The 968,331-nt window shown below is 36.4% G+C and overlaps 1 protein-coding gene, 1 non-coding gene and 1 pseudogene across 4 annotated transcripts; 2 read left to right on the top strand and 1 right to left on the bottom strand.

The window, feature by feature from the left end:
- Nucleotides 1-62,958: 62,958 nt before the first annotated feature.
- Galnt13 (polypeptide N-acetylgalactosaminyltransferase 13) lies at nt 62,959-698,051 on the top strand. 3 transcript variants are annotated; one of them, XM_035446586.1, is made up of 14 exons: nt 62,959-63,317; nt 101,863-101,933; nt 132,181-132,274; nt 141,615-141,854; nt 312,599-312,767; nt 449,157-449,323; nt 449,833-450,040; nt 452,521-452,691; nt 468,652-468,769; nt 497,899-498,079; nt 625,362-625,501; nt 638,854-638,952; nt 681,373-681,507; nt 694,034-698,051. In XM_035446586.1, exons 4-14 carry the CDS (start codon nt 141,713-141,715, stop codon nt 694,172-694,174), a joined length of 1,671 nt encoding a protein of 556 aa, XP_035302477.1. In that variant the 5' UTR covers nt 62,959-63,317; nt 101,863-101,933; nt 132,181-132,274; nt 141,615-141,712; the 3' UTR covers nt 694,175-698,051. The 3 variants fall into 3 exon arrangements, with proteins under 3 accessions (XP_035302477.1, XP_027276214.1, XP_027276213.1); XM_027420413.2 differs by having other exon boundaries at nt 132,168-132,274; XM_027420412.2 differs by lacking the exon at nt 132,181-132,274.
- Nucleotides 155,398-155,944, top strand: LOC118237801 (annotated as a pseudogene).
- A 20,558-nt stretch (nt 698,052-718,609) lies between the features above and the next one.
- Nucleotides 718,610-718,716, bottom strand: LOC113836289. Its single transcript, XR_003486350.1, has one exon. It is a non-coding gene; the product is annotated as a U6 spliceosomal RNA (small nuclear RNA).
- Between the last annotated feature and the right edge of the window lie 249,615 nt (nt 718,717-968,331).

Raw genomic sequence — 968,331 nt, 5'->3', positions numbered from 1 at the left:
GGAGAGCTAGTTCTGAAATCACAAGACCTGGAAATCTAGCCCTGTCCCTTATCTGCTCCAGAACTCTGGAGAATGGCCCTGCACCATGCCTAGGCAGCACAGCAGAGCTGGTCCTGGAGGTGTAGGTTGGGGAGATCTGACCCTGATGACATGAAGGCAGCAAAACTGCTGCTTCCCCTCCCCCCATTGATGCAAAGGGAGAACTTACCAAAGCAATACAGGAGAGCTCACCCTGGTCGTGAGAACAAGGAAGACCTGGCAGGCTGGCCAGCCCTGCAACTACCCAGGCCCAGAACCTGGGTGCTAGCACACCCCAATATGCACCCCATCTGTGATCTGCTGAAGCATGTGAAGGGACCAGTCCTGAAGACCAAAAGCTGTAGGATCTCCATGACACAAGGCAACAGCAGGATAACCAAGAGGAGTCCCAGTGAGGGCCCAGGATTGATAGTGTAGCAGAAACCAGAGGCCTAAAAACCAGACCAATGACTCTGCAATGAACACTTGCAAGCAAATGTACATGCACAAAGGGGTTAACTGTGTGACTCACTACGTCTCACTACAGTTTTCTTGAGATTGTTTTGTTCTTTTTTTTCCTCTTAAATTTTATAGGGGGGTGGCTGCAAAGACAGAGGGTAGATAGGCAGAGATGAGAAATGAATGGAATCGAGATGCATGATATGAAAGACAAACAGATTAAATAAAAAAGTTAGAAAAAGATTACTGCCACAGCTCTAACATGTACTAATGCTTCAAAACATACATAGAAGTAGTTTTTCACGAGTCTTTTTTCAATTACATAAGAACTCAAACCAACTTTCTTCCATATCTCTCTAAGCATTGGAGTTTTATGTCCACTCCTAAACCAACCGTTATCAAAAGGATACCATACAATTGGTCAAACCCAGTTCACCAAAGTGGATTGAGCCATACCTTAGAAAGATCTTAACTTGCATGCACATAAGAAAGGATGAAGAAAATAAGGCAGTTAAGGAACATCTAATAATACATGCATTATACCCCTTCGTACTTTGTTGTTGCAGCCATTCCATAAACAACCAGTCTACTCTAGCTGAAGATCAACCTCCCCAGATATGTACTGGACCACATCCCCTCTTGCTTGCTTAAAGAATTGGGTTATAAGTGAGCCAATTTCCCAATAAAAATGTTCTCCATTTATAAACAATTATTGTCATCACCTCAAAAATATGAAAGGTATTTTAGACCACAAACTCTTGCTTTTGGCATGAAGATAATATTTATTTATATCAGTTTCTTTCCAAGGCCTCTGCAACATCATTTTTTCCACTTTTTACCTCCAGCAAGATTAGCTTACCAATGATTTGGGCAATTAAGAAAATTCATACTTCATTAATTCTATTCTTACTGTGGTTTATTCTTATGAAAAGTGCTCTAAATGTATTTTCATGTGTTTCAGCAACTTTTGTTTTCTCACTCTTTACCTTTCTTATTTTAAAAATCTATCCCTTCAATTGATAACAAAAGGGGAAAATAACAAATATTTCTTTTACTATGGAAGTTATAGCCAAGAGCCTTTCTGGTCCTTAATTTCATCATCCATAAAATGAGGATTAGGTCCTATTAAAGAGTCTCTAGTGAGGGTAGAATCACACAGCACAGAGAAGCCTCTTTTGAATAGCTATTATGTTTACTATTGTCTTTGTTGTTTTAAAGGCAGGGAAGCTGAAGTTTAGGAAAGTTCAGAGTTTCTACATTGCAGATTGATGAATTTACAATCTGAATCTATGCTTATTTGTTCTTTCATTTTAAACCAATGGCCTCTAATTTATCATTTGTTGAACAAAGTGGGTATCACTTAGCATGGATTTTAACACACTTTCTATTTCAGATAAACTTATTTCCCTTGGGAGACTGATATTTGTATTCTTTCCTGACAATGAGAATTAAAAATCTGATTAGCTTTTCCTCTCTTCACTGGTTGCTGAGACATAGAATCAAATTTAAAGTGCAATCATTGCAATTATCTGTCTTCATTGACTATCTTCATTGCCTTTATCTATGTCTTATTTGTATTCTGCTTTGCCCTGGTAATTACTTTTTACATACATTTCCCTATTCGTTGTCCTGAATTTCTTAAAGGAATTACTCTCAACTGTTGAACAAATAAATCCCTGCTACTTGCAACGAAGAGTCACCCATGTGAAAAGCAGATAGATTGCAAGAAAGCCACATTTGGAGCTTTCACCCTTGTGGCTCTTTATTTAGAGCTCATAATTGAAGCCACTATTTGTTTTCCCTCTCTGTGATGTCTTAATATATGCAAAATGGTTCTTCCAATTGTCGATTACAGAAGCCTCTTTTATTTTAAGGTTCAGCTGCTCTGGGGGTACAACAGTCTTTCTTTTGAAGTCCTCAAACCAGGGTTTTCCAAAATTAACACTTTTGCTACAGCCAATACATTGTTTTCTGTATTCTAACATTATGTATTTACATAATCAAAGTGTGTAATGCACTCCAATACTAATTATATAATTTAACAGTTATTTAAATATTTTTGCAATCTTTCACCCACCATCCATATTAAGTTTGTTGAATATTTCAAAGATTTATAAGTTCCTTTTGCTATCCTATCCATACCTTCTCTCCCATGTACTACTTATTGTTCTACCTTCTATCAGCAGTAATTAGTTTGATGTATTATTGAAACTTCTGTAATAAAACTTCAGCTAGATCTTGAGCATTTTATGTGTGTCTGAATTTTACTTAGCACAAATATGAGATACATCTTGTTTTATTTTATATTTTGCTGACTATTTACTATACATAAATGTTGCTGTACTTGTCAAAGTAGATTAATTATTTATCTCATTACATGTTATGTTGTATCTCATTATATAAATATATGTGTTCACTATTCTTTTGATGAATTTGGACTGTATTTAGGTTATAATTATTATGAAATACTCTGCTATGAACACTCACTATGTGGAACAAATCCTTACATACACACACACACACACACACACACACACACACACACATATGTGTGTGTGTGTGTGTGTATTGCAAGAAGAGGCAAAATAATAGAAACCATTTATTTCAGTTTTATTCTTGTGTTTATTTTGTTAGTTTTCTCAATCTGATATGGAAAAAAAGGTGAGAGCAGTTGGTTAAGGAGAAAGGAAGGTTCAATGTCTAAGATGATAGCCGACAGTCTTAGAATAGAATCATTTAGTTTAAAATATTTAAACAGTCTTTCATAGTTACAGTAGCAAGAAAGCATTTAGTTCTCTTTACCTCAGACACTGTGTATCTCTAACAAAGAGGTACTGATATTTAGATGGAACACCTCCCACAAATTGTTCATTCCCGTCTTAATTAACATTCATATTGACCTCTCTTTGTCTTTTTATCTCAGAGAGAAGCAAGGGAAACCAAATGCTGCCAACAAATATTATTTAGAGCTTCAGTGACATTTTTTTCAACACACATACTTTTACCCTGTGCACACACAGCATTCCCCTTCTTGTCCTATGTAAACAACAATATCTCACAGGAATGCTGACTTTAAAAGATCCTTCATTCTTTCTTCTCTAAAAAAATATCTGAATCATTCTATGTATAGGTTTTGTGTTATCTTGTTGTCTGATATTACTGATAGTTTATAATATGTGAAAAAGTTCAGAATGGTCCCCCTTCTCATCTTATCTTCTCCTTCTTTATATGCTTCATTTTCTTATCACTGTTGAACAGACGTGTAATTCCTTATTGGGTTCATCAGTTCATTACCATTCTTTACTTACAATGAGTCAGTGTACGAGTTTTGAATTCTTATCTATTTCCTTTTCTATGATTCAATATCTAAATATACACCTCCGTATTGCAAATGCATTACCAGTGTAGAGGCAAAAAAGTGTATCATGGGTTTTCAGGATTCTTTGGAATGCAACTGTTTGATACTATGAATATGTTCTTAAACTGTCAGTTTTGCTCAGTTTCAAATCTAATTTATTTATAGTCTGTGGTGGCTTGTATGGGAATGGCCCCCATATGCTTATATATTTGAATGCTTGGTCCCTAGTTGGTGGGACTCTTTGGGGAAGGATTAATAGGTGTGGCCTTGTTGGAAGAGGTATGTTACTGGGGGTGGGCTTTAAGGTTGCAAAGGCTCTTGTGAGAGCCATGGCTCCTCCCTTCCTCCCTATCTTCCTCCCTCCCTTCCTTTGTCTCTGTGTCTGTCTATGTCTCTGTCTGTCTGTCTCTCTGTCTCTGCCTTCTTCTTGTGCATAAGATATGAGCTCTTAGCTACTGATCTACTGCCATGCCTGCCCACTGTCATACTCCCAGCCTTAATGGTCCTGGACTTACTGTGAAATTATTAACACCCCCCACCAATTAAATGCTTTCTTTTATAAGTTGCCTTGGCTCTGGTGTATCTTCACAGAAATAGTACAGTAATATAACATAGTCCAACAAGAAGACTACAGATGATAAGCATATTTGGTGTGCTTAAAACTTATATTCATGAAACTCCAGGTAGCTCCAGCAGTGAAAATATCAAATCCTGTAAACCAATTCCCCCATCACTTTCTGTGTAAACAAAGACCCAAGAAAGATGCCTTTATAGTATTTCAGTTATTAGGAAGGACTTTAGAATCCTATGTTCCAACTTTGCCTGTCCTATACTCACTCATTCACCATACAAGTAACCGTAGATTCTTACTGTGTGCTCCTAGGAACTAGCATTTTAGAAGTCAATGGATAAAGAGACAACTCACAACATAAGCACTCTTGAGAATTATAATCTATTATTTTTTCAAAGTTTGCATATTAAGAATATGTAAAAATAAACAGAGATTCTCTGATTTGCATATTTAATGTTCTCACTTGGGGCAGGACAAGAAGGCTTTATACCTGGTATAAGTGCTTCCCCAAGCAGTCTCTGTTGCCTTGTATCTCAACTCTCAGATTCCTCACAGCTCTTTTTCTAACTGTCTGTACAATGACAGCTAACTTCTTCAAGTTTCAGGTTAGGGCATCCATAGTATCTTTTTTTTCACATTTCATTTGTTCAAACAAGTAGCAGGCAGCTTATATTCAAATGATAAAGAAGTAGAAACAAACTTCAGAATTCCCAGCATCCACAGCTGAAGGAGAGTTATCATAGAAGACACTTCTGGAAACATGGTGTGCCATTCAGAATGCCTTACTATCTGCTAACTTACCTTCCTTGTTCTCTTTATCCACCCTAAAGACCTTCTTACTCAGAGCTTTACTCTGCCTCTAATTTAGACTGCTTGTATCCTGAAATGTGATGCCTGAGATAGAAAGTCCCACATCCCAGGAGAAGATAGAGGAAGATGAGTAACGCATCTTGCTTCATGTTGGGAAATCTTCGCAAAAGAATATCTTGAGCACCACAGCCCCACTAGCTAAAAATATTAATGTTTTCCTGCTCAATCTACAGAAGATATTTAAATAGTAAAGAGAGCAACAAGATTTCCACCTAATAATTTGTTCACTCTTCAATACATGTCTCTTCTGCTATTTTTTCCAAACTGTTCACTAATCTTAACATTCTCTTATAGTAAGGCTTCCTTTGGCTGTTATATTTTATAGTACAAATGCACTTCCTTTAAAGAACTGGAAAAATGCAAAGTAGATGATGACATCTACATCCTGATCTAGGGATTAAAGACATTTGACATTTGACATTTTATTTTGAACTGAGCTTTTGACTAACAACATCTTTATGTTAGGTTCATACCTTCTTTTCCAATCATTCTTTCCTCGCTTTATAATTAGTACAACCACATTGTTGCAGAGAAACTTCATGTGTATAGACTTGGATGAAAAATTGGGAGAGCCATTCAGAATGAAAATTCACTTTATGGTAATTCTGGTAGAGGACAAAAATCAAATTATGAGATATAAATATTTCAAATAAAAATCTACCAAATGAATATTTGAAACTTAATGCCTCCAAGGATTACCCCTGTAATATTCCTATTCTGCAAATGTGAAAAATTTGAATACTATTAGATAAACTTAAATAAGCTACTTCATAACTGATGGAAGAAGGGGGAAGACTAAAATCATCACTACATGTATCTCATAATAAGGATAATTTCAAACTCCTTTTTTGGAAAATTCAGAAAAATATCCTTAAGGATCTTATTGTGAGATTCTGATGCAAGACTTCACTAGCCTTCTAAGTTCTTATTTTTGTGCTTCCATGTAACATATCAGCTTATTCTGTCTATAGGATTACTACTAATGATGATCCCTTTATTTTCTCAGTAGAGTCATTCAGTATGTATCCTAGATGGATGGCACATACAATGAGCCAGGGGACCAATACCAAGTCCCCAGGAAGTTGGTGTCTTTATGAATGAAAATAAATGAATAAGCAAAAAAAGTGTGCTATATTCATAGACATACATTTATTGAGCAGTTAAACAGAGAATTACAGTGACAAATAACACTAAAGAAAGAAAACAAAAATGAGTGGGACTTGTGTGTATATGTGTGTGTTTCTGTTTCTGTGTCTGTCTGTGTGTGTATGCACACGGGTATTACTTTAAATGCAGTAAGAACAGTTCTTTGAATCAGATTACTATTGTTTGGACAAAATGTGACTCCTGGATAATAATTCATCTGAAGAGCTGAGTGGGTTGAGCTCTCGGTCAGACGTCTAGAATGTGCTAAGGTTTGTAGGTTCATCACAGTTATACGGTGGGAGTGCTAGCCAATGCATGTAAGCACCAGGAAGTGGGAAGAATTGAAGTAAGAAGAGTAAATGGAGAACAGTCCATGAAGTGACTTACACATCATGGTATGTTCAGCTTTGCATTTATTATATTTGTTCAGATTATAACATAATTATATCATTTTTATACCCCCTTTTCCTACCTTCAAACTCTCCCATAAATCCACCAAATTCATGTCTTCTTTTTGCTCTTTTTGCTCTAATGGCCCCCAAAGGGAGTAGCACTAGTTGGAGATATGGCTTTGTTAGAGGAAATGTGTCACTGTGGGGCAGGTTTTGAGGTCTCTTCTGTTCAAGCTCCTCTCAGTGTGACACAGAGACCACTTCCTCTTGCCTTCTGATCAAGACATAGCCAGCACCATGTCTGCCTACATGCCACCAGGCTCCCTGCCATGATGATAATGGACTAAACCTCTGAAACTGTAAGCTAGCCACCCCAAATAAATCTTTTCTTTATGGTTTGCTGTGGTTATGGTGTCTCTTCATAGCAATAGAAACCCTAACTAAGACAGTTTAGATATCCAACTCTTGTGTTCCCCTTATGGAGAAGACTATGTCTCCTGCTCTCAATATTCCTTAGTTTTCTATACTTCTTTATAACAATCTTTGTGTATACTTTGTGTACCAATCTCAGCTTTTAGTTTAAAGTAGTGGTAGCCTAGGAAGCATCGATGGTGCCACCGTTAGAAATATCTGTTAACTGCTTACAACCTTGCACATTTTAAATAGGAACAACAGTAAGGACAATTTTGTGGCAGGTTTATGTCATCACTCAAGTAGTCTTGCTGCTTGATCTCTGCAATCTATCAAATTCCAGAGTTCTAGAAAAATCTATGATACAAATGGGCAATGTGTAGAGTCCTAGACAGGACCCACTACAAACCAGCAGAGCACACTGTGTGTTTTGCAAATATATAATACGTTCTACATAAGAGAAATGGCCATTGTTCAAAAAGCATCTCTTAATATGGAAAAGGACATTGGTAGAGAGCAAGGGGCATCAAGCATCTATCAATTCATACAACATAAGAAGTCACCATGAGCTAGTTATTTTCATCCATCAAATTACAATGTCTGGCAGGAACAGTAACAATCCATCAACTAAAGGAAGTATTACAGCCCTAAGCTGATCTGTACCAATAACTCCCTCAATGAGTTATGTGTATTTTTATGGGATATTTATTAGGGCTATCTAATGAAGAAAGAAAGCCACAGAAAGATTCAAAGGTGAACTGGTCCAGTGTCACAGGTCTCAACTGTGATGACCTTCAGCCAGCTTCTTGAACCTTTTCCTCAGTGTATTTGTGTCCTTCCTTGTAAAGTCCTCTTTAGTAAAAGAACCAAGAAACTAGTCCCCAAAACACCAAATAATCCAACTAAAAAATGTGGTACAGAACTAAAAAGGGAATTCTCAATAGAGGAATCTAAAATGGATGAAAGACACATAAGGAAGTGCTCAACATTCTTAGCCATCAGGGAAATGCAAATCAAAACAACTCTGAAATACCATTCTGCTCCTGTCAGAATGGCAAAAAAAAAAAAAAAAAAAAAAAAAAAAAAAAAAAAAAACCAATGACTGTTTATGCTGGAGAGGATGTGGAAAAAAGGGAACACTCCTCCACTGCTGATGGGAGTGCAAACTCATACAGCCACTTTGGAAATCAGGATGGTGGTTACTCGGGAAAATGGGAATCAGTCTACCACATGATCCAGCAATTCGACCCTTAGGCATATACCCAAAGGATGCACATTCATACAACAAGAACATCTGTTCAAAATTTTTCATGACAGCATTATTTGTAATAGCCAGAACCTGGAAGCAAACTAGATGCCCCTAAACTGAAGAATGGATAAAGAAAATGTGGTACATTTACACAATGGAGTACTACTCAGAGGAGAAAAAAAAAAAACAATGGAATCTTGAAATTCACAGGCAAATGGAAGGAACTAGAAGAAACAATTGTGAGTGAGTAACCCAGTCACAAAAAGACAAAAATGCTATGTACTCACTCATATATTGATTTAAGAAATAGAGCAAAGGAATACCAGCCTACAATCCACACCGCCAGAGAAGCTAGGAAACAAGGAGTACCCTAAGAGAGACATGCATGGTCCCCTGGAGAAGGGGATAGAGACAAGATCTCCTGAGATAAATGGGAGCAATGGGGGGAGAGCTAGAAGAAAGAGAGCAGGAGAACAGGAGGGGAGAGGAAGACATGAGAGAGCAGGAAGGTTTAGTCAGGGGAAGAATAGAAGAGAGCAGGAAAAAAGATAACACAATAGAGGGAGCCATTATAGGTTTAAAAGTAATTCTGTCACTAGGGAAATGTCCAGAGATATACAAGGTTGACCAGAAATAACAATCTAAGCAATAGTGGAGAGGCTACCTTTAATGTCCTTCCCTGATAATGAGATTGATGACTACCTTATATGACATCCTAGAGCCTTCATCGAGTAGCTGAAGGAAGCAGAAGCAGGCACCCACAGCTAAACACTTAGCTGAACTCCTGGAATCCAATTTCAGAGAGGGAGGAGTGCTGGGCAAAGGGGTTATGAACAGCCTGGAGAAACCCGCAGAAATAGCTGACCTGAACATGGACCCCAGATTGAAAGCTGGGAAACCAGCATAAGACCAATCCAGACTCTCAAACGTGGATATCAGTTAGGATGCCAGGGCAATCTAAGGGGCCTCTAGTAGTGGATCAGTGTTTATCCATAGTATACCAATGGACTTTGTGAGCACACTCCACATAGAGGATTGCTCTCTCAGCCTAGACACACCGGGAGTCTAGGCCCTGCTCCAAATGATATGACAGATTTTGAAGATCCCCATGGAAGACCTCACCGTCCCTGGGAAGCAGAAAGGGAATGGGATAGGGAGTCAGTCGGGGGGGGGGGAGTGTGGCAGGGAAGGAGAGGAGGGAGAGGGCACTGGGACTGACATGTAAAACAAACTTGTTTCTGATTTAAACAAAAATAGAAATAATCATAATCATAATCATAATCAAAGAACCCTGATAAGTTAGTTTAGCAAGAACTCTCATGCTTTGCTTTTCCTTTCAGGATCTAACTGTGTAGCCCTGACTACAGACCTATGTATTACAACTGTAACAAGTAGGCCATTCTGGTGTCACATATGTAATACTCCTTCTTTGCTTTCTTGGGTGCTGGCTGGTATTACAGCTGTGAGTCATCCCCCAACATGCCTATTCTTGATATTTAGTCTTTAAAATTCGATCCACTTTCTCATGGAATGATCCTCTAGTCCATAAATGGGTTATCCTGGCTTTATCAATAGATCTTGTTCTGTTTAACCAGAATCTCCATCATATCTGACATTTGTTCTTATTAATTTTCTATTTTCTGATTCTCATTTTATTGTTTGGCAATAAATTTCTGTTCATTCGTGATACATACAAAGTTCATCCCAAATTTGTCTCCCTCCCCAATTCAAGTTAATGTTTTAATAGTCTTTATGTCTGTTTACACCATCTTGAACAGATTCTACTTGACTGGGCTTTAGTAAATATAATTAACTTTTGCCTAATGCCATAAAATATTGTGCATGAATCCAGATAGAAGTATTAGTCATGATAGCCTTTGGGAAACATCCAAAATATCTACTAATAGATGAAGAAACATTAGATAGTGGAATATTGTTCATTTATGAAAATAGCACAGTAGTATATGATAAAACATGAGTAGATCATTAAAATGTGATTGTGATTTGTCCACAAGGGACTACATTTTGCCTGACTGAATTGTATGAGATGACTGGGTACCTATAACTGTAGAGATTAGTGATTATCTAGAGCTAAGAGCAGATGGAGGGTTTGGGATGATGAATAAGGAGTGCAAGCTTTATTTTTAAAGTAATGTAAATACTCTAAAATTGATTGTGAGGATGGATTCACAAGTGTATGAGTACTTGAAGTCATTGACCATGTTTACAGCTCAGTGTTAGTGCCTTTGTTTTCTATTCATGAGTCCTTTGGTTCAATCCACAGTTCTGATTTAGAAGAAAAGAAAAAGGTATTGTTTTATACACTTTAAACAGCTACATTATATTTCAATATGCTGGTTTTCTTTTTTAAAAAAGTTATGTTGGTTTGTTCTAATGCTGTAAGTTAAACATTGATATACTTCAAGTATATAATTCAGCTCCTATGCTGCACAGTGTTGCTCCAGAAAAACAATAGTGGTGATAAATGTTTTCAGTAGTGAGAACTTTGAATGGAATGCCAGATTATTAAGTTAAATGGGATAATAAATAGTTCAAGTCAAAAATACACACATATGGTGCACATCTTTAATCCCAGCACTCGGGAGGCAGAGGCAGGTGGATCTCTGTGAGTTCGAGGCCAGCCTGGTCTCCAGGAGTGAGTGCCAGGATAGGCTCCAAAGCTGCACAGAGAAACCCTGTCTCAAAAAACAACATCAACAAAAATACACACATATTCTTAATTAGTACAAGCATTTAGCTGGCTAGTAAGGGGCATGATGGGAACAATAATGTTTAAGACAGAGGCAATCAGATGGATGTGTAGAAATACACACCAAATATATAGACCTTTAATCTTTCAACAATGGCTCATAGGAACATCCACCACACTGAATAAATAAATGCATAAAATGGTTTCACCACAGAGATCAGCTGGCTTCAACGAAACCCACTCTACTCTTTCAGTAATAGAATCGAAGCAGAGGGCCTTTGAGAAGATTGTAGTACATGTTGGATCCAGGTTAGTGACTCACTGCTGAAAGTTGATCAGTTGAGAAAGGCTCTGTAAGTTGAGAAAATTTCTTGTAAGAAATTTATAAATAACTTCAAAAAGTTATATAAAACTTTTTTTCACCTTTTGAGGACATTAATTTATATTGAAAAGTACTATGAGTTTGCGTTTAGCATTCACAGGAACAGTACCTCAGTTATCACTGTCATTGAATGGTTTACCTGATACCTGATTTACCAAGATGGTTCCACTCAGAATCTCATTTTTAAAGGAAATATAGGCATAGAGAAATGGCTGTGAACCCCACAACTCAGAGACTGAGAGGACACTGACTTCATAGTGATATCAGAATTCTAATGTGAGCCCTCAAGACTATAAATTCCTGCATATATAAGAGCTTCTCCACATTCCTCAATCAAATCTTCATTGTAGTGCTTGAAAGCATTCTTGCATGCAATTAATGTCTCAAATCAGTTCACCTTCTACCATGGTGATTTTCTGAATTGATCTAAAGGCTTGACTTCTTAATAGAAGTTAATTTTGTCTGGCTATGTACATGAGGGTAAGTCAGATTCAAGACACTGAAATGATTTGATGGGTTGCTGTTAGTTTTGAAATTGGAAATAGTCTTTTGGTAAAGAATGTAGTAACTCTTATTGAACTGGTGTGTACCTCAGTGGGGAAGAAGAAAACAGTTATCATAGGTTTAAAATCAATGGAACCATATTCTGCAAATGATATGAGTGAGTTTGGAGGCTATATTTTTTTCCTGACCTCCATATTCGAACTCAACCAAGCCAATTAATTCAGTGCTGGAATACTCTGAAACTAGGCAGGCTGTATTCTACATCTGATTGACAGAACTATGTATTAATTAGTAAACACTGAACTGCATCTTTACTTATGGCAATTTTATATTTAGCAAGAAAAAAGTATGGATACCAGGGCATGAAAAATTTCTATAAAAAACCAGATATACTTGAAAACTATTGTCATTACTTCATGTTGTATATTAAAAAGTAGAATACTTGGGTGTGAGGTTAAGAAGTAGAAGAATAAAGGAGTCATTGGCAATGATCCACTTAAAAATCTACACTTTTATCTTTTATCTTGATAGCATTGGGCTCTTGAGGACTAATGTTCCTAGCTCTAAAAATAGAATGATGAGGCATTTGACAAAGGAAGAAAACACAACTAAAATCTCACTAAATCACTGTCTAGTCATTTACAGAAGCTTGTGCTAGTGGAACTGTAGACAGTATAATTACTTTAGAGGTGAGAAGAGCATACTGATTTCATGAAGAGATAGGACAGCTTTGTTTAGTGGGAGGGACACAATTCTGCCTGGAACTCAGGGGTATTCATTGGAGTTTCTTTGTTGCCTTCATGCCAGTTGACAGATCTGATTACACAGCAACCACTACAGTAAGACAATAGCACAATAATCAGACACTCAAAGTTTGAAGGATAGAATATAATGATTGACCTAGCAAACTATCAAGCATCGCCAACAATTCTTAACCAGGAAAGGAGAATATCCCCCTCACCATCCAAACCTCCTCTTCTAGGATTTTCAGGAAAGAATTTTGGTGATCCCAGTTTAGTGGAGGGAGGGGCAGGCTGCTGATTCAGGACTAAGACCATGGGTGCTCTTGACATCCTACAATGCACAGGATTTCCTCTGTGATGAGAGGCCAAAAGCAGTGAGGCAGAATAGCTCTGTATAGATCAGCAAATGTGCAGATCATGGCTAAAGGGAAACAATGGCAAAAAAGAACATGATCATTATAAATTTCACCCTTGAGATTAATTACAGTGATGGCTGCTCATACAGTTTGTATGTCTGTAAAACTATGGTAGGCCACAGTCTTGAAATTTTGTAATTTATGAATGCATTAAAATGGTTTCAAAGTGAGGCTGAAGAGATGCTAAATGGTTAAAGGCACATCCTAGGCTTGCAGAGAATAAGCATTTAGTTCCCAGCATCCATTCTGGGCAACTCAAAACTGTTTGTAACTCCAGCTGTGGGTATTCCAACTCCCTCACATGGACACTACACACACTACACTCAATGTACCTCAATCCACACAGAGACACACATGTTTACACATAATTAAAAATAAAAACACTGGGAATGGAAAACATGGCTCAGTGGTTAGATGTGCTTACTGTTTTTGCAGAAGACCAGAGTTTGGTTCCCAGCACAAATGTTAGGTTGCTCACAACTGCCTGTAATTGCAGCCTGAGAAATCTGATGCCTCTGGTCTCCGTGAGTACCTGAATCCTTGTGCACATATATGTATAGCAAAGCACATAGAATAAGAAAATAAATTATAAAATATTTTTAAAAGTAGTATAATACAAACATATAAAATATTTTTAAAAGGTATACTGTCAGGCTATCTATTAGCACCGTGTGTTCCACTCATGACATTTTGCCCTTAACTTTTGTAGGCATATAGGCCTAACTTTCAATTGTCAGTGTCAGTGGCTCTTTAGCTAGATGGTGTGTATGTGTGTGTGTTTTCATGGACAGTGGAATCTACCCCACTTGATTGGAGGGCACCCCCTAGGATGCTTTGGGATTCATAACACAGAAGTAACCATGCGGAAGGCTGTTTTACCAGATCAAGAGAGATATGGATTAAACCCTGAAGCATTGGCCTAGGGAGCATTTGGATAGTCAAAGGATAGGAAAAAAAAAAAAAACTGTCATTTTGGCCCAGGTAATCAGATATGCTCTAGAGATGATAATGAAGGAAATTCTGTTAATAGTGACATGCCAGTAATACAGGCTAGCACAGGAAGAATACAAATTTCTGTTTCTTGACATGTTCATCTGCAAGCTTCATTAGAATTCTCCAGGGAGATGCTGAATTGCCAGTTAAATATAGGTATTGGAGATCAGAGAAGATATGCAAAGGTAAATTTGGTGGTACTGAAATACATATAAGTGATACTTAATCTGTTCCTTAAGTTAGAAATAACCTGCTCACATTTGGGAAAGTCCAGATGTCTTTTATGGATGCATATAATTGAATCCAAAACCCCAACAGCTTATATTTAGTGAAAACTTGGATTTTTATTCCATTTATGGTAACTTTAAAAAATTTGCATTGAAATCTGAATGTTTTAGGATTTGGATCTTTATGCTTCCAACTTTAAAACATATTTTAAAAAGTAAACAGTCATCTTCAGAGAATAGTTCCTATTAATTTTAAATGTAAATTTAATTTTCTGAAATACCACCAGAAATATTTCAGATTTTAGTAATTTTTGGATTTGGGTAACTTTTGCATAAACTTTTGAAGCATACTCATAGAAATATCCTGTAAACAGTATTTTTTCATGTTTTAACCTTGCATACTTTGGAAAAACTTCAAGTTTCTTACACATATTTATCCTGTATTTTTTCAAATAATAGCTCATGTTTCATTACATGACTTTATCTCCACTTATTTATGATTAGACTTGGTAAATTTGCAATATAATTATTATTACAAATGATATGTCAAAAATAAAGAAACCAAATGAATCAATGTGTTTTCTTAGGTTAAATTGTCTTTGAAAACTTTATAACAAAGAGTAGAATTTTCACTTTACCTGCATTTTGCTAATTACTAAAGAGGCCCCATTTTCAAATCTTTTTGCCGTTTTTTATTTATTCTCATATTTTTTACATTTATTATCTCATGTGCATGAGTGTTTTGCCTGCATATATGTCTGTGTGCCAGATGTGGGCCTGGTGCCTAAGGAGGTGGAAGCCTCCTTGTGGATGCTAGGAATCTAAGCCACTTGTTCCAACAAGTGCTCTTAACAGCTGAGCCAACTCTCTGGGCCCTTTTGTCATGTTTTGTGTTAAAAATCAGTGCTCACACTCTTCCTTCCTTCCTTCCTTCCTTCCTGCCTTCCTTCCTTCCTTCCTTCCTTCCTTCCTTCCTTCCAATCTTCCTTCAAGACAGGGTCTTTCAGTGTAGCCTTGGTTGCCCTGGAACTTGCTTTGTAGACTAGGATGGCCTCCAATTCACAGAGATCCATAGCTCACTTTTCTAAGGAGAAACATGCATGTGTAAGGCATTTTGTAAGGCATTTTGGCTGACAAGAACAGTGTCCCTTTTTCTGTACAGAAAACTGTTTGGCCTCATTGTTCTCAGGTTTTGGTGGCTTTGCTTGCAGTTATTCATTATCTGAAATCTAAATCTTTGTTTCCTCTTGCGGAATCCTACAAACAGCACGAAGAGTTTTGTTTGTTTGTTCCTCCCCTTTTCCCACATCCCTTACTTCTTTCCTTTTCTTGTGCCTTCGTTTTATATACTCAATTTCTTGATTTAATTGAAAAATAAGTTTGATTTTAAATATATTATATCTGATTAAGGTATCTAAAATTCCTTCTGCTTTCATTTATAACTGCTAAACAAAATTCAAGGATCCAAGAAAAAGATATAAATTATTTCGAAGTAATTTACTATTTAATTAATTGTATATTCAACATGTGGATTAGCAAATTGCTTACATTTATTTTCATGTTTATGATGTTTAAAGAATTTCAATATACTGACTTTTTGCCTTACTCTTTTTAGTAATTGAGCTTCAAAGTGTTTTAATTGTAAACACATTTGGATAAAATAAGTGTCTGCTGACTTGTGCACTCCGCTTTGCTGTTGTCTGTCAATGAAACACTGCTCTTCAGAACTTTGCAAATCATATTTCCTGTTAGCTGCTGTCTCAGGCTCCGTGGTTTCCAGGCACTAGTCGGAGTAAACAAGGCAAAACAGGGTTGTGGGATTGCCTTCTTATCTCCCTTTGTGGTCTCTGTACCTGCTTCTGTCCTTTCCGCGTCTCCCTAGCAACGCATCTCTACTTTAGTAGCAGCAATTTCTTCCTTAGGAGCAATGGTATCTATTTTGCATATTTTTCAATACAGAATCAACTTCAATGCCCCCCCCCCGCCCCGGTCTCTTCTCGGAGACTGAGCTCCAACTGCCATGCTATGTACATATGTATGACTTGTGTTTGTTTGTGCTGCTCTAACAGAATTGCTAAGAACGCATAACTACTTCACATGTTTCTGGAGACTGGAAAGTCTAACTTCAAGGTGCTGGCTGGTCCAGCTGTCTCGTGAAGATGCCTCTGCATTCAAAATGAAACCTACAGGTTGTGCTCCAAAAAGTAAAAGTGTAAGGTCCTTGTGTAGAGGAAGGCCCAGAATTGCCAGGCAGGAAGAAAAGTCTTTGTCACGCTTTTCCACAGTGTACCGGGGCCTCACCTCCCCTCACAGCCCAAAACATCTTAATAGATCATACTGGCAACACATCAGTTCCTGAGAAGAAATCTCTAAACCACAGCAGGTCTCCTGCTCAAACGACAAGTATTAAAAAACAAAAAACAAAAAACCCCAGCATCCCCTATTTGGTCCCCATTCCTGGTTACAGCAGCAGTTCTCTTTATGTTCTGTTTGTGACTTTTAGTTAATCAGTTCACACCTTTATGCTTCTGTAGTCTGAATTAGTGTCTTTGTTTTCCTGACTAGACTCTGATTGGTGAGACATATTTTTCCCACTTATCTCCTTCTTTTAAGTCTTTAATCACATTTTATTGTTTATTAAAATAAATTTCAGTTTTGCTGTCTGCATGCTTGCAGCTAATTTTCTAATATATTTCCTAGGTGGCTATTAATGGAATGAAGGGAAACTTGGCATTTTCCTTTTGAATTCGAGTAACTTCTGAAGTTAGCAAGATAGCTATGTATTTTGAAGGACCATCATCAGGGATGATTTTAACTGGGTATACATTAAAGCCTGTAATGTCATCATAAATTGAACCTACCTCCTCTATTCGTGTGTGAGTTTTTGTTTGCCTTGTTGACTGTATCACAATTTATATTTATTGAGAAGAAATGGGACTGGTTTAGTGAAAACAGGGAAAGACCGAGAAGACAGAAGGAAGTGTTAGTAAAACTGACAATTGTTTTAGAACAATATTCTACCCACAGCAAATTGGTAATATGATCAGTGAAGACATACAAGAAAATGGTGCTTTGGTATATGAAAGTCTTGATAGGTCAGTTGTTCCATGATCAAAACAAAGGTAAACTATAAGGAATGGTTATGGGATTTAAGTTTATCAGTGACTCGGAGACTCAGGTATGCTGTAATGAAAGTTCTTTAGTTTGAATGAACTGCTAATCTGGGGAGGATAGTTACCATAGTAAAAGTTGGAGGATGTGGTTAAAAAATGCCTATGTTGATAGCCTACTTCCAGAATTATCTGTGAATAAACACGCTTCTGTGATGTAATTCTTCATCTCTACCAACTTCACCATGAATTAAATTAATGAAAAGCAGAAGAATTTTGACTGAACCTATAGTGAAGGGTCATTCGTGGTGTATTTTGGAGACCTAATCTGCTTTTACCTATTTGTCATAGTTTGTAAATATTTTCAGTTCTGTGAACCAGGCCATCTCTGTCATTTTTGCCTTCTTAAAGAATGACTGTCACCATAGCAGTAACAGACTAGGAAGACAAGAGTGCAAACAAAGCATCCCCATCTTCGGTGGTTCCACTTAGAACTTTTTCTGAGTTCACAGTATGAAGTAGGATACTTTCCCATCATGCTCCCCATGCTCTTTCTGTAGTTTTCAGTATGAATAAGTGGGGTAAACAACCTGTTTTTACAGAATTACATTCCTACACTACCGTGTTTCATATGTTAGCTGTATTTAATGGATTTTTGACTAATGATATTTTAAACTTGTGATGGTATTATAGGGATGCAACTCAATCATAATCCAAGGATCATTTCTCTTTCTCTTCCTTTAAAAGCTCCAGTGCATGAAGACAAAGATAAGAAGAAAAAAATCTCTTAAAGACACAATTGGCAGATATGTCCATCTGGACAATACTAGATATATTTAAGTATAGTATAACCTGCCCCAAGTAATAGTAACCATGAAAAATGCCAAACTAACCAGAGGAATTGTTTTTTGTTGGACTTTGTTGTTGTTGTTTGTTTACATTTGTGCAAGAATAGTAGGAATGGAGTTTCATGGGTTTTATGTTTGTAAAAGTTTTCTAAATTTTGAAAGTTAAAGATTATTCAAATATTTTTCAAATCCTATTGGGGAACAGAATGCACACTTAAAACAATGCATAGTTAAGAGCCTTAAAAAATAAAAAGTTCACTATTGTTTGGAGTGTAGCTTCACTGGTAGAAGATATATATATATATATGTATATATCATATATTATCCACAAAGTCCTGAGTTAAATCACTACCACTATTTTTTAATTTTTTTTTTTATTAATTCAAGTTAGGGAACAGGCTTGTTTCACATGTAGGTCCCCTCTTCCTCTCCCTCCCCACACCGCCATTCCTTCTCCCCCACCTCCAACCTACCCCCCCACCCCATCCACCCACCACTCACCAACAGGGGCTCCACAAAGTCCACCAAATCTTCCTGTGCTGGGCCTAGGCCCATCCCCATGCGTACAGAGACAGATCGCATACCTTCACATGGGATGGGCTCTCAAAGTCCCCCACACACACGAGGGAAAAACGCCAGTCCACATCCAGAGGCTGCCCGGAGTGCAGGGGCCTCCCCATTGGCATCCATGATCAGGGGGCTGGATCAGTCTTGTACTGGCCTCCCAGATAGCATTTGGGGTCGATGTGCTCTCCCTTGTACAGGCCAACTATTTCTGGGTTTCTCCAACCTGGTACAGACCCCTTCAATCTTCATTCCTCCCTCCAACTAGGTTGCAGATTTCAGCTCAGTGTATTTCTGTGGATGTCTGTCTCTGCTTCCATCAGCCACTGGATGAGGACTCTAGTATAGCATAGAGAGTAGTAATCAATCTCATTCTAGGGGAAGGGCTTATAGGCCAGCCTCTCCTCCATTGCCCGGACTGTCAGATCGTGTCAATCTTGTAGGTCTCTGGAGATCTCCCTAGTTCCAGACCTCTTCCCGGACCTATAGTGGCTCCCTCTGATATGGTATCTCTCATCCTGCTCTCTCTCCTCTATTCTTCCCCCTACTCAATATCTCTGCTCCTCCATTTCCTCTCCTCTACTCTTTATCTTGTGCTCTTATTGTGGCAGCACCCTCTCCCTACCCTCATGCTCTCAATTAGCTCGGGAGTTCATGCTACTTCCCCATTTCTGGGGTCTATTTATCCCTCAGAGAACTTCATGATTTCTAGTTTCTTTGTGGAAGAGGATTATAGGCTGGTAAACCTTTGCTCTATGTCTAAAACTCATATATGAGTGAGTACATACCATGTTTGTCTTTTTGTGACTGGGTTACCTACTCAGGATGGATTCTTCGTATTCCATCCATTTTCCTGTGAATTTCAAGATTTCATTGCTTTTTTCTGCGGAGTAGTACTCCACTGTATAAATGGACCACATTTTCTCAATCCATTCTTCAGTTGAGGGGCATCTAGGTTGCTTCCAGATTCTGGCTATTACAAACAATGCTTCTATGAATATGGTTGAACATATATCCTTGTTGTATGAACATGCACTATTTGGGTATATGCCCAAGAGAGGAATGGCTGAATCTTGAGGTAGATTGATTCCCATTTTTCTGAGCAACCACCATACTGATTTCCAAAGTGGTCTTACAAGTTCACACTCCCACCAGCAATGGATGAGTGTTCCTTCTTCTCCGCATCCTCTCCAGCATAGGTTGTCATTGGTATTTTTGATTTTAGCCATTCTGACAGGTGTGAGGTGGTATCTCAGAGTTGTTTTGAGTTGCATTTCTCTGATGGCCAAGGATTTTGAGCACTTTCTTAAGTGTCTTTCAGCCATTTCAGATTCCTCTGTTGAAAAATCTCTGTTTAGTTCTGCACCCCACTTTTTAATTTCATTGTTTGGTGTTTTGGTGGCTAGCTTCTTGAGCTCCTTGTATATTTTGGAAATCAGTCCTCTGTCAGATGTGGGGTTGGTGAAGATCTTTTCCCATTCTGTGGGTGGTCATTTTGTCTTACTGACTGTGTCCTTTGCCTTACAGAAGCTTCTCAGTTTCAGGAGGTCCCATTTATTGATTGCAGACCTCAGTATCTGTGCTTCTGGTGTGATGTTCAGGAATCGGTTTCCTGTGGCAATTTGTTCAAGGGTTATTCCCACTTTCTCTTCTAGAAGATTCAGTGTGGCTGGATTTATGGAGAGATCTTTGATCCATTTGCACTTAAGTTTCATGTATGTTGACAGGTATGGATCAATCTGCAATCTTCTGCATGTCTGAATCCAATTGTGCCAGCACCATTTGTTGAAGATGTTTTTTTTCCATTATATAGATTTAGCACCTTTGTCAAAAATAAGGTGCTTGTAGGTGCGTGGGTTAATATCTGGGTCTTCAATTTGATTCCATTGGTCTATCTTTCTATTCTTGTGCCAATACCAAGCTGTTTTCAGAACTATGGATCTATAGTAGAGCTTGAAGTCAGGGATGGTGATGCCTCCAGAAGATCTTTTATTGTAAAGAGTTGTTTTGTCTATCCTGGGTTTTTTATTTTTCCGTATAAAGTTGAGTATTGTTCTTTCAATGTCTGTGAGAAACTGTATTGGGATTTTGATGGGGATTGCGTTGCATCTGTAGATTGCTTTTGGTAGGATTGTCATTTTTACTGTGTTAATTCTACCTATCCAAGAGCATGGGAGATCTTTCCATTTTCTGGTAACTTCTTTAATTTCTTTCTTTAAAGTCTCAAAGTTCTTATTGTACAGGTCTTTCACTTTTTTGGTTAGTGTTACCCCCAGATGTCTTATATTGCTTGTGGATATTATGAAAAGTGATGTTTCCATGATTTCTTTCTCATTGAGTTTATCATCTGTATGGAGTAGGGCTACAGATTTTTTTGAGTTAATTTTGTATCCTGCTACCTTGCTGAAGGTGTTTATCAGCTGTAGGAGTTTCCTGGTAGAGTTTTTCAGGTCACTTATGTAGACTATCATGTCATCTGCAAATAGTGAAAGTTTGACTTCGTCCTTTCCAATTTGTATCCCTTTGCTCCCCTGTTCTTGTCTTATTGCTCTAGCTAGAACTTCAAGTACAATATTGAAGAGTTATGGAGAGAGTGGACAGCCTTGTCTTGTTCCTGATTTTAAAGGAAACGCTTCGAGTTTCTCTCCATTTAGTTTGATGTTGGCTATTGGTTTGGTGTATATTGTGTTTATCATGTTTAGATATGTTCCTGTTATTCCTGTTCTCTCCAAGATCTTTATCATGAAGGGATATTGGATTTTGCCAAAGGCTTTTTTCAGCATCTAGTGAGATGATCATGTGTTTTTTCTTTTTCAGTTTGTTTATATGGTGGATTACATTGATGGATTTTCGTATGTTAAACCATCCTTGCATCCCTGGGATGAAGCCTACTTGATCGTGGTGGATGATTTTTCTGATATGTTCTTGCATTCGATTTGCCAATATTTTATTGAGTATTTTAGCATTGATATTCATGAGGGATATCAGTCTGTAGTTCTTTTTTTTAGTCTTATCTTTGAGTGATTGTAGCCTCGTAGAAAGAGTTTGGCAATATCCCATCTGCTTCTATTGTGCGCAACAGTTTGAGGAGTACTGGTATCAGCTCTTGTTTGAATTTCTGGTAGAATTCTTCAGTGAAGCCATCTGGCCCTGGGCTTTTTTTGGTTGGGAGGCTTTTGATGACTGCTTCTATTTCATTAGGGGTTATGGGTCGATTTAAACTGTTTATCTGATCTTGATTTAATTCTGCTAAGTGATATTTATCCAGAAAGCTGTCCATTTCCTTTAGATTTTCGAATTTTGTGAAGTACAGGTTTTCAAAGTATGATCTGAAGAATCTCTGGATTTCCACAGTGTCCTTTGTTATATCCCCCTTTTCGTTTCTGATTTTGTTAATTAGCATGCTCTGTCTCTGCCTTTTGGTTAGTTTGGCTAGAGGTTTGTCTATCTTGTTGATCTTCTCAAAGATCAACTCTTTGTTTCATTGATTCTTTGTAATGTTTTCCTAGTTTCTACTTTATTGATTTCAGCTCTCAGGTTGATTATTTCCTGGTTTCTACACCTCCTTGGTGAGTTTGCTTCTTTTTGCTCTACAGCTTTCAGTTGTTCTATCAATTCTCTAATGTGACTTTTCTCTAGTTTCTTCATGTGGGCACTTAGCGCTATGAACTTCCCTCTTAGCACTGCTTTCAGAGTGTCCCATAAGTTTGGGTATGTTGTGTCTGCATTCTCATTAGATTCTAGGAAGTCTTTAATTCGATTTTTTTATTTCTTCCTCAACCCAAGAATGGTGCAATTGGGTGTTATTCATTTTCCAAGAGTTTGCAGGTTTTCTGCCATTTGTATTGTTGCTGAATTCTAGCTTTAATGCATGGTGGTCTGATAAGATACAGGGGGTTATTTCAATTCTTTTGTAACTATGGAGGTTTGCTTTGTTGCCTACTATGTGGTCAATTTTAGAGAAGGTGCCATGTGGTGCTGAGAAGAAGGTATATTCTTTTGAGTTTGGATGGAATGCTCTATAGATATCCATTCACCCCAGTTGGGTCATAACTTCTTTCAGATCCTTTGTTTCTTTGTTAAATTTCTGTCTGGTGGTCCTGTCTAGTGGCATAAGGGGGGTGTTGAAGTCTCCTACTATAGGTGTGTGAATCACTACCAATTTTTAATAACTGGGTGTGATGGTAGAATCCTACCAGTTCTGAACTGAATTCAGGGACATACAAACTTCAAGGTAGCCCTCCATTTCATATCAAAGCTATATAGCAAATCCAACTGGACTACTTGAGACTCCATGTCAATTAATAATGAGCATTGAGCTTCCAATTTACAACTTAAAAACATACACAGTTTTTATCTCTGGGTAATTTGTGTGCAACTATCATTTTTTTGAGGGGGATCAATAAAGTGTTTCTCTGTTGCTTTGGAGGCTGTCCTGGAACTAGCTCTAGTAGATCAGGCTGGTCTTGAACTCACAAAGATCCTCCTGCCTCTGTGTGCAACTATCAAAAAGAAATATTAGGTTAATAAAACAGCTATAACAGAAGAGAGCAATTGACAGAAAACGAGTTAGAGTTGGAATTCTGGAAAGTTGAAATTATCTCTACATAGAACATAGTCATTGCTGGATAATATTTGTCTTTTGATTAGAACAACCTTCTACAGTAAAGCAAAGAAAGCAAAATAAGTCAATTGGCAGTCTAAAACAGATATGTAAAAAAAAAGAGAAACTCAGAAGGCTATCATAATTACTCGATGGGAGATTTGAGAAACTGTTACCTGTGATGGCCTCTATAATTTTGTTGTTGATCTAGAGTTTTTCCATATCATCTTTCAATCTAACATTCTTATCTTGAGTTACCTTGAATTTCTTCCTTCTCTCTCTCTCTCTCTCTCTCTCTCTCTCTCTCTCTCTCTCTCCTCTCTCTCCTCTCTCTCTCTCTCTCTCTCTCTCTCTCTCTCTCTCTCTCTTTCTGTTAAAGGAATCTGAAGATAGGATATAATAATATTACATATCTGATTGTGACAGTATCTGTAAGCATGTTTGGTCTGACATGTGGTTCTCAAAAACTCTATAGAATATATGAAACATATACAATGTCACATTGTAATATGACATGGCTCACTATGTGTTAATGCAGACTGTCACTAATTAGGAATATAGAGGCTTGTACCCTGCTTTCAGAAGCACTTGATAATATCTTGTTGCTCCTGATACTTTTGGTGATTATAAATGATTAAAAATGTAGATTTGAATATGCATAACTTTGGTCAAAGGAGTTTTGTTTGAATTTTAGAGAAAATATTTTATATTTCATACATAAAATATTTGCTAAAAACCCACTTAATCTATATTTCACTATATGAGCATGGATTTTTATCTATATATCATAACTATTTTCATAATCTCAGTGTTAGAACTGAATTTATATATTAGAATATTTTCAATGTATATTAGGAAGAAAAATTGAGTTTAAGGACACCTGCAGAATTATTTTCAGATTAAAGTATATAATGAGCACAATTGTTCCACATGATTTGAAGTAATCATATGGTAATATTTGTCCACCCTTATTGGATAGCAAATATTAATCTGTTTTAGCAAGTATGAATTTGCTTTCTTCTGTTTATATAAAATAAGTAGTATCATTTGACCTTGTCCATTTATGAGGAATTAAGATAAAATATTTCAAGAAACTAACCCTAGATGATCACTTTAAGTTAGCTAATTATCTGAAGTATATATGGAGAAGATGTAAAGTTTTAGCATTGAATTAATACATGAATTTAGGAAGGGAAAAGAATTCATGCAAGAGAAACTATTTTATTTATTTTATTTAGCATGTATAAATGAGTTTTTGAAATAAAGAGGCACTATGAATTAATGACCACAACCAAACAACTTAGCACATCATCACTTCCCATATATAATGCTATTTCTTTATACGATTTTAAAATCTAGTAGTTAACATGTTTCATGCATGTCTATATAAGTAATTGGCACCACATTTGTGCAAGCAAGCAGTTTAACAGATGCTAAGATGAGTTAGATGGTGAATCTTGAACTCTAGTTCCTAAAATAGAGTTAGGTAATTTTCCATAAGATTCTCCATCAAGGAGATCAAATTCTACTAAAGCCTGAAATGCCCTCTGTAAGAATACAAGTTATAGAACCTATGCACTGTAATGTACCAACAGTTTTCAGATATTTTCTTTCAGTGTTTAGAGTAGCTTGATCTTTCTTCTCTTTTCATTCCTTTTCTCTTCTTTTCTTCTTTCTTCCTTCCTTCCTCTCTGTCTCTCTCTCTCTCTCTCTCTCTCTCTCTCTCTCTCTCTCTCTCTCTCTCTGTCACAAAAAGGAGTTTTTGTTGCATGAACTTTCTTATTTTTTAATTTATTTTGCTGTATAGAAACACTAATTTTTGTTTTTCATGACTTTGTATTTGATGTTTTATCCTAAAAATTTTTTTCAGAAACCAATGATAATGGGACTTTCCTCCTATTTTTACTTCAGATTTCTATGGCTTCAGGACTAAGTCCATGGGGAAAACAACTGTTTTTTGTTGTTGTTCGTTGGTTGTTGGTTGGTTGGTTAGTTGGTTGGTTGGTTGACAAATAAGTCCAGAGGTGTTCAACTGTTTCCTATCCACAATTTCATCATTTTTCCCTTCTCCTTGAATCCCTAGGGTATCAGCTGAGCTTACTCATTCCCCAGATCCAAAACATTCTTTTCAAAGATGCTTATTCCCTTTACAAGCTAGCTAAGCAAGTTCAGAGTGTGAGGGTAAACCTCAGCCAATGGAAAACAGCTAAATCCCCCTTCCCCTGCATGTGAGAGATAAAAAAGATCATTTAAACTGGATGTGCTTGCTTTCTTGCTGTTGGACTGCTAAGCACCTTTCTGCTTCAGAATAAAATTGTTTGTTTCATTTATTGGTATTGTATTTATTGAAATGTTGGTCTCTTAGTATGTGTTCCCAATTCCCTCTCCAGTTTTGCTTATTAGGGTTTTCCAGGACCATTTATTATAGAGACAATTCTCCACAGTGTTAAATTTCAAATCCAGAACAAATGTTGAGATGCCTATTTAACATATCAAAGAGAATCTGTCCCCCAGATTCACTGGACATCTATCAGTTTGTACCTGTTAAAGGGTATGGCTGGCATACACTGCCCTCAACCCTGAAATCTTTAGCCCAGGGGCTGGGCCTCCCTTTCCTCAGAGGCATTTCCCCAACATAATCCAGACATTTTGGTTATTTTGTAACTTTGACTTAGTAGCTGTTGAACCTGGTCAGTTCTCCCTCTAACCCTCACAACCCCACCCCTGTGCACCTCACAGTGGTTCAACTCAGGCTGGTAAGGTCCACTCTAGACTCTCCCAGATGTCCCTGAATTTATGAACACTTTCCCTTTTATTGATAATAAACCTTCTCCTCTACCATACCAAGGAACAGTCATGTCCTTTCCTTTCCTTCTTATTTCCTTTTTTTCATTCATATATCCACATATGAATACACATACATATATGCACTGTGTGTGTTTTGCATTATGCTCTAGATTGACTCTGTGTGTGTGTGTGTGTGTGTGTGTGTGTGTGTGTGTGTGTGTGTGTGTGTGTTGGTTTATTTCCAAGCCTCCTTCTCTGTCTCACTGGTCCATATGTCTTTTTTAACTAAGTACTACTGTTTTGGTTATGTTCATCTTAGAATATATTTTGAAATTCGGTAATATAATCTCTCTAGCTTCCTTATTTTTGCCCTAGATGGTTTGACTACTTTGTTTGATATGAATTTTAGGAAGATGTTTCCCACTTTTGTAGAAAACATTATTATAATACTGATACAGACTGTTTTATACTTACAGACCACTTTAAGTAGCATAGTTATTATTAACTCTTTTATTCTATAAATACTACAGTGGTGCATTAGTTGGGGTTCTCTAGAGTTCCCCAACTCTATGTTTGAACTTTTGGTTGTTTTAAGGGTTTTTTGGGGGAAGGGGTGTCTGCTTGTTTTGACACAGGGTCTGGCTGTACTTGAACTCACTATGTAGATCATGTTGGTCTTAAAATGATAAAGATGCACCTTCCTCTGTATCTGCCTCCTACATCTTGGGTTTAAGGGAATAAGCCATTGCTTGGCAAATATTTGGTTCTCAGTAACACTGTTTGACAAGGTTATTGATAGTTGAAGCTTTGTTGGAGGAAATGTATCACTGAGGCAGGATTTGAGAATTTATAGCCTCTCCTGACTGTTGTTATTTCTGCTTTGAGTTTATTGCTTAAGACTGAAGGGACCAGATCCTCACCCAGCCCCCTGATTTAGCAGCATTGACAGGCTACAGAAAAGACCCAGCAAGATGTAGGCCTCTGACTCAGCACATGTTGCTGAGTTTCCAGCCTTCTGACCTTCCCAGACCTGTCCCAATCATTAGGAGTTCAGATACCCTCCATGTGGCAAGAACCAATCAGAAGTTAGCTGGCAGGCTCTAGAAGTGCTGTACTGTAACAGTGACAAAACAGTAGCATACAGAGCATAGCAACTGCCCTGGGAGAGCCTATAGGCTATAGCACCCAGCTGACCAATCAACACAGGACAGGTTGCCCAAGCCCAGATATGCACCAATCCTGAGACAATTGCAGACCCCTATATACTCCCCTTGCTCTACCCAATAAATTCCCTGCCTTGAGGCTTCTTCAGGTCCTTCTCACCCGACCCACTTTGTCAGACCGATCAAGGAACCTAGTTAATACAGTCAACTCATTAAATAGTAAAAGACTGTTTGCTTTTGCATATGAATGGGTCTCGTGGTAATTTGGGGGTTCAGAGTTTGGGCACACAAGATGTGAACTCTTAGCTTCTTCCTCTTGTCTCCATGACTGTTACTTGTTTCCATGCCTTGCCATACCATGCCATGCCATGATGGACTTTCATCTCTTAGGAACATTAAGCCTAAATAAACCTTTCCATTAATTGCTGTTGCTCAATATATATTATCTCAGCAACAGAAAAGTAATTAATTCAAGCATGAGGAATTTTTTTATTTCTTTGTGTGATGCAGGAAGTACTTCTGTGTATATTTATCTTATTGATTGTTTAATAAAGTTTTGTTTGGCCAATGAAACAGCAAGTTAGACACTACTAGGAGTCAAAGAGGATTCTGGGAAATGTAGTAGAGAAGTGGTGATCCAGGCTGGAAGTGACATAGCAAGGAGATTCATATTTAAGCAAAGAGAAACAGGAAGTGCCCTTTTTCCCCTCTGCTCTTGCTCCGGTGGTGCCATGTGAGACACCGGCAAGAGAGGGTGCCAGCGAAAGGCATCCTCTATAAGATAAGTCTTATAAAATATATAGGTTTATGATAATTAAGACTGAGCTAACAGATGAGGAATCCTAGTCTATGGCCAAGCAGCATTTGAACCTAATACAAGTCACTCTGTCCATTAATTTGGGCCCTAACTTGGGCGGGCAGCTGGTGTAAAGTGCACATGTGGTAGTGGGGCTCGGGCAACTTTTGGCGGAAAGATTTACTATCACAGAATGATATCAGAAGTAACACTTGTGTCTTTGTTAGATTCTCCCATCAGTCTTTGCTAGTTTCTAGACTACAGGTCATTTAGTCACACTCATTCATAATATTTTGTTCTTTTGATGTTACTGTTAATCATGTTTCCACAATTTATTTTTGGCAGTGTTTCATTTTATAGAGATACATGATTTTGTGTGTTCACTCTGTATTCTCATTATTTAATTGGTGGAGACTTTACAGTTTTCTATGTTTTAGACCATGTCATGAAAAACAAATAATTTTTCTTCTAACTTTCCACTTTCTTGCCTAAATTCTCTGGTAGGATGCCAGCACTATATGGAAGTTGAGAGCAAAAATCTTTTTCTTGTGCCCACTGTTGTTGGTCTTTCAAATTTCAACATACAGTTTGATGTTAAATGTGGACTTGTTGTTTGTGGCTTTTATATTGATGTTCCTGATTTGTTGAGAGTTCTTATTGTGAGAGAGTGTTGAATTTTGTTGAGGTTTTTCTGTATGTAATGCAATTATCTGTAACATGAATAATATAAACCCAGAGACAGATGTTGGGGTTTGTAACAATGAAGAAAAAAAGACCCAGAGATAGATATTGGGGTTCAAGCTTCAAGAATAGAAGTTCAGAAAAGAAAAGTAGTGGGACAGTAACTTGAACCACTAGCTCAGGCTGAAGGGACTGATCCTGCTACCTCTCCTCAGCATAGCTGGAGAATTCGAGACTGAATGACTTCCTATCCTCAGCATGGCTGGAGAATGAATGCGTCCTATCCTCAATGTGGCTGGAGAATGATTGCCTGATATTGACATTGCTCCTGTTTTATATACCTCCCTAATGCTGAGATTAAAGGCGTGTGATGCCAGGTGCTGAAATCATCTTTGTGTGAACTGTTTCTCTTTAGGAGTGGATCAATCTTGTGTAGTTATGGGTGGCCTTGAACTCACAGAGATCGGTCTACCTCTTAATCCTGAGTCCTGGGATTAGAGGTGTGTACCACTACCTTCTAACTTGTGGCTGCTGGGGTTAAAGGTGTGTACCTGGCTTCTCTGGCTTGTGGCTAGCTTTACTTTCAACAATCTTTAATAAATCATAAATAATATATCATCACAGGGGTTCAAGCTGAAGACCAGAAAAGCAAAGCAGTCAGCCAGTAGCTCTTACCTTTCCCAAGGCTGAAATGGAGATCCTGTCTTCCCTGTGGCTGAAAATTGAGTCTCTCCTGTCCTCAACATGGCTGGACAATGATTCCCTAAAACTGACTGCTAAATCACCTGCTCCTGTCTTATATACCTCTTTAGTGCTAGGATTAAAAGTTGAGCTCTGTTTCTCTTTTAGACTGATTCACTCTCATGTAGCCCAGGGTGATCTTGGACTCACAGATATCCATATGCCTCTGTCTCCTGAGTTCTAGGATTAAAGGTGTGTGCCACCACTGCCCAGCTTCTACGGCTATGGCTAGCTTTGCATTCTGAACTTCAGTGGCTTTATTGGATCTTAAACAATATATCACCATAAGTATCATGTGGATTTTTGCCTTCATACTGTTATTGCTAAGTACTAATAGTGAATTGCATAGATATTTCATGATGCTGCTTATGTATTTATGTATTTTGCAGATTACTCAGATTACTCATTGCTTGCAGCTTCAAGAGGTGTTGAACTTCTGTTGATTTGTTTTTAATATGCACATTTATTATTTTTTAATCATAAATACATTGCATACTAGAATATCTGGGCTTATATTAGGGAGGATTTCTTCTCTAAACCATTGTGTATTTATTGTGTAAAATACTCATGGCTTCAAAACACAGTAAATATGATATGTTTTAAAAAGGTTATAAGTGTTCTGCCACAATTACAGACATCAGACCCTATAGACAGCTTGAATTTGCTGCCAGAAGATGATTTAGTAATAAGGAGAGTGTTATTTAGAACACTTATTCAAAAGCTTCCAAAATAGAAGATATGGAAAAGTATTCCTCCTAGATAAATGCATTCATTTTCTTTATTTTGTATTAATTATGTCAGTATGTTGCATTTATTACTTTTTATTAACATAGTTTTCTATATATTTTCCCAATGCATTAAATAATTCAACTATGAAAAATAATTTCATATAAAATAACTGACAATAACATTTATCAATATTTTACATTTCTCTCTGATTTTGAAAATATTTTGTTTTATACTTATGATGCTGCCACATTTATTTTATATATGCTTATTTTTCATTTAAAAGTACATATTAAGCAACAACAAAAAAATAGTCACATGAAATTATGACTAGAAAATTGACCTCATGAAATTATTTAGGAATCAGGTTTTTCTGTGCAATCTGTGTAAGAAATCAATGACTTCCTGGGCAGCAATGGTCTAGTTACCATATTGAGAAGGAGAAACTGAACCACAACATTCTGAGTTTCCCGTTAAAAACACGATTTCTGTGCATCAGGGTCACAGTAAGAACAAAGATGGCACAAGCAATTGAGTAGTTTGAAGATTATTTAATCAAGAGCAAGGCATAGGTAAAACACATTGGACAGCACAACACTCTGAGGCTTATAAAAGCAGCTTTTAACAGCTGTGTGGTAGAAATTGCCTGGTAGGAAATAAAACCTGAAGCAAAATATAGTCAGCCTGGAATGACCCCAGAAGGAGGTAGTTTGTTTTCATTTGTCCTGACCTCATTCCTCTGTTTGCCTCTAAGTTTTGCTAATATTGACTATGTGATGAACTCAGAAGAAGCTTGGAAACAGAAAGGCACATAGGGTGAAGAGAGCAAGTGAGAGGTAAGACAAGGTTTGCAGCTCAGATCTTAAGTTAATACTTCTTTGTCCTTTGGTGTAAATGTAAACTTGGGAAGTTACCAAAGCCTTTCAGGTTTGAGAATTTCTACACTTTAAGTAAGACCTTCATAATTGTAAAATGTCTCTGTTGTGCCCAGACTCTGAACCCCCAAAACCACCAAGACACCAGATCTGATGCAAAAGCAAAGTCTTTTAATTTACAAGTTAACTGGAGTTAACTCTGGTCCAACACAGTGGGTGGAGTAGGAGGGACATCAAGCAGCAGTAGGGCAGGGCATATATTAGGGTAGAGCAAGGGGGGTGTCTGGGTGAGGGATCTGCTAGTTGCATAGCAACAGTCTCAGGATTGATGCACCTCAGGGCTTGGACAACCTGTCCTGGGTTGATTGGTCAGCCGAAGCTGCAGTAAGGTTGCCAAGCCTAGAGGCCCTACTAGGGCAGTTGCTGTGTCCTTCATTCCACTATTATGAGTAAACAACAACAAATAAAACTTCCTTCCCATTTAAACAAACACTTTTAAATTGCATCACAATGTAAAGATTTTATTTTATTTCTAATTTTAAATGGTCTTATAAAGTCACTATTTACTCTGTTTAGTTACCTAAACTTTGAAAATAAAGGTTCTGCAACAACTTTGTTTTTTTCTTTGCTTTTTAGAATTTTGAAACTTGTTTAATATTTATTTTTTACGCATATGTGTGTACATGCTTAATGGTGGGATTTATACGTGTGCTTCCTTGTTTATATGTATGTGTACCATGTGCATTCAGGTTCCTGTGGAGACCACTAAGAGACTGGCAAAAGACCCATAAATGTAGGGTGGGCTGTGAATCAGGGCAGGAATGCTGAGACCTCACACCTGTAGGCTGTCAGGCTCCAGGAAAGCTCCTGTGTGGTCTCCTAGACTAAGAACATGATAGTACTGTAAGAAATACCGTGTATGAGTCTTTCCTGTCACATACTACAAAACTTGTGTTAAGGACAAGCAATTAAGGTATTTCTCTCCCCGCCCTTGCAAATGTTTTAATCCTCCCCAACAAGTAAAACCTTTGTTTACAGGAAGATTCATTGTTGTATTCTAAGAATTTGATAGCCTGGAGCAGTGATCCTTTCCTCCTTGGGGCAGTGACTCCTTCCCCCTTCCTCTGTTTTCTAGACATCAATTCTTTTTATACTATCCAATTGAATAAGACCCTCCCCAAGGGGAAAGCACACAGTCACCACTTTCCTTATGCTAAAAACCAAATGCACTTCCTGTCCATGTCTGTTCATTCCTAAACCCAAACCCACTTTCCTGACCAAGAGTCAAGTCTGCAGACACTCCAGTTGGAATGGTGGTCCCTTTCTTTTCTACCTAGAAAGAACTTATTTCTACCAACAATACCATCTGCAGTCTCTAGGACCAGAAAACTCCTGACAAGGGAATCTAAATGATGGTTAGGTCTCATTAACTAAGGACTCTGGCTTCCACCATGAGAATAGCATCTGCACTTCCAGACAAGGCCATGCCAACCACCATTGGTAATTAAAACTTTGAAACTGCAGAAGAACAGACTCGTAAATAGAATGTTACACTCCAGAGAACTCCTGCTATCCATAAAATCCTATCTGCTTGTGCTGTGCTCACACATCACCCTTCATTGTTCTTACTAAAGGACAATATGCTCCTCTTGAAAGTTGGTTTCTTCTTGTCTTGATCAATCCTCATCCAATAGCCAAAAGAGAACATCAGATCCCCTGGAGCTGGAGTTACAGAGGTTTGTAAGCCACCCAATGTAGGCGCTGAGATCCTGACCCAGATCCTCTACAAGAACAGCAGTTGGTCTTAACAGTTGAGCCATTTCTCTATTCCCATACTTTTCTTTCTATTAAATTATATTTTTTGGAAATTACTCTTTCACTGTAATTCATCTTGTTTTATATATTAAAACTATCCCCCATCTCTAGCCTCACTAATATAGAGCTATTCAAGTTACAATAATTTATCCTTTCATTATTTTAAAAACAATAATTATGATTTATAACCAGATTCTTATATTTCACAGGAAATTCATAGAGAATATGAATGAACAACTAATAGTGATTGAACATTGGGCTCAACTGAATTAAACTTTTTGTTTACATTATTTCATTTAAGTGTATACAACTCTTACAATGCATAAATGCTGGAGTATGGTTTAATCAAGTAAAACCAAGACATACATGTAATAAATTGTAGGTCATACTGTGAGCAACAAAGCCATATTTATCTCATTTCAAAACTGAAAGCCTCCTGAAACACAGAATATGACTCTGCCATTTTTCCCATGTTCTCCAGCAGATTTTATCATATATTTATCAGTGTTATTATTATAACACATGAGCATCTGTGTTATGGTTGGGTCTCAATTCTAAACCACAGCACCTGGAAGCAGGGATGACAAAGTGGCCTTTTTTTTTTTTTTTTTTTTTTTTTTTATAAAGTGGGCATTTCCTCTGTAACAATGCATTTTTGAGATTTAAATGGTCCAAGTCAACACTCAAAACAAAATACACAAAAGATGATGTTGACGTTCCTGATTTCTCCTGTTGGCATAATGTAGGATTAAGGTTTAAACTTGTTGATTCAGAGGAAGACAAAAAGAAGTGTAGAATGGCATCTAAGGGCCTGTGTTTTCCCATGCAAAGTGGATGCAGAGGTTGCAAAGAATGTTTAAAGGGTGGGTGGGAGGTTCTGTATCTGTTATGGAAAAAGATTATTTTAAAGCAGTTATGCTACTAGAGCAAGTTGAAAAAAAAGGAACAGAAATAAAACCAAAATCTGCTCCACAGTACTAGAAACTTAGCAGGTAACTATTATAGTGGAAGCTTCACCCTAGCCCCTGGCATCCATACACCCGAAGAGTCTGGTATATTATGGTGGAAGTTCCACCCAAGTCCCATCCCCTGTCTCTCTCAAAACCCTGCTGCATCTCAGAAAGACCACCAAATGATGACCCCTCCCCAGGAAGATGATCAAGACCACTCCCACAGGTTTTTAAACTGTCCCCCAGAGAACAGACTGGTGGTTTTTCCAGTCTCTCTTTCCTGTCTCCTCTCACGGGGAGTTGGAAGGTCACCAGGGAGCATTGTATCCATTAAGCTTGGGCTTTTTCTAATTTGGTTTGAGTTGGTCTGATTTGGATTGCTGCATCAGCAGAGAGGCTTATCAGGGTATAGAAACTTTTCAGTAACCACATTGTGTATTGCAAATTGAAATAGCCCTGGTATTCTCTATCCCTTTCTCATTTGCCAGTTCATGCCACACACAGATGAGAAATCCAAGCCTTTGAACAAAGTAGATGATAGATGAGAAATTGAGCAGAATGTCCGACAGTGTACAGGCTAAGGAGACAGATACTAAAGATTAGGGAGTCTCAAAGAATAAAAGCTGAAGGGAAGACTTTGGACATATATCAAGGCACCCGAAAATGTCATAGTCCATGAGGCAACTCATACAAAAGATAGAAAACAACTTCAAACAATCTCAAAATAGAGATATCCTCTTTTTCTACCCAAATTGACATATGTGTGTGTGTGTGTGTGTGTGTGTGTGTGTGTGTGTGTGTGTGTGTGTGCTTATTTTGGGATGGAGGATTAGATTTGTTACAACCTCTATTACTTTACTACTTTTTAAAATTATAATTTAGTTGGGTTAATGCCAAAGATGCAAGGAGAAAGATCACTGACTCAAATCATCTGGCTAAATTAATTAAAGCAAGCTATTTATTTGTGTACATGGGATGCCTTTCCCTAGGTTGTGGTCCAGAGGTCAGTATTGTATGTGAGGAAGACAAGGTTTTTATAGCTCAGGGGTAGGGGGTTTCCAAATTAGGTTTTGGTGGAGAAAATCTTAGTCAACTAAGAGCCACTCACATTCTAGAACCCAGTGTTCCCCCCATCCCCTACCCTGCCCTCAATGACTCAGTACCAATGGGCCCATCATCACTAAGGGCCAATGTGATATGTTTCCACAGTTTTCACTGTCACCATATATCCCTAAGCACATGCTTCCTATCTCCCCCATAAAGCCCACCCTCAAAATCAGGTCTGCTGCTGTCTGCATCCACACTCATAGGCAGTCATTTTGTGCCCCTGCATGTGCCCCCTCAATAAATATCTTCTTTGAGGCCTGTTGGGTTGTATGAATTTTGTGACATTCTTTGTCACTGGTCACCAAGATACTCTTTAACTGCAAAACTTGCCATTGGCAACATAACTTGGATAGGCTTTTCTGGTGCCTATGTTCTCCCTCTGAGCACCATTGTGACCCTATCCCACCTTCTTTTTTTTTAATCAATCTCTACTCATCCTATACATCAGTGGCAATAGATAAGTTTCCCCTTTGGTCAGTGTAAATACTTCTCAAAATGGGAGGAAGTAACCACTGAGTGTCTGGTACCCCAGGCATGATCTTTAAGGACCCCAGATGGCATTCTTCAAATGACGCTGTATACCTCCCCGTAGAGTTGCAATCTTGAAGATTCTTTAGGCCTAATTGAGCTAATGTATCCCTTTACTGCCTTATCCTTCAATCATTTCTTCAGAGCTGCCTGCGTTCTCACAGATCCCCTAGGCCTTCATGGCGTTTGTGACTCTGTTCCCCAACCTTTCCTGTGGATGTGAGTTCCCTCCTAGTATTTGTTTTGCATCCTTGTCTTCTGGCCTCCTCACCTGTGGTCTCCATGAAAATACTGGTACCAGATATCAAGTCTCTCCTTGGGCTTAGCCAGGCTAAGACCCAGACCCCATTGAGTGTGGCCACAAACCACTGAATGGCTGTGTCTTCCTTTGGTCATCCCTGAGTCCTGGAGACACTCACCACTACAGGCTGAAATGACTTTTTTCTTCCCTCCATGGAAATGATGTCTTCCCTACCCTTGTATTCCCACTTGTGATATCTCTTCGAAAGCCCCCAGCCTCTCCACCTGGCACCAGACCTGAAAGGCCCCAAATTTATTTGCTTTTGCAATGAAATTCAGCCTCAAATATCCCTTAGATAATTATACTGTAGACCCCAATTGTATTTGAGCCCTTTACAAATATTGCAAGCAATTCAGATTTGGGAAATGGAGATTCCTCCTTCCCTATTTCTCTTTTCTCTACTCCAAGCCTTGCTTGTGTTTTTCTGGTATCCCTGCCACACTGTTTAAATGCCTTGTTTTTTAAGTTATGGTTGATGTATCTGTAAGTTTGCTGCAAAGCAGAAGCTGGAGCTGAACCTAGCAGGAGGGAGAGACAGCAAAGAGTGACACACAAGCTGTGGCATTTCAATTAAAAACTAACTCTGAAGGTGAAGTAGGGCTCCCCCTCCTCTAGACCTCAACATATGTAAGGAGTCTTTCTCTGTCCCACCAGCTAGCTCCCAAATGAGGATACAGTGACTTACTTTAAATTAAGAAAATTCTGCCTATAGCTTAGGCTTATTCCTAACTAGCTCTTATAACTTAAATTGACCCATCTATATTAATCTATGTTCTATTATGTGGTGAAATCTCTCTCCACCTTCACCTCCTGTTTCCTTTTGTTTCTCCTGGTGTCTCTTTGGAATTCCTGCCTATACTTCCTGCATGGCTATTGGCCATTCAGCTTGTCATTACACCAATCACAGCAATACATCCTTGCATGCTGTATAAATATGTCACAATAGCATGTTGTTTAAAGGTTTCCTCCAAAATATCTGTCCCATATAAGGCAAGCCACCTGACCATGTGACAGAAAGGAGAGCAAAGCAAGATAACTGGGCAGACTATTCCCAGTGGGGACTATTGATACTCATCTCATACTCTTGGTTTTGGTTTAACTCTCTAAAACTTTGCTTAGGTATGAATCTTATCTCAAGATTTAGAAGGCTATAGTATAAATTTTCTGTACTTCAAGATTTGTAAGCATATTGGGTATGATTAAAATTTGTAACAAAAGGGTTAATAATTAAAAATCTATGCATAGGCAATCTTAATTTGCTACAATTTACCATACATGTGATTTAACTTTTGTTTAAAATACACACACACAAATATATCTTAGATTCAACTCTTCTTTTAAAAATTATATCTACATTAAAAAAAAAGATAATTAAATAACAGCCACATGGTTGGCCACTTTTACTAATGCTAAAGAGTACATACCATGTGACTTCACCACCTTAAGAGGGCCAGGTGGCAAAAGCTACAATTATAAAAATTCTCAATCCTATCAAGCCCTTAGTTTATCATTGTATTTTTTTAAACAACGGAAGCAACAAGTCTCCAAAGTATTTTGGATTAGGACTTTTTGTATGATGACAAAAATTTAAGTTTATAAAGGTCTACTCACATTAACAAAAGCTGACTTAGAGATTTACATCAAAGTACTTATGTATTTGATAACTGTTTGTCTTGAGCCCTTACCAGGTTTTGACCAGGGAGGAATAACAAACTCAGCGAGTTGGTTTTGAGTATATAAGTTTTACTTCATACTTATGCCAAAGTAACACATAAGCATAAGCAAACAATCCTAAGAACCACAGACAATAGGCTCATAGCAGGGGGTACCGCTCCTGCAGTGGCCAGCAGGTTTGGGTTCTCTGTTTCTCTGGATTCAGGTTTTCAAGTCTTCTGAGGGCCCAGTGTTGTGGAATCAGGTTCAGAACGGGCAGCACTCAGCTTGAAGGAGAGCGCCAGGACATAGAGTCATGGTACACTCTAAAGTTCCCAGTTCTGAGCTGGTCCTTAAATAGTTTGCTAAATCTTGCTAATCACACTTTGTCACACTCCACACATTCTCACTCTTATCTACAATGGCTGCTTAAAGGAACTATACTCCCTTTCTTTTAATCTTTCCTCAGTCAGGCCTTTGCCTTCATGGTTACAAAGCTCCTTACACTGTTCGACACCAGGCTACTCAGGCTCACAAGAATATTTGTCTAGTTTCCTTGTCTTTGCTTACTTTGTTAACTCTCAGCTATTGGGATAAACTGAATCATATAAGAAAACACTAAAATAGGACAAAAAAGTTCCTTGTCTCCCTATGTGTAAATGGAGTCCTTAATTGGTCTAGATAATAAAAAGCTTGAGTCAGATATAGAGGGAAATGTTGAGAGATCAGAGAGAAAGAGCAAGGCACAGACAGCAAACCTTATCTCCTTAGCATCTCAGCAGACAAGAGAGCAATTTCCTGTTTCTTCCTGCTATATGATAGCTGAAGAACTCCAACTACTGCCCCCAATGAAGTCATTGATCCCACTGGAACCAGGGCAACTGTCTGGAATGAGGGTAAGTCTCTCTCATTTTAATTAATGCCTAGTGAAAAGCCCAGGAATATGAAAAATTGTATGCCTATAGTCTGATAATGGCCTTAAAACAAACTACCTGACCCTTTGCCTGACATTCTCCTAAGAAAACAGTTAAAACAGACCTAGGCTGTGTTTTCTTGAACTAAGACCCTGTATTCAGAGGTTGTAAATAATGACTTCAAGGGTGCACTCCACCAGGGATGTAAATCCTCACCCCAGGAAGCACTTCCCAGAGGATTACAGGCTATAAATCCTGACCTCAGGGAGGCACTCTCCTATTCTAACCTCAGAAATGTACTGCCCACCTTGTATGGTCTTTTTCCATAAAAAGATGCTTGTGGCCCCTTACTGGGGTCACAGTGCCAAATTATTGTCTGTGGCCTTAACTAGTTAGGTGTTTTAATAAGGTTTCTTCTGGTTTACAGACTCAGAACCCAACAATAGGCCATTTGGGATATACTTCCTGATATAATTTACTCTTTTCATATCTCTGATAATATTGACTGACTAGCTTTGTCATTTTAACTGCAACAAGCACACCAGCTCCTTCCCAAAGGGTCCAGCTTCCTTGTTAGTTCACTTATATCAGGCTTTAAAATTCACTTTCCTATAGCTGCTAGGTGTTCAGCTGAGAAAGACAGTTTACCTACCCCAGATATCAGCAAGCAGTGTAAAGAACACCATGCCCTCACTCCTATCCTGCCAGTCAACCTTTCCTGTTTCTCTACCTTTTATAGTAAACAAAAGGGAGGAATGTTAGTCAGGAAAGAACTGCCCACATTCCAGAACCAGCTGCTACCCACATTCCCCACCCCATCTTCAATGATTCAGTGCTAATTGGCCCATCATCACTAAAGGCAATGTAACATGTTTCCCCATCAGTATCATCACCATATTTTCCCAATGCACATTCTCCATTCCCCTCCTATAATACCCAATATCATAATCATGGCCTAGTCCTCTTCTGTCTCCATCCCTGCTCAAAGGCAGCCTTTTGTATGCCCTCCCTAGTTAATCTCTTGTATGAGGTATGTGGAATGGTATGATTTTTGTGACATTCCTGGCTTCCCCACCACCATCAGGATACTCTTTCCCCAAAACAAAAAAAGTCTTTAATCTGCAAGCCCCTTTCCCAAGCACAGATAGTTCCTGAAATGCTGGAGGCTATTGTTTAAGGGAGATAAAAAGCCTCATGTGTTTTCATTCCCCTAAACAAGTGTGTTTGATATGACTGCACAGGATGTACTTGCTCACACGTGGGTGGGAGTTTCACAGGAAGGAAATATGCCAGGATATATGCTTGTCCCTGATTGGACCTGATAGAAATGCAATGAATTATGAGTTTTCCTTCTTATGCCCTTGCCATACTTGATTCTGTGCTCTTCTCCAGGACCCTGGGTATGGACTTGGCCAGAGCCTATCTACCTGGCCAGTATTTCATTAAAGCATGCTTCAAATTTGGCTTGAAACCATGCTAATGGTTTTATTCTTGGCTGGGACTGGTGGGATTAGTCACCTAATTTTAAATTTTCCCTCTCCTTAAAGAACAGACAAAAATTAAAACTAAAGAACAACAACAAAAAACCAAGCAACACACACTAAAACATTCCCATGAAACACAAAAACAAAAATCAAAATAAACAAGTAAAAGACCAATAAGCAAAAAAAAAAAAAAAAAAAAAAAAATCCCAAACAAACTAAAACAGACAAAAATTCTACAAATACACTATTGCATTTTTTTTTTGTGTAAGCCTGCCCTGAGGCATGGTTAATATACCCAGTGAGACTCAACTGAGAAAGGTGATTTTTTTCCTCTGCTAGCAAGAATGAATTGAAGATAGCTTTTTAATAAGGAGTAGGAGCCCATGTCTACTTCCCCCTCTCAGTGTGGGGCTTGAACCTGTGGAGGCATTGTGCAACCAGTGAGTTTATGTGTGCAGCAATCTTCCTTGTTGTGTTTGAAATACTCTCTGAATAAAGAAATCTTACCAGAATCCAGGTACCCAGATGGATGTATTACTTCTCTGTTACCATAACAAATACCTCAGGTGGGGTGCTTACAGAGAAAAGATGTTTATTTAGTACGCACACACACACACACACACACACACACACACACACACACACACTCACACACATAATCATAACAGTAAGTCTGCAAGATCACCATTATAAACTATGTTTCTTCCTAAAGGACAACATTAAATGAAGAGAATGAGGGTGAAAAATAACCTGGTTAGACAGGATGCCAGAGCCTGGAAGCATTAGTCTTGACCTCTCACTAGACGTCATTCTCCATAGGTATCTCTGTTCTCAACATCATACTGATTTCTCATAAAATCAAAAGAAAGCCAAAGACACAACAAATGAAATCATGCAACATGTTAGCAGAGACAAGATTTTATAGATATCATTTCTCCATAAATTAGTGTACAGTTTTACTCTAACCCAAGCAAACACTAATGTTTTTATAGAAATCCATGCAATGACTCTAAAGTAAAAGCTGCTGTGCAAAGTGTCCAGAATTATCAGGTTAATTTTGAAGAACAAAGGGAAGACAAATCAAAACCTTTCATAGCAGAAATAAAGAATAAAATAATAAATAATTGTGAGAATGTAATATTGCTTCAAGAATAGGAAAATTTTGTTTGGATGTTAAAAGTTCCAGAAACAGGCCTACAAGTACATAAACATTAGATTTTTTGGAAAATTAAACACTCAGAACTGTGGGAGACAGATGATTTTTCTAATGATATTACAAAACTGGCATTCTTTTGCTGTGATAAACATGTCCAAAAGTAATTCCGGGAGGAAAGGGTTTATTTCTTCTCACAGTTCACAGTCTATCATGAAGGAAAATCAGCACAAAAGCTCAAGGCAGGAACCTGGAGACAGGAACTGAAATAGAGACCATGGAGGAACATTGCTTACTGGATTAACCTCCATGACTTACTCAACGTGCTTTGTTATGCAACAAAGGACCGGTTGCATAGCTAATCTGATGTAAGTAATTTTTCATTTGAGATTCCCTCTTCCTAGATGGTCCTAGTTAAATTGGTGCAAAAGAACTATACCTTGCACAGATGACACATCAAAAGAATATGTTTATGATAGTTAATGTAGTACCATGTACAACATATGTAGAACACAATTCCAACATACTGTATATTCAAATATCCTAACTAAAAATGTAACAAATCAATAAACTAACCTGAGAAAATTTCTTCACACCTAGAAGTGAGACTAATGTGCTTAAATATGATACTTAAGGCCTAACAGAAAAAGAACTGAGAGCATTTAGAACCTAGTATTGTAAATGATAGCAATATGATTGCAAATGATCAAAAGAAAAAATGGTTAAAGAGCCTAAATATGCTTACCAAAGCACAAATACAAGAATTTTTGTTATAATAATTAATCATAATTATTGTTGTAGCATGGAAAATGATTTTTGTAATGTTTTCAATCAGTTGTTTTTAAATGGAAGAATTTATTATTATATATTTGCAAGCATACAATTGGCACAAGGTTATATTTCTTTATTAAATTTATAGAATTGTGTATGTGATTTGTGAACATCTCTCCATATTATATGTCAAAATGGAAATTAATTCATATTTTTAAAAAGAAAACAATAGTGTACCTGGTGTTCAGGGTCTTGTGTTCAAATCAGAACATCTCATCAAAAAATATTACAGAGGAAGAGTTTTTTCCCCTGAGACATGGTTTCTCTCTGTAGCATTAGTTGTCACTCTGAAGACCATGTTGGCCTTGATCTCCCAGAAATCCAGAAGAAGACTCTACTACTATGAGGGAGACATGGCAGTAGTTGTGAGAGATTATGGTTCCAGAGGGAGAGTCCTCAGGGGAAAGGGAGGTATGCCAGCAGGTGGCTGGAGAAGAAAGCTGAGAGATCATATCTTCATCTATACATAGAAGGCAGAGGAGAAACTAGACGCAGGACAAGGCTATACACTTTCAGAACTTGCCACGATACCTTTCCTCTATCAAGGGTCCACCAACTATAGGGTTTTTTTTGTTTTTTGTTTTTTTGTTTTTCATCCTCAAGCCAAACCACTAACTGGGGGGCAAGTATTCAAATACATAGGTCTAAGGAGACATTTTTCATCCAAATCACCACATGTAGTGATTATTGCTGAGGAAAGTCAACTGATGCAAGAAAGAAGAGCATCAAGGGTATGGTGGTACATTAGGAGGTCAATAATCACTTGGAAGATGACTTGAGTGAAGGGGAAGATGTAGATATCTTGGGAAGTTACCAGTAAAATTACTGAGGTGGGTGAAATAGGACCAAAGCCACAGGCCATTGGAAAGGTATAGATGAAAGTTTCTGTTCTGCCTGGTCCCACAGCTGTTTAGCCCCAAATAAGCACACAGAGATGTGTGTGTGTGTGTGTGTGTGTGTGTGTGTATGTATGTGTGTGTGTGTGTTTGGCTGATGGCTAGGGCTTCTTACTGGCTAGCTCTCTCTTAATTATTAATCCATTTCTATTAGTCTATGTATTGCCACAGGTCTGTGGCTTACCAGTAATCTGGCATGTTACTCCTTCGGCAGCCTGGAGTCTTTTGGCCACTCTCTCTGCCTTCCTCATCCCCAGTCTTCTCCTCATCTGATTGCCCACCTATACTTCCTGCTTGAATACTGGACAATCAGTGTTTTATTCTTCAACCAATAACAGAAACATATGTACAGAAGGACATCCACCATCATAAAGGTTATTTTTGTCAAGATGTGGAGGAGCATAAGAAGAGAAGAGGAATTGTGTAAATCGAGATGGAAGGAATCGTTCAGCTGCTTCATTAAGAATGATTTTAGGGAATCTAAGATAGAAATCAAAAATTATCACAATAACACTGTTGGAAGACATTGCAGAATCATCAGAGGTTGTAGCCTCCACATGGTGTAGCAACTTACATCAATAGCTCAGCAACATGGAGCTCCCTTCAGCAAAGCTTCTGCCTGTGGTGATATATTATTTGTGATTTAATAAAGCTTGCCTGAAGATCAGAATGCAAAGCTAACCATAGCCACCAGAGAGCTCCTACCTCTACCAAGGCTGGTGTGTGTGTGAGGATCCTGTCCTCACCATAACTGGAAAGTAATTGCCCAAGACTGAATACTGAATGTCCTGTTCCTATCTTATATGCCTCTCTAGTGATGGGATTAAAGGTATGGAGCTCTGCTTCTCTTTTAGACTGATTCACTATCATGTAGTCCTGGGTGGCTTTGAACTCACAGAGATCCACTGTGAGAATGTCCCTGGGCCTGGAGGACTGATCTTATCTAAAAGCTGTATCTAAAACCAGATGCCTGATTCATCGTTATTTTGACTCTTAGCCCAGATCACTGCTGAGAAGACTTGTGCTAGGGGCTATGATAAAGGATCCTGCTCCCACATTCTAAGCCTTGTGATAGGAGCATGACACTTAATGTAAATTAGGGTTTGTCCCAAGCTTTCCCAATCTGATATATTCCTTATGTTGAGGGATAAAAATTGAGCTGATTCACCAAAATTTTTCTCCTGAAGGGCTATCTCCATTCATGCTCATGGGCTGCCAAGGCTTTCTGTCATGCCATCTGCTTCATTCCCATCTCAGCCTGGTAGCCAACAGGCCCAGGGGGAAAGAAGACCCCCACATAATGCTCTGAGAAATGATATCTCTTTCATCTAAGGAAGTATCTCAGGCATAATTTTTGTAGATCTTCTAAATTTGAAAACTTTAATGATCTTATTTATAGATTTATTATTTTACTGTATCTCTGAAAGTGTTTTGCTTACATTTATGTAAGTGTACCATGGTCATACAATGGCTGAGATTTCAAAAAAAAAAAAGTAGAAGGTAGTGAACCACCAAGTAGGTGCTGGAAACTGAACCTGTGTCACCTGCAAGAACATCAAGACTTCTTAACTCCAGTGTCACCTCTCTAGCCGCAGACATTTTAGCTTTTGAAACAAACCACACACCAATATTTTACGATGTTTTCTATTGCTGTGATGAAATGCTGTAGCCAAAGAGCAAATTGGGAAGGGAAGGGTTTATTAGGCTTAGACTTTAGCATTGCTCTTTATCACTGAAGGAAATCAGGACAGGAACTCAAAACGGGGCAGGAACCCAGAAGCAGGAACTGATTTGGAGACCTCCATGGGTGTTATTTACTGGCCTATTTGAACATGCTTTCTCAGCACACATTTTTAATAGAACCCAGGACCAGCAGCCCAGGGATGGCACCGCCCACTATGGGCTTGGTCCTTCACCATTGGTCACTAAATGTGACAAAGCCTTATAGCTGGATCTCAAGGAGGCATTTCCTCAGTTATGGCTCCTTTTCTGATGATTCTAGCTTGTGTCAAGTTGACACATAAAACCAGTCAGTACAGTTTCTTAACATTTTCTGATGATTTAGTGTTGAATCTGTTTGTTTTACTTGATTGCATGTGGAGACACAGATATGAAACTTCTGCATCATTGAATCACTGGGATACTATTTCTGTTTTCCTGATTGTTTTTCACAGCTGTCTAGCTTCATTTTTCTTCTGTTTTACTCCACAGTTTATATTTCAGCTCTCATTTCCTGTCTGAATCTTAAAGCATGACAAATTGTTTTAGAAGTCTATCATTTTTCAGGAAGCAAATAACATACTAGATACTGTTCTTTATGGCCAATGAACTAATTGTGCCACTATTTAATTTGATATTTTCCTCAAAACATGAGAAGTTAATAATTAGTAAAAGAAACTGATGATAAAATTGTTCTTCTCTGTCACTTAATGAAAGGAACAAAAGTGTGTGTGTGTGTGTGTGTGTGTGTGTGTGTGTGTGTGTGTAATACAACTTGAGGAATGCTTGGTAGATGCTATTGAATTGTTCATCTAAACATGATTTAAAGTAGATATTTATTTTAGAATTAATCAATTTTTCACATCTTAACAAATGACTTAACAAAGGCTGGTAGTAAAAGTTGAACTATCGAGTATAATCAGAACTGGCTTAGAATTCTGTGGTATCCCACAAATGATATTCATATTCCCATGTGCAAAACTGGTTCCTCTTTTTATTGTCGGTGTTAACTAAACACAACAGTTGAAGGCAGATTAGAAAGAGGGCAGGACAAAAGAAGTAATAGACAAACTATTTCTTAACAATGAGCAAGCATAGTTTATTTGAACATATAAAGTTATTCAGGGAGGCTTTCTTCTGAAGTTCCTGGAATTTAGCTAACAAAAGATAAAATATTTTAATTAAGTTGAAGGTATCATTCTTATAATACACTGTGAAGAAAATATTTGAGTTTTCACAAATGTTCAACTTTTTATTATCGAAGTTTCTTTGAGTCTTCATAGAACATGCTTCGAAATTCCTGCCCAATAAAGAATATCTGTCAAGGCCTGACTCCTGCTTGTCCTCTTTGGGATCTACCAGGTAACTCCTACAGCTGCTAAGCACCTTCTGCAAAGTGGCAGGATACAAGACTCAAAAAAAAAAAACAAAACTCAAAACTCAAACTCAAAAAAAAAAAAAACCTATCAGTAGACCTACTATATGCAAAAATAAATGGGCTGAGAAGAAAATCAGAAAAACATCACCCTTTACAATAGCCACAAATAACATAAAATATCTTGGAATAATTGTAACGAAACAAGTAAAAGACATGTCTAACAAGAACTTTAAGTCTTTAAAGAAAGAAATTAAAAAACATACCAGAAAATGGTAAACTCTGCCATGCTCTTGGATAGGTAGGATCAACATTGTAAAAGTGGCAATCTTGCCAAAAGCAATCTACAGAATCAATGCAATTCCCTTCAAAACATCAGCGCAATTCTTCACAGAACTTGAAAGAACAATACTCAACTTTATATGCAGAAATAAAAGACCCAGGATAGCCAAAACAACCTTGTACAATAAAGGAACTTCCGGTGGTATCACCATCCCTGACTTAAAGCTCTATTTTAGAGATATAGTCCTGAAAACAGCTTGGTATTGACAAAAAAATACAAAGGTATACCAAGGGAATTGTATAAAAAACCCTGACATTAACCCAAAAACCTATGAACACCTGGTTTTTGACAAAAAATCAAAATTTTACAATAAAAAACATCTTCAACAAATGGTGCTGGCATAACTGGATGCTTCCATGTACAAAACTGCATAGATCTATGTCTATAGCCATGCACAAAATTTAAGTGCAAATGGATCAAAGACCTCAACATAAATTCAACCACACTGAACCTCTTAGAAGAAAAGGGTGGGAAGTACCCTTGAACGAGTTGGTACAGGTGACCACTTCCTGAACATAACACCAGTAGCACAGACACTGAGATCTACACTTAATAATGGAACCTAATTAAATTGAGATGCTTCTGTAAGGCAAAGGATACAGTCAACAAGACAAAGTGGCAGGCCACAGAATGTGAAAAGATCTTCACCAACCCCACATCTGACAAACGGGTGATTTCCAAAATTTACAAAGAACTCAAGAAGCTAGCTACACAAACACCAAATAATCCAATTAGTAAGTGGGGTACAGAAATAAATAGAGAATTCTCAATAGAGGAGTCTAAAATGTCTGATAGACACTTAAGAAAGTGCTCAAAATCCTTAGCCATCCTGGATATGCAATTCAAAACTACTCTGAGATACCATCTTAATTCTGTGAGAATGGCTTAAATCAAAAACACCAACGACAGTTTATGCTGGAGAGGATGTGAAGAAAGGGGAACACTCCTCCACTCCTGGTGGGAGTGCCAATTTGTCCAGCCACTTTGGAAGTCAGTATGGAGTTTCCTCAGGAAAATGGGAAACAGTCTACCACAAGATCTACCAATTCCATTCTTAGGCATATACCCAAAGATGCACATTCATAAAAAAGGACATCTGTTCAACTATGTTCATAGCATCATTTTTTGTAATAGCAAGGACCTGGAAGCAACCTAGATGCCCCTCCATTGAAGAATGGATGGAAAGAATGTGATACATTTATACAATGGAGTACGACTCAAGTAAAAATCAATGGATTCTTGAAATTCATATACAAATGGATGGAAGTAGAAGAATCCAACCTGAATAAGGTAGCCCAGTCACAAAAATACAAATATGGTATGTCCTCACTCATATTTGGATTTTAGACATACAGCAAATGATTACCAGCCTACAATCCACACCACCAGAAAAGCTAGGAACCAAGGAGGACTCTAAGAGAGACATACATGATCTCTTGGAGAAGGGGAGAGGAAGAACATCTCTTGAAAAAATTGGGAGCATGGGGGGAAGGGAGTGGAAATTACAAGAAAGAGAAGGAGAGAATAAAATGGAAGAGGAGGACATGAGGGAGCAGGAAGTTTGAGTGGGAGGAAGAATTAAAGAGAAATCTGGCACTAGGGAAATGTCCAGAGATCTGTAAGAATGACCCCAACTAACAATCTTAGAAATAGTGGAGAGGCTACATTAAATGCACTTCCTCAATCATGATATTGATGAATATCTTTTATGCCATCCTAGAACCTTCATCTAGTAGCTGATGGAAGCAGAAGCAGACACCCACAGCTACACACTGAACTGAACTCCTGGAATCCAGTTGCAGAGAGGAAGGGGTGATGAACAAAAGGGTCAAGACCAGGCTGGAAAAACCCACAGAAACAGTTGATGTGATCAAGATGAGCTCATGGATTCCAGACTGATAGCTGGGAAACCAGCATAGGACCAACCCAGAACCCCTTATCTTGGGTGTCAGTTAGGAGACATCAGCAATCTATGGGGCCTCTTGCAGTGGATCAGTATTTATTCCTAGTATATGAATAGACTTTGGGAGCCCACTCCACATAGAGGGATACACTCTCAGCCTAGACCCATTGGGGAGGGTCCTGCTCCAAATGATATGACAGACTTTGAAGATTCCCATTGGAAGTCCTCACCCTCCACGGGGAGCAGAAAGTGAATGGAATAGTGGGTTGTTTGGGAGCAGTGGAGGAGGGGAGGGAGAGAGAACTGGGATTGACATGTAAAACAAGCTTGTTTCTAATTTAAATAAAGAAATCTGGGAGGAAAAAAAAAAAGAACATCTTCCATTTTTCACAGTTCTATAGGAATGTTAGAACTTGCAAGCCTTAATTTACCAAACTTTAAAACAAGTTTGAATTTTGGGACATAGTTGTGTATTTTTTTGGGACTGTCTTCTTTCAAGATGTGCAGACCTCCCTGAAGGTGGAGTGTTAGCATGGTCTTCCTTTCCACAGAAGGTCCATCTCTTATGTAAGCAAGATGCAGTCATGACCAGATGCTCAGAAGGCAGTTGTTGACTGGCCCTAGTTAGTGACAAAAAGCTTACAAGACTATATGGTGTCTCAAACTCTTTTACTGGTCCTCAGTAAGTGGCAAACATTTACTTCTCCCTATTTTGGGACATTATCTGTGATCAATGAGACAGAACTTACTTCCCCTTTTATGGTAGGGCCCTGGATTTGTTTTCAATCACAGTTCTGAGTACAATCCTCTCACATGTGGACACACACAATAGAGAAGCGTAAGAACTAAGTCTAGTACAGGAACACTAACAATTCAATGTTTATTGTAATTTAAGACCATGACAAAATGCAGAGATTTGAGGGTGCAAGGATGCAGAAAACATAGTGAGCTCAATGCCTGTTCAAATAATTGATCACCTTCATTCTTATTCTCAGACTTCCTCCTAGCAGGGAAAGCTGGTTACCTTCCACAGTTCACCTTGAACCTCCGTTGTATTCTGCAATTCACAACAAAATGCCTTTGGGAATCCAGGAAACTAGGATAAAGCTACCATTTTTTAAATGTTCCCTAACAACCAGCTCTTATATTAGGGGCTCTTCCTGTACTATATCAATTAATTCTCAAAACCTCTTTCTGATGCATAGTCTTTATTTAGTTTGCCAACAAAATGACCTCTTCTTAGAAGAATGAATGCCCTGGGTTACATTTCTGCTAAGTGGAAGATATTTAACACATGTCTGATTTAAAACCTACAAACTATTTCTGTTCCCATGACCCTAAGAAGAAGGATGATATGTAGAAGAAAAAATATGTACGCTAGTAATAAATTCATAATTTTTGTCTATTAGTTTCTCTGACTTCTTTGTGATTGCAGCAGAAACACCACTGTGACAACTGAAGTTTAGTTTAATTTCTTCCTTTGTTTCCTTATTTCTTTGTTTCTTTGTTTCTTTCTTTCTCTCTCTTTCCTTCCTTGCTCCCTCCCTTCCTTCCTTACTACTTTTATTTATTTTGTTTGTTTCTTTGTTTAAAGACAGGGTTTCTTTGTGTAGCCTTGGCTGTCCTAGAACTAGCTCCGCTTCTCGGACTGGCCTTGAACTCACAGAGATCCATCTACTTTTGCCTCTTGAGTGCTGGAATTAAAGGCATGCCTGGCTTAAGTTTTTAATTTTAACAACAAAAAAGTAATTGTTCAGTGTTAAATAATATTCCAAAGACTATATATATCATTTGGCATATCTGGCCAAGTCTGCGCTTATGATCAGAGGTGCCTACAAAAGCTTGCTTCTCACATTCAAATTTTGCAGTGTTTACATACTGAAAGAAGTAACTGGGTCTGCACTGAGTGTTTTGGTCTTCATTCTATTGATAGACACACACACACACACACACACACACACACACACACACACTCACTCACACACACACGCAATTATGCATGCAAATGTATATTTAGAATGGGTTATTATTCAGAAAAGGATGTAACTCATATCAAAACAGGTAAAACTCAGGAAAGAATTTTTCACAGAGTTTTACACATCTCTGGGGCTAAAAAACTTCAATTATATTTTCTTTACAAAATTGAGTAGTTGCTAATTTCTTAGAGAATCAATTGTGAAAGTTAAGTTACCATGTTTCACATCAATATCACTGTGTTCTTTATAGTTAATGGGCTTCATTTTATATACTATGCAGATGACTTCCTCTCCTTCCTATCCCTTCCCTCCCCTCCCCACATCTCCTCTCTCCTCTCCTGTTCTCTCTTCCTTTGTACTATTAATGATGGCCAATTTTCCCTAATGAATATGCCATCTTTTTGCCATTACTCTTAATAGAAATTGAGTTTTCACAAAAATTTCGCATTATATGTAGATTTAAAGTAAAAGACATTCTCATTCATAAACAAGCTCTAGCCAGATATTTAGCTAGAAACTGATACTAAAATTGTGACTTCACTTAATACTTTCAGCTTCAAGATGTCATGTTTCTTATGAAATGTTGAATAATTTATGTGTACATATTTAACATTTTTCCATAATTTCTGTTTTGTAGACTGTATTACAACATACATAATTGGTTTGAATAAAGTAGTTGAAGAAAAATGAGCCTCAGGAAGAAAAAGATAAGTGATTCTGGGAATCTTTAAAATGTTTGAATTAAAACTAGTGGTTTTGGTATGTGTCTTTGTTTCCTCATTTCTGACTCATTCTAACTGTATTAGCCATCAAAGCGAAAGTATAAAAGTTATTGGTGTATATAATGAATATTTTTGTGAGTCAGAGATACAGGCTATCTCTGTTGGATAAAGGATTTTATAGTTATTACATTCATTTTTCTGGAGTTATGAGTGGAGCTGCAAACAACTAATTAAACACATTGGGATGTTCCTTATACAAGAGGCTGCTATTTTAAGCATAGATTCAAAATAAAGTCCAAAGACCAGAAAAATTTATCTCCCATGTAGTAGTCATTTTTGAAACAATTTATATTAAAAAATCCATAAAGCTAAGTACTAAATTATTTCTTTTTAAGAGAAAGAGTATTTCTGTATTGTCCTGTAACTCAGAGATTCACCTGCCTCTATCTCCTGATTCTTAAGCATGAATAGATTTATTTGTAATTTTTTTATTAGTTCAAATTAGGAACAAGCTTGCTTTACACATCAGTCAATCACTTCTCCCTCTCCCTCCCCTCCCCAACTCCTCCCCCCCCCCCCACCTGCCCCCACCACATCTACCCTCCACTCCCCAGGAAGTGTAGTACCCTTGAAGGGGGCTCCCCAAAGTCCACCACATCATCCTGGGCCAGGCCTAGGCTCTCCCCCATGTGTCTAGGCCGAGAGTACATCCCTTCATGTGGGATGGGCTCTCAAAATCACTTCATACACCAGGGAAAAATACTAATCCACTTATAGGGGGCCCCTAGAATTGACATTCATGTTCAAGAGTCTGGATCAGTCCTGTACTGGCCTCCCAGACAGCAGTCTGGGGTCCATGTGCCCCCCCTTGTACAGGCCAGCTGTTTCTGTGGGTTCACCAGCCTGGTACCCACCCCTTTGATTTCCATTCCTCCCTCTCTGCAACTAATTTCCAGAGTTCATTTGAGTGTATATCTGTGGATGTCTGCCTCTGCTTCCATCAGCCACTGGATGAGGGCTCTAGGATGACATAAATAGTAGTCATCAGTCTCATCATAGGGGAAGGGCATATAGGTTATCCTCTCCACCATTGCCTAGATTGTCATTTCCTGTCATCCTTGTAGGTCTCTGGAAATCTCCCTAGTGCCAGATTTCTCCTCGGTCTTATAATGGCTCTCTCTAATATGGTATCTCTCATCCTGCTCTGCTCTATTCTTCTCCCAACTCAATATTTCTGCTCCTCCATTTCCTTCTCTCCTCTTCTCCTCTCATTCTGGCCGCTCCCTCTTCCCTACCCTCATGCTCCAAATTTGCTCAGGAGTTCTTGCACCTTTCCCATTCCTGAGGTACATGCATTTTTCCCTTAGAGTCCTTCATGTTTCCTAGTTTCTTTGGTGAAGAGGATTGTAGGCTGGTAATCCTTTGCTCTGTCTAAAATTCATATATGAGTGAGTATATACCAAGTTTGTCTTTTTGTGACTGGGTTACCTCACTCAGGTTGGTTTTAAAATTCCATTGCTTTTTTCTGCTGAGTAGTACTCCATTGTATAAATGTACCACATTTTCTCTATCCATTCTTCTTGATGGGCATCTGTCGCGTCCACTCTTGACCAGTAAGAACGACACAACACCGAGCAATCTTCTTCTCACAGTTTATTCGGGAACCTGATTTACAGGGAGTGGCGGCCCTGGGTAGAGGAAGACTGGGCCTGATATAGTCTACATCTACCAATCACCTAACCCTACGTGGCGCACCAGGATAGGTTGTCTCCAAGCAGAATAAAGAGGATACATGGCCTTTACCAAATAAGGAGTTGTTTACCACAGAGAGCACTCGCCGTTGGAAGGCAGAAACCGGCACCATCTTTTAGGCGAGGTACTCTGCAGCTCCCAACAGGCATCTAGGTTGCTTCCAGGTTCTGGCTACTACAAACAATGTTGCTATGAACATGGTTGAACATATGTCCTTGTTGTATGGACATGCATTATTTGGGTATATGCCCAAGAGAGGAATTGCTGGATCTTGAGGTAGACTGATTCCCATTTTTTTCTGAGCAACTGCCATACTGATTTCCAAAGTGGTCTTACAAGTTTGCACTCCCACAACCAATGGAGGAGTGTTCCATTTTCTCCACATCCTCTCCCTCATAGATTGTCATTGGTGTTTTTGATTTTAGCCATTCTGGCCAGTGTAAGATGGTATCTCAGAGTTGTTTTGAGTTGCATTTCTCTGATGGCCAAAGATTTTGAGCACTTTCTTAAGTGTCTTTCAGCCATTTCTGATTCCTCTGTTGAGAATTCTTTATTTAATTCTGCACAACACTTTTTAATTTCATTGTTTGGTGTTTTGGTGGCTAGCTTCTTGGGTTCGTTGTATATTTTGGAAATCAGCCCTCTGTCAATGTTGGGTTGGTGAAGATCTTTTCCCATTCTGGGGGCTGTCATTTTGTCTGACTGGCTGTGTCCTTTGCTTTACAGAACCTTCTCAGTTTCATGAGGTCCCATTTATTAATTGCAGTTCTCAATGTCTGTGCTACTGGTGCAATGTCCAGTAAGCCGTCTCCTGTGCCAATTCGTTCAAGGGTGTCTCCGATTGTCTCTTCTAGAAGATTCAGTGTGGCTGGATTTATGTTTAGATCTTTGGTCCATTTGCACTTAAGTTTTGTGCATGGTGACAGATATGGATCTATCTGCAGTCTTCTGCATGTCCAAATCCAGTTGTGCCAGCACCATTTGTTGAAGCTGCTATCTTTCTTCCATTGTATAGATTTAGCATCTGTGTCAAAAATAAGGTGTTCATAGGTGTCTGGGCTAATATCAGGGTTTTCACTTCGACTCCATTGGTCTATCTGTCTATTTTTATGCCAATTCCAAGCTGTTTTCAGAACTATGGCTCTATATTAGAACTTGAAGTCAGGGATGGTGATGCCTCCATAAGATCCTTTATTGTTCAGGGTTGTTTTGGTTATCCTTGTTTTTTTTGTTTTTCCATATATAGTTGAGTATTGTTCTTTCAAGGTTGTGAAGAACTCTGTTGGGGTTTTTGTTAGGGATTGCGTTGAGTCTGTAGATTACTTTTGGCAAGATTGCCATTTTTACTGTGTTGTTTCTACCTGTCCAAGAGCATGGTAGATCTTTCCATTTTCTGGAATCTTCTTTAATTTCTTTCTTTAAAGACTCAAAGTTCTTACTGTACAGGTCCTTCATTTTTTTTGGTTAGTGTTATCCCAAGATATTTTATGTTTCTTGTGGATATTGTGAAGGAGTGAGGTTTCTCTGATTTCTTTCTCATTGGATTTATCATCTGTATGTAGTAGGGCTACTGATTTTTTTTTTTTAGTTAATTTTGTGTCCTGCTAATTTGCTGCAGGTGTTCACCAGTTGTAGGAGTTCCCTGGTAGTGTTTTCCAGATCACTTATGTAGACTATCATATCATCTGCTAGTAGTGAAAGTTTGAATTCTTCCTTTCTAATTTGTGTCCCTTTGATCGTCTTCTCTTGTTTTATTGCTCTAGCTAAAACTTCAAGTACAATATTGAAGAGATATGGAGGGAGTTGACAGCCTTTTCGAGAATAGCTTCTTGATTTCTTTGTATATTTTGGAGATCAGCCCTCTGTCAGATGTGGGGTTCATGAATATCTTTTCCCAGTCTGTGGGCTGTCGTTTTGTCTTGCTGACTATGTCCTTTGCCTTACAAAAGCTTGTCTGTTTCAGGAGGTCTCATTTATTAATTGTTGATCTCAGTGTCTGTGCTACTTGTGTTATGTTCAGGATGTGGTCTCCTGTACTGATTAATTCAAGGGTATTTCCCACTTTATCTTCTAGTAGGTTCAGGGTGTCTGGGTATGTGTTGAGGTCTTTGAAAGAACCAACTCTTTGTTTCATTGATCCTTTGTAATGTTTTCATAGTTTCTACTTTATTGATTTCAGCCCTCAGTTTGATTGTTTCCTGGTGTCTACTCTTCTGTGATGAGTTTGCTTCATTTTGCTCTAAAGCTTTCAGTTGTTCTGTCAATTCTCTAGTGTGAATTTTCTCGTTTCTTCATGTGGGAACTTAGTGCTATGAACTTTCCTCTCAGCACCACTTTCAGTGTGTCCCATAAGTTTGGGTATGTTTTGTCTACATTCTCTTTAAATTCTAGGAAGTTTTTACTTTCTTTTTTATTTCTTCCTCAACCCAGGTATGGTGCAATTGTGTTATTTACTTTCCACAAGTTAGTAGGTTTCTTCAATCTGTTGAATTCTAACTTTAAAGCATTGTGGTCTTATAAGATACACGTGGCTATTTCAATTTTTTGTATCTGTGGAGTTTTGTTTTGTTGCCATCTATGTGGTCAATTTTTGAGATGGTTCCATGTGGAGCTGAGAAGAAGGTATATTCTTTTGTGTTTGGATGGAATGTTCTGTAGATATCTGTTAAACCCAGTTGAGTCATAACTTCTGTTAGATACTTTGTTTCTTTGTTAATTTTCTGTCTGGTGGTCCTGTCTAGTGGTGAAAGCAGTGTGTTGAAGTCTCCTACTGTTAGTGTGTGTGGTTTTTTGTGTTGTTTGAGCTTTAGTAATATTTCTTTTACAAATGTTGGTTCCTTCGTATTTCTGGAATAGATGTTCAGTCAGGATTGAGGCTTCATCTGGATTGACTTTTCCTGTGATGAGTATGAAATGCCCTTCTTCATCTCTTTAGATTGATATTAGTTTGAAGTCTAATTTGTTAGATATTAGGATTGCTACATCAGTTTATTTCTTGAGCCCATTTGATTGGAAAAATCTTTTCCCAACGCTTACTCTGAGGTAACGCCTGTCTTTGAAGTTGAGATGTGTTTCTTGTATACAGCAGAAGGGTGGATTCTGTCTTTGAATCCATTCCGTTAGCCTGTATCTTTTATGGGCAGGTTAAGACCATTGACATTGAGGGATATTATAGTCCATTGATTGTTGGTTCTTGTTTGTTTTAGATTTATTGTTGGTGGAGTCATTGTGTTTGGATTTCATCCTCCTGTTTCTTTTTGTCTTTGGTAAAATTGGATTATCTATTGCCTATGTTTTAGTGAGTGTAGTTATCTTCATGGGATTGGAGTTTTCCTTCCACAACTTTCTGTAGTGCTGGATTTGTGGATATGTATTGTTTAAGTCTGGTTTTGTCATGGAATATATTGTTTTCTCCATCCATAGTGATTGAAAGTTTTGCTGGGTACAGTAATCTCGGTTGGCATCCATGCTCCCTTAGTGTTTGTAAGATATCTATCCAAGACCTTCTGGCTTTCAAAGTTTCCATTGAGAAGTCAGGATTGATTCTGATATATCTGCCTTTATATGTTACTTGGCCTTTTCCCTTTGCTACTCTTAATATTTTCTCTTTATTCTGTAGGTTTGATGTTTTGATCATTATGTTTTGAGGGCACTTCTTTTTGTGGTCCAGTCTCTTTGGTGTTCTGTAAGCTTCTTGTACTTTCATATCTATCCTTCTGTAGGTTGGGGAAGTTTTCTTCTATGATATTTTTTGAATTTTTTTCTGTACCTTTGAGCTGTATTTCTTCACCTTCTTCTATACCTATTATTCTTAGGTTAGACCTTTTCACGGCATCCCTTATTTTCTGGATATTTTGTGTTAGGGATTTTTTGGACTTGATATTTTCTTTGTTGATGACTGTATATCCTCTAGCTAGTCTTCAAATCTGCTATCCTCTCTTCCATCTCTTGAATTCTATTGGTTATACTCACATCTCTAGTTCCTGATAGTTTATTCAGCCTTTCAACTTCCAGCATCCCCTGGTTCTGTGTTTTCTTTATTGTTTCTATTTCAACTTTCATGCCTTGAACTGTTTCAAGTTCTTCCTTCACTTGTTTCATTGTTTTTTCTTGGCTTTCTTTAGATTCTTTAAGAGTTTTGTTTACTTCTTGAATTTTTTGGTTTGTCTTTTTCCCCATTTCATGTAATTTTTTGCTTGTTTTTTCTTCTATTTCTTTAAGGGATTTTCTTGTTTCCTCTTAAATGTTTCCATCATCTTCCTAAGATAATTTTTGACGTCCATCTCTTCTTCATCCTCTGTGTTGGGCTATTCAGATCTTGCTGGTGTGAAGTCTCTAGATTCTGGTGGTGTCATATTGATCTTTCTGTTGTTGAATGTGTTCTTACTCTGTCTTCTTCCCATCTCTTCTTCCAGTGAGTGCAGGTGGGGTCTCTCCCTCTCTCAGGTGGCAGGTCGAGGTCTCAGCCTCTGGCTGCCACAGGGTGGTGGCTTTTCAAGGGTGGGGTGTATCCAGACTCAGGGTGGACCTTCTTCTTCTGGGCAGGTCCAGTCTTATCTTGGGGAGTTCAGGCAGAAGCCAGCAGGGGTTGATTGGGAAGGTTGGGGGGGCAGAGCAGTGCCCAGACTCATTTGAATCTCTGGTGCCTGCCAATGGACAGAGGGCTGTGTGTAGACAGTGGTGAAGTGTGTCCAGACTCAGGGTGGGCCTTCCAGTCTGGGGAGGTCCACTCTTGTCTGGGGGGGGTTCAAGCAGAAGTGAGCTGGGCTTAATGGGGGAGGTTGGGGAGCAGAGAAGTTCCCAGACTCACCTGAGGCAGGAGCCATACAGTTATACAGTTATGCAGTTATACATTGATTAATCATAAACTTTAATAAAAATGTGTTATGTGACACCATGACAGTATTTAGTACACATTATTCTATATATTTTATATAGAAATACATTATTTATTTATATTAAATAATATATATATATATATATATATATTATATTTAGTGGATATATGAATACTTATCGTGTGCCAAATAGTTTTTTGTCTGGAAAACTAAGATACAATACATAGTTCTTAGGGCTCATTTTAAAGACTTAAAGATTCTTTCTGTAAAAGTCCAGAGTGGTGGAACACACTTTTGATGCTAGCATGTGTAAGGTAGAGGCAGTAGTATCTATGATTTCCAAGTTAGCTTGGCCTGCAGAATGTGTTACAGCACAACCAGGCCTACATAGAGAAACCCTGTCTCAAAAAATGCATTCATAATTCTTGATTTGAACATCAGTGGCACTAACAGTTTAATTAGCATTTATATTTTGGGTTAATGGAAAAGCAAGGCTAAAATGTAGCAGAATATTTCCTTAGTGTCCTTGGGTTTTCATGTTGACCGGTTTTCAATACATGTACTTTAGTCTTTGAATGGTGAATACTTGTATCGTCTATATTTATTATTCTCTTCTGGTCCATGTGCGTACTTTTCTGTGTCTGTATTCTTTGTGATCAGTAACAGCACAGGTTGCAGCAATCATAAATCTAGTTGGCAGACACTTGTTCCTCTCCATGGCACTGAATAACACCAGTGCTGATAATTAGTTGTTTCCATAATTCTTTGACCCATTTTAGTAGTGTCCAATCAAGAATTCAAAGGAAAGAACAAATGTATACTGAGGACAGTTAAGGTCACAATCAGAATGATTTACATAAAAGGTTTATCTGTTAAGCATACCTTGCATTATATTCATTCAATAAAAATTTAACATACAAAGTCACTGCATTGAGTGAAACTAAAAACACTTTCTTAAATAAACAAATTCATTTAATTTCATGAGTTACAGTATATAATAGAGAAAACAGATACTAGTCACACAATTATGAAGAAATATAAATTTTCTACTATGTAATGTACATAATGCTTTATGAAACATGAGATATTTACCAGACCTTAGGATATTAATACAGAAGTTAATATTTATTGAATTGCAAAAGATACCAATTTTGTCAAATATGAATGAAATTTGATTTGAAGATGAGCATCTGTTACATCCACCATTCTGCAGTTGCAAAGTAGCAATAAACTAATGACACACAGAATAGAATTATCTAATGCTTATGTTGGAAGAACTGTGATTTGTTATCTGGAGATATACCCACTAAAATCTTGGACCAATGTCCTTGCTTCTCCACACACAATGATACACATTTGTAGTTGTCTGCTCAAATAATTCTCCTTGGTAAGTTTTTTAAAGACAAAAGAGTCTACATATCAAAGAACTGTGAAACCTTGAGACCATACTATGTGGCCATTTCTTATGCACCGGATTATTAGCACTCCTAGCATACTAGCTGGAAAGTTCATCTTTTCACTTGTTTTATAGTTCTTCAAGAATCTAATACCACTTGACATAATCCCATAGTTGCTCATTTGTTTAAGACATTTTTTCAAGCTGTAATATTCATGAATGTATGATATCATTTTAATTATTCTAATTTTCCAACTGTCTAAAAAGCAATTGAGGTTGTAAGCCATCTGTGTACAATCACTAAGCAAATAGCTACCTCAAACCTCCATCAAGGCTGTCTCTATTTCCTTTTTAGTCTTCCATACTTACTCAGTATTGAGTTCATAAAGTATGTCTTAGTTAAAGTTCTATTTTTTGTGATAAGATACTATAATAGGCAAATTTAGAAGAAAGTATTTATTTTGGCTGTACAGTTTCAGAAGTCTAGAATCTATTACCATCATATCAGAGAGCATGGCAGCAGGCAGTCAGAGATGGCACTGAAGTAGTTGCTTAGAACATACATCTTTGTAAATTGGAGGTGGAACTTTTTTGTCCAGACTGCCCAGTCCCAAGTGATCACATAGAAGTTTATATTAATTACAGAACTATCCCTTACACTTAAATTAACTCATATTTCTTATGTAAGCTCTGCCATGTGGTCTGATACCTTTTCTCAGTACTGAATGCCCACCTGGCTCTCTCTGTATCTGCCAGGGAATCTCCTGACTCCATCATCTCCTTCCCGTCATACTTAGTTTGGTCACCATACCTATATTATTAAACCAACTAGAGTGACAAATCTTTATAGTGTACAAGAAGATAAGTCCACAGAACACTTTGTTCCACAAAGACAAGGCCAAGAGAAAAGAAAAAGGCATTGATGTTTGAAAATTCAAGGTTTGCCTCCCAATAACACTTCTCTCCCAACAATGCTATACCTTCTAATACTTCCCAAAGAGTTCCACCAATTGGTAATGATGCAGTAAGAAGGCTGAGCACATGCGGAGGCGTGAATTTTTTACTCAAACCATCATAATATATATTACAGAATAAAAAAGGTCCTAGACTATAAAATTTCATGTAGAGCTGTGGTGGTTTGAATAAGATAGTCCCCCATAGTCTATTTTCATTTAACTAACTTAAATTTCATTTAAGAAATCTTAAAGGAATTTTACAAATTGTTACAAAGCATTTGCATTCATTGTGTAAATTTATCAACAATAAGAGGTTCTCAGTTTTTTGTCGTCCTTCCCTCTATACGTATTTCTGGACATTCTGCAAAGGTATTACAAAATGTATGCTGTTTTTGTCTCCAAACATTTCATTATGTATTTATTTTTAAAATGATTTGAAATTATATGTATGGGTGTGTCTGTGTGCATATGTCCAGGTGGCCTAGAAAGCCAGAATCCAGGTGCTCTGGAGATGAAGCTAAGTTGTGCAATAGACTTTGAGACACCTACTGGGAACACTAGGAAATAACTCAGGTCCTCTGGAAGGGCAGTATAATCTTTTAACCACTGAGCCATCTCACTAGCCTTCATTGTGCCTTGTATAATTAACTCAGCACTCATCTATTTTATTCTTCTTTAGTACTGAGTATTTCCTTAATGTTTCAGTAACCTTCATCACAGTGGCAATTTTCAAAATTTTGGATTTGTCATGATTACATACAATTAGGCCTTTCAGGTCTGGAACATTAAATAAGTTATGTTAATATACTTTTCCTTACATCAGGTTATGAAGCCTGGCTATCATTTAATGCTTCTAAAGGGATCCCTTGGTGAAATATGATATCAAGATTTATCCACTACAAGTAACTTTTTATCTCCTTGTAATTAAGTATCCATGTTAGTTTACAAACATACCCTTAAAGTAATGCCACATTGTCCTTGTGATACTACTTTTCAGTCTCTGTCATCAAGATATAGGCTATTAAAACTGAGTTGGCCCAGGAAGAAACCCTCCATGAGAACCCAGAGATTGGAAATATTACAGATGTTTATTGTTTTGGGCTGCTAACTCTTCAGATGATGTGTTATGCAGCAAAAACTAATAATTTCTAGAAGACATGTTGGGACTACATAAATACAAGTTACATATATAACTTTTGCCAAGTGGATTTATGAATTTTGCACAAGTTAAGTATTATTATACAGATTGTGAAATGGTATTGCTTCTTTTTATAGTGATGACAAATGTTAGGGTGGAGGATATACATCTCTCAAGGACACACATGACTGCTAAGTTATTGTGCCAGTATTTGAACAGTAATCTTTTATTGGTGGGTCCATGGCATTTCTCAATAGGTCAAGGAGGTAAATGGCCTGATGTCAGCATTGGGAAGTCACAAGTGAGAATAATAGAGACAGATGTTTGAGACTCCCTGGCATTAGCAGTGGGAACTTGTGTCCTACAGCATATACTAATGCCTTTGTTAAATGTTTCATAATTATTTCTAGTTTTTCTTTTGAGACAGGTATTGCTATTTTGCCTTGGCTGGTCTTGAAGAGCTGGTTTCAAGTAATCTCCCTGCCTCAGCTCCTCTAGTAACTGAATTGCACCGTTGTTTCATATTTATAGTGATATGATATGACAATGTGGAAGAAACATTTCATGTTGTTATTATACTAATTTATATTTATAATTAATCCATGAAAAGATGGAAAACTACATCTCTAGAAATTGCTACTGCTGAGTATAATCAAGGACATCATTGACACACTACATTATAATTAATAGTATTACATGTTTGCACAATACAGCTCTTAATATTTTTGAAGTAGCTGTCACATCTTTCCCTAGTGTGCCAAATAAGTCATGCCACATAAGAATTCTGTAAGAAAACATTGTCTTTGTCATCTCTTCTTATATATGAAAACCCCAAAACTGAACAAAATCAATGACCCAAGCAGTGACTAAATATGTAAGCAGATCCTTAAACCCAGCAAGCACCCCAATTTTCCTCAGTTACCCCCACATGGCAGTGAGGAGTAGGTGCCCAGGGAATTTTCCAGATTCTAATACTCGAATGTTTGATCTGTGCTTTGTGCCAGGCACTGTTCTAAAATGCCACATATATTTTAACGCCGTTTAGAACAGCGGATCTTCGGTTACATTACACTATACATTAATTTAAGCATGCAAGCCTTCCGATACTTAGAGGTGTGGGTGAGAATGTGTTGTGCGCGCGCGTGGGCGGTCGACTACACCTTCCTGAAGAAGAAAGAAATTTAAAGCCCCACTTTTTCCTTAACCCCCCCTTCCCCGCCCCCCCGCGCCCCGTGCACCAGATTACACCAGAGCGCTCACTCTGTATTCAGGTTCTTTTAAGAGCGTTTTGGGCCAGTGAACCCTAAGATCCTGTTAGGTTGTCTAAACCTTAAAGGATAAGAGGCCAAAGTATGTCCATCTTTTCTGCTTTAGAGCCTAAGCCCTAAGTTCCTGGCAATATCGCTCTATAATAGAGCTGACCACCAGGGTGCGGTTTCTGGAACTTTCCCCGAGGGCAGTCCTTAGGTCCCTGGTACCCCTCTCCGAGGCTGGCTGGCTCAGCGAGCAAGCACTGGGCACCACAGCTGGGCTTTGCGCCTGGAGCGGGTGGTGGGGGTTGTATTGGGGGGGGATGTCAGGGCTGGCAGGGATCTGCACACACTCTCCGGGCTAGGAGCGGACCCCACAGTTGCTTTTGGGGGCCGTGCCTAGCAAGTATCGCGGGACTTGTGCGCCTCGTAGGAGCCGCGGCTCCGGGAGCAGCTGGAGCGCGCTCGGTGCTCAGCGCCCTAGCCCGGGGAGGAGCGGGAGCCGGGCGGGAGGAGGGCCGGGGTGCTGGTTACGTAAATGATCCTAGCCCAGTGACAGGCCTCCGGGCTAGAACTGCGGGAGGGGGAGGGCCCTCCAGAGGGGGCGGGGGCCAAGTGACCAGGCGACGGCGGCGGCGGCGGTGGCTCTACCGAGGTGACAATGTGCTAGGAACCCGGCTCAGTCTCCTGAGCCTCCTCGGCCTGGGCGCCCCCTGGCCGCGCTCGCTGAGCCTCGCGGCCGCTCGCCGCGCTATGTGGGAGCGTCTCCCGGGCTGGCCGAGGCCGGGGCCGCCTTCCTCTGCTCGCCGAGAAGTGTGAAGAGAGGCGCGAGCGGGAGCCGGGGCTGCGTGCGGTGCGGGCTCCAGGTGAGCGCGGCTCTCGGAGCAGCTGGCCGCCGGCGGGGCTGGATCCCGGCAGCATCCCGAGCGCGGACCGCCGAGCTCTCAGCGCGGGATCGTCAGCCACCATACCAGGTCTCAGTCTCTCTCTCGCTCTCCTTCCCGGTGACAGTTTGGGACCGGCCCGTTCGGACTGCAGGAGAGTCCGGCTGGGCGCCGCAAAGTCCTGCTGTGAGTGGTAGCGCTCTGAACCCCAGCTGGACAGGGGCAGGGGGCGCGCGTCGACCTGGAGAGTCGGTCTCCCAGGACCTCCGAGCACGCCCGCCCTGGGATTGCAGGTGCGGCGGTAGGATGGGGAGGCGCGGAACTTTCTGCAGCCGCCAGCCCTCCCCTAGGCTTTTCCTGCTACTACCCTCCTAGCTGGCGTGTGTTGGTCCCCATCCACGCCCTGGGGGCGCTCTCCGTTGCCTTAGAGTCTCTTTTAGGCAACTTACTTTCCCAGCTGCGGACACCCCTGGGTGCTATGCTGCCAGTGCTACTACTCATGACACCAGGCACGCTCTGGTTCTTGGATGGCTTCCTCGACAGCTCGCTCTTTCTGTCAGTGTCCCAGCCTCCTCAGCCTCATATTCTCCACTTGTATGTCTCAGTCTCTGACTCATTTTGTAGGTCTGCTTTTTTTTTTTTTTTTTTTTCTGGCTTTTGGTCCCCTTGCATCCAACCTTGTGTGGGTTTCTCCTTTATTCTGTTTGCTCTGGTCTTTCTTTGAGCTGTCACTGTGCCTGCTGTACTGTTTGTTTCGTTGGTCTCTCTTGCAGCGTTTCCCCCTTTTCTGTTTCTTCTCCTTTTACCTGTCTCTTTATCAGCCCCTAGCTCCCTCATCTGTAGGTGCTTCTCTTCTGGGAGCTCCCAAAGCACAGACCCCCTTACTGTGAGCCCGTGGAAAGGCAGGAGTGAACCGGCCTTCCTACATCTGGGGTACCTTGGAGCTGAATGAGTCCCTGGGGGGGGGGGCAGAAGGGAGGGTGTCGCTCCAACCTCCCCAACCGCTTTGTGCTACCAGAACCCAGTTCGCTGAGGCTTCTGGTCTGCCCAGCCAAAGCTGTGTGCGAGTGGGAGCCCCTCACCTGCTCTGTGTCTTGACTGGCTAGTTGGATTTTCAGATGCAGATTCATTTCCATCCAGCTTTACTGATAGCCACGGGCGAAGAGTCAGTGGATGGGCAAACACACGATCTTTGGGATTAAGGCAAGGCAAATGTCAGAAGGGTGGACGCTCTCATGGTATTGCTAGCAGGTGAAAGGAGCCCTGCCTCATCTGTTTCACACTCAACCTTTAGGAGAACACTGTCCCCTCGAGATACGACAGCCTCTCTTACCAGAAAAGTCTGGTTTATTTGCAAGATTAAGGGCACTTGACCACCCTTATGACATTTCTGGATTCCTTGGGGTCCCCAGCTTTAAGAGAAATCTGTTGCTCAAAATTCTCTCTCTCTCTCTCTCTCTCTCTCTCTCTCTCTCCTCTCTCTCTTCTCTCTCTCTGTCTCTCTCTCACACACACACACACACACACACACACACACACACACACACACACACACACACACACACACCTTTATGTGTTTGTGTTCATGCCCTCTAGTGTTAAAGAAACTGCTGATCTGAGAATTATTGAAAAGTAAGGTCACACTACTGGCATTCACTTTGGACTTGTCACCTCCAGGGGTCTTTCTCTCTTTGTCACACACATTCTTTCTCTTCCTTCATTGACTTTTGCAACTGCAATAGGGAGTTCTAATCTTTCCTGATCTTTGCAAAGTCTTCCTCTGCTGTAGATTTAGAATCTTAATACTGGCACCCTCTTCCCTTGCCTTCAGAGATAGATGCATCTGGAGAATGTCTATAGCCTAATGTAGGTTTTGAAGGGCTAAGAAACATATAGTTCCCCTTTATTGTTAGCCACAACCAGGATTTCTCAGCTCCCTTTTATACTCCTGATTACCTTCAACTCCACTGAGAATTTTTTTTTTTTTTTAGAATTGAAAATTGCTGGCTGCTATTGCATGTTTAAACATATGCTTTGCATTATTTTCTTTGTTGGACATCCTATTCCAGGGTTCAAACTACTTGCTTATGGGGCACTTTGTGTCAGGTCAGGTTTACAGAAAAAAGAAAAGTAATCTTTTCCTAAGGAATTGCAGGGTGTTGCCAGTGTACATTAGTTCTGAAACAGAAAGTCTAGAGTGGAACTGGATGTTCTCTCAGATAAGTAGACTCATTCTCCAGGAGTGGGGGAAAGCAAGTATTTAATGAAAACTTAGTTGGCGGATTAGAGTCCAGGTCATGTTAAGATTCTAAGTAACCCACTTATGCTAATGAACCTCCATACTAGAAATGAAATCTCCTTCGTCTTTTCTGTTTCTCTTAGTCTTTTATAAAGCAGAGTTGAAGACTAGAAGCTAGGATGTGGGGTCAGAATTTGCTCCTTTCTTGCCAATCCCAAAGCACAGTTTTACCTCTCTCTGCAAAGGGTTAACTTGGTAGATACTGATGGGTGTCATATTCAACCTTCCTATCTGGAAGTAAAATAAGATGTGACATCAATTTGGATGAATGTGTTCATTTTTTGAGATGAAAAATTATTTTGTAATGTAAATAGCAGATGTATCAGTTTAAAATATTTGGGGGCTATAGATTAATCTGAAAGCTGAATCACTTACCATAAATCATTTATAGATTCCTTAGTGCTTCAAGTGTCTATGAGAGGTGTGAGGCTACAAGCATATGAGGATTTTCTAGACTGACTGGAGTGGCGAGTTGTCACAGTCCTCTTATGATGCTGTACTAGTCACCACTTCAATTAACCATGGGTTTTGTGCAGGAGCATGTTTAAGCAATTGTGCCTTAAAATATTACTTGTAAATTACTCAATACTATCTGCTACCCTAATTTTGTATTTAAAATAACAAGGACAATGAAAATGGAAATTCTGACACTGGTTGAGAAGCCTTCTAATTTCTTATTGATTTGCACAATTAACTGTTAAACTTAATGTGAATTCATTTCAGGTTAAGCAGTTTTATCAGGATGGAATGCATTTCATCTTGTAGTGCTGGCTCTTAACATGATAGTTGCAGAAGGAGCATTTCTTTCTAGACAATTCTTATGTGATAAGACTTATTTGGTACTGTGAGCTTATGAAATTGTGGACATTTTAGGAAGAAGCTGAGAGTGGAAGTAACAAATGGATGTTTTTATGTTTTAATTGGGCAAAAACAGACAGTACTAGAAGAAACAAATTGAAAGCAAAGCACTAGTAGAAATTAATCTCATCATGTAAAATAAGTGACTGTTTCTGATAAATGGTCATTGTGTTTACAGATGTAGATGGGTCTTAGAGCTTTGTCCTTTGATGGATTTGTCTTGGTAGATATAATGCTCTAAGTTATGACTGTGATAATAACACAGTGTTGAATGTGACTTCTAGTCACCTTCTTGGGGTTGTGTCTGTCAGTGAGAAAATATATACATCTTAAATCTAATGGGATCTGGCAGGATCATTAAGTCTGAGTGACTGTGTGCCTACTTACCAAGGAATTTCAACTGGGCTTTGCTTCTGAATTGTCTTTCTGATGTTGTTATCTGAAAGAATACCATGATACAGGAAACTCCTACATATGTGTACTGAATTGGTAAGATAATGTCTTTGATGACCTTTCTTAAAGCAACACGTTCTACCTAACCATATGACACAGATATAACCAGATCACACACACACACACACACACACACATATATATATATATATATATGTATATATATATATATATATATATATATATATATATATATATCTTCCACACCATCAAGCATATGTTTGAGACCATAAAATACAGTTACATTTATGCCATTGTATGATTTGATGAACTGTCCTTTTAATAAATGGTGTTTAATTAAAATCTTGTGATACATGTTACTGAAGAATTTAGGTTTTCATTGTGAAAATGAATTCAACACATTTTGGGAAATGGCTAGCCACATTAATTTAGCAATAGTTAAATTCTTTCTCCTTGATTCAGATTTAAGCACAAGTCTATGTTTTTAGCATGTATAGTAACATATTTAATTGATCTTATCTTGGTTGCCCTGGAATCTTCATGATTCTGACTAATGTCTGTTCCACATAATGTCATTACATTTATTTATTCATTTTGCTTTCTTTCTGGATTTCATAGTGCACCTTGGGGCATGTTTGTTTAAGTCTAAACTCTTTTAAAAGTTATTACAGATTTTTGATGGGCCTTAAACAATTAAATTGTAGAGTTGCAAAAGTGTTCTTCTTTTAAGATCCCAACATTGTTGACATACATAGTCTTTTTTTTTTTTTTGGTTTTTTGAGACAGGGTTTCTCTGTGTAGCTTTGTAGCCTATCCTGGCACTCACTCTGGAGAGCAGGCTGGCCTCAAACTCACAGAGATCTGCCCGCCTCTGCCTCCCTGAAGGCTGGGATTAAAGGCATGTGCCACCAACACCCGGCAACATACATAGTCTTGACAAACTGCCTACCTTAGTATATTCAGCTATGCTTCACAACACAACCATACTCAGGTATAAAGTATCAGCTGTCTACAGCATTTCCCTATCTGTGGTTAATTTCCGCAAGATAGCATAAAACAGGCTAGTAAGGGTTGTGAATAACACATACATCAGTATGTTTTCCATTGTATCCTGTAGAGATAAATTATATACATTAAATGCTCTGACTTTCTTTAGTAAAAACTGATTTGTTTACTTTTAGATATATGTATTTGTGTGTTTGTCTGTAAGCATGTGCACATGTGAGTGGAAAGACATGAGTGGTTCTTTGCCATAGTTAAAGTCATGTCAGTAACACCAAGATAGTATTTGTCCATGCCCTGGGACAAGAACTCTGTGAGGTAAATTCCCAAGAACATGTTGCTAGAAGTTTGTCCTCTCTTCCACATAAGGACTGTGACTCAAACTGTAGAAATCAATTTGCCTGCCAGAGTTCAAAAGAGGGTGTCAGATCCCCCAGATCTGGAGTTACAGGTATCTATGAAATGCCTGATGAGGATTCTAGGAACTGAACTTGGGTCTTTTACAAGAGCATAAAGTGCTCTTAACCTCCTAGCCATCTCCAGGCCCTCAGACCTTTTTATTTCTTTAATTCTTAAGAAAGAGCTTATTGGTCACATGGTTGGGAACCATCCAAGGTATACGTTATCAGGATTGTAACACCATGGATAATTAACTGGAGTGGTTTCCTCAGTTAGATTTCATTGCATTGTCACCAAATCTTATTCAAATTCAGATAGAACATTCAAGGCAGAGCATGAGTAACCTGTTCGTCAGCACATTAGGAACATAATACAAGAGGCAAGCAGACACAGTAAGCAGAAAGAATTTAAATCCAATCCAGAAAAGTCAAAACCACCTAGATGACATCACATAGTTCTAAATGTCAACTTAGCCTCTTGCCTTATATTAATTATCTTGATTTTTATTAGCAATGTATTTATTTTTTGCTATTAAGAAATGGGATTTGAACATAAGAGGATGATTATGTAGCATCATGTAGATCTGAAGCATAATGACTGATTTAATTCCCTCTTAAGGGCTTATTATATAATTAGTTTCATATAAAGAGGATGGGATTTATATGACTATCAAGAGCAGAACCCTTAGTTTGATGAAAGAAAATTTAAACAACAAAAACACATGAAACACATCCTTTCCAACATATCTAAGCAGGAATTAAAAGTGGTAAATGGAGTTATAGTTGATGAAATAACAGAAAATTATTGCATACATAGTTTGTATACTGAATATGGTAGGTAAATACCTGACAGGTTTTAGCATATTGCGTGTTTGTAACAGCCATATAAAGATGACTGTCTATAATCTCATAGCTAATTTGTGTTAGGACTAAGGATGACAACCATTCTTCCTGTCTCAAACTGACATTTTCATTAATAAAAATATAGTGTCAACTCCACGTGATCTTTTTCTTTTATATTTTAAGAATAATTTAAAACATCCCCTTATATTATAATCATTTTGTAATGGTGGACATTTTAACACTGACTAAGATGAAAGAACTGAATATTAGAGAATAGTTCTTTAAAATGAATATATTTAGCTACCCCTACTTCCTCTTTTTTCATTGCACTTGACTTTTCTAATTTAACAACTTTAGTTAATAGATGAAAATTGATCATAGAACATTTTATTCTCTGGCTTGTCCTTGGAAAGTTTTGTTAGTCTGAACCACAATCATATCCTGCTTCCCCAGGAACCCACATATTGGAGAGCAGCATGGTTGCCATAGCTGTGATTCAGTGAGGTGTGGCACCTGCAGCATCTTCCATTTCCATTTTGGCTGTGAGCTTTGTAATAAAGTGTGGACCCAGGGAAGATGTTAGCAATTGATTTGGCCTCAGGTTCCCAAACCTCTGACTGCAGTGATGACTGGAAGATGGAAATGAGTGGTTCCTTTGCTATAGTTAACTACAAGAATGTGTCACTAAGATGATGTCAGTTCATGTCATGGGACAAGAACTCTTCTGGGCAAACCCAAAAAATATGGTGCTGAAATTTTTCTTTGTCTTCATATAAGGACTGTTATTCAACTTTAGGCATCAGTTTTCTTCCTTTTGACTAGTTATGGCTAAAGAATGCCCATAAATAAGATGAATGTATATAAGGGAAGTAACTAAGTTATAGCTCATTTTCCTGAAGTACTTCTGAAAAACTCTTTAAATTACAGTAGAATTTATTTATATTTATTAAAAAGGTTTCAAAACCCATGTTGGATTTTCTAAAGTGTTTTTAATGAGGTATTCTATTACTATTGAATTTCAACACTAACATATAATTACTTCTGCTATATAAGAAAAATCCCTTACTTTTAATGAATCTTCTGGCTTTTATTTCTTTGAACTTTTGGCAGTTCATTTACAAATGAGGATGTCGCCTGCCACTGAACACACAGTTCAGGTTTTAGCGGAAAGAATTTATGCTTGCCTCTTGTTTCTTTTTAAAGGAAACTCTGTGTTTATTATTTCTCAGTGTTACTTTTCCTTTCTCCCCAGAGCTTTCCTTTTCCATTCTTTTCTTCTTCATGACTCTCCCTACTTTAAATTATCCTTTTTCTATGCTTTGTAACAGCTCATGTCGCAGGGCTGAATTATAGACTGGCAATCTTCAGACCGTTAAAAATCAAGTAAATAAAAAGCAGCTCTGTTCATTTAATCATCTGGTCTCTGTGTAGGTACGAAACAGACTGGAGAGCTCTTGCATCTGGGTCATTTAACAGGAGGCTGGGGATGCTAAATTCACATCTCATTACCTTTTTCTACTTTTAGAACCCTGTGCCTGGGCCCTGTGGTCACTTGGCATTTGGCTGGCTCATGGCTCTGGAGGAATGCTGTTATTTGAGGATATGCCAATTCCAACTGACACATGGTTCTCTAATTTCTTGGTCTGATTTTCCTTTTAAAAGAAACAATGTATATTTCATTACCAAGCATAGAATATTGAATTCTTGTCAAAAATTTGTTATATTGATAGAGTGTGATGCACACTTTTAATTATTTATGTTCTGTAGTCGAATCTACTTAAGATAGTAGAAGCTATTTCCTCTACTTGAAGTACTACAACAGACATTTGCCATAGATTTTTGAAAGATTCTTCTTGTTGTGCATAAGTTGACATGAATTGTAGGTAATTGGATGGTGCAGCTGGATTAGCACATTTAATTGTTAGTTATGAGACACTTCATTTGCTCTTGCTGACCACAAAGGGCCCATTTTCTTCTCCAATACACATATTCTTATTATTCAAGTAAGATTCTAATTGAAGTAGAATAACATGTATGTAGCACTTCCATTCCTTTTGTTAAAGAAAAAGATTAACCACTGCAAATTTAAGAGACTTGCAAACATCTCATTAAATAATTTAGAATTTTGGTGTTCTTCCTTTCATTCATTCGTTTTTCTTTCTGTTTTGGGGAATATTAATCTGTTGTGTCATTCTCTACTGAAAAGTGTGAGAATAAAACATTCCAGAAACAAGAAGTCAGAGTTTCAGCTTTACCATGCATGTCTTAAGATCATGCCACATGTGCATTAATTCTGAAAAACATAATTGTCTTTGTGCCTGCCTTGATAAACAGCAGTGTAATAGTTTACTCTTGGAGTTTCTTCATTTTGTCATTTTAGGAGTACTGCCTTTAGGTTTTGGGTAGTTGAGTACTCACTTTAAGATGAAACCTAATTGTTCATTCAATCTAGCATTGCAATAAAGGGCTGACACAGTTACAAGGTGGAAGAACAAGCAAGGCAGAGGAATCTGGAAGCTATGGGAGAGTGGTCTCAAGCTAGATAGAGTGCTACTGTGCCAATGATCTCTGAAGGCTCAATAATGATAAGAAAAGTGGGTTAGAAATAAGGCAATGGGACTGAAAGAAATAATCAAACAATAGATGGACGTGCCTACCTTCAGTTCACCAATTGCATTAACTGCAAATATGACTGTGTCCAGTTTTTCCTTTCTTTATCACCAAAACATCCTCTCATAAACTAATGAAATCTCATGAACTGTGAGGTAACAGTGAATGATGAGGGGTTGGTTCTAGGATCATAGAAAAGTATGGTCCAATAAATTCAGAGCCTTGTAGCCTTTTAGCCCAAGGATCTGCTTCCTGATTATTTGAGAGCAAAGTTTTCTAGTTAGTCAAACTTACTCAAGTAAAGGGTGGCCAAAATTTTCTATCCTTTTCTTTTATTTTCCTTTTCTTTTCTTTCTTTTTTTTGTGACAGAATTTTAACTCTGTAACCCAAGTTGTCTTGGAGCATATCAAGGCTGGCTTCAAACTTGCAAAGACCCTCTTGCTTCAAGTCTTAAATGCCAGAATGACAGGCATGAACTATCGTATTAGCTTTTTCTTTCAATGCTTTTCCCTCTCCCAACTCCTCTCCCGAACCACCATCCCCATCCAAATTTATGTTTTTTTTTCTCTTTAAAAGGTCAAAAAACAACAAGCTTCATGAAAATGAAAATCAAAATAAACAACCATAACCAATAAAACAAAAGTGCCTCCCCTCAAAAAAAATCAGAAAACAAAACAAAACAAACTCCCATTGAGTTAATTTTGTTTTGGCCATCTCTTCTTAGGCACTGGGCCAATGCTAGAATATACAATCACATTCCACAGGAGAAAACTGATTTTCCCTTTGTCAGTGGGTATCAATTGCAAATATCTTCTCAGTTGTGGGTGAGACACAATTCCCTTCTCCATGTTGGGAACCTGACTGGCTTGAACCTGACAGCTACCAATGACGAACAGACAGTTTAGAAGTAATGTTGTTTATATTAAGAGACATAAACAGTAGGAAAATTTAAAAAGGAAGACCAAGTCAAAAGAAAGCTGATAACTAACTGGCCTTGTAAGATACTGAAATGAAGCAGTTAAAATTTTGATCTTCAAAGCAATTCAGAAAAATTTGCATTTAGAAAAGAAGGGGGTGATATATAAATGAAACAGTAAAAAATAAACACTCAAAAAATTAAAATGAAAACCTTTAAATTGACAGTTCTTATAGCTTTCTTAGAAAAACCTATAATTTCAAATACAGAAATACCCTCAACAGCAAACTGAACAAAAGATGGGAAAATAAAATATAGTGACTCTTTGTGGATTATGACTTCCTAATTCAAATTTGGGTACAAAAACCACAAAGCAAACATCAAATATAAATGAATTTAATTCCTCAAATTTCTGAAGCAAGGTATTTCCAAAGTGGAATTCCACAACTTATCAAAATATTAATAAAAGTGAAGCGTGGGCAAAAAGGATATTTTGAGGTAATATAAGATCAAGTCATTATAAATTACAGTTAGTGACAATCTAACCAATAGTGGAGAGGCTACCTTTAATGTCCTTCCCTGATAATGAGATTGATGACTACCTTATATGCCACCCTAGAGTCCTTCATTCAGTGGCTGATGGAAGCAGAAGCAGACACCCACAGCTAAACACTGAACTGAACTGGAACCCAGTTGCAGAGAGGGAGGAGTGATGAGCAAAGGGATCAAGACCAGGCTGGTGAAACCTAAAGAAACAGCTGACTTGAACAAGGGGGAGTTCATGGACCCCAGACTGATGGCTGAGAAGCCAGAATGGGACGGATCCAGAGCCCATGAACTCAGGGGTCAATGATGAGGCCTTGGCAATCTGTGGGGTTTCGGGATTAGCATGTATCCCTGGCAAACGAGTGGACTTTCGGGGCCCATTCCACATGGAGAGATGCTCTCTTAACCTGGACACATGGGGAAGGGCCTAGGCCCTGCTCCAAATGATATGACAGACTTTGGAGATCCCCTGGAGGGCCTCACCCTCCCTGGGAAGTAGAGGTGGAAATAGGGTGGGGGGTTGGTGGGTGTGGGGGAGGACAGGAGGAAGAGGGTGCTGGGACTGACATGTGAAGCAAGTTTGTTTCTAAATTAAATTTTAAAAAGGAAAAAAAAATAAATTGCAGTTAGATCTAAACAAAGGGTATTGCTTTCAGACACAACCATTCTTAAAAAGTCACTTCAAGTGCAATACCAGTGAAGAATAATGAAAAGAGAGAAAGATGGTGTGAGCTCAGTAAAGACATCTTCAATGTACTCAGTTCCTAGTGTTTTGATCTGGAGCAGGATGGATATGAGAACAAGAGCTTTAGTTGACAGGAAGATACTGGAAAAAGGAGACATTATAGAGCCTTTAACATTCAGTGTATTCTTGGAAGATAAAGAAATTACAATAAAAGATGATTGAAATCTACAAAAGACCAAAGAATGTACAAGAAGTGAACAAGTAAACATAGGATGTTGATTGGCTGTGAACTGAACAATATTAATTAAATATAAGAGGAACTTCCTGATTTTCAACTTTTGCTTGATGTTCAGCCCTGTAAAAAGGAAGGTAATCATCACTTTAGAATGAAGTGGAAGCACTGTGGTGAAGTACCCATACAGAGGTTAGAGAAAAGTGCATGGAATGATACAGATTATAACTATACAAAAGAGATCCATCAGAAAGCTAGTGTGTGCAGATAATACAAGAAATAACAGTTATAATGTAATGCAATGATGACTATAGGAGGGAAAGATGGAAAAGTGAAGAGTGTGTTAAAATAGTTCAGATAATATTTGAAGTATTTTGGAACCATTGTTTTGGGGGGAGTTATTCTTTGAATGTAAATGTGCATCACTTGGTACAAAACTTCCATATTTTCTCAAAATTCAGTGACCCTCGTGAATCACTCAGCTGCAGAAAGAGAGTCTGAATTTGAATTTTCTGTTGTAGAGCTAATATATATTAAAAGTGATTCCATCCCTGGGAGAGAGATACTAGTTGGCACTGGGAATGGAAAGTGCTATATGAAGAAATGTGAAAGCTTGGGACTCTGGTCAACAGATGTATTAATAGTCATTTGGTTTTCTATTGTATTATTGGGCTTAAAAGACTGTATTGGGTTCAAATACTGAAAAAGATTACTCATGAACTATCTAGAAATTTTGTGAGTTTTTGGATGCCGGTTTGCTCATCTCTCATTTTCCTTTTTTTTCCTTATTTATTGCTTTTTTTGTGTAATTACACTAGCTGTTCTTGAACTTAGTTTGTAGACCAGACTGACTATGTACTCACAGAGATCTGCCTGCCTCTGCTTTCTGAGTGCTGGGATTAAAGGTGTCCACTACCACTACCTGTTTGCTCATCTTTAATGCGGTAGAATATCCAGATCACTTACCACTCTAATGTGTATGCATTTTGTGAAGCTGGGTCTACTATTTCCACTGAGAATAAGGTGAAATACAACTTTTCAATGCTATGCTAATTCCCACTCCAATTTACAATTATTGTAGTTTCCAGTTCTTTAGTAACATGAAGGTAGATGTTATTGTCTTAATAGTGGTTTGGTAGCATTTTTTTTTTAACCTGACAGATTCCCTCTCACATCAGACCCATGCATCTTTAGTTTCTTATTTGATAATAATCATTAATCAAACAGGGTTGTTTGATAGAATTTTTCAATATTGACATAATTTATATAATTAAAAACAATTATCATTATTTCTTTTAAAAAAGCAAAGCATTTCCAAGTTACTATTTAATGATCTGTTTCACTTCTGTTTTTCTGGACACTTTTAAAGTGCTAAACAATAATTTCAAACAACATTTTGAAGTGGTTTCCAGATACAGTAGAAATTTTCTAGTCACCTGAATTATTAAATTATTCCAGCTATTCTGATTAGCTGAAATCACCACATCCTCACAGAAGAATTGATGGATGAGGATGGCCGTGTCAGTATTCCCCAAATGTGAAGCTATGGCCATGTCAATTTGGCAGCTGCTCTTGGAATTTTCACTGTCATTCTCATTTGGGCTAATGCTTTGATTTTGTTGCTGATCAAAGACAGTATTTTAAATATGCTCTAGTCAGTCCTAATAGTGTGAGCACCCAGATGGCTCCCATAAGAAATTTCTAACCTGCAGGAAGTGTGTTTGTAGCATTTTAAAACTATGAAAAATTCAGCAAACTCACAAGCATACAGTTAGCAATTTATAGTGAGATCAAAATGGAAATTGGGGGAGGATACTGAGTGGAATGAATGAATGGTTTTCCCCCATACCTTTGAATAAATACTGCATTAAAATATTATGGACATGTAAGAACAAAAATTAGTTTTAGTATAATCCTTATGTTATTTCCTAGTATTTTGTGATGTAGTAAAGAGAAAACAATGACATGTGAGACATATTGAAAGTCTGGTTCTCATATACAGGTGTGATTGTAACCTTTTGTCCTTGGTGATGTCAGGTTTTGAGATAATTACTTGGGGGTAGTTAAAGGATCTTTGTTCTACTAACTCATATAGTTTGATGAATCAGGGATACATTGAGTTTTCTATTAATGGTACAACTCTTGGCAATTAAATCAAACCTTTCAGCATAACGACCAATTGGTGTCAAGAAAAGAAAATTCTGAAAGTCAAGCTAGGAGCAGCTGTAACAACAATTAGAGGCCTATATGAGTTTAAGACTGTTTGTTGTGCCTGGAATCTCGAAAACAGTTGAAAATCTGGAAATCAGACGACTAAGAGGATGACAAAGGAGAGTTCTGGAGCCTGCATAAAATATAGGCCAGACATCGAGGTTTCTTTTGAGTGTTTTGCCTACTGTTAACTCAGTTCTCTCAGCACTCTGGGATGTTTATTTTCATTTTCTTAATAACTGCAATTGCAAGAGGACTGAGGTGGCAGTGCACATACTATAGCGATAGCTCAGCTTTACACACAGCGAGTTCTCTGTCAGTGCACTGTTATCAGAGACTGCCCTCTTCCATAGTCTTCCCCTGTGGGTTAGTCTGACAGGTGCCCAGTAAATCTGACCCACTTAATCAATTACTGAACTCAGACCAGAAAGGCTCATTGTATGAAGCTACTGCAAACTTGAGTCCTGTGTGACAATAGATAAATAGGAGTTAAAGACAGGATCACAGCCAAGGGAAATAAAAACAGTAAAGCTGCGATAGTGAAACATTAGAAATTGTATTGAGAAGAGAAAGGAAGTGATGGTATGAAGTCAGACATGGATTCACATTGAAGTGAAAGCTAGACCATTTTACAAATTTGGGCATATTGTTGATGCTGAAATGCCCTTTGGAACAAAAAAGTTCGTCTGCCTTGGAAATCATATAAGTGTCTTCATAATTTTTTTGGGAGCTTCCAAGTTCAGTTTTGATTTGTGTTAGAGGTCCCTGGTTAAAACTGTGGAGCCACGTTTCATTTTCTTATCAGCTTTGTGTGTATTGTTTTCTACCGTGGGTGATATTTTCAGAAATTTAAAGACAAAACTTTTTGAGCCTATGAAAAAATTAGTGGAAATTCAAGACTCACAGTCATTCCAGTCTTCACATGTGAATCAAGAAGATGAACCAGGTGTTTTCATTCTTCAGAGACACAGATTTCATCTTCTGAGTGTGATGTGGGCTTGTTTTTGAATATACTTGCAGATGCTTAATTGTAGACTTTCCATTTCTTTAATATAAAGTAAAGCATAATTTGAAATAACAAATTGAGATTCATTTGCCATTTAGAAATGTTAGAATTCTAATTCGCTTTCCTTATCATGGGAAGAAAATATGTTGTTTTGAGAAGAGATAGTTTATTTCCTTCACAATAATTTGTGCAAATGATAATTATACATAAATTAATAAACTGCTGGTGGGAATCTAATGATGTTTCATGCTGCTTTTGATTTATTTCTAAATCATTTCCAGAATGTTGAAATTTAGCAGAACAATTTTTTTAATATAACCTAAAACTTAATCAACTCCAGAAACATTTAATGAAGGGTCTTTGGGAACTAAACCAGAAAAGAAACAAGTTGTATTATTCTTTTTAAGAGTTTGTGATATATAGGTTATTAAACATGTGCTAATCAATGTTGTGAAATCTATCTATTCTAATTAATGAAACTATCTAATAGACCACTTATTCTTTCTCATTGGAAGTAAAATATTTTTCTAGTGTTGCTGAAAATAACATTAAGCCCCTGGGTTCCATTTCTTTCTGCTCTGGCTTCCTTCCTTCCAGAAGTTCTGTGTTACTTTTCTGTATTTTAAAAGCTACCAAGAAAGCTTTGTCATAAGCTTCATTAACTATATGAAGAATTTCTACTTGAGAAATGTTTGGAATCAAGTAATAACCCCTGCTTTGTCTGGACACTTTGTATGAGGTTAACTGTTTTCAGCCAATGTTACATTAACCCCCAGACAGACAATTGATTCATCTTCTTGTATGGCTGAACTTGTCTGCCAAAATGTTACACCTCCTGTAATACTTTCATACTGTGAAAAGCCTCTGAAAGTTAACCACTGAAGCTTAGTTTGAATAGCTTTGTATTATTTAACACAAAGTACTTTGAAATCTAGTAACATCAGAAAAGTTCTTTGGAAGTAACTAACACCAATAGGTTCTCCATTGCTACGACTATAAGCCAACTAATAGCAAGAGGCTTTGCAGTGCATTTTGAACAGAGCTAAGTCAAAGTATATCGCTGTCTGACAAGGTAGAGCTGATTCATCTCCCTTTCTTCCTCCCTCCCTCCCTCCCTCCTCCCTCCCTCCCTCTCCTCCCTCCCTCCCTTCCTTGCCACCACTCTCATTTTTCTTTATCTCTCTTCATGCTTGTATGTTTCCCCAAAGAGCTCCTACTATGTCTTTTCCCTCCTTGTCTTCCCCCTTTGCTTTCCTCCCATCTTCTCTCCTAGCCTCTTCTTTTCTATTTTCTCTTTCACCCTCCCTCCCTCCCTCCCCCATTCCTTATTTCCTTCCTTCTTTTTGTGACAGGGTCCCACTTTGTGTCTCTGGTACCCTGTAACTCTCCATGTAGACCACACTGGTCTAGCATTCACAGATTCACAGAGATCTGTCTGCTTTTGCATCCTGAGTGCTAGAATTAATGGTTTGTGCCAACATGCTCTGTGCAAACAGGATCTGTGATAATTTGAAACCATGGACATCCATGATTTTGTGTTCAGGAACCACTGAAGCCAAATATAAAGTACTTACCTTACTTAGACAATTCAGATATATTCTTGACTTTCAGTTCTATCAGCTACACAGTTTGTTGTTACCTTACATTGGACTAATTTGTTCTACCAAATAGAGCCTTGGTGTTTTTTGGCTTAATTTTTTATTTTTGTTGTTGTTGGTTTTTGTTTCTTTGAGACATGGTCTCTCTACATAATACTGGCTGTCCTGAAAATCTCTATGTAGACTAGACTTACTTCTGCCTCCCAATTGCTGGTATTTAATGTGTGTGCTGCCACACCTGGCCAACTCCTTTTAAAAGAAGTACTATGTAAGAAAATCGTTTAAGTAATACTTTTAATGTGGTGTTAATTTCAAACTGAAGTCTTCATATGTGCTATATAGCACTCTAATATTGAGTTGTACACCAAACCAAATAAATTTGAATTGTGACCAAATTTTACTCTATAATTCTGATTTTAATAAACTTCAAAGCTTTCACATAACCTATAGACCTTGCCTCATAGTGATACAATCTAAAAATTGCCATGTAGTAATAATGTTTTCATTCTTTTGAGTTATTTTCTGTTTGTTTTGAAAATCACATATATCTATCGCTTGCTATGAAAACATTTTATCCCATGATTTTAATCATATTGTGAGAATTTGTCATTTTATTCCATTTCTCTAAGTGCCCATGAACTTTTATTTTTTACAGGACCTCATTTCAAAATGGCCAGGGGTATAAAATTATGGACCAGTAAAATGTTGCCACATTTTAATAAATAAGAGGCTGCCCTTCAGTGGTGCATGAAACAGTTTCTGCCTAAAGAGTCAGTTATATACATACTGTGCTAATAAATCCAGTGAGAGGTTTGGGATCTACTTACTTTAAGAACTATGCAAATTTGAGATCAGGTGCTTTAAAAATCTCTACTTATGAAAGGGTTTTCATCAACGAGTTTGCACTGCTGGTATGCAGTGACTGAGTGCATTGCAGACTCTGCACTCTGGAAAGTAGGCAACACCCTCCCCACCACTGCTTTCCTCATAGGCCTGCACTTCTGTTTGCTTCCATAAAGTCTCTGACTTCCAGAAATCTCCTGTTAGAGTAATGATGGTTTTAGTGTTCTTGATTCTCTGGTTTATCTCCACATCTGGCCATGTCCAGCATCTGTAACACAGAGGTACCCTTTCCACAGCTTCAGCCGTTTTGCCAAAAAAGACTGTTTTACCACAGGCTTAAAAATTATCCTTCTGTTTGAACAAAAATGGCTAGTTTTTGACATAAATATATCTGATGACATATTGTCTTATGAAATTTTTAGTTTTTCTTTGGGTCTTTGTTTACATTTCTTTACTGTGATAAAACATCAGAAAATATGTATCTTCTTGGTTCATTTCCTACAGAGGCTTCAGGGACAGGGAAACTCTGTAGTATCCAGAGATCTGACCAAATGAAATTCTTGGCTGATTGACACCAAGGAAGAATTCAGAACACTGAATTCTTTTCTCATGCACCATGCACTGAGTATTAGGGATAAAATTCACTCACATTGTAACTCAAGTTAAAATACTTCTGTACTGGGCCAGGCGGTGGTGGCACATGCCTTTAATCCCAGCACTCGGGAAGCAGAGGCAGGCGGATCTCTGTGAGTTCGAGACCAGCCTGGTCTACAAGAGCAAGTTCCAGGACAGCCCCCAAAGTCACAGAGAAACCGTGTCTCGAAAAATCAAAAAAAAAAAAATACTTCTATACTTCTGTTATATTTTCTTTTCCTCTCCCCCCCCCCCCAAACAGAGTTTCTCTGTGTAATCAAGGTTGTCATGAGACTTGCTACATAGACCAGGGTGACCTCAAACTCAGAGATTCACCTTCCTTTGCCTCCTGAATGCTTGGATTAAAGGAGTGAGCCACCACTATCTGTGATCTTTTCTTAACCCAGGTTTAAAACTGCTTACAAGAAAATTCCTGAGTCCCTGCCTTTTGTTCACATATATGCCTGGGACTCCTATAAAACCAAGTGTACATGCCAGAATCTTACTCCAGCATACAGCTAGCACCCCCAGATGGATGTTTTGTTTTGTGTGGCTCATTTCCCATCCCTTTTGGCACAGAACTCCTGCAGCATGATGTACCCCATGCTGCTCGATTGTCTTGTCAGTTAATGCTATTAAACCTGAATAGGAAAGGATTTCTCTACTTCTGTAAGTCTTAGCAGTGAGAGCTGGTCACTGCTACTTATTTCCTGACCCCTTAACTGTGCTTCCTCTTCAAAAGGAAAGAATCAAGGAGTTGTCCTGCTTATTGATCCTCAGGAATACATTTAATGTCATTTTTTTGTTCTGGTAACTTAATAATCAAGTTTAACCTGGATTACAGATGCATATCTGTAGCTGTCTACCTTTTATAGGCCATTACATCTGAAAGCATCCAGTTCTTTTAGTGGTTTATCTAGCAAAATGCCCTACACAATTAAGTCCTAACTATGTGAAGTTAATTAGATTGCACATACATAGCTATGCCTATGATCTTTCCAATTCTGTAGTGGCTACTTTGGAAAATGATGAAGGCCAAAAATGACTTAGTTCAAATTTTTGTCTGGTTTTACCTATAGGATCATCAAAACAGCTGGGCTCTTTGAGTATGTCCCATGTGTTTGGTTTTCTTCTGAGTTCCATTGTCAGTTTGTCAGTGACTGTAAACTTGATGGGCTTCTTGTCAAACTCACTGGCTGTTTTAAATAGTAGTGTCTTTACAGTGTTTACCCAAGCCATTTAGGCTTTAAAAAAAAAAAAAAAAAAACAACTTGTTTCTTTTGCAGAAGAGGTAAATCAGAGTTTAGGATAGAGAGAAATCTTGAAGAGACACTCTTAACCCACCTGGACTCAGGCAAGTTAGTGTTATACCTAAAACCAGACATTGTATGCCACTCTAAAATAAAACTCTCTCACATTACACAACACAGTCTATTGCATAGTCTGCCTTGACAGTAAAGCATCTTCTCTGAACACAAGTATGATTATGGGAGTCTGTGCTGACTAGTTTTTATGTCAATTTGACACAAGCCACAGTCACCTGAGAGGCAGGACTCTCAGTGAGAAAATGCCTCCAGAAGATCAGGTTGTAGGCAAGCCTTTGGCATTTTCATAACCAGAGACTGATGTGGGACAGCCAGGCCCATTGTTGGCTGGTGGTCTTGGGTTCTATAAGAAATTAGGTTGAGCAAGCCATGAGGAGCAAGCCAGCATGCAGCACTCCTCCATAGTCTATGCACCAGCTTCTGCCTTCAGGTTCCTAACTGGTCTGAGTTCCTGCTTATGATTCAGGATATGTAGGTCAGATAAACCATGTCCTCTTCAACTTGCTTTTGGTAGTGGTTCTTCATCAATAGTAACATCAACTAAGACAGACTAGTAACTGTTAAACCCTAAGAAGCCATAAAGTTTGATTTTCAACATCTGCAACTCACCATTCCAAGACCTTTGAAAGGATACATCCCCAGTGACATTTCAATTCCTTCCTCCTTGCCTGTTCTCAGAGGCTGCTGAATTTCCCCGTGTGACTTGGACATGTCATGAATGTACATGCCTCATTTCTTTGTCCATACATTGTCTTGGCCTTAAGTTATCAGTCTTTGCACTTCAAATATCAGGTGAGGTGGGTAAACCCTCAATAGTAATTTCTCCCAAACAGAATCATTCTGTTTTCCGTGTTCACATGGTCCTTTGTTCCCATTGCTGCTGCTATTGTACATGCTATTATGGTTTTGTCCTCACCATCTCCCATCTCTTTCACAATGGCAGTGCATTCTAGATTATCCCCTGAGGCCTCACAATGGCTACAATATAAGTAGTCATCTAATAAATGTCTTGAAAAATTGTTAATATTGATTAAGTAGGATAAAGGACTGTCAAATGAGACTTCCCGATACTGTCTGGCTCTTTTTCTAGAATATGATGAGAAAATAAGACTATTACTGTAGTAGCTTGCAGAGATAATAACCGCGGAGTTTTGAAATCATATGTCCAGGAGGAGGCTACAAACCTTTTTATTCCAGGTCATGTTCACACCACACTTATAATTGGACTGTGTGGCTCAAAAGGCTACTGTTTCTAAATTTAGGTTTAAAGATGTTCAGATGGTCTTCTGTGTGTTTTAAAAATGAACTATTATATAAACAATTTAGTTTTAAAGATGTTCAGATGGTCTTCCATGTTTTTAAAAAGTGGACTATTATAGAAACAATCCCTAGTCTCTGATTATTCAGTTTTGATTTGTGGCAATGATGTCTGTATTTCTCTTTATTTAGTTTTATTACTTGGAATCTAACTTAAACAATCTTTCAAATAGCTAAATATAATTAAATTATTACAATTTTATTTTGTGTAATACAAATTTCTCAGTTTGAGATTTAAAAGATATATCCTAGTTTCTTAAAATGTCAATTTTCATTTCTGTTGTGTGTTATTTTTTTTACATGTCATTTGATAGGTGAAGCTCAATAACCATTCAGTCCATGGCAAATGACTATTTTCTTTATTTTTATCTGAATTTTCTGTCTTCTCCTTCTCTCTCTCTTCCTCCCTCCCTCCCTCTTTTTTCTTCCTTCCTTCCTCCCCCCTCTCTCTTTCTTTCTTTCTTTTTTGAAACAGACTTTCTCTGTGTAGTCCTGGATGTCCTGGAGCATGCTCTGCAGACCACACTGGCCTTGAACTCAGATATCTCCCTGCCTCTGTCTCCCAAGTACTAGGATTAAAATAAAAACTTTTATATTCATACATCACTTAGAAGATATGTTTGATCTGTAATGATGGTGGCCTAAGGTAATGAATGCCATATTATTTAACTGAAAAATATTAATTGTGGATATTTATTGACCATGTTGCTAAGGTGACCTTGGTGGGTCACCAGGAATTCTAGACCCTTGTTGTATAGGATTCACATACTCTTCATCAGTGATGGAATCCCAGACATCACTTGCACATTTTGTACTAGCAACATAAAGAGATCATGAAGAAAAATTAGACAATGGGAAGCAACTGCCCAGTTTAACCATAAGCAAAAAATCCTGTCACAATTTGTCGACTTTTGAAAATTGTACCTTATTGTTTTGTCCAATTACAGTTCCAGTTCCTTTACTCCTGGGATCTTTCTGAGTTTACAGTTGTAGGATTTTTTTTTTTTTTACTTAGGCATTTTGCTTTTGTTCTTCCTAAATTTTTAAACTGGTGAAAATTTTGTTTCAGCATTTTACATATTTTGTAGAAGATTTGGAAAATTAGGATGGGTATGAGGAAGGAAATTAAAATTACTTATAAATCATTATATATTATTTGTGGTGATGATATGAAATCACTTTTACAACATTTGGTGATGACAGTTGTTAGCATCTCTCTTTCATCTTATTGTTGATACTGCATCTCACTATGCAGTGCAGTCTGGCCTTGAACTTAGAATCTTACCTTACTCTCTGGGGTGCTGGGACTATAGATGTGTACCCCCATTCTTGAACAATTTTCTGAGTTTATATATATATATATATATATATATATATATATATATATATACTTATAATTGTTTATATGATTTTATTTCATTCTCCATGCTACTTTAAAAGTCATTTGTAACATTTTAAGTACACATATTAAAGAGTATGCTTTTGAACATAAATAGCTACTGAAGTATTTTTGTTTTTGAATCACATTTTATTGAGCATGTAATTTATTTAGTTGCTCCTTAATTATTAGACATTTTAGTTGCATTAATGGGTATAGTTATAAACACTGCCAATGACACTGATGAACTTCTTTGAAACTTGAATTTTTGCCTGTCTTTCTGATAAATTATGAGGAAAAAATTCATGATGTGGAACTGGTTAAAATACAAATGTATATGGAGAAAATGGCACACATTTTCATAGGCTATGATAAAACCAAATGAAGACTGCAACACAGGCCATTCTTGAGGATGTGTTTGTTGGGCAAGCAGAGCAAAGCAGAGCCTCACTGTTTTCTCTCTTGAGTCATGTGGGGGCTCGGTGACAAAGGAGAAGGCCGACATGTGTTTAGAACATTTTCCCTGCCATGTCCTCCAATATTCAATTAAATCAAGGAGGAGAAATTTGACTGAGATGATATATGGGGTAAAAATAAGGGAAACTCTGACTTTTCCTCAACCGAGTAAACACAGTACTGATGATAGCCTTCAGTTTGTGACAGTTGCAATGGATTCAGGGAAATTACATATATGTACCAGGGATACTTATTTGTTGTGCTTACAATTGAAGTTATTGTAGAATCAAATTTACAATAGAAATAATACAAGTAAGTTAGTTTAGGCTATGTGAAGGACAAATTCAGGGAGGGAGAACAGAGGAGAGGGAAGGAAGAAGGGGTCTGACACTAGATGACTAGAAGTTATAGATTAATCAGCTCACTTTGATATCTAGGAAAATAGAGGAATAAATCAAAGAGACAATTGATTTCCATACACTTCAAAGAGAAGAAAAAGTAGGATAACCACCAACATGACTTAGAAAAGTAAATCATTCTGAGTTAATCTAATTTTATCCTCTGACACAATGACAGGATTTAAATATGAGGAGATGCACACAGAGTTCATATATCTTTACTTGAGTAAGGTTTGGGCTTTGTCTCTCATGACATTCTCATCAACCAGTAATGAAAATGCAGTCTTTGGTAAATGGAGGTATATCTTGATGTTTGTCAGTTGAAACAGTGGCCAGCTGGGGAAATTTAATTAAGCCTCAAAAAGGGTTTATTGTGAGCATACATAGAATATTTACATTAATTTCCATAATTTATAATAATTTTATAATATGGAGTTACAGACTGGGAAAGTTTTAAAATGTAGAGGAATTTGTAGGACTCTAAATTGAATTTTGAAAGAAAGGTAGGGTGAAATGAACTGAATATTGAAATGGATCATTGATTTAAGTGGCACTTTAAAAATATCTATGGTTGGGAAGGTATTCTGACCCTATGCTGCTATAAATTAGTAAAAGATTTGGTACAGCTTTCTGCATTATTCAAGGAAATCTACTTTCCTGTCTGTCCTTGCACCTTTTGTGATGTAATCGTATGTGCCTTAGCATGTTATTTATAAGAACCCACATACTCAATGGTTTATGGGTATTTCTTTCCCCAGATTTCTAAGTGCTTTATTGCTGCCTTGCAAAGAATGAAGAAATTGTGCTAAGGCTGCTTTTCCCATATTTTTTTTTCTCTAAAACTTCGTAAAACGTTGACAACTTTGGTTGGAATCTTCTGAAAGCCACATTAAAAGGTTATTAAGCTTATCAGTGTAATACTGAATACACATATGGCTTAGCACACATGACAATATGAAGAACTGGGGCCACTGTAGGGCATAAGCTGACAATGGATTCTGTGCTGTGAGTGCCACTGGCTACAGTAATTGTGAAATGTAACCTGATTGGGAGCTGTGCAAGTAGGAAAATTATGAACATCAGAATTAATAAAATACGGTTCACAAAGCCATATGCCTCATTCTGGTTAACCCAGAAATGCCATTTCTTCACATTCTTATCCAAAGGAATCTTTTGTGCTGCAGCAGAAGACATATGCACAAGAGCCTTTGTAGCATTTTGGTTTTCAAGCAAATATTTGGTGATAACCTAAGAGTTTTGAAGTAGAATAATTGATGGTATGTTACAGCAGTGGAATAATAACCAGTGACATGAATAGGCAATATTATGCTAAAAATGGTGATAAAGCCACATAAGGAAATTCACAATGAAGTAAAAGGACCAGATTTAAGAGTGTATATGGGGCTGGGAGGTGGTGGCACCCACCTTTTATGCTAGCACTCAGGAGGCAGAGGCAGGTCGATCTCTGTGAGTTCAAGGCCAGCCTGGTATACAGAGTGAGTTCCAGAACAAGCTCCAAACTACACAGAGAAACCCTGTCTTCACACACACACACACACACACACACACACACACACACACACACACACATACACACACGAGAGTGCATATGGAGTTGGAGAGATGACATGGAGGTTAAGAGCAGTTGCTACTCTTAGAGAAACACAGTTTGTTTCTAAGCACCCAGGTTGTGTGGTTCAGAATTACTTTTAACCCCAGCCACAGGGAATCCAACTCTGGCCACTGCATTCACATGTGTGTATGCATGTGGGTGTGCGCACACCCACACCCACACCCCACACACACACCACACATACAAACACCACACACACACACACACACACACACACACACACACACACACACACACATAAAATCAAATCTTAAAAATGAGTGTATGTAATGCAATCAACTATTCTATGAAAGTTCAAACAGACTAGTTATGAGTTTATTATTTTAAAAAGTATAATTTAAAAGTGTTTCTATTTCCTGAAATAGAGAAAAACTTTGGAATTTTTAGAAAAGCAATTAGAAAAAACCCCAGCTTATTGTGATATAGTTTAAAATGTGTCAGTGAGGAGGCCTCGGAAATATATGGGGCCTCTTGTAGTAGATCAGTACTTATCCCTAGCATAGGAATTGACTTTGGGAGCCCATTTCACATAAAAGGATACTCCCTCAGCCTAGACACATGGGGGAGGGCCTAGGCCCTATCCCAAAGGATATTATAGACTCTGAAGACCCCCCTATGGAAGGCCTCACTCTACCTGGGGAGCAGAAATGGTATTGGACAGGTATGGTGTTAGTGGGGGGCAGGGGAGGAGGAGAGGGAGAAGGAACAGGGATTGACATGTAAAACAATCTTGTTTTAAATTTAAATAAAAAATGATTTCTTTGACAATAGGTGTTTTGAAAAATTTCTGACTGCCTTCATTTATTGTTTTAGTACTTGATGGCTATTTAACTTAACATTAACTTACTGGTTATTATTATGTGGCTTATAAAAAACTTAAAACTATATTCTATATTTGTTTTCATGTATATTTACATGTTTAATACACATATATGAAATGTATAACACAAATAAAGAATAAATAGATTTAAATGTTTTTATTAAAATTTGTTTTTGGCAATTTCATATGTGTACTTATCTTACTCTGACTGTAGTCTTCTTTTCTCTTCCATCCATGGCAACCCTGTGTGTGCCTTTACCAGATCCATATCTGTTTTGTTTTGTGACCTACTGAGTTTAACTATGGCTGTCTGTGTGATCATAGGTTTGGAAGTAACTATTGAAGCCTGGTGGGCAAATCCATGGTTTCAAAACTGGAGGCAATGATGCTTCCAGAATCTGTCAGTATTTCAACATAGAATAATAGTTGCTCTGGGAGTTCCTATCCTATCGGTGGTGACGCACTGTTGACAGGTACATCACAGCTGCTGCGAGTTCATGATTGCAAATGCTATATCCTGCCCCAAATGAGACATTGCACAACATTCCTCTATGCTTTAGCCTTGATTATATATGAAATATTCCCTAAGCTTTAGAAGAGGTGATACGTGTCCTGTTTAGGGCTGAACACATGTCCTTCACTTATTCTCAGCATCTTGAGAAGTCGTGAGTCTGGGCATTCATCACCATTCATTTTGAAAAGAAGTTTCTCTGATTAAAGCTGAGAGTGGCATTTGTCTGTGTCTATAATCACAAATGTGTAGAAGACATTTTGATGCTATATTGTAGCTAAAAATAGTTATCTGTTCCACCCCAGTGCCTATCATCACCCAAACCCCAAGGTTTTTGATCCTATGACAAGCCTAGGCATGCATTCTGTTGTAGAGCTTCAAATCAAATCATAGCAGTTGGTACCTCTGTTACAGTCATGTCTTGAATGCACACAAATGTGCACATCTTGTCTGGTGGATTGGTATTGTAGTTCATGAGGTTCATGTATGGGTAAGACCATTAACGTCTTTTCTCAACAGCACCTAGTGACTTTTGGCACTCTGAAAGTTAGGCATTTGGAAGGATGTGTCTAGTTCATTTCCAGCTCATATGTAATTGTAATCAAGGTATGTGATAGCTTCAGTGACAGTGTCTTATCATCTCATTGTGTTAGGCAACCAAGAGGAATGTCCTGTGTTGTTTTTTGGCCTTCTGGGGGCTCCTTGATGAACAACTCAGAAAGAGATTACACACACTGACAGTGGGATGTTTGTTTAATATCCTTGTTTTATAGTAGCAGCTTTATTCATCTCTGCAGGGTATCTTGCCTCATATTTGTGTTTAGATTATATTTTTAATTGGATTACAAGATAATAGAAAATTACAAGATAAAAGGCTGCATACGAATTTGTGTGTGTGTGTGTGTGTGTGTGTGTGTGTGTGTGTGTAGGGGTGGGGGTGGGGTGGATCGGTGTGTTTTTCGAGACAAGGTCTCTCTGTGTAGCACTGACTGTCCCTGAATTCAGTGTGTACATTGGGCTGGCCTCAAGCTCAGAGATGCCTGCCTGCCTATGCCTCCTGAGTGCTGAGGTTAAAGGCATGAGTCACCATACCTGGATGACTTTTTCATATATATTTTGTGAGTTGGTAGTCCTCTGTTTCTTTTTTCCCCAACATCCTCTGTAACACAAATTCTAATTGGTATTGATAATAAAAACCTGGTGTCAGATATTTGGTAGCAGGGGGGAGGGGAGCTGAAAGATCAGAGAAGCAAAACAGCCAGGCACTAGAGAGTTCTTACCACTGCCAATGCTCAGATCTAAGGGGAGAGCCTGTCCTCAGACTGGATCCTCAGACAGCTTATTCTGCACTATTTCTGAGACTGCACTGTTCCTCAGACTGTGTCTCTCTCTTGTCTCTTCCCAACTTATATTCCTATCTCTGCCCAGCCATATCTCTCTATTCTCCCCCTCCATAGTGCTGGGATTAAAGGGGTGCCACTCCAAGTGCTGGGATCACCTTTGTGTGAGCTCTGTTTCTCTTGTAGACTGGATCAGTTTCATGCAGCCCAGGTGACGTTGAACAAACAGAGATCTGTTTTTCTCCTCTCCTGAGTATTAGGATTAAAGGTAATTACCACCACTGCCTGGTCTGTAAGGCTAAATTGTGTGGCTGCTAGGATTAAAGGTGTGTGCTACCACTGCCTGGCATCTATGGCTAACTAGTGTGGCTAGCTCTGCACTCTGATCTTCAGGCAAGCTTTATTTGTTAGATCATAATCAAAACATCGCCACAAAGCTCTCTACTCCCTGCTTGACCTTTTCTGCCTATAGTATACCCTTCTCTACTTGATAGTACCTTTATTCTATTATCACCACGCCCCCCACCACCACCAATGGTCTCTTTCTTGTTTCCTGGATTGTTAGGTACTGTACATTGAATTCACATATGCAGGAGGATATTCATCATCTGGGCTTAGGTCTTCTGAAAACATTTTTTTCCGGTTTCTGTCACTTATCTGCAGATTTGACAATTTCTATTCCCTTTCCAGTTGAAGAAAATCCCACTGTGTAGGTATATATCCACATTTTCATTATGAGTTTCTCAACTGGTGAGCAACTAGGCTGTTTACTTTTCGGGAAGTCCTTATGTCTTTATCCTTTACTTTTGTTCTTTATCCTGGAATTTGCAGAATTTCAGGTTTATGCTGAAGCCTTTGATCCATTTGAGGTTTATTTTTGTGCAGGTTGAAAACTAGGGATCCAGTTTCATTCTTTTACATATGGCTATCATTTTTCCAAATATCATTTGTTAAAGATGCTGTCTTTTCTTCGGTGTGTATTTTTATTTTTAGCATATTTGTCAAAGTACAAATGACTGCTTTTACATGAGTTTAACTACATCCTTTATATTGTTCCATTGATCTACATGTCTGTTCTTGTGCCAGTCCCATGCTGCCTTTATTTAATACAGCTCTGCAGTGTAACTTGAAGTCAGTATGGTGATGCTTGCAGCATTATTCATTTTTCTCAGGATTGCTGCATCTACTCATGTGTTTTTAATAAGAATTTTAAGTTCTATGCTGTAAAGAATGACATGGGTGACATGGAAATTTTGCTTAGGATTTCATTGAATCCAGAATTTGCCTTGGGTAGGATGGTAATTTCCATAGTATTCATTATTCCAATCAATAAGTATTGGAGGTATTTCTATCTGCTAATGTTTTACTTGATTGCTTTAATCAGAGTTCTGTACTTTTCATCGTAGATATCTTTTACCTCTTTGGTTATATTTATGCTTTTTATAATATTTAAACTATATTGATCTATTGTTAATTAGTTTTCTTCTGGATTTATATAGTAATGTGTTTTATTACTATAAAGAGTACTAATTTTTGTATATTAATTTTGTGTCTTGTTACTTTACTGAAATTTTTTAGTTTTTTGATTTTAGGCTTATGGTTATGGTTAGGAATCTGGATAAGTTAGGTTGTGGCCACAGTTAGCATTATAGTTAGATTTAGATAAGTGTGTTATCTAGGATTAGGGTTAGGGTAGGGTTAGGGTTATATTTAGGAGACATCTGCTAGTGTATTATTAGGTTATTTGAGTTCTTTTTAACTTTTAAAAATGTAAATAATTTGAGCTATAACTTTCCCTTTAGGACTGCATTTATTGTATACATATCCTTTTGTGTACTGCTTTTCATTTAATTCCTTGACTTTTATTTATTTTTATGACACATTTATTACAGTTCAATTTTGTTGGTGTTTAAACTACATGATTTCTTAAAATTTTCTGATTTTTTTTTTTGTTTTGAAGTAGATTCAAGCTTTATTATATTGTGGTAAGGTAGAATGCATGGCCTATTTCAATTTTCCTATATCCATTGAGATTTTCTTTTTGCCTCAGTATGTGCTCTAGTTTGTTGAACTTCTATGAAATTTTGGGAAGAATGTGTTTTGTAGTGTTTGAGTAGAATATTCTGTAGCTATTCGTTAGACCCATTTAATCTTAGTTTTATCATTTATCTCCAGTATTTTTGTTAATTTTTATCTGGATCTGTATGTTGTTGAAAGTGGGGCATTGAAGTCACCATTATTACTGTGTTGTGGGTGGTTAATCTTTGACTAGTACATAGTAGTATTTGTAAAAATAGGTGCACCTGAGTGTGAGCATTTTGAGAATTTTAGTGTCCTCTTTGTGGCTTGTTCTCTTGATACCTTCTAATTACTCTTGAGCTGAACTTCATTTTATTAGATACTAGAATAGCTCCACTCCTTTTGTTCTGGTCCCTTTTACTGGAATACATTCCCCTCCATCTTTACTCTAAGTTATTGTCTTTCCTCTCAGATGATGTGTGTTTAAGTAGACAAAAAGATGAAAAATCCAGTTTTTAAAAATCATTTGACTAGTTTGTGCCTTGTGAGTGGGAAATTGAAACCGTTAATTTTGAAAGTTATTTCGATAGATGTGTATTAGTTGCTACTATTTTTTTAATTTTTTGTGGTGTTTGCTTTTTAGCTTTATTTTTGAAAATTGCTGTCCTAGCACCACCACCCCCATAGTCTCTTGAATATGCTTATCCTTCTCTTCATTGCAAAATATTTCTTTGACTGTTCTTTGTTAAGATGGCTTGGTGGCTTTAGGTTTCTTGCATCTCTGAGGGGAAATGTTTCACTAATGGAAGATTTGCAGCTCTGAAAGGAAAGGTATCCTGGTCTGGGATTGGTGGGATTCTATTGGCTGATAGTGGGCTTTTGTTTTCTCTGTAGGGTAGAGCTTGGCTGTTTGCATCTTGATGGCCTGAAATTGGCCATTGGAGTAGTCTGAGGGATGGGCCTGGCCACTCCTGTGCCTGGAGGGGCTTACACACATACTCTTATACTCACAAGTGCATAATTTAAAAGTCTTTAAAATACGAAAATTATATTTAATTGTATACTGTACAAAATACAGGAATAGGTGTGTATATAACTAAGGATTTCTTTATATTATTTTATTTTTTATACTTTTCATTATTTGAAAAATTTAGAATTCAAATATACTTTGATCATATTTTTCCCTCTCCCAAGTTAATCTAGATCACTTCCTCCTCCCTATCCACCCAACTTTAAGTTGTTTCTCAATAAAAACAAAAAAACTAAAAACCCGATATAGCGATATAGCAACATTCCAAAAACTTAGAAAACAAAATACAGCATCACCCCAACCAAAAAAAAAAAAAAAAAAAAAAAAAGAAAAGAAAACATAACAAACACCACCAAACTATTGTGGGTCTGGAGTCACTCGGACAGTTTCCATGACCATAAGTAATTTTTTAATAAGAAGAGGCCTTATTAAATACTGATGCCAGATACTAACTGTACCAGAACTGCAACTTGGTATTCCCAGAATTCAGCATTTGCTCATATCAGTCCAGGGTCTATGAAGTCAAACCCCACAAGATTACATGTATTCTTTCTACATCTAGGCAGGGTCTAATTTTAAGATATACATATTGCAGTTGCCCTATCCATTGAGAAGAATAAGCAATTTTGATTACAAATGAAGAAATAGCAGTTAGTTTTATCACTTATTATCTTGGTGGAATAGCAAATTTTACAAGATGTGCTAATTTAAGGATCGTCTTCAACATTGGGAGAGAGGGAAGTGGGCTTCTAGGGTACAGCCTGTACAAGCCAGGGTCTTCCATGATACAAGCAGTTTTGCTTTTTGCTCTCTCAAATGTAGTAAGTCTAAACTTTAAATATGACTATAACCAAATAAAACCATCTGTGGAGTCCATTATTTACTGTTTAAATACTCCTGAATATGAAATCTGTCCTGGAGTGTTCAATATACACAGTGCCCCTCTGTTAGAGAAATCTTTTCCCTTTCATTGCAGATATAAATGACAGTTCTGGTGTTAACCTTTACCCTAGTGGCAGTGGCTAGGTTTACATCCATTCATTCCCTTTTTTAATTTAACAAAATAAAATATAATAAAACAAAAATTATCACATCAAAGTCAGATAAGACAGATCAACAGAAGGAAAAGAACCAAAGAGATTGCACAAAAGCCAGAGACACACTCATACACATACTCACGTTCCCATAAAAACACTAAACTGGAAGCCATAATATAAACACAGAGGACCTGGGCAGACCTGTGCAGCCACTATGCTTGCTCCTTCAGTCCCTGTGAGTTCATATGAGCTTTGCTCATGTTGATTTATAGGACCTCGTTTTCTTAGTGTCCTCCATCCCCTCTGGCTTTTACATTCTTTCCAAGTCCTCTTCTGCAGGGTTACGTGAATTCTGTAGGCAGGGGTTTGATAGAAACATACCATTTTGGGCTGAGTTGTCCAGCTTCTCTAAGTAATTTCTGTCTGTGGGCCTCTATATTTGTTCCCATCTGCTACTGGAGGTAGCTTTTCTAATGATGGTTAAACAAAGGCACTGGACATATTTGTCCTTTGGGTCTGGGATAACTCACTCAGGATTATTTTTTCTAGTTCCAGCCTTTTACCTGCAGATTTTATGATGGCATTTATAATGGCTGCAGGGCATTCCATTATGTAATGAAACACATTTTCATTGTCCATTCTTTTGTTGAAGGAAATCTAGGTTGTTTCCAAATTCTGGCTATTATGAATAGAGCATCAATGAACATGGTTGAGCAAGTGCTTCTCTGGTATGATGAAGCACCCTTCGGGTATTTGCCCAGGAATGGTGTCCTAGTTAAGGTTTATATTGCTGCAATGAAACACTATGACAAAAGAAACTTAGGGAAGTTTGTTCACAGTTCCCTATAACATTTTATCATTAAAACAGTGAGAGTAGGAACTCACAGGGAGTAGGAACCTGGAGGAAAGAACTGATGCAGAGGCCATGGAAGAGTGCTACTTATCACCTTGCTCCTCAAGTTTTCTCAATCTGCCTCCTTATAGAATCCAGGGCCACCAGTCCAGGGATGGCACTCACCATGGTCTGGACCTTCTCTCATCATTCACTTATTAAGAAAATGGCTTACATGTCTTCTTACAACCAACTCTTATAGAGGCATTTTGTTAATTGAGGCTTCCTCCTCTCAGATGACTTTATCTGTGTCAAGTTGATACAAAACTGTCCAGCACAGATAGTAGTGCTACATCTGGAGGTAGATTCAGTCTCAGTTTTCTGAGGAAGCACATATTGATTTCCACAGTAGCTGTACATTTGTGCACCCCCACTAGTAAGGAAAGAGTGTTTCCTTTGCTTCACATCCTCAACAACTTGAGCTGTCACTTGTTTTATTGATCTTAGCCATTCTGACAGGTATAAAATGGAATCTCAAAGTACTTTTGATTTGCATTTCCCTGATGGCTAAGGGTATTTGAACATTTTTATAAGTCTTTCTCATCCATTTGAGAATCCTCTGTTTAGAACTGTACCCATTTTTTTTTTTAACTTGGGTCATTTGCTTTCTTGATATCTTGTTTCTTAAGTTCTTTGTATATTTTAAATATTAGCCCTCTATTGGTTGTATAATTGGTAAAAATCTTACCCCACTCTGTGGACTGACACTACGTTCAAATGACAGTGTCCTTTTTGACCTTTCATGAAGTCCCACTTATTAATTGTTGATGTTAGTGTCTGTGCTAATGGTGTTCTGTTCATAAAGTCCTTCCCTGTGCCAACAAACTCAAGATCATTACCCACTTTCTCTTCTATCAGTTTCAGCAAATCTGTTTTTTGTTTCGTTTTGTTTTTTCAAGACAGAGTTTCTCTGTGTAGCTTTGGAGCCTGTCCTAGCACTAGATCTGTAGATCAGGCTTACCTGGAACTCACAGAGATCTGCCTGCCTCTGCTCCTGAGTGCTGGGATTAAAGGCGTGTGCCACCACTGCCTGGTTACTTATCTGGTTTTACATTGAGATCCTTGATACATTTGGAGTTGAGTTTTGTGCAGGGTGATAAGCATGGATCTATTTGTGTTCTCCCACATGAAGCCATCCAGTTTGACACAAGCACCATTTGTTGAAGATGGTGTCTTGTTTTCCAGTGTGTATTTCTGGATTCTTTATAAAAAAAATCAGGTATCTATAGGTGTGTGAATTTATGTCTGAGTATTCAATTCCATTCCATTGATCAACTTTTTTTTTTTTGTTTGTTTGTTCTTTGTTTTTTTTTGTTTTTGTTTTTGCCAGTCCCATGAACTTTTCATTACTATAGCTTAATCCTACAAGTTGAAATCAGGGATGGTGATACCTACCACAGTTCTTTTATTGTTCAGGATTGTTTTAGTATCCTAGGGTTTTTGTTTATTCATATGAAGTTGAGAGTTTTTCTTTCACATTCTGTAAAAATTGTGTCGGAATTTTGATTGGGATTTCATTGATTCTGTCGACTGCCTTTTGTAGATGGCATTTTACAATGTTAATCCTACTGATCCGTGAGCATGGGAAATCATTCCATCTTCTGATATCTTTTTTACAATACAAGTCTTTCATTTGCTTTGTAAGAGATACCTCTTTACTTTGCTCTAAACAGATACACACACACACACACACACACACACACACACACACACACACACACACACTGCACACTTTTTTTTGCCTGAATCAAAGTTTTTGTGCCTGTTTCCTAAGAATAAGGCAATTTTCTTCATACAATCAAAGCAATTATTAAAATTAAGACATTTTGCATCACAGTCCTTTTTTGTGGTCTCAGTGAATATAGTAGCTTCAATTGTAGATGCATTTTTGCTCTTGTTTTAAGTTTATTTTAATCTGGAACATTTTCACCATCTTTAATTACTTTGGTGTTTGAAAGGTTGGGATAGATATTTTGTATAAAGTCTTCCAGTTGCATATTCTTCGTGTTTCTTAAGGATTAATTCAGTTTATGCATTTTTGGCATGCACATGCAGAGAGATGTTGAATACTTCTTAAGTACATCCTGTGTTTCTATCCCATTATTAATATAGTTGGCCTTGACAATTAGGTAAGGAAGTCTCTGCCAAATTTCTTCACTGAAAGTTAAACATTCTCCTGTACAATTAATAGCTAATTTGTGGAGAGATGCTTCCAGACTTTGAGATGAATTGTCTTCAATCAGGCTTTTATCCACTAGTGCTGACACATTGGTGTTTTCTTCACAGCTACTTTACGTAATGTTTGTATAATGCTGGTTTTTCTAAATCCTTCTTACTGCCATTTATGAAGGAGGCATTCAACTCAAAGGAATTGTTTACTGTGTTCATTTTAGACTTAGGCTCATCTATGTTTTAAATTTTAATCTTTCTAGTATTATTTTCTGTTATTTCCTAGTTGTTATGGCTTCATCCTGTGGTATACTGCTGAAACTCATGCTTGTATCATGTGGATATACCCACATCTTTTCTAAATTACTCATTCTTCAAACAGAAAAATTTTCACCTTAAATTTCATGTCTGTTTTTTGAATCCAGAAAACAATGTCAATAAGTGTTCAAAATGACAGAAATTTCACTAGTAAAGAGTAAATTCAAACCATGATAATACTAAGAAACGATCCTGGGATTGTGTAACCTAGGGTTGTTGCTGAAGGATTTTCTTTTGTTCCTCCAGTCCTACAACCACCTTAGCCACAAATAAACACAGGATATTATATTAATTACTAAACTGGTGGCCAATTGCTTGAGCCTCTTATTGGCTAGCTCTGTCTTAATTATTAACTTATTTCTATTAATCTATGTATTTCCACATGGTCTTATCTTACCGGAGAACTCCTGGTGCCTCCTTTCTTCCCAGTCCTTACATGATGACTATCTTTGACAGGCTTTCTCTGCTTAGAATTCACCACATCCTAGTCCTTCCTATATTTATGCCTCATCGTCCAGACAGTGTTTTATTCCTCAACCAATAAGAGAAATGTATATACAGAAGGAATCTCCCATCATGTGATTTCATCCCTTTACATATCAAAAATTCTGAAAAACTGTTGATTTTTCAAAAACCTTGCAATATGCTATGGATTAGCCAACATTTGCATTAGTGTTCATTGCATCAGTCTCTCTCATTAGTGTTCAGCATTCGGTTGATTAAGTTTTTAAAATTCAATTGAAGTTTTTCCATTATAATTGTATATTATATTGTGCATAGCCAGTATCTCTCAATATAAAATTGTTGTTTGAGATCCTTAGTTCCCTTGATATACCCACAATTTGTGCTTGTAAGTTGTTCCCTTGGCTTTAAATTTTGTCAGATATAAGTGCCAGTGAGATAGCTTAGGAAGCAGAGTGCATGCTGCCAAATCTGAAGATCTGAATTCAATTTTCTGAGGCCCACATACAGCAGAGATAAGACTGGTAATGAAAGGAGAGGACCAACTCCTTTTTTGTCATGTGTGCCATGACACATACCCTGACCTGATAAAGTATATTAAAAAGTGACAGGTCTAAAAACTATCAAATATGTATTTAAAGGAATGGCAATTCAAATCCAAAAAATTAAAATGTGTATATGGATTAAGATAATGAATCAACAGCACATAGTTTGGAGGTGCTGCAGAAAACAGTATTCTAAGAAGTTGTTTCAATGAATGAAAGAAGCATATGCATGTAAGGGAAGACAGAAATTCCATCATTACAGCACAGAGGGCTAATGGGAACTTGTGAAAAAGGAAGATTTAGACCATGATAAAAGCATTCCAGAAGAGTTTGCAAAGTAAGAGTACAGAAAATGTATTACATGTGAGAAGAAACAGAACTGTTTAATATATTCTCTGATCCCAGCCTTTCCATTTTTAGTCTTATATTACTTGTTTAGGTTCTTTTTTTTTAATTTTAAATTAGAAACAAGATTGTTTTGAATGTCAATCCCAGTTCCCTCTCCTTCCCCTCCTCCCTTATCTCCCCAAGTTAACACCCTACTTATCCCATACCATTTCTGCTCCCCAGGAAGGGTGAGGCCTTACATATGGGATCTTCAGAGTTTGTCTTATCCTTTGGGATAGTGCCTAGGCCCACCCCCATGTGTCTAGGGTCAGGGAGTATCCCTCTATGTGGAATGGGATACCAAAGTCCATTTTTATGCTAGGGATAAGTACTGATCTACTTCAAGAGGCCCCATAGATTTCTGAGGCCTCCTCACTGACACCCATGTTAATGGGGTCTGGATCAATCCTATGCTGGTTTCCCAGCTATCAGTCTGGGGAACAGCTATCAGTCTGGGGAACAACTATCAGTCTGGGGAACAAGAGCTACCCCTAGTTCAGGTCATCTGTTTCTGTGGGATTCACCAGCCTGGTCTTGACCCCTTTGCTTATCAATCCTCTTTCTCTGAAACTGGATTCCAGTTCAGTTAAGTGTTTATCTGTAGTGTCTGATTCTATTTCCATCAGCTGGGGGATAAAGGCTATAGAATGGCATATAAGTTAGGATCCTACCTATCCAAGAACTTGGGAGATCCTTCCATTTTCTGGTATCTTATTTAATTTTTATTTAAAGACTCAAAATTCTTACAATACAAGTCTTTCACTTTTTTGGCTATCATTACTCCAAGGTATTTTATGTTGTTTGTGGCTATTGTAAAGGGTGATGTTTCTCTGATTTCTTTCCCAGTGCATTTATCATCTGCATATAGTGAAGCTACAGATTTTTTGAGTTAATCTTGTATCCTGCCACTTTGCTGAAGGTGTTTATCAGCTGTAGGAGTTCCCTGGTAGAGTTTTTTGGGTCACTTATATAGACTATGGTATCATATGCAAATAGTGAAAATTTGACTTCTACCTTTCCAATTTATATCCCCTTGATGTCCTTTTGTTGTCTTATTGCTCTAGCTAGAACTTCAAGGACAATATTGAAGAGGTCTGGGGAGAGTGGACAGCCTTGTCTTGTTCTTGAGGGGAATCATATTGAGTTTCAGAATTTTTTTTCTACTTCCATCTATTTGCCTGTGAATTTCAAGATTCCATTTTTTTCCATTGAGTAGTACTCCATTGTGTAAATGTACCATATTTTCTCTATCCATTCTTCAATTGAGGGACATCTAGGTTGCTTCTAGATTCTGGCTATTACAAATAATGCTGCTATGAACATGGTTGAACAGATGTCCTTGTTGTTTGAATGTGCTTCTTTTGGGTATATGTCTAAGAGTGGAATTGCTGGATCTTATGGTTGACAGATTTCCAATTTTCCTGAGGAATCACCATACTGATTTCCAAGTGGCTGTACAAGTTGGCACTGCCACCAGAAGTGGAGAAGTGTTCTCCTTTCTTCACATCCTCTCCAGCATAAACTATCATTGAGGTTTTTGATTTTAGCCATTCTGACAGGAGCAAATTGTTGTCTCAGAGTTGTTTTGATTTGCATTTCCCTGATGGCTAAGGATGTTGATCACTTTCTTATGTGTCTTTCAGCAATTTTAGATTCCTCTATTGAGAATTCTCTATTTAGTTCTGTACCCCAATTTTCAATTGTATTATTTGGTGTTTTGGAACCTAGCTTCTTGAGTTTTTGTAGATTTTGGAGATCAGCCCCTCAGATGTGGGGTTGTTGATTATCTTTCCCCATTCTGTGGGCTGGTGTTTTGTCTTGCTGACTGTGTCCTTTGCTTTATAGAAGCTTCTCAGTTTCAGGAGATATCACTTATTAATTGTCGATCTCCGTGTCTGTGCTACTGATATAATGTACCAGTTCTTTAAAGGGTATTTCCCACTTTCTCTTCTAAAAGGTTCAGTGTGGCTGGATTTATGTTGAGGTCTTTGATCCATTTGGACTTAAGTTTTGTTTGTGGCGATAGACATGGATCTATCTGTAGTCTTCTACATGCCAGCATCCAATTATGCCATCAGCATTTGTTGAAATTATTTTCTTTATTCCATTGTGTAACTTTACCTTCTTTGTCAAAAATCAGGTGTTTGTAGGTGTGTGGGTTAATATCAGGGTTTTCAGTTGGTTTCCATTGGTCTGCCTGTCTATTTTTGTGGCAATAACAAGCTGTTTTTCAGGACTATAGCTTTATAATAGAACTTGAAATCAGGGATGTTTATACCTCTGGAAGTTCCTTTATTGTACATGGTTGTTTTGGCTGTCTTGGGTCTTTTTTTTTTATTATATGAAGTTGATTATTATTCTTTCAAGGTCTTTGAAGAATTATGCTGAGATTTTTATGTGAATTGCATTTTTACTATGTTGATCCTACCTATCCAAGAGCATGGGAGATCCTTGCATTTTCTGGTGTTTTCTTCAATTTCTTTCTGTGAAGACTCAAAGTCAGAAACTATCTGCTAAAGTAAGCAAAATCATCTATTCATGGGCCAGGTAGAGACAAGTTGCATCTTGTTTTCTTTTTTATGCTCTAGCAAGATAAATGAGATCTCAGCATATTATACTTGTTCTAAAGGTCACAAGTTCCTCAAGACATTGAAACTAACATTCCTCCAAAGAGGCTTGGTACTCAGAGGATTTGTAACTACAATGTGCCTGGTCTGTCTGAAATAATATCTATTTTAAAGGGCTTAATACAATTTTTATTAGTTTGTGGTTTGTTTCTTTTGAATAACTCTTCAATAAACAGTATACTTAGTACCATCAAAGTCACTTAAATAGAAATACTTTTGACTTCAATGTCAATGTGCCCTTTTAATACTAATTCTTCAAAACAAATTAATTAATAAAGCCTGACTAAATCACTTTGTTCTATTCAGGTTGACATTGCAGAAAGCAGAAGCCATCTGTGGGTGTGTTTTGTGAGGAGTAAAAGCAGTATTTTTCCAAGTACATGACTTTCAATTAGAATTTAAATGCAATTACAAAGTGAGTTGGTAAAAATTTCTGAATAATTCCAGCAGAATTCTATTCTCACTCAGTAGTCTTTATGTTTAAACAAAGGTGCATTCAAAAATTTTGTTAAAAATTTTGTGTGATTTGAGTAATTACCTTGAAACTCTAACTAAATTTACTCTTAAGCATACTATATTTCTGCATTGCTTTGATGTGATTTTATCAGTATTTTGTGGAATCTGTGTACTTGAAGGTTATTCTAGAGTTTGAGTGCTGTGTTCTTGTCTCTTAGGAGTATCTTTGACAGATATTTAAAATATTCAGGTATATGCAATTTTTTCTCTTCACCAGCCTTTGCATTTGCTAGCTATATTGTATGTATTTTGCAATAATTTTATTTATAATACAAAATATATAATGTCCATTTGTAGACCTTCATCATTTTTTCTCTGACATTGTCAAATTTCTTACCTTTGGATTTTTGTCTTTCACAGATGCATTTTGTAAGAGTATTTTGAAGATGAATGTTTTCAAATCATTTTGAAATAGCCAAGCACCATATACAGTAAGTGATCTGTAATTTTGTTTTTCATTCACTTGTAGTTATGATGAATATTTTTGGCAGACAATCACAAAAGAACACATTCATTTTTACAGTTTTTGACACTTGTGATTGCAGAAAGAGAATGTGTATAAAGCTAGAAAATGAGGTGTTTGTAAATCTAAATTAAGTTGTGAATTTTCCAGTTTTCTAATTACTGATTTTATTGTTGGTATAGCTATTTTCATAGAACATTCTTATTTATTATTTCAGTGAGATATTATTCACATTTTAATTGACAAAAATAATGAAAGTTTAGTGATATTAGCCAGCTGCTGGTATGTATTTTTTAATGTACATCAGATTAACATATATTGAGTTTTTTCCACATTAGGTGCTTTATATATAAACAATACATTTAGTTCTTCCCCAACACTTCAAGTTCTTATTTTTTACTCATATGTTTAAAAGAGAAAACTGGGAACCTCAGAGCTTTCATGATTTGTTCAATATTTCTCCAAAGTGGGAAGTCTAGGTTTTGTTATGTTCTTATTGCTTCTTTGGAATTTTGCTTTTGTGCAAAATTATTACAAGAGCATTGAAAAGGTTTTTTTTTTTTTCTGTCTTTTGTTGTTGACATTGTTGAAGTTATTTATCATGTCATTGGGTTCTTTTATTTAAGTGACACCTCATTCCCAAATTGGGCAATTTTAAGTTATTAGGAATTGAATAAAATGTAAATTTAAGAAAGAAAGTTGAATTTTTATTTGATAAAATGAAATTAGATTACTGAAGTTCTCAAATCATCATTAATTAAAACAAACAATCTAACCCCTCAAAACTCAAGTTGGGGATATATGTCAGAGGTAGAAAACTTGCCTAACATGAGTAAGGTTCAACAAAAAAAAATAAATATTTCAAACCACTCACCACATTTTAATGTTGGTTGTATGGTAGAGATTTTAAGGGCAACTGCACCACTCAACTGTCTTATTTGGTTAATGAGGATGACCCGGGTTACAGCTTTTGTATAGGATTCACAACAAAAGACTAGGAATCCAATAGTGGCAGAACTGATATTTATGCATTTTCTAATACAACCCTGCCAATAATGAGATATCATGAATAGGTCCTTAAAAATGCAGACTGTGGATTCCAAACACCTGGCAATCCTAAACTTCTCACTTACTAGCAATTAGACAATGAACAACTTCTATAATGTCATTTTAGAATGGTTATAAGAGTAATAATGTCTCATTCATATTGAATTAATATATGCTGTAGATACATATGTGTTGATAAGTGTTAGTAGTTGTTCATTTGTAATTCAATTACTCTGAGCATTAAATTCAAGAATTTTTGTTAATTAAACATCATAGTTGATACTCATATCATATAATTATGCAATATGGGTATTCAATGAGCAATTTTCATTGACATAATCAAAAATAAACCAAATTTCGGTCTTTTTCATAAGTAGCAAAATGCTCATTATATCTTTTGATAGAAAATAAAATAGTTAATCAATCTATATATACTCTGTGTGTGTGTTTGTGTGTGTAAAATTGTGCTGTTACTACAGACCCAGGCTGAAAAATTTGTTTGTGAGATTTTTTTTTTGAAGAGAAGAAATGAGAATTTGGATATACTAATGGAACTATAATACTTATCTTGAGGAAAACAGAGTAAATTTATAAACAAAACGAAATAGTTGAAATTTCCGACTGCCAGCATTTTGGGGGAATAGTCATCCAGTGCTTTGTAACAAATTTATGGAACTAGCTGGGTTATGGGAAAGAGAATATTCATTGAATCTGCTGAATACATTTCACATTCAACAACAAAGTTAACCCAAATAACATCATGATTCTGACCTGCTGAATTTATTTTCATATTAGGAGAATGTACAATATAATGTTTCGTTCTTTCTTTATTGGAATGAAGCTCAAGGCTTCCATACTGCAAATGCTGTTAGCCTAAATGTTAAATTCTATGATTTTTGGTTGATCTAAGGTCAGTTTGTTTGTATGAAAAACACTATTCCCAAATCTCACAATATAAAATAGGTCTTTAGTAATGCATATCATATGACTTCATTTAAAATAAAAGAAATAGCAATTGCCAAATATTCAATGCTGATAGGGCTACTTAGCAATCTCATGTTAATCCCCTTGAAATTGGATTCTTTCATTAAAACTCTGCATGTAAAAAGCTCATTTTCCACCCTGCCTGGGGAGTGGAGGCTGGATGGGGTGGGGGGTGGGGTGGGGGTGGGAAAGGAGGGGTGAAGGTGAGGGGAGGGAGAGGGAGAAGGGATTGATATGTGAAACAAGCTTGTTCCTAATTTGAACTAATAAAAAAATAAACAAATAAAAAAGTTCGTTTTCCAAAGCCAGGGGCCATACCTCATGTTTTTAAGCCACATGTTTCTAAGTTGTTAAAAGCTGAAACAACTGACCACACCTTTTTCTTGCAATACCTTTTCCTTTTCATGTCACATAGAGAAGTCTAGAATAAGACTTTTCATCTGATTCATCTTCCTCACTTTTCATCACCTTTAGTTGTGTGTGGTGTTCTCAGCACCATCTTAAGACTGAATGACCATACTGATACCTCCTATTTGGCAGATCAAATTTATTTATTATTGGTTATAATTAATTTACACTTCAGTTCTTGAAATAAAAATCAGCAATGCTTATTGGGGTTTCTATGAAATGTATTAGTATTGAAAAGATTTTTGTTCTGAAAATGGAAGAGTTTACTTTCCTTTTATTTTTTAATGTTCATTTGCCTCAATCTACATACATTTAAACATTTAAATTATCATTTTATTATGTATATGGGTGTTTTGCTTGTGCACTATGCATGCCTCCTGCCTGTCTAAGTAAGAAGAGGGTAGCAGATTCCTAGAATTGGAGTTACAGATGGTTGTGGGCTGCCATTTGGGGCTTGGGAATTGAACTAGAGTCCTCTGGAGGACCCTTCACCCTCTTAAAAGTTGACCCGTCTCTCCAGGTCCTTAGGCAGAGTATCTACTCTCTCTGTGCTGTTGGTTTGTGATTGACTTATAGAATCTTATACTTCTATTTTCCGGATTTTTTCTCTGGAAAGCAAATCTATGAATTTTACTTAGTTACTATATTTTATTTAATTCATTTAATAATTATGAGATGCTCTTAAGTGAGACAGTAAACTATGGTAAAAATAGGAGGGAGAAAGAAGAATCATTTTCAATTAAACTTGATTGTCAGATTGTAGAACCAGTTTACACTCAATAATAGTTATACCAAGGCAATGGTATAAACCAATCAAATTTAAAAATCCATGTTAAATAATGAAGAAATTGTGAAGTTGTACATATAAAAACATAAAGCAAGATGAAGAGATCTGAAGAAGCAGATCTAATGCTGAACTTTTCATGCAGGATTTTGTTATTTACATTTGGTCTATATGTGGATGGAGATAGAAAATGGTATCAGGATAGTCAAAGAAATGGCTTCGAAAGGGTCAGAAGTGAAGTGGTCATTGCCAAGGTCAAGTCGTGACAAGTTATGTGGTTAACAGAGTGAGTTTGTCAAGTAAAGCAAGCATAGGTAAATTTCGAACCCAGGCTTTAGCCACACTTAGAACCTAATATTAATCATGCAACATATTAAAACTTAAGTGATAGACAAAAGGAGAGGAAGGAGAATATTTTCTGAGCGCTAATCTGGTGAACACAATTTTCTTTTCCTTTGAATAAAATTCTGACATTGTATTTAGAACAGATTCTGATTGAAAGACTGGTAAGCAAGATGATCAATTATCATGAACTACAACATCATAAAAGATGATGGCAGGACCCACGGTCATTCCAATGGGAATGGAGAGGAATGAGGTGCTAGCTGAAATGTTGGAGGAAGTAGACTTTTAGAGGAATTGGGATTTATTGTCTACCAGGGCTTGTTTTAATTGCTGCTGCCCTCCCTTTCTATTCTGCACAAAATGATACCAAGACAAACATTAGTTAAACAACATGTATGAAAATAGCACAGTCAACTTTGGAGCTCCTTGAGTGAAGCTCCTGAGCCTGTAGTTGGCTTCTTTACTGCTAGTGATCTAGAAATAATTGATGTTTCCTGTGTTGACTTGGCTGCAAAGCAATTTGCCAATAATCTGATGCCATTTTCCAGACCTTACCCCCTCTTTAAGCAGGTCCTTGGGTAGGGAGGAAAATCTTCTGACCTTTAGGGAGAAAGATCCCTTATGTGAGTGATGAGTCTCTTGTATACATTAACTTGTATGCTAGCAGCAGGAACAGTGTAATTTATATTACTCGATTATAAATTAGAATAGTAAATATGTCAACTTAGTGTGATTTATCATCTTTCCCTAGCAGAGCTTCAAATGGAACAAGGCTGGAGTGTTAAATTAAAGATTTAATACCTGAGTCCATGAAAGACCAATATTTCAGATTGGGTTTACCTATCATGCTGACCAATAATTTTCACAAGGAGAACTAGTGCCTTAGCTTTTTTTTTTTTTTCAGTGTCAGAAAAGGAGCGTATCACACTATTGAAGAAAGATCTTAGGGTCTGCATGTGTGGCTTTGGGGTTTATTCAGTTCTCTGTCGTTCAGATTCTTGACCTTAAACAGGCTGATGTAGCAGGAAGCTGTCTTCTTAATACAGTTGATTTGTTGTTCCTGTTGTGGTCATCAAATTTTATTTCATGCATTAACAGTCTTAATTTATCAATTTTCATCACAGAATTATTGTTATTTAAATTTTTGTTGTGACATTGCATGTGTCAAATGAACAAAATATTGTTTACTCTTTAAAAAGGCGCAAGTAGCCATCACAAAGATCAAGAAGAATCCCCTGTATCCTAGGTACTTTTTCTGCCTCCCAAAGAGTACCACATTTTAATTATTTCCAGAATAGTTGTAATTATTCTAGCTTTAACATTAACTACTCCCTTCCTTTTCAATACATTTTAACTATTCCAGCCTATGTTCCTCACTACACAATTTTAATATAGTATGATTTAAAATACCTTTGACAAATAGCCATGCATTCCACATACATTCTTCTATTTGAGATTTTCTTTCCTGAATGTGTAATTTCCTGAATGTGTAAATTTTATTAATGTTTGGTGAGGTTCCCTAATTTCTATTGCCTAGGTCATATTCCATTTAACAAAAATACTACAGAATACTTATTGCAGTGTTGATGGAACCTGAGTTATTTCTAGATTTGGGCTGTTATGCATCACATCATGAGCAATCCTTTTTAATCTTTGCTGATCATGCTCATGTATTTCTGTTGGGAATATACTTAGGAATAGAATTGCTCAATTCTATTGCATGCAAACCTTCAATTTTAGCAGTTACTACCAGACTGTTTTGCAAAGTTGTTAACTAATTACACAGCTGTCATTAGCGGCTGCAACTCCCATTGTTTACTTTTCCTGAAGCTCAGTATAATCAGTCTTTTTAATTTTTGCCATTCTGGTGAATGTTTACATCAGATTTCCCTATTGAGTAATGCAGTTATGACCTAGGCTTTAAATGTATATGAATATCACATATTGTCTGCTTGTCCTTTGTGTTGAATTTTTAATTGATAACATTGAGAAATGAGTTTTCTTTGTGTGAATAGCACTCCTTTAGTATATATAGTGGAATGTCGTCCCTCTGATTTTCCTATGTTTTGTCTTAATTCATTGCTTCATTCCCTCTCTCCCTCCTCCATCCCCCTTCCTCTTTTCTTTCCCACTCTTCTTTTGTCCTTGTTCCTTTCCTACCTTTCCTTCCCCTCTGGTCCCCTCCCTTCCCCTCTCCTCCTCTGCATGCCTCTCCTCTCCTGCTGTCCTCTCTTCTTGTCCCCTCACTCCTTTACTCACCCTCATTTACTCTCCCCCTACTCCTTCTCTCTTCCCTTTCCGTCTCCTCCCATCTTGTCCCCTCTCTTCCCTTTCCCCCTCTTTTTTCATGTTTCTTTTTGCATTTAGGGGCTTGAGCCCAAGGCATCATGCATACTAATCAAGCTCCCACCAAGAATCACATCCCAATCTTTTGCTTTTCCCATTTCTTGAAGAGCCTTTTTTTGATAAAATAGTCAAATTCTAATTTTATTTCCTTTTGTAATTATGCAGTTACTTTATGAATGATTTGAGGGTTGAGGTAAAGTTATATTTTCCTTCTAACAGAATATCTTTACCGGGTGTGATGTCCACATCTTTAATCCAGGATGCAAAGGCAGGTATCTCTGAGTATTTCAAACTAGCCTGCTCTACAAAGTGAACTCTTTGCCAGCTAGGGTTATTTAGAGAGACTCTTCAAAATTAGCAATCAATCACTTCCCCTCCACAATCTAAACTCCAAAGAATATAATTGTTTTTATTAAATAATTTTGTTTGTAAATTTTTTAATGAGAGAGTGTTACTATGTAGTTCCTGGAACTCTCTATGTAGACCAAACTATCCTTGAACTCATGACCATCCTGTTTCTATCCACTGAATTTCTGTCTACCACTCCTGACCAAGTTGTTGTAGATCATATTATTTTTCCCTTGGTCCACAGCTTTTCATTTACATGTTTATCATAATTTTTTATATATTTCAGAGTCTCTTGAGGACCCAACATTCTACTTAATTATTGCCATCATATGTTATAATTCCATTTATAACTATAATCACTTTAAAATTATTCTTCATATTCTTCATATTTGTTAAAAAAGACTGTTACTGTCTTTATTTGGAGGCCTGTCACCTTTGCCTCATTTCATATGAATTTTAGAATTTCCTTGCTGAACTCAACAACAAAAAATTGGATGCTAATTTGGAAATCATTTAATAACTTTTTATCATATATTTTAAAATTGGCATAATCACAGTAATGACTTTTAATCTATGTGCTGGTCAGCTTTTGTCATTTGATGCAAGCTAGAGTCACCTGGGAAAAGGGAAACGCAATGGAAGAATTTCCTCCATCAAGTTGCCCAGTGGGCTTTTCTGTAGGGCATTTTCTTGATTAATGATTGATGGAAAATGGTTTAGGCCACTGGGGGTAATGCTACCTTAGGTAGGTGGTCCTGAATGTTATAAGAAAGCAAGCCATTAAAGAACATCCTTTCATAGTTTCTGGCCCAGTTCTTGCTTTAGATTTCCACCTTGAGTTCCTGATAGGGCATCCCATAATGATGGATTGTGATGAGGAAACGTAAACCAAATAAACCCTTTCTTCACTCGGGTTCTTTTTGGTCATAGTGTTTATCCAAGCAACAGAAATTAAACTAATAAAATAAATGATTGTCATATAAGCTTCATTTTTTAAACATTTACCATCCTCTCAAACCTATTTTATAGCTTTCTGTGTACAGATTGTGCGTGTTGGTAAATTTGTATTTAGAAGCTATACACAGTTTCATATTGACATACCTGTATGCTTTCTTTCATTACATGACAATGTTTTCTGATGTATGTTCAATAAATTGCTAGCTACAGGGCATCAATCAAGGCTCTTATTTGGTATTATCATCTTAGCTGTGAAATACATTGATCATAATTATCTTGAAATGTTTTGTGTGGGTCTATCACATACAGAATGTTAATAAACACTCTATTTTATTCATTTTATATTAGCATAATTTCAATGAATACAAGGACAACCATTTCTTTTTAATCTTGGGTAGAGTTTTGTACTATAAATAGGATTGACAGACTTAATTTCTATTCTCAGATATATCATTTAAAAAAACTATTTTATTTTATGTGTTTTTTATAGTAATACCTTATGTAATTTTGGAGTAAAATTATGTGAGAACTAGTGAACAGAGATGGGAATAAGTTGTTCCATTAGTTATAACAGTTGTTAAAGACATCATAGGGTCCTAGGACATATTTTCATCAGTTGATGAATCATTCATGTGGAGAGTTGACCTCTGTCACATAACAGTTTAAAAACACATTAATATTGTGATGTTTTCTCTATATGGATTATTTTGTCCAAAAATCCTAAATATGAACAAGTAAGTGAGACCAACGTTTGATTTTTACAAGAATTTTCTCTGTTGAGCTGTTTTACCAGCTCAGAAATCAAACAATAGTTTTAATTGAATAATTTGATTTTATGCATTAGAAATTATCTTACAGTTTTTATTATGAAATTTACTATCTTAGTTAAAATGTTTAATTTTGGGGAAGTTATTTGAATTCTCTAATCATTATGTCACACATTATAAATGGGCAAAATTTTAATGTCCTGATGTAGACAAAGTGGGATAACAGTGTTTGAAAATATCTGTTGTGGTCAATTTTGAGCTCTTTAGAAAAGTCAATGGGAATTGATACAAAATGTCCTCCCATTCTGAGATGAAGATTATTTGACCAGTTTTAAAAATGATAATGTAAAGACATTGAGCTACCAATGAGCTATCATTTAAAGCTTGTCTTAGGTTTGCTAATCTTTTGTTTTGTTTTGCCTTCATCATGACATAGGCAGTTGTGTGAGTTAGATTCTGGTGCATACCCCAGTGGCCAGGCCGGCAGAAATTTCTGTATCTGCCTTAGTGAATGGAATGTTTCACTGAGGTAATTTCCAGATGCAATCTTTATTTGCATCTGTGGCATTCTGCTTAGGATCTGGTGAGGCTGAAACAAATGGCATGCCATTTTGTGTATGTGGCTATTACTGCTGTCTGCTTTCTTGAATTTGCCCATCTAAGCTGATAGTTAGGGTTCTCTTTCTATAAATTAGCAAGTTATTAGTAAATGCCTGCTTTCAATATGGCAAGATAGTCTGTGCTGTTAATTCCTGGTCTTTCAGAAGATGCTGTGTTCTATGATACAATCATATATATATATAGTGTTTAGTTTTTGCTGTGCTTGTATGTTTATCCATGCTGCCATCACCTTTAACATTATTAAATTGGTGTATGTCACATGTACATTAAATTGTATAAGTATACTAATGGATTTTTACATTCTTTGTTACTGTTGTTTAGCTAAAGATAGAGAGTACAAGTAGTTTGGAAGTCCCATTTACAAACATTTCTTTCTTGTCAAAACCCTTTTGAATTATAATGATTTTGAAAATTCGATGTTATAATAATGAACTTCTCAAAATTAATAAAAAACTTTCAAAATGTATGAGCATCGTGAATGGAAATTTTTCAACCTCTTAAAATTCTCTTAAGGTGTTAATAATTTTGACAAATGTAGTAAACTTCATTACACATACGCTGAAACAAAACAGAATTGTAATGGAAAACCTCATGAAATTCTATCCAAATATCACACCTGCAAGCCAGAAAATAGAGTTACCAAACATGCTGCTGAGTATTCTATTCTCCTGTTGCCAGGCAACCTACCTCATATACCTAGTTGAGCAGCCAGAGGGTCAATCTTGGAGCTATCTTAGTAACAGAAGGGTCCAATTGGAAATGAAGTGGAAAGAAGGAGAAAGAGAAAGATAAGAGTGACATTTCAATGGTTCTTTAAGTTACTCATGACTCCTAGTTTCTTTTCTTTCCAGTAACATGCATCCTGCAGCTCTGATGAAATTCACCTGGGGTTTTACTCCCTTTACTATGCTATTTTTATGTCTTTATAATATGCAAATGGGAGTTTAGCAGTTATTTTTAGTAGAGAAATACAATTGTCATCATATTTAGAATGTATTCACTAAGAGTTCTTGAGATCTTAATCATGTGATGCAATGTTGGATTTGCTGGTGTTTGTTTGTTGTGCTGTGCATCAAATTCAGTGTCTGACACAAGCTCAGCAAGTCATCTGCAACTGAGTCCCTTGTCCCCTTAATTTAGGCATATTTTAAATGAACTGTTGCCTAAAGTGATATACTTAGGCTAAACATTGCAAATATAAACTAAAATGTGTGCAAGTGGGGTTGGAATAAATGAAGGGGCAGAGAAGGAACTGTTTCTTTTTTTCAGAATGATGAGCTTTGAAGAAGATGGGACATGCTTGGCAGAGTGTGAGTTTAGGAGAACATTTACTCTGAGAAGAAACCTTCCCAGAACCTTCTCTTCCTTTTCACACCATTTGATCTCAAATATTTCTTCTGACTCTTTGTGACACATGATACACAGAGAGAATAGCACCTGTGATGTTGGAAATTGTGAAGTTTTTGCAAGTGCAGACTTCAAGGAATTTTTCCCTTTTCCCCTTTAGTGATTATTCTACCTTTATGGACCAATGTCTTCATGTATGCTGGGGATCATACATGTTTGCAGAGCCGTAATTTAAACACATGCTTTCTTTTACATATTTGATATTCTTCCTTTCTTCTGATTTTGCTTCTGACATTAAGCAAAGCAAAATACTTCTCCCTCACAATAACATACAAGTGTGCATGATTGTTCCCCTCTCCATGTCTTGCTTTGGCCATATTTAATTATTGTCTCTGTTTATAACCAAATGCTTAAACACTGCATACATCACCTTTCACGTCTAATATGTCAAGTGTTTTCCTTGTGTGCTTGTCTGAAGCTGTTCTAAGGTCAGCAAAGCTAGTCTTAGCACTTCATGTAAAAAAATAATTTGCCTTTGATTTAGTACAATTTTATACCTCTGATCAATCCTCTTATTTAGAAACATACTGTCTTGGACTTTACAACACTACACATATATTACTCTTCCCCTGATACTCCTTGCCTAGTTTCATTCTTGAGCTTCTATTCCTTACAGATTATTATTCTATAAGATTCCATGTAGTACTCATTTTTTTTCCTTTGGAACACCCTCTCCCTAAGCATATTTTCTGCTTTTCCATGGTTTTAACTAACGTTGAGTTACCTACTCCCTATGTTAACTTGCCCTGGAATTTAAGCTGTTTACTTACCTGTCTCTGGGAACCCACACTGAGGGCTATTAATAAATATGTGTATGTCCCTACTTTGACTAATACAACCTTAATATTATATTATAGGAATAAAATATAGAATAGTAGTTTTTACAAATGGTGTTGAGTTTAGACTTTGATCCTGAGCAAGTCTTTGGTTTTTACCTACAACTGCTATTATAAACTCTAATGAACTTGGGTCTAATACTTCTAGCAAATTTATATGTATGTTGATGTTTTTAAAAAGACAAACAGTGTTTATCCTGTTATTAGATATTATTGTTCTTTGACACCATTCAACTATCACTTAGCCTTTCTGGGGTCTCGGTCCTTCCACAGACAGGAAGTGTTATAATTTTCAGATGTTATTAATTTTTATCTCATTTTCTGTGTTCTTGAAGAAAGAACTTGTATATCTTATGGTCTTTTATAAGAGAAATATTTTCAGAACAATAGTATGTGTATATTGAATCCAAATATTGGGATTGGTGTTTCTACATAGAAGGGGGTGTCGGAAAGATGGGAAAAATAATAAGAAGAGACATATAAAGAAATAACTTATCATTACATCCCACAGAACCAAACTTTAACTTGAAATGGAAAATCCCAGATGGGTGATTTTTAGCTAAAAATAACATAGGTAGGAAATCCAATGCATGAAAAATAAAAATAAGACATGGTTAAAACATAACATAAATATGCTGAAATAGAATCTAATTTTTAAAATACAAAAAAAATAACCAGGAATTAAAATCCTATACAGGAAAAGCTCAAGCACTGGCTAATATGCTTCATTGATTTAGATTGCTGCCTTTGTACATACCCTCCAGAAATATGAAGCACGAAGCAAAAGAAGGAGTTGATTACTGTTCTGATGGAGTGCAGCTGAATGGATGTGGGAAACTACAGAGTTTTATACTGATTATGGCTTTTTTTCTGTTTTTAAAAGAGGGGAATCATAGCAGCATTTTCTTTCTCAGTTTGAACACTTTCATTTCACAGAAATTAATAGATAAGGGATCTTTGAATCAAGCACACCTACTGATTTGTTCTGATGCCAATCAGTAGTTAGAATGAATTTATCTTGCTTATCAAAATCAAAGAAAAATATTATAACTGTTCATCCATATAAACAAGGACAGGTTTTCCATGGGCTAAACAGATGTTATTGATCTTGAAGCTTTATATCTTTGCTGTTTGAGCTTTTAAAAGCCATATAAAGCCTTTGTAGATGATTTATGAACTATTTGTTTGTAGAATTTTGGCCTTGACTCAAAAATGAAGTACAATGAGAGAAACTGTCTTTTAGCTCATTGTTTCTCACTGCCACAAAATCAAATATAAAGATGCCATTTTTAGAATGGAAGCCTAGCAATTGAGTTATATTTAGGTAGAGTTATAATCACTCCTCTTTTCACTTCTTACTGGACTGTTTCCAGTTAGGCATTTTCTGCATAGATCACTTATGGGTAACACTGAAGAAAACCTGTCAAATATGGGTTCATTTGTAAATGTTGTGAAATCTAATGGTAGAAATTTAAAGATACATCTCTTCGTACATTGAGATAGTAGTAAGGCCATACGGAGTAACATTTTAGATTAGACATTTATAAATGGAATGCAGATTATATGAAATACCTGATTTTTTCTTTGAATAAAACCAAATCACACATTGTTTGTTTTTAACATGGAGGCTATCCTGAGTATCATGTCAATCATATTTATTCTTTCATAACTGTAGTATACCATATTCAGGATGTCACCCTTTTCTATGGTAACATTCACTGTTGTTTTCAGATTTCTCCATTGTCATGCCTCAACCATGTGAAGGAAAATTTTGTAGTCCTAGTATGCACATCTTCCATATATGTTTCCTTATATGAGTGCATAATGGCTTTGATTCATGTTATCTATTTCTGAAACCTCAGTTGGAGTTGAGTAGCATTTAAACTTCTAATAGTGTGGCTACTTAGAACTGAGTATCATTCCTAATTTTCTATGATCACTGACTTAATTTTGTTTACTATTATAGACAAGAGATGAACCACCCTTATTAAAAGCAACTTGAAAAGGAAAGGGTTTATTTCTTATCATAGCTTATAGTCAACCATCTAGGGAAGTCAGGGCAGGAACTCAGGCCTAGCAGGAACATGGAAGCAGAACTATTGCAAAGGCAATGGATGAATACTGCTTACTGGCATGCTTGCTCTTCCTGGCTTGTTCAGACTGTATTTTTATAGCACCTAGGACCAGCAACCTAGGGTTGGCACCATGTACAGTGAGCTGGGTCCTCCCATATTAAACACCAGCCAAGAATGTACCATATATTTTCCCACAATCTAGTGAGTGCACTTTCCCTATTGAGGCTGTTTCTTCCAAAATGACCCCAGCTTGTATCAGGTTGACAAAACCAGCTAACAGCATCACTTTGATTATTCTTCTTGATAGATTTGAGAGGGCCATTGACTTCAACAAAGATTGTATTTACAATAACAACAACAATGGTAATAATAATAATCCTTTAGGAAAATGCAGGTTTTGGAAAGCTAGGAATTTTTTCAAGTGAAATTAAAGTTTTAATAGTATTACATTTTCAGAGTCATATAGATTTCACAATAATGTAAACAAATCTGGAAACAGATTATTTGAAGTTGGCCTTGTTTAGTGGAGCATTCTGCTTTTCTTGAATTTCTCACTTTCCTTGTGAGGCCATTCTTTTAAGCCAGTTTGTCCAACACCATTGCTCATCTCATCCTAACTCTGTCCATATACTCACACATTCTCAAACATAAATGGCATACAAAATACAAATTTAAGCTTCATTAATAAACCATTTTTTAAGTTTGATGCTGAAGCTGCATTAGTTTTATTAATTTAACACCATCATTTTCAAAAATTTGGATTTGTGTGCTAATTATGCTCCATAAACAATTTGGCTTTCTACATGTTAAATGGCAAGCTTTGTTCAAAATCTCTCCTATGTGTAGCAGATTGTTGGACTGAGAATTGTTATCATGTCACAATTTTCTCCCTATGAGTTCATCGAAATCCTCCAAAAATTTCCTCATCTTCTTTTTGATTACAAAAATGTGAGAAGAAATAATTTGGCATTTATGCATTACCTAACAGATATTTGATTCTAACTGATATGTACAAAACTATACAGAATGAGTTGCCTTATTTCTTAAGCACTAAAGTTTGAAACGCTTTCACCTTTTCTGTGGATTTACTATCTGAAAAAAAGTGAAGTGTTCCTGATACAATAATTGAGGACCTGTTCATATAGGAATAGATTTGGCAAGACTGAGGACAGTGCATTGGAGGGGCACACAGTGAATCAGTGTTTACTGGTAGAGGGAAAGAAGAGTTTTATTAGATAATTGTTGTGTTAATTAGCATTTATTGGCAACTTGAACAACCTTCAGTCACCAGGGAAGCATCTTCATGAGGGATTTTTCACTTGCAGTTTTCCTACGGATGAGTCTACATATATCATCCTCTTTAATTTTATTGTTGGACTACATTCTCAATATAGGAGAAGGGCAGGCTTGGAGACAAAAGTCATAAAGCTGGGGAAACATCCTTGGACCAAACCATTCCTCTGAATGTGTGTGCCAGCAAGGAGGATAAGACAGTCTATGGGGCCTCTAACAGTGGAGCCAGGATTTAACTTTAGACCCCAAATGTACTTTGGGTGCTCTTTCCCTATGGAGTGATATTATTGCAACCCAGATATAGCAAGGATGGCTTATGCACTCTGCCAAAAGATATGACAGACTTTAAAGGTTCTCGGTGTAGGGCTTCACTACCCCAGTGAAATAGTGTGGGATGAGCTGGCGAGGTTAGTGGGGAACATATAAGGATGGGAGGTCAAGGGAATGAGACGGATGGACATGTAAATATGAGCAGTAATTAAATAATTTAAATAAAATGTGGGTACAGGAAAAAATTCATTGATGCAGGATATAACAATCTGTAGAGAGTAATACCATTGCCTGGTCAAGGGAAACATGTGCAGGGAACTGTAACTGTCAATGACATGCAAATCAGATTCCCTTGTGAAGCATCTCATTAATGAACCTCCCATACCAAGTGAGTCTATAAAATTTTCTTTAATGAATATCTTACTTAAATTTAAGGGTTCCACCATGGTTTTAACAGCAGGGATGTATTTTTGTTAGCTTTACCTGTAACATTGACACAATCATTACTCAGAAAGTCAGATAAAATGAAGTACTCTCAAAATTGGGTTGAACATAGGATATATGTTTTCTGAGAGATAATGTAAAATGAATTTATTTTTGCTTTGGAAAGTTTTAAATTGGCATATATATTTTATTGTTTTTTGCCATAAGTTTTTAATATATACCCATAGGATTTTAGTAACAATTTTCTTTTTTTAGCTTATATATATGTGTATATATTTATATTTATATAAAAAGAGCAATAATGGCAATATGTTATGCATCAATAGCAGCAACAGCTTTTCCAGGTTCTGTAGTCCTTTGAACAAAATTGTAGAGACATCCAGCACACTCCATTTTTAAAAAAACAATAAACAAACAGAAACAAAAAACAAACAAACAACAACAAAAAAGTGAAAAACAAAATCCCAGAAGACAGCACAGTTCTGTTACTCTTGTGGTACTTGGCACCATTTTTTTTTAAATTATTTTCTCAGTCATCATCTGGGAGGAAACCATTCTGAGCAACATCATTAAAAACAACTTTGATAAAGCATGGTGAATCATAAAGCAGGTCCACATATGAGTGAGTACATATCATGTTTGTCTTTTTGTGATTGGGTTACCTCGCTCACAATGGTTTCTTCAAGTTCCATCCATTTTCCTGCAAATTTTAAGATTCCATTGTTTTTTTTTCTACTGAGTAGTACTCCATTGTGTAAATGTACCACAATTTCTCTATCCATTCTTCGGTTGAGGGGCATCTAGGCTGTTTCCAGTTTCTGGCTATTACAAATAATGCTTCTATGAACATGGTTGAACATATGTCCTTGTTACATGAATGTGCTTCTTTTGGGTATATGCCTAGGAGTGGAATTGCTGGATCTTGTGGTATACTCATTCCCATTTTCTTGAGGAGTCTCCATACTGATTTCCACAGTGGCTGTACAAGTTGGCACTCCCACCAGCAGTGGAGGAGTGTTCCTCTTTCTCTGCATCCTCTCCAGCATAAACTGTCATTGGTATTTTCGATTTTAGCCATTCTGACAGGAGTAAGATGGTGTCTCAAAGTTGTTTTGATTTGCATTTCCATGATGACTAAGGATGTTGAACACTTTCTCATGTGTCTTTCAGCCATTTTAGATTCCTCTATGGAGAATTGTCTATTTAGTTCTGTACCCCACTTTTTAATTTGGTGTTGTTTGGTGTTTGGGAGACTAGCTTCTTGAGTTCTTTGTATATTTTGGAGATCAGCCCTCTGTCAGATGTAGGGTTGTGGGTTGCCGTTTTGTCTTGCTGACAGTCTCCTTTGCCTTACAGAAGCTTCTCAGTTTCAGGAGGTCCCATTTATCAATTGTTGACCTCAGTGTCTGTGCTATTGGTGTAATGTTCAGGAAGCAGCCTTCTGTACCGATTGATTCAAGGGTATTTCCCACTTTGTCTTCTAATAGGTTTAGCTGGATTTATGTTGAAATCTTTGATCCATTTTGACTTAAGTTTTGTGCAAGGCGATAGGCTTGGGTCTAACTGCAGTCTTCTACATGTCTGCAACCAGTTATGCCAGCATCATTTGTTGAAGATGTTCTCTTTGTTCCATTGTATAAATTTGGATTGTTTGTAAAAATCAGGTGTTCATAGGTGTGTGGGGTAATATCAGGGTTTTTAATTCTATTCCATTGGTCTACCAGTCGATTTTTGTGCCAATACCAAGCTGTTTTCAGGACTATAGCCCTATAACAGAGCTTGAAATCCAGGATGGTGATGCCTCCAGAAGTTCCTTTATTGTATAGGGTTGATTCGACTATCCTGGGTCTTTTGTTTTGCCATATAAAGTTGAGAATTGTTCTTTCAAGGTCTGTGAAGAATTGTGTTGGGATTTTGATGTGGTTTGCATTGAATCTGTAGATTGCTTTTGGCAAGATTACCAATTTTACCATGTTGATCCTACCTATCCAAGAGCATGAGAGATCTTTCCATTTTCTGGTATCGTCTTTAATTTCTTTCTTTAGAGACTCAAAATTCTTATGGTACAGGTCTTTCACTTTTTTGGTAGTGTTACTCCAAGGTATTTTATGTTGTTTGTGGCAATTGTAAAGGGTGATGCTTCTCTGATTTCTTTCTCCACCAATGTGTCATCTATATATATTAGGGCTACAGATTTTTTTTTTTGAGTTAATCTTGTATCCTGCCACTTTGCTGAAAGTGTTTATCAGCTGTAGGAGTTCCCTGGTTGGGTTTTTTGGGTCACTTATGTAGACTATCATATCATCTGCAAATAGTGAGAGTTTGACTTCTTCCTTTCCGATTTGTATTCCCTTGATCTCCTTTTGTTGTGTTATTGCTCTAGCTAGAACTTCAAGGACAATATTGAAGAGGTATGGAGAAAATGGACAGCCTTGTCTTGCCCCTGATTTTAGAGGAATTGCATTGAGTGTCTCTCCATTTAATTTGATGTTGGCTGTTGGCTTGCTGTATATTGCTTTTATTATGTTGCGGTATGTTCCTGTTATCCCTGATATCTCCAGGACCTTTATCATGAAGGGATGTTGGATTTTGTCAAAGGCTTTTTCGGCATCTAGTGAGATGATCATGAGATTTTTTTTTTCCTCAGTCTGTTTATATGGTGGATTACACTGATGGATTTTCGTATGTTGAACCATTCTTGCATCCCTGGGATGAAGCCTACTTGATTGGGATGGATGATTTCTCTGATGTGTTCTTGGATTCGATTTGCCAATATTTTATTGAGAATTTTTGCATCAATGCCATACAAAATACAACTTTAAGCTTCATTAATAAACCATTTTTTTTTGGTTTTCTAATTTACTTTGTAACAAGATGTATTTTCTCTCTCTCATCATGTAATAAACCACTTCTGAATTTTATGTAGACAAAACAATAATAACAAAGCAGTTCCAAGAACACTCTGACAGCCTTATCTACTTTCCCCATGGTTCTATGTGAATATATATGAAACACTTACATTCATAAGGAAGAAATGGGTATATCTTGATTTATTTATATTGTCATGTAGCATTTCTTTTTTTTTCTTTTTTCTTTTTTTTTTTTTTTTGGTTTTTCAAGACAGAGTTTCTCTGTGTAGCTTTGTAGCCTATCCTGGCATTCGCTCTGGAGACCAGGCTGTCCTCAAACTCACAGAGATCCACCTGCCTCTGTCTCCTGAGTGCTGGGATTAAAGGCATGTGCCACCAATGCCCAGCCTGGTTTTTAATTAATTTATTTATTTTTAATTTTTTGTGTTTTATGTAGCATTTCTTGTGATAGAAAAATTTCAATATATTTCTTATAGCTATATAGCATAGTATCAATTAGCCATATCTATATGTGCTTATTTACTTTTAACAAACTGTGTAGTTAAAATATCTTGAAATTAGGGCATTTTTTTCCTAAGATAGAATTTTTGAAAGGTTTTCCAATAGGTAAATTGATAATTAAAAATGTAATTTTTAATAAATAAAGTAGGTAAAAAATCCTACTTACTTTTAATAAACCCATTTCTCTCCATAAATGTTTTCTAATTGATTTACATTTACTCCTTCAAAGGAGCTAAGACACTTTGAATCCCCCTAAATCAAAATTTTGTTTAAAACAAAATTTTATTTCAATATTTAGTTCTTAGCACAATTTCTCATTAATGATGCTGCTGATAGAAAAGAATTGCTATGCTTTTGGATTGCCTACCTATGTACTTAAACGTAATGGCAGCCCCTGTTTCACTCAAAACTCTTGTAAATACATGATGAATGTTTCTTTTCCTCATGCATTTTAGCAGATTTCTTTATCTTATAGCCTTTCTGTTTTTTATAAAATTAGACAATGTACTGTTTGATACCTCACTGTATAGACTTAGTTATAGTTTTAGGGATGCTGTATAACAAAGTTACTTTGCTAGTAAGAACACATGTTCTGACTCTTTGGGGATATAGTACTTCTATTTTGCTGTTAATTAATTGCAGACTAATTATTCAGTATTCCAATTATTTAGTTCCTTATTTCCTTATTTACTTCTTCCTTCTAATTGCCTGTCTTTTCAGCACTTAATATAAGATGAATAGCTTCATCAGGAAATTTTCAAGAAAAAATCGAGTAAAAACAAATTAACACATAAGCCTGTATAACATCCAATTAGGGTTTTTAGAATAGAAGCAATTGAATATATAATTTATTAGTACTTCTCTAGCTAGTTTTAAGAAAGGCATGCATTTTCCCTATTGAAAAGTCCTGTTTAACATTTACTTAAACACATAAGCAAACAAATCACTTTTTGCTTACATTCATACAGCTAGACTATATCCTAGAGTAACCCGTTGCAAGCTCATGTCTGTGCCCTCTCATTTTGGGTGCTGGAGGTCCTTGTGTGCTTTAGAATTATGTTCTTTTTAACTTCTGTTTCTTTGAAATTCTCACAATTACCACTCAGGCAGTCAGAGTGACTCAGATAATTTTATGTGGTACTATAGATCATTCTTCACTATTTTCTACAATTGAATGTACTTGTTTTGAAAAGAACACATAAGTAAGGAAGAAGCCTAATAACCCTCTACATTTCTAAGAAAGCACTTGAATTACAATCCTTAGCTTCTTTTTCTTTTGATCAGAAAAAAGTTAGAGGCTTTAAGGTTAGCTAGAAACTGACTCTAAGACAGTATAATGGTTTGACAAATCAATAAAAAGCACTTGTTTTAATGTTCTAGTTTTGTCTTGAATCTCTAGCTTTGTTATACATTTGGACATTTTAGATGTGTTTTTCCATTTTGATGACTACTAATAAATGAACTTGAACCACTGGTGCTAAATTCTAAGATAAATGCTTATAGACACTAAAAACACCAAAGATTTTTGAGTAAGCTTCAAGTTGATAAGTTCTTTCAAATAACTTAATTCTATTATCTTTGTGGTGGACATACATTGCTTTTCATAAGTATCCTTTATGTAGACTTAGTAGCCTTATAATGTAATAATAATCTATTGCTAATAAAATCACTTTATAATGTATTTTGGCTTTTGACAGGTGTAGCATATTAATAGAGTAGATATCCAGTGTGCACTCATTGTGGAAATGTTAAAGTACAATGACATAAGGTGGATTCCTTATGTGAATGTTGCTGTCTTTGAATATTTTCTGTAAGGCTAACATTCTTTTACTCATTATGAAGCCATTTATTCCTTGTGGTTACATTCTTTTCACATTAATAGTTATGTGATGAAACATTCACTTAACAAGAGTTACACACCTTGTAAGCATTTCACCTCTATTTCCTTCCCAATCCCCACTCCAGTGTTCTTGTTTACCCCCATTCTTCCTGCATATTAATCCAGAATAAAACAACTATGTTCTTTTATATGTTTTTATCTTTAATTCCTTGCATAGTCTGACACTTGCTTGTCTCTATAGGATGCATAAAATAAATACCTTACCTTTAGGTAACAGTATTCTAAAGGTAATACAAGTGAATCAAAAATTTTTAAACATAATTGAAAATACATCTCAAATTCAATGCTGAGATTACTAATTGTCTTTGTCAGTGTCCTATTGCTTTGGAAAGACACCATGACTGTAGCCATTCTTATAAAAGAAAGCATTTAACTGGGGCTTGCTTACAGTTTCTGACCTTTAGTCCTTTATTGCAATGGCATAGCCACATGAATCAGACATGGTGCTGGAGAAGTAGCTGAGACTTTAAATCTGGATCTGCAGGCATCCGGAAGATTGACATTGAGACTAGCTTGGGTTTTTGAAATCTCAAAGCTCACTCCTCAGTGACTCGTTACCTCCAACAAGACCACAGACATTCCAAAAAGGCCACACCTCCTAATCCTTCCCCAAATAGTATCACTCTCTGATTACTAAGCTCTCATATAAATAAGACTAAGGGAACCATTCTTATTCAAGCCACGAAATTTCATTCCCTGGCTCCCATTAGCTTATAATCATATCATAATGCAAAATGCATTTAGTCCAATGTCAAGAATAAAATACAAAATGTATAGTTTGAAGAGAAAAGTAACACCAGTATGTGTAATGCATCTCAGTTTATTCTTCAAGAAGATGAAAGTTTAAAGAAAACCCTGATGCAAAATGGAATAAAGAGAGTGGTGACCTCAGGACAAGGTCCCACTTTTGATAGCAATTTGCCTAAGTTAGGGTGACTATTACTGTGATGAAACACAATGGCCAAAGCAACTTGGGGAGGAAAGGGTTTATTTGGTTTATGCTTCCACATCACAGTTTATCCTTAAAGGAAGTCAGGTAAGGTACTCACACAGGTCAGGAACCTGAAGGCAGGAGCTACTGCAGAGGCCATAGTGGAGTGCTACTTAGTGACTTGCTCCCCCGCCCACTCTCCCACTTTTCCCATCCCATCCCCTATTCACTCCTTAGAGAGGGTGAGGCCTCCCATGGGGGAATCATCATTCTGTCATCAGCCTGCTTTCTTATAGAACCCATCAGCCTAGTGATGGTACCACCCACAATGGGCTGCCTCTAGCCCTCATTGATCACTAATTAATAAAATGCCTACAGGTTTGCTACAGCCAAATCATATGAAGTCATTTTCTTAATTGAAGTTTCCTCCTCTGAGATGACTTTAGCTTCTGTCAAGCTTTCATAAAACTATCCAGCACAATGAACCCTTTTTCAACTTGACTTGCAAACAAAAACACATCACTATTAAGCCATAAACTTCTTATTCATCCCCATGATCTCACATTAAAAAACAAGTAACCTCTAAAGTCTCACAGTCTTTACAAATTCAAACACATTAAAGTTCAGTCTCTTTAAAATATCCATCTCTTTAAAAATCCAAAATCTCTCTCTTTCTCACTACTGTAAATACAAGGACAAAATCTCTTTTTAAAAGTTTGAAACCTTTGGAACCAATGAACAATGGACATTAATATCCCTAAATGTCAGTGGTCTTAACTTACTCATAAAAAGATATAGGCTAACAGAATGGATACGAAGACAGAATCCATCCTTTTGCTGTTTACAAGAAACACACCTCAATTTCAAAGACAGGTGATACCTCAGAGTAAAAGGATGGGAAAAAAATTTCCAATCAAATGGGTTCAAGAAACAAGCTGGTGTAGCAATCCTAATATTTAACAAATTAGACTTTAAACTAAAAGCAATCAAAAGAGATGAAGAGGGGCATTTCATACTCATCACAGGAAAAGTCCATCAAGATGAAGTCTCAATCCTGAACATCTATGCACCAAATACGAAAGCACCCACATTTGTAAAAGAAACATTACTAAAGCTCAAACCACACATAAAACCACACACACTTATAGTAAGAGACTTCAACACCCCCTTTACACCACTAGACAGGACCACCAGAAAAGAAACTTAACAAAGAAACAAAGGATCGGACAGAAATTATGACACAACTGGTTTTAACAGATATCTATAGAACATTCCATCCAAACACAAAAGAATATACCTTCTTCTCAGCACCACATGGAACCTTCTCAAAAATTGACCACATAGTTGGCAGCAAAGCAAACCTCCACAATTACAAAAGAATTGAAATAACCCCCTGTATCTTATGAGACCACCATGCATTAAAGCTAGAATTCAACAGCAATACGAATTGCAGAAAACCTACATTCGCGTGGAAAATTAATAACACTCAATTGCATCATTCCTGGGTTGAGGAAGAAATAAAAAAAGAAATTAAAGACTTCCTAGAATTTAATGAGAATGTAGACACAACATACCCAAACTTATGGGACACTCTGAAAGCAGTGCTAAGAGGGAAGTTCATAGCACTAAGTGGCCACATGAAGAAACTGGAGGAAAGTCACATTAGAGAGTTGACAGAACAACTGAAAGCTTTAGAGCAAAAAGAAGCAAACACACCAAGGAAGAGTAGACGCCAGGAAATAATCAACCTGAGAGCCGAAACCAACAAAGTAGAAACTAGGAAAACATTACAAAGAATCAATGAAACAAAGAGTTGGTTCATAGACAAACCTCTAGCCAAACTAACCAAAAGGCAGAGGGAGAGCATGCTAATTAACAAAGTCAGAAATGAAAAAGGGGATATAACAACGGACACTGAGGAAATCCAGAGAATCTTCAGGTCATACTTTGAAAACCTGTACTCCATAAAATTGGAAAATCTAAAGGGAATGGACAGCTTTCTGGGTAAATATCACTTACCAAAATTAAGCCAAGATCAGATAAACAGTTTAGATTGACCTATAACCCTTAATGAAATAGCAACAGTCATCAAAAGCCTCCCAACCAAAAAAAGCCCAGGACCAGATGGCTTCACTGCAGAATTCTACCAGAAATTCAAACAAGAGCTAATTCCAGTACTTCTCAAACTGTTCTGCACAATAGAAGGAGATGGGATATTGCCAAACTCTTTCTACGAGGCTACAATCACTTTGATACCCAAGCCACATAAAGATATGACTAAGAAAGAGAACTACGGACTGATATCCCTCAAGAACATCGATGCTAAAATACTCAATAAAATATTGGCGAACCGAATCCAAGAACATATCAGAAAAATCATCCACCATGATCAAGTAGGCTTCATCCCAGGGATGCAAGAAGGGTTCAACATATGAAAATCCACCAATTTTCATATAAACAAACTGAAAAAGAAAAACCACATGATCATCTCACTAGCTGCTGAAAAAGCCTTTGACAAAATCCAACATCCCTTCATGATAAAGTTCTTGGAGAGAACAGGAATAACAGGAACATATCTAAACATGATCAAGGCAATATATACCAAACCAATAGCCAACATCAAACTAAATGGAGAGAAACTCAAAGCGTTTCCTCTAAAATCAGGAACAAGACAAGGCTGTCCACTCTCTCCATATCTCTTCAATATTGTACTTGAAGTTCTGGCTATAGCAATAAGACAAGAAAAGGGGATCAAAGGGATACAAATTGGAAAGGATGAAGTAAAACTTTCACTATTTGCAGACGACATGATAGTCTACATTAGTGACCCGAAAAACTCTACCAGGGAACTCCTACGGCTGATAAACACCTTCAGCAAGTTAGCAGGATACAAAATTAACTCAAAAAAATCAGTAGCCCTACTATATACAGATGATAAATCCAATGAGAAAGAAATCAGGGAAACATCACCTTTCACAATATCCACAAGCAACATAAAATATCTTGGGGTAACACTAACCAAAAAAGTAAAAGATCTGTACAATAAGAACTTTGAGACTTTAAAAAAAGAAATTAAAGAAGATACCAGAAAATGGAAAGATCTCCCATGCTCATGGATAGGTAGAATTAACATAGTAAAAATGGCAATCCTGCCAAAAGCAATCTACAGATTCAATGCAATCCCCATCAAAATCCCAACACAGTTTTTCACAGACATTGAAAGAACAATACTCAACTTTATATGGAAAAATAAAAAGCCCAGGATAGCCAAAACAACTCTTTACAATAAAGGATCTTCTGGAGGCATCACCATCCCTGACTTCAAGCTCTACTATAGAGCCATAGTTTTGAAAACAGCTTGGTATTGGCACAAAAATAGACTGATAGACCAATGGAATCAAATTGAAAACCCTGATATTGACCCATGCACCTACGAATACCTTATTTTTGACAAAGGTGCTAAATCTATGCAATGGAAAAAAGATAGCAACTTCAACAAATGGTGCTGGTACAATTGGATTCAGACATGCAAAAAATTGCAGATAAATCCATACCTGTCACCATGCACAAAACTTAAGTGCAAATGGATCAAAGATCGAAGCATAAATCCAGCCACACTGAGTCTTCTAGAAGCGAAAGTGGGAATTATCCTTGAACAAATTGGTACAGGAGACCCCTTCCTGAATATTATGCCAGTAGCACAGACATTGAGGTCTGCAATTAACGAATGGGACCTCCTGAAACTGAGAAGCTTCTGTAAGGCAAAGGACACAGTCAGTAAGACAAAATGACCACCCACAGAATGGGAAAAGATCTTCACCAACCCCACATCTGACAGAGGACTGATTTTCAAAATATATAAGGAGCTCAAGAAGCTAGCCACCAAAACACCAAACAATAAAATTAAAAGGTGGGGTGCAGAACTAAATAGAGAATTCTCAACTGAGGAATCTGAAATGGCTGAAAGACACTTAAGTAAGTGTTCAAAATCATTGGCCATCAGAGAAATGCAACTCAAAACAACTCTGAGATACCACCTCACACCTGTCAGAATGGCTAAAATCTAAAATAACAATGACAATCTATGCTGGAGAGGATGTGGAGAAAAAGGAACACTCATCCATTGCTGGTGGGAGTGTGAACTTGTAAGACCACTCTGGAAATCAGTATGGTGGTTGCTCAGAAAAATGGGAATCAGTCTACCTCAAGATCCAGCCATTCCTCTCTTGGGTATATACCCAAAATGTGCATGTTCATACAACAAGGACCTATGTTCGACCATGTTCATAGCAACATTGTTTGTAATAGCCAGAACCTGGAAGCAACCTAGATGCCCCTCAACTGAAGAATGGGTAGAGAAATTGTGGTACATTTATACAATGGAGTACTATTCAGCAGAAAAAAGCAATGGAATCTTGAAATTCGCAGGCAAATGGATGGAACTAGAAGAAACCTTCCTGAGTGAGGTAACCCAGTCACAAAAAGACAAACATGGTATGTACTCACTCATATATGTATTTTAGACCTAGAGCAAAGGATTACCAGCCTATAATCTTCTTCACCAAAGAAACTAGGAAACATGAAGGACTCTATGGGATAACTGGTACCCAGGAATGGAAGTGGCATGAACTCCTGAACAAATTGGGAGCATGAGGGTAGGGGGGAGGGAGCTGCTACCTTAAGAGCAAGAGGAGTAGAGGAGAGGAAATGGAAGGGCAGAAATATTGCCTTGGGGGAAGAATAGAGGAGAGAGAGCACAATGAGAGATACCATATCAGAGGTAGCCACTATAGGTCCGAGAAGAGATCTGGAATCAGGGAGATCTCCAGAGACCTACAAGGATGACACAATCTGACAATCTAGGCAATGGTGGAGAGGATAACCTAAAAGCCCTTCCCCTAAAATGAGATTGATGACTTCTCTTTATGCCATCCTAGAGCCCTCATCCAGTGGCTGATGGAATCAGAGACAGACATCCACAGATATACACTGAGCTGAAATTGAGAATTTCGTTGAAGAGATAGAGGAATGTTTAGTGAAGGGGTCTGTACCAGGTTGGAGAAACCCACAGGAACAATTGGCCTGAACAAGGGAGAGCACATTGACCCCAGATGCTGTTGGGGAGACCAGTACAAGACATGATCCCTGAACATGGATGTCTATAAGGAGGCCTCCGCACTCCAGGTAGCCTCTGGTGGTGGATTAGTATTTTTTTCCTGGTGCAAGAAGGGACTTTGAGAGCCCATTCCACGTGAAGGGTTACACTCTGGCCCTGGACACATGGGGAAGGGCCCAGGACCAGTACAGGAAGATTTGGTGGACTTTGCAGAGCCCCTGTTGAGGGCCTTATCCTGCCTGGGGAGTGGTGGGTGGATGGAGTGGGGGGTAGGCTGGGGGTGGGGGAGGAGGGTTGGGGTGAGCAGAGGGAGAAGGAGAAGCGACTTACATGTTTAACAAGCTTGTTCCCTAACTAAACTAATAAATACATTAAAAAAAGTTTGAAACCTTTGAACTGTGGACGCTTTAAAAAACCAAAATTATGTTAAATACTTTCTTACTTCAACAGGGAAGATTCAGAGCACAGTCAATATCAGATCAAAGCAAAACCAAAATCCTAACAGTGTTAATAACTCAATGTCCAATGTCTCGGACCTACTAACAAAATATTCTGGACTCCTCTAAAGGGCTTGGATTGCTTCTACAATAGAACTATCTGCAGCACACATCTTTTCTTCTAACTCCAACTGGCTCTACCCTACTGCTGCTGTTCTTGGTTGTAATTCCCTGGTAATGGCATCTCCAAATACTGGGGTCTTCTGCTGTAACTGTGCTGTACTGTCTCCTACTGGTCTCACCACTAATTTCTCAGCTCCAGCCAACCAGCATTTAGTATCCCAGCAATGCTAACTTTTCACTTCAGTAGCTCTGCTATCTTGTTAATACAGTCTATTCTTAAGCTCCAGAAAATCAGAACAAAAGAATCTTAATTAAAAATAGCAAATTGACTCAATAGAATCTATAAACTTCCCTCTGAAACTCCATAAGTCATGCCCCAATTGTCTACATTGCACTCAGCATTCTTATCTCCCAGGCAGCTACAGAACAGCCCACTGAGATCTCAACATTCATTAGCTTTTCTAGTCCAAAGTTTCAAAGTCCTTCCACAATCTTCTTTCCCAAAACACATGGTCTGATCTCTCTCAGCAATATCCCACTATCCTGGTACCAACTCTTGTCATATTCAGTGTTATTTTTCTATGTAGAGATACCATGACCATGACAACTTTTATAAAAGAAATCATTTAATTAGGGCTTGCTTACAGTTTCTGAGGTTAAGTACATTATCATAATGGTGGGGAGCATGGTGGCACACAGGCAGAATGGTGCTGCAGAGGTAGGTATAAATTTCACATGTAGATCCACAGGCAATGGGAAGAGAGGTATACCAACTAGTTTGAGCTTTTGAAACTTCAAAGCCTGTAGAGGCTATGAGACCTGCTCCAGTCCCTATCCATGGTTGCAAAAGTGAAATGCTTCTCAGGAGTGGAGGGCTCATTTCTATAGTAGCTTCACATACAATCTGAGGGCCATGATCTTTATTTCACGTGCTCTTAATTGTTCTGTTTCTACTCTAATGATCTTATTCTACTTCTCATTTCTCTATTCTCTTCCTTCTCTTCTTCCTCCACCTCCTTCTAGTTTCTGCTTCTGTTCTAAAAAACATCTTCTCCTTTAGGAGCCTTGAAATGATATAGGAATTTTTCTCTTTGGTCAAAAGCACATTCATAGAGGAAGCTATAAGAATCTGAGTCATTTACCATGGCAACACAAAGGTCCAAGGCTGTAGGAGAAAACTCTCCACCAGATAGGGAGGGCACAGTGCCAATGACAACTTCAAGACACAGATCTATTGTTACTGCCAAGTGAAGAATTGCTCTGCTTTTCTTAGTAAACTTGGTTGGACATCTGAATCTCTGACTTGTACATAACTATAAGGTTTCAAACTTAACTATTTACAAAAGGCCTTTAGTCTAGTTTGAAATTTCTCTGATGTGAAAGTGAGCTAATTGAGTGCAGTTAGCCTGAGCAAGAGAACAAGGCAGGCTGTTAAGAGTCTATAGTCCTTGTGGGACAAATCCAGTTATGAAGCATTTCCCAGTATATATTATATATATAAAAACTCTATAACTAAATGAGAAGTCAGTTCCTAGACCATCTACAGATATATGGGTCCAGTAAACAGATAACACACTGTAGTTCTGGGGAGTAAATCCCCAAGCTGTAATGTGAAGGAAATAGCTCTTCAAAAAATATATCTGCAACGGAGACAGCTTAACACATTCAGAGGACAGTATTCCTTATTGTCTTGAAGATAAAGTTAATGAGATGTGCATCCCTGGTGACAATATTCCTTGTAGCCTTGCTTAATGAGGTGTGTCTGCCAAGAAATAAGCATCTCTGATGAGTTGACCCCTGAAATATGTGCTGAACTCTCACTGTAGCAAAAGTCCACCTCCAGTGACACAATTCCTCCAACAAGGCCACATCCATTCCAAGAAGGCTCCACTTCCCTGTAATTAAGCATTTAAATATATGAGACAATAGGGGCCATTCTTATTTGAGCATTCACACTAATGTTAGCTATTACATCTTTCTAGAAATTTTCTATACATATGAGACCGACTAATGCTACAGTTATTTACTGCCTGATTTTTTTGTGTGTGTGTTGTGTATGATTATTTTAGGTTATGAAGGGTCTTGAATCTGATTTTAATGTACTTAAACTAGAGCATCAGTTTGCTTAAATACATTAGTTTGTTGCTATATCACAGATATTGGCAGAACAGATTTCTACATTAGAGCAAAAGAAAATTTTTTTAAACTCATGGCACAGTAAGTAGTGTGCATACCAATGCATTTGTATCCGTTCCACTTGCTCTCAAATCTTATGCAGCCTTTGTGAGCAGACTCAATAGATACCTGCATACTAACTAGATTATACTGCAGGAAAAGAGTAGTATAACCCAAAAGGAATAACAAAAAACAAATGACAATGTCAATACTCATTTTGTGTGGACCCTCTATTTCATTACAAGTAGAAAAGATTTTCTCTTTATCCTGGAGGGTATATCTCACTTAATTCTTCAAGATTTCTACTGCCAAGACAACTATTAAAATAGTCTGGTAAACAATATTTGAAGCCTTTAGTTCTTGGCATAGCTGTTAGAAGTTGGGAAGATAGAACAAGAATTGCTCAGTGATATTTATTCTTTGGTCACACAGTAGTCTTGGCTTCTGCTGAATTATCACGAGTATTTTATCCACTGCACAAATCATTAATCTAAAAGAAGTTAGGTTCAAATTCATTTATTATATTTTTTCATCCAAAATTTATATAAGGCTAGTATGAAAAGAATTTCAAGCAGCAGGATGAAGACAATCTGCAATGCCAGCTTCATTGTCCTTGATTCACTCACCGTTAATACATCTCAGCAGGAGTGATTTCATACATGCATGATATGCTTCAAGGATAATCTCCTACCTAGCACGAAAAGAGCAAGGCTTAAATTCATCTGATGATTGTTGACACTGAAGTAGGTAACAAGGAATCCCCATTCCCATTGCTCATAGTTCACTGTCCTCCATGAACAAACCCATAACCCAATGGGACATGCTTCTCCACAGCTCATATTTCTCTAGAATTCACCACATTTCTTGGTATACCAGAAGTGAGCTTGATATACAACCACAAGCTTTAGAGTCATAAGTCAGTAAGTAAATTTCACCTGCTTTTAATCATCTATTACTTTGAATCAGACTTTTTATGCACAGCTGTTAAATTCAATAAATATGCAATATTGATATCCTTAAATGAGCTAATTATAAAGTTGAATATTGTCACAATTTGACTTTAAAATATTCAACTGACAATGCCGTATTGATCTAAGGTAGTGGTAGTATGGTAAAGAGTAAGTCAAATAGGTCAATCTCATGTGGAATATAAAAGAAAAATATTTCCAAAAAGGAATATGACATTAAAAATTTTGTGTGTGTTCATGTTTCATGAGTTTATATGTGCAGATGTCAGAGGAAAATGCTGGTTGCCATCCTGTATCACTTCCTACCTTATTCCACAAGACAAGGCCTGTCACTGAATCTGCATTTTATTGGCTAGGTGAGTGTCCATAAAGCTGAAGTTATTCTCCTTTCTTTTTCTTCTCCTAGGGCTAGAATCACATGGGTGGCTTATGTCTGGCTTTTTTTTTTTCAGGCTTAATAAGAATGGAAAGTATCAATTTGCACAAAATTCTACATTCTCAGCAAAATTTATTGATACAAATACATCAGTCACAAATCCTTATTCACATAAATCAAGATGCATGTTTTTCCATAAAAGGGACTTTTTTGGCTATTCTGAGTTATAGTATACTGAAAGTATTGGGGAAAATAAATAAGAGAAGGTAAATCAAATAGAGAATGGCAAAGCAGAAGAGGAGAAAAACTGCTAGATAGTTGACCTGAGGAAAAGAACATCAAAAGACATACTTAGGAACTTGAAGGAGTAGCTTAGTTGTTAGAACACTGGCTGTTCTTCCAGAGGAACCAGATTTAATTATCGGCACCCATATGGTAGCCACAATCTTCTGTAACTTCACTCCCTCTTCTGGACTATACTGGCAGTATGCCTTTCTTTTTAAAGGGTACTGGGCATCAAACTCAGGTCCTCATGCTTGTACTACAAATGCTCTTACCCATGGAACTATATCAGGCCCTTTTTCTTAAGATATGTCATGTGTTGCTTAGGATTGTGGATAATGATTGAGCTGACTATTAGAATTGGCCAACATATTTAGAATTAATTAAGATTTTTCTTATCATAGCAGGTGTTCAAACTGATTTAAGAGAGAAAGGGATGATAGGGATATGCACATTGCTGTTATACATTAATCTTTCTTGAAATTTACTGCTACCTGCTATATGGTCTACAAGAGCTAGTTCCAGGACAGCCTCCAAAGCCACAGAGAAACCCTGTCTCGAAAAACAAAAAAAAAAAACAAAAAAAAACAAAAAAACAAACAAACAAACATACATTGCTAGGTAAATATCTTCCTCATTATATTCTTTTTTTTTTTTTTTTTTTTGGTTTTTAGAGATAGGGTTTCTCTGTGTAGCTTTGGAACCTATCCTGGCACTTGCTCTGGAGACCAGACTGGCCTTGAACTCACAGAGATCCGCCTGCCTCTGCTTCCCGAGTGCTGGGATTAAAGGCATGTGTCACCAATGCCTGGCTTCCTCATTATATTCTTGAAGAGAAGAATTCAGCTGAGAGGCACAGACAGTAAAAGTAGAATATTATTTAGCAAAGTGAAGCAAAATATACCTTCTAAGAGAGATTGGCCAGGCTCTCTCCAAGGAGAATTGCCAATTGGTAGTACAACTAATGGCATCATAGCCACACATTGTTGTCTGTAGCCTAGGGAGATTCCTGTTTAGATCTCTATTCAGATAAAATGAGTCCTTAAAAATGTCATGGTGGATAGTGCTCATTTTAAATATAATCACAAGGTGTTCACACAAAATAGGGATTGGAAATCTGCTTATATCCTTTCCCCCAGGCCATGGTGCCAAAATCAATGTAAACAGAAGAATATAGTTGCAGCTGAAGGGGAAATAGGATCAAGTTAATTTGTTTTAAGAGTAATTATTGTTAGAATCTTTGTAGAGTAACCAGGACCCATTATAGTAAACAGAATCAGAAAAGACAAGCACATTAATAAAATATTTGAATATATAAGAACAGATGTATTATCCTCTGAAAGGCCACTTAATGCATTGAAGCAGTTGTACTTGCAGATTCATGGGTGGTGATAGAAGTAAGCAAGTAGATACATTCAATTTGGCAGTATGAAAAATTTTCTGGTTGAATTTAATCTGGTCTGCTAACTTAGAAGCACAGTGATGAGTTGTGAGTAACAAACCTGGAGATGGCAGTTGGAGGAAGGGAAAATAGGTGGGAAATTGCCTAAGGGGTGGATTGATTTGTGTGTGAAATGCTGAAATGTTGTGGAACAAAGAAAGTTCACTGTGGTATGGGTTTGTAGAGTTATAATATGAGTAAATGGGAAAGACAACTTGAGAGAAGCTAGAGTCATCTGGGAATTGGGAACCTCACTTGAGGAATTGGGTCTATCATATTGGCCAAGTTTGTGGGGTGTTTTCTTGATTAATGATTGAGGTGCCAGGTCCCAGACCATTCTGGTCAGTGTCAATCCTCTGTCATATAACAAAACAAGCTGAACAAATCAGGGGCAGTAAGCTTGTAAGTAGTACTCTTCCATGGTTTCTGCTTTAGTTGTTGCATCCTTCTTACCTGGAATCTTTGCCTTGGCTTCCCTCAATTATGGACAATAATCTATAAGCCAGATAAACCACTTTTTCTCCAAGTGGTTTTTGGTCAGTGTTGATCACATAATGGAGAGAACCCCATGGTTACCTGCTTATTTATTAAAGTAGCAATGGGGAAATTTGGAATATTGTTCTATTACTTTGAGGGGCTTCCATTACAACGTATACCAGACCTAGTGGCCTAAGCTATAGAAATCTATTCCCCTGGAGTACCTTTTATTCCTGGAGATTTTCTTTACACTTATTAAATGAACTTTATTGACATAGTGTGAGGATGCAGGATTGGCTCATGTGCCTTGGCACATGTATGACTGGGGAAGAATTTGCAAGAGTCAGTTTTATCTTTTCAACATATCTTTTCACCTAAAGATAAACCTTAGGTGATCAGGTGGCAAGCCTGCTGAGCTTTCTCACTGGCCTCTTTTGAGCTGCTTTTGAGTCTGCTACATGGCTCTATTCATGTCTCTATTACTGTGTGCATGTCTATTTGTGTCCATTTCTCTTCCCACAGGACTATCAGTATCATTGGATTAAAACTTAACCATATATATCCAGAGATCTACAAGAATGACCCCAACTAAGAATCTGAGCAATAGTGGAGAGGCTACCTTAAATGCCTTTTCCCTATAATGAGATTGATGGCTACCTTATGTGACATCATAGAGTTTTCATCCAGTAGCTGATGGAAGCAGATGCAGACACCCACAGCTAAGCACTGAGCAAAACACCTGGAATCCAGTTGCAGAGAGAGAGGAGTGATGAGCAAAGGAATCAAGACCAGGCTGGGGAAACCCACAGAAACAGCTGATCTGAACAAGGGGGATCTCATGGTCCCTAAGACTGACAGTTGTGAAACCAGCATAGGACCAAACCAGTCCCTCTTAATGGTGGTGTCAGTTAGGAGTCCTGGACAGTCTATGGGGCCTCTGGTAGTGGATCAGTATCTATCCCTAGTGTATGAATGGTCTTTGGGAGCTCATTCTGCATAGAGGGATACTCTCTCAGCTTAGGCACATGAGGGAGCACCTAGGCCCTGCCCAAATAATGTGACACACTTTGATCCCACATGGAAGCAGAAAGGCGCTGGGACGGGGGTCCATGGGGGACCTGGAAGATAAGAGGGAGAGGGAATTGGGATTGATATGTAAAATAAGATCATTTCTAATCTAAATTAAAAAGAAACTTAAAAAAAAGACTCATCCATAATGCTTCATTTAACCCCGATTTTTTATTCATTTATTTTCTTACTTATTTTAAAAAATATTGTGTATTTTCAAAATGGTGTGTGTGTGTGTGTGTGTGTGTGTGTGTGTGTGTGTGTGTGTGTGTGTGTGCACACGTGCACACACACGTATACAGACGCTTGCTCATGCACATGTGTGTGTAAGTTACAGCACATCTCTTGGGATCTGTCTCTTTCTTGCCACCTTGTGATGTCATTGGATGGAATTCAGGTTATCAGTCATGACCACAACCATCTATACTTGTAGAGCTTTCTTGCTGGCCTGTAAATACATTATTAAAGGTACAATTTTCATATATAGTCTTATTCTAAGTTAACGGGAGTTAGGACTTCAACATCTGCCTTTTTACCTGTAGGAGGAATGAGATCAATTTTTCTATAATGACTAGTACTAGAGCTTTAAAATATTTTGAATAGTTTTAAATATTTTGGAATAAGAACATAGATGGCAGGTATGCAATCCTATTCTCATGAAGATTTCTTTTTAGTATGTCAGCATACAATAGCAAAATCCGTTTTTAAATATATTTTAGATAAATGCTTAGAAAAAACATAAGGGGCATAAGAAAAGGATATGTGCTGTTTTAGTATATATTGATAGGGAAGTAGAGCAAGGAATCTATCAACTTACCACTTGCTTGAGCTAGGAATGTATGCTTATGCTAAGAATTGGCATATTTATAAAACATCCAAGGAGGCCCAAGTGAGTTATATGGAGAACAAGTGTCCAGGATGAGATCAGAAGGGTTGTCAGTAGAAGGAAGCTCTTTAATCTCACATAATTTCTTTGCTAACCCAAAAGCTGAGGAAACCACAGAATCATGACACTTAGACATGAGATCTGTTTCCACCTTACCAAAGAAGTTTACTTTTCATAGAAGTAAAATGCACATATCTCTGTGTTTGCACAAGTTTAATGAGTTTTCAATATCATAAAATCTGTGTAATTCATATGCCTTCAGAGGATACATTTATTAAATATAATATTTCTGCCTTATAATGGTTTTATTTTTCAAGTCCCTAAACAGTCACATACTGGAGAGGCAGTGTGTCTGCAAGGGCTCATGAGTGTACTCATGTGTTTTCCTTCATTTGATGGTAGCTCTGAAAATGATATTACATTATTAATATTACTACTAGCTAATATATGTGGAATCCCTCCCATGTCACAGACAACTTTGCAAGAGTTTTTCAAGCCTTAATCCATTCATATTTATCTCACTATTTTTGTGGTAGCTGCTACTATTTACATTTTGTAGACAGAAAAATCAAGTGACTATATAAGCACACACATACACACACATGTAAAGCTTTTGCTAAGATGTTTCTTATTGGTTGAATTTGATGTTATGACCTATTTTCCTTTTGAACAGATACAAGTACAGAAACATTTATTTCTTTCTATTCCACAATCATTACACAAAAGAAGTGTTTTTAATTTTACCTTTGGTGGCCTCCTTGAACCTCAGTATGCCTTTTAATATGGTGCAGTTTCTAAGACTTGTGATTTTGCCTGTGAGTGGATTCTCCCAATGTGTATTATTTTTTTATTTTCAAGTACCCAAAGGCCAGTCTTTTTTCAACTATATGTGGATCTAAATCAGCATGAATTTTCATTTCTTTTCACTGGATTTGTGGATCTATAAAGAAAAGATGCATAACTATATATTCACTCACAATACTTTTGTAATTATCTACAATGCTAAAAGTTTGAAACTTCTGGAAGCTTTATCAGCATTCTCAAACTAGCTTCTAGAATACTCTGGCAGCTTTAAGTACAGTCTCATAAAATAGATTGAAAACATTTTCTCTCATTATGCAATTTTCTATTAAAGAGAATATATGACTACAGATAGAAATGCCTAATAGCAACTAAGCTAGATTCCCCAGGGAAATAATAGCCTTCCGGTTGAAAAGCAAAACCAATCAACCAACTCCTCACAAGACTTTTGTCCTTATCATAATACAAGTGTTGCTGACTCCCCAAATTTTTATCTAAATTTTATTTTTATAATAAAGGTAGGAAAATACTGCATATTTCTAAGTAAAAGTCCCACACTATTTTGTATAATATTATGTGGCAAGAAAGAAAGGAATGGGGCTTACAAGAGAATACTTGATAGTTTTATGTCATAAAAGTTTCCTCCATAGAACAATACCTGAAAAGGCAAAATGCTGCTAGGCATGGTTTTTGTTGTGCTTAAAGTTTCTGCACTCAAGAGGTTGAGGCAAGAGGACTATAAGATCAAGGCCACAGAGGATATATAGTGAGATCATGTCTCAATTTTTCTTAAAGAAAAATAAGAAGTAATTTAAAAAATGAAGAAATAATCATACTAAAAGATCTTAGAACTACTTAGGAAAACGGTCTGTTGAACCTGATTGTACAGTCTGTTAATGCTCCCTGCTGGATCAGTCAGCCAGAGAAGCTGCATAAGTTTGCTTTCTTCATTCTCTAAGAAACAAAATAACATTTTCAGATAAGTATGAGCATATTGGAATAAAAAGAATATAGATTCTGACTCTCTTAAATAAACCTTAAAGAAACTGTGCTTCTGTTGGCTAGTTGTCATGCAAACAGTCGTCTTTCCACTTGATCAGCTTTGTTTGCATAAGGAGTATTAGAGTACACACATGAAACATTCATCCCACATGTGCCAGAGGATAAGAGGTTGTTTTCCAGGTAGAGATTTAGTTAAGTTATACACAGAATTAAAAACTTGAAGTAGATACAGTAAGAATGTCTTATAAATAGACAAGAATACACAACAACTAAATTTTATCACTGAAATGGTTGAGTTGGATTCTGAGCCCTGTGGTTTTAGTGTGCTAATCTAACAGGCTATGGAAGCAGGATAATTTGAATAATTCCTGAAGTAGTAATAGGATGTGATTTGCCTTTCTATCATAACTGAAATTGAAATTAAATTCTTCATAACTGCAATTGCTGGACTCTTATTAGGAAATGACTTATCTTAGGGATTTTAATATTTAATATTAAGTTATTTCAGAATTTGTCATAATAATAATCATACTTAAAAAATTCTTTTCCATCTTGCTTGAGCCTCATATGATTTTTTGAGGTGGATATGGCAGAAAAGATGTTATCCGTAAAAATGAAGTGCACAGAAAGGCAAGTTGCCTCAGGTCACATATTCACAGTTCTCCTCCCTTCCTCAGATCATTTGTTGGAAGGTGTTTCTACTAGGGAAGTTGAGTTGATTCTTTTTTTTCTCACAATAAATAGAAGGGATGAATTCCATTTTAGCATCAAAAATGAGAAAAATTTATAGACTTGGTTGTTTCCTATCACAGGTATAGAAATACATACACAGTGCCAGGAATAATAGTAGGAGAGCTATGTCCTGGTTGCTAGGACTGGAGGCTGAGTTCTAATATTTAGCTTTCATTTTTAAAAGAAAAATCAAATAGAAAGGAACTGCACTAGGTAATTAACATTCCAACTTTGTCTTTTCCAAGAAAAGCAAACTCTAAATGTTATGCACTTTTTCTCTTTGCACACATGATCCATCTCTGTCCTTTGGTAAACATTTATCCACATATATCTGGATATATATAAGTTTTATGTTGTTATTGAAATAGGAATGTTAGCCTAGCGATGGTGGTGCATGCCTTTCATCCTAGTACTTGATGGCAGAGGTAGGTGGATCTCTGTGAGTTCAAGGCCAGTCTGGTCTACAAAGAGAGTTTTAGGGCAGCCAGGGCTGTTACACAGAAAAGCCCTGTTTCAAAAAACAAGAAACAAACAAACAAAAAACTCCAACAAACAAAAAAGAAAAAGAAAGAGAGAGAAAGGAAAGAAGACTGAGATTAGAATATTTGCTCCACAAACCCACAGAAACAGCTGACCTGAACAAGGGGGAACTCATGGACCCCAGACTGATAGCTGGGAAACCAGCATAGGACCCAACCAGATCCCCTGGAAGTGGGCATCAGTTAGGAGACCTGGGCAATTTATGGGGCCTCTGGGAGTGGATCAGTATTTAACCTTAGTATACAAATGGACTTTAGGAGACCATTCCACATAGAGGGATACTCTATCAACATAGACACATGGGGGGAAGGCCTAGGCCTTGCTCCAAATAATATGACACACTTGAAGATCCCCCATGGAAAGGTTCCACCCTCCATGGGGAGCAAAAAGGGGATAGGTTAGGGGGTTGGTTGGGGGCAGGGGAGGAGGTAAGGGAGAGGGAACTGGGATTGACATGTAAAACAAGTTTATTTCTAATTTAGATTTTTAAAAGAAGGAAAAAAGAATATTTGCTTCACTTATTTTTAACTCTCACATTGGAATGTGTAACTACTTTTCATTGGTTGTCACAGACAACCTTAGTCTATTAAATCTTAGTCCATTAAATCAGTTACATAAATTTAAAGAGTTCTTTAACTTAGAAAATTGTACTTTGTTATTGCTTTGAAAGATTATTTATGAAGTATATCAATTCTTTTGTATTTAATAATATTTACCTAAAGCATCTCTGCCAAAACAATGTTATTTATCTTAAATCTAACAATTCATACTTTACTTGATATTTATTCATTTATTTTGTGGTACTCGAAATTGAACTTAGGTCCTTGCTCATGCTGACCAAGCACTCTTTACTTGATAGCTAAGCTTTTTCCTTTTGTTGAAAATAGATTTTTTTCCTAAATAACATATCCTGCTTATGATTTCTCCTGCCTCTACTCCTCTCTGTTCCTCACCACCTCCACTGCCATTCAGATCCATACTTGATGCCATAATGTAGCAAATGGTATCAGATTATTTTTGATCTCATGTGTTTGTTATAGAGAAACTAGCGGCATAGTTATTTCTCAATGCAATATACATAAACAAATATGTATAAAGTATTAATTTATAGTTTTTGGATGTCTTTCAAGAATTTTTTAGCTCTTTTGTTTTGTCTATTACAATGCACACTCTTGCTCTTTATTTTTCATCAGTATGTTGTTTCTCACTGCTAAGTAGTTCAGATGTAGCTCTTCTCTATTTCTCTATGTAGTCCACATACCAGATACTTTTAAGACTAACAAGTATTGATTTATTTCATGACTTGCTGGTAAATGGATCAACTAAGAGCCCCCCCCCTTTGAAATCTTTGTTCTGTTTTTTTTTTTTTTTTCTGAGACAGGGTTTCTCTGTGTAGCCCTCCCCCTAAATCTTTTTGTAGACCAGACTGTCCTTGAATTAGAGAAGATCTGCCTGTCTCTGTTTTACAATTGCTGGTATTAAAGGCATGCACCACTGCCACTACCACCCAGCTAACTGATAATTGTCCCAAAACCCTTTGTAAACTTAATCATAGTTAACCCTAGAAAATCTTTAGATGTGCCATTGCTTTGCTTATTTCACAGATTGGAAAATGGAGACAGGGAAGGTCTCCAAGTATTATCAAGTGAACAGACTCAGAATTATCCATTATGTAAGTATCAGCCCTTAGCCTCTGTGGAACATTGTTATTTCAGGATGATTTCTTTTGCAATACAATATTGGCTTGCCAAAAGAACTCTATCAGGGTAAATTTGAAGTGTGCTCGGTGACATCCTAGTGATATATAGGACAGATTGATAAGGTGTAAAGTAAAGCCAACACCATTTGAAGAATTCCAAATAGATTTTCAAATTCCCACTCAGCAGTACAGTGACAGCTCAAGGACCATATCTTAGAATCTTAGCTAGTTAGCATGTTAAACACATGAGGGGCTCTAATTTCTGTGTTTGAGGACCTGAATGCTTGCATATCTGGGAGCATGAACTAATTCATTTATTTTATATTCTAGATGCCCTGTGCAAGTCCTCCCTGCATCACAATGACAATCCTTTGTTTTTTGTTCTAATACAGTGGGATGAATCTTGCTTTTGTCCTGGAGTTCACCTCTGTGGCTTGGAATTATCTCAGGAGCATTCGTCTTCAGCCTCTGTGTTAACTAAAAATCAAGCATGAGGAGATTCGTCTATTGCAAGGTGGTTCTTGCCACTTCGCTGATGTGGGTCCTTGTTGATGTCTTCTTACTCCTTTACTTCAGTGAGTGTAACAAATGTGATGACAAGAAGGAGAGATCCCTGCTGCCTGCACTGAGGGGTGAGTGTTCATGAAGGAAGAGGTCCTGGTGTGTGACAAAACAGATGAGTTAGGCCTTACAGAGTTAGCAGAGCATTTTAGCATAAACTGTTCATGCATATTAACCATGTCTAAACTGTTATTCTCATGTAGCCCTGTCCTTTTGGAAGAAATGACAGAAGCTATCTAAACTCTATGATGTCATCCAATCTCTGCAATCCTAAGGTCCTCTGATGCTACATAAAAATTTTTTGAGAAATGTTCACATTAGTCAGATTTCAAGTCTAGTCTCCAAGAAGTCAATCATCTTTAAAGATCAAGCACATAACACAAAAGGAAATGATACTAGAATGAGACAGGTGGGGACTGTACACAATGGAGATAGATTTGATAAGACAACCACCCAATTTCTAACACAGTTTTAAGAACCAGTTGTGAACTCAAAATACTTTAGTGACCACATTCATCTTGTGAGCCACCAGAGTGTTAGATCCAGGTTAAAGGCAAAAAATTAATTTTAGGCATATTCAAAGTCACTTTATCTAGTGTTTTTTTTCTCTATGTACCAGTTTCAATGACTAGAAAGCAGCACATTATATACAAATATGATAATGTATATTAAATGGTGATTTATAAAGGAAGGAGTGAGTTTAGGCATCTACAAACAGTTTTTTTTATTCTGTTTTTCGTGATATCAGGATCCAAATTATGTGTGTGGTGATATATTATTTATGATTTAGTAAAGCTTGCCTGAGGGTTCAGAATGCAAAGCTAGCCACAATCCCTAGGGGTCAGGCAGTTGTGATACACACCTTTGTAGCAGGATAAATAAATGACCCAACAATTATTGGGTTATTATTGGGTTCAAGCTTTAAGATGAAGATCAGAAAAGCAAAGCAGCTGGCCACTAGCTCTTACCTCTCTCTCTGACTGAAAGGCGATCCTTGCTCCAGCAAACCTCAGACTGCAATCCCATACTCTTGTGTTCTCCTCCATGTGGCTGGAGAATGAACGCCAGCTCTGAGACCCTGTTCCTGTCTTAAATACCCCTCATGAGTCCTGGATTTGAGATGTGTGACCCCAAGTGCAAAGATCATCTTTTTGTGATCTGTTTCTTTTTAGGACTGGATATATTTCTTGTAGCTCAGTGTGGCTTGAACTCAGAGAGATCTGTCTACCTCTTAATCTTGAGTGCTAGGACTAAAGGTGTGTACCACCACCTCCTAGCTTCTGGCTGCTGATATTAAAGGTGTGTACCTGGCTTCTATGGCTTTTGGCTGACTTTGCTTTCTGAATTCCCAGGCAAGCTTTAATAAATCATAAATAATATCTCACCACACACCTTTAATCCCAGTAGCCATACTAGCTAGGGATGGGCTGTGGTGGCACTCACCTATAATCCCAAGGCTCAGAAGACAGGCAGATGGATCTCTGTTAGTTTAAGGCCAGACTGAGCTACACTAAATTAATTCTGTCTAAAGAGAAACAGCTCACACAAAGGTGATCCTAGCACTTGATATCACACGCCTTTAATCCCAGCACTAGGGAGGTATAAAAGGAAGAAGCAAAGGGTCTCATGTGGAGATTTAGTTCCAGACAGGGAGCACTACTGTCTCTGAAGATTCATGAAGCAAGAATCAGCATTTCAGTCTGAGGTAGAGGTAACATCCAGTGGCCAGCTGCTCTGCTGACCTTCAGCTTTGACCACAATATCTTTCTCTGGGTTTTTATTAATTGGTGTAACATATGTATATTTCTGAAATCTTCACAGTAAATGTAACTTCCAAAGTACAAAATGTGCTCAAGGCTGTTACAGTCCTTGAATTATAATGGATTTCTTGCTTTCTAATAATAATACATATTTTATATACATGTAAAATAAACATTTATCTTTGAGTTTAAAATGAATGTTTAAATCTATAAATTACTGGGTTAAAAATTTTAATTTCTTTTTTTTTTGCCTTTAAATCTTTTCTTTATTAGTTCAAATTAGGAACAAGCTTGTTTCACATGTCAATCCCTTCTCCCTCTCCCTCCACTCACCCACATCTCTCCTACCCCACCCTGACCTATCCTCCACCCCACCCACCCTCCACTCCCCAGGCAGGGTAGGGCCCTCCACAGGGGCTCCTCAAAGTCCACCACATCATCCTGGGCTGGGCCTAGGCCCTTCCCCATGTGACCAGGGCAAGAGTGCATCCCTTCATGTGGGATGGGCTCTCAAAGTCCCTTCTTACACCAGGGAAAAATACTAATCCACCACCAGGGGCCCCCTAGAGCGAAGAGGCCTCCTCATTGACATCCATGTTCAGGGATCTGGATCAGTCCTGTACTGGCCTCACAGATGTCATCTGGGGTTGATTTGCTCTCCCTTGTTCAGGCCAGCTGTTTTTGTGGGTTTCACCAGTCTGGTACTGACCCCTTTGATCTTCATTCCTCCCTCTCTGTAAGTTCCAGAGTTCAGTTCAGTGTATATCTGTAGATGTCTGCCTCTGCTTCGATCAGCCGCTGGATGCGGGCTCTAGGATGGCATAAAAAAGTAGTCATCAATCTCATTTTAGGGGAAGAACGTTTAGGTTATCCTCTCCACCATTGCTGGGATTGTCTGTTTGTGTCATCCTTGTAGATCTCTGGAAATCTCCCTAGTGCCTATCTCCTTGGACCTAAAATGGCTCCCTCTACTATGGTATCTCTCATCCTGCTCTCCTCTATTTTTCCAAAATTTTTCATTTTTTAATTGATGTAATGTACTTTTAATTTTACAATTTGAAGACTATTCTTTAGTCAGAATACTCTGATAAATACAATTTAATTGACATTATTCAACTGGAGGAAGCATAGAAAGCATAAAATATTTCTGAAGACTAGTTTTAGTTCAGAGTGCTTTGGATACCTTGCTAAAATGATGTTGCTCAGTTGGAAAGATTCTGAGTATTTTCCTCCTTTCAGAATGTGTCTGCACCTTTTTTGTGTTCATTTGACTTAACCAAGAATATAGAGTCCTGTGTAAGTGATCACTGTATTACCATTTAGATAGTTTATGTGCATTTTAAGCCTTTATTCTACCGTTATTCATCGGGGAGACCTCAAGAGTCCCACTTTTGATGAATGAACATGGCATGGATTTCCTGACCTTTCACAAAAAACTTTAGAATCAGCCTTCTCTGCATCTTTGCTGGGGTTGTTGAGCTACTGCTCAACTGAATGTGTAAGTGAGCTTGATTTATCAGCACAGAATGCTCACTCTATCTGTTCAGTGGAGACATCTAGTTTGGCCACAAAGAAATACTATAACCCAATTCAGCAAAACCAGAGTAGTCTTTGCTACAAGTACCCAAAACTTGCAACTTGGCTTATTTATGTTTTTTATTTCAGAGTTTTAAATCTCCAAATCTGAAACATGATGCTAAAAGACAAAATACTTTTTCTGAGGCTTATTTTGAGAACATTGGTTTATTTGTAAGACATTTTTTCTGGCTCATTAGGGCTGCTTTGGCAACACAGATAGGCTGGGTGCAGTCTGCACAAAAGGGATTATTTTTCTATGGTTTCTGAAACTAGACAGTCTAAGATCAAGGTACTTGTTAGGTATCCAGGGACCCAGGGACAAATATCTAGCTGAAGAGGCAGGATTTTGTCCTCCAGTCTCTCTCTGCATAACCAATACCTGTTGCAGAGTCTTCATTCCTCAGCCATTTGTTACAGATTTCTTTAAGACATAATAGCACTAAAAATGTGGTATCTTGGAAGACCTATTTCTTATAAAAGGCAGTCTTCCCATTAACCTCATATGGCTGGTGGTTGAAGCATACCTAGGAATGTTTTTCCTAAACAGTTACCTTTGCTGACATGTCACTGAAATTTCAATATTAAGGAAATTTTATATTAAGTAAAATCCTTAATATCAAGTAAATTTTGAGAAAATATAGTTCAGAATCTTTAATGATATTGATGTGCTGTTACTTAAAAAAGAACTGACTTGGGATATGGGAAGAATGTGGGTGTTCTAAATAGGAAGAGGGGTGTGATAAATGCAGAAGTAGAAGTGGGCAAAATAACACTAAGGCTTTCTGAAAATGCCATAAAGATTCATGCTATTAAGAATATATGTACAAAAAAGAGAAGGTAAATTATAATCCATGTAAGACTTTGTATAGGCATGGATAGATGGTTTAAATTAAATTTTCTCATCTGGGCTGACAATGTTTCCTCCAAAAGCCAAAGATCGTTAACAAAAATAAAAATAAAAACAATAGCAGACATGAAACACCCTCCCTTGAGTTGTTGGTGAGGGTTGTCCAAGAGACATTAGAGGTTATTGCTATTGCTCTTGCTATTGCTATTGCTATTGCTATTGCTCTGGGTTGACTCTCAGGTGGAAGGTAAGCCTAGATTTCTAAAGACACCATGCACTTCAGACACAGTATTCAGAAGTCCTTGATCTGGAGCTGACCTGAAACTCTCCTACCTGAGGACTAGCTTTCATGGTACCACAAGTTGACAAAGGGAGAAAGCAATGAACGGTTCTCATCAACTATGATACTATGTACCAGAGTAATGATCAGCATGACAGGATAACCCTATGGCTACCATAGGAGCAGTCCTACCTTTGTGGCAATTAATAACTCTAATTAGACTTAAGACCAGATCTAGACAGAAATTATGACTGGTACTGGAAACTTAGCCAACTACTCAGGGCTAGTGACATCATGGATCTTGGTAGAGAACCTACAATTAATATAATCTTCTAACCTCATTCTAAATATTTGTTGCTATACCCACAGGTAAGTTTAGTTCACATCCCTCATCAAAGAAACCTCTCTTTACAACAAATGTGGACAATTATAGAAATCTACAAGGACACAAAATGCTGAGTTCTGGAAGATAGTCCCAAAGGATTTATTTACAAAACAAGTTTCCACACTTGTGACTCAGGGAACATTGCTGAAGACAGGACAGAAAAAAATTAAGAGTCATAAGATTAGTGATTTTGTTGTAATTTTGTGTCTGCTACTAAATTTTTTCCCAGGGAAGAGCACACCAGTTGGTTATCCAGTACCAAATGGTCAGCCCTAAAAACAAAGATAAAAGTAACATTATGCAGGTTGAACAGGGTATATTTATATATTTAAAAATGCATATGTATATATGCACATCTATGTAATTTTATGTAACAACAATTAATGAAAGACAAGGACATCCTTTGAAGAGATAAGGAATATATAAAGGATGGCTTGGAGGAAGGAAATGATGTGTTTATGATAGAGGCCCAAAAAATAAAAGAAATAATTAAACATAATTGTAACAAATGATGCAATTCTTTTATCCATTAAGTGTTGGAATATGCTTTGAGTCATGTACAAATTCAACAAAATGGACCATTTTGTTGTTTTTCAGAATCACACATTCTAGCCTACTAGTTTAGCTACATTATAAAGTAGAAAGAGTGACTGCTGAGCAGACAAACTATTTCAGATCTTGAAGTATGGAAGTTATCCTTCTGTATGAAGTTGGGAGTGAGATGATTGCAGAAGTAATAAAATAATGTTCAAAAGTACAGATCCATGAAATCAGCAAGTTAGCTGATCAAAACTCAACCAGATTTAAAAAGAATTACTGTATTTTACATTGAAAGCTAGGATAAACCAATTTCAAAAGACTTTGAGTGACTGGAAAGGAATTTTAACATGTCCTTGGGGGCAGCAGTGTTGCTGAAACTTACTAGAAAGTGTGTATTAATCATGTACAGACACGTAGAAGGATACAATCAAATATACAGTGCAATAGTGGCAGTTTTATCTTGATATACATAATTAGCAATTTAAGTTTTATCTATTTATAAAACCATCAAAATTAGATGGTAACTAATAGAATATTAATATAAACTGTTCACTTTGCAAACTCTTGAGAACAAGAATTTCTTTCGGTAAAATTTAATTTTGATATTTTAAAAACTAGGTTCTTCCTACATCCAGTAGCATGCAGTGACCCACAGCCAAGCACTGGGCTGAGCTCCTGGAAGGTCAAGTGCATGATGGGGAAAACCACAGAGAGAGCTGATCTGAGCTAGTGGGAGCTCACCGACTCCGGACTGACAGCTTGGGAACTTTCATGGGACCAAACTAGGCCCTCTGACTGTGGGTTACCGTTGTTTTGTTTGTTCTGTTGGGGGCGGGGCATTAGAAATGGTACCAGGACCTATCCTGGGTGCATGAACTGGCTTTTTGAAGCCCATTTCCTATAGAGGAATACATTGCTCAGCCTTGATGTAGGGATGAGGGCCTTGGTTTTGCCTCAAGTTGGTATTCCAGACCTTGTTGACTCTCCAAGGAATGCCTTAATACCTTCTGAGGAGTAGATGGGGAATGGGAAGGGGGAAGATGGGACTGCAGGAGAAGGGGAGGGATAGGGAACTGGGGTTGGTATGTAAAATGAAAACTATTTTTTACAACAAAAAAAACCTAGGTTATCGAGTCCCAATTCACCTCATTGTGTATATCACAATGTGTAAGCACATTTTTATTTATTGGTTTACCTCAGTAAACTACTAAAATGCAATTACTTATTTTTCTTTTTTACTTATTTAAATTATAATTACATTATTACCCAATTCCTACCTCTTCCATATCTATCTTCTCCAATCCCTCCTCAATTCAAGGCCTCTCCTATAGCCATTGTTATTAAATATACATATAAGAGAATAGATATACCAATATAATCTGCCAAGTATGTTCATTGTTGCTTGCATGAGTGCATTTTTGGACTAACCACTTGTTATCCCTAGGGAGGCCAATTCTCCCTCTTTCAGTAGATATCAATTGCATATAACTTTCATATAGGGAGAGGCCCCATGTGATTTCTCCCATCTACATCAGAATATTAATTGTTGGATTAGTTTGGTTCTTCTTTAGGCAGTCATGTTTTTGGGATTCCATAAATGTAGCTTTCTCATCACGCTAGAAGGCACAACCTCACAGTGGACTTCCCTATCCTCTGGCTCTTACAATCTCTACATCATCTCCTCTAGGATGTGCTTTGAGCCTTAGGTGCAAGAGTTATGTTGCAGTTGTATCAGTTGGGGGTGGGATTCTAGGACCCACGTGTTCTCTGTGTTTTGACTAGTTGTGGCTCTCTGCACACAGAAGCTTCTTTAGTGAGGGTGAAAGCTTGTGAGTGTAAGTGTTTAGAAGGCAGTAGAAAGTTATTCTGATTTAGGACAGTGGTAGCAGTAGATAGTCTTCTTCGAGTCATGACCTCATTAGCCACAAATAGTTGCCTAGATTTACAATACATTTTGTTTACTATTAATTAAGGTCAGAGAATACATTTAATAAACATTGTTGAATGGATGGTTTATGTCAAAGATATTGATAAAATCATCACAAAGAAGAAATTGTATGCAAATTTGGCTCAGTGGCCAGATAGATGCCTAGCACAAATATGCTCTTGGATTCATTCTCTTCTACTGCAAAACTAGCCAACCAACCATATAGGCAAACTTTAACAGTGAAATGCCCAGGAGACATGTTCTTGTTTTCATGTTTACCAAGGATAAAATAAAAGAGAATTATGTAAATAGAATGTAAGGATATTCATCCTATGGTGTCAGGGAGCAGTTGCATATATAAGGAAAAGTAAAGACAGCAAAATCAGTAAGAGACTATGTCATTTAAAGAGAAAATATAGCATTTATTTCTGTAAAGGCTTTGAAGTACAATGATCATAGAATTTATGTTCATGATTTAAATAAATAAAAGAATTATTATAGATAAAGAGGGCTTCAAATTTCTTGTTACATGGATAGTTTTGAATATTTAAAAGTATCTTTGATTGGTCTTTATAATTTAATTTCCCATCCCAATTTAGGAAATCCATCTTTCAGAAACTGTCTTTTTTTCCCACCCCATAAGCTGCCTTGTGTTTCAGTGTCAACAGTGCTTTTATCACACAGAGGCTTAGAAAGTGTCATTGCGTATGTGTCTGGTATCACTGCTTTCAGTGGAGCTTCTAATGGAATGCCATTTGAAGTGGATGTGAGGAATTGGGCTACACAGAGGAGTGATACCAAGGATTTTGAAAAGGGTCTACTGAGTGGATATTTGACTCATACAGGAAAATCATGGAGAGAAAAAAGTCAGAGATGATGAATGATTATGATAAAACCATATCAGATGCTTTAAAATGAAATGAAATGATGAAAAATAAATTGATTCATAGAACTGATATCAATGCTAATAAATAAGGAAACACCTTAATGAATACAACTTTGGAACAACTTAAGGAATGTAAAATTTCAAATCATCTTATTGAGCAATCTATCCAAATGGTTAATTTAATTTTAATGAGTTTTGAAAATTAGTTCCCTGGCTCTTCCTCAAATTTATGGTATCACCCATGGCTGACATTACCTCAAAGTTCCAGTCAGTTAATTTGGCATTCACTAATCTGTTTTTTTTTGTAGACAATGGTTATTTTTATATATTCTAAAAATCTGAAGAGTGGAATAGTGTATCCATCAATTCCTATGCTTGACTACCTTCTCTTAGCATTAGCATTTCTAGGTTAATCACACTGGTAAGTGTTATCAGTGGTTCTATCAAACCAAATACCTGACACAGGATAAGTTATTTAGAACTGAAGTTTATTTGTTCTACCTCCTGATACTCTAGGGTCAACTCACTAGAAGATTAGGTTCTTGGTTCTAAGATGATAGATTGTTGCTTTATACTCCAGATAGGAGAACAGGTGAGGAATACCCACCTCCATCAGTCTTTTACATCAGTATTTATCCACTGAGAAGTTTCTGTTATCTAAACACCTCCTCTATATTCTATACATTTCATCTTGACAGCTGGATATTGGAGATCAAGAGCCCAAGACCTATATGTGAGGCATCCACTGAAATTCAAACCCTGGCATACAGACAGACAGCAATTGTTTATCCTTAAACTTAATGGGGATTTAGGTTGTTTTCATTATTTTTTTTTTACGATTATGATTACATCCTGGTACATTTATGTATAAATCTATGTGTGGACATATGTTTTCATAACTCCTGGAAAAATACCAAGGAGTAAGTAGTAATGAGTAGTAATGCTGAGTCATATGCGAAGTGTGTGTTTAACTTTGTGCAGTACTGCCAATCTGTTTTCACAACTAGTAAGACTGTTTTCTGTTCTGCTCACCAGCGTAGGAGCATTCTGGATCCTTTGTACCCTTGCCAGTGCTTCACAGTGACGTGTATTAACTTTAAGCTAATTTAGCTGCACTAAATTGTTATTTTTATTAGATGTTTTATTTGGTAACCTTAGAATCTTCACTATCATTTCATGTTTTGCTTTGTAGATTTTTATGAATAGTTTAGTTTTTGTCATTTTTAAATTCTGTTATCTGTTGCGTTGCTTTTTAAAAAATATGCTCTCAAAAGAGCAATCATTTTGAATTCTGATAAAATGGAGTACATTATTTTTGGAAATATGTTTATCATATGTGTGTGTTTTGAAGGTATGTGTTGCCTGCCTGGTGACCACAGAGGCCAGAAGGTGTGTGGCGTCACCTGGAACTAGACTTAAGGTCTTTTGTTAGCTTTTCTATGGGTACTGGGAACAAAACCAATCCTCAGCAAGAGCAGCAAGTATTTTTATCCCTGATGCATCACTCTAACCTCATACTGAACACACTGTCATTTTTTCCCATTTGATGATGTCTATCTATAATTTTATCTTGTTCCCTATCCATAAAATCTTTACTTATGCCAAGGTCATAACAGTTTCACTGTGATAATTTTCTCTAGAGAGTACACTGTTGTATGTTTAAAGGTTTGGCTTAATTTTTGTACATAGTAAAAAAGGTAACTATAAAAATTCAGGACTTTAATAACAGTAAAAACAATAATAGAATAACAAGTATATCAGTAGCATATAGGAATGATTTTATAAACAATTACTTACTAAAATAAATTTGTTATTTGTAATTAACAACAATTTTATTAAATAATATTTCAAAATTTATGTAAATTATGTTATGCAAATGTTGCTTTTGAATCCCTTTTTAAAAATTTTAGTTGTATGTATTTTTTAAATTCCATGTTTATGTACCATAATTATATCATTCTCTACTTCCTCCAGCCCTTTCTGCATCTACCTCCACTCCCTCTCAATTTAATAGCCTTAGGTTCTTTATTATTATATGTAAATTTGAATAAAAACACACATATGTAAATTGATATAAAATGTATTGAATAACTTGTCAAAACTTATAGGTATGTTAATACCACTGTCTACATCTTTAAGCATTGCACTGGGAGAAAAATTAAAAACAACAATAACAAAATCCCCCATGAACTTAACTGTTTGAACTTCTTTAAAAATAGTTCATGTTTCTAATAATACACTTAATTTACACTCGACATAGAAAAATCAAAATACTAATAAAGAAAAGAAATAACTTGGAATTTTACACTAAAACTGGTGAAACACTAACACTAAAATTTATTTTAATATTGTTTTCAATTTAAACATTTCATTCTATCACAATTGTAATAACACTGTGTCATAAAGTTTATAAATTGCTTGCATTTTTACCGCTAAATATTCAACACAATATCTACCTTATAGTGGTGTCTAGATTGCAATTCAAGAGTAAATTTATAATATCATTTTAAATGATCCAATGATCAATTGCTTTCCAATCAGATATTTTGTGACAAAAACTAGTCAGCACACTGTTTCAGATGCTTACCTGCTTCATGAAATACTAAAAAATACTTTCCCTTCATAACTGATTCCATTTAATGCATTGTAACTTTCGTAAACATTTTCTTTTGCACTTTAAAAGGAATAATACAAAGGTAAAACCGTTAATTCTTCATTCATTACTGTCACTGTTGCCATGTCCTGTGGTTATGCTATGCTCTCTCTCCTTCAAAGTATATATATATATATATATATTGTATATATATATATATATATATTGTATATATGTGTATATATATATTGTATATATGTGTATATATATATTGTATATATATATATATATATATATATATATTGTGTGTGTGTGTGTGTACTTTTTATTTTTAATTTAGCTATTTATGACATGCTTACTTATTTCTTACATGGAAAGTGATTTGACTTCCCTAGAAGCTTCCTGGAACCTGACAATTATTCTCCAGCTAGTTTGCACTATTGATTTAGTTAGGAGGACTGTTTGAATTTAGTCAACATCATCCCTGTCATCGGAGCTTCCACTTACTCAGAATCAACTCTGTGCCAAGCCCTGAACTCAGAGCATCTTGTTTCCTGTTTCTTCATCTTCTAGCACCTCTGTGGACATATTAAGAATGATCTTATGAAAATTTTCTGTAGTTATGGTACTGGTTAGGGCCTTAGCTAAAATTTCTTTTCTTGTAACTACTCAGTCTTTCCAAAGTGACACAACCAGAAATGCCTCTTTTAAGATGATAACTCCATATCATTTGATCCAACCTCCTGTTTCAACCATTATCTTTTCTGCCTTCATTTTTTATCTGAAGTAGTCACTGTTTCTTGTTTGTCAAGGAACATTGATACCACTCTACAAGACTGTCACACTATCATAATGTTCTGGCTTCCTGACTATTTCTAGTTCATATGTTTATTCATCTCCATACCTTAGCTACTAAAATCAAGACCAGGAAGAGGGATTTGATAGGTTAACATTAATTAATAATATTCAATAAATCCCATAGTCATATATCAGGGTAATAACCGGAAAGACCAGAGAAACATAAGAGCACTCACCAGTGACTTCTTACCTCTCCAAATCCTCAGAAAAACAGGATCTGAGATCCTGTCTCTACCACACCTTGTCATTTCCTGTCTTTACCTCTCCAGAGATGGGATTAAAGGCATGAACCACAGTTCTGGGATTAAAGACATGAGCCACAGTGTTGGGATCAAAGGTGTGAGCCTCCACCCCAGCTTCTATGGTTAACTAGTGTCTAGCTCTGCTGTCTTATCTCCTGGCAAGCTTTCTTTGTCATAACACAAACAAAATATTACACAACAGGGATTCCACTCATCAATCCCATTGCATTGAACATTTATCTTCATCCATTTCAATCTTATAAAGTGTCATGATATAATTTTATAACTTGTAAATTTACATGTCTCTTTCACTCTAATTGTTAAACATAACAGCCAACCCTTATTTTATACATTTTTTTTTTGTTTCTAAAAAGTATTTCAGGTCCCCTCTGACTAAAATTAAAGTACTGGTCTTCTATCACATGCTTCTCCACCAGTGATCTTGTCTGTATTAGTTTCTAACAGGTCTTATACTCTAGTTGCTTAATCCCCAAATCTTTGTTATCCTTAGCAACATTCACAAATTCTATGTATTCTATGTTCAAAGAATACAAAATTTCAAACCTAAGTCAGATCATGCCTTTTTCTGATCAAATCTCCTAGCATGTGCCAGTTACCCAGGAGATTTTGTGACTATAAACCCTGCATTCTCTTTCACTCAATCCACTCCTGTGTCCTGACTACTCCTGGACCACATCAGTGCTTTTGTATCTCAGGACCTTCTCTTCCCAGCTTTTCCTTTTGTAATGTAATTGTTTTCGAATTTCCATCATCTTAATTTCCTCAGATTTTATGTAGCCTCAAAGACCACACCCTAAGTGTTTCTCATTCCTCCCTTTCATTGTTAACCATCAATATTTCCTGATCTAACATATTTAATGTGTTATTTACTCTGATTATTTAATGACTGTTTTCTTTGCTTTGATCAGCACTTTAGATGCCAGATTGAAGGAAGAAACTCCATGATTGCTTCCTTAAAATGATCATGATGGAAGAATTTGCAAAGAAAGAATTCAACTTTGGTCCTCAAATTAACACACTACTGTAGAGAATCATTTTTAAGATTCTAGAAATCTATAGATAGCAGAGGTTACATGTAAACATGTCCAACACATCAAGAAAACATAAAGTTTACTAAGATTTGTTTTGCCAACAACTGAAAACAACTTAATTTCTTCTTTCAGATTACAATTTTATAGTTTAATGAAAACTGAATACATCACCCTGTGGGAATTTCCCGATTTCAAGTAAATTTGCCACGGTTTTAAATAAGTATTGTTGAACAGTATTCAACAACAATTCCTGTAATGTTGGAAAATTAGACAGTAAATTTATTTGGAAATGGGGTCTCTGCAAATATAATTAGCTAATGATGGAGGTACTTTTCCAGTGGATGACACAGATACTAATTCCATGAGTAGTGCACATGGCACCCTAATTCCAGACTTTTGGCATCCAGAACTTAGCCCCCAAACCACCAAGTTTACAGTAGTTTATTTCTTTTTTACTGGAAATCATAGCAAGCTCATTCACAATTTGAAAGAAACATTCTTCAAGGCATGATAGACCTATCCCAAGTCAGAGACTGTTTCATTCTTAATATTGAGGAGATATTTTTCATTTCCTGTTCAAGATTCGGCTACAATCTAACAGTCCATCATTACAACTTCAATAGTTGGATGAAAAATATTTTTAAAAAAAATCTGTAAGAAGCCAAGATGGCGGGTTCTAAGTATAAGCCTGTGCTCCTGGCCACTCAATCCAGTACCCTCGACCCAGCCCAATATGACTTGTCTCCAGAGACCTGAAAGGCTCAGATCGAGCATTTGAGCATGAGGGCCAGGCTTAAACGGGAATATCTGCTTCAGTACAACTACCCCAAACATCAAATGCACATCGAAGATCCTGCCTTGATTTGCTGGATCTATGCAAGATCAACAAATATTTATCCCAATTTCAGACCCACTACCAAGAACTCACTTTTAGGAGTCATGGTAGCTTTTGGGCACCTTATCTTCTGGTATTACGTTTTCAAAATAGACAGGGACAGAAAGGAAAAACTTATCCAGGAAGGAAAACTGGACCGAACATTTAAGCTGTCATACAAAATTTAGCAAGGATGACTATTCTTGCATAAATAAATCTTCTGTTAATCACTGAAAAAAATTTGTAAGAATACATTTAAAGTATTCTACCCATATTTGAAAAAAGTGAGATACTGAAATGATATCAACTTTGCCAGGTGGTTGTGCCACACACCTTTAGTCTCAGCCCTCAGGATGCAAAGGCACCAGATGTCTATGAGTTCCATGCCAGCCTGGTCAACAGAGTGAGTTCCAGGACAGCTGAGGTTACACAAAGGAATCTTGTATCAAAAAGGCAAAGCAAAGCAAAGCAAAGCAAAGCAAAGCAAAGCAAAACAAAACAAAAACCAAACCAAACTAAACCAAACCAACACAAACAAAGTAAGTATATAAAATTTAGCGATATTTCTTACCTTGAAGTTCTTCTCAGATCAAAACAAACTACAAATGCTCTTCACTAGATGTCCTTCTTTTCCGATATAATTTCCTGTAGTGGGATCTAGCATTAGTGCTTTATTGAACCTTTACTTCATTGTATGGGAGCTTGGTTATAGCTCCTGTCTCATGTGGCCTGGTATGGTCTCTCCATGTACTCAATTCCCTTCTTGTCCATCACAACCATTCCCTAAACCACATCCTGTTTGCTATTCACCTCAATCATAGTTTAAGTCCTTCTCAGGGCACTGAACTTGTTAGCTGCTAAAACATATTTTTCTGGATTTATGACAAATATTAAATAAATACTTGTGGATTATCTACTCTTTTAAAAAATATTTTTAATTTAAATTAGAAACAAGATTGTTTTACATGTCAATCCCCATTCCCTTTCCCTCCCCTCCTCCCTGCCCATCACAAACCCCACCTATCCAATACCATTTCTGCTCCCCAGGGAGAGTGAGGCCTTCCATGGGGGCTTTCAGGGTCTGTCATATCCTTTGGGATAGGGCCTAGGCCATCCCCCATGTGTCTAGGCTGAGGGAATATCCCTCTATGTGAAATCGGATCCCAAAGTACATTCCTATGCAAGGGATAAGTGCTTATCTACTAAAAGAGGCCCCATGTATTTCCAAGGCCTTCTCACTGACACCCACATTTATGGGGTCTGGATCAGTTCCATGCTGGTTTCCCAGTGATCAATCATGGGGCCAAAGCTCCCTCTGGTTCAAGTCAGCTGTTTCTGTGGATTTCACCAGCGTGATCTTGACCCATTTACTCATCAGTCCTCCTTCACTGCAACTGGATTCCAGTTTAGTTCGGGTTTTAGCTGTGGGTATCTGTTTCTACTTCTATCAGCTGCTGGATGAAGGCTCTAGGATATTATATAAGTGAGTCATAAATCTCGTTAGCAGGGGAGGGCATTTACGGCAGCCTCTCCTCTATTGCTTAGATGGTTTATTGGTTTCATCCTTGTAGATCTCTGGACATTTCCCTAGTGATTGATTTCACTTTAAACCTATAATGGCTCCCTCTTTGATGGTATCTCTTATTTTGCTCTCTTCTATCCTTTCCCCTACACAACTTTCCTGCTCCCTTATGTTCCCCTTTCCCCTTCTCTTTCCCCCTTCTCTTTCTCCTAGCTCCCTCTCCCCTCCCCATGCTCTTAATTTGCTCAGGAGGTCTTGTCCCTTTCCCCTTCTCAGGGACACCAAGTAGGTCTCTTTTGGAGTCCTCCTTGTTGCCTAGCTTCTCTGCTGGTATGGATTATAGGCTGGTAATCATTTGCTTTATGTGTAAAATCCATATATGAGTGAATGCATACCATGTTTGTCGTTTTGTGACTAGGTTACCTCACTCAGAATGGTTTATTCTAGTTCCATCCATTTGCCTTCGGATTTCAAGTTTCCATTGTTTTTTTTTTTTTTTTTTTTCTATTTTTTTTTTTTTTCAGTTGAGGGGCATCTAGGTTGCTTCCAGGTTCTGGCTGTTACAAATAGTGCTGCTATGAACATTGTTGAACAGACGTCCTTGTTGTATAAATGTGCTTCTTTTGGGTATATGCCTAAGAGTGGAATTGCTGGATCATGTGGTAGGCTGATTCCCATTTTCCTGAGGAATTGCCATATTGATTTCCAAAGTGACTGTATAAGTTTCCACTCCCACCAGGAGTGGAGGAGTGCTCCCCTTTGTCTGCATCCTCTGAGCACAAGTTATCATTGGTGTTTTTGATTTTAGTCATTCTGAATGGAGTAAGATGATATCTCAGGGTTGTTTTGATTTGCATTTCCCTGATGGCTAAGGATGTTGATCACTTTCTTATGTGTCTTTCAGCCATTTTAGATTCCTCTGTTGAGAATTCTCTATTTAGTTCTGTACCCCATGTTTACAATTGCATTATTAGGTGTTTTGGAAACTAGCTTCTTGAGTTCTTTGCGAATTTTGGAGATCAGCCCTCTGTTGCATATGGGGTTGGTAAATATCTTTTCCCAATGTGTGGGCTGCCTTTTTTTCTTGTTGTCTGTGTCCTTTGCCTTACAGAAGCTTCTCACTTTCAGGAGCTCCCATTTATTAATTTTTGATCTCAGTGTCTGTGCTACAGGTGTAATGTTCAGGAAGTTGTCTCCTGAACCAATTTGTTCAATGGTACTTTACACTGTCTCTTCTAAGAGTTTCAGCGTGGCTGGATTTACGTTGAGTTCTTTGATCCATTTGGAATTAAGTTTTGTGCATGGCGACAGACATGGATCTATCTGCAGTCTTCTACATGCCAGCATCCAGTTATGCCAGCACCATTTGTAGAAGATGCTTTCTTTATTCTGTTGTATATCTTTAGCTTCTTTGTCAAAAATCAGGTGTTCGTAGTTATGTGGGTTAATATCAGGGTTTTCAATTCAATTCCACTCTTCTATAAATGAAACTATAAAGATCAATGAACAAGCACTTTTAAGCTTGACTCCATCAATGAAAGATTCAGAAGTTGGCAGAAGAAGAATGTAGTTCCATTAAGTTGGATAGGCAGCTGTTGAGGTCTAATTCATAATGATGACAGTAGTTAATGATGTCTTATTCTATCTGTGGCACTTGTTAAAAGAATACATCATCACATCAATTTCATGTCACAACATAACCTCCCAAAACAGGTATCTGTGAGGTATTCAATATGCTAATTATCTTGATAAGGTTATTATCTCACACAATATATATCTTAGAATCATATTGTATACCTTAAATTCATAGTTTGTTTTAAAGTTATAGCTTGATAAGTTGGCTTGAAAAATAAAATCATATTACAATGCTCCTTTCCTAACCTCTGCGCTAAAATTGCCACATATAATGCTGCATCTATATCTTGCTTATATAGTTTTCATTTCCTCATAGCCTTTACCTTCTTATACCTTCAAAGTTTGCATTGAATGTTTTTGTGTTTTATGTATACCTCTTTAGAACCTAAGCTCAATAGAGGTGAAATCTTTATCTCGTTTGACATTTAATTCTTAGTACCTAGATTAAAAATATGTGGAAATAGTAGGTACATAGTAATTAATCAATTTTATAACACAGCAAGGTTCTGTTACTGCACAGAATTTCATTTTATATAAAACCACTGAAGTTTAAGGTTTGGCTCTCCTTATGATCATGTTAAAGATGTTCTCTGAAATTCCTAAATATCAAGCCTCTTAGCCTGGGTATCTCCTTTCTCTAAATTAAATTTTCTTCCTTTCAAATATTAATTTAGCAGAATATAATACTTGTAACACTTTAATTAAGCAAGTAAAATGATTCTTTCCTAAACAATGAGCTATGCTGAAGTCATGTGAGTTGAGTGAGGGAAAGATTTATAATTGGCATTTATAAGCAAGAATGTTTTGAGCACATACATCATCTGAATATCAGGTTGAACTGATTTAGCTTTTACCACAGAGACAGCTTTCTTTCCCATGAATATGTTGTATATTTGGCTGTTCATATTAAGGAATAGTAAATATACCTATTTGCATATTGTTTAATGATTATTTGCTTCTTCAAAAACATTTACACATTAGAACATTTTGTCAAAAATTAATTATATGGAAATATGTGAGTTGACAACCCAGAACTCTATAGAAATGGTGTGGATGGAAGAGGCATTAAAAGTTACCCATGTGAATCCAGTGAAAACAATTTTGATTTTAGTTAGAATGAATTAGTGTAATTATTTTATCTTGATAATTTTTTTCCCAACTTTTTTATTTGAATTAGAAACAGGATTGTTTTACATGACAATCCCATTTCCCTTCTCCCACCCGTCCTCCACTATCTGACCCCCCCCCCAACTAAAACCTTATTTGTCACATATCTTTTCTGCTTCCCGAGGATAGTGAGGCCTTCCATGGGGTGTCATCAGAGTCTTTAGTTTCCTTTGGGGTAGGGCCTAGGCCCACCCCCGTGTGTCTTGGCTCAGGGAGTTTTCCTCTATATGCACTGGGCTCCCAAAGTCCACACTTATGCTAGGGATAAATACTGGGATTCTACAGGAGGTCCCATAGATTTCTGAGGTTTCCTCACAGAAACCCATGTTCCTTGGGTCTGGATCAGTTCTATGCTGGTATTCCAGCTATCAGACTGGGGAGCAAGAGTTTCCGGATGTTCAGGTCAGCTGTTTCTGTGTGTTTCACCAGCGTAGTCTGGACCTCTGTGCTCTTCACTGGTCCTTTTCTGCATCTGGGTTCCAGTTCAGATCGGTGATTAGTTATGGGTGTCTGCTTCTACTTCCACCAGCTGCTGGATGAAGGCATATAAGTCAGTCATCAATCTCATAATCAGGGGAGGGCATTTAAGGTAGCCTCTCCTCCATTGCTGAGATAGTTAGCTGGTGTCATCTTTGTAGATCTCCAGACATTTCCCTAGTGCCTGATTTCTCTGTAAACCAAAAATGTCTCCCTCTATTATGATATCTCCATTCTTGTTATCATGTATTCTTCCCCTGACTCATATTTTCTGCTCCCTCATGTCCTCGGCATCCCTCTTCCTCTCTCCTTCTCATTCTCCTAGCTCCCTCCCCCCTCTTCCTGTGCTCCCAATTTGCTCAGCAGATCTTGAGCCTCTCCCTTCTCCGGGGGACCATGTATGTCTCTCTTAGGGACCTTCATGTTTATTAGCTTCTTTGGCAGTGTGGATTGTAGGCTGGTAATCCTTACCCTATGTCATAAATCCGCATATGAGTGAGTACATACCATGTTTGTCTTTTTGCGATTGGGTTACCTTGCTCAGAATGGTTTCTTCTAGATCCATCCATTTTCCTGCAAATTTCAAGATTCCATTGTTTTTTTCCACTGAGTAGTACTCCATTGTGTAAATGTACCACATTTTCTCTATCCATTCTTCGGTTGAGGGGCATCTAGGCTGCTTCCAGTTTCTGGCTATTACAAATAGTGCTGCTATGAACATCGTTGAACATATGTCCTTGTTGTATGAATGTGCTTCTTTTGGGTATATGCCTAAGAGTGGAATTGCTGGATCTTTTGGTAGACTGATTCCCATTTTTTTGAGGAGTCGCCATACTGATTTCCAAAATGGCTGTACAAGTTGGCACTCCCACCAGCAGTGGAGAAGTGTTTATACCTTTGCTCTAACAGATCACAGTGCTCTTTATTGATGTGTCATTTGAATCAGTTCTTTTAAACACCAAATAAGAGGAAATTTCTCTTGGGGAAAGAATTTTGAGCAAGTATAGCACTTTAAATAAAACATAGGTAAACTATTTTTATGACCTCCATAATTTGACATAATTTAAGTACACTTTTTGATCTATTGCTTTGCCAGTCAAAGGGTACCCTTGACTATATTCAAAGCATAAATGGCTCTTTTCTGACTGTAAATTTCCTTTATTTCTTTGTTTTGAAAATCTTATTATACAAACATAGCTATTATTTGTTTCTTTGTTTTTATTTATTCTTTGTAATTTCATTCAATATATTTTGATCATATTTTTCTTCTACTCAAAGTCTCACAGACTCATCCTTAAGTTCATGTTTTTTGCTCTTTTCAAGAAAAGATAAAAACAAATACCAACCTCCCCAAAATATATACACACATATGAACAACCTATATGGTATGTGATTTAAGTTTGACAACCACTCTTTTTTTTTCAAGAAGAGATCATAATTTTTATTTGAATTAGAAACAAGATTGTTTTACATGTCACTCTCAGTTCCCATTCCCTCACCTCCTCCACTACCAACCCCCCAAATAAAACCCTACCTCCCTATCACATATCCTTTCTGCTCCCCAGGCCTTCCATAGTGGTTCATCAGTGTCTATCATTTCCTGTGTGATAGGGCCAAGGCCCATCCCCTTGTGTCTTGGCTCAGGGAGTATCCCTCTACATGGATTGGGCTTCCAAATTCCACACCTATGTTGGGGATAAGTACTGAACTGCTACAGGGCGTCCTGTAGATTTCCTAGGTCTCTTCATTGAAATCCACGTTCCTGGGGTCTGGATCAGTCCCATGCTGGTATCCCAGCTATCAGTCTGCAGACCAAGAACTCCCCGTTGTTCAGGTCAGTTGTTTCTGTGGGTTACACCAGCCTGGTCTGGACCCCTTTGCTCATCACTCATTCTTCTCTGCAACTGGATTCCAGTTCAGTTCAGAGATTAGCTGTGGGTGTCTGCTTCTACTTCCACAAGCTGCTGGATGAAGGCTAAGGATGGCATATAAGACAGTCATCAATCTCATTATAAGGGGAGGGCATTTAAGGTAGCCTCTCTGTTGTTTAAATTGTTAGTTACTGTCATCTTTGTAGATCTCCAAACCTTTCCCTAGTGCCTGATTTCTCTGTAAACCTAAAATGTCTCCCTCTATTATGGTATCTTCTTTTTTGTTTTCTTATATTCTTCCCCTGACTCAAACTTTCTGCTCCCTCATGTCCTCCTTACCCCTCCTCTTCCCCCCTTCTCATTGTCCTTGCTCCATCCGCAGTCTTCCCTTGCTCCCAATTTGCTCAGAAGATCTTGTCCCTTTCCCCTACTCCAGGGAACCATGTATGTCTCTCTTAGGGTCCTCCTTATATACTAGCTTCTCTGGCAGTGTGGATTGTAGGCTGGTAATACTTTACTCTATGTCTAAAATTCACATATGGGTGAGTAGATACCATTTTTGTCTTTTTGTGACTAGGTTACCTCACTCAGAATGGTTTCTTCTAGTTCCGTCCATTATCCTGCAAATTTCATGATTCCATCGTTTTTTTTTTTTTTTTGTTGTTGTTGTTGTTGGTTTGTTTTCTGCTGAGTAGTACTCCATTGTGTAAATGTACCACATTTTCTCTATCCATTCTTCAGTTGACGGGAATCTAGGTTGCTTCCAGGTTCTGGCTATTACAAATAGTGCTGCTATGAACATTGTTGAACAGACGTCCTTGTTGTATGAATGTGCTTCTTTTGTGTATATGGCTAAGATTGGGTTTGCTGGATCTTTTGATAGACTGATTCCCATTTTCCTGAGGAGTCGCCGTACTGATTTCTGAAGTGGTTATATACGTTTTCACACCCACTAGCAGTGGAGAAGTGTTCCCCTTTCCCCACATCCTCTCCAGTATAAAATGTCATTGGTGTTTTTGATTTTAGGCCATTCTGACAGGAATAAGATGGTATCTCAGAGTTGTTTTGATTTGCATTTCCCTAATGGCTAAGGATGTTGGTTACTTTCTTATGTGTCTTTCAGCCATTTTATATTCCTCTATTGAGAATTGTCTATTTAGTTCTGTACCCCACTTTTTAATTTGATTGTTTGGAGTTTGGAGACTCACTTCTTGAGTTCTTTGTATATTTTGGATATCAGCCCTCTGAGATGTGGGGTTAGTGAATATCTTTTCTCAGTCTGTGGGCTGCCATTTTGTCTTACTGACTGTGTCCTTAGCCTTACAGAAGATTCTCAGTTTCAGTTATCAGTTGTTGATCTCATTGTCTCTGCTACTAGTGTAATGTTCAGGAAGAAGTCTCTTGTTCCAATTAATTCAAGGGTATTTGCCACTTTGCCTTCTAATAGGCTCAGTGTGGCTGGATTGATGTTGAGATCTTTGATCCATTTGGAATTAAGTTTTGTGCATGGTAACAGATATAGATCTATCTGTAGTCTTCTACATTCCAGCATCCAGTTATGCCAGTGCCATTTGTTGAAGATGCTTTCTTTATTCCATTGTATAAATTTAGCGTCTTTGTCAAAAATCAATTGTTCGTAAGTGTATAGGTTAATATAGGGGTTTTAAACTATATTACATTGGTCTACCTGTCTATTTTTGTGCCAGTACCAGCTGTTTTCAGCACTGTAGCTATGTAATAGAGCTTGAAGTCAGGGATGTTGATGACTCCAGGTGTTCCTTTATTGTGCAGAGTTGTTTTAGCTATCCTGGGTTTTTGTTTTTCCATATAAAGTTGAGAATTGTTCTTGGGTTGGTGAAGAATTGTGCTGGGATTTTGATGGGTATTGCATTGAATCTGTAGATTTCTTATGGCAAGATTGCCATTTTTACTATGTTGATCCTACCTATCCAAGAACACCGGAGATCCTTCCATTTTCTATTATCTTCTTTAATTTATTTCTTTAGAGACTCAAAATTCTTATGGTACAGGTCTTTCACTTTTTTGGTTAGCATTACCCCAAGTTATTTTATGTTGTTTGTGGCAATTGTAAATGGTGATGTTTCTCTGATTTATCAACTGTATATAGCAGTGCTACAGACTTTTTTGAGTTAATCTTGTATCCTGCCACTTTGCTGAAGGTGTTTATCAGCTGTAGGGTTTCCCTGGCAGAATTTTTCGGGTCACTTATGTAGACTATCATATCATCTGCAAATAGTGAAAGTTTGACTTCTTCCTTTCCAATTTGTATCCCCTTGATCTCTTTTTCTTGTCATATTTCTCTAGCTAGAACTTCAAGGACAATATTGAAAAGGTATGGTGAAAGTGGACAGCCTGGTCTTGTCCACAATTTTAGAGGAATTGCATTGAGTTTCCATTTAATACGATGTTGGATGTGGGCTTGTTGTATATTGCTTTTATTATATTAAGGTATGTTCCTGTTATCCCTGATCTCTCCAAGACCTTCATCATGAAGGGGTGTTGGGTTTTTATCAAAGGCTTTTTTGGCATCTAGTGAGATGATCATGTGGTTTTTTCCTCAGTCTGCTTATATGGTGGATTACATTGATGGATTTTCATATGTTCAACCATCCTTCTATCCCTGGGATGAAGCCTACTTGATCATGGTGGATGATTTCTCTGATGTGTTCTTGGATTCGATTTTCCAGTATTTTATTGAGTATTTTTGCATCAATGTTCATGTGGGATAATGGTCTCTGGTTCTCTTTCTTAGTTGTATCTTTGTGTGGCTTGGGTGTAAAGGTTATTGAAGCCTCTTAAAAAGAGTTTTGGCAATGACCCTTCTGCTTCTATTGTGTGGAATATTTTGAGGAGAATTGACCTTAGCTATTCCTTGAATTTCTGGTAGAATTCTGCACTGAAGCCATCTGGGCTTTTATGGTTGGGATTCTTTTGATGACTGCTTCTATTTCATTAGGTGATGTAAGTCTATTTAAGGTGCTTATCTTTTCTTGATTTAATTTTGGTAAGTGAAAACTGTCCAGGAAAAATTGTCCATTTCCTTTAGATTTTAGAACTGTGAGGAATACAGGTTTTCGAAGTATGGCCTGATTATTCTCTAGATTTCCTCTGTGTTTTTTGTTATGTCCCCCTTTTCATTTCTGGGTTTATTAATTTACCTGTTCACTCACTGCAGTTTGGTAAGCTTGGGTAAAGGTTTGTCTATCTTATTGATTTTCTCAAAGAACCAACTTTTCGTTGTATTGATTCTTTGTATTGTTCTCCTAGTTTCCACTTTATTGATTTCAACCATAAATTTGATTATTTCCTGGTGTCTACTCCCCCAGGGTGTATTGGCTTCTTTGTGTTCTAGAGCTTTCAGTTGTGCTGTTAATTATCTAGTGTGATTATTTTCCTGTTTCTTCATGTGGGCACTTAGTGATATGAACTTTCTTCTTAGCACTGCTTTCAAAGTGTCTCAAAAGTATGTGTATGTTGTGTCCATATTCTCCTTGAATTATAGGCAATCTTTAGTTTCTTTTTTATTTCTTCCTCAACCCAGGAATTGTGCAATTGAGCGTTACTTAATTTCTATGAGTTTGTAGGTTTTCTGCAATTCATGTTGTTGTTAAATTGTAACTTTAAAGCATGGTGGTCTGATAAGATACAGGGGGTTATTTTAATTTTTTTTAATCTGTTGTGTTTTGCTATGCTGCCAAGTATGTAGTCAATTTTAGAGAAGGTTCCATGTGGTGCTGAGAAGAAGGTATATTGTTTTGTGTTTGGGTGGAATGTTCTATAGATGTCTTTTAAGTCCAATTAGGCCATAACTTTTATTAGTTCATCTGTTTCTTTGTTAAGTTTCTGTCTGGATTTCCTGTTCAATGGTGAGAGTGGGATGTTAAAGTCTCCAGCTATAAATATGTACAATTTTATATGTGATTTGAGTTTCAGTAATGTTTCCTTTACGAATGTGGATGCCTTTGTATTTGGGGCATAAATGTTCAGAATTGAGACTTCATCCTGATGGATTTCTCCTGTAATGAGTATGAAGTGAACTCCTTCATCTCTTTTGATTGATTTTAGTTCAAATTCCAATTTGTTGTATATTAGGATTGCTACCCCTGCTTGTTTCTTGGGTCCATTTGATTGAAAAATCTTTTCCCAACCTTTAATTCTTAGGTAAAGTCTGTCTTTGATGTTAGGTGTGTTTCTTGTATTCAACAGAAGGATGGATTCTGTCTTCTATCCATTCTTCTAACCTGTGTCTTTTTATGGGCAAGTTAAGACCATTAAAATTGAGTGATATTAATGAACATTGATTGTTCATTCTTTGTTTGATTTGGTGGTGTTGATGAAATTATGTGTGGGTTTCCTCCCCTTTTTTCTTTTTGCTGTTGGCAAATTCAGATTATCTATTGCCTGTTTTTGTCATGGAATAACTTGTTTTCTCCATCTGTATTTATTGAAAGCTTTGCAGGGTATAGTAGTCTGGGCTGGCATCCGTGGTCTCTCAGTGTGGGTAGAATATCTATTCAGGACCTTCTGGCTTCCAGAGTTTCCATGGAAACTCAGTTATAATTCTGATAGGTTTGACTTTATATGTTACTTGATCTTTTTCCTTTGCTGCTCTTAATATTTTCTGTTTATTCTGTATGTTTGGGGTTTTGATTATAATGTGTCGAAGATACCTTTTCTTTGGTCCAATCTATTTGGTGTTCTGTAGGCTTCTTGTACTTTTATAGGCATGTCTTTCTTTAGGTTGGGAAACTTTTCTTCTATGATTTTTTTAAATATGTTTTCTGCTCCTTTGAGTTGGATTTCTTCACCTTCTTCTATACCTAGTATTCTTAAGTTTGGTCTTTTCACAGTATCCCATATTTCCTGGATATTTTATGTTAGGGATTTGTTGGACTTAAGATTTTCTTTGGTTGATGAGTCTATTTCTTCTAGTGTATCTTCAACTCCTGAGATTCTCTCTTCCATCTCTTGTATTCTGTTGGTTGTGCTTGCATCTGTAGTTCTTGATCATTTATCTAGTTTTTCTTTTCCAGCATTCCCTCAGATTGTGCTTTCTTTATTGTCTCTATTTCTGTTTTTAGGTCTTGAACTGTTTCCTTGAAATATTTGTTGATATATTGTATTTTTGGGTTTGTTTTTTCTTCCATTTCTTAAGGGGATTTTCTCATATCCCCCCTAAGACCCTCTGTCATTATCATGAAGATGTTTTTAAGGTCGTTCTTATCTGCTTTATCTGCATTGTGATCTTCTGTTCTTGCTGGTGTATGGTCCCTAGTCTCCGGTGGTGTCATATTAGTTTTTCTTTTGCTGAATGTGCTTTTATATTGTCCTCTTCCCATTCTTTCTTCTGGTGGGTATAGCAAGAGTCTCTTCTTCTCCTAATGGGTAGGGGACCAAGGTTAAGGTTCCCTTCTGGTAGATGCAAACAGTACCAATACTCTGATGTCTGTCCTCTTCTCGTGGATAGAGGCAGGATTGTTACCGGGGCCCTGGCAGTCTCTGGGTGTCTGCCAACCATTCTTGATCATGAGGTGTGCCCTAGAGTATCCTTGACATACCCTGTGTCACTCCCCTGAGAAAGCTCATTTTCCCTCTTACAGAAGTCACCAATAGCTCCATATCTATTGGGAGGATATTGTCCCTATTTCCCCTTCTCCATGCTGAGATTTTTGTCCAGCTCCAGTTTGTGCAGATCTTGTACATGTTGTCACAATCTCTGTCATTTCATTTCTACATATCCCTAGTGTGACTAGAAAACATAGTTTCCTTGAAGTTGCTCACCCCCTCTCACTTTTACAACATTCCCATCTTCTCTTCTATACAGACGTCTTGAAGGGAGTTGTGTGACAAAGACTTCCCATTTATTGCTACGTGGTCAAAAGCATCTCACCATGTAACTTGTCTTTGAAATTTGTGAGTCTCTATATTAATTTGCTTTAGACATATGTATTTCTTCAGAATACCCACCACAGTTATCAGAGAGGAAGAGAGGGTCTTCCAAGGAAGACGAAAGAGAATATGGTGTTTTAAATTGATAAAGAGGAAATCAGAACAGAAGGATTAAATGGGGGACAGTGGGAAGGGAGTGTAGAAGAGTGAATATGGGGGAGGACAAATAATACTAGATGCCTTTTCAAAAGTCCTATAGGAATCTATTCTTCTAGAAGCTTCCTAAAATATATACTTATATAAAAATTTAAATGGAGTTAAAAAATAATGGGGAAGATAATATCCTAACTAGGCATCATATGCTGTCAAATAAAATCACCAGTACCAGGAATGGGTTACTTTTTTAAAATTTGTTGGCCCACACCCTCACAAATAGTACAGTTTATTACTAATGTTACTGCTTTCCATCCACACCTGCTGGTAAACCCTGTTGATGAAGGTACTGTACAGTTTTGCAATTGAGCTGGCACTCAATTTACAAGTGTTTAAGGTGGTAGAAAGTCCTATACACATACAGTGTCATTGAAGCCATTTCCTCTGTGATTTAAGCATTCCACCCCAAAGGACACTTCTTAAGACAGAAAATGAACAACTCAAAATAGCTCCAGAATGTCCCCCCAACTGACCAGATTCGCTATGCCTCATCCCTTCCCAACATAATCAATCAAGACTGCTGAGAGTCGCTCCCAGACAAGTCATACAACGGAGAAAACTCTTAGAGGAGTTAAGTTTCAAAGAAGACTCATCCCATACCAGTATCCACCTGGAAGAAGCAGGAAATAACCAAGCAGCCTAGAAAAGACACTCTCCAACAGGTTGAGTTGCCTGCAGGCTGTGCAGTGTTGTTTAGGCTTCCAGCTTTTTTTGAGCTGTCCTCTATTCTAGGGTGGGATTTGGTGATGCAGCTGTCTTTCACTCATTCCTATTCCCATAAGCAACCTTTCACAATATTACTATAAGTAACCCCAACCAAACTCACTGGTTCACCAAGAGGGATTTTGGCAGTATCTGTACTTTGGCCTGTCACAGTCTCCCTGTCTTGCTTAAGTAAATGTTCATGCATGTTGTGTCTTCTCAGGAAGTCTGACACAATAGCATACATAAAAGGAGAGAAGGAATCATTATTCTCCTTCAGTTAAGAACTCTGTCAGAAATATGCCTACAAAATATTCCTACTGGTTCAATAGAGGAACAAATGTTACAAGCAACCAATCAATTTTGGTTGGGATTCAAGACCTGTTCCATTAGATAAAACACAACTGACATTACTAAAAAGGGCAAGAATTTGAGATTCAGATAGGTCATATGTCCAAGGGAAAACCTACTATTATTATGCTAACCGAACACAGCAATAAAACAACTCCTAATGACACATCTCTATATGCATAGATCAATTCTCAACCCTCAACAAAGAAGCATCTTGCTGTAGAGGGCAATAAGCATAGAAACCCAAAGCATAGTTCTTAAAACTATATTATATATAATCTTGAGAACAATTCTAATGCCACAGATTCAGGTGTACCCAAAGCAACAGAATTACTATCTGTATAGTGACAAAGTTCTCAGTATATTTTAGAAATATTCATATTTTAAAATAAGATTGAAAATAGCCTTTCCAATTTTTGAAATTCCAGTATTTCTGTAGACCACACTCAACTCACTGTTGCTAACAAATGAACCCTCTCATGGAACTTCTAGAAATATCAGCACTTCCAGTCCTGAGAATTATCACATCATTAGCAATTTTGCCTCCAGTCATGGTCATTTGTGGAGTACCTTTATCCTTGATCACACTACATATGTTTATCACCATCTAGCAAAATATGTCTCACAGATCTGAAAGTTTATTCCAATAATTACAGTTGAGTTCTCCATAATATTATAAATGGAGTGCAAAATATAATTCACAGAAGTTTGTCAGAGGAAAAAAAGGTAGATGATAGGCTACATGATCCTTAAAATACTTCTTTAATTGCTGGGCTCATTGATTCTTTGTTAGAGTTTTCCATCTTTGAACTCAGTTATATAGTTCAAAGTAGGAATAGAAAGGTGGAATGGCTTCTCTTTCCAGTCTGGCTACAAACTTCAAGAATTTGCTTGAATTGTCTTATACCAGGCTTATTTTCGGGGGCCACCAAAGAGCTCCTAAATCATGATATGGAGACTTCTTATTTTTTTATGAATGCTTGGCCTAGCTTTGTCTCATTTCTGGCTAGCTCTTTTAACTTAAAATAATGTTTCTTTTATTTGCCTTTTGCCTCATACCTTTTACCTTTTCTTTCTGTATGTCCTAGTTTTCCTGCTTCATCCATGTCTATCTGGCTGTCAGCTGCCTGGCTGCCTGGCCCCTGGCATTGACCTGTCTTTCTCCCTCATTCTCCTCTTGTACTTCTCTCATTCTTCTCAAGCATAGATTCCTCCTCCTATTTATTCTCTCTGTCCATCAGACCTGCCTATCTGTTCTCTGTCTAGCTATTAGCTGTTCAGCTATTATACCAGTCATCGTACACAAATGTAACACATCCTTCCATCATTAAATGCAGCAGAAATAAATGTAACATACCTGTACACAGTTAAAATAATATTCCATAGCATAAATAAGTGTAGCACATCTTTCCATAGTTAAAGTGATATTCCACAACATTATCATTTCTATGGGAAGTCAGCAGGGTTATGAGCCCATAGCTTGCCATCTTCCTTTGTGAGGCCTTTGGCATGCATCTTAACCTTTTATGTTCCAGTTTCCTCATCTTAAATAACAAAGAGTACTTTCTTCATTTAGTTATTTTTCTGATCAAATTTTGTTTCATCTGCAGAGCATTTTGTACTTCAGTAAATGCTGAACACCTGGAAGCTGCTTATTTTATTGCTATTTTTATTTATTTCATATTTAGTTGACAAATAGTCATTGTACATATTTATCAAACACAATTTGAGCTATTGTTCTATTACTTTATTGTAAATTTATATTTTAAAATTTACTATAGTCATCTAAAAAAGCCTGCATGTAATTTATTGAAACCAGTTTATTTTCTTTTGCCAAAATTCCCAAGCTAATAACTTTGGATTTTAAGTATAGGTAGCTTTGTAGAGTTTGACATTTAGTTAGCCATATGTGTTTAAGTAATGTCTAAGGTTGCTGAAGGGCAAAAGATCAAAAATTGATGTGGCAATAAAAGCTTCCTTACTTTTGAACAGATCAATATGTGTAAGTGAACCAGAGACACTAACGACCAATTATTCAAAAAAGAATTATAATAGATTCACAACTGGATGATGTTAGGGGTCTGAAATTATGTTCTCTGTCTATGCTAGTAACTGAACACATATCCTCTTTTTAATACCTTCTGTAATACTCATCAATTTTAATAGATATTGACATGCCTGAATGCTTAAAAGGAGCTGAGCTATTTATTCAACAACATCTTTGAAAATACAAATGCAAATTATAATCAGACTTTGGTAGAATCTTTGTACATAATATTATATGTACAAATAAAACATTTGTGTGTATGTTTCTGGGCATTTTTTACTCTCAGCAGAAACAAAATGAAGCAGGTAAATGTAGAAGAGTGCTATGTCAGCTTTATGTAAGTCAGTTTTTTTTTCTAGAAAAAAATCTGAAAGGTTTTCAAAAGTGGTCACAGTTCTGTGAAAAGTGAGTGGAAGACAGAATATATCCTCTCACATTTTCATTTTATAACTGAAGTTGATTGAGGGTCATGGAGCTTTATTCTGTGTGGCATGTGATGATATGTTCTGGTGCCTGAGGGAGATGCAGATGTCCTAGTCAATGTAGAACATACATTTTTGAACTGTATGCTGAATTACAATTGTGGTACATGTGTGGTAGTAGGTACATGATCTGATCTTATTTTTGACAGTGTCTAGGTATCCTCATGACCTGACAGTGTTTGAGAATAGAGAAAACCACTGAAATTCCAAGATCATGTCTGCTGGTGATATGCTCAAGTCACTAAACAAGACACTGAGTTTTGCTTGTAACTCTAAAATCAGTGCAATGACATGTAAGGTTTAAAACAGGAAGGTTTAAGATCAGAGATGAAACCTGGCATATTTGGCTCACGCCTTTAATCCCAGCATTCAGGAGGCAGAGGCAGGCAGATCTCTGTGAGTTCGAGGCCAGCCTGGTCTCCAGAGCAAGTGCCAGGATAAGCTCCAAAGCTACACAGACAAACCCTGTCTCGAAAATCAAAACAAAACAAAACAAACAAACAATAAAGATCAGAGATGAATTCAAGAAGTATAACTGCTGTGCCAAAATGAGGAAACCTGAGAAGTTGGAGGGAAAGCAACTGTTAGTAAGTTATTGCGGTAACTTGTAATTAGATCTACTAGTATCCTGACCAGGTTATTGGCATTTCGGCCAGATGATAGGGAATGTTGACAAATGTGGAAATACAAGATTTAGGATGAGTGATGAGTATGGTTTAGAGACAGTGAAAATAGTTTGGGGAGAGCCAGAGCATGTGTTCTAGGACACCTCTTATCTCACTGAGCTGTTACATAGAAATTATTGGTCTTTGCTGATGGATTTAATTAAGTCTTAGATATAGAGAAACTGCTTTCCCATCAAGAGATTCATGTAAAGTTGTGGAATATAGAAGTCAAAACTGGTCTCAAAGCTCAGGGAATTGTGGATTAATCTTACAATACTGAAAACTCTCATTATTAGGCAAATGGAGTAAAATTTTCCTTTGCCTGGGGTGATGTTTCAGTTGCTAAATTACTTGCTGTGTAAACATGAAGACTTGAATTCAGACTCAGATCCACAGTACTATTTACAAATCGGCACCCTATGGGGCCCCTGGTAGTGAATCAATATTTATCCCTGGAGTAAGAAGGGACTTTGGGAGCCCAGCCCACATAGAGGAATGATCTCTCAGCCTGAACACATGGGGGAGGGCCTAGTCCCTGAACAGGATGATATGACAGACTTTGGGGAATCACCATGGAGGGCCTTACCCTACCTGGGGAGCAGAGGGGGGATCAGCTGGGAGGCTGGTGGGGGGTTGGGGCAAGGGGGGGAGGGAGAGGGAGAAGGGATTGATATGTGAAGCAGCCTTGTTTCTAATTTGAACTAATAAATAAAATAATCTCTTGGGGAAGAAACAATCACTGAAAGGAGCCCATTCCACATAGAGGTATAATCTCTCAGCCTAGACACACTGGGGAGGGCATAGACCCTGTTCCAAATGATGTGACAGACTTGAAGATATGATGTGACAGACTTGAAGATACTCCTTGGAAGGCCTCACCCTTCCTGGGGAGCAGAAAGGGGATGGGATAGAGGATTCCTGGGGGGCAGGGGAGGAGAGGAGGGAGAGGGCATGTAAAACAAGATTGTTTCTAATTTAAAGAAAAAAGAAAAAGAAAAAAATGATAACTATTTAAATTTTGATCAACTTGTCTTATCAACTTGGTGACAGACTGTCTTAGGACTTCTGGCCTCTATAAGCATGCAAATGTGTGCATACATACAAGAAATATACATATACACCATATATTTGTACAAATAAACACAAAGAATAAGTTTAAAGAGAACAAAGAATTCTGTTCATGGAGAAACCTAAGAAAATTGATAGCATATTCATATGTCTTAAAATATGAGTAGAAAAAAAGAAGTGGGCTTCCCAAATGGTAAAAATTAAGCGGGAGTTTGCAAATTTGTTTCTCAGGGCTCTGAGAACTAATGATGGTGGTTAGAACACATAGTGTGTTGAGAAAATGGCAGGATGGAGTTGCCAATCCATTAACTAATTTGACAACTAAAGGAGATTTGTTTTCATCTGTTACATGTGTTGTGATTTCCCATAACATGTTGTGCTGAAATATGTAAAAACATGTACAATATGGAGAAGATTCTATGATATATATTAAATGAGAGAGTTCTTAAAGTTTGATAGATGAAGATGAAGTTTTGATGCACAAATACCACAGTTATAGCTCAGATTATTTCTATAGAGACTACAGAGTGAATTGATCACTTTATAGTAACTGAATATTATTTAATCTCATATAAAATGTATTTCTTGAAATTCAGTGATCACAGAGAAAAAGGTATCACTTAGTTCTGTAATTGGTCCCTTGTTCCCCAGTCTTGTAATTTAATGAATCAGATTCTCATTTCAGCTTTCAGAATGTTCTAGGGTGACTGGCATGTGGGATGCTGGTACATATTCAGTAGCATTCTATCTGAGATGATATTATAGTCATGGTGTTTCTTTCTAGTTTTCCATACTTTTATTATAATATGTACATATAAAATATGAATCATATCATAACTATATCACAAAACATATTTTGGTATGTTTTGTGAGATTGGTGAGGAATTATATCCTTTGTCTTGATCTCAAGGACAAAGACATTCATACAGAGATTGTATGCTTTCCTGTATCATCTTAGAGGGCATTTTCAGCATTCTGATATTCTTGCAGCTTGACACTCAACACTAACAAATGTGTGCTGGGAGATATTAACATTTCTCTTCCCTCATATTTCACTACAATCTAAAAGAAAGAACACAATCCTAAAATGTATAATTTTAGGCAAGTGAAACATTAGGAATGAAAGCGACAGGCTCAGAGGAAAGTTATATGGTGGAATAAAACTTTATGATCCATTTGCTACTATGGAAATGCCCTTGGCTCATCTTAGTAAGTAAACACTGCTAAATTTATTTAAATATTGATCTGTTTTCAGTGGAATGAATTTCAAAACGTCAAAGTTATAAATGTATCCAAAGCATTTTTTATACTGTGATGTAAACTGCACAGTGCTGTTTTACAAGTCTCTTAGCAGGTTGCTGATAACTGCAAATTCTGCTCTAAGTTTCAGCAGTCATCTATCAGCAAGTTCGTGTGTTGCAATCTGTGAACCTCGGTGGTGGGGGGAACAGTGACAGAAACAGATCAGGTTTGCATAGCATCTGTCAGTGAAGATAACCACCTTATTTTACAGCTGAGAAGCTTAAATGTCATGACAGTATGGCCTGTCTAAAGTTTACACTCTACCACCTCCTTGAACCAGTGGAATTACAGATCTGGAATTTTCAACTTGACTTTCAGAGATATGTTCAACTAACTCAACAAAATATGATTAGTTTTCCTGTTCATGGAGGTTTATATAATATGTAGCTTTATGCATCCCCATATCAAATGACAGTTTTTATTATTTTCTTTATTCTTGATAACTTCATACTTTTAAAAGATTATATTTTACCATATCCACCCTTTTTTTTTCTTTCTCCAGATCAATGTGTATCCTCTGCAACATGTCCCTTTCAACACATCATATTTTCTTTCAAAATTTTTTGATATCTTACTAAGTCCAATTAGAGACACCCATGTGTTCATGGGTTTGGGGCTATCCATTGAAGCACAAGAAACTTACCAGTAGAAACACCTGATTTTTCCATCCCCTAGCAGCTGCCCCTTGCCGATAGCTCCTCATTAATTTATGGCCTGGAAAGTGCCTCCCGCATGTATGTCAAAATTTTGGATGAAATAATTTTAGTTGTTAATCTATCTGAGGGAGAGCAAGATTCTATTCAATAGGAAGCTCTGGCACTCTCTGTGTCAGATTGCCATGAGTATTTAAGTTGTTGTGAGTATTTGAAATGATGAGAATTTTATTAACATTAGAAAAACAAAACTAATGAGTTAAGTTTCTTAATTTGCTGAAATAAGAACTGTCTTGTCTGGAAGTAATCTAAAAGAAACAAGACACCTTGTATGAAGTTACCCTGAATGAAACATTAAAAAAAAGGAATCTCGAAATAAGTCAGTTTTGTTTATAAATTGACTTTCTGTTTATCCAGGGTGAAATATGGCATCAATTATGAAAATAAAACTCTCTTATAGGTTTTTAAGTATTTAAAGAGATGTACTTTCTGTATGGATACAAATGTCATTATAATCTTTATTAATTTCAGGCTGAGACAGAATTTCCAAAGAATTCTCTTGCACACTGTTATAGCAGTAGGGGAAAATATAATTATATATGTTACTGAAAAGTTCCATGTCTAAATTTTGTTTTCCTTATAAAGGATATTTGGCAATTTCTACCAAAATTTAAAATATATGTTAATTAGCATTAATATAGATATTTATTTACAAAATTGATATCCATTGGGAATAATATACAAAGGTATGCTTTTAAAATAAGGTAATTTGATTCCCCTCCCTTTTCACCCTACATTTAATTTTTGGGTTGGTTGGCAGTACCTGATAGTTTTATCCTGCAACTGTACACTGAGGTGTCAAATGTTTGCATGTGTTCACAGTAGAGAAAGATTTAAGCTTTAAATTTCCTCTCCAGACCTGACTTCCAAATATAACAAATGATATTTCATTTGCATAATTAAGTAATAAGGATAGAATTTCTGTGGAATTTATTTCATTGCAACCTGTTATGTCCTTGGCATTCTATTTTAATTTTTAACACCCGTTTAACATGTGCCAGTATGCATTGGTCTAAATAAATTAACATATTTCATACTGTGCCCTTGGTGTTGTGCTATGTTGGCATTTTCAGGAAAGGTGCCACTTCCCTTGGTCCACTGAGAGGAAATATTATCTTTCTTCCTAAGAAAAGGATAGAATAGGACAGGTAAATGTTTAATATTGTCAGAGAATCACAATGCATTCTACTGCTTAGCTTAAGGAAGAAACTGTTGTGGTTGATTAGACATGGCAGCTTTAATTTTAAAGTTTTACTTTTAACATGAAAATATTTCGTACATGAATCCATAATATGTACTAACCTTTTGTTTATAAGGGACACAGCTTTAGAGGTTAAATTGCATATTTTATTCTTATACAACCTGTAGCCAGAGACTATTTTTAAGACTACTAGGCTTTCTTTCAGTCCTAGTGCCATAGGGCTGACATGAAATCTGAAACGAAAAAAAAAATTGAGTCTGGATTTACAAAAATCATAAATTATTTTTGTAATCAAATAGACATGTTTTTCTGTCAACTTAGCGGCTGCCTATGGATCTACTGATATTTTAATTATTGTCTGCAGCCCCACAGCCCCACACTCGGTGACCACATGGCTGGGTTCCTGGTCCTAGAGGCCCTAGACTCTGCAGTGGCCCCGAGATGTCTGTTGTGATTCTGCTGCAGTGATCGGTAATGAAACAGGAACCGCAAATCAACAAACCCACTGGAGTTTATTGGTAGAAAGGGAAAGAGGGGGGTCAGATGCTGTTGGATGGCTAACCAACTGGAGGCAAAGGAGAGAAGTAAAGTGCCAAGCCCGTTGTCAGGGGGCAGAGTCAGCCTGGTGTTTTAGCCCCAACAATGTCGTTTTAAATTGAGTCTCTATCATTTTATTTATTAATAATACTGTGGAGTTAAAGGCTGGGGTGGAAATCTGCTAGCTCAGAAAGCTTGAGTAGCAACTAACTGACCTTGCTTTTTGGCCACAGACACTGCAAGAGGCTCTGCTGTGGCCATGATGTGTAGGTTTCATTTAAGTTTCTATTGTTCTATTTATCAATGAGACTTGGAGTCAAAGGCTGAGGTGAAAACCTGCTAACTCAGAGAACTTGAGTTGCAACTAGCTGGTTTTTGGCCAGAGACATCACAAGAGATGTTCTTCTCCCTCATCCCAGAACAAAAAAGGAAACTCAAATTCTAGTTCCTGCCCTTCCCTTTCTGTTTGTCTTATCTAGTCATATTTATTACTGGCTTCCCATGCCATTTCGAGCCAGCTAGTCACTGGCTCTGCCACCTGAATCAAGGTTTAACTTTATCGCAAGTCTTGGGAGTGTCATAATGCAATCAAAATATCTCACAATAACTTGCCACACTACTTATCATGTATAAAAAAACTTATGTATTCATCTTTTCCTATATATTTTGAAGTAGATTCAGATGTTATATAAAATGTATGCAATATCAGCTTTATAAGACTTTGATATACCTGTCAGAGAAATTAATATTCAAAACATCCATACAGTGAAATTTATTTAAAAAGAAGTCATATTTTTAGTATTGTGTGAAAATTATTAGTATTGTGCAAAATCAATCCCTGAATTTCCATTTTAAGCTAAATGGATAGTTGTACATTATATTTATCATTTAGTAAGACAAATAAATATAATTCATAAGCAATAAAGTTTAGCAATTTATGTATTATAGTCTGTTTAGACACACTGGAGAGCCATATAATCTAAATAACCCCAAATTTCACCTCAGTCTCTGGGACAATGGAGCTATTGGTAACTGCATTTTATTGTCCTATGTGTCATTTGTAAACATTCACTATTTTGACTTTTTCTGTTTTATTTTGAATTATTCTTATGACTATCAGGTTCAGTGATCTTCTCTTTTGAAGTATTAACTGCTGTTAATTCTATCAAGTTCATCTTTCCTTTCTTTTATTGTATTTTCATCCCTGTAGGGACTTTTCTTATGAAATATGCATATTTTGTCAAAAATTATTCAGTATCACATTCAGTTGCTTTACCTTGAGGAGGGTACTTAACTGTTCAACACCCTGGGCTCTTTTATTTAAAAAGAATGGCAAAATAATTGCGTCGACTTCTCAAGATTAAATGTAATTCTTTGAATGGCAGGTGAAAGCAAAGGGTAAGCTACTGAATGAGCACTAGCTAATGTTGTGGTGGTTGATTATAGCCAAAGTCCCATTGAATTCCCAATCTTAAATAAACTGGAGTTATGTTAATTATTTTAATTTTTACAAAAAAAAAGAGTCACTTTCATAAGGAATGGCCCTTTCAGCTTTAGTTCCTTCCCTTCCTTGCATAGACAGCTCAAATGTCATCCTGTTTTGTAAGTGTTCTATCTAGTATTGTTCTCCTCACCCAAGGAAGACTGGCAACAAATGTTATGAATATGTGAGCTTTGTAATAACCCCCATGATCCTCATATGGCATTCCTCTTTTATATAACTTTTTATGTTAAAATTTGAATTTTTCCACTCAAATCCTGTAAAGAATAGCTTTCTACCACTTTTGTTGTATTTTTAACATCAAACACAGTTCCTTGATATACTTATTTAATAATGGATGAGACCATACAAAAAATTAAGCAAGTTGTGGAATAAGTTAAAATTATTTTGTGCCATTTTCTTTTTAGCAGTTTTAATATATTGCAGAAGCTTTACATATTAATAGTGAAACCACAGAACATGAAGCTCTTACCCTAGTCACTAGCAGATATCACATAAAAGAAAACTGGGCATTATTTGCCTGATGTTTTTTCCTGCTTCATTATTTATTTAAACACTATTCTGTAGGAAGCTGAATGAGGAGATGCCTGGCCATGTTGTGTTTTATTGGAAATCTTTGGCTTCATTTAGCTTCCTGAGTGTAAGTGGTTATGTGAGCTTGAAACGCTCATCCAGGTCAGAACACTGTTGCATCTGCATGCTAGTTATGAAGCTGGCCTTTAGCCAGATGCATAAGCATTATCTACACATAAAGAAATGTGAAATTTCTAGATGGTATTTCCAGTCCCCAGGTACACAAACACTGGGCAGGAGCATATTTGATCTGGCAGTGCAATAATCATATCCCTGTGAATTAGCCTATTTTCCAAATCATTATCTAACATATGTTTTCTATAGTAAAGAGTATGTTTTAAAAAGCTACATGCACTACCAAGTAAGTGCATTACACTGAGTTTTGCTTAGAAATTTTACCAACTTTTTTTTTTTTTGCTTTTGCTTTACAAAGCAGAGGGGAGGTATATCATATCATATAAACACAAGAGTGGGACAGCTTAGTGATAGGATATTTGTTGAACAAATGTTATAAGCTCCATCCCCTGTACCAAAAAAGATAATAAAGGAATAGAGAATGACTGGCATGCTTACAAATGAAATATTACCCTGTGAACTTCAAGTTGTGTATAGTACCTATAATTACTAGTATTCAATACGACATTGATTCTATAGTAATTGTCATCATTATAAATGCTGGACTCAGTAGGCACCGAGTTGAATATTGCTAATCACAGACCTACCCTTGATAGCAGTTTTCTTATTGGAATTGTATACATTATTAACATTTGCTTTCAATTCCCAAAACCTTTCAGGCCATATTTAGCCCTATTACAGTGACCACATTCAATTTTTCTAAATATATTTTTTTAACAAAGCACCATCTATTTTTATGGTAAATGAATGTTGACATTGTAGAAGTGAATTATAGTGAGTAGAATTAATGGTACCATTGATACTACTTAGGACCACTTTTTTCTTTTATTGAAAAACAGATTTTTTTCCATGAAATATATTGTGACTTTTATTTCCCTCCCTCTATGCCACCTAGTTCTTTCCCACTCCCCCTCCTATCTGGATCCATCCCCTTTCTGACTATCACTAGAAAACACACAAGTTTCTAATTGATAATAATAAAATATAATAAGATAAAACACAAGTTGGAATAGAGCAACAAAAACAAACAATACAAAACAAAAAGCAGAAGGAAAAGAGCCCAAGAAAAGACACAAGAAACAAATATAGATGGAGAGACCCACTTATTTGCATATTCAGAAATCCCATAAAAATACAAAAGTCAGAAGCATAAAAAAGCTCTGATAAGATATAATAAGACAAAGAACCTCTGAAGATTCCATTGAGTTTATTTTCTGTTTGGCCATCTAATCGTGAGAATGCAGTTTACCAGTAAAAGCATTTTGTTTCCCCACTGAGACTCTCTTGAAGAAAACTAATATTTCATTTGAAAGTGGTTATCAATTGGATACAGTTTCTGGCATAGGGTTGAGATAGGTATTCATTTCAGTTTCATGGCCCTATCTGCTTCAGACCCCTGCAGGCCTTGGGCATGCTGCCTCTGTTTCTGGAGTTTATATGTGTATCAGTCCTACTCTGTTTAAAAGGCCTTGCTTCCTTGGTGTCCTCCATCCCCCTGGCTCTTACACTTTCTCCCTCTACTTCTGTAAAGGTTCCCTGAGTCCAGAGGGTAGTGCATTTGTGGAGATATCTCATTTAGAGAAGTCTCACCCTCTAAATATTTTCTGGCTGTAGATCTCTGTATTTCTTCCCATAAGCTTCTGGAGGAAGCATCTCTGATGATGGTTGAGCAAGACAAAGATCTCTGATTAAAGCAGAATTCATCAGAAGTTTTTTTTTTTGACTACTTTTTTTTTCCTTAGAATAGTAATATTTGGTTTTATCATAGATTCCTGGGGTAATCAACGGGTGTTGAGTGTAGGTTCCATTTCATGGAGTGGACCTTAACTCAGATCAGGTATTGGTTGGTTGCTCTAAAAAGTTGCTACCACTCCTGTACTATGTATCTTGCAGACAAGACACCATTGTACTTAGAAGAGTTTGTAGCTGGGTTGGCGTTCACACTTCTCCTTCGGTATCATGCAGAATACTTTATGGTACCAAGGCCACTTGCCAGGTGGATAAATGTTCTAAGTGTTCAGTGAGTTGCATTACCTTGCCATCATGAGCTGTTATTTGTTTTGTTAATCTAGGCCATTCTTACTGGTTTATGATGAAATCTCAAAGTAGTTTTGTTTGGCATTTCCCATATGACTAAGGATCTTGAACAGTGCTTTAAGTGAGACTGAGCTCCTGTTTCCTACTGCCTTAACACATCCTCTCTCTGCCCAGCCCTATCATCTCCTGTCTGTCTGTACATACATCCAGACCTCTATGGTTAACTAATTGCTAGCTTCACCCTCTGATCTTCAGGCAAGCTTTATTTGTTAGAGTATAAACAAGATAGCACCACATGCAGGTATGCTATTAACTTATAATTAATCTCTCTAATTTCCTTATGGAGGCCCTTAGTGCTATGAATGTGCCTCATAGAACTGCCTTCATTGTGCCTTATTCAGTTGGGTGTGTTGCGTTTTCATTTTTGTTCAATTCTGGAATGTTTTAAATGTTTTCTATTTGCTTATTTATTTATATCATTATTCTCACATATATTACATCCCAAGCACAGTTTCCCCTCCCTACACTCCACCAGTCTATTCCCCCAAAACTTCCCTTGTCCTCCAGGCCCACTCTCCTTCCCTTCCCCTTCAGAAGATAGGATGTCTCACAGGGACATCTATAATGATAAATCTTTCCACCAAAAGCCGCCGAGCCCCACAGCCACATGTGCGCTTTACACCAGCCACCTGCCCGAGTTAGGCCCAAATGAATATACAGAAACTTGTATTAGGTTCAAAGCTGCTTGGCCAATGACTAGGATTCCTCATCTGTTAGCTCAGTCTTATTATCATAAACCTATATATTTTATAAGACTTATCTTATCAGATGCCTTATTGGCCTCCCTCCTTGCTGGTGGATCACATTGTGCTGCTGGAGCAGGAACAGAGGGGAAAAGAGGGGTGCTTCCTGTTTCTCCTTTTTTAAATATGAGTCTCCTTGCTATGTCACTTCCTGCCTGGATCACCACTTCTCTACTACATTTCCCCAAATCCTCTTTGACTCCTAGTCCCGTCTAACTTGCTGCCTCATTGGCCAAACAGTATTTTATTTAACAATAAGATAAACATACACAGTACATTCCCCATCATCTCCTCTTTTATGTCTAAATAAAAGAAGGATAACTTATCTTTTATAATAACTGAAGAAAACTATAACCATAACTATCTGTCTTCAATCTATCAAAGACCACAGAAGGATAATATGTATACTCTAGAATTGACAGAGACATCCACTACCTGGACAGTCACCCAAAGTTCCTCTGTAATGTTGGGGCATCCATCTTCAGCCTATAGGCCACAGTGTGTCTGGCACACTTATCCATTTCAACAGGAACCCTTCAGTACTGTCTTGTTTTGTAAGTTCAGTAGTCACTTTCTTGTGGGTCCTGTATGTCCAGCTTATACAGTAACAAACAATCCAGACAAGAGCAGTTTCTTACCCAAGTGGCTAATCTTGCCATGTTGAAAGCAAACTCCATAATGAGTTTCTTCGATGCCCATCCTCTTTTCTGACGTAATTGGTGTGCCAGGAGCAGTTGTGTCTTACTGCCAAGAAAAACCCTAAACCGTTGAAATGCCCTATTTCTGTAGGTCTTTGAAAAGTTTGAAGAATACCTAACCATCTCAAATACATCTCTGTAAATCCAGAAAACCTAACTAACCTAATTATAAGTTCTGACTATTATAGGTAAAAGATCTGTATAAACACAATACCTAAACAAGAGGAGACATATACATATCACAAAATTGACCTTAAAGTTGTATCAATAAATGAAAATCTATAACAATGCAAAGTATTCATTCCTATATCCTATTCCCCTTTTCTTTCTTTAAAAAGAGATTGACTATGCTCATTATCACTTATAACTAACCCCATTTAAATGAAAACAAACATTTATAAACAATATTTGGGGATTTGGGCGTAGTTCCTTGTAAACTGCTTCCTGCTGATTGAGGGCAAAGTTCATATACCATGGGGATCATAATAAAACATAGAAATCTGACTAAGTCCTTGTTTTTGTAGTCTGTAAGGCTGTATCGTCTATCATCTCAGCTTCAGGGGGTCTTGCTTGATCAAACCATATTAGTCTGGAAGGAGTCCACAGCATTTCATTTTCTGTGGAAATGCAAGCAAAACCTTTATCTCTAAGTAGCCTGTTCTTAGACTTAAATTCTGAAGTCAAAGCATTTTTAAAATGTATAGGTTGGAATCAAATGTATTTTAGCAGCAGTAATTCTTTCCTCGGCAATCAAACAATTTAAAGACAACAGTATGGCATTTAGTATCCAGATTCTCTGTGTATTTTTCATCTCTAGGTGGCTTTTTTACCATTTTACTTTTACTTTCTTTAGGTTTTTTTTTTTTTTTTTTTTTTTTTTTTTTGAGACAGGGTTTCTATGTGGAAATTTGCCTGCCTCTGCTTCTTTCAGTAAATCCTACCGGTGTTGGCCACCACAACCGGCTACTCTATTTCCTCCTGTTACTTTTTCTCTCACCAGCCTACATATATTTTAAAGTGCAGTGTAAACCTTTAGAGGCTTTTCTTTATCTGGATCTGTCTTTATCATCTCAGAAATGTAGAGTCTAAACCCCAGAAGTGCCGGGATGGTGCAAGCATATGGAAACTGCTCTGATGCCTCTCAGCGGCCGGACAGGGCAGGTTGTGGCAGCAGGTTTCCCTCTTTCTCTGGGAACCTTGGGGCATGGGGGTCATCCTGTTCACTGACACCATTCTGTTACGATAAATCTTTCTGCCAAAAGTCTCTGAGCCCTACCACCACATGTGCGATTTACGCCAGCCATCTGCCCGAGGTAGGCCCAAATGAATACACAGAAACTTGTATTAGGTTCAAAGCTGCTTGGCCAATGACTAGGATTCCTCATCTGTTAGCTCAGTCTTAATTATCATAAATCTATATATTTTATAAGACTTATCTTATCAGACGCCTTATTGGCTTCCCTCCTTGCTGGAAAAGAGGGGTGCTTCCTGTTTCTCCTTCTATAATATGAGTCTCCTTGCTATGTCACTTCCTGCCTGGATCACCACTTCTCTACTACATTTCCCAGAATCCTCTTTGACTCCTAGTCCAGTCTAATTTGCTGTCTCATTGGCCAAACAGTATTTTATTCAACAATCAATAAGATCAACATACACAGTACATTCCCCATCAGACATCAACCAAACATAGCATAATATGCTAAAATAAGACCAGGCCCATAGCATAACATCAAGGCTAGACTAGGCTACCCAGTAGGAGGAAAAGGATCCTACAAGTAGACAAAGAGTCAGAGAAAGCCCCTGCTTCCAGTGTTAGGAATTACATAAGGACATCAAGTTACTCAGCCATAACATGCATGCAGAGGACTTAGGTGAGTCCCCTGGGGGCTCCGTGATCTGTGGGAGTACCAATGAGTCCTGATTAGTTGACTCTGTGCATCACGTTCTCTTGGTGTTCCTGTGTCCTCTGATTCTTCTGATCCTCTCTATCCCTTCTCCCCAAGCCTCCCCAACTTCTGCCCAATGTTTGGTTGTGGAACTTTGCATCTGCTCCCAAAAGTTTCTAGATGAAGTCTCTCTCGTCTCTTTGATGATGATTTTTAAAATCTGCCTTGGTCAGTTTTTCATTTAAGATTGAGATGTTTTGTTTCCATGACTTTACAAGCTGTGGCCACTAGGGGTTCCAGATACAATGAGTTTCTAAGTATAGGGCACTGATATTAGAAATTTGGATATGCCAGAGGTTTTGTGATAAGATGGTCTACACCAGGGAGAAAAGCCTGGTCTTGCACCAGGATCTGCTTAATCTCCTGGGAATGTGGGAAAGTCAGGCATGGAAAAGCTGGAAGTCTGATAAATCTGAGCATGAGACTGGGGATTTTATTTTAAGGAAAGGAAGGTGAGTATCTTGTCTGTTTTGGTGGTCTATTTGCTTCTATGGCAGGTTGGCTGGAGTTTTCCCAGGGATTGTCTGCTTGAGGTATAGGGTGAGTAGGAAGGAATATTGGATAAGATATGCATGATCCTTTGGAGATGGGAGGAGAGAAGGAAGGAAGACAGCAACAGCATGTGGTCTTCTACAGGACTATGGGTGAACTAAAGAACTGAATTTGGAAGACAGGAGCAAGAGGTGAGATGTGAAATTAGGTAGCCTCTAGGTAGCTTCCCTACTTCTCTGGCCTGTTGGCTACTGTGTTCTCAGGGATTGCCTGCTGCAGATGGGAACTAGGATATGGAAATGAGTGGGGAATGAAGGTTGGAGGAAAATATATGCTTGGTCTGTTGGTGATGGGAGCACAGATAAGGAGAGGCTTCAGTAGGTGGTCTGCTACAGAGCTGGAGGTAAGAGTAGGTGATTGTATTTGGAGGAGAGGAGTGAGAGGTGAAGATTTGCATTTAGCCAACTGCTTCCCTGGTATGTGTGGATTTTGGGTTCTTGAGGAATAATACTAGTATACCTCTGTAGAAAGTCACCAGAAAGCTCATATGAAATACTCAAGGAGTTTAGCAGCAAAGTACACAAAGGGAATAATAGTATAAGATAACTATGAAAAGTTGCATTAAAAACCAGCAGGATCACTGTGTTTAATGTGTAACTTTGAATTTCATCTGAAGTACCATGGAAAAACACTAAGAAATGTTGCAGTGGAGGAACAAGACAATATTTGACACTGACATCTTCATATATAAAAATCACTCTAGATGAGGCATACATGGTCCCCTGGAGAAGGGGAGAGGTTCAAGATCTGCTGAGCAAATTGGGAGCATGGGAAGAGGGGGAGGGAGCTAGGAGAATGAGAAGGGGAGAAGAAGAGGGATGCCGAGGACATGAGGGTGCAGAAAGTTTGAGTCAGGGGAAGAATACATGATAACAAGAATGGAGATATCATAATAGAGGAGGACATTTTTGGTTTCCAGAGAAATCAGGCACGAGGGAAATGTCTGGAGATTTACAAAGATGACACCAGCTAATTGTCTCAGCAATGGAGGAGAGGCTACCTTAAATGCCCTCCCCTGATTATGAGATTGATGACTGACTTATATGCCATCCTATAGCCTTCATCCAGCAACTTGTGGAAGTAGAAGCAGACACTCATAACTAATCACCAAATTGAACTGGAACCCAGATGCAGAGAAGGACCACTGAAGAGCACAGATGTCCAGACTAGGCTGGTGAAACCCACAGAAACAGCTGACCTGAATATCCGGGAACTCTTGCTCCCCAATCTGATAGCTGGAATACTAGCATGGGACGGATCCAGACCCCAGGAACATGGGTTTCTGTGAGGAAACCTCAGAAATCTATGGGTCCTCCTGTAGAAGTCCAGTATTTATCGCTAGCATAGGTGTGGACTTTGGGAGCCCATTCCATATAGAGGAATATTCCCTGAGCCAAGACACATGGGGGTGGGCCTAGGCACTATCCCAAAGGATACAATAGACACTGATGACACCCTATTGAATGCCTCACCATCCAGGGGAAGCAGAAAAGGTATGTGACAGATAAGGTTTTAGTTGGGGGAGGGGGTAAGGGAGGATGGATGGGAGAAGGGAACTGGGATTGTCATGTAAAACAATCCTGTTTCTAATTCACATAAAAAAGTTGGAAAAAATCACTCTAGATAGCATTTGGATATAAGTTTGTAAAAGCATTGAAAAAGCATAAAAACTAATAAAGAAGCTTTTATAGTATAGTTTGAACTTAGGAGGGGTAAATGATGAAGGAAGCAAGAAATTAAGATACATTTAAACACATGTTGAACAGACTAGGCATAGGTCAGATGTTAAGCATGATTGAATGGGAGGGATGTGGTAAGAAAGAGTTCTCTGGCCTAAGTTAATGTATAAATGATGGTTACTTAAATAAATTTGGGGAAAAATCTTGTTTGGGAACAATTAAATGGTAATAAAAAGAACACAATCAGTACAGGTGAATTAGGAGAGCTCTTAGTCTAGATTGGAGAAGTACATAACCCACCTACATTCAAGTGGCTTTAAAAAATAAAACAAAAATTAGCCTGGAATATTGTGAGAACAACACTTAGTCTCTATCTTGCAGTCAGGAGATGTCTTCGTTTTTTTTTTTCTATTCTGATGTGAAGAGATACCTTGATTATGGCAACTCTTCTAAAGGAAATCATTTAATTGGTGCTGGCTTATAATTCATATGTGTACCCCATTTTCCTCATGGCAGGAAGCATGGCAGTGCACAGGCAGATACGGTGTTGGAGAAAGTGCTGAGAGTTCTCCATATCTATCAACAGGAAGCAGGAGGAGAAAGTGACACTGGGCTTTGCTTGAACATTTGAAAACTCAAAGCCCACCCCCAGGGACACATTTCCCCTATCAAGGCCTACTTCCCTTATCACATGCTTAGTCCAACAAGGCCACACCTCCTAATAGTATCATTTTTTTATGAGTCTATGGGGGACATTTTTATTCAAATTAGCACAACTGACTTTTAAATGATACTTTTTCCTTTGCTTAAGCATAAAAGATACAATATTTGTGTTGAAATATCTAACAACCACAGTAGATAGATGATATCTATTTAAATATATTTGGATATAAATTAGTGGAGCCTCCCCTTGCATTTTTCCCACTTTTAGTACTCATTGATTACTTGTATGTAGGTATGAATTCTTATGAAATTTCCCCTATCTGTGTTGGCACATAAACTGGTGATATTATTTGGATCTTGCTAAGATAACCATGCTGTTGAGATTTCATTGGTACCACTTCCCTGTCATTTATAGAAGACACTATCTAAGAGCAGACATCCTGATCTTAGGGTTCCTACAGTCTTTCCATCCTTCTGCTATGATTTTTAGTGAGCTTTAGAATATATGGTTGCACTGTAGTTATATTCATTGTGGTTGTATATCCCATGGTTACTTTTTCTTTGCAATTTGCTCAGTTGTTGATCTAACAGTCTCTATTTGCTACAGAAAATAGCTTCTATGAGGAAACATAGGGTGTACACTTACCTGTGAGTATGAATGTATGAATATTTAGAATATAGCTAGAAATTATATTGGTTAATGAAAATGGCAGGGATATGATCTTCTCTAGTATATGAAACCTCCACAGCCATGGGAGGCTGGGATTAGAGTCTAAGCATGAATTGCCCTATTCTTAAATTAACATTCACTCCAATTAGTAATTTCTGTTACCCTTGATAAAAATGCCAGTACTGCATGCTTTTGGATATCTTACCATTCCATCATTATTCTAGTTCACAGGTTCAATAGCTGGATAGGACTAGTGTAGCCTTGCTGTGTTGGTAGCTTGTATAGAACTTTTTGATAATATAAGAAGTAGTCCTCAGAGTCTTCCTAGTGAAATTTAGGTCAGTTCCCCTAAGTTTAATGTCTGATTTATGTGTTGTCTTCATCAATAGGGTCTGACCTTCAAGTTCTTTGAGGAACCAAATGGAAATACTGCATTTTTTGATAGTTTCTTGAACTCCCATGATGAACAATTCAAAGTGGGACTTCCCATGTCTAACATAGGGATTTTTTTCTAGACAGTTTATGGCTCTGGAAATAAGCATTAACATCCCGCATGACATAATTCATTAAAAATTACATGTTTTCAAATACATTGTGTGTGTGTGTGTATGTGTATTTTAGTAAGCTCATGAAAGAATGTTTCCTTAGCAGGCTGTGTTGGTGTATACCTTTAATCCCAGCACTTGAACTCACAGATATATGCATTCCTCTGTCTTTTAAATGCTAGAGTTAGAGAGTCTGTTCTATAGAATGAGTTCCAGGATAGCCATAGCTACACAGAGAAACCTTGTTTAACACAACCCCAATGTTTCCTCATTGATAAATAAATGAGAAATTGAAATATACTTTCACTTTCTTAGAAAAAAATCTTTCCACATGTATTGCAGAAATGAAAACCAGCCAAAGGAGAATGACGAACTTCAGGAAGACTTGTTACAAGGGAACTAGGATTATTTCTTCAGATAGGAAATATTCACTTGATTTTTACTATGACATTTGCTACACATCGTGGAATTCCATTGCTTTAAGAAGTAAAACAAAAAAGCAGGACCATAGCATTTGACTACCTATCCAAAGCAGTGACAGAAACAAGAATAAGTGAAGGATCTAACGTGTCCTGTCCTGGACATACAGCTGGCAAAGAATAGGTATTTTTTTCCTGTAGGTTTAAATGACAGCAAATCCTAATAAGTTAGAAAATTGTTGTGCAAATGGTGATAACTATTGTTTCAACATTTGATGAGCAAATTGAAGTGAAAAGTTGGCTATTAGCCTAAAGTTTAAGTACTTAGTAGGAAAACAACTGAAGCGAGAAAATTGACTTCCATTGGGATGGGTGACTAGTGCTCTGAATAAACGTGCTGTGGTAACTTCCAAATCACTGGGGCCATATGTTCCCCCTGACCTTTGGTAAATAGAGCAAAGAAAAGATGGACAGCTTGAAACAAAAACCACCCTCAGGGTTTTACTCAGCAAAACCTCTAAATTACTGAAGGAGAAACCATTTTAACATAGTTTCAGAGAAATTGAAACAATGCTGAGATAACCAGAATATTATTGTAAATATTACATAGATCACCCCAATATATATGACTGTTCAGAGAGAAAACCAAAGTAATCTGATATTTCATGTAGGACTAAGGGAGCCTGAGTAGGCAGATTAAGGGAGGAGAGATTGCCTTGTTTGGATTCCTGAGGATCGAGGATACTGCACTGGAGAAAGTAAGAAGGATTTAAAGAAAAGAATAAAAAAAAAACAGGTCAAGGTAGAATATATGGAAGAGAGATATAGAGAACATTTCTTTCTCAAGGGTCAGGCATTGATCCTTAAAAGAATAAATTATCATTAAATCACTGTTTTGCTATTTTACAAGCAAAGGATGAACCTGATGTTGTTAATACTGTTTTAAGGCTTATATGCTAGTAGTTAGGATACAGATCTAACTTCCCCATGGTAACATGTTGATTAATAATGAACTATGTATGCAACAGGGTTCTTTCAGCTTAGAGAGGACCTTAAAATTTTCTACCACCAGGTGAATGGACCAGCTGAAGGAAGGAATGAGAAACTGACAAGCCAGAACAAGAAAAAAAAAAGAAATTAAAAGAACACTCACATAGAAGTTTTAAAAACATACACCTCAACATTGAAATGCTTTTATTTGTAGAGAATAATGTATTAATATTCTAGAAAGAAGACACAGACATACACTGCCCCGTAAGTTCTTATTTATGGCCATAAAATCTCTGAGTCCTTATTATGAAAATTTCTTTTTGTAGCAGATGGCAATTTATGTAAAAACCAATGACCTCTCAAGGTATTTTTGTCAAGAGACTAGAGGGATCAGTTCTACATGGGACATCTATATCACACCCTCTTCAGTAATGGCTAGAGACAATTAAGGAAGACTGGAAATATTTAAGTGTCAGAGGAAGTGGATATCCATAGAAAAACATAATTGCCAGATATGACAGTACAGTTGTACACATGAATTCACAATGGATAATGCTATATGCATATAGCACAAAGTTTGTCCAAGATTATGTCAACCAAAATGACAATGGATATCTTAGACACACAAAAATCCCTCCCTTTCTTAGGAGCTATTGCAATACTGGTAGAGGAAAAGATTTTTTTCAGTGACAAATACCTGAGAAGGTACCCACTCTCCAGTAGGTGGTCCAACACCACACAAATATAGAGAATGCAATGGATACAAACATACTATCAACAACAAATGAAATACTTAATTAAAAACTGAGAATGGAAGCCGGGCATTGGTGGCACACACCTTTAATCCCAGCACACTCAGAGACAGAGGCAAGAGGATCTCTGTGAGGTCGAGACCAGCCTGGTCTCCAGAAGTAGTACCAGGATAGATTCCAAGGCTACACAGAGAAACCTTGTCTCAAAAAACCAAAAAAAAAAAAAAAGTGAGAATGGTAGATCGTTTTTTATCAATGTTCAGAGTGTTTTATTTTGGAATTTTGAAGCTTATTAAATACTCCTACTATACCAAGGGCATACTTGTACTTAATGACTAACTAAGAAACAGTTTGTTAGACATTATGGGACTGTGAAATCATAGAGGGAATACTCATCTGGGAGGAACTAATACCTTCTAAGATAATATCTCATTATTTTGTTTTGATCATCACTGTACATTTATACTGTAATATTCACTTGTTTTTTCTGTACTATTAATTTGTAAGTTCTAAATAGGTAGAAACATCAGTTCCTATTGTGTTTATGAACATATTTGAACATCATGTCTTAAAAATAATACAAGTAAAATGCTGTTAATGACTCTAAATTTGAATATGTTAATGCATGTCAATAATTGTGTGTTAAGATAACATACACTTGTTTGTTTATCTTTCTAATCTCTATAGAAGTGCTCAGTTATGAAGTGTAATTTTCTGATGTTAGAAAATGTTTAAGCCCATTTGAATAGCATGTTAGATTTACTTTAGTTGGTGGAAATGTATCTAAAGGTAAAATGCAATTGGAGCAGATTTTAATAGAGCATCTGTTTTAACATATTGACTGAAAGTGTTTGTAAGAATAAAGTTGAGTTCGAGATGAGCACCACAGCATCTTATTGGGCCACTTGTTCCAGAATCTAGACTTTTACAGTGCATGCCGGCACTTGGGTCTACTATGATCTCATAGACTCCTTTACTAAAGTTTCAACAAAACAAAATGCATTTTGGTGTGTTATCCATAGTCTGTTTAAACAATATAGCATTTAACAAATATTTTCAATTTTAGGAAAGGAATTAGAGCATTAAGCACATAAATCATGGCAGCATTCTCTGAAAAATTTGATGAGTTCTTAGAGCAGCCTCATTTTGCTTATTTCTCTCAAAGCCACAAATATAAACTAATACTCATGAGTGTCTGTCATGCACATTGCCCATCTTTCCTTAATATTCATTATTCTTGCACTGTCAACTTTAAAGTCCTGCAAGTGTTTCCTTTATTCCAAAACATACTGTGAAATCTGACAGGTTATAATCTGCAGAAGCATTTAGTTGATTAGCAAAGTTTATTGTAAGGTTTGTGTGAAGTAAGTAATAAGAAACTCAGGAGTTGATATATAATTCTAATATACTGCATATTCTTACTAAACATATGAAGATAATTTATAAAGCATAGACTAATTTTATAGCTAATTCCATCACTAAAGTGTTACAACTACTTTGTTTATAAAGATACTACTTTTAACTACCATGCATCTCCTACAAATAAACATTTACTGCACTCTGATGAGATGAGTAAATTTTAGGGTAGAAAAAATAATATTGAATGTATGGGCTGGTTATACTAGCTATATTAGTGAAATTAAAATATCTTACAACAGAATTTATTGTGAAGGAATGTTGTAATATGACAACATTCCACTGGAATATTTGATAATAAGCTTTGGGGGATGCAAAATTTTTACTTTCTAAAAATGTGTAAGCTCCTTATGTAGGAATAATCATATTTAATCAGAATTAAAAATGAAGTATGATTTAGGATTTGCATTTTCTTGGTATACTATTTTAGAATATTGTAATCCAAGGAAGTTAAAGTATTCAGAGGAGTTAGCTTGCATACATCTATAGAAGATTTTAAAAAATCATGGACATTTATACTTTTGCATTATTTACATATAAATGAATTTATGATAATTTGAAATGTTATGAATTGGATGTAAATATTTATAATCTCTTTTTAATATTTTACAGTATGTATGTTATACTCATACTTTAAAGCTGTTTTGGTAACTTGATTAAAATGTGGTTGTCTAAATTTTATTTTGTTGTGTAGTGAAAAATTTAAAATTCAGCTCATTTTAATTAGAATTTATCTTACTATTTCATTGTTATTAATCTAACATAGTGTTGAGACATATATACAAATAAACACTGCTGCATATTCATTGGAAAGCAAGGAAGGATTATTTATAAATTAATAGAAATAAGATGTTCTCACAGGCATTAAATATTTTCATTTCTTTTTTTATTTTTAAAGCATTTTTAGTTAAAATTATGTATACTTTTAAAGCTGTTTTTGGTAAGTTGATTAATATGTAGATGTCTATATTTGATTTGGTCCCTGATATATTTCTCTTCAATTCCAGGGGTTGAAATTATTGTACCATTCTTCAGTTCAATTCTATAAGGAATGAAAACCAAACCGTCATTTAAATGTCATTGACTGGTTGAATATTCATACTGAGCCTAAAATATTCATTTTTATTAGATATAATATTTTTTGATTCTTTGGGAACTCACATCATGCACCCTAATCCCACTCATCTTCCAGTCCCTCCACATCCAACCCCCTCTTCTCCCTACCATAAAAACTTAAAATATTTAAATGCAAACATAAAGAAAACAAGTCCCATTTATGTTATCCATATACTCACTGGATCATGATCAAACTCTCTGTGACTTGTTCCCTAAATAGGATTGTGTCCTTCCCCTCCTGCACCCAGGCCAGAAGCCATCAACTGTGCAGTTACACTTCAGCATCCTTATCATACTTTTCCAGAGTTCTCTTTGATAGCTTTCTGTATAGGCTGTTAGCTTTTGTGAAAGTGTCGGGATTGGGGTTGTCAAAGAGGTCTTCTATAATTTTCCCTCTCACGTGTGCATCTGTAGTCATCAGTATCACTGCAAATGTATATTCCTTGCTCTCTACAGTCAGTGGAAACATAGATGGTGGGATTCTACATCGAATCTAGCAATAGCACAGACCACGACGATGGCTTCCAGCTGCAATGTGATCATGGACCCAGACAAGGCCTTCAGAAGCAGCACAGCCCTTGGACATCAACATGGCTTTAGGCTGCAGCCCAGACAAAAGAAGACTGCATGGCCTAAGGTGGTAACACTGGTTACCAACATCAATACAGACTCCAGTTAAAGCAGGACCACAGACCTAGACATAGTCTCCATGGCAGCATGAGCCCAGACATCATCATGGTCTCATGTTGTACCATAGGGAACTCAAATCAATATTGCCCTCTATTGCAGTAAAGCCCATGAACATCAACGTAGCTTTAGTCAGTGGCACAGACTGTTAACATCCACATGGATCTCCGGCCTTATCACGACCTCGACCAGCAGCATAGACCATAAACACAAACATGGCCTCTGGTCTGTACACTACTCTGTTAATCCTCCTGAGCAACAAACATGCTCCACTCTTGACCACAATCCTCTTTTATATCACTAGCCATTGTCCTTTGAGTCTCCAGTTCTGCCTCTCTCCACAGCACACATTTACTGCTTTTTTTTTTCCCACCTCTCCATCCCATATTTGTTCATTGTGGAGACAGGGTGACTTGGATCACATTTTCAGTTATTTCATAGTGAAGATTTTAGTTTCCTTCTATTGTTGTTGAATACAAAGTATTTTATCTACCTTTAATTCATTTGTCTTTAGTGTAATCCATGCATGTCTTAGTAGTTTTCTTTGCAACTTCTTCCACAGTAGTATTATAAAACAGAATTCTCTCTAATGGTGTCACTATCACAAAAATAAAGAAATATTAAATTTTGTCATTGGTGAAAAGAATATTTTTACAAATTTATCCTTCCAAAATGTGTCTTTTATTGCAGGGAGTGAATTTTACACAGTACTAAGAAAGGAAAGAACTCTATTATCTAAGTAATCGCTTGGTGATATCAGCATTTTACATAGTACTCATGGTTCATACTTTTAGGATATTAAATTGATGAAAATTTGCATTTGTTGATTGGTTTATCGTTTATTTTCAGTCCTGGGATATAAATTTATGGTCCTACAAATAGCAAGGAATCACTTCACCTCCAAGTTCTATCAGAAGCATTTATTTTTTACTAAATGTATTTCATATACATAATAAAATATATGTTTGCTTTATTTTTTGAGATCATGCTATAATTACATATTTACCCACTTTCTTATATCTGTATCTACTACTGTGGAAGCTTCTTAAAATATGTTCATATATGAAATGACTTAATGGTGCCACCATATAATCATGGAAGCAATGCCATGCCACCAAGTAAAACTTCCAATATCAGGAATGACTTCCATCTTTTTGGCCAAAGAGATTCTTTGAAACCCTCAAAATAGCATACTCTACTTCCAAGGTTATTGGTTTTTCTCTACAAACTGTGGGTAAGGCCACATGGTTGATGAAATTACTTAAGTCATTGAACATGGAGAAGTTGGGCTGGTGCCCAACTAGAAGCTTCACCCTCTTGATTTAGGTACTCAGAAGTATGATTCACTTACAAATCATACCACCTACAACAGTGACCTGTCTGTAAGATATACTGATGAAATAGTGTGGCATAATGTGTTGGCAGAAAGCAACTCCCGCTTTTTTCTTTCGTTAGGTTTAAGACTTATTCCATGAGTTGCAATTCATGTCTGAAACTGCTTAAGGGGCAAAGAACACTCTTTAATAGTGCATTTAAATTTATACAGATATGTAGAAGTCTAAAAAATGAAATGATTTTTGCTGGCCATCCTGCCTCACCTCAATGTGCATATCACAGCATGTGCCACCATACAATTGAAGTTTTCTGTTTTTAACATCTGTAATCTTGCACATGTTTTGTACTTTGTATTAAACTTTAACTTTTTATATTGATTCATTAAAATGATTTAAACATGTAAAATGGTCAAATTGTTTTAGTATTAATAAATCCACAGTTACTAACTTTCTTTTCCAGGATCTTTAACCATTTAGTTTCTAAAGATTGTTATTTTTTATTTGTTGTATCATTTGGGGCTAATGCTCTTATCCTGTCTTATTCTGTTGTGACAGAAACATGTGCCTATTATTTGTTTTAAAAGTTCCCTTTGCTCCGGGTGTTGGTGGTGTATGCCTTTAATCCCAGCACTCAGGAGGCAGAGGCAGGAGGATTTCTATGAGTTTAATGCCAACCTGGTCTCCAGAGTGAGTGCCAGGATAGGCTCTAAAGCTACACAGAGAAACCCTGCCTTGAAAAAAGCAAAAAAAGTTCCCTTTAAAATTCTTGACTGCCCCAGTGAACACCTATTATTTTTATTATCATTATTTTTTGTCATGCTCTTGGGATTTATGGCCTTAAACCACAGTGTGGAAATGAGAAATAACACTTCAGTATATATTAAGGCTTGAGTCTTTCACTTCTCTATATCTCAAATGCTTCTTCAAGTGTGAAGTGAACTTATCATCCTCTTTGTTTCTCATGAGATAGCATATTGATGAATTCATATGTGGACAAAAATATGAATAAGGGCAAAACTTTGAAATATGTTTTAAGATGTTTTTCTGTTTAAATAAAAAACTCCTGCTGCAATTAAGAAAAAGCAAGTTAGGTATTCCCAACTTTAGAATACATAAGAAACATCCAAAAAGATGGCTCAAGCACAGACTCTTCACTATTACCACTGTCACTCCTCCAAGATATTTTTTCTTTAAAATTTATTTATTTGTTTTAAATACAAACCACAGTTTCCCCTCCCTCCTCTCTTCCCTTTCCTTACCCTACCTCCCTCCTACCACCTCCATCCACTCCTCTTCCTTCTCCATTCAGAAGGGGTAAGGCCTCCCATGAGAGTCAACGAAGCATGGCATATCAAGTTGACATAGGACCAAACTCCTCCCCATTACATCAAGGCTGTGAAATTCATCACACCATAAGGAATAAGTTCCAAAGAGCCAGCTCATGCATCAGAGACAGGTTCTGGTATCACTAATAGGGGCCACACAAAAGACTAAGATACACAACTCTAATATATATGTAGAGGGCCTAGGTCAGTCCCATTCTGGCTCCCTAGCTGGCAGTACAGAGTCAGTGAACTCACACAAGCTCAGATCAGCTTTCTCTGTGTTTTTCCCCATGATGATCTTGATTCCCCTTACTCACATAATCCCTCCTCCCTCTGTTGAACTGGACTCCCAGAGCTCCAGTGAATGCTTGGCTATGGATCTATGCATCTGCTTCCATCAGTTATTGGATGAAGGTTTTATGATGACAATTATTGTATTTGCCAATCTGATTACAGAGAAAGACCAGTTCATGCACCCTCTCCACTATGGCTAGGAGTCTTAGCTGGGGTCATCCTTAAAGGTTCCTGGGAGTTTCCCTAGCACCAAGTTTCTCCCTAATCCTATAATGGCCTCATCTATCAAGATGGCTCTTTTATCATCTCCCCTTCTGTTCCACAGCCAACTCCACCATCCTGATCCCTCATGTTCCTGTCCCTCATCTCCTTCCCTCTATCCCTCTGCCCCCAATTTACTCAGTACCTCCCATCTATTTTCTCTTTTTAGGGGGATCCATAGGTTCCTCTTGGTTCCTTCTTGTTACCTAGCTTCTCTGGGGCTGATTGCAACCTAGTTATCTTTTACTTTATATCTAATATCTACTTATGAGTGAGTACATACTGTGTCTTCCTGGGTTTGGGTTAATTCACTCAGAATAACTTTTTTCTGATTCCATCAATTTGCCTACAAATTTTACGATGTCATTGTATTATTCCCACTGAGTAATACTCCATAGTGTAGTTGTACTGTATTGTCTTTATTCATTCTTTGGTTGAGGGGCATCTAGGTTGTTTCCAGGTTCTGGCTATTATGAATAATGCTGCTATGAACGTAGTTGAGCAAATGTCCTTGTGTCATGATTGAGCGTCCTCCGGGTATATGCCCAAGAGTGGTAATGCTAGGTCTTGAGGTAGATTGATACCAAATTTTTTTGTAATCACCATACGGATTTCCAAAGTGGCTGTACCAGTTTGCATTCCCACCATCAGTGGAGGAGTGTTCCCCTTACTCCACATCCTCTCCAACATAAGCTGTCATTAGGGTTTTGGATCTTAGCCATTCTGATAGCTGTAAGATGATATCTCAGAGTCATTCTTATTTGTATATCTATTTAGCTAAGTATGTTGAACAATTGTTTAAGTATATCTCATCCATTAGCAATCCTTCTGTTTAGAATTTTATTTAAAACTATACCCCATTTTTAATTGGGATTAATTGGTATTTTGGTGTCTATATCTTGAGTTCATGCATTTTTGGAAATTTGTCCTTTGTCAGATGGAGGGTTAGTGAAGATCTTTTCCCATTCTGTAAGTTGCTGTTTTGTCTTATTGACAATGTATTTTGCCTTACAGAAAGAAAGTTTTCAGTTTTAGGAGGTTTCATTTTTTAATTGTCAATCTCAGAGTGTGCTACAGGTGTTATATTCAGGAAATAGTCTCCTGTACCAATGCATTCAAGGCTACTTCCCACTTTCTCTTCTATTGCCTCAGTGTAACTGGGTCTATGTTGAGGTTTTTGATCCACTTGGACTTGAGTTTTGTGCACATCCATAACCATGGATCTATTTGCATTCTTCTACATGTCAACATCCAGTTATGCCAGCAACGTTTGTTGATTATGCTTTCTTTTTTCCACTGCATATTTTTGGTTTCTTTGTAAAAAATCAGTTGTTCATTGGTGTGTGGATTTATGTCAGGGTCTTAGACTTAATTCTGTTGATCCACATATCTCTTATTATGCCAAAATCAAATTGTTTTTTATCACTATAGCTCTATAGTAGAGCTTGAAGTCAGGGATGGTGATACCACCGGAATTTCCTTTATTATACAGAAATTTTAGTCATCCTGGATTTTTTGTTTTTTGTTTTTCACATGAAGTTGAGAATTGTTCTTTCAGTATCTGTGAAGAATTGTGTGGGGATTTTAATGGGCATTGCACTGAATTGGTATGTTGCTTTTGGTAAGATTGCCATTTTTACTATGTTAATCCTACCAATCCATGAGCATGGGAGATCTTTCTATTTTCTGATCTGTTCACCAATTTCTTTCCTCAAAAACTTAAACACTTTGTAATATAGGTCTTTTACTTGTTTTGTTACAGTTACCCCAAAATACGTATTGTTGTTTGTGGCCATTGTAAAGCATGTTTATCTCTGATTTATTTCTTAAAGGAGGGCTACTTTTTTTTTCTTTGAGTTTACCTTGTTTTCAAATACATAACTAAAGTTTCTTTCCAGCTATAGGAGTTCCCTGGTAGAATTTTTGAGAATTTATGTATACCATTATATGCAAATAGTGAAAGTTTGACCTCTTTCTTTCTTATTTGTATCCCTTTGACCTCCCAGATTCTTATTTATCAGTTCTATGTGTGTAGTTTTTGAAATGTTAATTTCAAGAAAGTTCCCAAATGCTGCCAATGCTGCCTCTTAAAAGTCTATGGTATTAGTAAATCTTGCTAATAATGCTCAGACAGTGGTATCAGCTAAATGCCTAAAATATGAGGATGGACAATACATTTATCAGGCAAACAAAAGAATATTGTTTGTTTCATGCTAATGATGAACACATTTTAAAATATTTTTGAGGTTATATTATAGGTATATCCTTTCCTCCCTCAAACCCCTCCCTTAATGGCCATCTTTCAAATTCAAGGTCTCTTTTCTTTTTAATTTTTGTAATGCACATGCAATATTGACATAGTTTTAGTGGTATGGACTTTAAACAGGCCTAACATCTCTTTTTGATACATAAATACGTATACAATTCTATGAAATTTTTGTGACCAAAGCTTATTAGATCAGTTTAAAGTCATAAAAGGGAAACTGCTTCCATTAATATGAAATTACAAAAGCTAACTGCAACTATTGTTTCCAAAAAAAAAAACAGAAGTTCGTGTATCTGACAGGCATACAAATGTAGTTAATGTCCTTGATGTTGTGTGAAATTATAAATCAAAGTCATATCTATTTATTAATAAATGACCATATTAAATCTCACAGACTTTACTTATTAAAGCTGTATGATTAACAATGCTATTATTTTTGTTCTAGTACTTATGGATTGGTGCTTATCTTTTGTGAATTAAACCTCATAAATTTCCAGAAACCTTTTGTGTTTTTGTAGTAGTGGGTCACCTTCTTGCAGAATGCATTCCTTGAGATGACCACTAGAAAAGCTATATGACATTTAAAAGAATAAGTTAAAATGTTAGAAATTAAATAAAAATAAAAATAATTAAAAATACCTTAACATGTTTGTAGATTAAATAGTTATCAAGGTAAGAAGCACATGAGGTCGGTATCCTGGAAGGAAGGATCTTGATATTCAATATTTACATTGTCAGCAATTGCCAAGAGACAGCCGTAAGTCTGAAAACAAGACATTGCCTCTGATAGAATTTCAGTGCTTTAAAACTCAGTGTACACCACTCAACTGCTTCAGTAGGCACCTAAACTTTTGGTGTATATAACCAAAGGGCCCCCCTTAACTATCAGTGGTTGTGCACTTCTAAACTAGTTCCAAACATCCCATACTTGCAGTTATCCATTGAAGGTGAGCAGATTGGTGACTGTTATGAGATACTCTGACTGTTATTTGTGATTAGGTTGAAGTATGTGGCTGAAAGATAAGGGTCTTGTTTTGGATTATTTACCAAATAAGTTTTTGTTGTCCTTGAGATAGGGTCTCATCCTGTAACCTAGGATAGCTTGTGAATCACATTGTAGCCCAAGCTGCTCTGAAACTTCTGTCAATCTTCCAAGTAGTGGGGTTAGAGGCATGAGCTACCAAGACCATCTGGCTTTGAATTAATAACAATGGAGTTTTGTTGTCGGTTACCCTGCTTGGACACCCTTTGGGGGAGGTGATGAAAAGATGCAGAACCAATCACTCCGGCACTGGGAATCAGTAAGTAACAGGGCATGCTGAAACCTTGTTTACTAAGTAAGTTAGACCTGCCTTTATAGCCTCTCCCAAAGGTCCTGTTGGCTCAGGCAGCTGACTCTGCTGCTGTGTCCTTTCCTGTTGGTGTCTGTGGGTCAGGTGTCTCCCAGTCAGCAGTCTCTGGGCATTGAGGCAGGCTTGGTGGCTTGGCTGAGGGATGAAGTGCCTGCTGTGCATGAGCACACTCATGCAGTCTTGTCTGGGCACCAGAGGCAGGGCTATTGCAGCTTGGGTAGGCTGGCCTCAGTTTCTTCTACAGCGTTTACCATGTTTGAGGCTAAACTAGTCAGACACAAACACATGAGAAAACTTCCTAAAAAGGAGAGTTTTGCACTGAAGTAGAAAGATGATATTCTATCAGATGATCCTGTGGCAAGAATCTATAAGTGGCTTCAACAATGAGAATAACTCCCATCATGAAGGAAGATAGGGACCTCATTCTTTTAACTCAAGCAACAGAATTTGTAACTTATGGGAGCTTTGCTCTAACCCTTAATTACAGTAAGAAAAATAGCCTTATATCTTGATTTGTGTTTGAATGCCCTTGCAGTAAGCAGCAGAGACAGGTTTTGAGTTTGAAGCCAGCTTTGCCTATATAGTGAGACCAAAGAAACAAAAGAGTAATAAAGAAATCTTGAGCTGAGTCTTATAGGAGAGCTAAGCTGTGTCTAGCCTTCTGACCTATAGAAAATAGGGTTTTTAAAGAAAATAAGTGAAAGGTTTTCATTGGCTAAGCTTCATAGTCCTTTTCATTTATAAATATGAAAATCCTAGATATTTGAAATACTATTTTCTAAATTTTATTTATTTATAGTAGTATTTGCTCTGCTTTGAAGAGATACAATTCCTTGGGACAAGGGAAACAAGGTAGCAGCAGGCTGCATCACAGGTGAGAGTGTGACAACTGCTTGTTCGTATCTAAGCAGACTTGGGAGCAGGAAGAGTGTAAAGGGAATAAAAAAGGATAATATACAGCCAAGGATCCTTTGGTGCCTGACTTCCTGCAGTTAGGGTTCAATTTCTGAAGGTTTCAATCCTTGCAAACAGTACCACTAGCTAGAACCTGAATATTTAAACACAAAGCTGGGGGAATATTTCCCATTCAGAACATAATACTGCTTCATAAACAATGGATATCTGTAAAGTTGTGTGCTTGGGATGGGTTGGTAGGTTTACATTTTAAATTGGTTATGTGACAGTGGAAGATGGATTGCTTTTGTATAAAACTTGAAGATGCTAGTTAAGGTGGGGAATCTACTGAAATGGGGTGTGTCAGAAATGTGACATATTACTATTGGACAGAATTAAGTTATGGCTATATTGCTCTGATAATTTATGCTATTTTACCCAGTTTACAGACAGAAGATGAAGGATAAGCATAATCTCAGAGTTCTTTCTGTTTTCTGGCCTATTAGTGTTCCTTGAGATCTAGAATACAATAACAAACAGAGCAAGGGTTACTGGAAAAATGCCTCATTTATGTAGATATGTTTGGCCTAAAGTACATGTTGGACATTCAGGAAGAGATAACCAGTAGTCAGGTAATGAACTGGTTATTTTTGAATGCTATAAAATTAACATAGTGTAGGTGGCTCTATAAAGAGAAATGTGTGGCCTTGTAGGTATGGCAATTGGTTTAATTCTTTTGTGTTTTTGATGTCTCATCTAAAGCACTATTGCCTGTAATGATGTCTTAAATTGATTTCAGAAAACCTGGGTCAATTTTATCTATCTATCTATCTATCTATCTATCTATCTATCTATCTATCTATCTATTTTTATTAGTTCAAATTAGAAACAAGCTTGCTTCACATGTCAATCCCTTCTCCCTCTCCCTCCACTCACCCCATCCCTGCCCCCTACCACCAACAACCCTCCACCCCATCCAGCCTCCACTCCCCAGGAAGGGTAGTATCTCTCATCCTACTCTCCTCTATTCTTTCTCCAACTCAACATTTGTGATCCTCCATTTCCTCCTATCCCCTCCTCTTCTCCTCCTCTCATTCTGCCAGCTCCCTCTCCCCTACCCTCTTGCTCCCAATTAGCTTAGGAGTTCCTGCCCCTTCCCATTCCTGGAGTCCATGCATTTGTTCCTTAGAGTCCTTTTTGTTTCCTAGTTTCTTTGGTGAAGAGGATTGTAAGATGGAAATCCTTTGCTCTATGTCTAAAATTCATATAAGAGTGAGTACATACCATGTTTGTCTTTTTGTGACTGGGATACCTCCTTCAGGATGGTTTCTTCTAGTTCCATCCATTTGCCTGCGAATTTCAAGACTCCATTGCTTTGTTCTGCTGAGTAGTTGTACAAATGTACATTCTACAATTGTACAAATGTACCACATTTTCTCTATCCATTCTTCTGTTGAGGGGCATCTAGGTTGCTTTCAGGTTCTGGCTATGACAAACAATGAATATGATTGGACATATGTCCTTGTTGTATGAACTTGCATTATTTGGGTATATGCCCAAGAGAGGAATTGCTGGATCTTGAGGTAGACTGATTCCCATTTTTCTAAGCAACCACCATACTGATTTCCAAAGTGGTCTTACAAGTTTGCACTCCCACCAGCAATGGAGGAGTGTTCCTTTTTCTCCACGTTCCTATCCAGCATAGATTGCCATTGGTGTTTTTGATTTTAGCCATTCTGGCCGGTGTAAGATGGTATCTCAGAGTTGTTTTAAGTTGCATTTCCCTCATGGCCAAGGATTTTGAGCACTTACTTAAGTGTCTTTCAGCCATTTCAGATTCCTCTGTTGAGAATTCTCTGTTTAGTTCTGCACCCCCTTTTTAATTTCATTGTTTGGTGTTTTGGTGGCTAGCTTCTTGGGTTCATTGTATATTTTGGAAATCAGGCCTCTCTCAGATGAGTTGGTGAAGACCTTTTCCCATTCTGTGGGTTGTCGATTTGTCTTACTGACTGTGTATTTTGCCTTACAGGAGCTTCTCAATATCAGGAGGTCCCTTTATTAGTTGCAGATCTCAATGTCTGTGCTACTGGTGTAATGTTCTGTAAGCCTCCTCCTGTGCCAATTAATTCAAGGGTATCTCCCACTTTTTCTTCTAGAAAATTCAGTGTGGCTGGATTTATGTTGAGATCTTTGAACTATTTTCACTTAAGTTTTGTTCATAGTGACAGATGTGGATCTGTCTGCAATCTTCGGCATATCCAAATCCAATTGTGCCAGCACCATTTGTTGAGGATGCTATCTTCTTCCATTGTATAGGTTTAGCATCTTTGTCAAAAATAAGGTGTTCATCGGTGTGAGGGTTAATATCAGGGTTTTGAATGCAATTACATTGGTCTATCTGTCTATTTTTGTGCCAATACCAAGCTGTTTTCAAAACTATGACTGTATAATAGAGCTTGAAGTCAGGGATGGTGATGCCTCCAGAAGATCCTTTATTGTACAGTGTGGTTTTGGCTATCCTGGGTTTTTTGTTTTTCCATATAAAATTGAGTATTGTTCTTTCAAGGTCTGTGAAGAACTGTGTTGGGATTTTGATGGGGATTGCATTGAATCTGTAGATTGCTTTTGGCCAGATTGCCATTTTTACTATGTTGATTCTACCTATCCATGAGATATCCATGAAGGTCTTTCCATTTTCTGGTATCATGTTTAATTTCTTTCTTTGGAGACTCAAAGTTCTTACTACACAGGTCTTTCACTTTCTTGGTTAGTGTTACCCGAAGACATTTTATGGTGCTTGTGGATATTGTGAAGGGTGATGTTTCTCTGATTTCTTTCTCATTGCATTTATCATCTGTATATAGTAGGGCTATTGATTTTTTTGAGTGAGTTTTGTATTCTGCTACTTTGCTGAAGGTGTTTATCATCTGTAGGGTTTCCATGGTAGAGTATTCTGCGTCACTTATGTAGATGATCATATCATCTGCAAATAGTGAAAGTTTGACTTGGTCCTTTCCAATTTGTATCCTTTTGATCTCCTTTTCTTGTCTTATTGCTTTAGCTAGAACTTCAAGTACAGGATTGAAGAAATAATGAGAGTGGACAGACTTGTCTTTTCCTGATTTTAGAAGAATCACTTTGAGTTTCTCTCCATTTAGTTTGATGTTGGCTGTTGATTTGCTTTATAATGCTTTTATCATGTTTAGATGTGTTCCTGTTATTCCTGTTCTCTCCAAGATCTTTATCATGAAAGGATGTTGGATTTTGTCAGAGGCTTTTTCAGCATCTAGTGAGATTATCATGTGGTTTTTCTTTTTCAGTTTGTTTATATGGTGGACTACATGATGGATGTTTCGTATGTTGAACCATCCTTGCATCCCTGAGATGAAGCCTACTTGATCAAAGTGGATGATTTTTCTGATGTATTCTTGGATTTGAATAGTCAATATTTTGTTGAGTATTTTTGCATCGATGTTCATAAGGGATGTTGGTGTGTAGTTCTCTTTTTTAGTTGTATCTTTGTGTGGTTTGGGTATCAAAGTCATTGTAGCCTGGCAAAAAGAGTTTGGCAATGTTGCTTCTGCTTCTATTGTGTGGAACAATTTAAGGAGTACTGGTAGTATCCCTTGTTTGAATTTCTGGTTGAATTCTGCAGTGGATCCATCTTGCCCTGGGCTTTTTTTGGTTGGGACGCTTTTGATGAGTGCTTCTATTTCATTAGGGGTAATAGGTCTATTTAAACTGCTTATCTCTTCTTGGTTTAATTTTGATAAGTGATATCTATCCAGAAAATTGTCCATTTCCTTTAGATTTTTGAATTTTGTGGAGTACAGGTTTTCAAAGTATGACCTGATGATTCTCTGGATATCCTTAGTGTTCATTGTTATATCCCTCCTTTTGTTTCTGAATATGTTATTTAGCATGCTCTCTCTCCGGCTTTTGCTTAGTTTGGATAGAGGTTTGTCTGTCTTGTTGATCTTCTCAAAGAACCAACTATTTTTTTCATTGATTCTTTGTCATGTTTTCCTAGTTTCTACTTTATTGATTTCAGCCCTCAGTTTGATTATTTCCTGGCGTTTACTCCTCCTTGGTGTATTTGCTTCTTTTTGCTCTAAAGCTTTCAGTTGTTCTGTCAATTCTCTAGTGTGACTATTCTCCAGTTTCTTCATGTGAGCACTCAGTGCTATGAACTTTCCTCTTAGCACTGCTTTCAGAGTATTCCATATGTTTGGGTAATTTGTGTCTACATTCTCCTTAAATTCTAGGAAGTCTTTAATTTCTTTTTTATTTCTTCCTCAACCCAAGAATGGTGCAATTGGGTGTTATTCAATTTCCAGGAATTTGTAGGTTTTCTGCAATTTGTATTGCTGTTGAATTCTAACTTTAAAGCATGGTGATCTGATAGGATACAGGTGGTTATTTCAATTCTTTTGTATCTGTGGAGGCTTGCTTTGTTGCCAACTATGTGGTCAATTTTAGAGAAGGTTCCAGGTGGCACCGAGAAGAAGGTATATTCTTTAGTGTTAGGATGGAATGTTCTATAGGTATCTGTTAAACCCAGTTGGTTTATAACTTCGGTTAGATCTTTTGTTTCTTTGTTAAGTTTCTCTCTGGTGGCCCTGTCTAGTGATTAAAACAGGGTGTTGATGTCTCCTACTATAAGTGTATGTGTTTTTGTGTATAGTTTGAGCTTTAGTAATGTTTCTTTTACAAATGTGGGTGCCTTTGTTTTTGGGGCAGAGATGTTGAGGATTGAGACTTCATCTTGATGGACTTTGCCTGTGATGAGTATGAAATGCCCTTCTTCATCTCTTTTGATTGATTTTAGTTTGAAGTCTAACTTGTTAGATAATAGGATTGCTACACCAGCTTGTTTCTTGGGCCCGTTTGATTGGAAAATCTTTTCCCATCCTTTACTCTGAGGTAATGACTGTCTTTGTAGTTGAAGTGTGTTTCTTGTATACAGCAGAAGGATGGATTCTGTCTTCATACACAGACTGTATCATTTTATGGGCAGGTTAAGACCATTGACATTGAGGGATATTAATGTCCATTGATTGTTCGTTCTTGTTTGTTTTGGATTTATTGTTGGTGGTGTCAATGTGTGTATATTTCTCCCTCTTGTTTCTTTTAGTGTTTGGTAAAATTGGATTATCTATTACCTATATTTTTTTTTGAGTGTAATTATTTTCGTTGGCTTGGAGTTTTTTTTTCCAGAACTTTCTGTAGTGCTGGATTTGTGGATATGTGTTGTTTAAGTCTGGCTTTGTCATGGAATATCTTCTTTTCTCCATCTATAGTGATTGAAAGTTTTGCTAGGTACCATAGTGTGGGTTGGCATTCATGTTCCTTTAGTGTTGGTAGGATATCTATCCAGGACCTCTGGCTTTCAAAATTTCCACTGAGAAGACGGGTGTGATTCTAATAGGTCGGCCTTCATATGTTACTTAGGATTTTTCCTTTGCTGCTCTTAATATTTTCTCTTTTTTTCTGTAGGTTTTGTGTTTTGATTATTATGTGTTGAGGGGACTTCTTTTTGTGGTCCAGTCTCTTTGGTGTTCTGTATGCTTCTTGTACTTTCATAGGCATATCTTTCTGCAGGTTGGAGAAGTTTTCTTCTATGATTTTGTTGAATATGTTTTCTGTACCTTTGAGCTGTATTTCTTCACCTTCTTCTATACCTATTTTTCTTAGATTCGGCTTTTTTACAGTGTCCCATATTTCCTGGAAATTTTGTGTTAGGGATTTATTGGACTTGAGGTTTTCTTTGGCCGATAACTGTATATCCTTTAGAGAGTCTTCAACAACTGAGATTCTCTCTTCCATCACTTTAATTCTATTGCTTATACTCACATCTTTAGTTCCTGATCATTTATCCAGCCTTTCTATTTCCACCATCACCTCATTCTGTGTTTTCTTTATTGTTTCTATTTTAGCTTTCATGCCTAGAACTGTTTTGAGTGTTCCCTTCACTTGTTTGGTTCTTTTTTCTTGGCTTTCTTTAGATTCTTTAAGAGATTTGTTTATTTCTTGAATTTTTTGGTTTGTCTTTTTCCTCCGCTTCATGTAATTTTTTGTTTATTTTTTCTTCCATTTCTTTAAGGATTATTCTTTTTTCCTCTTTAAAGGTCTCTATCATCTTTGTAAGATAATTTTTGAGGTCCATCTCTTCTTCACTGGATCAATTTTTATGATGCTTGAACATTCAAAATTGTTTCCCAATGGAAAATTCATGGCATTCACAAGAAACCTTATTGAAAGAAATGAGTAGGTCTAATTAGGAATGTATTTTCCAAGTTAGTAACACTTGAAATGACAGATAATACTGGGTCTCTATGTAAAGCTTTCTGAACGATGTATGTCATATATAACCCATAACATATACACTCAGTATAACAGTTAAAATTGTAGGAATAATAAGAAATGAAAATTTAGACTACCTCAACAGCTAACTTTTCAAAATCTGGCTACACTATGATCAGGGGATAAGACCCAGCAATAGAATGCCCAATGTTCAAGAGAACACTGATTTAATGTTGGGATTCTGTAGGCAAGGATGGACGAAAAGGTGTTAGATACTTTTCATAGATAAGAGTTGTTTGTTTTTAAATTTAAAAATATTTAATTCTTGCTTTTAGATTTTGAAATTATATAAAATTATATCATTTTCACTTCTTTTTCTTCACTTCAAACCCACCTACATACTCTTCCTTGTTCTCTTTCAAATTATGGCCTTTTTCTTTATTACTTATTGTTACTCTCTGTCTCTGCCACACACACACACACACACACACACACACACACACACACTCCTAAGTACATCCCTACACACACATGCACGCATGCAAACACAAGTGCGTGTGCACACACACACACACACACACACACACACACACACACACACACTCCTAAATATGTAAATGCATTCCACTGAGGCTGTACAATGTTACTTGTATGTATGTATGTATGTATGTATGTATGTATGTATGTATGTTTTCAAGGCTGATCCTTTGGTGTTGGATCATCAGCTAGTATGCTCTTTCATTGAAAACTATTTCTCTTACTCTCATCATTAGTTCCTTGCAGTTCTTTGTGTAGATTTGTGGCCTCTTTGGCTTTGCCCATTTATGTGAATAAGTCTATTGTTATTGTCCTTATTCAATTCACGATTGGGCAGTCATGTTGGTGAGACATATGGGTGGGCAACACAATTGCATGTCAAACTCTCGGATAGTCTGGATCATACAATCTTTCTGCTCTCTCTTTGGCAATGATCTCTGAGCCATAGATGCAAGAGTTGTATTGTAGATGTACATGTTGTAACTGGGCTCTACACTTTGTGTATTTATTTGCTGTGTGGTTTTTGTAATGTTCTTCACCTGTTTCACCAAAGTTTCTTGCTATGATATGAGATCTACAATTCATACAAATATTTAGAAAGTAGTTACAGTTTATTTTGCTTTAGGAATGTGGCAGTTGTGGGTTCTCTTCCACCATCCATTGCTTAACTAGATCTGAGTAGTTGGCTAGGTTTCCAGTTCTGGGTGTGAGTTCCCTCTTGTTGAGCAGGTCTTAAGACCAATTATAGAGCATCAGGGTATGCATACCACAAAACTATAGAGCCTGTTATCTATTTCTGTAATTAAAAGGTGTCTGAGGTTAGTGTCATTTGCTTTTCTCCAGCAATCTCAAGGAGCTGGCATCTTAGGTTAAGGCCTTGGATATTTTCAGAGGTGGAGTGGGGTAGGGTTCCTTACAAAGAAGTAGTCAAGCATGGATTTCACTGAAAAAAAAAATAAATAAAGTGGGCAATTTTCATATGGCAAAATATGGCATAGTTATAGCTAAAGCTATGAAAATACTGTTAGGAAAAATTATAAAATAAACTCTTTCCTGTATAACAGTCAGAAATCTCACAGCCTTAGTTTCATTTCTGTTGCTATGTTAAAATACTTCCACAAAAGTTAATTTAGAGGAGGATATTGTAGTGCTCCTTTTTTTCTTTTGAAATTTTGTTAGGGAAATCAATTTGTTTAGTCTGATAAATTCTTATTCAAATAATTGTGATAATAGTTTTGCTCCACAGTTATTCATATTTTATGATAGCTTTATTTGACTTCATGTTTTATGATGTGCTCTAGCATTTTGTAAAGCATGATAATTTAGATAACTACTTGTGCAATTTTACTACAGCCTGACAACTGATATCTCAGTAGTTGGAACTATATGCACATGACTGCACAAAATCAAGGCACCCACAATCCCTGAATTCATGGAGAAAAGTCTCATGACATCTTCTCTGTTTGAAGAGCCAGTGACAGCTGATGGAAGAAGGAGAGTCACTTTGTGGGGGATGAAGGCCCGAGACACTACCCATGCTCCAGTACGTGGTCCCATAACCATGCACATACAGACAGTATTAAGTGGCTTCATTTTGTATTATATTAAGAGCAAGAACACATAAAATTAAAGAGTAGTATTGGAAAGAATGGAGGAGGATTGAATGGAAGGGAATGGGGGATAGATTTAATCTAAACACATTATGTGTATTATGCATATTAAAATATTAAATAAAAATTTTCTATCACTTCTACATAAAGTGTACTTTCTGAAAAAAATCAGTGTATTTGTTTTTAATCTTGTAATGTCTCAAAAGTATTCTATGACCTATGTAAAATAGTATGTAACATTTCTGTGGTTATTTTGCCAATTCCTTGTGGTAATTTAAGGCAAACTAGTGAGCACAAAGTGTTTATTATTTAACCCTTATTATAAGTTTTTATTTGTTTCAGTCATTGCTTTTATTTCTGTTGAACTTAATGGGACTTCATGTTATCATTTAAAGGAGTGTGGTGCTATCTATTATTGTCATACCTACCAAGAAATTTAGAACATCTCTTTGGATATAAAAATTATAAGGATCTTAATTCCAAACATTTGAACAGTAATTCAACAATTACAATGCTTTTCAAACTCATATTTCCTCAGTCTCCTTAGAAATCTGAACTTTTAAAAAGCTGTCATAAAAACATGACTTAGTTTATGCAACTTGCTTACATGAGTTAGATGCCTATAGATAAAACTAAAAATTGAGTTAATGTTATTCTAGGTGATATATAGGCACATTGTTAGAGGGAGAGAGGAAACACAACTGGGGTTTTTCTCTCCAGAAATAACTTAAAATGTCAGCAATAAGAAAGCAAGCCATGGTTAGGATGCCAGAATTGAAAACTAACAGGAAGGGGAGTGACTGTTACACATCGTGTGCTTCTGTAAGGAAAGAGCAAGAATATCTAAAAGTAGATTGTAACAGTTTACCTCGCTGAGAATGGTTTCTTCTAGGTCCATCCATTTGCCTGCCTGTTTCAAGATTCCATTGTTTTTTTTTTTTTTTTCCTCTGCTGAGTAGTACTCCATTGTTTAAATGTACCACATTTTCTCTATCCAATCTTCAGTTGAGGGGCATCTAGGTTGCTTCCAGGTTTACCAACTAACAATTTAAGCAACAGAGGTAAGGCTACCTCAAATACCCTCCCCTGATAAAGAGATTGATGGCTGACTTATATGCCATCCTATAGCCTTCACACAGCAGCTGGTGGAAGTGAAAAAAGACACCCACAGCAAAACACTGAACTGAACTGCAATCCAGTTGCATAGAAGGAGGAGTGATGAGCAAAGGGGTAAAGACCAGGCTTGTGAAACCCACAGAAACATCTGACTTGAACAAGGGGGAGCTCTTGGTCCCCAGACTGATAGCTGGAAAACCAGCCTGGGACTCGTCCAGACCCCATGAATGTGGGTGTCAGTGAGGAGCTCTCAGAAATCTGTAAGTAGTAGATCAGTATGTATCCCTAGCATAGGGATAGATTTTCGGAGCCCATTCCACATAGAGGGATAGTCCCTGAGCCTAGACACAGGGGGTGGGCCTAGGTCGTATCCCAAAGGATATGACATAACCAGAAGATCCCCTATGGAAGGCCTCACCTTCCCTGAGCAGCAGAAAGGGTATGGGATAGGTATGGTGTTAGTTGGGGGGAGGAAGGGGTTAGGGGAAGCAGAGGGAACTGGGATTGACATGTAAAATAATCTTGTTTCTATTTTAAATAAAAAGTGGTGAGAAAGAAAAACATAAAAGTAGATGGTAGAAAAAACTGGAATTCTAAGAATTCCAGCAATTCTAGACTCAGAGTCACATTTAATATTTAAGATTAATTAGAATAACAAGGAATATATATCAGAGGGATCCTCCATCAGCCAGACTAATAGATTTTAAATAATAAGCAAGAAGTAGGGAGAGATAAAGAGCATGCAGAGAGACCTCTGTAGTACAATCAAAAGGAACTCTCTAAGTTGATATTAGAAGAATTGATGTTGGGGAAAACCTCTGTTCTTCTATTGCCAATCCCAAAGACAAAACTGTAGTGGAGGAATATGAAGCCTGGATAGTAAGAGAAACTTTGGTCAGAACAAATCTGAAACCTTGCTCAATTGTTGAGTAGATGGATTCAAACCCAAGCACTAGCCAAAGGGCAACCATTCTCATCTAAAGGCATAGAAACTATTTACTCAAGTCTCTAATGTTCTGCACAAGGCCTTGAACTTAAACAAAGAATTATGACCTGTAGAAAATGGCAATAAAAGGAAATGGAAATATTGCCAAGATAAAATAATTCAACCAAGCTAAAGATATGACATACATAAATGCACTGTCAGACAGAACATTTAAAATAACTATTATTACAATTGCTCAAACAAATAGAAATGTGGACAACACATATATCCATAGGTAATTGTAGTAGGGAGTTGGAATCCATAAGATGTCAAATGACAAAGCTAGCAGTGAAGACCATGGTAACAGAAGTCAAACTGCCTTTACTGGACTCATCAGTATTCACTGCATGGCTGGAAAAAAACTGCTTGGATTTCAATTAACAAGAAATAAATATCACAGAGGAAATGGACACCTAAAACTCACACATATTACAACACACCATTATCCAAAATGACTAAAAGACAGAGAGAGAATAGACAAATTTATAAAATCAGAAATGAAGGGGAGAGATGGTCATAAAAATAAACACTGGAGAAATTGGAAGAATCATCAGATCATGCTTTACCAACATGTACTCCTGTACTTCACAAAATTGGAAATCTAAAAGAAATGTATAATTTCTTAATAGATACTTTTCACGAAAGTTAAATCGAGAAGAGATAAACAACTCAACCTATTGAAATGGAAGCAGTCATTAAAATCTCCAAACTTAAATAGCCCAGGCCAGATGGTTTTAGCTCAGAATCCTTTCAGACTTTCAAAGAAGAGGTAACAACAATACTCCTCAAATTATTCTAAAAAAAATAGAATACATTAGAAACAAAAAGAACTTTTCCAAATTCACTTTATGAGGCCCCAATCACCCTGATACCAAAACCACCAAATAATCCACCAAAAAAATTACAGACCAATTTTCCTTATGAACATAGATTCAAAAATACTCATTAAAATACTAGCAAACTGAATCCAAGAACCCAACCAAAAGATAATTTATCATAATTAAGTAGGCTTCATTCCAGACATGCAGGCATGGTTTAACATGAAAATCTGTAACATAATCCCCCATATAATCAAATTGAAAGAAAAATTATCATAAGATCATCTCATTAGATTCTGAGAAAGCTTTTGACAAAATCCAGCACCCCTTAATGATTAATGTCTTAGAGATATTAAGGATGAAAGGGACATACCTAAATATAATAAAGGCAATTTATAACAAGCCCAGAGCCCACATCAAAGCATATGGAGAGACGCTCAAAGCAATTCCACTAAAATTAAGAACAAGATAAGGCTGTCTACTCTATGCCTACCTATTAAATATATTGTCTGCAACAGTAAGACTACTGAAGGACATCAAGAGGACACAAATTCAAAGGGTCAAGGTCAAAGTATCGTTATTTCTAGGTGATAAGACAGTATACATAAGCCAATTCAATGATTCTACCAAGAAACTTCTACAGCTGATAAATACCTCCAGTGAATTGGCTGGGTACAAGACTAACTAAAGGAAAAGTATGCATCCTGTGTAGAAATGAGAAATAGATTGAGAAAGAAATCTGAGAAATAACACATTTCACAATATTAAAAATCAGTAAAATATCTTGGGTAACCCTGACCAAGCAAGTGAAATCCTTATATGGCAAAACTTAAAATTAAAGAAGATAGCAAAGGAGGGAAAGATATCCCATGTTCATGGGTCAGTAGGATTAACATAGTAAAAATAGTCATCCTACTAAAAGGAATCTAAAGATTCAACTCAATTCACAATAAAAATTCAACACAATTCTTCCAGAATTTTAAAGGACAATACTGAACTTCAAATGGAAAAGCAAAAAATTCAGGGTAGATGAAACAATCCTGAACAATTAAAGAACTTCCATTACACCAATGATATGTGTAGTAGACTATATACCATATTGGTTTTGGAAAGAATTACATGGATTAATGATTTAAGAAAATGGGTTTTAACCTAACAGTATTTTATTAAAATGTTTGTTCAATATTATCGCTAGACATCAATATGTACTGAAAAATTCAATAAATCAGAAGCAATTGATAAGATTAATATCAATATCATTTATCTAAGTAGTAATTTAAAAATATCTTTTTTACTGAAAACTTTCAAACAATATATTTTGATCATTTTTCCGATCCCTTAGTTCTAAAAATTACATTCATTCAAATTTTTTCTTATGATGTAACAATGTTTGATTACCAGTGCTTCCTCATCCACATTTTTGTTAGAATGTAATAAGTAGCAAATTCTCTTGTATTTTAACATAAAGAACAACTGTGTTTGTTAAATATTTGTGATGATTTGAAAGAGAATGGTCCTCATAAGCTCATATGTTTGGAACTGTGGAACTGTTTGGGAAGGATTAGGGCATGAACTTATTGGAGAAGATGTGTCACTGGAATATAGCCTTGAGGTTTCTAAAGACTGGCATCATTCCAAAGTGTCTCTTTCTACCTCTTGCTTGTGGATCATGATGTGAACTCTTAGCTGTTCCTGCTGCCATGCCTCTGCTCTGATGTAATGGACTCTAATGGACTATAATGCTATGAAACTTTAAGCCCAATTAAATATTTTCTTTTGCATGTGATGGGATATATATATATATATATATATATATATATATATTTTTTTTTTCCGCAGCCACAGAAAAGTAAGACACTTTTTATCATTTAAAATGTATAGGGGGTATTTTTATAAGTAATTTAAGGTGATTTAATAGACCATATGATTCTTCTATTTAGTTTTAATATAATGAGTCAAAATCAATATGTAATCTCTTTTTCTTGTAGAGTATATGTAATAGGGAATGACCAAATTAAGAATCAGAAAACATGAGTTTGATTGGAAGCTCTTCCACTTCCTAAACATATCGCCAAACTTGAAGCTTTTATGAACTCACTTTTTTATTGCAGATGCTAACATACTCCTTAATGAATTTTGAAGATTAGATTGTGTGCTTGTGTGTTCATAAAGGAAAATTTAAAAATTTTTTAGTGTTAAATTTCAGAGCTGATTACTTAGGGCTTTCAGTAGCCTACTTCTGGCATTACATATGTTAATCCACTGTTAACTCATTCATGTATTTGTTCATTTAGTAATGATTTATTTAATGTCTGCCAGATACTATGTAGATATTGAGGATACAAGGAGAAGCTTTAATTACATGATATGCATATAAAATACAAAATGTCAAATGAACAAGGCTATTTTGTAGCAAATATCTATCTTTCAGATGCTTTATAGGCAATGATATTTTGTTGCACAGAATTACCAAAATATTTATTGAGAGGCAGTATAAATTAATGAATAGACATACAGTTCTGATTAACTTCTTGATTGCAGGCATCGTCCATATAAGCATAGGTACATTTTTTTTTTTTTTACTTCTGTTCATTGTCCTCATCTGCAAATTCTCTTAGAGGGATAATTAATGAGGTGATACAACGTAAGTCATTGAACAATGCCTTACATATATGGGATGGGTAATATTAATTATTATTTTAAAATAATCTTCATGATATGATTTGTCTGTGAGAATAATATTTCTTCTTTTTAGATATCAGAATGGTTAACTGAAAAGATTTCCTTCCTAAGGAAATTCAATGAATTGAAGGAAACCATGATTTCATCAGCAAGACACTGGAACAACTTGCAAAGAGAAAGCAGTTTTAATTTTAAATTGATGTATTTATATATTTATTCTGACTTTTTGGATAAAACTTGTTTATTATTATTCAGACAATAATAAAATCTATTTTGCTTTATAGAAAGTAGTGTTATGATACTTTATCAGCTAAAAAAAGTAAAGTCATATAAAAGTTTAGAACTGCAGCAAAGCCCTGGGGTTATATTGCCTTGCTTTTACTGGCTGTGAAGAATAGGACCCAATTATGAGTTAAACCGTACACTTCAGATAGACTGATATTGTAAATTCAGTGGTTATCTTGTTCTTTGGTATAAAAATCTTTACTTTATAGATTTCAGGGCGTCTGAAAGGTCACACAGAATATGGCTTCTTCCATAACTGAATAGAATTTATCTGAACAATCTTAAATGGAGAATTCCTTTGACACTTTTAGAATATGTTGTTGTGCTTGTTTTTAACAATAAGAACATTATTATTTACATGCCTTATTTCTGAGAAATCTGGTTATTTATTTCTATATCTCTGTACTCTGTCTCTCTGTCTCTGTCTCTCTCTGTCTGTTTCTCTGTCTCTGTCTCTGTCTCTGTCTCTGTCTCTCTCTCACTCTCTGTGTGTGTGTGTGTGTGTGTGTCTCCCTCCATCTCCCTTCCCCCATCCTCTCACCCACATACTCTCTGAGAGAGCAATCTCTCAATAAGTTCTGAAATTACATAGTTTTCCTGATGTCCTGTTGTATGTGTTTATCTTACACATTTCCCAGTCTCTTATTCTCTGTATCTGGGACAGTTGTAATTCTCACAAATTCACGATCAGGCTCCCAGCATATGCAAACTAGGCAACCCAACTGTCTTTATAAACTCTCACCTGCCTTGGAACTGTACCACACGGGTGACAACCTAACCTCCACAAAACTGATGCAGTCTAGTGGAAGGGAGGGCACTTGCACAGCCACCCAAATGGCCCCAATACAATCACTAACATGAAGGGGAAAACAAGAAAGCCACCCAACTGTATTACCAGAGTCAGCAACAAAAGACACCACACAACTCATTTTAAATACAACCTTAAATTTATTGCATGTAGAAGCTTATGTATTGATGTCTGAGATATATGTTAATTTATAAGTACAACCATAAGCAATTAAGCAAATATTTGATACTAAGTCCTTTGCAACAGTAATAAGTTCGCCCCTAGGGCATATAATATGGCTATATGTCAGGTCTTGGTCTAATAATAGTATAAGGTATGAGTTGCATCTTCTGGAATGTGTCTTAAAACCAATAGAAAGTGTTTTTTTTTTTTTTTCTTCCATGTTGTTTTTGCCATGATTGGATCAGTGGGTGTATCTTGCTAATCCAGTTATAACCGTTGCTCTTAGGTTTCACAACTGGGCAAGCTGGATGAGTATATTTGATTCCTCAGTGCTGTGACTAGCGTCTTCCATTACTATGAAAATTGTGTAATAAGAAGGAAGCTTCCTCATGGAATCCAGTCTGACAACTGGAGAAACAGCATAAGATGAACCAGGCCTTCTAAACATGGGTGTCAACCGGGGGGCTTGGGCAGTGGAACCAGTATTTATCTTTAGTACTCAAATGGAGTTTGGGAGCCCATTCCCTACAGTGGTACTGGCCCAAATGTTATGACAGACTTTGATGATCCCCCATTGGAGGCCTCACCCTCTCTGAGGAGTGAGCCAGGAGGGGGATAGGGGAAATAGGAGGACTGAAAGGAGATGGAACTGGGATTGGTATTTAAATAAGATTGTTTTCAATTTAAATAAAAATTCATTTAAAAAAGAATGAAGCTTCCATATCCATACCAGCTTTATTGTTCCATACTTTGACTAGAACTTGTGGTTCCTTTGTCACTAGTGTCTTACTTTCACTTTCTGGAGGGTAAACAAGAGCTTTGTCAATAATCTATAGAGTTTTGGTGACTACTGAACCTCACTGGCCAACAGCTTCAAAAGTAGTTAACCAGGCCGGGCGGTGGTGCCCTACGCATTTAATCCCAGCACTCGGGAGGCAGAGGCAGGTGGATCTCTGTGAGTTCAAGACCAGCCTGGTCTACAAGAGCTAGTGCCGGGACAGCCTCCAAAGCCACAGAGAAACCTTGTCTCCAAAAACAAACAAACAAACAACAAAAAAAAGTAGTAAACCATTCCTGGCATTGGGCTTTTTATTTGTTAGCCTATGGTGTCTATTGGGAACATTGTTCCCTTTATGGGGTAATTTAATTTTAATGTGTGTGTGTGTGTGTGTGTGTGTGTGTGTGTGTGTGTGTGTGTGTACATGAGTATGGAAACTTCTACAGTAGTACATTTCCATATGACTATTTCAAAATGTCATTAATGATATTTTATCCTTCTCCATATTCCCTCCTCTGTCATGTCCTCCCTCCCTCCATATAAATGTAATCCTCCCTGGATCACTATTCCCTTTTAACTCTTTTTTTTTTCCAACTTTTTTTATTTGAATTAGAAACAGGATTGTTTTACATGACAATCCCATTTCCCTTCTCCCACCCTTCCTCTCCTACCCTCCCCCGCAACTAGAACCTTATCTGTCACATATCTTTTCTGCTCCCCCTGGATGGTGAGGCCTTCCATAGGGTGTCATCAGAGTCTTTCATTTCCTTTGGGATAGGGCCTAGGTCCACCTCTGTGTGTCTTGGCTCTGGGAATATTCCTCTTTATAGAATGGGCTCCCAAAGTCCATACCTATGGTAGGGATAAATACTAGGCTTCTACAGGAGGTCCCATAGATTTCTGAGGTTTCCTCACAGAAACCCATGTTCCTTGGGTCTGGCTCAGTCCCATGCTGGTATTCCAGCTCTCAGACTGGGGAGCAAGAGTTTCCGGATGTTCAGGTCAGCTGTGTCTGTGTTTCACCAGCGTGGTCTGGAACTCTGTGTTCTTCACTGGTTATTCTCTGCATCTGGGTTCCAGTTCAGATCGGTGATTAGTTATGGGTGTCTGCTTCTACTTCCATCAGCTGTTGGATGAAGGCATATAAGTCAGTCATCAATCTCATAATCAGGGGAGGGCATTTAAGGTAGCCTCTCCTCCGTTGCTGAGATAGTTAGCTGGTGTCATCTTTGTAGATCTCCAGACATTTCCCTAGTGCCTGATTTCTCTGTAAACCAAAAATGTCTCCCTCTATTATGATATCTCCATTCTTGTTATCATGTATTCTTCCCCTGACTCATATTTTCTGCTCCCTCATGTCCTTGGCATCCCTCTTCCTCTCCCTTTCTCATTCTCCTAGCTCCCTCCCCCCTCTTCCTGTGCTGCCAATTTGCTCAGCAGATCTTGAACCTCTCCCCTTCTCCAGGGCACCATGTATGTCTCTCTTAGGGACCTCCTTGTTTATTAGCTTCTTTGGCAGTGTGGATTGTAGGCTGGTAATTCTTACTCTATGTCTAAAATCCGCATATGAGTGAGTACATACCATGTTTGTCTTTCTGCAATTGGGTTACCTCGCTCAGAATGGTTTCTTCTAGATCCATCCATTTTCCTGCAAATTACAAGATTCCATTGTTTTTTTTTTCCTGCTGAGTAGTACTCCATTGTGTAAATGTACCACATTTTCTCTAACCATTCTTCCGTTGAGGGGCATCTAGGCTGCTTCCAGTTTCTGGCTATTACAGCACTATTTGTAACAGCCAGAAACTGGAAGCAGCCTTTTAACTCTTTATATCAGTGTTTCTATCTCCCCTCCCTTTACATCCCTCACTTCTTGTTGCTTTACTAATTTCCTGACCACAATGTGTATTACCAAGTGAAATTTGAAATCTGCATATTCAAAGCTAACATTTAAAACTTAGAGAAAACATGGCATTTGTATTTCTGGGTCTACGCTACATCACTCATTGATTATTTCCAGGTCAACTTATTTACTGGAAAATTTATAATCTATTATTTCCTAATAGCTGAATAATATTTTATGTTGTAAACGTACAGCATTTTATTATGTGTTCGTCTGTGGTGGACATCTTGAATATTTCCAGTCCTGGGCTATTGTGAGTAGAGAAGCAATGAGCACAAATCAGCAGATATCTGTAGTATTTTGAGTATAAGCCCAAGGGTTTTATGGATGGATCATGTGATGAACTATTTCTAGCTTTTTGAGGATCTCCACTCTGATTTTCATAATGGTTATATCAGTTTGTGATTACTCACCTGGTAATGAATAACATTTCTCTTTCCCCTTAGCCATGCCAGCATCTGTCATCCTTATCATTTTTTCAACTTAGCCATTATGACTGCTGTGTGATGAAATATCTAAGTAGTTTTAATTTGTACTTTTCTGATGTATATAGATTTTAAACACTGAAAAGCCATTTTTCAGCTTTCTCATCTCTTCTTTAGAGAACTTTTTAATTTCATGCTACAATTTATTAAGTTATATGGGTTTTTTTGATGTTTAGGACCTATTTGCTCTTGTCTTTAGAAAGTAACCCCATGTTAAACAGTAATCTCCATTTAAAACTTGAAACTTCACCCAGTTGATAGTATCCTTTGCTATATACAATCCTTAGTCTTTTTTTTCACTTTTTATTTGAATTAGAAACAAGATTGTTTTACATATGTCAATCCCAGTTCCCACTCCCCCCCTTCCTCCCCTACCACCACCCCCCTTCCTAATACCTTACCTATCACATATCCTTTCTGCTCCCCAGGGAGGGTGAGGCCTTCCATAGGGAGTCATCAGAGTCTATCATATCCTTTGGGATAAGGCCTAGGCCCAACCCCATGTGTCTTTGCTTAGGGAGTATCCCTGTATGTGAATTGGGCTCCCAAAGTCCACACCTATGCTAGGTAGGGATAAGTACTGAAGTATTACAGGAGGTCCCGTAGATATCTGAGGTCTCCTCCCTGCCTGCACTATTGGGCTCCTGTTCTGAAAGTTCATTCCTGTACCAGTGAGTTCAAATGTATTCTCAAGTTTTTGTTCTATCAAGTCTTGTTGAAGTTATTGATCCATTTGGAGTTGAAGTCCAAAGAGAAGTCATGAGAATCCAATTTCATTCTTCTACACGTGACTATACATTTTGACCATATCACTTTTTAAAGTGTTGTATTTCCTCTGGTGTTTATTGTTGTTCCCTTTGTCAAAAGTCATGTGGCTATGGGTGACATTTTATAGTTTTGAAAATCATCATGTTATTGGAGATAGGCTTAAAATAAATAACTTTTTCAAATATGAATTTCAATCTTTTCTACAATCATTAATAGCAAAATAAGAATGATCCTATAGTATATTTTTCCTCTGATAATAAGGATATAGCTCTAACTTTATATCTTTAGAATTCATTTTGGGTCACTATATTATGACATTTTTATGTTTTCTAGATATATAAAAAGGTATTCAGGAAGATGAAGATAGAAAAGTATGAGTATGTTTCTATCTATATATTAAGATATCCCTTACTTATTGAGTTAACTGTATTGCTGTTGGTATGAAAATTTCTATAAAACCCCAGATAGCAGATATTTGTATTGTGTTCAGATTCTGTACTCTGAATGATCCTTTAAATATATGACTGCTGCCTACTTTGTGTCTTCACCAACCTTATGCCTCACTGTGATTTTTTCCCTTTTTTTATGCTTGCACACTTCATGAAATGAAGCATTATGGATTTGTCCATTGCTTTTCTCCATGAACTTATTTTTCTCTCATATAAACTAGACTTTAGTAATTTTATTTGGATCAAGCATAATACTTATGATTAGAAAACTTCATTATAGATTTTTAAAAATTGTACTTATACTTTGCATTCTTTTAGTATAAGTACTACCCAATTACGTACTTGTATTTTTGTCTTTATAACGTGGTCCAAGATCAAGATTTTTCTGGGCTGGGATAGATGTGTATATCTATTATCTCGGTTATTTATAAGGCTAAGACAAGACAATGATAAGTAAAAGGGCTGCCTGTATTACTCACTGATTCAATACCAGCCTAAACAATTCAGTGAGACTCTGTGTGACACTGTTTTAGGGTGGGGTACATAAATAGAAATTTATTCCCCCCCATACATACATTGAGTAGCCCAAAGTCAAGGATATCACCAGGGTGCATCTTAGATAATCAACGAATTTTACTGGAGTCACAGAAATATGGAAGAGTGATTACTTATGGAAGCAAAAAACACTCAAACTGTCTCTCAAAGTGTATCCAACATGGGTGATGTCTTATAGAAGTGATAGGGACCTGGTGTTCACTACATAACATGCAGGCGGCTGAGCATGTTGGAGAGTGTTTCCTTCAGGAAACAGAGAAGGTACCTTCTAAGGCTCTGCAGGCAGCTTGGCTTTTCTAATCATCTGCCAGACAGTTTGGCTTGTCTAAGAGTGTGGCTCAGAAATCTAACTGCTTGTCAATTTTGGGGAGCATTGTGCCTGGTGAATCCAGTCAGCTTCAGGGATTTCTAGAAGTTTTTCAGTTGTTTACTTCCTGAGTTTAACAAACTTCCCTGCAAACTTCCCTCACTCTTGAGGCGAAACATTAGTAGCTTCCTTCTAATATTCAATGCCTTCTCATTGTGGAAATTGCTGCATAAAATCCTTTCCGATTTCCTATGGCACTTATGCATGGCAACACTTTGACTCACATTTGGGTTGGTCTTTTGTGTTTGAGGAACATTGTATTTGCTTCTGGGAATACTAAGCTAATCTGTCTGATAAATAGACATTTTTCAACTTATAATTCCAAGAAATTTTAAGTGCTAGAAGGAAATAGTCTAGTATAGCATATTGGAGTAGAGATATATTAAGTCGTTTTCCTGAAGTATAAATCAGAAGCCTTCTGAGGAAATTCCATTTGAGCTTAGTTCTGGATGGTTTACCTCAGTTATGAATGAATTAACCAAGTAAGGTTATTAGTCATGTAAAGTGTGGTAACTCTGGGATGGGGTAGCTAGGGTTTTTTTTAAGAATGCAAGGCTTTTGGAGTCCATTCCCTTTGGGGGGATACTCTCTCCTCCTAGATACATCATAGAGGGCCTAGGTCTGGCCTCAGATGATGTGACAGACTTTGATGAACGCCATGGGAGGCCTCACCCTCCCTAAGGAGTGGATGGGGTGGGATGAGGTTAGTGGGGGGGGGTGGGAATACTGGAGGGAGAGGGAGCTGGGATTTTTATGTAAAATAACATTGTTTTTAAATTAAATAAAAATTAATTTAAAAAGAAAGCAAATACCTCATTTATATAAACTGTAGTATGATTTTGGTAGAGAGGAAGGGAAGTGACTGAGTTGATGGACTTAGAGCTGCAAAGCTCTATGTTTTGTGTTTATAGATGATCTCAGAAAGCAAAATGTGTATTGGGGAAATAGTGTAAGCAAACTAAAAGGGTAAGAAAATACATTAAAGGATATTTTGTTACATCCTCCATCCTGTGGTGTTACTTCCTTCATTCCGTGATGTTGATGAGGTACTTTGAAACATAAATATTCTGAAAATCTTGCCCCTCAGATTTTCTGTGGGGATTTTCCATACATACATGTACCACATGTAGAAATAAGGTCTCCATGAAACAGTTAAGTCAGCAATTATTCACCAGTCTTAGTTTTACACTTAGAGGATTCTCGAGAGTAAAAATAGAAATTTGTCAAACTGAATTAAAATTCACTTTGGTGGATAAACAATAGAGACAACTTCAGATGAAATAATAAATGTGTGATTAAGTAAAAATATTTTTTACATACGCCTTCTGCATTCAGAGAGATAAAGCATTTAGTTTCCTTTCAAAAGGTCCACTGGGAAATGAAATTTTCTAATATGAAAAGCATTGTAGCAAACACAAGACTTATAGATCTATTAAAGTAAATAATGAGAAAAATCTAATCTTGATTGATTTAAAAAGTTATATAGGAGACAGATTTGAATTAATTTAGTAAAAGAAGATGTTTATTAATAAGCCAGCGTGACTAACAGGAGAAATATTCATTACAAATGTGTAAGTCACAAGATGCCATAGAATCAAAAACTGAGAAAAATAAAATAGTTGTTAATTTTATACAAAGAACAAGCACAATAGGATGAAAACTGGAATCTTGATTGAAAGTGGTTTTGTCAAAATATGTAAACATGGTATCTTGAATTATGAATTACAATAAGGCAAATATAATTCACTGACAGTATTCTAGAGAAACTGGCTGAAATTAACTTTCTTGAAACACAGTGCTTTAGGAAGTCCTGTTTATACTTATATGAAAACTGAAACTTTGAATGTCAAGTACAATATAAATTAATATCAATGGAAATTTAATTCTTAATACATGTTTTGTGCATTTGTGATCCCCATGTTACAAGGGCACATGTGTGCGTGTGTGATATATACATGTATGTGTTTAGATACATGTAGCCATAGACATGTAATGGAGGCTAGAAGTTGATGTTGGGAGTCTTGCTCTACCATTTTTTTACCTTATTCCTTTTTTCTGTTTTCTGTCACTGAAGCTAGATAGCAGCAAGCAAGCCTCAGTGATCTTATTGTCTCCATCCTCCCGCCCACCACAAACATTAAGTTACAGGTTTTCCCAAAACCACACCAGGTTTTTTTCTTGGGACGTTGAGATTGAATTTTAGACTCTCATACTTTCACAGCAAGCACACAACACATGGAGTTGCATTACCAGCACATAAAGGTTTATTTGTTTGCTGATGTTCCTCAGTGATAGAAGTAAGCATGCTACTGTTTTATAAAATTTATTTTAGTATCTTATATTTTCATTTCCAAATAATATTAAACCAAGTTAACAATTCATGGTAATGTGCGTATAAAGACTACTGAAAAGGCCTTGGAAATAACAAAATATTGATTTTTCTTTTTCACCAAATTAATTATAACTATTTATTTAATGATTTAGTGGATAATATTTTGTTAAGTATCAGTTGTCCATCTTATTTACTACTTTTTTGTTTTCTTGCATTCTGTTATTTATAGAGGACATTTCACAAGATATATATCACATGTACAATAGTAACTAAGTTGTTGTGTTAATAATTTATTGTTAATAGTGTTATTAATATACTACATATTTGAACATAAAATTATAACGTTCTAAGGCTGGCTTTTTTTTTACATGAGTTTTTGCCTGCATATATGTATGTGCATCATGTGAATGCCTGCAGCTCATGAAAGCCAAAAGAGGATTTCCAATTTCCTGAACCTGAGTTGCAAATATTTGTGTGCCACCCCTTGAGTTCCAAGCACTGATGCTCACTGCATTGGAAGAATAGCCAGTGTTTCTAATCATAGAGCCACTTCTCCAATCCAAGGCTTGTTAACATTAAGGTTCACAAATTTATGCTTAGGTTTTTTAATAAAACATTTGTATTACTCTTAATCTATGAAAAATAATGAATTATGTTATTTAATATTTCACACAAGCATGATACTAGTAGCATTTATGTGTTGCTTTGGGCAATACTAATTAAACATCTCATAGAGTAACATGTCATTATATTGATAGTTTTTGTTAATATTTGGGTGTAAACATGCATGATGGAGGACCAGAGAGATGGTTTAGCAGGTAAAAGCAGTTGGTGTACAAGTGTGACATACTGAATTTTGTGTACTGACCCACAGGGGAGAGAATGAAATGCTAAGGTTTACGCATTTCATGTACATTTCATGTACAAACCATGTACATAATCTCACACATAATACTCTTACACAACAATAATTGTCCAAACTCACATAACTTTAAGATTACCAGATAGGATCTTTGAGGGCTGCCTGATGACACAATGTCCAAAGAGTTTTTGTAAAATCTATCACGCATGGGAGGAATGAGACTTCAAGTTAGGATCTGAATGTGTCGAGCTCCATAGTATATACTATATAGTAGGGCAAAAGGAAGGGAGAAGCATAAAAGAACTAGGGTTATATATGTACTGAATTCATAACCCTGATAAATGATTGTATGGGTCTAGTGTGAATGGGAAGAAGAATGAAAATGAGTCTAACATATGTCTAAGAATTCCGAATGGAAACTCTGAGGCGGGTAGCTTAGTTATAAACTTATTCATGTATTTATTGAAGGATAATTAGATATGACTCATGTATAATCTGAAGTAGCTAGAGGATAAACAGTCATGGTCAGTTAGGTCTATCCCTTGTTTTATGTACTTGGATATTATAACTTGGGAATAGACTGGATTTTACTTTGTCCTCGGAAAATGAGATGTGTTATGGTCTATGAAAGAAAAAGAGGACATTCTAGAATGTTAATTGCCATATTCTTAGAGTAATTAAGTGTGGGTCTGACTATACTCAACATGTGCTTGAGCAAATGTATAATGATGGTCCATGGGTGAGTAGAGTGAGGTCATGTTGTGGCAGAAAGTAAGTTAGAGAGTAATTAAGAAATGACATGCTTTTTATTATCATGAGGTGTGTGTGTGTGTGTGTGTGTGTGTGTGTGATGTTTCAGGGCATGAGCATGTGTGTCATGGCACACTTGTGGACATGAAAGCATAAGTTTGTGGAGTAAATTCTCTACTTCCTCCTTTATTTGGGGTCCAGTTATTGTTACTTAGATTGTCAGGCTTGCACGATTGGGTGACCAGTGCCATTTCCTGCTGAGCCATTTCTCTGGCCTCAGGTGCTTTTTAACTAGAGAAACATTTGTGGAATACAGTTGTAATGACATTATTTAGTGTCTAATCAGGTGGGCACCAAATTATAGTCTCTTGCATTCTAATTTCCAGGGGTTCTGGTTGTGTATGGATGAGACAGAAAAACACAATAGCCATGGTATGGCATGGGAGTACTGAAATGGACATTTACAGAACAGTCATTCTATTTGTGCCTCAGCAAATTTACAAAATGTTTCTCTTGCTTTCCTGGTACATCTGATGTCCCAGTTAATGGAATATTCTACGAAATCTGCTCTGAACATCCTTCCCGTTACCCCTCCATACACTCCTCCCCTCTGTGTTGCCCAATGCTGCTTATTTTTCCCTGTTTCTGCTGACCTGCTGGGTGCTCCCACAGCTATGAAGGCAAATGCTGTTCCTTCAAGGAAAGATTGATATACTTAAGTTTGGAAGCTACAATGCTTCTTTCCCAATGGGCACAGAAAAGCAGTCTTTCAATTTAATGGGGAAAAGGTGCCTTTGAGTCAACATTGACATCCTGTTATTCCTGTGAGTTTGAGAAAAAAATAAAAAAAAACTAAATAAAAATCCAACAGAAAATAACAGCTAATAACAACCGAAAAAAGAGAAACTAGAAAAAACAAGAGAATCTTGAAACAAAGGAACACTTGCTGTGTCCTCTCACTGATTTGAGGATTCATTGTGCATTTGCTGTTATGACATTGCACCAGTGAGATGAATTTCAGTGCCTAATGATCTTGGTTTCCTGTCTAATAACAGGTAACACTGCAAGACTGTGATTGACACTTCTCAAGGTGCTCTAAGGTTGAAGCAAGTAGATTTCAGATTAGGTTTTATATGCTGTACCCTTTAGGCTTGCTTCCTACAGTATCGATATTGCATGCCAAGTTGTCATTCATTCTAGAACTGTCTTATAGAGTTTAGTTCCCAAGAAAATGTTCTAGATAGATTATACCCCTTTTGGAATTCATTAATCCACATATTTTGGATAAAATTATGTTTTTCCCTAAACTCAGATGTTGATGTCCTAATGCCAGTGTCTTATAAATCACATCTAATGAGTATATGATGTTGGACTTAGAGCCTCCAAATCTGTGAGAAATAATTTTCTGTAGTTTCAGCCATGCAATCTGTGCTATTTATTATGACACTTGTATAAAACTAGTATGTCTTTCAGTTGACAGGTTGTAACTTGCTCTAAATGGATTTTGAGAGCGTGTCAGGTATTCAGGGCTGATGGTGCATGATGCGTTTTCCTTCTCACTGCTTGCCTATGTTCTCTTGATATTAATCCAAAGCCATGTGCTTTCCATTCTCATTTTTTGTTACTGTTGTTTTTCAAGTAGTTGAATTTTTCATTTTTATACACTTTTAGTACATTTGGTAAGTGAGCTTGAGAATCTCAATAAATGAATAAATAATGATTTAGTGATATGTGCTTTGTGTTTGAATTTTTTTGATTTTCTGAAATAGAATATTCAAGTACTGACTGATCCCTGAAAGATTCTGTAGACCTTAGGAAATATGATTCATTTTTCATTGAAATATTTCTTTCAGAAAGTAGCTATTTCTTCACATAGCTAAGGTAGCTCACTTCTATTTTTCTATCACCACTAGAGTCATGAGTTCAAAGCCAGTATGAGATACAAAAATTGTAAGATTCACCATCAATTAAAATATGAAATGACTTTTGGATCATCATGAAGACAGTTGTTGGGGGGTGACCAAGAGGATTTGATCTTAGTTTCAGTAGCTGTTATTTAAATCCTAGATCTACCTTTTGTAAATGAGTGACAATGGAATAATTTAAAGCTTTATTCTCCTCATTAAAGGAGTAATGATATTTGTATATCATTCTTTTAAAAGACTTTGTTGCTATTTTATCAATATGGATGATATGAATGTTTTCCATGCATGTATGTTTGTGTACCTTATGTGTACCATGCTTGTGGAAGCTAGAGGTAGCATCACATTTCTTGGAATTTCTGTTACAGATGACCATGAGCTGCCATGTGTGTGCTGTGAATTCAATCCAGGTTTCTGGAAGAATAGCTAGTACTTTTAACTGCTGAACCATCTCTCCACCAGAAATTCATAGATCCTCATGAAGACTGACAAAGCCTCTTTAGAAGACAGTACCCTAATCATGGCAGATTCCTCTCTACCTCTAGGCTATTACCATTTTCCTAAATCCTATTGTCTAGTAATTTTGTTTTAAAGGTCATTTTGGATTAACATTGGAACTGTTGGAACTTCATTGTGTTACTCTTTTAGGACAGGGTTTCTGTCCCTAAACACTGCTAATGTTTTGTGCTGGTTAATTACTCACTTTGAGAATGTGCTTTGCACAAGGGACATTTAGCAGTATCCACGCAGTGTAAGAACCTATTCCACCCTACCCTGAGTTATGACAACCAAAAATAGCTTCTTATATGGCCACAAGATTAAAATCATGCCTTCAGTTGAGATTACTGAAAAAATATTTGGCTTATAATAACTATTTCCCTGGGAAAATATTATATGGGTATTTTATAAATGCACTGGACTTTATCCCTATTTTATTTTAAGGGCATGTATTAGGATTTTGCTATACAGATAAAATAGGATTTACAAAGATCACCAGAAATATATAACATGTAATTTATTTCATGTGGTGCAAAGACAAAATATATTGACATGTCTAATTTTACAAAACAGTAATGCATAAAAATCAGAATTAGAGTTGACAGAAATTCATAACAATATCTTTTTCATGAAACAAGTTACACATTAGTTTGTCAGAGGTGACTCGGATCTAACGAGCAACAGCACAATTTCTTTCTGCTATTTCTCAACTGTTGTGAAGTTTGTCTTTGGTAGAACTGGAGTCAGAAGAGAGCAATTTAATTATTGATCAAAAAGTCTATGATGCAGAAAAGATAAGTATATAGGGAAAATGCATAATGTGTGTGTTAATTTGCCAGAAAAATACTAGAATAAATAGAAGCACATATGAGATATACACGTATATAGCATCCTTGTAAATTAGAATATTAGTGAGAACTTATGGTCAAAGAAATATGTAGAGTTAAAAATTCAGCATAGACAGAATGTCTCATGGTATAATCATATTGCATCTTGTCTTTCACATTTCTTATACTTAGTCAAATTGGTTAGCATTTGCCAGGTGATGTTAGGTATTCTGTCTTACTCTAGTTGGGGAGCAGTTAAATAGCAGGTTACAGAGGAGATCCAAATAAAGTTGTACTTTTTGTTTCAAATCAACATAATATATATATATATATATTCATACATATGTGTTGATATACATATATAGTTTAACTTTCGTGTTGTTGTTTTCTCCTTATGGCTTTGGAGCCTGTCCTGGATCTCACTCTGTAGACCAGGCTGGCCTCGAACTCACAGAGATACACCTGCCCCTGCCTCCTGAGTGTCGGGATTAAAGGCATGCACCACCACTGGCTGGTTATAGTTTAACTTTTTAAAAATAGAAACGAGAACATTGAGGTGGTTGAGAGAGGGCACAGCAATCAAAAGTACATACTGTTCTTTCCATGGTTGCAAGTTCAGTTCTTAGGACCCATGATGGGTGGATTACAACTGCCTGTAAGTCCAGATACATGTAAATAATTTAAAAATGAAAACTAGAATATATTTTAAAAGAAACAAGAGTAGTGAAATTTATTTTTTATGTATTTAGTTTTCCTCTGCCTTTTTGTACTGTGTGCAGCCTCAGTTATGCTCTCACTTCAGATGTACGGTACCGTGCCTTTCTGTAGTATTATTCTGCAAAGTGTACGGATAGATTATTGAGAGTAATAAAAGAAGTCACACGTCATGCTTTCAGGAACCAAAGTATTAAATACTAGAGTATTTAATACTTCTCAAATGGCTATAGTTCTTGACTTTGGCATACTGTGGAGATTTTCTTCTCTACCACTTTGATTGGCCCCTGTCCTCTGGAGACTGGTGAGCAGAGAAGAGTAAGACATTTTGCAGTAACGTTATCTGTTCTATCATCTCCTGCATCAATGGTTGTCTTCATGGAAATCAGAAGATAAGGCCAAGAAGATTTCAAAAGCACAAAATGTCTTTTTCCACGGAGTATAAACTATTAGATTTTACTTGTATTCAAATCTCATTTACTACAAGATATAGGAGGTAAAAATTTACCTCAGTTTAAGTCTTTAGCAATTAATTATTAATCTGGGTTCAAGTCAAGTAAAAAGATACTACCAAAATCCAACTTGATGAACCAATCAGTTTTATTGTTTACAGGAATATGGTTGAGGTGGCTACTTACAGAAGCAAAAATGACTCAAAGACAGCTTGCCAATGTCCATGCCAAGAAGGGGTACAGCTCACACAGTCAGCTAATAGGTTGGAGAGTATCCTTTCCAAGTGGCTCAGTTGTTCTAACCATATTACAGGCAGCCATGCTATCTTCTGCTCCTTCCAGGCAGCTGGTCTTGTCCCTGAGTCTTTGCAGTTTTTCTTGTCTGAGAATCTTCTTTGCAGCTCTTTTCGCTTACTCTGAGAAGGTGGGTCATAGTAAATCTGGTCAGTTTCAATGACTTCCTGAAGCTATTTTGAGTTGTTTAGCTTCATGGTTAAGGAGCTTCAAGGCAGGATGTAAATCTTTCAATCTCCAGGAAACTATTGTACAACAACTTATCAGATGCATACTTTTATTAAATAGATCTGAGTCTATTAGAACATATTAATCAGTACAGTTCTTACCCTAATTTTAAATTACCAATGTGTCTTTGTGACTGCTCTTAATAAATAAAATAGTACATATCTTTAATTTCTTATATTTGTTAGCAAAGTCAAATATAGCTTGTGAGAGAAAGTAACTTGAGATATTTAACCTGGTTATGCTAACACAGCTGCTTATATATGGTCTCATCTCAAATCTAGTCTGACTGATAAAAAAATCCTCACCCATATCCTTTATCATTAAAGTAAATAAATTGCAGAGGCTCTAGATTTAATCGTTATACAGGATTTTCCTTTTGTGTCACATTGGGGGTTAATATTATACCCAATTGACATTTTGCATGATTACACCAGGAAAACAGAAAAAAATTGAAAAAGATAAAGTATATAGACAGTGAATTGCACTTTAGAACTTAGTCTATTTCTTAGGTCACTTCCTGTAGATTATGTCTGCCATATTCTAAATATTAATACATAAAAGTGTTTCTTTGACAACCTACATGAATCTCCCATGCATTTCATGCAAAATAGCTTCTCTTTATATCTATACACTGACTGTTGCCTAAAATTCTAAAGGTGAATATGTTGCTAAAATTTTCTCCAGGGGCACGGAGCAGGGGAACATATGCAACATCTAATCCTTCTCATTAGGCCTCACAAATCTACCAGGGTTCACTGTGGGCTTCCTTCCTTACAAGTGTGTGCTTGATCCTTCCCCAAACAGCATGCCCCTGGAAGGCCTTTACCCAGCAGAAATGAAGTCTTCCCAGTAGCCACAGAAATGGAGCATCCCTCTTCTACTCTCCCTTGGCCTATATAAGACAGCCTCTCCCTGAGGCCACCTTTAATGAAGGCAGATTGTATCCAATAGTGAGGAGCTCAGGTGGGAGTGTTGTGACCTCCTCCCTCATTTGAGTGTTATTGTATATGTGTCTCTGTGTGTGTGTGTAGACTCTGAATGAGAATTCCTAGAAATAAACCATTATGTGCAAAGACTGATTCATTGATTAAAACTGCATTGATGTGGAGGGGTTGGAATGTTGCCTATTTAGAGGCTAATTCCCTTATCACAGGCAAGCTTTAGCCCCTTCATACCTCTTCCTTGCCCTCCTCTGTTTTGGAACTAATGTCCTGTGACTAACAGATGGCTTTTGAGTATATTACCTTAGCGAAACACTAGTTCTCACCACCCAGGAGATAGCATCTGAGGCCTATAGAAAAGCTTCCCCTATCTTACTGTAACTTCCTCTATGACATATCCACAGTTTAGAATGTATTTAAACCTTGCCTTGATTTATGACTCTTGTTTCTGTAAAGCTATGAAACACTTCCAAATTAGCATCTGGAACTTGGAGGAAACTAAGTCTGGGTTCTTGGGCCATGACCATTCTTAATTGTGGCTGCAGAATGAACTATCTGGTTTCCCTTTAAAATGAAAGCTGTGCTTTTTGTATCAAAAAGTCAACAAACTGAGCTGAGATAATCTTATATTGCAAGGAGTTACAGCTAGACAAGAGAAAGGGAGAGAGACACAGAGAGAAATAGAAAGAGAGAGAGAGAGAGAAACAGAGAGAGAGACAGAGACAGAGAGACAGAGAGACAAAGACACACAGGACACATTCTGCAGTCAAACTCTTGACATCTCTACCTCTGCCTCCCCAATATTAGAATTTTGGCCACTCTTGGGGTTATTCTGGCTGATGTATGTATGTATGTATGTATGTATGTATGTATGTATTGTATATATGTATGTATGTATGTATGCGTATATTTAGTTTTGTCTTCAATTTTTCCTAAGTTTTATTCCCATTAGTTCTTTTTTTTCCTTTTGGAATCACAGTCCCCGAAGCTCTTATTTGACCTCTTCGATATACACGAGGGCAGAAGCTATAGAGAGTTACAGCTCTTTTTATTGGGACTCAGCACGGTAATCCAGTGTGGTGTGAGGGACTGCACATGGTTTAGTTTAAAATTAACAGACTAGATGCTGTCAAATCCTAAAGAAATCAGTGACGAGTCTCATAAAATAACTATAGCTTCTGCCAGCACTTTTCACTAGACTACTACCCTAAACCTTCCAGTCTAGGGGCCAGGCTTCACTTCTCTTCCCTCAGCCTCTGATTCCCATGGCATTCTGACTGTGGACTAGGAGCTTACTTGGTCCTCTTGGCCCACTTTATCCTCTCTCTCTTCTCCTTTCTTGTCTCCCCATTCCCAAACAGCCCCTCTCCTCTGAAGGCCAGGTCTGTTGTTCTGGCCATGTTCAGTCTGAAGCCTTCCACATGCCTTCTGCTATTTTCTCCCTCATACTTACAATAAAAGCCTTCTCAACTATACCTAGAATTGGTTGTGTTCTCATTTCCATTCAGCTGATTATTTTTAGTTGTCACTTTTCTTTCCCAAATAACTGAGAAACTTCCCTCAAATGATATGATATATTGAGAATTCGTTGATGCTTAACAATTTTGGAGAACAAAGTTTGGCTGGAAATGTGTAATTAGAAAGAACTTGGGAAATCTTAGGAAGAACCTTAAATTCAAGATGGACTTTTCCATGAGTGGATTTGACATGAGAATCATGAGCTAAGACTTATAACAAAGCCTGCAGAGTCAGTCTCTGTACTGTTCCCCCGTGTACCCTCCAAACATTCCTGTTAGTACTGACACTCTATTTCTTCACTTTCCTCTCTTAGCCTTCTCTTCAGTTACCGTGATCTTATGAAATGCATTTCAAGCCTTTCTTAACCTAAAAACTCTAAGACTTCATGTTCTGCTGTTTTGCTTTAGTGCCTTTGATTCCTATTTAGAATATGGGCAGAAAATCAATTCTCTTTATATTAAAAGACAGAAGACTAAACAACACAACCATAAGCCCCAGAGATGAAATATATATTGATGCAAAAACATAGCTCTTAACTCAAAAATAGGGGAAAAAAGAACCAGTTCTCCTGTGGAGCCAAATTTATGTGATCATGGACAGAACATCCAGAGTTAGATATCTTCAAATCTGTGTTTGTAAAGGCATGGATGCAGTTTCATAGAGTTTTTATGGTAACAGAGCAAAGAAAGTTATTAATCAGATACTTAAAAAATATATTGATAGAAACATCAAAGAGATGGGTTATTCAGACTGGATATGCCTCAGATCCTTACAGATAGTATTTTTAGCACTTTGATTGTTGGAAGACAGGTTTTGTTAAGTTAATTCATTTCAAAGTGTTTTATCTGTTTATTAGAATTTCTGGCTGATAGAGATGTGGCAAGGAACGGCTCTAATTTAGGAGGCTAAACATCACCCCAGATAAATTATAATTAGTCTCTGTATCTGCAGCATTCCATGCTCTAAAAAGTCCTTGAAGTTTTAATCAATTATTCCCATTAGCCACTCTAAAGACAAGTTCTTTTCAGGAATTAGGGTTATAGCACACATAAACAAAATATTTTTTGAGATCACTGCTTATTGATACCATGGTAGTTGTTTTAGATTTCTTTTGGTTTGTATATTAAAATATGTAATTAAAAGCCATTTACTGTTTGTGGGTTCAAAAAGGAGGACCAGTACCTCCTCTTTCTTGCTAAAGTTTTGTTTCATTTTTTATTTTCTTTTCATTTTAAAACAGCATAGTGTGTCTGTCCTTCTGAGTTTGGCTGATGATAAACATTCATGATGAAATGGATAGATTTTCTTAGTACTGATCTTGATACTTCTCTTTCTCTTTCTATCATATTTTCTGTTTGTTTTGTTTTCTGTTTTGGCATCAGAAAATTGGACTTAACCTTGTTTGTCTGTTTTTATACTTACAGTATTATTCTCATCTGATTTCCCCCTCTGAAAGTAAATGTGGCACATAGTTTTTCTATGGACCTCTTTATTTCCCCAAATATATTATTTCTCCAAATATTTCCCTGAATTAATATGTTGAGACCACAGCAGGCCTGTGGAAATGCCTATATGTTTTATGGTTTGGGTCATTTCATGGTTTTCTTGGATGTTTTCTATGCTACTTTCTCCTTTTTTCCAGAATGCTTTCTATAGAAATGTGTTGTGAATTTCAAGTAGTTGTTTTTTTCACTATCATGCTATGCAGTGGTATTCTTTGCTGCTGCTATTAGTCTTTTGAAGAACAAAGACATAAGACTGATAAAAGGATTATAAAATCTACAATATAAATGACTGCTAATTGAATGTTCACTCCAGTTATTTAATTAGCTGAGTGTTTTATATTTTACTTTACTGTATAGTAAAAGTATTGTTATATTAAGAATTTAAAATAATATAAATTAAAATAAAAATTCCTATTTTATTTACTAAAATTCAATTGTAAATTGCTGCCAAGATGACACCCTTTTATATCACTTCCTCTGAGTGGGCAGATGATTTCTTCTGGGTAGACAGAACATGGGTAACTATTGCCTTTATAACATCCTTTGAGGAATGCATTGCTGGTAGCTAACAAAACAATGTTTAACTAGTAGGGAAAATCAAAGTGACAATAGAAGTATTGATGGATGTTTCTTCACAGAAAGCTTGATGAAATGAAAACTATATCCACAATAAGATGTCCAAGAAATTAACACTTGTGAACTCACATAAGTGGACTTTGAATGATCTGCATGAGTAGTGGGTTATAAGATTTCCTCAGTGTCTTAATTTTTTGTTGTTGTTGTAATTTTTTTATTAGTTCAAATTAGGAACAAGCTTGCTTCACATGTCAATCCATTATCCCTCTCCCTCCCCTCACCACACCCCTGCCCCCTACCACAACCAACCTCCCACCCCATCCACCCTCCACTACCCAGGCAGGGTAGGGCCCTCACCAGGGGCTCCCCAATGTCTACCACATCATCCTGGACTGGGCCTTGGCACTCCCACATTTGTCCAGGCTGAGAGTACATCCCTTTACGTGGGATGGGCTCTCAAAATTCCTTATTAAACCAGGGGAAAATAATAATCCACTACCAGGGCCCCCCTAGAGTGTGGAGGCCTCCTAATTGACATCCATGTTCAGGGGTCTGGATGAGTCCTGTACTAGCCTCCTAGACAGCATCTGGGGTTGATGTGCTCCCCCTTGTACAGGCCAGCTGTTTCTGTGGGTTTCACCAGCTTGGTACCGACTGCTTTTATCTTCATTCCTCCCTCTCTGGAACTAAGTTCCAGAGTTCAATTCAGTGTGTATCTGTGGATGTCTGCCTCTGCTTCCATCAGCCACTGGAGGAGGGTTCTAGGATGGCATAAAAAGAAGTCATCAGTATCATTATAGGGCATTTAGGTTATCCTCTCCATCATTACCTAGATTGTCAGTTCGTGTCAATCTTTTAGTCTCTGGAAATCTCCCTAGTGCCAGATCTCTCCTCGGACCTATAAATGGTATCTCTCATCCTGCTCTCCTCTATTCTTCCCCCAACTCAATATTTCTGCTACTCCATTTCATCCTCTCCTCTCCTCCTCCTCTCATTCTGCCAGCTCCCTCACCCCTAACTTCATGCTCACAAATATCTCAGGAGTTCCTGCCCCTTCCCATTCCTAGAGTCCATGCATTTTTCCCTTAGAGTCTCCTTGTTTACTAGTTTCTTTGGTGAAGAGGATTGTAGGATGGTAATCCTTTGCTCTATGTCTAAAATTCCTATATGAGTGAATACACACCATGTTTGTCTTTTTGTGACAGGGTAAACTCAATCAGGATGGTCTCATATTTCCATCCATTTGCCTGTGAATTTCAAGATTCCATTGTTTTTTTCTGCTGATTAGTACTCCATTGTATAAATGTACCACATTTTCTCTACCCATTCTTCAGTTGAGGGGCATCTAGGTTTTTTCTAGTTTCTAGCTATTACAAACAATGCTGCTATGAACATGGTTGAACATATGTCCTTGTTGTATGGACTTGCATTATTTGGGTATATGCCCAAGAGAGGAATTGCTGTAACTTGAGGTAGAGTGATTCCCATTTTTCTGAGGAACCACCATACTGATTTCCAAAGTAGTCTTACAAGTTTGCACTCCCACCAGCAATGGAGTAGTGTTCCTTTTTCTCCACATCCACTCCAGCATAGATTGTCATTGGTGTTTTTTAATTTAGCCATTCTGGCTGGTGTAAGATGATACCTCAGAGTTGTCTTGAGTTGCATTTCTCTGATGGCCAAGGATTTTGAGCACTTTCTTAAGAGTCTTTCAGCCATTTCAGATTCCTCTGTTGAGAATTCTCTATTTAATTCTGCACCCCACTTTTTAATTTCATTGTTTGTTGTTTTGGTGGCTAGCTTCTTGAGTTCATTGTAAATTTTGGAAATCAGCCCTCTGTCAGATGTGGGTCTGGTGAAGATCTTTTCCCATTCTGTGGGCTGTCATTTTGTCTTACTGACTGTGCCATTTGCCTTACAGAAGCATCTCGGTTTCAGGAGGTTCCATTTATTAATCAAATATCTCAATGTCTGTGCTACTGGTGTAATGTTCAGGAAGCTATCTCCTGTGCCAACTTGTTCAAGGGTTTCTCCCAATTTCTTTTCTAGAATATTCAGTGTGCCTGGATTTATATTGAGATCTTTGATCCATTTGCACTTAAGTTTTGTGCATGGTGACAGATATCGATTTATCTGCAATCTTCTGCATGTCCGATTCCAGTTGTGTCAGCACCATTTGTTGAAGATGCTATCTTTCTTCCGTTGTATAGATTTGGCATCTTTGTCAAAAATAAGGTGTTCATAGGTTTGTGGGTTAATATCAGTGTCTATTTTTGTGCCAATACCAAGCTATTATCAGAACTATGGCTCTATAATACAACTTGACGTCAGGGATGGTGATGGTTCCAGAAGATCCTTTATTGTACAGAGCTGTTTTGGCTATCCTGGGTTTTTTGTTTTTCCACAAAAAGTTGAGTATTTTTCTTTCAAGTTCTATGAAGAACTGTGCTGGGATTTTGATGGGGATTGCATTGAATCTGTAGATTGCTTTTGGCCAGATTGCCATTTTTACTATGATTAATCTCCCTCTCCAAGAGCATGTGAGATCTTTCCATTTTCTGATATCTTCTATAACTTCTTTATTTACAGACTCAAAGTTCTTACTGCACACGTCTTTCAATTTTGGTTCGTGTTACCCCAGGATATTTTATGTTGCTTGAGGATATTGTAAAGGGTGATGTTTCTCTGATTTCTTTCTCATTGGATTTATCATCTGTATATAGTTGGGCTACTGATTTTATTGAGTTAATTTTGTATCCGGCTACTTTACTGAATGTGTTTATCAGCTGTAGGACTTCCCTGGTAGAGTTTTTCTGGTCACTTATGTAGACTATCATATCATCTGCAAATTGTGAAAGTTTCACTTACCCCTTTCCAATTTGTATCCCCTTGATCTCCTTTTGTTGTCTTTTTGCTCTAGCTAGAACTACAAGGACAATATTGAGGAGATATAGAGAAAGTGAATAGACTTGTCTTCTTCCTGATTTTAGAGGAGTCACTTTGAGTTTCTCTACATCTAGTTTAATGTTGGCTGTTTTTTTTTTTTTTTTATATTGCTTTTAGCATGTTTAGATATGTTCCTGTTATTCTTGTTCTCTCCAAGATCATTATCTTGAATGGGTGTTGGATTTTGCAAAAGGCTTTTTCAGCATCTAGTGAGATGATCATGTGGCTTCTCTTTTTCAGTTTGTTTATATGGTAGATTACGTTGATCGATTTTCATATGATGAACCATCCTTGCATCCCTGGGATGAAGCCTAGTTGATCATAGTGGATGATTTTTCTGATGTATTCCTGGATTTGATTCACCAATATCTGTTGAGTATTTTTGCATCAATATCATAAGGGATATTGGTGTGTAGTTCTCTTTTTTAGTTGTATCTTTGTGTGGCTTAGTTATCAAAGTGATTGTAGCCACGTAAAAAGAGTTTGGCAATGTCCCTTCTGCTTGTATTGTGTGGAACATTTTGAGGAGTACTGGTATTAGCGCTTGTTTGAATTTCTGGTAGAATTCTGCAGTGAAGCCATCTGGCCCTGGGCATTTTTTGGTTGCGATGCTTTTGATGACTGCTTCTATTTCTTTAGGGGTTATAGGTTGATTTAAACTGCTTATCTGTTCTTGGTTTAATTTGGTAAGTGGTATCTATCCAGAAAATTGTCCATTTCCTTTAGATTTTCGAATTTTGTGGAGTAAAGGTTTCAAAGTATGACTTGATAATACTCTGGATTTCCTTAATGTCTGTTGTTATATCCCCCTTTTCATTTCTGATTTTGTTAATTAGCATGCTCTCTCTCTCCCTTTTGGTTAGTTTGCATAGAGGTTTGTCAGTCTTGTTGATCTCAAAGAACCAACTCTTTCTTTCATTAATTCTTTGTAATATTTTCCTAATTTCTCCTTTATTGATTTCAGCCCTCAGTTTGATTATTTCCTGGATTCTACTCCACCGTGGTGAGTTTCCTTCTTTTTTCTCTAAAGCTTTCAGGTGTTCTGTCAATTTCTCCAGTTTCTTCATGTGGGCACTTAGTGCTATGTCCTCTTAGCACTGCTTTCAGAGTGTCCTATAAGTTTGTGTATGTTGTGTCTACATTTTCATTAAATTCTAGGAAGTCTTTAATTTCTTTTGTTATTTCTTCCTCAACCCAGGAATGGTGCAATTGAGTGCTATTCAATTTCCACAAGTTTTTAGGTTTTCTGCAATTTGTATTGCTGTTGAATTCTAACTTTAAAGCATGGTGATCTGATAAGATAGATGGGATCATTTCAATTCTTTTGTATCTGCGGAGGTTTGATTTGTTGCCAACTATGTGGTCAAGTTTAGAGAAGGTTCTATGTGGTGCTGAGAAGAAGGTATATTCTTTTGTGTTTGGATGGAATGTTTTATAGATATCTGTTAATCCTATTTGGGTAATAACTTCTTTTAGTTTCTTTGTTTCTTTATTAACTTTCTGCCTGGCAGTCCTGTCTAGTGGTGAAAGCAGGTTGTTGAAGTCTCCTACTATAAGTGTGTGTGGTTTTATTTGTGTTTTCAGCTTTAGTAATATTTCTTTTACAAATGTGGGTGCCTTCGTATTTGGGGCAGAGATGTTCAGGATTGAGACTTCACCTTGATGGACTTTGCCTGTGATGAGTATGAAATGCCCTTCTTCATCTCTTTTGATTGATTTTAGATTGAAGTCTAACTTGTTAGATATTAGGATTGCTACACCAGCTTGTTTCTTGTTCTCCTTTGATTAGAAAATCTTTTCTGAACTCTTTACGCCTGTCTTTGAAGTTGAGGTTTGTTTCTTGTATACAGCAGAAGGATGGATTCTGTCCTCATATCCATTCTGTTAGCCTGTATCATTTTATGGGTAGGTTAAGACCATTGACACTGAGAGATATTAGTGTCCATTGATTGTTGGTTCTTGTTTGTTTTGGATTTATTGTGGGTGGTGTCATTGTGTGTGTATTTCGCCCACCTGTTTCTTTTCTTGTTTGGTAAAAGTGAATTATCTATTATCCTTCACTTGTTTTGTTGATTTTTCATGGCTTTCTTTACATTCTTTAAGAGGTTTGTTTACTTCTTGAATTCTTTGGTTTCTCTTTTCCTCCATTTCATGTAATTTTTTGCTTGTTTTTTTTTTCTATTTCTTTAAAGGATTTTCTTGTTTCCTCTTTAAAGGTCTCTATCATCTTAGTAAGATAAATTTTGAGGTCCATCTCTTCTTCATCCTCTGTGTTGGGCTTTTCAGATCTTGCTGGTATGGGGTCCCTAGATTCTGGTGGTGTCATATTGGTCTTTCTGTTGTTGAGTGTGTTTTTACTCTGTCTTCTTCCCATCCCATCTTCCAGTGAGTGCAGGTGGGGTCTCTCCCTCTCTCTGGAGCAGGCCGAGGGCTTAGCCTCTGGCAGCAGCCTGATGGCAGAGGATGGTGTGTGGACAAGTGTGAGGTGTGTCTGGACTCAGGTTGGGCCTTTTCGGTCTGGGCATGTCCACTCTTGCCAGGGTGGGCTCAGGCAGAAGCAAGCAGGGGTTGATAGTGGAGGCTTGGAAGCAGAGCAGTGCCCAAACTCACCTAAGGTTTGGTTGCCCACTGCAGGACAGAGGACAGAGTATTGTAGACAAGGGTTTGTCCAGACTCCGGGTGGGCCTTCAGGTCTGGGCAGGTCCACTCTTGCCCTACTGACATTCTGCTATTTTCTTAGATTAGTGTCTTCCTCAGATACCATCTGAGAAGCTTCTTCTTATACTATATGATAACAACACAGAGACTCGAAGCTGGGAAATGCTCATAGGGTGAGAGACATTGGAACACTCAGTCCCAATGGATGTTCCCATGAAATCCCTCCATTCAGGACTCTTGTAACTCTGTGGATGAGGAAGCAAAAGACTGTGAGAGCCAGAGGGGAATGGAGGAGGCCAAAGTTACACAATCCCTTCTAAACACACCGGGACCAAAGCATATATGAACTCCCAGAGACTATTGCAGCATGCATAGCACCTGCATGGTTATGGGCCAATGGGATCCCCGTCTTTGACACAGAACTTATCTTCAATTGGTAACCACCTGCAGTTGAAAAATTAGTTTTAGTCAATGGAGTTTCTTTAGGTATACAAACCACTCTTATGCGTAGGCCCTGTGGCCAACAGTAGATGGCCGACACAAAATGAACCTAATGACATTTCAGATGTTTTTTGTCTCAATATGCTTATAACGGCTTTTTCTTTAATCTTTACAAGTCCTTTGAGTACATTTTATGGCTTCTGGTTTTGTGGGTTTTTTTAAATAGGATTCCTGTGTATGCAGATATGTGTGTTAACATCTGTATGTGTTTCTTGTTCTTTTTCATTGATTCCATTTCTTTTGTTTGTTTTTCTTATTCTGTTTGTTTTCTTTAGTGAATTTTTCATTTTCTCTTTAAGGGCCTCCATCATCTTCATAAAGCTATTTTTAAAGTTGTTTTCTTCTGCTTCATCTGTGTTGGGATGTTCAGGGCTTATTGTTGTGAAACCACTAGGGTCTGGTCCTGAGACATTGCTCTATATGTTGTTGAGCATATTATTATACTGCCATCTATACATCTTTTCCTCCAATCCTTGAAGGTAGAACCTGTTACTCTGGGGGCCTCTGCTTACCAGCTGCTGGGGATGCATTGGGTGGAGAAGAAATAATATGTCTTCTCATTATTTCATTACTATTATTTTAGATGCCTTTTTTGTGTGTTTCTAATGAGAGAGAGGGAAGTGAGAGGGAGTGGGAGAAGAAAGGGTATGATTGTAAATGGGAAGGGAGGTGAGAAGGATCTCAAAGGAGTTGTGAGAGGGGAAATCATAGAATATATTATATGAAAAAAAACTGTCTACAATATAAGAAAACTAGAGAAGAAAGTATGAATAAAGTCAAGAACTTTGCCTTTTAGCAGTAAGGAACTAGCGACAGAGACAACTCTTACATGTGTCTAGATGCACAAGCATTTTCTGGTTAAATTATAAGCTTTTAAACACAGTTTAAAATCCATTTTCATCGGGGTTATTAAATTTTCAAGTAGCACTTTTAAAGGATCATGACCTGATCAAAGCAAAGACAATGAGATAAGAGCTAATGGCTACTCTCTGAGTTTGCAGGGTAATGCAGCTCTCTTTGAGTCAAGGGTTGACAATACTTAGAGCAAAGGACAATGGCAATCTAAATGTCACTGTTAAGCAAACCAGCAACATGGTTTGTCCTTGTAATTAGGATTCTTTGATAGGCTTTTAACATGTCTGTTACTGATCTCCATAAAAGTATAGCTAAAAATGTGTTAAAGTAATTTTTATACTATTATCTGAAGTATGCATTTTTGTTGCCCACTGTAGAAGAATAAAATGTTATATTTTAATAAATAATAGGTATAACAGAAAATAGTAAATATAGTTTGACATTTTCTAACTATGCTCCCATTCTGTTTAAAAATTAACAATGTGTTTTATCTGATTGGTATAATTTCCATATGGGAGAGAGCTAAATTTATTTTATTCATCATGGAAGTCTATTAGTAATATATTTTCCTTTTTATTCTAATTAAAAATATTAATTGGCCCACCCTAGGACATAATTACTGTGGTGGAATCAACTGTCCTAATAGATTCAGTTTCACAAATTAAGGTTGCAGATCGCTTAAATAAGTCCTCATTTTTTTTTTTTTACTATTGTATTTGAACTCACTTTTACTATTTCTCATACAACGAAATAGTGATTGCAGATTAATCAGTAAATAAAACTCTAACATTTACTTATGTTTTAGCTACTATATTATGTCTTTTCTTATAACACTGTGACATAGACCCTCTGACTAATTATCAACACATTTGCTTCTCTTGCAGAAGACCTGGTTTTGGTTCCAGGAACCACATGGTTCCAGAGGATTTAACACCCTTTTCTCTGGTCTCTTTATGCATGAGAAATGTACATGGCACACATATATACATGAGAGAAAGCACTCATACACATGAAATAAAAATAAATAGAATGATATTTTTTAGTTGTCTGTGTGCATGAAATTGTTTTTGTTTCAAAAAATAATCCATTTAATTTTACAATTAATGAATTTACAATATAATTTGTACATTTGCAGTTCAGAGAACACTGCAGAAGAGGGAGGTAGAAAGATATGAAAAGCCAGAGAATGAACACATCTGATATAATACAGTCTTTTCTAAAAACAAAACAAAAAAAGGCACAGAAAAACATGAAGTGTGAGAGTGGTGGAGTTGGGAAGAAATTGAAGGGAGGAGTAAAAAATGAATATGATCAAGATTATCATATAAAATTCTCAAAAATTAATAAAAATATTGGAATAAAAATGCCATACTGGCCGGGTGTTGGTGGTACATGCCTTTAATCCCAGCACTTGGGAGGCAGAGGCCAGCAGATCTCTGTGAGTTTGAGGCCAGCCTGGTCTTCAGAGCGAGTGCCAGGATAGGCTCCAAAGCTACACAGAGAAACCCTGTCTCAAAAAACCAAAAAACATAAAAATGCCACACTGTATGTGTTAAAATGTTGTCAGATAAAATCATTCTAAAAATTAAAAAGTAACAAATGAGAAATAGTGTAATTTGCTCCTTTTACTCTGGTGCTGAGTACACAAGAATGGCTTTATTTTATATGATGACAACTAAAGAAAACATTTTTTAAAAAAGAGAAGGAAAGAAACCTAGTACTATTCTTATATTTTTATTTGAACAATATTATACTTGCAGCATGAGCAAAAATACACAAGGAAGCTTTTGTACACTTTCTTATACCCCTTTTGTTTCTTTTACTTATTTAATATTTATTTAGTACTGTACATAAATGCTGAGGAAACTGATGTGAAGGGCATTGATACTGCAAATTTCATGCTTGACTGAAATAAAGTTGGATAAAGACACGTTAATAGCCCTGGTGGAAGGAATTGAGTGCCACTGTGAAGGAGAGAAGTAGAATTACAAAATCCATAGTTGAGTCTAAAGTGGGTGGGGGAGGCAGAAAAGAGAATAATAACACAGTCAGTCTTCATATTTATATGTGTGACTTATTTGTTCAAATTTTTAGGAATTTTAAGATATTAGAAGTTATTTTTTTCTGTATAGCATTTAGAATTTTGCTAGTTAAGAGACTAAGTATTTGACAGAGGAATTCTATATAAGATTGAGTACTCCAAAGTCTCTTATTCTCCACATATTGTCCAGTTGTGGGTTCCCATGTCAGCTGCAACTACTGGAAGAAGCTTCTCTGATGAAGAATGATTGACGAACTAATCTATATATTGATGCACTGAGTACAGAAGTACACCATTAGTAGCCATTTTATTGTCTGTTCCTTTAGGAGAACAAAAGTAGTATGCTTTTGCTCAGGCAGCATGACTGATCTAGTCTCAGGTTTTGGGTTCCATCTTGTGGAGTGTGTCTTAAATCCAATCAAAGAGTAGAGTCAATGGCAATAGAAAACAGACTGCTTTTTTTTCTTTTTTCTCTCCTTCTCCTCTCTCTCTTTCTCTCTCTCTCTTTCTCTCTCTCTCTCTCTCTCTCTCTCTCTGTATGTGTGTGCATGCACATGCATGAGTGTTGATATTTATTTTTTGTTTGTTTTACTGATTGTCTTTTCTTTTTTGTTTACTTGTCTGTGTTGATTTTCTGTGTATTTTGTTGTTGTTGCTTTCCAGAGAGAGTAGTGGAGAGGCAGAAATAACTTGTAGTTGAGTGTTTATGGAGGTGCAGAGAAAGGCAATGGGTTGATATGGAAGACAGGAAAGAATATGATCAAAACAAACATTTTTTAAATAAAAGAAAAAAAATCCAGACTTAGAATATCCAGGAATCTGGGGTCAGATCACTTCATCATGCTACTACTGATAGCCAAGGCAATGGTATGTGGAGATAAGGCCTTTAAGGGGAAGATTATGTATCAGTATAATGATAAGAGACTCCCTTTGAAAACACTGTTTTTCTGTCTCTCTTCAATCTGAGAACACAGTAAGTTTTTTAGTTTTTTCAAGGCAACAAGATAGTTCCAACCGAACCTAAATACTCCTTACCTTCCTTTTCTAAAAACCCGAGCTCTAGAAAAATATATTGCTGTTATTAGAGACACTCAACATGCCATATGTTAATATTCAGAATAATATGGCTATAATATAATACACAAAGAATTTTAATAATACAATTATCTTCAAATGCTTATTATATCAACACTTGGGCATTTGTGAGAGGTGTATCTCTATAAGTTTATTGCCACCTAGGTCTACATAATGAGATCCTCTCTCATGTTTAAAATTTTTTAGTAGCCATTTTTGAGCCATTTAGTGAGCCATTCTCACATATTTATTGACTGAAGATGGTAGGATAACAGGTATCTTTAAGATGTTAAACATAATGCCTAGACTTTCTTTAATGAAAAGTTTCATTTGAGCAAATGTTGTATGGATATCTGGAAACTTTGTACTTTTCTACTTTTTCTATTGTTTGATTTCAGAAATTTTATATTCAATCAATGGAATTTGATGAGATAGAAATGTTTTGAATAATTTTGATTCTTGGTAGTTGAAATAATCAAGTTACCAAAAATTGAATATAATATTTTTCACCTTTCACTTAACTAGTTGAAATTAAACCACTGATAGAAATCAGGGAACTTGGCTTGAGAATGTGAATACAATTTTGAATAAAAAAGAGAAGATAAAAGTCAGGGCATACAATCAGGTTCTAGTAATTAAGTTGTCATTTTTCTTGAAGGATTTTTCCTGTCTTTACTAAGGTTATAAGCAGAGTGAAAATATTGACAAAATCATGTAAAAGATATAAAGACTTCATGCAAAATAACATGGGCTGTTTTTTTTTTTTTTTTTGAGGTATTGCTTCTTCTTTCTGTGTTTTTATTTAAATTAAAAACAAACTTGTTTTCTCTGGGGAATCCTGCCTCGAGGTCTGCAGGAGAACTGAATTGGTCCCTGAAGACCCAGGGACCTTGATTCTGCTGAGATCGCTGGCCTATTCCGGCCCCCACAGAGTGCAGAGGTGAGCTGCTTTAGCCCCTGTTGTATGCATGAAACACATCTCAAAAGACAGATATTACCTCAGAGTAAAGGGTTGGGATAAGATATTCTAATCAAATGGACCCAAGAAACAAGCTTGGGTAGCTATCCTAGTATCTAACAAGTTAGACATCAAACTAAAATCAATAAAAACAGATGAAGAAGGTCATCTCATTCATCACAGGAAAAATCCATCAGGAAGAAGTCTCAATTCTAAACATCTATGCCCCAATTTCAAAGGCACCAACATGTGTAAAAGAAACATTATTAAAACTCAAAACACAAATAAGACCTCACACAGTTATACTAGGAGACTTCAACAGCCCACTCTCACCACTGGACAGGACCACCAAACAGAAACTTAACAAAGAGACAAAGGAACTAACAGAAGTTATGACCCAATTGGGATTAACAGACATCTATATAACTTTCCATCTAAACACAGAAGAATATACCTTCTTTTCAGAATCACATGAAACCTTCTCAAAAATCAACCACATACTCAGCAACATAGCAAACCTCAACAGGTACAAAAAAAATTGAATAATACCCCATGTCTTATCAGACCACCATGCTTTAAAGTTAGAATTTAAAAACAACGAAAATTGCAAAAAAAAACCTACAAAATCATGGAAATTGAAGAACATGCAATTGCACCATTCCTGGGTCAAGGAAGAAATAAAGAAAGAAATTAAAGACTTCCTAGAATTCAATGAAAATGAAGACACCACATACCCAAACTTATGAGACACTTTGAAAGCAGTACTAAGAGGAAAGTTCATAGCTCTAAGTGCTCACATGAAGAAACTAGAGAATAGTCACACCAGAGAGTTGACATCACAGCTGAATGCTCTAGAACAAATGGAAGCAATTCACCCTGGAGGAGGAGATGCCAGGAAATAATCAAACTGAGGGCATAAATCAATAAAGTTGAGACAAAGAAAACAATTCAAAGAATCAATGTAACAAAGAGTTGGCTCTTAGAGAAAATCAACAAGATGGACAAACCTTTGTCCAAACTAACCAAAAGGCAGAGAGAGAACATGCAAATTAACAAAATCAGAAATGAAAAGGGGGGCATAACAATGGCCACTGAGGAAATCCAGAGAATCTTCAGGTCATAATTTGAAAACCTGTTCTCCACAAAATTTGAATATTTAAAGGAAATGGACACTTTTCTGGATAATATCACTTACCAAAATTGAATCTAGAACAGATAAGCCACTTATACAGACCTATAACCTCTAAGGAAATAGTAGCAGTCATCAAAAGTCCCCCAACCAAAAAAAGCCCAGGGCCAGATAGTTCAGTGCAGAATTCTACCAGGAATTCAAATAAGAGCTAATACCAATACTCCCCAAATTGTTCCACACAATAGAAGCAGAAGGTTCGTTGCCAGACTCTTTTTATGAGGCTACAATTACTTTGGTACCCAAGCCACACAAAGACACAACTAAGAAAAAAAAAAAAAAAAAAAAAAAAACTACAGACCAATACCCCTCATGAACATAGATTCAAAAGTACTCAATAAAATACTGGCAAATCGAATTCAAGAACATATCAGAACAATGATCTACCATGATCAAATAGCCTTCATCCCCAGGATACAAGGTTGGTTCAACATTCAAAAATCTGTTAATGTAATCCACCATATAAAACAACTGAAGAAGAAAAACCACGAGATCATCTCACTAGATGCTGAAAAACCATTGACAAAATCTGACAACCCTTCAAGATAAAAGTCCTGGAGAGATCAGGAATGACAGGAACATACCTGAACATAATAAAACCAATATACAATAAGCCAACAGCCAACATCAAACTGAATGGAGAGAAACTCAAAGCTATTGAGTTTCTAAAATCAGAAGACAAGGCTATCCTCTGTCTCCATATCTCTTCAATATTGTCCTTGAAGTTCTAGCTAGAGCAATAAGACAAAGGGAAACAAATTGGAAAGGAAGAAGTCAAGCTTTCACTATTTGCAGATGATATGATAGTCTATATAAGTGAACTGAAAAACTCTACTGGGGAACTCCTACAGGTGATAAACACCTTCAACAAAGTGGCAGAATACATGTTTAGCCTCAAAAAAATCAGTAACCCTATAATATATGGATGATAAATGTGCTGAGAAAGAAATCAGAGTAACATCACCCTTTAAAACTGCCACAAACAACATAAAATACCTTGAGGTAACACTAACCAAAAAAGTGAAAGACCTGTATCATAAGAATTTTGAGTCTTTAAAGAAAGAAACTAAAGAAAATACCAGAAAATAGAAGGTTCTCCCATGTTCTTGGATAGGTAGGATCAACATAGTAAAAATGGCAATCTTGCCAAAAGCAATCTACAGATTCAATGCAATCCCCATCAAAATCCCAGCACAATTCTTCATAGTACTTGAAAAAACAATTCTCAACTTGATATGGAGAAACAAAAGACCCAGGATAGTATAAAAAAAAAAAAAAAAAAAAAAAAACCCTATACAATAAAAGAACTTCTGGAGGCATCACCATCCCTGATTTCAAGCTCTATTATAGAGCTATAGTCCTGAAAACAGCTTGATATTGGCACAAAAATAGACAGACAGACCAATGGAATAGAGTTGAAAACCCTGATATTAACCCGCACACCTATGAACACCTGATTTTTGACAAAGAAGCCAAAGGTATATCCTGGAATAAAGAAAGCATCTTCAACGAATGGTGCTGGCATAACTGGATGCTGGCATGTAGAAGATTGCAGATAGATCCATGTCTATTGCCAAGCACAAAACATAAGTCCAAATAGTTCATAGACCTCAACATAAACCCAGCCACACTGAACTTATTACAAGAGAAAGTAGGAAATAACCTTGAACGAATTGGTACAGGAGACTGCTTCCTGAACATATCACCAGTAGCACTGACACTGAGATCCACAATTAATAAATGGTCCCTCCTGAAACTGGGAAGCTTATGTAAGGCAAAGGACACAGTCAACAAGACAAAATGACAGACCACAGATTGGGAAAAGATATTCACCAACCCCACATCTGACAGAGACCTGATATTGAAAATTTACAAAGAACTCAAGAAGCTAGTTTCCAAAACACCAACTAATCCAATTAAAAAGTGTGTTACAGAACTAAAGAGATAATTCTCAATAGAGGAATCTAAAATGGCTGAAAGACACATAAGAAAGTGTTCAACATCCTTAGCCATCAGGGAAATGCAAATCAAAACAACTCTGAGTTACCATTTTACACCTGTCAAAATGGCTAAAATCAAAAACTCCAATGACAGTTTATGCTGGAGAGGTTGTGGAGAAAGCAGAACACTCTTCCACTGCTGGTGGAAGTGCCAACTCGTACAGCCACTTTGTAAATCTGTATGGTGATTTTTCAGGAAAATGGGAATAAGTCTACCACAAGATCCAGCAATTCCACTCTTAAGCATATATCCAAAAGAAGCATGTTCCTGTAAGGACATCTGTTCAACTATGTTCATAACAGCATTATTTTTAATAGCCAGAACCTGGAAGCAACCTAGATGCCCCTCACCTGAAGAATGGATACAAAAAATGTGGTACATTTATACAATGGAGTACTACTCAATGGGGGGGGGGAGGGCAATGGAATCTTGATATTCACAGGAAATGGATGGAACTAGAAGAAACCATTCTGAGCAAGGTAATCCAGTCGCAAAAAGACAGGCATTGCATGTACTCACTCATATGTGGATTTTGGACATAAAGAATTGCCAGCCTGCATCTCAGGATGCTGGAGAGGCTGGCAAACGAGGAAACTAATAGAGAAATACATGGTCCCCTGGAGAAGGGGAAAGGGAAAAGATCTCCTGAGCAAATTTGAGCATGTTGGGAGGTGGGAGGGAGCTAGGAGAATGAGATGGGGAGAAGAGGAGGGGTTAGGAAGGTATGATGGGACAGGGAGGTTGAGTTTGGGGAAGAACAGAAGAGAGCAAGACAAGATATAATATAATAGAGGGAGACATTATAAGTTTCAAGAGAAATCAGGCACAAGGGAACTGTCTGGAGAGCTACAAAGATGACACCAACTAAAAATCTAAGAAACAAAGGAGAGGCTACATGAAATGCCCTCCCCTGATAATGAGATTGATGATTAATTCATATTCCATCATATAGACTTCTTCCAGCAGCTAATGGAAGTAGAAGCAGATACCCACAGCTAAACCTTGAACTGAACTGAAATCCAAATGCAAAGAAGGACTGATGATCAGAGAGGTCCATACCAGGCTGGTGAAACCCACTGAAACAGCTAACCTTAACAAGGGAAAACTCTTGGTCCACAGACTGATATCTGGGAAACCAGCATGGGACTGAACCAGACCCCCTGAATGAGGGTGTCATGGAGGAGACCTTGGAAATCTATGGGGCCTCTTGTAGTGGATCAGTACTTATCACTACCATACGAATGGACTTTAGGAGCCCATCCCACATGGAAGGTTACTCCCTGAGCCTAGACAGAAGGGTTTTGGCCTAGGCCCTATCTCAAAGAACATGACAGGCTTTGAAGACCCTCTATGGAAGGCCTCACCCTCCCTGGTGTAGCGTGTTAGTTGGGGTGGGCTGGGGAGGATAGGAGAGAGAAGGACCTGGGATTGACATGTAAAATAATTTTCTTTCTAATAAAAAAAGAAAAGAAAAGATAAAAAAACAAACTTGTTTTACATATAAATCCCAGTTCCCTCTCCCTCCGCTTCCCAACCACTAACCCCCTCTCCCATCCCCTTTCTGGTCACCCGGGAGGGTAAGGCCTTACTTGGGTGATTTCAAATCCTGTCATGTCATTTGGAGCAGTGCCAAGGCCCTCCCTCATGTGTCTAGGCTGAGAGAATATCCCTCCATGTGGAATAGGGTGTGTGTGTGTGTGTGTGTGTGCGTGCGTGCGTGCGTGTGTGTGTGTGTAATTATCATTACATTACTTACTATTATGTTCAGCTTCTCTATAGAAATTCATTTACAAAAATCAGTAGTAATTGTATCTTTTGTATCTTGCCATAATTACATTGGTTCATTCATTGTTTGTCTGTGAAATAGTTCATGTACATCTTTCCAAAATGGTGATTTGTTCATATTTATTCACAAAGTGCTTCTAATAATAGTTTTTAAAAAATATTATTTCTTTCAGAATTTCATAGTCATGTTTTGATCATGTGCACTCCAATGTTACCAAATCCAATTCACTTACTTATTCACCCAACTTTATCCACCTGTTCTTTTTAAACCCTTTAATGCCATTTGTGCTACACAAATATTTTTGGATGTATAATTTTCTACTTAAGCATGGTCAACTATACCAGGATCTACAATCTTATAGAAACTGTCTCTCCCAATCCCAGAAACTATCAGTTTGAAATCTCTCCAAATCCAGGGATTTCACTATGTACTCACCACTCCTCTTTATGGTAGGATTTGGTCAGAAATGGACTCTGATTTCTTGTGCATGCTACTGCACCACTGTAATTTATTTGTGCATACCCTGCTATGTCCAGAAGACAGTGCATCCTTGTAGTCATCCCCTGCTTGTGGCTCTTATAATAGTTCCAACTTCTCTTCGAAAATAATCCCAGAAATTAGGGAGGTTATACAACCACACACACACACACACACACACACACACACACACACACACACAACACAACACAACACACACTCAGTCTGCCTTCTCTTATTCTCTGTACTTTGGTCTTTGTGCTAATCTCTATCTTCCGCACATAGAGAGTTCTCAGATGATGGTTGGGAGGTGCATTAATTAATGGGTTTAATTTTAAATGTAAGATTTGCTTTCATACTGTGCTTATATAGCAGAATAGTAGCACTAGTTTCTTTCCTAGGGCCTTTGTCATGTATCATTGTTTATTCTTGGAGCAATCATTGTGATAGGATGGGTTTCATTTTGAGGAGCAGTCCCTAAATCTAATAAGAAATTGGTTGACAATTCCTATCGTATTTTTGCCACTATTGCAGCAGTAGATATATTTGGCCAGGCCAGTGATTTTATAGTTCAAAGCTGGGTGTGACTTTTGTTTGATATCAATGATTGATTGATTATGATTGATATCAATGCCCCTACTCAACATCAGTGGCTGTGACATAAAAAAACCTAATACCAAGAATGGCTTACCTCTTTTGGAGGTATTGACTGGCAAGTTCTGAATATACCCAAATATTTTCAAGCTCTTGCAGTTGTGCTTGGTATCCTCCAGAATATGATATCAAAATCCCTAGCATAGGTGTGGACTTTGGGAGACCATTCCATATAGAGGAATACTCCCTGAGCCAACATACATCGGGGTGGGCCTAGACCCTATTGAAAAGTATACAATAGGCACTGATGACACCCTATGGAAGGCCTCATCATCCAGGGGGAGCAGAAAGGATATGTGATAGATAGGGTTTTAGTTGGGGGGGGTGGTAGGGGAGGACGGGTGGGAGAAGAGAACTGGGATTGTCATGTAAATAAATCCTGTTTCTAATTCAAATAAAAAAAGTTGAAAAAAATCCTACTGTTGAATACACAACGTACTCATGTCATAGAAAATGGAGAAAATCAAGCTGGTAATAATCTGAAACTTCAGAACCATTTGCTAGCATTCATAGTTCTGGAAGGTACTGTGCACATTAATAGTTGTATTTTTACCATCCACAGTTTTTAAACTATTTCCAGTATTTAAATACTTCATATTCATTTTTTACTTCCTATTAGGACTACACAAGAGATAAGATTTCTACAGGAATGTAATAGCCTAAAAAGAAATAAAGTTTTTGGAAGGTGTTATTTGTTTAAGGAGCCAACCTTCAAGGAAACCTTAAAAGGCAAGGAAAGTTTGGGGAGGTGATGGGAAAGAATATTTGTATAATATTAAAATCATATACTGAATACCAACTCTGATAGTATTTGTCTTTGATGAAATTACTGCAAATAAAATGATCAAGAAAACCATAGAGCTTTCCCTCAATATCCACCCATGTAAGTACATGCCTGCAAGCCAGGATGTAAACCACTCTTAGGAATCAAATTAAAGTCTCTGGATTATGGATTTTCAAGCATCCGTATCTTTAAGAAATAAATGTCTGTGACATTTAATAAGTAGTAGACTGAGTTGACTAAGGCAGCAGGAAGTCTCATGAGACCAAAACTGTTGCTATATAATTCTTAGATAAGAGGGAAAGTGCTTTTGCAAGAACCTGCAGAAAGAAATATTTTAAATGTGTTTAATTTTGTAGAAGAACTTATTTCAAAAGAATCTACAAGCTTAGGTGGGTGAACAAAGACCAGACAATCTTGCCAAACTGGTCTTGTTATCATATTCCATGTTTAATTGCAATAAAGTACCTTACGGGGGGGAAAAAGGAGATCATTACCAAAGTCTCCCATAATTAGTCTATAGGAGGATACAGCAAGATGTTGAGATACAGACACAAGATTTGGAAAAACACACAGAAATATGTAGCAAAATAAAATTATATTTTGATTAATTTATATTTAGATTGATAAAAGTTAAACCTTAAAAGCCAAAAATTTCTCTTGTACTCCTGAGTAAACATATTATTCAAATAATTTCTTTTAGGCTACATGCAATAGCGAATTTTGGGTGGTGGTGGGGTTGACACAAAGTTTCTCTGTATAGCCCTACCTGTCTTGGTACTTGCTATGTAGACCAGGCTGACACCAAAATCAGAGATCTGCATCACAAGTGCTCGGATTAAAGGTGTGTTCCACCCACTGCATAGCAAGGGAATTTTTAATAGAAAGCATTCTCAAATTTATAGAAAAGTTGTAAAAGTAATACTACAAAGAACACTCACATACACTTTTCCCTGGGTCTTTATATTTTTAAGGCTTTAGTATATTTACTTTAATTTATGCTCATATCTGTATTTTCCAATATGCATTATACTATATATATTTTAAACAGAGTATGGGCTTTGTGGTTGTTGACTGACAAAATAGGTCCATTCAAAAACTGCCATAGGCAATGCCTGGTCTCTGGATAAAGTCTGGTGTGGGGATGGATCCTCATTTGACCTACCAAATAAAGTCATAACTGCTCATTGTAAAGCCTGAAAATCTCATGTAGAACATTACATGATACAGATACTTCAGGATTTTTGTTTTGCTACTTCTGACTGTTCCCATACCCTAAGTGGAAATGGAATTCACATTTTAATTTTAATATTTTATTTGAATTGGAAACAAGATTTTTTTTTACATCCCAGTTCCCTCTCCCTCCTATCCCCCAATAACACCCACCAACTAAAACCCTTTCTGCTCCCCAGAGAGGGTAAGGCCTTCCATAGAGAGTCATCAGAGTCTGTCATATCCTTTGGGATAGGGCCTAGGCCCACTCCCCATGTGTCTTGACTCAGGGAGTATCCCTCTATGGGTAATGGGTCCCCTGAACATTACACCTGTAGCACAGACATTGAAAACAACAATTGATAAATGGGACCTCCTGTAACTGAGAATCTTTTGTAAGGCAAAGGACATAGTCATCAAGACAAAACAGCAGCCTACAGACTGGTAAAAGATATTCAACAATCCCACATCTGACAGAGGGCTGATATCCAAAATATACAAAGAACTCAAAAAACTGCTCTCCAAAACACCATATAATTCAATTAAAAAGTTGGGTACAGAAATATATAGACAATTCTCAATAAATGAATCTGAAATGGCTGAAAGACACATAAGAAAGTGTTCAACATTCTTAGACATCAGGAAAATGTAAATCAAAACAACTCTGAGATACCATCTTTCACTGGCCAGAATGACTAAAATCAAAAACACCAATGACAGTTCATGCTGGAGATGATGTGGAGAAAGGGGAACACTCCTCCACTGCTAATGGGAGTGCCAACTTGTAAAGCCACTTTGGAAATCAGTATGGCGACTCCTCAGGTAAATGGGAATCAGTCTACCACAAGATCCAGCAATTCCACTCTTAGGCATACACCCAAAAGAAGTGCATTCATACAACAAGGACATATGTTCAACAATGTTCATAGTAGCACCATTTTGTCATAGCCAGAACCTGGAAACATCCTAGATGCCCCTCTACTGAAGAATAGATACAGAAAATGTGGTACATTTACACAATTGATTACTACTCAGCAGAACAAAAACCAATGGAATCTTGAAATTTGCAGGAAAATGGATGGAACTAGAAGAGACCATTCTGAGTGAGGTAACCCAGTCACCAATAGATGAAAATGATATGTACTCACTCATATGTGGATTTTAGACACAGATTAAAGGATTACCAGCCTACAATCCATACTGCCAGAGAAGCTTGTAAACAAGGAGGACCCTAAGGGAGTCATACATGGTCCCCTGGAGAAGGGGAAAAGGACAAGATTTCCTGAGCCAATTGGGAGCATGGGGGAAGGGTGGAGGGAGATAGGAGAATGTGAAGCGGAGAAGAGTTGAGGTGAAGAGGACATAAGGAAGCAGAAAGTTTGAGTCGGGGAAGAATAGAAGAAAACAAGAAAAGAGATACCATAATAGAAGGAGACATTTTTGGTGTCAAGAGAAATCAGGAACTAGGAAAATGCCTGGAGATCTACAAAGATGACACCAACTAACCATCTAAGCAACAGAGGATAGGCTACCTTAAATCCCTCCCTAATAATGAGATTGATGACTGACTTATATGCCATCCTATAACCTTCATCCAGCAACTAGTGGAAGTAAAAGCAGACACCCACAACTAATCACTGAGCTGATCTGGAACCCAGTTGTAGAGAAGGACATTTGATGAGCAAAGGGGTGCAGACCAGGCTGATGAAACCCACAGAAACAGCTGACCTGAACAATGGGGTTCTTGGTACCCAGAGTGATAGCTGGGAAACCAGCATGGGACTGATCCAGACCCCAGGAACCTGGTTGTCAGTTAGGAGACCTCGGAAATCTATGGGGTCCCCTGTAGTAGATCAGTACTTATCCCTAGCATAGGTATGGAATGCTCTTTAGCTGATACAAATCAACTCTTTTGCTACATCCTGGGCACTTGGAAAAAGTTTTGTTAAACATCTTATCTTTGTCTAACATTTCTCTCCTTCATTTCACTACTCTATTTGTTCCATGATATTTATGCTGTTTTTGAGAAGTAAAAGGAAAATTCTATATTTCTTGCATTGAGATTGTCATTCATAACTTTGAATTCTCTAAAGCATTTATTTTTAAACTCTAATAACTTTGTCAGATATGTGCAAGAGTTATTGAAATGATGTATTTACATTTTGCCATATATACTTAAGTCTTATTTTATTTAGCAGGATTTTCTCACAGCTACATAGTTTATAATATTTTCTTTCAATATTTGAGTCTTTTTATACACTCTAATTATAATTATTTCAGTCTTCCTTTGTCAATGTGAACAGTGTCATCCTCTCCTTTTCCTTGCTAAACATTTTTATTCATTTGATAATTTTACTTCTTTATCCAATGCACTTTATTTGCATTTGAATCTGTTTCCTGAAAATTCATTCTCTTAAACTTCATACCTAATAGTCTTTTCATTCAATTTTCCCCCAAATCCCTTAAATTCTCCTTACTTTTCTTCCTATATGTCCATTTTGAGCATTAGATTTGTATTATTCATTCAAAGTGTTCATGTTATGACATCAATGTTCAATCCAAGTTTAATGTTCTATTGTTTCTCTTAAGCTTGAATTTTTAAGAGGCTGGTTTGTCAGTAGCATTTCTTAGTACCAGCAAAACACTAGAACTGTATTCTAGGATTTTAGATGTTTCCCTGTTTAGGGATGGAGAAAAATGGATGGATCCACAGGTATTTGATAGTTGAGAATGCACTGGCATATGACAGTTTCTCAGCTGAGCCCCAAGGCAAAGATTTATAACTCAATATAATTTAGCATTAAAGTGATAAAGTAAGAAATAAACAGAAGATGCTCTTTAATTTGCTCTTGTTACTAAATAAGGGGAAGCTCATCATGTACACTGATTTCTGAAATGTCTGCAGCACCATATTTCACCGATTTCATGTTATGATATAAATCACAAGATCAGCAGTGATATTGTAAGAAATGTTATACAATCGCATTCAAAACAGTTAACAAGGCATTTATTTTAAATATATTAGTCATAGAAAACTTGTGTCTTTTAATCAGTAGCAACTGGGTATTGAAAAGAAACAAAACAAGGAGACAATGGCAATAATGAAAACAAAAAAATATTACTATATGTTTTTTATGGAGTGATAGAACAAGTTCATTGTATGACTTAGACTAATGAAGAAGTAAGCTCTTTTTAAAGATAGGAAGATTTCAATATGCTTATGTGTCCCTTTAAGTAGCTAGAAGTGAACAATGTTTTTCTATATTTCTGTATTTAAGAGCACTTTGGACACTTCTAATCAACATAAGACTATTTCACACAGCAATTTTTTTCAAAATATAATTGAGATCCAGAGAAATATTTCATGATTCATGATTTTTTTTGTTGGAAATTTGTGTTTCTTCAGTTGAAGTGTCTTGACTTTGTACCAATATTCTATTCAAAATTAACATTTGGCACAATGATTGTCATCCATCTTTCTTCAGATCCCTGTGGGCAATTGAGTTGAGAACTGAGTATTAGAAGTATCTAGAATGTCTGAACATTTATGCTACCTTATGTGCAAGAAACTGCTTTAATGTATTGAATCCTCCAGTAGTGCTGCATCCTTAGGGAGTGACATGTTTATTTTCACTGGCAAATAAGCCTTTGATTTCCTTTTAATTTGGTAGATTTTTATCACTTTTACAATTCTAAGTATCTTTGAATTTTATATTTTGGTAGTACCCATTATTAAGGATGCCATGTTTGTCAATTCAACTCCTTATGTAGCAAGGATTGGTGAGCAGCAAGTCAATACTCTCATGACTTTTGCTGTCATTCAGTGACAGCCCAGAAAAAAAAAAACCTCTATTGTTCAAAACATGAATAGATGAATGTGAACAAAGTGGTAACAATATGCCCATTGTTTTAGCAGTTATATTAAAATATGTATTATTTTTGTAGTTTATTTAATATCTGTCCTTCATAACCTTGCAACTCAAGCATAGTATTGAAATGCTGTTTATACTGTGACAAAAAGCATAAGAGGACTGTATGTGCCTTTCAAACAGAAAACATGCTAGACAAGCTTCTTGGACACAGACATAGACTTAGACTGTGAATATTATCTCCATGAGGTACCAATATCCAGAATCAACAAAAGGAAGGAAATAGTTCCTAACAAACTTTCACATGAATTTACTCAAGAAAGTGCTAAGCTATTTTCGGCATGTTCTGAAGCTTTGATCAAAAAGCGATCAAATTTGTTAGCTTCATGAGATGATGACTATTAAAATTCACAGTAGAGAGTGTTGTCTGACTAAGACAAAACAATTTCCATTCACGTTGCCCAGGACCTGAGAAAAGTCAAAACTTTCTGGGCTAATTCTCAGTAGCTTACAGTTTCTATAGTGCAAATACAGCACAAAAATGTAAATTTAAATTATGGTAGATTTTGCACTTTGGAGGCAGCACAATCATTTTAAAATACTGAATAAGTGTTATGTAGGAAAGTGGTTAAGTAGAGAAGTGGATAATGAATATAGGTCTAATGATTATTTTTCTAAAACCTTAATATTTTACATTATAACTTCAGTAATGAAGGCTATGTTTTAGGAATCCATGCTAATATTCCTATATGAATTAATTGAATTTTCCCTATTTTGGAATTCCCAGAGCCTTCATAGAGTGTAACTGCCAAAACTCTCATAAATGTAAATAATTATGTACATTACATTATTGTCAGCACCATGTTTGAATGTAAGAATTCTACATGTTGTTGCTGCTCTTGCTTATAACAGAAGCCCAGTATTTATCCCTAGCATAGGTGTGGACTTTGGGAGTCCATTCCATATAGAGGAATACTCCCTGAGCCAAGACACACAGGGGTGGGCCTAGGCCCTATCCCAAAAGATACAGTAGACACTGATGACACCCTATGGAAGGCCTCACCATACTGGGGGACCAGAAAAGATATGTGACAGATAAGGTTTTAGTTGGGGGGTGTAGGGAAGGACGGGTAGGAGAAGGGAACTGGGATTGTCATGTAAAATAACCCTGTTTCTAATTCAAATAAAAAATGTTGGAAAAATAATAATGTTTAGCTTACTCCCTGTTTTGTATTTGAAGAGACTGTAGCTGTTTTAACTCATTTAAAAAAAATCTAGTATTTCATGTGTACAGGTGTTTTGCTGTCACCTGTGTACTATGTATGTTTCTGGTGGCAGTGAAAGTCAAAGAAGGGAATCAGATTACCTGATATTGTTATTACAGATACTTGTAAGCTGCCATGTGGGTGCTATCACTCAAACCTTGTTCCATTGGAAAATCAGCCAATTTTCCTAACCACTGTGACATCTATGTAGCTCTGAGTTTTCAACATTTTCTGTTTTATTCACTGTGTATTCAAGACCTCATTTAAATCTCATCATTTTAGTCATATTGCTCATAATTGTTGCTGGTTTTCCAGAGTCCATATATATTTTTACTTCATTAATTTTTCCTTATTTGTGGTATGTTCCCCAATAGATTACAAAATACTTTAGAAATGGTATAGCACATTGCCCCCTGCTCATGAATAATGGAACATTGAAGATGCCCATCTGTCTATTTCTAGGAAACCTTACAGCATCTACAGGTGTGGCTGCCATCTCATCATTGTATAAAGATAAATGATGAGACTGCAATCTGGTGCCATTTTCCCCTTTGGAAACAGTGCTGTAGTTAAACAAAGACAGAGATTTTCTTTTAGAATCAAATAAAGTGTAACATTTTTCTACTTACTTTATGGAGATATGAAAATGCATGGCATCAGGACCAAAGAAATAATGTGGTCCTTGGATCTCAGTGGGACATTTAAATGATTTCAGAGAGCTCAAATGGACCATTAAAATTATTATTTATCAGCTGCTCTATGCCTTGTTCACTCTGTTAATACATCTACTGATTAAGACAACAAAAGTACATGTTTCAGCTGCTGATGCTTTTAAAGAGTCAGGGTTGTATAGAATAAAATTACTTTTCTTATTACTTAAGTTATAAATTAATCTAACCACTTTTTTTTTACAATGATTGGCATATATCCCATGGACACATAGTTTTGGGACAGAGATTATTATTGAAACCATTAGACATAAGTTATTTACTTCACGTCAAACTCTGGCATTGTTTGTTATCACTGTGAATATTTGGACTTTTAATGCAAATTAGAACTCTAGAGAACTTGTGTTCTTCTCTGTGATTTTGATAGCTTCTCAAGTCTTAGAGACATTTCTGAAACAAGTAATAATATATAACTTTTCATATATAACATAGACTGCATCAGCATCTTCAAAATCAATGTAGAGTAAAACTAATACTTTCAATTTTTCATAACTTAAGAGATCTGGAAATTAATAAAGATATAACTGGTCAAGATTTAGAGAAAAAGACACTCTTGAGTGCCAAGACCTAAATGACATTTATATCCCTTCTTCCCAAGATTTCAGGTTCTTTTCAGAAGAGGGGCAGAATAATTAGAAGATCCAAGAGTGGGAGATGACTATGAAGAAACAGTGTTTTCTAGACATAGGAGGGTAGTTGACCACATGAACCACAGCAGTTGCCATGCACAAAACCTGTGTAAGCTCAGACAAAAATCTCAATATGTATAGGGGAGGGCCAGAAGGTCCAATCCCTGACTGGTGGAATATTGGCAAATGATATCTTCTGGGTTCAGGTGTTGATTTTTATTAAGGTTGTACCCCCTCATATGCTTACCATGCTCCAGTTAAAAAAACATATTCAAGAATACATGGATACTATAAATTATATTCATTTTTTAAAAATTACAAAAAGGAAACATATTTGCGTGGGTAGGGAACTGATGATGGAACTGGGAAGACTTGGAGGACATAGAGGGGGTGAATATATTTAAAACATACTGTACAAAATTCTCAAAGAATTAAAAAATCAATCTTCTAATTTAACCAATAGCTGGTATCCAGTAGAGTACAAAACATTGGAACAGACTGAAGCAAGCACAACTTTAAGAATATATTTGTCTCACATTATGACAGGTATTTTTAAATATGTTATGTACTTCTTATATAAAATAGTTATTTGGCCTTAAGCATAATATTTATTATGCTTATTTTTATTAAAATACTTGACAATTTTTCATTATTAATTTAATATAGTAGATGTTGATAAAAATAAAAGAGACATAAAGGCCAAAAATTTGAGAATTGTTGCATGAGCATATTGAAAATACATTAATAATAAGAAATTTCCATGGAGTAACTCTGAAAACTCTTTCTATAAGTGATCTCCATTGCATTTTCTACAAATATCACTCAAATAGGCAGTCATGACTTAATGGGGAAGATAACTTATATTCCATCCACTCACAGGAGGACCACAAATAACAGGTATTCTTTCCCTGTAAAATAGTCGGCAGTAACTTTTCTTGCCAACACCCAAAGAAGAGTAGCAAATGTTTCAGAAGATATAGTCTAACTTGCCAGACATTATTATTTTTCATATATCATAATCATAAAATACAGAGGTAAATATTTGAGATTATTTAACAGTATGCAAAAGTTAATTGATGGGATTGGAATACATTCCTTTCCTGGCTAGATTTATATCAACTTGACACAAACTATAGTCATCTCAGAGGAGAAAATCTCCAATCAGAAACTGCCCCATAAGATTTGACTGTTGGCAAGCTCATTGAGCGTTTTCTTAATTAGAGATTGATGGGGGAGGGCCCAGCACATGATGGTAGGGACAGCCCATGGGTTGGTGGGTCCTGGGTTCTATAAGAAAGCAGGCTGTGCAAATCATGAGGAACAAGCCAGTTAACAGCACTATTTCATGGCCTCTGTATCACATCCTGCCTCCCAGTTCCTGCCCTTTTTGAGTTCCTGTCCTAGCTTCCTTCAGTGATGGACTGCAATGTGGAAGTGTAGGCTCAATAAACCCTGTCCTCTACAACTTGTTTTTGGGCCATGGTGTTTTGTCATATCAAAAGAAAATCAAAGACAATGCCCAAATCTTATTTTGATCAAACATTGGTGGATAAATTATGTCCAGAAAATTTGCTTAGTAATTTACAGAATTTTTTAAATATACTTTCTCTATAATCAGTGTCCCAGCCCATGCTTTATTTTTCCCATTTACTAAATGCTAAACTCTTTGGGAGCCATGAGCTGTTTTAATTTGGGACAGTCCCAGGTATGGTACATGTTAAGGCTAGAGGCAAAATTTAATACCATTGTATTAGTAGACTCCTACTAAAAGCTTTTGAAATTGGATAAGGAATAGCAATCCATTAAACACAGAGGCTTCAATAAAAAAATAATACTCTGAAGTATGATCAAACCAGAACTGGATGTTTTCTTTACCAGATACTGTAAGTGGAACACATTGATGTTTGTAGTGTTTTCAAAGATTGTTTCTAAAATCTATTCTAACTTTGGACATCTTAACTGCTACTTTCAATAATAAATATTCCATGGAAAGCTGAAAAGCAGGTCCAAAATTTCAATCACTAGAATAGAGTTAGTAATAAAATTTACACTAGTAATTTATTAGTATGAAAATGAAAGGTATCCAGATTTCTAAACCTGTGATTATGTTCCTATTGTCATGTATGTTTAGTGAATTAACTTGATAAATTCAGCAGAGTGTATAAACTGTAAAACTTCATTAATTTTAATATTATTCATTCATGTATTAAGACAAGTTTTGATTTGTAAAATTTTCTAGTTTTTTCTAGACTTTTTCATGGCCTTGGCACAACTTCTCCTTACAAGTTTAGTTGGTGTGTATCTAAGCTTTGAACTCAGAAAACTTAGAAATGAAACAAACATTAATTCCTTCCAGAGAATGAGTCATAGAATCTTAATAAAAGTGAGGAAATCCCCACAGAAGTATAAAATAATTGTATACACATAAATCATATTCCATATTTTGGGCTATTATTTTGTGTTAGAGCATACAATTTCCATCAATTAAATGTGTAGTAGTTATAAATAACTTTTTCACTGCTTGTCAACATAGGGTCTAACCCCCATTATTACATATTGTAGTTAGTAACTAAGTGACACAAATTTTGTGGAAAGTAAATTTTAATAACAGATAAGAATTTATAAATGTTTGTAGACATTGGCATCAAAGAATTTCTTTTTGTTTCTATACCAATAGTTCTAAATATTCTAGTAGTGATATTTCTAATATTGAATAGCTAGAAACACTAATGAAAAGACAATTTATATTATTTCTATGTGGAGGAAACTTACATAGCCAACAAAGACAACTAATTTTCAAATTTTGTCTGTAATTATAACGTTTGCTTTATTTTTATTGAATATTTCACAGAGACACATAAGAGTAGAAGGGATTTATTTTTGGATCTAGTTTTAGAAGGTGCTACTCTACTATACTGAGGAAGGGGTTGATGGCTTTTTTTTTTTTTTTTTTTTAGTTCAAATTAGGAACAACCTTATTTCTCTCCCTCCTCTCACCCTCAACCCTCCTTCCCCACCCCATCCACCCTCCACTCCCCAGGCAGGGTTGGGCCCTCAACGGGGCCTCCCCAAAGTCCACCACATCATCCTGGGCTGGGCTTAGGCCCTTCCCCATGTGTCCTGGGCAAGAGTGCATCCCTTCACGTGGGATGGGCTCTCAAAGTCCCTTCTTACACCAGGGAAAAATACTAATCCACTACCAGTGGCCTCCTAGAGTGCAGAGGCCTCCTCATTGACATCCATGTTCAGGGGTCTGGATCAGTCCTGTACTGGCCTCCCAGACAGCATCTGGGGTTGATGTGCTCTCCCTTGTTCAGGCCAGCTGTTTCTGTGGGTTTCTCCAACCTGGTACCAACCCCTTCGATCTTCATTCCTCCCTGTCTGTAACTAAGTTCCAGAGTTCAGTGCAGTGTATATCTGTGAATGTCTGCCTCTGATTCCATCAGCCACTGGTTGAGGGCTCTAGGATGGTACAAAAAGCAGTCATCAATCTCATTTTAGGGTAAGGGTGTTTAGGTTATCCTCTCCAACATTTCTTGGATTGTCAGTTCGTGTCATCCTTGTAGATATCTGGAAGTCTCCCTAGGGTCAGATCTCTCCTTGGACCTATAATGGCTCCCTCTAATATGGTATCTCTCATCCTGCTCTCCTCTATTCTTCCCCCAACTCAATATTTCTGCTCCTGCAATTCCTCCTCTCCTCTCCTCTTCTCCTGCTCTCATTCTGGAAGCTGGCAGTAACTGTGACAAGAAACAAAGCCAATCAAGAAGAAAGGCAAGGCTTACCTCCAAAGATCTTTCATAGCATTCCATGTATGCAAACAAGATTTCAGCGTGTGTGTGTGTGTGTGTGTGTGTGTGTGTGTGTGTGTGTGTGTGTGTGTGCGCGCGCGCGCTTGCGCACGTGTGTGAGTGAGCGTGTGTACCTCAGATGTCAACTTTGAGTGCCTTTGTGGAAGCTGTATACCTTTGTTTGGAGACAGAAACTCTCAATGGCCTGAAGCACACTGACTGCACTCAGCTAGATGGCAGAGAGCTCCAAAGATCAGCATCTCTGCCTTGGGGATTGCAAGTGCTACCATTAAGTCCGTATTTTTTTTTTCTTATAAACATGAGTCCTATGAATTGAATTCTGGTCTTCATGCTGGAGCAGAACTTTACCAACTTAGCTATCTCTGCAGTTCTGATCCTATTTCCTAAAGGTGTCACAGTTTTAAGTAGTGTCACGAGCTGGAGAACAAACATTACAACATAAACATGAGCCTGAGAGGGACATTGCAGATTAAATACATGACAATTTCATTGGGAAACTTAATTGTTCACTGCAGGGTTTATATAAATATTAAACAGACAATTACAAATTTTAAAAGTCAAATAGATATGAATACATATTAAATTTTTAACAGCAGTAGTAAACTGTGAGAAAATTGGAGAATTTTCTTGCTTTTCAAAACTGATTGGTTTATAATATTTTAAAAATCTTTTATTAAGTGAAACAAATATTTATTAATTTTGACATTGTTTCTGGCCATGTTTGTTGACATGTTTCACTCCAGTGAAAATATAATAATTTTATATCATAGTGTTTTATGCATGCTTGTATTTACCTGGTTATTTTATATTGCATAATATATTGAAATTTTAGAATATAGAATCATAAAGTTCTTTCTACTATTAACTTTATAAACTATCAAATACAGGACATGGATGAGCAAAACTTATAGAGAATACATTATTTAGCATGTACTTATATTTATATTTTATAATAACAGCATATTCAGAGGTTGAAAGAATAGACCCCATACCCATATGTTTATGTTAGACTACTAGTAATGTTCTCTGAAGCAATTTACGTTACATAGGTGCCTTTTGTTCCAGTATATCAAAGGTAGTTATAAATGGACAATTATACTGTTTTTGAAGTTATAATAATTACCTGAATTATTGCTTAAAATACAGAATGGTGCGTCTCACACAGCATATTTCACCATTATTTCAAGAGTATTTCATTGCTAAGAGTCTAAAATGTTTGGAAGGCATTAGCTGTTGCTATGAGGGATATAGAAGCACAAGAAAACATGGGTAATTCTCTGCCAGCTTTGCTGCTGTGGGAAGCATATGATAATCAATGTGCAGATCCATCATCAAGGGTTCTGGTGAAAGAGAAAAGTGTAGTGAATAGGATGTTTACTGATGAATATACAATTAGTGATATAAGATTTATGAGTGTCATGTGATATCAATCACAAGAACATTCAAGAAGGAGGCCTTCATGGGATTGACAAGCAGTGTTTTGATAAACAGTTTTAGATATGGATGAGAGTAGATCCTTGAGTTCTTACAAATAATGCATGTATTTTCTGGTGAAATTTTTCTTTCTGTGTACATAATTAGCAAAACATAGATTTTGAAATACTTAAAATAACATTTTTATTTAAAACTGTAAGCATTTTCATGGAAACTAATTATTATTGATAATAATCATCAAACAGAAAGTGTATGAAATTATTTTGAGCCTTAATTTTGAAAGACTGTCTAAATGAACATAGTGTGCATTCAACTTGATCTTTTAATTTTTATTTAATTTAAATGATCGTTTTGCCTGCACTAAGAGGCCAGAAGATGACATTGGCACTCCTAGAACTTAAATTATAGAAGTCTGTGATCAACCAGGATCCTGTGTCCTCTGCAAGCGCAGCAAGAACTCTTAACTGCCAAGACATCTTCTCAGTTGTAGTTCTTTAAAAGCCTAGTAGGATTTGACTGTGGATCCATATGGGGCTGGCTTTTTCTTTTAGTCAGGAGGATTTTTATTACTATTTTAATCTCCTTATTTATGAGTGTTTTTTAGATTCTTGATCTCATCTTTGTTTAACTCTGGTGTTTTGCATGAATCTAAAAATCTATCCATATCTTTTTTAATTTTCTAACTTAATGGAGGATAGTCATATTTTCTCTCCATCTCATGATTTGTAGATATTTTTATGTTTAGATGTGTGTATATGACCTGAAATAGTTGCACCAATGAGGAAACTGAAAAAAAATGTGTGTGTGTTTAGGTCTTGTGCATATATTCTTAAATGCATAAATACTACCTTTTAGTCTATAATGATTCTAGTATGTATATGTTTTTAGAACTGACCACTTAGTATTGGATAAACAATTGGTGTGCTCTTCTTTAGGTAAGACTCTCTCTCCTTCTTTCAGAATTCCTTATTTGCCTTTAATTCCTTGTGTAGTTTTGTTGCCTTGTGATCATTTCTCCATCCATGTTAAGATGTCAAGCAGTTTTATCCTTGCTAGTTCATGTTTAAGTACTCATGTTGTTGAAACTTTATGGGGGCAGCTTATGACATAGGAATTCTGATTTTATGTTAGGTAAATTATTTCTTCCTTGTCATATCAGAGTTAAGATTCTTAGTATTACCTTGGTAAACTGAGAGATTCCTGTTAAGACTTTCATGCTGGAGTCTGGATAACAAGGCAAGTTCCTTGAAGTAAGTTTTTTGTCATGTTTGCAGTGGGAACTATCATGGTAGCCTATAATATATAGATACATTTCAACATCTGGTATTGTATACTTCTGTCAATCCAAATCCATAGGCATCACAGATAGTATTTACTAGAAGAATCTCTGTAATCCAGGTAAAGAGGAAAATTTAACCCTCATTTCTTGACATTCATCGTCAACCTTGATTTCTTTATTTTTATTTATCTCTGTTACCTTTTCCTTAATTAAAATGCCACATTATTAACAAGTGAGCCTGTTTCCCAGATGTAGAAGCCAGTATTTCTTTAGCCTGGTACCCATGCTCTCTATTAAAGGGATACATCCATTTATCTACCTTCTTAATAAAATGTTCATACCTGTCCTATCTCCTCCTACCACATAATCAACATAATTACTTATCATCTCCTTCAATGTTACAGAAATAGAAATTCAAGCTTAATCTTTTACACTAGTGAACGACATAAGAAAAATGAACTCTGATAGACATTGCCAATTCTATTTTTGTTTGCTTATTATCTCATGTATTACATATCAACCACAGTTTGCACTCCCTCCACTTGTCAAAGTCCCTACCCCTCATTTTTTCTCTCCCCATGATCCATTCCTCCTCCATTTCCCTCCAGAAAGATCAGGTCTCCCAGAGATGTTAACTGAACATGACATAACAAGTTATAATAAGACCAGGCACATATCAAGGCTGAGCAAGGCAATCCAGTAGGAGAAAGAGGATTCAAAGTGAAGGCACAAGAATCATGAATAACCACATTCCCACTGTTAAGAGTCTCTTCACAGCAAAAAAAAACCCAACTGAGACACAATCTATGCAATGGATATAATGGTCAAAAGTCAAAGTTTCTCACAGATTTCTTCTTCTTGTTGTTTTCTGTCCACCCCTTCTTCCACAATTTATTTTGAACCTTGGATAGGGCAGCACCCACATCCCATTTACCACTGGTAACTTAGCTGGCATTTCTTTGCATTACTTTGAACACTTGTGACTCTTCTGTATTTTTAAGTGACTTCCCCAATACTACGTTCACAAGCTCTGAACACACTATGAGGTATTTCTTCTGACTTTTTACACTAAAATTATTCTCTTTTAATACATACTGTGTTTTATTCTCACACATTAAAAGAACACAGTGAAGGTATAAATGCTATCAGGGATCCTAATGAAATATAGCTTGCTTTGAAAGTAGATCATTTCAAATGGCCATTGATTTATCTTACTAATGCTTTGATATTATCTGTGGTGCTTAACAGTATGAAGTCGCCTTAATCTTTAATGGGCACTTGTGGTTGAACCACAGTGAAACTGTGCTTGAGTCTTGGTTTTCTTTAGTCTCTAGGCTATAATTTGAGCAATTTCCTTTCATGCAACTATAGATTCTTCAAATATCACAGGAATATGACAAATTTTCTCTGAAATAACACAGTGCACTAATATTTAGTTTCTTATTTGCTGTGCCAATAGAACATATTCTACAGATACATGCTTTTCACCATGTCTCCACATCTTTTGACCAGACTATTGAAAATCAAGAAAACTTGGCTATTATTTTATGCTGTACTATTTAAAAGAATCATCCTCTTAAAAATAATATGAGCCATAGCATGCTTTTAAAAAATCTTTTGCAAAAAGAAACCAAGGTAATATAACTTACTTTAGGTCATTAAACAAACATACAATTGGGATGGTGTTTGGCATGGCAAATAGACATTCCCAAAGCACAAAAATCTCATATTCATTTCATGAAAACAGAAAATAAATTTGATTGTTGATTTAATTAATGTCTTTTTACATACCTTCTTCATTTTAAGTGTGGTTTTTGAACATAAAGGTGATAATTATTTTTTGTGTGTTTTCAGAAGAGGAAGGCTATTTAACGGTAGTTTTCTCTTGTTGAGTGTCATACACTCTGAATGGTGATTCCATCCCTCATAGCACAAATGATGAATATCAAAGGCTGGGCTAGATATGATGGATTATTACTCATTTCTCCAAAACAGAGAAAGGAGAGACTCAACAAGAACATACATGCTGAGAAAGGTATTTTCCAAGGCTACGTCTATTTAAACCTGAGCTTATTAGAATGACTTTGCTGACTGATAATTAAGCAGGAATTTTTGTGTCCTTATAAGATAACCACATCTCTTCTTGAAACAGTCACTGCTTAAGTGAAGAAGAAGTAAAATTCTGGTCTGAAAGTAAAGGGACTGCTCAGTCTTATTTTACAAGGTATATCAACAATATTGCTAACTACTGGAAACTGAGCTTGACAAGTTGTTAAAAATGATTCAAACATGATTTTCATAGATAATATCAAGGTAGGAACAATATCTTTTGATCCCAAGAGTTAAGGGGGTTACTAATTTGTAACTGTCTATCCAGTGGGAATGAGGATTAGTTTTAAAGTCTACATGGATGAGTCCCAAATGCTTGAATACTGTCTGGAATACTAATACATATGATTTAGCTTCAGCATCAATGCCTACTAATCATTGCCATTTTTAAGTCCAAAGTAGTAATGATTAAAACATGGTATTTTAGCTATTTGTCAATCTTACTGTAAATTATTAGGGATCTTACAATATAATTTTATTATTTTTAAAGTTATATTTCTGATAGTCCTTTTGCTATGTGCTCTTTATTGACTATGCATCTTTTGTTCTTGAGATTGTCAACAAAATTGTCTTAATGTAAATTCTGCTATACCAGTTCTACCTGACTTATAAAAGTTGATGTACCATAACTATCAGAAAGACTTTTAAAAGTAATGTGTGCTCTACAAAACAATGTTATTACTCAAAGATTAGCCACTAAATTTCATTACATTATTTTTAAGTAAAACATAATAAAATCTTTAAATCTCTAAATTATTTAATTATGCTTTGGAAGGTATTTTAAATTTTGGAACTGCTTAATATAATACCAATACTTTCACTTGACTTTCCCACAGAGGCCAAGGAACTCTGTATTAAATTAGTTTTATGTTTCCTTTAACCCTATTTGTTTGTGCTAGGCTAATAGGAAAACTGACTGTTAATGCTTGCATAAGATTTCATACTAATTGTACTGCTCAAGAAACAATTCATATATTACAAAGTTTTCCCCCTTCATTCTCTTTTACTTTTGAGCTTTTCACCACATATCATTTCTTAGTAACAGTGCATTTCAAGTCATTTAGAAATATTTTTATTAATTGGCTAATTTGTGGTGATCATCAATTTTAGATCTTACTTGTTTCAGGTTCCTGTTTTAAATTTGCATATTTCCCTTCTCTGTTTACTTTTTCATGCTTCATAAGGCAATTATGCCTTCCAGTAACTTCAAGGTCATATTAGTTATTGGCCCTGTGTCTTTCCTATGTGACAATATTATAATGAAAATTGCAGAAATCACAGTTCCTTTCAATGAATCTTTATTTTCCTACTGAGTTGTGTTTAGTTGCCCTTTCTAACTTTGTCTGTCTAGGAAATTCACATTTTGTCATGACTGACATTTTAAATTAAGAAAAGTATCAATTTGGACCAATTCTTTGAAAAACAAAATGATTCTTAAATTTCTACAAATGTTTGAAGTTGTATTGAAACCTGTGAATTTGAACTAATTTTATTTCTCATTCAAACAAAGTAAAAGGATAATTTTAATGCAAGCAGTAATTTATTGTTTGCATACTCTTTCTTGGTTATGTAGATCTTTGTTTTCTTCAGGCAAAGCACTGGATCACAAAACCTCACAAGACATAATTGCCTTCCCATGCAACAACTGGGAAAACACATGTAAAGACTTCATTCAAGATTTATGGCATCATGGGTTAGGATGGTGTCAAGATGGATACTGATCTTTTTTATTGATTGATTGATTGATTGATAAAAAGAAGAAACAGTGAATGGCTTCAGACTCCAAAGTTTCAAATTTGATTTATTACCCTTGTTTTCTCCTACAAAAGAATTTCCATGATGCTGTATGTGAAAACACATTTCAACCACAAAGTGGAAACAGAAGATGAAGGTTTCTTTGCTACTATGTCCTGCCATCCTTCAGCCCCAAATAAATACACAGAGTCATATTAATTCTAAAATTGTTGGTCAATGGCCAGGGCTTGATACTATCTATCTTTTTCTTAATTATTCACTCATTATTATTAGGTTAGGTATTTTCACATGATCTTGGCTTACTGGAGAATGCCCTGTTACTCCTTTGACTGCTGCATGACATCTCCCCACAACCTTTTGCTGCCTCCTCCTCCTTCCTCTCATAGCCCCACCTATCATTTCTACCTGGCCATTGGCCAAACAATGTGTATATATACAGAATGGCAGCCCACATCAGGGAGCTAAAACCCACTTTTTGAATTTCCTTTATTGAATTTTTCATTGATGGATATGGTATTTTCTTAACAATGTTATAGTCTTATGATTTATATTTTATTTATAATATGTTCCCATCGTTGCCTGTTTTCACTAGCCATTTGACTGAGCAATAATATTAAATTTGCACCACCTGTTGTCTTTAGTGGTGTGCGTATCTGTGTTCTTGATAGGATTACTTTAGTTATACTCATGGATAATGATGATTTTATATGCCTTTTTAGTCTGAACACTTTTTATTTTCTTTATTTTACTTGATAAAAACATTTATTTGAATTAAATTTGATTCATGTTTGGTATATATTAAAAATAAACAATGATTAAATTATTTTTGCAACTGAATAGTATTTACTGAAGAAAGTGTATCACTTTTTATTTAAAAATTTGTAAGTATAATATACAAGTTCCACAGAACTAATTCATATTTTTAAAGATAGATGATATAATGAATTTATGAATAACTATATAAATACTTCTTTGTAAAAAAAAAAAACTGAAAGCATAATTTGATGAAATGGATTTCAATATCATTTGATTTTGAACAGGTGAAAAACAAAAAATTTTCTTAATCCTCATTAAGTTTGCTGTTGACATTCTGTGTAGCAAAAGACAAGAGAAATACAGACTAGTGCATATTGGCCCTGACAAAGATTAGCTTAAGGTGTCTGTTAGCTTTTCTCTGCTATAATAGATATCTGGATGCTCATTTTATAAAGGAGAAAATGATTGCTTTGATTTAGGATGAGAGTGTTCCCATCATGATTGGTTGAACTGTTACTTTAGTGTCTGTTGCATATATCATAATTGTCTAAATATGGTTTCTCCATGATGACTAGAAAATGAAATGAAGCATGTTCTACACACAGGGTACTTCTTTCATCTTCAGGGACCTACTTCCATTAACGGTATCTTGTACACAACCTGTGAACCTCCCAGCAACACTATTTTGGAGCCACAGTTTTAATATATTCTTACTTAGGATATTCTAAACCCATATTTTAGAAGGAGCCTTGCTTGTTCAGTGATTAACAAAACTAAATCAAAACAACAGACTGAAAAGGGCAGTTTTCTTGTATTCAAGGCCGAAGCCTACAGTGAGATAACAAGAGAGGAAGGTCTGCTCAGATGGATGCACCATCCATGTTAGCTGGTACTATCTATTGTCTTATAGATAGCTCTATTCAGGGCTGTGCCATTTATGTACTGTTTTCAGGCAGACAAGGAAAAGACACCTAGCCCTTCCATTTTAACATTCCTCAATATTTTAGAGCGAAAGTTGTTTTGGTCCCTTCAATGTTCATGAAAGGACTTGTACATTTACAAAGAATGTTTTAAATTATGAATTCAGATTGTAGACAAGAGAAAAATATAAATTATCTTATGAGTGTGTAATAGGAGTGCTGATTTTATACAAATAGATCAGTTTCTTTTTAAAAACAAAAATATACTTACAGGGATGAAGAGAACATGTACAAGATTTTCTAAAAGTCTGTGTCATTTCTCCTTTTGGGAAAGCAAAAAATTAGAGGCCGATAGTCCAATTTTTTAGCATTTTCTGGATTTTGTGGTATTAACAGAACTTAAGGTAAGCAAGTAGTTTCATTTTTAACAGTCAAGCCTATTGGTTCTTTACCTATTATGCCTATTAACTGAAGTCACAGGATTGTAACATTTATAGAATATTTTGTGCTTTATTAAGGCGTGTTTAAGCCCTACCACTCATAAATCTACTTGGGGATTATCTCTAAATCATTTTACTTTAATAAGACTGTGAACATAAAAATATAGAATCAAAAGTGAAGCTTCGGAAGGGCTACCCTGTATAGAAGTTTATTGAGATGTGTAGACTTTGAGTCTGGGAGAGTACTTGTTAGAGTGGCTGTTTTAATCAAGTTGTGTGTTGTTTTCTTGGAACATCTTTTCAATAAAGTGTTTCTTTTATATCTAAACCCAGTAGTTTATTATTTCTTACATTTTTGAGATTAATGTAATTGTATAATTTATGTTTAATTACATCATTTCTTCCTTTCTTTTATTCCAAACCTTCCCATATATCCATTCTTACTCTCATTAAAATTCATGGCTTCCTTTTTCATTAATTGTTACTATATAGATGTATGTATGTATAAGTATTTACTCATAAGTATAAATACAGCCTACTTGGTGTATATGATATTACTTGTATGCATGTTTTCAGGGCTGACCATTTAGATTTGAAGAGTAATTTGATGTGCTTTTCCCCAGGAAAGACAAATTTTCTCCCACATTCACCATCACTTAGGTTCCTAGTTTTTGTTTTGTTTTGTTTTGTTTTGTTTTGTGTGTGTGTGTGTGTGTGTGTGTGTGTGTGTGTGTGTGTGTAGAGTTGATACCTCTTGGGCTTTGCTCATTCATACTGACACATGTTTATTGTTTTAGTTATAGTATTGTTATATGTGGGTCTGTTTGGTTCATCTTATATGTTTGATACTGGAATGTCCAAAGAAAAGCCCATTATTAATATATTTCAGTTATAGTAATGTTTAGCAGTTGTGAAAACTCATCTTTAGGCAGTCATGTTGGTGACACTTCTGTAGCTTCTGATATTTGTAAGAGACAGAACCTCAAAGAAAACTCCCTGCTCCTCTTGCGCTTATGACCTTTTGTCCTTAACTTTTGTAATGATTCAACAGTCTCAGGTGCAGAAGTGGTAGTGTAGATACCACTGACACAGTTTGAGTTATACTAAAATAGCCAAATACTCAAAAAAGAAAATACTCACTTATTCTTTCTACATTCAAAAGTGCCTTTAAATCCATATACTTTTATATTTATGGGGTAGTTAACAATTAAGAAAATTTACAATAGTACAGAAATACACTTCACCCCAAAATCAACACAAGCAATTTTGAGGCAAAGTTCATGAATGTGTACCTCCTTTTTAAAGAGAAAATTATTGATATTTCTTTTGATTTAAGTAGTATGAAGTTTTTTGATAAGGGGTAAGCAATAGTTATTTGAATATATAAGACTAAGTTTGAAATACAGTTGGTAATCATGCTCATCTATTTAATAGTTTCTTTTTACCTGGCTTCACTAGGTCCAGGCAATTGTGAAGGCTTCTGGTCCTGGGCATTACTTCTTTCCTGTTGAGTAGGCCTTATGTCCAATTAGAAAGCTGTTGGTTACTGAATGTTACTATTGCCACTTTAAGGACATTTTGCCATGCTCATCATTGTTGATATTCATAGGCATAGTACTTATTGAAATTATGGAACCCAGGCTGTAGGAAGGAGCCTTTTAGGTCAGGTTCCGATTGAATCACTGAAGTTACACTTTCTATCCAGTAACCACACTGAGCTGAAGGTACGTAGGCAATATTCAGTATCCTTTTTGTCCTCCATTCAAATCCCTCAACCTTAGCTCTTACTCCTATAGCAGCCTGCTTGCAGGAAATTCTTCACCCCACCCTACGTCCACTCACATGAGAGATTCCACCTTTTGATGTGGATGCAACATCGCTTTAGCACTTTTCGACAATAACCACAGCCTTCCTTTAGAGTCAGTCTCCATTACTTTGTGTTAGCTGACCATCCATCAAAGCACTCTTTAACTGGAACCTCATAGCCACCATTCTTGAAAGATCCAGAGTGGGCAACCAAAGAAAGCAAGAACCAACCAACAAAGGCAAGATCAGTTACCAGCACATAGAATTACCTCAACAATTATATCTCCAAATGCCTGGATACTAGCACAAAAACATCCAAGACAATATTCCTCCAGCAGAAGCTAGTAATGCTATTACTGTAAACCTTAATAAATACAATACAGCCAAAGTTAAGACAAAGAATTCAGACAACAACTATGAATATTTTCAAGAACCTAAAATGGTTATAAATTTGTTAATGAAGTCTGTGAAAGCATAAAGAACTGAATGAAATAAAGAAAGCAATTCAAGACATGAAAGTAGAATTTGATAATAAAGAGAATCACAAAAGAAAAGCCAAATTAAAATGAAACAGGAACTAAAAATTTTAGGATGTCAAACAAAAACTTCAGAGGTAAACTTCACAGATTATAAGACGTGGAAGAGGGAATTTCAAATTGAAGAGAACATCAAAAATTGATATTTCTGTTGAATCTAAAAGAATCTGGCTCAAAAGAATCAGGAAATCTGTGATACTATGAAAGTACCAAAATCTATGAATAGTCTAAATAAAAGAAGAACAAATTACCAATGTCAAAAGCACAGAGAATATTATGTTAACAAAATTATTGAAGAAAATTTCCCTAACTGATAGAACAAGATGCCTATCAATGTAAAATAAATCTATAAAATAATAATAGAGAGGATCACAAAATAATTTCTCTTGACATCCAATAAACTTTATATGCAGAACAAAGGATATCAGAAGCTGTAAGGGAAAAAGACCAAGTAACATGTAAAGGTAGCCCAATAGAATACCTGATTTCAAATGGAGAAATTGAAAACAAGAATGACTAGGAAAGATGTTCTACAAAGTCTGAGAGAAGAAAGATGCCAGATCAGACTACGAGGCCCAGAAAAACTATGAATAACATTAGATGGAGAAAGCAATCTCTATCAAAATTACAGCACAATCTTTATAGAAAAAGCAATTTTCAGTTTTATGGGGAAATACACACACACACAAACACACACACACACACACACACACACACACACACACACACACACCAGCATGGTATCGGCATAGATCAGATATTCCTGATCAACGGAATCTAATGGAAGACTCAAACATAATTCTACATAGCTTTGGTCACCTGATTTTGACAAAGAAGCAAAAAAACATATACATTTGAAAAAAGACCCTGCAATAAACTATGCTGGTCAAACTGGATGGGTACATGTAGAAGAATGTAACATGTAGATGATCCAAATGTATCTATCACCCTGCACAAAACTGAACTCCAAATGTATTGTGATCCTCAATATAAGACTATTTATACTGATTTAGATAGAAAAGAATGTGAGGAATAGGCTGGACATAGGCACAGGGAAAGACTTTAATTACTAGACCTGAAAACACAGACTAAAATAAGACAAAAAACTAATACATGGGACCTCATAACAATGTAAAGATTACGTATTGCAAAGGACATCATTCTAGAAAGGCAGCCAACTACAGAATGGGAAAGAAGTATTGATCAATTACACGTGTGATATAATCTTGTATATATATCTTTTGTCTAAATATATATAAACAATTAAAAAAACTGGACATCAAGAAAACAAATACTTCACTTAAAATACTGGAACCTGTCTAAGCAGAGAAGTCTGAAAATATGAAACACAAATAGCTGAGAAACACTGTAAGAAATATTCAAGATCCTTAGTCATCAATGGAATGTAAATTAAACCTACTATTATATTTCATTTCACACTACCCAGAATGGGTAAGAGCAATAAAACAAATGACTGCTCATGGTGGCAAGGATGTGGGGAATGAGGAATACTTATTCATTGCTGGTGAGAGGGTAAACTTGTACAGCCACTATGGAATTCAGTGTTGCTTCTTCAAGAAGGTGGAGATAGATTATGTCAAGATTCAGCTGTACCACTCTCAAGCATATACCCAAAGGACTCTACATCATACCTTGGAGATACTTGCTCATCCATTTTCATTGTTTCTCCCATTATAATATACAAAAATTGGAAACAGCCTAGATATACATCAATTGATGAATGGATAATGAAAATGCAGCACATTTACACAAATGTAATTTTATTCATTTATTAAGAAATGTGCAGATAAATGGATAGAGCTGGAAAAATATTATCCTGAGGGAAGTAATCCTGACTCAAAAGGACAAATAATATATATTTTCTCATATATAAGGATGTTAGATTTTAACCCTCCAATACGCATACTAAAATCTTTATAATATCAGAAGTTATATATCTACAAGAACTACATAGGAGGGAGGATTTCCCAAGGGAGGGGAGATAGAATATATATCTATGGAGAGTCCGGGGATACTTGAGTGGGAGGATTATATTGGGACTGGCATGGAAGATGGGCATAAGGGTCTAGGAATAGGGATATGGAGAGCTAATACTAAGGATAATTAAAGACCCATATTGTAACCTACTACTATAGCTTCTTCCTAGAATACATACACAAAATATAAATGGATTATCAAGTAAGAGGTGAGACAATGCCCTACCTAGACATCTTTGCCATCAAGTGAATTCTCTGTTGCCACAAACAGATTATGTCTACTTGAGTCATTGGCCATAGGTGTTCCATGGAATTCCCTAAAAATACCAAGCTATTGCAAAGGCTATTGATTGCTCTCCGAAATCTGATAGTAATGTTCTATTGAAGACAATACTTACATACCTCAATGGACCTGGGGAAGTTCAGTTAGTACCACCTAATGCCTTCACCTCTATTGACTAGTTCATGACACTGGTATGTATTCTGAATTCTACCTGAGGAAAAATATAACCATCAACCCAGCTGCAAACCCTTTGATCTAAAATGGTTACCTACATGGCACAAACTTAATGGGAAAAACCAACCAAATTCTAATTGTATTTAAGGCCTATTCTGTGAGATACTACACACATCTGTCATTGCTTGGATGGCCATTAGCCTGAGCCTGTGTAGGCTATGGAGTTAGAGAAGAACCATGTGCTACTGTACTGCTAAAGGGACATAATAATAAAATGACTCCTAATGACATTTTGCTATACCCATATATCCATGCCTCATTCAGCCATCATCAATGAGACTTGCAATTTCAGTAAATGGTATCTACCACAGAGACCAACAACTGTACAAAGTTCAGAGACTTAGATGTTTTGAGGCACTCAGTCCTAAATGACATGGCCTCATCAGCTATCTCCCTGAGGGCTTAGTGACCTATGTGAAAGAGGAGACATGAAAAATGCAAGAACCAGAAGGGCTGGATTACACAAACAGTATCCTCCAGACAACAGGACTGATGTATATACGAAATCACAAAATCTGTCACAGAACGCACAGAGCCTGTGCAAACAAGTTCAAGTCAGACAGGGTGCCAGAAATGAGAGGCAGAAGTAGATATGGGTTTCTATCATAACCACGAGCTATCATCAATCGACAATTTCTTGCAAAGTAAAAATTAGTTTTCTTCAGTAGAGTCTCATTGGGTATACAAACCACACTTCAGAGTGGGTTCCATGCCAGAAATTAGATGCCCAACACAATGAACTCATTGCCATTTTTGTAGACATTCTGTCTCATATTGTTTGGGGGAACTTTATTGATGTATTAGTTTTTTTGGCTTGTATATTCTGATATCTGATTTTGTGATTCCATGTGTTTGATTTTGTGTGTATGTGTGTGTTTCTTGTATTTTTGTTGCATGATTTGTTTGTTTGCATTTTGTTTTTTTTTTAAAGAATGATAAATAAAGGGGCTTCAGTTGAGTGAGTAGGAAGGTGGGGAGGATCTCATGGGATCTGCATGAGGGGAGAATTGTGAACAGAATCTATTGTATGAAAAGAAGGTTTTTGCAAGTTATAAGCTGAAAATAATTCATTGTAAATTCAAGTCCTTAAAAGTAAAGACACAATAAATTATGTGTAACATTATAAGAAAATAATATATCCCAAGTATGTCTCATTACATTCTCATTGTAGAAGAAATAATATCAATGTAGCAAAGTGAGATGTGAAACATGTAGGAAAGGCTAAATATTTTGTTTCAGACTATTCTCTATAATTGATTTTATTTTGAATATTGTTTTCATTTTTCTTTAATGCCTATTTTTAGTATTTCAAGCAAAAATAATTGCAGATCATATATAGAAACCAAAAATTATTAATGCTTGTATTTAAATTTTTTCAATTTAACATACTGCTACAATATTTCTTAAGCACCTTTCTTTCTATTATAAAAGAAACAGTATTTAATTGTATATTTTCAATTGATAATTGCGGATACCATGAGGCCACATACAGGAAAAGAATTCATATTTATTTTAGGGGAGAGAATTCTTGGAACAGTTATCATATTCAAGATAACAAAAAATACCTGAGAAATTGCAGTTTTCTCATTAATGAGGTTGTCACACTCTAATTCGATGCACACACATCAGTATTCAATGACTATAACATAATACATAGCATAGTACACCACTCACAGATAACATTGATTCAGTCTTTCTACCATAATATTGCTATTAAATTGAATAAAAGTTGTTTAAAATGATAGCTTATGACACAATGAGCAAACTGCCTTGATCTGTAGTACCTGTCACACCAATTTATATCTATGTCTTCAAATGAAGCCTCCAATGTTTCCAGTTTTGCATTTCATCTTTAAAAGATGTTCTATAAGGAACTACCTTGTAGTTTGTAACCACAAAGAATCTTTAAACCTGGTGATGTGATCTGTGTAGAAAAATCATTATTATTGCTTTTCTTCAGCTTGCTGATTCTGTTTAAAACTCTGTGCTGTTAATCAGTCTGTTAAATTCAACCAGATAAGGTCCTTTAATAAATCTAGGCCACCAGGCAGTTTCCAAGGCAATGAAGCACATCTCCCTCTCAAATAGAAGATGGAATGTTCAAGGAATAAGTAGAATTTGGGTAGTGTTCGGTCACCTGAGACTGTTTCTTGTCTTACAATCTTGCTATGAAGCTAGATGGCTTCAAAATATATTACACCTTACATGTCTGTTATTATGCTAGATTATCTTGATCAAGAAGGACACTAATGGAGTAACACATTAGGATAGAAAATGAATGAAAACTATTTCTGAGCAGCAATGCACAACATCTGTGAGTCCATGCCAGACTAAATCTGAGCATATAGATATGTAATTCTACCCCTGTCCAAGGAGTTTTTGACAATTGTTAGTTGCTGGAAGAGGAAATGTTTTCTTTGAGATTGTAGCCCCTGGGAAGCCAAGCATGCTCTACTGGAAGACAAACATACCAGAATATTTATGTATTTGAGCAGATAAAAATGGTTTTGAAGGATTTAAGGGAAGAAAAGTAGACATAAAGTTTGATAGTTACTAATGGGGCATGGATCTGAGAAGATTTGGTAGGGAAAGGACAATGAATTTGATCAAAGCATGTAAAAAATTCTCCAAAGGGATATTAATATAAAACAATATTCAAATAAAAAAGTCAGGCACAAACAACTGTATATGATTCTATTTATTTGGAAGAAACAATTCTACACTTTGGTGACAGAAGGCATATCAGCAGGAGTGCATGTGTGTGGGCTTACTGTAAAAGGAACACAATGATACTTCTAGAGAGTGACACACATCCTCTATGTTTGTTGTAGTGGTTACATAAGTGTATATATCTAGCACTACTATTGAATTGGACACTTTAAATTGCTATTTTACAGTAAGAAAAAATACCTCTAAAAGGTAGTTCTAGACAATGATTATTAAATAATAGGTCTATAAATTTAAAGTAACAATAGTGTAAAATTATTTCTTAACAGGACAAAATCCCTTGGTTTGCCCTCCAATATCACAAAAAAATACATAAAATGAAAAATATGTCAGATTTTATTTTTCTCTTTCACTCCCCAAGATGAGTATAATTATAATCTATTTCCCCTTCCTTGGAAAAGGCTTGCCATAAAGTAGAGAATAATATGAGGAATGAAATTATAATGAAATAAGATAGATAAGGTACATCTATATCTTATCCCTTATATAAGTGTGTTTTTCTTAAAGATGAAGGATAAACCAGGGGAAATCTGTTGTGTTTTGGGAAGAATGTATTCATAGGCTAAAACAATAGTTGCAAAATAAGATTCATTATTTTTCCATTTCATATTAACTTGATTTATATATTCTCATGCAGTAAAGGTCATTGTTTGATTTTTCTGGCATAGGTCTCGGTGTAAGCAATGACATACAGATAATTCCAATACTGCATAGAATTTTTTGCTTCCTAAAGAAATAATTGTATTATCATGAAAAATCACTTTTCCTGTTGAAATATTTGAATACAGAGCCTGTGATTTATCACAACCCAGAATAGTCATGGAATTATAGAATAATAAAGCATGTACTACATTTTGTTAATACTTTATGTCTTCCACTGGAAGGTAATATTTAATTATTTTTAACTGATGTGATTTCTTTTCCAATTTAACATGAAGAATTGCTAGTCCCTGTATTAAAGGAAGATATTTTAAGTCAAAGACAATGAGATTAAGTTAAATTATTTAAGAAAATGAGCAATGTCATTCTCTGAGAAGTACATAATTGGATTTGATGAGTTTTAATTGATTTTTAAGTAGATGATATAGTTTGATGTAGACACAATATCCCGAATTGAGTTTTAGGCAGCTATTGAATTGCTAATTGGGTCATCATATTAAAATCACTGCTCTTAATTCTTAGTAGAAAACCTTCTAGACAGATAACAGTAAATAGGAAATTCCAAGGCATTGATCAGGGCAAGCTTGGAAGTGTCTTATGTAGTCAGTCCCTGTGCTTCATATTCTAGTATGCAGGGACCAGGACATTATAAAAGGTACCCATCTCATAGGGTTGTCACAAAGCATAAATGGGATAGTATTTTTAAGCATGCTTAGAGTAGTGCCTGCATAACAAGCACAACATAATGTGTTAGCTTTTTACATTTTATTTTGTGGGGCAAGCACACAATAGACCACTGAATATTATCTAGTGCTGCTAGGGAGAAAGGATATCACAGGAGCGAACGAAGCTTAAACACAACTTAAAGATTAAAGCTGTGGGATTCACAGTATTTTAAGAAGCATGAGACACAGGAGGAATCTCTAACAGAAGTATATTTTAACTGTATATTCACTACCAGATCCAGAATCTTCTTTGGAGTTAGCCAGAGTCAGTGAATACTGGTTGAACTGAACTGAGACAGTTTAACGTACCCCCAACTTAGATATAGATGTTTATTTTTTAACTAACATTAGTAATTGTGCAATATACATAAGGAAAGGATAGAACTGTTTTGTGAAAGATTGCTACAAATGTCAGAAGGAAATCCTTAAACTCTATACTGTCCTGATACGAGAGAACCACACAAAATATGCCTTGGATTTGTAGAGAATAAAGAGAAGGAGATATTCAGTAATTCATATTAGATTTGAAACAAATGGGGAAATATGGAAAAATTTATGGAAAATGTGTCAACTAATCTTTTTAAGTTTGGACTCTGAGAAAATTTATAATGTTGAGCCTTGTCTAGTTAAGCTTATCAATGGTTCTATCTTCCCAATTTCCATTTTTCTTGTCTCAGTATTTAAATATGACCAATAAGAATGAAAGTCACTGAACAATTACCATGAAAACTTTTGCTCCTTCAATGACAGCTCATTCATTTTAATTTTATTTTTGAGATTTATTATAATTAAGTCATTTCTCTTTTATTTCCTGTCTGCAAACCCTCCCATATATCCCTCCTTGTTCTGTTTAAATTCATGGCCACTTTTTCATTAATTACTATTATATTCATTTATGTATGTGCATATATATATATTATTAAATATAACCTGCTCTGTCTATATAATGTTACTTGCATGAATGTTTGAAAGGTTGACCATTTGATATTTATGTACTCTTCTCCAAGAAAGATTATTTCTCTCACTCCCAGCTTTCCATATTTTCCTGAGGTTCTTTGTGTAGGGTTGAGGCTTAGTCTTTCCCATACATCTTAGCCTGTCTATTGTTATAATGATTAGGCAGTTATGTTAGTAAGTTTTTAATGGATGTAGTTTCTGACATAAGTAAGGGTCATAATATCATAGCAAATTTTTTGATACTCAGATTCTTCAAGTCTTAACCTCTCCCCCATCTGTAAAGTTTCCTGAGTCTCAGATGCAGACGTTATTTTGTATATGTATCCATCCATACTGGAAACTCTACATTTTAATACGTTGTGGTTTTATGTAATTGAATCCCCATTTTGTTCCTTGGTGAGGGTGTAAGTCCACACACATATTGAGAAGGTAGTTAGAGATGGTACTCGTCTAGAATGTGATGGATGTAGACTCTCCTCCAAATCCATTAATTCACTATAATTGCCTACTTTCCAGAGTCAGGGGTGATTTCTTCTTCTATTTGTTTGTTTCCCAAGACTGGGTTTCTCTATATGACATTCTGGCTGTCCTGAAATTCACTCTATAGACCAGGCTGACTTGGAGCTCACAGACATCTATCTGCCTGCCTCTGCTTTCAAAATGCTGGGATTAAAGTTGTGCCTCACCACCACCTGGCAGTGATTTTCTTTTGGTGGAGTAGGTCTTCAGTCCAATTAGGGAGAAAGGTTGAAATTGATGTCACATAACGTCTTCCTTTTTCATAAATGCAGAATGTACCTTGTAGCTTCAGATCTCTCACAAGGTAGATGTTTGTCTTCTGCAATATTTCAACCTGGGAAATCTATGACTATTCTTTGGTGTGGTGACATATATTGGAAGGATCAGTTGCCCAATAGTAAGGATGTTGCTATAACCTTGTGAATCTCAATGCAAAGTAAATATCCTAAAACACTTGGTATTTCCCCTAAGAACACATATTTCCAATGTTTAAGCTGTCATAAATGATTGTCAATATCATGAAGCTTAATTTGCAATACAGGTTTTTCTGTCAAACTCTAAATTGTAGCACATTCTATGCAATGTAAGTAGAAATACACCCTCCAAAATATTTCCTATTTAAAAGTTTGTATAGTATCCATAAATTAATGACTCCTAAATAGCTAGTATGGAGATACCATGATTGTAAAGTTCTACAAGCTATGAAGATTTTTTTTGGTTTTGAAGAATGCAATGCAATCTTTAATATGTGACTCACATGGCAACCAGATTGACTCTTTTCATCCATTTGTTTTCCTCTATGAGCATGCAGTGAATTGCACAGTACACAAAAGAATAGAAACCTGGCTGAGCAAACAGTATAGGGAGGCAGGAAACACATATCTAGGGTTTGGTTAACTGTTTTGGTCTGCTGCATTTGGACATCGACTTATATTTTATCAATAAATAATATCAATAGATATTGATATTCACTTAAAATAGAATGTCCTTCTCTTCACATAAATTTAAAATTGAAATTACTGAACTGTTTTTAAAGTTTTTACAACATAAAATAAAAGGAAATGAAAGTAGGAGAAACTACAAAATAACTGGAAATGTAACAATATAATGATTTATATTATATTTTCTCCTCCCCAGAAGCAAGAATAAAGAGCTGTTTCTTTGAACTGCAATAAAATTACCTGTTGAGTGACGTTAACTTGCAATATAAAAGAACTATAAAACTGTTTCCTAAAGTTACTGCTGATATTGTTCTTGCAGAAATCTCAATCTATTACTAAATATTTAAGTCAAGTATGGCAGAGGAAACGTATTTTCCCTTCTAGTCAAAATAACATTCTGGGAAACATTCTCCAACAGTTTTACAGTTACAATGAATATTTACTTCCATTGAAAAATCTGTAATAAAAAAATTCACACTGATTTTATATTAACTACTATAGAATTTAACTAGCAATGCATGCAATGAAAATTATGCATTTCTATAAAATTGCTGTGAGAAAATGAAGCAGAGTCATGAAATATTACTAAAAATCAGTATCAATAAAACTTAGACATAACTGAAACTTAAGTTTGATATATATATATATATATATGAAGAAATATAAAATTACATATGTAAAACATTTATTGTATATGAAAAACTTGTTAAGTGTTGTGAGAGCAAATAATACAGAAATTAGAATAGAGGAGTTTGCTGATTACAGCTTATTACTACCTTAATATATTGCTCTAGGTGAGTAATCACTCACAATATGCCCTTAATGTTTTGAGATATGCAGGACTTAAGTATAAGTTTTAGATGGTAGAAGCCACAGAGCTTTAAGAGTATTCTATGGTGATGGGAGGTGCAAAACCATAGGCATTCATTATCTCTTAAATTTTACCCATTATTGCCTATTATGTTAATTTTTACAACCACATCTTTATCCTTTTATTGAAAATAGATTTATCCTAATTATGGTTTCCCAGCCCTCTCCTTCACTTAGTTCCTCACCACTCTCCATCCAAATCATTTCCATTTCCTTTCTATCTCTCCTTTGAAAACAAACATGCTTTTAAGGGATAACAAAATATAACACGATAAGAAAAAACCTACCACATTGAATAGGAAACAAAGAAAAAGAAGAAATTAGCCCAAGAAAAGCTGTCAGTAATAGATACAGATTCTATTTGCACTTTCAGGTCTTGAACTATTTTATTCCTTTTCTCCTACTGTTTGTCTTTTCATAGATTTATTTAAGGGATTTATTCATTTCCTGTTCAAGACCTCTATCATATTTAGAAAGGTGAATTCAAGGTATTTGTCTTGTGAATCAGCTATCTTGCAAATCTCAGGGTCTACTATAGTAGGGTTGCTGGGCTCTAGTGGAGATATTTTCCTGGCTGTTACTGTGTTCTTATGCTCTTGGCTAATATCTGGGCTTTGTTGAGTGGCTTCCTTGAATTCTGTTGCCTTCTCTTTGTCTTAGGAAGGTGTTGTGGCTGTGTGTTTTGTGGTAGGGAATTCTTCTGAGATCTTTCTACGAGAGGTCTGGGTGTTCTGTGTAAAATATGTTTCTAGGTGTTGGGAGCTGACACTTGAAATCGGGATGGCCTAAGTGATAGGGGTTGGGGAGTTGAGGTAGAACAGAAGGGGTTCACAGCAGGGAGGAAATAGGCAGTCTGCTACAGATCTGAGGATAAAACTGGGGAATTCGATTTGGAGGAGAGGAAGGAGAGTGAAGTTTACCTACCTGCTTTTCTGTCTTACTTGATTCTCTGGTAGCTTGGCTAGTGGCTTCCCAGGGAATGCCTGCCTTGCTGAAGGAAAATGGTGGCGAAGGAGATCTACATGGTCCTGCTCCTCTGAAGATGGGGGCAGAAAGGAAGGGCATCCCGCAGTAGATGGTCTGTTAGACAGCTGTAGGTTAAACTAGAGGATTGAATTTGGAGGAGTGGAGCTAGAGGTGAGAGGGAAATCGTTTTTAACGTCATGGCTTTGCTTGCCAGCTGGTTGATGACTTTCCAGGGAATAACTGCTGATGTTGGAAGAGTAGGATATTGAGATCAAGGGGTGGGGGAGAAAAGTTTGGAGGTGAAAGTCCATGCTATCCTTTGGAAATGGGGGTCAGAAAGGAAGGGAAGAACACAGTAGGTGTTCTCTGTGGGATGAGACAGGGGGATTAGGTTTGGAAGAGGGAGGGCGGATAGGAGATCTGCCAGGAGTCTCCGTGCTTCCCTAATATGGACCTTAGCGTCCTCATAGAATGCTTGCCGGAGTTGGCAGCTGGAATAAAGTTATGAGTTAGGGAAAGAAGTTTCAGAGGGAAGATTTGTGTGATGATCTGGTGGTGGGGGTTTAGTGAGAAAGCAGAGGCCATAGTAAGTGGTTTGCTACAGAGGTAGGGGTGAGAATGAATGGATGTATTAGGAGAGGAATGAATGGTGAAGATCTGAAGTTAGCCTACCTCCTTTCCTGGCTGGAGTAGCCTGGGGATTCCCAGGGAGTGCCTGTTCGATTTTGGACCTGTTATAAAGCAATAAGTGGAGGAAAAGAAGGTTGTAGGAGAAGGTCCAAATTATATGTTGCCCATAGGGGCTGAGTGGAAGGGAGCCAGTAGCAGGTGGTCTGCTACTCAGATGGGGATGACACTGGGGAACTGGAATTATGGGAGTGAATCAAAGATGAAATCTGCAGTTAGCCTCCCTATTTCCCAGCCAGAGTTTAACTTTTCCAATAACATTTTGATTCTAAAGTTAGCATATGTCCTTGGATCTTTCAGTAATGCATATGAAATGAATGTTCACTTACATCCTGTGTGATTGAGCTCTGAGATTCAAGTCCTACATAAAGATACTGGTGGTACATGACTCATTACTGAACCATTAATGGCATGCTGTCATTATTCAGTTTACTGCATTCTATTTATTTCTTTTGACTGTTAAATAAAGTTTTATTTTATTACAGAACATTGATTTTTATCCTGGTTCTTTTTATTAAAATTATCTAGTAAAAAATGTCTAGAGGCCTGGAAAACCGAAAGCTCCACATAAATTAATGAGTGATAAGATTTATGCTTGCCAGATAAACATCTGGTTTATTCAGAGGACCAATTAACAGTTGAAATACTGAAGATATGCACATAGTGGTGGATGACGGGAGGCAAGTAGAGATTCGATATCTTATTTCTGAACTTGTTGAGTATAACATTGTCCTTTTTTTCTTCCACCAGAAATATTCTTCCCATGGAAAATGTACATTAATATTTCTTGTCACAATGTCTCTGTAATAGATTTCCCTTCATTTATTTTGAAGATCTGAAATTATTGCAAGAACTTTTAAAAATATCTTTGAAAACTAAAGGAAGAAAGATGGAAAGCAAGAAAGAAGGAAATCCAGATTTGATATCTAACTTGAACAAAATAATGTTTGTAAAACTTTATTTCTGTGTTTACTAATTGGATGTGGCAGTGCCTTTCCAAATTACTTTTTGTAATTCTGCATTGCAAATCTTCCAAACACTGATCAGCACTGATATTTTTTTCCTGCAAAATTTCAATCTAATTTCAAGGACTGCATTTCAGTTTGGATGAATATTTACAAAATTATGATATGGATTTTTTGTGATTCTTTTTCATACATCCCACCTTCACAAGGCATCTCTGTCACTATTGTTCCCAGTCCACTCATGACTCCCCACTGTATCATGAACATGAGCATGATATCATAAATAACACAGTCTACAGAAGTGGCGGCTGTGAGATTGCTAGGAGAATTAGATAAGCATACCTAATATTTACTGTTTCCATGTTGTGAAACATAGAAATCTCTATAGTGTCTCTTTTCTTCAGGTAGAGCTACTAAGCAAAATAAAGAAAGTCAATTACATACTAATATCAATAAGGGATAAATAAAGTCCAATGGTACATACTAATGAATATGGTTGGTAAAATACAGTTTTAAAGAAGGAACAATACACATTATCATCACTTTACTTTCATTGATTTCTCAAAGTTGAAGCCAAAGAACTAAATATTAAAATTTATAAATTTTCCTTTAATTTCTCTTTCTTTGGTTTGGAAATATCCTTATATCCTTTGACAAGGCACAAGCATGGCTTCCTAGAGCTCTATATATGTGAAATTTAATTGATTAAATACAAGGACCAAAATAAAACTGTATATATGGTGATATATAATCCAAAAAGAAATAATGGTGGCTTCCTTATGCCACAGTGACTTAATTTTACCCTTGTTTATGTAAGTGGGAAATGTGTTACAGTTCCATAATTCCTTTAACAAAAACTATATTATCACTAGGAAAATACGATATAGTTCAAGAAACTAGTTCCCCAGTGTAATGGAATGGTTATTTACACAGTTATAAAGAGAATTTAGAGAGGACAGAAGGGTGTTTCATATTAGGGACATGATTCCTTATCTTCTTGTTGTGAAAAAAAAAGATGTAAATTGGTCAGAAGCAGGTCAAGGAAGAAACAGTTTATTCTGGCTCAAGGACAATGGTAGAAGCTTGCTGTCTATGTGATTCTTTTTTTTTTTTTTTTTTTTTTTTTTTTTTTTTTTTTTTTTTTTTTTTTTTTATTTTATTTTATTTTATTAGTTCTAGATAGTGAACAAGCTTATTTCAAGTCCCTTCTCCCTCTCCCTCCCCTCACCCCCAAACTTTCTCCCCCACCCCCAGCCCATCCCCCCAACCCCATCCACCCACTACTCCCCAGGCAGGGTAGGGCCCTCAACGGGAGCTCAGCAAAGTCCACCAAGTCTTCCTATGCTGATCCTGGGCCCTTCCCCATGTGTCCAGGGCCAGAGTGTAACCCTTCATATGGGATGGGCTCTCAAAGTCCCTTTTTGCACCAGGGAAAAATACTAATCCACTACCAGAGGCTCCCTGGAGTGCAGAGGCCTCCTTATTGACATCTATGTTCTGGGGTCTGGATCAGTCTTGTACAGGCCTCCTGGACAGCATCTGGGGTCGATGTGCTCTCCCTTGTTCAGGCCAACAGTTCCTGTGGGTTTCTCCATCCTAGTACAGACCCCTTCGTTCTTCATTCCTCCCTCTCTTCAACTAAATTCCCGATTTCGGCTCATTGTATATCTGTGGATGTCTGTCTCTGTTTCCATCAGCCACTGGGTGAGGGCTCTAGGATGGCATAAAGAGAAGTCATCAATCTCATTTTAGGGGGAGGGTTTTTAGGTTATCCTCTCCACCATTGCCTGGATTGTCAGATCGTGTCATCCTTGTAGGTCTCTGGAGATCTCCCTGGTTCCTGATCCCTTCTCGGGCCTACAGTGGCTCCCTCTGATATCGTTTCTCTCATCTTGCTCTCTTTCCTCTATTCTTCCCCCAACTCAATGTTTCTGCCCCTCCATTTCCTCTCCTCTTCTCCTCTTCTCTTGCTCTTATTGTAGCAGCTCCTTCCCCCCCCACCCTCATGCCCCCAATTAGTTCGGGAGTTCATGCCATTTCCATTCCTGGGGACCATTTAACCCTTAGAGTCCTTCATGTTTCCTAGTTTCTTTGGTGAAGAGCATTATATACTGGTAGTCTTTTGTTCTATGTCTAAAATTCATATATCAGTGAGTACATACCTTGCTTGTCTTTTTGTGACTGGGTTACCTCACTCAGGATGGTTTCCTCTAGTTCCATCCATTTGCCTGCGAATTTCAAGATTCCATTGCTTTTTTCTGCTGAGTAGTACTCCATTGTATAAATGTACCACATTTTCTCAATCCATTCTTCAATAGAGGGGCATCTAGGTTGTTTCCAGGTTCTGGCTATTACAAACAATGCTGCTATGAACATGGTTGAACATATGTCCTTGTTGTAAGTACATGCCCTATTTGGGTATATACCCAAGAGAGGAATGGCTGGATCTTGAGGTACACTGATTCCCATTTTTCTGAGCAACCGCCATACTGATTTCCAGAGTGGTCTTACAAGATCGCACTCCCACCAGCAATGGAGGAGTGTTCCTTTTTCTCCACATCCTCTCCAGCATAGATTGTCATTGGTGTTTTTTATTTTAGCCATTCTGACAGGCGTGAGATGGTATCTCAGAGTTGTTTTGAGTTGCATTTCTCTGATGGCCAATGATTTTGAGCACTTTTTTAAGTGTCTTTCAGCCATTTCAGATTCCTCTGTTGAGAATTCCCTATTTAGTTCTGCACCCCACTTTTTAATTTCGTTGTTTGGTGTTTTGGTGGCTAGCTTCTTGAGCTCCTTATATATTTTGGAAATCAGTCCTCTGTCAGATGTGGGATCGGTGAAGATCTTTTCCCATTCTGTGGGTGGTCGTTTTATCCTACTGACTGTTTCCTTTGCCTTGCAGAAGCTTCTCAGTTTCAGTAGGTCCCATTTATTAATTGCAGACCTCAATGTCTGTGCTTCTGGCGTAATGTTCAGGAAGTGGTCTCCTGTGCCAATTTGTTCAAGGGTTGTTCCCACTTTCTCTTCTAGAAGATTCAGTGTGGTTGGATTTATGCTGAGATCTTTGATCCATTTGCACTTAAGTTTTGTGCATGGTGACAGGTATGGATCTATCTGTAATTTTCTGCATGTCCGCATCCAATTGTGCCAGCACCATTTGTTGAAGATGCTGTCTTTTTTCCATTGTATAGATTTAGCACCTTTGTCAAAAATAAGGTATCCATAGGTGCGTGGGTCGATATCAGGGTTTTCAATTCGATTCCATTGGTCTATCAGTCTATTTTTGTGCCAATACCAAGCTGTTTTCAGAACTATGGCTCTATAGTAGAGCTTGAAGTCGGGGATGGTGATGCCTCCAGAAGATCCTTTATTGTAAAGAGTTGTTTTGGCTATCCTGGGCTTTTTATTTTTCCATATAAAGTTGAGTATTGTTCTTTCAATGTCTGTGAAAAACTGTGTTGGGATTTTGATGGGGATTGCATTGAATCTGTAGATTGCTTTTGGCAGGATTGCCATTTTTACTATGTTAATTCTACCTATCCATGAGCATGGGAGATCTTTCCATTTTCTGGTATCTTCTTTAATTTCTTTCTTTAAGGTCTCAAAGTTCTTATTGTACAGGTCTTTCACTTTTTTGGTTAGTGTTACCCCCAGGTATTTTATGTTGCTTGTGGATATTGTGAAAGGTGAAGTTTCCCTGATTTCTTTCTCATTGGATTTATCATCTGTGTATAGTAGGGCTACTGATTTTTTTGAGTTAATTTTGTATCCTGCTACCTTGCTGAAGGTGTTTATCAGCCGTAGGAGTTCCCTGGTAGAGTTTTTCGGGTCACTAATGTAGACTATCATGTCGTCTGCAAATAGTGAAAGTTTTACTTCATCCTTTCCAATTTGTATCCCTTTGATCCCCTTTTCTTGTCTTATTGCTATAGCCAGAACTTCAAGTACAATATTGAAGAGATATGGAGAGAGTGGACAGCCTTGTCTTGTTCCTGATTTTAGAGGAAACGCTTTGAGTTTCTCTCCATTTACTTTGATGTTGGCTATTGGTTTGGTATATATTGCCTTGATCATGTTTAGATATGTTCCTGTTATTCCTGTTCTCTCCAAGATCTTTATCATGAAGGGATGTTGGATTTTGTCAAAGGCTTTTTCAGCATCTAGTGAGATGATCATGTGGTTTTTCTTTTTAAGTTTGTTTATATAGTGGATTACATTGATGGATTTTCGTATGTTGAACCATCCTTGCATCCCTGGGATAAAGCCTACTTGATCATGGTGGATGATTTTTCTGATATGTTCTTGTATTCGGTTGGCCAATATTTTGTTGAGTATTTTAGCATCGATGTTCATGAGGGATATCGGTCTGTAGTTCTCTTTCTTAGTCATATCTTTGTGAGGCTTGGGTATCAAAGTGATTGTAGCCTCATAGAAAGAGTTTGGCAATATCCCATCTGCTTCTATTGTGTGGAACAGTTTGAGGAGTACTGGAATTAGCTCTTGTTTGAATTTCTGGTAGAATTCTGCAGTGAAGCCATCTGGCCCTGGGCTTTTTTTGGTTGGGAGGCTTTTGATTACTGCTTCTATCTCATTAGGGGTTATAGTTCGATTTAAACTGTCTATCTGATCTTGATTTAATTTTGGTAAGTGATATTTATCCAGAAAGTTGTCCATTTCCTTTAGGTTTTCCAATTTTGTGGAATACAGGTTTTCAAAGTATGACCTAAAGATTCTCTGGATTTCCTCAGTGTCCGTTGTTATGTCTCCCTTTTCATTTCTGATTTTGTTAATTAGCATGCTCTCTCTCTGCCTTTTGGTTAGTTTGGCTAGAGGCTTGTCTATCTTGTTGATCTTCTCAAAGAACCAACTCTTTGTTTCATTGATTCTTTGTACTGTTTTCCTAGTTTCTACTTTGTTGATTTCGGCTCTCAGGTTGATTATTTCCTGGCGTCTACTCCTCCTTGGTGAGTTTGCTTCCTCTTGCTCTAAAGCTTTCAGTTGTTCTGTCAATTCTCTAATGTGACTTTCCTCCAGTTTCTTCATGTGAGCACTTAGTGCTATGAACTTCCCTCTTAGCACTGCTTTCAGGGTGTCCCATAAGTTCGGGTATGTTGTGTCTACATTCTCATTAAATTCTAGAAAGTCTTTGATTTCTTTTTTTATTTCTTCCTCAACCAAGGAATGGTGCAATTGGGAGTTATTCATTTTCCACGTAAATGTAGGTTTTCTGCAATTCGTATTGCTGTTGAATTCTAGCTTTAATGCATGGTGGTCTGATAAGATACAGGGGGTTATTTCAATACTTTTGTACCTGTGGAGGTTTGCTTTGCTGCCAACTATGTGGTCAATTTTTGAGAAGGTTCCATGTGGCGCTGAGAAGAAGGTATATTCTTTTGTGTTTGGATGGAATGTTCTATAGATATCTGTTAAACCCAGTTGTGTCATAACTTCTTTCAGATCCTTTGTTTCTTTGTTAAGTTTCTGTCTAGTAGTTCTGTCCAGTGGTATAAGGGGGGTGTTGAAGTCTCCTACTATAAGTGTGTGTGGTTTTATGTGTGGTTTGAGCTTTAGTAATGTTTCTTTTACAAAAGTGGATGCTTTTGTATTAGGGGCATAGATGTTCAGGATTGAGACTTCGTCTTGATGGACTTTTCCTGTGATGAGTATGAAATGCCCTTCTTTATCTCTTTTGATTGCTTTCAGTTTAAAGTCTAATTTGTTAGATATTAGTATTGCTACCCCAGCTTGTTTCTTGAGCCCATTTGATTGGAAAATCTTTTCCCATCCTTTTACTCTGAGGTATCGCCTGTCTTTGAATTTGAGGTGTGTTTCTTGTAAACAGCAGAAGGATGGATTCTGTCTTCGTATCCATTCTGTTAGCCTGTATCTTTTTATGGGTAAGTTAAGACCATTGACATTCAGGGATATTAACGTCCATTGTTCATTGGTTCTTCTTAGTTTTGGATTTATTGTTGGTGGTATCATTGCGTGTGGATTTTGCCCTTCTGTTTCTTTTTGTGTTTGGTGAAATTCGATTAACTACTGACAGTGTTTTTGTGAGTGTAGTTATGTTCGTTGGGTTGGAGTTTTCCTTCCAGAGCCTTCTGTAGTGCTGGATTTGTTGATATGTATTGTTTAAATCTGTTTTTGTCGTGGAATATCTTGTTTTCTCCATCTATAGTGATTGAAAGTTTTGCTGGGTACAGTAGTCTGGGTTGACATCCATGCTCCCTTAGTGCTTGTAGGGTATCTATCCAAGACCTTCTGGCTTTCAGAGTTTCCATTGAGAAGTCGGGTGTGATTCTGATTGGTTTGCCTTTATATGTTACTTGGCCTTTTTCCTTTGCTGCTCTTAATATTTTCTCTTTATTCTGTAGATTTGGTGTTTTGATTATTATGTGTCGGGGCGACTTCTTTTTGTGGTCCAGTCTGTTTGGTGTCCTGTAAGCTTCTTGTACTTTCATAGGCATATCCTTCTGTAGGTTGGGGAAGTTTTCTTCTATGATTTTGTTGAATATGTTTTCTGTACCTTTGAGCAGTATTTCTTCACCTTCTTCTACACCTATTATTCTTAGGTTTGGCCTTTTTACGGTGTCCCATATTTCCTGGATATTTTGTGTTAGGGTTTTGTTGGACTTGAGGTTCTCTTTGGTGGATGAATGTATATCCTCTAGCGAGTCTTCAGTGGCTGAGATTCTCTCTTCCATCTCTTGAATCCTGTTGGATACACTTACATCTTTAGTTCCTGATCGTTTATCCAACCTTTCCATTTCCAACATGGTCTCATTCTGTGTTTTCTTTATTGTGTGTATTTCAGCTTTCATGTTTTGAACTATTTCAAGAGCTTCCTTCACTTGCTTGGATGTTTTTTCTTGGCTTTCTTTGGATTCTTTAAGAGATTTATTTATTTCTTGAATTTTTTGGTTTGTCTTTTCCTCCAATTCATTTAATTTTTTGTTTGTTTTCTCTTCTATTTCTTTAAGGGATTTTCTTGTTTCCTCTTTAAAGGTCTCTATCAACTTGCTGAGATAATTTTTGAGGTCCATCTCATCTTCATGCTCTGTGTTGGGCTTTTCAGCTCTTGCCGGAGTGGAGTCCCTAGGTTCTGGTGGTGTCATGTTGGTCTTTGTGTTGTTGAGTGAAATCTTATTCTGTCTTCTCCCCATATCCTTTTAGTGGGTGCGGGTGGGTTCTCTCTATCTCCTCTTGTGGCCCAGTGGTGTGTGGGGGCTAGGAATTCGATGTCCACAACTCTAGATGATCTCGACGCTCCTGGTGGTCTCCTCGCTAGTTCCTAGTTTCTTGGTCGTTCGGCGGAATGGAAGAGTGGGGTGCTACCAGATTTGGGGCACAGGGAGCTCCTCCCTGCCTGGGCTTGTCTGGCCCAAGCCGGCAGGCTCAGGAGGGGGTGGTGGGATGGGGGTGGTGGGGTGTTCTGGCCTGGAGTCGGGAGCGGGCAGGAGCTCACTCACCTAGTTCCAGGTCAGTCTGCGGCGGCGGAATGTAAGAATGGGGTGCTAGCAGATTGGTGGGGCAGAGGGCTCCTCCCTCTCTGGGCGTGTCTGGCCCAAGCCGGCAGGCTCAGGCGGGGGTGGTGGGATGGGGGTGGTGGGGTGTTCTGGTCTGGGGTCGGGAGCGGGCAGGAGCTCACTCACCTAGTTCCAGGTCAGTCTTCGGCGGCGGAATGTAAGAATGGAGTGCTAGCAGATTGGTGGGGCAGAGGGCTCCTCCCTCTCTGGGCGTGTCTGGCCCAAGCCGGCAGGCTCAGGAGGGGGTGGTGGGATGGGGGTGGTGGGGTGTTCTGGTCTGGGGTCGGGAGCGGGCAGGAGCTCACTCACCTAGTTCCAGGCCAGTCTGCGGCGGCGGAATGTAAGAATGGAGTGCTAGCAGATTGGTGGGGCAGAGGGCTCCTCCCTCTCTGGGCGTGTCTGGCCCAAGCCGGCAGGCTCAGGAGGGGGTGGTGGGATGGGGGTGGTGGGGTGTTCTGGCCTGGAGTCGGGAGCGGGCAGGAGCTCACTCACCTAGTTCCAGGTCAGTCTGCGGCGGCGGAATGTAAGAATGGGGTGCTAGCAGATTGGTGGGGCAGAGGGCTCCTCCCTCTCTGGGCGTGTCTGGCCCAAGCCGGCAGGCTCAGGAGGGGGTGGTGGGATGGGGGTGGTGGGGTGTTCTGGTCTGGGGTCGGGAGCGGGCAGGAGCTCACTCACCTAGTTCCAGGTCAGTCTTCGGCGGCGGAATGTAAGAATGGAGTGCTAGCAGATTGGTGGGGCAGAGGGCTCCTCCCTCTCTGGGCGTGTCTGGCCCAAGCCGGCAGGCTCAGGAGGGGGTGGTGGGATGGGGGTGGTGGGGTGTTCTGGTCTGGGGTCGGGAGCGGGCAGGAGCTCACTCACCTAGTTCCAGGTCAGTCTTCGGCGGCGGAATGTAAGAATGGAGTGCTAGCAGATTGGTGGGGCAGAGGGCTCCTCCCTCTCTGGGCGTGTCTGGCCCAAGCCGGCAGGCTCAGGAGGGGGTGGTGGGATGGGGGTGGTGGGGTGTTCTGGTCTGGGGTCGGGAGCGGGCAGGAGCTCACTCACCTAGTTCCAGGCCAGTCTGCGGCGGCGGAATGTAAGAATGGAGTGCTAGCAGATTGGTGGGGCAGAGGGCTCCTCCCTCTCTGGGCGTGTCTGGCCCAAGCCGGCAGGCTCAGGAGGGGGTGGTGGGATGGGGGTGGTGGGGTGTTCTGGCCTGGAGTCGGGAGCGGGCAGGAGCTCACTCACCTAGTTCCAGGTCAGTCTTCGGCGGCGGAATGTAAGAATGGAGTGCTAGCAGATTGGTGGGGCAGAGGGCTCCTCCCTCTCTGGGCGTGTCTGGCCCAAGCCGGCAGGCTCAGGAGGGGGTGGTGGGATGGAGGTGGTGGGGTGTTCTGGTCTGGGGTCGGGAGCGGGCAGGAGCTCACTCACCTAGTTCCAGGCCAGTCTGCCTGTCTATGTGATTCTTAAACCCATTACATTGAAAACCAATGTTAACTATTGAAACTTGTCTAATGCACCCACTAGCCCTTCAGTTTTAAGACATCAACTTCCACTCCTTGTCTCCAAATGCCTATGACCATCCTACAATACAAAATACATTGAACTCAACTTCAAAAATTTCTATAATCATTTATATTTCTAACATAGGTCTCAAATCCAAACTCAAAGTTTCACAGTTTTGGGCATAGGTTCAGCATTAGGTAACACAGAGAAGAAATCATAGGCCCTGATAGTCCAACCTCACCTTCTCTTCCCTTTAATACCCTGCCAGTATCTCCTTATCCAGAAGTCAAAGGGAAGGGGCTAGTGTGCATCAGGGGGAATAGAGGATCAGCAATGCAAAACACTGAGCAGTCTGGAGGTAATGAGAGTCAGGTACAAACATTGATGCAGCTTTCCTCAGCTAAGTCTGTTTATTTTACTACTCAAGAAAGCTTACATAATTGAGATGACACTTCTTATTCTTAAATTCTATTCAATATCATCTTGTCATCTTTTAATCGAAAAGTTTTGTCAAATATATTTTATTTCCAACAAGAACTCATTTAAACCATTAAATATTACTCCTACTAACTTATCTTTGACCAACATTAGTCAATGTGTGTTGGATCTGATATTTACTCAGCTACATAATGAACTGTGCCACTCAGAATTTATTTAATTAAATATATCTACATCCAAAATTAGATATGGACTATGAATGTAGTGTTATTTTCTGACTGAAGGAAGTATTTGCTAAGTAAAGATATCATGACTGTGGTAATGTATTTAATACCAGAGCTTCTCTTGGCATATCTTAGACATAGTTCATAATAAAAATAGTTATTTTACAGAAAAATTGATTAGATTGGCCAGTGTTCTCCTTGAAATATCCTTATAAAAGAGGTTCCTGAAACCATCTGCAGTCAAAATTCCCATTTCCCCTTACAAGTGATTTATATTTTTTTTCTGCTTTTTAATCTATGTACATAAAGGTGGAGTTATGAGAAGATTTCCTATTTAAAGTGAAATTAAAGCTCTTACTAGGTCCATTATAAGATTAGGGCATTTAAATGAGGAAATTCCTTCTTAATGCAGAAGGAAATGATTTCATATTTCATCATTATTTTATTACATTAGTGAACACTTAAAAGTTGGGCCAATTGTTTCCAGGAAACATTTGTGATGGTAACATGTGCCAAACAGCCTCTTATTGTGCAAATGGTGTGACATTAATGGATATGTGGAATCCTTTGTAAGGATGATTGTGATTGGAAAAATAATATTTTTATGCTCACATAGTGATTAAAGAGTTTAAATAAAAAATATTTTTCCCAAAAATAATTCAAAAATCTTCCTGATTGCCTATGACTATCTTGAGATTGATTTATAATTTGTAAATAATTTCTTGTGAAGAAGTTTCCCATAAGAAGCTACACCTGAAAAACTATACTAGGGAGCTCCTTCAGCTGATAAACACATTCGTCAAAGTGGAAGGATACAAGATTAACTCAAAAAAATCAGTATCCCTACTATATACAAAATGATAAGAAGGCTGAGAAGGAAATCAGAGAAATATCACCCTTTACAATAGCCACAAACAACATAAAATATCTTGGGGTAACACTAACCAAACAAATGAAAGACCTGTATAGCAAGAACTTTCAGTCTTTAAAGAAAGAAAATAAAGAAGATATCAGAAATTGGAAAGATCTCCCATTCATTTGAATAGGTAGGATCAACATAGTAAAAATGGCAATCTTGCCAAAAGCAATCTATCTACATATTCAATGAAATCCCCATCAAAATACCAGCACAATTCTTCACAGACCTTGAAAGAACAATACTCAACTTCATATGGAAAAACAAAAGAGCCAGGAGAGCCAAAAACAACCCTGTACTATAAAGGAACTTCTGGAGGCATCACCTTCCCTGACTTCAAGCTGTATTGTAGAGCTATAGTCCTGAAAATAGCTTGGTATTGGCACAAAAAACTGACAGACCAATGGAATCAAATTAAAAACCCTGATATTCACCAAAATATCTAGGAACACTTGATTATTGACAAAGAGGCTAAAGGTATACAATGGAATAAAGACAGCATCTTCAACAAATTGTGCTGGCATAACTGGATGCTGGCATGTAGAAGACTGCAGATAGATCCAAGTCTAGTACAGGAGACATTACAACTGTAGTTCAGAAATTGAAACTGAAAATTAATAAATGGGACCTCCTGAAACTGAGAAGCTTCTGTAAGGCAAAAGACACAGTCAGCAAGACAAAATGACAGCCCACAGAATGGGAAAAGATATTCATCAACCCCATATCCAACAGAGGCCTGATATCCAAAATTTACAAAGAAATCTTAGAAGCTAGTTTCCAAAACACCAAATAATCTAATTAAAAAGTGGGGTACAGAACTAAATAGACAATTATCAATAGAGGAATATAAAATGGTTAAAAGACACATAAGAAAGTGTTCAACATCCTTAGCCATCAGGGAAATGCAAATCAAAACAACTCTGAGATATCGTCTTACTCAGTCAGATTGGCTAAAATCAAAAACACCACTGATAACTTATGCTGGAGAGGATGTAGAGAAAAGGGAATGCTCCACCACTGCTGGTGGAACTGCCAACTTGTACAGCCACTTTGGAAATCAGTCTGACAATTCCTCAGGAAAATGGGAATCAGTGTATTACAAGATCCAGCAATTCCACTCTTAGGCATATATCCAAAAGATCACATTCATACACAAAGGACATCTGTTCAACTATGTTCAGAGCAGCATTATTTGTAATAGCCAGAACCTGGAAGCAACCTAGATGTCCCTCAACTGAAGAATGGTTACAGAAAATGTGGTACATTTACACAATTGAGTACTACTCAGCAGAAAAAAAAAATAATGGAATCTTGAAATTCGCAGGCAAATGGATGGATCTACAAGAAACCATTCCGAGCGAGTTAACTCAGTCACAAAAAGACAAACAGTATAGGCACTAACTCATATATGGATTTTACTTATAGAACAAAGGATTACCAACCTACAATCCACACCACCAGAGAAGGTGGGCAACAAGGAGTACTCTAAGAGAGATATATGTGTTTCCCCAGAGAAGGGAGAAGGGACAATGTCTCCTGAGAAAATTGCGAGCATGCAGGGAGAAGATAGGGAGCTAGGATAATGAGAAGGGGAGAAGACGAGTGGGGAGGAGGACATAAGGCAGCAGGACGTTTGTGTATGGGGAAAAATAGAGAAGAGCAAAATCAATGATACCATCAGAGAGGGAGCCAGTATAGGTTTAAAGAGAAATCAGGCAGTAGGGAAAAGTCCAGAGATCTACAATCCAGAGATCTACAAGGATGACAGCAACTAACCATCTAAGCAAGAGTTGAGAGGCTACCTTAAATACACTCCACTGATAATTAAATTGATGACTAACTTATATGCCATCCTAGAGCCTTCATCCAACAGCTGATGGAAGTAGAAGCAGATACCCACAGCTAAACACTGAACTGAATTGGAATTCAGTTGAAGAGAAGGAGGATTGATGAACAAATTGGTCAAGACTAGGTTGGTGAAACCCAAAGAAACATCTGACCTGAACATGGGAGAGAGCTCTTGGCCCCCAGACTGATCACTGGGAACCAGCATGGACCTGATAGAGACCCCATGAATGTGTCAGTGAGAAGGTCTTAGAGATCTATGGGACCTCTTGTAGTAGATCAGTATTTATCCCTAGCATAGGAATGGACTTTGGGAGCCCATATGACGTAGAGGGATACTCCCTCAACCTAGACACATGAGGGATGGTCTAGGCTCTATCTCAAAATGTGACAGACTCTGACGAATCCCCATGGAAAATGTCACTCTCCCTGGGGAGCAGAAATGGTATGGGATAAGTAGGGTGTTAGTGGGGGGCAGGGGAGGGGTAAAGGGAGAGGGAATTGGGATTGTCATGTAAAACAATAGGGTGCTGCCACAATAAGAGCAAGAGAAGAGGGGTAGAGGAGAGGAAATGGAGGAGCAGAGATATTGAGTAGGGGGAAGAATAGAGGAGAGAGAGCAGGATGAGAGACACCATATTAGAGGGAGCCACTATAGGTCCGAGAAGAGATCTGGAACTAGGGAGATCTCCAGAGACCTACAAGGATGACACGATCTGACAATCCAGGCAATGGAGGAGAGGATAACCTAAAAGCCCTTCCCCTAAAATGAGATTGATGACTAATCTTTATGCTATCCTAGAGCCCTTATCCAGTGGCTGATGGAAGCAGAGACAGACATCCACAGAAATACACTGAGCTGAAATCTGGAACCTACTTGAAGAGAGGGAGGAATGAAGAGCTAAGGAGTCTGTACCAGGTTGGAAAAATCCACAGAAACAGTTGGCCTGAATAAGGGAGAGCACATCGCCCCCAGATGCTATCTGGGAGGCCAGTACAAGACTGATCCAGCCCCCTGAACATGGATGCCAATAAGGAGGCCTCTGCACTCCAGGGAGCCTCTGGAAGTGGATTAGCATTTTTCCCTGGTGTAAGAAGGGACTTTGAGAGCCCATCCCACTTGAAGGGATACACTCTGTCCCTGGACACATGGGGAAGAGCCCAGGTCCAGCACAGGAAGATTTAGTGGACTTTGCAGAGCCCCTGTTGAGGGCCCTACCCTGCCTGGGGAGTGGTGGGTGGATGGGGTGGGGGTAGGTTGGGGGTGGAGGAGGAGTGATGGAGGTGAGGGGAGGGAGAGGGAGAAGGGACTTACATGTAAAAGAAGCTTGTTCCCTAACTTGAATTAATAAAAAAAAAATCTTGTTTCTAATTTCAATAAAATATGGAGAAAAAAGAAGCTACACCCACAAAGTCTCACTACCACATCTAATAGTGAGCTGAGCAAGAATGACACAACAAGTGAACATGCCAAAGTTGATAGGGAACAGCCCACAAGGCCTCAACCCTACACAAATAACTATAGACAACTAAGGAAACCTGGACACAAGAGAAGTCATCTTCCTGAGGGAAGAACACACCAATTTGTTGTCTGATGCTAACAGGTCAGCCTGCAAACAGACAAATAATCTTATATGGATTGAATAGTTTATATTTAAGGATATGTATGTATATACATATAAACATATGCGTACAATAACAATTAGGGGATTCAAACACCGTGAATTTGAGGATGGAAGGAATTGGATGGAGGAAACAAAAGGAAGAAATGCAATTGTGTTATAACCATAGAAATGAAAAAAATAAAAAAGAGCAAACTCTAATTCTGAAGTACTGTCTTCTACTTGTTATGGTACATACTTTTAGACTTTTGCTTTTTTCTTTGTAAACCCATCAGTCCATTAACCTTCTCCATGACATGTAAATATGTCCTGACATTACTCTGTGCATGTCACCATAAGCCACAAATGATAGTTTTAGTATAGCCAATTTTTGGTTAGTAAATATCTGATATTATATTATTAGGTTATTTTGAACTGCTTCAAAAAATGAACACAACAAAAAATGAACATAATAAAATTGCAGTGTCTCTAAATTCAGAGCCTCTGCTAATCTTCCCTGTTACAAATCCATTATTTAAATCATTCAGTTTTTTAAAGAATGAGCTTATTTTAGAACATTGTTTTCTGATGCTTTTATTATGATACAAATCTTATCCACATCAGGAAAAATGTTTGATATAATAAAATTTAAAAGATAGTATAGATTTTATTTGCAGATGCAACACAGCCTATTTAATATCTTTGCTATGTAAATATATTATTATAATTGCAAGGCAAGATATTAGATTTGTGTGTACAGGTAAACCCATGTATAAGTATGTTTTAATAGCCTGTGCAGATAAATCTTTGAGAAGATCTGTCTATTTGCTCAAAAGAATATATGTTTGAAATGTATTCCTGAATCATCTGTGTGTCCTGAAGGGACTATTGGGACTATTAGAAAAAGGGAAGCAAATTTTTATATGACTACTCCCTAAAAATAGACAGTTGTATCCTACAAAGTTGATCTGAAAAGTTTTGTTTCTAGAGTCACCTCTAGTACATTTTATCCTTAGTTAATCTTCTTGGGGTCTTGACTTTAAATGGATGATAGAAATTCAGAGAAAACATATTTTGTGATTTGGAGGACAATGAGGAGTAAATTATTGGAGTCAGGATGAGCAGATGGCGAGAGATACCTTGGTTATACATCATACCAAAGCCTTCATCATACCAGTATATCATACTCTGTGATGTCATTCTCAGGTCTTCAATCATATTAAGTATAATAACACATATGGCCAATTATTACTTCTAAGATACATGGACGAAAGTAAGTGTATATTAACTGACCTCAATTTAACAAGAGTTACCTCTGATTAATTCAGGTCCTTTAGAATGACAAATATGCCTGGCCAATGGAAAGCCAAGTGTAAAGTATTCTTGATGGCAGAGATATGGCAAAAGGGCTCATTTGATATTTCCCATTATCTGATTCTAATGGAAACAGACTTATGAAGCAAGATAAAAAGTATTTTCTTTGGAACAATGGCATACTAGTGACACGTTGTGAAGCCATACCTATGACAATGACTAAAGTTAAAATTTCTAATTTATAATATTTTTCCTATTGGAAATGATAGATGTAAATGAAGGGTTGCACTCTTAAAAAGAATGAATATTTCCAAAGCACAGAAATCAACAGCAGTAGAATTGACAATGTCTGTTTTGAAATTCTCATTTTAAATAACATGTTTTAGAACATATAACATATGGGACAGTGTTTTGATTTTGTTTAATATTTTGTTCTTATCAATATGTATAACATATCAATGAGTTCTTTCACATAATAAAACTGCTATTTTAAAACAAATTTAGTATTTTTTACTACATACTTTTTCCTGGGAATAAGGTCCATTTCTTCTTTTGCAAACAGTCATCCTCGGTTCAGTATATTTCTGAACAAAATAAAAAATAATCCAAGATACAAGAGAAAATAATGCCATTAATATTCAGTGATTATTTTGATACACTGGTAATTTGCTTATATTTTGTTGATCCTTTATGAGAATTTGAAGGTTAAAATGAATATGCTTCATATCTTAAAAGTAGATCCTATGTTAAAGAGAATGATAACACTCATAAAATGATTCTGCATTCATGATAATTCTACATTTATAATAATATTTAATGTTGAATTAAGTATTAATTGCTTTTAATTATTTTCCATATAATGAGCATCAAACAACATATAATGCACATGTTAATTACTTTTGTAATCTAACCAGTCTTGCAGTCAGGGCATTTCTAACCACATTTACATTATTGATAGAGCAACTAGACAATAGATCTAGCTGCCTTTTCTCAAAGCTGATGCACTGGTCTGCCGATTGAGTCACCTATTAGTGGAAATGAGAAGGATAAATATTTTATGACAATTCGTTTTGACTTGTTCATTTGGCTGGATAGAAATGTATTTTGTGGTGTGTGGGTAGTCTTGTGCTATATATAGGGAAAGGATCAATAGGTAAGAAAAATGACAGTTGCTATTTAAAAGTATACCATGTCAGAGATAAACCACATAGCCAAATTGCTTATTCTTTCCCACATCCTATTTATGCATATCTAAAGCAACAACTTTCATGTTTCTTTTTGTTTTTTTCCATAGCAAGATGCACTCTTGCAGATACAATCCACAAATACAAAATAGTCTGAATACATACTGTAATTACTACATTTTTTCTTCAGAAAGGTGAGAAACACCAATAAGTTTGCTCACACACACACTAAATATTCTTGAAATGTCACATGCATTCATTAACTTTGATTAAGAAAAATATCTTTATCTTCATAGAGGAGACACAAACTGTGATAAACAATTATTTCTCCACTAAAACATTGAGATGACTAAGGAGAATGATATTGTCCTAGGACTATGGATACTCTTTATGATGAATTTGATTTTATTACTTCAAACACTATAACACAATCCACTTACTACAACAGATGGTGATATAAACAATATAATTCTGAGAGTAAATAATTTCTTTGAACATAAAAATTGACAATAATATGCTTTAACCTGATGGTCATGGTATAGGATGTGATCCCTTGCTCCCCCACAGAGGGGAATTTTAAACTCATTCATTATTTAATCATAGAAAATTTATGTTGACCATAACTATTTTTTGTAATACATTGTATTTTTGTCACAGTTATAGGGAGTGCTGAGTTTCTGATTATGTCTCCACAACATATACCACTTTAGCATACTGATTATTGTGACCTGTAGGAATTCAGAAACAGCACTTGCAGGGAGCAATCTCTGAACGCTAATACTAAATTTTACACAGCAAAAAAGTCATAAATTCCCCTGTCAGAAATGTGTCCTCCAGAATGTACTCAGATAAAAAAGCATATCCATTAGAAACTAGAAACCCAGAGTCAACACTAGCAAATCTACGTACAGACTCTTACATTTGCTAACATTCCCCATGCATTTCCTAGTCACTGCCCTGCAATTTACTCCCTTATCCAAACTGCTTTGTACTGCTATGTACCCACAACACCCACAGGAAGGGGTATAATCCTGTCTCTGTGTCTTCATTTTGCATCTATACAGTTCAGTGTGCTCATATAAAAGACTGTGAATCATTTTCTCTTGTTAGTATGTCATATGTATGCTAAATTCTTTGGCTTTTACATGACCCAAGAGGACAAATGGAAGTTTTTCTCCCTGACAGAAAACATTGCAATAAGCTGTTAGTCCAGATGTGCCTTATGAAAAGTCTACTAATATTTTATGTGGAAATTTTAGGTAGAGTATATTGTTTCAAATAGAAAGAATTTTTCATCAGATAAAAAGCTGTTGATTTTAGTATTATTAAAGTTACAGCTAAACATATGAGACAAAATATATAAAGAGTATTTGTGAGGTGTCCTCTACCCTTATTGTGCTGTTTCTTCAGGATCCAAAGGAAAGTCCAAGGAAATGTAGAAATTCATTTAATATTTCCTTTGAAATAAAATTTTGTTATTTCTTGAATGATACAGTGGTCCTAAAATATAAGTATTTCACCAATAGCACAAATTCACCTATAGACAATTACAACCGCTAAATGTGATTTTAGATGCACTGACTTAAAGGAATCACAGAGTAACCTATTAATACTAGAATATTACTTCTTAAATTGAACAAAATGTATCTTCTGATGAAAATCCTGTAATCGTTTCTTTTTTAAATTAACATATTTGTGTTCTTTATAGTGTATATGTGTTTTTAGGTAATATGATATATGTGTGTTGACTGAGGATCACTTGTAGGAGCTGGGACACTCTTTCCCTTGTATAGATCTCAGGGAAGCAAACACAAGATATTAAGCTTGGTGGCAGGTATCCTCACCTGCTGAGCCATGTTGCCCCCTCAAGCCCTTGGTCATCTCTTCTGATTTTACTTTTTACAAATCACTAATAATCATTGTCAACATCTCTTAACTGTTAGGAAAGTCATCTTTCTATCATTGTAATACAGTGTGAGACAATCAATTCATAGCAAGAAAAGTTTGGCTTCATATTTTTTTTTTAATTTAAGACTATGATGAGTTCTGCTTTTTTTACCTGAGCTAGGTGCACATCACCTTGGGAGTCTGTCAGAGCTAATGTTCACTCAGTGGCTAGGAAGTGAAGAGGCTAATGCCCATGATCTCTTCTGAATATATAATCTCTATGACTCAAAGTTTCCATGGCCTGTAAGCAACCTAGGCCCAAGGAGAAGAATGTATCCATATAGATCTGTGAGAATATTTAAGTTCCCAATCATATTAAAAGCACCTGTTTATATGCTTTGATACTAGGTACAAGCATTATATCTTTTAAAAAGTGTCTTAGTTCTTATTTGTTTTCCTGCATGTGAGAGGATTTCTAGATTAAGCACTTTCTCATGACATTGAATGACAAAATAACCTTGCAAACAGAATACCTAACTGGGTGATAATTTTTGTTTAACAACAATAATAGAATTGCTGGTGTTTGAAGTACAAAGTTCATCACCAGTTATGTTCTAACATAATTTGTATTATGGCCTTTGTTTCTGTTTTAATAAGAAATGCATTGTCACATATATCATTAGTCTTTATTTTGTCACTATTTTGAGAGAGGTGATCTTCCCCAGAGAACAACACACTAATTGGTTCTTTAGTGCCACACAGTGAGCACTGAGAACAAACATACAGATAACAGTATATTTTAGTTGTTTTCAGATGAAACTGAAAATTGTCCTCTTAAGATCTGTAAAAATTGTGTTGGAATTTGGATGGGGATTGCCTTGCATCAGTACATTGTTTTATATAGCACGGCTATTTTTACTCTATTAATCCTACTGATAAATGAGCATTGGAAATAGTTCCATCTTCTGATATCTTCTTCAATTTCTTTTTTTTCAAAGTCTTAGAGCTTTTGTCATAAACCTTTCATTGTTTGCTTAGAGTCACATATAGATTTTTTTTTTATTTGAGGCTATTGTGAAAGATGTTGTCCCATGATTTTTGCTCAGTCCATTTGTCATCTATGTAAGAAGAATACTTGTTTTATGAAATAATTTTATATCCAGTGACTTTGCTGAGTGTGTATCAGCAATAAGAGTTCCTGGATGGGATGTTTTAGGGTCACCTACATATACAATCATGTCATCTACAAATAAAGATACTTTGATTTCTTCCTTCACACTTTGCATACTTTTGATCTCCTTCAGTTCTCTTATTGCTCTAGTTAAGACTTCAAATACTATATTAAATAGTTATGGAGCAAGTGGACAGCCTTGTCCTGTTCATGATTTTAATGGAATTTTTTCAGTCAATTTAAATTGATACTGGTTATGGGACTGTTGCTGTAAGCTGCCTTATTATGTTGGGGTATGTCACTTGTATCCCTAATGTTATTCCAGAAATTTTATCATGAAAGGATGTTGGATTCCACCAAGAGATTTTCTATATCTGATGAAATGGTAAAATGTTCTTTGTCTTTCATTTCATTTTCATGGTTGATTACATTTATCAATTAATTTAGGTTGAACCATAACTGCATTTCCTGATTGAAATCTACTACATCATAGTGAAAGATATTTTCAATATGTTCTTGAATTTTTTTACAGACATAAAATGTCTTCCATAACTTGCTTCTTAATTATTTTTTTTTGGAATATCCTTTCCCATCTTTTTTCTCTCAGGTAATATCTATCCTTGATGTTGAGGTATGTTTCTTTGATGCAACAGAGGGAAGGATCCTCTTTTCCCATCCATTCTGTTAGTCTGTGTTTTTTAATTGAAGAATTGAGATCAGTGTTCTGAGAGATATCAATGAGCATTTTTATTGACTTCTGTTTTTATTCTTATGTCTCTCTCTCTCTCTCTCTCTCTCTCTCTCTCTCTCTCTCTCTCTCTCTCTCGTGTGTGTGTGTGTGTGTGTGTGTGTGTGTGTGTGTGTGTGTGTGTGTGTGTGTGTGTGTTTTACCTGTTTTGATTGGATGATTAGGAATTATATATTCCTTATATTTTCTTGGATGTGGTTAACATGTGTAGGATCATATATACTTTCTAGTATAGTATGTATGGCTGGATTAGTAGACTAATATTTCTTGAATTTGGTTTTATCAAAGAGTGTCTTATTTTTCTATTTATGGGGATTGAAAGTTTTGCTGCGTATAGTAAGTCTGAGCTTGCATCTTGCAATCTCTTAGAGTCTCCAGGATATCTGTTCAGCCCCTTCTGCTTTATGTTTTCACTGAAAGTCAAATGTAATTCTAATAGGTCTGCTTTTATATGTTATTTGGTCATTTCCCCTTGAAGCTTTTAATATTCTTTCTTTGTTCTGTACTATTAGTGTTCTGATTATTATGTACCAAAGGACTTTCTCTTCTGGTCGAGTGTATTTGGTGTTCTATCCACTTTTTAAACCTTTATAGGCATCTCCTTCTTTAAGTTAGAGATATTTTTATTAATTTTTAATGTTTTCTGTGCCTTGGGCCTGGGTTTCTTCTCCTACCTCTATTCCTATTATTCTCTGAATTTGTCTTTTTATAGTATCCTAGATTTCTGGTTGTTTTGTGGCAGGATGTTTTTAGATTTAACATCATTTCTGATGTAGCCATTTCTTCCAGTATATCTCCACTGCCTGAGAGTCAGTCTTCCATCTTTTTCACTCTGTAGTGTGGCTTGCCTTTGAGCTCCATGCTTGTGTTCCTAAATTTTTCATTTCCAGATTTTTCACAGTTTGGGTTTTCTTTATTCAATCTTGAGCTGTTTTATTCATTTACTCCACTGGTTTTGTTTTCATGTATTTCTCTTTAAGGGATTCATTCATTTTCTCCCAAGGATGTCCATCATATTCATAAAGGCTATTTTAAGAACTTTGTCTTGTACTTCTACTATATTTCAGTTGTCAGGGCCTATAATATGGTAGGTTGCTGGACTCTTCATGGAACATGTTATCCTGGCTGTTACCAAGTGTGTTTATATTTGATCATCTAAGAATTTGGGTTTGGGAAGATTATAATTCTGGGTGCTAGTATCTGGTCTCGTCTTTGTTGGGTGGGTGTTTTATTTCTTGGTTTCTATTGTGCTTCTCATCCTTAGTAGTGTGTGGTAGCGGTATATTTTCTGGTAAGGAATTTTTCTGGGATCTTTCCAGGTGTGACTACTAGGAGTCCTGGGTAAAATAACTTTCTAGGTATTGAGGGCTGACATTTAGGAATTAAGATAGGATGAGGGTAGTCAAGGGGTCAACAGGTGGGAGGAAAGCAGTGTGCTTCTCCAAGAACTTCTTATTCCCTTAAGAATTTGGAGCACAGATTTAGGAGAGGGGTGTTGGATAGGGTGATTGAATCTGGATAAGCAATGAAGATTGAAGATGTGGAGCCCTCCTACCTTCTTGACTGGCTTATGTGTTTTTCTGTGACGTTTTTGTAGTGGGATCACAGGGAATGACTGTTGGAGTTGGAGTGGGATAGTAGTGTAAGTGGGGAGGATGGTTGGTAAAAAAAGATCAGCCTGACCCAGTGGATATGGTGACGGAAAGGAGAGGGAGCACAGGTGGTCTTCTATAGAGTTAGGGATGATACTTGAGGATTGTATTTATAGGAAGAAGAGATTGAATAATGGCAGCTATTACCTGCTTCCCTAATGGGAGTGGCCTCTGGGTTCAAAGGGAATACCTGCTGGAGTTGGTGACTGTGATAAAATAATGAGTGGTGATAAAATAATTCTGGGGGAATATCTGAGTGTAAATGGGGGCTCAGAGTGGGGGCTGTACCAGGTCATCTGCTATGAAGCAGTGCATGAAAATTTTGAGAAAGATGAATATCTGCAGTTAGGTTCCTGCTTCCCTGGCCAAACTCCACTTTATTTTAATTTAATACAATGATATCAATGGTGAATAGTGTGTTAAAGGTTCGTTGACATCAGCTAGAATCACCATGCTTTATTGTGGTTTAAACATATCTATCTATTATCTCTATCTATCTATCTATCTATCTATCTATCTATCTCACTATCATCTGTCTAATGTATCATTCATCATATATCTATCTAGATATGTGTAGGTATATGCACACTGAAACATGTATTTTAGAGTAGCAAAGCAGTTTGCTATATTGATTACTTGGAATAAATGGAAAGAACATTTGTGTGCATATCAAGTTCTAAATTCTGCTGTTGAATTGTTAAGCCCTGATGTTTCACTAGAGTTTTCAAGTATGAATCACATAGGAGTCTTGACATTTGAAAATGTATTATACCATTGTGAAACTCCTTTTAAGTTATTTCAAAATGATTTGACAACTGATTAACAATCTTCCTTGTTTTTGTAAATATGTAATTATAAAAATGTGCTGAAACACGGAGTTTTAATAAACTTCGTAGATAATTTAATCTTGGCATGTTTTCAAAAGGCATTTTGTCTATTTATGCCTCAACTTCATCTGTCTCAGTTAAAATATGTTACAAGTTGGACAAAAAACTTTATTTTTGAGTTATTTCTTTATGTTGTTTTATTATTACATATTAATACTTCATTGGATTATATACTATGTTTACACTTGGAGCATTACATATAGAGTTTCTTCGTTTAACACACAATTTAAATGCTAATAATACACAACAGAATTTTATTTAAGACATGAACTTACTATGTTCACTATTGGTATTGTACCTGTGTCTGTCTTACAGCTGTTATTTCAAGAAACCAAGAAGGTCCAGGAGAAATGGGAAAGGCTGTGCTTATTCCAAAAGATGACCAAGAGAAAATGAAAGAGTTGTTTAAAATCAATCAGTTTAATCTCATGGCCAGTGACTTGATTGCCCTTAACCGAAGTCTGCCGGATGTGAGATTAGAAGGGTAAGTTTGCATGTGATGTGAAATCTTATGTGTCATTAAGCTCTATGTTTTATAATTTCTTTTCTGACTATATATACATTTATATACATTTTATACCTACCTGGTTCTGGTTGGTTATGAAAAGAATAACTGACTTCAGCTGAGAAATACAAAATATTTTCTTTTCAGATCAAGACAAATACATTACTTGCAAAGGCACTAAAGCTTCCAAAGACCAATAAGTTTTTATCCATAAGGTCATCTTTCCTTTACTCTATCTTCCTGAATACCAGACATGATATTTCATAATTTATTTGCACATAAACATCTTAGAATACACCATAAACTTCATTTGGAAAAAAATGTATAAGGCACAAAATTAGCCAGTTTATTGCATACTTCTTTGACTCTTTAAAATTATTTACTACTGAACATGGGTATAGCCATTGGTGAAGCACTTGGGTAGTACTATCAAGGGCCTATATTTAATTCCCCATACCATGTGAAATATTTATTATGGGTATTAGCAATTTATACTACTAATTTTAATTGATTATTCAGTTATCAACAATAGAACATCTATTCAATTAGAAGTAATAGTTCTTGAAAAATTATGTTAAAACATTCAACATTTATGTGATTGACTGTAAGATGATCTAAATAGCTAAACATATTTTAAATATATGGAACTAAATATGAATATTTAGTGGCAGCTTTATCACCTTATTAAAATACTGTCAGCAATCACAAAAGATATGTTCTGAGATTCTAAAAAGTTGTAAAGTTTTCAAATACATTTTAGATCACACTTCTATGTAAATAGACAGTTAATATGAGCTGCACAATGATATTCTTTATGTAAAAACATTTTTAGTACAAATAATGTGTGTCACTAATAATAGGCTATACTGTGGTAATAGCAGTATATTTACTAGTTGTGTATTCTTTTTTTCTTTTCTGATTGTGTTAAATGAAACTTAAACCTTGTTAAGATTCTAGGGTTGGTGATTAGCCAGGATTCATTTGGTGAGTATATGAATGGCTCCTTATATCATTATATTGTTCTGAAATGCACCTTTCAAGAAAAACAATAACCTTGGCATGTTATCATAACCTATAAATAGGGAGGACAAATAAAGAGGATCTCACACTTGAAAAAATCCTGGGTCTCCTTGGGACCAAACTAGGTCCTTTACATGTGGGAGACAGTTGTGTAGCTTCTTCTATCTGAGGGGACCCCGGCAGTAAAACCAGAATCTATCCCTGATGCATGAGCTAGCTTGTCGGAGCCCATTCTCTATGGTGAGACACCATGCTCAACCTCAATCCAGGGGGGTGGCCTTGGTGCTGCCTTAACTTGATATATCAGGCTCTGTTGACTCCCCTGCATGGGAAGCCTTACCCTTTAGGCGGAGTGGGTGGGGGATGGGCTGAGTAGGCAAGTGGGGGAAAGAGAAAGGGTGTGAGGGAGAATTGAGTTTGAAACGCAAAATGAAATTAAAATAAATAATTTTTTAGTAAAAGAAAAAGAAAATAAAAAGCCTGGCTCTACCTAGAAATTTTTAGGCACACCTGGATACCATAAAGATAGAGTGTTTACAAAACACTGTCAAGCAGGGAGAAAAATCAAAAATAGTCCTGTGGTTTGTACACTTTTGTTCCTCAACAAATAGATATTGGTTAGTAAATGTATGTATAATTTCTAACCAGATTATATTTATTTTATGTGCTTGGATTTCTTCATATGTATTTAGACATTTGCATCTAAAAGATATAAGTAAATTAATTAATAATTACCCACAGGGATGTTAAATGATTAATTGTGTGCATGTACAACTTTTATAGACTTAAATAATTTGCTGAAATATGTTCACTTATTTTTTGTGAAGAACTTGAGTTACTACTTAGAAATGAAGATCTTAGTAAATTTCTTCACATGTCTATTCTACTATAATAAAATGTTTAGAACACATCATCAACATTTTCGAAAAATACCAACAATGTTACTTTGAATCTCAATCTAAACTATATTGAGAGGGGAAACTGTGGCTAGGATGTAAAATAAATAAATAAACAAAAATATGTTTCATTTAAAGAGGCAAGATGGGTACCTGGGAAGAAATGACATCTGAGACAGATATGATATCCAAACAGATGTGATCACATGTATATACACATGAGCAAAGTGTATGCACACACACAAGAGCAAACTTAACAAGCATCACACACATACACTTTAGAAGTTGTGTTTATATTTCAAAAAAAATATTCTGTTTGCAATGAAAAAGGGCTAAGTAGTCATTATTCAGTTTGAGGCAAACTTGATGAAACATAACACATTGGAGCTAAATTCTCATCCAAGGGACATTTAAATATTTATGTTGAAGTAACTAATATATTGAATAAATGACCCATACTTTTATGTTGTACTAAATTATGTTGAGATAAAATTATTGTTATCACTAAAACCACAGTATATATGTATTTTCAATGTAATTAAATGCTGTCTTTAGGAAATCTATGAGATTTATCTCATCATGTAGATAAACATATAAATAAAATTCCCAACGGTTGCATCCAGTCTGTTCTTGTTCATTTAAGTATACTGCAAGAGAGAGAGAGAGAGAGAGAGAGAGAGAGAAGGCTTTTACAATTCTGACTTAGAATGTTGAAAATGGTTAAACTGGCATGAATAAATACTATTCATGGTTTATAAGTTTAGTAATTAAAGGCTTTTGTATCAAGAGAATAAATGAATAGATGTCATTTTATTCATTTTTAAATCTATTCTTTCTGTTACTATTTGGAGAAATGGGGTGGGAAAAGAAACTTCTTACGTGGCACTAATAGATTATGTGGATCACCTGTTCCTTGGAATTACAAAAATGGCAGAAAAAAAGAGTAGAGATTATAGAGGGGAAGCCTTGTCAATAAATGTAGTTTATTGCATAAACTAGAGCAAGTTGCATATACCTGTAAGCACATACATGCTATGTCTTCTTTTTAATAATCTACAGAATGACTGAGTCATGGTAACTCATGCCTTTAATCACAACTCTGCAGCGGCTAGGCAAGCTGATCTCTGTAACTTCAAGACAAGTCTCATCTACAGAGAAAATTCCAGGACAGCCAAGGCTACACCGAGAAACCCTGTTCCCAAAATACAAGAAAGAAAAATAACAATCCATAAAGTACTCAAATACTTTCAAATGCATTAAACAAAATGAAAATAAAAACACATATTATTTCATATTTCTGAAATGTGTTTAAGTTATTTTTGCATAGGAACCAAAAATTCAGTTTTTTCTAAATAAGACAATTCAAAATCCAATGATACCATGTCACTAGCATTTCTGGAACTAGAGGAAACAATAGCAATCTGATGGTGATGGGTGTTCTGGGAGCATAATTCCATTTTACTATGCACAAAATGGGTGTGGGAGGGATTGTTTTATAATCATGGAGCCAAATCAGGCGATTTCAAGGCCTGACTCCCTGCCTCACTCCTGCTTCTTAGCAACTCATTGTTTTTCTAAACCACAGATTCTTTTCACTGCATAGGCTAATCAGTCACTTAGCCAACCAGCACATCTCTGTTGTTTAACTAATGTAGGTAGCCTTCAGAACAACTAAATAATAACACTGGGCCTGATAAGCAATGAAAACAATTATTTGTTTAAAAACTAATTATGATATTTTATCAACAAATTTATGCTTGGAAAAACTAATGAATTCATCTAGTTGCCTTAAGTTCTTAATAACATGCATAGCTAAAATATTTTCAGTTTTGTTTGTTATTCTGTAGAATTTTTATGCCCTCTAGCTACTTTTTTGGATTCAAGAAAACTTTTAAATTTCCAACTTTTCTTTCTACTCTGATTATTTTGGAGTAAGAAGTTAACAGTTATTATTGAAAGGCTCTAAGCAATTGACCCAATTGGCAACGTAATTTTCATTTACTAGAATGCAGAAATAACAGCACTCTTAAGGACTGGTATTGAGCTACTTGAAAGTTATAATGTAGCTGGCATTTAAATACACTTCATGGCTAAAATGAGGAAATAGGGAATTCTTTTCAAAGTATTAATGTCCTAGACCAAATACCTTCTTATATATGCACACTTGCAAGCTGAAAGAGAAAAGGCTCTAGCAGACTGGCATTAGCCAAAGAATACCTGTTGCATACAAATTTTTGTTCTCAAAGGACAAAGAGTTATTTACTCCCTGAAATGTAAATAAACCATACTATATATTATTCTTTGTTAAGTCTCAGGAGTGCCTCTCTATTCATACAGATTGCCATTCACATCAATTAAAATATGATAAATGTAGCAGAGATTGCACAAAGGAGAAGGAGAAAATGAGAATATTAATTGGATTTCTGATCTCTCTTCCACATCTTTTCTTTTTAATTTGAGAATTACTGTAACTCTCCTATACTGATGATTTTTTTTCCTGTAAAGATAATAATGACTACTATAACACGGTGGCATATGTGCTCATGTGTGGAATTAATTTCATTACTCATCTTATAAGCTTACCCTTTCATTCTCCTTGCCCCACCTCTCTCTATGTATTATATTGGTGATGGTAATTCTATTATCTTTCAAATGAAGAACTAGTATAAACCTGTTTATTCATGGTTTGGGAACACATTTTAGTACCTCTGCAGTCACAGAGCATGCCACATCACCTCATTTAGACTCAACTGACTTTCCACTGCCCCATCTATAAGTCAGTTTTTGACTTGCTGTTAATTTTTCATGACTTTTATTAAACATATGAAACATAAAACCATCTTATGTGTTCTTCCATCACAGTTCATCTGTAGGAGTTTAAAGAAGTGTCAGAATGTGCTGTCTCCAAACATTCAACTTTAGGCTAAGATCAATTTTATCTGAGCATAATGGAGATTAAAAACAAAAAAAGGTCTGGTAAAGTGCATTACTCCTTTGCATTCCCCTAACATTGGTGCATGCATTTCACTTGAAATTTCGCACAAGCAGGAAAATAATATGAACAGCAGAGATGAGACAGTTTCAAGATAAGCTGTGTAAACTAAACATTACTGAACAATTTTGTCTTGCATTAAATTCCCTCACTTAAAAAACTTTAGTTGCAATTCCCCATACTTGTGACAACCACCCCCCTTTTCTTTGATTTGTCATCTCAAAATGTATCACTAGCTGTTAGAATGATATTCAAGGAAACTGCAGGGCTGCTTGGTAGATGAGTATCAATTTGCAAATGTAAAAAGTGTTATGAGATCAGGAAAGTAACACAGAGCTAAGATTACACACAGCTCATTTTGGGGGGAATTTGAATAGAGTGCATCCAAAAGCAGCAAGAGAGATGGGTCGAGATGGGTCCCATAGCTTCAGGCAGAAGGAACTGTGCTAAATCGGACAAATCTGGTGTCAGATGGATTCACCTGAATTTCTCAAATAGGTGGAAAGCACTCAGTATCAGATAAGAAGCATTCTGGACTTCAGTGGCTAGTGAATCACTCGCACATTTTTTTTCTTTTTTATCTGTTTTATATTTATTTTATAACTTTTAAAACAATTTTGTTTATTCCCTCTCCCTCCCTTCCATTGCTCCTCCCACTCCTCTCCTTTCGCCACCCTATCCCTCATCTATTCCTCAGAGAGGATGAGGCCTCCCATGGGGACCCATCAAAGTCTGTCACATCATTTGAGGCAAGATGAAAACCCTGGCCCCTGTATCTAGGCTGAGAGAGTATCTCTACATATGGAATAGGCTCTAAAAAGTCAGTTCATGTACTAGTGATAAATACTGGTTCCACTGACATGGGCCCCATAAACTGCCCAAGCCACCCCTTCCCCTGCAACTGTCACCCATATTCAGGGGGCATAGTTCTGCCACATGCAGACCTGTCAGTCTGGAGTCAGTGAGCTCCCACTTGCTCGGTCATCTGTTTCTGTGGGTTTCCCCAACATGGTCTTGACCCCTTTGTTCATATTTTCACTCTAACAACTCAAAAACTGGACTGCAGAGTTTGGCCTAGTGTTTAGCTGTGAATTTCTGAATCCACTCCCTTTAGTTACTGGATGAAGGCTCTCTATGATGGCCATTAAGGTAGTCTCTTTTCTAAAATTAATTTTTATTTACATTAAAAACAATCTCATTTTTTATACCAATTCAAGGTACCTCTCCCTCTCTTCCTCCCATTCCTTCTACCAACTCCCAAATCAGCTGTGTGAGGAAGTGACTGGGTATGCAAAGTGACAGCTACAGCCAAGATGACTAAAGTCATGTCAAACATCTCAAAAATGTATATAAATCCACTGCATTTATTTATTTATTTTGTTGAATCTTCATTCCTTTTTTTAAAAAAAATCTGGATGCCTGTGAAGATTGTTATTAAAAACAACAAACCCAAAATTCAAACACCAAAAAAACTGATACACCGTTTTTTTCTGTGAAAATTTTCCTAATATGCCTTTTGTCTGTTCATTTAAAATGCTTCTGCTGCAAACCTAGGAGCAGAAGAGATTTCTGCCTCCTTACAGGTACATTCACATTGCACAGTAACCTGTTCTCAGAATTCTTGTAATCTTGCAGAATTGAAACTACAATATAAAAAATAGTAGTACTATGCATGATGTCATCCATCTACCATTTCAGTACTTGGGAGCTTGAGGAAGACTGATTACACAGTTCAAGATAACCTTCTGCTACCACATGCATTCCAGTGTGGACTGTAGAATGCTATCTCTACATGAAATAAAATAATAATGATTAACACTGTCCCATTTCTTGTCCATATGATTCTTTTGCCTATATATATACACTTTATTACTGTATATGCCACAAATACTTGAAACCATAATGTGCCCATGTTTTTGTGGCTGACATTTAATTTCACAATGTCCTCAAATTGCATCCATATTGTACCACATGTCAGAGTTTCCTAAATATTTAAGTCAGAATAATATTGCATAGATAGATGGATGAATAAAGAAACATATGAGATCTAAATATGACATTTTGTCATGTATGAGAAGATGGACATGGACGCTTAGGTTACTTGTGTCTTTGGCTATTTCCAACTCTGCTATTATAAACATGGGGGTATAACTCTTTGAGAGCTATTTTTAAATTATTTTGTTATAAATTCAGAGGACTAGTTGCTTGTTCATAATGCTGCAATTTTCTGTTTTCTGAAACAGCACCCTAACTTTACAATGCTGCACTCCTTTAAATTTCAGTTTACCTGGGTACCAGTTTTCTTAAATTCTCATTAGTGCTTCACTTTAATTTTTTATTCTTTAATATATTCCCCTTTTATGATATGGGATCTCATGCATCCTAAGTTGACTTCAAACTACTCATGTTGTAGCCGATATTGGCCATGACCCCTAAACCATCCTGCCTCAACCTCCCAAGTAACAGGATGACACATATTCATCACCGTGTCTACCTATTTCGCTGGATTGTAGTCATCCTATGAGACATGATTTTAGTTTTAATTTTCATGCTAATTAGATGATAAGAAATAACTCTTGATATTTGTGTTTGCTTTTTCACCAGTTGTGTATTTCAGTAGTGATCTCAGTCTGCTGTTTACAAAGTTTCATGGATGAAGAATGAAACTTACACTTACCTGTGGTTATAAGAATAAGTATTTATAATGCAGTTACATATTATGCTGGTTTAGAAAAGTAGCAGTAATAGTTTCCCCTCTGAGATCCATGCAATCACTAGCCATAGGTAGCTAGTTAGGAAGAAAATTATATCATTTTTCTCTTCTCCCTTTCCTCCCTCCCCTTCTAGCTACTTTCTTCTCAAACTCCTTTCTTGAACCCCCATACTTCAAGTTGATAGCTTTTTTCTTTTTGCTGGGCCTACTTTTGTTGTTTGTGTCTATGTAGATTCAGGGTTGACCATTCTAAGTTGAGCAACCCATAAGGGAACTCATTCCAGGGAGAGGCTAACTCTCTTTCTCCTAGCAGACATTAATTGCCTGTAGTTCTTTGTGAATGGGTGTGACCCCACACAGGGCTTTCCCTCCCCAATTAACATGTCCATTGTTCTGGTCTTGATTATGCTGCTGTTTCTTGGAGAGACTGTTACAAAGCAGAGTTCTTGGTATTCTGGCTCTTGCAATCTATTTTCCCCCTGTTTAGTGGTATTCCTAAGCCACAGATGCAGGAGCTTTAGATGTATCTGCTGGGTTCTGGGCTCCCAATGATTCTTTCATCTACGCATTATGCCTAACTTCAGTTTTCTTTGATGTTCACTTTGATGAAGTGTGGTAACTCCACTTACATTTCCCTGGATTGTCTCTCAGGGGTTAAGAATGGGGCCTTGTTGATGAATACAGCCTGTGCTTAGGACACAGGACCTCAAGAATTTTATCTGGAATGAAAGCCTCTTTCTTGTGGTCTAGCTTTCATGGTTCCAAAAATACTATGCAAACTGACAAAAAAGGAAAGCGATTAAATAACTCTGTCCAATTGCAACACCTATAGGCACAATAATTACCCGCATGGTAAAATATACATAAGGTGCAGAAATGGTACTCATGTGTTGATTCCAACAAGCAGCTGTCTATTTGAACACATACCAGGAGGGAAGTCATAACTGGTGCTGGAAAAATAGTCACTTCTCTGAGGCTAGTCAGTTCTTACTCCTAGGACAATAATCAACTTCCATGATTTTTCTAGACCAGCATAATTCCTAACTACACTTTAAATCTTATGTTATCATTTTTAACATATATAGAAGTCATTGCTGAGTCCAGTGTAACCAAGATTTTTGTTCATTTTGCTCATGTTCTCTTTTTATAACATTATAATTTTATGGTATTTAGTATTATTATATAGTTTTATTTTGGATTAGTTTTCTCTATTTATCTACTTACTTTAAAACAGTCTTCCTAGGACAGGATGCTTGTGGATCTCAGAATCTCTTTCCTCAACCTTCTGAGTGTTGCATTATTGGCATATGCCACATTGCCCTCACTCTAGCTTTCATGTTTGGAACATTAATCTATTACCAGTAACGATCTACTTTCTATACATCTGGAGAGGGGCTGCTTAACTCATTCTTTTACATGCGGTTATTTGGTTTTATGCATACTGTTTGTTGATAAACCTCTGTTCTCCCATTACTTAGTCTTGGCTTCTTCCTTGTGAAAATCACTTGGCTTTGTATTAAAGGTCTATGTTCTACTCTGCTTGATAAATCAGTTTACTTTTATGCCTACATCACCGTGCTTTGATGACTGTAGCATTGTGGTTAATTTTGAAATTAGGAAATGTCAAGCATCCAACCCTGTGATTTAACCTTTTTAAATGATGACATTTTCTTCCTGCAGTTTGGAACTTAGCATTCAGTTTTTGTTTGCTGTCTCACATTAATATTTAAAATCTTTTATATATCATTTAACATTTATTAAGATCTAGTGGCAAACACATGAATACTAAGAAATACATAATTCTCTATTATGCAATGGATTGTCTAATATCTAGAACCTGGCAGTGTGATATTATAAAAGTAACATTTTGTTGAGATGAGGTGGAATACAACTTTATCAGAGTTTTATTTGGAACTAGGCTTTATATGATAGATATGTATATATATGAACTGAGCCTAAGATATACTGCAGATAGCTGTCTGAGTTACAAGGAAAAAGTAGTGGGAAAAAAAACAATGCTGGGTATAATGGAACTAGTGAAGTTATCATTTTAGAATATTTGTTGCAAGTCAACTAAGATATGCCTCCCTGGCCATTGTCATTTGTGTATACATAGCTACAATCTATTGTGTGAATCTTTGTGGGGTTCTTTTTTTGTTTTTTGTGTTTTTGTTTTTTTTTTTTTTTTTTTTGGTTTTTTGAGACAGAGTTTCGCTGTGGCTTTGGAGCCTATCCTGGCACTCCCTCTGTAGATCAGGCTGGCCTTGAACTCACAGAGTTCCATCTGCCTCTGCCACCCTAGTGTTGGGATTAAAGGTGTGCACCACCAATGCTCGGCTTGTGTGAATCGTTTTTATTTATATTCTTCATACTTTATTATTTTGCTTTAAAATGTCTTTGTTTTTTATTACAACTGTGTGATGGCATTAATCATTACAAATTACTTGTTCTCATTGTAATATTGTCTTACATGGTTTTACTACACTATAATTACATCCCCTTCCTGATTTCCACTCTTGTTCCATCCCTTTGCCTCAGTTCCCTTAAAATACCTTCCCCTTTCTTGTCAGTACATCTCTTACTATTATATTCCATAGTTTCAACGTATGATATAAGCATACAAAAGTTTTCTTTCTGTTTGTCTGATTTTATTTAACATTATAATCTCTGTTTCTATACAATTTTCTGAAAATGGAATGATGTTAGCTTCTTTATTTCTAAATGAAACTCCATTGCATATTTATATACCATGTTTTTAAAAATCCATTAGTCTGTCTATACACAACTAGTTAATTTTTATATCTTGAATTTTGTGAATATGCCAGAATAAGACAAAATGTTATGTGAGGGTCTCCTTTGTTTGCAGGTATCATTTCCTTCACCAAGAGTGATGCAATTGGATATATTTTTAGTTTTGGGAGGGACATCTGTAATGAAGGACCACCATAGTTTTCCATGAGTCTTGTACTTATTTACATTCCCACCAAAAGTGTTCCATCTTCTCCAGATCCTCTCTAATACCCGGTCATGCTTTGTGTTTCCTGGCAATAAACATTTTTTTCTTGTGAATATGCAGAATCCCAGGGAAGTTTCATTTTAAATTTTGCTTATAGCTAAAGATTATGAACCATTTGCCTTATATTTATTGGCCATTTGTATTTTTGACACATATCTGTTAGAACATTTGGCAAAATACTGATCCGTTTCTTCTTAGCTGTTTATATATTTTGGATATGATTTAAGTCACAGATGACTAGCTGGAAGGATATTATTTCCTCTTCTGTAGAATGAATTTTTATTTTGCTGTGTCCTTTCCTGTCAGAGGTTTTTAATTTCTTATGATCTTATTAGTTAATCATTATATTTATTACTTGAGATATCAGAGTTCTACTCATGCAATTACTATGAAATGTTTGTACCTTAAGTTGTTTATAAATGTCTCATATTTTTCTACTATCAGAGGTTCAAAATTTAATCAGATTTCTAATATGTTGCTTTGGTTACATGCAGTTCATGTAGAAAATATAATTCTATTTAGTCCCCTTAAAAATGAGGGTTCTTGATAAAAATTGACAAATTGAGGTTTAGGAGCACAACTGGTGTAAAATTAACACTTGGAACTAATGAGATTCTATGAGAGGTATGGAAGCATGTACATATTAATTGATTAAAAATAAAATATTTTATCAAAGTAAAGGATTTTAAAAATAAGATAGAAAGGTGATTTTTAAATAGTATAAAATAATAAGGAATGTAAAAACATACAAAAAGTATAGCATTTGAGACTGTGTATGGAAATAATTCCAGTAGAATGGGGAATTATAATTAGAGGACTATAGAGCATGATGAAGTATAGTTAAAATGGACAGTAGTTTTTATGTTTGTTTGTTTGCTTGCTTTTGGTGATTTTTTTTTTAGCATTCAGACATGTGAGGATAGAGAACCAAGAATAATAGAATAGGTATTAGTCAAATGATAATATCAGGTATGAAAATATTTTTTCTCTATTGTTATAGGAAATTTATCATAGATAGGCCAAGTCTGAAAGTAATAAGTTTCTTTATCGTGCATAGTATTGACACAGAGAGGATATCCTCACATTCCTATCAGATTTATCCTTCCTCACTCCCTTTCTTTCTTCATTGAGTTCCTTTCCTCTTCCCCCAATTAAAGGCCTCCCTCTAATCAATTCCCTGAATTCTATCACCTATCACATATAACCTCCTATTTCACTGTTTAGAACTTCTTGGTTCCATGGTACCATTTCCTTTCCTGGATTCTGCATAACTTGGGTTATATACTCACACACGAAGATCTATAGCTAGAAATGACAAATGAGATAGGATATGCTGTGTTTATCCTTCTGGGACTGAGTTGCCTTACTCAATAAAATATTTCATACTTCTATTCATTACCTACAAATTTCTTTTTTCTTTATTGATGAATGTAGGAGAATCTATAACTAACACTAATCCAAACAGCATTGTAAATATTTGTCCTTATACCTGTAGATGAGTATAGTTTTCACTCTTTATCTAGGAAACTTCTCTTTTCAACAGAAAAAGACCATTAGAGAAAACTACAATAGATCAAGATGTACACTTTTTGAGACACATTTAGTCTTTTAAATTTCATGTTTTGAGGATTCTCTTTCCAGATCATAGCTCATTGAAATAATTGTCTCTTTTTTGGTAACTTTTATTTCTTGACTTGTTTACATATTCTGGATATTAACCCTCTGTCATATATATAGCAGTCAAAGATTCTTTCCTACTTTGTGGTCATTCTCTTTATTGGATTATTTCCTTAACTCTACAAGAATTATGAGGTTCCTCTTGTCAATTTTTGGACATTATTCCTAAGCATATAAAATACTATTCAGAAATACCTTTCATATACTTATATTTTTATAAGTGATGCATATATTTTCTTCAAGCAGTTTTAGTGTTTCACATTTCACATTTATGTCTCTAATCCATTTGGGGTTAATTTTTTATTTTTGTGGAGTGATAGATATATATCTACTTTCATTCTTCTACATATCGACATCCAGTTTTATATCATGATTGTTGGAAATACTGTTTTTTCTCGAATATATGTTTTTGGAATCTTTGTCAAATTTCAGATAATTGTCACTATGTGTACTCACTCATGTTTGGATCTTTAGTTTTATTCTATTTGTCTATACATGTGTTTTTGTTGTTGTTTTGTATTTTTTCCACCACACTTTTCTATTACTATAGCTCTATTTAATATTATCTTGAAATCTGAAATGGTATCTTTCCAGCATTGTTCTTTTGCTCATCATTGTTTTGGATATCTTGACACTTGTGGTCATACTTGGATTTTAGAATATTTTTCCTTCTATAAAAATATTGTGGGAATTTTAGCAGGATTTTATAGATTCTATACATTGTTTTCAGTATAATAGTCATTTTCTACGTATTAATTCTACCAATCCATAGGTATGGGGCCTCCTATCCATTCTCTAGTGTTATTATTGAATTCTGTGTTCAGAGACCTAAAGTTTTCATTTCAGATGTTTTCTTCTCTTGAGAAACATATTATTTTCTATGAACCTAAAATTGCATATAATATAGATAAATGTGTCTTTCTCTATACATATATTGAAGTTGTGCCACTTGGGATGATGATGTTCTCCCTAAGAACCACAAACTATCTAACAAAAGCCCCATCAGGGATGAGAAATATGTTTTTGGGTTGCTGATCAGGGGAATTCTGGAGACTCCTCCAACTAAGTAGGCTACTGGTGTTTCTTAGAATTTGAAGGCAATTCTCCTTTTCTGATGACAGTACATACTTTAGCTATAAGCCTGGAGTAATTGAGCTTCATGCCTGAGTATTAGATTTTATGGTACCAGAAGGTTCTATGCAACCTGAAAAGAAAGCCACATCTGTGATGGTTAAAACCACAATAATCACCAGAATTTCTAAAGGTGTAATAGTGGCTGTAAAATCTTGATCTTAACCAACAACTGTCAAATTGAACTCACAGCCCAGTCTACAGTCTGAAAACCATTCCTGATACTGTAAACCAAGTCATCTATCTATGGCTATTGATGGCCTGGACCTCAGTGGAGAAACTATTACTGCTACTTTCCTAAACCAGCATAATGTGCAACTGCATTATACATACTTATCCTTATAACCACAAGTAAGTGTTATTTTCAGTCTTCATCCATGAAACTTCTTTAAACAGCAGACTGAGACCATTACAGAAATACACAAGTAGTTAAAATGCAAAGAACAAATTGACGTTGGGGTGCTCAGTTCCAGTTTATCCATCTCCAACACAAGCAATGTACATGAGGCTTGGAGAATATCATGAAAGAGGGGGCAAATGTTGATGCGCCAGAGGATCAAAAAATCTACTGCAATAATGTGTCTCTGGATATGTCAAGAAAACTATAGCCATATCAAGTATGAGTGCTCAAGACTTGAACTGTGGTGCTATTAATTAACGTGCCAATGTGGATGTTAAAAAAAAAATCCACAGTGCCTAATCACTCATTGGAGAGCTATGGGCAGTTGATGGGTGATGAGGTACAGAGAATTATTCTGCATCAAGGTATAGCTCCTGCCTCTAAAGTGCTGGGATTAAAGGCATGCTCCATCCTCCTAGCTACACAACATAACTCTTAATGCTTCAAGTGTGAGGGAGTACAGATATGTGGTGTGTTGTTTGTGGGATTTTATAAGCATAAACATGAATACTGAGGGAAACGTTGAAGTATATATCACGTTTAGTGTGTGATACAATAATTCTGCACAGAAGGATACGAAATAGACCAGTACTTTACAAACTATTATTTTTTATCTTCATAGGCTCTTTTTGCAAGTGGTATGAAAATTATAATACTTTCCAAATTAAATAGAAAAGATATGTAAAATCTATCAAATATCCAGTTAATATGCTCATTTTCTATTTCACTCTTTTGAAATCAATGCTACATTTATAAGTATTGCCTTAGCATTATTGTCCACTATAACATTTTAAATAATGTGATATTCTTACATTTTTAGTTGGTCCTTAAGTTGCTGTTTGTAGTTAAAAATATACAGAACTTTTTCACTAGTTATATAATTATATAATTTTATGCTAAAGATGGTTTCATAATTACCATTTATAGATTCATTTAACATAAGAAAACAGATACACAACTAGATCTGATGTTATTTGAAAAATCTTCTAGAGGGCATATTTTATTTTTAAAAAAATCTCTCCTTTACTTTTTCTATTCTGCTGTTGACAGATGTTTTCTCTGTGTGTCAGTGTCTTCAGGGAAGGATGAGTTGCTCCAATGCCAACCTACAATGCTATTCCATTATGGAAGGATTTTATTTCACAGTTAAATAATTTAACTTGTGATAGTGAAATGTAGTTTTATTGACCCGGGAGACACTGGCATATGTCGAGAAATTCTCACTGTATATCATAATTAGTTTTTCCCAGAAGTGTAAATTGTCTCCTGTAGAAACCCATAAACTTCTGACTGGTAATTGATATGTATATGAGAAAATTTGTATTTGGGCTTTGAATGTCAACTTCTAGTATTTTATTATTGCTCTGTGAATTTGAAGCAACAAAGCACATGGTAAATAATTTTTTTAAAAGTTACATTTGCATATTTTAAGTCCAATTTTACACCAACAAAATGTTCAGTGGTCACAATTTGAGAGTAGATTATAGTAGCACAAATATGTTTATCATTTATTAATGCAGTCCAATGAGTGCTTTCTATCATTTTTCCCTTAAAAGACTAATATTCTTTCTGTTCCTTCAGTTTTTTTTTGTTTTGTGTGGGATGATACATGTGGGTATAGGTGGAGAAAAGTTCACTAAGATCTCGTAAGAAGATCTTCAGATTACTAATTTCCTAAGATGGTGTTCTATCATCAAATTACAATAACAAAGATCCAGCACAATATAATTATTTAATCATTATTCCTTGTAAAATAACATGCAATTTATAACAGAAACATATTAACAAAATGTAGAAATAAAATCTAGATCTTTTTAAATACGCATCCAGTGCCTTCCCTTTTCTACATTTTAAGACAAATTTAAAAGCTAGTGGTACATTGTTGTTTCCTTAATTAACTTGTACACATTAAGTAGAGAATACTGGAAAAAAATTCCCATCGCTTGTAAAAAATAAATAAAATGCATGAATTAAGTCACTTGAGTATGCCAAATGTAGTTGTGAGTCATTATTTACTGAATTTTATTATGTGTGCATGCATATACATATAATGTATGTGTTCATTCTGCAGCTTAGCCATATTATCTCATGTAATTTTCATTCTACACATCATGAAGTATATGCTATATTTTACTGTGGTTAGTTTATAAATTAGGAAATACAATCTGAAGATAAAAGACTTCCCCAAGGTCAACTTCAAGTATGAGCCTTCAACCACTATAGAACACCAAATAATGCAAATAACAAAAGGATAAATTTGAGTTTTACATTACTAAAGGCTTCACTTTTTTAAAAAAGTATCAATTGTGGATTTTCTCTTGAATAATATGGGGAATCTACAGGGCATTACTGACTTTCCTATCCCCTTTCTAGGAGATGAACTGTAACATGAATAATAAAAAACCCAGATACAGATATTGGGGTTCAACATGATGATAAGAAAAGCAAAGCTACTAGCTCTTACCTTTACCTCAGGCTGAAAGACTTGTCGGATCTTTGAGAATCCTCAGAGTACAATGCTGACTGCACTGCTCTCTACCAAGCCTCAGGCTACATATCTTAGCTTTCCATGTCTGGAAACTATATCTCCACATGAAAACCTTTGTTTCTTATAAAGGCCTGTGATCCCAAGTGCTGAGATCACCTTTGTGTGAGCTGTTTCTTTTTAGGACTGGATCAATTTTGTGAACTTCAGTGTGGCCTTTATCTAACAGAGATCCATCTGCCTGTCTTCTGAGTCCTGGGATTAAATGTTTGTGCTACCATGGGCTGGCTCTATGGCTAGCTAGTATGGCTGCTGGGATTTAAGTGTGTATCACCACTGCTTGAACTTTAAGGCTTGTGGCTAGCTTTGCATTCTGATCCCTCAGGCAAGCTTTATTAAATTATAAATAATATATCACCACAATGAACAAAATGGAATAATTTTGTACAGTGTGGAAGAAACTGACCACAGGAAAGGTTGGTTATTTGGGCTTTATTCATAGAGTGATGATACTGTAGTGTCTTACACTTGACTTCTTCACACTGGTCTATGTAGCATAGGCCTTAATTCTGTCACCAGTCACTTTATATTTCCCTTTTCTATTCTCATTTCCACTATGTAAATCACTAGTTCATGATTTCAGATTGTGTTATCTCTATCAAATTTCATTCTCAATATTCTTTTTAAAATTTCTTTTTTATTTAAATTGGAATCAATATTTTTATTTTATTTTTTTAATTTTAGAAGCACTCATATTTACATATAAATCCCCCATTCCCTCACCCTCCCATCCTTCCATGCTCCTCACTGACCCCTAGACAAAACCCAGGGATAGTGAGGCTCTCCACAGGGAACCATCAAAGTCCTTCACATCATTTCGGGGGGGGGGGGGGTGCAGGCCCTCCTTCACCAATGGTCTCTCAAAGTCCATTTTTGCTGTAGGGATAAACACTGGCTCCACTTTTAGAGGTCCCATAGACTGCCCTGGCCTCCTAACTGGCACTCACATTCAGAGAGCTTGGTTCTGTCCAATGTTGGTTCCCCATCTTATTTTACATATCAATCCCAGTTCCCATGCTCCCCACCAATCTCAGCATCCCACTCTCTTATTTCCAATTCTCACTGACAAAAATGTAACTAAGTAGAAGACTCCTACTGATCTCAGTACATCTACCCAACACTTGAATTCATTTCTAATTGTCCACCATCTACATTATTGCTACAAATAGTTTTCCATGTTTTGAATCACAGACTCCTATCCTCTAGATACCATCTCCTCTTAGCTACCTGAGCTCATTCTTCCACCACTCCTGCCTACTTCTTACAAGTGTCAATCATTTTGTCTTTTCTTGTTATTCCAGTGTGTGCACATGGTGCTTATTCTGAATTAAGTGGAAATCACTTGCAAAATATGTCTCTCAACATTTTTCATGGATGTATCCACTTCTTTTTCTTTAAAACTATTCTTGAAGGAGATGACTAGTCTCTTCTTTACCATTTCATTTTAATTGTACTTCATTTGAGTTTTATAATGAAAAGATGAGTCAAACACTTTTTTTTATCAAGTGCCAGTAATGATTCCTACATGAACATAAATATGAATATGTAGGAATGGTGGACACCTATGTTGCTTTATCAAATTGTTAATTACCATTCCTCAAATTTCTTAATACACCATAATTTTCCTGTCAATTACTATCTCCATTTTAAAACAAAAAATATCTGTGATTATATGACTTTATACTGTCCTAACTTTTTTTAAAAAATTTCTCTGTCCACTCCTATGTTATTTGAAATAGCCTGATTTATCATTTGAAAATTTCATGCTTTCATATAATGTGTTTTATCAAGTCATTTCCTCAGTGTCTCCCAATTCTTTTTCTATTCCTCACTACTCTTCCCTCCCACATTCTTGTGCTTCTAAGTTTGACTATAAGGGCAGGTTACTCAGGTGGCTGGCGGCAAGACTTATCGTTACATCTTGTGTATGTCTTGTGCATACAGTTATAATTACTGTGGGCTCATGTGTAGAGTGGCTCTGCCATTTCCAAAGAACATTGTTTTGCTAGAGTTATACACTACGTATATCTGTTACAATCTTCCTGTGTCTTTTTCTGCAATGACACCTGAGCTTTAGAGGAGGTGGATCTGAGGGCTGTGATTTATATATCCCAAAGAAAGGTCAGCAATCAACGGTCTTTTATTCTCTTAAGGTTGACCCATTATGAGTCCCCTAATTAATCATCATGTAATGCAAAATGTACCTCCTTTGATGAGTTGCACTAATATATGTGTATAAAATAAGCATTTTGGAGGCAGTTAAATACTGTAACTAATAGTAGTAAATTCTCCCCAATGGTCTATAACCTATTTAGCCATGGAATTTTGAGTCAGTTAATAGCATATAGCATGAGTTGCATCTTGTCTAGCACCGCACCATTTTAAAAAAATATCCAAATGCCTATACTTAGGTATGATCTACGGAAAAAAGCTGTTAGAGTGGTCAGGGTTGTGTAATTGCTTAGTCTCCTGCTATTTTACAATCTCTTTTTAAAAAAATTTATTATGAGTTCAATCAATGCAAACCTCTACTCTGACTCCAGGATTTATTTCTGACTATAATTTTTATCTTCATTTGGACAAATAATATTCATTCAAATTATAATATATCTGAAAGTGAACCTCAAACAGTCTTTATAAAACCTCCTTTTCTCATGAAAATTCTCATCTAGAAAAATAATATTTGTCCCTTTAGTTGTTCAAGCCAAATAATAGTGTCTAACTTTATTGTCTTATTCTCACAGCCATCATTTCATTCACCTGGTAATTCAACAATTCATTTTGCTACCATTTTAACCCTAGCTACCACTATTCCTTGCCTGAATCACTGCAGAACATTACTTATTTTCAATTTTGTTTTATTTTGTTGGGATTTTTTTTTTGGTTTGCTTTGTCATGTATGGCTTTATTTATTTATTTACTTTTAATTTGACAGCTTCATCCCTAAACAGCATAATATAATTATCACTTTAAATTTTTATTTTAAATTGTATTGCAACTTTGCTTGCTTCTTTTGTTCTAGATACAAGTACACAGTGGAACACACCAAGCCCATTAATACACAATAATAAAAACCCAGGGAAAGATATTGGGGTTCAAGATAAACATCAGAAAAGCAAAGTACCTAAGCCTGTGGCTCTTACATCTACCAAGCTGAAATGGCAATCCTTTCTCTCCAAATCCTCAGAGACAATTCCCTCCATGAATCCCCAGAGACAATAGCTCTCCTAGACTGGAAACTGAATTTCACATGAGACCCTTTGCTTCTTCCTTTTATATCTCCCTAGTACTGGGATTAAAGGCATGAGCTCTGTTATTGGCTGCTGCTATTGGCTGATTCACTCTCTTATAGCCAAGGGTGTCTTGGACTTGCAGAGATCTATCTGCTTCTGTCTTCTGAGTCCTGGGATTAAATGTGGCTATTTAGTATGGCTGCTGGGATTAAAGGTGTGTATCACCACTGTTTGGCTCTATGTCTGTGTCTAGCTTTGCATTTTGATCTCCAGCGGTTTTATTAAATCATAAACAATATATTACCAAGCATTAATGTCTTAAGACTTTGTACTTTCCATTACTTTTGCCTAGGGCATTTTTTAACATAGCTATCTCTGTAATGCCTGATTATCGTTCACAGCCATCCTTCTCCAAAGTTTTACCTTGCCCATTGCATATGATTATACTATCCCATGATGTATTCTATATCTTTTCTCTGCTTAATTTTCCTCCTTTCTACTAGTGCCTACCTAACTTGGTGCCCATTTTATATATTTTGTACTTTTTATTGTCTGATTTCTCCATTAGAATATAAGTTCACTGAATAAAGAACTCTTTCCCTGTGTTATTTTCTAATGTCTTCTCATTTCTTAGAAGTCTTCATCCATTATGATCAGAGAAAATATTTTTAAGTATTTATAAATTACTAAGTGATAATATCCATTCAGATACTATGTAGAGGACATGGTGTACAATATATCTAAATTTCAAATTTAGTAATCAAAAGAAACATTACAGCATCTGGAGAGTTGGCTTAGTGTTAGGGTCCTGCAGAGGACCCAGGTTTGATATGCAGCCACCACGTGATAGCTTGGATGTTCTTCTACTCCAAACCCAGAGGATCTGCAGCCTGCTTCTACCATTTGTGAGCACCTGGCATGCACAAGTTACACATAAATACATTCAGGCAAAACACTCAAACATAAATTACTAAAGAGGACAGTTTAGCCAGAATTGGAATAAATCAAACAGAATTTGAAAATTTTCTAATGTATAGATTAAAACAAAGTACCCAGGAAAATAGTGACCAAAGCTGTTGGAATTTAGCTATTGCTGATACCTAAGTAACAAATTATTAAAATGAACATTGGGAGTCTTTAATTAACTTTATTTTTTGATCAGCTACAGGTACTGTTTGATACTTACAAACTTTAGTTCACTTCTAGTCTCAAGTATTGTTTAAAACACTAAATGGATCAATTCCAAATTTACAGTGAAGGAACTTGAGGGGGAACGTTTGTTTTTGTTTGTTTTTTTGAAAATGGTTTTCTCTCCTTAATTTTTAAGCTATTTTACCAGAAACTATTATATGATTTATCTGTAGTATTATTGTTCATCTAGAGCTATTCAAATGTCTCATTTTTAAGTTATAAATAGTGCACTGTGGGTTTCAACTGTTAGAAATGGCCATAATGTTCTCCGATGTGACATTCCTGCTTTTTTATTTTTCAGAGAGAAGTGTTTAAAGATTTCTTTGCTGTAGAGTGTATGGTGTATCAATTCTCAGCTAAGTTCTTTCAGTTCTTTCAAGATTGCCCTCTTCAGTTCTTCCTTCAGAAAACAGCTTATAGAATAAAGACCCCCTGAGAGGTCTTGAGGAAAGCTACCTTGTACATACCAATGTGCCTTTAACAACTCATGGTTCCTGACCAAAAGTAAATTCAGAAGTATGTTTCTCTGTTTATGTTAAGTTTTCCATTTCCAAATATTAACACGAATTAATCCTAGCACATGAAGCCGGACATTGGTGACACATGCCATTAATCCCAGCATTCGGGAGGCAGAGACAGGCAGATCTCTGTGAGTTCGAGGCCAGCCTGGTCTACAGATCAAGTGCCAGGCTAGGCTCCAAAACTACACAGAAAAACCATGTCTTGAAAAACTGGAAAAAAAAATCCCAGCACATGGGAGATGGGAGGCAGAAGTAGGAGGAATTCTGAGTAAATACTGGTAAATCTACCTGGATCAATGAGTTTCTGCCCGTGTATCTAAATATATATTATATATATATATATATATATATATATATATATATATATATTCTGTTTTACTCAGTATTCAACTCAAACAGGTATTTCTAAATACAATGAATCTAAAGATATTTGGTAAAGTCACTAGAAGAAAGACTGTTTAAAAAGGACAGATAATGTGAGTCCTATAATAATTTCACTTAGAGTAGTCTGGAATTGGCATTCACTTTGGAAAGACTGGGACAAGTCAAAACAACAAGAAAAATCCTTTGAGTATGGGATATAGACGGTATGAGCAGAGGGGATAGTGACTGAAGTGACATGGGTATTAACAAAAACTTAGATGTCCCTTGCAATAATTCAAAGACTAGAAGTCCTCTGCATATCTGCCACATATAAGCATGAAAACTATGAAACAACAAATACTTGAAAATAAATTTTAGTGGCTTTGTCATAATGTTTTACTAGAACACTGAGGACTAGGTTACAGATTAAGTTAAGGGGCTGATCAACATGAGCGAAACAATTACACTTTCTCCTGCAATTGTTTTCTTATTGCTCCATATCAGAATGTAGCAAATAACAACAAAAATGGTGATAAACTATTACCATAAAGATACACTTTTATTATAAAGAAATTATAGTAGTACATGAACTGTTATCATCTCTATATAGAAACATTTGCTTAATAAGCGTCTGTGTTGTCAGCATTTTCAAATTATCATAAGTTTAAAAAATATATTCAATGCTTTCCGTAAGAATTTTTTGTCATTTGAGGAGTAATTCATCTGTGAGAATTTTAAAGAAGGAAACAATTTCAACTGCATGCTAGATAGGCTGGAGGCCTGGTGTACATGAGATTCACATAATTCAGACATGGCCATAGTAGGGAAAAGTCCATAGTAGTAAGATTATAATGCTGCATATGCATTTTTGATAATATAGGACATAAGCAAAGAATATTTCTAATAAAATATATTTTTTGAATTACAGACAAGATTGAATTACATGACAATCCCAGTTCCCTTCTCTCTCCCTTCCTCCCCTACCACCTTCCAACTAAAACCCTACCTATAACATATCCTTTCTTCTAATCTACACCTGACTCAACCTTTATGCTCCCTCATGACCTCTGCATCCTTCCTTTTCTTCCCTTCTCATTCTCTAACAAAAATATATTAATTGATTTAACTTTATATAATATCTGTGCCTTATAAGGAATATTGGTGAAGAGAAAGAGTACAATAATAAATACCATGCTTCCCATACTTACAATTATTAAAAATGATGCCTCAAATATTTATTTGAAAATTGTTATATATTATGACATCTTTTATTTCATGCTTCTGTATGTTTATACGAACCTTTTATACAATAATAAATGCATTTTAGTTACCTATATAAGCACATATGTGTATATTATAAAACACACATACACACATACACTCACACTCACACACACACACACACACACACACACACACACACACACACACAACTTAAATACTATTTGCCTTATCCAGTCTTGATGACAAATATTTAAAATTGTCCTGATTATTCTTACAGATAAGTAAATGGAAGGATGTAGTATTTAGCTTTAGTTCTTAAAGACATTTATAAAAAAAACAGTTCTGTCTCTGTTTATAGTCTTGAATTTTCCTTGATTCATTTCATCAGATCGTCTGTCCTTGCTGTAGTGTATCTGTGATCATCCTGTCAGTTTGAGACCTAAAACATACTAACTAGGCTAACTGTGTGCACCTTCAAGTTTAGAGTTCAACCATAATTGTATCCATGCAGTAATAACTAACTGGAAGTCATAACAGCAGGAATTAAACATGTCTAAATATCAAGAGGAAAAAGGAAACACATGGAAAAATTAGAAGAAATGCTCAGTTTAAGTATAGGCAGGTAGAAATAGTTATTTTAAATATTAGTTTTAGAATAGTAATGAACAAGGATTCAGGATAACGTTTTTTAAAATGTTCTCCACTATAAGTCAACTGGGTCCTTTAGCATGTAGCTGATAGTTAATGGTGTAGGATTTGTAATAGTTTTGAGTTATAGTATATTATTCATGAGTAAAGGAACAGAACACTTGACATAGTTCTCTGGATACGCCAGGTATACATACAGATGTGCTCAACTGCACACCCCATGGGCACATATACTAATACACATAATGATAATAAAAAGACAGTATATATTTTATAAAAAATGATTATGTTACGTGTAATATCCTCAATTTATGGCTCAGTGTATGAAAGAGACATGATCTTGGATGTAGAACTTAGTTCTTGTCTGCTGAAGATGCATACCTGCTTACGCCATAATTTATGGAATGCTAATAAAATAATCAAAATAGTAAGTTTGACCCAGGAGAACATTTTTCAGATAAATTTAATTTACAGGTAGTGTTTTTGGTAAGGTTTTTTTTTTTCTTAACATACATTAGTGATATATATCACTAACAAGTGATATATAAGTTTAAAACGAGCATTTTTATAAATTTTATTTCAATTAGAAATAATCTTATTTTACATATCAATCCCAGTTCCCTCTCCCTCTCATTCTCCTATGCCCCCAACCGACCTCCCCCATCCAATCCCCCATCCACCTCCAAGGGAGAGTGAGGCCTTCCATGAAGGATCATCAAAATCTGTCATGTCATTTGGGGCAGGGCCGAGGCCCTCCCCTGTGTATCTAGGCTAAGAGAGTATCCTTCCATGGGAAATGGACTCCCAAAGTCCATTCGTGCACTAGGGATACTTTCTGGTTCTACTGCCAAAGGCTCCACAGACTGCCCAGTGCTCCTAGCTGACACCCATATTCAAGGGACCTGGTTGGTCCTATGTTGGTTCCCCAGAGGTCAGACTGGGGTCCATGAGTTACCTGTGGGTTAACATGGTCTTGACCCCTTTGTTCATCACTTCCTCTGTGAAACTGGATTCCAAAAGTTTGGCTCAGTGCTTAGCTATGGATCTCTGCTTCTGCTGACATCAGCTACTGGATGAAAGCTCTAGGATGGCATTTAAGGTAGTCATCATTCTCATTATAGGGGAGGGCTTTTAAGTTATCCTGTGCACTATTGCTTAGGTTCCTAGTTGGGGGTCATCCTTGTGGATCTCTGTACTACTCCCTAGTGCCAGATTTCTCTTTAAACAAATAGTTGCTCCCTCTATTGATGTGTTTCTTTTCTTGCTCTCCTCTATTCCTCTCCCCACTCAATCTTCCTGATCCTTCATGTTTTCCTTCCCCTTCCACTTCTCCCCTCCTCTTCTCCTAGCTGCTTCTCCCCTCCCCCAGGATCCCAGTTTGTTCAGGATCTCTTGTCCCTTTCAGCTTCATTGGGGTACTATGTGTGTCTCTCTTAAGGCCCTCCATGTTTCCCAGCTTTTTTGGAGTTGTGGATTGTAAGCTAGTAATCTTTTTCTCTATGGCTAATATCTATATATGAGTGAGTACCTACTAAGTTTGTCTTTCTGTGACTTGTACAACAAGAACTTTGAAAGGTATACAAATAGCACTGTAGCTATAACAACAAAATCAAAAACTATAAATAAAGGGAAGACCTCAGTTAGTGTTCTGTTTATATTCAGCATTTCACCAGTGGGCATAATGACTTGCATCCGCCTTTTCACTTTGCAGCATTTCTTACACTGATTAGCTAATTAAATTATACACTTTTAAAAGAGTATAAACATATTCTGGGTCACAATGAATTGCTTGAGGCATAGCTTTCCTAACAAATATTCAGAAATTCAGTCTATTCCCTATGGTGGAATAGGTCCTCCATAGCTTTGATGCAGAGCTGGGGGCAGGGAGGAGTTGGTCCTGCCTCAACTTGATATTCCAGGCTTAGGTGACTCCCCATGGGAGGCCTTACCTTCCATGAGGAGTGGATGGGGTGGAAAAGAGGTGGGTGTACTAGAGGAGGAAGGAGGAACTGCAGTTGGTATATAAAATGAATAAAAAATTTAAGATAAAATACCTTTAATTTTTTTTCTCATTTTTTCTTTTTTAATGTAAGTTAGAAACAAGCTTGCTTCACAGGTCAATCCCAGTTCCCTCTCCCTCACCTCATCCCCTGCCCTCACACCAACTGCCTATCCCATTCCCTTTCTGCTCTATAGGGAGGGTGAAGCCTTCCATAATGGATCTTCAAAGTCTGTTATATCATTTGGGGCAGGGACTAGGCCCTTCCCCATGTATCTAGGCTGAACAAGTACCCTTCTATGTGGAATGGTATCCCAAAGTCCATTCGTATACTAGGGATAAATACTTTACCATATGTGATATCCGCGTTCAGGAGGTCTGGAACAAACAATCCTATGCTGGTTTCCCAGCTATCAGTCTGGGGTCCAAGAGCTCCCCCTTGTTAAGGTCAGCTGTTTCTGTGGGTTTCTCCAGCCTGGTCTTTACCCCTTTGCTCATCACTCCTCCCTCTCTGCTACTAGATTCCAGGAATTCAGCTCAATGTTTAGCTGTGGATGTTTGCTTCTACTTCCATCAGCTACTGGATGAATGCTCTAGGGTAGAGTATAAGGTAGTGAAATAGTTTAAAAATAAAAGGGAAAAGATGACTTTTCAGAAAAAACTACAGAAATTCTATGACAAGGAACTGGTACACTACACGTGTGTGTGTGTGTGTGTGTGTGTGTGTGTGTGTGTGTGTGTGTGTGTGTGTGTTCATATATATGTGCTTACATAATTTTGGTAGACAGGACTGAAATTCTTGTGACAGTCTCTACTATACAGACAAATCATCCATTAATACAGGAAGAGTTCACTAATTGTGAGTCAAAGATAAGTTTCTATGAACATAGAGAAAAAAGTACTTAACTAATTTCTAAGTTAGACCCAAGATTTAGTTTAACTGTGAGGGTAGGCAGCAAACAATGTCATATTTCCATACCTGCTACTTATCACTGAGATATCCTAGATATTCTCTTGTGTTGTGGTTGTGTTTGTCACCTAAACACACCACTGTTCTGGGATTAATGCTCATTATTATAAGACTTAAGAGAGAAGCAATGTCACAGAACATATTGTTGTATGGGAATCCAGCTTTAAGATTCCTTGGTGACAAGGTATGTTCTTATGTTATTGTTGTCTTTTTTATTTTATATTTAAAACATGATTCTGAACATGAATACATGGGTTAACTGGATCTTCCCAAAAGTCCATGCTATTTTAAGTTTAAGATTTCAGTAAAAACATCATTCCTGTTGCAAATGTAATGATAAGTCCACATGGTTTAGTTATTCCCTCTACATAGGTTTCAGGCTCATCTGACTGTGATCTTTCATAGCCAGTTTCTACTGTAGATGTGTTCTGCAGCACAACAGAAAACCAGGTCTTCTCACACAGAATTATTGAGTCTCAGTGTATTGTAAGCACTATGTTATGTGATCTCTGCCCATGTCTATACACTGATTTTTACCACCCACCTGAGCAGCAAAATAGATGGGATGAAGAAATACCTCACCATTTATAAACTACACTGCTCTAGAGACCTGAAAGCGTCCATTCCTATGATGAGTTACATTCTGAATACGACATATTTATTAGGAAGAATTTGCAGAAATCTGGACTACTGGTTCTTTTCAAGGACCAAAAACACCCCTCAATTTCTAATTTACCTAACTTAATTAACAAAACAGTAGGGACTATTACTCATTTCTCAGGAAGAAGACACATGTTACTATATTAACATGAACTATCTGCCTATGTTTTCATTAAAAATGGATAAAACACTTTTTAATATATTGAGGCTTTGGCATATAATAACAGAAATATTGTAAAATTGGCAACTAGGTTCCCTAACAATGAAACCTATCTTCATGTTTCCATACTTAAGCTAAAAAAGTTGGCAGTTCTCCACTGTAGTGAGCAAGGAAAAATAAAGGATAGTAAAGAACAAAACATTTCTCCCACCTAAGCCCACATTATTCTAAACTAATGATCATTATCAGAAGTACTAAAGAGAGAAGCAGTGTCTTACAACACAGTATTCTATTGGAAGCCAGCTTTAATATATTTTGTTGACTATGTATTGTCTTCTTACATCGTCCCTCTCTTGGAATTGCTTTGAATTTTCAAAGACCTTCAGTGTTTATATATTTTTAAGCAAATTCAAAGATTCCTAGACTCATTTATCTGGAAAACTTTATTTAAAGTTTGGTCTTTTTCATGAAAAGATTTTTCATGAAAATATGTTTCAGTATGTTTATGTAACTGATTGCAAGCTTGGAGAATCCTCAGACTCATCATTCTGACTCACTTGTTAACAGAATGCCCAACAACTGCGATTTCATCTATTTTCCAGATTATTGACCTGTAGATAACTTTCAGTCTGATATGTGGAGTACAAGAATGATACCATATAGCACTGCTTAATCAGCTCAGAATGAATGCATCCATGTGCTTCACATGATGGAGGCAGTAGTATCTGATGCAAACCTGCAAACTCTCCAAGGTACAGACTAGCTGACTATTTAAATCGTCCAAAAGGTCAGTGCAGGGTTATGACTACACATTTTCAATGCAACATAACTGTATTTTGAAAGATAATCAATCTAGCAAAACATAAATTGTAAACTCATGGTAATCAAATTATGCATTTTGATGTTCAAAGTGTATTTTGACTGAAAAACATACATGACAAATGACCCCCCACAAAAGCCCATTTTCAATTGGCAACATTTATTAAAATCTCAGTTTATCAGAAATTTAAGGTCCTTTTTTGATATTAAAACTCCAGAAAAAAATGACGCTATTACTTAGCTTAAAACTTGTGTATACATATTTCTGCATCAGTGTGAGTTATCTCATTGCGGTACTCACCATACATATTATGTTTTCTTAACAAAAAGTGTTGGTGGGAAAGTGATAACAAGTAATTAATAACAAGAAACTCATAACAGAGTTATCATAACCTAACATATACCATCACCTTCTAAAATGGATTGTTATCATTAATGACTCACAGCAAGCCAGTACAAACATCTCAAGTGGAACTGTCTTGAAATAGCTGGTAAAGCAAGCTGTGAAGCCAGGGAATAGTTTAGCTCTTCCATGTCTGTACTTCACTGCTGTCTGCCTCAATCAGATATCCAGGAGTTTCTATTGCAAAGGTCAGGACCAGGGTCTGATCAAAGCAGGCAAGGCAGTAGCACAGGAGGTAATGAAGCTACAGTAAGATCCTCACTGTCTCTTCCCATTCTCCACTGTATTATCTAGGGAAGTCAGATAACCTCCTAGAATTTCCTATTTACCTTCTGTAAAATGAGGTCATTTGATAGTGCTAACCGAGTGTTTCTGATGCTCAACTGAGATTTAGTGAGGAAAGCCTCTTTATAAGCTGAAATCACATGAAAATGCAGTCCTGGTTTAAAGATATGTATGAGGCTACAAGGAAGTGCTGCCTGTGCTGCAGGTAGGACATTGAGGGTAAGATCCTATAGCAGCAGGTGGAACATAACCCTCCCTCCCTTGCTGGGAGAGTTTTATCACATAGTAAAGAGCATTTAAGAGAAAAGGTGTCAGACACGGGACGATGGAAGGGAGAGGGAACTATGATTGATACGTAAAATAAGATTGTTTCTAAATAAATAAAAAAAGAAAAAGAAAAACAGAAACAAAAATTGATTTTAAAAAAGCAGTAATGTTGTCTCACCTTTGTTATATTTTTTCAAAAGAAACCTGTCAAATCCCCCAGTACTTTGTTTAGTCTCAAGGATTTCAAACCTCAGTCACTTTTCCTTTAGCAAGGAAAAAAATTAGTAATAAAGAATGTTCATAAAGCTGGGCAGGACCTTTTAAATTCAAAATCTTCCTTTTGGTGTGTCCCAGGTCCTCTTTGCATATGCCATGGCTTCCGGTTTAGTATTTTATAGGATTCCCGAGTGTGTGAACAAGTGGGTTCTGATTCTTGTGCCGCCTCTTTGGCTCTTTTCTTTTCTTTTCTTTTCTTTTCTTTTCTTTTCTTTTCTTTTCTTTTCTTTTCCGTTTTTTGTTTTGTTTTGTTTTGTTTTTCGAGACAGGGTTTCTCTGCGTAGCTTTGGAGTCTATCCTGGCACTCACTCACAGAGATCTGCCTGCCCTGCCTCCTGAGTGCTGGGATTAAAGGCTCTTTGGCTCTTTTAATTCTGTTTTTTGTTCATTTTGTTCAATTCTGATGTGTTAGCTTGTTTCATCTTATTGTTTTATATTATATTATCCCACACAACCTTGTTTGTTTCTAATGAGAAAAGAAAAGGAAATGTATCCAGGGTGAGAGGACAGGTAGGGAGGATCTGGGAGGAAGACAGGGAGAGGAAAACATAATCATGATGTATTACATGAGAAAAATAAAACCTATCATCCCTAAGAAATATATATATATATATATATATATATATATATATATATGACTATATGTAAATGTTACATAGTCTATAGGTTGCTACAATGTCTTGTTCAGGTCTTCATCTAGGAATGGAACATTTGTTATATGTAAACTGACAGTTCTGCTGATAAACAGCTCCAGTTACCACAACATAAAGACCAGATAAATTAATAGACCTGATTTTCTTAAAGCTATGGCCCCTTCTGAAGATGGCCTGTACCCATTACATGCGATTCAGTTGTATTTATCTGACACTGAAGGAGAATCTTATCCCAATAACCATCCAAAGTGGAACTCCCCATTCAAAGGGCATCAATACTCAACTCAGAGGTATGTTGTAGATAGCTAGTACTATAGGACAAGTCTTCTCTACTTCAAATTCGGAAATAGAAATTCTACAGCTTAGAAAACAATCGTTAAGTATATTTATGTTTAAAGTCTACTTCCTAAGTGCAAAGCTTAATTTTGTGTGTCTTCTTGCCTAGCTCAATCATTATATTTTATGTTTATATTAGTGTTTCTCTTAAAGTACTTCTTAAACATAACTTCCATAATGTGGATGGGTCTCTTTTAGTCAGTTAAAACAATGAAGAAAAGACTGGGCTCTTCTAGACAATGGGCTTTTTCTAGAAGACTCCTTTCAAATGGGAAGTTCAGCATCACCTCTTCCATCTACCTCCAGGTACCAGCCAATTTTGCTAAACCTGAACATTCCCATGAGCCAAACCCTTGAAATTAATTTTCATGACACATTGTCCCATAGAATGTGACAAAATAGCAGCCCCTCCTGTAGCCCAAGCCCTACTGTCCTGCTTTGGCCTCACTCTTGGTCACATACATATTTTGGGAAGAACTTCCATAAAGATTTCATCTTTATCCTCTTCAAACACTGACTTGACACAACAGGCTCCTTCTCATGGCATGAACCCTCTAATCTGCAAAGACACTCATAGCCAAACAAGCTATCTGTATAGTAGCAAGCATTCCTCATGCGGCTCTCACAATCATGCCACTGCTGCTGCCCTACTTACAATTTATAAGCTGTAGTCTAAATGAGACCCCAGCAAGGATTCTGTCTCTGCTCTGACTGACCATAGATCTCATGACCATCACTGCCTCTTCACTTTGTGCTAAAGAGTAAAGAAAGAAAGGAGTGACTATGGAGGGAGTAAGAGGAAAAGCCATTGATTTATGTTATCTGATAATCTCAAAAGACTCATTTGAAGGAAAGGGCGCATTTCAAGACACAAACAAACAACAAAAAACAAACAAAAAAAAAAACAAAAAACACAAGGTTTTGAAGTGATGTGTGTTTATGCTAGGAACACTTCAACTGATGATGTTAAGTTTCTAATACGTAAGCTATTTCTTGTATACTTATGCCGTTCATCCAGACTGTAAATCTCAGGGTGTCAGAGAATACATTTCATTCATATTTGTAATTACAGGGTTTGGCACAATTCCTGGAACCTGGTAGATCTTAACAATATTTATCTAGTGAACGAGTTGAGTTTCCTCAGTCCAGTCTTCCAGAACAAATACACAACTGATTTCTTTAGGAGACTTAAGGAGAAACTGACCCGTGGAGCAGACCCACATGATGACTTCTAAGCTTCTCACACAGTCTTAACTAATGAATTCCAATGCACCCAAAGATCTCCGGCAGAATCTGCCTCTGCTGGTACTCTCTGGATTTCACAATCAATTGGAAGCCCTGCCCCCTGTAGAGTTTGACTATGGAGTTTCCAGCATAGTGAGTCCAATAATAGCCTCTCCTTGTGAATTTCATCTCAGCTGGGAGACCATATCCAGGTTTAATTTCATCCCTTCATTTTTAATGCCATTTAGAAACCCATCTTCTAGAAACTCTCTGCACCCTACCAAAAAACCCAGAATAGCCTTTAAATATTTTACTAAAAGGAATGAGAATCATATATGGGCATTTTATTCTGATAAATTAGATTCCAACAATTGCAAAACAAAACAAACAGGGACAATTAAATTTAAGTAAAAATTCAGTCACATTTTAAAATGAAATTTAACTCAGTGTTTCTTTACATTATAAAACTTATTTTACATATGTTTTAGCAATACACTTAAGTTTTTAATAGTGTTCCAGTTAATTGTCAAGGTATGAAAATTATAAAACTAGCTATAACAAAAAGAAATAGTGAAGAAAGAAATTCATAATATGATATAGAGACTTCCAAACAAAAACAAGTAGGGTAATTTCCAGTATCATTGGTGTTTTAAAGAACATGGAAGAAATCTGAAATCTCAAAAGAAATTGAAACTTTTGATTGACATTATTTTTTTTCTGTTCCTTGAACAGTAATCCTTTTATATCTATTTCCCACCAATGTTGACTTAAAAGTGAGAACAAAAATTCTACATTGGATATTTTCTTCACATGTTTTACTCCTTTGAACTCTCATTTAAAAACCACTGAGCCGGCAGGCATACTGCTCCCTGATAGAGATTTTTCACTTCACATTTAATGTTTCAAGCTGTACTTATTCATTTCATTAAGTTATAGTTATGGAACATAATTGGTCAGGTATGTTACTAGATATTGGAACTGTAGAAATGGGAATCATCAGGCCCAACATATGTCCACTTAACCTTAAGACCAGCTCTGAGCTACAAACAAACAAAAAAATCTTTTCAAGTTTTAATAAATGGTAATTATGTTTCTTCAAATATTCTGATTTTCTGAATTCTAAATTTAAATGTTCCCTATGTCTATATAAAGTAAAATTCAATGATCCATTTTATAAACAATATCTAACTTAAACTCTTATTATGTGAGGTCAATATATCATGTTTTTCCTCTGATCCCTTTAAGTAATCTTTTGTATTAAAATTGCATGTAGAGATATAAGGGACATGCATAATCAAAAAAGACAGTTTGTATCAAGCACAATGCCAATATCAACCTAAATGGAGAGAAACTTAAATCAATTCCACTACTATCAGTAACAAGACAAGTTATACATCCTCTCTCTCTCTCTCTCTCTCTATATATATATATATATATATATATATATATATATATAGTACTTGAAGTCATAAATAGAGCAATACAACAACTGGAGGAGTTCAAGAGGATATAAATAGGTAAGGGCGAAGTCAACTACCCTTATTTGCAGGTTATATGATTTTATAAATAAATACCATTTAAAGCCCTCCCCTAAACTTCTACAACCATTGAACACTTTCAGGAGAGTAGAAGGATACAAAATTAACATACAAAATCAGCAGCCTTTGCATATACAAATGACAAATGGACTCTTAGAAAGGAATTAGGAGAAAAAGGCTTTCACAATAGCCTCAAAACAAACAAACAAGCAAGCAAACAAAACACCTCAGGATAATGAGAAGAGAACAATTGAAAGATTTGTAAAAACTTTAAGACATTTGGGAAAGTAATTGAAGAAGATAATAGAATATGAAAACATCTCTTATACTAATGGATGGGTAGGGTTAATATACTGACAATGACTATCCTACAAAAGCAATCTAGTGATGGACTCAAGGAAATCCTCTCCCCCAAATTCCAACACAATTGTTCACAGAAATTGAAGGACAATGTTCACCTTCATGTGGAAACAATCCTAAATAATTAAAGAATTTCTGGAAGTATCAGCATCCACAAGCTCAATTTGTACTACAGAGCTATAGTTATAAAACATACATTGACACATATATGGACACTTGACTTTTGATGGCGTCATAAGTACACACTGGAAAACAATAGCATCTTCAATGAATTGTGCCATTCAAATGTGATGGCTTCATGTATAAAAATGCAGTAGTTACATGTTTATCATCTTGTACAAATTACAATTCCTCATGGATCAAAACCAGGAAAAATGAATCTGATAATATACTTGAATTCATTGGCACAGTAAAGGACTTTCAGAACAGAACATAGATAACAGAGTCACCAAATCAACACAGAAATCAACAGAGACATATCAAATGATGAAACACAAATAGCTGAGAACATGAAAGAAATGATCAACCTACTTGGTGATCAGGGAAATGCAAATCAAAAGTACTTTGAGATTTCATCACAACTGTCAGAATAGCTAAGATCAATAACACAAATGTCAGCTCATGCTAAAAGGGATGTGACAAAAGGGGAACATTTATTCATTGTGCAATCTTGTATGGCCATGCTGGAAATCAGTATGGCAGTTTCTCTGGAAGCAGAGAATATATCTATTACAAGATCTAACTATACAAGGCTTGGGAATATTCCCAAAGGATTCTTTATCCTACTACAGTAACACTTGTTCATCAATGTTCATTGATACTCTATTCAAAATATCCAGAAATTGAGAAAGACCTAAATGTCTATCAAGAGATGATTGGACAGGAAATTCTGGTACACTTACACAATTGAATATTTCTTAGCTTTCAGAAAAAAATTCATTTATAAATAAATGAATGAAATTAGGAAAAAATCATCCTGAGACAACCGAGAACCAAAAGAAAAATATGGAATGTATTCTCTTATATGTGGATTCATATTTTAAGTATTCAATAGGCATAGTACCATCCAAATAACACAGATGATAGGTTATGGAGTAATGGATTGGGTTCAGGGAATGCTATCTGAAGGAGGGAAAATAGAATATATAGTTATAGAAGGAATAACAGGAGACAGGAAAGGAAAGAGTAAATGGAGAGGAATAGGGAAGGAGGTAAGGTAAGGAGTATAGGGAGGGACAACTAACCCTAAGGACAATTTGAAGGTTCACACAGAAACCTACTACAATAAAAAGTACTTAAAATGTATACACATATGAACAAAATCTAAATTAGAATCACGAGAAAAACAATGGAAGTAAAGACCCAACAAGACATATCTTATCACAAAGTGAAACCTATAGTGCCATAAATAGGTTGCATCTCCTGAGTTGCTGGTCAAAAGACCCCCTGGGAACCCTCAAACATCTCAAGTCTATTGAGATGTAACCATAGCTTTTGGTTGATCTCTACAACCTGATGATAAGGCCTGTTTTGGAAAATAACATGTACAAATGTCCTTGAAGACAGAGAACTTCTGCTTTTGCCTAACTAGAGGCTTCACCCCTACTGACTAGCATTCACAGTACTAGAAACTGCTTTGCATGTTACCAGAAAGGAAAGGTAAACATAATCTATTTACAAACCTTTCAATGATGACCTGCTTTCAGGATACAGTGGTACAATGGTGGCAAAAATTTGTAGAAGTAACCAACCAGTCACTCTCTAATTGGATATAAGACCTACTCAAAGGAATAGATCCCATGCTTGTCAACTGTTTTAGTAGCAAAGATTCTGATACTAGATAGTCCATGTACCTAGGGAAAAAGCAGATACTACTGTTTTGCTAAAGGAATATAGCAGTAAAATAACTTCAAATGATATTCTGCTATACTTACATATCAGTGTCTTTCTCATCCCTCATCATAGAGGCTTCCTCCTACAGCAGATGGAAAGAAATACAGACCCAAAACTGGACAGTGTGCAGAGAGTGAAGAACCTTGGATGAGCTCAACCCTAAATGAGATGTCTTCATCAAATTAATTTTCTCAGGGTTCTATGAATTATGCTGAAGTAAGATTCTAAGAGCTAGTGATGATGGAAAACACAAAGAAACAGTACCATCCAGCACAACAGAAGTGATACAAATAAAAACTCACAGAGACCATGGTAGCATGGAGAGGGCCTTCAGAGGTCGAAGCCACATGGGGTGTCAGTGGTAGATGAGGAAATAGACACAAGCTCTCATGCTTAACCCAGTATTTATCTCCAACTGAGAGTAACACGCTTAAATGGGCGTGCGCACACACACACACACACACACACACACACACACACACACACACACACGCATACACAGATTTTCTCTAATGGACTCTCACTGGATATGCAAACCATGCTTAAGGGAATGCCATGTGCTGTGTGCCCAGCTATAGAGAGCCAAACAAAATAACTCAAGGCTATTTTTTGGAGGTTTTTGTTTCATTTTGTTTTGTTTTATGTTGTTTTGTTTTGGCCAGGCTCATAATGCATTGTTCAGGCATAATTTTAACCCTACTGGTCTTTTGATTATATATTGTCATTTCTGATTTTGTGGTTTTATATTTTTTATATATAAATGTGTGTATCTGGATATGTTTCTCATGCTTTCTCTTTTGCTGTTTGCTTCTTTGTTTTGCTTCATTCTAGTATATTTGTTTGTCTCTTTTTTTCTGTATTAGCTTACTGGTTTTAACAAATATACTTCATTATTATTAATAGAAATATTGTGCAGAGAAAAGGAGGCAAATTTAAGCAGGATATATTTCATTTTGCTCAAGTTTTAAATATTTCTTAAATAAAGGAGTTTCTAGAAACACTAAGATGTTTGGTGCAACAGTACTCCATAGACAAGTCAGTATCTTTTCCAGAGCTGAAAGGACACACTTGTGACTCACTGGCGAGACTGCCCTGATAAGAATGTGACTTATGGTCACATAATGCACATAAATTATGGTATGCCTTCAATTCTAGCACTCGGGAAGCAGAAGCAGACTGATCTCTAGGTTTGGAGCTATTCTGGTCTATATATTGAGTTGTAGGCCAATCAGGATTATAGAGCAAGACCCCGTTTTGAATAGAAACATGCAAAAAGAAAAAAAAAGATGATTTGTATAAGCTAGGCCTCCAAAGTTTAATGCCTCAAGCAATATAGAAATCAAGATTTAAAAACAGAATCGTTGTTAATTCATTTATTGATTTATGATTGAAGGTGGCAGTGAAACCATATCTTCAGTTCTTTCCTCATCTATTTTTGAAGTCCTTCCTGCAGAACGACAGGTACTGTGCAAGTTGTATTATATTCTGTTCTTTTTCTACCCATTCATATTCTTTGCATTAGCAGCTGCAAAGATCCAGCGGCAGCTTGCTGCAGGCATATTAGAACTAAATGGAAAAGGGAGGTGGCTCCTGTCTCCTGACCCGCCAGCCTCCACTGCTAGTAGCCAAAATCAGCAGTCTATATCAACATGGTGTGACAATGTTAGCATTTGACAGATTAGCTAGAGATTTTATAGTTGAGTTAGAAGAGAGTGTAGAAAGAATATCTAAAACATAAAAAAGCTGCTCAGCAAGCAAACACTGAACAATGCACGTGGCTTTCCTCTCTTCAACTTCATTTCTAGTTAGTTGCAAAATCCCTTTAAGTCCTTAAATTACATTCAAGTCCTCCTGTCTCTTCCAATTCCATTGTCCATATCACTGGCTATCTGAAGTGTGCAGTAGACTCTCAACTTATCTGCCTGCCACTGACTTTGGGATTAACTTTCATCCTGTTTAGCAAACTTTGATTTCTGTCACAAGTCTATGAGAAGTTTGTTCTCACTGTTATTGTGATCATTTCACAGCTTTCTATATGATTCTGGTCCAAGCATGAAAACATACTTTAGAAGTCATTAGACTTTGGAAGTCTGTCTATAGCTTCTGTGTCAAAAGGGTCATGATGAAGTCACATAAAACATTAATGCAGGTTTTTATAACCTCCTGACCATGCTTTTCCCTTTGTAAGAATCTCTTATTCTCAAACAGTTTCCATTATTATTTCTTTTACACACACACACACACACACACACACACACACACTTTGATCTGTGTACGTGTGTGTGTGTGTGTGTGTGTGTGTGCAAGTACATTCATGAGAGTACTCAGACATGTGTGTTCAGGTACATAGACTAAAGTGTGTGTGTGTGCGGGGGGTCAAAGAACAACTAGCAGCATATTCAGTTCTCTTCTACCATTTTCCTCCTAAAGATCAAACAAAATTCCTACCTGCTCAACCTTCTTGCTGGTCTTCTGGAATACTTTCTAGCTAATGATATAGTTTGGATCTGCAATATCCAATATCCACACAAATTTTATAACTCAAGTTTTGGTCCATAGCAGTGCATACTCTAGGAGAGGTGCTGGGAACTTTAGGATGTGGCATCTACCTGAAGGGAAGTGTTACCTTGTATACCTTTGAAGACACACACATTCCCTTTCCAATTCCTCTCTCTCACTTGCCTGGTTACCATGAGGAGAGCAGATATTCTCCACCATCCTTCCTTTTCTATGATGTTGTGCCTCAGAATAAGTTCATGAATAGCAAAATGATCACTGCCTAAAACTTCTGATATTCTAAAACATAAATAAATTCTGATTTCTTAACTTAAAGTTGTTTCTGTCTGAGACTTTTGTCATAATTACAAATCTCATTAACATTCTCCATGCTCTTTTAATTCTAGTTTAAATATGTGCGTGCTGTAGCAACCCAACACCCTGTTCAAGCCTATGATGGCAGACATTAAACAAGTTAATAGAATTCATTTCATTTATTAATTTCATTGCTTAAGAGTGTACATGTGAGACTAGGTTTTGATTCCTCTTTCTTAGCAGATAGTAAATATTCAAAGGTTTTAGTGAACAGGTAGATAGGAAATAAATGAACAAATGAATCTTCATTATAGTTATGTAATACTATTTTTCTGTAATGGTTAGTGTTATAAGATATTACAAAAAAAGAAAAATTGGAAAATTGCATTTGAGACTTTGTTTCTTGGTGATGTGGAAATTACACTTCTAAATGGACAAGAAGAATTTTGCCAGTGAGAAAGCTGGATCTAGACATCCTTGCCTGTTAGCTCGGCAGTCAGAAGACTGAAGCACAAGAGTGATAATGAAGTCAAGACAAGCACAATGAGCACACAGCTACCTGGAATGTAAAACAATATACTGTTCCAAAAGAAAGGGCAGAAGGAAGAAAGAAAGAAAGAAAGAAAGAAAGAAAGAAAGAAAGAAAGAAAGGGCAGGAAGAAGGGAGGGAAGAACAGAAGTAAATAAGGGAGAAAGGAAGAAGGAAGGGGCAAACTTGTGTGACCATGGGAAACAGTCTACCTCAGGATCCAGCAATTCCTCTCTAGGGCATATACCCAAAGAATGCACATTCATACAATAAGGACATATGTTCAACTATGTTCATAGCAGGATTACCAGCCTACAATCCACACCACAAGAGGAGCTAAAAAACAAGGAGGATGCCAAGAGAAATCTGCATGGTTCCTAGAAGAAGAGGAGGGCAACAAGAGTAAATTAGATGCTAGCATTTAAGGGCTTTTCCTCTCATATATAACTAAGGTAATAAAGAGGGGTCAGTCACCATGTATTTTACAGGGGTGTTATTTTTGCAAGGTTATGAGGTTGAATGCTGATGAATTTTACTAACCTTTTATGACTAGAATGTCTGGTGTTTGCTCACTTAAAAAAAACATAAAGAACCTCTAGGCACAAACACATTATAATTTTATATACTTATTACTTATATGTATATGTGTGCTTGTATATATATCCACATCTGTGCCAGAGTCCAGGGAACCCAGAAGAAGGCATCAGGCCCTCTGCAGCAGTTATAGGCAGTTGTTACAGCTTCTTGGGAGCTGGGAACCAAATTCAGGTCCTCAGGAACAGAAGCAAGTGCTTTTAACTGCCAAGCCACACCCCTAGCCCCAGATGTTAGCATTTATTTATTTATTTATTTATTTATTTATTTATTTATTTATTTTAGAAGCACTCTTAATTACATATTGACCCCCCATTCCCTCACCCTCCCATTCTTCTATGCTGCCCATCAACCCCCCCCAACCCAAACGGCAGCCCACAGAATGAATGGGAAAAGATCTTCACCAATCCCACATCTGACAGAGGGCTGATTTTCAATATATACAATGAACTCAAGAAGCCAGACACTAAAACACCAAACAATGCACTTAAAAAGTGGAGTGCAGAACTAAATAGAGAATTCTCAACAGGGGAATCTAAAATGGCTGAAAGACACTTAAGAAAGTGCTTAACATCCTTAGCATGGAAATGCAACTCAAAACAATTCTGAGATACCATCTTACTCCTGTAAGAATGGCTAAAATCAATAACACCAATGACAGTCTATGCTGGAGAGGACATGGAGAAAGAGGAGCACTTCACCATTTCTGGTGGGAGTGCAAACTTGTATGACCATGAGAATCAGTCTACCTCAAGATCCAGCAATTCCTCTCTAGGGCATATAACCAAAGAATGCACATTCATACAATAAGGACATATGTTCAACTATGCTCATAGCAGGATTACCAGCCTACAACCCACACCACAAGAGGAGCTAGAAAACAAGGAGGACGCCAAGAGAAATCTGCATGGTTCCTAGAAGAAGAGGAGGGCAACAAGAGCAAATTAGACGCTAGCATTTAAGGGCTTTTCCTCTCATATATAACTAAGAAATTTCAACTACAGTCTCCCACCCAAGCAAAATAGTTTTGGTGAAAATGTATTTAAGTGTCAGAATTACTGATTTTTGGATCACCTTCCCTACTCAATGTTTAAGAAAGGATGCTTTCAGCTAACTCTGATAAAATTGTGTTTGTTACTGAAATACATATACACTTGGGTGGTTTAGAAGGCAGATGTTTTGAACAGACATTTTGCAGCAGCTGACATCAAGTGATTTTTACTATGTGGTTGATTTGAAAACAGACTCCACTGCAAAATTTACAGAAATGTGTTGCTGAGTTTATAATGCGACTCACATACTTAGAGTGAATACAGTTTATGAAGGTGTCATCAAGTTGTTTAAACCAACCCAAACACCACATTATACAGATGGTGTTGAAGGCATTACTGCCTGAAAAATAATTTGTGACATCTGTGGCTTTCTCATAATCATTTTGAGTTTTGTGGCTTTTGTTCAGTGATTCTTAAACTGTTTCAAAATTGGTTACAGACTCATAGCAACATTGAAATTGGTTTACTGAACACTAAAAATAAAAACTGTACATAATATTGTCCTTTAATTTTCAATTACTTTAACATAACTAGTATGTTAAATGTATTTTAATAGTTCATCTACATTACTTGAATTTTAGGTTGTTTTGGGGGGAGGGGGCAGTCAAGAAAGCACCCTTAATCCTCATATTGCTTTTGTACCATTATTTAATTACTTTGTGTGTGTTCATGGACAAGTGTACCATGGCATGAGTGAATAAGTCAGAGGATGACTTGCAGGTGCACATTCTTTCCCCTCACCATGTAATTTCTGAGGGATGAATTCTGGTCTCAAAATCTGATGAAAAAAATCTTCATTCTCCTGAGTCATCTTGAGTTATCACATTAATTTAGAAATCACCATTATAGGTTCTGAAATCAGACTCGGCCTTTGTTTATAAATGTAAACAATCTATTTAAAAGACTATTTAAATCCCCTAACTACATGTACATATGCTAAAAAGTCAGTACCACAACTAAGCTTAGTTAATATTTTTCTTTTTTGTAATTATAAACATTTCTTTCTGAATCAATGCCCATATATTGGTACCTCTCTAATTGCACACCTAAATGAGAGAAAAAAATCACCTATGTATTACAAATACAATGGATTGGTTAGTTTCAAAGACTGTTTTATACTTATTTTCATAGCTACTGTACATTTTCATCTGTGTGTTAATGATCAAAGGCTTTATATTAATAATTCTCTTGCATTTAATTATTCTTAATTATTATATTTTATGATAGTGTTGACAATACTGATAAAACGGGTTATTGTCAACTTTGCTTTGGACAGTAGATTTTAAGACTAGAATCCAAATTAAAGGGGAATTAACAACCTATGAAAGTAACCCTTAAATAAAATATACTGTCCTTGCAGAAAACTACTCCCAAGCTTTGGTGCCAAGAAGGCATTCATGTATATGTCATGTCTACAGGGCTTCTCTTATTTATACAATGAACTCCTTGAGAGTTCTTTAGTAAAATAATAATCCCTAGCATTTTATTACTCAGTTTAAATTTAATAAGTGCTTTTCTACAACTTGTAATTAAAATCTGAAGAAGAACCAACATCATTCCTTTTTTCTAAAGCAGCGGGCTCCCATGAAATATAGCCTTTCAAGATGTACTCGATAGATTTCAGATGTTAGGATGACAATTTTTTATTTGGTCTAGGATACTTACAAGTTACAGTTTCATGTTTCTTCAGGATATTTATAACATTTTTTTACTTCAGAAAGTTAATCACATGTATGTGGTTATTAATAGTATTTCATACTTTCTTAGTTTCTCCATATTCAGAAATAATATTAGTATCTCAGTATAATATTAATGTCAATCTCCATTGATTCACATATCTCCAAAGACTTTTTTATTTTTTATTCCTATATGAAAACCGTCAACATCAACTTTCTCTTTCAGAGTCTCTGTTACTCTTAGAATTTAATAATAATAATGATAATAATAGTCACAAAGAATCTTTCTATTTTTTTCCTATATTACTAGCTGTCTTTTTAAATCTGGGATTATAATAATCATTATATTATAATAGTAATAATAATGGGAATAATAATGGTCACATAATTGAAATACTTACTGATATTTAGATATCTGTTGGGGAAGACAGACATTACTCCAGTGCTCTCTTATGCTTGGCCTTATCCATGACTGTTTATTGTATTAAAACTGAAATTAAACTAGAAAAAGCTGGATTTCAGTGAAATATTGTGGCATCTTCTCAGCATTCTTTAAGATTATAAAGGTTAATTTTTCAAGAAGTGTGCCTTAATTAGTGTAGTTCCATTCCCATTAGTTATGATTAGGCCTAAATAGAAATAAGAGTCTAGACAGCACACTAGAGTGACCCTGAGGGTCTAAGAGCAGCAGAGTTGACCCAGTCCCCCTCGTCTACCATGTGGTACCATGGGTGAAGGAAAGATGCCCTTTCCTCTCTGCCCCTTGCTATTTGCTGCAGACAAGAGAGCTGGGAGAACTAGCTATGAACTAGCTATGCCCCTCACAAGCAGCAACAAGCAGGAAAGCAGGCCCTGTACCCTGCCTGGGGAGCACAGTGGAGCTGACCCTCTTGTCAGCATGCAGGTGAGCCAGTCCTGAGAGCGTGCTAGCAGGGGAACAAATGGTCCCCATGTCCTCCATGCCCCCTCCTGACTTGTACAACACGTACAGCAATTGGGAAATTCGGTCCTGCATCTCACCTGAGCAAAACAGTAGAGTTGGACCTGGTGGTGTGAGTGTAGGAGACCCGGATCTGAGAACCTGAACGCAGGAGAATTGGATCTGCTCCTTGCTACCGGTTGCATTGGATGAGATAGAGGAGGCAGTGCTGGCAAGTTTTCCAGGTAGTGACCATGGGAAAGCTGGAGTGCTGACCAACTCAGTTACCATCCAGGCCCAGAACCAAGGCTATGAATTGACTCATTCCAATATCTACCCCATCTATGAACTGTTGGAGCATGTGAAGGGGATGAACCTACAGCTCCAAAACAGCAGGATCTCCATGATAGCGTAACAGGATATCCAAGAGGAGCCCCAATTGGTTATTGGCTGCTTAGCAAAAGCCAGAGACCCCTGAGCCAAACCAATGATTAGTGGCAATGAACACTTGCAAATAAGATAAATAGACTAAAGGGTAAACTGTGTACTCAAGAGACCACACAACAGTTTCCACCACAAATTCTTCTCCTCCTCTCTCTTGCCTTTGTTTTTGCTTTGTTTCTTTGTTTTGTTTGATTTTTATTATTTTCTTTTAAATTTGGTTTGGTTTTGGGGAGTCCGCTGTAGGGCATAGGGGATGGGGAAATAAGTGAGATTGGAATACTTGATGTGACATCTACCAAGAATCCATAAAAGCAAAAAATAAATAAATAAATAAATAAGATTACAAAAATTAGTGTATGATGTCAATGTAGTGATATAAAAGTTGTCTTTATAGTACTTCTAGATTTGTGTAGTTCAGAACATTGCTTGGATACATTTATGTGTTGCAATTATGAGAAACTACCATGTGCATATGAAGAATGGTGATTACTGAGTCAATGTTGCATGCTGTTTGACAAAGATGGGATAAATCTGCTTTTCTCATAATGAAACTATAGACTGAACATCTTACACTTTAGGTCAAATATATGATTGAAAGTTATTTCAAATTAATTTAAAAAATGAGTTTAAGTACACAAATGCATACTTTTTACATTTCAGTAACTTCATAGTTCAACTATTCTCCAGATTTTTAAATTGACAGAGAGCATGAGTAAGGCAAAAGTAGAAAGAAAAGAAGTTCCAGATAAATCATCTCTAAGGGGAGTGCCACAGGAAAAATCGTGCTAACCTCATGAGGATATTTGGGCAACTCCCTCTTCAATATGCATTTTAAGATTAACTACTGCACTGTGCATTTATAAACATATAAACTTAAACAATATAACATTTCTAATTGCCATACTTTATGACCCACAAAAGGTTATAAGGACTCATGATCTCACTTAGAGAAAACTATTGGGACTGAAGATGCAGCTTGGTGACAGAGCATTTGCCTGGAAACCACAAGGTGCTTCTTGGATGGAGTAAAGAAGTTTAAATAATTTACAGTACATAGGAAAGACATTAAGATGTCAGTTTTAACATTGTACTTCAGATAGAATTAAAATAGTTTTTCTATGACCCTATAAACAATTCTCTTGACTATAAGTAATAGAATGTAGATAATACTGGTTTATTAGAAAGGAATCAGTGATTATAATGTTTTCATCCCTTGTTGATAGGAATTCTCCCAGTGGTTTCACAGAAAAAACTAGTGATGCAATTGGGAACCAGACATTCTCTTCTCTGTGTCAATTTTTGTTCTCTCTACATTGGTGTCATTAGGTCTGCAATATTCCACACATTCCCAAATCATCAAACATGGCCTCTCAAATTATCAGAAGTCACCACTCTCCTGGTGAACATCTAGAAATCACGTGAAAGGGATTTATTTTGCATTCTGATGAATACTTGGTCACAGGGAGCTGTATTACTTCCCACTTTAGCTATGTACACAGAGTATGAGCCCAGCACAATCATCAAAGAAACATTTGTCACTCTCAGAGAAGAAAAGGTTATTGGCCAGACCAATGATAGCAAGGCTGGCACCACAGAGACTCTTTGTTACAAGAAGATTTTAATTAGGTCTATTGGAAGTTCTTGTAAATTAGACTCATACAATGTGTCTATGTTGAATAAAAATAAAATACATTACTGGGAGTTGCCAGTTGCTTAAAGCAAGTACAAAAATACAATGATTGTGATCCCAGCTGAAGGTTGCATTCAAATTAGCATTTGTTTATATGAAAACAATAAGATAAGCATATTAATCTTCTAACTTCAAATAGTACTTTATAAGTAACAATCTGTGTTAAAATTAGTTATTGTATATGATGCTATTAGTTTTTTGTGTAACAAATGGAATGTGGTTTGACCACTTATTTTGTTTATTATCATATACTAGAAATAAAGTTAACCTACATGAAAAAATACATGAAATTTCAATTTTACAATGAAAAGCAATTTGCAATGCTCAAAATACAGTCTTTTATTGTCTCCACATTTTAATATGTGGAAAAAATACTTTAAGCCTCTTACTAATTGTAATTGTTTAAATTGAATATGAGCAGTTTCTTACTGTGAAAAACAAATCTAGTGATTCTATATAGTAGCTTCTTTTCAATGTCATGACATAAAAAATTGAAAACTGACTAATCATTTTTTATTTCTACATTATTTTCTACTCTAAAAGCTAGCATATAGCTAAGAGCGTACACATAATTAGGCACAGTTTCTGTCCCACCTGTTCCCAAAACCGCTTTGCCCCAAATAAGCACACAAAGACTTTTATTAATTATAAACTGTTTGGGCAATGGCTTAGGTTTCTTATTGGCTAGCTCTCTCTAAATTATTAACCCATTTCTTTTAATCTAAGTATTTCCACGTGGTCTTATGCTATAGGAGAAGGGTCCAGACCTGCTAATCCTTCCTCAGCTACATGGCTTCTCCTTTTTGTCTTCTCTCCCTGTCTTCTTCCCCTAATTCTCCTTGTCTGGTAGCTCTGCCTATACATATGTTATACTGTCTTAATCATAAACACTATATTTAACACTGAAGAACTGGATAATAATATTGACCAAGTAGTTATGTCTCCACAAATGCATATGCTGAAGTCCATCTCAATAATATCATGGTATTCAGAGCTAGAGTTTAAGACAGAAGAAGCTACTGTTGTCGGGTAAGTGCCCTAGAGGACAGAGGAAGTATAGTCACTGTCTTTCAACCTTCTCCAGAGGGAAAGACATGTGTGCACAGAGCAGGAAGTTGGCCGATTGGAACCTGCTGGTGTACTGCTCCTAGACAGTTTCCACAACCATGACAATATTATTCTATTGTTCAGACTATTTTTGATGTACATGCTAAGATAAACGAAATTAGAAGTTTATCCAGAAAAAAACAGATTGAATTAAAATAGTAAATGTACTAGTCCCAACAATCTAGATCAATGTTGTAGGACAATTACATTTAGTTCTGCCCTCTATCTTACAAAGATAGATTCAGGAAGAATTCTGAGTGAGAAGTACAACTGACAAGCATTGGTAAAATTTATCTCTTAAGAAAATAAAACATTAGCTCAGATCGAATAAGACTTATTTGCCAGTAACAACAATACTGCCTGCATTCTCCTGTAAGACCTTTAATACATAAAATTCCAGTGATTATCAAATCATAAAAAGCATGAATTTGAAATAATTGAAAACAGAAATGTCAGATCATAACAAGACACATTATTGCCATCTTCTGTGCATTTCTTTTCAGCATTTTGTTCACAATTTCCCCCAATGCTCCTTAGAGGAATGCTTGCTTGCAGCCAGGCCCATGATGTGAAAGGACTGTAACTCAATTTTCTGATTTAATAGTGGGGGGCTATTCAAGCATGAAATTGCCTACTTCATGTAGAGCAATCCCCTTTGCCTGTCAAGTGAAGGCTCAAAAGCTTGATGTCTACTGTGATTACCACTGTTGACCCAGCCAATCGTTGCTGGAATCAGAGTTAAGCTTTTCTGTATGACCCACTGAAGATCCATCTCTCCAAACAGTCAAAGGTGAAAGTGGATGTGTGGCTCTTCTTAAAATCTCAGTCCTGTATGCTCACATTCTGGGTTACTAACAAATTATAGTAAAATGGAAAATAGTGTGTCTAAAATTAACTTGATTACTTTTTCATTAGTATAAATAAGTCTCTTTCAATGAAACATCTGCTGAGCTTAAGAATGAAAGAGGAAAAAAGCCACTCTAATGTGTCTGGGGCCATCTGCTATTCAATAAACAATGGAAAAGATTTTTCCCCATTAATTTCATCAAACACTGTGGTGCTGGTTGTTTGCATTGCAAACTGAGGTCTGAATATGAGAGTAGTACAGACTTCTATGGTAGTGATGCAGTTGGGTAATTGTCCAATTGTTTTGCATTTTTCTTCTTTTCAGTTTTAAAAAGTAAAAAAGAAAAAGGAAAAAATAACATTAGTTATATATACAGTAATATATATATAATTTTATAATTATGTAATATAGCATATTATATATTTACTAAATATACTAAACAGTTTATTTCAACACTTAAGATATCTTTTCTAAGCCAGGTGGTGGTGGCTCATGCCTTTAATTCCAGCACTTGGGAGGCAGACGCAGGGGGATCTCTGTGAGTTTGAGACCAGCCTGGTCTACAAGAGCTAGTTCCATGACAGCCTCCAATGCCACAGAGAAACCCTGTCTCAAAAAAACAAACAAAAAAAGATATCTTTTCTACAGATTTTATTTTTCATTTGTCAAAATTAAAATATAATTGAATCAATTCTCCCTTTCTTTTTTTCATTGTCCATGTTGTACTCTGCTATTTTTATCATGTTCAATTAATTTTTATTTAAATTAAAAACAATCTTATTTTACATACCAGTCAGAGTTTCCTCTCCCTCCCATCCTCCCATTCTCCCCACCAATCCCCACATCCCACCCTTATCCACTCCTCAGGGAGGGTGAGGCCTCTCATGTCTCCCCTTTATTTTTTGCTACAACCTTTCCCATTTACCTCCCTTGCCCGCAGCCTGCCAGTTCCCAAATAACTGACACAGAGACTTAATACTAATTATAACTGCTTGGCCAATAGCTCAGGTATGTTACTAGATAACTCTTACACTTATATTAAACCATACATCTTATATATGCTTTGCCACGTGGCTTGGTCCCAATTCTCAATACATCATGATGATCTTGCTTCTCTCTGCATCTCTGGTGACTACCATCTCCACACTTCCTCCCCCTGGCATTTTTATTTTTCCCTTTCACCCAACCTTATCCTGTTCAGCTATTAGACAGTTAGCTTCTTTATTAATCAATGAGAGTCATACATACTTACAGTGTACAGAATTATTATCGCACAGCATGTCACTCTTTTCTCTAATTAAAAAGGAAGGTTCTAACCTTAATAATAATAAAAACTGTGTACAAAAAAAAGTTATTAAGTATGAACTACAGTTAAAATATCCAGTCCATTTGTGTTTGGCAAACTTAGAGAAATACTCTTTTTATCTATCTTATCTTTGTGACTCTAAAGTTTTATAACTAATTTACCTTTTATCATACCTAAGAAAAACTGTAACTATGACTATTTAGTCTTCAACATTGTCAAAGATTCCAGAAGGATGAAATGTTGCTTAACAACATGGATATCTGGCTGCTTGGAGAGTCACTGTAGGTTCTTCTGTGATGTTGGGGCATCCAACTTTGGCAGGGAATTTTGAAGCACTGTCCTACCTTGTCTTGATAATGATTTGCAATCACCATTTTTTGCATCCTGCTCAGCCAGTTTGGACAGTATACTGTCAGTAATTGAAGCAAGGGTAGTTTCTTTGTCCACTTGGCTAGTTTTTGCCATAAAGAAAGTAAACTTCATACATTGGTTCTCCAATGCCCATCATCTTTTTTTGAAGTAAATAGATGCTCTCAGGAGCCGATATGTCTCACTCTCATGAAAAGCCTTAGGTTAATAAACATATTAACTGCCGTATAGTGTTGGCCTTTGAAGTGTTTGGAGACCATATATCTTTCTAAATACACCCCCATATGATGTTAAAAACATACGTAAAATGACTATAAGTTTGACTATTAGAGTTCACTATTAATTTGTATTTCTTAATTATATATTGCATTTTAAAATGAGCTTCATAGACATAATACACCTAATAAGGGTAGAGATATACATACAGTCTAACAAAATTAACTTTAAAATTGTATCAATAAAAACCATACCAATATAAAATATTTAAGGCTAGTAGTTGCTTTTTTAATTTAAAAGTTGATTCAAAAAGTAAATTCAATAACCTACCCCTTTATTCTATCATTTCTATGTCCCCCTTTTTGTTTTCAGAAAGAGATACCTTGATCCAATCCCGTTGTTCAGCCTTTTTTCCTGACCATTTCCTATAACATTTTCTATCTAACCCCCCTTAAATTATAATCATCTACCACTCATCTTTTCAGAATGTGGGTGTTATTCTCTAGACTACTTCCTGTTGTTTAGGGATGCTGGTAATCTTTGGACCTTAGAAAATTTAGAATAATGGTCAAGTCTTGGCTGTAGTATTCTGTGAGGCTGGATCATCTCAGTCAGTAGTCTTTAATCTGTTCTAAATTCTGTATCACCTGAGCCATCCATTTTTATTCGTGTCTGGTACACTTGTTCTAAAAATACATAAACTTTTAAAGGTAACATACATATCTGTATTAATATAAGTATAGACTGTGCATTGTATATAAGTCATCCAAAGATGATTTTATTTATTATGTGTTTGAGCAGGTAAAATTTGCATCACAATCTGTCTTGTAGTTTTTCTAGGTTTATTTCTTTGCTCATAGCCAGGATTTTTAGAGGGTCTTCCTTTATCAAACATGAACATCTTAAACTTTGAATGAATCTACATCATTTTATTTTGCGTGAAAATAAAAGCAGAATCTCTTTGTCAGAATACTGTATCTTTTGGCTTCCATTTTGAACTCAAGACATTTTAAAAATATATAGTTTGGTTTAACCCAGCAGCATTTATAATCAAAAGTCTCTTAGTAGCTATTGCTCTTTCCTCAGCAGTCAAAAGCTAACACAATAACACAGTATCCAGATTCTCTTTTTATTTTCCACATTTACCTGGCTTTTTTTTATAACCTTTCTCCCTTTTTAAGGAAATCATTATTTTGAAAGTATAGTTTTTAATCTATGACTGTATATGTAAATTTTTAAATGCACTGCAACCTGTTCAGAGGTTGTTTCTGTCTGGATCCATTTTACCAAGCACATCTATACTGTGTGTGTGTGTGTGTTTGTGTGTGTGTTTGTGTGTGTTTTACTGCAAGAAGCGATTCTCAAACTGCTATGTAAACTACATGTATTGCTAATCTTAGCACATAGTGGTACTGCAAGGTGTTTTGCAGCTGGCTCCCTCCCACAGGCAGTTTCCAGGAGGTGCTTTTCTGTACTGCAGCCAGTGTGAGTGCCTGTGAGAACTGGCCATACAACTTATCTCATGGCATGCTGGCAGCTCAAGCCTGCAGGCAGAGGCCAAGAGACATGTTCCTGTACAGTGGCAAGCATGGGAGACATGAGACTAAGAAGCCTCTCTTGGCTCAGTTTTTGTTTGTCTAGAACCCTTTCCCAAGCTCTCTCAGGATTTATGTAGATGCAGTTGACTGATGTTTGGGTACCATTTGTAGGCAAATGTTTCTTTCCCACCTATCAGTTCATGGAGTCTTAATATTAATCATAAATATTTGATCAATAGCTCAGACTTGCTACTAGCAAACTCTTACATTTAAATTAATCATTATTTCTTTTTTAAAATTTATTTATTAAATTTAGAGACGATCTTATTTTACATATCAGTCCCAGTTCCCTCTTCCTCTCATCCTCCCATGCCCCCCACCAAACCCCCATCCCACCCCCACTCATATTTCTTATATATGCTTTGCCACATGGGGCAGTAACTTTTCTCAGTACTGCATGCCCATCTTGCATTTCTGGCAACTCCTAACTCTGCCCTTCTTCCTCCCATCATTCTCAGTTTTGTTCTCCCACTTGAACTTATCCTGTTCAGCTGTCAGTCAGCATCTTTATTAAGCAATGAGAGTAATAGCTATACACAGAATACAGAAGGATTATTCCACAGCATATATGTATGTGTGTTTGTGTATTGTATGCAGAGATATATCATTATACATAGAGAGATATACTTATATAGATACACATCTATAGATATATGAATATATATATGTGTGTGTGCACAAACATACAATTTACAGGTATTCATAAATACAAAAATGCAAACTGCCCTGTATATAAAATATTACTTGTATATATGATTTAAGGGATGACCAACTAGTATTGGATAACCATTTGTGGTGGAGCTTCTCTGGAAAGAGTATCTCTACTTATTTTAGAATTCTTAAGTTTTCTAAGGTTAAGGCTCCATGAGATTTCCCCTTCCATGTTAGCATATTTATTGGTATAATTGCTTGAGAAGGGGGAGGGAGAGACGTGTGGTCCACTAAAGATACAGTGCAGAAACTTGTGAGCTAAACATGTGGGTTCTTGGACGTGATCTCAAATCTTTAACACCTGTAAATTCTCTTAGTTGGTGACCTATATTTCCAACCTAAAACTCAAGATAGTTGATGAAAATATTTTTTGCTTTTACTCATACTGGAACTTTCAAATCTTGGGTATATTTTATAATTATGGCACATACCAATTTGGGGAAGACATACCTTGTGTGGTTAACAAGCACTAACTGAAGTCATAGCAGGTAGCTTCAGCCTATTTTCCATAAAATACTAAACCTCTCTCTGTAATTAGAAATTTTGACAATCCAGGCAATGGTGAAGAGGATAATTTAAATGCCCTTCCCCTAAAATGATATTGATGACTACTTTTTATGCCATCCTAGAGCCCTCATCTAGTGGCTGATGGAAGCAGAGGCAGACACCCACAGATATACACTGAACTGAACTCTGGAACTTAGTTGTAGAGAGGGAGGAATGAAGATGAAAGGGGTCAGTAACAGGCTGGTGAATCCCACAGAAACAGCTGGCCTGAACAAGGGGAAGCACATCGACCCCAGACTGCTGTCTGGGAGGTCAGTACAGGACTGATCCAGACCCAGAACATGGATGTCAATGAGGAGGCCTCTGCACTTTAGGGGTCCCCTAGAGTGGGAAATTACCAATACGGAGTCAGGTAGAAATATAAGGGTATTTAATAGGGAAAACCTTACTTACAGAGCCACCTAGCCAGCCGGCATGGCAGCAGTCTGTACAGCAAGTACCAAAGTGAAAGCGAAAGAGCAAACGCAGTCACACTATGTCACCCTGGCCACGCCCTCACAAGCGTTGTCAGGCACACCTGTAGCCAGCCCCTAAGGAGGCGTGGCTACAGCTTCCCCTACTGGCCCCTGGTAGTGGATTAGCATTTTTCCCTGGTGTAAGAAGGGTCTTTGAGAGCCCATCCCACGCAAAGGGATGCACTATTGGCCTGGACACATGGGAAGGGCCTAGGCCCAGCCCAGGATGATGTGGTGGACTTTGGTTAGCCCCCATTGAGTGCCCTACCCTGCCTGGGTAGTGGAGGGTGGATGGGGGTAGTTCAGGGGTGGGGTAGGAGGGGGTGAGGGTGAGGGGAGGTCAAGGGAGAAGGGATTGATATGTGAAACAAGCTTGTTCCTAATTTGAACTACTAAATTATCAAAAAAATAAAAAGACATTTTGAGAACTTTTGAATGGAAAGTTTGGTAGGGATGCACAAAGATATTTACTTTAGAGAGTCTTCTTCAATAAGAATGGTTTGGGGGATAATTTCTCTTGAAAACACACTGCAAGTAATAGCAACCCCACCTGACTTCCTATCTTATGTTCACTGGACTTTCTTGACTTTTTTTTTTATCTTCTGATGTTTTATTTACTAAAAATATGCATAAAATATAAAGAAATGTTTAGGACTTTTAAGCATAGATTATTACATGTGTGCCTCTACTTGCTTTGACTGATGAGAGGAACCAATAGAAACAAAGTTTGTTTTCTAATACCGTTTTCTAGTAAAGGAACCAGAGTTCGTTGGGGATAAACCTGACTTCAGAATGGGGCAGTAAGTGGAAAAAGTGAGATTATTGAAACCTCCAGAATAAAAACATTTTTGAACTATAAAAAAATAAAGAAAAGCTCCTTATTAAGTAATAATACCAGATGGAAACAGAATTTACTAAACTTTCTAATAGCCAAAGTTTGACTGACTTGAAGAAAAATTAACTATAACCCAAAACATAAACTTCCATGCTGATATGACTATCATATTTAAAAGCAAATAAAGTTTTACAATCTCCTCACTAAGAAAAAACATGTCTGTTGCAAAGGAGCACAAAAACTGTCACTGTGTATATTGGTTGATCAAGGTAACCCCTCCTAAAATTTGCACTGTGGAAAAGAAGACAAAGGATACCTCAATAGTGAAAACAACTGCAAATTATGACCTCAACCTTGAGATAAAATTTAATAGCAACACACTGTAACACAGGTTATAACTGGTCTTAATAATAAAAGCCTGGAGTCAGATACATGTCCTGGACTTTCTTGACTTAAACTTAGACTTGAATTTGAAAAAATTAGATTTACTTAGATTGTAAAGGCTAGTTTTTATATTACTTCAGGTAGATGCATATCTTGGATGGGAAGAGAGTTCAGTCAGTAAAGAGCACGCATGAGGCCTGATTTACATTCCCAGAACCCATATCAAAATACAGGTGTGGTGTTATGAGCTTGTAATTCTTGTGCTGGGGATGGGTCAGAGAGTGTAAGATCCCTAGAGCTTGCAAACTAGCCAGCCTAACCTAATTATTGGAATCTAGACCAATCTAGAATATGTCTCAAAGGAGGACATATTCGTGAGATTGACAACAATGGTTTTCCTCTGACCTCTTTATATACACATAGTCACACACCCCAGCATATAAGTGACATATCTGTATATATAGTAATGTACACACATACAGAACAAATGAAAGTAACAAAAGTGTCATTACTAAGTCATATATAGAGGTTGTTTATTTGGAGGAATAAAAAATGTGCAACCATGAGAAAATAAATTTAAAATAGTATTATGAATATAAACTCAATGAAGTATGTGTAATCATCCTGGGATAGCCATTTCCCCAGTTTTTCAATATGCACATATGTTTCACTTGTCATTTCTTAAATGTGATATTTTTAGATGAGCATCAAAGCCAGACAGGTTTGTTTGGGTCACTTCTACATACTTTATGGATATTTGACCAAACCATATGTTTTATTTTTGTCACTGTTTTTGCTTTTACCAGCAGTATAATGGAGATATTGTCTATTCATGATAGAAGAATGAAACAAAATCAATTCTGTTGTACTTCCCTATGTTGGTGAACATTACATTTATCATAAGAAAATGTGGCATTTCATTTTCAGTAAGGAGATCCACTGTCATAGGAGTTTCTAATAAATATTTTATATTTGTTTATGTCAAGTAATAGTGTTTTAGAAATACCTTCTTTTCATTTTTAATAGATCTTAAAGAATTTTACCTAAGTTTTTTTTTTTTTTATCATATTCATCCTCTCCTCCAACTCTGCCCATAACTCTTACACTCTCAGCCCAGACAGAAATATTTCAGTTGTTTTTAAAGCAAAATTCGAGAGGCAATATTTTCTCAACAAAGGTCTGAGTTTTCAAGTTACTATTTTTATTAACATTTTAATGAAAATGCATCACTTCCCCTTTTCTCTTTCCTCACTCCAACCCCTCCAACTTTCCCTCAGTCCCTCTCAGATTGATGGCATCTATTCATTGATTATTGTTGATGCACCCAAATATACACACATATACATAAGTATCTCATGCCACTTGCTTAGTAAGTTTATTGTACTTTATATGGAGCTTAAGCTCCCCTCACCATTTTTATTTCATCTTACATAAGATGCTGAAATATTTTTGTCGCCAAAAACATGTTTGTATCCAAAACACAGAACTAAGAAAATGACATCAACAATTCTCAATAAAAGATTCACAATAATTAAATTTTAAATGCTCTGAGTATTTTTAATTATCTGTAATTTTTATAAAAATTTAACCAATGCCATGCATGTATTAAAATAATTAAACATTAAATGCAAGAAGCTTTAAATATTTTCTTTAAAATATTACATGTATATGAACATGTATTTCTTGTAAAGAATACAAACATGCATGATGTTAACTTTCTGTCACAACGTATTTCTGTCACTCATAAATAATAATAGCAAATGCCTTTACTTAAAGTCATAAAGGAACTTACAACTGTTGCAGTCAGAACTAGTTGGCCACATCTATTATCTCTGTCCATGTGGTTCCTCCAATATTCTCTCCTGGAGTCTGAGATTCTACTGAATTCTCTATCTGTGGTTTTTCACTGTCATTTGTGGAACACATGATCTTAGTCACAGCATCCAAGTTTCTGCCCTTCAGTTACAGCTTGAATTAGGTCAGCTTCTCCTGAGGAAAGATGGGGAGCCTTTTTTAGTTGACTTTTGGTATTTTTTTACTCCTGAATTCCCTGTCTATTCTTAAGGTCACTTGAGTGTTAAAATTTTTCGCCTTCTCCCATTTTCTTCTGATGGGCCTTTTCCTTCATATTCTTTATTTTTGATTAGTTACCCTGACACAGAGTGGTAAAGACTGCCACTGTGTTGCTAGATGGTGCGACAATATTCCTCAGTGACTCAAACATCAATCCTGAGGGCACGTTTCTCCATCAGATTCACAATCATTACTAAAGAATGAGTGTTAAAAGCTGACTTTGCTTCTGATACTCCCTGGCTGAATGGGCCTATGGAGCTGGATATAGGTCCCAGCTTCATTGGTGACTAGCCAAACCTATTTGGAAATATTATTTACATTTTCCTGTGTCTTGATTTCCACATCTGCAAAAACGGGAATTCTAATAGCAGCCTCTTTTCAGGATGAATATGAAGATTAGGAGCCTTCCAGGTTGGATATACTAATATATATATACCACAGAGAACAATGCCTGACACTAGCTAATCAAACAAGAGATGCAATTTTAATTATCATCATGTTAGAGTATCCTGCTGTAGCATATTCTTGGCAGTATACATCAAATTACCTAATGAGAATTTGAAAGAATAGAGATATCTATTTCATCCTGGTCTTACTGTTTAATAAACTTTATAGGTAAGTCACATAAGAAGCCTTTAGTCAAACATGTACACAGGTGGATCTGTCATAAGCAAAGTTTTGTTCTAGCTACAATAATAAGACATTTTCCTTCGTGCTAATGTGCAGTTTGATTAGTTAGAAATTAGCAATGTACTAAGCAGATCTCTTTGTGCTTTATTGACTGTAGACCATTATTTTACTAAACATTATTGTTCATCTGGGAAATGCAAATGGAAGTCAATGACCATTTGCATTTCCCATGTCATTCACATGCTGCTTAAATTTAAGAACATTTCCACTAAGTTCAAGAACATAGGGGATAGAGAATGGAGAAGTGAACTGTTTGCAAAAGATTTAACAAAAGATTAGGGTTTATAAAAAGCTACATGGGATTAATGCATTTTTGTTGTTGTTGCTTTGCTTGATTTTCAGTTTGACATAAACAGGGAAAAGGAAGCCCAGTTCTGAAAAAAAACTCCTTCAGATTGTCTATAGGAAAATTCCTTGCTTAAAGGATGAGCCCAGCCATTGGAACATGTTCTTCTTCTTAGCTGGTGGTCCTGACTTGTATAATGAAGTAGAATGAGGAAGCCTTAGGAATAATTCAGTATACAGAGTTCTTCTGTGGCTTCCTGTTTCTAGGTACCTCCCTTGGCTTCCCTCAATAGGATATGATCCCAGATATGTAACCCTAATAAACTTCTTTAATTTCTTTTAGTCCTAAGTGTTTTAGAATTACAAAAAAAGCCAATGAAGACAGTTAAAATATCCCAATGTTCTCCCCCAATATCCTTAAAGTGGATAGAATATAACACAACTGACATAAAAGGAGAGTAGACTTTTGTAAATATTTAAGTCTGGATAGTTGGAATAGGAAAAGGAGAAGGTAAGGAGTAGTTAACCAAAACAAAGTATATATGAAGAAGTCATATGGAAACTCAATATTAAGATAAACAAAGGATATATATTCTTTAAGCTCAATAACATATATGTATATGTATATATGCTAATTAAACTGTGGGTGTGTGGGTGGATAATACTACTCACTGAAAACATGGCTTATTAAGAGAAAATCCCATTGCTTGGCACAGGATATTACTCTGCCAAGTAGTCTCCAGAGGAATCCAAATTAACAGAGTCTATAGCCATTGCTCCTACTGATATGCCATAACTAGAAGGTAAGACCTCACCACTAAAAGCAGCACAAACTTTGAAGGGACAGATAAATTGGATTTCCGGTGTCTGGAAATTTTCTCTCTCCCCCACTCTCTCCCTATCTATCTATCTATCTATCTATCTATCTATCTATCTATCTCTATTTTTTTCTCAGAGGAAATGGTTTACTTTGTTTACATTTCCACATCTATCTATCTATCTATCTATCTATCTATCTATCTATCTATCTATCATCTATCTATCTCTATCTATTTTTTTCCCAGAGGAAATGGTTTACTTTGTTTACATTTCCACATTACAAACTGTTAGAGTTTAGGGATTTGTACTGGCCTGCCTTTGGAGTTCTGACAGTATACAGTCTCAGCTGCTTCCATTAAGAGCACCACCTGTGCCTGTTCATCATGTCCCCATTTTTAAAGTTTTTAATTTTAATTAGAAAGATTATTAATTTTTAATTTATTTTTATTTAATTTTACAAAATTATAATTTCATATGTCAATCCCTTCTCCCTCTCCACCTTTCCCCCCAACTCCATTCCCCCCTCCCCCCTTCACTCCCCATAGAGGGTAGGGCCCTCCACAGGGGCTCCACAAATTCCACAACATCATCCTGGTCCGGGCCTAGGCCCTCCCCAATGTGTACAGGGCATGAGAGCATCCCTTCAGGGATATGGGCCCTCAAAGTCCCTTATTACACCAGGGAAAATTACTGATCCACTACCAGGGGCCCCATAGAGTGCAGAGGCCTCCTCATTGACATCCATTTTCAGGGGTCTGGATCAGAACCGTGATGGGCTCCCAGACAGCAGTCTGGGGTCCATGTGTTCCCCCTTGTTCAGGTCAACTGTTTCTGTGGGATTCACCAGCCTGTTCCCGACCCCCTTGATCTTCATTTCTCCCTCTTTGCAGCTGGGTTCCAGAGTTCAGTTCAAAGTGTATATCTGTGGTTGTCTGCCTCTACTTCCATCAGCCATTGGATGAGGGCTCCAGGATGGCATATAAAGTAGTCATCAGTTTCATTATAGGGGAAGGGCATTTAGTTTATCTTCTCCACCATTGCCTAGATTGTCAGTTCATGTCATCCTTGTAGATCTCTGGAAATCTCCTTAGTGCCACATCTCTTCTCTTACCTATAATGGCTCCTTCTGTTAGGATATCTCTAATCCTGCTCTCTTCTATTCTTCGTCCAACTCAGCCTTTCTGCTCTCCATTTCCTCCTCTCCCCTCCTCTACTCCTCCTCACATTCTGTCAGCTCCCTCTCCCCTTCCGTCATGCTCCCAATTAGCTTAGCAGATCCTGGCACTTCCCATTCTCCAGGGACCATGCATTACTTTATTAGAGTCCTCCTTGTTTCCTAGTTCCTTTGGTGAAGAGGATTGTATGCTGGCAATCCTTTGTTCTATGTCTAAAATTCATATATGAGTGAGCACATACCATGTTTGTCTTTTTGTGACTGGGTTACCTCACTGAGCATGGTTTCTTCTAGTTCCATCCATTTGCCTGTGAATTTCAAGATTCCATTGCTTTCTTCTGCTCACTACTCCATTGTGTAAATTACCACATTTTCTCTATTTATTCTTCAGTTGAAGGGCATCTAGGTTGCTTCCAGGTTCTGCCTATTACAAAAAACTCTGCTATGAACATGGTTGAACATATGTCCTTGTATGAACACACATTATTTGAGTATATGCCCAAGAGAGGAATTGCTGGATATTGAGGTAGACTGATTCCCATTTTCCTGAGCAACTACCATACTGATTTCCAGAGTGGTCTTACAAGTTTGCACTCCCACAAGCAATGAAAGTGTGTTCCTTTTTCTCCACATCCACTCCAACATAGATTGTCATTGGTGTTTTTGATTTTAGCCATTCTGGCCTGTGTAAGATGGTATCTCAGAGTTGCTTTGAGTTGCATTTCTTTGATGGCTAAGGATTTTGAGCACATTCTTAAATGTCTTTCAGCTGTTTTAGATTCTTCTGTTGAGAATTCTCTATTTAGTTCTGCCACTCTTTTTAATTTCATTGATTGGTGTTTTTATGGCTAACTTCTTGAGTTCATTGTATATTTTGGAAATCAGCCCTCTGTCAGATGTGGGGTAGGTGACGATCTTTTCCTATTCTGTGGGCTGTAGTTTTGTCTTACTGTGTCCTTTGCCTTACAGATGCTTCTCAGTTTCAGGAGATCCCATTTATTAATTGTAGATCTCATTGTCTGTGCTACTAGTGTTATATTCAGGAAGCGCTCTCCTGTACCAATACGTTCAAGGGTTATCTCCCACTTTCTCTTCTAGAAGATTCAGTGTGGCTGGATTTATGTTGAGATCTTTGATCCATTTGCACTCAAGTTTTGTGCATGGTGTCAGATATGGGTCTATCTGCAGTCATCTGTATGTCTGAATCCAGTTGTGCCAGTACCATTTGTTGAAGATGCTATCTTTTTTTTCCATTGTATAGATTAAGCATTTTTGTTGAAAATCGGGTTTTCATAGGAGTGTGGCTTAATATCAGGGTTTTCAATTCAATTCCATTTGTCTATCTGTCTGTTTTTATGCCACTACCAAGCTGTTTACAGAACTATGGCTCTATAATAGAGCTTGAAGTCAGGGATGGTGATGCCTCAAGAGGTTCCTTTATTGTAAAGGGTTGTTTTGGCTATCCTTGGTTTTTTTTGTGTGTTCATATAAAGTTGAGTATTATCTTTCAAGGTCTGTGAAGAACTGTGTTGGAATTTTATGGAGATTGAGTTGAATCTATAGATTGCTTTTGACAAGATTGCCATTTTTACTATGTTGATTCTGCCTATCAAAGTGCATGGGAGATCTTTCCATTTTCTGGTATCTTCTTTAATTTCTTTCTTTAGAGACTCAAAATTCTTATTGTACAGGTCTGTCACTTCTTTGGTTAGATTACCCCAATATATTTTATGTTGTTAGTGGATATAGTGAAGGGTGATGTTTCTCTGATTTCTTTCTCATTCAGTTTATTATCTGTATATAGTAGGGTTATTGTTTTTTTGAGTTAATTTTGTATCCTGCTACTTTGCTGAAGGTGTTGATCAGCTGTAGGAGTTCCCTGGTAGAATTTTTCGGGTCACTTATGTAGAATATCATATCATCTGCAAATAGTGAAAGTTTCACTTAGTCCTTTCCAATTTGTATTCCCTGGATATCCTTTTGTTGTCTTATTTCTCTAGCTAGGACATCCAGTATAATATTGAAGAGATATGGAAAGAATGGACAGCCTTGACTTTGAGTTTTTTCCAATTTTGTTTGATGTTGGCTGTTGGTTTGCTATATATTGCTTTTATCATGTTTAGATATGTTCTTGTTATTCCTGTTCTCTCTAAGATCTTTATCATGAAGGGATGTAGGATTTTGTCAAGTCTTTTTCAGCATCTAGTGAGATGATCATGTGATTTTTTTCTTTTTCAATTTGTTTATATGGTGGATTATATTGAAGGATTTTCATATGTTTAACTATCATTGCCTCCCTTGGATGAAGCCTACTTGATCATGTTGGATGATTATTCTGATGTGTTCTTGGATTTGATTCGCCAATCTTTTGTTGAGTATTTTTTCATCAATGTTCATGAGGGATATTGGTCTGTAGTTTTCTTTTGTAGTTGTATCTTTGTGTGGCTTGGGTATCAAAGAAATTGTAGCCTCAAAAAAAGAGTTTAGCAATGTCCCTCCTGCTTCTATTCTGTGGAACAATTTGAAAAGTACTGGTATTAGCTCTTGTTTGAATTTCTGGTAAAATTCTGCAGTGAAACCATCTGGCCCTGGGCTTTTTTGGTTGGAAGTCTTTTGATGACCGCATCTATTTCATTAGGGGTTATAGGTCGATTCAAACTGCTTATCTGTTCTTGGTTTAATTTTAGTAAGTCATATCTATCCAGAAAATTGTCCATTTACTTTAGATTGTTGAATTTTGTGGAGTACAGCTTTTCAAAGTATGACCTGATGATTCTCTGGATTTCCTCAGTGTCTGTTATATCCCCCTTCATTTCTGATTTTGTTAATTAGCATGCTCTCTTTGCCTTTTGATTATTTAGGATAGAGGTTTGTCTATCTTGTTGATCTTCTCAAAGAACCAACTCTTTGTTTCATTGATGCTTTGTAATGTTTTCCTTGTTTCTACTTTATTAATTTCATCATCCCTCAGTTTGATTATTTCCTGGAGTCTACTCCTCCATAGTGAGTTTACTTCTTTTTGTTCTAAAGCTTTCAGCTGTGTAGTTATTTCTCTAGTGTGACTTTTCTCCAGTTTCTTCATGAGGGCACTTAGTGCTATGAACTTTCCTCTTAGCACTGTTTTCATAGTGTTCCACATGTTTGTGTATGTTGTGTCTAAATTCTCATTAAATTCTAGGAAGTCTTTAATTTCTTTTTTATTACTTCCTCGACCCAGGAATGGTGCAATTGGGTGTTAGTCAATTTCCATGAGTTTGTAGGTTTTCTGCAATTTGTGTTGCCATAGAATTCTAATCTTAAAGCATGGTAGTCTGATAAGATAGAGGGTGTTATTTCAATTATTTTTTATCTGTGGAGGTTGGCTATGTTGCCAAATATGTGATCAATTTTAGAGAAGGTTCCATGTGGGGTTGAGTAGAAGGCATATTCTTTTGTATTTGGATGGAATGTTCTATAGATGTCTGTTAAGACCAATTGTGTCTCAACTTCTGTTAGATCCTTTGTTTCTTTGTTAAGTTTCTGTCTGATGGTACTGTCTAGTGGTGAAAGTGGGGTGTTGTAGTCTCCTACTATAAGTGTCTGTGGTTTTATGTGTAGTTTGAGCTTTATTTCTTTGTTTCTTTATTTCTTTATTTCTGTGGTTTGAGTAATATTTCTTTTACAAATGTGGGTGCCTTCGTATTTGGGGCATAGATGTTCAGGATTGAGACTTCATTCTGATGGACTTTTCCTGTGATGTGTATGAAATGCCCTTCTTCAACTTTTTTGATTGATTTTGCTTTAAAGTCTAATTTGTTAGATGTTAGGATTGCTACACCAGCTTGTTACTTGGGTCTATTTGATTGGAAAATCTTTTCCCAACCCTTTACTCTGAGGTAACACCCATTTCTGAAGTTGAGGTATGTTTCATGTATACAGCAGAAGGATGGATTCTGTCTTCATATCCACTCTGTTAACCAGTATCTTCTTATAGGCAGGTTAAATCCATTGACATTGAGGGATATTAATGTCCATTCATTGTTGGTTCTTGTTTGTTTTGGATTTATTGTTGATGGTGTCATTGTGTGTGGATTTTGCCCTTCTGTTTCTTTTCCTGTTTGGGGAATTTGAATTATCTAGTGCCATTGAGTTGGAGTTTTCCCTCTAGGACTTTCTGTAGTGCTGGATTTGTGGATATATATTGTTTACATCTGGTTTTATCATGGAATATCTTGTTTTCTCCATCTATAGTGATTGAAAGCCTTGCTGGGTATGGCATCCATGTTCCCTTAGTGTTGGTAGGACATCTATCTAGGACCTTCTGGCTTTCAAAGTTTCCATTGAGAAGTCAGGCATGATTCTGATAGGTCTGCCTTTATATGTTACTTGACATTTTCCCTTTGCTGCTCTTAATATTTTCTCTTCTGTATGTTTGGGGTTTTGATTATTATGTGGCGAGGGGAATTCTTTTTGTATTCCAGTCTATTTGGTTTTCTGTAAGTTTCTTGTACTTTCATAGGCATATACTTCTGTAGGTTTGGGAAGTTTTCTTCTATGATTCTGTTGAATATGTTTTTTGTACTTTGAGCTGTATTTATTCACCTTTTACTATACCTATTATGCATAGATTCATCCTTTTCATGGTGTCCCATATCTTGTGTTCTGGACCAATGTCTTCAGGACTGTGGATGGAGGCAGCCATACAGTCCTGGTCCGATTCTGAGTGGAGTTGTGTGGACTAGGGAAGTTTAATTACCCAACAATGCTAATGATGAGACAGGAAACACCATATCATCTCAGGAGGGCTCCCAGCTGATGCCGAGCCACCACAGTTTATTGAGAAGTCCATTTAAACAGTCCTCCAAGGGCAGGGACAACATCAGGAAGCATTTATTGTAATGCATATCGCTAACATGCTAACATCAAGTGATTCTGTTACCTAAACAACTCTTGGGTCACTTAGGCAGAGTCTTCAGCCCAGGTGTGGGCCTACTCAAGGCTTAAGCTACAGAGATGCAAATTAGGAGGCAAATCACCTGAGGCCATGGTAAACAGTAACAGCCTAGTGTTAATTAACAATACAATGGTGACCTGGAGCTTCCTGGTGCCAGTGCTGTTTACAGCAGCCAAAGCCTGGGACCCAAAATATTCCATAACAGAGATATTCAGTCCCTGACAATTCCTCTCTCTTAAATTAATAAAAAAGAAACCCGTGCCTCTGCACGGTGCCTGTGCAAATGACTGTGCCTGTCTTAGGGGGTTCCCTTCAACCTACCAGGGGTGCTCACCATGGAATCATGTATTCTGTCATGTGTGTTCTTCCTAAGATTCCCTGAAGGCAAGGAAAACTGTACCTGTCTTTGGCTGGAACCAGCCTCTGTAAAACAAATAAGGTTAGTGGGGGGATGGGCCATGGTCCCGCTCCAAGTGTTCTGAATCAGCAAGAAACCTCCAGGAGAATAGCATCTTAGCTGCAAACCTTCTCCAGCAGATGAAGACATTTAAAGGTTAGAAAGGCCTTTTTAAAATCTCCATGGCAATGCCTCTAGAGCCTCTGATAAGGACCTTATTAAAGTTTGCTCCCTAAAACATACTTCTATCCTAAGGCTTGTAAACTACATGTTACATTCCTCTAAGAATGAATTCTGACTTCTAGTTTCTAATAACATTTGCATAACACATATAGCAAGATTACAAACATTAACAATTCCATCATCAACATACATTAGGGTGAGTTACAAAGGAATCAAAAGACAATTAGGTATTCTCATAATCTGTGGGGTGTGAATAATTTCACTTTTTTTTTTCTTTATCCTCTGCCTGGGACTCAATGCCGCTTCAAACTTTTCTATCACTTGCCCAAAGTCCGAAGTCCTAACATCAGGTTTGTAATATCAGTCTTTGAAAGTTAATTAAAAAGTCTCTTGTCCTTCTTGTTTAAACATTATGGAGGAGCTTCTGCCACTCTGGTTTATGCCAGTATCTGACTGTCCCAAATGGGTCTTTTCTCCCAATGGGAAAACTGGCAAAACAGTTTTGGGTGTCTGTTTGTGGCAAGAAAGCAAGCTGTGTATTGTGGAGTTCTTAGCCTGCTCCGGAATGAGCACTCACGGATTCAGAGGTGTATGTAGTCCGTATGTAGGGAAGCTGGAACTCTGGGAAGCATCTTGAAACTGGAACTGGGTGTGTCTCCTTTCCTCCTCTGGCTGTAGGTCGGATGTCCTCAAGGTTCCAGAAGTACAGGTCCACTGTTTCACTCCAGCTGTTTCAGCTGGTCTCCTGTGGGCCCAGGTCCCGTTTTTCTCTGTTCCACGCATCTCACCAATCTTTCTGGTAGCCAGCGTTCCTCATTCTCCTCCTTCGAGAAAACACAGACATACCCTAGACCCCAGATAATTATGGGGGCGGGTCTCCTCCACTGCCTGGTACAGGGATCTCTCCATTTGACCTGAGCAAAATTTGCTTGAGTTCCGTCATGCTAGAATCTGTCTGCAGCAGATTGCTCACTGGCATCCACATTTAAAAAGTTTAAGATAAACAGTTCGTGGTTTAATGCATCATGTGGAGAGTGAGGGCACAGCTCCCCCCCTTTTCATCTTTTTCAGCTGTGTTTTTAGGGCACTATGGGCCTGCTCTACTGTTCCTTGTCCTTGGGGATTATAAGGAATGCCTGTTTTGTGATCAAATTTCCATTGAGCACAAAATTGCTGGAACGCTTTGCTGGTATACCCAGACCCATTATCTGTTTTTATAACTTTTGGCACTCCCATGTAAGCAAAACATCTGAAACAGTGACTTATGACATGTCTGGTGGCCTCTCCTGTTTGTGGGGTGGCCATTAAGAAATCAGAATATGTGTCAATTGCCACTTGCACTTATTTCAACCTGCCAAACTCCTCGACATGAGTCACATCCATTTGCCATAAATGGTTGGGGATCAGGCCTCGAGGATTCACCCCTAAATTAGCCACAGGTAGATACTGTGGGCACACTCCACATTGTTTAATGATTTGCGAACAGTCTCTCTGGTTAGGCTGAATTGTTTTCTCAAACTCCTGCTATTCTGATCGTGAAAGTTATGAGACTGCCTTGCTCTCTCTACCTGAGACAGAGCAACTAGTTTTGTTAGTTCATGTGCAGATCTGTTTCCTTTGGCCCTGGAAGGTTTGAGTGGGCTCTTATGTGACCCACAAAACATGGCAATTTTCTCAGGTGAATTGCATTTTGAATTTGTTCAAATAACATTATGACTTGACTATTACTAGACCCTATGCATGGAACTATCTCTATTACCTGGAGAGCCTTAAAGACATAATGACTGTCAGTGTACAAATTAAATGAATTATTTACTAGGAGCTGAAAGACCATTGCAACAGCTCGCAATTCGACTATTTGAGCTGAAGCCGCAGTTGTCTGCTCCACATATTTCTTTCCATCAATAATATAGGCGGCTCTCCCATTGGACGAGCTATCAGTAAAAACTAACATAGCATTTTTTACAGGATTGCTTTTAACAATTTTTGGAAATATAAAAGGATGCATTAGCGTAAATTGCAACAGTCCATGAGCTGGAAACTGATTATCAATTCTCCCTGAAAACTGAGCAAAATCAATGGCCCATGAATCACTGTTTTGGAACAACCAATTAACCTGTTGCTTGGTATAAGGGACATGTATTATATTTGGCTCTTTGCCAAAATACTTCCAAGATTCCACATGGCATTTTTGTACCATGCAGGCTATTGTTTCAAAATAAGTGTCTAATACTTTGGCTGGCGAGACCGGTAGGTGTAGCCAGAGTAATGGTCCCTCCTGCCACAGAACAGAAGTCAGACTATGCCTTGTGGGGAATACATAAGCCTCCCATGGCTTTGCATAGTCAATATAACATATTTGTTGACACTGAATCGCCTCCTCCAATTGTAGCAGGACTCATCTACCTTCCTCTGTTAGCTTTCTATGTGAATTTGGATCACTATCTCCCTTTAAAATATCACAGAGAGGTTTCAAATCACCAATAGACTTCCATAAAAAAGAGCATAACCATTGAATATTCCCTATTAATTTTTGAAAATCATTTAAGGACTGTAAGCTATCTTTTCTAATCTCTAACTTCTGAGTTCTAATCTCTTTAGGATATAACATATGACCCAAATATTGAAAAGGTGGATGTCTCTGTACCTTCTTTGGAGCAATCACTAAGCCTGCTCTCTTGAGACTTTGCTGTAGCTGTCCATATGTCTCAAGCAGAACCTCTTCACATTTATGGGCAAGCAAAATATCATCTATATAATGAACAATATAGACCTGTGGAAATCTGTCCCTAACCATTTGTATAGCTTGAGTCACAAACTTTTGGCATAAAGTTGCACTATTGGCCATGCCCTGGGGTAAAACCTTCCAATGGTACCTTCTCATGAATTCTTTAAAATTAACTGAAGGAATGCTAAATGCAAACCTATGACAGTCCTGAGGAGCCAGGGAAATAGTATAAAAACAATCTTTTAAGTCTACAACAATTTTATAAGTACCCTTTGGTATAGCTGTAGGAATGGGTAATCCTGGCTGTAGTACTCCCATCGACTGCATGGTTTCATTAACTTTCCTCAAATCTTGTATCAGCCTCCATTTCCCTGATTTCTTTCTAATCACAAAATTAGGGGAATTCCATGGGGAATTCGAAGGCTCAATATGACTACTGTCCAGCTGTTCCTGCACCAATTGCTGAGCAGCCTGTATTTTCTCTTCTGTTAGAGGCCACTGATCTACCCATACTGACTCATCATTTTTCCATATGATGGGATCCGCATGGATTGCAGGCTTCTCAGTGACCTCAGCTAAAATTGTCCTAACTCTACATTGGGATGTCTCCTGCTGGCTAAGGCGGGAACAACATTCCTCTCACTGTCCTGGTCCTCTCCTTGATGGGGTGACAACCCTTGCTGAGATACCTGATTAGCAACAATTACACTTGGGCTATACAAGTATACTCCCATCTGGGCCATAACATCTCCACCCCACAAGTTCACAGGCAAATAAGGAACAATGAATGGCTGAAGAGTCCCTTTATGACCTTCATCATCTCTCCAACAAAGCTCATCATTACTCTGTTCAGGATTCTGCGTCTGACCAATTCCTTGTAACTGCGAATAGATGCCATTTTTGGCCATGTGGAAGGCCATTGACGGGCTGTAATAACTGACCTATCCGAACCCGTGTCTAAAAGGCCAGAAAAAGCCCTTCCATTTACATATAAAGTAATTTCTGGGTGCTGAGGACTGATAGCCTGCAACCAATAGGCATCAGAAGAACTAAACCCAGAATCTCCTCTCTTAATTCTCTTAACCTGATTGTTTGTCCTTACCTGGGGAAGCAAAATCAACTGAGCAAGCCTCTGTCCTGAACTTATCACTGAAACTCCATCAGGAGACTGAATCATAACCTTTATCTCTCCTTCAAAATCAGCATCAATCACTCCTGGAGCAACAAAAATTCCCTGCATCATTGTGCTACTCCTCCCTACCAACAATCCAACAGTCCCACTCGGCAAAGGACCATAAACACCAGTGGGCAATGCTTATATCCCCATCACTGGCGTTAAAACTTCATCTGTTGCTGAACAGAGGTCCAGTCCAGTGCTCCCTGCCATGGCTCTGTAGAGGTCCTGGACAGACCTTCTAGGGCAGGAAACCTCGGTTGAGTTGCCCCATAGATTTGTGTCGGGGCCTGAGGCAGGCCCCCATAGTAATTTCCCTGCAGGGGAATTCCCTGGGCATCTCTCTTAGATCTACATTCGTATGCCCAGTGCCTACCCCGCATATACCTCGGGCATAGACACGGTTCCCTATTCTCTCCCCTGTTAGGACATTGCCTAACTCAGTGTCCCTTTTGACCACATCCAAAGCAACCTCCAGAAGGCTTCATGCCTTTTTTTTTCCTGCATCTTGCTTTTTCTGGGGAAACAACCTATCCTTAACTGAAGTCCCTTGCAGGGTGGCCGTGATTGCCAGTCCCTGAGTGTAAGCCAGTCCAATATTTGCACAAATCTTAATGAATTCATTTATATCACCCTTCTTCCTGTGAGGCTTTAGCGCTGCCTGGCACACAGCATTGGCATTCTCATAAGCTAGCTGCTTTACGACCAAAAGTCCAGCCTCTGTGTCTCCCATTATTCTAGACGACGCTTGCATTAGTCTAGAGACAAAGTCCTGAAACAGTTTGTCTGGTCCCTGTCTGATTTTCGTCAAGTCCTCCATGTGCCCCAGCAGCTGGAAGTTTATTCCAAGCTCTTTTGGCCGCCACGGAAATCTGTGTGTACACTGATAGCTCAAAATTTAACTGCTGATCTATATTCTTGTACTCCCCTTCACCAGCGAGCATCTCATAAGAACAGGAAGTCCTTGAGCACTATTTTTCTCAGCTGCGACCTGACACTGGACTGCAAACTCTGTCTTCCACAACAGATAATCTTCCCCAGACAGGCAGGCCTTGGCTATCTGCTTCCAATCCCCTGGGGGCAGAGCTTCCACAGCCATATTCTCTACCAGTGTCTGGGTAAAAATCGAGGTCGGTCCATACTGGACACAGGCCATCTTTAGTTCCTTGAGCTGCTTGAACTCTATCAGCGCATGCTTTCTGCTTATGTTCCCTAGATCATCTGTGACCTCCAATATAGGGAATGTCTGAAACTCTTGTATCTCCTCTCCTCTGTCAGCTGCCTCTCTAATGATAGCCTGCACTGGAGATATCTGCCCTGCTGCAGCTGCCTATCCTGGCTTGAGGAATGCTTGCAACTTGGGCTGATCTGTGTTTGCTGCAGTTGCAGACAAAGACACCTTTCTCTGACCTGAGGAAACCTGCAAGGTTTCACCTCTTGTGAGAGGGATTCCACTAAGTCTTTCAAGCCTATTAATTCCTGCTGTATCCTGCCTTTAGATCTCTGCTCATCTGCATTCCTAGTCGGAAATGAGAGAGGTGAAGACTCTTCGCCCTAGTGTTCAGTAACTCTCTCCTCATACCTTCCCCAATCACCTTTCTCTACATATGCTTCTTTTCCTTGTCTTTCTTTAGTAGGGATGGAGGGCTTCATCACCCCGCTAACTGGTTCTGAGGCAGATATCCCCTGTAGCTTAGTGCCTGATTCTAAGCTCTCCCTTATAATTGTCCATAACCAAAGAGTATCTGTAGATACACTTTCAGGCCCCTGTTCATAATAATGCTGTCGGATTCTCAGTCTGACCTCATTCCATAAGTTGGAATCTATATTCCCATGTTCGGGAAACTCAGGCCATATCTGTTTTACAAATTCTACAAAATCCTGTATTCGTTGCTGGTCAACTTCTGTTCCTTTATTTTTCAAAATCTCGCTAACTGACTGCACCGTCACCTGCTTGCTACTTCTGAGTCCCATATTTACAGTTATATACAATTTTACTCCTGATCTAGCATTGTTCACTCACCGCACTTGATCACTTCTTTCTGCGCATGCTTCTCTTCTATTTTTCTGCGGTGTCCATCACATCTGTCCCCCATACTCAGTCCCACGTTTCGGCGCCAATTGTTCCTGACTAATGTCTTCAGGACTGTGGATGGAGGCAGCCATACAGTCCCGGTCCGATTCTGAGTGGAGTTGTGTGGACTAGGGAAGTTTAATTACCCAACAATGCTAATGATGAGACAGGAAACACCATATCATCTCAGGAGGGCTCCCAGCTGATGCCGAGCCACCACAGTTTATTGAGAAGTCCATTTAAACAGTCCTCCAAGGGCAGGGACAACATCAGGAAGCATGTATCATAATGCATATGGCTAACATCAAGTGATTCTGTTACCTAAACAACTCTTGGTCACTTAGGCAGAGTCTTCAGCCCAGGTGTGGGCCTACTCAAGGCTTAAGCTACAGAGATGCAAATTAGGAGGCAAATCACCTGAGGCCATGGTAAACAGTAACAGCCTAGTGTTAATTAACAATACAATGGTGACCTGGAGCTTCCTGGTGCCAGTGCTGTTTACAGCAGCCAAAGCCTGGGACCCAAAATATTCCATAACAGAGATATTCGGTCCCTGACAATCCTGGATATTTTGTGTTAGAAATTTGTTGGGCTTGAGATTTTCTTTGGTCGATGACTGTATATTCTCTAGCGAGTCTTCAACAACTGATATTTTCTCTTACATCTCTTGTATTCTATACTCACATCCTTGGATCCTGATCGTTTATCCAGCCTTTGTATTTCCAGGATTCCCTCATTCTGTGTTTTCTTGTTTCTATTTCAACTTTCATGCCTTGAACTGTTTCCAGTGCATGCTTCACTTGTTTGGTTATCATTTCTTTAGATTCCTTAAGAAATTACTTCTTTCTTGAATTTTTTGTTTGTTTTTCTTCTATTTCTTTAAGAGATTTTCTTGTTTCCGCTTTAAGGTTCTCGAGCATCTTCATGAGGTAGTTTTTTATTTCTGTCTCTTCTTCTTCTTCTGTGTTGTGCTTTTCAGATTTTGCTGGTGTGTAGTCCCTAGATTCTGGTGGTGTCATATTGGTCTTTCTAGTGAGTGTTCTTATTCTGCCTTGTTCCCATCTCTTCTTCTAGTGGGTGAAGGTGGTGTCTCTCTATCTCCTCTTATCACCCTGTGGTGTGTGTGGGCCAAGACTTCAATGTCTGCATCTATGTATGGTCTTGCCTCTCCTGGTAGTCTTTCTCACTCAGGAGAGGTCAGGCTGGCAGAGGGGGAATGAAGAGTGAGGTATTTCCAGACTCAAGAAGGTTCTCCCTGTCTAGGCTGGTCCACTCTATGCAGGCCCAGGCCCAGAGACATCCTGGGGTGATGGGGACCTTGGGCAGGAGTGGGGCTCAGGAGAGGATAGGGCAGTGGAGGGGGAAGGGAGAGTGAGGTATTTCCAGACTCACAAAGGTCCTTCCTGTCTGGGTAGGTCCACTATATGCAGGCACAAGCCCAGAGACATCCTGGGGTGATGGGGACCTTGGGCAGGAGTAGTGCTCAGGAGAGAACATGGCACCGGAGCTGGAAGGAAGAGCTAGAATGATTATTTTACATGTCGATCCCAGGTCCCTCTCCCTCCCCTCCTTCCTTGCCTCCCCCCAACAAATACCCTATCTATTCCATACATTTTCTGCTCCCCAGGGAGGGTGAGACCTTCTGTAGGGGGTCTTCAATGTCTGTCATATCCTTTGGGATAGGGCCTAGATCAATCCCTTTTGTGTCTAAGGCTCAGAAGAGTATCCCTCCATGCGGGATGGGCTCCCAAAGTCCATTCCTATGCTAGGGATAAGTACTGATCCACTACAAGGGGCCCCATAGATTTCCAAGGTCTCCTCACTGACACCCACATTCAAGGGGTCTGGATCAGTCCCATGCTGGTTTCCCTGATATTAGTGTGGGAACCAAGAGCTATCCCTTGTCAGCTGTTTCTGTGGGTTTCACCAGCCTGCTATGCACCCCTATGCTTATCAGTCCTCCTCCTCTACAACTGGATTTCAGTTCAGTTCAAGGTTTAACTGTGGGTGTCTGCTTCTACTTCCACCAAATGCTGGATTAAGGCTATACAATGTCATATGAATTAGTCATCAATCTCATTATCAGGAGAGGGCATTTAAGGTAGCCTCTCCTTTGTTGCTTAGATTGTTAGTTGGTATCATCTTTGTAGCTCTCCAGACATTTCCCTAGTGCCCGATTTCTCTTTAAACCTATAATGTCTCCCTGTATTATATTATCTCTTAGCTTGCTCTCTTCTGTTTATCCCTAACTCAACCTCCCTGCCCCATCATGTCTTCCTCACCCTTCCTCTTCTCCCCTTATCATTCTCCTAGTTCCCTCTCCCCTCCCATATGTTCCCAATTTTCTCAGGAGACCTTGACCTTTTTCCCCTTCTCTGTCTCTCTCTGCTTGTCAGCTTTTGTAGTATGAGAAGATCTTATGAAACTTTCTGGGGAAGAAGAGTCATCTAAGGTTTTATCTATTATGTGACCCAGCATGCTACAATAATAATGTGAAAAGCAAGTTGTGCCCAATGTACAATAGTGACAAGGAAATTTATGCCATGTCTGGTAGTCTGAATATAATTAGCCCCCATAAGCTCATAGGGAGTGGCCCTATTAGGAGGTGTAGCTTTGTTGGAGTAGGTATGGCCTTGTTGGAGGAAGTGTATTATTGTGGGGTTGGCTTTGAGGTCTCATGTATCTCAAGCTACACCCAGTGTTTCACTTCACTTCCTGTTGCCTTTAGATCAAGATGTAGAATTCTCATCTTCTTCTCCAGCTTCATGTCCCACCATGATGATGTGGACTGAACCTCTGAAACTATAAGCCACCCAGTTAAATGTTTCCTTTATAAGAGCTGCAGTGGTCATGGTGTCTCTTAACCCTAAGACACCATGATACCAACTTCTTACTGATTGGATTTGTATCTTGATCCACAGGAAAGATTTAAAGTCTGGTACTTTCAACTTGCTCATAAGCCCATGATTGGGAGATCATAGGGCTGAGGGTGGAACTTACTATCATGGTTTGCTAGATAGTAATGCCAGAAAACTATCTTCTCTTTTAAAATAATTTATTTATTTTTAATTCATGTGCATTGGTGTTTTGCCTTCATGAGTGTCTGTTTGAGGGTGTCAAGTCCCTGGGGACAGGAGTTGCAGACAGCTGTGTGCTGCCATGTGGGTGCTGGGAATTGACCCCAAGTCCTCTGGAAGAGCAGTCTGTGCTCTTAATTGCTGAGCCTTGTCTCCAGCCTGAAAACTATATTCTTTATATTTAACTGGCACCTGCAGATTTGTGCTGTTCTCAACTTTGGTAAGAAAAGCTTGCTTTTACAGGGGGTGATAGTTAATCTTGATACTGAAATTTGGCAAAGTGCTGAGACTAAGGGTCTATTAGTGCTCAGATATGAAAGGATTATATCTATCTATCAAATCCCTCCCATGAGGCTCAGGGAACAATTGAAGAAGAAGGAGGGGGTAGAGTGGAAGACCTGGATGAGGAAGAAAGCTGTAAAATGCTAACTTCTGGACACAACATGGCTATTTAGCATACACACTTACAGTAGTGGTGGTTGACTGCAGAAGATCTGTATCAGATACACTTAGTCAAAATTCCAACCCAGGCCTCATCTCTAAAGAGATGCTTTTGGCTGTATGTGGCTGCAGAGAGTCCATTGACTGGTAGGCTTTCCCTGTCCCAGTGTATGACACTATGCCAGTATGCATATGGGCAACACTAATGGTACTCAGGGGTTATTAATAGCAACAGAAGAAGACAACATGAAATGGAGGGAGATTGAGGAAGGATGCTAGTGACAATTGAGGGGGAGGTAGCGGGTAGATGAATGTTATCAAAATATATTGTATAAATTTATAGAATTTTCAAAGAAGAAATACAATATTTTTAAAAGGTAAAGGATTAGAAAATGTCATACCATAGCACCAAGATTTTTTGTAATATGTCTTGTTTAAATTTTATTATATGTTCAGTAAAAATAAAATTTTCAATTATTAGGGTTAAAAATAATTTGGAAGAGGCTCACACAGAGTTAAAATTTAGCCCTTAAAATATAATGTAGACAAATAGAAATCTCCACATCCTAGAGTGAGCACTCATTTCCTGAGTTGGCTGGTGTCTTATCTTTGAATCCCACAGTGAATTTGAATGTCTTCAAGTCTGTTCCTCTGAAATTCCTGCAGCCCTTTCAGAGTACATTCTCATGAGACTCAGGTAAAAATTTGTGTTTGCCCAAATATTAGTATAGATTATTATTTATCAATGGGCCTCTGGGAGTCAAGGCGTCTTCCATGGGATTCATATAATATATCCTAGCAGTATACAGAGCTTGAAAATACTAATATCACAATTTAATGAGGCACAGGTTTATGGTCATAAATATTGAGCATGGAGTCATGAGCTATACTATTTGTATTTGATGGAGCCAGAATTTTCAGCTTTCTAGCCTCAGGATTTGGGACTTAAGAGCCTCATTCTTAATGCTTTCTCTCATCTGGGCTGCAGCTTCCCTCAACTACAATTATTTAGCCAGATATACTTGAAAATGAATATATCCTCTTTCAGATGACTGTCTCTAGGAAATAGCAAGATTCTTTCTATATGCATTGAGTCCTTCTTCCTGGCTTTCAGCAGCAGCATCTGGTTTTAACCACTGTCATGTCTTGATACAGCTATTCTTAACCTTTCAAATTTTAATACTGTGGAGAACACTTTTCTATTTTCTTAAAAAAAAAAATACTTACCACAGGATAAATGAAGGATTTTCTCTTTCCAGGTCTTTTCTGTTCAACATCATTAAATAATCTATACCAATAAATGAAATCAACCAGGTAAAGCAGAATCCCTAGAAACCACAGTTCTCCCATGTTTTAACAGCTAAACCCAAATTGCTCAGATAAAATACTTTGATTTTAAATTTCATATTACTCATATTTTACTAACCTTCTGTGACCCTGACATTCTTTAGATTTTTGACACTTTGGTCTATTAATTTGATTTTCTTTTACAATAACCTACAATGGATACAGTTCCTTTCTTTAGAATAATTGTAGTTAATGGTTTCTTTGTGAATATTTAAGATGAATTTCTTTGAGATTTGAAAAAGCCTCAGGAATGGTATTAAAGGATTTTAGTGGCTCATGTCTTATCCTGGTAGACATTCGCATACATTATTCAATTCTGTACAGCTCAGCATTTGCAAGGAAGTTATCTTGTAACTCTTCTCCCTCCTCCCTCCTTCCTCCTTCCAGGTAACTGAACCCAGCTCTTCTGGAAAACCATGTCTCTTCTACCAATAGATCTATGTTTAGGATACTATGGACCTAGTTGGGCTGGGATCTAAAATGGTTATATTGCCCACAATAATTTCTTCCTAGGTGGGCATGTGAGTCAGCTTGAACCAAGTGTCACCACATGTAAGGGCTGAATCTGTTAAAGAAGAAGTTTCCTCTTTCCTTGATAACTGTATGGTGTGTGTGTGTGTGTGTGTGTGTGTGTGTGTGTGTGTGTGTGTGTGTGTGTGTTGTGTGTGTGTGTGACCGCTCATGTGCATGTGTGAATGCTTATGTGTATATGTGCGTATTTAGCATATGCATATGTGTGTTTTGAGGTCTGTTGTTATATAATGCGTTATTTTCTGAATATTGGATAGAAGACTAAAAACCTTGAAACTTTGTGGAGTTATTGTCATTTCTGATAGAAAGACAAAGGCTAGTCTTAGAAATACTTTGGTAAGCAGATGGAGGAGAATATTTATAAATTACATTATGAAGATTCAGATGAAACACCATGTAAAATGAGAGGACTTTCAGCATTCAATCACTTTCCTGCTGTAGGCTACAGTGTCTGGGATTTGATTACACATAACAAAAAGGATCCTAAATGGTACTTCAGGAGAAAATGAAATCATTCTTGAATCACAAACCTTTGCAGCAATTCTTATTTGTTTAAAAAAAAACAAAGAAAATCCTACAGATGTTACTCATACTGAAGACAGAGATAAAATGATTAATTAATCATAGATTTGGGGATAACATGAAAACAAATAAAAAGCAAGGTTTTATAAAACTCAATTTCTCTTTTAAGGCTTTGGTTAATCAATATGTAATGATTAGAACATAAACTGTGGTTCTATTCATAGGAAGATGATGTCAGTCATTGTGAGGTTTTTTTTTTTTTACTTATGCCATATAAATTTTGTGATAATTTTAAACAAAATCATGTTTAGACATACTATAGTAAGAAGCTAAATGTTCAGAATCAGATTTGTTGCACTTTGATGTTTTAATATTCACTTGTAAAAGGTTGGCCTTTAAAAATCATTTCATTGTCCTTTCTGAACCAGTCTTCCTTGTGACATTCTCTTCATTAAGTGATCATATGAGCAAGGCTTAAAGCACCACGGGCTGGAAGTTTTGTTAGTTCATATTATTAGTGTGTACTTCTCAATATCACATCAGACCTCATTGATTCATCATTCTGCTATTGTTGTATGGCAATTCTAATTAAAAATAAGCCCTTTGAATATTAAATGTTGTCCTTCATATAAAGAATCATTAGTTCAATAACAATTATTGTAAAATTATGTTGTAGCAGTACTTATTATTGTGTTTTCCTAGTTCTAGAAGTTATTGTAAATTCCCCCCATATCCAAGTTATTATTTTTCAACATATTACAAGTATCGCTATGTATTCTCTTGCAACAGAAAATTTAGGTGGGGTTTTAGGGAATGAGATGTGACATTCTGCATGTCCTTTAAACTTATAACCTTTCAAGCTTAGACTATAAAACAGAATGCAAATGCTATTACCTTCAGGAAGGGAAATGAAAACAATGATCCAGTATCAGATCAGAAGATGGAAAGCAGTGAAGTGTTCAGGGGTACATAAAAGCATTTACAAAGGAAAGAAGCATGACATGGTTTGTGGCTGTTGTGATGGAAAGTGTGGAAGTTTACATATCACATTTAAGATAGAAATGGGAATAATGGAGTAAAGATTGAAGAGGAGTGGCTGGTGAGGGTACAGAAAAAAGGGGGTGGGGGAGTGAATGATACTAGGGTGTTTGGAGGAAACCTGCTGTTTTAGAAGCTTCCTCAATAAACACACACACAGAAACAGATGATCGTGTGTGTGTGTGTGTGTGTGTGTGTGTATTTAAAGAGTTTCTTTAAATGGAGTTATTCTATATGGGTAGATAGTGCTTCTTCCTTATGCCATAGGATTGCAATGATAAACCCCATTGCAAGTTGTTGAATTCCACCATATGAGTTGCTGATCAGAGTGCCCAATAGATTCCTGGGACAACTGTTTATTGCCATTACTTGAAGATATCTACCATACTAAGTCTCTAATGATGAAGACGCTGCAAACTTGGGTCTTGGGGCATGCAGACTGCAAGCTGGTACTTATTTGTAAGGATCCTCCCTGTAAATTAGCATTCAGAGTGTTAGAAGGTGCTACACAGGCTGCTAGTAGATAAAAGTCATCAACATCTTAGTGTGAACCCTTCAAGTTACAATAATCACAGATCTATCAAGGTGTACTCATTGATTCAATCCTGCCATGAATGCTATGGTGGTAACCAACTTTATTTTGTATTCAAGGCTTACTGTATATGATGGAACTCATACACATCCAAAAATCTGTGGGTGATGGTTTTACAAGTCTTAGAGGAAAGCCTGTTTTTGTTTGCTAAAATGGAAATAATAGCATACTGCCTTCTAAATACCTATTTGTATGTCCACAAATTAGTGCAGGCTTCAACCTTCATCAGTGAACCCCTCTAGTAGACAGTAATTAATGACTCATAGAGTGGAATCAATGAGTGGCAGTATAGTGCACAACCCTAAATGGGTCTACATCATACTTTTGATTGGCATGGTTCAAAGAACAGTGTGGGGAAAGTAGAAGGAAGATTGGAAGAAATAGCTGAGGGGGTCTGCTATGCAGCAGTGAGTTCTGGACATAAATATCATTGCTGTCATGAACTTGATGTGATTGTCTGCACGGGGCCTGCACAAAATGAAAACTAGTCATAATTCCACCATAGACTTTAGAGGGGCTCATGAACTCCTTTTCCTCTATGAGAAGTTTTGACAGTTGTAAGCTCTGGTGAGAAGAGTGAGTTTTATCAAGGGATGTTGCTGTTGATCCATTGCTGCAGTGTAAGACCCAGCATCCATATACACTCAGACAACACTGATTGGACTTAGTGAGTTATAAAGATAGGACATGAAGTTGTGATGGCGGTATGGTAGCTGGAGGTCATAAAGAAGTTGAAAGAAAAGTGGAGTTTAGGAATGATCAAAATACATCATATGAATGTATGGAATTCTAAGATAAGGAACAAAATGAAAAATCTGGGCTCATTTTAAATTTTCAAAATTCAAAAATATTATGAGTTAAGACTTTCAGGTTAGTGTAAATCATGTATACTGCATAACCTTATTTTATTATGAAATGCCATCTTATTTTTTAAAAGGTATGATATTTTTGCCATGACTTTAAATTTTTATTCTTTTTAGCATAAGTATAATTATACCTAAGGTAAATATGTAAATATGTAATTACACTGTTTCTACCTTCCCTTTCTTTCCTCCAAATTCTCTGGGTCACAAGTGGCCATGATTTGCACTGAAATTCTGATACTTGAGGCAGAGGCTGTAAGATCATGTCCATTCTGGGTGACACAGAAAAAGGCGAAGCAAAATTTAAGACCTATGGAATATTCCAGGTTATACATTTTAGGCCTATTATATGTCTTGTTGTGTTGTCCTATCAGGTGGTGTATATACAACATAAACTGTGCATTAGGTTTTCAGAGCTACTTTTTATCTCTACTTGCCAGAATCACCATCAGCCTACACAGAAGCTGTCTTAATGTTAATAATGCAATACCAGTAACTCAGTAATGAAGCCAACACTGTCAGTGCTTAATAAAGATAATAAGAAAGCTTCTATGAATGAACATTGATGACAGTTTGGGAGAAGAATACTCTCTAGGTGCACTTTGAAATTCTGGTATGCCATATAAGCTATGTTTGATTTGTTGTTGCTGCTTTTCCTGACAGAATTCAATTTAGAAAGGTAGCCCTGAGACCAGTGCATCTGTTACCTGCTTTGTGAAGCATGGCTTTAATGATGGGCTCACACCTATTAGCAATCATGAAGAGAAAATGTTCATAACCGTGGCACATGCACACAGCATCACCCTCCAACTTTATGTGGAGTGCCCTTTAGATAGTTTATCCAATATGTTTAGATAGTTTTATAGCTTAAACGCATTCAGGAAATCAAGCCATTGGCCATAAAATGTTCTTCATGTCATTATTTTAAGAAAGAATCTTTGGATGCATCCTTCTTTCACAGTATTCCTTTATTTTTTGTTTTCTGATGATGTAAAAGCCAGTTCCCAAAATTGCGAATTTGGGAGTTCTCTATTTCTCCCTTGCAGAATTGGCATCAAGTTTATCAGGTATGTACAGGAAGATTGATTCTTACCTCACAGTGACTCCCATCCTATTCACTCCAGTTTTGTTCATTTAGAAATACTATTTACCTGAATGCAATGTTGTCAGTGCCTCGTCCTTGATATCTCAGGACTGAGAGGTTCACCTAATTTTATTATAGGTGTTTAAAATGTATCTCTTGACAGATGTGTTTTTACAACTAAGCTACATTAATGACGGTGACCTTTATGCTTCCAGACTGCTTATCTTGCTTGCTCTTAGATTTCATTCACTCCAATCACCTTTATGAAATCTATCTGGCTGGAATAAGTTTCATTCTACCTAGTAGGGAAGACAAACAACTATATGGCAATAATTATGAAGATATGTATTATTTAATGTGGAGTCCTTCATCAGAAGGATCAGCGGGAGAACAGTCAAGGAGGCTGAACCAAAATTACCCTTGTTCTAGATTTTGAAAAATGTAGATGTAAAAGTGCATATATTAAATACCATGTCCTCCTTAGTGACATGGTTTAATCTCTCAGGGGACAGGACTGTTCTTAATGTGTGTGGTAACACAATCCTTCAAACATAAATGTCAATAATGTTTAGTTGTTATTTTAAGAATATGTGGATTCTTTACATTTATAGTTATGACTGTTACTACACTCCATACCTACAATCAGGGATACCAATGTAGTTAAAACAATTCAACAAAAGCAACAAGATAGGCTTTTGAATATTTTGCACCAGCACGGAGAGTAAGGACAGTGGCCCCTCAGTTCCCTGGAACCTTCTAAAGGCAGTGAACAACAAGTTCAACTTGGTGTGAAGTAATTTTGGGGAAATCCCTCTGTGTGTTTGGAGAATGACATTGAACATTTATGAGAAAGCTAATCAGAATCTTTCATTCAGTTCTGCTGAATAATATTGGGAACAGACAGAAAGGACCAAACTCATCTTCTCCAGCAACAAAGCAGTCTCTCATAGATGACCTCTGGCTCTTGCCTGTCCTCATCGCTCATGATACACATGATAAACAGCTGCCATCTCTTCCTTCAGCCATAAGAGAGCTAGATCATCTTCAGAAACTTAAAGTAAGTCATAACAAACTGAAAATGCTCCCTGAAGAAACTGCAAGCTTAAAAAACCTGAAAGTGCTGGACCTCTCACACAAAAGTTAACTTGTGTACCTGAGGGATCTGAGCACATTTCCAGCATAGAAAATTTAGGTCTTTTAAACAGTCATCTTTTGCAAACAGTGTCTGCTGTTTTTGCTTTGCTGTCCAGTCTGTTGTGACTCAATCTTTCCAGTAACCAGCTGAAAAGTTTCTGGCACTAACAAGCAGAATGAAAAGTAAATATCCTTATTAAATACTGTATGAATTCCAGGTTAATGCAACTTTCTTTTAGAAAAATAATTGTTGGGATGATTATAGAGAAAGTAAATTTTTATTGTAAGTGCAAACACAACTTAGTAAGATTTTATTCAAATCATTATACCTAGGGTGTAAATAATGACTACTAGAAGACATGTAGGCTTATGACAAAATGAAAATGTGACTGATGAGTAGATGAAAATTCTGCTTCATGTTATATTGAAGCATTTACTCGCCATCCTTTCCTTTTCCACCTATTCCACCTGTTACAGATGGTGATATACCTATAGCTGCCTCTTGCCTTAGAAGTAATGATGTTGAGGTAGAGTTCCGTTTTGCCTGAGTGCCCAGACTGTTAATACATTTTTAAAAAAAGTAATGAAATATCAAAAGTTAATTGTAACACAAATAATAAAAGCCCAGAGGCAGATATTGGAGCTCAAGCTGAAGAACAGAAAAGCACAGTAGCCAGTCGCTAGCTTTTGCCTCTACCTCAGATCAAATTGGGTGATCCTCAGAGAGAAATCCTGACTGCATTGCTCTCTACCAAGCCTCAGACTGCAGTCCTTGAGTACCTGCCACAATAATTTTCTATTGAAAGTTACTAAGGAGGTTGTGCCTGAGTGGACTTCACTTTTCTTCTGGCGTCTTCAGCTGGCTCGATATCAGTTCCTTTAGCACTTAAGGATGCATAGAAATGATCCATGCCATGACCATGCTTCCATCCTATCTGCAAATGCCTCCAGAGAGATTAAAATAGGAGTCCAATTCTGAGTAAGCCTGGGTAAGGGCAGCAAAACCCAGAGTTTCTTTTTATTTGGCAGACAATAATTTACACATGGATGATAAGTACAGTGTGCTAGCAGTTATAATTGCTGAGAAAATCTCATATATTTGTACAGTGTGCATTGATCAGCTCCTGATACTTGGCTGTTATAATATCTTTTTTTCATTCATTTATTTAGCTCATAAATAAAGTCATGTACAATTATGATATAGAATACAGTATGTTCATATTGGCATGGCTAAATTAAGCCAATTAATATGTTATATCACACATATTCATCATTTTTGTGTTGAGAACATATCTTTAACATATGGCACTTATTTGTATGGGAACATTAAATATAACATTTTCTAAGTGTTTCTAAATTATATCATATAAAATTAGTTATAATCCCTCTCAATCAACTAGAACACCAAAATGTTAAAACTTTCGTTAAAATTAGGACTTTTAAACTATGTTTTGAATAAATTTGTTTGTGTTTGGGAAATGAAATTTGAGAAAAATGATGTATGTTTCACATTTCTACTACTAGACAAACACCGCTCCCTTGTCTTTTTCTTTTCTTTAAACATTTTTAGCCTATTTGAGGACAGGAGCTGTTACTAGATCCTGTCAAAGTTATGCTAGAATTTACTGTTTATTTTAATGTAATATTATACAGGAGAAAGAATAAGATATGAAATAATGAAATTCAATATGAGTACTCATAAACAGATAGTCATTTTGCCTGGAGCAGCCCCAGCAGAAAATGATGTGGGGAAAATGATTCTTTAAAATTTTACTTGTTCATTTTACATTCTGTTTTTATGTTAAGCATCTGGGTGGCTAATAACTTATTAACATTCAACATCAGGACAACCTCAATTTACTGAAGTTGAAAGTCTTGTTGTCCAGCTGTCAGTATTGTCATTCCCAGTTGTAGCAATGTAACTGTTTTATGAGCTGACATTATATTATTTGAAAATTTTAACTAATTTAAAATTAGTTTCTGTATGGATGTATATATGACGCCAAATTTAATTCATTATGAAATTGCCTCCTAGTTATGTAATACATTTCAGATTCTTACAAGACAAGCCTGGAAGTTACTCCTAGTCCTCACCCCCAGGACTTCCCAATCCTGTATCTCGGTCTCCTCTATGTCCATAAATAACTTTTCCCATGCTGTGCCTTGGAGAAATGCTGGTTGTTCCTTTTATTATTTTGTATCCCATCTCTTCTTTCATGTATTTTTTTATGTGTCATGTGTTCCAAATTAATCCCCTTCCAACTGACAGGTCACATTCTCTGCCTGAGTTCCCACTGTGTTTGTTCAGTATGCAGCATCCATGAAGTATGGCCAAGAGACTTTATATGATACTTTCACACTTATATGTCATTCACTGATTTGCTTTGGCCCTGTCAAACAAATTTCAGCTCTCCTGCCTTAGCAATTAAGGTGTTAATGGTGTGAATTTTCTCACATCCTCCTGCATCTATTTGGAGTGTATCCCACTTTGATCTGTGGGTCTGGTCCACACTTAGACTATGAAATGCTCTATAGGCCTTCAACATCCTTTCTAAGCTGTTGCCACCATAGCCTCTTAAGCACTTTACACCTGTATCCTCATTAATAGACTACAAATTCAAAATCAACCTCCTCATTCGCTCATCAACCTCAACTTCGCTCATTCACCCAATGTCTGCTATGGACATTTAGTCCATTCTTTTGGTATTTTATCCCATTAAATTATCACATGTAACAAAGTTATATTTTTTAAATCATACTTAATATAATAAGAGTTAGCTTCCATAAAGCATAATACTTTGCCTGCCTTATTATTACTATATTGTTAGTAAAACAATTTGTATACTGTAGGTATAAATAATATTCCTTAAAGGAACAAATTAGTACACTTTGAAGTGATTACCTTCACTTTTTATTTCATCATGATTTTGCTCTGCAAATTCCTGTATTATGAGATTAAATGCCTTAAAACTTCAATTTACACTATTCTAACAATTTTCTCTTTTGTGGTTTTGGTTGTACAGACTTCATCTTTCATAATGCTTCAAGTATGAAGAATTTGGGGTCATTTTTAAAACTTTTATAATCCAAAATCAATAAGAAAATGTCAGCATCTGAGAAAGTTTTAAAAGCTTTTGTTATTCACCCTTATTCTACCTTAAGCTCTTCAGCTTCTTGTCCTGTGTATATCAAGAAATCATGAAAACTATGAGTAAGCTCTTTGTTAATTTGTGCTTTTGCCACACTGGTACCTTATTTCTCCAAGGCTTATTTGAGCTCAGTTTCTCTAAGTCTGTTTAAGCACTTGTAAAATGTAAGAGATACAATATTTTATATATGGTTATATCCCTGGAGACTAAAACAATGATTAATATAAGTTCCATGTGTGAGTTGAGTGACAGATGGAGTTGGTGGATAGCTAGATACAAGGATAGATAAAAGATGTCTACAAACCCTTGATCATCATATGACCATTGAAGGATCTTTTCTAATTCTTCTGTGTTTCTTTGTTAAGGACATTAAACATGTTAATGATTCAACACGATGTTTATTAGATGAAATGCCAAGTAGTTGGTAAATACTGAAAATATTCATATTTACACACTTAGTAAAAATTGTCTTCATAAAATTCTATTTACTTATTTTATAAATGTTTATTTTTAATTTAGTACCCATTAATTATTTGAGGTTAGGAAGCATGAAAAATATAGCTAGTTCAAGACAAATTGTGCTGTAAATATAAAATATATACTTAATAGGAAAAAAGTAAAAATTTTAAGTGATGAATGATTCACCTATTATCAAACCAATAATCCAAAAAGAGTGTTGATTTATGAAAGATAAGCAAGTAAAATATATTAACCTGTTTATTTTATGTCTTTCATATTATAATTTTTTAGAATTACACATGTGGTCTAAATCTTTTTGTAATGTGGTCTGAATCTTATATCTATATTAGAACAGTTGTAGTTGTGTTGTTTCACTGTGTATCTCTCCTAACTCACATAATGGATATGGCATGGAAGCTTTCTTTGCATGTATTTTGATTTCTATAGGAATAAAAGGGTTGATTAGATGAGTTAGTTAGATAGCATTTGGTCTGTAGCATTTATTTATCTTTCATCCTCTAAGACATAATCACACCACCCATTTTTCTTTTACTTATGCTGCTATCAAAATTTCCAGAGTTAATGCTTATCTAAATTAAAGGAAATTATTTTTTTAGTTTTCTTTACTTACTATTATGATTTATAAGGCATAGCAGTAGTCCCTGACCATGCTGTGAACTCATGGTAGCCTCTCAGTAAATATAGTAAGACAAATGAGTATCAGGTTGTAAGTTACATGTTGGGGAAAACATAAACAAAAACAAAAAAACAAATGGACAAACAAAAATGAGAGAAACAAAAAGTGACAGTAGAAGATCACACATATGGAACTTCCAATATATAATAAAGCTAAAAAAGCTTGAGCCAGCATTTCCCAGCTTACTAGTGGTGCCTACTCCTTGGTTGAAGCCTCAGTCATTCAGTAGCTTATGCAATGACTAACTCCTGAGGGTCCACTCCCAACTTACTCTTTGTAAGTTCCATCAGAGCCCTGCGAAGTATTAAATGATGATGGGTAGGAACACAGAAGCAGACATAACTTTGAAGGAATTTTTCATTGTATCCTCTATGTTTGAGTACTGATTTATTTCTTACCATTTACACTATAGATTACGTTCATTTTCATTTAAATATAAATTACCCATGATACTCTTTTAGCAACCAACATGCATTTTAGTATTGATTTTTGCTGTTTTCAATTTATCTAAGTACAGATGTAACATGTAGCTTCTAAAATCAACATTAACAATTAAAAAGTCACTACAGAAATAACTCCAGAAAGAACAAAAATGTTCAGCAAGAGTTAATAGCTGGGTATTTCCTCATGTCTAGACTCAAGATTATTCAAGGAGAATATATATATACCAAACCTAGTTTCCAGGCATTTGACCCATTATTATGATAATAGAATTTGACACAGAAAAAGTCTGTGTATATGCACAGACTTGCATGTATATAAAATATTAAATTACTCAGTATATACTTCTCCTAATGTAGTAACACATTGAGTGAATATCGTAACATCAAATTGCATTTATTGAAAATTTCTTGTTTTTCCATGTGTATGCTTCCTAATAATCTGGATCTAAGGTTGCATGTGCTTCTTTGAGGGCATACATGATGTCACCTTATCAAGGCTCAGTCAACATGCATTTTGTCCTAGATTTTAATATCTGAGGTGTTTGGAAATTCTGTGCCAGTTGCACTGGTGTGTGTTTTAGTGTTTGTGTTTGTAGCTGACTATCTATGCTACAAGACTGCTGGCTGTCTATTGATGAAGATCATATATTATTTTGCCTGAAATGATCTCCACTATCATGGTGTCTAATAATTGCTTATTATAATTCAGCCATCTAATAGTTTTACATATCTTTAGTGTGTCCTATGATGATATTCTTTATTATACAACCCATGACTCTATTATTTGTAGTATAGTCATAAGAGACTGGAACTGGTTTTTATTTCAATTAATTTTCTCTCTGTCTTGCTGCAAAGGGTGTATATTGCAAGGCTACTTTAAGACATAAATGAATGGGACACAATTTATTTATAATATTACTTTAGAGACAGCAATTAGAGTCCTTCCACTGTGTGCTAACTCCACTTCAGTGAATAAGAAGCTTTGGTATTTGGGGACATAATAACAAACACATGAAGATTTACAATTTCTAAAAACAAACAAAAAACAGTGGATTGAGGAATGTTTTGAAAAATGTAAAATTAGTGTTTCTGACAAGACTAAAAAAGACTACACATATTCTTCAAAAATGCCAATTTAATTACAAGTCAGAATGCAAACTGTTTAGAGTTCATGTTGGATGTTGACCTATGTCTAGGTCATAAACCTCACTAGAGGAGGGAGTGGAGGCTGAGGTTGCTTTTAGCCAGGCATAAAGCATGTATGCAATTAAATACAAACTTTAAAATGAGATTTCAGGGAATAGGACCCAAAGGATGAACCTAAGGTTAATAACTCCCAACTACGTCTATGATAAATTCAGGCCATTTTACTCAATGTACTCTGTTTCCACTACCTCCTGCTAAAGATTTCCTTCTAAGCATACATTTTTCTGCTTTACCATTTGCCTCCTACTTTAACTTATATAACTCTGATGTTATTGAAACTTTTCAATGACTTTTCCCCCAGTGAAATATTTTAGAAACAAATTCAACTTTCAAAACTGGTCTTGCGTGCCTACTGAACAGTATATTTAGACATTGCTTCAGAGCAAGCATTTCATGTGTCCTTAAACCTATTCATTAATAATTAATCTTAGTGTTTGTATATGAAATAGAATGTGATAGTATGCATATAATGTGGCAAAATAAAGCTAAGATAGTTAAAATGTTGACCATCTTAAATACATACTTTATGTTAAAACATTTGAAATTTATACCCCTAGCAAATCTTTTTAAAAAGGACATTATTGTTAAATGTAGACTAAATATTGAAAAATAAGATCCAAAACCCCCATTTCTAACTAAATGAAGTGTTTATATTTTCCTCCTTAACTGGCAACTGCTCCCACCAAGCATCTCCTAAATTATGGAAATCTGTATTTTGGATTATACATAAAGAAGAGCCATGTCCTTTTACCTAGGATTAGTTCTCCCCTTGTGTTTTCTACAAGAAATTTACTGCTTGTCATACATTTAGCCTCTTAGCCAATGCTGAGCTGATACTTGTGTGTGATATAAAATATGTATTATATTTTTCTGCATGCATGTTCATATATAATTTTCCAAAATCAGTTGGCAAAAAACTGTATTTGCCCCACAGTGTACTCTCATAACTTACATAGAAAACTAATAAGCAATAATTCAGTGTTGGGTTCATGCATTCTTGGTCTCTATATTCCTTTTTTTTTTTTTTTGGTCTGTGTGTTTTGTATAAATCATGCTTGTTTTGTTTTTGTTTGCTTTTATGATTCCACAAGGGTTTTAATATTTTCTCCTACCCTTATTTCAGTGAATAATGTCATAAGAACTATAATAGAAAAGACATTGAACATGCAAATCCCATGGGTAGTGTTAGGGTTTAAATCTCTTGAAAACAAAAATTCATCTTGAAATTTGGTTGCCACTATAGCTATGTTGGGAGGTGAAACTTAGGGTATTAGAGTATTAAGATAGATAAATGCTTTTCTCATGGTACTGCATTAGTTGTAAGTGCAGGTAAATTACTACGCATTCTCTGTGATGTCTGTGTTTTGGCATTTGCAAGAATTTTCTGGTGCTTCTACTATGACATAAACAGCTAAAGGCCTTTGTCTGAAGGTGACATCTTTGGCTCCTAGGTCTGTAAGTCCTGATAAGCCTTTTCTTAAATTACTCAGTCCCACCGAGTCTGTTGTAGCAACATGTGACAGAGAAGACAATAAGATAGAGATTGTAACAATATTCATGAGCAAGTAATATCTCTATACTTTTTCACATTTGCAGGGTTTAAAATTTTTTCATATTTGTCAGTATATATAGCTTTCATTCCCTATGTATATTTATTTCTAAGTATTTTTGTTTTATTTTAAAGAAAGTAAAAGTTTTTTCTTGAAGTTAAATAATGAAAAGGAATACAATTAATAATTGTTGTGTATTTTGTATATTTAGCGAACTTGCTCATTGTACCAATATTACAGAATCTTCATTATCAACAGAGACAGTTTTTAATAACATTTGGTGTTTTCCTACATGCATGTCTGTGTACCATGTGCCTGTCCAATACCCATAGAATCTAGAAAAGGTCATCATATCCCCTGAAACTGGAGTCATAGACAACAGTGAGTCATCATGTGGGTGTTGGGAAGTGAACCTGGGTCTCCAGCAAGAGAAGCCAGGGCTCTAAATCATCTCTCCAGCCATAGCTTAAACATTTTCTTTAAATTTTTATTATTATCCTTTTTATTTCTCTATGGTGCCTAATTGCTCTGAGGATTTACTGACCTTTATGAAATGTTCGTGGAATTCCAGTCATGTGTGTTCTTATGTTTCTAAAAACAAATCAGTGCATTAAAACTCCTTGAAGTATGATAATGTATAAACCTTTTGTTCTAATAATAATTGTTTTAGTTACTGTTCTATTCATGTTAAGAGACACTATGGCTAAGGCAACTTAAAAAGAAAGCATTTAATTGGAAGCTTGCTTGCAGTTTTAGAGGGTTAGTCCAAGGCCATAAAGGTGGGAAATGAAGAGGGAGGTAGGTAGGCAGACAGTAGCTGAGAGCTTACATCTGATTTGACAAACTTCAGGTAGGAGCAATGTTAGAAATTAATAATATATGTGTATTTAAATAAGCTAATGGATGTAGATACACTGATAGAGATGTTGGAAATTAGAAGAGTGGCAGGCTTGATAGCTCAATTTAGGATATTTTAAACACAGCCTGCCTCTAAAGCATTCAATATGACATGTCAAGTTTATAGCCTAGAGGAGTGATTAGGGCTTGATAAAGAAATGCCTCATCAGCATGCAAATATATGTAAAGCCATATTCCTAGATGCTATTTCCTAAAAGAAACAAAAAGTGGAGAGGATTTAGTTAGTATGGAGGATGTGCCAAGCATAAAACGGGGAAGATAATACTAAAAAATGAGAAAGGAATGAGCGTGATAACAAGATGAGAAAAAACAGTAGCAATCTGTAAAGGACATACCACCGAATTCAGAAATATCCTATTACTCTCTAAATTACTTGTCTATAATTCACGGTTTAAAACAGAGACTGAATGGATTTCGAAAGAGAAAAGATATAAGGAAGTGGAGGTACAAATATAGGCAAGTTTGAAGACAATTGGGTAGCACACTGGAGATACCCATCCAGCAAACATTTTCAGTCTATACCTCTTCCTCTGTACATTTCTGTACTTCTTGTTCCTCTCTTTTCCTCCACGTCTTTCTCTTCTACCCTTACTTTCTGGTCTCTTTCCCTTTCCTTTCCAACTTTTCCTTTTCTATATAGTATATATTGGAAAAAGGATAAATAGTCACAGAAATAATTAAATATATTCAGTGAAGTTGTTGATAAAAAAAACCCTTTCACAATAATACTGTGATTATTTAAAACTCCACTGATTCCCTCTAGGTGTTTCCAATTTAGACATAAACACTTCATTAATTACAACTTTAGAAGCAAAAATACATGCCTCAATATATGCTTGTCCATGGTGTGAGGCACTCACAATGGGTGTTGGTAACTGATTTTGTGTACACTCTTAACCATGGAGCCATCTATCCAGCCACAGACATAGTTGTTCCTACATATGATTTTTCTCTGCAATAAACAACTTTCCTAGTAACATTTTCCTGGTTATTAATCATTGTTTTACCAATTTTATATCACCTTGACAAATATCTGATATAAATCAACCTCAGGGTGGCAGGACTGATGTTAGACAACTGTCTCAGTGGTGTCAGTCCATGGTATTTGTCTCTGTTGATTTGAGGTCTGTGCTGAGGCAGACATTCACCATAAGAAGAGCATTTGACAGATGTTGCTCAGCTCACTCTAGACAAGCGCAGAAAGAAAAAAAGGATAAGTGGTTTGATAAGATACATCACCAAAGCCATTAATCCATGGATCTATCCCTTAGAGTTAAGTCTAAAATACCTTATCATTTCTACAACCTCTTCATATAGAGCCATCAGCTGAAAAACACGATTATATAAAGCAATCATTTTATAATGTAATATGTAGAAATCGTAACAATGATGAACATTTAAAATTATTAATTCCAACTTCGGCCTGCCCACCCTGGCAAATCCTGCCTCAGGGTCTGCAGGCAGAATGCATCAGTCCCTAAGGACCCTGGGACCCTGACTCTGCTGAGATCGCTGGGCTATTCTGGCCCCCACAGAGTGCAGAGAGTGCAGAGTGAGCTGCTTTGGTCCCTGCCTTGGGCCCAACTACTGCCTGCCAATCCAGGCAAATCGAGCCCTGAGACTGCAGACAGGACAATCGGACCCCTGAGGACCAGGCAACCCAGAGTCTGCTAACATCTCTGCACCAGTGCTACTCTTACCCACCAGGAGAGGGAATCCTTCAGACCTGCGTGCAACCAACCTGAGACCCATCAGAATATCGGAGCAATTGCACACATCGGAAGAGAACACTGGACCCATGGACATCAAGAAAGGAAGTGACACCACCTGTACTCACTGGAAGGAGAGATGGGAAGACGACAATATAAGAACACATCCAACAACAGGAAAACCAATATGACCCCACCAGAATCTAGGGACTCTACACCAGCAAGAAATGAACATCCCCACACATAAGAAGCAGAAGAGAGCAACCTTAAAAACAACTTCATGCACATGTTAGAGAACCTAAGAGAGGAAGTCAGAAAATCCTTCAGAGAAATGGAAGAAAAGATGAACCAAAAGATGCAAGAAATGAAGGAAAGCCAAAAAAAGCCAAGAAAATGCAATTAAACAGCTGAGGAAAACAGTTCAGGGCCTGAAAACTGAATTAGAGACAATAAAGAAAATAAAAACTGAGGGAATGCTGGAAGTGGAAAAGCTGAGTAAACAATTAGGAACCACAGATGCAAGCATAACCAACAGAATCCAAGGGATGAAAGAGAGAATCTCAGACACTGAAGATAAACTAGAGGAAATAAACTTATCAAGCAAAGAAAATCTAAAGTACAATAAATCCATAACACAAAATATCCAGGAAATATAGGACACCTGAAAAGACCAAACATAAGGATAATAGGAATAGAAGAAGGTGAAGAAACCCAATTCAAAGGTGCAAAAACATATTCAAAAAAATCATGGAAGAAAACTTTCCCAACCTAAAGAAAGACATGCCAATGGAAGTACAAGAAGCCTACAAAAGGCCAAATAGAGTGGACCACAAAAGAAAGTCCCCTTATCACATAATAATTAAAACACCAAACATACAGAATAAAGAAAAAATGTTAAGAGCAGCAAGGGAAAAAGGCCAAGTAACATATAAAGGCAAACCTATCAGAATTACACCAGACTTCTCCATGCAAACTCTGAAAGCCAGAAGGTCCTGGATAGATACTCTACCAACTCTGAGAAAACACGATGCCAGCCCAGACTACTATACTCAGCAAAGCTTTCAATTGGTGTAAATGGAGAAAACAAGATATTCCACGACAAAACCAGATTTAAACAATATGTAACCCCTAATCCAGCCCTACAGAAAGTACTGGCAGGAAAACTCCAACCTAAGGAAATTAACTACACTCACATAAACATAGGCAATAGATAATCCCACTCTACAAAAACACAAAATAAAAGGCAGGGTAAAACCTCATATAATACCAGTACAAACAACAAATCAAATCAAACAAGAATAAACTCTCAATGGACTTTAATTTCCCTCAATATTAATAGTCTTAACTCACCTATAAAAAGACACAGGATAACAGATTGGATACGAAGACAGAATCCATCCTTCTGCTGCATACAAGAAACACACCTCGAATTCAAAGACAGGCATTACCTCAGAGTAAAGGGTTGGGATAAGATATTCCAATCAAATGGACCCAAGAAATGAGCTGGGGTAGCTATGCTAGTATCTAACAAGTTAGACTTCAAACTAAAATCAATCAAAAGAGATGAAAAAGGTCATTTCATATTCATCACAGGAAAAATCCACCAGGAAGAAGTCTCAATTCTAAACATCTATGCCCCTAATCCAAAGGCACCAACATTCATAAAAGAAACATTATTAAAACTCAAATCACAAATAAGGCCTCACACAGCTATATTGGGAGACTTCAACACCCCATTCTCACCACTGGACAGGAACACCAGACAGAAAATTAACAAAGAGACAAAGGAACTAGCAGAAGTTATGACCCAATTGGGATTAACAGACATCTATAGAACTTTCTATCCAAACGCAAAAGAAATTACCTTCTTTTCAGCATCACATGGAACCTTCTCAAAAATCAACCACATACTCAGCAAAATAGCCAACCTCAACAGGTACAAAAAAAATTGGAACAATCCCGTGTGTCTTATCAGACCACCATGATTTAAAGTTAGTAATCAAAAACAAAACAAAGTGCAGAAAACCTACCAACTCATGGAAATTGAACAACACGCATTTGCACCATTCCTGGGTCAAGGAAGAAATAAAGAAAGAAATTAAAGACTTCCTAGAATTCAATGTAAATGTAGACGTGACATACCCAACCTTATGGGACACTTTGAAAGCAGTACAAAGAGGAAAGTTCATAGCTCTAAGTGCTCACATGAAGAAACTAGAGAATGGTCACACCAGAGAGTAGACATCACAGCTGAAAGCTCTAGAAAAAATGGAAGCTAATTCACCCCAGAGGAGCAGACGCCAGGAAATAATCAAATGAGGGCAGGAATCAGTATAGTTGAATCAAATAAAACAATTCAAAGAATCAATATAACAAAGAGTTGGTTCTTTGAGAAAATCAACAAGATAGACAAACTGCTATCCAAAGTAATCAAAAGGCAGAGAGAGAACATGCAAATTAACAAAATCAGAAATAAAAAGGGGGACATAACAAAGAACACTGAGGAAATCTAGAGAATCTTCAGATCATACTTTGAAAACCTGTACTCCACAAAATTTGAAAATGTAAAGGAAATGGACAATTTTCTGGACAGTTATCACTTACCAAAATTGAATCAAGAACAGATAAGCAACTTAAACAGACATATAACCTCTAAGGAAATAGAAGCAGTCATCAAAAGTCCCCCAACCAAAAAAAGCCCTGGGCCAGATGGGTTCACTGCAGAATTCTACCAGAAATTCAAAGAATAGCTAATACCAATACTCCTCAAATTGTTCACACAATAGAAACAGAAGGGACATTGCCAATCTCTTTTTACAAGTCTACAATAACCTTGATACCTAAGTCACACAAAGACACAACAAAGAAAGAGAACTAGAGACCTATATCCCTCATGAACATTGATGGAAAAATTCTCCATAAAATACTGGCAAATCGAATCCAAGAACACATCAGAGAAATCATCCACCATGATCAAATAGGTGTTATGCCAGTGATGCAATGATGATTCAACATATGAAAATCCATCAATGTAATCCACTATATAAACAGACTGAGGAAAAAAAAAACACATGATCATCTCACTAGATGCCGAAAAAGCCTTTGACAAAATTCAACACCCCTTCATTTTAAAGGTTTTGGAGAAATCAGGGATAACAGGAACAGACCTCAACATAATAAAAGCAATATACAGCAAGCCAACAGCCAACATAAAATTAAATGGGGAGACACTCAATCCAATTCCTCTAAAATGAGCAACAAGACAAGGCTTTCAACTATCTCCATACCTCTTCAATATTGTCCTTGAAGTTCTAGCTAGAGCAATAAGACAACAAAAGGAGATCAAGGGAATACAAATCGGAAAGGAAGAAGTCAAATCTCACTATTTGCAGATGATATGATAGTCTACATTAGTGACCTGAAAAACTCAACCAGGGAACTCCTACAGCTGATAAACACCTTCAGCAAAGTGGCAGGATACAAGATTAACTCAAAAAAATCTGTAGCCCTACTATATACAGATGATATATTGGTGGAGAAAGAAATCAGTGAAACATCACCCTTTACAATTGCCACAAACAAGATAAAATACCTTGGGGTAATGCTAACCAAAAAAGTGAAAGACCTGTCCCATAAGAATTTTGAGTGTCTAAAGAAAGAATTTAAAGAAGATACCAGAAAATGGAAAGATCTTCCATGCTCTTGGACAGGTAGGATCGACGTAGTAAAAAATGTCAATCTTGTCAAAAGCAATCTACATATTCAATGCAATCCCCATCAAAATCCCAAAACAATTCTTCACAGACCTTGAAAGAACAATTCTCAACTTTATATTGAGAAACAAAAGACCAAGGATAGCCAAAACCACCCTGTACAATAGAGGAACTTCTGGAGGCATCAGCATCCCTGACTTCAAGCTCTATTATAGAGCTATAATCCTGAAAACAGCTTGGTATTGGCACAAAAACAGACAAGTAGACAAATGGAATAGAGTTCAAAACCCTGCTATTAACCCACACACCTATGAACTCCTGATTTTTGATAATCAATCCAAATTTATATGATGGAAGAAAGAGAACATCTTCAACAAATGGTTGCAGACATATAGACGACTGCATTTAGACCCACGCCTATCGCCTTGCACAAAACTTAATTCAAAATGGACAAAGACCTCAACATAAATCCAGCTACACTGAACCTATTAGAAGACAAAGTGGGAAATATCCTTGAATTAATTGGTACAGGAGACCTCTCCCTGAACATTATACCAGCAGCAGAGACCCTGAGGCTAACAATTAATAAATGGGACCTCCTGAAACTTAGAAGCTTCTGTAAGGGAAAGGACATAGTCAGCAAGACAAAACAGAAGCCCACAGATTGGGAAAAGATATTCACCAGCCCCACATCTGACAAAGGGTTTATCTCCAAAATATACAAAGAACTCAAGAAGCTAGTCTCCAAAACACCAAACAATCCAATTAAAAAGTGGGCTTCAAAACTAAATAGACAATTCTCAATAGAGGAATCTAAACTGGCTCAAAGACACATAAGAAAGTGTTCAACAACATTAGCCATCAGGGAAATGCAAATCAAAACGACTCTGAGTTAACATCTTACTCCTATTAGAATGGCCAAAATCAAAAACACCAATGATAGTTCATGATGGAGAGGAAGTGGAGAAAGGGGAACACTTCTCCACTGCTCGTGGGACTGCCAACTTATACAGCCACTTTGGAAATCAGTATGGTGACTCCTCAAGAAAATGATAATCAGTCTACCACAAGATCCAGCATTTCTTCTCTTAGGCATATACCCAAAAGAAGCACATTCATATAAGGACATATGTTCAACGATGTTCATAGCAGCACTATTTGTAACATCCAGAAACTTGAAGCAGCCTAGATGTTCCTCAACTGAAGAATGGATAGAGAAAATGTGGTACATTTACACAATGGAGTACTATTCAGTGGGGGAAAATAAACAATGGGATCTTGAAATTTGCAGGAAAATGGATGGAACTAGAAGAAACTATTCTGAGCAAGGTAACTCAATCACAAAAAGACAAACATGGTATGTACTCACTCATATGCGAATTTTGGACATAGAGTAAAGGATTACCAGCCTACAATCCACACTGCCAAAGAATATAATAAACAAAGTGAACACTAAGTGAGACATACATGGTCCCCTGAAGAAGGGGAAAGGCTCAAGACCTCCTGAGCAAAATGGGAGCATGGAAAGAGAGGGGATGTAGATGGGAGAATGAGAAAGGGAGAGGAGGAGGCATGCAGAAGACATGAGGGAGCAGAAAGTTTGAGTCAGGGGAAGAATAGATGATAACAAGAATGGAGATACCATAATAGAGGGAGACATTTTGGTTTACAGGGAAATCAGGCACTAGGGAAATGTCTGGAGATCTACAAAATTGACACCAGCTAACAATCTAAGCAACAGAGGAGAGGCTACCTTAAATGCCCTCCCCTGATTATGAGATTGATGACTAACTTATATGCCATCATATAGCCTTCCACCAGCTGCTGGTGGAAGTAGAAGCAGATACCCACATGTAATCACTGAACTGTACTGAAACCCAGATTCAGAGAATGATGAGTGAAGAACACAGGGGTCCAGACCAGGTTGGTGAAACCCATAGGAACAGCTGACCTGAGCATCGGGGAACACTTGCTCCCCAGACTGATAGCTGGAATACTAGCATGGGACGGATCCAGACCCCAGGAACATGGGTTTCTGTGAGGAAACCTCAGAAATCTATGGGACCTCCTGTAGAAGTACTTATCCCTAACATAGGTGTGGACTTTGGGAGCCCATTCCTTATAGAGGAATTCTCTCTGAACCAACATACATGGGGGTGGGCCCAGACCCTATCACAAAGGGTACAATGGACACTGATGACACCCTATGGAAGGCCTCACCATCCAGGGGAAGCAGAAAGTATATGTGATAGATAGGGTTTTAGTTGGGGGAGGTTAGGGGAGGACAGGTGGGAGAAGGGAACTGGGATTATCATGTAAATCAATCCTGTTTCCAATTCAAATGAAACAAGTTGAAAAAAAAGAAAAAAAGAAAAAAGAAATAAAATTATTAATTTAAAATTAATTATTAATTTAATATTAATTTAAAATTAATTCTCATTTCAATTTGAGAAATGACCTAAGTATTTATCTGATACTTATACTGATGAAATTAAAATGGGAGAGTCCATAATATCATAAAAATTCATTCTTGTTGATTCTGAGGAAGCTGGTACAGAGAATAATGAGGCTAACCATTACCATTGATTTCATGTCTTTGCAAAGAGATAGTTATTCAAAAGTAATACAAATGTCCTTCATTTTTATCCTTGCTTCATATTTTTCATAATGGTGGATAGATCAAGTATCTCTCATCTGTTTCTATAGTTTTCATTTTTAATAAGCTACTCTAGTTGCTTCTGTCTTACAAAAAGTCTTGTATTTTATCAAGTTAATGATTGAATGAGGGTATTATCACTTGCCTTCCTCTTTATGGCAACCACCGATAAGTAATATGACAGATAAAAGATAAAATGTGAACCTTAAATTCAAGCAATGGAATTCATAATATTGGGAACACAACTCACTTGAATGTTTTCCTTGAAACATAAAAATGAACAATGTACTATTTCTGGAGGGGATTACATCTGGTTATATGTTTTAAAACCAACTTAGTTCATTTGATAAGAAAATACAATTGTTTAATAGTGGAAAAAAGGCAAACAACAGTATTTTCTAAACTTATGCTTTCAATTTTATGCAGCACATGTTCTATTCCAATTTAAACATATTGGCTTTAATGACATCAAATAATATTATACATATGTTCTCACAGTTGCTAACTTCATGAATTTTATTGGTTATTCTGAGTCTGATGATTTCCTTATGTACACAAAACTTTAGAAATAGCTATCAAATTAAAAAATCCCCATATGGAATTAGTAGTCCAGTATTATGAGAATTATAAGATTGGCATGATTTTTCTTCTTTTGAAAATGTAGTTAATTTATTTATTTTACATCTGGACCACAGTTTCCCCTCTCTCCTATCCTTCCTTTTCCTCCCCCTCCTTTTTGATCCTCTTCCCAATCCACTCCTTCTCTGTTTCTGTTCAGAAAGGGTCAGGCCCAGGCTTCTTGTGGGTATCAACAAAGCATGACATATCACGTTGCTTTAAGACTTGCTTCTCCCCTTGTATTTAGACTGTGCAAGACAATCCAATATTAGGAATACATCCCCTAGAGCCAGTCAAAGCATTATGAAGAGCCCTGTTCCCACTCTTAGGAGTCCCAGGAATAGACCAAGCTACACTACTGTCACATATATGTACAGAGCTTAGGTTGGTCCCAAGCAGGCTCCCTGGTTATTGGTTTAGACTCTGTGAGTTCCTACGAACCCAGGTTAGTTGTCCCTGTGGTTTTTCTCTCATAGAAATTTGTGTTCTTAGTTATGATAAAAATCAATAATTTTCTTCAAATATTATTGTAAGATGCGCTTCTAAAATATAGACAGAATGTATTTTTGCTGGTTATTTTTTGTTAATTTTACACAAATTAGACATTCTTTGGAAAAGAAAATTTCAATTGAAGAATAACCTCCATTAAACACTTTTGAGGGCATATCTGTGAAGGTACTTTATTGATTCCTGATTGATGCAGAAAAGCCCTGGCAACTGTGGGTGTTATCTCTATACAGGTGTTCTTAAATTTTATAATGAAGACAGCTGAGCAAACCAGGGCAAGTAAGCACTTAGTTGTATTAGACAGTTTTCTCTAGAGGAACAAAACTTACAGAATGAATATATCTATCTATCTACCTATATATCTCCTATATGTCTACCTATCTATCTCTCTATATATGAATATATATTCACTAGAGGGACAATTTATTTAAAAGGCTTAAAGCCTGTGGTCCAGCAAGTTCAAAATTGTTGTCTACCAACAGAAACTGCAAGAATCCAGAAGTTGTTCAGTCCAAGAGTCTGTATGTCTCAGCAGTGTTCCATGTAAGTCTGGCTCTAATGTCAGTGAAAGAATGGACTAACTAGTTAGGGCAAGAACAAGAAGGCAAGGAGATCAACTTTCCTTCTTCCATGTCCTTTATAAAGGCTCACATTGGGAGATGTGTCTCAGAATAAAGGTGGATCTTGCTACCACAAAAGATCTGGATTAAAGTTGTATCTTCCCATCTTGAAAGTTTTAAATAAAATGTGGGTCTTCCCCATTCAAATGATTAAATACTCAGGTTTCTGAGTTTTATATATTTTCAGATTCCATCAAGTTGACAACCAAAATAACCATCACAAGTCCATGCCTTCTCAAGTTGATACACAATTATATCTCCTCATGCCATGGTTAATTTACAAATAATAACAATAACTAGGTCATAATTATACCTAACATCATATACCTATCCCCGCTACAACTGAAATGCATTATAAATTTTAGAATTGATGGCAATATACCTTGAGAAACACTCTTTTAGTATCCCCAAAATAAATATAATAACCACTGATATTCTCATAACTGATGTTGTATTACATGTTAAAGAAATCCATGAAAGAAAACACAAATATTTTTATTAACACATTCTTAACAAAATATGATGGACGCATGCATGTCAATTATAATCCTTCTTTCTAATAGTGGTTACATGGCCTTAGCTGGAATTTATAACCACCTTCCTTTAATATCCATTTTATGTTTTTTACTCTCAGTCCGCACCTCAACAGGTCTTAGATCATTTACTCAAGTAGTGACCCATACCTTCATTCCTGAAAACTTTCAACTCTTTATCATCTTGTCTGGGTTAGATAGGTTGTTATTGTTTCCCATAGGCTTTAATCACAGGACATGGCAGTGCTGAGAAATATCCTGAAGGATCTCTCCTACTACAGACATAATCTTTCTTACCTCCATTTTGAGAACCAATCTAGTTTTACTTTGGTTATCTGGTTCATTGACCCCTCCTAACACTGTTATTCTATTCTTATCCTGAGGATTTAATAGGATCAGAAGCCCAAAATGGTCAAGGGGTAAGTTTTAGCTTCCAGATCAATAGAATGTTTATTGTGTCCATTGGCAGGAGCAGGTCCCCAGCTCGAACAAATCTTCTAGGCCATCAGAATGTAAGGATGTGAGAACATGGTTAAATTTTCTCTAGTTGTTTACAAAGGATGATGGTGAGTGGAACCATTTCTTTTCCACCCTCAAATTCCTGGATCTGTGGATTCTCACTAGTTCCCTCTGAATCCAATGATAATGTGGTTCCAGAATGAGATCCCAGATGAGGAGTGGGCATATAAAGTAATAGGACATTGAATTTCAAAGACCAGGAAAAACTATTAAAAGAGATTTCATCTAGTAAGCACATACTACAGAGGTGTAAGTGCCAGGGTTCAGCCTGTATCAGTCCCACACTACAGAGGCCATCTATTCCAGACTGATGTCTTTGGGGCTGCAATCAGAACCAGACAAACAGCCCCTGGTCTCACCCTGAGTGGGGGAGCGTGGATGAGGAAAGTGCTAGCTATCCAGTGGTACTAAGTATAAGACAAAGACATCTTTTCATCTCAGGAGGGCTCTTAGTCAATACTGGAGACCTCAGTTTATACAAGCATCCTCTTAAATAGCTTTCCAAAAGTGGGGGTACTGGCAGAAGACATCTATTATCATGTATACAGCTGATTTCGAATATTTTCTTTAATCCTCAAGATAGTCCCAGAATGCACATACACAAGCCCTCAGACATTCCACAATGACACTAATCTTCCAGCATCAGGCACATTTCACTAGTCCCTCATTAGTACCCAGACATGTCCCACCAGCCCTCATTATGCATGTGGATCCATCCAGATGCCTAGGTCTGTTGTTACACAAACTAGAAGCCATTCTCCACTGTGGCCATGCCAGCCACCTAGTGGTAACCAGTTGATATCTAAAAGACAATGAGAGATTCGACCTCCTGGAATTGAGCTGAGGCCTGAATCTGAAATATTATATTCAATATTTGGGCCCCAATGTATAAGAATACGTCAGCTTCTATGACAGCAGGCTACCAATTTGGATCTGGATCAGATGTGAAAATATATATATTAGGGAACTGAAAGAAGGCTTTGACTGTGGTTATGATACGCTGGAGAATTGATGATCTATAGCAATTTCATTAATATGTTTGCTGAACATCTGTGATTCTATGTCCTTTTTATGGAGCAAGTTTTCTGGTAACTGTTTTTTACAATTCTGGATCTTTATGACAGTTACTTTTCTATGACTGTGACAAAATGCCAGGAATAAACCAACAGAAGAAAGCAAGTATTTGTTTATTTGTTTTAGTTAATTGGCTCATAGATGTTGGGCAACAGTTCTAGATTCTGTTGACCTGGTGCCTGTGGTGAGACAGAACATCATGAAATATTTTATAGATACATCCATATATATTCTTGAATCCACCACTGGTAAAGATGTGACACTAACTACACTGGCTGTTACCAAAGGTCTTTTCTTCAGAGAAGTCTTCATGTTGAAAGTAGAAGAGACTATTTAATATTTTTCTAAGTATGTTTTTAACATATGTCATTAGTAAACACAGACACACACACACACACACACACACACACACACACACACACACACACACACACACACACACACACACACAATCTCTTTTCCTTGATGTCATCTAGTGATTTTTTTCTCGGTATTTTTTCCCAGGCTTCTTTAAGTTCTGTTATTTTCTCACTTGTTTTAAATATTATTGCTCATTTTGACAGTACGTTTTCTGTTCATTATTACTAACCTTTACAATTTTTGATTTCTTATTGAGTCGCATTATATCTATTAATATGTACAAGTGTTGTTTGCTTATAGTTTTAAAAGATGCATTGACCCAATCCTTACATTTTCTATAATTATTTGGCATATGTCTTATATTTATTGCATATGCTTTCAGTAATAGCAGTTTCTAGTGCTTTGTACCATTAATCACACACAAAAATGTATCTCTAAGACTCAAAATATAATTTATTTTGAATTATATGTGCTTCTTTAACTACTTTAATAATGATGATGAAGTGTGGTATTACTAATAATGGCTAACATTGATGGGGGGATTATTGTGACATATGCAATGTTCCAAGTGCTTTATGCATACCAGTTTACTTGAATCTAAGAACACTTTTAAGAGGTAGACATCGTCAATAATTTCATTTCAAATATGAGGAAATTAATGCAAAAAGTGATTAAGTCATCTCACTAAGAGAAACAACAAAGACTTAAGAAGGACTTAAGACTCATTCAAGAGAAGTATGAAATCATGTCTGGTACTGGAAATCTAGTCTAATAGTTAGTGCTAGTGAAGTCATCATTATTGAAGGAGAATCTGCAACCTCTACTTTACTAAACCAGCATAATGTCTAGTAACAAGCTATAAACAAGATTCCTTATACTTTCAGATAAGTATACTCTTCACCTGTCTTCTCTTTGCAACAGATGGAGACCAGTACAGAAAACCGCAACCCATCAAAAAGAGTTGTATAGTGCATGAATAAATCTTTAATATACTCAAGCACCTAAGGCTCATGGAAAACTGTGGAAAGGGGAGCAGAAAGATTATAAGAGCTAGATGTTCAGTGAGTTTGCTGGGAGATTCTGTCTCTTAGTAATGTCAGAAGATACACCCACAAAGGCTCACCATCATGACCACTCATATGTGAGTTGAACAGGCATGACACCAATGCACATGCCAAACTGAGTGTAGAAAAGCAAATGAGGCTTCAACCTTACACAAAGAACTATAGGCAACAGAAAAAATCTGGGACGAACAAAGGTGGTTTTCCCCAGACAAGAGCATACAAATTGGTTGTCCAATACCAAATCGTCAGTCCTGGAAGTATGCATACCAGCAACATTATAGAGACTGGACAGGAGTGCTTATGTGTGTGTGTAATGTAATAACAATGAAAAAGAAGCTTCGAATTTTTCAATTTGAATTAGAACAGAGAAGGTATATGATAAGGTTTGGAAGGAGGAAAGCGAAGGGAAAAGTATTGTATTTATATTATAATCCCAAAAATAAGAGAAAAAGAATTTTAAAAAGACGTGAGTGCAGAATATCTGGTGACAAAATTACCCATTAATTTGATAACTTTTTTCATATCTTTCCCCAAATCACTTCTGAGGTTTTTGTCGCATATTATTTAGGCAGTAAGTATTTAACACCTGCTTAACAATGATCTGTGCACCACCAGTGTGATCAAGTTCCACTTCATTATTTCAAAAACCAGAGAAAGAATTCACAGAGCTTCTCCTAGTGTGAAGTTGCAACTTAACAGCCCAGCCAGGCTACTGACTGAGCTGTTTTCACATAGTCTTGAACATGAAAACAGGTAGAGAACTGAAACTGTCAAAGCACTAAAAAATTCTCTATTTTTTCCTTTCATCGTGTCACATCAGGTCCTGTTTCCTGCTGTGTGATGTTACTGTATTTCTAGGAAATGGTAATTGCAATGAAATCTTTGTTGCTGAGAACTTGTTGTTGGGGTGAAGTCTGCAGTCTTAGTCATGTTTTGTAGTAATCCATATGAGAAAGATACAGGCATCCACACTGATTAAGTTAAAAACACGAAAGTCCTTCATTTGCCAGTAACCAAGAGCAAGCTTATGCCCCTCAAGGTTTTGGTTCTGAAACTCAGGGGCTCAGTATTTTCAAAGTCAAAATTCGCAAAGACAATACTTCACATTAAAGTTATGATGAGGGTTGGTGTAACTTTGAGATGTTCATTTCTGGCATAAAATAATGATTATGTCAGAGATAATGGCATTTTTTAATTATACCTTCTTCATTTATTTTAGTTCACATTGATTATTTTGGTTAATATACCTGTACTATGGGCAAGGCCATGGGAATCTCAAATGTGTTTGCAAACGTATATGTAACTTGGAGATATAGGGGACTGAGAATAACCCAAGTAAAACAAAAAATAGAGGCAGAACAATATGATGTTACTTAGATGTTTCAATATGACATTAATGCACTAATTCATTTATTTGCTTATATTTAATTCTGTTGAAATAGAGTCTGTCTGTGTGTCTCAGCCTATCTTGAATTCATGTTTCACTCTCTCATGCAGCTGATACTACATGTATGTGATGTGCAGGTAGACCATGTAACATTTGTATATCTGAAACTGAAAGAAACAAACTCATTTCAGATAAAGAATAAAGACGTGCCTTGCCTCACATACATCCAAAGAAATGTGGGGCAGTACTAGGTTTGCACAGTTTTACATATAAGATAATTTGAAGGAAAATAGTGAAGCTCTGAATGTAAAATTACTTTTATATTGCTGACGCTGGTGAGCAAAGAATGAGCCTTGATGTGTTCATAAAGTGGGGATTTCAGCACCAGGTGTATAAAGCGAGGGTATGATCACTTCAAGGAAAGGTTGAAGGGAAGGTGTTTATTTTAGATATTATGGAGAGTACAGCTAGGGACATCTGGAAGAGTCCACGGCACGGAGACAAAGTAGCAGACTAAACATGGCCAATAGAGTGAAGTGGGCTGTGAGTAGAGAGGGAGAAGAGAAGAGCAAGAGAGGATGAGCAATAGAGAGGGACAAGAGAGCAGGACAAGTGACAGGGTGGGGGGAGGACAAGAGAAGGGATGGGGGATTCTTTGGCTGAAATGGCAGGGTTTATAGGAATGAGAAAATGGAGGAAAGGCAGCTCATGGTCGTGGGAGAGGGGAGAAGAGCTGAGAGGAACCACAGGTGCTTAGTGAGCCTGGAGGTCAGTATGTGCTTTCCTAGGCTAATAGGCACCACAGTTATCCATTTGTACCTTTTCTTTTGGATCTGAAAACATGTAAGCATCTTTGGTGTTTTGCTGCAGCTGCCTCTCTCCACTATCCTGAACGTGGGGTCATGTCTATGCAATATTCCCCTATGAAAGAATGTGCACATAAATTCCAAGCACAAATTTTATGCATTTGTCATAAATTCTTAAACTGCAGATATGTTATGCTAGAGACACTTAAATGGACAGAAAGGATTGTAAAGTATAATTTAAATCCTGGAAACAGATATTGAGATGAATATAAGTGTTTGGAAGTCAGCAGATTGAGGAGAAACTAATGACAGAGTGTGGCAGTAAATTATTATAAAAATAATTCTATGAGACTGGAACATTTGGTGAATCTCACTACTGAGTTGATAATAATAATAATAATACCTTGAGGTCTTTTAAGTTTTAAAACTTATATCCTGGTCTGTTAACTTGTTGATTAACCTGCCTATAAGAGAGAAATGCAACAATTCCTTTATTGCCTTGTATACCCTATGTAATCAGCTTTTACAACCTAAGCTGATGCATAGCTGTGATCTTAAGTTCTGTATTTTTCCAGGCCCCTGATAATTTCCAGGGTCTATTTTAATTTAAATATTTATATTATGAACTTATGATAGAATTTATATACTGTTTATCCTATACCCCTGAATTTCTTATTATGAGTTTTACTTTTTCGCTGCCAATGACATTAGAAAATCAAGTTAAAATACAAGTAGTCAAAGAATAAACATCCTGAGCAACATTCAAACCTGATGTTGTCTGTGATTAGAAGTTATTATGCCACCATAACGTGTTTTATTTTACTAGGAGATATTCATCTTGGATGATGGCTTGAAGCTGTCTTTGCTCCTTAATCCTAGAATCTGTAATTACAGGATAATTTACAATTGAGAACTGAGAGAAAAATGACCTTGGGTATTTAGTAACTTGACAGTCACAGCTACAGTCATTTCTCCCTAGAGAATGAAAGGACAATCTATTTGTAGCTTCTTGTGGTACATTTCAGTGACAACTACTCCTTTTGCAGCATGTGGAAAGTGTAATCAGATGTCAGAGACTGTCGTTGGTTAAAGCTGAGACAAGCCAGGCCCAACTATACTTTCAGCTCCAGACCCTTCATTAAGACACGGAAACACTGCCTTTTAAAAGAATTAATTAAAATTGCTCTTTGACAATTTTATGCATGTACAAAATACATTAGAATTATTTTCATCCACACACCTTCATATCTCCCTCTCCTCTTACCTACATCCATACCCTCCTCTCTAGATGTTTTGTGCCTACATTCATAACTCTTTTCTTTGTTTTATAATCTACTGGGTCTAACCAGGGCTATCTATGTGACCATGGGTATTGAACTTGATAGGCTCAACAGTATATACAATACAAATATAGTGACTTTTCTGCTCCCATAATCCATCAGTAAATCACAGAAGATGTGTTGTTTAATCTATGGCATCTTTATATAAACAAGTGTCTATTTGGAAAGAGGAACTCTCAATTGGAAGATATATCTCTGTAAGATTGTCCTAAAGGCAAGGCTGTCAAGTATTTTTTAGATTTAAAGATTGATATAGCAGTTCCCCATCTATCCCACCTGCCCACTGTAGAGGGTGACTTTGGGGAGGTGGCCTTGTGTTGAGCAAATAGTACTTCTCTATGGCTTCTGGTTTAGTTCCAGGTTCCTATCTTGAATTCTTGCTCTGACTTCCATCAGTGAGGTGTTATCACCTGAATGTGTAAACTAAAATAACACCTGATGCCAAGTTGCTCTGGTAGAACCTCATGGATCAAGTGCAGGCAAGCACAGCTGCTGTGAGTTAGTGAATGGACTCTCTATATCATGCCCAGAAAACACTATTTCACTGAATTCCTCTTTGTTCCTGCTCTCACATCCAGTTATAGTTTCATTTCTGTTTATTTGATCAAATCCAAGGATCAGAGGAATATCGGATGATGTGTTTTTTTAGAATTCATGATTAGAGTCCACAACAAGTGGACACAGTCACAGAATCTCATAGCAGTTAGTCACATCACATCCTTGGTCAAGAAATGAAAGAAATGAATGCACATTTGCTATCTGCTGGCTTCCTAGCTAGCTCCCTTCACTTTTTTATAGTATAGGACCCAAATATTAAACTCTGTTGACACCATTCAATGTTTGCATCTTCTCATCTCAATAGAAATGAAAGTAGTTGCCCATAGACATTACCACGAGATAATCTGATCTAGAAAATTTCCCCATTAAAACTATCTTCCAAGGGGATTCTGGATTGTATCAGGTTGACAGTTAAAATTAACCAGACTATTTTATTTTAGCCCCCTTTACTGGAATAACCCCAGAGACATACAGTAGGTTGAATATATGTACTGTTTAGGATGGAGAACTCAATAATCCTTGGTTTTCAGTGTGTGGAGTGGTTCTGAGTCTCTGTCTTTCATTTGAAAAGAAAGTATATATATATAATATATATATATATATATATATATATATATGTGTGTGTGTGTGTATTATACATATAAGGATAAATAACAAGGAAAGAAAAGACCATGAATTAAAAGAGGTGAGGGAGGAATTTATATGAGGGTTTAGATTGAGGAAAGGGAAGGGAAGGGTGTTGCAACATATTATAATCTCAAATATATGCCCCAATGGATATAGAAAAGGGGGTACAGCTATCTTTCACCTTTTTATTTGGCCTGCTCTTGTAAATTCTTTCCTCCATGCTTTAATAAAACTGCATATGTTAAAATACAAAAGAAACTTATCTGATTGAGGTTAGGACTAGCCTTTGTCACTGGGTGCAAACTTATATGTTTAGAAGACAGTTCAATATCATGTCAACATACCTATACAGTAGTGAGTTTCTCATAAGACTCATGAAATCCTCCAAACAGCCATGAGGTTCTGACTAGATTTAAAATACAAGACATAAATATTGTCTTGTAGAGTGTTTGATTGTTCCCATTACAGTCATGCTACTATTTATTCAATGAGCACATCTTTCCTGGAGGCTTGGTATTTGAATTCATAGGTCTACAACTTTCTAAGAGTAGTCCTGTTGACTTTTCTTCCCCAGCAGGCAGCATAGCAATTTCAACACCATAAAAGTTAGACATTAAGGAGGAAGCCCCTTGTGTAGCTTCAGATTGATTTCTTTGTACCTTGCATACAAATTATGAGTGGTTTCTGTGATAGGTTTTTATCATTTAGTTCTGGTGTGCAACCAAGAAGTATGGAAAGACCTTAAATTATTTTTAACACCTCTGGGATATACTATATTTGGTACTGGGATATTTGTTGAAAACCTTTGGCTTTAGGCACAGCATTATCCATCCAAATATAAAACATCTTCTCTAAGACTTTTGTGTTTTGTTGTTGCTTTTGCATATTTTTAAAAGTTATTTCAAAATAATATAATTGTCTATGTCTTTTTCCTATACCATGATTTCTCATTAATCCTTTCCTTTATTTCTACACCTGCCTCTTACTCCCCACCTAGTCCCTGATAAATCTTCTACTATGACTCTCTACTTTACAATCAGCTGTTTTATTAACCCCCATACACCATGATGCTGGCCCTTTTCAAAGATGAGGAGACCACTTGTTTCATTCAGCGTTTATGTTTAAAATGCGAGGAAAATGTGTTTTTCTTTTCTCTTTACTAAGATGTCCTAATCTCAGAGAACATTGGACTATCCTTATTTTAGCTGAAGTGTCTAAGTTTCTTCCATAATTGTTATAGTTAAAGCTTTATCTGTTATAATAATAATATGTAAAGTATTGTGTGTGGCTGCATCTTCTTAGTATTGGTATTTCAGAATATCCATCATCTAATCCTTTTTTGTTCATTTGTTTTCTACAAATCTGTATTCTGGTCCCAGCTGATCCTACAGTCCTTGAGAAATAATGAATTGCATACTTTGTCTATAAACATTGTGTCTAAAATCAAATATTTAATTTAGACAAAAGTTAAATTCCTAGAAGAATGTCTGTCATAAATTCTATAATGAAATTTAGAAACTGTTGATTGATGAAAACGGCTTTTAAATATTTCTGTTTTTATTAGCAGTACTAAATCATTTCATTGTATCTATTTTCTGACCAAATAAAACCATGACAGATAACAAAGGATTAATAATAAGAAAATCAGATAAGGGAAACAAAATATCTTCTGTATTGAATTCTTAAGGTATAATTGTATATAGTAAATGATATTGAACTTGCTTGTTCATTTTGTTTTCATACAGCAGTTAGAACTTCATAAAACGTGAGCTACCTAAAAAACTGTGTTTTTATGAATAAAATTTGACTCACTAACCACTAGTTTATATCTACAGAAGAAATGTTATTTGCAGGGAGTTAAACTATCTACATTAGGTTGCAGAAGAACCAGAGTTTAATTATAGATTATTCACAAAATTCAAGAGCTTGTCACAATGGAAAGGATATAAAGCTTACTTACACAGTAAAGTATACAGTAACTCAGGACATCTTACCATTGTTTTTATCTCTTATGAGAGAAATCTGTTAATGTTAAACTATTGACATCATAGGAATAACCACAGTGGGAGATTATTTATTTTTATTTCTTCAATAGAAATAAAAGCACAAGCATTAAATATTTTACTTTTTGCCTAACATACTGTCAGTCTATACCCTAAAGCAATGCATGCCCCCTTTCTTTACATATCCTATAATAATGAGAATACTCTTGTCATTTTATCAGCTTATGATGTACTTTCTCCATACATAAAATTAGGAAATCTTCAAGCACTATTCAGGCTTCTTATTTATGAATATGCTAGAATTATAGTGCAAAATGATGGAACAACATTTCTACACTCACAAATACTTGCTCATGGACTCTGTTTTTTTCTATCCTCTTTGCCATCTTGAAACTTTCTTCCCTAGACCATGCAGTGTGATGTCTTTATTTACATGGCTTTCCAGAAATGAAACTGGGTTAACTCTCTTGGGAAAAAAATCCTAATTCTAGCATCAAGGGTTTAACCCATCTGGAAAGTAATGGAGTGATTGTAATGAGGAAACAGAAGCTAATCTTCCCATCATGTCTCTTACTCAGGGAAAACAGGTAGGAAAAGAGACCGAGTGAACATATGCTTTTTCTTCAAGTAAGAATTGGCTCAGCAATTCTCAGTTCTTGGAACAGGTTGACTGAGCAAGGGACACATTGCACAGCAATAGGAGTAAGGATGTCAGCAGAAGACAGACACACAGAAAATTTATATTTCTTTTTATTTAAAACAGATTTCAAGACAAAGTGAAACTATATCTCTCCAATAAAACTCAAGACTGAAGATATTTCCATTAGTCTAGTTATGAGAACTTTAATGTCATAATAAAATATATGTAGTTTTGCTTAACTACATGGTTCTTACTTATTAGATGAACATTATAGTTCTTATTTCAACTATTTCAAGATAGAATCTAGAATTTCTTTAGCATACATAATATTAATGATAACTGTATCCACTCAAATTATTTAGTCAGGTTTTCTTACATCTTAAAAATAATTTTAGGGGCTAGAGAGATTGCACAGTGGTAAAGTTCATTTACTACTCTTCCAGAGGATACAAATCTAACTCTGTATCAAATCAGGTGGTCCACACTCAGGTGTTAACTCCAACTCTAGGGTATTTGATGTAATGTGAAGCCTCCACTGGCACTCCTACACATGTGTAGACATACCCACATACAGATACACATACATAAACTTTCTCTCTCTCTGTTAGACATATATACATACACATAGTCAAAGAAATAAGTGTTTGAAAGAAGTAACCCACTACTTTCATGTTTGCTTTTCATGTTTTTATATAAGTATAAAACTGAAAAATGAATAATGAAATTAAATAAACACATGCCATGTTTTAGATACAAATTTATCAGTATATTATCAGTAATATACAAAGGCTAATAAGCAGATACCACATTTATGTGAGAAGGATTATATTCATTTTTTTATTTCACTATGTAATTGAGTATCCAAAGCTGATCCACTTTGCTGGAATTTATTATTTCATTTTTAATACATCATTTGGAAATTACCTCATTATACCTTGTTATATTTATCACCAACAATACCCAGTTTTCAATAGTAATGATTGGTCTTAAGTAGCCTGACTCTGAAATGAAGAATAGATGTACTTGACATTTTGATATTGCTTGCAGTCACTGAGGCATGATATTTTATGTCATGCTTAGCATAACAATTGAGACTGAGTTCACTTATGAGGTGTTAATGATAGGAAGGGAAAGGTTGACATATGGAAATTGCTTTGACTACTTATTCAATGTAATTTAGAAAATGCTCAGTCACATTTTTCAGAATCTTGTATATAAAACATGTTTACACCATTTTTATTGAATCTATAATATGATGTATATTGTTACAGTGGAACATGCTTTGATTTTCAGTGTATATTAAAGTTGGAGACAGAGATGGGGGGTGTTGGTATCCTGGCATTATGGTGACCCCTCCCCCTGACAATGGGTGGGATATGCATACAGACATTCAGGAAGATACTTAGATAGCTCAAAGGGCCTTGAGTTGTGTGGCCATGTCATGGCTACATCATGTGTTATGGGACTATGTGAGGACTCTGTACATATATGTAAGCTTCCCCTTTTAAGTGAGTGCCCCTCACCCCTCTGCCCTTCTCTGTTCCTGGTTGGCCAACATCTACCCCCCTTGTTCCCTGCCCCTAATAAACTCCTCATGGGTCTGTTGAGTCTTGCAGTTCTTGTTTCATCGCCCAAAGCTGCAGCAAAACAAAAACTGGGGTATATAAGATCCCCTTTATAAATAAATGCAGATGATGTATCATAGAACAATAATTGAATGAAGCAACCATCAGCTACATACTTGAGTCAGCAAGCAAATCTTGTGAAAGTTGTCCATTGCTGTACTATTGTTTCATATATCAGTAGAAGGTAAGATTACATAATAGTCACAAGTGTTTATCAAAGCTTGGATAATAAGTGAAAACATATATATTTCATTGTCTTTACATCTTGTAGCAAGTAAAAAATATTGAAATGAAACTCAAACAATAGTTAGTAACTGTGATGAGAAATGGGGTGGGGGGTAAGTTCTAAGGCTATGATATTGAAAAAATATCAGAATGAGCTGAGGAGATTTGAGGGGGAAAATGTCAAAATGGTTAGAAAAGTAAAGAAATGCTCAAATAAAAAAATTTTCTTACCTGATATGTAAACAAGTATGTTTTTTTTTATAATTGAAACACAATGACACTGAAACATGAATAACTGTATTGGTAATTTAGATGAGATAAATTATGGCTATAAAAATAAAAAAGTGAAGATTGTTTCATGATTATAATGGCACTTTAACTCATTGCAGTGCAGAGTACTGCTGTGGCAACCTGTTAATCAGGTGTGTTCAGATCTATACCTTACACATTAGAGAAATGCAGAAGCCACGTCAATCCACAGTATATGTAAAAAATACGACAATTCTAAATTCCTTTGAGACTTGGGTCAATAGAAATACTCATTCTGTGGTCATTATATATTAAATAGAAATTATTGGCATATTTGAATACATAGAAGAAGAAACCTCTACACAGATAGCCCAAGAAGTAAAAACAAAAATGCATAGCTGAGAATTTTCTTTACAGTATCAAAATAAGAGGCTGGAAAGATGGTTGAGCCTTTAAGAGAATGTGCTGCTATTGTCAAGCAGTCATTTGCTCACTGGGGCTCACATGGTTACACACAAGTATTATTCATTTTCAGAGGATCTAATGTCATTTTCTGACCTCTGAAGCCACAACTCCATATGACTCACATTCACACATGCAGAGAAAATACCCATACATGTAAATAAAACTTAAAGAAATCTTTTAAAAGACTATCAAAAGAATAGGAATATCTTAGGGACTCTTAAAAAGTTTTTCTTTGTTCTGTTTTTGCTTTTCTCCTTTGAGAATAGTAACTCCAACATTGTGGAGAATTTTCCACTATCCTTAGATTGATGATACATTCAGTGGCTTGATTTTGCTAACAACTTATATGAGAAAGAATGAATACATATTTCAAATATACTAAGGATTAATAGAACATACAGTATAATATACAGTGAAAAAAAATTAGAGAGAGTTGCCTTGAGCTCCACCATGGAGAATTCAGGTAATTTCTTGAGAAAACTGCAAATATAAGGAATTTTAGATATCACAAGAGATGAAGGCTTGGGAAATCTTTCTGGAAGGAAAAAGATGGTCAATAGAGTGAGAGGAGAGGACAACTAGGTCACATGGCCTAGTTGATACCTGGGTAATAGAAAGTAACCACCAAAACTTAGGAAGTGTTTTTATAATTGTTTTACTTCATTTAATTTTGATATGCAAAGAAGGACATATTTTGAAAATCAAGAATATGATATAGATTCACCATGCTGATTCTATTGATAACTTAAAGATTCTATGACTCATATGTATGTCTACATGAATATTAGAATGTCATATTCAAAGTTATTGATTTGAATATTGGTCCATAGTGGCTTTATTATCTAAGAGACATACAAAAACATAAACTCTAATGATTTGAATAACTGTAAATAAAAAAGAAAGGCCTATATAGAGTCTCGTCTCTTGATGAAAATTGCATTATTATTTTTACAAACAAATGTAATGATCAAAATTCATGAAGTAGTAGTGAATAAGTTTTTGAAATAATTTTATTATAAGTCCAATATACAATAAATACATTTATTTTAGTATGTTCTTGTTAAGTAATTTTTGTAGCATTAAATATATTCAGAGGTTGTATGAAAAAACATTCAGAAGTTACACAGAAAGAACAATATCATAAATTTATTTTCCAAAACAACAAAGTTTATGACATTTCCTTGAATAGTATTCCTTTGCTTTGAGAGTGTTGAATTGTAGCTTATTTCTGAAATTCAGGGGAAATTTTTTACGTCTAGTTTAAAAAAAAAAAAGGGGAAAACATTCTATGTCTTAAAAAAAAAAAGAAAGACAATTTCTACCATAGGAATGGCCATAATGAGCATGTATAATGACCATTTACTTTCTAAAAATAAGAGTAAGATGTGTTTCATTTTATTTAATTCTTTTATCCATATTAAAGTTGTCATACAAAAAGGTATGATAGTTACTTGGGAAAAGAAAGATGATTTTCTAAGCATTGACATTTGTGTTTGCTTCAGAATCCATGACAGATGTCAATTGTGGATGCGTTTCTCCTCTCTGATACATTTGATTGGTTACTTGAGAAGGACCCAAGACAGAGCACACACCTCAGTGACAAACAATCCATTTAATTTTTTGATTTCTCATTTTTTTCTTCAAACTCTCACAGACTTTTTTATTTTTTGTCAAGTTTATTTTTCTCCTTTATTAGTTTTTTGAGAATTGTGACCATTGCATTTTGATCACACTCACCTCTCCCCAATTCCTGATAGTTCCACAACCCCTCCCCCACCCACACATCTTTGTATTTTCTTTATATTTTTATTTTTTCATAATATATCAAATAGAGTTTGTTTTGCTCATATACTATAGGACGAGTGGTGTTCATGTTCACTGGAGGATGGTCCTTCTACAGGGACTTCACTCTTAAAACCTGAGTGAGGTAACCCAATCACAAAAAGATAAACATGGTATGTACTCACTCATTTTTGATTTTTAGACATAGAGCAAAGGATCACTAGTCTACAATCCACACTACTAGAGGAGCTGGGATTATAAAGAGGACCCCCAAGAGGAGATTGCATAGTCCCTTGATGAAGGGGGTGGGGACAAGAACCCCTGACCAAAGAGGGAGCCTTGGGGCAGGGAGAGGAATGAGAGCCTTCATCCTGTTGCTGTTTGAAGCAGAAACAGACACCCACAACTAACCACACTACTGGAATTCAGTTGTAGAGAGGGATCAGGGATGAACAAAGGAGCCAAGATGGGGTTGCAGAAACAGTGGACATAACCTATTGATAGCATGGAGATCCTTGTCATAAAGCTGGGGAAACAGCATTGGATCAAACCAAGCCCTCTGAATGTGGGTGCCAGCTAGGAGGCCAAGACAGTCTATGGGACCTCTAACGGTGGAACCAGTCTTTATTACTAGAGCACAATGAACTTTGGGAGGCCATTCTCTATGGAGGGATACTATTGTAGCCCAGATACAGAAAGGAGGGCCTAGGCCCTCCCCCAAAGGATTTGACAGACTTCGAAGGTCCCTGGTGGGAGGCCTCACTATGCCTTCGGAGGATATGGATGTGAGTTGGGAGGGGGTTGGTGGGGAACATGGGAGGATGGGAGGGTGAGAGAGTGGGGGTAATGGATAGGTAAATATGAGTAGTAATTAAAGAAAAAATCAAAATGTACTGAAATAAAAAAAAGAAAGAAAACTGATTCTTCCTCTCCTTAGCTAGGGGTGAGATTTATGCTCACTTAACCCTCTCCATGAAAGAATTCTCTTTTGCCTGATTGTATCTTCTGCACACTGTCTTAAAAGTTCTGAATTCATATGTACAACTGCCACACGGTGTCCAGAAAACATGCAGTCATCCACAGTTTATGGCTTTTACAATCTTTCTTATCCCTATTCCAAAATGAGATAAAGGGTAAACATGCAATATCTAATTTAGTACTAAATTAGGACTGAATGTTCCATAGTGTCTTAATCTCCATAGCTTGTCCAGCTGTGAGTCTCTTTATTATGCATCCTCTACTGCAAGAAGAAGTTTTTCTAATGAAGGTTAAGGGTGTATTATTCATCTGGGTCTGTACCAAGTGTGGTGTCTCCAGGATCTCTTGTAACATGCTGTGCTGGAAATAAACCTCAAAGGGAAAGAGACAGGTAGGTAGACAGGAGAGCTTTTGTCACCAGCAGGGAGTCACAGAACTTCATGCTCTATTTTTAATGTAGCACAAATGGTACCTGAATATCACTGTTTAAATTGAGATATGGTCAACTTATATCACAAAACATTTTTCAGTAGAAATCCAGAACTCTTCCCAGGATCATTTAGTTCCTTCACATACTATTTCTCTGACAGCTTTTGAGACTGCTTTCTGTGCTCTCTACAGTTGTCCAAAGACTAAATGTGACTGCTTTCTCAAATTAGAGATATAGCCATGAAGCCTCTAATGTAACAACACATCCTGAAATGGCCCGAATTTAGGGCACATTAGGAGGGTGATTGCAGTTGCACTCAAATAGTGCAGTTAACCCTGAAACTTAAATGTCACTCCTTACTAAAGGCCCTGCAGCTTCATGTTAATTAAGACATCCTGATCTGCCGTGTAGAACTTTTTCTCTTCTCCTCCTCTAGTCTCTTTTCTGTCTTACCTAGTCTTTCTTCTCCAGCACTTCAAATAGACATCAGAGTTCAAATGCTTTTCCTCTCACTCTCCCTGGTCAGATACTGTTTCATTTAGTTTTTGCTAATTTTCACTTAACATCTAAACTATGCTCATTTAGATCATTTAGTGATTTCCCATTTCATGAGTCAGTACGAACGAGCTGATGCCTACTTCAGCAAGTGTATTATGAAGGATTTTTCCTGCTGAAAGGTGGGCTTTTTCCCCCCATAGAGTTATCCTGGTCCTTATTGCTACAGTAATGAAGCACTTGTCCTCTAAGGAGAAGCCTGTTTATTCTTCATAGCTCAGATACCCCAAGGCCTCTTCAAAGAATAACCCCAAAGCCCTCCAGTTTCTATCAATGCTGTACTTTCTGCCAAAAGATTACTTTTGATTTCTTTGTTGGTTTGCTCCTTTTGTGGTTTCCATTGACTGTGCTATTTCTTTTGTGAAATACTTACTTAAGTTAAATACCTTCATTAGCACCAAAATACTTTATGAAGCAACTCCTCATGTGTCAACATTTCCTTATAAAGTCACGTTCTTATAATTCTAGTGGACACTCCTAGAGGACAGTTTTCTCAACAGTGGAGTGGTGATTTAACTAAAAAAATATGTAGTCATTAGATAGATTTTATTTCAATTGACCTTTCTATATTTTTAAAATTAAAGTAAGACAACTTTATCAATAAGCAATTAAAAACATGGAGATAATAAACTCTCTATACACACAAGTTAAATAGATATTGTATTCTAAGTATTGGAATAAAATATTTCCTTGCATTACTTCCATTTATCTTTCCATTTTTTTAAGTAAGATGCTATTGTTTTCCTGTTTCATAGCTATATAAAATAAGATAAGGAAAATTAAACACATAAACAGTATGACTCTGAGTTTACACTGCCCCATGGCCTCATAGCAGCTCTTGGGTTGTGATAGCATCTCAGTCAAAAGAAGTGTTCCCTTGTCTTTGCAGATGTTTAGAGAATCTAGGCACCAAGCTTCGATGGGCTTTTAACAGTTTCAGATTTCAAATCCATTACTATCCTAATCATTACTAAAGGATATAAAAATATATACAATACTATATATTTCTGTAAGAAAATAGGAATATAATTTGCCATTTTATTATCCATGTCATTAAATTAACATATGATATAACATTGTCATCAGAAATAATTCCTGAATTAAGGGTAAAATACAATTATGTCAACAAAATCACCTTTTTTCAGGTAACAAAAATAGTAACAACTTTGGAAGTCTGATTTCATGGATTTAAAGTTCAGTTTCACTATTGAGAAGCAATTTACTTACTGATTTTAATGTTAAGTTGTTTAACTAATTAAATGGGTGCTCTGAATAAAGAACAAGATGAGGATTACCAGATGCATCCGCCAAACCGCTATAACAGGCTGTTAATGAAAACCTGAATCCCTTTCCATTTACTAGAGAACTTCCGTTTAGCAGACAGTCTTGCTGTATTGTCGAAGAGAGGCCACCATGCATGTTATGATAAATCTTTCCGCCAAAAGCTTCCTGAGCCCCACCAACACATGTGAGCTTTATGCCAGCCACCCACCTGAGTTAGGGCCCAAATGAATACACAGAAACTTGTATTAGGTACAATGCTGCTTAGCCAATGACTAGGATTCTCATCTGTTAGCTCAGTCTTAACTATCATAAACCTATATATTTTATAAGACTTATCTTGTTGGACACCTTATTGGCATTCCTCCTTGCTGGTGGATCACATGGAGGATGCGAAGGGGAAAGAGGGACCCTTCCTGTTTCTCCTCTTAAATATAAGTCTCCTTGCTATGTCAATTCCTGCCTGGATCAGCACTTCTCTACTGCATTTCTCAGAATCCTCTTTGACTCCTAGTCCTGTCTACTTGCTGTCTCATTGGCCAAACAGTATTTTATTTAACAATCAATAAGATAAACATATACAGTACATTCCCCATCACATGCAGATTTATAGAGACTAGAGTTTCTAAGCTTAAGTGGCATGGTACAGATATTTCAATGCAGATAGAGAACCATAGTCAAACATCACGTTATGTAACTTTTCAGGATGACTAGATACAATGACAGTGTTTAACTGTACCAATGAACAACCACGTTGTCCATAGAGACTATATTGTCCTGTGAAGAGGGGTATTTGCCCTGCTAGTAACTCTTCCTCTTGTAAACCAGATGGTTTGAGATTACAGTTTAAACAAGTATTTTCTTCAAGTACTTGAAACATGAAAATAAGTAATATGTGATATTCAAGAAGTTGCACTTTTATTGTTTGTCTGATACCTGATAAGCCACAGAAATCTTTGGGTCAGAGATCTCAAGATCGAATGAGATGATCTACCTAAAACATATATACAGCAGTTTCTATCTAATTAGGGGACAAACAGAAGCCACATATTATCATCTCTTATATTATGTTGTTATTAAAGCAGATGTGATTGGGGGTAGTGTGACCTTACCCTGGCTAAAACTTTCAAGAATTTATAATCAGGTAGATACTTTAGAAGAAGTAGAGTGGTGGGTAGTTCCTGTGGTCTGGGTTGAAGGAAGCAGTGTGAGTTATTACACAGTAGATTGCAGATATGCAAAGGAAACACAAAGTAAAGCATTTAGCAGATAATCAGACCTAATGCCCTTGGTTCTTCAAGCAGAAAATATTGAGCTGAAATTAAGGAAGTGAGCAAGAAGATATAAAAGTGGGGAGTCAGAGGAAGCCAGAGAATTTTGGATTGAAGGGAAATATGTGATACAGAAGGACTGAAAGAGAAAAGAACTCCCATTACACTGTCCAAAGTTGAATCTCTATTGGACAAGTAAAACAGTTCTGAAGTCTTGAAGTAGGAAGATGTGCAAATATGAGCACAATAGAAAGAGTGAATGACAGATGGGTAAAACCTTGTTAATGGTCAAAATTCCATCAGAAATAATGTCAATTCAGGTTATTTTAGAGACTTTGTAATATTTTGCAGAGCTTTCTGATATCCTTTTATTCTTAATATCTTTTTATGATTCCACTGGTTGTTCTCAAAGTCTTGTGTGTGTGTGTGTGTGTGTGTGTGTGTGTGTGTGTGTTGTGTGTGTGTGTGTGTGTGTGTGTGTGTGTGTGTGTGTGTGTGTGTTATGGTGATTTTACTTCACTGAAGTGATGGCAAAGCCAGCATGTAGAAGATGTACACATAGGATAGGTACCCAACTCAAACAGGACCCTAGCTTTCAAGACACAGCCTTTACTCTAGTGCATACAAACAGGAAATATGTTGCTTAGCTTTAAGGGGGATGCATAAGAACAGAATTACTTATGAATCTTTTCTTTAGCTTTTTCCTTCCCCCATTACATGCTCATTTATTATCTGGCTTTAAATGCTTGGGAAACAAAAATCAATGAAAGATTCAAGAAACTGTAGAAAAATTGTATTTGTATACCTCTAGTTCAGATTTTAATAATGGAGATATATATCTGATGAGTTGATCACATGCCTATTACAATAACCTGCCTAATCATTAAGTATTAATTTACACAACTACTATTAGATATATTTTTGTGGCATGTAGAATGACAGATTCCAGAGTGGGTGAGGGAATGGAATGGAATTGTGGTGTGTGTGTGTGTGTGTGTGTGTGTGTGTGTGTGTGTGTGTGTGTGTGTGCTTTATAAAAGACTTGCCTGCTTCCTTGATGTTGCTGTAGCATCGGTTCTAATTGTTCTTAATAATAAAAATAAGAGTCAGATATAAATGTAAATGCTGAAAGTCAGAGAAACAGAATGGCCAGTCAGTAGAGACCAAAGGAGTGATGCTGTCCTCAGACTGCATCTGAGACTACTTCTTGAGGACAGACTGCATCTCAGACTGCTTTCAGACTTCCATGACAGTTGTCTCCTGCCACCTTATATTCCTTTCTCCACCTCACCATATCCCTTCCTTTCTCCACCTCATCAGTGTTAAGATTAAAGGTGTGTCACTCCAAGTTCTGGGATTATGGGAGCTCTGTTTCTGTTTTAGAATAGATCAATTTTGTGCAGCCCAGGGTGACCCTGAACTAACAGAGATCCATCTGCCTCTGTCTCCTGAGTGCTGGTATTAAAGGTATGTACCAACACTATCTGTCCCCTATCATCAACTAGTGTGGCTGATGGGATTAAAGGGTTGTACCACCACTGCCTGGCCTCTATGGCTAACTAGTGTGGCTAGCTTTGCACTCTGATTTTCAAATGAACTTTGTTTGTTAGATCATAAACAAAATATCTCCACTATGAAAGAATTATAAGTAAAACTGTCAAGGCACGTGAGATGTAGGACAGGAAGGGATAGAATAACTATACTTAGGTTTATATAAGGGAAGGGAAAGGAATTTTCTTCACCACCCCGCCCCCTGTTTCTTGCAGCATAATGTCCAGACAAAGTCCCCTGAGTTCAAGGGGTAATTTCTAAAATTGTATTCAAGAAGAGAGACCAAGAAGTAAGCGTTGTAAAGTAACATCCTGGCCAGAGGCGCTTGTTTCAATCACCATCAGTATGTATAAGAAAACAGAATGAACAAAGGTATATCCAAAAACAAACAGGAAAAGGAAAGATTAAAATGCATACCTGGATTTTTACATAAACTTAAACTTGATCTATATAAAATTTAAGGTACTCAGTTACTCCATTTAGATAAAAGAGTTTGCTTTTGGGAAACTTTACACATTATACATATGCAGAAATCTGTTGAAATGTAAGTAAAATTAAATACTGTATTGGAGCCTCAGACTGTTCAAAATTTGAAAATAGTTTAAAAGGAAGAACTATTTTCTCTTTGCCTGAGTTTGCTTCATATAGATGCAATGGTATGTGATCTAAGTTCTGTCTGTGATTATTCTTATTGGGGAATGGAAGCCACATGTAATTTTGCAATTCTCATAGCACTTAAAAATAAGAAATATGTGGAGGGCTTGTGTTACAAGTTTTAAGTTTAATTACTATTATTAATCTTCTTTATTTCAGGCAGTAAAATGTAACCACCAGTTCAGTGAGCAGCCCACAAGCAAGCCATGAACACCATAGTGTTAATAGCCTTTTTTGGGAGTCCTAGATGGATTGAATCTAACTAAAACACTGTGTAATTATGGCTCCTTTGTGATTTCGCATTCTCATCCTAAGTCAATTTTTCTTCCTTTGATATATCATGTTGTGTTGAGTATCTTATCTGAAAACATCAATATGCCTTTGAAAAGGAGAAAATCAAATTGCAACAGTTTATGTTCACATAATGTGTGCATAGCCAAGGGGAAAGAGAGCAAATAGGTATACTGCCTCACATATTTCCATGTTGTAGCTGTTTGAAACATCCTAGTAGCCTCATATTCCCTCTGAAGTAGAGGAGCCGGATTTTCTGCTATATTTGTACATCTTCAACCAAAAAGCAAAAAATTGAGTGTTACTGCACATCTAAATGGCACATAGGTGACAGGAGAAGAGGATAACAATCTCTGGCTCCTCCAGTCTACAATTATACAAAATCAATTTAAAACATGCAAACCACATGCATATTATTTTCAGATTTATTTTAGGCAAATGCTGTGCTTCATTTTAACATGTTTGTGAGTCAAAGAATTTAAGGTAATAGCTCTCAGTTTCTACTTCCCAAAATATATTTATAAACACAACATTTTTATTTAATTTTGAAATTTTTATACATATATTCAAGATATTTTAATCTTATATACCTCATTTACTTACTGCCAGATGCTCCTCTGTGGTATGGCTCCATTTTCTGAGGAATGAGAAAACTGCTGTGCTAGATCTCTGAAACAAACTCTTTCTTCAGAAGTCATTGACTACTAATAGCATTTTAGCTAAGTGTAGGGCAGTAGAAGTACTTCCTTCATCTCTGCTGGAAGCCTTACTGGCTTGATCTTGTACAGGTCTTCTGCCACAAAACACAACTGGTGTCACTTATAGTACATATCAGCCTTGCCATGTTCAGAAAAGAGCACTTCATAACTCTACTAATCTATCAGCTTTTACATTCTTTCTTCACCCTTTTCCATGATGTTCCCTAAGCCTCAAAAAAAGCAAAGTTTGTTATAGATGATCCCTCCACATTTGAGCACTAACAGTCACTTAGCTCTTTGACAAGATATGAGTCTGTGCATTAGCTAATTCTTCCTGAAAAAAACAATAACTTCTTTGACCAAAGATGAGACCAACACAAGTTTATATTTATGAACAGGTTTTAAGAAGATATGTTGACAGAATGACCATCTAGCAAAAGAAAAAAATTAGTTTCTTCCCTAAGGTCTATTATATACCTGTTTATGGTTTTTTAACAAATTTTAAAATATCAGATATGAACTATCTCCTCTGGAGAAAGGCTCAAATATAATTAGAAGGTAGTTAGTTTCACCCACAATTGTCACACTGTTACTCTACTACTAACTTACATGATATGTCAGTATTATAGCAAGTAGAGTCTAGTGTTGGGCAAGAATGCCTTTTCGCCAAGAGTAACTCACATGGCACCTTCAAGCACTATGGAAACTAATTAAAGTTTCTTGGTATATTTTAAATTGATTTCTCAGTATTTGAAATCAAAGTATGCTGTGTCCAGGAATCTGATCCATTCAGTAATTTTTTAATGCTCAAATAACTATTCTTCTTAATTTCCAGTATGACTATATTTTAATCCCATTACCATGCATGACCATACTACAACTATTCTTATCAGTATCTCTGTGACTGAAACTAATACAACAATATTGCTCAAAGACATAATGAGGTAATTCTCACATTGACTGAATATGAATAAGTGTCATATACACACTTACAAAATTCAAAGGAAGTGAATTTTAACTTCTTTGCTGGTGTTACACAAACAAATCGTATGATAATTCAGTATCTATATCAAATGTTTCCATGGCCAATTTGTGACCCTCTTTGGGTCATCCGATTGCATGCACTTCCTTTAACAAGACAACATCAGTCAATTTCTAATACACCCTGCCATTTTTATCATTAAAGTTAACTACATAAACACTGGTTCCAAAAGAATGACAATTTTTAGCAATTCTATTTGTACAACTATAAAAATGCTGATTTATGAAATGTTGATTCCATTGTCCTACCACTTAGAAGAATACCATTGAAAGTTATTTTTTTCATATGCTAGTATTGAACTCAAAGCCTCATTAAGAGTATGAAAATGGCATGCCAATTTATAAGACAGCTTTCAATACTGGAGAAGCTACCTTAAATGTTGTTCCCCTATAATGAGACTGATGACTACCTTAAATGCCATCCTAGCACCTTCATCCAGTAACCGATGGAAGCAGAAGCAAAGATCCACGGCTAAGCACTGAGCCGAACTCCTGGTATCCAGTTGTAGAGAGGGAAGATTGATGAGCAAAGGTATCAAGACCATGCTGGGGAAACCCACAGAAACAGCTGACCTGAGAAAGTGGGAGCTCACAGACTCCAGACTGACAGTTGGGGAATCAGCAGAGGACTGAACCAAGCCCTCTGAATGTGTGAGTCAGTGAGGAGACATGGACAGTCTATGTGGTCTCTGGCAGTGGAACCAGTATTTATCCCTAGTGCATGAATGGGCTTTGGGAGCCCATTCCCCATGGAGGGATACTCTCTTAGCCTAAATAAATGGGATAGGACCTGGGCCCTGCCCCAAATGATTTGACATACTTTGATGATGTCCCCATGGAAGGCCTCACTCTCCCTGGGGGACTGTATGAGGGGTGGGATGAGGGTGTGAGTAGGGGTTATGGGAGGATGGGAGGGAAAGGGACCTGGGATTGATATGTAAAATAAGATTGATTCTAATTTAATAAAAAAATTAAAGACGGCTTTAAATGGTTAAGTCAAATTTAGTAGTCCTAAGGAATTGGCTATTTCTCATTTCATGTGAGCATTCATAATGCAGTGTAATACTAGGTTTAGTCTATTTAAATTATTTTTCCTATTTTTCTGATTAAAAATAGAAATTAGAAGTATTTTTCTAGCTAGTATCACTTAAAACTCAATTAAACATGTAAAATAGCATGAGAAAGATACCATTGTTCTTACAACTATAACAATAACCTGATTTAGTTTTGCTTTAAGAATTTTAATTTTCATTTTGCTGAAAATATTTTCCTCAAAGAATATATCTTGATTACATTTTGCCCTCCTTCTACTCCTCTTAATTCTTCCCCACCTCCCCTCCCATCTGACGCACCCATTTCTGCCTCGAAGAAAATAAAAAGGCTTCTAAGGCACAATAATAAAATACAATAAAATAACAATAATAACATAATAAAACACCTCAGAGTTGGGTAGGACAAACAAACAGAAGGAAATGAATCCAAGAGAAGACACAAGAAACAGAGAGCCAATCATTCGCACATTCAGGGATCCCATAAAAACACTGGACTGGAAACTAATATATATCTAGAGGACATGGTGCAGAACCACTCAGGTCCTTTCAATGTTGCTTCAGTTTCTCTGAGTTCATATGAGCTTTGATCATGTTGATTTAGAGGGCCTTGTTTTCTTGGTGTCCTCCATCCTCTTTGGTTCTAGCAACCTTTTTGTCTCTTCCTCCACAGAGTTTCCTACATCATGAGGAGAGGGACTTGATAGAGACAAGGTCTCTTATTTTCTGCATAATATCAGGCTGTGGGTCTCTTTATTTCTCACATCTACTGCAGGATGGAGCTTCTGTGAAGAGTCTGAGAAATGATTATCTATGAGTATAGCAAAATATCAGTAGGAGCCATGTTGTTGCTGCATTTTCTTAAGAACTCACGTTCCATCTTGTGGAACAGGCCTCCACTCAACTATGATATCCATTGGTTATTCCCAGAAGTTTTGTGCCTTCATTGTCCTGATATATATTGCAGTCAGGACAGCATTGTAAATATATGTTTTGAAATATGTGCTGTGTGAACTGAGTATATGACTCAGTCAACTAAGCCTTCCCAATACAGCTACTTGGAGACCCTGAGCTTCCTTCTGTGGGTGTATGAAACAATGTATTCTACATGCTTTTGGTAAGATCTATGGTTTTGGCCTGATTTAAACCCATTTTGCAAGAGACAAAAGTGGAGGAGGAAATGGTAAAATTATTATTCAGATTTGACTACAAAAAGCATTGTGTGTGTGTGTGTGTGTGTGTGTGTGTGTGTGTGTGTGTGTGTGTGTGTGTGTGTGTGAATGTGTGTGTTTTAGGGAGAGGGTACTATTATCCACACCCTAGCTATTGATTCTATTTCAAATATTTGCTAAACTTTCTTCCTACTGGTTCCTTGTATTGCTATTATTAATGAAAAAATAATCAGTGGATTAAAACTCTGCTAGTATAGCCAGTTGGTGGTGGCAGACACCTTTAATCCTAGCACTCAGAAGGCAGAGCCAGGCGGATCTCTGTGAGTTCAAGGCTAGCCTGGTCTACAGATTGAGTTCCAGGATAGCCAAAGCTAAACAGAGAAACCCCATCTTGAAAAACCACCACCAACAACAAAAATAAACAAAACACAAAACCTCTGCCAGGTTAAGTGTCAAAATAACATTTTACATACTACTTCTTTGCTAAATATAAATTATATTGTGTTTGTATCCTCTCAGATAAGTATTTTTAAAATATTAAAATTAGGCTGGGATTTAGAGTCCACTGTTTGTTATGTCAGGGTGTGGTAGCTAGCAGTGGATAGAAATAAAAGGGTGCATATTAATATTTTAGCAGGATCCCAACTACTAATAGAGTTTTAGCTTCAAATAAATTGCATGTGATGCATTCTTTTTGTGGGGGGAGGGGTTTCGAGACATGTGTAGCTTTGGAGCCTATCCTAGAATTTGCTCCGGAGACCAGGCTGACCTCGAACTCACAGAGATCTGCCTGCCCCTGCCTCCCGAGTACTGGGATTAAAGGCGTGCGCCACCAATGCACGGTTCAATGTGATGCATTCTTTATACTGCAAGTACAAACTGTAATTGTAATTCTTCATTTCTTCATAAATGTTAGATTACTTAGTATTAGCACAGAAATCATCATCTAAAGAGGAGGCAGCAATAAACAGAAAAATTTAAAATTTAGTTGATGAAGCAAAACATAGTTTTTGAGAAATGACTGCATTCCTTTTTTTTTTTATAATCATCAGTTGAGAACTTTGTATAGCCTTGATTCTTATATCAACCAGGGACTAGCAGTGTTGCCATCTCTTAGGATCTCATCAAAAATGCAGAATTTTAGGCTCAATCCAGTTCTACTGATGAAGTAGCTGCATTTTAACAAGAACCCTCTATAATTCATCTGAGCCTTAATATTTAGAAAGCTCTTCATATCAAGTCTATAAAAAGTACTAATGGTGCTACTTAGAAATGAAAAAGTTATTTCTGAGATATGAGTTTAGTGTTTCCCTCTAGTACACTAAACAACACAAATTGAAAGTGGAGAAAGAATGATAAAGAAGTGTAAGAAACATTAAAACAGTACAAAATCTTTGTGACTGATTCATAAATAAGATAATTTCATAGAAAGTGGTATCTAAGTGGATTTAAAAAACCTTTTCCTTTAAGTTCGATTGAACAACTAAATATATTGTAATAATTAAAACATTGTGCTGTAGTTCATTTGACAATGCTACTTTTTCCCCCATTGTAGTAAACAAGTCATGGTGCATTTTACTATAGCTGAATATTGTGAATATGAAATGCAAATGATAATACAAGCTCTATGTGTTGTCATCTGATCAGAAACATGAGAATCACAACACCTAAAAAGAATAGATTCTTTCATACAGTATACCCCATCCAAAGTTACCTGTTCACCATCTTCTTCTAGCTCCTAGCCACCTCTTCTCTACCACAGATACATTCCACCTCTGTTTCTTCTTCAGAAAAGAGCCAGTCTCCAAGAAAGACAGCCAGACTGGACAAAATAAAATACAATAAAACAAGGCGAAAGCCCTCATATCAAGGCTGGACAAGGCATCCCAACAGGAGGAAGAGTTTCAAGAGGTAAATCCACTCCCAGCTGTTAGGAGTCACACTAGAACATCCAGATAACAGTCACAGCATATGCACAAGGGACCTGGTGCAAACCCATACAGGCTCCATTCTTGTTGTTTCAGTCTCTGTGAGCACATGTGAGCCCTGCTTAGTTGATTCGATGGGTCACATTTCTTTGGTGTCTTCAATCCTCTCTGCTTTTTATAGACTTTCCTTCTCTTCCATGGGGTTCTTGATCTCTGAGGAGATGGGCTGAATGGAGACCTTCCATTTAGACTGGCTCTGCATAATTTCTAGCTGTGGATCTTTGCACCACGCCCATCTGTTGTTGGAGGAAGCCTCTCTGATGACTACTGGATAAGTCACCAACCTATAAGTATAGGAGAATATCAATAGGAGTCTTTATTTTTTATTCTGTCCCTGGATTATAAAATCTAAGGTTTCTGGCCATCCAGACAGTTTAAGTCATGAGCTCCCTTTCCTGCCATGGGCCTCATAGTAAGAAAACATTGATTGGCCACTCTCACATGTTTTGAGCCACCACGGCCCAGAACATCATGTATGTGAGGAATATTATAGGTGGAGGATTTTGTGTCTGATTTGTTGTCCAGGTTTCTCTTTCCATAGCCTGAAGGTTACCTTTCCATATCAAAGAGATTAATTATAATTAATTAATTAATGCCTCCAAGTCCACACCAACTCAATCTCTTCACTCCAAGAGCCAGGTAGTAGTTGTTCTTAGCAATTGAGTTCTGCTGTTAGTTTTCAGAGGGTGACCTTTTGTCCTAGCATCAGCCTAGGACCTTCTATCTTAGCTCTACTGAATCTCCTTGGCAAGCAACTCAAATGAATCTAAACCAGCCCCACAACTCAAAGTCTTGCCTTGCTACAAAAGATGGCCAGTTCATAAGCCATGTCCATTATTATGGAATCCTCACTACGGTCACTCTCATACATTCCAAGAAATTTCACTCTACTGTTTACACACACACACACACACACACACACACATATACCTCAATTTTCTACCCATTCCAGCTGCCTCTCCTTATACTGTATCCCTCCATGCACCCCACCTGATCCTTTCTACTCCCAGCCCCACCTCATTACTTGTTCCAATTGACCTTCCCAGGGAGATCCATGCTTCTGTCCTTTAGCCATCTTCTTTACCTAACCTCTCTGAGTCAGTGGATTTTAGCTTGATTATCATTTTCTTAAAAGCTGACATACACTTATAACTGAGTAAATACTGTATTTGTCTTTCTGGGTCTTGTTTACCTCATTTAGGATGATTTTTTCTAGTTCAATCCATTTGTCTGCAGATTTCATGATGCCAATTTTTAAACCACTGAGATATATTACACTGTGTAGACGTACACGATTTCTTTAGCCATTCTTCACTTGAGGGGCATCTAAGTTGTTTCCAGTATGTGGCTGTTATGAAAAAGGCCACAATGAACATAGTTGAGCAAATGTCTATGCTGTAGGATGGAGGATCCTTTAAGTATATACCCAAGGGCGGTATAGCTGGTTCTTGAGGTAGATTGATTCCCAATTTTCTCAGGAACCACCATATCGATTTCCATAATGGCTGTACAAATTTGCACTCCCATAAGCAATGGAGGAGTGTTTCCCTTGCTCCACATTCTCATCAGCCCAAGCTGTTACTTGTGTTATTCATTTTAGCCATTCTGACAGGTATAAGATGGAATCTCAAAGTAATTTTGATTTGCATTTCCCTGATGGCTAAGGATGTTGAGCGTTTCTTTATGTGTTTCATAACCATCTGAGATTCCTCTATTGAGAATTCTCTGTTTATATCTATACCCATTTTTTTAAATTGGATTACTTGTTTTTAATATATTTTAATTTTTAAAAATTTCTTGAGTTCTTTTTATATTTTGGATATTAGAGATCTATTGGGTGTAGTGTTGGTTAAAAAGAAATTCCCATTCCATCGGCTGCCTCTTCATCTGATTGACAGTGTACTTTGCCTTACAGAAGCATTTCAGTTTCATGAGTTCCCATTTAATGTCAGTTTTAGTGCCTGTCTATCAGTGTTCTGTTGAGGAAGTCTCTTATGCCAATACATTCAACACTATTCCCCACTTTCTCTTCTATCAGGTTCAGCATATCTGGTTTTATGGTGGGGGGAGGTTGATTCACTTGGAGTTGGGTTTTGCAGAGTGATAGATAAGGATCTATTTGAATTCTTCATATGCATACATGTATTTCCACTAGCCCCATTTCTTGAAGATGCTGTCTTTTTTTCTAGTGTGTATTTCTTCCTTTTTTTTTTATCAAAAACGTGTCCTTAAGTGTGTGAATTTATGTCTGGGTCATCAATTCAATTCCATTGATTAACATGTCTGTTTTCATGTCATTTCCATGTGGGTTTCAATAATATAACTCTAACATAAAACTTGAAATCATATATTGTGATACCTCCAGCAGTTTTTGTAATTTTTTAGGACCGTTTTAGGTTTTTAGCTATTGTTGGGTTTGTGCTTTTCCATATGAAGCTGAGAATTGTCCTTGCAAAGCCATTAACAAATTGGGCTGGAATTTGGATGGTCATCCATTATTTTTGATGTGATGGTCACCTTTACTAGTTTAATCCTACCAATTCAGGCACATGGGCAGTCTTTCCATCTTCTGATATCTTCTTCAATTTTTTCTTCAAAGACTTAAAGTTTTTATCATAAAAGTTTTTCACTTAATTGGCTAGAGTTACCCCAAGATAATTTATATTATTTGAGGCTATTGTGAAGGGTGTTGTTTCCTTGATTTTTGTCTTCAGATCCTTTGTCATTTGTATATAGCAGGGATACTGAAGTTTTGGGGTTATCTTTTGTTCAGCAATGCTGCTAAATGTGTTTATGAGCTGGAGGAGTTTGATAGTAAAATTTTTAGGGTCACTTATGCATACTATCATATCACCTGAAAATAATGATGCTTTGACTTCTTCCTTCCCAATTTGTATCCCCTTAATCTCCTCCAGTTGTCATATTGCTCCAGCTAAAACTTCAGATACTTTATTATTAAACAGAAATGAAGAAAGTGTGCAGTCTTGTCTTGCACCTGATTTTAGTGGAATTGCTTTGAGTTTCTCTCATTTTAATTTGATGTTGGCTATAGGTCTGCTATAAATTGCCTTTATTAGCATTAGGTGTGTCCCTTGCATCTCTAATATCCCCAAGACTTTTATCATAAAGGAATGCTAGATTTTGTCAGTTTTGTTAGCATTTAAGGAGAGAATAATGTCTAGTCTTTTTTTTTTCATTCTTTTTATGCTGTGGATTTCATTAACAGATATTTTTAAATTGAACCATCCCTGCATCTCTGGGGTGAAGCCTATTTAATCATGGTTTATAAACTTTTAGATGTGTACTTGGATTTGGTTTGCAAGTATTTTATTGGGTGTTTTTGTGTTAATGTTCATGAGGGAAATTAGTCTGTAATTCTTTTTATTTGATTCGTCTTTATGTAGTTTGGGTATCAGTGTAGCTGTGGCCTTATAGAATGAATTTAATTGATCAACTTTGATCTGTTTATATTTGTCTGGAATAATCTGAGGAATTCTTTTAGATTTTAGTGCTAAAATCTTCTGTTCCTGGACTTTTTTCTGTTCAGGAAGACTTTTCATGACTGTTTCTCTTTCACAGTGGGATATTCGTCTTTTTAAGTTGCCTGTCTGAACGTGTTTCAACTTAGGTACATGGTATCTCTCAAGAAAACTATCCATTTCTTTGAGATTTTCCAATTTGGCATATAGGATTTTAAAGAATGCCTTTATGATGCCTTGGATTTCCTCTTATTGCTGTTATGTCCTTCTAATTTTTCTGATTTAATTAATTTGTATATTCTCTCTCTTTTAGTTACTTTGGATAAGGGCTTTTCTATGTTGTTGGGTTGTTTTTCAATGAACCAAAACTCTTTCATTGTTTCTCTGTATTGTTCTCATTGTTTATGTTTTATTGATTTAAGCCCTCAATTTGAAAATCTCTTGGCATCTACTCCTCTTGGGTGTGTTTACTTTTCTTTGTTCTAGAGCTGTTGGATGTGCTGTTAAATGCTAGTATTAGATCCTTCAAGTTTTTATGTTAGCATTTAGTTATATGAACTTTCTTTGTAATGCTGTTTTTCATTATTCATCATAAGTTTGGATATGTCGTATATTCATTTTTATTAAATTCTAGAAATTCATTGATTCTTTTTGTTATTCCTGTCGACCCAATTTTCATTCAATAGAGAGTTGTTCATGTTCCATGTGTTTGTAAGACTTCTGTTATTTCTTTTGTTGTTGATATCTAATTTTAATCAAACATTGGTCTAATATGATGCAGGTTGTTATTTAAATTTCTTATGTCTGTTGAAACTTTCTTTATATTTGAGTATGTGGTCAAATTTGGATATGCTAGAATTAAGGTTAATTCTCTTGTGTTTGGTTGAAATGTTCTATAATTAACTGTTAGGATCATTTATTTTATAACATTAGTTAATTCTAACATTTCTCTGTCTAGGTTTGTGTGGGACACCTGCCTATTGGTGAAAGTGGGATATTGAAGTCTCCATTCTCAGTATGTTAGGGCCAATGTGTGATTTATGTTTTAGTAGTGTTTCTTTTACATAGGTGGTTGCCCTTGTTTTAGGGGCATAGATGTTGGAATTGAAATGTCATCTTGGTGGATTTTTTCTTTGATCAGTATGCAGTGTCCTTTTCTCTCTTGATTTATTTTGGCTTGAAGGCTATTTTTTAGATATTAAAATGGTTACACTAACTTCCAACCTCCTTGGTGTTCTGTTTGCTTCTTGAGCATTTACAGGCTTGTCCATCTTTAGGTTAGGAAATTTTTCTTTTATTATTTTATTAAAATATTTCTGTGACTTTAAGCTGGTATTCTTCTCCTCCCTTTATTCCAGTTATTCTTATATTTGGTCTTTTCATAGTGTCCCAGAGTTCCTGCAAGTTGTAAGATTAACATTTTTTAAGATTAACATTTTCATTGACCAATGTACCCATTTCTTCTATTGTACTTTCAATTCCAGAGATTCTCTCTTCTATCTCTTTTATTCTGTCAGTGAAGTTTGCCTCTGTAGTTCCTGTTTGCATTCTTAGATTTTTCATTTCCAGGATTCCTTCAGGTTTTTAATTTTTTTCAATTGCTTCTATTTATATTCTGGAACAGTTTTGTCTGTTTCTTTCAATAGTTTTGTTAGTTAGATTTTCTATTTTGGATCCCTTTAAGGGATTTATTCATTTTTTTCCCATTGTTTGCTAGTGCTTTCCTGGCTTTCTTTCAGGGATTTCATCATTTCCTCCAATTGCTTTGTTTTCCTAGCTTTCTTTGAGGGATTCATTCATTTCATCTTTAAGAATCTTTGTCAACTTCATAGAGTTGTTTTAAAGGTATTTTCTTGTGTTTCAACTATGTGGGAATATTCACAACCTACTCTGGTAAGATAGCTGGGCTCTGATGGTGACCTAGTGCCATGGCTCTTATTGATTCTGTTCTTATGTTGGACCCTAGGCATCCGTGTTTGGGGAGATTGTATGTCTAAGTGCTGGGTTTGTCTTGGTCAGTGGGAATTTTGTTCCTTGTTTTCTGTTTCCTTTCTGAGTTTTCAGAGATTGTGTTGGCTGAATGTTGACTATTGTGTTGGCCTGTTGATCTCATGTGTTCATTGGGGTGGAAGGTACAGAATTGGGGATGCTTTTTGTCGCTTAAGGCTAGGAAAAGGAAGGACAGTGACAATGGTCTGTGGCATACACAGTGCGCATCCACCAGGTGGAGTGAAAACTGCAGCTTGTGTTCTCTTGAAGTGCTAATTTACTTTAAGAATTGGGTGTGGAGTGACAGAGAGTAGAGAAGGTCCATGGGCACCCTACCTAGTCCTCTGGCAGGCATTGTCTGACATTGACCAGTGAAATCACATACCAATCTTTACATACATAATAACTGAACAAACACATAAAAGTGTTTAATTAATAATTTACAAAACAAAACAAACAAAAAACCCAACCTTTTCTACTGAATGACCTCTGCCCTGTTCCTCAGTTTTTTGAATATTCTTTCAAAATAAAAATTATACAGATTTAAGGATTACCACTTGATATTTTGGTCTACAGAAGCATTTTTAAATGGTTGATATATTCAAGTTAATTAAATATTAAGTCACATAGTCATGGCCTTTGTTGGTATTAAGAACTTAAGATCAAACCTCTTAGATACAAACATACAGGTCAGCTTTCAAATGTGTGGTCACAATCTTTCATCAGATCACTGCAACACACACTGCCATAAAGTACTCATTCTCCATGGTTACTGAATGCTCTTCTATAGTGGAGAGAAAGAAACAATACACAGATTTGCTGCATTTTATTTTGTTCTAGTTTCAATGAAATAATGGGTATTACCTTTTAATATAGTATCTGCATTAAGATTAAGTTGGTTTGTTTCACAAAAAAATAGATATAATGAATATAGAGTTAACATTAGTGACACAATGAAAAAAGGACAAAATAAAGTAAATGAATATAGTTTATAGATTAAAAGGAGGAATTAAAGTGGTGAATAACTGATATGAAATTCATAAGGTTAAATAACTTAATAATTTTTAATAGATAAATGCTGACCAACAGCAAGCCAGAGCACGCCAAAGCAGCAAGTCGAGAGAGCTCTCATCCTCCTTGTCTGTCCCTTTAAAACCTTTCCCATGTCACCCTGACATCACCTTGACCACCTTGACTTGATGCGTGTGGTTGGGCACACCTGTAGCCATTCCTTAGGAGGCCTGGTTATGGTGTCTCCCTACAAGGAATGTGTGTCTTTTGTCTTTTAATTAATTTTTATTTAAATAAAAACAATCTTATTTTACATGCCAATCTCACTTCCCTCTCTCTCCTGTTCTTCCATGTCCCCCATTAACCCTCTATCCACTCCTCAGGGAGAGCAAGTCCTCCCATGGGTGATCATCAAAGGCTGTCATACATTTTCGGCAAGGCCTAGGCCCTCCTCTGTGTATCTAGACTGAGAGAGTGTCCCTCCGTAGGGAATGTACTTCCAAAGCCCATTCATGCGCTAGGGATAAATACTGGTTCCACTGCCAAAGACCCCATAGAGTGTCCCTCCCTCAACTGACATCCACATCAGGGGGGCCTGATTCAGTCCTATGCTCGTTTCCCAGACTGGGGTAGGTGAGCTCCCACTTGCTCAGGTCAGCTGTTTCTGTGAGTTTCCCCACATGGTCTTGATCCCTTTGCTCATCACTCCTCCCTCTTTACAACTGGATTCCTGGAGTTCTTGTCAGTGTTTAGCTGTGAATTTATTGTTGTTTGAGACAGGATTTTACTGTGCATATTGGGATGGCCTGGATGTTACTATAGTTAACCTAGGATAACCTCCAACTCAGGGAAATGCTCTTGCTTCTGCCTCATAAATGTTGAGGCATAGTCTACCATACTTTGCTGATTTTATTTATGTATGTTAATCCAGATTTTCTGAGTTGGATTTAAAATTCCAAATAGAAAATGCTGGCTTAAAAGATATACCTACACACACACACACACACACACACACACACACACACACACACACACACCACGGGGTAGCACTTAGTGATTGTGAGTCTTGGTTTAAGCCAGTAGTTGTTGAGTGTTGGACTCTCTTCACATTGTTTGTATAAATTTACTTGATGATAATGATTATACTATCCCATTTTGTCACTGGTAGGCTAAAAGTGATGGGAGATTTTGATGAGGTAGAGAGTAGAGGAGTAAAGAAAATGCTGGAATGAACAACTTTTCAATTACTGAGATGGCTTTCTCACTTCATTTAGTGATGAGCTGCCTGGAGATAGAAGTGAAAAGATGATGAAGCACAAGGATGCTGTTTGAGCATTTCCACGGGGTGGAAAGAGCTATGAACGTATCAGATCACAACTTTTGTTCTTATATCCACAGTATCTTTTGTAATGTAGAGCTTAATGGATGTTTATTTTCAAATATAGTCATGAAAAAAATGTTAGACAATATGTATATGAATATTCTTACCTGAGTATATTTTAGAAGGTTTCATTTACTGGGTGACACTTTAGGTTGTTTTAAAGGAACAAGTTATCAATAAGCATGCTCAGTTTGAATTTATTGTATGCCAACACCTTCCATATTTCACTGAATATTTTTTAATTGCTTGTGAAAAAGCAACTAATTCTAAAAATATTACATTGTATAATATATTATCATAAATGACAGGAGATATTAGGTTCATTTTATTTCTTGGAACTGGAAATATGTTGATTTTCTACCTCTTTAGAATATTTTATGGTAAAAATAGCTTAGGGTGAGTATACTACTACTCCTGCTCCAGAAGTCCTCTGTTATTTTTCTTATTCCATAGTCAAATGATTTAAAATTACACAACACAAATAGCGACAGGTTGAAAAGCTTACAGAGGAAATGACCACCTGCATATTCTATTTAGGGACACCTACTTACACAAAATCTCACAAATTGTTTATCAATCATATCTTTTTTGAACTGATGGCCTGTGTGGTAAAATCTTGGCTCATCTGAATTTGTAAGCACATTTAAAATTGTTTTTGCAAATAGCATGTTGTAAAATTAATGATAATTTTCATTCGATTCCCCACTGATCCATCTGCTTGAGGCCAGCAGCAAAGCAGGACTTCATGCTCCATCCTAGACTTAGCAAGTAATGTGTAAGTTTTAATACACCCTTTGGGGATTTTGGACACCAAATTTTTTCACTAACATATAGGATATGTAAACAAAGTAGAAGTCATAATCCTAACCTTCCCCTGAGTGTAGGAATTGTTTAGTACATTCTCAAGTATAGTGAAAAGGTTGTGTATTAGAATTTTAGAAGAGAAAAATAATATCAGTCTTACATGTTTTGAAACTGTACTTACAATTGTCTATTTATACTTCTACAAGTTTTTGAGTTATGGTTCTTTTTTAATAAAACAAATAATTTTTTTCAAAAAATTGAATTTGTCTGCCTCTATTATATTTGGTTCTCCTAATTTTTTGACAGTTTGTGAATATTATTTTGGTTTTCTTAGAATTATGAAAATCATGCTGCTTTGTTCCCTGCAGGCGTTAAAATAAAATATTGGTAATTATGCATATTTAACATTTAAAAGACCAAGTGATTACTCACAGCACTTATAAAAATGAAAATTATTTCAGATATTCATAAATCACCTCCTTTGTGAAGGAGCTTGAAGTCCTTGAAGCAGGACAAAATATGAATTTATTACCATTATCATTCTGCTTTGTATTTTCTCAGATGCAAGACGAAAGTTTACCCTGATGAACTTCCAAACACAAGTGTAGTCATTGTATTCCATAACGAAGCTTGGAGCACTCTACTTAGAACTGTCTATAGCGTCATAAATCGCTCTCCACACTACCTGCTCTCTGAGGTCATCTTGGTCGATGATGCCAGTGAAAGAGGTATAGACTATGCTTTCCCCCTGTAATTTGGAACCAATATTATGGTCTGAAGGTAGCTGGGCAATAATCTACATTCTTTATAATGAACCACCTACAAAATTGATACATACTGCATAGTCATATATGCATTTCAGATATAGTATGCATTGTTGATGCACATTTAACTCTGAGAACAATTAAATACTTTCAGTCTATTTTTATATCCTATTTTTCACTAACTATACTCAGAAATCAGCCAAAATGATTTTTTAAGATGCTTTATTTTTCCCAACTAGTTAATACTGAGAATTTATATGACTTGATATGCAGTATCAATTAACTGATGAGATCTTTATTAGTTTATTGCACTTTAAATTCTGTATATGAGATCATAATTACATATGCATATGACATCTGCATGTATGAGCTCAATACTGACCCTCAAGGTTGAATTTCCTTCCTAGGAGTGGTGCCATCCTGTTCTAAAACAGCTCCAAATCTTCCTCATCCATTCTTGTTCCATGTTACAGATTTTCTCAAGTTGACATTAGAGAACTACGTGAAAACTTTAGAAGTGCCAGTAAAAATTATCAGGATGGAAGAGCGCTCTGGGTTAATACGTGCCCGTCTCCGAGGAGCAGCTGCTTCAAAAGGACAGGTCATAACTTTTCTGGATGCACACTGTGAGTGCACCTTAGGATGGCTGGAGCCCTTGCTGGCGAGAATAAAGGAAGACAGGTAGGGAGCCTTGTGTTAAGTCTGCAAGGCTTACACCTGGACCTTTGAGGGCAACTCCAGCTGTCCATCACAATGCCTTGTCCAAGGTTCTATTTTCAGAAGGTTTATTTCATTTGCTTTGAAAAGGCAGCTTTTCTCTTTTTTAAGATGAAAATTGGACTGAATCATGTTCACGATAGGTAGTTGATTATGAAATAATTAAATGATTCAATGAAAAATGTTTTGAGCGTTTATAGCTGAAATAAATCAACCCAGTCTGATAGCATATGTTGCAGGCAATTTTCAAAGCACCTTTGGTACTCCCAATTCCCCCGTGCAGGGATTGCAGATGTTCTTACTTACTTGCTTATGTTATTGGAAGTACAGTGAATACTTTGGTTCTTCTCACTCTCTCAGCAGTGTTCTCTTCACTCCTCCAGTGCCCTCAGTCACATTCTATTTTAACTTCAAGTCAAAGATATTGAAAACACACACACACACACACACACACACACACACACAGAGAGAAGAGAGAGAGAGAGAGAGAGAGAGAGAGAGAGAGAGAGAGAGAGATACTGCTTCCTAAAATAATATCGTTGTTCAAAAAATGAGTAGAGTACATTATAATTATTTAAACACTATTATTCCCACCTGTCAATTTGAAAATTTGAAAAATTAAACTTTTTAGAATCAAAGACCCTTCATGCATGCCTGTAGTTCTTCCTAATGATGATGACATTTTGTAGCTATTTATAAACATGGGTGATAAATTAGTGTAATTTTTAGTACCTAGTGAAGATAACAAACACAGAATGCTATCTATTATGATAAATCATTGCAGAACACCTTGCATAGCCATTCCATGTGCAGTAGAAGAGCTCAAAATTGAAAGTTTTGATTGGATGCTCCAGCAACGGCTACTTAGTGTAAGCTATTTCAGCCACATCACATAAACAGTAGAAGCTGATGATTTCCATGAAGATAGATGGATGCTGTCAGTGAAATGAACCAGAGCAGTTCAAGAAGGAAGTGGGAACCTCTTGGTCAACTGAATACCATACACAGCTAGTAACAATTCCTGTGTTGTACTCTGCCCACTGAGTGAGACTGACAAAGCAAAATTAACTTAGAATGCTGTCAATATATTTTCTGGCAACATTTTGTACATTATACTTTTCCTTTGAACATGCATTTTATATTCAACTTAAAAAATTGTTAATATTTCATTACAGCTATCTATTTTTGTTCTAAAAATTCATTTGGATTATATTTGTCTATGAGGAATCTTTTTCCCTGGTTATACATTTTTACATTGCCATAATAAGACAGTAAAATATGCTTGAGATTATTAGATCTGATTTCTCCTCCTTAAATGTTAATTTATTAAATGCAGTAAAGAGAGAAATGCCATGATTTCATTATGTCCTGATTCACCATGAAACTATTCTGTGGGTAGATGAAACCTTTTAATTTCAGAGAATTTCAGACAATGGGCAATTGTGTGGCATATAAGACTTACATGACAATGAGTGATGATAATATTATGGCTACCAAATAATATATAATTGAAGTTCTGTTTGGCTTCCCACACTCATGGGTGACTTAGAATGCATATGATTACTCTGTCCTTTATAATTAGCTACAACCATTTCCACCTTGAGTAGACCTGAACATTTTCCTTGTAGAGATGATTGACTCTTGGTCCCATAATGAACCACTAAAATCACAAGAAGCCAAAGAATTAGAGAAGCCACTACAGGGATAAAACAATATACCCAATTAAATAACTAAATGAAATATTCTTAGACCAAACAGACTCACAAGAACCTGAAACATCTACAGAATAGAGTAGAACAAAAAGACAAGGATTTGTCTGAAATAAATAAACTGTCTTTATTTAACAAAACACGTGGATTAGATAAGGACAGAGTCTTAGTTCTCTAACAGCCTGCAGATACAGGTATCAAGGCCCTCGTGTCCTTCACAGAAACTCTTTACTGGTACCTATAAACCAAGGTTTTAATTGATGTTGCTTTTTTTTCTTAAAAGGAGTTTTCTCTGGGACAAGTTTCCCTGTACTCTTTAAACTGACTTAATCTATTTGAAATGCAAACCTCCAGATCTAATTTTCTCTCATCCATTTTCCATCTCTCTATGCTATTGCTTTTCAGTGGATTATAGCTAAAAGATGCATAATATCAGAGCAACTTGACTAATCGTGTTGTGGGTGGAAGTTTATGAGAAATAGACCATGTTCATCCTGCTGAGCTAATACTTAGAATACATTTTAAAGTCAGTTTGAAGGTCAATTAGAATATTTGATTAGATTTCACATCACAGCATTAAGGGAATGGTGAGGAAAAAGGTGAGAGAAAATGGATAAAATAAATTAAAGCATGGTGAAGTCATAAAAATAAGTGTTATCATTTCTTCTGTAATCAACTTGAAGAGGCTAATGTAAATTATCACTTATATAAGAATTGGCTTTCATTTTTCTACAGGAAAACAGTTGTTTGCCCTATCATTGATGTTATTAGCGATGATACCTTTGAATACATGGCTGGGTCAGACATGACTTATGGTGGTTTTAATTGGAAACTAAATTTCCGATGGTATCCTGTTCCTCAAAGAGAAATGGATAGGAGAAAAGGAGACAGAACATTACCTGTCAGGTATGTAGCTCATTATTTCCCAACTAGTCATATTATTATTATTCACTTAAACAAGGGACATTATAAATCTGTTTTCAATTTTAAAGAATCTTAGAAATATTTATTATTTATGTACATTTTTCCCCATTAAACAATAATATAAGAATAAGTGACAATACTGAATATAGTTAAAATTGACACTGGCAAACTTGTGTGTTGATATATATGCCAGGTATCTTTGGATTCCTTAAGGTTCTGATATACTATCAAGGAACTAACAGTTGATCATCTTAATCAATGTGCTTTGTTCAAATAAAGACAACAACTCTTGTCTTTTTGTTCTACACTAGTTTCTTATAGTAAAAGAATTATATATGTGTCTATAAATTAAAACTTCTACAAGAATTCTGAATGTCTTGATTTTTCAAGTAAATATAAATGGATGGATTACAATAGAAGTGTTCTCAAATGTGAAAGGACCAAAATGTTTTGATAAATATCCTAAATTTAACATTCTCAAAAGCTGTCTTCCAGCCTGGCAATGTTCAATACTCAGGAGACAAAGGCAGGAAGGTCTCTGTGAGTTCAAGTCCAACCTAGTCTACAGAGCAAGTTTCCAGGACAGACTCCAAAGTGACAAGGAGAAAGCTTGTCTCAAAAAAAAAAAAAAAAGAAAAAAAAAAGAAAAGAAAAATATGTCATCCTTTACAATCACAGAAATAGTCCATAGAAAATTTTTGTGAATTAAATGCCTTTTTTGTTCAAAACTAAACAACTCCTTAATTTGAAATATTTATCAGTGAAATACAACTTACTCTTAATTTTGAAACAGATATCCATCATCACTTTCTACAAAATTACTCATTTAAATAACACTAAAATATCTCTGCCTGTTATGGTTCTCTTTCCTGCAACTAAAAATTGACTATCTAAAAAATACTTACAGAAGTATTGTACTAGATAATCTCTTTAAAAACGAATGTGGACAATCACTTTTCTCTTGAAAAAGTGTATAAATATTGTAATCTTCATAAACGGCATCCATATAAGTCCTAATCTATAGATGACCTGTATGTTAGGGTTGAGGATACTTCCTAATTATATAATGCATTAAACTAAAATAAAATCCTGAGTGGTAGAAGAGACAGCTCTAGTTATATGTTACTGAAAAGTTAAATAGTAAAGATGGTTAACATTTTTAGGAGATATACTACCACAGCAAGAATAAATTAAATGTGACCCCTGATATTTCATAAGGCCTGTCAGTGTTGAGAGTACATAATCTAGCAATTGTAATCTTCACATCTACTCATTGTTGTCCCTTGAGTTAACAGGCAGAGAAAATACAGTAAACCTTCATTTATTAGCAATTCGCTTTTCTCTGTTTTAGTTTTATTTAAATTTATTATCACAATTGGAATAGTAAAGATACAGTACCTAAACTCCTAGTAATAATTAACTGATCTCATTCATCAAAGAAAAAAAGTGATTTAAGAAGCAGCCATTATGCTCATCTTTAGCTAACTAAAATAAAAGGTGAGTCATCTAACACATATTTTAGCTACATGTTGTCTGATTTTGGTGAAACAATATGAGAACCAATCAGATAAACTTCTCTTACTTATTTTCCTTCCTGACTGAACATTATTTCATTTTCTAAAGTAATGAAAGAGGAATGGAGAAACCTCAGTGTCTGCTGTAGTTTGAAGAGTCCTATGGCAAAAGGTTAATTAATTCATAGGCACTGTTGTATCAGCAGGCTGGTAATTTTCATCAGCAGAGCTGTGGTGTGAACTTTGTGTTTCTAATCTATTACTCAGAGATGCTATCATTTTTCTCACATTCATGCAAACAGATAAATCATTCTGTGTATAAAGATAGATATCCTCCCACTTGATTAACAGAACTCCAGATTGCTAAAGTGATCAAAGTGAAGTTGAGGTTTTAGTTGTTTGTAGTAGAATGTTTAATTTAAAATACCGCGTATGACAGAACTTTGTAGTCACTATAATTGGCTAGGCATCATTCAGAAATACAAGTATGCAACTGCAACTATAAAGTGCAACTTAAATTTGTGACCTATACTCAGTCATGTTAAAAGCAATATGTATAGTGGCAATACTATATGATACCATATTATTTTGACTGCTTTATACTTTGGTTCTAGTATTCAGTTCTAAAAGGAAAGACGTACATAAAAGCTAGGTTGGGGTATTTAGTTTTCTTAGGTCAGTAAAGTTCTTTGATTTCATTTAACATTTCGGCTGTCTATAGAATGAAGCAACCAGATTTTCAAGCAGGAGATTATGATCTGGGAACTTGTGTGTCAAAACCTTTTCTTTTTTTTTTTTAATTTTTAAATTATTTTTTATTAGTACAAATTCGGAACAAGCTTGCTTCACATGTCAATCCCTTCTCCCTCCCCTCCCCACCAGTCCCCCACCTGTCCTCCACTCCACTCCCCAGGTAGGGTAGGGCCCTTGACGATGCTCCCCAAAGTCCTGGGCAGGGCCTAGGCCCTCCCCCATGTGTCCAGGCCAAGAGTGCAGACTTTCACGTGGGATGGGCTCTCAAAATCCCTTCTTACACCAGGGAAAAATACTAATCCACTACCAGGAGCTCCCTAAAGTGTGGAGGCCTCCTCATTGACATCCGTGTTCAGGGGTCTGGATCTGTCCTGTGGTGGCCTCCCAGACAGCAGTCGGGGGTCCATGTGCCCCCCCCACCTTGTTCAGGCCTGCTGATTCTGTCAAAACCTGTTCTTTAAATGTGTTTTATTTGCTTAGTTTTAGTGGTTTATACTTGGAAAAAATCACTAACATTGAAGTGAGATATCTAAAATAAATTTGGCACTTGTGGCTATTGAAAACTTTTGTTGCAATGACCCACCCTTAATTCTTGTCTGAACTCAAGGGATCTGAGTAGAACCACTTTATATAAGAGGCAGGAGGCCTAGAACTACCCTTATAACTCCTGTGATTGTGTCTCTGACTCTAAGCCTGAGGGTCACTTGTCATTTACCATCTTTCTTGTGTTTGGAGAAATACAGTTTAGCTCCCCTTTCTCAAACCCAGGTGAAAGAAATATGTTTAATGTCATCAATTTACATAATTAACTTTGGTATCATCTTTTAAGTATGTGACATTCAGTTCAGTGTCTACTTCCTGAGAAATGACTGAGTTTGAAACACATTAAGCTCATTAACTGTATGAATATATGTATATGTTACCCAACGAAATTGATCACCATTAGCAAAATTTCTTCATAATGAAGATAGCCCTGTCAAATTGGGGACTGCTTTATTTCTGGTTTTGTTTCAGTGAGAAAATACCTTGATAAAAGACAACTTTGAATAGACAGGGTTTATTTTACCTCACAAGTACATCATAGCAGGTGAGTCAAAAAAAAAAAAAATCAGAAAGTGAAGCAACTCTTCACATCACATTTATAGTAGAGAGAAGAGAGAAAGGAATGCATGCATGTTCTCAGCTACATTTCTCTACTCTCACAAAGCCCAGGGTCCTGAACTGCACATATTGAGGCTGGGTCTTCACATCAATTGAGACACTTCAGACAATGCCCAAGACATGCTTGGAGGAGAGACTGAACTTCACAGCCTCTCCCTGACACTCTCTGCCCAGTGTTCTAGGTTGTGTCAAGTTAACAATTGAAAATAGAAATCACTGGAATATATTACTCCTTTTTTATTGAACATGAATTTTGAGCAATTTGATTTAGATATTGAGGTAACCATGAATCTCTGTGGAAACACACTTGCTGGTCTCCATGCTGGATCCTGCACATACAAACAGCAATTTCTGCTATAGAGATATTCACTCTTCAATATTGGCCTTATATATTCTAGATGAAGCCTGAGGTCAGAACATGCAGATTGAATGTGGGTGTGTAATAGTTAGCTGTGTTAAAACTATTGCAGTGTATATTTCTGGGAAATGCCTGAGCTAAACCTTACTGGTTGCATTAGCATTTTAATTATGCTCTGTATTTGACCCTCAATAAGTAGTTATAAAGATACTGTTTCCACTTTAATTTCATATTAATTAAAATATATTTCCTTATAGGAGACCTACTGGCTGTTTTTCATGTATTAATTTTCTGCCCTCCACATATTACCTACCATTTAGTTGCTATTAATAATCTTAACATTATTTCTTTCATTCTTATATCCATGATCCTTTTAAGTATATTCTAAGAGTAAATAAAAAATTTAGATGTGTAAGTCTTGCTATAATGATGAATCACACACCTAGACTTAATTATTGGCTTTTATTCAAGACATATTTTATTATTTTTGTATCCTTATTGTTAACATTTATCTAATACACAATTACTTTTCATTTAAGTAGAATTCAGTTTGTCTAAAGCACAGCAAATAAACTTGATAACATGATTAGTAATGCCTTAAATAACAACTGCCATGCCCCCATACAAAAAGTTTACAAGTGCTCTCTCTATCGTATTCTAGTGTGCTATTAGAGCAGTAATGTAGAAGTTATCTTCGCGGAGACATCTGGTATTTTTCTTAACTATAAAAATGAAAGTTATTCTTTCATGCTTGCTTAAGTCATGTAAGGAATTAAAGTGGCACAAACTATTAACTGAGAAATACCCTTGACAGAAGTAAGTTATATTTTAAATGTATTTCTGATAATGGTACATGTATGAATTTCATAGTCAATGTGACAAGAGTCTAAATTCACAAGAAGGCAGACAAAATCTCCACCTCCATCAATGTTGTGTTTCCTTTCAGAGCCTCTCTTCACTTATATTTGTGCATAATTTAAAATTTGCCATACTATTCATTAGTATTTTTATGTCATTAAAGTTAGTGTTGTTATATATTTTGTATTTGCATAGAAAAGTTTACTAGTTTTCACTATTTTGCTTGTTTAGCTCATACCATAATTTATGTTATAAAAATTGACTGAAGATTCTTTTTGTCTTCAACTGTTATTTGTTTACTTTCTGTTTCCTTTTTTATTTGAGATTATGTCTCATTTATCTCAAATTGACTACATGTTTTTTAGTTTATTGTGTACTTTCTGCTTCCACCTACCCAATATTAGGATTATACATGGCATGTGCTATTATATCTGATTTTATGCAGGAATGGAACCTAGGGCTTTGTGTATACTAAGCAAGCAATGGACCAAATGAACTATATGCCTAGCCTCTAAGTACCCTGCCCTTGAGTTACATCTTCAGGCTTTTTATTACACTTTGCTTTTAGATTAAAACTCTTTTGTTTAACTTGTTATCTCTTATTAGTTTTGTCATTCTGACTCCTCAGTGTCATCAGTGACTACAGTTTCTATTTTCTTTATTGTACCAAATTAAAAGTAGATAGTTGTCAGACTATCTAAAGTATGCTTGAAGTTTGAGAAAAAAAAAAAAAAAACAACTAGAGAGGGACAAAATATGTTAATACATGGTTATGTAAGAAAGTACCAAAACTAAAGCACAGGAGGAATGTCAACAGTTTGAGGAATAGGATAAATAGTTTTGAAAGTAAAGTGTGATCTTTGACTGTTGAGCTGTTATCATCCTTGCCTCCTTATCTTCAAATCTAATAAATGTAGTTTGGGGAGATTGTGTGCATTCCATGTTATTAGAGTATTTGAAGCTACATTTCTTTACAGAAAAAATTGTGATTGTATTTTCTTATTTCCCCATAGAGGATATTTTGCAAGATTTTTATTACAATGTGTTTAGATGAGAATAAACAAGGAAATATACACAGTTTTTAGTGTGATTCATTAAACTGTGTGAGATTTATTCACTGAATAATGCTGCCATATTTGTCAAAGCATTTTAATTCAACTGATTCTAATTAGCCCTGTTGCTTATTTTGACATATCTTTATTATGAAATGAAAGTAAGTATGGCAACAACAGCAATAAACCTGTTTGCACCAAATATTAAGCTTCCTTTTGGACATTAGGATATCAAGCTTTGAGTATTTTAGAAAAAGATAGAGAAAGGAAAAAAGGCAGATATTTCCTATATTAGAAGTGAGGCCTTTAAGCAGAACACAAAATATTTCAAATTCTCGACTTAGAGAATGGTTTCTTTACTCACAAAAGGAGGTTTTGCACACTATAACTGGAACTTATTTTTTTTTTTATCTAAAAGATAGTTGTGTTTTCAACCCTGTAAGAATTGAGTAAGTTTCCTTGCCCAGGATCTAAGACAGAATAAACTCTTCTAAAATTAGTAATATCTTCTCCTGAGCCAAGTGCAACTCTATCAAAATCTATGCAAAGACAATTGCTATGCTATGCAATATCCCAGAGAAGTTGCTTTGTCTGTTAAAATACTAAATTGTATTCAACAGCTAACATCAGTCATCTTAAGAGAAGAGCCTTGTGTCTTTTCTTACTTTCTTTCTCCCAGTTAGTTATATTGGACAATGTAAAAAAGAAGGAGAGACAACATTTAGTTTCCATTTGATTTCTGAAGTACTAAATCAAACACAGACATTATATTTGATGTTTTAATAAAATAAAAACACTTGAAGATTTCAGCACTGGGACATTATTAAAGCATATTTAAACATAAAATCTAAAAAAAGTTGTTTTTTTTGTTGTTGTTGTTTTTTTCAAGACAGGGTTTCTCTGTGTAGCTTTGGAGCCTATCCTGGCACTCACTCTGGAGACCAGGCTGGCCTCAAACTCACAGAGATCCTCCTGCCTCTGCCTCCTGAGTGCTGGGATTAAAGGCATGCGCCACCAACGCCTGGCTAAAACATGTTATTTTTACATTGTATTATATTACAGAAGTTTTTTTTTTTTTTAAGGAAACAAGTAATGAGTAATTAGAAAGATGCATTTACTGCAAGGGAGGAAGTGAGAAAACACAGATTAGTTGTCAGCATCACAGTTGAAAGCATATGATGAAAGACCTCATGAAACTAAAGAACACAGAAGGAGAACAGCATCCAGGGAGACCCTAAGAAGACTGAAGATCAAACAAGGCATGGCAGTTATTAAGTGAATACACAGGCAACACTTAGAATGCTGTCATTTACCTAAGTGACATATGCAATTCTAAGCACTGGTCCACAATCAAACAGCAGCCAGATGAGGAAGTGGATGGACTATCAATAAGGATCATAAAAACAGTAGAAGCAAAAACCTATGCAGAAAAATCAGTGGGAGCTACGGGTGGGAAGAATTTCAAGCAGGTTGACTGATGAATGCTGCTAAGTGCTTTCAGAGGAAGCAGTTAAAGAAAGGCTGCCTGAGTTCAGAATAAATGGGGACCCTTCCAAAAGAATTTATTGCAGGGGTGGGAGACAGTTCCAACCTAACTTAGGAGGTGAAAGGGAATCAAGGGAGTATGCAAGAAGCATCCTTTCAATATGGTTTCCAGTAAGGCCATAGGAAATGTCAGTTCCTCATATGAAAAGACCCTGAGATGGAGTGAAGATTACTTTGGCTCAATATAGACTTCAAGTAAGCAGGTTTGTAAGCTCAAGGGGACAATGTGGAAATCCAAAGCTTGAAACATGAATGCAACCAGAAATGAACAAGGAGCCAACTGCTGTCAGGAGACCTAGCTAAGGTGATGGCATGGATTTTAACCTATAACAGAAAATCATATTTGTTTTCTTGTGAAATGAGACCAGAGGGGTAGGGTGAAGACCTATAAACATCCACGGAGACCATGAAAGAGTTTGTACTTAATGATTTGTAGACTTTGGGTTGTGTGCATTGCATTTATCCCTAGATAATTAAGAAGAATCCACTTGCCAGGCATTGGTGGCTGGCCTTTAATCCCAGCACTTGGGAGGCAGAGGCAGGAGGATCTCTGTGAGTTCAAGGCCAGCCTGGTCTATAGAGGGAGTGCCAGAATAGGCTCCAAAGCTACACAGAGAAACCCTGTCTCGAAAAACAAAACAAACAAAAAACAAAGAAGAACCCAAACTTTTAAAAATACACTTGAAAATGAGACATATGGACAAATAAGCCAAAATAAATGGTTTGTGTATCAATACAAAATGTATAGTTTGGACTGCAAGCACCAGTTGGTTCATCTCACATTTTACAATCCTTCTCTAGGTCTCTGTATCAGAATTGTAAGTACATTACAAATTTGCATTGTATTGAAGAAATAAGGGCACACAATTAGTAATTATCAGATATGTCAGAACACCCCAGAGGGGATAAGAAGGTGAATAAAAAAAATCCCCAAAAGAAGTTACTAATATGAGATGATAGCTTGACTCAGGAACCTTAACTATAAATAGAAGATGGTAATTATCAATAACAATGTGAGCAAGGAGACATTAGCTAATATAATCTTATTAATGGTTTATTGAGTGCTTGGAACTGCACTGTTTTGTATTTGGTATTTCAAGCCTTCTTTGACTATACATAGTCACTTGGATGAATATTACTCAGCCTATATTGATGGCTTTGATTGGTTGTTTCTTTACTATATAGACACACCTTGGAAGGTAAGTAATGTCAGCTACTTCAATGATGATCCAGCTTTTTCATTTTCTAGGCACTGAACACTTAAAGTGCACATACTTTAATGCATAGCTCATTTGTGTTATTATAAAGCAGTTAACTTAGGAAGAATATTCTGAACAACATGAGCATGTTTATAGTTATTTAATATTATAAAGTGAACTATTCAAACAAAGTAATAATTCTAATATAAATAAAATCTCTCTGAAAGCTGCTGTCTTCAAAAAATGTAAGATTATTTTCAGGAATTATATTCTGTTTAAAATTAGTGAAAGTTATTTGATTTATCCTTACAGTGACAGAGAGTTTGTTTTTATCTATCCTGTATTTCTTACACATTTATAGGAATGAAGATAAATTGCAAACTGAGATTTAACACACATACTTAAAATGCATTAGAACTTTGCCAAGAAGCTTAGAAGATGACCTCTAAACTGATTATTAAAAATGCATCACTTAACAATCTTAAGCATTTGGTTGCATTGTAATAGGGAAATTGCAGCACTTTTTGTCCATAATTGTATGAAACATACTCTGTAGTACTATAATACCTTATATAGTCACCATAGAGTTCCCAAGGCCCAAGGCAAAATTATGTGCATTTCATAATTACCATCTGTTTAGCTTTGTTAGAGTTTCACATTACAACTCAGAAGGTCAATGACACTCTGTATGGTAGAAATCAAGCAAGAACAGACAAAATAAGACAGCTCTGAGTCCAAAAAGCTGAAACTACTGCAGCTGATGTACATACATCTCAGCACCTGAATATAAAGCTGTTAAAACACTGGAGAAATAGTTTCACAAGATGGCTGATGTCTACCTATAATATTATTAAGCAGTTTTACAACCAAATAACAATTTAATTTGAAAACATTAGTGTATGTTTTAGCAGAGGGGAATATAATTTCTATAAAACATGAATTTTATTGGTTTGTTACTAAAAATCTCACAAAATAAGCATGTACATTCCAAATATAAATTCCTTGTTCACTATTTTTCTTCTTTGACAGAGCATTAGAATGTACAGGGAACTTTCCCCAATACCATTTGGTACCCATCCCATTTCAATGTAGCCTCAACCTGTGGTGAAAAGTAAACAAGCATGAGAATTGCTACTGAAAGATACCACATAGCTAAGTATTCTGGCCCCTATCTGTGATCCCATCACTAGGAGACACAATTGTGAGTTCCAGACCGGACTCAATGACGAACTGAGACCAGATCTCAAATAAATTAAACATTAAAAGAAAGGCCTGATGCTGCTTTTGTGCAATGGAGGCTGCTTTTGTGCAATGTGCTTGATACATTAAAACTTCATTGCCAGTGTAGTTCTATTAGGGACTATGTTTCAGTACTTCATTTCCCGTTACATAAAGAAAGATAAAATTTATACATGAACCACTGCCTTAATTAATAAAGTGATTTAAACCTAGATAAACTGAGCATGGTATTTTAGTCATTTTGTATGGTAAAATATAAGAAAAAAATAAGACGTAACACATCTGAATTAGACAAACCAAACAAAAGTAAAAGATCCTTAGAGACGGCATAAGAAACCAAAAATCACTTGCTTATACACCCAAGAATCGCCTAAAAACACTGAACTGGAAATTATATCTATATATGTGTACACACTATATGTGGGGTAAAAAGAAAGAAGAAAAATATATGAATACTTAAAACTAAGAAGATGATTGAAAAAAAAAAAAAAAAAGGAAAGCCCTGATATGACATTGTAAGATAAGGCACCTTCAAACATGCCATGGAGTTTGATTTTTTGGTTGGCCAGCTTTTGCTGGGCATGCATCCTCCCCAGGGAGAATCCATTGGAGGAAACTAAGTTTTCACTTTGTAAGTGTTTATAAATTGGAAATTGCTTATGGGTTAGGGATGGAGGCATGTGTTCATTTCTCCTTTCAACTTTAGGGCACATCTGGTGCAGGCACTTGTAACCCCTGTGCATGCTGCCTCAGTCTCTCTAAGTTTATATGTGATTTGATCATGCTGATTTAGAGAGCCTTTTATTCTTGGTGTCCTCCATCCCCTCTGGCTCTTATACTTTTTCTGTTTCTTCTTCCCCAGGGTTCCCTGAGCCTTGAGGGGAGGGATTTGATGGAGATTTCCCAATTATGGCTAAGACATGTCTCCCTCATTGCATAATGTCTGGCTGTGGATCTCTGTATTTTTTCCCATCTGCTGCAGGAGGAAACTTCTCGGATGGTAGTTGAGAAAGGCACTGATCTATGATTAGAGCAGACTATCATCAAGAAGTATTTTAATGTGGCTTTAAAAATAACAGTAATATTTTGTTTTAACCTAGGTCCCTAGAATATCTATTTTTGGCCCTTGGTCACCCTAGCAGTGTAGGATATGGCTTCCATCTCCTGGGGTGATCCTTAACTGAAATCAGACATTGGTTGATTACTCTAACAAATTTTGTGCCACCATTGCGCTGACATAACTTGTAGACAGGACACAATTGTTGATCCAAGGGTTTGTTGTTAGGTTGGTGTTTGCAACCTTTAGTCTTGGCAACTGCAAGGATTGTGTGGGAGTTCTCATGTTTCCCCTTTGTGATCTACTTAGATATCACCCAATTCTGGTATGTGTAGCTTCACTTGTTGACATGAAATGACTAGTTGGGGATATGTATACCTCATTATTTTGGAATTTAATTTAGATTATATATATATATTATAAATATGTATACATATATCTAGCTCTACATCTATCTATCTATGTACCTATCTATCTATCATGTATCTACTTTAGGAAACTTTTACTATACTAAATTACCATACTATCCCTCACATGGCCCTTAATTATGCATTCTTAACATATTCCCTCCCTCGTCCTTCTGTACATTCATCTTCCTTCCCACTTCTCGTAATAACTATTCTATTTCCATTTTCTAGTGAAAACTATCTTTCTCCCCTAGTCCCTTAATCTATTCCTAATCACTGTGTTTCTACAGATTATACCTTGCTTATCCTTGACTTTACAGCTAATATCCCCATACACAGAATACATACCAGATTGTCCTTCTGGGTCTTTGTTACCTTACTCAGGATGATTTTTTCGAGTTCAATCCATTTAACTTTTTAATATATGATTTAATTTATTTTTTTTATTGCTGAATGATACACACTTGTGTAACTGTACCATAATGTCTTTAGCCACTCTTCTGTTGAGGGTCATCTAAGTTGTTTCAAATCGTTGATTATTATTGTGCATAGAGCAGCAGTGACTATGGTTGTACAAGTGTTTCAATGGAAGAATGAAGCTTCCTCTAGGTATATGGTCAAGAATTTTATACATGGATTTTAGGGTAAATTGATTCCCATCTTCCTGGTGTGCTACCACACTAATTTGCATAGTGCTGTGCATGTTTGCATGCCTATCAGCAATGGGTGAGGGTCCCCCTTACTCCACATCCTTGCCAGCATGAATAGTTACTCATTTTACTGATCTAAGCCATTTTGAAAGGTGCAAGATTAAATCATGAAATAGTTTTGATTTGTATCTCCCTGATGCCTAAGGATGTTGAATATTTCTTTAAATGTTTCTCACATTTGAATTTCCTCCTTTGAGATTTCTGTTTAACCTGCATCCCAATTTTCAATTGGTTTATCTATTTTCTTGATATCTCCATCAGTTCTTTTTATTATCCAGGATTGCTTTAGCTATCTTGGGATATTTTCTGTTCTGTATGAAGCTGACCATTGTCCTTTCATATGCTGTAATTATGAGGGGGGATTTTATTGAATCTGAATATTGCTTTTGGTAGGATAACAATTTTTGTTATGCTAACTTTACTGATCCATGAACATTGGAGATCTTTTAATATCTTCTTTAATTTTTTTCTTGAGTGTCATAAAATTTTACCATGTATATTTTCCACTTTGTGGAAAGTTACCCCTGGATACTTTATATTATTTAAGGTAACTGGAAAAGGTCTTTCCTTGATTTATTTCTCAGTCCATTTGTCAATTGTTCATAGGAAAGCTACTGAGTTTTGTGATTTAATTTTATAACCACTTATGTTCCTGACAGTATTTATCAACTGTAGAGATTTCCTGTGGAATTTTTAGGGTTACTTATATATACCTTCACATCATCAGCAAATAGAGATACTTTGGCATGTTCATTTGGAATTTCTATCCCATTGATTTCCTTTAGCTGACTTATTGATGTAGCTACAAATGGGGTAGGCAACATTGGCTTTTTCCTAATTTTAATGGAATAACATTGAACTTGTCTCCATTTATGTTGATGTTGGCTATGAGATTGTGCTAAACTGCCTTTATTATGTTTCAGAATGTCCATTGTATCTCTTAACTCTCAAGGATATTTATTGTGAAAGGGGGGTGGATTTCAACAAAGGCATTTCCTGGATCTAATAGGATAATCATGTGATTTTTGTCTTTCACTTTGTTTACATTGTAGGTTATATTTTTGATTCACATATGTTGAACCATCCCCGAAACTCTGGAATGAAGCCTACTTGATCATTATCATTGGAGATAATCGTCTAGATGCATATTTCAATTCAGTTTGCTAGCATTTTATTGATAAGTTTTGGATCCATGTTCCTAGGGACAATTGGTCTATAATTCTTTGTCTCTGTTAGGTCTTTATATGGTTTGCAAAGAAATTATTCAATGTTCATTATGTTTCTATTTTGTGGAATAATTTGAACAGAGATGGTATTCACATGTTTGAATGTGTGGTAGAATTCTTTGCTAAAAATATTTTTCCCTGGGATTTTTTTCATTGGGAGTCTTTCAGTGGATGCTTCTATTTCATTAGGGCTTAGGGATCTATTAAAATTGCTTATCTCATCCTAATTTAACTATGATAAGTGTTACATATTGAGAAAATTACACTTACTTTAGATTTTACATTTTCATGGAATATAGGTGTTTAAATTATGTCATTATTATTCTATGGATTTCCTGGTGCCTGATGTTTTTTCCACATTTTCATCTCTAATTTTATTAATTTGGATCTTCTCTTTTGCCTTTAGTTAAAATAATAAGGGTTTGGTAATCTTGTTGCTTTTTCTCAAAGAATCAACTCTCTGTTTCACTGATTCTTTTTATTGATTTTTTTGTTTCTAATATATTGTTTTCAGCCATGAATTTGATTTTTTTTCTGTCTATTCCTTTTGGCGTGTGATTTCTTTTTTTTGTGGCTTTTAGATCATCTCTTGAGAAGTTGATTATAATTCTAATAGGTCTTCCTTTATATGTTACCTGATCTTTTGTCCTTGCAGGTTTCTGTATGTTTCTTATACCAGAAGAAACATTAGAGAGTAGGGGTGATTTCTATTTTGAATTCTTGAAAATATTTTCTAACCTTTGATGAGCATTTCTTTTCAATCTTCTATACCTATTATTCTGAGAATTGGTCTTTTCATATTGTCTCAGATTTCCTGGATGTTTTGGGCAGGATTGTTTCAGATTTAACATTTCTTTTGACTAAGGTATACATATCTTCTGTTTTGTCTTAATGCCAAAGATTCTTTCTTCCATCTCTTATATTCTGTCAGTGAAATTTGCCCTGAGATTCTTGTGTGAGTTTCTAATTTTTTTCACTTCTAGAAATCCCTCACTTTGGGTTTTATTTATTGATTTGATTTCTACTTTAAAGGTTTGAACTATTTGTATTTATTTCCTCCCATTCTTTCCTAAGTATTTCATACATTTCTTTAAGGGATTTAATCACTTTCTCTTTAAGGACCTCTATCTCATTCATAAAGGCTATTTTAAAGTCTTTGTATTGTGCTTTAACTATGTTGCAATTCTCTGTGCCTACTGTGCTAGGGCTGCTGGACTCTAGTGGAGTAATATTTCCTGGCTGTATTTTTAATACCAGATTCTATCTGGGTTCTGGAGGATTCTAATTCTAGGTGTTGATATCTAGTTTTATCTTTTTGGGTGTGTATTTTGTTCCTTGGTTTTATTTGTTTGGGTTTTTTGTTTGTTTGTTTGTTTGTTTGTTTGTTTGTTTTTGCATGCTTGTTTGTTTTTCCCTCTCTGGTTCTTAGAAGCATATGGTGGTTGTGTGTTGCCTGCTAGGAAATACTTCTGGGATCCTACTACATGTGGCCAAGGGAAGGGAAGAAAGTGGGATATTCCTTCAGGATCTGCTTAGTCTCCTAGGAATGGTGGCAGTGTGAAAAAAATCCAAAGCATGTGTTCAGCTACAAGTCTCTTGGAATGAGACTCAAGCATTGGACATGGAAATGCTGAGAAAGAGGTGAAGATCTCCAGATCGCCTAACCAGTTCCCTGTTTTGCCTACTAGATTTGGAACTAAAGTCATGAGTGTAGGTAGGATAATTCCAAGGGGAAGATTTGGGTGATCCACTGCAGATGGGTGCTGAGAAGGAGGAGAGTATGTGGAAGGTGTCACATTTGCTTCAGAGGCAGGGATGAGAATGGGGGTTTGGATTTGGAAGAGAGGAGGAATAGGTTAATATCTACAGTTAACCCAACTGTTTCCTTGGCCATGTTCAATATTTTAATTCATGTAGAGGGATTTTAGACATGTGAACCAAATAAAAATTTATTTGTATGTAGAAATTTTAGAGTCCATGTGAAATCCCTTCTCTATCATTGAATAGTAGATAAGATTTGGTTGTATCTCCACCCCACTTCTTTTAAATTAGAAAGAAGCTTGTTTTACATGTCTATCTCACTTTCCTCTCCCTCCCTTCTTCCCCTGCTCCCCACTAACCTCTTCTCCCAAAAAAAAAGAGATACCATAAGAGAAGGGCCATTACAGATTTAAAGAGAAACCTGGCACTAGGGAAATGTCCAGAGATCTACAAGGTTGACCCCAACTAGCAATCTAAGCAATAGCTGAGATTTGGGTGTATCTTTAGACTTAGACAAATAATTTTGTCTTTTAAAGTATCTAATGAATAATAAACCATTGGATATAAAAGCTCCTTTACCTGCTTTGTAAAATGCTTTTGTAACCAACAGTAGGTGCTCTCTGCAGACATTTTCATAACAGTTTATACTTTTGTATTGAGATAGGAACTGAATCTTTTTCATAAAGAAAGCACAATCTCAGTTTCCTAGAGTTCAAAATAAAATGATTTGTAACTCTGTGGTCAAGATCACAGCTGGTGTCTTTGAGATCAGGGAATCTGTTTAAAGACCATGTAAAAGGCAGCACCCCCTCCCTTCTTTGACTCAGGGGAGGTAAAGCCTCAGATTTAACTTAGCAGTGTTCCTCCTGTGTTTCTGTTTTATAATCTATATTAAGACAAATAATTTAATGGAGTTTTGTAAAAAGTGTGAAATACAAATGCAATTTAAAAATTTTAAATGCTTTCACACCTTGACATTGTGTTTTCAGGATGAGTTTTTGAGGAATATTTTAATATTTGAGTTGTCAAAACTATTTGCTGTAATATCACTGAACTCCACACATTGTTTTCAAAACATATTCTTTTCTTTTTTTTCAACTAGGACCCCTACTATGGCTGGTGGCCTATTTTCTATTGACAGAAACTACTTTGAAGAGATAGGAACTTACGATGCAGGAATGGATATCTGGGGTGGAGAGAATCTTGAAATGTCTTTTAGGGTAATTGAATTTTTCTTTATTTTTAAACTTTGAAAATAGTATGTGGTAGCATGCACCTATCAGACCCAATAATTTACTGTCAACATTTCTCTAAGTAATGCAATTTACTGATCATTTGGTCAATATACGTTTATTTAAAACCTTTACTAGATTCCTATTGCATGCAAAATTTACTGTTAAATTTAGAATTTTACATTTTCCAAAACATTTTCATTCATAGTCAAAATGTATTAGGATTTTCCCTTGTTGAAGCTTGAAGCATTTCTCCATAAGCCAATCTTGTGTTCTTTAACTGATATTGGGAAGTGTTTATGTGAGCTGAATTGCAAGTGCTGCATGAATTTGTCCTTAGGGAACTTTAAGATCAACAGTGGTCAAAGAATCGTGATAATTCTGCAAGAAGCATGATTGTTTTTGCAACTATAGATATTAGTGTTTAATAAATTTATTTGAAAAAAATACAATTTCACTTAATAAAAGAACTCCCAAATAAATGAGAATTGAGAACAAAGTTTATATAACATCATTTAATATTTTATAGGCAAAATTGCAAATGCAGCATCCAAAGTGTGTCTTTATCCTAATAAATAGAAATGAGGTTTTATGTATTTTCAGCCACACACATTTTTTAAAAAGAGCTATTTTAATAAGAGTAACTATTCCTTAATAAACTCAATGCAAAGCACTTAAAACAGTAGCATTTTAGCAAAATCAGCTGTTAAATTAAATGAGTAGAATCTGCACATATTATGTAACAAGTTGACAATTAGTTTCGAACTTGAAGTTGAAAGCTTGTTTTTCACCAACACAAAAATATATGATGTTGTGTAAGAAATTGTTAAAATTTAGGGAACTAGAAAGATGGCTCAATGCTTAAAAGTATGTGCTGTTCTTGTAACCCCTACAAGGATTCAGATTTAATTCCCAGCATCCTTATGATTTTGCACAATCATTTATAACTTTTGTTCTGGGGTATCTGCCATCCTATTCCAACCAATGCAGGCACCAACACACATGGTGCACATACATACATACATACATACATACATACATGATATCAAAATAAAATTAAAAAAACATCAAATAGAATTTTTAAACATGTCATTAAATTTTAAGATGTCATTAAAGTTTCATTTTTTTTCTAATGCAGAATTTAGTTTGTCTGAGATGGTTGAGATGTTTGAAAAGCAATAGAACTGCCTTTTTGGTTTACATAGTCTGTATAGAATATGATTATCATGACAATAAATAGATATTTTTAGTTATTTCTCTATATATTAATGCTATATTTGTCAACAAAAAGTTAGTAACATGATTAGAATTGTCTTCTTATTATCAGGTCTATGTAATATTTTTGCAGATAATTTGAAGCCATTTGGAGACAGATTCTTGTTAGCATAGATGTAAAAATGACAGAAATAAGAAATGACCCAAAACATCAAAATAAGCAAACAAATAAAACAAAGAAATAAATGAAAAATATATTAATAAATACAACAACAATTTACTTCTTAGAGTAAGTAATAAAAGTCTATAAGTTCTTATTCACAGACACTTTTTGGACATTCTCTGGGATTGTGTGAGGAAAACAACAGAACAACCGTGCTATTACCATTGACTCAGTTGCTTACTTTTGTGTATTTCTGCTTTTTCAAAGTGCTCTCTAGTCTCAGTTCTATATATTAAACTTGATTATCTTACGGTACCCCCCTTAATGTTGATTACATATCTTCCACATTGAAAGAAAACTGAATGATATGGTCAAAGATAACTACATGGCTAATATGATTACTAAGAAGGGCCTGATCAGCAAGTATGGCAAAGTTAAACATGGATAAAAGGTGTTATGTGGATGTCAGGAAAGTAGAAAGAAGGTAACTGATGCCCCCTAAGAATAATCAGAACTCTGGAAAATAATAGTAGATTCTGTGATCAACTACTTAGGAGTAGTAACAAATTGAAATACTCACAAATGACTGTTTTCAAAGGTTTCAAAAGTAATTATTGGTTTAAGCACCCACCATATTTATCTATGAGTTGTTCTCAGGATGATATATTGTGATTTTTACTATAACCTTGAATTGACTATCCAGTTTACATATTTCATGACAGGCCTATATTCAGCATATAGATATGATTTAAACTTTTTAATTGTTGAGGATACAGAAATGACTAAGGCATGATGCTTTCTTACTCTAATGGAACAGCATTCTTAAAAGACATAGATATTATTGACAATCAGGTGAAATTGTTTCTTATATATGTCAAACAGTTTATATGTGAACAGATGATTTTAAACTCAGCTGAATAAATGATGGTCATAGTAATGATTGTATGGTTTTTAGCTGTAGAATATTCATTTACCACTAGAAGTCAAACATTAGAAGTGTTTGGAATGTGGAAAATATTAGTATACTTGAAAAGCTTGAGGAAATTTTAAACAAAAGAAAGGAATGCATTGTTAATTGTCTTTTATTTTTCATTGTGGTATCACTTTATTTATGATGACTAGTGAAATGTAGGAATGTCTACACATTAGCAAGTTAGATACAAGTTATAGCTTTCAGAAGAAACAGATGTTTCCAGCTTATTAGTAACAATAGATTTAAATACCATGACAAAGCATTAGAAGATAACCTTGAAGACCAAAAAGAAAATTCCTTGCTATAGTGTAATGGCATGTCTTCTGGTGTTGGCAGTAATTTGGGAAGAGGATGACTGAGCACCAAACCTACCCTTCTGTGAACACCAGTTCTGCTGTTATGTTTCCTGCTACTACATCTTCTGTCATCCTGCTGTAATGTAACAGACTAAGGAGTTGCTACTAAAGAAAGAATGAAACTACTACACAAATGCATTCTCTTTCCAGATTTCTGGCATGGTTTCCTCATCTGTGATATCTTTCTTTGATTGGTCTCTCCTGTGATAGAAAATGCATACCCAGCAGCAGTAAGAATAGTCACAGAGAGATTCAAATACATCAGCAAAAATTTAGTTTCAGATCTTTCTCTTCACTAATTTGCACATGTCACTGATGTAACACAAACACTAAGGATAGTATCTAGATAAATGAATTAATAAATGAATTAGTTTAATTCACATTTATTGAGTTTAATAAATTATGAGTATATAATACTGATAGACAAATTTGATGGTCTTTTGGAACTTGTATTTTAGTATAGGGAATTGATGATATGCAAGATCAATAAAGTATTAATATATTAGTAATTAGTATTTAAGAAAATAATCACAGAATGGATGAGGTCAGTGAACTGTTAACTCTTGGAAGATGGTAAGGGGTTGGGATTTTACAGAGTTTCTAGATTTGTGGATTTTATAGAAGGAATGCTGAGCAATGAACAAATGATAAAATAATATGAACTCTGAATTACTATAAAGTGTCAGCTGTCTTCAAATGGTAATTTTATCAACATGTTACCTATACATATTGCTACCAAAATTTCTTATTTTCATAAATAATAGCACAAAAAATATTAATAACACAAAGATCAGTGATCCTAATACTCCATATCATTTTGTTCATGTGACAATGGAAAGAATCTGCAAGTTGTTGACTCAGTTGAGTTGATTTGGGAAAAAGTTATAAGAAAGCAAAACTGTAAAGATCTTCCTATTAGCCGGGAGAGAAATGCAGAGAAGTTTGTTTTAGAAATTAAGCAGCCTGGTCCAAAATCCAACTCTAATACTATCTTTGGAAGTAAGTTGGAATAAATGTATTTCTGAAGTTTTAGTTTTTCCATCTCTAGAATGGAAAAGACATGGCAATAATTTATATGTTTGAAAAAAAGATAAAAATAAATTATGGATACAGTTTTGAATATATTATTTCCCACATGTGAATTGTACCATAGAAGTCATCTATTGAAATATGGCAATAAGCTTTGCAGCCTTGAACAAATCACATGATTCCTGAGTATCACTTAATAATAACTTTATCCTGCTGGGTGTTGGTGGCACAAGCCTTTAATCTCAGCACTTGGGAGGCAGAGGCAGGTGAATCTCTGTGAGTTCGAGGCCAGCCTGCTCTCCAGAGCATGTGCCAGGATAGGCTACACAGAGAAACCCTGTCTTGAAAAACCAAATAATAATAATAATAATAATAATAATAATAATAATAATAATAATAATAACTTTATCCTTAAAATCTTGTCATGAGAGAATGGACATCAAAATCCCTTCAACACCTGAATATGCAAAGTATCTCCCAAATTCCCCACATAAGAAGAAAATAATAAGGATGAAATTCATTGAAAGAGAAAAGAGAAATAGTGATGGAATTTTTTAGTTATAAAAAAAATCTTTAAGAGCAGTATGGAAATTACAGAATTATACAATACCCTAGCAAAGTTGATAAAATGAGCAATTGGGGAAGTTGAGTTGGGGGGAAGGACAGTGAGGGAGAGACAAGGAAAGAGATACTATGCTGGAAGGAAACATTATGGGTTTAATGAGAAACCCAGCACTAGGGAAATTCCCAGGAATCCACAAGGTTAATCCCAACTAAGAATCTAAACAATAATGGAGAGGGTACCTTAACTGCCCTCCCCCTCTAATCAGATTGATGAAGTCCTTAATTGTAGTCATAGTACCTTTATCCAGTAACTGATGGAAACATATGCAGAGATCCAAAGCTAAGCACTGAGACGAATTCCTGGAGTTTAGTACTAGAGAGGGAGGCAGGATTATATGATCCAAAGGGTCAAGACCATAATGGGGAAACCCACAGAAACAGCTGACCTGAGCAAGTGGGAGCTCACTGACTCCAGACTGAGAGATGGGGAACCTGCATGAGATCCAATTAGGCCCTCTGAATGTGGGTGACAGTTGGGTGGCTTGGTGAGTTTGTGGAGCCATTAGCAGTTGAACCAGTATTTTTCCCTAGTGCATGAACTTGCTTTTTGGAGTTCATTCCCTAAAGAGGGATTCTCAGCCTAGATACAGGAGGGAGGGCTTTGGTCCTGCATCAAATGATGTGACAGGCTTTGTTGTTTCCTCATGGGAGGCCTCACCCTCTCTGAGAAGTGAATGGGGTGTGGTAGGGAGAAGGTGGGGGAGCAGCAGGAGGACTGGAGGGAGAGGGATTTGGGATTAGTATGTAAAATCAGATTGTCTTAAAAATAATAATAGAAACAGGAAAAATATTAAAGCACACTGGAAATCAAAACATTAGTATCACATCCAGTAAAGAAATGTCTGAATCATAGGGACTATTTTCAGGCAGTAACTCTAGCCAGATAATACTGCTGGCAAATTCTATCAATGGTTTCTATAGGAATACATAATTTCAATACAAATATGTTCAGAAATTTTAAAAATGGAAATAATATCTCCCTGCTGACTTTATAAAATCAGCATTTCTCTGATAGAGAAATTTAACCAAACCAGTACAATATTACACGACAAAACAATGTCCCTTGTGAAAATAGATTTAAAAAAATACCTTAGAAGACTTTAAAAGTGAGTCAATCTCTCAAATTATAAATATTACCTTTCAGTGGAATTCTTCACTGAATGTGTAAAAATTAGTCACTATGTATCTCCATGTTATCAATCTAAAGAAGAAAAGTAAGTTGAACAAATGAATGGATTTGAGAAAAGGTTTAACAAAAAGTCATTTTCTGCTACTTTCAAGTAAGGAAAAGAGAACAATTATTTGAACAAGTGAATTACCAAAAATTGATAAAGGGGTGTAGTTTGGAAAAAATAATGAAGATTGGATATAAAATCTACACACTTGTAGCAATAAAAAAAAATGGAATACAGGAGCCAGGGACATTTCTTGGTGATTAAAATTCTGTTTGAGCAGGAAGGAGGGTAAGACACCTATAAACTCACATAACTGCCATTTGGGCATGGCAGGATACCCAGAATTCCCACCTTGGCAAACATATAGACAAGCAACCAAGCAAGCTAGCTAGCAATACTAGCCAAATCTTTCAACTCTAGCTTTGACTAGGAAACCTTATTTCAATAAATAAAGGACAAATAGAGGACCATTAGTAGCATCAACCTTGAGTCTACACACACACACACACACACACACACACACAAATTCTTGTGTGTATGTGCACCCACATACATGTACACATGCATATCATATACACATATAAAATATACTAAAGGAAAGAAGAGTTGGAATACTATCTCCCACAGGAAGATGAGGACAAGATAAACTTGGCATTCTCTCTCTTTTTTTTTTCCTTGGTTTTTCGAGACAGGGTTTCTCTGTGTAGATTTGGAGCCTATCCTGGCACTCGCTCTGTAGACCAGGTTGGCCTCAAACTCACAGAGATCAGCCTGCCTCTGCCTCCCGAGGTCTGGGATTAAATGCGTGCGCCACCAACGCCCGTCCTAAACTTGGCATTCTTACAAGTGCTACTAAAATTTATAGTGGAGCCTTTGGTAGAGCAATGTTATAAAAATCAAAGCAAAACATTCTGGGAAGGAAAATGATAAGACTAAATATTATCCACAAAATCTCAAAAAATAAACAGAATTTGTAATACTGTTAAAATATATGATAGTCATTTGCATTTCCATACAGGATTCAACTCCATCAAACTGAAAAATTATTATTGTAGCAATAAAAATGTGATTTAGTGATTATCTGACAATAATAAAATTGCATTTTCCTACTTTGAGAAGCAAAAGATCTAAAAAAATTTTAAAATGTACCATATTTACTTGCTGATAGCTTCCATATTATAAAGACAGCTCTACCTCCCATGCACTGACACTAAGCAGACTCCAGAGAATGTTTCTTCATAGAATTGGGCAAACTAATTCTAAAACCCAAATAAAAACAAAAGTGATATAGAATGCTTAAAATCATTTTTGTAAAACAAAAAGTTGAACAATGGTATGGTTTAAAATGTATTGCTAGTTATAGTAATTAAGACAATGGAATAGGAATAAAAGCAAGGAGGTGGAACAAACTGAAAATCTGGAAACAAACCTATAATTACATGAGCTAATAGTGTAAGGAAATATTCCAAGGTTTATAGCAGGAAAACAGTATGTTCAATAAATGGGATTGGAGCACTGAAAATGCATGTAGAAAAAAAAAATTTGTCCCAAACTCAAAAATAGCCCATAGTTAAACAAAAGAAAAATGAATTTGGGAAAATACAGTTTGACTATTATTATGTGGCTACTATTTATTTTTGTTATTGACATTAATAATCAATATTTTTATTAATAAATTATCATTTACTTCAGAGAAAGGACTTTCTTTCTAGGTACCAATTTGCTTTTCTTACAAATTCCATTGTAAAGTTCAATACACACACACACACACACACACACACACACACACACACACACACACACACACACACACACACACACACACACGTATGGTTTATATAAGCAAGGAAAAGGTCTTAGTGTATGAAATTGACTTCTTTTCGAACTGTACAAGCAATGAGGTGGAAAGAAGTTAATAAACAGCAGAAAAATGAAAAAAACAAAAAGCAGTGTGGAAAGAAGCTAAGGAAACTGTTTAGGATATTAGAAGATATCAGAAATTTTCCCAGAAATACTCATCTGATGTGGATTTCAACAAGTGAAACAAGTCAGAATGATGAGCTAGTTGGGAATCATTTCAGACTAAAGTCTTCCCGGAATAGTTCTAGAAGAACTCTTTGCCTTTTTATAAACTTAATTCTTTTGCATAAGGAAAAATATTATTGTCAATGAAGAAACATGACTTCATTTTCTTTTTACTTGAAAAATTATAAGAACTGGAATATGATGGAAGTCTTTCACTTAATTGGAATTAATCTTAGTGTAATCCTATGTTATTAATGATTTCAATTTATGTGTTCTAGTGGAACAGTTTTCCCTAAGTATGTTAAAGGAAACTTTAAGTTTGTTTATATAGTGATTTATTTGGCTCAGTTTTAATAAAGTTATGAGGTGACAAACTGAGGTCATATGTATACATGACCTTATAAAGAATATAAACCAATGTTAATGAGCTGATCCAACAAACAACTCCCTCATTTCCTGCATGCCAAATCCGTTCCAGTAGACATATTTCTTAACTCTAAAGCTTAGATTTCCTCTCTCCCTCTTTTCCTACCTGCTTCTTTCTATTGCTTTTTCTTGCTAATGCTGCTGATTGCTTAAACAGGATCTCATTGGATAGCAGAGGCTAGTCAAGAACTCACAACAGCCACCCTCTGATGCTGGGATATTAGCTAGTGTCTACCACGTCTGGCTTTATATGTAGGTTTTCTAATGTTTATTCTACACCTGTGAGTTGACGATGACGATTTATCTAAACATATGTCTTATTCAAATGGGGGGCTTTTATATTTAAACCACAGAGTAAAACCCCAGAATTTGCTTAAAGATTATACATTCTAGCAATTTGTTTTTAAATGAGACTGAATAAATGTCATGTAAGAAATTAAATTGTTTTAATTAAACTCTCCTAACCATGTTTTTATGGTGTGTGTGTGTGTGTGTGTGTGTGTGTGTGTGTGTTTGCTTTTTTTACAAAGAATAAAGAGAAAACAATAGTTGAACATATGTCCTTGTTGTATGAATGTGCACTATTTGGGTAAATGCCCAAGAGTGGAATTGTTGGATCTGGAGGTAGACTGATTTCCATTTTCCTGAGGAATCGCCATATTGATTTCCAAAGTGGCTGTACAAGTTGGCACTCCCACCAGCAGTGGAGGAGTGGTCCCCTTTGTCCACTTCCTCTCCAGCAAGAACTATCATTGGTGTTTTTGATATTAGCCATTCTGTAATAGAGCTTGAAGATGGTATCTCAGAGTTGTTTTGATTTGCATTTCCCTGATGGCTAAGGATGTTGAACACTTTCTTTGGTGTCTTCCTGCCATTTTAGATTCCTCTATTGAGAATTGTCTACTTAGTTCTGTACCCCACTTTTTTATTGGATCATTTGGTGCTTTGGAGACTAGCTTCTTGAGTTCTTTGTAAATTTTGGAGATCAACCCTCTGTGGGATGTGGGGTTGTCGAATGTTTTTCCAATCCGTGGGCTGCCATTTTTTTTTGTTGACTGTGTCCTTCGCCTTACAGAAGCTTCTCAGTTTAGGAGGACCCATTTATTAATTGTTGATCTCAGACTGGGGTCCATGAGTTCTGCTGTTGTTCAGGTCACCTGTTTATGTGGGTTTCTCCAGCATGGTCTTGACCCCTTTTCTCATCACTCTTTCCTCTCTGCAACTGGATTCCTGGAGTTCAGCTCAGTGTTTAGCTGTGGTGTCTGCATCTGCTTCCACCAGCTATTGGATGAAGACTCTAGGATGGCATATAAGGTGGTTATCAATCTCATTATCAGGAAGGGGCACTTAAGGTAGTCTCTCTACTATTGCTTAGATTGTTTTTGTTTGTTCATTTTTGTTTTTTTGTTTGTATTTTTGAGACAGAGTTTCTCTGTTTTGTTTTGGAGCCTGACCTGGAACTCACTCTGTAGACCAGGCTGGCCCTGAACTCACAGAGATCTGTCTGTCTCTGCCTCCTGAGTGCTGGGATTAGAGGTGTATGCCACCAACACCCAGCTCATTACTTAAATTGTTATTTGGTGTCATCCTTTCAGATCTCTGGATATTTCCCTAGTGCCAGATTTCTCTTTAAACCTATAATGGCTCCCTGTATTCTAATATCTCTTGTCTTGCTCTCCTCCATTCTTCTCCTGACTGAGCCTTCCTGATCCCTCATGTCCTCCTCTCCCCTCCTGTTCTCCCCCTCTCTTTCTCCCAACTCCCTCCCCCATCCTCCCATGCTCCCAATTTGCTTAGAAGATCTTGTCCCTTTCCCTTTCTCTGGGGGATCATGTATTTCTCTTTAAGGTCCTCCTTGTTTCATAGGTTCTCTGGAGGTATGATTGTAGGCTGCAATGAAGCCTACTTGATTCTTATGGATGATTTCTCTGATGTATTCTTGATTCGATTTGTCAGTATTTTATTGCGTATTTTTGCATCAGTGTTTATGAGGGATATTGGTATTTAGTTCTTTTTCTTAGTTATGCCTTTTTGTGGATTGGGTGATTGTAGCCTCATTAAAAGAGTTTGGCAATGAGCCTTCTGCTTCTATTGTGTGAAACAATTTGAGGAGTATTGGCATTAGCTCTTTGAGTTTTTGGTAGAATTCTGTACTGAAACCATCTGGCTCTGGGCTTTTTTAAGTTGGGATACTTTTGATGACAGCTTCTACTTCATTAGTTGTTATATGTCTGCTTAAATTGCTTATCTCTTAGACTTAATTTTGGTAAGTGATAAGTATCCAGAAAGTTTTCCACTTCCTTCAAATATTTGAATTTTGTGGAGTACAGGTTTTCATAGTAGGACCTGAAGATTCTCTTGATTTCCTCAGTGGTTGTTGTTATGTCCTCCTTTTAATTAATCATTTTGTTAATTTTCATGTTTTCTCTCTGCCTGGTGGTTACTTTGGATAAAGGTTTATCCATTTTCTTGATTTTCTTGAGAACCAACTCTTTGTTACATTGATTCTTTGTTTTGTTTTCTTTGTGTCTACTTTATTGATTTCAGCCCTCACTTTCAGTATTTGTTGGCCTCTACTCCTCCAGGGTGAGTTTGCTTCTTTTTGCTCTAGAGCTTCCAAATGTGCTGTTGCTTCTCCAGTGTGACTATAGATTTCAGCATCTATTAAGCATATGAGGTAGTGTTTCTCCCACTAATTTTTCTTCAATGAATCTTTAAATGTTCATTTTTATACTTTCTGCCACTTCTGAAGTAGTAGACACATTCTTTAGATGCAATCAGAATATATACCTAAGCCTTCACTAGATTCCATGAATGCTACTACAGATATGGCTTTTTTTATTTCAATTAGAGTGGGAATTTAATAAAAAATGACATAAAAGGCAGGATTCTAGATACCATTGCATAGAAGATTATGTTCAAACAGGAGGAAGATTGCTTTGCTTTTATACAGCCCAGGAAGAATTTATGAATTAGAAAATTTAGGTCTGATGAGACCCTTCAGTGGCCAAATTTGCTGGTCATGCAAGTATTTTGATCTGTGTGTAATTACCACAACACATAGGAAGAAATCAATGACTCTTCAAAGTTGTCATGTGATTTGCACACATATGCTGTTCAACTTGTGCCACACACATGCAGCATGCAGGTTCATACATAATAATAAAATTAAAATGCTTTGGAAAGTTCTGTGGTCCTGACTCAAAGGTAACATCAGAAATTCAGAGCATAGAATAGACATCTGGGTTTCTTCTTTATTTGGTTTTGTTGTTGTTTGTTAGCTTGTTGTTCTTATTGCTTCTAATTTAATCCTTGAATATTTTATACCTAAGTTTGTGAATATGGAAAAGGAGTAAGAACACAACATAACACTTTTTTTGTTATGTTTACATCCACACATAAAAAGCCATACCTCATCTTAGGCTCTGTAACAACTACACAGTGGTTCAAAGACAAAGACATGAGGCTCAAGGAAATATGTTTAACCAAAAAAGTGACATATGATGTTTGTTGAAAAGCCGTGTTTTAGGGAGTCAGGTAGAAATCAATAGAAGATCGTGTCATTCTTCCTCCTTTCACCTCCCTGAACACACACACACACACACACACACACACACACACACACACACAGAGAGAGAGAGAGAGAGAGAGAGAGAGAGAGAGAGAGTAATGGAGAGAGATTTCATATCTGACCTTTGTTTCCCCTCTAGAAAAATTAAATGAATGTGGTATCACAAAGAATTGCATATGTACTTGTGGAATTGCATTTCATTTACCCAATAAATAATATATTTTTTAAAATCTCAAGAAAATGATATAATTTTAAGTATGTGGTTCCAAAATGATTTCTAAGACAAAGTTCCAACACTATTGCTTCCATAAACAGTTGACTAGGAAACCTACTGCTAGCCAGATTTAATGGATTCAAAGTCAAGCCCATGCACTTTTTATTAAAGATCCAAATTTAAATCTCTATGGTAACTACTGCAATAAATGTGCAGCATCTTAAGCTATGATTATACTGTCACCCTTAGTGATGTCTATCTTAAGTACTTGACTACCAATCATTCCACTGTTGTTCTAGTCAACCAGAAATGTAGTTTAAAAAAAGAAACTAATTATGAAATTCATTTAAATAAGCCTCAACAGTTTTAGCAATAACAGATTCTAGATATGAGGAATGACTCTGAGGTGTGAGATAATACTAAGCGCAGGCTTTGATGTAACTTCAAAATTGAGTGTTAAGTACAAATGAAACAGTAATTAAGGATTTTGGAAAAGCTGATTGTAGATTTTAACTCATTTTTAATTATCCTTGAAAATTATCAACTCCACACTATTTACCACCTCTAAAAATCTGACTAGATAGATTAAAGATTCTAAAAACACTTTCATTGTTTTTCAAACTAACCACAATTTGTACTACAAATATGCTAAAATGGACAGAAAATTTTATCATGAAGTTATCAACCCTTTTTATTGTCAAGAGTGTGTTGCTTGATATTTCTTTCTGTGATGTCTCACTCCCTCATAAAAGTTTTCCCTATATTACCATTTATTTAGACATTTATTTATTTAGACATTTTATACTGAAGATCATTCAATCATTTCTCTATACCTTCTATCAATTTTAATTGAGCAATTATGTGTTTTTGTCTCTAACTGGCCAAACCATTTTATAGTCTATTTCTGAAATGTCTATCTAAAGTGCAGAGGTTTTGAGAAATCATCAGGATTTTGGAAATTTTTAATAAAAAACTTTTTAAAAACTATATTTATATAGTCCATCTCACTACTCCTATGATGAAATGTATGATTTTAGTAATTAGCTCTGCCTATAGTGACTATCACTTGTGCACCTATATAACTGCAAAAGACCTCAAGAACTGAATATTTTGTCACCATTTGGGTACTAGAATGGAAACTCTACTCTCTTTAAGGTCATATAAAGTTAAAGATGTACTTGGTAAAGTTAGAAATTGTGTTGAAGAGCTGAGGCAAAGTATAGGCAAGGTGACAGATTTGAAAGGTACCTTTACAGAATTTATAATTAAAGAAGTATCTGAGCATGGATGGGTTCGCCAAGAGAGAAAATAGGGAAAGCAACAGAGCAGGGAACGTCCTTAAGTAGCACCTACATTTAGGGGTGGGAGAAGGAAGAGAAACTGAAGGCAAAGCTGTCATAGAAGAACTAATATAATGTCACAAAAACTTAGAAAATTATGGTGATTGTCAATAGTGTCAACTGCTGCAGAGAAGGAAGAAAGTAAGAATAATGAAAGCTCATAAAAAGCTTCATGAGCAGTTCTGAATGATGGATTCAGGATTCTGGAAAATAAGATAAGGTAATTGGATTTTGAAGATATGTAGTGGAAGAAAAACTTTTAAAACACTTTTACCAGCAAACAGGAAAGAAACTGTAGAATGACTTAAGGGGTAAATATCATCAAAGTAATTATTTCATATTTTCTATCCTTTTAGCATAGAGGAATAAAACAAAATACAGACTGATAGCAAATATTTCAATACAAAGTTATGTCTAAATAGAATAGACAATTGATGAAATAAATGCCTGCAATATGCGTTGACTATTACTGAGGAGATAAAGTAATGTGTGCAATACTTTTAGGTAGCAAGAATTCTGCATATTCATTATTTTACTGCAACCTTATCAGAATACTGTGGCTTTTTATAATTTTATTATATAGCTGGGTATTCTGAGCATCATAGAGAAAGCTACATGATTAGCAGTTGGTACTACTGACTAACAAATCCTCCTCTCCTGTGTCCAACAACTGTACTCTGATTCTTTGAAGTTCGCGGTATTGTTTGACTTTAGAGAAAAGAATCAAAAGCATTCTACTAACCATGACTTCCTCACAAAACATTTCACAGGAAGTAACTTTAAATGTCAAAGAACAGTGCTTTCAAGGAAAGAGAATGAGCAGAGGAAGTCATCCTTACTATGCTTTAAGAATCATGTTGAGTAGAAAAAAAATTCAACTTCCACTGAGTATCTGTTGTTTCATTTATCTCTACGCACAGCAAGAAATACACACAGACTCACACACATACACACAATTGATCCTGTAAACAGGACATTATGCATTATAAGGCAATGTATTGTCACTAACCTAAGCCCGTAGATTTATCGTAATTGTTTATCAGCTCATTTCTAGTCTTCAATGTTGTTGACACTGAATTTAATTTATTAATCAAAAAACTCTAAGTAGTATTGCATCATCCTCTCACACTGTGGTTTGTGGGCATTTTAATAAGCACATGGGATATATCAGTGTAGACATTTTATGTGTTTCATACTTGTCTTGCTTCATAAAAAATGTATCTGCAAGATAATTTTTGAAAGAAAACCATAATTTTCCATTGGTGGCATTAGAATTATTTATGTCCCCTGCCCACCTGAAAAAGGACTTATTTGAAATAAAGCACTGTAAAAAGGTTTCACATGCCTGATACAAGAAAGGTACACCTTCTCTGCTCAGCAGAATGCTTGGCACAAAGTCAATGGCCAATATAAATTTGCTGAACAGATGCTGGCCAAATCCTGAGAAAAATTCTGAAGAGAAGTAAGAGGTCACTCCCAGCCCTCAAATCCATCATCATGCTGGCTTGATGATTTTGCAAATTACATAGGAGAACCACTTTACAAGTTACATATGAGGATGACCTTACAACTTATAATGTACACAGTGTGTGGGGGGTTTCACATTACAGGATACACAGGAAGATCACATTACAAGGTACACAGGAGGACCATCTTACATGTCACACAGAGACCTCACTTCAACTAAAAAGAGACAACTAAAGTTAGTTACATTTATGGTAGAGAATCTCAGTAACTCTAGAGCAACTATTTTCTGAGTTATTGGGTTTTCTTCTTATTTGAGTTCTTTGTATATATTTCTGGAATATGTAGAAGAGCAAGAGGTGCCACATATTGCAGTTGGGTGTCATGAGGTCTACTAATATATAAAGGGGGCTATTTGGGCATGAATCCTAGAGCAGCCTCATGAAGCTCTCATGAGCTCTGTGACAAGAAAAGACAGATGTTCCAGATATCAGACAATCTTATAATCAGGGACAGGATTAAAACAACATAAAAGTGATATGTGTCTCACCTGAATATCATTTAAGAAATCACAAGCTCTTCTTCCCAGTATTTGGTCACTTCTACATACTCACAGTTGAGATTTATTAAGGATATTAATTGTAAAACAAGGGAATCACATAGTCTAATATTTTTGGTTTCAAATTTTTTTTATTCAATTTTTTTACTGCTCGTAAATATTTGCTTTATTATTATTATTAATTCAAGTTAGGGAACAGGCTTGTTTCACATGTAAGTCTCTTCTCCCTCTCCCTCCCTTCACCCCCATCCCTCCACCCTCACCCCCAACCTATCCCCCACCCCACTCACCACTCCCCAGGCAGGGTAGGGCCCTCAACAAGGGCTCTGCAAAGTCCACCAAATCTTCCTGTGCTGGCCCTAGGTCCTTCCCCATGTGTCCAGGGCCAGAGTGTATCCCTTCACATGGGATGGGCTCTCAAAGACCCTTCTTATACCAGGGAAAAATGCTAATCCACATCCAGAGGCTCCCTGGAGTGCAGAGGCCTCCTTATTGGCATCCATGTTCAGGGGGCTGGATCAGTCTTGTACTGGCCTCCCAGATAGCATTTGGGGTCGATGTGCTCTCCCTTGTACAGGCCAACTATTTCTGGGTTTCTCCAACCTGGTACAGACCCCTTCGATCTTCATTCCTCCCTCTCTTCAACTAGATTGCAGATTTCAGCTCAGTGTATTTCTGTGGATGTCTGTCTCTGCTTCCAACAGCCACTGGATGAGGGCTCTAGGATGGCATAAAGAGTAGTCATCAGTCTCATTTTAGGGGAAGGGCTTTTAGGTTTTCATCTCTTGCATTGCCTGGATTGTCAGATCGTGTCAGTCTTGTAGGTCTCTGTACATCTCCCTAGTTCCAGATCTCTTCTTGGACCTATAGTGGCTCCCTCTAATATGGTATCTCTCATCCTTCTCTCTCTCCTCTATTCTTCCCCCTACTCAATATCTCTGCTACTCCATTTCCTCTCCTCTTCTCCTCTTCTCTTGCTCTTATTGTGGCAGCACCCTCTCCCCTACCCTCATGCTCCCAATTAGCTCAGGAATTCATGCCACTTCCCATTCCTGGGGTCTATTTATCCCTTAGAGTCCTTCATGTTTCCTGGTTTCTTTGGTGAAGAGGATTATAGGCTGGTAAACCTTTGCTCTATGTTTAAAATTCATATATGAGTAAGTACATACCATGTTAGTCTTTTTGTGACTGGGTTACCTCACTCAGGATGGTTTCTTCTAGTTCCATCCATTTGCCTGCGAATTTCAAGATTCCATTGCTTTTTTCTGCTGAGTAGTACTCCATTTTATTTAAATTAAAAACAATCTTATTGTACATAGCAATCCCAGTTCCCTATCGCTCCTGTTCTCCCATGTTCCCCACCAAACCTCCATCCCACCCCCATCCAAACCCCTGGGAGAGTAAGGGCTTCCATGAGGGATCATTAAAACCAGTCACATCATTTGGGAGAGGATCATGATCCTCCCCCATGTATCTAGGCTGAGACAGTATCCCTCTACAGGGAATGTGCTCCTAAAGCCCATTTGTGCACTAGGGATAAATACTGCTTCCACAGCCAGAGGCCACATAGACTGCCCAGGCCTCCCAACTGGCACCCCAGGGGCCCTGGTTAGGTAGTATGCTGGTCCCCCCAGCTGTCAGACTGTGGTCCTTGAGCTCCCACTTGCTCAGGTCAGCTGTTTCTGTGGGTTTTCCCAGCCTGCTCTTGACCCCTTTGCCCATCACTCCTCCCTCTCTGCAACTGGAATCCAGGAGTTTGGCTCAGTGCTTGACTGTGAATCTCTGCTTCTGCTTCCATCAGCTACTGCGTGATTGCTCTATGATGGCATGTGAGGAAATCATCAATCTCATTATAGGGAAAGGGCATTTAGCAATATGTTTAAGGTAAAATAAATTAAGTCTGGGATGCTATGTATCCTATTTTAACACTTATTAAAGATAAGCTTTTCATACATATGAAAGAGATTTATTTGTTTATTCGAAACAAATAAGTAATCCTTATATGATTTTTTGGGACAGTGGTTCTTGACCTGTGGGTCTCCACCACTTGTAGGTTGAATGACTCTTTCACAGGGGCCACCTAAGACCATTGAAAAGCAGAGATATTTACATTACAATTCATGACTGTAGAAAACTTATAATTATGAAGTCGCAATGAAAATAATTTTATGGTGGGGAATCCCCACAACATCAGGAATATATTAAATGGTCACATAGTTTGGAAGGTTGGTAACTACTGTTTTAGGACTTCAAATATATTCAATGTTTTTCAGAATTGAGCAATGTTTTGATTTTGTAATTGTTAATGGTTAGAATACTCATTTTGTATTAAGTAAATACACAATACAAAAATTGCAGAATTATATGTATGGCCATTTTAGTAAGTATTGAAAATTTTGCCTTAATTACATGCCAAAATTTATTTAGCATTTTTTAATGAGACCCAAGTCAGCAACTCAGCCAACCATTTAAACTTAAACATCCTAATATAATACAATCCAAAGCTATACTTATTTGATATTTATATTACAAGCAATGGTGATCAGGAAAATATTATCCCTTATTTCCATAACTAAAGCATTCAGTTTTTCAAAACAAAAGCTTTTCACATACATGAAAAACAGATGCTAGCCATTGCATCCAGTAGCTTCAAATCTTGGTGTTGCATATTGTGACAGCCAGCATGTTCAATGCAAAGTGTGACTATGTATTACAGAACCAAGGCTAGAGTAAAGTCTTGCATTGCAGTACAAGGGAATGGTCCATACTGTCAGTTATTTCTAGGATACAGTAAACATCTGATTTTGAATTAAACTTTCAGTCTGTGTGCATTCAGAAGACTTTTAACTCTTGCCAAATTTTTGTGGCCCAACATTCAATTCTGTTTCCTCTATATGAAATCATAACCCCAGTTTAAGAAGAGCGGTGGGACATATGGCATGTAAAACCTGGATTCGAATTACCCATCTTAATGCCTCAGCTTGGCTGTGCTCATATTACAAGGATACATGTATATATTTGGTGTTATTTGGTGTTTTTTACTAGTTTTATAAAATTTGAGACCTATCTAAAGCAAGAAAACACTTCACAAGAGGGAAAATGTATATTTTCATAATGAGTTTGACAGGACCACCTTCATTACACTTTCTTTCTCTCTCTCTCTCTCTCTCTCTCTCTCTCTCTCTCTCTCTCTCTCTCTCTGTGTGTGTGTGTGTGTGTGTGTGTGTATGTGTGTGTTTATTCATGTGGTTGGATGTGTATGCATTTGTATAGATTCCATGTGGAGACCATATGTCTATCTCACATGTCCTTCCTCAGAAGTCATCTACTTTTTGTTTTTTCCTTAATTTTGGGATTATAATTACATCTTTCCCATTCCCCTTTCTCTTTCTAAGCCCCTATATTCCTTCTCACTCTATTTCAATTTTCTGATATGCATGTTTTCAGTATTGATCATTTGTTATCTGCTAATCAATGTTATGAACATCTCAGGGGGAGGTGTTTCTCCCATTCAGCATTCCTAAGCTTCCTATAGTACTTTGTCTGGGGTTGAGGTCTTCTTGTCTTTCCCCAACTCACATTATCATGTCTCTTATTGACCTAGTTCATCCTATATTTTGGCAGTCAGGTTTAGTAAGATTGTATGAGTGCAGCTTCTGTCATTACTAGTAAAGATTCTCACATTAATCTCTCTGATATTCTGGTTCCCCTCGTTTCGAAAACTTTCCCAGCCTGGGCTGCAGAGTCTGTTTTGCATATGTATGTACTGGGACTGGGCTCCACAACTCTGCAGCTTGATTCATTGTGGTTATATTTAATGATCTTTGTTCCAAAAAGAAGTTTGCTTAATGAGGGTTAAGGACTACACTTACCATGGAGCATAAAGATAAATATTTATTATGTAATTAGGAATTAGGCTGTGTTAATAAAATAGTGGTTGTATGTTTTCCTCCAAGTTGTAAAACTTCACTAGCCTCAAGTCTTTGTCTAGGTTTCCAGTACCTGACATTATTTCCCTCTTGTTGAGTGAGCCTTACGTACAAAGAGAAAATATTTGGCTACAGCTCCATGCTTAGTGTTTTAGTGCTTTGTTGGTCTCAAATGTGAGTTCATTTCCTGATAACTGCAGAAACCAGGAAAATAAGAAGGGACCTTTGCCTTGCTTGAGGATTAATAGAAGATGGAATATCAGGGTACAGTGATCGGAAGGAAGAAATGAGAAAATAATGCGAGCTCTACTTAAAGAGATATAAATGCAGGAGAAAGGAGGGTCAAATAACAATAAGGATGACTGAAAAAAAAGTCATAAAGATTATACTATTAAGGTGCTTCCCAAACCCCACAATACACATAACTCCCTATAAATATAAATATGCATTTATAATTTCAATGAAAATTTACATCTAGGCTAACAATGCTCACACAAGAGCCAAAACCATCTAAGAAAACTAGACCACAGACTGTAACTGTTGCCTTTTGTTGCCCCAAAAGAAGGAAGTTAAGTCCCTATTTCTGAAGATACCATGTACTTCAGACACAGGGACCACAGCTCCTTGACCAAGAACTGCCCTAATGCTTCCTGCCAAAGGACTAGATTACATGGTACCAGAAGGTGCCATGCAAGCTTCTAAAGGAGGGAAGATGCTAACACTCATTCCCAGCTATGTCATCTATGAGTCTGACTTTGTGTTTTGAGATAAGGTCAGTGACTGGCATGGAACTTGTGAAGTAAGTAGGTTGGCTGGCTTGGGAGGCTCTGACATCTACTACAGGGGATCATGAGTTTGGGCAGCTAGGCCTATACAACAAGAATTTGTCTCAAAAAGAAAAAAAAAACAACAGAAAGAAGTTACTACAGCTCTAGTGACTAACAAATCACATTAATCAACTGTTGCAAAGTAAAAATGTAACACAGCTGAACAAACAAGCAAAGATGGCACCCAGCAGTCAAAGTAATTATCAGGCTCCATGCCTAGTAGTAGTTGCCTATCAAACAACAAATCTCTCTCTCTCTCTCTCTCTCTCTCTCTCTCTCTCTCTCTCTCTCTCTCTCCCTCCCTCCCTCCCTCCCTCCCCCCCTCTGTGTTTTGTTTTACTTAGATTTGATTGGATCCTTCCTTCCCTCCTTCCTTTCTGTCTGCCTGTCTTTCTTTTCTTCCTCCTCATTGAGATTGCATTGAGTTTTGCTTTTGTTTTTGTTTAGTACTATTTTTGAGAGGAAGAGGGAAGAGTGGAAGAGTGCATATGAATTCAGATGTGTAAGGAAACTGGATGCATTTGGGAAGCTTTGGCGAGGAGGAAAAATATCATCAAAATATTGTATGAGAAAAAATTCAATAAAACAGAAAAGCTACCAAGTTTTATGCTAAAATGAAACAAAATTCCACTGAAGATCATATGACTATCAAATAAGAATAGTAGCTTCATGAATCTTGTTTTTACCAGTGGAGGCTTTTGCACAATTTGTTATAATTATAAGAATCAAAGAGTTTTCCATCCATCTACTGGTTCTCTCTCTCTCTCTCTCTCTCTCTCTCTCTCTCTCTCTCTCTTGGTCTCTCTCTCTCTCTCTGTGTACATACTCTCTCTCTCTCTCTCTCTGTGTGTGTGTGTGTGTGTAATATACAAAATCGTGAGTGAATTAAGTATTATAACATCTACTATCAGTATCAGCAGTTATATCTGTGTAAGGACAATAAAAGCAACAACTATACTCATTCCATTGTATGATAGATATGATTTTGCTGGTATGATGCAATTCTCCATATTTATCTGCATTCCTTTTAATATATTAATCAATTGGTATATACTGTGAACCTAAATTAAATTTATAATTTATTTTTCTTATACCACAGACTACTAGTTTATCTTTTTAAGTTTAGTTTTTTTTTCACTAGCTAAATTGCATTAGGGTTATAAAGTAAAACAACATGATGCTTCTATGTGGACTATGTGATATATATATATATATATAATATATATATATATATATATATATCCATAGTCACATCCCATACAAGTATGCATAAATAAAACATCCAAAATCAAATATAAATATAAATATTTAACTATATAAGAATATAAGAATAAAGAACTGAGTGGCATGATATAGAGATAGGTAGTGTTATATTTTAGTGAAAACAGACCAATACAGAACAGCATAAACAAGACTGTTTATAGGAACAAGCATGTGAGCTAGGCCTAATAGAGGACATAATGGTTCAAGAAACACTTGCATTAATTCATAATTTAATTCCCCAAATTGTGTCAGGCTATTATACACCTCTCTGTTTCATTATCATCACCCTAGGACATTAGCATCTTGCCCCTAGATTATTGCAAGGACTCCTTAATGTATCTCTCCAGTCTACTGTGTTCAAATTCATTTTCCCTAAAAAGTCTAAGTATATTTACATGCCCTAGTTTGCCTTAATCATCACAACAGCCCTCTTGGGTACATCTTCCCCATCTTTTTTATTACCTACAACCTAAAGCCTAGAAAGAAAACAAGTGAGGTCACTCAGTTGGTAAGGGTTCTGAGCAGGAATCCAATCTCCTCATCTAAAGACTCTCTCATAATAACTGATCTGCATGTCCTCCATTGTATACCATTTATTTTTTTTATTATTGAGGATGTCATAGACTATGGTTCAGTGCATAGATGGAGGCAGGCAGGGAAGAAGGTGGAATTCAGAATAAAGCAGTTAGCTGCCTGTATCAGCCTGGTACAACTTTAAATTGGAACAATTTCTCTTGAAGTAAATTTACAGATGTGGGATTATGACAGTTATCTTTATTATTTATTTATTTACTTTAGACAAGGTCTTATACTTTTGCATAGACTAGCCTGGGAATAAGTATGTAGCCCAGGCTAGGCTTGAACTTTCCGGGGTCTCCATAGCCTTCTGGAGCTATGATATTATAATCACAAGCCACCACAAACAGCTGTTTCTGAATTGTATGATCCTTAATTAGAATGTCACTGCTGTAGGTGCCAAAACACATGAAAAGGATAAAGTGAGTTAGTTAATTTTCTCTTGGCAGTGGGGAGAAAATCAAGTAGACAATTGAATGAGCAATGGACATTTTACATTTTGATTAACTACTCTGAATCTTCAAAGGAAGTTTATAAAAAAAAATCTGGAAATAAACACAGTTACTACCTTTAATTTTCTGTGAGTCAAAGACTGTATTTTATAACCAGTCAAATTTGGTTGACAGAGATAAAATACATAAATATTAATCTGTTGAAAGCTTCAAAACAACAATCATATTTTCTTGATGATACAATGAAATCTGGGCATTACCCATTCATGTGGAAGACACAAATGTTTTATTCAGCTTATCCTATTTGTTCAACTCTTGTAAAAATAACTTCAGAATGTTATATTCTATTTGAAAAATAATTGACTATGCTTTTAAACTCATCACTGTGTACCTAAACTGTTCAGACACTGATATTCTAATTTTTAAAGAAATATAAAATTCAAGATTTTAATGCATTTTCTTTCAAAAGACAAGAATCACCAACATCAACAACAAAATTAAATGCTAGACAAGCCATCATTTCACTTGTTCCTAAATTAAGCAACAGACTCTTCAAGTAGTTTCTGTGATCACAATTTTGTTCTAGTGGAGAAGTTAAGGGCATGGGAACTTCCAAAGTTGTAGAAATATACAAAGATAGTGGAAGTGATGATAGATTATTTCTGTTTATGTTATGATTGCAGATCAATTGATAGTGATTGCCTACTGTGTATGTTCTTGGTTCAAGCTCTAGCATTGTCTAAACCAGGCGTGGCACGGCAGGCCTCTAAAACTAGCATTTGGGAGGAAGATACAGGATAATCCAAATTTAAAAGTCTTGCTCAGTTATACAGAAAGGTTTAGAGAAAGTTGGACTGCAAAGGAACTTGTCAATAAATGAAAATTCTGTTTGTTTTCTAGTGCATGCTTTGGTGTTGACTCATGTTCCTTTGCCATAATCCCCAGAGTCCTGTGATTGCAAGAGGGAGGTGCCCACACCTGGTGTGCATGGCCGTTTTTGAGGTCTTATTATTCCTGTCTTTCTTCACAATTTTATAGCCTTTCTTTCAAAATATTTACTAAAAACCTTGCACAGTAATCACTAGGGTATATACACTCTATACAGCTTGTAAGATTTATCCACATGCTTTTATTTTTACTTTCTTGTTATTTAATTATTCTTTGTGTCTTTCCCATCATGCCTCTCTTTCACACCTACCTCCATCCCTCCAAGAATAAAGCAAAATATAATTTAGGAGAAAAAAAGGGGGAGGAGTAAAAGAAAATCTTGTCATAGAATCTGCAGTGTGGCACAGTGAGTCACACAGTAAACACTTTTGTCCATATATTTTATAGGCAGGTATTCATTGCAAGGAATTATTGATCTGATTCAAGGCCCCTGGTCTCTGCTGGGCTCTATTGGGACTCTTTCTGGACGTCCTGTTGTGGAGATCCTGTATCACAGGCCTGACCCTCACTTTTCCCTTCTCCCACACCCATGCTCCAGTAGATCACAGATGGGGTGGATGTTGGGGTAGACCAACATACAACCCTGGTTCTGGGCTAGTTACCTACATACTAATGTAATAGATAGATGATTGTAAAATGATTTAGTTGGTTTGTCTGATCAGATTCATCTAGTTCCCAAGCATGAGCTGAGACAGCATGAGAGTTAAATGGCTGATTTTCAGGTTATGCAGGTCAGAAGAGTTTTTATTACCCATGGGTCAGATGAGAGAGGTGTGGAGGGCTCAGAGTTACCTTTTGGTTTCAACAGTTTTTTTCAAATGTCAAGTTCACATATTTGGGGTTCTATGTCCTGAGCCCTATTACTGTCATAGAACCTATAAGACCACAAGCTGAGAGAGTTCCAGGAATTGACAGAATGGATGTAGATACCCGTGGACTTTGCAGATAACCCCAGTGTTAATGCACCTTTTCAATACAAAAGTAAAGAGAGAGAGGTCTGAGGACAGGTACCAATCACTGCTTGAGGAAGGCCTCACTGTACAATCTGAATTGCTCTGGTGTATACTTACTATGTATTTATAATACTTTATTTTGTCTCCAACCTTGTTTTTATGTTTTGAAAGATAGCAGTTTGCAGGGCTAATGCTTGTCATTTAGGATAAATTCTAGGGTTTTCTGGTGGTTTTCAATTATTAAAAATCCCTCTGTTCTTGTAAAGGCCTTGTTATGTACACAATAATAGCTGACATGTGTGTCTCTTGCTCATGGGCCCATGCTGACAGAAGACATTTGCATGTATATTTGCTCTCTCTCCTTCCAGATCAGATAAAAGAATGGAGTGGAGAAATGATAGATCATGTATAATATGTTAGTTTTTGATTGTCTGTGATTGGCTCTGTACAGATCTTCCTGCTCTTAGTAGTGGTCATCTTCAGTGATCATTTTCACCATTTTCTAAAACCTGCTTTGCTTTGGACAATCTCTCTGACTCCAAGAGTTGTGCGCAGAAGATGGTCTTAGTCTCTGTCACAGCAGACAACCACCATCTGTCTTTCTTACTTGTGCAAATACTTGCTGGTGAACTATATTGCTAGTCTATAGCTCACTTTTTCTTGTGCCATATTCTGAACATAAGGCCCAGAAAGGAGTTGAAGCTACCAGCACTTTCAGTTACTTCATGTTTTGACTTGACAATTCTGCTAAACCATCAAACCAAGCCCAATCTAAGATTCTTTAGATTAGATACAATTTTTATTACACTAGAAATGAGCTTTCATTGCATGCTTGATGATTTTCCAAGAATATTTTAAGCACATTTGTCTCTGTTCAAATAGCTGTACTTGGAATAGCTAGCCTATTTGCTATTCATAGGATTCTATCTTCTAGGGAAATGCTAGTTTCTACTTTTTACACTGAAGACCCTTTCTTTTTTAATCTATTCACCAGAAAAAAAGAAAAACCCTTCTTACCATTAATATGGAACTCCCTATAATAAGAGTATATAATATCCTTATAATAATGAAAACACCTTAAATTCCATGTGGTACTTTTCTAAATTCCTGTAACTTTTAAGAAAAACCTGGTTATAGTGTCAATGCTGAGTATTTTGGTAAATCATATTTCTTTAGGGAATGAGAGATTACTGTGAGAGTCCACATAATATTACAGTACCACGTGTGATGTTGCTATAGTATCTGTCATCCAACAGCCTTGTTCACCATGAACTGTGAATTTTTTTTATTTTTCTTTGTGCTATATGGAACCCTCTGAATAACTTCCTCAGTTTCCAAGAACCATGAAACAACTCACATTTGACAAAGTCTTAATCTGTATTTTAAAATTACTTCACAATATGTAACTTAATAAATATCCCAAATGTGCTTATCTCCTCATTTTTCCAGCAGTGTTTTTTTCTTCATATTAACCTTGATAGTTAAATTTTAAATTGTTCATTTGCAAAATACTAATTATCTTGGTGCTTTGTGATGTACATAATTCTGTATTTGGCTCTGAGGGCTACAAAAAATACCAGCATCTTTGCTTTTCTATAGTCTACATCCTGGGCAAGAAAAGAAGCAATGTAGGGATACCTTTCTTGAAAATCTTTTGAAGATTTTCTTTTTAAGCTATGTGTCTGTGTGAGTGTCTGTGTGGAGATTTTGTGCACACACCATGAAGGCATGTTATCCATGATATCCAAAACCATATCCAATATGGTTTTGGGGACTTTACTTCATGGGTGAAAAGGCACTTGGATCTCTTCAAGAGTTGTACAAGCATTGATAAAGTATCTCTCAAGCCAGTAGAAATGGCTCCTGTGAGACAATACTTTAACTGGGATAAGAATGAGAAAGAGGTATCTCATCTAATGGAAAAGAGTCATGACAGAATTACAAAAGTATGGAGTAAGTATGCAAGGGGGCTTTGATGTGTAATATGATTCTAGAAAATAGCAGATTATTTATAGAAGGAAAGAATTATGTATCAAACTAGAGAAACTGTGAAATAATTTTTTGTATTTTCAGTTCAATGACAAACCTTTGACAGATTTAAGCAATGATGCAAAGTCAAATAACTAAAATTTTAACAACATTTCTGATTTCTTAGAAAAGTATAAATTTTTAGAGACCAATCATTGATGAAGAAAGTGAATAACAAGTGAATCAAACTTTATCAGGGATGGTGACCTTGAGAACAGAAATGTGTTGTCATAATTTGAATCACATTCTACCAACATCATATTTTGAATGGCAGATTTCCCATATGAATGTACCTGGAGAATGAATCTCTAAGCAGTTGAAAATTATTTCAAAAGGTGGAGCCTTGATCAAAAGAACTGGGGAGATTGTGAGAAGAGGAAATGACAATATAGCTTTCTCTGTATGAGTCTACAGACAGCAATTAGGTGATCATTTATGATCCAGGAAGAATGTTTTCACCAAAAAATGATCATTCTAGTAGCATGATGATAGGTGTCCCAACTTCTTAGACACTAAAACTGCATTTTTGTTCTTGAAGTCATTATCAAGTCAGGCAGGATCTGGTATTTTGTAGTAGCATCCTAAGCAAATGAATATTCTATAAATTATTTTACAGACAATAACATCAAGGTTGATTAATGGAATAAATATGTTTTTCTAAAAAGACAAAGAGAAATCAGATATGAAAATCAATTGATTTTACTTTGTTTCTTGTTTAATTTGACAAGCCATATGGGAGATTGGTGGAACTATTTCCTAACAGTTTGTAAATTCCTGGGACAATAAGATCACAGTGGTAGGGAAGGGTTGACTCAAAAAATCAACTATGGAGTACCATATTTGGTTATCTCAGAGGGAAATAAAAAATGTGTTCAGTAATATTTTGCTATATCCATGTCCCATTGGGAAAGTCTATGTTGAGATATAAGAGTTGAAGTTGTCAGCATTTAGATCACATCTGTGAGACCAACGTTGAGGCTTTGAAGAGAAATGGAGATCAACATTTAAATGGTAGTTTAAGAGAAGGGAAAACTGTGAGGTAGCACATAGGAAAGGTGATTCCAAAAATGGAGTCTACTATATAACTCATCTAAACAAACATTTGTGGTTTCTACCATTCATATTTCAAGGAAGATACATAAATGAGCATTATTTCCCAATGAGTAGAAATTGCAAAAAGATGTGACATGTCTATAAAATTTAGTTTTTGCTATTTTACATATGTGTAAATGATATATGCTGGATATGAATATAAATCAATTTATGATTTCTTCATGTTTTATAGATTGTTCATTGGCTTTGGATGTTTAAGATGTGCACTCTGAAGTCAGAGTGTGTAATTTGTAGGGTGAAGTCATGGTATCAAGAGAACAACAAGGGGGTGATGAAATCAGATATATTTATACTATACAAGGGATGTGCCTAGACCTATCTGTAAACCTTGATTTACCATTGTGGGGAGAAAGATCAACTACCTTCATTTAAATGAAGGAAGAATGGAAAGGTTTATGCAATTGCAAGGAGAGTTGTAGGTTTTATGCTCCAAGGGTGGAGGAGTCTTGTGGTTCTGAAATACTTTAGGAAAATCTGCTCCTTTTTTTGAGAGGGATAAAGAAGCCCACTATTCTGCTTTTCTCATCTCTTCCACTAGTATGATCCTGTTCACACAGGCAGTCTTCCATACATATGGGGATGGGGATCAATTAGTTCCCAGTCCTGTCACAGTGAACCAATGACAGTGACTGTGCAAGTCCATTATACAAAAGTAAAAAAACTTACATCTGATCTTGTCATACGTTTCTCTGTACTTCCAAACCTCTGAGGATTGTATATTTTAATACAATTCAAATGTAATAGTTATTATTTTGTATTTCTTATGTTATTATTTTTGTTTATGTGTTCATTTATGATACATTTATTTGTGGATGGCAAAAGACAACTTACTTTTATCAGTTCTCTTTTCTACCACTCAGCTTCTGGGGGTTGAATTCAGGTTGTTAGGATACAGAGAGAGTGCTTTTTCTCCATGAGCTATCTTACAAGTCCTATTGGTTATTTTGACAAGAGAAAAGCCTGTGTATATTTAATAAAAACAGCATTTCTCAGTATTTTCAATCCATTATTGGTTGAAGACACAAATGCAGAACTTATTGACATGGGGGCCACCATACACACCAATATCAAGGCCCAAGATACCAGTAAAGACTTTGACTATACAATGAAATTTTATTGAAATAAATACTTGTGACAACATTCCATAATACCTGCCTTCAACTGCAAAGTAGATCTGAGAATATCAAGAAATCCAAGGTGCATTTTCCAAGATTTCCTGGTTTCAAAGAATACTTCCTTAAAAATATTTTTCTTGAATAAATAAGTGTTTCAATACAATATTGTTAGTTCTATATTGAAATAATATTTACAGTGTAAAAGTAAACCAATATTCAGTCTTTCCAAAGAATGTCCTAGAAAGAAAAAAAAAAAACAATTTTGAAGGATATGTACATGGTTAGCAGAAGTAAAAGAATCCCAGAATGTTAGTAAGAATAATGACATCCAACTGTGTAAGATTAATTTAAAAAAAATTGGAGGCTAGGACTAGATAAGAATTTACAATCCCAGATGAAAAGAACATATTGAGAGTTTTCTTCAAACAAAATTTAGATTTTTGACATTGCATGTTTGCATCAATGCACAATGAGAGATTCTGGATACTAAATGATCTAGTAAACAAAAATTGGATAACCACTGGACACTATAACTTGGATTACCTAATAAAAGGACATAAAAAAGAGTTACATCTTAGCTCTAAGATCCCAGGGTACAAATATTTAAAGAGACTATATTCATTTATAAAAAGAGAATAGCCTACCTCAAAATTCTGTGTCCTATAATACTTTGTTGAAATGTGTAACATCTGTCAGGTATGGCCTAAACTTTGGTCATGCTATGAATTCTCATTGTGTAATTCCAATTAGCTCTTACACAGGATTGTTCTTCTCCCTAGATCTGGCAATGTGGAGGCTCTTTAGAGATTGTGACTTGCTCTCACGTCGGTCATGTTTTTCGAAAGGCAACTCCATATACATTCCCTGGTGGCACTGGCCATGTCATTAATAAGAACAACAGAAGACTGGCAGAAGTTTGGATGGATGAATTTAAAGATTTCTTCTATATCATATCTCCAGGTATGCAATGCTGAAACTTCCCTTCCTCTAAAAGAAAAGTAAAAATTTAAACATGCTGAGTACCTGATTCATTTTTCTTATTAACCCAAAAGCTAAAATTAAAAAAAAATTTGTATGAGAAAGTATTTTGATAAAGTAATTTTGACCAAAAATGAGGAGAAAATCTTAAAGATGTTTTAAAAATCTCTCCCATTTATTTTTTATTCTCTATCCAAGTGAAGAATGATGTTCTTACAGATATTCAAATTTACTTTAGTACATACCAGGAAAAATTTTAACTTGTATTTAAACAGGATGATTTAGTAAATGGTCAATAAATTTAAGTAAAGAAGCAATAAAACAGTACTAATGAGAAAATGCTTCCTTCTTTAGTTGCATGGACTTAGTTGTATATATCTAAAAGTAAATGGAGACTGCAGCTGGGTGGTGGGAATGGGTAATATCTTTCTAAAATTTCTCAGCATTCAAATATCACTTATGTGAAAGAATATTTTTGTAATAAGGAATTGTGTAATAATTCAATTCCAGGAATGGTAGGATATTGTGTGTTTTTTAACGATTTCATTTTAATTTTTTATTGTTTTTCTAGCAGTTATATTACTTATTTCTAAAAATACTGAATATTGATGCACTAAAATGAGAATGAAATAACAGAAAATTGAAGCATAAGGACCAGCAATACAAGGCTAAGCTGACTTATAATTAATTAATTAATGATGCAAGTTAAACATAATGATTTTCTTTAAGATGTCAAAATATAGACCTGAATATCAAAATAAAATTAGAAGTATTTTTACTATATTAACAAAACAATTTGAGTGTTCTTTCTTGGATTTTTCTACATGGCTTCCGGGTACTCAGCCACCTTTTGTAACCCTTAAGAACAAAGGAATTTACACATTCAAACTCTTTTCTGCAATATAATCTTTTATACAGATTAAAAGAGCTTGCATTCTAAATGGAATGCACTGATTTATGAAGCTGTATATAATACCAGTAACTGATTTTATAATAAACAAGTATGAAAAACAGAAAAGTCAGTATGTCCCTTCTTGTGATCTAGAATTAAGGATCAGAAAGAAAAATGGAGGCATTGTATATGTGAATCTGTGATTAGAAGGACCTTTTCACACTTTTTCATGCACTTTCTGTGTCAAGTCAAAATGCTATTTCAAGGAACACTATTTTGTAACTAGAAGTATTTCCTTTTATAGTATAAATTCTGCCCAGATGTTCACCAAGTTCAACAGAACATGTAAAATCTGCAAGAAAGCAGTGACATTTATATAACCTTTCCATATTATTTTGTTGAATGGAAATCATTACTTCTAGAGACATTTAAGTTACAATATAAATAAAGAGCTAATGAAAGAAAGAAATGTATTTTGGGGAATTACATGAAGGTTGTATTAACAACGTGAGTGATTAGGGATCACTGAAACACATACCATGATTAATCCTCAGTGGAAATAATGGTGGAAAGCAATGCTAGGGTAGGCTAAGAGACCTTTCCTTTCCAGTCTCTGAAGGTTTCCTGAAATGAACTGACAAGAAGAAAAGGCATACAAATTCATTAATGTTCAAAGGGTTGAAAGTCACAGAGGATAATCACTGGATCATAAGCCTTCAGTAAGCTCATATGATTTGAAAACCTCCATACCCTTTTCCATAGAAAACTGGGGGATTGGAGACTGAGGGCAGTGTGTGACTTTTCAAGAAGTTAAAATGAACTGGAACAACAAAGAACATATGTAAAAGTCTGTTTGTCACAAGCACAAGCACTAGAAGCTTGTTACTGTTGTTATCATGGATGCTGCTCTTGTAGTATGAGTTTAGTTAATGAAAGGTTAGGCAAGGAACCAGAGACAGTCCTTATATTTTTGGCATGTGGTAAACTTTGAACTCCTATAGATAAACTTTGGACATAGGTTATCTGTGTCCCACTGCAGGAAAAGATGGTTGGGATACAACTTCCATGTTCATTTTAAGGCATTCTAATTTCCTCCATATCAAATTGCTTAGCATTAAAAATTCCTCATTTGCAGGGGATTGATCTGAAAGTCTCAGTATTATACATTTTACAAAATTTTAAATTTAGTGAAAAAGTAGATGAATGACAACTATTTTTCAAACTGCACAGAAATGGTTAGATTCAGAGTTCACATGATGCAGTCTTTATCTGAACTAAGGACTTTGGAATGCAGGGCAGAGCTGCTTGTATCACCAGGAATGTGCCCATTTTCCATCACATTCACAAGCACTTGTAATTTTCTTTCCTATTCCTACTTACAGACTTGTGCCTTTGCAAGTGAAAAAAAAAAACAAAAAACAAAAACAAAACACAATACCAGGAATGGATTTAAAATACTTAAGATTTTTAGGGGCCATTGGTGGGTTGAAACTCTACTAAGGAAATATGTAAATGGACTTCTTAATTGGTATAAATAATAAAAAACATGGAGTTAGATATTGAGAAAAATGCTGAGAGATCAGAGAGAATGAGCAAGCCACAGCCACACCTTATCTAAGCATCTCAGCAGAGAGTGGGTTTCTGTGTCTGCCAGATTATATGTCATCTCTGCCCAGTTATCTCCTTCCTCTCTGTCTGTTCAGACCTCCAGACTTCTATGGTTAGCTAGTGGCAAGCTCCATTCTCTGACCTTCAGACAAGCTTTTCTTGCAGAAGCAAGATTTCACCATGGAAATCAGGAAATCTGCCTGCAAAGGTAGATCTAAAGGTAGAAACTAAAGATATGAAATTATAACTTTTCAATACAAAAAGGGAGACTTTAAGTAGGTCAGAAGCTACATCTAGATGCCTCTAAACAAAGATAAGCTTTATCAAGTTATATATCTCACTCAATCATAGTAGTAAAAAATATTCAGGGAGCTAAGAGTCTGTCATTTTATAATTAATATTTTATGCATTATTTAAGTATACTATAAATTCTGATGGATTCTGCAGTTTAAAAGTCAAAACCACAAAAGCATTCATTATTTTCTGAGTGAAGAGTTTCTGTCTCTGTGTGTCCTTTGTCGATAGTGAATTTGTAAAAGGGAAATACAGGCTTTTATATGCATGAATAAAAATGTATAATTGACCGTAATGAACACAAAGATATATATGTATGTATAATTTGATGAAGAAAGATACAGCCCACTGTGGGAAACACGAACAACAAGGCATGGGGTCTTGTATAATAGAGGAGAAAACAAGGAAACAGACCTGAATGCTCTTGAAAGTGAGTGTGGAATGACTAGCTGCTTTGAGATCCTACTACTATGACTTCTCTCTTGCGATGAACTATAACCTAGATATATAAGCCACCTTTCTACCGTAAGGTATTTTCTGAATAGGATATTTTCTTACAGCAGTGAAAATTAAATTAATATTGACACCATGGAAAACACATCATTAGCACCTACTATTAGCTTTAATTACTTACCTCTGTCTAAAGTTCTTTAGAAATAGATATTCCTAGTATCTAGAAAATCTCCTCTAACTTTGTAGAACACAAAAATATTCATTTGGGAATTTAAAGAATTAACAAATAAAACTTCCATTTAGATGGGAGCCACCTAGTTTTGTTTTCTGTTGAATTACCTATAGGACCAAGGAATCACATCCTAAGGCCTGGCAGTCCTTTATTGTCCAGAACCCCACTAAGCAACCATAGAAAAAATAAAAGGTGAAGGCATTCTTCATATGCCTAGAAAGAAATGCCTGGGGCTTTATGTGTGGCCAGTCTTTACAACATTTACATAATTATAGAAGTAATGCAACCCTCCTCACTAGGATTAACTTCATGAATAAGAAAGACACAAAACAGAATAATATAAATTTCCTAAATATATAAAATAAAGGTAGTTTTACATCTGTCAATTTCTGTTTTTTTTTTTTTTCTGAGTTTTGATTTGTTTAATGTTTGATGGGAATATGTGAAGAGCTACACATGCAATTTACTTTTATCTAATTACTTTGCTGATTATTTTATGTCCTGATTGTATTTGTCCTCACCCATTCACCATTCACCATTTGGCTACTATGAAAGCATGAGTTTCTAATTCCATCTGTACCTGGAGTGTAAATGAGGAGCAAGACCACTTGGCAGTGCTGTTAAGAATAGATTTCTAGTACTTGTTTAGTTTGCTTTCTGGCTGTCTTCTTAAGGATGCCAATACTCTGTCTAGCATCATGGATTTTAAAGCCCATAGTCCCTTAAGGCCTGAGGCAGTTTTTACTATAATTGGGCTGTTTCAGATAGAGCCAATCCAATTGCCCCAGCAAATCCTTTTAAATGAAGTGATGTAAAGAGAAACCACTCTTCACAGAATACGCCTTGTAAATGCAGGTGCTCTTTCTCTTCCTGTTGGTCACGAGCAAAGGTTTTTAGGAACTTGAAAATTGAGTGTACTCATAAAACCATGAATTTGAAACAATTGCTGTTCTATTAATATTGATTTTCTTTCTTGGGGGTGGTGGATTTCTAGCTGGATGCCAGCAGGCTAGAGGCAGCTCTCTGGATGTTACTCCTTTTCTCAGTGGACAGTTTGTGATCTTGCTTTGAATAGAAAAAAAGGGGAAATTAAGTAGGAAGTATGTAGAAACATACCTCTAAAGGATTTTATGTTTATGAAACAACATCTGATTTGTATTCCAGGTAAGATAAGCTCTGAATCCTGGAAAATCTCTTTGAAAGATAACACACACACACACACACACACACACACACACACACACACACACACACACACACACACACACACACACACACACACACACACACAGAGAGAGAGAGAGAGACAGAGAGAGAGACAGACAGACAGAGACAGAGAGAGAGAGAGAGAGAGAGAGAGAGAGAGAGAGAGAGAGAGGGAGGGAGGAAGGGAGAGAGGGAGGGAGAAGGAGGGAAAACTAATCAGCTTACCAGTTTTAGGAAGGCAACCTATTTGAACAGGATCACCAGGCCACTGCTGAATTTTCAGATCTACATTCATTCCTGTTAGGTCTGTGTATAGAAAATACAAATAATTTTAGCATAGTAATGTTTTTTGTTGCTGAGATACAATATGTGATAGACTTTTGTGTATAGAAAATATTTTCTTTGGGAATTCATGAAAAAAATATTTTTTATAACAACAGGTTTGACATATTCAGCCAAATATACAGCATGAAAATATTTTAAAGTCTTAGAATAGTCTTTATTGGTTGACTAAAATTAGTACTGACTATAACATTTCTGAAAGGAAAGTAACTCCTGTGAATTTTCCTTTTTATTATTTAATAAATACTTTCCACAGCAGTAATACTAATCCATCACTGATTGTTCATGACTTGATGATGAGAAAATGATGAATCATTTTATTGTGTTCCAGTTTGACAGCACATGTTTATTAATTTTTATGGTACCTTAAAATGTTAAATTTTGAAATATGCATGAGACCTGCATTCCATGTTGATGAATATTCCATCAAAAGTGTTGCATTATTTAATTGTATGTGGCACTAGGTTGGTTTTAATTTTCAATTCTTTTGGTGATATTTATGCATATTTGAATTTTAAAAATATTTTTATTGATTCATTGATAATTATTGTGCAGTGTCTTATGATTATATTCACCCCTTCACCCAACTCATCCAAGATCAATCCCCTTTCTCTACTCACTCATCTTTATGTCTTACTTTTGATTTTTCACACACTGAGTTCAATTTGGGCAGCCTGTATATTCATGAATGTGTGATCTTTCAGTGAGGTCTGGTTAATTTACAAGGGCTTATACTCATAGAAAAACAACTTCCTCTGTTATACCAGCCAGTAATTACCAATAGCCCTTTGGTGAGATTGGACTACATAGGCAACTCCCCTCTCTAAGATTCAAGTTGGTTTGAGTTTGCCCAGGTCTTGTGCATGCTGTTATAACCACTGTTAATTCACATGTACAACTGCCTTTTTGTGTCCAGAAAACACAGATCTATACATAACATGAAGCTTCTACAATGCTGCATAGTTTTCCATATGAGTTTTTTTATTTTATTTAAATTCTTTAATTACTACTCATATTTACATATCCATCCTCCCCATTTCCTCGCCTTCCCATCCTCCCATGTTTCCCATACAACTCCTCCACAGGGATAGTGAAGCCCTCCACCAAGGACCTTCAAAGTATGTCATATTGTTTTGGGGGAGGGCCTAGGCCCTCCTTGCTGTATCTGGGCTGTAATAGTATCCCTCCATAGGGAATGGGCTCCCAAAATCCATTTGTGCTCTAGGGATAAAGGCTGGCTCCCCTGTTAGAATTCCCATAGACTGTCTTGGCCTCCTAGTTGGTACCCACATTCAGAGGCCTTGGTTTGGTCCAATGCTGTTTCCCCACGTATAAAACTAGTGTCTCCATCCTATCAGTAGGTCATGTCCACTCTTTCTACATGTCTCTCCAGCCCTGTCTTGGTTCATTTGCTCATCCCTCCTTCCTCTCTGCAAATGAATTCCAGTAGTATGGTTCAGTGCTTAGCTGTGGGTGTCTGTTTCAGCTTAGAACAGCAACTGGACGAAGACTCTCCTTCCTCTCCCTACCCCTGGGCTCCAATTTGATCAGAGGTTCTTATCCCCATCCCCTTCTTCAAGGGACTATGCAATCTTCTCTTGGGGTCCTCTTTGTTTCCTAGCTCCTCTGGCAGTGTGGATTGTAGACTAGTGATCCTTTGCTATATGTCTAAAAATCAAAAATGAGTGAGTACATACCATGTTTATCTTTTTGTGATTGGGTTACCTCACTAAGGATGGTTTCTTCTAGTTCCATCCATTTGCCTGGGAATTTCAAGATTCCATTGTTTTGGGTTTTTTTTGTTTGCTTGTTTTTCCGCTGAGTAGTACTCCATTGTGTAAACATAACACATTTTCTCCATATGAGTTTTTTGATACCTTGAATTTGATAGAGGAGAAAGTAGGAAATACACTTGAACTCATTGACATAGGAAAGGATTTTCTGACTAGGAAACACAATCTCACAGTAAACTCCCTGATCCTCTGGCTCTTACTATCTTTCCACTCACTCTTCTGCATTTAGTGACATTGTTCCTGTAACTATCTCTTGTGCTCTAACTTTATTAAATCAATCTCCAAATTTCCCTTTCCTGGTTTTTGCAGATAAGCCTTTTTTAGTAGCTGTCTCATTCTTTCTCTTACATTGTTCTCAAGGAACCAACAACTTCTTCAGATGCTTTTATTGCTGATGTATGAATTTCTTCTTGTAAGGAATCTTTTGTAATTTTAAAAACTAATATTCTTGATTCATTTACTTTTATATATTTTGTCATTTCATAAATCTGTAGATATTTACATAACTTGGCAATAATCTTATATGTTATAAACTATTTTCTCTTAAATATTCAGACATACCAAAACTGTTAGGAATAGTATTTTTGAGTAATTCATTTCTATTTTAAAGTGTTACTATTTTAGAAGTCATTGTTTCTTTGGTCAATATATAACTTTTTAATAGTGTGGCCTAATTCTTATATATTTTATATACATAAAATATTCTCTATTACTTTCATAAAGAGCACATTCTACTCTTTTTTAAAGTAAAACAGTGATGCTTCAGATAAAATAACAGAAGAGCAGAATCAGATAGCTTTTGTCTTAGTCGGTGAAGAGACACCATGACCAATCTAACTCTTATAAAGAAACTATTTATTTGTGGCTGACTTCACTCTCAGAGATTTTGTCCTTTATCATCATAGCAGGTGGCATGCTGGTAGATATTGGAGAAGAATCTGAGTATTCTACATTTCGATCCATAGAAAGCAGGAGTCTGGTGTCACATTGGGAATAACTTCCACATATATGAGACCTCAAATCCCACTTCCACAGTGGCAGATGCTTTCCAAAATGTCCACACCTCCTCCAACAAGGCCAGAACTCCTAAAGTGCTACTCCTTATATTCTAAGCATGCAAGCACATGAATCTATGGAGACCATACCTATTCAAAATGCCACAACTCTCCATATGAATATGTTTATGACTCCATTCATAAAAGTATCTCCTGCAATGTCATACTTTTAAGCATACTAAAGTGATTATATTATTTCCCACTATATTAATTATAACTGTCTTGAATTCACTCATGGTCTGTAACACTAATCAAAAATTAGAATAAATCATATTTGTTAGAAATCATAGAAACCTGTATGTGAAGAAAATTAATACAACAATCAGGTTAGATATTTAGCCTCACAGAATAATCTTATTACCAAATCTAAGTAGTTTTCAAGTATTTCTCAAGGGAGTATGATTTAAGTTCTAGTGTGTATTGATTCACATAACAGTAACTACCTTCTACATTCAGACAATAAAATTACCTACTAATAAGCAAGTTTAACCATAATTGAATTTGAGGAGGTTGTGATTAATTTTCTAATCTCTAAGACTTGTTGAACCAGTCCAGATAGAAATTTAAAAATTTTTGAGTTTGTGCAAATGATCCAAAGCACTTCTATAAGATGCATGATTTTTCTTTGTCCTTTTTTTTTGGTGAGGAAATGGCTGAACGTTTTATTTGATGTAAGAAGATTAAATATGAATCAAATATGGCCTCAGTGCATGCAGAGAGGCTTTATCATAACTACTTTCATCTTGTCAGTTTTTTCATAGTGTCCTCATTTTATTATTTAGTTCTGTCATAGCTAAAATCGAGCAGCCTGTGAGTTATATAATTAATTATTTTAAACTTTTCATTCTAATTCTTAACAGAAAATAGTGGATCACTGACATGTGGCAGCAGTCACTTACATGAAGTCATTAGTATCCAGATGGATTAGAACACAGACTTCTTTTTTCTAAGCTCTCAAGAAATTACCCAATATTAGTTGTCCTGGATACAAATTTATTTATTAACACAGTCTGTGCAAATAAAACAAATTGTGTCAAATAAATGAAATTTGTGGATGTTATATTAAAAAGGAAGGAAATCTGTTGTCATTAATGAAAACTATTTTTTATACCTCCCCTCTCCACAGCCAGATTCTGTAACACACATATATTACCCAGCATGTGAGTTAGTTACATGGTGAGTTCAAGGCCAGTTTGAGCTACAGAGTGAGAACTTACCTGAAAGGAGGAAGAAGAGGAAGAATTTTCACTATTAAGTTGTCTATCATGCCATCCTTTTACTTTTTTAACATTTTATATAGTCTATGCCTTCTTGGTGTAACAGTTCTACTAATAAAGCACTAATAATTTTTAAAACTGAAAAACCAAGGATTTTGTATGACTTAATAACATAAAATATTAAATATACTATAGTATATTTAATAAGCATATGTTTTTTTTAAAAAAATCTCATATTGAAATCAAGAAAACACAAATCTCAAGTACTTCAATAATGTTTCAATTAAAGAAAAGAAAAAGTCAAGATGAAATGTAACCATATATAACCAACCTTTGAGCAGTGTCATATAAACAAAGCATAGGGAAATGTCCCAGGATCCACAAGAACAGCCCCAACAATCTAAGCAATAGTGGAGAGGCTACCTTAAATGAGATTCCTCTATAATGAGATTGATGACTATGTTAAATGCTATCCTAGAGCCTTCACCCAGTAGTTAATGGAAGCAGAAACACACATTCACAGTCAAGCACTGAGCCGAACTCCAGGAATCCAGTTGTAAAGAGGGAGGAGTGATGAGCAAAGGTGTCAAGACCATGCTGGGGAAACCCACAGAAACAGTTGACCAGAGCAGGTGGGAGCACACAGACACCAGTCTGATAGCTGGTGAACCAGCATAGGTTTGAACCAGGCCCCGTGAACGTGGGTGTCATTTGGGAGGCCTGGGCAGTCTATGTGGCCTCTGGCTGTGGAACCACTATTTATCCCTAGAGCAAATGGGCTTTGGGAGCCCATTTCCTATGAAGGGATACTATCTCTCAGCCTAGATACATGGCTGAGCGCCTAGGCCCTGCCCCAAATGATGTGGCATACTTTGATGATCCCCCCGATGGGAGGTCTCACCCTCCCAGGGGAGTGGATTGGCGGTGGGATGCGGAGGTTGGTGGGTGGCATGGGAGGATTGGAGGGAGAGGGAACTGGGATTGGCATGTAAAATAAGATTGTTTTTAATTTAAATCAAAAAAGAAATAAAGATTTAATTTGGAAAGAAGACTTGAGAGAAAAAGGTTTTACTAAAAGAAAACATTGTATAGAAGACTTTGTGTATATGAGGAGATTCAGAAAATAAACTATAAGAAAATAATTGTTACATTTCACACAGATAAGCCTTCTAGAATTATAATGTATACAGTTACAATTAAATGAGATTCCTCTTTGGAAATAAGCCAGAGAATGTATTTGCCTCCTCGGGAGATCTTGTGAGAGTTGAGTGAGAGGTGGAGTGTGAACTACTGTCACAATTTCTGTTTCTAAAATCTTGTTATCATAAAAACATACATCAATGGTTATAAACATACTTACTCTGACAGCCACAGTACTAAAATGGAAAGACAATAATGTTCCATTCAACATGATAAATTTTATAAATTTTAATAAACTTTTCAACCGTGGAAACAGAGAAGTCCTGACTCTATGTCTGTGCTTGCTAGAAACAGTCTGAGTTTCCAAATGTTTTCTGGGGATAATAACTAAGAATACCCGACCTGCTTTTACTAAAAACAGAGTCTAGATTTGAGCACTGTTACATGATTATTTTCCTCATGTGATACCCAGAACTCTATCCACTGAAGTGAGTATTCTTAGTGAGAAACCGATGGGCTGATAAATGTGGCAGCCATTTTTTTTGTGGAGGAGTTGTTGTCTCTCACTCAGGAAGACCTTTGTTCCACCTAATTTTCAGGAGAAAATTCTAAGTACTTTAGGCTTTTGGTAGTTGGTGTGCACATAGCTTCTCTGATTTAATGGCTTTCTTGATACCTCCTTAAAAGGCCCTTTATTAAAATGCTGCCTAAAGAGTTTACAAACAGTTTGTATCATTTTAGAGTAAAAATTATGTCACTGTCCTTTGGGAAATATATTTTCATGCATATGTTTATTAATTTATGTAGTTAAATTCCTGACTTTTAGAAAATAAAAGCCAAGTTGTCAATGGAATAGTAATGATCTAAGTTTAAGATTTGTGACACCTTGAAATATCTTCAAATATCTCCATGAGTATTTCAATTTTTCAAACACTTTTTGAAACCTAGTGCATGCTACAAATCAATTTAGTCCACAGCAAACACTTGGAAAGAAGGGGCAACTGATGACCTTGTAACTGTACTGACTTAACAATAAAATGTGTACGCTGAAAGTTGATTGGAAATCATTAAAGAAACAGCCTGCAAAGAAGAGGTACACCAAATTAGAGGGTTCAGCTACTCAATGAGTCACCTCATGCTTACACATGATCCTTCAATCTCCTTCCGTCTTATCTGCCTCTGTCTCTCTACCTTTTTCCATGTATATATATATATATAATATATATATATATATATATATACATATATATATATATATTCATATATGTGTGTTTATATAACATATCTCTCTTCTTTCTATCACCACATATCTATAATAGTATAAGCCCATGGAATAGTAAATTAAAATTCATTAAATGGTTATAATGCCAATTAAGTTCATAATGAAGACTAAATACAGCCATCTCCTCTAAACATTGATTTAAGTTTTAAGTTCCAGTGGGCTAGACTGAAAAGTGATAACTCAGTTGAAATAACACATCTTATTTTAATTATTTATAATTGAGATTAAATGTGAAAACTTTGGTGAATTATAGAAAATAGGAGAACTTAAATTAAGAGTACATAAAAGTTTAAACAGATTTTTGGTAATGGAAGCTCTTGTATCACTTTGAAAGCATTGGAAAATGAATACCGATATATAATTAATACAAATGGCTATTTAAATCACTATGTAACGCAATATTGGGTGTGGCTAAATTGACTGCCATTTTTATATGTGGTAAATTGTTAATAATATGATTCTATTTTAAATGAAATTTTGTCTTCATAATAATTTGTTCTAGAAATATTAATTAAACTGATAATCATCTCCATATTATACAGAATATTGGACTGTAGATGTTATTTTTATATAATAACATGCTTTGATTCATTTTAGTTAAGTAGGGTTACTTTGTGGCCTTTTATATAAAATTTAAATGTGGTGTATATAATAATGAAAATACATGTCATTGATAACTTTGTACACACACATTTATACACACACACATATATATACTATATGTATATTATATATATACTATATATATATATATATAATATGTTTTGATTATCTCCGCTCTGAATTCTCTCTACTATTCTCAACCATTACTCATTCCCAATCTCATGTACTCCATGAAAATTCTTTCCCTTTCTCTCCCTCCCATTTTATACTCCCTCTTCTATTGAGCTCAGTGAATTCACTTAGTGCTGCCTATATTTACATGGGGACAGGACCATCTACTGGAGAACAGGTAACCTCTCATAAGCTGAATTTTTAAAGAAAACTCACCCTCCCTCCAGCAGCCCCCAATTGTCAGTATCCTCTCAGTGAAGGGTGCAATTTCAGTATGCGGATTCCCACTATGTTGGGATATTGTCTAGCTTGTTCTTGTGCAGTTTTTATGCAGAGTGTCACAATTGCTGTGAGTTCATATGTGCAACTGCCCTGTTATACCAAGAGGACACTTTTGTCATAGTCATCTACTATCTCTGGCTCTTAGAATCTTGTTGGCCACTCTTCCACTGTGATCCCTGTGCTCTGAGAGGACTGACTGTGATCTAGTTATCCTAATTATTTGTAAGCACTCTATCGTCTCTTCTTAACTTGACCAGTTGTCATTCTCTGTTAATCCCTATCTTCAGCTAAAAGAAGCATCTCTGGTGATGGTTAAGAGATACACTACTGTATAATCACGAGGACAATTCATTAGGGGTCAGTTTAAAACTATGTGCAATTAGAATAACAATAATATGTTCTCTCAAGAACCAACGATCTGTCTAGCCATGTGTTCTGGTCCCTGATAAAGGCCCCATGCATGTGTTCCATCTTGTGAAGTGAGCCTTAAGTCAATTCAGAAAGTGACTGGTTACTCCTGTGATGTTCTTCCACCATTGCACCAGTGGCATATCTTGCTAGCTTGGTCATTGTTGTACCTCAGAGGGATGACTGCTGGGTAAAACTGATTGGTTTTCTCCTTTGGAAGTGTGCAGAGCTCCATCAAGCACTGTGAAAGCTAGTCAGTAGGGATGTTTCCACTCACATTCTAGCTTGAATTTGCCATGTTCTCTGTCTCAAGTATGCGGCTCCTCTCATAACAGGGTTTTACTATTAATTTTTGGATGGTATCAAGGAGCAATGGAAGTAGTCTGTCTCATTTGAGCTATATAGGATTCACTAACCAGCAGCTCAAAAAGAGGTAACCTATATCCAGAACTGTGATAGGCAATAGTTTTCAAGAAGGGCATTTTCCCTCTCTTTCAGGGGTCACTCCAGTTAAATTCTTTGTATACTTATGTTTTCATGTATTTGAGAAAGCTTCTCCAGTAAATGGTTTGCTTGTGACTTTTCTACTGTCTTTATAGTTAATGTTGATACATAACAATTACTCTTGTAACCTGTCCCCCATCCCTCACCCACTAAATCCTCCACTATTCACTATTCCATATGTAGCACATGCATTCATCTCCCCTTCTATGAGGCCTCCCCATATAGTTGCTTAATAGTTTCCTGCTGACTGTATGTATTCTAATTAGTCAAAAATCATGTGAAGTACTGATGTGTAGGCCTATTTCATATATATTTTATTTTTCAGTATGATTGCTTTCAGAAGCACCAACTATTGCACCTTGAATTCTGATTATTTTTCATATTCAGAATACTGTTCAGTAATGCTAAAATTACATTACTTTGATGCTATTGAAAAATAATCATTTTACCAATATATCACTATTAGTTAAAATACTATAATCATACTTTGATCATAGATTTTCTTGCAAGATTTAACTCTATGCCACACTCTAAAACTCTTTGCCCACACAATACTTTCTAATAATCTAAAGTACTCCTCCTATACAGACATTGTATAATCTCTGTCCTATCAAATCATGTTCCTTCCCACTAAAATGCTGTTTCTGTTGGTACTTTGTATAGCAAACATCTGTGTACTTGTCCCTGCCATTAGTTTCCATGGCACCGTATCAACACTTACATTTTGAAAACACATTTTGCTCTCCTTTGTATTTATGCCTGCCAAATAGTTGTACTCCTAATGGACATAGGAATGTTTATGTATTCTACCAAAAATAAATAAAACCACACATGTTAGATGAAATATGGCCAAGTGAAAAGATTTTTTTAAAGATTGTTTTTTGTATCAAACTAAGCTATTGCTTATGTAAATATGGCAGGTTTGTAACTAGAAATTTATAATTGTCGGCATTGTTTGTCAATGTTGGACTTTTTTTCCTGCTAAAAAGACATAAAATCTCCGTGTATTTATACTCTCCAATCAATTTTAATTTGTCATAAATGAAAACCTCAAGAGAAAATAGGAAACTGAAAAGCCAGTGCTGATGTGGATGGTTGCCTGGCCACCAAGTGACACTTCCTATCTATTCTACTCTATTTCCATTAACAGATGTTTCCCATTTTTATTCTCCATGTTTTGTTTATTTTAGTGAAATAAGCAAGGAAGGAAAAGGAGTGAGTTTCTAGGCTAATTGTCAGGATTCTGTGTGTATATTCTGAAAGAATGTCAGCCAGCGTGTTCATTTGTGTCAGTGTGCTCACAGAAGTCTGGTTCCTCTATTGCTCTTGCCAAACAGTAGTAAGTGGGTGGTTGTGTGAGAAAAATAGCAAGTGCATGAATTAGCATAATATTTGTGTTTTATTTATAAGGACAACCCATGTTCCATGTCCAATCTTGTCTCTGATACTGTAATGTTTCCTCAGTCAGTTTTCAGAGACTACTCTAGCCTGCATTAGACCTTGGCCAGAGATCCCAATGGTCTTTTATTTGTCACTTTCAGATAATCCTATCTTAATATTGACATAAAAAATCTCTTTGAGCAAACTGACATCCTACAAGCAGCTGAATTTGACCATAAATTCCATCTTAGACCATACTACTAAAGACAGTAATAGTGAAAGTGTATTTTCCTATTAGAAACTTTGGTAATAAATATTACATGAAGCCAGGTGGTGGTGGTGCATGCCTTTAAAACTAACACTAGGGAGGCAGAGGCACATGGGTTTCTGTGAGTTGGAGGCCAGCCTGGTCTACAAAGCTAGTTCTAGAACAGCCAGTGCCACACAAAGAAACCCTAGCTCAAAAAACCAAAAGGAAAAGAAAACATGAAATTCTGACTTACCATTTTCTTCTGCTCTATTGAATATTTTCTAGAGAAAATTATCAATATAGGTGTTAAAGACAGTAAGTACAAAACAATTGAGGAAAATGTTCTAGCAACTGGTAATATAAAGTTATTTTGCTTGGACAGGGCAAATGGATAAATCAGCAAAGTGCTTATTAGCTAAATATAAGAAGCTGGCTTTAGTAGCCAGCATTTAGTGTTTAAAACATCTAGGCTTAATGGTATGCATCTGTATATACTAGTGTTAGATGCACAGGGCTTAATTCGTACCAAGACTGGATAAATTTATACACTCCAGTTTCCATGAGAGACTGTATCAAAAAGTAAAGTAGAATGTGTTTGAGAAATACAACCAACATTGACAGCTGCCCTTCATAGGACCATATCTACATCTACATACAAACACATGAGTTCATATATTTGAATGCTTGGTTCTCAGTTGGTTGACTGATGGGAAGTACTAAGAAGTATTGTCTTGTTGGAGGAAGCCTGCCACACTAGGGTCAGTGTCCCTTTCTCTCTGCTCCTGAGGATCATGTGTAAAGCTCTTACCTATTACCCTAGAACCATAGCTCTGGACTCCCCAGTAAGGTGATAATGGACTAAGCCTCTGAAACTGTAAAAAAGCTCCTAATTAAATGTTTTCTGTTATAAGAGTTGTCTTGGTCATGGTGTCCTTCCACAGCTATAGAACAGTGACTAATAAATGTAAACCCAAAAATATCTGAAAAATAAATGTTCATTGATAATATCTGTAGTTACCCAGTTTACTGGGGAAATGAGAGGAAGCAAGGATTTGCAGCAGTTCAGTGACAGAGAAGAAAGTAGAATGATACCTGATGTTGTAGAAGAAAAAGAGTGAGTGCTTATGTCTATAAATCTGGAGTCTCCTGGGATACTTCACAGTGAAATGGACAAACCTAGATGACAAAACATGCAGACAAGAGCCCATCTCCCATACCAGAGCTCTGCTCATGCCACCAGTTGTCAAATCTTTAGCTTTTTCCTGTGTTAGGCTTCATGCCAATTGGTACTATTTTTTTGTTTGTACTCCCAATAGTTTTTCATTCTACTGGCTTTAAAAATAATTAATTTAATTTAGGATAGCCAACTACTGCCATTTATTCTATACTTTCCTTTCTTCTTCTCATTAGGATATAAACAAAGTAAATAGGTCAGCTTAACTTTTGTGACCAAACATGTACTAAAGCAGCACTAGCTATTATACAGATTGTGTATCAGTTTTTGTATCACCTAGATATAACTGTTAATGTTTACCTTAAAAGTATTTGTGAGCATTGATAAGACGAATGATTTGAAGATAATGCTACAATACTTGATTTGCAATAAAGACATGGTGATTGATAACTATAATTTTAAAGTTACCTGTCATGCATCAAAAATTTAAAAATAAATGTTTATATACATTCTTCTTGTGTCAGTTATTATTTAAAATAATTTTATCAAAGAGAGGCACATGTAAGATGTTTGATACTTTTATAAAATAATATAGATTTTAAAGGATACTCATGAAAACTGGTAAAGTGAATAAATTTATATTCAGAAAGATACATATCTACAACTTTACTCACACAAATATGAGAGTCGTGGAAGCTATGATTCCTATTTATGGAATTCTCAGGAGTCTAAGACTCAAGAGCGAAAATTCTAGCATTAAAGGAATGGACTAAAGTTAAGTTTGGATGAGAGCCTATGGATTAAACATACACATTTTTAATTCTTGGAAATTAATTTAATTTTCTTGGTAATGAAGATGTTTGTATCTAATTCCAACACAGATTTCCATGCTTTTATGGAAATAACTGGTTTCTTCAGATCTTTTGAATGCTGAGACCATTTTTTGCCCTTAATTGTTTGGTGCAAATATGAAGATTTATCAATGCCAAAGAAGTGTGTTAACCTCTGACTCAGGCTTTTGCTTTAGGGACAAGGCATGAGGGTCAAGAACAAGGAACAGAAAAAAGTGAACATAATGGCAGCATTGGTGTGTAGGTCTCTAAGCTTTGGAAGCCTTTTCTGGATTTTTACAAGTCTATGTTTGTCTTTAGGTTCACATTTATTTCTGGCACATTGTCTTTAAAATAGTCTCTTTTGGAGCCGGGTGTTGGTGGTGCACGCCTTTAATCCCAGCACTCTGGAGGCAGAAGCAGGTGGATCTCTGTGAGTTCAAGGCCAGCTTGGTCTCCCGAGCGAGTGCCAGGATAGGCTCCAAAGCTACACAGAGAAACCCTGTCTCAAAAAACCAAACAAAAATTTTTAAAAAGTTTCTTTTGTTGTTTGTTAAGGCTCTAGATTTTTGCTATTGTTTTACAAATCATCCACAAATTCCAGGCTTGTCCCAAGCCATTATGTGGTGACTCTATGAATCAGCATTTGAGGCAGCATCTAACACAGAAATTCCCCTGACAACAAAACCGATATTTAAGTCCTCCCTATTTTTTATAAATCATTAAAGACTACCCCTTGGTGGTGTTCAGCTGGAAGATGGCCTGTTCTGGAGATTCTAAGATAAGATCTGTTGGTCTAGCATCTGGATATGATGGCTGGATTAAACTACAATTGTCAAGAAGCATGCTAACCACTGGTTGCAACAGAGTGATATGAAGTACTACAGTAGCTTTGACAAAGATTTCCTCCTTTGGATCACAAGATGAGAGCATTGTGACTAGCTGGATTTGATGAAGCTAAAATGGACCACATGGAAAGAAACACATCTTAGACTTCATGTCTCATAAAGAAGAATAGCAATGACTTGTGGAACTCTTGATACACCATAATTCTCCATCATCTTTCAGGTATAGAGGTTTTAACTTACTTTGTAGCTCAAAGCACATTAACACCTGTTTTCCTTAAATGGATTTCATGCTTTCCCATTTTTTATGCCACATAAGACAATCATTGAATTTTGTTTCTGTTTATTTTATTTAAGTATTCTACTGAAAAAATTTGAGAGCAAGTTAATTGATATAAAATTATGGGCTATGCACCTAGTACTTCTGTAGTTTATACAGACTGAGCTGAAAAGATTCACTCCTGTTTTCACATCTGTGGGCTACAAAGTAATCAGTGACTAAAATATATTGTGCTTTAGTTGTGAAAGCTTGACCACATGGTGACCCAGCTAGGTGCTAATTTCCTGTAATATGTTAGCTCTTCATCAAATAACATAAACCATTTTTGCATGAAAATAGTATTCAAATTCACATACACATTCTCATTTAAGATTAGGGAAGTAACATGAGTGTGTAGTAGTGACATTCATGGGTCATAAATTCTTGTTAGAGGTTTTTAAAATGTCCTGACTTGCTGTGCTTAACCCTTTCATTTTCCTGAATCTTATGCTTGTTGCTTTTTCTTTCCTCACAATGGGAAATCATTGTGTGTGTGTGTGTGGGTGTGTGTAATTTCTATATTTTTCTCATTTTGAGTCATGTTCTTGAAGTTTTAGCTCTTTTTCTTCATTAAACATTTTCTTTCTTTATCTCAGTATTGATATCTTCTTGCCTTTCTCTCAACTAAGTTTTTTCTCTGCAGTCATAAACAAAGAATATGATTTTATTGTTTTCTTGATTGATTTTCATTTTTGTGCTCTAGAGGATGAGCAGTACGGCATGTGAAGGTGATATGTTTAAAAGACTACTTTTAATATCCTTTTTGATTGATGTGACAAAACTCACAGCAGCATGCATCCCCCTAGTCTGTGGGGATGAGGAAGACTGGTTTGCATAAGGATTTCATTATCTTCCTCATGAAGTAAGTAATTATCTCCCAAGTTCTAAATCCAAGCATCAAATCAGGTTGGCCACAAAACAGGGGGTGGATTATATATAAAGATGACAGAATTGATAGACCAGTCTCAACTCTGAGTTAGAAAGGAAGGGAGCAGATGTAGTGATTCTAGTGCATATCAAAAGATAAGGCCACTGGTTGTTTTCAGCACCAAATGCTAACTGCTTCTTGTGGAGGAGGAGTTCCAACTCACTGAGCAAGTGATACCTGTATCTGAGAGCACATTACGACCCACCTCTATATTTGGTTTGGGGCTGCACAAACTTCAGTAGTTGTGTTTTACCAATAAGAAACTGGGTCTAATTTATGAGATGGGCCACTGGTTGAAAACAGTACTTCATCTTTATTTCTCTCTATTTATGGGGAATCCAGCTGCCATTTTTCCTTAGTTCTTCATGTACTGGCACTGATGTACTGTCACAATTTTTGTCATCTTATTTCTATATAAGCAAACCTTGGAACATCTTAGCTCATTAATGGGTGGCTCAGAAAATCAGGTATGTTTGACATTAGAGGTCCAGAGACTGTCTGAACCTGAATATCCATACTGCCAATCATAAACATGAGATGTGAGTCAGGCCGTACTTAGAAGAGAACAAAAGCTCACCTGAGGACCATGGCTATCCCCTACAGTATGGTTCCAGTCTTGCCCTCAATGTGAAAAAGTATTCAAATTATAAATAAGTTAATATTTTTCTCCTATTTCCACATTTACAGGTTAGTAGATTAGTCTTTAAAATATACTTGTCTATATTAATATAAGTTCGGACTTGGAAAAGAGGTATTACTACTATTGGCACTGGGATTTAAATTGTTTAATGGAAGACAATTTGAGTTTTATAGCTTGTAGTTTTTTATATATCACTAACATCATGTATTTCAATTCTATGTATTTATATTTTTATCTTATGCTTTTAAACATTTCTAAAGGTAGGCATTTTGTGTTAACTATATTTATCCTATATGTACATATAAGTATATAATTATAGTATATAATTAAGCACATATTCATTGTTTAGTCTTGTTCTTTCAGTAGGGCATACATATATCAAATTTGAGAATCTTATCCTCTAAACCTATGATTTCACATACCATTCTTAACCAGCAAAACAAGTATCAACCGATAATTTATTAAAAAGAAATTCTGAGATCAGGTGTTAGAAATCCAGTTTTGAGCCCACCAGATGATTTCAATAGCTGTGTAGCTTGATTCTCACTGTGTAGATACTTTCTAGGTTGTAAGTACTATTCTTTCCTGAGGTTCCTAATAAGAATTTACATTAGAAACAAGATTATTTTTTATTCAAATTAGAAACAAGATTGTTTATTTAAATTAGAAACAAGATTATTTTACGTGTCAATCTCAGTTCCCTCTGTCTCCCCTCCTCCCCTTCCACACCTCCCCCCCCAATAACACCCTACCTATCCCATTCCCTTTCTGCTGGCCAGGGATGGTGAAGCCTTCCATAAGAGTTCTTTTGTCTGTCATGTCCTTTGAGATAGGGCCTAGGCCCACACCTTTGTGTCTAGGCTCCATGTGGAATGGGCTCCCAAAGTCCATACCTATGCTAGGGATAAGTACTGATCTACTACAAAAGACCCCAGTAAATTCCCGAGGCCTCCTGACTGATACCCACATTCATAGGGTCTGAATTAGTCCCATGTTGGTTTCCCAGCTATCAGTGTGGGATCCAAGAGCTCTCCCTTGTTCAGATTAGCTGTTTCTGAGGGTTTCACCAGCCTGGTCTGGACCCCTTTGCCCATCACTCATTGTTCTCTGCAACTGGATTACAGTTCAGTTCAGTGATTAGTTGTGGGTGTCTGCTTCCACTTCCACCAGCTGCTGGATGAAGGCTATAGGATGGCATATAAGTCAGTCATCAATCTCATTATCACGTGAGGGCATTTAAGGTAGCCTCTCCTCTGTTGCTTGGATTGTGAGTTGGTGTCATGCTTGTAGATCCCTGGACATTTTGCTAGTGCCTAATTTCTCTTTAAACCTATAATGGCTTCCTGTATTATGGTATCTCTTATCTTGCTCTCCTCTATTCTTCCCCCAACTCAAATTTCCTGCTCCCTGTCCTCCTCACACCTCCTCTTCTCCCCTTCTCATTCTTCTAGTTCCCTCTTCTCTCCCCTTATGTGTCATGGCCTGGCATGTGTGCACTTCTTCTCAGACCAGTTCACCCATGACGACTATCTCTTTGAAGTATCTATACCTCTGTCTTGTCCATTGTTTTTGGTGTCCCTTTCTTTTTGGTGTCCATGGCTTTTTCCCCTGTTTTCAGGCCCCACTTTCTGGCACCATTTTGTCATGACCTAGTATGTCACAGCCCCAAACCACAATAGCCTTGAGGTTCGGCTTGAGTGGGGGAGCATGGACTTGGAAACTCCTAGCAATCCAATGGTGATAAAGACCAAACACAGGCATCCTGTCATCTTTAGAGAGCTCTCAGTTCCATACTGTAAAACTGGAGTCTCTTTTTTATTCAGCACCTTCCTGGATGTTTCCTAACCCTGCTTACCTAGCCATGAGGACATTTCTCTCTCTTTCAGTTGACCCCTCTGCCAACTAGCTCCTAACTCATGTGTCTTCACTTGTCCTGCACACCTAGCCCTCCACCCTATTGTAGGCCTATTCAAATGCTTAGTTCTGTAGAGATGCAAACTAGGAGGCATTCTCCTCTGAGGCTATTCCATTCAATAGCAGATTAGCTCACATCTGCAATACAATTATAGGCTGGAGATGAAGAGAAGGTTTGGACCTCAAGATATTCCTTAATGAATTTTCCTGGCTCCCAACACTCAGGCTCCCAAATTAGATCTTGTCCCTTTCCCCTTCTCCTGGGGACCATGTATGTCTCCCTTAGAGTCCTCCTTGTTTCTTAGCTTCTCTGGCAGTATGGATTGTTGACTGATAATTCTTTGCTTTGTGTCTAAAATCATATATGAGTGAGTACATACCCTGTTTGTTTTTGTGACTGGGTTACCTCACTCAGAATGGTTTCTGTTAGTTCCATTCATTTGCCTACAAATTTCAACTTTCCATTGTTGTCTTTTTTTTTTTTTTAGTCTTGAAAACAGCTTGGTATTGGCACAAAAATAGACAGGTAGACCTGTAAGACCTTGGAAAGCTGAGGCTTCCAGAATCTTAGCCCAGGACCTCGGCCACCCCAATCACAGAATGGAGGCGAAAGCTTGATGCAAATTGCATGAGGCTTTATTGTAGTTTAACGAGCTAACCCCATGTTAGCTCGGGTCTTTCACCCACCCACCATGGTGGATGGCTAGAAAAGACAGTTCGAAGCTGCTGTGTACAGATCTTTATAGGGCAGCGTAAGGGGGGTGTCTAGGGGTATGCACAGGCTCAGGATTGGTGTGCCTCCAGGCTTGGAGGGTTTGCCCTGTGTTGATTGGTCAACTGGTTGTTATGGCCCATAGGCCTTCCCAGGGTGATTGCTATGCTCTCTGCATCATTGCTGTGTGCTTGTCCATAAAGCACACCCAGAGCCATAAAGCATAGTGCCACCAGCTAACTTCTGATTGGCTCCTTGTCACTAGGCAGGCATCTCACTTTCTAGCGACTAACTAAATTCTGATTGTTTCCTTGTCACAAGGCAGGCATCTGACTTTCTAGTGTCTAGGACAAGGTCATAGAAGCACGTGTTCGGCCGTTATGGCTGCCAAAAGGGAAGCTGGTCCCTTCAGACCAACAGAATCAAATTGAAAATCCTGATATTAACCCACACACCTACAAACACCTGATTTTTTACAAAGAAGCTAAAATTATACAATGGAATAAAGAAAGTATCTTCAACAAATGGTGCTGGCATAACTAGATACTGATATGTAAAAGACTGCAGATAGATCGATTCCTATCACCATGTACAAAACTTAAGTCCAAATGGATCAAAGATCTCAACATAAATCTAGCCACACTGAGCCTCTTAGAAGAGAAAGTGGGAAATACCCTTGAACAAATTTGTACAGGAGACCATTTCCTGAACTTTAAACCAACAGCACAGACACTGAAATCAACAATTAATAAATGGGACCTCCTGAAACTGAGAAGCTTATGTAAGGCAAAGGACACTGTCAACAAGTCAAAACAGCAGCCTACAGAATGGGAAAATATTTTCACCAACCACACATCTGACAGAAGGCTGATCTCTAAAATATACAAAGAACTCAAGAAGCTAGTCTCCAAAAAACCAAATAATCCATATAGAAAGTGGGGTACAGAACTAAATAGACAAGTCTCAATAGAGGAATCTAAAATGGCTGAAAGACATTAGGAAAGTGTTCAACATCCTTAGCCACCAGGGAATGTCAATCAAAAAAAAGTCTAAGATAGCATTTTATTCCTGTCAGAATGGCTAAAAACAAAAACCCCAATGACAGCTTGTACTGAAGACGATGTGGAGAAAGCGGAACACTCCTCCACTGCTGGTGGGAGTGCCAATTTGTACAGCCATTTTAGCTGTATGGCCATTCCTCTGGCAAATGGGAATCAGTCTACCTCAAGATCCAGCAATTCTTCTGTTGGACATATACCCAAAGAATGCATATTCATACAACAAGGGCATATGTTCATAGCAGCATTATTTGTAATATCCAGAACCTGGAAGGAACCTAGATGCCCCTCAACTGAAGAATGGATAGAGAAAATGTCATGTTATACATTTACACAATGGATTACTACTCAGCCATGATTTTCATTTTTATGTATTCTTTTTGGCCCTTTTGTTGCCTGTTTGACCAACAAATTGATGAACCTGGTAATTGATCATTGAATCTATTAAATATAAAACCACTAACCTTCTTAATACAATCAATACAATCAATAACTATCTATAGAATTATAGTCCTAAAGAGAGATTCTTAAGTTTTGAATGTCAGATCAAAAACATGTATTTAAATACATGTATGCCCCATTTAATGCTGGCATACTTACAATAAATCTTTATTGAGATGAAATTAAAATTTAAGTAGCAGTGATTTATTTCTATTTGATGTATATAGTTCAAAATTCATTGCCAGGAAACCCTAAAAACTGCCAGAATCAACATAAACTGTTTTTTAAACACTATTATTTTACCTTATATTTTTAAGTTCTTTTTGGAAAAGAGAAGTTGAGTTTTATGTCTCCATTCTCTGCTAACACATCATCTAGGTGCATTTTGTGTTTATTAAAGACATAAAATAAATAGAGTCTAGCTTTGTCACTTCAGATGAGAACTGAATTTAGCATATAAAACAACCTGTTATCTTACTCTTGTAAGAAGGAGACACTTGAAATGTGCCATTAAAGAAAAATCATGACTGGAAAATTTTCTCTAACATATAAAAACTGGCATCAACTAATTTCTTGTGGTGAATTAAACTTTTCATGAGCCTGAGAACACATTTTCCATCTAAAATTCTAGCTTGTCCAGAAGGAAGTTTTATTGCCTTAAATTTGCTATCCTGTCTACTTGATAGATGATATATAGTCTTCTTGTCTCAAGAATGTCTGGCACATTTGCTGTGAAAGATTCCCCCACCCCTTTAGATTCAGACTGCACCAGCTCTGATCTCTGTCAAATACATGTTAAATGTGGGAGAGAACTATGCTATTTTCCACAAGGCATCTCTTAGTGGTCACCCTTAGTCTCATAGTCTTGTGGACATGAACAACACTTTTATTTTCATGGTCTTGTTTTAAGTCTAATGTGAATGATAGGTGATAGAGCCCTTCCTCATGCCCCTGCTTTTCAGAAGGTTCATAAATTCCCTTAATCCCCATTATCATAGACTGAAAATTTAGAGTATTACCATAGAAACATAATAGGGGTGCTCATCAGTTCATTTGTCTTATATTTTGATGTATTTTGCCAGTTCATATTATTTGGCTATTTAGTATGTTTCTGGAAATCAGGTCCATGTTGAAGTTCACATAATGAGACTTGCCAGTCCCACCTATTCTAGGCAGTGGTTTCCAGGGTATGCACAGTAAAACATACCACAATATGAAACATTGATCATACTATAACTAAGGCAATGAAACCTGTTCTTAAAACAAGCAATCATAGTAACACCTAGGAGTTCAGTGAGATACACTTTTTCATTTTTGAAATACACTTTGAGTGTGGAAGTAATAAGTGTCAGAGAGAACAGAGCCTGAAGGAAACACATGCATTAGAATAAGTCAGTGACTGTATTTGAGCCCAATCAAACTTATAATAACCTTTTCCCTACCTGGGGAGAAATGATAGTGTCTTTTCCCTCTGCTGTAATTATGTTTCCAATTTAACCAGAAGAGTAGTAATAACAGGAAATAATATGGTAAGAGAGCTTTGGGTTAATTAATGTGCAAGAAGACTTTACTTATCATCATTGTAAATATAAAGGCAAAATTTTGCAGGTTTTAAATATTTCTTCTTATAACACTCCTATTATAACAGTATTCCTTTTTCTAATTAAAAAGAAATATAATTAAGCAATTTACTACATGTGAAATGCAAAAAAGGAAACATTTGTAAAAAGAAGGATAAAGTGTGTGGCAGTAATTTGATAGTATATATTAAAGTAATGTACACTGGAAAGTTTCTTTAGAATTTTATGTTTTCAATTATTTAGAAATAATCCTCTTTCAACAAAAAATTCTTAAAGAATCTTAATGGAAATAGATTTCTAGGAAGATAGTTCAGAGAAAAGTAAAGCTAAAACTGTAACTTTGACAACATATTGTAAATGTAGTTTATGAACTCTGATGGCTATCTTATCAACCAATGTTGGCAGTGGTCTCAGAAGACGGAATTCTAAATGGAAATGACATTTATTTTATTTCCCAAACCACAAACATCTAGCTATTGGAATGAGCATATAGCAGCTTCTCACTAAAGAAATAGAAAGGGATAATATGCTATTTCTGTAGGACACTAGCATCCTGCAGGCAAATACTCATGGCAAACTTCATTAACAAATAAATGCATTTTACTGGTTTGAACAATTTTGAAAGCAAATGTGATCTGTCTGTGTGATCTATTTGAGGCATTAATGCAAGTATTCTGGGTTAAATAATGTATTTTTCTTACAGAAAATATTCTAATTATTCTTGAGAATTTAACATATCTTTCTCATTTGAATACAAATCTAGAAAGATTTAACACATCTATTTTTGTGCAGTCTTTTATTTAACATCCAAATGCCCTTATCTTTCATTCATTTAAAATATATCCTTAAAGATCCTGATAGTGATTTTGTTTTTGTAGTCTTTTCCCATGGCACTTTATCTTTTAACTCCTTTTTGCATGTACAACTATATATTTTTATAGATCTTTCACTCAGTTGGAAATGTTTCAAAAAGAAGGGCTAATTTATTCTCATCTCTTTGCGAAGTTGCTGCTACAAATGCTACAAAAATATGAGCACTGAATAAGCAAGAGGTAAATGAACTTGTCATAAAAGAAAAAATATTTATTGGCTGGAGAGATGGCTTTTTCATTAAAAGTGCTTTCTGCTCTTAGAGAGAACCTGAGTTTGGTTCTCAGCACCCACTCACATGTAAATTTCTCAATTCTTTTTAATATTAAATATTTTTCAGTATTTAAATTGTTTTAAGTGGCATGAAGAATAAGGATAGAAAAAGGGAGCTAAAGGTATTGATGAAGAAAAGCTGAAGAAAAACTGAATTTAATTTATCATTGGATATATATTTGAATGCACAAAGGGTTGAGATACTGTTTTCTTTCTTCACTGTGCTTAGGTGTTGGACCCAGAAAAACTGACTGCAGACAAAATATTTAAAATTTGAATTTGTTTTTACAATAATTTTCCAGTTTTGATAAGTCTTGGAACCTTAGTGAATCATTTTAGCAACTTATCTATAAAATGGGAATTTTTAAATTTTTTTAAGGAAACACAAATAGAAACTTCAAGTAGGTAGCCAAGTGAAATATTAAAGTATCATGATATGTCATTATGGCTTAAAAGTAGGTTATCATGTTTAAACATAATATTCCACATTAGGACCAACTTTTATTACATTGAGAGTACTTCATAATATAAATATGTCCTGTAGTTGTTTACTTTTCCTTCCTCCCTCCTGCTCTCCCTCCCTCCTGTCTTTCTCTTTTTCCCCTTTTAGTGAAAATACATTATTTTATTACACAATATATCCTGATTATAGTTTCCCCCACTTTTGCTCTTCCCAGTTCTTCCCAATGGTTTATTCAAGTAACCTCTTAAATAGTTTTGCAAAAGTGAGGGTACTGGCAGAAGATATTATATGTAGAGTTGATATCAAATATTTCCTTTAATCCTCAAGATAGTCCTTGAAGCCCTCAGACTTCCACAAGGGCACCAGCCTTCTGGCACGAGGCACTTTTCACTAGCCTTCAGGATAGGTGTGCACTCACCTAGGGCCTTGGTCTCCACTTTGGCCATGCCATCCAGAGGTAACCAGCCTACATCTAAAAGACAATGGGACATTCAAGCTCCTGGAATGAAGCTTGAGGCCTATATCAGATATATCATATTCATATTCAGGCCCCAACAATTCCCCCTACTTAAATTATAAAATAATACCTGTGCTTCTGCAACAGGACAGATGACTGTGCTTGTCTTAGGTGGCCTTCTTCTTATTAAGTACTTTTTGCATCTATGTTTATAAGGGAAATTACTCTGTAATTCTCTTTGTTGAATGCTTACGTGGATTTGGATATGAGTGTAACCATAGCCTGCCTCATAAAAGGCATAGTCTGTGTACCTTCTGTTTCTATTTTGTGCAATAATTTGAGGGGTGTTGGTGTTAACTCTTTCTTGAATGTTTGGTAGAATTGTACTAAAACATGCATCTCTGTACTTTTTTTGTGGAGGGTGTGGGAATCTTTTAATAACTGCTTCTATTTTACAAGGGTAATAGATATATTTAAATTTTATCTGATCTTGATTTAATTTTGATAAGTCTTACCTATCAAGAAAATTATTCATTTCTTTTAGATATTCCAATTTGGTGGTGTACAGGTTTTTAAATAATATACTCATGAATCCTAATTTTCTGTAGTGTCTGTTGTTATGTCCCCCTTTTCATTTCTGAATTATTTCATCTGGATTTTATCTTTCTGCTGTTTGGAAAAGCACTTGTCTCTCTTACTGATAGTCTTAAAGAACCAATTCTTTGTTTTGTTGATTCTCTGTATTGTTATATTTGTTTCTATTTAATTGATTTTAGCCCTTATTTTATTTCTTACCTTCTCATTTTGGGTGTGTTTTCTCCTTTTTGTTCTAGAGCTTTGGGAAATGATTTTAAGTTGCTGGTATGAGATCTTTTTTTTTTTTTGATTTAAGAATTTCCTTGTTTTATTTTTCTCTCCTTTTTTAAAATTTACTTTAGAAACAAGCTTGTTTTACATGTCAATCCATGTTCCTTCTCCTACTCCTCCTCCCCTGTCCCCCACTAACCCCCTATACCTATCCCATTCCCTTTCTGCTCGCCAGGGAGGGTGAGGACTTGCATTTGAGATACTAGAAGACTGTCATCATTTGGGGCAATGTCTATGCCCTCCCCCATGTGTCTAGGCTGAGAGAGTATCCCTCTATGTGGAGTGGGCTCCCAAAGTTCATTTGTGTACTAGAGATAAATACTGACCAACTACCAGAGGCCCCATAGTTTTCCCAGACCAATAAACTGACATCCTCACTCAGGGTGTCTGGAACAGTCCTATGCTGGTTTCCCAGCTATTGGTATGGGGTCCATAAGGTCCCCCTTGTTCAGGTCAGCTGTTTCCATGGGTCTCTCCAGCCTTGTCTTGACCCCTTTGTTCATCACTCCTCCCTCTGTTTATTTTTCTAATGTTGGCACTTAGTACTATGACCTTTCTTCTTAGCACCATTTTTATTGTGCCCCATAGCTTAGTGTATAATGGGTATTCATTTCCATTATTGTAACATAAATTCTAACAGGTCTTAATGATAAAAGCCCAAAGTCAGATATATGGTTTTGTTGTATTCAGTGGGTTAGCATGGGTAAGCTTGCTGGATTTGGGGGCTAGGAAAAGAAATCTGTGAGGGGAGGTTAGAAGGTGAAGATCTGTGGTATCCAGTGGAGATGGGAGTGGGGTAGGGCAGGGAAGATTGCCAAGGGTTGTCTGCTGGGCAAGTAGAGCTGGATTAAGACAGGAGGATTGGCTCTGGGGAAGTAAAGAGAGGAGAAGGTCTGTAGGTAGCTTGCCTGGTTTTGTCTACATTTGTTTTTCTTCACACTTTATAAGCATGATTAATTGTTCCACTCTCAGTGTCTATAGGTTGTAGTAAATTTGGATTTTAAACGTCTTAGGGCATTGGGGTGATTGCTTCTTTTGTCTTTTCCTTAAACAAAAGCATTATTTTTGCAGATGTATTTTTTATTTGAATTAGAAACAAGATTGTTTTACAAGTTAATTCCAGTTCCCTCTCCCCCATCCTCCCCTACCACCACCTCCCAACTAAAATCCTACCTATCAGGTACCATTCTGCTCCCCAGGAAGGGTGACACCTTCCATAGAGGGTTTTCAGGATCTGTCAAATCCTTTGGGATAGGGCATAAGCCCACCCCTATGTATCTTGGCTCAGGGAGTATCCCTCTATGTGGAATGGACTCCCAAAGTCCACACCTATGCTAGGGATAAATACTAATCTACTACAGGAGGTCCCGTAGATTTCCCAGGTCTCCTAACTGAAACCCACAATCCTGGAGACTGGATCAGTCGCATGCTGGTATCCCAGCTATCAGTCTGGGGACCAAGAGCTCCCTGTTGTTCAGATCAGCTGTTTCTGTGGGTTTCACCAGCCTGGGCTGGACCCATTTGCTCATCACTTGTCCTTCTCTGGAACTGGATTCCAGTTCAGTTCAGTGATTAGTTGTAGGTGTCTACTTCTACTTCTACCAGCTGCTGGATGAAGGCTATAGGATGGCATATAAGCCAGTCATCAATCTCATTATCAAAGAAGGGCATTTAAGGTAGCTTCTCCTTTGTTGCTTAGATGTAAGTTGGTGTCATCTTTGTAGATCTCGAGACATTTCCCTAGTGCCAGATTTCTCTTTAAGCCTAAAATGTCTACCTCCAGTATGGTATCTCCTTTCCTGTTTTCTTTTATTCTTCCCCTGACTCAAACTTTCTGTTCCCTCATGTCCTCCTCACCCCTCCTAGTCTCCCCTTCTCATTCTCCTGGCTCCCTCCCACCTCCCCCCATGCTCCCAATTTTCTCAGGAGATCTTGTCCCTTTCCCCTTTTCCAGAGGAACATGTATGTCTCTCTTAGGGTCCTCCTTGTTTACTAGCTTCTCTGGCATTGTGGGTTGTAGGCTGGTAATCCTTTATTCTATGTCTAAAATCCACATATGAGTGAGTGCATACCATGTTTGTCTTTTTGTGATTGGGTGACTTCGCTCAGAATGATTTCTCTAGTTCCATCCATTTGCCTGCAAATTTCAAGATTCCATTTTTTTTTCTGCTTACTAGTACTCCATTGTGTAAATGGACCACATTTTCTCTATCCATTCTTTAACTGAAGGGCATCTAGGTTGCTTCCAGGTTCGGGAATTCCAGGTAATTATAATTAGTACTGCTATGAACATCATTGAACAGATGTCTTTGTATGAATGTGCTTCTTTTGGGCATATGCCTAAGAGTGGAATTGCTGGATATTGTGGTAGACTGATTCTTATTTTCTTGATTTCCTATTTCCAAAGTGGCTGTATAAATTGGCACTCCCACCAACAATGGAGGAATGTTTCCCTTTTGCCACATACTCTCCATCTTAAACTGTCATTGGTGTTTTTGATCTTAGCCATTCTGACAGGAATAAGATGTTATCTCAGAGTTCCTTGGATTTGCATTTCCCTGATGTCTAAGGATGTTGAAAACTTTCTTATGTGCCATATTAAATTCCTCTATTGAGAATTGTCTATTTAGTTCTGTACCCCATTTTTTTAAAAAATTGTATTGTTTGGTGTTTGGAGACTAGCTTCTTGAGTTTTTGTTTTTTGGGTTTTTTTTTTTTGTATATTTTGGAGATCTGTTCTCTGTCAGAAGTGGGGTTGGTGAATATCTTTTCCCAGTTTGTGGGCTTTAGTTTTGTCTTACTGACTGTGTCCTTTGCCTTACAGAAGCTTCTCAGTTTCAGGAGGTCCCATTCATCAATTGTTGATCTCAGTGTCTGTGCTACTAGTGTATTGTTCAGGAAGCATTCTCTTGTATCAATTGATTCAAGAGTATTTCCCACTTTGTCTTCTAATAGTTTCACGGTGGCTGGATTTATGTTGAGGTCTTTGATCCATTTGGTCTTAAGTTTTGTGCATTGCGATAGACATGGATCTATCTGCAGTCTTCTACATGCCAGCATCCAGTTATGCCAGCACCATTTGTTGAAGATGCTTTCTTTATTCCATCTTATAAATTTAGCTTCTTGGTCAAAAATCAGGTGTTCATAGGTGTATGGGTTAATATCAGGTTTTCAACTAGATTCCATTGGTCTACCTGTCTATTTTTTTGCCAATTCCAAGCTGTTTTCAGGACTATAGTTCTATAATAGAGCTTGAAGTTAGGGATGGTGATGCCTCCAGAAGTTCCTTTATTTTACAGGGTTGTTTTGGCTATAATGGGTCTTTTGCTTTTGCATATAAAGTTGAGAATTGTTCTTTTAAGGTCTGTAAAGAATTGTTTTGGGATTTTGATGGGGATTGAATTGGATCTGTAGGTTGCTTTTGGCAAGATTGCCATATTTACTATGTTGATCCTACCTATCCAAGAGCGTGGGAGATCTTTCCATTTTCTGGTATCTTTTTTTTTTCTTCCATTCATTTATTTAGCTCATAAATGAAGTCATGCAATTATGATTATGATACACCATATAGTATGTTCACAATGGCATGGCTAAATTAAACCAATTAACACGTTATATCACACATATTCATCATTTTTGTTTTGAGAACACTTAAAGTATACTATCTCACAACTTTTAAAATATAGCATATTGTTATCAACCATATTTATCATGCTCTTAGTAGACCTCAGTACTTCACAGAGTCTATGCCTCTTGTCCAACTGCAGTTTTATATCCTTAAATCAATCGTTTCCCCATTGTTAAAAGACCCACATTGAAACCTAATAGCCACAATTCTGGTCTCTGTTCCCATAAGTTCATCATTTCTAGGTTACACATAAAATTGAAATTGTGTGACATTTCTCTTCCAGTGTCATTTTCTGGTATCATTTTAAATTTCTTTCTATAGAGCCTCCAAATTCTTATGGTACATGTCTTTCACTTTTTTGGTTAGCTTTACCCCAAGGTATTTTATGTTGTTTGTGGCAATTATAAAGGGTGATGTTTCTCTGATTTCTTTCTCCATAAATGTATCATCTGTATAGTAGGGCTATAGATTTTTTGAGTTAATCTTGTATCCTGCCATTTTCCTGATGTTTTTTAGCAGCTGTAGGAGTTCCCAAAAAAGTGCATTTTAATCGTCTTTATTTTCATTTTCTTGCCATGATTTTCCAGTACTGCACATGTGACTCAATAAAGTCACTGACATATTGGAGTTTTAAAAACACAGGAACTGTGAACTTTTCATACAGACCTTGTAGGATTTAATATTTTGTAAAAAGAAAAGGAAAGAAGCTGAGAATACCTGATACAGAAATAAGAATAATGACACGAACTTCCTTTTCAGAAACTTTGGCAAAAATGGAACACTTTCATTGTTTCAACATAGTGCTGATTTAACACAAACTTTTCACTAAGTGTGTAGTATTGCACTGTATTCATGCAATAACATTTATGAAAAAAGGAAAGAGTGACTTAACAAAGGACCAGTGTGGAGACAGATCCTAGGTGAATATCCTTGGTGTTTGGAAGTGTAAGGATTCAGCTATAAAACATGAAACTTGCTTGTGAAATAAAAGTAGGATTATTTTTTACTAGAAAGAAGAAAAACCCAATGTCTAAAAAGAAGAGAAAACAAATTATGAAGCAGAGTTAATGAAAAAGTGATTTCTTTAGAATTTTCCATAGTATCATTTTAGATATTTTGCTAGAGCTAATTAGGGAAAAGCTCTAGACAGAAAAATCCAACTCATTTGGTAATTACTTTGACCCATGATGGGATGTATATAAATAATAATTCTAGATATTGTGTCTTAACCCACTCACATTTTTCTTTAATAAATGTGTAATATTATCTCTATCCTCCTGCCATTCCTCATTCTTGTATTTCATGGAGGTGAATAGTCCAAGTAAACTACCCATGAGAATGAAATATAAAATAAGGTGCAATATGAAAAAAATATGACAGAACATATCAAAGCTTCCAAAAATAATTTCACAAAGTCAGAATAGTCTTCCAAATGCAATGCTTTCTAAGATGAACAGAAGTTAGCTACAGAAAAGTGAAGCTAGTTGGGAAATATATCTTATTGCCTTAGAGATCACAGCTTATCCCTGCAGAGAACTAGGATTAACCACCATGCTGTCAAAGAATTGAGAAAAAAATTAGCACATTTGCAAGAGTTTATCACAAGCAAGGGTTATTAGCCTCAAGGGCAATTGTTTGCCAGTGAAAGACATAAATGGAGAGTCAATCACTAGAGCCCCTACAGTATAGACGAATCAGAATGGTGAAAGATTGCAGGCTACACTATTTGTTGCTCAAAAACAGATACAAACTTTTGTTTCTTTAAATACATGCTTTCATCATAATAGGGAGAAATATAAAAAGTTTGGGGATATTTTGGAAATAGAAACAACATGAAGTTACAACTTGAAAGCTTAATTAAGAGAGGAAAGAATAAGATAAAAGTTCCCGGTGCAAGCTGATGATGTGTACACCATGACTTTCTGCAGTCACACACACACACACACACACACACACACAGGATTAGCATTTTAGAATCTGGTGTAAGACAACATGGATTTGATAATCACATCAATTATTCCTCATTGCATATTGAGTGTATTTAAAGGTAAATTTTTTTTTGTCCTGAGAATAGTTCTATATGCAATTATGTTTAAAGGTTGATATTGATCATGTGTGTATGAGTGTGTGTGTGTGTGTGTGTGTGTGTGTGTGTGTTCATCAATGAGTTTTCCTTGTAGAAGTTATATAAAACACAAGGAGCTTATGGGGTGTGAAATTCTTCATCAGTCAAAAAGAAGAGATGTATCAAGATATTAGTGAAAAGTGGTTTCAAATTTTTTATATTAAATTGAAAATTCAAATCTCTAACAGTGATACAAAGAGATCATCTTACTTCTTTATTGTGGGAAAGGACATCTATTGACAATCCTCTACAATGGTAGTTGTAAGAGATAGAGTTGAATGTTTAAACACCCCATAAAAGAGAAGAGATGTCCACGAGGAAAGAGCAATGGGAGTTCTATAGCAATACAAATGACTAGCTGTGTGATTGACAGTCTGAGCATAATGAACTCAGCTGTCTGTGAAGCTCTGCAAGTTACTACAATCCCAGAAATAGCCCCTCTGATATTATCTGCCAAAGACTTTAGGTTATTTTCCTTTGTGAAAACAAAAGGCTACATTGAAATAAAGCATCAGCTGCCTATTACAGATTTCGTATTAGAGCTGACTTTCTCCTCTGACAGGAGAAATATTTGTCATTTTAATTTGTCTAAGAGGAGGAATAAGGTGCTAATTGCTTTTACAATAGCTGGAACTGCTCACTTCAAACTATTAGTAGTCATTGCCCAACAATGGCAATTTGAAACATTTTTAACCATTTCTTTCGGAGCTAAACAGAGGTATAATGTGTTAATTGTTACAAGTATATTCAGATTTGATAGTATAACATAGTAGTGGAATCACAAAATGCTGTGGAATACCCACATCTGCATAGTTGAACATCACAAAGTCTTTGCTTTAATCAGTGACTTTGTTCTCCATATGGCAAAAGTTAAGTACCAATATTTCATATTCAGTACTTGAATTTATTTTCAAGGATAAAAATATTTATATAAAATAGTACATATTTATTGCAAAAGGATCATTTCATTGACACATAAAACTGCTGTATTTGTTTATCTTTTATAATATTTTCTTGTCATAAAATGAACTTTTGTCTATGTGGAAAAATTGAGAAAAAATTTGATATCCAATGAGAAAATAACTTTACTGCCTTATTAGTGAAAAGAATTTAAAATATTTGTTACATTCCCCTAATCTCTAAATGAAGTGAAAAGAGAAGAAATATTCAACTTATAAACCTTGAGCAAAAATTTTTTCAAGAGAAATTATATTTATATTTCATAAACTATAGCTACATAATTTTCTATTATAAAATTAATCAAAATTATTTCTTTAAATCCTTATTGTTGAGATTCCAGGAATTTGTTACTAAGGATCAATGGAGGCTTTGAAAATAATTTTTTTTACATTCTTAGTATAAATCATCAGAGATTAAGTTATAGTAGACATATTAAAAATAAAGAGTGGGGTTGAATCTGATAGGTAAGTCAACTGGTCATAGAATGATTAAGGTCTTATTTATATAGCCATGTTGTCATCAGTATAGCTTCCCTGTTGCAGGTGGAAGATAGAATCTCACAGGAGAGTTCCTGGTCCTTATATATTACAATTTTCTTTCCATCTCCCATGATGTATCTGGGTCTTACATAAAGCAGGTGTGTGTAGATATATTAACTAGGGATTGGTATCCCAAGGTCAGTTTATTCTGTCCATTTTGACTAGATTTAGCTTTCTGTAATGGTTTCTTTCTATTGCAAAAAGAAGATTCTTTGATGAGTATTAAATCTACACTTACTTTAGGTATAACATAAATATTTAGAATCAGTTAGGAATCATATTGATTTAGGTAAGTGGAAGTAGAAGATTCTCCTTTAAGTCCCATGATCTTACCAGCCCTATGGATTTCTCTAGTTTTATAGTACCAGGCATGATTTCCACCCTGTCAAGTAAGCCTTGAGTTTAGACATCTGTTCCACTATTGCACTTTAAGAAATATTTTGCCATACTGTCGAATATTGTGGTTCATTGGCATCACTGACACGTAGGCAAGTTTTTTTTTTTTTTGCTTTCTTTCCTTATCATCTTGAAAAATACCACTCAGTACTATAAAGTCCAGTCTTCAGAGAGGAGTCTTTCTGGTCAGTTCTAGTTCAAATTCAGTCATTACTGTGTCCAGAGTATTTGGTGTCTTAGAAACTGGGACTTTCATTCAACTTCTGGGAGGCAAAAAGGTACAACAGCAACAAAATGGTACAAAAGCAATTCTATTGCTTTTAGAATCTTTAGGACTCCTCCAACCAACAGCTTTAATATTGGTTTTTCATGCTTAGTTCTTGGGATTTAGTTAGATAGTCTATGATTTGTGGGGGAAGCATTTCACACCAAATGCTATAACACACATTTATATGTGTACTATATATAATTTTGATGAATAGAAAATGAAGATTTCTTATATCCTTTTTAGCCATCCTTAGCATTGTTTATCCCTCTGAGCTGAGCATGGTGATAGCTGCATGCAATACCAGTGCCTCAGAAAGTTAATGATGGAAGATAGCTTGAGATGAGGAGTTTGAGGCCAGCATGAAGAACATACTGAACTTTGACTTAAATAAAATAAAAGTAAGTAAAGTAAAATTGCTCCCCTGAGGAGTTTAGGGAACTTTGCAAATGTAGGACAAGAAGGACAAGGAAACATGACAGTTTCAAGTGCCACCCTCAGATCATGGATCTTCTTGGCAACTGGGTTCATTTCATTCAAAGAACCACTTCTTTTAGGCATGAAAATTTACTGAACAGACACATCATTTCATTGCAAATGTGGTTTGTTTAAGGAGTGATTTTAGGATTTAATTTCTAATTCAGATATCCTAGAGAGTTTTCTTTATCTAAGCAAACAATAGGAACACAAATCTTTGGGATATAATTACGAAATGAAATTGAAAATTTTCCAATTTATTTTCTGATTAGAGGTCCCTGGGAAAATTATAATTACAGCTAGGCACTTGGTATTTTTATGTTAATGTTTTTAAACTTATTAGTAAGGAGAGCTGCACAGAAATTATTTCTAACTAATAGGATCCTCCTTCTGCCACAGGGCTTTGTTATTGCCTAAAAGGAACCCAACTGGTTAAATCTCTGAAACAATAATCCAAACTTGTCAGTATATTCAGTTCACTTCAGATGTAATATTCTGCATAATACTTAAGGAAAATTAAATATCCTTATGCAATTATTAACTAATGAGTACATTTTTATATTCTTGAAATATTTGTCTATTAATAACTCTGGATTAAGTGATCCCTGATCTTCTTGGCAACCAGTAGTAGCCCAAAACAATTAATAATTAGCATTAATGCAAATTCTATAATGAATTTGTACAATTTTGAAATGCAAAGTAGTGGGAAACATTGTTATGAGTACAATATAAGAAGATGCTATATTTTCCCATTTAAAGATAAATTTAAAATGGTTTTCTAGTTACAAAGTAATACATGTTCACAGAAGAAACAGAGAGAAAATATGTGTGAAAGATAGGTTGCTTTAATTATAAATTATAATCAAGAAGAAAGAGGGATGAAGCAAGTCTTCTCATCTTTATACTTAAGAAAAAAGATGTGAACCTAACATTATAAAAAATTAACTTCATTATACCTGTATTTGTGTTAGAATTTATCTTCTCTAATTATTATTATTATTATTATTATTATTATTATTATTATTATTATTTTGGTTTTTTGAGACAGGGTTTCTCTGTGGCTTTGGAGGCTGTCCTGGAACTAGCTCTTGTAGACCAGGCTGGTTTCTAACTCACAGAAATCAGCCTGCCTCTGCCCCCTGAGTGCTGGGATTAAAGATGTGCACCACCACTCCCTGGTTCTAATTTTTAATTATCTTTAAATTTAAAATAAAATATTTGGAAAATCTCTAAACTCATCTCATTCATCATGCTAGTACTTAGACTGTCGTATGAATATTAAAATACATATTTATTAAGGTTTAGAATTATAAATTTGATTTTCTTTTTCAACATTTTATGATACATACCTCATACTACATATTTTATATGTATCTATTTATTGCCTTCAATTTCACACTGTTCTATAGGTTTCAGACGGACTGTCTAAATAGGCAGTTTTTTATTTTTTAACTTAGTCACTACCTAATTTAATTATTCATATCATGCTTTAAATTCCAGCAGAGTGCTGTATAAAATTTGTATCAAAATAAACTCTGAACAAACAATTTGAAATTGTGGATAATGGCATAGGTGAAAAGTCTCAAATTACTTTCTTCATTTGTTCACCAAAATTGAAGTCATTTTCTATGTCTGAGTTTCGAAAAATGCCTGGGGCTAGTTTAATTCACTTATAGTAAAATGGCCATGGAAATGAGGTAAAAGTTCATTATAAACAGAGACCCCAGGGCTCTGGAGACATCTTATACCATATGAGAGACCACAAGGTAAAACAAGAAAGTCAGGAGGCAGAATAGATAGATATTAGGCTTTTGTTTTCTGCTGTGGTTTCTGTGATGAAGAAAGGAAAAAGGAAGACAGGCTAGTTTAGGATTGCCTAAAACATAAGGACTGGCCTTGTTGTCTGATATCAGCATGGAGGAATTAGAGGATGGGTAGTGGTTTGGGGCTTGAGAGTTCTACAGAGGAAACAGTTGAAGATATGAACTGTACTGTTTGGTTTAAATTTGAAATATAGGCTTTCTTGAGAAGTGCTGTGTCTGGGAACAGTGTTAGCCTGGGGTTATAAATACTTTGTATTTCAAAGTATGTCTCAGTATAAAATTATATTGGTAATATGAATAATTATTAAATATGATAATCATTAAAATAAACTGTTAATTCAGTTATTGGAAAATATTTAAGGAGCATGTATCAAACAGTCTGGAGAAAACTAGAAAGAAAGAAATAATTCCACTATTTTGTTGCTTAACAGAAAAAAAATCCCCCCAAAAAGCCCTCCCTTGTCTTGTTGCCTATCTCTGAGCAATTCATGTTGTCAATTTTCTAACTTAGTTTAAGTGCTTTGATTTTCTTACAACATTTCTCCTGGCATCTCTGCTAATCCTAACCCCTTCCCATTCCTACTTATTTGTAAAATATATATTTATTATCCTAACACACTTCATGGGAATTGTTTAGACTTTTAATGGGATTTTACAATGAGCTTTCTTGGTGACCTCAATTTCCTAAAATGGTTTCTTAATTCACTTCTTTTTCATTATTCTTTCTGTGGACTAATGTACTTTGTTGCAAGGTAAAGGCAAACTGAATGTTTTTCCCAGACTTTAGGTCTTTTTCTTCTTTCATAGCTCAAGAAAAAAAATAAGTTTTCTATTGCACCAAGTTTAGAATCAAAACTAGCTCCTATTTCATTTAGACTTTAGGTACATGGGGGAAAAATATGTGACTGCCACTGACATTGCTTCCTAACCTAAAATAATTAGTAAAATTACATCTAGGGAGCCTTTGTTGGGATCTCATATTCACTGACAATTAACAAAATAGCTTCCAAATTTTCAACAGATTTATTCTCATAAAATATGTGTGTTGTGTGTTGATTATATATGCATTTTAAATACACTATTTCATATGCTTGTAGGTATGTCCTAATTTCATATTTGTCCTGAAACAATTGAAACCATGATCCTAGCTCACAGGGCACACCCAGGTCTTCTGACATTCTCATGAATTCTTTGGCTGTTGTTTATAACCCACTTCTCTCTTTCACTTTACTTCTTTTTTTTATACATTTGTTCTCATCCACAGTTAGGAGTCTTGTTTTTCCTTTTCATGTTGTGCTAATTCTATTGTATTCTTCTTCCATTTTTTAAAAAATTTACTTTTCCTGTAGCATGGTCCCCTTTCTTTTTCACAACCAGTAATTTATTCCCACATGTGTGTACAGATATAACAATTAAATGTTAGAATCTAGAAAAAAAATGTCGTTCTTGCTCTAGTTTCCTACACTTAACATAATGTGACTTTTGGTTTGAGAGTCTTATTATTACAGTTCCCACTGGCCTCAAATTCTTATGTAGCTCAGCTAACCTACAATTTGGGAATCTCTTTAACTATCCAGTGCTAGGACAGAAATGCACTGACATACTCAACTATCATCCAGTTGGTCATATGGAAAAACACTTAAAAGGCTGTTTTCTTTTTTATGATATCTTGGTTTAATTGCCATCACATGGTATATGCCAAGAGCTTTGTGTGTATTATCGCATTTAGTGTCTATCATCTCCATTTTAAAGACCCAGATGAAATGACCAGGGAAGCTGAATAAGTTTATGTAATACCAATTAAGACTGCTGTAAGTGTCAATCCCTCTTACTCTATGAAGTCTACCACAATTACAGGGAAATTATACAGGAAACTGTCTCCTGAAATACCACTGTATAGAACATACCATGATAGAAATGATCTCTTCAGAGATCAAAGATGTGTACAAAGCCTAGTGATTATTTTTTTACAAATGCAGTATTAAACAACTGTTATAGTCCTCAGAAGTCTAGAACTATTTATATTGGGGTGTAACAATAAAGTTTTAAAGTAAGAATATACATTTATTTATTCATAAACTCAGATAAATTTTAATATGTTTGATTTTACTATGTTATTCAAAATTCATATATTGTTACTGAAAATAAAGTGACAAGTGACAGCAAGCAATGTTCAAACCAGCCTGAAATAGACAGTTTGCCCTGCAGAAGCAAACAATATGTTACCTCATTGGCATAGTACAGTAGATTACCAGCACTTTCATTAATAAATGTAATGGAGCAGTTAGAATCAAACTCCTACATTCTGATGAAATGAATCAATAACTAACAGCTGTATTCTTGCCCTGTATGGTTTTGCTGCATCTGGAAAACAGTTTCTATCTTGAGTGGACCTTGTCTATGATGAGTCTTCAAGGTCCTTCACCACCCTGATTACTTCACCATTCATGGCTCTCTCGGTGAAATGCACAGTGAATCAAGATTACTCCTAATTACTGAAATAATTGCAAAAGGGATAGGAGTCCTCTCAGGGATTTTAGTTGCAGAAAATGAGATAATAGATTATGAAAATATTTTTGAAAACAAAATTTTATGGGTGATTTGGGTAAGGTAGAGAGCTGTTCTGAGTTTTACTGTGACTAATTGAACCCCTGAGAAAGACACTTTGCATTTTGAGAAAATATGTGATCCTGTCACTTGAATCTATTTATAGAGAGAGTATTTCAGTGAGTATCCCCTCAGTGGCTTGGAAATAGGAATAAGTCTCCAAATATATACTCTTTTCTCCCTCCCTATTAACCTAATGACAATATGGTTTTAGGAAGAAATTTTATATACTGTCTCACTTTTCAAATTTCTCTATGTCATTAATCTCAGATTTACAACATGTTCTGTTTTTATGGCACAAAAGATTGTTTGCAAATTGCATAATCATATCACACAATTTTATGAAATTTAAAGGGAATTCATTGTATTCCTGCATAGCTGATACCCACTGTCCACACATAAATTTTTCACAAGATGATATGTGGCTTTTACTGTAATTCCTTTTATCTATGAAATAAACAAATTATATTCTGACAGTGTTAAAGGACAACTGTTTTTCTTTTTTCAGGAACAGCCCTAAGCTGACATCAATATGTTCACAAAAGAATCAAGTAAAAAACAGTGACAATATTAGCTTGATATAGGGAAAATCACGGGAATAGATTTATACTCAAACAAATTGCTCAATTTAATCTGAAAAATATGTCATAGAAGTACAAAGTTAATTTTTATATGCATAATCCCTCTTAGAATAATGGAATCATACCTGTGACTACATAATTCAATAGCTATATAGAGTCCAGAAGTATGGTTTAGTGGTTGAGCACTTGCCTAATGTGTAGGTCCAGGTTTTGGTTATCTGCAATGTAACTTGAACATATGTAATGATCTGAAACTCTGGGATCAGGAAATAACATCTTAATGTTATTATCAAAATGAACCAACTAAAGAAAAGTAATATGGATTTACACATGGTATAAAGACATCCCATGTTGTTTGAGTTGAGTGTTTTCTTCCCAGAATAAACAGTCCTCTCTAGGAAAGGGTTGGCTCAAAAGAGTATAACGTAATGATGAATCTGTTTTTTACTGTTCAGTATTGTAGTTACTAACTAGCTGAAAGTAAGGGGGTACGCCAGTGTCTTGAGGACAATCAAGCAACTGAAATTTTATTTCTTTACTATTTACTTTAAGTTAAATTTAAATTTATTTGATCTACACAGCTTTAGAATAAAGAAGAAGACACACAAATTAGACTTGACACATCCTAAAATAAAATTTCTTCAGGGACTACTGAGGCGTGCTTGAGTAACACACGATCCCTGTCATTATGCAACCTCTTGTCTGGTGGGAGCTTCCTCTAGTCTCTAGTGTGGAGTCTTGGATTGCTTATGAGTATTCATTGAGTCTCAGGCAAATGTCTCTTTCTATTGTTGGGAGTCTCCAGTCAGAATTTAATGTCAACTATTTACTTTCTGAGCAATTTGTGGGGCCATTTAACATTTACTCAGAGATTGGAAAATAGGACAAGCCTAAGAACTCTTGAATTGTGTTGTTTTACACTTTAATTTTGCCATCCACCTTACCTGAATTATCCTAAGCTTCTATGCAAAACAGTCCTATAATTTATAGTATCACACCTTCCTTTACTGTGTTACTATTATATTTATATCCAGTCTGAACATAATGGAAAATGTAAATATAGAATAAAACTTTCTTTAATCCAGACTGAGCTTCAAGAAATCACTTAACCTCTTTCAATACTAGAGATCACATCTGTAAAAGTAAATGATATAAGTTTAACAAAATCACCAAAGGTATAAAATTGTCTAATTGCATTACTAAAACAAAAGAATGAAGAGAAAAATGTATAAAAATTGTAAATATTCTTTCAACAGTCTATCATTTCTCTAACAGCTCTAAGATATCTTGTAAAAAAAAAAAAGCATTTATTTGGGGACTTGATTACAGTTTCAGAGACTGAGTACAAGACCATCCTGGTAGGAATAATTGCAGCAGGCAGGCTAGACAGGAATGGCATTAGAACAGTAGCTGAGGGCTTGCATCTAGTCTACAAGCAGAAGGCAGGGAAAGAGAGAAAGTGACAGAGACAGTGAGAAACAGAGAGACAGAGACAGAATAAAGAAAGGGAATGGGGCTCATTGGGCTTTTGAAGTCTGAAAGCCCAACCCCTGGGACATATCTCTTCCAACAAAGCCACATCTCTTAATTCTTCCAAATACAGTTTCACCAGCTATGGTCCAATTGTTTAAATGTAACATCTTATTGGGAAGTTCTTATAAAAACACTACAATAGCCTTAACAATCTCTTTATATTTATTTACTTAATGGGTCTTTTACATCATGTATCTTGATTCCATTCATTTCCCTGTCCTTTGAATCTGCCCTCCAACCATGCCCCCCCCAAAAAAAAATTAGGAGAAAACAAAAGGAAGACTTAAAGATCTCATTATGGAAGCTGCAGTGTGACACAGTCACACATTTGTCCATATATCTTTATTTGCAAGAGTCATGGTCAAGAGTTCATGGTCAAGAGTCATTGATCTGGTTTGAGGCCTCTGGTTTCTACTACACTATTTTTATTGGGCGGTCACTAGGATTCCTGAATATCATGTTGCTGTGCTGTGTTGTGGAGATTTGGGTCTTAGGGTCAGTCCCTTCACATGCTGCAGCAGATCATAGACAAGGTAGATGATGGGACAGGCCAAGTCATAACCTTGGTTCTGGACCTAGTCAGCTGTGGGTTGTCCAGCCAGACGTCAAATGGGGACAGCTCTCCCATGCTTACAACTTCAGGGCTAGCTCACTCATACCTACACTAATAGGGTTGGGTGTCACACTCTTATGTCCACAGGGCCAACCCTGCCACCTGCCCCAGATGTTGATGGGCAGGGGGAGTCAGGTGAGTCAAATCTCCATGACCAATGTATTCACAAGTCAGATGGGTAATAAGAACAGCTTTCTTATGCTCACAATTTCGGGGCTGGCTTACCGACACCTGTGCTAACAGGGTTGTCTTCATTGTGCTGCCCTCATGAGGTACAGGGCCTGCTCTCCTGAATGTTGCAGGTAGTCAGGGTCAGGGATAGCTCTCCTGCTCTTATGACCACAAGGCCAACTGTTCCACCTGCCCTAGGCATTGATGATGGAGAAGGAGGAGGAGGGCAGCTCTCTCCTGCTCATGCCAACAAAAGACAGAAGAGTAATGGGGTTAGCTCTCGTGTGCTCACAACTGTTTCTCCCACATTTGTGCTAACAGAGTTGGCTCTATTATGCTGCACTGGTGAGATGTAGGGCCTGGCCTCCTGAGTGCTGCAGCTGGTGGGCATAAGGCCAGGTCTCCCACTCTTATGACTACAGGGCCAGCATTTCCACCTCTCACAGGAATTGATGGGCAGGGGTTCAGGGAGAAGGGCAGCTCTCCCCCACCCATGCCACCTCAAGACAGATGAGTAATGGGGACAGCTCTCCCTTGCTCACTATTTTGGGACTGACTCGCCCACGCCCACACCTCCTCCAATAGGGTTGGATTTATTGTGTTGCCCACAATACTATCCAGCTCTTGTGGCCTTGGGGCAAGCCCTCCCACATGCCTCAGGTGTCGGTGGGCAGGGAGGAGGTCATCTTTCTTCTACCCATGCTGTCATGGAACAAATGAAAAATGGAGGCATTTCTTTCATGCTTACAACTTCAGGGCTAGCTCATCCACAGGGCTCACTTTCTAATGTGTTGCCACTGGTCAGGGGGTCACTTCCTTCACCATCTCAGCAGCATGCTCCCTGACTCTCTCATCTCTTCCAATGTGCTTCTTTCCAGAGGACCTGAACCATTTTGTTTATCTATCTCTTGCCCATAAAACACCACACCATACCTCACATAGTTCTAATAGTACCTATCTGGCCAGTGCTTCAAGATACAAGGTGGGCCCCTGTTTTCTCCTCAGAGCCAAGAGTAGATAGCCCCAGGCCTTGATGTGTGTCTACTTGTCCCATTCAGGTCCCCATGACTCTGTGCTAGGCCATGCTTCCTTATCACAAAGAGATCATTATGGTACCCAAACACCTGGCACCATAGGCTCCTGGTTGGTGCATTTGGCTGCATGGTGGGCCAGGGGTTAGAATCTCTGTGGCCTGTGCTTCACTGGATTCTGCCCACAAGGACCATGTGATGTGATTATATGTAATATATTATATGCACTTGTGTGGTATTTAGAAAGAAAATGACACCCAAAGGGAGTTGCATTATTAGAAGGTGTGGCTATGTTGGAGTACGTGTGGTCTTGATGGAGGAAGTGTATCACTGTGGAGGTGGCCTTTGAGGTCTTATACATGGTCAAGCCACACACAGTGAGACTGACTGATTCTTGTTTTTGGGAAGTCAAGATGTAAGAACTCTAAACTCTTTCTCTAGTACCAATTATGTTTACATGCTGCTTTACTTGCTGCTCATGACAATAATGGACTAAATTTCTGAAATTGTAAGGCCACCACAACAAAATGTTTACCTTCATAAGAGTTGCTGTGGTCATGGTGTCTCTTCACAGAAATAGAAACCCTATCTAGGACAAATTGTAACATTACATTTGCAAACAGATTTAAGATTTCAGCCCCTGCGTGTGCTGGGGAGAGATGTCTTCCACCCACTGGCCATCAATGCCTGAGGCAGGTGGGAGAGCTGGCCCTAAGGTCAGAAAGCAAGAGAGCAGCCCCTGCCCACCACCAGCTGTAACACTTGGGAAAGCAGCCCTGCACCATGCCCGCACAGCACAATAGACCCAACCCCATTGGCAGAGGTGTGGGCAAGCCAGCACCAATACTGTGAGCATGTAAGAGCTTTCTGCCTTACTCACCTGTCATGTGCTGGAATGGGCAGCAGGGTGACCCCACCCTGCCCATCAAGGCCTTTGCCAAATAGGAGAGAGAACCCTGTCCCTCATCTGCTGCAGTACTCAGGAGAGCAGTCCCTATGCCATGCCTGGGCAATACAAAAGAGCTGGCCTTGAAGATGTAGGTGTGTGAGCGCTGATCCTAAGGACAGGAAAGCAGGAGAACTGGCTCTGCCTCTTGCTCATTACTACAAGGGTGAACTCGCCAAAGCAATGGAAGGGAGTTCATCCTGGTGGTGAGGATAAGAGAGAACTGGTAGGGTGACAAATCCTGCAACTACCCAGGCCCAGAATCAAGGTAATGGGTTGACCCTCTCCAATATCCACTCAATCAGTGATCTGTTGGAACACATGAGGGGACTGGCCCTGCCAACCCAAAGCTACAGGATTTCCAAAACATAGGATAACAGCAGGATAACCAATAGGAGTTCCAGGGTGGACCCACCATGGGTAGTGTAGCAGATACCAGAGGTCTTGAACTAGATCAATGACTGCAATGAACACTTGCAAGTAAAGATACATGTAAAAAAGGGTTTACTGTGTGACTCATTATGTCCACTACATCTTCCATGATGAGATCTCCCCTTTATTCATTTATTTTTTTTCTCTCAAATTTTCTTGGGGAGGGGGGATTTGCAAGAGCAGAATCCTGATATGCAATGGCAGGAAATGAATCAGGAAATGAATGGGATCGAGATGCATGATGTGAAAGACACAAAGAAAAAATAAAAGAAACTTCAATAGATTTAAACTCGATGTCTATATTCTTTCCTATACTTGAATCAAATATGTGTCATACTTACTTTTTTGAGAAGTAATCTTAAAAGAGAATTGATATATGTACAGTAACTAACATATGTTTTATATATAGTAAACAAATAAAATAAGCATAAATATGAAAACAAACAGACCTATTCTGTTTTTGCTTTGCAGATTTATCGGGCCCTTTGTATATTGCTTGCCAATTTATATGATACCATGCTTAACTATTATACATGCAAACTGTGTCCCATTCTTGTTTGAAAATCTTTCTCAAATATCACCTACATCAATACCTAATTATATTAAGTAGGTTTTGTAGTTAAAATTATATAATCTTAGTCATAAAATTCAACAATTAAAAAAATATTTTCTGGCCTTTGATCTGGGTTTCTTCTTCCACTTACTTCTATTGTTCTTAGATATTTTCATGGTATCCCATATTTCCTGCATATTTTGTGTCAAAAGATTTTTAGATTTATCATTTTCTTTGACCAATGTATCCATTTCTTCTATCCTGTCTTCAATGCCTGAGATTCTCTCTTCCATCTCTTGTGTCCTATTACTGAGGCTTGCCTATGTGTTTCCTGTTTGCTAAATTTTTCATTTCCAGCATTCCCTTAGTTTGTGTTTTCTTTGTTGACCTTATTTCTATGTTCATGTCTTGAACAGTTTTATTCATTTTCATGCTGTATTTGTGTTTTCCTGGATTTTAAGGGATTTATTCATTTCTTCTTTAAGAACCTGTATCATCTGCATAATGGCTGTTTTAAGGTCTTTTTGTTGAGCTTCAGCTCTGGTGTAATATTCAGGGTCTCCTATGGTAGGGTCGGTGGGGTATGATGAAGACATATTATACTAGATATTATTTATTATGCTTTTACGATGTCATCTAGACATTTAGGATTGGGATGATTACAGGTCTAGATGCTGTTATCTGTTTTTTTTTTTTTTTTTTTTTTTTTTTTGTTGGATGAGTGTTTTGTTCCTTGGTTTCTGTTTCTTCCCTGTATTTTAGGACCGTGTGCTAGCTGTGTGTTGCCTGGAAAGATATTTTCTTTGGACCTGTTTCCCTGGCCTGTTCATCTGGTGTGTTACCTAGGAAGTGCCTGGAGCTTTTGGAAGCTGGAACAGTGGGATAAGTTCAGGGAAGCAAAGGTGGTGATCCATGTGATATGTTTAGGATGAAGTCAAAGAGGCAAAGGTTACTGCAGTAGTTGTGTAGAGAGATGGGAATGATACTGGGAAGCAGACATTTGATCTGGGAGAGCAAAAGGAGAAATGAAGATCTGCCGTCAGACTCATAGTTTTTTTGGACATCACACTCAGCTGTAATTATCATTATTGTAAGTGTTAGATCATGAACACTTGTCACCATGTGTTGCCTATTTCATGTGTTTGAATCAATTACAATTTTACTATCTTTGTCTTATATTTATTCAATGTTTAAGTTTCTTCTGTCATCAACTCTATCTTTTTTGAGTCATATATGATATTGAACATACCTATAATAACTGTAATCAGGAAAGACAAGTGTATCAAGCATTTAAGAAAAATCAAATTTATATAACAAATTCCAGGTCAACGTAAACTAAATGGTTCTGGTATAACAACTAAATAAATAAATATATAAACCACTTTGCTTTTGCCTGTTTAGAAGGACCTTATTATATTGTTTGCCTATTTATGTGAACACATGCTATAGAAAAGAGAAAGCTCTTGATTGTTCATAATTACTATAACTATAATATTTTCTTCCAAATACCTTTATTAATTCTAGAAAAACTGTTAAAGATTCATGTCTCAGATTGACACATCATTTGTGAAAAGAAAGGGAAACCTCAACTAAGAAAATACTACTACAAGACTGAACTGCATGCAAGGATGTGGTACATTCTCTTAATTAGTGATTGGTATGGTATTGCCCAGATCTCTGTTGGGCAGTGCTACCACTGCCTTAGTGGATGTACATGACATGAAAAAGCAAGGTGAAGAAGCCACAGGGAGTGAACTAGTCAGTAGCATTCCTCGAGAGTTGATGCTTCAGTTCCTACTTCCAGATCTCTACAGTAATATTCCTCCTGATAAGAGTGTGACCCAACTTGAGAGTTGTTAGCTGATATAAACCCTGTCCTTTCCAAGACATTTTTATTTAAATTAAAGACAATCTTATTTTACACAACAATTCCAGTTCCTTCTCCCTCAGGTCCCATTCCCCCACCAACTCCCCACCCCCCATTCTATCCTCTTTCCACTCTGCAGGGAGAGTGAGTTTTCTCATGGGGGAATCATCAAACTCTGTCACATCATTTGGGGCAGGACCTAGGCCCTCCCCTGTGTTTCTAGGCTGAGAGAGTATCCCTCCATAGAGAAGCCTATTCATGCACTAGGGATAAATAGTGGCTCCAGAGACCCCATAGACTTCCCTGGCCCCTCAATTGATACCCACATTCAGGGTGCCTGGTTCAGTCCTCTGCTAGTTCCCCAGCTGTCACACTGGGGGCTGTGAGCTCCCACTTGCCCAGGTATTCTGTTGCTTTGGGTTTCCCCAGCATGGTCTTGACCCCTTTGCTCATTACTCCTCCCTCTCTCCAACTTGATTCCAGGAGTTTGGCTCAGTAATCACTGTATATCTCTGCATTTGCTTCCATTAGCTACTGGAAGAAGGCTCCATGATGGTATTTAAGGTACTTATCAATCTCATTTGAGGGGAAGGGCCATTAAGGTAGCCTTTCCACTATTGCTTAGATTCTTAGTTGGGGTCATTCTTGTGCATCCCTGGAAATTTTCATAGTGTCAGATTTCTTGTTAAACATATAATGGCTCCTTCTATGAAAGTATATTTTTTTCTTGCTCTCCTTTTCTATTCTTCCCCCTACTTGGCCTTCCTAATCCCTCATGTTGTCTTCCCCTACCCTTCTACCCTCCTTTTTCTCCTACACACCCTGCCATGCTCCCAATTTCCTCAGGAAATGTTGTCCCTTTTCCTTTCTCTGGGAGTCCATTTATGTTTCTCTTAGGGTCCTCCTTGTTTCCTAGCTTATCTGGGTTTGTGGATTGTAGCCTGGTTATAGTTTTTTCTATGTCTAATATCCACTTAGGAGTGCGTGTATACCATTTTTTATTTCTGTTTCTGGTTTACCTCACTCAGGAAGGCTTCTTCTAGTTCTATTCACATGATCATCTCATTAGGTGCTAAAAAAGCCTTCTACAAAAATCTAAGATACTTTTGGTCATTTTTTAATCACAGCAACAGAAGCCTATCTTAGACAATTGTACTTGTTTTCCAGTTACATATTCAAGTTTTCAATACTTTCTTTGAAACCTTTTCTGTTTTCAACTTTTTATGTCATCCTAGTGGTTTGACCCCTTTCCAGTTGTTCGTTTGTTACATAATTGTTAAATAAAATCTCTCTACAAAATATAGATTTTGGTGGTTTTGTTTCTTTTTTTCATAAACTTATATTGCTCAAAATTGTAGAACTACAACAATTAAGAGGTCACATTGTTAAATAAAAATAATGAAAGAAAAAAATACATGTTATTTTCGGTTCTGTCCAAATGAAATGATAGACAAATATTATTACCATGGATTTCCAGTGAAGACAATGACAATAATCTAATTACAAACTTGACACTTGTGATATGTGATCTTATTTCATCACCATTACAGAAATATTTATTATTTCTTATTCATGAGAAGTTAAGAATAGGGTAGACTAACTGCTAATATCAGACTGACAAATATTAGTAGACCTGTCTCTCTTATCTAGTTTCAACTGAATTAAAGCCAATTTGCCTTTAAGTAGATTCTGAGATTTCTAAGATCATTACCTTGTAAGGCAATATCTTAGTTACTTTTCTTATTGTTGTGGCAAATGCCCCATCAAAAGCAATTTATGGAATTGTTTGTCTCATTGCTGAAAGGTACTGTGCATGACAGCAGGAACTTGGATCAACTGCTCACATTGGCATCTGCAATGAGGAGGAAAAAAACAACAAATTCTGGGAATCAAGTTAACTGTTCCTCTTTCCCAGCCCAGTGAATGGTGCCACTTTTAGGCTCTTTCCATCTCAACCTATCAAGATATTTCCTCATATACATGCCCAGAGTCTTGTCTCTTTGGGCATTCTAGATCCTGCCATTGTCAGCACATGAGCACATAGATGCTTATAATGACCATACAAGAAAGTGAGCCCTCAACTTAAGGACTGTTCAGCTTTGCATACTTAATTTGATCACAATATTACACAGTCATATCATATTTTGCTTTTAAAGAAGAAACCCAATTCATAAAGTAACTGAGTTAGAGTAAACCACATAACATCATGTTCCTTAATTACTCTATGATTCTGCTGCAACTAGCATTCGGTGTTTGATACCTTAAATGACTTCTCAGTCATTTGAGAGTAGAAAACCGTGCTCTAATGAATGGCTTCTTGAAAAGTTTCTTTAACACCTTTGTTTGATTAAACATTCTTAATGCATTCAGTACTAGGTGAATAGTAGTAATAGTGCTTAGTAGTTTCAAGGACTTAATATGTACCCTTTTGCTTGTTTTGGTTAGAGTTCATAGTCAAGAGGCAAGGAATCCTCACACAATCTTAGGTTTCATTGCATGTTCCAAGGCTCCTTTGAAAAATGTGTGCATTTCCTCCCTCAGGAGCACTGACCCCGAAGTCTGTCATATTCATAATAAAAAGACAGCATCTATTTCATGTTTAGGCCTGCTCTGTCTCTGATGTCTGATGCATTGCTCCCTCACTGTGCATCACAGCAAGGGACTCTGTTTGAGGAAATCCCAATACAATTTTATGGTGGAGCACTGGAGAGGCTCCATAAAGACATCCCTGACACTTTTATTCTACAAGCTCCTGAAAATGTACTTGAATATCTGGCTCTCCAGAGTGGGCACATTATTCACAGTTGAGCACTAAAGATGAAAGAGCATAGTCAAAATCAAATAGAGCTTTTCCAGAATTTCTGAGGGGTCACAGGGATAAAAAGAGTGGTGAATTCCTTCAGATAAATCTTTTTTTCAACATGTTTTCACTACCTTATTAGAAGAGCATGTTGAATTTCAAAATGAATTGTTACAGTTATTAAAATGTTTTAAATACCTATTTGCTAATAATTACCATTTAAAAGTAGCATACCAGTAAAATGAGCTTTATTAACCAAATATGAATATAGAGATTACTAAAAATGTCCCAACATTGACCATATGGCATTTACTAGTAAATAGAGCTATGAATCCAATGATAGTTAAAGTAAAGTAAAAGACTAAGTTCTAAATTTATTATCATAACTAGTAATTAAACACACAAATGAAGATACATGCCATTGTATTTGCTGTTAGGTTTTCCTATGCATAAAATGTAAATAAAGTACAAATATATTATGTATTTCTCACAGTGAAATGATGAAGAAAATCTACTGTCTAAAACTGAAAATAATATTAAATAAAAGAAGTGATCCTTTCATTTTCTTCTTCTTTTGCCAAAATGTAAATAAGCATGATGACCATTTTTTATCATAATATTTTCGTTAAAGACAGAGTGTTCTATTTCATAAGATCTTTTTTCCAGACACTACATTTCTGGAAGATCCATTATTAAATCTGATAAGAATCTTTTTTTAGGCTGTTTATGAGCATGGCTCACTTTATGATGAAATCATTCTAATTGACAAGGCTCTGAAAATAGATGCAAATCTGAGCCCTAGGTTTACACAGGTGCAGGGACAAAAGCCAGAAGAGGGGCACATGCTGGGAAGATGTCCGGTCCAGTAAGCAGATGTAATAGTTTTACTCTATGGATTTGCAAATAGATAACCTTCTATGCTGACAAGCAATGCTAAACGAATATTTTGTTAAATTATTCTTTGGAACATATTTGTGGAGTGTGGAATGTTAAATAGATAGCAAAATATGAATACACCTGGTGAAGTCTTCTGGAAAAATAAGAACTATGGTTAATAGTTAAGAAATAGAAACACGCAGTTGAAAAATATATAAAATTCTGTCATATAGTGCTAAAACTAAGGCAGAATCTCTGTAAGTAGGACTCTGTGTAGTTACAGACTAAAGCTTTAAAGTGGTATCATTTATATCAATAAAATGTCATTAACATTTAGAATAGCAGTAAGTATGATTTAGTTATTCATCTGAACAATATTTCTTGAATTCCCACTATACAAATGAACATAACATTTATAGAAAGTAACAAGTGAAAAGCATAATAAATCCCTATATCCATGGGGGTTTTTAGAAGACAGATGAATAAACAGAAGGATTTTCAGGAAAAAAAGCCAGGAATATTTTTCCCAAACTTCAAAATTTAATATCAATTAGACACTAATATTTTCTTTTTTTATTTTGGTATTTTTATTCTATGCACATATGTATTTTGCCTGCATATATGCATGTGTACCACATGCTTGCCTGGTACCCATGGAGGTCAAAAGAGTTTGCCAGATCCCCAGAAACTGGAGTTACAGATGGTGGCTAACCACAGAATGGGTGCTAGAAATGAATCCTGGCCCTTCTGCAAAGGCAACAAGTGTACTTAACTGCTGAGCCAATTTTCCGGCTCCTGAAACTATATTTTTATACTTTAGATGCCTCTAGATTTGGTTGCAAGAAATATATGTCATATATGTGAATGTCTGGTGGAGGTGAGTATTAATTCAAGATGTGAAGCTTGAGAGACAGTACCTTTATGGTTAATGAAGCTTCAGAAATGGAGCAGTAGTCTGTATCATGAAGAGCATAGGTGGTAATAAAGGAATTTGAAACATAGTGCTGCTTTAGAGCAGTTAATTCTGATTCAGTTTATTGTTGATAAAGCCATAGAATGCCAGGGTGCTATGAAGCATGAGTTTGTTATTTTGAAAGATCTCAGATTTATAAAAGTGGAAACATTCCATTTCTTTTTTTGTTCCATTTCATAGAACTTTACCCTCATAAGGCTCTAGGTGAATTGGAAAAGTATATATAATAAAAACATGGCTTATATCTCATAAGATCACTCAGTCACTTCTACCCAAATATATCTCATACAAGATCATATTGATCCATGTTTCTGTATCACAAAGAAAATATACTTTCTAGACACTTTGATCAATAAAATAAGTCATTTTATATATTTGTACAAAAAGAAGAAATAAAGGAACCCTATTAATCAACCACAGATTATAAAATAAAATTCATTTTTAAAAGTTTTCTATGAACCATCTATTTACTAACTAGACAATCTTTTAGGAGATGAAATTATTTCATGTTAAAATTTTTAATAATCCAGTTACCGAAGGAAAAGTTTTCTTAAACGTTTTTTTGGTCATAGTTGCTAATAATATAAATGCGTTTAAATGTTGCAATTCATAGAGTATAATTTTATTTACTTACAATATTTATAGTACTGAAAATGTAGTTTATAAAAACCATATTTAAAACAATTAGGGTCTTTTAATAAATGAATTAGTTGTGGCTCATTGATGTTTAAAGATCCAACACAGAAATACACTGAGCTGAAATCTGGAATTTAGTTGAAGAGAGGGAGGAATGAAGATCGAAGGGGTTTGTACCAGGTTGGAGAAACCCACAGAAACAGCTGGCCTGAACAAGGGAGAGCACATAGACCCCAGATGCTATCTGGGAGGCTAGTACAAGACTGTTCCAGCCCCCTGAACATGGATGTCAATAAGGAGGCCTCTGCACTCCAGGGAGCCTCTGGATGTGGATTACCATTTTTCCCTGGTATAAGAAGGGACTTTGAGAGCCCATCCTACGTGAAGGGATACACTCTGGCCCTGGACATATGGGAGAGGGCCCAGGCCCAGCACAGGAAGATTTGGTGGATTTTGCAGAGCCCCCGATGAGGGCCCTACCCTGCCTGGGGAGTGGTGGGTGGATGGGGTTGGGGGGGGTTAGGGTGGGGCGGGATGGACGGGGGTGAGGGGAGGGAGAGGGAGAAGGGACTTACGTGTGAAACAAGTTTGCTTCCTAATTTGAACAAAACAAAACAAAACAACAACAACAACAAAAAATCCAACCAGTGTCTCAATCCCTACCTAGTTCCAATTTCTACATCACCAATCTTTTGCTATGTCTAAATAAACCATAAAATGAACTATGGACATGTCATTGTACCTTATTTCAAATACATTATCATCTCCTGTCTAGGCCAGCTTTTCTCTCAGTTGGAGTCAATGTAGATATCTGGTATAATTTCATTTTTGTTGCTATGAGAAAAAAGCCTGCCAAAAAAACAGCCTGGGGGAGTAAATGTTTATTTTAGCCCACAATCCTAAGTCATAGTACAATAGTGCAGGTTAGACATGGGAATATCTGTTAGAAAACACTGGTCATAGCAATATGCACATAAACAGAGAAAGAATTACACAGTTTAGGAAATCATGCCTAGAAAATGCTGCCACCCCAAATGAACTGGGTCTTTTCATAACAATTAACTTATGAAGATAATTGCCTACAAACATGACCACAGGGCAACCCAATGTAGACAGTCTCTCATTGTGATTCCCTTCCCAGCTGATCCTAGGTTAGGTCATATTGAAAATTAATGCTAACCATTAGTATCCTAATAAATTGCCTTTGCATTACAGGTAGACGAAATAAGAGTTAACCTCTCCACATCTTCACTAATAATAAATACCCATTTTATTGAGTTCTTGCTTATCATGTTAGACAAAGTTAAAAGTTCTGTTCATGTATTATCTCATTAAGGCTCTTGGCCATGAGATAGACACTTTTATTTATTGGTATACTACAGTTTATAATAGGATGTTCTAAGAGACTGAAGAAACTTTCAGAATTTTCTACAGTGAAAACAGCAGAACAAAGCTTAAACTGAATCCCAATCAACCTATAAAGACTTATCAACATGGCATTTGCTGCCTCCTCTGGCCAGTACATGAAACAATTATTTCCAAACCTACTTTAGTTTTTCAATGTCTCCCACAAGGTAGGGTTTCTCAGTTTGCCTCCTTTTTGTCTTTCCTTAGTAGTTCCCTCCATCTCTGCCTACTCAGACCTCTTTAGCCCCACTCTGGTACTCTGAAAACTTTTCAAGTCCAGAGCTGTGTAGCTGGGAGCATCTTTTCTTTCATTCAACTGCATGAGAAATTGTTCCCATTACATGATCTGATAGTGCTAAACTGTGGGAAACAAATACCACCTTTGTTGCAGAAAGGAATAAGCCACAGGAAGAATCTAAAACAAGAAATGGCCTATGCATTCACAAGTATAAAGCCAAATACAACTTTTATACTGGTTTAATCTATCAAAAGTATCCTTAATTCTTCATGATTACTGTATGATCTTGTGGCTTGTAGCAGGAACTGTTCATTACCTCCTGTAATTTCTGCAGCCATAGATTAGTATGGCTAATCTGAAGTATAATGATAATCCATATAATTTATTTCCCTATATTGCTGGGCTTATTTTGAATTTATAAATAACTTTGTGTTTGCCCCTATGCACCTGTCATTAGAATAATCAAATCTAGCTTCATAGATGTACCTGGCCTCATCTGTGGTCTTGTCTCAAGCTCAGCTTCTATTACTTATAGATATTTATAGTTTACAAAATACTTTCATTTTGCTTTTGCACTTAATTCTTGAAACAACTTAGCTGAGGAACACCAAATGATAAGAAGAAATGGAGACTTATTTTTTAAATAATATATATTCATAGCATGTGGATTTATTGATATTGATCATTTATATTTACGTAGCTGATTTTTTCATTTTTTATTTTTAAAATTGTAATTAGACCAATTTTAAATTAGAAACAAGCTTCATTTACATGTCAATCCCAGTTCCCTCTCCCTCCCCTTTTCCCCTGTATCCCACCCCCTATAACAACCCCTTTCTGCTCCCCCAGGGAGAGTGAGGCTTCCCATGGGTGATCTTCAAAGTCTGTCATATCATTTGGAGCAAGGCCTACATCCTTCCCCGTGTGTCTAGGTTGAGAGAGTATCCCTCTATGTGGAGAGGGCTCCCAAATTCCATTCCTGTACTAGGGATAAATTCTGATCCACTACCAGAGGTCCCATAGATTGCCCATACCTCCAAACTGACCTCTTCATTCAGGGTGTCTGGAACAGTCCTATGCTGGTTTCCCCACTATCAGTATGGGTTCCATGAGCAACCCCTTATTCAGGTTAACTGTTTCTGTGGATTTCGCTAGCCTGGTCTTGACCTGCTTGTTCAACTCTTCTCCCTCTGCAACTGGATTCTAAATTTCAGCTCAGTGTTTAGCTGTGTGTGTCTGTTTCTGCTTCCACCAGCTATTGGATGAAGGCTCTAGGATGGCATATAAGGTAGTTATCAATCTCATTATCATAGAAGGACATTTAAGGTAGCCTCTCTACTATTGCTTAGCTTGTTAGTTGGGGTCAAACTTGTAGAACTCTGGACCCTGTGCCAAAATTCTCTTTAAACCTATAATGGTTCCCTCTATTAAGGTATCTCTTTTCTTGCTCTTCTCTATTCTTCCCCTGACTAAATTCTCTGGCATTTCCAAATTGCCAGAGAAGCTAGGAAACAAGGAGGACCCTAAGAGAGAGACACACATGATCCCCCAAAGAAGGGAAAGGGGGCAAGAGCTCCTGAGCTACTTGGGAGCATGGGGAAGCATAGAGGGAGTTAGACTAAAAAGAAGGGGAGAAAAGGAGGGGAAAGCAGGACATATAATTGATTTTTATGATTCAGCATGTAGTTAAATATGCAGGACTTGGGTTATTTTTCTGAATTTGATCACTTCCCATTACAGTACCACAAGCACTTGCAAAAGTCATATGTTATTATAGCAATACAGTGTTTATGAAATGCACCAACTTGTCTTTAAACTTCATCTACAAAAACACCAATTCCAAGTGCAATGTCCTGTCAGTGACATCTGGTATAGTGTGAAAACTGCTGAGCTTTTTATTGTCTTTTAGAAGTCTATAATCTAAGTTCTGGCCCTTACTAGCTTTGTCTATTTTGTCATATCTATCATATTACAGAAAGTTATATGTTTAATATGAGTCAGGATGGTGGCAATTCAAGCTGATATACACTTAGTGCAGGGCTAGTCCCCATAGCTACTTGAGCTAGTCAATATGCCTTCCACAGATACTAAGCTAAATGATCAAGCACTCACTGGCTATTAGATACCTCATACAGAGTAGTCATTATTATATAAGATAGTATTATATTGTTAAGTATAGGAACTTGAACCTAGATACTCCAGAACTCTCTTCTCTGATATATATTCTCAGAATATTAGCTCCCATATGTTGTCAGGATATACATTTTCTGAAAATAGATAAAATGACAAATAACTTAGTGAAGGATCATAGTTTGGACACAATTTTACTTTTAAATTGTCTGTATATTTTATGACTATTTTTCATTAACACTGAAAATATAATACCAAACATTCTTGATTTTCTTCTTAAGTGAAATAAACTGTGATTATATTTCATGTAGTTCCACACTTAATTTAATATAAAATGCAAACTATGGTGTTATAAATATCCTTTCAATAAATGTGTAATTAAACATGTTTGTGTAAGCACCACAAAAATAATAGTCATGTTAGTGTTTTAAAAAACTAGTGGATAGGATACTATTGAAGATGTCATTACAAAATATAGATGGTTCCTAAATCCTGGTTGGAAATTATTGTGATTAACAAAGAGAACACAAGTTTCTATTATCACTGCCATTATCAAGAGAACTATAATAATTGATGCAAAATACTGAGTAAACATTTTCCATGTAGAGGTAAAAAGGATTGTAATGTTTGTAGAAACACATTTTAAAATTTTCCAATGTGATATTCACTTTCCACTCTTCTACCTGTGGATAAAATAGTGAGTCTTCCTCAAAATTATATGATAATTCTATAGTTTTGATGGGTCTTTGTAGAGAATTAATTGTATACTGAATCATATTCCGTTAAACTTCGTACTTGCTTTATCACACTTGTACTAATCTAGCATTTTATTGATTATTAAATTTTATTTTAATAGAGTCATTTGGAGGCAAATTGAAAGTATCAGTGTACTTCCATAAATAATTAAACATGCAGGGAACAACTAGAGACAATATTTGTAACAGAGATTTCTTGAGGTGAAATTTGTGCACTGTAAAATATAAACATTAAGACTACCTATTTGCTAAGTTTGGACATTATTTATAATAAAATTCATGACAGCACTAAAGAAGTTCATATTCCCTTTAGTTGTCAGTTTTACCTAACTGTAGCATTTTCATTTTGCAACAAAAACTAGCAATGCCTCTTATAAAATTAATATGGATCTCATCTTTTTTATTGCAAATTAAGATGTCATTACACAAGGATATAGTCTGTTTATCGATTTCAACTTTCATATCCATTCATTTTTCCATGTTTTTATTAAATTTGTCACAGTAGCTTGGGTAACCTAAGACAATAAATAGTCACATCCCAGACATTTTTCTGGAACAGAGTTCTCTCAAAACTTTTAATAGAACACACTAAGTTTCTTGAACATGTTTTTTGCATTTGTTTATTTACCATAGGGGCACATGCATGCATGTGTATGGGCCTATGTACCCATCATGGAATGCATGAAGAAGTCAGGGAAAGCTGGAGTCAGCTCTCTGTTCCACCATTGTGGAGTCCCAGGATTGAACCTGGAAACTCATGAGGAAGCTATATCTCACTTGTCCTAAACATCAATTAATTAATAAAACATGTGAGGCATCTCAAAGGTTGAAAGTAACATTCTTTCTACATAGGAATAGCTGAAGGGTGTTTGTAGGCAGTAGTGGTCCTTTCAGTAGTAACGTGTTTCTGGACTTTCCCCTTTCAGCCCTGCACCTCAGTAAACTCTAGGACAACTTCATAGTTTACCAGGAGAGCATAATTTTTGGATTTGTTGATTATTTTCACTATTATAATGTACCTGGAATAACTCTGTGCATAGTCTTCAAAGAAAACTGATGGAGGAATTAACATTTCATTATAGTTCTTTGTTAAAGTGTGTGTGTGTGTGTATGTGTGTGTGTGTGTGTGTGTGTGTATGTGTGTGTGTGCGTGCGCGCGCATGTGTGCGCACGTGCACGTGCGAGAGAGAGAGAGAGAGAGAGAGAGAGAGAGAGAGAGAGAGAGAGAGAGAGAGAGAGAGAGAGCTTACTAGTCAGTTTCTTTATGGCAGGTAACGTCTCCCTGCCCCAAATCTAAGGTTTTCAATAGGTAGATTTAATTCAACACAACTTAGTTGTATGTGCAATATGCTCATACTTTTGATAAAGACCACAAAACCTTTGAATATTTACCACGTGTACCAATTTGATAAGGTGAATCTTGTTCTGATAGATAGTGTCATTATTTATTTTCAGACAAATATATTTTATCATGAGAAATGAGTTACAATTGTGGTTTCAATGCTTAAAATGTACCTTTAAAAAGAATAGTTCAGGTTGTGGTGTATTACATTTCAAATGTATTTACCATGAATTACATTGCACAATATCTCTAAATGTTCATGTATGTATATACAGATATTTGCATATGTATTTTCTCTACATATACACACAAATATGCTTATGTCTATTTCATATGTATCAACTGAGTATATCAATAGAGTTGATATTGAGTTCATCAATAGAGTATAAAACTCTCTTTCTCTCTCTCTAACACACACACACACACACACACACACACACACACACACACACACACGGTTATAAAAGACTGTGAAAAGGAAGCTTTTCTCTCTGCTTATTTCAAATGTGTGCAACTGAAGAACCCTAGTTTACTTATAAGTGTCATAATAATTTCCACAGCATCTACAGATAGACTTTAAAAAGCTCGAGATATTGTACATTGTGGTACTTTTCCATGAACTACTAAGGCAAAATTATCCACTTAATAATGTTCTAAAGTGTTAGACACAATGTTCTAAGGGCAGATCATTTTTGATAATGGACTGTGATGTCATTTTTGTATTGCTGCCATTGTGCCAAGGTGGGAATTGAAGTTTGCCTAGTTGGTGAGAAAGTCTCAGTTTCTACATTCTTTCTCCCTGCCACTATCTTAACTTACTGTCAGTTCTTATTGGGAATATAATTCATCATTTGTCATTAAGGTTTGCTTGAGTTTAAAATGGCTTCAGGCTTCTCTGTTTGCCTTCCTGCAGATCTCATATTACTACTGCATTGCTGCTGAACAGCATGCCAGTGATTTCTCTGTGTTGTCATTCTGCTTCTCTTTTGAGATAAGCTACTCAAAGCTGACCTACACTCAGTTTAGTTTTTAACAATTGCCTGTAGATTTGCCTATGAAATTGTTTCTATTAGTATTGTAAATGTAAAGCTAATGGCTGTGAAGTAGATGTTTCTTAGCCCTCTAGATTAAACAAAATGTTCGCAAAATGAGTCATAGGTAGATTATTCTGATTTTGAGTTCAGAGTGTGCAAATTGCAAGTGTTCAATTTGCAGATCCTGAATTTTAGTTGTGGGAAATCTAGGTTCATGGAGAAAGGCTTTTAAATAAATTCTTAAAATCAATATATCTATAAATTAATAGAAGACAAAAATAATTTAAAAAAATCTACAGGGCATCTATCAGGGAGTATTTTGGCTCATATCACATTTTACATAAAAAGTTTTTTACTGCTAGAATACCCCATTACTGGCATATCTTTTGTTAATAGACGAGTCTCCTTATTTTGAGCTATGTTAAAACTTTGTGCATTATTTTTTTAATTTTTCATTTATCTACCCATGTACTAATCAATATTTATTTTGTTTTCACTAAGTTTGTTTTATATCTCAGCACAGTTTAACTTAGATTTTAGGTATGAAAATGTAAGGCTCTGCATTTCATGTTTTTCAAAGTCACATTAGCTGTTAAGGAACAAATTAATATTCATATGTCATCAAATAGTCATCATGTCTTCTTCCAGATTAAATAGTATAACTATCTCTTAGTACTAAAAGCTTATGCTTGCTTTAATGACTTCTATTCAAAGAGGTACATTTAACAATTGTTGATTTTATTAACTTGGGGATTTATTGAAATTAGAACTCTTACAACTGATTTAGTGCATTGAAAAATGTGCATTGCATTGAATGCATAGATAAAGAATTATCTTCTTATTGCTTTGACAGCTTCTGATGATGATGTAGTTCTGGGAATCTTAATGTTGGATCAGTTGATTAATATACTCATTAAACTCATAATTTACTAATCTGTCGTCTCTTATACCTCTTTCTGACAGAGGAAAAGAAGTATTTTCCAGCTCTCTTAATTGAGGCTTTGTTTAGTACTGAATCTTGTAAATATTAATAACAATATCCTTTCCTCAATGCTTCATATTTTATCTGAGTTATGATTATCTTATTAAAGGACACTGTTTGGCATAGAGTCTCAAGTAATCTCCAGGACACTAATGTGACATGCTAAGTCTTGAAAGCAAAATATTGCTGTCATTTATAGAAAGCATATTATTCTGTTAGTTGTATTTAGTCACTGACAGGTTACCACGGAGTTTAGTTTAATGGAGTGCAGGTGGAGGAGGACCTGACTGCTTCATTTCCCCTGATTCTTGGCAAGCTTTTCAAGTACTCTGATCCTTCAGCTCCTCACATGTAAAAAATAAAACAAACAAAAAATCCATAAACTTTTGTTTTTAAATACTATGAATCAAGAGATAACTGATAGTTTCCTGGGATGGTCTGGATATGACAGTCCCCTTGTTAGCCAAGGAATGTATTTCAAGACCCTAATAGGTGATTGAAACTATACATAATACCATACTAAATATATGCTATACTTGTTCCTAAACATGCACAAATACATTGACGTTTAACCATGGATTACAAAGTTATATGTAGGTAGAATTTCTCAAAATGTCACATTCTACTACACTTAACTCCTCCTTGAATTATATGAAATGATTAATATACAGGAAAAGTTGAAACATAGTAAATAAAATTGTCACTGGACCATAGAAAATTTCACTAAGCATTGTGATATTGCTATTGAAACAATCTATTTGATTAATAATTTAACTCCTAAGTGATTAAGAGGCAGGTGATGTATACAGTGTGGATTCACTAGGGGAAAACATTCTAACCCATACTCTAGTCAAATGCAGTGGGATAAGCAAGGACTGGTAAACATTGTTATTTATGAGACCGTCATTTAATAGTTTTACAGATGTTCATGGAAAATTAATAATATCCCAAAATCAGTCACATGCAACATTTAGCTAAAATGATGGAAGAAGCAGATGCCTATCATTGACCTTTCATTGAGTGCCTCATAGAGGGTGAGGGATAGTTTGCTGCTAGACAATTTTAAATGAGAATTATACCATACACTAATTACCTAAATGATTAAAAGTAAAATTAAAGAGCTTTTGCCCTTTAAATTTAGCATTTAAAAAAAATTCTAATTTATTCATGTCAACAAAATTTAACTGTACCTGGTTTAGAAAGAACTGTGCCATGTCAAAGCACATTTCAATGTGAATGTAAACACTTTTAAGCTGTCTGCAGACTAGTTGGCTTCTGGAAACCCTCTTCTAGTTTGCTCTGCACTTATATAACTGTGGTATGTTTTTTCTTGTTGCTGTTATAAAATGCCCAGACAAAAGCAACTGAATGGAAGAAAAGCAGAGGCAGCTGGACCTTGAAGGAGCTGATTACATCTGCAATCACAAGAGCACAATGGATGCATGTATGCTCATGCTCAGCTCACTTATTCCATTTTCTTTAGTCCAGGACTCCAAACTCAGGAAACAGTTTCACCCATGATTAAGATGGGTCATCTCCTATCAACTCAAGTAATCATGATAGTATTCTGCAGGCATTCCATGAAGTCCATCTCCCAGGATATTCAAAACTATCAATTGGTGATACTAACCAGCACAGATGCTCTGTGTTCACCCTGTGGTTAAGGAAGATATATCCAACAGCAAATTTTGTTGTCGTGGAAATATTCAGTTGCTTTTGACACATTTTCTTGTCTTTTATTTCTTCTAACTAATAGTAAATTGTTTTAAATGCCATAGCTTTCTTACAGTGTCCCTTATTTCAGTTGATTCTTCATATGATTGTAAATATCTTTGCTGCTTATTTGTTTTATTTTTATCCTCTTCATTACACAGTAATACTTTCTTCTGAGTAACAATCAATAAAGAGAGATGCTTGGTCATTCTGAAGCAGACATTCATAACACCATGTCTACTTTACTATAAAATTATATCATGCCATGTATTTTAAACTGACACCTATGTTCAAAGTAACTTAAAATTTCTTTCAATCTAGTGATTACTGCAAACAGAAAGATAAATAATATTGCAGAGCAAAATCACCATTGTTCCTGTTTTCGTTTTGCTTTCTTTTTTCTTCTTCTTTCTATTGTTAAATCCAAGGCTGCAGAGATATCACAGTCAGTATATAAAGAACCAGGAAGCAGGCTGTGAGATTCTGTCTTCTATCCCTGACAGGGAACTGTCACCTATGAAATCTTAATAGCCCGACTACCTAAACAAGATCCAAAACATTCCAGAATAAGATACAACAAATCTCATGTGGCTCACCTATAGACAAAGAATTATATTCAGTGCTGAGAAAGTGAGAATTAGCCTTTCCCAAGAATGAGCTCCTAGTTTTTGTCTAATACCAGTTGGTCAATCCTAGAAGCAAGACAGTAAGAGCAGGGAAAACAGAAATGACTTGGCAGATTGAATTTCTTAGTTGTTTTGTTCACAAACAACAACAATAGTTGTTTTTGTTTGTTAGTTTTGTTTTTTTAAAGTCCAGGAATTTGGGACTGAGGTTTGAGTGAGATATGTAGGAAGGGAGTAAGGGAGGAGGTAAATGATCAAATTATATTTTAATTAAATTTTAAAACATGTTAACCTTGATAACAGGGTGTTTTATTCATTTGGGGGACTCACTGACTAGCAAGTGTAGCCTGCTTACAAAACTCTAGATCATTCAGATACCATTAAGATAAAAACAGGTGCATAGTACCTGATGATCAAAACACAAGCTTGTCCTCAACACCCCCAACTTATGTGCACAAATGCATGGACATGTGGGTATCCATATATTGCACACACATGTACATGCACTTACACAAATATAACAAATCAACAGAGCTTTCAAAAATTTGGTTCATGTGTTTTCATGCTTCTAAATGTGACATTTGCCAATTTTATGCATAATTCCACTTTTCATATATCTACCATTACTTTTCAAATACTTGCCATGTTTAATTCTAGTTTCTTCAGTTGACAAGAATCTATAGTTAGTGAAATTTTTGTCTTTTATTCATGGCCCTGTGAAAGCAGAATCTGTTTACAGCTCTTTCTTATTTCAGACTGCATTCCTTATCTGAATCACTCTAATAAAACAGGACAAAACAGATTTTGATGGGTAGTTTCATTCCAGTCCATCTGTTCATCCTTGCTGGAAAGCAGAAACATGGGCTGATTGGTCCCATGCTTGTAGAGCTGTTTAAATGTAAAGCATGGTGATGAGAATAACACAGTATCTCCTTTACTTTTGTGTCTACCTCTGTTATTTGGACAACTCTTCCTCCTCCCTTCACAGAGGACTATAGCCACATGATGCCTGGAAATGAGAGTCAAAGTATGGTTGGAATAGAGCACTTCTCTTTTTCTAGGTAATTTTGAAGGAAATATTCAGTGTGACATGTTTAGACAGTACTCCACTATGTTGGAGATTCAAACATCAGAGAGACTGTGTTTGTGCTCCAAGTTAAATGTCAAAGGTGAAAATATGAAGTGAGAGTGTGTCTGTGAATGAGCAGATGGTCAGCTTAACACCAAAACTGATCACAATTCAGGGCATAAATTGTCTGTTTGAAGTCTCTGTGACTTTGAACTCCAGTTCACCAATTAGAGGCTCCCTCAGATTGAAAGATCATGCAACTGTTGACAGTGACCTCAATCTTGAGAACCAAAAGGAAGCAAAGTAAAAACACAGCCACCCCTTTAATTTCCTGAAAACAAGAATCATATCTGCTTCATTTGAGTAAAATACAAAGTAAAGCAATCTTTTTTGTGATCCATGGGTCATGAATTCATCCTTCAGGATGGCCTTACATATCTTATGATATTTTATTTGAATGTAAACATAATTACTGGACAGTAAATAATGATTTTCCTTCCCCATTGATTACTTAGTGCATGTTGTGGGATGCATTGATCTGTACAAAGCTAGCTTAAAATGGAGCAGATGGGTATGTAAAGGTTTACTCAAAATCAATATGAATTAGATTTGTGCTCCCAAACAAAATGAATTATAAGTTAGAATGACTATTTTCTTTAACTTAATGTGGTAGAATGCTGTCTAAAGCAATCTGTTAGGTTGGATTGACTGAAAACATGGCCATAGATCTGAAAAAATCCACAAAAAGAGTTTTGAAGGAAATATATTCTGATGAATGTAGATATAAATATCCTATGTAGGGGCCATATTTTGTTTCTAAAAATACAGTTAATTAAAATGAAACTCTGAGGAACTGTGAGTAATGAGAAAGGCGATTATACTATTTCATATTACTTGTTATTAGTGGCTACCCTTCTTTCTTGATTGGGTGTTTGTAGATATTTGTGCATATGCTACACTAATTTAATTCTGCCCTCCTCTAAATACAACTGTGCTGACTGGATGGCTTCAGTTAAGGGAAGATCATTAACATTTATGTCCTTGTTTATGGCTCTTGCTTACCATGTAAAGAAAATGACAGTCCACATACAGTTCATTGGTTCTATATTCAGGCTTACTTACTTTGACATGAAAACAGCCTAGCTATTCATGTTCCTGGATATTTAGCAATAGGCAGTATTTTGTTTCACACCCTTGCTAATCAGAATTGGATGTCTGAAAAGACCAGAAAGTAGAGGACAATGCTAGAAGAGACACAATATCTTGGGTTTTACATTAATAGGATAATATTTCTTTGACGATGTGTAAAACATTCTAAAATGATTATGAGCTTTCGTTATTCAACTGAAAATTGGATTCAAATGATTGTGTTTATGATGTAATATCCATATGCACATATGATCATTATTTGTCATGGTGCACCTATATGGCTATCAATACCTTTCAAAAGTCCATTACAATAAATTAGAATATTTAAGAGTCCTTTGCTGAGCTCATGTGTGTATGCATGTATGCATGTATGTGGGTGTGCTTTCTCTTTATTTTATTTCTTTTTATTTAATCTATACCTTAAAATATTTTAGCTAGGCATGGTGGATTAGGTCTATAATCCCCATACTTCAAAGGCTCAAACAGATGGATTCATAGTGAGACAATATCACAAGTTTACGTTTAAAAAAATGTACTTTATTTGCTTGTAGCTTGTGAGGTCAGTAGTATACCTTTACACTTTTGCTTCAAGGATATATTAACTCTCCAGCCCTATGTCAGAACTTAGTTAGAATGGACCTTCATCATCTGTCTCTTCCACAAAATACAACATTGGTGAACTATACTGAGGACATTATGCTGATTGAAGCAAGTGAGCAGGAGGGAGCAACCACTTTGTAATTATTGGTAACAGATAATACACGTCAGCAGAAGGGAAATAAATAATAATCAAAATTCAAAGGCCTTCTACTTCAGTGAAACTCTTAGGAATCCAGTGGTGTTGGACATGCAGATATAGTCCTTCTAACATGAAGGATAAGTTATTACACCTGGCCCCTCCCACCACCAAGAAAGAAGCACAACATTTAGTGGGCCTACTGAGATTATGGAGATAGTACATTCATCACTTGGGTATGTTACCAGCCCATATAACAAGAAACTCAGAAAGTTATCAGCTTTGTGTGAGTCCTGCCTGGAACAAGAGAAGGTTCTTCACCAGGTACAAACTGCTCTACTGATTGGACTATATTATCCAGCAGACACGATGATACCTGAGGTGTCAGTGACAGATAGGGATACTGTTTGGATCTTCTGGAAGACCCCTGTAGGTAAATCACAGAAGAGACCTTTGGGATTTTGGAGCAATTCCCTACCATCATCTGCAGACAATTATTCTCCTTTTGAAAGACAGCTTTTTGCCTGCTATTGGACCTTAGTGGAAACTGAAGTTTGATGATGGGCCACCAAGTTACCATGCAATCTGAGCTGCCCATCATTCATTGGGTGTTATCTGATTCACCAAGTCTTAAAGTAGTATGTGCATAGCAGCAGTCTGTTATCCAGTGGAAGTGGTATTTACCTGGTCAGGCCTGAGCAATTCCTGATGCCCCAAGCAAATCACCTGAAGTTGCCCATATGCCTATGATTTCTTCTCCTGTTATAATGCTGTATGTTTGCAATCATGCACTTGTAGACTCGTGGGATGTTCCCTGTGATTAGCTGAGTGAGAAAGACAAGACTACGGTTGATAGTCTTGCATGTTATGAAAGTACCAACCTCACGTTTCCACAGTTTTATGTTCTGCTGAACTAGAAGTGTTGGTTGCAGAGGAGAGAGTGATCCTGCTATGAGTAATAACAAATATTCCATTGAACTAAGAGCTCAGATATCTTCCTGGACACTTTGGACTTCAGATGCCTTTATGCCAATAGACTAGGAGGGAAATAACAGTGATAGGAGGGGTTACTGATCCAGATAACAAAGGGGAAATTGGATTGCTTCTCCACAATGAAGGTAAGAAATTTTATATTTTGAGTGCAGGAGATCTTTCATGGTTGTCAAGTTGACTACATCTAGAATTATATGTAACCTAAAAACGGAGAGCACAACTGTAAGGGATTTTTGCTTAATTTGAAGTAGGAAGATCCACTTCTAATCTGGATCTTGAGTCAGGAAGACACATCTTTAATTCAGATCATTTGAGTTAGGAAAATGGCATAACTTCAGGCTGGATCTTGAAGAGGGAATATTTACTTGGCAGGGAAGATACAATAATGATGAAGGTAGTTTTCCTAGGGTGAAGCTTACTATTGCATTCTGGATATATTTTTTATGATATGCTTTTGTGGCATATTATAGAATAAATTTCATCTTGAACTCTAATAGCTTTTCATTTTCTTCATATTTCCTCTCCTCTCTTCCATTCTTTCCTACTTTCCCTCTTTCCTTTACCCTTTCTTTCTACCCATCCCTCTCTAGCTCTCATTTTTCCTCCATGTGAGCCTCTTCAGCATATTGACACATTCTATAGTGCCCAGTACCCATCAACCTAAAATCTCTTCCTGACTGCCAAAGGGAATTTGATAAAACAACAAAAAGTTAGGGAGAAGTTCTCCTGAATTCAGCCATACTACTGTCCTAAAGAGATTTGTGCTGAAATACTTGGGGTTGGTTGGTTGGTTACTTTGTGGCAAAAGCTGACTGCTACATTTAGCAATGAATAAATCTTTAAAATGCTGTCTGCAAATGGCCAACTAGCATTAGAACTAACAAAGAAAATCTGTCTTTTCCTAGCATTCAGTTTTCTGATGGGGAGACCACAGATTTCAGTATTTAGGGTCATCGTTTAACTCTATACTATTGAATTCATAAATATGTTTTTCACAAATTCAGACTTAATTTAAGGAAAAATGTGTTGATTCATTTTTCAGGAGCCACAGCCTCTTGTTCACCTTTTAAAGTTTCATTATTCTCTACTATTTTAATTTCTAATTTGCCTTATTGAGAGTATGTTACACTCAGTTTTATGATCCTCTTGCTTTTGCTAAGTATTATAGAACCCCAATAATATTTTCTAAGTCTAGCTACTGTTATATTACCTCAGTTTGATTAAAATCCAGTCAGCTTGTTTTGCTCTCATTGTCCAACTCCTGTTTAAACCATAGCTCTGTAAATATTACTGTCTTTCTATTAGGACTTAGCCATTCCCAAGCTTTGGCATGTCTCCAGCCTTTTGGAATTGCACTTTGAATTATGCCTGTAAGAATTGTTAAAATTTTTGAATGGTAAATATCCTGCTCATTTCTTCTATGGATTTCCATGAAGGATCTACTGAGTACTCTGCCAGCTATTGTTATCTCTCTCAAACCATCACCTAATTGCAGGACATTTTCTTTTAAAATGGCAATTTTGTTGCAATCACTATTCTGCATACTCTGACCCATTATTTCATAGTCTGACCCATTATAGTAATGACAGAAAATTAAAACACACTCCAAAATATATAGCAAAGAGCACTCTGATAAAATGAAATTTTTTAAATAGGGTTTTTTTTATTAAAAAGAAAATTATTTCACATGCAAATCCCAGGTCCCGGTCCCTCCCCTCCTCACCTGCCCCCCCCAAACTAACAACCTACCTATTCCATACCCTTTCTGCTCCCTAGGGAAGGTGAGGCCATCCATGGGGGGGGTCTTCAAAGTCTGTCATATTCTTTGGGATAAGGCCCAGGCCGACCCCCTTGGGTTTAGGCTCAAGGACTATCCCTCCATGTGGGATGGGCTCCCAAAGTCCATTCCTATTAAGTACTGTTCTGCTACAAGAGGCCCGATACATTTCCAAAGTCTCCTCACTGACACCCACATTCAGGGGGTCTGGATCAGTCCCATACTGGTTTCCGAGCCATCAGTCTGGAGACTAAGAGCTTTCTTTGTTCAGGTCAGCTATTTCTGTGGGTTTCACCAGCCTGGTATGGATCCCTTTGCTCATTAGTCCTCCTTGTCTGCAACTGGATTTCAGTTCAGTTCAGTTCAAGGTTTAGCTGTGGGTGTCTGCTTCTACTTCCACCAGCTGCTGGATGAAGGCTATACGATGGAAATGAAATGTTTTATAAATGTAGCTTGAAATTTAAATATGGGCTAATTCTTTGCCTAGGGAGAGTTTTTATATAAATCTCTTTAGAAACAGATATAATAAAGACTTTAGTTAACCAGAAGTGTTGAACTGACTCCCTGGCCTGTGCCTTCCACATGTTTATGCAATTGTGTTTTTAAGTCAATGTCTTTATTCATCTGAAAATATCACCCTGGTGCTTTATCCCATTTACAAAGAAACACAGTCAAGCTCTGCTCAGTGGTTGGCATAAATGTTTCAATCCGCATAAAACCACCAAAAGAAACTAACAAGACGGGGGAAAAAGTTGAGATGGTCTCGATCTTCTACCTCTAAATAATTCCTTTTGATATAATAAGCATATAAAAACTATCATTTTGAGCAACAAATTATATAAGTTAAGAAATCCATGGTTATATATTGAAAGAAATGCAATAAATAGTACACAATAGTGAGCAAAATGTAATAATGTAGCTTTGTGGGATTCAAATTATGTCATAATACATATTTGTATGAAATTAAGATTGCCTTGAAAGAAAAAAATGGTCTGTAAATTGCCATTATAGAAAGAGAATTTCTAGTTGTATCTCAGAGTTAAAACAGGAACTAATTTTCAATTAAGCTTATTTTAGGAAGAATCACAGCATCTTTGTTGTCCAGAACACATTTAATCAAACTTTATAAAGCATTAGCATATAACTCGGTGCTATACCTTGTAAAAAATCATCAAAATCTAATGATTATGGAACATTAATTTTAGTCATTCAAGGGAGAAAATCTCATTTCCAGAATATTATATTAAGATTGATGACATTGAGAAAGCACAGAAAATGGGCAATCCTTAAAACTGTGTTACATTCAATAATATTTGTAAATTAGACCAAACTTTATAAGTTTTTCTTCTGGTTTCTCTGAAGTTTTTTATGCTTCACTGCCATTCAATTTTTGTGTAATTATGGATATTGTTCTACCTAAAAACTATTCTTTTGCCTAGGATTATTTTTTTTAGCTAAGGATTTATGGCTTTTATATGAGGTATAAGGTTACTTCTAGTTTTGCAAAGAGTTGCTGGACTTTTCATTCAGATTATATTACATCTATAAATTTCTCTTATAACCACATTGTTACAATATTAATTTTCCCACTTGTGCATGACCTCTCCATGTTCTATTATCTTCTTCGGTTTATTCAGTGTTTTAAAGATTACACAGAGCATGTCTTTCACTTCTCTTGTTTATCCTCTCTTGTTCATATATAAAATTCTCCCACACACTCATATGTGAGTGTTGTGTGTGTATGTGTACAACCATGACGGCAATAGCTCACTATTAAACTTAATGAATTGTATTCATTACACATAAATTATACCTTTCCATATCACAGAGTATGAAGATTATTAGGAATATGTAAAATAATCATAAGTTTGGAATCTCAAAGTTTCCCAGGGAATATTGACTTATGTATTCTTGAATCTCAAAGAACAATATGCCATTATTTGAAAATACTTGAAACTTATTTTTTGTATGCTGAGTTATAATTGTAAAATGTATTTCTGCTGTTGAATAAAGGTATCTTTAAAAATGTGTAAGGAAAATCAGATAAATATAAAAAGAGAAATATAAATTAGCATAGTGGCTTTTAAAGTAAAAATACTATCATAAGAATAATAAAAATTAAGAAGGCAAAACACATAAAACAAGAAAGTTTTGGAGCAGCCTATTCAGTTGCCAAGGTTGGAGGCTGCCAATTGCCAGAATTGAGTCACTGTGTCTTTTATACCACTTAGGATGATACTGAGCCTTGATGAGCATCAGGCAGAGGTTTCTGCATACTAGTAAGCTCCCATCTTCTATAATTCAGGAATATATACTGGCCACACTTCCTATTCAGTCTGTGGGAGAGACTGTTTCACATGTTCTGGACAATCCCAAGTTTGTATACTTTTGGGTGGCTAATATGATAATCCAGAGATATATAGAGGGTTGGATGAGAATGTACCCATATGCTCATATGTTTGCATGTTTGATTGCTAGTTTGTACAACTGTTTGGGAAACATTAGGGTTTTGGAAGGTAGTGTGTTTCTAGGGATGGGATTTGAGGTTTCCAATCCGAAGTGTGTCCCCTCTCGCTCTTTCACCCTCCCTTTCTCTCTCCCCCCTCTCTCTCTGCTACATGAAGACTAGAATGTAAAGATCTTATATTGCTCCAGTGACATGCTTGTGTCCTTGTTTCCTGAAGATCATGTACTAACCTTCTGAAACTGTAAGCGAGCTCCCACTTAAATGTTTTCTTTTACAAGTGTTGCCTTCATCATGGTGTCTTCTAACTGCCAGAAACTAAGAAAGAAGCTGGTACCAGGGACATGCTTATTGCTGTGACAGGCCTGGCCATGCTGCTGGTTGGAAGAATATTGGAGTACATTGGAAAGGAAAAGTAATTGAAAGCTTTATGTATGGTTTAATGGATCATCCTAGTAGGAACTGGAAGACTGTTTTACTGAGATCCATGTGAACTATAAGCAACTAATTCAAGAGGTTTCAGGATGAAGGGATATTATCATCTGGTCTAGAGACCACATTTTTTGTGACAGTTTGGCAAAGAATGTGTCTGGTTTTTGCTCTGGTCTGCCATAGACTAAATTGAAGAACCTTAGGACTAATATCATTGGCAAAAGAAATGTCAAGTCAACCTAGGATTGACTGTCATTGTTACATAACATATGGTTGCTAGTGATCACTTTTTTTCAGAGCTACAATGAAAAGGAGCAAGCAGGGCAAAGAGAAATATAAAACTTACAGTTTGAGGATATAATAGGACCAAGAAATGCAAAATTAGAGCCAAGTCCTGTAAGTTCTGTGTTTGAGCAGATGAAAGGCTTAAAGAAAGGCCTGAAATTGAATGGAATAAGAGGAGTGGTAGCTTCAGGGTGAGACCCCACCCAGCTAATTCTGTATCCTGTGAAAGGGAATGTCATTAGGGATTCCCTAGGCCTAGACAAAATGATAAAGATGGACTCAGTTTCCAACCTCAGCAAACAGAACTTGACAGCTTCACCCATGTTGGTTCTGTTTTTAGTGTTAAGAAGGATACAAGAAAGGGGTTATGGAATCTTCCTCTGCAGTTAAGGAAAGCCGCTGAGGCTAGGTGTGTGGCAGGGTTGTCCCTATATAGAGTCATGGAGAGGCCTTGTGTGATGCTCTGAAGGTAAAGCCTGGATTGTGTTGGAGACTCCAAGATGTTGGAGAAGCCAGAGCCATGGAATCCTTGCCAAAGAGATCTGCAAATAGGTATGGAACCAGCAAAAGAGAAACTATGTTTCAATTATAACTGGGTAGAGTGGGAGATCCAAAGAGCACTTTGACATGAAACATAGAGATGAAGAATTTTGAGGTTTGTCCTGATGTGTTTTATTCTTTCTTTGGTCCAGTATCTCTTCACTATGCTCTCTTTCTTCCATTTTAGAATGGCAATGCATATTATGCACCATTGTATGTTACAAGTATATGATCTGCTTTTTATTTTTAAGGGAATTGCAATTAAGAATTTTCCTTGAGTCTCAAATAAGACTTGAATTTGAGATGGTATTGAGATTGTGTAGGGACTTTTGAAGTTGGCCTGAATGCATTTTGCATTATGATATTGTTACAGGCCTATGGGGTCCAGAGGGAGAAGTAGCATGTGGTGATTTGATTAAGAATGGACCTGATCAGCTTGTATATTTGAATGCTTGGTGCCCATTTAATGGAACTCTTTGGGAATGATTAGATTTACCTTTCTGGAGAAGGTGTCTCTTGGGTGTGGCCTTTGAGGTTTCAAAGCCTCATGCCAAGCTCAGTCTCTCTCTCTCTCTCTCTCTCTCTCTCTCTCTCTCTCTCTCTCCTTCTGAGGATATAAAGTTCACAGCTACTCCTCTAGCATCGTGCCTTTCTATTTCCCATCAGGAATATCATGGACTAACCTCTAAAACTACCAGAGAACCCCAATTATTTGCTTTCTTTTATATGTGTTGGGAATGGTATATCTACACAGTAATATAGCAGTAACTGAGACAGCATGCTTTCAGCATAGCTGAAGCAAATATACTCCTGTGGTCTGCATAGACAGACCCTGTCTCCCTACTTCAAAATGTGATCCTCATTAAACCCCTGGCTAAAGGAATATGTCCACGGAATGTGGGATATTGTACTAGAGTTTCTGAGTTCTCATTTTGTAAGCCACTGAGCTTTGGCAGATGAGTGTCTTTGAAGGTGGGCCAACCATTGATCTTAGTTTTGAGGTTATTAATCACTGAAGTTATCCTTAGGTAATTGGATTAAGCTCCTTGTCACTGAAGGCAGGGATACCACCCACCTCACTGTATAAGCTAATTTTACTGCTACCAAAATCTTTTCCTTTTCTTCTCCACAGCTGCCTCCTGCAGCTCTCAACCTGAAACAGCAAAAGTAAACATAATTTTTTGCGACATTTGGTTGTTCCTCCTGATCAGCCTCCCAGTGTAGTTGATTCTTCAAATGGAGGTTCCATCACAAGAGAGTGCCCAGGCACAGCCTTCTGAGACTATGGGGGAGTTTAAGAAGACCCTCTCCACAGATAACTGATCATGACAGAGGGATAACTAACTATCTTACCTAGCAAGTTGTCCACTAGATCTGAGAATTATGTGAACTACAAGCTTGTCCTGAGTGGACTGTTGAAGGATACCAGGCTTACCTTTGAGATAAGGCTCTTGACTTTTGATTGCTGTCCCACACCCAGCTATGGCTGGAGTTGTGTGTTGTTGATTTTTATTTTGTATTCTACTTTCTCATTCTCTTCATTTTTAAGCTGTCTTACTCTCTTCGTAGTTTCTGGTTATCATCCAACTGTCTCTCTTTGATATAAAATCTAGTTTTGTAATCATGGCTTTCAGTATCCATATCACATAAAAGCAAAATTCTAATCTGTGTAAAAATTCTGGTTTCTCATGCAGTGCTTTTTAAATGAATATCTGTTCCATTTATGAAAAGGTACAACTAAATGTCATTTTACAAACCACTAGATAACCTAGTTTAATACCCTTTAATTCAAATACGCAATACACAACTAAATTTAGTTGGTGAGATTGTCATTTACTTCTCAATTGCACTTATTTGAAATATGTTAAGAGAAAGAAAGAGCAAGTTTCCCAGAGGCTCTATTTATCATTTATTACAATCCTAAAACACTCTTAACAAAGGTGTTATGGCATTAGCTTTATTAGATATAAGAATGGACATAGATTTTGATTAATCAAGTCATTGTCAGTTGTTAAATATAATTAGTTTTTATACTAATCTTCCCAACCATAACCTTAAGTTTAAACAAACAATGGAATGCAGTTATACCACCAGTAAAGACTGAATGCAAAATAATGTGCTTTGTTTATGAATGGCAAAATTTCTAAAGGAAGAATGTTTTACTTTGATCTTATGTTAAAATATACCATTTATATCATAAAAGCTCATTTACTTATACTGTTAATTTTGTTATATGGATATACATAACAAAAATTTATTTAAAAGGAAGCATTTCTCAGTCAAATTAAGATTGAGTTTACAAAATTGGCATTTATTTCATAAAGAAAATATAATTTTGGGATGAAATCACTCTATAGAGGAAATACTATATCATTTTGACAAATATAAAGAAAAATCCTTTGTCAGTTTTAAATAGAGCCAATGAAAATATCCACACATATGAGATTACATTGTCTGTATTCTTTTCTTGTCTACTCATTGTCTGAATTCTCTTTATAAGAGGACATTCCTCTTTTGCAACCAAATCTGTAGGATGGTTTTGATATCAAGAACAGTGTGAATTTCTCTCCAGAGAAAACTTACTTAGCATCAGACTAATGATGAGAACTAGACCTAAGTCCACTGGTGTGAAGTCAATGCTGCTGTCCATCACTGGTACTTTTATTCCTTGCAAAAACACACTTAAGAAATAAATATCATTTATGATAAATACATTCAGTTGTTTTATTCCTATAATTATTCTTAATTAATAGTATATTAAATATTTTTGACTATAGGTGCACATGTCTTTTAACAAATTCCATGCCAAAACTGCTATGAAAAAAATAGTGCTATTGTATAGCCAAGGCTATTATTTATTTCTTTCAAATGTAATGTTCAAGAATTTTCAGATACAGGGATGAACTAGTCTGATATTCTTATTTAAAAACCTCATAGTTCGGGGCTGGAGAGATGACTCAGAGGTTAAGAGCACTGACTGCTCTTCCAGAGGTCCTGAGTTCAATTCCCAGCAACCACATGGTGGCTCACAACCATCCGTTATGAAATCTGGTGCCCTCTTCTGGTATGCAGATATACATAGAAGCAGAATGTTGTATATATAATAAATAAATAAAATCTTACAAAAACCTCATAGTTCTCCCTTTCTTCAAATAAACTTTGGAAATATCTTATTCTATAGATTATATATTTAAAAACTAGCATGTATGCATATATTTATGTATGAGTGTGAGAATGTCTCTATATGTAGCTAATAATCATTTAATTACTTCATATGTATTATTAAAGTACTACACAACATAGCCTCATGCATAAGTCAAGTCTCATTCACATCCTAAAGGAGACTGATTGCAGAAAATGTGAGGGACAATTAAATCAACTGGGAAATGTCCAGAGATCTACAATATGACACAAACTAACCATCTAAACATCTAAGGTGGAGAGGATACTGGAGAGGCTACCTTAAATGCCTTCCCCTGATAGTGAGATTCATGACTAGCTAATATGCCATCCTAGAGCTTTCATCCAGCAGCTGATGGAAGGAGAAGCAGATACCCACAGGTAAACACTGAACTGAACTGGAATCCAGTTGCAGAGAAGGAGGAGTGATGAGCAAAGTGATCAAGACCAGGCTGGTGAAACCCACAGATACAGCTGACCTGAAGGAGGGGGAGCTCTTGGTCCCTGGACTGATCAGTGGGAAACCAGCATGGAACTGATCCAGTCCTCATGAATGTGAATGTCAGTGTGGAGGCCTCTGAAATCTATGGGGCCTCTTGTAGCAGATCAGTACTTATCTCTAGCATAGGCATGGACTTTGGGAGCCCATTTCACATAGAGGGATACTCCCTCAGCCTAGACACACAGGGGAGGGCCTAGGCCCTATCGCCAAGAATATGACAGACTTTGAAGACTCCCCATGGAAGTTCTCACTCTCCCTTTGCTGCAGTAATGGTATGGGATAGGTAGGGTGTTAGTGGGGGACAGGGCAGGAGGGGACAGAGAGGGAACTGGGATTGACATGTAAAACAATCTTTCTTCTAATTTAAGTAAAAATGGAGAAAAACCCCAAATATTTATCTTTCATGGTACCAGAAAATTCTACGTAAACTTTCAATAGAAAGAAACAACCAGCAATCCTAGCAAGCTATGATGCCTATAAATCAAAATAATTACCAGCATATCACAAGAACCCTAAAGTGCAATAGTGGTACATGTACCTTTGATGTAACCAATATTTTTCCAATTGGACATAAGGCCTACTGAACAAGAATGAGACCATGTCTTATACTGGAAACCTAGTCATTTACTCAATTATAATAAAATTGTGGATCTTGAATGGAGAATCTACAACCTCGACTTTACTAAAACTAAAGGTTTTGATAATCATATATATTACCCAGTCAGAGGAAAGAAGTTGTATAGATTTGGCCTTTTATAAGCCCTACCTTATAAAAGGGATTTATCAACTTTGAATCTTGTTTCTAACCATTGTCTTGTGATTAGATTACATATTTTATTTGATTTGTATATGCCTCACTTTTCTCCGTAATGAAATGGGTTTAACACCTGCATCATCATCTGATATTTGAATAGACCCTGTGGCAGATGGAACTCAATAAATGTTGACTTTTTTTATTCCCACTTCAGGTTAATACCCTACAGATTGTCTGTGTGTCATAAGAAATTCTCAGGCACCACTAGCTACTGTTAAGTCACCATTCAACCTTGTTCAGTTGGGTTTTGGTTTACAGCAAAGATTATTGGTGGATATTATCTTGTATTCTAAAAGTGTAAAACATGTACTAGAGACTATGACTCAGTTAAATTCATTTTGTTGATGATTGTAATTAATATATTCAAAACATAAAGTTTCCTTGGGGATCTGTAAATACCTGATATGTAATTTATCTTAGTGGACATTACATATCTCATCGAATCACAAAAGAACTTTGGGGAAACCATGATGGAACTATGAATGAATATGCAATTTAGAAAAAAAAACACTTGGCAACCCTGCTCACTGACATGTAAACTTGAATAGCACTTATTTTTACGAGCTTCAGTTTTCTCTAGTAAAATGAACAATAGCCACACAATACTTCTTAACTAATCAGTACCAGCACTTTAAAACATAATTACAAACAGGGACTTCTCTTCCTTATTGTCTGATGACTAATAAGATGTCAACTTCACATCCTTCAAGTCTCAGGGGTCTTTCATAAACAGGGGAAGAAAGGATATCTGAATTTTCATCATGCATTCCAGATGTTTCTGAATCAACGTACATTTATAAAGGCATGACTCTATGCTAGACACCCTGCTGGAAACATCACAGTCATCAGGTTGGGTATAGTCTACCTCTCATAGAGTTTAAATGTAGTACATTACATGAATAACTGAGAAATAAGAAATAGATAGTAAAATTGCAAAGGCATTCAAGTGATTCTAGGAAAATAAGGTAGGGCTAAAAAACTATTGGAGGAAGGTGGATGCTTATGAACAAACAGTTCTGAAAGATTCTTGAGGAGGTGGCATTTGCAGCCATGCATACCTTTTAGAGTTATCAAGTCATAAGATGTGGCAATGTTTGACATTTGTGAAGAAAGAAATGGAAAGGTTTATTTAATTTCTTCATGTTACCATAGTAGAATATCATAGATTTGGTAAGTTAAATAAAAAAAATTATTCTCCAAGTCCAAGATTGGAATGTTCAATGTGCATTTTATTTGTCATCATTTTCTCATGCTTATAGGCGTCCCACCATGTGTTTACTTGGATTCTCTCTCTCTCTCTCTCTCTCTCTCTCTCTCTCTCTCTCTCCTCTCTCTGTGTGTGTTGTGTGTGTGTGTGTGTGTGTGTGTGAATTTACATTTGTGTTTTGTTTCTTGAGAAATCATCCTACTTCATATCTCATACTATTCAACTGATTAACAAGACCCAGAAGCTTTGCCAGGTATGATGCCTTTTAAAAAATGTAAAGCCAGCAATCCAGTTCTAGTATGATTACATTTTATTTTCCTCCTAAAGGCACTATTTCCAAAAGTAATCAAATTGGGGTTTTCAATTTCAACACAGGTCTTCGGAAAGGAGGTACAAACCAATCTCATAGCAGCTAGGAAAGCATAATTTATGCTAGAGGGGTTAATACAAAAATAATAAACCAGAGAGACTCTTCATCCCAAGCCACCCAGGATGTTCTAAGGAGTTTGCTTTTTCTCCTAATTGATCTGAGCAGATTGAATGATTTTTAAAGCATATTAACAAAATTACAGAATTATTTTTCCCAAAACACTATGGTATCTCTGAAATGTTCACTATAAAAATGAAAAATCAGAGATCATACAAGTTTATAACCAATAAGATATATGTATAGAAATATGAAAGGGGATTTCTTAGGAATTGCCTCATACAAGTATGGCAGCTGAGAAATCCCAAGGTACATTGTAGGTTACTACTTCTGAAATACAAATAGTGTGAATCAGTCCAAGTCTAAAGGCCTCAGAGCAGAAAAAAACTCAGGCATTTCTCTTAAGGCAGAAAACAGTAACCAGAGGGACTACTGATGGAGTTCTTAGTTGCCTAAGACAGAATGTGACAGGTGAGGAAAATACAGTTTACCTTCTGTATTTGTGCCTTTCTTGTCCCTATCCTATTGGATGGTGCCTAACTTCATGGAGGAATGGTTTATTCTACCTAGTGCACTAGATATACATAAAAGCCATCTCTAAATACATCCTAAAACTAGTTATTTTATAACTTTATAGTAATTTCTTAATGTTTTAGAATACTATGTAAAATTAACTTTTACAGAATTAAATAAAAGGTCCAACTAAAGACTACCTCAGAGTATAAAGGAAAATTTGAATGAACAGCAGTGAGACAATATCACAAATGAGTTGGATGTTTAGTAAGACAGAGCCAAGAGGTATTAGATAATAGGGTGGATGTAATAGAATTGTAAGGTAAACGGTATTATAAAATATGTGGGTTATCTTCCCTGCTCAGTCTGTTGGCTACCAGATTGAGTGGAGAAAGAGACATATGAGGTTAAAGAAAGCTTTGGCAGTCCATGAGCACAAATAGAGACAGCCCACTGGGAGATAGATTTCCACGAATCAGCTCAATTTTATTCTATAGTATAAGAAATATATAGAATTGGGATGCCTGGGAACAAACCCTAATTTGCATTATGTGGCACACTCTTATCACAAGGCTTAGTGTGTGGTAGTAGGGTCCTATAGCAGAGCCCCTAGTACAAGTAAGTCTTCTCAGCAGGGTTCTGTGCCAATTGGCTAGCTAAAGATGAATCAGGCATCTGGATTAGAGACATCTTTCACATGAAGTAAATCCTTCAGGCTCAGGGACATTCTCCAGATAAGGTCAGGTAGAGGCAGGAAATTCTGCTGGACAGAGAGAGAGAGAGAGAGAGAGAGAGAGAGAGAGAGAGAGAGAGAGAGAGAGAAAGAGAGGCTCTATTTTGCAGAGTTTATTAAGATAACCTGCTAAGCCATAGGGAAACTGTGACCTCTGATCAACCAGCATTGTCTTCCAACAGGAAAACATGACTAAACATAAGTTTTAGTTATAGGTTGAGTTATAATTTCCCAAAATGGATAAGATTAATAGAAAGTCATTTTAGATTATGCTAAATCCAGAGTTCTGAAATGGATTTTTTGTGTTGCCTTCACAGATATTCCAGTAAGCTATCAAATAGGCAATAGGACTTATAAATATCTAGCCATGTGAGAATTAATGTTAACAACACAAGAGTGATATATATATATCCAATGAACTAAAAGTGGTTATCAAGGGTTTATATGTATTTTGAAAGAAAACTGGATTTAAGCATGGAGCCTTGACACATAGTATTCAAAAGTCCTGCCTCAGAAGATACTCTACCAAAATAAATTCGAGTTGGTTGCAGACATCAAAATTAAGTTAGCAGTAGAGTCAGTGAGCAGGATGACCCAATACCTCATGGTTTCCAGAGAAAGAGGTAAACCTGCCACCACAGCCTGCCCTGTCAGGCTGCTGAGAGGCATCGGAGCAGCTTCCATATGTTCTCGCCGTCCTGGTGCTTCTGGAGTTTAGACTCGGCACTTCTGAGATGATAAAGACAGATCCAGATAAAGAAAAACCTCTAAAGGTTTACACTACATTTAAAAATATATGTAGGCTTGTGAGAGAAAAAGTAACAGGAAGAAATAGAGTAGCCGGTTGTGGTGGCCAACGCCGGTAGGATTTGCTGAAGTAAGCAGAGGCAGGCAGATTTCCAAAGAAAAGCCCTGTTTCAGGGAAAAAAAGAAACAAAAGAAAGTAAAAATAAAGTAATAAAAAAGCCACATAAAGATAAAAAATGCACAGAGAATCTGGATATTATATGCCATATTGTTGTCTTTAAATTGTTTGATTGCCGAGGAAAGAATTACTGCTGCTAAAATACATTTGATTATAAATGCTGCTAAATTAATCCAACTTATATATTTTAAAAATGCTTTGACTTCAAAATTTAAGTCTAAGGACAGACTACTTAGAAATAAAGGTTTTGCTTATATTTCCACAGAAAATAAAAAGCTGTGGATTCCTTCCAGACTAATATGGTTTGATCAAGCAAGACCCCCTGAAGCTGAGATGATACAGCCTTACAGACTACAAAAACAAGGACTTGGTCAGGTTTCTATGCTTTATCATGATCCTAATGGTATGAACATTGCCCCCAATCAGCAGGAAGCAGTTTAGAAAGAACGACACCCATATTCCCAAATATTGTTTATAAATGTTTATTTTCATTTAAATGGGGTTATATATAAATAATAATGTGCATAGTCAATCTCTTTTTAAAGAAAGAAAAGGGGAATAGGATATAGGAATGAATACTTTGTATTGGTATAGATTTTCCTTTATTGATACAACTTTAAGGTCAATTTTGTGATATGTATGTGTCTCCTCTTGTTTAGGTATTGTGTTTATACAGATCTTTTACCTATAATAGTCAGAACTTACAATTAAGTTAGTTAGGTTTTCTAGATTTACAGAGATGTATTTGAGATGGATAGGTATTCTTCAATCCTTTCAAAGACCTACAGAAAATGGTATTTAAATGGTTTAGGTTTTATCTTGGCAGTGAGACACAACTGCTCCTGGCACACCAATTTGTCAGAAAGGAGAATGGGCATCAAAGAAACTCTTTATGGAGTTTGCTTTCAACATGGCAAGATTAGCCATTTGGGCAAGAAACTGCTCTTGCCTGGATTGTTTGTTACAGTATAAGCTGGACATACAGGACCCACAAGAAAGTGACTACTGAACTTACAAAACAAGACAATACTGAAGGGTTCCTGTTAAAATGTAGAAGTGTGCTAGACACACTATGGCCTATAGGCTGAAGACGGATGCCCCAACGTTACAGAGGAACTTTGGGTGACTGTCTAGGTAGTGGATGTCTCTGTCTATTCTAGAGTTTATGTATTATCCTTCTGTGGTCTTTGATAGAGTTGAAGACAGATAGTTAAGGTTATAGTTTTCTCCAGTTAGTATAAAAGATAAGTTACCCTTTTTATTTAGACAGAAAAGAGGAGATGATGGGAAAAGTACTTCTGTGTATGATTATCTTATTGATTGTTGAATAAAATACTATTTGGCCAATGAGACAGCAAGTTAGACAGAACTAGGAGTCAAAGAGGATCCTGGGAGATGTAGTAGAGAAATGGTGGTCCAGGCAGGAAGTGACATAGCAAGGAGACTCATATTTGAGCGAGGAGAAATGGGAAGTTCCCTCTTTTCCCCTCCGCTCCTGCTCCAGCGGCACAATGTGATCCACCAGCAAGGAGGGACGCCAATAAGGCGTCCTATAAGATAAGTCTTATAAAATACATAGATTTATGATAGTTAAGACTGTTCTAGCAGATGAGAAGTCCTAATCATTGGCCAAGCAGCATTGTACCTAATACAAGTTTCTGTGTATTCATTTGGGCCTAACTCGGGCAGGTGGCTGGCGTAAAGCTCACAGATGGTGGTGGGGCTCAGGCAGCTTTTGGCAGAAAGATTTATCATAACACAGCAGAGTGTGGTTTTATGGTAGTCAAGAAAAACCTACTGTCAAGAAGGAAAGAGTAAGTTATGTGAGATGATGCTATAAAGGTGAGGAAAGGAATAACAAGCATGACATGGACCTGGTTACTTGGGGTGTGGTAGCTTGAGTAGGAATGGCCCCAATAGATTCCTGTGTGTGAATGCTTGGTAGCACTATTAGGATGTATGGCCTTGTTAGAGAAAATGTGGCCTTGATGGAAGCAGTATACCATTGTGGAGGCAGGATTTGAGGTCAAATATACTCAAGCTATTCCCAATACACAGTTGTTTCTGCTGCCTATGGATCAAGATGTACAACTCTGGACTCTCTCCAGCACCATGTCTGCCTGCATATTGTCAGAAAGATAATAGACTAACGCCTGAAACTGTAGCACAGCCCCAACTAAATGTTGTCTGTCCTTTATAAGACTTGCCTTGGTCATGGTGGCTGTTTACAACATAGAAACCCTCACTAATATAGAAGATGTTACCTGGTACTAGGGTATTGCTGTAATAGGCCATACCATGCTTTTGTTTTCAGGAATATGGACTTAGGGACTGTGGGTTTGAAAAGTGTTGAACACTTTAATTGGAGCTAAATGTGTCATCTTTGTAGGAACATGGAAGACAGTGGAGCTGGGGATGATTTGAACTGTAGGGGCCAGGCTCAAGAGGTTTCAGAGGTGAAGAATGTTTGTATGTGGGCTGTCTTGTGATATTTTGGTAAATAATGTGACTGTGTTTTGCCTTTGTTTTCGAAAAAATTACCTAGATTTCCACTGGCAGAGGAAATCTCAAAACAACCTAGTATTGACTAAGTTGTGGTTATTAGTGTTCACTCTTATGAAGATTTATAATGAAAAGGAGCAGCTGAGTAAGGAAAAGTAGAAAACTTACAGTTCAAGGAGAAAAGGACACCAGGAAGTGGAATGCAGCTAAATCCTCTATTCAAGGAGATAAACAGATTAAAGGAAAGCCTGGTGTTAAATGAGATAAAGGGATTGTTGACCTCAGGGCAAGACCCCATCAAGCTGTTTCCATTTTGTGAAAAAGAATTATAGAACAGCTCAGGTCTGAGTATGGTAGTGAGTGCCTTTAATCCTAACACCCAGGCTACAGAATCATGACAATCTCTGAGTTCAAGGCCAGCCTCATCTACAGTTGGCATTCCAGAGCAGCCAAGCTTGGTCAGTGAAAGAAACCATGGAAAAGAGAAATCCCATGAAGATGTAATTGAACAAGGAGGCTATGTTCCAGCTGCATCAAGCAGTAGAACTTCTCAGCTTCTGGCTTTAGAGTCAAGGATAGAAGAAAAGGGATATGAAATCTCCCTATGTGAATGAGGAAAGCTGCTGAGAATAGGGATGTGGCAAGGGTGTCCCTGAATGGAGGCCTAATGAGGCCATTGTGTTAAGCTGTGACAGTGATCCCCGTAATGCCTTTGAAGATCCCAAATTTTGGTGATGCTGGAGCCATAGGATACCTGCTGAGGTGAGCTGCTAACATGGAATGGAAGCAGCCCAAGAGAAAGAAATGTGTTGTGGTCAGCAAAACTGAAAGGTGTTGGAAATTTGCAGAGCACTTGACATGGGACATGAAGATGCAGAATTTGGAGTTTGTCTAGGAGGATTTCGGTCTTTCTGTGGGCCATTATTTCCTTACTATCCTCCCTTTTCTTCAATTTGGAAAGGTAATGTATATTCTGTACCATCATATGTTGCATATAAGTGATTTGCATTTTTGATTTTGATTTTATATGGGATTGCATGAATCTCAGATGAGATTTAAATTTGGACTTTCAAACATTGTCAAGACTATAATAGACTATGGAGACTTTAGAAGTTGGACTGAAGGTATTTTACATTGTGTTATGGCTACAAGACTATGGGGCCTGGAGAATGGACTGTGGTGATTTGAATAGGCATGGCCCCCATAGACTTGAAAAGACCCTCGAGGTGAGGAGTCTCCCCGATCTGGCTGGTCCCCCAAGAACTCAATGTCCAGTCCAGTTGATGCAACACGCAAAAGGCTTTATTGTAGTTGTTTAATGAGCTAACCCCATGTTAGCTTGGGCCTTTCATTCATCCACCATTGCAGATGGCTAGGAAAGATGATGGGAAGCCACGGCATAGAAACCTTATAGGACAGCGTAAGGGGAGTGTCTAGGGGAACGCACAGGCTCAAGATTGGTGTGCCTCCAGGCTTGGAGGGTTTGCCCTGTGTTGATTGGTCAACAGGTTGTTATGGCCCATAGGCTCTCCTAGGGTGGTTGCTATGCTCTGCACATCATTGCTGTGCACTTGCCGTAAAGCACATCCAGAGCCGTAAAGCATAGTACCACCAGCTAATTTCTGAATGGTTCCTTTCCACGAGGCAGGCATCTGACCTCCTAGTGACCAAGACAAGGTCAGGGAAGAACATGTTCGGCTGTTATGGCTCCGAAAATGGGGAGCTGGTCCCTTCATTCTCATGTGTTTGAATAAAATGGTTATTGAATAAAATAACCATTCAAACACATAGGGAGTGGAACTATCAGGAAGAGCGGCATTTTGGAGTAGGTATGACCATGTTGGATGACGTGAACTACTGTGGGGGCAGACTTTGAGTTCTCATATATTGAAGTTACACTCAGACCACAGTTACTTCTGCTGCCTGTGGATGAAGATCTAGAACTCTTAGTTTCTTTGCCAGCACCATGTCTGTCTGCACAGTTCCATGAAGATAATGGACTAAACCTCTGAAACTGTAAACCAGCCACAATTAAATGCTTTTTGTTTGTTTGTTTGTTTGTTTTTTATGAGTTGCTTTGTTCATGGTGTCTTAGAAACCTTAACTAAGACATGGGGTTTGCTAGAAAGTTTGCATAGTGGAAATTCATTGGAGTGTTGTTGATTCATTGCTTCCTTACCTGTGGGTCCATCTTCAAATAGCCTGTGGAATTATGGGAAAATACAAGTGACTGATTCCCTATCAATCTAACCTCACATCCCATCTTAGGCTTGTGGCTGAAGTAAGGGGTGGAGCTTGAATAAATTTCTGAAGCTTGGTCATTTTTAAGTGTTCTTAACGGGATCACAGTATGTTAAAATCATTAAGAGTTAACACTAGAGAAGATAATTACATATATGAGAAGAAGCCTGAAACATGTCATATTGGAAAAAACTAGTCTTAGATATTGTTGCTGTAACTTTAATTGCATTTCTGTAGAAAATATTACAAATGGTTTCTGGACTTCTAAGACAGCCAGTATAAAGAGAGAGGAACCAACGATTCATGGCAAAAAGGAAACAAAGAGCAGGAGAGGAAGTCTCTGGGATTGGGAGGAACCTCAGAAGTTTTATGTTCTTTGTTTCCAGGGAAGGGAATTGATGCTTTCCGGATCTGGAAGAATGATCTTGGAGCTTTATAGATGTAAAGCAAGCTCTTCAGTTTTAATTTGCAATTTTTGAAAATTCTTCTCAATTTCAAATAATTTTTATATTCTAAAGAATTATAAAATAATTTCTCAAACATGTTTGTGTTTAGCCAAATCTCAGTGTCCCCTAGAAACAAGAGATTGTGGACAAACCATCTACAGACAAGTTCATTAATTAATTGGTTTATTATATGTGAATGAAAATCAGTGCAGTGGTTTCCAAGTTTATGCACAACACAGGGAAACACACAAGAAACTTACTGTCTACAATCTTGTTTCATAAATTATTCAAATATACTTGGAAAAAATTGATGATTTTAGCAACACTGTAAAATATACAAGGCTACTTTTTAATAACCAGTTCAGACAACTTTTATAAATATTCTAAATTTGATAACTTTTGAAAGGGCAAATCCTTCATTAGATTGTAAGGAAGTTATTTGGATTCATAGAAAATGAAATTCAAGGTTTCCAAGATTTGGTTTGAGATTTATTGTTACACTAACTTGAAATTCATCTAGTCTGAGAACAGAGTGGAACTTATCAGGATGGTGTCACAAAGTAATGTTGTCTAAGGCTGTAAGAGTAGCTTCATTTTCTCAAAAGGCAGGAAAGAACTATTACGAGAAATCATGGTCAATCCCATCAGCGCCATCATTTGGCACTAGGGAAATCAGAGTCCTCTTTTAAGGTTCTTAGTCTCATTAATAAAATAATTTAAGAACAAACACAAAAGGAAGCTCCAGCAGGTGGAAATTTGTGGACAGTTTATAGGCTTGAAAAGGAAAACCCCAGGGCAGGCAAACTGTCAATCTCACAGGAGCAGGGAGTGGGAGATTGGAGAAAGCAAACTGGCATGGAGGTCGACTGCATGATGAAAGGCAGCCAGATGGCAGGGAAGGAGCTTTAGAGAAAGGTTAAGGGCACCCTAAGTGTGTGTTAGGGAGTTTAAACCACACTCAGGCTCTGCTCAGCATCTGAAAAAAAAAGACTGGCTGATGAGAAGAAAAAGAATAGTTACACCTTTCTGAAACCTAACTCAAAAAAGTTGACAAATTCAGCAACCTCCCTGGGGACTTGTAGGGACAGCACTCAGGGTCTCCACCTGTAGTAAGGAGTAAGGGAAGGAAAAGCCTATTATAAGAAGATGAAGGTGCTTCTCAATTCCTTGATAAATCTCACCAGATTAACCCTTAAGGAAGAGAGAACACAGAGTCATGTCTCCACCTAGGGGTAGATTTCCATTCTCTACAAAAGAATCCAAGTTGTAAAGAGAGCAAGCATCTGGCATTCCTTCTGCTCTGCTGATTTACGCATGTGCTTGCAAATTGGTCTCTGAAGCTTTATTGAGAAGCTTCACATGCTATTACAAAATTCATACTGTTATTCACTTATGTATTCATCTGAGCGCCATTTGCCATATTCTATTTGTTGAAATCTGCCAACATGAGACTGAACAACTAGATCATTTCCATGTATGCCTTTAAATATTTGCATAGTTCATTAGGAAATTACTAAATAGTTATGAGAAAATACCTAAAACAAATGCAAATGCATCATTTGTAAATAGAAAACAAGATTTACAAGGAATTTGGAAAATTGTTATATAAGCTAGTATCTTTGTATACTGGAATTGCATGCGATTATTCCTGTTATTCTTTTTTTACATATTTGAATTTTCATAGTCAATATAAATTCCTCCAAATTTAAAATACATGTATTTTATGGATATCTTACTGTTCTATTTCTATGAAGAGACGCCACTGCCAAGGCTACTTATAAAAGAAAGTGTTTCATTGGAGAGTGTCTTATAGTTTCAGAAGGTTGCTCCATGATTGTCATGGAGTGAAGTCTGGCAGCAGGCAGCATGATACTATAGTGGTAGCTGAGAACTTACATCTGATTCACAAGTTGGAGGCATAGAGAAAGAGTAGGCCTGGAATTAGCTTTTGAAACCACAAAGTTCACCCCCAGTGACATACCTTCTCCAACAAGGCAACATAATCCTTCTGAGTTAAGCATTTAACTATATGAAACTGTGGAGGTCATTATCAATCAAACCACTACTGTGGATGAGCTCAAACTATGAAAATCTTATATCTTCTTCCAGTTACTTTAAAAAAAAATCTGTTCTAAATCTTCAATGTAGATATGAATTCAAACGTGAGTTTGATATTTCATCTGACCACTAAGACTATGCCTAAAATTATTATCAGGACATATTTTCACACTATTCCTAGTGGGTGATAAACTGCATTTTTAAAACTTAAACATTTTTGCTATGTATTTTAATACCAAATCACTTGGATGATAGGAGTTGGAAGAAGTTAGGTCCTTTCTAATCATTAGTCACAGTTATAGGAAAGCAAAATTCCTGTGTCCTGGTGAGTTTGTAGTTATTCCCAAGAGCAAAGAGGTTTTAACTCTGCCTACTCAATGAGCTCAGGTAATGAAGTCAGAAAGCCTTGAAACATTCTTGGAGGGCTGTCTGCCCCTGGCTTTTTGTGAGTCTATCCACATTCACTTAACTCTTGACAAATCTGAATTATGCACCTATGTTCAAATTAACCAATCAGATTAATTAAAATTAAATGACTGGTATACATGCCGCCGGTGGTCACATATCAAACAGTTCCTGTAGTTAAAGTTTCTGTAGTGTCCAGTCCTGCAGCCATTTAGTCCCAAATAAAAACAAAGAGGCTTATATTAAGCATAAACTGTTTGGTCAATGTCTCAGGCTTCTCATTGGTTATTTCTCTCTTAATTATTAACCCAATTTTATTAATCTGTGTATCTCCACATGGCCTTGGCTTACCAGAAATGTCAGGATTACTTTCTTCCTCTGAAGCTACATGGCCTCTCTCTCTCTCTCTCTCTCTCTCTCTCTCTCTCTCTCTCTCTCTCTTTCTCTTTGAATTTTTTTATTTGATTTAGAAACAAGATTGTTTTACATGTTAATTCTAGTTCCCTCTCCCTCCTCCTGTCCCCTGACCCCAACTAACACCCTATCTATCCCATACCTTTTCTGCTCCCCAGGGAAGGTAAAGCCTTCCATAGGGGGTATTCCAAGTCTCTCATATCCTTTGGAATAGGGCCTAGGCCCATCCCGTGTGTCTAGGCTCAAGGAGTATCCCTCTATGTGAAATGGGCTCCCAAAGTCTATTCCTATGCTAGAGATAAGTACTGATCTACTACTACAAGGGGCCCCATAGATTTCTGAGGTCTCTTCACTGACAACCACGTTCATGGGGTCTGGACCAGTCCCATGCTAGTTTCCCAGCTATTAGTCTGGGAGCCAAGAGCTCTCCCTTATTTAGGTTAGCTGTTTTTGTGGATTTCCCCAGCCTGGTATTGACACCTTTGCTCATTACTCCTCCTTCTCTGCAATTGGATTACAGATCAGTTCAGTGTTTAGCTGTGGGTGTCTCCTTGTACTTCCACCAGCTGCTGGATGAAGGTTATCAGATGGGATATAAGTGAGTCTTCAATCTCCTTATCAGGGGAGGGCATTTAAAGTAGCCTCTCCTCTGTTGCTTAGATCGTTAGTTAGTGTCATCTTTGTAGATCTCCAGACATTTCCCTAGTGCCTGACTTCTCTTTAAACCTATAATGGCTTTCTCAATTATGGAATCTCTTATCTTGCTCTCTTCTATTCTTCTCCCAACTCAACCTTCTGCTCCCTCCTGTCCTACTCACCCCTCCTCCTTCTTTCCCTCTCATTCTCCTAGCTCCCTCTCCCCTCCTCCCATGCTCCTGATTGCTCAGGAAATCTTGTCCCTTCCCCCTTCTCTGGGCAAGAATGTATGTCTCTCTTAGACTCTTTGTTTCTTACCTTCTCTGGCAGTGTGGGTTGTAGGCTGGTAATCTTTTGCTCTATGTCTAGAATCCATATATGAGTCAGTATGTACCATGTTTGTCGTTTTGTGACTGGGTTACCTCCCTTAGAGTGGTTTCTTCTAGTTCCATCCATTTGTCTGCGAATTTCAAGATTCCATTGTTTGATGGCATCTCTCTTATGACTCACTTCCTCTGTTCCTCTTCCTAGCATTCTCCTGGTCTGGTAGCCCTACCTATACTTCCTACTCAACTACATTTTTTCAGTCCATTGGTTGAAACATTTTTATTCATCAACAAATAAGAGAAGCATATGTTCACAGCATACCGAAGGGTATCCTCCATCAAGTCCTCAGGGTATAAAAAGGACTGGCACAAAATTCTACTTGGCAACTCATTTTCAATACTCCTCCTGCTTCAAGGTTCTTTTTGCTTATTTGCTCACCTTCTTCTATCCTTACAAACCTGGGAGCACTGACTCAGCTGATTTTGGTTGTCATTGAGTTTCTAGCATCCTAGCTGCTAAAGATAAAACATCAATACCCAAGAAAGACTATGTCATCCTCAAATTAATCTCACAACAATGAGCCTGTTAAGGAATCAAATAACAAACAAAATGAATTTACTATGTTTTATATATTTTATATTTCAGCACTTAATATCCATTACCCAATACTGGTGCTAAGACTGTAATCATCTATGTGGACAACTACCTTGAAAAGAAAAAGGAAAACATTAAATCTGGTCATTTTTTTAAGCAAGTTAAATATAAGGAATGCTATTACTAAATTCAACTGGAGTAACAAAGATATTTTCATCATTGAATCTGAATTGCAATGTTTGTTCTTTTGGTATTTTATTAGCTGTAACTGCATCACAATCATGCAGACTTTTTAGAAAATCAATTTTAAAATCAAAACTTGATGGCTTCTCAACTCCAAACCATAATTTGATAGTAAAAGCAATGTCAGAAGATTTTTTTTTTTCAAGACAGGGTTTCTCTGTGGCTTTGAAGGCTATCCTGCAACTAGCTCTTGTAGACCAGGCTGGTGTCGAACTCACAGAGATCTGCCTGCCTCTGCCTCATGAGTGCTAGGATTAAACTCGTGTGCCACCACCACCTGTTTCAAGAAATATTTCTATTTATAGTCATATAAATAGCAGTTACATGGGCTACAAAAGCCTATCACTGAACTTTTTCCTGGAAAAAAATGCTTGCACTTATCAAGTGTCTGGGTTCAATCCAACTTACCCACATTGTGGAATGAAAGAACCAACTCCTGAAAGTTGTCCTCTGATTCCCTATCCCCAACCACATAAATGAACGAATAAAAAATACAAAGTTTTAAAAATACCTTACTTTTAGGGTAAATGAACACTCTACATTTCCACTATACATATTTTAAATTCTTTTAGTTTAGAAATCCTTCTCATAGGGGAACAAAACATGTTTTGTTCACAGAATAGTGACAACCAGCTGTTTTTGCATCTTGGACACAAGATTTGCTTTGGATTTGGAAGTATAATAGTTATAAATGTGTCCAGTATACCATTTTAAGAAATTTGAAGATGTATGTTAAGTCTTAATAACAGAGCTATCTGGAGCTTTGCATGTGGTATCTAGCTTCATTTTGTTTGTTCATAGGAGACTTTAGCCAGGAAGATGTTGTTTTTTGTTTTCTAAAATTGTGGGTCTGAAGTCTGTCAGGCTTGATCAGTTCATCTATCTAGTTTTCTCTATCAGCTCAGATGGCTAAGGAGCTACTTATTCCACTCCATACCTCTCTCCACCAGCCCTCTCTCCTCTTGAATCTTATGTGGTACAGAAATTGAGGCTATGACTGTGATTAAACCCTCCACTTTGAATACTGCTCATATGATTTAACTGCATTTCTGAGAGCTATGTAGATTTGTGTCATATTTCCAACAATTACTAAATATCATCTAAATATGTAATCTAAGTAAATAAATACTAATCAGTCACTGTCCAGAGATAGTTAAATACTGTTAACCAGGAGAGTTGGGTGGCTTTTGGTTTTCAAATCCTAATTAAGCATATCTGCCTTTGTGTCCTTAAAAGCATGTGGGGAAGTGGTTAAATGAGTTTTCAATGACATGTGATCTGATTCCTCCTGCTTTGTGCAAGGGAAATGGATGAGAAGTCAGAGCAGTTAGGACCCATTACCAGAGACAAGGCTCTAAATTAACCTTAATTATGAACTTGAGAACTAATGAAAAGGAGACAAAAATCTGCATTACCTTATTATTATGTAGTTCTGTGCAACTATGGAATGTTGCTTTTGTGACTTAGCTATACAAGTGAGGAAGAGCACTATCATACGAAATTACTTTATCTGTTCAACTTCTAAGCATAGAGTCCTTTCAGCTGCCCATTTTAAAGAGAAGTGTAGTTTCCTCAACAAAATATTGATTTTGACACTGTAATTTGAAATGACAAAAGTGCCAGTTTATACTTCATGTTGAAGGGCTCCTGAGAATTTTGAATATCCCTGCCTTAAGTGTCTTTCAAAGAGACAATGACCTAAGGAGCTAATCTTATAGATGAATAGTGATGTAATTCATTGTAATGATTAAATCTGATCAGCTATTTAGAGTACACTCATTCATTTCCTGAACAGGCAAGGTCAGAACCAGTTCTGGGTGTTCTCCGAGGTACTATTTAAGTCTGTTAAGAAGGTAATGACTGGTCTGAGGACAAGTGCACTTGGGAAAAGAGAAATCAGTGAGAGAGTACACACTGCAGTCCTTCTTGGGAGAGTCAAAGTTCTGCTTTTTTGTTCATCTTGGTAGAGTCTCATTTAGGTCTTTAGAAAAAGCTCATCCATGGTTTTCTTTCAGTGAGCTATGATGGACAAAAACAGATGTAGCCATTAACCTAGTGAATATATCACTGTAAAAAGGCAAAATCAAATATAGACACTGATGAAGAAAATCAAAACCGAAGCCACCAGGAACCTGACTGCAGTAATCAATCAATATGTTCTTCCTTTTCTCATTCACCTCATGGAGGTCAAAACAACTTAATTTTGATAATGCATTTTTCAAACCACTTTGAAAGCAGGTAAATTGTGGCCTTTCTGATATGCTCTTAGGAGGGCATTTTTCCCCAGCTATTTCCAGCTCCTCTGTCTTGAAGACTAGGAAGTCAAACCACATGCATTTGAAGCAGTTTTACTATTTCAAGGGAAAGGTTTCCATCTGCTGGATTCTTTGGGTAATAAAGACAGAAAAAGTTGACATTAGATTTAGTGCTCATTTATAGGCTTCATAATTCTTTTAAATTTTTTTCTTTAGAAAAAATCTCATTACCAAGCATATTATAATTTTGCAAAATATAAAATAAACCAAACATTGTATCACAAAAATAGGAGAAAAGAATATATATTTTGCCTTTGTTTTCTCTTGAAAAATGACACAAAGCTTATGAAATGGTTAAATAATCACATAAGTGTACTTATTACTAAAACCCTTTATAAGATAAATGGAACTGTGACATTAAAGTGGGGAAAGCAATGCTATTTATTTCTGTCTCAATTTCTCTTTTTCTGTACTGTTTCCTGGCCAACAACATCTTCATTATAATTCTCACGATTTGACTCAGATGCTGAGACTTACATGCACCATTGTGTGAGTAGATTAAAGCAGGGATCTTCCAGGAACTTGCAAAGTGGACCTTAAGACTACTTATAAAATGTTTCTTAAAATGTGGGGTGCTGTGTGTTTATCCGTGAGTAAAAAAAATTGAATGTTTAAAAATGTAATACTTGGACTTTTATTATAAATCAAATAACTTAGGAAAATTCTGACTGCACATGTTGCATACATTTTGTACTCTTTTATAAATTCTTAAATATAGTATTTTAATTACACCAATATGAAATAAAGTAGTAACTAATATAGAATGAAAATCCTTTTTCCTCTTCCCTCAATTCCTCTTTTGTCCTCCCCACCTTAATACCTACCTAATTTTATGTTCTTCTTACTTCAAAGCATAAAAATACAGAAAATTGAAAGTCACATCAAAGAAGTAAAAAAAAAAAAACATAAGACAAAAATGCCAAAATGGACAAAAATTCCACCAATAAGAAAACCCACTTTGATTTTTGGTCGTCAACTGTTTCTGGTATGTATATTAGTGGTTCAAAATAATGAATTTCAACATGATGTTCCCAAACATATATAATATACATAGTTTGATCATATTCATTGACCCAGTACATTCTCTAGGATTCTCTGCCTCTCTCAGTGACCCCCTCTTCCACTGTTCATATCCATTTGTCCTTAACTAGATATCACATATGAGAGAAAACAGTTTGAATGTGATTTATGTGATCAAGCTTAATTTTCCATAAAATAACTTGATTTAGATTTTTTGTGGTCAAATTAACACACACACACACACACACACACACACACACACACACACACACACACAAACACACACAGAAGGGAACCTGTAGCAAACCCATAATATGAATTGAGTTGTGATAAACCCTGATATGAAGTTATCTCTATTGTATGCTGACTTTGACATGTTGGGTATATTACCGGAGCATATCATATTTTTAAAATATAATACACTCCTCATGTACTTAAGATTTAGGTGTTGACTTGGATTTGGTGCATAATGTTGATGTGTCCTCAACAAATATAGCTATTTATTTAGCATATTTAATAATATATTGAAAAACAGATTATTCTATGTTGCAATGTGTTTATGATACCAATCATTTTGACCTATGAAAAGAAAGATTGTGAAGATTAAGTAAACTATTTAGAGGAGTTTAGGAACAAAATAAATTTGAAAAATTCATAGTGCAGTTTTCCCTTAATGGTTTACCAGATAATTGCTATGTTATGAGCTCCCCTGAGACAAGGAAGTTATTGTCACTTTTCATTCTTTTTATATTTAAATTAGAACCAAGCTTCTTTTACATGTCAATCTCAATTCCCTATCCCTCCCACCCTCCCCTGCCTGCCCACCCCATATCCCACCCCCTTTCTGCTCTCTAAGAAGAAAAAGTAGGTGATACCCTCAAACCAATTGGTATAGGAGACCACTTCTTGTAATAATACCAGTAGTACAGATACTGAGATGGACAAATAATAAATGTTACCTCATGAAAATTAGAAGTTTCTGTAAGGCAAGGGACACTGTCAGTAAGAAAAAACAGCAGCCCACAGAATAGGAAAAGATATTTACCAACTCCACAGCTGACAGGGGACTGATTTCCAAAGTATACAAAGAACTTAAGAAGCTGGTCACCAAAACACCAAATAATCCACTTAAAAAGTGAGGTACAGAACTAGAGAATTCACAGTTGAGGAATCTAAAATGGCTGAAAGACACATAAGAAAGTGCTCACCATACTTAACCATCAGAGAAATACAAATCATAACAACTCTAAAATACCATCTTATTCTTATCAGAATGGCTAAAATAAAAAATAGCAATGGCAGCTTATGCTGGAGAGGATGTAAAGAAAGGGGAACACTCTTCCACTGATGGTGGGAGTGCGAACTTATAAGTCCACTTTGGAAATCAGTATGGCTGTTCCTCAGGAAAATGAGAACCAATCTACCACAAGATCCAGCAATTTTCCTCTGAGGAATATACCCAAAAGATGCACATTCATACAACAAGTACATCTGTTCAACCATGTTCAAATAGCAGAATTATTTGTAATAGCCAGAACCTAGAAGCAACCTAGATGCCCCTCAACTGAAGAATTGATGGAGAAAATGTGGTATATTTACACAATGGAGTGCTACGCAGCAGGAAAAAAAAACAAAACAATAGAATCTTGAAATTCATAGACAAATGGATGGAACTAGAAGAATACATCATGGGTGAGGTTGCTCAGTCACAAAAAGACAAAAATGTTATGTACTCACTCATATATGGATTTTAGACATAGAGCAAAGAAATACCAGCCTACAATCCACATGGCCAGAGAAGCTAGGAAACAAGGAGAGACATACTTGGTCCCCCAGAGAAGGGAAAGGCAACAAGATCTCCTGATCTAATTGGGAACATTGCGAAGGTGAGAGGGAGCTATTATAAAAAGAAGGGGAGAAGAGAAGGGGATAGGAGGACATGAGAGAGTAGTAAGATATAGTCAGGGAAGAACAGAGGAGATGAAGAAAAGATACTATATTAGAGGGAGCCATTATAGGTTTAAAGAAAATTCTGGCACTAGGGAAATATCCAGAGATCTACAAGGTTGACCCCAACTGACCATCTAAGCAATAGCTGAGAGTCTACCTTAGATGCCCTTCTCTGATAATGAGATTGATGACTATCTTATATACCTTCAATAAGTAGCTGATAGAAGCAGAAATAGACACCCAGAGCTAAACACTGAGCTAAACTCTGGAATCCAGTTGCACAGAGGGAGGAATGATGAGCAAATGGGTCAAGACCTGAGTGTAGGAACCCACAGAACCAGCTGACCTGAACAAGGAGTTGCTCATAGACCCTGGACTGATTGCTTTGAAACCAGCATAGGACTGATAAAGACCCCCTGAACTTGCATGTCAGTTTGGAGATCTGGGAAAGTATGGGGCCGCTGGTAGTGGATCAGTATTCATCCTTAGTACACAAATGGACTTTGAGAGGCCACTCCACATAGAGGTAAACTCTCCCATCCTAGACACATGGGTGAGGGTATAGGCCCTGCACCAAATGATATGGCAGACTTTGAAGAGCCCCCATGGAGGGTCTCACCTCCCTCCATGATTAGGGATTAGGATAGGTTTTTTGGAGCAGGGGATGAGGGAAGGGAGAGGTAACTGGGATGGACATGTAATAGAAGCTTATTTCTAATTTAAAATCGATCTAATTACAATTATAAAAATAATGATAAAAAAGAAATATGTGCAAAAATGATGTTTCTGAATAGAACTCCACACATTCAGAATTAAGAACAGTAATTGACAAATGGAATGTCATGAAACCAGAAGATTTCTGTAGAGGAAAATAATCAAGTGAAGGTGAAGCCCAAGAAATTGAAGAATTGCTGCCAGCCATACTTTCAATAAAGAATCAAAATCCAGAATTCACAAAACCAAAAAAAAAAAGAGGAATCAAACAATGACCCAGTTCAAAATTGTGCTATAGAATGGAAAAGTGAGCTCTCAAAGGAATAAAAATGACTAATAACTACTTTTAAAAGTTTTCAACATTCTTAGCAATTATTGAAATGCAAATTAAAAGTATTTTTGAAAAATTTCCATACCCCATTCAGAGTATCTAAGATGAAGAAAACAATTGGCCACAAATGCAGGCAAGGATGCATAAAGAGGAACTCATATCAAAATCAGCACAGTTAACATAAGTTCTACTTAATGGGACTGAATTCATCCCTGATACTATAAACCTATAGTTTGATAGGTCATAGACCTTAGAGAAAATCCCACTACTATTGTTTTTTTGCAACCAATATAATTTCTACTGTTTTCTAAATACAGTAAATAAAGGACATTTCACAAGGACCAACCTCTTGATGATGAGTTACAGACAATCAATGGCTGTTTAGAAAGGAGAATCCGTTTTGTCCAAATTCGGTTCTCTGATACTTTAGTCAATCTCAAGAGGTCATTTGTAAGTACATGTATCAACACTAAACATGGTCAGTAAACTAAAATTGCAAATGTATCTGTTTGATAATAATAAAAAGAAGAGATCATGATTTTAGAGGTAGTTGGGGGACATGAAAAGAGTTGGAGAGGGTAGAAGGAAGAAGGATGGTGATGCTATAAATATATTACGCATGTATAAAATTATCAAAATATTTAAAAATGATTTTTGAAATCAATAAATATTTTTAAAACTTCGAAGAGGGAGGCATGGTAGTAAGAATGACTCCCTACAAGGTATAAAGAGTTTGTAGATGTTGTAGGTCATATGTCAGAGATCAGGATTAATCAGATGTCAGGGTGGTATAATATCAAAATTCCCAAGCTGGCCACCTACTTCAACTAGTGAGTCCCCAGTTTCTAAAGCTTGACAGTCCCATAAAGGAGCTGCAAGCAGGACTGTTGTGAATGTACCAGATTCAAACTATAACAATGAATTCGGAATGAAGTTTTAAGCATCTAATTCTGTGACTAAATTCACCAAAAATCAGTTTAAATTTCTACTAATCTAGCTAAAAGAATGAAATTAAACTAAAAATGATTTTCATTTGCATTGAAATTGTCAGTTAAGTGCAAACAGTAGTGCAGTCCCTTATTAGATTGCTTTATTGAGTGCATATGTAACTAAAAAGAGGCAATTGTGGAATTTTGCAAGAGTACATGCTAAGATTTTTCATTTTTTCTGATGCAGGTACTCTGAGAATATAATCTTATTTATAACATTATTATATGAAGAAACATTTAAATCCTCAAGTGTAAAATAACATCAAAATTCATATGATGTATCTGTGTTGCATCAATGTAATTTATAACAAAGTCTCTGTTTCTACTGGTTTTGGCTTAATATTTTTTAACTTAGTATAACTTTTAGAGGGAAACTTTTAAAAGACTAGGTTTTATTTTTAATATATAATATATATTGAATGAACAGATTAAATGAGTACATATATATGCATATATATGGAGAGAGAGAGAGAGAGAGAGAGAGAGAGAGAGAGAGAGAGAGAGAGAGAGAGAGAGAGAGAGAGCTTTATTACAATGACTTCTTTCAGGCTGTGGTCTGGCTAGTCCAACAATGGCTGTCTCCCAGTAGAAAGTCAAGAATCCAGTAGTTGTTTGGACAATGATGCTGGATGTCTCAGCTGGTCTTCAACATACTTTGGAATCTTAAAGAAGTAAGTTCTAATGCCAGTGAAGGAATGTATAAAAGAGTTTGGGTAAGCAGGCAAAGTGCATACACATCTTTTTTCCATGTACTTTTACCTAGCCTGCCACCTAAAGCTGTGGCCCAGATTGAGAGTAGGTCTTCCCACATCAAATGATGCAAATAAGAAAAATCTCTCATAGGTATGCCCAGATCTTTGGGTTTTAGTTCATTCTATATTTAGTCAAGCAGACAAACAAGATTACCTGTAATAGTAGGGAGGGGTATTTCTCAAAGTGCTATGCAAATACTGTTGAATTTTGCTCCTTGCAGACATTACTACTGAAGCCATTAGTTTACTGGGAGCTATTAGATGGTTACCTTGTCATGTGTGTTTATCTCTAGAGGGAATAATAAGCAAATAGATATAAAGAAATGTAACTTTCTTGGCAATAGCCAAAGAAACACTGCTTTCCTTAATCAACATTTCTCTTATAGATTATAAATGAGTTGTATCTATTCACCCCGATCCTTCCATCTTATCTTGTATGCTTCCAGGTGACCATTCCTAGAAAAATGTTAGCCTACTTCTTCCTAACTATCAGTTATAGATTCTATACCCTGTACACTTATCAAAAATATTTCTAATGTGGCATATGTTCGTTTTCATTAGCACTGGAGAATTGATTATACAAGAAAAAATTCACTTCATTGTGCTACAAAGTATACATAATTTTCATTCAATGTCCTGTTCCTATACCCTGTCATCCTGAACAGTTTGTAACGGAGTAAGAAACAGTGAAATTGTATGAGAAGGAAAAAAATGCACAAGTTTATTTCCAGGAGTCACAGGTACTTTTATATGCACTTTCATCTTCTGAGCCTTAAATCTTTCATCTGTTAAAGGTCACTAATAACATGATTAATTGGAATTTCAATCCAATTTGTGATTTAATAATGACTCTAATGATAGACTTTTACTGAATTGAAATTGTCTAACACCTGCACTTTTCATCTTCTGACCAATGATTTTGATATATTAACTTTTGCAACAGGCAATTTCAGAGGACAGGAGAAATAACATAAGATGGTGAAAATCAACACTTAAATATTCATGAATTCAATGAAAAACTCTTGCTGATCTTCAGCATCTATATATTTAGTTATCATAGCTATGATTCTAAATGTTTTTGTTTCCCCTAGGCAAACCAAGCCTTACCCAGAAAGACTATACACATGTATTTTCTTTCAAAATGTTGACATCCTGCCTTTCCCTTCACCTGCCAAAATACCATCTTTGTACACAAAGGGTTTGTTAATTACATGGAAGTACAGTACTAGACCAATGGCATTATAAGAAAATTATTAAGCTGTTTAAAACACAGAGAGAAATCCTATGGGAAAGAGAATTAGATTATTATGTAGGAGAGTAATTTTGCATCACAATGGTGCAGCTGATGCAGCTGGACTTTTTTCATCCTGACTGGATACTGACTTTATTTAGGAACTGCTGAGATATCCTCATACCAAGCAGTGTTGAGTCTGATTTGAGAACTGCATCTGATGTACACAATAAATAAACTTTGCTTTGTTCTCTGTAACAGTTCTTTACTAGTGTTAGAAAAAGTTAAACACTATATGGAATACCCAAGAGCAACATGTCACTCTACCCTTCACAGAAAGGAACAGTCAAGCTTATGCTTATTGAAATTGTTGTCACTATAACAGCAGTGTACAGGGTCCCCAGGGCAGACTAATGATACTTCTGTAGTCTTTTCCAGCTCACTTATTTATAACAGCTTATGACAGATGGAGAAAATTAGTTGACAATAGAGGCAAGAATAAAATTTACAATTGTTTGCTTAGAGCACAATCAACATGTTTTTGTGAGCAGTTATGGAAGAAATCTTATTCCTGCTGTTCATAGTGTAGTATCTTAATTGAGATTGTGATTATGCAATTTGTGTTTATCTTTGTTAAATGTGGCACATGTGCCAAAATCACTCCAATTTATAATGTAGGCAGGAGGACAGACATGTGCAGAAGGAGGGGAGTGTCAGCTTCATTTTTAGTAGTATTTACAGGTTAAGGAAAATTCTTGTATTGATACTGCAAAAGATGCCTGAAGGAATACAACTCTGAAAGGTCTTGAAAGTGATGTATGGTATACTTCTCACTGAAAGGGTGTGTGGACCAAAGGAATGGTTGATTTCCTGCACCATTTATCTGATATAACAGAGTAGTACATAGTAAGTTCAATAATCTTACTTTGCTGTTGAAAATGATATGATTCTTGAAGTTCACATGCATGTAAAAATAGCAAACATAAATGGTAACCATTTGTGCACATTTGCAACATGCAATGATTATTTTGTTTTGTTCCCTCAATAATCACAATTCCTAGAGGAACAGGCCAGTTTCATGTGATTTAATAGAGTAGGAAACAAGAACTTCTGATGTTATTTGACTTGCTCAATATTATATTCCCAATATAAGACAGAGCATGATAAATCCTAAAGAAATTATCTAGTTTGAAAATAAGCCCATATTTTCATTAATCAGAATTACATGTATTGAATTTTTCCATGGATAAATAAATTTCTAAATATTATGAATATGGTTTCTACTGCAAAATCTCTACTACATCTTGTTTTTCAGTATAGTCAAGAATATACAAGATATAGTTTCTTTTCTTTGATTTTCATTGATATGTCAAATAACAAATATTATTTATTCCTTAGTAAAAAGAGGACAACAGCTTTACTGTAGTGTTTGTGAATATTTTTTCTAATAACACATAATTCAAAATCAACAAGACTTTTTATTAGCTTATCAGAAAAGAATACTTTCCAAATGTAGAATAAATTAATGGAATTATTTAAAAATACTTGGAATTGCTGTTATGTTTCCTGTGTTAATGCAATTAATTAATACTTTGAAGCCAAAATTATAAAAAACTTATTTAAATATATGTATGTATATATGCATTTATATTACAGATAATGTAAATATATATTCAATTTACCTATCATAAATATTAAGCATATATTCTAAGTCATTAATGAAGATATTTATTGACAGATATGATTCCTGCATACATGTATGCATGAAAGTGAGAAAGAATGAAATCAAGAATAAAAGACACCATTTCCCCAGCACACCTAGCAGCCAGGACAGGTTGTAGGTTGCAGTTTTGTGAATGGGTTGGCATCCCAGTCCCACCATGGGAAGCCTAGCCAGGTTACAGAATATAACTGGTTCAGCAACTATATCTTCCTTTGGTAGAAGTCCTTGTGAAGGTAATACTCATAAGTTCCAGGAAGTTTCCACTTCACAAGGTCTGCACATCACCCCTAAAAGCCCACCTATTCCTGTTGTCTCTCTCTGAATTCTCCACTTTTGTCCTCCCTAGGTAACCTAATCCTTCTAGTTCTTGTTCCTAACCAGTGACAGTACACCCACAAAATTTATTCTATTTCTGCTTCCCAGGAAATCCATGCATTCTTCTAGACCTCTCCTATTTATCTAAATCCTCTGGGACTATGTAATATAGTGTGATTATCCTTTACCTAACAGCTTATATCCATTATAAGTGAGTACATACCTTGTTTTGCTTTCTGGGTCTGGGTTGCCTCATGCAGGATGATTTTTTTCTAGTTCCATGCATCTGCCAGCAAATTTCATTATGTGATTTTTTCTAAAGGATAAATAATACTCTGTTGTGTAAATTTACCACATTTTCTTCATCCATTCTTCAGTTGAGGGACATTTAGGTTGTTTCCACTTTCCAACTACTATCGATAACCTGCTATGAACATAATTGAGCAAGTGCCGTTGTTGTAGGATGGTTTGTACTTTGGGTATATGCCCAAGAATGGAGTCTTTCAGTAGATCGATTCCCAATTTTCTGAGAAACTGTCATATTGATTTCCAAAAAGGCTGTACAAATTTGCACTCCTACCAGCAATGGAGGAACATAATCCTTGCTCCACATCCTTGATAGCATAAGCTGTTACTTGTGTTATTGATCTTAGGCATTCTGACAGGTATTAGATGGAATCATACATTTGAGTTATAACTTCATGGTATGGAAGAAGGTTGAACATTTCTTCAAGTGTTTCTCAGACATTAGAGATTCCTCTCTTGAGAATTCACCATTTATGCTTGTACCTCATTTTTAAATTGGATTGTTTGGTCTATTGATGTCTAGTTTCTTGAGATTTTAATATATCTATATATAGGAGATATATATATATAAATATATATATATATATATATATATATATATATAATAATAGTCCTTTATTGAATATGGAGTTGGATGTTGAATATACAGCCATTCTGTAGGCAGCCATTTTGTTTTATTGATTGTGTCCTTATGTTTAAAGAACCATTTCAGTTTCATGAGGTTCCATTTATTGACTGTAGATATTATTGCCTGTGTGATTGTGTTCTGTTCAGGACTGTGTGTCCTGTGCCAATGACTTCAAAGCTTCTATCAGGTTTAGTGTGTCTGGTTTTTTATCTACTTATACTTGAGTTTATGCAGGGTGATAAATATTGATCTGTTTACACTCTTATATATGCAGACATCAAATTAAACCAGTAGCTTTTGTTGAAGATGCTTTCTATTTTCCATAGTTTATTTCTTATTTCTTTATTTAAAAAATCAGGTGCTCATAGTTTACAGATTTATATCTGTGTCTTTGATTCAATTCCATTGATCAACATGTGTGTTTTAATATGAATACTACTACCATGTGATTTTTATTACTATATCTTTATAGTACAGCATGAAATAAAGGATAGTGATAACTATGGAAGTTCTTTTAGGATTGCTTTAGCTACTCTGGGTTTTTTATTTTCCCATTTGAAATTGAGAATTGTCCTTTCAAGGTCTGTAAAGAATTGTGTTGGAAATTTGATGGGGATTTAATTGAATCTGTAGATTGTTTTGGTAGCAATAAGTGGTCACACTTGAAGCCCAAGCTCTGAGATGGAGCCCATATACAACACTGCCTAGATAGCCAGTATCCGGAAGCTATGTGGCTCAGAGACCTAGGGTAGAACCAAACATAACTGATGAAAAAAATGTCATTGAAATTATTCCTAAGGATATTCTTCTTTACTCATAGATTGATGCCTAGGAATTGTCATTAGAGTAGTTTCCTCCAGCAGCTGATGGGATGAGATACAGACATCTGTAGCCAAGCACTAGAGAGAGCTCCAGGAACCCCACAGAAGATAGAAAGGAAGGATCATAGGAGCCAGAGGGGTTGAGGATACCAGGAGAACAATATTCAGAGAATCAACTAAGCAGGGCTCATAGGGGCTTACAGAAACTGAAGAGACAATCATGAATACACATGGATCTGTGGCAGGCCCTCTGCATACATATTGTAATTTTTTAGCTTGGAGTTTTTGTGTGACTCCTAACACTGAGAGTGGAGGTATCTCCGAATCTTTTGCCTGCTTGTGGAGCTCTTTTTCTCCTACTGGGTTGACTCATCCAGCCTTGAGATGAGGATTTGTTGCTGGTCATATTGCATCTTGTTATGCTGTGCCCACTTCATATTCCTGGGAGGCCTGCTCTTTTCTAAGGGAAATGGAGGAGCAATCGATCTTGGGGAGAAGGAAGGTAGAGGTTACTGGGAGAAGAGGAGGAAGGAAAGACTGTGTTGATGGAAAAAGAAAAATAAAGAAAAAGGAAACAAAATGGATGAAAAGAGAACAGTTGTCAAAATATTTCAATTAAACACAGCTCAAGACTCTATGTAGAAATAGACTTGCAGATAATTAATAATACATTTTTTCTGACATTTAAGTGGGAGAAACCTTATAACAGAAAAATTTGAAAATCTTAAAACAATAATTTTTTCTAAATCATGTATGACAGAATTTGAAAGTCCTTGGTGGAGAGCTTCACTATCCCTGGGGAGGAGTCAGGGTGTAGGTTGGGGTGGGTTGGGGGAAACATGGGAGGATGGGAGGGCGATGGAATGGGGGGATGGATATGTAAATATGAGTAGTAATTAAAGAATTTAAATAAATTGTAGCTTCATATATTGGTGCATTACCTTTACTTTTCTATCCATGCTCCCAGATCACTGCATGTTCCACTCATATGCAAGCATGTCTTTAACCCTAGAACAGGATTTTGGAACAATACAAAATGCTGACACAATGACCAGTTCAGAGTAGCTACCTTTTGAAATTGAACTAAAATGCAAACATTATCAGAAAGAGACATCTTTTTCACATATTGAAGACATGAAAATGGCACCTAAATATACAGGTATATCATCCTCTGTTGATTCTGAATAAACTGCAGAGCACACACAGGCAGTTCAAGTTGTTAAGGCTCAGAAGTATCTTCAGCTGAAGTATAATGAGCTGATGTTGGGGATCAGATAAGCAACCTCAGGCTAGGCAGGCTTAGGCAAGAGGGTATCCTGCACAACACAGCAAAATCTGACATAAAACTAAAATCAAATAGTTAGAACAAATTGGAATGTCTGAATCATGTTATCAAAAGAACAAAATAGTAAAAGCCAAGGGGAGTATAGTTGGTGAAACCCTCAAATAATTTTAGGTAATCAGTTAATATCAAGAAAATATGATAAAAGGTATAGTTAGGTAGATTTGATATCTGAAAATAGTAAAAGCTTTTGCAAACACAATGCAAAGGGCACAAAACACAAAAAGAAAGGGTGCATTCGAGTACTACTGTGCATGTGTCTCCACTCACGAAGAGCTACCTGTGGGAGGCAGTTCTCTTGTACCAAGTGGAATTGAAGGATCAAACTATGGTTCTTGGGCTTGGCAGCAACCTTCTTAACTCTCAGAGACATGTACAATTATTTTAAACTTATGTTGTTATTTGAAATTATGGTAATTTAAAATAATAATGTTATGTAATCCATCTCGGTAAAATAAAATTGCTAAGTTAAAGAATAAAATTCAAATACTTTATGTTTGGAAGGGAAATTATTTTCATACAATAATGAAAAGTATGTAAATTTTGGTGTACTTTTGGAGTGCAGTGCCTATGCAGGCTTCCCATGGTGTGTCTCTGAGGACAGATTCTCAAGCTTTCTACAGACACCAAAATTCATGCACTCATGTTCTTGACATAAACAACACAGACTCATTATATAAATTGCAAATTATTCCATAGCCTTTTAGTGATCTCTAGATTACTCATAATGCTAATGCAAATGCAGAGTAACTAGTGTTGTAATTGAGGGAAGAATCACAAAAGGACCGTACATGTTCAGTATGGAGTGTCTTTTTCCAATAATCTTTATGGTTCATTGAGGCTTCAAATGTCACCTCCTACAGATACTACAGCCTAAAGTCAGTACATGAATTACCATAATTTCTTCTAGAAAATAATTCATCTGAGATAATTAAGGACATTATAAAAACTGTACAAAATTTCTTGTGTTTCTTGATTTAAAGTATAAAATTGGAAATAGTTTTAATGTTCAATTATAAGTGTCTTAGTCAATGTTCTATTTCTGTGAAGAGACACCATGAGCATGGGAACTCTTTTATTTTATTTTATTTTATTTTTTTGTTAGTTCAAATTAGGAACAAGCTTGCTTCACAAGTTATCCATTTCCCCTCCCACTCCCCTCCCCACAACCATTCCCCTCTAACCCCCCACCTTCCCCACAACCCATCCCCCTTCACTCCCCAGAAAGGGTAGGGCCCTCGACAAGGGTTACCCAATGTCCACCACATCATCCTGGGCCAGGCCTAGGCCCTCCCCCTTGTGTCCAGGCCAAGAGAGCATCCCGTCACATCGGATGGGCTCTCAAAGTTCCTTCTAACAGCAGGGAAAAGTACTGATCCACTACAAGGGGCCCCATAGAGTGCTGAGGCCTCCTCATTGACATCCATGTTTAGCTTGGGAACTCTTATAAGGGAAAGAATTTTATGGGGCTGGCTTACAGAAGCTCCATCCGTTATCAGCATGACAGGAAACACTGAAGCACATAAGCAGACATGGTGATGGAGAAGGAGCCAAGAATATTGCATCTAGATCAACAGGAAGGAGTAAGAGAAAGACACTGGTCCTGGCTTGAGCATTTCACACCTCATACTGACTCCAAACAGGGACAAACCTCCTCCTAATCCTTCAAGTAGTGCCACTCCTTGATGAATCAGCATTCAAACATATGAACCTATGGGTCATTCTTACTCAAACTACTACAATAAGGGGCTTGTTAAATAAATTATCATGTTGATATGCTAAATAAGTTATTGTTTTTGTTAAACTGTAAAAAAAGATTGTTGTTGCAGAGGTTGGGGAGATACAGGTACAAAAAAAATTAGCGAGAGTGCATCAGTCCATACTATATGCATGAGCTGAAATGTCATGCTGAATGCCATTAATATGGTTAGTGCATGTAAATAAAAATACTTTAATTAAACTCCTTGTGTAATATAGAACATTTTCTTACAGGAGATTTTGGCTGACTTGGAAAAGTGTTGATGACATGATGTTCTTAAAAAAGACCATGTTGCAAATTCTAATTATAAATTGATTTTTGCAAGAAAAGTTGTACCTGTATTTTCATGTACAAATAAAATTGCCTGCAAGCAATACAATAAGGTTAAGAGTGACATATTACAGATGTTTAAATTTGTTACATTTATTTTGTGGTTTAATATTATTTGAAATGAGTATAAACTTTAAAATTAATTTTAAGAAACAGGAAAATTAATGCTTACTTTATATGCAAACTGTTCCTCTCCTTGGGAATAAAAATAACAACATAACGAAGCCTAGTGTTTTCACAGGTAGATTAATAGTATTACCAGCATGTCACTATTCCCTCTGCATTTACAGAGCTGACAGAAGAACCCTGCCTTGAAGCTGAGGACAGAAGCCATGACTATAGACAGCAGAATTTATAATCCATGTGTTTCAACTGATATAAATTTATTTGATCTTTTGTGGAAAAAATCTGAACACATCCATGCCTATATCTCATTGATTCATTGAATATGATATCCTTATTAATACATTTAGCTGGTGGGAGGTAATGACCTACAAAATTCAGTCTCAAGTCCTGCTCTAAATTTTGCCTGTGAATATGAACCAGAGTTAAATAATTTGAGCCATTCTCTGATAGTTGGATATTGTGTATCTACAGAAACTATGTAAAATATATTATGAACAATAGACCACAATTGTGGTAATAGCAGGAAATGATAAATTAAACATATATTCACTGCATCATAGCTGAGACTATCAATGGGTTTAGATGTGTCCTGTGACATCTTGAGTATTCAGACCCCTGAGCGATTTTCATGGGCATAATGACAGGAAAATTTCAGAGTGGATTAAATGAGAAACTTTGCATTAAAACAACCAGAATTCCAAGCAAACTTCTGATATAATATTTAATACTAAGGATTGTAAGATAAAATAATCATTAGTAGGCTTTAAAATATCTCTTACAGTTATTAGTATTTCAGCTGAAGAGAAGAAAGTGGAAATCTTTGTTCTTAATGCTTCTGAGGGCAACTACTCAAATCAAATAACAAAATGAAAGGTTGCTTTTTGTTTATACTAAAATTATCAAATATCAAAAATAAATTCTTCATGCAAATATTAACTTATTTATTCTTTTCATATGCAAATACCAAAATAATATGAAATCATTTCATACAACTTTGCTTGGCTACAGAACTCTGACTCTTGTGGATAGAGAGGAATGGGACCATAGCTATTTTTCTCATGAATTTTAAGTCAATTTTTGTTGTTTCATATATTTTATTTTAATGAGTTATAAGAACACTAGTGTATATGGACTGTACTTTATTAATATGTTTATATTCTTACCTAATGATTTTGATTTTTAATTGTATTTTTCAAATTGGAGTACTAATGATTTACTTAAACATTCTGTACTCAAGAAAAATAATTTCTTCTTTCTCCACTCTAGTTATTGTACAAAATATACTCATATGTTTAACATTCCAAGATTTAACATGGAATTAGGACATTTTGTTTTCCTGTATTCTGCAAAGTAGGAAACCCAAACTTTTTTTATTATTTAAATTCTTTAATTATTACTACTGACATTTACATACCCATCCCCCCATTCCATCACTCTCCCATCCTCCCATGTTCCCCACCAACAGACCATCCGACCCCCCAACTCCTCTTCAGTGATAGTGAGGCCCTCCACCAGGGACCTTCAAAGTCTGTCATATCGATTGGTGGAGAACATAGGCCCTACTTGCTGTATCTGGGCTACAATAATATCCCTCCATCGGGAATGGCCTCCCAAAGTCCATTTGTGTTCTAGGGATAAAGAATGGCTCCACTACTAAAGGTCCCATAGACTGTTTGGCCTCCTAGCTGGCACGTACATTCAGAGAGCTTGGTTTGGTCCAATGCTGTTTCCCCAGCTTTATGACTAGAGTCTCCATGGTATTTATAGGTCAGTTCCACTGTTTCTTCAGGTCTCTCCAGCCCTGTCTTGGCTTCTTTGCTCATCCCTGCTCCATCTTCACAACTGGAATCCAGTGGTATGGTTCAGTGCTTAGCTGTGGGTGCCTGTTTTTGCTTCAAACAGCAACTGGATGAAGGCTCTAGGAACAGTAACCAAAGTAGGCATCAATCTCATTATAGGGGAAGGGAATCAATGGCATCCTCCCCAGCACTGCCTGGCTTGTTAGATGAGGTCATCCCTGTGAATCTCCTAACAATTTCCCTGTGCCAGACCTCTCTCCAAACCTGTACTGTCTCCTTCTATCAAGGCATCTCCTTTCTTGCCTTCCTCTATTCCTCCCCTGTCTCAGTCCCCTCGTTCTACTTCCTCACCCACTTCTTCCCTTCCTACCTCCTTCCTATCCCTGCTCCCTGTCTCCCATTTTGGTCAGGGGTTCTTGTCCACATCCCCTTCTTCGAGGGACTATGCAATCTTCTCTTGGGGTCCTCCTTGTTCCCTAGCTCCTCTGGTAATGTGGATTGTAGACTAGTGATCCTTTGCTCTATGTCTAAAAATCAAAACTGAGTGAGTACATACTATGTTTTTATGATTAGGTTACCTCATTCAGGATGGTTTCTTCAAGTTCCATCCATTTGCCTGTGAAATTCAAGATTCCATTGTTGTTGTTTTTTTTTTTTCCCACTGAGTAGCACTCCATTGTGTAAATGTACCACATTTTCTCTATCCATTCCTCAGTGGAAGGGCATCTAGGCTGCTTCCAGTTTCTAGCTATTACAAATAGTGCTTCTATGAACACTGTTGAACAGATCTCCTTGTTGTATGAATGTGCTTCTTTTAGGTATATGCCTAATAGTGGAATTGTTGGATCTTGTAGTAGACTGATTACAGTTTTCTTGAGGAGTCACCATTATGATTTTCAAAGGGGCTGTACAAGTTGGTACTCCCACCAGCAGTGGAGAAATGTTCCCCTTTCTCCATATTCTCTCAGCATAAACTGTCATTGGTGTTTTTGATTTTGGCCATTCTGACAGGTGTAAGATGGTATCTCAGAGTTGTTTTGATTTGCATTTCCCTGATGGCTAAGGATGTTGAACACTTTCTTATGTGTCTTTCAGCCATTTTGGATTCCTCTATTGAGAATTGTCTATTTAGTTATGTACCCCACTTTTTAATTGGGTTGTTTGGTGTTTTGGAGACTAACTTCTTGAGTTCATTGTATATTTTGGTGATCAGCCTTCTGTCAAATGTGGGGTTGGGGAATATCTTTTCGCATTCTTTGGGTTGGTGTTTTGTCTTGCTGACTGTGTCCTTTGCCTTACAGAAACTTCTTAGTTTCGGGAGGTCCCACTTATTAATTTTCAATCTCAATGTTTGTGCTACTGATGTTATGTTCAGAAAGTGGTCTCCTGTACCAATTTGTTCAAGGGTACCACCTTCCTTCTATTCTAGGAGGTTCAATGTGGCTGAATTTATGTAGAGGTCTTTTATCCATTTGGACTTAAGTTTTGTTCATCGTGATGGATATGGATCTATCTGCAATCTTCTACATGTCTGAATCCAGTTATGCCAACACCACTTGTTGAAGATGCTTTCTTTTTTTCCATTGTATAACTTTACCTTCTTTGTCAAAATTCAGGTGTTCATAGGTGTGTGGGTTAATATCAGGGTTTTCAATTCTATTCCATTGGTGAACCTGTCTATTTTTGTGCCAATACCAAGCTGTTTCAGGATTGTGGCTCTATAATAGAGCTTGTAGTCAGGGATGGTGATACCTGTGTAAGTCCCTTTATTGTACAGGGTTGTTTGGGCTATCCTGTTTTTTTTTTTTGTTTTGTTTTGTTTTGTTTTTCTATATGAGTGCTGTTCTTTCAAGGTTTGTGCAGAATTGTGTTGGGATTTTGTTGGGAATTGCATTGAATCTGCAGATGGCTTTTGGCAAGATTGCCATTTTTTCTATGTTGATCATACCTATTAAAGAACATGGGAGATCTTTCCATTTTCTGGTGTATTTTTTAATTCCTTTCTATAAAGACTCAAATTCTTACTATATAGGTCTTTCTTGTTTTTGGTTAGTGTTACCCCAAGATCTTTGAAGTTGTTACTTGCTATTGTAAAGGGTGATGTTAATCTGACTTCTTTCTTAGTGCATTTATCATCTGTATAGAGTAGGGTTACAGATTTTTTTTTTAGTTAATCTTGTATCCTGCCACTTTGAAGGTGTTTATAAGCTGTAGGAATTCCGTTAGAGTTTTTTTGGTCACTTATGTAGACTATCATATCTTCTGCAAATAGTGAAAGTTTGATTTCTTCCTTTCCATTTGTTTGCCCTTGATCTCCTTTTCTTGTCTTATTGCTCTAGCTAGAACTTCAAGTACAATATTGAAGAGATATGGAGAGAGTGGACATCCTTGTCTTGATTTTAGAGGAATTGCATTGAGTTTCTCTCCATTTATTTTGATGTTGGCTGTTGGTTTATTGTATATTGCTTTTATTATTTTCTGGTATGTTCCTGTTATCCCTAATCTCTCCAGGAACTTTATCATGAAGGGATGATGAATTTTGTCAAAGCCTTTTTGGCATCTAGTGAGATGATCATGTTGTTTTTCTTTTTCAGTTTTTTTTTTTAATATGGCTGATTACATTGATGGATTTTCTTATCTTGAACCATCCCTGCATTCCTGTGTTAGAGCCAGCTTGATCAAAGTGGATGATTTCTCTGATGTGTTTTTGGATTCCAGTTGCCAGGATTTTGTTGAGTATTTTTGCATTGATTTTCATGAGAGATATTCTGCACTAAAACCATCTGGCCCTGAGGATTTTTTTTTTTTTTGGAGACTTTGGATGACTTTGTCTATTTCATTAGGGGTTAGAAGTCTGTTTAAATTGCTTATCTGTTCTTGATTTAATTTTGGTAAGGTATATCTATCAATAAAATTGTCCATTTCCTTTAGATTTTTGAATTTTGTGGAGTACAGGTTTTCAAAGTATGGCCTGATGATTCTCTGGATTTCCTCTGTCTCCTTTGTTATATCCCCCTTTTAATTTATGATTTTGATAATTAGCATGCTCTCTCTGCCTTTTGGCTAGTTTGGATAAAGGTTTGTCTATCTGTTGACTTTCTGGAAGAGCTAACTCTTTGTTTCATTGAGTCTTTGTAGTGTTTTCTTAGTTTCTACTTTATTGATTTTAGCCCCCAGTTTGATTATTTTCTGGCATCTACTCCTCGGGGAGAGTTTGCTTCCTTTTGTTCTCGAGTGTTCAGTTGCACTGTTAATTCTCTAGTGTGACTATTCTCCAGGTTCTTCATGTGGGCACTTAGTGCTATGAACTTTCCTCTTAGCACTGGTTTCAAAGTGTCCCATAGGTTTAAGTATTTTGTGTCTTCGTTCTCATTAGTTTCTAAGAAGCCTTTCATTTTTTTTATTTTATCTTTTTACTTGACCCAGGAATGGGGCATTTAAGTATTATTCAATTTCCATAAGTTTGTAGGTTTTCTGCAATTTGTGTTGTTGTTGAATTCTAACTTTAAAGCATGGTGGTCTGATAAGATACAACAGGTTATTCCATTTTTTTTTTTGTGTGTGTGTCTGTATTGGTTTGCTACTCTGCTGAGTATGTGGTCAATTTTAGAGAAGGTTCCATGTGGCTGAGAAAAAGGTATATTCTTTTGTGTTTGGATGGTATGTTCTATAGATATCTGTTAAACCCAGTTATAGTGGGAAATTACCAATGTGGAGCTAAGTAGAAATATAATGGTATTTAATAGGGAAAATCCTTACTTATAGAGCAACCTAGCCAGCCGGCATGGCAGCAGTCTGTACAGCAAGCCAAAAGGGTGAAAACTGAAAGTGAAATCCAGCCAAGTGAAACTCTGACTCTACGTCACCCTGACCATGCCCTCGAAGGTGTGGGCAGACAGACCTGTAGCCAGCCCCTAAGCAGGCATGGCTACAGGTTCCCCTACAATTCCCCTTTTAGTCTAAAAGAGGATTAAATCTTAACAGTGTCAAGTATAAAAAGTGAAATATAAGAAGATACAACAATCTGCTTATGTAACATCCTAACTATCTATTTTAACTAAACCCTACAGTCATCTGAAAGAGGTGTCCAAGCATGAACACCTCCTTCCAATTCCAACCAAACAATAAGAAGCTATCCCTAATTAGGTGTATACACTATCCTAAATGACAACAATAGGGAAAGGGGGTGTAGCGTCCTCCAAGTTACTTCCTGCTGAAATGGGATGATGATAGCCTTGTGGGGTCCTGTAGGAAGAAAATGTTAGTATAGTGAAAGTCTTGAATGGATTGTATCCAGTCCATGTTAGATGGGATTCACTTGATTGAAGATCTCTCGTGAAATCCTCAACTTGATTGAAGTCAGTACCTGAACCTCTGGCGGGAGTGTCAGTTGAAAAGAAGCAAGTTGGATCCAGTGCAGTTGAGGGGGTGTGGCCCATTTTCTTTCCAGGGTGTCCAGGAATTGCCGTCAGGCAGATCTTCATTGGCTGTGTGGGACTCAAACATAAACAGTTAGCAGAGAAATGTTTGCTTGTGTATAATGGAAAAGGCAACCATGGGAGAATAATGATTATGAGAGGGTGTACACATTGAAAGAGAGATCCAAGAAAAGACAAAGATAGTCCCCAAATTCTCTTATTCTGTATTTCATCAATTGGCTTCTTGATACAATATAGAAATTCGAAAGTTTAGTTAAACAATGTGCTTGGAGTTTTAGAGGAGGAAAGCTAAATCCACCTCTAAATCTAGCATTGGTTTAATTTAATAGGGACTAGGAAATAAAGGGAAATAGAGTTCTCTGAGAGATAGCTATAAAGTTTACCATATAGCACATTCCTTTTGTTTGATGGTTATAGCAAACTTCTCTTCTTACATATCTACCCATGCAGTGTCCTTTGCCTTCCAGAGATGAGTTTTCCTGTGAAGATAAAAGCAAAACACTTCCCTTTCCTTTGGGAGTTTTCTATTTAGTTTATGAGATACCTTAGTAGAATACCTGTCATTCATCCTTGTCGAGAGGTTTGTCTTGTTCAACTTGAATCTTGATCAACTTTGATGGTATCCAAAGTTTTTCTTCTCCTGTGGAAACCAATGCAAAACCCCTACCCCAACGTAACACATGTCCTTGTTTCCATATAGAGGTTAGTACATCTTTGAAGTATACCAGCTGATTCAGTTCAGCAGTTTTCTCTGTAGTCCAGTGTCTTTCTGCAGCTGTTTGTCCTTTTTCATTGGCCTTAAGAAAGTTTAGTGTTAATAAAGCATTATGCAACCTATATTTGGGGGGGTTTAGACTTCCAAGCCTTTCTATTGAACATCTCCTTAAGTGTTCTATTAGATCTCTCAACCACTGCTTGTCCTGTAGGATTGTGTGGTATACCGGTAACATGCTTTATGTTATAATATTTGAAATTTTTTTTCTAATTTTGTGGAGACATATGCTGGAGCATTGTCAGTTTTTATTTATGCAGGTACACCCATATATGCCATCACCTCTAGCAGGTATGTAATAACAGAATCAGCTTTTTCAGAGTTAAGAGCAGTAGCCCATTGGAACCCTGAGAATGTGTCTATAGTATGATGCATATATTTCATATTTCCAAATTCTGCAAAGTGAAAGACATGCACCTGCCAAACCTCATTTCTCCAAATGCCTTTAGGATTACAACCTGCTGGCAATGGAGTTTGGTTATAAAGGAACAAATAGGACAGTTTCTCACTATCTCCTTGGCTTGTTGCCAAGTGACAGAGAAGTCCTTTTTCAAACCTTTGCTATTTACATTATGTTTCTTGTGAAATTCTGAGGCTTCTAGCAAACTTCAAATTAATAAATGATCAATCTCATCATTGCCTTGTGCTAGTGGGCCTGGCAGACCTGTATTGGATCTGATATGTGTAATATATATAGGATTACTTCTGTTTTTGATTGTTTCCTATAATTGTAAAAACAGAGAAATTAATTCTGTATTATCAGGAATGAATTCTGCAGTCTCAATGTGTAAAATGACTCTCTATGCATATTGAGAATCAGTAACTATATTAAGAGGTTCTGTAAAATCCATAAGTACCATGAGAATTGCATATAATTCTGCCTTCTGTACCGATGTATATGGACTTTGAACTACTTTACTTACCTCACCTGCTTTATAACCAGCCTTACCTGGTTTGTTGGCATCAGTGTAGAAGGTAAGAACTCCAGAAATGGGAGTTTGTCTTACAATACCTGGAAGAATTCAGACTGTCTTTTTATGAATTTAATTCTATCAGTTTTGGGATAGTTGTTGCTAATTGTTCCCAAAAAGTCAGTAGGAGCTATTTGCCAATATTCATTATCCTTCCACAAAGAGGAAATTTCTTCATTAGTTAAAGGTACAATAATTTCTGCTGGATCTTTTCCAGTCAGTTGATGAAGTCTTAATTTTCCCTTTAAAATCAAATCAGACATCTTTTCTATATATGTCTTTAACTTTTTTCTGTTTATGTGGCAGAAATATCAACTCCAATATGATATTTTCCCTCTTCATCAGAATCCCAGAATGGTATTCTCTGGATGGCAAGATAACCAGAATACAGTCTAAATTAAGGTTTATCCGATCTACATGTGCATCCAACATTCTGCTTTCTACACATTGCAACTCTTTTTCTGCCTCAGCAGATAACATTCTAGGACTGTTTAGGTCCTTATCACCTTTAAGGACCATTTTTAAATGCTTTAAGTCATGTCCTTCTACACCAATAATCGTCTGTAATTGAGAAACTTCCCCTAATAATTTCTGAAGAGAATTAAGGGTTTGATAATTTGTACCTTTTGAGGTCTGATTCTTTGTAAGTCTATCTTGTAACCTAAATAGTTAATAGAATCTCCTCTTTGTATCTTTTCTGGGGCAATCTGTAACCCCCAATGAGGCAGAACTTCCTTCACCATTTCAAACATACATTCCAAAGTTTCTTTATTGGAATCTGATAAAAGAATGTCATCCATGTAATAATAAACAGGAGATTGTGAAAATTTCTTAGGAAATTTTTCCTAAGGTTGCTGTATAAAGTGCTGACACAAAGTAGGACTATTTAGCATTCCTTGTGGCAAAACTCTCCACTGATATCTACTAACTGGTTGTGAATTATTAAGAGTTGGTACAGTAAATGCAAATTTTTCTCTATCATTTTCCTGTAACGGTATTGTGAAAAAACAGTCTTTTAGAGCAATGACGATGATAGGCCATCCTGTAGGTATTAAGGAAGGTAATGGCATTCCAGGTTGCAGAGAGCCCATTGATTGAATTACCTTATTTATGGCTCTCAGGTCTGTCAGCATTCTCCACTTACCTGACTTCTTTTTGATAACAAATACAGGAGAATTCCAAGGACTGGTAGATTATTCTATATGTCCAGCATCTAGCTGTTTCTGTACTAACTTTTCTAAAGCCTCTAGCTTCTCAGAGGTCATAGGCCATTGTCCTACCCAAACTGATTCATCTGTAAGCCACTTCAATGGCAGGGCCTTTGGCTCCTCTGAAGATCCATCATTTGTATCTAGTTTCTGTACAGCATGGATGGTTGGTGTCTTACCAGATCTTTTCTACTATCTAAAGATTGTATATAATTTATATCTGACATTGGAGGAATATTAATCTGAGTATTCCATTGTTGTAAGAGATCATGACCCCAGAGATTTATAGCTATATCTGCCATGTCCATCCTTCCGGTCCAATGCAGACCACTGAGTTAACACTCTGTTGAACTCTAGATAGAGTCCCAATTCCTAAAAATTGTACATTTGCCTGTCTTAGAGGCCATTTCTGAGGCCAAGACTTTTGGGTAATAGTAGTTATATCTGCCCCAGTGTCTACTAAGCCAGAAATAACTTTATTATTAATTTTCACTTTCAACTGGGGCCTTTTATGATTTATAGAAGCTTGCCAAAATACTTGTTACTCATTTTGTTCATTCACACTTGATTCTTCATCACTATTCAAACTACTATCTAGAGCAGTATCATTTTTCACAATAGGCAAAGAACTATTTGTCCTGTGAGAGATTGTCTCCCACTGCTTATTGGACTGACCAGACCTTTCTCGAAGTGGGGGACTTCTTGATGCCCCCTTTGGGGTTTCCCTGCCTTAACAGGTTTCCTTGCATGTCCCTGGTCGATCTACATTCATTAGTCCAGTGTCTGCCCTTGCCACATCTTCTACACAATCAAGAAGGCAGTGGCCTTCTGTATGAGGCATTGTAAGAATTCGTTTGTCTACAATTTCTCTTAATATGTCCCATTTTACCACAGTTGAAACATCTAGGTTCCTGGTGCCTTCGTGGTCTCCAGGGGAAGGCTCTTCCTACCCAAGGTTCTGGTTCATAATAGTAGTAACCTCTAGCTTCTTGGTACCTATGTTGACCTCTGTAAGGTGCTTCTCCTTCCCAAGCCCTTGCATCCTCACCTCTAGAACTTTTAATTTCCTGTTGCCTTTTTAAACCTTTCGAAATGGCTTCTCCTACCCACGTTCCAGTGTCTTGCACATGATAGTCAATGTTGGCTGCATACAAAGCCCATTCTTCTAGTGGAGCTGATCTGATCTTTAAAGGCAAAAGTATTCTTTTGCATATTTGGTGTGCATTATCATAAGCTATTGTATATATAATTGATTGTCTTGTTTCTGGATCTGTTACCTGTAATTCTACTGCCTTAGCTAACCTTTGTAAGAAGTCCTGGAACTGTTCTGTAGGCCCCTGTTATATTCTGGTATAAGCGTCTAGATGTTCTCGTGGCTCACAAACCTTATCCCAGGCATTTAATGCTGCTTTCCTGCATAGGGACAGTATATCATCATCATATTCAGCCTGAGCCTCTGGGTTAGCATGAATACCCTGACCAAGAAGCTTATCTAGAGGGGCTTCAAAACCTTCCTTTATGCCCTGACACTCAAGGAGCTTCTTCTCTTCCCTCACCAATGCCTTCCACTGAATTTGGCATGAATTCTCAAGTACAGCTGCTACAAATCATTCCCAATCTGTGGGTGTCACCCTGTTGAAGGTTGCCCATGAATGTAATAGCCTATTTATGTATGGGCTTTGGAGACCATATGAGACAACTGATTCTTTAATATTCTAAAATCCTTCAGCTGTATAGGTTGCCATTCATGAGTGTATTTCTTAGAAGCTGGCTTTTCTACCATGGTAGCTGGGTACACTAATGGTGTTTGAGTAACAACCTTAGAAGAATAGTCCTGGGTGGAGTAGGTGCCTGGGATTGGAGTGATTCTGCTTCTGAGGTATCCCAATGATCTTTAAGCCTAGTAATGATATCCTTATGAAAAGTTTCAATTTCCTTAATCATAAAAGGTTCCAAGCATATTAGTGAATCTGTAAATTGCTCTAACTGCTACTCTACACATTTTTCTAGGTCTTTAATACAATCATCCTTAGGCAGCATCTGGATGGCATGGAAACTGTCTTTTAGGTATTGGAATCTAGATTCGAGGTCTTTATTTGCTGATTTTGAGTCCTCAGCAATCCACCATATGGACCTATGTAATCTGTCAGCCCTGTACTGTAAATTATCTTCCAAACATACAAATCTAGACTCAAATTTGTGATCTGCTACCTTGGATACTTCAATAATTGATTGAATGGCATTGTCCAATTCTTCAACCCTATCCTGGATATTTTGTACCTTTGCATCTAGTTTCTGGATAACATTGCTTATCTGAGTTTCTAGATGGCTACAGGTATTCTTTAGCTCATCATGGTCTTCTGACAGCCTCGCCTCTAAGGCCTCAGACAGGGAGGATCTCTCTGTGTTTATCTTGTGATAAATACGCTGCATCTCATCTTGGGTAACAGACAGCTCTGTCTTTAGCTTATTGGACACAAAGCCAAGATTATCATCCAATTTCTGTTCCACTTGCTCTACAATTGTGGTCTGACCAGTTTGTTCTCTAAAACCTCATTGTGTAAAGCTGTTATTTCCTGTAAGCAGGTGGTTAGGTTATCCTTATCCCTGTTCCTGAGTCCTCTGGCTAGTAATATGATTTGTACCAGCAAGCTAACTGCCATTAAAGTATATAGGCTGGTAATTGACAAATTAGCATCCTCCTCAAACATTGAATTCACGTAATAAGCAAAAATATTACCAATTTTAGCAAATGATAAATATTCCACCATAATTTTACCTGATTTTTACTCCAGATGCAGTAACTATCTTTGACCAGCAGGTAGCACAGGCACTTAGCTACTTGGCAAAGCTTTTGGCAGCGGTTGGTGGCAGCAGTGGAGAGAGGTCACAAAACCAACTGTGCTTATCTTAGAGACTATACGGCCTTGCGGCCGCAACCACTGAAACAGATGTGGCTTTACTGTAGCAGTGGCCAGGGGAAGCCTCTGCTGAAAGCCGAGGCCTACTCGACTCTAGGGATCTAGAAACTGTCTCCCAGCTGGGTGGATGGATCTGAGCAGCTCAGCTCCAGTGGGAATGCTCCTGTATGGTGCAGTGGGTCAGCTGGGGGCTGGGCACACCTGTGGAGAGACGGAGCTTTCCCAGCCTAGGCCACAGGCCTGGTGGAACTCACAGCCTGTCCCAAATTGGGTGTAGGTTTCCAATATCCAGCTCCTGGTAACCAGATATAGTGGGAAATTACCAATACGGAGCCAAGTGGAAATATAAGGGTATTTAATAGGGAAAAGCTTTACTTACAGAACGACCTAGCCAGCCGGCAGTCTGTACAGCAAGCTGAAAGGGTGAAAACTGAAAGTGAAACCCAGCCAACTGAAACTCTTACTCTACATCAGCCTGACCAGGTGCTCCTAGGTGTGGTCAGACAGACCTGTAGCCAGCCCTTAAGCAGGAGTGGCTACAGGTTCCCCTACACCCAATTGGGTCACAACTTCTGTTAGTTCTTTTGTTTATTTGTTAAGTTTCTGTCTGCTGTTCCTATCTAGTGGTGAGAGCAGGGTGTTGAAGTCTCCTACTATAAGTGTGTGAGGTTTTATGTGTGATTTGAGCTTTAGTAATGTTTCTTTTACAAATGTGGTGCCTTTGTATTTTGGGCATAGATGTTCAGGATTGAGACTTCATCTTGATGGACTGTATTTGAGATAAGTATGAATTGCTCTTCTTCCACTCTTTTGATTAATTTTAAGTTGAAGTCTAATCTGTTAGATACTATGATTGCTACACCAGCTTGTTTCTTGGGTTCATTTGTTTGGATAATCTTTTCCCAACCCTTTACTATGAGGGAATGTCTGTCTTTGACACTGAGATGTGTTTCTTGTATGCAGCAGAAGAATGGATTCTATCTTCCTATCCATTCTCTTAGCCTGTATCATTTTATAAGCAAGTTAAGATCATTGACCTTGAGGGATATTAATGACCATTGATTGTTGATTATTGTTTGTTTTGGATTTGTTGTTGGTAGTGTTATTCTGTATTTACTTCCTCACTTTTTTGTTTCTGGTGTTTGGTAAATTGGGATTATCTATTTCCTATGTTTTTTTGAGCATAGTTGTCTTCATTGTGTTTGAGTTTTCCTTACAGTAATTTCTGGAGGGAAGTATTTATGGATATGTATTGCTTAAATCTGCTTTTGACATGAAATATCTTGTTTTCTCCATCTATTGTGATTGAGAGCTTTGCTGGATACAGTAGTTTGGGCTGGCATCCATGTTCCATTAGCATTTGTAGAACATCTATCCAGGATCTTCTGGCTTTCAAAGTTTCCATTGAGAAGTCGGATGTAATTTGGATATGTCTGCCTTCATATGTTACTTGGCCTTTTTCTTTTGTTCCTCTTAATATTTTCTCTTTATTCTGAAGGTTTGGTGTTTTGATTATTATTTGGTGAGGGGACTTCTTTTTTTGTGGTCCAATCTATTTGGTGTTCTGTAAGCTTCTTTTAATTTCATAGGCATATCCTTCTTTAGGTTGGGGAAATTTTCTTCAACTATTTTGTTGAATATGTTTTCTGTACCTTTGAACTGTATTTCTTCACCTTCTTCTATACCTATTATTCTTAGGTTTGGTCTTTTCATGGTGTCCCATATTTCCTGGATATTTTGTGTTAGGGATTTGTTGTACTTGAGATTTTCTTTGGTCCATGAGTATATATCCTCCAGAGTCTTCAACACCTGAGATTCTCTCTTCCATCTCTTGTATTCTATTGGTTATGCTTACATCAGAGGTTCCTGATCATTTACCCAGCTTTTCTATTTCCAGCATCCCCTCCTTCTGTCTTTTCCTTATTGTTTCTAATTCTGCTTTTCAACTCTGAACTGTTTGAATTGTTTCCTTTACTTGTTTGGTTGTTTTTTCTTGGCTTTCTCTAGATTCTTTAAGAGATTTGTTTATTTCTTGATATTTTTGGTTTTCTTTTCCTCCATTTCATGTAATTTTTGCTTGTTTTTTTCTTCTATTTCTTTTAGGGATTTTCTTGTTTCCTTTTTAATGGTCTCTATCAGATAATTTTTACGATCTGTCTCTTCTTCATCCTCTGCATTGCGCTTTTCAGATTTTTCTGGTGTGGAGTCCCTAGATTCTGGTGGTGTCATATTGGTCTTTCTGTTGTTGAGTATGCTCTTATTCTGTCATCTTCCCATCCCTTCTTCCAGTGGGTGCAGGTGGGGTCTTTCCCTCTCTCAAGCGGCTGGTAAAGGGCAGAGAGCAGAGGGGGAACCAGGAGTGAGGTGTGTCTGGAATCAGGGTGGGCCTTCTGGTTTGGGCAGGTCCAGTCTTGTCCAGGGAGGCTCAGGAAGAATCAAGTAGGGGATAATGGGGGAGGTTGGGGGCAGAGCAGCACCCAGACTCACCTCAGGTGACAGGCAAATGGCAGAAAGTGAATCCTAAACTCTTACTCTTTCTTAGTATCCACTAGGAAAGAACCTATCTACCTGAGATAATTATAATTTAACAGTCTAAAACCTATTACAAATTTGAACCACATTGCTCAAAGTATATGAATTTCATACTCCTTCACAGAAGCAATAAGGTTGAAGGTAAAACTGTACAGATGAAAGACAATAGAATTCAGATCTGTGACACAGAGTCCTAGACCTGAAATTCTCCTCCCTAGAGACTATCTTTTATGGTACCAGAGGTACCACTGAAACTTCTAAGGGAAAAAAGCAGGCAATAGGTCCACCTAGCTATAATGCTGTGAAGTAAATGACCAACATCAGTGCAATTGTGGCATGAATATCATAGTGGAATAAAACCACACTCTAAATGGATTCAGGAGGCAGTAAACAAGAGGCAAATCATGCCTCATAATGTAAACCTACATAACTGTGGCCAGCAAGTTCATGGATTTGGAGGAGAAATTGAAATCTCAATTTTCCTAAAGTAGCATGATTTTTTTTAAAATTTATTTTTATTTGTTTTGGTTTTCGAGACAGAGTTTCTCTGTGTAGCTTTGGTACCTATCATGACACTCACTCTCTAGACCATGCTGGCCTTGAACTCACAGAGATCCACCCTCCTCTTCCTCCTGAGTGCTGGGATTAAAGGCATGGGCCAAAAAAATGCCCAGCTAAGTAGTATGATTTTTATCTGCATGTTCTAAAAACAAAAGTGTAGCTATTATCCCTCATCAAGAAACTTCTCTTTCAACACAGGGAAATCATTTCAGAAAACCACAACCAACCAAATTCAAAAAACAATTGATTGTGCCAGATCCAGCATCCCCTGATATACACATTCCTTCCTGCATAGAAGTTCCTTAGACATGAAGGAAAACAACTCAAAATAGCTCTAGGAAACTCCTGAAACTGATCAGATTGACTATGCTTCACCCTGCCACAGTAAACAATAAAATTGAGAGTCTACTACCCAAGGTCCCAAAGATTGCTGAGGCCACCTCATGGACACCCATGTTCAGGGGGTCTGGATCAGTCCCATGATAGTTTCCCAGCTACCTGTCTGGGGTCCCTGAGTTCCTCCTTGTTCAGGTCAGCTGTTTCTGTGGGTTTTACCAACCTGATCTTGATCCCATTGCTCATCACTCCTCCCTCTCAGGAACTGGGAACCCAGTTTTAGTATTTCATTTTGAAAGACCCCGAAGGGATACTTTCGTAGAGGGAGACCCACACACCCAGGAACCAGCGAGGCCACGAACTGGATGTAAAAAACAAGAGGCTTTATTGGAGACGCGGGTACCCGGGGCGACTTAGCTTTTCTGAGGCCAAGCGCGCCGAGCCAAGGGAAAGGCGTCCTTATATAGGGAAAAAGGCGCAAGCTAGGAGCAGGGATTCTATTTGATGGTTCAAATGAGGCACAGAGCCATTCCAGATCAGCATATTCTCAAGGTCTGGTGTCTGGTACAACAGACTTGATTCCTCCCTCCGCGCCCAGGTGGCTGACCTTGGGGGCGGAGACCTTGGGACGGAGCGGTCCGGCGGGGGCCGGGGCCGGCCTTGCGCGGCGGCGGGGAAGTGCCGGCAGCTGTGGGGATCAAGGGTCAGGGGGTGCAGGGGAGGATGTATTCGCCAGCTGCATGCGGGAAAACTTAAAAGAGAAAGCTAAGGGCGGGGGTCTTTCAATTTCTAAGAAGAAAAGTAAGGCTATCAAGCAGTGGTCTTCAAACTTCCAAATGTCACAACCCTTTAGTACAGTTCCTCCTGCTGTGGTGACCCCAACCATAAAATTATTTTCATGGCTACTTGGTAACTGCAATTTTGCTACTGTAATGGACCATGATGTAAATATTTTTGAAGATAGAGGTCTGATAAAATGACAGTGACCCACAGGTTAACAACTGCTTTAGAGGTGGAAAATATCTTATCAAATCATTAAGCTATGCCTTAGTAATATGAATATCTGAAGTTAATTTAACATAATGGTTCAAGACAAAGAATTTTCAAAACCTGGTGTTTTTTCTTGATAATCACTTGTTTTCCACTCCTTATTCAATCTAGTGTGAGTACTTGTGTGGTTTCTGACTTATTCTAAAATGATACACAAAAACCCTTCAAACACTTAGTCAGAAAACCACTAATGAAATCTTTTTCCAGGAAAATAAATCCTGAAGTCACTACTACTCAATAGTAATTCTGAAAAATGAGAGTGTAGATATTAAATAAGTCATTTCATTTAGTTCTATCTACCACAAAAAATGAACCCAGAACCCTAAAATTCCTATGGAATCAAAGCCTGGGAGAGTTTAGTATTTTCTTTCTAGACTTCATGTCATCCTTTATAAACTTGGAGGCTATGTTTTATCTTATTTTGAACCACTATAACTTTTATTATAATATGCTAATCTTTCCCTGATCATTTATATTGAAATATGACATTTTTTGAATCTCATTATTTCAAGATTATAATCCAGGTTGGAGGTTCTGGATAAAAAGATGCTAAGACAGCTATTGTCTCTTAAAAATCAAAACACAATAGTGATGTTTTCTGACCAATTACTAGTTTAAATAATCAATATTTATTTTAGAAGAAATTGCTTTTGCTGCTGGAGTGTTATCAGGATTCTCTACAACAATACTTTGGCATTTAATTTTGAAATAAGCAAGATTCTCAAGAGACACAGAATGTAGAGCTAGTGGATAATGGGTTTTGGAGTGTATTTGCTTTTGAAAACTGTGACCTGATGACAGGGCTTGTCACAGACACCAGTGTCTAAGCAATTGTTGCTTACTTTACAGTAGCTTCATGGGCTTTGATTCTTTTGGGGGATGCAACAGCATAGATACTAGAGTGTGTGTGTGTGTGTGTGTGTGTGTGTGTGTGTGTGTGTGTGTGTGTTAGCATCTGATAGTTACCAGATTTAAATAAGTGAGTTAATTATTGAGGAATTTGCAAAATAATGTAGTAAATAAGTACTATCTTAACACATTTAATCACTTTAGTCAAATGTTTTTAATATGCAAAATAATCGATAAATCAAGTTACTGTTGTTATCATTTATATAGAAATTTATAGTGTTATTGTTTTTGTTTCTAAAGTAAAACATAATTGTCTGGCCACCAGAGAAATGTTTTAATTCAAGTGGTTGGTGTTAACTGAAATAAAGTTATGAGACTTAAAGGAAACAAGTGAATACGTGGATCCGTTCCTGTATATTTCATTTGCTAGGTTCTTAGTGTTTACTTATTTATTAGCTTTTTCAATGCCTTGAGGTGATGTTTGAAGCCTCACAAAATAGGATAAAATCAATAAATCATAAACACAGTCTACAGTAAGCATAGATAAAAGTACAAGAAGAAAAATAGATCATATGTAGAGTCCATTATGAAGACCTTATTTACATAAATTTTCCATAAAATCTTCTGATGGAGAAAAATGACTCTATAGAGACAATATGAGCATTAACAACGCAATGAAGTTTTCATTAAGTATAAAATATGCATTATATAGTTGAGTTAAGCTTTGCTTTTTATATACTAAATTAACACCAGTTTATATTTATCTGATAATGGTTTTCAATGAAAGAATTACAAGTATGTTGCATCAAACATTTAGATTTCAAAACTCATAAGCAATAAAAAACATTTTTCTATATTTATTTACTGTTCTAATAGAATGGTAGTGAGAAAGCCAGCTAGTGGCAACTGTACATGTATTCAAGTTTTGTGGAATTGTGAAGAAAACTGATAGCTAAGTAAACAAATTGAAATAGTGCTAAAATAGCACAAACTGATTTTTGTTTTTCTGAAACATTCCAGGTGTTGTCAAAGTGGATTATGGAGATGTGTCAGTCAGAAAAACACTAAGGGAAAATCTGAAGTGTAAGCCTTTTTCTTGGTACCTAGAAAACATCTATCCGGACTCCCAGATCCCAAGACGTTATTACTCACTTGGTGAGGTATGAATTATTTATTTTGCTTAAGTTATAAATACATTTTGCAAATGGAGCAATTTATAAGGAACTCAATATTTTTTCATGTTTTGAATAAAATAATGTAAGGGTTTTTAAATGCATCTATTTTAAATGACTTCTCATTATTTTTCAAGGACCATGAAGGTCTTCATCGTGAGAAACTTTAATGTAAGGGGAAGTTTAAAATTGAGCAAACAGTATTTTATTGTTTCTTTACCAACAGGCTGTGTTTTGGTTAATTAAACTTATTCTCTTAATTTTTTTGTGAATTTCCAGCAGTTTTTTTCTCCTGAGTGTTATAACCATTGATGTCTTCTGGAATGAAAACCAAACTGAGATTTAAAATTCAGCAAACCACCAAAATTATGCAGCCATAAATTTTGATATTATATTTGAACAATAAAATGTATTTCCAAAACAAAATCTAAGATTCAAAATTTGTCATCAGTTATACTCTATTATCCATCTATCTATCTATCTATCTATCTATCTATCTATCTATCTATTATCTATGTATTTATTTTATATTTTGCCCTCATTTCCCCTCCCTTCTTTCTCTTTGCCCACCTTCCTTATGCTCCTCCCATCTGCCATTCCCCTGTTTCTGTTCAGAAAAGGACAGTACTCCCAAGGGTATCAACAATGTATGGCATATCAAGCTGCTATAAGACTAAGCACTTGCCCTTTTATTAAGTGTGGGCAAGGCAATCCAGTATGAGGAATGGGTCTCCAATAGCCAGCCAAAGCATTAGGGACAGCCCCTGCTCCCATTTTTAGGAGTCCCACAAGTAGACCAAACCAGTTCAGTTCAATGCATGTTTCCTGTTTGCTGGTTCAGACTCTGTGAGTCTCTATGAGCCAGGTTAGTTGTTTCTGTGTGTTTTCTTGTGATGTCCCTGACCTTTCTGTCTCCTACAATGCTTCCTCCCTCTCTTCAGCAGTATTCCCCAAGCTTGGCTTAATTTGGCGTTTGGGTTTCTGCATCTGTTTTCTTCAGTTACTGGATGAAAGCTCTCTGCTATTTTATAAATTTCCTTAATGTCTGGATTAATAGAAATAGATGAATTCCCTCCACTGTTCCAATAGTCAATATATTTCAGTAAGATACAATAAATATCAATACCCTTTTAAAATTTTGCAGATAAAAGAAAAAGTGAAATATGTAAGTTGGATCTTAGTGTTATAAAATGGACTTGACATTCACAGGAGTGTGCCATTCATTTATAAAGTACTTAAATTGGTCAGTGTATATAATTGGCTACATAATTATACTATACACATAATAATCAATTGCTCAAAATATAATTTATTTCCTTTATGATATGTGCTCCTTATTTATAGTTTCCCATTTACTGTTGAACGAGTTTCTGGTTCAAATGTAATTTAATATCTATTATTATCAAAGCATTTGACCACAATAATACAATTCATTTAGGAAATAATTTTAATAAATGAGTTTAGATTTGCTTTTAGGAGTAATTTGAAGAGCCTTCTCAATGTTTTATTTGCCAAATTTCTGCCCTCTAACAGTTGTTTCCCATTCTTTATATGGAATCTCAGTTTCTATGTATTTAATATGAATTGTGTAACCAAAATTTTATGTGTCGTAATACTGTCAGTATTTTTTATTTAATTTTTTTTCATTTTGTGTACCAACCCCAGTTCCTCTGCCTTCCCGTTCTCCCACCTCACTCCCCTCTTACCACTCCCCACCCACTCCTGTGAGAATTTTTGACAAGTGTGACTTCTGTCACTAGTTAGTTCTGCTTTGATTTATTTTCATGGGGAGGATGTTATAGTCATTCCTTTCTAATATATAAAATATGTACATTAACATTGATTTCACAGAGCTTTATATTCAGAATGTATGAGAATGCATTTTAAACTTTAGCACTCTTCTGCAACAAGCTATGATAATCCATTGATAACCTCTATAAAAATGCTTAATATTCTCATCTCTTTATTCAAAAACTCTTATTAATCATGAAACTCAATCTACCCTTTTAAAAGAGAAGTGTTTCTTTTCATGATATAGATTATTATTCACACTTTTTCAATAGCATATATTAGGAAATCATTGCCTCCGTCTTAGTCATGGGGTTGGAGACAATCAAAAAGCACACCTGGGAAACTTACTAGGGCTACCAGATTACTCCTGAACACACTAGAGCTTTATTTGATTAAACAAAGCTAGATGTTTTCAACCAAATTAAAAATTCTCTCATAAGCTTTGTGCATATCAAGTAAATCTAATTGACTTCCTTTAAAGTAAAATTCAGTGTAGGTAAATTTCTCTCAATAGTGTGCTAATTTTGAATTATCCATCTTCTGTAATCAACCAAATACCTATGCTTGATTTAAAAATATAATCCCCAGATTATCAGTGATTGATTTGGGGTCTTTGAAATGTGAATAGAATAGGGAGCATAGTGGATTGAGGAAAGTCCCAAGACCTCAACTTAGTCACCGGAATGCTCATATCTCTTAAGTCTCATATACCATTTGCATGCAGAAGGTCGGGTTTTAGCAAATACCTAAGCTAGAGTGTATACCAAAGGTACTGGAAAGAAGTAGTAACAAAGCTTGTTTTTCACTGTGTTAACACTGCTCTAAGTGGCTTATATTAATTTTACTATTTTTAAATGACAATACTTTCCTTAATGTTGGATTTTTTTCTAGTTAATGAAGAAATTATTACATTGGAATTGGAATGACTGACCTAAGGTCCCTTAGCAAGTTAATTTTTGAAGTCAGGATTCAAAAATATATTAGTCTGGCACTATAGCTCATCCTTTGGTTATAAAGTATAGAAGAAGGTAACTACATTCTATTCACTAAAATAGTTTTAACAAATATAATCTGAGTCATGTTTTTTGTGCTAAGAATACAAAGCAAAATTTAAAACAAACAAATAAAACCCCTTACTCTAGAGACGTCCTACTGTAATCGAGACAGGATGCAGGGGTATCAAGAGGCAATCAAACAGGCAAAAGAAAGCAGTCTGAATCAAAAGTACTCCACATGAGCATGTTATGATTTTACTCACATGCCCAATGAGTTTCAAACATTTTTGAGATATATTAAGTTTTGAGCTTCCTAGGATATTAATATATTGTAGTTTCCCATTTTAAAATCAGGTTCCATAGAAATCCAACATAGCATCTGTATCCATGGAAACTGAAAGACTAATTCAATTCAATTTTGCTTAACCATGTACATATAATTTAAGATGGACATCTTGATAATGAGTTAGTGTTAAACTGCTAATGGGCAAAAGTCATGATTTGAGGCTTTTTTCTTTCTTACTGCCTGTCAAGTCTTTCATTATATATGAAGAGATTGTCTCACTAATAGAATTCTAAACTGTCAGATGTAGAAGCTACTTGTTATCAAATTATTGTTTAATATAGTCATGTGCTTCTCCCTTAATTTCTAGTGACCTTGTAACCATTTAACATTTTGCATGATTTGAGTTTTGTAAAAGGTCTATATATTTAATGTTGCTCTATGTGGATAAGAGCAAACATTTCTCCATCAATCAATTTTTCTTTGTAATGTTTTTATTGTTTGATGATTATCATATGTCAACACCAAAATCAACACGAGTAAGCTTATTGATGTCAGACATTATTATCTTACTGTCTGATGTTTACATCTTACTTGGATAATTGAAATATTACTTTACTCAGCTCAGAAATTATGTGTGGTTGAGAATCAGAAGTTAAAAGCTGTGCAATTGCTTTGAACTCAACCCTTTAAATAACTTAATGAAGCATGTGCCTTTTAAACTCGCTAAGGAGATCGTAATGGAATAAGAAGGTTGAGCCCTTTATAGCATTAAATTCTATCTTAAGTAGCCCTTTAGCTTATGTGGATTTAACATGACAGGTTCAGATATTCTAAATATAAGGACTAATTCCTATACAAGATTGAGATAAATAACCTTTGATACCAGTATGTTGATCCAAAATTTTTGAGCTTTGACAGGGCAGATATATATATATATATATATATATATATATATATATATATATATATATATACATTGTGAGATATTTGGAAGAAAGGACAATCCAAGCTTAAAAAGATGAAAAACAGTATTTGTGGAGCCAAATGATTTCACCCTTGGTACTTAAAATTTCCATCTGCCTGCTGCTTGGACATGTTTTGTCACTGGTCTGTGTACTTTGTATTGTGCTGTTGACCTCAGCACTTTTCCTCTTAGATCCTTTAACCACATCAGCTAGTTAATGCCCTTATATTCATGGTATTATATTTCTTAAAAATTTTGAAGAGCCAACCTAAGTAGATAAAAATAGACATCTGTAAAGCTGTGAGGCTGCAGGGATTACAGATAAATTCATTGGCTAACAAGTGTGGAAGCTAAAAAGCTTAAAGCCTTACCATCCTTGGTAATCAGATTTATTTATAGAATCACAGTGTTCTTGACCCTTTACTAGGATAACCCATTAAATACATTTCATTCTAGGTCAGACACACAAATGCAGGCATTCTCTACCCATGCTTTAATTGTAAAATCTTGGGGACCTAGAAGCTAATTTTCATCCAGAATAAATGAGTATATACATCTGTCAGTGAAATATTCATATTTTTGATAATGTAAAGTAGAATTAACTCCAATTTTATTTTTAAGTAGATATCGATTCAAACGGCTGCATTAAACTATACACAGTTTGGGATTTGAGCAAAGTAAGTTTGGGCTAGTTAAATTTACAAATTTTCTGCTTATCTTTCTGATTCACTCAAATTTATAGTTATATATTATAATTAATATGGAAGATATTAATGGAAGATTAACATTGCAATACAGAGTCAGTATAACTATTTTATATGGGTAAGTAACGATAAGTTAGATGATGCTCAATTAAATGATGTATTGTTGTGATTAATATTTTCCAAAGTTCTTCAAGTGTAAATGATGCTATCCTTTATTTTTAGAGTAGAGATTTTAAAAGTAAAGATTCATTGGTGGGATGGGGACAACCCCTCTATTTTTAGATTAGAGTAAATACTCCTCTTGGCAATCCAGCAGAGGGAAGAAAAGCTAATTACTGCTGAGAGGGATTCTGGTATGCAAAATAAACTGTATAATGGCATGCTGTGTTCCAGCTTCAACAATAAAGTGAAAGACAATACCCTCATTTATAACCTTAAGAATTATTTCAAAGCAATAATGATTATGTGTAAACAGAGAAACCTCAAAGAAGACAATCAATTAGGTATTAGAATTGTCTTGGTTTCATGCCTTACAGTTAAAGCTGTATCACAGCATAGAAAATAAGTCACAGAATTTCCAAAAGTCCTCTGGTTATTTTTATATATGCCATATAACACACATATAAGGGATTTTTACTGGATGAAGTTCCTTATAGGTTGAGTTCCATTTCTTAAGACTGACACCAGTGACAGGTCAGTATCTTGTCCACTTCTTTGCCAGTGATGCACTTTAGGAGCCCACACTTGACTGTGTACCAAATTATTCTGCTGTTTTTGATTTTAAAATCACATGCACTATGGCATGTCTATGTAGGTCAGAGAAAACTTCTAGGAGTCTATTTTCTTTTTCCACCAACTAGGTCACAGTGATAGAAGTAAGGTCTTCATATTTGGAGGCAAATGTCTTTACCCACAGAGATATCTTATTGGTCCTGCTTCTAGTCTACATAACTGGTTTCCAAACTCTGTTTCTGGATTATTTATAACCATTATAATTATTACATAATTATAATTATAGTCTTCCATATCCTCTGATCAATAATAACCCTTTACTTGTCTGTCCAGGTCTCCTTTATAATACACACTTAATGAAAGTCAGGACTGGCAATTCATAACTACATTCATTACTTTTGAAAACACCAGTTCATTGTTTGTCATTTCATTGGCATAGTGGGAGATAAATATTGATTTTCAACTTGATTGGATTTAAAAGTTCGCAGAAAATTAATGAAGCATACCTCTGGGTTTGTCTGTACATTTTGTTTCTATAAAGAATTGGGTAGAAAGGAACTCTTTCTCTAAATGTGGCCTATATCAGTCACAGGCTGGGGATAGAAGATGAAATGGAAGAGAAAAAAGAAGAAGGGAGCAGTGTAGGTGCTCTCTCTGCTTCTCAGATGCCATGTTCAAGCTGCTCTGCTCATCTACACCTGTTCCACCATCATGAAATAAAATCCCTGAAACCATCTGTGAAAACCATATTTTCTACTTTGTGTTACTTTTTTCATGTAGTTTTGACAAAGTGACAAAGACAGAAGGAAAAAAATGAACACAGTATGTCATAGGTAGGTACACATGAGTAATTTTTTATTATGGTAGAAATGGTGCTAAATTTATAAACCAATGTAAAGGTTTAGCTTCAGCTTCTGTTAGTGTGCACAGACTGTAGACTGATTTGAACCTGCAGACATTAATCTAGGTTCATTCTGACAAGTTTTCAAACCATCCATCCACATCTATTTCTATTCTCCCAGATTTAGTATCCAGCCATCTTGACAGACCTCACTTCATTTCAGATACAATAACCAGTTTTTGCTACATTTGGAAGGACAAGTGATACTACTTGCACATAAATTAAGAAGCCTAAAGCATGGCTGTAACTTCAAATATAGGGCAGGCTTCTACTAATAAAAATGGATATATTCTGAAATACTTTTGAAATGACATCACCCAACTGAAACAAAAAGAACACGAGGACACAAGCTAAAAATGAAAAATAGAAAGAAAAGCAAAAAGAAAAGGCAATGTGACTTTGATAACAAAATGTGATATTGAGGTACATTCACAGACTTCAAAATAGGATATGCCACATTCCTCTCTGGCTTGACATTGTTATGTTTGCAGAAGGAACAGGAGGAAGAAGTGAGGAGTCAAATAGAGATTCCTAAGTCCAGCAGTTCCTGCTGAGAAAGTTTTTCCCATTAATTTAAAAGATGTAGCTGAACCAGGGTAGCATCTTTTGCACACAGGTCAGCTCTCCACTCTATACTCTGAAGGGTCTCAGTATTCTATCACCTGTGTATTATTGAATCTTCCTACCTCCAGTCCCCCTTTTAAGAAAAAAGGGAAAATATAGCCAACATCTAGGGGGAAAGAACAAAAGGGAAAAACGTTTAATAACATGAAAGATAAACGAAACTAAGAGACTGAAAAAAGTGGAAGCCTTTTAATAAATAATCTTTAAAAGCACAGAGAAGGCAAATCTTTGTGTGAAGTAGGAAATAACCCCTTATCAAGCTTCCCATTTTAAAGTTAAAGAAAATGGGATTCAGACAAAGAAAGAAAAAATGATTTGTAATTTTAAGGGAAGGAAAGGAAGGAAATTTTAAATGACAAAGAAATTTTAAAACTTTAATAAAAATTGATAGACATAGAAGATAGTAAACACTATCCAAAGCAATATTTCCAACCAGATGAAGTATAATGAGCATTACTGAGTGTCATTCAAGGAATCAGTGCTGAAAATTAAGTCCTTATTGTGAAAAGGATCAATATATATGATATTTTCTATAGTAAGAGATACCAAGATATTTTGAGGCAAAAAATCCACAAGAATTTAAAGCAGCAAAGACAATTTGGTGCCTAGGAAAATTCATCCTTGTAAAACTGAGGGAGAACAAACTATATTGTCACTGTGTTTTCAAAAATAACCATCTATCCTGGAAGCAAGTGACCCAGCAATTTGAATAACATCAAAGTCATATGTGGTCGGTCAGGCAAAGACTTCTCATTCACCAAAGGGATTTTCAAGAACAAAGACTAGTAAATCTGCCTTCAACATATATGAACTCAGAATATTGTTCTCAGTAATTAAAGACATCTTTTTCCATTTGTATGGATCAAAACTGGTGGTATTTTGTGACATCTATTTTATTTCCTGTCTCATATACAAGCTACCTGAAATTTCTTTGGTATCTGTCTTTAAATCAAAGAAAGAAACAAAGAGAAAGAAAGAAAGAAAGAAAGAAAGAAAGAAAGAAGGAAGGAAGGAAGGAAGGAAGGAAGGAAGGAAGGAAAAAAAAAGAAAGAACATAAACCAAAATTTACCCTCTAATCTCCACTGTTATCCTTTAAACTGAACAATCACGCCTCTCCTCAACACTGTGCAATAGACCCCATGCTTGTTTTCTGACTTCCTGTCCTGTTTCTAACCCATTACTGTGCATGGGTGTACTGAGAACACAGGACTGCTGACATTATATAGTTTTGTATACCTGCTCCTTGCTCTCTGCTCCATCGCCACAGCTGCTAATTCATTATTCCAGAAACTGCTGTTGGCATTTGTCTGCTAATCTATTTGAGTTGCTCTTGCATAGATGGAATTGTGATTGCTATCTCACAAAACTAAAATGTACCTTCTCAGATCCCTTGTAGACAGGACACCTACATTGCTCTGTCTACTCTTAAAGTGCTTTGAATTTTTATAAGGCCTTTTAAATTAATGTTTTAAAGTAAAATATAATTTATTACTTTCCCCTTCCACTTCCTCCTTCTTACAACACCCATCTCTCTCCCCAGTCCCTCTCAGATTGATGGCCTCTTTTTCTTTGGTTATCATTATTACAAACATATACATAAATATATTCATACAGCATAGTGAAACTGTTTACCGACCATTTTGTATTTAAAAGATAATTAGGGGCTCACCCTTAGGCAAGGCTAATTGTCCCTTGCCTATGAGACATATTAATCTTCTAACATTGTGAATATGTTTTTATTGCTTTTTTCATACTTAAATGTAAACTCCACAATGAAAGAAATTTTATTTCTTTTGTTCATTTGTGTATTATCTTACACAAAGCAGTGCTTTATATAAGATGTGAACTTTCTTAATGTTTCTTAATTTAATTATTTAACTCATAAGAGATTTCAAAGAAAAGAAATCAATTTTATATATCATAGATGGTAGATCAATAACAAATTGTTACTAAGGGTAATATATTTTGGGCATTCTTTTTATTATTGTAAAATCATTTCATTGTAATGAGTTCACAAATAAAAACAATCCATACCTAAATTAGATATTTAAACACTTGTCCAGTCCAAAACTTAGAGATGTTTTAAAATTCTGTACTTAATTTATCAGAATCAAATGTCAAATTTTTATTTAATGCTCCTCTAAAATTCTGTCAGGTTCTACATTGGGGAAGAAATGCTTTGAGATGTTTATTGTCAGACAGAGATACAAAGCCTTACAAATGACTTTACATATAACACTGTAACTTTTATCTTCTATCTGTTCAAGTGCCATGAACCCGTAAAGTTCTACCTTTAATCACAAGTTAAAAAGTGGTATGATGTTATAACTCAACAACCTATTGTATGATTTATTGGACTATGTGAATTTCACACAGGCCTATTTACTATACATTCTATCAATTTTTACCTTCTTACTTATTGTGCATGTGTTGATCTTGAAAATGATCTGCTTTTTGGGCTCAGTTTCAAACAACGTAAATCAGCTTGAAAATATAATCCAACTGTGTACCACTATTTGGGTGTACTTCTTGAAGCCAAAATGCTTTCAGCATAATAATCACAGTGAGGTCTGCCCTATCCATTGGGTGGCTGCTCAGATTGATGAAAGTGTCTATAATTCCGAAGTAAATTTCCACCTATTAAAAGAGGGCATGAGAATTTAGCCGCTTCCAAATTGTACCTAGTGTGATAAAAAATTTTCATATTTCATCACTGAGGACTTACTGCTATTCAAATGATTTTTGCGATACCATGGAAGAACTGTTTAATAATATTTTGAGTCTTTAAAGAAAGAAATTAAAGAAGATACCACTAAATGGAAGGATCTTCCATGTTCTTGGGTAGATAGGACCAACATAGTAAAAATGGCAATCTTGCCAAAAGCAATCTACAGATTCAATGCAATCACTTGAAAAAAAACAATTCTCAACTTTATATGGAAAAACAAAAGACCCAGGATAGCCAAAATAACCATGTACAATAAAAGAACTTCCGGAGACATCACCATCCCTGATTTCAAGCTCTACTATAGAGCTATAGTCCTGAAAACAGCTTGGTATTGGCACAAAAATAGACAGGTAGACCAATGGAATCTAGTTGAAATGCCTGATATCAACCAGCACAACTTTGAACACATGATTTTTGACAAAGAAGCCAAAGCTCTACAATGTTATAAAGAAAGCATCTTCAACAAATGGTGCTGGCATAACTGGATGCTGGCATGTTGAAAATTGCAAATAGATCCATGTCTATCACCATGCACAAAACTTAAGTCCAAATGGATCAAAGACCTCAACATAAACCCAGCCACAATGAACTTATTAGAAGAGAAATTAGGAAATACCCTTGAACGAATTGGTACACGAGACCCCTTCCTGAACATAACACCAATAGCACAGACACTGAGATCCACAATTAATAAAAGGGACCTCCTGAAACTGAGAGGCTTCTGTAAGGCAAAGGACTGTCAACAAGACAAAACAACAGCCCACATATTGGGAAAAGATATTTACCAACCCCAAAACTGACAGAGGGCTGATCTCCAAAGCTTACAAAGAACTCAAGAATCTAGTCTCCAAAACACCAAATAATCCAATTAAAAAGTGACATACAGAAATAAATAGACAATTCTCAATAGAGGAATCTAAAATGGATGAAAGAGACATAAGAAAGTTTTCAACATCCTTAGCCATCAGGGAATTGCAAATCAAAACAACTCTGAAGATACCATCTTACACCTGTCAGAATGGCAAAAACAAAAACAAAAACAAAAAACCCAAAACAAACAAACAAACAAACAAACAAAAACAATGACAGTTTATGCTGGAGAGATTGGGGAGAAAGGAGAATACTTCTCCACTGCTGGTTGGAGTGCCAACTTGTACAGCCACTTTGGAAATCTGTATGGTGATTTCTCAAGAAAATGGGAATCAGTCTACCACAAGATCCAGCAATTCCATTCTTAGGCATATACCCAAAAGAAGCACATTCATACAACAAGGGCATCTGTTGAGATATGTTCATAGCAGCATTATTTGTAATAGCCAGAACCTGGAAGCAACCTAGATGCCCCTTAACTGAGGAATGGATAGAGAAAATGTGGTACATTTACACAATGGAGTACTACTCAGCCGGAAAAAAAAAAAAAGGCAATGGAATCTTGAAATTTGCAGGCAAATGGATGGACTCGAAGAAACCATTCTGAGCAAGGTAACCCAGTTACAAAAAGACAGGCATTGTATATACTCAGTCATCTGTGGATTTTAGACACACAGTAAAGGATTGTCAGCTTGCATCCCAGGCTGTGGAGAGGCGGGTAAACAAGGAGGACCATAAGAGAGAAGGGGAAAGGGAGAAGATCTCCTGAGAAAATTGGGAGAACAGGAGAAGGTGGGAGGGAACTAGGAGAATTAGAAAGGGAGAAGTGGAGGGGTGAGGAAGACATGATGAAACAGGGAGATGGAGTTGGGGGAAGAACAGAAGAGAGCAAGATAAGAGATAATATAATAGAGGAAGACATAAGTTTAAAGAGAAATCAGGCACTAGGGAAACATCTGTAGATCTACAAAGATGATACCAACTTACAATCTAAGCAAGAGAGGAAAGGCTACTTTAAGTCCCCTCTCCTGATAATGAGATTGATGACTAATTCATATGCCATTGTATAGCCTTCATTCAGAAGCTGGTGGAAGTAGAAGCAGATGCCCACAGTTAAACCTTGAACTGAACTGAAATCCAGATGCAGAGGACGACTGATGAGCAAAGGGGTCCATACCAGACTGGTGAAACCTACAGAAACAGCTGACCTGAACAAAGGGAAACTCTTGGTCCCCAGAGAGATAGCTGCAAAACTGGCATGGGACTGATATAGACTCCCTGAATGTGGGTGTCAGTGAGGGAGACCTTGGAAATCTATGGGGCCTCTTATAGTGGATCAGTACTTATAAATACCATAGGAATGGACTTTGGGAGCCCATCCCACATGGAGGGATGCTCCCTGAGCCTAGACACAAGGGGGTTGGCCTAGGCCCTGTCCCAAAGAATATGACAGAATTTTTAGACCCCTATGGAAGTCCTCACCCTTCCTTGGGAGCAGAAAGTGTATGGGATGAGTAGGATGTTATGGGGGGGGGGAGAGGAGGGGAGGGAGAGGGACCTGTGATTGACATGTAAAATAATTTTCTTTCGAATAAAAACAAAATCATTCAAAAAAGAACAAAATTGGAAATTGAATTATATACATTTCCTCTGTCTTCTATAAAATTATATTAAATATCTCTCATTTAGTAGACAATGCATGATAGCCATGTAAAAAACAATACCTAGGTAATTTCAGAATGTACAGAATTTTCAGAGTCAGGGTAGATAAATGTAAATATGTACTTGGGTGATGAATAAGAAAAATGATTTAAAAATACTTTATTTAACACAGGTATTCTTCCCCTTGCTACTGTTATAACAAGTTAAGGTTAACTTAAGCATTTTAGCATCTTTATTATAAAGACATGACTTTTTACTTTAAAGCATCTCAAATGACTATTAACTTTATGGTAATTATGCAATTAATGCAATGTTTGATTATATTGCAATAACCTATGTCTACACCTTGCAGTTTATTCTACTTTTGTGGAATTTGCAATATGAAACAGCATTGAACTTGTAACTGTTTTTTAGAATTAAAACTCTCTATTAAGTTTAGAATTTGGAATAAAAAAAAGTGTACAAATCTCTCTTAGTCACAGAAAAAAAGCAATGTAATTAATTCTTATTATTTGTCAAGATAGAACATATTGGAATATAAAAATATAAACTCAATTACAAATAAAATTTCCTGTCATTTTTATATGTGATTCTAGGAGTTTAAGAACCATTTACTTAGTTAAAAGACTTTGAATTATTTATTTATTGCTTGATTAAATGTTAATTTCAAAGCGAACATTTTAAGCCGGTCATTGGGGGTGCACACCTTTAATCCCAGCACTCAGCAGGCAGAGGCAAACAGATTTCTGTGACTTTGAAGCCAGTCTGGTTTATAAAGTAGTTCCAGGACAGCCTCCAAAACCACAGAGAAACCCTGTCTCAGAAAAAACAAACAAACAAACAAACAAAAAAAAACCCAACATTTTTTTTTTTCAATTCAAACTAGGAAGAGTTTAGAATTAAGACTAATCATAAGGAGAAAAAAATGAGGTAAATTTAAAACACATTCCTGAGGGAATTTCCTTACAAATGTGTACTATTTATTCAACAATCAGATCAGTAATTTACAAGTAACAAAATGTGTTTATGGCTTAAGTATTTGAAATTGTTTGACCCTCTCATTTTTGTTTTATTCTCTTCAGATACGAAATGTTGAAACTAATCAATGCCTAGACAACATGGGCCGCAAAGAAAATGAAAAAGTGGGTATATTCAACTGTCATGGCATGGGAGGTAACCAGGTACACAGTCTTTTGTTTTCAGCTCCTTACTTGGGGGTGGGAGAGGAGGGTTACTTTTAAAACCAACAGTGTCTGCCCTGGTTCACTTGTTGATAATAGATGAATGGGCATTCCAATACAACTAATTATACCTATCTCATTGTTCCAAGTATTGTAAGAAAATAACACAGGATTACATAAAAAAGGCAAAACTTAAAATAAGCCTATGTTAAATGAGGGCGGTCAGTATACTTGAACATCTCATTTTATCCCGATGCATATAAATGCCTGTGCTTTACTCTGCTATTAACTAATTAAGAAAATAACATTTCTACAACATCAGTGTTTCCCCCATGGTGATCATTCTGTATTTGTTTTGATAACTGCAATGTGTGTAAGAACTTCCAAGAGTTTTTGAGTTTCAATAAAATTTTGAGTCTAGGAGTCAGAACTGGAGCAGATAGAAATCTAGAATGAATTTCCAGAGTGGCAGTGCAATTCATTATCAGAGACATACTAGAGAATAAGGAAAAATCTTACTTTCTTCTTAGCATTGAAAAGTTTCTCCAGGAGAGACACCAAGAGCCCACTTGTTTGTGAGTCTCGATACTGTAGCAGCCCTCATGCATAGTCACTTTACGAAGCTACATTTATTTTCCTGGGAACTATAGTCACAACACTGATTCTGAGATAGCAGGTCATCAGTAAATAAGCTGTCCACAGGAGTTGATGGGGACAACAGCAAAAAGTTCTGTGTCAGGGGCAACATTTGTGGGCAAAGTGAATTGAGGTGGCAATAGCTGTTGTGTCCAGCATGTGTCAGCATCCTGTACAGTGATACATGCTGACTTTGGTACTGTAAATCAATAAGAAAATGAGTTCCCTCGAATGTGGGAGCATGCTTCACAGAGAGTTTGCATGATACACTAAAAAATTGTGAAAAGAAACTGTCTCCCTGAAAAACAAAACAAAAATATTATGATCCTAATTGATGTGTTTCCATGTTTCAGTTCTAATACGATGCTTAATATCAAGCTTCCAAATTATTTTATTTGGAAAAAGGGGACTTATTGAAAATAACATAAAAACAATTTAAGAAAAAATGAGAGTTAAAAAAAAAACTTTACAAAATCTCCTGGTAGTCTACCATCTCTGCATTATAAACCTAATGACAAACTAGAAACCAAACCAGTATAGTTGTATTTACAAAAGTACTTAGTAGTGTTCATAAATATACATGTACACTTATTTCAGAACTTTTAATCTACAAAGAAATACATATCAATTATCAACTAAGTGTTTGATGTTTGATTTCTTACAAAGTAAAGAAAATTATTTCATTTGATTTTTTTTCTAAAAACACATGATTTATAATCCAACTAAGGAAACATGGTCTACCAGAACATACATTTCATTCTGGCATGGTGACCTTACTGTGACCATTATGTCTAAGTATATTCTCAAATATCTCCCTTCCAATATGTCCAATTGGAAAACAGTTGGTATTATATAACCAAGTAGGATAAGCCCTAAAATAATGTATTTTCTAATGTTATTATTCAGACTGGGCATGTTGTATTAACACACTTAGAAATAAATGTGTATACTATATATATGTATATACAAAAATAAATATACATAATACACGCATACACAAAAATCAAAAATATATGTAATAACATTTAAAGAAGAAAGGGCATGAATTTCAAAGAGCAAGGGGAGACATATGACAAGGCATGGAGAGAGGAAAAGCGGGGAAATGTACTTATATTATAAATACAAAAATAATTTAAAAACTTAAAAAACAATGCAACATCAAGAGGCTTATGCCAAAACTAAGAGAAAGATCCCTGAATCCTTTAGTTAACAGAAGTTTCTCTTTTATTCTAAAAACTGAATGGTATAAAAAAGTTAAACCACATATGATATTATATTATGATGATTTTTGCTTTTATAAAACTCAGCATTTCTAAGTTATTTAATAAAAACGTCCTTAAATTTTCCAGTTCCTTACTTTAGGAAGAGAGCATATTTTAGGATGTTATTCTGAGTTCTCCTTTCTGTATTTATGTTTTATGTTTTATACTTTTATGTTGCTATGAGAACATCAAATTTTTATAGTTATCTACTTATGAATTTTTACAAGTTGCCTCCTGCCAATGGAAATATTCATACTCTCCATCCTGCTTTTACACAAAAGTCATAACAAACCAAAATATTTTACTTCATTTGTATTCCCATGGAATTGCTTATTGGTTTGCTTTTCAGAGTTCTCATGTAGCCCAGTCTGGCCATGAGCTTCTTATACAGCTGAGGGTGACCTAGAGATCCTGTCTTCCTGCCTACATCTCATGTGTTGATATTACAGGAGTGAGCCCCATGGTGTCTTTCTTCAGCTGCATTTTGTAAAACAAGGTGTTTTTTTTTTTCTGATAAGGATTAGTTATCTACACCTCTTCTCAAGAATTTTGATTATTGAACTTACACAACTTTATAATAATTTTCAGTCATTGTGCAAAATAATGGAGTTTGCTATGATATTTTTAATTATTTACATTTTAGCCATTATTCTCTGCTCTTATGTTCATGCCCACTGGCCTTTCCTACCACTCTCCTACTCTGTCTAGTACAATCCCTGTACCAAATCATTCTGCTGTTTCATAATTTTTATATTCCCTTGTAATTTTGGTTCCCCCTGTCCTCTCCTTTTTAGAGTTCTTTCCACCATTAGTAGGTACCATGCTAATTCATGTCTTAAACTCACATGCATGTAGAAGGCACATATAAATTTAAATTACGTACCACATATAAGAGAAAATCTACAGTATTTGATATTGAGCTTGAAATTTTCTGCTGCTCATAATGATCTTCAATTCCACTTTCCTTCAAATAACATATTTTCATTCCCTATTACAGATAAATAAAATTTCCATTGTACAGATGTAGCACATTTTCTTTAGCAATTATTCTATTGGTAACCCTGCAACTGGATTTCTTTTCTTTCTTTTTAAAATTTAATTCTTTTTAAACATTATTATTTTACACACAAATCCCAGTTGTCTCTCCCTCCATTCCTCACACTACCCCCACCATCTCCCCATTCCACCAACCATCTGCTCCTCAGAGAGGGTGAGGCCTTCAATGAGGAATCATTAAAGTGTATCACATCATTTAGGGCAGGACCAAGGCACTCCCCATTGTATCTTTGATGAACAAGGAATCCCTCCACAGGCAATAGGCACCAAAAAGCCAGTTCATGAACTAGGGATAAATGCTGGTTTCATTTCCAGCAACTCCATAAAATGTCCAAGTCCCCCTACTGTCACCCACATTCAGGGGCCTAGATTGATCTTATTCAGGTTCCCCAACAATTAGTCAGGAGTCAGTGAACTCCTACTTGCTTGGATCAGCTATTTCTGTGGGTTTCCACAGCACAGACTTAACTCCCTTGCTCATTTTATCACTCCTCCTTTTCTACACTAGATTCTGGGAGTTTGTTTTAGTATTTAGCTATGGATCTCTGCATCTGCTTACATCAATTACTTGATGAAGGTTCTATGTTGGCATTTGAGGTAGTCATCATTCTGATTATAGGGAAAGGCAGTTAAGGTACCCTCTCTACTGTTGCTTAGATTATTCCTTAGGGTCATCTTTGTGAATTCCTGGGAATTTCTGTAGTGCTGGGTTTCTCGAAAACCTCATAATGGCTCCCTCTATCAAGGTATCTTTTTCCTTGCTTTCCCTCTCTGCTCTTCTCTCAACTTGACCTACCTGATCCCTCATGTTCTCCTCCCTTTCTCCCCTCCCCACTCTCCTACTACCCTCCCCCTCTGCCAAGGCTCTCAATTTACTCAGGAGATATACACTATTTTCCCTTCTCAGTGGTGGATGTCAATATATGTCTCTCTTAGGGACTTCCTTGTTTCCTGGCTTCTCTGGTGTTGTGGACCATAGGTTGGTTATCCTTTGAGTTATGTCTAATATCCACTTATAAGTAAGTACATACTATGTTTGTATTTCTGTGTCTGGATTATTTCACTCAGGATGGTTTCTTCTAGTTCCACCTATTTGCCTGTGAATGTCAAGATGTCCTGATTTTACTGCTGAGTAGTACTCCACTGTGAATATGCCACATATTTTCTTTACCCATTCCTCAGTTGAGGGGCATCTAGGGTGCTTACAGGTTCTGGATATTGCAAATAATGCTGCTATGAATATAGTTGAACAAAGTCCTTGTTGTATGAGTGTGCATTCTTTGGGTATGTGTTCCAGAGTGGTATTACTGGGTCTTGAGGTACATTGATTTCCAATTTTCTGAGAAACTGCCATATTGATTTCCAAAGGACTGTGCAAGCTTGTAAACTCACCAGCAATGGATAAGTGTTCCCTTTACTCCAAATCCTTTCCCGGATATGCTTTCATTAGCGTTTTAACATGTCATTAGCCATTTTGACAGGTATAAGATGGTGTCTCTGAGCTGTTTTGATTTGCAATTCCCCGATGGCTAAAAATGCTCAGCAATTTCTTAAGGGCATTTGGACAATGTTAGATTCTTCTTTTGAAAATTCTGTTTATATCTTCACCCATTTTTAAATTGGCTTATTTGGTTTTTTGCTGACTAGCTTTTTGAGTTCTTTGTATATTTTACAGATCAACCCTCTGTCAGATGTGGGGTTGGTGAAGATACATTCCCATTCTGTAGGCTGCTCTTTTGACTTTTTAGCTGTGTCCTTTGCCTTACAAAAGTTTCTCAGTTTCAGGAGGTCCCATTTGTTAATTGTTGATCTCAGTATCTGCTACCGGTGTTACATTGAGGAAGTGGTCTCCAGTGCCAATGTATTCAAGGGTACTTCCCACTTCCTCTTCTATGAGGTTCAGTGTAGCTGGATTTATGTTCAGGTCTTTGATCCATTTGGACTTAAGTTTTGTGCATGGTGATAGATATGGATCTATCTGTAATTTTCTACATGTCAGCATCCAGTTATGCTAGCACCCATGTGTTGAAGATGCTTTCTTTTTTCCACTATATATCTTTGTCAAAAATCATGTGTTTGTAAGTGTGTAGGTTACTATCAGTGTTTTCCATTCAATTCTAGTGGTCGACCTGTCTATTTTTATGCCAATACCAAGCTATTTTCAGGACTATAGCTCTATAATAGAGCTTGAAGTCAAGGATGGTGATGTCTCCAGAAGTTCCCTTATTGTCCAGGGTTGTTTTGGTTATCCTGTTTATTTTTCTATATAAGGTTGAATATTGTTCTTTCAAGGTCTGTGAAGACTTGTTTTGGGATTTTGATGGGGATTGCATAGAATCTATAGGTTGCTTTTGGCAAGATTTCCATTTTTACATGTTAATCCTACCTATTGAAGAACATGAGAGATCTTTCCATTTCTGGTATCTTCTTTAATTTCTTTATTTAAGATTAAAAGTTCTTGCTAAACAGGTCTTTCACCTGTTTGGTTAGAATTACCTGAAGATATTTTATGTTGTTTGTGGGAATTGTAAAGGGTGATGTTTCTCTGATTTCTTTCTCAGCCCATTTATCATCTGTATATAGCAGGATTACAGTTTATTTTTTCTTTTGAGTTAATCTTGTATCCTGCCACTTTGCTGAATATGTTTATTAGCTGTAGAAGTTCCCTGTTAGAGTTTTTCATTCTTACACAGTTGTCCACCCATCTCTTTCTTCAGTGGGTACAGGTGGCTTAGGTGGTCACTTTTAATACAGGTACAGGAGGGTCTGTTATACTGCTAGAGACTAATTTAGCTCTTGGGCTCTTCCTGGTGAAGTCAGAGCCAGGGCTCCAGAGGGTACAGATGCTGTGCAGGAAGTTTTGGTGTGCAGAGAGTCTACTCCCAGGTCTCTGTGGCTTCACTGGGTGATGCTGTGGCATGGGGCAAACCTAAGGTGATTTGGTCATAGAGAGTAGCATCCTCCAGTCAGGGATCCAGACACTCAACTCTCCTGGTGAGTGTGGCCAAGGCTCTAATGGTTTCAGATGCCAAGGATGATGGTTTGTGGTGTGGGGAGGCTGGTCCCAGGTGTCCAGGACTTTGGTGAGTGGGGATGGGGAGCAGGATGTGCCCCAGGTGATTTGGGCCTTGAGAGTAGTTCTAACTGGTTTTACATCCTAGCTATTGTGAATAGTGCAGCAGTAATCACACTTCCACAGGGATCTCTTTGGAATAGTGACATGGACTCATTTGAATTTATACCCAAGAGCACTTTACCTAGATTATAGGGTCAATCTACTTTTCAAAATATTTTGGTGAATCACCATATTCACTTCCATGACAACACATGTTCTTGTCTTAGGGTTTTTATTGCTGGCAAGTGACACAAAGACCATGGTAAATCTTATAAAGGAAAACATTTATTTGAGGTGGTGGGTTACAGTTGCAGAGTTTCAGTCCATTGTCATCATGGTGAGACCTGATGGAGTACAGGCAGACATAGTGCTGGAGAGGTAGCTGAGATTTCTACGTCTTGCAGTCAAAAGGAAGTCAACTGAGACACTGGTTATTACTTGAACACATATGAGACCTCAAAGCTTATTCCCACCATGACACACTTTCTCCAACAAAGTCACACCTTCTAATAGTGAAACTCCCTGTGCAGCCCATTTTCTTTCAAACAATCAAACTTCTATTTCTACCATCAGTGTATAAATGCTCCTCTTTCTCACAGAAAACAGTCATTATAATTGGGATAATATGGAATCTTAATAAAGGTTAGCTTGCTTTTATCTGATAGCTGTATCAAATAAAATGTTGAGGACTTTCAAATATTTAAATGGCTATTTGTATTCCTGTAGGGGCTCTGCTTATTAACCCATTCTTTTTTTGTTTTGTTTTTTCCTCTGTGTAGATTTGGAGCCTATTCTGGCACTCTCTCTGGAGACCAGGCTGGCTTTGAACTCACAGAGATCCGCCTGCCTCTGCCTCCCGAGTGCTAGGATTAAAGGCGTGCGCCACCAACACCTGGCTTTCATTAACCCATTCTTAACTGTATACTTTGTTTGTTGGTGTTTAATTCTTGCATATTTCTAGATATTAATTACTGCAAGAAGAAAAATCAGCAAATATATTTTTCTCACATTGTGTCGATTCTTTTGATTCTGCTGAGTGTATAGATTTGTTTTAACTACCAGAATAATTTATATAAGGAGCACATGCGACACCATGTACTTTAGGTCAGGTGTCAATTTGTAGAAATAGCCTTGGCAGCAAGTGCTTTAACAAACAAAACCATATCATTAGTCCAATTATTTTTTGACTTAATGGAAACCTACTTGTCAATTTTGTATATTTTTTCTGTGCTGCTAGAGGCCCTTTCAGAAAGGTCGTGGTGGTGGCATGCATTATTTTGAAGACCTTAGCCAGTTTTAAGACTTAATTAAAGTCTCTAATCAATTTTAATTGATTTTGTACAGATTAAGAAATATGGTCATAATTTCATTTTTTCCACATATGTAAATCCAGTTTTGCTGGCAGCTTGTTGAAGACCCTATCTCTTCTCCAATGTATGTTTTTGACAACTTTGCCTGAGATTTCATCACTATAGTATGGGTCTTTCTGTATTTTATTGTATTGATTTATATGGCTGTTGTAATTATTTTGCTATGATACTTTTATTACTATAGCTTCATACTACAATTGTGATGCTTCTTTTGTTGCTGTTTCTACTAAAAATCATATCATTTATCTATAGTCTCTGGTGCCTCCATATGAATTACAATATTGCTTTAAGTAATTCTCTAAAGGATATCACTGGAATTTTGATGACTATTTTGTTGAATGTCTAGATTTTGGGGTAATAAATGTGCTATCACAACATATATTCTGCTAATCCATAAGCATTGGAAGTATTTCCATTGCCTCATATCATTTTCATTGTAGAGATCATTCATCCATTTATTAAAATGTAAGTTGTTTTAAGTCTAATGTGCTGTTTTATATTTATTATTTGATTGATTACATTTAACCATTCTCACATTCCCAAATTAAGCCAACTTGATCATGGTATATGACATTCTTAATGTGAATGTATTCTTGAGGTAGTTTTGCAAAATTCTTATTGAGAATGTTCCCTTTATGTTCATCAAGGAAATGTGTGTGTAGCTAGCCTTGTTTCTTGTATCTTTGTTGAGTTTAACATCTGAATAATATGGGCTTCATACAGTAGGTTTGATACTGTCTCTTCCATTTCTATCTGATGTTGATTCTGTGTTCAATTTTTGAACACAGACTGGCCTTTAGTTTACTATATAGCCTAGGCTGGCCTTGACCTCTAGGATGTGCCTTCACATCCAGAGTGCTGTGATTACAGGTACACAACACCATAACTATCTGCCCAACTCCACACCCTTTCATTAATATTAGGATACAAGTAGGCATCTTAAATAATTACTACTATATATATATATATATATATATATATATATATATATAATTAGTTAAGTAAACACACATAAACAAGAATAGGAAAAAACAAAGATATGAAAACAAGCCAAAAATATCTCTAGAAACACATTTTGACACAGAGATACACAAACCAAAACACATAGAAATCCCAAATCTGGAAACCATAATATGTACAGAAAGGAAATGCAAGGCTAAAAAAAAAATAAGAGTCCCAACAGAGCACTGACTTTGTTTTGTTTTGGCTTGATCTTAAGAATGGTTTGTATACTAAGTGAGATTCTGTGGAGAAAAATAATTTTCATTTGAGAGTAGTTATCATTCATAGATGGCACAGACTTGTGAATATGGGCATGTGTCCACTTTTCTCTCAGCACTGAGACAACATCAGGCCCAAACCTATACAGTCCCTGTTCATGTTACCCGAGTCTCTGTGACTTCATGTATGTATCGGTCCTACTGTGTTTGCTTCATATCCTTCATCCACCCTGACTCTCAGAATCATTCCACTTATCTGCCATGGGGTCCCTTAGCCCTGAGGAGAAGGAATAGTAGTGAGTATTCCATCGTTTCTCAGACTTTGCATATTATCCAGCTGTAGGTCTTTGCATTTGTTCCCATTTACTGCAGGGGGAAGCTTCTCTGGTAATGGATGATCTAGGCACAGATCTGTGAGTATTGCAGTTTCATAAGAAGTCATTTGTTGCTAATTTCCTTCAGAACAACAGTAGTATTTGGTTTTCCCCTGGGTTTCTTGACTATCTAGTCTTAGATTCTTAGCCACCCATGCAGTGTCAGTGATTGGTTCCATTTCATGGAGTGGGCCTTAAATCAAATCAGATCTTGGTTGGTTGGTCCCACAAGATTTGTGTCACTAATACACTAGCACTTCTTCCATACATGTCACCATTGTAGATACAAGGGCTTATAGCTGAGATAGTGTTTAGCTTTCTTCTTTGGTTCTTGAAACATGAACACTAGACAGGAGGGACAAAGTATCTAAGTAGGTACCATCTTGACTTTCCTCTATTCACGGAGTTGAGTAGGTATTGCCTTCCACAATAGTGCCTTATCATCAGTATATGAGAACAACCAATTGCCTTGACAATAACCTGGGTTATTTGAGAGTTCTCACACAGCCATTTTGCCAACACCTCAATTAGATGTAGCTCAATCCCAGAACTTGAGGTTTCATTTGGTCCTGAGAGAACTTCTGTTGTGTCTTCCCTATTATTATAGAAAGCATACTGTCAGTGATCTTGTAAGTGGAATAGCAGCCATCACGGGAACTCATAAGATATGGCTTGGCAAACAGCAAAGCTATGCCAAGTGAGCCTTGGGGATGTAGAGCCCCAATGACTACATGCCCTGAGAACCTCATGCTACTGTTGAGTATAGCACTGCTTGTTGCACTTGTGGTCACCACATCCCTCATCATCTATGAGTTGTATGAAAATTATTAAGAGTTTCTAGCCCCTCACTGGTCAATGATATTGGCACTTTCAATAATTGTGATTGTCTTTTCCCAAGTATTGTTGTTGGGGAAGACTGATGATTCAACCACTCACTTAGAAAGAATTCAGACATGTAGATTTTTAGTAAAGTTATGTAAACATGATTTTGTTAGTGGCTTGGAGAAAAAAATCTTGGGGAACAATATAAAGTATAGAAATGCACACTTTAATAGTTGATCAAGGGATTGTTGAGGTCAGGGAACAAAAACAATGGCAGCCTGGTTATTGCTGGATAATATACCTTGCTAGAAGAGGTTGGAGATCTAAGGCAATGATTAATTCCTTGTACACATTTCTCAATTCAACTACAAGATATGGTTTAAGTAAAACAAAAAAACTTCTGATGAATTGATACGCACCTTGAGGGTGTAAAGATGACAGTGTTTTACATGGATAAAAGTTTAGAAATGTGATGCTTTTAAGATTTTATATTATCTTTTGAGATAAATAATAAAATGATTGATCCTTTCTTTTTAACCACAAAATGCAGCCTGACAGTAAGAGAAACAGCTGAGAAAAATACCTTGCTTGCTTACACATTTTTAATCTATAAGAAGTTCCTTAGATAAAAATGTATGGTAGCCTTTAGAAATAATTTGTTTTTCATCTGTTATATGTGAAATGTTTAATAATGTAAGGAAAAATAATATGGAAAATGTTTAATTGTGTAAGGGAAATGAGAAACATCTTGTTTTCACCTGTATTCATTATGATCATTCACTTGAAAAATAGAATGTAACCACATTGTAATTTTTATATCACTTGAAAGATTTTGCTGGAGTACATAGTCAGTAAGGGAAAAATAAAATGAGGAAGAAAGGGAAATATAAAGGAGGAAGAACAGAACAGAGAAAAAATAGAATAGGAACAACCAGAAGAAAAATAAAATGAAGAATTAAGTTTTGACCCTCTGATAAAGTTCCTGTGTGTCTGTGTCTGTGATCCAGTAGTTCACCCATCCACATCTCCTTTACAGCTTCTCTGAACTGTTGGAAGGTTGTACTAACTGCAGCAACCTATTGTACTAGATTCTTATAGAACCCATCCAATGGCCTTTGGTTTTAGCTGTTTCTCCTCATGTTTTCCCTGCTTCCCTCCCTCTGTCATTTGATCCTCTTGTCCCAGTACACCCATATCCATCACTCACTGTCTGTTCTACTTCCCCTTCCTATGGCATTGCAATCCTCCCTTATAGTACCTTATTCTATATTTAACCTCTGTAGTTATATGTGTTGTAGTCTGCTTTTCAAAGGCTTAACAGCAAGCATCTATGTATAATCAAATACTGTATTATCTTTTGGGATATGTATTAACTTACTTGGAATGTCTTTTTTCTAGCCCTGTTCTTTTATCTTGTAAACTTCATTATTTCATTTGTTTAACAGCTAAGTAATATTCTAATGTGTAAATGTACCAGGATTTATGTATCCATTCATTTGTTGACAGATACCTATTCTGTTTCCAATTTCTGGCTATAGAGTAGCAATGAACATGTTTGAATAAATTTCTCTATAATAGGATGTAGAGTTCCTTTGGTATATTCCCAAGAGTGGTATATCTAGAATTGGAGTAGATTGATTCCCATCTTCCTGGGGAACTGCCTCACTGATTTCCATAGTGGTTGTACAAGTTTGCACTCTCAAAAGTAATGGGCGAATGTTCATTTACTTCCTGTCATCACCAACATGAGACGTCATTTGTTTCAGAATCTTGAAAACTTTGGGTATAAGAAGAAATCTCAAAGTACTTTTAATTTGCATTTCTCTGATGATTAAGGATATTGGTCATTTTGTTAAGTGCATCTCACCAGATTTTATCTTCTCTCTTTTTTTGATTTGTTTTGTTAGGAGGCTTATGGATATTTATTATTTTCTTCAAGGACCATACCTTGGGTTAAAATTATATATATTGTTTGTTTAACCATCATGACATTTATACCATTTCTTTATTATTTCTTGCTTTCTACTTCTGGTTTGTTTGCTCCTGTTTAAGACCTTGAGGTTATATCATTTTTTGATCTCTCTGATTTTTAAAAAAATGTATTGTTTAGAAATTTATAAATAGTTAAAATATATTTGTTTGAAATCCACCATACTTGCTCCCCACTAACTCTTCACATGCCCCTACAAATTTTCTTTTTAAGTTCAAAATCTCATTTTTAAATTAATTTTTTATTTAAATTAAAACCAATCTTCTTTACATATCAATCCAGTTCCCTCTCCCTCCTGTTCTCTCATTCCCCATCCCATTCCCCATCCTCTTCTCAGGTAGTATGAGGCATCTCATGGGGAAATCATCAAAGACTGTCACATCATTTGGGGTAGGACCTAGACTCTACCCTGTGTATCCCAAAGCCCATTCATGCACTAGGAATAAATCCTGATCCCACTGGCAGAGGCTCCATAGACTACCAGGCACCTCAACTAACACCCACATTTGGGGGATCTGGTTCAGTCTTAACAAAATTGTACCTTTTAAAAAGCCACTATAAGAGCCAGACATTGGTGGTACCCACCTTTAATCCCAGAACTCAAGAGGCAGAGGCAGAGGCAAAGGCAGACAGATCTCTGTGAGTTTGAGGACAGCCTGGTATACAAAGTGAGTTCCAGGACAGGCTCCAAAACAATACAGGGAACCCTGTCTCAAAAAAAGCCACTATATCCCATTAGTGATGTCAGGATATGCGTATATATGGGGCCATATCAGAAGAAAACTGACTCTTCATCTTCTAGAAGATGTGACTTGCCAATAGATTTTTAAATAGTGTTGAGACTTTGTGAGCACCTTCTCTTCCAGTGTTAGACTTTTTTTTTTTTTTTTTTTTGGCTAGTATGATACCATGCAGGTCTTGACAATGCAGTGACAGCCACCATGAGATCATGTGGGCAGCAGTTATATTGTGTCTAGAACATAAAGTTTCCCAGACTTCTTCCTTTCTTCTCATCTTCATATTCATTCTACCATTCCATTTGAATCTTGGTCAGAGAATTTATGATACAGAATGTCTAGTTTAGGGTTGAACATTCCACAGCATCATATTCTCCATATATAAAATAATTGTGAGTATCTATTAATTAATATCTACTACAAAACAAAGCTTCTCTTATGTGCAAAGAGCTGCATTAATCTATGTTTATAAAGATAAATATTTAGTGGCAGTTTGATACTGTCTATTCAGTAAAGTATTTGTAGTAGAATCTCTACTAAGACCTATGTTCTACCTATCCACAAGTTCTCAGCCCCATCAACAGTAACAAAAAGAGCTCTATATTATAAATTGAGTCTTGATTCCAGTAAGAATATATTCCCTCCCAACACATTTTTGCTACAATCACACAAATGATATTATTCCAAAGTAATCATTTTTATAGAACATAGGGATCGAAGCTACTTAAGACTATTGATTGCTTCTTTTCCCCATTGCAGTAGCATGCCTTGTACTTAAAGATACTGTGAAAGCTATCCTGTAGCCCTCATGGCTGAAAACTGGGTTCTTAGAATTGCTTTAGGTATACCCCAAACTTCTGGTTGCTGTGGTTTACATCTTATTCTGTGGAATTTTAAATCCTTATCATTTCTTCAGTCAGTTCAAGAGTATATTTTTTCAGTCTCCAAAAATCTCTGAAAATTCATTAATTTGTATTCCTATTGAGTTTTTTGTTACAATTTGCTGTTTTCTGGCAAGGTATAAGAAAATATTTAAAGGTTTTTGCATTGTGGAAATTTACAATGTAGTCTACAGTGTAATCTATTTTAGAGATGGTTTCATGGTATTGTAAGAAGAATGAATATTATATGTGTGGTATAGGTGAATATTCTGTAGCTGTCAGTCCTTTTGACTTATGATGTCCGTGTATTTTAATTCAAGTTTCCTTGGTTAATTTAGTTTAGATAATGTACCTATGGATGAAATGAGAGTGGTTTGTTTCACTGTATCAAGAGCTATCTACACTTTATGTCCATTTATCATCTGTTCTATACAATTAACAGCCTTAACAACTGATATATATATATATATATATATATATATATATATATATAAAATTGTTACATCTTCATGAATTATCACTTGCATTAATTTGTAGTGATCTTCTTCATCATCACTTCTATCTAATTTTGATTCAAAATCTACTTTATCAAATATCAGAATAGGTATCCAAACTTGGTTTTGGCTTTCATTTTTTGATACATTCCCTTCCATCTTTTCAATGCCAATGGGCCTAGTTTTTAAATCATGTCAGTTAGTGATTGTCTTTCATTGAGTGATATAAGACATTTTATATTAAGGTTTTACTGGGAGATGTTTCCTAATTCCTATGGTTACTTCTGTCATTGACTGCATCATTTTTCTTTCTTCATTGTTTAGAGTCAAGGCTTTTCTGGATTACTGTGATGAATTTCTCCATCATTCTCTTTTGTCCATCTAGTTCTATTATGAAATATTTTCTCCCTTTGCCCCAGTGGTTGTGATAGCCTTTTTAAAATCCTCTGTTACAATATTACTTTAAGTACCTTCTACAGTGAGGACTTGCTGGTCATGACCTGCCAAAATTTATGGTTGTCTTAAAAATGCCCTTCTATCACTATGTCAGTTTTAAATGATAGCTTTTCTGGATATTGCAATCTTAGTTGTCAAATGTTCACTTTCATGCTTTGAAACTTACCATTCCAAACATTCTTTGCTTTTAATGTCCTTGATGATAGATTTCATAGTATTCTGATGCATTTGCCCTTGAGGTGAGATGATATGTTTTCTATTACAGCTGTTCTGTTCATTGTCTCTCTTTATTACAATGTGTTTTGACATCCTGACTGTACCATTTTCCAAAAACTAAAATATTGTGAACTTAATATAATTTTGTAAATGAAAGACCTATAAATTACCAATATTAAATATATACCAGAGTACTTGGGATTTTATGTATGCTTGTATGGAGGGGACATAGAATCCTGGGAGCTGTTCAGTGAAATACTATAATATCTATACTCTTTGAGAGGTTCTCAGAGAGTTCATTTAATTCCTGTGAATTTTCACCCTTTCTCAAGTTTGAGTCACTTTGTTTCTTTTCATACTTGCATTCAAAACTGAAGTCTAACATAGAATCTTCTAAAGTAGTATATGTCATGGAGCCTTGCTTTTTCATGTCTATATAACTGTTTCTTGTATCCTATTTCATAGTCCCTTCACATCCAGGATCTCCTATATCCACTTTCACCCATATATTAAATGTATCCTAGGGTTTCTCTGAGCACAGCATTCATTCTATATTAGATTTCAAATCTTATTAAAATCTTCATCAATTTTTACTGCTTCAAGAATATAGTCTGGATTGCTTTAGTTGGTATATCCAACTAACCCATTATTCTCTTCCTGATAGATCTTCTTCCTGGTATGATGTCCCAATCATTTCTTTTGCTCAGGTATTTGTATGAAAATTTCCCACTTCATGGATGTGCCACTTGTCTTCAAAATTTCCAGAGCATATCTGCTTTGTTCTGGTGTTGTATACTTGAATACTCTGTGCTCTAATCACAAGTTTCCAAATAATTTAGTTTGTCTTATATCAGACATTCTTTCAGTTATATAATCTTAACCTTCACTAGACATATTTTAATGGATGAACTACAATTTAAGTTGTTCTCCCAGAATTTAACATTTAACAGCATTTACAAAATTTCCTTGTCTTACCAGAGACTCTGTATCAATGCATGCTACAGTTCTTCAATTCTGTTCTTCAGTTATGGTGTACTTCAACCATAAAAATATTTTCATTTAAATATTGATAACTAAATTTTACTTAAACTTTTCATGGACTTTAATTTAATTAGGTACAAACAAAATGAATATAGATTTACAGAATGACCATTTTAGTTTTATAAAAGCATTAAGAAAATAATTTAATAGTGAATCTTACCTTTGGATTATGACATATTTAATGAAAATGGAAAAAGTAACCAATCGGCATACAATAGTACACTTCTTTGTAAAGGCTAGCTTGTAGAGTGATAGGAAATACTCAGCTTAGAAGATGCACTGGTATTTCCTTTCTCCTTGAACTACTAAGTTAGGGACATCTAAAATGCATTTGCAAGCATTCTATTTACTAATTATAGTGACTGGTTCTGAACTTTCAGAGAAGCACAGGATAGACATCTCTCAAAACCCCAGTTTTCACAGAGTAAAGGACAAGGTTATCAAATACTATCTACACTTTTGTATGAATGTCTTCTCCCTAAGTTTTGATTCTATATTAGAATACATGACTTTAGGGCAGGAATATTACGATTTGGAGAGGAAAGAAATACTTTCTTCTTTATAGACTTTCTTCTAGAAAAAAGCTTAATTACTTTAGTAATGTATTTAATGTATTCTCAGGTCATACTCAATATCTTAACTCAATAGATATATTTTTATTTTAAAACTTCTGTTTGTGAACACACTATAATTACCAAGAAACATCAGAAAACTATTTGCTTCCTTTCAAAGACTTTGCACAGTGTAAACAAAACATACCAGTGATTTCACAAAGTAAACTTGCAAGTGAATTAAATGACTTCTGAGGAATGATAGAGCATCTACTATTAATTAATTGCTTAAATATATTGGAGGTGCACAAGATCAAGTAAACCAGAGTTATCATTTTCTATAAAAGAAAGACTTTTCCCGTAGGTTTTTACTCTCTAGTGCTTGGCAGGCAAGAGAAAACTATGGAATTTTCACCATATGGAGTCTGTTTGGCTGCTAGGATATTCATCTACCTTGGGAGGCTTATAATCTACAGAGATTTACCACTTCGTCTGCAGGAGATTAAACCCACAGTAAATACATCAGCAAATATGTCTGATGAGCAAGTTCTTTCTCTGATTCCTAGATTTACCACTTTGGCTGTGTTTACACAAGTTGAATGGGGATAGCTAGCTCTCTGGGATCTGTTTTATATGGGCACTTGTTATAGTAATAATAACAGAGTTCTCCTAACGTAACCACCTCTTAAGAATGCCATTTTCTAACATTATCACATTGAGGATTATGTCATAACATGTATTTAAGGAAGTACAGACACAAATACTTAATCCACACACAGCACACTAACTTGTCTCAATTGTTTGTCTATGAAATAGATGCTTATGAAGCTCATTACATACAGTCTAGATAATATATGTTAAGAAGACAAATATTTCACACTGGCCTGAATATTTTGTGTTATAGCCATGTATTCTTAAATCTTTTTTTGGGGGGGGGGTTGAGACAGGGTTTTTCTGTGTAGCTTTGGAGCATATCCTGGCACTAGCTCTGGAGATCAGGCTGGCCTCAAACTCACATAGATATACATGCCTCTGCCTCCTGAGTGATGGGATTAAAGGCATGTGCCACCAACGCCCAACGTATTCTTAAATCTTTAAAGTAAGAATTCTTCTCATCTCTAGTAAATATCAGAAGGACCAACTGTAGTGGCATTAACTAAGCCTTAGGTGCTTACTCAGTGAGTCTATTGTTTTCATGTTAGAATGCTTACTCTCAGATCTTCACACTTTTTCCTAGAAACTTGATTTTCAAAGAGAACTATAACATCTTATCCATTTTGGGGTGTCCACTAATTCATGAAGACTGAATATGCATATTTCTATAATGCATACTTCTACTTGAAAGAACAAAAATAACCTCATACTAAAGTACCTATAGTCACCTGACTCCTTATTCAGAGTCTTTTGTCCTACAGTTTTCCTATTCTTATTTTTTTCTCTCTCATCTTGCACTACCCTTAACTACCCCAGTTTATAGAGAAATCCTGTTAAATTCCACTTGCTATTATTTTTCTATTTATTTATTTTTATTTTCTCTCACTAGTATGTCTACCTCCCTGTCCAGGCCTTGCTAGTCTCACCTTCAAATTATTACAATAATTTTTATTGTGGCTCCTGTGTTCCTCCAGGTAATGAAATGATGATTCCTTGCAAAACTACCAAAAACTAAGAAAAAATAAAAATATATAAAACAAGTAAGAAAATAATTTTAAAGCTTCCTCAGGCATTAATTATCTAGCAGTTGAAGCTATGTAAAGTGTGACCTCTTCTGCCTTCCCTTTGCAATGCTATCTATTGCACAGATTCACACAAACTTCACAATATCAACTATTTACAAGGAGTAGATTTTTTTAAAGGTGTCCTTGTTTGTTGTTTTAAGATAACCTTGCTACTTTATATACCCATTGGAGAATAATTTTCCTTTATTATCCTGTAAATTCTATTTATCTGGCCCTATTTAAAACATACTCTCCTTACCCAATGTTATATTTTTATTGCTTTTTAGTGTATATAGAATGTCTCCACATTTGAATTCAGAGTACCAACATTTTTTATGGTTTTTACTTAGCAATATACAATTCTCTTTCTGATTTTAACCATTTTGTTGCTCTTCAGTTTTAATGTCCATTTATCTTATCTCCAGAAATGACATGTTATTGAAACATTTAACATCTTATTTTTGTTTTTGTTTTTGTTTTTTGAGACAGGGTTTCTCTGTGTAGCTTTGGAGACTATCCTGACACTCATTGTGGAGAACAGGCTGGCCTCGAACTCACAGAGATCCACCTGCCTCTGACTCCCGAGTGCTGGGATTAAAGGTGTGTGCTTTAACATCTTCTTGGAAGGGAAAATTTGCCTATCTTTAAAAATTTCACACCTGAGAATAAGCTCATTGAAAGTCTGAGCAATTTACTAACTGAAACAGAAGTTTCAAAGCTAGTATAGAGCCTATTAGTATTTAAGAAAATACTTCAAAACTTCAGGCAAACATATAAAGAGTTTTCTTCCCTTCTAGATGATGAAACTAATGCTTTAAAAATACACAAGGGTTTGTGGTTATGATAAAGTTCCTCTCAAATATGTACACACTATTCTCTGGAATCCATGATTGTTGTAGCCAAAACTACCTTGCAGACCTGCGTGAGTGTGACAAAAATCTCAAGGTGGACACATTACCTAGATTATTTGGTTGGTCAAAGAAAAATGATGATTGTGGTTTTCCTGTTCACAAGGCATTGTAACCATTAATGCAGATGTTGCTGTACCTTTCTACTGCTTACATTTGTAATGTTAAAATACCATTTTTGACAAAAGTTCAATTATGCCTGATATTTACATCCTGAAAAATCATCCATGGATCTTAATAGGGCCAGTTGTGTATGGGTATCAGAAGTTAGCAAATGCAAACAAGGAATCTCCCTCTTGTAGCCTAAGGAGAGCTGTGGTCTCTACAAAGGCCCTAGTTTCCACTAGCTAGACAAACTTGAGACTGTGAAGTCTCCATTTTAAAATGTGAGAGCATATGTTGATATGGTTTTAGCATATCAAAATTCCAGTTAATTTTAGCTGATCTAGGAAACTAATATGGGAATTAAGAAGGAAACATAATAAACCAATGAGGTGTTCATAAACATCCTTTTACTTTGGAAGAGAGGTCAATGGTAGGAACATCATTCATCCATCATTTCAAAAGTGTTGCCCAAGCAATTTTATTATTTCTTTAAAATGGTAGTTATCTTAAGTGACAATGCTTTATATTATATAAAATTATATAAAATTTTAGTTAGCATACTATAATATATCTCATTATATAATTTTCAAATATCTATATGATTGTGCTCCCTGTTTCTTCCCTCCTGTCATCCCCCAATACAAATTCATACACATGTGTACTCTATATAAAATTTATTAGAAAAAGTGAGAAGGAAAGGTTAGCAAATTTCTTGCAATCTTTTATATAACTTACACCTTTGAGTCTAATCTTTCTATAATTCTATTCCTTTTGTCAGTAATGTAAAAACATCAACCTTTTAAATGTTCAATTAAACCTGATACATAAATACTAAAAATTTCATCTATGAATTTTGATAAGGACAACAAATCATGTGGGGGAAAGGACAGTGGGAGCCTGACAGAGGAGAGCCAAAGATTGTGAGAAGGATTTTAGGAAATGATGATACCAGAGTATGTCAGGGCATGCATTACAACAAAAGAAACATTCTATTAATGCATCAGTTCATTTGAGTTGACCACTGTGGTAGACCAAGCTTTAAAGAGATCAACTTATTTAATTCACATCAAACATAAAGTAATACTCTAGTCTCCTGATAAAAGCATATGCACCCTTGTGTTTATTTGGTTAATGGGTTACCAGATGTTTTGAAAAAAAACTAATTTTACAAACTGAAGTACTCTACTCTCATGAAAAGAAAATTTATTTACCACCTCAGCCTAGTTTAATAAACCTCTCTTACTATGAACATTCACTTAAAGAGACACGAAATTCTCTTAACTCACATTTCCAATAAAATTTTCTTACAAATAGTAGGCTGTAAGCTGAAAATGTACTGAATGGAAATGTTTTTCTTCTAGCAGAATTGATACTTTATACAACCTGTTAACTTTATTTTATGTGCCTGTTACTTACATAAGTTAATGTATGGTTTGTGAAGTCACTACATTCCAATAATTCATTTAAAACAGTTGATTAATTATTGATCCTGAAAATCCATAAGTAGGAGGAGGAGGGAACTAATATTTTAGGATAGTTAAAACTTTAGGTGAGCAATCACTCTCCAAGCTTATGAGTGCCATATAATATATTATGCAGAGGAAATAAAAATATCCTTTCATTACAGAAAATTTATTAAGTACTTTCATTATCTACCTTATTTTACAAACCTATTTTATTGTGTGTTTGTTAGACATTTTGTTGTTTTAAACATATAATCCAGAAATATAAATTTATCAACTCTGTGATTATATCTCATTGCTGTCTATCATATATAATAGAATCGCATGTAAATGTTAAATTTTATATATACACACAATTCTAATAGATTATAATATATAATGAACATATATAATTTGATTATTGTAAGCCAAATAGGTAAAAATGTATTTTATTTAAGCATTCATGAAATTAAAAAAAATACCAGTTATAGGCTCAGCATAAGTGATGTCCTACCTACCTGTATTGTGATAGGTAAGAATATACAAAGCAAAGGGTCATTCTACCAGGTCTGCCTAAGTCCATAGTCTAAGAGATTTCACAAAGTAACAAACAAGAAAAGAATGGAGCATAGAAAACAGCAGCAGAGTTACTCACATGAATTGATTTGTAGGTGTAGATCTGGGCAGAGGAAAGTTAAGTTTATAATAGTGACACTAATACTGTAATGGAATATAAATATGAGGAAGTGAAGCTTCATATAAGAGAACAAAATATCAAGAGGCTAGAGTAGAAAGATTGTGGAAGGATAACCTGCAAACTATTTGTAATAGTCTTCACATAAACATTTGGACATGCACCTTTGTTATTAAAAAATGACATGGTGAATACAGCCTAAATGAAAAAGGCTTCTTATTCTTGGTACTTGGTGCCCAAGTCCAATTTCACAGCAAGCAGGGATAGAATAGGAACTTTTTTTCAACTCATTTCTTTTATTCTGTTATCAAAAGGTTAGATCCAATACAAAGCAAGAAGCTACATGTGGTATGTACAGGAATGATATCTTTCTAGTATAGGTTAAAGGCTTCTTTGAGTCACCATGGGAACTGCCTAGAGTCTATTATAATAGAAATTCTTAATCTTCTAATGGAAGTCTACTGGATAGATATAGATCTATTGCAACCTTCAATTTGCAATTCCCTAGGAAGATTTGGGATATTTATTTTATCCAAAATGGTAAAATGCATATGTATAATTGTAATAATCCAAAGTGATTTAGTTTCAGTTTGACAAAAATTCAGAGCTACATCTTAAGGTCATTGTAACCATGGAATGAATGATCAGGGTTTTTAAGATGTTGCCATGTCAGTGAGTTCAATCCGTTGCCTCTACAGTAAATGCTCTGCCATTTCTCGGCTGCAGAATTTGTCATGGCCTAAAAACATTTCCAAAGATACATAAACTTTCTATCACTTAGTGAATCAAAGCAATAAATCACCAACTGAATTTTTCATTTTGTTTTTAGTTTTACTTTAAATTTTCTTTTCAAAGTAAAAACTTTATTATAAACTGGAAAATACACAATACAAAGTGAAATTAACCAAACCCAAAGTCTATGTATCTCAGTGAACTTTTATAGGGCTTGAATAGCCACTCTGAAGCTTCATACTGAACTTATGCTTCCTTTGCACTAATCTACTAACCCAGACAGAAAAATATATGACAAAGCTAAAAATCACAAGGCCAATTCTCTTTATAAATATTAGAGTATTATAGATTGCTTTTTATAATTTAAATAATTATAAATTCACAGGAAATTGTCAATGTAGTAATAGAAGTACCTGTGTTACCTCCATCCATTTCTTCAGTTCTCTATCTCATAAAGCTTTAGGACAATCATCAAATCCAGAAAACTGACATATGTGGTATAGTTTATATGTATATCCCTCAACTACATTATCAGATGACTGTGAGTGTTTTAGGGATATGACCTTTTGATAATGGCTTGTTTTAAATCAACTTAATGCTCTTAAAATCCATTATCAGTAGATTGTCTTGTTCACCATTCCTCCACCAAAGGATATTTTGTTGTCTCTATTTTCTGATTACCACATATAAACTTGCTATGAACACTTGTGTACTGGTTGAGTGTTCCCATTTTTTTTTGTGGTAAATGCCCACGGATATAGTTGATGGGCCAGATGTAAGTATATGGCTGTTTTTCCAGAATGAGTGTACTGCGTGTCATTCTTACCAGCAGTGTATAAGAATTATTGCTGTATTTCCTCATCAGCCTTTGAGGTCATAGCCAGATTTCTTTCTAGTTATTCTCATACATGTGAGTTTCTAAGTATTTGTTGATACATAGACTCCTTATTTTGAAACTTCTTTGCATGTCTCTAATGGCTAATGATTATGATTAGTATGGGATCTTTTCCAGGTCCTCAATTATATTTCAGAGGTATCATCAGTCCTTATTTCAAGTTCTATTATAGATCTATAGTAATAAAATCTGCATGGTGTTGACATTAAAACAGACAGGTTGATCAATGAAAGCAAATAGAAGACGCAAACGGAAATCCTGTAAAATAAAAGAATCACCTGCGTTATCATTATGTCTTGTTTTTATTTTAAATTCTCTATTCATTTTACAAACCAACCACAATTCCCCTTCCCTACCCTCTCCTTGCTCCCCATCTACTCCTCAGAAACAGCAAGACCTGTTATGAGGAGTCAACAAAGCCTGGCACATCACATTGAGACAGGACCAAGTCCCAGCCCCTTTGCATTAAAGCTGAGCAAGGCATTCTCCCATAGGGAGTGGGCTCTAAATAGCCAGTTTGTGGACAAGGGATAGCTCTTGGTCCCACTGCTGGAAGCTGCAACAGCAGACCAAGCCACACAATTGTCACCCACTTACAGAGGAATTAGTATAGGGATCTTAATCTGTTATAAGAATGACTGAACTTCAGATTCTCTGATGCTCTTATCTCTGTTGCTTTATAGCTGTTAATCCAGGTATCCATCACCATGTCCTGTGTGTTGGTAGATGCTAGGGATTGATCTCAGAGATTCCTGCATGCTAAACATGTATTCTACCAACTGAGACATACCCTAAAGTGCAATATAGAATATAGTTTAAATTGCAGCTGTAGACTTGACTAGAGTCTAGTACATATTTATATTTCTAAATACTGTTTATTTTCTCAGTTTCCACTAGAATCCAGCTCAGCATCAGAATGCCAACTCTTTTGCATGATTGATCAAGGAGTTTCAATACAAGAGGTTGCTTTGCTTACCTAGGCACATCTAGGGGATTATTCAATTCTATTCTCCTCAACTCCACACATAAGCACATCAAGTAAATTTAAGACAGATGGTATATGTGGATGAGCTCCTGCATTGTCTAAAGGACCTGACCCTGGGATGAATCTTCTACACTAGTTGAAGAAATTCTAGCAGGACTATGATGAGCTATGCACAGTCTGATGCTTTGATAATGTGCAATGTATTGGCTCCTTACCGTTCCTAATCCAGGTCTGATTTGCAACATGAATAATAAAAGACCAAGGGGCTGATATTGAGGCTCAAACTTCAAGTTGAAGATCAAAAAAGCAAATCATCTGGCCAGTAGCTCTTACCTCTTCAGGTATGTCCTGGACTCAAAGTGGCTGGAGAATAAATCTCTCCACTAAACCCCAGAGTGCAATCCCAGATTGCTGCATCTTCCTTTTGTACCTTCGATTAAAGACTTGTGATCCCAAGTGTTGAAATCACCTTTGTGTGAGTTGTTTCTCTTTAGGATTGGATCAATCTCACATAGCTCTGTGTGGCCTTGAACTAAAAGAGATCCATCTACTTGTCTCTTGAGTCCTGGGATTAAAGGTCTTTGCCACCACCACTGGCTTTATGACTTGATATTTTGGCTGCTGGGATTAAAGATGTGTATCATCACTGCCTGGCTCTGTGGCTTGTAGATAGGTTTCCTTTCTGTACTACCAGGAAATCTTTAGTAAATCATAAACAATATATCACCCACCTCACTGATTATCCTTGGGATCATATCCTGGGTCAACTGCTTATATATGGAGGAATCTAGAGTAGAAAGAATGCTTTCTTTGAATCCAATCATGCTGCATAACATAAGTAAATTAGAAGTCTTTAAGCTTGGAACTACCAATAAAAAATTAGTATCATTTATCCCCAAAGAAATAGTGTATTGAGTTGAGAAGTTAAGATGTTAGATTATATATAAAGTGTAGTCTATCTTTATAGGTGTGAGGTAGCTGTAAAAATACATAGCAAGTGTGTATTTATGCCATTCAAACATAAAAATTTGTTTTTGAGACTTTCCATATTTTGTGATTTGTCTAATCATATGTCACATGTTTTATGATTTGTCTAATCATGTGTCACATAGTCATTTAAGGAAATTATCTTATGATCATAAGCGAAATTCTTTGAAGACAAATGTTACAAAAATAGCAATTAAATAATCTTGGCAAAACATAGCAGATTCTTTTACCAGAAATTTCTCATCTTTAAACAGAAAATTTATAGAGTACATAGTTTACATACTTTACTCTTACATACAAAGTACTTTATGTCAATGTGACACTAGATAGAGTCATTTTGAAGGAAGAAAGGTCAAAAGAGAAAATGCCCCAAACAAATTGGCCTGGGAAGCAAGCTTTGGTACATTTCCTTGATTGATGGTTGATGTGGGAAGGCCTAATTCACTCTGTGCGGTGCTACTCCTGGGCAAGTGGCCATGGGTGCTATAAGAAAAGCTGGTAAGTGAATAGCATCCCTGCATGGCCTCTGTATCACTTCCTACCTCTAGGTTCCTGCCATTCTTGAAATTCTGCCCTGATTTACCTCAGTGTTGGACTCTGATGTGCAAGTATATGTTAAAATAAACACTTTCCTCCCAAGTTGTTTTGATTTTGGTCATATTTTATCACAGTGATTGATGTGACTTACAGCTTTAAATTTATGGTGCTTCCTATTCTACACCTTGTCACATACACTATCCTAAACTAAATCACATGATATGAAACTTCATGTTATCCATTAAAGTTTGTAAAAAGACAGATTGTCTTAGTGTTCTATTGCTATGAAGAGATACCATGATCATGAAAACTGTTATAAAGGAAAACATTTAATTGGGACTGGCTTACAGTTTTGGAGGTTTTGTCCATTATCATCATGGTGGGAAGCATGGAGGCATGCAAGCAGGCATGGTGCTGAAGAGGTAGCAGAGAGATCTGCATCTCGATCCTCAGACAGCAGGAAGAGGAAGGTCATTAGGCTTGGCTTCGGATTCTGAAATGTCAAAGCCCACCACCAGTGACATACTTCCTCCAAAAATGTTATACCTCCTAATCTTTCTCAAGTAGTGCCAATTCCTAAAATCCAAGTCTCCAAATATTTGATTCTATGAGGACCTTTCCTATTCAAACCACCACACCATTTTTGAGAACTGACCAAGACTCCTCAGAGGGAATGATAAAGAAGTACTCTGAAGATGAAAGCTGGCTTGTCTCTGAAGTTATTCCACTGGCCTGTTCCCACCTCCATTCTTCTAGGAATGATATATATATATATATATATATATATATATATATATATATATAACTTCATTATCATCATATGTCTCTATCTAGTATCTAACATCTATCCCCATTCATTTGTGATTAAATCTCCATATATTCCATTGTTTTCACTCCAACTGGAGGCCCAGTCTTGGCCTTGAAACATGTTCATTCTAACAACAGTGCTAAAGGGAATGGTGCATCAGCTTCCTTTGTAGAGCATCTGCTTTTCAATATTTTTGACACTATCTTGTTTTGCCATGGTGTTAACTAATGATAGAGTCCTAAGAGGGACTGTGTGTGTGTGTGTGTGTGTGTGTGTGTGTGTGTATGTGTATTGCTGCCCATGAAAAAAACACTCTCCTACCCATGGGATTACTTTTCTTCTTCTGCAAATGATACTTAAGAAATAATGCAATTTTGAAAAAAACCTTAGAAAACACAGCATCGAGAAGATAATTTGACCATCTTGGTCTATGTAGCAAATTCTAGGGCATCCATGAGGCCATAGAAAGACATTCTTTTAAAAAATTTACTTTTATTAGTAGTAATAATAATATTTAGTACAAAAATTATACAAGAAAAAACATAGAAAACAGTTAGGACGCTATGGCTGTATCTAGGGATTAATTTCTAGGCTTCCTATTTATTGTCAAAATTAACTTTTGTAAGCATAGGACTGACCCTCTCTTTCTCTCTTTTGATGTTTCTTGCCAGTATGTCCTTCAACAGAGAGAACCCACCTTCAGCTTCCTACCACATGGTCTTCTTCCAAAGAGTCAAAACATCCACAAGCAGTAGAATCAACTCTGTGTCTAGTTTGATGTCTTATATAACATCTTACATAACACCATCTGGGAGTGGCTTTTCTGTCATAGCCACATTCTCATACTCAAGGGAAGGAGTTTATGTAGGACAGTACACCAGAGCTTAGGAACCTTGTGCCATCTGTACATTGTAGTACAATCACAATTGAGCAACATCTGCAAATACAAGGAGACCTAGTTGGAAATAGTTTGGAAAATATTCCAACTGTACTTGTGTTTCCTATTTACATTCATTAATTCTGCAGTAACAAAATATAAATATTTTAAAACAATTTAAAGGGAATGAAATATTAAGAATGTGTAGATTTTATTATCATTATCATTTTAAATTGGCGATTTTAACAATCACCTGAATGGAAAAAAAAATCAGTCATAGTTTTTATTGGTTTAATGTGTGCCACGTATTGTGTTATCTTATATTCTTGTTCTATTTCCTACCAACTAAAGTCAGAGATTTCAAAGACAGATGGTTTTTACTTAAGTTCAGTCAGCAATTATTGGACTAGAATTAGTTACTTATTATATGTTTTCCAAGAGATTGAGAACACAGTCTTGGTACTGTCATTGGGAGAGTAAGGTTTTTTATAATAAACACAGCTTTTCAGTGGAATTTTTATGATAAGAGTAAATCAAATAATATTGTGCCTAGATATACAATGGATGATGGCAACTACTCAGATATTTCCTGAAGTCTTCTTGTTTCCATAACTTAAATGGACAAGTTTCCTTTCCTGGTCTTGAATACAACCTCAAAACATAAGGTGTCTCTGTAACTTGTTCTAGGTAAATAAACCAAAGCATTTAAGTCACGATATCTGCAGTTCTGAAAAGAAATGGATCCCAAAGTCCTGTGGTGTGTGATTTTCCAAAGCCCTTAATTTTGATATTTCCCAGTACCAAATTGTACAGAGATGATATCTCTCTATCTATGGTACACTGAAGAGAAGCTGTCTGCTGAAGCATATTCCCATAAACTTAATAAAAAATAAGGAAATGTTCATTTCCTTTCTCCTTGGCAAAATGGGGTAGGAAGGATTCTATACATTGAACAGCAGGGTGGATGAATGAGATGATTTCCTGGGCACAAAAGAAGGAACAACATATTATATGAAGTTACACAGAGAAAAAAGGAGCAGGAGTTAAGTTTTTAAAATGATATTGAAGATAACAAAAAGTCATTGCATCAGTACACACACACACTGTTTTTGTGTGTCCACAACCATGTATGTATATGCAAGTATGTGTATATCTCTGTGTTTGCATGTAAACTCATTGTTCTGTATGCTAGAGGCCTACCTTGGAGATTATTATTCCTGAGAAGCCATCCATCTTGATTTTTTTTAACAGGGTCTCTCCCTGAGACTTGGGCTTCTCCACTTAAGCTTGAATAGGTGGCTAGTGAACACCAGGGAACTGCCTGTGTTCTTCCCCCAGCAATGGTGTTACAATTGTACATCACCACAATTGGCTTTGTATGCAGATACTAGGGCTCAAACTCAGTCCTTTATGCTTACACATCAAGTACCTTACAGATGGAGTCACTCCCATCCTGTTTTTAGCAATAGAATTTTAGAAAATTAAAGTTGTAATACACTGCAGGTATTATCTAAATGCATATGGCTCCCTTATGGATCACAGTTGGGAGATGAATATATTCTACATTCCTCTACACAAACCACTGAGCTTACATTCTGCATATGAGGTTTGAATTAATTAGGGCTTAGGAAAAGAAATCACCTGGGGAAATCTCTCCTGAACAGCTAGCTTCATTAAGAAGCTCAAATCTGTGCTTACTTCAGGATAGTCAAAATCACACACACAAACACACACACACACACACACACACACACACACACACACACACACAGAGAGAGAGAGAGAGAGAGAGAGAGAGAGAGAGAGAGAGAGAGAGAGAGAGAGAAACAGGAACACAGAGAGGAAGAGACAAAGACAGAAAAAGATAGAGAGATACACACAGACACAGAGAAAGACAGACAGATACAAGGAGAGAAGCCAAATGCTTTAAAAAATAAATTATATCTTCCAAAAGCCTAAATTTTTGCTAAACAATTTTCTCTCTTTTTTATTTTACTATATTTTTTCTTCAAATTTGGGTATTTTATCTTATACTTTATCCTTCTATATGTTTATTGACAGATCTCAGAATACTACTTGCACTCAAAATACCTAAAGAGAGCCCCTAGGGGGCCTAAAGTCTAACTAACTAAACATACAAGGGACTATGTGTTAACAGGTAAGAAAGTCACAGAGAGCTAAGGGTGGTGTTATTGTATTTTAATTTTGTCACATTTCTCCATCAGTGTTTTTTCATCTAGAAAGTGAAACAATTGACATTTGATATATGACCAATCCTCAGACTGAGAGATTTTATTGTAAACACCACTCTAAAGAATGCAACAGGAAACATTTTATAAAATAGAAAGTACTGGAAAATCACAACTTACATAATAAAGTTAATTCCTATGTGCTAAGGATTTTTTGAATGCATAATGAATATTCTGTGCTTATTCAAAATTTATTTTTCAAGTTCAAATTTATAAAAAATTTACAGATAAAAAATGAATATCTGTTTATTTGATGTTTATCTAAGAAAGAGAGAAACTTCTGGCAATGCAAAACCAGCAGAGGGCGCCTAGCTCCTGAGCTGTTTACTGAAGGCATCTTGCAGGAATTAACAAATCTCTAAAATCTCCATCCTTTGCAGCTTTGCTGAACCAAGTTTATCTTCCACTGCTAAGTATAGATATTTAAGAGGAAAAAAGGACAGTAAAGGACATAAACTACAAAGGAGATATATTTATATGTGTATATGAGTATTTTAAGCATTATTTCATAATTATGGACTCAGTATTTTATATTGTGAAATAAAATCATTAAAATAAGGAAGAATAGAGCATTCTTATAAATCACCAAAATTAGAACAAATGGTATATTTATATGAAATATAAAAATTGCTTACCTTCTCTGAAATAAATATCTTGAGAATGAAAGGAACTGAGGTTGGGATAGAATGCCTTTCTATGTATATTTTATTCCTTTATGGGCATCACTTCAGGCACAGGAGTCCATCTGACCTCAATAAAATATCCTAATATCAGGAAATGTACCTAGTCACAGTAAAAACAAGTCACTCTCTGAAGATGAATCTAAACAAAAGACTATTAGAAAGATGAATGACATGATGCTGTGGAAAATGTAACTTTCAGCTGTTAACTATTTTTAGTTGTTACATATCATTTAAAGTCTAAATTGCATGCTTCACCATTGGGATGTGGCTCAGCCATACAGTATTTGTCTGGTACACTAGTTCTTTATGTTGTTGTGACTGTATCCATAAAATTATTTTTGTTGCTACTTCATAACTGTACTTTTGCTACTGGTCTGAAGAGTAATGTAGTATTTTAGAGGTTTGCCAATATGGTTGTGACCACAGATTGAGAACCACTGGCCTAGTATGTCAAAGGACTTGGGTTCAATTTCTAGTACTGTAATAATGGATGGATCGATGGATAGATGGAGGGATGGATGGATAGATGGTGGGATGGATACATTTAGACTATGTAAAGTGTTGAAGGACAATTTGGAAAACTGATTCCTTGCCTTTACAATCCTTTAGACAAGGCTGGAGAAACCCACAGAAACAGCTGACCTGAACAAGGGGTTGCTCATGGAACCCAGACTGATAGCTGGGAAACCAGCCTAGAACTATTCCAGAACCCCTGAATGAGGATGACAGTTTGGAGGTCTGGTTAATCTATGGAGCCTCTGGTAGAGGATCAGTATTTATCTCTAGTACAGGAATGGACTTTGGGAGCCCACTCCACATAGAGGGATACTCTTTTAGCCTAGAAACATTGGGTAGGATCTAGGTTCTGCTCCAAATGATATGACAGACTCTGAAGATCCCCCATGGAAGGCTTCACCCTCCCTGGGGACCAGAAATGGGATGGGATAGGGTGTTGGTGGGGGACAGGGGAGGAGGGGAGAGAGAGGGAACTGGGATTGACAGTAAAGAAGCTTGTTGCTAATTTAAATAAAAAAGGATAAAAATTTAAAAAAGACATTACCTACCATAAAAAAAAGATCATTTAGCCCACATCAGGATCATAAGACCTGCCAATTGTCTAGAACTACTATAACAAATTGTCACAACACACTGTCTTAAAACAACAGAATATTATTCTGGAGTCTGGAGGCTGAAATCAAAGTGCCGGAAGTGCCTCATGCCTCAGAATACTTGCTGAGAATCATTCCTCCCCTTAGTCATTTGCCATAGCTTCAGTCTTGGGTGTTCTGTGCTTTTAGATATGCTTTATTAACTTTCCCTGGGTGATGCAAACAAATGCTCAATCACTGCAGAAGGTATCAGTTACTGACCAAAGTGTGACCGCCACAAATCCAACTTGGTGAGACCAATTAGCTTTATTGGATGGTTGCAACAGGAGCAAGGGTGACTGTTAAACAACTGTATTACCGTAAAGTCCCAATTAATCATGGATGGTGACCTCATAGAAGATGCATCATGGAATCCCACTTGGTAGAAACCCTTCAAATCACTGACAGCTTGGGAAGGGTGCTAGAGCTGAATCCCAGGCAAGCATCTTCAGACACTTAGAAAAACCCTATATCTGCATTTCTTAAGACATATACCTGCCTGCTATTGTTTCATTCTGCTTTAGTTGCCATGGCTGCAGAAACAAAATATTTGTGGGCATCTTTTTATAAAACCAGGCGTAAATTCAATAAAACAGTCACTCCAGGCTCTGTTTCAGCTTCCCAAGGCTCCCTTTCCTTTTATCTTCTAAAGATACCAGTCATTTTGGATTAAGGGACCCTGTAACACTGATATAATGACAACCAGTTACAAGTTTAATGAGCACATTTCTAAAAGAGGTTTATATTCTAAAGAATACAATATTAAAGCCACATGTTATTTTAGAGCACACATTCAGTGCATATCAGGAGACATAGGAATGTGGATAAAACTGTATGATTATATGGGAAGGAGGCAGTTGCTCTCTCCATAAGGAGAAAGCTGATGATAGTGCAGCTTTGCAGGAGGGGATAACATGGAACTACCCCATTGTGAAAGACTTCACTATTTTCAATTATAAATAGACAAGGCCTTGCAAATTACATAGGACACCATTCTGAGAGTTGATTTGTGTGTCTGTAACTTGGCAAGTGTGGCAGGGTATGCCCTGCCTCAAATGTGGTGACCTTTAATCTATGTCAACAGAAATGAGGATACTGAACTGCTATGCCTGTGGTCAGCATCTCCCAGAGCTTCTCAGGCCTTAAAACATGCATTGCCTTCCTTGTGAGCACCATGGTGAGAGACATCAAGAATGGAAGCTCAAAAAAAGCCTCAAGTGTTCCCTGAGCATAGAGATTTGAATCTTCCAGATTAGAAAAGAGGAAGCTGTCATAATGAGAAAGTTTGAGTAAGAATATTGACTGACTTAGGCCTTCTGCATACATATAACATTTGTGTAACTTGATCTTCTTGTGGAACTCCTAGGGAGCACGGGCTGTCTCTGACACTTTTACCTGCTTTTGAGACCCCATTCCTCATACTGGGTTGCCTTGCCCAGTCTTAATACAAGGTGAGGTGCTTAGACTTACTACAACTTGATATGGCATATTTTTATTGATATCCATGGGAGGCTTGCATGTTTCTTAGTAGAAACAGAGGATCAGATATGGACAGGCAGGTGGGGAGGAGGGCTGCAAGGGAGAAGGTAGGAGAAACTGTGGTAGGATGTAAAATAAATAGACAAATAAACAAATATTGACTGTCTGTTCATCATGAGAGTTGAGAGTAGGCAGAGGCAATGGCCAGCAGACTGATTGCAGGGAAACTTAACATTTCCCACCTGGGAACCTAAAGTGAACTCAGTTTAAAACATGAGGACAAATTTTGATTCCACATCATTCAGTGTTTAGATTAAAATTTCTAAATAAGACAATCTAAACTTTAGATTTTCAAACCCTAAAAAAGCTGTTTTTTCTGCATATTATCTTACTATTCACAGTATAGTTTCCCTTGCGAGTAGACCACGATATGTTCTCTTTCAATATTTATGCTAAGATTAAAAGATGTTTGCCGCTGAATTGTACCCAAACATATGTATTGAATTCCAGTGTCACAGATTGTGCCTACATTTGGAGATTTGACTTTTTATATTTTTCCATTCCATAAATTGATATCTACTTATTAAAATATGAAGTTTTCCCTTTATTTTTCTCAATTTTTTATTTAAATTAGAAACAAGATTGTTTTACATGTCAATCCCAGTTCCCTCTCCCTCTCCTCCTCCCCTGCCCCCACTAACACCCTATATATCCTATACCATTTCTGTTCCCCAGGGAGGTGACGCCTTCCATAGAGGGTAATCAGAGTCTATCATATCATTGGGATAGGGCCTAGGTCATCCCCCATGTGTCTAGGATGAGGGAGTATACCTCTATGTGGAATGGTCTCCCAAAGTCCATTCCTATACTAGGGATAAGTACTAATCTAATACAAGAGGCCCTGTAGATTTCTAAGACCTCTTCACTAACACCCACATTTATGGGGTCTGGATCTGTTCCATGCTAGCTTCCCAGCTATCAGTCTGGGTACCAAGAGTTCCCCCTTGTTCAGGTCATCGGTTTCTGTGGGTTTCACCAGCCTGGTCTTGACCCATTTGCTCATCACTCCTCCTCTGCAACTGGATTTCCGTTCAGTGTTTAGCTGTGGTTATCTGCTTCTACTTCCTTCAGCTTCTGGATGAAGGCTCCAGGATGGTATATAAGTTAGTTGTCAATCTCATTATTGGGGAAGAGAATTTAAGGTAACTTCTCCACTGTTGCTTAAATGGTTAGTTGGTGTCACCCTTGTATATCTCTGGACATTTCCCTAGTGCCTGATTTCCTTTTAAACCTCTAATGGCTCCCTCTCTTATATTATTTCTTATTTTTTATCTCCTCTATTCTTCTCCCACCACAAACTTCCTGCTTCCTTATGTCCTCCTCATCCCTCCTCTTCTCCCCTTCTCATTTTTCTAGCTACCTCTCCCCTTCTGCCATGCTCCCAATTTGCTCAGTAGATGTTGTCCCTTTCCCATTTTCTGGGGAAGCATGTATGTCTCTCTTAGAGTCCTCCTTGTTTCCTAGCTTCTCTGGCAGTGGGGATTATAGGCTGGCAATCCTTTGCTCTATGTGTAAAATCCATATATGAGTGAGTTCATTAATATTTGTCTTTTTGTGACTAGGTTGCCTCACTCAGATTGGTTTCTTCTAGCTCCATCCATTTGCCTGTGATTTCCAAGATTCCACTGTTTTTTTTTGTTGTTGTTGTTGTTTGTTTGTTTTCCAATGAGCAGTACCACATTGTGTAAATGTACCACATTTTCTCTATCCATTCTTCAGTGGAGGGGCATCTAGGCAGCTTCCAGATTCTGGCTATTAATAGTAATGCTGCTATGAACATAGTTGCACAGATGTCCTTTTTGTATGAATGTGCTTCTTTTGGGTATATGCCTATGAGTGGAACTGCTGGATCTTGTGGTAGACTGATTCCCATTTTCCTGAGGAATTGCATACTGATTTCCAAAGTGGCTGTATGAGTTGGCACTTCCACCAATAGTGGAGGAATGTTCCCCTTTCTCCACTTCCTCTCCAGCATGAACTGTCATTGGTGTTTTTGATTTTAGCCCTTCTTACAGGTGTCAGATGGTATCTCAAAGTTGATTTGATTTGCATTTCCCTGATGTCTAAGGATGTTGAGCACTTTCTTATGTGTTCTTTTAGCCATTTTAGATTCCTTTATTGAGAATTCTCTATTTACCCAATTTTAATTGGATTATTTGGTGTTTTGGAAACTAACTTCTTGAGTTTTTTGTATATTTTGAGGATCAGCCCTCTGTCGGATATGGGGTTGGTGAATATCTTTTCCCACTCTGTGAAATGGAGAATTTAGTAGTGTGGTATTCTTGAAGCATAGTTCATAGAGTTTCTTACAGAGATAGGGATTCTATTACTGTTAATTTGTTCCTGTTTGATCCTGTCTGAAAGGAAGAGAGGGATCACAGATAATTAGTTCCTAATCCACTTTAACTTAATTAAAATGAATAAATTTTAGCTCAATCAGTATTAAAGTCAATTTAGCTAAGAAAACTGATTTCTGCTAAATCAGTAGTTCCTGTAATTCAGTTCTAGTTCTAGGAAGTAATGGTTACCACTTGTGAAGATATGTGATTGGGAAACAGAAAGGAGGACATCTCCTGTGATTACATTTATTATGCAAATAAACCCTGTCTGAAGTTCAGAGAATGGTACTTGTCACTAGCTAACCATAGAGTTCTGGAGTTCTTTGCAGACCGACCAAAAGTGAGATGACTGAGTGGAAACAGGAAGTGAGATGGCTTGGCACAGACAAGAAGTGAGATGGCTGGGCAGCAACAGGAAGTAAGATGGCTGGGCAAGACAGGAAGTGGGATGGTTGGGTAGAGAAAAACAGTGAGATGGCTGGGTAGAGAGATGATATAAGCAGGAAGAAACAGGAACTCCCTGACTTATGTACTGAGACCCTAAGCTGGTAAGGTGTCTCTGTGGCTTTCTCCTTCTTTCCCTGATCTCTCAGCATTTTTCTCTATATCTGATTCTGGGTTTTTATTATTTAGACAAATTAAGAACTTGTTTTTACAGTCTACTCTTGTAAGTGTGCATTAGAATGTATTATAATACTTCACTGCTGAAGGAAATCTTTCTCAATCACCAACAATTGTCCCTAAGTCATAAGCATGTTTAAGTGTAGACTGTGAAGGTTTCAATAAAGTCTACCACCAGAAATGAGCACATTTCCTTTAGGCATTTGAGCAGGAATCATTTGATCTGGAAAATCAATTGTAATTCCTAGACTCCAGGCAGATTATCAAAGCAAAAATCTACATCCTATTCACGACCTGAGAAATTGCTCCAAAACCAGAGCAGTACTAAATACTAGTTACTGTGTAACATAACTCTGGCAAGTATTTCATGTATTTTCTTTGTTACACTCAAATTAAGTTTCATGGATCTAAAATGATCAGGGATACTTCAAAAGCAGAAAATGATGTGTATAGATCAATAGAAGATAGATATGAAGGAAAACCTAATAATTTCCAAATGAAACATATTAAAGACATGCATGAACTAATATGCCAAGGCTTTTTCTATAATGAGTTTAAATCCTAATATAATTGAGAGTAAATATGAGATTACTTAACAGACATGAAACAAATTAATCTTGCTTTAACTTTAATTTTTGAAATTTTCATGAAACAATACCATATATCTTCCTCATTTCCACCCCCTCTCTCCTTCCTCTACCTCCTGTGGTTTTGATCTTGCAATATCTCATATTTATGGCATCTTCTACAATTATTATTGTTACATATATGTGTACATAAACATGCACACACATTCAGAACCTGAGTCCATTTAGTTGTTCATATGTATATGTGTTTATGAATGCCCACTGGGAATTTTACAGAATATCATCTGCAGACAAATATTATCCTTTTCAAAGACAGCTCTTGTCCTGCTCCTGGGCTATAGTGGGAACTGAATGTTTGACAATATGCCACCAAGTTAACATATGACCTTTGTTGACTAATATGGCTAGGTGTTATCTGACTTGTCAATGCCTAAAATAGGATGTGCACAGCAGTAAGCCACTTTCAATTAGAAGTGGTATATGCATGATTGGGCCCATGCAAATCCTGAAGGCAAAAACTGGTTACATGAAAAATTCTCCAAAATGCCTAGGGTTTCTACACTTATTACCCTGCCATCTACTCCCACACATACACCTATAGCCTCATGGGGTGTGTACTATGGCCAGTTGATTGAGAAGGAGAAAACTAGGACCTGGTATACTGATTGTTTTGCATGCTATGAAGGCACCACCCAGAGTGGACAGCTGCAGCTATGTCTGGGAAACCTCTGAAAGACACCAATGAAGGGAAATCTCCACACTGGGTGGGTCTTTGGGTAGTACATATGATACATTTTGCTAGGAAATAAATATGACAAGATGTGCTATTGTTCACTGATTCATGGGTATAGTCAATGGCTTGGATGTATGGTCAGGGACATGGAAAGAGTATGACTAGAAAACTGTCCAGAAAGACATCTGAGGAAGAACTATGTGGATAGGTGTCTCCAAATGGGAAAATGATGTGAAGATACTCATGTTCCATGTAAATGCTCATCACAAACTGACTTCAGCTGAGGACCAGTTCAATAATGAAGTAGATAGGATGACAAATTCACTGGACAATGACCCTCTGTCCCTAGCCATTCCTGTCTTTGTCCAATGAATCAATAAACAAAATGTCCATTGTAGCAGAGATGGAGACTATGCATGAGTTCAACAACATGGGCTGTCACTCACTGAGACTCACTTGGCTATAACTTCTACTGGGTGCCAGATCTGCCATCAGCATAGATGTGCAGTTAGCCTCATATGTGGCACCATTCTTCAGGCTGACCAACCAGCAACCAGGTGACAGACTGACTACATTGGACTACTTCCTTTCTGGAAAAGACATTGCTTTGCCCTTATAGGAATAGTTATTTTTTCTGGTTATATATGTGCCTTTAATGCACATAATGATTCTTTTAAAACTACCATTTGTGGACTCAACTTCACTGTAATGGTATTCCTTATGAACAGTTATTCCTCTCTTCACAGCCACAGAAGTAAGACAGTGAGTCCATAATCATAGAACACATTGGTCTTATTGTGTCCCTCACCATCCTGAATCAGTTGGACTGATAGAAATATGGCCCTTTGAAGCTATAGTTACATCACCGATTAGGTGGCAGTATCCTGGAGAGGGTAGGGCAGGGTTCTCCAGAAGATGGTATATTCTTTGAATCAGCATTCAGTATATAGTATGGATTTTCTCATAGCCAGAATCCATGGGCCATGGAATCAAGAAATGGAGAGGGAACAAGATTCACCCACTATTACCTCTAGGAATATTTTTGTTTCTTGCTTATGGTACTTGAGTAATCTTGGCCTAGAAGTTTTGTTAGAGGGGAAACACTCCTGCCAAGAGACATAACAAACAATCCAATTGGAAGCCCAAACTTCTCCCTAGCATCTTTCAGTTTCTAATCTCTTCAGCCAAAAGTGTAAGAAAGGCATAAGAATGAGTAGAGAGAAGATTGATCATATTTCAAGGGGTATGTTTGTGATTACTATATTTGGTTGTCAACTCAAATACATCTGGAATTAACTAAAATCCATGTTGCTTCGTACACTTCTGATAGATTTTTAAATTGAATAATTTGAAGTTGTAAGTTTCGATATTAACCTGAATCACTTGAGTTTGGAAGATCCACCTTAGATACAGACCCTTTGAAGTGAGAAGATGTACCTTTCATCTGGGACACCCCTGATATTATTCTATATAATGACAAGGGAGAAGGAAATTCTCCTTTTTGCTTGATTACTCTTACTCTCTCATTAGCCAGTCCATCTGTCACTGGCACTAGAGCCTACTTCTTCAGGATTCCAGAATATCCTGATGACCAGCTGAGATACCCAGCTTTGGGGACTGAAAAACTATTAGAAACTTAAACTTTACATTGGTAGATAGCCATTGTTGGACTAGCAGGACTATGGCCTGTAAGCCACCCTAATAAATTACCCTTCTGTATATTTATTTTATCCATATCTGTGAACTGCTTTTACACTATCACAGACACACACACACACACACACACACACACACACACACACACACACGGATATGGATATATATGATATAGATATAAATTCATTCTATCAGTTCTAGAGCAGCAGTTGTCAGTCTGTGGTTGGTGACTCCTTTGGGAGTTGAATGACCCTTTCACAAGGGAACTATAATAAAGGGCTACAACCAATCACATCTTTTGCAGTACCACTGAAGAAATGAAATATGAACTTTTCAGATTATTTTGTAATATTGACCTACAGCTGTGAAGAGTAAGATAAATTTTCCAAAACTTTATTTTCTGCATATTCACATCTAGATCCAGTTATTTAAGTAATTACATTAGTGAATTTTCCAGTTATTATTTTTTAATGATAAAACACTTTTCTGGATTATTTTTCCTGTTGGTTACTTACTGCTCTTTCATAAATAATATGGACATGAAAAAGTAAGAAAGATAGAATTTTATCTATTAATTAATTGTTTGACTTTCAATCCCAGTTTCCCCTCCCTCCTCTCCTCCTGTACTACCAACTCTCACCCTCACCTCCCATCTGCTCTATGGAGAGAGTAAGACCCCACCCAGGAAGTCTACTAAGTCATCTCCTTGAGGCAGGACCAAGGCACCTCTCCACCCCCCACACCCATGTCTAGGCTGGGCAAGGTATCTCTCCATATAGAATGGGCTCCAGTAAGTCAGTTTGTGCATTAGAGTTAGATCTTAGGCCCACTGCCAGTGGCGTCATATATTGTCCTAGTCACACCACTATCACCTGTATTAAGGGAGTCTAGTTCAGTCTTATGCCATTTCCTCATTTGGAAAGAGAAATTTATTTCTGATTTTTTTTTTTACAAAAAATCTATATATGTAAAATTAAATTGACACCACATACTTTTCAGGTATTAATATTTCTAAGTCAATGTACAACTTTTATGAAGAATTTTTATTTCATGTGGTGGATGTTAAGAGTGTTTTAGATTCTTCATAGACATTGAAATGTTTCCCACACTATAGGCAATTTTCAGTTCTGTATAGGCAGCTGTTTTTACAATTTAATAGTTTTAAATTATCTTTTGAAAATTTAATACATTTATATACACTGTTTTGATTATATGCTTCCTCTATTCACCCCTCCTCTCTTATCTACCTCATAGTCATCTGGAACAATTGTTTGTCCCAATACATCCCTCATATTTTACTTATTTTTTTACTATAAAAATTAACTGAGTTCCAATAAGAATCATTTGAATATGCATGATTGTGAGGTTATTAATACATTAAGGAAATTTGCCAGTGGGTATAGCACTGAAGAAAACTAAGCCTCCTTTCGTTATCATTTACTACAAATAGCTGGTGGTCTCATTTGTCCTCACCACAATCATTCTGTAAAATTGATGTGCTTTATTTTGTGAAGAATTTGTGTAGGTAACTATAGATGATTTCAGTTCATGAATGCAATAATAATTTCACATCAATATTACAGTGTTCACATCATCCACTCATACTCTGGGTGTTACAATCTTTCTGTCTCCTTTTTCATGATGTTCCCTGAATCTTTGGGGAGAAGAGACAAGCTACAGTAGTCTTTTTTCTAAGTCTATGCATGGACTAATCACTTTTTCTCTGATCATTTATTTGCTTTGGGTGTTCTTATTAAATCATGCTTATGGCAGCAAGAAGCTTCACTAGATAAGGAGGAGACCACAATCTACGAGTATAAACATAAGTATTTAGAAAACAGTTTCACAACTTATCTATTTACTAAAACAGTAATGGTTTCTCCTTAGGCCATATGGCTTCTGAGAGATTTTGGCCAGATTTGACTCCACCTATAGAGTGTACTACAAATTCTAATTGGCCTTAATAAAAACACTGAGTCAGGTATAGAGGTAAATACTGAAAGATTAGAGAAGCATAACAGCCAGCCACTTCTTATCTCTAGCAAATCATAAGTCCGAATGGAAGATCATCTCTCTAGGAACCCTCTGACTGAATGCCATGAGCTCCTGTCTCTCTGTCCAGTCACATCATTCCTGTTTCCTTCTCCCTAGTGCTGGAATTAAAGGAGAGTAATCCCAAGTGCTGGGATCAAAGGTGTGAGGTCTGTTTTTCTTTTAGGCTGTATCCCAGAGTGGCCTTGAACTCACAGAGATCCCTTTGCCTCTGCCTCCCAAGTGCTGGGATTAAAGGTGTATGCCACCTCTGTCTGTCATCTATGGCTAGGTCTGCTCTCTGAGCTTCTGGCAAGCTTTAATTTTTAAGTGTAAACTTAATACCACAAGTGCTCATTTGAATTCCCAAAAGAAAGTGATTGATTATTTTACAACTATCATGAAAATACTATACAAATGGGCACACCCCACCTAGTTGATCAATATTGTAGAGTGCAGGGTCCATTTCATATTAAATCCACTGTTCACTAGTATGCCAGCATCCTGCAAGGCACACTACCTCCAGAACTATTCAAGCTAACCTCCAGAAAGGAAGCTTTTGGCTTGGTTCTAGCTTGATTTCTTTATTTTACAACCAATCTATGGAGCATCTTAAGCAATAGGGTCTTATCAACAAATTCTGGTGGGAAACCAAGAGCAACTACAATATCCTGTAATGAGGACTCTCTCTCTCTCTCTCTCTCTCTCTCTCTCTCTCTCTCTCTCTCTCTCTCTCCTCTCTCCTGTTGGTCTTCTTGTTCAATTGCACCTGGTTTCACATAGAAGCATTATCTACTAATGCAATTCAGTTTGTTTTACTCTATTTAAAAAAATCTGAAGTCTAATGAGTTTCTGCAAAGGATTTCCATGAATTCTCAGTTTTAGTTAAGCCTTCCCAAACCTATCGTCTTCTTATATACAATATTGATAATGTATTCTAAACTTAATTATTTCCAAATTCTTTTTATTGGTACTAGGGGTTAAACTTAGGGCTCACATGTTACTCTAGTGATCCACCACTAAGCTGCTCCAGCTATACATTCTTTTTAAGCCTGCAGTTCAGCCTGTAGTTTAGGGCTCCAGCTTGTTTCAATTCTTACTGAGCTGGTCTCAGAATTTCTGGGAAAACCCAAACCTTGGAGATGACCTTTCTAATTGTAGCCCCTCTGACATTCAAATTAAAAAGAAGAACCCACAGATTACTAAACTTTGCTGACCATAGCCCAAAAGAAGAAAGCTAATTTTACATTGATGCTCATAATAGTCCTCATGAAACCTTAATAGTTAATTATTATAAATAAATTATTAATACAAAATCATAAAATTTATAATTTCAGTTTGATTTCACAGTGAATGAATGATATGCCTTGACATTTTCTGGGTATTTTGAGAAGAACTAAGGTTGTCAAGATTAGCCAATATCATAAGCAAGAACTGTAGTAGAATGCAAGCCTATGGCTATGGAGACCCTGAAAAGATAATTACCTCATATTTATAAACCTGATTACAATGTTAATAAATTTCTAAAATAAAAAGAAATACTGTCTAGATTTAGAGAATTGGTGAGAAGTAGAGGACAATCCTTTGTGGAACTCTGCAGTCTGAAAATTTCAGCATTAATTGAAACATGTGTGCTCCATTAAGCACATATCACATAGGAAATTCAAGGACAGCTCGTATAAACATTTACTAATGTCACTTGTTAAATCAAAGCTCCATTATAGTCTTCTAAGGAAGAATACTATAAAGTATTCTCATACATTGCTGTTGAACAAAATAACAGCAATATGAGGCAGCTTTTGCAGAACCAACAGAGAAGATTTGAACCTTGTGGATAGGCTACGAAAATGTCCATGGACAGATTTCCTAAACAGTATGCTTTGTAAACAAGATAATATTTTATTAGCTGAATTCTCTGTTTTCAGGTGTTTTCTTATACTGCTGACAAGGAAATCAGAACTGATGACTTGTGCTTGGATGTATCCAGACTCAATGGACCTGTAATCATGTTAAAATGCCACCATATGAGAGGAAATCAGCTATGGGAATATGATGCTGAGGTATGATGTTTTCTATGACTTACTTATCACTAAATACTTTAGCTCAGTTAATCCCTCCAAACACAAAGCCAAAGAAGGACTGTATTTTAGCATGCATAACTATACCTAGATGGTACTGAGGTGGCATAGCATATAAGTGGGATTTTGACAAAGTAGGCCTTTCTATAACATCATTTTATGTGCTAAAAATTGTTTATCCTCATGTATATTTCCAATGTAAATCCAGCAAAGTATGCTTCCATGAGATTTATGTGTAAATATCCACATACAGAAAAATATTGAAATATTTTTGTTTTTTAAAATCTATTTCATTATAATATTTGATGTTTACAATTCTCGATTTTAAAAGATCTGATGATATAACCAAGATATATTTTTTCTTCTTGGAAAGAATGTTACAAGGAATCTATTTCTTGGTGGTAGAATCGAAAGTGCTAGTTAGGAAAAGAGTTAGGCAAATAGTCCCCTCAAAGCATGTCATACCTGTATGGAGAGCAGGTAATGAAATCAATACAAACAAACAAAACATACTAAGGATTTACTTGGGCTTTGTGCAAAAATTAGTTCAGCCATCAGATGGAGCTAATAAAAAAGAAATATCTTCTCTTCTGAAGGCTAAGCCTCAGAAACACCTTTATTTTTTCCAAATCTCTTGGGTTAGGTGAATGAATTGGTCATTAGGTCACATGTAAGACATTATTAAATGGCAACTGATAATTCACAAGAAAAATCTAAGCTTTATTCTTATGAGATAAAAATATAATGGAGGTAAACAGACTCTATAGATGCAGTGTTACACAAAGCCTAATAATTCTCAGTATCACTTGTACACTTGCTATAATAACAAGATCTTATTTTGAAACATATTTTGAGTTCCATGCTAAACTCCATTACTCTGTGTACTGGTATGCTGAACAGAAAAAAAAAATCAGTTCTTACAAAATTAGAAATGGGTCTGCAAGGATAATTTGAGGCCTAAATTTTGCATATTGTCGGACTCTCAGGACACCAAATATTTTCTGTGACATTAAGAAGACATAAGTCTTAATGCATGGAAGGTGGGCCTGCACTATTGTGTTAGAGTATGTTGATACCTCATGGGAGGCCTTGCTGGTGAGGAGGAGTGGACTGTGGTTGGGCTAGGGCAGAGGTAAGGGGGAGTAGGAGCAAATGAGGGGAGCTGAAAGAGGGCTGGGAGGGAAAACTGTCATCAGAATGTAAAATGAAATCAAAATATTTTTTAAAAATGGCTGGAAAAGACAAACATCTTGAATCCTCCTACACTGCATGTTTGTGTGCTCTGCTGGCAGACATGTTCCTTCTTTATTTGGCCACCTTTTTATTTTCCGGAACTTGAATCATTATTGCAGTATAGCTGTCATTTATTACTACCATTTATGTTGTTTCTCCTGAGGATAATTGTTCTACTAAATACAAGTGTCAAATCTCGACCTTCAATCTGATTCTACCTCCTCTCTGAGGAAAGGAACAGACAAAATAAGAATCCTGTAAATACTTATTTTTAAATGAAACATTATGCTGTTGCTATGTTGTTCCCAAATCATAAAAAATTATTAGTTATTTTTTAAAAACAGTAAAATACAGTGATTGCATGTTAAGAAAGAAGAAGGATGATTTATTTTATAAGATAAAGTTGTATTGATTTCAGTATAACATTTCAATCTTTAAAATTTTCTGAAGATTTTGGCTAAACAATAGTTTCTATAGTCACAATTAAAATTCATCCATCTTGATAATATTGTTGATAATTAAATTGATAACTTTTTACCACAGTAACATTTATATTGAATATTAAGTAATATTTAAAGAAAATTGGAAAACCATACCTTTATAGCTAGGCAGATTTTTGTATATTTCTTTTTGTAATTTTATTCTTCTGCAATGTTTCATAGACTATAAATTTTGAGATATATTTAGCTTTTGAGATATCCTAAAATGCTTATATTATGCTTCTATTCTAAGAATTTTTATTGTAAACAAGTAATCTCATATAAAATAACACATGTCAACATTTAATTTACCCCTATGTTTATGCATTAGAAACTAAATTCTGAACTTCCACTTACATAATGACACTTCTACTAAATTAGAGAGATGGCTCAGCAGGTGAAGATGCTTGAGGTACAGCCCTGCAGATCAGATCTCAAATGCTGTAACTCACAGAAAGTTGGAAAGAGGCCTGACTCCATAAGGTTGTCCTCAGGCCTCCACACGTGTGCCATTACACACATGCCGCCACATACATATCATTGACACTTTCATATGTGTGACAGAGCTCAAATCTCTTTCTCGCTCTCACAATAGTGAATAATAATTTAAATTGTGTGTATGTGAATACTGAGAAACCATGTGAGAATGGAGGAATAATATATCACCATGCTTTGCCCTTTTTTTTTTTTTGGTTTTTTTTTTTTTTTTTTTTTTTTTTTTTTTGAGACAGGGTTTCTCTGTGGCTTTGGAGGCTGACCTGGAACTAGCTCTTATAGACCTGGCTGGTCTCGAACTCACAGAGATCCACCTGCCTCTGCCTCCCAAGTGCTGGGATTAAAGGCGTGTGTCACCACCGCCTGGCCATGCTTACCCCTTCAAAAATTATTTTTGAAATATGATTATGTTTTGTGGAAACTGTAAAGGGTATAATGTGGTTATGAAATTGAAATGCTTCTGATGACTTTCTTTCTTCTGAGTGTTACATTTAAGGACCGACACATACATTTAAGCATATTTTGGTAGCTGCTATAAGCAATGGTTCTAGAGCTTGAAAAATCTCATGGGACTTGTTAGAAGTCTAGAATCTGAGGTATGTTGTTTGAGCACATGAAATTCAAGTTTCCTTGTTTTTGTTTTCCTTTGTAACAGTTTGATCTATTCTCTAGACAGTGATAAATAGCTTCTCTATTTTTGTGGGGAGTGCTTATTATGGATATATATATATATATGTGTGTGTGTGTGTGTGTGTGTGTGTGTGTGTGTGTGTGTGTGTGTGTTTGGACATGCAGGCCAGAAGAGAGCCACAGAACTCCTGGGATTGGAGTTACAGACAGTTGTGACCTGATATATGGGTGTTGGAAATTAAATATGGTCCACCTGCCAGAGCAGCCATCTTTCAAGCCTTCTTTTTATAGGCTGTTACAAACCAATGCAAACTTAGGAAAGGACAAAAAATACTTTGGAAAATTCAAGACCTTCAAGGGACCCAAGGGAAGAAAACAAAACAAAACAAAACAAAAGAATGAGAGATGCTGAGGTGTGAAGAAGTCCTTGTTCAGTGGCTCTGTTCTCATATTCCAACACTGGAAGGTAGAAAGTGCTGCTTGCTACTGCTTTAATTCAGTCCTTTGTCATTTGCCAGCAAGGGTAAAATTTCTCTTCTTTGAGAAACCTCTGAGGTGGTGCAGTTTTGAGTAGGAATAAAAACTGGTGGAGTTCACAAAATTACAGTGCTGAAACAAACCTTAAACTCCTCTCCTTTGAGCTTTGTCAGGACAAACCCGAAGCACAAAGATTACCCTGCTAGGAGCAGAGCTAGGATTTAGGGCCTAATAAAGTTTTCAAAGAAAGCTAGTTACTAGTCCAATTGTGAGTCTCACAGTGTGAAGTGTTGAAATATTCCATCACCTTCCCTGCCACTCTCCTTTCTCTCCGAGAAAAGAAAGAGTCATCAATAGGAGCACATAGAACCTTCAGAACATGCTGAATGAACACCGTGTGCCTCCAAGCATGGAGTCTCCCTTGCTGGTTTGGTTTGTTATCTGCTTATGTGAACAAAAGAAAGAAGGAAAGAAAGCTAACACAAGGCTGTGATTTTCCTGTTTGCTTAGGCTATTCTTGCCACAACCTTATAAAAGAGTTATTATTAGCCTGTCTGTTTTTAATAAAGCCGTGTCAGTGTATGCATCAAAGTGTCTAGCAATGAAAGCCAACAGTTTTCTCCAATACTAATGTGCCTCCTAACATAATTGAAATACTACAAATAGTCGCTTTCAGTGATGAGGATGCAATAAGCAGGGTAGACCGGAGCACCCTGTTACAAACATGCTCACCGCCACTTGCAGTATCAGATTTTATTCACATATGAATGTTTCCCTTCCTTAATGATAAGAAAGTTCATCTGCAATAAACATGATTTGTTTAGGAAGACAAACAGCCATACAATTACACTATCACAATAATGACTTAGACATTTTAGTTAAATGTCTTCATGATGCAATTAATATATAATTCTCTTCTAAAAATTGAATGAAGCTAACTATGCATTGATGAAAAATGCCTCTCTGGCTAAAAGATTTGCACTACTTTCTGACTCTTTTGTGTAAGTTTACAAAATACGTTTTAATTGAAATATAAGTACGTCACTATTCCCTTTTCTCCTTCCAGTCACTTTTATATTTTCTCCCTCCAAATTCCAACACCTCCAATCCCTTTCAAATTGATTATTGATTGTTATTTTTACATAGAGATACAGATGCACAGATATATGCATGTATAAGTCAATATTTCTTAAATAATACAACATGAATATTATTTGCACTCTTTCATGGCTGCCATCTCTGGTTTGATTTGGTGAGAACACAAATGTTTATATCAGTACCACAAAATACACTTTTTTTGCTCTTCTTGTCAGTTTTTATTAATTTATTTTTACATTAAAATCCCCATTTCCCCTCCCTTCTCTCCTCCTCCTACCCCAACTTCCTTTCCACCCTACCTCCCATATGCTCCTCAGAGAGGGTAGTGATGCCCCTAGGAAGTCTGTCACATCATCTCATTGAGGCAGGACCCAGGCACCTCCCCTCTACACACACCCCTGTGTCTAGGCTTGCAGGGTATCTCTCCATATAGAATGGGCTCCATTAAGTAAGTTTGTACATTAGTGTTAGGTCTTGGTCCCACTACCAGTGGCCTCATATGTTGTCCCATCCCCACCACTGTCTCCTACATTAAGGGAGTTTCGTTCAGTCTTATGCAGGTTCCCCATTTGTCAGACTGGAGAAGTGGTTTTCTTTATGCCACTCAGTCAGACTTGCCTTTCCAAAATACACTTGATAGAGAATACCAATAAAATTATTCAGGTGTTTCAGCTCCATGGAATATCCTGTTTCCAGCAAGTTCAAACAAAGAGAAAACATTAAATTGCACACCACTAGACAGTTAATATATTTTTTCAAGTTCATGTTTCATCCATTTTATCTTATTTGGGTTTGTTTTTATACTGTTTCAACATCACAAGTGAGCTCCAATCTATTCCAAATTTACATTTTCCTGCAGTGTGTATGCTTAATCACATTTCCTTTTGAATATCCAGGCAGCTACATACAATGATACAATCTAAATTTAGATCAGAGCACTTCTGCTTAACAAACACTATTCCACAAAGAAAAAGGGGGGCAGGGGAGAAAAATATGATGAGAAAAATAAGTGTTGCTTTTCACATGACTGAGCAAGTTGGCTAAAGCAAACAATTGTATGCTCTGTCCATAGGAAACAATTGTAGTAGGTAAACACATTGCTTGAACTTACTGGAACCACAGAGTCTTATATTAAATCATTCTTAACCAGCCTCTTCTATTTGCTCTTACCAGAAAGCAGGTAAATGGGAATATAATTTCAAGGTAAGTGGCCTATGAATATAACCCTCCCACATTCCTGTGTAGAATTCCTGGTAATCAATAGCTCAATTTACTTTTTGAAGGTGGAAACCATTAGACTAGCATTACCTTTCCATGTTCCCAATGACCCATATCTTTGATTTCTTGCTAGAATTGGCTAATAGAAACTTCAGTAGATTAGTGTTGCATTTATATCCCCTTCTTGATTGTTTACATTTTATTTTTAGAATACTTGTCTTCTGGGTCTGCATTTTGTATTGTAAGAATGTGTGTGTTCATCAAAATAACCAATTTAGTGTTGGTTTTTCTTTCATTGCCAAAATTATTTGTCCTAGCCTGATTCTAGTTGGCTGTAAGTAGGAACTATGCAGTTTGGAGAATTGATTTGTAACTAGCTCATGACATATCAGATACAAATATGTCATTACAGAAATCACAAACTTATAACTTTAGATATGGTAATTCAAATTCTATATATAGCAGTGAATCACAATGCCCTATATTTTAGAACTGAATGATTAAGTGATGCTATATTATACAAAAAAGATAATACTAGCTTTAGACTCATATAACTCAACTAAGTTATCAACATTTTAAATAATCCCATAAAAAGAAGATATCTGTCATTAAGCTGCATAGGAACCTGCTGGTTACATTGCTCCAAAAAGTGATTTGCAATGACATCCTCATAATGAAGTATTCATTGCAAATTTGACAAAAGACATACATGGAATGTTCAAAGAATTAATAAATATATTTAGGAACAATTCCCACAATGTAAATAAAAGGAGGATATTTAATTCAATGAATTCAGTCTCATAGGCAGACATGTGACATAATCAATAATTATTTTCCGTTGTGATCATAAGATTTGCAAAGTTAAATGCATCTTCCTATGCTTTCAAATAAAAAAAAACTAAATAACATGTGGATTGAAAAATAATACAATATGTAGCTAGGCTTTAGATGTTGAACTTTCTCTTGATTTATAGCTTTGTAAAAGTATTTCCTAATTCATTTTTTCCTTTTAATGATGCATGAAATTTATAATTCCTAACAAGAGTTTTTTTGTGTATTAACATGCCATTTTCTAGGCAAAGTTCAAAGCGGCAAGAAAAAAATTAAGTAACAGTAGATGATGTTGCCTAATTTAAACAGTGTAGACACTGTATATGTATTAAAGAAAGCTAGCCAAAGTGTGTCTCAGGTAGTATCACTTGATAAGTAAGATATGATGGTTTATGATACCTTTTCTGAATGTGGAGATCACTGCACACCACTTCTCCATAGCAGATAAACCTTGAGAAGGTGGATCCAGTGACTGCATCCGTTATGCTGCTTACAAATTGGGGTTTACTTCAATTGAATTTATTTTCTGCGTTAGCCTAACTAAATAATTTTATCAACATTATTTAGTATTTCTCTGGGCTGGCTCTGGAGTGGATGATTTATGTAATATCTTGAGCTTCTACTTGGAACTAAACAGAGATGAAATTAATGGTTACATTCACAAGGGATTTGATATTTTCTTTCTCTTTTTCTTCATGTAGTCTGCCACGCTATCTATAAGTATGTCATTGTTTGTGCAGATTCCTTAGAAATTCCAGCTTAGGCCCATGAAAACATAAAAGAAAATCATCTCAAATAGTCTCCTTTGGTACCCTCTCAGCCTAGAGGCAAACATATGAGGATACTAATATTGGAGAAAACTCTGTGTGTTAACCAATTTCTTTTGAATAACCTCCCTCAAAACAACTCACTTGGCATTAAAATATATTTATTTAAGATTCTGAGAACAAAATTCTATCAAAATAACTTTTGTTGAAATGTTTCATCATCTGATATCAAATTATTTCTTAATAATCTGTCGTTAACTCCACTTTTTCTACTAAGCAAAGCTGGTATGAAAGCCATCTGAAAGGCTGCCACTCACTTCTTCATGGATGCAATTATTGTGACGTGTGTCTCCCATCCTTTTCTAGAAAAATTGTACGTTGTCTGCTATGATTGATTTATTGTTGCCTTTGTACTGGATTTGTCATTATTCATTATTTTCTTTGTCAAACAGACCAACACTTTTGTTCACATAATTACGCAGTGCTGCCTCTCAATAAGCAAAGTGGCAGATGGCTCCCAACATCTGAACGTGGAGACCTGTAATGATAACACTTCGCAAAAATGGCTACTAAGAAATTATACAAGAGCAGAAATTATTAGAAATATTTTTGGAAATTTTACTGATGATTTATTTCTTTAATCGCTTGTAGAGGTTTGTGTTTCAGACTTCTTAAATTTACTTTAGTAATTTTAGTTGTCAAAATCTGAAATTTTAATAAACCATTTTATGGAGTTATTTTTCTATTTTTTACTTCTTAGCTACTCATTAATTTGGAGACTTCATATTTTAAGCAACAGTCTATATTAACATATTTTCCAGTTTTACTTCAAATATATATATATATATATATATATATATATATGTATATATCTGTGAATATAGTGGGTTAAATATTTTGTGAAATATTTATTTTGTTTTAGCATAACAATAGCCATATCTATATGAAAACATATTGTATGTCAAAGTTGAAAACATGATTAAATATAACATGTGTTAACAATGAATTATTTTGAAATTAAAATCATTTAAGGTTTTACATGTTATTCAGATGATTCACTTCTGTGGTTTGTGTGTGTGTGTGTGTGTGTGTGTGTGTGTGTGTGTGTGTGTGTGTGTGTGACCCACATATTCACATCCCACATATTCACATCTTTTATAAATTACCATTGCTTTATTCTTAGACACTAAGTAATTCATACAATAAAAGCTAAGCTGTCTTCAACAACTCATGAGAAAAAAAATGCCATATCTACATGTCTTCAGTGCTTAGATAGGAGATATAATTGTGAGTCAATGCTCTTCAAAAAACATACATTTCATATATCACTTAGATAATTTGTGATTATCTTCTCATTAAATAATTATGTGAATTTCTATTTAGTTCAAGTATATATATGACTGTGGCATATTTTTGTAAACAGTACAAACAAAAGTATTTTTGAGATTTTTTTATTAGTTGAAATTAGGAACAAGCTTGCTTCACATGTCAATCCCTTCTCCCTCTCCCTCCTGACCACCCCATCCTCCACTCCCCAAGCAGGGTAGGCCCTCCACAGGGGCTCCCCAAAGTCCACCACATCATCCTGGGCTGGGCCTAGGCTCTCCCCATGTGTCCAGGCCAAGAGTGCATCCCTTCACATGGGATAAGCTCTCAAAATCCCTTCCTACATCAGGGAAAAATACTAATCCACTAACTACCAGGGGCCTCCTAGAGTGCAGAGGCCTCCTCATTGACATCCATGTTCAGGGATCTGGATCAGTCCTGTGATAGCCTCACAGACAGCAGTCTGGGGCCCATGTGCTCCCCCTTGTTCAGGCCAGCCACCTCTGTGGGTTTCACCAGCCTAGTACCAACCCCCCTGATCTTCATTCCTCTCTCTCTGTAACTAGCCCGCAGAATTCATTTGAGTGTATATCTGTGGATGTCTGCCTCTGCTTCCATCAGTCAGTGGATGAGGGCTCCAGGATGACATAAAAAGTAGTCATCAGTCTCATTATAGGGGAAGGGCATTCAGGTTATCCTCTCCACCATTGCCCAGATTGTCAGTTCCTGTCATCCTTGTAGATCTCCGGAAATCTCCCCAGTGCCAGATCTCTCCTCGGACCCATAATGGCTCCCTCTGATATGGCATCTTCCATCCTGCTGTCCTCTATTCTTCCCCCAACTCAACATTTCTGCTCCTCCATTTCCTCTTCTCACCATCTCTTCTCCTCCTCTCATTCTGGCAGCTCCCTCTCCCCCCTCTCCTCTCCCAATTAGCTCATGAGATCCTGCCCCTTCCCATACTCTCCGGTCCATGCATTTTCCCCTTAGAGTCCTTCTTGTTTCCTAGTTTCTTTGGTGAAGAGGATTGTAGGCTGGTAATCCTTTGCTCTATGTCTAAAATTCATATATGAGTGAGTATATACCATGTTTGTCTTTTTGCAACTGGGTTACCTCACTCAGGATAGTTTCTTCTAATTCCATCCATTTGCCTGCGAATTTCAAGATTCTGTTACTTTTTCCTGCTGAGTAGTACTCCATTGTACAAATGTACCACATTTTCTCTATCAATTCTTCAGTTGAGGGGCATTATTTTTGAGATTTATTTAAAAACCAATAAGTAAGCGATTTTGAATTGTTCAGCTATTGGCTGTGGGAACACATGAGGTGATCTAGAGGTTTACTGATTCCCCTAAACCATCTAAAGCTGTTGGTGCACAATTGAGCATCATATCTTGTGGCATAGCTGAGACCAGAAGCAAGGAGACATGAGGGAGGGCAGAACAGGTATTGTTTGCATTAGAGTGCACTTGAGTGATGGATAAACCAAATAAGAGATGCAAAAATTGGAGTAGCCATGACCATTTGCATGAAGAGGAATCAATCGTCACAACACAATTTACATGTAGTCTTTGAATTTGTTTTTGAAGCCTCCAAATCTGTGTACATGCCCACCAGAATGTTTGAGTTGCAAACATTTAATGTTATGAATCTACTACTGAATGCTTGGGCAGAAACCTTTTCTCATCAGGAAAACCTGCAGCAGTTACCTCATCACTTCCTGCAGTTTTTGGAAGGTAGATAGCTTTTCTAAAGGTCACATTCTGGCACAAGGTTTTGAGTTCTCCATCTGGCCAATGACAAAACCATCCATGCTGAGTAGACTTATTCTCAAAGAAGATGATAACTCTGGAATAAAAAAAATAAACAAACTCCATAGACACAGTGCCCAGAAACCAATATACAAGTTTCTGCTCTTAGGGGCCATAGATTCCTGTCAGACATGTACATGTGCATGTTAAAGGTACTTTTTTAAAACCATAAGCCATGTTGCCTAAACACGTAGTTAACAGGGTTACTCTTACCTGGTTTCTAAGGACTTAGAGTTCATTCACTGAAGAACAAATTCTTGATCAGAATTAGAAGGAGAAGTGTAAACACGTGTTAAATGTAACTCAGAATTTTCTAATGAAGAATCAGTCTTCAGAATGATTTTAGTGACTTTCCCCAGTGCCCTTTGCTGGTAAAAGAGGGAAGTGAATTCACACTCAGGAACTCCTGAATCTGAAATGCTTGACTTTCTAGTGTGCTACATTAGGCAGAGCAGAGTTTTGTTTTGTTTTGTTTTTTGTTTGTTTCTTTGTTTCTTTCTCATTTGTTACCTTGAGACAAGTGGATTTTTACTACTACTAATTTTTAAGGAGAATATTTACATATTGGTTAGAAAGAAGAATACAATTTGTGGCATTAAAAAGATTATACTACATAAATTTTGAAAACTCTATTCCAATATGGCATAAGGTAATTGATCAAATCATTCCACTACTGTGATAAATGATTACACTACAATAATGTAATGGCAGTACATTGTATAATTCATGTGTGGTAACCTACTCAATAAGTGTAAAAAATCTGTTTTCTTAAAAGCACCTATTAGAACCATGCAATGGTAAGTGCTTTTGTGAAGGCGGATGTACATATAAGCTAACTCCAATTTGAGATATGATTATTTTCTTGGTGCTGTTGATCATACTTACAACTTTTTTAAAAAGGAAAATAATTGTTTTTGCTTAGTTTTGTATCTGATTTTTCAAACTGGCTAATGGTTGAATTTCCTGTCATCCTAAGAATAAACCAGCCATCTTCTTGCTATCTTAGGCCATTTCTTTTTTACTTCATATTTATTTACTAAAAATGGCTTGATACTCTGTATTAAAAAATGACAACAAAGGCCTCAATCTTGACTTCACCTTCATTTTTAATCGCCTAGCCTTTTAATTTCCTGTTTGTTGTCAGAGAGAGATCTTTCCCAGCAGCCTGTCTTCTGTTCTATTTTCTCTTACAACGGGGAAGCACAGGATGAGTTCCAAGTGTTTCTCTTCATGTTTACCACACATACCTCCCAACATAATATCAAGAGCAAAAAATTATATAAAGGATGGTCTCAACTTTTAATTTTAGTAATTTGCAAAAATAATATGTTTAATTTTCAAGACTTACCTGCAAATCACAACACATATGTGAGAACATTTTAAATTAGAGATTTTTTTCCTGTGTTTCTTGGCATGGTCCATGAAAATAGCAAATTGATATAAAATTTATAGGCCTTAAAACATGGTGGAATGTGAAGTCCCAAAAAGTAAATTTCATTACAAATGGAAATTAAAGCTCTGTGATGATTGAAAACATTGCAATTATTTAAATTGTGAAGATAAGAAAACATAGCTTCATCTCTGTTTTAATTTAATGTTGATACATTTGCAGATATTTAAACATGGTAAGCATCCCATGAGGTAAGATTGATTATCTCTGGCTATACTAATTACTAGTCTACACTTAATATCTAAGACAATTTAGTTTAGTAGTTTTTAATGGGATCATCTCTAGCCATTTTGTTTATTTGAATAAAAGTTTTGTGGTTGAGTTTTGTGTTTTTCAAATTGCTTCTCACTAAACCATAGCTAGAAATTCAAGATTCTTCATAAACTTATTAATATTTATCACCTTCAACTATGCTTCATGTTCATTAATAAGCTTTTAAAAACGATGTCTGAATTTTCCTCAACCTGTAAAAAATATCAGTCAATTTCTTTAAACCACCTTAAAATAGTGGTGTATTAGACAATGATTATCACTTTATGGTCAAAGTTGTATATGTGATTTAGAGACACAAGTGAACAGTTCCTTTTAAAACCATGTCATATTACTATATGCTACAATGATAGAGAGTATTTTTGAAGAGCAGCTTTAACCAAATGTGCTAGCAAGTTACTATTCATTGTTTGTCTTTTGCAGAGACTCACTTTGAGACATGTTAACAGTAACCAATGTCTTGATGAACCTTCTGAGGAAGACAAAATGGTGCCTACCATGCAGGATTGCAGTGGCAGCAGATCTCAACAATGGCTGCTGAGGAACATGACCTTGGGGGCCTGAAGACCATTTCTCCCAAGAACATGAAAATCTACACTTTTGTTTATCCATTGTTTCAGTTTGGTGAAAATCTTAACTTTGCTGAATTAAAAGTTTTAAAAATAACTTTAGTATTCTAAACCACAGTTGTTTATAATTCATTTTTAGGAATGTTTATTTCCCTACTAAAATTTGTATCTGATTGAAGAAGCACATAAAATATAAGTAATAGGAAACTGTTATTAAAACTTTGAAGTGTTTGAGAAAAAATAAACACCTTACATTTGCTTTTAAAATGTGGTCATTAGCCTCTTGTCATAGGGTTATTTGGTATGGATTATTTTGTGTTGTAATAATGATGGAAAGAGAAATCATGTAATGCCTTATACTGTACATTAATTATGAAATATTACCAATGATTTATAAAATTCTCTTTTTACACAAGATTCATGAAACAATGGTAAATTTCTAGGCTAACAATTGGAGTACATATGAAATCATTCATGGGCATTAAATTCATGACACCAAATATTCAGTACAAGGGAAAAAATTAAGTTTACTACTGAATTTGTAGAATATAAAATCATGATGCCAAATAAAGAACTTAGATATTCAATTTAAATAATAAATTTAAGTCAAATGATAAGAGGAGTCAGATATGAAGGAGGACAAGAGTAATATAAACTCCAAGAATTGATGGGAGAGAGTCTTCACTTCCATAACAACTTGAGGACAGTCTTGCTCTGAGAGCTGATGGAAGGATTTAAATCCAGCATTCCCCTTTCTCCATACACTCAGCTGTACCTTTGCCCTTTACTCTAGATCTGTAGATGAAGAGTCGCCTTTTAGATTTAAATTTTAAACTATTATTTATCACTTTTTTTAGTCAATGATGTCATTGGCATTTTGTATTTCACAAAAAGTATGGTATTGTCATAATTTATTGCTATGGTATAAAATGTTGATCACTGGAAAACAAAATCTATGACAATTCATTAAAGTGATATTAATTAAACTAGGAGACATATTTTGGCATAAAATATGACTCAGTCTCAATTAGGGCAATTATATGTGTTATTTCAACTTAAAAACGCCTTTGTACACAATGAATGAACCGATGTTATGAAAAAGAAGAAAAAAATCAGTGATGGGATATTAGTAAATTTTTATATGTAGCAACATTTTAAGTGGCCACATTGTTGTTGTACATTTATGTTTTATTTTTGTGTCTAACAATTGCAGGAAACCTATGGGGGTTGAACAAGGAGGAGATTTTTCTTTTGACCTTTTATTAAATTATATAGAAAAAGCATTAAATGGCTAACTACACCTCCTTTATCACCCTACCCCTTTCTTTTTCTCTGTCTTTCTCTCCTCTGACTCTGTCTCTATCTTTGTCATTCTGTCTCCTTACACACACACACACACACACCTTTAGAATAAGAAAGATAAACATTTTTTTCAATACCTAAAAAATCCCAATTAATTTCTGTAGCTGGATTTCCCCTTTGACTGCACACTGTTAGCATTGTGAAAAGTTTCAACTTGGAAAGTATCAGGTTTGCTTCTTAAAGTTCAAGAATCTTTTACTCCAAGAACTTCAGCAAATTCCTAGATTTCTCAAAATTTTAGACAAAATATTGAACATCATGGCCTTTATTCCTGGGATAGACATAGTTCATACTATATCTAAGAGGAAGGAACCCATGGCTCTCAAGTGATAATGAACCTTAAACTGATCAAGACCACTCAAGTCAACTGGAACCTGGAACAAACTCTTTCTATTTTCACTCTTCTTCAATGTTCTCTTCTGGATCTGACTCTAATAGCATGAAATACCCCTATATGGAGATTTTCTGAAAATTAGAAAGTGTAGACTCTCAAGAATTTGTTATGTAACATGCTCCACTTGTGGCAATCAAAACACATAGAAAGAGTGGTTGGTAACATTTTAAAAGAATATAATTACTTAATGGGAGGTGGATTTCACCAGCATTTTATTAAATGAAAATTTCTTATCGTTACAGTGAAATACATGAGAAGAACTCTCAAAGACTCATCACATCATTTGGATATGTGCACATAGTGTCTAAAAAGAAAGAAATGTGCAGAGATATGTGCAGAGATAGAATGATACAAACTATAAAATTTGGAAAGATTTAAGGTTTTAAAATGTTTGCTTTCAGTAAAGAAAATTAAAACCTTGATTGGAATCACAGTGAGTCACACACACACACACACACACACACACACACACACACACACAAACACACAATTGAAATTGATCTGGGCTAGTAGATCTTTCTATTGCTTCAGTCTACATATTCCTCTTGGTTTTTCTCATTATTACAAATGAAATTTTCATCTTCTGGACACTCAAGTCAAAACTAGAAATTTTGGAACTGAGGGGTCATTCACACAGTTGGTAAAGTGCTTCCCCTGACCCTCTGCCTCTAGCATGAGGATCTTAACCTGATTCCAAGAGCCCAGGGAGGTGAAGAATGTGAATTTCTCGAGTTTCCTAGCCAGCAAGCTTAGCTTCCTTGGCAAGTTGCAGACTAAATGACAGACTGTGTCCTTAACATCAAGTGATGAAGTCTATGGTTGACCCCTAGCCTCCACATGTGTATGCACACAAACGCTTGTGTATGCATGCACAAACATAAATATACCTGTAAAATATGTAAAGTCACTTTTGACTTCTTTCTTTTCAAACTTTTTAACCCTGTCTTCCTGTGGCTCACAGTCCACATGAAACTTCCTGCTGACAAAATGAACCAGGCCCAAAACCAAATTTAAACTTGGTCAAAACATTTTTAGATATCTACACTTTTTTGATAACTGACTGCATTGTCATCAAATGTTGATTTTATAGATGACATCATTGTGTTGCAATATCGAAAGTTTGGGCAAATTGAATCTGAACATCTGGAAATTAACTTGATGCTGTCTTTGGTATATAACTAGAAACCCCATTCACTGTATGTTATTATTTCTGAGCTTCTAAGTCATATGCAGTATGCCTATAGGTATGATACTGCATTTTTGACAATTCTTACCCAATGCTACACTGATTCCCCTAATTACAATAGTCACATGGATTCTGTTAAATATGAATTTTTATATTTCCTTAAATATAATCTTCCATTTAATTTTTGTCTCATCTAACAACCTTCATGTCTCTATATGCCGATAAATACATTCAACAAATACACATGCATATATTCTCTGCATGTAGATATATTTATAACATATCATCCACACATATGTATGTGTACATGTGTAGACATCTATGTTTCTTAATCTCTTACCCTTTTGCCTTTCATTATACTGTACTGACTGCCAAGTATGCTTCTCCTTTAGTGTTGGTTCTATCTGCCCCAGAAATGTCATCCACTTCATTTCTTTACATTTCTATTGAAACAGTGAACACTTGTCCTGTCCATGATTCCTTGGTCCTACTTCTGACCAAAAATAAGTGTCTTCTTTTATTTACATCAGTTTCTTCCAGTCTAATGCTCCGGCACACACTTGGGAATAGAGTTATATTTATCTAGGTACTTTTTTTGTTTGGTACCATGGCCACATCTGTGTAAGGTAAGCACTCTATCACTGATCTACACACCCAGTCATGTAAGCCATTTTTATGTCAAGGTCTATATCATTTTTGTCCACTGGCTATGTTCAGCTTCTTGTATTATATCTTGGCATATGCTAAGTACACTTCTTGAAGTAATGAAATTGAGAGTGTATTAAAGTTGGTAAGCAGTGCTGTATCATATATTTTCATACTTAAAACTTCAGATTTCAGTCATGTCTTTACAAAGAACTTTTAGTGATTTGTTTCGAAATGTTAATTTTTTCCTAATATCATTCATATTAAAGTGTGGAATACATGTTGTACTCTGTGTTAAAAGCACCTGCCTTATGGAAATGAAATATGCCATTTTATTAAAATGCTGCTATAAGTTGCTTCACTTAACTAAAAAAATTAAGTATCAGAGTTTCAGTTGTGTTAGCTTGATCACAGAAGGGCTAAGATTTTGAGTTCTATGAAGGAGATAAGTAAAGTCTTTGAAAAATCATATTTATTTTCATTTTTTGATGATGACTATATAAAGTTTATTTTAAAAGAAAATTCTATTAACAAAAGATATTATAGAAACCTTGAACCTTCGAAGATGTTATACCATTAGCTTCTATGTTTATAGATAATAAAACTGAGCCATGAACATATAGTGAAGTTTTCCCAAAGATCATAGAGTTATAAACTATGCTGCCAGGACTACTAAAACTACTGCAAAAATATATAAGGGCACAATAATGAGAAAATGCCTTCATTAAAAACTCTCATAAAGAACTTGCTTCTTTAGGAATCTTTTAATCTTACAGTTTTTGCATACTTCCATAAAACTTGACCAATAAAATAAGACCACAGACAATTGAAGACCTGCAGCACAATGAAGATTTTCCCTGAAAATATGATGTTTACAGAACAATAGAACACCATCAGTAAGCAAATGGTTTGAGGAAAGCAGCATCAATCCTCCTGAACTGTAACTGGTAGAACTCTGTTTAGTCTGTTTTCTTGCAATTCCCTTCAAGGCAGTGTAAGGCTGACCTATAGCTTGCACAGAGTATTAAACCTTCTGTTCCTGTGAACACTGGGTGATTTCTGTGTTTGCAACTTTGCAGACTACCTAGAAACTAGAACATATTTCTAGGCTTCCCAGCGTCACTTTCTTATAAACCTAATATGTAAATTTGGTTTCTCCTTAAGTGCTTAGAATCAGCTTGATAAATAATAAGAAAAATAAAGGAGGTGAAAGTAAACTGCTATGATAAAATAAGTGGTTTTTCATGATTTTTAATTTAGTGAGAGGTTCATTATACAGTAGAATTGCTTCAGCAAAATTCAGAATTTTGGCTAGCTCCCATAAATATTGTTACTACATTTGAGAACTGAACAAGCATAGTCATAGCCATTATATTTATATCTTATCTATGAATTCAAGCTCTAGCTTCAGAAGGGGCAAAATCAATGCATTATTGAATTGTAGATATAATGATTTGAACAAATATGAAAAGTTTAAATACCTCACCAAATATGAATCATTACCATTGGAGATGTTATTTTGTACAGCTGATAAATTCCAAGTTTGTCTCTAGGTGCAGTTTAGCTGGGCAGCAGGAATACAGTGTGTCAAGGTAGCTTGTGTTTCTGGATTCAGTCACTAGCCACTATTATGTTAGAAAGATGAGTGGAAACACTGTGCATTTCCTCTATATAGCATAGGAGTGTCTGGTTTGACTACAACATGTTCAGAGTGTTATTAAGTATAAAATACTGTATAAAGATAAGGTGTTAGAGACTCTAGCAGTTTGTTTTAACTAGTATATAGACTTATCCCCCAATTTTTGCTTTATAGTGTTTAGTAAATTCAAGAGGAAAATTTCATTTGATGTGTTTTTAAAATCGCCCCTGAGAAAGTAGCGATTTGACAGCATTTTTGTCAATATATTTAAGATGAGGACCACTCTGTAATAATTTGGTCATCATTATTACAGCAATGCTTTACTGCCATTGTTAACAAGAGAGAATGGATCATTCTCCCTTGTTGGCTCGATTAGAATGAAAACAAATTACTAGATAAGGCTCCACCTAAAATATATGTGAAACAGATGTTTCAAAGTTGAATTTTTCATCTTGTGGTCAATGTTTATATTAAAATCTTAAAGACACCAACGCTTGATTCCTGGTATACATTAAGCTAAAAGTAGCACAAGGGAGAAACAGGAATCCATTGTCACAGAAGTTTCTTTGAGAGAGGTAGGGATCTTCTGATTTTAAAACCAGTGCAGTCACAGCTAGAAAAACGTGATCTCAAAAATGTTTAGACATGTTCCACACAGTCTTTAACATTTATAAAAATAGATTGTGCATAATGAATTAAACATTTTAAATGGTGTAAGCATTACTAAATGGATAACTGTTCTTTTGTTGTAAATTTAAATATTTATACATTTTTGTAGAATTAAAGTATACCAATTTAGTTTTTCTTTGGTACATGTTGTCTTTTTTCAAAATAAATTTTGCTAGTTCTTCAAACAGTTTTAGTATTCCATAATTATGTTCTATTTCATAGGATAAAGGAGTGATTATCTATAGCCATTTCTCAGCAGCAAGAAAGTCTTATAAACCAGTGTAGTCTTATAACCAAAATATGTAAAACAGAAGCATTGAAATATGATTAAAGTACATATCATCTCATTAATTTTTATAATATGATGATTGGAGACTAATTATTTCTGCTTTGTAAAAAAAATTCAGTGAAGTTAAAATCTTTTCAAGTACATGAGACTACTCGTTTTCAGGTCATGCCTAATTCCCTAAATCTGATATTGGAAAATTGAAAATCTGTGTAGGTAGGTAAATTGCTTTGGGCAGCATTTTGGCTCTTTAGTATCAGCATCATAGTGCCAGAATCCAGGCAAAAATATTGAAGAAAGGTAAAATAGTAAACAGAGAAGAGAAGAGAAGGGATGGGAAGAGGAGTAGAGGGAAGAAGGGAGGGAGGGGGTGGGAGAGAAAAGATTCCAATATAAACTACATTATTAGTACCCATTTTAAATGTTTAAATAGATTAACACGATTCAGAAGTTCACTGACTTACAGTCAGTATGAACTTCATTACTTTTTACAAAGTTGTCAACAAATATAAATGACATGAATTTTCTATTTTACATATAGAACATCATTTCTTGAACTTTAATAATCCAGGTGGTGCACATATGCAAATATACAACTCATTTTTTGTTGTTATTTTGTGTAATAGCATGGCCTTGCATTTCTAGCCATAACTGGTTGCTTGACCTCAGTGAAGCTGTTCTACCTATCGAATGTTTTGACAGACCAATACCTTACCTTGTGCCTTTCTACACACAATTGAAGAAACAGGATTATCTCTTTTGCTCAAATGAAATGGTGGAGGCCTCTATGATTACTGGTTCACTTTTTGAAATAATTAATAATTTTTCTACCTTACCTAGGATCCTTTGAACCACTCTCCATCCATAATCAAACCACAGAGTGTCTAATATTGAAAAGATTGGATGTATTTATACAGAAATCCATTCCCCAGTTTTGAAAAGTAAAATACTAGGTGTTGTAATTTTAAAAAGCTGCAGGGAGAGAAAAAGACTCCTTTGCACAGAGCTTGGGTGGCTCTGTATTATTGGGGGAATGGGAATGGGAAAAGGGAGAATGGGAGAAGAGAGACCAGTCTCTGAGGACAGGAGTGGCAGAAGAGAAAAGAGAAAAAGTGACAGGGGGAGGGTGAGATAGTGAAGGGAAAGGAGAGAGAAGGAGAGGCAGAGAGGTAGGCAGAGAAGCAGAGAAAGAAAGGGGGCAGGGATCTTTTCTATTTTTTCCTTTCCTTTTTTTTTAAAAAAAATTAAATTAGAAACAAGTTTCTTTTACATGTGAATCCCAGTTGTCTCTCCCTCCCCTCTTCCCATACCCACCACTGGCTCCCTACTCCTGACCCCTTTCTGCTCCCCAGGGAGGGTGAGGCCTTCCATGGGGGAATCTTATAAGTCTGTCATATCATTTGGAGGAGGGACTAGGTCCTCCCCACGGTGTCTAGGCTGAGAGAGTATACCTCTATGTAGAGGGGGCTCCCAAAGTCCATTTGTGTACTAGGAGTAAATACTAATCCAGTTCTAGTGGCCCCATAGATTGTCCAGATCTCCAAATATTTACTAGTCTGGAACAGTCCTATGGTGGTTTCCCAGCAATCAGTCTGGGGTCCATGAACAACCACTTTTTCAGGTTAGCTCTTTCTGTGGTTTTCTCCAGCCTAGTCTTGACCCCTTTGCTCATCACTCCTCCTTCTCGGCAACTGGATTCCAGAGTTCAGCTCAGTATTTAGCTGTGAGTGTCTGCTTCTGCTTCCATCAGCTACTGGATGAAGGCTCTAGGATGGCATGTAAGGTAGTCATCAATATCATTATTGGAAAAGGGCATTTAAGGTATCTTCTCCACTATTGCTTAGCTTGTTAGTTGAGAGGTCAAACTTGTAGATCTCTGGACATTTCCCTAGTTCTAGAATTCTCTTTAAACCTAAAATGGCTCCCTCTACTATGGGATCGCTTTTCTTGCTCTCCTCTATTCTTCCCCTGAATAGATATTCCTTCTCCCTCATGTTCTCCTCTCCACTCCTCTTCTCCCCTTCTCTTTCTTATAACTCCCTCTCCCCTCCCCTCATGCTCCCAGTTAGCTTGTCCCTCTCCCCTTCTGCAGGGGACCATGTCTGTCTCTCTTAGGGTCCTCCATGTTTCCTAGCTTCTCTGGTGGTATGGATTGTAGGCTGCCACTTTGCTCTATATATTAGTGAGTATATATCATTTTTGTCTTTTTGTGATGGCATTACCTCACTCAGGATGGTTTCTTCTAGTTCCATCCATTTGCCTGTGAATTTCAAGTTTCCATTGTTTTTTTTTTTTCTGCTGAGTAGTACTCTGTTATGTAAGGGAACATATTGAATGTGCACAGCTGGTTCTCTTAGCTGCTGCAAATGAAGAAGTATCCTGTCAGAAATGCCAGGACATGCCAGTACAGATGCTTTAATGCTAACACTTGCCAAAAAAGCAAATATCTGAAATAGGTTTTAAATTTTCTGTACCACATAACATATGAACTTGGTACACCAATCATTCTTCATCTTCCACATGGAAACTTAAATATGGTAAAGGCTTTAAGAACAAATTTTGCAAAACATACAGGTCAGAATTCTAATAGCCTTCATTGAGATGAATGGGACCTGTGCTTTTAGCTATTAAAAAGAAGCTTTATTTCTTTATGTACATGAGGAGCTTTGCTTTCAAACTACAGAATAGAGTGAAGTTATAATATACAGTCATATATATATATATATATAATATATATATATATATATATATATATCCAGTGTATGTATGTAAAAACATCTCAACTGTATCTAATCATGTGACTCAAAGTTGCTAGTAGATCAATTTCAACCTCACACTTATATCTTCAGAACTCTGGCTTCAATTATTCAGTGGACTATCATTTATTCCCTTGCGTATGCTTTACATTTACTCCTACATAAATAGTTCCTATTATGTGGCCTGCTTCACAACTCCATCTTTTGATATTTGATAGCTTTAGGATGCAGAACTTAGAGCTCTTCTTTATTTTTGTCCATTGGTTAACCCCATCCAGAACTATAGATTCTAAAACTTCTGACATTCTGGTGACTAACAAAGGTCATTTCTCAATTTAGAACTTTTTGGTGTTCAATGACTAATAGACATTTTAGTTAAACTCAAGCTGAATTTATCACTTTTCCCCCACAGAGCTTTAACTTAACTTATTCCATTTGCATTAGACATAATAGAACATCCAAGATTGGACAGTTTGTGAGGAATGGAAAGAGATTTGTTTCAGTTCTAGACATTAGGAGATCTAAGAGCATGAAACTGGTATCTTTTAAGGGCCTCTCACTTAACCATCCTATGATGGATGGCAGAAAGACAAGAGAAGTTGAGATCAATTGAGTGAGAGCAGGATAACCCAAAGTAGGGTATACATTAAACAGCATATATAAAAAATCCACTTGAATAGTAATTAACTTAATCTTGAGATAACAACATCATTTTATTCATTATAAAAGACCCCTCATGACCTAAGGTTCATCCCGGTAGAAAGCAGTTCCTGTCATTAAAATGGGGATATTTCTAGGATATGGAATTTTTAAAGTTTCATTATTTTTTTTGCATTCCAATCCCATATCCCCCTCCCTCCTCTCCTCTAAAATCCCCCACTTCCCCCGACCTCCCATCTTCTCCTCAGAGAAGATAATGTCTCCCCTAATAAGTCTACTAAGTCTGTCACATCATCTCATTGAGGCAGGACCAAGGCACTTACTTATCCAACCCTCACACCCCCTGTTTCTAGGCTGAGCAAGGTGTTTCTCCATATAGACTGGGCTCAACTAAGTTAGTTTGTTAGATCTTGGACCCACTGCCAGTGGCTTCATATACAGTCCCAGTCACACCACCATCACCTATACTAACAGAGTCTAATTGGGTCTTATACAGGTTCCCCATTTGTCAGATCTGAGTCAGTGATCTCTCACTAGCTCTAGTCAGCTATTCTGTGGTTTTCCCCATCATGATCATGACTCCCCATTTGTTAATATTATTGCTCCTCCCTCACTTCAATTGTACTCCTAAAGCTTGAACCATTGATTAGGTGTGGATTTCTGTATCTGCCTTTCTTGAAGAATTTTCTAGCTTCTCTGAGGTTGTGGAATGTAGATTGGGTATCTTTTGCTTTACGTCTGGTATCTAATTATGTGTGAGTACATATTATATTTGCCTTTCTGGTTTTGGGTTACTTCACTCATGATGGTTTTTGCTAGTTCTGTCCATTTACCAGTGAGTTTTAGCATGTCATTGTTTCTTACTGACAAGTAGTACTCCATTGTGTAAAAAATACCACATTTTCTTTTTCCATTCTTCAGTTGAGGGACATCTAGGTTGTTTTCAGGATCTGGCTATTATGAATAATGTTGCTATGAACATAGCTGAGCAAGTGTCATTGTGCTGTGAATTTGTCTCCTTTAGTTATATACCCAAAAGTGGTATTGCAGCGTCTTGAGGTAGGTTGTTTCCTAATTTTCTGAGAAATTGCCATACTGACTTCCACAGTGGCTATTCAAATTTATACTCTCATTACAAGTGGAGAAGTGTTCCCCTTTCTCCACATCCTCTCCAGCATAAGGTGTCACTGATGTTTTTGATCTTAGTCATTCTGATTGGTGTAAAATGAAATCTCAGAGTGGTTTTGATTTGCATTTCTCTAATGACTAAAGATGTTGAGCATTTCCTTAAGTGTCTTTCCACCATTTGAGATTGTTCTGTTGAGAATTCTCTGTTTAGATCTGTACCCCATTTTTAAATTGGATTATTTGGTATTTGGATGTCTAGTTTCTTGAGTTCTTTGTATATTTTAGAGATAAGCCCTCTGTCAGAGGTAGTGTTGGTGAGGATATTTTCACATTGTGTAGGGAGCTGTTTTTTCATGTTGACCATGTAGTTTGCTTTACAGAAGTGTCTCAATTATAGGAGGTCTCATTTATTAATTGTTGCTCTCAGTGTCTATGCTACTGGTGTTATGTTCAGGAAGTGGTCTTCTGTGCCTATGCTTTCAAATGCACTTTGTTTCTCTTCTATGAGGTTCAGAGTAGATGGATTTATATTGAGGTGTTTGATACATTTGGACTTGAGTTTTATGTATGGCAATAGATATGCATCTATTTGCATTCTTCTACATGTTGACAACCAGTTATATCACTCATTTGTTGAATATGTTTTCTTTTTTTAACTTTATACTTTAGCTTCTTGGTGTTCATAGGTGTGTTGATATTGGCGTCTTCAGTTTGATTCCATTGTTTCACCTGTCTGTTTTTATACCAATACCAAGCTGTTTTCATTACTATAACTCTATAGTAGAGCTTGAAGTCAAGGATGGTGATGTCTCAAGATGATCCTTTATTGTATAGGGTTGTTTTGGCTATCCTGGTTTTTTTTTTTTTGTTTTTTTGTTTTTACATTTGAAGTTGAGTATTGTTCTTTAAATTTCTGTGAAGAATTTTTCTGGGATTTTGATGCCAACTCTATTGAATATGTAGACTGCTTTGGTAAGATTGCCATTTTACTATGTTAATCCTACCTATCCAAGCACATGGGAGAGCTTTCCATTTTCTGCTATTTTCTTTAATTTGTTAAAGATTGAAATTCTTGTCACACGGGTCTTCCACTTGTTTTGTTAGTCACCACAAGATATTTTGTGTTATTTGTGGCAATTGCAAAGTGTAATGTTTCTCTTATTTTCTTCTTAGCCTGTTTGTCATCTGAACATAGGAGGGCTACTAATTTTCTTTTTTTATTTAATCGTGTATTCTGCTAATTTACTAAAGGTGTTTTTCTGTTGTAGGATTTCTCTGGTAGAATTTCTGGGGGTCACTTATTTAAACTATCATGTCATCAGCACATAACAATAGTTTGACTTCTTCTTTTCCAATTTGTATCTCCATGATCTCCTTTCTTTGTCTTACAGCTATAGCTAGAACTTCGAGCACCATGTTGAATACATATGGAGAGATTACCTTGTCTTGGTCCTGATTTCTATGGGATTGTTTTGAGTTTCTCTCCATTTATTTTGATGTTGGCTGTTGGGTTACAGTATATTGCCTTTATTATGTTTAGGTATGTTCCTTGTATCCCATATTCTCTCCAAGACCTTTAGCATGTGTGGAAGTGTTAATTTTGTCAATGGCTTTTTTCAGCATCTAGTGAAATACTCATGTATTTTTTTCTTTCAGTTTGTTTATATGGTAGAGAAAATTGATGGATTTTCATGTGTTGAACCATCCCAGCATCTCTGGGATGAATCCTACCTGGTCATAGTGGATGATTTTTCTGGTATGTTCTTGAATTCTGTTTGCTAGTATTTTTGCATTTATGGTCATGAGTGAAATTTGTCTGTAATTCTCTTTCTTAGTTGTGTCTTTGTGTGGATACCTTTGAGTATCAGGGTTACAATAGCCTAATAAAAAGGCTTTGGCAATGTTTCTTCTGTTTCTATTTTGAGGAAAAATTTGAGGAGTATTGGTATTAGAGCCTCTTTGAATATGTGGTAGAATTCTACAGTGAATCCATCTGTGCCTGGGCTTTTCTTTATGTAGTTTTTCATGGTTGGGAGACTATTGAAAACTGTTTCTAATTCCTTAGGGGATTTTCGTATATTTAGGTTATCTGTTCTTGATTAAACTTTGGTATGTAGTATTATATAAAAAATTGCCCATCTCCTTAAACTTTTCCAATTTTCTGGAGTACATATTTTTGAAGTATGACCTGATGAGTCTCTGGATTTCCTCCATGTCTGCTGTTTTGCCCCTCTTTTTGTTTCTGATTTTATTTATTTGAATATTCTCCATTTGTCTTTTGGTTTATTTTTGGTAAATATTTGTCTATTTTGTTGAATTTCTCAAAGAACCTACTCTTAGTCTTATTTATTCTTTGCATTGTTTTCTTGGTTTCTATTTTATTGATTTCAGCCATGAATTTGACTATTTCTTCCAGTCTACTCCTTCTGGAAGAGTTTACTTCCTTTTGTTCTTGTTCTTGCTTTCGGTTCTTTTGTTAATTCACTAGTGTGGGTTTTTTTTTGTTGTTGTTGTTGTTGTTACAACTTCTTTATGTAGGCATTTAGTGCTATGAACTTTATTTTCAGAATTGTTTTCATTGTGTCCCATAAATTTGGGAATGTTGTGCTGTCATTTTCATTAAATATTAGGAAGTATTTTATTTCTTTACTTATTTCTTGATCCAATGGTGGTTCAGTTGATTATTGTTCAACTTTCATGTGTTTGTGGGCTTTCTGTAATTAATGTTGTTGTTGAATTCTAACTTTAAGTTTTGGTGATCTGATCGGGTGTAGGGGCTATTCCAACTTTTTTTGTATTTGTTGAAGTTTGCTTTGTTACTGAGTATGCGGTCTATTTTTGAGAAGGTTTCATGTGGTGCTAAAAAGAAAGTATATTCTTTCGTGTTTTGTTGGAATGTTAGATCTCTGTTAAGTCCATTTGAGTAATACCATCTATTAGTTCCCTTATTTCCCTGGTAAGCTTCTTTCTGGCAGATCTGTCCAGTGGTGATAATGAGGTGGTGAAGTCTCCCACTATTAGTGTGTGGGGCTTGATTTGTAATTTAATCTTTAGTAATGTTTCTTTTACTAATGTAGAAGCCCTGGTGTTTGGGGTGTAGATGATGCAAATTGAGATTTCCTGTTGATGAATTTTTCCTGTGATGAATATGAAATACCCTTTTTTATCTTTTTAAATTGAGTTTAGTTTTAAGTCTATTTTCTTAGATATTAGGATAGCTACACCAGCTTGTTACTTACGTCCATTTGATTGGAAAAGTTTTCCCCAACACTTTACTCTGTGAGGTTGAAGTGTGTTTCTTGTATGCAGCAGAAGGACGGAATCTCTTTTCATATCCTATCTTTTAGCCTGTATATTTTTATAGGTGAATTGAATCCTATCTTTTAGCCTGTATATTTTTATAGGTGAATTGAAACCATTTATATTAATGGATATTAATGACTAGTGATTGCTACTTTCTGTTAATTTTGTTTTTATTTTTTGTTTTAGCATTGTGTGTTCAATTCCCTTCTTTGAGATTTGCTGCCGTAAGATCATCAATTTCCTGTGTTCTTCTGGACACAAGTCATTTCCTTAGGGTAGAGTTTTCCTTCTATTGCTTTCTATAGGGCTGGATTTGTGGATATGTACTATTTAAATTTATTTTTATCATGGAATATATTGTTTTGTCCATCTAAGGTTATTGAAAGCTTTGCTGTGTAAGATAGTCTGGGCTGGCATACATGGTTCTTTAGTGTCTGCATAACATCTGACCAGGACCTCAGGATTTAATTGTTTCTGTTGAGAAGTCAGGTGTAATTCTGATAGGTCTGCCATTATATGTTACTTGGTCTGTCTCTTAGGCAGCTCTTAATATTCTTTCTTTATTCTGTGTCTTTGGTGTTTTGATTATTATGTGGTGAGGAGACATTTCATTTTTTGGTCCAGTGTATTTGGTATTCTGTAAGCCTCTTGTAATTTCATAAGCATGCCTTTCTTTAGATTGGGAAAGTTTTTCTTCTATGATTTTGTTGAATATATTTTCCTTGCCTTTGAGTTGGACTTCTTCTCCTTCTTTTATCCCCATTATTCTTCAGTTCAGTCTTTTCATGGTTTTCCAGATTTCCTGCATGTTTTGTGTTAAGGATTTATTGGCTTTAAAATTTTATTTGACTGATGAATCTATTTCCTCTCTCATATATTCAATGTCTGAAATTCTGTCTTCTATCTCTTGTATTCTATTCTTATGCTTGCATTTGTGGTTCCTAATCATTTACCCAGATTTTGTATTTCCAGAATTCCCTTGGTTTGTGTTTTCCTATCTCCTCTGCTTCAGATTTCATGTCTTGATTCATTTCCTTCACTTGTTTGATTACTTTTTCTTGGTTTTCTTTAGGAGATTTGTAGATATCTTCTAACTTTTTATTTGTCTTTTTCTCCATTTCTTTAAGGGAATTTTTCATTTCCTCTTTAAGGGCCTCAATCATCCTCATAAAGTTATTTTTAAGTCATTTTTTTCTACTTCATCTATGTTGGAATATTTAGGTGCCATATTGTTCTTTATATTGTTGAGTGTGTTCTTACATTTTTGTCTACACATTTCTTCCTCTAATTAGTATAGGTGGAGATTGTGCTTCAGGGATTTATTTTTCTCCAGTTGGTATAGTTGGTGGCTGTGGCTTCCTTGGTCGCTCTTTCAGGCACACCTAGAGCAGAGCTTCCAGTGAACAATGGTCCTACTGGAAGTGGACACAATGCTCAGGTGGTCACTCCTTTAGTTGCAGGTGGGACTACAGCTCTGGTAGATGCTCCTCCCAATGGAGGTGTAGGTGGGGCTGAGGGTCCAGAAGTTGATGTATTATCAGGTTATTTCCAGCCGAGAAATGACAGTCAGTCTGACTGGGACACAGGCGCTGTTTCCAAGAGAAACATTTTGCAATTGTTTCTGGAAGCTACAGCTGGAAATTGGTGTTGTTGTTTCACCTGGTGATCACTCCTTGCTCCAGGTCCTTAATTGTTCCCAGGTCTGGGGCTTGTGATTCCCTTGACACTGCTTGAAGAGTGAAGCTTGAATCTCCCTCTGATGCTTCTGCTCTGGACCTGAAGTTAAGGTCTACTTCTGCTTCTGGGCTGGGATTCAAGCCTTTTCGCTGATGCTGATCTAGGCCTGAAGCTCAGGCTTCCCTCCACCAATGTATTTTAAGATTCCTTGCTTTATTATTTTCTTTGATCTGTAAATTATAAAAACTTCATAAAATTACATTGTAATACGGAGTTTGAGGTAACCTAAATCTGTATTCCCAGGCCACAGTCACTCTTAGTGGCTCCATAAAAAGCGACCTTTTATTCCCTTTAAGAGGACAGCTGAGAGCTGTGGGATTTTTGTTTGTTTGTTTGTTTGGCTGTTTTTTGTTGGTTGGTTTTCTTTTTGTTTTGTTTTGTTTTTGCTTTGTCAAGTGCCAACAGTAGAACCCAGAAATAGTGGCAAGTGCAGACTGAGATTACCTCACACCCAGCACAAACAGAGCCTTGGGAACTTGTCAGGAAAGAAGGCAGATGGTGGCAGGTCAGCCGACTTTTAAAAAAATAAATCCTCATTCCAGGAACTCAGATTGGCAGAAGTCAAGCCAGAATGCTAGACCCAATATCAAACAACAGAGTTGTCATGGTCTTTGTTCTCTACAAATGCTCAGACCAAAGTTGTGATCCACTAAACCTCAGACTGCTCCCAACTGCATTGCTCCTCATACTGCGTCTGTCCCCAACAAACCTGAGACAACCAGGATATGGACTTTAAGAGAAACTTAGAAATTAGTGAAGCCAAATAGATGTTCCCTTTGAGTTTTGTATAAATAATAGGTCATCTCTATACCAGTGCTCAGAAGATCTTTCCTAAAGTGATTCTACTAATTCCAAAATCTTAGTAAGAATGTTTCCCTCATTACTTCAGCTCCAACACACTGTGCCCAATATTTTTTTCTGATTTTTTAAAGTTTATTTTCAAGACAAGGTGTCTTTGTGTAACAGTCCTGGATGTCCTGGAACTCCATTTGTAGATCAGACTGGACTTGAACTCCTTCCTCCTCATGAGTTCTGGGATTAAAGGCATACTCCATTACCTCCTAGATCAATATATATATTTTTTAACAAACTAGACATGCTCTTGCTTTAGAACCTCAACTTAGAATATTTGTTGCTGTGCATACTGGTACTAATGTATTAAATGACAATAAAAATGTCCATCTACTCTTTATATTTCTGTAAACTTCCTCCCAACCCTCCTCTAGATACTGCAGTCCATAGTCTTGCTACTGCAAGTTATGTTTCACAGCATTTTTCCCTGGCTCACTTATTATCTAATTTAATAATTTATGACTTTCACTGTATGGTTGTTTACTATCATCTTACAATTTCTGTTTCTACCAAGAAACCACCAGTGAATGTAAGAGCACCAGAAAAGGGACAGTCATTTCATTGTGGTATATTACAAATAAGAAGAATAATGCTGGTACATCCCAGCTGACCCTAAATGGATTTATTTTCTACTTATGTTGATATATATATATATATATATAATGAGGTTGGCAAAGGGGTGGAGGCAAGAAGAAAATAATTTTAAGATTTTTCTTTTTGTTCGCTGTGTTGATCCATTTAAACCTCCAGTTCATTTTTCAAATGTGATCATTTCTCAAATGGATTATAGGCTTTCCTCATGGCAAAACTATTAATTTTAAAGGAGTGCATATACTAAAAACTTGAGAGAACTCCATAATTATATGAGTATTAGAGTAATTAAATTTGATATGACCCAGATGGGCATATTCTTCTAATACAAGTCTGGTCTTTTGTGATAGTATAATGAAATGTTAGCATGACAATGCAGCTGTAGATGTGATCAGCCCCTGAATAATAAAATAATATTTGCAATCAAAGATGAACCTAATGTGCAGAACTACTGCAATTGTTTTTAAAGCTTATTTCTAAACACAACACACACAGTGTATACAATGTCTGATACACACATTTAAGAATAAGTAGTATAAATGCATGTATTCCAAAATTTAAATACTAAATGTGAATCTTTGCTGCTATGCTCTAATGTAGACCATTTGTATAATACTCAGGAGGTGGACGGATGGGAATTCTTCTCCTCTTAGTTTCTCAGAGATGAGGGTTGTACCAACCTGTACTTACTATGGCATTCTTCAATCTTCCATCTATTGTGGTAGGTCCAGGCTGTGCACTGTATTCATCAGATCAGATGTGAAAGTGCAGGTTCTTTCTAGCTGAACTATTGGCACAGATTCTGAAATCTTAGGACTGTTATTCCTATCTGACAGAGATCACTTTCATTAACAACCAATCTGCCAAAGAATTTTGTCCACTCAGGTAAACATTAAGACCAGGTTTATTTACTCTTAAATCTATCCTGATATATAGCATGGTCCTACAATTAGAATTTAGTGTGAGGAGTAATGATTATGAGGTCACATGAGTTTGGTTGGCATCTATAAGAACAAGTTCCCAGCTTTACTAAAGTGAATTAAAATCCCTTGATCCCATTAACCAACAGTGCCCACATTCAGCTGGCCTCCAAAGGCCACTGTGTGAATTTGCCATGAATCATGAAAGAACTTCTCATTTATCACTGCTTTTTTCACCTGAATCAGCAATGTTCTTTGTGGAGTTCTTCCATATACAATACTCAGTGACATATAGAATGCTCTTAAGGGATTTTTGTGCTGACTTTGTCTCCCTTCATTTTCCCACTTAGTTCTCTTTTGTACCACATAATCAAAACAAAACTATTTATTCCTGTAGGTACAAAGTAAATTTTAAACTGTAGCCTGCATAAGGAAAGTTTTTTTTTTTCTAAAGAGGTAGCTTTTCAAAGAGAGAACTCCTACCTAAAACATGATAAATTGACTCCTTACATTCTTGGAACCACATTTTTGGAATATCTTGTATATTTGCCTTGCTGTCATTTTAGAGGAGTAGAGCTAAGAGTGAAAAATTCTGAACTCCATTATCCACATACTCCTAACTTCAGCAGGCAAGGATTGAAGGAGATGTCATTTGCTATGGATGGAGCAGATGGATTGGGCAGTGAAGCAATTCTTGTCATGAACATGCCTTATTCAAGTTGCTTTAGGGCTGCTGCTTTTTATAGCAACAGTGCTTTCCCAACTGCCCTTCATGGTGCTCTTAATGTATTAGTTTCCTATGAGTTTTATAAGCAAAAATAAACAAACAAATAAATAAAAGTAACTGGTTTACAACAGAAATAGAATTTGTCATGTTTCTGGAGGTCAAATGTACAAAATCCCTTTGTCTTTCTATCCCCTGAATCATCTCTTTCAACAACTCATCCATTGGCTAAATTTATGCTAAGTCATTGACATTCTTCAGTCTTTAGAGAGATGACATCCTTTTAGTGCTAGCAATCAACAAGCATCATCTTTCCCCAACATAGTTTACAAACTGTAGTCTTGTTTGCTGTGTGGTGAATGTGTGCCATGGAGCATTAGCTCTATACTGATAAAACACTCCATAAAAATTACCAGAAATATACCTACAGTCAAACAAACTTTAATATTTTTTAACATACAATTATCAAGGGGCAAGTCATACCATGGTGAATCTTGGTTTGCAATGGAAAGGCTTTGATAAGTCAGAAGGGAGAAATTTCTGACCAAAGGAAGTGGGATGTGCAATGCATAGTTATGAATCATGAAGGTACAATTAAGCAGCTGTATGATGTTTGTTATGATAGCAAGATAAGCTCATGTGTGGGTAAACACTAACAAGAAATAAGTTAAAATGAGCTGTCCTGGAAAGTTTGTATACATAAATAAGGATTTGGAACTGTTTTTATACACACAAAGGAGAACCACTGAAGGATCAAAGCCAGGCTGCTGATGTTTGCATTTTGGATTTTCCTTTTGAAAAAAATCACATGGAAAGATAAAACTGAAGGCTTTAAATATTTGTGATGGTTCTGGCTGAACCTAAACCTAGAAGTGAACCTTTCGAATTGATTTGCCTTATGTTAGAAATAAAACTATGGGGCATAACCTGTGATGGGGATGAAGTAGAAGAAATCCAGAGCAGGGATATTAAACATATCTTAATATGCAGAAAAATTTTACCTTTTGAGGAGATTTCCTGAATGGTTAAGCTGCTGAAGAGTGGAGGAAATAATAAATTAAACACAGCTGGCAGGTGAGAAGAATGCCTTTACATGTCCCACATGGAAGTGGCTTCATTGATGCGTAACTAGTACCATTTTGCAAGTCCCTATTTTGAGATCTTCAACCGACCTCAGATCTTCAAAAAGAATCTAGTTTTCTGGGACATAGTTTATGTTTCTCATAAAACATAGATTAGTAATGAAAACTTCAGTAGGAACAAGAATCAATTCCTGATGCAACCATACAATGATGGATGTTACATTTGGGGAGTCTGACAAGCATATTTTTTCTTTTTTTATTTTATTTTATTTTATTTTATTAGTTCTAGTTAGGGAACAAGCTTATTTCAAGTCCCTTCTCCCTCTCCCTCCCCTCACCCCCAACCCTCCTCCCCCACCCCATCCACCCACCACTCCCCAGGCAGGGTAGGGCCCTCAACTGGGGCTCTGCAAAGTCCACCAAGTCTTCCTATGATGGTCCTGGACCCTTCCCGATGTGTCCAGGGCCAGAGTGTAACCCTTCACGTGAGATGGGCTCTCAAAGTCCCTTCTTGCACCATGGAAAAATACTAATCCACCACCAGAGGCTCCCTGGAGTGCAGAGGCCTCCTTATTGACATCCATGTTCAGGGCTCTGGATCAGTCTTGTACTGGCCTCCCTGACAGCATCTGGGGTTGATGTGTTCTCCCTTGTTCAGGTCAACTGTTCCTGTGGGTTTCTTCAACCTGGTACAGACCCCTTCGTTCTTCATTCCTCCCTCTCTTCAACTAAATTCCCGATTTCGGCTCAGTGTATTTCTGTGGATGTCTGTCTCTGCTTCCTTCAGCCACTGGGTGAGGGCTCTAGGATGGCATAAAGAGAAGTCATCAATCTCATTTTAGGGGAAGGGCTTTTGGATTATCCTCTCCACAATTGCCTGGATTGTCAGATCATCCTTGTAGGTCTCTGGAGATCTCCCTGGTTCCAGATCTCTTCTCGGACCTATAGTGGCTCCCTATGATATGGTATCTCTCATCCTGCTCTCTCTCCACTATTCTTCCCCCCAACTCAATATTTCTGCTCGTCCATTTCCTCTTCTCTTCTCCTCTTCTCCTCTTCTCTTGCTCTTATTGTAGCAGCTCCTTCCCCCCCTTACCTCATGCCCCCAATTAGTTCGGGAGTTCATGCCACTTCCATTCCTGGGGACTTTTATCCCTTTGAGTCCTTCATGTTTCCTAGTTTCTTTGGTGAAGAGCATTATAGACTGGTAATCCTTTTTTCTATGTCTAAAATTCATATATCAGTGAGTACATACCATGTATGTCTTTTTGTGACTGGGTTACCTCACTCAGGATGGTTTCTTCTAGTTCCATCCATTTGGCTGGGAATTTCAAGATTCCATTCCTTTTTTTCTGCTGAGTAGTACTCCATTGTATAGATGTACCACATTTTGTCAATCCATTCTTCAGTTGAGGGGCATCTAGGTTGCTTCCAGGTTCTGGCTATTACAAACAACCCTGCTATGAACATGGTTGAACATATGTCCTTGTTGTATGTACATGCCCTATTTGGGTATATACTCAAGAGAGGAATGGCTGGATCTTGAGGTAGACTGATTCCCATTTTTCTGAGCAACCTCCATACTGATTTCCAGAGTGGTGTTACAAGTTCGCACTCCCACCAGCAATGGAGGAGTGTTCCTTTTTCTCCACATCCTCTCCAGCATAGATTGTCATTGTTATTTTTGATTTTAGCCATTCTGTCAGGCGTGAGGTGGTATCTCAGAGTTGCTTTGAGTTGCATTTCTCTGATGGCCAAGGATTTTGAGCACTTTCTTAAGTGTCTTTCAGCCATTTCAGATTCCTCTGTTGAGAATTCCCTATTTAGTTCTCCACCCCACTTTTTAATTTCATTGTTTGGTGTTTTTGTGGTTAGCTTCTTGAGCTCCTTATATATTTTGGAAATCAGTCCTCTGTCAGATGTGGGATTGATGAAAATCTTTTCCCATTCTGTGGGTGGTTGTTTTCTCCTACTGACTGTTTCCTTTGCCTTGTAGAAGCTTCTCAGTTTCAGGAGGTCCCATTTATTAATTGCAGACCTCAGTGTCTGTGCTACTGGCATAATGTTCAGGAAGTGGTCTCCTGTGCCAATTTGTTTGAGGGTAATTCCCACTTTCTCTTCTAGAAGATTCAGTGTGGCTGGATTTATGCTGAGATCTTTGATCCATTTGCACTTAAGTTTTGTGCATGGTGACAGGTATGGATCTATCTGAAATTTCCTGCATGTCCGAATCCAATTGTACAAGCACCATTTGTTGAAGATGCTATCTTTTTTCCATTGTGTAGATTTAGTACCTTTGCCAAAAATAAGGTATTCATAGGTGTGTGGATCAATATCAGGGTTTTCAATTCGATTCCATGGGTCCATCAGTCTATTTTTGTGCCAATACCAAGCTGTTTTCAGAACTATGGCTCTATAGTAGAGCTTGAAGTCGTGGATGGTGATGCCTCCAGAAGATCCTTTATTGTAAAGAGTTGTTTTGGCTATCCTGGGCTTTTTATTTTTCCATATAAAGTTGAGTATTGTTCTTTCAATGTCTGTGAAAAACTGTGTTGGGATTTTGATGGGATTGCATTGAATCTGTAGATTGCTTTTGGCAGGATTACCATTTTTACTATGTTGATTCTACCTATCCAAGAGCATGGGAGATCTTTCCATTTTCTGGTATCTTCTTTAATTTCTTTCTTTAAAGTCTCAAAGTTCTTATTGTACAGATCTTTCACTTTTTTGGTTAGTGTTACCCCAAGATATTTTATGTTGCTTGTGGATATTGTGAAAGGTGATGTTTCCCTGATTTCTTTCTCATTGGATTTATCATCTGTATATAGTAGGGCTACTGATTTTTTTGAGTTAATTTTGTATCCTGCTACCTTGCTGAAGGTGTTTATCAACCGTAGGAGTTCCCTGGTAGAGTTTTTCGGGTCACTAATGTCGACTATCATGTGGTCTGCAAATAGTGAAAGTTTTACTTCATCCTTTCCAATTTGTATCCCTTTTTTCCCCTTTTCTTGTCTTATTGCTATAGCCAGAACTTCAAGTACAATATTGAAGAGATAGGGAGAGAGTGGACAGGCTTGTCTTGTTCCTGATTTTAGAGGAAACGCTTCGAGTTCTCTCCATTTACTTTGATGTTGGCTATTGGTTTGGTGTATATTGAGTTTATCATGTTTAGATATGTTCCTGTTATTCCTGTTCTCTCCAAGATCTTTATCATGAAGGAATGTTGGATTTTGTCAAAGGCTTTTTCAGCATCTAGTAAGATTATCATGGGTTTTTTCTTTTTCAGTTTGTTTATATAGTGAATTACATTGATGGATTTTTGTATGTTGAACCATCCTTGCATCCCAGGGATGAAGCCTACTTGATCATGGTGGATGATTTTCTTGATATGTTCTTGGATTCGGTTGGCCAATATTTTATTGAGTATTTTAGCATTAATGTTCATGAGAGATATCGTTCTGCACTTTTCTTTCTTAGTCATATCTTTGTGTGGCTTGGGTATCAAAGTGATTGTAGCCTTGGAGAAAGAGTTTGTGCAGAAGAGTTTGAGGAGTACTGAAATTAGCTCTTGTTTGAATTTCTGGTAGAATTCTGCAGTGAAGCCATCTGGCCCTGGGCTTTTTTTGGTTGGGAGGCTTTTGATTACTGCTTCTATCTCATTAGGGGTTATAGGTCGATTTAAACTGTTTATCTGATCTTGATTTAATTTTGGTAAGTGATATTTATCCAGAAAGCTGTCCATTTCCTTTAGATTTTCCAATTTTGTGGAATACAGGTTTTCAAAGTATGACCTAAAGATTCTCTGGATTTCCTCAGTGTACATTGTTATATCCCCCTTTTCATTTCTGATTTTGTTAATTAGCATGCTCTCTCTCTGCCTTTTGGTTAGTTTGGCTAGAGGTTTGTCTATCTTATTGATCTTCTCAAAGAACCAACTCTTTGTTTCATTGATTCTTTGTACTGTTTTCCTAGTTTCTACTTTGTTGATTTCGGCTCTCAGGCTGGTTATTTCCTGGCGTCTACTCCTCCTTGGTGTGTTTGCTTCTTTTTGCTCTAAAGCTTTCAGTTGTTCTGTCAATTCTCTAATGTGACTTTCCTCCAGTTCCTTCATGTGAGCACTTAGTGCTAAGAACTTCCCTCTTAGCACTGCTTTCAGGGTGTCGCATAAGTTTGTGTATGTTGTGTCTACATTCTCATTAAATTCTAGGAAGTCTTTAATTTCTTTTTTCATTTCTTCCTCAACCCAGGAATGGTGCAATTGGGTGTTATTAATTTTCCATGCAAATGTAGGTTTTCTGCAATTCGTATTGCTGTTGAATTCTAGCTTTAATGCATGGTGGTCTGATAAGATACAGGGGGTTATTTCAATACTTTTGTAACTGTGGAGGTTTGCTTTGCTGCCAACTATGTGGTCAATTTTTGAGAAGGTTCCATGTGGCGCTGAGAAGAAGGTATATTCTTTTGTGTTTGGATGGAATGTTCTATAGATATCTGTTAAAAATATGGAATGCTTCATGAATTTGCATGTCATCCTTGTGCAGGGGCCATGCTAATCTTCTCTGTATCGTTCCAATTTTAGTATATGTGCTGCCGAAGCGAGCACGCAATTTTTTTTTAATTGAAAATTTCAGGGAAATTGCTCCAAAGGGTCTTTAATATCAGGGTAAATCAATTTTTCACTTGAATCAAGACCTCATTGTCACAGAGGTATGTACAGTATGATTTATAAGCGATCTCCTTAGGCTCTGCTGAATGAAGACTATTCTATCTTTAAATAGACTAGATAATATAGAGAAGTGTTCCATGGTCTTTGATGTAGTTAAACAAATTTCCTATTGCCTTTTAAGGAAACAATAGTATTTCAAAAACTTGTGTTTCTTGTGTAGCTGTTTTGAATGTAATTAAGACTCACATGCTTTCTCATTAGAGTACATACCACACAGTCCTATAGACTGAACATTCCAACAGTTTTTCTATTCAGTGATTGTTAATTAGCTGTGTAATATATGTTATCATTCCAAATATATATGAGATATTTAAATGTCATCGAGTAATATTAATTTATACTCCATAATTTCATTACTTTAAAAGAAGCTGTCAAAAAACAAAAGAAGCTGTGACTAAATGTGGCTTATCTCAAAAAGAAAAAGGAAGAAAATACATTATTCTTCTACATGGAATATGTATGGGAAAAATGACAACTGACAATTTTAAAATGTAAATTTTACCATGAAAATAGACAAAGAAAAAATATGGAGTAAGTCATATATAAAGTTATTCATTACTGCATCATTTGTATTCTAAATAGCTTTATAAGGAAAAGCTTTATATGTAACAAAACATTAAAATACACATCACTAGAAATCAGGGTGAGATGATATGGTAGAGCTTTAAAATTGAAAGTGATCTGTCTCTTTGATTCTGTAGACAGTTCCCCCCACAGTAATTTCCTCTGAGTTGAAACATTTTCTCAATGAGAGAGGATGAGGCTCCTAAGATGTAGGGAGGCAAATAAAACCAGCAGAGCTCAAACAAGGTTCTCAAAACCACTACAAGTTTATATGGCAGAAACAACTCTTCAGTGATACCTTCTAACTGGCAAATACACCTGCAAAACTTTGAAGGGAAATCCAGAGACACAGCCTTCATGAGCCTACACCAAGCATGGAATGGGCATTTAAGTGATACATCCGCCTTTCAGTCATTCATACTCCTAAAAATGACCACTTCCCATAAATAAGCCTAATAAATTCAATGGTTCACTGAAGTAGACCTGGTCTGTTTAGAGTGAATAATGCTTGCTAACATGTCCCCCAATGAAAGAGCACACACCTATGGCCTCATGGACATACTGCTACATAAAATAGCAAGAAATAGAGTGTCAGATGAAGTTGTGCCAGAATAGTGTGTGTGTGTGTGTGTGTGTGTGTGTGTGTGTGTCCCTTTCTTAAAAAATTTAGAAAACTTTGTGACTATCATCTAGTATCACTTCAGAACTGTAGAACTGTGTTATAAATGGTCATCTAGGTGTTGCCAACCTCCAGGTTAAATAAATTTATTTCAACCATACATTATCCATGTAGTATTTACCACTTTATTGACATGAATGCTGTGTACTGGTTTTCTTTCTGTGTCTTCTGAATTCCACCTTTGATGTACAATATACTTTATTTTCATTTGTGATGTTAAGCACATGCTTGCTTTCTGAAAAATAGATTTTATAGCAATGCCACATTGTTTTTATGCTATAGAACTCATTTCTCACATCATGTTATCTAATTCTAGAGTAACTTGCGTATTAGAGGGATAGATTGGTCTTTAGAAGACTCAACTATGAACCCAGATTTTTGGTGACACCTTTCAGGGTTTCAGTTTACAGTAGTCTCAATGCAGTGTATACTGAAATGACTGGCTCTTTCTTTCATTGTTGGGATTTCTAGTTCTGAAAATTATAGTCTCTTAGTGAGAGTGACAAATCTCTCTACAACTCCAGATACCTGTAGTTGCTTCCAATATTTGTAACCTTTGTCATTTTGGAAGGGTCTTCTTAGATTGCAGGTAAAATACTTTTTCCAGGACATAGTAAATTACACTAATCATCAAGAAACATGAAGGAGGTGGTCAAGATTCCTCTGTTTATCCAGACTGTAGCTTGCTGCTCTGTATTGAAATAAATAAAAATAGGTCTGAGTTCAGAATGTGTCTGTCCTAAGTCACTTCTTAGAACATTCATGCCCTGTCATGGAAGTTAGTGAAAAGTAGCATTATATAGTAGGGACATCAATTATAACCCTAAACCTTCAGAAATATTTATGTCATCCCACCTGACAGAGAACCATCATTCAACAAGCAGCTCATCACATTTATGGAGGATATGGAAGTTTTAAATATCAGAAATGATCATTTTCTGAGGTGAAAATATTGTGATCATCACAAATATTCTTTATCTTGATATGAATATTTGTGCCTACATACACATTAAAGTCATGTAAAAGTCTTCTTAATCTTTGATCCAAGTGAGCCATCTTTTCTTCTTATTCTCACTGTCCCATCATATGTGAATAATGATAGGCATTATATCTTAGTGTTTAAGTTATAGAATTTCAAATTTGGGACATCATTCACTAAAAGTAGTAATAAATATAACTAAAGATATATAAATAACTATGTAATATATGTATTTTATCAATATATTAATACATAAATACATGTGTATATTTCTGTGTGTTATTGGTAGAATAGCAATTAAACACATATAGACAATTTATATAACATATCAGTTTATAAATTTGATAGACTAAACAAATACTCAATTATATCAAATAATGTAAGAAATTCAATACTTTGACACAAAAGTTCATATGAACACATTCTAAGCTTTAAGAAAAACTAAGCAAAGGGCTGTTTTTCTTTTTTCCCCTAAGAAGATTTCTTTTTCATAAAATTCTGAACAATTTTAATTCTGGATTTATGGTATATATAAACTATTTCTATATAATTATAAGTAGATAAAATTATGCTAATTTCATTCATAATCTGAAATTTTTAGAAAGAGAAAAAGATATCTATTTTTAAAAATCAAGTTAAGTTTTACACATTAAATAAAACTTGTTAATGTCAAGTGTAAATGTCAGTATGAATTTATGACTTATTGTATTTATAACATGTATGGCTATTTTTAGCTCAGTATCCTGAAATGTTTTAGAAGCAAGAATCAGCCCTAAAGTTAAGAGTGATATCCATAAAACCAGCTTTATAATAAAATGTCCCATGATTCCTTGTAGAATTGCTTGACTCAGAATCTGGGAAAGGGAATCAGTAAAGTGATCGTGAAATATACTAGCATATCTGAAAGAAGCAAGAAATCCATTAAAGTAAGAGAAGCTTCTTCCACTCCTCTTTCAAGCCTCACTTTTTGCCCTTCCATAGTCAGCTTCTGAGAGCCTCTTCTTGCTTTAAGCTCCATTCTTTGGTCACTCCAACTGTAGGTGTGGCCTGAGGGTTTCTTTTCTCATTGGGGCCCCAACACCCAGCTGCCACAAAAAAATACATGGAGACTTATTTTATACTTATGTATGCAAGGCCTTAGTTTGGCTTGTTTCTAGACAGCTTTGCTAACTTACATTAACTCATTTCTCTTCTTATGTTCTGTATTTGGGCTTTTTACCTATCTTTATTCTATATATCTTTTCTTTCCTTCATACTCTGTGACTGGCTGTATGGTTGGGTGACTGGCCCCTGATTTCCTTCTCTCCTCCCTTTCCTACTCCTCTCTCTTCTTGCAAGCTCAGATTTCTCCTACTAATTATTATCTCTGCCAGGAAGCCCCTGTTATCCCTCTGCTGCCTAGCTATTGCCATTCACTCCTTTATTAGACCTATCAGATGTTTTATACAGGCAAATGAACACAGCTTCACAAATTAAAAGAATGCAGCACATCATTGTATCATTAAATAAATATTCCACAGCTTAAACAAATGTAACACATCTTAAACTAATATTCCACATTTTCCACTTTGATCTAAATAAAAATGAAAGGTTTTAACTTTTAAAAATAGTAAAACTATATATAAGCAAATAACTTTCAAGTAAAAATTATATTTACAATACTTTGCCCATTTTTATGCCACAAATTCAGGGAAAATACTCCAATATCTATATTATCTTAGTGACACCAAGGTTTTATACCTAGTTTACTTTCTATCATAACTAAGGAAATCTATAACTCTATTTAGTTTATAACTCCATCAACGACCACAGAAGGATGTAATATTACCTAGCAACATAGACATCTGGATACCTGAATAGTCACCCAAGGTCCTCTGCAACGTTGGGTATCCATCTTTGGTCTACAGGCATAGAATATCTGACAGACTTTTCAGTGATGAGGAAAATTTGAAGGATTTTCCTGGCATGTATTGGTAAATTTCTTCATTTGACTTCCACTATGTCTGCAGAATATCTGTCAGAGTCTTCTGTGAAGCACAAGGACTATATCACCATGTTTTGGCAAAATTCAATAACCTTTTTCCTGTGTCCCACTTGCCCACTATGTGCAACATATGCTCAGCCTTCAAGGTAATAGGCAGGTTTATTAATTTACATAATTCTTAAAAGAAAGTGTCTAGCCAGAGAGCAGGTAACTTCCTAGAATTCAGGGAATTGTAGTTCTTTTTTAAAAAATTTTCTTTAGTTATTATTTCCAATTTTTTTATTGGAATTAGAAACAGGATTGTTTTACATGAGAGTCCCAGTTCCCTTCTCCCACCAATCCTCCCCTATCGTCCCCCAACTAAATCCCTATATATCACATGTTATTTGTGTTCCCTCTGGATAGTAAGGCCTTCCATAGGGTGTCATCAGTGTCTGCTATATCTTTTGGGATAGGGCCTAAGCCCTCCCTCATGTGTCTTGGCTCAGGGAGCATTCCTCTATACAGAATGGTTCCCAAAGTCCACACCTATGCTAGGAATAAGTACTGAACTTCTACAGGAGGTCCCGTATATTTCTGAGATTTCCTCACAGAAACTCATGTCCCTGGGGTCTGGATCAGTCCCATGCTGGTATTCCAGGTATCAGTCTGGGGAGCAAGAGTTCCTGGATGTTCCAGTCGGCTGTTTCTGTGGGTTTCACCAGCCTGGTCTGGACCCCTGTGCTCTTCACTTGTCCTCTGCATCTGGGTTCCATTTCAGTTTGGTGTTTCCCTAATGCCTGATTTCTCTGTAAGCCAAAAATGTCTCCTTCTATTATGATATCTCCATTCTTGTTATCATGTATTCTTCCCCTGACTCAAAATTTCTGTTCCATCATGTCCTCTGCATACCTCTTCTTCTCCCCTTCTCATTCTCCTAGCTCCCTCCCACCTCTTCCCATGCTCCCAATTTGTTCAGCAGATCTTGACCCTCTCCCCTTCTCCAGGGGACCATGTATGTCTCTCTTGGTTGCTCCTTGTTTATTGGTTTCTCTGGCAGTGTGGATTGTAGGATGGAAATCCCTTACTCTATGTCTAAAATCCACATATGAGAGAGTACATACTAGGTTTGTCTTTTTGTGATTGGGTTACCTCGCTCAGAATGGGTTCTTCTAGATCCATCCATTTTCCTGCAAATTTCAAGATTCCATTGTTTTTTTTTTTCCGATGAGTAGTACTCCATTGTGTAAATGTACCACATTTCCTCTATCCATTCTTCAGTTGAGGTGCATCTAGGCTGCTTCCAGTTTCTGGCTATTACAAATAGTGCTGCTATGAACATCGTTGAGCAGATGTCCTTGTTGCATGAATGTGCTTCATTTGGGTATATGCCTAAAAGTGGAATTGCTGGATATTCTGGTAGACAGATTCCCTTTTTTTTTGAGGAGTCTCAATACTGATTTCTAAAGAGGCTGTGCAAGTAGGCACTCCCACCAGCAATGGAAAAGTGTTCCCCTTTCTCGACATCCTCTCCAACATGAACTGTCATTGGTGTTTTTTATTTTTGCCATTCTGACAGGAGTAAGATGGTATCTCAGAGTTGTTTTCATTTGTGTTTCCCTGATAGCTAAGGATCTTGAAGACTTTCTTATGTGTCTTTCAGCCATTTTAGATTCCTCTATTGAGAATTGTCTATTTAGTTATATACCCCACATTTTAATTGGATTGTTTGGTGTTTTCGAGACTAGCTTCTTAACTTCTTTGTATATTTTGGAGATCAGCCCCTCTGTCAGAGGTGGGGTTGGTGAATATCTTTTTCCAGTCTGTGGGCTGCTGTTTTGTCTTGCTGACTGTCTTCTTTGCCTTAAGAAGCTTCTCAGTTTTAGGAGGTCCCATTTATCAATTTTTGACCTCAGTGTGTGTGATTCTGGTGTAATGTTCAGGAATCGGACTTCTGTACCAATTAATTCAAGGGTATTTCCCAATTGTCTTCTAATAGGTTCAGTGTAGCTGGATTTATGTTGAGATCTTTGATTCATTTTGACTTAAGTTTTGTGCAAGGCAATAGGCTTGGGTCTATCTGCAGTCTTCTACATGTCTGCAACCAGTTATGTCAGCTCTATTTGTTGAACATGTTCTCTTTGTTCCATTGTATAAGTTTGGATTGTTTACAAAAAATCAGGTGTTCATCAGTGTGTGGGTCAATTTCAGGGTTTTCAACTCTATTCCATTGGTCTACCTGTCATTTTTTTTGCCAATTGCAACCTGTTTTCAGGTCTATAGCTCTGTAATACAGCTTGAAGTCAGGGAAGGTGATGCCTCCAGAAGTTCCTTTATTATACATGGATGTTTTGGCTATCCTGGGCCTTTTGTTTCTCCCTATATAGTTGAGAATTGTTCTTTCAAGGTCTGTGAAGATTTGTGTTGGGATTTTAATGGGTATTGCACTGAATCTGTAGATTGCTTTTGGCAAGATTGCCATTTTTACAATGTGGATTCTACTTATCAAAGAGCATGGGGGATCTCTCCATTTTCTGGTATCTTCTTTAATTTCTTTCTGTAGACACTCAAAATTCTTATGGTACAGGTCTTTGATGTTTTTGGTTAGTGTTACCCCAATGTATTTTATGTTGTCTGTGGAAATTGTAAATGGTGATGTTTCTGTGATTTCTTTCTCCACCAATGTGTCATCAGTATATAGTAGGGCTATGGATTTTTTTGAGTTAATCTTGTATCCTTCCACTTTGCTGAAGGTGTTTATCAGCTGTAGGAGTTCCCTGGTAGAGTTTTTTGGGTCACTTATGTAGACTATCATATCATCTGCAAATAGTGAAAGTTTGATTTCTTCCTTTCTGATTTGTATTCACTCGATCTCCTTTTGTTTTCTTATTGCTCTAGCTAGAACTTCAAAGACTATATTAAAGAGGTGTGGAGAGAGTGGACAGCCTTGTCTTGTCCCCAATTTTAGAGGAATTGTATCAAGTTTCTCTCCATTTAATTTGATGTTGGCTGTTGGCTAGCTGTATATTGCTTTTATTATGTTGAGGTATGTTCCTGTTATCCCTAATTTCTCCAAGACTTTTATCATGAATGGGTGTTGGATTTTCTCAAAGGCTTTTTTGTCATCTTGTGAGATGATCATGTGATTTTTTTTCTTCAGTGTGTTTATATGGTGGCTTACATTGATGGATTTTCTTATGTTGTATTATCCTTGCATCCCGGGGATGAAGCCTACTTGATTCATTTTTTTAATTTTTTTATTTAAATTAGAAACAAGATTGTTTTACATGTCAATCCCAGTTCCCACTCCTCTCCCCTCCCCCCATACCAGAGCCCCCCAACTAATACCCTATCACATATCCTTTCTGCACCACAGGGAGGGTGAGGCCTTCAGTAGGGGGTAATCAGAGTCTCTCTTATCCTTTGGGATAGAGCCTAGGCCCAGCCCCATATGTGTTGGCTCAGGGAGTATCCCTCTATGAGGATTGGGCTCCCAAAATGCACACCTATGCTAGTAATAAGTACTGAACTATTACAGGAGCTCCCATAGATTTCTGAGGTACCCTCACTGAAACCCACTTTCCTTGGTTTTGGATCAGTCCCATGCTGGTATCCCAGATATCAATCTGGGGACCAAGAGCTCCCTGTTGTTCAGGAAAGCTGTTTCTGTGGGTTTCATCAGCTTTGTATGGACCCCTTTTCCCATCACTCATTCTTCTCAGCAATTGGATTCCAGTTCAGTTCAGTGATTAGTTGTGGGTGTCTGTTTCTACTTCCACCAGCTGCTGGATGAAGGCTATAGGAAGGCATATAAGACAGTATTCAATCTCATTATAAGGGGAGGACATGTAAGGTAGCCTATCCTCTCTTGCTAAGATTGTTAGTTGGTGTAGTGTTTGTAGTTCTCCAGACCTTTCTCTAGTGCCCGATTTCTCTGTAAACCTAGAATGTCTTCCTCTATTATGGTATCTACTTTCTTGTTTTCTTCTATTCTTCACCTGACTCAAACTTTCTGCATCCTCATGTCTTCCTCACTCCTCCTCTTCTCCCCTTCTCATTCTCTTAGCTCCCTCTCCCGACCTCCCTTGCTCCAAATTAACTCAGGAAATCTTGTCTCTTTCCCCTTCTCCAGGGGACCATGTCCTTGCTTTCTAGCTTCTCTGGTAGTGTGGACTGTAGTCTGGTAATCCTTTACTCTATGTCTAAAATCCACATATGAGTGAGTACATACCATGATTGTCTTTTTTTGATTGGGTTACCTCACTCACAATGGTTTCTTTTAGTTCCATCGATTTTCCTGAAAATGTCAAGATTCCATTGCTTTTTCTGCTGAGTAGTACTCCATTATGTAAATGTACATTTTCTCTATCCATTCTTCAGTTGAGGGGCATTTAGGTTGCTTCCAGTTTCTGGCTATTACAGATAGTGCTGCTAAGAACATTGTTGCACATATGTCCTTGTTGTATGAATGTGCATCTTTTGATTGTATGCCTAGAAGTGGTTCTTGTGGTAGATTGATTCCCATTTTCCTGAGGAATCACTATCATGATTTCCAAAGTGGCTGTAAAAGTTGGCACTCCCACCAGCAGTGGAGGAGTGTCCCCCTTTCTCTACATCCTCTCCAGCATAAACTATCATTGGTGTTTTTGAATTTAGCCATTCCATCAGGAGTAAGATGGTATCTCAGAGTTGTTTTGATTTGCATTTCCCTGATGGTTAAGGATGTTGAACACTTTATTATGTGCCATTCAACCATTTTACATTTCTCTATTAAGAAGTGTTTATTTAGTTCTGTTCCTCAGAGCGAAACGCAATGCAATTCCTCTAAAATCAGTGACAAGACAAGGCTGTCCATTCTCTCCATACCTCTTCAATATTGTACTTAAAGTTCTAGCTAGAGCAATAAGATAGAAAAGGAGATCAAGGAGATACAAATTGAAAGGAAGAAGTCAAACTTTCACTATTTGCAGATGATATGATAGTCTACATAAGTCACCCAAAAAACTCTACCAGCAAACTCCTACTGCTGATAAACACCTTCAACAAAGTGGCAGGATACAAAATTAACTCAAAAAAAGCTGTAGCCCTAATATATACAGATGATACATTGGTGGAGAAAGAAATCACAGAAACATCACCATTTACAATTGCCACAAACAACATAAAATACCTTGGGGTAACGCTAACCAAAAAAGTTAAAGACTTGTACCATAAGAATTTTGACTCTCTAAAGAAAGTAATTAAAGGAGATATTAAAAATGAAAAGATCTCCCATGTTCTTGAATAGGTAGGCTCAACATAGCAAAAATGGCAATCTTGCCAAAAGCAATCTACAGATTCAATGCAATCCCCATCAAAATCCCAACACAATTCTTTACAGACCTTGAGAGAAAAATTCTCAACTTTATATGCAAAAACAAAAGACACAGAATAGCCAAAACAACCCTGTACAATAAAGGAACTTCTGGAGGCATCACCCTCCCTGACTTCAAGCTCTATTACAGAGCTATGGTCCTGAAAACAGCTTGCTATTGGCACAAAAATAGACAGATAGATCAATAGAATAGAGTTGAACACCCTAGTATTAGCAAACAAACTCAGGAACTCTTTATTTTTGACAAAGAAGCTAAATTTATACGATGGAATAAAGAAAGCATCTTCAATAAATGGTGCTGGCATAACTGGATGCTGGAATGTTGAAGACTGCAGATAGATCCTTGTCTATCACCATGCACAAAACTTAAGTCCAAATGGATCAAAAACCACTTCAGAAATCCAGCCACACTTAACCAATTAGAAGACAAATTGGGGAATACACTTGAATTAATTGGTATAGGAGACTGCTTCCTGTACCATCACAGAGACACGGAGATCAACAATTGATAAATGGAACCTTCTGAAACTGTGAAGCTTCTGTTAGGCTAAGGACACAGCCACTAAGACAAAATGGCAGCCCACAGACTGGGAAAAGATATTCACCAATCCCACATCTGACAGAAGGCTGATTTCCAAAATATATAAACAACTCCAGAAGCGAGTCTCCAAAGCACCAAACAATCCAATTAAAAATTGTGGAATTGTAAGTTCTTAAAAATTTGTCTGCCCAAGATTTGATAATTACCTGGAATTCTGGATGTTGTAATCCTTAAAAGATAACACCCGCCTAAAGACAGGTAACTTCCTAGTATTCTGGGAGTCGCACTTCTTAAAGTATAACAGCAAAGTCTCATGATAAAGATACCTTGTCATATGTTTTGTTAATATAAGCCCCAGAAACATGTTTATTGAAGCCACACAACTAGAAATTTTCCATATGGTGGCCCCGACAAGATCCATCTTGGTCAATATTTAAAATTTTAAATAAAGTTAATTTTTTACCTTTTCTCCCTTCTGTCCCATATATATATATATATATATATTATATATATATATATATATATATATTTCAAACCTGGGACAAGGCGATGAGGTATCTATTTAACATCTCAAACTGGATATGGATACCAAGTTCTTCCACTTCCCTCAGTCTGTTCCTGTTACAGGGTATGACTCAAATACCTTGTCCTAAATTTTTTAAAAAAATATCAATGGTTCTACATTTACCAGATCCCAATTCAAGGCCTTCTACTCACAATCAGAGATTGACCACCACACAAGGATTCCTTACAATTCCCAGGTCCATGGTATCAGAAAAAAATTTAAACTTATCAAATACTAATGGCTCAAGTTAAAAATGAAAAAAGCAACTACACTTATAACAATGCAATTGGCAATGACCCTGTCCACCCTAAAAATAGTCTATACCTACAAGATCTCCAAATACCCTCCCATCTTGGTACAATGGTATTACCTCCTGGATGGAATATGGAAGGGACCTGACCCCCTCCTCTCAATGGGAGTTAGTTTTTTGAATGTGTTTTTTCCACAGAAAGGACTACTTGGTACCTATTTTGGTCCTAGAAAGAAATTTAAAACATTACCCCACTCAGTTTTCACTGACCTTTCAGGGACAGAGCATATAGAAGAGATTTACAAAAATCTTATGAAAAAAATTCCTGAATGGATATCCATGATCTCCCAGCCATATGCCTCCCCTCAGCCTTCCATTTTGCCAGTTTACCAACAGTCTCTGTCATATTATATGCTTGTACTTCAACTGCTTAGCCCTCTACATCTCAACTCAACATCCACTATAAATGTTTTTCCCTCCAGGAAACCTATTAGGGCAAAGAAACAGGAGACTGGGTCCATGACTACTCCAAACAAGGATGCTGCTCCTGTGAAGATGAGAAAGCTATTTCCCATTAGTTATGCTGTATATTTCTCTGCTGGTATTCAGATTTCCCAACAACTGTTGTGGATCTCCCCGTCAAAGTTAACCCATAAAATATTCTTAAACAAGAAGTAATGCTCAGCACACTCTGGCTACAATATGTTAAATATGTTGACCTTCCTTTTACCACCAACCCTAATGCATCTAACTGCTTCTTTTGTACATCCAGCCATAGACCTCTGTTGATAGCTGTACTGGTTAATACCACTCTCCCTTACCCCAGAGCCAATATCCCACTAATATCACTCTTTTCAAGCCAACATGTGTTTCCTCCACTTTCTTTAGTGTAAGAAATAAAATCTCCTGAATAAATACCCCCCCTGCCAGGGTTTTGTAACACAATTATGATTATTCCACATATCTATATGAGAAGGAATAAGTGACACTGCTGCTAACAAAGACAAGAGACATTCCTCTCTTTACTGCTAGGAATAAGACTTGTCATCTCCTTTGGATCTTCTGTGGCTACAATAACTGCCATTATCCAGACACAATATCTGGCTTGAGACTTCAATTACAGACTTGATCAGGCTATAACTTCTACAACTGAGAGTCTCTATTCATTCCAGAGATAGATAAACTCTCTTGCCTGGGTCATGCTTCAAAACAGAAGAGTTCTAGACCTGTACGGCCGAATGTGGAGAGACTTGTTTGTATTGGGGTAAGAATGCTGCTTCTATGTATACAAATCAGGTGTTGTTAAAGCTAAACACCCTCAAAATATTCCACTAAGATCTGATCTCAAAATTCCAGTTTATAGAACAAATTAGCTGATTCTATTATTCCTTACTTCCTTAGCTCACCCATTATCAGTCCTCTGATTATGATATGTTTTACTTTTTTGCTTGCCTTCTGCCTTATTCAGTTCCTCCAGTGACAGAGCCACATCACTCCTAAAATTTCCACCTACCAGACACTGGACATTTCTGACACAGATGACAGGCTCCTTAGGGCTTATTATTAAACCTCTGTTTTCTAAAACAAAACAGGGGGAGACATTGAGGGGCCTTGCTGGATATTCAGAGGCTAAAGTCTATCATGACCTGGCAGTTGTTTCCAAATTTTGACACCATAGGAATTCCTCCCTCCACAGGGAACCTTCCTGCCTTCTACCTGCCATTGTCTGGAGAATTCCCCTGAATCTAAAGACTGAATTTAACTGAAATCTGTATCTAAGCCAGAAGCCTGATTTATCTTTATCATGACCGTTGGCATAGATCCCTGCTAGAAGCCTCCTCTGCTGCATATATGTTAACTAAGACTTATACTAGAGCCTTATGATAGAAGTGTGTGTCACTTAATAAAAATGATAGTTTGTCCCCAGGCTCCCCAATCCTATATATTTCCTATACTATGAAATAAAGCTGAGCAGAGTCACTAAAGCTGTCTCCCATAGGACTGTTTCTGTCATACTCACAGCACTCTGAACACTGTTCTCTGCTTCTGCTCCCTCCATCTTCATGGACCAATGCATCCAAAGATCCTTAGAAAGAAGTAGAATTACAAGAACATGTGAGACAAGATACTTCTTCAGCAACCAGCAACTCTCCTGTAATAAGTCTGAAAAAAAGCAATTTAACTGAAACACAAGACAAAGATCTCAAAAGAGCAGTTATAAATATGTTCAAGAAACTCAAAGAGGATATGAATAAATGCCTTAAAAAATCATTAAAACACAATTGAATGAAATAATGAAAACATTACAGACTTAAAAGTAAATTTTAACAAAGAAATAGAATCACTAAAGAAAATTCAAACTAAAATATAAATGGAAAGGGAAAATTCAGGATGTCAAACAAAAATCTGAGTAGTTGGCCTCACAAATAGATTCAAAGACATGGAAGAAAGTATTTGTATCTTAAATAAAGAGAATGAAAACGTAATAACTCAGCCAAAGAAATTGCTAAATGTTTAAAAGTTTAGACACAAAATTTCCATGATATCTGTGATACTATGAAAAGATTAAACATAAGAATGGTAGGTATAGAGGAAGACCAAGGGCACAGGAAATACTTTTAATAAAACCACATGAGAAAATCTTCCCAATCTAATGAAAGGGTTGTTTATTGATTTATAAGAGGCATAGAGAAAACAAATTCACCATGAAATATAATAATCAAAACACTATATGTTCACAATAAAGGAATGATATTAAAATCTGCAGGATGAAAAAAAGTCACATATAAAGATAGGCCCAATACAATAACACTTGAATTTTCAGTGGAGACTCAGAAAGCCAGAACGTCAGGGATGGATGTTCTGGAAACTCTGAAAGACAACAGAGTTCAGTCCTCAGCACTATATCCAGCAAAGCTATTGATCACAATGACGGAGAAAGAAAATCATTACATGATTAAAAACAAATTTAAAACAAAATTCTATCTACCAATACAGCTCTACAACAGGCACTAAAATGAAATTTCCAGTCTAAATAGGTTAATGACATCCAAGCAGCCAAAATGAACAAATAATAAAAAAAATGGTAAATCAAAGGGGGAAATATACAGCCATACCACAACAACAAAATAATAGTTACCAAAAAGCACTACTCATTAATAACTCTCAATATGATAGGCTCAATTCCAAATAAAATTACACAGGATAACAAATGGATTAGAAAACTGGACCTATGTTTTAGGTATATAAAAAAGCCATACCACAACATGAAGGATAACAATCACCTCAGGGTAAAAGGATAGCAAAAGATAGTCTAAACTGGTTTTGATGACAAATGACTTTAATCCCAGCTGTGGGGAGGCAGAGTCAGCAGAACCTCTGAGTTGGGGGCCAGTCTGGTCTATAAGTTTTCCAGGATAGCCAGGGATACAGAGGGAAACTCTGCCTTGAAAAAACCAAAAGGAAAAAAAAGATATACCAAGCAATTGACTCAAGGAGTAACCCTTTGTCATTTCCTTCCTTCCTTCCTTCCTTCCTTCCTTCCTTCCTTCCTTCCTTCCTTCCTTTCTCCCTTTCCTTCCTTCTTTTCTTTTTTTTCCTTTCTTTCTTTTGTATTTGACAAAATAGGTGTCAAACATATACTAATATGAAGAGATAAAGAAGGACACAGCATACCCATTAAAAGAAAAATTCACCAAGAAGACATTATGGTCTTTGTGCACCAAACATAAGGACATCCAACTTCATAAAGAAACAGTACTACAGCTAAAATCAAATATGCACTGATAGTGGGAACCTTCAGTACTCCATTCCTGACAAAACACAGTTCATCCAAGCTGAATATAAAGAGAGTAATGTGAGGAATGACACCATAAATACAAGGGATCCAGAAGCCATTTATAGAACATTCCACTGAAACACTGAAGAATACACATTCTTCTTAACAGCTCATGTAACTTTCTCCAAAACTGGTATATTAGTATACCAAACAAGTCTTACCAAATATAAGAAAATTAAAATTATACTCTGTATTCTCCCTGACTATCTGGTTGTTAAAGATTGTTATTGACTACAACAGAAACAGCAGAAAATATATAAACTCACAAAAATCCAATGGGTTATTATTGAATGAAAATTTGGTCAAGACAGAAATAAAGGAAGAAATTAACATTGTAGAAGTGAATGGAAATGAAAACATACTCAAACCTATGATACATGATAAAGGTCATTCTAAGAGACAAGTTCATAGAACCAAGTGCTTGTAAAAATAAAAATTGGAGAGATATCATATTAGTAACTTAAAGACATAACTGAAAGATCTAGTAAGGAAGTAATAGGAAGATATTATCAATAAATGGGGTTTAGAATAAATAAAATAGAAACAAGGAAAAAATCAAAGAATCAATGAAACAAAACATTGTGCTTTTTATAATTGTTTTTTTAGAAAATTCAGAAGATTGACAATCCCTTAAACAAAATAACCAAAAGACACAGAGGGAAAATCCAAATTAACAAAAGTAGTGGTGAAAACGAATTTCAGAGAATCGTACATATCTGATGTACGATATCAAATAATTTCAAACTGAAACTGAAACTCTTAAAAGATGGATGCATTTCCTGATATATGACTTAGTCAACATCTTTATACATCAGGGAAATGTCAATTAAAACTACTTCAATATTTCATCTTATCACAGTGAGAATGGGTGTGAGCAAGAGAACAAATACACACATTCTAGAGAGGATGTGGGGAAATATGAACACTTATTAATTGCTGGTGGGAGTGAGAACTGGTAAAAACCACTAAGGAAACCAGTGTGGTGGCTTTTCAGGGAGCTAGAAATGGATCTACCTCAAGATCCAGCTACACCACTCTTGGGCATATATACTATTTCATATTATACTACCATGGATTAAAGCTGGACTTCAACAACACAAGAAGCAACAAAAACCCTACTAACCCACAGAAGCTGAACACATCTCTGTGAATACCTACAGGGTCAAGGCAGAAATCAAAGAACTCTACATCTTGCTACAAAGATATTTTCTTATCCATGATCACTGCTGCTCTATACTTAATAACCAGAAAGTAGAAACAGTCTGTTCATACACCAACAGACAAGTGAATAATGAAACTGTGGCACATTTATATGATGTAATATTATGCAGTTATTAATAAAAATTTAATTGTAAAATGCATAGGTAAATAGATGGAACTACAAACAATCATTCTGAGTGAGGTCAATGTAGACACAAAATGACAAATATTGTAGATTTCCTCCTACATATGGATCTTAGTTTTAAAGTATTCAAAATACCTGATAAATCTTAATGACCACAGATATACTTCCAGAGTGAGTTGAGAGAGATAGATGAGAGAGAGAGAATGAGAGTGAATTACTATGCCATTGAAATCAATATAATAAGTAACATATCAGTCATAGGCAGTATGTGGCTCCTTTGTATCAAGTTATTTGTAAACCAACCCTTAAGAAAATTAAATACATCTTTTGCGTTACTCGTCCCTAAATTTTACACTTTCTAAAGAATTTGTAGGTGAAATTATTTGATATCTAGGATTTGCATTCAGGAAATGAAAATACCTTTGGAAAATGGCTAAGGTCTAAGAACTGAAAATGCATCTCTTTGGAAGTTGGAAATGGGCTAATGGAGTTTATTTGGTTAGTCCCCAACTTCTACAAACCTCTAGTATGTTTATAGATTCAAAAGTGGGTTTAGAATTTGTAACAAAATGTAAGATATGATTATTATTTTGAGAAATAACTAAATGCTGTATTACTCAGGTGAAATGTGTAGGTAATTTTTTTTAGACAATCCTGATTACAGTCTTTTTTAAAACATTCAAATTTTGACGGAGTAAATAAATTTTAAGGAAGAGTTTGTCAAACATTTGTCACACACACACACACACACACACACACACACTCAGAGAGAGAGAGAGAGAGAGAGAGAGAGAGAGAGAGAGAGAGAGAGAGAGAGAGAAATGGCAGGCAGACAATCAGATAGTATATCTAAGGATGGCATTGAACATATGATCCTTCTGCCTCATCCTCTAGTATAACTGGGCTTCTAAACCTGCTTCAACAGATGTGGCAGTTTAATATTTTTACTCTTTACTCTCTGAAAGCATTGTGTGATGTTTGGGCAATGAATGAAGTACAGCAGCCTGAATTAGATACAAAGACTAAGCAGTTAAGAAATAGTTACCTGCTTGTTTAACTAGATGAAGAACTACAGGCAGTTAAGGACTGCTGAGAGTAGAATCAGTCTTCCACAGGGATGTGTCCCCTTTGTGGTAATTCAATACCATGTGGTCAGATCTAAAGAACATATGCACATGAATAACATTGTGTGGGATCAGTGGGTTACATGTATGTATTTGACCATATGTATGTAACAATAAAAATTAAATGGGAAAAAAACTGTAACAAAATAAAAGTGAATATCTATGCACAAGAACACTTGCAAAGATATTTTCTAAGACAACTGCAAAAATACTTTATAGAAGCAGACAACTATTACCTTACCATGTTTGGAAAATTTATCTTCCAGGCCTTGGCCTCCTACAAAAATCCTTAGGGTATATTAATGGCTGGCAAATAGCAACATGCAGGGTCTGATTGCTCTAGGCACTATTTCATTCTCTGAAGTTTGCATCAGGAAATATTTCTTAAGATGTTTTTAAAGGTCATTTGGAATGTTCTTGAAAATAAAATAATGAGATGCATGGAAATGCTAAAACATTTTCTTTAAAATTTAAAGGTGGAAACAGAAAAAGACTTTATGTGCATATCCTTATCAGGATTGCCTTTATTTTTGGCAGAGTTGCTTCCTTTTAAGATAGCAATGTGCCTAAAAGTACAACATGGCCAGTACCTAGTGTTTGGATTTTGTTTCTAGCATTCCTGGGGAATTATTGAATATTTTCTAAGAACCTAACTTTATTCTTCCCTGAGAGAATTTTCAATATCTACAAAACCTACTAAATTAAGAAAATTCAAAAGCCTGGCATATTTGTAAAATATCGACTCCTAAATAATACCATATTTTTCCTCACTATAGTATTGTACCAGGCAGGTGTGGTGGCTCACACCTGCAATGCTATCACTTTAGGAAGCTTAGGAAGGAGGGTAGCCTTAAATTTCTTGCCATCCAGGGACACCAACTGGGACTCTTTGAAATAAGAATAAGAATGATAATCATAAAATAGTAATGTAACATTAAGCACAAAACTCCTCTTAAGAAGTCTTCAATTCTACTGAACTCACAAATTATTTTGATTAAAGATTAATACTAACAAGAGAACATGAGTTAGCTTGGAAGTAGAATTATTGTCGTAACCTAGAAACAAGGTGACCTTTATTGCTTATAAATGAAAAAAACATACTGCCAAAAGCTACAAATTTCCAAAAATAAAAGTTTTTCTCAAAAAATTTGAATATTGTAAAATTCATGAAAAAGTGAACCACTCTGTATAGAATGTAAGAAGGAATACTGATAACAGTAGAAAACATGATAGGTGGCATGAGTTACAGACAATGCTTCAGTTATGCTCTTACTTTGTCAATGATGTCAGAGGAGGCCTTGGATAGATGAAACATTTGCCCAAAGTGTGACAAGTTGATCTTGTTAGACCTTTCACCTAGCTGTTGAAACAGAAGAAGCTGTTGAGAAGTCAGAGAGGCATGCACTGGCACTTATAACACTTAATATCTAGCCTTTGAACTTGGGAGAAGAATCCATTTTTAATCTTTTTGGCTTTGGTTTCTTCTTTCTTTTTAACTTATATTTTAAGGCATTATTATTTTTGTGGAACTTCAACAAATGAAAAACAATGTTGGAACCTCATTAAGACATAGATGAATGTAAGTTTATTTGGGACAATTTGGACAATTCTCTCAGTATTCAGTAAAATTTTAACCCATGTATGAAATTGAGAAGTTCCTATTAACAAGAAACTTCTCTTTTAAAATTATGGGAACTAGATATAAACAACAGTTTGCTATGGTAGAAAGATACTTTTGTAACCCTTTTTATATGTATGATTATACAAAATGCTATAATTCTCTAAGGTAATTATCATGGGCAATAAAAGAAATCACATAAATTTTGAAATGTTTTTAAACTACATAGGTAATCAATGTTTGGATTAGAAATTCAGCCCAAAGCCTAGATTCTAGGACAGTGTTCTTGATCAGTTTTCTGTATCAAACCTGAAAGTTATTTCATTTCTGTCAATAAAGGTTATAATCGGTTGATTTTCTGATATTTCAGTTTGGGTAATAATGTCAACCATAGTCAGCATGTATTTTTTCAGAACACCTAAGAAGTAAATATCACTTGAAGGATTTTTAGTGCCTTTGTCTTGGAGGTAGAAATTCACTGTTACATGTACTGTATAAGTTTGTTTTCAACTCAATGCAAGCTAGCATCATTTGGGAAGAGGGAATTCCAGTTGGGATTCCCCACAAGCCCATGTTGCATGTTCTTAGTTAGTGATTGATATTGGAAAACCCAGTCTGTCGTCAGTGGAGCCACTTCTAGGATAGTGTCCTGGGGTTTATAAGAAAGCCACCTAGGTAGGTCATAAAGAGCAAGCCAGTAAGCAGCACTCTTCTATGGCCTCGGCATCTGTCCCTACTTACAGGTTTCTGACTCGAGTTTCTGATCTTACTTTAGGCTATGTGATGAAACAAAACCTTTCTCACCAAACACTTTTGACCATGGTGTTTAATAACAGCAATAGAAACCATAATTAAGAAATTATATAAATCAAATTCATCATGGTTCCTCAAAAATAGCTTCCTATCTGGCATTAGACATGGCAGTATAGAAAGAAGGAAGAGAGATGTCAGGAGACAAGCCATTCAATAAAATTGTATCCCATCTGTTCCATGAAGTGAAACAAGGACAGTAATTTAATTCAAAAGAGGAAAATAAGGAGGTCTTTACGTACTGTGTGATCGTATAATTTGTAAGAAACAAAAGAATTATGAGCACCATTAATAAGGAGGACATTTGTCTTCAATGCTGAATGTATTAAGTTGTAGGAAGCCAAACTTATTAACTCTCTCTCTCTCTCTCTCTCTCTCTCTCTCTCTCTCTCTCTATGGATTTAATTTATTTTTACTTAGGGTATACTTGTGTATCTAACTATATGAGGGCGTGTTCACATGAAAACTATTGTAGGTACAGGACAGAGGAGTAGGGACACATCTCCCATGCAGCTGGAGTAACAGGTGATCCTGAGGCAGGTGAGAATGGTGATCAGACCAGAACCAAACTCAGGTCCTATGCAAGAGCCATAATAACTTAACTGCTGAGATATTTCCCCAGCCACTGAAGGTATTAATTTTTTTAGAGACATTCCTTTACAGAAGTGATTGAGATAAAGCAGAACATCTTTCTTACCTTAGTTCTCAAAGGAACATCTTCCCCATTTCTAATGTCTTTGTTTTCTGTAAACTAATAATGAAAAGGTCACAAGATTTTTTTTTTTAACTACTGCAAACCTAACAGAGTTTTCTACATAACGTGTAATGGAATGAGAACAAGATGAACTGATGTTAGGAATTTCCTATAAGTTTGGGTTGCATTGTCCAAAATAATTTCTTTTCTCCCATAAGATAAATATTTGGGAAGTGGGGATGAATCTTCTCATTGTCCTCAAAGGGAGCAGAGCAGTAGTATGTGCCCTGATTTCCGATGCATCTCACTAACACCATTGACTTCCCTTTGATCAGAATTGTGTGCAAATAAATCCCTGCCTGTGTTATCTCATATAAAGATTGTACACATTCCACATTAGCAAATTAGTCTTAGAAAAATCAGGGGGTTAAATCTTTTTGTTCTATTGTCGCATAAACCACTATGGTTTAACTAAAGCTGCTGAGCTCCGCCCTGTGCCCCGCCCAGCTGCCTGAATGAGTCTGGGTGCTCCTCTGCCCTCAGCCTCTCCCATCACCTCAAGCTCAATTCTTCCCCAGCCTCCCCCTGGAGAAGAGTGGCCCTGCCCGTCCTGAGTTCGGACACACCTCATCCTTGTTACCCCTCCACCCTCTGCCCTCTTCCTACCTCTCCATGAGAGTGAGTCTGGACATTGCTCTGCCCTCAACCTCCCCTATCACCTCCAGCTCCATTCTTCCTGAGTCTCCCCCTGGACAAGAGTGGAACTGCCCAGCCCTGCAGGCCCACCCTGAGTCTGGAGGCACCTCACCCTTGTTCCTCTTCCATGCTCTGCCCTCCACCTGCTGCCTGAGCCTGAGCCTGAGCCTGAGCCTGCTGCCTGAGCCTGAGCCCTCTGCCTGCTGCCTGAGAGAGGGAGAGACCCCACCTGCACCCACTGGAAGAAGGCTACATTTAACTTGGTATCCAAGCCACACAAAGACACGATGAAAAAAAGAGAATTGCAGACAAATATCCCTCATGAACATCAATGCAAAAATATTCAAAAAATACTGGCAAAAACACATCAGAGAAATCATCCACCATGATCAAGTTGGCTTTATCCCAGGGATGTGGGGATGTTTCAACATATGAAAATCCCACAATGTACTCCACCATATAAACAAACTGAAAAAGAAAAGCCAAATGATCATCTCACTAGATGCTGAAAAAGCCTTTGAAAAAATCCAACATCCTTTCATGATGAAGGTGTCAGAGAGACCAGGAATAACAGGAATATACCTAAATATGATAAAAGCAATATAAAGCAAACCAACAGCCAACATCAAACTAAATGGAGAGAAAATCAAGGTGATTCCTCTAAAATCCGGAACAAGACAAGGCTGTCCTCTCTCTCCATATCTCTTCAATATTGTACTTGAAGTCCTAGCTAGAGAAATACGGCAACAAAAGGAGATCAGGGGGATACAAATTGGAAAGGAAGAAGTCAAACTTTCACCATTTACAGATTAAATGATAGTTTACATAAGTGACCTGAAACATTCTACCAGGGAACTACTACAGCTAATAAACACCTTCAACAAAGTGGCAGAATACAAGATTAACAACAACAATACAATAAAACAGTAGCTCTACTATATACAGAAGATAAATGTGCTGAGAAAGAAGTCAGAAAAACATCACCCCTTACAATAGCAACTAACAAACTAACAACACAAAATATTTTGGGATAACACTAACCAAAAATGAGAAAGACCTGTATAGTAAGAACTTCAATTCTTTAAAGAAATAAATTAAAGAATATACAAGAAAATGGAAAGATCTCCCATGCTCTTGGACAGGTAGGGTCAACATAGTAAAAATGGCAATCTTGCCAAAAGCAATCTACCGATTCAATGCAATTTCCATCAAAATCCCAACATAATTCATCACAGACATTGAAAGAACAATACTCAACTTCATATAAAAAAAAAAACAGGATAGCCAAAACAACCCTGTGCAATAAAGTTCTGGAGGCATCAATATCCCTGACTTCAAGTTGTATCATAGAGCCACAGTCCTGAAAACAGCTTGGTTTGGCACAAAACTAGGTTGACCAATGGAATTGAAATGAAAACCCTGATATTAACCCACACACCTGTGAACACCTGTTTTTTGACAAAGAAGCTAAAGTTGTACAATGGAAAAAAAGAAAGCATCTTCAATAAATGGTGCTGGTATAACTAGAGTCAGACTTGTAGAAGATTGCAGTTAGATCCATATCTATCACCCTGCACAAAACTTAAGATCAAGTGGATCAAAGACCTCAACATAAATTCAGCCACACTGAACCTCCTAGAAGAGAATGTAGGTAGTACCCTTGAGCAAATTTGTATAGGAGACTGCTTTCTGAACATAACACCAGTAACACAAACATTGAGATAAACAATTGATGAATGGGACCTCTTGAAACTTAGAAGCTTCTGTAAGGCAAATGACACAGTCAGCAAGACAAAATGCCAGCCCAGAGAATAGGAAAAGATATTAACCAATCCCACATCTGGCAGAGGATTGATCACCAAAATATACAATGAACTCAACAAGCTAGCCACAAAAACACCAAACAATGCAATTAAAAGCTAGACTGCAGAACTAAATAGAGAATTCTCAAGAGAGGAATACAAAATGGCTGAAATACACTGAGGAAAGTGCTCAACATCCTTAGCTAACAGGGAAATGCAACTCAAAACCACTCTGAGATACCATCTTACTCCTGTCAGAATGGGTAAAATCAATAACACCAATGACAATCTATACTGGAGATGATGTAGAGATAGAGGAACTCTCCTCCATTGCTGGTGGGGGTGAAAAATTGTACAACCACTTTGGAAATCAGTATGGTGGTTTCCCAGGAATTTGTGAATCAGCCTACTCAGCTGCTCAAGATCCAGCAATTCCACTCTTGTACTCAAAGGATGCACATTCATACAACAAGGACATCAGTTCAACTATGTTCATAGCAGCATTATTAGTAATAGCCAGAACCTGGAAGCAAACTGGATGCCTCTCAGCTGAAGAATGGATAGAGAAAATGTGGTACATTTACATAATGGAGTACTACTCAGAAGAAAAAAAAACAATGTCATTTTGAAATATGAAGGAAAATGAGTGGAACTAGAAGTAATCAATGAGGTAACCCAGTTGCAAAAAGACAAACACGGTATTACTCACTCATATACGGATTTTAGACATAGAACAAATGATTACCAGCCTGCAATCCACACTGCCAGAGAATCTAGGAAACAAATTATAAAAGTGACATACATGGTCCCCCGAAGAAGGGGAAAGGGACAAGATCTCCTGAGCAAATTGGAAGCATGGGGAGGGGGGAGAGAGGTAGGAAAAAGAGAAGGGGAGAAGAGTAGGGTTGAGGAGGACATGAGGGAGCAGGAAGGTTGAGTCAGGGGAAGAATAGAGGAGAGCAAGATAAGTGATGCCATAATAGAGAGAGCCATTATAGGTTTAATGAGAAATTTGGCACTAGGGGAAATGTCCAGAGATCTACAAAGATGACGCCAACTAACAATCCAAGGAATAATTGAGAGGTTACCTTAAATGCCCTTCCCCAATAATGAGATTGATGACTAGCTTATATGCCATCCTAGAGACTTCATCTAATAGCTGATGGAAGCAGAAGCAGACGCCCACAGCTGAACACTGAACTGAACTCCTGGAATACAGTTACAGAGATGGAGGAGTGATGAGCAAAGGGGTCAAGACAAGGCTGGTGAAACCCACAGAAATGGCTTACCTGGACAAGGGGAAGCTCATGGACCCCAGGCTGATAGCTGGGACACCAGAATAGTACTGATCCAGACACTCTCAACGTGGGTGTCAGTAAGGAGTCGTCAGCAATCTGTGGGGCCTCGGGTAGTAGATCAATATTTATTCCTAGCACATTAATGGACTTTGGGAGCCCATTCCACATAGCCTAGACACATGGGGGAGGGCCTAGGCCCTGCTCCAAATGATATTACAAACTTTTAAGATCCCCCATGGAAGGCCTCATCCTCCCTGGGAAGCAGAAAGGGGATGGGATATGGAATTATTGAGGGGCAGGTGAGGAGCGGAGGGAGAGGGAACTGTGATTGACATGTGAAACAAGCTTGTTTCTAATTTAAATGAAAAATAGGAAAAAATCATAACAATATCCATAAAAAATTAACTTTGAAATGTCCAATCAGCTTTTTTCCCCCTTTGGGCTGTTTTCAATTATTGTCTCTGCACAAAACCAAATCCGTGATGCTGAGCCTATTGAAGTGCCCATTATATTTTGTTGAGTAAAATATTGCATGATGATAGAACCAAAACCAAAATCAAGGAATGCATGTAAATTGTCATAATTCTTGTCCATTGACAATAATTATAATCTAATTTTGTCATTATAGGATTCATGGATTCAGTTGCTGCAGAGTGAATTATTTATGATGAGTTTGTGAAATATTTTTTCATACTTGGACCTATAAAAAATCTTGAGTGTATGTGTTCAGACTCCAAGTTGAAGCTTTGCTGGTTCCAAGATTTCACCAGAACTTAGTGTACAGTGTTTGAAATTCAAAAGGAGAAAAAGAACTCATTGTAATCTTCAGAACACTCTTACGTTTTATTAATATTTTCAACAGAGGCAAACTATGGTTTTCAAAGACCTTAAGGAAATTTGTTAAAAAGACAATGAAGTGGGTATGGACTTTGTTCTATTTTTATTCTTCCCTGGGAATTCTCTGTGGTTTTCTTACAAAGAATTTCTAGGAAGGATGACAATACTAATTAATATTTCATCTTTTTTCCCAAAAGTTGCAGAAATAAGTTTTGCAAGAAAAATGTGAAACATATTGGAATCTAAGAGAAGAATACATACATAAATGGATGTGTTATCCAATAAAGAGGTAAAAAGAACAAATGTCATATTAAAATATTATCTCAAATACTTCATGAAAGGGGAAGACACTGAATTAAATAATTCAATCATGCTGATATTGTATGGCTTTTTCTTGGTCAGTATGAACAAACGCATCCATCCTATAAATGGCACCAAAACAAACTCCAAAGATGATTTCATTCAAGGCCAGATTAGTTATTTACAAGGGTTACTTCCAGGAGAAGGAGTAAAAGTTTACTTTACAGAGTCATTGACAAGTCAGAGGCAGCCACATCACCAAAAATGTTGACAGTATTATGGGTGACACATCAACAGGAGCTCAAGCCACCCACTACCCTTTACAACATTGAGCAGCACAAGTTGGACAGCCTCTCCTCAATGGTAGTTGGTATATAACCTAGTGGAGGGACACTGTGAACCTCATCACTTGAAGATATTTTTGAGACTTGGGAGATATTTACCTCTTGAGCTTTAGCAACCCCTCCCCATGCAGAATGAAACATTTGAATTTGGAGGAAATTGATACACAATCAGGGTTTGTGCTTTCTGGTGTGTTTGAGTTGATAATTCGAAGGAATGTGTATATTCTGAGTATATTTTTTAATTTACCAAAAAAGTCTCTATTTTTAAAACACTCAACTATTAAGAATTATGTTATGTTTGTACAGGAAGGAAGGAATTCAGATAACAGAATCAAGGGTAAAACTCCACCCTTGCATGTTAAATGTTCTACTATTAGAATTCACTTCCTGTCTTTAAGATACTATATTTTCTTTCTTTGCATATTTTTTGAATTTTTGAAATTACAAGTGTAACATTATATCCTTCCCTTTTCTTCTCCCAATATATCTCATACCCCTCATTTCTCTCTTCAAAATTCATCGTCTCTTTTTCTTTACTTGTTGTTTCATATATATGTATATATGTATATGCATATCTGTGTAAATATATATATATAAAGTATGTATATATGTACACACATATGTAACATATATACACATATATTTATATATAAATAGTATCTACAAAATGTCATTATATTGAAAGTTAAATGGAATATGCAAATTCATATTTAGTTTTTAATAACCAAGTCAAAACACAAATGCTCAGAATAATGTTGATGATGATTAAATTCATCTTTAAATAACAAATTTTCTTGTAACAATGCACTACACTTTATTGAAAATTTTCTACAAATTAAATAGTAGTTTTATTTTTCCATATGGCTTAAGAGTTAGATTTCATGATATCAAAGAAAGCACATCATTTATTTTGGAAAATGTAAAAAACGATGAAATAGAATACAGATTCTGGTAGTAAACTTTCATATCTAAAAGCTATTTGTTTCAACCAAGGTGCTAACAGCATGTAGGGAACCATGGAATTAGTTTGGCTTAGCTGCCTTTAGATGCATGAATCATAGATTTTTCAGGGTAGAGTCCGTGGTACCTGGGGCACAATGTCCCTTCCAGTTCCTGGAAGGTCTATGCCCTTGCTCAGACAGGGACCCCCACGCCACTTTGTGGTTCTTTGTATGTTCCCTTAGTAGTCAAGGAAGCATGTAGGCTTAAAATTGGTCTTAGATATTATCTTTTATAATTTGTATAGCTTGCCAATTTTGTTTTATCCTGACAAACTACAACTGTATTGATCCTGGCAATTGCCATTATATTTTGTTTCTAAAAAAGGTATAAAAAAGTCTGATTGTTATGAGTGAGCAGAAAGGTTGAGTCAGGCAAAGAATAGAAAATAACAAGAATGGAGATACCATAAAAGAGGGAGAAATCACGCACTAGGGAAATGTCTGGAGATCTACACATATGACACCAGCTAACAATTTAAGCAACAGAGGAGAGGCTACCTTAAATGCCCTCCCCTGATAATGAAGTTGATGACAGACTTATATACCAACCGATAGCCCTCATCCAGCAGCTGGTGGAAGTAGAAGCAGACACCCACTGAACTGGACTGGAATCCATTTCAAGTGAAGAGTAAAGGGGTCCAGACCAGGCTGGTGAAACCCACAGAAACAGCTGACCTGAATGTTGGGGAACTTTCGCTCCGCAGACTGATAGCTGGGATACCAGCATGGGACTGATCCAGACCCAAGGAACATGGGTTTCAGTGAGGAGACCTCAGAAATCTACGGGACCTTTTGTAGTAATTCAGTACTTAAACCTTTGCATAGGTTTGGACTTTGGGAACCGGTTTCACATAGAGAAATACTCCCTGAGCCATGACACACGGGGGTGGGCCTAGGACCTATCCCAAAGGATACGACAGTCTCTGATGACACCCTATAGAAGGCCTCACCATCTAGGGGGAACAGAAAGGGTATGTGATAGGTAGGGTTTTAGTTGGGGAGGGTGGTAGGGGAGGATAGTAGGGAGAGGGAACTGGGATTGTCATGTAAAACAATCTTGTTTCTAATTCAAATAAAAAATCTGCAAAACAAAAGTCTGATTGTTCTCAATAAAATTTGTCACAGCATCAGTCTTACTCTGGCCCCTCTACTGTAACCTAGTTTCATTTCCCAAAGTCAAATTGAGTGACCTTGGCCCTGCAAGTAAACACAGGTGCTTCCAATAGCATATAATGGAATTATGGAATTATGTTCATCTGTTTGGGACTGCTCAGAACACTAGATATCCACAGGAAGAATGGACCTAGGTTCTCACCAGTTACAAAAATCATCTTAAAATTAATTAAATATTTAGAGATAAGTTGAAAATGCTAAAAGAAAACTCAAAACATGGCAATAAGTAAGGAGTTTTAGGAAGGAATCTGAAATCATATGAAGTAATTCAAAGTTGTACAGATGAGATTGTATTAAACAGTTACAAAAGTGAAGAAATACTACAGAGAATAAGGGAAGCACATTTAAACTATACCTCTGACCAGGAGTTAATAATTAAGGCATAAAAAATTCAAAACATCAACAGCATAACATATCCTCTTTTTTAATGTCCAATAAATCTACATAGACATTTCTCCATAGATATGTGTATAATCAATAGCTATTTTTAAAAATGTTTTCGAATATCACTCATTATCAGAAAAAAAGTGTAAATGAAAGCCATCATGAGATATCACCTCACTTCAAAAATAACTAAAGATAACAAGTTCTGGCAAGCTGGTGAAAGCAGAGCCTTTGTGCATTGTGACCTGGAATATAAATTCATTCATTGTGGAAAGTGGGAAAGAAGCTTCTCAAAAATTGAACAATGGAAGCGCCATATGATCCAGCAATCCTACCATTCACATATCCAAAGGAAATGATGTCAGTGAGTTACAGAGACATTTCCCATCCATAATTTTTGTAGTACTCTTCAGATTTGTCTTAGTTTGTGTCCCCATTGCTGTGATACAATACTGACTAAAAGCAATAAAGCTAAGGAAAGAGTAGTTGGCTTACAGAATACAGTCAACCCATAATCACAAGAAGCCAAGATAGGAATCAAGGTAAGAGACCATGGATGAGGCTTGCACATACATACCTTACATACGTGGCTTTGTCAGCTTACTTTGATGGCAGATGATTTTTCCTTTTAAAAACAGCCTAGGTCCAAGTTCCAAAGAATGGCACTACCCATATGAAGCTGTTCTTCATATCAATTAACAAGTAAAATGCTCCACAGATATGCTCAGCAGCCAATTCTGATACAAGTGGTTCCTCAGGTATGTATAGGTTTGAGTTAAGTTGGCAGCCTACATACCCACTAAATGAAGGAATAAAGAATATGCAGTAAATATATAACATGTTAGTATTTAGCCATTAAGTGGATGAAGTCCTGTCACTATGAATGACACTGAAAATGTTTTTCTCCACACTGAGACCAAACCAAAATAAAAAATATAAAAAAAAGAAAAAAAGAAACATGGAATGGAAAAATACAAATTCCTTTATTGCAGGTAGGATTTTTCTTAAACAGAAATAAACGATTTTCTCAGTGTTAAAGAGTAATTTAGTCAGGTGAGAGGTAGACATTACACACATGCTGAATTTCTAAGGTACAGTTTACATGTTCTTAAAGCTCTTTTATTTTCCCACTGCCCTTTTCTTCTACTTAACAGCAGTGCATTAAAATCTACTGAAAATTTAAGGAAAATAATACCTCCAATTTTACTGCTTATATAAAGGGCTATACATGTCTCCATGAGTATTACAACCAAAAATCAGAAATACTAGTGCTTACTGGGATTTGTGTACTATAGGGAGAAGAGCTAGATCAGAGTTTTGTGCAATGAGAGCCACCCTGGCTTGGAAACCTAACACACTTAGCTGTCTGGGAAAGGGGGATGGTATGTTTAGTATACAAATTTTCACTGTGAAAAATAGTCCTAAGATTTTTGTCTGGTACTTTTTTATATTTTATCTCTCCTTATTTTTATAACTGATATCTTTATGTGGTGTGCAATTATAAAACTTATTGTAACTAAAGGCCAAGCTGCTCCTTTTGTCTTATCTCCTGCTTTCACACATAGGGATATTGTTCTTGCTGCTAATCAAGATCAAATTTTACTATGAATGGCCCACTCCTCACTTTACAAGCCTGGACCTATTCCTTTCAGTTCAGTTCTTCACTACTAACTAACATTTTCTATTGGTTATTCAATCAATTTTCAAACATCTATAACCTCTATTTTCAGGCACATATTGAGCGAGTTTCACAAATATCCCACCATGCCTAATTCCTGAGGATTAAGTAGACATCCAATAAATATTTGTTGCATAAACACTTGCTTTGGCTCCTTGATTCACAAAGGAATAATTCAGGTAGGCTGGTCTCATGAGACAAAGGTTTGAATGACAACAACATTAGCAGTTCTGTTTTTCACTATCCATTAGTTTTCTGATCTGATCATTAGTTTTCCTCTATTTCATTACATTAAGATTTCCTATTTTGATTGGAGGGCATAATTCTTCATTTCTAAGCTACTTAACACAGGATACACTGAAATACTTAAATGGTGGGATAACAATTACATCTGAATATTCAGTCAAAACAGAAAGCCCAGTGGATCACTGATGTTGCCTTGTTCATGTGTAATGTCCACACTACATAGTATGTGTAATTTTTTGGTGATAATCTGTTTATAGATCCACAGCACAGTTTAATGATAGAGGAGTCCAGAAATCTGACAGTTCATGGGACTACAAGAGGGCCAAATAATCTTCTAGGATACCATGTGTCTAGGAAAAAGTAAACTTTTAAGCATTTTTGAATTTGATAATTTAATTGAGTATTTCAATTATAATTTAGTCTTAGAAGTCTGCTCATTCAGAACTTATGTCAAAGTAGGGATTCTTTTATTATTCTTATGAATCCCTAGATGCTGCCTATGTACATGTTTCTTCAAGTATCCTAGTCACAGAGGCTTCATCCCATCTGCTTCTTATGGAGATGTTTTACTACTGTCATGATCAACAAAGGAAATTAACAGCCATGCCGTGAGCTGCTGTCTCTCTCTACTTCTATGTACCCATAGCAAATGTGTGGGAATGGGAAAGGTGTTGAGTTTCATAAAGAGGTGTGGGTAAAGTTCACTTTGAATCCATTTCTTTTATCTTTTTGTGCAGTGTGTGTGTGTGTGTGTGTGTGTGTGTGTGTGTGTGTATGTGTGTGTGTGTTTAAATTTGTGTGTGATTGGGAGGGATATGGTGTGCCATTGTGCACAAATGGTAGTAAAAGCAAAACTTCATCTGTCAGTCCTTGCTTTCCATCTTATTTGAGCTGGCATCTCTAATAATTTGTGGCTGTGTGATCAGGGTTAGTTGGCCTCTGACTGGCAGGATTTTCCAGTTGCCACCTTCTATTTCACCATAGGAGCACTGGGATTCTATTATACACACACATGTGTTACTGCACTCAGCCTAACTTGGGTTCTGGGAATCCAAATGAAAGTCTTATCACTTGTTTTGTAAACACTCTACCCATGGAGCTATTTTCCAGCTCCTGACTCGAACTTCCCTACATAATGTCATCTCTAGAATATGAAGTATCCTAGATTGGGCCTTAGTCATCTGTATGAACACATGTCTATGGACAACCTGTGTCAGATGCACTGTCCCACACATGTCTCTACCTTGGCAACTATCCTCTCCCTTCCTTCTTCGTAAAAACAACACAAAAATGGATGGGATCCACAAATAGAAAATTGATACTTAATTGGAAATTCCTGTTAGCAAAATTATCAGGAATGCTTCAATCTACTTATTTTCATTTTTGCCACATTCTTTCCTCCTTGTAATAGGATATTCTTAGAATTCAATCTCTATATTGTTTCTATTTATCATTCTGTCAGTCATATATTTTTATACTATGTCTTAGTTTTAAAAAACAAAAGATGGCTTTCCTTGTTCTAGTAATTTCAGGTAAGCTGTAGCAGAGAATAGAAATTTCCATGAGATATTTCCACTGTAGACATTTAGTAGGCAGATGGATTTCAGGTTGATAAATATGAGACTAGTCACATCAGAAGGTAAGAGCACTGGGTACTCTGCCAGAGTACTTGGGTTTGATTCCCAGCACCTTCATGGCAGATAAAAGATTGATAAATACATGGGAAAGTGGGTTTCAGAGAAACAATCCTGCCCATTAAAATAGGTTCTCATCACTTTCCTGGATTTTGCAGCATTTAAATTATAAGAAGGGAAAGAAGATAGCACGTACATGATTACAAAAGTTTATTGTAAAATCTAGAATCATTCATTTAAAGAGAACATAAGAAAAGAGAAAGAAGTCCACTTTAATCAACAGTTAAAGAAGCAAATATTAAATTAAATTTGTCAATCATTATTAATGATTTATATGATCATAATTTTCAGTTTCAACATTTCTCATATACCAATAGAATAATATTTATGGATAAATATTAGATATCATTTATACTGGCTATTGTATTAAGGCTAATTGTCACTTTATCTGAGGCTATCCCTTATATAAAAGGTAAGTCCTTTGTGTGTTGTACTTATAAGTGTTCTCTGACTGAACGAACCCACAACTTCTATCAAAAGAGAACTTCTCTCTTTCAGTATTAAGATAACTATGAAAATTATGGTTTGAGCTATGTTGAAAGGTCTATCTATCACTGTATTCATCTGCCTGAAACATTTCCCATTACTAAAGAAGGCATTTATCTGGAAACTGCGTTTACTTAATCCTAGTATGAATTTATCCTGATATCATGTCCACATGTGCTTCTTATTTTTTGTCAACTTAACACTAATGAGGGACAGCTGGGGAGAGGGCAGCTCAACTGAGGAAATTGTCTCATCACATTGCCCTATGCGCATGTCTGTGGGGCATTTCCTTGATTAATGGTTGATATGAGATGGCCCAGGAAAATATAGGCAGAGCCACCCTGAGCAGGCTGTCTTGAGTTGTTAAAGCAGAAAGCTAAGTAATCAGTGTTCTTGCATGGTCTCTGCTTCAGTGCCTGGCCTGTCTCCTCTGGGTTCCTGCCTTGGCTTCCCTTATTGACCAATATTAATCTGATGATCTGGAAGTATAAACTAAATACTGCCCCCTATGCCTCATCCTGCAACAGATGTTGTGTGTTATTTCAGCCACAAAACCTAAACCAGAACACCATATATAGAATCAGCTGTCATAAGGTAGAGGTTTGGGGGGGAAAACACATCTTCAAGTACTTGCTATTCAGAAAATGGTCAGCTTTGTTGCCAAGTACAGAAACCTGGTAACCATGACAATGAAGCAGAATAGGCAAAGGTCATTATCAGTAGACAGAAAGTATAAATATGATATCCTGTTGATGGCAAAAAGTAGCACAATGGATACTGAGTGATACAGTTAGGAAGAACAAAAATAAACAGAGCATAAGGGTTCATATGTGCCTTACATTTTAATGAAAACTGAAAATGTAAAAGTAAATTCATTATGTATTATAAAATATAGTAGCATGGCAATATAGGAAGAAAGGCTGAACCTAAAGTTAGATGATGGGAATTTTGTCTAGTTTCTTCACATGTGTACTCATCTGGATTTTAAGAGGACAGATTCATCAATGAAAGGGGTTTGGATAATGCTCTGTTTTGGATATGGTTTGAATTCCACTAATTGGTCCCCAGGGAATATAATCAGTTTTGAGGAGTAGTAAGAATGTTAAAAGTGGAGCTTGGCCAAATTCTGGCAATTCTTTGACTGCTCTAGTGAAAGAATTATTACAAAATTCTGAGTGAGCCTATGCTTCCTGTCTAGATACAAGATGAACAATTCTCTCACATGATCAATACTGATACTCTTGGAAAACCCAACCAAAGGGACAACTTGGCTGTGGATGGTAAACTTCTCAAATTGTGAGCTAAGTAAACCTTTTTCATTTTTTCATATGTACTTCATCTTGACAGTTAGTACACTAATGAGAATCTGGCTGATATTTATTTCCTAATTTTTCATTGTTGAAAAATTTGTGTGACATAATATCAAATGATGCAAATCCAAATGTATTTAAAAATGTAATAGAAAAAAATAAAATATAAAAGGAGAGGGAAAGTGCTCCATAGGTCATGTAGTATATGGCAGGAATAGTGACATACCAGGATATTTAAAAAAAGATTTAGATTCTAAATATTTGTGCTTATATTTGAGAGACGTGATTTTCTGATCCTGTAAATATAGAGTTTCTGGATTTTAAAGCTGGCAAAAAGCTGGGGAAAGTTTTGCATATGTTTCAAAAGGATGGGTAAAAATATGAATGAAGGTTTTCTAAAGTAAGGAGGCCAGGATCAAAGTTCAGGGAGATGCTGCTCAATGTTTAATTGAGCCCTGAGAGTATTAAGATTGTTGTTATGAGTTAAACCTTAAGATTGCCAGAAAACAAACCAAGAACCCAAGTGAAAATCAAAACAAAAAGTAGGGCCAGACAAAATTAACAATTATATTCTAGTGATTCAATCAGAAAATTTGAAAGCATCTCAATTGGTATGTGATGTATTATATGTTGCAATAGTTAGTGCTAATGGTCAACTTGACAGGACATAGAGTCACCTGGGAAGACAGTCTCAATGAATGAGAGATGGTCAGCATGGGTTGGCCTGTGAACTTCTCTTAATCATGTTAACTGGTGTGGAAAGACTCAGAATACTGGTAATGCTCCCTTCTCTACACAGAGATATCTGGACTTCATAAGAGTGGACAAACCAAGCTGAACACAAGCCAACAAGTGATCATTAATTCACTCATTTCTTTTATCATGGATGTGATGTGAGTTTCTGCTTCAAGGTACTGCCATAGTAAATTCTCTATGATAAGTGACAATAACCTGGAATTGTAAGCTGAAACAAACCATTTCTTGATTCAGGTGCATGCTGTCAGGATATTTTATCCTAACAAAATAAATGAAGCCAGGACATATGTGTGTACACATGTCTGTTGATAATATCATGGGTATACTGTATTCTGCCTTTCTTTTCAGTATGCATTTCTTTTATATTTCTTGTATATTTCTTGTAAAGAACAAACAATTGAATCATCTTTTTCAATAAGATAACCTTGCTTGTATTCTTTAATTGGGAAATTAAAACCAGGTACATATACTGCTAGTTTTGATTTAGATCATTTGACTTCTTGATTTCCTTGGATATTCCTCGTTAATATAGTGGTTAGATGATATCTTGAACTGCAAAAAACTGTTTCTTAGTTCTCATTACATCATCTGTTAATAAAGTATAAGATTGATTTAATGCGTGTATGGATGATTTTGTATGTTCCCCTTTCTTTCCTAGTGTAGCATTCCTTTAAATATCTCTTGTACTGCTGGCTAAAACTACATGACAAATCTCAATTTTTGTGTTTACTTTGGAAGGTCTTCATTTCTCCATCAGTTTTATGGAAATATGTGGAGTATATGTAAGAAAGCTTTATCTAATGATGGTCACAAAGTTTTTCCTTTTAATTTTTATCATGTAGTTTCATTGTTTTGATTTCATGATTTAAATTTTAATTATATTTTTATAACAATTGGGCATAGATTTATACTTATTGTTTCTATTTTATAATTGGTACTTTCATTGCTACTGTGATATTCACTGGCTTTACATACTCTGCTGAATTGCCCTTAAGTCTTTTGCTATATCACCCACCGTAATATGTGTATAATCAACTTTGCTTTCTCTACTATGTATAATTTGTTTGTTGATGGCAACATGGATATAACTATGATATCATTGTTATAAAATATGTTTTCAAATCATATATGGTCATATTTCAGATATCCATTTCAAATGAACCTTTGTTGTGTATTTAGAATTTGCTTGTAAACTGGAGACTCCACTCATTTTCTATGAGAAATCCTTCTGATATTTTGAATGAAATGACTTTGAAACTATAGATTTAGGAGAGTTAACATCTTAATAATAAAAATATTTGGACTAATAAATGTACTTAATAAAGCCCATTTTCTTTTATTTAAATTAGAAACAATTTTATTTTACATATCAATCCCAGTTCCTCCCATGGCCCCACCAAACCCCTGTTCCATGCCCTATCCACTCCACAGTAAGAGTCAGACCTTCCAGGGGGTCATTAAAGTCTATCACATCCATATCTATCACCATGCACAAAATGGATCAAAGACCTCAACATAAATCCAGCCACACTGAACCTCTTAGACTAGAAAGTGGGAGGTGCTCTTGAAGGAATTGGTAAGGAGACTACTTCCTTAACATAATTCCAGTAGCACAAACACTAGATCAACAATAAATGAGACCCCCTGAAACTTAGTGGAGTCTTACATAATGTATGACATAATATTAGGTTACATTTGAAATATAGAATTTCCACTTTATTTTCCAATTTGTCCCTGAAAAGGTGAACATAAGTTTTCTGAGAAACATATTTGCCGTTTTCAAAAGAAGGAGAAGTACTCAAGCCCTTACTCAGAGTTATACAGATAATGAGCCACTAGAATGCTCTGTGGCTCAAGGTGATGAAGTGGCCAATTAAGTGAATGATTACTGAACTGAGTCCTCTTAAGAAGTACCAAGCACAAAAATAACACACTCTGAGAGAACAAAGTTTACGAATGTGCTTTATAGATAACCATTAGTTCTGTGCTGGTGGATACCAAACTCTTTTCAGGAAGTCTAAAATGGCTCATTTTATCTTTTGGACAATGTAATTTTCAAAGTTTAATTAAATAAATACCTTCCTTAATGTGAACCTCTAACAATTATATTCAGTGTATTAAAATATCTGTATTTGTGGAGTTTTTGGTTGAATAGCCAGTAACATGCAACGGATTGTATCAGCCATATCCTTCCTAAAGTCACAGGCTACATGGCTCTCACACTTCTCAAGATAAACACCTGATAGCTCTAAGTACAATGCTAAATAAGGATCCACATGACTTTAGCATATGACCGCACTTGAGTTCACACCCTTGGTGGATTTCCTTCTGTTTTGCACACGCACAAAACATCTTTAGCTGTGCGGAAATTATTTGACATTGAAAAGCCTTGCAGATATGCTAACTCCCTTGAGTGAAAGTTGACACTTCTGAAAGGGTTTTACACAGGAAAATAATGAGGTTTCTGATTTTCCTGCATTCCAAGCAAAGAATTATTTTTAGCTCCACTATCCAAGCACATGACTGTATTTATCAGACAAATGAGGCAAATTGATGTGATGTTTCTATTACTGGGGTGAAAGAGATTGAGGCACATCCAATCACATTTAGGATACTAAGGACTTAGGATAACATAGGACACAGGATAGCTTTGAAAATGGAATCACAGCAAAATAAGGACTATAATTCTAGTAAATTATTAATATATACCACACATTTACTCTAGAGGAATTAAAATTAAAGGTATTATTTAATCTGACCAAATTCTGGACAAATGATTAACTTACACCTAATAATTCAACTGTTCATGGTATAAAGATAATTGGGTAGAGTCTGCGAACATACTTCAATTTAGTTTTAAAGTTTTTTTTTTTAGAATTGTTTTTAATCTACCCAACATTCCTATCTGTACAGGTGAAGAGCAAGATTCAATAAACACATCATACAAATTTCCACAAAACATTCAACTACTGACCTCAGCCCTTACTTCACTTAACACTTAGGGTTAAACAACTCTTGTAAAGAATGAGAGTCCAGCTGTAGGGGACTCATGATAAATAGGACATAACATCAAACCTCCAGGAACTCACTGTCTATAGAAGGGAGACGTACGTGCCAGATATTACAAAATAGGGGAATCTATGAATTTGCTTGTTGTGGAGAGAGGAATATATTCTGAATATATAGTAGGACAGGCAATAACCCCTTTCTGGCTTTTCCAGTTTCTTCCTTAATTTATCTTTGCTCATTATGTTAGAAAATGCTATAAAGTAGAATGTTTTCTCTTGCAAGTAAAATGACAATTATCTAACATTATATCATTTGAGAAAAGGGAATCTTTCCACATATAGGCTACAAGTAGGTGATTCTGAAGGCTCTTGTTTCACTAAAGTTCTAGGCTCTTTAAATTGTTTAATTAATACACAATAATCAGACATATTTATGAAGTTCAAAGTAACACTTTGGCATATACATGTATATACATATTAGATAGCATATATGTCAAGATATATAATATATGTGTTCTGTATACTACATATACATATATATGGATACATGTATATGCTTTTTAATGATCTGATTATCTATTGTCAGACCAGTGTAATTGCATATATAATAACTCAAATATTTATCAACATTTTTGTCTTGGGAACACCAATATCTGTCCAATGTATATTTGAAAATGGCATATTTTTATTTCTTTTCATAATTGAACATGTCAATCTTAATATCCTTCCTTCATTTTTAACCTTATTTATTTTTTATGTATGAGTCCTCTGTCTGCATGTACACCTGCATGCCAGAAGAAGGCATCATATACCATCATAGATGGCTATGAGCCATCATGTGGCTCCTGTGAATTGAACTCCAGTCCTCTGGAAAGATGTTAAGAGCAGCCAGTGCTCTTAACAACTGAGCCCTCTCACGACATTACTATCCTCTTACTACCCCTTACTATCCTCCTTACAATTCTTTTGAGTGCTGGTTTCTCACTTTTCGATTTTCTACACTAGCACCTTCAAAGTTTGGTCTTTCACCATTTGGCTTGTTACATCCTCAAGGCAAGATTATTGCCTCAGCCTCGGGTACTAGATGGTATACTAAGTTCAAGCAAGAAAATAGTCAAGATTTATCACTGGAACAAAAAAAAAGCCCAAAACAAACAAACAAAAACAACCACATACTAGCTGGTAACCTTGTAGAATATTTATCTTACATATTCTTCTTTGGTCAGTGCTGTCTTGTTTCTTCTAAAGGAATCAGCTGGCAAATGTGAAACATTCTGTTGTGTGATGTTTTTGAAGTTTTCTCTTTTGTGGGGTCCCGACACGCACCTCCCAAATAAATCATACATTGCATCTTATTATTACTTATGAATGCCCAGCCTTAGCTTGGATCATTTCTAGCCCTTATACCTTTTCACTCTGGCTTTTTATTACTTCTGTATATCTCACTTTCTTTATTACTCTGTGGCTGGCTGAGTGGCTGGGAGGCTAGGTTACCTGCCCCTAATGTCCTTCTCTCCTAATTTCTACTTCTATTTATACTCTGCCTGCCAGCGCCTCCTATCCTTGTTCCTGCCTTGCTATTGAGCACTCATCCCTTTGTTAGACCAGCAGGTGTTTTAGGCAGGCAAAGAAGTACAGCTTCACCAAGTTAAACAAATGCAGCATAAACAAAAGTCACACACCTTAAAATAATATTCTATGACATCATTCACCTGAATTTATAGAATGCCTGCTATCCTTGAGTGTGCAGATACATAAAAAAAACTTGAGAATTTATAAACCAAAAGTCACTTTCCAAATACTCACATGGCTAATAAATCAGATTATATCATCACATACTGAAATGAAAACATTATTAGCAAGATGACAACACAATCAAGACTGTCACTGCAGGTGGAAATAATGGTTGCTCCAATAGAAAGATGGGACACAAGGGCTTTAGGCTAGGAAGCATCATTTGTCTGTTCCAACACTGGATTAGTGGATTCACATCCAAAAGCTGTGCCCTGATTACAGGAGTGCATTGCCTTTTACACATTCCATTAGTTCCCATTTGCACTTTAGTACTTTTATCTCCCTGAATGGTATATAATATTCTGATTGAGTGTTGTGGGTCATAGTGATGTTACCTATACCATGTTGCCTTTCTTTTATTCTGGTAAGGCCCCTACCACAAGATTGTGAAAGGTATTCCTAGATCAATCATAGAAGTTTGGAATGTGATATTGTAGACAGACTTGTGGTGACACATGTGTCCTGGCTTCATTTCTTTTGTTAGGACAAAATATCCTGACATCAAGCACCAGAATAAAGAAAGGGTTTGTTTCATCTCACAATTCCAGGTTATTGTCCCTTATCACAGAGAAGTTACAATGACAGCACCTTGAAGCAGAAACAAAAACAAGGCAGAAACAGAGAAAACAGAAACAAGCAGAAGTATCTACCATATCTACCAAAGTAATTTTAGCCTAAAATAAATCTAAATAGACAAAAATCATAACATCTTAACAAAAGGAATGATCCATCAAGGTAAACAGAAAAAGCATGTAGAGTCATCACAATCACTTAGTAGCTTTTGCTTTTAAGTTTTTATGTGAATGGACATTCTATGACCATGAAGTTGAGCTCTAGATATATAACTCAAAACTTGGAACTCTGACATCTGCCAACTGAGAAGACATGAACACCATAAATCCTGAAGCCTATAAAAAGTGTTTTTCTACATGACAATTTACCTAGGTATCATGCTGCAAAGGTACTTGTTGAAATGATCAATATTTTACTTGCTTTGTTATTTGGCTATATAAACATTCTTTCACTTTGTAGTCAGTGATAATAATTTGAATTTATTCATATTTACAGAAGAATAAACTGGTTTTTCTCATTTATTCTAAAACAGAAATAATGCTTTATAGCTGTAGTAGTAGGGAACAATATAATTAGTTTTTAGTTATAAAATTTTATGATAAAACATTTTTAATATTCTAAGAAATATATTAAAATGGCAGAAGTTACAAAATTTTCTATAACAGGGCTTAGCAAAAATATGGGGGAACCAAACCCCTAAGGATGTCTGGTAGGAATATAAAGAAATTCAAACACATTATAAACAGTCTGCTGGTTACCTTAAAAACTTATATATAAACACAATCAATCTGCTTCTACCTGTTTAACAAAGAGGAATGAAAACACATTCAAAGCCTTAAGCACAAGGCTCATGTAAGTTTGCATCTTAGAGTCCTATTGGTTAAGAATAAATCAATGAAGGTAGGGACAAAGAAGGTTGTTGCCTTAGTTTATGTTACAATTACTATGACAAAACACCACAACTAAAAGCAATTTGGGGAGAAAAGATTTTATTTGGCTTTTGCCTCCACATCCACTGTCTATCAGTGAGGGAAGTCAGGGCAGGAACTCAAACAGAACAGGAACCTGAAGGCAGGAGCTGATGCAAAGCCTGTGGAGAGGTGCTGCCTACTGGCATGCTCACCATGGTTTGTTCAGCCAGCTTTCTTATGGAACCTAGGACAACCTATTTTAGTTTTGAAATAACTTTTCAATTCTGTGAAGATACTATGGGACTTATGTTGAGGATACTGTTGATTATATAGACTATTTTGGTAATATGTTGTTTTTGCTGCGCCAATATATGGCAAGGAGACTTGATCAATTCTATTGATGTGAAGAGATATCATGTTGATGGCAACTCATAAAATAAATAATTTAAATATGTCTTGCTTAGTCACAGTTTCAGAGGTTTAATTCATTATCATCATGGCAAGAACCATAGCAGCACACAGGCAGATATGGTACTAGAGAAGTAGCTGAGAGTTCTACATCCAGATCTATAGGCAAGAGAAAGAGACAGCTACAGTTTCTCCTCAAACTGTATATTTTGCACTTTTCCTTCCTCAATGTGTTCCTTTACATTATAGATTAGCATAAAAATGACTGCTAGTAACAATATGACACAGCCAATACTAAGCAGATTCGAAATCTCTGCCAATGCCATTAATCCAAACTTCTACAATTTAGACTAAAGAAGTTTTTTTCCCTTGATGAAGTAAAAAAGCAGGTTTTTTGTTTGTTTGTTTGTTTGTTTTTGACAAGGTATCATAAGAATGTTCTTTTGGCCATCATATCTATATTGTTGTTAGCACCATTGTCTTCCATGTTCCTGCCAATGTAGACCACTGTCTTAGTTAGATTATCTATTGCTGTGAAGAGACACCATGGCCACAGAAACTATTGTAAAAGGAAAATGTTTAGTTGGGGCTGGTTTAAAATTTCGGATGATGCCTAAGAAAGACCTGAGAGTTCTACATATTGATCCACAGGCACCAGAAAGTGATCTTTGTGCCACACTGGGCATAGCTTGATTATAGGAGACTTCAAAAACAACACCCACAGTGACACATTTCCTCCAACAAGGCCATAACTACTCCAAAAAGGTTATAGCTCCTAAGAGTGACACTCACTATGGCCAAATATTCAAACATGTGCATCTTCAGGGGCCATATCTATTCAAACCATCACAACCATCAAGTTACACTTAAAGCATTCAATTGCTTTCCTAACGCAAATTCTCAAAGTCTATACCCCCCCCCCCACAAGAAGCATGGTCTGGGCAGTCACAGCATTTCCCCACTTCTGGTGACACCTGTCATGGACAGTCTGTTAACAACTTCTATCTTGGCCAGAGTTCTATTGCTATGAAGAGACACCACAACCACTGCAACTCTTATAAGAAAAGCATTTAAGTAGGATCTTCTTCCAGTTTCAGAGGTTTAGTCTGCTATCACCACAGCAGGGAACATGACAGCCAACAGACAGACATACTGTTGAAGTAGCTGAGAGTTCTAGAACTGCATCCCTGCTAGCAAATAGAGACACAGGTCTTGGTGCAGGCTTTTGGAACATCAAAGTCAACCCCCAGTGGCATACTTCCTCCAACAAGGCCACATATATGCCACTACAACCATATTTCCTAATCCTTCTCAAGAATTGCCACTTCTTGATGTTTAAACATTCAAATGTTTGAACTAAGGGGGACAATTCTTTCTCTTGTCTGGTTCTTCTAGCTAAGTCTTTGAGCAAAATATAAAAGAAGTATAGGCACTCTTGGTTCATTCCAGATTTTAAAGGAAATACTCTGTTATCTCCCACTGAATATTGTATTATTTATACCTTATTAGTTTGATAAATGTTTCTTCTACAACCAGTATCTTCAGGAGTTTATCACAAAGGAATGTGATATTATATACTTGTCTATATCTATTCAGATGGTCATAAGATTAATATTCTTAATTTTATTTCTGTATTTTATTACATTTGTTGATCTGAATATGTTGAAGGAGTATGTATTACTGGAATGAATCCAACTCAATCATGGTGTATGATCTTCCTGATGTATTCCTGAATTCAGTTTTCAAGGTTTTTCTTAGGAAGTTTTATATCTATAATCATCAGAGCCATTGGGATATATATATCCAATATACATATACATAGTGTGTGCAGTTGTATTTACATGGTAATTTCCTTTTCTAGATAATGAATTGCTTTATTATATTCATCTGTTTGAATCCTTAATATAGCCATTTGATCCTTATAAAAGTTTGAACTTGAAACATTGTGGTGGCATTTGAATATCTCATTATCTTTAGTTGCTATTATTAAGAAGTTATGAGCATGTGGCGATGTCATAGTGGCTTACCTCCTCATTTAATATATCATTGGTGCTTTGCCCATAGAACTAAATAGACAATTCTCAATAGAGGAATCAAAAATGGCTGAAAGACACATAAGAAAGTGTTCAATATCCTTAGCCATCAGGGAAATGCAAATCAAAACAACTCTAAGATACTATCTTATACCTGTCAGAAAGGCTAAAATAAAAAAAAAAAAAACACCAATGACAGTTTATGCTGGAGAGGATGCAGAGAAAGGGGAACACTCCCCCACTGCTGGTAGGAGTGCCAACTAATAGAGCCACTTTGTAAATAAGTATGGTGATTCCTCAGGAAAATGGGAATGAGTCTACCATAAGACCCAGCAATTCCACTCTTAGGCATATACTCAAAAGAAGCACATTCATAGAACAAAGACATGTGTTCAACGATGTTCTTATCATCATCATTTGTAACAGCCAGAAACTGGAGGCAGTCTAGATGCCCCTCATCTGAAGAATGAATAGAGAAAATGAATAGAGAAATTACACAATGGAGTACTTCTCAGTGGGAAAAACAAAACAAAACAATGGAATCTTGAAATTCTCAGGCAAATGGATAGAACTAGAAGAAACTATTCTGAGTGAGGTAACCCAGTCACAAAAAGACAAACATTGTATGTATTTACGCATATGTGGATTTTACAGATAGAGTAAAGGATTACCAGCCTACAATCCACACTGCTAGAGAAGCTAGTAAACAAGGAAGACCCTAATAGAGACATACATTGTCCCCTGGAGAAGGGGAAAGGGACATGATCTCCTGAGCAAATTGGGAGCATGGGGGGAGGGGAGAAGGAACTAGGAGAATGAGAAGGGGAGAGGAGGGGTGAGGAAGACATGATGGCACAGGGATGTTGAGGTGGGGGAAGAACAGAAGACAGCAAGATAAGAGATAATATAATAGTGGGAGACATTATAGGTTTAAAGAGAAATCCCTCCCTGTGGAACAGATAGGTTTTGGGATAGGTAGGGTATTAGTTGGGGGACAGGGGAGGAAGGGAGGAAAGGGACCTGGGATTAACATGTAAAATATTCTTCTTTCTGTTTAAAATAAAAAAGAAAACAATCTATCCCAGAGTTTCTTTCTTTACTTATTTTAACACTCATTTTCTTTCTTTGTTTTATTATATATATGATTATATAGATATATAGAAAATATAGACATATAGATGTATTGTTTTTTAATGCCACATAATCCATATTGTTTTAAGTTTTAAAAGGTGGCATGAGAAAGAAGATACCATGGGAAAGAGTTCAAATAGAGGTTATTTTTTAATTAGGGAAAAGGATCATAAATATTGGGAAGGGGATGGGAGGAGACCAGACTCCGGGGACAGGAGCACCTGGAGATAGTAAGGAGAGGCAGAGAAACAGAGACAGAGACAGACACAGAGACAGAGACAGAGACAGAGACAGAGAGATTGCAACAGAGAGGGAAAGAAATAGAGGAGGATGGGAAATTGGCAAGACCCTCTTAAAAGGGAATGTAGTGAATGTGCACAGGTGGTGCTCTAAGTGACTGCAGCTGAAGGCATACCTTGTCAGAACCTCAAGGACAGGCCAGCCCAGATTCCTTAATACTAACACCTATATTATTTGGTAGAAATATCAACTTAAGTAATGGGTGGATATCACATGTAGGAATGAAAAACAAGACTCCCTCTTGAATTGGTTTAGAGAGACTGGAAAACAAATTTCAATTATTCTTTCCTCTTTCCCCATGTTCCATCTTTCTGTAATTTGGAATTATTGGCCTCTTTGTAGTCTGTGTATTGTACATGTCTGATCTATCTGTCATTGTTACTGCCCTGTCTTGCCAGTCATTATCAAAGTCTTTGCTCTGTATTTATTTAATAGCAGAAATGTGATATTGGGAAAGTTATCAGGAAAACATTCTAAAAACAAAAATATATAACAGAGTCTTACAAGGAAAAAAGTTACTTTTCTGTCACTAAGAACAAGAATAGTACTAGAAACCACACATTGTGGTCATCTATGTGTATTTGTTGCTTTTAACAATTATGTGACATTTGTCATTTAAGATTATTTGTAGCCTGTTGGACACTTTCAAAAAATGATTACCAAAACAACACAAATAGACAGACAGATATAGATATACATTTTTTTCTGTGTTAGGAACATGGAAAAGTATATAATCTAACATTAAAGCTATGCATTTTTCTTAAGTTGTAAAAGCTTGTTACATAGGGTATCCACTGCATATTGAGGTTGGTTCCATTGTTTTTTTAAAGGCAGGTTCAACTTAAACTGACTGAGTATACAGTAGGATAGCCATCATTACACTTTTTCATACAAGACAGAGTCCTTCAGACTACCAAGCATTCCAGGCTCAGTGTCTTGTATGCAAAAGCTTAAAATAACAATTACTATCCGTTGAAGCTAAAGTGAGGTTTTAATATGATAATACATGAAATGAACTATTACATTGCTTACATAGAAATGATGAAGATTGGAGTCTTATTATGGTTTAGACCCACTACTAGTATGAAACTATTTATGATGTAACTTAAATTGCACCTATAAAGTTTTTGTATGTACATAAATCCCAGTAAATCTTTTAAAATGCACATTTGGATTGTTTAACTGAAGGAAGGGACCTGGGAGTCTACATTTCTAGCAGTTTAATGATGACACTGGTGCTGTTGATCTGGTGCCCACGCACTGAGAAACAAAGACATTCACACATTCACTATTAGCTCTGGTGTGAGGTGGTCACATATGTTTAATATTTCCTTAGCCTAAAAGTAGTGTCTAAACCCCAAACACAACAGATACTTATTAGATTGAGTTGTTATTCCTAAGGTGACAACATCAGGGAACTGTCCATGGATGAACAACAGTTTACATAAAAACTCTATGAAGTGGTGGGCATTCCAGTTCATCAAATGAGCTAATCTTTAATAGAGGACACAACAGAAAGGGGGCATACATGTTCTCTTTTTGTGAATGCGCTTAGCCAGTGGCCTAAAGTTCTGTCCTAATTTTGCAATGGCTACTGGAAGGAATGATACACACCAACAGAAAAAAAATATGACTGAGATAAATACCTAACCTTGAGAGTTCAACACAAAGAGGTCCCTAAATAGGTTAAGTTCAATATAGAGGTGATTATAAGTCATAACTAATTATTCATATTTGTTCTAAATGATAATAGTACTGTCTGATACTTCATTTTTCTTAAAAGGAGAGTGGAATGTCAAATCTTTTCTTGGTTAAAAAATTTTATCTTATTTGAACTGATAATTTACTTTCTTGCCAAAATCATAATTGTTGTGACTAACAAATGAGAATGCAAAAACCCACTAACATGTTTATTATTGCTTTATTTCTGAGAAGCCCCAGGTTTACAGGCAGCCCTAATCTAGTTTCTAAAATTTAATTTCCATCCATTGTGGTGTGTTTCCTGAAACAAGTCCTGATTCACAGACAGAGCAATACTTTGCTGTCCAGCATTGACTCCTCCACAACAAATCTACTCAGGATATTTCTGGGCTAGTGCTGACAATTTAGAGAAGACCCATGTGCTCCTTTCCTTGTTTTCATTTCATTACACTCGTCAAAGCCATTTTGCTACTCATTCTCCTGTCAGGAGAGAACTGTATCTGCATCAAGGGCCAGGAAGCTGATGTAAAAAGCAACAGCTCTGTGGTACTTGGCAGTCATTCTTGAAGTGTGCATTTAGCAGGATGTGACATGATACAAGGATGCTAAATACTGAACATTACTTTTCTGAGAAAGCTTGATCATAGTTTTAGTCTAGATTTATGAAATAAAATTCAACCAAAACTTTACAGAGTGAAACAAGAAACCATGTATTTGAAGAAGTGCAAGGAGGAGTGTATGGGAGTATTTGGAGGGAGGAAAGGAAACAGAGGAATACCCATGAAAAACTGTCATGACCATGGAAATTCTTATAAAGAAAACCATTTAATTGGAGATGGTTTACAGTATCAGAGAACTAATCCATTATCTGCATGCCAAAAAGCATCTTGGCCCACAGGCAGACAGGATGCTGGAGAAGGAGCCTAGAGTTCTACATCTGGGTATTCAGACAGCAGGAAGAGAGGGGGAATCAATGGACCTAGCTTGGACAACTGAAATCCAAAAGCACATGCCCAGTGACACACCCCCTCCTACAAGGACACACCTTCTAATTTCTATAACTAGCAATAATACCTAATACCCATATTGCAAATATATGAGCCTATAGGGGCCATTTTTATTCAAGCAATGACATAAGGAAATTAATCACAACATATGGAGATATTTGTGTTTATCGAGGACCAACCTAGTTGACAAGGGATGGATTTGTAATAGCTATTGTTCGTTGTCAACTTTACTACATCTGGAACTAAAGCTCCAAGATGAAAGACAGACCTCTGAGAAATTTTTGCTTAATTTGAAGAATGAATAACTGCTTCTAATCTGCATCTTTGAAATAGGAAGACACACCTTTAATCCAGATATTTGGAGATGGGAAGAGACCTGCATTTAATATGTGTTCTACCTCTCTGAAAACCTGAATAAGAACATAGAAGAAGAGGGTTCTTTGCCTGCTTACCCTTGCTTTGTTACTAAGTTCATTCCTTCACTTTTTCCTGATTCCAGCATATACTGATGATAATTGGAGATACCTGGCCTTGTGGACTGAGAAACTACTGGATTCTTAGACTTTCTATTCCTAGTCAGCCATTGTTGAATTAGTTGGACTGCAGCAGACTGAAATATATTCTAATAAATCCTCTCTCTACATATATATATATATATATATATATATATATTATATATATATGTAGAGAGAGGATTTATTTATATATCGAGAGATTCATTCTGTAAGTTCTGTTACTCTAGAGAACCTTTAGTAATCCAAGGGGAAAGTAAAAGTTAAGGACATCAGTCATCCTAATGAATGAAAAGAAGGTATCAGGGGGAGCACTGTAGACATTAATTATCCCACAAGAGTAGTTAAATCTTCACATGATGACAAATAAAGCCCATTGTTAACTCCAGTGAAGGACAGTCTTCACAGAAAAGGACCTCTACTTTGGAAATTAGGTCTTAAAATTCCTACAGAAGATAAAATTCCCAAATAGTTAACAGCATCTTTCAATAGAGGAAACTATAAATTCTCCTTTTTTTTTCTCCACCCTCTTTCCTTTAAATTATTGTACAACGGAGTGTCAGTGAGGAGGCCTCAGAAATCTATGGGACCTCTTTTAGTAGATCAGTACTTATCCCTAGCATAGGAATGGACTTTGGGAGCCCATTCCACATAGAGGGATACTCCCTGAGCCTAGACACATGGGGGAGGGCCTAGGCTCTACCCAAAGGAAATGACAAACTCTGAAGACCCCGTATGGAAGGCCTCACCCTCCCTGGGGAGCAGAAAGGCTATAGGATAGGTAGGGTGTTAGTGGGAGGCAAGGGAGGAAGGTAGGGAGAGGGAACTGGGATTGACATGTAAAACAATCTTGTTTCTAATTTAAATTAAAAATGGAGAAAAAGTTAAAAAAAAAACAAACTATTGTACAATGCCCTTTATGGCCAAATTTAAAATATGCATTATTTAAAGGAAAGACTATTAATTCCTAGAATTAACATTTTGTTTTGTATTTTTCAGACTGCTTTTCCTTTATGTACAACAAACTAGCTAACATCTTTTCAAGTGGTCTGATTAAACATATAGCTCTAGATATTTTAATGCCATTTGGTATGTTTTCAGGGACCGGAGGCATTCAGCAGATTATATGCAGGCACTTTGTATGGAGGCAACTGATGAACGAGACAGGTTTGCTCACATTGGTTTTTTTCATATGTCTGATTTAGACCACCAAGAAAGACAACAGCTAGAACAAAGTCAGTGTAAAGAAAGTGTGCAACTGTAGAAACAAGGGATTTCATTGTTAATAATACTATATTCTCTGTGAATAACAAATAGTTTTCTCAGAGGATTCAAAAAGCACATGAGAGCAATGAAAGTACTTCATAAGAAATATAAACTTTAAAGCACCTACTTGACATGTGTGGTAATTTCTACCTTAAAATATTTAAACGTAGGAGATCTTCTCTCTTTCCCCTTCTCCAGGTGTTGATATATGTCTCTATTAGGTTCCTCCTTGCTCCCTAGCTTCTCTAGGATTGTGAATTGTAGGCTTGTAACCCTTTGCTCTTTACCAATATCCACTTATAAGTGAATACATATCAATTTTTTCTATGTCTGGCTTATATCTCTTAGTATGGTTTCTTCTAGTCCCATTCATTGCCCTGCAAATTTCCAGATCTCATTGTTGTTGTTGTTGTTTTCCCCACTGAGTAGTATCCCAGTGCATAAATCTATCACATTTTCTTTATCTGTTCTTCTGCTGAGGGGTATCTAGGTTACTTCTAGGTTCTGTCTATTACAAATAATGCTGTTATGAATGTAGTTGAGCAGATATTTTTGTGGTAAGAATGTGAATCCTTTGGGTATATGCCTAAGAGTGGAATTGCTGAATATTGAGGTAGATTGATATCATTTTTTTCTGAGAAACTGCCATACTGATTTCCAAAGTGGATATGCAAGTTTGCACTCCCACCAGCAGTGGAGGAGTGTTCACATTTCTCCACATCCTCTCCAACAAAAACTATCCTTGGTATATTTGATTTTAGCCATTTTAATGGGTGTAAGATGGTATCTCAGTGTTGTTTTGATTTTTGTTTCCCTAATGGCTAAGGATGTTGAACACTTTCTTAAGTGCCTTTCAGCTATTTTAAATTTGTCTATTGGGAACTAAATGTTCTGTACCCCACTTTTAACTGGATTATTTACTGTTTTGGTGACTAACTTCTTGAGTTCTTTGTATATTTTGGAAATCAGTACTCTGTCAGATGTTGGGTTGCTGGAGATCTTTTCCCATTCTGTGGGCTGCTGTTATATCTTGTTAACTGTATCATTTGCCTTAGAGAAGCTTTTAAGTTTCAGGAGGTCTCATTTATTAATTGCCAATCTCAGTGTCTGTGCTATTGGTGTTATCTTCAGGAAGGAGTCTCCTGTACCAATTCCTTTAAGGGTACCTACCACTTTCTCTTCTAAGAGGGTCAGTGTGGCTGGATTTAAGTTGAGGTCTTTGATCCATTTGGACTTAAGTTTTGTGCATGGTGATAGATATCGATCTATGTAGTCTTCTACATGTCAGCATCCAGTTATGCCAGCACCATTTGCTGAAGATACTTTCCTTTTTCCATTGTATAATTTTAGATTTTTGTCATAAATCAGGTGTTTGGATTAATATCTGTGTCTTCAATTGTATTCAATTGGTCTACCTGTCTGTTTTTAAGCCAATGTCAAGCTGTTTTCATTACTATCACTCTATATTGGACTTAAAATCAGAGATGTTATTGCCTCCAGAAGTTCCTTTATTGCATAGTGTTTGTTTTGGCTATCATGGGCTTTTTGTTTTTCCAGACAATACTGAGTACTATTCTTTCAAGGTCTGTGAAGAATTGTAAAATAGTAGCATGGGGGGAGGGGGAAGGTATGAGGAAAGGGAGGGGTAGAGGAGAACATGAAGGATCAGGAAAACTGAGTCTGGGGAAATAAAGACAGCAAGAAAAGAAATAACTGAATAGAGAGAGCCATTATAGGTTTAAAGAGCAAACTAGACCTAGGGAAAAGTCAAGGGATCCACAAGGATGACCCAATCATGGAGAGGCTACCTTAAATGCCCTTCCTCTATAATGAGATTGATGACTGCCTCAAATGCCATCCTAGAGCCTTCACCCAGTAGCTGATGAAAGCAGAAGCAGACACCTACAGTTAAACAGTTAGCTGTTCTCCTGGAACCCAGTTGTAGAGGGTAAGGAGTGATGAGCAAAGGGGATAAGACCATGCTGGAGAAACCCACAGAAACAGCTGACCTGAGCAAGTGGGAGCACAGGGACATCACTCTGACAGCTAGGGAAACAGCATAGGTCTGAAGCAGGCCCCTAAACATGGGTGTCAGCTGGGAGACCAGGACAGTCTGTGGGACCTCTGGCAGTAGAACCAGTATTTATCCCTATTGCAGGGACTTTGGGAGCCCATTCCCTATGGAGGGGTACTCTTTCAGCCTAGATAGAAAGGGGAGTGCCTAGGCCCTGTCCCAAATGATGTGACAGCCTTTTATGATCCCCCATAGGAGGCATCATCTTCCCTGAGGAGCAGATGGGGGTGGAATGGTGTATTCTTGGGCTGGCATGAGAGGATGAAGGAGAGGGAACTGGGATAGGTGTGTAAAATAAGATTGTTTTTAACTTAAATAAAAATATTTAGATTTAAGACTGACTTTAATCAAAAGATGCTGAATGAAAATTTCAAATAGTTAACAAAATATAGAAATAAACCTATTTTAACCTATTGTTAAAGTTTGTGGAAAATATATGTAACATACAATTAAACATTTTCACAATTTTCCAATTGCAGTTTTGTGGTATTTAGCTCTCTTTGCAACGTTGTTAAGTGTTATTACCATCAATTTCTACCCCCTTTTCAATGAATAAGACTGAACTTCTGTATCCACCAATAAAAACTCTTTGCTTGACATTTTGTAGTTCATACCTCTACTTTTAACATCCATAGAGAGGAAGCCTTTCTGTTTCCCATTGACACAGCAGTGCTGTGTCAAGTTTATCAACATTGTAGCATACTTTGAAATTACTTTTTAGAGTTTAAGCACTCCTTCACTGCAAGGTAACCCTATATTTTCTTTTTCTTTCTTTTATTATTTGTAACATTTTATTTATTTTTATTCATTTTAGGTACCAAGCATAGCATCCTACCTCCCCTTCTCTCCCTCCCCAACCAGGTCCTCCATAACCCATCCTCATCAACTCTCACAATGTGTAGAGACTTCCACAGGGAATCAAGAAAGTCTATCACATTGTTGAAGCAAGACCAAGCCCCGGTGGGATTCCTTGCTCAGCCATGATGCTATTTCTTTTTTCATTCATCTGTCAATGGATGCATTGACTACTCCTGTCTCCAAATTCTGACGGATGATGCTATGAATGTGACTAGAATTTCTCTTTTCAAATCTTTATTGGCAAATACCCAGAAAGAGAATTGTTCCTACTATAAGGTAAATCTTACCTTGAAGTTTCCTATGGAATCCACACATTGTTTCTCAAAAGGCTACAGAAGTTTCCATTCCCAGCACACCTACACAAGTGCTCAATTAATTTTTAGAATGTTAAGAAAAATAATTCCCAGAAAATTTTCTCTAAAGACAATTTTCTTTGGCTTGTGATATTTTACTTGTTGCCAGAGAGAAGTAAAAGATCAATAAAATTATGCAATATGATAGAAATTAGAACAGCTTTGTTGAAATCTACTATTTTATTTCTATTATTTAATTATACAAGAAAATAAGTCATCTCTCGTTTTTCACATTTTCTTTCTTTCAGGCCTTTTCATGATGCCACATGTTAGTATAAACAGACCAGTAATCTGATGGTTATTTTATCCCCATGCATATTATTTAAAATTATTTAAACTTTTATCATGGGCCACCAGGGCATGATATTACTGCATTGTCAAACCCAAAATCTCTCACCCATTTTAGTGCCTGTGAAGCACCTCAGCACACATGTCAGCTGCTGACAACAGTTACAAAGGAAACAATGAGGAACAAATGGAAAGTTAGAAACAAATGATGTTTAATTCACTCATTGTCAACACAAGAGTGTTAATTTTTTTTCAGTTTCTCTTCACAATTCCAAAGGTTAAAAAGACTTGATTTTGCTGCATATATAAAATGGATATTTAACTCGATTTACCTTATTTACTGCTCTTTTAGTCTATGCTCTCAAATCAATATAAAATTACAGACTTCAAGTTTTTACTACAATAGAACCAGCATATGTGGACTATGTGGGAATTTATGAATAAGGCATGTTGATGGGCCAACAATTTCAATGCCAGCTTAATTGTTCCAAGCAGTGTTTTATTCCTTAATGAAGATTCCACAATGCAATTGTTGTAGAAACATAATGATTACTTTAGGACAGATGGCAAAGTGGCAAGATGGGGAAATTGTCCACATAATTCTAACTAAATCCTGAGTCTGATGAAGAATGTGCTCGAATGAATATTCTAGGCAGGGTATTTATGGAGCTCTGAATTGCTCATTTATTGCCTGGTACTTCATTCTCTTTCACTTAAATAATGAAATCTTGAACTGTAGAACTACAACAATGGATAGCATTGTTAGTCCCTAACCTAATTAAACAGTGTGAAAGAGACCAAAGAATTCTCCATATGTATATATTCTATTTTCTGAAATGCAAAGAAAAAGGAAAAATAAATGACAAGACAAAACATTTAAGAACCTAAGCCATGACTGGCTCAACTATATAAATTGTTTGTATTAAAGATAAAGAGCTACTTCTTTAACCTTTATACTTCTGTAGCTATAGACCTTGGCTTAAATATCATCTGTGAATATATTTCAGAATATTCTTATTTGAAACTGTAAGCAAGTACACAAATCTTAGTAAAGAAAATACTTAGCATACTGTATTGGAAGAGCTAATTACTAACTGACCTGTTATTATTCTAAAGAAAGAATTTGCCTCTAGGCTATAAATCTATCCATTGGATATACCACAGTTTTGAAGCTTTCTTGATACAACTTTTAAATACACCCAACCAAAAAAGGAGGAAATTAAATATTGATTATAGTAGGATTTTTAAGTTAAAACTAATAAGGGTAATAAAATTTTATCTACAAACTTATGGTTGCAAATTTATATAGTTTTAAAGCTTTTCTTCTAAAAACACTTTTTACATTCATCTAATTGCCATAAAAGATTGTGTGATTTAAATCAGACGGTGCTACCTATATTATATCTATTATGACAGGTAAGACAAAAGTATACAGAACATGGTCAAGTTCCTTGTATAATTGTTGCGCAGTTCTCTTTTTCTTTGGGTCCTCCATTAGACAGATATAAATTCACACACACTTTCATTTTCTCATTGGCACAGCAGAAACAAGCAAATTTCTTTGTTAGCTGTGCCCACTACCACTGTTCTTGCAGATAGACAATGTATACTCAATTTTAGAATATAGTTTTGCACCCATAAATATATTTATCTAATCATGTATGATCATCTGTTATACTGAACTATTAACAATATTTTTGAACATGTTTGGAACACCACTAAGTATTATATATTGTGAGCCATGAATTATATAAATGAACAGAAGTGCTCAAAATGCAATTGTAGGTCAGTCATATCTTCAGAAACCTATACCAGGGTAAGGATTTGAAATTTATTTTTGTAGAAAATAAAAAGGCACAGGAAGGTTTTAGTCTTGTGAATATGCAATGAATTTTCATGTGGCAGTAAGCTGAATGATGACTTTTAGGATGATAAAGTCAGAGGCAAAAGTGAGAGTGATAAGGAACCCCCAATATGCCAAGTAGAGATTGGAATATGAAAGAGCACACTAATTTTAGAGGCTCATAGCAGGAAACAGCTGGAGTACGGAAATTCACTTAGCAGCAATTGAGACAGAGAGGACAGAACTGGAAGTTTTGGAAGAGATCCTAAACTTTCTGTTAGAGTTTTCAGTTTCTGATTTATTTTTGCCCAGCTGGAACTATACACAGACATAGTAACAAGAAATCTTTAAGCCTGGGATATAACTTTTGTTTTAAGTAGCTTTGAATTTTATCAAGTCACAAATTTTCAGAATAGGCACAAGAATAAGGATATTTAAAAGAGAGAGAAAGGAATAGTCTATAGAAGACACTGTATAAAATGTTATTAACCCAAAGGAGTAGAAAGTGTAAGGGAAAGAAGTCTTGCAAGTGATAAAGATGTTGATACAGACACAGACAGTAAAGCATTGACATTTTGATATTTTTTCATTGTCTGTTGTTGATCAACGAGACTTTCTCCCCAAACCTGATTTTCTCTTTCAGTAAACATGAAAGATTGCATTAAGAACAATATAAGGGTCTGAAAAGATGTCCCAGACTTAAGAGTAAGAGAGAGTCTGCTCCCAGGTCAGAAGGTTCACAACTCTAGCTGCAGATTATCTGACACCTCTCTTCTCAGATATAGCTATATTCAGTGCACATTCTCTCTCTCTCTCTCTCTCTCTCTCTCTATCTCTCTCTCTCTCTCTCTCTCACACACACACACACACATACACACACATAATTAAAAACAAAATATAAATAAAGAAAGAATATGAATATTATTTTGCTATTACTTTCCTTCTATATTCAAAGCATGCATATGTTTACATGTTACATTTCTGTGTTTCAAGTTACATTTCTTTAGATAAACAGATAAAGAAAGTTTAATAAACTCACTCATGAAAGGTATAATACAATATCAATATAGTCCATGAATTTTTTTCATTTTGCTTTGGGCATCAGTATAACCAAACCTTTACCTGATGTTTGCTCAGAGGGTGTTATAACTTTAGGATACACAGATGCTTTAGCTATGGCATTAAGTGAACTTCTTATCAGTGGGCAGCCTGACACCTAGAAGAATGAGTATTGAGTCCTGAAGTCAAATTTTGTACAATACCACAGCTTGTAAGCCTAACATTATTACTTGATGAATGCACAGAAGCTGGAAGGTATCTGCTTACATAGAAACTGATCTCAGTGACTAAATGAAAGATAGACATTGCATCACTACAACAGTGAGGATATTAGTACATGGGAAACATGAAAGTAAAAAGGGGGTGAATGTGTACATGCTGGGCTTAGTGCTGATGGAGAATGGGGCTATGGGGAAACTGAGGAAATAAGGGAAGTGTCAGGCAAAACCAAGCATGTATGAAAGTGCTATAAGAAAATCTGCCTTTTTGCATTTATTTTTAAAAAAATAATAAAAGAAATGTAGGGACCCAAGAGAGAGCAAGGTGGGTACAGCTCTTTCCTGGGATCTGAATTCACTTCCCATGATTCATGTTGAATGATCCAAAACTGCCTATCATTGAAGTAGAAATAAATAAAACAATACTAAGAAGTAATGAAACAAAGAGTTGGTATTCGAGAAAATCAACAAGATAGGCAAACCTTTATCCAAACTAACCAAAAGGCAGAGAAAGAACATACAAATGTTCCTTTTGCAGAGAGGAAGGAGTGATGAGCAAAGGGCTCAACACCGGGTGGTGAAACCCACAAAAACAGCTGGTATGAACAAAGGGGAGCTCACAGACCTCAGATTGATGACTTAGAGGCCATAATGGGACTAATCCAGACTCCCTGAATATTGGTGTCAGTGAGGAGGCCTCAGCAATCAATGAGGCCTTAGGTAGTAGATCAGTATTTATCCTTGCAGTACAAATGGACTTTGGGAGACCATCCTAAGTGGAGGGATGCTCTTTCAGCAAAATCCGAAAATCAGAAATGAAAGGGGGGGCATAACAATGGACAATGAGGAAATCCAGAGAATCTTCAGGTCATACTTTGAAAACCTATAGTCCACAAAATTTGAAAATTTAAAGAAAATGGACAATTTGCTGGATAGATATCACTTACCAAATTTAAATCAAGAACAGATAAGCAATTTAAATAGACTTATAAACCCTAATGAAATAGATGCACTCAACAAAACTCTCCCAACCAAAAAATGCCCAGGGCCAGCCAGATGGTTTCATTGCAGAATTCTACCACTAATTCAAATGAAAGATAATGTCAATACTCCTCAAAGTGTTCCACACAAAAGAAGCAGAAAGGTCACTGCCAAACTATTTTTATGAGGCTACAACTACCTTTCTACCTAAGCAATGCAAAGGCACAACTAAGAAAGAGATTTACATCACTCCTCCCCGTCTGCAACTGGGTTCCAGGAATTTAGTTCAGTGTTTATCTGAGGGTGTCTGCCTTTGCTTCCATCATCCACTGGATGAAGGTTATAGGATGGCATTTAAGGTAGCCTCTCCATTATTTCTTAGATTGTCAGTTGGTGTCATCCTTGTAGATCTCTGGAAATCTCCCTAGTACCAAAGCTCTCCTCCAAACTACAATGGCTCCCCTCTATTATGGTATCCCTCATCCTGTTGCAGAAAGAAAGTAGTGATGACCAATGGGGTCAAGATCAGATGGGGAAACGCACAAAAACAGTTGACCTGAACAAGGGGGAGCCCATGGACCCCATATTGATGACTTAGAGGCCAGCATGGGACTGATCCAGACACACTGAATGTGGGTGTCAGTAAGGAGGCATCAGCAATCAATGGGGCCTTGGGTAGTAGAACAGTATTTATCTATGGAGTACAAATGGACTTTGGGAGCCCATCCCAAGTGGAGGGATGCTTTCTCAGCCTGGGCACATAGGGGAGGGACTAGGCCCGGCCCAGAGGATATGACATATTTGGGGATCCTCCATGAAGGGCCTCATGCCTTAGTGAGCAGAGGGGGGATGGGGTTGGGTTTGGGGGCATCATGAGTGGGGGAGGAGGGGAAAGAGGGAGAGCTAGGATTGACATGTGAAACAGACTGTTTCTAATTTAAATAAAATGAATTAATCCTTTAATCCCAGCACTTGGGATCTTGAAAGAACAATACTTAACATTACATGGAAAACCAAAAGACCCAGGATAAGAAAAACAACACAGTGCAATAAAGGAACTTCTGGAGGCATCAGCATCCCTGACAACACCTTCTATTATAGAGCTATAGATATGAAAACAGTTTGGTAATGGCACAGAAACAGACAGGTAGACAAATGGAATCAAATTGAAAATCCTGATATTTACCCCCACACATAAAAACACCTGATTTTTGTCAAAGAAGATAAAATTATACAATGGGAAAAAGAAAATATCTTCAACTAATGGTACTGGCATAACTGGATTCTGGTGTGTAGAAGACTGCAGATGCAGCCATATCTATTGCCATGAACAAAACTTAAGTCCAAATAAACCAAAGAACTCAATAAAAATCCAGCTGCACTGAACTTCTTAGAAGAGAAAGTGGGAGGTACCCTTGAATTAAGTGGGACGGGAGATCACTTCCTGAATATAACACCAGTACCACACACACTGAGGTTTACAATTTATAAAAGGGACCTCCTGAAACTGAGAAGCTTCTGTAAGGCAAAGGACACAGTCAACAAGACCAAAGGCAGCCCACAGAATGGGAAAAGACATTCACCAATCCAACATCTGACAGAGGGTTGATTTCCAAAATATTCAAAGAACTCAAGAAGCTAGTCACCAAAACACCAAATAAGATCAGAAAGGGTATGGGATAGGTATAGTTAGGGAGAGTGGTGGCAGGGGAGGAGGGGAGGGAGAGGGAATTGGGAGTCACATGTAAAATAATTTGTTGTTTCTAATTTAAATTTTCAAAAAAAATGGAGAAAAAACCCCCAGATACTCAACAAATACATCCACAAATGTCTCCTGGAGCTAAAGCTTAAGGAACACTGCAGAAGAGGAGGTGAAAAATATGAGCCAAAATGCCTTGAAATTGCATCTGCTAGGAATGCCAGAAGCAACACCGGAAAGCCTCATTTGGGTGTTAGTGTAAACATAAGTTGAACAAAGACAACAACACCAACAGACTTGCCAAAGTGGTTGGAGGAAAGGCCATGAGACCTCAACCTTATACAAAGAACTACAGGGGATAGGGGAAAGTGGTGTGATTATAACATAATCTCAAAAATAAAATAATTAATGAACAAAAAGTGGGGTAAAGAATTATATAGAGAACTCTCAATAGAGGAATCTAAAATGGCTGAAAGACACTTAAGAATGTGCTCATTATCCTTAGCCATCAGGGAAATGCAAATCAAAACAACTCTGAGGTATCATCTTATTCCTGTCAGAATGTCTAAAATCAAAATCACCAACAGATTATGGTGAAGAGGATGTGGAGAAACGGAATACTCTCCACTAATGATGGGAGTGAAAACTCATACAACCACTTTGGAAATCAGTATGGCATTTCCACAGGAAAATTGGAATCAGTCTACCTCAAGTCCCAGAAATTCTACTCTTATGCATTTATCCAAAGGATGCACATTCATATAACAAGGACATCTGTTCAACTATGCTAGAAACTGGAGGCAACCTAGCTACTCCTCAACTGAAGAATGAATGAAGAAATTTACACAATGGTGTACTACTCAATGGAAAAAAAGACAACGGAATCTTGAAATTTGCAGACAAATGGATGAAACTAGAAGAAACCATCCTGAGTGAGGTAACAGTCACAAAATGACCAACATGGAAGGTACGTCCTCACCCATACATGGATATTAGACATAGAGCAATGTACCAGCCTAGTCTAGAATCCACACCACCAGAGAAGTTAGGAAGCAAGGAGGAACCTAAGAGAGACACACATGATCCCCCATAGCAGTGGAAATGCACAGTATCTACTGTATAAATTGGGAGCAAGCAGGGGGGAAGGAATTAAGAGAAAGTGAAGGAGAGAAGGGGAGGGGTGAGGAGGACCTGATGGAGCAGGAAGATTGAATTCATGGAGAAAAAAAAACAAACAAACAGGAGAGGGACCATAATAGTGGGAGGCATTATGGATCTAAAGAGAAATCTGGCACTAGTGAAATGTCCAGTGATAGACAAGGATGACCCCAACTAAAATCTAAGCAATAGTGGAAAGGCTTCCTTAAAGGCCCTTCCCCTATAATGATATTGATGATTACCTTATATGCCATCCTAGAGCCTTCATCCAGTAGCTCATGGAAGCAAAGGCAGACACCCACAGCTAAACCCTGAAGTGACCTCCTGGAATCCAGTTGCAGACAGGGAGAAGTGATGAGGAAATGTGTCAAGACAAGGTTGCAGAAACCCACAGAAACAGTCTAGGGTAGCTATTGGATCCCAGACTAATAGCTGGAATCCACCTTAGGACTAACCCAGACCCCCTATATGTGGGTGTCATCTAGGAGGACTGGGCACTAAATGGGGCCTGTGGTAGAGGATCAGTATTTATGCCTATTGTAGGAATGGACTTTGGGAGTCCTTTCAATATAGAGGGATACTCTCTCAGCCTAGGCACACAGGGGAGGATCCTAGGCCCTGCTCCAAATGATATGACAGAGTTTGATTATCCCCTATGGAAAGCCTCGACTCCCTGGAGATTAGAAAGGGGGTGGTGGCATAGGGCAACAGTGGAGGGCAGGGGAGAAGGGGAGGGAGTGGGAACTGGGATTTACATGTAAAACAAGATTGATTCTAAATTAATTTAGAAAATTAGAAAAAATGCAATCAAAAATTTAAAAAACTACATTGCATAACAAGGGGAGTGGACACCAATGACAACTGATGGCCCAAGTTATCCAGCCCCTCAGAATGCCTCTTTTGAAGTTCCCTCAAACTTCTCCTTTATGAACAGCTTCAAAACTGTAGTCCGAGATGGTCCAGCCTCACAGACTACTCAAAACAAGACTTTAGATAAACCTTATTTAATATGGAATAACCCTGGACACTATGAAGACATGTTGTTCTCATTATTAATGAAAAGCTGGTTGGCTGATGGTGAGGCAGGGTTTTGGGGTCAGTTAGAATACTTAGGCAAAAATGAGGTGATGCCATGAGACTCAGAGCAAGCAAGATGTGAAGCACATGCATGAAGTAAATGAGCCCAGCTAGCTCAGTCCAATCAGTAGAGCATGAGACTCTTCATTTCAGGGGACATGAGTTTAAGCCCCATGTTGCTTACCACATGTAAGTGGAGGTGCAGCTTTCCTTTTGTCTTGATCACCTAGTTCCAAATAAACACACAAAACTTATGTTAATTACAAAATGTTTGGCCTGTATCTCAGGCTTATTACTTGCTAGCTCTTAAAATTTAATCAACTTATTTCTATTAAGCTATATTTTGCCACTGACTCATGATTTTACCTGCCCTCTAGCATTTTGCTTCCCCACCAGCTGCTTGTATCTGTCTTTTTTTATCTAATGTAAAGATTTAGTTTTATTTTTTGAATTACCAACAAGATTGAATTAAGGACAATCCTAGTTCCCTTCTCCCTCCCTTCCTCCCTACCACCCCCCCCAAGTAAAACCCTACCTATCACATATCCTTTCTTCTAATCTACACCTGACTCAACCTTTCTGCTCCCTCATGACTTCTGCATCCTTTCTTTTCTTCCCTTCTCATTCTTGTAGCTCCCTCCCACCTCTTCTCATGTTCTCAATTTGCTCAGGGGAATGGTCACCCTTTTCCCTTCTCCAGGGAACAAAATTTCTCTCTTTTAGGGTCCTTCTTGCTTACTAGTTTCCCTGGCAGTGTGGATTGTAGGCTGGTAATCCCTTACTCTATGTCTAAAATCCACATATGAGTGAGTACATATCATGTTTGTCTTTTTGTGATTGGGTTATCTCGCTCACAAGGGTTTCTTTGAGTTCCATCCATTTTCCTGCAAAACTCAAGATTCCATTGTTTTTTTTTTTTTTTCTGCTGAGTAGTACTCCATTGTGTAAATGTACCACAATTTCTCTATCCATTCTTCGGTTGAGGGGCATCTAAGCTGCTTCCAGTTTCTGGCTATTACAAATAGTGCTGCTATGAATATCGTTGAACAGATGTCCTTGTTGTATGAATGTGCTTCTTTTGGGTATATGCCTAGGAGTGGAAATGTTGATCTTGTGGTAGACTGATTCCCATTTTCCTTGAGGACTCGCCATACTGATTCCCAAAATGGCTGTACAAGATGCCAATCCCACCAGCTGTGGAGAAGTGTTCCCCTTTCTCCACATCCTCTCCCGCATAAACTGTCATTGGTGTTTTTTATTTTAGCCATTCTGACAGGAGTAAGATGGTATCTCAGAGTTATTTTGATTTGCATTTCCCTGATGGCTAAGGATGTTGATCACTTTCTTATGTGTCTTTCAGCGATTTTAGATTCCTCTATTGAGAGTTGTCTAGTTCTGTACCCCACTTTTTAATTGGATTGGAGACTAGCTTGAGTTCTTTGTATATTTTGGAGATCAGCCTCTGTCAGATGTGGGATTGGTGAATATCTTTTCCCAGTCTGTGGGCTGCTGTTTTGTCTTGCTGACTGTGTCCTTTCCCTTACAGAAGATTCTCAGTTTCAGAAGGTCCCATTTATTGATTTTTTGATCTTGGTCTCTGTACTACTGGTGTTATGTTCAGGAAAACGGTCTCCTGTACCAATTAATTCAAGGGTATTTCCCACTTTATCTTCTAATATTTTCAGTGTGGCTGGGTTTATGTTGAGGTCTTTTATCCATTTTGACTTAAGTTTTGTGCAGGGCGAAAGGCTTGGGTCTATCTGTAGTCTTCTACATTTTTGCATCCAGTTATGCCAGCACTATTTATTGAAGATGTTCTCTTTGTTCCAGCGTATATATTTGGATTGTTGGTTAAATATCAGGTGTTCATAAGTGTGTGGGTTAATATCAGGGTTTTCAACTCTATTCCATTGGTCTACTTGTCTATTTTTGTGCTAATACCAAGCTGTTTTCAGGACTATAGCTCTGTAATAGAGCTTGAAGTTAGGGATGGTGGTGCCTCCAGAAGTTCCTCTATTTTACAGGCTAGTTTTGGCTATCTTGACTTTTGTTTCTCCATATAAAGATGAGAATTATTCTTTCATGTTCAGTGAAGAATTGTGTTGGGATTTTGAATGGGATTGCACTGAATATGTAGATTGCTTTTGGCAAGATTGCCATTTTTAATATATTGATCCTGCCTATCCAAGAGCATGGGAGATCTTTCCATTTTCTGGTATCTTCTTTAATTTCTTTCTTTAGAGACTCAAAATTATTATGGTACAGGTCTTTCACTTTTTTTGTTAGTGTTACCCCAAGGTATTTTATGTTGTTTGTGGTAATTGTAAAGGGTGATACTTCTCTGATTTCTTTCTCCACCAATATGTCATTGGTATATAGTAGGGCTACAGATTTTTTTTTTAGTTAATCTTGTATCCTGCCACTTTGCTGAAGGTGTTTGTCAGCTGTAGGAGGTCCCTGGTAGAGTTTTTTGGGTCACTTATGTAATCTATCATATCATCTGCAAATAGTGAGAGTTTGACTTCTTCCTTTCCTATTTGTATTCCCTTGATCTCCTTTTATTGTCTTATTGCTCTAGCTAGAACTTCAAGGACAATATTAAAGAGGTATGGAGAGAGTGGACAGCCTTGACTTGTTCCTGATTTTAGAGGAATTGCATTGAGTTTCTCTCCATTTAATTTGATGTTGGCTGTTGGCTTGCTGTATATTGCTTTTTTTATGTTGAGGTATCTTCCTATTTTCCCTGATTTCTCCAAGACCTTTTTCATGAAGGTATGTTGGATTTTGTCCAAGGCTTTTTCGACATCTAGTGAGATGATCATGTGTTTTTTTGTTTGTTTGTTTGTTTTCCTCAGTCTGTTTATATGGTGATTACGTTGATGGATTTTCGAATGTTGAACCATCCTTGCATCCATGGGATGAAGCCTACTTGATCATGATGGATGATTTCTCTGATGTGTCCTTGGATTCGATTTGCCAGTATTTTATTGAGAATTTTTGCATCAAGGTTCATGAGGGATATTGGTCTGTAGTTCTTTTTCCTAGTTGTGTCTTTGTGTGGCTTGGATATCAAGGTTATTTAAGCCTCATAAAAAGAGCTTGGTAATGACCCTTCTGCTTCTATTGAGTGGAATACTTTGAGGAGAATTTGTATTAATTGTATTTTGAATTTCTGGTAGAATTCTAAAATGATGCCATCTGGCCCTAGGCTTTTTTTTTTTTGGTTGGAAGACTTCTGATGACTGCTTCAATTTCATTATGGGTTATATTTCTATTTAAGTTGCTTATCTGTTCTTGATTTAATTTTGGTAAGTGAAATCTGTCCAGAAAATTGTCCAGTTCCTTTCGATTTTTGAATTTTGAGGAATATGGTTTTTTGAAGTATGACTTGATGATTCTCTGGATTTCCTGTGTGTCTGTTGTTATGTCCCCCTTTTTATTCCTGATTTTATTAATTTGCATGTTCACTCTTTGTTGTTTGGTAAGTTTGGATAAAGGTTTGTCTATCTCGAAGAACCAAGTCTTTGTTATATTGATTCTTTGTATTGTTCTCCTAGTTTCCATTTTATTGATTTCAGCCCTCAGTTTGATTATTTCCTAGTGTCTGTTTCTCAGGAGTGTATTGGCTTCTTTGTTTTCTAAATCTTTCATTTGTTCTGTTAATTCTCTAGTGTGATTATTCTCCTGTTTCTTCATGTGGACATTTAGTGCTATGAACTTTCCTCTTAGCACTGCTTTCAAAGTATCCCATGGGTTTGGATATGTTGTGTCCGAATTCCCAATGAATTCTAGGAAATCTTTAATTTCTTTTTTATTTCTTTCTGGATGCATGAATTGTGCACTTGCGTGTTACTTAATTTCCATGAATTTGTAGGTTTTCTGTAGTTTGTGTTTTTGTTGAATTCTAATTTTAAAGTGTTGTGGTCTGATAAGACACAGGGGGTTATTTCAATTTTTTTTTGTTCCTGTTGAGATTTGCTATGTTGCCAAGTATGTGGTCGATTTTAGAGAAGGTTCAATGTGGCGCTGAGAAGAAGCTAAATTGTTTTGTATTTGGATGGAATGTTCTTTAGATATCTGTTAATTCCAATTACACCATAAGTTCTATTAGTTCTTTTGTTTCTTTGTTAAGTTTCTGTCTTGTGTTCCTGTCCAGTGGTGACAGTAGGGTGTTGAAGTCTCCCACTGTAAGTGTGTGCGGTTTTATGTGTGATTTGAGTTTTAGTAATGTTTCTTTTACAAACGTGGATGCCTTTGTATTTGGGGCATAAATGTTCAGAATTGAGACTTCATCCCGATGGATTTCTCCTGTGATGAGTAGGAAGTGACCTTCTTCATCTCTTTTGATTGGTTTTAGTTTAAAGTCAAATTTGTTGGATATTAGGATTGCTACCCCTGCTTGTTTCTTGGGTCCATTTGATTGGAAAATCTTTCCCCAAACTTTAATTCTTAGGTAATGTCTGTCTTTGAAGTTGAGGTGTGTTTCTTATATGCAGCAGAAGGAAGGATTCTGTCTTCTTATCCATTCTGCTAATCTGTGTCTTTTTATAGAGACAGAATTAAGACCATTAATGTTGATGGATAGTAATGACCATTGATTGTTCACTCTTGTTTGTTTTTTATTTGGTGATGGTGGCAAGATTATGTGTGGGCTTCTATCCCTTTTTCTTTTTGGCTGTTGGTAAAGTGGGGTTATCTATTGCCTATATTTTTCTGGTTGTAGTTAACTTACTTGGGTTGCAGTTTTCCTTCCAGTACTTTCTGTATGGCTGGATTGGTGGATATGTATTGTTTAATCTGGTTTTGTCATGGAATATCTTGTTTTCTCCATCTATAATGTTTGAAAGCTTTGCTGGGTATAGTAGTCTGGGCTGGCATGCATGGTCTCTTAGTGTAGGTAGAATATCTATCCAGGACCTTCTGGCTTTCAGAGTTTCCATGGGAAAGTAGGTGTGATTCTGATAGGTTTGCCTTTATAGGTTACTTGTTATTTTTTCTTTCCTGATCTTAAAATTTCTCTTTTTCTGTATGTTTGGTGTTTTGATTATTATGTGGTGAGGAGACCTTTTTTTGGTTCTGTCTACTTGGTGTTCTGTAGGCTTCTTGTATTATCATTGGCAAGTCTTTCTTTAGGGTGGGAAAGTTTTCTTCTATGATTTTGTTGAATATGTTTTCTGCGCCTTTGAGTTGGATTTCTTCACCTTCTTCTAAACCTATTATTCTTAGGTTTGGTCTTTTCAAAGTATCCTGTATTTCCTGGATATTTTGTGTTAGGGAGTTGTTGGACATAAAATTTTCTTTGGTTGATGAATCTATTTCTGCTAGTGTGTCTTCAACTCCTGAGATTCTCTCTTCCATCTCTTGTATTCTGACTTACATCTGTAGCTCCTGATTGTTTCCCCCAGCATTTCTATTTCCAGCATTCCTTCAGATTGTGCTTTCTTTCTTGTCTCTACTTCAGTTTTTAGGTCTTGAACTGTTCCCTTGAGAGATGTGTTGATGTCTTGTATTTTTTGTTTGCTTTTTCTTCCATCTCTTTAAGGGATTTTCTCATGTCCTCTTTGAGGTCCTCTGTCATTTTTCTGAAGGTGTTTTTAAGGTCATTATCTTCTGGTTCATCTGCATTGCGATGTTCAAGTCTTGCTGGTGTATGGATCCTAGTCTCTGGTGGTGTCATATTGAGTTTTCTGTTTTTGTATGTGCTTTTAGCTTGTCCTCTTCTTATCCTTTCTTCTGGTGTGTGTAGCAGGAGTTTCTTGCTCTCCTGGTGAGTATGGGACCAAGGTTCTCTTCTGGTAGATACAAACAGATTCAATACACTGATGTCTGTCCTCTTCTCCTGGATGGAGGTGTCACTGTTACTGGGGCATCGGCAGTGTTTGGGTGTGTTGGCTCCCTCTGGGCCAACAGATGGAGACAGAACTGCCACCAGGTTTGAATTCGTTCCAGTGTGCTGATCTCTGGTGTCAGATGACTCTGAGCAGTGGTGAATGGGCTGCTTGTATCTCTCTTGACTCAGTCCCTCTTCCTCTCTGTATTTTTTATCACATAGCCTTATTCTGCCTTGTTTTATAGGCCAAATCAGCTTTATTATTAACCAATGAGAACACTACTTATTCACAAAATACTGAGTGATTATTCCACAGCAGGGCAGCGGGATTCCTTGCTTAAAGAAGCTGTTGTGTCTAAAAATGTCCAGACATGAGATAACCAGGATATATGGATCACTGTAAAAAGACCAAATCTAAGAATAATAGCAATAAAAGGAATGAAAAGAAACCCAGGTCCAAGGCACAGAAAATATATTTAACAAAATCATTGAAGAAAATGTTCCGAGCCTAAAGAAGGAGATGCCTGTAAAGTATAAGAAGTATACAGCAGATCAAGCAGACTGGACCAGTGAAGAACGTTCCCTCAACAGATAATCATCAGAACACAAAATGAATAGAACAAAGAAAAATATTACAATCTTGAAGGGAAAAATAACAAACAAGTAACATGTAAATGCAGACACATTGGAATAACATCTGACTTCTCAATGGAATCCTAACAGACAGAAGGGCCTCTATAGATGTTCTACAAACTAAAAGATCATAGACACTGCCCCATACTACTATAACCAGCAATATTTTTCATTAAAATCGAAGGTAAAATAATGCATTTCATGATAAAACAAAATTGAATATCTATCAACAAATCTAGCCATAAAGAATATATTAAAATAAAAACTTCAACCTGGAGACATTATCCACACCCAAGAAAACATGAGGAATGAATAAACCAGATCATCAAACAAAAAGAGAATCTTTCTCTGTGTCTGTCCTTTTCTCTGTCTCACTGTTTCTCTCTGTCTCTGTCTCTGTCTCTGTCTCTGTCTCTGTCTCTCTCTCTCTCTCTCACACACACACACACACACATACACAAACACACAAAAAACAACAGGAATCAACAAACATTGCTTATTGACATTTCTAAATTCGAATGGCCTCAATTACACAACAAAAAGACAAAGATGAGCCAAGTGGATATAAAAACATGAAGAATCATTTTGTTGTGTCCAGGAAACATAACTCAGCATCAAGAATAGACATCACCTCAAGGTATATGGAAAGAAAGGCATATTTCAAGCAAATGAACCTAGAAAAGAAAGCTGGTGTAGCTATTTTATATCTGACAAAATAGACTTCAAGCCAAAACTCATCAGGGGTGTTTTCATCATATTCTTCAAAGGAAAAGTACACTAAGAAGACATTTCAGTTCTTAACATCTATGCACCAGATACAAGGACAGGAAAGGTCATAAAAGAAGCAGTATTGGAGCTTAAAGCACATATTGATCTTCACACAGTAGTGGGCTATTTCAGTACCCCAAATGACTCTCACCAATAGAGAGGTCATCCCAACAAAAACTAAACAACGAAATGATTGAGCTAACTGATGTTGTGACCCAAAAGGACCTAATGTATTTGCAGAACATTTCACCCAAACACAAAAGACTGTACCTTATTCTTAGCAGCTCATGGAACTTTGTGTAAAATTGTCCCCATGTTTGGACACAAAAAACTTTCAACATATATAAGAAAATTGTAATAATCCTATCTGAACACTGTGGATTCAAGCTGGATATCAACAGCAAAAGAAACAACAGAAAGCTTACAAATACATGGAAACTTAAGAAATCACTACTAAATGATACATGAATCAAAACAGAAATAAAATATAATCATTTTCTAGAAATGAATGAAAATGGAATTACAATATAACCCAACTTATGGAACACAATGAAAGCACTTCTAAGAGACAAGTTCATTGCACTTAGTACTTATGTAAAAGATAAAAATAGAGATAGAATATACTAGTAATATAATAGCACACCAGGAATCTCTAGAATAAAATAGAAAATCACAGACAAAAAGAGTAGAGGACACCAATAATAAAGCTGCAGAATGAAATCAACAACCAAAAAATAATGCAAAGTATCAATAACACAAAGAGTTGGTTCTTTGAGCAAACCAATAATATCAAAAAACAGCTTTGTTAAAATTACCTAAAAGGCAGAGACAGACAATCCCAATTAACAAACTTAGTAATGAAAAGGGAGACATAACAACAGAGACTGTGGAAAGCCAGAGAATCATAAAGATTAAACACTTACACTCCACAAAATTGAAAATGGAAAATAAATGGATACTTTTCGAAACATATATCACTAAAGTTAAATCAAGATAATACTAGCAACTTAAACATACCTATAAACCAACTGAAATAGAATCAGCAATAAGAAGTCTACCAACAAAAACCAGTCCATTGCCAGATAGGTTTTGTATAGACTTCTGCCAGACTTTCCAAAAAGTGTTAATGCCAATGCTCAAATTGTTACATAAAATAGAAACAGAAGTGATTATTGTCCAAATATTTTATGAGGCTATAGTTACCTGATACCCAGACCACATAAACCCAACAAAGAAAATTACAGACCAATTTTCCTTAAGAAAATAGAAGCAAAAATTCTGAAAATACTTGCAAACCAAATATAAGAATACATCAAAAGATGATCCACTATGATCACGTAGGCTTTATCCCACAGATATAGGGATGGTTCTACATATGCAAATCAATAAGCGTAATCTACCATACAAACAAACTTATGTCCTTTACTCTGAACCTGTTTACAAAGATAATAAGAAAAATAATCATGTAGGAAATTTGTAATGAAGTCTTTGTGTGCAATAACTGTGTAAATATGTCCATATATTTTCTTGCCAGAGCTCTGGATTTCCAAAGTTGAACATGTATTTCTGACTCTAGGCTGAATTTTTCCCTTTGCTCCAATTTACTTAAACTTGCTGCAATTAAAATGAGTATATAGTTTCAATTACAATTCAAGTCCAAGCTTATCATTTGAACACTGAGATAAAGGTTGTTCTTTTCCAAAATTATTGAGCTGTAATGCTACTATTTGGTCTGTGAAGTGCATGCAGAGAGCATATGAGTACAGGCATTGATCTTGGGCATCAGTCCATCCCCTTTCCAGGGAACAATTTGAGTAGAACTAGTTAGTTCAACATGAATATTTCTTTAGATTTTAGACTTTTTGTTCTGTTTTGAGTACCCTTCAACATCATCTCAATATTCATGATCAGTATTCAAAAATGCTTGCAAATATCAAGGTGCAAAGTAGATGTGTTGGCTCACATTTACAATTAAAACCACTTGGGAAGTTGGGACAAGAGTATGGGTTTAAAATTACCCTTTGCTTATTAGAGAGACGAGGCTGTGCTATATGAGATATTGTCTTAAGGTACCAAAATTGAATTATTCAATTAATTAATCCATTTTCATTGAAAACAAGATAAAACCAAATCGTTTTTTGTTCTTTGCTTTTTTTTTTTTTTTGGTATTTCGAGACAGGGTTACTCTGTGTAGTTTTGGAGCCTATCCTGGCACTCGCTCTGGAGACCAGGATGGCCTCAAACTCACAGAGATCCACCTGCCACTGCCTCCCAAGTGCTGGGATTAAAGGCGTGTGCCACCAACGCCCAGCTTGATAAAACCAAATCTTAGACCCTCCTCCATCTATATTTACTCATATTGTGCCATACAGCATAGATGACAAAGTATCAAGTTGGGTACTGGCTCTCTTCATAGGTATCATGAGTTGGATGTTATATTCACTCAGTGTAAAAATCTTTAAACTGAATTTCTAGAGACTATCACAGACATATGATATGGAGATTGTTAAATAAATCTCAATGGCTATCTCGAGCTATTTGATATTTTACCATTATTGCTGCAACATCTCTATTATTCTTCAGCATTCACTTGTTTATGTGTGGTGTGTTTCCTTCACTAGATAGAGCTAGGGATCATATTTAATCAGCCAGTTGCAATATTAGTGATTGGCACAAAGTAGTCCAACAAAACAGATTGTTAAAGACTGTTAAGTGAATAATATTGTTTTGAGGTGAAATGACAGAAAGATGACAGATAGATAAATATAGATATTAATATAATTAGAGACATATTTTTGTATTCTTACACTTTTTGAGCTTCTGTTTCATAGATCATAGCCTCAGTAAATTGATGTCTTCTTAATCCTGCAATTGAAATCAAGAGGCAGAATGAAATTAGCCTAAGAAGTTATTTTGTTGTACCATTTAGATGCTATAAAGATTGTTACTTTAAGATAAAATACTGAAGTTTTCTTTCTGTTGACTTGAATAAAGAATTAGAAACTGCCCTATTTACAATCATAGAGTAAATGAGAAATCTAAGTATATTATTCTCTGTCATACTTCTTTCTTGTCATTGGGCAAATGTCTTTTTCTTGCATCTCCTCTAAGCTTCTGTCTGGTCTGTCCTTAATAATTCCTTTTCTCCTTAATGGACCAAGACAATATTTTACTGGAATGGAATTGGTATAATCAGAAAAAAGGAATCAAAAGGATTAAATTTTCATAACTGAATAGAAAAATCCTCATAAATATCTTACATGTAAAACCATTAACACTTGCAGGAAATGTGTTAGTAGCAAAATAATATTTGTAGTGTGTGGATTTACTTAATAATATCCTCCAAAGAACTCAAAATAAAATGAATTTCCTGAAGATAGTCAATCAATTTCAAAACCGTATTCTCTAAGTAAGTAATTAACAAAATGGTGGAAAAAATAAAACAAGTTAATTCTTAAGCTCTTTACTTCCTGGACATTATGTAAATGTTTTGGGAAAGAATTTACTAGCAAGAAATATGTGGCCTACTAATCAGAATATCCATCAGTGGGATTGTGTTCTAGACTATACTCTAGTTTTCCCTAAAACATCAACGGATTTATTGTGGGTATTTTCTTCTTGCTATTTTGCCAAATATCTTTTGATGGATATCCTATCTGACCTTCTCACATCACTACACTCACTTCTTGACACAGGTCTGAAGTGGACATTCATGTTTAGAATTCTCAATGCAAATTGCCATAGCTAGACTTTAATGTCATTTGGAATGTCCCTATTTTTTGTTGTTATTATTTTAAAGAATTATCTAGAATTATAATTGTCATGAACAATTATTTGTTTCCATCTGAAAGGACATCATCCAGGAATAAATGTTTGAGATAAATGAAAGAAATCTAATGATTTTAATTGTATAATTGCTTGACTGATAATAAAATGCATATGAATAATTTAAAGGCATATGTGTAGTGTACTGGTTAAGAAATAAGGATGATGATATTTTTCTAAGTTGATAATGAAAATTAGTAGCTCTTTCAAAAAAAACAAGTTTCATATTTTGATACTCAGTGTCTAGTAATGAGGATATATGTGCATATGCTTTCTTATTTATTCATTTTCCTTTTAATGCACCTACGCTTCTAATAATTAGTGCTAAAATCTGGGATGTGATCATGTGATATTTATACAATTGTTTTTAAAAAGAAATACAGCTTTCAAACACTAAATACATTACTCTTAAAGGTTTGGATATCAGAGTTTTGTCTGTGTGTGGAGGTTGGCCCCATCACTTTTTGCTCAATTTGAGTAATTACATTTAAACTTTTTGGATTGTAGATGTATCTAGAAAAATGTTAAAATATTCTTTAATCTTCTGGAAAGAGATAGTACATGGAAAGCATATTCTATCACAAAGTAACACTCAGTAAGAGAGATAGGAAAAAAACTTATCTTGGATCCCTGTATCCATTTTAACAAGAGTTTTGCTACAATTTGCATGTTACATACTGAGGCAGAATTTCTCAATATATGAATCTGTAGTCCTGAAGGTTTCAAATGATCTACTTGTTAAATGTAATTACTTTGTCTGTGTTCATTCTCCCTAGACACTCTGGCTTGCAATGTCCTTTCTCATTTTCTGAATAGTAGTAATGTCAAATGCAAAATGAGGCAGATCAGAATTAAACCATAGCACTACTGCACTGAGACACTGGATGCTCAGGACTGTCTCTGAGCACTGAGTCCCCAGTGTGAGGGGAGAAATCTCTCTCTGTCTCTCTCTGTCTCTGTCTCTCTGTCTCTCTCGCTCTCTCAGCTTTTGTATCTGACTTATTTTTAAAATTTTATTAATATTGTTGATATTTATTTTACATACACAGTTTCTCCTCCTACCTCTCTTCTTGTCCTTTCCCCACTGCCATCTAGCACCCCGCATCCACTCCCTCCCCATATCAATTCAGAAAGTGGCAGGCCTCCCATGGGTTTAAGGCAAGCATGATATATCAAGTTAGGGTAGGACCTAGCTCCTCTCCCAGCATAAAGTTTGGGGGAGGTGATCCAGCATGGTGAATAGGTTCCTAAAAGCCAGATAAGTGCCAGGGGCAGGTCTTGATCTCACTGCTAAGAGTTACAAACAGACCAAGCTACACATCTGTCACACACAGAGGGCTTAGTCCCTTGCAGGGCTGCACAAACAAGGTAGAAGTCTCTTTTTGCACGGGATTAAGGAAGATCCATTTTGGCTTTCATTTTGAAAAACAGAAAAGGTTGTTGTTAAACATCCCATTTCTTTTTCTTGAACCATTCAAAATTTCACTTTCCCCAAAACAATACGAGAAACCTGGTCTCGAAAAACAAAAACAAAATAATTCACTTATCATATAGCAGTTTTATAGAAGATTTGTTATATTCTTTGCTGCTTTCTTCTTCTTCTTCTTCTTCTTCTTCTTCTTCTTCTTCTTCTTCTTCTTCTTCTTCTTCTTCTTCTTCTTCTTCTTCTTCTTCTCCTTCTTCTCCTCCTCCTCCTCCTCCTCCTCTCCTCCTCCTCCTCTTCCTTCTCTTCCTCCTCCTCCTCCTCCCCTCCTCCTCCTCCCGCCTCCTCTTTTTCTTATCTTCATCATCTTGCACATACTACTCTTTTACATATCCTAGACAAATGCAGACAATCCTGCAAAGATTAATTCTTTGATGACATACTCCAGTAATGAATATAGATAGAATAGGAACAAATCAACCAAAAATTAACCAGATGAAACCATTGGTTACAGTGCATGTAAGTTTTCTCTGTAGTGTAATAAATGCTGCTTGGAATACGATTTGTTCACTAGTCAATGTGTAATTTCCAAGGCTGAGATTTTGCCTTTCTGTAAGTACTAAGAAAGGAACCATTGCTTGTTCATTGTAGGTAGGTGAACCGGACCCCTCTTTATTTTCAAAATGTATCCAAGAATCTGGCCATAGAAAGGAGAATTTCTATCTCTTAATTCATGCTTTTGTAAGACAAAAGTTATTAAAGCACTAACCAGCAATAACTGAGCATGTGAAAATGTATTTACTGTGATAATTTATATGACATGATGTCTGTTTTAGATTAGTATGGAAGAACAGTGACTCTATTTTTGATAATTGCACTGCATAAAAGTGCATTGGACCAAGGTTAAATTTGAGACACCTTTTAAGACTGTCTCCACGAAAATTGTGGGAAGCATGAATAATTATGAAAAACATAAATGGAATGGGTGAATTGAATTAGTTCATCAGTTATTTGGCCAAAAGATTTCTTAAAATGTGGGAAGCAGTGAGGCAACTTGCAGGGGATGTTTGAAGCAAGGATGAGAATACATAGATTTCCCAGTGAAAGATGGGCAGAAGCAGTGATAGATAAAGTGATGCAAGATAAGTGCCTACAGAATAAGAGTTTCATAGGCAAGAAAACAATGAGAGACTTGGATCAAGTTTAAATAGGGTGGTCAGTTGTGATGGTTGCTGAGATCTTCAAAAACATATGGTAGGAATTTATCTCTGTGGGTTTAAAAATTCCTGGTGGATTCCAGAACATGCTTTCCTGTCAAAAACTCTATTACAAAAGAGTTTAACAACTATTTGGAATGGATTAGTTAGAGTACTGACAGAATACTCTTATGTACTCACTGGAAACTATCCTTTCCATATATGATCTAAAAATATGTTTCTTTCTGCCGCAAACTCTGAAGCTGCATCTAGGTGATCGTCTCATGCTCTTTGGCAAGTGTTGTCATGAACTAGCCACTATACATGGATTATCTCTTACCAAGTAGTTGGGTTTTGTTGACAAAGTGGTTTGGAAACTTCAAAAGAAAAAAATTAGAGAGAATTTTAAGATTCAATTGTTAAGTGTGGATGCTGACAGAGTCCAGATTGAGGGGAGCTAGAATCTAGGGGATAAAATAACTCTTCCTGAGAGAAGTCTCTAGTATGTATTGATAATGCAAATGACCTAGAAGATTGCATTGCATGATTGTTACAGAAGAGAAAATTGAAAATTTAGTCTTCATTCTCAAGTAATTGACAGCTGTAATATTAGGCATAAAGGACATGGTATGGTATAGACAGTGGGGTTTGACAGTACTAGAGGAATAAAAGCTTGAAAATAATCTGAGTTAGCCATCCCAGGTAGTGGAAAATATATTAATTACAGAGAAGGAAGTTAGATAAGGGAAGAAATAGTGTTATGAAAACTATGTGTGTCAAACAGATTTAAAAAGCAAACAAACAAATAAATAATTTAAGTCCTTGGCTATAATAAACATCATTCTTTGTGAAATGCAAAATTGGTTTGAAGAATTGTTGCTTTAGATAAGATCCTAACAGTGGTTTCTGGCAAAGCTGAGATTTCAAGTGGATCTTAGATATCATCTGGATTCTATACTAATCTGGTTTTGCGATTAGCAGTGTGTGCAAATGACACACCATCCCATCTAAGCAGTAGTGGGAGACCAATGAGAATAGCTTTGTCTTGAAGAAATGAAGGACTCTCACCTTCAAAAGTCAAGTGACTTCACAGAAGAGATTGTTATTCTATTGATCTTGCCTTGAGACATAGAACTAGTGTTAGCTGGGAGGAGAAGGAAAATCAATAGAGACAGGAGAGAGGGAGAGAGAGAGAGAGAGAGAGAGAGAGAGAGAGAGAGAGAGAGAGAGAGAGAGAGAGAGAGAGAGAGAGAGAGAACCTTATTTAGACAACCCTCTGAGGCTGGGAGTGATAAGAGCTAACCTGTGTTTATTCTGAACTGAATTAGGGGTTAGGCTTCTATAAAACCACAATGTTTGGAGCTCCTATTTTTAGAATGCATTAATCTCATTCTTCAAGATTTTATTTTGGCATAGCCTGTCACAAAAACTCAACCTCATAAAGGTCAAACCTATTAAAACTCAAAATCTCTGTGAGGTTTCTTCTTTTATTTGCTATGCCTTCATTTTGAATGGTTAATTGGAAGCTATCTTCAACCTCCCAGGCCCAGGTGTACTTCAGACAAACTCATCTTCTAAGAGATTTGGTTGTCACACCTGCTTGCTTCATTAGGCCATGTCTGTCTTTTCCACATTCTGATGGAAAACAGCAGGGCTTTTAGTTTCGCTGACACTGAGACAAGCAGACACAAACCCTTACTAGTTCTCTGTTCATGTTAAACATTTCTGAGAGCTCACTCAAGTGCCTGACTTAATCATGATGCTCTCTCTCATGAGAACCCATCAACCTGGAAATCTTGATTTGTAAGGCAAATTATTACATTTTTTCTGAGCAAGTTTGCATTTACTCAGGCAAGGATCATGCACTCTCAGTGGGGTTAATTTTCCTTACCAGTCACAACTCTCAGGTTGAACAAATCTAGGGCAGGCAACTGCTTGGGGACTGAGTTCTTGCCTTAGCTCCCAGGGGAGCAGATCAAAGAAGCCCTTCAGAGGAAAAAAATCCAATACCGAAACTTTGAGAAATAGGTAAACTCAAAACCAGGGCAGTTTTATCCTGAAAGCTGGAGATTCAGAGTACCCAATGGAAAGGACTCAGGCAACTGCTGTCAGTCCAAGGAAGAGTCTTTTGCTCTATTTCTCCCAAGAAAAATAACCTGCTTCAACCACTGCCCTTTTCTATTGTTTTGTTTTCTTATTTATATTTTACAAAACCCAGGTTTTTCTGCCACACACGTTCTGTTCTGTTATTGGACACTGAGGGACCAATATACTACCTACAGACCACGCTCAACCCTAATATCCAACAGAAAGAAAGCCTTTATTAAGCAAGACAGAAGATAGGGTGGCTAAATGTGGCAGAAAGAGCTACAGGTGGCTCTGCAGAACTGGTTTTTGAGGAGGAAAAAGGGAGAGTCTGTGCTAGGATGAGTTATTATGTCCTGATTGAGCATGCTAGTCAGAGTAGACAAATAAGGAATTTTGATAGCTGAACCCCAGTGGTCAGTGTCAGGAATGAATCACGCATAGGAATTGGCCAAATAAGGTGTCAAGTGGTTTAGGAAAAGAGGTCAGAAGGACAGTACCCACCAAGGAACCTGCTTGACTCCATTTTGAACTCAGATGCCATTATGCAGTATCATTAAAATTAATTTTCCATTTACTGTAAGAGTTGAGTTGCTGTTTTTTTTTTTTTTTGACATCTGTTCATTGAATTATGAGAATACCCTGACCCTCCCTAATTATCTTTCCTAATCACATGGTGGGTTTTTGTTGTTGTTTATTTGTTTCTTTGTTATTGCATTTTTTTCTGTATTTCCTTATTGCTTCATTGTTTCTCTTCTGTAACTACTTATGACTTAAAGGGGCCCAAGAAATGGATTTGGGGATGTTCTCTTTAACTTGATTTAGGAAGCAATCACTTGCCGGCTCTTGGGTACCCCCCCCTCCAATAAAATCAAGTTTCCTTCAAATTTGGCTGAAACTTGTGGTAGTGTTCTTATTCTTGCCCTGTGGGATTGACACCAAAAGCACCATGTTTGTCATATTTTTGGCCTTTAGAACCCCTCAGATGTAACCTCTGAACTTCAAGGAAGGCAATTTGAACTTCAAACTAAATTTGTTGTAGTTTTGTTTTTGGACATTTGGTAAGTTTTCTAGACATTACTTTCTTCAAGTACAAAATTGAGTTATTAATGGAAATGAATGGAACTTTTTCTGTATGTTAATTGTTAAACATTGCCTATTTAGAATAAGACCACTGCATAATTTAAAGCCAAATTTGAAGCAAGATTTAAATACAGTTCAGGTAGATTGGCTCTGGCCAGGTCCTTCTTTGGGTTTCCAGAATGTCCCTGAATCAAGTTTTGCAGCAGCTTAAGTATTTCCTTCCCATCAGGCCTAATCAAGGACAAGCATACATACCAAAGTACTTCCTGCCTGTGAAACCCCCTCCCCCCCACATGTGATCAAAGGCATCCAGTGAGTTTGGGTCAAACAAAATTATTTAGGGGAGTGAAAACATATGGCTTGTTATCTCTCATAAACAATCTCTCCCGCATTTCAAGAACTATCTGTCCTTAGACAAGGTGCTTGCAGAAAAGAGACATTTTATTTCATGGATTTCTAAGGCACAGTAATTAAAACTTAAAATGTAACTTTATCTCTCACATAATAAAGGAGGTGGCATTATGAATCCTTTAATGTATTATCTTAAAATACATTATGGCCAGGAATGATGGTATGTGCCCTTAATGTCAGCATTTGAGAAGCAGAGGTAGGTGGAACACTATGAGTTCGAGGCTAGCCTGGTCAACAGAATGATTTCCAGGACATCCTGACATCCAGACCTATCCAGAAAAAAAACTCTTGTCTTAAAAACAAAACAAAACAAACAAAAAAAGAAAGGAAAAAGAAGAAAAAGTGTTGATAAAAAGATTTAAATCAAGTAAAAAGTTGGATTTGGATTTAAACTCACATATATTTCTTCCCAGTTTAAAACCCTGAACAAATGGCTCAGGTATGCTGTGGAATACTCCCTTTGGACACTGTAAAGATTTGTTACTGGAATTGGTTTAATAAAATGATGATTAGCCAGTAGCCAGTCAAACATTATAGGTGGGGCAGCCAAACAGAATTCTGGGAGGAAGAAGGAAGAATTGTTGCCAGCCAAATGGAGAATGAGTGAGACACACAAAATGCATTAGAGCCATGAGCCTTGGGGTAGCACATTAAATAATAGAAATTGGTTAATTTTTAAGAGCTATTTAGTAACAAGTCTGAGCTATTGGCCAAGCATTTATAATTAATATAAGCCTCAATGTGTTTATTTGAGAGCAGCTGTGGGGCAGGACAACTCTCTTAAACATGTGCCTATTGAACATATCAAATTGGATCTGGCTGCCAAGTTCTCCTGCACCACTCAGTCTTTACCTGTTACAGTTATGGCTGGCATACCTGTCCCTCTACCCTGAAATCTCCAGACAGAGGCTGGGCTTCCCTTCTCCCAGAAGCTCTTCGCTATATCATCTAAACATTTTGATTACCTGCCCTTTTTGTACTTTTACCCTCCTAGATGCTGCACCTGGTTCCCTTCCCCACCTCTCTCTTTCCCTCCCTTTCACCCTACAGGGACCAGGTCAGCCTGGTCATGTCCACTATGGACTCTCCTGGATGTCTTTGGCTATACTTACTTCTCCCTTTTATCTACAATAAACTTTCTCCTCCACCACACCTAGAAGCAGTCACAATGGTGACTGGTACATGGATGTTGCTGGTTATTATGACTTTTACAACTGTGCTCAGAAAAGAGGAAGAAGAGGAGAAAGATTTGTTGGAAGCAAAGAATGAAAGTGGTAGTTCTTGGGGATTTGCTGTTAATCAGACTGTTTTCCCTGTATTACTTCAGTCAATATAGAGAGAGGACACTCATTTAAATAATAAATACCATTCAGGAACTGACAATGGGTACTAAATGAAAAGTAAATGTTTGTGTTAAGACTTAGATTGAGGGAGAGATTACATAAGACTGATGTGAGCAGGCTAAGTTCCCTAAGAAGAGATTCAAATCAGACTTGGAAGGGTGGCTCTGGATGGTCTGTAAGGAGGATGGAAAAGAAAAGAAAGCTTATTCTAAGCCATACTTGAGCAGACACAAAGACTTCTAGAGGTGGGAGTTAAGGAGATTTAGCTGTTGCATGATGCAGACAAGAGTATGCATGGATTAATAGTAGCACAGGTCCTGCAGAAGGTAGCCAGGGCCAGCAAAGCTGGAGGTGAGACTTTTGCAGAAATATCATACTAGTGAAAGGCTCTGGGTCCCTTTATCAATATCATATCTTTACGCAAAATTATTATAAAAGTTGTCCTTTGTCCAATATTAACTAATCTCATTTTATTTCATGTCAGTATAATCTATCTCTCCATGTTTTCTACCTTCAAAGCAGAAATGTAACTTCTGGTTTTAAGATCCCTTAGAAAATGTGAAAATCAACAATAACCTTGAAAGTGAGAGAATTCTTAGTACAGAAAAAGAGTAAATAAAAACCAAATATTTGTATGCTAATTAGAAAGTTATTTATATGCAGTGCTTTATTTTGTTGAGGAGACTGCATAGTCTCTGTTCAGCACATATGGTACTGTTTTTGTTTCATAGACAAACCTGTTTTACTAACACCAAGGTGCTGGAGCAAAGCTGTGGGCTGTGTAATTTCTACTAGGATTTTGTACACTTGTATTTGTTATCATGGTGGACAATCAATGAAATGAATTAAAGATATTGCTTGATTTTACAAAATCAAAACCCCCTCTGAACCTCTGCCCTCCTTTGGTTTCTATTGTTCTACACCAATTTTCTCCAACTCTATTTAGCAAATCAAGTAGTCATGGGGTGTTTCACAAGTCTGCTGCATGTGGCTGAGACTACGATCAGCACTGTAGTTAAAATGAGTATCTATCTTTCCTTAGAAGCCTCTATTTTCAGAGTCTTGCCACTTAGCTACAGAAATACAGTTATACTTTAGAACTTGTTGTACATGAACTCACTGTGACAAGATAGTCACAGATGCTCTTTGCTTCCTTGTAAAACAATTTATTTGGACTACTTACTTTCAAAAAAGATAAGCTAAAAATAAGAGGTTGTCATTTTTAAACTTACTCTCACAGCTATAAAAACAGCTCCGGTTAATTGAGGAAAACTGTTTTAGGTCACTATATGGACATGTGGAAGGAAATATATTTATTTAGTAACACAAGGGAATATGTAATTAGGTGTTTAACCAAAGTAGTAGGTTGCTGGCTGAGTACAAGTAAACAGATATTGTGGATACTTCAAATAATAATTTTTGTTGGTGTTTCTGTATTTTATTAAAATGGGGTCACACTATGTATCTTAGGCTGGTCTAAAACTACTGTTTGCAATGGGCTAGTTTGAAACTTATTGTCTTCCTGTTTTGACCCACCAATGCCAGCCAGAATTAAAGGGATATACCACCATTTTGTTATTGACAATGAATATATTGGGTCATCTTGGAGTCATTGACTCCTTTCAGAATTCACACCAATAGTAATGTCTTAATTTCTTTCCATTTTTAATCCCAAGAGGCTTAAATTGACAGAATAGAAAATGATAAAATAAAAAAATAGAATAGGAAATGACAGAATAGAATGAAAAAGATACGAAGTTCTAAGACACACATTGCTACTCAATGGTAAAACAGGAGTATTAAATCATTACAAGTATACATACAATGGAGTCCTAGAAACTATAAATTTCTGCCATTTGCAACAAGATAGAAGGAACTGGAGATCTTTACATTAAGTAAAAGTAGCCATGTATGTTTGTACATATATGTATGTGCATATAAAAGTATCATTTTCCTGGATGTTTGAAGTACCTTAGTCTAGGGGGAGTGGGAGAAGATCACTAGGTGGTATGTTACAGTGAGATGGGAAAGATGTTCAGTGTGCCTTTGTATAGCAAGGCATCCGTGGATAGCAGCAATGATTTCTGTGCTTCCAGAGATTAAAGGAAATAATATTAAAAGTTTTAACTGTAAAGAAATAATGTTTGAGATGATATAGTTAATTATATTTAAACATTATAGGAATATTCAAAGACCACAATTCATCCGTTATTATATATAATTCTTATATCATATATTCAGTGAAAATATTTAGAGGAGGACACAATGGCTTATCAATAAATTGAAGATAAAGACCATTTATTAATAATAAATACTACTTGCATTTAATAAAAACCTAATAGAGTTTAATTAATTTGCTAAGATTTTATAATATTACCTCCTCAGTGATGAGGAGGGCAAGAGAAGTATTATCATCATTTTCTAGGAAGTTCTATTAAAAGCTTGAAAATGTGAGCATCCTTTTATTCTGTTACCCTCTCTTTGCTTAGGAGTCCTATATTACCATGCTGCATTTTTGGACACACATATGCATACATGTTTATGCACACATATATACACATGTACATGTCACAAACAGAGAGAGAGAGAGAGAGAGAGAGAGAGAGAGAGAGAGAGAGAGAGAGAGAGAGCTTATTTACTGCTTTTTTTCTAACATGAAGCTGTCTCTCCCTCTCCATTCTTTACCCACAGCCCTCAGGTCATCTAGGAGTGGTGCATTTCTGAGCAAATGTGCTAGTATTTTCCTACTATTGCAACAAAAACATATGGAGAGCTCTCCTAGCCTCTTATTCTCTGTTCTTTGTTGTTGGTTTTGCTTTAACTTGCTTTCTAGAGAGAATAACTTTAAATTCCTTTCATGTTCTCAATTACTTACACAATCTCTGTCTGTTTTTAAATTAGCTGGTTATTCTGTGAGCAAGGAACACCAATGACTTTGAAGTTGTGTGTGTTTTATTTTTTCCTTGTGTATGGTTGGTAACACTGCAGTGGTCGTTGTTATAGTAACCAGCTGTCTTCAACAGAGGAAAGGGCATGGGAGTTTCAGGATGCCTAAAACCTATTAGAAATAGATAAATTTCCTTGATTTCAAGAAAATTTCTAGATTTTAGTTACTAATTTTAGGGAAAAGGGGAATTTCACTGCCAATTCTCTGTCTCTTTGAATTAATGTAGAAAAATTCAGGCTTCATCAGACATTTAAATTGATTTATGTAATTATTCATCTAATGAATGTCCCAGTTACCAAATAATGAGCTCATTCTATGTGGTCAGTTTTGTGTGCCATTGCTTCTCACGGACAGTATTCGATTTCCAAATGACTAAGTTTTCTACTATTGCTTCCTAATTTGTTTTCCAAGCTTTCCTCTCTGTGATGGAGATAGAGCTGGATCTGTGCATTCATAGCCTGCTTTCCACTGTTCACTTACTTCTCTTTCACTTCTTTATATTCTGTTAGTTTGAAAGTCATTCTCTTTTTAATCCCAGTTTCATTAGCCCTATTAATAAAACTACTAATATGCAATTAGAAACCTTTGCCCTGCTTAAATCACTGTTTACTCTCTCTCTCTCTCTCTCTCTCTCTCTCTCTCTCTCTCTCTCTCACACACACACACACACACACACACACACACACAAATTCAAAATTCATATATAGGATAATAGGATAAGGAATGTAATATTTATTTATCATTTAAAACATTTTTAAAATTTCAATGCAACATTCCGCCCCTCCTTTTTGCTCCCCTTCAAACTCTCCTATGAAACCCCGTCCCTTCTCTTTCTCTCTCTCTAGAGGAACATGCATTTTCTATGAGAGTGTGTCTCCTAGAAATGTCAGAGAAACTACACACATGATGTGTCCTCAACACAGCTGTCTAAACAAAACTTGAACAATTACACCACTAATATGTTTCTGTGAAAAGGTGAATGTTCATGAGGCCTCAATTGTAGACAAGGAATTGTAGGTAGCTAAGGAATAATGAGAGCAGGACACAATTTTTATTCACTTGGTGTAGCACAGTATAATTTTCTTGTTTAGAGACTTCACTTATTTTAAAATAAGATTTTAACCTTTCTTCATAATTAATGGAAGAGCCTACTGAACAAGGGCTTTCTAACACCACATATGAAAAAAAGTCAATTTGTTGGATAAAGGGTCAACTAACAAAATCTAAATTTTATTTTATATATGCAACAATTAAGGAAAATACAAGCATGCTGCTTTGTCTCAGTCCCAACTCCAGCAGGCACTACCTGTGAGCACAAGGACTACTCCTGCCAGGGAAGCAAATATACTAACTGCAGATCCCTACCTCGCCCTCTGTTTCAAGGCCAATCCTCCAGCTCACTAGCAGAAGTTCTATGTCTTCTCCTCATTCCTCCCACCCATTTCCAGGGTACTAACTAAGCAGATCCTGGTGACCATCCAGCTGTTATTCCTGTTTTGATCCTTTCCTTTACTCTAGCCCATCTTTGTTCCTAAGTATCAGGTCCCAATTCCCAGAAACACATTTTACCTGGAATGCCTAATGGCCACACCTAGTAAAATCCCAGAAGATTTTTCTATAGATAATGCATAGCCACCATGCCTTCCTAAGAACAAGAGAGGAAACAGAAATCAAGGAACAAAACACCCACCCCAAAATTATTGTTTGATATAAAACAATATATCAGCACAGATGATGCTTAGATGCCAGCATTAAAACACAGTAACATCCAGGACAATATGTCTCACTGGGGCCCGGCAAACCTACCTGAATATTCCAAGCACAAATATTTAAAGTACAAATTAAAAAATGAAAGGAGTCTTTATGATTGTGGTAGAGATTATTAGAGAGGAAAGAAACAAGTCCCTTAAATAAATGTATAAGGACACTCACCTAGAAATTTTACAGGTGTTGGTCCTGACCACATTCTAACCCAGTCAGTATTTAATATTTTTGTCATAGTCTCTTTTTCTCCATTTTTAAATTTAAATTAGAAACAAGATTGTTTTACAGGTCAATCCCAGTTCCTTCTCCCTTACCTCCTCCCCTGCTAACGAACTAACACACTTTCTTTCTATCCAATACCATTTCTGATCCCCAAGGAAGGTGAGGCTTTCCATATGGGATATTCAGATTATGTCATATCCTTTGGGATGGGACCTAGGTCCTCCCCAGTGTCTCTAGGCACAAGGAGTATCCTGCTATGTGGGATGGGCTCCCAAAGTCCATTCCTCTGCTAGGGATAAGTACCAATCTACTACAAGAGGCCTGATAGGTTTTGAGGCCTCCTCACTGGCACTCACATTCATGGGGTCTAGATCAGTCCCATGCTTGTTTCCTAGCTATCAGTCTGGGATTCATGAGCAACCCCTTGTTCAGGTTAGCTGTTTTTGTGGGTTCTCCAGCCTGCTCTTGATCCCTTTGCTCATCACTGCTATTTCTCTATAACTGGATTCCAGTTCAGTTCTTTGTTTATCTGTAGGCATCCGCTTCAATTTCTATCAAATGCTATAGGGTGCCATATAAGTTAGTCATCAATCCCATTATCAGGGGAGGGCATTTAACGCAGACTCTCCTCTGTTGCTTAGATTGTTAGGTGGTGTCATCTTTGTAGATATCCAGACATTTCCCTAGTGCCTGATTTCTCCTTATACCTACAATGGTTCCCTTTATTATGGTATCTCTTATCATTAACTCCTCTGTTCTTCCCCAGACTCAATCTTCCTGTTCCCTCATGTCCTCCTCACTGCTTCTCTTCTCCCCTTCTCATTTTGCTAGCTCCCTCTCCCCTCGCCCCATGCTCCTAATTTGCTCAGGAGATCTTGTCCCTTTCCTCTTCTCTGGAGGACCACGTATGCCACTTTTATAGTCCTCCTTATTGCCTAGCTTCTCTGGTGGTGAGGACTGTAGGCTGATAAGCCTTTGCTCTATGTCTAAAATACATATGAAACTGAGTACATACCATGTTTGTCTTTTTGTGACTGGTTTCCTCTCTCAGAATATTTTCTTCTAGTTTTATCCATTTTCCTTCGAATTTCAAGATTCCGTTGTTTTGTTATAAATGTGTAAATGTTAAGTTAAAGTACTATGGACTATTCTGTCATTTTTGTTAATCTTTGTCAAGACTTTGATAACACTGATAGCTAAATCTAACTGTAACCTTCTCAGCTTGACCACAGCAGACAATCAGGTCCTTGCCCCAGGACTACAGCCACATTGTTAGTTCATTAGTCAGTGCACTACAGACAATGTTGCCCTGTTCACAGGCTTCATATTAAAGAATAAATAGGCTTCAAGTGTAACTTTTCAATAAAATAAATTGCTTTACAAAGACTGTTCTCCATAATGAATAATTATGTCTCTGATTAAACCATTAAAATCCACATAAGGTCTAAGTTCTGATGGTCTAAAATGTGTTCTAAGGCATATAAAGGACTAGGGATATAAGAAGAAATAAGTTCTAGAGTCTAAATTGATTTATGTTATATAAATACAAACGGGAATGATATATTGTTAAACTAAGTATTCAAGGGTTCAAATCTTTAACATGGGCAAATAGAGTTCTGATAAACTTATAGAGTACCTAGTACTTACTGTTCAGTCATAAGGTCAAGGTTTTAAATTTCCTTTGGTCAAGTCTAAACTTTAAGTTTATACTTCTAAGTATAAACTTACAGATGCTTTTTTATTGGACTAAAATATATATTGGGCTCTCTAGACATAGAGAAAAAGTGTTTAGGCTTTTTAACCTAAAGTCATAGCTTTTGCTATCATTCCAAGGTGTAATTCTGTTCGAGCTGTTTTACAGATAACTGTTGACTGCTTTTTTCTACATTGTGCATTTTAGTACAATGGTAATGTTAACATATTTAGAAGTTTTATATGCTTTGGCAAACTAAAATACATGTAAAGTTGAAAGAATCAAGTTTATAATGCTGGATTCATCTATCAACAGGTCAAATGAAAATGTTCTAAATGTAAAGTTTTTTTTTTAAGTTCTTAAAATTTAACTTCTGCCCATAGTCAATATTTATCTCAACAGATTTTTTCTTGACTGACAGAAATACTGACCCTTGAGTGCCTGAAAACTGCAAGCTCCTGAGCTCTAGACTTTCTGAAACCTGATGTGAACCACTTCAACCAATATGATTGCCACCTGTTTCTTCATCCAGATCAGCTAATCAGATGCTTCTGATAAATGTCTATTTGCCCAGCCTTTGACTAGCTTTCCAGACTTCCTGAGCCCTGACAATAAAGACCCTACTTTAGCAGGAAGCAGCTACAGAAAAGAATGCATATTCCCTGCCCCCATATCAGGCTAAAACATGTTAAATCAAAAGGAAATTCCCTGACACAGAGGACAAATGGCTACCTATAAGGCCAATAAATATACCAGGAAAAATGGTCTCAAATTTATCAACAGATTCATACACTAAAATGGTTCTGCAATATTATAGGGTACTTGCCTGCTTTATGTACAACAAAGATATATTATCCATCACAGAACTTTGGCCCTTCTGCTAATTATTTTTGGGTCTTACATCATGGATATAATAACTAAATAATAGTTCCTATCTTGGTACCATTAAGTTGATAGCTATTATATCCAAATTTAGATAAATAGAGTCAAGTATCTGACCCAGGACACAACTTTAGAGGGGGAATTTTAAGCCCTAAGTTAACCTGAAAAACCCCAGCTCCCCAAGGCCTACGTAACTCCCTGGGATTCTTGGACACATAATTCTTGAAAATAACAAAAAAGCATGGTGGAAAACTATGGTTACATATGTGTTTTATCCATATAAGCCCCAACAACACATGTCTTGGTACCACATATCTGGAAAATTTCCAGGTGGTAGTCCTGAGCAGATTCCATCTTTTTTTCCCCAAGAAAGTATTTTTTATTAGTTCAAATTAGAAACAAGCCTGCTTCACATGTCAATCTCTTCTCCCTCTCCCCCCTCCCCCTAGTTCTCAACTTGCCCCCTAACTCATGGCCCCTATCTCCGCAGGGATGGTAAGGCCCTTCATGGGGGTTCCCCAAAGTCTGTCATATCATCCCAGGCAGGGCCTAGGCCTTCCCCCATGTGTCCAGGCTGAGAGAGCATCCCTCCATGAGGGATGGGCTCCTAAATCCCTTCTTACTCCAGGGATAAATACTGATCCACTACTAGGGGCCCTATAGAGTGCAGAGGCCCCCTCATTGACATCCACATTCAGGGTTGTGGATCAGTCCTGTGCTGGCCTCCCAGACATGAATCTCAGGTCTATGTACTCCCCTTGTTCAGGTCAGCTGTTTCTGTGGATTTCAACAGCCTTGTTGGGACCCCTTTGCTCTTCATTCCTACCTCTCTGCAACTGGATTCCAGAGCTCAGTACAGTGTTTAGCTGTGGGTGTCTGCCTCTACTTCTATCACCCACTGGATGAGGGCTCTAGGATGGCATATAGGGCAGTCATCAGTCATCAGGGGAAGGGAATTTAAATTAGCGTCTCCACCTTTGCTTAGATTTTCAGTTGGTGTCATCCTTGTAGATATCTGGAAATCTCCCTAGAGCCAGATCTATCCTTGAACCTATAATGGCTCCCTCTGTTATGGTATCTCTTGATCAGTATTTAATATTTTAATAAAAACTTATTTTAATTTGGCAAAAAAGGAAATTCAAGCAGACACACACACACAAACACACACACAGAAACACCCACACAACTAAAACAAAACAAAAACCAGTGAACAGAAAGGAATAAAATTGTTCAAGTTCTGAAAGTGGAATTAAATTCAGTAAATAAAGCCCAAACCTGAAGAAATCTGGAATTGAAAAATTTAAGAATTCAGACAGGAACAATAGAGACTATTTCAAAACCATACAAGGAATGGGAAACAGAATTTCAGCCATTTAAGATACAATATAAGAAATAGATGCATCAATAAAAGAAAATGTTAAATCTAAAAATCTCCTGGAACAAAACATCCAAGAAATCTGAGATACTATGAGAAGACCAAATCTAAGAGTAATAGGAAGTGAAGAATGAGAAAATACTCATCATAGGAGAAAAAATACAAGTCATAAGATAGACCATATTTTCAACAAAATTGTAGAAGAAACTTTCCCTAACTGAAATAAAAAGATGACTATCAAATTACAAGAAGCATATTGAATGACAAATAGATTTGAGCAGAAGAGAGATTGCCCTGGACACATAATAACCAAAATACTTAACACACAGGATAATGAAACAATATTAAAAGCTACAAAGGAAAAACACAAATGACATATAAAGGCAGACCTTTTAGAATAATGTCTGACTTGTCAATGGAGACTTTAATAATAATAAGAGCTTTGGTAGATGTGCTGCAGGCTTTAAAAACAGCAAATGAGCCCAGACTATTATGCCTAGCAAAACTTTCCATCATTATACACAAAGAAAGTAAAACATTCCATGATGAAATCAAATTTAGCCTTAACAACAGTGTTAGAAGGTAAACTCTAAGGTAATGAGGTTAACTCCATACCATAAAATATGGGGAATAAATAATCTTGGACTAGAAAATTCAACTGAAGGGAAACACACACACACACACACTCTCTCTCTCTCTCTCTCTCTCTCTCTCTCTCTCTCTCTCTCTCTCTCACACACACACACACACAAACAGACACACATTACCACACCACCCACCACCACCACCACCACCACCACCACCACCACCACCACCGCCACCACCAACAATAACACCAACACCATCAACACCACACCAACATAACGGAAAATAGCAACCCAGCAACCATTGGTCATCTGTATCTTTCTATACCAATGGTCGCAATTCTCCAATAAAAAGATACAGATGAACAAAATCAGTGCAAAAACAGAATGCATACTTTTGCTGCATCCAAGAAACACTACTCAACATCAATAATATACATCACTATAATATAATAGGATATTAAAAAGATATTCCAAGCAAATGGCCGTAAATAGCAAGCTGGTGTATCAAAACTTATCAGAGGAGATGGGGAAGGATACTATACATTCATCAAAAGAAAAATCCACCAAGAGGACATTTGAAGTCTTAATACCTATGCACCAAACACAAAGGAACAAAAGTTCATAAAAAACACTACAGCATAATCACATATTGACCTTTATACATTGACAGAAGTATACTTCAGTAACCCATTCTCAGCAATAGACAAGACATCCAGACAAATACTGAATAGAGAAATATAGGAACTATCTATGCTCAAATATCAGTTTCTTCCTTGTTAAACCATCATCAGAGAAACTTCTTCCTGAAGCGATGGAAACACAGAAAATGACAGCCAGAAATTGTTCCAAGAGTGAGGGACGTTGGAACACTCAGTCATATTTGGGATGTCTTCATCAAATCCCTCCCCTCTGAGCTCAGGGAATCCTGTAGAAGAGGAGGTGCAAAGAGTGTAAGAGCCAGAGGCAATGGAGGACACCAAGAGAACAAGACACTTTAAATTAACATAAGCAAAGGTCATATGAACTCACGAAGACTGAAGCAGCAAGCATGGGGCCTACAAGGGTCTGTACCAGGTCCTTTGTGCTTATATTATAGCTTCTAGTTTAGTACTTTTATTGGATACTGAGCATGTGGACAAGAGGATCTCTTATTCTTATGCCCTCTCATGGACTCTTTTCCTTCTGTTGGTTTACCTTGTCTGTCTTCAATGTAATAATTTTGTTTTATCTTATAAATTAAATTGTTATATTTAAAAAATGAATGAGTATAAACTTAAAGAATGAAAGAAATGAAAAGTATAGAGATGAAATTACATTGACTGAGATGGCAAGTTCCCTGGATTGAATAATGATGTTAGAATAATAAAAAGTTAAGCAAATACAAAAATGTTATATTATAGTTTATTCTATCTGAAGAATACACATAAAATGTGGTAGACAATCAGCCTAAATGATCTGTGTTACAAGAAGGAAAAATGTCAACATGAATATAATTTTAACTACTGTTGTGTGTGGGGGGGGATAGAGATTGAAAGATGTTTGAAGAAATAATGACCTTAAGTTTTTAAATTTTCTAGGAAACATCAGGAATTTAATAATAGTAGATAGTTTTAAAATACAATTAGTTGCTCAAATTTCAGTCAAAAATTGAATAGAAAAGAAAAAGTTTTAAGACACACCCAAGAAATAGTTTGTTGGTTTTTTTTAATTTTGTATTTGTTTTAAAGAAACAACAGCACATGTTCATGAGTATTGGGTAGAGTCTTTACACTATGCTGAAGGCCAGTTCATTTCACTCACTATGAAAATCAATATGGAGATTCTTCAGAACACTAAAAAATAATATATGAGCTATCTATATATTTCTGGACATATACATAAAGGAATTGAAGACATTGTACCACAGACAGCACACTTTCATATCCACGTTTAATGAAAGACTATTGGCATTAGACAAATTATGGAACTAGATAGGAGGCCATCAATACAGAAACTGATAAATGAAATGTGTAATATTTAAGCAATGGGATCTTATTTAGTAATGATGAAGAATGAAATTATGTCTTTTGAAGAAAAATGTACAAAGGGATATCTATATTAGGCAACATATACTATACTGTGAAAGGCAAATATAAGATTTTCTGTTACATATGTAAATTTTATATGTGTTTAAAGGTATTATATATGACATATATAGACAGAAATTATATATATATATATATATATATGACATATATAAGACATACATATAGACAGAAATTAGATGCATTTGAGGGAAAGAAAGACCAGCAAAAGGTGGAGAGGATAAGGTAAGTAATGGAAAGTGAACATGGCAAGTTACAATGAGAGCTTTTCGTGAAACTCATTATTTTTACACTGAAATTTTTTAAAAATTGAATAAAGACAGTCAGGGCAAAAATGTCATGCCCACAGGATTCCTTAGAAATGATGTTTCCGCTGACAAAACATTGATGGCTAGTCTGGTGTGTCACATCATTTTAAAACTAAAGGAAAGAAAGAAAAGAAAACCACATGATAAGCATGAATTCTATATTTGATTAAAGTATTATTTAAAGTGAATGATGGATTCTTTCATTATCAAAAGCATAAAAAGGAATTTCTCCAAAACGAGTGTTAAAGATTTTTTGGGGGAGACAAAATGAAGTACTTTCAGAACACTAGAAAATACAAGTATGTTAACAAGTGATAATGGAATTTTTAATTCATGTTATACACATACATTAGCCTCATAATGTATTATTTGACTGAAGGAATAACAATATAAACCGTACATATGATAACAGATATACAAATAAAATATGTGAGGCAATGCAAACTGGTCATATACTATCATTACATACTTTACTTTAGAGTTTTGTATAGAGTTGTTTTTGAATGTACATAGTACCTACTATAAGTTTTCCATTTATGTACAAAGACAGAGAAGAATGAACAGATATCATATGGCAATTGAGACAGATAAAAATCAAATTATAAGCGACTGGGATTCTATCTAGCCAGAATAATTATAGCAAAATCAAGCAGAGTGGTATTTTGAGAAAAATGATTTCATATTGGATATTATTTAGAAGCAACAAACAACTATGTATATTTTTTGAACCAATATGGTTGATGCACAAAGTTATATATGCATACCACTTTAAAATAAAATAATGAAAAGTATTTTTAATTCTATTGTCAAAAAGAATGCTAAGCAAAGAAATTTCCTTATGAAAAATCTAACTAATTAAAATATAAATATAGTGTACGCATTTAGAATGCAATACTAAAACAGTCAAAATCATGAAGAAAAATCTATTAGAACAAAAATGAAATATGTAGCAATTCACATTACTTACAGATAGTTGCTTCAATCTCAGGTAGAAAAATAGATACAAAGCCATGAACATGAGACTTGAACAATATACATTAATCAATTAACTATAGATAATTAACATTAATAGATTATCTTACACCCTCACAATTGAAGATTAATGATTTCTTGGTGTATGTGTGTTCAGAAATCACATGAGAAAGAACAAATGGTTATAGTTAGGGTAACAATGAGAAAAAAACTATACTATTTTTTTCTACTCTGTCAGCTGCTCTTTAAGATTCCAGGATTCATATTAACAATGTTCTGGTCAACTTCTTCTACCATGGCCTAAACTTGCCACAGCTCCCAAATTCTTCTGATTCAAGAAATCTATGGCAATCCCAGTTGCAAGCATTTTTTTTTTATAACAAATCTATATGAGCTATACCAACAGAGATTTAACACAAATATTCCCCAGTCACTGCCGCTGGGGCCACCATTAGTTTCTCCACAGGAAACTGAAATTCTTGGCCCTAAGAACAAGTTTTAAGCAGTGCTTGAAGATCCCTCAAACACCCATAATTATGACCCAACCAGAAGAACAGCAACCACGGTAGGATAAAGTTAGCCATGGCTATGCCCAAGTCACAGAAAATGCTACATATTAGTAGAGCTGGAGATCCACAAGAAAAAAGGATGGATAAAAATCAAGAGAACCCAGGGGAGGGAGAGGAAACTGGGATTGACATGTAAAACAAGCTTGTTTCTAATTTAAATTAAAAAATAAGGAAAAAATAAAGAGCACCTGAGTAGGACACAGCAACTAGGTATGCCAATGGGATTAAAACTAATCTACACCACTGTCCTCTGTCCAGAACACTGACTTAAATTGTAATTTATTCTTTAGGACTTTCATAAATGTATACAATGTGTTTTGATTATATTCACATTCCTACCTCCAACTCTTCTCAATTTCATATCTTTATCTTTTGTAACGACCTGAGTGCTTGACAATATTTATAGTATAGGCAGCATTGATTGTTCACAATTTAGTACAAAGCATGTACAATAATATGCTTATTTTCTCTTTTCCTTTTCATTCCTTCCTTTATTTATTCATTTTTTTTTGCAGCATGCCAAGGGAAAGATGAGCGATGAGCAATAGTGATCATTCTTTTGTGACTATTTAAAGTACAGAAGTGAGAAATCTGCTGCTTGAAATAGAAAACAAACAAATGTAATCAATATTCTCCTAGCAACAAACACTCAAGTCATTGTGTATTTCTGTAAGCTGTGACAGTGTGGAAGTGGGATTCTGAGGTGTGTACATTGATAAGAAGTGACAGTTACCCTTCTCATTTAGAAAAGCCCTTCTATAGATTGGCTTGCCCCCACCCTCTCATCTCTGTCTGAACCTGTTCCATTCTCTCAATGCCACTGTGTTTCACAGTTTGTAGTCCTATTATTTAACTCTGATAATTCTCTTCAATAACATTCAGTCTCATTTGTCATGGATTTCTGATTTCGTTGGGCACAGAGAGAAGACAGGAATTAGAATAAATAAATGCAATCTTAGCTAGGCTAGACCAGCTGCTTCCTCTGGGATCAATGGCAAACAAATTAGTAAATTTGAACTTTAATAAGACTATGCTATTTTAAAAATAGTTATTATTTTATATAAAATTATATATACATATATTACTGGGATAACATGATGTTTTGATACATGTATACATTCTGTTATATGAAATTCAAGTTATACATAACAATCTCCTGAAATATTTGTCATTTTGTTATGAAAAAATCGTTTCTTCTAGCATTTGAAATTTATGGCATACCATTGTTATGTATAGTGCCAAAAATTAGCTGTAAACCAGAACTTCTTATCCCTTCCTAACTATAGCAGTATTTCTTAACCAATATTCCACTATGCATTCTCAGTGTTTATAAATTCAATGTTTCTACATTTCACATGAATAGTAACATAGGGCATGTGAAAGAATAAATTTTCTTTAATTGTAAAAGTCAGTCTTTATTTTTAAAGAGTAATGAAAAATGACATTTATCTTTATTTAATTTTTGTGGGTTATATGAGAAATACTAATAATTCTCATTTTTCTTTCATTTATTTTATTCATTAAATAAAAATTGAAATACACGTTGCTTTATTCACTTCAGAATTAAAGAGGGAACTAATAGAAAAACTATGATAAGATAGGAAGAATGAAGGAAATAGGACAAAATGAAACCTGGGCTTTAACAGTAGGTTATGTGCACTCATAACTACCTTATCGATTGAAGCACTACAATTAATAATTATTTTTAGGTTTAGTAAAATCATTTTAAAAATAATCTCATAGAGATCTATTCTAGGAATACTAGTATAAACAAATATGACTGATTTGAAGAATTTACTTATGATTCTTTTCCAAGTCCAATAAAAATTGCTGAAAAATGTGATTTTCAGATGAAATTCACAATAACACCAACATACTGGAAACATGCCAGTGGCAAGCTAGAGTAGACAGAGATTCTGATAGCTATAGAACATATGCTATAGACTTAGGAATTCAAGGGTAGGATGGATTCTCCAACCTCAGTGAAATGAAAATGAAAATCTCTGTAAACTATCAATGTGCCAAGTAGAACTATAAATACCCCATTATCACAAATAGTGAAGGCCAGTCAAGGGAAATGGCCCTGGGTCAGAACTGTAATTTTCAGTCATTTTCAGATTCAATAAGCATACACAATTATCTAGATGAAATAGAGACCAAGGACCCCTCTAGAGCTGGAACTTGGGCAAAATATAAGACCAGTGAGGATCACGGGTCCTCTGTCTAATGGAAGGTAAGTCATCTTTAGTGCAAGAAAGCGTCCTGGGAAACAAATCTTGTTTGTCAATTATATCTTTTGGCTTTGCTCTTCTGAGACTCCACATCTCCTCATACACAAACAGCATTGCTCTCAGGCTAGACTCTTCTCCAGTTTGATGCCTTAGATCATATCCTATTTCCAGCAAAGACTTGAGGGTTCATGCTTGGAACACATTTCCATTTTTGTTGTCTGTCCGTTTAGTTTTGTTTTGCTTTTGGAGAATTTCAAATAGATGGGATTTCTTTGATTGATTACTTTTGTCTGGTTCTCAAGATTAAACATGTAAATTCTATGACTGGTCTTGTATTGTGTTCATGGTGCTTTCTCCTTTGTAACTCTGAGTGTGGTATACCGAGGAAAATGAGGTTTGCACATACCTGGTGAGCAAGTGCTAACACTAGTCTTTGTTCACTGATAGAGAAAATACCTACAAAATTTAAGTACACAGAAACTGCCATATTCTTATTTGTGACTTCCAAAGTTTTTGCCAGGCCCATGAAGAGGTACCATGCCATGGCAAAGAGACCATAACAGAACAACAATGCTTACCTCCTGAGTGCTGGTAAGAATGATAACAATAAAGGAAGAGTGATGGTGGTCTCTGTATCTTCTTTGGACCACACTCCTTCCCAACATGTCACAGTAATGCCACAGAACACAACCCGTGGAACATATTTCAGATCCAAACTATAATAGACAACCCCTTCACAGCCATATTGTTAGCTAAATTAAAATGTTGAGAAGGGGAAAGGGACAAGATCTCCTGAGCAAATTGGGAGCATGGGTCGAGGGGAGATGGAACTAGGAGAATGAGAAGGGGAGAAGAGAAGGGGTGAAGGGGAAATGATGGGTCAGGGAGCCTGAGTTGGGGGAAGAATAGAGGAGAGCAAGATAAGGGATGCCATAATAGAGGGAGCCATTATAGGTTCATAGAGAAATTTGGCACTAGGGGAAATGTCCAGAGATCTACAAAGATGCCGTCAACTAACAATCCAAGGATTGTTCCCTTAAATGCCCTTCCCCAATAAAGAGACTGATGACTACCTTATGTGCCACACTAGAGACTTCATATAATAGCTGATTGAAGCAGAAGCAGACACCCACAGCTAAACACTGAACTGAACTCCTGGAATACAGTTACAGAGATGGACGACTGGTGAGAAAAGGGGTTCATACCAGGCTGGTGAAACCCACAGAAACTGCTGATCTGAACACCGGGGAGCTCTTGGTCCCAAGACTGATAGCTCGGAATCCAGCATGGGACAGATACAGACCCCAGGAATGTGGGTTTCAGAGAGGAGACCTCCGAAATCTATGGGATCCCTTGTAGTGGTTCAGTACTTAATCCCTAGCATAGGAATGGACTTTGGGAGTCCATCCTACATGGAGGGATACTCTTCTAGCCAAGACACAAGGGGGTGGGCCTAGGCCCTATCCCAAAGGATATGGCAGACTCTGAAGACCCCCTAAGGAAGGCCTCACCCTCCCTGGGGAACAGAAATGGTATGGGATAGGTAGGGTGTTAGTTGGGGGGCAGGGGAGGAGGGGAGGAGGAGAGGGAAAGGGACCTGGGATTGACATGTAAAATAATCTTCTTTCTAATTAAAATTAAAAAAAAATGTTGCAAAGTGAAAAACTATGATCAGGAAATTAGTGAGGAAATGAAACAAACTCTATCTCTGTATAAATAAAGAAATATAAATGAACTCTTAAGGTAAATCAGTGGTGTGTTGAATTCATATTTTAGAAATATCTAAGATTTCACCATAAGTACATATATTTAAAACAAACAGTTTTGGATATGATCATTTAATCTAAGCAGTTGTGATAACAAATGAAATGAAAGATCACAAAGAAAAAAATGTGGATTAGAAATATATATATATATATATATATATATATATATATATATATACATACATATATGTATGTATATAAGTGTTCATTTTAGGGAAAAGGATAATAAATTAACAAAATATCAGAAAGTATGAACAGCACCAAATCTTGACTTTTTCAGGGACACCATTGTATAAGACCACAAAGTGCTGGTTAAAACCCATTATTTCCTCACAGTGGATGGTAAAAGTCAAACCAACATGTTGACTCTTTGGTTTCTCCTGAGGTGGCTCTTATCCACACAGTTATTTTCAGTTGGAAATTACATATGAGATAGATTAGTGCCCACCCTGGTAGCCTCATTCTAATGGTATCGCTGGAGTTTCATTCTTCAATATCTGATTTTGTTTATTGGTTAAGAAATAATTGAGTCCCTAATACAGCATCACACTTATTAGGAAACTATACTCAGCACAGTAAACAAGTTAGAGCAACATGCACTGAAATATAAACATCTTCATTAAAATAAAGTTGTACTTTCAACCAGCTCAACATCTAGTGAACAAAAACAATGAATTTCAGAAAATGAAAACAGACAAAGCTGAATGATCAAGAAGTACAAAATTTGCTATCCTTTATCAATGGCAAATAAAAATTAATGAATGACAGTTAAATCCCCATCTCAGTCCACACACTTCAGTCAGCAGACTCAGGTATTATCACATAACACACATAATTTCACCCCATAGAGAAAAGTACATGTCTCATCAAGACAGTATCATTGATTCCACATAGCAAAAGGATATTACAGAATAATATATCAAGATAATGTAAAATAATCACAAATATTCCAAGTTCACAACTGTATATATGATCCAAAAGAGGCACTGCATGGCCCTGAAGATTTCCTAAAAGTGTAACTGAGGTTTAACACTTGAGGGAAAAGGAACAGCTGTGAAGCATTACATTTCCAGTGGAATTGTTAGGAGTGATTTCTCAAAAGTAGAGTAACAACTTTACTATACTAAGCTGACTGGGACATTCAAGTGCTTTTCAAAACCAGTAATTTGCTTTTGAGAAAATACTCCGAACATTTCTACTTCAAATGTAGTGCTCCACATACAAGGCTTTATGCTAAAATAGCTTTTTTTTTTGTTTAGCAACCTACCCTTTATGCAATAATAGTCTTTAAGTCTCATAAATAGTTGCTTTTGAAATAGGAAACAGCAGATCCTTGGATTTCTAAGTAAATCAATAACATTTACATATTAAAGAACTTACACATAAATCAATGTTCTTGAATATATATATATATATATATATATATATATATATATATATATATGTTCACATTTCTGTGGGAGGAAAGAAGCAGGTATTAGAAGTTTTAAAATACAATCTGAAAACTGATTGTGTCAAAGTGATGTAGAAACAGCATTCCTTCCTTTGCAAAATGTTGGCCAAAGGGGAATCTGTTCAGTGTGTGTGATAGACTGGAATCTTAAGAAAGACAAACAATATTATTTCTGCACAGCAAGTTACTGTAGATGTCTGTCAGCTACAGTGTTTGGGGAAGGCAAGAATTAGTAGGAGAGGAGACTTTTGGTGCCTATAATGTCATTGTGTGGTTGCAGGCTGATTACTGTTTCTTTGTTCTTGGTAAATTCCATCGTAAGCAAGTTTGGAGGAAGTGTCAGAGACACGCTGTGCTTAACAATACTTTGCTTCTCCATTCATTCTAGCAAGCTTATTGCCATATCCTCCAGTAGCAATTCTTTGTATGAAATAACTATTAATAGGAGGCTTTCTGTTTCCCAGTCTGGTGTGGAATAAAGGAATCTGAAGACTTAAGAGAATTATATAGAAGATAATAATGAAGCCTGAATAAACTATGAAGTGTAATGTTGTAATGAAGATCTTGAGGAGACATACAACTTCTATTCATTCCCATTCTTTGCAGAACAATAGTAACATTATAGAATTAAACCCATCAATGATATTATGGAGGATTTTTAGTTTAAGGAGGTACAATAACCCAAAATTCTAGCTCTCTGTATATGGGTTATTCTTCTGTTTTATTCATTATCTAAACCATAAGAGCTCTGGCAGCTTGTCATGTTCTTGTCTGCAGCCTTTATAATTTTATGTGGAATCTGTTCCCCTTTGGCATATACACTTTTTTTTGAAAAACCGAAGTTCTAAGACATCATCTTAAAATTCACTCCAAGACAGAAATTTTCTTGGAAATCTGCTTACCAAGGATATTCAATTCTTAAGATTGGTTATAGAAATGTGAATTCGTTAGTGACATAATCTGCATCAAACAAACAGCAACAACACCCTACAAAAGTCCAGACATTGCCTTGAAGCTCATAAATCCTGAGGAGTCTTCCTTTATTCTCCACAAATTTCTATAGGCCAGATTTGTCTTTGCCATTTGTAGATGCCATGAGGAGTCAAAAGATTATGCCATGATTACTTGGGAAGAGAGTAGAAAATCTTCCTGGGGATGATTTTGATACTTGAATTTAAATACAAAAACTGCAATATGAAATTTTGAGATAATTAGCATGAAGGTGATGCAAGTTCACAAGATTTTGTGGGTGTAAACAGTACATATGTGTGAAATTTTGTATTATTTTTCTAAAATATATATCACATACCAAAAATTCTCTTTCAGAGCCAGAGGGTTTATAAATTAAGAAACATAATACCACACACATTAACCAAAGAACTGTATACTTCACCTCAAGTGTTATAAAAGTCTATGGTGTAGCTGATTCTGAAAAAACTAATACCACACAAGCTATTTTTAAAATAGCTGGATTTGAGAAATGTATATTTTAAAACTCAAGGATTATGTGCATGTCTATATCTCTCTATATATACACATATCTATACATATGTCTTTGCATACTTGTGCTATTCCTCTATATAGAATATCTAAAACGAAAAATAGAAGCAAGTTAATTTCAGTTCTTAAGTTGTCTTTTTTTGTAACAAGTCTGCTTGAGGTTTTTTTCCAACTTTGGTGATGAGAGCTTGGCACATGAGTTGGGAATTGATATTCTAAAGACGTCTTGTACTAATTCACACACCCTAAACTGATTGCTGGTTCTCCTGTGCTTGTTCTTGGGTTTGTGGGGCAGATGTCAGCCTATAATCAGAAGTAAATATGAAAATATCATAATTTTACTAATGCTGTTTTAAGTCTCAATTTGTAAATTGATAAAAAGGCAAATAACCTTATAATCTAGACTAGGAAAGTGAAATAGCAAAAACCTGAGGATAGAGCTATGGGGATGATTAATGAGAATACCATCACACAAAGTCTATTTCTAGGTGATATTCTGAATTACCTGAGGCTGATTGTGCACAAAAATTAGGGTTATGTTACTCTGGAGGTTGCTGTCTTTCATATGCATGTTGTGGTTAGGAGCTGGTTAGGACTATTGGTTGTTTCCCTCCTTTTTAAGCTTCTAAGGAGCCTTCTGGTACCTTAAATGATATTTCTCAGGGAGGGAGCTTTCAAGTCAGTAACTTCCTTCATTATGAAAACTAGCTATCAGTGATGAGGTTTTCAGGTTCAGGAATTTTCTATCCTATTAATTTGCAGAATGTATTGATCAACTCTAAAAGTTTTCTGGTGGAGTCTTTAGTGTGTTTTGTGCATAGAAAAATATAATTAACAATTAATGACATTTTGAATGCTTTCTTCCCCATTTGCATCCCCTTTATGTCATTTGTTTGTCTTACAAATTTCGCTATGATTTCAAGCACTATGTTGATCAGAAATGATGGGAGTGGGCCAAATTACAGGGTGATTTTTCTCAGCTCAAATGATCCAAATTAAAGGTGTGTTTTTTCCAACATGAAATCAGGATTAAGGCCATTTCTTTTTCTACCTCAAATGGGATGGACTAAAGGCTTTTCTTTCTACCTTAAAGGTCTGGAATAGAAGTGAGTTTCCTACTTAAAATTATGCAAAACTCCCTAATTTCAGATGGAGTCAAGTTGACAACTAAGAATAGCCATCAAATGTCCACCTCTTATCAATTGGACACAAACTCGTATCTCCAAATAAAAACAGTAATCATGTCATAACCATGATTAAACATTATACAACTATCCTACATATAATCATAAATGTATTTAACCAAGTCATAATTATGCCTAGCATGATATAACTATCTATACTATAACCCCAAACATGTTATAAATTTAGAATAGGTGACAACATCTCCAGAGAGATATTATTTTAGTATTTCAAATTATATATGATAACCACTGATAATTCTTTTAATTGTTTTTAAATTACATGATAAAGAAATTGATGAAGGAAAACACAAATATCTGTAAAAACATTCTTAATACAATATGGCAGAAGAATGCATGCCAATTCTAACATGTTTTCTGTAACTCATTACATGGCCTTACCTGGTATCTATAACTACCTTGCACTACTACCTAACCATTCTGTATTTCCTCTACTCTTGGCAAGAAACCCAGCAAATCTTCATTCTTTTCCTGGAGGAGTAACCCATACCTTTTTCATTACTGCCAATTCTGTGCCCTTTGTCATCCTGAATATGTTAAGTTGTTGTAGTTTCCCATTGACTTTAATCATATAACCTGGTATAACTAAGAGATGTCCTAAAGCAGACACTCTCAATGTCTCAATGTCATGACCCCTACAGAAGTCTCATATAAGATATTTTGCATATCAGATAATTGCATTATGATTCATAATAGCAGCAAAATTACAGTTATGAAATATCAACAAAATAATAATTTTGTTTGGTGGTCACTACAACATGAGGTGCTATACTAAGTGTCACAGCATTAGGATGGTCAAGAACTACTTTAAGGCTGTACAGTGGTGGCGCATACCTTTAATTCCCACACTCTGGAGCTCGAGGCCAGCCTGGTCTATAAGAGCTAGTTCCAGGGCAGCCTCCAAAGTCACAGAGAATCTCTGTCTTGAAAAAATAAAAAGAAAGAAAGAAAAGGAAATCTCAATTGTGGAAAAGCAATCCAACTTTTCCCTGATAATCTGTACCAATCACCTAATTAACACTATTATTCCTTTCTTAGCCTGTTGTCTTAAGGGTGTTAGAAGCCCAAATTGACAAGGGGGAAGTCTGAGCTTCCAGTTTAATGGAATGTTTGTTGTGGCTCCGGTCAGGAGTGCTCCTGATCTGGAACCAAAATTTCTAGGCCAGCAGAATTAAGGGCATAAGAACAGGAAACAAATTTTTTCCTAGGGGTCACAATGAGGGGAATTATTCCCTTTTCTATCCCTTGATTCCTGGATGTATGGGTTTTGTCTATGAGAAAAACTGTACCTTATATCAGATGGTTGTTCAAAGTATATACCTCTTTCTGGACAATATTGAACCAGCTCTCCAGACTGATCCCACCAAAATGGCACTGTAATTGTGTGTTCAAAAGTCATTTTATATTTCTGTTAGTTCAGCTGCTTCAGGATCATAGGAACAGGTTAAAGTCAGTGGATTCCATGATCATGAGGCCAACTGGCCAACTGACTTTCTTTTCTTGTTGTGAAGCAAGTTCCTTTCTCAGAAGCAATGCTTTATGGAATATTGTGATGGCATTCTGTAAGTCCACAGATGGTAGCATTGCAGAAGACTCTTGTGCAGGAAAGGCAAACAAATAATCAGAGTAAGCATACACTTCAGTAAAAGGAAAAGCATTCTCCTTTCCATAGAGTAACTGGTCTACTCTTATGACACAGGATGGGATAGCTAATCTACACTTGAGATAAAGTTGTAAAGGTATACTACAAACCTTGCTTTTCATGGTCATTGTGGACAGTTACTGAGAAAAGGGCACTTACTAGACCCATAAATGCATACCACATAACAAGAAATGTACTAATTTATTCAAGTAAGGCCACCACATTCTGGTAAAACAGCTACAATCAGAGTCATTATCCAATTGAAATTTTAATAACCAACCATCATTCTCTATAATCACCTGTCTTCTGCACTGGCCAGATAGGGGAATTATTAGGGAGATGCGGTAGAAACCACCACCCCTGCATCTTTCTGCAGTACTGTCAGGGTTGTGATACTGCTTTTGATTAACTATTTCCATGACAGTTCCAACTCCAAAGGCTTCCTTTGAACTATAATAGCCTTCACTCTATAAGTCACAGAATGAATGTGAGAATCTTGCCAACTTGTAAGCATATCTATACAAATTATATTAAAGGCCTTGGATAATGTTTGTGAGCCATTAGAACACCTAGAAGCTTATACCAGAATAGAACAAGGACCCACAGAATAGTTCTAGGACTTCTTACAACCGTTAACTAGGGCAGTAGAATTACAGGTAACAGATCTGGAAACAAGACAGTCAATTACACATACAATAGCTTATGAAAATGCAAACCCAAATTGCAAAAGAATACTTTTGCCTTTAAAGATCAGATCAGCTCCACTAGAAGAATGGGTTTTGCATGCAGCTAACATTGAATATACTATACAAGATACTGGAGATTGTGTAAGAGAAGCCATCTCTAAAGCTTTAAAAAGGCAACAGGAGATTAAAAATACTAAAATTCATCAATAATCTGACCTTCACAAACCCCTACTTTAACTGGAGGGCCACAATGTTTCTTGAGGCCTCCTGGAATCCTTGTTAAATCAGAACCAGTATTCAATAGACCCTAGAAAGTTAGATTGTTTCCTTTCTCTGAGTTTGCAACTATCATTTTAAAAGGCCATGTGTTCCTCTGTGAAAAGACTGGACAAATGGTAACAATAAAACTTTCAGGTATTTTATCCAGGTCTTCTTTAGAGGAACTTAGCCTTTCCTTCATTCAATGGTTTCTAGATCTGAAAACTGTCTTATGTCTGGAAATTGATTCACTGGCCAAGATTTCCTTTGATCATGATTCAATGTAGCATTTCTTTTATTTTTTTAGCATTTTTCAGTTATAAAGATCGAACAAAAATTCAGTTGGCTTCATGTCTGGAAACACCATGATCAATTAACCAGTACCAAAAGTTCATAGAAGTCATGACACCATAAAATTCACTTTGCCTCTGCTGGCAATTATGGATTAGGCCATTATGGGCATTCCTTTCTCTGTGTTTCCCATTATGATGACTATGACCCCTGTGCATTTGGCAAAACAGTTGGCACCTGACATCTGCTACCTCAGGGCCCAATTAAAACCATTGAATTTAATTCATGAAGGTGAGCAGCAGCATCTCCTAACAAAAGGTCTAGCATTAGAACAACAATGACAACAACGCTTTTCAAACATGCTCGTGTTCCTCTCACCACTTTGCATCTTACAGTATTAGTGAAAGGCATGTCTTTGGGGCCTTTGCACTGTGGAGGACTAAATTTTATGCAGCCTACTCACTCTAGAATTGCATTTTCCCTGAGCCTTAATATCTGTATTTATTGACCCTAAGTCATGGGATACTAGGCATCTCTGACTCCTTTCCTGTAGGCCATCTTTTAACCAGTCCTACACCCAACCATTCCAGGAAACTTTTAACACTCTTTTAAACTGTAAAACCTTCCATGTTAAAACTAGAATGTCCAGTCAAAGGACTCATATTAGTAACTGCAGCTTGATAAAATTTTTTGTTCTTTATAAATATAATAGTGGTCATTAGAAGAAATAAGTAAATATCTCAAATAAATATATGAAAGCACAAGCAAATTAATCAAACAATTCAATGCTTGAAAATGATGAAAGAATCAATAAAGGAATCCCTAAATAAGTGAAACCTGGAAACGAAAAATTTGGGAACTTTTACAGGATCCATAGAGGCAACCTTCACAGCAGTATACAAAATATAGGAACTGAATTTCAGGCATTGAAAACAAAATAGAAGAAATGAATACGTCAGTCAAAGAAAGTGTTAATTCTAAAAAACAAAATCCTGACACAAAACATGCAGGAAATGTAGGACACTATGAAAATGCTAAATATCAAAGTACCAAATCTATGAATAATAGGAATGGAGGAAGGAGAAGAAACACATTTCCAAGACACAAAATATTTTCAACAAAAGTCATAGAAAAAATTTTCTTAATTTAAATAAAATCCCTCTCAAAGTATAAGAAGCAAGCAGATTGGACTAGAAAAGAGACTCCTCTCACATAATAATCAAAACACTAAATGTATAGAACAAAGAATATTAAAATATGCAAATGAAAAATACTAAATGACATATAAATTCAGACCTGTTGCAATGTCACATGACATATCTAATGGCTGAAGGACACTTAAAGAGTTCATCATTATCCTTATTCATAAGGAAAATGCAAGTCAGAATGATTCTGAGATACCATCTTATAACTGACAGAATGGCTAAGATAAAAATTACTGATGACAGTTTAGGTTGTACTGACACTTTGGAAATTGTTATGGTGATTTCTTAAATTATTAGAAATCAATTTACATCAACACACAGCTATATGCATTTTAGGCACATAACCAAAGGATGTGCCCTCATTGCCCAAGGAAACTTGTTCAACTATGTTAATAGCAGCATTATTCTTAGTAGACAGAAACAGGAAACAACATAGATACCCATAAACTAAAGAATGGATAAGGAAAATGTGGTAATTTACACAACAGAGTACTACTCAGGTGTAAAAAATGATGACCTCACGGGTACTTCCAACTTTCTCTTCTAAGAGGTTCAGTGTGGCTGGATTTATGTTGAGGTCTTGATCCATTTAGACTTAAGGTTTGTGCATGGTGACAGACATGGATCTATTTGCAGTCTTCTACATGCCAGCATCCACTTATGCCAGCACAATTTGTTGAAGATGCTTTCTTTATTCCATTGTATATCTTTAGTTTCTTTGTCAAAAATCTGGTGTTCGTAGAAATGTGGGTTAGTATCAGGGTTTTCAATTCCATTCCTTTGGCCTACCTGTCTATTTATGTTCTAGTACAAAGCTGTTTTCAGGACTATAGCTCTATAATAGAGTTTGAAGTCAGGAATGGTGATGCCTCTGGAAGTTCCATTACTGTACAGGGTAATTTTGGCTATCCTGGGTCTTCTGTTTCACCATATAAAGTTGAGTATTGTTCTTTCAAGGTCTGTGAAGAATTATGCTGGTATTTTGATGGAGACTGAATTGAATATGCAGATTGCTTTTGGCAAGATTGCCATTTTTATTTTGTTGATCCTACCCATCTAAGAGTACAGGAGACCTTTCCATTTTCTGTTATCTTCCTTAATTTCTTTCTTTAAAGACTCAAAATTCTTGCTATATAGGTCTTTCACTTGTTTGGTTAGTGTTACCCCAAGATATTTTATGTTGTTTTTGGCAATTGTAAAGGGTGATGTTTCCCTGATTTCTTTCTCAGACATCTTATCATCTCTATATAGTAGGTCTACTGATTTTTTTTTTTAGTTAATCTTGTATCCTGCCACTTTGCTGAATGTGCTTACCAGTAGTAGGAGTTCACTGGTAAAGTTTTTCAGGTCACTTATGTAAACTACATAAGTGCAAACAGTGAAAGTTTGAATTCTTTGTTTCCAATTTCTATGCCCTTGATCTCCTTTTGTTGTCTTATTGCTCTAGAAAACATTTCAAGTACAATATTGAAGAAATACAGAGAGAGTGGATAGCCTTGTCTTGTTCCTGATTCTAGAGGAATCGCCTTGAGTTTCTCTACATTTAGTTTGATGTTGGCTGTTGGTTTACTGCATATTGCTTTTATTATGTCCAGGTATATTCCTGTTGTCCCTAATCTTTCCAGGACCTTTATCATGAAGGGGTGTTGGATTTTGTTTCTCATTCTCCTAGTTCCCTTTCCTCTCCCCCTATGCTCCCAATTTGCTCAGGAGAGCTTGTCCGTATGCCCTTCTCTGGGGGACCATGTCACACATAAGAAAGTGTTCGACATCCTCAGCCATCAGGGAAATGCAAATCAAAACAACTCTAAGATATCATTTTACTCCAGTCAGAATGGCTAAAATAAAAAAAAATGATAACTTATGCTGGAAAGGATTCAGAGAAAGGGGAACAATCCTCCACTGCTGGTGGTAGTGAAAACTTATACAGCCACTTTGGAAATGAGTATGGCAATTTCTCAGGAAAATTGGAATCAGCCTACCACAAGATCGAGAAATTCCAGTCTTTGGCATATACCCAAAAGAAGCACATTCATACAACAAGGACATCAGTTCAAGTATATCCATAGCAGCATTGTTTATAATAGCCAGTACGTGGGAGCAACCTAGATGGAATGGATAGGGAAAATGTGGTACACTTACAAAATGGAGTAGACTCAGCAGAAAAAAAAAATGGAATCTTGAAATTCCCAGGCAAATGGATGAAACTAGAAGAAACCATTCTGAGTGAGGTAACCCAGTCACAAAAAGGCAAACATGGTATGTACTCCCTCATATATGGATTTTACACATAGAGCAAAGGATTACCAGACTATAATCCACACCACCAGAGAAGCTACAGAACAAGGAGGACTATAAAAGTGACATACATGGTCCCCCAGAGAACGGCATAGGGACAAGCTCTCCTGAGCAAATTGGGAGCATAGCAGGAGAGGAAAGGGAACTAGGAAAATGAGAAGGGGAGAAGAAGAGAGGTGCGGAGGACATATGGGAGCAGGAAGATTGTGGAGGGGAAAAATAGAGGAGACCAAAATAAGAGATACCATCAAAGAGGGAGCCATTATATGTTTAAAGCAAAATCAGGCACTAGGGAAATGTTCAGAGGTCTGCAAGAATGACACCAACTAACCATCTAAGCAACAGTGGAGAGGCTACCTTAAATGCCCTTCTCTGATAGTGAGATTGACAACTAAGTCATATACCATCCCAGAGTTTTCATCCAGAAGCTGGTGGAAGTAGAAGCAGATACCGACAGCTAAAAACTGAACAGAATTGGAATCCTGTTGCAGAGAAGGAGGAGTGATGAGCAAAGGGGTCAAGGCCATGCTATTGAAACCCACAGGAAAATCTGACCTGAACAGGAGGGAGCTCTTGGTCCCCAGACTGATGAATGGGAAACCTTCTTGGAACTGCCCCAGACCCCATAAATGTGGGTGTCAGTGAGGAGGCCTTGGAAATACATGGGGCCTCTTGTAGTATACCATTACTTATCCCTAGCATAGGAATGTACTTTGGGAGCCCATTTCACATAGAGGGATACTCCCTCAGCCTAGAAACATGGGGAGGGACTAGGCTCTATCCCAAAGGACATGAGAGACCCTGAAGACCCCCATCAAAGGTCTCCCTCCCCCTTGGGAGCTGAAATGTTATTGGATAGGTAGCATTTTAATGAGGCCTGGGGAGGAGCAGACAGACAGGGAACTGGGATTGACATGAAAAAACAATCTTTTTTTTCTAATTCATATAAAATGTTTTTTAAAAAATTATAACCTCATGAAATTGCAGGCAAATGAATGGGACTAGACATAAATTATTCCTGGTGACAAAACTTAGAACAAGAAAGAGAAACATGGTATACTCTCATAGATGGTTATTACGAGTGATATATAGAAACTCCATGCATTCCTCTTTGGGCACTCCTACAATCCACAGCCCCAGAGATTCTAGATAACAAGGAGTACCCAAAGTGGTATGCATGCATTTTCCTGAGAAGTGGAAGTAGAAAAGATCTCTTTGGTAAACTGGGGGCAGGGGTTGGAGAATGGAGGAATGGGAAGTAGAGGGAGTATCTTGGGTATAGAAGACCAGTTGGAGGCAGGATGAATGCGGAGACTATCAAAAGAGACATCTTGATAAAGGGGCCATTCCAGGGTTAGGGGAAAACCTGGTGCAAGGGAAACCCCAAGGAACACACAATGATGACCCCTACTGAGACTCTTAGCAATTTTGGAGAGGGTGCCCAAACTGACCATCTACTATAAGCAGACTGATGGCTTCCCAATTGCTATCAGAGATCCTTTATCTAGTAACTGATGGAAGCAGAGTCAGAGATCCACAAACAAATTTTGTCCTGAGCTCCGAGTGTCTTGGAGAAGAAAGAGGAATTGAATAAGCCATGGGGGTCATGATGGGGGAACCCATAGAGACAGCTGACCTGAGTTCCTAGCAGCTTGTGGAAACTGGACTAACAGTTGGGGTGTCTGCCGGAATCCAACCTAGGCCCTCTGCATGTGTATGACAACCTTGTAGCTTGGTATCTTTGTAAGACTTTTAACAGTGAGAGCAGGACCTCTCCCTGACACTCAGCTGCCTTTTAGTAACCCGTTCCCCATTCTGTATTACTTGGTCCCTTCTTGACAAAAGGGAAGACCCTGGTCTTGCCTCAACATGAAGTGCCATGCTTTGTGCAAGCCCATGGGAGGCCTGTCCCTTTCTGAATGGAGATGGTGTAGAAGTGGATGGGTAGGGGTATAGATGGAAAAAAGAGAGGTGTTGGGAGAAGAGGAGGGAAGGGAAACTGGTTGATATGTAAAATAAATTAAAATGTTATTTAAATAAAAAATAGCAACAACAACAAAAATAATCCCTTCTGTGTTCTCAATGGAGACTCTAAAATCCAGAAGGTCCTAGACAGGTATGGTATAGACTATAAAATTCAAAGATGTCAGCCCAGACTATTATACTATTATGCTCAGAAAATTTTTCTAGCACTCTAGATGAAGAAAACCACACAATCCATGATAAAACAAATTTAAACAATATAGAGCTATAAATCCAGTCCTACAGAAGATGCTAGGAGCTAAGTTTCAACCTAAGGAGGTTAATCACATACAAGAAAACACAGGGAATAAAGAAACCCATAGTGGCAAAATAAAAACTAAAGGTAAACATACACATGACCACCACCACCAGCAACAAGAACAAAATAAAAGTAATAAAAAATTATTGGTCATTAATATCTCAGTCTGCATTCCCCACTTTAAAAAACATACATACACACACACACACATGGACACACACACACACACACACACACACACACACACACACACACACACAAATATAATGGATAAGTAAATAGGATCCGTTCTTTGATGACTCCAATAAACACACCTATTTTTTTTTTTCAGAAAGGGTTACTCTGTGTAGCTTTGGAGCCTGTCCTGGATCTAGATCCTGTAGGCCAGGCTGCTCTCCAAATCCCAGAGATCTGCCTGCCTTTAACTCCCAAGTACTGGTATTAAAGTCATGTGACATCACCACCTGGCCAATAAACAAACCTTAACATCAAGGATAGAAATAACATCCTGGTAAATGGTATGAAAAACATATTCCAAGAAAAAGGATATAAGAAACTAACTGGTGTGACCATTTTAATATCTGACAAAATAGACTTCATACCAAAACTCATCCAAAGACATGAGAAACAAGAAACAATACTATAGTCTCATCATAGATATAGCATCCCCCCCCCCAAAAAAAGGAAAGAGAGAAATGCTGCAGATAACTGAAGTTTAAACCAAATGGACCTAGTAAATATTTGCACATTTCACCAAAACACAAAAGAATACACCTTCTTCTGTGCATCTCATGGAACTTTTTACAAAATTTGATTAGAAACTTGAGCACAAAGCTAATCTCAACAAATACATGAAAATTGAAACAACACTCTGCATCTTTTCAGACCACCATGGAATAAATTAAAGATATTAACGACAGAAACAGCAAAAACGGACAAATTCATGTAAACTAAACAACTCTCTACTAAGTAAAATATGGATCAAGACATAAATTAAGTAAGAAATTAAGGGATTTTTAGAATTGAATGAAAATTAACATACAACATACCCAAACTTATGGGACACAATGAAGTCTGCTAGAAGAGACAAATTAAAAGCTGTAAGTGCCTTCATAAAAAACAACTGGAGGTAACTCATAGAAAAAACAAGAAATCACATGCAAAAGGTGTGGACAGTAAGAAATAATAAAACTTGTGGCTGAAATAAATAAAATGGAAACAAAAAATATAAGGAATGAATGAAACAGAGTTGTTTTTTAGAAAACCAGTAAAATGTACAAAACCCTATCAACATTATCTAAAATGTAAAGACAAAATATCCAACTTAAGATAAAAATTAGAGATTAAAAGGGACTGAAGAACAGATACTACAGAAATCCAGAAAGTTGTGTTTTCCTGTATGCCACTCAATTGGGAAATGTAAAGAAAATGTATAATTTTATTTTTCATAGCAGGTACCAAAATTGAATCAGGATCAAATAAAAAATTTAAGCAGACCAATAACACTTGGAAAAATAGAAGCAATTATTAAAATATACTCAAACAAATAAAATAAAACACAGGGCCATGATTTTAGGGTAGAATTCAACCAGACTTTCAAAAAAGAATTAATACAAATACTCCTCAAATTATTCCACAAAATAGGAATGGATGAAACATTTTCCTATTCTTTCCTAATAGGCCACATTTACCCAGATATCCAAACCACACAAAGACCTAGCAAGAAAAGAGTCCAATTTCCTTTATGAACATAGATGCTAAGATACTCAATGAAATATTTATAAACAATGTAAGAAAAAAAAAGATCAAGTAGGATTTACCCAAGAGATGAGGGGATGGTTTTACATATGTAAATTAATAAAAGTAATCTATTCATTGTTTACATTCAAATAAACAAACAGAAAAAGAGAGCATACATAATCATCTCATTAAATGCAAAAACGCCTTTGACAAAATTCAATATCCCTTCATAAAAGTAGTGGAGAGATTAGGGATATAAATTACATGCCTCAACATAATAAAGACAGTTAACAGCAAGTCCATAGCTAACATCAATTTAAATGGAGAGAAACTCAAAGCAATTCCACTAATATCAGGAATAAGATTGTGAACAACAAGACAAGGGTGTTATCTCTAATATTGAAGTCTTAGTGAAAGCAATAAGACAGCAGAAGGAGACCAACGGAACACAAATTGGAAAAGAATATATTGAAGTGTCTTTATTTGCAGATGATGTGACCCCCCAAAAATCTACCAAGAACTTGCAAGTGCTAATAAACTCTTTTTGGAAAGTAACTAGATACAAAATTAATTAACACAACTCAGCAGCCCTCCTATATAACAAAACAAATGGTCTGAGAAGAAATCAGAGAAACACTTTTCACAATAACCTTAAGTAAGGTAAAATAATTTGGGTTATCTCCATTCAAGCAGACAAAAGACTTGAATGATAACATCTTCAAGTCTTGAATAAGAAATTGAAGATATCAAAAGATAGAAAGATCTCCCACTCTCTTATATTGGTAGGTTAATGTAGTACATATGGACACTCTACAAAAGACAATCTACAGATTCACTTCAATCCCTCTCAAAATCCTCCTCAAAAATCTTGAAATAAAAATTTTCAGCTTCACATGGAAACACAAAAATCCCAGTGTAGCACAAAACAATCATAAACAATAAAATAACTCCTGGATGTCTCACCATTTCTTACTTCAAGTTGCACTACAGAGCTATAGTAATAAAAACAGCGTGGTATTGCCATAAACACAGATATATTGATACATGGAATTGAATGGAAGAGCCATATATTAACCTGAACACCTAGAAACATCTGATTTTTGGTAAAGAACAACAATTGCTGGTAGTCAAACTGGATGCCTCCATGCATAAGAGTCCAAATCAAGCTGTACTTATTACCCTGCACATAACTCAAATAGAAATGGATGAATGACATCAGCATAAAACCAGATATACTGACCCCAAGAGGAAAGAAAGTGGGGAGTAGTCTTGAACTCATTGGCATAGGCAAAGACTGACTGAAGAGAACAAAATTAGCACAGACGCTAAGATCAACAATTAATAAACAGGACTGCATGTACCTGAAAAGATTCTGCAAAGCAAAGGATACAGTCTCTCAGACAAAGAAGAAACTCACAGAATGGAAAATCATTTTTTACCAACTACACAACCAATAAAAGACTACTACGCAAAATACATAAAGAACTCAAGAAACCAGATATCAAGAAAACAAATAACACAATTTAAAATTGGGGTGTAGATCTAAACAGAAAATTCTCACTAGAGAAAATGAAATGGCTGAAAATACTAAAGAAATGTAAAACAACATTAGCCATAAGGGAAATGCAAATCATGACTACTTTGAGATTCCTTCAAAATGGCTAAGATGAACAAAATCAATGACACCTTATACTGACAAAGATATATATGGAGTAATGGAAACAGTCATTCACTGCTGGTGAGAGTCAAAATTCTTACAGTCACTATGGAAGTCAGTATGGCCTTTTCTCAGGAAAATAGGAACTGATAATTCTCAAGATCCTGCTACACAACTCCTGGGCATATACACAAAAGATGTTTCATCCTACCATAGAAAAACTTGTTCAACTATGTTCATTGCTGTTCTTTTCAGAATACCCAGAAATTGGAAACAACCATATATCCCTCAACAGAAGAAGAGATGAAGAAAATCAGGTACATTTATGAAATGGAGTATTAATCAACTGTTAAAATCAATCAAACAAAATAAAGATGGAAAATGTATGCTATTGTTTTGTCTTTGAATTGTTCAATTGCTAAGGAAGGAACAACATCTGCTAAAGCACACTTGATTATAAATGCTGCTGGATTAATTCAATTTATATATTTCAAAAATTCCTTAACTTCATAATTTAAGTATAAGATTATGTTACTTTGGAAAAAGTATTACATTTGTGGTTCCACAGAAAATGAAAACCTGTGGATTCCTTCCAGACTAATATGGTTTGATTAAGCAAGACCCCCTGAAGCACTGGCCTAGGTGATCCCCCATTCAAAATAGCTGGGACAAGGCAGCCTTGCAGACCCACTACAGCCAGAATTTCTGATTCTTCTTAGGATCCTCAAGACACACCCTCAAACAGCTGGAAGCAGTTTGGAGTTAACAATGCCCAAATCCCCAAATATTGTTCATGGATATTTGTTTTAATTTAAATTTGGTTGGTTAGAAATGGTAGTAATCACAGTCAATCTCTTTTTTAAAGGCAATGGGAGAAATGATATGGAAATGAATTCTGTGCATTGGTATGGATTTTCATTTACTGACAGAAATTTAAGGTCAATTTTGTGATATGTATATTTCTCCTCTTATTTAGGTATTGTGTTTATACAGATCTTTTAAAATGTCATGCATAATTAAGTACAGATTATATACTCACTCATAACAGTCAAAACTTATGGTTATGTTAGTTAAGTTTTCTAGATATACAGAGATTGTTTGAGATGGATGTTCTTCAAACCTTTCAAAGACCTATAGAATATGGTATTTAAAATGGATTATGGTTTTTCATGACAGGGAAACACATCTGCTCCTGCCAATACCAATTATATCTAAGAGGAAGATGGGCATAGAAGAAACTCGTTATGGAGTTTTCTTTCAATATGGAGTTGCAGGTCTGGCATTCCTGTGGTAAGCCAAGACCACGTGGAAATACATAGATTACTAGTTATGGGTTAATAATTAAGTCAGAGCTAGGCAATAAGAAACCTTAGGCAACAGCCAACAGTTTCATAATTAATATGTCTCCTTTGCTCATTTGGGGCTGATGTGGCTCTGGGACCTAGTTGGGCCAGGAAACTTAAATTACAGGTTATTAATTTCACCTTTGTGAATATGTGCCATACCCTCACCATTAAATAAAGTGTAACAATATTTTGAAGATATTAAACCATGATTAAGAGAGACTCTTGACCCACACACACCAAGCTAAAGGCCTATTTGCATCTCATGACTAATGAGTAAATTATAATCACTTTTTTGGCAAAGTTTCTGTAGATTCTCTATTTATTGGTGAATGTCCCCAGCTGTGTACAAAAATAGCACTGATGGGACTACTGTGTTATTAATGAATCAGAAGGGGTCAGGAATTTGGGAAAGGGATTTATTGAATTATCCTACTTGTAGTCAAAGTGACATAGTTATGGCATGTTTGATCATAATATAACTCATACATGAATGAAACATTTAAAGAATAAGCAAATGCATTTTAAAAAACAGAAATTATAGTTTTATACATGCTTAATATTTTCACTCATGCGAATGTAGTAAACTATGTATATTTCCTTTCAGAATCTCTAGACTTCCTCTTCTTCACCCACCATTTTTTCCATTTATTGTGCTGGACAATTTCTTTTATACGTTATTATGTATTGGCATATATAGTTATAACATTGAAAATCTAAGAACTAGCAATGAGAGAATCTTATGATGTCTGGATATCTAAGATGTTCTTCGTTAATATAGTTATGTACAGTTGTATGACTTTCCTAAGAGTGATGTAATTTCCTTATTCCTTTCAGGTAGAATATTTATGTTGTTTTGAATATACAATCATCTATTTAGATATGTTAGTTTCTAATTTCATAATTTAGTTATTATAGATAGTACTGTAATAAATTTTGATATGAGAGCTACAAAGATGACACCAACTAACAATCTAAGCAACAGAGGAGAAGCTACCTTAAATGCCTTCCCCTGATAATGAGATTGATGATTGTTTTATATGCCATCCTATAGCCTTCATCCAACAGCTGGTAAAAGCAGACACCCACAACTAATCACTGAACTGAATTGGAATCCAGTCGCAGAGAAGGACAAGTGAAAAGCAAAGGGGTCCAGACCAGGCTGGTGAAACCGACAGAAACAGCTGACCTGAACATCGGGGAGTTATTGGTCCCCAGACTGACAGCTGGAATACCAGCATGGGACAGATCCAGACTCCAGGAACATGGGTTTCTGTGAGAAAACCTCAGAAATCTATTGGACCTCCTGTAGTAGTTCAGTACTTATCCCTAGCATAGGTGTGGAGTTTGGGAGCCCATTCCATATGGAGGAATAATCCAAGAGCCAAGACACTCGGGGGTGGGACTAGGCCCTATCCCAAAGGATACAATAGACTCCAATGACACCCTATGGAAGGCCTCACCATCCAGGGGGAGCGAAAAGATATGTGATAGATAGGGTTTTAGTTGTGCGGGGGTTGGGGAGGACGGGAAGGTGAAGGGAACTGGGATTGTCATGTAAAACAATCCTGTTTCTAATTCAAATAAAAGAAAAGTTGAAAAAAACCCGAAAATGTTGCGATTTGCTACAACCATTCATAGAAAGTAAGTAACTATAAACAAAATTACTTACTTTTCTATTTTTATTGCAATGTAAACTGTATAAATTCAAAATACATATAAATTTCACTCTTCTACCTCATTCACTGTCACAAAAATCTTTTTTCTTATTTCACTTTGTATTCTCACAGTATTAAAAGGTGCATTTCCACCTGCTTCACTGGGATGAGAAAGAGCCCATGCAAATGAAATAGCTTCCCTTATTCAAATACTTATTCTATTTACCATTCAACAACTGACATCTTATTACTCTCTTCAAGAGACTAACTGGCTTCATTAAGGCTTAAATAAGAGTTTCAAAATTTTCTATAAAAGTAGCATTGATTAGTCAAAACAAGGAAAAGAAAATTAGCCTTACTCTGTTAAACATTAACATCTGAGAAAATTACTTAATAACTCTACATCAAAATTTAATTTACATAATCAAACTGTGGCGGCATTCCATGTACTATTCATTTACATTTTTCCTCTCTCATTATGGGAATTAAATAAAATTGATGTGATTATACTATATTTAATTTGCAGTCAAATTTCAAAGATGAGAGAAAGAATTCTTTCAATATTTAAAATTCACCCTTTAAAGCCATAACTGTTGTTTTAAATCAGTTAAATGCATAAACTTAACTATAATAGGATATTTTCAAATGCTGTGTTTTCTCTATTTTATAAAATGTAATGTGTAATATATTTCTTTTGTTAATGCCATTTACCTTATTCACTTTTTACCTATGTTAGAAAATTAATTGCTATTCAGAGCCTGACACAATTTAGCCAAGGTACAAATAGATATCACAAACATAAATTCTCTATTAAGGGTTAAATTTTATTCAAGTTTGATAAATTATAAGGAATGATTCTAGTAACATTTATATCATTTGAGTATATTGTTAATATTGTATGTCTTTGCAGTTGTTGTAAGCATTGATTTCTTACACCTAACAAATTAATGTAACACCTAAGTTGTAAATAAATTATAATCCATGGTGGTTGATGCCAAACTTTTGTAACTTTCTTACACTATGAAATGAGGCTGAATCCCTCTTTTCACAAAAAAACCCTGTAACGGAAAATGAATTACCATTTATTGAACACAGTTATATTGTATGCCTATTCAACATCTCTGGAATATTTTGTTACATGAATTTAAAGCATATTCTTAATTGTAGTGTGAATTATATGCATAGTATTTTCTAAGTTTACATAATAAGAAATTTAGATGTAATTGTTTGTTAATATTTTCTACTTAGTAGTTAACAATCTTAGACCCAAGTCTTCAGATCCCTAATTTAGTTTTACTAAAAAAGTACAACTTAAAATAATGCCAGATTCATTTCTTAATGCCTTCACTAATATTTGAATTATTACTCCACTAAGGAAAAGAGTTTCTTCTTAATTTCCAATAAAAGTAAAGATACTCATCATAAAGCTTTTTCATCATGTTATCTTAAATCTTAATACAAATAGAGTACTTGGTATTTTATGAGTGAATTGCCTACTCTCACATGTAGTCTGTAAAAATTTCCATGAAAAAGAACTTTTTCAGCATAATCCTGTAGACTTTGGAAGCTATTATGAATATTTTACATTTACCATAGATATAAGATCACCAGAATAATTAAAATGTGAATCAGCGATATCTGGTTTTAGGTCTGAGATGCAACAGTTTACAAGACATTAATCATTTGCAACAGAAAAAAGATTAACAATATGAAAATTAGATATTTATTGAACTCAACAGAAATGTAGCCACATATGAAACTATTGTCATGCAGAACAGAGTGATATTTAAATCTCATAAAAGCTGAGATTTGCCTTACTAACATCTCTAGATCATGTATTAAAACAAAAGCCTCTTTATTATCTGTTCTAAGATACTTTGAAAGTTGGGGCATTGGTTGACCCTGAGGCCATTTTCTCTCTCAGGTTTAGCCAAGTCCTCATTATAGTCAGCAATTCACCCCAGCACATTATTTAACTGCAAACATATTTATTCAGAACTGTGGCCCAAACACCTCCTCTTCTGAACTCACATTCTTGGCCATTATCCATCTGCCATAATTACCCCCACCCACACATCAGGAGATGGTGCATTGTCATCCATGCCTACTAGGATGACTCACATTAGTTGACCATGAAATTGCTTGCTCTTTCATTCTCCCACTCCCTTGCCTCCCAAAGAAACCAGATTTAAACCTTGTTCTCAGTGTTTTTCCATCCACATTCTTTTAGCCCTGGCACTTCTTTGTTGACATGAGTGCATTATACCAGAAACATTACCAAACATGTTTGTGTCTTCCACGATCTTGGAATTGAGAATATAACAATTCACAAGTGTTAGCAGTTGCAATGATAGCAACTTACCATAAAATCCTCCTTACTTGATAGTTTGACTGAGCTGAAAGCACATTAATTATTCCAGTAGGCTGTGTCAAAAGAAGTGAGCCAAGATGAGTCAGGGGTTCCTGTTCTTTTGGAGCCATATTATTGCTATGTTAAGTGTTCATCAGTTTATTGTGTCCAAATAAAGGTTTACATCCTTTGCTATGCCTGCTGTGTCTGGTAAGTTGTTGAGCCTGGTTTTTCCTGGTATGCTTTAATATACTCAAACGCCCCGACAGCAGAGATCACTGTGCTGTGAGAGGGCGTTGTACATCAGATATCCTGCATATCAGATATTTACATTATGATTCATAACATTAGCAAAATTAAAGTTACGAAGAAACAATGAAATAATTTAATGATTGGGCATCACCACAACATGAACAACTGTAGTAAAAGAAGGTGGAGGACTACTGCCTAATAGTTTCAATTTTTCCTAAGCAATGGAAAAAGTGTCTCCTTTTCTCTTCCTGCTTGATGCTTGGCACCATCATCCTGTTCGTTTTAGGAACTGTGACTGTTGTTTCCGTGGCTACTGCCTCTTGATTTGTTGGCCCTTCAGTACCCCAAATAATGTACTACTTTACTAAATATTTATTAACTTATTTTATTTTTAATTGCATTTGTTTGTGTTCAATTATGATGTAGGCATGCATGTTTCAGTGCCCAAGAAATATAGGAATCCCCAGAACTGGAGTTTCGAATGGTTTTTAGCCTCCCAGTATGGGTGTGTGAGAAACTATATTTAAATATTCTGAAAGATTTGTAAATACACTTAACTACTGAGTCATCTCTCCAGCCCCTAATATGCTATTTTTTTAAGCCATGAGTTGGTTAAGAACCCTTAAATAATAGTTTTCATGGATTGTTATCAATAGTAGTAGTAATAATAGACTGGAAGCAACAATCTCCTGGGAGCCAGTTCTTGATGGGGTAACTGTATCTGATGAATAGCCAGGATGGATCTCCTAGCAGCTTTGTCAGAAGCAAGGCTATTTTGAAATGGAGCAAGGCATCTCCAAATAAAAGACTTCCTTCAGGATGTCATTTCTTTAAATATGCTATAGTTTGCAGGCATCCTCAATAGTGTGGGTGAAAGATAAAACTAAGAGAGGAGGTCGGATGTAAGAATACAGCCTCAGTGAAACAGGTTTAGTTAGAAAATATGCTGTTTCTCTCCCATGCTTCACCAGTGCACTGAAAGGCACTGCAGTCAAAACGGTACAAGGCTATTCCAGTGACATCTGTGAACACCAATGCTCTCCAGAGAGGACTCTTCAGGAACACTCCAGACTAGAGGGGAAGTAAGAACAACCACACTACGGAAAGAAATTTAAAGCTGACATCAAACTTTAGAGTTAACCTGTGCATCATTCAGATTAATGTAGAATGCTACCCCAGATGCCTATCACCCTCAGTTACACTTACCTTACAAACTATACAATTTATAATAAAAAAATTGTGAGTCATTTTAAAAGGTGAGGACTAAAAAGCTGCATAAGTCTAATCAAGTAGGATAGAGATCCAAAATTACCACAATGAATTTCAGCCATTATTGTAATGTGAAGAGATAAAATGGGGAAAGCTGTTAGGCCATAACATTACACATGGAGGATTGGAAACTCCAAAATGAAAGGGTATCCTTAGCATTAACTGTTAACTTATCTTCAATATTTTTCTTTGGTTTCTGAGATTACAATATCATTACATCATTTCTTTTTCGCCTTCTCCCTCCAAACCCACTCTTATAAATTTCCTTATTCTCTTTCAAATTTGTTTTATTTTTTCATTAATTGTGATTATATGCATATATACACATGTTATATGTACATTTTCTATCTATATATGTGCTTAGCTTTAAGAACACGGCCTGAGTGAAACAGATTTAACCAGAAACTATGTATTTTATATGCATATATATATATACATATATATAATATATACACATGGTATATCATCTATATATTCCTGAATATAGCCTGATGAGTCAGGGTATTGTGTGCATGTTTTCTGGACTGAGCACTTGATAGTGGATAACCAGTTGTTATATTCCTTCCCGAGGAAAATAGTTTCTCCCACTCTCATTATTCCTTAATTGCCTATAGTTCTTTGTGTAGGGTTGAGCCCTTTGGGTTTTTTTTTTCCCATCTGCTTTGACATGTCTATTGATGCCCTTGTTTAGCTCAAATTTATGGAGTAATATTGCTAATAGTTTAATGGGTGTTGTTTCTGACATTTCTTGAGGACACGGTCTCACAAAAAATTCCATGATCTTCTGGCCCTCACTATCTTTCTGCCTCCTCATCTATAATTTTCCCTAAGCCTTAGATGGAGATACTGAAGATTGGAGAAACTTAGATACTCAAGAAGAAGGTTCAAACTCAAACAGACAGTGGCTTTCTTCAGACATAATATTCTTTTTTTTTTTTTTTTTGAGGAGGAAAGGGTTTTATTTCAGCTTATAATTCTGTTACCATCCATCACTGAGGAAGGTCAGGACAGAAAATCAAGCAGGAACTGAAGCAAAAACCATGGGGGAATGTTGCTTACTGGCTCACTCTGACTCATGCTCAGTTAGCATCCTCAGCCTAGGGATGGTGCTGTCCACAGTTGTCAATCAAGACATGTTCTGTAGTTACAGACACGGTCACAGGCCAATTGGTGTGGGCAACTCCTCAACTGAAGTTTCCTCTTTACGTGTGACTCTAGGTTGTGTTGAGCTGACAAAAGCACAGTATTATTATGGTAGAAGACAAAATACAAGAGGTTGGGAGCTGGAAATGCTGGCTCAAAAGCTATTGACTTTGATTAGATTATGTGAACTCTCTTGACTTGTTTCTTCTTCAGGAAAATGAAGCCTCTCATGCCTTTGAATTCCAAAATTGTCAGTTTAGGAATCAAGCTTCTTATCCTTGTTAATGAGTTGGTTTTCCTTTTTCCACGTCTCTTAAGAAAGTGTCAAGGAATTGGCTGACAAAGGCATTTCAAACTTTCTTGTGAGCTCCCTCATTCCCTATGTTATCCTCTTGCTTTTTGTAACACTTTTACCATTGGGAGACACTTTCAAGGATCACAAGAAAGCAAACAAGAGGAATATAATTAGTCAACAACTCAGTTTTCAGGTAACACAGTGGTCTCACACTCATGGGGCCACTTCTTGCACTGTTTTGTTGTTTAATAATATTATTGATTTATTAGAGTATCACAGGGTGGCCTCAAACTCTATATATAGCCAAACTATATATATAGCCAAATTATATATATATATATATATATAATATATATATATATATATATGATGACTTTGAATTTCTCTACCTCTTGAGTTTACAGGCATTCACCCCTATGCTTGGTTTCAGGTGTGCTAGGTGCTACTCTAACCCCTGAGCCCTACCTGTACCCCTTTTATATTTTATTGCTGTGTTTCAATTCATTGTAGATCTTGTCTTTTGTATTGTTTCTATTTTGACAAGTACTATTTTTTCCAAGAAGGACTTTTTAAAAAAATTACATTAAAAATTTCCCTGGAGTACTTCAAAGACTTATAAATGCACAATGAAGACCTGATAAGTATTTGTGTCTTAAATAGCCTTATGCTAGAAACATATTAAGAATATTGAATATGATCGCCAGGTATCATTGGTACCTGTACTGTGGGTCAGATCTCTCCAGATGTGCATGGAAACTTTGGGAAACTGGTACTACAAGTTTTCAGAACAAGAGGAAATAGAATGTCTGTGGTTTTTAAATGATGAAAAACCTGAATTACTAATATGGACACATCTACTGAGTAGGCTGTGGATTGCATCTCTTCAAAGGCCAGATCCTATAGACAAAGGACCAGAGATACTTTCACTAAAGTCAGCCAACCACTTTCATGGCCTGGAAGCATTTTGCCATTAACCAGGCATAGTGACCCTGTCAACACCCACAAATAGCCCAATCTGTGTGTGAAACACCTGGATTGGGGGCCTGATAGGATGTTAAGGGAAGTTATTATTAATTTTTTAAATTTATTTATTAGTTCTAGTGAGGGAACAAGCTTGTTTCACATATAAGTCCCTTCTCCCTCTTCCTCACCTACACCCCAACCCATCCACCCACCACTCCCCAGGCAGGGTAGGGCCCTCAATGGGGGCTCTGCAAAGTCCACCAAATCTTCCTGTGCTAGGCCTGGGCCCATCCCCATGTGTCCAGGGCCAGAGTGTAACCCTTCACGTGGGATGGGCTCTCCTTCTTACACCAGGGAAAAATACTAATCCACCATCAGAGGCTCCCTGGAAGGCAGAGGCCTCCTTATTGACATCCATGTTCAGGGGTCTGGATCAGTCTTGTACTGGCCTCCCAGACAGCATCTGGGGTCGATGTACACTCCCTTGTTCAGGCCAACTGTTCCTGTGGCTTTCTCCAACCTGGTACAGACCCCTTCAATCTTCATTCCTCCCTCTCTTCAACTAAATTCCAGATTTCAGCTCAGTGTATATCTGTGGATGTCTGTCTCTGCTTCTATCAGCCACTGGATGAGGGCTCTAGGATGACATAAAGAGAAGTCATCAATCTCATTTTAGGGGAAGGGCTTTTAGGTTATCCTCTCCATCATTGCCTGGATTGTCAGATTGTGTCATCCTTGTAGGTCTCTGGAGATCTCCCTGGTTCCAGATCTCTTCTCGAACCTATAGTGGCTCCCTCTGATATGGTATCTCTCATCCTGCTCTCTCTCCTCTATTCTTCCCCAACTCAATATTTCTGCCCCACCATTTCCTCCCCTCTACTCCTCTTCTCTTGCTCTTATTGTAGCAGCTCCCTCCCCCCTCCCTTATGCTACCAATTAGTTCAGGAGTTCATGTCACTTCCATTCCTGGAGACCATTTATCCCTTAGAGTCCTTCATGTTTCCTAGTTTCTTTGGTGAAGAGGATTATAGGCTGGTAATCCTTTGCTCTATGTCTAAAATTCATGTATGAGTGAGCACATACCATGTTTGTCTTTTTGTGACTGGGTTACCTCACTCAGGATGGTTTCTTCTAGTTCCATCCATTTGCCTGAGAATTTCAAGATTCCATTCCTTTTTTTCTGCTGAGTAGTATTCCATTGTATAAATGTGCCAAATTTTCTCACTCCATTCTTCAGTTGAGGGGCATCTGGGTTGCTTCCAGGTTCTGGTTATTACAAACAGTGCTGTTGTGAACATGGTTGAACATATATCCTTGTTGTATGAACATGCACTATTTGGGTATATACCTAAGAGAGAAATGGCTGGATCTTGAGGTAGACTGATTCCCATTTTTCTGAGCAACCGCCATACTGATTTCCAGAGTGGTCTTACAAGTTCTCACTCCCACCACCAAAGGAGGAGTGTTCCTTTTTCTCCACATCCTTTCCAGCATAGATTGTCATTGGTATTTTTTATTTTAGCCATTCTGACAGGTGTGAGGTGGTATCTCAGAGTTGTTTTGAGTTGCATTTCTCTGATGGCCAAGGATTTTGCACACTTTCTTAAGTGTCTTTCAGCCATTTCAGATTCCTCTGTTGAGAATTCTCTATTTAGTTCTGGACCCCACTTTTTAATTTCATTGTTTGGTGTTTTGGTAGCTAGCTTCTTGAGCTACTTATAAATTTTGGAAATCAGTCCTCTGTCAGATGTGGGATTGGTGAAGATCTTTTCCCATTAGGTGGGTGGTCGTTTTGTCCTACTGACTGTTTCCTTTGCCTTGCAGAAGCTTCTCAGTTTCAGGAGGTCCCATTCATTAATTGCAGAACTCAATGTTTGTGCTACTGGCATAATGTTCAGGAAGCAGTCTCCAGTGCCAATTTGTTCAAGGGTAATTCCCACTTTCTCTTCTAGAAGATTCAGTGTGGCTGGATTTATGCTGAGATCTTTGATCCATTTGCACTTAAATTTTGTGCATGGTGACATGTATGGATCTATCTGCAATGTTCTGCATGTCCAAATCCAATTGTGAGTGAGTGATGTTTTGGGCAGGAATTGGGTAACGGCAGAGACTCACTCACCTAGTTCCTGGGTCGGTTGATGGGATGGAAGAGTGGGGTGCTATCAGATTCAGGGAGCAGGGAACTCCTCCCTGCCTGGATGTGTCTACCCCAAGCCAGCAGGAACAGGTGGGGGGGCGTGGTCAGGGTAAGTGATGTTTTGGGCGGGAGTTGGGTAATGGCAGAGACTAACTCACCTAGTTCCTGGGTCAGTCCTCGGAAAGGGCCAGACATAATATTCTTAATGGCAGCGCAAATGGTGACTTAATGTTTACTGTGCAACAAGGTTACTGGAGGGCATATTAATACACAGATTTTTTTTTCCTTTTCCAAGAGTTTCTGGTTCATTGCAGCTAGAGTGTGACTCTCAATGTTGAATTTGTGACATTTCTTCAAGCAAACTTCAAGTTGTCAAACCAGGCCCTTCTCTGTGAATCAGTGCACTCTACTACTTAAGCCCTCTCTGTGTTTTTAGAATATGTAGGAATATTTGTAAATTGTCTTCATTTTTCTGGGGAGAGGACTAGGCCAAAATGAATGATAGGCCTTGAGAAATATTTTGTGATTAAAAATACATTAATAAACTTATATACTGTCCACACAATTAGAAATAATAAAAATCAAAATATTTTGGAATGCTTTGGCGCATACACACACTTAATATTTCATGAATATTTTTCTGGTAATTCTATTCAGGGTATTTGATCACCATTTCCCTATTACCCATGAAAAAATCATAACTTTCTAAATATTTGATCTAATAAAAATATTAACTTCTGACTGGAGTTCTAGAGCATATAACAATTTGGCTTAGCTGTAAAAGGGGCCTTACATACTCCTCTCATGCTGTTGTTTCTTATTGATTACACAAACTCCCTCTAAAGGCCACATAACACTGTGTTCTCCTTTATAATGTTCCCTAGATTAAACCTAAATGTTTTCTCTGGAATTCTTTACATGACAGTTCTAATGACCAATCTGCACCTGATCAGGGCCCTGCAGCAGTCACTCTATGGTGTTCCCAAGGCATTCTGTTGCTAAAAAGGAGAAAATAAAAGAGAACTCTGTCAGCAGCTCACTAATCATGAATCTATGCAGCAGTGACAGTTAATCTCCTCTTCCTGTTAATAGATGCAGGTGCCTAAGGGGCTTAACTTTTCCCTATTGGCTTAATAAGAAGAAAAAGATTGAAAGGGAGGGAGAAATGGATAATTGCACAGCTTGCAGCTATGGCAGCATCACTTAAAGGAGAAAGCTCAAAGAGAAGGGAGACCAGGTGGAAATGTCAGCCATGCCAACAAGTTATCTACAAAGAAAATCTAAAGCAAGCTGTTTTGTATGGGGGAGGAGGAGACAGGAGGATTTCTATGAGGTTGAAGGTAGTGTTGACTACATAGTCTTCCTGGGCTCCAGAATGAGACACTGTTGCAAAAATAATGAAAACAATAAAAATTAGTGAGTCACTTTGCTGAATTCATCAGTATTTGTATGTTCAATTAAAAACCAGTATGAAATTTCTGTCAGTGGCCTTTCCCACTTTATAAGTCAAAAGTCCTAATGTACTCATCTCTATGAACATCTCATTGAACATACACTGCAAATTTATGTGAAATGATCAGAAAGATTCTCTGGCTTTGCAAGATTTGTTGTAGTTACGTGTTCAGAAATTCATTATATGTCATATTGCTCAGATGTTTTGTGAGCATATGAAGACATGAAGGTTGTGATATTGAAATGTCATATATATGGATAAATTCTAAATTCTATGTGACTTTTGGACCATCCATTTTTTTCTAGTTTAGTTTTGAATTAAATGGATGGGTATTCTTTATTCCTAAGACAATTTCCCCAACTGAGAGAAACATTGCCTTGAAAATAACTTTAGCCCTATAACATAGGGCAAGTCTTGCACATTAATTGAAAACACTATTAAAAATCTTCACCAGTAACAACATTATACAGGAACTGTTAAATAATGCAAATATAGTTCTACAAGGAAGATATGAAGCAAGTTAATACTTAAACAGCAAACTTTTTCTAGTTACCTACTCAGATTCCCCCATATTCAGAAAACTGAGACAGGGTGGTAGATAATAAGAGACAAGCAATGTGGTGACTCAAATGATAATGTGTACCACAGTCTCCAAGTATCCAATACTTGAATGCTTAGTCCTCAGTGGGTAGAATTCTTTAGAACTCTTTGGGAATGTAGAGGGATTATGGCTTTGTTGGAGAAGGCGTATCACTGAGGGAAACCTTTGAATTTTCAAAAGCCTATTTCATTCCCAGTAAACTGTTAGTTTCTCTCTCTCTCTCCCTCCCTCCCTCTCTCTCTCTCCCTCCCCCTCCCTCCCTCCTCTCTCTCTCCTCTCTCTCTCTCTCTCTCTCTCTCTCTCTCTCTCTCTGTGTTTCAAGATTGTGGATAAATGTAAGCTCTAAGCTACTGCACCTACACCATGCCTGCCTTGCCTACTGCCCTGCTTCCTGCCATTATTATTACAGACTGTACACCCCAATATATTCTTCTTTTTAAAAAATTCTTAGTTTATTTTTTTATTTTCATGCATATTTATATTTATATTTATATAAAAAGACCAATAATAGCAATATGTTATGCATCAATAGCAGCAACAGCTTTTCCAGGTTCTGCAGTCATTTGAACAAAATTGTAGAGACATCCAGCACACTCCATTTAAAAAAAAAAGGAAAAAACAAAATCCCAGAAAACAGCACAGTTCTGTTACTTTTTTTTTTAGTTCAAGTTAGGGAACAAGCTTGTTTCACATGTAAGTCCCTTCTCCCTCTCCCTCCCCTCACCCTCATCCCTCCTCCCCCACCCCCAACCTACTCCCCACCTCATCCACTCACTACTCCTCAGGCAGGGTAGGGCCCTCAATGGGGGCTCTGCAGTGTCCTCCAAATCTTCCTGTACTGGGCCTGGGTCCTTCCCCATGTATCCAGGGCCAGAGTGTATCCCGTCATGTGGGACGAGCTCTCAAAGTCCCATCTTGCATCAGGGAAAAATACTAATCCACTTCCAGAGGCTTCCTGGAGAGCAGAGGCCTCCTTATTGACATCCATGTTCAGGGGTCTGGATCAGTCTTATACTGGCCTCCCAGACAGCATCTGGGGTCGATGTACTTTCCCTTGTTCAGGCCAACTGTTCCTGTGGCTTTCTCCAACCTGGTACAGACCCCTTCAATCTTCATTCCTCCCTCTCTTCAACTAAATTCCAGATTTCAGCTCAGTATATGTCTGTGGATGTCTGTCTCTGCTTCCATCAGCCACTGGATGAGGGCTCTATGATGGCATAAAGAGTAGTCATCAATCTCATTTTAGGGGAAGGGCTTTTAGGTTATCCTCTCCACCATTGCCTGAATTGTCATATCGTGTCATCCTTGTAGGTCTCTGGAGATCTCCCTAGTTCCAGATCTCTTCCAGTTCTGTTACTCTTGTGGTACCTGGTACCATTTTTTTTTAAATTAGCTTCTCAATCATCATCTGCCAATGTATTTTTCTATACGTTGCCTCAGACATTGCACTTTATCAAAGCCAAGACAACTTATGTCTTTTAAACTTTAAATGGAAGTTTCTATAAATTAGAAAGATTAAGGGTTCCCTCAGAAGATTCTAAGAAAGATTGCACAGGTCAAAACATCTGAGCTAATTAGGAATTAGGAATGTTCAATGTTGTTGAATATCATCAAGTTGCCATCTAAAGAAGCATCCACAATCTCCACCTGTGATTGAACAATACTAAAGATAACTGTAGAGGCACCAGCAAAAATTGGTGTCATTGTGTCATACACTAAGGAAAGAAAACTCATCATTTCTCTTTGTATAAATTTGACTAAGACAAAGCTCATGTTTGAATTCTCTACTTTTATCCCTGTGTCTTATGTCTGTCTGTCTGTTGTTTGTGCTTACTAGTCTGTGTCTATCTCTGATGTATCTAAGAGTATGACTATGTTATATTGCTCTCTGTGTATATATGCCTGCCCATATCTAACTACAAATATGTCATTCCCTAATCAAGAGATTTTTCACTACATTAACTGAATATCACAGAAAAAACTCACCTAAGAAAGGAATGAGGATTTATTTACAGAAATCTTTAATAGAGTGTTTTAAGAGATTAAGTTATTAAGTTACTTTACTAACCCCAATTGACTAAGAATAGCAAATAATACTCTAAACATGCACTATTATTCTATATCCATCAGTCATTTCAACATTTGAGGTAGATATTTGCTGTGTAAGTTTGATTTTTCACCAGTAAGCTGCTTTCAGCACATACACCCATGTATTACTCTCAGTCAGAGGTATGGAAGAGCACATAATTTAAGAATAACACCATGCATTAGTTTAGGCTATAAAAGCTGATTATTTTGGAAACCCAAGGCATCTAAAGTTGGTTCTCTTACAGGAAGGTTAAACAAATAGGCAGAGGACACAGCAGGATACCAGGCTATCTCTAGTGACATCAAAGTGTATTATTAACTAAACTGTGAGGTCTAGCACAATTTCTAGCCTCTTTTAAGGTTATATAGTTACAAGAAATTGTATCACTGTTTCCATCTACCACATATGATTTCCATTGCCCAACTTTCAGGCAACAGTTGAACATGGAACATCTTGTCAGCATGAAAATTTAGGAAAGGTAGAGTGGTCCTTCTTCCTCTCCTTTATTGACAAAAGGCCAGTAAGAGAAAAACAGGAGAAATTTGAGTAACTAGCATGCTGATAGGTTTGTTGTTTTTTTGTTTGTTTGTTTATCAGCACAACACAAATCAAAAAAAGCAGGAAGAGGGATCCTCATTTGAGGAGTTCCACTCCATCAGGTTGGTCAGATCTCTGGAGCATTCTTATTAATGCCTAATGTGGGGGGCTCATCCCACTGTGGATGGTGCCACCCTTGGGAAGGTTGTCCTTGGTTGTATAGAAATGCAAACTGTGTAAGTCATGTGGGACAAGTACGTAGTCTGCATTCCTTCATTCCATTTCATTCCCTATTTCCAGGCCTCTTCCTTGAATTCCCGACTTGCTTTTCTTGATGACAGATTACACTATGTAAGCCAAATAAACCCTTTCCTCCCCAGTGTGGCTTTGGGTTATGGTATTTTATGACATCAACTAAAAGTAGCTAATACAACCCAACCAATTTTATAAAATACAAAGGCTTTCAGATGGAGGACTGAAAGAGCCATGGTTTTCTGTCCATTTGAGAAACTACTGGCAGTTTTGTGGGAATGTGGATGGAAAAGGTGGTGTGGTATCATAGTAACAAAGTTAGTGGGAAAGTCTCACCAGGTCTATCTGCTATATTCTTCTCAACCCCTTCGTAGAGCATTTCTTCAACCTGAGTAGGAAGCAAGACTCTACAAAATGAGGATCTTCAGTTCTGCTAATGGACGAGGCAGGTTGGAGAATTTCTTGAGCCTTTATTATTACCTCCAAGACAGAAAATTAGGGAAAGTTGTACTTGGGCTTTATAACTTATTAGGGAAGATGAGATATGGTTTCCATGGCTTGCTTTGGGAAAGACAACTTACGGCTTTTGTGTTTAATGGGAAGGTGAGGCTCATGTGTGTAGACTACTATGTGACTGCAGGTGGACATTATGCCACATATTGACTTTGAGTGGCATTGCTCAGATGACAGGATCCCTCATTAGACAAGAAATGAACAAATAGGCTGGACTGGATAGTCTGCAAGCCACAGGGATCATTTGTAAACCAGTGCCATAGATTTAAAGTGCTTTAAAAACCTCTTTCAATATATTCTTTTTGATTCTATGTACTTATTTTAAACTCTTTGTATGCATGTCACTGGTTTGTGTCTTTCTACTTGATTTTGTGTTACTTTAATTACTTAATAACAGTTTAAAGTAAACCAAAATTATTGGATGTGAAGTTTATTTCACTAATTTCTATCTATATTTTAATTACTCTGTTGCATAACATTTCGACGTTTATTGAAATTCAAAATGTTTATATCACCTTAAGTAACCTCTATGTTGTCTTTGAAATGTAGGCTTCTTATCTTTAATGTGAAGCCTATATAATACACTTCAGAAAATTTTATGAGGGCTAAGCATAATTCACATAATAAGGCAGTTAAATACAGTCTTAAAATGTTAGCATTTAAGCGTAAGATTTTTGTACAATAGGTAAAATTACATACACAAATGAACATATTTTACTCAATAGTTAAATATTTGCTTTTTGTTGTGTTATGTCCAAAAGAGGTTACCAGCCATGAGTTTATCACTCACTATTTGTGGTAAGAGGAATGTCATCGGAATGAATATATTTTAATGATAATTTATAAATGTTTACATATCTGCCATTTTTCTTCTAACAATGGCTAATCATGCCTCATCTACTCTTGGTTATATGAATGAGTATTCCTAAGAACACTGAATTATTGTACATTATGAAAGGTCTAAATTAGGGGGAATTGAAATTTGTGAAATGATAAACCTGTGAATAGCAGAGATTGGAAATGTATTGCTAATGCTACAAATATAGAGGAGTCACATATACAAATACACACACACAAACATACATGCACACATATGTACAATACACATACAAATAGAGTTAGATACATAAGTACACACATACACACACACACACACACACACACACACACACACACACAAACACACACCACTGAAATTGCCACCTCTCTCCATTTAATCTCTAGTAAGTGAAACGATTTTAAATGTCATTATAGGTTACAAAGAACCATAGGAGAGTAACTTCTAAGTCACAACTAGCTCAAGGGGACTATATGACTTTGAGTAATATTAGAGTAAAGAACATTCCCTTTTTCAATGAAAACATCTTTACAAATATGGAAATGTGAAATTTTTTTGTTTGTTTTACTGGTAGCTTTGGAGCATATCCCAGCACTTGCTCTGTAGACCAGGCTGCCCTCAAACTCACAGAGATCTGCCTGACTCTGCCACCTGAGTGCTAGGATTAAAGGCATGTGCCACTGAAGCCCAGCGGGAATGTGAATATTAACTGAGGTTAGTTAATGGTTGTTTTTATTGTTATTTGCTTGGCTTGGTTTTTGTTTTGTTTTGTTCTTCAAAACAAGGTTTCCCCAATTTAACCTTAGCTACCCTTGAACTCACTATATAGAGCAAGCTGTTCTTGAATTTACAGGTCTGCCTGCTTCAAAGTGCTGGTATTAAAGGTGTGTGCCACCATGCACATGACTTTGATATAAAGTTTTATATTCAGAAATTTTAAAATGAGTACATGATCTATATTGTATGGACAAATTCAAGTTCACTTGTATAACGTAGATCTCATCTCAGTTGTCTCCAATAACAGGGCTGGCAGTGTTAAGCTGCAGAATACAACAAGGATGTGGATATGCCTGACCTATGGTGAGGCAACAACAGATGTAAGTGGAGCATTCTGTAGAACACAGTGAGATGAATTTACTCTCTATTTGCTCAAGGAACAGTAGGAAATCAGACAGTTCACTGGGGTCTGGTAGTGTGTGTGTGTGTGTGTGTGTGTGTGTGTGTGTGTGTGTGTTTCCATTGAAGTATTTCCTTTCTTTTTTTCCATTCATTTATTTAGTTCATAAATAAAGTCATACACAATTATGATACAGAATACAGTATGTTCACAATGGCATGACAAAATTAAACCAATTAACATGTTATATCACACATACTCATCTTTTTCCTTTTGAGAACACTTATACTACCTCACAACTTTTAAAATATAGCATATTTTTATCAACCATATTTATCATGCTCTCAGTAGACCTCAAGACTTCAGAGAGTCCATGCCTCTTGTGCAACTGCAGTTTTATATCCTTAAACCAATCGTTTCCCCAGTGTTAAAAGACCAACATTGAAGTATTTCCTTTCTTATCTGAATAAAAGAGGGAAAGATAGTGGTTTCAATGCACTAAAATAATTAAACCCATAAGGGCTCCTGGACATTTAAAATTGAAGCATTTGTAAAATAAGAAATTCTCTGAACTAGGTAGCAGACTAATATTATAACACTGAAAACTATTTAATACCACAAAGTGAACACATATGACAGAGGATTGCCGTGTTCCTGCTCTACATTGCAAACCACATTTTGTTGGAGAAGTTCCAGTTGTGAATACTTGTTTCTATTAGACACTTTTACTTTCAGGTCTTTGCAGTGACTCACAACTTGGTCAACTGAAAGCTGTTATAATCACAAATTGCTATGTACTGTACAGGTTGGGAAATTATTTCGTGTAACAGTAAGTCTATTGTTTTCAATGTATTTGAACTAAGACAGAATACGCTGAATATACTTCATCAAAAATTAAATTTTACTTTAGAAATATCATCCTAAATAGGAGTCTTCAAACAGTATTACAAACAAAATAATATCCCGATTGAGGTTTTATGCCTAGTCTTACTGCATCATATAAAGCAATATTAAAGTTATGTCACTTGGAGGCCTGCTGTTTTCTGAAGGGAAATGAAGTAGTAGGGGAAGAGTGGAGGAGGGGGCATTGGAGAGGAGAAGGAGGTGAGTCTGTGTTCAGGATGTATTTATGAGGGGAGAATAATTTTTAAAAATGTTAATAAAAGTAAAAAATAAAAACTGTCACTTATATTTTCCATATTAAAATTCTTTTCAGTTTAGAAGACAGAATTCAATGTTTAGTTAATGGATTGGACTTTGAAAACAAGTGAAAGGAACAGCTTTTGACTGATACCACATAGGTGATGTCTGATCTGAGACTAGAGCAGGGACTGACAATGGCTCTGTGAATGAGGGAGTCATGGAGATCCACATACTTCATGTGCTGTCCGGTCTATACAGTAAGACTTTGTTCTAAGCCAGGCACTGGTGGCACACACCTTTAATCCCAGCACTTTTGAGGCAGAGGAAGGTGGATCTCTGTGAGTTCAAAACCAGCCTGGTCTACAAGAGCTAGTTCCAGGAAAGCCTCCAAAGCCACAGAGAAACCTTGTCTTAGAAAACCAAAAAAAAAAAAAAAAAAAAGAAAAAGAAAAAAAGAAAGAGTTTGTTCTTTCCAGGAATAATGTATCATTGTGGGCTGAGGAGGTGGCTCAGAGGTTTAAGAGCCCTGGCTGCTCTCTCAGAGGTCCTGAGTTCAATTCCCAGCAACCACATGGTGGCTCACAACCATCTATAATGGGATTTGGGTCCCTCCTCTGGTGTGCAGACATACATGAATACAGAACACTATATACATAACAAATAAGTAAATCTTTAAAAATGTATCATTTTTACTAAGATACATTTTGTTATTTCTTGATAAAACATTCATTCAAAACAGTATTGCAATACATTTGTAAAGGTGAGTAATACTGAGTAATAGTTCGTTTCTGGAAATATTTCATGTCTTCTCTTATGGTTTCATTATGTATATTCTACTTATGTCATAATAAGGACAAGTTTTCAATTTGTCATTCATCTTATGTTTACTTTTATTTCACTATTTTCCCCATTGAAGTTCATTCTTAATTTCATTTTACTATGTTTACCACTTTTTTTTTGTTTTAGTTTCTTAGGTATTGGGATGAATGCTTAATTAAATTAAAAGTCTTATTTTTATAATGTATAGTTAAATACAGTTCTTACCAAATTATCTTCATCTCATTCCCTTCAATTTTGATTTACTCTAAGATTATCACCCCAACTATCATCCATTCACCATTGTAATCATGTTCAATAATTAAAATAAAGATTTTTATATTATTTTCTTATTTTAACTTCAAAAATAAAACATATTCATATATGTGTAGATATATATTTATTTTAAAGACCTAAATTTCATTTATAAATTTATATAACTATAACTTTGTAAGACATAAATTGTAGGCATTTCTATATAGAGTGTGCAAATACTGATGTAATATTCTTTAGTCTTCTATTATTGCAAACTTTTGTTATATACATGTCTATATAGTTATTTCCAAATAAGTCTAATGCTGTTACATATTCTTGTATATCTAAACCTATTCTCTAAGTAATTAAGTCCATTTTAAATTTCTGGTACAACTATAATAAAAATTGTAAAATTAAATGTCTGAAAATTATTTTACTTTACTATTATTACCATAAAACCATTCATTTTATTTATACATAAATTTTCTATATCTGTTTTATATTTCTTCAAATTAAACATCTCCCTAAATGTTTTTTGGTATATTTCTCAGAGATAACATTCAGTTATGATGTAAATTAAATATAAGTGGTATGTAATATGGAGCATTTTTGAATATTTATTTTGCTAATTTAAGGGAAACATGTAATTTCAATAAATTTAAATAATATATTCCAATATCTATTTTTCCTACTATTATGATTTCTCTTGATTGAAGGAAATGTTGCTATTACCTCTTAATTGGATAAATATTCACTTCATTGGCACATTGTTTGTTGATATATATGTTAATATTTACAAGGATTAATATGTGGCTATTCCCTCGGCTTTTCTGTATTGCTCCTCTTCGTCATATTTCCTCTTTTGCCATAGATATATGATAGGTATCAACACACCAATTGAATAAATTAAGAGTCATTCTTCAAGACTGTTAGTTCTTGCACTTTAATTTACTTGCAATTAGGAATATTAGTTTACTAGTTATATATTCATGACAGCTGAATTTTATTACAGAATATTTAATAAAGTTGGCAAAGTTTAATATACTTATGGTTATATATTAGATGATAGGGCTTAGACATTTTCTTTAAATTCCTTAACAATTTCATATACCTTTAACATTTTTCTCTTTTCAGTAGGCCACCCTTGGGTAGGTCAAAATCTCTTCACATATGAATGATGTGTTTCAGAAGCATTACTCACATATAACTGCAGTTACCTATGCACACATTGATGCAGGTTAATATGCGTCAGTCCTTGATGATGAACTTTCATCACCATCTTTCCTATTATCTGACTTTCTGGGCTTGACTTTCTTCCTACTATTTTGGTTCTTTGGCTTTCTTCTTTTCATTGGGAGTCATTCATACCTTTTCCTTACATGGTTCATGGGCTCTCAATATAGATGAAAACAAGAAAAGTCTGCTTCCTAAATAGGTGATGCAGACATATTGTCTAGACTATAAATGCAGCCTTGGCAGCTTCACTGTCTGTGCTAAACTTGTCTAGGGATACTAGGGACTTAAAACATATTTTAAATGGCTTATTTTATGTATTGAGTTGGGATCCTTAGATACAGAGATTAAAGTAGAAGATACTGTGCATGAAAGGGATTTATTATGTATGATCTCAGACAGAACCTCTTAGGAGCTAGAGAGAGTGTGAGAAATGGTGACCAATGTACAAGTGCCTGGTGAAGGTGGCTTCAGTGGAACACCTTCAAATTTTGGTCCATAACTTTCAATGGATATTCTTGCCGAAGTGTAGGCAGCATGGTGGACGTTTTGTAACCTATTCAGACTATAATTGGGTATAGGCTTGGTGTTATAATTGAAGGGTTCTCCAGGGAAGTTCCTTCATTTGTTCACAGGTGATCTGAGATATTTTATAGAAGATACCAGTAAGCCTTAAGGAGCACTTGTACTGCTGAGGGAAAGACTACCATCAAAGATAAAGATGTCAAGGGCAGACACACTGAATATATACAAAGATGTTGACGGATGGCACACTGAACAAGGACAAATATGATGAGGGATGGCACATTAAGCAAAGACAAAGACGGTGAGAGAAGATACAGTGAACAAAGGCAAAATTTCCCAGTCAACTGGTCAGGGACACAAGGGGAAGGGCCCAGGACCAGCACAGGAAGTTTTGGTGGACTTTGCAGAGCCCCTGTTGAGGGCCCTACCCTGACTGGGGAGTGGTGGGTGGATTGGGTGGGGGGTAGGCTGTGGGTGGGGGAGGAGGGATGGGGGTGAGGAGAGGGAGAGGGAGAAGGGACTTACATGTGAAACAAGCTTGTTCCCTAACTAGAACTAATAAACAAACAAACAAACAAACAAATAAATAAATAAATAAATCCCCAGTCATAACCATCAACATCATTTCATAGTTTAAATCTGCGCAATTTGTCTTCTTCATGAATCAATGACTATATCAAATATCCATTTCACCATTGGTCATTGCTACTTGTAGTCCATAATGACTTTCTTTATATTAAAATGATAAGAAACCCACAAATATGGCTGCATCCATAATCTTCAAAGGATGATTTTGACACTGTGAATGGAACCAAAATTATATAGGGGTATAAGTTTTAAAAAACATGCTAAATGGAAAGTCCTTATAACATATTGATAAAATTAGATCACCAAATAGTCTGGCCAGCTTTCAATAAAAAATAACTGTTTTCCTTCTGGGCATAGTGGCACATGCCTTTAATTCCAGCACTGGGAAGAGAGTGGCAGGCATGTCTCTGTGAGTTTGAGGCCAGCCTGATTTGCATAGTGACTTTCAGGCCAGCCATGATTTCATAGTGGGACCCTGTCCCACAAACATTATCATTATCAACAACAGGAACAATAAACAGCTATTTTCCTATTCTATTTTTCTAAGACTCTCCTGTTTTCAGATTATCTCTGCTGGAACAGTTATATATCCAAGAGATTGTCCATCAAGATGGCATATGTGACTACTAGACTCAGTTTATGAAAATTTCGTCTCTAATTTACAGAGTCTTTCTCTGGGGACTGATGGGATGTCAGTATCCATGGTGACCTCAGTGAAATGTATTTAAGTTGGCACCTCCTGTAAAACTATGAGGTCCTGAATCACTTAACAAATTTCATCCCTTCTGTAGCCTCTAAGTAGATTTTAAACGCATAAGAAATCAACTTAAATTATATGAATCTCTGAAGTTGTGGGGATGTGATGAGTATAGTAGCTATGATTGTGTTGTTTTATTTTTACAAATACAATATATGAATATTGTATATATGAACACTCAAATAATATATATATGAACACTTGGTTACTAAAATATATTAAGCCATTGTGGAAATGAGCATTTAATTAGCAAGTAAGTATATGCCATAAAATCTAAGATTAAAATACCTTTTCTGTTTGTCCTTGTTAGAAATGCATATCAAGTGTGTGTGTATGTGTGTTTGTGTGTGTGTGTGTGTGTGTGTGTGTGTGTGTGTGTGTGTGTGTGTGCTATTAGTATTCATGTATGTGTCATGCAGGTCATGTGTAAGCATTTGTATGTGTGTATAGAACAAAGGTTAAAGTTAGCAATTTTCCTTGATCATTCCCTTCCTTCCTTTTTAAGACAGATTCTCTCACTGATCCCTAAGCTCATTCATTGGGTACATTGGTCAGACACTGACCTTCAGAAACCTGCTTTTCCTCTTTTCCTCCTCTTGCACTGCTAGAGCCAGGGTTATAGACATGCATTCCCTTGTCTGGCTTTTATATGAATGCTCAGGACCTGAACTCAGGTTCTTGTGCTTTTACAGCAGGCACTTTCCCCATTGTGCTCTCTCTCTATTTCATATTTTCAATTGTAGTAAAACCTGAATTGAAATTTCCCTTAGCTTTGTATTTTGTGCCCAATGCTTAGTAATTACCGAAGATCAAGAGATCATGAAGTAATTTTAGAAGATGTTGAACAGAGACATCGTAATGATGACTGACACCCTCAGGAATGACTGTTGTGTTTCATAAACCAATCTATGTTTGGCTCCCTTGCCTGTTACAACAGCATATGATTCTGAGTCTCAGACAGTCCCTGATCATTTATCTCTCTGCTCTCAGCTTTTGTATCAAAGCTTCAAACTAGCTCCTTGGGAAAATCAGAAACATACCCATTTTGTCAGCTACAAATTTGATTATAGTAAACTCTCCAGGAATTTTGGGTAACCTTTTACCTGCATGATTAAAGGCAAGAAAGTCAGCTTGGATGAAATATTGCATATGCTCAATATTCTTGCATCTGAAATTATTCTCTAGAAGGCAGAATCTCCAGAAACATAATTTCAAACAAGGAAGTTCACAGATAATTCAATAGCATTCATTACCACAGTACCTGGATTCCACATAATTTTTCATCTTAGAGCAGGGCATGAGATTTGTTTCAGGACAATTTTGAGACAGGGAAGATCAAAATGAACACCTGGGTTTGTTTTCCTTTTCTTACTATCATAGAAATAAAATGTGTTCTTGTGCCTGAACCAGACAATAGCTGATTCTTAGTGCCATGAAGATGGGACAGCAGCAAAAGTTCTTGATCAGCCTTAATAAACTATAGAATCTTGCTATTTGTCACCAACTAAATGTTGCTGGAAATCTGGTTAAAAGAGAAGACAGACATGAAAGCCAAATGCCCGAGTGTCCCACCACATAAAGTACCTGGAAGAGGTAATCTCAAAGAAATTTCTTGTAGAGGGAATGTTACAGAAGGAGAGTGTGGTGTGGGGGCAGGGAAATGGTACTGAGTGGGTACTACAGTGCAGTCAGGCAGAAACAACATGCTGGTGCTATTTTCTAGGAGGTTGAGCATGAAGATAATGGACTGTACCTTTCAAAATACTCAAGGAAAGCAAATCAATTCGGAGTTTTCACTAGGAAAGGATCAAAAGTGCTTCAACATGACACAAGATGATCTACAAGTTTGACATATGTTATCCCATTTATATGAATGTTTTATGTTTTTAATACATCATTAAAATGTTAAGAATTCTTTCTTCTGTAGAATTATAGAACAGATCAGTTTTTAAAAATCAAAAGAGTATGAATTTATCCATGATAATATTTTTCAGAGATATTTCCTTTAAGATGGTCATGCTTAGGAGGCCTGATTTTTATTTTTGTGTTGTTTTAGTAAAAAAATATGCATTTAATATTTAAAAGTACAAAATCATTACCTGAGACATTGTGTCTTGAAATTGATCATTATTTGGGAAGTAAATAATATAATAATGGCTTCCTTCCTTTCTAGGCTATTTTCTCTGTAGTAACATAATTATTCATATAATTATTGCTTCTTGGATATTACATATGGTATGCTTGAAAGCAAATGTATGTTTTATTTTCAAAGGGCAAATCTTTTATGAGTAACACTAATTTTATTTTTTCTGGTACAGAGAAATGAAATCATAGCCTCAAACACGTTATGCCAATGGTCTATCACTGAACTTCACATTGTTCTGAGGATTTAATAAACATCAATATAATTCACAACATTGTAGAAGAATGCTTATATTCTAAAATATGTCTAAATTAATTTCTGATATTTAAATATGAATAAGGTGACTTGGATTTCTTTTAAAAGCCATCATCATAATTATTCCTTCAATGACAATTTTGCATTATTAAGAATTTTTTTTTAATTTGTAAAGTGATATTGGCTATATTGCTCTGCCATGAACTTTGTGTGAGAATATCCTGAAATGTTTCCTAGAGAACTTAATGAAACCATCCACTAATTTGCATGCCTCTTTAAGCAAAATTATTTAAGATGTTTAAAACAAATCAAAGGTCTACCTATATTTATTTTTATTTCATTGGTGATGGGGTCAGAGTGTAATTTTGTTAGTTTACGCTTTAAATTTTTTTAAGATCATCATTAGGAAATTATTAAACTGAGAACGGAAAAATTTCATTGACATTCAAATACATGCAGCAATTTTTCTTTGAAATAACATGACACAGATTCCAATAATAGGAGATCCTACTCAATTATGAATTGGTAATAAAATCATAATTCAAAAAGCAGCAATGATGTGTGGTATATTTTAGATATTAAAAAATTAGGTCATAAAAACAAACTTTTGAGGGAGTTTTATAAAGATGTATTTGTTCTCCTATAACTGTGAAAGTATTTAAATCAATTTCAGATTTGGGGAATGTAGAGGACACTTAGACATTGAGGGAAGAAGGACAAACTCACACCCTCATGGTACTTGCTGAACTTTGGAGTGGTTTATTAATCCCAATGGGTGAAAATAAGAACACTATTACAATTTTTGAGTCAAATTTGAAGCAACCTTTATTAGATATTTGTCTAGGATGATGGACACTGGTCAGTTCCATACATGGGAGTCCCCGAAAATGGCTTGAATTACATCCATTAGTCTGGTGCTTATAAAAACAAGACTGATGGGGCTTCTGTTTCTTGCTTTTGTTCAATCAGAGGAAAACATGCATCTTGACATTCTTCCTGCCTAAGTGTAATCAAGCACATCCTGGGCAGTTGACCACCCAACCTTGTTTCAAAAAATGAAATTACAAACACCTGGGCTGTGTTATCTTACATGAACAACAGTCCCCAGCATTCCAGAAAGTTGTCTGTCCTTGGGCAATTGGGGTTTATAGGTTTATCTTTCCATAGGCAAGTGGAGATCACAGGTGAGAAGTATTTTGTTTTATAGATCTCTTAAGCACTGTAATTAAAACTTAAAGCATAACTTTACCCCTTGCAGTTATGTCATATATAATGTTTTATTGAATATTCATGGTAGCCCTTTGAATTAAAATTTTATTTTTCCTTTAGTATGAGATGCTGTCTTTATGAGTTACTGTTAAGAAATGCAGAACAAAAACTCACTTCTAATGTGTTGCTTTACTTTCTCCTGCCACTTTGTGACTTGTAAACTTAGGTCAGCTGTATTTGATGGCACCCACATATAACTCCAGCATTTGGGAACAGACAAGGAAGACTATAGAAGCTAGTCTGAGCTACATACACAATGAGACACTATAAAACAAGGAAGAATCAATTCTAACTCTGTATCATTCTGTAGGAAATGCTAATTTCACTTGGTCACTCTTGAATTATTTCCTATTGAACTTTATTTGTCTTGTGTAAGACAATAAAATCAGAGATGTAAAAATTAGGGAGAGGAGAACATGAGGAGTTAAGAAGTTTGAATCAAGGGAAGAATAGAGAAGTAGAGCAAGAAAAGAGATACCTTAATATAGGGAGCCATTATAGGTTTAAAGATAAGTCTGGCGCTAGGGAAATACCCAGGGGTCCACAAGGATGACCCCAACTAAGAATCTAAGAAATAGTGAAAAGTCTACCTTAAATGACATTCCTCATAATGGAGTTCATGTCTACCTCAAATGCTATCATAGAACCCTCATCCAGTAGCTGACGGAAGCAGAAGCAAAGATATGCGCCAAGCACAGAGCCGAACTCCTGGAATCCAGTTAGAGAGTGGGAGGAATGATGAGTAAAGGAGTCAAGACCATGCTGGGGAAATCCACAGAAATAGCAGACCTGAGCAAGTGGAAGTTCACGGGACCTGAGTCTGACAGCTGTAGATCAGCATAGGACCAAACTCGGCCCTCTGAATGTGGGTGTCAGTTGAGAGCCCTGGCAGTAGAACCAGTATGTATCTCTAGTGCACAAATGGACTTTGGGAGCACATTCCCTATAGAGGCAGACTCTCTCAGTCTAGATACATGGGGTAGGGCCTAGGTCCTGCCCCAAATGATGTGTCAGACTTTGATGATTCCCCCATGGGAGGCCTCACCCTCCATGAGTAGTGTATAGGGGGAGGCGTGGGAACTGGGGTAAGAGATGGGTATGGGAGGAAAGAAGGGAGAGAGTACTGGGACTGGTATGTAAAACCAAAATTATTTGTTTACAATAGAAAAGAGTCTCCATGTGCCCTACTGAAGACATTGTGGACTCTATGCCTATTTATATTTCAGGCATTAGAATGGGTTCATGTTTTCTAATGAAATCCAAGGCAATGCACTAATGTATTTATTTATTTGTATTCATTAGTCTCCTCAATTTGGATCTATAACTCAACATCAGTCTTGCTTCCTCCCTTTTTATAAATACCCATAGTATGTGTAACTGGTTCAGGCGATCTTAGTGTCATTTCCATTTCTTTGGCAGACTAGTAGTATCCTTCAATCTTAAGTCTGCTCACAGAGATTTTAAATTAAGTCCTTGAAATTTAAACATGTTATATAGTTATTAGCAAAAAGATTTGGTATAGGAATATAACAAGAACTTAGCAAAAAGCAAATTCTTCACCAAAATACAATATAATAAAGTTGGGAATGCAAATAGCAAAAGCCTACAAAGATTTATTTCTCTGTGTTGGCAACAACACAACATATTATTTCTCTGTGTTGGCAACAACACAACATACGTTAGTAGGTGTGAATGGTGACTGGAGGAGACTTACAAAAGGAACAAGAGTTCCTTGTCTGTAGATGTCTCCATTATGATATTTTCCTTGGGATCTGATATTTAGCTATGCTGACATGAGCTAAAGTGCATTCTATATGTACTGTTTCCTTTGTGAGCTTAAGCGGATTACAATCTTAACATTTAGTAGGCTATAGCATTTCAGATATTACCATGCGACAGGAAAGAGATTGATTTCTTAAACAACTCCCACTTAAGAAATAGGGGGAGAAAGTAAAGAAATAGCCTCAGGGGATATTTGTTTTAAAGCCTCACAAACAACACTAGCAGCAGCAACAATTAGCAAACAGAACCCCAATTTAGGAAAATGTATTTTAGATGTTAATAAGCTATCAGGTTTGTTAGAAAATTCTTACTGAATATATAAACCTATTATGATGATTCTCTAGGGAATGTTAAAGGCTGTTGTTTGCACAGCTATTCTCTTACATTCTCATTTATTTATTCCTTAATAAGTGTGCATTAAGCACTAATCCCTAGCATCAATATATAAAAAGTAAACACAGACTAATGGGCATAAATCATTTCAAATTGCTGGTATATAAATTGATCGAAATCTTATCTAATCAAATCATAGAGAAGTAGCTTCCAAAATTGCCGGTCTATAAATTGCTTCTCATTAAATATTGATTTATAGACATATATTTTCAGGCATTACAAATCTACATTTTTATTTGACACTCACTACTTCCAACCCACTGTAATAATTTCAATACTGAGTGCCTCTGGAGGCTCCAAGTTAAAGGTGTGTTTTCCAAAATAGTGCTACCCATAGTGATTAAGAGAAGCCTCATATAAGGACTTTAGGGGTAGGCCCTAGATGGGGATTCTGGCACCTTGTGGCTATACCTGCTTCTCTCGTGTTTCTTAAATGTGAGATGGGTGGATCTCTGCTCCAGGTTACTGGAATTTGTGCTAACTAGCTGCAGCCAAAAGCAACAGAACCCACCACTCATAGACCAGAACCTCCAAAACTATGAAAGGGTAAATGTTTTCCTTTATAAAATGATTATCTTAGGTATTCCATAATAATAATGAAACACCAACTGTATTTTATCAGTCAAAATGAGTGCCACATGATATCACTTATGTCTGTGATACACATGTAGATTTGCAACATTTTATGTAACAAAGTGCATTGGCTATTTATTTCCTCGAAATAATATCATAAGCATTTTTGCACTCATGAAAACTGGATTGTACTATTTTCAGAAAATAGTATATATGAGACTCCAAAGTCACACACACACACACACACACACACACACATACACACACACACACACACACACACACACACACACACACACACACACTGCAGTATGAGATCATTCTCTTATTATTCATGCTGATGTATTAATTTCACTTCACAATTTCCCTGAAATCTTGTCTTATTTCCCAATGCAAACAATTCTCTAATGTTTAAATGTGAAAGTAAGAGGTCTACATCTCCCAAATTCCCCTAAGTGCCCCACAAACATAAGTAGCTAGCTTTATTAAGGATCTTACTGCTATGTCACTTGCTCACATCAAAAAATTTAAAAAAAAATAAATCAAACCTGGTTTGCAGTGACTGCCCCAGGGAAATCACAGGAAGGTCAGAGGCTATAATATGTGAGATTATTTCTTTATTTCCTAAGCCATAAATCTATGTAAAGTGACATTTCGGTACTGTATTTGTCCTGTACTGAAGAACCTCAATAGTTGTTTTGATCAACGGTTTTTACTCTTTCCAATATACCTTCTTTTCAAATAGAAAAATTAATAAAATTCTATTGTTCTTAGCTATATCATTACTATTGCTTATTTTCTAAGCTGTACATGTTATTTTCATTATTTTATTCTTGTAGCTTGGTGTTACCCAGAACTGTTTATAAAACCACAATCATTCTATCTTATCTCCATAAGCAATATGATATCCAAGCAAGTACTTGATATGTGTGCTGGCTGAAAGAAGGGAACAGCGATTGAGAAAATGCTTCCATAAGATCCAGCTGTCAGGCTTTTCTTAATTAGTAATTGATGGGTGATGGCCTATCCCATTGTGGGTGTTTCCATCCCTGTGCTGATGGTACTAGGTTCTATAAAAATGTAGACTAAGCAAAGCATGAAGAACAAGCCAGTAAGCAGCACTCCTCTATGGTCTCTGCATCTACCTGCCTCCAGGTTCCTGCCTTGTTTGAGTTCCTGTCCTGACTTCCCTTTAATGATGGACTACAGTGTGGAAGTTAAAGCCAAGTAAGCTCTTTCCTCCCCAAAGCAATTTGGTTATGGTGTTTCATTGCAGGAAGTGAAATCCCAACTAAGACAGTACATTTAGATGATTCACTAAAAATAAGTCAATCCTGCAGTTGAATTCCTTGCTTAGACTGTTTAATACCTCATTTTTTTTATATGTCTCCTTTTTGCTTTCAAGTGCATGTTTTGGTTCAGGCTTGGAACTGTGCTTCAAGCCTTTTCTTGATTGTTACAAAAAAAACTCACCTCTGTGTCTTGCAGTGTTGCTGGATGATCTGAAATAAATGCCTTCCCTTTTTTAGGAGGATAATCAGCTTTTGCATGTATAGACAGATCTACCTTTAAAGAACATATATGATTGTTTTAAGCATACAAATAATATAGAACTTAGGTAGATCTAAGGCTTCCTGAGTAAAAATATTTAAAAAGGGAATATATAGCGATTTTGAATCTAATTGCATATAATTGATGCACCGTGACTGTGTTAATATATTGTCATTTAATCTTTCAACTTTGTGTCCATGTTATCCGGAATCTGTGTTATTGATTCTGATTCACCATGTCTTAATGAGGCACAAAAAATAACTATAGGAAATGGAGGACCTGTCAAACAAATCCTTCCACCCATCAATTACTTAATTTTATGTCATAAATTCTTCCTTCCAGTAAAAATACAATTTGAAAAGATAGTTAATCGTGAAAATGGCTTTATCTGGTAACTCACTACATGAGGAAGATTTGTGACAAGTTCTAATAAATAATGAAAAAATTGCTAAGCTTAGGAAATAAACAAAATTAATGATGTAGCAAGGAACAAGTAAATGGAAAGTTTGGGAAATTTTAATGGTCTTTTACTAAGACATCTTGATGCTATGGTAGAATTGACAAGTATTTTAATGAGCCTAAAACTATAAACTCAATTATATCAGTGTTACAAGGGAAAACCATATCTCCCCTTATTTATGGCTCCTGCCTCCATCCATGAATCATTTCATTTCTAAATCTGCAGGGTGTTAGAAACTCTGACTTCCAATTTCCATATACAGATTCTGTCCTGGGCTTCATTTGAGATCATTTCTCCTGAGGATTTTCAAAGACTTTTTTGTTGTTGTTTAACATAAACCATTTTAATTTACTCAAATTCCTTTTATTTATCTGTAATAGCCTATTATCTTCTATACAACTATCAGATTTTCCATTTTGAGACTAGCATCCATCCATTGATCTTTTCTGTATCCCAAAAGTTCAATGTTCTGATTTGGAAATACAGCAGCAGGCAAAAAAAAAAAAAAAAAAAAAAAAAAAAAAAAAAAAAAAAAAAAAAAAAAAAAAAAAAAAAGATCATCTTACCCTAAAGCAGTTTACATGGAATAAGGCAGGAAGCCTCCACCATAGCCAAATAAAGAAGGAAGGAAATAACTTAAGACATTAAAATGTGTTCTAGGTGCTCTGATAAGTAATGTGTACAGACACAGCCCAGTTAGATAAGATACATCGGAGTTCAGCCATGACTGAGGACTTGATCTCAAAGAGGAAATCTGGGAGAAAGCTGACAGCAGAGGGAATATCCTAATGCTAATCTTCAAAGCCTGGTGTGAGGCAGACATGGACAGCAGCGACCAGACTGAAGTGATGACATAGGTCATAAAATGAAGGAAGTTGTCATTTCTTTGTTTTATTATTTTCTATTTCTATTGTTTTCTAAATGTATTTTTGTTTTAGGACCTGTTTTAGCAGACCCTGAGTGACTGGAAAAAGCTTACCGGTTGTGGATTGACCCTTATGGTTCAATCTTTTATCTGCTTAAAAGATGGCATTGATAGTGGTGTAGTAATTTGCAGAATCTTTTATTTTAGATGTTAAAAATGTGAGAAAGTAGAAAATCTGTGGGGCGGTTGTTTCTATACTTCAGTAAGTAAACATTTGTGTCATACCTTTCATACATGATGTGCCAGAGCTAACCTATGCACAGAAAGCCCCGCTACTCCATGTCTCCAGCTTCTCACCTCCATTCCACCACCAATCACACTAGTGGACCAGGAATCTAAAGGAAAATTAGGGCCAAAGCATCTTTAAATTGCATAGAGCAAGCAGGAGGAATGAAATCATGGACAGCTGTAGGGAGAAATCCTGGTTACCTGTACCATTTGGGTGTGGTCAGCAGTACAGGTAACCAGGGTCTCTCCCTAAAGACAGACAGCCACACATGATTTTAAAAAGAAAAAGCACATGACTTTACCTGAAATAGTAGGCAATTTCATGTCACTGGCCATTATAGGAAATGAATCTGAGCCACTGGACCTTTGTTGTCATAGGAAGGAGTTTGTGAATTTAATTTTAGATCATTAGAAATAGCTATTGAGCACAGGGGGAGAATACTAAATTTGTATTCAGGAAGGCTAATGCCGAGTTTGAAGAGAGATAGTACGAGAAACAAAACATGCAAGTAACCATAGGAAAACCCAATGAGATCTTTAAAGTTATCCATTCGAGGAGCTGAGGCTATGTGAGTGGGAATGTAAATAAGGACCAGACAAGATTCAAGGTAGAGGAAAATACCAATGGCAGTTTATGCTGGAGAGGATTCGGAGAAAGAGGAACACTCCTCCACTGCTGGTGGGAGTGCCAACTTGTACAGCCACTTTGGAAATCAGTATGGCGACTCCTCAAGAAAATGGGAATCAGTCTACCACAAGATCCAGCAATTCCACTCTTAGGCATATACACAAAAGAAGCACATTCATATAACAAGGACATCTGTTCAACCATGTTCATAGCAGCATTATTTGTAATAGCCAGAAACTGGAAGCAGCCTAGATGCCCCTCAACTGAAGAATGGATACAGAAAATGTGGTACATTTACACAATGGAGTACTACTCAGCAGAAAAAAAAATGGAATCTTGAAATTTTCAGGAAAATGGATGGAACTCGAAGAAACCATTCTGAGAGAGGTAACCCAATCACAAAACATGATATGTACTCACTCATATGTGGACCTGCTTTATGATACATAGTAGTGACCGTGCTTTATCAGAGCTGTTTTTAATGATGTTGCTCAGAATGGTTTCCTTTCAGATGATGATTGAGAAGCTAATTAAAAAAAATGGTGCCAGGTACCACAAGGGTAACAGAACTGTGCTGTTTTTCTGGGATTTTGTTTTTACTTTTTTTTTTTTAATGGAGAGTGCTGGATGTCGCTACAATATGTATATATATATATAATATATATATATATATATATATATATATGTGTGTGTGTGTGGTGTTGTGTGTGTTGTGTGTGTGTGGTGTGTGTGTGTGTGTGTGTGTGTGTGTGTGTGTGTTAGTAATTGTTGGCTCTTTTAATTTGTACTGGAACATTCTTTTACTTTGTTTTAGTGTATGTTTCTCAAGTAAACAATTTAGGTATTTTTCCATACCTTTTTCTTTCTGATGTAGACTTCAGGTTAATTAATACTGTACTGCATCTGGCAATGTATTCTGTGTTTTAAGCCTAGTGACTTTTCATTTTGATGTTCTTGTGATTTCATATGCTGTATTCTCCAAGCAATAAACTTCTGATGTATTTTACAAAAATAAAAAAAAAAATCTACACTTAGGTTTCCTGATAAGGGATGGCCTAGTAACCAAGTATTCTGGGATTGATCTAGCCAAAAACGTTTATCCTCCCAATATGTATAGCAAGGTGGGGAGTGCACACTTGCTCCAAATCTCTCATTAGTCACCGCATTTTATTTTTCACTCTATGGTATTTTCCATTTGAATAATGAATATGGTGAGGTGTTTAATATTGATAATATGTGTCTTGCCTATTAGTCTTGTCAGTGTATTTAACATCTGATTTCACAGATGAAACAATTTGAGTTGAAAGCTTGCTCACAGTAAGTGGGGGCTTCACAAAACCCTCCACCCACACATTTTTTATTAATGAGTCATGTGTTCTACTAATAAATTCAGTTTCCTTCCATCTATGTCACTTTGACAAGTACAGATGACATGGGTTCTCATGTGCTCCTTGCGCTACAAATTCACAGGTATATAAGCTGTATTAAGAGAAATAAAAAAATAGTACAATTAGTTTTAAAAGTAGGGATTTTTATACAACTTGTCAAAAATAGGATAACTAGCTGAATAATTAAAAAATAAAGTCAAGGGCACAGTTTCTTTAGGTGTTTTTTTTTCCCTATTTGCTTTGCTTTGTTTTGTACTGCCATATTCACCACACAAGTTAGTCCTTTTAGAATGGATGTTTTCTGGGATGGGTTATGGATCAGCGGTAGAGCCCTTTCTGACATGTTTGACGCCCTGTGATTGGTAATTCCTAATATTGGTTCAAATCTTCTTTTTGTGTGATTCTCTTATTCTGATCTGCTGTCTACTTAATTAAGTAAAAATTATTGTCTATTCTTAGAGCATCATATGATGCTAGTTTTAATATGAAAATCTAGTGCATTCTTTTTTTTTTCAAATAGGGTTTGTCTATATAACACCCATAGCTTTCCTGGAACTCTCTTTGTAAACCAGGCTTGCCTCCAACTCAGAGATCCACCTGTCTCTACCTCTCAAGTTCTGTGATTAAAAGCATGTGCCACCATGTCTGCCTGTGACTTCTTATCTAGTCTATGCAATAGTAAGGACACTTTATCACATGGTATCAACCAGACATTCCATCACTATTTCATTGAAACACATTCTGTATATAAACTAACCAATTATTAAGGAAAGTAAAAGAAGAACAAGTTTTTTGGCTTCCACTCTCATTCTGTTGAAATGTATTGCCATCTATTAGCTGAATACAATGAAGAGCTCAGTTTGGAATTGGTGTATGGTCCTACAAGTAGGCAACTATTACCTTTTGTTCATGCAGTGCATAGCTTCTCAGCTTATATATTTGTTGATATTCACTGGAAACTGGGTCTTCAATGCCATGAGTATTTACAGCAATAAGAAAACATTATTTGAAATGTTTTGGTGCTGGAAGGGGAGAAATAAAGAATTTTCATGTACTTCATCATTTTGATAATCTTCAACATTTTCTTTAAATATCACATCTGACTGTCATTTTTTCTATGAATGCCAAACATGATTGATGTTAACTTGACAGGGTCTCAGAATTTATTTAAAGTATTAAGGTATAGTTCTGAAGATACAGAGAATTCAGCTATGCCTTATATTTTTTCTATTCTATAATAAATTCCTGCCCTTCTCCTCCATGGCATGGCTTCTTCACTTGTCTGAACACATGTAGCATCCTTTATATAAGAAGACAAGAGTGAAGTTGTGGAATCATTATTTTAAAATTTTTCCACTGGAGTGAAGAACTGCTTCAGTGCTTAAGAGCACTGGCAGCTCTTCCATATAACCCAGGTCAGATTCTTAGCATACACATGGCAACTCACAGCCACCTGTAACACCAGTTCCTCAGGATGGGACATTCTCTTCTGGCCTCCACAGGCACAGAGGACACATGTGTTACATGGACATATTCAGTCAAAACACAGACATAAAATAAAAATAAATAAACCTAAAAACCATTGAGGAGCCCTTTCCACTAAGAAGTGCTTCACCCTATGAAATATCTATCCTTATATATTTTTTTGCACAGTCTAGTTTTTTTTTCTTTTTTATAGGGGGGTTTGAGACAGGGTTTCTCTGTGGCTTTAGAGGCTGTCCTGGAACTAGCTCTTGTATACCAGGTTGGTCTCGAACTCACAGAGATCCACCTGCCTCTGCCTCCCAAGTGCTGGGATTAATGGCATGGGCACCACCGCCCGGCCAGTCTAGTATTTTATTTGCTGTTTTTATTTAAGTTATTTCAATAATTTATTTAAAAGCACAGTTTATATAAATTATTTATAATAGGAGAGGATTGGTGGACAATAAAAATAAGAGCTCTCTAAAATTAAAACAATATTGAAACAAGTTAAACACAACCACATCTCAAAAATATCAAGTACCTTACTGAAACTGGACATGAAGTCACTACTTACTCTATAATAGAATTTATATGAAATTCTAAAATGTGAAAAAATTGTAGTGACCTAAGTTTAACCAGTGTTGTGAATACTTGGAACAGAATATAATAACCTTGGCAGAGAACCACAAAGAAGCAATGATAAGACTATTCTCTGTCTTCATTTTAGTAGTTACAGTGCACATATGTCTGTGTGTTTAAATTAATTAAGTCATGCTCATTACATTTGTGATTTTTTATCTTAATTATACTTCATTTTTCAAGTAAATGAGGCAAGACATTTCTAGTATTATGTATGCTTTCGGTCTTCTTTTGACTTTTAATAAAATATCAGATCTCAAGGTTTCAAGATAATGGCTTCCAAGTATTGAAACTATGTTATTAAATATTCTTATTGTTTATATTCTTACATTTGTAAGTCCTACTCTTTTTTTACATAAATATTATTTTGTTCTTGTCATCTACATATGAGCTCATCATATTTTCTTAGAATTTCTGCCCATGAAAGTTTTTTATTCTTCATTAATGTCTTCTAAATTATTACTCTTTCTTTATTTTTAAAATATTATTTTAATTAATATTTACTCATTTAATTGTATTTGCAACAAGCTTTTCTACTTAATGGATCTTCATGTCTACAATAATTATTTATAATCTGTTCTTGTTCAGTGGAACAGAATTCATAAAACCAAAGACATGGCTGAGGTTCAAGGAAAGCAGGAACTGGTTCAGATTACATAACCTCTATATAAATAGAGGTTGCTGCTGGGTGTACAAAAGTACTTAAAAGGGGATGGAAGTGAAGGAATAGGAAAGAGGAGGGGATGGTTGGAGGGTTAAACAAAACAAAGGATTATGAAACATTGAACTGGAAACATAATATTTTGTAAACTAATTAAAGTATAAGAACAAAATACTATAAACTGAAGGGTGTTCATGAAGTGTTCTGTTTGGACACCTCTACTTAACATAAACTACACCAGCTGACAGAGAGAGAGAGAGAGAGAGAGAAGAGAGAGAGAGAGAGAGAGAGAGACAGACAGAGAGAGAGATAGACAGAGAGAGAGAGAGAGAGAGAGAGAGAGAGAGAGAGAGAATAGTCTGAGTGAGTAGATTATGATGCACACAGAAGCCATAGGTTATTTGGTGAAATTCCCAATGCTGGGTAGTGGAAAACTCCCTATGAGTTACTTATTAGGGAGGACTTTGAAGCTCCCAAAACAGTACATGTCGTTGTCATTGCTCTTCATATCAACCAGAACTGCATACAGCATCCTATTGTTAAAGATGCCACCCAATTTAGTTACAAGATACAGAGTAATCAGGCTGGAATTAAGATAGAAGATTCTACTATGCTGGCAAGCTTGTAATGCGTAATGCACTCTACTGTGTGTGTGTGTGGGGGGGGAATTCATTAATGGTATTACCCAGCTGTGAATGATAAAAACCAAATACCAACCTAGCAGGCAACACAAAGCCATGGCTATATAGGGTGAGAGTTATGGTTATAATTAACTGCTTCTGTTCCCTAATAGGAAATCTATTCCTGCTACTCTAAGCCTTGTAGAAAACCCATAGTTGTTGTGGAGGTCAAATGCCCTAGAGGGAAACAAACCTACAATAGTTTGCTTAGTGAAAATGGTGTGGAACAACCTTCAAAATATTTATGTTTATGCCTTTAGATTAATACTATTCTCAGCTTTGAATAGTGAAGCACCTCTTTATAGAAAGCAAAGGTTAATGCAGAATCATAAGTAAATGGTCATCAGATGGTAGTACTGCATACCTCTAATCCCAGCATTTGGGAACCAAAGGGGGATCTCTGTGAGTTTGAGGCCACCTGGTCTATAGAGTGGGTTCCAGGACAGGCTCCAAAGCTGCAGAGAAACCCAGTCTCAAAAAACATCCCGAAATCAATCAGTTCAATCAATCAATCAATCAATTAATCAATCAATCTATCAATCAATGCTCAAAGTGGTAACAATTAAGTGTCCAGTGAATACTTAACTCTAAAAGGGACATCTATATAAACCATCCAAAACTCAAGTAATGTCATAGAAGAGGGGGCAGAAACAATGTAAGGGACTGATTATGAGGAGGAATGCTGTCATCTGTACATAATGTGTCCATAGCATTTGTGAACTCATTGTAGGTCTGGTGACTTGCACAAGATGGGGCCCTTCAACATTCTTCCATGGATAGGGAGTTATGCCTCACTTCTCTCTGAGGAAATATTGGCAGTTAATGGTTGTTGGGGGAATAGAAGTTATTTATTTTCTTCAGTTTTTATAACAAATGGTAATTGACCCATGTTTCATGGAATAACCCCTGGCCTATGCTCATGCAAACAATCCTAACTAAATTCAATGCATCATAAAACAACAATAAGAGAAGAAGCAAAATTAAAAGGGCATTTGCTGTGAAGAAAGGATTCAATGGGAGCTGCAGTGGCCAGACAGGATAATGTGGCTGAAAAATAATCAAACATACATGTATAAAATTGTTGATGAATAAAAAGACATTCATGCAAAGACTGATCAGTTATTAAATTATCATTGTAAATTTTAAAAATACACAAGGGTGGGAACATGATTATTAAAAGCCTGACTAGTTAAATATGTTTGCAAACCATGAACTTTATAAAATGTAAGTAATGCAATCTGAAAAGTCATTATAATTAAAAATTCCACAAAAGTTCTTAGTCAAAATTATGTGCTTGTGAAAAAAATATAGCTTTCAAGTTAGAAGAAGTCCTTAATCAGCTCCATGAGCCTACACAAACCTTTCTCAGATTGACCTTGGCTTTGTAAATTTATAAATACTGAGCTACATAACACCACCACATTCAACAATTTTAATCTGTTATAAATATAACAGATTGAGGTGATGTTTATTTTTATGTCCATGTGAGGGCCTGGAGGTTTTAATGTTCATCAACTGAAACAATTTCTTGACTCTCAATTTAGAAACAAGTTGTATGTAAGGGGAAATGCTGACCACATCTGCTTGGGACTGGCACAGGTGCTGCTGACCACACCAGCTTGGGCATGGTCAGAGTGATATAGCAAGGGTTTAATTATCAGAGATGCATTCATGTGGCCCTCTTTTTCCATCTCCCACCTGGCTAAGCAAACAAGCATGCATATGATATGAACATGGTCACTGGCTCGATTTTGTGAGTACTTTCTTAATAAAACATTTGTGATCAATTTAGTTCTGACTCCTCATTGTGTTCAGCTTTAATTGTAGCTTAGGAGAACTTTATAAAAGGTGGTAGAGTGTTAGGCAGTTTTCTGTAATAAATGAAAATGTTTTGCTCCCTCAGGAAATCTCAGGGTAGGGGCAGTTACTTCTGATGTTTAGCTTATTAGTGAATATTACATTCATTGCAAAGAAATGAAACCTGTCATGGAGGATATTACCCTGCCCTCTTACTCTAATTTCCAGAACTCTCTCATCCTTTAATTATTTTGTGTGGCTTAATACCAAATTATGCTCCTCATAAAGAAAATGTTTTTGGTGACTTGTCCATTTACTACCAAATCTGGATAATTTTATAAATAATGTCGGCATTCCATTATGTATGTATCTCTTTATACAACTTGGCTTGTCTACAGTTTGAATAGCATTTCATTAAATAATTTACATGAGAAATGATAGTTCAAATCCATTAAGTTTAATACTGTTTCAGTTACATTCAGATGACAAGAGCAAACATATGAATTACTAAGGAAGTACTGTATATATGAAAAAGCAAAGAAACTTATAAAATGAGTATGAGAATTCACACAAGGGTAACTGGTCCTCTTTCTGCCATATACCATTTAGAAACAAGGAAATTGTAAGATATGCATTAAAATTCACATTTGTAATTAATAGAGATGACCTCTGGGCAGTTGAATGAAATTGACATATTAGAAGAATTTACAGAAAGCAGAAAAAGAAGAATGGACTGAAATCCATGACTTTTTTGATGGGCTAGAAAACAAGAACAAACTGTTCTAAAGCTGGGAGAGCAGCATGCATAATAGAGAAAATGAGCTACTATGGTCATAGCCTGCTGAGATAAATCACCTTGTCATGCTCTTCTTCCCTTGTTACAGATGGTCAAGAGTCACTGCGCATAAAAGGGGGCTGGCCATTACTGCAAGAAGAACAGGCATTCAGAGTTAAGAGCAGAAGGAGGTGGTATGAGGCAAGCTCAATATCCGTTGTTCATTTCTTCCAATATTATTGAAATTTCAGAAAATGAAACTATTCCCTTAAAAGAAATTTAAGGTGCTACTAGGAAAGGGCGATGATTCTTTTCAGATAGACATTGACTGATGTGTATTATTCACCAAACTAATAAGCATAAATTACAGCCTGATTAACTTTAACTTTGGCTATTAAGAAAATGAACATAGTTTGCAATGTGTATTTCTAAAATTTCAAAAGTTCTAGGCAATTTTTAAGGAATATTTGTTTTATTCTGTGAATGTGTCATTCATTTATACACAGTATATTGGTCATATCCATGTACCACTACCAACCTCCAACTTCCCCTAGCCCTACTCTCCCAATTTCATGTTCTTTTTTTTTGTATTGTTATCACCTGAGTCAAATTTTTACTGAAATAAACACTTCTTTACTAATAAAGATATAATACATAAAGATAAAGAAACATTTCTTTTTAATGAAAATATAATCTTTCACAAACTTACATTAGAATTAAAAATTTTTAATGTTTTAAGCAGTGTTATAAAATCATTGTTCATGATATTCAGGTTTCCCACAAGGTCTTAATTTTTATAGATTAAAAATATAAGAAGTAAAACAGATCATGAAATTATTGATATTTTCTATTTTTTGCATCTTTTTTACACTATCCCAATAAAGTACCAGTGATGCATATGGGCTTGAGCTGGAATTGAATTATCCTGTATCATGATTCACTAGCTCTGTGACTCTGGGCAAGAGCCTTAGCTTTTCCACATCTATTACTCATGGAAAATGAGGTCAGTGATGTTTGTCACATCATCACAGACATTATGGAATATATAAATGCATGCATTTAAGCAACACAAAAGTGTAAATTGAAAGAGATTTAGATGCTATTGTTCTGAGCATAGTTGCAACTTTGTGTGAATAATGCTATATCAGCTGACTCTTTCTTTCTCTAATACACAGCCTAGCTCCACATTTGGTGGATGCTTAATGTGGTGGAAAAGTATGGGTATGGGGAAAAGTGGATTCCAACTTTGGCTTACTGTGTTGATTTTCCATTGCAATCTCTTGGGAGAGTAGTTATAATATATTTTTCAAATTGATGACGTTCAGCTAATTCTGTTTGACGTACAGTACTAATCCAGACTGTTAAATGCCAGCCTTGTAAAAACTAAAATAAAATAAGCAAGAAAATTAACCTGATGATTAGTTTGTTAGAGGTAAGACTTCCAACTAGAATGTATAGAGATTCTATATTTCTAATTTTACCTTACTCCTTAAAAATATGAGTCACTAATGTATAGTTTTAAAATCATCACATAATATTGGACTTTCAGTGTGTGTGATTGAAATAGGAATGGGAAATGCCAACATTTGAGTGGTTCCAACATTATCAAACACTTTAGATGGTTGTATGAAAGAAAGACTTTATCTTTCTGTTTATTTGTTTTGCTTATTTGCCTTTTTCCTCAGTTTTTTTAAGCTAGTCAGTACATATCAGTGATTTTATCTCAGTCATCTGCGAGTTAACTTTATATATATATATATATATATATATATATATATATATATAATTTCTCACATTCCCATTAGAAAACAATGATGCATAATACATAGTCTCTCTTTATTTGAACTTAATTAATACCAAGTGATAATGTTAGCTATATAATAACCCAAAGCTAAGGATTGTTGGTTAATCATTTCCAGATTAATCAATCTGGCAGAATATCTTGCTATAGGCATCTGATTGGCCAGAACCCAAATTGCCAAAGACCACTACAATGAAGGAAGAAGCCAAAATTATTTGCTGAAGTGAACATTCTAGATTGAAACATGTACACTTTATTCACTAACATTTATGATTTCTTTTTAACTTTCAATGAATAATTATCACGTCCATGTAAATTGTTTAAATGTATATTTTAAAAATAAGAGGACAGAGAAACAGCATCAGTCACAAATTTTAGGCATTTTCCTTTCTGAAAAACTTACTTGATTCCTTGGTACTGGAGAGATGGTCAGAGTTGAAGCACACTGCTCTTTAACATACATATCAAATAATACATATTTTTAAATTTACCAAATTTCAGTAGTAAATAATCCCCATGCCCAGTTCAGAAAATAATTATTCCCCATGCTCTTTTACCTGTTGCTGAAAGACACCACAGTAGTCTTTTCCTCATAAGGTTGAGGTATCTGGATGACAGCATGATTGTACTATCCAATGATCAATGTCAATATCAATATCAATATACTTGATCTGTTTAATAAAATGCAGAATTTTGAGTACCAGATCTGGGATATTATTTGGTAGATATTTAAAATCACCTTGTGAAAATTCTGTAGCAAAGGCTCAAGATCCATTATAAAAAACAGATACTTTCTTGATGATTCTTTTTAACTCCACAGATAACTATTACCAACCAAGCAGCTCATTACCTGAAGCATCTTTTGCTTCAGCCTCTGTCTTGGCAGAAACCTATCTTGTTAAAGGGGTTTTGGCTGTAATAGTGGGTAGCCCTGTCCTGCATCTTTGTCTAACTCATGGTGGCAAGCACTTCAGCTTATCTTTTGCTGTGCTTCCCATGACCTGTGGAACTGCTATTACTGTCAGTGAAAAGATGGGGAAAATCAAGCGGATGTGGACAAGAATAACCACTAACCTTGAGCTGCCAAATCTTTGCTAGGATGTACCAATCTGTCAGTGGCTGTATTTATTATCTCAGTACAAATGATAATATATTGATCCACTCTCTGTAGCCACTGGACAGCACCCCCTTTACATCAATTAAAGCAGAGGGAAACATTCACTCAGTGTCTCATATGACTACCTTGATGGTGTAGGCTATTTTAAACATCATTCTGTTTCTTTTGTTAGTTGTATTGTCATTGAGTTAGGAAACTGACTATTCTTGGCATTCCTCCCCCTAACTGATTTACTCTCCATTTCCATAGAAAGCTGACATATTCAGTGATAATGATTCTCTATGGCACAAGTAAAACCTATACAGACTTAGGAACTGTTCATTAAGAGAATATAAGAATGAAATGTCACATTACATGACAAAAATAGTGAATAATGTGACACAATTAATGATTTCTGCCAGAACTGCCATAGGAATCCTTTCATACTTCCAAAGCTTTGAATACTTTGAATATGTGTTAATACACCCCATTAGCCAGAGTTTTCTGGAGAAAAAGAAACAAGAGAGTAGACAGGTAGCTGTAAAGGTACCCATATAGGGAGATAGATACTATTAGGAGTTGATTAATAAGACTGCAGCTTAGAAGTGTTATAATTTAACAGCCACAAGATGCAGGTAGGAGAACCCCATGGTGCATTTTGAATTCAGGCCTGAAGACTTGAGAATCAAGGGATTCACTAGTATAACTTCTAATCCCTCTTAGTTACTGTTCTGTTGCTGACCAAGCAAGACCAAGCAAGGCAATGTATAACAGAATATACAGAACAGGGGGGTTGATTATACTTTCAGAGGGTAAGTCCATGACCACCATGGCCAGCAACCTGACAGCTGGCAGGCAGGCATGTTACTGTAGCAGTTGCTTGCAGCTTATATCTGATCCACAAGCAGTAGACAGAGAGAGTCAAGTGGAATCGTGTGGGTTTTTGAAACCTCAGAACTGACTCCCAGTGACACACCTCCTCCAATAAGGCCACATCATCCAATCTTTACCAAAGAGTTCCATCAGCTGGGTACCAAACATTCAAACAGAAAATGCTCTGAAGGCCATTCTCATTCAAACTATCACACATTCCAAAGCCGCAGGCCTGAGAATGAAAAGGCTAGTAGTGTAAGTTTTGGAGTCTTAAAGTTTGAACCCAGGAGAGCTGATACCTGTGCCCAGAGAAAGATGATGTGCCGCCTCATGTGGAGTATGGAAATTCATCCTTTCTCTAACATATTCTAATCAGAACCATAGTTGACTGGATGGCTTACACACACACTGACAAGAATGACCTTCTCCCCAGAATAAGTTAATGGCAATCTCCTTCAGGAAAGCTCTCACAGATATTCCAAAACAATTTATATCAACTATATGAGCTCTTCTGGACTACCCAGGTAGTAAAATGAAAATAAGCAAAACAATGTTTTGTTCTTTCTTTATTTTACATTCCTTCCATGTAAAGGTTGAAGATTAAATTCACAATATTTTGTTAGAAATTGTATTCTAAATCAGACAAACCAGTTTCTGAAACCTGTTCCTAACAAATTTTCTTGACTTCCATGGAACAGTTTCTACCTCATGAAATTATTCTGTGAATCTGATTACATAGACCTTCTCAAAATGATGCATTGTGCTTTTATGAATTGAGGCCCTCTTCTTGGGAGTATAGAAGTGGAAAATGAGCTGCTTTGCTCTGCTGAAGGCATATTTATGGTCTAGAATCCCTGCAGATTATAAACTGTTTTGGCATGAAAAGCACATAAGGTAGCCTAGGCAGAGAGGTGATTTTGGGGTCACAGGTTAGCTTAACAGAATAAATGCTCTGTGTGGAATATTCCTTTACACTGTGTAAATATATGCCACGTGATTGATCTTAAAAAGAAGCTGACTGTCCAATTGCTGCATAGGATAAGTTTGGGTGGGAGAGCCCAAGTGAGAATACTGGGAAGAAGAAGGGTGGGGCCTGAGGAGTTGAGAACAGAAACAGAGACAAACAGAATGGCCATACCATGTTGAGAAAAAGTACCAAGTCTCACGACAAAAAGTAGGTAAATAAGGATCAATTTCAATGTAAGAGCTAGCTAGTAACAAACCAGAGCTATTAACTGAATATTTGCAATTAATGTTAAAATATGTCAGTTATCTGGGAACTGGTGGGTGGGATAGAAACATTTGCCAATAGTTCTATCTTGGTTTTTTTTTTTTTTTTTTTGGTTTTTCAAGACAGGGCTTCTGTGTGGCTTTGGAGGCTGTCCTGGAACTAGCTCTTGTAGACCAGGCTGGTCTCCAACTCTCAGAGATCCTCTGCCTCTGCCTCCTGAGTGCTGGGATTAAAGGCACCACCACTGCCTGGCATAGTCCTGTCTTCTTATGTATAACCAGAGTCTCATTGAATGTTCATGTTTTATAATTCTTTTTCAAACGTATTTTGATCCATTAATAATCTTCACCTTGGAGTTTATTTTTACTTCTTTTGCTATAAAGAGACTTTCAGCTATATAAAGTAATATCTACAATGACAAATGACATTGTGGACTCAGTAAGTCACAACTGAGAAATACAGAAAACTGCTAATCAGGTAAATGTAAACCTCATGGATGTTGTTTCTTTCTAGCTTCTTTTTGTACAGGGTAATAATAGTAAGCCCAGTTGTCGCATTATTGCATTTCCTATCATTTCTTCAACTGAAATAAGAAAGCATTAACTTGATACATAAATAAGAATTGAATAGCATAACTGAATAGCACCCATAATAAATTCATAACAAAACTCAATAGAAATTTAACATGGCTACTTATTTCCAGTTCCAAACAAATGAAAGCTAAATATACAGCAAACATTCATAGTCCTATGTTTGTGATGCTAATGAACTTTAAATAAGGTGATCCAAACCTATAATCTTCTGATTGTTCAAGTAAGATATGGCAACAAATAAGAAAAATACTATGTGTGTGATGGAATATGGGAAGTATTTTTTGGAAACACTTTACTTTCATTAGGTAAAATTTTAGCTATGCATTGGTTGATATGGAATAATGAATGCTCTACACAGGTGAGTAAGAAGAATTTGAAGTTTTTCTTTAAGGAGCATCAAAAATAGTATCTACTGTTTTCTCTTCATTAAATGTATCCCCAATTCTGCACAAGTATCCTGAGACTCTTCAGAAACTGGTTGGTCTTTTAAAGTTTTCTAAATTTCTACATTTTTCTTGCTTTCAGTATTATGTATGATCAAAATAAAAGTAATCAATTTTCTCCTTAATTTCCAGAGATTCTCCAACTGAACTACTCTTTGTTGTAGTATCTAGGTACTAATTCATCAACTAACTCATCAACTATTACCCTTTGTAACTACAATGTTACCTGTTTCTCAAGGATTGCTATAACCAGGTCAATCCCCCATAATCCCTATGCTCTGTTTTCAGTTGTGATCTCTTCAACTTGATTATTTTTTGTCCTAACTATATTGTTGTTCTCTAATTGACTGGCACACGGTCTTCCTGTATTCCCTGAGCTTTTCCTTTTTATACCCTGAAACTAGCATCTCCTTGTCTCAGCTTCCTCTAGTGGCAGAGCACTGGTCTCTATGCAAGGTGTCTCTTTCCCACCATGGTAAGGCCCTGAAATGATGATTCATAAAGGCTGGAAAAAAAGAAAATATTCTAAATCTCTTGTAGCTATGAGGCAACTCTACTGTGGCTTCCAGTATCCTTCTTAACCAACTCTTGTAGCTTTAACAGTACTTTTCTAAATCATATCTCATCTTTGGCTTCATTCTGTTCCCATCCCACTTCCCTCTTCCCATGTTCTGGTGCTTCCTTAAATCACTTGCCAAGGGAATAAGTTGCAATTATAGCTTAACTTTTGGTATGATTTTGGGAATGTTACAAAAATAAAACAGTCTTTCCTGGACTCAACTCTGAGCCTCTTACATAGAAAGCAATTTTATTTGTTGAGTGAATTAAAATTAGTAAGAAACCATACTTTTTGTCATTTACTTTAATATATCTGGATTTAACTTATATTTAAGATTTAAAATGACTCAGACAGTGTATTCTGCCACATTTGTCACCATACTTAATACAGAATCATATCTACACTGCAGTAAACTTAGACAGATTGTCCTTGCTATAATCTGCTTTACCATGTCAGCATTCCTTCATAGCATTTCCTAGACTGGAAAAATTTTCCAGAAAATCAAATTATGGGGATGGCCCACAAATAGCAGACCTTTAATGCATTGCACAATGTGTAGCTAGGAATGGTTCGCAGATAACACACGTTTAAAGCATGCCCAGTGGGTACACAGGGATCATTCACAGAAATTACATCGTAAAAGCATTCACAGTGTGTATACAGATACCTATTTCAGAGAGGATCAACTTGAGATAGCGATGTTAGTTCTGTCTTCAAAACAAATAAAAAACAATGCTATGGTGGAAAAACATTTTTGATATCCGTATAAATAAAAAAAATAAAGTAGAGTCACAGAAGACACATCTATGTTTTAAAAAGTCCTTACTAGCGGCTTGTATTGATCCTCAATGATTGGGGCCATTTTAACTTTGATTTCTTTTAATCACTCTGGTCTATATGAATTACACTATCATTGTAAAGAAAATTAGATTATGGTGTCAGACTTAAATCTGAAGATGCTTTCACTCTGTCCTCCGCTGTCCAGCAGAGGGAGCAATGTGTCATCCAAAGCCCTCTGGGCCACATTTTTTTTTTTTTTTCTTTTGGTTTGGTTGGGTTATTTACATTTTTGTTTTCTTAAATTTTAACTAATTGTTTGATATTATAGTTACATCAGTTCTACTTTCCCTTTCTTCTCTCCATATCCTTCCATATACGACTTGTTCTATTTCAAATTCATAGCTTCTTTTTCATTAATGGTTGTTACATGCATACATGTATATGTATATAAACATATAGTCCTAAATATGACCACTCATATTTTATGAAGTTACCCGTGTCTATGTTTTCAGGGCTGACCATTTGGTATTGGATATACAATTGCCATGTTCTTCTTTGAAGAAAACTCTTTCTTCCATTGAGCATTCCTTGGTTGCCTATGTAATTCTTGGTGGAGGGTTGACTTCTTGTGATTCTATCCCCTTTCCCTTTGGCATGTTGAATGTTTTGGTCCTTGTTCAGCTTAAGGTTATGCATACTGTGAAGAGTTCATAGGTGTAGCTTCTGGCATTACTAGGAGACACAGTCTCACAGCAAATTCCCCAATTATGTGGCTCTTACAATCTTTACACAATGTTCCCTGAGCCTTAAGTGTGGGAATTGATTTGTAAATGTGTTGGGATCCCCAACTCTATATTTGATTGTTGTGGTATTTCAGAATGTTTTCCACCTTCTGAAGTGAAAATTTCCAAGATGCCGAGTAAGGACACTTATCTATGGCCACATTATTACCTGAGCACAGACTATACTAAAATAGAATGTGGTGTATCAGCGTAGGATCATCCCTGACAGAACTGGAGAGCAGAAATGCAAACCAAAATGCCAGTAAAAGCTGAAAGCTGAATCACTTCCCATATCTCTGCCTGAAATCTGTTTCTATGGTCTGTTTTTTTTTTTTTTTCTGTTGGTGTTCTGAAGATTTCTCTGGAATAGAGGAAATTGATTCTAGAAAAATCATTTTCAGTTGTGACATCATACCTGACAGATATACGCACATAGGTAAAGCACCAGTATCAGGGAGTGAGTATGAATATGGTGAAATGGAACCTTTGGGTGACACTGCATCCATTCCTGACCCCTTTGCATATTAACGGTCTGAGCAGGCTCCTTGTTTTTAAAAAGTGATGCCTTTTATTCAGAGTGTAGCTGTAACTGTTAAAGCACTATAAAATGACTGGTCAAAGGAATAGCAATAGGTTGGTCTCAATTTCAATGTAAATACAGAAAAAATAGAAATGCAAGAAAAAAGTCTAAGGATGAAAAGAAATGATAGCCATTGAATCCTGGAGACTGCCTACAGTGTCCATGGGCATTGTCGCTTAATGCAGGAATCAGGAAGTGATCTCCAAGGGATCTTGGGATTGATAACTAAGTCACACATGGATTAGTGTCTGATTTACTGACGTGATTTCACCAGGAAATTCCATTCCTTTTAGGATCACAGGCATTCAAGAAGAGGGTGAAATAGCTCAAATTGATGCTGATTGTTGTCCAAGTCAAACTTTAGAGCATCTAAAGCATTTTAAAGGGTGTTTGGTGAATCCCTTCTATCAAAAGTAGCAAGGTGGCTGGTGGTCAATGCTGACTAGCCTTCAGACACCTTATGACCCAGGTAGATAATTCACTCCCCACTCCTTCCTAAAGCAGCATTTTGTGTCCATTCTCCTTGTCAGTCTTTCACTAGTACCATCCTCAAATTTAGGTTTCCTGAGCATATCTCCAAAGCTGCCCAAGTCCAGAAATACCAAAGCTGGAATTCATTCATATCATGTGCAGTCAGGTCATTTCATTTTCTTTCCATATCCCTTAGAATTCTCATTGCACCCTTGAAAATCAACTATATTTAATTCCATAGTCCACTGCATTTCAGCTGGATCCCCACCCTCACTCAATTTCACGCATGTATATCGAAGGTTGTTGCTGTGGCAACCTTCTGGAAGGAAGCTTTTGAGCTATTCTATTTCTATATATTAATGTAGATTATAGCTGAGGGAGTCATTTCTGAGACAGAAATGAATTCAGCCAATATTAAATCTAAAATTTTTAAAGCACCAGGAGTCTTGGTGTAAAAGTATCTTGTAATTGACTTCATCATTTACAAATATTATTGGTGTTATTAGTCTTTGTGCTCATTTTAACCCTGGTTTGAAAAACTGTTTCCCTCTCTCTCTCTCTCTCTCTCTCTCTCTCTCTCTCTCTCTCTCTCTCTCTCTCTCTCTCTCCCTAGAGCACATTGTAAATAGACATTTGGTACAATTATTCTCAAGTGTATTATTGTATTATTCAGTGTGTGCTATAATAATTCTCCCCCTCTATCTTTCTCTCTCTCTCTCCTCTCTCTCTCTCTCTCTCTCTCTCTCTCTGTGTGTGTGTGTGTGTGTGTGTGTGTGTGTGTGTGTGTGTGTGTGTATCTTAATTCATATTTGCAAAACAAAATAGAATTTATTCATTGATTTTGTAGGGGAAGGTGGAAGTTATTATAACTAATGGATTGTTTTCTGAGGCTCACTAATATCCTCACAGTCCACAATTTGTGACTCTATGTCTTTTCTTTCCCATAATTGTCAGGTACATTATGTTGAAGACTCTGAATTATGAGTAGCTATCATTTTTAATGAAAAGGGGGTCTTTTTATTCTTTCACAAGATCTTGCAGATTAGATAAAATATATATAGCATATAAGTCTAAAATATATTATTCTTAAGCATTATGACACTTATACACAGGATTTAATGATGAGTGTAGACACTGGAGAGAAGTGGAAACAAATACATAAAAATATTAATGTTGTTCCATATTTGGAATGGATTATGCAGGTAGCTTAATTTTTTAATTTTTACATAATCCACTAGCACTTTGCATAAATACTTGCACTATTGAATATATTAACACACTCTGGCTTTCAAGAATCCTAAGTGATTAGGGCATTGTCCACTTGTGTGAGTGTGCATGTGTTTGTGTGTGTGTGTGTGCGTGTGTGTGTGTCCTTACCTATACCTAGTTTGAGATACTTTCTCTTTCTTGTTGTTGAATATCGCAGGATACTTGTCTCTGTCTCAAATCTTGCTGTGGATCATCGTGATGACGTTGCTTGTGGAAGCAACACTTTACCCACTGAGCCATCATTCCAGCCCCAATTGCTTCACATTTAAGTTCTTCAAGTTCAGGTTAAAATATAGCTTCAAAAACAAACCAAATGTTAAAATATATAAAGATCTTGTGTTGTTTTTCTAATTTGCATTAATTGTTTTCATGAAGATCTGAACATACAATTCTGGAGTTCATCAATGGAAATCACAAATTGCTGCTGTTTAAAATGAGGCTTTTTGGTACATGTTCAGAAGTAGCTTTTGCTACATATATTTTAAGATGAAGGAAACATCAGGAGTATTATTCAATGTTCTTGAACTGGACTATGAGAAGTGAAAAGATACTTTAAAATTCTATTATTCCAGTTTTAAACTTCTCTTCCAGACTTTAATTAAAAAGAAAACTGATTATATACTTTTAGTTTGGGATGCCCATTTATTTTCCTATTATACTCACTTTTCAATGAAATTATATTAACCAATAGGTCATTTCTTTGTTTATAAGCTTTTGAATGCTTTAGGATGGCAAGTGATAAAGCTTGTATTCATTACAAAGTAGACAGTTCAGCAACACTGCAAAGGGCTTTGCATATATATCCATATTTATAAATCTGTACAAATTTTACTCTGCCTTATCTCTTCACTTGAAGGAAATGGGAAATTTAATTAAATAACTCTTCCTATCTGCTTTTGCCCTTTTTTGGTTCTAAGAATAAACTCATTTGTAGCTCATGAGCATCCATCAACTTGAATCAAGAAGTTCTTCTATTTTTCCCTATTGCATGTCCTGTTCACCCTTCATGTTGCCTCACAAGTCAAAGACAAGCATTCCAAGAAGTTCCCCTCCCTTTCAGCCTTTATAATATGTCATCAATTCCTGTTTGCATATATCCTCAAAGTAAGGGAGCTCTTTCTCTGCCTGCCAGCCAGCTCCCAAATAATGACATGGAGACTTTTTATTAATTATGAAATCTTGGTCCTTAGCTTATGTTTATCCCACTAGGTCTTATAAATTAATTTAACTTATTTCTATTTATCTGTGTTTTTCCTTGAGGCTCTTTACCATTCTTTCTTTCTGTATGTCCTGCTTTCCTACTTTCTCTGTGTCTGTCTGGCTGTCCCTTGGTGTCTCCTTGTTATCTCTTCCTCTTTCTACTTCCTGAAGCTAAATTTCTCCTCCTACTTACTTTCCCTGCCCTGAAGTCCTATTTACACCTCCTGCTTAGTTATTGGCCATTTAACATGTTTTTAGGCCAATCAGCTACCTTATGTAGTCAAGGTAAACAAATACAACATGTCTTTTCATAGTTAAATTCACATTCCATAACACCTCATATTTAAAAATAGACTATCTACTTCTCTCAAATACTCTGGTATATAATCATACTTTATACATAATAAATATTTCTCAGGTGTCTCTAATAATCTCCTCTTATCTGTCCCAGCCTCTTTTTCACAAGGCACCCAGGGAGATCCTGAAAATCTAGAATGTGCCAATGCTATTGATGCTTACATTTAATTGATATAACAAACAAACAAACAAACAAAACAAAAAACCTCTGTCAAATATCAAATAGCTGCACTTACAAGTACTCACATTTTTGTTTTTATTTTATTCCATTGGTCTATATGTCTGTTTTTGTGCCAGTGCCACATTCTTTTATTACTATAGCTCTGTAACATACCTTGGGGCTGGAATAATAATATCTCCAATATATGCCTTTTGCTCAGGATTGCTTAGTTATGATGGCTCTTTTCTGGTTCCATAGGAACTTATTGCAAATTTTACTTTTTAATTTTCTGTGGAGAATATTGTGGGCATTTTGTTTGGAATTACACTGAATCTATGAATTGCTTTTAGTAGAATGGTCATTTTCACAATATTAATTCTGCTGTTTCTTGAAAAATAATTGATGTTTTTCATTTTATTGTGTCTTAGTCTCTTTTTTAGAGATCTGCAGTTTTCACCAAAGGAGTCTTTATATCCTTAATTAGGTTTAGTCTAAGATATGTCATTGTCATATGCCATATATTGCACTGAGGTATGTCCTCATTTGTTCTTCCCTGTTTTAAATTTGATCATGAAACCATGTTAAATTTTGTAAAATCCTTTTTCTGCATCTTTTTTGATGATCTTGTAATTTTAAATATCAAGTCTACTTATATGATTTATTTTACTTATCTTAATCTAACCCTGCATTTCAGAGATAACCTCAACTATATAATCATCCATGATTTTTTGATCATGTGGTTCTATCCAATTTGCTAATGTTTTATTTATAAATTTTTATCTGTGTTCATCAGTGATATAGGGCTGAAGTTTTAGTGTGTGTGTGTGTGTGTGTGTGTGTGTGTGTGTGTGTGTGTGTGTGTGTGTGACCTGGCTTTTAAGGGATATCATGATGGGTACTAGAAATCTAGACTGGTTCCCAGGGCTAGTGACATGACATAAATCTGATAAGAGAATTTACCACTGCAACTTTATTAGGCCAGAATAAATCCTAACTGCATTTTAAGACTTATCATTATATTCTCAGTTAAGTGGAAGCATCACTCCTCATCAAATAAATTTTTCTGTATTTCACAGATAACTACAACTGGCCACTATGCAGTTGTCAATGGTTCTTGGATAGCCCAGCCCCAATGGACAGATTAAGGACATTCAAGAACTCCCAAAATAAAAGAATAGCAAATATTTATTTAGAAAACACTCACACACTGATAGATAAATCACTGTTGTGGTCCTCTGCCCTTGGAGTCACAGCATACTGCAATGCAAGATGATAGTCAGGTCTCAGCCCATCACCCCAAAATGGAAAGCATGTAACCTCATCTCTTTCTTATAAGGGTGTATGTAGCCATGTCCTAAGACTCTGAAACTATTAATGGAAACAAATTCTTACTATACTTACCCTTTCTTTCTAAACAAGAGGGTTCTACACCTGATATAATATGGAGTAGATATCAAGTATTGTCCAGGATAAAGGTAAAAACATCCACAAATTAGAACTGCAACCAACAAGAACCTCAAGAAACAAGAAACATTCATGAAATGCCCTATCCAGAGGACTCTACATCTTGTATCTTGATGTCTTAGCTAAGATATGAAAGGACAGTAGCTGAAACTATCTAGTCTTCAACCCAAACAAAGACCTGAGAAGTAAAATAGCATTACCTAAGTAAGCAGGAAGTGCAAGCAGGTAACTTCCCAAATGTGCAAGAAATGACAGAAACAGCTGGCTTCCTGGACAGTCACCCAAGGTCTCACAGTAATGTAGGGGCAACAAACTTTGACAAAGCCCTAGAATATCTGACAGACCATTTCCAGAAGCAGGAAAATGTGAATGACTGTCCTACTCTCTCTTGGCAAATTTCTACCATCTCTTTGTACTTATATCCTGATTGTCCAGTTAGGATAGTGTGTCCACTGTCAGCAGTTGAAGCAAGGGCAGTTCTTTTGGCCAACAGACCACTTTTGTCAACAACAACAACAACAACAACAAAAAAAAAAACAAACAAACTCCAAGTAGTGTCCATCATACTTTCGAGAACAGCTCAGGGCTTCCAGGAGCAATTGTGTCTCATGCATGGCAATGGAGTTCTAAATTATTAAAACATTTAAATTCCATATTCTTTGAGGTCTTTGAGGAGTTTGAAGATCAAATATCTATGCTGAATACAATGCTGAGCATCTAGAGAAGCTGACTAGAATAACTAGATAAGAGAAGCATGGGTGACTGTAACCAAAATTCTCAAAATCTTCCATCTGCTAACTTACTGAAGCTTCACATATAAAAATATACAATCCTTAAACAGATGCGTAGCATGAGGACAATGATCTTGAAATTATAACTGTATATGTATATATGTAAATATGTTGATCAGAGATATAACTTTCTGGTGAAAAATGGCAAAAATATCCTTAAGTTGCATCAATATACAAAATATCTTAAGCATATGTAGAAACATGCATACATACAGTATGACAAAAATAACTTTACATTTGTGTTAAAAACATTATAAACAGAAAGAGAAACTTGTGCAATATGACAAATATCCTTTCAAGTTTGAAATATTATACAAATTTAAGACATGAACACAAAATTAATTTTTATAAGTATCAATATAAAAGAATCTGTATCAATGTCTATAGACACTAGTTGCAAAAATAGTTCACAAGAAGATATACTAACCTACCTATATCCTATTCCATCCATTCCCCTTTGACTTTTGCCAAAATAAATTCATGTGTCTGAACTTCATATTCTACTCCCAAACCTATACAATTTATATACAACCCTAAACAGATGACAATTATCCATAACCTTGAGAAAACCCAAAAACACATCCATCCCATCCATTGGGAAAATGGACTGTAGTATTTTTAGAATTACTTACAGCTGTCTTGGGGGCAAACATTTCTCCATGAGATCCTATAAAAGAAATAAGACAAAGGTTAAATCTCAAGAGAACTAGATGTAACATTTGTAGCTGGTCTCTGAGTAGCAGTTAAAGCTTATCTGAGGTTCTTCTCTGAAGCTCTGTCCAGTGTGTTATAAGAAGGTGGACCATCTCAGTTAGCTAATCTGGAATTGTCTAGATCAGTTTTAGATTCCTGAATGTTGTTTAACAGTTTAACATGACATAATTTGAATCAGATGGAATCAATGTTCTTGGACCCCATCATGTTTCTGGAGACTTCAGAGATTGCTGTTAGGAAATATTATTGCTCACTGTGGAAGACTTAAACATTAATATGGAAACAATAAAATGGAAAGTTTAAAATTTATATATGTGCATACAAGGAAAGGTACCAATAAAGATGAAAATAAGTATGGGGGAAAATATGATGTGGGAGAGATAACAGAATTTTACCTTAAGTCCCTAGATTTTTGGTTTCTTCTGTCTCACACCAGGTGGCTCTTCTAATATGAGACAGAAACTGAATTTTTCTTTTAACAACATGCTTGAATTTAGAGAAGGAGATAGCCACAGTCCAATTCTAAAGCCAGCTTTGCATTTTTTAAGTTAATTGGGACTACCACCATCCTGGGAAGTAAGGAGACATAGATGTTTAGGTAGTATTAAATAATGGTACCACAAGTCAGATTCTTCTCTGCTTGCTAATTCTTTCTGGATAACTATCCTTTCTTCTTTAGGCATCTAGATGTCCAATGTCTTTTGCCTTTTTGAAGCTCCTTCATCTCTCTGCTTTTTTTTTTCAACTTAATCTTGTTTAGTTTATTTGGGAATTTCATAGATGAACATCAACCACATTTGCTTCCTATTCCTCTCAGGTCCACCCTCCAACCCTTTGTATCATCTATCAAAAAAGAAATTAAATACATCATGCCAACTTTATGTTGCTCATATTCTCAGTGGAGTATGGTCAAATTCCCAGTTTCCAGTACCTTAATGATAACTGAATGTGTTCCCATCCCCATGCCAGAAACCATCAACTGTGATGGGCTGCACTTCAGAAGCTTTATCACAATTTTTAAAGGCTCTATTTAATAACTTTCTTTCTATACTGTTAATTTATTTACTTATTCGGGAGGGAAAGCTTGTCACAGAATAATTCAGTGTTTCTAGTTCTTAATTAGAAGTCTGCAGTCATCAATACTACTGCATAAGAAGCTTCCTGTCCCATAGCATCCTGAAGCTGCGTGCATTATGGATTTCTGCATGGTTTCCAGCAGCATCATGGACCATGGACATCCACACAGTCTCTGTTAGCAGCAAGGATCGTGGACACCAACATGGCCCTCAGTAGCAACATAAACCATGGAAAGAAGATAGATCTCAACATGGTCCATTGTGTCAGCACAGACCACTAACCTCATCATGGCTTCCATCAGCAGCACTGACCACAGACATTCACAAGTCCTCTGATGGAAGGACAGACTGCAAACACCAACATGGCCTTCAGCAGCAATGGACCACAGACATCTACACTGTCCCAGAGCAACACAGACCACGGGCACCAACACTGCCTCCTCAGCCGTACAGCTCACAGAGACCAACACGACTACTGTCGATAAAACATACCACAGAATGAACATGTCCTCCAGGAAGACCAGCACAGCCTCAGGCTGTAAAAAGAGTTCGTGTACACCAACAGGGCCTCTGGCAGTAACATAGACTATGGAGATTTTTCAAGGAGGCCCAATCCAGCCTGAGCCTCCCAGGGGACCAAGGACCTGACCTAAGAGCTGCTCTGAAATTAGGTAGGTTCCAGCAGCCATCTCCCATTCCCTCAACCTGTCAGTAGAGTTGCTGGTTGGACAGGTCTGTGGTGAGGGCAATGAGTTTGATGAATTTACATTTCTAATGAGTTCCCTAGAGATGAGTGAGCTGCTTCAAAGTCTCAGATACACAATGATAAACCCTAAAGCAGAATTTTGCTGTTTTACAAATAGAGAGCACATGCAGTCTAATTCAGTCCCTTACTTTTCATCACTAATTACAAAGTTACTGATCCTCCCCTTGCTTGATATATAATGTAATTTATTCTTACTTCCAATGTTACAATCTGGTTTTGGATTGGGGGATATTCATAGGCATTTTATAGTAAATTGTGAGAACAGATGTTAAAACTAGAAAATCTCACCATACTAACTAGAAGTTCCAAACATACTGTACTAGAGAGATATTTTTTCTTTTCTAATTATAAGTTCATTATTACAATGTCATTCATTATACAGATAATAATACTTAAACTTAATACTATTAGTAATGAAATGTTATTTTCAAAATAGGGTTATTTGTTATATGTTTGTGCATATGCCTGAGTACATATACGTAAATCACATGTATGCAAGTGTCTGTGCCAGCAAGAAGGAAATATCAGGTCCTCTGGAACTGGAGTTACAAGCCATTGTGAGGTTCTTTTCATGAGTGCTAAGAATAGAACCTGGGTCTTCTGCAAAGTCCAATAACTAATGAGAGTATTTCTAGCCCCCATCAAATATAGTTTTCCTTTTTGTTTTGCTTGGAAAAATATCGAGGTTACCTTGTGAAATCTCACTTAAATTTTCCTTTTAATTTTATTTATTACATTTAGATGTAAAATTAAGGATTTACTAAATAATGGCTCGTGACAATGCCAAACAGAATTTTCTGACTCTGATGTCTTCTTAATTACACAGCAGGCACTGTGGTACATGGGCCACATAAAAACTGTGGATGAACATTATCATGAAAATTCTTGACCAACAGGACAGCCTGGAGCCATATGAGATGAAAGAATGTAAAGGACTCTTGGTGTATCTGAGTTCGTGTTTTCCTCATCCTACTTGGTTCATGTTTCTCACAAGCTTTCCCAGCAGAAAGTCTCCTCTAAGTTTGCTCTTATTGTGCAAACCAATATTTCTTTGAAATTTCCACTTACAATGATGGGTTGTATGAAGCATGAAAACTACTGCTTAACAGTTTGGCATTTTCTGTATAATTTCAAAAACACGAATTAAAGACATGTGTATATAAATATAGATATTAATTGGCATATCTATGTATCATACAGTATTATGTTTGCATATATATGCATTTATAAACAGTATTTTTGCATATGTAGATGTACATATATATGAATATAAAGAGGTAGATTGATGTTTTTCCTTCTATTTACTTCTAAAATATACTGGCTGTCTACTTTTGTGGTTGACACAAGTCATATGAGAGGAGTGACAGCATCTTAAGCAGATGTGAAATCTGTCTCCAATTCTATAATTCTCCCATGGACCTAATTCACCTTCCAGGGTAGAGCATTTTCTCCTTGCAAAATCTGTGGAAATCATTTTTTTCTGGTCTCTTTCTTCCCCTTTTATTCAGTGAGTACAAAACTGAGGAAACATTTGCTTCTCCTTCCTAGCTTTATTATATACAAAGCTTTCCAAACCTAGTATGTTAACTGAAGTTGGCAATTGAACTTGATAATTGTGAAATGACTGCATTAAGGGTTGGGTGTCTAGAGGTCTTTTTACTGGCAGGTAGAATACTCAAGGTTAATTTTGTACCTCTAAGCTCTTGGAAGTTGAGACTATGTTGTTTTGATTTGTTAATGAAATAATGATTTTGTAACTCTAGGGTAGGTTTCATTCTGCTTTATGAACATAAGTTACTTCTCAATTGCATCAGGAAGTTGAAAACTAGACAACATTCCTCATTGTGCTGAGCTGAAAGAGTACCTTTTCTTGATAAAGAAACATTCTAGCAGGAAAACATAAGTATGTAATTTACATCCTAGAAACAAAACTCTGCTTATTCTTTCAAGTTAGTTTTTTGTTGTTTGTGTAAATCAGGAGAAATAAGCCATTAAACTCTATTAACTGCAATCTTTATCAAATGGCTTAACTATATTTCAGCTGTTTCCTGATTGCCTTTTAAGGTGACTGTATTGCCTAGTCCTCCCTGCACTGGGAATTTATCTTGTCAATCCTTTGCAATGCAAGTTGAATATTTCTTGAATTTCAAAATAATCTTCTATTACTTGCTATTTATTTTTCTTAGGATGTGTTCAAATTATATGCTGTTATGCCCAGGTCTTTGTTTGCTCATGTAAATTTTCTGAATTAGTTTCAACTACATAATTCAATGATTAAATATTTATGGTTTTATTTAAATAAAAACAAATGTCATGTGAATGGCTCCTGAATATTTAAGTTTGTTTATATGTAAATGCAATTGTATGGTTAAAATATTAAATACATTTTATAGTTGGACACTGTATTTTGACCTTGGCAATGTTCAGTAAATACTACCTCCTTTTTCAGGAAATCAACAGTACTCTTTGAACAGGAATGAAATAGTGGCAATAATGTAGCAATTAAATTTGCAGCAGGGCAAGTTACTCTCATATCTCATGATTCACTTTCTTTAAAGTGAGTGCAACAGCTCTGTTCTCCCAAATCTAACACCCCAAACTTATCTCCAGCTCTGTAGCAGAGCATCTGTGACAATCTTCACTGTCCTCCCTGTACCCTTTTCCTGTGGATCCCACAGATCTTCCCCTTGTATTCTCCCTTCATGACTCATTACTTTGACTCAGCTCCCAAATTGAGTAGACACTACCCACTAACTGACACGCCACCCCTGTAAAGAAATAAGGTAGAAAGTCTAGAGATCTCCCCCTCTCCTTCTAGGTCACTAGACCCATGACCCTTCCAGTCTCATCCTCAGTGCTATGGCAGACCCTCTGGCAACGTTAAACTGACTGTATGAAGCTGATAGAGATCTTTGAAGAGAAAATTATTAAACCCATTAAAGACCAAGGGAAAACACAAACACTGTAAGAAAATGGATAAAACAGCAGAATACCTGAAAATGGAAATATAAGTAATAAAGAAAACACAAACTGAGGGAATTCTAGAAACAAGAATTTTAGGAATTTGAACAAGAATAACAGGCAAACATCATGAACAAAATGTAAGAAATGGAAGAGAGAATCTCAGTTGTTGAAGATACAATAGAAAAAAATGTATACATAGGTCAAAAGATGTTAAATCCAAAATCTCCTGACATAAGCACCCAGGAAATCTGGGACACTATAAAAGAGCAAACCTAAGGGTAATGAAAATAGCTGGAGGAAGAAAAACCCTGCTCAAAGGCCCAAAAATTGTTTTCCACAAATTTGTAAAAGAAAACATTTCTAACATAAAAATGAGGTGCCTATAAAGGTACAAAAATCATACAGAACACCAAATAGATTAGGCCAGAAGGGAAAGTCCCCTTGCCACATAAAAATCAAAAGATTAAATGTACATAGGAAATAGTATCAAAAGCTTCAAGGGAAAAAGACCAAATAACAAATAAAGGAAGACCTATTAGATTTACATGTGGCTTCTCAATGGGAGACTCTAAAATTCAGAAAGGCTTAAACAGATCTACTATAGCCTCTAAAAGACACAGATGTCAGCCTAGACTATTATACCTAACAAAACTTTCAATCACCACTAATGGAGAAAACAAGATAGTCTATGATAAAAGCAAATTTAAGTAATATCTATCCATAAATACAGCTCTGCAGAAGGGGCCAGAAGGAAAACTGCAAATTAATGAGGTAAGTTACACCCATGAAAACACAGGGAATAGATAATATGACCAGCAAAATGAAAAAAAGGAAGAATGTGTGCACAAATACACATATTCACATACAACCACCACCAACAACAATAAAATAACAGGAATCAACAACTATTGGTCATTGATATCTCTCAGTATCATTGGTCTCAGCTCACAATAAAAAAACACAGACTAACAGAATGGAATTGAAAATAACATCCATCCTTCTGCTGTATCCAAGAAACACTCTTAATAGCAAGGAGAATCTATCTCAACAAACAAACAAACAAACAAACAAATCCTTCCCTGCAGAGCTCAGGAAACTCCATGCAAGAGGAAATGGGAAGAATGTAAGAGCCCCAGAAGAACAAAGCTATATGAATAAACTCAGCAAGCCTCATATGAACTCGCAGTGACTGAAGTAACAAGCACATGGCCTACTCAAGTCTATTCCAGGTCCTCTGTGTATGTATTATAACTTTCAACTTATTTTTATGGGACTCCTGAAGTGTGGCAGATTTGATCTCTGATTCTTGTGCCTGTTCTTAGAGCTCTTCTCTATCTGTTGGGTTGACTTTTTCCTTCTGGATGTGATAGTTTTCTTTAATCTTATATTTTATTTTATCATATTTAGTTGTTTTCTCCTATAAGTCTGTTCTTTTTTAGTGAGAGACAGAAAGGGAGTGGATATAGAGGTAAGGAGAGGTGGGGGGGAACATGGAGTCATAGAGGGAGGGAAAACTGTAATCAAGATACATTGTATGTGAAAAAAATCTATTTTCAATAAATGAAAAAAATGAGTAAAACATTATACTTCATAAGTCACTCGAGAGGTTTAAATGGTTCAATATGTTCAAAGTTGTCAAAATTCCTACTGTATTGAAAACAATCGATATTTATTATTGCCATTTTCTTACTATTTTTTAAATCCCAAATATTTAGTCTATATTTGCCCATTTTTCTTATCAAATGAGTTTAGAATTTGCTTACAATACACAAGCATTACCCATACAGACTGTTAATTTTGCAGTTTTATTCCAGTAAGCATTCATGTGAGGATATGGGTTTCATTCAGAAATGTCTCAAGCAAACAATTTAGATTTTATTATTATATATATATATATATATATATATATATATATACATAATTTTATTACATTTTTAAGATCTACACAAAATTCAAAAATCATTTTCTCATAAACCATTCAAAGCCTCTTGACACATGTACTAACACCTTCATGGGAGAAACAGACCCTTTAAAAGAACTTAGCACATTTTTAAAGGATATATAGAAGTGAACCAAGTCATACTTGTCTACTGTCATCTCTTAGGAAGCTTAAAACAGAAATGCCTGACAAAGTGTTTTATACTCATGACAAATCATATCTTATCCAGACTCTTGAAAGCTTCCTCCATTTGTATAAAGTTGGGTGTGTTGTGTTTTCACATTTTCCAAACATTATCCTCTTACCATAAAAGGATTTTATTTTGAGTAGAAATGTGTTCTCAATGCAGCTGTAACATAGGAAAGTAGCCACATTAATTTAATTTATCAGTTTTACTTCAGCCCTTATTATACTGCATGTACACCACGTATTTTTTCAGTCTTAGAGTGTAATTGGTTGTTTATTAGAATTTATGATTATTTTTATTAGATAGTAGAAATGGATCTGTACTTTTACAGCTTTTGCCTGGGAGAGGAGATTCCAGTTAGTTGTTCTTGGTGACCCAGTGGTTGAAAGGAATCATTAGGTAGGTGAATGTGAAATATAGATTTAGCAAAATTGTAAAATCTAAGCATTTTCTGGGAAAGCATGCATCTCTCACTCACAGCAGGACACTAAGTCTTCACTATTACTAACACACCATGTCCAGGCACTATGTAAATTATCCTAAGACAGATGGGTGAATCTTGTATTCTATCTTTTCCTAAGAATTTATGTTTAAGAATAGTTCTTGACTCTGAAACCACAAATAGTTTTCTGAGGTGGGAATACTGAGCATTTATGCAATTTGAGCACAGAGTAAGAGGACATTAATTCTGCCTGTGACCTAAAGCTGTTGCTAAACAGAGGTTTTCAGAACAGCTGCTTTCTGGATATAGGAAAATAAATTCTAGTTATGATTTTTGAGAGGAAGAAAATGATGTATAACTTTGAAACTGAGATTAACATTCATGCTTTGGAAAAAAAGGGAGGCTTTCAAAATGTTACATATTAAAACCATGAAGAATGGAAGCTAAACAAAACAGCTTAGCACAGAGATGGAACAGGATGTGGTCATGAAGACTTCCAAAGTCATACTGAGCATTTTTATTATCCTGAACAAAAATGGTAGTGTAAATTTTGATTTAGAAAGATGACTTGGAGAATTGTATATTAAAGCCAGAAGCAAGATGGAGATTTTAGGGCAGAGCTATGGTAACACTACAGGACTGGTGATATATTGTTCTATATTACTATGCAATAAAAATGGATTAAGGATTTTTTGGATTAAGAATTATTTTAATGATTTGAAAATAAAAGTATGTATTATTAATTGGAACATTTTTAGAAAGTTGAGCAGGAAACTTCCAAGTTCCATATTATGTGAAAGACAATTCAGTAAAAGGCAAATATTGATGAAAATAAAATTTCAATAGTAGACTGCCAATTTAATGAAGTCTGTTATTTACCTAGGAAAAATACAATATAGAAGAAATAATTTAGTGTTCAATATCATGTTCTGATATGAATACATCCACATGGGAAGTAATTAGAATCATAGAAACCTATGAAATCAACTAAGGACAGATTACATAAAGTAAAAAGATCAAGGAAAAGATTAATCAAAATGATCTCATCAAACTTAACAAAAGTGCAGAGTAAATTTACAGCATGTTTTTGTTCAATGAAATGTTCTTATATACAATTGAAAACAAGACAGATTTATCAAAGAATAATCATAAGGAGAACTTCCTCAAATGGGAAAAATCCCATATCTTGCCTTCCCAATTCTGGCAGAAAAAAAAACTTGAAAATTTCTCAACTTTAAGTTCTTCTGCAGCTCTCTTTATTAAAATCAAATAGTTGCTAGAAGCAATTAGAACTGCATGCATGAAAAGATAAACAGATAAAGACAAATACTTCTTAGCTATGAAAATAAAGGCTTAATTTAGAATAGGCTGCTCTTTTTGCTCAAATAATAGTCTCTAAGGCAGCGGCATTCTGATCATTGCCATGGAGTATAGGAGTACCACCACTCGACTGACTAATGAGGACTTAGCAAATATGTTCTACACCAAGAATTAAAATGCTCTCAACAGCATTTAAGTCCCAGGAGCTGTAAGGAGAATGATTAGATTCATGGAAGACGTAGTAATTAGTATAAGAAAGCTCTCTAGATAAACTAGCAAAAAATCTCTACCATATAGGATGGAATATGACAATTTAAATTTACTAACAATTACTAACATTTAGGAATGTTGATATACAATTGCCAGAATTAACTATTTTTCTTAAGGAATGGTCAAAAATATTTATGATATAATGGCACTATGGCTGAATGTGAGAAAATAATATCATTGGGCCATGTTAGTTTTCTGAGAGTGTGTCCTCGGGCATTTGTCCTCTACCATTTGTTAAATGAAACCTCAATCTTATCTATTTACATGTTCTTCATATGAATGATGACAATTGATATTCTTAATGCATCTATCTATGTAGTAGACATCCAGCTCTGAATAAGATCCTATGTCACTAGCATTTACTGTGATCAAGTCCATATAAATTCAGATAAAAAGCTTCCAATGTATGTCTTCACCTTTGAGCCTCTTTTTTTCTTAGGTTTTCATGATATGATAATGATAAATGAAGATGGACTAATATGTCTCACAATTTTAGGGTTCTCCATAAAATTTGAAGGCAAATGGCTGGAATTGAAAAAAATCATTCTGACCAGTGAGGTAATCCAGACATAGAAAGAAAACAAGGTATGTACTTAATCATAGGTGGTTACTAGGAGTAAAATATAGGATAACCACCCCACATACCACAGCCATAGAGAGATTAGATAACAAGGAGGGCCCAAAGATGGATGCATGAATTTCCTTGAGAAGGGAAAGTTTGGTTTTAAAAGGAGTTCTTAATTGGTCTAGATAATAAAAGGCTGGAGTCATATGAGAGGGAAATTCTAAGAAATCAGAAAGAAGGAGCAAGTCACAGCACACCTTGCCTCCTAAGCATCCCTGCAGAGAAGAGAGCAATTTCCTGTTTGTCTCTGCTTATATACTGTTTCTTCCCAACTACATCACTTCCTGTATGTACAGACCTCCAGACCCCTATGGTTATCTAGTGGCAAACTCCATTCTCTGACACCCAGACAAGTTTTATTTTCCAAGAAAGATATCACCACATAGGGTAAACTGCAGACTCAGGGCTTGAGGTGATGGAGGCATGGGAACTAGAGAGTGGGTTAAACAGGACTGTGCAGGTGTCAGGTTGGAGGCAGGATGGAGGGAGAGAGTAACATAGAATACATATTGATGGGGAGTGTTATTTCGGGCCTAGGGAGAAAATTGGTGCCAGAGAACCCATCATGATCTCACAAGGATGACCCCAAACTAAGACTCCTAGCAATAGTGGGAAGGGTGCCTGAACTGGCCATCTACTCTAAGCAGATTGGTGACTTCCCTAATTGCTATCAGAAATAATTTATCTAGTAACTGATGGAAGCAGAGACAGAGATCCACAGCCAAGCACTGTGCTGAGCTGAGAGTCTTACAGAAGAAAGGGAGGAGTGATTGTGCCAGCCAGAGGGGGCATGATGGGGGAACCCACAGAGACAACTGACCTGAGCTCTTGGGAGTTCATAGACACTGGACCAGCAGTCAGGGAGTTCGCATAAAACTGAACTAAACCCTCTGCATGTGTGTGACAATCTTGGAGCTTAGACTCTTAGTAAATCTTCTAACAGTAAGAGCAGGACCTCACCGTGGCTCTTAACTGGCTTTTGGTAGCCTGTTTCCCATGCTTGATTATCTGGCCCTGCCTTGATGTAAGGGGAGGAGTTCGCTCCTTCCTCAACTTAATATGCCATACTTTGTACAAGCCTGTCCCTTTCTGAATGGAGATGGAGGAGTGGATGAAGAAAGGGGTAAATGAAAAAGGGGAAAGGACAGGAGAACAGGAGGGAAGAGGAAAGGAGTTGATATGTAAAATAAATGAAAAAATGTTATTTACGTAAAATAAAAAAAAACATGCACATGGGGGAGAACACAGCACTAGTATGCATTCTAAATATCATTTCAGGTATAAGAAGCTGACTTCTTGTGACCAGGAAGAGTACCCTCACCAGAACCCTGTTATGATGGCACCTGGTCTGAAAATTTCAGGCTACACAACCATGAGAAATAAATATTCAGTGTTTCAAAAAATTTAGATGTCTCAGGCCAGGGACAGCTGGATTCAGTGCTTATTACCTTCAGGAAATCAGAATATAAAGGTAACAGGAACACTACTGGAATATAGAAGTCAAAATTGTTGAGGGTAGGAGAGGAATATGGTTTCATTTATGTGCTTGTCTTCTAAGGCACTCAAGTGACTATAAATATCTTTACTTTCCCTGTTCCATATATATTTCAATAAAGTCATATATATATATACATATGCATATATGTATTCATATACACATGTGTAAAGACACATATGCTGGTTGAGAAAGACTCAAGCATATAAAAATACTACATAATATGTTTATTATATATGCATATATAATCAAAACCAATTTGGAATTAACTAACATATATATGATGGTATATGTTCAGCTGGAGTCTTGTTTGCACATGTAACACAGACATATATGATCCATTTCTTCTAATATAACTAGGGGTTATATTACTCCTAGTTATATTTGCTCCTATTTGCAACTATTATATAGTTGCTCCATGACTGAAAAAAGATTAAACATTTGTCCCCCCTTTTTTAAACCTACAAGAAAGATGTGCTAACAGAGAAAACGGCTAGTAGCTTACCATGTTAGAATATTTTATATTGGGGTGGCTACTTTTAACTATTTCCTACTTGTACTTTATACATGAGTGTATATACTTTTCAAATATATTATAATTAGAGGTGATTATATAACAATAAAGTAAAAATATGCTATCTTGTGAAAAATAACATGAAGGACAGAAATGTCTTTTTGACTTTTGTTTATCTTCAGACAAGATAGTTCTTTCAATATTTGCATGAGATAATAAAATAATTTTGTCCTAATTTTAATATGAAATACAGTATAAGATTCAATAAAGGGTGGAAATGACTGCAAGTTGTGAGTTTTTAGATGCTATGAGAAATAAAGTATTTTTTCACCATGTATCTTTAGACCTACATTGTCTTGAATATGGCTTTTCTCAATAAACATCACAGATCCAAAGAGCTTCATTTAGAAATTATTGTAAACTAATATACCACTTTAATTACATAGATCATTAGTCTGGTACCAACAGGCATAATGTAAAAATAAAGGGAGATATTAGCAGTACAAAAAACACTAGAGTAAAAATTTTGATATTAAAATGTAAAAGCAAAGTATATACAATACACAATCATTTACAAGGAAGCTTTGATTATTACCAACTCATCAAAACTGATAATTTAATAAAACAAAATAATAAATATTCTTTATTTTGAAACTAGTTCTTCAGAATATGCTATGTAGATTTTTTGGGGGGGTTTTCAAGACAGGGTTTCTCTGTGTAGCTTTGCAGCCTATCCTGGCACTCACTCTGGAGACCAGGCTGGCCTCGAACTCACAGAGATCTGCCTGCCTCTGCCTCCTGAGTGCTGGGATTAAAGGCGTGCGCCACCAATGTCCGGCTGCTATGTAGATTTTTGTTGCAACTTCCATATACTAATAAAATATGGTTGACTCATAATATAATACAGAATCCTTAATAAAATAATTGTAAAAAACTATATACAAAACATAAAAGAGCCAATCAATAGATGTCACAATGGCAGATAACTGATGTGAAACTTTTGTCTTCTTACATGTAAGTGCCATATTGTTTTAAATTTAAATTAAAAACAATCTTACTTTACATACCAATTCCGGTTCCCTCTCCCTCCCATCCTCATTCCCCCCACCAACCTCCCGTCCCACCACTATCTACTCCTCAGGAGGGTAAGGCCTACTATGAGGGATCATCAAAGTCTTTCACATCATTTGGGGCAGGACTTAAATCATTCCACATGTATCTAGGCTGAGAGAGTATACCACAATTGGAAATGAGCTCCCAAAGCCCATTTGTGCACTAGAGATAAACACTGGTTCCACTGCCAGAGGTTGCATAGAGTGCCCAAGCCCTCCACTTGATACCCATGTTCAGAGGTCCTCATTCAGTGTTATGCAGGTTCCCTAGCTGTCAGTCTGGAATCCATGAGCTCCCACTTGCTCAGGTCAGCTGTTTCTGTGTGTTTCCCCTCCATGTTCTTGACCCCTTTGCTCATCACTCCTTCCTCTCTACGACTGGATTCCAGGAGTTCTGCTCAGAGTTTAGCAGTGAATTTCTGCTTCCATCAGCTACTGGGTGAAGGCTCTAGTATGGCATATAAGATACTCATCAATCTCATTACAGGGGAAGGGCATTTAAGGTAGCCTCTCCACTATTGCTTAGATTCGTAGTTGAGGTCATCCCTGTGGATTCCTGGAGATTTCCCTAGTGCGAGGTTTCTCATTAAGCCCATAACAGCTCCCTCTATTAAGGTATCTCTTTCCTTGCTCTCCTTCTCTGTTTTTTCCCCAACTCAACCTTTCTGATTCCTCATGCTCTCCTCCTGCTTCCCCTTCTCCATCCATCTTTGTTCTACCTCCCCCATCCTGGTGTTCCAAATTTACTCAGGAGATCTTGTCCCTTTCTCCTTCTTAAGGGTCCATGAATGTCTCTTTTAGGGTTTTCTAGGTTTCCTAGCTTCTCTGGGGTTGTGGATTGCAGGCCTGTGCTTTACTCTATGACTAATATTTAGTAAGTGACATATTTTTAAAGATTTTTCCCAAGATATAGGATTCAGTGTAGCTTATAAAACAGGAAATCAGGTGTGTTTAGAAATAGATTTTAAGGTCTCTAAAGTACTAGACTAAGAAACCTTTGAGATCTAACATTCTAAAGAAGATTGCCATAAATGAATGGTTATTGAAACATGATGGTAAAGTATGAAACAGTAAAAATATAGTAATGAGTTGGTTACTGAAATTAAGGCCACCACTCTATCCTTTCAGAATATATAGTTCCTTATCATTTCTCCTCTCCTAGACAGAAAATGCAAGTACTTGCTATATAGAACATTGCAGCATTGCCTATTATCATCACGTAAACAAGAAGCTATCAGGATATTAGTATAAATATTAATAAAGATTACTGAATACCAACAAGAACCTTTTCTAATCTGGCAACAAATATACTTGCAGAGACTGCTTAGGAAAAGAGCTCCAGTCCAATTCTTGATGGTGTTCAGATTCCCTGGACTTAGTGTATTTGTTCTGTATGTAATATCTACTTCCTGCATTTTGCAGGGGAAAGTCGAATATCTAGAATGATTGTAACAATTCTGTCCAAATTGCTTTTCATGTTATTTTGTTTAGTTTCTTCATAAAATTTCATTAATACATATCAATAATTACTTTAACCAATTTAGGTCTCTCATGTTTCACTATTATAAACAGTATGCCAATGCCACTGCGTTTATGTCATTTTATGTATATGACATTTAATTCTGCCACAAGTAATTTATTCAAATTCTGCCATGAACATATGGTTCTAAAAGTTTACTATAATGACTCCTCAGAAAAAGAGATTTTTCCCATGATTTTTATATTGGTAGTGGATGATATCCCCTTGCTACATTTCTTGAATATTTTTTACTTATTCAACTTTCATTTGAGAGAATCGTTTGATAGAATTTTGAGTTTTGCATGGGGAAAAAGAAATAGAAATGTTAGACAGAACATGACAAATTGCTTGTAGTAGATAAAAGTAAATTTAATTTTAACAGAAAGTGCATTTTAAATTCCCATTTTTGAGAGAGACCTCAGACACAAGTCATTTTCTTCATGCTTTCCAGAACCATTTGCATTCACTGAACAGGTTCTTGGGCCTTGCTTGTATCACTCTACACACCCTGTTCCAATTCATTTTATTAGTATGGTTCTTGTACCAATTACAAACTTTCAGTATATCATAGTGATATGTTAGTTAAAATGAAGCAAATATTTTGAGAGAAAAATATGTATATTAAAGTATGGCAAGGCATTGTAGCTCTTAAGAATGCATTCTTCTCTTGCAGAAGACCAGAGTTCAGTTCCTACTATACACACTGGAGTCCTTGCAACAATATGTAACTCCAGCTCCAGTGTTTCTGATACCTTTGGAGCTCATAGTCACTACTCATGTGCAAATAAACACACACACATTCCCATAATTGTAAAATAGTAAAAATTAATCTCTAAAAATCTCTGTTCCCTGTTATCAATATCAAAGCAGAGCTAGAAGTGCTGGCAAATAAGGACCTACAAAAAACTCAGTCCAGTTACATACCTTTCATGATCTTAGTGTTTTTCTTGGCTTCTTAGTGGAGTTGAGACCAGCATTCACCATAAGCCTGAGCTAAGTCTTGTGGTGTTTGTTATCTTTTTTTCTTTTTTGTCAACTTGATACAAGCTAGTCATATTTGGGAAGAGAGCTATTGAGAAAATGCACTGATTTTCACACTTTGCTCTTTTTGATCATTTCCTTTAGGTGGTGTCTGTTCTCTCTCTCCTTGCTCCCCCCTTTCTGTCTTTCTCTGTGTGTTTCCTCTATGAGTGTTATACTTGTTTTCTAACACTCTGTATCATATTCCTATTATTTTCACAAGGAATACATTTAATCTATATACTGTTTGGGTAAGTGAACATTTTAGCAATATGCACTTTTCCAGTTCATGAACACAGATAGCCTGCTTGGTTTCCTTCATCACAACTTAATCGTCCTATTGTAGAGATCTTTCTTGGTTAAATATATTCTGTTTCTTCTGTGCCCATTTTAAGTAGGCCTGTTTTTTTCATTTTTATATTAGATAATTCACTATAGCCCCAAGTTTTATTATCTGTAACTTTGTTGACTTCATTTGTTTAAAAATAATTCTAGAACTACTTATATTGAAAGAGAATTACATTGCATTCCTTCCTCTCTTCTCCCTTCTGGCCTTTTCCAGTTATTCTCTTGTGAATCCTTTCCTTTCTGATCACCCATTTCCAAGTTGATAGCCTCTTTTCTCTTATTGTATGTGTTACATTCATATATGTATTTATGTGTATGTATAGGTATGTGAGTATGCACAAGTATTAATAAATGCAACCTGAGGAGTCTATTTTTGTTGTTTGTGTATGTGGTTACCAGGCTGACCACTTTGCATTGAACAATCAATAGGGTGGATCATCCTTGGAAAAGGTTAATTCTCTTACTCGTGGTAGTCAGTAGTTTATTCTCAGCAATCAATAGTTGGCTGTAGTTCTTTGTCTAGGGGAGGGGGACCACATAGAATTTCCTCCTTCCATGTTAATATATTCATTGCTATTGCTATTCTTCTAGTCTTTTTGTCAGTGATTTGTATGAAAGACAGTTTCACATCCTGATATTCTACCTCTTGCAATTTTTCTGCCATCTCTTCCTTGATTCTCTGTCCCAACTCGGGGGATGTCAAGCCAGGGCAAGAGAGTCAGGGATAGGGAATCCACAAGACAGGATTATGATCAAGTGGAAAACTATGTTTTTCTCAGGTTAGCTTATATAGTCAGCAGAGCAGGATTCAGGGAGGGGTAGAATGGGTTGTTTGTGTGCCAGGTGTTAGTGTAGTCAGGATATTAGGAAAGGAAGGATGTTTGGCAGGGCAAAGAGTTCATGAGTAAGAGGTCCAGGAAGGGTTGCCTAGGTGACTGAGCCTGCGGGTGGAGGATAGGGTCAAGTTGTTTCTTTTTTTTGAGCTGAGGTTCTAAGGAGCCGCTATGTAAAGGTTAATATATAACTATGTGGCCAGCCAAGCATGGCCTAGGATCTCATGCCAAGCCCTGAGATCTTTGACTCCCAACAATTCTCTCTGAGCATAGATGTTGGAGCTGTAATGTAGATGCACCCCTTGTGGTTGGGCTCCCCATAACTTGTTCATCTCTGTGTGCTGTAGTACTGGATTCCTGTGATGGTGTGTAGTAACAGATTTACTATAAAGGGAAGCTTCTTTGAGAAGATTTGGCAGCTTGTTTGTGGATTTAAGGATAAGATACCGTAAGTAGTAGAGAATTATGGTGGTCTAGCAAAGTGTAGTAAATTCTCTTCATTGTTCCATGACCTCAGAAGCCATGGAACACTGGGAAAAGATGCAGTACCAAGTATGACTGCCTTTTGAGTATGCCTTAAGTCCAATTAGACATCTGATTGTTGCTATGAACATGTGAGTGTCACTTCTTGCATATTTGTGCCTATCTGGCAATGGGGCTAATTGTCATATTTCTTAGGTGTTACAGGTGGGTAGGCTGCTTTCCTTTCTTGGCAATTTATCTTCTGCAATACCCTTAACCCCAAAGTTGCAACCAAGTGCTAAATCCATAATCTATATTATTTGGGGAATTACTTTTACTACCATGAACAAACCTTTGAAAGGAAATTTCTTATGTTTTTGTACTTTTAGTCTATGGCTCTTTTGAGCATAATTTTCAGCCCAAGCGAGTTAACTTCCATGTGCATATGTATTTACATATATAATGTATATTATAAGAAAATATGTACATATGTGTATAATTTTAGTTAAATATAAAATAATTTTTTAAAGATTTTATCATGCAATCTTACTGTTATTTGTTTCCCGCCTCTCTTTCTATATTGGTATCGATCACAGTTAACATCAAACAATGTTCCTTTTTTGTTTTAACATCTTACTTCCTAATTTCTCTCAGGCAAATGGACAGAACTGGAAGAAACCATCCTGAATGAGGTAACCCAGTCACAAAAAGATATACATGGTACGTACTTACTCTTATATGATTTTTAGACATAGAGAAAAGAATTTCTAGTCTACAATACACACTGGCAGAGGAGCTAGGATAAAAGGAGGACCCCAAAATAAGATTTCATACTCCCTTGAAGAAGGGGAGGGGAACCAGAACCCCTGAGCAAAGTGGGAGCATGGGTTCGGAGGTGAAGAAAGAAGTGGGAAGGGAAGGGGTGAAGAGAACAAGAGGACTGAAACATGGGAGGAATAGGGGAGGGCAAGAAAGGAGATGCCTTGTTAGAGGGAGACAGCACAGGCATGGAGAGAGGTCTGGCACATGGGAAATGTTAGGGGCTCCACAGAAACGACCCCTACTAAGAATCCAAACAGTGGTGGAGAAAATGCCATTGAAGTATTTGCCTTATAATGGGATTGGTTTCTTCCTTGGTTACCATTCCTAGAGCCTTCATCCAGTAGCTTTCTGAAGCAGAAACAGGCACTCACAGCTAAGCACTGAACCATACTCCTGTAATCCGATTTTGGAGAGGGAGGAGGGATGAGCAAATTATCCAAGACAGTGCTGCAGAAACCCACAGAAACAGTTGACCTGATGTAGTGAGAGCATGGAGAACCTAGTCATAGAGCTGCGGAAAGAGCATCAGACCCATCCAAGCCCTATGACTGTGGGTGCCAGCTAGGAGGCCAAGACAATCTATGGGACCTCTAATAGTGGAAAAAGTCTTTAACCCTAGAGGATAAATGGACTTTGGGAGCCCATTCCCTATGGAGACATACTACCGCAGCCCAGATATAGCAAGGAGGGCCAAGGCCTTCCCCCAAATGATATGACAGACTTTGAAGGTCCCTGGTGGAGGGCCTCACTATCCCTGGGCAGGAGTTGGGGGATGTTTTGAGGGGGTTGGTGGAGAACATGGAAGGATTGGAGGGCGAGGGAATTTTGATATGGGTATATAAATATGAGTAGTAATTAAATAATTTAAATGAAAATAGTTTAAAAAGAAGTCCCACAAAAAAACAAGTTATACAGCTGTTACACATATGCAGAGTGCCTAGGTCAGTCCCATGCAGGCTCCCTGCCTGTCAGTTCAGCCCCTATGCACCCAGGTTATTTGATTGTGTGAGCCTTCCCATGGTGTCCCTGGCTCTCCCCATGGTTCCTATATTCCGTTATTCCCCTCCTCTGCAAGATTTCCAAACTCTGCCTAATGTTGTGGGTATCTGCATCTCTATCAGTTGGCGGTTGGTTTCTCTTTGATGACAATTAGGCCAGGTACCATTCTGATCAAAGGAGATAGCCAGTTCAGGCTATTTATCCATTCTTGCTAGGAGTATAAGCTGGGTTCCTTGAAGTAGGCTCTTGGGAGATTCCCTTTTGCCAGGCTTCATCCATCCTTGGAATTTTTCCACTCAGCACTTCCCTGACATCCCAAGCTGATTGCTTATATTCCCATCCCCACTTACCCTCAGTCTACTCATAAAAGGTCTTCAATTTCCCCTTCCTTGGGAAATTTGGGTGTCCCAGCATGAATCTTCCTTGTTATCTAGCCTCTCTGGGGTTGTGAGTTGTAGCATTGTTATCCTTTATTTTACAGCTAAATATCAACTTAAGAGTTAGTATATGTGTTTTTCTTTCTTGGTCTGGGTAACATCACACAGGATGATTTTTTTCTATTTCTATCCATTTGCCTTCAAATTTTTGGTGTCCTTGTTTTTAAAAGCTGAGTAATAGTATGTTGTGCAAATACACCACATTTTCTTTATCCATTTTTGGTCTGAGGGACTTCTAGGTTGTTCCCAGGTTCTAGCTCTTACAAATAAACCTGCTATTAAAGCAAGTGTCCTGTGGTATGATTGAGAACCCTCACAGTATATGCCAAAGAGTGGTTTAGCTGGGTCTTCTGGTAGGCAAATTCCCAGTTTTCTGAGAAACTGCTACACTGACTTTCCAAAGTGGCTGTACAATTTGCACTCCTACCAGGTTCCCTTGCTCCTCATCCTCGCCAGTATGAGCTATCACTTGTTTTTTATATTAGCCATTCAGACAGAAGTAATACGGAATCTCAGAGTTGTTTTGATTTACATTTCCCAGATAGCTAAGGATGTTGCATATCCCCCTCACTGTTTTTTTGTTTGTTTGTTTGTTTGTTTGTTTGTTTTTTGCCAAATTGAGATTCTTCTGTTGAGAATACTGTTTAGGTCTTTACTGCATTTTATAATTTGGGTATTTGGTTTGGTGATGTCCAGTTTCTTGAGTTCTTTATATATTTTGGAAATCAGACCTGTGTCAGATGTGGGGTTGGTGAAGATCTTTTCTAATTCTGTAGGCTGTCATTTTGTCCTATTGACAGTGGTGTCTTTTGCCTTATAGAAACTTTTCAATTTCATGGAGTCCAACTTATTTTCAATCTTAGTGTCAGTGCTATTGGGCTTCTGTTTAGGAAGTTGTCCACTGTGGTAATACATTTGAGATTATTTTCAACTTCTTCTATCAGGTTCAGTGTAACTGGATTTATGTTGAGGTTTTTGATCCACTTGAAGTTGAGTTCTGTGCAAGGTGATAAATACTGCTTTGTATTCTTCTACATGCTATTATCCAGGTAGAGCAGCAGCATTTGTTGAAGATATTTTTCTTTTTCCACTATATAATTTAGACTTCCTTGTTCAAAATCAAGTGTCTATAGGTATGTAGATTTATACCTGGGTCTTCAGTTTGATTCCACTGATACACCTCTGTGTTTTTATGCCAATACCATATGGTTTTTATTACTGTAGCTCTAGAATAGAGCTTGAACGCAGGGGTGGTCATACCTTCAGAAGCACTTTTATTGTGCAAGATTATTTTAGCTATCCTGGACTTTTTTCCATATGAATTTGTGTATGTTCTTTCAAGGTTTTTAAAGAACTGTTTAAATATCAGTCCAGTATCTCCTCTCTTTCTAGTTTATTGCCTGTGTAGCTCCTTCTTAACCTTTAATATCTGGCTTGCTGCTTTTTCTTTATTGCTCAGAACTCTAAGTATTGTAGTTACAGAGATCACTTTCTTCCTTTCTTTCTATAATCATTTCTTCACTGATCAATTCATCTTACAGCTCCCTCAATCTACAGGAAGGTGGTTGGGAGTGAGTCAATGAAACTGGACAGACCAGAGGTCTGGAATGAATCATAGATGTGTAAGTTTATTCCAGATAATTTTCAAGGCCAAAGAGAATGCTGGTTTCAGGGAGACAAATTCCTTTCAATGTTTATGAAACCAGTTAGCTGCAATAGTCCAGGTTCTAAGTATTCTAACACTTCTAAAATGTTCTTGCACTGCATCATTTAGAAGATATTTTCTTAGCAGTGTAATCCTTTCCCAGCACCATGATAATAGAACAAAACCAACCTATAACTTACTATCTGGAAGCAAATAAGAATTAAGCCTTTATTCCACCCATTCTGCATCCCCATGGTATATATCCTTATTATTCTTGGTGGGGATTCTTGTTGTCTCATTGTGGAATTTTGAAAATTTATGATATGAAGTGTTATTCATTCCATTTGGCTACCCAAACACTTGTCTAGGAAAATCTTAACGTACTTAAGTCCAACATAGCCAATTAAAGATTCTTAAAGTTCAGTACAGGTTACTGTATATTTAATTCAGTTTATCAGGAAACAGTGCCATATATAAAATTTATATATTCTACTTGCCAAGAAGATTGATAAATATACACCATTTGACAAAATAAGTCTTTTTCTTATTCTCGCTCATTGAGATTACTGTACCAAAAGCACATTTTCATTATTTAGAAAATTATAATATAAGAGCAGGAAATTTGTCTGGTATAAATATCTAGCTATAACATATATAAACTGCATACTTCAGCAATATTACACTCTAAGTAAGTCCAATTGAAAATGAATAGGAAAGTTAATTAGAACACGTACTACAAACATGCTCAACAGTACCTGGTGGTTAAGCACCCTGATTATGTAACTGATCATGACTATCATTTGATTATGAAACATTTAATCATTGCAATATTATAAAGTTCTACATACAGTACACAAAACTTACAAAAATTGAACTAAGAAAATGGAAATATCAATGCTTTAGAGACATGATATATATGAAATGTGCAAAATAAGAATTGTGTAAAAGTACTTTCTAGCTGTCTGCAATAATTAAAATAAGAATTTTAATATGATTTCTTAAATATGTTAAACATTTTGTTAATCTCTTATTTATTTTATGTCTTACAGATGGGTGGGTTATTGAGACAGTGTCTCACATAGCCTAGGGCCCCATCCAATTTGCCATGTACTGGAAGATAACTTTGAATTCCAGATTCTCCTGCCTCTACCTCTCACAGTCTAGGATTGCAAGTGTGTACACCTGGTTTGTTCAGTGCTGGAGATTGAATCCAGGGCTTTATTTTTGCTAGAAAGGTATTTGCTAATTGAGCTACAACCAAGCTGTTTTGTTTTAATTTAAAAGCAAACACTTTTATTATTTCTTCTTGTTTATAAACTGATCTTTCTCATCTGGCTCATGGTTTTGTCTAGCTCTCTTTTCAATTGTTCTGTGAAAATGTTCAGGGAACATTTTCTCCTAAGACTTCTGTATTCCATTCCTGTATTAATTCTCTACTGATCATCCTTGAAGCCATTTCAGTTTCCTAGTGAATACATACAATGTCCTATATCCTAGGGTAAAGAGCGATAATTATTTAAAAATGTCTCCCAAAGCTGAGCTTAAATCTGTCTCCCGGTTATGGACATCGATTGATTCTACTTCTGTTTCCTTAAGCTGTACCCTAACTCTAAGCTAGTTCAGGGAAAACATCCTTCACTCTCAGAGCAGAGGATTTAAAATAAGGAAAATAGCACACCTACAGGCGTGCAAGGCTGTTTTATCCAGAATTTCATTATGAGGAGTAATAAAGCATTACGTAGACAGTTATGACTATTCTCATTCATATTGGATTCTAACTTTTTTGTGATTTATGTTATTAATTATGTAAATTAAACAGTTTTTTAATTCCATTCAGAAATTTTTATTCTATTTTTAAATTTGAATTGAAAATTAAACATATATATATATATTGTATTTTTAAAAAGTATTCCTGTTATTAATTATTATGATTATTTTAGGGTATATTTTATAACCTTCAAATTTATAGAAAATGAGGTCTTTGATTATCTAAATCCTTAGACCTTTAAAAGCTTGTCTAAATTATTATTATTTATACTTTTAGCTCTTGAAAGGATAAATGCTTTTTGGCACACCAACCTTGCAAGTGTCAGCCCAGCAGGAGAACTGCTGGAGAGCATAAAATAATGGAAGCACAGCTTAATAATCATAGTTTTCTCATGGGTACATTTTCTTTTGCAAATTCTATTAGATATAGCTCCAAAATTATTAAATTGTAAAAAATAAAAATAATATTGTGGATTACATCTGAAATATTTCCTCTCTGTTTAGAAGCTTGTTGTTCACTTGATTTTTATTCTGTGTTTTACAAAATGTATACGAAACTAGAACTTAAAACATCTATTTTATAAATAACTTGTTTGTCATTGTGTGTAATTATTAATTTAGGCTGTGCTTATTTTATTTAGTCACTCACTGTTACAGTGCTTAAATTTACATACCTGAAAAGTCTGTAAACAACCTTCATGTAGCACAGTCATTTTACTTCTTTCCAAGGCTCTATGATATTAACACATCGAGTATCGAGTATTTCAGCATTCCCATATATATATATATATATATATATATATATATGTATATATATATATATATAATGAAACAAAAAGAGAAAATAGATTACTAAAATTATATCCTGTACCAGTTAATATTTTAAGGACAAAGGCTTTCCATGCTAGAGATGCCAGAATGTAAGATCATTACTGTCAGTCTTACACTAGAATCATCAGGTGGGATGGATCTGTTTATCCAACCCTCTAAAAAAAATCCAATTAGTCATCTATTCACATGTTGGAAGAAGAACAAACAAATTAATAGAAGAGAATTTTATGTGCTTTCACAAAACAACCATGACTTTATAGGCAAATGGATACAGCCAATATTTATTAAGTATGTTGTAGCAAACTAGTCATTTTTCTATGTACATTTGTCTCTGTGAATAAAACTAATATGTTACCAGGTGAATACATTAAAGCTAAAGTATTATACTCTTTAGGTGAAGTTGTGTAATGAATTGTTACAACTTTAGTATAGGCTCAGTTTAATTCTATAATTGAGGTATAATCTACTCCTGTTGTTGCTAGGAGAGACACCAGATAGTTGAATTAGTAATATACAAAGCCAGAGCTCAGATGACAAAGCTTAATGGAAAGGAATGGGAGTCTGAATATATTGTTGGACAAGCTTGGAAACAACTCTAGCAACATATAATGCTAATGAAATCAAATCCTCAGTTATTACATATAAATGGCTTACTACAATAATACTCTAAGTTGGGTGGGAGTTTGTTTATGTTGACTCCACAATTAACAAATAAGAAAGTGGATGCAAAAAAGAGTTCAGTTTAATGGTGTAACAATTAAACCATCATTAAGAGATTCTTAAGTACCTTAACCCCTTCCCATTATAAGACTTTGTACCATTCTGTGAAATACTGTCTTTGTTTCTTCCTCTTCCTCTCCCCCTCCCACCCCTCTCTCTTGCATTTCTCTTGAGTCCTTAACTTAGATTTGCACCACACAAAAATAGGTGCCATAAGATCAAGGGTAAAAATTTCTAGAAGCATTTTATAATTTATTATTGATAAATTGTTCAAAATATTTATAGAAAAATATAAGGAAATTCAATTTTTGGTCATGTTTATTCTTTCAAAATCCTTCATAGTTTTCCTGAACAATAAAAGTTTGAAGCAAATCTCCACTAATACGTATAGATAATCCCATAAAGTGCTGAGATACATTATGATGTGAGTAGATATGACATGGCCCAAATGATCTGTTTTATAGTGTCACTCTAAATTTGAACATCTCTGATAAATTTGTAATTGGTGGGGTGTTTGTAGTTAGGGACATTGATGCTAACACACTTGCTATCCTTGAAATAAAGGTGCACACCTCCTGGAAGGAGTTCTTCATTTAAAAATGATTTTTTAAATTTGTCTTTAAGAACTGTTTTTTCAGAGCTTTTTTCTTTTTTCTTTTTGTTCTCCTTAGTTTTTTTTAAGACAGGGTTTTAATGTATAACATTGAGACTTGTTTCTGGTTGTCCAGGAACTAATGCTGTATACCAGGCTGGCCTCAAACTCACAGAGATCTGGCTGTGTTTGCCTCCCAAGTGCTGGGGTTAAATGCATAGACCACCACCACCCAGTTAAAGCTACTTTTCTTAATATACCTTTACAAATATTATATATTATTATAATGTACAATATTTTGATTTTGATAATGGCCTGAGCAATTCAGTTTTTCAATTGGTTAAATGGATACCTGAATCACATCCAGATTAGAAATATGGCTATGGATGTAGCTTATCTTAGGCTAGTGATTTATAGGTTCTTATGAATGAATGAATGAATGAATGAATGAATGAATGAATGAATGAATGAAGCTCAGTACATTCTGAACTATGCTTTCTACACTATTGGATTTAGAGCAGATATAAAGAAGGCCGTACTATTCTTTAAAGTTATACTCAGGCATTAGTCACTTGTTCTTGTTTTCTGGAGCAGAACCCTGCTTGTAGTGATGAAATATAGTGAGAGCTATTTTATCAAATGGCAAGAATTGCAGGAAAAATGCAGGACCAAAGACAATGCTTAAATAAGGGTCATGTTAATTGCTAAGTCTTAAGGTAATGGATAGTTTTCTCACTAGAGTCCACCAACCAAAGGTAAATTAAAGACTAGATAAATAATTTAAGTAGACTGATAGCTTCTAGTGATATAGAGTAAATAATTTTTCCCAACAGCAAAGTGCCAGGGCCAGATGGTTTTATAACAGAATTCTACCAGACATTCATGTAAAGTGTTAATGCCAATATTCTTCAGTTTTTTTCATAAAACAGAAACTTAAAGAATTGCTTAACTGTTTTCATGAAGCCACAGTTAGCATGAAGCCACAGTTAAACCACATAAAGACCGAAGAAAGAAATGATTACAGACAAATTTCCTTTATGTACATAAATGCAAAAATTCTCAATAAAATATTTTCAAACTGAATTCAGGAACACATGAAGAAGAAAAACACCATAGACAAGGTGGCTTCATCCCAGAGAGGGTATGAATAATCTACCTATGAAGACAATGAATGAAACCCACCTTACAAACAGAAAGATGATGATCTACATGATCATCCAATTAGATATAGAAAAGACCTTTCACAAAATAAAACAATTCTTCACTGAAGATTTACTCCAATTAATCTTAATCAATAAAAATCTGGAATCAGATATTGGGGTAAAAACTGAAAGATAAGAGAAGTAGAGCAGAACCTAACAGAGATATCTAACCTCTCCAAATCCTCAGACTAGAAGGGTAAAAATTCTGTCTTATTCCATGTCTTATTACTTCCTGTCTCCACCGCTGCACCTGCTGAGAGTGATGACACAAGAATCACAAAACTTGACAAACCAACATGGAGTTTATTAGGAAAGGGAATGAAGGGAGAGGTAGGTCTTGGCCAACTGGGAACAGGGATGTAAGAGAGAAGGGAAGACAAAGAGGTAAAGAGACACAGAGACAGAGATAGGGGAATAGGAGAGAAGAGAGAGACAGGAAAAGAACAGTCTTCCCCAGGGAAACACAGGACAGAAAGGATGGAAAGAGAGGAGTGGGAAAGAGAAGAGAGTAGAAAGAGATGAGCAGGCAAAAAAAAAAAAAAACATTAAGTGGGTAGGGTATTCTCTTAAAGGGTCCTTTGCATCTACATGGAAACCTGAGCTGACCAGGGTACTGCCTGAGTGCATTCTGCTAGGTGACATGGGCAGGCCAGCATAATGCCTGAATCCTTACACCCACTGCTCAACTTCTTTGGTTAACTAATGACAAGCTCCGCAATCTGATCTCCAGGCAAGCTTTATTTGTCAGAACACAAACAAAATGTCATATAAAATTCCCCCATTTTGTCTTCATGAAAATTGAAGGTTTGAAGTACCATGGAAAATTATATACAATAAGTACAATAACTATAAACAATTAAATACAGGCAATAATTACATTAACAATATCTAGTCCATTTACATTTGACAAATTCAGAGAAAATATTCCATTATCTATCTGATTTTGGTGAGTCCAAAGTATTTAACTAATTCACACTCTATCCTAACTTGTACTACCAAACCAAAACTATGTTTTTATGTCTCCCAACCTTATACACTTTAAACCTCTTAAGTTTTTCTAGAATTCTTAATACTCTACATGACCATTAATATAATGAGAATATAATGAGAATATATATATATCATATATATATGAGTATATATGTATATATACATATATATATATAGAGAGAGAGAGAGAGAGAAAGAGCGAGAGAGCTAATATTTATTTATACCTTAAGAAAAGTTTAAAGATTCAAACAAAAACAAAAGAATTATGAGGCTAGTGGCAATAGAATAGTTCCTTAATTTTCGTTTTTCTTCTGTCCCATGTCAGATGACTCTTCTAACATGAGACAGAGATTTTGGATTTCCTTTAGCAAGCATGCTGTGTTTAGAAAAGGAGAAAGCTACATTCCAACTCCAAAGCCAACTTTAATTTTTACTTGGACTGGGACTAAAAAAATAACATTTGCTTTATGTGTCTGTAGAAAATATCAGAAACAAACATTTTGGAAATTTATAACATTTTATCCTGTGGGAAATGCTATACACCAATAGGCCAATTTATTCTTTTTTTCTTTGGACATTATCTCTGTATGATTCATCCTTTTTCTTCGGATGTGTCATTTGCCCAGAGATCTTCAGTATCCTTGGTTGGATGCCATCATTTTCCTGGAAAAACAAAGAAAAAAACCTGCCCCAACTCTTACTTTGGGGAGTTTCCTTTTGCACAGTCGTATCTGATCAAATGAAAAGCATTTGTTAATTTCATAAGTAACTTTAGAATGAATGATTATGCTATTTGATGAACCCTCCTCTCTTCTAAGCTTTATCAATTTTGATTATATTCATAGACTTTCTTCTCCTGTACAATATCATTTATGTGTATTTTTAACTTTGGTCTTTGATCATTTATAAAAGTTTGCCAAGATATTTGCTTTACAGTTTCTCCTATCTTCTAAAGGTGTTGTACCATCCAGAGCAGTATAGTTCTTTACTGTTTAGGTCCTTTAATTGTTCTAGGGATGAGTTTTCCCAATGGTGACAAGAAATTGCTGAGCCAAATTTGACATGGGGCCCTGAGAGAGACCCCACAAGGCATTTCCCAACACTAAAAGGTGACATTCTCTCCACCTTGCTGATTTGCATCCATTGGTCCAATGTAGACCTTTACCATACCACATGCATTCTCCAGAAGGCAAGGTCTTGCTGTTTAGATTAGAAAAAAACATTGTACCTTGGAATGCCCAGTCTACAATCCCTTTTTAGGTGAACTTTTTTGACACAAATAAGATTTTGATTTTTCTTCAAGACTCTGGAAATTACCTCTCATATCCAAGCATGCCCATGGTTATGTGTGGTGATATATAAATTATGATTTATTAAAGCTTGACTGAGGATTCAGAAAGAAAAGTCAGCCATAAGCCACAGAAGCCAGGAACATATCTTTAATCCCACATCCAGAAGCAAGGAGGTGGTGGTACACACCTTTAATCCTAGGACTCAAGATTAGGAGGTAAACAGATATATGTGTGCCTAAGATCTAACAAGATTGATACAGTCCTAAATAGAAACAGCTCACACAAAGATGATCACAGTACCTGGTGATCACATGCCTTTAATCCCAGCATTAAGGGGGTATATAAGATAGGAGTAAGGTCTCAGTATCAAGCATTCATTCTTCAGCAAAATTGAAGATAGGAGGGATTCATTCTCCAGCCACATTGGGCATAGGAAGTCATTAAGTCTCAGGATTCTCCTGCCAAGCTGAGGAGAGGCAGCAGGATCACTCACTCGATTCAGGCTGAGGTAGTGGTAAGAGCTATTTGCCCGATACTAGATACTATGCTTTTCTGATCTTCAGCTTGAAGTTTGAACCCCAATATCTGTCTCTGGGTATTTAATTTTTCGTGCAAAAGATTTATTCCTCTGTGGGTGCTGATCTTGCTTTTTAAGGCCTAATTACCTTTTTGCATTGTGAATTAGCATTTTAAAGCCAAGAATTCACTTTTTATCTAATTAGCATTAGACTTTGGTAGCATTCTATTTACTGTTGAACTCAATCTTTTTAAAAACTTAGCAAATGTTTCTTTTTTTAATCAAATTTTTTAATTACCACTCATATTGACATATACATCCCCCCATTTCCTTGCCCTCCCATCCTCCCTTGTTTCCCACCAACCCCCCAACCCATCCCCCAACTCGGCCGCAGGGACAGAGAGGCCCTCCACCAGGTTCCTTCAAAGTCTGCCATATCGTTTCGGGGCGGGTGCATGCCCTCCTTGCTGTATCTGGGACACAACAATATCCCTCCATAGGGAATGGGCTCCCAAAATCCATTTGTGCTCTTGGGTTGAAGACTGGCTCCACTGTTAGAAGTCCCATAGATTACACTGGCCTCCTAGCTGGCACCCACATTCAGAGGGCTTGGATCAGTCCAATGCTGTTTCCACAGCTTTATGAGTAGGGTCTCCAAACTCTCACTAGGTCAGGTCCAATGTTTCTATAGGTCTCTCAAGGTCCATCTTGGCTCCTCTGCTCATCCCTTCTCCATCTCCACAACTGAATTCCAGTAGTATGGTTCAGTGCTTAGCTGTGGGTACCTGTTTCTGTTTGGAACAGCTACTGGATGAAAGCTGTAGGAATTGTAACCAAGGTAGACACCAATCTCATTATAGGGAAAGAGTATCAATGGCATTTTCTCCACCACTGCTTGGATTCTTAGTTGGGGTCATTCATGTGGAGCCCCTAACATTTCTCTTGTGCCAGACCTCTCTCCATACCTGTACTGTCTCCCTCTAACAAGGCATCTCCTTTCTTGCCCTCCTCTATTCCTCCCTGTCTCAGTACTCTTTTTCTCCTCTCCCATCCCATTTTTCACTCCCCACCACCTTCATCTCCTCCCATGCCCCATGCTCCCACTTTGTTCAGGGGTTCTTGTCCCCCTCCCCTTTTTCAAGGGACTATGCAATCTTATCTTGGGGTACTCCTTGTTTCCTAGCTTTTCTGGGAGTGTGGATTATACACAGGTAATCCTTTGATCTATGTCTAAATATCATATATGAGTGAGTATATACAATGTTTATCTTTTTGTGACTGGGTTACCTCACTAATGGTGGAATCTTCTAGTTCCATCAAATTGCCTAAAAATTTCAAGATTCCATTTTTTTTTCTGCTGAGTAGTACTCCATTGTGTAAATGTACCACATTTTCTCTATCCATTCTTCTAGTTGAGGGGCATCTAGATTGCTTCCATGTTCTGGCTTTTACAAATAATGCTGCTATGAACATATTTGAACATATGTCCTATTGTATGAATGTGCATTCTTTGGGTATATGCTCATGATAGGAATTGCTGGATCTGGAGGTAGGCTGATTCCCATTTTCCTGAGAAACTGCCATACTGATTTCCAAAGTGGTGGCACAAGTTCGCACTCCCATCAGCAATGGAGGAGTGTTCCTCTTTCTCCACATCCTCTTCAGCATAGACTGTCATTGGTGTTAATGTTTTATCATTCTGACAGGAAAAAGATGGTACCTCATAATGGTTTTGAGCTGCATTTCCCTGGTGGCTAAATATGTTGAGCACTTTCTCAAGTGTCTTTCAGCCATTTTAGATTCCTCTGTTGAGAATTCTCTATTTAGTTCTGTACCCCACTTTTTAATTGGTTGGTATTTTGGTGTCTAGATTCTTGAGTTCATTGTATATTTTGGTAATCATCCCTCTGTCAGATGTGGGGTTGGTGAGGATCTTTTCCCACTTTGTGGGCTGGAATTTTTTCTTGCTGACTGTGTTCTTTGCCTTACAGAAGCTTCTCAGTTTCTGGAGAGTCCATTCATTGATTTTAGATCTCAAAGTTTGAGCTACTGGTGTTATGTTCTGAAAGTGGTCTCCTGTACCAATTTGTTCCAAGATACCACATCCCTTCTCTTCCAGGAGGTTCAGTGTGGCAAAATTTATGTGGATGTCTTTGATTCATTGTGACTTAAGTTTTGTGCATGGCAATAGACATGGATCTATCTGCAAACTTCTACATGCCTGAATCCAGTTACACCAACAGTATTTGTTGAAGATGCCTTCTTTTTCCATTGTATAACTTTAGCTTATTTGTCAAAAATCAGATGTTCATTGGTGTGTGGGTTAATATCAGGGTTTTCAATTCGATTTCATTGATCAACCTGTCAATTTTGTGCCAAAACTAAGCTGTTTTCAGGACTATGGCTCTATAATAGAGCTTGAAGTAAAGGATGGTGATGCTTCCAGAAGTTCCATTGTTGTACAGGGTTGATTTGTCTATCCTGGGTTTTTTCATTTTTTCCATATAAATTTGAATGCTGTTCTTTTGAGGTGTGTGAAGAATTCTATTGGGATTTTGATAAGAATTGCATTGAATCTGTAGATTGCCTTTGCCAAGATTGCCATTTTTCTATATTGATCCTACCTATCCAAGAGCGTGGGAGATCTTTCCATTTTCTGGTATATTTTTTAATTTCTTTATTTAAATACTCAAAGTTCTTACTATACAGGTCTTTCTAGCTTTTGGTTAGTGTTACCCCATGATATTTCTTTTGTTAGTTGCTATTGTAAAGGCTAATGTTTCTCGGACTAATTTTTCTCAGCACATTTATCATCTGTATATAATAGGGCTACTGATTTTTTTTAGTTAATCTTGTATCCTGCCACATTGCTGAAAGTGTTCATAAGCTGTAGTAGTTCCATGGTATAGTTTTTTGGGTCACTTATGTAAATTATCATATCATCTCCAAATAGTGTGAGTTTCACTTCTTTCTATCCAATTTGTTTTCCCCTGATCTCCTTTTGTTGTCTTATTGCTCTAGCTAGAACTACAAGTACAATATTGAAGAGATATGGAGAGCGTGGACAGCCTTGTCTTGTTCCTGATTTTAGAGGAATTGTCTTGAATTTCTCTCCATTTAATATGATTTTGGCTGTTGATTTGATGAATATTGCTTTTATCATGTTTAGGTATGTTCCTGTTATTCCTGATCTCTCAAAGACCTTTATCAGGAAGGAAGGTTAGTTTTGTCAAAGGATTTTACTGCATGTAGTGAGATGATCATGTGTTTTTCTTTCTCAGTTTGTTAATACGGTGGATTACATTGATGGATTTGGATATGTTGAACCATCCCTGCATTCCTGGGATAAAGCCAACTTGATCATGGTGGATGATTTCTCTGATGTGTTTTTGGATTTAATTTGCCTTCAGCTTGTTGAATATTATTGCATCTATGTTCATGAGGGTTATTGGTTTTTAATACTCATTTTTTCATTGTGTCTTTGTGTGGCTTGGTTGCAAATGTAATTGTAGCCTCATAAAAAGAGCTTGGAAATGCCCCTTCTGAGGCTATTGTGTGGATCAATTTGAGGAGTACTGGTATTAGCTCTTCTTAGAATTTCTGTTGGAATTCTGCACTGAAACCATCTGGCCCTGGGCATTTTTGGGGTGGTAGATTTTGATGACTGCTTCTATTTTATTATGGGCTATACATCTGTTTAAATTGCTTATCTGTTCTTGATTTAATTTTGGTCAGTGATATCTATTCAGAAAATTGTTCATTTCCTTTAGATTTTTCAAATTTTGTGGACTATATGCATTCAAAGTATGACCTGATGATTCTCTGGATTTCCTCATTGTCTGTTGTTATGCCCCCCTTTTCATTTCTGATTTTGTTAATTAGCATTCTCTCTCTCTCTGCCTTTTAGTTAGTTTGGATAAAGGTTTGTCTATCTTGTTGAATTAAATGATGAAGCAACTCTTTGTTTCGTTGAATTTTTGTAGAGTTTTCCTAGTTTCTACTTTATTGATTTCAGAACTCAGTTTGAATATTTCCTGGCATCATCTCCTCTGGGGAATGTTTGCTTCATTTTGTTCTCAAGCTTTCAGTTGTGCTTTCAATTCTCTAGTGTGACTATTCTCCAGTTTCTTTATGTGGGCACTTAGTGCTATGAACTTTCCTCTTAGCACTACTTTCAAAGTGTCCCATATGTTTGGGTATGTTATGTCTTCATTCTCCTTAAATTCTAGGAAGTCTTTAATTTCTTTATTTCTTCCTTGACCCAGGAACGGTGCAATTGCTCATTATTCAGTTTCCATGAGTTTCTAGGTTTCCTGAAATTTGTGATGTTCAATTCTAACTTTAAGGCATGGTGTCCTGATAAGATACAGGGCATATTCCATTTTTGTGTGTGTCTGTGTAAGTTTGCTATTTTGCCAAATATGTGTTCAATTTTAGAGAAGGCTCCTTGTGACATGGAAAAGAAGGTATATTCCTTTTTGTTTGGATGAAATGTTCTATAGATATCTGTTAAACACAACTGGACCATAACAACTCTTAGTTCTTTTGTTTCTTTTTTAGTTTCTGTATTGTGGTCCTACTTAGTGGTGAAAGATGGGTGTTGAAGTCTCCTACTAAAATTGTTTAAGGTCTTACTGTGATTTGAGCGTTAGTTATGTTTCTTTTATGAATGTGGGTGCCTTTGTATTTGGAGCATAGATATTCATGATTGATACTTGATCTTGGTGGCTTTTTACTGTGATAAGTATGAAATGCCCGTCTTCATCTCTTTTGATTGATTTTAGTTTTAAGTCTAATTTTTTTAGTTATTAGAATTGCTACACTAGGTTATTTCTGGGTCCATTTGATTGGAATATCTTATCCAACCCTTTACTCTGAGGTACAGTGTGTCTTTGAAATTGATATGTGTTTGTTTTGTGCAACAGAAGGATGGGTTGTTTCTTTGTATCCATTTTGTTAGCCTATATATATTTACAGGCAAGTTAAGACCATTGACATTAAGGGATATTAATGACCATTGATTGTTGATTATTGTTTCTTTTGGATTACTTGTTGGTGTTGTTATTGTGTGTGGATTTCACCACTTTTCATGTGTGGTAAAGTGGGATTATCTATTGCCTATGGTTTTTTGAGCATACTTATCATCATTGCCTTGGAGTTTTCCTTCCATTAATTTCTGTAGGGCTTGATTTGTGGATATGTATTGCTTAAATCTGGTTTTCTAGTGGAACATCTTGTTTGCTCCATGTATAGTGATTGAAACCTTTGCTGGATCCACTAGTCTGGACTGGCATCCATGTTCTCTTACCATTTGTAGAACATCTATCCAGGATCTTCTGGATTTCAAAGTTTCCACTGATAAGTCTTGTGTAATTTGGATAGGTCTGCTTTATATGTTACTTGGCCTTTTGCTTTTGCTGGTCTTAATATCTTTTCTTTATTCTGTATGTTTGGTGTTTTGATTATTATGTGGCGAGGGTACTGTTTGTGGACCAATCTATTTGGAATTCTGTAAGGTTCCTCTACTTTCATAGGCTTGTCCTTCTTTAGTTTGGGGATATTTTCTTCTATGGAAATGTTGAATATGTTTTCTGTACATTTTAGTTGAATTTCTTCACCTTTTTCTATACCTATTTTTCTTAGGTTTGGTCTTTTCATGGTGTCACATATTTCCTGGATATTTTTTGTTAGGGGCTCATTTGATTTGAGATTTTCTTTGGTTGATGACTGTCTATCCTCTTATGAGATTTCAACACCTGAGAATCTCTCTTCCATCTCTTGTATTCTAATGGTTATGCTTACCTCAGAGGTTCCTCCTCATTTATCCAGCTTTTCTATTTCCAGAATCCCCTCATTCTGTGTTTTTCTTAATGTTTCTAATTCTGTTTCAAACTGTGAACTGTTTGAGTTCTTTTCTTAACTAGTTTTTTTTTTTTTGGCTTTCTTTAGATTCTTTAAGAGATTTGTTTATTTCTTGAATTTTTTGGTTTGTCTTTTCCTCCATTTCATGTAATTTTTTGCTTGTTTTTTTCTTCTATTTCTTTAAGGAATTTTTTTGTTTCCTCTTTAATGGTCTCTATCATCTTCATAAAATAATTTTTATATTTTACATTTTTAAATTTTTTATTTAATTTTTACAAAATTAAAATTTCACCTGTCATTCCCTTCTCTCTCTCTCCCTCCATCCCTCCACCAGCCCCCTCCTCTCTCTTCCCTCTGATCCCCATGGAGTTTAGGGCCCTCCACATGGGTTCCCCAAATTCCACAACATCATCTTTGGGCGGGCCTAGGTCCTTCCCCATGTGTCCAGCCTGACAGAGCATCCCTTCATGACGGATGGACTCTCCAAGTTTCTTCTTACACCTGGAAAATACTGATCCACTACCAGAGGTCCCATAAGGTGCTGAGACCTCCTTGTTGACATCCCCTTTAAGGATCTTGATTAGTCCTGTGATGGCCTCCCAGACAGCAGACAGCTCCCCTTGTTCAGGTCACCTATTTCTGTGGGATTCACCATCCTGGCCCAACCCCCTGATCTTCACTTCTCCCTCTCTGCAACTGGGTTGCAGAGTTCACTTCAGTGTATAGCTGTGGGTGCCTGCCTATGATTCCATTAGCCACTGGTTGAGGGCTCTAGGGTGGCATATAAAGTAGTCATCTGTCTCATTACAGGGGAGGGGCATTTAGCGTAGCCTCTTCATCATTGCCTATATTTTCAGTTGGTGTCATCCTTATAGATCTCTGGTAACCTTCCTAGTTCCAGATCTCTCCTCAGACCTATAATGGCTCCCTCTGTTATGATATCTCTCATCCTGCTTTACCCTATTCTTCCCCCTACTCAACCTTTCTGCTCCTCCATTTTCTCCTCCACCCTCCTCTTCTCCTCCTCACATTCTGGCAGCTCCCTCTCCTCTTCACTCAAACTCAGAATTAGCTTAGGAGATCCTGGCCATTCCCGTTCTCCTGGGACCATGCATTTTTTCTCTTGCAGTACTTCTTATTTCCTAGTTCCTTTGGAGAAGAGGATTGTAGGCTAGTAATACTTTGTTCTATGTCCAAAATTCATATATGAGTGAGTACATACCATGTTTGTCTTTTTGTGACTGGTTTACCTCATTCAGAATGCTTTCTTCTAGTTCCATCCATTTGCCCCTCGAATTTCAAGATTCCCTTGATTTTTTCTGCTGAGTAGTACTCCATTGTGTAAATGTACCACATTTTCTCTATCAATTCTTCAGTTTAGGGGTATTTTGATTGCTTCCATGTTCTGGCTATTACAAATAATGCTGCTATGAACATGGTTAGAAATATGTCCTTGTTGTATGAATGTGCATTATTTGGGTATATGGCCAAGAGAGGAATTGCTGGCTATTGAGGTAAACTGATTCCCATTTTCCTGAGAAACCTATGGAGGTTTCTGATTTCCAGAGTGGTTGTACAAGTTTTCACTCCCACCAGCAATGGAGGAGTGTTCTTTTATCTCCACATCCTCTCCAGCATTAATTGTCATTGGAGTTTTTTGTTTTAGCCATTCTGGCTGGTGTAAAATGGTATCTCAAAGTTGTTTTGAGTTGCATTTCTCTTATGGCCAAGGATTTTGAGTACTTTCTTAATGTCTTTCAGCCCTTTTAGATAATTCTGTTGAGATTTCTCTATTTAGTTCTGTGCCCCACTTTTTAATTCCATTGATTGGTGTTTTGGTGTCTAGCTTCTTGAATTCCTTATATTTTGGAAATCAGCCCTCTGTCAGATGTGGGGTTGGTGAAGATCTTTTCCCATTCTGTGGTCTGTCATTTTGTCTTACTGACTGTGTCCTTTTTCTTACAGAAGCTTCTCAGTTTCAGGAGATCCCATTCATTGATTGTAGATCTCAATGTCTGTGCTACTCTTGTTATATTCAGGATGTGGTCTCCTGTACCAATACATTCAAGGGTAGCTCCAAAATTCTATTCTAGAAGGTTCAGTGTGGCTCAATTTATGTTGAGATCTTTGATCCATTTGGAATTAAGTTTTGTGCATGGTGACAGGTATGGATCTATCTGCAATCTTCTCCATGTCCGAATCCAGTTGTGCCAGAACCATTTGTTGAAGATGGTATCTTTTTCCATTGTATAGATTTAATCTCTTTGTTGAAAAACAGCTGTTCATAGGTGTGTGGGTTAATATCAGGATTTTCAATTTGACTCCATTGTTCTACCTGTCTATTTTTGTGCCAATACAAGCTGTTTTCGGGACTATGGCTTTATAATAGTGCTTGATGTCAGGGATGGTGATGCCTCCAGAAGTTCCTTTATTTTACAGGGTTTGGCTATCCTGGGGTTTTGGTTTTCTATATAAAGTTGAGTATTGTTCTTTCAAGGTCTGTGAAAAACTCTATTGGGATTTTGATGGGGATTGCATTGAATCTATTGATTGGTTTTGGCAAGACTGACATTTTTACTAAGTTGACTCTACCTATCCAAGACCATGGAAGTTCTTTCAATTTTCTGGTATCTTCTATAATTTCTTTCTTTCCAGACTCAAAAGTTCTTACTATACAGGTCTTTTACATTTTTGGTTAGTGTTACTCCAAGATATTTTATGTTGTTTGTGGATATTGTGAAGGCTGATGTTTCTCTGACTTTTTTCTCATTCTGTTTATCATCTGTCTATAGTAGGGCTACTGATTTTTGAGTTTATTTTGTATCTTGCTACATTGCTGAAGGGGTCTATTAGCTGTAGGAATTCCCTGGTAGAGATTTTCGGGTCACTTATGAAGACATATCATCTGCAAATAGTGAAAGTTTGACATTTTCCTTTCCACTTTGTATCCCCTTGATCTCCTTTTGTTGTCTTATTGCTCTAGCTAGGACTTCAAGTACAATATTGAAGAGATATGGAGAGAGTGGACATCATTGTCTTGTTACTGACTTTAGAGGAATTACTTTAAGTTTCTCTCCATTTAGTTTGATGTTTACTTTTGGTTTGCTATATATTGCATTTAGATATGGTTCTTGTTATTCCTGTTCTCTTCAAGATCTTTATCATGAAGGGATGTTGGATTTTGTCAAAGGCTTTTTTAGCACCTAGTGAGATGATCATGTGGTTTTTCTTTTTCAGTTTATTTATATGGTGGATTACCTTGATGGATTTTTGTATGTTTAACCATCCTTGCATCCATGGAATGAAGCCTACTTGATCATGGTCAATGATTTTTCTGATGTGTTCTTGGATTCAATTCTCCAATATTTTGTTGAGCATTTTTGCATCGATGTTCATGAGGGATATTGGTCTGTAATTCTCTTTTTAGTTGTATCTTTGTGTGACTTGAGTATGAAAGTGATTGTAGCCATGTAAAAGGAGTTTGACAATGTCCCTGATGCTTCTCTTGTGTGGAACAATTTGAGCTGTACTGGTATTAGCTCTTGTTTAAATTTCTGATAGAATTCTGCAGTGAAGCCACCTGGCACTGGGCTTTTTTTGGTTGGAAGGCTTTTGATGACTGCTTCTACTTCATTACGTGTTATAGGTCAATTTAACCTTCTTATCTGTCCTTGGTTTAATTTTGGTAAGTGATATCTATCCAGAAAATTGTCCATTTCCTTTAGATTTTTTGAATTTTGTGGAATACAAGTTTTAAAAGTATGACCTGATGATTCTCTGGATTTCCTCAGTGTCTGTTGTTATATCCCCCTTCCATTTCTGATTTTTTAATTAGCATGCTCTCTCTCTGCCTTTTGATTATTTTGGATACAGGTTTGTCTATCTTGTTGTTCTTCTCAAAGAACCAACTCTTTGTTTCATTGATTTTTTGTAATATTTTCCTAGTTTCTACATTATTAATTTCAGCCCTCAGTTTGATTGTTTCCTGGTGTCTACTCCTTTGTGGTAAGTTTGCTTCTTTTTGTTCTAAAGCTTTCAGTTGTTCTGTCAATACTCTATTGTGACTAATCTCCAGTTTCTTCATGTGAGCACTCACTTTTATGAACTTTTCTCTTAGCTTTGCTTTCAGAGTGTCCCATACGTTTGGGTATGTTGTGTCTACATTCTCATTAAATTCTAGGAAGTCTTTAATTTCACCTTTTAATTTCTTCCTAGGCCCAGTAATGGTGCAATTGTTATTCAATTTCCATCAGTTTGTAGGTTTTCTGCAATTTCTATTGCTGTTGAATTCTAATCTTAAAGTGTGGTGGTGTGATAAGATACAGGGGGGTATTTAATTTTTTCTATCTGTGGAGGTTTGCTGTGTTGCCAAGTATTTGACCAATTTTAGAGAAGGTTCCATGTGGCACTGAGAATAGGCATGTTCTTTTCTGTTTGGATGGAATGTTCTATCAATGTCTGTTAATCCCAATTGGGTCATAACTTCTGTTAGATCCCTTGTTTCTTTGTTTAGTTTCTGTCTGGTGGTCCTATCTAGTGGTGAAAGAGGGGTGTTGAGTCTCCTAATATAAGTGTGTTTGGTTTTATGTGTGATTTGAGCTTTAGTTATGTTTCCTTTAAAAATGTGGTTGCCTTTGTATTTGGGATTGTTTAGGATTGAGAGTTCATCTTGATGGACTTTTCCTGTGATGAGTATGAAATGCCCTTCTTCATCTCTTTTGATTGATTTTAGTTCAAAGTCTAATTTGTCAGACATTAGGATTGCTACACCAGCTTGTTTCTTGGGCCCATTTGATTGGAAAATCTTTTCCCAACCCTTTACTGCGAGGTAACTCCTTTCTCTGAAGTTGATGTGTGTTTCTCGTATACAGCAGAAGGATGGATTCTGTCTTCATATCCATTCTCTTAACCTGAATGTTTTTATAGAAAGGTTAATGCCATTGACATCGAGGGATATTAATTTCCATTGATTGTTGATTCTTGTTGTTTTGCATTTATTGTTGGTGGTGTCATTGTGTGTGGATTTAATCTTCCTGTTTCTATTCCTGTTTGGTAAAGTTGGATTATGTATTTCCTATGTTTTTGTGAGTGTAGTTATCTTCATTGGGTTGGAATTTTTCCTCTAGGACTTACTGTAGGGCTGGATTTGTGCATATGTATTGTTTAAATCAGGTTTGTTCATGGAATGTTTTGGTTTCTCTATCTATAGTGATTGAAAGTGTTGCTGGATACAGTAGTCTGGGTTGGCATCCATGCTCCCTTAGTGTTTGTAGGATATCTATTCAGGACTTTCTGGCTTTCAAAGTTTCCATTCAGAAGTCAGGTGTGATTCTGATAGGTCTACCTTTATAAGTTACTTGACCTTTTTCCTCTTAATATTTTCTCCTTATTCTGTAAATTTGGTGTTTTGATTATTATGTGGCAAGAGGCGTTCTTATTGTGGTACAGTCTATTTGGTGCTCTGTAAGCTTCTTGTACTTTCATAGACATATCATTCTGTAGGTTGGGAAATTTTTTTCTCTGATTATGTTGAATATGTTTTCTGTACCTTTGAGCTGTATTTCTTCACCTTCTTCTATACCTATTATTCTTAGATTTGGTCTTTTCATGGTGTTCCATACTTCCTGGCTATTTTTTGTTAGAGATTTGTTGGACTTGAGATTATCTTTGGTTGATGACTGTATATCCTCTAGCAAGTTTTAACAACTGAGATTCACTCTTCCATCTCTTGTATTCTATTGGTTATACTCATATTCTTAGAACCTGATCATTTATCCATACTTTGTATTTCCAGCATCCCCTCATTCTGTATTTTCTTTATTGTTACTATTTCAGCTTTCATGCCTTGAACTGTTTCCAGTGCTTCCTTCAGTTGTTTGGTGTTTTTTCTTTAGATTCTTTAAGAGAATTACTTATTTCCTGAATTTTTAGTTTGTTTTTTCTTCTATTTCTTCAAGAGATTTTCTTGTTTTCTCTTTCAGTGTCTTGAACATCTTTATGAAGTAGATTTTTAGGTCTGTCTCTTCTTCCTCTGTGTTATGATTTTCAGGTCTTGCTGGTGTGGATTCCCTAGATTCTGGTGTCATATTTATCTTTCTGTTCAGTGTGTTCTTATTCTGCCTTCTTCCCATCTCTTCTTCTATTGGGTGCAGGTGAGGTCTCTCTATCTCCTCTTGTCACCTTGTGGTGTGTGTGGGCCAAAACTTCAATGTCTGCAGATATGGATGGTCTTGCCTTTCCTGGTAGTCTCCTCACTCAGGAGAGGTTAGGGTGGCAGAGGGGGAAGGAAGAGTGAGGTATTTCAAGACTCATGGAAGTCCTTCCTTTCTGGGAAGGTACAATCTATGCAGCTGCAGACCCAGAGATATCCTGGGGTCATGGGTACTTAGGATCAGGAATTAGGATCAGGAGAGGTCAGGGTGGCTGAGGGGGAAGGAAAAGTGAGGTATTTCCAGATTCAGGGAGGTCCTTCCTTTGTAGGAAGGTCCACTCTATGCAGGCAGGTTCACTCTATGCAGCTGCAGGTCTAGAGAGATCCTGGGGTGATGGGGACCTTGGGCAGGAGTAGGGCTCAGGAGAGGTCAGGGAGGTATAGGGGAAAGGAAGAACCATAAGACAGTTTTTAAGGTCCATCTCTTCTTCATCCTCTGTGTTGGTCTTTTTAGATCTTGCTGGTGTGGAGTCCCTAGATTCTGATGGGTTCATATTGGTCTTTCTTTTGTTGAGTGTGTTCTTATTCTATCATCTTCCCATCCCTTCTTCTGGTGGGTCCCTCCCTCTCCCAGGCAGCAGTAAGCGGGCAGAAGGTGGAGTGAGGACAAGGGTGAGGTGTGTCTGGACTCAGGGTGGGCCTTCTGGTCTGGGCAGGTCCACTCTTGTCCAGGGGGAGGCTCAGGGAAGCCAACAGGGGGAGTTGGGGGAGGCTGGGGGCAGAGCAGCACCCAGACTCACCTCAGGTGACAGGAGGCTAGCAAAGTTTTCTGTATATCTTTGCTAAATGACTTAGTTGTCTTTCTGACTCCTTAAATTCAGCCCCCTAAATTCATAGCAACTTCACAGAATAGAGCCAAGTTGTGATTATAACATAGAGACTATCTTTTTATCAGTATAATCACCCTTTCCATAAAGTTGGGAAATTTAAATACCATTAGCTCAATTATTTTAGCCTCATCTTTCTACCAGGTCCTTCACTGCAATTGAGGACCACTATCCAATACTGCTGTTAACAAGTCTCTCCAGTCTTCTTTAATATGTATGTAACAATGAGTTAACATTTGCTTCACAAAAGCTGAATGCATATCATATGATACTATCACTTCTTTAAATTTCTTCAAATATAACATTTGCAGAATGCAGTTTGCTCTTACAAAGCTTTAGGGATATCTGTCATTTGGCAGTTCCCATGAGGTGAATGGATAAATTAAGCTGATTCTTTGAAAATTTGGGCTCTTCCTCTCTAACTTTATAATGTAATACTGAGATTGGTTCTCCTTTAAATTCTTCTGTCTGGGCCTGAATATCTCTATAATCTGTCTTAATAGATTTTTCTAAGACTTGTATCTTTCATTTCATGTCAACCAACTTTTAGGGGTAAATAAGAATTATCAAAATGATAATTCACATTATGTAAATCCCAGTTAATTTGATTATCCCTTCATTTAATTATTCTATTTTAAGCTATCTATTGTGTAATCATACAGAGACCTAAACTCCATCATAAAATTATTTCCCATTTTTAACATAGGAAAGCTTTCTCTCTCTCTCTCTCTCTCTCTCTCTCTCTCTCTCTCTCTCATCCTTCTCCTTTAAGAATTCCCAATTGTCTCACCAAATCTGCTGATAATTAAGATGAAGATGAATGTGAAATGTGAAGAAGCTGACTGCCACTGCATAGAACAGTAGATACCAGAGTGGGTTTCAAAGCAGGTACCTGGTGTGACAGTAGCCTGAGGAGGGTGTCCAGGGAAAGCCCTCAACCCACTGGGAGTGTTAGCATGCTGTCTACAAAGAGACACACGGGATCATGAAGAAGCATGTGAGACAGGAGCTGCTTAAAGGCAGAGCTGAGGGGCTAACTTTGACAGCATTTCTCGCCCAGGTGTCCATGGAGTTTTCTACTGAGAGTCTCCAACAGCAAAGCCCTAGACCTGCTCAGAGGGCTTGGGGAGAAAAAAAAGTAAAACATAGCCAGCTGTGACATGACTCTGGCAGGATCTGTCAAGTTCTGCTCCATCATGTGCTGGTGGCTGTAAAGCCAAGGGTAAGAAGGCTTTTTACGAATTCATACCCTAAAAGTTGGGTGCCAGTTGAAGCATTAATCTAATTAATCAATGAATAACTGGTGTCAGGCATCATGATAAGAGCTGAAATATCAGATAAGTAGAGCAGCAGCCACCAGAGACTTCTTACCTCTCTAAATCCTCAGACTGTAAAGGCTGACATCCTGTCTACACCTCACCTTATCATTTCTCATTTCTACCTCCCAAGTGCTGGGATTAAAAGCATGTGCCACCACTGCCCAAATTCTGTGGTTAACTAGTGGCTATCTCTACCCTCTGATTCCCAGGCAAGCTTTATTTTGTCAGAAGACAAACAAAATATCACACAACATTTCATAATAAAATTTCTAGAGAAATTAGGGATACAGGGGAGATAAATAAGCATAACAAAGGCAATTGACAACAAATGCATAGCTAGTATCCACTTAAGTGGAAAGAAAGTAAGATATTTCCACTAGACTGCAAGACTGTAAGACAAGGTAAGACTGCCCAATCTCCCCAAATCTCTTCAACATAGTACTGTAAGTCTTTGTTAGAGCAATAAGACAAATGTAGAACATCAAGTGAACACAAATTGAAATTGAAAATGTGAAAGTATGTTTTATTTGTAGATGATATAATTGTTTACATTAGTGATCCTAAAATTTTTATCAAGGAACTCTGTCAGCTAATAAACACTTTCAACAAGTCTGTTGATATAAGAATAGCTCACAAACATCAATAGGATTTCTGTACACAAATGACAAATGGACTGAGAAAGAAATCAAGGGGAAAACACCATTCACAATAGCTTCAAAAAATATATCTTCAGGTAAATAAAGGAAGTGAGAGACTTATTGTTAAAAACAAAAAGATATTGAAGAAAGATTAAAGTAGATACCAGAAGATGGAAAGCTCTCTAATCCCAGTAGAAATAGTGCAGTAAAATGGCAAACATACCAAAAGCAAACTCTAGATTTAAAGCAATCTCCATCAAAATTTCAAAACAATAATTTATAGAGCTTAAAGGGACAATGCTCAGCTTCATGTGGAAACACACACACACACACACACACACACACACACACAAACATACACACACGAAAGAGAGAGAGAGAGAGAGAGAGAGAGAGAGAGAGAGAGAGAGAGAGAACAACAAACCAGGATAGCTAAAACATTCCTGAATGATAGAAGAACTTCTGGCTAGAAGTTTTATGATTTTATTCTTTGGTTATCTGGCTGCATTGTCATGACCTGTGGTAAGGCAAAGATAGCATCAGAGTGAAGAAGTAGCTGTGTGTTATTCACCTCATGACAGGGTGTAAAAAGTGAAAAAAGATAGGAATTGTCCAGGGTCATGGTCATGATAGGCAGATATATAACTAATAGGCACACTTCTAGTGATTTAATCCCTCTAATATGACTTTCCTTATAGTAGGCCTTCCAGCTTCAAATGCACCCACAGTTTATTCCATAGGAGTATCATTATGACCAAAACACCAGTGAATAATGCAATCAATTGGGGACATAGGTCTTCAAAACATGAACTTTGGGTACCACTTGATATACAAACCATAAACAGGACATCATATAGTGATGGCATCAATTCTATTGTTTTCACACTTACAGTTATTTAGTTTTTACATCTTTTTCCCACTTGTGTATAGCTTTAAAACATGTTGCATTGTTCCTCTCAAGGGCTGGCAAATACACAGTACAGCTTCACTCATTTGGAGATTCCAGTAAATGTGTGTTGAATAATTAAAGAATGAGACTGAAGGAAATCTCTCAACCTGGAAATGAATCTTATGCATCCCTGAATTTACTTCTCCCAAGTTATTTTGCTTTTATAATTCAAAACAAAGCTATTGATTTCAAAAATAGTACACAAGGATACTATTCTCATTCACTATGTTGAAATAATGCAGTTCTCAGTATTCAGTCAACAAGACAAAGGCTAGCACAATAAACAGAATACTTGCTTAAATAGATTGCAAATTCTTTTGCCTTAGGCAAATTTTGCTGATAGAATTTGAATGTATTCCATTTCTGATGATAGACTAAACTACTCTTGTTGGGGGCTGTCTTCCATGCTCTTCTTAAATATAGACATTCCATTGCATATGTTTAAGAAAACAGAACATCTGAGATTCTTTGAGACTCAAGAGACCATTTGAGGTGACTAAATGGATAAAACAATACCATTAACAATTTCTAACAAACTCACAATTTGCTGCATTGAGTGTCGAAATTACAGCCTGAAATTAATTATCAATAACAATCCACTTAACACATAAATATGTTTGACCTAAAGGGCTTCATAATCTCTCACACATGTTGTATATTTTAGAGGTTATTTTAAAAGTATAAAAGGGAAAAGAAGGAAGTCTCTTGTCCAAATATGCATTATATTTTCAGCACCATAATTATTGTCATTTTCAGCACTGTGAAGCTTTAATCCAGGGGAAACTCATCAGTGGAATATGACTCAGTTTGATCTGAGAGTCCTTGAGAGGAGGAGAACTTTCTGCAGATGGTTGCTCATCTGCATCTCATAATTACAGTGTACGCTCACACTCTAATAAACCTAAAAATATATGAAGACCAACATAGTCAGTCTTCTGAGTAAGCAATAACTAATGAACATCTGGAAATGCCAACACAGCTTATAATTGGAGAGATAATTTCTAGATCATCCAGTGAAGCAGTGGCTGCTAATTTCTTCATGTACACACTCCAGTCTCACCTAGGCATTTAAAAATCACCAAGCACATGCAAAACATGTATTTATACAAACTATAATATTCTGTAATTCTAAATAGGCCATGGGCAAGTATGCTTATTAGAGACAGACAAGCACATTATTTGGAGATTGACTGCAAGCAATGGTAAGAGAAGTCTAGGATAAGCTGGCTAGCTGGTGGGAAGATGGGTTCTCTGCATATACTTCCTAAAGCACAGCCAGTCCTGTTGGGGAGGGGAGAAGTTAGGATAAATTATTTCAAGATACATCAATTCCAATTGCTTTTACCATTAAATTACAACAATATTCCTGTGGCCTTTGTTTTAAATGAATACAGATTTTGTTTAAAATTCATTAACTATGATGCATGGAACTCTTCAATGAAGTGTTTGCTAAGTTTGATGCTTCAGCTGGGGCTCTAGGCTCCTGGCTGTCTGACTGTGCTACAATAAGATTTGCTCTGTTTTCATTTCCTTTAAATTTCCAAATGTCATCAGTACTCTTTTAATTAGGCAATGTGGTGCCACAGGAAAGAAAGGTTTTACTCTTACAATTAGAAACATGAAAGCAGCTTTTTTAGTGACTTTTGCATACCTACTAGTCAAGTGCCTTACCACTGATTTATACTCCCAGCTCAGAATGCAAGGTTTTTAACCAACAATAAATACAAGGTGTCTCTTACATAAAGAAAAGCCACAATATAGAATCCTAAATAATTAGTTTTAAATAATCTATGATCTACCACTTCCTCTCCTGGGTATGTAGGCAAATGAAATTGGGGCTTTGAAAAGATGTCTATGTTCCTATTGCTAGAAAATAGCTCATTTTAGCCAATAAATGGGAAAACCCCACCTATGTATAAAAATACAACTTTACAATGGAATAAATGAACACATAAATTTACTTTGAACAATATGACATTATTTGGCCATTCAAAAACAGAGTACCATTTGCAGTCACATGGACAAATTGGAAAAATATTTTTATAAGTCTCTGGTTTCATTTGCATTGCTGTCATAAAATACTCCAACCAAAAATAAGTTAGAGGAAAAGGGCTACTTGGCTCATAATTGCAGGCCACAGTTCACCATTTTGTGAACAGCAAGGCAGGAACTTGAAGCAGCAAGGTACATCACATCCAGTCAAGAATATAGGGAAATGAATCATGCAAAACTTCATGATCAGATCACCCTTTACAATTCAGGACCCATGCCCAAGGAATGATGCTGCCCATTTTCAGTCAGGATCTTCTCATATCAACTAAGAACATTTCCCATAGACACAATCACAGGCCATCTTGTTTTAGAAAATCCATGATTGAGCCTCTCTTCTCAGGTTATTCTAGGCTGTGTTAACTTTACAGTTAAAAGAAACAAAGCATAAGTGAAGTAACACATATTCAGGAAGAAAAAGACTTTGTGAACTTAAGGGTTTTGTTTTGGTTTTGTTTGATATTTTTTGAAACAGGGTTTCCTAGCTGTCCTGGATCTTGCTTTGTAGACAAGGCTGACCTCAAACTCAGAGATCTACCCGCTTATGCCTCTAAGAGTTGTGTTTAAAGGCATGTACAACTGCTGCCTGGTCCCGAGTGTTATTTTTTAAATACAGATAGAAGCAGAGTAGATTTTGGTAGACAAAAGCAGAAATCTGAAGAATAGTCAAAACACATAACCTGGCAGAGATGCAGAATAAGTACATATGCATCACTGGTGGATAGCAGGAGGAAATAGTTCATAAGACTAATCTATTATACAACAGACTTTAATTTGCTCCTACACTCCCATTCCCAGAGTTAAGTGTTGAAGGTGACTGCCATGTAAATTGCACGCTTTCTGCAGTCACTCCACTAAGGACAGGCATAGAGAAATATCTCATGTGATAGAAACTTAAACATTATAGTAAAGAAAAAGCAAACAATGAAAATGACAAACCTATTTTTTAACTTGGGTACAACTCTCCCATTATTGATTTTCTAAAATGAGAGTCTCTTTCCCCTCTAGTGTTAGATCAAAAAATGAATTAAGGGAACAGAGGAAGCCAAAACCCTCGTCTTACTTGTTTATAGGCATTGTGGTAAATGATTAATAAGCATCATCTTATTTAAGTTATAAAACAACACTTTTAAATTGACTTTTTAAATAAAAAGTACGGGTATGACTTCTACCCCAATGTAATAAAGAAACTTTAGTCAAATAAATATACCTCCGACTACATCCTCATGCCTCCACTATTTTCATACTATTTTCATATCTGAATCATTTCCCTGATCTAGGAATGTTTTCTTCCTACTGGGTTACCTCATACAGCACTGATATGAGTGTTTCTTCTTAATCTTATTATATCTTGATATTCCATGTTTGCATGAGTAGGGAGAGGAGGATAAACTGATCAGGATGTCATGTATAAGAGAAGAATTTTTAAAAAATACATGAATGCGTGAGCATGCAACACACACACACACACACACACACACACACTTATGAAGTGGACTAAGAATTATGTGGGCTAATGTGCCTTACTGTGTCTTATATTTATATTTTTCTCAATAATATAGATGATAACAAAAATAAATGTTGTCAATTGCTCTCAACCACAAGCTGAATAACCAGATATACTGGATACAAAAATACATTTAAAATTTCTTTCAAACTACTGTATGTCAATGATTTTTTCCAAGTAGACATTTTACACCTCCTCATTTATTTTGATGTAAAAATGACACAAAAGGCAAAACATGTCATTCTCTTCAAAAAATAATAGCAGCCCCCTTCCATGCTTCAGTTTATTAGGCAATTATGAATTTGAATCTGTGATTTATTAGTCACCTGCTTTCTAATCTCCCAACTATAGTTGCTAGGAGATCAAAATGTTTGGTTTCTTTCTTTAGAAACAGGGAGTTTGACTTCCCTCATTGCATGCAATCACCACCTTGTGACAGAGAACTAAATTAGATAAATTTATTTATGATTACATTAAAATTATATATTTGGTGGGGTGAGATGTGCATGTCATCCACGTGTGGACATATGAGGACCATTATGAGAGCTGTCACTCTCCTTCACCATGTGGATTCCAGAGTAGAAGCCAGATGATCAGTCATGGTGGTGGGTCTCTTTACAAAATAAGCTGTGTAATTAGCCTAATAAATCTACTTTGACAATATTTTAAAGTACTATTTTATTTACTTTATCAAATAAATTAATACTTTGCCTTCATAGTGTAGAGGCTACCTTAAGTGCCCTTCCCCTATAATCTGATTGATGTCTGCCATAAATGTCATCATAGAGCCTTCATCCAGTAGCTGATGGAAGCAGAAGCAGAGATTCACAGTTAAGCACTGAGCCTAACTCATAGAATCCAGTTGTAGAGAGGGAGAAGTGATTAGCAATGGGGTCAAAACCATGCTTTGGAAACACAAGAAACAGCTGACTTGAGAAAGTAGGAGCACACAGACCCCATTTTAATAGCTGGGGAAACAGCATAGGACTGAATCAGGCTCCCTGAATGTGGGTGTCAACTGGGGGGCTTGGGCAATTAATGGGGCCTCTGGCAGTGGAAACAGTATTTATCCCTAGTGCATGGATAAGCTATTGGAGCCCATTCCCTGTGATGGGATACTATCTCAGCCTAGATACACAGGGAGGGCCTAGGTCCTGCTGGAAATGATGTGACAGACTTTGATGATCCCCCATAGAAGACCTCACACTCAATGAGAAGCAAATGGGGGTTGGTGAAGGGAATGGGATGTTGGGAGGGAGAGGGAACTAGGATTACTATGAAAAATAAGATGATTTTATTTTAACTAAGAATTAGTTTAAAAATACACTTTATCTGCTTATATCTGATACTTTGGATTTAAGTATTTAAATATTATGATTTCTCTAAGTATATGAATTTCCCCAACTTAGCAATGCTTCTCTATTTTTGTAAATACTTATGTGTGTGTATGTGTCTGTGTCTGTGTGTGTGTGTGTGTGTCTGTGTGTGTGAGTGTGTGTGTGTGTGTGTGTGTGTGTGTGTGTGTGTGTGTGTGTGTGCATGTCACAGTTCATATGTGGAAGTCAGCACAATTTGACAGAATCAGTTCTCCCAATTTTTAGGTCTTAGGGATATCTAGGTCATCAGGCTTTGTTGCAAGTGCCTTTCTCACTGAGCCCTCTCCCCAAAACCAAGAAATCCTTCTTTGTAAGATATTTGCCTTGATTTTTATGAAAACATGACACTATTTCTCTCATAAGTTGTAGTTCGTGTACTATATTGACAAAGCTATTGCTATTCAATCGAATATATCTGTTGGAAATTCACCTGTGACAACATCAACCTTCTTTATTCCAGAATGTAACCATATGTAAAAGGATGGCTTTTTCAAAGGTAATTAATGTTAAATGAGAAGGAAGACATCATGGACATAGAGCCTTTGTCTTTCATAACTCAAATAAGAAAAGATACCACAGAAAAGGCACCTGAACAGAGAAAATTGTCACATGAGGACAAACTGAGAAAAAAGCTGTCTGAAAGACAAGTTTGGACATCAAAAAGAGCCAAGCTGGGGAAATCTTGATTCTCATTTTCTATCCTCCAAGGCTACAAGGAAATAAATTTACAGTGCTTAAGCCATCCAACCTGTGATTTGTCTTGTCAGCCCTAAAATATTACGGCTTTATAGAGGTCAAGATTCTTGGTAGCTACACAGGAATACTGTACATTTGAGCTGGTGAGACAGATCAGCCATTTAGAATACTTGCTGCTTTTGCAGAGGACCTGAGTTTGGAAGCACCCACATTGGGCAAGTCACAAATGCCTCCACCTCCAGCTCTAGTGGATTTAATATCAACTCCTGGGAACTGTAGGAAGTTGTATATATGTGGCATGTACATACACACACAGACACAGACACAGACAGACACACACACACACACACACACACACACACACACACACACACACACACGAATAAAATATTTAAAAATCTCAAAAAATGATATTACCTTACATTTGTACAAATTGAGTGCATTTTATTTTAGATCAGTATCAGACAAAAAGTCACAATAAAAATACCCAATTAAGTGGCTAACTCATGTGACACAAAAATTTAAGTTTCAAATTCTAAAGAGGCAAAATCATCAACAATTTAAAAAGAAAGCACCTGATACTAAATGAAATCTATAACAGCAAAGAAAGAAAACCCTCAACTGTACTTTGATTCCAATATACTAATTCTGAAGGGTGGCTGGTCTAATAGTATAAAATGCTGTGTAAATTATTATAGGCTATTACAGTTACTATTGGTTCCTTTTCATTTGTTGAATGAAATTCTTATTACTGAAGACAGTGGATATTTAGGACATGAGCCTTGGTTAACTAAAATTGAATGTACCCTGAAAGCCTTCTTCCTGTGGTCTAGCTTCCATAGTACTAAAATGTACTATGCAAGTTACCAAGGGATAGGGGTAGCAATCAATAATTCTATCCAGATATGATGCTTATGAGCCATGATAATTATCAACAGTTCAAGGTATCCATAAAAGTGCAGTAGTGACACTTACATTTTGTCAGTAAACAAACCCTGTCAAATTGGATTTAGGGCCTACTCAATATGAGAAACCTCATGACTGGTAAAGAAACCTAGCCAACTACCTATGGCTAGTTTGGTCTTGGATATTAAGAATCCACTAATGCCACTTTAATAGACCAGCATTTTTTTTTTACCTTTTTTGAGGACTTTGTGGTTTTTCTCATTATGCATCATAATACCGCTCATCTCCTAGTTCCCTCACTTCTGCCTTCTGTCCTTGAAACCTCCCACTGAAAACAAAATTTAACAGTAAAAGAAAACAAACAAAGAAACAAAATATCTGAGCATGGAAGCTGTAGTTTGGCCCAGTGAATCACACAGTATACCCATTAGGGCATACATCTTTACATGTAAGTGTTCATGGCAATTAGTCATTGGTCTGGTTCAAGGCCTCAGGCTTCTGCTACACTATTGATACCAGACTCTTACTTGGACTCTATTGGATATTCTATTATTGCCATGAATCATGGAGATACTGTAGCATTGGATCATGGAGTCTGCCCCATTCATATGCTCCAGCAGTTCACAGTTGAGGTGGATGTTTGTATGGGCAACCTACCTAGTTTTCTGGCTTTTGACCTGGTTGGTAGCTGAATTGGTCAGCACACCAGGTTTCCTTTCTCATCAGCAGCATGCAAGCTCCCCAGTACTGCATCAGCTAACTCACACCGAGTGTAGCATATAACAAGGAGAGGGATCCATTCTCCTTCTCATAGACCCCCAGGACTGACTCACTTGCATTCACACCACCAGGACCAGCTCTACTCTTTTGCCCAAGTGAGTTGTTGCACTTGGTGAGGGGCAGGACTAGCTCCCACATGCTAGTGCCCCCAAGGATAGCTCTCCTGACTTCCCCAAGTGGAAAGGGATATGTGGGGAGATGGTATATTTTGTTCACCCATGGTATAAGAGGGAGGGGCAGGGGAAGCATTCCAGGTCTCATTCCTACATGCTTTACTCTCATGTGCCCCCATCAACAGGGTGAGATCTAGTGTGCTGTCCAGGCAATGTGCTGGGTCTGCTCTCAAACGTACTGTGGCTGTTGAAGGCAAGGCCAACTCTTGTACTCTCAGGACCCCAGAGCCAACTCTTTCATCTGCTGCAGATGGAAAAGGACTGTATGGGCATGGCATTTTTCCCTCACTCATGCTACCACATGGCAGACAAACAAGGTGCTAGGACATCAGTGTTAGTCTTACTGCCCTCATGACCTCCTGGCCAGCTCACATCAGCCCCTACCAACAGCTTCAGCTCTATTGTGCTATCTGTGGGTGGTGTGGGATGTTTGTCAGTGCCAGTTCTCCCACTTCGTGATTTCAGGATATGCTCTCCCACTCTTGTGACCATGGGACCAGATTTTCCTGCCTGAAGTAGGAGATGAGGGGTGACAGGCAAGTATCCGGGGTGGATATCTCTTCCTCTCCCATACTGCTGCATGACTGACCACAGAGGTAGCTCTCCCACTCTCAGGTCTTCAGAGCTGGCTCACCCACATCCATGCCAACAGGGATAGCTCAGTGAGAGAGCAGAACCAATTCTGTGCATCCCTATCCTAATGATTTCAATGGTAATGAGAACCCACAGACTGCAGCTGGGCCAGGGCTCTTGGCAATAGCTCAGGCCCAAATGTCACCTAGGCTCTAGTTTCCACTGCAGATTGACCAGATTGGCCTGGCCCCAGTATTGGTGTGTCCCTCAAATGTCAACCTGTCTCCAGGTGGCAACTCAGACCAGGAACATCTACTCTGTCTTTGAGGCTAACAGGAGCCACAGGCATAAACACAGACTCAGAGTGTTAGGAAAATGACCCAGTCACAGCCCAAGGCCACAGGTCAAGTCTGGACATTGTCATGTCCCCAGGTGGCAACATGGGCCATTAAGGTCTGTGTGGCTCTAGCTGCAGCTTGCCCCCCAAAGATCAACATGGCCTCAGGTGTCAGCCTAGACTGTGGGCCTGTGCAAGGCCCTGTGTGGCAACAGAAGCCATGGACATCAACTCAGAGCCCGGCTACTAAAGGACCATGGATCCAGACATGGCCCCCAACAGCAGTCTGTTCCTGGATGTCACCATGGACTGGTTGGCAGTGCAGGACTCCAGGATCTGCATGGCTTCATAGTCCTAGGTGTTAGTGAATCCTCTTAGATCATCCATGGTCCCAGGCCCAGGCCTGTAGCGACACATGCCTGAGACATGGATATAGTGGCAGGTGGTGGCACAGACTATGGGCATCACATAACTCTCAGTATTGTTGGAGGTCATGGACTTCAACACAGAAACCTAAACTCTATCAGTGCCACGGACCAAGTCATAGTCCTTGGCAGCATCCCAGGCAACAGTATCACCATGGCCCTGGATGGTAAGCAGGACATCTATGTCATCCCTTTCCTCACTGTCTTCAGCTCTTCAGATCTGTCTCCCCAGTACATGAACTCTCTCTGTCTCTGTCTCTGTCTCTTCTCTCTCTCTCTCTCTCTCTCTCTCTCTCTCTCTCTCTCTCTCTCTCTCTCTCTCTCTCTCTCTCTCTCTCTCCCTCATTTTCCCACCCTGTATTTATTCACAATAATGATTTTAGGCTGGCTGTGTATGATTTCTTTCCACTGCTATCCTCTGTGGGCAAGCCAGGCCTCATAATTCTTAACTACATTAGAAACATATCCTTATACATGCAAACAATAAAAATAGACTCAGCAGGTTGTGTAGATATATTTGTGCATGTATGTATAAAAGTAAAGAGAATAGAAGCTATCAATTTGAGATACAAAGAGAATGGGGTGAGGTGATTACATTTTTATTAAGGAAAGATTGTAGAAACCAGAGGGATGGAGGACACCAGGAGAACATGGCTCACAGAATCAACTAACCAGGACTCAAAAGGTACTCACAGAGACTTAAGCAACAATCACAGAGCCTGGAAAAGTCTATATTAGGTCGCCTGTATATATATGCTATGGATGTTTACCCTGGGTTTGTATGAAAATCCCAACAGTGGGAGTGGAGGTTTCTCTTACTGTTTTGCCTGCTCTTGGGACTATTTTCTGCCTACTGGTTTGTCTATTCTAGCCTTGAAATGAAGGTTTGTGTCTAGAATTATTGCATTTTGTTATGCCATGTTAAATTGATATCTCTGGGAGGCCTGCTTTTTTCTGAAGGGAAATGGAGGAACAGCAGATCCAGGTGAGAAGTGTGGTAGTGGGAGCAAACTGCATGGCACTGGGGGAGGGGAGGCTGTGATCAGAATGCATCGTATAAGAGAATTAATAAAAAACAAAAAATAAATTAAAAATGTAAAATCATTTTTGACTTGTCCTACCACCACCTCAAGATAAACTCCAAATGCTTGTAATTTGCATAGGGTAGCAATCTGGAAACTGCCTTAATTCCCTCTGGGCACTTTGCAACTTACAGTCTATAGTCCTGTGACTCCCAAGGCCCTGCATCCTAGTTTGCTAACCTGTTGATATTGCAGTTGTACAGTTGCTCTTCTGTTTTAGTTACTCCGTTTCAACAACTTCATGATCTCATGGTGCAGTGGTAAAGACTGAAGACTCTGTAGCTAGATTTCATAGGTGTAAGCACTGTTTTGTGAGAAATGGTAATCAGGAATATTATATGAGAAAAGAATCTATTTTCAATGAAAGGGAAAATGCACAATCAAACATTAATTTTAAAATTAATATGCTAATAATTCAGTTTCCATGAATTGCAGATACAAAAATAAAGAAAGCTAGCCCCTCAAGAAAATAAATGAAAATAAATAACTTATTTTGCCACTTACTAATATACTGGCTTTTTCCTTCTTCAGTGTTTTCATCTTTGGTAATTAAATTCATATTAAATTATCATCCTAAGATTATTAGCTTAATAAATAATTCAATACTCGTTAAGAGAACAGTGTATGATCTATTCATTATAAGTACTCACTTGACTGTTAGTTATCAATTTAGAGCAGTTGGTCTCTGTCTTCGGAAAATTATTCCTAAGCCACTTCCCAACATTCTACATGTTTCCACCTTAGCACAAAGGACACTATTTTAGAGGCACTGTTCCAAACTTAAAGCCCAGCACATAGGTTCCAACACCTGCCAAAACAGAAACAAAGACTTAATCCATCAGAGATCTGGCTCATAGTTCCAAGATCTGGGAAAATGCTTAATATAGTAACCTTGCCTCTGAGTTCTGTGTCTTAATAACTGAAGTATGACAGTATGTCGTACTTCCACAGAATTCATAAAAGGAAAAAAAAATTGTGAGGACTTGGACGCATGATTTGAGAAAGTTCCCCATGCAACTATTAGCTGACATGAAAGATTTTCTTTTTAGTTTTAAGACTGTCCATATATGTTCTCTGGTGAACTTACATCACAATACCATATTCACATCACATTATTCCAAAATGGATCAGTTAAATACAGCTGTATATTTTTTATAACCTTTAATGAATGAACATTTTTATCAATTTGTTTACTACACTATAAAACATGTATGGATTATATTCTGGTCATATTCATCACTCCACACTATTATCCTCTCACTTTTGGATCATTCCTTCCTTCCTTCTACTCAGTATTCGGTCAGCTGTCATATTTTTTCTTGTTGGTGATTGTTTCAGTTTTGTGACCCACCAGTTTTAAACAGAACCCTCTATATAGGCATAAGTGTAAAGCTGTCAACTGGATCATGACTAACTCACCAATGGTTATAGCACTGAAAATGATGACTTTCTTTCCTTCAGCTTTCAACCATCTTTAATTCCTTGGGTGAGGGAGATTCCCACATGGCTCTCCCTTATCTATGACTGAAAGTTTGCTGCCTCAGTCTTGTGCAGACCTTACTCAGGCAGCAAAGATGTGAGTTTGTGAGTACCATAGCCATATCATATTTATGTCATTTCATGCCCTAGCAATGCTATTCTGCCTCCTTTTTGAGAGTGAGCTTTGATTCTTTGAAGAATGATGTGGGATAATGGTCTTGTTCCCTGTAAAGATTTGTCATGCTTATTGGTTTAATAAAATTCAGAATGGCCAATAGCCACACAGAAGGCATAGGTGGGGCTACCAGACTAAGGGAATTCTGGGAAAAGGAAAGGCAGAGGCATAGTCTTCAGTTAGACACAGAAGAAGCAAGATGAGACTACCTTACTGAGAAAAGGTACTAAGCCATGTGGCTAAGCATAATAAGTATGGGTTAATTTAAGTTGTAAGAGTTTGTTAGTAATAAGCATGAACAATAGACAAAAGAGTTTATAATTAATATAAACCTCTGTTTATTTGGGACTGAAGGGCTACAGGACTGGGTGGGACAGAAATTTCCATCAACAGATGAGATGGGTGCACTATTTAAAGATGACCACTCAACAGTCACATGTTCTCAATATCTTAACAGGCATGAGTCAGCACTAACCTCCATTTAGTGAAAAGAGAAGCTTGTTTGATCAAGGCAAATAACAGCACTGGTCTCCTGGTGCAAACATAAAATATTTAAGAGTCTGCTTATCTAGCAAAAAAAAAAAAGGGGGGTGGGGAGTGGGGAACAGACTCAGTCCTAGTGTCTATGACCTTCCCTATCATGGATGTTTGAATTTTGATCAGGTCTATAGGACACATCATGTGCCATGTACTTCCTCTTATGCATCGGATCTCAGATTTAATCAGAAATTAGTTACCCCCTTAACAGTAGTGCCACTTTCACCAATAAGTACCTCTTGCCTGGGAAGTGGTATTGTAGAATGCAATGTGTACAGCTAGGGATGACCATTGCTGATGTTTCTTGGCCAGTTGTCTGCTTAGCAATTTCCAGTACTCTGAAACTTCACAGGTAGACACTTTCATACTCGTTCCACAATAATGTTATGATCAACATGTTCAGTGTCTTATCCAGTTCTGATGGACAACCAATAGCAATAGACAGAAGTTGTATGCTTTGGGGACTTCTGGCCAATAACTCCCAGGAAGGTATGTCATCCCATTGAGGGATGGACATTATGTACTTATGCCCAGATCTATACTTAATAAAACACTTCAATAGTCTCCATAACAAAAGCTATAAAATGATAGGCAAGTTTTAGCTTTCTATGTATTTCTAGACCATCATTGCATATGGCTTTCTGGACATAAATATATTCCAAATGTCTGACAATTGAAACTGATGTATAGATTCAAAGAAAGAGCAGTGCTTGATTAAAAACCAGAAAATTTCTTTAAAAAATTCTAAATAAGAGGTATTATTTGCATATGTAAAAATATTTTATGATTCTCTCATTATTAACCATTACTTTAAAATATTGAATCAGTAGAAAGTAATTTCCTATTAGAAAACCAATGTAAGGCATATTTCTAAGGTTCTAGAAATGTAAATAAAAGGATAAATATAACTATCATATCAATCAAAGATCAATATTATTGATGATGTAATATATCTTTAAATTTAAATGAATATTTATTTTATAAATAATTTGCTAATATTAATCTTTCTAAATTATTCAAACCTCTTCAAAAAATTTTGTAGACACAGTGATAAATTCATTATTGTTTCTTTAAATGAATTTTAGTTTAGATTATTAAGATTGATCAATTTTGTCTAGAGTGTAAGCAATACCACAGTGTAAATCTTTATATGTCTTATTTCTGATTAGACACTTGCCTCTCAGAATATACTAAGTGAATAACACTTAGCTGTAGACATTCTTACATTTGTAGACATTATTGTTGTAGACATTATTACATTTGGATTATACTCATATCCATGAACAGTTTTCTAAATGCTATATTCCATCATTTATTGAACCTGTACAAACACTGAGTACCATATTTATATATTTAAATATACTGAGTAAGAAGGAAGTCAATAATTAAGAATATATGAAATTTTCTAATAACTCTTAAACTCTATCTTATGATTTTGCATATGTCACAACTAACACCATAATTGTATTTTAGTTTATTCAGAAAACAAAGGCCAACAGGATAAAAATAGATGCTAAAAAGAATGTCTTGGCCCAGAAAAACTCTTCACTATAAGGCATTTTTCTTATTTCTCAGATGTTATGATAAATCTTTCCACCAAAAGCCGCCGAGCCCCACCGCCATGTGTGCCAGCTGCCCATCTGAGTTAGTGCCCAAATTAATACATAGAAACTTCTATTAGTTTCAAATGCTGCTTGGCCAATGACTCGGATTCTCAGCTGTTAGTTCAGTCTTAATTATCATTAATGTATATATTTTATAAGACTTATCTTATAGAGATGCCTTTTGCTGGCATCCTCTCTTGCTGGTGGCTCACATCCTGCCACTCGAGGAAGCTAAGGGGAAAAAGGGACACTTCCTGTTTCTCCTTGCTTAAAAATGTGTCTCCTTGCTATGTCACTTCCTGCCTGGACAACCACTTCTCAACTACATTTCCCAGAATCCTCTTTGACTCCTAGTCCCATCTAACTTGCTGTCTCATTGGCCAAACAAGTACTTTATTCAATAATGAATAAAATGAACATACACAGTACATTCCCCATCACTCAGAAATAGAAATTAAATTGAATTGAAAAATAGTAAAACAGTTGAAAACAAACCCCTATCAAATGCATTAAAAAGAGCAGCTTGGGAAGTTTCTGCTGCAGATATATGAGAGTAAGTCTTGAAAACTGCCTTCAATAGGAAGAACATGTTTGTTTTGGAACCAAAGAATTTGGAACCAAATTCATAAAATCTGAATATCACATGACTAATGATCAATTATAATAAGTATATTCACTATATAGGATATTCTACTTAAGAGCCAAGTCATTCTAAAACATTGCTATATACTAATGGCTTTACAAAAAGTAATTGCTGTGTATTTGTGACTTGTATTACTGAGCCATGTGGCTTTCAATGATCTGCCATGAATTGGTGTAGAATCTATGGTGCTCCTCATGGATTGTTCTGCAAATCCGTTGACTATGGAAATGTTCACACTTTAAAAATGCATCCTCATTTTAGCTCTGCTGAAAGTTACAAAGCCATACAGTTAATCTAATCTATCTGACAATCTTGTGTCTAATAATAAAAATGATGATGATGATATGATAACTAAAATGATAACAACATGAGGATGCTTTGAGTTGTATTGCTTTTCTACTCAGGTTTTAATATGAAGGTTTGTTCAATGCAGCAATCTTCCTGAGTTTTTTTCTTTTGGTTTATTATTTCTTTTTTGTGTGTTATGGATATTTTGTCTCAATGTGTGCCTGTTGCCTGCAGAGGCAGATGAGAGCATTGAATTCCCTGGGGGTAGAGTTTTGAGCTTCATGTTTTTCTGGATGTCAAACCCAGTGTCTCTGGTAGGGCAGGCAGTCTGTCTACAGATGGATGTAATTGGTAGATGTCTCATACTTCAAATGCTTAAAGATAAAGTCCATGATTATTAGATATTTATCAATGTAAAATCCATGTAATGTTTTAATGTGTTATCAGAATGTCGCATAAGCAACAGAAAATTAAGACGTTACTGATCAGATCACTTGTACTTTCTCCTACTGATGAAGTAAACACAGCCTCTATCTTTAAAATTCTTTGGTTCCCAAACAAACATGTTCTTCCTATTGAAGCCAGTTTTCAAGACTCACTCTCATATATCTGCAGCAGAAGCTTCCCAAGCTGCTCTTCCATCACTAAACTTTTCTGTTTTTCACACCAACTCTGCGGCTGCAGAGGATTTATTTGCCCATTGTGTCATAATTTCTGTATCCCATTGGTGGTGATGAGCCCGCTGAACCATCTCACACTTCTCTGCAGTGGGAAGCAGAGTGCAGACACAAGCCATTCCCCTGCTGCATGTCAGTGAGTGCTTTCAGGAACAGTCTAGTTCTGACTACAGGGCAAGACTAATGATGCATCCCCAAGAATCTCTCTTCGAGAAAGCAATTACTAGCTATAGGCTCTGAACAACAACACTGTGGTGTTTGATCATAACACTCTTCTTATTAATTTTTAAATTACTTCTATATTAATACCCAGAAATTTGACAAGATTTGATCTAGTGGAGGTTGTTTTTTTGTTTGTTTGTTTTTCATACAACTCCAATATCATAGGCTGAAGAAATAGCTTTAGTGAAAACAGAGTCATTTCATTATGTATTTATACTCATCATAATATTTGGAAAATGACAAATCATTATTTTTCCACTTATTTATCTTGCTACCTTTTTAAAATTTTGGTTTTAATATGTAAGAATATTATTATTTTATGGTATAACAAATAAAATACTTGTGAATAGCATAGATTTTTCTGAAAATGTAAAAATAATGAAAAAATGGCATGTAAAGATAGGGATTATGACTGCATAACAATAACTCTCATTCACAACATCTGATTCTTCACTGTAATTTATTGCTAATAATATTTGTAGTTATCCTTCTGATAGAAGTTCACTTTATCTTTCTCTCTTTCTTTCTTTTTATAAAGCTATAACTACAGTTAAAACACAGAAGTTTAATCTGTGAAAGATTTTGAAGTGGTCCCTCCTGATATCAGCTGTATGGTGATGTTTTTGCATGCCAGTTTCTCAGGGTCAAATTCAAAACTAATAGGGCAACTACTGACTGAATTGCTATGCAGTGGGCAATGCACATTGAAGGTATATGGGTACACATATACATTAGTGTGCTTACTGATATCCATGAAAATGTAACTGTCAATTACATTGCACTCCTGCCCAACACCATCCCATGTACCATGAAGTTTTCTTTCATGTTAATTGGCAGGGATTTGTATTTTGATATATTTTTCAGTTACTAATCAGCTTAATTATCTGTTTATTGACTATTCTAATTAGTAGGCTTAAATTGCAAATAACAAAGAGGTATTTGGTTTGATGGGGGGCATGTTGTGGAAAGGGAAGGTCTGTGTTCACATATGATTTCATCTGGAGATTTATTCTTTCCTAGGAAACTAAGCTATAACTCCATTCTGTATGTCTTCACATATTGGTTTAACCTAATGATGGTTTTATTAGCATAACTGTTGCAGTCCTGGGCTTTATATTTGTATATGACACCATCAATTTATAAGCAGCTTAGCAATACTTTAGTAACTTGGAGGTTTACTATTATTGTCCCAGCTCATAGCATTTACACCCCTAAAGTATTAATGGAGCAAAGAAACAGCACGTATTAAGCTGGTATATTTGCCACACCCAAATTCCATCCAGGTTATAAAACTGGAAACATTGGGATGTCAACTTAAAGTCAGAGACTCTTGCAAAAGAAAACAGTAAATCAATACAGAATAATAGATAATGAAGATATTGTCCTTAAAGAGAGACTAGCTTCACAGTATGCCACAAAACAGAAAAAGCATCTGTGATCTTCAGACTCCTATGTCCTGTTCTGTAAGCGAAGTCTGATGATCTCCTGAAGATACTTTAGCTGTTCTGTGCATTGTCGGGAGTGGGTGTCAAACTGGAGTTCAGCAAGGATGCAGAATGAGGAAAAGGTTGGACAGTTTCCCAGCCCTCCTGAGTCAGGTCTTCACAGAATGTCTTCATTAATCTCTTTGAAGAATTTTTTTAGAACATCAGACACATTCCAATGTTGGCACAAAAATAATTTTCAAAGTCAAAAAAATATTCATCATGCTATGCATGTTTGGATTAACCATCTCTTTGGTAAAATTTACCTATTATTCCATGATTTAGCCAATTGTATCATTAGATAGATCCAGGAAAGTTATTAAAATACTTATTGTCATGATATGAACTTCTGACAGTTGCAATGTACACAGACAAAAGAAAACAGGTTGGACTCTGGCAGTGGAACCAGTATTTATCCCTAGTGCCCAGATGAACTTTGGAAGCCCACTCCCCATGGAGGAATACTCTCTCAGCCTAGATACAACAGGGGGAGGGGAGTCTTAGGCCCTACCCCAAATGACTTGACAGACTTTTATGATCCCTTATTGAAGACCTCACCCTCCCTGGGGAGTAGATAGGGGATAGGATGGGGGAGGTCTGTGCTGAGCATGGGAGGATGTTAGGGAGAGGGAACTGTGATTGATATGTAAAATAAGATTGTTTCTAATTTGAATTAAAAAAGAAAACAGCCTTACAATTGACATCAATAACCAAGTCCTGGTTGATTGATAGTCCTAAAAACAACCTTCCTCAAGAAACTTTGAGTAGCAATATGAAGTCTTAGGGTATAAAAGAATTTACTATGTAATGTTAGTAGAAAAATGCTTTTGACCTTTGAGTAGAAACTCATGCCGTTGCCCTTTTCTAATTACTGTTGGACCACCTGCTCTCAAATTTTGGTCTTCATTAGTTTTGTTTCTTTTTTCCTATTAAAAGAATAACCATAAATTGAAGGTTTTTTAAATAAATCATTATTAAACATAATAACTTTTTGACTGGTTAGAATAGATAAACCATTTCTTGGTATCACGACTGCTTTCTTTGTTTTGCTTTTTTCCACTGTTGTTCTTATGTTACTATTCTGCCAATGTTTCTTCATTTTTTTGTGAAATATGTATTTGCTGAAAGAAAATCACCATGCCCTTGAAGGCTGTTTTGGTCTTTTTTCCCTTTCATTACCAACTTTCCTCTAGTTTTCCTCTCTTCCTCCCTTCTTTCCTTCCTTCATTCTTCTTTCTTTCTTTCTTTCTTTCTTTCTTTCTTTCTACTATAACAAAATAGCACAGAATGGATAATTTATAATGAACAAAAATGTGATTCTTGGTTCTGGAGGTTGCAAAATTTAATGCTGGTAGGCCTCCAAGCTGTGTGAACCTTATGCTTTATCATCCCATGGAAGAATTAATGGCATTAAGGCATGAGTGAGAAGCAAGAAGGAGGCAAATTTGGATTTTAACTAATACCAGAAAAATAAACTCACATAGACATGATTGAATGAATCCATTCTTTAAGACATAGCTTTCTATTCTGGTTAACCCCTTTTAAAAATCCTTGTTTCTTAATATTGGCACAATGACAATAAAATTTCAACCTGAATTTGAGAAGAATGAATATGCATTCCTTAGCAATTACAAGCTATCTATACAGTTGCTGTGTGTTCACAGTTTGGCTATCTTTGTACCCAAATAGAGGATCCATGCATGAGAGCTGCCACAGATACATAACATTAATTGTGTTTAAAAAAAATTCAGTTTGATTCAGAGAGATATCACTAGTAACTTCTGGAAAACTCTTGTTGGTTATCTCCAGTTATTCAAAGCATTCATGGATAGTTACTGCACTGAGATTCATCACTGAGATAAATGACAAAAACAAATAAAAAATAAAAAATGGTCTCTTTGGTGGATAAAAGTGAGTACATTATATACTCTAATATATCAAAGTAAATTATGTCATATAGGAAGTTCTATTTACTTTGTAAAAATTGTATAAAAATTATAATTCACTTTTTATTCAGAAGCCACTTAAATAAATAGAAAAACTATCTTTAATGATTTTTAAAAGATTTTATTGATCTCCTATTCTCCCACTGAAAGACTCTGAACTTTACTAAAAATGACCAAGGGGTATATGTCTTGGATAAGATGCAAACACATTCTCTACCCACTGAAACCCTACATTTTCTTCCTAATAATTTATGAGTTCTCTCTTATTATCTATGATTGCTGTCACAGTTTTAAAAGTGCTGTCATAAAAGAGAAAGATAGTTTACCAGTAATGTGATCACTGATAAATCGCTTTTGTAATATATACTTCTGTGTCCCACTTTGATTTCAAACTCAAATGACCAAAGTGGAACTGAAAACTTGATCTTGTTCAGTGAGACCAACATCTTTTTCTTATCATTTTGTGCTAGTAGAAAGTTGTGGATTCATAGGTATGTGGGGTAATATCAGGGTTTTCAACTCGATTCCATTGGTCTACCTGTCTATTTTTGTGCCAATACAAAGCTGTTTTCAGGACTATAGCCTTATAACAGAGCTTGAAATCCAGGATGGTGATGTCTCTGGAAATTCTTTTATCATACAGGGTTGTTTTGGCTATCTTGGGTCTTTTGTTTCCTATACAAAGTTGAGGATTGTTCTTTCATATTCTGTGAAGAATTGAGCTAGGATTTTGGAGGGAATTGCATTGAATCTGTAGATTGCTTTTGGCAATATTGCCATTTTTACTATGTTGGTGCTACCTATCAAAGAACATAGGAGATCCTTCCATTTTTCTGGTATTTTCTTTAATTTCTTTCTTTAAAGACTCAAAATTCTTATGATACAGGTCTTTCACTTTTTTGCTTAGTGTTACACCAAGAAGCCAAAGCTATACAATGGATAAAGAAATGGTGCTGGCATAACTGGAGGCTAGCATGTAGAAGACTGCTGATAGATCCATGTCTATTGCCATCCACAAAAATTAAGTTTAAATGGGTAAAAGAACTCAACATAAACCCAGCTACACTGAACTTACTAGAAGAGAAAGTAGGAAATACCCTTGAACAAATTGGTAGAGGAGCCCACTTCCCGAACATAACACCAGTAGCACAAACATTGAGATCCACAATTAATAAATGGGACCTCCTGAAACTGAGAAGCTTCTGTAAGGCAAAGTACACAGTCAACAAGACAAAACGAAAAAAGACATTCACCAACCCCACATCTGATAGTGGGCTGATCTTCAAAATTTACAAAGAACTCAAGAAGCTAGTCTCCAAAACACCAAATAATCCAATTAAAAAGTGGGGTACAGAACTAAATAGATAATTCTCAATAAAGGAATCTAAAATGGCTGAAAGACACATAAGAAAATGTTCAACATTCTTAGCCCTCAGGGAAATGCAAATCAAAACAACTCTGAGATACTATCTTATACCTGTCAGAATGGCAAAAAAAAAAAAGCCAAAAAAACAAAAACAAAAAAAACCCACCAATGACAGTTTATGCTTGAGAGGTTTCAGAGAAAGGGGGACACACTCCTCCACTGCTGTTGGGAATGCCAACTTGTACAACCACTTTAGAAATCTGTATGGCAATTGCTCAGGAAAAGGGGAATCAGTCCACCTCAAGATCCAGCAATCCCACTCTTAGGCATATACCCAAAAGAAGCACATTCCTACAACAAGGACATCTGTTCAACTATGTTCATAGCAGCATTATTTGTAATGGCCAGAACCTGGAAACAACCTAGATGCCAATTATCTGAAGAATGGATAGGAAAAAAATGTGGTATATTTACACAATGGAGTACTATTCAGCAGGGAAAAAAGGCAATGGAATGTTGAAATTCTCAGACAAATGGATGGAACTAGAAGAAATCATTCTAAGCAAGGTAACCCAGTCACAAAAAGACAGGCATTGTATGTACTCACTCATATGTGGATTTTAGACATCAAGTAAAGGATTGCCAGCCTGCAGCCCAGGCTACCATAGAGGCCGGTAATCAAGGAGGACCCTGAGAGAGACATACATGGTCCCCTGGAGAAGGGGAATGGGAAAGATCTCCTGAGAAAATTGTGAGCATGTGGGAGGGGGAGGTAACTAGTAGAATGAGAAGGGAAGAAGAGGAGGGGTGAGGAAGACATGATGGGTCAGAGAGGTTGAGTTGGGGAAGAACAGAAGAGAGCAAGAAAATAAATAACATAATAGAGACATTATAAGTTTAAAGAGAAATCAGGCACTAGGGAAATGTCTGGAGATCTACAAAGATGACACCAGCTAACAATCTAAGCAACAGAAGAGAGGCTACCTTAAATGCCCTCTCCTGATAATGAGATTGATGACTAATTCAAATGCTATCACATAGTCCTTATCCAGCAGCTGGTGGAAGTAGAAGCAGACACCCACAGCTAAACCTTGAACTAAACTGAAATCCAGATTCAGAGAAGGATGACTGATGAGCAAAGGCGTTCAGACCCCCTGAATGTGGGTGTCAGTGAGGAGAACTTGGAAATCAATGGGGCCTCTTGTAGTGGATCAGTACTTATTGCTACTATAGGAATGGACTTTAGGAGCCAATCCCACATGGAGAGGGATACTCCCTGAGCCTAAACACAAGGTGGTTGGCCTAGGCCCTATCCCAAAGAATATGACAGACTTTGAAGACCCCCTATGGAAGGCCTTGCCCTTCCTGGGGAGTACAAAGGGTATGGGATGGGTAGGGAATTATTTGGGGGGGGAAGGTGAGGAGAGGAGGGAGAGGGACTTGGGATTACATGTAAAATAATTTTCTTGCTAATAAAAAAGGAAAAAAAGCAAAGAAAGTTGTGAGTTGACTGATGGGGAATGTACTGTGTATGTTCATCTTATTGATTATTGAATAAAAGTACTGTTTGGCTAATGAGAGAGCATGTTAGGCAGGACCAGTAGTCAAAGAAGATTCTGGAAAATGTAGTAGAGAAATGGTGACCTAGGCAGGAGACTCATATTTAAGCAAGGAGAAACAGAAAGTGGCCCTTTTTTTCCCCTTGGTTCTTCCTCCTGCTCTCTACTTGGAACCACCATGTGATCCTGGGGATAAGGATGTCAACAGAAGGCACTGATAAGTCATATAAAATATATAGATTCATGATAATTAAGACTGAGCTAACAGATGAGAATCCTAGTCATTGGCCAAGCAGCATTTGTACATAATACAAGTCTGTCTGTGCATTAATTGGGGCCCTAACTCGGCCGGCAGCTGGCATAAAGCACACACATGGCAGTGGGGCTCAGCAGCTTTTGGTGGAAAGATTTATTGTAACAGTTGACTTCCACCCACATTATAATGGTTATAACCAGACAATCAATTGACAATTTCCTATGATTTCTATCTCTAAACATATCTCTGAACATCAACTTTATTTAGTGCTAATTTCCTTTTCTTTTCTTTCAGTGTAATCTGACCTTACAACTGTATTTATTTTCTTCTCTGCTTCATTTTTCCCCAGCCTCTAGAAGTAGCATGTTATAAAACATATTCCCTAGTTAGCATACTTTAATATAAGAAATTTTAGTGGCTTCCAATAGACCTTAGGATTGAAAAAAGAAAAGAAAAGAAAATACAAAGTCCTATGACCTTGGCATGGCCCATAAAGCCATGCACCACATGTTTTCAGCTCTGGCTTTGTGAGCACATCCCATGTGCTCCAATAGAGACTGATTTCTCTTACTGACGTTACTGTTGATTCTCCAAGGAAACACTCTATTGAGCCTAATGTGCCATGCAGATGAAAATGGACAGAGGAATAAATGGAGGAAAGACAACAATGATTAGAGAGCACTGGAGCTGGCAACAAATCTATAGATACTTCACAGTCATGCTTGGGAGATGACGGAATAACTGTCTGTTCAACAGTATACTTGTGATCATTACTTGGTTTGTATCAAATAATATTCCCTAGAAAAATAGAACCAAGAGGGGGTTTTATTAAAAAAATACTATTATGTCTTATAAGTATGGAGACATAAAAAACTTTATACCATGTGTTTTAAGCATCTAAATTAAACCAGCCATAAGTTAAAGATACTTGTGTCAATGTCTTCTTACTGAACATAAATATATCTTAGCTGTCAGTATCCCCAGGCAACTTGGTCTTTGAAACATAATAAATAGGTCTATGTCTACAGTTGGATAAATTATATATAGCATTTTCCTGATTAGTTTTTTCTTTGTTGATTGCGTTTTTATTTTTTATTTATTTATTTTGTCAACTAGACACAATAGTCAGCTAGGAGAGCAAACTTCATTTGAAGAATTGTCTCAATTAGATTGACATGTGACTATATCTGTGTTAGATTGTATTGATAAATGTACAAAAACTCAGCCCATTATTGAGATGCCATTTTTTTAAACTTTTGTTGATTCTTTGTCGATTTTGCATCATGCATTCTGGCTCCACTTATCTCCATATCCCCTAGCATTCACCCTCTACATTTGCAACCCCCTTAAAACAAAAGCAAATTTAAAAGAAAAATAGAAAAAAAAGCAACAAAACACAGAAACAAAACAAAAGCAAAAGAAAATGAGAGAAGAATATTGTCATAGGAGCTGTGGCATGGCCTGTTAAGTCACACTTTTCCCTTTAGCCTATTCACCTTTGCTTTCAAGAGTACATTGCTACAAATCATTCATTGACCTGACTTCAGGCCTCTGGTTTCTGCTATGCCATCAATAATGGGTTGTCACTGGGACTCCTCTTGGATATCCTGTTACTGTCCTGTGTCACAGAGATCCTGGTGTTTTGGATCTGTAGGTTTGTCTTCTTCACCTGCTCTAAAGTTTCATAGTTGAGGTGGATGTTGGGCTGGGCCAACTTACAGCCCTAGTTCTGGGCCTAGGTGATAGGAGGGTTGGTCATCTCATCATCTTTCCCTCATAGTCGCTCCCTAGGTAAGCCCCACAGCATTGCCTTGGCTAACTCACCCAATGCAGCCTACAGCAAAGAGTGGGGCCAGTTCTCTCCCTCAGATCCAGGTCACCCATAGTCATACCACTAGGTACAGTTCCATTGGTTTGCCCTGGCAGTTACTGGGAACTTTCTCCTGAATGCTATAGAGGTGTGTGTGTGGTGTTGGGGGTCAAGGGCAGAGTCAGCTCTCCTTCATTCATGCCCTCAGAGATGGCTCACCTCCACAACCAATAAGAGGGTAAGCTCTAGTGTGCTGTCCAGACAGGGTTCAGGCCTGTTATCTTGTGTGCTACAGCAGGGCTAATTCTTTCACAACTGTGACCCCAAATGAGGCCAGCTGTCTTGGCTTCAGCAAGTAGCCAAGGCAGAGGGGTAGGGCATCTTTTCCCTCACTGATGCCACTGTATAGAATTTGAGGGGGCGGTGTCTGTTCTGTTGCTTTCAAGCCCTCTGGGCTGGCTCACCTGCATCCCCCGCAAACAGGGTCAGCTCTAGTGCAGACACCTCTCTGGTGTGCTTCAGCTGGTGAGTGTGACGCCCAGCTCTCCCACTCTTGTGACCAGGGGCCAGCTCTTTCTTGTGCTGCCAGTGGTAATGGGTAAAGAGGGGCAGATGTGATACCATTTGAAAGCAGACAGAACTGAGCTGTGTCCCGCGCGATAGTCTCGCCAGCAAGAACCACACAGGACATTCGGATCCTTCTTCAGTAAAGCTTTAATGCATCTTGAGAGGAGAGCATAAGCTTACCAGAGCAGAGACCCCAGCCAAGAATCCCGTCCCCTAATAAAGGCTGGCAACCGCCGCCTGGGACGTGTCACCCCATGATTGGCTGTAGCTCATCGGACCATATGACGCCACGGAATAGGCAGAGATCAAGGAATGGAAAGTTACCCAGCGCCTGCACACATTAACTTGTTTACATTCAGTGCCTGCCGGATGCAGGCGCCATCTTGTAATGGAGAATGCAGGGACGGCTCCCTACAGAGCTGTACAAGAAATCTATACATGCTGAGAATGAGCTAGAATGCAAGTCAGGAAGCAGTTTTCTTCCATTGTTTCTGCTGACAGATTCCTATGTTGATTTCCTGCCCTAATTTTACTCAGTGATTGAATTTGATCTGAAAGTGTAAGCTGAAACAAACTTTTCACTCCACAAGTTGCTTTTGGTCAGAGTGATCTATCATATCAACAGAGATCAAAGTAGAACATTATTATTGTTCTTCTACCTATGTATTCAATTATATGAGAGAGGGGGGAGAGTTAGGGGGAGGCAGGTAGAAAATTATTTTTGAAAATTGGCTCATATGAATGTGGAGATTTGATGAGTTTAAATCTAAAGCAGTTGACCAGGAAGTCAAAATTGGGGCCCTAAATCAGCCTCGTTTTATATTAGGAGTCAATGCTGCAGATGAAGTAAGTGCAAAACAATATGCTGAAGCATTGTTTTATCCATCACCAACCAGTATTTTGCTATAAACAGACCTTCAGTCTCTGTTACAAGGTAACCTTTCTTTCCCCCAAATATCTGGCTCTCTGTACTAACTAAGTAACATATATATATATATATATATTATATTATATATATATATGAGAGAGAGAGAGAGAGAGAGAAGGAGAGAGAGAGAGAGAGAGCCTATCCTGGCACTCATTCTGGAGACCAGGCTGGCCTTGAACTCACAGAGATCCACCTGCCTCTGCCTCCCAAGTGTTGAGATTAAAGGCATGTGCCACCAATGCCAGGCTGGATTTGATCTCTTAAAGTGCCCTTTATATATATATTATATATATATATATATATATTATATATATGTGGTGGGGGTGGTTTTTTGCATAGCTTTTTGCTAGAATATTATATATAGAAACTAATACATGATATTTTCTTCTGAATATATATGTTATTGAATATATGTAAAGAATACATTTCAATGGTGGGATTTTGTCTGGCTTAAACCTATGAAAATCTCTATGAGATAATGCATATATCAGTGTTGTTACATATAAAAGACACTGTTTTATTGAGGTCATCCACCACCTCTGACTCTTATCTTTTAGACTCCTTGAGTCTTAAGGGGAGAAGTTTGGTAAAGATCCCACGTAGGGCAGAATTCTCCAATAAATCTCACTCTATGCACATTGTCCAGTTGTGAATCTCTGTTTTAAAGTGCAATATACTGCCCAATGAAGGTTTTTAATGAGGGCTGAGTGATAAGCTTATATATTTATATAACAATATATTACTAGAAATCATTTCATTGCTGTTTTTCTTTAGCAGAATAATAGTAGTAGGTTTTCCTATTGGTCCATGATCATTATAGCCATGTCAGATATGCATTTGATCTCTCTCTCTCTCTCTCTCTCTCTCTCTCTCTCTCTCTCTCTCTCTCTTGGTTTTTTGAGACAGGGTTTCTCTGTGTAGCTTTAGAGCCTATCCTGGCACTCATTCTGGAGACCAGGCTGGCCTTGAACTCACAGAGATCCACCTGCCTCTGCCTCCCAAGTGCTGAGATTAAAGGCATGTGCCACCAATGCCAGGCTGGATTTGATCTCTTAAAGTGCCCTTTAAACCCAAATTTTAAAAAGTTATGATTACATTCCTAACATCTTTGATACTATTGCACAAGTATATTTTGCAGGAAGATTGCTATTGTAGGTCACAAGACTGTAGCACCATGAAGGCTAGTAGGTAGAAGTAAATCTTCTACTTGAGAACTAACCACATTTCTCCATGTTTGATGATATAAGTGGTGTCTTCAGCAATAGGGTCTTATCAGGTTGTAGAGAGTAACCAATAGCCATGGAAATGATCTATGACATGTGCAGGGCTCTATAGGATCCCTTTAGCTAACCATTCACCATCATGTATCCCATTCCTTGACCTGGAAATTTTATTTGTTGATAAGAGGTGTCTAACAGGCTCACCCTAACCAAGAAGCTATTTACAATTTATAATGGATTGGAAAAGTAAAATCAGTTTTCTCCAAGGAGTGTCATTGGGTGTATTAGGCATACTGGGGCTGACCCCATGTCTGGCTGGTTGTATTTGGCTAACATGAAAGACACCATATGTTTCCGTACCTTTTGTTTTGTTTCATGGGTTTCTTTTTTAATTATAATTGGCTTTTTAAAATTTGATTATGTTTTTGTTATTTTGGCTCTTGTTCACCAATTTAAAAAATTAAACCTAAACAAACTTTGAAGGAAAATTCCTTAAGGAAACCAATTACTTGCATCTTAATTGAAAATATAATCATAATAAAAACACAAATATATGGATTCCGTTATCATCTCTTTTAATAATCTCATTTTATGAGTAATTTAAGAAAACATCTGTCTTTAGATCACAACTTTAGGTCTTTCTTTGAACACACAGGTATACATTTCCAATATATTCTTGGATTGCTTGCTTATAGAATCCATAATGGAGAGAAATATACTTGCTTTCTGCCATCAGCTTTGTATTAGATTCTCAATGTCTTGAACTAAGATATTCATTACAAATGTGAATTCAATCTATTAACATTGTCTTAGACCTATTGGAAGAAATATGGTTGTGATAGTAGAGAAGAGAGCCTTGTGGGGTAAAGAACATATGTGAAACTAAAGCAGTATTTCAGAAAATTACCCTGAGTTTCTGAGCTAAGGCAAACGAAGGAAATGAGAGAAACAAGACAAAAGACATTCAGAAAAACAACCAATAAGGGATGCAAGTGTCTGAATATGAAGATGGAATGGAGACAGAAAAGTGTGTTGCCCCGGGTTTCTACATTGAACACAGAATGGGTAGTAATTGTAATACCACCTTTGAGACAGAAGTAGAAGTGATGTGTCTTGGGGAAAGTAGTATTGATTTCAGATTTGGACCCACAGACCTGGATAAGCTTGTAGGACCAAAGTTACACATCAAACTAGATCAAACTAGAATTAGAAGTCTTGATATGAAAGTCAAAAGAGATAAGTGCTGACAAGATAGATTTAGAGGACCTCAACCTGGAGATAATTGGATTTGGGAATGAAGGCAAGAACACTGACAGAGCATACTGATTGAAGAAGAAAAAGACACAAGATAGAAGCCTAGCTAAAGAGTACAGTGCACATGATGATAAAATCCAAGAGACAGCAGTTTAAAACATAAATGTATAAGCGAAAAATGGAGTTGTAGTGGAAAGTGAAGGAAGTGTGGTTTTTAGCACTGAAGAGACTACTACTCACTTCTGTTGTTACAGTATGTTCTATTGGTGGGGTACCTAAAAACATCTTTAGAGATGTTAATGACTACCAGTTAATTTGCAATAAATTACCAATTGCAAATGTGCAACTTACTAATGAACCACCTATTTAATAGTGTTGTTTTCTTTATTTACTTCTTCAATTCATTCTCTTTTGGGGGGGATTAAATGCAATATGTAGGTTTAAAGTAATAATTTTTCTTACCCAAACCATAGTCAAATTTTCAGTCTCAAATATGCAATATGTCACAGACATTCTGCCACAACTTTTCTTTCTCATGTGTTTCTTTGTGCCATCTTCAGAAACTATCATAAGACCAAATGGGGCCTCATGCCTCCTGCCTGCTGCCTGCTGCCTGCTGCCTGCTGCCTAAGACAATGAAATTTCTTACCATTTTGTTTTTAACAATATGTGTTTAGGAATCTTCCATTATTAATCTCCCTGAAGCATGCTGATAGCCAATGACAATTGGGGTTCCCCCAAAATAAAATTATCTGTTTTCTGCATCTATGGTTGAAGCATAACTCAAGACTAATATTGAATCAAAACTTATTAATGACTTATTTTTCCTCATTATGTATTAATAAGTTATGTAGGTTTGTGGGGGTAAAACTAATTCATTTGCTTCCTATTTAGTTTACTTATTCCTATTCCATAATGTATTTTTATTATCCAATAGGCCAATTCTCTATACATTGTCCTTTATTTTATAGAGGAGAAACATTTTCTAAGCTCTTTGGTGTCTCTTTCAGGGACCCAAAATAAATCTGAAAAAGTTTATCAAACATCAAGCATACAAATTTATTTGATAAAATTTTTTTCATCATGTAACAGCTTACAGAAAGCCCTAATACCAAAGATAGCATACTTTGATGTTAATCTGATGAATGACAATGAGAGGGTGAGGGTGATGGTATGACCGAATGATAAATAAGAATGCAGTAAGATGTATTTGTTTAGATTCCTTTATGTTTTTCTGTTACTCTTCTCCCACCCTGTAACAGAATTCCTGTCACATGGACACCTTTGTGCAGCAGGGTAAGGAGAATTTACAAGCTTTCTTACATGGCTTTCTTCTGGCCAGAAGAGTATTCTATGACTGACTTCAAGGATAGGTATTCTAACTGTTCAGTGTTGGGAGAGCCATGAAGGATAAGAGGTCTGTAAGACTTTTCTGCTTCTATGTTTCTAAGGAGAGGTAGTTTGTCCTGGCTGGTCCTGCCATTCTTCAGACCCAAATGATTACACAGATGCTATATTAGTTATAAAACTGTTGGCTGGTGGCTTGGACTTATTGGCTAGCTCTGACTTAATTATTAAACCCATTTGTATTAATCTATGTATTTCCATGTGGTCATGGCTTACCAGAGAACACCTGGCACCTCCTCTCTTTCCAGGCTGTACATGAAAACTCTGGTGGGTCCACTCTGCCTACCTTTCCCAGAATTGTCCATGACTCCTAAACCCATATATCCTCCTGTTTCATTTACTCACTAACAAATAAGAGAAACATATATACAAAAGGACACCCCCCATTATATGTTTTTTCTGAATATCCTTCTCTTTAGCCTGCTAAGAATGATGGCCATGGGAGGTCAGGTCCATAATATTATTACACTGCAGGCTGAAGTAGGAGGATTGCTCTGAATTGGAAGGCAGTTTGGTCTGCAGAATGTGGACCCTATCTCATGAGAAGAAAACAAATTAAACATAAATTTAAAAACTGAAAGAATTTACCTGATGCTAACTTGTACTTATATGGGTTATAATGTTTTGGGTTCCTCAATTTTTCATACTGCTGTCAACATGCAGTGATTGGAATAATAATCAACATATGGCATTAATACCTATAGTGATCATTTTAATTCATACATAATGTTATTGTGGTGGTTTCCACAATAGGAATGGTTTCCAGAAATTCATATTTTTGAATGGTTGGCTTGATTGTTATGGACAGGTGCTACTTGATAGGGATTAAAAGCTATGAAAGATAGCATAAAAGTTGTTGGAGGAAGTATGTCATTGGGATGGACTTTGGGGACTGAAGTGATCAAACCATGCTCAGTGTCTTTCTCCCTGCTGCCTACTGACCCAGATGTAGAACTTTCAGCTCCTTCTCCAGGACCATGTCTGCCTACATGCTGCCATACTCCCTCCATGATGATAATGAACTAAATCTGGGAAGCTGTAATCAAGCCCCAATTAAATGTTTTTCTTTATAAGAGTGGTCATCATCATGGTGTCTATTCACAGCAATAGAACATTGACTAAGATAATGATCACTTACAATGACCTATGTTTAATATTGTGATGTGTGTGTGTGTGTGTTGTGTGTGTGTGTATGTGTGTGTGTTTCATCATAAGCACAAAGAAAATGAAAGGAAACTAGAATAGGTTTATCATTAAATTATTTAAGCTTTTAGAATACATTAGGGCTATTGTATATTGTATAATAAACTGTTTGACATTGCTTGACTGGATTTACAAGACAGAGAAAATACATAGAAATGTATCCAATCTTACAAAGTGGGAGAAAGAAAAAAGGATGAATTACTTTACCTAAGTAAAACTTTTGCATTGTTTGATAGAAAAGGCAAATATTTAATGTTTCTTGCAACACTGCTTGATTAGGCATTGCTGCCTATGAAAAATATTTCTCTGTTATTAAAATTCTATATTAAGAATGGCTTTGTAGAAAGTAGATAAATTACTACTGCTCAAAGAGAATGAGCACAGCCACTCTTGAATTGTGGTATCCTAAAGCAAACACCTGAATCACAACTGGAAATTATAGAGGAAAAGGGCCATTCCTGGGTGATTGACCATGAAGGTCACAGAAAAGGGCTTTCATGGGCAGCAGTCTATACTGGTAGGGCAATGTATTTGTAAGGAGTGGAGGCTGTAAACCTTTCCTGTGGGACTCCAGCATGCTTCTGGTAGCAAAGCAAAGCAAAGCAAAGAAGTTAGGAGAAGAGATGGACTCTCAAAAGCAGCAAGCTGAAATGTAACCATCTTTTTACATGATAATGAATACATTCTCAAGAAACACTTCGGTTCCCCATGTAGCTATCAGATTACTCAAACTATGATTCTAAGAAATAACAAATTCCCCAGAAGTCTCCTTTTGAGAGATATAATAGCAGAAGCCATGGGCTTCCAGAGAAGGAACTTGGTATGCTGGAAAAAAAAAGATTTACAACTTGTCAGATGACCATTTGGAGAAACTACCTTTGCAGGAAAACCATAGAGGCAACATATGGAGCAGCGGACCACACCTGGCCAGACTGTTCAGTTATGCTTCTTTCTTGCCTTCCAATTAATCCTTACCCTCATGTCATCACCTCCCAAAGACAACTTAGGAAGGTGATGGGGCTTCCTCTCTTTATCTTTCTTCCTAATCAAATAAATATTTATTTTCTTCTTTGTACTATTATTTTGCCTCCTTTAATTGGCTTATTGAGCAAGGGTGGCAAAACCTGGTTTGTTGAGGCAAAGTCTGTGACCCTAAGTTCACTAGCAGAAGGAGAACTTTAGGAGAATATCAGAGTCCAGTTGAGATTGCAACGCACAGGCAGGGAAGTTTTAAGAGCACTCAAAGGACACTCAATACATCTTCAAATGGAGGATCTACCAAAGAGGCTAATCCCATTGAGGTTCAAATCCTTTTAATTCTTTTACTTCATGAATATGAGACAGTGAGACATGGCCTCTGGAGGGTGACAAGAGTTTGGACAATTAAGAGCTGCCAAGGGTGATCAAGATTGCTCAGATGAGGCCCTGCATGAGAGATCTGAAGGTCAGGTCTGAAGGGCAACTGGGAGTCTGCTTGATGTTACATTTTTAGTGACTAAGACTATCTTAATAAAAATGAATACTTTCCCCCGGAGAATGAATCTAATTATACCCAACTAGGGTCAGGGCAGAGGACAGCTCTTTGCCATCTAAGGAATCCAGAATGTCTGGATCACATCCCCCATCTCTCAGCCATGTAAATGTATCATCTTTACCAAATCTAGGCTTTTACTGTACTCAACAGCTCTCAGTGACTCCACAATAGATTAGATTTCTGACCAATACTAGCCCTAGTGATTCCATGGTGACTTCTCATCCTTATTTATCATATAACAAAGGCTAGTTGTCCAGATATTTAAATATCTTGCAAGAAAACCAGTCTGGAGCAAGCCCTGCTGCATATAAGCACTGAATTCAAAATGTCAGAGATATTCCAAAAGGGGAAAAGTAGAGAATGTAAATAAAAAGAGGAGGAATGTGACCCATTTCTGGAATGTGAAAGAATAATGATACAGACTACTCTATACAAATAATTTCCTTTTCCTTGACTCATTGTATCCTAACATTTATTTTGTTTTATTATCATGCAGTTTACACCATCAATCACATGTTTAGTAAGAATCTTCTGATGGTTACTTTCAGGGTAGCTTGAGGTCTGGTCAAATAACAAAGCCTTGACTTTCCTTTTTGTTCCTTCCTTCCTTCCTTCCTTCCTTCCTTCCTTCCTTCCTTCCTTCTTCCTTTCTTTCTTTCTTTCCTTCCTTCCTTCCTCCTTCCTTCCCTCCCTCCTTCCCTCTTTCCTTCCATTCCTACTTCCCTCCTTTCTTCCCTCCTTTCCTTCTTTCTTTCCTTTTTTGCCCTGCCCAGCCTCCTTAGCAAATGGGATGCCCTACAGAACAGGAGCTTATATCTTCCAACAACTTACCAGAACAGGAGCTTATATCTTCTGACAACTTACCAGTTTCACTGGACCCTGACTGAGGAACTAATTCTGGAGTTGCAACAACCTGGCACCATATGCTGTATACATAATGCCCCTACTCATCCTGAAACAAAAATTAAGCAGTGATTAATCTTTTGAAGTGATTCTAAAATCAAGCTTTTTCACAACAACTTATCTGAAGCTTCATGCTTTTCTACAGTGGGACCAAGGCAAATAGCCAATAGCAAACTCCATAAAAATAGAAATATTAATGAAATGGTCATTTAATTTTTAAAATTAAAATCATTCCAACCTTTTCTCACACCTGAGCAATTGCGAGGTATGTGCCTAGATAAGAGACATTTTATGTGATCAGCAGCATATGGGAGAATTGTTCATTCCTGGGTGACTAAGGCTTTGCTACTGGCTGCTCTGAGGTATCCCATCTTCTCTTTGAAGGAAAGACTTAAGTATTTTATTATCCCTTAGTCCTCAACCAATGCAGTTTTGTTAAATCTGTGCCATGCTTCATCCAAATACAAACAGATGTATCTTGGGATGAAGCTAGCATTCTCCCTTACTATGTGTTGTGTGGTACTACTTCTGGGAGACAAACAAATGTCTAATCATCCTGGATAGGTAACAGTGAGACTAAAGTAAGGAGACAACCAAAATCCAACTCAGTGAATCAATCCTGATTGTCCTTTTATCCCACTAAAATATCTTTTATCTTTTTGTACATTTTAAATTATATTTATATCATTCCTCACTTTGCCCCTCTCCATTCCCTCCAAGTTTCCTTCCCCCACTCCTTCCATGTGCCCTCTACTCTAAAATTCATAGCTTGATTTCTTTATTAGTGTTACACACACAAACACACACACACACACACACACACACACACATATATTTATATATATATATAAATTATTGTTACACCTACCCACATATACATATATGAACAAGTATGTAAATAATTTTTCTAGGGGATATCTTATTACACCTTGGTGGGACTTTGCTCCTTAGCCTTGCTTTGACAGTAGTGACTCTGCATCTCTTGTCTTTTTACCCCCACAAGCTTCCTTTATCAAAGAATTCCAGTAATTTTACTTTTCCCCAACTCTATTTTAGAAATTGCTTAATCCCAGAACCGTTTGCCACTGATCACTCTAAGTAGTAACTCTGGAATCAGTGCTGTCAATTTTACTTGACTTCTATCAAATTGCTTGTGATAATAAGGCACATTTTAAAGAGCATAGTTTCTAATAAACAGCTCTGCTTCATTCATAATAATTTCAGAAACCAATTTATTATTTTATGCATCTTTGTTTTGAAAATAAAATTCTCTTGCTCTGCAGATTGTGTGTGAAAATATTTCTCACAGATTAAGAATGTGTGCTTATGAATGTGAGTGACTAGCAGTGTGTGTGTGTGTGTGCCTGTGTGTGTGTGTGTGTGTGCCTGTGTGTGTGATATAAGCCTGTTATTTAGGACCTAAAGCAAATAAAGCAAAGTCACAGGCTTTTCACAGGTTTTGAAAGGCATGAAGAATTGAAGTATCAATAACTGTTTCTTTTTAATAATATAGTGTTTAATATAGTATAGTTTAATATAGTGTTTAATATAGTATTTAAAAATCCCACCAAATTAATCTTGCATTATGTTAGGTAAGTTTAGCTTCTGAACATTATTTGAAACATTCTCTGAGAGTTGTAAGATTATCATTTAAACAGATTTTAAAATGTCCCTGCCTGTCTTCATCTCTAAATGTCTAAACAGTCTTTGTCAGTCTTATCACTGGGTAACTTAAAGAGGCATGGTGAATGTTTAGTGGTAAAAGCTGACTTGGGATAATGACTGTCACCTTTGCTTATTGAGGAATATAGTTTTAAATGACCTAAAAAACTCTTAAATCAGTATAATAAGAAATATGGCAGGTGGGAGCTTTGCTCCTTCTCATAGAGTTTATCCCAAAAGATCTGAACTTTATGGCCATATCATTTCAAAATTCTATGAGACTGGAAGGTTTACAGGGCATTTCCTCTAGTGTTTCTTTGCCTTGAGCTCCTGCTCCTCCTGTTATGTTCTGCCTTCTGTCCAAATGAGTGTGCAGTCCAAGCATTTCATGGACCTCAAAGATAATCTAGAGACTGGGGAACAATTGATTAGTGAAGGCTGTTCTGGAGGACCCTTTTCCCAGTGAAAAGCTGTCCACATTCAGTTTTTGCATAGCCTCTAGCCCTTAGTCTATCTCCCTGCCCTCTCCTTCTCTTGGAGAAATAACAAGCAATTCTCCAGTCTCACACTAAGAACTCTTTACCTAACCTCTCATGTTCCAGTATCTGACAGATTCAATTCCTAGGACAGATTTTGCTG

This window comes from Cricetulus griseus, chromosome 6 (genome assembly GCF_003668045.3).
Source record: "Cricetulus griseus strain 17A/GY chromosome 6, alternate assembly CriGri-PICRH-1.0, whole genome shotgun sequence".
Taxonomy (NCBI): domain Eukaryota; kingdom Metazoa; phylum Chordata; class Mammalia; order Rodentia; family Cricetidae; genus Cricetulus; species Cricetulus griseus.
This window is presented reverse-complemented; position numbering and strand designations above follow the sequence as displayed.

Excerpts from the sequence above, each read along its gene's own strand:
- Galnt13 (XM_027420412.2), top strand. The coding sequence starts at position 141,713 with ATGAGGAGATTCGTCTATTGCAAGGTGGTTCTTGCCACTTCGCTGATG. Across the intron at positions 312,768-449,156 it reads CCGGATGTGAGATTAGAAGG|ATGCAAGACGAAAGTTTACC; the intron begins GTAAGTTTGCAT and ends GTATTTTCTCAG. Across the intron at positions 468,770-497,898 it reads ATCTTGAAATGTCTTTTAGG|ATCTGGCAATGTGGAGGCTC; the intron begins GTAATTGAATTT and ends TCTTCTCCCTAG.